Source organism: Dipodomys merriami, unplaced genomic scaffold (genome assembly GCF_024711535.1).
Source record: "Dipodomys merriami isolate MVZ:Mamm:240054 unplaced genomic scaffold, mDipMer1.0.p SCAF_97, whole genome shotgun sequence".
Taxonomy (NCBI): Eukaryota; Metazoa; Chordata; class Mammalia; order Rodentia; family Heteromyidae; genus Dipodomys; species Dipodomys merriami.
Genome location: NW_027206590.1, coordinates 1856509 through 2763076, shown reverse-complemented (window position 1 = coordinate 2763076; position 906568 = coordinate 1856509). Strand labels below are relative to the sequence as shown.

General features: G+C 46.4%; 9 protein-coding genes, 1 long non-coding RNA gene, 1 other non-coding gene and 2 pseudogenes across 20 annotated transcripts; 8 read left to right on the top strand and 5 right to left on the bottom strand.

The window, feature by feature from the left end:
• Positions 1-94099: 94099 nt before the first annotated feature.
• On the top strand, positions 94100-492693 carry Syn3 (synapsin III). Of its 2 annotated transcripts, none has more exons than XM_070014421.1 (14): positions 94100-94118; positions 123531-123972; positions 140931-140988; positions 173840-173931; positions 214873-215029; positions 219041-219130; positions 425342-425404; positions 462573-462715; positions 468266-468340; positions 472178-472280; positions 476739-476873; positions 477912-477999; positions 483023-483314; positions 486418-492693. In XM_070014421.1, the coding sequence occupies exons 2-14, from the start codon at positions 123671-123673 to the stop codon at positions 486548-486550; spliced, it is 1731 nt and encodes a 576-aa protein (XP_069870522.1). In that variant the 5' UTR covers positions 94100-94118; positions 123531-123670; the 3' UTR covers positions 486551-492693. The 2 variants fall into 2 exon arrangements, with proteins under 2 accessions (XP_069870522.1, XP_069870521.1); XM_070014420.1 differs by lacking the exon at positions 94100-94118 and adding an exon at positions 99654-99899.
• Positions 224548-275074, bottom strand: Timp3 (TIMP metallopeptidase inhibitor 3). Its single transcript, XM_070014399.1, has 5 exons — positions 274632-275074; positions 233227-233309; positions 226453-226564; positions 225806-225927; positions 224548-224954 (listed from the first exon to the last, which is right to left on the bottom strand). The coding sequence occupies exons 1-5, from the start codon at positions 274750-274752 to the stop codon at positions 224757-224759; spliced, it is 636 nt and encodes a 211-aa protein (XP_069870500.1). The 5' UTR covers positions 274753-275074; the 3' UTR covers positions 224548-224756.
• On the bottom strand, positions 492630-514946 carry Fbxo7 (F-box protein 7). Of its 6 annotated transcripts, none has more exons than XM_070014423.1 (9): positions 514310-514586; positions 510658-510952; positions 507033-507260; positions 505183-505231; positions 501869-501952; positions 499184-499279; positions 496786-496962; positions 494541-494578; positions 492630-493395 (listed from the first exon to the last, which is right to left on the bottom strand). In XM_070014423.1, the coding sequence occupies exons 1-9, from the start codon at positions 514429-514431 to the stop codon at positions 493009-493011; spliced, it is 1476 nt and encodes a 491-aa protein (XP_069870524.1). In that variant the 5' UTR covers positions 514432-514586; the 3' UTR covers positions 492630-493008. The 6 variants fall into 6 exon arrangements, with proteins under 6 accessions (XP_069870524.1, XP_069870523.1, XP_069870527.1 ...); XM_070014422.1 differs by having other exon boundaries at positions 492631-493395; positions 505090-505231; positions 514310-514585; XM_070014426.1 differs by lacking the exon at positions 514310-514586 and adding an exon at positions 514910-514946 and having other exon boundaries at positions 492636-493395; positions 505090-505231; positions 510658-510800.
• A 13921-nt stretch (positions 514947-528867) lies between these two features.
• On the top strand, positions 528868-559680 carry Bpifc (BPI fold containing family C). Its single transcript, XM_070014380.1, has 16 exons — positions 528868-528924; positions 529090-529213; positions 532164-532284; positions 534242-534370; positions 535713-535868; positions 535980-536043; positions 537947-538007; positions 539063-539154; positions 541446-541622; positions 544222-544275; positions 544627-544797; positions 546103-546170; positions 553339-553381; positions 556538-556601; positions 557961-558037; positions 559302-559680. Exons 2-16 carry the CDS (start codon positions 529090-529092, stop codon positions 559422-559424), a joined length of 1524 nt encoding a protein of 507 aa, XP_069870481.1. The 5' UTR covers positions 528868-528924; the 3' UTR covers positions 559425-559680.
• Positions 539734-539805, top strand: Trnav-uac (transfer RNA valine (anticodon UAC)). Its single transcript has one exon. It is a non-coding gene; the product is annotated as a tRNA-Val (tRNA).
• A 3131-nt stretch (positions 559681-562811) lies between the features above and the next one.
• Rtcb (RNA 2',3'-cyclic phosphate and 5'-OH ligase) lies at positions 562812-582348 on the top strand. The gene is made up of 12 exons (XM_070014436.1): positions 562812-562987; positions 565290-565368; positions 566437-566504; positions 568067-568166; positions 569911-570067; positions 572432-572588; positions 574988-575147; positions 576934-577109; positions 578196-578384; positions 579022-579132; positions 579575-579694; positions 581979-582348. The coding sequence occupies exons 1-12, from the start codon at positions 562895-562897 to the stop codon at positions 582084-582086; spliced, it is 1518 nt and encodes a 505-aa protein (XP_069870537.1). The 5' UTR covers positions 562812-562894; the 3' UTR covers positions 582087-582348.
• On the top strand, positions 575880-576199 carry LOC138821966 (small ribosomal subunit protein eS19 pseudogene; annotated as a pseudogene). The gene has a single exon (XR_011370274.1). The product of XR_011370274.1 is annotated as a small ribosomal subunit protein eS19 pseudogene (transcript).
• Positions 582349-595069: 12721 nt separating the features above from the next.
• Ascl4 (achaete-scute family bHLH transcription factor 4) lies at positions 595070-595522 on the bottom strand (the record flags this gene model as incomplete). The annotated part of the gene is made up of 1 exon (XM_070014388.1): positions 595070-595522. A coding segment is annotated over one exon (453 nt), but the record flags the coding sequence as incomplete, so codon positions are not given.
• Positions 595523-600924: 5402 nt separating this feature from the next.
• On the top strand, positions 600925-632512 carry Prdm4 (PR/SET domain 4). 3 transcript variants are annotated; one of them, XM_070014473.1, is made up of 12 exons: positions 600925-601020; positions 601184-601450; positions 606314-606447; positions 609451-609636; positions 610711-611505; positions 619679-619828; positions 621804-621922; positions 624152-624237; positions 626027-626154; positions 627182-627496; positions 629496-629664; positions 631000-632512. In XM_070014473.1, exons 2-12 carry the CDS (start codon positions 601440-601442, stop codon positions 631307-631309), a joined length of 2403 nt encoding a protein of 800 aa, XP_069870574.1. In that variant the 5' UTR covers positions 600925-601020; positions 601184-601439; the 3' UTR covers positions 631310-632512. The 3 variants fall into 3 exon arrangements, with proteins under 3 accessions (XP_069870574.1, XP_069870576.1, XP_069870575.1); XM_070014475.1 differs by lacking the exon at positions 629496-629664 and having other exon boundaries at positions 631000-631141; XM_070014474.1 differs by lacking the exons at positions 600925-601020; positions 601184-601450 and adding an exon at positions 601630-601766.
• Positions 632513-641680: 9168 nt separating this feature from the next.
• Pwp1 (PWP1 homolog, endonuclein) lies at positions 641681-662367 on the bottom strand. The gene is made up of 15 exons (XM_070014378.1): positions 662227-662367; positions 659869-659927; positions 659557-659741; positions 657717-657802; positions 657519-657615; positions 656207-656317; positions 654391-654521; positions 653414-653475; positions 650891-650987; positions 650323-650384; positions 649026-649137; positions 646631-646721; positions 646417-646538; positions 643518-643623; positions 641681-642002 (listed from the first exon to the last, which is right to left on the bottom strand). Exons 1-15 carry the CDS (start codon positions 662296-662298, stop codon positions 641893-641895), a joined length of 1503 nt encoding a protein of 500 aa, XP_069870479.1. The 5' UTR covers positions 662299-662367; the 3' UTR covers positions 641681-641892.
• A 12219-nt stretch (positions 662368-674586) lies between these two features.
• On the bottom strand, positions 674587-902868 carry Abtb3 (ankyrin repeat and BTB domain containing 3). The gene is made up of 17 exons (XM_070014491.1): positions 901392-902868; positions 761356-761505; positions 752612-752816; positions 730934-731086; positions 707294-707459; positions 704592-704681; positions 701299-701400; positions 699316-699409; positions 699063-699198; positions 698181-698401; positions 696526-696704; positions 689429-689534; positions 687819-687921; positions 685770-685851; positions 681456-681524; positions 680744-680857; positions 674587-676743 (listed from the first exon to the last, which is right to left on the bottom strand). Exons 1-17 carry the CDS (start codon positions 902545-902547, stop codon positions 676534-676536), a joined length of 3336 nt encoding a protein of 1111 aa, XP_069870592.1. The 5' UTR covers positions 902548-902868; the 3' UTR covers positions 674587-676533.
• LOC138821986 (uncharacterized) lies at positions 678561-689442 on the top strand. The gene is made up of 3 exons (XR_011370282.1): positions 678561-678605; positions 682475-682596; positions 689323-689442. It is a non-coding gene; the product is annotated as an uncharacterized lncRNA (long non-coding RNA).
• Positions 791590-791949, top strand: LOC138821943 (small ribosomal subunit protein eS24-like; annotated as a pseudogene).
• Positions 902869-906568: the final 3700 nt, after the last annotated feature.

The window sequence follows — 906568 nt, the reverse complement described above, 5'->3', positions numbered from 1 at the left end:
AAGTGAACATTCGCCCACTGGTCATATGGCGCCCCAGAGGACTCTGATTGTGAGATCATTGCGTGTAACTGCTCAAGTGGATGTTGGATCCTGAGAGCTGGCTGGGAAATGTTCAGCAGCACTCCTGCCGTTTACCCTTCTCTGTGTACACACACACACACACACACACACACACACACACACTCACACTTCTCTTCCACAGACATGCCAAATCTGGTACATGTATTTCGAATTAATCATTACCAGATACTTAAGCCAAGTTGAAAGATCAGCTGACAGTACTGATTTCTCAATGTTGAAAATCAAATCCCAATTCTCTAAAACAAAGTTTGGATTTTTTTTGTTGTTGTTTTTTAATAGTTCCTGTCCAGCACCTTGTTTTCACTTGTTGTAGGCATAGCTAGTGACCATCTCATTTTTCATCCAAACTGGGTCAACTCTGAACCAAGTATCTGTGACTGTGGTATAGCTTGATGTACATGGAACTTGTTATAGCTAGAAGCTGACACTGTACAGCAACAGGAGAAAAATCCCCTCAGGTGCCTGACACTCTACACAGATCCCGCGTAAGGCTAAAGCTCCAATGCTGCCTGATGTCCAAGCTCCACACAGAGCTGGCCCCCAATAAAGACGGAGGTCCACAGAATCAACAGCATGTATTCCCAGAACTTAACCATGAGAGCACCCCCTCCCTGCCAGCCCTGCCATGTGTAGAGTGCACAGCCATTTGCAAAGAGGTGACTGGAGGATGGGGATTTGTTTCAGTTCCCAGAGGTGAGGCACACGTTTAACTCAGGATCAGACCGATGCTTTGTACCAAAGCCATCTTGGCTTTTAGCAGAGAGGAAGAGCAGGGTTCTTTCCTATTCCCTACCCCATAATACTCACCATGCAAGAGAATTGCCACTGTGTACAGAGCCTTTTGCATTCGTTAGTGCATTGAACCCCTGGAGCAAAACTACAAAGTCAGTATTACCATCTTATCAATGAGGAAACTGAATGTGCCCTGTGAAATTAAATAGCTTACCCAAATCCACAATCGAGACGGGGCTGAGCCATAGTATAAACCTAATCCTACCATTCTCCAAAGTCATGTAGTCTGAAGTGTTACTCCCTTCTCCCATGACAAAGAAGCAGACGCTAAACACAGGCAGACAAGAGGACTCGTGCCTTTGCATCTATCTAATAACACAATATATAGACTCTCCTGTGTATTCTAAATCTTTCTGCACTCATGGGTTTCTGAAAATCCAGGTGAAGTAGAACATAATCCCACCCAGAGAGCTGGATACAACTCTAGAGGCCCCTTACATATGTCTGCCAAGTCATTTCCTAGATTACCTGGCACAGGTAGACAAGAATTTTCAGCTCCCTCTTGAACCCCAGCTCAGCATGCTGCTTCAAAGTGATCTCTGTGAACATGTTGAGCTGATAGACAGAGAATATAGCTCAGTTGACCAATGGCTTCTTTATGTCCTACCAGGAATGACAGACCTGGCTTTGCATCTGTTCCTCAAACCTCTCCTGTCTTTAAGGCTTTGCTGTGATCACCAGGTCTTTCCATGTTAGTGGAAGATCCTCTCTCAGCCATAGCCTCTGCGTATGCTTCATAAAGATATTAAGTGCTGTGCCATTTTATTGAGCCAAGACTTCGTTGGTAATTGGTACTGATGGGTACCTCACAGTCCTATTGTAAGAAAGGTCCTATTATTCCTCTTCAGTTTATAAGACTGACTAACTGGGAAACTAAAGAATTTGCCCAGAATCAGATTATTAGTGGAGATGTCAGGATTAGAACCAAAATCTGACTGGCCTCAAAAATGCATGACTTGGTTGGATGTGATGGTTCACGCCTGAAATCCCAGCTAAATGCAAGTTATAATTAGGAGGATGGAGGCCCAAAGCCAGCCTGAGAAAAACTTATAAGACTCACGAAAAAGTCACAAAAGCAAAAGGGGCTGAGAGTGTGAATCGGGTGGTATAGCATCTGCCTAGTAAGCGTGAAGCCCTGAGTTCAAATCCCACTGTCACCAAATAAAAATCTTTCCACTAATACATGATACAGCCTTCCCATGTGATACTGCAGTCAGATTAACAGCTGGGCTTACACACTATCTTGATGTAGTTCAGGATGATTGTGCTGTGCTCATGTTTTGTTTTTTAATCCTAGGAGTCTACTTTTTTTCGGTTTAATGCCATTAGAACTTATGAAATGTCCATGTGCAACTTACAATCTGCAGTCAGGGATGGTATGGTCTTTATCTTAATTAACAGGGAAAAAAAGTTCTTTGTAAGTGAATTCTTCTTCGATATGGTGATATCTGACTGGTGACATGTGAAAGCAGGTGTGGGGACACCGCAGAAAGGTGCTTCTGATTGTGAGTAGCTCATGGGTTTGGTCGTCAGAATCTTCCAACACACTTACATCTTCTTGAAAGCCACCTTGGCTTCTGCAATGAAAGAATGCTGGTCAGTTATAGGAAAGGGCTTCCCAAAGTGTGGTACCAAGGCCATCGGATCAGTGAGGCTGAGTTGAAGTCAAGAAATGATGGGCTAGGCTCACTCTAATCTGAGCTCTTCATCAGAGTCCTGGTAAGTTCTGCTATGATGCCAAAGGCAGAAATAAGGACAGCAGAGACCTCCATAATTCCATTGCACCCTGTGTCCTGAGTTCTAGAGTCTATGGAGCATCTATTCGGCGATGAGCATCATGAATTCAAGAGTGGAGGGGGCCAGTCCTCTGTCATGGAAATATAGCAAGGAAGCAAACGGTTCTAAGTCAGGTTTCACTTTGTCACTGTCATATAAACAATGCAAGCATTTCATTTTACTCTGCAAATTTTACCCTGCAAATCCGTGTTTTCAAACATCAACAAGAATCACAAGAGCAATACGAGCAACTTTTACACACCTTTTATTGAGGCTGACCGGAGGTTAAAATTTTACCCTCTGTACTTCTGAGGATACTTGAGAGGTAATTGTAGATGCTTTGCTTCTTGAAGTCTAAATATTTTAGTCCAAATGTACCCTACATTCAAACTTTGACACTTTTCCTAATAAATATCTTTATGACAGGAACCCCCCCCCCTTTAGTCTACCCCCCCTCTAATCCACAGTGCCCCAATCTAAAGTCACATATTGCACTAATTGTCTCTAGCCTGAAGTTAAGACCAGTTCAGCTTGGGTTTCATGATAATATTTTTTCAAGAGTAGAACTGGCTTTGTTAGTTTAATGCTTTCAGTGAAAAGAAAGACAATGCATAAAGTAGACAAGTATGCATATAAAATGTCTGAGCTCATTAATACTTAATAGTATAAACTAAGTTTTGTTGCAGATAAGGATTACAGATGCCTTTGCCTGGCTATGTATGTATGCATTGTAGAGAGAGGTCTGCTACACAGGTGGCACTCGAACGCAATGCAAGCTATGCAAGTTAGAGCCTGTATTCGCCTGCTTTAGTTAAAACCAGACAATGAAAGTGATCATACTCTACTTTCATAGCTACTTTGGAAACATTCATAATGAAGCCCTTGGTTTGTTGGAATGGATACTTATTATGGAGATAAATGTGGATTTTCGTAGGTTTTCAAAGCAACAATGTAAGAATCTTTGACTTCTAAACACGGGCCCATACTAGCTCATTGATGAACATTTCAGCTTTGCATCTCCACCTTTCTCAGTGATTCTTTAATAGTTGAACTTGAGTAGCTTGATTTCTCTCCTCAAGACTATTAACATCAACATTCAGACCTACACATGGTCAGAAATACCTTCTACCATGAGGAGGGAAACTGCCTAGTCCCACTAGACAGCAAAGGGGCCTCTTACGGGCGGGCCATGTGGCCTCAAATATTGGCTTCGTTAGATAACTGTCATCAAGCTCGGCCCTGGTGACTCACAGCTGTAATTCTAGCCAGTCAAGAGGCTGAGACCTGAAGACTGGTTCAAAGCCAACCCAAGGCAGGAAAGCCTGTGAGACACTTATCTCCCAGTTAGCCAGAAAAAGCTAGAAGTATAGTACCAACCTTAAGCAAAAAATAAGCAGGAACATGTAGCTCTGAGTTTTAGCCCCAATACTGACACACTAAGACTTTTTTAAAAAGAAAGAGGAAAAAGGTCTCATCCATAGATCTGTTTTCTCAGTGGCCCATGTGGGTTGTTCCATGCCAACCTAGTCCTTCTCAGACTCCCAGATCCCAGGAACATTTACCAAGGGAGGTATTCACAGTACAATGCCTCTTCTAGTGACTAAAAGACAATTCTGAGTCCAAGACTTTAATCAACTCTTGAATTATTTGAACATAATTCATGTCTCATCCACAAGAGATAAAAAAGAGGCTTCTCTAATCCTGTCTCCTGTTCTGCTTTGGACATTCTAGTACTGTTCAGGGGTGACTTTAGCCAATCTCAGCCACCCTTTGTGAGCACTTAATTGTGTGTTGGTATGCCAGAGTTGTTGCTTCCATCACTTAGAGTAATCCTCTAAATAGAGGGGATCTTATTTTAATAGAAATGGGCACAAAAGCTCAGTGGGAATAAGTAAATGGTAGATCCATCGATCTGTTTTTCCAATTCTGAGACTGTTCTTTGTAGCCTGGTGAATAAGGATGACAAGAAATGGGGCATGGGGACAATAAGCCTAGGACAAACCAGACAGGAGTCTTTGCTAGTCTCTTATGGTGTTCCCTCCCCCATTGCAGACTAAGCCAGACCACCAGGCTCTGCCCTTAGCTTCCAGGCTCTTCCACAGGATGGCATGAACCACACCGAATAGTACAGGCAATGGTAAGTCCAGGCCTGGGAAGCAGGGGAGGGAAATCAACATGCTGAACAGCTTGTTATCAGCAATAGAAACTATGAGAGTAGGTAATACCTTCATTTTAAAGATAAGGGAACCGAGGCTCAGAGAGGTTAAATAAGAGCCCTGAAAATCAGCCTTGGTCTCAAAGACTCCCAGGCTCTTGTTTTCAATTGCTAGAAGGATTCAGGGCTTTCCCAGATGAGCACAAGATTTTAAAAACTTACTTTGTGAAAGGCTTTTAACAGAGTAAGCCTAGTCACTGAAGAATGTTTCTTGTCATTGCCCTGTACCAAGGCTTCTATAGTTTCCATGTGTGTAGGAAGTATATGAGAGTCTGATTCAACTCCTAAAGCCCCTCAGTCAACATATATAGTAACCCTGTCTGTGGTGTCTACCCTGTGTGTGGACCCTACATGACTCATTCATTCTCTTAGCAGTCAGCCTATTCCCAAAGCTTCAGGGCCCTTAACAGCTAGCATTCATCACTAGATACCATGGAAAATCCCTACTTAACCAAGTCATGGTTCATTTTTTTAAACAAAATAGTTACCAGAGGCCAGACACTGCAGGCTGGTGTTTGTAATCCTAGGTACTCAGGAGGCTCAGATCTGAGGATCTAGGTTTGAAGCCAGCCCGGGGAAGAAAAGTTCATCTACAATGAACCAGCAAAAAGCCAAAAGTGGAGCTGTTGTTCAAGTGGTAGAATACTACTAGCTTTGCGTAAACAAGCTCAGAGACAGTGCCCAGGCCTTGAGTTCAAGCCCCACTACAGAAGTTTGGCACTGTGGTAGCTGGTAATAATTCCAAAATGAGTAAGCTATCGTCTTTCCCATCGGAGAGCGCAGTGCCGTGGGAGGATGGACACAGGCATGTGTGCGTAGCACACAACATGATCAAGACAGAAAGGAGAGGTACACATTCCAGACGAGGTTGTGAAAGGCTTCATCACACATGGCACCCATGGGAGAAAAAGATGCTCTGACCTGTGATAACTTGGTAAGGAAGACTGTGTTCATGTTGCTGCAGATGCCAGGACTGTTGCATGGGAGAACAGAGATGGAGCTCAGAAGCTCGTGAGCAGCATGAAGGTCAGGGGTTAAGAGGAGATAGCACAGGGGAGAGGGGCTTGCTACCCTGACTTCGGACCTTGTGGCCAGGTTTGCTTGTTTTTAATTGGCAGTTAAACTTGTACGTACTTATATCATGTAACAATGCTTTGAGAATTTTTTGATACATAATATAAATATGTAATACAAATATATACAATGTGTATGTCTTACATAACATATTTCAGGATATATATGGAATGGTTCAATCTAATCATCTTGTCCTCACCAAGCCATTGTATTTGTGGTATCGACTCTGTGCATTTTTCAAAAATGCAGGCTGTCAGCCAGGCAAGTGGAGCTGTGTAATCCTAACGACTCAGGAGGCTGAGATCTGAGAGTCAAAGCTCAAAGCTAGACTGGGCAGAAAAGTCTATGAGCTTCTCATCCCCATTTAACCCCACAAAAGGCCAGAAGTAGAGGTGTGGCTTAAGTGGTAAAGCCCCAGCTTTGAGTGAAAAAGCTAAGGGACAATGCCTAGGCACAGAGTTCAAATCCCAGTACTGACCAAAAAAATAACTACAGAATGTGATTACTAGCTCTCTTCAGCATGCTGGACACCAGATCTCTTAAACCTAGTAGGCTATTTGCTGAAGGCAGACCAAGGACTTAAATCCCAAATGCTAGAGGAAGAGCATAGTGAAACACTTGACCAGGTATTAAGAGGGGGGATTCTCCCCAAACTGGCCTGGCAAGCTTCCTGGAAAAACAGACTAAAGACAGGGTTCAAGGAGTCTGTGTGAAATGTGTTCATGCAGAGACTTGGTCCCACCTGAAGGACAGTAAGTGGTCTCAGGAACAAGAAGACAAACCTGACTTAAGTGGCCCACTCATTACAGAGAGGCCTGGAACAAACAGCCTGTTTTCTTTTGATCTTCCTATAGGCTCATTTTCCAGTGCATGAGAACTGAGCCTTGGTCTCATGGGCTCCAAGAGCCTTTGCCTTCAGGATGAGCTGAGTTGCAGACTTTGAAGTACCCCTCTGCTTTGAACAAACCTCTCTGAGTCCCGTTTCCATGTCTCTAGTATAGAGCAGTGGATACAAACAGTCTGCTTCAGTTTGTGTCCATAGGATAATTATGTGGGGAAGGGCTTGACACAGTGCATGTTCTATCTCCACCACGTTAGTGGTTTCAGCAGTGAGTTAAGTTCAGTAGCAATCTGAGATATACACACTATTATGAGACGCCATTTTCAGAGGGGAAATTGAGGCACAGAGAGTTTAAAAGTAATTTATCTAAGGTCACATAGTTAGCAGTAAAGCCAGGATTTCAGCCCAGGCATGTTGGCCCCAGAATCCACTATTTTTTTCTGCATTGGGGTTTGAACTCAAGGCCTTACACTTTCTAGGTAATCTGCAACTGCCTAGCCAAAAAAAAGGCTATAAAAATAAATAGAAAAATCTAGAATTTATACAGAAATTAGAAAACAGCCCTGAATAAGTGAAGAAATCCTGAGCTATATAAAAACAATTCTGGAAATATCATAATATCTGACTTCAAACCGTGCTGCAAAGCTACAGTGATAAAAAAAAAAAAAAGAAAGAAACATGGTCCTAACACAAAAACAGACTAATATAGATCAATGGAATGCAATAGAAGACCTCAAAACAAACACACAGCTACAGTCCTCTGATTCTGACAAGGGTGCCAAATATACAGATTGGAATAAAGATAATCTTTAAGATATGGTGCCCAGAGAGCTAGATACCCACATATAGAAAACTAAAGCTTGATCCTATCTCTCAAACTTTATAACTATCAACTCAAAATGAATCAAAGACCTTAATGTAAGGCTTAAAACTTTGAAACTACCGGAGGAAAACATAGGGTGAGTACATGCTTCAAGATATATATATATATATATATATATATACGTAGGCTACAACTTTCTGACAGGGAGAACATGCTTGTAGAAGAAACTCAGAAGTACTTTTAGAAAGTAACCTGATCACAAGAGTCCCATCCTTGAAGGCATATGTGTGCAAGCTCTGTTAGGTCTCCAACCACTTAAAGGGAGGATGCTTCCACATGGCCCAAGTCCATCTCCCTACTGAGAGTGAATGGGAGAGAAATGTTCATTCAAGAGCTAGCACCCAGAGAAGGTGGAATCTACTGTTCCCCCCCCAAATGACCATCTTAGGGAACTCAGGTGTACCATGATACTTACATAGTGAGGGACAGGAAGTAGGGGGGCAGGAGCCACTGTGCAAGGCAGGGTTTTTGTCATCCAGTGTGTGTGTCTGTTCTAGCCTGAATGTGGCAGCCATTGATCCGTTCTGTTCCTCCTGGGGCCAGTTCCTGTAATTCTCTGGACAAACATGTTACTTTGCTTGCAAGTTCAACATCAAATGCAATTTATACAATCTGAACGATTGGTGCATGGGACTACAGAGTAGAAAGAGATACTCTGCAGTGTGTTGTGATCTGAGGGTTGCTGTAAATCTAACGTGAGCAGGTTCACCAGTTAAATTCTTAATAATGTCGGCACAGCTTCTCTTTAGAATTCAGAATGCCAATGGAAAGGCGCAGGGCAACCCTGCAGGGAGCAACTCCACAAGGCCAGCCACCGTCACAAAGCCACCTAGGGTTTCTGCCTTAGGTTTGCACGATATTAAAAAAAAAAAAAGAAAGAAAAGAAAAGTTCTGTTTTCTCTCATGGTCTTTGCAAAGATGAAAGGAGTTGGCATGAATGTGCGTTCTAAACTTTAAGCACCCCATCAGGAGACAGCACTGGCTTGCTGAAGAACGCTTTCTTCACCCATTTTCCCTCCTTTTCAGTGGGAAGAGAGAGCCAAGAGTGCATCATTAGAAACATTTCTGAAATAGATCCCTCCGGGCCTTTGTTGAGCAGCTGAGGGATCCGTAGCGTCCCAGCCAGCCTGCGACTGGGGCTGTGCGGATGGCTTCTTTACTGTGGTGAGGCAGAGACATCAAAAAGGTGAATTTGCAAACTCCTGAGGGCAGCGTTGTCCTGAGATTCCAATACTCAGCTTGCCTTGTCACACCTCACCAACTGACAGAAACTCGCTTCTAGAATTCACCCCACCAGAGGCTAAAGTAAACTGCAGGATGTTTGTGTTGATGGGAGTCCCCAGCTTTCTTTCTTTGTTTTATTGATGTCTTAATTGTCATCCATTTTTTCCATACCTTTTCATTACAGAACCAAGATTTTTTTACACACCTACCTTTGAAGAGCCACTTTGAAAGTAGATTTAAAACTTGGGGCACAGAAAAACAGCCCAAGTGCTTTGACCAGAGTCAGGTGAATTTTTTTAAAAAGAGGAATAAAAACATTCAAAAAAGACAGAAGTGGCTCAAAGTGGTAGAGAGAGCCAGCCTTGAGTGAAAATGCTCAGGGACAGCACACAGGCCCTGAGTTCAAGCCCCATGACTGACAAAAATGTTTTCTAAGTAATGATACAGTTATGTAATAAGATCTGACAGTGATCCATTGGAAGCTATTTTCTTTTACTACTACTTTGCCTAGCACATAGTAAATGCTCAGCAAAATGATAAACTAGAATCTCAGGTTTAAAAAAAAATCCTCCTACTAAATCTAGGATAGACTACTTCCAACTTAGCTGTTTCACCTTTGATCCTCACCAGGAAAGCATGACATTAAAAATATACATATTTATCTTCCATAACTGCAGCTTACATCACACACACACACACACACACACACACACACACACACACACACACACACACACACACACACACACACACACACACACACACTCACATCGGGCCCATAATTCCCTTTTTACCCAACTTATGGTTTTCTTGGCTTCCACTCACAGATTATTCCTTAAATGTGCCTTGAGAAAGGGAGGAAGGGAAGGTCGTTGAGTCTGGGCTCTGAGGCCAACCATTGGAAGCAAAGAGTAGAAGAAGGATGGGGCGGAGAGGCCTGGGGCAGGAGTGGGCAGGAGGTGAGGATTTAGGGAGTGGAGAGGAAGATACATGGCACACAGAAAAGGAAAGATGGGGGTCAATCGCAGTCGTCTACCGTATGTGTGTTTTTAATCCTTCCTGTAGTTCTATCCCTTTATTCTTTATATCTCTCATGTGTGTTTTCTTATTCACTTCACACGGCTTGGATGTAAAGCTGCGTGCACATTTTTATCCAGAGCTTGCAAATGAGGACCTTAATACTTATAGTGAACCGACCAGACTATGCAGAATAGGCAGACCCACCCAGCGCCTGAACACAAAGGACACCTCCAGGCTTGCTCTTCAGGACACCGTGATGAGCCCTCTGTGACAGACAGGGAGGAGGCAACTCCAGTGAACGCTCAGTCTAAGTGGCTCATCAATGTGCTCTCTCAGAGCCTGGCAGAGCCTGCAGAGAGCTCCTGAAGGGGAAAATAAAAGGCTCTGGTTAGCTGGAGTTTGACAAATACAGGAAGCAAAGGTTGAGAAGCTTTCAGTAAATCATCCACAGATTTTCTTTGCGATTCCTGGGTGACTGAGCAGTAGCCCTGGCTGAGGAAACAGACAGCTAGCTACTAAGGACGCTGGTTTTGGAAGGGAAGGCTGGAACCAGTGTGGAAGCATCTTCGTGACTGAAGTCCGAGTTCAGTGTGTGAGCTGGGTGCTCTCACTTCATCGTCAGTCTCCCCTGTTGACCCTCACCACGAGGGATGGACCAGAACAGGTCAGAAAGGGAGGTAAAAGCAGTTGGTAAGGAACCCAGTAAGGCTGCCGACTCCGATCGGCCAACCTGTGCAGTCCCCAGCTTTCCACTCACCCATGCCAGGGAGAACAAAGGGACCGCAGGAAGGATTTCTCAGATGAGAATGCAAGAGGAGAGTCTGAGGAAGACACTTAGAAAGTCTCCCTATCTAGCCCAGGCTAGCCTCAAACTACTGTTTCTCCCATCTCCGCCTCCAGAGATTGGGATTCTACGCAGGTACCACCATTCCTGGCCTCCTTGGGCTTTTCAGCATCAGAGAAATCTCTAGCTGTGTTGTGTCAGAGCTTAATGAAGGATGTATGGAGAAGGGAGTAGGGGACTGGTTAATTGCATATGAAAGGCCAATTGTGGAGCACTCTAGGGGGACAGCCTGTCCAGGAGTGGCCAGGCTCTACATGTTAGAACATCAGAAACACCTAGAGAAAGTACAAGAGCCACACCCAGTGAGGCAAGCGAGCTGCATCACAGGAACTTCCGGTGGTAGTCCAGGGCCTTCTCTAGGTTCTGGAACCAGAGCACAGAACTTATTAACACTACCAGAGACTTCTCAGTTGCCTTGCCATTATTTAGAGATACCATCGTGGGCATTTATTTTCTGCATCCTGGTAACAAGTCATTGCATATCAAATGACCCAAGAGGATAATGAAGGGAAATTAAATTAGCTTAATCAGATGAAGCTCTGTTCTTCTGAATCAGGAATGTCAACACATTGCATGCTAATATGAAGACGCACGTGCAGAGTATGTGGACATGTGTGTACACACTCCAGATCACGTGAACACATCAGGCCAAGGGCGCTGTGGCAAGGGAGTGAAGGAACTTTTTCCCAAATTCTTGTTTGTTTTTTGCCCTTAGTTGTCCTGTAGATAAATGCAGCTACTCTGTCACTTCTCTTTAACATAATGTGTCTGTGTAATTGAAGGCAAAAAATAGACAGGAATAAATGTCTTGATCAGTGTGACTCTTTCTACCAAGATGCATTGTACTCATACAAATTGACATGTTGAACTTTGACAACCTTTTGTACAACTACTTAACGATTTCCTTTAGTGTCATTGGTAACTCACACCCACAATCCCAACTACTGAGGAAGCAGATGTGGAGATTATGGTTTGAAGCCTACCCAGGCAGGAAAGTCCATGAGACTTATCTCCACTTAACCAGCAAAAAGCCAGATGTGGAACTGTGGCTCAAGTAGTAGACCAAAGGGTCAGAGCTGAGGGACAGCCCTGAATACAAGGCTCAAAAATAAAACGTCTTACTAAGGTCTATGTGTGCTGCAAGATCAGGCCTCTCTTCCCACTCAACCTCCTCACATACCAGCCTCTACCCATCTGCAACGCCCTTTGCTCCTCCTCCACTCAACTACTTCGCAGTCATTCCTCAACATCTCCTCCTGAAGAAGGCCTGTGTTCATCCACCTGAGCACCTCAAAGCCCCTCCCTGTATGGTCACAGAACCTTGTAAGTGTCCCTCAGAATGGCCGTTCCTGAGGAATTTCCCCCTCACTTCTGTAATAACTTGTTCACTGGCAATGCTCTCCTCATGCTACAGGCTCTGGAAATAGATGAAAACTGGAACTACCTGGCACCTTAGGCAGAGACCCATCTCTGGCTTCTAACCATTTGGGTTGAGTCCTCATTCCAAAGAAAACAAACAGAAGTAGTGGTGAGAAGGCAGAAAAGGAGTCATTCATTCAGCATAGCCATGCTGTACTGGGAAGAGGGAAAGGAAATATCTCAGCCCATCTTCAGGGTACTGACATGAGTTTTAGGTTGAAATAGAGCTAGGATTGGTACAGGGAGAGAGGATCGGCATAATGAAGCAGTGTGAATCAAAAAGGCATGTTCTAGATGATGACTATCTCAGGATGACTCAAGATGGTTGGCCTGAAAATCTTACTTGCAAAATCCTTATCTTAGTTTTGGTCCAGGGTAAGTGCCGGGGTCCTCTCCTCTCCTTTCTTGTATATGGCAGGCTGAATCAGTAGGATAGAGATGGGAGGCAGGGATGTGGGATCTATGAAGATCATGGCGATACTACCAATGTACACAGAGCTTAATTCTGTGCACAAGCCTCTTACCAGACAGTTTAGGGAGATAGACAGAGGAGAGGGAATTACCTTGATTTTATGAGTGAGAAGAGTGGAGTTCAGCCACTATGGTTTGCCCAGGCTCAGAGAGTGGATTAGGTGGTTAAGTCTGGTTTCCGAGTTCCATACTCCCAGTGCTTGCTTTTCCTTGTGTTTTTGCCAGCTGCTTCTCTCCAGCATTTGGCTTCTGTTCACGTTAAGAATCAATCAGTTTAAAACAGTTGGATCTGTACATGGTTTAAATAACAAAGAGGCCCCATAGGTGTTACTCAAAACCAGCCTAAGAATCTTTTCTATCCTTCTCCAGATGTGTAAAAGCACATTTGAAAGACAGAAGGAGCACACAGCTCTAGGTGGACTCATTCTCCTGGAAAAATTATAGCCCAGCCGATAAATGCTTGGCTTGCTTTGTTGACAGCTCCCTGCTTGGCTGGTAGGGGAAGCAGCAAGCGCTACCATTCTGGACTTGATAGAGATCAATAAAGAACAACCGGCTGGCTGGCTGGGAAAAGGACGAGGGAGTGAAAGAAAGTGGTCATGGGGGAATCAACAGAAGGCAAAGGAAGGAAGCCCTGGGCTCCGCACTTTGAGAATGCAGACAGAACTCCACAGAAAAGCAAAACACTTCAAGTGGGATGTCAGGAGCCACAAAAGGAACTTTGACAATATGATTTAAAACTTTACTAGACAGAGATAAGAGTGACTTTAAGAAATTGATGTCTCTGCACAGGTAAAGTCTTGTGTATTAAGTACAATCTTGTTGGATGCAGATAACCAAATTCACTGTGAGTGAACTTCAGCAGATCACACAATGAGGAACATATTAAAAGGATTCTGGGATACATCACAAAACCCAAGGGCAGTTAAGAAGGTATAGTGATTGTAAATCTCAAGCAACAAATTGAAATGTATAAGAAATATTATGTTGTTTTTTTTTAAAAATAGCATATATTATGGTTTTTATTCTTTCATTTTGCTAGGCTGGAGGGGCACAAAAGTCTTGGCTATTTTGTTGATATCCTTGACCATTCAAGGGGAAAGAAAAGAATACAAGAAGCCTTTGTAGACCTGTGTCTGGAGTGCCCAAACTTTCCATCCAGTGTTCTGTTTTCCCACTGTCCTGGTCTCTGCTATTTTCTTGTTGAATCAGAAACATGGTTTGCATACAAAAGCTAAAAACAAAATAGCAGTGTCTTTACTGAAATAGAACCCTTATTTCCCACTTTGAAAAGGGAGAGAGAGACAGACAGAGAGAGCGAGAGAGACAGAGAGGAGAGAGACAGACAGACAGACAGAAAATCTGCAAAGGTAGATGTTGCAAAGCTACCACAGTGGCTGTGTGATCATCGCACACCATCTCCCTTTATATCCCTGCCCCTCCCACACATCAGTCCCAGAAGACTGCCCCCAGGTACAAGATGAACCAGGGTTCTAGAACTGTAGACAGAGAAAGAAAAAAGAAGAGTATCAGTAACCCTAACATGTACTATGTAGCAAGGACTAAATACTCTACTAATATTTCATTATTTCTTCTCACAACCCAGTGAAGCAAGGATATGATTATCCCTCATTCTTCCTTGTAACATGGAGAGTCAAGAGAATACCAAAGGTCTAGCTTCCACTCTGTAATGGCAGCAGGTAACACTTTCCAGGATCTGGAAGAGTACCCTGAACATCCTATCAGGACCTGGAAGCCAGCAGGTGCTCATCTCCATGGTTCGCTGTCTCTGTTTCACTGGACAACTCTGTCCCAAACTCATTTTGTACATTCCAATTATGCTACCAGGTAATGGTCTCTGAGCTCATAATCTATCAATTAAAAAATAACTCATCCACACTAAAATACGGATTCATTCTCAGTTCCAAGCCTGTGGGAAAGTCTGGTTCTCTGTGTCCAACTCTTGTTCAATTAATGCAATTAAAGAGCATGATAATGTAGCACAAACTCTAAATTGCTGAAAGACTCTCAGAGAAAGACCATGACTTCCAAAAGTGTCTCCTAGGCTCTGTTCTTTACATACAGACATATGACTAAAATACAGGAAAATCATTGCAAAAGAAATAAAGATGAAAGGAAGGAATGAAGGGAGGGAGGGAGGATAAACAAGTAAGCCCAAAGGAATATTAAAGATCCATGTAATCAAGCAAATATTACAGTGTTAAAACATGGAAAAACAAAGTACATGACTTGGTTCTTACTTTTCTTCATTGCCAAGGGGGATAACGTCTAACTATAATTGGCAGAAAAGCAATCTTTAAGAGGATATTTCTCCAAAGATAAAAGATAACAATATGAGAATATTTAATATGCTTAAACTGAAATTCTGTGCCTGGAACAAGAATAATTATATCTCAGAGAATAGAGTGCATTAATAAAATGGATGACTGTTGATGGGGTCACCACCACTACTCATTAAGCAATGATGGAGGAGGAGGGTTAGGCTAGAAGTTGGGTGGGGGTAATATTCATCTGTTTTACCAACAAGATAAAAAAGATTTTTCAGGAAATACATGCTAATGAGTGTGAAATTAGAGCAAGAAAATCAAATGGAAGAAAGTAACATTAAGAGGATGGGTTATAGTATTTATCACTTAAAAAGATAATTATAAGGAATTCGCCAAGGTTTATTGGATTTATTATTGTTTTCATTCATCCAAACACTTATTGAATATGTAATATACGGTTGACACATGGGTCATAAAAAAGGTATAAAGCATCTTTACCATCCGTCTAGTAGCATTTACAAAGGAACTTAGCCTCAGCCTCACTTTATTTTCTTACATTGTTGCTTGTTGGTTAGAACGTGAAGGCAACATATATACATATCTTCTTGATCCATATCATATCATATATAGATATATATATCTTTTCTTGAGATATAAATACATACACACATATATATCTTCTTGATCCATTTATCTACTGAGGGGCATTTGGGTCAGTTCCATAGCTTAGCTATGGTGAATAATGCTGTGATAAACATGGTTGTGCTGGTAGCTTTAGTATGACCTTGGTTGTGATTATTTGGATAAATGCCCAAAAGTGGGGTTTCTGAGTTAGGGAAGGGGAACAACAGAATGGTGAGACAAATGACGAGGCAGGGAACCAAGGCAACAGCAATACACACAAGACAATATGATCTGTACAGCTTGTGGGGGGGATTAGAGGAAGGGAAAGTTACTCCTTCCTTAAGGGAAGGAGTAACAAGTTTGACAAGAAATGTACTCATTACTTACATATGTAACAGTAATGCCTCTACATCACTTGACAATGAAAAAAAAACTGTAGGTTGTTAAATGTAATGTTAATTCAGAAAAGGCAGATTTATCTTTGGAGATTTCTTTCCCTGTTTCATTAGCTGTAAACACAACATAAGCAAAGTGTATACCTTTCAACTAATCTTTCAGCTTGAGGGATGAATGTGTCTTTGGTTGAAGGTGTGTCTGGAAAAATGTTTTCCCACTGTCTGTGACAGCATTTGGGTGGGATTTTTCAAACATCAGTTTCTCCCACTAACAGTAGAAGAAAACAGTCCATCATACTGATTGAAGAATGTCTTCACAGATTGTCTTTTAAAGAAATCTAAGTATTTTCCTCCTGAACATTAAAAATAACTGCTTTAGTGCTGAAATGATAGGTCCAATTTATTCAGGATACTAACTACAGTTTTTAAACAGAGCAATTCATTCTAAGTAATTGGAGTAATCAAGTTACAAAGAAATGTTTTCATTTTATCCTTAACTTCTAAAAAGAGAGCATTTTAGATTTTATGAATCAATGCTAGCATCAAATAAGTAGAGCTTTCTGTTCACCAGCCATCTTAAAATATGCCCAGTACCAAGGGGTGCATACATTGGCTCTGATTTAATCAGAGTAAAAATTTCCAGCTCTTTTTGTTTGTCTTCACACTTGGATTAAGATGGTTAGGCATATTGTTGGCTACTGATTATTCTTTGTGAGTGAAACAGTAAAAAAAGTTCTTCACATATTATTGCTACAAGCCCCAGTACATTCTGTGTGGTCTTCCTCACCAAACCATTTAATTTAAAGTCAAGAAAACATTTGTTATGACCTAGGCTTTGCTTCAGTGATTCTATGTTATTGAATACTTCTGTCAGTTATGCAATACACTTACTTTACTTTGGCTTTGCCTCAAACTACCTGTCTGTCCGTTATGAAGCATATATAAAGCAAAATGTGCACTAGAAATTCACACAGTAATTCCACTACATATTTGTATCACACATAGAACATAATTAATAATCAAATGTGTTGCTTCATTAAGGAACTTGTGCATTTTTGTTCACTTTTTGGCTGGTTTTATGATTTTTTAAGAGATGGTGCAGTTTGCATACATTTTGAATAATGCCTTTGTAGTTTTGGATTTTTCTCTACAGTTGGGTATAAAATTTACACAGGAAGCCTGACTTTGCTTAGCAAAAAGGGGGGAAACTTCCAAAGAGATTGCTATTTTGTTTGAAGTTGGTACATTTCCATGGCATTTCCAGTTTCCCAAAGCTTTAAGCCTGACAGTTCCCCGGGCACCAGAAGCAAATGGATTGTACTTTAAATAAAATATATTTTCAAATACTTGTCACTGTCTTGATATTTATATTTTTCATTTTCTTGGCTGAAGATTTGCTTTTCATTCTGTACTGTATGGGGACCTTTCCACAATTTATATTTATAATACCATTATTGTTTTCATTACTTTATGTTCCAGAGAACTACTTTGAAGCAGTGATACATTGCAAAAGATTGGATCATAATGGAATACAATATGGTAACATTCAAAATAAAAAATGTAATCACGGGAAACAATTTCATTAATTATGTAGATAGTGAAAACCATGATATAATGGCTTTGTGATATGCTGAAACTTCTAAGAATGTAATGGTTTCTAGAAATGATGAGATTAATATCTAAAGTGGTCCACAATTGTGGTTAGTTTTGAGCATGTGGACAAAAATGATTTCCTCTTCTCTATTTGTGGCACTGTCAAAGTACCTCTAAGCAATTGGATATTTGGGGTGTGAAGGATGCTCTTAGAACACCAAAATTATATAAGAAAGCTCTGGGAAGTTGAAAGCCAAACTCGCATTTAGAGGGTACAATCTCCCTACCAGTAGAATGAGACCATATCAGCCAGCCAGCACACTGCTGTCCTGGTCTAAGAAACCTACTTGGGAAAATGCATTAAGAATAGAAGATTGGCAGGTGCATATGACTTGAATGTGGATAAGGGGTATTTTTAACAAGTCCTAGGAGCAGAATGTGTCACCTGTCTCCACCACAGGTATATAACTGCCAGGAAGTTCTCAGTGAGTCAAGATTCCCACCAGTTAAATAGAGTGACAGACAGTCTACTTACTATTCATTTTTATTTAAAAATTATTTGTAGTTGACAAGTTGTCCACATTTCTATGGTCCAATGTGATGTTACAACTTTATAATGTAGAATGATTAGTCAGACTAATTAACAAATCCATTTCTTCACATATCATCATCTTCTTTGTGATAAAAGTATTTTAAATTTATTTTTCTAGCAATTTTGAAATATACACAGTGTTATTATTAAGTCACCTTTTGTGCCTCAGAGCACTACAGTGTATACTATCATCACCATTAAATTTGGTACCCCTGACCAGCCTCTTCCTGATTCCCTCCACCCACTCCACACATGGATAGAGCCTTCATTCTGTTCTCTAGTTCCATGAGTTTAACTTGTGAATCTCCCCAAACAAGAGAAGCCATGTGGCATTTGTTTCTGTACCTCTCTCACTTCACTTAGCCCACTGTCCTCTAGGTTCATCCATATCATCACCTGGAACAGACCAAGCTTCCACTCCATCTCCCACCTTGTTGGGACAGAAGTCAAGTTGACTTTGAAGTCACAACCCTCCTGCCTCCGATTTCCAGGTACTGGGGTTACAGGTGTGGAATTTACCCCCTTTTAGGGCAGAATGGTATTCCACTGTGCTTATATATATCTTTTATTTACCCTTCATTTAAAAATATTGACAGAAAACTGTGCTAAAAAAAAAAGTGCTAGAAATTCAACAGCCAGGAGACAAGCCATGAACTTGGAGAGGGGTTGAACACTGATAATCAGAGGAGACGATATACCATCAAAACAAGAGGTAGGATTGGGTACAGATTAACTGGAGGTTCTTTGGGTAACAAGATGGGTATTACATGGGGTTCAGGAACAGTTTGAGCAGGAGACAGTGGTCCCTGGACCTAGAGTGAGTGAATAATGGATGGGGAAGAATGCTCTATGTGGACAGCTACTCCATTGATGTATATGGATCTATAAGTTCAGTGCAATACCAACCAAAACTTCACCTACCAGCTTATTCTAAAACATACATGGAAATGGAAGACATTTTGGAGAGCAGAACCGATGTTAATAGCTAAAGGGAAATTTGAAGAACTTAAGCATATATTTTTGAGACTATCATTTCCATACATCATTTTTGGCCAAGGCCTAATGCAAAAAAAAATCTCTTGAACAGATAGTTCAGGAACAACTATTATTCTGAACAGAATATATAACTATAAAGACTTTCTTCAAGTCAATAATTTTAAAAAGGCAAACACCCAATACAAATAAGCAAAGATCGAAAAAGATGCTTCTAGAAAGATATGTGGGAGAATGTAAATCAAAACTGGAAGAAATAGTATTTATTTAATGTCCACTAAAACAACTGAGGTAGAACCCAAATTCTGTGGAGGATGTGAAACAGGAATTCTCATGTATTAATATTAATTCTCATGCCAACCTTCCTGCCTCTCCCTCCCTCCCTCCTTCCCTCCCTCCCTTCTTTCCTTCCTCCTATCCCTCTCCTTTCTTTTTGAGTCTCACTATATAGACTCTCTCTCTATATATAGATAGATAGATAGATAGATAGATAGATAGATAGATAGATAGATAGATAGATATAGATATAGATATAGATATATAAAACTCCTACTATAACCCTTTAGCTGCTGAAATTATAGGTATGTATCACCACACTCAGCATTTAGGCAGTTTCTATAATAGGACTGGGGCTTATCATTCTCTAGAATTGAAACATATGTTCACAAAAGACTTGCAAATATATCATCTCCCTGATTTGGAAGATATTACTATGAATTTAAGCAATGTAAGATTAATGTTTGTAGTTAACAGTACATTTCTATGAAGTTGTTCTATGAGTGTGAAAGAAGAATTCAAACAATACAATTCTGATATGTTCAAAAGGTATGAAATGGCAATTCACAGAAGAGAACATTAGAAATACTGTTAATTTATCAATGTTACTTACTGTTAATAAACAGGAAGCTCACTAGAAGTAGTATGATATGCAATTTCATATTCATTTGGCTTCAAGCGACAACAATCCAATGAGCCAAAATGTTGGCAGGCCTGTTGGAAGTGGGAAGCCAATGGTAACAAGTATTAAAGAAGAAAGTAGAGATTCTCTTTGATCTGGCAATTTTACTGGGGCTCTATCCTTCCCCGCTAAGTTCCATGGTGAACAAGACATGCAATACAGCACAATATTTTCTTATAGCTTAAAATTATGTCCATCTACCCACAGGTTTTCATTGTTTCTTGGAATGGAACCCAGATTCTCTCTTTTCTAGGTACTCTACCACTTGAGCCATTTTACATTATCAATATTTTGCCTTTTCTCTTTTTTGCATGACTGTTCTTGCAAGCATTCATTTATTCATCTTGGAAGAAAATTTTTATTTCATGTTATTATTTTTATCTTTATTAATTTTGAGTTTCTTCTTTATTATTTCCTTCTATTCCTTTGGGGTTAAGTCTTCTGTTCCATTCTCTCTCTCTCTCTCGCTACTTCCTTCTTGAGTGTAATTGTTCCATAGATTATTTCCATTTATCAATTCAAGGTTATACATTTCCCACAAATTACTATTTCAGAAGCATCATAAAGGTTTTTTTTAAGGTACTGCTTTCATTGTTATGAGAAGAGTCACATGCAATGTTTTTCTATTGCCATTGTGATTTCTTCAACTCATGAATTTTAAAGAGCATGTATTCAGTTACCAAGTGGATGTAGCTTCAGTAAACTGTATTTTTGTTAATGATTTCCAGTTTTATAGCATTATAAGATAGTTGGTCTGTGGCATTTGCTAAGATTTCACCTATGGGCTGTTCTATAGTGAACTTTTATACTGGCTTCACGTGAACTAGGCACCAAATTTATTCCCTATGGCACTGAACTTCCCTGATTATTGGCTCACATTTGGTAAGTGGATTGTTTAAATGTGTTAAGTCCTACTGCTATTTGGTTAGCTAAATATAGTGTTTCTAAGAAAGATATCTGCATATTGTCCTGCATGACTAATGTATTTGTCACTTTTTCTTTGACCTCAATATTATTCACATATCCTCAAGGGGTTCCAAACACCTTAGACCAATTTTATGTTTGAATTCAAAACTGGAGTTTCTCATTATTCTGATAGTATAGTATACTTAATACTTAAATTTATGCATGACAAAAGCATGAGATTTTAATATCTATAGATAACTTTAATCCATCTGCTCCCCCCACTACCAAATTATCTGGATAGATAGGAATTTCCTCCCCCTGATGGTTAGACCCTGGAGACATCAATGTGTCAGTGAATTCCCGGTTACTGCCAGGGGCGGGGGCCAGACCACAGCATCTCCATAGGGATGTGGTAGGAAGCCATGTTGTTAGGAGTTGCCCTAGAGAACTATTTACATCTAACGCTAACCATCCATAAGAACCTTCATTGCCTAAGGTTTGTTTCATTTTTCAAACCTTGCCCACATCTGTTGCCTCACCTGGCAACGAGATGGCAGTGATTCAATACTCCACCCGCTTGAAGCTTTAAATCTCAAGTCCCTGGTAAACAGCTAGAGCACAGCTCCCCGAGTCAGGGCAGAAGGCACAGGAGGCTCAGTACACTCCCTCGGGCTCATTTCTGTCCCAAGCCTGGGATACGTGGAATCTTTCCAGACCCCCGAGTAGCTGTCACACTTGCTCAGTTCCCCGTGCGGTCCTTCCAACCTGTGGGTTGGAGCAGTCCTGGCGCTTGGTAGGGAAGAGCGACAGCAAAGTCCACCACTGGGCACATTGCTGGTTCATTCTGCTTCCTTGATCTCAGCCTTAGGGGAAAAGCTCAGACATTGTCAAAACTTGAACTCAGTGTTTACATCCTGCTGAGAGAAATCTTGAGATTCTTCCTGGTAGAAAGAGCAGTGAGCCGGGTGCCGGGTGCCGGTGGCTCACGCCTGTCATCCTAGCTACTTAGGAGGCTGAGATCTGAGGATCGCGGTTCAAAGCCAGCCCCGGCAGGAAAATCCGTAAAACCCTTATCTCCAATAAGCCACCAGAAAACTGGAAGTGGTGCTGTGGCTCAACTGGTAGAGTGCTAGCCTTGAACTGAAGAGCTGAGGGACAGCACCCAGGCCCAGAGTTTAAGCCGCACAACTGACAAAAAAAGAAAGAAAGAAAGAGATTAAGAGAGAGAGAGAAAAAAAGGAAGGAAGGAAGAAAGAAAAAGAAAGAAAGAAAGAAAGAAAGAAAGAAAGAAAGAAAGAAAGAAAGAAAGAAAGAAAGAAAGGAAGGAAGGAAGAAAGGAAGAAAGAAAGGAAGGAAGGAAGAAAGAAAGAGCAGTGAGAGTTGCAGATTGAAGTGCAGGCTGCACCTCTAAGGAGTAATATTCTTGGTTTGTTCACACTCCAATACTTTCTGAGAAAAACAAAAAAGATACTTAGAAGCTTATAGCAAGGAGCATGCACACATGCATGCTCCAACACACACACACACACACACACACACACACACACACACACACACACACACACACACTTACACTAGATTGTAAATAGAAACAGCATATGGATAACTGGAGAAAGAGGAAACCATGTTAACAGCTAGTAGGGCTGTTACAGCTTTTGAACACAAACAATTGCAGCAATGCCCCAATCATAACCCCAATCACTGTTTTTCTCATTGTAATGCGACCTTAACACCTTAACACTCGCCTAGAAAGAAGGAGTGTCTGTTTCTCCACTTCCGTATTCCCGCTTTAGGGCTGCAATCATCAATTGCCACATGCTCAGAGGCTGAGAACAATAAGAACTGGTCCTAGAGGTCCAAAATGAATGATTCTGCAGGTTTACTTCCTTCTGAGCACTCAGAGCAAGAGTGCTCCGGGTGTCTTCTGTCCCTGAGCCTGGGCACGTCAGACAGACGTCATCATTCAGAGACTTAGGGTTGCATTGCTGATCCCTGCCTTCCTCACATGGCTTTCTTCCTGTTCCTCTCTGCTCTCTGGGCTTTTCCCTTTCTCGGAATACCAGTCATTGGATGGAGCCAACTTCAGTGCAGTGTGCTTTCCTCTTAACTAAGTATATGTGCAAAGACCCCTTAAAACAAGATAGGATCTTGAGATTCTGGGTGGGATGTGAATTTTGGAGGACACTGTTCCATTCTGTACAACACTTTAGAATCTGAGCAGTCTCCATGATTACTTCAGCTGGTAGAATATTGTAGAAAACATGGTAATAACTTCAAGCGATGTCCTCAGGAGTGTTCAGTCTGGGACATGCCCTTTCTCACCCCAAACATCATTCTGTGGCAAGAATGTGCTACCAAAAGGGCTTATATTTAGGGCAGGGGCCTTGAGTGGAGCCTCAATTAAAGTGTCAAGCTAAAACCAGCGTAAGTCACCAACTGTGTAATTGCACCATCGTGAGTGGTCACACTACTGGAGCTTGGACTATTACCTCCACCAACATTGATTGCAACTGTACTTCCTAATCTCTTACTTGTACTTACTTCTTAAATACCTACTTTTTCCCAAGCTAGGTAATAAGCTCTAATGTTTTAATTTTTTTAATTTAAGTAATTGTATAAAGGAGTCTCAATTCAATAACTCAGAGAGTGAATGTGGTGTATTTTGGTCAGTGTTACCCCTTCCATTGTTCCCCTTCTTTTTTTAATATTTATTTATTTTAATTGTGAGAATACTGTACAGAGGAGTTACAATTACATGGGCAAGATAGCGAGTACATTTCTTATCAAGCATTGTTGCCTCCTCTTTGTTTCCCCTTCCCATTCCTTCCCGTCCTCCCCTTCCTCCCCCCACCCAATCCTCCCCTCCCCCACCAAAGTTGTAGGGTTCATTTTTCAACATAACGACTTGTACATCTCATTGTGGCAATGGATCCACCTGTATCCCCTTCTTCTTTCCCCATCCCATCCCTGCCCTCAAGTCATGTGATTCCATTTTCACCCATCTACATTGAATAGAATGACTATGCTTTCCCGCCCTTCCTCTCAAGCTCTTCCTTTTGCCCAGACAACTTGTTCCGCAAACATTGATGCAGGTAGCTCCTTCTTGCTAAAAAAAAAAACACCTCCTCAACACAGACACTCCAGTCACTCTCATATAATCTCATTTTATTTACCTTGGAATAATTATTGATGCCTGATACTTTCTTGCTTACATATTTACATAGTCTTGCTCACACATTTTTATTCTGGATGTCTTAACATGTCCCCTAACATATAAGCTCTCTTCGGGATGGACTATGTCTCTCTTATTCACAATTCCATTCCAATCTCCCTAGTAGTCTTCAACCCATAGATCACTTTCAAAAGATAGATGTTAAATGAGAGCAGATCTTTTAAAGTTAGAAAGCAGTCATGTAGATGGGGGTTCAAACCTCAGCTTTGTCATGATTAGTGCCCTTGTGCAAGCTATTTAATGTCTCTGGAGCACTCACTGGGAAGCAGAAGCCAGGAAGGAAAAGAAGGACCGGGTGGAGTCCCTCAATCCTCTTCTGTCAACACACCCCCAATTACCTGAAGACCTTTCTCCTAGACCACGCCTCTTAAAGGCTCACCTGTCTTCCACTGATGCCACTCCAGGGACCAAGCTTTTACAAAATGTATTTTTGGATGGAGTCCACGGAGTCCACTTCAGATCTAAACTCCAGCAGGGGAGTAATAATACTACATCTTATGCCGGGCTGATCAAAGATATAACTAACTTAATTACTGTATCTGACATTCAATTAGTGTTGTATAAATGTCTGATGATATTGATTGCTACCATCTGCTACCAAGGTATCCTTGGAGATACCTTAATTCATGTCTGATTTGAGGTAACACATCACTGGCTCATCTCCCCGTATTCCTGTAGGTTCTGTGCCTGTCTCTGTCATCTCTGATCTGCTCTTGGTTGGGTACAGAAGGCTTGGAGGTTCTGGGTTTGTCCAGCTTTATCAGGTCAGGATGTGTTTACCTGCATAGTCCCAACATATAGCCATTTCCACCCTGGGTCAGAAGGATCTGGCAAAATTCCTGTATTCTTCCTTCTGCTACCAAAACCTATTCTAATCTTATTGTAGTCATTGTCCTGTAGGCCACTGTTAGGTTCTGCTTTCCTGTCACCATCTCCCAAAGTTTTTTTGCTTAAAAGTCCTTACTACCTCTATCTCAACAGGTGACTAGATTTTTTTTTGGTGGGGGGGGGGGAAGAGCCATTGAAGAGATAATTAAGAGATATTTGAATTACAATGAGATCATTTACGGTGGGTCTAACCACTCCAAAATTTATTCCTTGGTACTGGAGATCAAAGCATGGTTTGTGCATACTAAGCAAGCATTCTACCACTGAGCTATATCCCCAACTCCCTTCAATATTTTCCATAAGAAAACATACATGGACACACAGAAAGGGAAGATGGTGGAAAAACAAGAGGAGAAGATAGCCTTCTACAAGCCAAGAAGCGAGGCCTTGGAAGAACCAAGCACGTGGATCCTTTGATCTTGAACTTTGAGCTTTCAGAATCATGAGATAAATGCACTGTGAATGCACTTTATTTATTATCTACTTAACATTTATTTATTATTTGTTCTCCATTCTGTAGTAAATTATGATAGCCCTAATAAAACTGATATATCATCTCTCAAATTGTTAAGCTTTAAGAACCTTTTCTTGAGGAATCCAACACCAAGCTCATTGTCCCCTCTCCTCTCCCTGGTCTGAGAACTGTTTCCTCACTTTCACAGCCTGTTATCTTAGGGAACCTGACCCTGCACTCTCCATCTCCTGAGGTGCCTTAGCGTCTGGCCTTTCCAACCCTGAGCCCCAAAACAAGAGAAATGGAAAGCTATGTATATAAGGAATGTGAGCTGGCATGCACTTAAAATTGTAGATACTCAGGGGCTGAAATCTCAGCATCTCAGTTTGAAGTGAGCCCGGACAGGAAAGTCCGTAAGACTCTTGTCTCCAGTAAAGCACCAGAAAGCCCAAAGTAGAGCTGGGGCTCAAGTGGTAGAGTACTTGCCTAGAGCAAAACAGCTTAGGGATAACAAAACAGCTTAGGGATAACACCCAGGTACCATGATTCAAGCCCCACAATTGACAGAAAAGTAGAAAGAAAGAAAAGAAAGAAAGAAAGAAAGAAAGAAAGAAAGAAAGAAAGAAAGAAAGAAAGAAAGAAAGAAAGAAAGAAAGGAGAGAGAGGGAGGGAGGGAGGGAGGGAAGGAAGGAAGGAAAAAGAAAAGAAAAGGAAAGAGAAAGAAAAAAGAAAGATGGAAGGAAGGAAAGAAAGATGGAAAGAAGGAAGGAAAGAAAGGAATAAGAGAGAAAGGAAAGAAGGAAGGAAAAAAGAAAGGAAGGAAGGAAGGAGAGGAAAGAAGGAAGGAAAAAGAAAAGGAAAGAGAAAAAGAAAGAAAGAGAAAGAAGAAAGAAAGAAAGAAAGAAAGAAAGAAAGAAAGAAAGAAAGAAAGAAAGAAAGAAAGAAAGAAAGAAAGAAAGAAAGGAAAGAAAGAAAGAAAGGTGACAGAGTCAGGAAGAGTATACGTGGTAGGAGACAAATGATGCCTTCCTTGGAAAATGTTAGTTAGCTAAGAGTGTCTTTGTTTTTGTTCTTATCATCTTCATCACCATCATTATCTTCCTCCTCCTCCTCCTCCTCCTCCTCCTCCTCCTCCTCCTCCTCCTCCTCCTCCTCCTCCTCCTCCTCCTCCTCCTCCTCCTCCTCCTCCTCCTCCTCCTCTTCTTCTTCTTCTTCTTCTTCTTCTTCTTCTTCTTCTTCTTTCTGTCATCTCCGCCACCGTCACCACCACATAATCTGCTAACAACCAGAGCAGACAACTTCCTGTACCCAGAAGTCACTCTGTCTGCTTGCTTTCTTTCCCTAGAACATACTCCAAATGGCCCCTTATTCCCTTGCATGCTCACATGTCTGGATTTGCCTTAAAAACTTGCTTCCAACAAGGTTTAAGGTTTAGCAGCCCTTGGAAAAAAATGAGCATGTGAATGAGTTGTAATAATTCAGGATTCAGCACACACTGCCTTCAAAGCTCTGCGGAGGGCTCCCAGGCCCATGACCCCTCCTCCACCCCAGCCCTGTGGATGAAGTACCACACGAGGTGAGCTCCGGCTCAGGCTCCCGGAAAGGGGGTTATATCTGTGTGCATTCTTTTTCTCATTTTTCTCCATCCTTTGGAAGCACAGTCACCAGGTTGTAAAAGACTTATGAGTCCGTAAGTCATGTACTTTGCAAATGGCTACCATTACGCCTTCATTTTTCACTCGGCCTTGCGAATAGACCCATTTATCTGCAATTTCCATGCGGTGCAGCTTGCCTCTCTCCTTCGCTGCTTTGCATTTCTGTCAGCTAGGCTCCAGGGAGACCATCACTTCCTCAAAATAATGGTACCAAGAGCTGGAAGAGAGGTGACGAAGGGGGAAAGCTGGCGTGTTGAGGCTTCCCAGACACCAGATGGAAGGATGGGCTCGCCTGAATCCAGCTCCAGTTCATCTTCCGCCTCATTCCCAGCCCTGTCTTGAGTTTTTCTGTTGTTCCATCTCTCTCAGAACACAAGCATGCTAGAAACTCATCTTTGTCCCTGGTCCCCAGATGCCTGCTGTGGGCCTGTCATTTGCAGGACACCTTGCACGTCCTTGGGTGTGCCTGGCTTTGATTTGATTTCACTTCTTGGAACACAGTCATCTGCTGGCTCTAGAAAAAGGTGATAGGGCTGTGCTTTTCAATCATTGAAATGCTGCTGCTATTTTGACAAATGGGCACTGATCTTCAGGCTCAGAAACTGGGAGCAATCTGTATTTTGGGTGGAGAGGAGCATCTGTAAACCTCTTGCGGAAATCTGTGCTGTTGTGCCCAAATAGGTTTTCGGTAGAGAAACTGATTGGTGAACTGACAAATACATAGTCTTGGGACCCAATGGGGCTCTAACCAATAGGTTAGAATCCTGGTCCTTCCACTTATTGGTTTGATAACAATTTCCTCATCTGTACCGTGGCCATATTAAACCAGCTCTTGTAGGATTTATTTAATTTTGGGGTGGTAATGTATATTGAACTCAGAACCTGAGATTTGCTAGGCAAGGGCTTTTACTACTTTGAGACATGCCCCCCACACAGGTTGTTGTAATGATTAGAGACAATACGTCATGAGTATCTGGCACCAGGCTGGAGTTTTGTGAATTGTTTCCTGTTGTAGGGACAGTGGAGTGGCAGTGTGGGTGAAGGCTCTCAAAACAGTCAGAATAGCAATGGCTGGAATGTAGTGGAAATAGGAAAAAGTAAAATGATAAAAAAGTTGACTAAGGGCTAGGAGTCTTGCTTTGCATAAGTGATGGAGTTAATGAAGTGAATGGTAGATAGAGGCTCAAGAAACCCAGAATCTCTTGCTCATTTCTCAATGTTTGGTGTATCCATATTGAATTACAGAAAATTGGAAGATTTTTAGGGCTCTTTCCAAATCTTCTAATTTAGGTGCTTTGTTTTTCCCTCCGGTAACACAGATGTTGAATATCATATGTTTTTTTCCTTGTTCTCTGTGATTTAAATGCTAATAAAAATAATAGCATTCCATGCTAACTTATATGGAACATGTTCTGTATAAGAAATTTGCTTCCTTTTTACAATACTGCTTCATTAAATTCCCATAAGTACTCCCATAAACTCTGCCTTAATTTTATTCCTTATACTTAGTTATTGAGACAGAATCAATAACAACCTTGGGGACCTCACGCAAGGTTAAAGAATAGCTGTAGAATCATAATTTTCTGTGGAAACCAGACTCCAAAGCATATGTGTAACCTCTTGTACTAGACGATACCGCTATATGAGCTGTTCCCATCAAGCCAGAGACACTTGTGTTAAGCCCTACCAGACACATGCAACCAAGTTGGAAGTCATATAGGAGGAAATCTCATGCGTAGGCCTGATGACCAGAACTGTTCCTAAAGACTCTGCCAAAACCACAGCCTTTCACAAAGGCCACCTGCCACAACCTTCTGCAGAAAATGCTTGTTCACAGGCATCTGCCCACGGACTGCCTGTCAGAACGCGAGCTGACATCACTCTTGCTAATGATTCTTGAAGACACCAGTAACTGTTAGGACACAGTCAATGTGATTGTCATTTTGCCTTTAAAAACTCCCCTTGGCCTCAACGTCCAGGAGTGTACACACATTTTACGACAGTATGCACATTGCCCTTGCAGTGCCACTACTAAATCAACTTAACTGTTGAAGTACCTCTGTTATGTATGTCTATAATCCTCTAATGAAAATTGTCCCACCCTAGAGGTAGGGTGTGTGGCTTGTACAACACAGATTTACATGTCTACATAAATCTGGTGCTGTCACCTCTCCAGTTCTAGACTAGCTCTGATGCCAATACAGAAGAAGGTGATGGGGACTGTCTTTGGTTAGCCAGCTGGTCAACTCCTGAACCAACATGTGACCAGTGTGTCTTTGAGGCACAGTTCTTAAATTGTGGTTTGTTTTTCAAGGGTTAGAAGATGGCTGAGCCATTTTTCTGAGAGTATTAGTTTGGGGGGGGTAATGAAAGATGATATTGGAAACGTTATAGCAGGATAGGCTGGTTTAAAAATGAAAAGAAGCAATTTAGAACATCCATCTAAGTCTGAGCTGTAGGCAACATGGAGTTAGACCCTTCCTCTTTAGATGGTCACAGTTCCACTCCGCTCATTGTGGGGACATGGGCTCTTAGACTATGAACTTACTGTTTGTTTCAGTGCCTTCTTAGTTCTTTGGAGGTCGGTGACAATTGGGGAGTTCTGCACAGTGCACACAGCTGTGTGTGTGCCCTCAAGGCCCTTCCAGCTGAGCTCCTCACCTGCTTACAATGTGAGCCCAACCCACTCTGAGAGGGGACTTGCTTCCCCATGTTCAAATAAGTCAAACAGTTGCTTTTTAAACAAATACGTTGGTTCATACTTCTAAGCCCTTCTATTCAACAACTTAAATGCCACCACCTTTAGGGGTAGGTGTAGCTCCATGAAGATATTTTCACTAATTCAATCTATATCTATCTATCTATCTATCTATCTATCTATCTATCTATCTATCTATCTGTCTGTCTGTCTATCTATCCATCTATCATCTATCTATCTATCTGTCTGTCTGTCTGTCTGTCTGTCTGTCTGTCTATCATCTATCTATCTATCTGTCTATGGCTTCCTCTTGTGAGGCGTGGAGAATGAGAAGGGGGCTGGAATTGCAGCAGTAAGGCATCGTAAAGATGACTCTAATTTCTGGGTAGATAGATGAGCCTCCCTGTCTGGCCCTCATCTGGTGGTTTGAGGTGAAGGCAGGAGGTCCCTGGAAAGGACGAGGCTGAGAGGTACTGGAAGCAGTAATGCCTGGGATCCATCCAGGGGCAGCGTGGTGTTCTCATTTTAGTCTTATGATGCTAAAAACATATCCAGCATGAAGGCCTGGTGCTTGCTCGCCGTTGGAACTCCAAGGATGATTCCTGTCCATGCTGGTAGCTGGCTGGGTATGTGGTATCAACGTGGTCTCCAGAGCCCGGTGGAGAGGTGATTTTGAGGCAACTGAAGTTTCATGAAGAAACTCCCAGGGAGCAATGGGGCTGGGAAATACGAAGCAGTCTTGGGGAATTCTCAGAAATGTCTGGAAGCGTAGCCTTCCTACACACCTGAGGGTGAATGTTGTCTGTTTTAAAACACTCTGAAGTGTATAGAAGATGGGCATGGAGGCTAGAGTTGTGGCTCAGTTGGTAGAGCACTAGCCAATGAGCAAAAGCGCAGCTAGTACACTGCGGATGAGCCATCATGGATCATCTTCTCCTTTATCTGTTGACCTTTAGTGAGCAAAAGCACTCCAAAGCTTCTCCAGAATTAGGATTACCTGGTTAGGGTCTTCCTTTAGTCCCAGATCCAGAGCAGCCTCCGTGGTTTTGCTCAGTGGGCCATCTAGGCCGCCTCTTGGGGGCTGTGTCACCCAAGGCTAGCTGACTCCCTGAAACTAAGCCGATGTGAGAAACTAGTGTCTTGCATTAGGATACTGAGCCAAAGGTTTCCCACGGGCCATCTGACAAACCCAACAGCTCTGCCTAGGGGGCCAAGTTGGGGAAGTGTGGAAGGATGTCATTCCAGTTGGTGACCTGGTAGGGTCAGCCCAGCCAGAGGAAGCCATACCTAAGCAGTCCCCACAAGAGAAGAGAACTTCCTTCTAGCTTTTCCATGTAGTCCTATGCATCTCTATGTGTATGTACGTATACGTGAACATGTGCATGTCTGTATAGGCAGAGGTGGATACAGGTGACCCCATTGTTGTTATCTATGGTCACCAAAGGAGAATGATGAATGCCTGCATAGATAGATATGTTTTTTTCTTGATTTTAACATTACACAACACACACACATACTGAAATATCACATGGCACCCCATAAATAGGTGCAATCTTATGCCCATAAATAAAACAAATAAATAAGCAAACAAATAAATGAAGAATAGGTATTTTTTAATCTTCTCTTCTTTCTCCTCCAAACAAAAGACCCTGAATGATCATTGTGACTCACTTCCTGGCTCTGAATACTTCAGTGGCTCACACACTGGGTCTGCGTTCTACCTCTTCTGTTGTTCTCCCAGACACCAGCGCTCCCAGGCCAGTTGCTAACCACTGTCATGTTCTGTGCCACCTTGGACAGGCCTGTGGGCTGCCAGGGGATGAATTACTCAGCTGGCACCAGAGAGCATGCTGGGTTCTCCATGCACTTCAGCTCATGGTGGACCCAGGACCTAGGGAAATGCTCCTCATAGCAAGGGCGGTGTGCGACAGGTAACACATGGCCTGGATTTCAGTGGGATGTGGTCTGAACATTTTGCTGCAGTAAAAAGATACTGGCTTTTATTTACAAATCTTCTCTTCAAGTGGTACTATTTTAATTTTTCTCAAAATATCAAGGAAAAAGTGAATCTGTTTAAAGAAATTTTAAAAAAAATTATAGTGCTGGCTGAAGGTCTTACATCACGACTGCATTTTAAGCAAATTGGAGGAAATGGTGTGCTGTTTGTGCTTTAGAGGATTTATACGCTCATCCATTCACTCAACAACTTTCTGAGCACTTTGTAGAAACACTCTACCCACTAGTGTTTATCAAAACTCTGAAAGAGACGGTTTTAAATGCTATACTCCTGAATGCCAAAATCCTGAAAGAGAAAAATCCCTAAAGTCTAAAATTCCTAAGGTCTGAAATCATGAATGTCCAAAACCACAAAAATCAGTCTTGACATACCAAAATCTCAAATATCAGAATTCCCAAGGCTGAAGTCCTCCAAGTGACAATCCCCATGGAGCTAAAAAAAAAAAATCCAACTAAGCAAACCAACAGCAGCTATGTAAGCAGAGGTGAACAAATGCAGCAGTGGTACTCACTGGATATTATGTTGAGAATGAACTATACAACTTGCAGATGGGGATGTGGGGGGGACACTGGGAGAAAACAAGAAAGGGGTGACATTGTCCAAAAAGAAACATACTCAACCTCACTTATGTAATCATAATCCCTTTGTATATCACCTTTATAATAACATTAACAAATTTTTTAAAGAACAATAAAGCTGGGGACTGGTAACTCATGCCTATAATCCTAGCTACTCAGGAGGCTGAGATCTGAGGATTGCAGTTTGCAGCCAGCCTAATCAGGAAGGTCCACAAGACTCTTATCTCTAGTAAACTACTCAGAAAAAGCTGGAATTGGCACTGTGGCTCAAGTGGTAGAGCCCTAGCCTTGAGCACAAGAAGGCTCAGGGACAGTGCTTAGGCCCTGAGTTCAAGCTCCAGGGCTGGCAAAAAAAAAAAAAAAAAAAAAAAGAATAAAAATCCAAATTTTCAGAAGGGATTAAATATGAGCTGCAGCAACAAAGAAAACCTCAGTTGATAAATGCATTATTTCTGTGTGTTGGCATTCCTTCCAGCTGATGTAATTCCCGGGACTTTTACTGTATTAAAGCTGCAGTTCCTGAAGGAGCCAGTGAAGTTACCAGGCTGGTTTTAACCTAATTACATGCATGGTAGGATAAGGAGACATGGATACAATGATGTTGGCCTATGATGGCTGGCATGGCTTCTGCCAGAATTGTGGTGTGTATAGTAATGCATGCAGGATACATTTCTGTGAACTAAAACAATGAGAAAATGTAATGGCGAATGCTTCTGTCAGTAGATCTGGAATCATGGAAGGATGAGAGCTGGGTCTTGTAGGAAATGTATGTCGATATAGTCTTCAAGAACAGCTATGTCCTGAAAAGATGGCAGTGGTTCTGTAGGGTCCCACACTTCAAAAACGTTAATGATGGTGAAAGTCAGCCAGACCTTACACACTACCTCTGTTTACCTGCCCACACCAGACTCCTGTGGTACATTTTATAAATGTCTGATCTTCTTTTCAATTGGTTTCCCCACTATTTTAAATTGTCAGCATTATTGTTATGATTCGTATATGCCAGTACTGAGAGTATTCTCCCATATCACTTGCTCAAGGCACTCTGGCACCCTACCACTTGAATCGCAGCTTCGCTTCAAGCTTTTTGGTGGTTAATTAGAGATAAGAGTCTTATGTGCTTCTTCTGTCTCCTGGGGTAGCTTTGAATCTCCATCTTCAGATCTTGGCCTCCTGAGGAGCTAGGATTACAGGTGTGAGCCACTGGTGTTCAGTGCACGCGCGCACACACACACACACACACACACACACACACACACACATATGTTATAGGGGAAAAGATTATGGTTATTTTGTTGGTTTGCAATTCTAGGAATTGAACTCATGGTAAGCAAGCATGCTATGTGAGTCACACCCGCAGTTTTTGTTTGTCTTTTGTTTTTGAGATAGGTTCTCACTAACTCTGGCCAGGTTGACCTCAAATTCTCCATCCTCCTGCATCTGCCTCCCAAATAATTGAGATTCCAGGCAAGGGCCACTACATTCCCTGTTCTTATAATCAGGTAAGTATCCTTTTCCATTTGGAAATCTTTAGCTAAGTCTTCAGTATTCACAAATGTCTGGCAGGGGGCTGGTTTCTATTTGTGGAAGGGATTGGGGAAGTGTTGAGTTTCATACCTGGGCTAACTCACTGGCCTGGAAAGAGGCTGTCCTCAGTGAATTCCTATACAGGAAGTAGTGGAGGGGATGGAGAAGCAAGATACACAGGAAGTAGTGGAGGGTATGGAGAAGCAATATTCACAGGAAGTAGTGGAGGGGATGGAGAAACAAGATACACAGGAAGTAGTGGAGGGTATGCAGAAGCAGGATTAAGAATTTGCAGTTATAAAAATAAAAAAGAGTTTCCAGGCTGCCATCAGCCATGAACTGGGGAAAGGCACGATGCTTTTACCATAATCTTTCAGAGAGGGGTCACTCATCTGGTATCTGGGTTACATTTTTATGAACTCTTCTTTGGTAGAGCAGCATTTTCTTGATATTCTTTATTCCAGAATAGTGAAGTTAATGATTTGCATCTTCTTATTTATTGGAAATAAATATTTTAAAAATAATTTTCATCTTTTTAATATAAAGTAAAAATAGAAACTTGCAGTTCAGAACCATGTCAGGTGATTGCCATGGCTCATGCCTGTAATCCTAGCTACACGAGAGGCTGAGATCTAGAGGATCACAGTTTGAAGCAAAGCTAGGCAGAAAAAGTTAGTGAGACGCCATCTCCAATATAACCAGCACAAAAGCTGAACTAGAGATGTGGCTCTGGTGGTAGAGGAGCAGCCAAGCAAACACAAGGCTTGAGTTCAAACCCCAGTAGCACCAGAAAAGAAAAGAGGGAAAAAAAGAGCAGTAGCAGCAACAACAACAAAAATAAACAAATTAAATCATCCTCTTCACTTGGCAAGTGGAATGACCATCAAGACCCGGATGTGCAGGGGGAAAAGAACGAGGCAGCCCAGCATTTCCCCTGGATGTTTAGACATGGCCTTCTGAGTGCAGGAATACTCTGTCATTTAATTCCTTTGTGTTCTTGGCTCTCCATTTTAAACATGGCCAGGGTGTTGAGTTGAAGTTGATATATTGTACCTTATAATTTTAGTACATTTCTTTTTTAATTTATGTTATTGAAAAGGTGATGGGGTGTGTGTGTGTGTATGTGTGTTACAGTTACATAAGTAAGGCAAATAAGTACATTTGTTTGTAATCATTGTTACCCCCTCCCTCTTTGTCTCCCACTTACCCCTCCCTGTTTCCTCCCTCTCAAGTTGTAATGTTCATATCCAACATAGTGTTAAGTGAATATCAATGTTGTTGTGGTTCATCCGGTGTCCCACTGTTTCTGTGAGTCCCTTTCCCTTCTACATATTGCATTGTCTATTATGCAAAATACGTGGTACAAAAGACTAAGAGAAACGAAGAAAAATGGAGAAAAAAAGATCACACCACTGGCCAGTTGCCAGTGGCTCACACCTGTAATCCTAACTACTCAGGAGGCTAAGATCTGAGGATCACGGTTCAAAGCCAGCCTGGGCAGGAAGTCCGTGAGACTCTTATCTCCAATAAACCACTAGAAAACCGGAAGTGGCTCTGTGGCTCATGCAGTAGAGCAATTGCCTTGAGCTGAAGAGCTGAAAGACAGCACCCAAGCCCAGAGTTCAAGCCTCATAACTGACAAAAAAAGAAAAAAGAAAAAGAAAAAAAGAAAGAAAAAAGATCAAACCACATACAGGGTCTAATGAGAACCTCTTATTTCCATAAGTTGGAGTTCATGTTAATATGCTGCATTATGTATAGTCCTAGGCACTAAGCACTTAGGTAATTGAGAGCCCTGTTAAGAGTATCATAGTTCTTGCAAATGAGGGAGATGATGTGACTTCTTAATGGCATGAAAGCGTCTTTGTCTTTCTGCTCAGGGTGTGTGTGATGGAGGGTCGTGGAGAGGGAACCCAGGGGTTCCTTGAGAGCCCACCTGACCTTCAGACCCTCGTGACCTTCAGACCTTGGGGTCCTTCTTATTACAGTGAGTGAGCATAATGAGCACTGAAACCTTGCTGTTACCACGCATGGCTGACTCTGTCCCCTGACTGCCACTACACAGCTAAGGATTCAGCTGAGAACTTTCTAGAAGATAGTAAGGGGGTGGAGGGCTGCCAGCAAGGGCCAAGGAGCAGTTCAGTATCCAGAGATTGGTTCTTTTCCTGAGGCTATGTCTGCTGCAGAACACCTAATTCATAGTAATCTAAGGCCAGGCTCCTGGCTGGAAGATTATCCCATATTTGATTCAGACTCAAGGGAGAGAGAGAAAGAAATAGGGTCACGGACCATTTTTATAGGTCAGGGAAGTAAAAAGCTCATGACCAAATGACAGAAGAGGCAAGCAAGACGGAAATTGTCTTTTCCCGGTCACTCCCGTGCATCCTTCCATCCCTCTGTTTCCCTGGTGCTTTGTTTCCTAGATCAACTTGCTACTTCCCTCCTTTCCATAGTCTTCTTAATTACTGCTTTTCTTTTTTTTTCTTTCTTAACTTCTTTCATCATATAACTGGTTTAAAAAAAAAAAGAATGAAAAAAGACCCAAGATGATAAAACGGGGAGCCTATGTCATTTTGTGATCCAGCTCCGAGCTCCTGCAATGCCAGCATAATGTCTGTCTCTAGAGAGATGGTCGTTTTGAGGAAATGGTTTGTGCCGGCAGCAAACTCTGTGGATTCATGCTGCCTGAGTCGTGCATGACCTCACACACCAAAGGTGGCCTTTCTTTGTCCTGTTTCATCAAGACAGGCTCCCAGCAAACCCCATGGCCCACTGCTGTGGGATCCTGGGCTGAATGCAGATTCACCGTCCCGTGTCTGAGCTTAGCAGTTATCCAACCCCATACAATGCGAAGGGGGAAAAGAATCAAGGTTATAGTGGACTTTTATTAGAAAGTAATTTCGAAGCCTTTTCTCTTCTCAGGATTATGGCTATTTAGCAGCTGAGAATTCCAGATCCTTTATGAAAGATAATGTCGGTGTCAAGCTGACTCCTGTGACAGTAGGGGAGTCTGACCTCAACTGCCTTTCTAAGCTTCAGACTAATAACTCGCCCCGTGGGGCGGCTGGACAATAAGTCTGCCAGGCATGGGGTCTGAGTTTGGTAGCTTGAATAAAGAATGGTAGAGAGTCCATTCCGACCAGGATTGAATGCCTTCTGAACTGCAGAAGAAATTCGGAGGGGTGCTGTCAAATGAGGCCAAGGAAACGGCACTGGTTTTACAATCCAGATGATATATAAACTCTGAGGTCCCTGTCTGATAAACGCACACTGTTGCTCAGTGACAATGCAATACTGTTGGATCCCTGGCTCTGTGTGAAGTGTTGTTGTTGTTGTTGTTACTATTCTACATATTGGGGAAGAAGCAATATAGTATAATGAAGCTTCCCAACATTTACCATATACCATCTTCTCAGGGGAGATTGTCAAAATGCAGGTTTTGGGGGAATGGGAGTCTCAAATATTAAAGATTTCCATTCAGAAAGTCTATAGCAAAGTGTGTGTGTGTGTGTGTGTGTGTGTGTGTGTGTGTGAGAGAGAGAGAGAGAGAGAGAGAGAGAAGAGAATCACCCCCAGGAATTCTTTGAAATTGAGGCCTTTTTCAGATGTTGTAGGAGATCCTGGCTTTATGAGTCAAAATGCAGACTTTGGATCTCCTGGATATGGTTTCATATCATTCCTTTAAACAAAACCCATGACTCTAAACCACTCCCCTCTCTGAATCCCAGCTCTGCCTCTTACTACATGTTTGGATTAGTTAGTGCCTGCTGTGGGTAAACTCTGAAACTTCAGAGTCTTAGTAAACTTATTTCTCCCAAGGTGCTGATTCTAGGTGGATTCTTGGTTTGATGGCGATGTGAGAAAGACTCAGAAACCTGCTTTTCTTTAAGTCCTCTGTGTCCAGGCAACTGATAAACAGCAAAAGGCAGAAGGTAGGCTTGCTTCTTAAATACTCTTACTGGGAAGTGACATGTTATTTCCACGTGGATTCTATTGGTAAAAATTTCCCTGGCCCGACTAGATGTACAAACAATAGGACCAGACTTTCAAGGAATGGCTCCGTAACAATAGAACAATGGAAAAAAAGACAGCAGAACGCTAAATTGGGGCAGACAGTCATCTGACATGCCGTTTCATCTTTTTCTGAGTCTTTTAACCTTTCTAAATCTCAGTGCTCTTATCTACAAAGGAGCTCTAATAAGCCTACCCTCACTGGGTTGGTTAAATGATTAGGTGAACAAATAAATGTTGTATGTGTGGTGTCTGACATACTCAATACATTTCAGCTATTAATTCTGAGACTTGTTCCCAGGAAGCTCATGGCACATATAGACAATGACGTAGTAATGTATAATGACACCGAGGAGGAAGAGTCATGGATATTTGGAAGAGCAAAGCAAGCACTTGCAAACATGGGAATCAGAGGGGACTTTGAAGAACTGGCCTATGAAGCTAATGATTTCTTGGAGGATGGATAGGATATAAACATGTGAGGGAATATGGTCTGTGGATTATAGGCAGAAATAGTGAGTGTGAAGGCACGGTAGAGAGGAAGAGCAAAGCATAGGTGCAGAGTATTTAATGTGGCTGGAGTAGAGCTGAGTGATGTTGGCTTAAATGAAGTGAATCAAAAAGTTATGGTCCGAGGAGGGAGGTGTTAGGAGCATTTTGGTCCAGGGCTACTGATCTCTCATGAAATGACCTGGAGGTGTAGGGGCCTTCTGAGAATCTCTTAGGTACTGAGGTCTCAGACTATTACTCGTGGGTCGAGATTATCCCTCAGGAATGTCACACCATTAAAAAAACGTTTTAGAATATTTAGGGCTTCCTACTAGCTAGGCTAGTAGAAGGGGCAGACCAACATTGAAAAGAGTGTTGTATTTGAAGTCAAGAGACTCTTGTTTGAATCCTGGGTCTTCTATCAGATGTGTGATCCTTAAAGATGTTCTCCATAAGTTCTTGACTTTTCTGCCTCATAATTCCATTGTGAGAAACAAAGGGAATAAGAAAATGAACATGCCTACAATTATTTAATTATAAAATAATTAAAACTTATAGAGAAATAAGATATAGCAACACCAATGCTCAGAGGGATATTTGTAGCTGTAAATGAAGAAATACTTTTTTTAAACTCTTCAAATAAAAAACCTAACTTTGCATTCCAGCTAACAAGAAAAAAGAAGAACAAATCAAACCCAACCCAGCAGGAGGAAAGAAATGCTAAATATCAGATCAGAGATAAATGAAACAAATTTTAAAAAATAGAAAAATAGACAAAACTAAGAATTGGTCTTTTAAAAAGATTAATAAAATTGAAAAACCCTTAGCTAGATTATCAATGAAACTTTAAACACAAAAATAAATAAAAGAGATGATTTGACAACCAGTGCCTCAGAAATAAGATTACAAGAGAATACCAGTAATAAATCTTTGGCAAAAAATTGGATCACCTAAAGAAAATTGGTAAATTCCTAGAAATATGCAATTATCAAGATTGAGTCATGAAAAGAACTGAAAATTGGAGCAAACTAACAAATTTTAAAATTAAAAAAAATAATAAAACTTCTTAATAAAGAAAGGTCCTTGACCAGATGGCTTCAGTGGAGAATTCTCCCACGTAGTTAAAAAAGAACTAATGCTCACTCTCTTGTTTTGTTTTGTTTTTTAATTGAAGAGGAGGTGATACTTACAAACCAATTTAATACGACAGAATTATCCTGATAGTAATGATGAGCCAAAGGCACTAAAAGAAAACTATAGCTCAATATCCCTGATCAAAAGTCCTCAAGAATACTGTAGTAAACTGAATTCAACATCCCATTAAAGGACTATATCCTGTGACCAAGGGAGGTTTGTTCTTGAATTAATTGCAAGGATGGCTAGCATAAGATAACCAGTCAAGCCGGGCGCAGGTGGCTCACGCCTGTCATCCTAGCTACTCAGGAGGCTGAGATCTGAGGATCATGGTTCAAAGCCAGCCCAGGCAGGAAACTCTGTGAGACTCTTGTCTCCAATAAACCACTAGAAAACCAGAAGTGGCATTGTGGCTCAAATGGTAGAGCGCTGGCCCTGAGCTGAAGAGCTCAGGGACAGCACCAAGCCCAGAGTTCAAGCCCCATGATAGACCAAAATTAAAAAAAAAAAAAAAAAAGAAGAGAAAACTCAATTGATGCAGAACTGACATTTGTCAAGATCCAGTACCTTCTCTCTCTCAAAAAAAAAAAAAAACTCAACAAAATGGGAAAATAAGAAACGTATTTCAACATATTAATGGCCATACAGAAAAAAGCCCATAGCAAATATAGTTCATGGTCAAAGAGGTAAAATGCTCTCTCTAAGATCAGAAGTAAGACAAAGGCTCCCATTCTTGGTGTTCTATTCAACATAGTATTTGAAGTCTTGGTTAGAGCAATTAGGTAGAGAAGAAAAATAATCCAAGTGAGAAAGGTGAACGTTTAATGCTTTCCTGCCTGTTAGGGCTCCTGCTGAGAGCTCTGATGTAGTTCACACAAGTTTGCCTTTGTGAATAAGTTGCCATTTTTCTCCTACAGCTTCCAGTATTCTCTCCTTTTTCTTTGATCCTGTCCAGTTAAGGATAACATGAATGGAGAGGTTCTTTTCTGATTGTGTGTATCTGGGGTATGTCTTCTGTGCCTGGCTCTGTTTCCCTTTACCTGTTTAGTAGCCATAACTGGTTTTTTATTCCCCTTTTGTTATGGTAAAATAAAGCTTTTAGCTGAGCACCTGCTACCCTTCAAACTGTAGGCTCAGCTTCTGTGTCCCCTGCTTCTCACTGCTTAGTACTTGATCCTCTATCACTACAAAAAATTATTATAATTCCTCCAAACAATGCAAGCTCTACCCAACTCCAGCCTTTGCTTGTAAGACTCTTTTTCCCAGAGCGTTCTTGCTTTCCTCCACCTCCTCTCTTGCTTCTTACTGGATTTAACTCAAGCATCACTCCCCTTAATCTTTCTTGAGGTTCATGAATGCTAGGGCTGCATTGCTGCCTGGCATGTAAGCCTGTGTGTGTGTGTGTGTGTGTGTGTGTGTGTGTGTGTGAGAGAGAGAGAGAGAGAGAGAGAGAGACAGAGACAGAGACAGAGACAGAGACAGAGACAGAGACAGACAGAGACAGAGAAAGAGAGAAATCTTTCTCAGCAGCGATGGGGGTACCAATCTTACTGGCAGATGTGGACACCATGGGTGGGTTGCAGGACAGGTAAAGCACTGTGAATGCCCAGACTGAGACAATGAAGTCTCCAGGAGCACAGTTAAGCCCCACAGACTCCTGGATCATCGTCAGCTACAGTGGACAATCCTAGGAGATATACAGACTAGGTTCCTCTGGTGACTTCTCTAGTGATTGTTCGTGGAGGGGAAGGGAAAAAACAAATCATTTAAATAGGGATACAGGTGGACCCATTGCAACAATGAGATGTACAAGTCGTATGTCGAAAAAACGAACTTTACAACTTTTTTTGGGGGAGGGGGCGGATATGAGGGGGCGGGGGTAGGAGATGGGAAGGGATGGGAAGGGGAAACAAAGGAGGAGGCAACAATGCTTGAGAAGAAGTGTACTCATTATCTTGCCCATGTAATTGTAACCTCTCTGTACGGTATTTTCATAATTAAAAGAAAAAAGAAAAAAAAAAAAGAAATGGGAAAATTGAAAAACCAAAAAGAACACCTTCACTTTGAGCCACTAGATGTCACCATGGTGCCACACTAGCTTCCGCCTTCCTCAAAGCTGAGATTGGTAGAGCTAAGAGGATCAAGGTCAGTGGAGGGTAAAAGGAGGGACTCTCAAATACCCTGCATCATGGCCCAAGGCAGACAAGGGACTGAAAGGAGAGGAACAGATTCTTGAATCTGGAGTACATAGCTTTGGCGTGCACAGCACTCCTTGGCTTTGGCATCTTAGCAAAAAACTTCTGGAAAGCTTTCAAACTTCAAAGTCTTGGTCATATACTCAAGGACTTCTCTTCTGTATGAATTGGTTGGTATTATGGCACAGGTATCAGGAATTTGGAAAAATCCTCAATTAGTTTTCTTCATGTATATATGCCCATTGATTCATTTTTAATACTAATTTATTTCATAAATACACGGTGAGCATTTTCTGTATTCCATTTCTGTGCTATAAACAAGAGGGACTATAGAGATGGCAAAGCTGTGTGCCTACCTCAGATTGCTTTCAGCCAGTAAGGAGCAGAACCAGATGAATTTAATAGGAGTTTTTCATAACAGAGGTTCAAGACCATACTGGGATAAGAACATCAAAAATATGCAGTAGGATATACATAAGACAATATGTTGGAAATGATTTGTACAACTTGAGGGGGTGGAGGGAGGGAAAGTAGGAGAAAATTGAGGGAAGGGGGAACAAGGTTGACAAGAAATGTACTCATTACATTACTTATGTAACTGAAACCCATCTGTACATCACCTTGACAATAAAAGAGAAAAAAGAAGTAATATGATCTATGACCTGTCAAGAATCAAAAATCCACAATTTGAAAAACATTGATAAAGAAAACATAGGCTTTCTGATGTCTATTTTCTTCAAGTGTATCTTCACAGAATGACAGGTTCCTGGAGGGAAAAAAATCAATTTCTAGACTAACAAAAGAACTTACCCATGGGGTTTTTTTTCTGAGTAATACTTGTCTGGTAAGAATAAATAATTTATCTCTTTTTTTAAAAATGTGCAGCCGGGCCCCAGTGGCTCATGCCTGTAATCCTAGCTACTCAGGAGGCTGAGATCTGAGGATCGCGGTTCAAAGCCAGCCCGGGCAGGAAAGTCTGTGAGACTCTTGTCTCCAATAAACCACCAGAAAACCGGAAGTGGTTCTGTGGTTCGTGGCAGAGCGCTAGCCTCGAGCTGAAGAGCTGAGGGACAGCGCCCAGGCCCAGAGCTCAAGTCCCACGACCGACCAAAAAAAAGAAAAAAGTACAGCAGAACATAGTTGAAGAGAGGCCACGTCTTGTTTATGGAGATGGATCCATGTCTTCCCAAAGCTGGCCCTAAAAGCAACTTCTTACCTTAGCCTTTCTTCAAAATGGATATGAGGGAATCTCTGACAGAGGAAACCTGCATGTTCAAAGAACACGAGTGTCTGGGAGCTGGAAAGGATGTAGTATGCCTGGGGAAGATTGTCTGGAGCACTGTGTCCCACATCATCATGATCAGCAATAAGTTGAAGTGTGGACAAAAGGAAGATCATCAAAGTCCTTTGTGCCACATCATGCAGTCCTGGAGTTACACACAATGATTCCTGTTATAGGAACTCACTCTAATAGATATATGGATGAGGGATTGCAAAAACTAAAAGCCAAACTGAGTAGGAAATTTAAGAAAACAAGCCAGTGAGAAAGGTAGAGGAAACTGAACCAGGTACTGATTATGTACATGAGCAGGAGCTGCTGAGTTTGAGAGACATTACCAGGGCAACCACACATCATCTTGGGGGTTAGTTGAATGTTGGAGTTAGGGAAATAGGAAGATTGATGAAATCTGGAAGATCTCTAGTTTGGGAAACTGAAGAGTCCATTTAATGAGAAATTTCCAAGCATGATGTCTTTTTACACTTCACAGAAATACATAACTGGAATTCCCTCTAATGGTTGTAATGATCCACACTACAAATCTTTAATTTCGGTAGAAGTTGCTCTATGAGTCTCCTGTGCTGTTGAAGTAATACTGAGGGAGAGCCCTGTATTAATTTTAGTATTACACGAATTAATTTTAATATTACACAAATAGCTCTTTCTCTGGCAATTAAATGAGTCACTTGCTTACCACTCAGTATCATTCTCTGTGAGTTTCCAGTGTGGTATTTTGTGTTTTTTTCTTCCCTTCTAGTATATATTTCTGTGCCCTAATGACTTACAAATGGAATTCCTCCATGTGTTTTGTGTGTCATGTTCCTTTCCTTCATTCCTTTCTTCCTTCCCTCCTTCCTTCCCTTCTCTTATCCCCTTTCCTGTGTTTTCCTTTCTCTCTTCTTCCCATTCATTTCTTCCTCTTTCATGATCCCCCTGCTAAACCTTGGAGACACAGAATAAGACAAATATGCTTATATTCAAGAGCTTCTAATGCACAAAAGAGACAAATATAGAAGTGTTGAGAAACACATTTAGGTACTATAGGGAAGAAGATATTGTAGGGGCAGAATGAGATGCTTGAGTCTACCAAGACAAGGCTTTAGAGGGAAGGTAGGGTTTCAGCCAAATAGCTCAAGAGCTGTGGACATTCATAAGGAAGGGTATGTGAGGGAAGAGTTCAGGGAGGATGGACTAGGCTGGATCAAGTCACATAGACCCAAACACTTAAGATATTGGAAAAGTTTCTTGGACTTTGTAAATATGGTAGTTTTTTTTAAATCTCTGCCTCTCTTTCTAGCTTTATTTCATGCCACTGTATTCTTAGTAAAAAAAAAAAATCTCTCCATGCCTCAGTTGAAAAAATTGTCATCAGTGTGTGTAAAAGCCTTCAGAGCTTTAGCCAGCCAATATGGATACTCCTAAGACTCAAAAACTAAAGGACATTGAGGAATTAGAAGAGATGATTGTGCAGTAATTCCCTGTCACCAAACACTTGGGGGTGCTGTCCATCCATCCAAGGGAAAGGCTGACTTTGAAGCCAGATTCTTAACAACCATTCTCTTTATGGAAGGAACATGTAAGTCTGTAGTACAGTTGGCTCTGAATTTTTGTTTGTGTGTTTACTTATTATTGCTATCTTTAGCTAGCCAACAAAGCAGTTTATGAATATATCTTGCTCAATGCCACCCATCTTATTCTTTCCCATCCCTTCCAAAACCATCCCTCTGCTCAATGTTCTTAATTTTGTAGGATATGCATAGGCTTTTATGATGGCCTTCTCTCCCCTGCTGTCTTCTTTCTCCTTGATTCCTCCCCTCTCCTTCCCAGTACCTGTGTCCTGGTGTTTGTTTTGTTGAACTTTAGACTTTCTTAGGAATTATACCATTTGAGTTATCCCCTGAATCTACCATAGTTCAGTTAACATACCACCCCTAAGTGTTTACTTATATATTTATAAGTTAATTCTAGCTTCCACATATAAAATAAAACATGCATCTTTTGTCTCTTCAGACCTGACTTCCTTCACTTGACATGACTCTTTCCAGATCTTTGCATTTTTTTTGCTCATGGCACAATATCATTCTTTATGATGGATGAGTAAACTCCATTGTGTATGTATACCACATTTTCTTGATTCATTCATCCACTGAGAGGCATCTCTGCTGATTCTGTACCTTGGCTATGAAGAGTGCTTGAATGAATATGGTTTTGCAGGTGGCTTTACTGTATCCTAGTTTGGGAACTTCTGGATAAATTGCTAGATCATAGGTAGTGCTATGTTTCGTTTTTTTGAGAACCTCCATACTGCTTTTCAGAGTGGTTGAACAAATTTACACTCCCACCAACAGTGTACTAGGGTTCCTGTTTGCCCACATTGTGCCAGCATCTGTTATTATTGTTTGTATTCTTGATGATGGCCATTCTCACTGGGGTGAGGGGGTATCTCAGTGTTGTTTTGATTTGCATTTCCTTTCTGGCCAGAGATGTTGAGCATGCTTCATGTGTTGGTTAGCTGTGTTTTCTTCTTCTTCCTCCTCCTCTTCTTCCTCCTCCTCCTCCTCCTCCTCCTCCTCCTCCTCCTCCTCCTCCTCCTCCTCCTCCTCCTCCTCCTCCTCCTCCTCCTCCTCCTCCTCCTCCTCCTCCTCTTCTTCTTCTTCTTCTTCTTCTTCTTCTTCTTTTCTTCTTCTTCTTCTTCTTCTTCTTCTTCTTCTTCTTCTTCTTCTTCTTCTTCTTCTTCTTCTTCTTCTTCCTCCTCCTCCTCCTCCTTCTTCATCTCTATTTAGCTTGCTTGCCCATTTATTCATTGGGTTATTGATTCTTTTAGGGTTTAGTTTCTTAAGCTCTCTGGATATTCTGGAAATTAAGCTACCATCTGATATATAGCTAGCAAAAATCTCCCATTCCATAGGCTGTCTTTTTTGCTTGTTAACTATATCCTTTGCTGTACAGAAACTTCTTAGTTTCATGCAATACCATATATTGATCCTTTCTTTGATTTGTTGTGCTTCTAGATCTTCATTCAGAAAGTTCTTGCCTGTGCCGAGGATCCTAATGTTTCTCCGACTCCTTTTTATAGTAGTTTCAGGTCTCACACTGAAGTTTTTGATCCCTTTTCAATTGATATTGTTGCAATGCGATAGACGGGGATCCAGTTTGAGCTTTCTGCATATGGCTGTTGGAAGAGGCTCTCTTTCTTGCAGCCTCTGTTTTTGGCTCCATTATTGAATATTAGATGGCTGTAGATCTGTGGGTTTATTTCTGGCTTGTCTATTCTGTTCCATTGGTCCTCAGTCCTGTTTCATTGCCAGTACCAAGCTGTTTTCATTACTATAGCATGGTGGTCAAGTTCGAGGTTTAGAATTGTTAGGCTTCCAGCACGCCTTTTTCTGTCCAGGCTTGCTTTTGCACTTTGGAGCATTTTCCGGTTCTAGATGAAATTTAGGATTGTTTTCTCTATCTCAGTGAAGAATGATGTCAGGATGTTAGTGGGGTTTGCACTGAAATCCAGTCAGTATTCTTTATAGGGGTTTTGAGTCTTTTTTTGCCCCACTAAGCCCTCTATTCAATATCTCCAGCATGTCCTGTCTGAAGAGCTGCTCCACGGGCTGCTCCGGATGGAGACTTTCTGTCTTTGCTGTCCTCTGTGTTCTGCAGCCCTTCTCCTGCTAGCTCAGGGCTGAGGGGAGGGAATATCAGTCACTGCCGACTGAAGCACAGGTTCTCAACCTTTCTCTTGCTTGATTAGGGCTGGGGCAGGTCAGCCACCTGCAGGCCAGAGCCCAGATCCTCTGTCATTTTGCCTGCCAGTCAGGACTCAATTCCACAACAGCCTGTCCTGTTGATGCATGGGGGTCTAAGCAGGGCATTTACCCACTCACCAGGTAGTACCCTCTTGTGGCCTTTCTGGATTCCTTTGCCACCCCTTGAGGTTCCTTGGTTTACATCTGAGTGTAGCAGCTGACTCCCTGGCTACTCGTGTGTGCAGTGTGTCTTCCTGTGCCTGCCTTTTCCCACTTCTAAGCCTTCAGATTCAGAGATGCCTCTCTGTTTCTGTCTGCTGATGTGGAGGGCCCTTGGGTCACAGGGAAGAAGAGAAAAAAGAACAAAAATGAGGAGAAAGACCACAGACCGCAGTCCATGTTGAGCCACAAGGCTGGGCTCTTCAATCAATTCCTCAAGCTGCCCATCCAACCCTGAATGTCCAGCCAGCATGATGTTGGCCAACTTTCTCTCACTAGGACAAAATACCTGAGATAAACAACTTAAAAGAAGGAGGGGTTTTTTGAGCTCATAGCTTCAAAGACTTGGGTCCACAGTTGGTTAGCTTGTTGATGTGGGGCCTGAAGCGGAGTGTCATGGTTAGGAGCACATAGTGGAGTAATAGCTGATCTACCTCATGGTGGCCAGGAACCGAAGAAGGAGGAAGGGAGGAGCTGGGGCTCTGCTCAAGGGGAAGTGCCCCACGGGTTCTGGGTTTAGGATTAATTTCTCCTCGTTATTTTCCTATTTCTCACCTTTGCAATGGACACAGTGGAAGGAACTTAACTTGAATTTATAAGGGCTCACAGTTAAAAGTGTACACTGAAGAGGAAGCTCTTTAAAAAACAGACTCTTAGAGAACAAGAGTTGGGGGTTCATGTAGGATTCCGTCAAGATTTCAGAGGAAAGTCTGGAGGACAGTCAGTCAGTGTGTGGCAGGATTTACATCCTAGCAAGCAGTCCCTGACAGGGAATTGAGAACTGGAACTTGATACTTTAGGGATTATTGGAGATAACCTGAATGTACTTGATTCGTGAGAGGAACGTGTGACAGAATGTTATGGTTCGGAAATGTTCTCTGGCATCCAACATCCTACGGCGAGAGTCACAAGTCCCCAGATCTGCATGTTCAGTGTGAGGGAGGCCACTCATTGTCAGACATAGGAGTTCTGCTCTGCTGTCAGATGCCTTTCTGCCAAAGGGGAAGAATGCTTTCATGCAATAATTCCATTACACTACCGGCTAACTACCACCCAGATTCCTTTGGCCCCACACCTGCCTGGATCAATGGATGAAGAAGGGAATTTCTATACCATCTGGGACAGTCAATTCTGATTACATGAGAAATGTGGATGCCACCATACAATGGAGTAGAAGGAGAAAGTACTTGGAACACAGGACATCTCCGTGCCTCTTAGTCCTACCAGGCCCTGTGAGTAAATCAATGGAAAGTTACGATGACAAAATGGAGGCAAGGCTATAATGGACTAAGCTTTTAAAGAAGGAAATTTGGAGCCATTCCTTTTAAAGGACTTAACTCACCAGGTTAAAAATAACAACTAGTTGGGGTGCTGGCTGAGGAAAGAGAGAACTTGGAATAGGTAGTGGGGAAAAGTATTATAAATACCTACTATAACCATACAACCTGTGTGAGAAATGAGACGTGTAACACATGCTAACATTTTAAAATAAATGTATTAACATACTTATATATGCATAGTATTGGTGGGGACTGACAAAAAGATAGAAAATTAAGACTCCACTATGATATTGAATGGTATTGTATGTTGGCATAGACTCATGGTGACTCAGATGTCTTATGAATTTTACATAGAGTATAGGTCCAAAAGATACTGGAAAGATATTTAACCAGTGTGTATATAATAGATGTGAACTTTCAAAACGTATAGAATTATAGCTACAGTCTATTATTATAGAGGAGAGGCAAGAAAGAGGATGTATTTATAATCATGGTGGAGAAAGCCCTCCAATGCTTTGGCATAGAATAGAATAAAACATCTCATATCCAGTGTCTGCTCACCTTGTTTGCATTTTAATAACATCTGTGTTTTTCCAAGAGTTAGGCCAATTCTCCAAAGACGTTGCAACAAATGGCATTTCATCAAATGTTTCATTACTGAATTGGCTGTCACCAAATTGACTTTTAGTGTATTAGCCTAATTCCTTTCTCCCACCTGTTCGCCTTTCTCAAAAATTACACTCCCAGATGGTCTGATAACATAGTGAGTTGGATTGTGTAAAAGGGGAATTTAAATGAATAGATACTGCTATACCCTTGGATATCATTCCCACAGATGTTATGGGTACTGGTTGATTTCTCAGTAAACACCTGAGATCAAAATATGGCTTCTAAAGTGTTTTTTTTTTCTGAAAGTATAAAGATGTTCATGGTACGTAATAGCTTGAAAGTGGTTAGTTCTAAAGTTTAGAGTCTAAGTGTAGCATTAAATGTCGTTCATTGGATTATCTGTGGTAAACACAGCATTGTCACCTTGACTCCTTTCTAAGGTTAAAAATGAACACTTCTCAGAACCCCAGTCTCTATATCGTTGTTATTTTGTTTTGTTTTGTTGTTTTAGTTTAGTCAGTTGTGGGTCTTGAACTCTGGGTCTGGGCGCCGTCCCTCAGCTCTTCAGCTCAAGGTTGGCACTCTACCACTTGAGCCACAGCACCACTTCCGGTTTTCTGGTGATTATTTGGAGATAAGAATTTCACAGACTTTCTTGCCTGAGCTGGCTTTTAACCACGATCCTCAGATCTCAGCCTCCTGAGTAGATAGGATTACAGGCGTGAGCCACCGGTGACCAGCTTCTATACCGTTTTGAATGAGAATACAACAGTGAGATCCACTGCCGTCCTTTTCTGGCAGTGCAAATATTGTTCTTTGCAGAAGGCCCTAGGATGCATAGGGCACCTAGTACACAGATTTCCATGAGGCAAGTATGTAGTGAGTGGTGCTGATTCTGGGTCTTGTCCATTATCTGGGATGTTAATTCTCAGGAAGGAATTATTGGCCATGCTGCTTCTGATCTCCTACTTCTGAAGTTCTCCCACATTTGTGTAGGAAATATATATCATATTAATTATATCATGTGTATTATATTTTACATTTTTCTATATAAGCCCTTATTTTTAAAACAGTTCAATCTTTCAGACCGAATATAGACTGATGGGAAAACTTTTTTGAGTCAGCTTCAAGTGTGTGTGTGTGTGTGTGTGTGTGTGTGTGTGTGTGTGTGTGTGTGTGTGTACATATGTGGGTGTATCACAGATTTTCTAGCTAGCCTTAGCAAAATAGCCAGTTTGAAAGATTCAAGTCCACTACTCATACTCACATTTATGTTTTGATTAATATCATTCCTTGCCCTTTTTTTGAATATTTCTCTATCCACACAAATCACCAGCTCAGATTGTTCAAAGGAATTTCCCTCCTTCAAGAAAGAGTTATTTTATGTGGTTCTATAAAAGCATAGATGTCATCTGTGTCTTTTATATTCTGACACAAGTAATACATTATGAGGTCAGTATATTCTAATAATTATCATGAAGTGATATGAATCAGAAAGTTAAAAATTCAAATGCTAAGTGATCTCTTCACCAGTAGTAAACTTAGGGTCTTGATTTTTTTCCTTCCATAAATTGGTGATAATAAACAAACACTTCATAATTGTTTTGTAACTCCTATAGAACTGTGAAAGGCATATTTACCACAGTTCCCAGCTAATTTCTCAGCAAGTTAATGTAAATTATAGCTTTGTCTAAACTCAGGTAAGTAGTCCTGACTGCAAAAAAACATGGATCTGAATGTCACACATTCCAATTAAGAGTAAGTAAAGTATTCTGATTTTCCAGTTAGTGGATAAGTCACTTTTGCTAGTTGCCAAAGGCATCAGACATTGAAGTGGGTTTTATCACACCTACCTTCTTTGTTCTCTTTACTCTCATTTGTTTCTTTCTTTGGCAGGAAAGTTATTCATTAAATTTTCCCAGAGACAGGAGTGATATGAAACTTTAAAAAGTACCAGATTTGAAAAAGTTCTAGCATGAGAGATTTGGAGGAAAAAAATAAGAGTTTAAAAATCACTTCCTGTGACTCATTGTGCTTAAGTAAATTCTTCCCTCTCTTTTTCTGATGACTGAGCATGATATGTTGCCTGAATGGCCTTGAGGAAGGAAATCCAGGCATTTGCATTAAATCAATTGAACTGCTGGCCTTGTTTCTAATTCCCTGGAGATCCAACCACCTGTGCTCAGGAAATGAGAGGATCCTTTTTCTGAATCCTCATTGTCTTCCTGGCCATCTGGGGACTGGCTGGATAGAGAAGGCAGAGGGGAGTTCTAGTAAGGTGGGGTGGTTTAGGAGAAGGGGGAGGGGGATCCCTCCACTGGCTTTTTCCCTCTCTTTGTTCCCACCCTCTATCCTGAGACTTTCTGCCAGCAAGGCTCTTCTCTGAAGCGAGGCACTTCCCTCAGCTTCCTCTAGGGGGTGCTCAGGATCCTCTGATCCAAACACAAGCGACCTCAGAACGCTGAACATCAGAGCGAGCAACATCTCGGAAGGGAAGAACACTGAGGACTCAGGTAAGAAATGATATGAAAGAGCAGGGAGAGCAAGTTCAAGCACATCCTTCCCTTGGGGAAGGGGAATCCGTGTTCATCGACTCACTCGACTGCTTAGGCCACACTAGTGCAATGAGCGCTTGATTTTAGCCCAACGAGTATCCTTGGAAATGGAACTGATCTGCGACTTACACTACGTACTACTGGTCAGTGCCGAAAGGTAGCAGGACACGAGACAGAACAAATGTAACTAACTTAAAGGCACATCCATGTCCTGTGTTGTCTGTTCAAGATAATTTACTGCCTACATTATATTACCCCACAGCAATACAACAGGAGAAGTTTACATTCTATTACACTCACTCTATGAACATGAAGGTTGTAGAGGTGAGTAATCTGCAGATGGAGAACAGCTTTTTGATAGGTTGGAACAAATTTCAAGCCCATGAGTGTTCCAGTATACCCCTGAGAGGTTTGCTCAGCTTGGCCCTTGGGGAGTTGGTGTGTGTGTGTGTGTGTGTGTGTGTGTGTGTGTGTGTGTGTGTGTGTGTGTGTGTGTGTGTGTGTGTGTGTGTGTGTGTGTGTGTGTTGCTAACCTACACACATAACACAAAACAGCACTGAGAGAGAGAATTCAAAGAATACCACACAAGAAGGTCATACCACCAGAGAACTTCCGGGCTAAATATGACCTTCATGGTAGAAACCCAAATCATCGCTTCTGTAGCCTCTGCTGGGCTGGCACCCATGACAAGAAATCCCCTAGTTCACCAATATGTCCTTCCACCAATGAACCCCACGGACTGCAGGAGAGATTCCCATGTCTGCTTCCCCGTAACTTCTAGCTGGGTCCTAACACCGTCTGAAGCAGCTACACAGTGATGGCCATTCTGCCTTTTACATCCCAACTTTTCATCTATTATTTGGCCATTAAATAGGCTCTACTCTTAGGATAGCTCATCTGCCAATGAAAAAAGTAACTCTTCACTATTGTGACAAGCCAACAATTCTAGTGCCTCAACCCAGACAACTCATAAAGGTAGGTATCAATTAAATGTAAATAAATACATAATAAAGTTTAAAAAGGAGCAAATTCTTGTCCATCACAAAACAATTCGCCTGTATGCCATGGATGAACAAAGAAGGCCATTTTGGTTTTTACTGTGACTCGCATTTCTTTCCTCTACAATGAGTTAAATGTACTCCCTCTTGGAATCTCTCCTCTTTCTGGAACATGAACACCATTCCATATTCCTTGGTGACTATTGTTTGCTTGTGTCTGTTTCTTTAACAAGAATTTGAAGGCAGGAAGTCTGCATCTTCACTGGCTCAAAAGAGTTTCTGATATACATTGGATGCTCAAAAAACTTTTCTGTTTCCTTCAAGGCAGAGATTTTATATATTTGTTCACTTATGTATACCCCACACCCAACCAGAGCTAGACTCTACACATCAAAAATAATTTATTGAATGAATGTACGAGCAAGCACCCAACACTCCAGGAAAAACACATAAATTCATGCATACTATTAACTATGTCTGTTGAACATATACCATGTGTCTGGCAGTATTCCATTTAAAAAGTCTGTAAATGCAAGCAAAGTGTCATTTCATTATTTTAACACTTCAATGTGATCCAACAGTCTAAGGCTGTTCGCAATAAAGGTAAGACCTTGGTGTTTCTCAAGGCCTGGTTCTTAAGCTTCCTTTTCTCATCCCTCTCACCACACTACTTGAAGGTCTGAAGATAATGTTCTAGATTTTTCTAGTAAAAATCTTGCTCCCTCAGCCTTGTGTGACAGACTATTGATGGGTTTGGTATGCTCTGATTGTATTACAGAATCCATTTTCCCTTCCTCTCATCCCTGGTACATCCTCAGATTTAATTAGAGAGCCATCATTGCTCTCATGTGACACATGGATAAAAATGTTGAACTAGACAAGACTAGAGCTAGAACTCCTTAATGAAGATTGTTTTTTTCCAGGACCCATTCGTCAGCATTTTCAGGATAGTATTTCAGCTATGATTCACTTAGCAGTAACACCATCAGTGTTGCCCCATTCATTCACAAAGACATAAAGTAAGTTCCACATTAATATCCACAAGCCCCATGTCTCTACAAATCCCCTCAGACAGTCACTTATAAACAGACATGTAAGGTGCTTTGGGTATGTTTTGTTTTGGTAAATCTCTGGTGAGCTCTGATGGGTTTTTTCCCCCAGGTCCTTTTGAGTTCCATCTTCTTGATTCTCATCTAGAAACTCTCCCTGAATTTTCATGAAATTCATCAAATGAAGCAAGCTGTCACATCCATTTTTTCTCATCTATTTGAAAATGAAAATATTTTCCTGACTCCTGACCACTCCTGCCTCATCTCTTCCATCTCCCAGATCTGACCTCGGGTAAGAAATGGAAACAACATTTTTCATGCCATTGAAAGTGTTCTCTTAGACCAAGGTAAGGCACATGGGTTTAATTACAAAAGCAATGGGAAAGTTTTTGAGTTTAAGTAGGAAAACAGTGCAATCTAATTTATAAGGCTAACTCTGGCTTTAAACCATGAGTCTTCTCCAAACCTATGAGACAAGATTCTGTTACAAGATTCTGCCTTAAAATCCTCGCCAGCCTGCTATGAGATAAATGTTAATATCCCCACTTTGCAGATGAAGAAACTGAGGGTCAATGCAAAAAAAAAACTCTTTCAAAAGTCATAAAGCCAAGGGGCTGGGAAGGTGGCTCAGTGGTAGAGCGCTTGCCTTGCATGCTCGAGGCCCTGGGTTCGATTCCTCAGCACCACATAAGCAAAAAGAAAAAAGCCGGAAGTGGCACTGTGGCTCAAGTGGTAGAGCGCTAGCCTTGAGCTGAAGAGCTGAGGGACAGCGCCCAGGCCCAGAGTTCAGGCCCCACTACCGGACCCAAAAAAAAAAAAAGTCATAAAGCCAAAACTCATATGTCTGATGTTTAACTACACTGCTTAAAGTGAATATTGGGCCAGGTGCTGCTGGTTCATGCCAGCAGTCCCAGCTACTCAGGAGGTTGAGATCTGAGGATCATGTTCAAAGCCAGCCTGGGCAGGAAAGTCTGTGAGATTACTATCTCCAGTTAACCAACCATCGAAAAGCCAGAAGTGGAGCTCAAGTCAAAAAAGCTCAGGGACAGTGTCCAGGCCCTGAGTGTAAGTCTCAGGACAGGCATGAAAAAAAATGATTATGTGTAGAAAAAAAATTCCAAAGGTTTGACTGGAACGTTTTGTCTATGTATATGGAAATATCATAATGACCTTTCCTGGGACAATTAATAGAATGGTAGTAAAATGCCTTTCAAAAGAGGGGAAGATTCCACATGGAATTATTCATGAGTTCTACCCCAAAATGCTATGATTATCTAAGGCACAAAAATGCAGGGTAAGGAAGTACCAAACAGCAGCGCAGAGTTTGCACTGTGGAATTTATAACAACAGCAAAACGTGGACATCATTTATGACTGTTTTCCTGACTCCCAGGTATGAGCTTTTGTGACCCTCAGAAGAGCTCTGCTCTCTGGAAAACCCATTTTTCCCTCTAATGAACTTTGCTAGGAAGAGTTCTGCTGTGTAGCTCAAGAGAATAGAAACACTGCCAGTATTAAAAAATAGTAATGTCCTCTAGCAATGCACCAGGTACCAAGGTAAGCCCTTGACCTGTATTAGCTAAGTTAATCCTTATATCCATTGCAGTTGTCTGAAGGTCTGTATTTTTCTTGTTGTTGTTGGTCATGGGGCTTGAACTCTGAGCCTGAGTGCTGTCCCTCAGCTCTTCAGGTCAAGGCTAGCGTTCTACCATTTGAGCCACAGCACCACTTCTGGTTTTCTGGTGGTTTATTAGAGATAAGAGTTTCGAGGCTTTTCCTTCCCAGGCTGGCTTTGAACTGCGATTCTCAGATCTTAGCCTCCTTAGTGGCTAGGATTACAGGCGTGAGCCTGTACAGCGAAGGGCTGTATTTTACAGAAGAAGGAACTGAGGCACAGAAGTGTGACTTGTTGAGGAACCAGGCATCATATCAGAGTGTGGGTCCAGTGTCTGATACATTTCTGTCTGAGAAGCTTCTACACCTGGGTCAGCCAGACCTGTGGGTTACCATCCTCATAAATAATAGAATATTATACACCGTGGTTTAGTAGCACCACAGAATAAGTGATTTGCCCAAACTGACCAGTGACAGAGTGAGTGATAGAACTCTGGGCAAGTTTCATTCTCTCTGGGCCTCAATGGCGCCAGTTATAAAGTGAATGTGTTACCTACACAATAAGCCTGGACAGAGTGTAAATATACATAAACACATAAATACTGTGTTAGTCAGCTTTCTGTTGTATGACCAAATACGTGAGAAAAGCAACTTAAGGAAGGAAAGACCTAGCTTGGCTCACGGAAAGCATTCACTTGTCCATGGTTTCTATCCTGTTATTCTTGGGCCTGTGGCAGGCAGAGCATCATGGCAGGGAGCACATGGTAGAACAGAACCGTTCATCTCATGGTGGCCAGGAATCAAAGTGAACAGGAGAAGAAGGCAATAAAACACATATCCACTCGTTTCTTACTGCTGTGACCCAATCCCTGACAGCAACAAGGCATAAGGATGTCTGTTGGCTAATGCTTTCAGAGGGTCTGCTCCATGAAAGCTGAGAGAGAAGGAAGCAGGGGTCAGGGTCAAGATATCCCCAAGGAGCCTCCCCCAGCGATCTACTCCCTGAAGCTAGGTCCCACCTTCCAAAGTTGAAGTACATCCCAAAATAGCCCCACCAACTGGGGCTATTACATGAGCCTTTGGGGGGTGTATTTCATATCCAAGCACACCCCTTGTGACCTACTCTTCCCAAATAGACTCTACCTCCTCAGGTTCCCATTGCCTTACAAGGGCCTTTAAGCTATACATTAACCAAGTAGATCCATCCTTTGCTGAGATAGGAGCTATCATGACCCATTGCCTCTTGGAGGTCTCAGCTACACACACACACACACACACACACACACACACACACACACACACACACACACACACACACACACACACACACACACACACACACACACACACACACACACACACACACACACACACACACACACACACACCTGCATTGTGCACATCTGCATTGTGAATCAAGTCTTCACCCTGTGAGCCTCCATGGGACTGCTCAGGTCCACATCTCAGAGCATACGATGCCAAGTTGCTGTCACCTACCGTTCAGAACAGGCTCTACTGAGCCTTTTTTTAGAGCGGTTTTGTTTTGTTTTAAAATGAGGACGCATTCCTTTCAAGCCAGCATTGAAAAGTAAAATAAAAACATTTCCACTTAGAAATGAGTCCTCACATGTCACTTGTCTGAGTGACAAGACTTGAACAGATTTAGCAGAGCAAGACGTTCCCTCGCCATATCTTTATCTCCCTTGGATTTTTATTTCCTCCGACCAATTTTAACATCCTCCCTCCTGACACCATGATTAATTTCCCTGGCAGAGAAACAGAAGCAACAAGAATGGGGGTGAGGGGCGGTGCTGTTTCTCCTGCAGGCTTCTTGTAGCAAAGTAAAAATAACCCTGCACGAACCTGGGCAGCATGTAGGCATTTGTTTGTTTGTTTATTTTTTAAATTTCATTTATGGTGGCAATCCTGGGACTCGAACTCAGGATCTCCTGTTCTCACTTGGCATTTTGTTCAAAGCTGTCACTCTACCACTTGAGTCACACATCTCCACTTCTGGCTTTTTGCTGGCTAGTTGGCATTTCAAGTCTCTCTTGTCTGCCCAGAGCTGCCTTCCAACGGTGACTCTCAGAGCTCAGCTTCCTGAGTAGCCAGGATTACAAGCGTGAGCCGTGAGCCACAGTGTCCAGCAGGCTGTTGCTTCTTAACTTTCTTCAAAAGCCTTCCAACCTGCCTACTGTGCCTGTCCACTCTTTGGACACAGCTATGTGTGAGCATTCTCAGAAGAGCGTACCAATGCGGATGCATTCAGTGGTCTCTTTAGGCCCTTACCATTTCCACCTTTCTACCTTCTCCCTTGTATTTTTAACCCAGAGATACGTTTTGCACACACAGTCCATTTGCTTATTTCTTTACCCAAACAGGATTCCCTGAAAGACCCCTGTGATCACTCTAAGACTGCAGCTTCCACCGGGGACAATGGCTTCCTTCTTGCCACGGCTCAGTATGTGGAAGGTGCTACGTGTATCATACATCGTCTCACTAAATCCCCTAACACCTCCAGCATTCAGATACTGATGTGGTCCTATATAAACAGAGCAAAACAGCCAAACGTAACTGGGCCAAGGGGAAGCGACTTCATGGGAGTCAAGTAACTTTCTTGAAAGTGATGATGCAGGCAAGGTGTCATGGACTTTCCTCCATGTCCACCCTCCTCTGCCCAGTCCAGGGGGCTGCTCCCCTAGACTAGCTCACCGGCCTTCCAGTGGGGCTGTCTGTCTCCAGTCTTGAATCTTGCCATCTATTCTCTATGCAGGCAAAGTAAGGTGTAAAAATAGAAATGTCAAGCTATTCCTTTGCTGCAAACCCCTTTGGTGGCTATCCATATGCTACGCTTTAATAGGCTTTCCCTCGCTTCCTCCCCATATTCTAGGTGCCAGCTCACGGGACGTCACTTGTCCCTGGATCTTGCATTGTGTGTTCCTTCAGCTGCTTCTCCAGCCTCCGTGGGGGAGAAAATAAAAACATCTCTTCCTTCTTTGCCTCCTTCTTTCTCCTGCAGCAGCACAGGTAATGTTGCACCTTTGGAATATTTCTTTCCTATCCCAGAATACATCCTGGTCCCTCGAGATGAGGACACTGACCTGAACAAACTTTATTTGAAAATCTCAGTTCCAGCAAGTGGCAGAGTTGGGGGTGCAGATTCATAGATCTGAACACAGACCCTCATCTTTCTCAGAGCTTGGTTTCCATGGTAGTTCATGAGATGAAAAACAACAGCAGGTAAATGTGGCTGGAGAGAGGGATGGTCTAGGAAGCTGACCCCAATCCAGGCAGCGCTGCAAAATGAATCTTAGCCTCTGCCTTTTGTTGTTGGTGGTGGTGGTGGTCGTGGGACTTGAACTCTGGGCCTGGGTGCTACCCCTCAGCTCTTCAGCTCAAGGCTAGCACTCTACCATTTGAGCCACAGTGCCACTTTCAGGTTTTTTCTGTTTATGTGGGGCTGAGGAATCAAACCCAGGGCCTCATGCATGCAAGGCAAGCGCTCTACCACTGAGCCACCTTCCCAGCCCAAGCCTCTGCCTTTGTCGGCAGGAGAATCTGGATTCCACGACAGCTTTGGAGCGACCTCTGCTTTTCACATCAGGCTCTCTTCCTAGCCTCTCTTTGTGTGGTTATAGTCATGACTGTTGTTTATCGGTGTCCATGACAAAGCTCGGCCATACAATATCTCCTTAGCAATGAAAGCGTTCTGGGGTCAGCTCTAGGGAATCAGGACACTTGCACTGGAAGAAAGAAATCAAGGAAGCAGAGACCCTGTGAAGTCAAGCTTCCAGAAATGGGTCCAAAGGAGTCTCCTCTTCTCTCCCCATCTCCTCTGGAATCCATACCTCCCCCTTACTTAAGAAGTTAGGGGTGTTGATTGTAATTCCACCAGCTCTATAAAGTCTACCTGGGCCTAGTTGGGCTGAAAAGGCTGTCTATGGTTCCATTTAGGTGACCATTCTTTTTCCTTAAAATATTTTTAAGATTTCATTGTAAAGGTGATGCGCAGAGGAGTTACAGTCACGTGATTCAGGTAATCAGGACGGTCCCTTTTGAACAGTGTCACCCCCTCCTTCATTCTCCCGTTTTTCCCCTTCCAGCTCCCCACCCCAACCCCAAGTTGTATAGTTCATTTCCAACATAGTGTCTAGTGGGTTTCACTGCGGAATTCACTCACCGTTGTCACCATTTCTGTGCTTTCCCTTCCCCTCCCCAAATCAGATAAACTTATGTACAAACCAGGGGGTACAGAAGGCAAAAAGCTTTAAAACAGGTTAAACACACATCCTGCAACCTGACTGTTACATAAGCCTTCTTTAAAAAAAAAAATCAGGCTTCTTTTGTTGTTGTTTTCCTCTGTCTCAATGGAATTTTCCCATTGTTTTTATTATCTAACTAATACATTTTTATTATGGAAGAACTAGGCAAACAGAAAAACAGTGACTCAGACCACCATCAGCCTGGCACGATGACTAATGGCCACATCTACCACAACAGCAGAAGGCCAAAAAGCATCCTGCCACATGGTAAACTACTTGAGTAGAGGAACCACAGCAGCTGCTGGGCCTGGTCTGGGGTGCTCCCAGCTTGGTTGGTCAAGTTCCTGACCCTGTGAACTGTGCTGAAATCTTAGACCAGTTGGAGCATGGATGACATCTGTTGGCCCACATCGGTCCAAGATTGGCTTCATCAGGTAGCTCTGTGATTCTCCTGGTTAAACCCAGTGATGGCCCTGTGTCTCTTCAAGCTAAGGGTTACAGACAGCATCCCCAGATCTCAAGTCCACATACAATATGGCCAATAGGATGACATGACCCTCTGCTGATGCTTTCTCTAAAAGGTGAGGACATTATTTGCAGAAGCTCCAGAAAATGTTTCCTTTGTACCTATTCTGTTGAAAATGCATGCATTCTTCTGAACTAATTTCTGAGTGCAGAAGAGAGCATTGCATGGGTGTACTAGGGCCTAGGTTCTCCACTGGAAACGGAGACATAATTTCTGTGATGAGCTCAGGCCTACTAGGCCCAGCCCCACAGGAAGCCAACAGCTAGTGTGTGGTTTGGACAAGCGATTTAGCTCAAAAGAGTGTAGTCGCTTAGTGGTGAGGAGGATCGCTGGCGTGAAATGGCCAACTACCATGCTTAACACCCTGTAGGGTCTCCGTAAGTGCGCGTGTGCTCGGGGAATCCATGAATTAATCAAGCAGCTTTCTGAAAGGGGGTGAGAAGATGCTTTTTATAAATTTTTTGAGAAAGAGTTAAGCACGGTAGAAGTTTACCAGAAAAAAAAAAAAAAAGAAGCCATACTTGAGCAACCCAGTCTGGCTTAGTTGATAGGAAGAAGGCCAAGCTCTGGAGTTAGAGGCCCTGGATTGGAATCTAGAACATTCACTGTATTAACTGGGGCTTTTGAAACCCTGCTTCCTCCTCTCAAACCTCCACTTCCTCATCCCTGAAACGGGTTGGTGAAAAGCAGCACTCTCTAAACACCATCTGTCAGACAGGTATCATTTTAAACACCACAGAGGTTAAAAAAAAATCTCATTTAATCCTTGCCACGACCCATTATTGGAGCATTTATGTTACCCCAGTCTAAAGATAAGAACATAGCAGCATGTTAATTGGTTGTTAGTTGGGAACATTACACATTTAGAAAATGTAGAACTAGGACTTCAACACAATAGTCTAGCATTAGAGCATGCAATCATAATAATAAATTCTGTTGTCTCTCATTTATGATAATGATATCCCAGGGGATTTCTGTGATGACTAAGTATATGCACCATGTAAACAAGGATCTATAAATATTAGCTAACACCATTTATTACATTACTCTTCATTATCATTTTAAGCCCCCAAACTTCTATTCCACATGAGGACAGCTTCCTCCTAATGCATTTGCATTTCTTGAATGCATGTACATGGCTCTGTGAGTTCAGTTACCCTGTGCCTATTCCTTCCCTGATCCTCCGTCATCCGGGCCTCCCTGCTCTGTGTGGGCCCAAGACTGCTCATTCAGGCTTCCTGGACTCCACCCATGTCCTTCCCTATATGGGGACAACCAGCTCTCCTTCCACTATGCTGACTGGCCAGAAGAAGCCCTCTTTCCCTCACACCCAACTGGGCAGAATACCCCACTGACATAAACTATGATCAACTGCAGATGCATGTAGTTATCCATCCATCTCTCTTGTGGTTTCTGGAAGGGCAGCGTATCCTGTACATCTTTCTTTCTCTAGTACTTCATGCAGAACAGGAACACAATATGAGGTCTGGATAGTTGTTGAATGAATCAGAGGAACACTAGTAGAATAGGTACTTACTGAACATTGAGTGTGTGCAGGTGCTTCATGGGCTGCATTTTATTTCTGGTTGCACATGACACACATGAAATTTAGACATGCAAAGATGAAGAAGGAGGGAATCTACAGGGCTGCAGAACCTGGTTGGTTATATCGTGTTTTCTTTACACCTATAGATGGAAAAATTATGTTTTGGCTTCTGTGCACATGATCTCAAACTCTGCATACCTCATTTTATTTTTAAAGCTTCATACCAAAACCCCAGGCACATAACTATTAGAGCACATTTAAAAGAAAATGAATGACAGGAATCTAAAACAGGTCCTGTCTGGGATGGAGAGAGTAGAGGGAGAGGGGAGGATGAGTGGAGAGGCTAAGGATGGAGAATATGGCCAAAATACCTTCTGTCATATATGTGAACGTGGGACCATGGGGCTTCCTGGGACTGGTTTAGAAAGCAGGGAAGGGGGACGGGGGAGAGTGCTGGAGGTGGCGTTCATATATGAACGTGTTTAAATGAACCCGTGGGGAATCAATTGATACTAATGAAGACATGACTGAAAACTGAAAGATGGAAAGCGGACACTTTTCAATGAGAAAATAATCAAGTTAAGCAAAACCTTTCAAACGATACTTGAAAAAGTAAAATACATGGTTAAGCCTTACCATATTAAAAATATGGCTCATAATGCTGATGATATGACTCTTTTGTACTGGAAAGACATTTCGAAAGAGCTGCCTGGTATAAACCAGTCAGTTTATGGTGTGAGAGGAAGAGTTCAGGTGGAAGACAGGCTGAGCTCCTTGGGCAGTATTCTACCTCTCAGGGACGGAACTGGAAGTTTTTCTCAGAGCATGTCCTCATTCCTGTGCACGAGGGATTATTTTCCAAAAATAGGAACACTCTGGGGTGACAACCAACCCCAAATCGTTCTTGCTGTCTGGGGCAAAGAACATAGGTATTTGTTTAGATCATCTAAACAAAACGAATGTTGACCTCTCTTGCAACTTTGGACTGACCTTTTTCTGAGTGATGCTTTTGACCAAGGTGGAGAAAATCTGACGGTGGAGCTGAATTTCCCTCTGAAGCTCATTTCGGTGTGGAGTATCAGGGCCTGTCTTTCCTTCTGAGCTATGTGCCCAGACCTCCATTTAGGACCCAGCAAAGGAGTTTGTGGCACTACCCATCTTGTTGCCTACAACCTCTATCCACACCCTCCCCTGCTCAATAATGAATTATTAAAGGGACCTGGCAGAGAGAAGGTGCCTGATTAGTGAATACTGATTCAATTGAGCCGAGTGTCGCATCTTACCTCATCCAAGACCTCAGCCTGAGCTTTGCAGACCTGCTGCTTCATGGAGCTACTCAGATGCACCCACAGAACGCCAGGGCCAGATTGAAACTAGGAAGCTATTTGGGTTTGTCTTTTCATTTTGCACTGGAACAAAGGGAGCCCCCAGGAAATTGAGGGGTGGGGGGCTTGAGCTCCTTACCTTATCATTTGCTGGATAGACCTGAGGAGCCTCAAAGCTTGGAATTACAGCGCAGCCTCCTCCTCCATTGTCTCTCCACCCACCCGGCACTCAGAAGGGTGTGTGCTACTCTTTCTCCTCTGCCATATCTACTCCGCTGTGCCACATCCAGGGCAAGGACCTGCCCCAGCCCCAGTAGGAGAGCTCATTTTGTACCTTCAGGCTCTTGGCATGAATAACTCAGGCTGGACAAGGATGTTTCTTACGAGGAGCAGCAAGCAAGTGATTCCTCCACCCCAGGGGCGCTGACTCACCCCTTCCCCTGGCTTCTAGGCTTATTTTAGCCCATGATTCTAGAGAAGGAAACAAGAAGCAAGATCAAGGGCTCAGTGGGAAGAGCCTGAGGTCTCTTGGAAGAGGGGAAGGAGGGGGGTGGCCTTAGAAAGTTCCCTACAGTTCCAGATGCTTTAGAAATCCAAAGCCCAGGGCTCCTGCAGAATCAAGGCTGCCAGTGAAAGCCAGTTCCAGGGTGCCCCATGTTAACAAAACCGCCATTGGGGATAAAAAGTAGAGTCAAGGAGTGGATTAAGTTGATAATTGACATAGAAAAGAGCTCCTTTCATTCCTCAGTTGTACAGGTTGGGAAATGGGTGGGGTGTATGGGAAGGAACAAACCTTGGGTTGCTGGGTTTTTTTAATTTTTTTTACTTTATCTTTTTTCTGTACATTTTTTATTATAAAAATGCTGTACAGAGGGGTACAATTACATGAGCAAGGTAATGAGTACATTTCTTTTTTTTTTGGGGGGGGGGTCTGGTCGTGGGGCTTGAACTCTGGGCCTGGGTGCTGTCCAGCTCTTCAGCTCAAGGCTAGCACCTCTACCACTTGAGCCATAGCGCCACTTCCGGCTTTTTTCTTTTTGCTTATGTGGTGCTAAGAAATCGAACCCAGGGCCTCAGGCATGCAAGGCAAGCGCTCTACCACCATCCGAGTTCCAATGAATACATTTCTTATTGAGCATTGTTGCCTCCTCCTTTGTTTTCCCCCTACCATCCCTTCCCTCCCACCTCCACAACTACATCCCCCTCCCACCAAAGTTGTATTGTTTTCAACAGTGTTTGTACATCTCATTGTTACAGTGAATCCTTATTTAAGCATTTTGGTTTTTTTCCCTTCCCCTCCCGGAATTAGAGAAGTGTATATACAAGATGCAGGGCATTGACATCAAATACAGTGAAAACAGGGGTTATACCATGGGGGAGGAACATACAAAGCAACAAAAAAATCACATTGGGCAGTATAAATACATTATAAACAATAGCAAGAAAGAAAAAAAGATATTTGTGTCCCTATCTTGGGGTTCATATCGCTTAACATCATCTTATCTGGTCATATATACATAGCTTTTGGCCTTTTCTGCTTGTCCTACACATATACTAGTTATTGCAAATAAGGGAAACCATGGGACCTATGTTTCTTTGGGCCTGGCTGACTTCACTTCATATAATTGAATTGAGTCTTGATAGACAAGTGAGGAAGGAAGAGTGACAGCAAAAGAGGGAGCGTGCAGATTTCTGGAGGTCTGAAGTACATGACAAGTCCAGGGAGTTGTGTGGAATGGGTAGCTGCAAAGCAAGAAGGGAAAATAGTCAGGTCCCTTGGCTGCCCTCCTCAGTCTTCTTAGAAGTCATATGTAGATTTTGGCTTGCACAATTTTCTTTAAGTCACTCCTCTTACACTCTCGTGAGCTCTCCAGATACCACAACCTACCATGCGTCCCTGGTGTATACTCCATTTCTTCTAGGAATTCATCTCACTGTCCCAGATTAAAGGTACATCTGTTGGTCTTTAACGTGAGGGGCTTCCCCTTTAACCTTGGTCTTTTGCTCTGTGTAACTAGCTATACCTTTATCTGTAGCAGAAACAAATCATTCGCCTATCTGGTTATGCAGGCTGTCTTTCCCCTACTCGCATTGACTTTCTACTGTAAGGTAATAAGCAGTGGAAAACTTAGAGGCTGGAAACATCACCCATTGATTTAGACCAGGGCTCTAAATGTCCAGCACCAAAACTGCCTGCTGGGGCTGGGAAGGTGGCTCAGTTTGGTAGAGTGCTTGCCTTGCATGCATGAGGCCCTGGGTTCAATTCCTCAGCACCACATAAGCAGAAAAAGCCAGAAGTGGCGCTGTGGCTCAAGTGGTACAGCACTAGCCTGGAGCTGAAGAGCTGAAGGACAGAGCCCAGGCCCAGAGTTCAGGCCTCACGACCAGCAAAAACAACAACAACAACAACAACAACAAAACTGCCTGCCTAAGTTCTCACAAAGATGAAATAAAAATGTCAGCCAGGCCTTGCTCCTTGTTGGATAGTCTAGGAAACAAGCCACTTCCAGTTCATTGAAGTTACTGGCCAAGAGCAATTCCTTCTGGTTGTAGGACTGAGGAGCTTCACCTTCCTCCCAGATGACAACCACATTCTGGCCATGAGGCATCCCATAGGCAGCTTCCAGTTAGTTCCTCTTCCAGAGCAGAAAACCAAACAAAACAGCTGATTTCTTCCTCAGTGACCAACCAGAGAATCTGCTATTAGTAGATTTTAAATCAACTCCATGATCTCTTCTGTTTAGTATGAATGTGCATAAAACAAAAACTAATGGTAATTGTTCACCCTGTTTCTGATTTTTCCCCTTCTAAAACATGGTCTCCCCTCATTCTGTTATAAAGGTATAAGATTATTTATATCTCTTTTCTAACCACTCTAATTATCCCTCCTATCACCCCATAAATTCCAGGATAAATTTAAAATTCTCTAGCATGGTATTCATCCACGTATACCTTTGTTTCCATTTCTGGAACCCACTTCCCTCCTCCATTCTCCACATACTCTGATGATTTTGCTGTTCCCAAAATATTCCATGTAGGCTGAAACCTCCGTGACTTCACACAGGTAAAACTGCACCTTTTCACCAGCACCTTCTCTCTGTAGATGTTTCTGGCTGCACCCCAGTCAGAAACTTGTGTGCTTCTTATGAAATATCTTTTATAGAACCTTCTCCACTGCATTGCAATTGGGTTTTGTAGAATGTTTATCTCTTTCATGAGACTTCTAAGACTCAATTGGGTAAGGCAGCCAAGACTTACTCTCCTTTTGTTGGTACTTGTGGACTTTATGAATGTATAATACTTAACATAGATTAGATGCTCAAGAAAAGCTTACAGAGACTGAAATAGATGAGTCTTTGCATCCTTCTCTCAGCATGCATGTCTCTCGTTCTCAGCGCATAACAAGACCTCATTTATATGTCTGTCAGTTGACTAGGACATAAGCCTGTCCTGAAACTTTTAACCTGCTACACATATCATGCAGACTCATGGTTCGAATCCACTGAACAATGGCAAAAGATCAGCTGAGCATTATTTGGGTTCACTCTTATATCCTTGTCAAAGGAAGACAAGAACTAGACATGCAGATCAAACTTGTAATCCTAGCTATTTGGAAGGCAGAAATTAGAGGATCATGGTTCAAGGCCAGGCGAGGCATAAAAGCTCACAAAACTTCATGTCAGTGGCTCACTCTTGTTAGTGCCAGTGGTACAGGGAAGTAAAAGTAGGAGGCTCATAACCCGAGAAAACCCAAACATAAAAGTGAGACCCCTACCTCAATAAATAACCAATGCAAAAAGGGGCAGAGGCATGACCCAAGTGGTAGAGCATCTGCTTAGCAAGTAAAAGACCCTAGTTCAATCCACAGTACCTCAAAAAGTAAAATAAGAGAAGTTAGAATATCTTCTATCTCCTGACCCATATTTACTACCTACTAACTAAAGTAGATGAAGATTAGAAAACTAGACATGATTCTTCCTGTACTTGTATTCTTGCTCCTTTAGACAGTGATCTTGATGCTTTTCCCATCAAGATATAGACGCTGTTTCTTTATTCTTTGACTATAACCTTGACCATAAGCTTTGCACTGGTCAAAAAGGTCTTACGGCCAGAAATAAATATGGCATGAGCATAGAAGGCTATATAGCACTATTAATATAGCATTCTGGTGGCTCTTGGAAATGGTGACCACTGCCTGTGTGAACAAACTCAGGTTACTGTTCTGGAGACATAAGGTCCAATCATCTCTATCCCCCAGCTAACTGCCAATACCATTGGATAGATGGATGGATGGTTGGATGGATGGATGGATGGATGGATGGATGGATGGATGGATGGATGGATGGATGGATGGATAGATGTGTGGAGGGATGGGTGGGTGGGTGGATGTGTGGATGGGTGGGTAGTTGGATGTGTGGATGGATGGATGGATGCATGGATGGATGGATGGGTGCATGGATGGATGGGTGGATGGGTGGATGGGTGAGTAGATGAGGGAGATCTCCTGAAATAGCCAGTCTTATGCTAACCCATTTGTACTGCAGCTGCATGAATGAGCCAACTTCTACTCACTGAAAAACTGCCCAAGACATCTCACATCAGAATGCTACCCAGCAGAATCATGAGCTAGTAAGTGTCAAGACAGTTGTTACACTGGGCATATGACCTCAAAGAAGTCCTTCTATTACCTTTCTAGGTCTCATACCTTTGTAAATAAAGGGGCTAGAGTCTCCATGCTGGCCACCAGGAGTATTGTGAAGATCAAAGTATAATTTTTCAAAACCATAAAGCCTATAAGGTTATTCTGGGTCTAGATAGAGTAAAATTACAACAATGTTGAGTGAGAGCAGGATTTTCCTAGGAGAATGGGGGTCCCAGCTGGACTCCCACATGCTTAAACTCTCTGCCAGGAAGGTCCTGAATTAGTCATGAGCGTTCTGATATTAGACACACTGGAATGTCTATTTAAAGCCAAAGGACCCAGGGTGAGCTGAGGACTTCAGAGGGTGCGTGGCTGGGAAATGCAGGCATGTCAGGGAGAAATAAAGAAAATAATGTTGAACTTCTACAAGGAGCCAAGCAACTGTAAATGCATCAGACCACTGACCACACAGAGAGAAAGAGAGAGAGAGAGAGAGAGAGAGAGAGAGAGAGAGAGAGAGAGAGAGAGAGAGAGAGAGAGAGAGAGAGAGAGAGAGAGAGCAAACCACCCCCAGCTAACCTAACATAACATTAAAAGCAGAGCTGGGATTTGAGCCCTGTCTATGGGAGCCTAAAGCCTTTCTCATCATGGCATTGTAGCCTGGAACCTGACTAAAGGGAATTTGGATGGCTTTGGCCTGGTGCTTCCTAGCTAAGTTCCCTCTGGTCATCAAATAAAACAGACCTGGAGCAGAGTGTAGAGCAGATGCTCCGTATAATTGTCATAGGAGATAGGCTTGCTGAACTGAGTAGATTGGCTTGGGGAAGAGAAAGCTCCAGGGATGTGGCTGCTGTCTTCAAACATTTGAGGGTCTGTCTTCAGGAAGACAGATGATGCTTTTTTTCCCCTGAAAGACCTCCAGGGGGTAGAATTAAAAGTGATAGATGACAGTAACAGGAAGACCGATGTCAGCTCAGGAAAGGGAGACTTCCAGGCAGAGCCAGTAAGGTAGGCTACCTTGGGAAGAAGAACGAAAAAAGTGGCCAAGACCAGGCAGGTAGCAGTAGTAGCAGTGCTATGGACGGACCCTCAGGACGGATGGACAACTGCCTTACAGCATCTAGCACCAGAGAGAATCTAGTCTGGTGGTCTACTTCTAGTCTTGGTATCCAAATCACCCTTGAAATAACTATATAGTTCCTAAGTCTAGCGCTATGGTGACATTCTGTATCTCCAAATAATTTAACTAACAGCTAGAGCTTCAATGTCCTACAAGGCCATTTTCCAGGCACGTTTCTCTCCTTGCTGTGTTTTGAAGAGGCCCAACGCATGTCTTGTTTAGGACTTCTGCAGTTTCTGTTCATTCTGCAAGGTACCTCCTTCATCCCAATAGCCATCTCCCTGCCCTCCTTTGGTTGGCCAGATACAGCGTCCTCAAGGAGACTTTCCCTGAGATTCTGTTAAGATTATTACCCTCCAAGCCTTCATGTCTAGCCTTCATTCTCCCCCTTAGTCTACTCATTGGTTTTCATAGTGTTTATAACTTTTTAGCACACTGAAAATGCACTTACTTTGTGTGTGTGGGGAGGGAGTCATGGGGCTTGAACTCTGTGCCTGGGCACTGTCCCTTAGCTCTTCAGCTCAAGGCGAGCGCTCTACCACTTAAGCCACAACACTACTTCCGGTTTTCTGGTGGTTTGCTGGAGATAAGAGTCTCATGGACATCCCTACCCCAGGTTGGCTTTGAACCACGATCCTCAGATCTCAGCCTCCTGAGTAGCTAGTATGACAGGCATGAGACACCAGCACTCAGCTCAACATGGGCTTACTTAATATCCATCTTATTCATTAAGAACATAAACTCTAAGAGTTTAGGAAAAAGATATTTTATTCATTTTCTCCACAGTTGACTCCCAAACACATGAACGGTAGCTGACAGGTTGTCAGAACTCAAAAATATATTTGAGAATAAACGAATGCTTTCAGTCTCCCTTCCCTTTGGGGGACTGTTCTTCGGTAAGAGTAGGCAAAGAGGCAGAAACTACATAGCAACACATTTATCTGGGAGGTGAATTTAATCGTCAAAGCCTATGAAAGTGTTCATTTAGCAGGCCATCCATTCTGAAGAAGTGTGTCCTCCTTTGTGGAGGAGAGTGGGACTGAGGAAGTAAAAGGAGTCATTAAAAACAAGGAAGCTCCAGAAACTCATCCTGAGAGTCTCAGCCAGGATGATAATAATCAATAACCATTTATTGAGCGCTTAATACGTGCCAGGCACACACCTTATCAGTATCATTCCACTCTTTTACCAACTCTTATGAGTACCCACATTCCACAGGTGAACAGAAGAGGCAGGACGAGTTCATTAATGTACTCAAAGACATACCAATAAATACTAAGCTCTCCATTCTGAATCTTGAAGCCCCAAACAGCTGAGGATTTTAATATCAGCATACCTGATTCTGGAGCTTCTGCTTCTAAGTACTAACTTTCATTGTCAAGCCAGATACGGCAGTAAATGGCCTTAATCCCAGCATTCTGCAGACTAAAGTGGGAGAATCCCAAGGTTAAGGTCATCCTGTGCTACCCGGTGAGTAAGAGGCCAGCCTGGACCATGCGGCAAATCCTGGCACAAAAAAATGAATTGACTAACACACAAAAAATCTACTGCACAAACGCAAAAATAACACTTCCTTCCTCAATGTTCTGTGTACGTATGACAGGCCTAGGCTGACATCTCTAGTTCTGGTGGCGGTCCTGTTTGCTCCGTCTATGACTTCAGCAGCCTTCAGTGCAGAAGAACCATCCCACTTTCTGGAACAAGAATACTCTCTGGATGGTGTGGCATTCAGCCTGAGACAGCTTTTCTACTGGCACAGACAAGATGAAAAATTTTTTTAAAAAGCATTTGGTCTGTGTTTTAAAACGTACAAATAGAAATATTTTCACTTGATCCTCATAGCAAATATGTGAAGTAGTATAAGCAATCTCTTTTAAAGAAGGAAAAACCAACACATGGCTCATGTGTTATGACTGCAGACTCCAAACCCAATGATTTTGCCCAAAGTGCTAGGCTCTCTCACACCTTGAGGTGCTGACCACAGGTGACTCTACCACCAGCTTCCAGTCTCCCCTGTGTACTAGGAATTGCATATTGCCTCTGTGACACTGATCTTAGATTGGAGAGGGGTTGAGTAAGATGTGATTTGGTTGAGATCTTAATTTCTGGGGATCAAACGCAAAGTTGAAGGAAGGGACGACACATCTTGTTGACTATAGTCTATTAGGCTTGGATTCTTCAATATAGCCACTGCTATCCATGTGGCTGGTTTGCAGTTAGTAGATGGCTAATTTCACTAAGAAAATGATGATTTTGAGGAAGAAGCAGAAGATGCTGGATAGACAGCAGAGAACTCACAGAGCTCTTTCTGAAGAAGCAGAGTTTGAGGGTCCCTTCAAGTTATCTACATCTAGAGAGTCATACCACATAAGCTATAATTATACAGAGGTTTATACCAAAGAAGAAGATTATGAGCTACCTGCATAAGAAGACAGGAGTAAGCACCTGCTGGCGGTGGTGGCAGCAGAGGTCCGGGGAGCCATAGCAGAGGCAGGGGCAGCAGCAACAGATGGTAATGGTACCTGGGCTTTCCACTTACCTCAGGGCAAAAGACCAGGAATGGGAATCCACACCCCAGCTACCCACACGCAGGGAGATGCAGAAACACTCATCACCTAGATGGGCTGAAATACCAGGACGCAGAAGACATCCTCCCTCCCAGAGAAGGACACCCTCTCTCTACCTGAGAAGAACACCGTTTTTGAAAGTGGCATAGAGCCTGCCAGAGTACCTGGCCAGAGACACTTGGCCAGAGAAGCAGGTGCCATCTTTGATATCCTTTGATGAACCCTGCCCAGAGAGATGGCCCTGCCCAGAGGGAGATAGCTCCGCCCAGGGGGAGACAACCCCACAACCCCGCCCCTCAGCAGGAAACAGACAAGCTCAGCATTCTAGATATACTGCAGTTCAGACCCCAGTCAGCCCCTAGCCAGCCAGGCACCTTGGAATTACAAAATCAAGTCTTATACTCTGGTTTCTCTTCAAATTGTATAAATCTTTTGCCTTTTTACAAAGCCAAGTCTTTAAAAACTCACTAAAAAACAAAAGCTGGGGGTAATTTCAGGCTGGGCTATAAGTATGGTCTCAGGAGCTTTCCCCCCTGGGGAAAGCCACTGATTCCAGTACTGCCCACACCCAGGCTCGCTGCCGAGATTGCATGACAGCCATCTCCTTCCTGTTCAACCACACAAAGCAAATAAGTTAGGCTGGGAGGAGGCCTACAAAGACTCCAAGTGTGTAAGGCCTCTCAAACTGCTTTGAGAATTCATCTGTCTACTTGGAGTTACAAGTTGGGTTCAGACAGGCCGGAGTGTGGGAATCCAGGTAACAGCCACACCCCCATATCAAGAAGGCTTCTGAATCCAAATAAGCCACAGGGAAAGCTGAACCCCATTCCTGAACCACAATACCCCTCCCCCAAAGAAAGAAAAGGAGTGTTTGATAGGGAAATATCTATGATTTTGAACTTTTTTTTTTTTTTGTCTGTTGTGGGGCTTGAACTCTGGGCCTGGGTGCTGTCCCTCAGCTCTTCAGCTCAAGGCGAGCGCTCTACCACTTGAGCTACAGCGCAACTTCCGGTTTTCTGGTGGTTTGTTGGAGATAGGAGTCTCACGGTCTCTCCTGCCCAGGCTGGCTTTGAACCGCGATCCTCAGATCTCAGCCTCCTGAGTAGCTAGGATTACAGGCGTGAGCCACCAGCGCCCGGCTGATTTTGAACTTTTATAAAGTCTGTGCAATTACAGGGTTCTGGGATTGTGTTCTATTGTGGTATTTGTTTTCTTTTGTTTCCAAATGGGCATAACAAACCATAGAAACACAAGGAAAATAGCAAGTCAATGAACTCCAACTTCCACTCAAAATAACCAGGCAAAAGAGCAGTCAATGAAAGATCTTCAAAGGCCTTCAAAGGAGAATTCACTCCAATACTCCTCAAACTCTTCAATGAAATTGAAGTGAAAGATCACTACCAAACTCATTGTATGAAGCGAGAATAACCCTCATCGCCAAACCAGATAGAGACTCATCAAAGAAAGAGAACTATAGACCCATCTCTTTGGTGAATTTTGATGCAAAGCTTCTCAATAAAATTCTGGCCAAGCAACTTCAACAAGTAACCTAAAATCATACACTATGATCAAATGACATTCATTTTAGGGATCCAAAGCTGGCTCAATATATGTAAGTCAAAGTCAATTAATGTAATTCAACATGTCAAATGGAACTACTCGAGAGACCAAGAGATCTGAGGATCACAGCCTTGGCAAGAAAGGCCATAAGGTTCTTAACTCCAATTAAACAGCAAAAATCTGGAAGTAGAGCTGTTGCTCAAGTGGTAGAGCAACAGCCTGAATGCAGAAGCCATGCATGAATTCAAGACCCAGTACTGGCATGCACATACACACACACACACACTAGTAAGATAATACATAAGTAAATTTGTTAAATTCCTTTGAAATAGTCAAAAATAATTGACTAAATTAATCACCTGTCATCAGATTTAAAAATCAATCAAAAAGTCTAAAAGATTTTTCACAGAGTCTAAGCTTGTTATTTTTGTCCTGCTACTAAGCTTAGATTCTTATGCATATATACATAGTTACATAGATAGATAGAAAGATCTGTATCAACACTTTGAATGGGTAGAGAAATGACAGACACTGCCTAGCTAATACTTAGGGCATAGGTTGTCTCACAATGTTTTTAAACATAACAAAAAAGGTTGATAGTTTATAACCTAAAATATGGGACCTGTGATACAATTATTTAAAATTCTTTTACATCTATCAAAGAAGTATTTCACCTAGATGTTAAATTTAAAAGTTTTGATTGTAGTGGAAGATACTTCAACTAGTTCAGACTTTTTTAGATTCCAATTTAAGCTGGGTGCTGGTGGCTCATGCCTGTAATCCTAGCTACTCAGGAGGCTGAGATCTGGGAATCACGGGTCCAAGCCAGCCCAGGCAGGAAAGTCCATGAGACTCTTATCTCCAATTAACCACCAGAAAACTGGAAGTGGAACTATGGATTAAAGCCTTGAGTACAAAAGCTCAGGTACAGCACCCAAGAAAAGCATTGAGTTTAAGCCCCATGAATGACAAAAAATAAAACTAAAAATCCAGATTTATTGGAACGCTAAGCAGCATGTGGATAGCAACTTGATGACTTTATTCTACTTCATGACATCCAACAAAACTACTTATTCTCAGTTTTCTATATCAGTTATATATTTGTTAATATTATTTACTATATCCATGCATATATTGTGAATAATTACAAGTTCATTGAGTTGTAGAATTAAAGTCAACGAATGGAAGATCTTGTGGATTTTGACTGTGTTCATTAACTGAGTTCATCTATCAGTTAATAGTTTCACAAAAATTTACTGTGTGGTTAACTCTAATTCTAGGGCGATTTTTTTTGGAGGGGGGGGGTCGGTCATGGGCTTGAACTCTAGGCTTGGGTGTTGTCCCGTGCTCTTCAGCTCAAGGTGAGCGCTCTACCACTTGAGCCACAGTGGCACTTCTGGTTTTCTGGTGGTTTATTGGAGATAAGAGTCTCACAGACTTTCCTGCCTGGGCTGGCTTTAAACCATGATCCACAGACCTCAGCCTCCTGAGTAGCTAGGATTACAGACTCGAGCCACTGGCGCCCAGCTCTCTAGGGGGATTTTTAAAAACAAAAGCACCTAAATCAAAGACAAAATGGCACCATGACTTACATTTCCTAGCAATATCACACTCCATATAAACAAGCTAAATTTGAAGTCTCATGGAAAGGAAGTTTGTGACCCACTAAGACCATGATGAGAATAAGTTAAAACTTCCATTATACAAGTCAAGAGCAATGATGTTGCATTTTTTTGCTAATGTGAATCAATAGGCAAAAGATCATAAATAGACAGATTATATGTTGTTGTTCACAAAATGTGCAATATAAAATTAGCTAACATTACATTGATGATATATTTAGAGCTGCTTTTCAATTTATGCAGTATTCATGTGGGTGGACACATCATACCATGGAAAGACGTAGCTGCAAAGTGGACGCACTCTAGCTTCAAAGTCAGATTCATTTTTTTCAAGTTGATAAGCTAGTTTTGTCAATGAGAACTTGAATAGTGAATAAAAATATTATCTTGGTATTTATTTCTGTTTTTAGAAAGATATTGAATGTATTTGAAAGAATCTGGGCAAGTAATTCTATGTTTTTGAGAAAATGTTTTATGTAATCTAAATATCGATAAAATATTTATGATAATTGAGCTTCCAAATTAAGATGTTCTGTAAGTGTAGAAAACTCACCAGATTTTGAAGACCTTGTATGATTTTAAAATAATATAATATCTCACTGATAATTTTCATATAACTTATGAAAACTATTTTTTTGCTTGTCTTGGGGCTCAAATTCAGGACCTAGACTCTGTCCTTGAACTTACTTGCTCAAGGTTAGCACTCTACCACTTGAGCCACAGCTTCACTTCCAGTTTTTTGATAGTTAATTGGAGATAAGACTCTCATAGGCATTCTTTCCTGGGTTGGCTTTGAACTGTGATCCTCAGATCTCAGCTTCCTGTGTAGCTAGGATACACTGTCCTTGAACTTCTTTGCTCAAGGCTAGCATACTACCACTTGAGCCACAGAACCACTTTGGCTTTTTCTGGTTATGTGATACTGAGGAATCAAATCCAGGGCTTCATGCATGCTAGGCAAGTACTCTACCACTGAGCCACCTTCCCAGCCCCTGAAAACTAATTTTTAACTACTTCTTTTTATGTTCATTCATTTTTTTATTTATTTAGTTTGCAATACTAGAGTCTTGAACTCAGGGCCTTTCTTGTTAGGCTGAACCGCACCTCTAACCCTGTTTCCTCCCTCCAGCCCCTCCCCAGCCTCCAGTGATAATTTTGAAGATAGCATGTCATTTCCTGTTAGGGCATGCCCCTGAGCCACAATTTGCCTTCTTTTAGGCTTCCCAGAATCACCGGGATCACACATGCAGATTACTGCACCCACCTTTCCTCTGTATTTCCTACAGGCACAGTGAGTGAATAAGTAAATGCATGGAATGCTCAGGCTGCCAAGAAAACACTCTCAGGAGGTTTTCCAGGCACAAAGAAATCGATACCAGTTGTCAAGCGGCTTCAATGCTGATTACTTTGAGATGAATGTTGATGCCCTTTTCCCAGGTCTCTTGTCTTTTCTCTTGTTCAAAGGATCCATTGCAATACATTAGATCCCTAATTAAGAAAGATGATTATTAACCAAAGACTTCATTGAGCAGAATACAAAACCACGGGAAGAGTCTGGGAGCAGATCTGTTGGCATCCACTCTAAGGAAGCAAATGGAGGAAGAGCGGATGCTGCCTTAATTGGTAGTGGTTGCAAGGATTGTATTTCACCGCTCTGCTGGGAGAAATAAAGGCTGATGGATAACTAGTACATGACAGTGGAGAAATGGAAACTTCGAATGTGAGCTGATCTGCGGTGCAACTAGAGTCAGTGAAACGGAAATGGATACTGTCCAGGCAGGCTAGAAATACAGATCTTCACCTAATGATGAAAAATGTTCTTGATAGGATGAAACAACTCCATACCAAATAATAATTGCATTATGATCATCTATGAAGTGAAGCCCCGCTTGATCCAACTCTCTCTCATTTATTACTTATTTAGCCCAGCGTGTGTTTCTTACTCTCCCTGAATCATGGTTTTATCATTCATAACAATAGGACTATGAAATAGGTTAGAGAACATATCCTAACTGGAATTCGCCAGCACAGAAAATGCTTACAAACAACAGTTGCTTCTTTTCCCTTTCTCTATGCCATGTCCATGGTGTGTCGTATTCTTCATTGCTTATCTACCTTCTCCTTTACTTTACCTACTGTTTTCTTTCTCCTTCAGTATGTTCCAGATACTCCAATCCTCTCTGTTCATCAGACATGCTAATCCCACTCCTCCCTTAGTCTGAGTTTATAATTTGCTCAGATCCCTTAGCTCTTCGTGATAAACTCAGATCAAATGTCACTTGTTGAAATGGTTCTTTTCTGGACTCCTAGGGGTAGAAGAATGGTGACATCCTTCCTATAATAATTGCATCCATCTGTTTGGGCTACCAGATACCACTTCATCAATTGAATGGCTTAACCAACAGAGAATGTATTCCTGACATTCCTTGGAAGCTGGATAGTCTAAGATCAAGGATGTGGCTGGCTCATTTTCTAGGGAAGGCTCTCTCTGTCTCTCTCTGTCTCTCTCTCTCTCTCTCTTTGTTCTCTCTTTCTCTCTCTCTCTCTCTTTCTCTCTCTCTCTCTCTCTCTCTCTCTCTCTCTCTCTCTCTCTCTCTCTCTCTCTCTCTCTCTCTCTCTCTCTCTCTCTCTCTCTCTCTGTCTCCTTGGTTTGCCATCTCATGGTGTCCTGACATAACGAAGAAAGATGGACCTCTCTCTTCTCATAAGGCCTTCCAGTCTAATATATCCCTACTAATATACCCCTATAGAGCAAAAGCTCTACCTCTATCTACTTCACATTTATGGCTTCCACAAATAAATTCTAGGGAATGGAGACAGAATTCAGCCCATAGAACTCTCACTAAATGTTAGTGACCTCAGAGATTTTCCCTGCCGTCTTCATTGGTGCATTTGCTTGTTTTATTCTTTACCAAATGCTTCACAGGGCATATGGCCTCCATAAGGGCAGGGGCTTAGACTTATTCACTACTAGGTTCAAAACTATTCATTCAATGAGAGCCACACTGTGGGTGCCAAGTACTGCAAGGGTAAGTGAATGGATGCTGGCTGGATGGGTAGGTGGATGAAGTACCTCCCCATGAAGAAAAGGAGAAAAATTCATTTTCCCACTTCACACATGAGTAGATTGGTAAGTTGAGACTTGGAAAGCTTCAGTGCCTTGGAAAAAGTTTCTGTACATACAAACAGTGTGTCCAAAGCTCACCACCTAAATTCAGATTTCAGTGTTGACATCTAGAAGCCATATGATTTTAAGTAAACTAATCTCACTGCTTTTTGGTTTCCTTGTCTGTGAAATGCTGGTGATAATTGTAATGGATATAATGAATAATTGATAGTAATTAGCACTGTTCACCAGTATTATGATTTTGCTTCTTTACAAACACATAACAAATCTCTCTCTCTTCCATGTCATCACCGCCCAGTGTGGCTGTGAAAATAGGAGCAAAAGCAATGTGCCATTACTGTGCAGAAGCTCTCAAGAGTCCATGTGTGAATTATGCTGACCCTTTCCCTGACATGAAATCCGAACCATTCCAGATGGAGATTGTTCTATTATCCTAGTACCTGGAGTGAAGAGAATATGGAAGAGAGTTCCCATGGATCCATAAGGAACACAGTATCAGTAACAAAGGAATCACCAAGAATGGGTGATGGTGATCATAGTCTAACCTGGCTGAGCCTGTCTGTGTGTGTATGAGTGAGTATGTACTTCCACTCACCGAACTCTTGTGAGGATTCAATGAGTTGAAGAAAGTACCATATCTAGAAGGTGTATGGCTTGTAATAGGCACTGTGGAAGTGCCTTTGATTTTGATTATTTCCTCGAAGCTAAGAATAGAGCTCAGGTTTCCTGAACCATAGCTATGATGTGATTTCCATGCATTGTATTATTTAAAAATCCTCAAGGGAATACTAGAGGGAAGTGAAAAGTATCATCAGAAGTCATACCTTACATTCTGCCATGGGACCAGATGGATGAATCAGTCACACACACACACACACACACACACACACACACACACACACACACACACACACACACACACACATACCATATATGTATATATACTTATGTATATATGTTCCTCTGGCATTTGTAATGTAAGTCATCACCTACTTATCATGATCTCTCTTGAAGTTTGCCTCTCCTCTCTTCCAACCCTCCTCTCTGAGGCAGTCACTTGCTGCTGTCCTATGACTCTGCTTTTCTTACAAATTGTATACCAAGTCATAAGTGCCTTAGCATGGAGATTAAGCATTAATAACCTTAGTATTCCCAGTGTCTTTTGATATCTATGGTACAAAATAAAACCCAATCCAATTATTAAATTGATTTCTGGGGATTTGAGAAATAGGAACACAGAGAAGGCAGGAGAAGGTTGTGACAGGGGACACTGGCTTTGGAGCCTGGCTGCCTGGCTTCCAGTCCCAGCTGGTAATTTTCACCTGAATAGGGACATGCCAATTATTTTTCTAAACCCTGGTTTGTTCAGGGTACAGAACAGGGACAATGGCAGTACATCCCAATGTGTTATTGTATGGATTAAATGATACAATGTAGCAAAGAAACTCGCTGAGTCCTGACACATGGGGTAAGTGTTCCATAAATGTTAGCTCCTGCTGTCTGAGCATGCTGGTTCATTTCTCACTGAAGATGTATTACAGCCAGGCCACTCCCTGCCATGATATCACTGACGACTGAGCAAAGAGTCTCACATGAAGATGGATAAATAATGGCAACCTGGCAGAGCAGGAGCTGTAAGCCAATTTATCTGAACAGTTGTAGCCCGCGTAGGTAACTGAGTCTATGTCCCTCAGATAGCCTCACGTACAGTTTCCCCACACCCCATCCACGTGGATAACAATAGAGCAGTCATAATTAGGGGAGAAGAAATAACCCTAAAGAAATTGATTATACCATTATCTGCTATTTTCTGGGACAATAAAAATAATAATGGCCTTCATTATTTCTTTTTATATCCTAGCCTTTGACTGAAGATTGGAAATCATACATGCAATTCTAGTTCCTCTGAAAAGAATTTGAAAGAGAAGTGGAGACCGAATAGGATGGGTAACCTCTTCATCATGGTTGGATGCAAAGTACAGATTATTATACTCAGCGCATAAAAGAAATAGCCAGAATGTTCACTGTTCAAATTTAGATTAGGGACCCAGTGATTCCCAAATGGGAAATGACTTATACCTTGTGTCTGTGGGCTTCCTTGCTTTGTGCTGAAAACAGTACTCATACTTAGGTCATGACTGTTGTAAGGAATTGGTTAATGTATCTGTCTACATTTTATACATACATAATAAGAACTCAATAAATCTTATTCATTAGGGTATATTCTTAGAAGACACAATGGAAGGAAGAAATAGGATTACGAATATTGCACAACACTTTCATTATTTCGGTTTTAAACATATTTTTGTTAGATTAACTCTTTAGTTTCACTGAAACCCCTTCAGATAGTTCTGCTGAGTCAAAGTGAAATGACTCACTCATGGTCACACAGCTAACAAATACAGCCAAAAAAGGAACTCTGCTGGTACAACCCCAGAGATCTCTGTAGTATTAAATCCATACTCATGTCTTTGAGAGTCTGAGAATGGCAATTGAATTTACCATTTATGCAAGAAAAAACCCTATTTTGGGCTAAGTAATATTTTAGCTCTTGAGATACCCCACTTTTAAAGAAAGGAAATAGCTGGGCACCAGTGCTCACACCTGTAATCCTAGCTATTCAGGAGGCTGAGATCTGAGGATCATGGTACAAAGCCAGCTGGGGCAGGAAAGTCTGTGAGATTCTTATCTCCAATTAACCACCAGAAAACCAAAAGTGGCTCAAGAAGTGGCACTGTGTTGACCTTGAGCTCAGGGATAATGTTCAGATCCAGAGTTCAAGACCCACCACTGACAAAAAAAAAAAGAGATCTCTCTCATACAAAAGTTACTTCTATTGGAGAACTGTTTCTTTTAAGCTTATGTGTATGTATTTGTCCATGGAAGTATGTATTAATAACATTTATCAGGTCTATATATCTTTATGAAGGCTAAATATTTGGTTTCTTTGGCTCTTCTTTCTAGCTGAAGCATTTGGATATGCAATTCAGCACCATGGACAAGCCCCACAGATGCTGGGAATAAAATTGAAGTTTTCAAAAGCAATACTAATAAAAAACAGCTTGGTACTGGAACAGAAGATACAGAAATTAACCTAAAGACTTATGACCATCTAATATTTGATAAGGGAGCAGAAAATACAGGTTGGAAGAAAGTCTGCCTCTTCAACAAATGGTGCTGCCAGCATTGGTTGTCCACATGCAGAAAACTGAAGGTTAGATCCTTATATATCACCTTGTACTAGAATCAATTCAAAATGGATCAAATACCACAATGTAAGGCCAGATACTGGGAAAATATTACAGGAAGGGATGGGGAAACACTAGACCTTCTAGACACCAGTGAAAACTTCCTAAGTTAATATCCAGAATCACAACAGATCAAAGAAAGACTGGATAAATGGGAATGTATCACCCTTAAAAGTTTATACATGGCAAAGGACATAGCTAGCAAGATAAATAGATAGCCCTCGGAATTGGAGAAGATCTTTACTACCTAGGCATCATACAAAGTCTTAATATCCAAAATATACTTAGAGCTGAAAAAATAAGCCCCCCCCAAATAAACCCTCAAAGAAACAACAATCCAATTAATAAATGTGCCAAGGACTAATACAGAGACTTTTCAGAAGAAATGGTCAATAGACATATGAAGAAATGTTCAACATCTCTGGTAATAAAGGAAATGCAAATGAAAGCAACAGAGATTCCATTTCACCTCAGTTAGAATGGCCAATATTAAGAAAATGAACAATAACAGATACTGGCAGGAATGTGGCAGAAAGTAACTCTTATACTGTTGAAACATTTTCCCTTTAAGAATTCATGAAGATCTGTTTCAGATACACACACACACACACACACACACACACACACACACACACACACACACACACACACACACACACACACACACACACACACACACACACACACACACACACACACACACACACACACACACACACACACACACACACACACACACACACACACACACACACACCCCCTAGGTGTTAGGATAATACCAGAAATTGGCAAATACAAGTCCCTGGAACAGAGCAGAAAACTTGAATCCACAAAGACACACAGCTGAAGGCCAGAACTAAACTCCTAAAGAAACATGCCAAAAGAATCTCCCCTCAAGTGCACAATCAGCATCAAGCAGAATTACTTGTATCACATTCAGTGATCTCACAGGGAGGAGGTGAGGGAAGGAAGTTCTTATCTCCTCAGCCACGGAGGTTTATCATCTTGTCATTTCCTGTTTTCTATATGTTTCCTAAGGTACTTGACAACATAAGTTGAAAATATGATTCAAGGTTGGCTGGAGGAGAAACAGATCAAGTTGTTTTTTTCTTCCTCTGTTGTAGACATTGAATTTCTTTGACCTCATTGAATACATTACAATTCTTTCCGGCCAATCAGTGTTTATTAGATTTGATTCTGCCTAATTCTGCTATGCGGGCGAAGGTGATTCACTCGTGGGAAGCATGTTATCATTCTCTAAGGACATGCCTAATCTGGATGACATCAGGCTGTCTGGAAGATACATTTTCAGGAAAAAATCCCCAGAGCTCACAAAAGGAAAAGTTTACATTTGCTAGGCTTCTTAATCTTATTCAATTAAAATAGCCAAGAGAAGCATCTTTGCAAGGGACAGAATGGGCCATAAGTTTAATCCGTGGAGTCCCTCTTCATTATACAAGTCAATGCAATGGTTTTCAAGGATGGCTCTGTGGATGGAAACTAGGATCACTGTAACGTTTCTCCTCCAATCTGCCTACTAGCTGCACAATCATAGAATGTTCTCCATATCCTGTCTCCTTTGCCATCTCTGTAGGATGAGGACCCTCTCTGGGGAATTGGGGGGGACCAGTGTAGAAGAGAGGGACGGGACAAAAAGTGAGGCGGGGCAGGAATGAGGCACAAGTGGAGGACTCACAGTTCTGAAACACATCATCATCATCATCATCATCATCATCATCATCATCATCATCATCGTAGAACTAAGGAAATCCCCCCACAGATGTACATAGAGATTTTCCCTTCTAACAAAGGAATTTTTCATCTAGCCTAAATATTAAAAATGATATTATTTGGAATAAGTAGATCTGGCCTTAATTCCTTCTCCATTACGTATGAGCTTCCATCTCTCTCCCTCCCAAGGCTCCACATCTTTACCTTACACAGTGATAGTTATTACACCCAATAATTGTTTTCACTCTATCCTGGCAAAGATTCCCATTAAAAACTTGAATTAGAAGACAGAGAAGCAGGTGTTTCACTAGTGGTTCATAAAAGTGCAGGCTGTAGCTGAGATCTGGGCTTAAATCCTGGTCCTTCCACTCATCTGAGTGATAGGAAAGTTACTTAAGGGCTCTGGGTCTGGAATCCCACATATGTGAAATGGGAAGACTAAAAATAATCTCATGAGTATATTGTGATAATTAACAATATTAAGAAGGGAATAGCATTTAGAACAATATCTGACACATAACAAGGGTCCACTGAAGGTCCAAGGACATTTTGAGCCAGATGTAAGTAATTCAGATCCTGGGGTAAGCATGCCCTTTATTACTTCCAGTGGAAAACCAAAGAGATGTTTAGCCCTTTGATCAAATGGGAGATTTCTTCTCTGTAAAACTTGCATATCACATTACCATGTTCTCTTTCTCTTAAGCCTGTTCTTTGCTTTGATGATAGCTCATACTCTGGTCATACTTGCAGGAGAAAAATCAAATCCAGGGTTGGGAAGGTGGCTCAGTGGTAGAGCGCTTGCCTTGCATGCCTGAGACCCTGGGTTCGATTCCTCAGCACCACATAAGCAAAAAGAAAAAAGCCGGAATTGGCGCTGTGGCTCAAGTGGTAGAGCGCTAGCCTTGAACTGAAGAGCTGAGGGACAGCGCCCAGGCCCAGAGTTCAGGCCCCACGACTGGACCCCCCCCCAAAAAAAATCAAATCCAAAGTATTGCCAAGATGTATGATAGAATGGAAATATACAGAGGAGAAAAAAGCGAACAGGGGTGCCAGGGAAGGAGGAGGTTCTGGCTGCAAAGAACAAGAATAAGAACAGAAGGATGTAGACACAAATCCTGGCTTTGGGCTAGCCTACCCAACATTTGCATCTGCCAAGGTAGGCCAGAGCTGATTCACACAGTCACACTGCTTTCCCGTTGTCATGAGTCCAGAGAACAGAAACACTTGCAAATGAATCACCAGAATGAGTAGATAATGGGTCTGGAAGAGCCAAAAAAAAAAAAAAAATGAGAAGAGAGGAGCCAGGAAGAAAGCTTGTAATCAGGAGAAGCAGGTCTGGACACCGGGGTGCTACCATGGCAGGGTAATATGGAGATGATTATAATGACCATCTGCAGGGCTGTGATGTGTCCCAGAGCCGACTGTCCCCAGAGCCTCACAAAAACAAGGTAAGATTTATTAGCACAATTATGGTCTCCGCTTCTATATCCTCTACCCCACATTCATTAAAGGACTTTAGTTTTGTACTGGTCCTCTTGGGGCTTGAACTCAGGGCCTGGGTGCTGTCCTAGCTCAAGGCCAGCACACTACTACCTGAGCCACACTTCTGCTCTTAGTTTTGGGGTGATTTAACTGTAGATAAAAGTCTTACATTCAAAGTCCAGGCTGGCTTTGAACCTTGATGTTCAGATCTCAGCCTCCTGAGTAGCTAAGATTACAGCTGTGAGCTACTAGCATCCAGCTTTTCTTAAAGAACTTTAAAAAAATAACTTGTTCGGGATTTAGTAGAATTTGGGCTTGCGGTTCCAATTTCTTGGGGTTTTGTGGTGTGAAGCCGAGGTGAGAGAGAATGACTGGGTGTGTGTGGAAGGAAGCCTGAAGGGGATTATGGGAAGTTGAAGGTTGTAAGGTGGATCCTTTCTATTGGTTTTCATGAAAGCCAGGCATCACTTGAAATGCCTTTAGAATTACTTCTGTCTGCTACAACAGACTTTAAAAAAAATATGGTGATGAACGTACAGAGTGGCCAGAGGTCCAGTGCCCAGGGTGATAAAAAGTGTACACTGGATTTAATACTTCTGTCTCATTCATTACAGGTATGGATTGAGAACACAACCCTTTTACCCTACCAAAGAGTGGTTGATGAAGGCAAATGGAGGCGGGGAATGCCAGCAGAGCCTATTTAAACTTTGGGAATGCTGTTTAAAGAGAATAAAAAGATCTCTGGTCTTTTCTTTTCTGAGCAGAAATAGGAAGCACTTCATCACCACCCCCATCCCCTACAGGGGAAAAAGCGCCAGCCAATAGATGACCTGTGTAAATTGGATGAGAGCTGACATGATGCTTCCCTCATTGGAGAAATGATGAGCTGTAATGATAGGAAATGTGTATCTCTTGAGACAGCTGCAGGATAAAAACTGGTGTTCTCTCTTGCATAGAAATGTTTGTGCTACCCAAGGGACTTCACAGACTGGTGTTTGACAGTGAGGACCTTGAACAACCTTCAGTACTGTGAGCTTGGTCAAAGAATTGGAGAGAGTATCTTTAGGGTTATAAACTGTGGCCTGGATGAGTTATACTGAGCTTGGATTTAGAGTTGGGAGAGAAAAAGTCAAGGGTTACTTAATAAGAGAATGAGCTCATTCCAACCTGACAAGTGATCCTCCACTCACCCACATTACCCCAAGGCCCCTTAATATAGGCCATATTTAAGTGCCTACAGGGAATATCTTTTTCTTTTTCTTTTGTTGGTCATGGGGCTTGAACTCTGGGCCTGGACGCTGTCCCTGAACTCTCCAGCCCAAGGCTAGCGCTCTACCACTTTTGAGCCACAGTCTACTTCTGATGTTCTGGTGTTAATTGGAGATAAGAGTCACAGACTTTCCTGCCAGGGCTGGCTTTAAACTGTGATTCTCAAATCTCAGCCTCCTGAGTAGCTAGGATTACAGGTGTGAGCCACCAGTGCCCGGCCCTACAGGGAATATTTTTATAAATAAAAATATTTGCACCTTTGCATACCTCATTAAACGATCTCAGGTGAGCCCTGAGCCCTGAGCACAACTTTATCATAAGTAACTCATGGTTCTTACAAGTCATATCTACTAGCTAGAATTTGAGAACCACCAGCTACATCCATATTCTCACTCTGCCGGCCAACAGAGAAAATCAGTCAACTTCCCACACACTAGTCAGTCAGGGATGATTTTTTTTTAAATGTCTACAGAAAATTCTGTCTGGGCCAAAATAAAGAAGTTTAGCATACACCCGAAAACAGTCTCTTTTCATTTAAAAACATAAATGATTGCTAGGTGCTGGCGGTGGCTAACACATATAACACTAGCTACTCAAGAGACTGAGATCTGAAGACTACAGTTCAAAGCCAGCTCAGACAGAAGTTTGTGAAACTCTTATCTCCAATTAACCAGCAAAAAGGCAGAAGTGGAGGTGTGGTTCAAGTGGTAGAGCACCAACCTTTAGTGAAAAATCCAAGAAAGAGAGGCCCTGAGTTTAAGCCCCAGAACTACCACATATGTTATATATGTATATGTGTGTATACATACATATATGTACATACAAATGTATTTGTGAGCTGCATTCTGGTGGCTCACATCTGTAATCTTAGCTGCTCAGGAGGCTGAGATCTGAGGATCGCAGTTTGAAGCCAGTCTGGGCAGGAAAGTCCATGAAATACCAATCTCCAATTAACAACCCCAAATCCAGAAGTAGAGCTAAGGCTCAGGGTGGTAGAGTGCCACCTTGAGCACAAAAGCTGAGGGACAGCACCAAGGCCCTGAGTTCAAGCCCCAGGACTGACAGAAAAAAATATATATAGAGAGAGAGACAGACAGACAGACAGTCAGACAGAAAGACAGACACAGAATGGGCTGAATATAAATTATGTCTAAATGCTTTCTTCAGCTCTACATCAGAGAACCTGATACAGATATGGCACACCTATAACTTTGGAGGTGATGACAATGATCCTGTACTCCTGCCACGGAATTGCTTTTTGACTCCAAAGACCTTATCCAGGCCTCACCAAACCATCTCAAATGAAAGTTTCTAGTTCCTGAGTTTTCTCCAGCTCTGAGGCTGATATTGCCCACACAGTCATCTTTCCATGTTGGAAACCAACCAGGTAGTTTTTCCTCTGAGTATCTTGGCTGGTTTGTTTATCTCCTGATGCAGGTGCTGTTTGGGTTGCCTGGCAACATTGTGCTGGAGATTGCTGCTTCCTGGAGGAGCAATGAATGAATGGGTTGGGCAGTGTCCACAGGCAGAGTAGTGATTTCAGAAGACAGAGCTCCACCTGTCCTAAATGCGCTTTCCCCATCTGCAGAAAGTGCAGCCTAAGGGTATTTTGAAGGGAAAGAGAAACAATCTCTATTTTGAAAGTGACAGAAGTCTTTACACACAATCTGTCCATAACCAGGCAATCTATCGCAAAAATCACAAGCACAGGTGTATTTTAGTATTGCTTTAAACAAAATCTCCCTCCACATTAAAAAAATTCTACCTTCCATTAAATACATATCACATGTTCTATATCGCAAGACACTTGATCCTCATGAGCACCCTAGAAGGCCAGAACTGAAGTCAAGAAAACTTTCAAGTGGCTAAGAACAGCAGTTTTGAAATAACCTAGGTCTGCATATGTCTCTGTCATTTAGAGATAATGAGACTTTGAATGTGTTTCCTGGAGTCCCTGAAGCTCCATGTCTCCATATACAAAATGGGAATGTTGAAACCTATCTCAAACCATCCATTAGAGGGTTAAACAAGATAGCAGGATCTAAACAAAGACTGTGATACATAAGCACATTGTTTTTTACCATTGGTGTTGCCTAGAGAAATGCACACTACCCAAGTGGTGAGTCCAGGGTACAAATCCAGGACTCCAGTGATTCCAAGACAACATTTTGCCATGACTTCACAATTCCGTTGAGAAGAAAACTGTTAAGAATATGTTCTTTCAGCTGAGCGCCAGCTCATGACAGTAATCCTAGTTACTCAGGAGGCTGAGATCTGAGGATCACGGTTCAATGCCAGCCTGTGCAGAAAAGTCCCCCATGAGACTCCTATCTCCAATGAACCACTCAAAAGCTACAACTGGCACTGTGGCTCAACTGGGTAGAGTGCTAGCCTTGAGCACAAAGAGACTCAGAGACAGCGCCCAGGCTCTGAGTTCAAGCCCTACTGCTGACAAAAAAAAAAAAAAAAGAAAAGAAAAGAAAAGAAAAGAAAGTGTTCTTTCAATAACTACTTATGAGGCATGGAGTGATGATGGTGAGGGTTGTACCCGACTTTGATGTAACATTTCATGTACCAGGTGGCACCTCCTCCTGCTTTCTGATGCATAATAGGAGGCTCATTCCCCCAGCGTCTTGGTGATATGATGCTCATGTCTGGTCAGGGGTGGTTTCAGAGAAGCAGTTGTCTCCCTGTGGAAGTCAGGCTCTGCTCATCTTCCACAGGCTTGGAGTTCAAGAGAGAGAGCCAGCCCAAGGAGAAAGCATCCATGGCAGCTGCTGGAACTCAGCATCCAAGCTTAGAATGTTTAGCAGGGTCTGTCGGCTGTTCCTTCTTCCATGTTTGTTCTGGCCAGCAGAACATCTGTGTGTCTCTTGAGTCTAGCTCAGAAGTACCACTGTGCAGTCAAGGATGGGAGATCAGAGCTGAATCCCTTCACCCTGGTGGAAAGGTAGAAGTGTCCCTGCCAGGTACCTTTCCCCAACACACATCCTATGAGGTAAAGGCCAGAGTTCCCCATCAGTTGTTACTTGCCTCTGCCTAGAATAGCTGAGCTGAATGGAATCTCAGAAATCCTCTCTTTTATAATATCAGTTACTCTTGAGCAAATGGTTTAAAAAAAGAAATCCTCTCTCTCCTCCCTCTCTCTCCTTTTACTCCTCTCTACCTCTATTTCTTCTTGTCTTTCCAGTGTGTGTGTGTGTGTGTGTGTGTGTGCGCGCACACACACACACACACACACACATACACATTGCAATGGTCCCTGAGCAACAACTCTGGGGAAGTTCTAGAGCACTCAAGAATGCAGTTAGAAAACCACTGACAAAGTCCAGCCCTTCAGTCTATGAGTGGGAACAGAGAAGGAATAGATGCATTTCAACACCACCTTGCATGTGACAAGATCACCTTAAACCTTCATGCTCCCTTGATGACAAAGAAACACCCACTGCATCTGCCTCCTTGAAGAGGGCCTGTGAGGACTTAGAAACTTACTTTTCTGGTTGTCATGGTAATCCTATGCAGCATCAGCAAAAATACTCTTGTAACCAACAAGCAAATACATAACTCCCAAAGGCTTCCCCGGCCTTAGGCTAAGTCACATTACTTGAAAGCCTTTCCTTGGGAATTCTGGGTAAGAACCTGGAATATTACGAAATTCTCACCATTTCCCTCATTTTGCCAAGGCTCAGAGATTCAATGAATGGCCTCACAAATTAATATTTTCAAAATTGCTCTTAGGATACCTTCAACATCTTCCTAAACTATTTCTGAGTCTATACAGAAAAACAGGTGAAATTGGAAAGTTCTACTTTGATCTTTTTATTGGCCCTTAACTGCCAGTCTCCAGAGTTTAATAAAACTTATCATTTGTCCGTATTTGTATCTGACCTCATCAATTTTCAGACCTAGGAGTTCAGTTTTAACCATGAAGATTTAAGGCACCATGATAAAGACATAAGAGAGAAATACGTAAAAATCCTACCTGTCACCTTTAGTATCCTGAATCAGGACCAGCATTCTAGTAAGAGCTCTGTCGCTCACTAGCTCTGCAGGTTAAATGAGAAAATGTGTGCAAGAGCATTTAGCAAATTACGAAATTTGCATACAAGAAGGCTTTCTTTAGTGGTTTTTGCTCACATTTCTTTTTTAGATCTGTTAAGAATAGCAGATCTCAGTTCTTTTCAAAAGACAAATATAGTCTTGTCCTTTAGTAGTAGGGATTTGAACTTGCAGGCCTCACACGTACTAGGCTGGCACTCAACCATCTGAGCTGTAGCATCAGCCATGTTCATCCCTGGTTATTTTCGAAATAGGATCTCACTTCCTGCTCAGGCATGCATTTGAGCTGAGGCTTCCCATCTTTGCTGACACTACAGGCACACACCCCACCATCCAGCCTTTCTGACTTTCTGTCTTGTCTGGCCTGTATCTAGGATCCTCAGCCTTCTATTTAGCTTGGTATAACACACATCATTGCACCCAGCTATGGGTTTAGGAGGGGTCTTCAGATTTCTCTTCATGGACTGGTCTTGAAGCATGATTCTCTGCTTCTGTCTTTCATATAGCTAGGATTATAGGCATAAGTCACTAGCACCTGACTTTCAAAAATAAATATCCTTTTAAAATTCTAGTACCATTACCCTGTGGGGTTGGATTTGTTACTGGGTAGTGATGGAGCGTGCAGACTGCTCATTGTGTGTGTGCATCCATTTATGTGCAAATTCCTGTGCTACATTGTTCCCTTAGGAGCAGGGTTATATGATCCAATATGTTTCTTTCCTTCCTGAATTCCTCAGGATATTAGTTAAAAGCAAAAGGAGTAATCTGAGTGTTTAACATAAGCAGGGAGTTTAATAGAAATGGGAGCGGGAAACTGGCAGAAACTGAAGCTGTTGTAAAGGTTAGTTCATAAGATTCATGACCACACAGTCCATTCGCCACAAGATGGTACTCCCGCCCCTGTCCCTGGCATCAGCCTCCTGTCCAATCCCTTTCTTCTTTTTGTCACTTTGGGAAAGACTAAGTCCCAGGAGGGAGCATTTCATAGGCCAAACTCCGGTGATAGCCTGCCTCAAGGATTTGGGGGTGAATAGGGAGGTGGGAGTGGAAGCCGTGGAAGGAACTTCCAGGAATCAGCAAATCTCCATGCAATACAAAGTGCCCTCCCAGAGATAGGGAGGTGCATACCAAAATACATGTGTTTACAAGGAAGCTACCTTTCTGTCCAGCTCTCCCTTTGCGGATGAAGATCCAATAGAGTTACTGAATGATTTAATGTCAGATCTTCTGGCTCCCAGACCAACATTTCCCCCTTGTACACAACATCTCATGATTTATAAAAGTCATGTTCTATTTCTCTTAATTTAAACAATAACAGATAGAGGAGGCGCAGACAACTCTCTACATAGAGTATCTGCTCTCAGGCCGTTTTCCGTACATGCGCTCAGGACATAAAAATAAATAATGCTAGATGCAACTGACCTCCAACACGTGATTGAATTTCATTATTGTAAAAATCCTTGTGATATATACAAGGAACAGGCTACAATACATTGGATTTTCAATAGATACCATGAAGCTCTCCTACATCTCATTACCATTTTCCCCTTATTTATAGTGCAGTAAAAATAATTTACCATGCCAGGATTTGCCCGTTTTCCCATCTTAAACCTCTATCCCAGACCTTGTTTCCTTTTTTCCTCTTTTCATAGGCCTGAGAGTAATGAAGCATTTGGGATTTATATACCCAGACAAGAAGACCTCTTTCCTTTTTTCCCCAAGCAATTTCCCTATACCTGTATGAAAAACATTCAACAGCAACAAAAAAGCACCCTATTACTATAACTCCAAATGTTATTTAGGATTGAGAGGTAGCGTAGTGGGAGTTTGGGTTAAGGGAGCAGGTAAGTGGAGGCAGGGGTGAGACAAATGCTATCGAAGATGGCGCTGGTTTTCTGAAATTTCCTTGATCTTTGTACTCCGCATTCTCATCCTCGCCCAATCAGAACACACGTGGAGAAAAAAAAGTCCTTGTAAAATAGTGACGAAAGGGGTAACTCCAGCTCATACGTGTTTTTGATTTTTTTGCGGGGGAGAGGTCCGGTTGTGGAGCCCTGTCCCTGAGCTCTTCAGCTCAAGGCTAGCACTCTACCACTTGGGCCACAGCGCCACTTCCAGCTTTTTTCTTTTTGCTTATGTGGTGCTGAGGAATCGAACCCAGGGCCTCATGCATGCAAGGCAAGCACTCTACCACTGAGCCACCTTCCCAGCCCCGTGTTTTTGATTTTGTGTCATGGCCTTGGCCCACTTTGACTTAAAAATAATGAGTTGCTGACATTAAAAACACCTGATATAGCTAGGTGTTTGGGGGCTGATGTAATCCTGGCTGCTCAGAAAGCTGAGATCTGAGGATCTCAGTTCAAAGCCAGCCTGGGGAGGCAAGTCCGTGAGACTCTTATTTCCAATAAGCCACCAGAAAACCAGAGTGGTGCTGTGGCTCAAGTGGTAGAACGCTAGCCTTCAGCTGAAGAGCTAAGGGACAGAACCCAGACCCAAATTCAAGCCTTCAAGCCCCACAACCAACAACAACAACAAAAAACCACCAAAAAACCCCCCACAAAAAACCCACCTGATCTGAATTGAACAAAAATCAGAACATCTTTTTCTCTCATATGTGGCAGTTAGATCTAATTTATAAATGTATAGTGTAACATATAAAGGGTCATATGCTTATATACATAAATTTATTAACTGAACTGTGGTATATATAAGGAGAAATTCCATTGGTATAACTCCTTTGAATGACTAACCTACAGTCTAAGAAAATGAAGCTGGAACATGAGGTGAAAGGCTCAGGCAGAGGGGATAAAAGAATGAAGAGTGAGAAATGCAGTGTTAATACACACTGTATATCATGAAACTGGAACTAGGTAACAGGGTTGGGAGAGGGGGAAAGGAGAAGGATGGAAGTAAGGGACACTGCTCAAGACCCATTCCACTCATAAACTGACGTGTTGAATTGAGTTTTTCAGTTTTGAGGTTTTCAAGTTTGTTCAATTGCTTAAAGATATTAGAAATTCAGAACATCTGGCTGGCAAACTATAGGTCCATTTAACCCATCTGGCAAAAATCTAGGCTCAGTGTGCCTGTCCTGCCCCTTAGTCAGTGTGCACCTCTCAGTCCACCATACACCCTACACCTCTTGTCTATTTGTAACCTGCCAACTTCACTTCCAATACTGATGCCATCTAGGGGTACCAGTTCATTTTCTCCACCGATTAAAGAATTAAAAGGCAGGAAAGCACTTAAAGCAGACAGAGCAAGAGAAGAGAAGGAACGGGAAAGGAAAGTAGTGAAAAAGACTCTCCATGGACAGTGTCTCAAAGATTGGGTCCAATGGAGTCCTCACTGAAAGCATTTATTATAATATAATGTAATATAATTATAGTCCTCACTGGAGATTTGTGAGTGATTGATGGCTTGTGTACATACTATGCAGGCTCTTTTCATTGGTTGATTGGGTTCCAAGGCATTATGAGAAGAAGCAGAACCATGATGGCTACATGTTGTCAGCCCACATTTTATATCCATTTTTTTTTAATCCCAGTCTACCTAACTTCGGAGGCCTAACTCTCCTTCAACACCACCAGAGGCCCTTTAGTGTCACAGTAAGACAACAGTCTCCCCCTCCCTCCTCCCCCCCCCCCCCAGTCACTGAGGTTAGATTTCTCTCCCAGGGTGATTACCGTATGTGGGAAATGCAGGAGGGAACATTCTCCATCTTGATGACAGCAGTATGGGTCAAGCTGCACATGTAGTAAACATTCTTCACCCCTTCTTTCCTCATACTCTAAATCCAGTTCATCATCCAGTAGGTTGGAGAATCAACTCCCAAAATACAGTTCCCAATCTGGCTCTCACCATTGTGGTATAAATCATTACGTCCTGTCAGGCTTTCTCCAACATGGGCCCCTCTACTCTCACCCATGGGCTGAACTGGCCCCTCCCAAATCCGTACATGGAAACCCTACTACCTCACCTAGGGCCTGGAAGGCCTGGGCTCATTTTTGCCTCTCTTCTTCTCTGGCGGATGCTCACTTTCCACTTGATTCGTTACACCTGGCCACCAGGTGGTTCCAGTTCTAGCCTCAACCACAGGCATCTGATGTCAGCAATGCTTTCTCCTGCCCTTGAATTGCTTTTGCCCTTCTAGTCTTTATCTAAATATCACAAATACCCTGATAGGCCCTCCCTCCCGTGCGCGCAGTGCCAGCCCTCTTTGGTGTGCTCAGTTTTCTTACTCTTCCCCCAAGTGCTTACAACAACCTGCCATTATCTTTTGTTTACTTGGATGTAACCTCCCCCTTACTCCCCTCCCCTCCGCACATCCTGCTCGAGGAGGGCAGCAGTGTCCTGTTCCGTGTAGCATTTGGTGCTACCTGATACCTTGGCTGACAAGGGGGTGTCTGGCCTTTCTAGAAGCACTTCCCGAGGCCCAGAGAGATCAGGTGCCCGTCTCCTCACTGGCTTCCAAGGACACTGCACTCTTGGCACTCCCGGAGCGGTGCCTGGAAGCTCCAGGGATGGAGGCCTGTTGCCTCCCTTGGCCGCCTGAGACCTCTCAGAGCTCCCAGAGAGTCTAGAAGCAACTTTTCCTGCCAGGAGAGGCGAACACGGCTGGGTGGTGGAGATCCTCGGGAGGGGGCGTGGCCTGCGGGGCGTGGCCTCGGCCCCTGAGCCAATGGGAGGCCGCGGCGCGCGGGGGCCGCCGGGCGAGGCGTCTGGGCCCGGCGCGGACCGAGGCTGAGCGCTGCGGCGTCCCAGCGCGTCCGCGGCTCCCGGGCCGGTGCCGAGCCGCTGGTACCCGCACCCCCTGGGCGAGGTAAGCCGCGCGCCGCCCCCGGAAGTAGACTTCGTAGGGTTTCTGACAGAAGGGGGGCCCCGTGCCAAGCCCAAGCCGTGGCTGGCGAGTCCTGGCTCCGGGCTGCCTCTTCTGCATGCGGCTGGGGCTTGGCGCCGGGCGAGGGCCGGGAGGGAGCCAGACGCGGAGCCCCGGGCCGCCCCTCCACCGACTGCCACGGCCAGGCCCCGGTCCCCCGCCCTCCACGGGGCAAGATCGACGTGCGGGGGGCACCGTCCCGGGCCACGGGAGCAGGGGCGCGCCAGATCGTGGCTCCTCAGACTCTGCCTCCACCCAGAGCTGCGGGGAGCCCGGAGACACCCAGCAGCCGGGCCACGGCTGGGCACTGGCTGCAGGAGCTGCAGAGTCTTCCAGACCTGTTGCCCTGCAGGGGTGGAGGGTGGAGGAGTCAGATTTGTTGTGAGATTTTGCACTTGCAGCTTTCCTAGGGATCAGGGAGACATGCCTGTGGGTTTCTGGGTACCACAGGAGCAGAGATTCGCACAGGATGCAGAGCCTGGCGTTTATTTATTGAAGTACTTGGATCCTGCTGAGCGCCCTGCACTGTGCTAAGCCCTAGACAGACAGGTCTCCGGGGAGAGTTCCTGAAGATAAAAGGGACCTTCGGAGGGACAGTTATGGTGTTGGGAAAAGTGGAGGACAGGAGGTGGAGTGGAGGATGGTGAAGGAGGCTTCAGGGAGGAGGTGATCATTGCCTGGAGACTTGGAGGAGTAGGAAGGTTCGCTAGAATGACTCTGTGTGTGTGTGTCGTGTAGGCTGATGAGTTAGCAGGAATTCCAGGTTTCAGTTGTATGAAATTGAAGACTGGAAAAAGTCCAGCTTCCGGAGCTAGAACATCTGATAATCTAATAGGACCTGGTCTTGTGGGTCGTTGAGCTACAACATGACCAGAGCAGCCTTGGGACATTTAGAAGTTTGTTCTGGATTGAGGCTGGCATCAGCAAGCTTGTAAATAGGGAAAGCTGGTCTTTGGGAGACTTAGCTGCAAATCCTTGGGTACCGTAAGGTTACCTGTGTGGCCAGAGGTCCTGATCCTCAACTTCTAGGCATGCAGGTAGGCAGGCAGGCAGGCAGGCAGGCAGGGAGATGGCACCCGTGTCATGCTCAGCTCTGAGACTTGTGCCATCATTGGGACCTCTGTCCTGTGATCTGAGAGAGCCGTTGGAGGAGGATGAAGGGTACCTTTGCCATTCTCCTCATGTCCTGGCCTCCTGTGTAGCTGCCTCCGTCCTTCCTCTTTCTGCCTCTCAGTGCCCCTTGTCTGCTGTCTGCAGATTGATAGAGCACAGAGAACACAGGCTCACTGGAAGCCAGAGGAGAAAGCCACTTTCACTGGACAGCTTGAGATGGGACCAGTCTTCTGAACTTGCCTTCTCTGAATTAAAAGGGAACTGTTATGCCACTCTGTCATTGGTAGGATTCCCTGAAAGGTCAGGGGTTCTGAGATTTGTGTGCAGGTGGATTATGGAGATGTTGTCTTATTCCTCAAGTGGGCATGCAGCAAGGGAAGTAGAACTGGACATAGGTAGGAGTGGTTCCGTGGTTGTCTCCTCCACGTAAGAGTGGCCTCGATGCATCCTTGAAGCAGGGGCCCAGGCCTTTGCAATGTCATATTGACCAGTCAGAGAGTGTAGACTGTCCCCAGGACTGTATCTGAAAATGAACTTTGAAGCTTGAGTATACCAGGTTTTGTAAATCACCACCACCACCACCAAGAGCAATAATATAATAATAAAACAACCTCAGCCGGGTGTGGGTTGCTCATGCTTGTAATCCTAGCTACTTAGGAGGCTGAGATCTGAGGATCGAGGTTCAAAACCAGCCCGAGCAGGAAAGTCTGTGAGACACTTATCTCCAATAAACCACTAGAAAACCGGAAGTGGTGCTGTGGCTCAAGAGCACTCACCTTGAGCTGAAGAGGGCGGGGATAGCGCCCATGCCCAGAGTTCAAGCCCCACTACCGACCAAAAAACAAATAAATAAATAAATTAAATAAAACAACCTCCATGATAGGGATTCGCATTGCTCAGTGTGTGATATATGTGTATGTCCTCTCCTAGTTGTCTGGTAACACTGAGGTACTTTTATTCTCATTTTGCAATCAACTAAACCTTTTCCCAAACCCAATAAAGTCCATGCCCCTTTGCCATAAAATAATGATAATAACCACCAGCCACACTCTGTGATTTAATATACTTCAGAAAATGCTTTCATTGATGGATTAGTTCATTCATTTATTTGTCCACTTACTAATTCAATCAGTATGTGCTAAATATCTCACGAATGATAAGAACTGCCCTGGGTGTGGGTATATGGCTGCTGGAGAGAAAGGAGGAAGAGAGAGGAAGGGATGGGGGGGGGGAGGGAGAGAAAGAGAAAGTAAATATTTTGTTTCTTCAAAAGATAACGTTGAAGTGTGGAACACTGCATTGAATACCCAGGATGTGATAGAGGATAGTAAGCCCTTTGTCTGCATAACTCTTCATGTCCTTCAGGTTCAACGTAGCCTTCTAGGAAAGGTCTTTGGACCATCGTGTGTGAAGGAGATCTCTTGTTGTTGGTTGGTCCTCCCCACTAGACTGCAGGCTTTAGGGTGCTCAAATATTGCTTTATCCCAAAAGCAAAGCAATGTTTGACATCTGTTTCTTCTTTGTGTTGTTGCTATTGATTTTAAATTGCTGTGCTGGGGCTAGAACTCGAAATTGCTAGGCATGTGTCTACCCCTGAGCTATACCCCCAACCTGCCATGTAGCTCTTGAATGAGTGAAATTAGTCAAGTGTGGCTCTGTCTCACGGGGTAGCCAGAGCAATGATTTTATGTGGAGACATGAGGGATGAGAAATATCCAGCAATGCCCAGATCAAGAGCAGATCAAAGAACAACTTGTTGAAAAAGTGAGAGGTGGAGAAATGGAGCCTGTAATTACAGCATAATGGGGAAACCAGGTGGAGCAGCAGCCTGGGGTGAGCTTGACGTCAGTGGGCCTTAGAGGCGCAGTGACAGCATTGAAGGACTTTACCCCTAGCAAGGACTAGAGTCATACTCTTTGTGTGTTTTCTGTCATACCTCTAGGAGGCAATAGACATGAAGAAAGGGGCTTAGCAAATCTTGTTTAAATGAAAAATGATCTAGTTTCTGTTTGTAAAGGATCCCATGGGCTACAAGGTAAAAAAAAAAATGGGTTGGAGAGAAGAATGGATGGGATCTTGTCACCAACTAGAATGAAGGTGGGAGAGATGTATGTCTGGTCCAGCAGATGGACGTCATGTTGAGGAGAGTGGAAGAATTTAAACTGTATTTGGGATGCAGAATGGACAGGAGTTGGTGGTCACCTAGATTGGGGAAATATAGGAAGGAGAATGAGCAAAGATGATTGATGAGCCTAACGAATTAAGATGTTATGTAGATAAAGAGGTCCATCAGCAGGGGAGTGGATCAGCTAAATGTGCTATATACAGCCAACAGAATATTACTCAGCCGTAAACAAGAATGTACTACAAAAACATGCTACAGTATGAATGAACTCTGAAAACACTCTGTGAACATGTAAGTAAAAGAAGCTACTTATGCCTAAGAAAGAAGTGACTTACACAGGAGAAACATGCAAGTAACGTGATGCGATACTGCGTAGTTACTTTTACACAAAATATCCAGGGATGAAAATCCACAACCACAGGAAGTAGATGAGTTTTTGCCGCAGGCTGAGGGAGAAGGGGAAAGGAAGAGTGACTGCTTGATGGATGGGTGGTTTTCGTTGAGGGGTGGGGGACAAGATAGAGGTTGTGGTTGAATACTTATGAAGGTACTAAATGACACTGTACTATACACTTCATCATCTCCCTTGTGTTTTAGACGTTTTGCCACAATTTAAAAAAAAAAAAAAGATCGGGTGAATGCAAGCACCCTTTTCCTGATGGAGGAGAGTGGGCGAGGAGGAGGAGGAGGAGGTTTGGTGCAGGAGACAATCCAGCTGCTCTTGTGCTGCCCACAAAGTATCTGTGAGATACGCATCAGCTGTGAGTTTGTAGTCTAGGAGGCCAGTTGGAGCTCCAGTTATACACACGTCCCTAAGATGTCATTCCATAAAACAAATGTGGTCCTCATTTCCAGATGAGGAAACCAAGGGTCTTTCCCTGCAGATGACCATGTGTGAGGTCTGACACATTGTTAATGTGGGGCTCTGGCCTTCCAGTCTCGCATTTCCCATTGGAGCATGAAGCCATCTGGAATTGCAGCACATACCCCTGCCCCTCCCACGCCTCCTTCTTTCAGTCATGATGGAATGTTACTCACAGGTGGCAGGAGGTGCCCTGGGGCATATATTGGGGATGCAGGTTGACATGGCTCTAGGCTTATGGTGTTTACCCAGTGAACAGGCCAGGGCAGTTCCAGATACAGGATCCCTTAGAAATGCAGTGCAGGGACCCCTTCTCTAGTGTTGGAGGTGGGACACGCTTTGAGATAAAGCAATGGCCAAGATGAGATTTGAAGCAGAAAGGAAAGAATGAACCTGAGACTGGGAATGATTCCTAAGGGTTGTTGATCTCTTACATCTGTGCTGACATAACCAGGCTGTCCATTCCTTGTTCTTCGCAGGCAAGGGGCATTTTCTAGTTCACCAAGAACATTCTTGTATGTTTGGTAATCCTGAAAGCAAAATGTAAGCACATAACTAGGTTTAACTTCAAAAAGTAGCAAATTAGGGAGCCTACAGCTTGGGCTTCAAAGTAAGGCTTTTGGAACACTTTTTATACTTTATGAAATGGGATGCATAATGGTTGCTGGAAATAAAAGATGATATAGTAGAGTGTGGGGCATATTATAAATGCTCAGAAATAAAAATGTTATGTCCATTTAGAGAAGGAGTTTCAGAGTAAACCACCTCCTCGTGCTCTGCAGACTGAAATACATGCTCCCTCTGGAGGTTCTGATTTCCGTGGCCCGAGATGAGGTGTAGCCATCTGTACATTTAGAGAGCACCTGGGGTGGTTCTGATAGAAGCCACATTCAGGGACCATTCATTTAAAGCAGATATTCGAGACTATGTTGAGCAAGAAGGGGTTAAGCACCCAGAAGCAGGATTTTTTGCCTTCTAGGAATTATTAGCCAATGAGAGTGCTCACTGGTGATGTAATGTTTGGGGCTGGCACTCCATTGGTTAAGTGTATTGTTTCTCTCTCTTCACTATGTGGAGAGCCAGAGCTGGAGCAGAGGGGTTAAAATTTCTGTGGCAGCATATCTCTCTCTCTCTCTCTCTCTCTCTCTCTCTCTCTCTCTCTCTCTCTCTCTCTCTCTCTCTCTCTCTCTCTCTCTCTCCTCTTTTGCTAGGAGTAAGCAGGGGCCCAGCAAACTGTAGTCTGTCTCCTTCCAGTAAATAGTCACATTCCTTACCTCCTCCCAAGCAGAATACAGGTCCCTGTAGTACTACCAAAAGCAGGGAGGGCGGAGGGAGAGAGGGAGGAGGGAGGAGGAGGAGGGAGGAGGAGAAGGGAGGAGGAGGAGGAGGAGGAAGAAGAAGAAGAAGAAGAAGAAGAAGAAGAAGAAGAAGAAGAAGAAGAAGAAGAAGAAGAAGAAGAAGAAGAAGAAGATTCTTTAGAGAAAGGAAAGCCCATTCAAAGTGCATGCTGCAGTCTCTCCTTGCCACCCGGCATGGGCACAGCCCCCTGGCCCCCTGGTGAATTGCTAAACCGCCACCTGCTTCTGAGCATCGTTCAACCTGGTGGGATCCTCAGAATCAGGAGGTGAGCCCCAGGGGCTGGGAAAGGGAGGGAGGGGGCCTGGTGGGGAGAAGCCTTGGGGTAGTAGGAGGAAACAGCTCTAGGCTGAAGATGAGGCACAGGCTTAATCCAATGGCGACCACTGGTTTACAGTGTGTGTTTGGGCAGGCCAATCTCCTTCTCTGGGCCTGCTTGCGGAAGCACACAGGAAAGACCTGGATTCGAGACTTTGGACCGTCAGAGATCTGGCAGCCCCTGGCTAGGGAGTGTAACCATCAGGAGCTATGAACAAGCATGCTCTTGGTGTGGCTTTGTGTCAAATGCCCCCTGACAATAAATACTGTCCTCTGGGAATCAGAGCAGGATGGAGCTGGTCAACTTGTCCCTATTCTACTAGAGTACCAGCTATGTCTCTGCAGCCTGTAAGCCAAGCTCCTCCTCATATTGTCTGGGCTCTTTCTTTAGTGCTCTATCTCAGCTGGGTAGGATTGGCAGACTCTGGGATTCCTCCAAATTCCTAAATCATCTCAGGGATTTTGACCGGGTTGTGTGATGTAAGGGAACCTTTGAATCCCTGCCTCTTGGATTGTCAGTGTGCCTTAATGAATTTGGGTAGTCTCCTGGATATCCCAGGCTGGGGGTTCTTGCGGGAAAGGAGAAGAATTCTTTTTGTATTATTGGCAGCACCATTTGGATGGGTTTTTTTTTTGTCTGTGTGTGTGTAATGGGCTATGGATTACATTGCCCTGCCTGAAACTTCTCACTTTGTCTAGAAAAGCTCCCATTGCAAGTCTGTCTGCCTTAAGATATAAATTGCAAGGAAATGTGGATGTCTGTAGCGAGCAGAGTAGCTGGGAGAGGCAAGAAGCCTTGACCTTCATTTCATTGGTAAATCAAGACATCCTTGAATCCCATAGACATGCTAAGATGCTACCTCTGGGTGCAGCCTCCCCAAAATAAACAGATTAAAAATGTCCTACTGCTATTTTTGATATGCAGGGATTCTCAGTTTCTATATATAGAGAGAGTGGAGCTTGTGAGCTGTTCCCTTTGTGTCTTGTATGATCCTTGGTGTCTGGTGCCTTGTGTTCCAGCCCAGGCTTTTTGATGAAGACCATGTGGATTGTTGATCAAGTCCCTGAGCCTTTCTGACCTTCCATTCCCTCATCTGTAAATCACACGGGAAGGAAGGCATCAGAGTAGCTGACTTTGGGAATCCTCCACCTCTGGCTGTCAGTGTTTGGGATAGTCAAGAGCATTTGGAATCCAAGTCTATGAATTAAGTGAGTTTGATGGGTAAAGAATGTTTGAATAAAGGGATATGGAGCTTTGTGTCCTCTGAGTGATGAGTGATTTATATGAGTGTGTGTGTGTGTGTGTGTGTGTGTGTGTGTGTGTGTGTGTGTGTGTGTGTGTGTGTGTGTGTGTGTGTGTGTGTGTGTGTGTGTGTGTGTGTGTGTGTGTGTGTGTGTGTGTGTGTGTGTGTGTGTTGATTCTGGGGCTTGAACATAGGGGCTGGGCACTGTCCCTAAGCTTTATGGCTCAAGGCTAGTGCTCCACCACTTGAGCCACAACTCTACTTCTGGCTATTTGAGTGGTTCCTTGGAGATAAGAGTTTCATGAACTTTCCTCTCTGGGATGGCTTCAAACCATGATCCTCAGATCCCAGTCTTCTAAGTAACTAGGACTCCAGCCATGAGCCACGGGCATTCTGAGAGGAGGTGGAAGTAACTCCATTCTACGGATGTGAGGACCAAGGCTGTCAGAGGGTGAATGGCCTGGCCCACATCATCTGCTTTGTAAATGCGGTGGTTGGTGCAGGTGCTGCAGCGCACGTCAGGATGGTGGTCAGGCTGGAGTCCTTGTCTGCCTTTGCTTGCCTGCATGCTCTTTGTTGTAGAAACCCTACACTGATTTCAAGAGAGACAAGATCAGCCAGTCTGTTGTGGATTGCCCAATTTGCTGCTGAAAGGAGAGTAGGGAACCCTGAATCTGGAAGGATCTCCTCAGCCCTATCAGTTAATAACTGAGAAGATGCAGGTGCTTTGTCCCATGTTCCTTGGCAAGTCGATGGATGGAAAGGAACGGGGCTCAAGCCTCCCTGTGTTAGATGTCTGAGTTGTATTATTATTATTATTATTATTATTATTATTATTATTATTGTTGTTGTTAATATTATTGTTAATGAGATCCTATTTGTTTTAAGCCTTCAGTGGAGACCTGGGAGATAAGCTCAATTTCATTATTTTCTAGGTCCCTTTGTGGGGCCAAAAGACTAGAGTAGACTCATGGAACACATCTGCACTGGCATTATGGAGGACAGTGATGAGGATGAGGAGGAGACCTGCTCATTTCTCTGGAGGGAGGCTCAGGATGTGCTTCTAGCTCTCAGATTGGCCATGTTTCCCAAGGGTGGCCTGAGGCCCTGACCTCCTCTCCTCCGCACACCCCCTATGTTTTATGCTGGTACTAGGGCTCCAACTCAGTGCCTTGTGATCATGTTCACTTTTTTCACTCGCAGCTGGTGCTGTACCACTTAGGCCACATCTCCAGTTGTGGCTTTTTGCTGGTCAACTAGGGATAAGATTCTTGAAGACTCGTATGCCAAGGCTGGCTTTGAACTGTGATCCTCAGATCTCAGCCTCCTGGGCAGTTAGGATTTCAGTTGGGAGCCTTTGGTGCCTGGCCTGCCCCTTTCCCTCTGTGCTGGACTGGCACCTCGTCTGTGCTGCTGTTAGACCCTTAGCCAAGTGACATGTGGTTGCTTTCTCTTCTTTGTTTTGCTCTGTTTGTTGTTGTTGTCTTTCCAACTAAGCTGCCTGTTTCCAAGATGTGGCTCCCCAAATGTTGAAGTCAATTAGTTGCCCAAGTTGGCTAATGGGGTGGGGAGCTGAGCATTAGTACCTTGGATGAAGAGAGATAGATATACCCAGAAATTAAAACCATCAAATAGTTAGACACACAGTGCAGATCTTTGACTCTTTTTATAGTTACTATATACTGTAAGAAAAGTATCATCCTAATACTAGACTTCAAATATTCAGAAGATGATCACAGGAAAGAATGACTATTATTATTATTGTTATTATTATTATTATTATTATTATTATTATTATTACAGGACCAGAGGGGCTGGTAGCAGGGAGAGGATGCTGGCGATGTCTAGCAGGGAAGCGTCCACCTTCCATGCCCTTATTATTACAAGTGGGCAGATTCTCTGGTGATTTCTGCCCCCCTGAGAAGTAGAACTTTGTAGTGTTTAAATTCCCTTCAGGAGCTAAGCCTCTTTGAATATTTACCAAGCAGGAGTACATGAGAGAAAACAAAGGCACACCAGGACCCTGTCTTGCTCATTCTTTAGGTTCTAAAGCCCTACTATTGGATGAAAAGCAGGTTTCACCAAAAATATTTTGACCGCTTAAAATACATCATACAAAGCCTGGTGCCAGTGGATCATACTTGTAAGCCTACTTACCCAGGAGGCTGAGATTGGAGATCATAGCTTGTAGCCAGTCCAGGCAGGAAAGTCCATGAGAGTCTTATCTCAAGAGGTGGAGCAGTGGCTCAGGTGGTAGAACACCAGCCTTGAGTGAAAAAGCTAAGGGACAGCACCCAAGTCCTTTAGTTTAAGCCCCAGTGTGCACGCGCGCACACACACACACACACACACACACACACACACACACACACACACACACACACACACACACACACACACACACACACACACACACACACACACACACACACACACACACACACCAATTTCTATGCTAATCAGTGTAGAAAATACTGAAAATACAGGCCTAGACTAAAAAGAAGCAGGAAAAGGAAGCTTATATGCAGTGGCCTGAGTTCTCAAACTCTTTTACTCTTCCAGGTAATTGTCACATCACTAGATGCATGGGTGAGGGGTAGAGAAGGTGTCCATACTTGCAGGGTTTATGCTATTCCGTTGGGATAAACAGCATAATAGCTTCATAAATTTAACAGTGCTTTTAATGACAATGAAATATGGTCACTCAATGCTAGTGCTAATGCTGGTTAGTATATGTGGCATCCTCCAGCCCAGGAACTGTTAGTGAGAGTAGCTGGCCAGTAAGTGCACGCTGGAAGTGATTGGCATCTTACTCTATGAGACTTGTCTGCCAAAGTCTTTGTAAAGTGTGAGCAAACAGCCTGGCCACCTGTTCAAGTTAGCTCTTCCTCTTTGAGGTTAGCTCCTCTGGTCCAGTTCTTCTGGGCAATGTTCTTTTTGTGCCCCTAAATATTGTTTGAATAAGCCAATGTGGAACAAGAATGAAGTTGGAGACTACAAAGTTCAAAATACCAGACATGACATGTCTTTGTGTGACACTGTTTGTTACTGACACTGTGTTCAGATTTTTTTTAACTTGTGAAAATAGAACTCACAGGACCTGCCCTCAAAGCTACAGTACATGAGAGGGTTCATGGAGATCCTGTAGAGACAGTCCAGAACCTTCACCATAGGTGCTTACAGATGCCAATGTATTTGTTCTCCTTGGAAAAGTATTGCAGGGAATTTCCCTCCCCAAGTTAGTCTGTCTGTCTCTGCCTGCCTGCCTGCCTGCCTGTCTGTCTGTCTGACTGTCTGTCTCTGCCTACCTGCCTGTCTGTCTGTCTGTCTGTCTGTCATCTCTCTCTCTTTCTCTTTCTCTTTTGCTCTCTCCAACCTCACCTCATACTTCTGTGTTCGCAGTAGTAGCACTTTGAGGCAGGTTTGTATGAGTGTTCAGGAACGCTTGTGTGATCTCACTGTAAGAAGGCATCTGCTGCCAGCCTCCTCCTCTCTCCGCTCAGCCTTCTGCCACTTACCTAACTGTGCACTAGAAGAATGCGCTTGCAAGGAGGTGTTGGGCTGAAGACGGTTTTCGAATGTCACATCCCTGGCTGAGCTGGATCTTCTAGGATGAGACTGCTCTCCACAAGGGCTGAGTGGGCAGGTGATTGGAAGGGTGATTCAAAGTGCTGTTGGAGCCAGAGTCTAACTTTAAGTGGCAAAGCTTTGGGAATGATATCACCAAATGTTCATCTCCGGTTTATTCATTCTCCTATTCAACGCATATTTGTGGAGCGCTCCCCTCTGATAGGAGGCTTTCTGGGGAGTGAAGATCTATCTGTGAGCACTGCAGATAAAGCCCCTACCTTCATGGACCTTATTTGCTGAGGGGTAAAGCAGAACCTAGCCATGAGACGAGTACACCAAGTGATGTAGCTTAGTAATGTGTGCATGAAGAAACGGGAAATGGAGCAAAGGCGCAAGAAGGGGGCCTATGAAGGAAAAGCCAGTCATGGAATCTCTCGGGGGTAGGGGGAAGCAAAGCCACACATTATGGCAATAGATTTGGAAATGACCCTGGGAAGGAGCTCCAAGCTGAGGGAATAGAAATAAAGCATCAGGTCAGGAGCTGGTGGCTCACACCTATAATCCTAGCTACTCAGGAGGCTGAGATCTGAGGATTTCGAAGCCAGCCTGGGCAGGAAACTCCCCATGAGACTCTTATCTCCAATTAATGACTCAAAAACCTGAAGTGGCACGGTGGCTCGAAGTGGTAGAGCACTAGCCTTGAGCAAAAGAGCTCATGGACAATGAGGCCCCAAGTTCAAGTCCCCCCGCCCCCACACACACAATATGGAGCATCAGGTCAGGTAAAGAGGGCAGAACAAAGGAGGTAGAGAAGGTGTGGTCTGGTCTGAGGGGATCTAAAGCCAGAACTGCTCAAGACACAAATGCTGTAGAGGGGAGTTGGGATTCTATTTTAAGGTGAGATTTTTGAGCAAGGAACTGACAAGGACTGACATTCTTTTTTTTTAACAAGTTTTTTACTGTGAAAATTCTGTACAGAGGGGTTACAGTTACATGAGCAAGGTAATGAGTACATTTCCCTCCTCCTCTGTTTTTCCCCTCCCGTCCCTTCCCTCCCATCTCCATTACATTCCCCGTCCCCTTGTCTAAATTGTAGAGTTCATTTTTTGACATAGCATCTTGTACGTTTCATTGTTGCAATGAGTCCACCTGTATCCCTGTTTAAACAATTTGATTTTTCCCTCCCCTCCCCAAGTTATACCAACGTCAAACACAGTGAAAACAGGGGTTACACCGTGGGAGGACTGGTGTTCTTTTTCTGAATGAACCTTGATGTGTAGTCCAGGCTGGCCTTGAACATGAGCTCCTCCAGCTTCAGCCTCCAGAGTGCTGATATTGCAGGTCTGCGCTACCACACCCCGCTGGCTTACTTGTGGAATTGGTTTTATTTATTTATTTTCACATTGTCCGAAGGTCAACATGACTTTGTTCAGTTCTAAGACTTGGCCTGCATGTGGCAGGTCCATAGAAAGGCGAATTATGAAATAGATGTACTTGGTTTCCTAAGGAGGAACTGACAGAAAGGCTTTGTTTCATTTGGTAAAGTTTAGAGATCGATCCCTGGGCCATGTGTTACAGTCACAGCAGGCAGGGAGAAGCCCTGGCTGTGCACTATGGAGGCTCTGAGATCCCTGAGTGGGGGTGGGGGGTGGGGGCAGGTCTCCCTTGTCCACCATTGCTTGCTCTGCCGAATGGAGTTCGAGGCACTTGGGGTGGACGGGTCAGGAGAGGCTTGAGAACATGCCTCTCCCTCTGGAACCAAGTTCACAGAGCATTACCTTAGCCAGCCCTGGCCCAGCTGAGAAGGACAAGTGCTGAGTTCCCACCAGCATCCTAGTCCAGCCAGTGGGATGCCTCGCTGTGTTGGGCCAGGGTGTGGGGGCTGGGAGGGGCGTGTTATTACAGAATCGGTGGATTCTGCTCCTGGCTACTTCCTTCCTAGGGCAGACAATGTTAGGGATATGCACCCCTAGCTGGCTCCAGGGTCTGAAGAATCTAGTTTCCTGCATTCCAATTGGGATACTCTTCCACTGAGCCCTTTTGGCTCAGCAGCTGGCGGAGGCCGCGCGGCCGGCAGTTCTGTAGCAGGTGCGCTTGCTTAGTGGTGTTGTGTTGCAACTCGGCAGCAGATAAAGCCTGCCGGCGTTACAACTCTACTACCAGTGCTGCTGTGGCCTCCTCCTTGGGTGTTTACCTCTGGAGTTTGATGAATGAAGTCTAGGACAGTAGAGGCAGAGTGTAAGGATCTAGCTCGAAGGCTGCTGCTGCCTCTGCTCCTATAACCCAGCCATCATCCATCCTCTCCAGGTACTGTCTCTGAGTCTCTTTGTCTTTTCTCTGTGGCTTTCCCTGAATCTAGGGATTCCTTTGTTGTTGTTGTTGTTGTTGGTCGTGGGGCCTGAACTCTGGGCCCGACACTGTCCCTCAGCTCTTCAGCTCAAGGCGAGCACTCTACCACTTGAACCACAGCACCACTTCCGGTTTTCTGGTAGTTTATTGGAAATAAGAGTCTCACGGTCTTTCCTGCCTGGGCTGGCTTTGAACTGCCATCCTCAGATCTCAGCCTCCTGAATAGGTAGGATTACAGGCGTGAGCCACCGGCGCCTGGCCTGAGTCTAGGGAGTCTTAAAGCCTGGTTGTGCTCTGATTGGTTGCCTCTATTCTAATCAGGTGCACTGTAAAGTAACACTCTGTTGGTCGGATTAGGTCCCTGTGCAAACCTTTTCCACCAGGATCATGGAAAGGCTATGCAAACTAGAAGAAGGGGGTGGGCAGAAGCAAGATGCTCTGAAACCATGTCTGTCTGGCACTGTTTTCAGCCTGTTAGGCCAAGATGCTGTCCTGGGACCTTGAGTCCTAACTGATTCTCTCTTTTTCACTGTGATTAAAAAGTAGCAAGACTAACTGGAAGTACAAGAGGGTGGGTGGCAAAATCCCTGCCAGCTTTCCTTGCCCAGTTTGCCTAGTGAGCACTTGCCAGGGCCCAAGGAGGAAGGCGCCAGGCAGCTGGGCCCATCCCTGCTCAGTGGAGCCCCACCTGGCCTGCCAGGGACGGCACTGGGGACCACTGCTGGAAGTTTCGTGCTTGGATTGAAGCTCCGCTCCTCTCCGCCTGTCACACGTCATCAGCCGCCAGTATCATCTTGCCTGGCCTGGGGGGGGGTGGGGCATTACTGCCGCCTGGCTGAAGCTCAGCCACTTGCAGGGAGGCAGAGAACTTTCCGTGCTGGGCAACCTTGGTAGTCTTCATGTATGGCATTTTCCTTGTTTCGTTTTCTGAGTCTTTGGCTTTTTTCATTCTCCCCCCCCCCTTTATGTATTGTGTTGCTGCCATTCTAGTTTTCTTCTCTTTCCTTCCTTCCTTTCATCCTTCCTTATTTTCATTCCTTCCTTCCCTCCTTCTTTCCTTCCTTCTTTCCTTCCTTCCCTTCCTTCCTTCCCTTCCTTCCTTCCTTCCTTCCTTCCTTCCTTCCTTCCTTCCTTCCTTCCTTCCTTCCTTCCTTCCCTCCTTCCCTCCTCTTCCTTCCCCTCTCTCTCTCTCTCTCTCTCTTTCTTTCTTTCTCTGTCTGTGTCTGTCTGTTTGTATGTGTGTGTGTGTGTGCTGGTACTAGGGCTTGATTTCAAGCCTGAGTACTACTTAACTTTGTCCCTCAAGGCAAGTGCTCTACCACTTGAGCCACACCTCCACTTGCAGCTTTTTTTCTGGTTAATTGGAAATAAGAGTCTCACGAGCCTTTGAACTGTGATCCTCAGCCTCCCGAGGAGCTAGGCTTGCAGGTGCTAACCGCCAGTGCCTGGCTCTCTTTGTTATCTCCTTCTGTCCTGCCTTTCTTCTTTGCATTCATCTTCTGGATGGGTGAGTCAGCTATTATCTCAGTTTAGTCACTGAGCTGGAGGTGTAGATCACTCCTCCCCTTCCCTCTCTGTTTATGGTACTGGGGATTGAACTCAGTCAAGGCTTTGCACTCGCTAGGCGGGTGCCCTACCACTGGAGCCATGCCTCTGGCCCCGCTTTTGCCCTGGTTATTTTTGAGGGAGGGTCTGGCTGGCCTGGACTGCCATCCTTTACTGTGCTTCTCCAGGTTTCTGTGCTGAGCCATTATGCATCTCCCATAGCTGGGATGGCAGGCATTCCCCACTTGGTCCAATCACTACAAGAGACGAATGTTCTAAGAACGTTTATACCCAGGCTAGCCTTGAAGGCTAGCCTTGCAATCCTCTGCTTGCTGCCTACACAGTAGCTAAGCCTACAGGCTTGAGCCATTGAGCCTTGTCCTTCTCTGCCTCTTTTGAGAGAGCTTGGTTTCTGTGGAAAGAAGAGAGAGGAGAAACAAGCAAACTCTGGATAAAAGCCTAGAATCTAGAGCCTGGCCACACTGGTTGAGTTCTGAGATGGCTTCTTTGCTGTTACCAGGGGCTACTTACTGAATCTTGCTGAGCTTTCGATGCTTGGGATGAACTCAGGATAACAGAACCTCCTTTAAAGGATGGCTAGAGGAGCAGGAGACTGCAGGAGGTGTGCTCGGGGGAGGGCCTGGCATGTTGTAAGAATCTAATAAATGTCATTATTAATACAGTCAGATAAGCTTTACTTAGCTGAAGTTGGGATTGAGAAAGGCAGAGCCTTAAGCCACTTAGTTGTGACTGGTTATTGCTCTTGAGAATGATGATAAAGATTCACACCTGAGTATTTCAGTGTCAGCCCTCCATTTACAGATAGTGGAAGAAGCCCTGGATGGATGGGTGGGTGGCTGGGTGGGGTATTAATGAGGTGACTCGCAGGAATGGTAGGTGTAGTGGTGAGGGGGAGGTGTCCAGAGCGAGGAGCTGAATCTATGGGCTGTGTCTACGGAGCTGGTTGCTCTACTTTTCTGGGCTTCCACATGTAGAGCAGAAGTCATAAATCAGGTACTCAGGTACTGGTGGCTCATGCCTAGAACCCTAGCTACTCTGAAGGCTGAGATCTGAGGATCAAAGTTCAGATCCAATCTGGGCAGGAAAGTCTGTGAGAATCATCTCCAGTTAACCAGCAAAAAGCCCGAAGTAGAGCTACGGCTCAAGTGGTGGAGTGCCAGCATTGAATGAAAAAGCTAAGGGACAGCATCCAGGCCCTGAGGTGATGCCCCAGTACCAACACACTCTCTCTCTCTCTCTCTCTCTCTCTCTCTCTCTCTCTCTCTCTCTCTCTCACACACACACACACACACACACACACACACACACACACAAAGAGCTACTGTGTAGAGGGAAAACTTCTTTCCTCCCTCTTAGGTTGGCAAGGTCCTGTAATTTAGACTAACAAAAGGCAGACAAGCAGAGTTTATGAACATAGCTGGTATGCAGGCACTTGGTAGGGTTGATGGTTGGTGCTTGGCTTTCTGTAGTTCCATTTACAAGCATTTACCTTATAGTAGTGCAGAAGTGAGACACTGTAGAAATAAAAGCGATACACTGTAGAAGTTTGGGTTTTAACCTTGTCCCAGGTTAGATAAGCAGATACTGTCTGGTGAGCAGGGCTGTTGCTGCCGCCAGCCACACCTCCTTGATATCAAGGGGAAGCACGCGGTACCCAGAACCCCGCTTGTGCTCCTTGCTCAGCTGCGATCCTTGCCAGGCGAGGTGTCTGCATTGCATGTTCAACTTCCGATGTTTGCAGTGCAGAGAGGATTGATCAGGATGTGACCCCACTGTCAGTCAAGGGGCCTCTGCAGATGGAGGAGGAGTTCCAAAGGTGGCTGGAACCTGGGCCCTGTAGCAGCTCAACAAAAGGAACAGTCGATGTTTGGAGAAGCAGTAAGACAAGAGAGAAAGGACTGAATTTCTCAGGCTGCAAATTGTAGGAAGGCAAACATGGAAAACTAGAGAACAGAAGAAAGGGCAGGTCGGGTCCTATTCCCATGGTGCCTCAAGACCCAAAAAGGTTTCAAGTCTCCAGCGATTCACTTCTGTCCTTCTTGGTAAAAGCAGGAGGACATCTTTGCAAATGTGTGTGGGTGTGGGTGTGTGTGTGGGTGTGGGTGTGGGTGTGTGTGCTGTTACTGGGGCTTGAACTCAGGGCCTGGACTTTTTGCTCAAGGCTAGTGCTCCATCACTTGAGCCATACCACCACTTCTAGCTCTTTGTGTGTGTGTGTGTGTGTGTGTGTGTGTGTGTGTGTGTGTGTGTGTGTGTGTGTGTGTGTGTGTGTGTGTGTGTGTGTGTGTGTGTGTGTGTGTGTGTGTGTGTGTTATTCTCTCTCAGATGGCTGGTTTGATACTTCCATCCTCAAATCTCAGCCTCCTGAGTAGCTAGGATCACAAGTGTAAGCCACCAGTGCCTGACTCATCTCTACAAAAGGCAAGCAGAGGAAGGATGGAGCTCTTTCCTTTTCCTTTCTCTCTCCTTCCTTCCTTCCTTCCTTCCTTCCTTCCTTCCTTCCTTCCTTCCTTCCTTCGTTCTTTCCTTCCTTCCTGTCTCTCTCTTTCTCTCTCTCTCTCTTTCTTTCTTTCTTTTTGCCAATACCTTGACTTGAACTTAGGATCTTACATTTACTCTGCTTGCTGGTTCTACCATTTGAGCCATGTCTCCAGTCCTGCTTTTGGCTAGTTAATTGGAGTCTTGCAAAGTGTTCGGCCTGGACTGGCTTTGAACCGAGATCCTCCAGGCCTCAGCCTCCTGAGTAGCTAGGTTGACAGGATGAGCCACTGGTGCAGGTTGAGACCTTTTTATTTGCTTCCTCTCTGTTGCTTTCAACTCAGGAAAATCCCTGTGCCAGAGTGGCCTATGGCAAGCCAGGTCCCAGTGGCTCACACCCCTTACCGTAGCCACTCCAGAGGCTGAGATCTGAGAATCGCACTTTGAAGCCAGCCTGGGTAGGAAAGTCTGTGAGATTCTGATATCCAATTAACTACCAAAAAGCCAGAAGTGAAGCTGTGGCTAAAATGGTAGGATGCTAGCCTTTAGTGAGTGGCACATGCACACGCGCGCGCGCGCGCACACACACACACCCCTCAGCATTCAAGCCCCAGGACTGGCAAAACAAACAAACACCCCCAAACAAGTTGGCATATTCTGATCCCCTACACCTGTTAGGATAGATGAGTTCAATCTATACACAAGACTAGAAAACAGCACCTAGAGAACACAAATAAACACTGCTGTTGTTATTATTGCTATTTTTATTATTGCTGTGAGCCAGCGGTGGCGGCGGCCCAGCCTCCTTAGTGAAAATGCTCACAGGAGCCATACCCACGCTGTCCTCTGCAGCGCGAAGAAAGGCTGCCAGCTTCCCGGCCTGCAGGGGAGCTGTGTGTCCCCATGTGGCTGCAGAGCCTGCTGGGATTTTCTGAGCCAGTGCCCGGTCTGAGGCTTTCCGAGGTAAAGGGCACTGCAGGTCTGCCCTGCTATTATCTCCGAGGTGCCATGGCCAGGGAGCAACCTATCCAAGTACAGCGCCAGGACAGGAGACAGGAGAGAAGGGAGGCAGGTGACGGCGTGACGGTGTTTGGAGCGCTGCCTCCTGATGTAAATGAGAATGGTGCAGAGAGTGAATTTGACCCTGCCCTTTACCTGGCTACAGATATTCTACAGGTTAGGAAGCTCTCAGGCCTCAGTTTCTCTAGCTGTGAAGTGGGTTTCGTAGTACTATTGGCTTCCCAGGGCTGGGTGAGAAGGAATGAGATGGCACTTCTCAAACTTAAGTACACAAGTGTGCAGTAGGCCCAACATAGAGTATAATTCGTTTGTTATTTAAGGGGGGAAAGTGCTTCTTGTCAGGATAAGGTGAACTGAGTGACTAGCAAGTATGCGCTGAAGTCTTGAGAATCTTGTCATTTTAATTGAGGTAATTTTGGAGGCAAAGAAAAGGCACTCGTTGGCACTGTGTTCTGGCCCTGGCCCTGTCTTTACTTGTCTGACTGACTTTGGACGAGTCAGTTCTCTGGGCTCTATTGAGTATCCCTGTTTTGGTCTATTTCCTAACAGAATGCCTCACACTGGGTGATTTATAAAGGAAGACGTTTACTCAGCTCAAGGCAGAGAAATTCAAGATCAGGCTGCTGCATCTGGTGAAGGTCTCATGCTCCATCATAACAAGGCAAATGTTGCTGGGTGCCAGTGGCTTATGCCTGTAATCCTAGCTACTCAGGAGAGGCTGTGATCTGAGGATCACAGTTCAAAGCCAGCCTAGGCAGGAAAGTGCATGAGACTCTTATCTCCAATGAACCACCAGAAAACCAGAGGTGGTACCGTGGCCCAGAGTGGTAGATCACTAGCCTTGACCAAAAAAAGCTTAGAGACATCACCTTGGCCATGAGTTCAAGCCCTATGACTACCACAACCAAAAACAAAAAGTAAAATGTCATCGTATGGCAGGATTAGAGGCAGGAAGTGGTGAGCAATCCTGTGCAGAAGAGAGAGAGCACAAAGCATAACCTTGTTGTTTTGATAAAATGTTTATTATTAGTATAAAGGTGATGTATAGAGGGGTTACAGTTACACAAATAACCTTGCTTTATAGCAACCTGCTCAAGCTTGCAGTAAGGAATCCAGTCTTTGTTGTTGTTGTTGTTGTTGTTGGTTGGTTGTGGGGCTTGAACTCTGGGCCTGAGTGCTATCCCTCAGCTCTTCAGCTCAAGGCGAGCGTTCTACCACTTGAGCTACAGCGCCACTTCTGGTTTTCTAGTGGTTTATTGGAGATAAGAGTTTCACGGACTTTCCTGCCCAGGCTGGCTTTGAACTGCCATCCTTAGATCTCAGCCTCCTGAGTATTTAGGATTATAGGTGTGAGCCACCGGCGCCTAGCAGGGATCCAGTCTTCTGAGAGTGAGTGCTCAGTTACTCCTGAGAGATGACATTAATCTATGCATGTAGACTCCACCCCCAATGAACTAACTACCTCCCATTAGGCTCCGCCTCCCAGGCTGCTACCCTGAGGAATCTATCCTGGGCAGAAGTTTTGAGGGGAGCCAACTGTGCGTACACAAGCAATGGCCCCTCCCCATTAGGCAAGAAGAGTCACGGAGCAGAAGTGCCACCCGTGTTGCACAGGTGCCTCCTCCCAGGTCCCACCCTATTGGGAAACTGGTTCTATCAGGACAAGGCCCAAGGACTCCCTGGAGACTCTGATTTCTATTTGGTACCTGCTTTGTGCAGACTGACTGTGTCAGGTGGGATAGAGGTGTCGGAGGCTCCCGGAGGGGAACTGGACAGGAAATAAAGCATCACTGGTTAAGAAAGGAGATACCACAGGAGTGTGGAAGAAACGCTTAGCTGTAGGGAACGGGCGGTGCTGGGGGCAACACGTGGAGTAGAGAAGCCAGGGAAGAACAGCAATGCAAAGGCCCAGAGGTGGACAGGGGTTGGGGAGTGTAGAATGCTAGCAATGAGTTTGATTCGTTTGAGAAGGAAGGTAAGCTCAGTGTGGAAAATGAAAGGGGAGCTTACCAGCCCCCAAAGCCATGAATTGAACCCAAAGTACAGCAGGGACCATGGAAGGAGCAGGGCTTGGCTGCCCTTAGAAGAGTGAGCAGAGGGGAGCAGGTGAGGAGTCGAGGAGGCAGGGGGAGAGTTGTGTCTGCCCAGGCGGAGGTGGCGGTGGCTGGGATGCTGGCTGTAAATGTGGAGTGGAAAGAGCATGCGCAGAAGATTCAGAGCCATCTGCATCTAACAGTAGTGGCTGGAGGGGCGAGCGGGAACTCATGGAAGATGCCCGCCTCTCAGCTTGAGTGGTGGAGTGGGCTCATCATCGAGGGAATGAGGATGGAGCCGGAGCACGGTGTGGGAAACAGGGGTGACAGGCCACCAGGAGACAGGCTTGGGACATGCCAGGTTGACACCTATGAGTCATGCCTTCTCGCTAAATTCCTCATTAGAGCAGCACCTGGCCACCAGAAGCCCTGCCAGGTGACCATCTGCCCGGCTCCAGGCTGCTGGCGACTGAAGGTGGCTGGGCGGAGGGCTGAGCAGGCCCAGCAGGTGCGTTGTAATGAACCTGTCTCCCCTCTGCCTGTCTTTATGTCTGTCTTTCCAAGGGTGTATCCCTTTGTCTATCTTTGTGTTTCTATGTCTGTCTCTGTGTCTATTCTTCTCTCTCTCAGCCTCTTTCTGTATGTGTGTGTATGCATCTGTGTGTGTGTGTGTGTGTGTGTGTGTGTACGCATCTCTGTGTGTGTGTATGCATCTGTGTGTGTGTATGCATCTGTGTGTGTGTGTATGTATGCATCTGTATGTGTGTGTGTATGCATCTGTGTGTGTGTGTGTATGCATCTGTGTGTGTGTGTGTGTGTGTATGTTGCTTTTTCTGTGTCTCTCTCTTGTCGTTGTTTCTTCCTGCTCTCCCAGGTAACCAGTGTTTGCCTCTCATTCCTGTCCCTTCCATCGCATTCTCAGGCACCTTACAGACTTCTGTCAGCCCTTCGGAAGGTTGCCCTGCCTCCCGGAAGGAGGTCATTTGTTTTCTTATCTCGTGTCTGGCTCCCAGACCTGGGCAGTGCGGGCCTCCTCCCCTCATCAACTCTGGGCGTTTGGCTCTGGCCTGCTGCCTTCTCCAATTCGACAAGTTCAAGCAAGGTCAGACTCTGCAGCCGACCTAGCGTTGCGGTGCTCAAAGCCCAGCTCGGGAGCTCGCTCTCCTTCTGAACCAGTCGTGGCCGAGGCCCGTGCGCGTACGTGTGCATGCGCTCCTTGCAGCAAGCAGCTCATTTAGGCCTAATCGGTGGCTGGACCTGTAGAAATTCAGCTGGAGGAAGTGAGAGGATGCAGAGAAGTGTGTGCCCGAGGAGGGAGCAGAGATGCGAGACCATCTTAGCAGGAAGGCATAGGGCTGAGAGCTCGAAGAGTCTCTGTGCAAAAGCTGAGCTCAGCTTGAGCACCTAGGAAGGGAGAGCCCAAAGGGGACCCCGGCATTGTGATCTGATGGAAACTCCCCTGGCCCTGACCTCAAGACCAGCTGGGTTTGGATCTTAATATTATAGGCAGGGTTGCTTAGTGGTTAGGACCAGGGCTGCCTGAGCCAAGCTGGATTTGAATGACAGCTCTGCTGCTTGCTACTGGTGTAACTGTAGGCTTCCCCTTCCACACCAGTGAGGAATAGCACAGCTACGTTAGGCTGGAAGAAGGTGGCTTGAGGTAGTAACAGAGCTGAGCTTGACAGCTGGGAGGATCGTAGCCAGTTACTTATGATCTCTGGGACTCAGTTTCCACAGTCTGTAAAATGGAGACAATGGTGGTTCCCAGCCAGATTGTTGAGAAAGACATCAAGGACTGTCTGAGCCAGGCCTGGTTGGTAGAAAAGACTCAGGAAATAGGAGCCTGTGTTGTGGCCATCTTCTTGTTATACAGATAGTCCCCAACTCGATGATTCTTTGGACCTTACAGTGACACACAAACATGGTATATGCTATGACTTTTGATCTTTTGTTTCTTCCAGGGCTAGTAATATACACATACATAGTATTTATTCTTTTTTTGGTGGGGGGAGGAGCGAGGCTTGAACTCAGGGCCAAGGCATTCTCTCTTAGCTTTGTCAGTCAAGGCTGGCACTCTACCACTTGAGTTATGTCTCCATTGTGGCTTTTTGCTAGTTTAATTGTAAATAAGAGTCTCACACACTTCTCTGCCCAGGCTCCCTTCAAACTATGATCCCCAGATCTCAGCCTCCTGCGTAGCTAGGATTCTAGGCATGAGCTACCAGCGCCCAGCTATGGTTTGTTGATTTTTTTCCTTGATGCTAGCAGTCTGGTTAAGCCACAGGTCCCAGGCAGCTGGGCCATCGTGGGAAGCACAACTGATACTCTACAGCATGCCACGCTGCTGTATGCTCAATAGCTTAGGTGGATTGAATGCATTGTCCACCTGCAGTAATGTCAACTGTTGATGGCCCTAACCCTCTCAGGAGTTGAGAATCATTTGTGCTTCCAAGTGGGCTGTGCCAGACCTTAATTTCTGCTTCCTTCCCTTCCTTTGCTCAGCTAGCATTTTAAGACAAGCTGGAGATGCTGAAAATCCAATGCTGCCTTTCTCTGGGCAGCAGAGACCTGGATGCTTCCCTGGGCATGTGGGAAGCTATGCTCGCAGCCTTTTTCCCTGCCAGGAGAAAGGCCAGCAGTACTGTCTCCGCTGGGGCTAGCCACATTAGCATTCCACAAGTGGCCTCCAGGAGCAGTCCCTTAGCTTGTTTTACTCAATGCTGATACTCTTACCACTTGAGTCATAGATCCACATCCAGCTTTTTGGTAGTTAATTGGAGATGAGAGTCTTACAGACTTTCCTGCCCAGGCTGGCTTTCAACTTTGATCCTCAGGTCTCAGCCTCCTAGGTAATAAGGAGTACAGGTGTGCGCCACAGGTGCCCAGCTTCACACATCTATGTATAAAATTGGTGTCCACGATTGTTTACGCCATCTGTGGTTGTTATGAAGATTCAGTGAATCAGTGTTGAATGAAACTTCCCTTCGCTGGGCTCTTGTGTTTCTGGTTGTACAGTTAGGTAGTGGGTCCAGATCTTCTGAAGATGGTGGGTATTAAAGGATTTCAGGCGCTGCCATATGCGGATGTGAATTCTGCTTCTTCCACTACCCCATGTGACAGGCTGTGTGACCTTGAGTAAGTGATTTAATTCCTCTTGGGTTTTGCTTTTATTTGTTTAAGGGAAATGATGAGAGCTGCATGATTAATGCTAATTAATATCCAAGTTCAAAAACCCAGAGTGTTTAGCACTTTATTGGTCCTCAGTCATTGAGAGCAATTAATCAGACATTGGAAACACTGCAGAGTGGAGTCCTCTGTTGAGGGAGAAATAGTCTTGATTCCCAAGACCCAGTTCAGATTCAAAATCAGTTCTGAAAAAATAAAACGTTCTGACTTCACAGAATAAGGAAAAGAGGGAAAGAAAGACAAGAGGCAGAAGGAATAGAGGGACTGATTCCTGTTTTTCTGATGAGATATAAACCCACAACGAAGCCTGGAGTTGCATTTTCTTTTTTTCTTTTTTTTTTTTGCCTGTCATGGGCTTGAACTCTGGGCCTGGGTGCTGTCCCTTAGCTCTTCAGCTCAAGGCTAGCACTCTACTACTTGAGCCACAGCACCACTTCCGGCCTTTTCTGCTTATGTGGTGCTGAGGAACCCAGGGCCTCATGCATGCAAGGCCAGCACTCTACCACTGAGCCACCTTCCCAGCCCCTGGAATGGTGTTTTGTAAGTAGCGTCACATGAAGCAGGGCATCTCTGTTTAGGAAAGATGCCAGCCTCTTGTTGCCTACCACTAAATGTCCCTGCAACTCCCTGTCCCCAGCACACTCTGTTCCCACGAGGGAAACCCGAAATCTGGAACATTGTGACTTCCCATAGATTTTATGATGTGGCTTTGTTGAAGAGGGGAACAGTAGGAAAACAAGGATGTGAGACCCGCACAGGTATGTCCAGATTCACATCTCCCAGGGATACCGTGGCTGGGTTTACATAACAACATCAGCACACACACATTGTGGGGTTTCTTTGGTAAGAGTGATGGAGCAGAGCCTTCTCAACTCTGATTCTGGAAATGGTTGGGTCCAGATTTCCAGTCAAGTAGGTAGGCCTGGAGGCCCCAGCTTTGGGAGACTCAGCTGCTCTCCCTGGAGGTGGGAAGTTGATCCTCCCATAAGTCATACGGACCCAAGTCAAGGGTTGAGATTCAAGGCAGAGATTGGACACTGGTGTCTCATTGGATCACTGGGAGCTGGTAAAATACAGAGGCCAGCAGGCCAAAGGAAAGGCGGGGCTTTGGGCCACAACCAGCCAACCAGCCCTTGGCTGCTTGAAGATTTCATTTGCCAAAGTTGTACCTGAGAAGAGCTGTCAGAGAGAGAGACAAAGACAGAGACAGAGACAGAGACAGAGACAGAGATAGACAGATTGACTGATTGGCAGACCCTGCCATGATGAGGGAGTGTGGAGGTGTATTTACCTTCAGGAGAGGGATCTCATCGAGACAGACGGACATCTATCCAGATTTGAGCACCTCTGGCCTCTGTTGGAAATGATAAAACAATCTTCGTCAGCATAGACACAATGTATTGTAAGGTAAATCAACATGACTAAAAGTCACCATAGATTTGTGTTTTATTTTCCTGAAGGGCCTCTCATGAGCAGAATTCACAGAGGGGCCTAAGAGGGGCCGCTGAGCCCCAGACTTCAGGGCCCCTAGGGCTTCCATGTTGATGGTAGACATGGCCTTCGGGTGAGGTGTGGAGAAGTCAGAGGCCAGCTTGTGTGATTGCTGGACAACCCCAGCCTGGCTGCCCGGGGTGCTGCGTGTGAGTCCTATGAATACATCAGCCCTGTGGCTGCTTGGTAGATAACTCAGGAGGATCTATTGAGTGCTTTCATTCATTCAATGCAAGTGTTTATGAGCTCTCCTTTGGACTCTGTTTTGGCATTTCTCTATGTGAATATACTTTGCACGGGAGGTGATTGCAAATGTTGAGAAGACTCTCACCTGTCTTTTTGTTTTTTTAGGCGGTGTCCTGACACCACGGCTGGGCACACACAGGGGTCCACAGGGTTGGGAAGAAGGGTGGTAGCTCAGCACAGCCAGGCCTGCGTGCGTGGTTCTGACTTCCTCCAAGGCAGAGCATGCTTGTGTGTGTGTGTGTGCGTGTGTGTGTGTGTGTGTGCACGTGCGTGCGTGCGTGTGGTGGGAATGGAGCCCAGTGCATGGGAGGCCCAAGGGGTCTGTATCTGAACCGAGCTGACTGCGTGCCAGGAAGTTTGGCATCGCTTTACAACGCTGTGTCACTTAAAGTGACACAGGCGGGCGCCCCCAGCCTCTCCAGAGACTCTTCTGTCTTTGCTCATCAATATATGGATAACGTTCAGGCCAGGTTTCCCCATGCATTTTTAAACTTCCTACTACCCAAATGCTGGTTCCTCATGGAGGAGGGGGAAGTGTTGTTTTAGCACGCGTGGAGAAGAAGATGGAGTGAGGGAGAGTTGATGAGTGCGGTGAGGTGGGGGGAAGGCGTCACCGAGGCATGAAGTCGGGTATTTTCTCAGTGATGTCGTTTTGGTTGGGCTAAAGCTGTGACGTGTCAGAGCCTGACACCTGGCTGATTAAATGGGCATTTCGACTAAGGAAGAGCTACTGTCTTTAGAATAATTGTGCAGTTCATCTTCTCGAAACAGGCGAAGTTAGTTGAACTTGGGGCCTGTTACTTTAAACAAGTTCTTTCAACAATTGAAAGAACAAATCCTTCCTCGCACAGGGGATTTCAGTTCACACCGTTGGTTTGTAAGTATTGTGACTCTTGATCAATATCACCCCCCTTTTTTGTATCATTTCCCCCAGTCTCTCCCAACCCTATCCAGGCCCTCAGATAATCACAAGTCATTATGAATGTCCTGCTATGTGCTGAGTACTGTTCTATGTACTTAAGACACCTCAGTGGACAGATCACATGGTGGCTCTTATCGCCTTGTAGCTGGCGATACATGCAATGAACAAAAGAGCATGTGGAATATGGAACGAGGGATCTGAAGTGGCAGATGGTGGCCCTTTGGGGGACTGAGAGGGTGACATTGGAGCAAGGGCCCATGGGAGGTGAGAGGTGAAATCGGCGTGTGTCTGCAAGAGCACTGGGGGCTCAGTCCTTGGAATTCCTCTTCTTTCTTTGTTTGCTAAGAAATAGCAGAGAGCATTCCTTCTCTAGATGTACCATTGGAGGGAATGCAGGCACCAGCCTGTGCGGTACTGCGACCCTGAGCCTGAGACTTGTGTAAGAAAGACATTTTCACCCCTGGGAAGCACTTCCATGGGGTGGGCGGGAGAGGGCGGAACTGTTCTGTACCTTGTGACTGGTTGCAGGATGTGTTAACATTCGCAGAGCTGTATATCCCAAAAGTCCATTTCCCAGTACAGTCACTGGACAAATATTTGAAAAGCACTCTATCTAGCTTTTTGCTCTGCTCAAAAGACCTGTGATGCAGGCAGGCAAGGTCATCGCCGGTCTGGTAGATGAAGAACCTGCCGCTCAGCTGCCAGGGTCAGAGTTGGGTCTGCAATTCAGGCCCATTCCAAGGCTACCACAGTGCCTCCCAAACTAAGGTATCTGTGTGGCCAGACTTCCTGCTGCCTAGAAAACAGCCAGGATGACAGCCACAGCTTCCCGGGTCCCAGGCACTCCTCCAGATCCTTAGCAGTGTTAAAATACTAAGTCGCTTAGTGTTAAAGATCTATACCCTTCTCAGGACCTTAGCTTTTTCACTCAGTGCTTGCCTTATATCACTTGATTCACAGCTCCTCTTGCAGCTCATTTTTGTTGTTGTTGTTTGCTGGTTAATTAGACAGCCTTAATCTCCAATGAACTGGTGTCAAACTGTGATCCTCAGATCTAGCCTCCTGAATAGCTAGGATTATAGGCTTAAACCACCTATGCACGGTTGAATAGAACCTTTAGACCTTTTTAGAGAATAACAGTCTCTTCCCTTGTAACTCTCGTGATGCTCCAAATTCTACCAACAGAATCAGTTTGTTAGATTTCAAAGCCCAAGTAGGAAGATTGCTTCGAGACCTTATGCCTCATACCTACAGCTCTGGAGAGCTGTTTTAATAGGGGTGATGTCTTTGAATTCCCATCTCTTATGTCTGAGTCTCCATTGAATTTGCACTTCAAATGACAAGATCCTACCAAGAGGTCTGGTCTGTGGGATGAGGTCTTAGAAGAAGCCCAAAATGAGGAAGGTGGATTTGAGAAGAGGTCCAGCAATCAAAGACAAAACTCACCACCGTCTCAAACATCCTGCATACACAGGCACATTCCCCTGGTGAATTGCTCAGTGAAAACCATACCATGTGTGCCTTCACAGAGAAGAGAATTAAACTGAGGAGAATCAGGGAATCTCTGAGCCGGAATGACTCGGAGTAGCAAGTGAAGCCAGCACTAACTTGAAGGTGTAAAGGAAGGAAGCCTCTGTGTCTATAAGATACTTGAGTGGAGACAGCTACTTTCCAGACCGGGCTGGTCAGTGGCTCATCTTTCCTTCAGGCATCTGATGCTAGTCTGCGACGACTCTCATTCTTGCGGGGAGCCTACACATGGCTGCAAATCCTGTGGTCCTCTGCTCTGTATTTGATTGCTGTCTCCTGGCACTACATCCAAGTCTGAGCTGTGGTTTAGCCTTTTCCTTGGTTGTTTTTAGTCATCCAAGCTTGCCAGGTTGCGGTGGTGGGGTTTTTTGTTGTTGTTATTGTTGTGTTGATCTGACCACATCTGCCCTCTAGTGGCCAATGTGTGGGCAGCATGAGTTGCCTATCTAGCTGGCTGCCAGGGTCTGTTTCTGGGTGACTTTCTGTCCTTCCTGTCCTCTGGCCTTCCTCACCAGAGTCCCTCCCATTAGCATTATGTCTCAAGATCTGATTAAATTTGGCATGGAAGGGATGTCCAGTGTCCTGGTGCCCAAGAGGAAAAGAAGAGGAAAATACGTGGGAAATGACAGAATCCAACTCCTTTCACACCTACAACCCAAGGGACTGCAACAGCCTTCTAATTTATGTCTGGCTACTTCCAGATGCAATCCTCTCTCATGCAGGGGCATATGTTTGAACACACCCAAGGGTGCCAGGCACTGGTGGCTTAGGCTTATTATAATTGTAACTGTTCAGGTGACTGAGATCTGAGGATCACGGTTTGAAGCCAGGTCATGCAGGAAAGTCCATGAGAATCTTAGTTTCCAGTGAAAAGTGAGACATGGAGATATTACTTAAGTGGTAGATAGTACCAGCCTTTAGGGAAAAAGCCAACTGAGAGCACGAAGCCCTGAGTTCAAGCCCCACAACTAGCATAAAACAAACAAACAAAAAGATACTCCACACTATCTTGAGTGTTAAGATCTGAATTAGAGGACTCCCTTTGATCTTATTTATTCTTGTTTTCTGTCGATCATGGGGCTTGAACTCTGGGTCTGGGCACTGTCCCTCTGCTCTTCAGCTCAAGGCTAGCGCTCTACCACTGGAGCCACAGCACCACTTCTGGTTTTCTGGTGGTTTATTGGAGTTAAGAGTCTCACGGTCTTTCCTGCCTGGGCTTGCACTGGACCTCGATCCTCAGATCTCAGCCTCCTGAATAGCTAGGATTATAGGCATGAGCCACCGGCGCCCAGCTGATCTTACTTATTTTAAAGCCACAACAATATATGTGCTATAAGAACAGAAAATGTACCAATAAACTATAAAAATCATAGAAAATTCTGAACATATAAATAAATGAAAAAAAATGGATGGTAGTTAGAGGTTTAGGGATGTGATTACATACCCACAAGGTAATCACTGCTAATATGTTGATTTATTTCTAAGTTTGGTTGTTTCAACTTTTACATGAATGCCATTACCCCGCACCCACAATTTTGTGTCATGATGTTTTTTGTTGTCACAACACATTTTTTTCCTGTTGCTAAGTGCTCCTTTAGGTCATAGGTTCACTGATCGACTACACTATCCTATGGCTGAATGTTCACTACTTTTAAAATAGCATTTGGCTGCTATGCAAATGGACTGTGATCAACATATTTGTGCACCTGTGGCTTTTTCCCGTAATTCAGATTCTTTTCCCAAGGACGGAATTCCAGCAAATGGAAATTGTAGCTTACGAGATATGTTTCTAAGGCTGATTGCCAACTTTCTTTCCAAAGGGATGTCCTAATTTATATTGCCACCAGCAGCGGATGGGGTGGAGGGGAGGGAAATGCTTTAGCTATTTGCTCTTAAAGGGGAAGAGGTCATTTCCACTAATGGACTTCTTGGCTGGTTTCCAACAGGTAAGCAAATTCCACTACGGCTGACGAAATTCCTGATGCTGCTCTGGTCCAAGGCCTATCACTCCCTTTAACCAGCAACTGTCTTGGGAAGTTCAACCATACACATCGGAGGAAGGAGCCATCCCCACTGAACCGCAGCCATGAATTTCCTCAGGCGGCGTCTCTCCGACAGCAGCTTCGTGGCCAACCTGCCCAATGGCTACATGACCGACCTGCAGCGCCCAGAGAGCTCCACCAGCTCCCCCGCCTCCCCGGCCATGGAGAGGAGGCACCCCCAGCCCCTGGCAGCCTCCTTCTCCTCCCCCGGGTCCAGCCTCTTCAGCTCCTTCTCCAGTGCCATGAAGCAGGGTCCTGTGGGGCTGGCGGAGCCCCCCACGCCCTCCACACCCATGGTCCAAAGACCCAGGGTCCTGTTGGTGATTGATGACGCTCACACAGACTGGTAAGCCGGGATGGACGCACGCCACTCCCAGGGCAGAGTTGAGACAAGGCTTGTCTCTTCTCTTCGGGGAAACAGGGGAGAGCTTGTGTGCTTTCAGAAACTGGCCACAGAGAAGGAAGTTAACTTGTACCAAGCTGACAGTCACCCGTTGTACCCCGTTCTCCACGAGCTTAACCTTGCCAGCTTAAAAGCCAGTAGCTCTGCAAACCAGAAAATGTATTTGAAGTCCTGTGGGCAGCAAAGCCCAGCCAGAAAGTTGAAATTGGACACTGGTGGCTCACGCCTGTAATCCCAGTTACTCAGGAGGCTGAGATCTGAGGATCATGGTTTGAAGCCATCCTAGGCAGAAAGTCTATAAGACTTATTTCCAATTAATCTACCAATTAAGTGGTAGAGTGCTAGCCTTGAGGGAAAAATCTGAGGGACAGTGTCAGGCCATGAGTTCAAGCCCATGACCAACAAGAAAGAAGGAAAGAAGAGAGAGAGAGAAGGAACAAAAAGAAAGAAAAGGAAGGGAGGAAGGGGGAGAGAGAGGGAGGGAGGGAGAAAGAGAAAAAGGGAGAGATAGAGAAAGGGAAGGAGAAAAGGAAATGAAAGTTGAACCCGGGCTATGATAGTCCATCCTATATACCCACTCAAGTGACAGGTTGCGAGTGTGTCAGTGTGTTTGATGTGGATGCTAGCAGACTGATGCTGGTGGCTCATGCCTATAATTCTAGATACTCATGAGGCTAAGATCTGCGGATTGTGGTTCAAAGCCAGCCTGTAAGACCAATCTTTAAGATTCGTATCTCTAATCAAGTGGCAAAAAGCTGGAAGTGGAGGTGTGGCTCAAGTGGTAGAGCATTAGTCTTGGTAAAAAAAAAAAAAAAAAGCTAAGTAAGAGTGTTCAAGCCCCAGTACCAACACACACACACACACACACACACACACACACACACACATGCATGCATGTGCACGCACGCGCACACACACACACACAAATCCAAACATGGCAGGTACCTATAAGCCATGTTACCTTTCAAAAGGGGTGGGGGGAAATGTTGAACACTAGTGGCTCACACCTGTAACCCTAGCTACTCAGGAGGCTGAGATCTAAGGATCACAGTTTGAAGCCAGCCTGGGCAGGAAAGTCCCTGAGACTCTTATCTCCAGTTAACCCCTCAAAAACCAGAAGTGGTGCTGTGGCTCAAAGTGATAGAATGCTAGCCTTGAGCAGAAGAGCTCAGGGACAGTGCCTAGGTCCTGAGTTCAAGCCCCACAACTGTGACAAACTTCAGTCTGACATACAGCGGGTAATGTTGCCCCATAAAGCTCTTTTGGTCTCAGCCTTCCCCTAACTCCTCCCACAATGAGGTAGAGAGACATCAACACAGGCTTGCTGGGAAGTCCTCATCCCAAATCCTCCGGGTTGGCTCCCTGAGCGTGGACTGCTGTCCCGGAGGCTCCACAGCCTATCCAAGACACCCAAGGCGGGCGCAAGTGACATGCTCTCCAGCCTCTGGGACAGCATTTCCAGATGGCACGTTCTACAGGCAAAGGCCTGGCCACGTGCCGAGCTCTTTGCAACAGCCATTCGACTGGTGATCGGTACACAGTGCAGCCCGTGCGCTCAGGTGTGCCGCTCTCCTGCGGCAGCTGAAGATAGAATCCCCATGCAGGGGCCCGGCCGCACTGCACCCAGGGCAGAGGAGGGCGTGGATAGAAGCAGAGGATTCTGAGCGTAGGCCCGTGCCCAGCCCTTGGGGCTGCAGGCCACGCATGTGTGCATCTCTGGAAGGCTGATGCTATGTAGTGCCTGCACAGATGAGCACTTCTAGATCCTCTGGTGTTCACTCATGTCCATCTGTCAAAGTTAACTCTGTGAATACAACTGAGTTAGGTCCGGGATTGAACTTATGCTCAATGGAGTAGCTGATTGTTGATAATGCATTCTCCGTATAGAGTTCACGTTAAGTGTATGTTCAGGAGACTTGGACACCAGGCTCCCTTTTCTAAGCAATCGCTGTGACTTCACCTGTCACTGCTGTCCTGTGATTGCGGTGGGGTGCTCCAGGGTGCTTGTTGTGAAGCTTGGTTCTAGTATGTTAGGTGTTCCTATAAAGCTCAAGCCTCAGGATCGGTGCTTAGTGCTTAGTGTCTGCAGAGGTGTTGGTTTGGATATTAGATCCCCTCTCCTGGATAGTTCTGCTGTCCAGTACCTAAATGGCCACATGGCCCTTCTATTTATCTTCAGCCTGACATCTGGCTTTGCCTTGGGACAGCTCTGTGCTGCCTACGTTCTTTCTGGCTCAGCTATTTGTCTGGAAAGATGCTTCCTGTGTGTGGGGCGGGGGGAGAGAAAGGGTGAATACATAGTGGAGGGCAAGGGGGTTTGCAGTGGTTGAGAATAAGCCATTAGCTCAGATGTCACCCTCAAATCCCATCTCTACCCGCAGAGCAGGGCTATGACTTCTGTGAAGTTCAGTACCTACCTCAGAGTTCACTTGTGCAAGTAGTGTTACTATCTTTGTTAATACCGAAGTGCTTACTGTGTGCTACTAAGTGCTACTCTGCAGACATCAGGGGCTGTTTAAGTGTGTGGGGGTATCTTTGCAAACAGTTCAGACCCTTTCTATGTGACATTAGTCATTCATCTCGACAGAGATCCCCTGCTAAACATGTTTATGCGATATCTTCATGCCCAGTACTGGGCAGACTGGATGGTTTGTCCCATAGTGCTAGGGTTCTCGTTGGTCATCCTAGCCTGCTAGCTTCCAGGTGGATGATACTGGATCTTCTTTCTCTCTGCGTCTGCCCACGTGGCATGTGGCGCAGGGGCAGTGGATGAAGTTGGAACGCATCTGTGGCCCCAGCCGAAGTGACACTCACATGTTAACCTTGGTGTCCGGTTTCTTCAATCCACAAGGAGAGTCAGAGTGTACATTTTAAGCTGATAGGGACCTGATGTTGACCAGAAGACTCTCGATGCATCTGGGTCACGTAGCATGCACCCGATACGTTAACTAGCTCTTGAGAACAGAAACCTTTGGTTTAAGATATTCTTCTTGCTCCTTCCATGGGTAAAAAGGGAGGAAAGAGACTGAGACTTATAACCTCACCCGGAGTTGCATCTCCATTCATTGGGTGTTTGTGACAGAGACTTTCTTCCACACACCTATCAGCCTCCGATACAGAAATCCACGCTAGAGTCTTCGTGAACATGAGCTGGCTAACCTCTCTGGCTTTTAGTACATTTCCAATGTTCTCCAAAGTGAAGCTGGCTTCCTTGGAATCTCCATCTTGTCGAGTGTGGTAGTACACACCTGTAATCTTTAAGTGAGGGAGGCTTAAAGCAGGAGGATTAAGAGTTTGAGAGTCTGAACTGGATAGTTAGATCTTGCCTCTCAAGGAAAAAGGGAAAAAGAAAGGGGAAGGAGGAGGGGGAGGAGGAGAAAAAGAAAAACACGCTCCGTTTTGCCTGCAGAATTCCCCAAACAGGCCTAACCTGCGCGACCCAAAGTGGCCAGCAGGTGGCAGGCCAGCCTCATGGTCCCTGGGACCAGCCTTGGCAGAGCTGGACAACCTCATGTCAGCTGATCCACACTCTGCGAACTGCCTCCCTCCAGATAGGAGGAAGTTGGTAGAGAGGGAGGAAACCAGCTGGGCTGGCACTGTCCCTTCTTACCTGGCTTTCCCCTGTGGGATGATAATGAAGGGAGGCCATCCGTGGTCTGCTCTGAGAGTGATGGACACCCCTCCCCTGCCCCCCCCCGGGATAGCGTGACCCCCTCTTCTACCATCCTCAGCCCCAAACACTGCTCAGTCCCCCCGTCCCCCCCCCCCCCCCCCCCGCCGCTGCTGGTCCTGAAGTTGCCTCTGCACTCATTGGGGGCTGGGAATGGATACTGTCTACCGTAGACCCGCCAGCTTCCCATACAAGTCCATAGTAGTGTCATCATGAACTTGGGCCTGGCCCCCAGTCCTGCAGCTTTGGGGCTTCCTAGTGGGCAGGGAGAGAGTGTCGGGAGTTCACCCCCAGCAGGCAGATTCTCCAAACTGAATCTCGTGGGGGCCCCCAAAGGATCCTCTGACACCCAGCCAGTGTCCTCCTCGCTGGGAAACTGAGGCTTCCACTGCCACCTCCGCTGGAAGGAGGACCTGCGGCTGAGCATGTTGGGAGGGTGCCCAGCACCTGTCCCCAAGGCTTTCTCAGAGGTGACACTGGCCAGGGCAGGGGTGTTTGGGGGCTTGGGGGTGCTCCACCAAGGCCCTGGCTAGTGGTACACCAGCTCCGATGATGGGACCTGGAGGCCCCAGGCCTCTGAGCTCTGTGGCCTCCAGCCTCCAGTTTCCAGAGTTCACCTCCTGATCACCTTCCGTGGTAGCCGCCTCTCCTCCCCACCCCCAGGTGTTACCGCTACCCAGAATCCCTTTCCCTATCTTGTTCACCTGGCCAATTCCTAGGTACCCTGCAAAGCTGTTTGGATATCGCTTCCTCTGTGAAGCGTTCGGGGATGCACACAGCGCTCCTCTCCGCTTGAACACACTGCGGCATTCTGGTGTGTATCTCCCCACATTTATTATAATTCCCCCTGGCAGGGACAAGGGCTGCCTTTGACTGGTCTTTGTATCCCTGGTGCTCAACACACGGAACACACTTCACCAGCACAGGCCTCTGCCTGTACCCCAGACAAATCAGAAGAAGGTTTAGGGGTCCCACGGGCCTGTAACTGCCTTACCTGAAGGGTCAGCACAGAAGAAGAAGTTCTGTTTCTGTGAAATCTTGATTCTTTATCGAGATGCTTGAGATACTGTAATCTGAATATTTGAGTTTTTTTTTTAATTTTAAGAAGGGGAAGGATAATTTTGCTATTGGCTATAGCATATACCAGAATCCCAGATTTGATTTTCAAAGTCAAAGCTTTTCACTTGAGCTGGGTGCCAGTGGCTCACGCCTGTAATCTTAGCTACTCAGGAGGCAGAGATCTGAGGATCGCGGCTTGAAGACAGTCCAGGCCGGAAAGTCCATGAGACTCTTATCTCTCCAATTGACTATCAAAAAACACTGGAAATGGCTGTGGCTCAAAGTGATAGAGCACCAGCCTTGAGTGAAAGAGCTCAGAGACAGCGCCCAGGTCCTGAGTTCAAGCCCAGGACCCACAAAACCAAAAACAAACCTTTAACGGGATTTGTGTGTTTATTTCCACTTGTTTTTTAGAAAAAGGACCATACCAGGCGGGTTGGGCACTTCCCTGCTGGCTGCCTCTCCTAGCAGGTCTCTGGAGCCTGGCTGGGCTGGTGAACAGAGGCTCTGGGGACAGGTAGAGCAGCTCAGCCTTTGTCCCAAGCCCCATTCCAGTGGCTCTCTTCTTTCACGTGACTGTGCCCTGGTTCCCAGGGTGCCTGCTCCACCCAGATCATTTGTCACCTTCCCTTCAGTTCCTCCCTTCCCTATGGCTTCCGGTTTTCATGAAAGATGCCACCCATCGTTTGACCCTGGCCTCCGCCATCGTCTGTCGAGTCTGGAGGCTGTCAGAGGTCACCGGCTCAAGGAAGTGCAGCTAATGATGCCCACAGATAAACACCCGTGCCCGTGTGCTCCCGGGCACCCCAAACACAGTTATGGTGGAGGATGGCCATGGCTCCTCCATCCCTAGCAACCCACCCAGTCCTCCCCAGCACCTCTGCAGCCCCGTGCCTCGATCAGGGTGGATAATGGGTGGGCTGTGATTTGGGAAGTAGCGCATTGCTGGTGATGACAAGCCTGGCTGTGTGACCCCAAAACCCAGCAAGGAGCTGGTGTGCCAGTCCCATTTGTCACAGCAGGGGCATCTACACGGCAGGAGCCGGCAGACACTGTACCACTTGAGCCCCAGGCCACTTCTGGTTTTCTGAGTGGTTTATTAGAGATAAGAGTCTCACAGACTTTCCTGCCCCAGCTGGCTTTGAACGGTGATCCTCAGATCTCAGCCTCCTGAGTAGCTAGGATGACAGGCGTGAGCCGCCATGCCTGGCTACCATTTTATTGTTTTTAAATGATCTCTGGGTGGTTGTACAAAGGGATTTCAAGCCATCATATCAGCTTCTGAGTTTAAGCACTAAAGTGGCTCAGGCAAGGCTTTTTCTTTCAGTTCCTTCCCCTGCTCTGATATGAAGGAATGTGATCTCGGAGCAGGTCAGAATGTTCCCCGAGAGACCTAAACAGGCAAGGAAGATAAAATGTAAAGCTTGGAGAGTGGGCAGGCAGCAGAGCGAAGTTAAAGTCCCAGCTCTACCACGCCTCATCGCTGTGGTCTTGACTAAATTGCTTTATTGTTCTGTGCCTCAGTTTCCTTGTGTGTTATTTCTGGGGATCCCCTACTTTCTCCCATGCTGGAAACTCAAAGACTCTGTGATTTTATTTATTTAGTTAGTTCGTTGTAGGGCTTGAACTCACGTCCTGGGTGCTGTCCTGAGCCTCTTTGTGCTCAAGGCTAGCACTCCATCACTTCAACCATAGCGCCACTTCTGGTTTTTGAGTGGTTTGATGGAGATAAGAGTCTCACAGGGACTTTTCTGCCCTGGCTGGCTTTGAACCATGATCCTCAGATCTCAGCCTCCTGAGTAGCTAGGATGACAGGCAGGAGCCACTGGCGCCCAGCGTCTAGTCTCCTCTTTAAAGGCCAAAACTGCTTCAAGCTGTTTTGACCAGAGTCATGAAGATCCTATGCCACCTTAGAACCCGGCTGAGGCCTGGTAGGACCTTTGGCTTCCATCCTCTCCACCTGTGGGTGGGGTTAGGGTCAGAGAAAGTGACAGATATGAACTCAAAGCAGAGGCTTAAGGGTGTCCCATGGCCCATGCTGGGCACTGGTGGCTCATACCTGTAATTCTAGCTACTCAGGAGACAGATCTGTAGATTGTGGTTCAAAGCCAGCTTGAGCAGAATAGTCTAAGAGACTATTTTAACCAGCAAAAAAGCTAGACTGGAGATATGGCTCAAGTGGCAGAGTTTCAGTCATGGGCCAAAAGCTGAACAAGAGTATAAGACCCCCAGTAATAGCACACGGACATACACAGAAAGACAGACAGACAGACAGACAGACAGACACACACACACACACACACACACACACACACACACACACACACACACACACACACACACACACATACATACATACACACTCACTACAGGACACCAGTTAATACTTAATGAATGAGTATAAGTAAATCCCATGCGATACTGGAGATAGAGTTATATACAACATTACTTGCTGCCCAACTGAAATTTGAATTTAACAGGGTGTCCTGTATTTTAGCTTTTGGAGAATGGTAATGAGAGAGACTCTGCAAACAGCACCCAAATAGTCTGGCCCTTATGCTGCCTTGCTTGCTGGCTGGGGAGCCAAACTGAGTCCCAGGATTGACTCGCACCGCAGCAGCTTTCCCTCCCTGTGAGCAGGAGGAGCATCTCTCCCCAGCAGGGAGGGGCCAAGGCTCAGTGGCCAATCATGAGCTAGACTGCCAGGTACCCTGAGCTCTGGTCCCTGCTCTCTACCTCTCTGAGTTCTGTGACCTTGGGCAAGTCCAACCGCCTGGGAACCTGGCCGGCCTCAGCCGTACAGCAGGTCCAGCAAAGATGGTTCGTAAAGGGTCATTGTGCACATTAAAGACAATGGCACGGGTGGCATTGCTCTGTGGCTTAGCCTGACATAATAGGCCCTGAAATGGTAACTGTTATTAACGATTAATTGCAGTTCCTAATTGCTGGTGACTATAATAGTGCTGGAAGCCAGGGGGCTTCGAAGGGAAGCCGCCTCTTGGCAGACCTCTACGCTGACTTGCTGAGCTCTGCGGGGGGAGGGGGACCCAGATCCTGGCAGGCTGGCAGACGCTGGCTGAGATGCCACCGGGGTTCTAAGTCTATCCCTTGCCCCTGGAGTCAGGGGAGAGGCTTAGAGAGGAGACACACAGCTCTCTGTTGAGACACTTGGCTCTGGGGAACCAACTGCTCACCCCTCTCCCTGCTCCTAAGACTCTCCTCCTGCTTGGGTGGGGGAACTGTTGGGGGGCGTGGGGGAGGGCCTCATGAAAGACGATGGTCACCTTCCTACTTGATTCCTCCCTTGACCCAGACATGCCACCCAGCTCTACCTGAAGTGGCTTTTGGACCTCTGGACACTGTCCCGGCCGCTCCTGCCCCTCCCTCCAGAGTGCCCAGTGCCTGGGGGTGGGGGAGGGGCTGGGCATTCCCCAGCGTCCTGCCCGGTTGCCTGGAGACCGCGCCGTTTTCCCAGGCCCCGGGCCCCTTTTATGAGGGAGACAATGTGCGCACACAGTGAGGGCCTTGTGTGGCACCCAAGCCCCGAGCCCTTTGACTTGAGGAATTTTTCAAGTGCTGACCCCTCTTCGTGAGGTTTTCGCGCCGTCCAATCCAAGGGCCCGGTGCCCTGTTGCTTCCTACCCAGATCCCTGGGGGAAACAGAGAAGGGTTGTTACCCTCGCTCGGCTAGAATCTTGGGGGAGAGCTTCACCCTCCAAACTGGAAGGAGAGTATGGAGAAGATTCTGGTGGATGCTGCTTTGTCCTGAATTCCTCTCTCCTCAATCTCCTTCTAAAGACCTTGGCTGAGCTCTGGGATCTTGGGGATAGGGGGCATGTGTCCTTCTCTGGGCCTGTGTTTTTTTTTTTTCCACATTACGTACCAATGAGGATGGAGAGAGATTGTGGTCCCCAAAAAGGTTGTTTCCATCAGAAGGACATTCCGAGGGTCAGGTACCACTCTCCACCTGCTGTGTTGGATAGTTTTCTTTGTCAGGAAAAGAAACAAGACTTTGGTTAACTTAGGCAAAATTGGGATTTCTTGGTAATATGTGGGGAAGCTCCTAGAAGCTAAGAGAAATGTGATGACTGGAGTTCCAGAAAGATTAGGCCCCAGGGCCCCTCTAAAAGGTATCTGGAGCCTGGCGCCGGTGGCTCATGCCTGTAATCCTAGCTATTCAGGAGGCTGAGATCTGAAGTTCACTGTTCGAAGCCAGCCTGGCCAGAAAAGTCCCCATGAGACTCTTATCTCCAGTTAATCACTTTAAAACAGAAAGTGGCACTGTGGCTCCAGTGGTAGAGTGCTCGACTTGAGCAAAAGAGACAGCACCCAGGCTGTGAGTTCAAACACCACAACCAATTAAAAAAAAAAAAAGGTATCTGGGAGCAGGAATTCATGCACAGTGTCTACACAAATCAGCCTGTATACTTCTATCTTTGTTTCTCTGTGCTGGAAAACAAATTCTTGGAGGAGAGGGAGAAGCCTATTGGGGACCACTTCTTGTTCTTGGGTTACTGAGACACAGTCCCACCAAGACTGAAATGCACATACAACTGGAAGAGTTACTCTCCAAAGAAAGGAAGGATACAAGACAGGCTAAGCACAATGTTAAAATCAGAATATACAGAGTGGAGTCAGGAAACGGCTTTTTTTCTTTGTTGAGCCACAGCTCCACTTCCAGGTTTGTTTGTTTGTCTGTTTGTTTTGGAAGTTGATTGGAGATAAAGGTCTCATGGACTATCCAGCCCAGGCTGGCTTTGAACCATGCTCCTCAGATCTCAGCTTCCTGAGTCGCTGGGATTATAGAGGTGAGCCATTGGTACCTAGCCTGAACCGGCTTTAGCAAACAAACAAAGTGATGAAGAACCCAGTTTAGAAGCCACTCATCTAGAGGACTTGTTTCATGTGGAACTGAGACCAGACAGGAAAGAAAGATGGCAGCACAATTGAGCTCCATCAGCTGAGATCAACTGGCCAAGATCACATGGTGAGGGAATGGGGACTCCATCACTTGCTTGTTCAAGCCCAGCTTGAACAGCTACTCATCTGGGAGGAGTAAGACGGAAGGAGCTCAGTCCACAGGGGAGGAGAGAACGTAAAGGAGGCTCCCACCCGTAGCTTTTCACGTTCTCATCTCTACCTTGCAGTTAGTGACTTTGAATGGGCCAGCCTGGCTCTTCTCAGAAGAGTTCAGCTGCTTCGATTGTGAGTCCTGTCTCTTCCCCCGAGTTCTGGCTCAGGCACTCTGACTGACCTTCTTTCGAAGGAGTCCTCCGAGCCCTGGGTCTTCTTGAGCAATAGTAACTCTGGAGCCAGAGTTTCTCCAGGCTCCATGCCGCCTGAGTTAAAGCCTGGCCCGGGGGGAAGACGGAGGCAGGTCTCTGGGCAGATGCCAGCCTCATTACAGAATGTCTCTCCCCAGGGCCTGTGGAAGCCTGCCTCTGACATGTTCCTGGCAGGAGAGAGGCATTCGTGAGGGCAGGAGAAGGGATGGAGCTTCCTGTCTCCTCTCCTGACCTCCTACCCTGGCTTTGCAGAATGGAGAGGGCTGTGGGTTTCCTGGAGATTTGCCGTGAGCTCGGTGCCTCTGCAGAATGGGCTTAGCTAAATGAGTTTGCCTGAGCAGCTTGCTCAAAGGACACAAGCCATTCCGCTAGTGGAGGAGCAGATGGAAGCGAAAGAGCACAGGTGCAGAGAAATACTTCCCTACGATGAGGAAAATCAGCTCGGTGACAGATGGTGTCTGCCACTTGTTTTCAACTGAAGAGAGATGACTGGGAATGGCGGGGGGGGACTGCACTGGGTGTGAGGGCTCATGATCTCTGGGGGCTGTTTTGTTCAGTGCAATTTCAAGGGCCTAGTGGAAATCTGAGCACATACTAGAGGAAGGGCAGATGGAAGAGTGGATGGATGGATAGATGGATGATGGATGAGTAGATGGGTGGATACATGAGTGGATGGATGAGTAGATGGATGAGTGGATGGATGAGTGGATGGATGAGTGGATGATGGATAGGTGGATGGAAGAATATGTGTGCATCCATATGTTTGGGTGGTGGATAGGTGGATATGTGAATGGATGCTGTGTGGGAGGATGGATGGGAATATATATGATGTATTGATGGATAGATATGTTGATGTATGTATAGGAGAATAGATGGATGCATGCGTGGATGTTTGAGAGGAAGAATGAATAAACAGAAATGGATGGACACATAATGTCCTCAGCCTTCTTGCCCTTCTGACCTTGACCAGTCCCCTGCCTTTCTACATCCAATGCACATCATTCTCGGAGTCCTTTTATCATCCCTCTTAGACCATCACAAACTCTTTTTCCGAATGATCAGGCATTAGTTACTTGGATTATACCTTTCAGTGTCTCACCTCTCTGGCGGGCATTTCTCCAGGTTGGGCTGGGTAGATAGAAGTTCAGTGAACACTTGCTGAAGGGAATGGTTTTTCCTTTTGGAGCATGTGAAATCGATGACTTCTTGAAGTCTCTAGAAACAAGGGTGACAATGTTGTGTCTTCAGACGGGAAGGCACAAAGACAGGGACCTGATATTTTAGCCAGTTTTCTACAGTCAGTTGCTGTGGATGCTGATGACTCTATTTACCCTCAAAGTCTGAGGGAGCTGCTGGTATTCAAGAAAAACAACGATGACAAAGTCAGGGCGGGCTAGGCACAAGCAGATGCTGCCATCGTTCTTCTCTTGGAGAGAGATGATCTGTCATTTCTCCAGGCACAATACGGCTGACCCCTGGCCTTCTCCCCTTCTGGTGAAGGTTAGGGGGGAGACAGATGACCACATGTCAGCGGCATCAGACCCGTGCATCCTTGTGCAGTCCCTACAATAAGGAATCTGGGACTCAGGAGATGGATGTTGGCTTGAGGCACACTAGGAAATTCATAAAAGAGGTGGAGGTGAGCTGGGTCTCTCTCGAAGAGCAGCTAGCCCGCCTACTTCTTTCGCAGAGAAGGTGACCTCCACCCCACATAGAATCTTCCTGGCCCCTCCGTCCTGAAGAGAGCGTGGCCAAGGCTCTGCTGCCTTGATTGCATGTACAGGATGGATTTTATTTTTTGAGGCTGGCTGGGGCACAGGTGGTCCCGTTTGTGTTCATTCTCTTTCTTCTGCTCCTGCTGTAGCTGCTAAAGAACCCGGTACCCACGCCTCATAAATCTCTCTCACACATCACATCCCACCACCCCAAACCTAGGGATTTCCCACCCTAGGCCATCCCAGTTTATAATATTCTCCTTCCTGGTGCCTCTCTGATGTGGCAGTAAAATATGAGGCCACCCACAGAGATAGAAGCCTGGAAGGATCCACAGCTCCCCACCCCCTTTGCAAGACTACAGAGTTGACAGACTGGCCAAGGTGTTCAGGAGGTTGGGGGGCCTGCGGGGGGGGGTCTCCTTAAGAGAACGGACATATTAGGGCACAAAGAAGAGGCAGCTGATGTTAGACCAAGCCTGTGGTCACAGCAGAGACCATCTGTTTTGCCTGAGGTCAAACAGCCAGTCAATTACTGAGGCGGCAACCCCAGCCCCCAAGGCATCTAGAATTCCACACCACCCTTCCCTTACGCTCTGCCAGACAGAGCTGTTCAGAGGCAGCTCCAGCTCCAGCCTGAATGAACCCCCTCCCTCCCACCCCCACCACACCAGGCGAGGAGGCAGCAGTCTGTGTGGCCCATCAGGAGACAGACTTCTGACTCACAGCCAGGCAGAGGGGGATGCAGACCGCCTGACCCTCACCTCAGCCTGCCAGGCCTTGCAGCAAACATTCCAGAGATGGGCAAAAACCCGCGTTTCTGCTGGAAGGTGAGGCCTCATCAAGACCAGCAGTGCTTGAGCGGTATTAGTGTAATGCAGGGCGCCCTGGGCTACAGATTAGGTTCAAGTTCAAGATTGCTGGTCATTGTGCAGGCCGGACACAAAGCAATGATTTCCCCCCCAGCCCCATACGGTAATAGGTGTCAATTTGTAAGCGTATTACAACAGTCTACCAGTAGATGGCAGTACAGGGAGTCTATGGCTGAGGAAGACAGACATCCTTATGAATGTCAATGGAGCCAGTCAATGGACAGACTCATCAAGCATGGTCAGTGTGCCCTGACTGGGTACTGGGCATGAAGAGCTCACAGGTTAGATGTTTGTGGGCAAGGGGACAGAGGATGAATGTGTAATCACGCGGTAGAGAGGGGTTATAATGGCTGTAAGTGTAATGTGCTGGAAGCTGCGGAAGGACACTGCACCCAGCCAGCCACACCACACTGCCCAGGCAGACAAAGCGGGTGCCACCCATGAGTTTGTTGGAACGTTGGAAAGAGGGTTGGGTAAAGAAGAGATGTAAACATCCTACGCGGAGAGGATGGCGCGTGCAAAGGCTTGGCCGTATAACCTCAAAGGGATCACAGGAGGTTGGGTAGGTCTGTGAAATGGAAGAAAGCCAGTGATGGGTGGTGTGTATGTGTGTGTGGGGGTCATCTGTGGGCAGATGACCCAGGTGGGGAGGGCCAGTGTGGACTGTCAGGAACATCTGAAGGGAGGAGGAGACCACTACAGGTTGTGAGGCTTTGTGTGGGGACTTCTCGTGTAGAATGTAGGGTGGAATCCTTACCCCGTTGTCCCTTAGAGGTCATGTGAAGGTCGAGGAGCAACGTGGAGAGGCTGGCAGGCCTTCTGTGCAGTATGGCATGTTTACCATGTGATAAACATGCATGGCTCATCACACCTATGGGCACGTCAGAAGCCAGGGATCCCATAATTCTGCTGGTGAACATCCAAGAAGAGGAGGTTTCAGTCAGCACGCCCTCAGTAGTGAGCTCACCTCTCACCCGTGGATCCGGTGTCAGGACCTCGCCTGCAGACACTGGAGTGTATTGTGTGCTAAGAACTATTGTAAGAGCTGGGCGTCACCTGCTGCAGTCTCCACAGCAACCCCATGTGGTGGCGCCAGTTGTCACCCCCATTTTCCAGGTGTGGAAACAGAGGCAGGCGGAGGGTAAGAGACCTACGGGAGGTCACACCGCAAGCGAGCAGAAGAGCTGGGATGGTGCCAGCCACTCTGCTGCCTTGCAGAAGAGAGAGCCAAGTGAATTTCTCACCAGAGCCTTCCCCTGGCTGATGCTGTATCACCCCTGGACAAAGGGGGAAACTGAGACCTGGGGTGGGGGGGTGGAAGCTGAGTGCCTTGTCTTAGAACACAGTAGGTAAGTGAGCGGTAGAACTAAGATTTCCCTGCCCCCCAGCCATGTTTGTTTGTTTGTTTGTTTGTTTTCTAGCATGCCTGTGGTTATTGTGGAGTTGCCATTTGCAGGCTACAGGCCCAGGCTAGCGCCCGGAATGCCTGCTCTGCAGCTTGCTCTAGCTCTTGCTAACTATCCTCTCACCACAGGCAGAGCAGTTAGGGCCAAAGGATGCATCTCCTAGGACTCCTGAAATCATACTCTAGACTATGATTCAGGTCCCTGCCCCAAAGGACCTTGATCCAATTCCAGAGTCTCTGTGGGCCAGCTTGTTGGTCCATCCCCCTAAGAGATGTCTGTGGGTGGGAGGAATACACGAAGCTGGTTTGTCCGCAGACCTGCACAAGAATCTGCAATGCTACCGGACAGAGAGGAAGGTAGATGGAAAATTAGTGAGGATCATGGACTGGGGAGAGGACCCCATGCTTCCATATTCTCAGTGGAACTCTAAGAATTCTATGCTTAGATGGGTGTCGTGGTGGGTGCCTGTAATCTTGGCTATACGGGAGAAAGAGGAGGATTACAGTGTGAGGGTGGCCTCAGGTAGCAGCATGAGGCCCAATCCGAAAAGTAAACTAAGGGAAAAAGATCTGGGGCATAGCTTGAGTGGTAGAGCTCTTGTCTAGCAAGCACGGCGCTGTGTTCAAACACCCCAAAAAAGAATGTCTGAATTCTGAGTTTGTATGAAGTTGTTTTCATCAAGGGAGGAAGACAAACCTGTCTCCCCCCACACAAGGCCCCCCAAATCTAGAATTTGCCAACACTATTATTGAGAGCTTGTGATCAAATTCACAACATGTGTGAATTATTTCCCTCTGTGTGCATGTGTGTGTGTGTGAAGATGTGTGCACATATTTTCTTGAAGAACTTTGCAACCAAAATCTCGCTTTCTAGTCACATCAACAGTTTCTGTCCAATGAGAGCCCCGCCTCATTGACATCTTGGCCAGTTAGTATTGTGAGAAAAAAGTGGCGTTACTACTGGAGATGCCAGTCAGGGGTCCTGACAAGCTTGGGAAGAGGAGAGGTGCACGGCATTGGCTGAGAATCGACGAGGCCTCCGGAAACAGACCGAGAGGGTTTGTAGAGAGGAATCTTTCACAAATGGAGGCTGGGAAAAGAGCTGTCCACACCCATGTGCCAAAGGAAAGAATCAAAGAAGAAGCCCAGAAGGTTCTTTCAAAAAGGGAGATATGTATGTATGTATATATATACATATATATGGGTATATAAATGTTATTAAGATATAGTACAGAGGGGTTACCATTTCATAAGTCAGGTAATGAGTACAATTCTGTTTGGACAATGTCACTCCTTCCTTTGCTCTCCCCGATGAAGAAGGTTCTGAAGGGAACGCTTCCAGATGGTTCACTAGGACTCACACCAAACTCATGGGAAAGTCAGGTGTACATTCATTTTCATGTGCCAAATGTGGAAAATGGGGAGAATGAGCCTGGGAGAGAAAAGAGCCATCTCTTCCCTCAAGAAGGCTCAGGGAAACACTTAGCATAGTACCTGGTTTAAACAAGTGCCCCAAAACTATTGACTTCATTATGCCATTGATCAAAAAAGACCAAATAGAAATTTCTGTTACTTTTTTTTTTTTTTTGCTGGTCATGGGGCCTGAACTCTGGGCCTGGGTGCTGTCCCTCAAATCTTCAGCTCAAGGCTAGCACTCTACCACTTGAGCCACAGCGCCACTTCGGCTTTTTTTTCTGCTTATGTGCTGCTGAGGAATCGAACCCAGAGCCTCATGCATGCAAGGCAAGCACTCTACCACTGAGCCACCTTCCCAGCCCCAATTTCTGTTACTTTTGATTTTGGAAGGACATCTAAATCCATAAGCACTCTTTCACTGCTGTGTGTGTGTGTGTGTGTGTGTGTGTGTGTGTGTGTGTGTGTTTTAGGACTGGGGGGAAACATCCACAGACTCAGAACTAACAAGCCTAGAATCAGACCTGAAGCAAAGTACTTAGTGTTCCTGAGTTTAGGAGATTCCTCATGTATGTTCCTCATGTGGAAATAAAAACACCTGCTTCCAGATAAAAAGGGCTGAAGGTTAAACTCTGGGCTTCACCTATCATACCACTTATTCATTCCACAAATATTGGCCTCCTACTAGGTGTTGAGCACTCTGATGGGTGTTGAGAATAGAATGACGATGATACAAGGCTGTTCTGATCGTTTAGTGAGACACAGGCATTAAGCGCAATTACTAAGAATAATTGCTCACTATAATTGTGATAGTGTGGAAGAAAGTATATGAAAGATAAGCCACATCAAGGGAGAAACTGTGGGTCAGGGCTATGGTGCTCATAAGGAAAATGAACAGTCTGCCACAAGAATACTGGCTGTGTTTCTGCCTAGAGTCATGGATCATGAGGATGCCACTGGTTGGTAAAAGGGCAGATTGAGGCAGGGATATGGAAGAAAGGGATGGAAGGGTGGGTGGAAGGGTGAATGGATGGATGGATGCATGGATGGATGATGGGGAGCCCGGGGGAGATCTCAACTAAGAAATGTTGACAGTTGACAGCTGCTTCATTGGACAAATATTGAAATGGATAAGTGGATAGATCAATAATAATTCCATGATGTATTACATACTGCAATGAAATAATAGTGTGTTGTTACTTATTCATGATCTCATTTAATCTTTGAAATAGCCCTTCTTATGTGGAGCACACTTGGGCATAGCTTTCTTTCACTGTGTATACAACCGAGGCACGGGAAGTCAGTGGCTTGAGAGACTAGAACTTGTGTCCCCGATGTGCCCCTTACCCCCTCTCCCTTCCACCACATGATGTCTCTAAGAGACGGCACAGGTGCCATGTCCTCTTGGGCTGAGGCCTTTGGTAGAAAGGGGCAGAGAGTCGAACTGTCTGCAACCTTCCTCAGTAGATTTTCCTCTCCTTGCAGGTCGAAATATTTCCACGGGAAGAAGGTGAATGGAGAGATTGAGATTCGAGTGGAACAGGTAGGTGTGTGGAGCCATGCCCTGGGCACAACCATCCTGCCGTGTGTTAAGCTGGGTCTGTTCCCAAGACCAAACGTAGTCCTTATTCTTTGTGGCCCTCATGAGCTAATTCCCTGGGAAAATCCTGGCTTATTACCTGAGAGGTCTAGGATTATTTGGTCCAGTGCCTTTCAAACTTTTGTGCTAGCGGTGATCTTTTCTCCTTCCTCCCTGTCAGCAAAAAAGGAGCTCATTCTATGAAACAGAGGCATGTAGATGTGAAGGGCTCCCATGGAAATGGGTGTGGGGACCCCTAAAGTCCCAACAGTTTGCTTCATCCTGTTCCTCATTGTCCCCAAGGCCTCTCCTTGGGACCACTTTGGCCAGAAGGTTGTTTTGGAATCCTGGCTTTCTTGCTTTTTAGTTATTGAATGGGTGGCTTTGTCTCTTTGTGACCCAATATTCTTGTGACAGTGTCACTGGGATTAAATTATTTAGAACCTTAAAAGAGATCAGAATTAAGAACATTAGCTGGCATGATTAGCACTATTTTCAATGCCCAGATCCCTCATTTTTTGTGTGTGTTGATCACGGAGCTTGAACTCAGAGCCTGAGTGCTGTCTCTGGGCTTTTCTGCTCAGGGCTAGCACTCTACCACTTTGAGCCATAGCTCCTCTTCTGGTTTTCTGGTGGTTAATTGGAGATAAGAGTCTTACCTGGGCTGGCTTTGAACCACAATCCTCAGATCTCAGCCTTCTGAGTAGTTAGGATTACAGACATGAGCTACCAATTCCTGGCTTCAGATCCCTCCTCTTATGTGAAAAGAAACACATACGTGCTGTAAGGCTCCATAGGAAGTCAGCAGCAGAATCAGGACCATGGGATGTAGTCTCTGATCTCAACGAGAGTTCCTTCCATTTATCATTTGAGAGTCCCTTCTAGAAGCACTATGCTGGGCCTTAAAGAGCACATAATAGCCAGGGCTCTGGAGCCAGACTTCAAATTGGAATCCCAATGCCACCGCTGAACAATGCTCAAGCCCCCTCCAGCTCTTTCTCTGTGTGCTTGGAGATATAATCGCATCTAAGTGTATCCTTAAGGTTAGTGAGTTAAATGAGTTAGTACATGAAAATGTCTAGAAAAGGTAGGGTGCCAGTGGCTCACTCCTGTAATTCTAGCTACTCAGGAGGCTGAGATCTGAGGATTGCAGTTTGAAGCCAAACCTGGCAAGAAAAGTCTGGGAAACTTGTAATTCCAATTAATCACCAAAAAGCTGGAAGTCGAGCTGTGGTTTAAGTGGTAGAGCTCCAGCCTTGAGCAAAAAAAAAAAAAAAAAAAAAAAAAGCTAAAGGACAGTACACATACCCTGAGTTCAAATCCCAGAAGTAGCATGTGTGTGCGCACACATGTACACACACACACACACACACACACACACACACACACAGAGTCTAGAAAAGTGCCTGACAAATACCATTTACTCAATACATATTTCCTGTTCTTTTTCTCCTTCTTACTCTCTTCCTCCTCTTCTTTCTCCTTCCTCTCCACCATCTGCTTGTTGTTGCTCTTTTCCATTGTCACTCTCATCTTCTTCAGAGGCAAACAGTAATTAAGGTAGACAAGATCCCTACTGTAAAATTAATCGGGAGACACGCAATGAAAACAAACAGAAGGTGGAGGCACTCTGCCCTTTGAAGTCTGTGTGTCAGAGGAACACAGGACTTCTGAGCATCACATTGATTGCATTGGCTTCATATGAAAACACCTACAGTTGGAATTTCAATCTGATCCTGTGGCTTTCAAGTTAATCCAGTGTCTACTGGTTTTCCTTCCATGGCCAAAATAAAAAGCCAGGTTATTTTTGTTCATTTTATAAATATTTGTCAAGTGTCTACTATGCTAGCTAGCTCATGTAGAAGCTGAGGATGGGGAGTCGGGAGCCTAGTTCCCGAACAGCTTGTGGTCTAGGAAGGGAAGTGAGCTAAGTAAGTCTTAGCCGATCATGAAGGTCAGAAACGAAATGTGTTATGGACAGCAGAGCCCAGGACAAGCTGAGGGAGTCTGAAGTAGCTTTGAGGAGACTTAAAACATTTTTTCATTGTTATTATAAAGGTGATATACGGAGGGATTAGAGTTACATAAGTCAGGTCATGAGTGCATTTCTTTCTTTCTTTTTTTCTTTTGGTCGGCCATGAGGCTTGAACTCAGGGCCTGGACATTGTCCCTGAGCTCTTTTTGCTCAAGGCTAGTACTGTACCACTTTGAGCCACAACTGCACTTCTGTTTTTTCTGTGATTAATTGGAGATAAGAGTCTCATGGGGACTTTTCTGCCTGGGCTGGCTTTGAACCATGATCCTCAGATCTCAGCTTCCTGAGTAGCTAGGATTACAGGTGTAAGCCACAGACGCCCAGCATAAGTCCATTTCTTTTTGGACAATATCACCCTTTCCCTCCCTCTCTCCCAGTTTTTTTTTCCTCCCACTCCTCCCTCCCACATGTTGTATTGTTCATTTTCAACATAGTATTCCATGATACTGCATTTGTCCACCCTTTGCCCCTCCATTTTTCCCTTTGCCCTACCATTTTTGTGTCCCCCTAACCCTCCCAAAGACATATAAAGGAACAAAACAAAACAAAAAGGAAAGACAACAAAAAACAGCAGCAAAGGGAAAAAAAACTCTTTTTCATTTCTTGGCGTTCATTGAGATAAATATTGTTTTGTATGATCAGATACACATAGGCCTTTTGCCTTTCTGGGCAGAGCAAGAGACCTCTCTGAGCTGGTTTGGAGGATAGATGGGATTTCAGTACATACAGATGGTGCTAAAGAGTTCCTGAATGGACACCAGGTGAGCCAAGGAAGGAGACCATAGATACAGTGTGAAGGGCAGGGAGTCTGGTGACTGGGCCCCCAAACAGTTCACCTCATCCTCCTCCTGCATCTGACCTGTTCCTCCTCCCCATTCCCTCTTTCAGTAAAGAGCACTACCATGTACTTTCCACCTGATCAGACTCCCAGATGCCTCTCTCTCCATCCACCACCTGCTAGGTCCTGCTGACTCCACATCCCATAATGTCCCAGCCTGTCTACTTCTTTCCACTCCATTACCAAAGGTCAGCCATGGCTGTGGGCCACTACTGAATCAGTAGCCTCAGGATTCCATTCTTCCCATCTCCATCTTATTCTTCAAATCAAAGCTAAAGTGATCTTTCTTTTAAAAAATGCAAAGGAGAGCCTTGACAGTGTTAGTTTTAGAGTCCCCTTTTCAAAGACACTTTCTCCTAGGTTTATTTAAAAACGAGATAACTGGGTTGCACTTATTCATAGCACCCCAACTTTTCCTTCCCTAGTCCTTCTCTGAGATTTTTAGCTATATACGTGGGGCAGGATTGTTTTTGTAAGGGGAAGGGCCATGGCTATTTAGATTGTACTCTGTGAAGTAGCACGGAGCCTGGCATTCAGTAAGTGGAAGTGGAGGAAATAGTTGCAGTGAATAACCGATCGATTCCACAGATTCTGGGCTGCTTTGTCAGTTTCCAAGGGTGATAAATCATAGCTCCAGGACCTGTGTTTTTCATAAACGGTGTGGTGAATGCTCACTTGCCAACCCGGCTGCCCAGCCTCATCCCCTTGATGGAGAACCAACTCACACACATGCTTCCATTTCCTCTTTTTTATCCTAGTGCTGCCTTGGATTCAACTTGTAGAAGCAAAACATTTGAGCCAGAACACACAAGGGAATGACCACAGGATGCAAATCTGTTGGAGGCAGGGGCCCTCTGGGGACACCGAGCCAGCCTAAAAAGGCTACAATCATTCTAGAAAACACTGGCTAATTTATTTATTCTGATATCTGGCCATGTCTTGCCACAGCAGACAAAAGGTAAATTAACCTGGAAACCAATCAGTAGGTCATCTGGCCATGTCTCCCTGGGAGGCCTACCTCCTCAGAGCCATCTGGGAATCTGAGTAGCTTGTGTTTGCTGATGTGCATCCATGGGGTGGGTCACAGAAGCAGTACCCCTCCCCACCAGGAACCTCACAGGTGTCCTTCAGCACTTAGAGAAAGGCTTAGGACAGAAGCCACTGTTTAGTCTGAACTGACCTCAGATTTTGAGAGCCTGCCTCTCATCTAAGGGCCAAATTAACTAGATAATTGCACTGTCTGGGTTTTGCTGGACAGAGCAAAAGAGTTAGTTGTTGTTGGCCTAGAGGAAGCCTCCACCCTTTCTCTCTGCTCTCTTCCTCTTGGGCCCCCTCTCCCACCCAACTCCAAAACTGCTTGCTTGGCTCTCACGAAGCCAAAAATATGGAGCCCCGGGGAGACCAGAGAGGGGCTGCATTACTTTGTATTCCATTACCCAGAATACCTGCTGGCTCTGCGGGTCCTCGCCACAGTGTCCTAGCTGGTCCGGAGAGGGTCGGGTCAGGGTGGTTGGCACATCAAGCTTGCCTGTGTTTGTATTTGAGGCCAAGGGTCATCTTTTCCATAGGAACCGCCCCTCCTCCATGGGACTAAGAAATGAGGGTGGTGAATGGATTAATATTAAGTAGATTTGCTGTCTGAGGGGTTAGAGGACTAAAACTTGGTAGAATGGAGTCAGGGATTTTGTAAAAAGAGGAAAACTTCCCAGCCCTGGTGGCTCTTGAATATCATCTGAGCTACTCAGGATACTGAGATCTTGTGGTTTGAAGAGAACCCAGGCAGGAGAGTCCATGAGACTTTCTATCTCCAATGAACCACTCAAAAAAAAAAAAAAAGCCAGAAGTGGAGCTGTGGCTCAAATGGTAGAGTACCAACCTTGAATGAAAAGCTCAGGAACAGCATCCAAACCCTGAGTTCAAGCCCCAGGACTGGGTCTAAATAAATAAGTAAATAAAAAGGAACAAGACTGAAATTACTACATTCAGACTTTCTTCAGTGTTAGAGTTAGAGGGACCACACTGCCTTGCCCAGACAGATGGAGAGGAAGGTAAGAGGAGGAAGCTGCTGAAGCCACAGATTTACGGAGGAGTGCCCGGGCTCCCTCGGAGTCACTGGCTTCCTGTGATACTGGAGTAAGGCAGATGCTTAGGGGACCCGGTGAAAGCTATTAGGCATTTCTTCATCTACCCTTTGTATATGCACTCAACATACATGTCTTCTTGAAACAGAGGTGGGATTTTTTTTCCCACCTACAGTGTTTGAAGTATTTCAGAATCTGTATGGGTTAAATGATCTCTTATCCAAAAAGCTGGTGACTGGAAGCATTTTAGATTTTTATAATTTTTCAAATTGGGAATACTTCCGTGTATATGATGAGATCTCTTGGGAGCCAGGCACCTGTGGGTTCAAGCTTGTAATACTAGCTACTCAGGAGGCTGAGATCCAGAGGAATCCAGGTTCAAAAACAGTCTAGGCAGATAAGACCATGAGACTCTCGTCTCCATAATAACCAGCAAAAAAGCAGGGCTGGAGACATGGTATAAATGGTGAAGCACCAACCAAACAAGCAAGCTGAACAAGCATGAGGCTCTGAGTTCAAATCTTAGTAACTCAAAAAAAAAAACAAAAACCACCACATATATTAAAATTATAACAAGATACCTTAGAATGTGTCCCAATTCTAAATATGAAATTCACTTATTTCATATATACATAGACCTTATATACATAGACTAAAGGTAACTTTATATGATATTGATAGTGTGCATATCTTTTTTTGTCCCAGGGGTCCTGGGAATTGAATTCAAGGCCTGGGCACTGTCCCTGAGCTGCAAGGTTAGTGCTCTATCACTTGAGCCATACCTCCACTTAAAGCTTTTTTGGTGATTAATTGGAGATAAGAGTCTGATGGCCTTTCCTGCCTGGGCTGGCTTTGAACCACAATCCTCAGATCTCAGCCCCCTGAGTAGGATTACAGGTGTGAGCCACCGACTCCCAGCTTAGTATACTTCTCTTTTGACTGCAGTTATTCACATGAGTTCAGGTGTAGAATTTTCTACAATGGCAGCATGTTATACTCAAAAGTTTTTAGATTTTCAAGCATTTGTGGTTTCATATTTTCATCTTAGAGGTACTTAACCTGTTGTTGTGTTTTTCATACACAATAATTCTTTCTGGGACAATCTTTCTTAAAAGAGACTTTAGCTCTAGAAATTGACATAAAGACCTGTGGGTATTTCAAGAAACAGATGTGTACAAGATAAATAAATGGAGGTTGAAAGTTAAGTCCATTAGATACATTAGTAAGGACTTGAACATCACTCTGAAGTAGGAAATATGTACCTGATAGAAATATATAACACCTTGAAAGAGATACATCTAACAGCTTGGCTTTGTTCTATGGCTTGTTAAAAGAACTTACCAAATTTATTTCTTGGAGACTTGAAGCTGAATGGGGAAAGAGATATGGTTCCATTTGATAGGATGCAGTTGAATGGGAATAGAATATAAAGTCCATTCAAGAATTCAACTGCAAAGGAACAGGATTAGAGACATCTCAATTAGGAAAATCACCCAGAGAAAACAAGCAATAAACAAACCCCAAACCTGTAAGATTTGAACTGAGTACAGCTTATTGTTTGGGGGAGAAAATATTCCATGAAGGTTAAAGCTGTGACTCTAGAGTAAGAGAGACTGGAGATAGTGTCTCACCTCCCCTAGGTTTTAGCTGTGTGGCTCTTCCACTATATAACATCACCAGGGATCAATAATTTATATTTCCCAGAGCTATTGTATAGATTGCATGAGTTAATGTATTGTGCTGTAGCATAGCTTCTGGCCACACATGCAGGTACTCAGAAGCTGTAATTATGGTTTTACTCCTCCAAACCTGATGCCATTTAGCCTTCATTATCAAAAATGCAGCATTTTGAATGTGATATGGGATGCTCTGTGCCCTCTCCTGCCTCTACCATTCACACAGGATTCTAGTTGTAGTCATTGCAGTAGTGCCATGTTGTCACAATGCCTTGTGACCAGTGACTTGAATAAGAAGAGAGTAACTGCTGAGAAGGAGGGTCAGATCAAGGAATTGGAGAGGAAGAGAGATCCCAGTCCACTCTTTATATGCATCTACCACTTGAACACATGGCTGCTGATAGAAAAGCTTCCATATGTTATGTCCTTTCTGGATAAAGCTGAAGGCTTTCTGTTGTTGAGGAAGGCACTGCTCTCACCTTCATATTACAAAAGCACATTATAAAAAAGGATAAGTGGTTTGCTCCAAGTTGCCCAACTAAAAAGGGGACCGGAGTCTGTTTTGGAGAACCAGCTAGCTAGACTTTAGAGTCCTCCTCTTACCCACCTCATTTTTCAAGACCAACAACCAAACTTAATACTAGATAAAATGCTTTCCATACATAAACTTATTTTGGCCTCACAGTAGCAGTTTTAGATGGTACTTTGACTTTCTTTCCATTTGGAAGAGGGAGACATTGGGGTTCATCAATGTTAAACAACCAGCAGAACTGTGTAACAGAGGAGGAATTCAAACCTAGGCATTTGTACTGAACCAGCAGCCTGTGTGATTCCATGATTAGAGTTCAGTCTAATGGTACAATTCTGTAGGACAATGGCATTTAACTTTGTAAGAGCCCAAACTGTGGAATCATGTGGGCCATGCCTAGTGGAGACATCTCCTGTGATAGAAATGCTCTCTGGAGAAACTGACCTGCTAGCACGGGGAAGGTTGCACAGGAAATTTATGCATCTAAAATTTTTAAAGCCTCCATGAATGATCCTTATGTTTATTTGTAGGAATAAAAGCAACACACTACAGTAGGTAAAAATTTCAAAAATAGCTGGGTGCTGGTGGCTCACGCCTGTAATCCTAGCTACTCAGGAGGCTGAGATCTGAGGATCATGGTTAAAAGCCAGCCCAGGCAGGAAAGTCTGTGAGACTCTTATCTCCAATAAACCACTAGAAAACCAGAAGTGGCGCTGTGGCTCAAGCGGTAGAGTACTCATGTTGTGCTGAAGAGCTGAGGGATAGTGCCCAAGCCCAGAGTTCAAGGCCCACCACCAACAAAAAAAAAATTCAAAAATAAAATTCCATTGTGTATATATATCCTGTGTCCTTGATCCATTTGTCCATTGAGGGGCATCTGGGATGATTCCATACTTTGGCTATGGTGAATAGTGATGCAGTGGACATGTTTGTGCTGGTGGCTTTACTGTATATACACAATGGAATGTTACTCATCCATTAGAAAGAATATTATTGTGCCATTTGTAAAGGAATGGAAAGACCTGGGAAAATTACGTTATGTGAGAGGTAAGTCAGGCCCAGAAAGACAAAGGCTGCATGTTTTCCCTCATCTTGGGAAGCTAGAATTAGCTTATAAACTATCAAGTAAATACCTTAGGTGGTACATGGATGCCAGTGAATTCACTGACATATGGTAGACTCAAGGGAGAACTCAAATAGTGTAATTCCTTAGAATGGCAAAGTCAAAGTTCAACAAAATGAACACCAGGAAAAGGTGCTTCAAAAGGGTGGGGTCATGGGGAAAGGGGCAGATGATTGAAGAGGAGAAAAGGAAGAATACAATAAGAAATTCAATGCATGTCCTACAAGATTAAGAGAAGTATAGGGAAGGAGTGGGAACTTTTACAGGGGTAACATTGATCAAGATGCATTGTATTCATAAACTGCTTTGTTAAATGGCAACTCCTATGTACAACTACGGAAAGGGGATAAGAGAGTTTTATTTTTTAAAGAAATATTTGAAGTACAAAGTAGTATCTGGTGAGGAATCTATCTCCCACTTTGCTCTACCATTCCAGTTTTATTCTGTGTAATGAACCATTATTAGTAATTCCTTGTGAACTTTCTAGAACGTTTTCAAATGCAATGTACAAAGACACGTATACACTCTTTATAAATGATAGTTGGTCAGAAGCACTTGCCTTTCTAGGTATTTCAGAGGGGGGATTTAATACAAAGGCCTGATCGTAGGACCCAGGGCCGCAGAGGTGCCCCATTCACATGTCACTGTATAGCCCTGATCCTGGTGCCGTGGGAATCACTACCACCCACTAGAACTGTTAGAGCTGGTGGCAAAGGTTTTCTGGCTACCACTAGAAGCAGGACAGTTGCTGCTTTCTCCCTCACTTTGATTCCTGCATGAATACCTCCACTTGCAAGAACTGAATAGGAACTGTGGAGCAAAAGAATCTCGAACATCTGGGGCCCGAGTTTTCAGCTTCCACGGTACGAGAGAGAGCTGGAGGGTCGGATGTGGGATGGTGATAATAGACAATGTCCAGCACAGGCCACTCCTTTAGTCACTCTAGCGACATACATCCTTCTTCTTATCCATATTCAATGCATTGTTTTTCACTGAATATATCTCAGGAGTTTATTGCATGAGAGGAAACACATACTCCTGCCTCATTCTTGTTAACAATTGCCTCTGCTTCTGTCATATGGCTAGGCTATAATTTTCCCTCTATTCCATTTCAGCTATTTGCCAGTACATCTGTAGGATTCATTCCTACAAAATGAACAACTTCCAAATTGAACAACTCCTTCCCAAAGCAGGATATACCTTGAAGCATGAAGGACTTTTCCCCCTCCCCACGTACAACTTACTGGAATTACTTCTAGAAGTCTGTCTCCTAGACATAAGTGCCTAGGGTGAAGGTCACAGCTCTTTACTTGGGGCTGTTACATTCAATGATATTAAAATCGGACTCATATCCCCAAATTGGAGACAACCGCGAAGAGCCATCCCAGCCTCAGTGCTGACTTGTAGGGTTGGCGGAACGGGCCCTGCTTCTCAGTCCCGCTTCCTTTTCCTTCCCTCCCAGGGATGGTAATTCCCAGAGTACTTCTCCCCCCAGGCCAGCATCCATCAGAGTCTACATCCCAGAAAACCCAACCTGTGACAGTAGTACATTTATAATTTTGATAGATATTCTAAAGTTGCCCCTCATGGAGATCATAAAGATGATCTATAAGATGCTTCCATGCTGGATTTCTCTACATGATGCATGGGTTCTGGAGTCCATCCTGTGTGGAATGCTCTCTTGGTTCCAGGCCAGACATGGATGCTGAACTCTGAAGTACTCCATCATCTGATCTTCCTGTTTGACCTCCTTGTGTTTGAAATTCACCAGATTGTGGTATTTCTGTAAAGGGCTGAGTCTGACCACTCTGCTCCAGGAAGCCTTGTTTGGTTAACACAATCCTGCAAGATTTATTTGTTTGGCTTGGCTTACTCTGACCTCAGACATTCTGTTTTGTATTATTTTTAAAAGTGTGCAGGTCTCCATGGGAGCTTTATTTTTTTTCTCTTATTTTCAAATCTAAGAACCAGCTGGGGGAATGAAAAACAAAAAAAACCACACACACCAAAAAGCAGGTGTGATCATAGGATGTCTTGGTTGAACTGTCTTACCAGAGGAGCAAGTGTTCCTCTACTCAGCCACAGCACTGATGATTGGCCTTCTGGATCTACCTTTAGAACCACCATGTTATGGAGGACTATAGAAAATGAGGAAAGGACGGTAATAGGGATGGTAAGAAGCTTTTTTTGAGTGTTTACTGCATGGTAAATGCTTCATAAGTACTTTATGAGTTAGTGACGTCCTTAATTCACTGTATTCTGCCTGCTGCTGAAGAAACCTAGGGTCAGAGAATTTCAATGAATTCCCCTGGCCTGCCCTCACAGCTAGTAAGAATACAGTGAAGCTGGGATTTGAACCTGGGTCTGTATTCACCAAAGTAGATCTTAACACAATCAGATCTCTCAGAATATATATGGGTGTTGAATTTGTCTTTGTCTTCATCCTCCTCCTCCTCCTCCTCGTCATCTTTAGTCGTACAAAAGAGTTTCAACTTGATATATCAGTTTATGAGTACATAAATTGATCAATGACATCCCTTTCATTGTTTTCCCTTCAACCCCATCCATCTTCTCAAGTTACATGGTAACTTCACACATGTACACTGAATATTGTGACTGTTTTTGCCCATCCTGCCTCTCACCATTCATCCACTGTCACTCCCTTTGAGCTCCCCTACTCCTGAATTTGTCTTCCTACAGCTTTTTTTCCTTCTCTCCTCTTGGCTTGGGTTTCATTGAGGACAGATCCCAAAGTCTTTTCCAGTCAAGTCTGCTCTTTCGATCTGTTGGATAAATGACCAATTCATATGTAATATTCTCTTAGAAAAAAATACTCCTCTTTTTCAGACTAACACTAATGGCTTTTACTGGATAGTTGCCGGATAGTTCTGTGAACATTTTTGCCTATTCTGTTTCCCTCTGAAAGTTACACTTGCTATTCTCTTTCAGTTTTTTTTTTAACTTTTCCAATAGTATAATTGCCCAGACTCTAGAGTCAGATCACCTTGGTGGAATTCCAGCTTAGCCATTTCCTCAAAGCTTTTCAAGAAGTAATGTAACTTCTACATACATCAGTGTCCTCGTGTGTCAAGTAATAACTACATAGAGAGTTGAGAGATTGAAATGAGCTGTCATATGCAAAGCAACTAAAGCCATCATAGCATAAAGTGCTATTCTTACCATCATCTTCCTTTCCTTGGATATATGGTTTGAGTAGTTTCTAGACAATTCACTCAGAAATGGACATGATAAGATCATGCACTAAAGAAATTTGCAGTGCAGTAGGGAGGCAAAGGTTGGAGGATCAGGGTTTGAATCTAGCCTGGGCTGAAAGAAGTTTGCAAGATTCCATATTAAGCAGTGGCCGGGCACAGTGATACGTGCCTATTATCCCAGTTCCAGAGGGGAAGTACGGTTGCATGGTACGGTATCATACCTGTCATGGGAAACATAAATAGAAGGATTGCATACTCAGCTGGCCCAGGCAAGACTCTTATCTCAAAAATAACCAATGCAAAAATGGGCTAGAAGCATGGCTCAAGCGGTAGAGTGCCTACCTAGCAAGTGCAAAGCTAGAATGGGAAGTAATCCTAGGAAGCAGTCTGGTCAGGGTGAGCTTTTTGTGTAAGGAAGGCAGCTAGAAATTGTCTCCCAGACAGGCAGTGGTGGACCATATCTGTCGGGCATTTAACCCTCAGAGTGATATAACTGTGTGATCACGTAGAATGCACATGGGAACAGTGCATTTGGAAAGGGAACCACGCTGGAAGGGTGGCATAAGATGAGAGGCAGCGATACGCAGTTCTGGTTTTGGCAGAGAGATACGTGATCCTTGATTCATAGGTTTGGGCAGGAAGTTCAAGGAAAGGACTTCACCACTGCTTGGTGGAGGCACATGAACTCAAGGATCTGCCGTTTTAACTTGGGCCATCCCCATGCCTGTGATTTGGATTTGAGAAGAGAAGAAGTGGAAAGCAGACCCATCATACCATGGGCTTGAACTGGCAGCCATTCAAAGCAAGCCACTGCCAACAGCATCCCAGCCTCCACCTTGGCTGGTCAGGGCACTTGCCCCAACCTGTTCCTTATTCGCTGCATTCCAGTGTGCTCCCCTTTGACCTGATCCCTGGCCTCGTGATTCCTCCTCCTCCTCCTAGTCCCACTCCTCCCAACTTCTGCCTCTCCTTCCCCCAGTGCTGTAGCCCTGCTCTTTAGCAGTTTGCGTGGCCACTCTACGCTTTCTGCCAACCCTGCTGCTATCTCCACCATTTGGGTTCTGGCCCACTCCCTGAGGAGAGGAGCTCCCACTGGGCTCCCTAAATCCTGCCAGCAGCCCCAGCTGGGTTGTGCTCACCCACTGGGTTTGAGCCTTTGCATGTCAGTAGGAATCAGCGGTTATTAATTAACCCAGGGTGGAACCTATTATGAAACATCTCAGGATCCTGGACTGAACCAAAGGGACTTCTAAGTGCACAGCAGGGGAAAATGCCCTTTAATTGACTTGGATGACTTCACTGCAAAACTCTGTCTGGCTGCTATGCTAAACTGGAAACTAATCTATTAGATTGTCTAAGGAATCTTCTAGCCCACCCTGAGAACAGTCTCCTGAGGAGGGAGTGGGGCTGACACACAAACAGGACATATGCATGGAAATGGCTTCCTTTGGAGCATCCCCTGTCTGGCCACCTCGAGTCCCTCGGGAAAGAGAGGAACAGCCAGTATCTGAGAATGAGTTTGAATGTCCTACATCAACTATCTTTAACATCCCATAGTTCCTAACGGAGCTTGCCCCTTCCTTCATTCCTTCTTCCTCTGTCTCTCTCTCTCTGTGTCTTTCTGTCTGTCTGTCTCTCACACGCACTGCTGGGGCTTAAGCTCAGGAACTGAGGGTATGAACTAGGCTTTGTCCCTTAGCTTTTTGGTCCAAGGCTGATGCTCTACCACTCGAACCACATCTCTACTTCTGGCTTTGAACCAAAACCCTCAGATCTTATCTTCCTGAGTAGCTAGGACTACAGGCTTGAGCCATCAGTGCCCATGGAAGCTTTTCTAAAGCACTACTTACTTTGGAATAAAGCTTGACCTTCACTAGTTTACCCTGAGTTTCTTTGTTTCAGAGACTTTAGAGGATGGCATTAGTAGTTCCACAGATGTTGTATAGATGACAAATGTACAGCCCGGGGATAATAGCCAATGTCTGGTTCCATGTTCAATCAGCACCAGGGACCCACTGAGCACTTCTCATGGGTTGGTTCATTCAATCATTATCACCCCACCCCCCATGATGAGTAGGCACTGTAAATCCCCCCACCCTCCAGATGAGGAAGCTAGAGGAGCTTACCTAAGACCACACAGTTTATGAGAGGCCTAGCTGAAATTGTCAACCTAACTAGCCAGCCTGTTCTATCCTAACCCTAACCCTGGCCTACCTAGAAATGAGACCGAAATTCCAGGGAAAACTTGGTGTGACAATCTCGATCTTGATGGACAATTCGATTGCATTGAGTGGCTAGGAGATTAGTAAAGCATACCTCTTAGTAAGCATCAGGATATTTCCAGAAGTGATTAGGTCATGAGGAATCTGACCTAATGCTTTAATCCATTGATGGATTCAGAATTTGAATAGACTGCTAGGAGGTGGTAGAACTGTGAAAGGGAGGATCTAGTTCAAGGAAATAGGTCAGGGGTGGTGTGTGCGTGGGGGGGAGGGGATTGTTCTTGGGGCTGTCTCTTATCCATGCTCCTTCCTGTTACTGCTGTACTATCTGTCTGCCGTGAGGTAGACTGCCATGATCTTGCTGCTATGATGGAGTGAAACATCTGAAGCCGTGAGCAAAATAAACCTCTTTTTCCTTTTAAGTTGCTTGCGTCAGGGCTCCTGTTACAGAGTTGAAACCCAGAGCTTGATGGCTGCTCATGCCTAAATGGCCAACTTGTCATTGGGTCTAATCAGTGGGGCTCAAGCTTCTCAGACATGGCCCTGTGCAAGTTCTTTCTTCCTTTCTTCATCTTCTCCCAGAGCTTACCTTAGCCTCTACTCCTCCCCAAAGCTTGGCCTCTCCTCGCCATCTCATAGCTTGACATAGGTAAGACTCTCCAGCAAATCCTTTTCCCAGATTTGCCATGAATTTGGTAAGGTTTGGCTCAGGCATTCTTTCACGGTTGCTTCCTTCCCCTTCTGAGCAGGCAGGGCAAGGCAATATGCCTCCTGTCTGTGTTCTCCCAGAACCCTGAGCATATGTCTAACGCAATGTTTACCAGACTCGCTTGAACTTACTGGTTTTACTGCCTGCCACTCCCTGTATGTGTTGGGCTCATTGGGAACTGAGGAAAGATCTTAGTTCTATGAAAATTCATTGAATGCTACCACGTGCTAGATGCTACGACAGCAATGATGATTAAAGACATATCTAATCTCTGTGGGATGGTGCTTACATTCTGACGGGAAGGCCAATCCCCCCACCCCCTCACAACTCACACACATGCACACACACACACTGTAATTACAAACATTGTAAAGAGCTACCTACAATAGTAAAGTATCCAATGTGATAGTAGGGTAGAGTTGGAAGTTGACACTGATTCAGGCAAATAACTGGTGCTCTAAATACCCAGATGCATAATCTGTGCTCAAGAAGTAATTTCTCGAACTAACCTGAAGTAGAGGAAAGAAGAGAAAGTGCTTAGGAAAGATTTGATCTGCTAGAAGAAGGATGGAAACCCTCCCCAAAGTGTCCTTTTCCTTGGGGAAGAATACAGATATAAAAGCACTTGTTCACCAGGGCAACACAGGGAAATCAATGACAGACTGCACCGCAGTGAAGCCGTGCTTTCCAGACACCAGCTAAGCAGTTCATCTCTGTAAGTTGACTCTATATAACTTTCCTACAAGGTAAAAACCGATGGACTTAGAGATGTTAAGTTACTGAGACTTGGAGATGTTGTGTCCTGTCCCAGGCCACACAGCTAGTCGGTATCCAGGTGGAGATGTGGACATCACTCACTACTGCATTCCCCTCTGCAGCTCTTCTGTGTAACTGGGACTGCTTAAGGTACACCTTCTTGTGCCAGACCATGCTGCTGGTTACAGTAGAACCTACCCACTGGCCCCATTTCCTCCTGCCAAGGCTGACACTGGGAGTTCTAAAGGGAAGAACCTAGAAATAAGAAAATAGCACTGAACAGGAAGTGAGCTGGGTCCCGTGGCGAGGATTCAGTAGGATTGCCTTGTTGGATGGTTCTCCTGCATCACTATACTTTATCCTTCAGCCCTCCCAAGGCCTACATCTCATTGTTGTCCAGATGAGGAATTGAGGTGTGGAGAGGGAAAATAAGTCATGTCTGAGCTAGAATTGTGATCGTAACCTATGTGGCTCCACTGTCCGCAGTTCTCCCCTGGTTTACCTGCTGCCCTGTTTCTTCTGGCCTGACAGACTTTTTCTTGATTTTCTTTTCTGGTTTATTGGAACTTTCCTTTCTTCCCTGGGCAACAACCTGAGCTTCCTCTCCTGAGCTATGGTGGGGTTGTCAGCCTGTCTGAGGTGAAGTTGCACCAGGGAGCCCTCGCCCATCCACCTCAGGGCTTGTATTCTGTCCAGCCAGCCCTGCCCCTCCAGGGCTGCCAGGAAAAGCAAAGGGAGGAGAGGGGCTGAACTTCCCCTTGCCGGGCCAGCCACATGCCAGGACCCCCCAGCTTTGCACTCACTGGGTAGAACTGGATTGTGATTACCCATCATCCTTTGCTTATTCTTAGACAATTGCTTTGGCCTCTCTCCGGCTGCCTCTGCTCTTCATGGTCCAGGCTCCTCAATGTCTGTGGGCTGAAAGCCAGCATCTTCAGGAAGCACCAAGGGCTTTCTTAACCTGGCAAGACTAGCTTCCCCACCCCGTCTTGAAGGTCCCCATGGGTATCTTTAAAAAAGCGAAATAATTAACTTACATGGTCTCTTGCTTATGGTGTCTTTCCCACAAGGTCTGCTTCTCAGTATCCAAAGCTGTCATTTCTGTATGATGAATAGCAATACATTCGAATCTGATGATAGTTCATTCATCTACCAGCCATGAACTGACCTGTTTATTCACCTCTCTAGAACTAACTCAGCACCTTCAGTTGTGTGGTTCACAATCCAGAACTAAATTTGCTTTCCCTTAAAATCCTTCAGAAATTTTAGCACTTCGCAATAAAAAATGATAAAAATAACAATGAGACATATTCATTAAGAAAAGACACATAAAAATATATATGCTTAATAGTATACTTATATTATCATATGTCATATATATGTATATGTATGTAATTGTGTGTGAATATGTGTGTGAGAGAGAGAAAGCCAGAGAGAGAAGGAGAGAGAGAGAGAAAGAGAAAGAGAAAGGGGAAAGGAGGGAATGTATGGGACAGTCCACCAAGAGTTTACTATATATAACATAATTTTTTTTGTGCTGGTCCTGGGACTTGGATGGTGCTGGTCCTGGGCCTGGATGCTGTCTTTGAGCTTTTTTTTTATTTGCTCAAGGCTAGTGCTCTAGCATTCGGTTCATAGCTCTACTTCTGGGTTTTGGGGATTTTGTGGTTAATTGGAGATAAGAGACTTGTGGACATGCCTGCCCAGGCTGGCTTTGAACAATGATCCTCAGATCTCAGCCTCCTGAGTAGCTAGGGTTACAGATGTGATCCACTGGCACTCAGCTATGACATCATTTTATTCTCATCATGACCAGTGAAGTATCTGTTGCTGCTACAGGTTAAATAAACAAAACAAAGACTAAGGCTTATAGAGGCTCCGCAATGCAGCTCTTGGTGGCATAGGCAGGATTTGAACTCCTGACTAGCTCCCAAGCAGCCCAACACTCTCACCTCCCGACTCTCACCCCTAATTCACCCCTCATCGATGGGATGGCTCATCTGCTGTGCCATGTGCTGTCTTGTCTGAGTTTGGCTTCCTTTCATCCTCTCCTGAGCTTCCGTCTGAGTCTGGCTTCCTTTCATCCTCTCCTGAGCTTCATGAATTTAATGGGACTGCAGTTACGATTCTGACAATCACCAGGTTCCTTCTCCATCATTTTTCTTTATCACTACTGTTTAGTATTTGGTTTGTGTGAAGGGAATTTCTAGTTGCTTCAGCAGAGAGGAGATGAGTGTTGAGGCAGTTTGGTGTGGTACGTGGGGCTGTGCCTAGGATGAGATGGTAAGGACTCGGTCTTCTTTGCCTCTTTTTATCTATAGGACTTGGGGCCATGTTCTGGGCATCTGTTCCCTCGTTTGCCAAGGTGAGATGGATGGTTTGGAACCTGGTCAGAGCTGGGTCTGTTTTGTTGCAATCTGATGGAGTGCTATATCTAGGCTGACTTATTTGTAAAAGCCAGCAAATACACATTGTGTGCACCATCCTCCACAACCCTCGCCACGCCAGACACCACTGCTCAGGGAAGGCACACTCAACTTTTCCACCAAGCTGAAGGCAGCAAGCACTTCCTCCTTTCTTCATTCAGCAACTGGGACTGGCAGCAAGGTGGACCCAGTGGCTGGCCCGGAAGGAACTTGCATCTGTCATATACTGTGCCCTTGATCCAAGCCTGCTCACAAAGGATGAGGAGTTGTGGATAAAGTGGTCAGATCTCAGACACGGCTCCACCAACAATAAGTGCTGAAGTCTGGTGTCTCTAAGTTAGAATTGTCTATTAAAATACCTGCTTTCCAGAGAGAGAGAGAGAGAGACAGACAGAGAGAGACAGAGAGAGATTGGGGTGGGTGAGAGGGATTAATGGAGAGGGGCAGTGAAGGAGGGAGAGAAAAAGAGAGGCAGACAGAGACTGACAGAGGTGCTACAAGGAAGGAGCTGGCCTTAGCCTGACTCATCTCTTCCGCTATCTCAGTGGTTTCTAATCAGGGATAAGTTTTCCCCTAGGGGGCCATTCTACAGTGCCAGGATCTGGGTAAGATAGAAATGCTGCTAAAATCCCATCACCCAACCACAGAATGATCCGGCTCAACATGTCAGTGGTTCCAGGGCTGAGGAACCCTGTGCCAACCAAACAACTCAAAGGCCACCCCTGTTCAGGGAGCCCTATACTACACTAAGGACAATGTGGTCAAAACCTGGAAGGTTCTGAATCCTTGGAGCCTTCAACTAATAGTCAATCACTTCTGCAGACCCTGAACACTATGTTTAATCTCACCCTGCCTTGGTGCCCCTCACCTAGAGTTGGGAATAATAGTGTCTACCCTACCAGGTTACAGCAGCACATAGTAAATGCACACAAAAAAGATGTTAAGTGGTAGGATGCTGGTGGCTCACACCTGTCATCCTAGCTACTCAGGAGGCTGAGATCTGAGGATCCCGGTTGAAAGCCAGACTAGGCAGAAAAGTCTGTGAGACTCTTATCTCCAATTAACCACCAGGAAACCAGATGTGCTGTGGCTCAAAGTGGTGGAGTGCTAGCCTTGAGCAAAAGAGCTCAGGGACAGCACCTGGACCCTGAGTTCAAGCCCCACGACTGACAAATAAATAAAGTTAAAAAGATGACAAAATTGAATCCTAATAGAAAGCTAATATATACTGTTGAATTATAACTACGATACAACCTGATCATTCGATTAGGGATAGTATTTTGTACCATGACCATGTCTAGTGCTTTTACTGGTGATTTTGACATGATCACTATTTTTCATTCCTATCTTTCCTCCAAATGCAGCAAGGGAAAACAAGGGCACCTGCGTCCTTAGAGTCAACTCGAGCATGAAGGGGCAGGAAGTGATGTGATCTATGGAGGTTAGGGCCCCATTGACATGCTCACCCTAGCTCTCCCGTGTCCTGTTTGCACTTTTCCTCCCTCTGGGTTTAGAGCAAGTGATTTATGGCCGTCTCAGATGGGGTGCGGGGGAGGGGAGAGCTGTAAGTATTGATGGGGTTGTAGGAGTGATTGTACCCTTAGGTTGGAAGTGCTCTATTATGGCCATTTGTGGCCACTGGCCACACAATTGACATTGTGAGACGAGCGTGGCATGATTCCCTGGCGTGGAAGGGCAGTATGCTCCCCGGAACAGGAACAGAGAAATTCTCTTCACCTTGGCTTCAAGGTACAGGATTCGCGGACCACAGGGGTGTCCCATTCGCAGACACCGTTCCCTGCAGTCTCCATTTGGGGACTAGGTTCAAGTTGGCTGTAGGCCTTACCTGGAGTTGTGGTATCTTGGAATTCCTGTGGCCCCTTGGGAAGAAAACTGAGCATCTGGGAAGGAAAGGAACCAAGCTTCTTAGAAACATGCGTCTCTACCAAGGGAAAGGGGGAGTCAGAGGAACAACCCATTTGCAACGAGAAAAGTGGCCCCGGAGCTCTCCCTTTCCTGAGCCTGCTCTGAATTTGGAGCTGTTTCACAGTGGAGTTTTGGAGGGGTGACCAGTTCAAACTGAGCTGCCTTAAGTGCTTGGAGCAAAAGCCTATGGGACTTGCAAATCAACCTCGGAAAGAGAAATTAGTTATGTCTTGTCTCAGAACTCCCGAAGGTTGCTCCAAAATAAACACATAAGCTATGCCGGCAGGGGAAGTATGGGCCTTTTTTCTTCTTCATTGTAGAAACTCCATGTGTGCATTATTTTAAATAGGCGCCAGCACATGAGGCCCTTTTAACGAGATTGAAAACAGATGGGGCTGTAGGCTGTTCAGTAGCTCTCAGCAACTAACATGGAAGTGCTAAGCCATCCTGTGTCCAGGCCATGTTCGTTTTCTTGTTGCAGCTTGAGTCCAGCCAGGTCTCTTTCCCAGAGAGCCCGCGTCTGCTTCCTGTGTCAGGTGTGTGAGCCAGGGCAAGGAAGTATCTCCTTTCATTGCATTTCCCTGTGTTCCCGTTTACTTAACCCTTAGGCAGCTTGGGAGAAAGAGGCCTATGCTAGTCTGGGAGCTCGGACGCTTCTGGAGTTGGAGACATGGGGTTTAACTTCCCGGTTATAAAGTAGATTCTGACCCTGCATGGCCTGCATCTCTCCAAAGGCTGCCAATCACATACAAAGTAACAGCCAAAATCCTTCTTGTAGCCACCAGGCACTTCATGACTAGGCTTCTCTGAAGTCTCATTCCAGTCCAACCACTGGCCTTGCTGATCCTTAAGATGAAGGGCAAAAAAGTAACAAGTATTAGAACATCAAGGCAAGAATGGAAAATGGTGGGACCAATGTGGAAAACAGTATGGTGGTTTGTTGAACACACACACACACACACACACACACACACTCACTCTGGTGGTTTGTTGACACACACACACACACACACACACACACACTCACTCTTTAAAAGAATTACCATATAATACAGCAAGTTCATTTCTGGGAATCTATCCAAAAGAATTGGAAGCAAGAGTTGGCATGGATATACACACACCCATGTTTAAAGTGGCATTACTCACAAGAAGAGCCAAAAGCTAGATGAGCAAAATGTAGTATACCCATACCCTGGAATGTTACCCAGCCTTTAAAAAAGGTGGGAATTCAGATCCATGCAATGTAAGTGAACCTTGAGAACAGTAAGTGAAAAAAGCCAGGCACAAAAGGACAGATCCTTGTGTGTGTGATGCTTGTTATATAGGGTGCCTAGAATAGTGAAGGCTATAGACAGACAAAGAAGAATAGAAGTTACTAAGGGCCAGAAGGAAGTAGAGGGGCGAGTTCTTGTTGAATGGACAGACACATTGTTGAGAGTGACACAAAGGGTTTGGAAATGGATAGTGGTGATGATGTTTGCACGAATCTCCTTAATGCCACTCAGTTGTATACTTAAAATGATGACAATGGTAAATTTTATTTTGCTTATGTTTTCTACGGTGGAAAAGGAATCAAGCAAACACAGCCCACCTCCGGGCCTTTCCTCTTGTCCTTCCCTTTACCTGGAACCCTCCTCCCCAGAAACCACAAAGGTCATGGCTTCATGGTGCTCGTGGTGCTCAGTTCTTTACCCAAATATCACCTCTTCAGAAATGCTTGGCCTCCTCCACACACTTCTTGGCTACTTCTCTGCCACCGTACCTGCTCTGTTTTCTTCATAGTATTCAGCACCCTAGTCCTGCCAGCCTTGCCAAGTGTCCTCAGAGCTCCCACAGGAACCATGAGCATTCTTTGTCTGAGTTCAGACCTGGCCACGTTTCCATAGACTCCAGTGACAGGAAGTGACAGATCTTCTTTTGAGGGTTCAAGACTGTCCCTTGCTTGTCAAAGGGAAGACAGATAAGACTCAAAGAGACAGTTCTGAAACAAGAAGGCAAAGTCCACCCTGTGGAGAGCCATGAAGATCAAAAAAGAAGGCTACTGCAGGCCTTTTGCCTTCCTGGGCAACCTGGAAAATGATTTGGAACTGTTAAAATGGAAAAAAAAATAAAGTTAGAGTAGAGCATTTGAATTTCTTAGAGACTTAAAGGATGAAGTATTCCTGTCTCCTGGCTGTTCTTATTGGTTGAGTAGGAATGCAGGGCATTGTGGGAAGATACGTTTGAGTGGGCACTCAGGGCATGATAGGAAGGAGAAACTCCATGAGGGGCCGTATGTCATCTGCCATGGGTTATATCATCTGCTATTTAAAAACAATCCTAGCTGCCTGTTTCCCTTTCCTTCCCAACTCCCTTCACTCTGGACTCCATGGGTATAATCTGTATGGCCCAGCCCTTGCTGAGTCTCTTCTCTTGTCTCACCTCAGTAGGTCCTCCTTGCAGGGTTCCAGCATCTTCTTACGGTTTCCCTCCCATCAGAGATACTACTGACCATTACGACCAAACAATGCACTTGGCTTCCACATCCCAACCTCTGAGTGCCTTAGAACTAGCCATCCTTCAGGAGAGTTATGGGATTTCTCACCCTCTTTCCTGAACATTCTGCAGAGTGGTGTCTGGACACCTGGATCTTACCTGGGCAGTGAGAAGCAGATGTCACAGGGCTATTAACTGTCCTTCTTTGTGCTGAATGGCAGTCAGCATCGTGGAACCTTTGCTCTGCTCCTTGCAGGGAAATGGATTTGTTCTCGATCTCTCAACTTTATAAAAGTTTTGCAGATGGGAGAAGATATGGCCATAAATTAAACCACTCATTTTGTTTAACCACAAGTCACTGTGATTAATGGTTATGATGATTATTTTTTATATATCTAATGTGGCAGACTCCACCTAGTCTTGAATATTCCATTACTTGAACATTTAGGAATGTAGGTGTTCTCATTTTTCATTTTTCCTGTGTTTTTGTATTTCTTTTTTTCACATATTTCTCTCGCATATTCAACATTCATTTGTCTATGCCCTCCCCCACCCCACTCCCTCCCTCAACAATCACACATGCCGGGATAGGATGATTTCCTGGTAGACCTTTGCATCATCCCCACTAGCTGGGTGTGAGCATGGCAGGCAGGCTGTTTGTCTGGGCAGCACCTTGGACCCAGTGACCCAAACCTTCCTTCAGATGCCAGGTCCTGCTCCTGAGTGAAATCTGCTCATCTGGAAAGACTGCTGAGTGAGCCTGCAGGCTCTCAAAGCCTCTTTTGTCTGGAAGGTGAGTCTGAGCTGGTGGAAAAAGAGCTCAGCCGAGGAAGTCATAGAACCCCCAGGCTCTGGAAGCTAAAAATATAGCCAGCAGTGGGAAATAGACCTGACACAGTACTGCCAACCATAGGCCTTGGGCAGCCTGCCAGCAGGAAGGAAGGAAAAGAGGGGCAGGCCCCGGGGCTTTGCTGATGTGCAGGAATGTGTAAACCAAGGGCTGCGACAGGCCTACAAGCAATGCCAGAGGCCAGGGGAGACCTTTTAGCTGACCAGGTTGTATGCAGTAGAACAAAAGTTACCTCAGATGACTCCAGCTAGCGGCCCTGTCCAAAGGGTTTCAGGGTTTGGGTCTCAGCTGACATAATTACTGGGGTGGAATCTGGGGCCAAATCACTTTGCCTTCCTGAGTCTCGTTTCTGAGATCTGCCAACTTGGCAGATCCATGCCATGCGTCCCATGGTCTTTATGGAGCTGCAGCTGCAGCCCAACAGGCATCGTCTTGGGTGCCAGGTTCTCAGTCTCTGCACTACAGAGCTTCTGTTCTAGCGGGAGAGGGAGACCATTAATTGAGATGGATACAAGTGTTTATGGGGAAACTATTGTGGGGAAAGTTGAAGGGAGGAAAGGGGTTACGGAATATGGCCAGGGTGCTTTGCAGCGAAGGCATCTGGGGGGGGGGGGGGTGCCACTGAACAGAAGTGTGAGTGGCTGGGGTGGGGGATGATAGGACACTGGAGCTACTCACCCTGGTGATGGCTGACAGTCATCAGAAGTGTGGCCACCAGGGGTGGTGGGAGGTGATGCAAAGGAAGTCGCTCGAGACTGAACCACAAGGGACCTTATGGTCCACCTAGGGCTCACATTTTCTACATTTAGTATTTACCATTAAATATTGCTTACTGCTTATCCATTCAATGAATCTCTTTGGCTGTGAGAGAACTTATGAAGACGAGAAGGCCACAGTACACGCAGAATGCTGCTTTACTTACGTGGAATGTCATACACAGAGTCATCGCAAAGCGTAAATCTATCCATCTGCTAAGGGTTAGGATGGACCCTTGATGATGACTTGCTAGAGCGTTCAGGAAGGCTCTCATCCTACCTTGATGATCACCCTGCCCTCCCATCCCCCAGTCCAGGTCCATAAAGGAGCTGGAAACACACGTGTTAAGAGTCAAAACCCCATGTTGTGCTAGCTGGCCTAGACTCACTGCCTGCCTTCCAGGCTTCTTAGTGGACAGCTGGGCCGAGTCCCTCAGGCCTCAGACCCAAGCCATGAGGCCCTCTAACCTCCCTTTAAGCTATACCCCATTGTGGATACTACTGTCCAGCTAGACAAGTTCTATGATCAACCACAAAGCAACAGCAAGCTCAAGCATGAAAGGAGAGAGCAGGACATCAGGGAACAACTCTGGGAACCAGAGACTCATGGGAATGGGAGTTTACTGTTGCTAAAGCAATGGAATAGAAGAGAGAGAGCTTCAGAAAGAAAAGGTAGTGCTGTGTTTAGTGCCTTTAAGGAGCCATAAAGCAGCAGGCAAGTTAACACGATGATCACCCCATTCGAAACACTCAGCTGTAGAATGTTCAAGCCAGCGCACACAGCAATGGCTCCATCCACTTGCAAATATGGCCTCATGGCCTGAGTTAGGAGATAGCAATTCCTGTTTACAGGGTGTGGTCAGAAAAGCCACAGGAGTGGAGGCATTCTAGCATGAAGAAATGTCCTCTAAGCTGTGGACTGCTCACTCCCAAGAGTGTAGTGTGTGTCTGCCTCTATCTCTCCTCCGAAATAGGAGTGTCTAAAGCCACATGCAAGGACACACTCGAAGGCTATCTGTGGGTACATTCTGCACCAGATATGTCTTCACCAACGGGAAGGAATTTCTAGTATCTTATCAGTTACCCTTGGATTCCAGACCGATCTGTCTGCCAGCATCTTGCCTTTCTCAGGAACTCTGGACAACATCTCTTTGTGTCGAAAGCCTCCTTCAGGCTTCACGGTCAAGGCTGATAACTGTTACCTTCACGTTCCCACACATTCTTGGTTTCTTGTGTACATTCCAGTCAGTCATCCAATTCCAAGCCTCAATTTCAGTTTCTTTCCCATTGATCTGTCAGCCTAATAACATCCTTGAGCTTAGTATCACAAGGAGGATTGTAATCACCCATTTTCCACGCTATCATCAACATTATTATCATCGCAAACACAGCCAACTAGCCATGAATTCCCTATGCTTTCAGTAATATTATCTGCTTGGCATGACACACTTGCTAGAACCAGTGCTTGTGAGGATGTGGCCAAAGGCCCTGCAGGAAATAGAATATTTTCCATCTCTGTTCGTGTGTGTGTGTGTGTGTGTGTGTGTGTGTGTGTGTGTGTGTGTGTGTGTGTGTGTGTGTGTGTGTGTGTGTGTGTGTGTGTGTGTGTGTGTGTGTGTGTGTGTGTGTGTGTGTGTGTGTGTGTGTGTACCCGTGCATGAACATGCATGTGTGTGCTCTTGGTATTGGCTATGAGCTTACTTGAAAACAGGTTTTTATAGCTCCTTCTGATGCAGGGATCTACAGAGGAGATTTTCTTAGCAAATAGAATCCAATCATATCTATCTTTATAACAGAGCCTAAAAGTCCTGCATAAATGTTTGTTCTTGGAAATCAAATTCTCCTCTTCTTCCTCTTCTTCCTCCTCCTCCTCCTCCTTCTCCCTCCTCCTCCTCCTCCTCCTCCTTCTCCCTCCTTCTCCTCTTCCTTCTCCCTCCTCCTCCTCTTCCTTCTCCCTCCTCCTCCTCCTCCTCCTTCTCTTCCTCCTCCTCCTCTGCCTCCTCCTCCAGCTCCTCTTCCTTCTCCTCCTCCTCCTCCTTGGCAGCCTTCACTGTTTAGCTCTCCCAAAGCTATCTATTCCTTAATACCTAGGACCTGTAAAAAAATTACTCGAGGGACTTTGCAGATCTGAGGCAGGGAGTGCCTGGAGAATAGCTTTTGGCTCAGTGGAACTACACCAACCCTTAAAAAGAGTATCCACATGACAATGTAGCAGAAATAAAAAAAAAATTCTCGGCAGTGCCAGTAGGAGTGTGAAGATGGAGCGTGTGACGGCGTGGCAAGGAAAACAGTCTCAGAAGCTCATTGCCATGGAAGGGGGGACCTCAGGCTGCAGCAGCAAAGAACAGAGCTCTGCCAACAGCCTGAATTAACCTGGGACGCAGGTTGTCTCCAGAGCCTCCCAATAAAAGCCTAGTTGTCCAACACCTTGACTTTGGCCTTGTGTAACATAAACAGTGGAATCAGCTGAGCTTACCTAGACTTCTGACCTACAGAACAGTCAGATACTAGATGTGTGTTGCTTGAAGCCATTAGGCCTGTGGTGATTTGTTAAAATGAACAAGAAGAGATCTGTCAAAGGATCACATCATACTGCATAAATATATATATATATATATATATACACACACACACACACACATAATATGTATATGTTTTCATTAAAATTTTGAAAAGAAAAAGGTAAGCCACAGAATAGGAGATTATTGCAAATACTTCCAATGAAAACGTATATATAGTATGTGTTTCAGCATACTTCTTACAAAGTAATAAGATGAATACACCAAGCAAATACACCATCAATAAAGTTTCTCTAGGTAGTTTTTTTTGGTTGGTCGTGGGGCTTGAACTATGGACCTGGGCACTGTCCCTCAGCTCTTCAACTCAAGGCTAGCGCTCTACCACTTGAGCCACAGTGCCACTTCCAGTTTTCTGGTGGTTTATTGGAGATAAGAGTCTCATGGATTTTGCTGCCTGGGCTGGCTTTGAACTGTGATCCTCAGATCTTTGCCTCCTGAGTTTCTAGGATTACAGGAGTGAGCCAACAGCACCTAGCATCTCTAGATTTTTTTGTTGGTGCCTGAAAACATGCTCAGCATATTGCTTTCTCTTCAAGTTCACTACCACTTTCTTCAGTGTTGAATCTGTTACCAGTGAATTTTCTATTTTGGATGTTCTCATTTTTACCTCTAGAAGTACCATGTTCCATATGTCCTATATATTTTTCTCTTTTCATCACGTTAGTGTCTCTATGTTCATTTTTTTCTTTTTAAAATTATATTTCAGTAGTTGTAGAAGAGTTGCCATTTAACAAAGTAGTTTGTGAATACATTGCATCTTGATTAATATCATCCCTTTTATCATACTCCCTCTCCCTCCCCGCCCTACCCCTTCTCTTGAATTTCTTTCTTTTGTAGGCTATGCATTGAATCTCGTGACTGCGTTCTCCCCCATCCTCTCTTCTAAGTTCTTGAGAAGATGAAATATGTTTGCAACAATAGTGTTAACTTCCATCTCTCTCAATTATGCATCTGTTCCTATTGATAGACAGATCCCCTCACTTGGGGACATATTTTTCGGCTTCCTTCCATGCTTAGTAATTTATGATGGAATGTCATAACCCTTTCATAATGAATGTATATTTATGGAATGCTAGCTCTTGTTGTACTCCTTTAAAGAGCAGTATACTTGATTCTGTTGGGCAATTATTTAGAGTGAGGTTGGTCCATTCAAGACTGGCTTTTAAGTTTTCCTTGGGCTAGACAAAATGAGACCTCATTCAAGTTTGCCTGGGACTAAGGAAGTTCTTAAGACATGAGACTTCCCGCCTAAAATCTGGGACTGAGGGGCTTCTGAGAATTTAGTTTTGAAGATGGGAAAACACCCCACAGGTTTGTCACCCTAGATCGAGAGCCTTCCTGAGTCCAGGAATACTTGATTTCTACTACTAAGTAGTAGTAGTAGAAATCACCCCCCTCCTGTGCCCCATTCAGACTCTAAGGGGTGAGAACATACGCTTTCCCCTTTCTTGTATGGGTTCAATAGATTGCAAAGAGTATCTTATTTTTTTTTAATGGTTTTCCCCTTGCCTTGAGAAATTCCTTTCCATGCATGGTTGGATCTGTCTTTGCAGAGTTCTTTTTCCCTTCAGACCCATCTTTCCCTATACGCTGTAAATTCCAGCCACCATGGCTCCCTGAACGTCAATCCCGTATCTTCACTTCAGCAAGACTAATGCATTCTGCGTGCATGTGCATTCTCCCACGCTGCTGTGCTGCCTGGAAGCTGCCTCCAGGCAGTAAGCTGGGATAATCACAGGGGTGATTTCACTTGTTTCCTTTCTGCAGGGATCTCAGCCCTCAAGTGCCTGTGGTGTAATGGCTGAAAGCTGATACCTAATGGATTTTGGTCTGGTTTCCTCCTTGTTTAAGATGAGAGTATAAATAAATACAGTTCTTAGTTCTTCATTCTAGCATAACCAGAAGTTCTTGCTCTAGAGTCTATTCGATCTTTTTTTAAAGAAATAACGACATAAATACTCAAAGGGGTTGCTGTTTCGCTGGTGATGACATTTTTATGCTTTCAGATTGAGAGATAATCACAACAACTCTTTACAGAGACCTCCTATATGAATTGTTGTCATAAAATTTGTAAAGATAGATATTTGCGGTATCATCATCTCTATTTCAGAAACATTAAAACTGAGATTCTGAGCAGTTAGTAACTTGACCAAACTTGATTGAACAGCTGAAGGTGGTCTCTCTGAGAGTGCATGTATGTCTACCACAGTGCCTGATGTGTAGTTTAAAGAAAAATCACAACTCATGGACATAATTGATCGTATCAGAAGCAATTGGAAGTAGGGCACTGGTGGTTTAGCCTGTAATCCTAGCTACTCAGGATTTTAAGATGTGAGGACCACAGTCCAAAGCCAAACTGGGAAGAAAAGTCTGTGAGACTCTTCTCTCCAGTTAGTCAGAAAAAAAGCCAGAAGTAGAGGTGTTGCTCCAGTGATAGAGCAACTAGATTTGAATAAAGTTAAAGGACAGCCACAGTTCAAAGCCCTGAGTTCAAATCCCAGTACTAGTATACACACACAAAAAGGCAATTGCAGCCTAATGATTTTGAGTTGAAGGTTACTCATGCAGCAAATTCAGGTGTTTCTGATAATATTTTACAATACAGCAGAATTAGTATTGTTTGTGTATAGAATCAGAGAAAATGATAGGGAGAAGGAAGAAGAGAGACAGACAAAGAGTGAAAGAGAACAAAAGAAAGAAAGAAAGGAAGAAAGAAAGAAAGAAAACCAAAGGAAGGAAGGAGAGAGAAAGGAAGGAAGGAAAATGGGAGAGAGAGTGAGAGAAAGAGCAAGAGAGAGAGAGAGAGAGAGAGAGAGAGAGAGCAAGGCCCAGCCAGCATATTTATTTGCACATGCGCATGAGTTTGGTGAGGTGGATAAAAGAGCCAGCCCTGACCACATTGACCTTTGGTGAGCTCTGAGGACTTTACATATAATACTGAAATTATATTCATTTCCTAATGAATTATTATCATTGTTATTATAGTCATTTCCAGGGACTGCCATAACAAAGTCCCATAAACTGGCTGACATCTTCCTGCCATGGTTCTGGAGGTCGGAAATCCTACGTCAGGACAGTAGCGGGGTCGCATGCCCCCTTGAGAGCTCTAGTGGCCCTTCTTGCTTGGTCTTCTCAGGGTCGACCGACTCCTGGTGGAGACTCCACTCCGTTCTCTGCCTCCATCTTCTGCCCTACCCCTTCTATTTGTTCTCCCTTCCCTTCTTTTCTAAGGGCTTGTCACTGGAGTTAGGGCTCTTGATTTCATCTGCTAACATCTTTCTTTAGAGAGGTCCCCTGAAGTATATCAGGTTTGGGACTTGGATGAATCTTTTTAAGGAGCTACTACTGCTAGATCCACTGGCTTCCCAGTAGAACTGAGCCTCTTCCAAGATCATTGCTCCTCAAGATTCTACCAAGAGGACCAGCAAGCCATCATGAGAAGTGACTTGGGGCCGTCTGTGATCATGCCTATGGCTGCTGAGATTTTTAGAAAAGTAAACTCTATGCAGGGAACGGCACGCTATGCTTGCTACCCTGCAACTCAAGCATTCACCTCCTGGGATTATTCAGAAACCGTAGCTTGGAAAGAACTCTGGACAAGGTGAAGCCTCACTTGTGTACCCGAGTCTGAGTGTGTCCCCCTCCCCGATCTCCCTTTCCCTTTGGGTAGCACCACAGACTCTGGATTGGCTCCAATTGTAAGTAGGGCAGTCTATCTTCCAAGCTTCTAGTTCATGCCCTTCCTTCATAGATTGCTGGTTAGGCAAGGTTCTTCCAACGTCTTTTCTCTGCCACACACAGCAACATTTTCCCCCCTTAATTCTCCTTTGTAATCTTGCCAATTAAGTATGTTGGACATGATGGGACTGAATTTAGAAGGTATTAGACCTAATAACCAAGTCATTACCACTACTTGCCAGGCTGGACTCATTAACAGTGGTCTTTTTCTTTTCACCTTGCCACAGCATCATGAGGTTATTAATTAAGAACAGGAGACAGGAATGTTCTGGCTTTCCTTTAGTGCCATCTGGGGAGAAGGTGAAGTCTTTGGTCCTAACTCCTGTGACATGACTCCAGGGGGGGATGCTTAAATTACCATGAAGTGATATTTTCCTTGCATGTGAACTTGTTTTTTTTTTTCTCTTTCAGTTTGGTGACTTTTAGGTCTTGAAAATTCCCAGTGTCGTTTCATCTAATGCATCCTTCAGCTGCATGGCGGGGGTGGGGGTACAGTAGTTAAATGCCCAGCTGAAGACTGGCTCTGCTGACTTCTGTGCAGCATTGGGCTGGTTAGCCCCTCACTCCATCTCCCTTGTCTGGACAAAGGTGGATTAAATGCATTCACCCATGTAAAATGTCTAGACCAGTATCTGGCTTATAATGAGTACTCTGTATTTGAACGGTTCTGTTCATTTATTAAATTCAAAGAAATGCTTCTGATATCTACTAGACGCAAGTTATCCCTTTTAGATGATGGTGTGACGGGTTGACCCACCATCTCCCAAAATTCATGTGTAAAAATTCTAACCCAGGGAACTTTGCAATGTGATCTTACTTGGAAATGGGACCCTTGAAGAGATTGTCAAATTAAAGCAAGGTCATACACGTGGGAGTGTTCCTAGAGGGAACTTGACTGAGCACTTATGTTCACACCTATCATCCTTGCTACCCAGGAGACTGAGATCTGAGGATCATGGTTCAGAGTCGGTCTGGGAAGAAAACTCCATAGGACCCTTATTTCCAATGAATGGCCAAAAAGCTGAAAATGGAACTGTGGCTCAAGTGGTAGAACACTAGCCTTGAGGGAAAAAAACAAAACTTTTTTTAAAAAAGAAAGCTCAGGGACAGCACCCATGCCCTGAGTTCAAGCCCGGGACTGTCTCACACACACACACACACAAAAGAGGTGGAAGACTTGGCCTGTGGAGTCAGACATAAGGGAAGACAATGTGAAGAGGCACAGGACACAGGGAAAAGATGATTATTTTACAAACCGGAAATAGACCTTTCCCTCACAGGCCCCCAGAAAAATTCAACTGAACCTGAACCATGACTTTGAACTTGAAACTCTCTGGGCTGTACAGAATAGATACCTGTGGTGTAAGCCACCCAGTGGTGTACTTTATTACAGCAGCCCTTGAAAACTAATAAGATAATAATAGCCACAGATCTCTGCCCCTGAGCACTGTCGAACCATAGGACTGGTTAAAAACCACAGAAACTCACTCATGCTTACTGAAGCAAACAAATAAGCAAAAATGTGAATGCACAAAAATCCAAAGACAGGACATAAGCATCAGCCAAATGCTTCATCTCTTCCTCTGTCCCTGTCTTCCTCTGTGGAAACTGGCATCTCTATCTCCTCATCTTCCTCTGTTTTCTACTCTTCTTTTCTCTTCCTCTTCTTCCTCTCCCTCTTCCCCCTCTTTTTCTTCCTCATTTTCTTGTTCATATTTTGCCGCTCCTCCTCCTCCTCCTCCTCCTCCTCCTCCTCTTCCTCCCTCCTCCTCCTCCTTCCTCCTCCTCCTTCTTTCTCCTTCTTTCTCCTTCCTTCTCCTCCTCCTTCTTCCTCCTCTTCCTTCTCCTCCTCCTTCTTCCTCCTCTTCCTTCTCCTCCTCCTTCTCCTCCTCCTCTTCCTCCTCAGAAGCAGGGCACTGGTGGTTCAGCCTGTAATCCTAGTTTCTCAAGAAGCAAGATGTAAGGATCACAGTTTGAAACCAGCCCAGGCAGAAAAGCCTGCGAGACTCTTTATCTCCAGTTATCCAGCAAAAGGCCAGAAGTGATACTCAAATGGTAGAGTAACAGCTTTGAATGAAAAAGCTAAAGATCAGCACCTAGGCCTCAAGTTCAACTCCCAGTACTGGCATGCGCACACACACACGCACGCACGCACGCACGCACGCACGCACGCACGCACGCACGCATGCACGCACGCACGCAAGGCAATTGATCTTCTATACTGCCCGGATGAAGGTAGTAAAAAATATGGTCCCAAGCATAACCTAAGTTTGTGCATTGAAGACACAACAGCCTAGAAAGAAATCTCCTGGATCACATAGCAGTTTCCAGTTCTCAGGGCGGGGAATCTTATTCTACCACCTTGGGTCAACTGCCTAGCCATCAACATGACCATAAAGGTATTGTATCAGTACACGGACAGGGTGCTTGCACTGTGTGGAGCACGGAGAGAGGCCACTACCAAAAAAGGGACAGAGCTCCCAGATAACTGCGAGCCATGATGCCATACCACTGCATCGCTGAAGAAACCTAATGAAAATTGGTCTATTGAAGAACACTTGTCATCTTCTAGTCATGGAGCTAGAGTGTCCTCTTCCACCTTCCAGGAGGCAAAAACACTTAGTAGTTATAAGCATGGGTCCTTGAATCAGAGATTCATGGGTCTCAAATCCAGTTTTGCCTTTAATTAATTGCATGATTATGAATATGTCACCATGCTTCTGTGCGCCTAGATCCATCACCTCTCAAGAAGAGAGAGGAAAATGGCATTTGAGGTAGGGTTTAGGTGTGAATTTTGTTCATAGAAGAATCCAATCAGTGTCAGAAATTGTAACACTATTCACACTTGATAAATTCCTTTTTGCTTTGCTTTTTCCCTTTAGGCAGAATTCTCAGAGTTGAACCTGGCATCTTATGTAACTGGGGGCTGCATGGTGGACATGCAGGTCGTGAGGAATGGGACAAAAGTTGTAAGGTAAGAGGGGGTGAGCTATGGAAAGTCTTCTGAGACGTGTACAGGACACGACATATAACCTGCCCCTACCTGCTGCCTGCCACCCGACTCTTCCACCACATGTTCCCTCATGTATAGGAGATTTGCTTCTAATGTCTCAGGTATCACTAGACCGATGGTACAAATAGCATAGGAAACAGCTGTGATACCCAGGAATCAATCCTAGCAAAAAGAGTGCATGAGAAGAGGTAATAACTGTAGGGCTAGAGGTGTAGCTTTGTAGTAGAGCACCTGCCTAGCAAACACAAGGCCCTGAGTTCAAATCCCAGTACCACCAATAGTAATGTTAAATAATAATAATATTATGAAACTTATAAACACCAAAGATCACAAACTTCAAAAATTGAAATAACTACTGGGAGAAATTTTGAGGCCAAGGCCAGATATACAAGCTCTGTTCTTTTGAGAGCAACACATTTCATACAAGAGAGCTGTAAAAGCTTAAGATGTTGCAATGTAGGTATTTGTAGGTGCTCATGTTTGACATGATTTGTGCTTGGGGCCCAATGTCTTTTTGGAAAGGGACCGAACCTTCTTCTTGGTAACTTGTGGAATGATGATCCCATCTCTCAACTTGGGCTGCAGATTCAAATCACCTTTTAAATATCTTTTAAACACACACACCCATCTGAGGAGGCGATGTCCGTAGCTTCGTGTTTAAAGCTTCTTGGATGATTCCATTCACCAAGCGGGGAAATAGCCTCAGCCTGTTCCCCTGTTGGCTTTACCCACCCCTGGGTGGGGGTGGGGAGAGGATCAGCTGAAAGGCCAAAGAAACCAAAGGGTATAAGCCTTCAACCTTCCTGACTTTATATAGCAATTGTTTATAAAAATGAAGTTCTAGCCAGGCCTAGTAGTTCTCACCTGTAATTCCAGCTCCTTGGGAGACAGAGACAGGAGGATCTCAAGTTTAAGGCCAGCCAGTTGAGAGCAAAGTTAAGGATAATAATGAAAGTATAAATTAAAAGCCTTATCCACAGCCAGTCTAGTTCCTGCCTAGCAAGTATGAGATCCTGAATTGAATCCCATATACCATACCAAAATAATTAGAATTAAAGATGTTATAGGAATGTTCCAGATAGGAGCAGCTAGATTTCTAGCATTTAAAAGTAGGCATCACATACCATTGTTATGTATTAAATTGTGCGCCCCCCCCCCATCACGTGCTAAAGTTTTAACCTATAGTTCCTGAGAATATGCCTTTTCTAGAAGTAGGACCATTGAAAACATAACTAGCTAAAATGAAGTCATAGTGAATAAGGTGGGCTCCTAATCCACTATGACTGATCCCTTTATAAGAAGAGGAAGATTTGGACCTAGAGACACAAGTCAAATCCCACGTAATACTGGAGGCCAGGATGACATCCACAAGGCAAGGGATGTCCAGTCTTGTCTGTAAGGGCCCTGACTCCCGGAGACAGACATGGCCCACATTCTCCTCTCAGAGCCCTCGGAAGGCACCACACCAGCTTTGACACTTTGATGGTGGGTTTTCAGCCCCCAGAGCTGTGAACGCGTGCATTTCCCTTGCTTTAAGCCATCGACGGACGTTGTGACAAAAAGTTTGTCAGAGCATTCCTAGAAAAACACCAAGCCAGCGCTGCTTCTCAAAATATTAAGATGCACACCAATCCAGAGGACTTGTTAAGATGTAGATTTCCTATCCATTGGGTCTTCAGGGCGGGTCTGAGATTCTGATTTCCTGTGAGCTCCGAGGTGAAACCAATGCTTCCAGTTCTGCATATGGAATTTGAGCAGCAAGGACGTGGACAAGCTTCGAGCGGCTACTGCTGTGTAAAATAGCCAGGGCCATAAAGGCGATGTAGCTCAAGCCTGGAGTTAGGGACACAGTGGGACTGTGGAGACTTATTCTGTCCCATGCCCAGGAAAGGTGCTTATCTTCTCAGCCAGGTAGCTCATTCTGACAAGCTTGCTACAGGTGACATGCGCGCGCGCACACACACACACACACACACGCATGCATGCACACACGCACGCACACACACACACACCAGGAAGCCCCAGCCTGACTCACTGTGTCCTAGAGGTAGAAGTCCATGGTTTTGAGGGACCCTTCCTCCCACATAAGAGCATTGAACAGAACTCTCAACTTGCTGACCTTCTCGCGAAGGGGCTGCACTATGTTCATCAGCACTCCCAGGGTGGCCGCACCTTCTGACTCCTCGCTCCCTAAGCACCTTCAAGGAAAGAAGTATAGGTTGATGACTTTTGTCAACTCTACTAGGTTCTGCCCAGCCCAGGTAACTGCTAAAGCCTTCTCTAGCTATGTCTATCAGAATGTTTCTGGAAAAGATTAGCATTTCACCGTGGACTTGGTTAAGCAGATGGGTTGGTTAGTGAAGATATAGGTTGATACCATCATGTCATCCAAGACCCAACCAAACAGCAGAGAAAGGCAAAGCAGAGGAAGGGCTCACTCTCTCTTCTTGCTAGTGGACATGAGAGCTCTGTTTCCTGTAAGAAGTTCTCCCTGAGCTTTTCTGCTCCAGGACTCACAGCAATATCCCCTCAGTTCTCAGGCCTTGGGCTGGAAATGAATGCCAGTGGCTCCCCATTCTCAGGTCTTTGAATTTGAACCTCCAATGACTTTGTTACTATAATGTGGCTGTCTGTCTCTATAAGGAGCTTCCTTCTATGTGTGTCAGGGTGGGTGATCATTGTCTGGGAGTGAGCGGTAGAATGTTCTTGCCTTCTAACACAGCACCCAAATTTTGCATTGGAGGGACCCCCTAACTTGTAGACTGTATGATGTGTGAACAGCCCTAATATACTGGAATATCACACACTGGGACCAAAACCAGGACAAAGGGAATTCCTCTTGAAATTTTTTTGATTAGCACTGGGATTTGAACTTGGGGGCTTGAACTGAGTAGCCAGGTTGGACCAGCTTTGGCTTATAGTCCTCTGATACGGGACCACAGGCATGAACGACCATGGTGGTTTATTTGCTGAAATGGAGCTGTCCTAGCTTTTTTTTGCCCTGGCTAGCCTCAAAACCACAACCATTCTGATTTCTGCTTTTCCCAGTTAGCTGGGATTATAGCTAGGCACATCTCCTTCTAAAACTTTTTGCTGGGATTATCAGATTAGAGCTGCCTGGAGTCATTGGGAATCCTCTTTCTCCTGCAGAGAATGATCTACCAAGAATGAAGCCAAGGCAGAGAGGCCCATAGTGAAGACAAAGACCAAGAGATAAAGACTTGATGTTACTGTGGCTCTGAATCCGTTTGAGCCTTTCTCCCCACCCCCAAATAGAAAAGATCCCTTTAGTCTAAGCCAGCTTGAATTACACATATGAAATGTTTATTTGTTTAATACACATTTTTGTAGCCTTTTCTATATGCTTGGTGCTATTCTTAGCACTCGACATATATTATTAGTTCATCAGCCTTTCAGCAATCCTATAAGGTGTGCACTTTGAGATGAGAGGCAGAAATAGCAAGAGTTTAGGTAACAGAAGTCAGATATCCAGCCGGCCTGGCAGAACTGGGTCCTAGACCACAGCCAGTCTGGCTCCGGCCCCTGTATGTGGTACCACTGCCCTACACTGTCTCTTGAAGGAGGGCAGCCTGTGTCCTCCAGCTGTTAAGAGAGACGGACCCTAACTACCCTGCTGTGATTGGTAACAACCCTTTGTAAGACAAAGCTGATGAAAAGCCAAGGGTCTGACTGAGACAGGGGTGCTTTGTGCTTCGAGCCGTGCTGTGGGCTGCCCCTTCCTTAGTGACAATAGCCCTTCCTCCCAGGGTCATAACAAGGAATAACAAGTTAAGAGTATGTAAATTGCCTGCAGTAGTGCCTCTAGATCAGGGTAATCACTAAACAAAGTGCTGATCATTCTTATCACAGCCCTATATACAGAGGACGAAACTGAGTCACATCAACTGAGTCGCAGCTGAGGCTGTTGTTAAACTGCAGGCAGCAAACCAGACTTGTAGAAAACCAAAGCAGGTTGGCCACACCCAGGGGATGTGAGGTGCCAGGGAATATCCAGGTGTCTCTAACTCCTCAGTCTCCTCTCTCTTTCTGCCTTGTGGCATTTGGTCCTTTGGCCTCTACCAGACTGGCATGAGCAGACCCTGAGTCTTTGTACAGAATCCAACAGGAGGTAGAGAGCTGTATGACTCATCTTTCTGGCACCGTGACAAAACACCTGAGTGTAATCATCTTACAGAGAGGAAAGGTTTATGGGAATACAGTTATAGACATGTCAGTCCATGGTTGCCTGGCCTTGTTGTCTTGAGCCTGAGGTGTTACCTCAGGAAGACATGGCAGAGGAGCCTGCTTGTCTTACGTTGGCTGGGAAGCAATCGGGAGAAAGGAAGGGTTAAGGTCCCAATATTTCTGTCAGTGGCACATGCCCAGTGACCTAATTTTTCTTCCACTGGGCCCCCATGTACTGAAAATCCCACTACCTCCCAACACTGTAAGAGGCTAAGGACCAAGCCTTTAATACATGGCTTCCGTTCACATTTAAGATTCTGCAGTGGGGCCGATTGTATCTAGACTCATCTGGGCCCAGGAGGGCTGGGCTGCCCCTCTCACTTGGAAATCTGTAATTCAGACCTAGACTCTCCACCTGAGCCTCCGCTTCTTTTTCTTCATAAAGGGTGGCAAGATGACTTGCCTAGTTTTGTTGTTGTTGTTGTTGAAATGATTTTCCATTGTTATCATGAAGGTGGTGTGCAGAGGGGTTACAGTTGCGTAAGTCAGGTAATGAGTACATCTCTTTGGATAATGTCTCCCCTTCCCTCAGTTTCTCTCTCGGTTTTTCCCTCCCATCCCCACCCACAAGTTGTATAATTCATGTTCAACATAGTGTCTAGTGAGTGCTTCTGCTGCATTTGTTCACCTTTTATTCCTCCATTTCTTTTTTTTTGGGGGGGGGTACAGTCATGGGGCCTGAACTCTGGGCCTGGGCCACAACACCACTTCCAGCTTTTTTCTTTTTGCTTATGTGGTGCTGAGGAATCGAACCCAGTACCTTAGGCATGCAAGGCAAGCGCTCTACCACTGAGCTACCTTCCTCCATTTCTATGCTCCCCCTACCCTCCAAAGACGGTTAAATGAACAAACGAGACAAAAAGAGAAGAAAACACAACCGAGAATAAACTTGTTTCCATTTTGCATCTTTTTTTAAGGGATCATCTGAGCTATTGTATGTGAAAAGTTTTTCCATTTATCCCACAGTTACTTGTTAAGGGTCTATGTAATGTTCCAAACACTATTTTTCGAATTAGAAATTGTATCAGACAGAGGCCAGACAAGAGACAAGAATGCACCCCTAAATGGTTTAAAGAAGGAGATGTTCATGAAGGAGCCACTTGTAAAGGAATGTGTGGGACAGAGAGCAAGGTTCTCACAAGCTAATAAGAGCAGGGAGAAACTGTCACCTCTGAGACTTACAGGGCAATACGGAAAACTAGAATGACAAGCTGAGCACCCCTGATCCAGAAAGCCAGAGTCTGAAATGCTCCAAAAACTTAGAACTTGTAGAGCACTAAGATAACTTTATAAATGGAAAAGTTCAGACCATGGAACGCATGAAATTATGAAAAAAATATTGTATGTAGTTACCTTCAGGCTATTTGTATAATGAGGATATGCAACACCAATGAAGTTTGTGTTTAGACTTGCATCCACCTCCAAGATAGCTCGTGTGTGTGTGTGTGTGTGTGTGTGTGTGTGCGTGCGTGCGTGCGTGCGTGCGTGTGCGCGTGCACGCGCGTGCAAATATTCCTCCAAATTTAAATGTACATTATTCTTGGTCCTAAACACTAGGCCTAAAGGTTCCTAGCATTAATCTATTAGGTGTAATGTAGACTTGGGCAGTGTTGAGGTTATAGCTAGGGAAGGACTCGTTTCTCCCTTAAAGCTATGGAACCAAAGGAGAATGAGCACCAGGAAGAGACAGCATTCCCTCTCTGCCCTCCAGTCTCCTGCTGGGACCTCACTGTGGCCCTCAGAGATCATTCAGCCAGAGAGCTGGGGTGGAGCTGCCCTCAGGTATCAGCCTTCTGCCTCCAGGGAGAAGGGCTCCAAAGAAGAGTAGCCCAGGAAATCATCAGTGAGCAAGCACACGCCATGTCCCTGCTGCGAGGTCAGAGGCTGGGCACGCTCTGTCAGGGCTAAAGCATGGCAGGCAGTCGATAACATCAGCATCTGAGCAATTAAGTTGATAGCCCTCCGCCCTCTGCTTTCTGTCCAACACCCACACCACAGCGGGGCTGCCCAGCGAGGATGGGGTGTTGAGAGCGATCCAGATACCCAGCTTCTCAGAAAAGCGGCTGAGAACCAGAGCCAGGGAATGGTGAAATCCATGCTTTGTTGGATGGCTGGGGCCATTCTGGGCTCAGATTCAAGCCTGGCTCCACCACCACGGAGAGTGATTTTTTTTTTTTTAAAGCCCAGGGAAGGGGGATGTACAGCCATGACCCTACCGACAGACGAGAAGCAAACAAGAGCGGGAGACCAAGAATGAAAACACCCAAGAAGGCACAGGCTAATGAGGCCCCGATCTCATTACGCAAGCCAGCTCTCCGGTTCCAGCGTTAGGCAACACTAAATTACAGGCAGCCGCTCAAACCACAAAGGCTGATAACGTGCCTCTGCTCATTAGAAGGTCAGACCTCAGAGAGGGTTGGAGAGAGGGGAGCCAAAAAGCATCGGAGCGGCAAAGCACGGGGGAAGAGCATCCAGTCCTTCAAATCCTCCCACCCCCTCCCCCGGGGGACCCACCCGCAGGGGACAGTCCAGGCAGGAGGGAGAAGGAGGGGACCGTTTATAGAATCGCACATTCAGTGAGAAGAGCCACTTGGCGTTTTCTGTGTGGTCCCATTACGTGGATGGACAAATGGAAGCCCCAGAACCAAGGGGAGGATGATTGTGTCCAAAGACCCCTGGCTGAGCCAGTTTCAGCCCTCAGACTTCTGAAGTCTCTGTTCTGGCACCTCCCAAATAATTCAAATATTGTTTCTTTTGGGGTGCCTCTATTGGAGTTTGAACTCAGGGACCCTGGACCCTGTCCCTTAGTGTTGTGTCACTCAAGGCTAGTGCTCTACCCCTTGAGCCACACCTCCACTTCCTGCTTTTTCTTTTTCTTTCTTTCTTGGTGATCCGTTGAAGTGGAGGCTCACAGACTTTTCTCTGGCTTATCGTGGCTTTGAACCCACGATCCTCATATTCTCAGCCTCCTGAGTAGCTGGGATTACAGGTGTGAGCCACCAGCATCTGGCGAAAGTGGCTGGGTTGTGGAGGCAGAGTAAGCAAGGAAGGCTTCCCGCGAAGTAGTGACTTAAGTAGACAGAGAAATGAGGAAGGGCAGCTCCCGTGGTTATGGGGACAGTGGCTTCCTTCTTGGTCTTGACCTTGAGTAGATCCACACCAGCTAAGGGGCAGCGTAGGGGCTGGGAGAGGGAAAAGGGGAAAGACAGAGTCTTATGGTGTGGTAGTCTCCTCCCATCCATCAGGGCTGCAGCCCCCAGTCCCGCCTCTGCGTCCCGGCCTGACGTCAAATCCAGTCCTTGGATCTATACCTGCCCTGGTTCCAAACATGAAACATGGCTCACCTTCAGAGGTGAAGCAGACCACCTGGGTCTGGTCCAGTTCCGCCTCCTGCGGGGCGGTGATACCTTAGATTAATCACTCTGCATTCTCCACTCTTGACCCCTGCATCTGTAAAACAGTCATCATCCTGACTCCCTAGACGTGGAGGGGGTACACAGAGTGGGCTTGGCCGCCTCCTTTTTGCACATGCTCTTTCCGAAATGCTTCTCCAGAAAGCCCACCCTCCTCCTCCCCCTTCCTTTCCTCTCACACGTCCTGTCCTCAGGGAGATATGGCCAGTTCCTGCCATGTACAGCTTCTCCCTGACACAATAACGTTTCTTCCCTTCAATCTTTTATCGCTTCCTCAAATGTCTGAGCGATATGAATGACACTAGACATTTAATCTTACGTAGCGATGATGTAGCTGTCAATATAATAATAGACATGTCTAAGACCCACCGTTGTGTCATTGATTTTATTCAGGGCACCAGAGACCCAGGGGGCAGAACACTTTGCAGTGCTCTATTTGTCTCTGTCCGATGGTCACGTCTGTGTGTCCAGGAAATTGTGGGCGTGCCTGGCTGGGCCTTTACTCAGCAGTGATGGATTGTGATTTCATACCGGTTATCTCCATCTCCCCTTCCCTGAACCCTCCCTGCTGGCCAAGCTGAAAACGATTTCTCTGGATTATAGCCAGTGCCTTTGCTGAAGGCATTCAGGACAGGCGACTGTCCACATAAATAAGAATCCCACAACTGCTGCGCACCAGTTGGCTCACACCTGTAACCCAGCTACTCAGGACTCTTGAGGATCATGGTTTGCAGCCAGCCCAGCCAGGAAGGAAGGAAGGAAGGAAGGAAGGAAGGCACAACCACGATTTTGCAAGGGGAACAACTCTCTGGCAAGACCCAGGCGGCGAGGCAGGGACTTCGTAAGAGCATACCATTGGTAGACTGGGAGTGTAGAAGCCAGCAAGCCCACCGGGCAGGTCACCCAGAGCCGAGCTGGACAGGGACGGCCCCATCCATCTGCGTCCCGACACTGAAGGATCCCTGCGACTGGCAGAGGTGGGGCGTGGGAACGGGAAGAAAGCCGCACAAGAAAGAGACAGTGTGAGCCTGGAAGAAGTGCCAGGCTCTGCTTCCCTGCATCTCCAGCCAACGGCCCCGGGAGAGGGGGTGCAGGGGTCCCCTGAAGAGCAGTGCAGCTCCTGATCGCCCACATCACAGAATCTGGTTGAGAAAGACCCAGGGAGCCATTATGGTCCACTGTAGGAGAAATTGCGCGACAGCCCTTACCATCCTTGGAGTCCTGGCCTCTTCTCGTTCAAAAATGATCATCTTTTACTGTAAGGTGACTGATTACCTCTCCGTGTCGGGTGACTCCATCCCCCTTTGAAAGGGACACTCTTCTCACCCGGCACCACTAGTAGCAGGGGAGAAGAGGGGCTCAGAACCTGAGGGGTTTCTACAACACCATCCCTTCCACCTGCGTGGCATAACCAGGCTCTAGAAGAAGCACTGGCCTTGGAGGACAGCAGGCCTACCCTTCTGATTTCCACCTGCCCGTCATGTGACTTTGCCGAAATAACCTCGCTTACCTGACTCCTAGGTCTATCACCTGGAAAGCAGAGACCAGGCCTCTGCTGAGGGTCAAGACTAAGGCCTTGCGTGGGTGAGGCAAGGACTCTACCACTGAGCTACCTGCCCCGCTCTGTCCTAAAGCTCTGGGTCCTAAGCCCACAACTGGTTCATTTGCCTTCAATCTGTAGGTCTAGAATTGGGGCAGGACTTGTCTGGGCAGATCTTGTGCTCCAGTGGCTCCCTGGGCCAGCAGCATGTGGCTTTCCTAGGCTGGGTTAGGAGGTCGAACCCAGCTCCATTCCAAGTCTGGGCCTGAGGCTCCCCTAGACTTTCTCTTTCTTAGGAGAGCAGAAGCGGTAGGTATCTTCAGGGTCAATGTCAAGGCTGCACAACATCACACCTAGCACATTCTAGCAGCCAATGACAAGCACGGCAAATCTAGTTTTAAGAAGACCCCATCTCTGGTTGGCAGGAATAGCAAAGAATCTTTACTCTGCCAAGGACCCCTGATCGGCAGTGGATCTCTGTTGAGTTGCAAAGGGACCGTTGTCTATTGCAGACACACGGTGTCCTGGGCACCTGTGTTGAGGAGCTGTGGATTCATTAGTTCACATCCTCCCTTTCTCCCTGCATGATCACTGTAATAACTTCACTTTGTAGAGGTGTGTGTGAGGCTTGGAGAGGTTCTGTGTCCTGCTGCACAATTTTAGTTTGATAAGCTGGGACCAGTAGAATCCCACTTGGTTGAAAGTTAATGCCTATACCATTGGGTACAGTGGTACACACCTGTGATCCCAGCTACTCAGGAGGCTGAGATCAGGAGGACCACAGTTCAAGGCTAGCCTGGGATAAAAGGTCCATCAGTTCTCATCTCAACCAATATAAAGTTGGACATGCTGGTTCTCACCTGTCATACCAACTATGCAGAAAGCAGAAATCGGAGGGTCACAGACCAGGTTGGCCCAGGCATCAGAAAACTAAAAAAGGCAAGAAGTCATGGCTTAGGTAGTAAATCACCTGCCCAGCAAGTGTGAGGTCCTAAATTCAGTATAGTACTGTGAAGGAAGGCAGGGAAGGGGGAAGGGAAGGGAAGGGAAGGGGGAAGGGATGGGAAGGGGGAAGGGAACGGAAGGAGGAAGGGAAGGGAAGGGAAAGAAAAGGGAAGGGAAGGAGGAAGGGAAGGGAAGGGAAGGGAAGGGAAGGGAAGGGAAGGGAAGGGAAGGGAAGGGAAGGGGGCGGAGAAGATATATTCTAACAGCTACACTATACCTCCCGCTTTTCCATACTGCCAGAACAGATGTTGGGGCGTTGGTAGGTAACAGGGCCCTGAGGCTCTCTGGCTGGGTGGTGACCGTCCATGTCCATCAGTCATGAGCTAGGGGTCAAGGATCAGGGGTCAGGGGTCAGGGCTCCTGGAGGGGTTGTCACCATCTTAATGCTGCGGCCGTAGCTCTGCAGTTGGGTGATCTCAGCATTTGTTCACCACATGATGGCCTGGCACCTGTCCAGCTCCCCGGAGAGAGCCACACAGCCATCTTTTATTACCACCCTCGGTGCTACGGAGATAAAATGGTAGTGTGGTTTGCTTGGCTTCCTGACTGCATGGCCTCCTCCCTCTCCCCCTCCCCACCCCCCAACCTCAAGCATCACAACAAGGCTGTGATCAAATCAGATCAAATTCATTCTCCCTGTGTTCACTCTTCCCTGCCACACCCCGAGTCAGAAGCGTCAGGGTGATGGTGTCAGGTTGTGTGGCCCGGGCGCTGCGTGACCACATGCGTGGCCCTCCAAGCAGGGGTTGGAACCAGCTCACGAGGTTCCAGCTTGGAGCAGCCTCTGCACGTGTCCTGATGTGTGCAGAGCAATCACCAGGGACAACTGGGAAGGCTTGGAGGACACAACTGGGAGGAAAGAGCTTTGGATGGTCTCTGACAACTCAGATCTGCATTCGCTGCTGTGGCCAGACCCGGCCAGCACCAGACTCCCCTGAGCCCTGGCTGCTGCCCCCCCCCTTCGTTCCTCTCTTCTCCAGGCTCCAGCTCCTCAGCCCCACGAGAATGAGGAACCTGGGTAGACCAGGTGTTTTTTCCTTGATCATGTATTCCCTTTGAGGTCTAGGGACATTCACCGGACTTCTCTGAGCCTCACTCTGTCATCTGTGAAACAGAATGGTGCTTAGGTAGATTCTTTGCTGAGAGTCTGCGGTTGGGAGGATTTCAGTCTGAGGCCGGCTGGTGTAGAAAAGTCAGCAAGGTATTATCTCAGCAGAAGGCAGAGATAATATGTGTATGGTTAGGGGACACCTAAAATAGGCGGATCAAGGTCTAATTGTGACCCTGTCTTACGCATAATCATATTGTACTTATAAACGGACATGTTACATTGAAATCCCTTTGTGCAACTACTTAAGGATAATTAATTTAAAAAAAGAATAGAAGAACTCAGAAATAATTGGCAGGAGTCAGGGCAGGAGGCATGACTCAGTGAAAGAGTACTTGTCTATCAAGTGTGAGGCCCTGAGTTCAAACCAGTTCAAACCCCAGTACCAATCCCCAAAACCTTATAGGTACAGCTGAGGCAGTCATAAAAACCGGCATAGATATGTGTCAAGTGTGTGGCCAGTTGAGGATTTTATATACTGCTCTTTTGAGCCCTCCCTAAGGGATTAATTCCTCTAATTCTCTGAACAATCTTATCAGATGCAGAAGTTGAGGCACAGAGAGGTTAACTGACTTGCCCAAGATCACACAGCTACTGGGATGGTGACGCTGGGATTTGAATCAGGGCTCTTGGCTCATACTTGAAGCTCAGGACATGGAAGTAAAGTGAATAAATACCAACAGCAGTGACCGCTGCGGCCACCAGGAGCCAGTGTTGCCAAGGAAGGAGGGAACTCCACCAGTCAACCATGTGGTTCTCAAACTGGGTTCTTCAGAGGAAAGGCCTGGTCTCAGTGAAACTAGTGCTGAGTAAGCGGAGTCCAGGCTCTTTCGAAACCGTCCCTTCCACTTCCATCTTGTTTCACATATCAGAATTCCATGTGCAGATGGGTCTTGAGAAGAGCTCTGTGGCCAGGCAAGGCTTTTAAAAGCAAGCGGCCTAGCCTGTTTGTCATGAAAAGAGACAGGCCACAGAGAGCGCAAGCCGGTTAAGCAAAGACACACAGCAAATGAGTTCAAGACTCAGTGCCAGCCCAGAGCTTCATTCCTGATTCCCAGAGGTGTGGCTGTTGGCGAAACTTTGTACAAGTCCTGGTGGTGGTTTGGTTTTCTTGTTTTCCCCCCAAGTGGCAACCCAGGGGATGTACTTTGCTCCCATTTCCCAGAGATCTGCGTTTCAATATGCCGTCTCCCCGACTCGACACCCACTGCCCAGGTCTGTGACTGACCTCGCCTCTGTGACCCTGGCAGACAGAGCTGGACGCCAGCGACACGATCCGGGAGCCTCCTGCAGCTCCTGCGTGTGACTCGGAGCCGAGCGCTAACGCAGTGGCAAGGCTGACAGGTTCGTGATGTTCAGGGAATACACTGGAGAAATGCTAAACCAACAGTGTTTGGAAACTCAGGCCAGCGGCCAGGGAGAGCCTGCCAAATTCCCGCTTAGGGGAGCAAGCGTGCTCCGAGGTGGAATTAGAGTGTCTTCCAAAAAAAACCAACAAAGAACTGGATGAAGACATTGTTTATTCCACCGTGAAGCACGAAGATAAAACATGCATAATGGATCTGGGGGTCTTTCCGCAGACACCCCGCCATCATAAAGAATGATAGCCAGGCACTAACCGAGCTTGCTCTGGGCTAGGATGCTTTGCAGAGATCCTCTCCTGAGCAAAAGCATACTTACTGCACAGATGGCCAAGCCAGGAATCAGAGAGGGGAAGACACTCACTCAAGGCCACACAGCTAATGGGTATGAAGAAGAAACAGGATTTAACCAAGTTTCTCTGACTCCCAACTCCTCACTCTTGTGACTAGGGTGAGGTTCAGTGGTGACAATCCTGTAGTTTAGGATCACGAGTTTAAGTGACTCCAGTGTTAACATTGGGTATATGTATATACATATATATATGTATATACACATACAGATACATACACATATATACATATGTATGTATACATATATACATATGTATATATATACATGTATATGTATACATATACATACATATGTATATATGTATATGTATGTATCTGTATATATTATATGTGTGTGTGTGTGTGTGTGTATATATATACATATATATATATATATATATATATATATGGAGGCCTCGGGGACTCTTAAGTTGGGGATGGGCAGAATTCTAGGCACAGAGATAAAAGTTTCTAAATCTACTGATTAATGTGGGTTGTTAGGGCTGTTTCCATGGTAACGGATACCTAGGAGGCTTAAATTGTGGAGGATTCGGCAGAAAGGCTGGACCCGCCAAATTGTTTGCCTTGGCGTGAGCGGCCCCAGCACAATGTGCTACATAGCGTCCTGTTCATTCCTCATTCCTTCAGCGGGTATTCAGGAAGCCCTTTTCTGGCCTAGGCAGCATGAGAAACTCAGGAGGTGCTGGTTATTCGTGGGAGAGGCGTAGTGAGGGCCCATAGCAAAGCCCCTGACTACAGAAGCACACTGGGTACCGGTTCGTTTCTGTCTTACGCTGCTCCTCTTGAAGCTTGAGAACTCAGCCACAAAAGGTCAAGGGTAGAGACTCGACAGCCTTCCCTGCAAAGGGCCACCGGCAGCTGTTCTCAGTTTTACCCGCATTGTGTGCAGCTCACATGGATCAGGCCATGGTTCTTGACTGCGCTGTGGACAGGAAGCACACATGTACCGCACAGTACATTTGTGAGGCGGTGGCGCTTTGTCCCCAAAAACTACCGATGAAACAGATAGTGGGCCCTGTATGGCCTGGCTACAGGCACGGCGTCTTGCCTGAGTTCTCGTCCCAGCCCCTCCCCTTGCTGGCTAGGTTGACTCTGGGCAAATGGGAAAACCTCTTACAGTCATATTTTCAAAATAACAACAGTATAACAGTCATGATGTCAATGCAGCCATCTATGGTAAATAATCGATGAGGTCATTTACCTATCGACAGCGAAGAAAACAAACACACACACTGCCCTGGAAATATATCTCAACTAAGCATGTCCGTCACTTTTCCAGCACTCTGACATGTACCTGAGAAAATCCGTGAAAGGGAGGGAAGATTGATTTCAGCTCACAGACTCAAAAGGTTCAATCCAAAGCCCCTGACTCTAGCACTTTGGCCAGAGGTAAGGTAGAACATCCTGAGAGAGTATAGTAAGAGTAACGCTGCTCACCTACTGGCATCTAGGAAGCAGAGAGAGAGACCGGAAGGGTAAGGACAGATCCTTCAGACATTCCCCTTCTTTCTCTAGTTGGGCCCACCATCCTTAATTCCACCACCTTTTCAAGGTGGACCATTTGAGAAGAGTGAATCCATTTGATCTTGTGTGGTTTTGGGGGGAGACAATTACGGCTTTAATTTCATTGTTCATTATAGATCTGTTTAGATGGTTTGTATCCTCCTGGATCGATGTTGATAGGCAATATGCATCTAGAAATTTCTCTATTCTAAATTTTCCAGTTCGTTGGAATATATTTTTGAATATTCTCTAATAATCTATTGGATTTCATTTGTATTTGGTATGGTGTTCCCTTACTCATTTCTAATTTTAATGATTTAGATCTGTTCCCTCTTTCCTTTGGTTAGCATGAAAAAAAAAAAAAAGATGGTAAATCTTTTCAAAGAACCAGTCTTTGGGTTCGCTGATTTTATATTGTTTTCTTTGTTTTATATTGTTTCTCTGAGTCTCTGTTTTCTTGATTTCTGTCATGGTTTTTGCTATTCCTGTCTACTGTTTTTGGCTTGGCTTATGATTATCTTTGTAAGAACTTGGGGTGCATTGCTTGATATTTTTATTTGCCTCTCATTTTTTTAATGAAGCCACTCATAGCTATATAAACTCTGTTCCCAGCATTCCTTTAGCTGTATTCTTAGCATTCCTTTTGTTTGTTTTATTTCATATTGTTTCTGTTTCTTATTTTTTTAATTTCTGCCTTCTATTTCTTCAGTGACCCACTAATCATTCCAGAGTGAATTTTTCAGCCTTCATGTGTTTGGAAATTTTCTCTAGTTTTTCTAGTTGTTAATTTGTAGTTTTACTCCATTGGATCTGATAAAAGAGAGGAGATGATTTTAATTTTCTTGTATTTAAATTTTACCTTATACCTTAAGATATGACCTATTTTGGAGGAAGTTCTACGAGCTGATGAGAAAAATGGGTGGAAACTGTAGATGTCTGTTGTATCCATTTGGTCTGTAGTGATGTTTAATTCTGGAGCTTTTGTTGTTGATTTCTTTGGAGGGGAGCAACTGGCTCATGTATGTATAGTTGAGAGCAGAGTATTAAAATTACCCATGTGATGGGATCCATTTTTAATTTTAATTTTTTTCAATTTAATTTTTTTGGGGGGGTCCGGTTGTGGGGCCTGAACTCTGGGCCTGGGCACTGTCCCTCAGCTCTTCAGCTCAAGGCTAGTGCTCTACCACTTGAGCCACAGTGCCACTTCCGGCTTTTTTCTTTTTGCTTATGTGGTGCTGAGGAATCGAACCCAGGGCTTCATGCATGCAAGGCAAGCGCTCTACCACTGAGCCACCTTCCCAGCCCCGGGATCCATTTTTGTCTTTATATCTACTATTGTTTTACTTTGTGAAATTGTTGCATTGATGCTCAGTGCATGTAAATTACAGTTGTTATCTCCCTCTGCTAGATTGTTACCTTTATCCGTATGAATGGACCTTATTTTTCTCTCCTGACTGATTTTTGGGTTGCAGTTTGCTTTGACATCTATGAGTAAAGGTATTCCTATCTACTTTTGGGCTTCATTCACTTGGAAAAGTCTTTTCATCCTTTCATTTTAAGTCTATGTTTATCTTTGCCCATGAGGTGTATTCCTTGTAGGAAATAAATGGTGGGATCCTGTTGTTTAATCTGCTCTGACAGTCTCTTCTTTTAACTGGAGAACTGAGACCGTTAACATTCAGAATTATTATTGGAAGGTATGGTATGTACCAACTCCTGCCATTTCAGTAGCTTTCCAGTGCCCAGTTCTTCCTTACTTCTCATTTGCTTATCTACTTATCTGTGAAATTTATTCTGTCCCATCTTTTTCTGGTTGTGTTTATATTTCACTTCTAGGTGTAGAATGACTTAAGTTTCTTCCACAGAGGTGATTCCATGGTCATAAATTGCTTTTTCGGTCATTATATCAGAACTTTTCATTCTTCATTCAATTTTTTAAAAGTAGCTTTGCTGGGTATTTTAATCTAGGTTGGCAGTTGTTTTTTTCAAGGCTTAAAATACATCATTGTATGTCCTCCTCAATTTTGAAGTTTCTGTTGAGATACCTGCCACTATTCTGATGTGTGTGCTTTTATAGGTAAATTGTAACCTCCTCTCTTACAAATTCCAACATTCTTTCCTTGTTCTAGATGCTCCATGTTTTAATTATAATATGACCTTTGAAGATTATTTTCTGTTTTGTTTTTTTTTTAACTGTCAGTCTTAAAAGCCTCCTATAAACAAGATGACAATCTCTTCCTCAGGATCTTGGAAATTTTCCGACAGTGTTTTATTGACTATAATTTCTTTGCCTTTAGCTTGTCAGTCTTCTCCTTCTGTGCTCATTATTACTAGCTTTGGCTTTTTAATAGTGTCCCAGAGGTGTTAAATGTTATGTTCATACTTCTTTAGTTCTCTCCCCTCTATTTTTACCTGCATGTTCTACCTTGTCTTTAAGACCTGGTATATGGTCTTCCTTACGATCCAGCCTATTGTAGAAACCTTAAACTGAGTTGTTGTTTTTTTTTTACTTTGGTGTACTGAATTTGGGGTTGTAGGTTTCAGTTTGACTTCTTTCAGAATCCTCTATCTTTACTGAATTATTCTTTCATATCCTTCATCATCTTCTTTACTTCACTTAGCTTTATATTTGAGATGTATTGGGATTCATTCAGGCATTTATTTATGCCCACTGTAATTTCATCGATCATTCTGAGAACTTTTGAGCTAGTGGTGCCAGAACTGCAGCTCCCCAGATCCTTTACCACATTGGAGCGTGTTCCACAGGTGTGTGAGGCACAGCCCAGTGGTTAGTGTAGAGGGGAAAAAAAAGACTGTTGTTGGGCATCGGTGGTTCACGCCTGTAATCCTAGCTACTCAGGAGGCTGAGATCTGAGGATCACAGTTCATCAAAACCAGCCCAGGCAGGAAAGTCCGTGAGACTCTTATCTCCAATAAACCACCAGAAATCCAGAAGTGGTGCTGTGGCTCAAGTGGTAGAGCGCTGGTCTTGAGCTGAAGAGCACAGGGACAGGGCCCAGGCCCAGAGTTCAAGACCCATGACCGACCGATAAAAAAAAAAAAAAAAAAGACTGTCCCATTATTGGGACAAGGTAGATAAAAAGCTGTGCAAACACCATGCCCCCAGTGCTGGAGTTCAGCTGGTAGTGTGTATACTAAGGTAGAATAACAATTATGAAACAAACAAACTCGGTGGCCTAAATGAAGCCTATGACTCACTCAAGAGTTCAGTGGGGCATTCAGCAGATGGCCTGTTTGCTAAATTTGTCACTCCGGAGCCCGGCCAGGCGCCTTCTATCTCAGGGTTCCATCAAGCCCTCTGCTGATTGCCCAAGTCTCTTAGCCAAGGAAAGAAGGGAGAAAGAGGACTGCTTGGAAAGATTTGGAAGGCTTGTGGTTTATGACCTGAAGATCTCAGCCCTTCTGGCGAATCCACCCCTACCCGCAAGCTCCAGTATTGCTTCAAGAAAGAGGAAATGGACCCAGTGATGTTGCCAGAACTTGATGGTTCATGATATATCTAGCTTCCCGTACCACACAGAAGTAGAAGTTTTGAATATTTAAGACAAAGATGACCTTTCATGTAGTCAAAGCTTACCTATACACCATGCTTATACCAAACTTATCCACTCATTTATTCTTCAAGACAGTTTCTGTGAACTAGATATAATTATTATACCAATTACATGTGGGCTGGGCCTGAAAGACCCATACAGCAGAGCACCAGCGTTGTACACATCCAGTGGACCAAAATTCAGTCATGTGACTATACTCAGCCACAAGGGCTGTTGGGAAATGTAGTCTATCTGGCTACCCAGGCCAAAAAGGAATTAAGTTTAAACAAGTCCCTAGTCATTGCCATGTTTGAATGCTTTTTTTTTTTTTTAGTTACCCGTATTTAAGTGGAGGAAATAAGGTCTGTTTATGTCAGGGATGTGCCAAAGATCAAGAGAAATAATGGCTGTTCCAGAGCTCCTAAGTAGTAAACACAGGTGAACAGAGACTTATTAGCTTCTCCACCTCGTGAATGCCTGGCCCAGGGCCAAGGACATAGTAGGTGCAAAACAAACCATTGTGAGTTGCTGGCCTTCCCACCGTCCTCCTGAATGCATGCTCTGCTCCCGCTAGCCAGCTTTCAGTTCACACACACATCTTTTTGACAACTCACCCATTGCAATCAGTCATTGGCGCTGGCCCCTGCCAGCCGTGAGTTGGAACACAGGAAGGGTTTTATCTGCAGCTGAGACATCCTGAAAGGATGAGGCTCCCTTCATGGGTTCTTGGAAAGCTGCCCATGGCACCGCACATTCTTTTCAGCCTAGAAGCCGATAGTAACCATGAGCTCATTGGGGGTTTCCGAAGCCAGGCATGGAGGCCTCGGTTGATGTGTGGGGCTTGTGGCTTATGACCTGAAGACCTCAGTCCCTCTGTCTAACCCACCCCTTCTCCAAGCCCCAGTATTGTGCCAAGGAAAAGGAAAAGGTCCCAGAGAGGTTGCCAGGACTTGATGGTTAAGGATACATCTAGCTTCCCATACAACACAGAAGTGGAAGTTGGGCATATTTAAAACAAAATTGCATAACAGTTTATTCTTTTCACATAGTAGCAGCTTACCTGTATGTGATGTTTATTGTGTACCCAAACGTACTGACTAATTTATTCTTCAGGACAATTCTGCAAGCTAGATATAGTTATATCATACCAGTTTTGTAGAGCAGAAAATCGGGACATAAAGCATACCCTGATTTACAGGACAGACACCATGGGGTACTCTGAGTTTACCACCATCCTCACCGTTTCCAAGTATCTCCCAGACACCGGGTCTGAGTGTCAACCATCATACGTGAACTTAAAAAGCAGTAGGAAGGGTATTAGTTAAGATAATAGACACCAAATCCAGAATACTGCAGTCTTAAGTCTTGGGACTTCTGTGTTCTAAGTGTGTAAAAGAGAAAAGTTACTAATGGCTCTGAATCCCAGTTTCTTCTTCTACAAAGTACTCAAGCCAGTGACTTTCCTTGTCACCGCATGCTGTGTTTAATCCAGGGGATGGCTTCTCAGTATCTGGTTTTTGGAGCATATTTAGATGAGCACTGCTTCTCAAGGGAAGTGATAATCACCCTGAGACAGACGCCAATGTAGGTGCGAAAACTGGGCCTGAGAAAGTTCCAGTAACTTTCCCACAGTCAGCACCATCACCAGATTTCCAGCCAGAACCTAGGCCCAGAAACCCACCCACTATTCCCAGCCTTTTATTTGCATGGTTTACAAAGGCCTCTTTCCCCGGATATGAAATGCCTAGGTACACCACACATTTGGAGAGTGACCTGAGCCTTCATTTTCTCATCTGAAAAATAGGCGAATTAAAAAAATAAATAGACATCTCTTTTTCTCAAGGTTGTGCCGATTGGATTGAGGAAGGTATTTTAAACTTTCTTTCTCAGGCGCCTCCGGGACATCCTGGGATCTTAGCTGGAATACCCACAGAGCAGATCTTACACATGTACCCTTGGCACAGTCAGCTCACAACAGCTCTCCTGGTCCCTGTCATGCTCAGGAGCCCTGGTTGCTCGTGTCCTCCTTGGTGCAGGAAGCCTGGGTTAGGAGACTGCCAGGATTGGCTCACCACCCTCTTGGAAGTGGCCTGTGTCCTTGCGGCTTTCTCCAGCATGCTGGAGTCGATGGGCAGCATGCGTCTTGCTTAACAGTTTATTCCCAGAACCAAGCCCTAGGTTCACAGACAGTGAAGGTGCCATGGGAGTACCGCCCTGTAGGATACAGCATGGAAGGTTTCTCAGAGCAGAGGTGGAGGCTCTGGCTCCCTCCTGAATCCCATCTCTCTCTGATTGAGCTGTGCAGTTCCCCAGGCCTCACAGAGGTTTCCTAGCCCCGCACAGGCCATCCGCTGCCTACTGCGCAGCCTTGGTGTCCTCAGCGCAGGCGCTTTGGGGCAGGAGCCTGTCTCTCCCTCCCTCCTTCCCTCCTTCCCTCCTTCCCTCAGATGGCTTCAGTTCTAGCTAGCATGGCTGACTCAGCTCAGAATATGATCCATTGGAGTAAAAAGGCGGTTTGGCCTCTGGGTTTCCAAGAGCAGCATCTGGAGCCAGTCTTGGGGAGTTGGGGGCCTGGCAGTGCCTCTTTCCAGCTGTGAGCCCTTTGGCCAGTTACCGAAATATCATTGGCCTTGGTTTTCCCCATCTGTAAAATGGAAACTGACTTCAGAGAGTCACTCTGAGGATTACGGGATGAAGTTTGGTAAAGCAGTTAGGATAAGATATGGTGGAGGTTAAAGTGTAATTTCAAAAGTATTTGCTCAATAAAACAACAGTTTGGGTAAGGCAGGATTTGGCTGGTCGTTAGGAAAGGAGCAGAAAGAAGGGAAGGGTTGTGGTGAACTGGGTTGTGAGAACTTGGGTCACCAAAGCTAAGGAAGGTGTCTGGGTCTGGAAGGAGGAAGAGGATTTACTTTAAGGCAAGAAATAATCATCACAGTTTCACCTAGCACCTACTAAAAGCCAGGCACTGTGCTCCGTGCCTGACATGCATCTGTTCAGAATGTTCGAATTCCCAGCAAGGCCAAGAATCACTCATTGAGGAAGAGCAGTGTTATCGAGGAAGTAGTACAACTGAGACTTGAACCCAGATCTCACTGGCTATACAGCTCTCTTTCCAACACTTAATCATGCCAGGAATGTAGCACTTCTGTCACATGCGGAAATGCATTTGTCAGCATCCACGTATTCTTTGTTCTTTCCATGCTGGAGGCCAGTCATGCTTCCCCAGTAAGCATTCGATGTCCAACCTGCTGGCATTCCTCAGCTTCACTGTTGAGCATCAAAGATGACTTGCAACCAGGCACTGGTGGCTCACACTTGTAATCCCAGCCATGCAGAAGGATGAGATCTAAGGATCATGGTTTGAAGCCAGCCCTGGTAGGAAAGTTTGTGAGACTAATTAACTAGCAAAAAGCTGGAAGTGGAGCTATGACTCAAGTGGTAGAGTACCAGACTTGAGTGAATAAAAAACTAAAGGACAGCACCCAGATCCTGAGTTCAAGTCCTAGTACTGGTACACACACACACACACACACACACACACACACACACACACACACACACACACACACACACACACACACACACACACACACACACACACACACACACACACACACACACACACACACACACACACACACACACACACACACACACACACACACACACACACACACACACTCTCCTTGCATCATTATACACCAACTATATTGTCCTTTCCACCCATCTCCACACCTCCGTGCATTCAATGCCTTTTTCTTCTTTAGCAATTCTGTGATGAAACTCAGAGTCTCGTATGTGTCACTGTCTCATGGAGCTACAGCCCCAGTTCTCAACAAACATTTTCTAGGGCTGCCTTTGTGCTAAATACATTTAGTGGATGTTTCTGCTACCTCAGTCAACCAAACCAGCATTCTCTCTGTCATCAGAGCCTTGCTTATAGCCTGATAGATGAGGAACATATATTAAATAATCAAATGTGCCACCTTAAAATCTAAATAAATGTGAGTTAATTGTCTGGGATGGGCAGACTGTGTACGCCCAGTTTTTTATGTCCTCGGAGTTTAAAAAAATTTTTTTTAAATTCTAGTTGGGCACTGCTGGCTCATACCTGGAATCTTAGCTATTCTGGAAGGCTGAGATCCAGGAAGATCATGATTTGAAATCAGCCTGGGTGAGACTCCAAGTAACCAGCAAAAAGCCAGGCTGGAAGCCTTACTTAGTAGTAGAGTACCAGCAGTAAATAAGCAAGCCAAGCCTTGTGTGAGGCCCTGAGTTTAAACCCCTGTGTCATCAAAACAAAAATGTATCCAGGTTGTGTGCCAGGCATTGAATTTGAAAACCAGAGACAAAGAAAGAATATAACGAATTTTTGCCCTCATGTAAGATCTGCTCTGTAGAAAAACAACAACAACAAAAAATAACACAAAACTGTTTCCATCAAAGTAAACTCTCCTCTAAAAACTTTTAGCAAGAAAAACATTAGAAAAGCTCTCAAAGATACGGTTATACAAGTATTCCCTCTAGGATAACTTGTGATTTTTTAAAAAATTAATGCCTACCACATCGGAATTAGTAGTTAATTAAAAGGTTCAAATGCTTATATTTGGCTCATAAAGATCCCTGGAAGTACTTAATGCCATGCTTGTATAGTTTTAGTTTATTAAAAAAAATATGCATTTGCTGGGTGTCAGTGTCTCACAGTTGTAATCCTAGCTAGATAGAAGACTGAAATCTGAGGATCCCCACTTGAAGTTAGCCTGGAAAAAAAAGTCTATGAGAGACTCCAATCTCCAATTAACCATCAAAAAGCTAGAAGTGGAGCTGTGGCTCAGGCAGTAGAGTACTAGCCTGGAGCAAAAGGCTCAAGAGCAGTACCTAAGCCTGGAGTTCAAGCCCCAGGACTGAACACAAACACACAAAAATACACTTCTATGTATATTTACACATGGACAATATGACAAGAATTACACTGAAATAGAAGCATTGTCTTTAAACCTTAGGCCTTGTATCCTTTACTCTCTCTTTTTATATTTTGCTATTCTGATTGATTTTTTTAAGTAAGTACATGGTACATTTATTAAAAGAAAAGAAATCCTTATAAAGTGTTTCTTTTGGGGGAGTCTGAGCAGCTAGTTGGACACTGCCACTGCCTCCCCTCCCCTTCCAGAGGTTCAAGGCCCTGATGGAGCAAGGGTGCTTAGGACAGAGCCACAGAGCGGCCGGCAAAGGTGTGTAGGCAGAGTTGGGGCAAGAGGAGCTGTGAGGAGAGGCGTGTGCTAATTTTAGCATCTCTGGTGGAGAGTTGTTCCAGGATCCCTCTGACACCCCTCGCACGTGCTCACCCACCCACCCAGGGGACTGCAGGGCAGACTCCGACACTCAGGCTTCAGATTGTAGTGAAAGTGCTGGAGATCTCAGCTGCTTTAAATAGAGGTGTGGGGCACCCTCTTGAATGCCAGGTCTCAGAGTTGAGGCCCTGAAGTACCCATGCTAGCTGGAAAGCCAGCTTTCCTCCAGCTTCAGTGTCTGTGAGGCAGAGCTCAACAGCCCCTAATGTGCAGTGCCACCTGCCCAGTGTGTCTCCCATTGCCCATCCTGGACGAGGCCCTTGCATTCCTGCTCCATCCCTCTGTCATTTTACCTCTTTTGCTTCCTCTTCCTTCTCTCAAAGATTTAGATATGCTTCTTTAAAAAGGTGTTTTGTATATGGCTTCCCAAACATCATAAAACTTGTATCAGCAAGTGTCCTCAAAGACAATAATAACAGCTGGGCACTGGTGGCTCATATCTATAGTCCTAGATATTCAGGAGGCTGAGATCTGAGGATCCTCGTTCAAAGCCAATCTGGGCAGGAAAGTCCATGAGTCTCTTATCTTTAATCAACCACCCAAATGCCAGAATTTGAGCTGTGGCTCAAGTGGTAGAGGGCCAGCCTTGAGTGAAAATGCTAGGCAATAGCACCAGGCCCTGAGTTCAAGCCCCAGTATTCACACACACACACACACACACACACACACACACACACACACACACACACGCACGCACACACGCACGCACGCACGCACACACGCACGCGCCAAGATAGCAAAAAAGTTATCTTTTAATTTGCGTATACTAAATACCAATCATACTATGTCCATATTACTTTCTTTTTTTTTTTTTTTGCCGGTCGTCCGGCCTTAACTCTGGGCCTGCGCGCTGTCCCTCAGCTCTTCAGCTCAAGGCTAGCGCTCTCCCACTTGAGCCACAGTGCCACTTCCAGCTTTTTTTTCTGCTTATGTGGTGCTTAGGAATCGAACCCAGGGCCTCATGCATGCAAGGCAAGCACTCTCCCACTGAGCCACTTTCTCAGCCCCTCCATATTACTTTCTTAAAATAACCCGATGGGTGGCAATATCTTGAGAGTTAAAAGATACTTTACCAACAAAGATAGCAAAAATCCACAGCCAAACTATGAATCCATAATTCATAGTCAAAGAAGCCGTGGAATGATACCAAATGCCACTCACCATCAGGAAAAGGAAATGGAAAACTCCAAAGAAACAGCAAACTATTAAAGTTTGACAGCCACACTTTGGTAGAGGAGGTAGAGTTCTGTAACGTTCACAGAGCAGTGGGAATTTGAAATGGGACACATTTTCTTTGAGAAATGATCTGGCAGGTTTTTTTAAGTTAAATATGTATGAACTGTAGTATCTCAATTCTCCTACTGCAATGTTGCTCGAAAGAAATGAAGCAAGTCTACAAAGTGACTTGAAATGACTTTGCATGTCACCTCTTCCAGCTATCCCAATCAAAGTATATGGGATTCGGATGGGGATGGGAAAGGGAATGGACTACACACACTGGGAGCAAATGCAATGAATGCTCTCCAGAGATCACAGGAAGCAACTACTGAGTCACAGATTGCTACAAACACGCGTTGGCCTCTAGTACGGCATGTTTATTTTCTTTCGTAGAGGATCAGTGGACTGGGAAGGTGTCGCCTGGTCTTCCATAAGATTGTAGTCAAGCTGCCATGTGGGGCTCTGCTCTCAGATGGAAATGTGGCTGGCAAGGGGACCACACGGCCAAGTTCTTTCAAGTTGTTGTTGACAGAATTCATTTCCATGTGGCTGCAAAACTAAGGGCCTTGGCTTCTTGCAGCCTGTCAGCTAGAGGGTTCCCTTATCTACTCATGGAAGTCTCCCTCAGCCCCTAGAGGCCACCCTCAGATTCTAGTAACCATGCCTGGCTCTTAAAGTTCCCTGTACACAGTGTTTTGCTATCTGGCCTTTCCATGAGTCTTCCCACCAAGGGCTGGGATGTAGCTCAGTGGCAAAGCGCTTGCCTAGCAAGTGCAACGTCCTGGGTTCGATCCCCAGTACCAAAAAAGAAAAGACAAAAAAAAATACAGTTAAAAAAAACCCATGAGTCTTCCCACCAAGTGGCAGGTCTGCTTCTTTAGAGAGCCAAGGAGAAAGACAGAGTTTCAGAAGGTAACGTGGGAGAATGACTGCTGGGAGGCTGGGGTCATCGATCTGACTGCCTTTCAGACCATCTCCACTGCACACAGCTGTATAATGAAAGACAGTCCACAGAGAAAAAGAAGCTAGACCCCAGAGAACAGGCAAAACCAACCTATAGTCACCGGAGCATCACCGACTGCCCAGGGCTGAGGGACTGAAGGGGAAGGAAAGGCGTTTTGGGGTGTTGAAATTGTATCTTGATTGGCCTGATGGTTCAGTCCATATGTGCGTTTGGCCAAAGCTCATCAAACTTTGTGTTTTAAATGGGTACATTTCATTTTATGCTAATTATACTTCTGGAATATATTCTGTGTGTGTGTGTGTGTGTGTGTGTGTGTGTGTGTGTGTGTGTGTGTGTGTGTGTGTGTGTGTGTGTGTGTGTGTGTGTGTGTGTGTGTGTGTGTGTGTGTGTGTGTGTGTGTGTGTGTGTGTGTGTGTGTGTGTGTGTGTGTTGGTACTGGGGCTTGAATTCAGGGAGTGCACACTGACCTTTAGCTTTTTCACTCAAGGCTGGTGCTATACTACTTGCACCGCACTTCTATTTGGGGCTTTGAAAAATTATTGGGGCTGGGAAGGTGGCTCAGTGGTAGAGCGCTTGCCTTGCATGTATGAGGCCCTGCGTTCGATTCCTCAGCACCACATAAGCAAAAAGAAAAAAACTGGAAGTGGAGCTGTGGCTCAAGTGGTAGAGCGCTTGCCTTGAGCTGAAGAGCTAAGGGACAGGACCTAGGCCCAAAGTTCAGGCTCATGACCAGACCCCCCAAAAATTATTGTTATTATAAAGGTGATGTACAGAGAGGCTACAGTTATGTAAGTCAGGTAAAGTGTACATTTCTTTTTGGACAATGTCACCCCTTCCCTCACACTCTCTCATTGTTTTTCTCTCATCCACACCCACAAGTTGTTTAGTTCATTTTCCACATAGAGTCTACTGAGTGCCAGTGCTGAATTTGTTCACCTTTCACTCGGGGCCTTTTGCTGGGTAATTGGAGATACATATCCCATGGATTTCCCTACCAGAGCTGGCTTTGAACTGCGGCCCTCAGATCTCAGCTTTTTGAGTAGCTAGGATTACAGGCGTGAGCCACCAGCACCCAGCCAGAGTACATGTTTTAAGTGGCCCTATGAATTATAAATTCTTACCCTCATTCTACCAGTGAGTGAACTGAAGTTCAGCGCATGCCCATAACCACCCAGCTCTAAATGCGTTCTGGCCCATGTAGCCTATGTCTTTTACTTTATGTGTGTGATGTCTAATCTTCCACCACCCTGCTGTTCCCACAGGGAGGAAGATGAAGGCCTTGAAAGCCAAGAAAGTTGTTGAGGCCTCACAGAAATGACTGAGAGTCTCAAGCATCTGTTTTCCGATTTTATCGTAAAGGGCTGCCAGACCCCATGAAAGAAAGCCTTTTCACAGATTTTAGAGGTATCGATGCATTTTAAATGTGTTCATATGTGCCATTGTTAATATGCTTACAATATTGCTCTCTTAAGATGCATACTCCTGTGAACCAGTTCTTTAAAAGGACAGCATCTTCATTGTCCATGAAAAGAGAAGGAAAGGCTTCAGAAGGTGCAGTATACTGTTGGCTGCCTGCCTTCTTTGTGACTTGCCAAGCCCTGAGTTTACTTAGCTGGTCGGCGGCCATATGCTTCTAGGAAATGCAAATGTCTTCTCTTCGTTTGGGCTGGTTGTGGTCATTTTGATCCCACCGAGAAAGGGAGCATGATGCACTTCCGGCCAGGGAAGCCCAGAGGGCTTGCTGGGGAGATCCAGGAAAGCTCTCCAGCCTCCTAAAGGTGACCTAAGGAAGGGGCTTTCATGGGGAAGTGTGAAGGTTCCACCCAGAAAGCCAGGAGGGGACATGGAGACCAAGTCCCATCACCCTAGAACAGGTCAGGCCAGCAGTACTTAAGTCCATGAGGGGACACCGGGTCTCGAACTGATGACAGCTGATGCATTTCCTTTACTGATTTAGTCAGCCAGAAATCATGTTCTTTCTAGAAGATAGAAGCAGATACTGACAAAAGTAGCTTTTTGGTTTTTAGGCGATTTTTGGCAGCCAGCTGATGGTATATAACCTTCTTCAGATCATTCGCATACATGCCATTCTGTTAAAACTGTGGTGCTGAGCAATTGAATTGCATATTGTGTGAATGTTAAGGTGAGTTTTAGTCTTAAAAAGTGTTTGTTAGCAGCTAAGTATTTGTCCATTTGGATATGACTATATGTATATAGTCACATATGCACAGTTATGACTGTATGTGACTATATACATACATACATGTGTGTGTGTATAAACTCTGCTGAGACACCCTTTAAGAATTTTTTTTTTAAAAAGAAACATCTCCACTTGTACTGATGTAAAATCACTTCCAGGATGTGCTGCTCCATAGAAAACCAAGGACTTTTGAATTCACAACCTTGAAAAAGCATGTGGAGTTCCCTGCCAGGACAGTTGTGGTACCCAGGGAGGGACGGCGAGGATGGATGTAAAACCCTGAATAGATTTTCAGTGTGGATTGGCTCACTGAGGACCCTGAGCAGTGGCGCGACAAAGGGCATCTGTGTGTCAGCCTCGCGCGTCAGCTTTGCAGTACTCTACACCAGAGCTTAAGGTAGCTAACCTCATCAAGAGAAGAGGTTTATTTGCCTCTTGGTGTAGGAGGCTGACCTAGCACAGGCTTGGTCAAGAGCCTCATGGCGAATGGCAGAGCATGTTCCAATGGAAGCATCTTGCCACAAACAAAGAAGCCAGAGAGAGCTGAGTGGGTTCAGGTTCTGGCTCTAGTTTATTTTATAATAACTTCTGGCAAGAAGTACCCAAGGGGAGGGGGGGACGACATGATATCACCTCCATCTTTTGCAAGGGCACACTTCCATTGACTCAAGTGCCGCCTACTGGACCCCACCTCTTAAAGTCTCTACCACCTCCCCGCGTTACGACACCCAGGGGCCGAGTCTTGAACACAGACCTCTGGGGATACTCAGTGCATTCAAATACATTGTAGGGACGCTGTGACCCCTGCTGGCAGGCCCACAGTATGGAAACAGCTGTCCACTTTTAGAGGCCAGGCATGGAGGATCAAGTGATCACACAGTCCTTTACACATGAACTGCCTCTTTGAAGATGCCAAAGTAATTATCTACAAAAAGGGGTGTGTGTGTGGATCATATACTTAGACCCTCTGGCAAGTTTCACAAATAAATGCTACTTACCTGTAGACTCAACATCTGGTTAACATAACGAGCCCTCAGCTCGGGTTGGTGGTGTGCCAGACTTCTGCCTTCAACACTTTATCTGGATTGACTCATTCCATCCTTGTCAAAACACCACAGGCCTATGTTATTGTCGCCATCCAATTAGCTTTTTCCAGATGGGTGGACTGAGGCACTGAAACGTTAACCAGTGTTCCAGGGATTGTACGCTGTGGTAGAAGCAGGGCCTGAGCCCCAAGTGGATGCTTAGAACTGTCCACGAACCAGCTCGTAGGATTGTTAGGGTTCAAGTCAGCTCCTACATGTTTAGCCAGTCCTCGCCTTATTAGTGGTCCTCAGAGGGTAGGGCTTGTAGTAGAAGGGGCTACTTTTAAACACTTAGAAGTGTTTTTGCAGGTTTAGGCAGACCTGGTTTTATGTGGTCCCTTGTCTACTGACGTATTCTTGGCTGGCCTGAGTCTGGGAAGTCCCACCCAACCAGGGAAGGAACAGATTCATATCCACCTGACGCTGAGGGCAGCTTATCTAAAGATTGAAGCTACATATGTACGTAATAGTCACTGGATTTCTTTGTGGCCCAGCGTCAGCTTCTGACTACCACTCTGAACGCTGCAGGAAATGTCCCTGTGGTCAAACAATGATAATGGATAAGGGGTTAGGTGGGCTCAAGATTTCAGTGGCTGTGTGTTTATATATACCAGGACAGCTGAATGATTCCTTTTCCCCACTTACCTACTCCCTATGACAGGGACCTCAACCTCATTCCTTCCTCAAAGCCTTCCAGAGAAATCCACATCAAATGGAGAAGGTCATCACCATTCACCTGGTAGCACCTCGGTTTGTTTAGTTTTGTTTTTACAAAAAGCACCTAACAGCGTCAGCTCTGTATTTTATGATTACCTGAGAAGCTTCTAAAACTCCTAACCCAGGCAGCCACTTCCTGCTCATTAGGGTCCTATGTCATTGAATGAAGGTGACATGTCCTGAAATGGTCATTAGGTGATTTGTCATAGAGTGTCCTTATACAAACCTGCACGGTCCAGGCCAGTCACTCAGCGTGACCTGGTGATATAATCACGAGATGAGACGGCTTCAAACATGAGATGTAGAAGGCTGCTGTCAGCCCAACGTAGGCAATATAGCATTTTAATATGTGGAAGGTCATGGTGGCTCATGCCTGTAATCCTAGCTACTCAGGAGGCTGAGATCTGAGGAACACAGTTCAAAGGCAACCTGGGCAGGAAAGTACCTGAGACTCAAAAGCTGAAAGTAGAGGTGTGGCTCAAGTGGTAGAGCACCAGCCTTGAACAAAAGAGCTACAGCAGAGTACACTGACCCTGAGTTCAAGCCCTAGTACTGGCACTAAAATAGATAGATAGATAGATAGATAGATAGATAGATAGATAGATAGATATGATAGCTGTGATGTCACTAGGTCCATTATTAACCAGAGCATCAGAATATCTAGGGCAGGAAAGAGGAGAAAAATAATCTAGCTATGAAGCTTTGAGAGTTCCCCAAGGAACTCTAATGTATACCCAAGGTTAGGAGTCCCTGAGCTTCCTCGAAGGGTAGATCTGGCATCTACACGGTAAAGAGCCACAGCCCACTCTCCCAAAAGCTGTTCCTGCCTGCCCTTGTCTGACCATATGAGCTGAGCTGGAAGCAGCCACGGTCCTGCCAGGAAGTTCCTGTCCACCGTGGAGGGTCAGCTGGAAGCATTTATGCCGGACCCCCAGCTGGGTGGTAGTCCTGAAAATCATTGCCATGTGTCTCCAGCCCAGAAGGCATGGCCCGCCTTCCCTACACAGCCCCTTTCCAGGCAGCTCCGTCTTCCCCTGCGGGGCCCCTGAGAAGTTCCTTCTACTTTAATGGTGGTATTGAGCACGCAGATTCCTTGCAAGCCAGCCAGGTTCTGGAAATACAGATACACATCTGTATTTATAAATCAGATACAAACGCGGTCCTCCCTGGTAGGGTTGACAGCCTAGAGGATGTGGGGAGGCAGGGGAAAGAAAGGAAGGCAGTGGAAGATAATGGTACGGGGAAATGAGTTTGGGGGCCAGGAGGGGGAGCTTCAGGCGGGATCCAAGAAAAACGGCCACAACAACACTAAGGTGTTTTTTTTTTTTTTTTCCTGTTTCTTTTAACATACTCATTATTTCATCAGGTGCTAGTGACTCATACCTGTAATCCTAGCTCCTCAGGAAACTGAGACCTGAAGACTCTTGTTCAAAGTCAGCCCAGGCAGGAAAAAAATCCATGAGACTCATCTCCAATGAGTTACCCCAAGAAGCTAGAAGTGGATCTGTGGCTCAAGCGGTAGAGTAGCAGCCTTGAGCAAAAATACTAAGGGATTGTGACCAGACACAGGCTCAAGCCCCAACACTGACAAAAAAAGAAAGACACAAAACACCAAAAGAAAAAAAAAACAGAAATTATGTTCTAAAATTGTTAATAACTTTAAACATAAATGGTTGAAGGTCCTTGGAAGTAGGAAGAATAGAATAATAAAACACCATAGACTGCAGTGGCTAAGAACTCCCAAGCTACCTGGCCTGGCTGCTTAACCTCCTGTACCTGTCTGACTTCAGCACAAACACAGACGCCCAGGCGTACGATGCCTGCCTCAAAGAGCCTACGACTTACACATGAACCGCTGGCTCCCCTTAGAGCCATGACTAACACTGCCGTGTGTTAAGCAAATCTTCACATGCTGCCACATTTGTCTTAGATTCTTTTAGACAGAGATTATTTACTTTTTATTTATTTTTGATGCTTTTTTTTTTTTTTTGCTCAAGGCTAGTGCTCTGCCATTTGAGCCACAACTCCGCTGGTAGTTTTTTGTCATTAATTGGAGGTTAACTGGAGGTAAGAGTCTCATAGAGTCAGGTGCCGGTGGCTTACGCCTATAATCCTAGCTCAGATCTGAGGATCCAGGTTCAAAGCCAGCCCTGGCAGGAAAGTCCATGAGACTCTTATCCAGAAAATTGGAAGTGGTGCTGTGGCTCAAGTGGTAGAGCACTAGCCTTGAGCTGAAGAGCTCAGGGATAGTGCCCAGGCCCAGAGTTCAAGCCCCACGACTGACCAAAGCATCTCATAGAATCCCCCCACTCTACTCCAGGTTGGCTTTGAACTGTGATCCTCATATCACAGTCTCCCAAGTAGCTAAGAGTACAGGTGTGAGCCACCAGGACCTGACTTTGGAGAGAAATAGTGGATCAGACACACTTTCAACACCCTTCCCTGTGCTGGCCACTGAGGAAGAAGAAATGTGAGCCAAGTAGTGAGTGGGGCCAGCATGGCCAGCCCTGGGTTTTGAAAGGAGGTGCTTCACCTGGACATGGGGTGCCCCCTCTCCCTGGAAACCATCAAGGTCTTAAGAAACTAAAGATACCCACACACCTTGCTCCCCAACTGGGTCATTTCCTCTGTGAGTGAGTAATTTTGAAGGGAGAGGGGAGCAGGCAGCCCCACCTGCTCTGGGGTCCCCCCCAGCACTGTGGGGCTTGCTGAGTGATAGAAGGGGAGGGAGGCCCCGAACACCTCCCAGCCACAGCATCTTTCCCTTGACCTGAGGAGCTAACCTGGGGGAGGGCCTCTTTCTGGAAGGCAGAACCCTCCCCCCCCATGGGTATTTCCTGCTGAATGAAAGTGCTCCGCAAGGCCTTGGCTAGTTCCTTCCTTAATCTGACAGGAGCAAACATGAGGGCTTGTCAGAGTGGATGTTTGTGGGGAAAGTCTGTCTTAGCTCCCAGCCTCGGTTTGAAATGTGCTCTCCTGTCACCCATGGGCAATACCATCATTTTTTAATCTCAAAATGGGCTTCCCCCCTCCCTCCAGCCCCCCTCCTTCCCCCTCTGCTTCTCCTGCATCCGCTCCAGCGTGCTGAGCACCAGCTGCCCGGAGGCCCATCTCTCATCAGCTGCCTTATCTCCCCGATGAATAATGTCCCCTTCCCCAGAGCCTGGCAGGAGGCCCATGGTGGAGCTGGCTGCTGACAGCCTAGAGCTCAGGCAGCTGTGGGAAGAGAAAAAGGCTGCCCCAGGGCTACAGGGGTGAGACTCTGAGTTGCAGACAACAGAGGACAGTGTTCACAGACAACAGGGTCCCCAGCACTCTGTCCCCATACTGCTGTATGCTAGGGAAACACTTTCCTCCTGGGGTGGTGCCCTTTCGAAGTGGAGATGACTCGTAAGAAATGTGACTGGTGGTGAGTGACCACAGAGACCTCTGGACTTGAGGTCCCTGGAAACATACGTAACTACCCTGGGTCTCAGTTTTCCTCTTCTTCAAGATGGCGGACAGTAGCATTGCATACATGCTGTCAGGTTCTTCCCTGTGCCAGCCAGTGCCTCTGTCAGGGAAAAGTGCCATGGTTGTGCTATGCCCGGGACCTTCTCCTTTGCCTTGGACTGACTGATGGTAACTGTGTGACCCCTGAGATGATTAAGATGCTGTCCGCGTCTGTTCCACCACCCACCAGAGTCGGTGAGGGGGCGTAGCCCAGCCCTCTTGTCCTCAATGTGGGAAGCCCCATGTTTACCTGGCTGTCTCCAAAGCATGCTAAGTACCAGCTTCACAAGGGTTTTGTACGAAGCCCCCAGATGATGCTCAGGCAATTGCCCAACGGTGAGTAACAATGACAAGTCTGGGGACCAGGCCTTCTAGACCGAAAGCAAGAAGAGCACAGATCCAAGTTCTGCAAGTGGAGGGCCTGGGAACGGTCCTCAGGCCCCTTAGCCCAACTCTCCTTGTTCAAGTGTTCTTGATCTTAGATGTACCAAGACACTGAGGGATGAGGCTGCTGGCATTGTAGTTTCCTTTCCCCCGTGGACCTCACGAACACCGACTATGGACTTAATACCAGCTCAGCACTCAGTGAAGGTCATATGCACTGGCTTTGGAACCCAAATACCCATAGTCAAGTCTTAGTGGACCTTGTTCTACTTGTTTAAGCTCTCTGTGCCTTTGTGTCTCAAAAAAATCAGGTGGTTCATAGTATTCACTATCTTAGGTCATCATGAGGATTATAGATAGCACAGTGAAAAGCCTAAAAACCTGATTCCCAGCACTAAGGAAGCAGTTCATAAATTGGAGACAATTTTTATTACCTGTGTGGGGCAAGATGTGAACAGTCCCTGAGCAGAGCAGGCCCTTGCTGTGACGTCTGGAGATGTGTTGGGTGGTCACAACTACATCCAGGAGCATCTAGACTAGACATGTTCCTCACATCTGACAATACACACGGCAGCCCCTCACCACACAGAATTCCCCAGCCCCCACATGGCCACAGTGCTGAGGTTGGAGAGCCAACAGCTGTAGGATCTGACTTCTGCTTGCACCACCAATAGTTGTGTGACTGTTGGCAAGTTCATTATAACAGCTCTGTGCCTCAATTGCCTTACAAGTTTTCCTTTTCTGGCTTTAATGAGAACATGAACTAGAGCTTCTTAGGATGTTAGCCATAATGAGAACTCAAAGAAACTGCAGACACAAGAAGCCATTTGACCTGAGGATGTGGTATGTAGAAAAGACCTCAGCTCAATCTCATTGGAGTAGAAAGGAATCTGACAGCTAGGTAGCTAGAGTTATAGAGAGGGACATGTGGGAAGTCACAGGCTGCCTTATCCAACAGGTCTAGCAATGGAAGGAAGAAGAGACATGGCTGGCTGTGGTTACCAGGGAGGAGAAGCCTAATTTCTCACCCGCCATCTGTCTGTCCATCTTTTGGTCTTTCCTTTCTACATACCTACATATCCATCTTTTTCTTTCTTTCCCTTTCTATCTTTCATCTATTTACCTATCCTTCCATGTATCACTTCATCTATTCATCTATTTACACATCTACCTACCTGCCCATCCATCCATCCATCTGCCTTTCTATCTATCTGTCTGTCTGTCTGACTGTCTGTCTACCTATTTACATACCTACCTGCCTAGCCATCCATCCATCCATCTACCCGTTCATCTATCTATGCCTGCCACCTGATTTCTCTAGTTAATGCTTCAACTAAATCATAACAAAAGTGAAAATTTTCAGAAGACAAGTCTCTTGTTTCTGCCACTTTAGCAGATGAATAGGGATGCCCCACCTCTGCTGCCAGCTCCATCATTTTTCAGCATGACAATCATCAGCCAGATTCTCTTGTCTGTTGCTTTATGTCACATAAAATTGGACCCTAAGCATTTTCCATGATATGACATCATTGGCGCATTTCTCTTTTTTTTTCCCAGATTGGTGATGACCTCATTATTTCTTCCTGTCTGTAAAAACACTCGGTGCTATTTTGCTTTAATGTAGACAGTAGCAAAAGAAGAACCAAATCCCTACTTCCCATTCCTCTCCCTTCAAATAGCAAAGTTAGCATTTTAGTGAGTAACCACCCAAACAAAGCTCTATACATGTATGACTTTCTTATATTGCTTTATATAGAAATATATTGCTTTGTATAAATATGAACATTATTTAACTTCCAGCTCACTTTCAACCTTGGGGTAAAGGTTTTCTTATCATCAGTGTTAGTGTTTGCCTATGGTCTAGATGCGTGTGTTCCTTTAAACTAATCCTCAGTGTGATGGTATTGGAAGGTGGGATTTCTGGGAGAAAAAGATTCTGATGGAGCCCTCCTAATTGTGATTATGTCCTTAGTAAGAGACTGTAGGAGCTGTCCACCCCTTCTGCCTTGTGAGAACACAGCTTGAGGACATCAGCTATGAACCAAGCAGTCGACTTCAGCACACACCAATCCTTCCTTCCTCCCTCCCTTCTTTCCCTTCATTCTTTCCTTCCTTCCTTCCTTCCTTCATTTCTTCCTTCTTCCCTTCCTCCCTCTTTCCTTTCCTCCTTCCCTTTCTTCCTTCATTTCTTCCTTCCCCTTCCTTCCCCTCCCTCCCTTCCTTCCTTTCCCTTCTTCCCCCTCCCTCCCTTCTTTTCCTCCCTCCCTTCTTTCCCTTCATTATTTCCTTCCTTCCTTCTTCCCTTTCTCCCTTTCTCCCTTCCTCCCTTCCTCCCTTCCTCCCTTCCTCCCTTCCTTATGATCCTGGAGTCTGAACACAGGGCCTCAAGTTTTCTGGGCAGGCACGTTACCACTGAGCCACACCTCTAGTTCTAACCCTTTTTGCGCTGATTATTTTTAAATAGGGTGTCACATTTTGTCTGGATCTGCTCCTGAATGATCTGCTTGTTTTAGGTTTCCTGTCACAGGTTGGGTGACAGGCGCATGCCACTGTATCCAAGTTCTTCCAGTATGATGGCCTCTTGCAGATTTTTCTGCCCAGGCTGGCCTGGGATGGCCATCTTCAATTTCAGCCTCTCCTGTAGCTGCAGTGATAGGCTTTCTGGGATGATATGTCCAACTTCTGGCCTGAAGTCAAGGTGTCACCGGGGCTCTGGTTTTCTGAGAGCTTTCAGGGACATCCTTCCCTATCTCCTGCTGTTTCCTGACCATTTCCTAACATCATTAGTGTTCCCGGATCACAAACATCACCGCCATCCTTCTCTGTGGGCCTGTGACCAAATTCACCTCTTCCAAAACAGCAGTCCCTGGAGCACAGTCTGCCACTCCAACCTCACCTCATTTTAACTTGATTACATCTGCAAATAGAATTCTGAATAGAGTTATATTTCTATATGAGGTTATTGTCACAGGGTTCAAGACCTCAACTTATTATTTTTTTTTTTGTTTTGGAAAAGTCACTATTCAACGCTTAACAGGTTGGGAAGTCCGGGGATGATGGGAGGAAAATGATGGAACACCAAGAACTCCTTCTCTGACCTGGAAGGGCAGGAAGAGCTCAGGATAAAGAGATCAAGGTTTTGGGGGGGGGTTGAGATGGGAGAAGAGTGATCCTATTTCCTCCAGCAGCTTGTATCTGTGTTTTATTAACCTCCTAGAACTTTACAGAGAGGCCCTAGGATTCGTCAGAGAGCCGGACTGTCTGTCTTCGCTGGGTCCCCCACCCCACCAGCCTTGTATCTGGCAGAACTTCCCTGCAGGCCACCCCGCCCCCCCCCCCCCATGCAGCATCCTGTTGTCTGCTGCTCTCCAGATTCTTGGTTGCCTGCCACCTAATTTCTTTTCGTCCTGGACTAATTTCTTGCAGTCCTCAGGCTAGAGGGGAAACCGTGAATTCCCCCAAGTCTTTCCATATGGACGGTTCAAGCCCTCCCTCCGCAGAGCATCTACACTTCCTCTGCTTTATAACTTGAATCAGGACAGTGTTATCATAAGCCTTCGGGAGTAGCAAGACTGTCCAGATGTTTTGATGTCCTCCCTTTGGCTAGTTCGCTATTTTCCTGAGCCCCCTTTCCCCCCCCCCAGATTTAGTGCCAGAGGATCTATTTCCACAGTGGAGATGGAGAAGGGTTTCAGAGAGCATGGAGACAGTTTAGAGCCCCCCAGAAACAGCTCCAGTGGTGCACAAGGATGTCAGAATGCCTAGAGCCTTCCCAGGCTTGGCTGAGAACCAGATCTGGAGGTGACAGGTCCACGCGTGACCAGTGTGACCAGAATTCAGCATGCTTATCGTCATGTTATCTTGGATCTTGGGGAGGGGGGAGGTAGGAGGGGAAAGGCATTAGTATAAAAGATTAGTGGCGCAGCTGAGAATAATAAGGTTTCTGCTCATTAACAGAGGTCCCAGCCAAAACCCCTCCAAGCTCTGTTCTTGCTCCTGCAGGCCTTTGCATAGTTGAGGGAATTATGACACTGCTGCGATGGTGAAGAGTCACTCAGCTTTTGGCCCCCTGCCTCTTGATGGTGCCTGAAGCCCTCCATGATCCCCAGCAATGCATCACCTGTCTTGTCCCTGCCATTTAATTATCCACTGTCCTTGATTTCCTCCGAAGTGCCCACAGCCACCTCTGGGAAACACCTGGGCTGCCAGGAATTCGACTAATAGAGCTCATATTCATTTTAAGACTGACACAACAAGAAACCCCAACCACAGCCTCCAGCCAGGATGTGTCAACTTGTGTGGGATTGAAGAAGATCTTGCCCAGGCATGAAAGGCAGAGGACATGATCCCTGTGGGATGAGGGAGACAGAAAGAAGCAGCAAGGGGCTTAGAAAGCTGGCTCAGCCTCAGCTCAGGCCTCCACCTCACCCTACTTTAGACTCCAACCATAGCATTGATTGCAGATTTTGCTGGTTCTTCTCCATGTCAGTCAGAACAACTTGGATGGTAAGTGACAGACCCAACTCAGAACAGTGAATCATGGCAAAAAGAAGAATGTCCTAGCTCAGGAGATCAAGATAGCTCTTTATAGGCTCAGGAGGATTCAGGGACTTAACACACATGGATAGAGCTTTGGTCTTTCTTTGTCTCTGGTCCTGACTGGCACTCATATAGCAAGAACATGGTCTCCATCCATCTTACTTCACCTCCTGTCTCCTAGAGCTCACAGAAGTCTGATGGGCCCATTCCACACCTGCCTCAATCCTTAGACGACTTCCTGCCCAGAAAAAATGTGGGTCTTGGAATCTTGGAGAGGATCTTATTGTCAATTCTGCTGCCAAAAATATAAAAGAATATTGAGCAAATAAACCAATGTGGGCTGCTATACCATTTCTTCTCCCAAGGATAAACTTCAGATCTCTGCTCTTGATAAACCGCTACTTTTCTTTCAAACCTTCCACGTACACACTCCCAGAACTGCATCAGACAGACTTGAATATACTCTTTGATTCATTTTAGTGTTTTACTCATTTAGTTGTGCATTTAGTACATGGCACCCAACAAACTCTTCCGAGGCTATAATTGGGGACAGTATAGATCATGTCCCAGTAATCTCAGGATCATCAGCCTCTCCTTGGACCATTTTTAGGGTTAGACAAAAGTTGGGGGCCACTGTAAGGAAATAATCTGGGTCCCGGATGTTAGCACCAAATATAAGGAACTATTTCAAGTCCCAGATTTTGGCGCCAAGTGTAAAGAAGTATTTTCAAGTCCCAGAGTATGAGTAAAGATCAGAAAGACAAACTCACAGGCCAACAGGTTTATTGGACTCAAAACCCAAGAAGGGTAACAAAGCTTTCTTCAGCCTGGCTGAAGAAGAAATGTCATGATTCCCTTATAACCTGAGACTCAAAATATTCCCTTAGAGCCACATGCTTGGATGTGAGGTCGACATGAAGGACTCAGCCATCCCCTGATTAGTGAAGAGTGCCCAGAGTGATGGATTTTCAGGGAGACACTGCACACCACCTATTACCTGACTTGAGTCACTCATTTCTTTATATTCTTTGCAAATATCTCCAACTGCAGCTTTTCAGAAAGGACTCTGTGCATTATAGGTAGCAATGAATGGAAACAATCCAAACAAATCTCAACAAGCACAGGTTAGGTCAGCTGGGGTATGTCACATATGGCAAGTATGTTCCCTTTACTTGAATACGAGAAGCACAAGAAGTCACAGGAGCCAACTAGAATTCCCTGGAGTTAAAAAACTCTTGGTGGTAAAAACATTCCTCCATAAAAGCTAAATGTGTGTCCCTGCAAAGCAGCCCAGTAGTGACCGGTGTGTGGTGGTATTTGCTGTTTATGCTGACCGTCAGACCAACTTTCTTCTCTAGGAGCACGGGGGAGAATTCCTCCCCTCCCTGATGACCCCTGCCCTTAGTGTTTACTCCTTTATTTGTTCCTGTGCCCACACATCCATTCATGCAATCATTCTCATTTGTATAAGACAGGCACAGTTCCTCTTCTGATTGTACTGCTATCTGTTGTTGTTATTTTCTCTTTTGCCCATACTGGGACTTAAACTGAGGATCTGGGTGTTGTCCCTGAGTTTGTGCACTTAAGGTTGGCGTTGTTACTTTAGCCATAACTCTACTTCTGGTTTTTTGGTGGTTAATCAGAGATGAGAATTTCAAAGACGTTCCTACCCGGGGTTTGCCTCAAACCATGATCCTCAGGTCTCAGATCTCCCACCTCTGCTGTTTTCTGCTAGTCTACCCAGAGCTGTGTGACCGTGATTAGCGTATTGTGAATCAGACATGGGAAGAAGACGCCGCCGTCCAAGTGGCCCCCTTGAGATGAATCAAGATAGCCAAGGAGCCCTGTATCATCTCCTGTGGCAGTGACGGGAGGAAAGGTTCATGCACATCACCCATGCCTTCAGTACAGAATCAGCACACACCTGAGCTATGGTGCCAGGTGCTGGCAGGTATAGTGAGAACCAAGATCAGAAGGATTCGAGAAATATCTGCAGGGCAGCACATTCATTCCTTCTCTACAGGGGACAAGTCCTTTCCCTTTGAGAGTTATTTTAACTTGCGTCAGAATGATTTTAAAGAGACATGCTGCGTTTGAAGTGGAAGATCTGACTCACCATGAGTCAAATGGGCCGATGGTGCCGCGTTGAGTGTAAGCCTCTTTCCTCCAGTGAGGCAGATTGTGTCGTGCAACTTACAAGCAAGGAACCCAGAAATAGCTTGCCCCTTGACTGTGGGCAAAACTGTGTGTACATCCATCAGGAGCCAGAGATGGAGTAAAAAGCCTATGGTGGACTTGGAGCCAGATAGCTGAGGTCAAAAGGGGACTCTCTTGCTCTCCAGCTTTGGGCTTTTGGCAAGTTTGTAGGCAAGGCATTAGGAAAGACAAATGCAGTCTTCCCAACTATAGAATGGGGAAATAACCCAGGCCATCCCCAGGTCTGTTTGTATAGCCTTTTGTCATGATCCTTCAGAGGGATCTAGTAGAAAGCCTGGCCTGAACTCTGGCCATCCCATAAACACTCATGCTGCCTTCCTGAGGCTATTCCTTGGACAGAATGAGACAGGTTTTCTTTGACATCTCTGGGGAGCAATCCTGGTTACATGCAGATGGCTGAGAGCCATGAGGCTGTGCAGACTTGGCCTGCCGCATTACCTTTGTGAGCAAAGGATGCAGTCTTTTCTGAGCCTCGGGGTACACATCTGTGAAATGGGGGTCTGCTGGCAACAATACCTTCTCCTTGGCCTCTGCTGAGACACCCCCCCGCCGCCAAGGCAGTGACCGCACCCTATTTGTGTTACACCCAGCCAGCCATGGGCTCCCGGCCAAACACCACACAGTGACATTGCTCTGACCCCTCTCTCCGCAGATCCTTCAAGCCCGACTTCGTCCTGGTCCGTCAGCACGCCTACAGCATGGCACTGGGCGAGGATTACCGAAGCCTGGTGATCGGCCTGCAGTATGGAGGGCTGCCTGCGGTCAACTCCCTCTACTCCGTCTACAACTTCTGCAGCAAGCCTTGGGTGGTAGGTGACAAGCCAGGCCCAGATGGAGGAGGGGACCAAGAGATACTGGGTGTCCTAGCCATGAATTGGGATCCTTCCCTGGCACAGGGGCCTCCTCCTCTGTAGGAGTTATATAGTGATACAGTATCATGCTATAATATTAGTCATGAAGAGGCATCCACTGTTCTAAACGTGCCATCGTGGGATTGTCACCATGGTTCAACAGCATCATTTATTAAGCATTTACTACATACCAGAAGTACGTGCTCCCTGTGCCCAAACCATCATGGATGCGTGAGTGGGGTGGGCATCATTCCTCCTCTTAAAAGAGAAGGAAGCTCAGTTTGGGGGGGTGACTAAGGAACTCAGCAGGGTCACATGCCAGTGAGTGGTGAAACCAAATCTTGAAGCCACCACACCTCAAAGCAATCTGTCTCCAAACCCCAAGGCTTCATTCTTGCTTGTATCCATTTGTTTCATTCATTCCTTGGATTTGAGTTTTCTCCACGTGTTACCTACAGGAGAGGCGTGACCTAACATACCAGCCCTCCACTTCCTCGTCTGCCCTCAAATCCTCTACTCTGCTTTGTATGTTTTCCCAAAATGTTCGCCCTAGAATAAGCATTATCTGCCTCCCTTGCTAGAAGTAATTCAGTGGTGCAACAAGTCAACAAATGTGTGTGTGTGTGTGTGTGTGTGTGTGTGTGAGAAAGAGAGAGAGGTGTATATATGCATATGTGTGTGTGCATGCCCACATGCATGTGCATACATGTGCATGCACGTGCACACATACAAACACACACGCACTATTTTGCTGCCTCTCTGTATAGGGCACTGGTTGGGAGCCTGGGCTCCAACGGCAGACTCCTAGGTTCTAGTTGTGTACCATGGAGCAAGTGACTTGATCTCAGGGAACTTAGCTTTTTTGTTTAGAAAAGGATGGTAATAATGAGGTCTACCTGGTAGTCTTTTGAACGAATGCATATTAAATGCTTCTAATTGTGGCTGGCACAGAGCATATCCTGAATAAATAGTGGCATCATCATCATCATCATCATCATCATCATCATCATCATCATCATCATCATCATCATCTCCTATACCTGGAATCTTCTACACTGAATTAGCACTTGATGCCTATTGGGTGAGCCCATGCATTCATTTAACAGAAACACTGTTGTCATGGCCTGGACCTCCTTCTTGTGCTCTGACTGAGCTCTGACTCACCACATCTAGGATCAAAGTGGCCACTAACAGGCAAGAGAGTCCCCAGTCACATGAGGGAAGCAACTTCAGCTCACTGAGCTCACTGTGCACTGCACTTCGTCTCCACACAACTCATAGATTGTGCTTAATTGTCAGAACCAAACTGATGAGCAGATACTGCTAATCACCACAGCACAGATGAAAACACAGAAGCCTGCAGAGCTGGTCGTGAGTGACAGAACTAGGCCTTTCCCAAGCCCAAGTGCTTCATTATGCAATTGTTTTCCCTTTGTGGCTTTCTCCTTTTCTGGAAGATGAGGGGAACCCTTTAATAACATTTCCAAGGAACACCAAACCCACCAGGTTGACTCTTTGTGCTGATCTGCAGGCTAGACCCCAAGAGTCTAGCTAGTTCCTGAGTTGCCTACTTCCCTCTGCAAGTTCTTAGTACTGAGTTACTCCCAAGTCAGTCTTCCAGGAGACATAGCTCTCCTTTCTAACACTGGTATCTACCTTCGGCCACAAATTGTAGCTTATTCCTTCCGTTGTTCAGAGTCTGAGTTGCCTATTCCTGCTTGTATCTACCTACACCTCTCCTTTGCCTTCTGGGTGAATTCTCAGCTCCTTGGCTCCACCTTGTAAGTCTCCTGGTGGATGATTCCCTCTCCACCTCTCTTGACCAGCTCCTGCACCTGAGGCCTCAGTCATGAGAGTCACTCAGGGCCTCCAGAAACACGGCTCTCATAGCACGCCCAGAATATCCTTCCCTCTCTTGTAATCAGCTCCAGAGGCCTCCCTGATTCCTCGCCCTGTCCCCTTCCAGATGCTAAAACCCCCACACTCTCCTTCAGCAAATGGTTATAAGCTCAACATCATACTGTACAACCTGTCTTCTATCTGTCAGGCAAAACTTGTTGCCTCAATAATCAGGCACAGAATGAGGCACACTGGAGGTGCAACCCACCCTCCACAATGCTGGTAGGTCCGGAGCTCACTCTCATTTTGGCCACAGAAGCAAAGCTGTGGCCCCCAAAGGTAGTGCAGAAACAATGGGCACCTTGTAGGAAGAGGCCTGGCCTGGGCTGCTAGAAACACATGGGTTTGTAAAGGCAAAGAACATCTATCAATAATAACAACATCCCAGTGCTACCTGTGCAGCAGGTAATGACGTTCGAACTTCGTACTTCATCCTTGCTGGGTAGATGTTCTACCACTTGAGATTGATTCTTACTTTTTTCCCAGGGCTGGCTGGAACTGTAATCCTCTTATTTCTGCTTTCCACTATAGCTGAGATTACAGTACTCACCTTATTTCTACTTTCCACTATAGCTGAGATTACAGTACTCACCACACCCAGCTATTGGTGGAATTGGAGTCATACAGTGTTCAGGCTGGCCCCAGTGATCCTCCCAATCTCTGCCTCCCAAGTAGCTAGGATTACAGGTGTGGGGCACCATACCCAGACGTCAGGAATTTGCTTTAACAGATGTTGAATCAGCTATATTCTTAAAACAACACAATAAGGGAGGATCTTTTGATATCTCCGGTTTATGAATGAGGAAACTGAAGCCCAGAAAGTTTTAGTAACTCTCAAGTTACATAGTAAGTGGCAGAGCGAGACACAGTGTACCTATCAACTGCCTTATAATGTTATCCCTTCGGAAAGGCAGGTGTTGTGGGGGGAGGGGCAGGGACTGGGGGGCAGGATGGTATAAACATCAGTGGCTGTTCCCTGGGCCAGGAGCTTGTGTGAAATGCTGAAGATATATAGCAAGTGTTGATGAAATAAAGTTGAGCTGACTCAAGAGTTTTGCCTAAGCCGGGCGCTGGTGGCTCATGCCTGTAATCCTAGCTACTCAGGAGGCTGAGATCTGAGGATCGCGGTTCAAAGCCAGCCCGGGCAGGAGAGACCGTGAGACTCTTATCTCCAATAAACCACCAGAAAACCGGAAGTGGCGCTGTAGCTCAAGTGGTAGAGTGCTCGCCTTGAGCTGAAGAGCTGAGGGACAGCGCCCAGGCCCAGAGTTCAAGCCCCACGACCGACCAAAAAAAAAAAAAAAAAAAGAGTTTTGCCTACATCTTAGACCTTGGGCAGGCATAGAGGGTTTGCTGCTGCTAGATGATGGATAGGGTGGAGACCTAGTGAAGGAGGTTGGCATCTATCTGAGCAACAGGAAACAGGTGCTGGAGCATAGAACATTTGGATGCTCAAATGTTGCTACCTGCAACCTGGGACAGAAAGACAGGATACCAGAGCCGAAGAAATGAGAAAAGACAAAGAGACGGACGGACAGACAGACAGACAGACAGACAGAGACAGAGGCAGAGAGAGATAGAGGCAGAGAGAGAGAGACAGAGAGAGAGAGAGAGAGAGAGTGAGAGAGAGAGTAAAGAAAGTGGGAATTCAATGAAGATTCAAAGAGGATTCAGTGCTCACTGGCTTCTGAACCCCGAGTTCCTGTAAGCAAGCTTATTAACATGAGATCTAGTTTATGCACGTAGTGATAATTGACTCCCGTATTGGTAGAGAGCAGAGGGAAGTGGTAAACATTTAACAATAATACATTCATCTTATTTGTAGGATCCAAACCACTCTAACTTAAACCATCACAGTAACTTCCACATTTGTTTTGCCTTGTCCATTTGTCCTTTTGGGTTCAGTTCTCAGCCTTCTGAGTGGTGACCAGGCAGCATTCCAACCTCTTACCCCTTTCCCAGTCTCTCAGCTCAGCCTCAGGGTTCCCTACACTCAAAGTCTAGGATCGAGTGGGTAATTTCACCATCGATGCGATCATGGCTGACTAATATTTCTTGGCTTCTCTCCAGTTTTCTCAACTCATCAAGATCTTCCATTCCCTGGGTCCTGAGAAGTTCCCACTCGTAGAACAGACATTTTTCCCCAACCACAAGCCAATGGTGAGTGGCCTTTTCTTCATGCTTATTTTCATGCTGTGGAATGAACACAGGTATCTGTGTCCTGAGTCTCTTTGGCCAGAGCAGGTGGGTTCCAGGGTCACTCTCAGAACACAGGACTCTAAGGTAGAGTCTTCAAGTCTGGTGGTAATAACTGGCTTTCTGAGGGGAAGAGTTCATCTCCAGGGGGAATTCAGGCAGCAGGTCAAATGGCAAAGGTAGATGGCATTCTGTGAGACTTTGGGAACTGACAACAAATCAGGGGACACTTTGAGCTGCCATGTTGAAACTCTAGGTTGATGATCAAGGAAAAAGATGTTTCCATATTGTTTTACTTGGGTCTCATCTGGGTCTTGGTTTTAATTAGTATTTAATAATAATTTTTAAAAAACCCAGTAACATTGTATTTGCACTGATTGTTGGATGGCTATTTCCTTATGTGTTCTTTTTACTTGCCAACTTGTGACTATGCCCGAGATTGCCCCTGAAAAGCGTCTGGAAAGCTGAGCTCAGAGTATGTGATCTATGCCTTCTGTTTGGAAAGTGCTTGGGCCGAGCAGGTCAATACAGTGTTGAGGGATAGAGAATTCTCTGGAGATAGCCAGAAGTTGGGTAGAAGAGTTAGGAGCAGTTGGCAGCCGCTTACAGTCATGATTGATAGACCTCTTGAACTCATTAGAGGAATCAAAGGGCTATGGTCCTAGACTTGGCATTGCAGGAGATATACATCTTGGGGGAACAACATAATGAATATAGTATCTGAGACTCCTGCTGGGGTCTGTGGCCTGAATTTCAAATCGCAGGCTCAGGCTGCTGAGCTGGACAGCCCTGTTTGGAAACTCAGCCGAGTATAACTGCAGGCTCCAGATGGGAGCTACCTTGCCAGGTGGAAGTTCACACTGATCACCTTTCTCCTGTATCTGATCAAGGGAGAGCCACAAAACCTGAGTTATTGCTGGTTTGGCACCAGACAGGCACACATGAAACCCAGCACCTTCCACTAAAATGTGAATACAATGGAGAAAACTTGAGATGATTATCTCCATCCAGCCTGAGTTAGAGACCCAGCTCTGTCTCTACTTTCTAGGTCTCAAACAATGTCTTCACTCCAGGAGTCACGCTCTCCTCAAGGTTGTTGAGATTTCATGTGGTCAGGTGTCTGGCATAGGATGGGTACTCAGATACTCAACGCAAATGACCTTCCAAACAGGAGCACAACACATAATCTAGAACACTGTCACTAAAGGAATGGGGTGGGAGGGCTGACATTTGCTATGAGCGATCTGCAGTGGAGGCAGCCCACTGGGTGAACACCTGGCTGTATGTGCTGGCGGGGGGGGGGGGGGGGGGGAGGCTCATCAGTTGTCATGACAACACAAGGAGTTCTTGGTATTCCCAACCAGGCTGAGCTAGCCTGGGAATTTAAGGCTGGCCATTGCCATCAAATACCACTGCATACAGGCCTCCCTTCCCCCTCTACCAGGGTGCCAGTCTCAGGAAGAACACAAGAAAGTCTGATTCCGACCCTAGGAAATCAGATAAGAGATCCAGATGTGTCAGGACCAGGGAAAACTCTGGTAATAAAATCAGGGAATAAAGTTGGGGCTGCATCAGCATCCATGGAGAAATCATAGACACTGCTCCTGAAATTCTTCCCCCCAAAGTAGCGGGCGTATGCTGTAGCTATGAGTGGAGGAGAGAGTATGCATGGGCCTAGAACACAGAATGCAGGGCCTAGAACGCAAGCAGGACAGTCTTCCAAGGCCCCCTGGTGTCCACCGAACCCACACAGGCAGTCAACAAGGCACGAGGCAAGAGGTGTTGTGTGATAGAAATAAAACCACTTTACTGCTTAGAATAAAGGACACACTATAAAAAGTGAACATTATGCAACATTACAAGACAATATACATTCACGGAATATAAAATTCATAAATAACATGGAGGAAAACTGTAAACAGTGCTACAAAATTTAGCAACAAATACATTCCTTCCAGACAGGGTTTTCTCTGGTTGGTTTCTCTCCATCACTTCCGGGTTTCCACACAGCAGACTGGGTAAAGGGAAAGGTGGAGCATGGGAGAATCTAAGAAGCCCCCTGCCTCAGAGCAAAGGCATCGCTAAGTTCCTTCCCTCTTCTAACCCCCAAAGATCCAACAGGGGGGCTGTTGAGAGCCATTTCCCCTACCATGTCCCATTTTGTTGTGCTTTTGCCATTAGATTATTTTTTTGAATAGTGTTTCTCTCAAATACCAATAACCTAGTGATTTTTAAAAAAAAACTTTAGGTATCCAGGAGCCAAACACTTGGGTGCCATCTTGGGTGGGGGGGGGAGATAATCTATATTGTTGATTATCATGCCCAACATGAAAAGGCTGGCGCAGGAAAAGGGATAAGCATTCTCTCCTGGGGAGGCCACAGTATCTCCTAGACAGAGCTATTTCAAAAAAGTCACTTGTTTCCTTTGTGGTTAAAGAATGATTGACAGGGGAAATGGAGATATCCTGGGCTGTCGTTCGTTCAGTCATCATAAGGCAAGGCAGAGATTGCTTGAGGGGGGTAAAGATCAGGGGAGTTCCCATAGCAGAGCGCCGGGCTGGGAGAGAAGAGCCTGGACATAGAGTTCCCTTGATGGGAAAGTAGAACTGATGCCCAGAGAAAGCAGAAAAGAACTTGAAATCAAAGAGTTTCCAAGGGCCTGGACTCTGGGGCAAAAATATGGCTTCTCAAATGAGTGGGTTAAAAGACTTGGAGAGGGAGAGGGATAAGGGTTGATGGTGGAGGGTGGCCCAGGACTATACTTGATACAAAGCAAGGACATGAGTATATGTTCTTTCTTTTCCCCCTCTCTCCTTTCTACTCAGGGAACCCATGGGATTCAGATAGGAAGGAGGCTTCTTTGTGAGTTCTAATTCCCCAATTTGCCAGCCTAGCTGCCCGCCCGCATAGAAGTACTTTACTGTCTATTCCACTGTAGAATTTGATTCAGGAAAATGGTGGCATGTGGGTTTCTTTTTCTTTCTTACTTTTTCAGACACACTGTACACATATTACAGCCTACACATGACATAAGATTTAGCAAAATAAAACATTCACGATAGGGTTGAAATACAGCGGTGTCTCGGCTACAGAAATGACTTTACATTATACAGTAAATGAACAGAGGAAATAAACAACGCTATAGCTTATAGAAAGCTCCAAACCACCCTCTGACCATAGCAATTTGCAAAAGACCTTTTGTAGCCCGGGACATCCTCTCAGGGCCTTGCTGGTGGGGCTATGGTTCTGCCAGCTGATTTACACTGCAGAGATACTTCAGGGGTCTCGTGTTCAGGACTTGCCCTGAGTCCCCCTTCGTGGGAGTGGGGGTGACCACACCAGGGACCAAGAAGGGCCAGTTGCCTGGCTGAAGACACTCTGGGGGCACTGGCAGAAGGCATTCATGTAGGTTGGACTAGGAGCTTGAGCTCCACCTTGCAAAACTTTTGAGATTGAAATCGTGATCGTCCTAAACACCAAGTCTGAGAAACACCAAATATCTTAGAAGCCATTGGCTTGCTGGCCTCAACTCCTCCGCTTCTACAGCTTCATGGAGAAGGCCACACCTCCCATCCCCCTTTGCCAAACGGCGGGAGCACAGGAGACAGTTGCACAGTAGTGAAGTCGATCGCAAGGAAACCCAACCCCTACACTGTCTTCCTGCTGTGGGGTCCTGCCAAACCTCTTGCCTGGACATTGTGTGTGAGAGACATACTACATCTTGTTGTCTGCCTTTTCTTCTCCCCTACTCTTGTTTCAGTTGGTAGCTCTGTTTCCTAAAGTGGAATGAATTGAAGATACAAATACTAATAGAGGATAAATACCCATAATCTGAAGGAAAACAAAAACAAAAAAACAAAAACAAAAAAGAGACAGTCAATGTCGCCATCCTATCACCCCCCACAACTCTGTAAAATACACGTGATCCCCTACTCTCCACAGCTCACATTTGACACTAAAACTTAAAATAATTTTATTTAATAGGAGAATTTATATTATAGTTTTATTTCCAAAAAAATACAACAAAAACCCTACAGCTGATGGCCCAGCCAGGCTTCCCCAGGGACCTCCCATATTAATTCCATGAAATGAGGACCCCAGGAGGTGGCAGCCATCCACCAATGAACTGCAGGAGGACAGCAGGCTGTCCCCAAGCCCAGGAGAGGTGGCCATCGAGCCAAGGCAGGACACTTGGCTGTCCTTCTTTGTGTGAAGACCTCTGACCACCTGCCACCTGCCAGACAGTAAGGCAGTGAAGTGAAGACCCTCCCCCAAACAGGAAGCAAGAGGAAAAGAAAAGGCTAGAGGTCAGATGACCCCAGTTATAGGGAAAAAGAGGGTGTTCAGAATTTCAAATTTTAATTAAAATGAAAAAAAAAGTCAACTTGGAATGTCATGATTTTCTTCAAACAAGCAACAACAGCAAAAGAGAAGCAATTAAACTATTGGCATATTTAACAGTATTGAATAGAATTCTGTGTCCTGTAAAAAAAAAATTAGCTTATATCCTCGTGTGGGTATATGCAAATGTGTATACAAACACATTCCCCCTAGATGAGCTAAATGCTACCTTGGGAAAAAAAAAAGTATTTGCTACCCAGATCTACTTGGCTATATCTGTGGATAGTGTACAGTATGTGCATTTCTTCAATTTACATACAGGCAAACTCCCAGCCAAACCTCCCCCAGCAGCTTTCCCAAGGACCACGATGTCTTATGGGAGGCAGGGAGAGGAGAGAGATTTGTCTTAGCCCTTCACCTGAGTTTTTGAACAGACAGGCAAGTTGCCTGCTGATCTCAGGCAGATGTTTAAGTCTTTATCAACACAGAAAGCTCTGGCCAGGCTACTTTGCTCTAGACTCAGAAACATCTGGCCAACTCAAGCCTCACGGGGCTGGAGGAACTGTGCATGTCTTTTGAGACCTACTCCCACTGTCTGTTCCGTTACTCTCCTCGCTCTGTTGCACATAGACAGACAGTCTGGTCAGGATATGCAATCGCATCTCCTCTGCAAATAAGACCACCTGCGTACCTCAAGCCTATCTGCTGGGTGCCTGCTCCTGACTGATCCAGAAACAGTTTGGCCTTCTGGCAACTTCCTCGTCTATGACCTTTGTGTACTCGGGTGCAGGAGAAAGGTGAGGGACGGAGGGAGGGTCTGGGGAGATGGCCAAATGGGGAAGAAGAAGGAAGAGTAGTGATTACAATGCCCAAATGGGTTAGATTTTTCGATTTTTGTTTTCCTAAAAAAATATAGATTATATATCATGAAGAAAGGGAGTATACATTCCTCATTCCTTCTGGTATGGCACCAGAAATTCCCAGGTGAAAATGGATAATGTCAAAACCAAAAAGAAAGGGTTAGGGCGTATGGAGTAGAAGGAGGTGTGTGTATGTGGGGGTGGGGGTGGGGACCGGGAAGATAGCTCCAAATCAATTCCATAATCAACATAGGCTTTTCTTTAAGTGTTCCAAGTGCTAAATTTGCAAGAAAACAGGCACTAATTTCACTGTCATCATCTGGGAAGAGTTAGTGTCCAAGGGATGCTCAGCGGGAAGGGAGAGAGGTGAGACAGGGCAGGGTCTGGGCTCAGGGGTCTGTGGCATTGATGATGCTCTTGTCCGGGGGGGCCCATCCTCGGTACCAGCTGCAGTAACCACCCTTCTGCCGGATGCAGGCATAATGTTTGGACTGGTAGCCAGGGTAACCGAAATTGGAGAGCATGTCGGTCCAGAGACACTCGTTCTTGGAGGTTACAAAGCAAGGCAGGTAATAGCAGGACTTGATCTGCAAAAGATCATAAGCAACAGTTGGTGGCTGCTGCCATATTGGTCCCATTCTAGGTTCAGATCCTGGGGTGACTTCAGGGGAGTACCCAACCACAATAAGCCTTCAACCATAATCATAGAAATAACCCTAGCTCACACTGTTGAACATAGGCTCTGCTCCTATCCACTGTGTTATCTGCATCATTCCCCTTATCTCTCATTACATGTTTATTTCCCTATGAAAGGCTCTGTCTGGAAGCTTTAGTAATTCGCTCCAGATCACATGTCCAGAAAGTAACAGATTGGATGACAGGAAAGGAGTCTTCAGCTGTGATGGGTTATTTGAGAGTCTAACGTCTCCGAGTTGGAAATCAGACTCGGCAAGCTGTTGAACCTACGGGCTAGTTCCTTAAAATCTCTGAGCTGCTAGTTCCACATGGGAATAGTAGTAATTAAACCATACGTGATTGTTTAAGGACTGAGGAAGAGTGCCCATAGCAGGGAAGCATACCTGGGCCCTAAACTTGGGTAAAAAACTGGGCCTGGTAGGTGAGACCTCTGTCAGTAGCCTAGGCTAGCCTGTCCACCTGGGGAGAATCAACTGTCCTTGGCAGGACCTGTCAGCATAAGGATCCTACCCTTGCCGTAACCTTGAACTTCTGCTAAGGGAAGGGACACTGAAGAGTCCTTGTGTCCAGCAGCTGCCATCATCAAGATGGAAGATTATGGTACCAAGGCATCCCCTCTTCCCCAGCCTGGAGTAACATTCTTTACTGTGCCTGTACCCCACAGCCAGCACAACAGGATCTGATGGCTCTGGGACAGCCCCTTGCCCTCCACTCCCCCGGGGGCGGGGGGGGGAGGGCTCACCTTGCAGTTGCAGCCCAAGTGGTAGCGATAGTTCAGCCCCTTGCGCTGGGAGAGAGTGAGCTGGTCCCACCGCTCCACGAAGTTGCACAGCCCAGTGTACACCTTGCCATCGTAGACACGGCCTGGAGGGGGACAGGAGGCGAGGGGTCACGCATTCTGTCAGAAGTCTAAAAGGGCTTTTTGCTGACCCCACTGTTGGATGCCCCTCCCCAACACCTTTAGGATGAGGATGACCTCATTTCCTGGATGATAATGAAACTTGAAATATTCAGCGATTTGTAGCTGCTAAACTTCTCATTAAGTTCCAAAGCCAGGACTGAGGACCAATTCTTGGCTCTTCTCCTAATGTTTTAGTTTTAGTTTGTTTTGTTTTTTTTTTCTATACTGATTGCCTAAAGGTGGAGAATTCTTAAATACAGACCAAACAAGTTGACCACAGGGTGGAGCAGAACCACTGGTCCCTTTTCATTCAGAGCTCCACTGTATGTCTGTCCTGGTTAAAGCCAATAGCCAGCCTTAGGGTTCCCCTCCCCCCAAATCTCAGTGGACAGCGGCTATCCTCGGGATCACTGCTGAGCTACCTAGGCTGGCCTATCAGGTGTGGGAGCCCTGTTACCTGGAACTTCAGTGCTAGAGTCAGCTATTACCTGTCAGCAGGTACTGGTACTTGTTGACCTCCAGCTTAAGGCCACAGAGACTTTCGGAGGCTTCCGTGTGGATGTACTGCACATGGGGCATCTTGGTGAAGCCCCGGTACATCTGTGGACAGAAAGAATATCATGAGAGGACGCACCAAAAGCATCTTGTCATGTAGTTGCTTGGGATCCGGTTCCCCTAATCAGGCAACTGAGCACCCTGGGGCTCTTCGTCTGCCCTCCTCCGCCCCCGAGGAGACTACCTAACCACCCTTCCCACACACAGGCTGGTGACTTGCAGAGAGATGTTCTTTCTGTCCAGCTGGACACACCTCCTCCTCCTCATCCAGCGGCTCCACAGCCCTCGTCCATGCATGCATTTCCCAAACCCCAACACCTTGGCAGGAGTCCAAAGAAACTATCAGGAAAGACTTCTCCACTTGAGGTCTAAGAGGACAGCCAGAGAGCTGACCTTCCTTTGCATGGCGTCTCTGACACCTGCCATTGACACAGATCCTTACTCATAGCTTCCTCAGGAGAGCCAGAAAAACCCCATTTTGCATATGATGGCTCTGATAGAAATTGTATTTGGCGAGCAAAGGGTGAATTCGGACAAGCATCCTCTGTGTGTTTTCCTTCCTGAGCATCTGGTGAAGGAATGAGGTTTCTTCGGCCCAGAGGAAGCACGCAAACATGGATACAACATTCAAAGACGTCAAAACTTAATAGTTACACAGTTGAACCATGGGAAATTGCTGATCCTTGGTCCTTTTTATCTCCCACATAATCAGTACAGTGGCTCTCAAGGGAGAGGTAAAGCTAACTCCTGAGGAACATTTGGGGATGATTGAAGTTTGTTTGCGTGTGTGTTTTTTGGTTCTCTGTTGTGGGATGGATGAGAGTAGGAATGTTACTAAACATCCTATAATATACAGAACAGCTCTAAAGGCTAGTAGTTCCAAGGCTAGGAGACTGCTGTGATATGAGCCCCTAAATTCCCTATAAGGTAGGAACTACAGAGCCCCTTTTACAGGTGTGGAATCAGAGCCATAAGGCAGGTTGAGAGACGGCAGGTTGCATGGCCATGCCATTGGTAAACATCAGTGCAAAGTTTCCAAGTGGAGGAATCCACAGTCCAGGCTTTTAGCTGCCATCCCACATCTTACCCATCTTTCCTGGGGCACCCGAAGCTTAGGACCAAGGGCTCAGTTGTAGCCAATTTCTGTTTATGGCTCTACGGCTATTTTATCTGCATGTGACAAGAGTCCCTGGTATGAATGTCCCAGAGGCTGAACCATTTGGTGGTTCCAGGTCAAGTCTGCCAGTGTCCCACAACCCCTGGCCTGCTGAGGCCACGGTGTTAACTATGTGAGTGGGGGAGGGTGGAGTGGGACGCCCGCCAGGCATGGTCCAATCCCATTACCCCTCCAATTCTCAGAGCAAGCACACAGGCCCTGGATGGCTGCTGGTCACTGGGCCTGTCCCAAGGGTTTACAGCAGGACAATACCCCTACTTTAGTTCCTGGCATGCGTTATTAATTTGCTTATGGTAATTAATACAAAGCCAGACATCACCTCATTGGTGCCTCATGAATGCCTCCTGTTCAGTCTGATGGGCTGTTTTTATTCCTCTTTAGCAGTGACTGGCTGGCGGGGGTTGGTGGTCCTCAAGGATCTTTACTATGAAGTTGTTTGTTGGCCTTACAACTGGGAACCTCTGCCTTGGTTAAGGGGTGCGCTGTATAATGGATTCCGATGGTTTTCTGAGCCCTCTTCTCTGGTGCTCACCAAGAGAACAAGGAAACAATGGAGCCAAGGGCTTTGCCAACTGCTGCCCACATTTGGGGTTCAGTGATGCCACAGGGAAGCAGGGCTGTATCAACATTTGCACTGGAGAAATATTTTCCTTATTTTGTGGTACTGTGATTTGAACTCAGGTCCTTGTTCTTACTTTGCAAACATTCTACCACTGGAGCCACACCTCCAGTCCTTTTGCACAAGATAATACCTTGTGCTAGCTTTCTCTGACCCCCTACCGTAGGGAGGTACCACCATAACGAGCTATCAGCAGAACTTTGGATGTATTACCAGTGGTGGAATCTGACCCCCAGTGCTGCATGGTGGGGGTCATTGTGGAAGGCAACACTATGATAATAAAGGTAGATCTGATTCATGGATGTATCTTCTCCTTGTAATAATCAACTCTTGATCTAATTTATGGATCCTGAAACTATCCTATGTCTGCAATCCTAGAGAGCTAGAGAATTAATTGACTTTGAGAAAGTGAGGAGGCCAGGAATAGGCTCATCATGTCCTAAAATCGGGGAATCACAGCTCAGATAAGAATCAATGCTAAAGTCACTTAAGCTAAGCGATGCCACAGAGGACATTGGTAAATGCAGGTTCTAGAGAATAACAAGAGTTTGAATCTTGTCTCAGTCACTTACTAGCTGCTTGGAGAGTTATTGAACCTTGTCTGTTTAGTTTCCTCATCTGCAAAACATGGCCAAGTATGTACTTCACAGAGTGGCTTTTGAAAATCAAATGACTTAGAATGTCACTTAGCATGAGACATCCAGTAACAATTAGCTTACTACTAGATGTTAATAGCTCACACCTATAATCCTAGCCACTCAGGAAGCTGAGCTATTATGATCACAATTCTAAACCAGCCCAGACAGACAAATCCAAGAGACTCTTAGCTGGAATTAACCAGCAAAAAGCAGGAGGTCAAGATATGTCTCAAGTGATAGAATGCTGTCCTAGAGCCAAAATGTCAAATGAGACCATTAGGCCCTCATGTCAAGCCTCAAAACTAGCACTTAGAAAAAAAATTAACTTAAAACCAACTATACCAAAGTTCAGAAGAAGACGAGCAGAGTCTGTCTTTGTCTATCTCATCTTTCGGCAGAAATAGTGTTAAACCAATTCAGAACCGCAGACAGAAGCAGCTGCACTCTTGGTAGTATCCAAATCAAGTGCCAAGAAGTTCGAGTCCCTTGCGGGGGGAAGGGACAGATCATGTATGAGGTCTCTCAGTCTAATGAAATTGCCTGGCCTTCACTCAACATGGATAGCATGAAGGGCCACCTGGATATCAGATGTTCCTTGCTTGCCTGCCAGAGGTGAGCACTGTGCTGGATGCTGGTTTACATCACAAACACGTTTAAAACCATGACTCACTCTGATTTACAGACTGAGTGACTGAGGTCTGGAGACACGTGGTACCTCATTGGGATGCCACATGCACAGTGCTGCCCTAAGAGTGACTGTCTAGCAGAGAGGGCCTGTGAAAACGCAGTCAGTCCTTGCAGAGGGTCAGATAGGAGTCTTGAACTGTGACTCTCAAGCACTAGGCAAAGGAGGCTGGTCCCTGAGGGCTGAGGTCAGAGAGGCTTCAGCTGGAGCCTCTCTGACACACACCCCGCTGTTGTTGCTTTTGCTCTTTGATTAGACAAACTCGGGAGCCAAGGGGACAGGCGTTCCGACTGCCCAGCACATGCACGTCCTGCTCACACTCAGGACATGCAAAGCACATGACCAGCACATGTCCCCTGTGACCCTCCTGGGACCAGTTAGGACATAATGTCCCTCATACACGCTGTCCCCTGCGGTCTGCCTGAGAGCATGTCTCTTCACAAACAACAGCTCTTGGCAAAGCAGACTGCTTTCCCATAGTCCTGATAGGAGATAAGGCCTCCGCAGAATGACTTATGGCCAGTTCTGGAAACTTCCACCTTTCCATCTCAGCTCAATCCCAGCTAATCTCCAAGTGAGGGGTCACAGTCAGCTCCTGCAGCATTCTAGCAGCCCCAGTCTCCTCAGCCACACCTCCACGGGTCTCTTGAGTACCGAGGGCATGCCTAAACAAAGGATGCGAGGTTGTGTGGTTGACAGACCAGTCTGCTGGCCTGTTATCAGAGGTTGGCCAGGCTAGGATCCCACGTTCAGTCCTGCTGAAGGGGGGCCCTGCCTTTCCCGTATCTGATGACCCTGACCTGGTATAGACCAATCCACAAAAACAAGTCTCCCTGGGGACCTGTGCCAACCTCACCCCAGTGGCACATTAAGAGCTACCAGCTAGATCACACATCAACAAACCAAAGTTGACCTCTGGTTGTTGCCTGAGGGAGTTAGCTACAAAGGGGTGAGGGTGGGAATGACTCGTGGGCTCTACTGCCCGCTGCTCTGTTAGCTCCTTGTCCTCCACTCTGAGGTGAAGGCCCTGTAGTTTTGCTCCTGTTTGCCACTTTCTAGCCCTGCATTCTCGATGGTTACATAACCTTCCATGTGCCTTATAGTGGTGTTCCCCATTAAGGAGACTTGCACTCGTTGCTGTGAGGCTGATCTGTGCAAAGGCTTACCGGTCTGTCTGGCACAGAGCAAATGCTCAATGCACGTTATTTGCTCCTAGTTCTATATTGAGATAAGTGTTACCTTTCTATTCCCAGTTCATAGCCCAGTGCTACGCATAGAGAAAGTGGGAGGGGGATGGAGGTAGACAGAGGGGGGCCTCTGACTTGTGTCTCTGGATAGGAAGATACCAACCAGCCAGGCGCCAGTGGCTCACACCTGTAATCCTAGCTACTCAGGAGGCTGAGATCTGAGGATCGCAGTTCAAAGCCAGGCTGGGCAGGAAAGTCCATGAGACTCTTATCTCCAAGAAACCACTAGAAAACCAGAAGTGGCTCTGTGGCTCAAGCGGTAGAGCGCTCACCTTGAGCTGAAGAGCGCAGGGACAGCGCCCAAGCCCAGAGTTCAAGCCTTCAAGCCCCATGACCGACCAAAAAAAAAAAAAAGAAAGGTACCAACCAGTTTTGAAGGTCAGAACATCAGGGCAGTAGAAGAGTCAGGGTTCATAAAAGAGATTAGATATGGTGAATGAGTAAAACAAGATGGCAGGCAGCTCTGGGGGAGTCATGTAAAGAATAAACAGTATTGGGAAGGGACCCCCCTACCTCAACTTGGGAACAAATCTGCCTTTAATTAAGTGCATGATTCTGAGCAGGTCATTTTTCCCTTTGAGCCTCTAAGCAAGTAAAACAAAGAGTTTTACATCTGATGTCCAGCATGCTGATACCACGAACCTAGACCACAGAGGACGAATACAGAACCTGAGCCTGTCAGACTGCAGCTGGTGTTGTCCTAGGCTAAGGGAGGAACATATGGTACCTGTCCTCTAAACAAGGCCAACCACTGCAATGACAGTGGCCGGGGGTAACAGGACACTGCCCACAGGAAGGGCCACTACCCCTCCCTTCCCCCGCCTCTAGGCCCTAAGGTGGAGGGAAGCTAAGCTGGCTTAGTAGGAATTCCTGCCTCCCAGCTGTTCCTCCCAGCTCCCTACTGGCCACCAAGCCTCCAAGAGTGAGGACTGTGGGACAGCAGGCAGGCGGGCTGGCGGGGCTGGCTGTGTTTTCACAGCCTCTGCTTTGGTCTAATGCTCTAGCATTCCTTCCCCTCCGCCAGAGGTTGCAAAGTGGGTTGGGGGGGGGGGTTGTTATTGCTCTTGTTGGTCCTCCGCCTCCGCCCACTCTCCTCTCCCCAGGGCTGTCTGAAGACCTAAGCTGGTCTCATGATCATACTCAGGCAGCCAAGGGCAACTAGCCAGGGCCGACTCTGGATATTACATAACCAGAAGGCTGTGGATATTTCCAAAATTGAATCCAAAGCAACAGGTTCCACAAAAAAATTAGTCCATCTAACCACAGGCCTCAGGACAGGAAGCAGGCCTGTGGGCTATACACACACACACACACACGCACGCACGCACGCACGCACGCACGCACGCACACACACACACATCCTGGGTGTTAAAGCTTGTCTCTTCTGGGGACAAGCGTGTGGGACTCATTCTTGTCCTGCATTAGATGGGCAATCAAGTCCCTGTGGCTTGCCAGTCCTGCCTTGAGGAATGGGGTGCAAACGTAAGCAGTAAGCAGCAGGGCTGGCTGTTCCCAGGAATCCAGCACTTGCCATCTTCTGATTTGTCTGTACATGTGACTCTTCTTGCTCCATCAGACTTAGTGCTAAGGTGGAAACTGGCTTCCCCAGGGGGTCCCCTGCTCCAGAACCAGAGCCTGCATCTAGGGAAACACTTACAAGGTAGGGGTGGATGGGTTGCTAAGCAAACGGAGGTGAAGCCCCAGGCTTCCAGGCCGAGGCGAACATAAGTAGATCATCCCAACTGCCACCACCATTTCTGCCAGCCATTTCTGGAGCCTAGGAAAAGGCCTAGGTTAACAAGCTGCTACGTCGCAGTAGAACTGGGACCTGGACACAGGTCCTCTGGATTTCAAACCTGATGCTTTTTCTTAAGACCTTTTTCTTCCACTGGATTTAATGAATATGGTTTGTAGCTAGGGTGCAGGAAGACAGAGCTGGGAAGCACGGTGAAAGGTAAGGAAATGAGGTTCCTGTGCTCAGCACAGGTTTGGTATGATGACCTGAGTGCTGATCACCTACCATGTAGCCTTAGCAACTACACTGGGATTCTGTCAATCGCAGAAATCAGAGCCACAGCCAAAGAAGAGCAATGACTTGGCCAAGGGTTACCGACTGGGTAACAAAGCTCTCTGATGTCTGGTTCCAGAGTTCAGAACCAGTGCTGGCTCTGGGTCAAGTAGCCACGACCTCTTGACTGCTGCCTCAGTAGCTCTCAGGGGCTGGCTATGATTCCACACCGAGCAAACACACATCCCAGTTCCAACCAATGGGCCTCTCTTGGCCACAACTGTTGGCAAAAATCCCAGGATTCTTCCTGGAGCCAATGATGATGACACTCACCTTCATCTGCTTGATGGTGTAGACCAGTGTGCCAAAGGGCCCTTCCTTCACCAGCTTCTTCCCCACCACCTTGGCCCGGATCACTGCAGAGAAAACAGGAGACAGGGTTCTTAGAAGGCTTCAAAGGGCCTGAACCATATCAAGAGTGGTACCTCTCAGGGTGGGCTGCCTGGCCTGGATGGGGCCCTTCTGCACCCACCAGCCTATCTTGAGCCCTTTACACATGTAAATTCCCCCCATCCTGACTCATCCACAGGGCTGTCATGTACTCCAGCTCTCTCAGTGCCCCCACCAGTATTCTGATAGACCCGAGATTACAGGAGATACAACAGGACCAAGCTCAATGGAACATGAGAGAGCTTGGGGGCCACGATGGGCAGTTCCAATCTAGAATTCAAAGCAAAGAAGTAACTTTGTTTCTTGCCTCCCTTTCTTCTTCTATAAAACTTAGGTGATGATGCATGTCAAACCTGATCTTGTCTTTAGATATAGTTTTCATTAGATAAATGTTACTCAAGTCATCATCACTAAAAAAAAAAATGAAAGGTCCCATTGGGAAGGATTAGGCTGATAATTTCAAGTACTAAGTGTGCACACCTACTATGTGCAATCATCATTTCAGTCATCTCTCAGCTGCCTTACAGGGACAGCATGAGCAGCCACTTCCTATAAGGAAACAGACCAGCTGAAGGCACTTCCCTGCTCTATGAAGATGGGTTGACTGAGATGGTGAAGCTATGTCTTCTTTTTCTATGCTATGTAAGAGAAGAAACACCTCACAGCAGTCTTTGAGGACCTTTAAACCCAGCACACGGAGGGGTCTTGGAGATGGAAACCAGAAATTGCACAGTAATATTTGCTGGCTTAGTTAAAGAAAAATTCCCCCAGAACAAGAATTAGCCATGAAAGGCAATTGGCTGGGGGCCGGGGCTGAGGGGGGAGGGGGAGTGACTATAGGAACACGAGGAACACAGGGACAGTGTCTCCATCAAAGCCTTTGGAGGCTCCTACACCAGTGCCTTGACAGGAATGAAGAGGGTTTTGCGTTAAAAATGGAACACTGCTGGCTCTCTTAACTCATGCAGGATAGCAAACACACCTTCATTCCAATCCACTATTTTTAAACTGATACTCAAAACATGCTTGCTCAACACACACACACACACACACACACACACACACACACACACACACACACACACACACACACACACACACACACACACACACACACACACACACACACACACACACACACACACACACACACACACACACACACACACACACACACACACACACACACACGCGCCCATTCTGGTAGCGCCATTATCCTTCCCCATTGCTGTTGTCCTATACTGTTTCCAAAACCTTTGACTCTTAGCGCCTTAAAGTTTTACTACTAAGAGCCAGTCCCCCAGACCCTGATCCCTCTGGACCTGGATTGCTCCCTGCACAAGCCTGGATCCCACTCTTCCAGTCAGACAGGCAGTCAGGATTCAGATGACATCAAGGGACCCTCTGGCCCTGGCTTGCCAGGGATGGCAAACCACAGAGTCCACTGGCAAAGACAGACACTTAGGCTGAGGCAGCTCAAATTAGGAGGGGGCAAGTGGTTGTTTCCAAGTCTGCTGTAAAAGAAAGAAAACGAGAGGTTTGCCAGGTCCCAGGCCCGCTCCCGAGGTTGTACCTCCACCTATGCGTCTTACTTTCCCAGTAGCATCCTCAGCAGCAAGCCACCCTTGCAGAGGCTCATGGGAACCACTACACCTACCCTGCCAGCAGGCTGTAACCGCTGAACGTTTGGGCAGGAAGCAGATCTGCCGGGACTTCACGATTGATTCCTTCTGAATGGATCTGACCTCAACTTCTGATTCTTTACGAATTCAGGAAGGAAACTGGGAAGTCAAGCTCTGACCAAAGGGAAAGAGGTAAAAGGGATTCCTTTAAATAGCAGCCATCTACCCCTTTCTTTCCTGCCTGGAAAATGGCTTAACTTGATTTAGACATCACATGTCTTCAAGCCTCATAAAGCTGGGTGCTTCTGGAAGCTTCTACACATAGTGCCAGCCAATTCTTTTCTTGCTCTGAAATGGCCTGAGCTTGTAACCTCTTTATCTGAGGGTTTAGTGAAAATGGAGCAGCTTCTATAATCAGGAAGCTACAATACAGGGCTCTTAGTACCTCAATCGCTCTGGTTTTCTTGGCCCAATGCCTCCATGTGGCTCACATGTAGTAGACTTACTATGAGTGGAATAGCAACACAAAAAGCCTCAGCCCAGGAACCTGACTGCCTGGATTCAAATCCTAGCACTGATGCTATGTGACTCTAGGGAAGTTACCAAACCTCTCCGAGTTTAGTATTTGTCTATCCTGGACTACAATGTACTAAGGCCTAGGAGTTCTTTCAGACTGAGACAAAAGGCAAGCTCATCAAAAATATTCTCATCTCACAAAATTACAGGGAGAGGCAGGGAAACAGGAAATAACATGGTCAGAACACATATACGAGGTGTTTTCTTCTCCATCATGCTCATCACCCACACCACCCACAGCCCAAGAGATTCCTCACAGGACCTGCCAAACACTAGTGTTGATTCCCCAGGAAGACCAGGGCAGAGACAGCCCAGGATGAAGGCCGCACCCGCAATTTCCTTACAGAAACAGAACTTCACAAAACCTGAACTAAAATTAAATAGCATTCAGCTCTCCCAAATAAGAGCCTCAGAGTCCCTCCAAGTGCAATCACTCGCCAACCCCAGATCTGCCTATTTGGCTTGGGAATTAATAAGTCTATATTTTGCTTTGGTTTGTCCTCTGTAACTCAGATACTGGGAGTTTTGTGCTTTCCTGCTTGGCAGCTAAGAGTCCCCTCAGGGCATTCACTGATTGAAGGGGCTACTGGGGAAGGGGGGAGGCCGGAAGGAGAGAGGTCATGGTCTCTAATACCAACAGAAGACAGTTTCTAAACCTGGGACTGGCAGCAAAATCCAGCCTCTCCCGCCACCTTGAAGTGGCAACTAGAAGCCAGCTTTTCAGAAGGGCTACTGGACACCAGATCTCGTTTTTTTTTTTTTTTTTTTTTTTCCTGTTCATGCTGCTAAGTGGCCCTTGCTGTCCCCCCAGTGGTCTCTACCAGCTAACATGGGTGTGAGCTGGGTTGGAGTTTGGAACATTGGATTCCATGTTTCTGGGGATGACTGCAACAAATAGAAGTCCCATTTCCTGCTTCCATAGCTTTTAGTCTAGCAGGAAGACAAGGATTAAGTAGTTCATGGCCAGAAGACAGCCTGCCAAGGGACACAAGCACTGGCAGAGATTAGAAGGAGGCTCGGCCTGAATCTCTCGTGTCATCTCTTCTTTCTTAGGATGAGAAGCTGGGCTTCTGAGGGGGGTTATAGAGATCAAAAGAAACAAGGGAGACATTAATTCAAGAATAAATAGCATTTGAACTTAAAAGTGTCTGAGAAGAAAGTGATGAAGAAAACTATGGCTATAGCTTGGTGATAGAACACTTGCCCAGAATGCCCCCAGGCCCCTAGATTTGCTACCCAACACCACAGAAAAGAATAGGATATGTGAGAGAGAGTGTGTATGTATGTATGTATGTGTGTGTGTGTGTGTGTGTGTGTGTGTGTGTGTGTGTGTGTGTGTGTGTGTGTGTGTGTGTGATTGGCCTATGGATCTATAAACATATGTGTGGTTCTCTTAAGACTTGGGGATCCAAGTATAAAAGTATTTCTATGAAAATCTTTCCTTCCTTTAAGTATTTTTCAAGGGGAAGATTTGTAGAAACTTGCAAAACAAAATGAAATAAGCAATACAACTCTTCCCAATGTATAACTTTATGTGGTTTTTTCCCATCTCTTATCCCCACCGCCATTCTCTACCAGACATATAAGCTTAAAATAAACCAATTCTGCCAGGTGCCAGTGGCTCACACCTGTAATCCTAGCTACTCAGGAGGCTGAGACCTGAGAATCGTGTTTCAAACCAGCCCTAGCAGGAAAGTCTGTGATGTTCTTATCTCCAATAAACCACCAGAAAACCAGAAGTGGCGCTGTGGCTCAAGTGGTAGAGCATTAGCTAGCCTTGAGCTGAAGAGCTCAGGGATGGCGCCCAGGCCAAGTTCAAGCTCCACAACTGACAAAATAAATGTATAAATAAAAATAAACCAATTCTGGTGGCAAACAGCTTTCTGGTGTGTCATGAGGAATGGTATATCTGCTGTTCATCAGCATATTCCCTGGAGCTGGCCCCTGCCTCTCTACCCCTCCTTCCATCCCCCATCCACAGTCAAACCCAGACCTAATGGTCCAACTCGACTACTGGCAGGCTAGAGGGCTGAGAAACCAGGTTGCCAGGCTTCCTGGTGTGGGACACCAGGATCCCTTAGCTGAGTTAATGTATATCAACCACAGACTCCGGTTTTGCCCATCTTAGCATACTGTCAAGAGCAGTTCACACCCACCCATCACATGGGAACCAAGCTTGTAGCCTTAAAACAAAGAAACTCCAAGGTGGGCAAGACTCTGCACTGTTTTGCTTGTCCAATGTAGGCAGGCTGACCTGCTCCTCCAGCTGTCCACCCACCGATAACTCTTAGTTCCTTGCATTTCTCTGCATTGTGCCTGCAAGTTCGGAGAGGTAAGGAAACCAGAACACACTAGTAACCAACACCTGCTATTTGCTGGGCGCGCCCTGTGTGCTGTTATCCTAGTCTCCTCTTGCAGTGATGCTGTAAGTCAGTGATCCTGCCGTCTGCTGTTACCCAGTAACTGCTGGGACCAGTTACTCTGGGGGAAGAGGAGGGTTTGTCTAAGTGGGGAAAATCTTAGTGGGTACCTCAGTCAAGGAGAGCAGCTTAACATCTTTGCACAAGACTGCCTTTAAATCTTTACCTAAGACTTACAATCTTTACGTAAGTTTTTCAGATGGCAACACAGATGATATTCAATGGGCCCCATCCTTCCATCAGCCCTGCAGAAACCAGAGAGGGGGTACAGAAAGGACCCCATCATTTCTCTACACCCCTTAATGACCACTTTCACTGTGAGCACCTCTCTCTTTTTCATTAATAAGAATAATCACCATTGGTATGTAACAGTGAGTCATTTGTTTAGAATGATGTCGCTCGACAACCTAGCACAGCTTTCATGGAAGGAAAAACAAAAATCCCTTAGAACCCACAAAAACATCCCTAGTGGTTTCTCCCCACCAGAGGAGCCGAGGCTAAAGACATTGATTGATTTCATGAGATAATGCATGTGTACCTAAGCACTTGGGAACCCGGAGGCTTCCACTGTGATTGGCTCCTGCAGACTCACAGAAAGAAAGAAGAGGACCTCAAACACACCAGAGGCCTGCCCTTACCCTCTCTCTGTTCATCACTCCCATGCGTGCACCCATCCCCACCCCAGCCCTATAAAAAAGACACGGAAGCTGCAGAAGTGTGGCCTAGAGAATGGACCATGACACAGAGGCCCCCCCACCCCGCCCCCACCCGGGTGTGACCTCGCACACGTCACTTCCCAGGCAGCGTATAAATTGTGAGCCATACTTACCAACCTCCACAGATTGCTGGGACAATCTGAGCCCCTCCCCCCCCACCTCCCCACCCACACCACTCTGGTCAGAGTCACCCATGACCTTTATGAGGCTGCATCCGATCAGTGGTGACTTCTCAGTTTGCTCCTTATCTACGTCCAGGTTGTGGCTTGGGGTTCAACCTGTACAAATCCCACAGTTTTGTAGCCCCCAACCTAGAATGCCTACCAACTTTTACTCATCTATCCATGGGTCTATGTTGGGTCTACGTTTATACCTGCAAGTCTAGCGAGACATCTCAGAGACAACCTATCTGACACCTTGTAGCTCATAACAACCTTGCCTACATCTTGGTTTCCTAGGCTCATCTCCATCTCAGGACATGGCATGTTGCCCTATCCCTCTACTCTGCCACTCAGAATCTACCCCAGGGCCTTTCCATTGCAGTTTTCATTTAGTCTGGACACTCTGCATCTGCATAAAGTCTCCCTCCCCTCTCTCTCTTTCCCTCTCCCCCCACTCCCTATTGGTTCCCTTATCAGGGGACCTCCTCTAACCTCTGAGCCAGGCACATCTCTCCCCTACCCTATAAACCCTCCATCGCTTGTTCTTATGTACAGGCTCCAGCTGACTTATGGTAATGTTCACCTGCCTGTCGATTGACTCTCTCTCTCTCCACTAGGGCTGTAAGCCTCAGGAGGGAGGTTCTTTGATATTGCAGCTGCTCTACTCAGAGCAACCAGAAGAAGCAATCTGGCCCATAACAGGCATCTAATATATTTTTGCTAAATGCATCCAGTGAAATGTGATTTCATGGAGAAAGTGCCGTGCACAGCACGGATGATTTAAAAATAGATAAATAACGCTCTTGTGAAGGCTTCATCAAACAGCCACGTCTTTCTGAGCCTCATCTGATCAAAAGGGGATGAGGGCGATTCTCAGTAGGCAGGCTCAGATAAACATCTATCTACCCATCATTTACTGGAGAACTGTGCCTGACTCACTGACACTGTGACCAATGGGTTACAATGACATGAAGCGAGGCAAGCGCAGAGCCAGCCTGGCACAAGAGGGCAGAGTCTGCGTCTGGAGAGGGGCTTCAGGAACATCCCATCTGCATCTGGACTCTGCAGAAAAGACCCCGTTTTCTGCCTCTGAACCGGGTGGAAGCCGGGGAGGAGGTGGGGAAGAGGATGAGGAACTAGCCGAGAAGGAGGCCGAAGCCCACAGCCTGGCTCCCAGCAAAGCCAGGGCCAGCTTGCTGCCTTTCCGGAAAGACGTTCCTCCCCCTCCGTCCCCCACAAACAAGCTCTTCCTGCATCTGACCCTGGTCCCCAAGGCCCTTCTCTCTTGTCAGTTTCAAAGGCTCTTTTTGTTGATCTCAAAGCCAAGGCCAGATGTAAAAATGTGCTCCCAATCAAGATAAGAAGTCTCTAGTTCAAAGCCAATCCTGACTAACTCTTTCCGTTAAGTAAAAAATATTAATCTTGGTTTTATTTAAGCAGGTTCTGTTGGCAAGAAATGAATGCCTGCTGCTAAAAATAAATGCACACACACACACACAACACACACACACACACACACACACACACACACACACACACACACACAAAATCTGGAAAGCTGCAAATCATCTCAACCCAAGTTTCCATCTCAGGGAATGCTATTAAAACCTCCTGGCCCTGAGCTACCAGTGTGCTCAGTGCCTACCATGTGTTCTGGGGTCCCCTGGACAAGGCCCTCCCAGGGGATGCTTTGTCTTGGACCTCCGGAAAGGGGGAAGAGGAGCAGGCACAGCCTCCCGGCCCTTGTCATCTTATATACACTGTGCATTTCTGCAGGAAACAACCCCAGCTGATGTCTGTTGTAGATGAAACACAAGGGGCCGGAGAGGGGAGGGAAAGGAACACAGGCCTAGCAGGTCTTAGAGCTTAGAGATGACCCTAAAGGAGCAAAGAAACAAAAATCTATGTCACACGCCTTTTATGTTTCTGGTGATAAGCTAGGAAAGGAAAAACCATGCTTTAGCTTTAGGATTCATGCATTTAATTTCTAATCTAACTGCTTGTCAAGTCAAACACTGTTAGGTGCCTCCTGGGCATTGGCAATTTGAGAGGAAGCTGCCGATCATTTGGCCTAGGATAAGCTCAAAGTCCCAGGGCCGACTGATCCCTAGATGTTGGGCTGACTTGTTGGGGAACAATGATGCCCTTGCTTCTGAGAAGGGACACCATGTTTCTGTGACCTGGGTCTAAGAGGGGCCAATAAGATGACACCCAACACGTTCACCCCGCCTGATTTGAAGCACTGGAATGCTAATGTCCTTCCCATGCATCTATCCTAGGCTTGCCCTCAACTAAGCCTCTCTTCTACATGGCTTCCCTCCCTTTCTTTCTGCACATGTTCTTCAGTGATTGCTGGCATCCCTAGTTACCAGATGGTGGGGACTTCCATGATGCCAGCACCCACCATAGTTCCTAGAATGTGACAGGGTTCCCAGAGCATGTCTGCTACACCAATGGATACGGCTGTGAGAGGGAATCTAAAGTAACAAGAAGCTCTCCTCAACCCGCTCCTTGCGACAGCCCTGGGGAGGAAGGAAAAGGCTCGTCTGCCTGTTCTGCATCGTCTGCCATGTTGTTTTGTTGATGGTACGTTTGTTTCATTTTGCTTTTGTTGCTTTTCTCCCTCTGTCCCTCTCCTCCTCCTCAATTCTGTCATGTGCACTGGGAAATAATTTATCCACTCATTTGATACTGAAGGGATGATCTGTCTATAGTTTTGTGCCATGCCTTGGGGACTGTACAATAAATAGGCAGACAAGGGCCTAACCTTCCAGAACCTTCTTTGTATCAGATGAGAAAAGAAGGCAGATAGTCATAGTACAGATGTACAACAGGCAAACCTACCTGGTCAGCCAGGAGAAAATGTGGACACAAGATGGAGGTGGAGCCCTTCTGCCTAAACTGGGATCTGAGAAATCACTAGAGCCAGCAGAAGAAGGGAGAAAGAAAAGGGTCTTCTGGTAGAGTCAAGAGCCTGGAGGCTGGCAAACCCAGCCTCCCCATGCCCCAGAGTGACAGAGAGAAAACAAACAAACAAACAGGCAGGCTACAACAAAGGATGGAAGATGAAGCCTGGACACCAGTGGGAATTCGAGGCTCTACAGGTGGGTCTTCCTCCAGCACAGAACAGTGGCATTGTATTCCCTGAGGCCAAGGATGAAGATGTTTCACTTCATCCCTGCACACAACCCTTAGGAGAGGGAACATGAGTCCAAATGAAAGCTGCTAGCCAGCTAAGTCCCTAAGCCTTGAGAACCTCTAGAAAAAACAAGTCTGGGTCTTGCATGGCCTACATGATAGTCTCCCCTTCCAGTTCACATGCTGCTTCTCAAGTTCAATGTTAGGATCTCCTTCCATACCCTTCCTCCCCTCAGACCTCACCTCTTAGAGGGGGTTCGCCTTGAGTATTTTGGCAGCCCATCTGGGCTGCACTCCAGTGAGACACCTGGTCTAGGGTTCATGGTGACAACCCTAAAGCTCAGGCCTACTAGGGGTCAGGGTACCCACTTTTCAGTGGCCACAGAGCCACACTCGAGCCAAAGTTTCTCCTCCATCGAGGGCTCCAGCCCCTCCCCAAGGATCCATGGGAAACTTTGTCCCATACAAGTGGCCACCAGAATAGCAGCCTGGTCTTCAACCACAGCCCCTTTGAAGCAATGCCCAGAAAAATATCGTGCCCTCCAATGGTTCTCAGAACTTGGAGCTTTCAGGTCGGGTCATTTGTGAGAGCGGAACGGCTGGCAACGTCTCAGGAGCTGTCTATAGCATTTGAGTTTTCTCCTAATTGGGATTTTGTTTGCTAGGAGAGCCAAGGGACTCTGGGATATGTCTAGGAGCAGGACTACTGTGGAGCCAAGGGACTTCTCCCTCAGCACAGCAGATCTGCAGACAGCAAATCAGTTCCCATAATGCACCCAAGAGGGACTGGGGACTTGCTCTAATCTGAATAAGCAGAAATAGCTGCACAGTTTCTGCAGTCTGTTGATAAACTCTGAAGTCCCCAGTTGGGGACTTTCATACTAACCAAGGCTTACCCCAGTTTTGCCTTCTACAAGTTGCAGCCAGGAAGGTTATAAAGCAAGGTGTATAGCTAGGAGTCCTGGGTCTCCTAGCAGATAGAATCTCCCTGCCTGCTCAAGACTGTGATGGGTACTTGGGTCAAACAAGTAACAAGCCCAAACAAAAGGAGTTCAGGCCTCAGAAGGATTAAAGATTAGAGCCAGTGATTAAAGATAAGAGCCAAGGGTTTCAGGTGGAAGCTAACCTCTGATTTAAGAGAGAATGCTAGCTACTGCCCTCTTTGGTCAAGTATGGTAATGACAGGATTGCAACCCGTAGTATTTTAGAAACTGGCCTGGCCTGGCAACGTACACATAGGGTAAATGGTATCAGTGGTGAAGTAGGAGAAAGACCGCTTACCCCCTGAACACCTTCTCTATACAATCCAAAGTGCCCAAACCTTTAATGCATTCAGAAAATATTTCCTGAGGGCCTACTATGTGCCAGACACTGTGTCAGGTAGTGGAACACAATCGTGAACAAGATGTACACACATACCTTACATGTAAGCCTACATAATCCTTAATACTAACTTGTAAAATATGTAGCACTATTCCCACTGGATGGAGGAAGATAACAAGACTCAGGCTAGTAAAGGAATTTGGCAGAGGTCACACATCTAGGAATTTAATCAAACATGCCTAGCCACAAAGCTCATCCCCCTAGATCCTGCTCAACCAATCAGAGAGCATGAAACACTCAGCCAACAAGTTAGACCCATGAGAAATGCACAAAAAGAGGGAATTCTCAAGGGTGAATTCTCAGAGAGGAACTTATATAAGCGCTAGCTAGTGAGAACTTGAAGGAGGAACTAACTCCCCAAGACTCTTACAATGTCTTAGGGACTCTCCTACAAATTTGGGTCTCGTTTCCAGATTTCATATGGATCTTGCTTCAGAGGCCAGGATGATACGTGTACCAGACTGGAGTCATCTGTTCTGGTTTTGAGGATCACCCAGAGTGCACCTCTCCCCACAGAGCACTGGTCTTGCTGAACTCTTTAAAGGGGGACTATCATAATAAGCTGACCAGTTTATCATGACCCTGTTGCTGGATAATAGGACTCCTCCAAGCCAACAACTGCCGCAGCACAGGGTGGCCACAACCCAAGAGACTTCCTCTTTCTACTGCACATTTGAAGGCTGGCAGGGTTTTACCTAAGGGGCCTCTGCTGTGAGTCATAGCTCATTCTGCCTGCCCATGGGAAGCTATTCGTAGAAGATAGGCTACTTACAAGCTATTATCAAGCTATTGGTTTCTCAAATATACCTCTGGCCAATGTTCCTAGATAGTCCCAAACACAAAAACACAGAGCAAAGATGCCAAAGCTCTTGGAGAACTGGGCCTATCAGGATGGAGAGTACCAGGAGGTACACATGGAGACAATTGCTGGCACACAAAGCAGAGGAGAGTCATTGGAGGCTGTTTGCAACTTTCCCTCCTGATAAGGATCCTCTTGTCATTGATCACACTAAATATAATCTGAGCATCACAGTTTGAAGCTAGCCAAGAGACACTTATCTTCAATTAACCAAAAAAAAAGCTGAAAGTGGAGGTGTGGTTCAAGTGGTAGTCAAGTGCCATCCTTGAGTGGAAACGCCAGGCAAGAGGGCAAAGCCCTGAGTTCAAGCCCTAGTACCAATACATGCACACATATACATGCACATGCATGCGTGCGTGTGTGTGTGTGCACACACACACACACAGACACAGAAGATCCTGTAGAGTAAGAGCCCATAGCTTTACTAGTAGCACTGAAACTTACTCCCAAGACCATGTAGTAGGGAAGAGGGAGGCCCAATGTGCCAACTAGGTAGCCACTGCAGCCCCTGCTTGCCATCACAGGCCACACCTATCTTCCAGAGCACAAGTATAACCATGCATGCAGCTAGTGAGATGGACAGACACACTTCATAGGCACAGACTCTGGGTTGGGTGGGACTTATCAGTCCCTCAGTGTAACTTCCTTTGAATTCCTTCTTCACTCCCATCCCAGTACCTAAATAGGCATCTGTGCCCCAGGTCAGCCTGCCCCACATCAAGACATGCTTTTACTGTATCAGAATTCCCCTATGCATGGTCTCTCTGTGGCCTTCCGACTATCATCTGATATCTAGGGTTTGTACAAAACAAGATTATGTGGAGAACGTGTTTGTGTTCACCAAGTCATCTCCAAGATAAATATTTTCATAGAGTTCAACAGTCCTTCTCTACCTCTGACATGGTTTCCAGCCCCCTCCACCACCTATCTGTCTTGTGTTCAGCCTTTCAAATGTCTCATTGATGAGAACAAAGGCAGATTTCCTAGGGGCCAGTGACCAGTATACAAAGTTGAGGGAGATTTCATCTTTCCAACTTGAGCTCCTCTTATTTGTGGCTATTCAACTTGAAGACTTAGATATCACTCATTAACAAGTCCTGAGTTCAGGAGTAGTTCTCATGTTAAGTGTAATCACAAATGTAATAAAAGATTTTTTTAATAAAGAAAAAAGGAGCTGGGAAGGTGGCTCAGTGGTAGAGTGCTTGCCTTACATGCATGAGGCGCTGGGTTCAATTCCTTAGCACCACATAAACAGAAAAAGCCAGAAATAGCTCTGTGGCTCAAGTGGTAGAGCACTAACCTTGAGCTGAAGAGGTGAGGGACAGCGCCCAAGCCAGAGTTCAGGCCCCACAACCGACCAAAAAATAAAATAATAAAGAAAAAGAAAAGGTAGTATTTTCAAAATAGATTCCATTTCCTGACTTTAGATATTTGTTAAGAAATAACTAATAATGCGACTAAATAACTTGAGTATGGAAGTAAGAGGACTTCGTTGGGGGGAGAGGGATTATAACATACAAAGTATTGAGTCACAAGAACAGTCCTGGGCCCAGAGTTTAGAGCTTCTCTTTCTGGTTCTTCCATTCATTTTATATGTGAGTTTCACATCTAAGATCCCTCTCAGAGCCCTTACTCTACAAAAAGAAGTGAGACCAGATGTATTCCTATGTCCCTTGCAACCTAACGCTATCTCAGTATCACCTTCTATTCTTAACCCATGCATTTCCCTTTGGTTTCTAAGGAATTGTCTAAGGTGCCAGGTTCTCCCTGCTCTCTACAAGTTGATCAAGCTGAAGCAAGTCATTTGAGATGCTCAGCTTCCTCCTTTGGCCTTGTTTTGAAGTTCTCGCTCCATCTGTTACCTGTATGGATGACTTGAAGTAGTGAATACTCAGAACAGAAGCAGATATAGGGTGGGCTTGTCATTAGTCTGGTCTGTCAACAGCTCCATTCACAGTGACTGCGCCCATTTGCTAAGTAGGAACATATTGCAAATGCCACCATACTACAGGCAGAGCAGGCTGCTGAAGGGGACTCTGACTATTGAGCTGTTTTCCTCAATTGTAGTGGTCATCACCAATGTGCTTTGTTAGCCACTAAGCATGTCTTTTATTAAAATAATGATATTTCATTTCTCATACGTATGATTAGAGATTCATACTGTTACAAGTGTGAGGGGGGTATCATTGACAGTTGATTAAGATCCAAAAATCCACTATCATTTCTTGCATTGGCAGATATTACCTTTTTTTCCTACTCTACCACTAGTTTTGCCTGCATTTTCCTCTCCCCCTCTCTACCAAACCCTCATGCCCTTAGTTGGAAATTTGTATTTACTTAATTATTTCAATACTGGAATTTGAACTCAGGACCTTGTATTTGCTAGGCTGTTGCTCTACTGTGGAGCCACATCTCCAACCCAAGGGGGGGGAAAACACTTTTTTTTTAAAGTCCAAGCCAAAACAAAACCCTGTCGAGGGTGAGGCCAGTGGCTCACGATGTTCTGGGCAGAGTGTGCTACATGCCAGCAAAAAGTGTCAGCAAGATCTGCAGGAAACAGAATCCAATGGGACTATGAAGTAGATAAATTGGAGGTCCCGGTGCCTGGCCAGCTCCAGAGGCCAAGCACAGGAAATGAGGGTGGGATTCCTCTGAGAACTAATGCAGGCTCGGGGCTGTGCTGCTGTTTTCTGGTGGGAATGCCTTAAATCTACACATCTGTTCCCAACAGGAGTCAACAAGAAAGGTCAAAGGTAGTTTCTAAGGGATTCCCATCCAGGGCTTGGCAGAGCTCTTCTTTCTGTCAGATATGTGGGGACATGGGTTACTAGGGAACCCCCCCCCCCGGGTCTGAATCTCCACTCCCACTTCTACTCTCCTTGAGCAAACCATCTAACGAGCTGCATCTTGAAAACAGAGATGTGATATACACACCTAGTAAGGCTGAAGACTGAGATGCTGCCTGTAAGACTTAACACAGTGCCTGGTACATGGAGACCACTCTAGAAATAGCAGCAGGAAGACCCTCTTTCTCAAGGCCATGAAGAGGCTCAGGGGCAGAAGCACAAAAAAGAACCAAAGGATTCCAAGGAGAATGCAGAGGGCTAGCTGGGGCCCATATGGGGCATCGCTGGCTCACGGCCTGGCTGTCAATCTTCCCCCTCCTGGAACATAAGGCTGCCCCACTTCCTCTTGTCCAGCACATTTTGATTTCAGGTCAGGTTGAGGAGAGGGACAGTCCAAGTGGAATGAATGCCCCAGAGCAGTGCAGAAAGGCCCAGCAAGAGGCAAGGAGAGAGAGCATGGCCAGACATGCTGATTTCTACCTTAAATCCTAGAGACCACATCTCAGACCGGTCCTCCTCAGAGTCGGAAGCATTTGGTTGGATCCAAGTCGTATGTCAGAGTATGTGGTTAAGCACCCCCCTGCCCCAAAATTGATTTCCAGACAGGCTGTGGTGCAAAATGAGAACTGAAAGCCATGGGTTTGGCAAACCTACTCAGGCTAGGGTCGGCAGCCAGAGCATGGCATTGTTCAGGCTGCAAGAGGGAACAGCCAGTGGCTAGCATTCTGTGGGAGGCCTGTGGTGGAGTGCAGGCCAGACCCAGACCAATTAGGGTCTAATGGAAACCAGGACCACTCTTCATCAGGCAGGAGGCGGGTGACCCTCCTCTGTGGAGGCCCCTGGCTAAAGGGAGCATCTGGGACCAATCAATTCCTAGGCCAGCAGCAAGCCTATATGTGGGTGTAAATGAAATGCTGGAGGCCTGAGGGCCAAGTTGCCCCCCTCCCTCCCATCAGCATCTCAATTGTAATGAAGTGCCAATTGGGAGCCAGCTTGACAAAGAAGACATGTTTCCTTGCTCCGTGCACTGTTTGGTAACAATTACAGGCCTTCTTTAGGCATCAGCAAGAACAGAAGGTTGGGCAAGCAGGTCTCAGAAACATCAGGCTCAGAGCACTGATCCTGAGAGGGCAGTTCAGATCAAATCAGGCAGGAACTTAATGTTCAACCCAGCTTATGCCTCTCTAGGCCCAGGACTATAGTTAGCCATGGGGGTAGGAGGCTGCTAAGAAGAGCCACACTGAATCTAGAAGGTCTTTTGGGGGTTAGTTTTTGGTGGTTGTTGTTCTTAAGCCCTTTTCTTCAGCAGTATACTCAGCGGAGTAGAATTGGCATTAGTGTCCAGTCAGTGCCTTGTGCCAGGTTCAAGTCTACTGTGAGGGTAAGCTGCTGGCTGGTCTCTTCCAACCCTCAAAGGCAACCCTGGGGCAGTGGGGTGGTAAGGACTGATTTGCCCTGGAGATTGCTGTTTCCCTGGCTTTGCCTTCCCCTTCCCACAGAGGGAAGTCATAATGAGCTAGGAAGAGCAAATGCTTCCTTATGGTTCTGTCTATGACCCCTCCCACCATAACCAACACCCCTCCCTCCTCTGCCAGCCCCAGGTTAAACCCAGGAGGGCTCAGTCTAGTGTACCTCCTCCATGAGGCAGACACAGGCAGGGAAGACATGCCTTCGGGGAGGTGTGGCTGTCTCTCCTAGGTCTAGCAGGAGAGATCTACTAGGTAGACCAGTAGTCCCTGGCAAGTATGCATGGGTAAGTGGGAACTTTGGTTCTATTGCTTAGGCCTTGAAACCCAGGGCCTACCTTGGACAAGTTAACTTCCTATCTCTAGGCCTGCTTCCCTGACTAGAAAGTGAAGATATTAAACAAAGACTCTTAAAGTCTGTGAGTCCATCTGATCCTACTGATGGTCTGAGAAGAAGAAAGGGCTTCTGTAAATCCTGGCCTTTCTTCACTGGCACACAATTAAGCAAGTGGCTGGCTGAATCACTGGTCTTCTTCTGAGGTTCCTTCTGATACTGCCACCAACAGATGGCAGAATCTTCCAGAAGCTTGTATCCTTGAAAGATCTGCTTCCCACAAACAGAGAAGAATGCTGGCTTGAGAGGCCGTCTGCCCCTAAGTGGCCCTGTAAGAATTTCCCTGCTTGCTTTTGCCCACTTGAAGACTGGAACACAGGAGCTAAGTCTGCACCTACTGGGTATCTATAGCAAGACACTTCACCTGTCTGAGTGCCAGCTTCCCACCAGCCAGAAGGGCATTCTTTCATACATTTGGCAAACATTAGAGTTTCAAGCATCTCCTAGGAAGTGAGCGAGACACACTAGGTCTTGGCTCTGCTGGGACTCGTGTGTAACAGTGGAAGACACAGAACAAACAGTAAACAAGTAACCCAGGTACTAGGAAAGAGAGAGGCAAGAGAATGGTGGAGGGTGGCACAGGAGAGGGGGTGTTAAAGGATAGGCAAGAAGGCGTCTCTGAGAAGGTGACATTGAGTTGAATATTCCAGGATGAGAAGGGACCAGGGAGACAGAAGTCAGATCCCAGAGAACTTTCTAGAACATAAGAGTTGAGAAGCTACTGCAGAGCTTCAAGCAGGGTATTTGCTGAGATGTGACTGACATTTTCAAAAGCTCTCTTGGGTTCCTCTTTTTGGAGAAGGGACTATAGGGGGATGGGGGGTTCTGAAAACAAAGGAAGAAACCATAGTTATAGCCTACCTCCAAGCTCACATGAGATTCCTGCTGACATCCAGAAAAGCCCAGAGGCACAGGCGGAGGTACACAGATCTGTCACATGTTTGAAAATCCATTTGTACAAGCAGAAGCTTGCAGGGCCTGGCATCAGGCTAGCTAGCTGGAACCGTATTCCTGTATAGATTTCAAGGAAACGGGGTAGGGTGGCAGATTCTGCCTATTTAAGCTATGCAGCTGTCCAGGGCCAGAAGAATTCACGTATTTAAACGGGGAACTTTGGTCTAGACCACACCCAGCTCTGGTGTGGTTTGCTGCTGGTGTCACCCAGGAGGTAAGCTAACACCCAGCAATGTGGAGAAGCTGACTCTTCATACAAAGCCCCTAACTAAGTGCCTGGTAAAACACTCATCTCTTTGGCCTCATGGTAGGGAGTGGGAAGGAAAGAGTAAGCAAGCTGGAGATTTGGTTAATTAGGGATCTTTCATTGCAGAGTAGTTCCTTCCCAAGGTAATGATGGCAAAAATAAAAATTAAAATCCTAGCACCTCAAGAGGGCACACCTAGTCAGTGCTCAAGGGTTTGAAGCATTGTTGATTCTAGACTTCTTCCTTCTGTTGGGGTATGGAACACTGGCTGGAAGGCTGGAGGTCTGAGTTTAAATCTCTGCCTCTAAGTTTTACCACAAGTGGATGAGGGGTTGTGATAGCTGCATCTTAGAGCTGTTTTAGGGATCAAGCGAGAAAGTAGAATGATAAAAGCTGCCCGGCCCGCTTGCAGACAGCTTCTGAGAGAGAAATCTTATCCTTGCTAAAATAAAGTGGCACTTAAATTGCCAGAACGTTCAGGGAAGAGGATCATTAACAAAATGACATGCAGGAAGTATCCAATTAAAAAAACAAAAATTAAGCCAGGTGCCGCCAATGGCTGAGGCCTGTAATTGGAGCTACTCGGGAGACCAAGATCTGAGGATCTCAGTTCAAAGCCAGCCCAAGCAGACAAATCCAAGAGGCTTTTGTCTCCTATTAATGAGCAAAAAAAAAAAAATCAAAAGTGGGGTGTTGTTCAAATGGTAGAGCATCAGCCTTTGGGGGCAGGGAAGCCAAGTAAGAGTACAAGACCCTGAGTTCAAGCAGCATCAGTGAAAAAAAAAAAAACCCTCAAAACAAACAAACAAAAAGCATGTTAACTGCTCAGGATTTCAACTGCCTGCCATCTAGATAAAAGGGTACTGAAATTTCCCAAAATTTTACACAAGATAGAAATGCATGGGCTGGGAAGGTGGCTTAGTGGTAGAGCGCTTGTCTTGCATGCCTAAGGCCCTGGGTTCGATTCCTCAGCACCACATAAGCAAAACGAAAAAAAGCCAGAAGTGGTGCTGTGGCTCAAGTGGTAGAGCACTAGCCTTGTGCTGAAGAGCTGAGGGACAGCGCCCAGGCCCAGAGTTCAGGCCCCACGACCAAAAACCCCCCACACAAAAAAAAAGATAGAAATACATGTCTTCTGCCATAGCTTATAGTTCACATACTTCCTGTTAGTTTTTCAGGATCATCTCTTTGCTTTATGTTTTCCTATAATTATCTCTATCTGTCTGTCTATCTATCTATCTATCTATCTACTGGTAATGTCACTTTGCAGAAGAAAAGTTGGAGAAAAGAAGAGGTGAACAAGAAACTATAATTTTCTAGCCAACCTATACTCTGTATACAGTTATAGCTACATTCTACATTTATATTACCTTCAAGACTTTTTCCTCTGTTGGCATATACCTGTTGACATGCTTTCTCCCTAATCAAATCACAAAGTACACATTTGTTGCTGATCTGGGTTCCGCGTACAACTCTGTCCATTCATATACTCTGTCTCATCGCTTTGAAATAGCTGTGGGTTTGGTTTTTGTTTGGTTTTGTTTTGTTTTTATATATAGGTACAGAACAGTTTATATAAACAGCTGTGTGACAAACATCCTTGTATGTTTATATTTGTGTATACATATGCATACATGCAGCTAAATATTTAGATACACACAATATGCAAGCACATATATATATATACACACACACACATAGGCAAGCTTGATTATTTCAACTGAACTCACTGGGTATTGCCTGTCTTTAAACCTGTTCTTCAATGGCCAGGCTTTCCCAAGTCAGCAGACTCTTTGCCCCCATCAGCAGGCCCCTCTGCAGCAGTCTCAGTGTAACTGAGAAAGCATCAGACGCGGTTTCTCAGGCCCCACAGCTCACCCCAACCTCCCTCCCCACCCCCTGTACTCACACATCCTCCCTCCCGCACCCCTTGTCCAGCTGGTAACCAAGCCTAAAAGAAACCCTATCTGTCCCCACTCCGATTCTTTTTCGGCTTCATCGGACCCAGCCTGCTATTTCAAAGTTATGAATACTAAGGCAACATCTTAGGACAGGTGGGCCTGCTAGGGGCCTAATTATTTATGTCACAAAGTCACTGGCAGAGGCCACCTCCCTAAACAAGGTTCCTTTCTGCCTTCTGCATGTGCTCCTTTGCTTTTGTAATGGGCAGTTTTAGTATGCGGCCCAAGTCTGGAGCATCCCTTTCAGTGAGAGTGAATACAAACCGCCTTCCCCCCTCAAAAGCATTTGCCTCCAACCCTGGTCCTGAAGCAAAAGAAAAGCACCAAAGGCGGAGGAAATAGGACCCAGTGTTTCTTTTGAAGGGACCCCCTGCTAACAACCCATCCAAAAAAATAAAGGCAACTGTCTTGTACATGTGTACAGGGAAATTGCCCCCTGAACAGTTTGAACTCAGCAACAACAAAAAAACTGTAGTTTCTACTAGGCAACACACAACACATGCACACTCATGTACATATGCACAAACACAAATTTAAAAAGTAATTCTCTCCACTCCTGATGCCTGGGTGTGCTCTAGGCAGGGATCTGTTGATAGCAGCAGAACAGCTGTAGGGTGAGAAGCAGTATGAGATGATCTTCCATGCATCCTCCCCCTCAGGCCTCAGAACAGCTCTGATGCTTGGGCTGAGACCACTCAACAAAAAATGAGATGGATCTCAACATGGAAGGAAAGCCGGCTCTGGTGTGACTCGGGGTAGGACTCTAGAAGGGCTTGTTTGTTTTTGGAAGGAGTTGAATTTTTTTTTTTTTTGGGGGGGGGTCGGTCGTGGGGCTTGAACTCTGAGCCGGGGCACTGTCCTTGCACTCTTCAGCTCAAGGGAAGCGCTCTACCACTTGAGCCACAGGGCCATTTCTGATTTTCTAGTGGTTTATTGGAGATAAGAGTCTCTGACTTTCCTGCCTGGGCTGGCTTTGAACCGCGATCCTCAGATCTCAGCCTCCTGAGTAGCTAGGATTACAGGCAAGAGCCACTGGCGCCCGGCTAGGGGTTGAATTTTTAAGCATAACTTTTTGCCTTGCCTCGTGCTGACTTCGTAAGACATCACTCCATAACTTGTATATCTCCAGGTTTCAAAGGACCTTCACCTGTAATCACCTTGGGTCCCCTTTACAGGACAGACCTTTACCAGCTTTACAAACTGCTTCTGAGCTGGGACAGGGAAGGCTTACTACATCCTGGCCTCCCTTGATTCTCTTTGGCAACTTCCCAGACACAAAACCTGGCCCTTCCATTTCAGGAGAGAAACACAGGAAACGCACTCTGCCCCGTTCTCCAACAGACAGAAGCACCCCAGCTCCAGATCCACAGAGCAATGGGGACTCACAGGGAAGTGAGTACAGGATGAATGAGCCTCCACCAAGCCAAAGGGAGCAGCCCAGCAAAGGCAGGCTGAGCTGGCTCCTCACCACGGGGCTCCTGACCCAAATCCCTGAGATCTGCTGAGCCACCCCCCCCACCATTGTTTTTTCATCTGATTATGAAAGTGATGTGTCACTGTTATGAAATTTTATTTTCCATTAAGTACTGGCCCAAACTGAAATCATCGAAAATGCCACACCCCAGAGATAACCAGTGTTGATGTTTTGGTAGATAGACAGTCACGCTTTTCTCTATGCATGTGTAAGTATTCATTATATGTACATGCTTATATGCATATTCATATTCACATATATATGCTTAATTTCTAAAAAAATGAGCATGTATATATGTATCCATACGAAGTGTACAAAGGAAGGCAAAAATCTGTATATGTATACATATATAGGCACACATAAATATTCTTTTTTTTTTTAGAAATTAGTTGCAGCTAGTCAAAAATAAATGCATCGGGACTAGTCCCCCACAGATACATATTTTTAAAAAGACCTCATCACGGGCTGGGAAGATGGCTCAGTGGTAGAACGCTTGCCTTGCATGCCTGAGGCCCTGGGTTTGATTCCTCAGCACCACATAAGCAAAAAGAAAAAGCCAGAGTGGTGCTGTGACTCAAGTGGTAGAGCACTAGCCTTGAGCTAAAGAGGTCCACGACCGGACCCAAAAAAAAAAAAAAAAAGACCTCATCATTCAAACAATAGACATTTAAGCACTGCCTGGATATTTCTTTGGACTGAACATGTAGAAGGATTATTGCTAGCTAAAGAACATGTGCGTTTGGAGGGGAGGGGGGCTCTGTGTGCACAGGGCCAGACGGCCTTCCTGAGTATGGTGGGGACCACTTGTTTCCCACCAGTAACCTGTGGAGAAGTGGGACGCCCAACCCCGTAAGGATGAGAAGCCCAAGTCCCAGGATTTCCCCTCACCACCCTGCCAAGTCCACAGCATCATCTGGAACTCCCCAAAGGCATCAGCCCATGGACAAGCCAACTGCTGGGAGGTGAGGGAAAGGATGGGCAGATGGGAAGGGCTCCAGCTTCTCCCAGGTACAGCAGTAGGCAGTCTGAGTACCAGCAGTCATCCATGGCTCTCTTTGACTGCAGAAGTATCTGTCTCCCCACTGACTGGGGAGACAGATGATGACCAGAAGAGTTACATAGGACAATGGCTTAGGAATTCAACCACTGGAGCTATTAGGGATGAGCTCTCTCCCTCCCCAACCAGCCAGGTGACCCAGCTAAAGGGTTTCACCCCTCTGATTTGTCGTGTCCTTCCCTCGAGAACTTCTGTGATTTCTGACCTAGCCTAAAACCCAGAGCCTTGGTGTCCATTCACTTTTCTTTTATCTGCTCATGATGAATCTATTCCTAGTGTCTACCTCCTTCCGTGGCTTCCGTCAGTGCAAGCAGAGCACTGGGAATACCTCAGGGATCAGAGGAAAGACCATGCAGATCCGGATTGGAAAGTAAAGAGCATACACGTCCATCACATTTACCGAGAATTTCAGTCCCTGGGGCCATCTCCCATCCACATCCCCACTGGCCATGCGTGCATTACGAATGGGGTCCTTCCCATTTGGGAGCTGGGAAAACCCAGGCTCAGAACTTGGCATTTCTCCCCACGCCGCTGGGATTCGATCTCAAGTCGGCTCCCCTCAAAGCTCTCATCTCTGTTTCATCCTCTTGTCTTTCCAAGCCAGCCCTGGGAAGACTTTTTTCTCATGAAAATTATCAGTGCACATTAATTATACGTTGTAACGGATCTCACGGTGATGTTTCCCTATGTCTGCACTGAGAGGATTCTTCAGCTCAGAAGTACGGAATTTTCTAGCACAATGATGAGGGCTGAGAGAGTGAGGAGACACCGGGATTCTCAAATTGTTCATAGTTGGCTCAGGGACTTTGAGGCCAATTAACGTGTCTTTCTCTAGCCTTTATCTCTATAAAATCGGTACTGTGAGCACTAAATTCTGGCAAAATGTGCTGGGCCTCTTTATCATTCAAACAGTACTTCTGGTCCTAGAGGTAAGCAGCTTATCCCCTCCTCCCTCCAAGAACCTGCATCTATGGACTCTGATTTCACCTGGGGTGACTGTGCTTCTGTGATGCTCTACCCCAGAACAAATCCCACACCCCAGACCTTCTCTGTCTTAGGGGCTCCCTACATCCTGGAGGTAACCAGTTCTCGGATCTAGTCTGTAGGCCCTGACCATCTCTTAAGCAAATGTTGCAGAAGCCAGACTTTCTATCTAACCATAAGTTGGGATAAAATCTCAGGCCGACTCTAAGACCTTCTATCTGAAAGTAAATAGAGTTCAAAAGAAATAAAAAAGACACCATAATGCTAGGTGCCATAGGTCCTGAATTGGAGGCTCAGGTGTGCCATACTACTAGGGAGGTAATAGAATGGGTGATGATGGGCGATGGTAAGACAAGCTAGTACTCCTGAACACGAACACACACACACACACACACACACACCACCACCACCACCACCACCACCACCACCACCACCACCACCACTACCACCAAAGGAGGAAATACTGGAGAAATGGCTTATGGTTATGCCCAAAGATTGTGATGATGGCCTTTGTCATAGAGATGGCCTGAGCCTTAGCTCTCGCTCCTTATACCACACCTCTATGTGAAGCAGAAAAAAAAAGTGGCCCCTCTAGGTCTCAGCAGTTTGCATCACCCATCAAAAACTTACCTTCCAGGCCCCTAATCCTTTTGAGAACCAGAATAGATAGACAGACAGATAGCCTGTGGGTTTCTTAGAAAGCCAAAATGATATGATGGACGGGAGGACAGAACCAGAGGACAGGCAAGCAGTGAGTATGAAGGAGGTCACGACATTGGCTGCTACAAAAGCCCCCTCTTTTGTACGCTGAACTTTTGAAAACAAAAAGTGTGGCAGAAAATGTGAACCCCTGATTATGCCTCTTGAGGTATCTGAGCTAGAACTGCAGAGTTGGGGGTACAGACCCCAACAAGGGGGGAGTGGCTGCCTCAGCCCCTTGAGGATAGAGGCATGACCCACTCTTAGTGATCTCGGTGCTTTTCCCAATGTCTAGAACCTCGAAAGTGCTCAGTCAATCTTCATTTAAGGAACAGATGTGCCCACAGCACACGGGGCCTGGGCACATCTGGGTGGGAGGCTGCAGAGAGGAGGGGCCCCTCAAGACCTCACCTGGTGGTGTCAAGGAAGGGTGCGGCTGGGGGTGGGGAGTGGGCAGGAAAATCCAGTCTTCTTCATGGGGCCAGGCTGGGGTTTGGGAAGCAGGCTCAGCGCCTGCCAGCCATGGTACCCTCTCCTCTCTGTGTCCTGAGATGCCTTCTCTCCAAGCCTCTTTCCAGCCCTGTGGCCCCAGGACCTCCAGGGAGCAGAGAGGCTGTTCCTTTGCAGGTGTAATTCAGCCGGAGCTGAGGAGACAGGCCTCCTCATGCCTTTCACTTCCTCACTCTCCAGTGGTGGGGGGGGGGGGGGAGCAAGAACACAAAATTCCCCTGAGCAATCTGAAACCCTGCGACCTTCCCCTCCTCCACCCCCCAACAAGTGGCAAGATCCAGCGCTACCTCCATCCCCTCCGCTTTCCTCTGGGTCACCTATACTGGGCCCAGAGGCAGCCTTGGAGTTATTTATAGCCATGTCAGAGGAGGAGGAGGCAGGAAATAGGAAATTAGGAAGGAGGGAGTTGGGGAGAGAGAGGCCAAATGACCTGCTGGCTTAGAACCCACTGCCTGCCTGGACTGTGGAGTCAGAGCCCCATGACAGAGAACTCTTCCAGCCTAGCCCAGCCCAGCCCAGCCCAGCCCAGGTTCCGCCGGGCTTCCAGTCCACCTGCTGCTAGCTTGCTAGACACTGCCCCTGTTCCAGGCACAGGTAGAAGCCATTTCACCCTGGGACTATTTTCCTCCTGGTTCTGGCTCAGTGATGTCACCTTTCACTATGAAGCTTGGTGTGGGGCCCTTGGGGGGGAGGGGAGAGGAGAGCAGGTGGGAGGCCCCAATCTGGGGTGAGCAGGAACAAACACCCCCATCTTTCACTACCACCAGCCCTTCCCTGTTCTGCTCCTTCCCTCATCCGATTAAATATCCTGAAGGCTAGTCTGAAAGATCAGCACTTAGGGAGCCCACATTTTCTCAGGAAATCATCAAGAGGCCTTTGAGAGCCGGGCACCAATGGCTCATGCCTGTAATTCTAACTACTCAGGAGGCTGAGATTTGAGGATTGTGGTCCAAAGCCAACCCAAGCAGGAAAGTCTGTGAGACTCTAAGAAAAAACCAGAGTGGTTGAGTGCTAGCCTTGAACACAAAAGAGGCTCAGGGACAGTGCCAAGGCCCTGAGTTCAAGCCCCTGGGCTGGCCAAATTTTTTTTTAAAAAAATAAAGAGGCCTCTGAGGAGATGACACACCCAGAATAACAGAGCCAGGCTGCTGCCCTGTACTTTGGGGTGCTGTTCCTTTCCCCATGCCACCATGCTGCCCCCCGTACCTGGCTCACTGAGAGTACCCTGGGTACCCCCCGCAGGGTGGAGCATCTGGCCATGCTAGATCTCACACCATGCACAGAAGAGCAATCCCCACTGGCCAGCCCAAACCCTGTATGGACAAGGCAGCACACCCACCTAGATAAGTTTGGTTCTAGCTAGGTCAGATTGGTTGTTTTATTTGTTCTTTAGTTTTAACACAACCACCAACTCAGTGATTCTCTAAGGCAGTTTGTTCTAATGATTATCAATGGCCTTTGGGACAGTGTCTGAGCGCCCTGAAATCTAGAATACCTGTTTCTTTTGTTTCTTTGGTGTTCTTTCTTTGCGTATATGTTTATACTGGTACTGGGGTGGGGGTGGGGCCGGAGCTCTGGATGTCATACTCTCACTTGGCATTTTTGCCCAAGGCTGGTGCTCTGCCACTTGAGTCACTCATTAACTTTTGACTTTCTGCTGGTTAACTGGATATACGAATCACATAGACTTTTCTGCCCAGGTTGGCTTTGAACTGTGATCCCCAAATCTCAGCCTCTTTGAGTAGCTAAGATTACAAGCATGAGCCCAGTGCCCGAGTGCTTCTTGGAAGCTTGCATGTGTAGCTTCAATCAGAGGTCCACATACATTCCTAGGCATGGAGTGATGTTGATTGTGGCATGAGATCAGAGAGGTGAGGGCTGAGGGTCTACCTCCATATGTCTGTCCCTCTGAACATCTGGCTGCTGGACTTACAACACCAATTATTCCCCTCACACCAAAGGCTTGGTCCTTCAGTTTGGCTGTCTTGAAGGTAGTGGAACCTTTAAGAGGTGAAACCTGGAGGAAAGGCTTCTTAGGTACTTGCGGTCATGCCCTCAAAGGGAGCTGTGGGACACTGGCGTCTGATGCCCTGTCTTTATGGTTTCCCAGACACCATGAGGTGACAGGCCTCTGCCACCACACACTCTCCCATGGCACACTGGGCTGCCCCAGGCCCAAAGCAACAGGCCTAAGAGACCTTTTCCCTTAAACTTTTCCCCTTATTATGTAGACCAGTTCAAGTATTTTATCACAGTGACAGAAAGCAAACACATGAGGATTAAAAACAAGATACTCCACACTATCTTGAGTGTTAAGATCTGAGTTAGAGGACTCCCTCTGATCTTACTTATTCTTTTTTTTCTTTTTTTTTTTGGGGGGGGGGGAGGGTAGGTCATAGGGCTTGAACTCTGGGCCTGGGCACTGTCCCTCAGCTCTTCAGCTCAAAGCAAGTGCTCTACCACTTGAGCCACAGAGCCACTTCTGGTTTTCTAGTGGTTTATTGGAGATAAGAGTCTCACAGACTTGGGCTGGGAAGGTGGCTCAGTGGTAGAGCGCTTGCCTTGCATGCATGAGGCCCTGGGTTTGATTCCTCAGCACCATATAAGCAAAAAGAAAAAAGCCAGAAGTGGCGCTATGGCTCAAAGTGGTAGAGCGCTAGCCTTGAGCTGAAGAGCTGAGGGACAGCACCCAGGCCCTACAACCAGACCCCACCAAAAAAAAAAAAAAAAGAATCTCACAGACTTTGCTGCATGGGCTGGCTTTGAACCATGATCCTCAGATCTCAGCCTCCTGAGTAGCTAGGATTACAGGCGTGAGCCACTGGTACCCAGCAGATTTTAAAAAGTTTTAGAAATCTGACGTAGACCCCAAATTGGTCCAAGACAGACTAGTGATAAAGCAAGTCCTGGGCACAGGAAGGATCCCTTAAATCTGGTGGATGTTTAGCTATAAAGCTAGGAAGGATCTTTGGGATCCTCCTGTGGGGCAGTATTCTCAGAAAACATCAGTCCCTTGGCTAGATATGTTTAGGGAACAGTGGGCTAAACAGAGGTAATAAACAAGTTACTGCTCAACAGGACTTTTCAGAGTCTTTACTAAGCAAACAGACAGGTGTGTCTCCTCCAAGGGACATAGTAAAGTTTTCCCAAAGGACACTGCTTACGGCTGGTGTTGGGAAACACTGAACTTTAGAACTGCTCATCGTGTAAGGCACCCTTGCCAGCTCCTGTCCTTGCAGCTCACCTGATGGTCTCTCCTGGGGCCAGCTGGATTTCTGCCAGGGAAAGATACCTCCACTCTTCTCAATAAAGGCTCAGAAGGCCACTGGTGGGGGGGTGGGGGGGCGTGCATGGGAGAGATGTTCCCAGAACTCGGGGTTAGAGGACTCCCAGGGCCTGATGGAATGTGAGGAGGCTCTGGAGAGCTCGAAGGAATAGTCAAATCTTCATGACTGGGCAACAAAGAATCCTCCTGACCTGAACCTGACCGTCAGGGTACCTGGAACATGTCAGAGATAAGGGAAGACTATCCCAGGGAACTCATCTTTTCCCCTAGCATCCTGACTGCAAATTCGACTCCTGAAAACAAAATACAAGAAAATGGTTGGTGTCATGACAAGGTCTCCAGCCTCCAAAAACACTTGAATCACCCCGTCTAAAGTGCTCTGAACATGGAGAACAGTGTAAGTGGGCAAGGGCTCCTCCACTGACCCATTCTCTGTATTTGTTTCTGAGGTTCATCACATTTATTAAGCACCTACTAAGTGTGACGAGCTGTGGTCAGGCATACCCATCAATTTCCAGGCAGCAAAGCTATTCTTAGGTTGCTGGCATCTATTTAGAGAGTGTTAATCCATGCCACCACCACCTCCTGCAGTTAAATGCATACCACTTTCCAGCCTCGCCCAGCTAGGAAGGCAGAGTGGACAAGTGTCCTTCCCGCCCCACTTCGTTAGCTTGGCCAAGAATTTGGCCTTCCTGGGCTAGTGCAGCCTGGGAATCGGCCAAGCCTGAAGAGATTGTCTCTTCTTTGCTGGGACTCTTTAAGCAGTCCTGGAGGAGCCCAGACCTTCCCTGTTCTGTTACTCTCTTCTTCTCAGGAAGGGGTGCAGAGAGGCAGAAAGGGAAAGGGCTGAATTGAGAACAGTGTGACCCGGAAGCATAGTGGGGCAAGGAGAAGACCTCCCAGCTCAAATGCCAGCCCCACCAGCATGCAAGCAAGAGCATCATGGGACAGAGCCTGGGTTCCAGTCCTGATTCCACCACATACTGGCTACAGATTATACAGGTAGCCTACTTTCTCTCAGCCTCTGTGTTGTCATTGTGAAGTGAGAGGATCATGACTACAATAGTAATTCCTAGCACATAGGTATACAGGAAATCACAGAACCTGTGTATATGGATGTATGCTAAATAGAAAGTTCTTAGAACAGTTGGTTGATAAATATTAGTACTAGCAGGGCATCGGGGACTCATCCCTGTAATCCTAGCTGCTCAAGAAGCTGAGGTATGAAGATCACAGTTTGAAGTCAGCCCAGGCAGGAAAGTTTGTGAGACTCCTATTTCCAACTCATGAGCAAAAAGCTAGAAGTAGAGGTGTGGCTCAAATGGTAGAACACCAGTCTTGAGCAAGAAAAGGTAAGAGACAGTGCCCAGGCCCTGAGTTCAAGTTCCTGGACTGGCACCAAACAGACATAGATAGATAGATAGATAGATAGATAGATAGATAGATAGATAGATAGATAGATAGATAGATAGATAGATAGATAGATAGATTTTGATAGAGATAGAAAGAGAGATAGATTTATAATTAGTATTTTAATGTTAAATTCCTCTAGATATCATTCTCTTCATCTTCAGATTAGGAATAATAGTGCCATACTGGAGGGCATGGTTCAAGTGGTAAAGTACCAGCCATAAGAATCAAAGCTGACCAAGATATAAAAGCCCTGAGTTCAAGCTCTGATAGCAACACACGTGCGTACACACACACACACACACACACACACACACACACACACACACACACACACACACACACACACACACACACACACACACACACACACACACACACACACACACACACACACACCACGAAGGGTAATAATTAGATACAGCATAAATAGCAATTCATGTAAGCATGCATACATACAGTGAAATGGCTCCATATGTTAAATATTATCAAATGCTATGACTTGGATTCCAGCTCTTAAGTTTATGTTGGCTTCTCCCAGGCCATAGTGCCCAGCCTCCCTGTCCTGGAAACAGCAAAGCTAAGTCAACCAACAGCCTCCAAATCTGATTGGCCCAAATATATCTCCAGCTTCTCCCTTGTTTGTGTGCAGATCACAGAACAGGAAGAGGGAAGACAGAGGCCATGTCTTCCCAAACACCATCTTAGCTTGTGCTTCTGGTCAATATGGCGGCCCTGACCCAGATGCCAGTTAGCAAATATCACAACCCAGATAGGTTGAGCATAAAATACATACTGCATTTCCAAAACTTTATTTAAAAAAAAAAAGGTCAAATCTCACAAATGATTTTTAAATTGATTACATAAGAAATTCCTGTATTTCAGATATATTAGGTTACATATAAAAATTCATTTCATGCTTTTTTTTTTTTACCTGTTATAAAGTAGCTATGAGAAAATGTAAAACTGCATGTTAAGGCTTGTGGTATTTCCCCTGGCCAGAGCTGGTCTAGGTTTTCTTTCCCTTTCCCTTTCTCTCTGCTTGTGAGCTACGGTAGGAACCTCTTCTCAAAAGGTGGCAGATGGAATCTGAACTATTTGGGGTTAGTGTTCTAAACAAAATAAAATCCAGATGTTAACAAGATATTAATAGGTAGGGCATTAGATTTTAGGACACTCCAGGAATGTCCTCAGGCTTAAAGGGGCCCAAAGAAATAAAATTCATCAAGCAGTAGGGGTACCTTGTTGGCACTGGCACCCAGATCAACACCTGAATTATAAATCTCTGCTCCCCCAGCCATCTCTTACCTTCCCTGTTCTCTGTTAGTATAGGATGGCTGATGGCTCTCGTATTTCCCAAGGTAATCACTACTGTTTAATATGCTAGCCTAGCATTCACTCTCTGTCTCTTTCTTGAGTGTACGCACACACATATGCACCCCCCCCCCCAAGAGCTGAGTCCACTGTTGCCTGGAAAGCTGTCTTCCTTTCTCAGACATCCTTACCCATTGCATGCAACGAGTAAGACTCAGCTCCATGTGGGGAGAGACAAGAATGAGTCATAATACTATGATGGCTGGCATTTATCAAGCCCTTACTACATGTCAGGCAATGCGCCAAGCCTTTTATTTCCAGTATCACAAGGAATTCTCCTACAGCCCAGTGAGGTTGAGAGGCTCTGCTGCACACATGCAGGAAGAATGAGGCAGAGAAGAAGGGGCTGCTTGCCCCAAACCATGCAGCTAGCAATTAAGGAGGCCAAGGTTGGAGCCAGACAGTCCAACATCTGTGTATTCAACCACCTCGGAAACTGCAGAAGGTGCAAAGTCCCTGGGGTCATTGTTATGCTTTAACTACAACAACAACAAAGGCCTTGCTCATGGTCAGAGATCCAAGAACCCAAAGGGAAAATTAAGATATCTGGACTCAATGTCAGAAAATTAGCAACCTAACTGGCTGAGTCTAGCCTAGGGATATATTTGATTTGAGATGTGTGTGTGTATGTGTGTTCCTTTTTCATTACACTGACAACTACATCACTCCAAGATTCACACTAAAATTTTGGATTTCTAGCTTATCCAAAGAACCCAGTGTAGCAACACGGACCCATATCATGACAGACTACAGCTACATAGCAACTGTTCCCATTCACAAGGGATATAGATTCTCTACCTCACCACAAGCACCAGTACTCCCCCCTTGTATATATATCATCTTGTATGTATATAATATCATATATCATGTATGTATATGTAGGTAGGTATGTATACATATGTGTATATATGAATATTACTCCAATATATTTGCTATGGCAATACTCAGTTTCTGTGGCTGGTCCTCATAGGCAAATAGATTTCTGGCCTGGCTCAGATGCCAGTTGAGGAAACAAAGGCCCAAAGAGAATCAATAGAGTACCACAGAGCCCACACCCTGCTCACTGCAGAGGTGGCTTCCTTTGCTCTACTCCTTTGGTTAGAACTGCACCCCAGAGAATACCAGATCTCTGTCCTTAGGTGGGTTGTTTATCCTCAGAAATCTCTGGGGATTTCTGTCCTGTGCTGGGGAAGGAGAGGAGATTGTAATTGGACAGAGAGCCATGTGTTTGACTCAGGTCTTCCAAACCCTCTCCCCAGGCAGGTGAGCAAGGGTTCCATCAGACCATGGGTGGTATCTTAACTGAAGGCCCTCAGTCCAACATCTTCTTCCACGAGAGGAGTCAGCTCAGCTACAGGATGTGTTTGAACCTAGCTATTAACCAAATCTGTGGAATAAGGAAGTGCTCGGTTAAGGCTATGGCACAGGCAGGTTCATTATGATGAATCAGAATCCCATCAGCTTCTATAATAGTTTACCAGGACTCCTACAATTAATGACAGTCGTTAAAGTGACCTTGACTGTGAACTCCAACCATTGATTAGGTCTGCAAGGCTGCTATTTGCTTGATAAGCCAGCTCTACTCCAACTGAAAGTATAGTGGCCACATCGGGTCATCTGATGAAGCATCTCAGCTCACTAGAGTTTTCCTTTCATCAGAGTCCTCATCTACCTTCACGGCCACAGCAGTCCTGACTCTGGTCTTAATCGACAGCATTTCTAATGAAGTTACCTCCTTCAAGGGAATCATTAGCAGATGTGAGTGCAAGTTATTCTGCTAGACTAGAGATGCATTTCCAAGGGAGATTAAAAGCCAGGAACACTTGACATCCAGCAGGCCACCAGTACAACATATAGACCAAAACCCTGGGAGGAGGCCCTCACTAGGTGAACTCGAGAATCATCACTAGAACTTGAAATAGAGTTCCAGTCTCCTCCAGGGAGCCACGCTCCCCTACTCAGTGCATGGCATTGCATCTCTTGGGCCTGAGATGGGACAAGAGCAGGAAGTACCAGCTGGCCATCCAAGTTTGGTATTGCCAAATCCATTTCTGGAGCTCCCTCCATTTGACCCCCTGCCTCTTGTGCCTATCACAGGTAAATGTGTCACCTAAGACAAAAGGACGGCACCAGATCCTTGAAGAGTGGAAGATTTGTTCTCAGAAGTCCTGGGTTCTAATCCATGCATCAGCTGTAGCCACTATTCCACACCAAAACTGAATGTGGACATCATTATATGATAACCCCCTACACACACACACACACACACACACACACACACACACACACACACACACACACACACACACACACACACACACACACACACACACACACACACACACACACACACACACACACACACACACACACACACGCCACTCTGCTTCTTATTTGGATGAGATAATTGTCAAGTCAGATGATCACATTGGGACTTAAGACTACAGTGTGAAGGGCTGTAAAGCTCAGAACAGGAAAGGAACTATGTTAGTTTGTTCCTATGTCCTGGAGGAAGTAGTATGACAAAGTGGGAATCCCTGGATTGGGGGAGAACGGGGGAGGCATCAACTCTACAATTATCCCTTCGGGTCCTAACAGTCCTATTTCCTCACCAAAAACAAAGTGAGAATACCATTCCTGCCATCTAACAACACTAATGATGATTAATGCTAGTGTGGCAGATTCTGTACTAACTTTTTCTATGAATTCTTTCATGTAGTTACCAACCCAGCGAAAATACACAATCTATTCTCCTTTCACAAATGAGATAGCCAAGGCCAAAGAACCTGCTGGACCAGAGCTTGGTGGACAGCTGCCACCAAGTTTCCAAATCTAAGAGGCTGTGAGGCTATCCACAAAGATAAAGTCCAAGTCAAAAGGCAGCCATAGCTGAATGCCAGTGGCTCATACCTGTAATCCTAGCTACTCAGGAGGCTGAGATCTGAGGATCAGGTTCAAAGCCAGCCTGGGCAGGAAAGTCTGAAAAAGCCAGCAGTGGCTCTGTGGCTCAAGTGGTAGAGTGCTGGCCTTGAACACAAACAGGCTCAGGAATAGCACCCAGGCCCTGAGCTCAAGCTCCAAGACCAAAAAAAAAAGGCAGCCCTTCCTAACAGATGAAACACATACACCCATAAGCCATGCATCTCTGGTCATGAACCATGTGTTCAAGGAGTCAGATCCACCTCCACTAGCAGGCCTTGTATTTCTCACACTGTAATCCAGGGATTAAAGAACCCCTACAAGTTCTGAAAGAAAGGCCTTTTTAGGTAGCTAAGCAATCTTGGGCAGAGTAGGCTTGGAAGAGGTTAAAAAAAACAACTGCTTGGTAATAGTGAACATCTCTGGTCCCAGAAGTTTATTATGCCCCCATACCTCCATCTCCCTAGCCCCAGCTCCCTCCATCTTTCAGGGATGTGCTTCAACAGCTGAACTTTACCTTGGGCTCTCTGAGGCCAAAGCACATAGTTTTCCTTCCCTTGACTCTACACAGGCCAGGGGTGCAAGCCTGGCTGGCAACACTCAAAAGTCTCTTGTGTCTGAGCCATGAATGCACGCAACCAAGGTAATAAGGTTTATGTGAGCATAAATCAGCATGTGGACTGTCCCTTTCTGTGACCAACAGCCATCTCTGCCCCACAGATGGCTTCTGGCCCCTCTCTGCAGCTACAGACACTAATCTTTTTTTAACCCAGCAAAAAAGACCTCTTAGGACTTCTACAGCTGGATATAGATGCCTTGGGCCTCCTGTCAGATGCTATTTAGTGAATCCTTTTGGCGAGAACCAAGTCTTTCTCTGCTGAGGCCCACAGAGATGAACACAGGAAAACAAGGCCCCGAACCCAGGTCACAGCTAGGAAAGGGGATCCATCCCAACAGGATATACATGGGTTTCCCACAACCTCTTCCAGCTCTGATGGCATCACCATGGTAACCAGCAGTGGCAAGGGAGCTAGCTGCCCAGAGGAGAGACATAGTAGTCTGAAGACCTGCCTGAAATGAAGACCTGCTCTCCAGATGCTTACTAAGGGGCCTATGAGCTCTTCCCAGCATGTCAGTACACCAACCCAAATCGCATCACCAGTCACCCAGGCACAAGCTTGGTGCTGCAGTCAATTATCTTATTAGCTAATTATGTCCAAGTAATAGCCCCCTAGTATTGTAGTGACTTTCTGTTATACGCTTGTGGAGGTTTTTGTTTTTGTTTTTGCCAGTCCTGGGGCTTGAACTCAGGGGCCTGGGCGCTGTCCCTGAACCTCTCTGTACCCAAGGCTAGAGCTCTACCACTTGAGCCACAGTACTACTTCTGATTTTATCTGAGTGGTTTACTGGAGATAAGTGTCTCAAGATTTTCCTGCCCGGGTTGGCTTTGAACCCTGATCCTCAGATCTCAGCCTCCTGAGTAGGATTACAGGCATGAGCCACTGGCACCTAGATTCTGTTTTTCATTTACTAGGGACCGAAGCTAGGGTCTCACATTTGCCAGTGTTCTACCACTTGAGACATATCCAGTACTTTCTGCTTTAGTTGTTTGTTTGTTTTTTCAGGTAGAGTCTCATGCCCTTGTCTGGCCTGGCTAAGACCACAATCCTTCTAGTTATGCTTCCCACATAGCTAAGATACCAGGTATGTGCCATCACATCTTTTAATGGTTGATGGAGTCTTGCTAAGATTTGGTAAAGGCTGGCCTTCAAACCCACCCTTCACAATCTCTGGCTTCCAAGTTGCTAGGGTTACAGGCATAAACCACTATGCCAGCTTATTTGTTAGTAAACTAATCATCGACACTCAACACGTGAAATTGTGGTAGATTCCACTGGATGGACAAGTTCATTTTTCTAGAAATGCTGCTTGGTGTTGAAGAGGTTGGAAGTGGCTCAACCAGGAGCAAGAACACTGGACAAGTAGTCAGATATAAGATATGTAGGACTTGGCTTCCTTGGGCTCCCAGAACTGATGATCAATCAAGGCAACATGGGAGGCAGGTGCTGGAGAGGTTGGCTCTCTCCCAGAGAAGAATACTGGGCAAGCTAAACAGTGGGGAATCAAAGACCATTGGGCAGAAGTTGCCAAAAAGGTAAAATCCTCCCAGATTTATATGTGGGATTGGTTTAGAATACAAGTTTGGTGACAGACTGAGCACATTCAGATTCCAGCTAGCCTGTTTCTTAATGGTGTCATCTCAGGCAGATAGGTGGGCCTCTTCCGCCCTAGAGCAGGTCTTGGATGACTAATAGGCAAGGGAAGACTTTAGTTCAGGGCCTGGCGCATCATAAGAGAACCTTGGCAATTGTATTTGTGGTGGCTGACTAGAGTGGTAATGAAGAAAACCTTTCTTCTTTCCCTGGGAGGCAACTACATGATTGCATCCACTGAAAAGATAGAACCAGACTTACCAAAGCCATGGAGACAGTGAAACAGGTGTCTCCCCCATCAGAGGCTTGAATTCTATCCCTCTGGTTCACACATATGGCTCCCAGTCCAGGAAAGATGCCTTCTGGGAATTCCCCATGCAGCTTGAGAGACTCTGGCTTTGACTAGAGATGATGTCTTGGTGCAGCAGGTTTAAAATTGGGATGAGGTGTGATTGTTCTTCTGTACCAAGGCCAACCAGTGGGCAGGAAAATGGGACCAAGTGAGATGTGAAGAATGAGAAACTAAGGAGAGTGTACAAAGCAAGGGCAGGACACAGGCCAAGAGCCAGCGGGAAACTATGGCCAGTGATGAAATCAGGAAGGAAAAGGTAGGTGGGGTCCATTCTGGCTCTTATAAATGCCACTTTACCCCTGAGGGTCTGCTGAAGAATTTTAATCAGGACAGTGGAATTCTCTCTTAAGCCAGTTCTCATAAACGACAAGGCCCCAGAGTCTTTCTGGGTTGGATCCCAACCCTGCCTCAGCCTTAGACATCCACCTCCATCCTCACACCATTCCATCATTTCCATCTAAGCAGTGAATGGCAAGGGATAAAGGGCTGAATCATCGAGCTGGGCTAGGGGACATCTTTTGAGTCAGAAAGCAAAACCCTGTGCATGGGTGTTTATGTAGATATTTTTAAACCTGAGGTTCATGTTAAACCCCAAGGTCAAACAACTTGGTCCAACACAACACTTTCTGTTCATTATGAAAGTATAGCCTAAAAACCATCTCCAACCTTTGAATCAGCCCAAAACTTCAACAAGTCAAAAGACCTAGGCTTTTTCAATTTTGAAACTGGCAATTAAGCCCCTCTGTCTGAATCCCATTAGCTTGGGCTAAATGGCCTCTTATTTTGCTCCCTTTCAAAGAGACAAAGGCATAAGCAAGAAGAAGAAAAATCTTCAGAAAAGTCAATAAAAATTCTACATTGTTTGCCTATTTGAAAGAACGAAGTCAAGCACTAGGCTGTAATAGTCCTCCATCCCTCCGTGAGAGGTGTGTGTGTGTGTGTGTGTGTGTGTGTGTGTGTGTGTGTGTGTGTGTGTGTGTGTGTGTGTGTGTGTGTGTGTGTGTGTGTGTGTGTGTGTGTGTGTGTGTGTGTGTGTGCGCACATATCTGAAAGGAACTGTCAACACAGCCCATCTGGAGGGCAAACTGACAGGAACGACTAAAATCTGAAGTGCACATACCTTATGTCCAATAATTCCAATGGCAAACTGACAGGAACGACTAAAATCTGAAGTGCACATACCTTATGTCCAATAATTCCAATGGCATCTTTCCCATAGGGGAAATAGCTATATACAGTAACAACAGGATGGCACAATGGCTGTTTGTTTCTGAGCATGTGTAAAGACTATAATGTGTTAGAAACTTAGATGTCCCTCTGTAGAGGGAGGCTAAACATGTTATAGTATACTTACAAAAATATATCCTTATATAATAGGACATTGAACCTCTATGACAGGATAAGCAACATATAAAGTATAACAGGTGGATATATCGTAGAGCCACGCTATATCAGTTAAAAACGCAGACTCTGTTTCTTACTCCCTGGATAACTTTGAACAAGTGACTTAATTTTTCTGAGCCTCAGTCTCCCTAGCTGTAAAGCAGAGATGACAATATCACACCTGCCTCCTAGATGGAGAGAATTAAATGAGCTAATACGTAGTGATTATTTAGAATGGTGCAACCGCGCTATACTCTTTTATGAGTTTTGAATAACTCTATGAAATTCTGTACATTAAAAAATAGACGTGCACATATGTTAACTGAGGAACACCTCTGCTGCAAGTTGTTGAATGAAAAATGGCATCCTGCTATGTGTAGTATTTGTACCTTGTAACAAGGGGAAAAGGCACTATGCATTTTCTCTATGGTTATCTATGTATGGAAATCAGATTTAGAGGAAAAGATGGAGAGATGGGACTAGAATTACTTCTCTGATTTTCAGTAGAGGTAGGGTGAGTGTGGGTGTGGAACGCAAAGAAGGCAAAGGAGGGAGGGAAGGAGAGAGGAAGAAACAGAGGAGAGAGAAAGGTTGGTACTGAGAGAGATGCATATGGATAGCTGATTGGATGGATGGATGGATGGATGGATAGGTGGGTGGATGGGTGAGTGGATGGGTAGATGGATAGATACACATACATCATGTACATACAATATACTCATATCATACTTGCATTTTAAGAGTGTGGAGAAGAGATCCACAGCAGTACAAATTATTCGTGCCATTTTATCGAGGGGGTACACTAAAGCTTAATGACATCCACTAATGTGCCTAAGCACATGAGCCAACAAGCAGCAGAGAAAGGATCTGAACCCACTCTGCCCTCCCCAGGGCCTTTCCACCCCCTCACACTGCCTCCCCAGGCCACCCAGGAGTTGACTATAACAAAGGCTGGAAGAAGGGGCCTCGTTGTCCATACTGGCTGGAATGGTAAAAGCTAAAGGCAGTGGAGAATTGTGTTGTTGTTTTTTGTTTTTCATTAATGAACCTGTTGGAATGTGCCGTTCAGCAGTGGTGCTGAATGGCTCCTGCTGTTCCAGCAAAACGAACAAAAATCTCTCCACCAGAGCCCCTTCCCTGCCACTTTCTAGCCTTATCTGTCCAGGACACAGAACTGTCAGAGGGGCAACTTCTCCAGGGAGGACCCCATCTACCCCTGGCTTTCCTCCCCAACCCTGTACTACCCAGACTGGGTAGCTACTCTAGAAGGAGACAGTCTTAAAGCCCCAGGATGTATTGGTCTTGGACAAGCATCATCTCTTTCAACCTCAGTATTTCCATCTGAAAAATGGGGCTATACCTACTCTTAAAGATTGCTAGGTAGATAGAAGGTGAAATACTTGTACCCAGAAGAGGCCTAAGAGATATCCTTTTTTTTCTCCTCCAGTCCAAAAGTAGCCCTTCTCTTTCCACGAGTCCCAAGATGTTGGGAGCTTGGGTCCCCCTCCCCCACCAGGGAGGCTGGCTCTCCTTTCACATGTAATCCTGCATTTCCCTTCAGTGGCAAAGCCCCGTGTTGAGACAGGACTGTGTGAGTAGGAATGGATTTGGTCTCTTTGAAAATAGCTTCTTGGCAACAACTACAATCTCAGATCTGATACTAGAAGGAATCTGCTGGCAGTGGCCCCTGTCAAAACAATTCAGAGCCAGGCACTGGTGGCTCAGCCCTGTAATCCCAGTCACTCAGGAGCCTGAGATCTGAGGATTGAGGCTCAAAGGCAGTTGAGGCAGGAAAGTCCATGAGACTCTTACCTCCAATTAGCCTGCAAAAAAGCCAGAAGTGGAGATGTGGTTCAAGTTACGAAGTGCCAGCTTTAAGCAAAAATACTAAGAGATAGCACCCAGGCCCTGAATTTAAGCCCCAGAATGAGCACGACAGACAGACAGACAGACAGACACACACACACACACACACACACACACACACACCAACTTTCAGAAAGCCCTTGGCACTGCCCATTACTTCCTGGGCTAGATAGAGCTGCCAGAGCAGGATCTGCCTGGCGAAGGCTACCTCCTTCATTCCAGTGGCCTCCTTCTGCCCCTCCGGAGTCAAAGTTTTGTGAAGCCCTGCGTGGTGGGGAGGGGGCCACAGATGTCCCAGCTGCTGCTGAGCTCCTTTCTTTTACCCCACAGCGCTTTTTCTAAGCCAGCGTGTAGTTTATTCTTCTCCTAAACACTTCGATAGGGTGCAAGGCCCAGAGTTGCCATAGAAACACCTATTAACTCCTCCTCACCCCGAAGGCTGCACTGGTCCCCTGGGCTTTGGGGAAGAAAGGGGAAAAAAAGACACCTGTGGATAAAGGAGACAGGAGAGGTTAGGCTGGGGAAGGGGGAAGAGGAGGGAGTAGAGAGAGCCAAGCCAGGCATTCTGTGCCCTTCCAGGCCACACAGCACCCAGCCAGGAAGAGAAAACAACCAGGAAGGTTCTGGAATAGGAAAGTGGAAGGGGTGGGCTGTGTTGTGCATCTAGAAGTGGGTTCCAGTGTTGAATGGTAAGATCGTAGTAGGCATTTTGTTTCTTTTTTCTTTTCTTTTCTTTCTTTCTTATTTATTTATTTTAAGGAAATGACAGGCAGAACTTTAAGCCAGACTGGAAACTAGAAAGACTCTAAGCAGGGACAGTTTTGGAGCCACCTGCTGGCAGCAGTCGGCTGCTGTGAGGCAGGCCTGGCTGCAGTGGGTGGAGGCTGCGGGAGGTCAACAAGCCGGAGGCCCACACCCACACCTCCCATTTTTAAAAGCATTATCTCATCCCTGCCACTAGTGCATGCACCAAACCCAGGCCCAGCAAATTCGGATCGATGCCAGAGCATGGAAGATTTCTTTTTTTTTTTTCTGGGTTATTGTCTCCCCTTCCCTTGTCCTCCCCCCCCCCCCCCAATACAATGTTCTGGGGTTTGAGTACTTCTTGATAACTTAGCTTTCCTCTGGGAAGTTTAAGAGGGAGGAAAGAGTTATTTGGGGGGGGGGGGTGAATCATAGAAATGCCAGAAAATTGTCTGGAGCATTCCAGATCCCCAGCAGGACCCTTTGCAGAAAAGGGTAAGCATTCGGCTGAGTCCAGAAGTCCTCACTGGAAGCCCAGTCCACTGGCTCCAAGTTCCAGGCTTTATTGGTGGACTTCCAAGGTGGAACCTCTAAGCAAAGGGCACAGGGCAGGGAGGAGGCCCCCTCTCTGCCCTACAAGAACCACAAAAGCTCCCAGAGCACCCAGCCTCCTCCCCCCTCCCCCCCAGGCAGAGAAGGACTTGGGCTGTGATGCCCACACTCCATTTTCCACCTGCTAGCTTCTGACCCACTGGTGTGAGCCTGGCTGAACAAAATCAGAACTCTGCAGCCCAGACCCAGCTAGAATGTCACCAACAGGACTGAGGAGGAAAAGGCCAAATGGATTTTGGGTGGAAGCCTCCACAGAAGAGGGAAGAGGGCCTTCCCAGGCCTGGGGCAACCAAAGGATCCTTCTAGGCAATCCACAAAGCCAGGAACCAAGCTCCTCGGAGGACAGGGAAGGGTGTGCCTGGGGGAGGGGGGAGTGTAGAGGGGGGAGTGTCTCAGGAAACCTCTAAAAAGGGTGACCCCAGGTCACACAAACACCCTCAGCTGCCAACTTGGCCTGACCTGGTCCCTACAGCCACCCCTTAGATCTCTCCTAGCCCATCAGCAATGCTCCTCCCCAACCTCAGCTACTCCCCCTGCCAGCCTGCCACCACCTCCCCTCTCCTCACCACAAGGCACTTGCTGAATCCCTCACCCAAGACCCAGTGGAAAATTTCCTTCCCTTTATGACCATAGTTAAAACACACACATGCTCCATTCTTCACCTCTGAATTGACACAGGCAGAGGGTGGCTAGACTCTGTCCCACATACTGTGTGTGAGTGCATGTGTGCGTGCATGTGTGTGTGTGCATGCACGCACAAGCGTGTACACACACATACACACACACCAGGAATCCTGAGCCAAACACAAGCTAATACACCCTAATACTCCCAAACAAGTTCTCTCCCCCCAGGCCACGACACACCATATTAAAGAGAGAGAGTGCGCTCTCCTTTAAAACTAGCTTTAGTTTTGCTGCTTTCTTGGTCTCCACTCAAGCAATAAAAGTCCACTTTGCAGCCGTCACCATGATGCCACCCTTCACATTTTTGTACTTTGGGTAACAAATTATTTTTTACCTCTGTACATCCTCCCCCCCCCCCCCCCACCTCACACCTTCTTCTTCCTGTGAATTTTCACAGCTATGCAATAAATGATCTCACACACACACACACACACATACACACACACACGCAGCCCACAGATACAGCTCCTCCCCGGGGAAAGTCAGATCCACAGCTTTCTTCTCCTCCTCCGCTGCTTCCATCCACCCAAACTTTTAGCCGTCCCACGAAGCTGGGTTCGGGGTGCTGCCGAGGGGGCTGGGTCCCAAGCACCAGAGGAAAGAACTCCCCGGGAATACGCGATGCCCACTCAGAAAACTGAACACGTTTCTCCACCAACTGCGTCTCTCTGCCTGGCACGGGGCTGGCAACTTTTTAAGTATTTAAAAGATCCCAACCCGTCAGTGAACATCCCAACTTGGGGGACCCCCCCCTCACCCCTTCCAGAGCGAACGGGGGGACACCTTCCAGATGTCCATGGAAGCTGTGGGACCTCACGCCCCCCCCCCCGTACGTCCCCAGAAAACGGTCTGCAGCCGGGGCTCGGTGCCCGGGGGGTGGGGGGGAGTCGCTGCCCGGGGGGGGGGACTCGCTGCCCCGGGGGGAGGACTCGCTGTGCCCCCGGGGGGGGGAGGCGGGGGTCCCCCAGGAGCGCTCACCGATGTCGGAGTTGCAGAAGGCGTCCTGGGGGTGGCTGGGCGAGCACGTGCACGCCTCGGCACCCCAGTGCCCCAGGCTCCAGCCAGCCAGGAGCACGACGAGCCCGAGCCAGGGAGTCATTGCCGCCGCCGCCGTGGCCAGCGCTGCCCGCTCCGCGCTGCAGGGACCCGGCGCCGATCGCCTCCTCCGAAGTTGTCCGCCCGGGAGCCGCGCGCCGGCGGGGCCGCTGCAGCCGGCGATCGCCGGGGCGGGGAGGGAGGGAGGGAGGGGGGAGGACCGTGCGGGAGTGGGGTGGGGGACTTTGGCCTGGGGTGTGCTGCCCTCCCGGTTCCCAGCGGGACGGGCTGGGGCGCGGCGGCGAGGCTGCTGGGGCGCAGGCACACGACTGTAGCGGGCGGGCGAGGGGAGAGCAGCGGGAACGGGAGCGGCAGCCCGGGCGCTCGCAGCCGGCCAGCTGCCCGCCCCTCGCCCCAGCGAGCTTTATATAGCTCGGGGCTCCCGGGCACCGCCCCCCGCGGGCGCTCCGGGGCCCGCCCCTCCGGCCAATGGCAGAGCCGCATTACCTCATCGGACTCCAAAAGGGGGCGTGGTCCGGGGGCGGGGCCGGGGCGGGGCCGGCCCCCGGACCGTTCAACTCCTTATAGGGAATAAAGCAGCCTTGGGCACGCGAGTGGGTGGGCTGGGCGCGCCCCGGGAGGCCCCCAGCCGCCCCAAACCACGAAGGAGACACCCCCCTCTCCCCCCACCCCAGCCAAGGGGCACCCCGCGCCCCCTCTCTGGCCTAAACCCTCTCCCCAAGCCCCATCCTGCCCCATCAGAATCAGCTAGCGCCCACCTTGCACCCCACCACGATCCCCCCCTTCTGCTGTGCAGAGGTGGCCCCTGGCCTGGAGGCGTCCTTTGCCCCAGCCCGGTGAGGGGCTAAGAGAAAAGGCTACCTCTACTTTTCCTGGCAAGAGCAGGGACAGAGGGGAAAAGACCAGATAGAGGACATCTTTTTCTTGCTCCTTGTTTCTCTCCTTCTCACCCCCCCACCCCCACCCAGAGGAAGCCATCTGTGTTTTGGAGTTGGCTAAGGAGAGGTTGGTGTTTGCCTGAGCTCACCCTGGAGCCAAAGGCGTTGTGAATTCATTCAACAAACACTGTGAGCAAGACAGAACTTCTGTCACCCTTGAAAGTCACATGGGCCAGGGGCAGTTTTCCACAAGGCTAGATGTGATGGACAAACCAGAACAGAGACAGATTAGAAATGGCTGGGAGAGAGCTGTTTTCCCTGGAGGTAGTACAAGAAGGAAATCTTGACTGAGAGGAGGGCAGGTAGGATCAGCCCTGTCAGCAGTCTGCAGGGCTCCCAGCAGGGGGAAAAGCTAGGACAAAGGCCCTGGGCTTACTTGAAGAACAAAAAGTAGTGGAGAGGGGGTGTGGGAGGAGGGCAGTGTCTCAGGTCTGTGATCCTGGCTACTCTTGAGACTGAGATCTATGGATCAAAGTTTGAAGCCAATTCTGGCAAGAAGTCCATGAGACTCATCTCCAGTTAACCACCAAAAAGCCAGAAGTAGAGCTGTGGTTCAAGTAACCTTGAGTGAAAAAACTTAAGGAAGAGCACCCAGGCCCTGAGTTCAAGCCCCAGTACAAGAAAGGAAGAAAAGAAGGAAGGAAGGAAGGAAGGGAGGGAGGGAGGGAGGGAAGAAAGGTCAGGAAAGAAGATATGGTAGCCCTACCCAGTGGCTGGCAGGTCTCCATCCTTCAGGAAGGAGTTTGAGGTGAACTAATCCAAGAATGGAGTTCAGCTAGATCCTGGGAACTATCCAAGAGCCTAAATGAATTAGCTGTAACAGATAATTGTGAATAATAATATCATTACCATATGGATTATTATATTACATCCTGCTTCTGCCATAGATTTGTTCAAGTGAGGTTCCATACTTCACATGAATCTCTCACAATCATGCTACATAAGAAAAGCAAGCACCAGCATCATGTGTGCTTTCCAGAAGAAGAAAGTGGGGAGCTCTGTTCACCCCCTCTGCTGACTGTTCTCAAGACAGACCTTGATCTCCCTGGATTTTACTCAGTGAAATCTAACTGTACAAATGTCCTTTTACAATTGAAATCTTCTCTTTCCTACACTTTCATCTTTCCCTTTCTCTGCCCCCCATCTGTTTGAAAGGAGACATGAATGTGTTGACTATAGAAGCATTGGACATTTGGAACAAACAAGGATTAGGGAAAAAAAGGCCTATGTCTCTTCTCAGAAACCCTTCCATTTCCCAGTCAGAGACATTCATATGACAGGAATGGAAAATGCCGTGGGAGTTGGTATTTCCAACAATGCTTTGTTATTACTGTTGTTTTTGGTGTGTTTTCCTGTTGTTGTTGATGATGGTCATGATGATGATGATGATGATGATGATGATGATGATGATGTCTCCTTATATAGCCCATGCTGGCCTTGAACTTGCTGTATAGCTCATACTGGCCTTGAACTTTTGATTGTCCTGAAGGCTTCCAAGCAAGTTCTTCCAAGCAACTTCCTTTTCTCCCTTAAACATATTAGCCTTAAGGAAGGGATCTGTTTCCACATCTTTATATCTTTCCCCTCATCCAACTCATGAGACCTTCTCTTAACTATAGCTACCCCATAGAGCATTTTTTTCCCCTCTCCCAATATTTTTCCAGCTCTACCTCCACCATCTGATGGGATCTGGTTATGCTTTTTTCTCCAGCCATACTAGAAATGTTTTGGGGCCTGAGATATATGGGCATACTGCTTAAATGAGAGTAAAATAGGAGGCTGTGTGTGGGATGGCGGTCAGCCATTTGAGCCCTGAGCGGTGGGTACATTGGAGAACCAGGTCGCATGAGGACATACTTAGTGGGATTTGAGAGAGTCTCTAAAACTTGCACAGTACTGGTCATGTGGAAGGTTTTATAAGCCTTTCCAGACCAAATCCACATTGGATAAGCATCTTACACGGATGGAGGCCCTCTCTTCTCTTTCTTTTGCGTTACAGTTTTGTCCAAAATGCCAATGTTTTTCCTCCCAGGGAAAGCCTAGCCTGGAATATGAGTACCAAGCAGATGACTTCTGCTGAAACTATCTGAGAGGTTGGATTCCAGTCCATAAAAATGTTTTCTCTAGATAATGAAATTAACATTTGGTTTATTCCTCTCCTACGCTGCATTTGTGGAGCTCAGAGAATTCCATCATTTCTCTTGGGGAGGTCTCCTTTACACCTGAGCTAAGGTGGCCCCCTGATCTCTATGAGGTCAATTCAGCCCTACCATGAGGACAAGAAGTGAGGGTCTCCATAAAGCCTCATGTGGGCTTCTACAGCATGAAGGCCTTGCAGTTATCAGTCGAGATGGTCGGGAGTCTGTGGGTCTAATAATGTGCAAGAATTGCTCAATGAGCTAAATGGAAAGACTTGGAACTCAGGTAAGAGTGTAGTTATCATTTCTCCTGAGTGCTTTGGGTAGGTAAGAACAAGGAGAAATTTATATATCTGGGACAAGCTGAAGAAGATCCATTCTTCACCTGCTGTGTCCACAAATACCTTCCAGACTGACCTCTGGTCTTCCCTTGGCTGGAAAGTTTCTAGGAAAGGTGAGACCATGTCCACCCCTTGTGTATCAAATAATTGATGTTAGAATCTGTAGGAATCTGGGATGGGGGACAGAACTGGGATTTGAACTCAAGACTTCATGCTTGTCAGGCAGGTGTTGTATCACTTGAGCCATGCCTTCAGCCCTTTGGTGCGTTAGCTATTTTAGGATCTTATGTCGTCTTGGACCACAATCATCCTATCTATGCTTCCTGGGTATCTGGGATTACAGGCATGAGCCACCACCCCTGGCCCTTAAAGGTAAGAAGAACGAAGTTGAGATGAATGTCACTGAAGTGTCACCATGAGCCCGTGGCAGAGCCAAGATAGTGTTGCAGCCATTGGTTTCTTATCTGGCTCCATCGGTCACATTCATGGGGTCTGCCCTCGAAGCCCTCACCTGTGACCCACTGTGTACACTCTGGCCTTGAAAATCCCAACCCTCCCCAGATTGTAGGTTCACTCTTCAGACCTGTAGACAAACATGTCTCAGAGTCCCTTAATACTCCTACGCTGATTGAACAGTTCTCTATCAGGATCATAGACTCGAATGACCACAGAGCCATCTCACTAATCAGTACAGTGCAGATACATGGCTGTGTTCTGAGGAGGCGTGCCTCCTCCTGTGTGCTTATTTATTTTCCTCTTTCTAAATTACTATCTAATACCTTTTGAAAACATTCCTTGCATACTCTGGGAAGAGATGCATGGCAATTCTTTCTGGGAACAAAAAGGAGGCCATAGTAAAAATAAAATAAGTAACGTTCAAATATGAGCCCTTGTTGCAAATATTGCTGCAGAATTGTTCCAGCCCCACGGACAAGTCACTGCTCCAGAGCGGGCCTCAATATCTATGTTTACCAAATAGAACACGATGTTTTCGAAAAGGCTGTTTGCCTCAAAAAGCCGAAGAATCTGTGGGAAATTCTCAAGGACCAGGTAAGTGGTTCTGAAGGAGAGAGAGATCCTGCTATTTATGCAGATTTGACTGAAAGCCAAGGTACCTGAGACTGAAAAACAGCGATCAGTATGTCAATCAACACTGAGTGCCCATTCTTACAAAAGTGGAGAAGTTCCATGGAGATTATGCTGACAAAGGCAGAGGAGACTGGGTCTAGGAATTAGACACAGGGTGTTGTTTCTGGTGGAGCCCATTGTCAGTACTTACTCATCTGTCTGTTGGATTCTTGGATGTGAAGTCTGTTTGCCTCTCACCCTCATTGGACTCTCACATGCCCTGCAAGATCTTCGTTTAAAGGCCACCTGCTCCAGGAAGCTTTTCTGGTTCCTTTCCAATCGTGCATACTCATAATAACATCCTACATTTCCTTCTTTGGCAACACTTAACTGTCTGTCATAGGATTGTTTACCGGTTTCCAATCCTCAACTTGAGAAGTAGGAAGGAGCGTTGGTAAGAGAGTTCAGAGTATGGGTAGAATAAATCCTGTGAGGAGCACAAGTTCTCTGCCCCTGTTCAGCCAGGCAGGTTAAGTTGCTCCTTGGAGAGCTCATAGAGCCTTTTTTTCCCTCTGGCCAGTGCTAGGGGGCGCTGTAAGCCAGCGAACACACCCATGCTCAGAGCCTGCCTGCAGTCTGCTAGTTAGTGGCACCAAGAGAAGTCAGCAGCACAGTCTTCCCGCCAGCCCATGGGGTGTGAGGGCCTTGAGTGGGTGAAGCAAATCCCTCCCGTCTGTGATGGCCACAAAACTCTCTCCGTCAACATCCCGTCTGCCGGGAGCTCCTCCACCCCTGGGCTGGCCCCATGTCAGCCCGAGGGGGAGAGGCTCCCCTGGGAAAGAACATGCTAGTGATTCATTGGTTGAGGGGAGGGGGGACAGGGAAGTCTGGGAACACCACAGAGGATGCCACGGGGGTCCCAACTGAGCTGTGGAAATTCAACCTGGAGAGGTGGCCCTTGACAAGCATGGCTGACTCCAGTTGTCTCCTAAGGAAGCACCTCTTTGCTCTCCTTCCTTTCCCTCCCCAGCCCCTAACCACAGTTCCTCCCCCAGCCCACAGTCCATGTGAAAGTCATTATATTTAACATAATCTTCTCCAAGCAACAGACAGCCCGGTTCACCCTGCACCAGGAGCCCCAGCCAGACCCCTTCGTGGGGTTGCTGCCCATCCCTCGACATCGTGTACCTCAGATGGCAGGTGGTCTGGGTTTGCTCCGTGCCTGGCACCCGTGGGGGAGTAAACACCTTTCCTTGCTCTCATCTGGAGCCAATTTCATGGCAGTAAAATCACAGGGCATCTCTTGCCCCACGCTCTCCCCTCAGCCCTGCCCAGGGAAGCAGAGACCTCCCCCCCTCTTCGTAAGAGTCTCTGGCCCCATTCACATGAATCTTGGGGTTTTCATATTTCTTTCCACAGGGATCTCTACTCCCAGGAATTTTAAGCCAGAAAACACATGTGTGCGATGGAGAGACATTTGTAGGCTTGTGTTTGCTGGGGTGGTGGGAAATGGGAAGCAGAGTTAAATATTCCAGCTCTTGGGTTTTTGGGGGGGTTGTCGTGTTTTGTTTTTAATGACCTTATGCTTAGACAGTGGATTATTTCAGTGAAGGAGAATATGAAGTGGAGGGACAAGAACTTCTCCTCCTCAACCCCATTGTAATGTGTTCCTTATGCCCCTGGAGTCCACGGGCTGCGCCTTTAACACTGAGTAGCTCCCTTGTGGCTGTTTTGAAAGGCTCAGGTTCAGCTGGCTTGGGCCGGAGTGGGGTAGACTTGTGGCCCCAGCTCTTACCATGCTGGGCTGGAGATCTTGTTTCTATAAGGCCTTTAGCTTTCTTCTGTGGAACCTGCTGGAACTGGAGCCATCTTGCTCTATGCTGTGTAATAGTCCAAGAAGAGTACTGGGTGTGATCCCACTGACCACATTCTGTTTTTTGTTTGTTTTGGGTGCTGATACTAGGGCTTGAACTCAGGACTTAAGTATTATTCCCTTAGGTTTTGTTTGTTTGTTTTGTTTTGTTTTGTTTTTGTTTTTTGTTCAAGGTTGATATTCTACTACTTGAGCCACAGCTCCACTTCTGGCTTTTTGGTGGTTAGAAATAGAATCACATAGGACTTTTCTACCCAGGTTTGGCTTTGAGCCTGCAGTCACAGGTTTCAGCTTCCTGAGTAGCTGGATTACAGGCATGAGCTACTGGTCCCTTTTCATCCCCTCCCCCCCAGCCCTCATCCCAATCCTTTTCTGTCTCCATCGCTCTCTTTGTGTCTGTCTGTTTCTCTCTTTTTTTTGTCAGTCATGGAGCTTGAACTAAGGGCCTGAACTAAGGTGCTGTCCCTGAGATTTTTTCACTCAAGGCTAGTGCTCTACCACTTTAAACCACAGTGCCACTTCCAGTTTTCTGGTGGTTAATTAGAGATAGAAAAAAAATCAAGACTTTGCTGCTTGGACTGGTTTTGAACCTCGATCCTCATATCTTAGCCTCCTAAATAGATCGATTACAGGAGTGAGCCACCAGTGCCCAGATCTCTTTTATTCTCTCTTCCTCTCTCCCTCCCTCTCTCCCCTGCCTCTCTGTGTCTGCCTACCCCTGTCGCTATGTCTGTCTGTCTTCTCTCTCCCCGACCCCTCCTGACATTAAAATGTTGATTTTCTATTGCTGGCTGCCTTCCCTTTCCTTTTAGCTTGCACACTCACCCTGGTCCCAGCTATGTTGCTGGCTTCTACCTCCCACTGTGTAGTGGAATAGCATTGTAGACAGCAGTGTTGCTCTGATCTCCTGTCCTGTGAATCTACCCACCATCCTCCTCCTCATGGATAATCTGACTTGCAGGTCTCCATGGCCTCTTGGGCTCTTAGTTTTTTCCCAACTTACTGTTTTCTTCCTTCAATCTCCTTGCATTCTCTCAAATGCAGTGATCATCTACCAAGTCCTAGAGACTCTTATTCCTTGAATCTTATCTAACCACTGCTCCCAATGCTTACTCTGTCCGCCTTGCTCTGAGCCCCAGAGATTCTTTTTTAATAGTGACCATTTTAATAGTCACATCACTCACTGGTCACCCTGCCCAGAGTCTTTTTCTATGAAATTTAACATTGGCATGATGGCTCCTATAAATCTTTGCAAATATAAGTGTGAAATTGTGCTATCCTTTGCTTAAAATGATTCACTTGTTCTCTGAAGCTTTCTGAACAAAGCCTTAAACTCCAAAGACAAGCAAGGTTCTCTGTGATCCTGCCCTCCTGAGTGCCGCTGTCTGCAGCTGGAGATGGCACCATTCATATCAGCGAGGATGTGATTCCCACCCCTGCTGGGACATGGCAACAGGCCTTGTCCTTTCTCCTTGTTCTAAATGTCTGCTGCCCTCATTACTCCTCTCTCCCTCATCTTCTGGGAATCACATATTCATCCTTCAGGATTTAGCTAGAGTCAACAACTGGCAAATGTCTTCCTGACCTTCTTCCTAAAACTCCTCCCTCAATACCCCCCACTGTTATCAATGGATCCTCCACCAGACATCCATTAACCCATCATCCATCCATCCCTTTCTGTCCATCCATCCATCCATCCACCCATTCATCCCTCCATCCATCTGCCCATCCATCTTCCATCCATCATCCATCCATCCATCCATCAACTCTCCACCATCTATCCAGCCATCACTCATCCATCCCTCATCTATTCATCCATATGCCATCTATCCACCCAACAACCTATTCATCCATCATCCATCCATCATCTATTCATCCATCTACCCATCCATCCATTCATCCACTCAACATCGATCCATCATCCATCCATCCATCCACCTATCCACCCACCCATCCATCCATCCACCTATCCACCCATTCATTCATCCATAATCTATTCATCCATCCATCCATCCATCCATCCATCCATCCATCCAACCATCATCCATCCATTCATGTAGCTCTTGCTCTCTGTTGTTCGTAGTAGCAGATATGCCTGATTGTCCTTAAAGAGCAAGCTACCTTCAGTGCTTTAATGCTTTCACACAGCATCTAGGCACCTTAGGCATTCACCAAATTTCAGAAGAATAAACTGACTAGTGAACGTCATGGAAAGGGGGCTGGGCAGTATTTCCCTCACAAATCCAGAGCATGAGTAGTTCTAGAATTCAACTGTTTGAGATAATCTAGAAAGGGTCTCTCAGCTAGAGGGGTACCCAGAGTTTCTCAGTCTCCAGAGCACAGCTAATTCATGAGAGAGCAGCAAACCCCACCTAATGCCATTGTCTTGTCCCGGTGAGATTGAGGAGTATTGACACATGGGCAGGAGAAGCCATGTCAGCTTCACCCCTTATTGTTATCCTGATCATTAAAGAGGGTTTGTACAAAGCTAGCTCCTCATCAGAAAAATGTTCTAGCAAGTGTGGAGTCAGAGTGCAGGGAGAGAAGTCATTGAAGAAGGGGTTCCCAACTGAAACACTTTGGAATTTTCCTGTTGATGGAAGCAAAGGCTCTGCCAAGGAAGCGACAGTGCCCACTGGACAGGGACAGTGCAGGACTGTGATGCCAAGCTCTGGGCTCTTTGGTCTGCTTCATTCTCTGCCCAAGACCGGCCACATCCCCATCTTTCCCTCAGTCCTTGATAATGTTGCAATCCCCTGGCCTTTATACTTTTTATTCCCAGGGATATTTGTGACTGTAACAAGCTAACAACCAGAAGCTTCTAGAGGAACCCCTTGTTCTTGTGCATCTTGTACATCTCTTGGAACTTGACCTTGGCTTCCTATTGGACCTTTTGCTTAAGAGGAGGGTCTCTGCTTGACATCTTTGATGGCAATTCTATCCTCTTGTGGGTATGAGGTGACAGTGGTTATAATACGAACTTTGAGATCTTGGTCATTTTCTTCTTCCCCTTGGTAGCTGCTGTTGAGTAGAGGTAGTGGTCAATTCTAGCCACTGAGAGCATGGTTTAAGGAGCAAGTCAGTTACTTGTGTTCTTCCTTTGATGGATTTGTATCTGGCACAGTGTCCAGCCAGGACTGGAAGATCCACTTTCATGAAGATTGGCCACTTTGACATCAGCAAGAGAGCTCTTCAACAGATAGGAAAGGAGGGTCTATGCATATGGAAGCAATTTTAATTCTAGTCACCAGTTGAGGGTTATCCTTAAGCAGACTAGTTCAGGTTCTAGCTCTACCTAGGTTTTTCACCTGTACCTTTCCTGTGTGTTGAGTTGATACCCCAGATGGCTCAACGCACACATGGCTCATGAACTGATGAATCTCTTCATAGAGTCTGATGGAAGTCGTACACGCCATCTTATTTTCAAGCTGTAGGTTCACCTTTCACTGTAGCCACTGCACTGCTTTTCTCTATTTGCCTCCTAGCTCCTGTGTGATTGTCAACTCTTTGGAGGAAAATGACAGGGTTCTTTCCTTCCTTCCAGTCTTCAAATTTTCACCAAATATTGGCCGAATGTCTATGGCTATGTGTTAGGCATTGGAATAGAATGGGGGGAAAGGCACAGACCTGTACTCAAGGAGTTCCAAGTTTAGTAGGAGGGAAAAACATAAGAAGCAACGTTTGGTAGTAAGAACTATACCAGGATGGTCAAAGTACTGTGAGATCACAATACTGGCTCATTCAAACGTGGAGGTGAATGGAAACCATATTATGGTGAAACAGAAGGTCCGAGTGAAGAGAAAGTCATGAGCCATGTAGTTGAGTTTCTGTATTTTATAGAACTAGGCTCAAGAGGTAGATTTTTCTGTGGTCCCACAGGCTTATTGGCAGAAGCAATACCTTGCCATTTGCCCATCATTCCAGGCTTTTCTAATTCTGGGCTGAGCTCAAGAGAAATAGTCATAATCACAAAGTAGTCACTGCTCTGCCCCATAACTTCCATCAAGTTGGTAAGCTGAATGGAATGACAAGCTGAAAACAATTTCCAAGACAAGGAAAAGAAAGACCTCACATTTGTTGGACAGCTACTACAGACCAGGCGCTTTTAAACAGTATTTCCTCTGATTCTTAACAACCCATTTTACAATCAAGAAATTGAGGCTCCATGAAGTTCAATCCGATGTCCAATTTCTTATGAGCAAGAAAGTAGCTGTGCTGTTTAGTCCAGAGGTCTCTCTCCTCAAACCAGTACTCTTGCCTGGAGAGAGCAGAGTCTCTTGTGTCTCCAGATCCTTTAGGGGGTATTTGAAATGTAATTTCATTTTAGTCCTTCGAGTTCACACCTAGAGCTCCGAGCTCTTGAACATTCCATGTTGCACGAGCAGACAGACACACGCTACCTACCCTCCAGGGCTGAGAAGAGAGCTTGATCAGCTGGCAAGGGAGATATCACTCCTGTTTTGTCTGGTTTGAAGTGGAGAGAAGGAGAAATAACTTGGCAGGCAAACTTCTGGGGGTGTAGGGTGTGCCCTCCTTTACTTGGAATTTGGAGAGTTGCCACCGGAACATTACATTTGTATTACAAAGAAAGAGAGCCCAGAACCCAGAGGCAAGTTTGATGGCATACTGAGCAGCTATTGAATATGGCTTCATTTCCGCCTGAAATTTCAAACCTAGGATTGTGGGGCTGCACCAGGTGCTTGTCCTCATTCTGCTACACGCACGCCAGAGCTGTATGACCTTGAGTGAACCCGAGTGTCCCTTGTTTCAAGTGTAAAGGCAGAAGACTGGCTTTCATCATCTCTCCAAACTTCTTTATGGAATCATCTGCAAAGCAACCTGACAAGAGGTGCTGGTACCGAGACCTGTAATGTCCGTATACCTGGGTGTTCCACCTTCTTCCCTGTGACCTTAAGCAAGCTCCTTCGCCTTTCTGAGCCAGCGTAAGATGGGGATTCACACCTCTTAGGCTTTTCCTGAGGATCAAACACAGGGGGGTAGAGAAAACACATGATGCAGCGGGCTCTCATTGAGGACCCGTGTTCAGGGTGTGGCCCTGGGTAATCAAAATGATGAATGAAGCCAGCCCCTGCCCTCAATAGTCTACAGACTTAATGATGTGGTCCATAAGAAGCCACAGAAATGTCTGGGGCATTTTTGTTAATGAGAGGAGATGAGGCTGAGGGAGAGGAAGGGGGAAAAAAACCCATGAGAATAATGGCAAGCTCTTACAAAGTATCTTCTGGATATCAGATGGTCTTCAAGGAGGTTGGCTATATGTAAATGAATTCATGCTAATCCTTGCAGAAGCAATTAGATATTGTCTTTATCATCCCTTACAGAGAAAGGGTATGAAGGGCTCAAAGTCTCATGGCTCCTTCCACCCTATTTCCTACCTCTTTATGGAGGTTAACCTGTGGACAGGGGATTAGGACCAAATGTCCAGCTCCTATGCTGAAATGGTCTTCTTTCCCAGAATGCCTTGCACCCACTAGTCAAGGTGTGGAAAAGCATGAGTTTAGATAAGGCCCCAAGCAGGAGATAAGCTCAGGAGGCATCAAGTTTGCCAGCAAAACCACCTGGAAAGCAGCACTTAAGGCAGGTCAGTGTTACTTCCCAGCCCACGGATAAGCTCAGAGGTTAGAATCCGCACCTGTTTTCAAGTGCCAGCATCTTCCATCTACTCTGCAAGCATATGTTCATCTCCTAAAAATGAGGATAATTGCAAAGGTCAAATAATAAACATCTTCCATTTACTGAGCACATACTACGCACCAGATTCCATCCTACATACTTCATAGATATACACATCTTGATGATGTAGTCTATTATGACCAGGGCAGGGCCATGTTACAGAAAAGAAAGATGAGTCTTAGAGAGGTTGGGTAACTTGAGCAGGGGGTCACACAAGGACTGAGTGATGGAAACACTCAGAGTCTAATCTGTGTACTCAGCTTGGGCAGCCAGTTCATAAGGTTTTATAAACACTAAATAGGTTTTTCCTTGCCTTGCCTTTCCTATTCCTGTCCTAGGTCTGTATTTATATTCTTTCCTTGACCTTGACTGGCTTTCCTCCTTTCACCTGGCCACTCATGATTACCTACGTGCTGAGGAGCAAGGTTCTAGAAGCCCTAGGGGAGGCTGAGGTAGAGCTGGCATGCACTGTTTATGACAGTTGATTACATTCTTCAATCCTATGTGTCAGTTGTTAAAGCCAATATTTTTAAAAATCTATTTATATAAATTCACCATTAGATAAATGATATTAAAACAAGGGTAAATAACACTTGAAAGTCATTATTTCCCTCTTTATTTTCAGTTATGGGGGGGGGGGGTTGGCAGGACTTAGGATTGTGTAGTAGAGTGCTTACCTAGCATGCTATATCCTGGTCCTTTTGCTTAGTATTTTGTTCCTGAGACAGGGCCTTTTGACCTTTTTCCCAGGCAGGCCTCAAACTTGGGGTCCTCCTACTAGACTTTTGGGAATGTGCCACTGTACCAGGCCTCACCAGATGCCCTTCAACTTATAATCAATGATATTACATCCAGATAAACCCATCAGAGGTTAAGAATATCCATAGCTTCACCAAACACCAGTGGCTCATGCTTGTAATCCTAGCCACTCGGGAGGCCAGCCTAGGCAGGAAAATCTGGGAGGTTCTTATTTCCAATTAAACGTCAAAATTTCAGAAGTGGCACTGTGGTTGAAGTGGTAGAGTGCTAGCCTTGAGAAAAGAAAGCTTAGGGTTAACACCCATGCCCTGAGTTTAAGCCCCAGGACCAGCGCGCGCGCGCGCACACACACACACACACACACACACACACACACACACACACATCAACTATCATAAGGTGAAATTGGGTTTAATATATCTGACCTACTGCAGCACAATACATAAAGCATTGGTTGTCTCCTGGGTGATGGTGGGGTTGACAGAGCTGTGATCTATTATCACTGCCTAGAACATCATGGAAAGGTTCAAACCATGGATCTATAGTAGCTCAAGAAAAGATTAAAATTCAAATATTGGAAGTAGGGAGCCTACTGAGTGACTGTCATTTTCCCTCCATCATAAAGTTGAAAACTCATAAACCGGAAGTCAAATCCTTGTAAGTCAAGAACCATCTATATGTTGTCACTGTGCACTCTTATACACCAAGGTCATTCCTATCGATTGTTCTCTGTCTGGTAGAAACACATTCCCTCTTAACTTGGCCTCCAGTGACATCACAATGGTAGCTTAAAATAGCAGGGAGTATTTACCCCACAGAAATGGTCAAACACGACTAATCAGGTTGTGTTTATTTGGGTATTGTTCCTAGAAATTAGCTAGTTGTTAAATATTTACAAGCACCGCCCCCCCCCCAGCTGTTTCATAACTGTGCGCCTAAGTAATTTGATCTCTGCCTCAGCTTCCTGATCTGTAATACAGGGACAGCTCTAGAATCTACCTCAGAGCTGTGATAAATAAAGGAAGAGACACATGGAAAGAAGTTTGCAGAATTCTGAGTAGAGTCACAGTTCATGAATGGCCATGGTCAGTGTTATTGCTAAGTCAATATTGTTATCAGACACTGTCTCCTACTGGGAGCCTTTGCTCCCAGCTGAGCTAAGTGCCACCCATGAGGGACCATCTGTTTATCACACTGTACTTGGATTGTCAATCTCTTAGAAAGTGAAGCTAAGTGAGGCTAATTGTCTTTTCACCTCTAAACACTTAAAACAACCACAGGTACATAGTAGGGCTCTCACGCAATTGTTAGATTAGATATAGGAAGAGTTCAGAGGCTGGTGATATGCCTGAGTTCCAAAACCTGGGGAGATTTCTTAATCATATTTTAAGTAATTCTTCTCCACACAGAAGTACTGGAGGTTACTGTGTTTGGACTTTAGGCCTTACGAGAACCTTACAGTGAAATCAGTTTTTAAATTTCAGGACCTAAAAGCCCCCTGACTTGGCATTCACAGCAAGCCTCTGTTATCTGGATTGTGTTTTAAAAAAAAAAAATAACAATACTTCATTGTATATAATACAGAGCCCTATGATATAGGCTCAGCCTATCAGAGAGGAGTCTGACCAGGATTCTTTCAAACATCTTGAAGGTTCCTGGAACTGCTTCTGCCTCAAGTATTTAGAGAAAAGGAGACCTTGATGTCATTATCAATAAGCCCTAGATGAGGACACGCATACCTGGAGTGCTTTTCCAAGGCCTAAGAGCCGATGAGGAGGCTGATGACAGGGAGGGGGGGGGTGGAGGAAGAGGGAGGCAGAGAGAAAATCATTTTTTGTCTGTTGTTCCTTTGTATGAACTGGTTGCTGGCTTATGTAATGCCCAGTAATTAAAATGGCTTGAATGCTTTGCATTTTTACAGCAACGTGAAGGCGGCTAGGAACACTGGAGCCAGCTGGAGGGGGCCCTGCCTTCCTACCCTGGCTGCCCCTTGTTCTGCCAGAGGAGCTGGTCTCTGGCTTGGTGGTGGAGTGTGGGGAGCAGGAAGCCAAAGGAGTTAGAATTCCCCCACCCTTTCCTCGGATAGGTGCACACAAGTGCACTGCTCCTAGAATGAGGCACCCATGGGCCACCTCCCTCCTGGAAGCTTCATATTAAGATAAAATTATCTGTGATTAAACTTGAACCATGTTCCAAGTCCTGCATTAAGAACATACTTTCTGATTTCTGCCCAATACTCTCTGGGATTCCTTGTGCCCTTTTGATAAATTCTAAACACTTTGCCCTCTGAGATCTAATTGGTCTTTGCTAGGGCTGCCCTTAACTTTGCTGTTTCTCAAGTTCCCACCCCAAGTACAGTCTCAGTGCCAAAGATGGCCCTGAGTCCTCCCTGTGTGTCCCCAGGCCTGGCCCGTGGCCTACCAGCTCCTTCTCATGCTTTAACTCCCAGCTCAGATGTCACTTTTTCAGGGAGATCTGTCTCCAATCAGTTGGTACTTCCCAGTGTTCAGATTTGTTTTTCCATATTTATTTATTGTGTTTTCCAGCTGAGTGGAGGTACCCAGGCAGGGCCTGGTCTCCCTCGTTTGCTACTTTTTCTGTACACCTGAATCAGAGTCCAAAAAAAAAAAAAAAAGTTTCTGAAACAGTAAATCGCCAACCACCCCAAATGGTAAGGCCCCATGGTCTACCATGAGAAATCCAAAAATGCATGAAGGTTAAATCCCTAGCCCAAGGTCAGCTAACAGGTAGTGATGCCACTGAGGCCCATCTGACCAAAGTCCATTTGTTGGGGTGGGATGGGGGGGGGTGGATATACATAATCTTCCTATGGATCTCCCACTTCAGAAAACTGTATAAAGATGTCCCCATTTCAAGAGACTGGAACACAAATGTAACAAGGAGCCCTTGAGAAGAATAGGCTTGATGAAATTTGTCAAGGCTTGCCTTCAACAGATCCTCCCCATCTCTGCCTCTTGACTAGCTGGGATTATCAGTGTGAGTCAGTATACTCAGTTCTATTAGGTTAAACTGATCTGGTATATTGTTAGCTTTCTGTTGCTGTAACAAAATCCCCAGGCAATCAAGTTAAAGGAGGAAGGATTTCTTTGGGCTCTTGGGTTCAGAGCTTTCTAGTCACAGTCCATAAGCCCTGTTCCTTTTGGGTCTGAGGCAGCAGCTCACTTTATGGTGGCTAGGAAGTAGAGAGAGAGAGAGAGACAGAGACAGAGACAGAGACAGAGACAGAGACAGAGAGACAGGAGCCAGGATTCTAATATCACCAGTAAGGCCCGCCCCCAATGACCTAACTTCTTCCCATGAGAGCCCACCTCTTCTAAGTTCCAATAACACCACAGCCAGAGGACCAAGCCTTTAATACCTGGGCCTTGAGGAGACTGTAATCTAGACAATAGCATCTCGTAGGCCAGACAATAGTATCTAGGAAAATACTCACAATAGCATCTACAAAAAACGTCAAAAACACTCAACTGCTCAATGAGGGTTTTCCCAATGGTTGAGGCATAGTAAGATGCCTGGGTGTTGTAAATCTTTTCCTCAGACCACAGAAGTAAGAATGAGCCAAGCTCCTCACCATTTTCTTCAAGCCATGTTCTTTGCACGCATGTTCAATCAGCCTTCCAGGAGTTCCCAGAGAGTAGGCACTGTGAGGCTACTTTACAGTAGTCTGAGGAGACTGAGGCTCAGAGGAAGTACTTCATTTGCCTGAGAACCAAAAGGAAAGAAAGGAGATACTTCTGACATACACATAGCCCAGGACTTGGCCCAGAACTATAGTGTCCACCCAGCAGGTGGGGGGGGGGGGAGTTGAGAGGTCTCTGTTGACCTGTGTCTCAGCAATGTGTGGATGTGACATGATAAAAAAAATTTGTGGTCAAGACATTCTAGGCACTGTCTTTAGGGTGGCAAACTAGCCATCCTTAAAGCCTGACTGGACCCAAAGATTTGGTTTGGGCAGCATCTTTTGTAAAATGTAATTGACAGTCATGAAAAAACAATCAAATGTCCAGTGTTTCCTGAAGCACCAAAATCTCTAGGCTCAAGCGTCAAGGATTTCATTAGCAGAAGCCTAGCCTCCTGCCAAGACAGTGAGTTATCGCTGCAACGCTTCCTGTTCACCCCAGCCCACACCACGCCCTACTGACTCTCCAACTGGAGGCATGCGTCTGTTACTTCCTATTATCACCTGTCTCATGGCCTTGGATGCCAAGGACAAACAGAGAAGCCCCAGAAACCTGCCACCAATGGAGGGAGCAGAGGTGGGCCATCCTTCAGTGTCCTTCTGAGGAGCTCAGTAAATACAGGACAAGAGTTAACCTGTGCTTTGACCTGAGACCCAGTACCTCACTCCCAAAGTATCTTCATTCTGACCCTGCTCAGAGGAAAGGACAGTGTCTGGTCCTAGTTGTTGGAGGGTGGAAAGGGGCATCTCATGGGAACCTGATGGTCCCTCAGGGCCCCAATCCAGGCTAGAGATGCCAGCATCCTCCATGTAGAATGCCAAGGTCTGAGATACCACCCTAACCCCCTCAACCTGCTTGCTTCCTAGAAGCTTCTTTCAGAATATTTTAAAGGGTAAAAGACCTCTCCCTTGCCCTCTGGGAAGACAGGAAGGGAAGAACTCATAGAAAAAAAGTATCATTGTAAGATAGAGTTCTTATAATAAGGAAAGCTCTCTGGATGCTGGTGGCTCATGCCTATAATGCTAGCTATTCAGGAGGCTGAGATCTGAAGATTGTGCTTTGAAGCCAGCCTGGGCAGGAAAATCTGTGAGACTCCAACCTCCACTAAACTACAAAAAAAAAAAAAAAAAGCTGGAGGCAGAGCTGTGACTTAGGTGGTTGAGTGTTGGTCTTGAGCACAAAAGCAAGCTCAAGGTCGGTGCCCAGTCCCTGAGTTCAAGCCCCAGGACTGGAGCCAAAAATAAAAAGAAGGGAACTTGTTTTCTAAGAGAACAAAATGAAAACAGAGAAACCAGTTCTTTTATATGTTTGTGCAACTTTTTAATTCTCTGTGCCCAAGACTCCCTCGGCAGCCGTCAGAGAAGGGAAGGAAAAGCATCAGATAACGAGCTGGGAGACAAACAGCATTTGTGCCTGAGGCCTGTCAGCCAATCACCTAAAAATAATAACAGCAGACACCTAACTAGTACTTATTGTGTGCCTGGCCAGGATAAAAGTATTTCATTATAGATTCCTTTAAGCCTCCTTGTAGCCCTTGGAGGGTAAACCCATGACCACAATCCCAATTTGTAAATGGAGAAACAGAAATACAGAGAAATTAGGGAACTTGCCCAAGGCCACACAGCCCATCAGCCCATTCAAAGCCAGGCTTTAAAATCCGGAGCCTTAACCACTGTTCAGTCAGACAGGTAGCTAGGTAAGTCATTAGTACCAGGTACCATGGGTATGGTGAAAGAGTCAGCAAAGAGTCCAAGTCTGGAAGTTGGGTCTTCCCAGATACTTTGCTTTCTGGCTTGGGGAGAAAGGGAGAGAAGAAAAGAGGGAGGAAGGAAGGAGGAAAGAGAATAACAATTAGCTCTTATCACGTGCTTACTATGCCAAGTTGTGCCACACTGTCGCTTCATGCTCACAATGCCAACCCTACGACCTGGTTAATGTTATTACCTCCAGGTTAAGAAAGCACAGCAAGTTCAGTAGCTTGCCCAAGGTCATTGGCTTGTCCAAGGTCATGCAGCTGGCGATCTGAGGAGACAAGATTTCAAGCGGGCAGTATCCATTGAATGCCCAGGCGCTGAGCCAGTTATTAAAATGCTGGATATTTGGAGTCTAGGTGTAATCTGTCTCATTTGGTTACTTGGAAAATCACAAAGCTCCCTGTGGCAAGGCTTCCAAGGGTGGAGATAGAGACAGTAATTTCTGGAGTCCTGTGCCAGCAATTGTCTGCTAGCACTTAGGTGGAAAATACCAAAGGCTACAAGAGACGGGAGAAAAGGGAGCAGTGCAGCCAACTGTGCTGTGCTCTGCTCCTAGGCCTTTGGCTCCCTTGCCCCGTTCAGGAACCTCTTCGTCTTGTGCAACCAATGTCTGATGGCCTGTAATGCAACTCCCTGGACCGGACTCCTGATATGCCCTTCCCACTTACCTCCCCGGCCATACATGAAATTATAGCACAGCTCACCAAAGCAGAAACCAGATGTGGCACCCCCACACCAGGGAGCTGACAGCTGCTTGATTTGTAACCAGGAAGGTGGGCAAAGGAAAGATAGAGAATCAAGGCAGAAGACCTCCAGGGACTCAATTCAGGACTTGAAGTTCCTGGGTCTCACTTGGCAAGACTTGGAACGGAGTGCAGCTGGCACAGCCTTGTAGGAGAGGGAGTTCTCGATTTCATCTTCTGGCTTTGTTTGCTTTTCTGCCATGGTCATCCCATTGCAGAATAGAGGTATACAGAGTTTCTCAGCCTGCAGAGTCAAGGGTACTGAGGACTGAAGGAGCAGGTATAGAAGGCATCACAGTGGTCACCTACAAAGCAGATGCAGCTAGTTGTCATAGTTCCCCATTGTAATGGTCAGCTTTCCATCACTATAACAAAATGCTTGAGGCCATTCTTTTATTTTGTGTTGGTACTGGGACTTGAACTCAGGGCAGTGTCCCTTAGCTTTTTTGCTCAAAGCTAGTGCTCTTCCACTTGAGCCACAGCTCTACTTTTGGCATTTTTGGTGCTTCACTGGAGATAAGAATCTCAAAGACTCGTCTACCCAAGCTGGCTTTGAACCTTGATCGTTAGATCTCAGCCTCCTGAGTAACTAGGATTACAAACATTGAGCTATTGGCGCTCAGCTCCCAAGGTAATAGTTTACAAAGAGAATTGGCTCATACTTCTGGAGCCTTCAGTCCAAGACTGAGTTACTCTGTTGCATTGGGCCTCTAGTGAGGGCACTGTAGTCAATAATGGAGACTGCACAGACGAATAAACAGGAGCCAAGAAGCACAGAGAAAAAACACACTAGGTTTTTACACAGCCTTCAAGACACACCCCCAGTGACCTAAAGACCTGTCATTAGGCCCCACTTTATAAAGGGCCAGCTTCACCCAATAGTTCCACCTTGTAGACCAAGCCATTAACACATGGGCCTTTCAGGGAAAGTCACCATCCAAGCTATAGCACCTATTAGTACATCCACTGGGGAGACAGTGTGTCTTATCAGAAAGTTGCACCAACCTGAGTTTGATTCTCAGCACTGGTACTAGCCAGCTGTGTGTGCCTTTGGGCCAGTCCTTATACTTGTCTCAGCCAGTGTTTCCTCTCCTGGGGAGTAAGAATAAAAAGGTTCATATCAGAAAGTTGCAAGAAAGAGCAAATAAGAGTGCCTGGCTTATGAAAGAAGGCGTGGTGAGGGATGGGTGGGATCTGGTTATCCCAAGTCGTGTGTCCACAGTCGTTAACCATCACCTTATTCCAGGACAGCTCTCTCATACCTTCTCCTCTTCCTCCTCCTTTTTTTCTTTCTTTTCCTTCTCCTTCTTCATCTTCTGATTGAAGTTAATCCCTCCCCACTCTCCATTCCAACACTCCACCCAATTCCACTGCAGATCCAATACCCCCACAAAAGGCAGATGTCTGTCTATATCCCTTGACCCTGAACCCTTTGAGCACAGGCCCGATGCCCCCAATACCCAGCCTGGGATGAGGCACACAATAGAACAGAGGGTGAAAATTGGAGCTTCATGGGCTGGATGTGGCCAAACAGATGTGTTTCATTCTGTTTGCATGGTATTGGCCAGAATTTAAAATAGCTGCCAACAATTAAATATAGAAAATTTTCTTCTAACCATCTGGAATGTCAGCACCCTTTTGAAAAGCCTCATCTTTCTGATGAGGTAGGGACTTTGCACAAAGGCAAAGAAAAAAGTCATGTGGATAACTGGGAGGAGAGAATTTCAGACATAGGAAATCGCTATGCTTCTGGGCATCCTTGATTCTGGACATCACAGGTGTTTATTTCTATTAAGTAATGATACCACCTTTCCAGACAGCACATGTGTTCTCTGGCAAACTGACACACAATGGCACCTGTTTGTTCATTTGTGTGTTGGCTCTGACAGCCAACTGGAGTCATTCTGACCAACTATACACATTTAAAGATCCAGCATCTGGCTTGTATTAGTTTCCAGTTGCTGCTGTAACAGCTACCACCAAATTGTGACTTAACCCAGCACAAGTTAATCCAGGCACCAATGGCTCACACCTGTAATCCTAGCTATTCAGGAGGCTGAGATCTGAGGATCACAGTTCCAAGTCAGTCCAGACAGGAAAGTCCAACACCCAGGCCCAGAGTTCAAGCCCCACAAATGATATAAAAAAAAAAAAACCAGTACAAGTTATGGTGGCCAGAAGTCCAAGATCAGACCATAGGGTGGAAAGCCAAGTGTTAGTAGAGCCGTCCTCTTTGGGTGATCCTAAAAAAGACCTTGCCATTTCTGGTATGTGATGACTGTTAGCTTCCCTGGGCTAGTGGCCACATCACTCCACCCTGTGGTCTCTTCTACCTGAACTCATCCTCCCTCTCTGTTTTTTTCTGTTTTGGGGGCTTTTTGGGGGGGAGGTGTAGTGGTGGTAGTGAAGTGGTACAGTGACATGAACTCGGGTCTTAGATGCTGTCTCTTATTTCCCTCCCCCCACCCCCCTTTCAGGGCTAGTGCTTTACCACTTTCAGCTTTTTGGTGGTTTATTGGAGAGAAGAGTCTTACAGAATTTTCTGTGTGGTTGGCTCTGAACTGCGATGCTTAGGTCTCAGTTTACTGAGGAGCCATTAGAGCTGGCTTCCTTCCCTCTTGTAGGTATAGGTACACTTGCATGTTGGGATTATCCAGATGATCAAAAATAATCTCATCTCAAAATCCTCAACTTAATCCCATTTGCAATGGTCCTTTTTTTTCCAAATAAAGAAACATATACACGTTTCAGGCATCAGAATGTGGTAATCATTTTTTCTCTTTCTATTTTTAATGCATTTTTATTGTTATTGTAAAGGTGATGTACAGAAGGGTTACAGTTATATAAATCAGGTAAAGAGTACCATTGTTTTTGGACAATGTCACCCTTTGCGCTCTCCCAGTTTTTCCCTCCTGTCCTCACCCACAAGTTGTATAGTTTATTTTCAACATAGTGTCTAGTGGATATCACTGCTGTATTTGTTCACCCTTTGTTCCACCCTTTCTGTGCCCCCAATTACCCTCCCAAAGACAGATGAGTGAACAAATAAGGTAAAAGGAAAAGAAAACAAAACCAACAAAGGGAAAAACCTCTGGTTTCCATTTATTAGAGTTCATTTTGATAAATATTATTTTATATAATCAGATGCACATAGTTATTGTACCTTTGTGTTCCTCTCCTAAGAATATCTTCCTTTGGTCTTATTGTGTGGATGTCTACAGATGAAAGGTACCAGCACAACCATGTTCACTGCAGTATTCTTTACCATGGCCAAGATATGGAATCAACCCAGATGCCCCTCAGTTGACAAATAGATCAAGAAAATGTAGTATACACACACACACACACACAATGTAATTTTACTCATCCACCAGAACGAATGATATTGTACCATTTGTAAATAGAAGAAAGAAAGACTTGGGGAAAATATATACTAAGTGAAGTAAGCCAGACCCCAAGAAACATAGGTTGTATGATTTCTCTCTGTGGTAACTAGAATGTGCCTATAAATCTACAAGTAAACACACTGGATGGTAAAAGACAAAAAAAATATAGATTGGTTAATGCATCATATGGACTGTTAGAGAAAAGGTTATCTGACCCTTGTTCTAGAAGGGCAGAGGAGCTACCTCAGGCTGGACAGCCTCTGTCTTTCTGTAAGTGCTGGTGTTAGTTCTACACATGCGCCTGGCCCACTCCAGCATTCTCTATTCTGTTAAACACTTCCTCTCTCCCCCTCATCCTTGCCTCCTTCTCCCACAAAGGAATGAAATGATGACAATATCTGTGACATTTCTTTCCCTCCTGGTCCTGCTTTTATCTTCCCCATTCTCATCCCTTCACATAGAAAGAATGAGAGAGAATATTTTTAAGCACAGAAGGTCTGTTTTCTATGTGGATCCCTTCTTCACCTTATTTTACTGACTTGATAATTTTTCCAGATGTCCTGGAAGGGTTTTCCTCCATCCTGCCTGGGCTAAAACTGTTTTGCAGCCTCATGCAAACAACTGCCCTGCCCGAGAGAACAGCTCTGCTCCTTCAGGCTCATCTAAACCTGTCCCTAACCAGCAGTTCCCTAAGAAATATCCTCCCTCTTCTAAGTGTGATTGTGGAAATGAGGGGATAAGTTTGTTTCCAAGATGCCTCCTCATCCCTCCTCAGCTGGTAGAGCTCTAGCACAAATGCATGATGAATTACCATTTGCTTTGGGAAGGAATGGGTACCACAAAGGCTCATCCATCATGTTGTGTACAGGGAACATCCTTTTATACAATCCTCAGATGGGAACATAATTAAAGGGCATTAGTGAGCTTTCTATGCAGTATTCAGAAGGACTGAGCACGTGAACTAAATATGACTGTCATAGTTCTTCAGCACCAGTGACATCCCCCTATCATGGAATCAGGCAGACTTGATTGCCACTTTTAAAGAAGGGAGACTAAGGAACATCAGCTAACAGGCCTAATGTCAGACATCTAATAGGTGACAGACTTCGTCAGTGAGTACATTCCCCTTCAATGCTGTTTCTCCCAGCTCATGTGAAGCTTGCTTTATGAAAGAGTTCATGGGGAGGATCTCATGGGCCTCGCCTGTGAGAAGACTGCTTCTAGTGTCTCCTCTGTCACTAGCTTTGTGGATGAATTTTATCTCTCAAGAAGTGGTCCACCAAATAAGATTTGGGTGGCTCACGCCTGTAATCCAAGTTACTCTGGAGGCTGAGATCTGAGGATCATGGTTCAAAGCCAGCCTGGCAGGAAAGTCTGTGAGACTCTTTTTTTTTTTTTTCTGTGAGACTCTTATCTCCAATAAACCACCAGAAAATCAGAAGTGGTGCTGTGGCTCAAATGGTAGAGCACTTGCCTTGAGCTGAAGAGTGCAGGGACAATGCCCAAGCCCAGAGTTCAAGCCCCACAACTGACAAAAAATAAAAAATGGCAATAACCAGTGTTTAATTGAGCGCTTATCATCATGTGACTCCTGTTATCCCATGCAATATGTGAAAATTAGGAAATCAGCTTACCCAACCCTGCCAGCAACCTTGTAGGCAGATGTTCTTCCTATAGCAACTTTACAGAGTGATTGATTACTTTACAGAGTGGGTGATTACTATGTTATGTGGATGGGTGAATGAAGGTCTCACTGATAGGGAAGAGAAATGAATATAACCAACAATAAGAGTTGTGTACATAATTGGGAGAAGAGGTGTTTAGACCAAGGACTATCAAGTGCAAAGGCTCTGAAGCAGTAGCATCTCTGGTCTCTTCAAGGAGCAGCAAGTAAAGCAGAAGACAGAGGAGGGAGGGACAGGAGATGAGAACAAAGCTGCTACTAGGAAGGTATTAGGTAGGGCCTTATAGCCCACAGTAAGGACCTACTTTTATTCAGAATTAGATGGGAATTTGGGAGAAGACCAAGCAGAAGAGTGGTAGTTGGCTTATGTCTGAAAGCTCATTGTGTCTTCTGTGAGTAGAGGAGGCTAGTAGGACACAGAAAGAGAACAGATGGAGTCAGGTGCAGTGATTCAGGGAAGAAACGATGATGTCTTGGACCAAGGGTTAGGGATATATTTGGTAAAGGCAGATGGTTCTGTTTCATTTTGAAGGTATGGATGACAGAATTTGTCCATGAATTGAATCTACAATGTAAGAAATGCCAGAAGTCCAGTGTAACTACAAGGCTTTGGGACTGAAAAATAAAAGAAGTTGTCACAAAGATGGTTGTCACTAGTGCTGCTCAACCCTTTGGGCACCCAGGGTTAGCTGCTGGCATATTAAACTAGCAACACCTATTAGGCATCTGAGAGGAGATGTTGAACAGTAGTTGAATCTATATCAGTTTGGGAGTAATTAGCACACTGATGGTATTTAAAATTGAGAGACTAAATGAGATCATGAGAAAATCTTGGATAGGGAGGAATTGAGCCTGGAGTGCTCCAGTGTTTAAAGGTCAGAATGAAAAGGAAGAGTCTGCAACAAGTCTGGAATCAGACAAGGGAGAGGACAAGAGAAGAGAGGGAAGGGGAGATGAGAAGAGGAGGGGAGGGGAGAGGAGTGGGGAGAGGAGGGAATGAAGGGAGATAACCTAGTGTTTGTAGAAGGTAAAATGATCAACGCTGTCATTTGCAGCTGCTTAGTTGAACAAACAAGGGCTGAAAGTTAGCCATTAGAATTTACAACAGGGTGGTTTGGGTGATGGTCACAAATGAAGGGAAAGGAGTAAGTTCAAGAGGGAGTGGAGAAGAAGAAGACGAAAGTAGAATGCAGGGGAGATAACGAATGATACTTGATGGAGATGATTGGGTGAAACCCAAGTTATTTGTAAGGGAGATATTACAACAGTATGGTTGAATGATGATAGAATGGTCTAAGAGTGAGAGAAAGTAGACACAATGTCCTAGAACCAGTGAAGGAAACTGATATCTAGAGCACAAGTAAAAGGTTTCTCTGGTTAGGAGCTCAGGAATCACCAAAGGAAGAAGGGAAGAATGAAGAATGGGATAGGAAAGCATTGTAGGGTGGCAGGCAATCCTGAGTCCTGCAGTTAACAGTCATATTTTTGTCTAGCCATGTCCACGTGAGGGGTATTTTTTTAATCACTTTTTGTAGCTGGGAGAAAAATAAGGTGGAACAGAGGTTGATGTTTGTAGTAGAAAGGCAAGATCAGATTTGACCACGTGTTTGGAGGACTTATGGGATAGTCACCTGACATGGCCAGAGGGCAGTTGCTATATATACAGAGACTGGAGCTTTCCATCTCTGCAAAGAGATGGTGATTGAGTCCATGAAAGCAGTTGAGATCTCCAGAGGAGACTTAAGATGAGAAGACAGTTGGGCATAAACCTGGAAAATGTCCTCAAAGGCCGAGAGAGGAGCTCAACATGTTGATGAAGTCTAGAAATGAGATGAGTGAAGAGAAAGAAGGCCAACAAGAAGAAGAAAGATGATGGTATTTTCCCAGAAGGAAGCTGGGTTGTCTCACAGCAGTTAGCAGTAATGTAAAGTGAAGGAAGCTATGAACAAGGAGATGAAGGGTATGAAGAAACAGGAACAAGAAGGCCATGAACAAACAATAGAGCTTGGGGAGGAGGAAAGGGAGTCACAAGAAGAGAAGAGAAAGTTTAAAGACAAATAGGAGAAAGTATCCTTGAGTTAAAGAAAGGCCTGCAGCATCTGATTAAAGGGGTTTCTTTAAGTCCTAGAAAGATTAATGCTAAGATAAATACAAAAAGTCTGGTGATAATTCTGAGTTCTGGTTGAAGGAGAAAATCTGCTCGTTTTCAAAGAGATTTGAGCCTGCTTACAAAGAAAAGAGGAGCCTGGAATCAACATACTCACCTGTAAAACCAGAAGCTCAAAAGACAGTGGAGCCATGTTCTTACACGGAGAGGAATGTATATTGTATGGGATTCCACCACACACCCATGTTGCCCTTCATGTTACAGGGATTCTAATAGGATAGGATTCACCGTATACCATTTCCACCATTCCTGAGAAAATTACTTCAGGACATACTCCAATCAAGTGAAAATTCAATCAAAAGAAAGACCTCAAAATCAAGTTGTCTGTGTGAGGAAATAAAAGAAGATTGCCCAGAAGATCAAAAGAACATTTAACTTTATTTTGAATATAAAACCTAAGCATACTTACAGAGGAAAAGGAGTCACAAGTAAGCAAGGATTCAAGGTACACAAAAAAGCATGTGACATTCTTGACACACAGTAAGGATTAAATCAATGCCAATGATTTCAGAGTAGGATCCTCTATTTTTGAAAACATGGGCCTTTGGCTTGTTTTGACTGAGAGGGAAAAGGAGATATAGGAATCATCACAAGACAAGAAAGACGGAGCAGAGCAGAGAGCCAAATAAAATGATTTGATCTGGGTATACAAATAACTACTAGAAATCTACACTTCAGTACTCATGTCTTTAATCCCGTGATCTGAGAGCGTAGTGCAGTCAGTGCCCAGTCTGCTGGGATCTGTCTGTTGCTATCCATTGCTACAAAAATGGAGTCAACCTCTGAAAAAATGGTATCTTTATTTATTTTTTTGGAAAGGAATGGAGCAAAGCCTGTGTAAAGGTCTCCAACCTGGCATGGAGAGGGAGAAGTCTCAGACTGTTTTGTGCTGGCTTATCATGGTGAGAGGAGGAAATCTCCACATGAAGGCAGAGACAGGAACCCAGCACAAAAGCAGCAAACTTGATAAGACAGACTTGCTTGTGAGTGGAACTGGGCATGTCCTTTGGAGACAGTTTTAGAGATTCAGATACCCAGAGATTCAAATCTTGACTCTCATTGGCTGTGGGAGTTGAGAAAATGATACCATTTCTCAGACCTCCGGGTTCCCAATCTATACATGTGTGCGATCACACCAGCCTTGCAAAGCCTTTGCCGCCAGCAACACTTTTGTTCAACAGGTTGCTGTGAGAGCCTAGAACAGGCCAGATGTGGTCTCCAGGACTAGGGATTTTTTGGTAAAGAATACTGATAGTTAATCATTATTGTCAGCTTAATGGGATTGAGGGGCACAGAGGAGATCAGTAAAGCATGTTTCCAGATGTATTGGTAAGGGAGTTTCCAGAAAGGACTAATGACAGAGGTGGAAAGTAGACACTCACCATGAAAGTGAGCAGCAGCAGCCCATAAGGAATGAGACTACTAGGACAAGTACTTTCTCCTCTTTCTCCTTCCTTGATTCTTGTCCATCACGGTGTGTGCTGCTCTGCCCTTACCAAGCCTTTGCCTCTAGGATGGACTAATACCTCTAAACTCAGCAACATTAAATACTTCCTCAAGTTGTTTATTTTTTTGTTTTTTGTTAGAGTGACCAAAAAAGATATCCAACACAAAACATTCCCATGTTTCTCCTTCCTGGCCCTTCCACAGTAGGTGAGTGTGAGAAGTGGAGTGGGAAAAGCTGTGTGCACTCTGCTGGGCTATGGAAAGTACAATAGCTACTTAATGGATACCTTCTTCTACTGGATCCAAGTCCACCCCCACCCCTTGCCTTCTTCCTATGGCTATAGAACTGTGGCTCTCTCTTCTGGTCTCCACAACATCAGCTGCAGCCAACCTCACTTTCTATTAGAAATCCCTAAAGCTGGACACCGTTGGCTCATGCCTGTGATCCTAGCAATTCAGGAAGTTGAGATAGAAGAGCTCCTATTCCAAGCCAGCTCAGGCAGAAAAGTCCTTGAGACTCTTATCTCCAGTTAATTACCCAGAAGCTATGTCTCAAGTGGTATAGCACCATCCTTGAGTAAAAAAAGCTAAAGGACAGCATCCAGGCCCCAAGTTCAACCCCTCCCTCCCCCTCAAAAAAATATACCAGGAAACTGAGCTCTCCATTTCAATGAGGAGCTGGCAGGAGAAAGCCAACTACTCGCCCAAAGACCAGCTCATGAAGGGTTACTCCTTAGCAGTTGCCTGCCTCATTTTAGCTCCTGCGTTCTCCCCAAGATTCTCCCACCAGCTTGTCACTTACGAACACAAGATCAAGCACTCAACATCCCATGACTTTTCTTTTTTAGACATCTACTCTGCATCTGTGTAAGGGGTACACAATCCCCCAGCCCTCCTTCCTTCCTCTTCCTCCTCCTCCTCCTCCTCCTCCTCCAGGCTTTCCTGGCCTAAGCTTTCTCTCACATGTCTGGCTCTCCTAGAAGACCTTCAAATGTGTGTGCATCATCCTGACCATGTGATCTTCCTCCTCTGTCTGTCTGTCTGTCTGTCTGTCTGTGTGTCTCTCACACACTTGGACAGGCCTGTCATTTTCTCATTATCATCACCACCCCAGACCCAAACTTGTCCTCTGCTTTCCTGTTTCCAATTAAACTTTGTCCTATCAGGAATCCTAGGCCACATTGTTCCGCGGTTAGCAGAGGGGAAAATGACAGAATGAGAAGGAAATTCTCACTGACCAGCCTTGAGACTTGGCAAGAGATGATATTCCGGGGAGAAGGGACAGCGTATGTGTGGGGGAGGTGGGGAGGTGGATGTTCTTTCCTTGTCTTGTGCTTTCTTTTTCACAGCTGTTGCTCCTTGAAGACCCCAACATTCCAGTTCCCAGAGTTAATTTTAACTTCTTGGGACTGTCTTGTTCTGTGTGACCCTTGCCTGCCTTTCACCTTCGGCTCTGTGCGCTTATTCCTGCCCTTTGGCTCACACAGTCCACACTGTCACCCATTCTTGCTCTCAGAGTGGAGAAGAATTATAACCCAGGCAGCAAATAACTCGTGACACCATCCCCCACCAGCTCAAGGACCCTCAGGAAGTAAGAAACTGAATAGAAGGGTGGGTAAGAGGGTGAGCTGGGATCATAGAAGGACAAAGGAGGATGATTGGGGTAGTGACTTCCTGCCCCCCAAATAAGAATAGGAAGCCTATGGCATCAGTCAGAGCTCACAACCTTCCCCAGGCTTCAAAGAGAGAAGAAACTATGGGGGAGGATTATCAGAAAGAACTAGGAATGAGAACAGGTAGATAGATGCCTGGTATTTTGTCTTGTATAGCACACACACCTAGACCCATTGGCCAGGATCCATTGTCTCTCATCCTGAATCCTAGCTACTCAGGAGGCTGAGCTCTGAGGATCAGAGTTCAAAGCCAGCCCAGGTTGAAGCAGGGAAATCCAAGAGGCTCTTATCTCCAATTAACCACCAGAAAGCTAGCGGTAGAGCTATGACTCCAGTGGTAGAGTGCCAGCCTTGAGTGAAAAAGCTCAGAGACAACAACACCTAGGCCCTGAGTTCAAGTACCAGCACGTGTGAGCTCTCTCTCTCTCTCTCACTCTCTCTCACTCTCTCTCTCTCTCTCTCTCCCTCTCTCTCTCTCTCTCTCTCTCTCTCTTTCTCTCTCTCTCTCTCTCTCTCCACCTACCCTAGCCATCAGCAGCAGCTGTCCTTTCCCCTCAAATTCTTTCCCTACTTTTTACAGCCCACTTTTTTCCATGTCTTTTCATGCCCTGTGCCTTTTTCCTTTTTGCTGTCAACTATGTTCACTTCCACTTGTATGTTTCAGATCCTAGGGAAGGTTCCAGAACCTTCCATAAGTTTCCAGAGGACCTCTTAAATTCTAGGTCAATCCAGCTATGCTCTTCAACTTTTAGATCCTGTGGCAAGTATCACATGGCTAAAACCATGCAGACAGACTGTCCGGATTTGAATCCCAGTTCTGCCTCAGTTTCCATATCTATAAGATAGGAATAAGACATATGAAGACTAAACAAGTTTTCATGTGTAAACACAAAACATGTTTGTGTTTATATACAGATGGTCCTGAATATGTTTACATCTGTATGTATACATTAGATCTAACTGCCACATATGAGAGAAAGCGTATCCTTTGTCTCATGAGCTTGACTTAGCTTCTCCTTACGTCCTGGTAGCGGACAGGCTTCTGGGATCCCTTAGAGACGTGACCTATCCTCAAGTCCCACAGATTAATATGAAAAAGATGAAGTATAACCAGGTCTCCTGAATTGATTTCTGGTTTGATTTCCACTACAACCTTTTACGGTGTGGATTCATGTCTAGCCTAGAACAGTTAAGTGAAAGGTATTTTCTCTTTATCTGTTGTTCCCATGGAATTCAAGGCGTCAAAGTCACTGGGTTGGGAATTGGGTTGTTTTCTGGATCCGGAGAACACATGGGCAGGCCAAGAAGGTTCCAGTTCCCAGTCGTTGCTCTAACTATGGTCTGTTCATTCAAGTCACGTCTCTTACACTGTTACACTTCAAGGGACAAACTCCTTCCTTATTCAGGAAGATGGCACCCATTGGAGTCTGAGATGGAGGATCCAATGTTCCTTCACCCAAGCCAGAAAGGGCCCTGAGGCCAGGCTCCTGCAAATCCCCTCTCCAGCCTTCCCAGTCCATCATAAACTCCACAGGAAAGTCTGAGCTCTCCACCGCCAACCCCTCCCCCACCCCAACCATCCCCTGATGTGGTTATTTTAAGGAAAATTCCACAAGGCAAAACCTCACAGGGACACTGATGTTTGAGGGTTTATTTCTTCCTGCCTTCCACTGGAGACTGGTTTTGAGGTTGTTTCGCTGAATCACTTGGCAAGAAGTAAATAAATAAATGGAGGAAGGAAATCTTACTTAAAAGGGCTTCTGTTGCCTCCCCCTTCAAAGCAAAGCAGATGTCATCATCAGAAGAAACTTCTAGTCCTAGTCTGGCTGGACTATACTTCATCCTAGGGGTTTAGAGTCTCTTGCCACCCAAAAAACCCTGCCCCATTCTTCTGAGATGAGCCCAGAACAGGGCCATCAATCCTCAGGGACAAACTGGCCATGTCCCAGAGCCTTTTCGTATCTTGACCTTAACGTTGCCTTCCATCTCCCTTGCAGGACAGAGGAACCAGAAATGACCTGCTGTCCTATGAATTTGCTTGGGTTGTTTTGAGAGTCGCCCAACCCTTCTTGTGACTCATGCACATGGCTTCCAGGGGCCACTTTGCTCCTCCCATATGGCCCCTTCAGGAAGAGAAAGAACAGAGAGCTCCTGGAAAGCCACTAGTCCAAGGCCCTCGTTTTGATGACCTGGAAAATCAAAGCTGGGAATGCTTTAGTGACCAAGTCCGTGTCTTGGTGACAGACACCTTTGGAGCCCAGTCAAGACCAGAATTAAGCAAAGTGTCAGTTGTTCATGCCTGTAATCCTACCTACTCAAGAGAATGAAATTTGGGGAGCCTGGTTCAAAGCTAGCCTGTGCAGGAAATTCCAGGAGACTCTTTTCTCCAATTAGCTACCCAAAAGTTGGGATCAGAGCTGTGGCAGAGTGCCAACTCTGAGCAAAAAGCTAAGGACAATCCCAAGGCTCTGAGTTCAAATCCTAGAACCAACACACATACACACACCAACAAAGACTAAAGTGTGGAGTGATTCAAGTGGTAGAGCACTAGTAAGTATAAGGCCCTGAGTTTAAGCTCCAGTACCACAAAAAAAAGAAAGAAAAAAGGAAAAATGACTTGAATGAAAGACAAATTACTCCTTAGCAGATCAATCAGTGAACCCTATCCTCTTGAGCTTGATAGGCTGACATTCAGGAATATAATCCCCTAGATGGGAAAGCTGGCTTGGACCAGCACCCTGAGAGCACCTCCTGCTAGTGTGAAGATCTGAGAGACAGAAGATTATGAGAGACATCATGGGAGAACCCCTTCAACATCTATCTGCCACATTTCCATTGCTGTCACTGCAGTCCTCTTCAAACATGCTTGTGAACCTCTCTCATGTCCTTCCCCAAATCTGCCCCACATCTCATCCATCCATTCACAGTATCCCTGGCATTTGAAGCATACTGATGCATACACCATCTTTTCTCCCTGTCTACCTTAGCACTGCCCCTCTCCACCAGAGCTGAGAGGCAGAGGAACCTGATGCTCAGAGCTTGTGAACCTTAGAACCTGACTAGTGGATGGATAATCTGGGGTAGACCTGGCAGGAGCTTCTACCCATGGGGTGCCTTGAATGTACCTTTTATCAAGCTTCCTTCCATGGTAGAAGGAAAGACCACCCTGGAAACCTCCATCCACCTCAAGTTAACTCTGAGACCCTGGGCAAGTCAAGTTGTTCTTTATGTCTGAGTGCAGTTTCCATGACTATGGAATAACCCCAGACTTCTCAGCCCACTGGAGTGTCATGTTTCAGCTCCCTTCACGTAGTCAGTGGACAGTCCCTGCTTGCTTCTTTTCTCTATCCCTTGCATGGCAGGCCAGTGGTGGCAAAAGGGAGAAAGCTTCACTTAGGTTCAATTTAAGAGAGTGTGGGGTTGGCTGGTGGTAAGTGGAGTGAAGCAGGGACATGGGGAGACATCTCTTCTAACCATCAGCTCTGCCTTGTCAAGAGCCTCAGAACTCCCAGACCTCAAGCTTGGACAGAACTATCTTTCCAAAAGGTCACAGAGTCTAGTCAGACATGGACTTGAAAACACTCCCCTATAAACTCAGATAATAGCAGGACTATGATTTTTAGGTTGGACTTACTACATGTGTTCTGAAGTTTCTCCTGTTTGCTCCCATCTAATCCTTTCAAGGGCCTTGTGGGAGGGCCACCCATTCACTATGAGGGAATGGAAGGTTCAGGAAGCCTGGGTGATTTTCCTGTGGCCACATAGCTGACAGTTTCATGTCTCAGACATTTGTTGAGCACATAGTATGTACAGGGAGTCTTGGAAATCCACCAAGAAGCAATAGAACTCTGCTCCACTCTACTTCCTCCCTACTCCTGATTGATGGCTGTCCCTCCCTTCTATTAAGGGGCTAGGACTTGAATAACTCAGGAAGGTACAAGAGGCTGTGGTAAAATCTTAGGAGTAAAGCTTCGACAAGTCAGCAGCGCTCCTCCACAGGAGCACTATCATCGCTCAGGATATAGTTTGGAAACTTTTCTCCCCCAGGCAGTAGGTACTACAGACATGCTAGCAGCTCTCATATAGTTTGGTTGAATGTGTCCCTCCTCTCCCCCCAAATGTCCATGTGCTGGAAGTCTGGCAGTGTTGGGGTGGTGAAACTAAGAGGTGGGGCCTAGTGGAAGATGGTTAGATCACAAGAGGCTGTTATCTTCAGAAAGGATTAATGTGGTTTTCAAGAGACAACCCCCACCCCACCCCATTAGTTTTCGTGAGAGCAAGTTGTTAGGACAAGAACATGTGTGGCCCTGGCTGCTTCTTGCCTCCATGCTTGCTGTGTGGTCTCTGTCTTCCACACACTTCGGCCATGATGCGATTCTCCAAGTTTTGATATAGCCAGAAGGCCCTCACCAGAGCTGAGCAGATGCTCTTGAATCTCTAGAACTTAGAGTCAAATAAACCTCGCGTGTGTGTGTGTGTGTGTGTGTGTGTGTGTGTGTGTGTGTGTGTGTGTGTGTACCCAGCTTCAAGTATGTTGTTATAGTCACATAAAATGCACTAATAGAGATCACCTAGTGGGAGGGACCAGGAATGCATATACGTGAGTCTACCATGAACTAAAAGATAATAATATTCAAATAATTTGCCAAGTGGAAGGGAAGTTGGACAGGGAGAGAGGGAGAAAGAAGGGAAGAACCAAGACTCAGACTCAAGTCCTTGGAGCTCCAGCCTTAGTACTGTAAAGACAAACAGCCTTCCTGTTGTTATATGCTATTCAGGAGATTGCACTCGGCCTTAGGATTTCTAGACAGGTGCTCTACCAATTGAGTCAATTCTCTAGCCTGTTCTGATGTTATTTTCAAGGTAGGATCTTGCTTTACTCCCGGGTCCAGACTGGTTTGGGTTGCTTCTCCCACATTGCTGGAAATAACAGGCTTGCATCATCCTGTCCAGCCATTGTCCTTCCTCCATAGCTCAGATAACAGCTAAAACAACCAGCCACAGAGTGAGATAGCGTCTCATGAACTTTTATGCCTAAGTTGGACTTGAAACATGATCTCCAGATCTCCACCTTCCACTAATGTATCAGGCTTGAGCCACTGCCCCTTGGCTGGATAAACAGTTTTCTTGTCCAGAAACCATGTTCCTAGTCTGCAGCAAATGCTGTGACTATATCTTCCATTCTTTCGTCCTTGGCACTGTGACAAAGATGTGCTTATTGACCTTCTGTTTTGCGTGAGTCTTTACCGTGGTAGCCCTACCCCCACCTTCCCAACCCAGGGCCCCCTTTTGATGTTCCTTGTATTGTATAAAATAAAATCCAGTAAACCTAAAAAGTAGATCCTTGATATCCACAAGATTCCAAGAAACAAAGGTTGAGGGAAAATTGCCAATTCTTGGGATGCACAGAGCATAGCACCATAACTGTGAATGCTTGAAAACTGTGGGAGGATGGAAGGTGAGCATCTCTCCCAACCCAGGGAGGAGAGGAACTGCAAAGGCTTCTGGGAAGAGGTGGCCAGGAGAAGGGCCTTGAAGAAAGAAAAGAGCACTGTGATAATGATACTATATTGATATAAGACACTATACTATGTGGTATATGATAATACTGTATTGGTAATGATACTCTATTGTATAGTTGGCATTGACCAAGAGAGATCTTAAACATTTGCGCCACAGAGCATATGTGAGATGAGGGATCTTTTAATTAGCGTGATGGTGGTTAGCGTCTCCGAGTATACATCTATACATCAGAACATCACATTGTATGACTTAAAGATAGCAACTTCTGTTTGTCACTTATACCTCAGTAAAGCAAGGGAAGAGGAAATTAGCAAAGCAAACCAAAACGACAAAGAAAGGGAATCAGCTAGATGGGGAAGAGGCAAGGGGGACCTTGCAGGCTGAGGACAGAAGTGCTCGGCCCCATCGTGGTAGGCCATTCCCAGTGGTTGTGAGAAAGGACAGGAATGAGTGAGAGGAGTGGGAGGCTCTGCTTGGAGTCACTGCTTTGCTGCCTGCAGCCCTCCCTGGGCCTCCAGTTTCTCTTCTGGACAATGAGACAATAGTCCTGGAACATAAACTTCACAAGGCAGATCCCTTGCTTCTTCTCAATCCTATAAGGTCAGGGCCTGGTCCAGGAAGATTTCCCCACTGATTTTTTGAATAAATAGCTGGACAGACACAATATATGTCATGTGTCTGCCACAATCAATGCTCAAGCATGAAGATGCTTTGTGTGTGTGTGTGTGTGTGTGTGTGTGTGTGTGTGTGTGTGTGTGTGTGTGTGTGTGTGGCCAGTTCTGGGGCCTGAACTCAGGGCCTGGGCACTGTCCCTAAGCTTCTTTTGCACAAGGCTACCACTTGAGCCACAGCACCACTTCCAGCTTTTTCTCTGTATGTGGAACTGAGGAATCGAACTCAGGGCTTCATGCATGTTAGGCAAGCACTCTACCACGGAGCTACCTTCCCAGCCCATGAAGATGCTTTAGATGTCTGAGGTTTCTACAGGACTCTGGAGATGAGAATGAAAAGTGAAAGAACCCTTGGATGCTAGAAATCAGGACTATTCCTGTAAACTGTCTGGATCCAGAAAAGGTCTCTGGTAGGCGTGGGAAGCCACTAGTCCCTGAGTGGAAGCCGCTGTGTGGGTGCTGATTGGCCTAAGGCCCTTCCTGTGTTGGAGGAACTTCTCTTCTCACCCTCCCTGGGGAACTGCCTGTGTGTCATTGTCACAGGATAGGCAGGGTCTCTCCAAGGCAGCTGTGGACCCTCTAGAAACAGCCTGAGTCAGGAAATAAGAATTTCTGGAGGTGGCCAAATGGGAATTCTTTAGGGTTATTCCCTAGGACTAAGGAATACAGCCTTGCCTGGCGTAGAATCACATGGTCAGTATCTTGGAGACCCAGCAAGACACTGACATCTTGGCCCTGTTGCTAGAAGGAAAGGAGAGACACTTTCCTACCTCAACCAGGCTAAAGTGGGAGGGCACTACCACGTGGCATCTCTCTCAAGAACAAGCCTTCTCTAGGTCCCACTGGAGGCTCCCTAGCTGGGGGCACTCCCCGAAGAAAGTCAGTGAAGTTCAGGGCTAACCTGTACTTTGAGTGGCTGAAGTGACCAGAGCTCTCTCCACAGTGCTCAGCTTCCCTTGGGTGGGTCCTGGGCCCTGGACTCACCGTTCCTCCGTTTCCCTGCCTCCCACTTCAGAGATGAGCTCCCCACTGGTGTGGCCATGGTGTGACCTGATCATTGTCTTACCTGGGTATTTGAGCCAAGATGGCCCTAGGGATTCTTCTAAAGAGATTGACAAAGAAACCAGGGTTTTAGGGGAAGGATGAATTATTGGGCAGGTGCCTGAGTTGTTAGCTCATTGAAACAGTGATGGGGCGTGGTTGAAGCGGCTGTGAGGGTTAAATGATGAGAGGTGCAAGGGACAGCAGGGTGCTGGCGGGGAATGAGCACTCTGTAAAAAGGCAGCTTGTAAGGGTAGTGGCCACAGTGAAAATCAGGCCCAAACGCTAGATCAGGTCTAGCCACTCACTCTTACATATCAAGTAAAAAGAGACATGGTGAAGGGGAGAAGGAGGAGATTTATTATATGGCAGCTACAAAAGACAACATTTCAGCACATCTTCAGCCATCCTTGGAGAAAAGACATGAATTATAGGTTTAAGTAGACAGAGAGCCAGAGACAGGAGCAGAAATGACGCATAGTTAGAGCAGTCACAGTCACAGGCCTGTTCAGTGGTAGTCAGAGGTAGTCACAGGGGGTCTGACAGTCCATTGTCCTGTCCAGAGCTGTTCTGTGCCTAGTCTAGCAAGGCTACGTTGCAAACAACTCCATCTAAGCACCTTCCAGACAGAATCATGATTATTTACCCACAAGACAACAGTCTGTTCCCACTCCAAAGACATAGAGCCCCAGGACCTAATCTTGGTATTCCAGAAATAAGCTCAGAACTATATAGTATACACACCCTTCCTAAAGGTGGGGTGAATGAGTGAACAAATACACTCATTCCCCACTTCAAGGAAGGGGAAGAGAAATCGGCTGCAATTGTCAATGCTAGGTATTCCCCACTAGACTCTTCACTTCCCCCCTTTTTTTTTGTCTTAACAATTCCCTCTGAGGTAGTTATTGTCACTCTCGTTTTATTGGTGTGAACACTGCAGCTCAGAGATGACACCAACTTCACAGAACTATTCAATCTGTGTGACCCCCCCCCCCCAAATCCCATGAGCCTCCCCCTTGGCTACCCTCTCTTGAATGAAAGATTGAGTATCTGTCAAGCACTCACTATTGCTTTACAATATCTCAAGGAAGTTGAGATGTTCTATTTAATCCTCTTGTACACTCATATTATCTCCTTGGTACAAATGGGGAAACTGAGGTTACTTACTTAATAGAAAGTCATCCAACTAATTTTCAGTACTAGCTTGGAATCTGGCTTTTCCACAACACACCACTGTGGAATCAGTGTCCCTGCTGGTGATTGCTAGTGGTAGAGACAGGCCATGGAGAATTATTCCTTAGTTTTCTTCTCCTTGGATGTTAGCTTGTCTTTTCCCATCTGCAAACTCTAGCCAGTGTACTCTTCCTGTGGCCAAGCCCAGAGGGGAATCCCAGGAGCTCCAGACAGGGAATGCCCAGGACAGGACATCTCCAAATCTGGAGACACAGAGCCAACAGAATGCCTGTCCTTTGGCAATGAGCCCTGGCTGGCACATGGAGACTGTTCCCTGGGGGACTCCTGAGAGAATTAACCCAGCAGAATGATGGGTGATTAACAGCTCAGACAGTAGCATCTGAATTCTAGGGGTGAAATCCAGGCTATCCCCTGTCTCTGTGATCTTCAGACTCATTCCTGTGGAGCTTCACCTTCTTCATCTTTCAAATGGGTTCTAGATGAAATGAAAAGAGAAAATGGCTTGGCATAATCAATGGCATCTCTGGCATCTCTGATTATACTAATTGTTTAACAGATAGGTTAAGAAAGACCGAAGTACACGCACATACACCAGTCCTGGGAGCTGAACTCAAGGGCCTAGGCACTGTATTATCAGCTTTTTCACTCTAGGCTAGTGCTCTACCACTTGAGCCATAACTCTACTTCCAGAATTTTGCTGGTTAATTGGAGATGAGAGTCTCCTGGACTTTCTCCTGCCTGGTTTTGGACAATAATCCTCAGATCACAGCCTCATAAGTAGTTAGGATTATAGGGATGAGCCACCAGCACCTGGTGACTGAAAATTTTTTTTAAAATCCCCTAATGAATGAGGAAAATAACCCAGGCCTCAGGGGTGCTACCTCCCACCTTTCCTTGGTCTTAGGAGAACACTGTGCTTGAAGGCAAAAGATCCAAGCTCCAATCTGGCTGTGTATCTTCTGTCTCAGCCTTGTCCTGCTCATCTGAAAAGTAAAAAAAGAAATTGTTCTACTCCGCCCTTAGAAATCATAGGAAATATTATGTAAAGCATCAACGCCTGCGCAATTGTATTAGGATTATTCCCTGTTCTTGTCCCCTACCCCACCCAGGCTTTCCACAGCCAGCAAGTCTCCTTCACACCCTGTTTGGCCCTGAGCTACTCTGGAATCTCACTTGGCGCATGGAAAGGAATCAGAGCCCGGCACACATTGTCCAAAGGTTGCTTCCAAAGCCTCCGGCAGCTGAGCCCGGGCCCAGCCCTTCCTCCTTGAAACGCTGTGCCTAATGGGAAAGAATGTAGGCTGCACTTTCACCCCATTCAAGCCCACGAGCATCCTCAGAGTGGCTGGCCATGTGCTGAAGCCCTGAACACCACGGAGGACCAGGAAGGAGCAAGATGGGGCCTTGCCCCCAGGAGCTGGAAGCCTAGTCAGCCAACAGTCACATCATAGACGGCCACAGTCCCATGTGGGACTGTGACCATAAGAATCAGAGAAGGCTTCCTAGAGGAGCCTGACCTCTCCATCAGGCTCAAATACAAAGCCTTCACCACATAGGAAGCCTTTTTGACCACACTTCAGGCTAAAGGAATCTTCACCATAACAGGTCCAAATGCCATTCCATTGCAAAGGGGATTAGAGAGTTGTAGCAGCTCTCTCATGGATACCTAGCTGAATCCATTGGGATTCCGGGACAGCTTTTATGTGAAGATCAAATCTGTTCCTGGGCATCCATCACTAATCAGATTGGTTCCCTGGGACAGGACACCAAGAGGTCTTAAAAAAAAAGTCTAAGCCATGCACTGGTGACTCTCGCCTATAATCCTCCTTACTCAGGAAGCTGAGATCTGGGGATTATAATATGGAGCCAGCCTGGGCAGACAAATCCAAGAGACTCTTTATTTCCAATTAAGTGGCAAGAAGTCAGAAGTGGAGGTGTGGTTCAAATGGTAGAGGCACCAGCCATGATTGAAAAGGCCAAGCAAGAGCACAAGTTCCCAAGTTTAAGCCACGGTACCAGAAAAAAATAATAATTCCACAGGGGAAATCCTTAGATGCCATAGGAACTTGAATTTTGCATGAGTTTGCTCACACCATAGCATTCCATAGAGTGCTTCTAGCAACTCTGGAAGTCACCACCATTCAGCCTGTTTACAGGTAAAGTAGCAAAGTCTGGACAACAGTCGTCAAGGTATGATTGGGACACAATTGATTTCAGAACTTAGAGAGCCCTGGGTCAGCGTCTCAGTCTGGCTTCAACCTTTAAAGTCTATTTTGAAACCCAGCGTGTGTGACTATTTCCTTGTCCTCTCTGCTTTTCTCCTTCCTTCTTACTTGTCTATACAATTGCCTTGGGAAGAATCTGGAATGCTGGTGGTCGTATGACTGAAGTAGGGTCTCTGTACTGCATTTTGGTCCCGCCTCTGTCTTCTTTGGCTCTTCCTGGCTTTCTGTCTCTTTTCCTGTCTGCTTTCTTTGTCTGTCTGTCTGTCTTTCACTTGCTCATCTCTGTCTCTAACCAGCTAGATCTTGTTTATTTCTCTCTAAAAATCTCTTTCCCATTCTTTCTCTGTATGTTTCCTCTCTCCCTGTCTCTTTCTCCTTCCTTCTCTTTCTATCTTTCCTTCCTTTCTGCCCTTTTTCCCTTCCCCCAGGCATCCGGAGGCACCAAACACCTTTGCAATAACAAACCCATGGCTGTGCATAGCTGTGTCTTGCAGACCTCTCTGGGTACCAACCAGCCTCTAATTCCTACGGAAGGGAAAGGAAAGCCATGGAAGAAATCTGACCAGGCCTGCCTGACGCTGCACATTACCTTGGCAAGAGGGTTTCCAGAGAAGAGGCAGGCAAACACTTTTAAGAGAAGAGTGTGTGTGTATGGGGGGGGGGGGGTCATAAGCTGGTCCTGTAGCAGGAGAAAAGGACAGTAAGCTCACCACCTCATAGGGCCATAGGCATCATTATTAGTAAAAAGCCAAACTCCAGTCTCTCCCTCTGCTCTGGATGACAGCAGAGGGCTAGAAGCTTGGGATTCATCCCACTAGTAGAGATGGGAGAAACAAACGACTTTCATAGAGTGGTTGTTTGTAGTTCCATTTGGACAGGGCCTTCTGGGAGTAGCCAGCCTCAGATTCACAATGGTATCCGGAAGCATCCAAGTCAGCACCCAATGCCACATTTAGAAGAGGGAAATAAGGTCCCACAGAGGGAGATTTGCTTCCATTTATAGAGTTGGCTTGTTTCCTTTGAAAATGCAGAGGATTGAGCATCTGGGCCTTATTGGTCCCTAACTCCTGAGACTGGTGATACATAAGCCACTCTCTAGCCACGGGTGTGCAGAAGAAAGGGGGTAAGACAGGGAGTGGCCTGTTAGGAGATAAAATGGCCCATCTCGTTCACCATCCCTCCACCACGCACAACGTGTTCTCTCTGAGAAGTGCAATTGCCTGAGTGGTGCTCAGAGATAGAATTTGAACCTAGCTGTGTCTAAATCTCCCATGACACCCGCTCTCTATGTAAAGAAGAAAAAACAAGGGTCCCCAGAGAGGTAGATTGAACCCCCAGAAAGATCCAACTCACTGCTTACTGGGAATGGCTCGTTACTTGTCTCTGAGAAGTGCAGATGAGGGGGAGGGGATAGAGATACCAAACAGGTGAACAGGTGATGGGCCTTCAAGTTTACCTATCCTAATAGAGCTCATCAAAGAGATAGCTAAAGACAATTGTCACCTGAGCCCCAGGGATACAGATAGCCAACTTTGTGTACCTAGAGTTATCTCTGCTGCTCTTATTTTCAAACAGGTAAAAACTACTTGGAAGAAATCCATAGACTTTGTGGGGTTTAAATATTCCCAAGCAGGTGGCACCTGCTCCATCAGCCTTTAATCTCTTCCACCCATCTCTCTTCTCTCCTAAGGCTCTCTCCCTCTCCTTGATCTCCACTCTTGCTTCTTCCTCCCCCCCTTGGTTAGAAAGGGAATCAGATGGTTCGTGATACCAGGATAGCGGAGGCTTGTCTGCAGAGCCAGCCAGCCAGCCCAGGATTGATTGTTTCTTTAGTCTTGTTCTGCAGATGACACCTGGAATATTCAGCAATAGAGCAGAGTGGGCAGGAGGCTGCTGTGACTTGTGTGGGCCACTCGTAGTCCACCACCCTTAAGAATCAATTCGCTATTTCCTTTATCTCCCTCAGCCTACATATGGATCACACACTTGTACCCAGGAGTGACAGATGACTGATTATTTCACATCAATCCTGGTTATTGTAAAGGTCTTTCAATTCACCTGAAGAGATTGATTTATTATTATTCACTATAATTTGACCAATAGTTAGCTGTATTCATTAAATCCTTTGATTTTTTTTTTTAAATTCCTCCTCTACAAATAGAAGTATGCATATGTCACGGGGACCTGCAAGGATTCAGTGAGCTAAAACGAATAAAATGCATAGAACAGGAACAATTGATTGGTAGCTATTTTTATTAGCGCTGCTGTTGATGTCAAGGATTCCATGGAATACAGAACCTTTTAAGCATCATATACAGCATGAAAAGAGTTGGTAATGAGATAGACTTCTCACGTTGTAGATGAGAGAAGAACCACCAGGAGAGAATAGAACAAGGCAGGACCCAGGCAGAATTCTTTCTTCTCTGGGTGACCTTGGGTGTCCTCCCCTCCTCTGTGCCCTCCTTTCATGCCTGTAGGCAAGTGGCTCCCTGCTGACCCAGGACTAGACCCACACCCCCGAAAGGTCACGAGATATACCAGACCAAGATCCACCTCCCTTACAGTGTGGTCCCATCCTAATTCTCAGCCTCACCTCTGTCACACTTCAGTTGTTCTTCAGCCACACTGAGCTTTGAGACCAGTTTTAAATATACCAAGTCCTCTGATCACCCCAGGCCTTTGACTGGTGCTTTTTTGCCCTGGAATACTGAATGGTCTGTCTTCCCTCCTGACAAATGCCAGCTCGTGTATTAACACTTGGCTCACCATGCCCCTTCCTCCAAAGGCTCACCCTGTCTGTGAACTTAAATCGAGGGCCCCTGCATGCCATGCTGAATCCTGGGGCTACAGGAGGCTACCAGGCAGGAGTGACGACAGGAAGAACTTCCATCGCATTCAAAGCTATCCAGCAAGAGCTTCAATTTGAATCCTTTGTATCTGCCAGTTGGGGAGGGAGCCAGGAGCTCCACCTGTGTGGTGCATTTCTGGCTTCACCTTTCCATGTTTATTCCCTGTTTGAGCCTTGTGTTGTTCCTTGCTCTTTGAAATAATGGCAAATCCTGTCCAGTGGCATCCCCACTCATAGGAACAGGCATTGCTATCTCTGCATCTTTTCTTCCTATACTGTTAGTAAATCCAGAGTCCACTAGAGATGACATGTCACTTAAATTTGTAAGAAAGCTAGTGACGTTCGCAGATGTCAAGTCCTTAGCACAGGTGCCATTCTACATGGTAAGAGTCAACATTAAATACATAGTAGGAGTTAGGCTATTATTTCTGTATTAGTCAGGATAACTGATGCTTAGCTGGTATAACAGGTGAACTGGAATCACAGTGGCTAACCAAACTGCAGCTTCATTTCTGCCCATGTGATGTCTGTTGTGGTCTAGGAAGTCTTCTTCTTCCTCCTCCTAGCCAGAGCATGTCACCTCCATAGTCATCTGAACAAGAAAGAAGAGACAGATGGTGGAGGCACATCAGCTTCTAACTGCCTCTGTCTGGCAGCAAACATTGTCCAATTGGCCAGTAGCAAGTGAAAGGATGCCAATCTGACTTTTCAGGAGGCTGGGAACTGGGGATGAGATGTGGAAGAGTTGGTACTTAGTACCTTCTCTGCAACCATTTCAGTGGAGAGAAATGAATTTGGCCCTCACCTCATTCGGAAAGCAATTTGAGAATGCTGTATGAGACCATGCATAGAAAAGATTGATAAAAATGGCTCAGTGGCATTATGCAGGCCCACCGATCATTTCCTCTTTAGCAATATAGGGTAATGAAGTGCCAGCCTCATTGGGGATGTGTGTGAGGACTGGGTGATACCTGGAGCAGTACAAGAGGACCCAACCAACCTATTAAGATGGATCCAGAACTCAGCTCTCACTGGCTCTTTTTATCTATAACACCATAGAACATTTTGAACTTAACACACACAAAATCCCAAGCTCTTCTTTGCAGCTCTCCACTTTTGTTCTTTCTGTGCTTTGGATCCACGATTTATAGAAATCTGTGTCTGCTGGCTCGGGGTTGGTGCTCAATATGGGTTTGATGAGCAAACAATGCACATTTGGGGAATGCACAGGCTTGAAGCAAGTAAAGAACAAGACACTGGGGATCCTCAGGGTTTTCCTTCAATGGAGTCCGCAGGGTATGTTGGGAGCCCAAGTCCTGGGGCTCTCAAAATACTCTACTGTAACATAGTATAATGCTGGTCAGGTTGCTTTTATCCTTGCCTCAATTTCTCCATCTGTAAAATGGGATGGTCAAGAGCATGATTCTTAGGGTAATAGATTCTGGAGTCAGACAGCCTTGGTTTAAATGTAGGTTTTAACTTTTGCCTACTCTGTGCTTGAAGGACAATTACATTATCCCTCTTAAACCTAAATTTTTGTATCCATGAAGAAGAACAGTTGGTACCTATTGCAAAAGATTGACACACAAGGGTCCGGTCCTGTGTTTGTCTGACAGAAATCCAATAATGTTGGATAACATTATTAAAATGTGAGGGGTATATTATATTCTGGAATACTATTCAGCAATGAAGGAAAGTGAACGACTGATTCAAACAGCAATATAGAGGGATCTTTAAAAGTCCATGAAGAAGTCACGCGCACATAACTCCATTTATTTCAAACTCTAGCAAAGGCAAACTTCCTCTGACATATGCAACAGCTGATTAATCACCCTGGGGCCTGGAATAACTGCAAATGGGAATGAAGTGATTTAAGAGAGTGGATGGAAACAGCCTATGACGTCCTACCATCAGCCATATATCTATTAAAAGTCATGCTTTTAGCCAGGAGCTGGTAACCCGTGCCTATAATCCTGGGTACTTAGGAGGTTGAGATCTAAGGATTGTGCCTTAAAGCCAGACTGGGCAGGAAAATCCATGTGAGACTCTTATCTCCAATTAATCACCAAAAAGGAAAAGAAAAGAAAAGAAAACAGAAGTAGAACTGTGTCTCAAGTGGTAGAGCACCAGCCTTGAATAAAAAAGCTCAGGGACAGACTCAGACCCTGAGTTCTAGCCCTATTGTCATTTCTCTCTCTCTCTCTCTCTCTCTCTCTCTCTCTCTCTCTCTCTCTCTCTCTCTCTCTCTCTCTCTCTCTCTCTCTCTCTCTCTCTCTCCCCTCTCTCTCTCTCTCTCTCTCTCTCTCTCTCTCTCTCTCTCTCTCTCTCTCTCACACACACACACACACACACACATATAACCAATGGTTTTATAATATGTAAATTATACCTGAGAATGGTGCACTTAACCATTAAAACTGAAAAAAAAAAAAAGCCAAGAAAATGAAGGGTTGCCAGGTGAGTTGTAAGTCTGATTCTGAGAAATCCTGCCGGGAAGCCCTCTGTTCTACCCACCAGTGGCATTTCCTGTCCTGGATCCTTTTTCCCCCTTAGCTCCCTCATCGCTTCTAAAATCTCCCCTTATTCATACCATGGTCCTGTTCCCTACCCACAGGCCAACCAGCCCAGCCTCTCTGCTGAGGATAAACCAAGGTAAACGTGTGGGGTGGAGTGCTGCGGGATCCCAGACGGCAAGTCAAGGCCCAGATATTACTTCACAGTGGAGTGTAAATGTCAGCGGCCCTGCTCTGGGCTGCATGAACTTATGGCCCCTCTGTGTGTCAGGGGCTGGTGACCATGATTCACAAGCAGCGTGGGAGGGAGGCAGTGGGGCCATCAGCTGGTGGTGATGCATTCGGTTCTAACGTGTTGAGAATAAACCAACTCCCCTCCCACATGCTCACATCCACATCTTTTAGGAAATCGCACTGGTGTTGCTGATGATAGAGTTAAGGCATAGGGAGGTTAAGTCATCTGCACAGAGTATTGGAATTAGAGATGACAGCACTGGGGTCTGAACCCAGAACCTAGAGAAAGGAGATGTCTCTCAACACCCACAGAGCAAGTGACCAGAAACAGGAGCATCTGGAAATAGTTCCTCAGGAGATCTTAGTGGTGACCTGTTGCCTTTCCCTCATACCTGCTCTCTCTAAATCTAGAGCCCGAAATCCCACAAGAGTCTAGGCATGTAGCTTTCACTTTTCCCCATCCTTCCAGAATGGTAGCCCCTGTTAGAAAGGGAGCAGGGTGGATGAGGAAGACCTTCTCTACCCTGAGGAGCCTCATTAGATTGGCAGGGGCCGTGGAAGGAAAAGCCCTGTTGTAAAACCCAGGACCTATGGGGAGGGACACAAGGGGAGTCCAGAGGCACCAGTCCATGCAAGAGTGGTCTAGAAGTTGCATCTACTCTCTGCTTCTCCTTCCCTGCTGGTGTCGGGGTGGGGGGGGGGCAGGGGAGGCTCTTTCTCACATTCAGGCATTAGGAAGCAGGACCACCATTTGGGGCCCAGCTCCACAGAGAGTCTGTCTGCCTGTTTGTCTGTCTGCCTGCCACCCAACCTCTTCCTTTGCCCTTCCACCAATCCCCAGTGCCCAAGGAAGAGCCTTGGCTGGGGCCTGGGTGAGAGACGTAAAGGAAAATCAGGAACTGCCACCCTCCCTCACCCTCTCTTCCATCCTCTGAAATAGAGATGAGACTAGTGATTAAGAAGATTTGAGGGGTTGGTGCCAGAAACTTCCCCCAGATATGTCCTATACACACAAATCCATTCATACTATTACCTGGTCCAATCTAGACACAGAGGTTTTTCAGATTGTCCCTGCATGCAAAGACAGCTCCAGGCTGTTGACACTGCAGATACCACAGAAGGGATCGCATCTGCTCTCCCAGCCCCAGCCCTTTAGGGAAGAAAGCCCAACCACTCTCTCTCTAGCTCTCTTGCTCTCTCACTGTCTCTGTGTGTCTCTCTTTCCCCCCTCTCTGTCTTTCTCTGTCTCCCCCTCTCTCTGTCTTTCTCTCCACCCGCTAGCCATGGCAGCAATGGCTCTAGACAGCTTTCATTTATTTCTGGGCCTTTTCTCACTCAGATCACATCTCCTTTAGAGTCTTGGCTCCTTTTTCAACTCAATCCTGGCTCCATGCCCTGTCATACTAATTGTCAGTCCCTGGTTTCCACAGCATAAAACCAGTTCTCTCAATCAGGCTTTGACTAAGCTAGACCTTATGACCGTATAAGGCTTCCCATTGGCCAGAGTTTCCACAGGAAGGCCCCTGTCCCCTACCTCAAAGTCCAACCCCCAACTCCCACTGCTCATCACCTTTGGGGAGACCGATTTGAGATGTCCTGTTGAGGTCTTCAAGAGCATCTCTTGGCTTGAGTCATGTGTGCTTGGCCAAACTTTTAGACTTTGGTTCAACATTCTGTGAGTTTAGGCTGTACACCAAGCCCTATGCCGGGCGCCAGGACACAGAGATGAACGATAGAAGACTGTTGCCTTAAGGCAGCCGCAGACATGGCAAAGATTTAGTTGGAGTGGACCCTTGCTATGTTCGACACACAGCCACTAAGAGCCAGCTACAGGGAACCAGACTCCTGTGCCCTGCCAGCCAAAGGAGAAATCATAACAGCCCAGAATGTCAGCGATAATTCTGATCCTGACAGAGCAAGCTGGAAGATAAGAAGTTTTTGTTAGTTCCTCTTCCGTGGGCACAATGAGGTATTCATGCTATTCCCCTCGGGATTTGGGAAGCATTTTAGGCCCAAGAAAAGCCTGTGCGTCATCACGATTGTATAATATGGCTGCCCTCTTTCCGCCCCACCCCTGGATATATCTTGGTCAGGCAAGTTCTGTGGACGCCGGTACTGCTGCAGCCACCATTAATCACACTGCCTTCAGTGGTCTTTGACTTAGATATCAAGTGCTGAAGATCTGGGAGTGGGGGAGCCAGTTCCTTCCATGGCCCCCACCCTCAGTGACGAGATCCTGAGATCTTCCATTCCTCCCAAGTGCTTTGGGTGCAGACTGTACTGAAACACATCACAATGATGAGTGAAGGACTTGATCTTTGATGTTCACTTGCCATGCATGGGGTTTGAACCATTCATTCAGCTGTGAATGAAAGCTGGATGCTTTCCCTAACCTCTCTGGACCTTAGGAGTTTGTTTTATCCTCATTTTGTTCGGTGGATGATTTAAGACTCCTGGAAATGGCTTTATAAACTTGGTGTCAGGGCTCAATGACCCCACAGAGGGAAAGCTCCCAGCACTGGCCTGGCACTTAGGGGATGCTCAGTCAGTGTGGTCTTTGTCCCTACATCCCTAGAGAGTAAATTGAGTAGACATGGTCAATGCCTTCAGGAAACTTAGGTCTGTAGTGATTAGACTCACCTACTAAAACAGCCTCATCTGTCAATGGACTAGTACGATCTCCCCCAAAGGAGTGCCTGTAGGTACTGTTGATCGCTGCTTGATTGAGAAGATGAGGAGACAAGAGATCATTGATTCAACTCTGCTCACAGGGTTGGGAAGTAATAGAGCTAGGATTCAAACCTGCCCTTTGGTTCCAGTGTCTGTAGTCTTACCACAGTCTTGATGGCCAAGGTTAGTGCAGGAAGTTACCAAGAAAGAGGGAGGTGGTAGGAAGAGGGTTAAGTGTAGAGTCACACAATTGGACATCACAGTGATGGTGGCTGAGAGATCATTCTGTGTCTTTTTTGGCAAAATGGTATCAGTGATAACCCCTGACTCTGGAGATCTGGTTAAATCCATTGGCTTGGCAACTGTTTGTCAAAAGGCTGCTGTATACCTAGTGCTGGGGATGAAAGCTTCAGTAAGACTGTTGTATGCCCTGTCCCTGCTGAGACCCTAATTCACTGTCTAATGGGAGAATAAAATCTCACTGGAAGCTCATCTCACATGGAGATTTGTTGTTGGTGAGGGTTTGTTTTTTTGTGCCACTTTTTTTTTTTTTACACATGAGAAAATTGAGACCCAGAGAGGCTGTTCATTAACAGTGAGTTAAGCAGTAGAGCTGGTTTACAAAGCTAGATCTAATCCTAAATGTCACCCCCACACACATATGTACACCCACACTTCCTACTACATCTTACTATTGCTGCTTCTGATTCCTTCTGTCCTTCTGCAGGCTCATGCCTGGAATCCTAGCTAATCAGGAGGTTGAGATTTGAGCATTTCCATTCAAAACCGGCCTGGGTAAGAAAGTCCATGAGACTCTTATCTCCAATTGAACACACACACACACACACACACACACACACACACACACACACACAAAGTCCATGAGACTCTTATCTCCAATTGAACACACACACACACACACACACACACACACACACACACACACACACACACACACACACACACACACACACACACACACACACACACACACACACACACACACACACACACCAGAAGTGGTACTCTGGCTCAAGTGATAGAGTGCTAGTCTTGAGCATAAAGCTCAGGGACAGCACTCAGGCCCTGAGTTCAAGCCCCAGGACTGGCAAAGGAAAGAAAGATAGAAAAAAGAAAGGAAGGAAAGAAGGAAGGAAGGAAGAAGGAAGAGAAGAGAAAAAAGGAAAGAAATATGTGTGTGGGGGGTGGGTGGGCATTATCATCTAATATGGAGGGAATAGCCCACAAGTCTCCATCCCTGGTCATGATCCTGCATCTACTTTATCATAATGGGAGACACTTAGTCGCAGGTTGGGAAAGAGAATGTCCTTGCATTTACTACCCAGGCTCCTCCCACCCCTCCCCCCTTTCTTGGCAGCCACTTTCCTATCAGCCTTTACATCACTGCTGGCTAAGCCAAGAACCTGGGTTGTGTCCTGAATCTGAAAGTCTGACCACAGGCTTTTTATGAGGCTCTGTCTTTCTGAGAACACCCTGGGCATTACCTCATTTGTCATCTATCAACATCGCCTGAAACTGTGGCTGACAGCCTCATCCCACATCTGTAGATGGTGGTGCTGGAGGCACCAGAAACAGGAAATGATTCTTTTTCAAGGTCATCCTGTAAGATTAGATTAAATATTCTCAGATTTCCTGAACCCAGCCCCAACAGGTCACTTGAAGGCCAGAGAACTGGGAGTTAATATACCCCACACGTAGCAAGGGGTAACAGAGGTCGGACAAGAAGCCTTTGCTCCTGACTCCTTATCTAAGACTTTTCCCCTGCATGGTACTGAATACAAATATATGAATTGATCACCTACTATCTCCAGGAGCTTGACTATGCACTAGGGGGACCAAAATACATGAGTCTGATGTGATCTTTTGCATTATGGAGCTCACAGTCCAAGAGAGAAGGTGGAGAGGTGACAAGTGATTACAGATGTGATGTGATAAAGAGAAAACCATGATTGCTCTGGGACCAGGTATCAGGTGATATTTCTGGTTTAGGGAATCAATAAAGGCCTTCAAGATGGTGATACTGATGTCAACACATTAAGGGTTAAGGGAGTCTCTCAGGTAAAGGCAGAGAGCTGGACTCCAGGAAGAGGAATCTGAAATGTCCCCCAAAGACCTTGTGCTTAAGACTTGATCACCAGCCTGTGGCACTTTTGGAAGATGGTGGAATTATTAATGATAAGACATAGCAGAAGGAAGAAAGCTCATTGAGGGTGCACCCTTGAAGGGGATTGTAGGAGGACCATGAGTTATCATACTTTCTCTCTCTCTCTCTCTCTCTCTCTCTCTCTCTCTCTCTCTCTCTCTCTCTCTCTCTCTCTCTCTCTCTCTCTCTCTCTCTCTCTCTCTCTCTCTCTCTCTCTCTCTCTCTCTCTCTCTCTCTCTCTCTCTCTCTCTCTCTCTCTCTCTGTCTCTTTCTCACTCACTTCCTGGCCACCATGAGGTGGGTAGCTTTTTCTTCTGTCATGTATTCCTCATCATGATCCACTGCCTCTCCACAGGCCCAAGTGCAACAAGCCGGCTGGCCCTAGACCAAAACCTTCCTTCCATTTCAGTTGTTTAAAACTTGGGTTTTTTGTCTCAGCAGTGCTTTTGTGCCCAAAGAGGCATTCAGTGAAAAGGAGGGGGGCTAACAAGGTGACTGGTGAGGGAGGAAGGTGAGGAAAGCATTGGGGTCTATTCATTTTCCTTAATGCTTCCAGATCATCATGAATTTAGCCATGTCGGAAGTCCCCCCTGCATATCATACCATACTTTCTATGGGTCATCAGCTCAAAAGCCTGGATTCATCAGCAAATCCTGAGCAAACAGACCATCTGGAAATGAACTCACATGATCATCAACGAGTGACATGAGAACCGCATTGTACTTAGACCAAAATATTCTTGAAGACATTCTCAGTTTATCCTCTCCCATCAAGACAGACCAGGCATTGAATCAAGATCAAATGCCAGTCCGTTGATTCATGATGAGGAGATCAGCCAAAATAGGCAGATCCCAGATTCTGCATTCCTGCACAGAAACACACAGAGGCCACAGTACACCTAGGTCGCTGCTCCAGAAGTATCAAGATGATGGAATCAGTCCAGGTGAATGTTTATACCAAAGCTGGATAGCCTGGTACAGCTGGTTGGCTCAGCTGGGCCCATGGGATGGGTATGTGCTCAGGGTGTATGCTCAATAACAGCAGCCACAACAGCAGTGAATGTCCTGTCTTACACAATGTCATTGTCTGAGGACGTTAGACTAGGTGTCATCCATGTTTGCACATGTGCTGCGATGATGACCGTTACTACTTGTCCGTGGGTACAGTATGGAGCCTGTGCAGTCTTGGTGTCCCCTCCAGAAGCAGTCTAAACCTTTAGCAGCATCACCTGCATTATAATCATTAGCTCTATTATCATGGAAAGCAATCATTATCTATGTCTGGGGCTGCCTATTAAGCTCTTTACAATAATCTTATAGATTCTTTGTTGTGGTTGTTGTGGGGCTTGAACTCAGGGCCTGGGTGCTATCCCTAATCTCTTTAGCTCAAGGCTAGTACACTACCACTTTGAGCCATCGCTCCACTGCCCGTTTATTGAGTGGTTAATTAAAGATAAGACCCTCATGGGGACTTTTCTGCCCAGGCTGGTGATTCTCAGATCTCAGCCTCCTAAGTAGACAGGCGTGAGCCACTGGCACCTGGCCAGGGTTATTTTTATCACTCTTATTTTGGAGATGAAGAAAGAAGAAACTGAGCCTCAAACACCTTTTACAACTTGCCCAGGGTCATGAGCAGGTAAATGGAAAAGGAATTCAGATATCCAACACCCACCTCTCTGCAGCACACTTAAAATGGATTGGACTTCATTTGCCCGCTGAGCAAGTGCATGCTAGAAATTCAACCTCTTTCCTCCTGTTCAAGGAAGTAGATTGGATCGAGAGTTGGCAAGAGTGATGTCATTGTAGAGACAACCTTGAACCATGCTAATTTATTAAAAGAGGAAAAATTTGTACACGCATCAGAATTCTTAATAATACAATGACTGCTGGCTTAGGACTTCAGTCCCCTTCAGGATAGTCCCCTGTGCTTTCAGAGGATCCGCAAAAGACACCACAAAACTGGCTGCTAGGTCTAACTATGCATAGCTCTCAGCTCCCCGCCCTTTATCTCTGTCTCTGCTTTTCACTTGTCATGTCGAGCCACCACCTTGGCTGCCAAGGATTGATTCCTCACCAGATTTCTGCCCCCAAGCCAAGGAGCATCACATTCATTCACTGACTCACATGCCTACTCACTAGCTTCCTTCTTTTCTTTCTTCTAATCTTTTTTCTTTTCTCTTTCTCCTCCTCTTCCTCCTCCTCCTCCTCCTCCTCCTGTTCCTCCTCCTCTCTTCTTCTTCTTCTTCTTCTTCTTCTTCTTCTTCTTCTTCTTCTTCTTCTTCTTCTTCTTCTTCTTCTTCTTCTTCTTCTTCTTCCCTCTCTTTCTCCTTCTTCTTCCTTCTCCTCTTCCTTCTTCCAGTATTGGGTTTTGAACACTGCCCCTGAGTTTTTTTGCTTAAGGATAACACTCTACCACTTGAGCCACAGCTCCACTTCTGGCTCTTTTTTTTTTTTTGGTGGTTAATTAGAGATAAGTGTCTCATGGACTTCCCTACCTAGGCTGGCTTTGAACTGACATCTTCAAATCTTAGCTTCATGAGTATCTAGGATTACAGCCATGCACCACTGGTGCCCGGCTCATTCATTCACTTTTGAAAATCTACTTTGCATCAGAGCCTAGGGAGAGACAATTGAACACAGCCAGGAGAGCCCTGTGGTTATGTAGCTGATGTTCTAGTTGGGGACCTGGGCAATAGTTCACAAACGAGTAGCTGCATAAATGAAGACCACCACCGAGGACGTGAGAAATACAAAGAAATTAGGGTTACCAAAGGGACTACAGAGATAGGGAAGCACTGGAGAGGAAGGGAGCCCTAGCCCTGCCTCCTCAGATCTTCTGAGTTCACCAGCAACTTCAATCATCAGTCCCGAGACACAGACATCTTTATCATGGGCCTTACCTGGACGTCATCACAGAGCATCAGGCATCGTCATAGACATCACTTGAGTGTCTACTCACCTCCTGAAAGCTTTCTCTCTGCCAAATGGGTGTGACAGACACACACAGGGCTTGGCTAACCCTGGGGTAACCTTCAACCATGGAGGATGGACTATTAATGAGAAATCCAGATGTTGTCAAACATTTGATAAGAAATATGGAGACAAGAGCTCACAGGACACATTTGGACGCAATCCTGTGTTTTTCTAAGACCTTCTCCTAGAATAAAAGAGGTTTTTGTTTGGAATGTGGAAAGAGGTCAGGAGAGAGAGGGGGGAGGGATGGAGGGACACACAGAGAGAGAGAGAGAGAGAGAGAGAGAGAGAGAGAGAGAGAGAGAGAGAGAGAGAGAGAGAGAGGAGAGAATGTGTTGGTTCTGGGCTTGAACTCAGAGCTTGGGTGCTGTCTCTGAGCCTCTGTGATCAAGGCTAATGCTCTACCACTTGAGCCATAGCGCCTGTTTTTTTTTGGTGGTTAATTGGAGGTAAGAGTCTCACAGACTTTCCTGCCTGGCCTGGCTTCAAACTGTGATCCTCAGATCTCACCTTTCTGAACAGCTAGGATCACAGGAAGAAGCCCACTGGCACCCAACATCCAGAAAAATTTTTCTTTTCTTTTCTTTTTTTTTTGTCAGTTGTGGGACCTAAACTTTGGGCCTGGGCGCTGTCTCTCAGCTCTTCAGCTCAAGGCTAGCGCTCTACCTCTTGAGCCACAGCGCCACTTCTGGCTTTTACTGCTTATGTGGTGCTGAGGAATAGAACCCAGGGCCTCATGCATTCAAGGCAAGCACTCTACCACTGAGCCACCTCCCAGCCCCAGGAGAATTTTTAATTAAAACTTTTAATGTCATGTACAGGAGAAGTTTTTCGAATTGGGGTGATGGTGCTAAAAATCTGATTCAAACAACACCAAGCAAAAGACAGGGCTGAGGTGACCAAAGTGAATGCAAAAACAGACTGCTGTATGAGTTTCCTCTTGTTGCTGTAACAAAGTTCTTCCACATACTTAGGAGCTTGAAACAACACCAGCTTCTTACCCTACCACGGGCAGGGCTGGATTCTTTTGGAGTCTTGTTTTCTCCAGCTTCCCAGAGGGTACCCACATTCCTTGGCTCTCAGCCTCCTCCATCACCCTTACTTCTGCTTTCACTGTCACATCTCACACCACCTTTTCTGACTCTGATCTTCCTGCCTCTTTCTTATGAGGACAATGGGGATGACATTGAGATCTCTCATTGAGATCTTTGATCTCTTAACCACAGCCGCAAGGCCCTTTGGACATAGAATGAAGCATCTCTGTAGGTTCTAGAAATCAGGATGTGAGCACAGGGCAGGGGGAGATAGTCAGGATTGTATAGAGATTAGAAGCTATGCTTCATAAGAACTAGTTAGCTTCTGTTACAGACCCAATTGGCTCCTCAGCAAGAACCAAAGAGCTCAGGTTGCAAACCAGAAGATGGAGCTGGCTCTGTGTGATGTGTTTCCACTCTTGAGAAAGCAAAGCATGCTCTTCTGGCATTCGTCTCCAAAGCAGCAAAGCTCCAGGTGTTGTGAGAAGATGCTCCTGGGCCTGGATTCTGATCCCTACACATGCATAGGTATCTGACTGATTTTCTGCCCACTTTCTCCTCATAGGATCTGTCACCTCCAGGGCCAGAATCTTCCCTGGACCAGGGATTCTGGCTCCTTTTCATTTCCTTCTCTCATAGCATTTTAGGCAATGTATCGAAGTGGATGTTTTTCTCCACCTTGACTAAGTAGCACCTTGGGTACTCACTTGCTGGATATTGAATACATGTTAAAAATAGTAACTCTATTAGCTGAGTGCTGGTGGCTGACGCCTGTAATCCTAGCTACTCAGGAGGCTGAGATCTGAGGATCTCAGTACAAAGACAGCCCAGTCCATGAGACTCTTATGTCCAATTAAAAACCAGAGTCTTATCTCTACCTAAAAGCCAGAAATAGACCTGTGAGTCAAGTGGTAGAATGCTAACCTGGAGCAAAAAGCTCAGGAACAGCTCCCAAGCCCTCAGTTCAAGCTCTACAAAGCCTCAATTAATTAACTGATTAATTAATACCTTGAACTCATGCTATTTGTTAGATTCTACACTAAGAGCCTCCCTTTGATTATCACATTTAATCCCTCCAGTAACCCTACTACATAGACATCTTACTATCTTCCACTTTATTAAAAGAGAGACAGAGACAGAGAGACCGAGACACCAAGAGATCACCTCCACACACACATACACAAATAGCAGTGAACACTAAGCAGTGAATTTGCCTAAGACAACACAGAGTCTATATTGAATGCTGGTCTTTTGTCCTGGGCTTTATGCCTTCAACCAATGGCAAATTCTGGAAGGGTTGAGTGACTGAGTGGGCAGGAAATGAGCTGACAGGCAGGAAATTTTGGATAGCCAGTAGAGCACTGTGTTAGGTGGGAGAAGATGTACCTTCTTTTCTCTTGTACTTCACTGCTTGCTGGATGATTTGGACCAGCCACTTCCCCTCTCTGGACCTGGGTTCCAGTAAATACAACAGTTGGAGCTCTGCATACAAAGAACAGGTTTGCCACCTGTGTTTGTAACATGTGTAGGCCTTCTAGCCACCCCCACTTTGCTTTGACCTTAAAAGATGCCTGCAGGATGCAGCAGTCGCTTCACATGGCCATAGATAGGCAGCCACACCAGGACCGGGTTTCCAAGGCCCCTTCACATGGCACAGCCTACAGCTGCCCCTTCCCTAGGTCCTGGGCATGGGTCCAGGCAGCAGCCAGCAGCCACAAGCCTGTCCTGTTACTGTGGTTTCCACTGAGGACAGTTTCCTGTTGCAGCATGCCAGTTCCTTAAAAGCATTAGGTTGAGGTTTCGCTGAATGACTCCATGCTATTTTCCTAAAGGCGTGGAGGGTCTCCTCCTGGGAGCCGAGCCCAGAGCAGAAATTGCACATGAATTAAGGATTTAGAGAACATGGAAGCCCGGCTCCTACAAGAAAAGCAGTCTGGTTGGGGTGACTTTCAGGCCGCAGTTACCTCCACCAACCAGATGCTCAGACTTACTACCCTTCTCTGGGCCTCGGTTTCCCCATTTGTTGCCAGAGGCAGAGCATCCTTCTTTTGTCTGTTGAAGTAATTAGAGCAACAGTAGCCAACACATGCACAGAGCTTCCTTCATTCCTCTGAGCACTTTATAAATAGGTTTCCCCTTAAAATTTTGCTTTGCTTTACTAACTCAGAAGCCTGGTGCATGCTAAGCACTTGCTCTACCCCTGAGCTTTACCCTCAGTCTTTAAATATCCCCCCTCTTGCTGTGGCTCATAACACTCTGAAGTAGACCTCCACTCTTCCCAATTCACAGACAGGAACAAATGGCCATTCATGTGTCCATGGTCATAGTTCTGTGAGTGGTCCGATCAACAGTTGAACTCTAGCAGCTTGGTTCCTGAGCCCGTGCTGCTGGCTGACTTAGATAAGACCTATGTCGGCCAGGCAGCTTCCTACTGAGCAGAGTACAGTAGGTTGGGTACAAGCCCTAGAATCATCATCTAGGTGGCCTTGGAGAAGTCCAGGGAGTCTTAGTTTCCTCATCAGTCAAATGGGGCAAGTTGCACTAAGCTGCAAGTCTCCCAGAATCAATGGATGGTTTGGCATAATGATCATTTATCAAAAATCTTGAGACCGAGCAGTTTTGTGTAAATGTGTATGTGTGTGTGTGTGTGTGTGTGTGTGTGTGTGTGTGTACAATATTCCATCATTAGAGGCTGGCAAGAACACTCCATAAGTGTATCTTGAATGAATTTATGAACTTGCTGTGTGACCTGAAACACGTTGAACTTCTAGATTCCTGTTTTCCCATTGGTAAAATCAAAGAGAATGAGCCAGGGGTATCTGAGCATTTACTTAGCTCATTTTCTACATTTCTGGACTCACAAGTTCCCACTGGGATAGAGAGATAGAGGAATGGATAAATGAATGAATAATTGCATACGTAGAAAGATTGATTGGTGGGTAGTGAGGTGAATAGATGACAGATGGATGGATAGGTGGATGGATGAGTAGAGTGAGTGAGGGGTAGCAGAGTGAATGGATGACAGAGAGATGGATGGATAGGTGGGTGGGTGGATGGATGGATGGATGGATGGATGGATGGATGGATGGATGGGTGGGTGGAGTGTTGGATAGATTGAATGATAGGCAGTAAAGTGAATAGATGACAGATGGATGAATGAGCAGGGTGAGTGAGAGGTAGTAAGATGGATGGATGATGGATGGGTGAATGGAAGATGGATGGGTGGGTGGGTTGGTAAACTGAGGTGCAGTGGGGTGGGTGGATAGAAGGAAGGATGGAGTGGTAGAGGAGTGGATGGATGATTTCTGGGGCCTTTATTGAAACCACACAAGTTGGGAGAATTCAGTAAAAGAAGGGGGCAGAGAAAGGTGGCAGATATCTGCAACTGGAATGTGTATCTTTCACCCCAGTGAGAGAGAGACAAGATCCCCTCCCTCTTCCCCTACCCACTGCAGGACCACTTTTGCCCATAGCTGCATCAGAGGAGGTGGTGGTAGCAGCAGCTGCCAACAGAGAGCTCCACTCAGGAGATAAAAGGCACCAGAGGAATGTGCTGGCAAGGCTGATGTCCTTGTCTTCTCGAGTGTAAATGGCTTTCCTGCTCCTGCAGGTTCAAAGAGCACTTCATTTCGCAGCAGAAGTACAAGTAATGAGAAACAGACTCTCTGGCTCCTGCCACAGGTCTGAGAGCCCAGGAGGCAGATGAAGTCCCCTGAGAACCTGGGTGTGAGAATCTGCACAAGGGCCCTTCCTCCTTTCTCTTCTCTCTGGTTACATGTTGTCTCAACAGGGAAGGGGGTTTCACTGGGAGGTGGGACGATAGTAAGGATAGAGGTGGGATGATAGTAAGGATGCAGTCTACAGGTGGTTTGGGGGCCCTAGAGAGAAGGCCTTTCTGTCATGATGAGCTCCCTTTATGCCTGGAAGTCCTATAGGCAGCACTGATATGGATAGCTGCTTCCTTATACTGGGTCTGCCAAGTTGCTAGCTGTAGTGGCAGAGCAAACAGGCCATGGACTGTATGGCCACCATACACAATTTGTGGATGCTGGTTCTCAGTTTTCTCAGCCGGCCAGTGAGCACGCTGGTGGCGAACTAAATGCAGCCTAGCACTGCTCTCCATCCCAGAGTGAAAATAACACTAGCTCAAGGTCTAGAAATCCTGGGCTCTAGTCTTGCCCTTGGACACATTGACCCAGCACAGGGCAGACTGAGGCGGTAAGCCTTGGATAACAACAACAACAGCAACAAAAAGCCCAAGTTGAAATGATCAATCTTCTCCCCTTCCTGAGGAGCTTAGGCAAATCATTTGTCCTCTCTGCATATGTTTCCTTGTTTGTAACCAGCACCAAAAGGATCAAGTTCATGGGGGTAGGACATGTACGATACAGGTAAGCAAGAGTAGGGTGCATGCAACTTCTTATATGCTGTGTAAAGGTGTTAAGTCTGTCCTTATAGAAAAATATCCCAGGACAGGTATTGTAATAGCTTGCTTAACTTAAATAGCTATGTTTTAAAACAAGAAGGGTAGACTCCAAATGTGCTAAGTTACTAAAGAGTTCTTCAAAGCTTTTCTCATGTTCTCTTCTTCTTCCTCCTCTTTTTCCTCCTCTTCCTCTTCCTCCTCTTCCTCTTCTTCCTTTCCCTCCTCTTCATCCTCTTCTTCTTCTTTCCTCTACTTTTCTCTTCTTTCCTCTTCTTCCTCCTCCTCCTTCCCCGTCTTCTTGTATCTGCTTTCTCTCTGGAGTCTAATTTTTAGTGGATTCAAAGTGTCTAAGACAACTGTCTCTCTTTGCTCCCTTTCTCTCCAGAGCATTAGGACTTTCCTTATCTGTCTTGAACACTTACTATATACTTGGCATTTGAAATACAACAGTGAGCAGAACAGCACTAATAAGTCCCTTTCCTGATAGAGCTTATAAATACTAAACACCAAGTCTCAGGTGAACTTAAACTGGCTCACTGAAAGGTTAGTAAGATGCCTATCTGATCCATGATCCTTAAAGGACTTTGATTCTTGTATTCGTCCTCATAGATTTATCACCTAACTCCTTGCTGGGCATTATGCCGGGGATTGAGATTTAAAAGATAAACACGTCCTTACTGCAGGTCAAGTCTTACCCCTTAGTAAGAAGTAGGCACATTAACTAATTTGAGTGCATGGTTTTAAGGACCATGTTGAGGATTTCCTCTGCCTCATGGTTCCAATGGGATGAGTGAATAAACAAGGGACATCTGTGGAAGGGTCATAGAGAAGAAGTGATACCTGGCCTGTCCTTGAGAACAGAAATGATTTCAGCATGGGAAGCAGAGTAGACACGGAAGCTAGGATGGAGCATTTTGGAGAGAGCTCGCTAGTCCTATGTAAGTGAGAACAGAGTGGGTAAAGGTGACAGAAGGGGTTGGGGAGTCTGACAGGATAGGAATGCTGCCTGCCATGGGGAAATCGTGGTCTCCAGGATGTGACCAGTCATATGTGTTTCTTATCCACCTACCTTTCCTTTCATTGATCCTATCTTCAGCAGTGTCTAAACTCAAAGTACGCCACTTTGTGTTGCTTAACATCCATGATTGCATCTTTCAGTTCTAGAATTTCCAGTTGATTTTGAGCCGATTTCACTTACTTGTAAACATGTACCCATCTTTGGTTTAATTATTTTGGGGAACAAACCAAAGGCTTATCTTATAGACTATAGCTGATAACACCAAAATATGATTGATCGTGGATCTGTGTGTAGTATCTACTTTTCCTTTGTTGGTTTCACTCCTTTGGTTTTGTCCCATCGAATGCTTAGCTACTTGGGACAGATTCCTACCTCAGATCCCATCAGTGGGATCCTAGCTCAAAGAGGCAGTCTGGCATCTTTTCTTTGGCAGTGTGATACTTTGGAAGAGTACAGTAGATGTAGCAGATTCTGCCTGTCTTGGTGTAGCAGAATCTGGAGCTATTCTGATAGAGGGGGAAGGGCAACAAAGAGGGGCACAGAAGGGACTGTGGAAGAAGGTGGAGGACCCCAGTCCAGGCCTCTCTACAGTAATCACCTACCAGCCAGACAGGGAGTCATGCAGCCCAATCGCTTTTTCTCCACCCCATCACAGCTGGGAAAGACATTCTGGCTGTGTAAACGAATCTTATGAGTCTAATTCCAAGAAAGCCGAGGAATTTGACAGGAAACAACACAAGCTAGTCGCCTCAGATCTCTGTCTGGGCTTGACGTGATTGGATCTGAAATAGCTACAGAGAGCCTCCTTATTAAACATTTTGAGTGCACATGGAGACACACATGCCTGCGTGCGCGAACAGGAAAGTTAAAGACCAGGCCACCCCAGGGGTGAGGCCATGATGGGGCTCAGTACAGAAACGGAACAGAGACCAGAGCTTCGATTTCAAGTCAGATCCCCAGCGGAGGGCATTTGACAAGCCTTGTCAGTCAGATTCCAAATGTTTGTCAGCACAGCCAAGAATCCTTCAGCCCTGTCCCCGCTCTCTGACTTGACTATGCTTGGGAGCTGGAGGTAGCTCCAAGGTGGCTGTTTGCAAGTACAGAGGGGGCCATGTTGGCCAAGGCCTTGTCTTGCCAGTGACTTCCTTTGCTCCATTCCTCAGCTTGCCCAGGTGTGACATCACCCTTAGTGCACACACACACACACACACACACACACACACACACACACACACACACACACACACACGCCCTGCAACAGGCTACCTCCTGAATAAAGAACCACTGACTACAGAGATTGTGCCTGCCAGGCCTGACCCCACTCCTTCCTTAGTATGTCTGGCTGACCATCTGAATGAGGCAAACTCCTTCCTGGCACGTGCAAAGGCCTCACCACCTTGGGTGGTCTGGCTACCCCAGATCTCAGAGAGATGGCTGGTAGCAGGCACTAGACCCCCGAAAGCTAGGAGATGGAACTTTGTACACCCAGAAACCTCAAGGTGCCTGCTGGGGATGGGGGAGGGTGGTCTTCTCTTCTTGTTGAGGCTGGTGAATTCTGTGTTGTCCCCCATATAGACTGAAGTAGTACATTTGTGAGCAAAGGGACGGATGTAGCCGAGTTCTCCTTCCAGTCTGCTGCTTGCTAGCTCAACCATCTTAACGATAGTTTCTTCCCAGGCAAAGTACAGATGGTTGTCTCCTAGATTTATATCAGGCTTAAATGAGTTGATGTATGTAAAGTTATGAGGTGTCATGACCCATAACGGTCAATAAGCAACAGATAGGGAAGTACATGGGGGAGTTGTTACTTCCCTGGCACCCAGGTTTGTGTTTAGAGAGATGGATACTCTAGAGAGAGATGGTGGTGATACCTGCCTAGCCATGTGAATACACGTGGTACCACTGAATTATACACTTAGGGTGGCTCAAATGGTAAGTGTTAGGCTGTATATAACATAACAGCAGCTCTACTTACTACTCCATGAGGCTATCTAAGCTTCTGGTGGGACATCTCTGCCAGCTGGGTAAAGGAATGGCTTTTTCCCTGAGTATAAAGTTCAGGTTCCAGGTGGGGTTCCAGCAATACCTTCTACCCTAGAGAATTCAACTCTGAAGTCCTCAGAAGTTTCTACCTGTAAATGTAGTTGTCTGAAGAGTCCTTCAAATATGGCAGTCAGCTACATAGAGAGGTACCCCATTTCAGAGATCTGGATGTACCCAGAAGCAGTCCCACTAAGGCAGAAGTGAGCCAATGCATACCCTTAGGGAGATGGTGTTTCCACTTCTCATGATCCGAAGGAGATGAGATATGGGGAAGGGGGCACAGGTAGCCAAGCACATGCTCATTGTTTTGTCCAAGTGATTTATTTAGGCTCTAGCCCTGCACCATAGCTTCCTTCCTCTCCTCCGATTCACTCCCAACTTTCCCCTGTCCCTCCCTTCCCTTCCCCCGCCACCCCAGCTCTAGAGCTCAGCTGGCAGTCACCTCTCCAACCGGCTCTACAATGGATCTGGCCCATTCTCCACACAGAAAATCAAAGCCTCAATGTTTTGCTTAGTTCTAGCTCAGCTGAAGTCCAGCAACCATCTGTGCATTGGTGGTCTCCTTTAAAGATGAGAGTGGGGACTTTTTCCTCTCCTTGCCATGTGCCTCCAATTCTGCAAGTCACACTTTTTTACATGAATAAAAAAAAATCATACTGATGAGGTTTAGGAAGAAAAGAAACATTGAAGAGATTTCACATCAGGAATTCTCATAGCATGTCCCAGAAAGCACATGTTCTTCAGGAAGGGAAGGGGGTATTGGGAGAGGAGAGGCTTCCATAGTCTAATATCTATGGAGAATGCTCAGCTAAGTACAGCTAGACAGGGTTGCTACAGGACAGCACAGAGACAATGGCAGGCTAACCATTATTTTCATGGTGTGCTCTTACTATTCAATGATGCAACAAGGGTAACTTGAACTTGGCCATGGCAGGAATATTTATACCATGGGAATCAGCAAGCACTATGAATGTGGGCTTTGTTTTTGGATTTCCAGAGAGCTGGTTTACTGACCAGCATGTCCACAAGAAAGTATTGCATGAGGATCTTACCTAATGTTTTTGACCAGGAAATTCCTTTAAATTTTATCATGTGAGGAGCTTCTTAATATGGAAATAGTGTTCCACAGGACGAATACTTTTAAGAAAGGGACTTTAATAAGTCTTAAGGGAGAAAAATGAGTGGAACTAATATTAACTAAGCATCTGTTTTGGGCATGCTATTGGGTAACTTACGTTCATTACCTCATGTACCTTTATGAATGTTACCTCACAGTATCAGAGAAGGGATGTCGCATTATTCACACTCTACAAATGAGGAAATGAAGGATCAGAGATGCTTTCCAAACTCTCTCTAGCCAGGAAGTCACAGCACAAATGCCTGTCTCCATCAGATTTCAATGTCCAGTTGGGTGATGTCAGCAGCAAGATTTAGGCAATTGTTTTAGAGTGTGTTGAACAATTAGCGTGTAAGTCACAAGCTATATTTAGAATCCAGTCATCAAGAGTTGCCAATGACACTTGTAGAAAATAACAGAAAAAATCTCTATATCTTTAAATCCAGATCATACATTTAGTCATTATTAATTGAATTAAAAATGAAAAATAATAGATGAGCTATATAAAAATCAAAGCCATCCATTGCAATAGACCACCTCCAACATCTAGCTGATTTATGATCAACTGGTCTATGGTCCTAGCCTCCTCCTATTTATCATTGCTGTTGGATGACATTCCCGGATTTGTCATATGCCTTAACCTTTTAAACTTCTTTCAAAACAAAAATCCCTGGACTGGGATGTAGCTCAGTGAGCAAAGTGCTTGCTTTGCAAGTGCAATGTCCTGGGTTCAATTCCAGTACCAAAACGAAAGATAGAAGTTTTTTGTTGGTTTGTTTTTTCAGCCCTGTGTCTGGGCTCTCCTCATTGCCCAAGGCAATTGTAACCTTCGTCAGGATTGGGAACCACTGAAGTGGACATAGAAAGACCCTGAAATACCATCTAGTCAAATTTCCACCGACCCAGAGACAGAGGCCCACGGGGGAAGTGATCTATACCTAGAATCACACGTGGTCATTTTCAGAGCATGCATGAAGCCTGGAGCTCTTCACTCCTATGTGGCTTATTTTTTATGTAACATGATGAGCCTCGGACCCCCATTTCCTCAAAGAGATTATTTCAGCTGAAATTTAAACCTTTCTGGATGAATTGGGTCTTAACTGCTTCCCCCCTTCCTCCCCCACCCCCAAGGATGGGCTAATCTTCTCAGCTCAGTGCATTCAAGGGAAGTTGTTCCAGGGAGAGCCTTGTCTGGAGCCACCTGTGGCATCAGGCCACATAGTTCTTCCTCTGTTCCCTGGGCCCATCATGGTGAGGTGTCCTTCTGAGTGTCTGGCAGCATTAAATTTTCTGTGGTGTGGAGCCCTTTGATGTTGGATTTTTGTGCTCCCTGAAACAGCTAGCTGTTCACTAGAACATGCTGGAAAATCTGAATAAAAAAAGCCTTAGCCCACCTAGGAAAAAAAAGGCCAAAGTAAACTAATGGCTGGCCCTAGGTGTTCAACAACAAGCTGGGACACACACACACACACACACACACACACACACACAAACACACACACAACACACACACACACACACACACACACACACACTCTTCAGGCTTACATGAAAAGTATGAGAAATAAGGCAAGGCCTAAAGGTGTTTCCTAACATAGCATGGAATGAGTCACTGTGAGCAGAAAACAAATATATATATATATATATATATATATATATATATATATATATATATATATATATATAATTTTGGTGACCCTTAAAGACCAAAACACATGATCTGCAAAGCACACAGTGCTTATTCTTGAGTGTATGAAATCCCCGCCCGCTCCCTCCCCACCAATGTAGCCTTGAAGGTGATCTGCATGCAGAGCTATCTGGTGAGTGAATGAGTTCATTGGATGTACAGAATTATAGACCCAGTTCCTGCTGGAGGTGGTCTATCGCAGTGGCTGGCTTTGATTGTAAAATAACTCATTCACTCATTCACTCTGCATTCAATGGGTAATTGTCAAGTTATATATTCTAGATTTGGGGATATTAAAAAAGATGAGATCATGATTTCAGTTTAGAGTGGGTGTGGAGGGGGTTGGAGAGAGTCACAATATAGAGGTGAGTAGGGAACAAGGGTTGTGTGGGCACACGGTAAAGGCAGTGAGCGGAAGAAGTGATGGAGCCAGGCCCAGGGAACACAAATCGATAGCGGGTCACCCAGGGTTCCTCTGGGCTGCAGATAAAACAAGAAGAGGCACATTCCAGACACAGGGAACAGTATGTGCCAAGGGTGGGACTGAGACTGACGGAGAAAGGGGGGAAGGGAGGACAAGGACATTGGATAGATCACAGAAACCAACCCTGCAGGCCCTGTAATTCCAAGTGCAAGAGGAAAGCCCCTGGCGGCGCTGTGCACCCAGAAGTGATACTAGACTAACTGGGAGACCCCAGCAGAACCCCAAATCACACACCTGGTCTTGCCAGCGAAGGGGGTCTCACCTGTCACCCCCATCACGCTGACCGTGATAAAGAGGTAGAGCTACTATAACAGCAGCAAATCACCCTTCCCTGTCATTAGTTTGTTAACTCAGTCAGCCAATCAGCATCTGCTCACTTGCAAGACATTGCTCTAGACTCCAGAGATATAGAATACAAGACATACCCAAGCCCCAAGGAGTTCAGAACTGGTAAGATCAATCACCTATTTCCAAATTGTGATATTGTCTACATAGAAAATAAATCGGAGTAAGCCTGCGAGGTGGGGAAAAGAGGTATACTTCTCTAAGCTGGTATTTAATCTAAAATCTGGATGTCAAGAGGCCTCCAGCCCAGGAAAGACCAAGTGCAGAAGTGGCCTTGATTGAATTTGCCTGCAGAGATGGGTTTAGTCTGGGTGAGTTTATTAAGCAAGACTTAAAAATCCCAACAGGGTGAGAGCCCCAGTAACAACCATCAATAGGCCAGAGCCAGTGCTGGAAAGAGAAGAAGGTCGCCAGTCTGTGATCAGGAAGAGAGGGTACCAGATACCCCACAGACAATCCAGCAGGCCTTGTGTGTCTTCCTTTTGGCCCTTGGCCCACAGACTAGTTCCTGAAAGCCAGAGATTCCAAGAAGACATACAAACTTGGCATCATTCAAGACAGGCTCGTTCTAGCAACATTAGATGAGAAGTTTGTTTTGGCTGGTCAGGCTGGTCAGCAGAAATGAACGTGATGACGGGGATCACCCAGGAGTGTGGGATGGGACAGGCATCTGGCTTACAAGGACCTGAGATCCCATCAAATGATAGCAAATGAATGAAAGAGAAGGAACATGGGCTGGGGATTTTGAAGATACAGCAATCCAGAAAAGGACAACAAGGAAGGAGTAGGGGAAGGACAGGAATGCTGGAAGAATCTTGTCTCTGTCAACACACAACCTTATTACTTGGTGTGTGCCTTCGTTCTGTCTCACGATCCAGTCTTCTTTCTCTTCCTTTCTCTAAGTTTCTTCTCCCCATCTCTTGGGCTGGCCTCTGGCCAACTGAACCTTCCTAACCACCTTTTAGTTAATGAACTTCCAGACCTGTTTCCCACTAGTAACTCATAAGTTCTTTTCCTTGTTCCCCAAACAAATTCTCAGAGGCAGAAATCTGATTGGCTCTCCTCATCATCATCTTGTGCCAAGTCATTAGGTACGCTGGGACCAGGTGGCCTTCCTGGTGCAATCAGCTATAGCAAACCTCTGCTGTGGAATGTAGGGAGCTCTCATAAAAATCCTGGCCATGCAAGGCCATGTAAGGCGCCAATTTATCCCAGCTTGCCTGGGAATTTCCTGGTTTCAAAACTGAAGCCCTCACCTCCAAAGACTCTCCTTCCATAATGAGCAAAGTAGAGTATCTAACCCCCGTGTACCCCATGTGGGAGACTGTCCCCCTTGGAGCCATCGAAGGACACATGACACATGACAGTTCTCCCCATGATATCGTTTGTGTCTCCCTTTCTCCAAGATCCATGCAGTTGGAAGCTTGGGCCCCAAGGCTGGCAATATTGAGAGGTGGTGGGATCTTTAAGAGGTAAGGCCTACTAGGAGCGCTTCGTTGCTAGGGGCGTGTTCCTGGAAGGTCGTAACCATGCAGCTCCTTAGTATTTCTTCTGAGGGGGTTTTTGTTGTTGTTTTTTTTTTTAATATAAAAGGAGCAAGCCTGGCCCCTCCTTTCCTTTCTGCATCCTGGCTTCTGATGTGACTATCTGCTTGAACACTCATTCCCACCATCACTACCCACATCCACTAGAGCACAGTCAAATGCAGCCACCATGACATAGAATCCCTGCGTGCTAAGGAACCTCTTTTTCTTCTTAAGTAGCCTACTGGAGGTACTTTGGTTACAACCATGAAAAGCTGAATAACACTCCAAGGGATAGAGGGATTGTTCATCCACCAATGGCAAGAGGGAAAATTACTATGACCTTTCTGAAATGAAGGGAAACCTGGAAAGAGTTCTAAAAGGTAAAAAGAAAAACACAAACAAAGCCGTGTGTGTCCTTTAATGTAGGAGCATTTTAAAAGTTCAGCAAAACAAGCCAACATGTAAGTATCCATCTACAAAGCTATTCCTTGAAGTATTTACTTATAAAAGTAAAATAATGCAAGTAACTATCAATAATGGATTAGTGAAATAAGCCAGGATACATTTAAAATATTAAAATTACATGCTAGGTGTTGAGCTGAACACCTTTTTCATGAGATCATCTTAATAAACAAACAAACAAAAAAACAAAAAAGTGTGGGGAGTAATTAGCCAGCATTGAATGATCACACACATGCACACGCGCGCGTGCGCGTGCACACACACACACACACACACACACACACACCATTATAGAGTAGCACCTGGCTACTGTGGAGAATGAGAACTGGTAGATCACAGTTTGAAGCCAGCCTTGGCATATTCATCTCTAAACTATTTTGGTTTTATTAAAGTGTTTTGTACTGAGTGATTGTTATTTTCATATTTGGATATTTTCCAATTGTTTAAAGAGCCATTAAACAAATCCTCCTCCAAGAAGCCTGACGAAATAGTGTTTTCACATTCAAAATATGTTTATATTTTCCAGTTTTGTTCTGGTCCATTAATTTTAGAACACAGAGTGGTTTTGATTCAGGTTCCAACTGATCCAGTTGGGGTTTTGTCTTATTTTAAAAAACAAAAATGACTGATTCCATTGGAATTGCATTTTTAGAAAATTAATACTGAGGTTATAGTCCACATTCAGCCAGTTGAGCAGTGAGTTCCTATTCTCGGTTCCTGGTTAATACAGTGCTTCAGATTCTTCAGAATTCCCACAATAACCCTGAATAATTGGAATGGAGGCAAAGAGAGCTGGAGCCCTGAATTATCCTGAATATTGCTGTCTCTCAGCCTAGTAAGGCCTGCGAAAGGTTATTTTTCCCCCAGGGTGCAGAATGAAGCCACAGCTGGGATGTTTCCAGAAGGGCCTGACCACAATGTGGCCAGAGCCACACTGCCCGGGGACCTCAGCTCCTCTGCACTTTTACCCTGGGCTGGTTGCCACCAGGCTGGAGCTGGCTCCACTTCCTGTCACAGCCCAGCAGGGCCTAGGCGCTTCCCTCGGCCATGCTGGGCCCATGTGCACTGTGTGGTAAAATTCCTTCAGCATAGGGTAATCCTTGGCTAAGTGGTCCACGCCAGAATATGGCTTGTTTAGGACTATGCGAATGATGATTGACCACCCTTTACCAACAGCCATGCTTGGAGGACATGGTACCTCTCCTTGCAAAGAAGAGGCAAAGAAGAGAGCCAGGCCAGAGGGGAGCAGAGAGTTCTGGTCAGAGAAGCTGCTTCTGTGGAGCACATGGCTCCAGTCCTCCTTCACTGAGCCACGGACAGACAGGGTTGGACCCCCGTAGGCTCAGGAAGGCCTGTGTTCCTTATTACTTCCCCAGAGAACATCTGTAGGGAAAGAGGATGATCTTACTCTGTACATCACCTTTACAATTTAAAATTTTTAAATATAAATACACTTTAAAACTTTTCAAAAGAGGATGGTTTTAAAATTGTGTCTTAGGAAATGCCTCCAAGTGAACCTCAGTTTCCTTGTTTGTAAACAAGCAGGAGAGACATGCTTGTCCTTCATTGGGGGGTGGGGGACATAAGCATTCGATCAAATGACTTTCTTTCTTTTTGGTGCCAGGCCTGGGACTTGAACCAGGGCCTTGGTACTGCTCTTTAGCTTTTTCACTGAAGGCTAGCTAGCACTCTACCACTTGAACCACAGCTCCACTTCCAACTGCTGAGTGGTTAATGGAAGGTAAGAATCCCATGGAATTTCCCACCTGGACTGGCTTCGAACCAGGATCCTCAGTTCTCAGACTCTGAGTAGCTGGGATTACAAGTGTGAGCCATGGACACTCGGCTCAAGTGTCTTTTTTGCAATTATTTACTACGTGTTCTGGACTGTACTGGAGCGGAGGGTACAGGCCACCGGGCAGAGCAGGCCAGGAGGAGTTGCATGGTCTGTAGATAATTTTAAAACTATTATAAAGCTAACTACAATCTGGGCTGGTTCTCATTATCCTTACACACGAACCTTTCCAAACAATGGCCATGATAAATATGCATTGTCATCCGTGTCAACCACCCCAACCACCCCCATCCTGGGCCTACCACTGTCTGCTACAGATTACACGCTCCATAAATGATAGCTAATGCTCTCTTATTAGTAAGTGGTATGAACAATCATATAATTATCTCTTGTTTATATGCAGTAATAATTCAGTTGGCAGATGTGAATGCCATAGGAAGGGAGACTTCAGAGAGCATGATTCGAACCTTTAGCTTCTCCTCCTGCCAGAACACAGACAAGTTACTGCTCTGCACATTCCTTGATTCTCACCTTGGTCCTATGAAGCAGGGGTAGTTCTGCCCATTTTACAGATGAGAAACTGAGACATCATAGGTAAGATGACCAGCCCAGGGACATGGATGGAACTGAAACACAGAGCCTGCTCTTAGTGCCTGAGGGTACTTAACACATTGTCCCCTAGATCATCAGGAAACAACAGGGCAGTCATTGCTTCTTGAATGTAATTGGTACAGAGAGGAGAAACTCAACTACGTCATACCAGGTGCACCCCATTCTTACCTCACAGGGAACTCACAGAAGCCTCTAGAAGCAGGCACTGCTCACCTCAGGTCACTTTTTTGTTTAAATCCCACATCTCTAGGAAATGAAGTGTGCTTACATTGATAAGTGAGAGACAGAGCTACAAAATAAACCCTGGTTGATTCAGAATGAACACCCTGGACTTCTCATGGTGTCACAGTGGCTCTGGGCATGAGGGAGGATTGACAGCATGATTGAGTGGGCAGCTAGGGATCTTCTGAGCAAGAAATATTTCGGGAAAAGGAGAGTTGGGACCCACGCTTCTCAGAATCGCTAGTGGTTCCAAGTTGAGGTCTAGGAGTAAAAGAGATGAGTAAGCTTCCTCCATATGGCTGGGTTTGTCCTCACTTACACTAACATGGGTCCCTGGTCAGTCGCATGCCAAGTGCCCACATCTTCTTGAAAGACTAGAAACATGCCAGCATCCACCCGTAATCCTCTGTACTTGCATCATTTTAAGTAGTCTGGGACTGAGAATCTTTATGCATGTGTCATTTATTACATATCATGGTTTTTACCATATCTATCTATTCTTGTCATCATCCTCCACCACTATTGTCATGATCATGGGAATGGTGTAGGCTCATATTAAAAATTCAAGACAGCTGGGTCCTCATGCCTCATGTCTATAACCCTACCTACACAGAAGGATGAGATCTGAGGATGCTGGCTCAAAGCTAGCCTGAGCAGGAAAATCCATGAGACTCTTATCTCCAATTAACCCCTAGAAAACCGGAGGTGGTACCATGGTTCAAAGTGGTAGAGTGCTAGCTTTGAGTGTTAAAGCTCAGGGACAACACCCAGGCCCTGCGTTCAAGCCCCACGAACAACAACAAATTCAATACATGTTGAAAGGAAGACAGCACCCAGGCAGGTACAGCAGGAGGTCATCTTAAAGTTGAGGGAACATTTTGGAAGGGTGGAGGAAGAAGGGAGGCACAAGGGAAGAGATGTCCACCTTCTCAGGAAGGACAGGGGCCAGGGGAGAAAATGAAGGTCTAGCACAGTTGAGGTAAGCCAGTTGGGAGCACAATGGGGAGGGAGTAATGTGGGGCACGATGCAGGATTCTTCTGGAAATGAAGGAGCACAGTGGGGTACAGAGAGAGTGACTAGTCAAGGATAGAAAGAACCTGGATGTCAAGAGCTCTAGGTCACCTGATGAACGTTGATTCATGAAGCCAGTTAATTCTTTGGAGGTGTCCCTTCACAAGTCCTGCCTCCTCCTACCCCCATCAATTGGCCCCTCTCTGCCTTTCAGTTTTTCCTCTTTCTTGGCATCCCCTTGCTGAGTAAAGAACTCCTCTTAATATTTCTTTCAATACAGGTCTGCTGGCAATGAATTGTCTCTTTTTGAAGGGATATGGAAGTCTTCATTTTTCCTTAATTTTTAAAAATAGTTTTGTTGCTCAGTGTATGAGTAGAGGCATTGTATCACAGCAGCTTTCACTGTGTTGAGTACAAAATTCTAATTGGATCATCCTCTGCCCCTGCCCATAAGCATAATGCTCCACCACCTGCTGACCTGCATAGTATCTGATCAGAAGTCTGCTGTCAGTCTTGTCTTTTCCTTCCTCTGTACTGACGGCACCTTTGTTTTCTACAGCTGCTTTTCAATTATCTTCTTTTTCTCAGTGTTTATCTTCAATTTGGTTTTATCTTCCATAGTATGGTTTTATTGGTGGGTATTTTTCTTGCTCAAGGCTCATTGAGATTCCTGGATTTAAAATTTCCATCAAATTGGGGAAATTTTTCCCCATTAATTCTTTTTTTTTAATAAGTTTTTTATTGTGAAAATACCTTACAGAGGGGTTACAATTACATGAGCAAGGAAATGAGTATATTTCTTACCAAGCATTGTTGCCTCCTCCTTACCATCCCTGCCCTCTAATCCCCCTGCCCCCCCACCCACCCCCCTGCCAAAGTTGTAAAGTTCGTTTTTCAACATAATGACTTGTACATCTCATTGTTGCAATGGGTCCACCTGCATCCCTATTTAAACAATTTGTTTTTTCCCTTCCCCTCCACAAATTATTCCAACATCAAATACAGTGAAAACAGGGGTTATACCATGGGGGAGGGACATACAAAACAACAAAGAAATCATCTTATAAATATGTTAGAAACAATAGCAAGAAAGATAAACAATTTGAGTCCTTATCATTTCACCTAACATCAATTTGTCTGACTGCTTCTGCTTGTCTCAGACATATACTAGTTATTGCAAATAAGGGAAATCTTGGGACCTATGTTTCTTTGGTCCTGGCTAACTTCACTTAATATAATCTTTTTCCAAGTCTTTCCATTTCCTAACAAATGGGGTAATGTCATTCTTTCTGATGGAGACATAGAATTCCATTGTGTATATATACCACTCCCCATTAATTCTTTTCAATGATTTTCTCTATTCCCTTCTTTTTTTCTGGTTTTCCATACACATATATTAGACTTGGTATTGCTTCACAGCTCACTGAAACACTTTTATTTTTATTTGCTTTTTTCTTTTTTCTTTATACTAGATAGGTTCTGTAGCTATAGCTTCTGATTCAGTAATCCTTTCTTTTGTAGCATTGAATCTTCTATTAATCCCATAATGCATTTCTCCCATATCATTTTATGGAGTTGAAGGACACATTCAACTTCATTCTTCTTCAAATTAGTTCTTCTAGTATATCCATGGAATACTTGAAAAGGATATAGTGGATTTTTTAATTTATCCATTTTTGAATTTTTAAAATTACCTTTAAGTAATTGTATAAAAGAGTTGCCATGTAACAAAGCAGTGTGTGAGTATAATATATCTTGATCAGTGTCACCCCTTTCAACATTCTCACCCATCCCTCTCCTACCCAGCCCCTCACACACTCTTCTTAACTTGGTAGGATATACATTGGATTCTTGTTTTCCTACTACCCTCTTCCCTTCATTCATCTACCTCTTTCTCCTTAACCCTATCCCACCCCTTTCAACTACACATTTCCTGGTATTTTTGCTGAAATTTGACTTTGCCTTTCTGAGGAATTAAACTATTTGAGTTCTGCCTTGAATCTACCATATTTCAGTGAATACATTTGTATACACTTACATGCCACCAAACATATTCATGTATAAGTTTATGAGCTAAATCTAGCTTTCACATATGAGAGAAAATGTAAGTCAGGCTCTCTGGGCCTGACTTACTTCTTCACACACATTTTTGTAGGCTTTCCATTTCTTTACAAATGATACAATATCATTCTTTCTAATAAATGAGTAAAATTCCATTGTGTGTGTGTGTGTGTGTGTGTGTGTGTGTGTGTGTGTGTGTGTGTGTGTGTATCACATTTTCTTGATCCTTTCATCCATTAAGGGGCATCAGGGATGATTCTGTACTTTAGCTATGGTGAATAATACTGCAATAAACATGATTGTTCTGGTGGCTTTACTACCCTCGTTTGTAATCTTTTGAGTAAATGACCAGGAGTGGAACCAAATGGATTTTTAATTGATAATCTTTAGTAATTTGACAGTATTTATCAATTTTAGGCATAATTCTTTTTATTTATTTTCCCCACGCCATGGATCATATTTTCTTAATTCTTTATATACCTGAAAATTTTTAATTGGATATTGGGTATTAAGCATTTCATGTTAATGAGGGCTGGATTTTGTTTTATGAATTTTAAGACGCATTGGATTGTATTCAGGTGAGTAAGGACTTGACTTTGGATTACTTTTATCCTAAAGGATTTCTTTTAAGCTTTATCATGATATATTCAAAGCAGCTTTTATTAGAGTGCTAATTTAGTCTAATTGCTAAAATGAAATCCTCTGAGGTCTTTGCCCAGTACTTCTAAAGAGCAAGTTTTCTCTCTCTGATGTTGGGATTACAAATTATTCCCATCTGCATCTGCTCCCTAGGCATTGTTTGATCTATTGTTTTCCAATCTTTTCTCTATATATATCTGTCTGTCTATCTCTCTCTCTCTGTTTCTCTGTCTGTCTCTCCCCCCCCCCCATCCCCCCAGAGTCTTGGAGTTTCCTATCATGAATGTACAGATCAATTCTCAGCTCAAAGGGACAAATCTGAAGATCTTAGGAGTATCTTTTCTCTTTCTTCTCTCCTTTCACTTCTCCTTTACTGTCTTCTTTCCTTCTTCCTCCTCCTCTTCCTTCCCCTTTCATCCTCTTCCTCTTCTCTCTCCCTCTTTGCTCTGAATTCTCTCTTCTCTAGCTCTCTACTCCCAAATTTTAACATATCATTATCCCCAAATATCACTCCCTATATCCTTAGCCCAGGAGGATGCTTTTTTTTGTTTCCCTCTGCTACATATGCTGCATTCCAGAAGCAGACTCCAGTGAGATTCTGGGATGTCACCAGACTCACTATGTTTCTTCTATCCTGGGGATCACAGCCTTATTCTGCCTGTTGCTCAAAAGACTTTTCCCCAGTCTTTTCCTTGTTGACAGTCAGGGAGCATTCCCTATGACAATTTCTCACTCACAGGGTGAAACACAAGTCCCCAGGGAGACATCATAAACAAGAATATAACATGTTGTGAAACATGTTTCAAAAAAACCAGTGTACTACTCCATAAGGAATGGTATGTAAGTAATACTGGATTCTAAGGCCAGTTCTGAAACTATTGAAGCAAGAGATGATGCTGACTCGCATTTAGGGAACCCACAGTTAAGATGGAAAAGAAGGAGGAGGCATGTTTGGAATATAGTTAGAGTTTACAGAACTTTGTGATTGCTCACAGATGGTTATCAAGGATGAGCACCACTACTGGAATGAGCAAGTGAGTAAGCAATGGTGTTACCTGCAATACAGAACAATGGAAATTTGGGGTGAAAGACCATGAGTTCTGTTTTGAAGATGTGATGTTGCCTGCAAGATACACAGCGGTTGATGCAGCATAGGCTGCTGCATTGAGGCTTAAGAGAGCATTCTGGACTAGGAATGCTTAATCATACTATGTTGCACTTAAAGCTTAAGGGCATAGATGATCCATTCTTCACTTACCACCTCAGAGCATTAACCATGTAAGTGTTTGTCTTCCCTTAACTGGGGTCTTGGAGGGCTGGGTTAGTATATGTTGCTCTTTGTAGCCCTCAAGTGCCTGGCACATGATATGTGTGCAGTGAATGTCAGTGAATAGGAAATGGGACATAGGCAACCGGAACTCCACCTTTCATGTTCTAAGCCCCTCATTACCCTCAGTTGTCTACGAGTTGTCTTTAAGTTGCATTTTTACTCTGATTTTGGGCAGAAGTTTCACATTAATGTATTAGTCATCAGTAGAGGGTCCTGACCCTTCCTTTGCAAAATAGAGTTCAGTTGTGTCAACTCAGAGGTTCTGTTCTGGAGCTGGAAATGGGACCAACTATATAAGAGGCCATCTCCCTTTGTTGGGGGCATGGGGAGACACTGCTGTCCAGTGTGGGATGCTGGGGAGAAATGTGCAGAATTCCCTAGGGATAGTTCTATCTTTGGAATGTCACGGGCATTACACGTGCCAAAGACTTTCTTTTAATCTCTATGGTTAATCCCGGAATTAGCCCTGAAAGTTACTCAAAGAAGAGAAAATCCAAACTTAAAAAAAAAAAAAAGAAGATGAAACATCTGAAAGTCTTAGAATTCAGAGATCTTAGATGAAATTTTAGGAAGGCAAATTCAATGATTGGAAAGAGCTTTGTTCTGGAGATCAGAGAACTGGAGCTCTGGACCTGAGACTCATTGTACAATTACAATACTAAGAAATAACTTTCTTCTCTGACCCTTTTTCTCCATTTATTGTATTCACAAGAATTCTGGACAGGGTGGGTTATGGGCCTTGTCTCAAGGTACTTACAATCCCAGAGTTGCATTGAAGGGTGATCTGTCCCTCCGATATCCTCCCCCCACCCCGAGACAAACACCCTGTTTCCTGAAACTGGGCTTGAATAGCATCTATGCAATGGTACCGAAAAGGCTGTGTAGACTGAAACCAAAATTACCACTTTGGACTTCACAACTGAAACAGTTCTTGCAACTTTAGAGCTTTATCTTCCAATGAATCATATGTATTTTTAGTCTCATTTTTTAAGATGAAGTAATGAAGTCCCAAGAGGGACTTATCAAACGTCGCCCCTTGGGTCAATGTGGAGCCTAACCCAGCCCTCCCCAACCCTGACACCACCACCCTAAACCTCATCAAAGCTGTGTCTCCACCATTCCTCCCATCTGGCAACACCTTGTGTCTCTGCAGGCTCTGCTGTCTCTACAGTGGAACATTCCTACACAGAGGGGATTAGAAGAACAGGATTGGAATGCTAAATCTCCCTGCCCATTGGCAACCTATTGCCTTTCTTCTAAACTGAGCTCAGAAGGCATTGGCTCAAGAGAGTCCAGCAGCCCATGCAGAGGTCTAGGTTGTCAGTACCAACTTCAGTCCACATGCCAGGAGTTTGTCACACCCTGCTTCTCTAGCAGGTAAGGTCCCCAAGAGAAATGGTCTGAAGTGGGGCCACTGCTGGATTTGAGTGTTGCCCTGGAGCTCCATGGGCCAATTCTGTTGGTGTGCCCTGCCAAGCTCAATGGAGCCATTGGAGAACCTGGGCCAAGCTTTGTGTTAAACCAGGCCAAGTTTCAGAACATACAGTGCCAAGGATGAATGTCTGGTGTGGTGAACACAAAGAGATCCAGATGCTTGACTCCAGTTGACCTCTTCTGAGCTTTCTGATCTTGGGCCTCTATGATCCCTTGAAGTCTCATGACCTTGTACAAATAAAACAGAAGCAATATGTCACTTTGCCATCCCGGAGCACATTATCTACTTTCCCCATCTCATGTCACTGAGTATTCACAGAAGTGTCATGTCCCAAGATCTTCTCTCAACTACAGAGAAAGTAAATATTTACTCTCTAGTTGGCTCTCAGTTACTCACCAAGAAATGAAGTGTGGAGATGTTCTAAAACTCTACTTGTACTGATGAATAATTCTAAACGTATTTAGTGGCTACCAAAAAAATGATCTGGGAGATCCACTAGATATGAAGGATAGCAAAACTAATAAGGACCCATCATTGCCTTTTCTAATGATAAAACAAAATAAACGGGATTATTATTATTTGTAAATTGCTGACTAATGAGAAGAGTAAGTGGGGGAGGGAAAGTGGGAGAAAACAAGGGAAGGTAACAATGATCAACAAGAAATGTACTCGTTACCTTACTTATGTGACTGCAACCCCTCTGACACCCTTACATTAAATTAAATTAAATTTTTTTTTAAAAAGAATAGGTCCCACAAATGGAAGGACAGAAGAACGTGGGCTTGGAAGTGTTCTATATTAAAAACATTGAAAATCTTAGGGAGAAGATACATAGTCAGTATAAGCTGGTAGAATTATATGCTGTGAAAAGAGCAGAGAAGAAGTCTTGGTTGGCACATCAGCTAAGGAGACAAGGGAGAGAAGCCATGAAAAATGAATTCATATAGGTGTGCATTATCAAATTCATCTGTACTTCCTCTTGAAGTGCTCTGTAAAACCCACCATATGGATTTTTTTCCTGAGAAATATGAAGAGGTGCAGACTCCTATATACTGAAGATCTCCAAACTAAAATGCAGTGTATTAGTTAACTATAATCACAGTGATGGTGTATAACAACCAGCCCCCAAATCCCTGCATCTAATAGTAGGAGTTTATTGCTCAAGAATCTAGAGCTAGTAAGGATTGGTGGAGTGGTTCTTGTGAGCTTGATTGTTCTTAGATACCAGTCTAGGATCTCCTGGATGTCAGCTGTTATAGGATAGACTTGCCTGGGTACCTGAGGACTCTTGTGTCCATTCCCTGAGTCACTCTTGTTTCTGCAGGCTAGTTCAGACATGCTCAGGAACTCTAGCAGAAATGTATAGTGGTTGTTCATGTCTCTACTTGTTTCCCATCAGCCAGAATAAGTCACATAACCAAACAGAATTGAAGAATGGAACAATATGCATCACTTTTTTTTAATGGACAGTGATTGATACGTTCTAAATGATGGCTATCCCATCAACCCAAGAATGACTAGGAACAGAGATTCCCTCTGTCCCTCGGTGAGCAAATAGCATGAGTGAGAAACAAACCTTCTTTGTTTCAAGACATGAGATTTAGGGAGTTTTATTACTTCAGTCAACGTAGCACATTAGTCCTTCATGACTGATATAATCAGTTATAGTTTGGTTGCTTAGACTGTACCAAGTTCCGTGTTAAAAACTTCATGTACAGTTGGCATTTATTCACTCAACAAATATTAAATGTTTTCATTTACCTAGATTAGATTAGATTAGATTCAGCCTCCTAACAAACCAGAAGGGTAGATGATATGATTGTTTCAATGTTATTATTTATGAAGAAACTGAAAGCCAAATAGTGATAAATCATTTACCTAGGATCCTCAACAGACCTTCTGGAAGAGCAAAATATGAGCACAGGCCTAATGGATTTCAGTTCATTATATATGTCCTCTAGACTACTCTTTGCCTGTGGATGCTCTTGCCTGGGGAATGTCCACTTTACAAAAGTGGATAATTGGAGGCTTTTCGTATAGTGACCCATGTAGGCCACAGAATTTAAAGCAGTAATCTTGGTCAGGCCCATGCCTGATGCACATCCCCTAGCTGTATTTAATGTTCATGACTTTTAACACCAGCTGGAAAGGTTGGGCACCTGGCACCCTACCCTGTGAGTTATGCTTCCCCAGACACAGATTTTCTTTTCCCCTATATCAACTCTTTCAGGCAAACTTCAGGGAGGTACATTCTTCAGCTTGGTTTGGCTGTAGGAACCCTGCTGAACCCTGGGCCAGGCTTAACCAGATTCAGCCAAGGGAGGGGTAAAACAGTGCAAGGATTCAGAGGATGAAAGGCCTGAGCCAGACCATGATGGGAAGAGCAAGTTGGGCAAAGAGAACAGAACAAGGCAGTATAGTTATCCCTCCTCTTACTGTCTTCTAAGAAGAGGAGAGAGAGACAGAGACAGAGAAGGAGAGAGAATAAAAAGCATAACAGAATACAAGGAAGGGGAAGGAAGGGGAAAGAGCAGTTTTCAGTTACTTAGGACAATAATCCATTCATTTCTCCAAGAAACAGTAAGCACCTACTCATATTTGTTATTGTGGTTGTTTTGGTTTGGGTTCTGGTGGCGAGCACTGATGTTTGAAGTCAGAGCTTCACACTTGCTGGGAGGGTGCTCTACCATCTGAGCCATACCTCCAGCCCTTTGGAACTCTGGTTGGGTTTTTTTTTCCAATTTTTAAAATTTGTTTTTTGAATTAGCATACATTAAGACGACAAAGGGATTTCATTGTGGCAATTCCATAGCTTCATATAGTATATTCTGAATAATTCCAGTACCTCCATATATTTCCATCCCCCTTGCCTTCTCCTCCATACCTTTTCAGTGTGTGGTGGGCTTCATTGTTCTGTCTTCATATACATAAATGAAATATACTTCAACCCTCTCCAACCTTCATTATCCTTTCCCCTCCCCCCTTCCCATTAATCTGCCCCAGACAATCCTTCTTTTATATTCATTATTTATTTATTTATTTATTTATTTATTTATTATCTACTTTGGAGGCAGATGCTACTTTTTCTCCAGCGTGGCCTGGACTCCGATCCTCCCATTTTACATTTCCCATCACACCTGGGATGACACCATATACCACCATGCCAAGCTTATTACTGTTAAGATGAAGTCCAACAGACATTGCTGCCCTGCTACCCTGGAACCACAGTCTTCCCCATTTGTACCTCTTAAAAAGCTAGTATTACAGGCATGCGTTACCTCACTGGTTGCTGGAAAATGTAGAACTGTTAAGTCATGGATACCATCTACAGAAAATCACACATGCTCTTGTGGAAAGACACACTTGCCAGTGCATTAAAGGATGTTTACTATCCTACTAATTCCTCTGAAACTCACTGGAAACTACTAAAAGGATGAAGAGTAAGAAAATTCTGCCTTCAATGAAACTAGGAAATACACATGTAGTTCAGCTGATAAAGTGCTCACTAGAGTTCATTCTTCCTTTAACGATAGTGGTAGAGAACAGATGCCCAGTTATGAATTCTATTTCCAGAACTCCCTTTTGCACTTAGTTCAGCCTTGTGACTGGTTCTCGTGTCTATTCATGGCAATAGACATGATCTGGGTCGCTTTAAGGGCAGATGATTAAGAGGTGAGCTTTCTCCTCTCTTCCTCTCCCGCTCCCTCTTTCTCCCTTCTTCCTTCGCCACCCTCAGTGGATTCAGAAGAGTCCAAAAACCCTACAAAGGACAAGAAACTCACCGTGTGGCAAGCTACCTGAGAACCTTAACTATCTTCACCAGACTCTTAACCTAAGTGAGAAATGAACAATTGTCATTTGAAACTTAGAAGTAGGGTTGTTTGTCACAGAAGGTGGCAATCATAAATAAGGTTATTGAGTAAAACAGCCTCCCCGGCACATTTGGTGAAGTTTGGGCTTCAGAGAGGGCTAACAAGAGAAAGCATGTATGCTGCTAGATTCCCTAGATAGTAAAACAAATGATCCTTTGTGGCTGATTGGTATAATGGAGGGAGAAGAAGTGGGTCCTTGGAACAGTGGGGTACCCGTCTTGACACATTTCTGTTAAGTCAAAAGGCAAGGAGACAGAAATGAGAGAAGAACTACATAGATACCTAGTATGATTACTTCCAACTTCAAAAACTTTGGCAGGGAAGGTGGCTCGGTGGTAGAGTGCTTGCCTTCCATGCATGAGGCCCTGGGTTCGATTCCTCAGCACCACATTAGCAGAAAAAGCCGGAAATGGTGCTGTGGCTCAAGTGGTAGAGCACTAGCCTTGAGCTGAAGAGCTGAGGGACAGTGCCCAGGTGCAGAGTTCAGGCCCCACGACCAACAAAAAAAAGAAAAATCTTCCTTACACTAACATTTTTCAGGAGATAGGGTTTAGTACTGGAATTTGAACTCAGGACCTTGCACTTGTTAGGCAGGTGCTCAACCACTTGAGCCATGACTCCAGCCCAATGTCTTCCTTACTCTAATTATACAGTTGTAAGGTACCACTGCTACTCTTAAAGGAAAGAAAGGTAATCCCAACCATAGTGGCTCTAAGAGTACTCTTTTGGACAGGCAACAGTGGCTCATACCAATAATCTTAGCTACTCAAAGGTTGAGATCTAGAGCATGGAGGTTAGAGGCCATCCTGCCAGAAAAATTCATGAGACTCCATCTCTAAACTAACCAGCAAAAAAGCGGAGCTGGAGTGTAGCTCGAGTGGTAGAGCACTAGCCAAGCAAGTGCCCCAAATACACAAATTAGACATGAGGTGGAAGAGTCAGCCTTGCCAGCGTATCACTAGAAGCGATGCATAGGCATTAATGGCCAGTTAGAGGATCTAACTACTATTAAGCAACTAGTCTGTGGACATTCCTGTGACTCACATTGCTTTCATACCTGGGAGATGCCTGGAACCCCAGGAGGATGTGCCGTTAGATAGACCACATTTGGTAACAAATTCTGTGATAGCAAACTCAAATCTGTGGTCAGATCCAGCTGACTTGCAGCATATCCCCCAAAAAATAACAGACCAGAGTAAAGCATTTGCAGAGTAGAATTACAAACCAGCAACGGGATTGTAAAAGATGGCAAATAAAAACAAAAAATATCACAGAATGGGAAAATAGCATCATTAAGGTATGGAATTCATTCCCTTGAGACCAGAGTTGATCATGATATACAGAACTGAGAATTAAAAGAAGGGTGATAATAATAGAAATAAAATAAGAAATAAAGAGATAAAATAGTGAGAAGGCCATACATATGAAATATAAACATAGAGGAGTCCACATATGTATATTTGGGTTTTCTGAAGAAAAGAACCAAGCAATAGGATACAAACATAGTCAAAGACATGACAGAAGAAAGAAGAAAGCTTTTCTGAACTGAAAGAAATTCCTAAACTTACAGAATTCTAAAAAATGGCCTTATATTCATAGAACTTTAGATGGGGAAAATTTACACCATGAATTCAGGGAACATTCTAAAGGAAAAATCAACCCAGCCTTCGATTTCTCTTTATATCTTAGTGCCAAGAGACACAGTACCACAAAGGTCTGCATAAGTGCATCATCAAACCTGATTGTCTTTCCTGTATGGAAGTAGCTGAAAGACTTTTACTGTACTAGTCATCTCCACATTAGTATACAAAAATACCTGAGATAATTAATTAGGAAGACAGAAGGCTTGGTTTGGTTCACCGTTTGGCATGTTCCAGCCCAAGATCCACTGCTTTGGTTCTCTGGTGAAGGTGCTGGATGCAATGGTGGACAACATGTGGCATCGAAACTGCTCATTTCACCCGGAGGAAGCAAGAAAGAGAAGACTTCCTCTTTTGGAAGAGACCAATGCTCTCCCAATAGCCTAAAGACTTCTCCATAGGCCCCATCATCTAGCCTTTCATGTGAGAGGCTCCGAGGGACCAGAACACGGTGCAGTCACCAACACAGACTCAGAACATGGCGTAGAGCATTCCTCAGTTCAACAGGGAATGGAAGTGGAAGACTACAGACTTGATCATGAAGTCTAGTGCCCCTCAAAGACATATCAAAATTATCAATTTAGGAATGGAAAAGTTCTGAAATGCAGGAGTTGATGATAAACATTATAGTCAGCTGAATACAAAGCCAAGGCTTATGAGCATCTGTGGGGATTATGGTTACAGAACAGAATGTAAATATCCTAAACCACAACTGTATAAAAAGAACTCACTTTACTGACAACAGTGGTGAGGTATATGCACCCCCATTCCTACAGCTCTCCTCTGTGGAGAGTCTGTGGATAGGGAATAAAATTAGTAAATCCAGAAATACATGTATAAGTACACTGTTTAAAGTTGGAGGGGAACCCATGAAGACATTCTATAAACGTTCCAAACCTCTAGAAGGGAAAAGGGAGGTGGAGAAAAGTCTCACACACCAAAACAAAAGAATTTTAAAAGATTGTAGCAAAAATGTAGGAATAAATTTAAGAAAAAAAAACAAAGTAAATGTTTATTTTTTAATTAAAAAGGGATAAAATGACAGCTTCCAGACAAACAGATTCAATAAAGTTTAATGCTAGGAGTGTGCTCCTTTTTTTTTTTTTTTAATGAAAATAGAGATGTTTAGTGAGTGAAAACTACAGACTAAAAATAGCTTTATATAACCCCATTTGGGTCAAATAACTAACTTTCCATCCACACATTCTTATGGATATTTACTTATACCTAGAAATTTCTGGAAGTCCTCTAAGGAAGTTGTTTATCATTTCTTTGGAGAAATCTTATTCTTCAGGTAACAGAATGACAGAGAAAATAGTCATTACATTTTTGAACATAACTTTAATTATTAAGTAAATCTCACACAATATGAAAAAGGCCACAGTTGGCAGAAGGCACAAGGGGCTCTGAGAAATGTCAGGAAGGAGGAACTAATTATGCCTGCGAGATGGAGAGCAAGCTTCTGAGAGTGGGTGACACATGAAAATGAAGAGTGCTGTTATTTTCAGAAGTACAGATGGAAGTGGACAGAGGCAGAAAAACGTGTTTTTCACTAATTGTGAAAATTAGTTTTCACAAATGCTAGATGCCTATGATGGCTAGAGCATGTGGTCTACTTCTTGGAGTGTGAGTGAGAGAGCGAAAGAGAGAGAAAGAGAGAGAGAGAGAGAGAGGTTCCATCTGCAGGGCCTAAATGCATGCTAATTGATAAGCCCTGTTGAAATATAAAATAAATGCAGAATAAAAAAAGGACTTTTGCATGGACAGCCAAATGGCCACCTGTCCTCCAGCTCCAGGCAGGTGGTAGGGACTCCAGGGTGGATTTTCAGGGCTTTATGCACCTCGGTACAGCTTGGTTTCCTGGCCCCAGTGATACTATGCCTCCAAAAATCTAAGAAATAGAGGAAGGCTGGGTACTGGTGGCTCACACCTGTAATCCTAGTAACTCAGGAGGCTGAGATCTGAAGTTCACGTTTCAAAGCCAGCCCAAGCAGGAAAGTCCGTGAGACTCTAATCTCCAATTAACTACCAGAACACTGGAAGTGGTAGTGTGGCTTAAGTGGTAGAGCACTAGCCTTGAGCAAAAAGAGTTCAGGGACCAGCGCCCAGGCTGAGTTCAAGCCCCATGACCGACAAAAAGTTCAAAATAAAAATAAATAAACAAGAAATGGAGGACATTAGCAACACTTTCTGAACTCAAAGATCACAAGCTCTGTAGTCTATATCTGCTTTACTGTCTCCCTCTGCAAAGCAGCTTTATTGTGTTTTATCCCAATGGCAAAACAAATGGCCATAATAGCTCTAAAGTAACATTACTTCCCTGTTGATTCTCTGTGTCCCACTACTTTTTCTGATGATGTTAGAAATTCTCAAAAGAGAAAACCCAACTGGCCACCTAAGTCCAACACTGGTCCAATCGGCTATAAGCAGGGGTCTGAAGTCCATGGAAGAGCAACTTGCCCCAGCAGTCCTCTCTGGATAGAGGTGAAAGACAGTTTGTAGAGAATGCCAGGGGTACCTAAAGGTGTTTTGTACACTGTGCCCTTACTGTGGACATCTTACCAAGTGACCATTTCTCTTCCTATTTGTCCCTCTCTTTCTGCCCCAGGACCTATTTCCATGGCCTCCCTCTCTCAGACCTCAGCTCAGCTCCCAGAAGTTTGGAGACAATTTAAGCCAAGAGTCCTTCCCTGTAATTCATGTTCCTCTGGTTCCCTACAACTTCCCCACATGTGGGTCTTCACCATCATTAGCTTTGTTAAGATGATGTGAGGATGGCTAGGGAAGAGGTATCAGCACTTACACAGAGTGCAAAGCCCTTTCTGTCCCTACCTCCTACATCTAGAGATCCAACCAAACTCAGATGGAAGCTATTCAAAGCAAGAAAAGCATGCCTGTGTACTGAGCATATGCGGATTCTTGGTTTCCTTGTTGTTATCCCCTAAACAATACAACACAACTGTTTTCTTTCCTGCTTGTCTGGCCTATAGGTCAAAGTGACCTAGGTCAGACCTAGGTCTTGCCACTAGGTCAAAGAAAGGAATCAGACCACAGGGAGCTGCCTCTAGAGTGCTGAACTTTGTTGCACCTCTCCCCATTTACAGGGGGCAGACCCATGAGCCCTCACCTGCCTTCCCACTGTGCAGGGAAAGGGCTGAATATCTGTTGCTGAGATCAGAACTTGTTACAACCCATGGTGACTGAGAACAAGACAATAAGGGACATCAAGCCATGGAATTAGGGTTTGGGGCACCAGGGGCCGGAAGTCTTCCACCAGCTTCATGTCCCCTGGGTTCATTTTACAAGGTGTTTATTGAGTAGGGTACAGGGATGCATGTGCAGAAAGTGACATCACAATTTCCTTGAAGTCACAAGCACCCATCATGTGCTACAATCTTACTCGGGTGATAAATAACGTCTTAAGAAGCAGGTCTAAGCAGTAAATGACTTATAGTTTGCATCAGTTTTTTGTGTGTGTTATTGGTTGTTTTTTGGTTTTGTTTTGTTTTGTCAGCAGCGGGACTTGAACTCAGGGCCTGGGCGCTGTCCCTCAGCTTTTCAGCTCAAGATAAGCGCTCTACCACTTGAGCCACAGCGCCACTTCCAGTTTTCTGGTGGTTCATTAGAGATAAGAGTCTCACAGACTTTCCTGCCTGGGCTGGTTTTGAACCTTTATCCTCAGATCTCAGCCTCCAGAGTAGTAAAGACTATAGGTGTGACACACCAGTGCCTGGTAGAGCATAGATTTTCATCCATTCCCAAGTTCCCAGAGAGTTTCATGTGAAATTAGCCTACCCTCAGGATAGAAATCTGAATTCCCATCAAGCCAGGACTGATTGACCATTTCAGGAAACTCTCAGCATTCTGAGAGTTCATGTTGGGAGGAGGCCTTCCATCCTCCCAATCCTTTTGGGGCTCACAGCTCAGTTTTTAGGGGCTCTCACAAGAACTCTTCCTTATGCCCCACCCTTGTCCTCTATCATACCTTCCTCCCTTCTGGGGACATCATTGTCTGCAGGAGCTCACATGTGCAGGGATGCAGGGCAAAGAGAAAACACACACACACACACACACACACACACACACGTGCTGCCTGGGGACAGTGTGTCTAGGGTGTTGAAAGGATCTGGTAAATGCAAGGAACTGGCTGAAACTTCTGTTCCATTACACGAGGGACATAAGCTTCTACCAGCTCAGGTTAGCACAACCACCAGTACTGAAAGCAGCTCAGCATGGGAGGCAAGAGGAAGCTGCATGGCCAGCAAGGAAATCAGGCACCACGCCTGGCTAGGAAACCCCCAGGTGGGCAATGGGGAGGAATAGAGTGCTTAGAGGGGTAGGCCAGAAAAGTCTTTCTGAAATATTGAGAGTCTTGGAAATAAAACATGAGCTACCAGCCAAGCCTTGGGATTTAAGAGTTGTTTTCCAAATTCCTATCAGAAATCCCGTAATTGAAAAGGATTGAAAGCGGGTCATTATGTCCCAGTGGCAGGGAATGAGGATCAAGAGTTTTTCAGATTGCCCAACTAACAAAGGGGGAAGAAAAACATTTCTCTTTCTCCAGATGTTAACCAAGTAACTTTCCCCCAGGGCATGACTCCACTCCCTGAAAAATATATGTTTACCAGTTCCGAAGCAGGAAACATCAGGAGTAAATTTCCACCCAGCCAGTAGAGCCAGCAGCCCAGGCCCAGGCACCCTGTGGTGGAGTTGCAGTGGGACATTTATGTTCTCACACACCACAGAGCTGTGGAATCAGTGACCCCTCTGTTTCCTCCTCTGTTAGATGGCCAACAAGGCAGTGAGGTGGAAGATAATGCAAGATTTTATAGCTGATAAGAGTTTAAAAACATTAGCTGGGCATCGGTGGCTCTCACCTCTAATCCTAGCTACTCAGAAGGATCAAAAATAGAAGCCAGCCCAGGCAATAAAGTCCATGGCATGTTTATCTCCAATTAACAAACGGGAAGTGGATTTAAGTGGTAGAGTGTCAGCCTTGAGCAAAATAATAATAATAATAATTCAAGAAATACACCCAGACTTTCAATTCAAGCCCAGGACTGGCACACACACACAATATATATGACAATAAGGATTTTTTCAGCACCATTCAACAAAACATGAAGATGCTGGAATGTACTCTGATGCTCACTGGGGCCCTCTAAAATTCCACTGAAGCAGTGGAGAGGAGACCAGGTCCATTCATTAGTGAGTTCTGACTGAACCACTTGCAATGAGGAAGATCTCAGGACCTCCTGACCAGAGAAGGATTTTTCACTAAGGTGGCATCTGGGCTGAGATTGGTGGTAGAAGTCCCAATGTGCCACTCAGGATGAGCTGGTACCATTTTGAGATCTTGAAGATGCACTAGAATTGACAGTAGAAATTGATGTCGATTATTTTGATGGGTTTTGTGTGTGTGTGTGTGTGTGTGTGTGTGTGAGAGAGAGAGAGAGAGAGAGAGAGAGAGAGAGAGAGAGATCAGAATATGAACTCTTAATCTGATGCTTTCCCTCATTGGCTAAGAATGTTGAAAGAAATGACACCGGTCAAGATGAATTGCATTCATAAACTGCTTCACTAAATGGCAACTCCTTTGTACAACTACTTAAAGGTAAATGAAAATATGTTTTCGAAAAGGGAGAAACTGCTGTGGAGAGAGAATTCCAGACAGGCAGGATCACATGGCAACTTCCTTGAAGGTCCAGACAAACAGCAGGTTAGAGGAATTGAAAGGCTGGGGGGAAGGGAAGGAAAATGGACCACTAGGTCAAAGGAAGTGAGGAGACCACCAGGGGTCTTGTAAGTTTGGGAAACCAGGAAAAGTTTTAAGCAAGGAGCAACGGGGTCTGTATCGCTGACAGGACAATGACAGGAGTAACTCGGGGGGCACTGCAAAGGCCAATGCACCTGAAGGGATGTTCCACTAATTCCCTGATATGGAGAAAGGGGAGGAGGGGGAGGAAGATGGAGAAAGCCTCCCAGTGAGTAATGGCACAGCAAAAAACAGTTCTGGTCTGAGTGCCTTGGGCGCTAGTTCTGGCTCTCCTGGAATTTAGTTGTGTGACCTTTCACAACACCAAGATGGGGGGGGGGGGGGAAGGTGGACAGACAAAATAGAAGCTGTAAATTCTTGTGGTTATAGAGCAGGCATTGGGTGGCCCAGGGGCTGAGAGGGTGGGAACCAGAATCAGATTACAGTATCGTGTGTGTGTGTGTGTGTGTGTGTGTGTGTGTGTGTGTGTGTGTGTGTGTCTGTGTGTGTGTGTCTGTGTGTGTGTGTGTCTGTGTCTGTGTCTGTGTGTCTGTGTGTGTCTGTGTGTGTGTGTGTGTGTGTGTGTCTGTGTCTGTATCTGTGTCTGTGTCTGTGTCTCTGTGTGTCTGTGTGTGTGTGTGTGTGTGTGTGTGTGTGTGTGTGTGTCTGTGTCTGTGTCTGTGTGTCTGTGTGTGTCTGTGTGTGTGTGTGTGTGTGTGTCTGTGTCTGTATCTGTGTCTGTGTCTGTGTCTCTGTGTGTCTGTGTGTGTGTGTGTGTGTGTGTGTGTGTGTGTGCCAGTACTGGGGGGTTTTAAACTCAGGGCCAGAGCACTCTCTCTTAGCTTTTTTGTTTATTTTTTGGTTTGGGGGTTTTTTAGGGGGTGGGTCATGGGGCTTGAACTCTGGGCCTGGGTACTCTCCCTTAGCTCTTCAGCTCAATGAGAGCCCTCTACTACTTGAGCCACAGTGCCACTTCTGGTTTTCTAGTGGTTTATTGGAGATAAGAGTCTCTCAGACTTTCTTGCCTGGGCTGGCTTTGAACCGTGATCCTCAGATCTCAGCCTCCTGAGTAGCTAGGATGACAGGCGTGAGCCATAGCACCCAGCTTTAGCTTTTTTTCACTCAAGGCTAGTACTCTACTACTTGAGCTACAGCTCTACTTCTGGCTTTTTTGAGGGTTAATTAGAGATCAAGAGTCTCATGGACTTTGCTGCCCACCCTGGCTTCCAACTGTGAGTCTCAGACCTCAGCCTCCTAAATAGCTCGGATTATAGATGTGTGCCATCAGTGCCCAGCTGGGAGTGTCATTCATCTGTGATCTACAGAGAGTTAACCTAGAAGACGTGTGGCTTTGGGTCTACATCAGATTCCACGCAGTGGGGAGCTGTGGAGTTGTCTTAGCAGCTGCCACATTGTGGGACCCAGGCATCTTCCTGCCCTAGTCACTGCTCAATGCAGTCTGTCCTTACTCATGCCTGCTTGGTGTCCCCTGAGGGGAGCACGTTCTTTCTAGATAATGAGGGAAGGGTAACCTCAAATCATCAAGTTTCTCTGATCAATCATAATTATTTGTTTAATGATTCCTCTTGCAATTGAAAGATGACATTCACATTGTAAATGCCTCCTGAAAATTAATTCTACCACCCACCCAGAAATAAAGATCCTCAGGAAATGTGATGATGCTTCTCCATCAGCCTTGCTTGGTCACATTGGAATATATTAAATGATAATATTCTTTTATGATGCTTTTTGGCTAATATTATAACAGGGAATCTTTTCCCATGCTATTAAAATGTTTTCAAAAACAAGATCTGGAACAACTCTTACCATTTGCTGAATGATTGATGTAATTATTCCACCATCCTTTCTTAAATTTGACTATTTCTTAGGATAACTTTCTGAAGAGGGATAATAAAGTCTGAGGAAGGGCGTTTTTTTTGAAGGTTTTTGAAAAACTTTCTCGCATCTGAATCATATGTCAACACTTAACCATTTCTGGGTGTATTTTCTGCATGGTAGAAAAGTCTCTGTAAGAACTTTCTGGGTAAAACATGGCTGATTTTTGTAGCATGCTTTCAAGCAGAGGTTGCATTCAAAATTCTTCTGGGAAGACCAGCTAGAAAACAGACTAGGAAATGCCCTCAACATGGTATTAGCATTTGCTTGCAGGCCATAATATCTCTGTATTAGTGCAAAAACAGCTGTAGATGGTTGCAACCTGCCACATGCTCCTTAATCTGCTGTCACTGGGAGCAACATGAGGGAGACCTGACTGGGACCTGAAGTTTAGGGTCCCAGAGGACCTGTAGCTTTCTGCTGGCAGCTGATCCCGAGGTTCCTTTAACCAAGGTTTCTATTGATCTTGTGCAAGGAAGTCAGGTACAAACTTCAACCTGTGACAATAGTGTGTATACAAGTGGTAGGTGACCTTCTGGGAAGGAGAGCTAAACAGTAAACAGCCTACAATTTGCATAGACCTAAGTCTACCCTCTGGCTCCCACACAGTTTAGGGTGGAATCTGAGTTCCCATTAAGCCAGGACTGATTGACTGACTGACCTTTCCAGGAAAACTCTCAGCTTTCCAAGAGTGTATTAGGAGAAGGCATTCCAAACTCCCAATCCTTTCGGGGTCTCATAGCTTGGATTTTGGGGCTTTCACAGTAGATAGTAGATGAACAAGAGAGTGTGGCTGTTCTGGTGAAATTGTATTCATTTGGGGGGGTGGGGGGAGGGGGAAAGCCCAGCACAGTGGCTCATCCTAGCCAATCCGAAGTCTGACATCTGAGGATCACTGTTCGAAGCCAGCTCAGGCAGGATAATCTCTGAGACTCTTCAGTAAACTACTTAGAAAAAGCTGGAACACGCTCAGGGACAGTGCCCAGGCCCTTAGTTCAAGACCCAGGATTATCACACACACACACACACACACACACACACACACACACACACACACACACACACACACACACACACACACACACACACACACACACACACACACACACACACACACACACACACACACACACACACACACACACACACACACACGAGGCCCATGGTCCATATGAGGACCTGAGTCCTGCTCACAGTATTTCTACTCATCCTCCCTGAAATCTTGAGGTAGAAGAAGAGCAGAAGAGCAGGATATAGTGGACCTGATTCACAGGCCATGAAACTGAGGGTCAAAGAGTCCCAAGTAACTTGTATGCAGTCCCACCACTAGTGATTGAAGAGCTAGATCCCTAACCTTCATTTTCTGAATTCTGGTTCAGACTGGTTTGGATACATAGGAATCCTTGTCCATACTAGTATAGCAACAAGGCAAACAAACAGCAGTAAATGCAAGAAAGGCCCAAGGCCATTGTCCAAGTGGATAGTGTGCTTGCTGGGTCAGAGTTCATCAAGAAGGAACATACCTCAGTCCCTCAAGCAGCTGCAAAGTTTGCAGAGTACTTTGCATTGGGAAAAGTTAGTCTTAGAGGTGATGTTTAATGACGGCATGATGGCTCATTTAGGAAAGACCTCGGTAATGGTGGAAGACAACTGGAGTAGTAAGCTCTTTAGAAAGTGACAGAAAACCCAAGTCTAAGAAGATAAGGGGGGAAAAAAAGAAATTCTCTGGGTCCTCTATTTTAGATGTCCAGGAACTTCAGGTATAGCTGGATCTAACTCTCTGTCTCTCTGTCTCTGTCTCTGTCTCTGTCTCTCTCTCCCTCTCTCCCTCCTTCCCTCCTTCCCTTTCTCCCCTCTCCCTTCTCTATTCCTTCTTTCTCCTCTCTCTCTCTCTCCTTTCTCTCTCCTCTCCTCTCCCTTTTCTCCTTTCCTCTCTTATGTTTGTCCCTGCTTTATTCTTTAAATGAGCTCACTCTGGATGTTAAGCAAGAAGGCCTCTGCCAGGCCCAGTGAGTTCAAAAGGGACACACCGCCTCCCTGGTACTCTGTTGTAATATTTCACAGAACTCTGATTGTCCTTCTTGGGTCCTGGGCCTACACCCAGGGGCCTGCGGCCATCTGATGGACCACTTATCATGAAGGAATGTGCACATCAGATCCAGTGCTCCACGAGGGCCACATGGATGGGGCAGGATAATGACGAAAAGCTTCCAAACAGCAATGTGGAGAGATGTGTACCCATTCATTCTCTGAAAGCCTACGAACTCTCCAGAAACTGCAGTACTCTCTTGCTTTGTGCATGTATGTAGACTGAAGAAGTAGAGACCGGCATTGTTTGGGGTTGAATTGTGTTTCCCAACCCAAGAAGCTTCATGGATGCCCTAGTGCTTGATTGTAGGTATTTGAGACCCTGTTTGAACTAGGGTCATTGTAGATGTGTCTAGTTAAGCTATATTCTGATAGCCATGTGATAAGAGACCCATGGAAATCCCTGTGGTGAATGAATGGATGAGTATAGCTGTGATTCCAGGAACCTCAGGGCTTAGGAAGAGAGTGCATTCAACCATGAGACGGTAAACGCCTGCTGTGCTGTTTTAAGCCACCAATCTGCAGTATGTCGCTTACAGCAGCCATAGGGAGCTAATACAGGCAGAAGAAACGTTCTGAGTAAAGGCTGAGTGGGAAAGATGCCGAGGTCTATGTCACTGGTTCCCTCCCCAGCAGAGCAGACCAGGGTCAAGGTGCACACAGAGCCATGAATGGCCCCATGGGAACAACAGAGGCTAGCTCACTCCCTCAGTGCTTCCTCTGAGATTCCATTCTGCCTTGAGCTCATTGGCTGAGCTTCTTGGACCCCCGCAGTACTCTTTCTCATCCACGTGTCCCTCTCTGGTCTGGATGACCTTGTGGCATTCAGGGGAAAGACCCTGTAGAGATGGCAGCAAAGACTCAGCTGGGCCTTTCCTGGGACATGACAGCCACTAACTGGCTTCAGGTACCTGGTGTAAGTGTTTATCTTAATGAATGTGTCACAGAAGGTCTTGCCACAGCACCTGCCAAGGGCATGTCACTGGTGACAGCACACGGGGACACAGGAGAACTCTGCCCGGGGCCTCTCCAGGATGTCTGTCCCTTCTAGAAGGCTCTGTGCATACCTGCAGTCCAGACACCCACTCTATTAGAGGGAAGTCGCATTATTCACCCCCACAGATTGTCAGAAGTGTAAAACAGGGATATTCTCTTCTTGCTACTCAAAGCCAATGTGCATTCATCAGTGTCTGGCAAAACAACCTAACTCCAGTCCCAGCACTGGGGCCAATAAAGATCACACCTCTCCTGATTCTTGTAGAGGCTCAATTATGCTATTCCTCTTCCTCTGTGGCTTCCAGAACCTTCTGCCCTGAGGGAGGATGAGTCACCCATCTATAACCTATCTAATGTTACATTCCTGCCATGTGCTCCCTCAGAGCTGCTCCCTTTGCTTCCTTTCTTGATGATTTCCACCATGTTTACATTCTCACCCCAGAGCCAGCAAGCGGCTTCTTTAAAATGTGAAGTTGGATCGTGTTATGTTCAGCATCCTCCAAAGGTGACCCATCTCATAGCAAAAGCCGCAGTCCTGTGTAACCCTGTACCTGCATCTCTCAGCCTCCACACTACGAAAGTTGTTTGTTTTTGTTGGTTGTGGGTCTTGAACTTTGGACCTGGGTGCGGTCCCTCAGCTCTTCAGCTCAAGGCTAGCGCTCTACCACTTGAGCCACAGCACCACTTCTGGTTTTCTGGTGGTTAATTGGACATAAGAGTCTCATGGACTTTCTTGCCCAGGCTAGCTTTGAACCTTATCCTCAGATCTCAGCCTCCTAAATAGCTAGGATTACAGACATGAGCCACCAGTGCCTGGTCAGAGTTACGTTTATATCTGAAAATGTAAGAATATCTTCTGAATTTACCCTTCTGTATGACTGCCATTTCATAATCACTGAACAACATCTCCCTTCCCCGCCCCTCATCCCCTTCAACAAGAGCTATGGGATGTTTGAGTGGGGTTTTGTTGTTTTGTTTTGTTTTGTTCTGTATGTACATACTACCTCAGTAAAACTGAGAACTAAGTCCAGGCCATGTTGCATGGGAGAAAGTATATGTTATAGTACCTTTTCAGAAAGTGTGGCTCCGGGTGTGGTTCTGAGCCTGTACACGCCCCTGTCATCCCATTGTTTGCTTTGATTCCTTTGGCATTACTTTCAAAAACGGTTTCTTGGAGAGGGCATCAAAAACAGAGCCAAGAAAAGCAGGTGCTGATAAGCAGGGCCACATCAAACTAAACCATCTGCATTGCAAAAGAAGCAGAGTAAAGAGGCCTCCTATGGAAAATATTTTATAATGAGTGGCTTTCTAAAATAGGTAAATAATTCCTAAAATCAATAGCAAAAAATATATAATTTTGAGTGTGTATGCTGGTCGTGGGGCTTGAACTCAGAGCCTAGGCACTGTCCTTTAGCTTTTTTGCTCAAGGGTAGCACTCTACCACTTGAGCCATAGCTCCACTTCCAGCTTTTTGGTGATTAACTAAAGATAAAGAGTCTTATGGGCTTTTCCTACCAGACTGACTTTAAACTGTGATCCTCAGATCTCAGCCTCCTGAGTAGCTAGGATTACAGGCATCTGCCACAGGCAACCAGCTAAAAATAAATGTTTTAAGCTTCTAGCCCTCGACTCATTGAAAGACACCCTTCCTCATCCATGGTTGTGAGTTCCATGTGCTTGTGTCTCTGCTACAGGATTTTTCAGAGTATGTAGAGGCTTTCAGAAAGCTCCTTGAGGGCCATACCAACGTTATTATCTCTGGAATTCTCTGATGAGACAGACATTAGCATGTAGTGTCTACTACACAAAATATGTCCAAGATGTACTTGTTCCATTAGCCTGTTAGGAGATCAGGCTTTGGAGGGAGTCAGTCTGACTAGCACGTGAGTCACTGTGGCTTTGACATTTACTAGCCTCTGAACAAGCCTCTTCACCTATAAAAGGGACAGCTGATCCCCACCTGTGTGTGGCTGCGGGACTGTGAAATGAGATCACACAGCACTGGACACACAGGGCCTGGCACCTGGGTGGTGTTTAGAAATGGAAGCTGTTGTGATTGCTGTGAGTCTGAGAATGGAGGCTATGCAGAGACTTTGGGTTGGCACGAAGCCCTTCATAGACTCCTCCAGGCATTTTTTTCTGCAGGTAGGAAAAAAAAAGAAAAGAAAAGAAAAGAAAACTCCCAAGGACAAGATGACATTTCCCTGACAAATATCCAGGTAAATCTGGCCGGTGCCAAGCTGTCTGAGACCTGTTGCCTCTAGCCAGCTCCTTTCAAGTAGCCAATCTCTTTGCTGATGGAAAAAACATTGGCTTCCATTGCCCATGACACACCCAGATGGGCACACCAGGAGTGTGTACATCGCCCAAAACTCCTCTCCAAGCCAAGACATGGTGCTGCTTTAACCAGGACCAGGACCAGCATCGCTTCTAATGTTGATGCCACGGGGCAGAGGTTGTAAGGGCTCTTCGGGGAGGCATTCATTTGGTTGGCGCTAGGCTGTGTGGAGCCAATTGCCTTTCCCTTTCAAACTCCATCCTGGGGGCTCCTATGTGTCCTGGATCACTAAATAGATTTGTGATCTCACAGAGACAGCTGGCATGATAAGATCAAAGATTACTGTTTCCTCCGGAGACAGAAGCAAGCAGGCCACCTGGGTAATTGATCTCACAGCTAGGCCTCTCCTGGGGCTCTGGGAGCAGAGGTATTGATCACCCACCCCTCATTCAGACTATATAGTCTCACCTCCCACTACACCACTTGCTCAGGCAGGATTTTTTCAGGCTTGCAGTCAGAAGGGAAAAAAAAGAGCATAAAGCAGACAGATGATTCTGTCAGGCTTCTTAGCCAATGTTTAGATTAACATTCAGAAATGTGTCACCTTGGACTTCCAATTCCATAATCATTTTTCCCCAAAGGAATGACTCATCTCTGGAGAGAATGTCGTGGGTGCGAGAGAAGTCAGGGTCTGGGAGCCGGGCAGGGCTGCTGAGCTGCACAAAGGCCACTGTGAATGACATACATCTGCAGTGTGGGTACAATACAGCAGACACCAGCCATCTTCTCAGTGGCCCCAGAATCACCCCAGCCTAACCTGTCAGCAGAAGCAGCTAGACAACAACCCCACAAAGCCACACAGATCCCAGAACTCAGCAGGCACTTGCTCCCTGCTCTCCCATGCAGCATAGAGGGTTGGGTTGAGTTGGAAAGAGACTAAGCAGGAGACTGTGTTGTGTTATTGAGTCCCTTGGCATTTTATGAAGTCTGAAAGCCATATGGAAAAGCTGATAGCAAGACTGGATGATCAAATGAACAAACCAGGCTGGCCATGATGGCACATATGTCTAGTACCGACTACTTGAGAGGTAGAGGTAGGAGAATCAAGGTTTGAGGATGAGTTAGGCAAAAGCACAAGACCCTACCTGAAGAACAAACTAAAAGCAAAAAGACTAAGAGTGTAGCTCAAGTGGTAGAGTACTGTCTTCAGAAGGGTGAGGCCTGAGTTCAACTTCCAGAAACACACATATATGAAAGACAGACAGTCAGACAGAGGTAGAGAGAGAGATCATCAACAAGTCAGTAAGACAATACTGCCCATTAACTGTCTCTCCAGCCACGAGATACTGGAACAAAGTTCTCTAGCTCAGTCTGACCTTAATAAACCTAAAGAACTCCTGGTAAAGGATTTCTACCTGCCTGTAATCAATTTTTTTCCATAAAATAGGAGTTCAGGATGAGAAGGAGGCCTAAAGTCAAGCAGACCCATTCCCAGCTCAGCATACTCACACAGTGGGGTCTGGGAGGCCCTCTGTTGTGTCTCTGAATCTCATTGTCTGTGAGTCAAAACATAATCCTACCAGGCTCTAGCCCACAGGTCACTGCAGTAGGGAGGTGAAATGAAATACTTTTGACATCTCTGCCAAAGCTAGTGATGGTAATGATGCTAACGATAACAATGCAACCGTCATCGTTGTTATTGTTTGAGTTTCTTATTTATCCCCTAGGGTACGTCTTTCAGATATTTACATGTGTGCACATTTGTCACCATCCTTCTTATCTCTGTCATCCTAGTCACTTTTTGTGATAAAGGGAATCTTTGTGATTCAGCTATGAGCTATCCCGCAAAGGCCCATGTGTTGAAGCCTTGGTCCTCAATGCGGCAGTGTTCAGAAGTGGAGTCTTGACAGGTGAATTAGATCATGACCCATAGCTCCGTAAATAGGTGAATTCCTTATGAGTTCGGAGCTTAGGGAGCACTTCAGATGTGAGGCCTGGTTGGGGAAGGTCTGTGGTGGGGGCCAGGTCTTCGAAGCGTATGTTTTGTCCCCTGTCCCTGGCTCGCTGTCTCTGCTTCCTGCCTGCCATCTAGGGAGCCGCTGCCGTTCTGCCACAGTCTGTGGAGCCTAACCTCAGGCCCAAAGCCCTGGAGCCAGCTTACCTTGAATGGAAAGCTCAGAAATCATGAGCTAAAAATGAACCTTTACTCCTTTAGGTTGTTTGTCTCAGGTATTTGTCACTGTGATGGAAACTTGACTGACACCGGAATGACGAAACCAAATCCAGTTTATGACAGTTTTGTGACAGGTCCAAGAAGCCCAGTCATTCCCTCCCACTCACTTCACGTCAAAGCCCCCTAATCCTACCATCTGTCCAGGTGACAAATATTTACTGTAGTCTACTGTGTACCAGGTATTATTTGCGTCACTGAATACAGAAGAGAAGGACTCAATGTTATCTTCCTAACATCGTGGACATTTCAATGAGTAACATGGATCATACCGAGGCAAGCCATAGGTTAGCCTATCTACTAGGGCCTTTGCCTCTTCTAGAATCTTCTTTCCTTATCCCCACCCTGCCTGCAACTCTAGTGTCCATCCCAGGGGGGGACAGACATATGGACTGCAGAACAGACATCATCAGAGCAATCAGGTAAGTGGTAAGAGCTCATAGCTAGCCTTACCACTCACAAACAAAGCATCCATCAGAGATACACTTGGCCTTCAGGACTGACCTCAGCCTTGTCCTGTGAAGTACAGGCTCCTCTTTGGCACCATCTCCTCTCCCCTCCACTTGCATGTGTAAAATCTTCACCCACATTCAGCTTCTGAAACTTGGCCTCTTTTTCTCAGCCTTAGCTTCTTACAATTTCTTCAACGTGGAATACTTCCTATTCTCATCCCATCTGATGGTCCCAACCAGTCTTGGAACTCTCCACTTAAATGTTCCTTCTTCCAGAAAGCCATCCTGGCTTCCCTAAATGCCAGGAGCCCCCCTCTCCCCCCTCCCTGACTTCCTGTATTGTATCTGGTGTGCTGCGTGTTTATGTGGTGGCTTGACTACCCACCCTACCGAATGGGAGCTTGTTGTTGTTTTAAAAATATTTCTATTGTTATTATAAAAGTGGTGGACAGAGGGGCTGCAGTTACGTAAGTGAGGTAAAAAGTACAGTTCTTTTTTTTTTCAACAATATCACCCTTCCCTTTCACTCTCCCAGTTTTTCCCTTCCCATCCCCACCTACAAGTTGTATAGTTCATTTTCAACATAGTGTCCATTGCATACCACTGCTCCATTTGTTGCCCTTGGTTCCTCCATTTCTGTGCCCCCTCCTGACCTTTCCAAGAGCACATCAGTGACCAAAGAAGACAAAAAAGAAATGAAACAACAACAACCAGGGGGAAAAAAACCCTTGTTTCCATTTCCTGGCATTCATTTCAATATGTATTATTATATATAATAAGAGGCATATAACTATTGTGCCTATATGTTCTTCCCTTTAAAAATATCCTCCTTTGAGCTCACTGTGTGAATGCCTAGAGTCCTGTACATCATATCACGTCCATGTATTTTAGATCTATCTAGCTTCTATCTAGCTGGAACTCTCTCGCTATGAGAGAAAGCATGTGTCATTTGTCTCTCTGAGCTTGGCTTACCTCACTTAATGTGATTTGTTCTGGGTCCAGCCTTTTCCCTGCAAAGGACATTATTTTATTCTCTCTCATGGCTGTGTAAAAGTCCATTGTGTACAGGTACCACATTTTTTCAATCCACTCATCTATGGTGGGGCATCTGAGCTGTTTCCATAACTTGTTATTGTGAATTGTGCAGCAATGAGCACAGATGTGCAGGTGTGTTGATGGCATCCTGGGATGGTGAGCTTCTTGAGATGAGGGAAAGTCTTGGGTCCGTTGTGCCTAGAACATGGAAGACAGACCCAGGTCATGCCTTCCAAATGCCATGACAAAGCGGCCTATGCCTTCCATGGAAACCCACAGCCAAGTATCCTGCCCAGCTGTGTTGGGTGGGTAACTCTACTACAGGGTGCCCATCTAGAGGAGGAGACCGAGAAGGGAGAAGCCTTCTCTATTTCCAGCTGAACACCCTATATGCAAGAACCCCTCTGTCTCCCCATCAGCTCTGCACGGCGCACCTGCTTTTCTAACCACTGCTCTCTCTTCCCAGAGAACATCCTCACCCACAACACTTCTCCAAAACCTTGTTGTTTGTGTTTCTGAGTACACACTGCCCCCCACCCAAAGAAGTACCTGCGGTGGGCATGGTTTGAGTGTCACCCAGAAGGAGAGCCTGGTGTGGTTTCCCTTCCTGGGGCCCTCCCAGGGGGCTGGGGTCCCACCTTACCAGGTGCATGTCCTGCTGAGACCTGGCAGCGGCTTTACCACAGCAGTGGCAGTGACCAGCCAGCCCGGTCCTGATGGGAGGGGATCTTCTACAAAGCTTTCTTTCTCTCACCATTTCTACATTCTATGGAATTCCTAGGGAGGGGCTGGGTCTGGCTCCTAGACTAAGGCCAAAGGGTTCCTCAGGCCCCACCCAGTGTCTCAATGTGGGAACCACCCAGCTGGCTGCCTCCCTAGCTCACAGGCTGTGGAGAAAGAAAAGGCTGTTAAGAGCGGCTCTGCGTTCCCACGCAGGAAGGAGCCAGCTCAAGACAGCACGGCTTTGTGCTGCAGAGAATCTGGGCTTTCACCAGGCAAAGGGCTGCAGTGTCCTCTGGAGGATGAGGGGACCAGCGAAAGAGGCCTGGGCTGCCTTGGCTCCAAGTAGCAGGAGAGCTGGAAGCACACACCTGCTGAAGGAGGGGGAGGGGCAGAGAAGGTGCCCACCCCAGCTCTCATCTGATAAAAGCCCCTTCCACACCTCCAGCAAGCTGACAACTGTTAATTGAGAAAATAGCTCCAAACCAACAAACATTAGCATAATTTTACTTGTGATCTGTGTATATTTTAAATGATTTATAGATGATAGACTCATAAAGAGAGAAAGACATACATACCTACATGGATGGATGGGCGGGTGGGTGGGTAGATGGATAGATACATGGATGGACGGATGGACAGATGGATGGACGGATGGACAGATATATTTAGATAGACATTTAGAATGTGTAAGGACACTTGAGGGATCACCAGCAAACTGGAAGACAAATGTATCTACCAAATGCATGTGTATACACATGTGTGTATGTGTGAATGTGTGTGACAGTGTGAGAGTATGACTGCATTTGGTAGCGTGTATTTGACATGTGTCGTATGGGAGTGGGTAGGTGTGGGTGAGAGTGTGGGTGGAGGTGGACACCTGCATGAGAATACACTTGAGAGTCTCTGGGTGTGTCCGTGTGGGGATGTGGAGCAGTCGTCTGTATAGGCAGGTGAGTGTGTCAATACGTGTATGTCAGGAGCAGGGCTTTTAGGGAATGAGAAAAAGGCCCAGTAGGGTTGTCAATATGGCAGCCAGGATCCCCAAGAACCTCTGCAAAGTAAAAGTGGCTGAAAACACCCTGGGCTCATTCAGGATAACTGACATGCATCCCTTGACAGTGCTTGACAGGTGTGGGAACTGTAGCCCACTGAAGGACAACATGTCCAGCATCTACTTACATGCCATACCTTGTTCCACTGGTAACAGAATTGTCTCCACATTTCTGGAAGCCTGAGGAGGTTTGCTGTCAGCACCATCCTTCCTGAAAGTGTACCCACACCCCGTCTCCCTCACTTCTCCTCTTCACTCATTCATTACTCACTTAACAAGTAGCAGGTGCTCATTTGATAGACATTGCATAAAAGCCACATTCTGCAAGAACAGTGCTTTGGTGTAGCATGTTGCTTGGCACTGGCTGATTGGTCTCCAGGGAGACCAGATCAGCTAAACCAAGCCAGCCAATCAGAGATCTTCCCTGAGAATATTGACAGCAGAATAGCGAAAGAGAGTCATCCATACCCCGTGGCTGGAGCTGTAAGATGTGCCGTTTGCTGTATAGAATAAGCTAGCCTATAGCCACAAAATCTGAATCAAAAATGCAGAAGAGTTTTATAGCTCCTGTTAGGATCCCTGTCCCTGGATTTTAAAAAAAACAAACCAGCATCATCTATGGATTTGCATGAGTATCTACTTTTCCCTTAAGTTTTGTGAACCAGTCCATTCTCCTTGTGATTTAATGAGTCAAGATTCCTTGTAACCCAGAGTCATAGTACAGCAGTAACCGTATCTCCTCAACCTTTCTGGTAATCACGTCCCAATTTTTCTGTCATGATCATCATCATTTGAAAATGCTAAAAAAAAAAAAAAAAAAAAAAGAAGGGTTACAGTTACATAAGTCAGGCAAAGAGTACATTTCCTTTTGAACAATGTCACCTTTTCCCTTACAGTTTTTTACTCCTATCCAACCTACAAGTTGTATAGTCCATTTTGAACATAGTGTCCAGTGAGTACCATTGCTACATTAGTTCACCCTGTGACCCTCCATTTTTGTGCCCTTTCTTACCCTCCCAAAGATATATAAATGAACAAACAAGGTGAATCCAAACTTTCTATTCTCCTTTTTATGAGATACATTTTACTATTTTAAAAAATTAATGTATGTGAGGGAGCTGTATTTAATTCTAACGTCTATCATGGGAGCAAGAAAACTTAGTATTATGTAAGAAAGAGCCAGTGGTAGAAATAAAGTAAATGTTATTACAAATCCATAACTTTCCCCCAAGAAATCATGATGGTGTACATGGCAAAGTAATATTCCCTATTCATGATAAACATTCCCTTATACATCAAAGCCCAGGGCGAGCAGTCAGGGAGAATGAGATAGTTGTCCTCCAGGAAGACTCGGGACTCAAGCTCCTTCTAACTTGCTGCCTTCCCCTACATTCCTTCTGTTTCCTTATCGGCAGTGCGCAGAGCTTGCTCCCCCTGAACTCCTAGCTCCAGAGAGCTGCTCCTGCCTCAGCCATCCCCTCTGCATTGCCGCCAGCAGGAAGGAGGCAAGGATGAAGAAGTGGAAAAGGTGTGCGGCAGCTCCCCCTTCAGGGAATTTCCCAGAAGTTGTCGCATAACATTCCCACTTAAATCTCACTTGTCAGAAGATAGCCTTGTGTGGCCCTATCTAATTTTAACAGATTCTGGGAGCCAGACATGGTGTTGCACACTTAGATTCTCAGCACTCAGGAGGCAGAAGACGAGGAATCATGAGTTCAAGGCTTGCCTAGGCTACATATGGAGACCTTGCTTGTTTATTTGCTTGGTTTTGGGGGGGGGGGGGGAGAGGAAGGACCAAATAAACCAAACAGAGACTGAGAAGTACAGTTTTACTCTTAGGTAGCCATGTGCACCATTACAAATTAGAAGTTCCTTTGCCTAGGAAAAAGGGGAGAGTGGATATTGGAAACAATGGCAGCCATTGTTATTACATTGTTCCTGTGAAGAGTAAGTGTGGTTCTCCCTCATCTCTTCCCATCCCCACCCCTTTCCTGTTTTGCACCACACCCACTCTCTGTAACTTCAGCTTAGGTGGTTTGTACAGGTGGAGAGAATACAAAGAGCCTTGCCTTGTAGGTTGGGGCCAGATGGGTCTGTGGGGAGAATTCAGGAAGGACCAGGAGGTTGTCCCTTCCTTAGTGACAGTGGCCTTGCCTTCCTGCTGGCTTATTGGGAATGCCAAGCTGCAAAGTATGAATGATTCAGCTCCTTCCACACACTACGCTCTTAAAGAAATGTCTCCCAACAGGACCCTTATAAGGGCAGATCTGACCCACTCATCTTTCATTCATTCATTCATTCAGCACATAGTTTTAGGAGGCAGTAAACTGAGGTTGTTAAAACATCCAACCCTGCAGTCCAACAATCTGGTTTCAAATCTCAGATCTACAAGTCTAAGGAAACCACTTTAACCACTGTATGACTCAGTTTTCTCATCTGCAGATACAGAGTTGCATCCCACTGGTAGGGTTTTTGAGATTATGAAAGATACCCTACATGGGACATGTAACCACAGGCGCTTCTAAACACCCACTCTTTACACTGTCTGCTATGTTCCAGGGCCATCTTGAGTGTGGCAAAATCAAGGACCAGCCTGTGCCATTTTTCGGCTCCCACAGACACTGGATCCATACAGAATACAGCATGGGGGCAGGGGGTTCAGATGCAGCCTGTAAACGTCAAGGCCTTTCAGTAGACACATGTTCCTGACAAGGCCCAAGAAGGGGGCACAGGCCTGCGAGGCCCAAGTAGCAGAGCCCGAGTGGTGTCATGACACACAGGGTGCTTCTCATGCAACATAGCCCCCAAACTATAGCCGCACTGTTACTTTCTCCACTGTTCAAGGCAAAAGCCACAAGTCTCTTCCCAGAGAAGATGAGCACCTGGTGAAATAGGAGGGTCTCAATTGTCTTGTACAGCAGATATAGAGTCTTCTAGGATAATTTTCACCACATGCATCTTTGTTGTATTATTTTCATACTTCAGAACAAAATTTTAGACTAACATACAACTCTCCCTTTCCTTCTTTCCTCTCTCCCTTCTTTCCTCCCTTTTTCCTCCCTTTCTTTTCTCCCTCCCTCCCTCCCTCCTTCCTTTCTTCTTTCCTTCCTTCCTTTCCTCTTTCCTTCCTGAAGACCAATGGGCTAATGCTATGTGCACTATTTGACGCTTATTTTTTTTTCCACTGAACAAATATCTTGGTCTATGTTGCCCTCAGTAAGACCGTCTTAAGACCAGAATGTTCTGGAGTTGCCTCTGCTGATGATATAGTAATGACACAAAGTCTTGGTGTGTAAATACTTGTCTGTTTGGTCACGCTTTCTTTCGGCCAGATCCCCTGCTGTTGGATCACTAGGTTGAAAGCATGTACGTTGTCCCTCCAAAGCACCTGCAATACCACACCGGTGCAGACTTGTATGTGTGTCCTTTCTCATTGTGATGAGGGGTCCTCTAAGGGGGCTCCTCGGTTGGCATTGTTTCATTTTCTGGTAGTGAAGGTCTATCAAGGTCAGGAAAGATGGGAGAAAACTTCTAAGAGGAGGTCATGTTGAAACCATGCCTTTAAGGACAGCATGATTTGTGACTTAGTGATGCAAATCTAAAGAGAGGCTCAAATATGACCATGTACAATGATGCTTATTGAAACGAACTCCAAGAAATGGAAACAAGAAGTTTGTTTATGTTTGTGGTACTGTTTGCCATTTCTGCCCCCCCCTTTGTTTTATTGCTTTCTGTCACTGTATTTGATTTCTGTGCCCTTTGTCTTATAAAGGAGTCTATCTGATTGGGGGAGGGGACGGGGAAGCACAGAAACAGTGGGACAAAGGGTGAAGCAATTCAGCCGTGATCTTCACTAGGCACCATGTTGGAAATGAACTATACAACGTCCAGGGGAGGGGCATCCAGAGGGAAAAAACTGGGAGAAAATGAGCAAGTGGACGACTGTTCAAAAGGAAAGGTACTCAATACTGACTTACGTAACTAAAACCCCTCTGTACATCACCTTTACAATAACAATATATTTTTAAGTCTGTGTTTATTGGGGAAAGAGAAGGAGGTTATGTGGCTGGGGCATAGTAGTAAGAGAGGGAACACAGAGGATAAATGAGAGTCAGGATCCAAGAGACCCTGGAGCCTAGGAGCTCAAAGTGCCGAAGCTTGCTTGGCTGGCTGTTTTGAGAGCCGTGACACTATCTGATCTATGCTTTAAAAGGTCAGAAGTTAGGACCACGCAGGTGCTGGTGGAAACAGGATGGGAGAACATTTAGAAGGACTGGGTTGCAGGAAACATGTATGTGATTTCATCTCAGACCTCCACGAGGTAATGTTCAAGCAGCCAGACATGTCCAGAACAATCCAGGGAGCGGTGAGGCTGAGAACATAGATGGATGAGTCACCCATGTATAGATGTTTTTCAGTCACTGGATTAGATGAGGTCATTAATGAATGAGCGTGGACAGAAAAGGAAAAAGAATCATCCTGAGGCCATTACCAAGCTAGTGGGAGACACCTGTCACAGGAGGTGACAAGGAGGAGCAGAAGGTTCTAGAAGCGGAGGGTAGACAGTGTTAAAGAGCAAGTGCTTATATGCCACCCTTAGATTGGGAAGATGGGGACCAGACGCTGTGTCCTGATCATGGTACGGGCCTCGTGTCTCTGGCTGGGATAGAGGATTGCTTGCCTATAGATCTCCTGCTAAGTTTGGCCTGGGTAGTTTAACTTGCAAAGGAGATCTATTTCCAACCTCTGAAGCGAGGTTTCCTGGAAGAAGGAAGAGCACACGGCCAGCAGGGAAGGCCAGACTAGGGAGGCATGCCAGCGGGCGACCTTCCAGCCCTGGCTTATCTGCTTGAGCCTCATGAGGCCTTCATGGCAGCTTCTGCCTGTGTAATGTGGAAGGCAAGGGCCAGAGGACCTCGGAGGCCTTCACACTCACGATTCCAGCCTCCCATTCAAAAATTTCACCCTGTCTTGGTCAGGAGTGGCTGTATAATGTTCACGGCCCACTTTCAAAGTGCAAAGGGAAAATAGCCTTAAAGTTATTAAAGTATGCTACTTTTTACTGTCTAAAATGGCCCTGTATGACATGCACATTTGTGTGTGCACGTGCACGAACACACATGCACACACATATTTGGTGGACAGTAAGTCACATTGGTCCTCCTACATTTACTGGTGGGATCATTGAGAGTATCCTTACAAACTCTAGATGTCCATCTAGATGCATCTGTCTGTCTGACTGTATCTGTTTATCCATCTGTCTATTTTTCGGGTCAGCAGGAGGATTTGAAGTCAGGGCCTTGTGCTTGCTAGGCAGGGATTCTATCATTTGATCTGTTCCCCCAGTCCTTTTAATTTTAGTTATGTTTCCAAAGGGTCTCCTATCTTTGTCTAGTAGCAGACTGGACCTCAATCCTCCTATCTATCCCCTCCTACTTTGTAGCTGGATTACAGGGGTGGAACACCATGCTGTCTTGTTTGTTGAGATGGAGTCTCCTTAACTCTTTGTCAAAGCTGACCTCAAGCCATGATCCTTCTGATTTAATTTAATGTCCTTGTCAACTTACATAAATATATAAAATATCGCATTATTCGCACACATGTTGCCATTTACTTTGCTAGTGTTCAATGCCAACTTTTGAGGCCAATATAGGAATCTTAAGCAGAACCAACAAAATTACACAATTCAGATTTCATGGCTCATGCGTGCCACATGTATTTCCTTCTTACTAAAAGAGTGGAAATGCTGCACACAATGAAGTCAGCTGTTTGTATTTCACTTCTTGATGTTTATGCATTCGACCAGCCTTCCTGCTTTATGCCGGCTGTCGGGTAAAGAAGGGCTGAAATGTAAAGGAATGATCACTGCCCAGTCTTTCCTTTCTATCATTTTTAGCTTAAGTGGTTGGTGACACTGGGTGCTGGTGATTCCTGCCTATAATCCTAGCTACTCAGGAGGCTAAGATCTGAGGAGCAGGGTTCAAAATCAGCCCAAGGGAAAAGTTTGTAAGACTCTATCTCCAGTTTACTACCAAAAGTCCAGAAGTGGAGGTGCTGTTCAAGTAGTAGATAGCCTTGAGCAAAACAGATAAGGGACAGCACCTAGACCCTAAGTTCAACCTTCAGTACTGGCACGCATGCACACACCACACACCACACACCACACACACACACACACACACACACACACACACACACACACACACACACACACGAATGGCTTATAAGAAAGAGAGGGTTTCTTGATTCTTCAAGCCAAGTTCTCCACTTCTTTCCCTGCAGGTGTAGCGGTAGGTATAACACACTTACTCTACATCAGCTGAGATCTGCAGCTCAGATCTGCTGACTTCCGACTTCCTGTGCAGCAGGTCCACTGGGATTCAGGGGCATCCAAGAAACTACAGGCAAATGAGGCAGCAAGGAACAGTCATAGGCACACGTCCCCTCTTACACATGTCCCCTCAGCTCACATACAAATGCCATTGTCCTACCCATCATCACTGGTGTTTGAACACAAGTTCAACAATGAATGTGTTCAGAATTTCAAGACGGTAGCCACAGAGCATGAACTCAAGTTGAAGCCTACTGAGAACCTGAACAATTCCACAGGCCATACTCCCAGGATGATGACAAGCCTGCTGTCAGTCTCCTTCTGCAAACCCAATTGTAACAGATATCCCACTGCCCCATAGGCTTGGTTTTCTTTGTCTTCCACTTTAAAACAGAAGGCTTTTTGTTCAGTTGGGGCACCAATACCTAGCACGACACACAGTATATAATAAGTGCTCATGCAACATCTGTAGCATGAGTATTACTCTAAGAACAAGTCATTTCCCTATACCCAGACTATGGGCAGTAGTGGATCTTTTTCCATGAGAGTTTCTGTCTTATTTCATTTGGTTCAGCCATTGAGCACCTCCACTGGGTCCCCAAGAAGCTCAGAGCCTACAGGGAGGATACATGCTGAAGAGGAAATTCATCCACTCATATGACTCCATACCAAGCACAGTGCCTGATACACAACATGTGCTCGAGGAGTGTTCCCTAGGAAAAAGACACTAGAAAGACGACTGGAGATGTCAGATGGCTGAGCATTGGAAACACAGCACCAGGACTTGTCCTGTGAGACATAGGAAGTGAACACTAGCCAAACGTTAGACTTCTGGGAAGGGGACTCGGGGAAATATGCCCTGAAAAGAAAGGCCTTTGAAGAAGGAGCAATGTATGAAAAGACATCACAGATGGCACCAACGTGGCCATCCTAACCATTTAGTGGATGAGGGCAGTGCTGTGAGAAGAGGCTGGAGAGGAGGGAGGCAGTGTAACAAACTCCACAGCCACCTTAGGAACAAGGAGAGCACCGCTTCTGCCTTAGGGAAGGAGGAGTTTACCTCTTGCTGGTTAGATAAAGGTCATTCTAAATCAGGAAGAGGGTGGCCTGAAGCCCTGTGAGGATTGTGTTTGGAAATGCAGGTCAAACTCTGGGAAGAGGCTGAGCTGCAGAACAGAAAGTAATAGCACATACAATACAAGCCAGGCATGCTACTCATGCCATTGTATTGACTCACTTCCTCTGAACTTCCAAGCCTTTAGGAAGTAGGTATTTCCATTATCTCCAGATGAACTCGTGGGAGGAACACTGAGTAACTTGATCAAGACTCCAGGGTATCACTAGGGGTCAGGCCCTTCCAAACCCATAATATTCCAATATTCCGAGGACTCCCCTGTGGTTTTGGAACGTTCACTCTGCTGCTGGTCCCTTGGTTGCTTGACAGTGAAATGCAAGTGGTCAAAATACTGTTGGAGCAAACTGGTGAGTTCCATTCAGGGCATCCTCGGAGATGATGAGAACCAACTGGACGTTCACTTCCGTAGCATAGGAGAGGTGAATGGACTGGAGGAAAGAGTGGGGTTCCGGACATAAGTGGTCATCCATGAAACTATGAATATGCCTCTGAGTAAGAAGAGAGCCTACGACGGACCCCTGTGGAACTCGAACTTTCCAGGGCCAGGAGGCTGTGTGGAGAAGCTGGTGAAGGAGAAATCAGTGTTGATACCTTGAAGCAAAGGGCACCCATGTCACCTTCTCTAGAAAAAAACAATCAGATGAGACCTGCAGAGTGCTTTCTAGATCTTGCAGCTATCCCTCCTGATGACTTTATACAGAACCCCCTCCCTGCATGGCCACTACAAAGAGAGTGACAGTTGGTAGGTGTATAACTAAACGGACAGGACTTCCTCTTCCATGGTTCATGACAAAAGATGGCTCATCCTTGGTCACACTGCATGTCCTGCCTTCAGATCTAAAAAGGACACAATCGCTGTTGCAAGGTGCAACTTGGCTATGAAGCATCAGGTGAGCTATATACATCTCCTCTTGGGGGTCTCAGTTTCCCTGCCCATAGATAAAGGTATTGGGAGAGATACGCTTGAGATTTTTCTCCCAGATCCAAAAATGGTCTTCTGGATTCGATGTTCTGAGGATGCTGGTGTTGATGAGAAAGAGGTGATAAAGGGGGACCTCCTCCCTCCCCCGCCCCGCAGACTCCCTGTGTGTCCCAGGTCCCCTCCTGTCCTGGTCCCTCTCTATCTTGTTTTCTCCCTTTCCTCCAAGGTGACTTCTGAGCCAGTGATGAGAAACATGTGTTTCTAGGCAGCCCTGGTGTTGTTCATTGCAGCCAAAGGAAGGCAAAAAAGAAAGGAAGGAAAGGGGGGGGGAGCTTTGGTATTCTCAGCTCCACAGACAATTCCCCTATTGATGTGCTGTGAGTCACAGCGGCCCGCCAGGCAATCGTGGTTTCTGAATCATTTCCTTCAAGAGAGGACTCTTCACTTATTCCCTGGGCTTAGCTGCAGCCAGGTCTGCAATACAGGGAGCTTAGGGGGCTCTTCCATGAAACTTCACCTGCTTTTCTCTATGCCAGACCTCCAGCAGCAAAGTAGAGGCCCTAGGAATCACAACAGAGGCCTGCGTGGAAGGTGATTGACAGCACCGAATCAGGAGAATCTAAAATGAATGCCCAGCTTAGGGAATAAGGAATTGAAATAAACCCCAGTTTGTCAGTGTCAGCTTTGTCCACCAGGTACCATATCTGGCCAGACCTGGATTCCCATCTTCTTTACTGTGTTACTCAGACTGGTGTCGACAAGACACACATCTTTTGGACAAAGTTAGGTATGAAGCTGATTCTAGTTTCTCCTCTAATGGCTCCTATTAGGCAACCCTGAGCAGCAATCTCCCAGACTCCCATCTAGCAACGTTTTATCTTTGAGGACACAATGTATGAATGATCCAAGATGCCCCTCACCAAGGTGTGGTTACTAAGTAATAGTCTACTGCAAGTCCTGCTCCAGAATTAGCTTTCTTATTCAACCAAGAGCTTTACTCCTTACTCTGGCCCAAAGTCTGTGGTAGGCAACAGGGATTCCAAAAGGAAATGCATGTGGTCCCAGCTGTAAGAAAGACATTAACAGGCAGGCCAATGATGCCAATTCAACATGGCAAGGGCTCTGATGGAGGGCCCAGAGGAGATTCTAAATGCAAGAGAGAGTTTCAGGAAAACATCTGGAAAGATTTGCTCCATTGAATAAGGCAACATAGAATGCCTTTTTCTTTTCTTTAGCCCAGTCATGATTCCTCCCCAACCCAACTCCTTCATCTCCCAAGGACTTTCTGGAAGTTCTTAGAGGGACCTCTCTGGGTCCCTCTAAGAGGTGAGGTGCCCTCCCTCCTCCATGCCAACAGGGGTGCACTTTCCCAATGACCCTAGTGGTTTGGGAATGTGCTGGAATGCCGCCACCTGCTGGGCACACTGAGCTAAGAACATCTCACAACTTCTGGTCCTTGTGGCATCTACCAGAAGCAATGTCCAAAAGAAACTGGATTGGGCCCGGTTGCTTATTTATTAATAGTTACTGGCAACAGGTAAAAGTAGCACCGTATACAAATTATTCCCCCTGTTCATATTCAGGTAGCCAAAGTTAAAAGTGGATCGGGGGGCAAAAGCTTGCGTAGAGAATGTACCACATCTTAATCTTGCCCAAGTCTCTCAGGCATGAAGCAGAAGACCAGGCAGGTGATGGGTACTTAATACACAGATGTGTGGTAGAATTCATTGCTGCTTACAATCAGCCAGAATGGCAGCCAGGCTTCTCTCTGTCTTGCAACTTTTAGCCCTTAGCACTGTCTACCTCTGCAAATAAACATTGAACAGATGCATGAGATAGAAAGTTAGAAGTAAGGTTCTAGAAAGAGCAAGTGTTGTTCCCTAAAGGAGAATCTAGACATTGTCTAATCGAACCTCCTTTATCTCAGAGGCAGATAGGTCACAAAGCTGGCATCAGAGCTGGAACCAGTGGGCATGCTAGGGCATGCCTGGCAGGGTCAGCCCATGCTTGAGTACAGAGGAAGGCAGCAAGGAAGTAGGCCTAGCAGAAGAGATTGCTGCTGAGAATTCTGAAATGCGTTCTCCAGGTCTCTAGGGCCTTTGCTCCAAGTCTGAAGTGTCTGTCTCTACCTTTTCCCTCTCCAAGAAGCATCTCAATGGCTCCTTCTTGACATCAGGGGAAGTTGGCTGCACCCTCATCTTTGTGCACACCAGCACTCCGTGTTCATCCTTCTCCGTTGCACGTCTCTAACAGATGCAACAATTGGTATCTGGGGCTTGAGGCCTAACTCAGGGACCACTTAGGCAACCCCACGGTCACTCTGTTGGCCGTGTAAATGGCGAGCGCTGTCAAGCACGGAAAGTGGATGAGATGTGAAAGAGATGTCAGCTGTCCAGTTCTGGCTTGCTGGCAGCCTGCGTCTTGCTGCCATGGCCATTACTAGGGGACCAGACTCCAGTACAACTGCTCCCTCTCAACATCGTACACGTCTCTGCAGCTCTACTGGGTCTCCCTTGCTTCCCAGGAGCTGGCGGCTCCCCTTGGGGAAGTCACGGGACTTCTGGGTTGCTCCCCCCCGCCTCCGCTGGAGTCCTGGTTCTCCTGCCTCATTCGGACTGGGTGAAGAGTGAAAATGCAAAGCTCCTCTCTCAGCTCTTCCTCCCCACGTTGTCTTCCCTCCTCCCGCAGAGCTTGTTCCGTGTCCTCAAGTCTGTCTCGGGGACTTCACAAGCCTTCCTTCATCCTCTCCCGGAGCATTGTCTGCAGCATTTACTCTCTGCAACGCATTGTGGAAAATGTGGGATGAATAAGATGCAAACACTTCATAAGGAGAAGGGAAAAGCTGGGAAGTGGGAGAGGGGAGAGCTTGAAAACATGTATTGAAGGTCAAACTCTTTGCCAGGGTAATGCCAGAGACTTGAGTTATCCCCCCCAAAGAACTTCTCTACCATCCAGCCCTGGGGTGAGTACTATTACATAACCTCTACCTCCACAGAGTATACCCTGCCATCCCGAACCGACCCACAGTCACACCCCTGCCTAGACTCCGAGGCCATCATTTCCCTAAGTCAGGTCCTGAATGTGTTAAAATAGTAAGGCAGGAGAGTGGCACCTAATTATGAAAGTAAACATGATCCTGAATCCCGGGATAAGCGGGGGGTAGAATAATATTTTATGTTTCTTCCAAACACAAGTGTTGACATCCTGCCCCCCAAAGTGGATGCCTTGGAAATGGGTCCTGTGGGAGGTGAACAGGCCAAAAGAGGGTTAGTATCCTTATAAAGGGCCAGGTTCCTCACCTTTCCAGTCACGTGATCAGGGGAAAGAGCAAGTGTTGAGGTGCTAGCAAGCAGGTCCAGGTCACTCCTGATTCACTCCCCTGGTGGCTATCACCTGGCTTTTCTCTCTCCTGTGGATGTTACAGAAGACACCCTGGACTCTAGTGTGGGTATAGGAACCGTCTGTCTTCTCAGCCAGGGTAGAAAACTCTCCTGCTTCTGATCCAGGTCATCTATCTTTGGAAAAAGTTGAAGTCAAGGCTAGATACCAGTGGTGCAATGGTCAACGTGTTCACAGAACACTTTTTTACATCCCCTCCCCTCAAAAAAACAATCACAAAGGGTTGGAAAGAAAGCAGGGAGGGAGACTCTTTCATTTAGCATCTAATCTCCATAAACTCAGGGGAAAGGTACTCTGTGGATGTTCAGAGGGGTTAAGCAATTTTCCAGAAAGTCACAAAGCTAGTACATTGGAGCCAGAATCCAATTCAAGTCTTTCTGATCTCATGCACTTGATAGTGTGTCTTCCCAGAGCCTGCTTCCCACCTCCTCGCCTCCCACTTTCATCTCCTGTATTTGCTGCCGTGAGTAAATATACTAAAATTCTCCTCCAAATACAGCATCAGCTAGGTACTCTCAGATGCCCCCGACCCCTGTTTTCTTCTTACCTCATTTTCTTCTTTTATTTCCCCCACTTACCTTTGTTGGTTTTGATCAGCTCAAAAGGTCTCCATTTTTAACGTGAAAGCAACAGATCAACTTCCTAAAAGCACTTGGCCAGGATTTTTTTTTCAGCTGACATGTTGCCGTTGATAGGAAATCTGAAGGGTGAGGAGGGGTCCTCTTAGCCCCATCTTACTTTTTTGTTTGTTTGTTTGTTGAAACAGGAGAAGCTGTGTTTGGGCTAAAGGAAAACAAAGGGGGAATGGAAAGGCAACTTGATAACAGATGATCTTCTGTAGGAAGGAAGCCAACAGCTGCAGCATATTGGTTACATGGAAATCATTAAGTCACTGTGGGAACGGATGACAAATGTGAGCCTGTGTGTACACGGCAGACATGTGTTTACTTATGGAGCAAGGCACTCATGGAGTGAATTGCTTCAATATTGCCTGTAGACCAGAAGCAATGCAATTACACCACCATTGCTGGAGACAGTTCTGAAATTCAAGTTCATGTTCCACAGGCAGCTTGAGCTGCAAACTTGAGGGGAAAACAATCCACATCTTTGACCTTTAACCTGACAGGAGCCTCTGCCTACCCCCCCCCCCGCCCTTTGTGAAAGTAGTACAGTAGGTGTGTGATCCTCGGTAGGTTCTTCTCTCCTGTGGGCTTCACTTTCTCAAATGTAAAATGAGGAGGTTGACAAGATGGTCTCTGACGTCACTTCCTGCTCTGAGGTTGTTTTAGTGGGCAATAGATTTTTTTTTTTTTTTTGCATGGATTCTGGGAAGTGAGCTGCCGCTTGCTTCTCAGAATGGAGCTGCTCAAAAAGTGTTTCCTTTCATAAAACCAGACTTGGAGGAGGGAACAGAATCAGAGGGAAACGGGTGAAAACATTCAGCGGACGGGCTCATCAGCTGCACTGGACATTGATGAAAGTGAACTAAGCAATTCAAGGGCAGCAATGGGAGGGAGGGAATGAGAGAGAAAGAGGGAACAGCTAACACTAAGCAAAAGGAAAGACATGTACCTATCACCCAATTTGAAAGAAATAGTTGTATGGTCAAAGTTCGTAGAGTTCATAAGCTTTATAGACCGTGATAATGACAATTCACCTTGTGAAGGTTAAAATGTGTTTGTGACTTTAGCGAAGTATTCACAATACTGTGACATTTATGTAATCACTTAATCTCAATAAAGAAATCAGAAAAAAAGCAGACTTTTGTACAGATCCCATTTGCCTTGCTTCATACAGCCATTCTCGTCTCAATTGTGTCATTCCTCAAAACAAATTTCCCAGGATGTACAACAAGCTAAAACAATTAGTCACTTAGGGCAAAGGCTCTCACATCCCAGATTCCGACACAGGCATGGCTGCAAAGACTTGGGCTTGTAACTTGCACAACAAGGACTGTCAGGTACCTGAACTCTGTCTGATAACAAAGTCTGTTCTCAGCCACAGCTCAGGACAAGCTGGCAGTGTGTTCTGCACAAAGTATGTTTGTTGAGGTGGAACTGTCCAGGAAGAAACGGAAGGAACTAGATGCTGAAATGAATCCTCTTGATGAGCGTTGTCTCGAAACTTCTCATCTCTGTCTTTCAGTGACAAGAGTCCAGACTCAAACCACCCCCTTAAATTCCTTTATGCATGCTCTCAATTTGGACATTAGACTCGACCTTCACAATCTAATATAGAATCTCTCAACGACAATGTAGGGAACATTTTGGACAGGCTAATTCTTTGCTGTGGGGGAGGGGGGTGGGATGGCATACTGTAGGATGCTTAGAGGTATATCTGGACTGTTCACCTAGATGCTACCAACCTTTCCCCCAGGAACTACAACCAAGACATTGACAAATGTCCCTGGGTGACATAACTATCCCCAGGTGAGAACAACTGCTCAAATGTCTCAGCCCAAGTGTATGGAGGGGTAACTGGTAGCCACAAGGGCCAAGCCTAATTCCAGCTGAGGAATCCCTGGGGCCAGTCACAGACAGGGCAGGATGAGATGTCCATGGGAGGCATCGTCAGTGGCAGGGTTGGCAGCACAGAAGCAGGCACTGATTGATGATCCTCACTCAGAGCTGCTTCAGTTCCCAGGACTGAGCTGGGCCTGGAGAAACAAAGATGAATGAGTTAGTCCTCTGGGCCTTCTAGAGGCATGCCGTGTGCCCGGAATGTGGATGAAGGACCATGGTAATAACAGTCTTACCCCAATGTCAGCTGCAGACCTCCTGTCTTTAGAGTTCAAGGGAAATCCCGTGGTCCTTCTTGGTCCTCTCTGATGGGCTCATCTCTGAACCTACAGCCTTGGAGGCACTGATTTCTCCTCTGCCTTCCAAAACATCACCGCTCTTCATCTTCCTTCTGATCCTACCACAAACAAAACCCTCTCTCACCAACACAGGAGGTTTGGTTGAGTCACTGAGCCCTGGGGATGATGCAAGAAAGGGTCTCATCTCAAGGTCCAGAGATCTAATGGCCTTTCTTGCATTCTTCTCATCTCTATCTTCCATCCTTCTGAAATTGGCCAAGATCACCAATTTCTTCTCCCCGACCTGAAGGGGGCAGAGCTTGCCACTTATCAGGCTGTGGATCTAATTTGACCCTAAGTCAAGGAAGTCACCTTCAGTCGCAATCAGCCACCTAAGTATTTCCTCCAGAAAGACTTTCTTCCCCTAAGTAGAGTTCCAGAGGGAGCTGCTCTAAGGTAATCAAGATTTATGTCAGTACAATAATATGTGGTGCTCTGGGTTGGATATAGATGGAATCGTCCCCAGGGCTTCCTGTGTTGAAATTTCATCTGAGAGTGAAAACTTGATCCAACTGCAGTGGTTAGAAATGAGGCCTTTTGGAATTAGGGTTAGATAAAGTTATCAGGGTGGGGCCTTGATGATTGGATGTTGGTGGCTTTCTTAACCAGAGAGAAAGATACACACATTCCTTGATCTTGCCTTGAGATATTCTGTAGTCACCTCCAGACTCTGCCAGCAAGAAGGTCCTCACCTGATACAGTGCCTCGACCTTGAGCCAGAACTGGGAGGCAAAATAAACCTTTTTCCTTTATAAAGCCAACCTACTTGTTGTACGTCATTTGTAGTCACGCAGATAGAACTAATACACTTGATCGGCTAATGATATCTTTGGCCTGTCTCCCAGGGTGCTTGGTAGTGAGCTCAGTGTTTGATGTGCATTATCTCATCTAGTAATAGGCTCCAATCATCACAGTGCTGTGCAAAAGAAAGCCAAACACATACAGCATAGCGATTCAGAACATTCCGTCTTATTGGCTGTGCAAACACCGGCTTCTTGCTTTGCATCTCTGGGCCTGTGTTCTCCACTTCATTAGTGTCATAGAGATCATAAGACTGTCTTCCACGAGGCTGTCATAAGATTTTGGTCAAGGAAGGTATGAAGGGCTCAAAACAGTGGATGACTGTTCAGTAAACGCTATTGGCACACCATTGGAAACCCATGGCTGGGCTTAGGCTGTACCTAAGACAAAGACGACAGGGCAGCAGAATGGAGGAGACATCACGCAGGAGCATCTTATACCCTGCATTTTACAAAATCACACCCTGATGAGCAAGAGTCCCCCCTCTCCACCTTGCCCTTCTTCCCTCCAATTCTTTCCCTACCAATTCCCCATTCCCACAGGGCCCTGTGAGACACTTGAGAAAATATTTTCCAAAATACATTTCAACCACCCAATTCTATGGCTCAGCCCTGTCTACTAATGCGGCAGAGCTGTCCCTATTTAGACTGAGGTTTTGTAACTAGCCAAGCTCTCCCCCCCCCCCCCGCTCCATTCCACCCCCTCACACACATAGCCCCCCCCCCGTCCTCAGCAGGGTTTCCCTGTGCTGCAACCTCCTGTCTGAGTCACCCTGTGACGTCACAGTCCTGGATTCATGATGTTGGCTGCTGTGGTCTGAGGGCTGAGTATGGATGAGACGGACTTTGGGCCTGGCTGTGAAATTAGTCACATTGTGTTTCCATTTACACACACACACACACACACACACACACACACACACACCTACCTTTCCTTCATGCTGTAGAGGGGTTAGAAAGAACAGGGTGGCCTCTACATTCTACTGTTTACTTTCTGTGTTGCCCAAGCCCCTGAAACTTTCGCAAAGTCTTTGGTCTTGTTAGTCAAGAAGCTATTCGAAGGTTACATCAGTCTCCATGAGAGAGCCTGGGCTGGGGAAAGAGTATGGGTCATTCACAACAGTGACACTTCACAAACTCAATAGCTCCAGAAATAATGATTCTTTTTGCTCTCATGGGCTGGATGGGAATTGGCTGATTGCAGCCTGGCTCCCAGTGGTGTAGCAAGCTAACCAGGACAAGGGACTCAGCACGACAACTGCCAAAGGACAGCAGGGTGAGGCCCAAATGCACAGGTACACTTAAGCCACTGTTTACAGCATGTCTGCCAGCATCCATTGGCCCAAACAAGTGACAGGGCCAAGCCCCAAATGAAGGAGGGTATACTGCTCTGGTTGAAGTTTTGTCCATTATGTGTTGCTGTAATGAAATACTTGAGAGTGCATGCTTCATAAAGAGAAGAGGTTTATTGAGCTCATAGCTTAAAAAAAAAGCATATCATGCAGATTGGTTTCTAGTGAGGGTCTTCTGGTAGGAGAATGAGGAAGAAAGGGGTCATACTTGAAAGACAGCAACATAGTCAGCCAATGTCACTTTATAACAAACCATCTAGTCCTGAGAGACAAACATTATCCATCCTAAGCATAGCAACCCCAGGACCTAACCCACCTCTCATTAGGCTCCACCCCTTATAGTTCCACTACCTCTTGATTCCATTACATTTAGGATCAGGCTTCCAGAATCTGAAGCTTTGAAGATAAACCAATATGCAGCCATAAGTTTCTGACCCCCAAGAGTGGTGAAGAATAGAATCGGGGACAATAATGTGATCTGCTGTGGTAGATTGTCAGGAAATCCTGTTTTCTTGTTTGTAATTCTCCTCCAAGGATAGGGGCCTCTTTATCTCTCCAAACCCACCCTGGGAAGAGTATGAAATAGACTCATTTGCAAAAGTGACCACCAACTTGGACAGGACCTCCGGGTTCAAAGGGTGGTTCTATTACAAAAGTTACAGCTGCCCACCTCCATGTTTACTCTGTCCTAGGTCCCAAGGTTAGCTCATATTCTATGTTAGCTACATTCTCATTTGACAACTAAGAAAACTGAGGCTTAGTTGAAATGTTAATCCACTTGCTTTAGGTAATGTAGCTAATATACACCAGAGAGGGCTTTGCAAAACCAGATCTCAAATGCAGATAGGTTGTACCAATACCATTTTCTTTCCAGAAAACTATTAAGATCAGGATTTTCCCAAACTTTGATGACCATCTTTATCATTTTCACCATAGTTTTGTTTTATCTTCCTAGCTATTGGTTGTTCTTCAAGTTGTCTTGGTCTAAACTTTAAAAAAGAAATGTATTTCAAAAGAATCTCTCCATGACTCCCATTAATGGGATCCAGTAGCTCCTACTATAAGCAAAAAAAAATCATCACAAAGAAGATTTACAGAAACAAAAAAATATGATTCAATTCAGGCTGGATTCTCTTGTCTTCCATAAGCTCCAAGCTCTCAGACCAAGCTGGACATTTGCAAGCACCGAAAAGGAGTTAAAGATGAAGTCACCCCAAACTCTGACTGATGGTATGTCAAGGAAATTAATTAAAAGGAAATAACTTACTCGCCATGTGGTTTGAAGTATTGAAAGAGGCAAAGAGCACCCAAAGTCATCCCAGGGTCCACTGGAACTCCGGTCCTGTCTCATATGCCTATAGCCTCAGGGGAGAGGAAACCTAAAGTAAGTTCTGAGAAGTGACACCTTCTGGAACTGGATACTCAGCACCTTCCCAGGTGACCCCTTGAGGGTGCTCCTTTTAGACCTAATTAGAGGTCATCTGGGTGACTTGTTCTGCAGACAAAGGCAAGTTTTCTCCTGACATACAGAATAGGTAGAAGCGATAAAAACCCAGACACATTGTGTAGCAGTGTGGATCTGGAATGACCCCACACACACACCAAAAAAAAAAGCCCTTGTGTTAAAGTGTGAGTCAACAAACAGCCTGTGCCTTTATCGGAGGTAATGGACCCTTTAAGAGGTGGAGCTTGGAGGAAGGAAGTAGAGTCATTGGGCGCAGTCCCTTGAAGCGGGAGGGGACTCTGGCCACTTCCTATCTCTCTTCACTTCCTGGCTGCTATGAGATGAGCAGATTCCTGCGTCACATGCTCCCGTCATAATGTGATGCCCCACCACAGGCCTAAACGGATGGAGGCCTCGAAGCTTTAACCAAAAAACAAAAACAAAAGCAAAAAAAAGAACTCACAAAGACCCTGCCCTCCTTACAAACTGATTCTCTTGGGTATTTTGTCACAGTAATGGAAAACTAACACATTAGCAGATGACCCGCCATTCCCAAGCCTTGGGCAGCTTCAGCAATGTACAAACCCTGGATGATTCAAGTCCGGGAACATTCTACACACTCAATGTGTGCCTCTGCTCACTGCAAAAATGTTTCCTCCAAAACAGTACCACAGAGGTAAAGAGGACATTGTTGTTCACTCTTTTGGTATTCCTCCATTCTTCCTTGTCACTGATTCTTAGTCTCTGCTCACAAGGCTGTCCTGTCAGTAATATTTTGTTCTTCCATTCAGACCTGAGAAAGCCAAAAAGACCTTCTGGGTGTCTGCTTTTGGTAGTGATGTATTTTGATCCTTCATGGAGGGTTTACCATGATGCATCTTCATTCACCCATTATCCCCAAAGATCTGGGGTAAGAATGGCTCAGCAATGTTTAGAATTCTGAAGCAAATCTTTATTTAAGATTTAGCAATGCTAAACAACCATGGGAGGAAAAAAATGTATCGTACCATCCCAGGAAAATTCAGATGCAATAAGGGTAGCAATTTTCTAGAGTTCAGTGTTTCTTTTTGGTTTTTTAGAGTTCAGTGTGCTTTCTGTTCCAGGCACCCCTATGGATAAAACTGAGTTTTATGAGGATTATCCCTGGAATGCTGTCAAACCTTTGAACTTTGAGTTGGTCCCATTGTATTGGGAAGGTCATTGGTCCTCATGGCACCCACTGAGTGTGTCCATCCATTGCCCTGTGGCTGTCAGCTGATGGGCCACACAGGTGACTACATCCCACTGTGGTCCCTTTCCTGTCTTCCTGCTGCTCAGTGTCTCTCTCAAGGACATCGGAACCTTTGCTATTCTCTTAACTTCCTTAGGTACCAGAAATTCTCCCAGAGGCTCCGCCTTCTAGACATGCCATTCATCCATTTCCTTTCTAGTGTCCACTGCAGCTCCAGTGATGACATTTTACCCAGGAAATAGTTGTCAAGGTCCCTTGAGAAACTATATCTCTCCAAACCTCTGTGAGATTTCCTGCCTGCCCTAGGACTTCTGTTCCTAACCAGAGTTTGGCTCCCAAATAATGCAGGCCCCAAGCCTCTCCTGTTATAGATTTCCTTCATGGCATCCTGACCCCTCAGTTAGGGTGTTCTTTAACCATCCGAGGTGAGCAGCCTTGGGCTCTCTCCCCGTGTATCCCCTATATCTGTGATCCGTCTGCTATCCCAAGGTTTCCCTAAGGGTTTGCACTTTTGAAATAAAAGAACAGAAAGCCCAGCCCTTTCCAGAAGTAGCCATGGGACAGCCACGTGGCTCACAAGAAGTACGGTCTTCAGAGAAGACACTGGAGGGAAAAGGAAAAATTTTTTAAAAAAACAAAACATACCAGTGAATATTTTGGAACTGTTATCCAACCGCACAAGCATCCACGTGTTACTTTCAGAAGAAATGGTTCAAATGACCAAGTTTAAGAGACAGGGAGACAATCTTCTGCCATCCCTAGTCCCTTTGCTCTGCGGAAACTGTTCGTTGGCTTCTGGAAAAGATAATGGCTTCTTAATTTTTCTAAGGAAAAAAACAAAAAGAGTGTCCTGAAGGCAGAGGTATCCTAGTCAAAATGCTTAGCTTGGGGTCTGAACCCTCTGGAGACCTAGCCCCTTATGTGTGCAAAGTGCAGAGCACCTGCCCTTCCCTCCCCTTTCCTGGGAACAGCAAGGGCACAGAAAAAAAGTACTCCGAGGCACAACCCAGGAGACCCCCCCTTGCTGCTTGCCCTGTAAGGGAGGGAGGAAAGGCCCCTAAGTGGGCCATCCTAAGGGACTGTCTTCCTGGAAGGCCGCAGCATATGAACATGTTTGTTAAAAGGGAAAGAATGTTACTGATGGCTCTAGTGCTGGTGTGGAGTGGAAACAAAATAATCTATGACCGTTTGCTATTTCCTGTGCATGTGACTGTGCGCCTGCCCTGTCGCCCGGCTGCCCACTTCGCTCCCTGTGTGTCTGAGCTGGGAAAGGTTCATGGGAAGGGCTCCATGGAGCTGGGGCCTGCTCTAAAGTCACCCCCAAGGCCCCTGACACCCACCTAGAAGAGCAGCTGGAACTCAAAAGAGGGGCCTGTTCTCCCTCCCTTGTGGCTTCAGGGATGATGAGAACACCTTCCTCATTCTGTCTCCCTCTCTTCCTCCTCCTGCACATCAGGCCCTAGGCCTCCATCCATCACCTGGGCTGAGACCCTTGTGTGTACGCTCCCTAAAGCATAGAAACTCAAGTTGAATTTCTTCTCGTAGCGCCTGCCTAGGAATTTCTGGCACACCCAGCAGGGACTCCAAATATGCTTGCAGAACTGAACTCTGCCCCCCCCCCCCCGTCTCTCTCCTTTAAATATTTCTTCCCTCCATCATTGTCTTGTTGCTTAATCTTTGATCACCTGTCACTCTCTCAGTTAACTCTGTAGACAACCCCAAGAGGGGAGGAGTGTTACCCTCATTTTACAAAGGGAGAGGCCAAATTCAAGGTCAAGTTCACAGGGAAATGAGAATGCGGGGAGTCTTAACAGGGTTTCTTCTGATTTATTTCCACTGTGGCTTTTTTCCTCCTAGGGCCCTTCTCTGTCCTTTGCCCTTCCATCCTGGGCCTGCCCTGTTTGCTCACATACCCTTCCCTAATCCCTCTTCTCCTTATCCTGCCATACCTCAAGCCACAATCTTAGTGACTCCAGGTTTTCAGCAGAGTACTGTGGTAGACCCACCTCTTTCAGATATGATGTGGTGGTCACAGGGAAGGGTGAGGATTAAGGGCTGGAGATGTGGCTCCAGTGGTAGAGTGCTTGCTGGCTCTGACTTCCAACCCTAGTAGCCCCAAACACAAAAGCATACAGTTTTGAGCCAGGCCTGGGAATTCATGCCTATGCTCTATGGGAGATAGTAATGGGAAGATCTCAGTCCAAGTCCAGTCTCAGGCAAAAACTTAAAACCCTATCTCGAAAAAAGAAGTGGCTAAAGTGAAAAGAGCTGGAGGTTGTGATCGTGTAGTGGAGCACCTGTGTAGCAACTTGAAAGTGCTGAATCCAAACCTAAAACCAACAACAGCAACCCAAACATGAGGATCCACTGAACAGATCTCTGTTCAGAGATCTGAATGAGAAGGAAAGAGAGATCTGAATGAAGGAGAGATTGCTCTCCTTCAGAGAGAATTTCCAGGGTTCTTGCCCAAGTTCTCCTTTTCCCGTGTAAACTATATGCCTATTTTAGCACACACATTATGTGGATCAGCATTGAAGTGTAAGTATAATTTTTAGGTAGATTAAAAACATAGGACCTGGAAGCATGGCTCAAGTGGTAGAGCACCTGCCTAGGAAGCATAAGGTGCTAAGTTCAAACCCTGATACTCCAAAAATAAAGTAATCAGTATATAAGATAGGCAAGATGTGTACCAGATAAATCTTATATTGAGAAGCATTTTCCTATTGTCTCTGTCCATGCTGGTGATGAACCCAGAGTCTCAATTTGTATGTTAGACAAGTGCACTGAGCCGCCTCCTCACCAACCCCATCTCACATGTCTTTTTTTAATGCCAGTCCTGGAGCTTGAACTCAAGGCCTGGGTGCTGTCGTTGAGCGTTTATACTCATGGCTAGCATACTACCATTTGAGCCATCGTTCCATGTCTGGCTTTTTGATGGTTAATTGAAGATAAGAGTCTCATGGACTTTCCTGCCTGGGCTGGCTTCAAACTGGGACTCTTGGATCTCAGTGTCTTGAGTAGCTAGGATGATAGACATGAGTCACTGGCGCCTGACTTCCATCTTGATCAGTTTCTTGATCAAGTTCAAGACCTTCCACAGTATAGGGCCTTGGGAAATGAGGGGAAACTGAGACTTTCCCAAGTGTACGCTCTGAAAATAGACTACCTATCTTTGATGCTGTATATACCCCAGAAAGGGGATTTTCAAATCATGAGATTTCCCCCTGCATCATCAGAAGGTACTCATTTGGGTCTTAAGTGAATAATAGATCATTTGTTACAGTGTAACTCCTGCAGTCCAATCATAGAGAGTGTACAATTCAGTAGAGTTTGGCACATTCGCAGATGGGTACAACACTTACTATCAATTTTAGAACATTTTTTTGTATCCCCAAAAAGAAGCCCTTTTCCCATCAGGCAGTTACTCCCTAGTCCCTCCGTCATTCTATCTTAATCCCAAATAGTCCCACACAGCCCCTAATCACATCTTCCAGATGGGGACACTTCACACACATATGGCCTTTGGGGAGTGGCAGCTTGCATTTAGTGCCGTGTTTCCAAGGCACCAGCCATGAACAAAGCATCAGGTACCGAGTTTGAGCCTTGGTCTCAGCGGGGAGGGGGAGGGGGAGACCCAGAGGACACACTAGACTCCTCAGGGATTGTGATGCAGCCCCGACTGGAGACAGGGGACTTGGCCGGCTCATGCCCTGGTCTCCACTGCTCAGCTAGCCTGTAAGAAGTCAGCCAGCGGGGCCTGCCTGCCTGCCTGTACCTCTCCCACCCCTGCCCACTTCCTTGCGCTATGCAGTTTGTGTTTTCTCATATCTGGTGACACCGTGAAACTATATCTAATCCTCATAATTGATCTGTAAGGCTGTGAACCACAGATCAACCCAGAGCCTCCCGGCTTGATTCCAGAACTTATTCATGGTTCTCCTCCTGGCTGTTTTCTGAATTGACATGTGGGAATATATTTATGAAGACTGAGGGGCTTGGGAATGGGGTGGGGGGGGCGGGGGGGATTAGAACCTACCTGCTCAGCTCTTCTCCTAGCCTAACAGCGCCCCCTTTGGTTACATGGTGGAACTGTTAGTTCTCTGGGAACCCTGATTGAAAACTACTGGTGTAGGAGCTCTCACCGAGGTTTGGATCTAAGTCCTGGGAATAATGCTGGATGAATTCGTCAAGTATTTCTGAACAGGGCAGTGCTGTGGTGGGTTGTGGTGACTAGTAAAAAAAAAAAAAGCACAATCCTTGCTCTCCAAGATGCTCAGAGTCTAGCAGGGAGGCCCAGGGTATATGCTGCTATAGAGGCTCCTTCTCTGGTGTATGGGCAGGGGAGCTAACATTACATCAAGGAAGGCTTCCTGGAGTAGGTAAGGCCCCGACAGAGTGGAAGACAGTATGACTTGGTCCGTGAACAACGGAAAGGCGAAAGAAACCTCAGAAAGGTGATTAGTGATCCTACCTATCCACAGCACAGATTTAGGCACATGGCACAGCACACTTTAAACATACTTCTCAACATCCCTGCCAAAGCACTAAGCCAGATGCCAGGAAACTCGCCACCCACTGAAACCCGGGGTGGCACCAGGACTTTTAAAGCATCTGTCAAATATTTACTTCCATGTGCCAGAATGTCCCTATTTCAAATATTTGGCACCATGGTCTGTGGCTTTGTCCTAATTGGGGTTGAGAAAATGAAGTTAGTTCACTGACCCATGTTCAGCTATAAATAAATCCCTCCCTCTATCAGCCCCAGGGAAGTCTCCTCTATTTCTCTCAACTAATATCTCCCAAGCTCCCTCGCCAGTATAGGCCAACCATAATACGAGATCGTAAAGATAGAAGGTGAGGAACATGGATGAGTGGATAAATAAATGGGTAGGAGAGACAGATGGATGAAAGGAGATGGACAGACAGACAGACAACAGAATAATTGGAGAGCTCCTCACAGACACCACCTCTACCCAGGAAAGTCAGGTAGAGGTGAGCAGAGGGTTAACCAGGAGCACGGAAAGGACCTAGAATCAGTGAGCATATTCTGAGAGGAGGTCTGAAGAATGCTTGGAAGTTAGGTGGTGGTGGAAGGAGGAAGAAATGGCCTGGCCTTGGCTTTTAAAACTCCAACATCAGCAAGCAACTAGGAGCCCAGCCCGGTCACTCATCAGGACCTGGGACAGGTCACCATTTCCTGGTCCTCAGCCAAAAACCAACATCAGGAAAATCACTGATATGATGAAGCCAGCACAGCTGAGCTCGAGGCGCTGGTGGTTCATGCCTGTAATCCCAGCTACTCAGGAGGCTGAGATCTTTAGATTGTGGTTCAAAACCAACCTAGGCAAACAAATCCAAAAAACTCTTATCTCCAATTAACCAGCAAAAAAAAAAAAAAAAAAAGCCAGACGTGATGTGGGTCAAGTGATAGAACACAAACCTGGAGTAAAAAGTGTCCAGGCCCTGAGTTCAAGTCCCACTACCGGCACCTAGGGGGAGAAAATAAAGCAGAAGCAGCAGCCATTTTCTGGGATTTTGTGTTTCTTTACCAGTAATATAATTGACCCTTGAGCCAGGCTGAGAGAAAAATAGGAAGGAAAGGGAGGACTTGCAAAATAGCTGCTGAGCACAGACAGACCTGCTGCCGGCCGGGTTTCTACTCCAGATTGGAGCACAGGGCCATGAACGCAGACTCACAAAGCCCTGGGACAGGAAGGATCTTTGCAGAGCTTCTGGCTCATTCTGGTAGTTCACAGATGAAAAGCGAAGGCCCTAGAGTAAAGGGTGTTGGCCAGTATCACAGTGTGGCTTCTCATTTATTTAGATTTATCTGGTCACCTGATCCCTGCTGGCCACCCCGGGCTCTGTCTCGGGGCCTCATAGTCTCCCAGACCCCTGTGTTGTGCAATGAAGCCACGGGTCTAACGATTGGCCCAACACCTTCTATCTACCCAAGATGGTCCCAACCTATTTGCAGTTCTCAGCATCTCCCTGGTACCTGGTAAACTAACACAGAGCAACAGGACCCTGGCCTTTCATTATCTGACTCTTGTTTTTCTTGGAAGGAAATCTAAGTGCCCAAAACAAATTCCTCCCCTCATAGATTATTCATTCCCTGCGTTTTCAACATTAAGAGAGTTAGACAGGGTGGGGGGAGGCTCAAGTTGGTTACCTGGGGTCAAATACTACATCAGGCTGGGTACCACTGGCTCATGCCTATAATTCTAGATATCCTGGAGGCTGAGATCTAACAATCCCAGTTCAAAGCCAGCCAGGACAAGAAAGTCCATGAGACTTTTATCTCCAATTAACCATCAAAAATCCAGAAGTAGAGTTGTGGCTCAACTGATAAAGCACCAGCCTGGAGTGTAAAAGCTAAGAGAGAGTCCCTGAGGCTTGAATTTAAGCCCCAGTACCAACTATAGATAGATAGACAGATAGATAGATAGATAGATAGATAGATAGATAGATAGATAGATAGATAGATAGATAGAGATATATACTGATAATGTCGATAGTGTGTGTGTGTGTGTGTGTGTGTGTGTGTACACACGTATTTATCAGTACTTGTTGTTGTGTGACTTTTGGAAAATACTCACCCTTTCTGGGCCTCAGAGCCTTCATCTATAAACAGAACTCTAAAGTGTGCCCACTGCTTCATTAAATGAGACAGTGAATATAAAGCAGTTTGAAGCCTGACATACAGCAACCATTGAACCTAAGGGATGATTGCTACTGTGTGCAACCTTAGCAGAATCCCAATGCCACTCAGTTTGCACGACTTGAAAGTTCAGGCTTGATTCTGGTGGCTTCCTTGTGTCCATCCTGCTTGATAATTTGTTTTCATTCTTTTGCCCTTGCCCTTGAAGAACATTAAGATCAATGGGCTTCGGTCTTCAGCAGTACTCTTCTAAAGTCGTGCTCTGATGGCCTAGAGCCCAGAGATGGAGAGGGTAGTACAAAACAGATGCACAAAATGACACCTGGGCCAGCTTCTGGCTTCTGGACAGAGCCCTTGCCTTGGCCAAGGTCAACCTGCAGCAGCCGGGCAGTGTATGTGCAGAGAGATACAGTGTTCAACCACACCTGTAGCTAACTTCCCATAGAAGAACAGAGAGCTTAGCTTGAGCCTGGAAAGACACCAGAACAAAGGAGTTTGAGCTTTACCTGGACAGCAGTGGAACCCACCACTGAAGGTTATAAGCCAGAATGGAAAGTCTAAGAGTGACTTTTGCTGTTAAGGAAATGTCCTGTCTTGACTAAGACAGGGTGATGTTACCCTGCTGTGCGTGAAGGTAAACATGCTCTCTTCATATCCTGTAGCCATGCTCCTCTTACTGCATGCCATCTACACATCAGGTTTGCTGTTCTGTGTGTGACTGTAGGAGGGATTAAATTCGGGGCCTGGGCGCTGTCCCTTCACTTTCTCATTCAGGGCTAGTGCTCTATCACTTGAGCCACGGTTCTACTTCCAGCTTTTTGCTGGTTCATTGGAGATGGAAATCTCATGAACATTCCTGCCCAGGCTGGGTTTGAACTTGGATAGCCTCAGATGTCAGCCTCTGAAGGTGAACATGCAAAGGGGTACTTGAACTGAACATGAAGACAGATTGCAAAGAACTTTCCAGGAAGTGACTCTGGAAAAATGTAAAGACACTTACGAAGCATTGAATGCAACCTGGAAGTGACCGAAAGGATAGTGAAAGACAGGGCTGTTGGGGAGCCTAGAAAACCTCCTCTGGTCCACCAGCATCTCCCCACACCACGACTTCCACTCCGACAGAAAGCATGAGCTGGTGGCCCCAGGGCTGGCCCAGCTCCGTCCTCGGGAATGCCTTGTATCCATGGTCAACCACGGGACACGCGCATTGGGATGGTTTTGTGTTTATTACAGCAAGGAGCCGCGGTGTGCACAGACATTCAGATCATCAGCAGGGCTTCTCTCCTTGCAGCAATGAGATCTACGTGTGATTTCACAAGACCTTCACCCATGTCCCAGTGTCCTGGCAGCTTTGTGCAAATGCCAGTGGGTCACTTCTACCTGCAGGGATTCTGCTCTCATTCACCCCAACGCCCAATCTAAACCCTCCTTGATTCCTCAATGATTTCACTAGACTGAGGGGACACACACCAGACACACCATTCACCTTCCCCTGCTCAAGCTCCAAGCTCCTGGCTTACCTGGGGAGCCCCAGGTTCTCCAACAAGGGAAACATATGTCTCCAGCTGTCAGCACAGGTTACGGGAGGAAGAAGCAGGTGTCTCCTAGCTCAGAAGTAAAGACTAAGGTGCTTTTTGTTTTGTGTGGTTGCTGTTATAGTGCTGGGGATGGAACTCAGAGCCCCATGCAAGGCCCTAACCAGTGATATATGCAAATGCTCTGCCACTGACTTACACCCCAACTCCTGGATCAACTTTGAATCTTCCCTTGTCATTGTTGTCAGATATCATGAGGACCCTCTGAGATCTTTTCTTCCAACCTCTTCCATCCATCCATCCCTTTGGGGTTTCCATTCTCTTCTTCCCTCCTCGCTCCTCCTCCCTCCTCCTCTTCCTCCTCCTGCTCCCCCTCTTCCTCTTTTCCTCTTCTCCTCCTCCTCTTCCTCCTTTGTCCCCTTGTCCTTCTCCTCTTTCTTCTTCTTCCTCCTCCTCCTCTTCCTTCCTTCTTCTCTTCCTCCTTCTCCTCCTTACTCTTCTTCATTTTTCTGTTTAGTCCAAGCTGGCCTTGAACCCTGGAGTCTTCTGCTTCAGCTTCTGAACACTAAGATTACAGGCGTTCCCTTACCCACACACACCCCTCCTTCACTTCTTAGCCATAACCTATTGACTTGGTGAAGGAAGACTGTAAATTGAAAAAGGACATTAGGTAGAAACTTCTAGCAACACAAACACTACAGATGAAAGGAGAACTGAAATTTTAAAGCACATTACTCTCTCCAGCATGGAGTTCTGGTTGAGTCGTAAACTCTCTCCAGAGGGCTCAGGCCAGAGGGTAGGGGGCTGAGAGGGCGTGCGCATGCTCCTAGCGCCTGGGGGAAGATCACCCCTGAGCTGGTGTGGTGGGGCTTTGTTGTCCAGAAGGGCTGGGCATACGCATGCACATGTGCATGTTTAGTCTGTAACTCTTTCCACAAGAAAAGGGGTCAGAGTGTCCTAGCATGTCTCTGTCTGGATGTCTTTGTGGGGCGCATGAGTTGCTCCACGTGTCTCCGTGTTTCCGTTTACCCATCTGAGTGTGTGGCTGTCCCTCCTGTCCCCTGTCATGAGGTTTAAGTGGCGGCTCTGTGGAAAAGTCTCAGGCTGTGGGTGGGTGTGTCCCTGTCCCGGCCGGAGCGTCACTGCCTCTGGACCCTGAAGAAGGTATAAGGAGGTGCAGCTATGTGCGGTGTGTGGGCACGCATGTGTGTGCTTGGGCACGGGGGGTCCTGGGCTCCACAGACTCCACAGCATCTGTGCACACACTGTCTTTGAAAGCAAGTCATCTGCTTTCCTGCTTTTGTTCCTCTCCTCCCCATTGGCTTCGAACCCTCCCTGAAAACAAAGGGAGCTTAAAAAAAAAAAAAAAGAATCGCAGCCCTTCCTGTGTTCCCAAATGTTCAGAATACTGCGGGGAACTTGAGCCGTGCCAGTTCGGATGCCCAGCCCTGCCGCTGTAGCAGGAAGCCACCATCCCGCCAGCCCCCCCCCCCACCGCCCTGCCCACTTACATAACAGGCTCAGGAGGGCACAGGAGGAGCAGCTGGGAACTCACTGAACAGGCCCTGGTGGGTTGTGATCTCATAGACCTGAGGTGGCACGTGGGAGTATAAATGTATCTTTGGGACCGGACACTCCGTTGTATAGCAGAATGGCTGGGGCCAGTGATTTATATAGGAAAGAGGTTCATTTGGCTCACAGTTCCCGAGGTCTGGGAAACCCGAAAGCCTGTGCCAGCATCTACTCAGCCTCTCGCAAGTGCCCGGTGATGCTTCAGCTCACAGTGGAATGCAGCAGGGCAAGAGGCTTGTGAGACAGGGGTCAAACTGCAGTAGACTCGTGAAAGCAATTCAATGAGCCAATCTCACCAAGACAGATCTTTTGATAGTAGAAACATAAGGCTTCCTCTTAATGACACAATCTCCTCTTCGAGGTCCCTCTTCCCAGTGCCACCACAGTGGCAGATTTCTTCCCTTCACAAATTTTGGAGGGGACAAACTGTATTCAAATGCCAGCAACACCTTCACCCAAAAGTGATTAGCAAGCCCATCCAGGCATCTGGAGGCCTCCTCGCTGTATCTGGTCAAGTATAGGTAGAAATCATCATTCTGTCGTGTCAACATGCATTGACCAAGTGCCTACTCTGTATTAGACATTGTGACGGGCACACGGCTCCATTTCTGCCCAACCTGGCCTCTCCAAGGGCCCCTCCAAAACCCCAGGAAGTTCCACCCCATCGCCCCCAGCTTCCTGCCAGGAACGCTAGGGCTCTCCTAAGGCAACTTCAGGACTCTGCCTGCTCTCCACTCTAACTGGGACACAGGAATGAATTCCCAATGGCCTCTTCTGTCTTGTCTATACCTGAATGCATCTCCTAGCCCTCCTTAGCCCAGCTCCTACCAGGACAATCAAAGCCATCTCTATCATGGAGCTAGCCCCATCGAGGCAGTCTGCCTGCCTGTGCTGCTGGCCACTGGGTTACATGATGCACCTTCAGCCATGGTCTCCACGTGTTTTTTTTTCCCAGAGTACTCTTTCCTCCTCTATCCCAGCCTGAATACTTGAAGCTGTAGTCATCCTCAAGGCATCTCTATTCACTGATGTCCTGAATCAGGACATCCAAGCCCCAGTAGATGGGATCCATGTCTTCTCCTTGTTGTCTTGTGGTGCTGGTGACAGAACCCAGGGCCTTGCACTTACTAGCCAAGGGCTCTAGCACTTGACTGAGCCAAACTCCCTGCCCTGGGTCTGGTCTTTTTGGAGACCTGTCTTAGGATGCAGCATATTTGGCCTTGACTTTCAATCCTCTGTGTCTTTGTTGCTGAGATGTGCAGAACTTGCTTCGGTCTCTGGGATGTGAAGAGTCAGGGTGCAGCAAGGTGTTGGGGGTACAGAGGGGAAGAGAAGAAGGGAGAAGCATTGCCAGTGACTGTCCCTATGCCAGGCCTGAGTCTCTGAACACCTCCCTTACCCAAGTACCTGAACTCATGGAGAGATAACAGATGCAAACGTGGGCTCTGTACTGCCTCCAAAGCACTTTCCCCCAAAATGAAAGGCAACGCACTGGCCTGTGTGAGGAGGAACTCTGGGGTGCCAGGCAAAGCAAACTTAAGGGCCTATGGGCCTGCCAATGAACAAAGTCAGCCAGGGAGAAAGGGTCAAAGAACAATGGGAAGAAGAAGCTGTCCCTGCTTGCAGATGGAGGGCATATGGATTGCTGGCTCTCACCATTGTTCCATAAAATGTGCTCGTGGAAGAACAAGGTTTTATATGTGTTCTCTCACTTCATAAATGTTGACAAGCTTGTCAGTCAGAAAGCAATCCACAATGCTGTGTGGTCAGGGTTGTTGTTCAGCCTGTGGGCCGTCCAGGAGTTTGGCAGGTTATAGAATAACAGATGTGTGGTTGCTCTGTGCTGAGGCTGACTCTAAAATCACCCAAGCTGATGAAGACTTCGGGGATTCTCACCATGGATGCAGACATGCAGCAGGAATCACAGAAAGTCTCAGATGACATCATGGCCTTAGAAACCAAAAGCTTTGTTCACCTTGAGCATCATGGGAGACAGGAGGCTCCGGGAGTCATAGCCCTGTCACCTTGTGAGACCAAGTGTTTCCCAGGCTGCAGTTTCTTCCCTGTACAGTAAGTAGGCAGGACTAGAACACTCCCCAGGGCCTTCTGGCCTCTGCACAGGAAGTGACCCTTAGGATCCCAGGCAGGCTAGGTTCCAGGGTGTCAGGAGGGAAATCCTATTGGCAAGGCAAGGACCTGGGAGTCTGACAATTATACCCTGTCATGATTGTAAATGGCAGTGCCTTCTGGCAGGTATCCAGCCATCAAAGGCCCAGCTCAAGTCTTCATCTTGTCCTAGAGCAATGACAAAACTGTGGAGGTGGGGGAAGGGAGGGCCTGTGGGACATCCATCCCTGGAGGTATTGGATGATAGAGGAGGAATTGTCTGCAATTAGTTCAAGGAATAGGCCAGGGAAGCTGGGGAAGCAGGGAAGACACACCAGCAAATGATTGCCCAGAGTAATCATTTTTCAATGTTCTAACTATTCGGTAGAGCCAGGCAGATACATCTCCACAGAGTTTGAGCTTGGCTGTCACCAACACACTGCCCTTAATGCCAGGCAGCCTCAAAGGCTGGCAAGGGACTGGAAACTGAGTTTTCCTCCCCTGCCCCCACCCCAGCCTCTGGAGACTTCCCTCTTGCAGCCTGCTTTACTCCAGGGCCCCCCACTCCAGGCCTTTGTGGGCATTGGCAAAGAACAGGCACATTTCCAAGCCCTGACTTCATGCTGACCACCCCATCACCAAGCCAGAGAGGAAGCAATGATGTCACTGTCCCCGTGTTTCAGAAAAGCAATCATCAGACTCGGAAAGAAGATCAACTTTCAACGCAGAAGGCCAAGCAGTTGATCTTGGCAAGGGCGCTCGGGGATTGCCTCATAGAGAGCAGCACACACACTCACGTGCATCGTTTGTTATGAGCTGGGAGGCGGCAGCGTCCTTGGAGTCAGGGAAACCTCAGGGCCCTGCTAAGGTGGAGAACGCACAGCCTGAAACAGATAAGCGTCCTTCTCATCATCTCTTCCCACCAGAACCACCAGGGAAAAAGGGGTACCCCCGTGCTTACGAAGAAGCCTCCTTTTGAGATCTGTGCCACTCCAGCCTGGATCTACATCCCTGCTGGGATTCTAAAAATGTCACCAGGCCTACTAGTTTGAGTACCAGGCTTCCCAGTTTGAGTAGCAGGGGCCTTGTCCATTGCTGGGTCTCCAGAGCCGGCTACAGAACTAGGAAATGGATCTGTATTGGCTGAACAGATGGCAAGACAAAAGGAGCCATGAGTTAGGAAGTAGGAGGGGGTGTGGGGAGGGGGGGGTGGGCAGTGGAGGTGGGAAGGTTCCCAGAGACCCAGCAGGTATTCTGGTTTGCCAGCTGGGCCTTCCTAGTGGCCAAGCTGGGTGGGCAAGATGGGGTCATAGAAGGACAGTCATTGTTTGGTGGAAGTATACGTTCTGTATTTACGAAAATCTTTTCGTCTGTGTGTGTGTGCACACATGCATGTGTGTGTACATTTGCTTGCACGCCCATATTGGAGCTAGAACTCAGGGCTTCTTTTTCACTCAAGGCTGCTGCTCTGCCACTTGAGACATACCCCCACATTGGGCTTTTTGCTGATTAATTGGAGATGAGAGGCATGGATTTGGCTGTCTTGATCCTCAGATCTCAGCCTCCTGAGTATCTGGGATTACAGGCGTGAGCCACTGGCACCCCACCAAAGATCAGTCCTTTGACAGCTCCTGACTGCCTTCCTTATCACCACATACTCTTCCCACTGTCTTTAACTTGCCCTTCACAGCTCTGCTCCTCCACTAGGAGCAACGTGGGGGGAAGATTCTACTCTCACCAACACCCCCCACTCACAACTGGCATTTCTGCTCTACTCTAAGCAAGCAGAAACCGAGGCACAGAGTACATAAAATAGAATCCCTTAAGCCGGGCACCGGTGGCTCATACCTATAATTCTAGCTACTCAGGAGGCTGAGATCTGAGGATCACGGTTCAAAGCCAGCCTAGGCAGGAAAGTCAGAGAGACTCTTCTCTCCAATAAACCACTCAGAAAACCAGAAGTGGCACTGTGGCTCAAGTGGTAGAACACTGGCCTTGAGCTGAAAAGCTCAGGGACAGCGCCCAGGCTCAGAGTTCAAGCCTCACAACTGACAAAAAAAAATTCCTTATACAAAACAGACAAGATGAACCAGAAGTATCAAGTGCTCTAAACTTCTATCAAACCTCAGCCAGATTAGGAAAAATAAAACTTACACACCTTCTGCTTACAAAAACTATCACACGGCGCACAGAAAGAATTCTATAGCCAATTTCTGGAAGTCTACCGTCTCTGGGGTAGCCTAGAAAGGGGAGCCTGGCATCAGAGCCTTCTCAAGCTGGCTCATCTATAAAGTCCTTCCCAGCTCTGACTTTCTGGAATGTGAATCAAAGTGTGGCCATGAAGAGACATTCCAGCTGGCCTCCTGTTCCCTGGAGGCCACCCTCTGGCCACCCTGTCTACTCCCCTGCCCGTCTCCCACCCTGAAGTGGCCTGAGCTCCAATAATAAACCCCAACAGCTCCAGGTTTCTTCAAGAGCCACACCTCAAATCAACCAAGTCCTCCTCACCGACATGAGGCCGGAAGCAAAAGGAAATCCAGGCAGCCCAACCTGAAAGGAATTTCCTCTCCCTGTCTCTGTTTGCAGTTTGGTTTTTCAAGAGTGTGACAGAAGTAGGAATGGGACTTGGGGGTGGGGTGGGGGTAGGGGGGCGACATGCTAAGAGATATTTTATTTCAATAGAGGCCCAGGAGAAGGAAGAGGAAACTGAGCCACACACACACACACACACACACACACACAAATAAGGGACTTGGCTGGGTGAGTGGGGCCCGTGTGTAGACTTCAGGACCAAGTGGACTTTTCCAGCCTGCCTGTTTCCAAAGTGATTTATGAAGCTGGACTAGTTCTGCCCGAGTTATACTGACTGTAAGCAAACAGGTCCTTTGGTGGGGTTCCCAACTCCCCCTCAGCCCTACGCTTAGCGAATCCATATGGGAAGGCCTGCATCCACGAGGGGCCAGCCAAGTAGCAGACATCAAATGGAGCCCAGGACTTTCCACTCTATCTGTGGGGGCACATCCGGTCTCACTGGGCATCACACAGGTGTGTGAGCCAGGGTTCCGGCTCCACCGCTTCTTAGCTGGATGAACTTGAGTGAGTTTCATGATTTCTCCTCCACTCCTCTGACTTGCCATCTGAGAATGGCTATGGCGCCTTGGTCCGTGAAGGCCACCCTGAGATGCTGACTGCAAGCTGGAAGCGAAGATGGACGAGGGACTCTCTAGCACTGACCTTGGCGTGGGCCTGGGCTCAGTTAACAAGGCTTGGAGCTGTTTCCCACCTGGCAAGGAAGCGGGTGGGGGGGGGGTAAATCTGAACACAGCCAGGCCTGGGGAGGAACTCACAGATCCATCCATGCAAAAGAGCTCCTTGATTGCCCAAAGGGGGAAACTGAGACCTTTGCCTTTTACGAAGGAGTCAACACCCAAACATAAAGGGGCTGGATCACACATGCGCTTAGGGACACCAGGACTGTCAAACCTTCACACATCTGCCCTGCATCGAGATACAATGCAGTCTGAGCATCAGTGTAGGGTCGTCGGGAGCTGCTGCAACTGACATGTGCCTGACTCATGCTGTTGCTACTTCTCTGAACGTCCGAGTCCTTCACCTCACAGATCCCAGAGAGAGGAGACCCAACAGAGAGAGGATGTAGGTAGGAATGCCTGTGTCACTAGAGCCCACTGTTCTTCTGTAATCCCTTCAATTTAGACCCACTCTTTTTTGTGTGTGTGTGTCAGTCCTGGGGCTTGAACTCAGGGCCTGGGCACTGTCCCTGAGCTTTGTTGTTGTTGTTGTTGTTGTTTTAACTCGAGGTTAGTGTTCTACCATTTGAGCCACAACTTCACTCCCAGCTGGGGAGTGAAGCTTAATTGGAGAGATGAAAGTCTCTTAGACCTTCCTGCTTAGGCTGGCTTCAAACCACAATCTTTAAATATCAGGACCCTAGTTAGGTTTACAGGCATGAGTCACCAGTGCCCAGCTTGGACCTATTTGAATGATTGGTAAACTGAGGTTAAGACAGCAGCCTTGGCATTGAATTCACCCCCTGAGATTTTTTTTCCCAGTATCTTCCACCACTCTTAGAGTGATGAATTCAGTTTGTGGAGGTCAAGTCTACTAGGTCCTTGATGCAATGACTTGCTTTCCTATTGAGACTTCAAGCTTTGGGCTATCTTTCCAGCCAATGGGAGGGACTCTTCTCATGGTGCTGGCCCAGGGGTCCCCAAATCCCAGAGGCTGAGATCGTTCTGTCTGCGAGGTGATTTGGGAGCTTGGCAGACTCCTTGTCCTATTATTCGGCTTCTGAACATTCCGTCCAAAGGCCTTTTGGCATACCACACATAGTCAAAGTGGAAGGGAGAAAATGAACATTGCCCTAACTCCTTTGCCTAATTTAAAAGCATCCCAAAGCTTTTTATAGATGGAGGGGAAAAAACACTCCATCCATCTGAAATGGAGGAAATACCACAGGGAGGAGCCAGGAGAAAAATGGAAATGTCGCTCCACAGGCTGACGGGTGAATGGGCAAACAGGGCACCCCGTTTGTTTCTCCCAACCCCTTTGAGATTGGACAACAGCGGTCTTTGGGAAGCTGACAGGAAATGGCTTTTTCCTCGGGGAGACTCGAGCCTGCTTCGCCCCACCCCAACCCCCGCTTGGACAGTCTCGGGGGGGTCTACACTCAAGGTGGGTACCACCCAGACCCTGTTTACTCATTCAGCAAAGCTTTAGTGCATTCGTGAGGTCAGACATGGGTAAGGAGGGACCGAGAGCAGGCTGGGCCTACAGCTGGTCTAGCCAGAGATGAGGGTAGGCAATTCCTGCAGGGAGTCACTCACTGTGCTGCATAGCCACAGCTGCCCAGACCCAGGGAGACCTGTGTTCCTTGCCTCCATTCTTCTCTTATTCTCACCCCGGGTCTCCCCACAGCACAACCTGGGCACGACATGGAGGGGAGGGCAGAGCAGTTACCAACATCCATGCCCCGCCCCGGCCCGCCCCAGCGGGATTCCCCACAGCTTCACAGCTCCGTTCCATGCTGTTCTCCCAGGCACTAGCCAGGCCAGGCACTGCTTCCTAAATGAAGCGGGCAGGCTGTTATTCTCCTGCTAAAAAGTCCTTCCCGGGCTTCCCACCATTGGCAGATGAAGTCGTAACTTCTCAGCCTATTGTATGAGCCTTTTTCCAAACTGCCAACCTGCTTCTCCGCCCCGTGCACCCCCCACCCACAACTTCATCATGTGTCCTTTTTTCTCGCTATGAAGACTATTCTGAGGGTCCCCAGGACCCTAAAGAGTGGGGGAGGCCAAAGGAAAAGAGTTGTGATGGAAACATACAAGCACATGAAAAAGAAGAGGGAGATGTGAAGGGGGGAAGGGAGAAGGGGGTGTGAGGGAGAGGGACAGAGGGAGCTGTGAGGGGCGGTTGTGTCCTGCGTGGGACCCAGCTTCGGTTCACTCCCAGCGCCAGGCCTCCAAGCCCAGTTCATGTCCACACCGCCTCCCCTGACACCAGATGATTTTAAAGTAAACCCAAGACATTCTGTTCTTTCATCCGAAAACGTGTTCGTGTGTGTTTCTGAAAGGGGAGGAGAGACTCAGGTTTGCGGAAGGGGAAAAAAAACATGTCTAAAACAGGATAACCAATTTTGTGGTTCAGTTTTAATATGCACATTTAATAAACCAACATTTTTCACATCGTGCTCTCCCCCATGACACATACACAGACAGAAAACAATGCCCGTGTTCTCTACCCTCATTTGGAGAGAGCAGCAAGGACTCTTAAATCTGAGTTCCTCCTGAGTACAAAGGCAGGTCAACCCTGCCCTCCCCTCTCAGGACCCCCCTTCTCCCTCCCCACCCCTGTAGTTGGCCCCCAATGATTGCTGAATCTTCCAGGGATCCTCACACCTTTGTGTCCTGTCTCCTGTGTGGACTTCTGCCTGTAGAAGTCCTTTCATCTACTTGGCAAACTCCTACTTAACCTGCAAAACCCACAATAAATACCACCTGCCATGATGCCCACTGTCCCACTTGCTGCTCTTTGCTCCCACACCATTTCCTCTGGAATTCTTGGGTGGTGACATCACCAAGGGGAAATTACTCATTTAGAGATCTGCAGTGGCAGGGTGGGGCCTGGGCCCTGTCTGTGGATGTGGCTGCAGGCTTATTTGGACAAGGTACTGAGTTGGGACTTGGGTCAGGCCTCTGCCTATTCCACTGCCAGGGCAGTGCAGAGTTGGCCATTTGAAGGCCTCAGGAGCCAGAGGTCATGGTGACTTTCCCCTTAAAGGGATTCCTTTTCTCTTTGTTGGTGGGGTGGGGTGGGGTGGGAGGGTCATGGGTCTGAACTCTGGGCCTGGGCGCTGACCCTCAGCTCTTCAGCTCAAGGCTAGGGCTCTACCACTTGATCCACAGCGCCACTTCCAGCTTTTTTCTGCTTATGTTGTGCTGAGGAATCGAACCCCAGGCCTCATGCATGCAAGGCAAGCGCTCTACCACTGAGCCATTTCCCAGCCCCATCGTTTTCTCTTTTTGAACTCTTTTCTCACTTTGAACGCAGGGCTTTCTCCTAGCTCAACACATCCCCAGCCCATTTTACATTCGTCATTTTTTCAGAGTGGGTCTTGCATGTTTGCTCTGGGCAAGTTTGGATGGCAGTGTTCCTACCCCTGGCTGCTAAGTAGCTGGGATTACAGGTGTCAGCCACCGGGCCTGGTCTCATAGGAGAACCGAGTTTTCCATGAAGGAGACAGGATGGAATAGAAAGCCTCTGGGTTTGGAGAGGGCGCTGGCCTGCCCCGGAGTTCAGGATTCCTTCCCAGCTTAGTTCTGCAACCTGGCCTGATGGCTGTTGTTGGAGCAGAGGCCACGCCCACACAGAGGATGAGACCGGTGCAGGACCCCGGCCCGCAGGCTCTGTGTCTGGAGCCTAGGTTTGTCTGCTCCGCTTTGATGAAGCTCTGTTGTGCTGAAGACCTGTGAGTCCCCCCCCCCATGGCTGGCCACCTCAAGTAAGAGGACTTCCTCCCAATGTCCAGTGAGGCAGCAGGCCCTGGGAGGGTTGGATGGAGAGGAGCTGGGGGTCCTGGGGTCTCATGACCCTCAGAGGATCTCCAGTTGCTTCGTGGTATCCACGCCAAGCTATCTGACCCGTAAGCACCTGCCATTCTCTTTGGGCTCAGAGACCCAGCTCTGATGTCTTTCCCAGTTGCCACTATACCCCCATCAGTTACGGTCCTGTGACCCCGCCAGTGACCCACCAGTGCCCCACAGAGCCTGCCCACCCCCCACCCCCCCGGCCTGGGAGGCCCGGCACCCTGGTGCCACCTGGGAAAGCTCAGCGTCATGGTAGACGAGGACAGCTGCATTCCGGGGATCATGGTGAGTTCACCACCATGACAGACATAGCCAGCAGGTCCACAGTGCTCCCGCAACACCTGGCCAAGTGCTCCCTGGAGACGGATCCCTTTCAACATGGACACAACTGAAACCTAGCAGCTGCCGTCCGCAGAGCTCAGGGCACAGACAGCTGTCCGGGGCTGGCCCCAAGACACACGGCGCAGCAAGTAGCCTCTCTGCCCTCCCCGGGGTGGAAGGAAGAAGTCAGTAAAGAAAGAGAGGGGTGCCCTGGGAGGGAATGGAAGGGTGATGGGACACCCAGGAGATTACCGCTCAGCCTGCAAAGGCAGGGGGCTCAGTCTAGAGGGCGCCTCTAAGCAGGGTGACAGCATTTGGCCATCATTCTGAGCACTCTCTGTGTCCATGTTCATTCAGAAACTTTTGAGGGGGTGGGGGAAACAAAGTCTCACTATGTATCTCAGACTGGCCTCAAATTTGTCATCCTCCAGCCTCAGCCTCCCAACGGCTGGGATTACAGGTGTGCACCACCACTCCTACCTCTGTCGATAAGTTGAATCAGTGAATTCCCATTGCTGTACTATGTGCTGGATGAGCACTGAGCAATGTCCTTGCCTTGGTGCACTCAAAAAAAAAATCAACATGGAAATGAACCTACAGGAGGGAAAGGCAGGTCTCAGCCTTGGGGGGACAGAAGCTGCACCACGCAGCTTCCTCTCTGAATGGTTTCAGAGTTCACCCTGGCACAAGAGCACTTGAAAGTGAAGGTCATTTCTCCAGGCAGGAGTAGTGTCCCCATGGGCAGGGTTGGGGGAAAGGCCAGAAATAATTTTCTGTCTCTCACCTGCCAGCATATGCCCAGTACTAATACTTCTTGTTAGAAGTAATTCTTCTTTAGCCTCTAAAGGAAAGCATTTCTCTATTCTCCATACGTCTGATGCTAAGTGTGCAGGGTTTCCATACCAAGCCATTCTCCACTTATCTGTAGATACTAACATGCCCCAGGTCCTGAGTTCAAGCCCTAGTATCCTTCCCCACACACACATACCCACAAAGAAACAGTGTGTGCATGTGCACCAGACACCATGTGTACAGTGGAATATTATGTGGCAATAAAAAGGAATGAACTACTGACACAGGCTACCATGTGGTTGAATCATGAAATGATTGAATAGCACCGAAGTCCATGTAGTGTATGAGTCCATGTGGAATGTCCAAAATCAGTAAATCAATAGAGGCAGGACGTGGCTCAGGTGTGGCCAGAGGTTGGAAGGGAGAAGGTGTGAAGAGTGATTGGTTTCTTTTTAAATGATAGAGATGTCCTGAAGTTTGGTATCAGCGATGCTGACACGATTCTGTGAATATATGACAAATCCTGAGTTGTATGGTTTTTTTTTAAAAAAAGGTAGATATTTATGGTATGTAAATTATAACTTTTTTTAACCATTCAGGTAGTATTATTACAATCTGGTCAGATTTCAGCATATTAAATAGAGTTTTGGGGGAATTAAAAACCAAGCAGTATGCTGTTCATTCACTGTTTGAATATCTTGATGCACAGAATAAGAAAGACCTGTTATCTTGCATATGGGGAATATCAAATAAAGCTATGCTATCAATCTAATGAAAACATAAAATAATTTCAAAGCAGATTTTGTCTTTACAATAAATAGTAGTCACGCCTTGAGCCCTATCCCTAGCTTTTTTATTCAAAGCTGGCCCTCTACCACTTGAGCTAGGACTCTACTGCCAAGCTTTTTGCTGGTTAAGTGGCAATAAGAGTCTCTTAGATTTTTCTGCTCAGGCTGGCTTCAAACCATGATCCTCAGATAATGAGCCTCCTGAGTAGCTAGGGTTACAGGTGTGAGCCACCAATACCTGGACGACTGGGTTGTTGTTTTACAGGCATTTCAAAAGGATTCCTTCACTAGTGAGAAGAGTCCTCTCCACCTTGGCCCTGTGTGTGGATAATATCTGTGTCCTCACCCAGAATGTGCTCAGCTGAGAGACAAGTGCAGACATTGGTGTGAAGGCAGAGGTGGGTGCGGGTAGGCTCCCTGGTGGCTGCAGGTGAGCAGGTGAGCAGTTGTTGGGGTCAGGACAACTCTTGCTTTTGGAGCCCTCCCCAGGCTCTGATGCTGGAGGGACTTGGATGTCAGTATTATTTGGTGTCACTTACACACACACACATACACACGCACACACACACACACACACACACACACACACACACACAAGAAAGTTTCCTGGACTCTCACATCTTAGTGGCTTTAACTGTTAACACCAAGCATTTCTGGGAAGATCTGAATTTACAAAGGAAGTTTGTGCAACTTAGGTCTGCAGGTCTTCGGGGATCATTTCAAATGGCATTTGCCTCAAATCAACCAGAGAAGCCCCAAAGCATCAGCACCCAAGCCCCAAGTTCGAGCCCCAGTGCCAGAACAAACCAAAAAAACGATGAATAATGGAGTGGTGTCTTATTATTGTTTAAGGATACTCTGCTGCTATCCACAGGGAAGAGGACTCCAACTTGGAGACCCTCTGGGCTGGAATGGGGAAACCTCCCCACCTAGAGGGAGCTGACACCCAACTGTCCAGGAAAAGGAATCCGCAGCAGCTTATATCCAGAGAGGGCTTGGGCTGCATCATTCAAGGCCATGTGGCCCCCTCCTGAGAATCACAGGATTTCTGGAGATGGCATCTGTAAGCACCACCTGGAGGAGGGTGCCCAGGGGCACCAGGGATGCCAGGCTGGCAGCCTGAGCCTGCTGCCCGCTGTAAACATCCCCTGGGCAAGAACAGGGAAAGCCTTATCATGGACACATCCCACCCATCCCACAGGCTGTTTATTTGTGACCATTCCGTTTCTCAGGGAAACAGGAAATGGAAGAGAAAAGAATGTTTGCTTTATTTGGTAGGGCAGGTTTAGTTCAATTCTTCTTTTAAAAAAAAAATGCTTCCAGTATTTTTCCAAGACACTCTGAACTGAAAGAGGTGAGGCCGAGGGCTTAGAGGAAGAATTATAAGGAAAAGGAATCTCCCACTGGGTAGAGAGAACCATAGACCCCACTCGGCTCACATTTCCTGGGTCCTGTGGGCCAGGCCTGGGTCTGGGGAGGAAGAAGGATGGAGAGGGCGGGCGCCATGTTTCTGTTGGGTGCCCTGGGGGCTGGAAGGACCGCTGAAGGGTTGGAGGTGGGTGAAGTTGTCTAAAAAGGTGGAGTTGGAGGCGCCAACAGGACCCACCAGGGCCAGGGCCAGAGGTAGGTCTGAGGGATATCCATGGCTTCTGACGGAGCCTGCAGTCTAGTGACGCACACAGATCAGTAAAAGATGGCGGACATGTGAGGAGAAAGGAAGTCAGGCTGAGATCTGGGCAGGGAGGCAAAGGCCCTTTTGGAGAAGTCAGGTTAGAACTGTATTCTGGAACAAGGGTAAGAGTTGAGAAAAGGAATAGAGGCCATATCTACCTTCCAGGCCATGAGAAACAGCAGTGTTGCCAGGTGCTGCCAGCTCAGGCCTGTAATCCTAGCTGCTCAAGAGGCTGAGATTTGAGGATGGAGATTTGAAGCCAGCCTTGGGCAGGAAAGTCTGAGACTCTTATCTCCAATTATCCACCAAATAGCCAGACACAGATCTGTGGCTCAAGTGATAGAGCACCAGCTTTGAGTAAAAAGCCAAGCGAGAGCATGAAGCCTTCAGTTCAAGCCCCAGGAACAACACACCAATGAAACAAAAGAACAGCACTGCAAATGACCTCAATGTCCCATGACCAGAGACAGCAGAGCTAGACTCATGGTAGGAAGGGAAGCCAGGGAGGCTGAGACACAAAGGATGATGGGAAACTGAGCAAGCCATAGAGTCGTGGAAGCTGGGGTCAGGAGCTTTGTCCTGATGGATTGTGTTGATCCACAAGTCACCCAAGCAGGTGGTCATTTGGAGGTCTGTCAAAAGAGGGCTGGAAAGGACTTTCAAAGGTTCTCTGGCACATTCTCTCCATACCTGGTGGGAGGGTCTTCACAGGGAGTGTTTAACATTCCAAGGAACGTCTGTCAGATCCTACATACCAGACCACATCCCCAGACCAGAGAGGAAGAGGGGATGGGAACAGGGATATGGGGCACTCTGCTTCCCTACTAAGTGGCCTCCTTCATTCAATTTCTAGTGAGTCCTCTCAGTGCAGAGTATCATGACGGCAGAATTGCACACAAGAGCAAAGCAGGAAGGCCAGGTAGCAGGGGCCAGGTTCTCTCCTCCATGACAATCATTGCAGCCAAGCAGGATCCTACAAGAACTTCCACTAATCCTTTCCAAGGACAGGCCCTCCAATGACCTAACCAACTCCCTCTAGGCCCCACCTCTTAAAGGCCCACCGCCTCAATAGCTCATTGAGGAGCATGCTTGCTACAGAAACCTTTGTGGGGACAGAATCAGACCATAGCAATCATTTTAACCGGGTCCCGACACTGTGTATTTAAAGCAGGAAGTACCTGCTTGGGTGGGAAGATGCAGGGGGGCCCCACGTTAAAGTCCTCATTGTCAGAACCAGGCTGATGAAGTCTGGGCTGGGCCTGTCTGAGGGAGCACTGGACACCCCACTGATTTTTGTTTCTTTGGATACTTCTGAATAAGGGCCTTATCGGGGTGGCTATCTCTGTTTTCAGTCTAACAGGATGTCAGACTTGTGGCCGCGGGGGCTGTGCTGAACTCTGAGTGCCGGGGGCATGGGATCGGGGCCTGGGCCTGCTCACTTCCCCAGGGGAACTAAATACAACTATTGTTGGGAAGGGAAGAGAGAAAATAGCCAACAAGATGTTTTTTGTCCTCCGTGACCTGTCCATGTTTAGGGAAAGACTGGCACGTGACAAAAGGGTGAAGTGGAACTGGCCCTCGGGAATCCATTTGAGCAGCCAGGAAGGAGGGGAACAAGGGCAGAAGCCATGGGCGGCGACTTACCTGTGCAGACGCAGGCAAATGGCTGCTCTCCGCTTCCTCACCTAGAATGCAAGGAGGGGAAGAATGTGAACACTGAAGTTTCTGGCTCCATTCCTGGGCCTGACAGGACACTAGGAAAGCACAATTGATATCAGCCTGGGGGATGGCAATCATCATGGTGGGGGGGGGGTGGACCCCAGTGGGCAGCGTTGTGGAACTTTCGTTTCTTTTTTTTTTTTTTTTTTTTTTTTTTTTTTTTTTTAATTGTATTTTATTTTATTTGAGAACATACTGTACAGAGGGGCAACAATTACATGGGCAGGATAATGCATACATTTCTTACCAAGCATTGCAGCCTCCTCCTTTGTTTACCCTTCACTTCCCTTCCCCGCCTCCCCCCTCCCCCCACCCAATTTTACCCCCCTCCCCCCACCCAATTATACCCCCCTCCCCCCCCCCCACCGAAATTGTAAAGCTGGTTTTGACATGACATTTTGTACTTCTCATTGTTGCAACAGGTCCACCTGAATCCTTAAACGACTTGTTTGTCCCCATCTCCTCCACATGTTATACTAACATCAAATATAGTGAAAGCGGGGGTTACACTGTGGGGGAGGGACATACAAAGCAACAAAGAAATAATCTTATAAATGCGTTAGAAACACATGCATGAAAGAAACGAAAACATTAAAATACACATTTAAGGGTTCATTTTCCTAACATCACATTATCTGGCCTTTTCCGCTTGACTCATACCTATACTAGATATTGCAAATAAGGGAAACCATGGGACCTATGCTTCTTTGGGCCTGGCTTACTTCACTTAATATAATTTTTTCCAAACCTTTCCATTTCCTAACAAATGGGGAAATGTCATTCTTTCTGATGGAGGCATAGAATTCCATTGTGTATATATACCACATTTTCTTGATCCATTCATCTACTGAGGGGCATCTGGGTTGGTTCCATATCTTAGCTATGGTAAATAATGCTGCAATAAACATAGTTGTGCTGGTAGCTTTAGTGTGGTCTTGTTTGTAAACATTTGGGTAAATGCCCAAAAGTGGGATTGCTGGATCATAGGGGAGATCTATGTGAAGTCTTTTGAGGAACCTCCATACTGCTTTCCAAAGTGGTTGAACAAGTTTACATTCCCACCAACAATGAAGTAAGGTTCCTTTCAGTCCACATCCCCTCCAGCATCTGTTGTTATTAGAGTTCTTGATTTTTGCTATTCTAACTGGAGTGAGGTGATATCTCAATGTTGTTTTGATTTGCATTTCTTTTATGGCTAGGGATGTTGAACATTTCTTCATGTGTCTATTGGCCATCCTTCTTTCTTCTTCAGAGAAGCTTCTCTTTAAGTCTTTCGCCCACTTATTTATTGGGCAGTTGTTTCTTTGAGGATTTGTTGTTGGGTGGTTTAATTTTTTGAGTTCCAAGTATATTTTAGATATGAGACCCTTGTCCGTTGTATGGCTAGTAAAGATCTTCTCCCAATCGGTGGGCTTTCTATTGATCTTGCCAGCTATGTCATTTGCCCTGCAGAAGCTCTGCAACCTTATGCAATCCCATTTGTCCAACCTTTCTTTGATTTGTTGTGCTTCCGGGTCTCTATTCAGAAAATTTCGACCTGAGCCAAGGAGACCTAGGGTTTCTCCTATTCCATCCTGTAATGTTTTCAGAGTGTCTGCTTTGAGTTCAAGGTCTTTGATCCATTTGGAGTTGATTCTGGTGCAGGGTGATATATAAGGATCTAGCTTTAGTTTTCTACATGTGGAACTTTCGTTTCTTGAGCTCTAACAACGGACTTTAGAAACCTATCAACCTCACATCTATAATCTTGGCTACTCAGGAGGCTGAAATCTGAGAATCACAGTCAAAGTCAGCCCAGGCAGGAAAGTCTGTGAGACTCTTATCTCCAATTAACCACCCAAAAGCCAGAAATGGAGCTGTGGTAGTGGTAAAGTACCATCTATGAGCAAAAAAGCTAAAGGACAGCATCCAGGGCCTGAGTTCAAGCCCCAGGTCTGGAACATATACACACACACACACACACACACACACACACACCACAACCAAGGTCTGGAACATACACACACACACACACACACACACACACACACACACACACACACACACACACACACACACACACACACACACACACACACACACACACACAACCAATAAACCTACCACAGTATCTCCAAATTCTGTTGGTTTCCCTTTGAGAAGCTCTTGACCTGGGACCTAGGAATTAGAACACTAATTCCTAAGGATATATACAAAAAAAGGGGCTAATGAAGTCTTCTTTATAGAGGTGGAGAAGAACAAAGAGAAGAAATAAGACAAATACCCATTGCCCATTGCTAGGAAGTGACTGTACATGAAATACTATGCTATCCAAACTATTGGGAGTGTATCTGTTCATAAAGAAGGACTGCTGTGTGTGGTGTGATATTTAGCGATGAGAACTATTTTGGGGGGAAAAATGAACATCAACCTCATCTCCAAACAAGGATGCTATGCCAAGTCTTTCTCATGCTTTGAATCTCTCAACTTCCTCCTCTACAGTCCCTGAGAAAGTACTTTTTTTTGTCAGTCATGGGGCTTGAACTCATGAACTTTTCTGCTCAAGGCTAGAGCTCTACCACTCTGAGCCACAGCTCCACTTCAGTTTTCTGTTGGTTAACTGGAGATAAGAGTCTCGCAGACTTTCCTGCACCGGCTGGGCTTCAAACCATGATTCTCAGATCTCATCCCCTTGAGTGGCTAGGATTACGGGTGTGAGCCACCAGTGCCCAGCCAGAAAGAAAGTACTTTGGCTTTTAAGGTTTTGGCTTTTAAGGTAGTTGGAAAAGAGGACATGTACCTGATACAGAAAAGGAAATTATCTACTCAATTTTCCGGGCCCACCGAGACCCCAAGAATTTGGAATGAAGATGAAATGAATTTAAAATGAATTTTCAGCTCATGCAAGAGGTCCATAGCAACTCCCAGCAGAGATTCATCTAGTGTAGGAAGATAAAACCGGGTATAAGAAAAGAGCTTATTCTGACAAGCTGGGGGCTCAATGGGTGGTCTTCATCCTAAGAGATTTATGTTCCCTAATTAGGCTCAGAGGTTCAAGATCAGAATTGGTCACCTGGATTTCTGGTCACCTAGCAACTTCCCAATATTCCTGTTTTGATATTATCACCGAGACAGAGAAGATGAGTTGACCTTATGATCAAGGGTCTTGTGACATGCATGTCTGTTCTTTATGGTCTTCTTTTCTTCCCATTCACAGATTTATTAAATAAAAAAATTTAAAAACAGGCACTTTCTATTCTTGGACTTGATGACTCATCGAGGGTCATTGTATGTGATTTCACATCTAAAGCAAGAAGAGAGGGTAATGGAGGGAATGCAAGTCCATTCTGGTGATTTTTGTTTCTGCCTTAGTTCCCCATTCTATTTCAGTACCTGAACCTGGCTTAATTTCTGACCTATTTTCTCATTTCTCCATCACCTCAGCCTATCTGGCCTGCCTCAGTCTCCTGGGATGAGATTAGACTCATCCTTCTATTTTAAGGCCACCAGTACCGTTTAACATAAAATGATCATTATATGACATCAGATGAAAATGCCACCTAGAAATTACACCCCCTACAACTCAGTAGCAAAGGGGCTCCATAGGATTATTGCTCTGGATCTTGTCAATTCCAATTGTCAGCCTGTAATCCCTCATAAACCACTCCCCTGGTTTTCCTGGGTTGAGACTTCACCCCTTTTCCCATCATCAGATCTGGGTTATCATCGCCTCATCTTCCCGTCTCTCTCCCATTGCCTCCGCAAGGCCAGTTATGCCCCTCCTCCCCTCACTTGTACTTTATGCATTAGATTCCAGTACTACCTGGTGCCAAGCAATTTTACATTCCTGCTTTCTTCTTCTCCCAACAATCCTGGCAGTTGAGCGTTATCCACCTCATTCTACAGATTCTAAAAGTGAGGTTCCAAGAGCTTAACTATCTATCCCAAGAGGAAGCAGAGGGCCAGAGGCAAAGATGCTAGCTCTCCACCATCCATGTCCTTTCCAATTCCTACCAGTGCATCATGGGATTCAACTGGGGGAGACCAAGGGGGAAGCAGACCCATCTCCCCTGCCTTCAAGCTGTACTGCTAATGAGATGGCAATTAATCCCTAGCTACTTGGACCACTGAATGTGTCCTCGCTGCATGGCTGGCTGGCTGGCTGTGATGATTGTAGTTATCACAGAAGCCCCACCCTGCAGACCCACCCCCTGATTCTACCTTACACTGATCAAATTGGTAAAATCTAAGTCTGAGCCACAAACACTGGCACTTCTTTCTCTACCCCTCCAGATCATGTTGTTTCAACCACTTTGAAGAGTATTTGGTAACATCTAGCAAAGCTGAGATGGTAATTCTTCAAATCCAGCCATTCCGCTTCTATGTATGTGCCCTAGGGAAAATCCCCCCACATAGCCAGGGGAGAGCATGTCCAAGAGCGTGTCCAACAGGAAGTGGATAAATCGTAGTGCATACAAGAAATGGAATACTATGCAGCAGTTATGTAGGCCAATGTACATGAATCTCACAGATGCGAAAATAAAGTTACAGAGAATAAATTCTTTGATAGGATTGCTTGAGAATTATATATAATAGTACAATTGTGAATAAATGCAGGGGGGAAAAATACAGAATCCAAATACTGGTTGCTTGTGGAGTGGTGGGAAAGGCAGTTACTCCAAAGAAAGAACAATATCCACTTGCCAGTTACTTGAGAAATGTTGTAGCTCTGGGCCTGGGCGCTATCCCTCAGCTCTTCAGCTCAAGGCTAGTGTTCTACCTCTTGAGCCACAGCGCCACTTCTGGCTTTTTCTGCTTATGTGGTGCTGAGGAATCGAACCCAGGGCCTCATGCGTGCAAGGTAAGCACTCTGTCGCTGAGCCACCTTCCCAGCCCAAATGTTGTAGTTCTTAAGGCAATGTCCACAACATTGTTCTTGAAAACTTTTCTTTAGATGTGAAATGTTTTATAATAACTCTTCAACCAACAGTACATGAAGAACATTCTCATCACATAACATCAGGTGGAAAGAACAGGGGGGAAAAAGAAGGGATATGTATAATTTTCTCAATTTTGTCAAGAAAGAAGAAACCAAAAGAAAATGGGGATTTGTTCCAGTTTTTTTTAATAGTGAATGCTTATTGCTTGGGGAATCCAAATCAAATATTGCTTCTTTTATTTTTAAGATAAATGTGTTCACATTAGGCAACAGAGTATGGTAAAAAAAAAAAAATTAGTCTGAAATTTAGAGAGGGAAATAAAGAAAACTATTCACATGGAGCTTGGAATTTAACAGAGTCAAGTTCAAGGTGAGAACTCCATAAAAAGGAGTGAGTTTGGTTTGCCCTCAAGCAAACCAAAATAGACTCAGGAACCAAGCAAACACACCTCCTCCAGCAAAGGGGTGGTAGGAAGGACAGGAAGCACCGCTCGGGGGTGAATCCTAGGCTCCTGGCTCTTCAATAGAGCATCTGTGAACCCAGCAAACAGTGAATCTTTCAAGCCCAATGCTGATCTTTTATATCATGGGGCCAAGTGCACGTGTCTTATAGGTCTTTCTGAGAGGACAGAACAAAGCACCAATCTGGCATTCAGCCTCATCCTGGGATCAGAAAGCTGGTGGTACAACAGGGAAACAAGCAGTCAAGGCAGATATGGGGTGAGCACTCAGCACCCTGCCCATGTGGTATAGCCAACAAATGCCTGTGCTGATGGGCGCATCTCTACAGTCATTAAGAAAACCCCCAATGTGGCTCGCAGAAGGCCTAGGAAGAGTTGGGGAGCATTTCCAGGTAGTTGAACTGTTCTTCCTGGTGGGAATAGCAAAGGCAGATCACGAAGGGATAATGAAGCATGCTCACATGTATGATAACTCACGTGATGCTCACAGCAATCTGGGAGGGGTAGAAATGACTATTGTTTTCCCATATTAGAGGTGAGGAAACAGATGCACAAGTTCATGTAATGCCTTGTCTGGGACTGTTCAGGAGTAGCCCCTGCCAGGGTTTGAAACCTACTGTTGGGTACTGCTCCACCATCTCTGCAGGCCTGGTGGTCTCTCAGATTCTCAGAGCTTCCTCTGGGAGCCACAGCTCTGGCCTGTAGGGTGGGAGTTTGAGCCACAGCAGATGCAGGATTTGTCTACAGCACAGGTAATTGCCCCCCCTAGATCCCCCACCTTGGCAAAGCTCTGAAAAGCTCACAAGTCATTTTCTCTTGTCTCTTCTAGCTTGCAGCCCCGCACTTCCCCGTGGTGATCAAGCTGGGACACGCCCATGCCGGCATGGGAAAGGTATGGAAAGGACTTGGTCTTCTGTTACAATGGATACTCACTACCTGCTGTCCTTCCTCAGGCCCCCATCAGCCCACCTTAGCACAGTACCCCAGGACAGAGCTCCCAAAAGAATGTACAATCCATCTCCCTCGGGTCCCCGACTCTCCTTCCTCTGAGCTCTTGTCATGTGGTCAAAGCAAGGTGTCTGTTTGGTCCCAAGTGTCATTTAGCAACATCTGTCCTTTATGTGGGACCTGCTGGGTTGGGCTAATGCAGCGGGGCACTTCTGCATTCTGAATTGAGGTCTCAGTATCATTTAGCACTGCTGGACATCCTTCTGTCCCCAGACTCTTCCTCCACTGGCCCCTGGTTCAAGCTCCTCTCCTGGCTTTCCTCTCCTCACTTTCTCTGGGCATTCCTTCAAAGCGTCCTGCAAGGATGTCTCCTCCTGCTTTAGCCATGGCTGCTCCCCAGCACATGCCACCCGTGAAGTCCCTTCAGCTTCTGCTACCATCCACCCACCAAAGGCCTCCTAAGTCCTACCCAGTTACCTCCTCCACTTCTTTACCTGTCTCCATGGAAACACTCCTCTAAATATCCCAGACTGTGCCCATTGTGGTCTTGCCTCTTCCTCCTCCTCATCTAACTCTTCCACCTCCTCCTGTGATCTCTATTCTGGCCACCAGAACCCCATACACAGCTGTCTGCAAACAGAAGCCAAAGGGGGGCTCAGGCATGGCTCTGTGATAGAGTGCTTGCCCAGCATGTGAAGGCCTGGGTTCCATCCCCAGAACCACAAAAACAAACAAACCAAACAACTCAGAAACCTATATGTGTCATCTCCCCAATCATATGTCTAAATGGTCATCAAGTGTTGCCCGCTGCTGGCCAGATTCTCTCTGGCCACTGCTCCTTCTGATAAAGTTTAGAGGGTTCCCAGGCATTGATTTCTGTCGCTAGGTCTGAAAATAATCCCCAACAGGAAATAAAAACAATGGCCAGCTTACCAAAACTGATGCAATGCTTGGGAGCGGGAGTATCTCTGAGAAACCCAGGCCCAAAGGGATTCCCAAAATGTAGAAAGGGGAGCATGTCTCCGAGTATAAAAACATGACATAAACTAGAATAAACTGAGGTTTTCAGAAAATGCTGACATCAAGGGAAAGGGACTTTTCTAAGGCTCAGAGCAAGATTTGCAGGAACAAGTCTGGACGAGTTGACTGAGCCAATGACGTCATGTTCATGCCCACACAGTGACTGGCACCTGTTAGGTCCTTGTACCATCTCCAGAGAGCAGCAAGGGGATCGTGGCCCACCCAGGAGCCTTGGATAAAGATACCAAACTCCTCTGTTGGTGTCTGTTGATTTGCATCCGCTCTATGCCAAGATGCAGGAACTGGGAAGATGGTCCTATAATTGCTTAAGTAGAGGTGCTGTTGGGGGCCTTATGGGAAGCTGTATGGAGAGAATGAGCTTTGTGGAAAGAGCTTTTAATAGCAGTAGAAAGGCCTCTGGAAGCTCAATGAGACCAGACAAGTCAGTGGCCTGCTGAAACTGTGCTGACTGACAGTGTACCAGGGAGACAAAGAAGAAACAGGAAGCAGGGAGCAGCACAGCACTGGACAAAGACAAGAGCTGTATCAATACGACAAAGGACAGTGGGTTTCTCAAGGCACAGAAATCAAAATATGGTGGAATGCCGAACAGCTTGGGGAGTACTTAGACCTTGGATTATAATCCAAGGAGAAGTGGGAGCACTTCAGAAATCAAGTGGGAGCCAGGTGCCTATGCCTCATGCCCGTCATCCTGGTTCAAAGACAACCCAGGCAGACAAATCTGGAAGACTCTTACCTCTAATTAACCAACCAAAAAACCCAAGACATGGAGGCTTGGCTCAAGGGGTAAAGCACCAGCCTTATAAGGAAAAGCTCCCATTAAAAAAAAAAGTCAAGGTAGACAAGCAGCTGAGATCTACACCGCCAAGAGGCAGTAAGCTATGTCGGAAAATCATTGTACTTATGACAGTTTGGTTGGGACTGGGATGGAAGTCTACCTGGCTTTCCACCTAGCTGAAAGACAAACATCCCATAATGTATCAGACAGCACCCCACACCAAGATGAGATAGCCCAAAATAGCAGTTATGTCAAAGCTGAGAAACTATGGACAGAATTCATTTCCTTTCCTTAATTGGAAGTTTTACATAGAGGTGACAGGGGACCCCATGCTTTTCTAAGTGCACTTGGCCCTCCATATACAGGGGACCCCATCTGTGAATCCACCCAACTACAGAGCTAAATTACTCAGAGAGGTAATCGCTCCTGTACTGAATGTGTGCAGACGTTTCCTTATTATTATTCCCTAAACTATACAGTAGAACAGTCTACTTATATGGCCTTTAAAGCTTCAGTACTTTAAAAAATACAGAGATGATTGAAAGTACACTGAAGGATGTGTGTTATATGCAAAATCTATGCCATTTTTTAAGGGACATGAGCATCCTCAGGTATCAAAAGATGACTGTGTGTTGTCTGGGTGTGGTGGTTCATGACAGTAATCTCAGCTACACAGGTAGATTGAAGTTCAAGGCCAGCCCAGGCAAAAGTTAGTTCTAAGAACAAGCCAAGCATGGTGGTTCACATCTGTAATCTCAGATAGAAGGAAGGAAAAAATAGGAGGATTGTGGTCCAAAGTCAGCCCTCGGCAAAAACACAACACCCTATCTGAAAAAAATAACTAAAGTAAAAAGGGGAAGGCATACGACTTAAGTGGTAGAGTATTTACCTAGCAAGTACAACACCCTGAGTTCACTCCTCAGTACCACCATATGTTGTTCTATGCAACTATATGTTTGTATTATATATTGTTTTATATATATATATATATATATATATATATATATATATATATGCAAGATGTTAAAGTCTATTTTGTTAAAGCTAGGCATTGGTGGCTCACTCCTGTAGTCCTAGCTATTCAGGTGTCTGAGATCTAAGGATCATGGTTCAAAGCAAGCCCCAGGCAGAAAAGTCTGTGAGACTCTTATCATCAATTAACCACCAGAAAACAAGAGGTGGAGCTGTGGCTCAAAGTGGTAGAGTGCTAGCCTTGAGTGAAAAAGCTCAGGGAGAGTGCCTAGGCCCTGAGTTCAAGCCCCATAACCGACAAAAAACAAAGGGAAAAACCTACGTTAAAGTAAGTTTTTGGTGCAGTTGTAAGTTCACATAAATCTTTATATGGCTACAAGAACATGAAAAATTCTCAGACTTATCTAACCTTCAGACTCCTATGGCTACAATTCAGATGGTTGTACTTTATTAATTTATAAAAAAAACTCTACATATTAGGGATATTCACCGTTTGTCATACAACCACTTTTCTTCTTTTGACAATTACACATCTAATTATACTATTCAGGTTTTAACCGTATTTAAAGTTTCCTTTTCAAGTTTCCAACATTGGCAAAGGCAGTACGTTATGGGAGCTGGGGGTGTTCGTTTGCATTTAGATTACACCACTTTTGAGTTATACGATTGTAGCTAAGTCATTTAGCGTCTCCCACCCTAGTATTTGTCTCTTAAGAGACAGTATGCATGCCAAGCACATAGCACAGTGCCTGGAACTCAATGAACATTAACTGTCATTGTAATTAAGAACGCCCGGACCTGCTCTGGGAATTCAAATCCAACTAAAAATCAATAGGAATCAATGACTAAATAACATCATCTCTCAGGGACTTGGCCACAGGTCAGGGTGAGTCAGACGAGCAGTGGATGCCAAAGCTCTCATCCACCAAAAAAAAAAAGAAAGAAAGAAAATTGGGTTCCAGTGACTCAGTCATGGAGAAATGTGAATTACAACAGTGCAATGCCACTGAAAAGCTACCAGAACAGCTAAAAGCAAAAAGCTTAATAATGCTAAGTGCTGGTGGAGACACAGAATCTCACACACCAGGTGAAAGTGTACATTGGCACAACCACTTTCACATATAGCTTGGCATTACTGATGAAACAGAAGCCACACAGGAGAAGAAGCCCTTGAGGTTTTCTCCTCCTGAACAGTGGCACATACAAACCAAAGCATTCTGTGTATCGCAGCCTCATTCGTAATTCCCAGATCCCATGTAACTGTGGACAGGAGAGAAATCACAGCGTACTCAACACAGAGGGGATGCGTTCTGCAATGAAAATGAACTAAATGACAGATAACATGAGTGAATTTCATAGAGGATTAAGTGAAATAAGTCAGATCCACAACCATTGCCTATTTCAAGCATTCTAGTTATATAAAATCCAAAGCCAGGGAAGGTAGAATGCTAACTTGGATGCATATGTAAGTTATAACGAAACACAAGGTTTATGGTTAGTGCAGCTCAGTGGTACAGCATTTGCCTAGCACGCTCAAAGCCCTTGGCTTGATCCTCTTCACGTACATACCAAACTGCCCTCCTCCCCCCCAAAAAAACCTTCAAATCGTACATTGAAATGTCAAAGATGTGCCCAAAGAGAGGGCACAGAAGAGGGCCACTGCTTCCTCTAGACTTGGCGCTGGTGACATAGGTGTTGTTGCTTTGTGATCATCCATAGGATTGTTCTTACTGTTTTATGCCCTTCTCTATCACTGTGTCCTATTTCAAAACAAAACTGTGATCCACTGTCAGGATCTATCCGTGGAGATAGGATATCCAGGACAGAGGGAGAATCGTGCAGCTTTGCAGGCCAGTCTATGGCCAGAGATTGAGTTTAACTGTGGATGGTACACAGAGTGACATTAATGGGCTAGTGGGTAAAGAGGTATGTGATCTAGAAGGACCAGAGCTAACATGAGCAGCATCTTCAGAAACATGACTGATTCCACAGCACATTTCATGGGCAAAGCTAGGACTAAGGGAAGGAAGTGCCAGTCACCACGAACAAAGAATTTGTGGCGTCCAAGGTAAACATGAATGCAGTGACAGCCCCTTCCAGCAGTGGAGAGCTGGACTATGATGAATACTTACTGGAGAGATTCAAGACATTAGGCATTGTGTGGGGTCCATAGCCAGAGATGTTTGAGTCCCTTAAAGTTAAAACAGATCTGTATAAATGTGACATGATCATTTTGCTAACAAGGACAAGGCCCAGGGCTTCTTTTAGTGTCTCACAGGGGCCTAGGACCTTACTAAGACCCTATGGAGATGACCCTACACTGTCCTCCAGTGGTGGGAATATGTGGTTGAAACCAGTTGAAAGGAATGTGTTATTAGCCAGGCGCTGGTGGTTCGTGCCTGTAATTCTAGCTATTCAGGAGGCTGAGAGCTGAGGATAGTGGTTCAAAGCCAGCCCAAGCAAGAAAGTCTGTGGGACTCTTACTTCCAATTAACCACCAGAAAACTGGAAGTGACACTATGGCTCAAGTGGTAGAGCACTAGCCTTGAGCTGAAGAGCTGAGGGATAGCACCCAGGCCCAGAGTTCAAGCCCCACAACCAACCAAAAAACAGAAAGGAATGTGTTATTATTGTAACATTAGAAGTTAAGATCAAGCTAGGAATGTAGTTGTATATGGGTAGTTCCAGCTACTCAAGAGGTTGAGACAGGAAGAGCCTTTAAGCCCAAGAGTTGGATACCAGTCTAACCTGGGCAACATAGCAAGAAAGAAAGGAAGAAAAGAGGAAGGAAGGAAGGAAGGAAGAAAGGGAGGGAGGAAAGAAGGAGGGAGGGAGGAAGGAAGAAAGGAAGGAAGGAAGGAAGGAAGGAAGGAAGGAAGGAAGGAAGGAAGGAAGGAAGGAAGGAAAAGAAGAGGAGGGAAGGGAAAGAATAGAAAAAAGGAGAGGAAAAAAAGAAGACAGGAGGGGAGGAGAGAAGAGGGGAGGGGAAGGGAAGGTGAAAGGAAAGAAAATAAAACAGAAAGAATCCAAGTTCAAAGTCAACTGTGGAAGAAAGGCTGTTAAATGTGGAGTTAGGATTTGCTTCGTATCAGGATTGCTTATTCCTTGGTTGAGTGTTCTTGAACAAGTTGTTTAGTTTCCCAGGACCTCAAGTTCCTCATCTCTCCTATGGGAACAACAATGTCCCTCCTAGACAGTAATGGCAGCAGAATGCCTGAGCCCAGGTTAGGACTCTACCCGGTAAACTCGCAGGGGAAGAGGAATTGACTTAACCTGCTACCAAGATAAACTATTACTTTAATTTCTTAACCATTTATCTCAGCTGGAATAAGCAGTGCATTCATAATAAACAAAAGGAGGGAGGGGAATTTAATTAAATTCTGGGGCAAGTCATAAAATAAACTGTTTCCAGCCTCCCACAGAGCAGACTCCACCCTGGGGAACAGCCTTCTGTTTACTTCATAGAGATCAACTGTCAGGGCTTGAATTCCAGCACCTGATAAAAGCCTGAGGCCCAGAGAGGAGCAGGGCCTTGCTGAAGGCCACACAGCAAGCAAGCATCTCCAGGTCCAGAAGGGAAAGACAGACTTTTGAAATTATCTGGCCCTGTTCCATACTTCAGAGATGAGAAGGTTAATGATGACACTCTAATAACACAGAAGCTACCTGCCCATCGGTGGAGAGGGCATGCCTAAAATTACAGATGGCACTGAATGCTATTTATATAGCTTCTCCCTGGCAGATCAAATTGCCAGCACCACTACTCTTGTGCTTTGGAGCACCATGCTTGAACATAGTCATTCTATCAAGAAAGTCACATGATTGACATCTGGCACTTGGGAGAAGGCTAGGACAAGTTTTCATCATACCACCCAGGATGGCCTGCAATGGTAAAAACAGGAATAGTTTATTCTGGAATTTTCCATTTAATATTTTCAAATTGCAGTTGATCATGGAAAGCAAAACCATGAAAAAAGACCACTGCAATCACAATGATTTAAAAAAAAAAAAAAATTCTCGACCAGGTGCTGGTAGCTCACACCTGTAATCATAGCTACTCTCAGTAGGCTGAGAGCCGAGTATCATAGTTCAAAGCTAGCCCAGGCAGGAAAATCTGTGAGACTCTTATCTCCTATTAACCACCACCAGAAAACCAGAAGTGGAGCTGTGGCTCTGAGTGGTAGAGCGCTAGCCTTGAGCAGAAAAGTTCAGGAACATTACCCCAAGCCTCATGGCCAATAACAACAACAAATGGTCTTGTCAGGCGTTGAAAGCTCACACCTGTAATCCCAACTGCTTGGGAAGCTGATATCCAGAGATTGCAGTGCAAATCCAATCTGGGCAGAAAAGTCCATGAGACTCTGATTTTCAATTAACTAAGAAAAAGTCAGAAGTGGAGGTATGTAACTCAAGTGATAGAACATCATCAGCCATGGGCAAAAATTAAAAAACTACAACAACAACAAAACCACAACAGGCACAAAGCCCTGAGTTCAAGGCCCAGTACCAGCACACACACAAACACACACACACACACACACACGTACGTCCTATTAAGTTTATTCTGTGCACACATGGTTCTTAATGTTGTACAGACAGATGTAAATATATATGTAGATTCAAACATTTAAAGCAATCTTCATCATGGTCTCATAAGGAGGTACTAGTCAAAACTCCGTTTTACAGATGTGAAAAACGGCACAGGTAGTAAATGGTGAAGTTGGAATCCATCGGTGAGGTTACAATCCACTCTCTGGCTGAGCTCTAAAGAGCCCAAACCCAGGTGTTCCCTGCCTGCACCACATCTTTCTTCTGATCTTTCTTCACCGGATGCGTAGAGCACCAAGTGACAGGGCTGAGTCCCGACTGTTCTAGGACAACCAGGCGGGTGGGCTTCTAGCAGCCCCAGTGTCTCACACCCACTGGGCAAGATTTGCTGCCGTCATCAGCTCCAACGGACCTGGGCTCAGATCTCTTGTCTGGGGCTGATTCACATAATAAGCTTTTCCTGGCTTTGTCTACTTTGTGACCCCGGAATGGGGAGCTGGAGAGGGAGGATAAGAACTTGTACAAATGGAAGACTGGAGCCCAGGGGACCAGTTAAGTCACACAAAAAAAGTCCCCAGGCAAGTGAGTGCTGGCCTGAGAAGGGCATCTGCAGAAACTAAGCAAGAGAGAGCGGGGCAGGGGCCCTGCCAAGCTGTGAAGTAGGAAGGGGGGAAGGGGATTCACGCCCACGCCATGCCCCTCCCTCTGTCCCCACCTTCCTGTACCTCCCACCAGAGGCCAACTACAGCCTCTACCTCTCTTGAGCAAAGTGGATGCCAGGCAGGGATCTGTCAGTCTTTTACAACTTAGTATAAACTTTAGCATCACACGCCCCGTTGCAGAGCTTCTGGGAGGAGGTTATCTCTTCGATGGAGGAAGCATATGCAATCAAGACTCGTGATTCACAAATTCCACTCTGTGGCCAAAATGTATTTGTGACCAACTCCCGCTCCCTCCCCTCAGGGTCACTATGTGAAAAATGTGAGTCCAACAAGGCAGCATCCTGTCTTCTTATTCAGGCGCTGGGACTGAGACAAGTGGCATTTCTGAGTCCTACTTGAAGCCATGTTTACACATTGTCAATTATTTCCCACTGTTTAAATGGCCTCCACTGTGCAGGGTTTCCTGCAGAAGCTAAACCCCCTCTTCCGAACACACAGACACACTCGGCCCTCCACGGAAGGCATCGAGTACCGCCGTTACTTTTTAACTGGCAAGCTTTGAGCAGCAAAGATTTCCTTTTTGTCTTTTTTTCTTCCTTTTTGTCAGTCGTGAGGCCTGAAACCTGGGCCCAGGCGCTGTCCCTCCGCTCTTTAGCTCAAGGCTAGCGCTCTACCACTTGAGCCACAGTGCCACTTCCAGTTTTTCTGCTTATGTGGTGCTGAGGAATTGAGCGCAGGGCCTCATGCATGCAAGGCAAGCACTCTACCACTGAGCCACCTTCCCAGCCCTCCTTTTGGTCTTTTTTCCGCCTTCCTGGCTCTATCTCTTCGCTCATCTTGGCATCAGTTGTCACTGAGATCAGCAACGTTTTCCCCTCAAGCCCCTCAGAAAGAGTTGGGGCACAGACACAGCTGGTCTGGAGGTCTACAACTTGTCCCTGGCGCCTTCCTTTCTCCCTGGCTTTAGACAATCACGTGGGATTTACAGTTCACAAAAATGCAAAATGCAGCAGCTCCGTGTGAGGTTCCTTTTGCTATCATGATACCCGTTGTACAGATGAGCTGAGCTGAGATCGAAGAGGAGAAACGACTGGCTTTGTATCGCAGGCCACGTCCTCTGGGTAGACCCTGGCATGTGTGCTGGAAGAATTAAACCTGTAGATGGTTCTGGTAGCCCATTAGAAACAGCCTGCGTGTGAGCTGAGGCCCTTCCCAGGGCTGGGGAAGCCGCCTGCCTCCTTGAAATTTCTGGAATAGAAGGCTGCTCAGAGAATTTTCTGGAAGTGAAACCAGTCCCTTCTCCAGCTTCTTGGACATGAGGAACAGCTAGCAGGGCTGCTGGCAGGTGACAGCAGTGGGCTTACACACACACACACACACACACACACACACACACACACACACACACACGCGTGCCAGGAGATGTAAACAGTGGGTTAATCACATGTATGGGGGGATAGGAGAGTCATTGCTCTCGGACTCTAGTAAGCCTCGAGACAAAGGGGCCATCACTGGCAGAGCCTGTCTTGCTCTGACTCCTGGCCTCAGCCCCAAGAAATCTTTACACCAACAGACTCCCCACCCCACCCCCAGACACACCAGGGTGAGGCCTCAAACCTCGGGGGAGGCAGAGGGCTGGAATGGGGAATGGTGTCCAGCCTTTTCCACATCCAGGCTCTGGAACCCGGTATGCATATGATTCAGTGGGTGGGTGGATGGAGGCGGCCGCTGGCAGCTGATAAGCCAAGTCCAGGACTCTTAGCACCTCAAAGATCCCTGACGGGGTGCACTGGCTCATGGACCAAGTGCATCTTACTACCCTGGAGTCAGAGGGGCCTGAGCAATGTGGAGACATGGTTGCTACTCCCAGTGGGATTTGAGGAAGGACCAGAAACAGTTGGGAAATAGCCTCTTTCCACACAGAATCTCAGCCTGCCCCCAATCTGCCCGGATCAGCCAGTCAGCACCTGCATTTTAACAAGATGCCTGGGTGATCTGCAGGCTGCACTGTATGAGTTTAAACCAGACGGTGTAAACTCAGATGCCCTAGGGAATAAGAATTCAGGAACCTAGGTAAGGCTATGAGACACCCTGCAGCCCAGACACTCGATCATCTGATCCTCTTAGAAAAAGGCAATTTTGGACAAGTAATTTAAAAGTTCTTTGAATCACAAAGTAGGCCAAAGAAAACAGATGGCCTCTGAATCTTGGGAAAGTGGTTTAGTGCCTTCAGTTTCAGATTAGAGGCTGGAGTTGGCCTCGTCCTCACTTCACAAGGAAGTGATGGAGTCTGTGGCCTAAAAGATAATGGACCCAGGGGCTGGGAAGGTGCCTCAGTGGTAGAGCGCTTGCCTTGCAAGCCTGAGGCCCTGGGTTCGATTCCTCAGCACCACATAAGCAAAAAGAAAAAAGCCGGAAGTGGTGCTGTGGCTCAAGTGGTAGAGCGCTAGCCTTGAGCTGAAGAGCTGAGGGACAGCGCCCAGGCCCAGAGTACAGGCCTCACGACCGGACCCAAAAAAAAAAAAAAAAGATAATGGACCCAGAAGTTCAAGTCCAGTCGCTTAGCCACTTCCCTAAGTACAGAACCTAGGGTAAGTCCTTGACTTGGAGTCTGCTTGCTCACACGTAAATGGTCCTAGAAGATCCCCACACAGGGTCCAGGACTGTAAATGCAGTACTTTTTAAAGTTTGTAGACACTTAAAAGTTGTGAGAAGCCAGGCGCCAGTGGCTCACGCCTGTCATCCTCGCTACTCAGGAGGCTGAGATCTGAGGATCATGGTTCAAACTAGCCCAGGCAGGAAAGTCCATGAGACTCTTATCTCCAATTAACCACTAGAAAACCAGAAGTGGCATTGAGGCTCACGTGGCAGAGCACTCGCCTTGAGCTGAAGAGCTGAGGGACAGCACCCAGGCCCAGAGTTCAAGACCAATGACTGACAGAAAAAAAACAAGTGTGAATTCACCTCCTCTAGAACCCAAGTACTTCCTCAAGTTTTCTGTGCACACAGATGTCAGTCTAGCTGAGATTCACTCGCTTGCTAGGCCTGGGGGGCAGCCTGCGTGGGGGCTTCCCAGGGTGGAAAGCTCCCAGTGATGGCAATGCTATTTTGCCAGCACTGAGCCACAAGGTGGATCATTCCTGAGCTGTGATTCTCTGTTGCAGCTGCTCTCTCTTGCTTGCTGTAGGGGCAGCCATGGCTACCCTGAGGGAATGAATCTGGCTGAGTTCCAATGTAACTGTAGCTATGGTCACTGAAATCTTGACCTCGTATCAATTTCATACCTCATAGAATATTGTTTTTTTCCATTTTTTTCAACTATTTAAAAATGTAAATAAGCCAGGCCCCAGTGGCTCACATTTGTAATCCTAGCCACTCAAATGGCTGAGCGTCTGAGAATCAAAGTTCGAAGCCAGCCAGAACAGACAAATCTGAGAAACTCTTTACTAGCCAGCACAAAGCTGGAAGTAAAGGTACAGCTCAAGTGGTAGAGCACTAGCCTTTAGTGGAGAAAAAAAAAAAAGCTAAATAAGAACATGAGGCCAAGCCGGGTGCTGGTGGCTCACGCCTGTTATCCTAGCTACTCAGGAGGCTGAGATCTGAGGATCACAGTTCAAAGCCAGCCTGGGCAGGAAAGTCTGTGAGACTCTTCTCTCCAATAAACCACTAGAAAACTGGAAGTGGCTCTGTGGCTCAAGTGGTAGAGCATTCGCCTTGAGCTGAAGAGCACAGGGACAGCGCCCAAGCCTGGAGTTCAAGCCCCAGGACCAACCAAAAAAAAAAAAAATGAAGCCTTGGGTTGATGCCCCCGTACCAGCACTCGCACAGGGGGAAAAAAAGAGAAAAGAAAAAATTGTAAAAGCCCTTTTTAGCTCATGAGCTGTACAAAAACACGCAGCAGATTAAACCACAGACCTCTTCAAAATCACCTTGAACTCAGAGCCTGGTTCTCTCCCTCTTCCACCAGACTGGAAACTCAGTAGGCGTACAGGCTGTACCTACTGACTCTGGCCCCTCTGTGTCTAGGCCAGGGCTGGGCAGCAGAGCCCCACAGTGGGCTGTGTTGTCTCTTTCGGCTGACATTTGTCTGGTGCCTCCCTTCCTTCCCATTCACTTTTGTCTGACATGGACAAAAAAAGCCAGTATAATTAGGCAGTTGCCCAAACAGTCCGTCTTTCTCCCCACCCCTTTCCCACTACCTCTCCCGGCCCTTGGCAGCCTTCTATCAGGCAGCTATGGGGGATGATGTCCTTGGGCTCTGGGTCTGAAGAACAAGGGCTTTGGCTTGTGATGGCCTAAATGTGCTGTCTCCTCCAGATTCCTAAGTTGGACCATCACACCCAATGGGATGGAGTTGGGAGATGGGGTCTTCGACAAGGGATTAATGCTGGAAGCCTACACCCTCATAACATAAATGGGATCCTAACTCTTGTGAAAGAGGTGGGAGGGAGCTCCCTGCCCTGCCCTGCCCTGCCCTGCCACAGCAGGAAGGACACAAGAAAAGGCATCTACGGATCCCTTACCAGATACTGAGTCTGGTCATCTTGAGTGCTAATTTCCCAACCCTCAGTACCATGAGCAACCAATCTCTGTTGTTCGGAATTTGCACAGGCCAAATGACAAAGACTTAACTCATGTACTTCTCCAGTGTATATTGATGGATTTCACATCCAACTGTTTTCAGTTGGAGAGTCCAATAAGTAGTTACTGAATATATGGGCAACTATTTCACGAATATTTGTTAGATGTAAGCAGTGGGTCCGATGCTGGTGTAGAGACACAGCTCCTGGTAGGAAATTTACACACACATAAGATACAAATACACACTTAAGAAGATCCACTACAGGGCTCAGAAAGCTACAATGTCCAAGCCAAAGCCAGCCCCACCCTCCATACACCTGCTTTTGTTAATAAAATTTTATTGTAACGTGGTTTGTATACAAACCATCAATGGCTGTTTTCAGGCAATGACCTGAATATATTTTATGGCTTACTATTGGACGCCATAGGGGGAATAAAGGTTGCTGGTTCTGAGACTAATGCAATGTTTGGGGTTTTTTTTTTCCAAAAACTTATAAAGTAAACATCAATAAGGAATAGATTTTCCCCGACACTGTACATACGTTGTCTCAAGGCATTCTGACTTTTTACTGTTACTGTGCATTTCCATTTTTCAAATGGTGGTTCTGTCTCATTGAACTAATTGACCCATTTCAAACCCATAGTTTTCTTCTTCTATGTTTTTTTTTTTTGCCTTTGTGGTTGGTTTTTTCTACCATCAGCATTTGAACTCAGGGCCTCAAGTTTGCTTGTGTGTTTTCCTTGCTAAATTGGCACTCTACCACTTGAAGTAGGCCTCCTACCCAACTTTTTTGCTAGTTATTTTGGAGATGGAGTCTCACAGACTTTCCTGACTGGCTGGCTTTCAAACCACAATCCTCCAGAGAGTAGCTAGGATTATAGGCATGAGTCCACAACACCCAGCTTTAAACTTAATTTGAAGAATCCTGTTTTACTGGAGAGCAATCATATGTACTCATTCATTTATTCATAAACTATTCAGGAATTGTTTTCTACTTGCCAGGCTACTCTTTCCAGCACTGGAGAGGCAACGCTGAATACAACAACAAAGTTTCTGTTCCCCTAACTGTGCTTACATTCTGTGGGAGAAGAGACCGATGATAGAGAATACATTCACTTTTCCTGTCAGGTGGTAAGGAGAAAGATGGGAGCGTGTGTGGGTGTGATCAGAGAAGCCTTCTTCCAAGGAAGGAAAGAGTGAGCTGCAGAGGCATATGAAGGAAGAGCATGACAGAGAAAAAACAGCACAGACAAAGGCCCTGAAGCTGTGGGTAGCATGGAGCATTAGAGATGGGGAGGGAAAGGTGGGGGGGAGCTGGGGGAAGATCAGACACAGTGCCAGGCCAGGGCCTGGGCAGCAGGGGCCAGGGGGCTGTGTTGTCTCTCGTCTGGTGCCTTCCTTCTTCTCCATTCATTTTTGTCCTCAAGTGGACAAAAAAAAAAAATCAGTCACCTGGGATCTCAGAAACAGCAAAAGGAGATTTGATTTATAAGGGGAAAGGCACCCAGCCACTGACAAATAGCATAATTAGGCAGATGCCCAAACAGACCTCCTATCATGCAGCTATATTTACAAGAGGCTAGAACAGCAATAAGAATATTCCAGAAGTCAGTGCTGTGGAAATAGAATCCCATTTAATGACTCTACAGAGGGCAAGGTTGCTGCTTTCCAGGTTAGTCCAGGAACAAATATTGAATATAACGCCATGATCAGAAAACACCTGTGCCAATAGCATCAGCCAGAGCATCCCTAGCCCATAACCCAGGAGCAGGTGGCCAAGGCAGCTGCTGAGACTGAGAACTCAGCCACAGCTCTCTGAAGTCCCATCCTTGGGCCTGGGGGCGGGTGGGCGGGCGGGCGGGGGTCTGTCTGCCATTGTCCTATTCTACCTGCTCTCTCCCCTCAATACCAAGGCTTGCTCTGCCACTGTCCCATTCCTGGAATTGCCAGTTTTAGAGGCATCCCGCCCACCTTCTACCCAGTGCTCCTCAACAGTGAGCTGGCCTTGTGCCTGATCCCTTGAACAATAAAAACATTCACTATACACACAAACAGTCCCCAATGGAGCTGTGGAGAGGACAGAAAATCAACAGCCACTCTTGCATGAACCCAGACCCTCCCTGAAGATAAGTTTGACAACTACTGCCTTAGGTCCAGCATGCTGGGGCACCATGGTCATCATTCCGCTCAGCCAATTAGGTCCTCAACACCTACTATGTACAAGGAGCAAGGGCTACTGCATTTCACAGCACAAGTCCCTGCTACCAGCAGACTGATAATTTTGCTTATGTGGTGGGGGGAGGGATATGGAAAACTACAGGACAATTTGAGATAAAGGGAAAGGAGGGAAAGACAGAAGACAGGGTGATGCAGGAAAAGTGACCAGCAGAAGAACTACACCAGGTCTCTGGAGGAGGTGACAATGACACAGAAATAACAAGGAAGAACTGAGCTAGCTATGAGGCTGCTAAAACAGATTTATGGACAGTCGGGCTTAGAAGGAAGTGACTTACATGGAACATGGTGAGTTCTAGGAACTGGAAGAGGGCTGAGAACAGAGGTAGAAGAGGAGAGAAATAGCAAGGCCGGGTCCTCTTTGGAAGTACAGTGGAGGGTTATAAAACACTGAAGTTGTGGGGCGCTAGTGGCTCCTAGCTACTCAGGAGGCTGAGATCTGAGGATCTCAGTTCAAAGCCAGGCTGGGTAAGAAAGTCTGTGAGACTCTTATCTCCAAATAACCACCAGAAAACTGGAAGGGGAGCTGTGGCTCAAAGTAGTAGAGCACCTGCCTTAAATAAAAGAACTCAGAACAGCACTCAGGCCTTGAGTTCAAGTACCATGATTGACAAAAAAACAAATCATAACAGTGGGCCTGGATCTTATTCAGGTGCTTGCATGGTATTGGTATTTTTCCCCATTGAATAACAAAATTTGGATGTACTCCGCCCTGTGTGAGGACCCAGAGGTCTGAAATTTGATACAAATCCTCTTGTTCCTTTCCTTTCCCCTCCCAGTGGCGCCAACTCAGGCTCCATTTCCCTTTTCTGCAACATGGTGCGCTGAGCCACATAAAGAACTCTGATTTCACATGAAATCCTGCCTCCAACTCACCACTGCAACAGGAATACAAAGAGCATAGGATTAGCTGCAATTTTCTTCCATAATGGTTAAGTTACAAAAGTATACTATTCAAAGGTCCTGTGTGGGAGCTGATACTAATAATCCCAGCTAGTGAGGAGAAGGAGGTAGGAAAATCTTCAACTCAAGGCCAGCCTAACAAGACCCCTAATTTTAAAAAAAACATAGAAGCCAAATGTCTAGGGGTTTCACTCAAGTAGTAGAAGACTTGCCTAGCATACATGAGTCCATGGGTCTAACCCCTACCATGAGAGAAAGATAAAAAAAGAGAGAGTGAGAGAATAATGGAGTCCTTTGATAGACTTCTATTAGCCTTTGTCCCCTCTTTCCCTTTGTACCAGCATCCTTGGATAGCAGGGGTAGAGAGAACCCCAGAGCCTCATAGTTTGCCCTGTGATACAAAGCTAACTGTCCAAACAAGCCAAGAGGAAAGGAGAAGCTCACTGAGGGCTGAGCCAACAGTCCAGCCTTCAGGGATGCTTTAACACCGAGCATTGCAATGTTTTCTCTTAACACGGTGATAATCAGGCATTTGTGCCACATTTCGAATCCTTCCATGTTACACTGAAAGACCATTGCCTTCTAGCCAGTGGCCTGCTGGTACACAGGCTTGGGGCGGGGGTGGGGGAGGGTCTGGAGGAAAGCCCTAATTTGGTCTTATCCAAATCTAGGCATAAACGCATGAGCTAGGCCCTGGCAAGATACCAGTTGGAAGCCAAACCAGACATGAAAAAAGCTCATGAGACCCCCAACTTAACTCCTAGCTGGGCACAGTGGCACGTACCTGTTATCCTAAGCTACTGGAGGGCTGTGATTGGGAAGATGGTAGTCCCAGGCCAGACCGGCAGGAAAGTCCACGAGACTCCCATCTCCACTGATAGAAGCTGACACATGTCTGTTACCCCACAGGAAGCCTAACGTAAGCAGATTGAAGCTCAGGCATATACCTGGGCAGGAAGCAAGACTCTATTCTACAAAGATAATCCGTGAAAAACAAGACTGGATGTGTGATTCAAGCTATGGAGTGACTGTTTAGCAAGTGTGAGGCCCTGAGTTTAAATCCCAGAACCACCACCATCATTGATGGTTCAAGCTAGCAATCATGTACCAGCCAGCTCTCATAAATTTTCTAAGTCATTCAGGATCACCTGTGGTCTAAGCACCAGAACACTGTGTTTCCATGGTTGGTGTTTCTGAGAACACCTCTGTGAATCTATCACACCACACCCTCAAGAGGCCCTGGGCCCATTGGCTGGAGGCAGCAGGGGCAGCAAGGGTGGGGAGGGACAGAACAGTGGAAGAGCAGGGGCTGGTTTTTTCAGAAGAGCCCAGATCATGACTCCAGGGGTAGGAATGGTGATCCTGCCACAATGCCTTTACAACACACACTCAGAGCACATCTTAGAAAACCTCTCCTTGGGACTTATCCTCCCAAGACTCAGCCAAAGGCTGTACATTTTCCTGAAAAGGCTTCTCTGATCTGCCCTCATATGATGATACTTTAAGTTACGGTCATCTAAGTGAAGATCGATCTGTGGCAGAGTGCTTACCTAGCATGCGAGAGGCCCTGGGTTCCATCCCCAGCACCACCAAAAAAGAAATAATAATGGACCTTATATGGTACTGTAGGTATGAGTCTGGGGTTTTATTGGGTTTTGTTTTGTTTTATCTGAGAGGGGATCCACTATAGTATCCAGGTTAGCCTTGTGGCTCTATTGATCCTCTTGCCTCAGCCTCCTAAACAGCTGGGACTCCAGGCATGTACCACTGCACCCAGCTAGGTGATGAATTTTATGGGCCATAGGAGACACCTATCTGTGAACTTACCACGTGTTAGTCTGTAAGCTCTGAATCATCCTGTGGCTATCAGTGTGTGTACTGTGGCTCACTGGGAGAGACACATTGGTCCCTACCCCTACCCCCTGGCTGGAGCTGAACAGACTCCAAGCCCCTGGGTAGGTCTGGGCAGGCATCTGGCCTTCCCTGTCTGTCCCATGCTTCATCTTCTAGAAGACTCAGTTGATTGATGGCCATTCCCACACCAAGGTGCTTCTGAGTTGTTCTTCATGTCACCACAGACCTTGCAGACAACACAGTCCTAGAGTGTTCTATTTCAGCACTACCCTGTCCCTTCCTCTCCCCTGACCTCCCCACCCCCAGGCCCCTTCTGTCCAGCAAGGCAGTTGGACCAGGGACACTCTAAAATCAACATTTTCTATTTAAACCAGAGAAAAAAATGAACTCCGACCTTTCTGAACCTCGGCACAATGTCACACACACACACACACTCACACACACAATCTCAGCCTAATTTTTTTTTAAGTGTTTCTAGTAGCCTTTAACCTCCCAGTAGTCACAGGGAAGCAAACAGGAGTGAGCACAGCTTTCTCCTTAACTGACTGTCTTTGTCTATAGACACATACCCTCCCAAGAGATTTTTGGAGGTAGTCAGTAACATTTCCCACCCCCAGCACCCTCAAAGGCAGTGTGGAAGGCAGGAGGTCTAATGGACCTCAGGCTCATGATGTGAGCAAGACTGGGTCTGGCCACTGCTGTTGCTGACATTCCTTCATCAGGGCCCCTATTCAGAATGCTTCCAGAGAAGGCCCAGGAGAGAGGCCTCCAGGCCTGGAAACTCTAAGCCACCTGGGCCAGGAAAGTAGAAGAGCTCCTTACATGCCTAAGTGTGGATGCTAGGTGCTACCTCCAGTACCTCCCAAGCAGCCAGCCTCTCCCCAGCCACACGGTAGCTGCCCCGCACAATGCTAAAACCTTCCATAGAGCTCCATCCTTACTGAAATGTTCTGAAGCCCAGCACCTCGCATCGCTTCTCTTCCTCGTCTAAGTTAGGGAGAGTTTGCAGATGCTCCGAGGTGACAGAACATGTCACCAAGACACCTGTGTGTCTTGGGCTCGTGTCATAGTTCGTGGCATAGAGCAGTCAATTCCGATAGTGTGAACATCTTGCCATCATGCTTCTAGAACACCCGACCAGGCCTCTTCTCCCCTGAGCCAAAGTTGTTGAGCACAGTACGAGAGGCCTCAGGTTGATGCGGGACCCCAGCTGGGCCTCAGTGCCACTTCCAGAACATCAGGGCTCTCTCCCCATCCCCCACCCCCCTTCCTCTCAAGATGCCCGGCTTCTGCGTCTGTGCCCACCCTCACCGCTGCTCTCCTGCTCCCATGGTGTGACTCCTCATCTTCAGGCTTGATTTTTACCTCCAATCTCTTATCCCTGGTTTCACTGCATCCTCTGGGGTATGGCTACCCATCGGGTCCTTCTCAGCCTGGTACTCAAAGCTACTCCCCACTGGTACCTTGTCAACACTACCGCATGTTCAAGACTCACTCAGCCCTGAAGAGAATAAATAAGTCTTCACCAAGTCTGCCCACCCCACTGTCCAACCTTGTCAGCTAAGATTCATGGCAGGAGGTACTGGAGCCTAATTTGGGATGGGCGTTTTTGTTTGGGGGTTTTTGTGTGTGTGTGTTTTTGCTTATGGCTGACACTTTTTGGGGGGGACTAATTTGGGGTGGGTTTTTTGTTTAGGGGGTTTTGTGTGTGTGTATTTTTTTTTGCTTATGACGGACACTTTTTTTTGGGGGGGGGTCGGTTGTGGGGCTTGAACTCTGGGCCTGGGCGCTGTCCTTGAGCTCTTCAGCTCAAGGCTAGCACTCTACCACTTGAGCCACTTCCGGTTTTCTGGTGGTTAATTGGAGATAAGTTTCACGGCCTTTCCTGCCCAGGCTGGCTTTGAACCATGATCCTCAGATCTCAGCCTCCTGAGTAGCTAGGATTAAAAGTGTGAGCCACCAGCACCCAGCTTTGGCTGACATTTTAACACTTGAACCACTCTTCTACATCTAGCTTTTGGCAAGGTATGTGTAGTGATGCATCTTTCAGTCTACTCAGGCTGACTTTGAACTTGATTCTCAGATCTCAGCCTCCTGAGTAGCTAAGATCATAGGTCTGAGCCACTGACACCTAGTTACTTATATGTATTTTTCATTTTTAATTGACAGCAAAAAAAATCATACAGGGTTTATGTAACTGTAACCCATCTGTATATCAGCTTTATAATAACAGTAAAATTTATGCAAAATAAAACTTTTTTTTTTGGTCAGTCATGGGGCCTGAACTCTGGGCCTGGGCACTGTCCCTCAGCTCTTCAGCTCAAAGCTAGCGCTCTACCACTTGACCACAGCGCTATTTTAGCGCTACTTTCAGCTTTTTCTGCTGGTGGTGCTGAGGAATTGAAGCCAGGGCCTGATGCCTGCAAGGCAAGCACTCTACCACTGAGCCACCTTCCCAGCCCCCAAATTAAAACTTTTTTTTAAAGAAAAGAGTGATATACAGTTAGGGGAACTGTAGACTATCAATGAAATAAATATAGTAAAATAATATGTTTTTTTTAAATAAAACTTGTTTATGTGATAATTTAATCTGTGAATCTCATGTATACACTCAGGATAATTAGTATTTCTATCTCCATAAGCATCGATCATTTCTCTGTTTGGGGAGCCTTGAAGTTCTTCTACATAAAGAATGGTAGGAAATTCTAGTTCCCTCTTATACCATAGAACACTCAGAGAATACTTGTCCCTCCTATCAAAGTAACATTTTGGGAGTCTATAAAATATGCTACTTGAAATATATTATTTATTTAGTTCTTTTACTGTAGCTTACTAGAAACCTTGTATTCTCAAAACTTATAATGTAGGATTATGAAATTTATTAGCAACAACTTTGAGTTACAATAATAATACAATGCTAGTTCTCACTATGGTTTTAATGACTACCATGCTTGAACTGTTCTCATCTGCTCCCTATCTGTAATCAAGATGATGTCCAGTGCAATTCTACACAATACTCTGGCATGTTCTTCCTTCCTTCTTTCCTTCCTTCCTTTCTTCCTTGCTTTCATGCTAGAACTGGAACTTGACCTCGTGCTCTCATTTAGCTTTTTCAAGACTGCACTCTACCACTTGAGCCACCCCTCTACTCCTGGCTTTTTGCTAGCTAATTAGAGGTAAGAGTCTCATTATATGAATTTTATCCTTCCTGGCTTTTTGCCGGCTAATTGGAGATCAGAGTCTCACTGTATGAATTCTATCCATCCTACCAGGATGGACCCCTGTATCACTCTTCTTGAGAGAAAAGTGTTTCCGTGGGCTGATATTAATGTGTATACTTACCTCTTTAGCAATGGTCATTGTAGTAATGACTGCAGGTGATTGCTGTATTCCTTGCACACAAGATCTTGTTCAGATACTGAACAAAATGCCCTTCAACAACCTGTTTCTTATTTAAGGGATCTTTGGTGACTAAGCATTAAGCTTCTTGCTTGTTTTCAAATGAGGACTAGTTTTACAGCAAAGACTATAAACTAAATGTGGGGAAAATTTAGGCATTCGAGTCTTCTTTTCCAAGCAGTTGTTTGACGTAAGCACCACCAGGTAAAGAGCTACAAACCATCCTACAAGAAGCTTTATGGTTAAGCCACATTTTGTGGCAAGAATGGTTTTTCTAGAAGCTGAACCAGTGTCAAGTGTCTCCTGTAAAAGAGTGCCAGCTGAGTAAGAATTGTTTCTCTAAGGACGTTCCTCCTTTGCTAAGGTTGCTGGCTTCTCCTTCATTTTACCTTCTATGGAATTTTACCTTAATGAAGAAATGCTGTTACAAGTGGAACTTTCTGGTAGAGTTAAGCAAACACCTATAGCTAAGGAGGCTGTGATTGTGAATCCACCAATTGGAGCAAGGAGCCGTTAGGGTGTTAGGAATAAAACCTGGGAGTCTGGCCCATCGAAAGCTGTACCTTTCTTGACTTTCTGCCTGTTGCAAGTCTTTCTGCAGTCGATTTTGCCTGGCAAAAATGCTCAGCTCCTCAGAAAATGCCAGAGGAAGATGAAAGCCTGTTAGGAAAAAACGGGTTAGGCTCTCGGGTTAGGGACTTCTGATTCTATCTCTCTTAAGATACCTAAAAGAAGAAAGAATTTCTGGGAAAACGGGGGGGTGGGGGAGAGGGAGGATTTGGGATCTTCACAGAAATCTCTCTTTAGCCTAGCAGCCTACAGAACTTTGTGTTTGCAAAACCATAGGAGCCCAAGAAGAAGAAAAAAATTCAAAAGGGGGGAGAAAAAGAAAAACAGGGAAGCAGAGTGGTAGTAAAGACAGGGATGAGGTTAGAAGAGAAAGGCTGGGGATGGACATGAGACATAGAAATGGTGGGGTCAGCAAATTCAGCCCCTTGCCTGGCCGATATTTTCTACACAGGGCAAAGAGAATTAAAGCAATGTAAGAAATTGGCCTTCTGTTTACCCAGGACCTAGGGTTTGGGTGGGTTTTTTTTTAAGTCTCATGGACTTTTCTGCCTGAGCTAACTTTAAATCACAATCCTCAGATCTGAGCCTCCTGAGTAGAACCTCAGCTCTGCCATTGACGAGCTGCATGGCCTTAGAACAATGCCTGGGATATGGAAAATACTCACTAAAGCCTGCATGGTTACAGAAAAACATCATTGGTTTATGTCGGGGACTCTGAAGTCAGCGTTTTCCCTTGTATACGAGCTGTGTGGCCTGGAAGACATTGCTCAGCCCCTTTGGGTCTTCGTTTCCTCATCCATACCAGGGCAGGACTGGCTCCAAAGGCACAGGAGGCTCACTGGAGGCTGGCTTCTTTGTCTCCTGCTTTGGGACTCGCATTCTCTCCTTACCTCTGTCCTGTCAAAGGACCAAATTGAAAGGTCTTCGTTGGCCCTTCACAATTCTAGAATCATGTAATACTTCATTTCATAAAACAGAAGAAATGTTTCCAAGAACCAAGCATGGTTAGTTGGTTCCATAGACAGAAAGGAACCAAAATAATAAGACCCAGAAAAAAAAAAGTATGTCGGTCATTTCAAACCTTCTTTCCTTGTGAGGCTGGAGGGGTACGATAGAAAAATCATGGGTTGATTAACATCAGGTTGCTTCCAATTAACTTTCTTGTGTAGCGAGGAAAAGGGAACTTCATTATGTGAATTGAAACTGGCCCATTCTGGAAACTTCTCAAAAGTGAGATAAACAGCTTCAGTTTGGCCATTGACACCTTAGCTTAAGTGACTCCATTTTGATGTGTATGTAGGTGCGTGCACATGTGCACACAGGCTTGAACTCTGGGAGCTGGCACTGTCGCTTGAGATATTTTTTTCTGTGTCAAGCATAGAGTACTACCACTTTAGCTATAGCTCTGCTACTAGCTTTTTTGGTGTTTGATTGGAGATAAGAGTCTTACAGACTTTCCTGCCCAGGCTGGCTTCGAACTGTCATCCTCAGATCTCAGCCTCTTGAGTAGTTAGGATTATAGGCATGAGCCACCAGTGCCCAGCTCATTTTTTTAGCATAGGCTCTTGGGCCTAGGACAGACGTTCAATCCAAACTGCAGGAAAACCAATGTAAGAATGTGAAGCGCTCTTTGCTGAGGGAAATAGAATCATACACACACCCTGCCTCAGAGCTGGTCCCCACCTAAACCCTCCCCCCACACACACACACATACACTGAATGAGTCCAAAACTCAGCCCTCTGCCTTGAAACCCACAGTGATTCCCCGTCATTCCCAAGTGAAACCCCACAGGAGCGTCATGCTCACCCACCAACCCAGCAGGGTCCCCTCAGGACGCCCCGCCTCACAGCCAGTCCTGCTGACACACACTTGGCCGCTCTGCTCTTCCGTACTTCCGTACTTCTCGGCTTTTCCCTCCCAATTCGGCCTCCGGTACATAACCCCATACCTGAGCCCCATCGCCTCATGAACACCAGACTCCACTCAAGTGGACTTCACAACCAGGCACACACTTTCTGCCCTCTCAGTGGCCCCAGCTGCAAGCCACTAGCGCTGGTCAGCCGGCCCTCCTCCCTCCCACCGGACCCTGATGCACTCATTCGGTGCCCATACCTGGTCGAGCACTGTCCGGAGGAGACTGTTTGCAGGTTGTCTGTGAAACCCTCGTACCTGGGTACTAACACTACTCCGCCGTGGAAGGATCTGGAATACACATGTTTGCATGGCCCCAGTCATCCCCTCACTCTGGTATACGGGGAGTCGGGATTCAAAGCAGCAGGTCTGGCTTCCAAGGCCCCGCACTTCACCTCAGTTTACTACTTTTTCAGTTTGCAGAGCTGGGAATCGAACTCTGGGTCGTACACGTGAAAGTCACATGCTCCTCTCCTGAGCTCTACTCCCAGCCTTAATTTGCTTTTATCACCTAAACTCCTGTGGTTGATGGTGACTCCAAGACAGTTCAGAGAGGGAGGATGGCTGGCCCAAGGTCACTCAAGGACCTCCCAGCTGAAAGCGATCTTTCCTCCAGTAGAGATGGACTTTGTGACCTTCCCGTGAAGGTCACCGCCCAGGTGATCCTCTTCCTTCCCCCATAAAAAGAAATGACTTTTGGCAGCCACCTTACAGACGTGGCCCGAAGCAATGAGATGTCCACACAGAGATTGAAATCCTAACTAAGACTGAATGGAGCATATGTTTTCATTACAAAGAACCCAATCCCGCCAGGGAGGCTGGCAGGGAACCTTACCTTCCCAGGGAGCAGAAAAGAGAGGAGGGTGGAGCAGCTCCAGGGATGCCGGACAAGGTCAAGTTCTGTATGAAACTCACCTTGGAAGACCAGACAGAGGGAGAGCTACACAGAGACCTGGCCCATCCCAGAATGAGGAAGTCCCCTCCAGGATACCAAGGTAGCTCATTGCGGAAGGTCGTGTTCTCAGACACCAGAAGGGAGACTTAGCAAGGGTTACTTTGAGCAAGAGACAGGGTCATTTTGAGGCCTCTGCTGCCCTCTTGGTTGGACAAAGCCAGGGGCCAGTCAGGGTGTAGAATTTGGATGGTTTTAGAGGAAGTTGGACGATTTGAGAGATGCAGGCCAACAGGGTACATGTGGGGATTGAATTCACACTTCTCTTGCTTGAGAACTTGAACACAGCTGGTCACTTACACTGCAGCTAGAACAAGTCTCAAGATCCTCAGTAGGAAGGAAAAAAACAAACCAAACCAGGGCTGCCTTTTCAGTGTGTGTGTCTGTGTTTGTACCAGTACTGGGGCTTGAACTCAGGGCCTGGTGTTGTCCCTTAGCTGGTATTCTACTACTTGAGCCACAGCTCCACTTCTGGCTTTTTTGCTGATTAACTGGAGCTAAGAAACTCATGGATGTGTCCTGCCCCAGCTAGCTTTGAATGATCTTCAGATCTCAGCCTCCTGAGTAGCTAGGATTACAGGTATGAGCCACCAGCACCCTGCATAGTTATCTTTTGTCTGCTGTCCAAGGTGTCTAGCTTAGCATGCAGGAAAACCAATGTAAGAGTGTGAAGCGCTCTTTGCTGTGGGAAATATAATCATCTCTACTTCTTTCCCAAAAGTTTGCAAGTTAAGGCATTGTGATTATCAGGCATCAAACCAGCTGGAGCACCAACTGACAGTTTCTCTTCTAATTCCTTCTTTGAATTTCTGCCTCCTACCTTAGGGGAAGGATTCTTTCTCCCCAAGATGGCAACCTTCTCGTTCAGCTGATGGGTTTGTGCTTTCATGAACCTGAATGCAGCTAGGGGGTGGGGGCTGCCTCTGTGTCAGGGTTCAGTCTCTCTAGCCATCTCCAGTTCATCCTGCACATTTCACAGAATGTGAGGGAGTTCAGGAGTTCACCCTCCTTATGTGTCTCTGAGGAAGTTCCAGTGAAATCCTTCTGAAGTCTTCTGGGCCAGCCACCGATGTGGCTCATACCTGTGATCACAGGACTGAGATCTGAGGATCACAGTTCAAAGCCAGCCCAGGCAGAAGAGTCTGTGAGTCTCTTATCTCCAATAAACCAGCAAAAAAGCCAAAAGTGGAGGTGTGGCTCAAGTGGTAGAATGCCAGCCTTGAATGAGTGAAGGAAAAAATAAAAGCTCTGAGTTCAAACCCCAGTACCTGGACGCGAGCACACACATATACTCCTGATACACACATACTACTGATAAGAAATGAAGTCTCTTATTTGGGGGAATTTCCCTAAGAGGACCTTGGGCTTCCCTGGGAATTGCCTCCTGAGACCTTTTACACAGCAGTCACCTGACTATATGTACCCTTTTGTATGCTTTGGGGCTGGAGGAAATGAACACCTCTTATCTTCAATATCTTTATGATTGAGTGCTCAAAAGTGTTACTTTTGCTCATTTTTTAAAATGTGGCAATGAACAGTAGAAGGAATCAAAAAGGTAACAAAAAAGGGTGGAGGGCAAATTTAGATTCTAGAAGAAAGGTGAGAATAGAAAGCCGACTAGTAAACCAACGTGCTGGCAAGTGTTCAGAAACTAAAGTAACATCTAACTCAGAGTAAACCAAAAAATCATCAACCAAGTCAGAGGGAGGTCCAGGCTGTTCTGCTGGACTGGACCAATCCTCAAGGACCTGTGAGAGACACAAGTGAACACTGATCCCCCCCACACACACACACACAAAAATACCCTGCTCCTTCCCCAGCCTTTCCCAGCAGTCCTGGCACCTGCCTTCCTGTGCCAGCCGTGGCCATCTCTATGTGTGCTAAGCCCCTTCTGGACCATCTCCCTGTTCTCCTGGCCCTTGCTTTAGCCTCCACATTGGGAAGTGATTTATTTATTTTATGCATTTATTTATGGGGTTTTTTTGGTCATGGGGCTCAAACTCTGGGCCTGGGCACAGTCCCTCAGCTCTTCAGCTCAAGGTGAGTGCTCTACCACTTGAGCCACAGCACCACTTCCAATTTTCTGGTGGTTAGTTGGAGATAAGAGACTCTGCCCAGGCTGGCTTTGAACCATGATCCTCAGAGTTCAGCCTCCTGAGTAGCTAGGATGACAGGCATGAGCCACCAGCACCCAGCTTGTGAAGTGATTTTTACCTTTACTATTGACAGTATGAGAGTTTGAACTCGCAGGCATGTGCTTTGCTAAGTCAACGCTCTACCACTTCAACTATGCTCCCTAGTCCTTTTTGCTTTACTGTATTTCACACAGGGTCTCTCGCCTTCTCTCCACTCCTGCCAAGGCTAGCCTGGAACCTCAATCCTCCTAGTTTTACTTCCTGGATAGCTGAGATTACAGGCCAGGGCCTTTGCACCCAGCTGCAAAGCGATCCTTTTATACCATAAAGCAGATCACATCCTGACCCAAAACCCTATGACCACCTGTCATTCAAAACAAAACACTAGGAATGAATGGATAAAAAGAGGAAAGAGAGGAACTGTATCTAGTAGAGGCACTGAGAAATGCACCCTCCTTTAATGGCCTGCCCTCCCCTTTCTGGTAGGTATCCTGCTCTGCCCCAGAGTCCACCCACTGTGTGGTCACTACAAGTCCACCCCCATCACCAGCCTCAGGCCTTGGCACTGGGTATCTCAGCCTGGCCTGGCGCCATCAGTGAGGCCTTCTACTTCCTGTAGGTCCCTGCTCAATGCCTCCATTCTAGGCCACTAGGCTCATCTGAGGAGCCCCCTCCAAGACCCACAAAAACCCCTGCTCCCTTCACCTCATTCCTTTCCCGCTCAGTGCCCATCTCCACCTAAGTGGCCTGTGTACTTACGTGTTTATTATCTTGCTACCCAACCCCACTTGCCAGTATCCCCCATGCCTACAACAGTGCCTGGCTTAGAGTTGGTACTCAATAAATATTTGTAGCTAGGCACTGGTGGCTCAAGCCTATAACCCTAGCTACTCATGAGTCCGAGATCTGAGGATCCAAGTTCAAAGCCAACGTGGGCAAGAAAGTCCATGAGACTCTTCTCTCCAATTAATCATAGAAAAAGCTGGAAGTGGAGCTGTGGCCCCAGTGGTATAGAGTACTAGCTCTGAGAAAAACAAATTCAGGGATGGCACACAGGCCCAGAGTTCAATCCCCAGGACCAGCTAAATTTATTAATTAAATAGAATGAATGGCTGCTGACTGGGTTTTAGTGTCAGGTTTTATTGTCAGGCTAATAGCATCATCTAAGTATAAGCTGTGAGTCCCGTAGCCAATTCCATAACCTTTTTGGCCCCCTCCCTAGTATTTCATGCACAATATAGGAAAATAATAGCACTTACCTCACAGGATTGTGGTGAAGGAAGGCTACATGGGTGACCATGTACTGGTAGACAAGCACCTGGCACTGAAAGGCACCCATTAAAGGCAGATGTCACCATCCATTACTGTTGTTATTGTAATTATCATCATCATTATTATTAGTTATTCACAGGCTGAGTCACATGGTCCCAGCCCAGTGTCCCACCCCAGCCTCCTCAGCCTTCTACTCCAGCCAGCGGTGGAGTGGGTGATTCAAGGGGTGGCAGCCTGCCTTGTGAGTCATCCAGAGTCCCAGTCATACCAGGGTCTCCTGGCACAGGCTGCCTTGGCTGAGGACCCTTGGGTTGAGTCATCAGAGCTGTGACTAGAGCTGGGGATGCCTTGGCTGTGGAGTTTGGCTGGTAGACTTTGCCCACCCTTCCCCTTCCAGGAAGCGACTTGGACCCTGCCCTGTGGTACTCCAATCAGCCCCATTTGAAAGGGGTGGGGAGGCAGATGAAGGTAAATTGGGGGAAAGAGGAAAGGGAGAGGACAGGAGAAGGAGAAACATTGCCTTTGTCACCTGCTTTCAAGGCAAGGCAACATGGAGGACAGATCATGAGTCTCTGAACCCATCCTCCTACCAATCACTCCTGATGCTCTCTGGATGGCTTTTGAACTGCATCTGCAAGTGCTTTCCCAACTATGGGAAAGATTGACTAAGACAAATGCTGTCTTCAAGTCTTAAACCCTTCATGAAACCTCCTCAGATCTTCTCCCACAGGACCTCTGTGCTTTGTAATGTATTTGTAAAGATGGAGGAGAAAATTTCCCTCTATCAACCTTCTTCCTACAGCAGGGGCCCTCAGCCCTTCCTTCCCTCCCTCCGTTAACTACTCAGTGCAGCTCCAACTGCATAACCCTGGGAGTAAATGGATAAGAGAAAAAGAAGAAAGAGAAGAAGGATATCTAATGGAGAAAAAGAAACACACCATTAGAAACTCTCAGGTAAGCAGGGCACCGGTGGCTCACACCTGTAATCCTCGCTACTCAGGAGGCTGAGATCTGAGGATCACAGTTCAAAGCCAGCCTGGGCAGGAAAGTCCGTGAGACTCTTATCTCCAATAAACCACTAGAAAACTGGAAGAGGCACGATGGCTCAAGTGGTAGAGCACTCACCTTGAGCTGAAGAGTGCAGGGACAGCGCCCAGGCCCACAGTTCAAGCCCCACGCCTGACCAATAAATAAATAAAGAAAAAGAAAAGAAAGAAAAAAACTATCAGGTAGAAGAACAGGCTGTTAAACGAGAGAATGTTTGTCACAGTGCCACAACCAAGAATGAAGGGTGAGAAAGAACCAGCCATGCACTAGACAAGAAGCAAGAACTTTGAGGCCGAGGGCCAATGCTATATGCGAAAGCCCATGAACAGGAAAGAGAGTTCAGGAAACCAGTGCATGTGCTCAAGAGGGCAGAGGGCGAAGGCAGAGGGCAGAGAGCAATGATGTCAGAGTTTGGACAGGCAGCTGGGACACTGTGCAGTTCTCACCTCTGAATTCCCCTCCTTGCAGGCATGACCGCTTTGCCTATTTCTACTGCCTGCAAACAATTGCTTCAGATTTTTGTTTCCAGTTTTATAGTTGTTTATGAAGACAGGACTTGACTGGGTACATAGTGGCCTCCAAGATTGTTTTTGAAGAATAAATGAGATAATACATGTAAACTGCATCAGAAGGTTCCTGACAGGTAGTTAGCAGTCAACTCACACACACGCACACACAATTACTTGCCAGCTGCCAGTGGCTCACACTGGTAATCCTAGCTACTCAGGAGGCTGAGATCCAGAGAGAGGACCACTGTCCAAAGCCAGTCCAGGCAGAAAAGTCCACAGACTTTGATTTCCAAAATAACTAGTAAAAAGCAAGGTTGGAAGCATGCTTCAAATGATAGAGCACCGGCCTAGCACATGTGAAGTCCTAAGATCAAACCCTACTGCCAGCAAAGAAGAAAAGGTAAGATATTTTGAAAGAATGGGCATGAAAATCCTGAGATGCGCAAAGGCCCACAGCCAGACCTATTGGGAATTACTATTTTGCAACTTTTTCTCTGATGGTGGGACTGAATCCAGTGCCTCACACATACTAAGCATGCACCTTTGAACTGCACCCTAGACAAGTTATTATCAACTCAGCAAAAGCTAATTTGTCTTAAACACCAAGGCCTAACCCATATCCAGACCCAGTGACCCAGAGGACTGTGTCTTGCATGGCACACCCACAACGTCCTTGTCCAGGGCTCTGAGAAGGCAGAGTCAGGCTTGGGGTTGGAGGCCTGGCTCCATTGGTAGAATGCTAGCCAATGAGCAAAAGCCTCAGGTACCGAGTTCAAGTTCCAATCTTGGACCAAAAAAAGACAAAAAAAAAAAAAAACCCTCTCCAGTATTGTAATAAGTGACTGTGCAGACTAGGCCCATTTGCTCACTCTTGTAATCCCATCTACTCAGGAAGTAAAGACAGGAAGATGGAAGATCTCAATCTAAAGCCAGCTGGGGCACAAGCACGAGACCCTAACTGAAAAGCCAAGTGAAAGCAAAAGGGCTGAGGGCCTGGCTCAAGTGTTAGAATACTTGCCTAGTGCACAAAGACCCTGAAGGTCAATCTTCAATGCCCCCATCAAAAACCAAGTTAGAGTACAGCCTACCACCATACCCAGAAGCCTTCCCTGCCCACCCCACCCCACCCCACAGCGCTCGGAATCCTCTGCCCCACATCCTCCACAGCCATACCAGCTCTGGTCACTGCTACTGAATCCTCTGCTCCAGAGTCATTCTGTCTCTGGACCCTGAACTCCTCAGAAATGAGGACCAGGCCTTAACCAGCTTTTTTTGTTGTGGTGGTGGTCACGGGGCCTGAACTCTGGGCCTGGGCACTGTCCCTCAGCAATTCAACTCAAGGCTAGCGCTCTACAACCTGAGCCACAGCGCCACTTCCAGTTTTCTGAGTGGTTTATTGGAGATAAAAGTTTCACAGACTTTTCCTTCCCAGGCTGGCTTTGAACCGTGATCCTCAGATCTCAGCCTCCTGAGTTAGCTTGGATTATAGGCGTGAACCACTGGCACCCGGCTTAACCAGCTTTTTAACATAGCACTTGGTGATGATTTCTTTTCAGATCTGTTTTAAGGGTTGATGTAAATGGGGAGCTTAACCCTACTGATGAACTCCCTTTTGTCCAAACTGAAGACCATGGTCCTGAGACCATGCTCTCAACAGAGTTTACTCTATCTTAATAATAATAATAATAATAATATAATGGCCTTTCACTTTCCTGAAGTGTGGACTGCTTTGGAGGAGCAGCTCGGCTTACTGGATGGTCCCCATCATGGAGTTCTCAGACTTACATTTTCCAGGAAGAGCAGGCAGTCTCCTCCCACAGGATCCTCTGTAAATCACTGCTGGAGAAGAGCTCCAAGAAACGTAATAGGAGACCCACAGTACGCGAGCTGCTTTGAGGCAGTCTGGAGCGATCCCCTCCCACAAGCATCCATCGACTTGATATTTCCAAGACAAGCAATTCTCCACATCTCATGCTGACTACTAGTCATACTTCAGGATGTCTACCTCTCAATTAAATCACAGTTCCTTTATTCTTGTATGGCAACATTGAGATTTGAACTCAAGGCGTCACACTTGCCAGGCTGGCACTCTACCATTGAGCCACTTTTCCATCCCTCCACCCTACACACACTGGTTCTTTTTGACATAACATCTTCTCACATTTTTTTGGTGTGAGCCCACACTTGGACTGAGATCCTCCTGTACTTGGACTGAGATCCTCCTACTTTACAATTCCCACAGTCGCCGAGATGCCAAGTATGCAACCACTGGGCCCAAGTTATGGGTTGAGGAAAGGTCTGTCTGGTCTGGCTTCCAACCGTGATCCTCCTGATCTCAGCCTCCCAAGTAGCTAGGATTAGCAGATGTGAGCCAGGCTGGTGCCTGGATTTAAAACACAGTTCCAATCAACAACATCAAGTCCTTTGTCACCAGGGTTTTTGATGATGGTTTCACTAAAATGCAAGAACCATGTGAACATGGATGTGGAGCAGGCAATGAGGACTGTGGGGTCCAGCGAGTTGGAGATTTGTGCAGGTCCCAGGAAGCATACACATCCCTTTAGTAACTATAGTATATATATAGTATATATATATATTATTGTAGTATATATATATAGTATATATATGCTATACATGTATATATACTATATATAAGTATATGTATATACTACATATACTATATATATACTGTAGTATAGTATATGTGTATATATAGTGTGTGTATATATATATATATATACTGTTAATCATTAAGACATAAATATTTAGGAAAGTAATAAGCTCATGCTTATAATCCTAGCTACTCAGGAGGCTGAGATCTGAGGATCACTGTTCAAAGCCAGCCCAGGCAGGAAAATTCGTGAGACTCTTATCTCCAATAAACCACTAGAAAACCAGAAGTGGCACTGTGACTCAAGCAGTAGAGCGCTCATCTTGAGCTGAAAGGCAGTGCCCAAGCCCAGAGTTCAAGCCCCATGAACAACAACAAAAAAAAGTAATAAGCTCTCAATCACCAATAAATAAGACTACTTTATTTAGCCTATAGCTACTAGATACTATGAGAAAATGTCTGAGTTAAGGTACTACATGCTGAAAACTGTTTGAGAACCCTGATGTTATAAGATAGGTTTTTTTTCCTTTTTTTTTTTTTCCTTTTTTCTAACTCCTTCCTTCTAAAGTGATTGGTGATAAGCTCAGGAATTGGGTCTGGCTGGGCTGACATTATCATTGTACATGCAGAATTTTTAACCCTGCCTTGTGACTCTGACAGCTGAAGGATGGGTTAAAATTTTCTTCACCCAGATCATCCATTCCTTAATGAGATGATAGCCAATTGGAGTGAGCAGGATGCCTGCCTTCCTGTTACAAAAACAGAAAAATAAGTCTCCATTTGTGCACTAGGGTTAGGGTTTTACTGTCCTGAACTAGGAGTGGCTTCAACACCCAACCAATCTGCCAACTTTTAACATCAGAAAGACCACAGTGTACGTGTAGTAAACGCTGTTGTGGTTATCGCTGGTGGACATCCCGTGCACTTTTTATCTGCCTTTCAGTAACCTGGCTCAGTAAGCTACCTTGTGGAGTTATCATCGTTTTTTAAGAAAACAAGTGTATCTTGGCCATCCTACAGGAAGGACCTTGCAGCAAACTGGCCTTCCATATGATTGATGGACTTGGATGTGGTCAGGGTGAGCTGCCGGTCACACTGTCCTTCAGTATTGTCTAGGCAGCTGAAACAGGGTGGTGGCTTCCAGTTATGCTCACATGTCTGTATGCTGGTTCGTTCTAAATCTTTCTGAGGAGGAGTCTGGGCCCCACTCCCTGTCTGTATCTCAAAGGGGAGATGGGTTACTCCTCGCCTCCCACCCCCACACATACACCCATTTTTCTGTCTATGCTGGCTTGGAACTATGATCCTACAGACCCCAAGCCCCCTAAATAGCCAATTTTCTAGAGAAAGAAAGAGAGGAACTTTTTTTTCCTTTTCATTTCTGTATTGGGGAGAAAACAGGTCATTTTTCTGTAGAATCCCTACAGCCCTGGTTTGGCTGATGGCGGCTGTGTGGTGTCCCTAGGCCACGAGGGCTTGCTGTGGACAGGTGTGTCCATTCTGAGACGTGATCTAGTTCAGAATCTGAGATATGGAAAGGAGGTCTCCTAGGTGGAGATGTGGTTCTCCTGTACACACCCTCCTGATGTCTGATTCAGGTGTGTCTACCTGCTCCAAAGACTCCCTTCCCTTCCTCAGTGTCCTGGACACGGATGGTGCCCTTGCCTCCCGTTCATTTCCACATGGGGTGGAGAGACAATGGATGACATCGTTGCGCCCTCCTGCACACCGAGGGCTGAAATTCATCAGCAGCAAAGAACATCTGCCATCTTCTCTTGGCCTTTTATTAAAAAAATAAGATCATGTCTTAGCCCCCTCCAAAGCAGCAGTGACTGTGAACCATCGGAAATGTTCCGATCCGTTGAAGTCACTATTTTCTGAAATGCAAATAATCTCATCATTGTCCACTTCAACTTTGCTCGTGATCTTCATGCGCCACCTTTCCTCTTTCTGCCAAAACAAAAATCGCACACATTTCCTGCCCCATCCGGCGATCAGCCATCCCCCCAAGGAATCTGCTTCCCTTCAGAGCCATTGTAATTTTTTGGTGGACAGAAATCTGGGTACTTAATGTTCATTGCTGTTTTAGCTTTTATTTTTTAGAGGGGGTCAGTCCTGGGACTTGTACTCAGGGCCTGGGTACTGTTCCTGAGCTTTTTATTGCTCAAGGCTATCACTCTACCACATGAGCCACAGCTTCACAGCTAGCTTTTTTTTAATATAGTAAATAGGAGATAAGAGTCTCACACACAAGTTCTATCTTCGAGCTGTGATCCTCAGATCTGTCTCCTGAGTAGCTAGGATTACGGGCATGTGCAGCCAGCACCCAGCAGGTTTTTGTTTTGTTTTGTGAATCCAATGTTTCTAGATCTTTTTGGTGAATGTACCTAAAATATGTAAATATTATAGAAGATGAATCATAAGTTCTTATTAACATTTTTACTTCAAACTTCAGATACTAGAAATGTAACTTAATTTCTTTAGTTTTCAAATTGTATCTCTTTTCTCTTACACTTACTCTTGAGTCGGGCAGTGGTTGCTTATCCCTGTAATCTTGGCTACTCAAGAGGCTGCAATCTGAGGATTGTTGTTCAGGGCCAGCCTGGGTAGGAAAGTCTGAGACTCATCTCCAATTAACAACCAGAAAACTCGAAGTGGCACTGTGGCTCAAAAGTGGTAGAGTGCTAGCCTTGAGCAAAAGAGCTCAAGGACAGTGCCCAGACTGCGAGTTCATGCCCCATGATTGAAAAAAAAATTTTTTTTTTGTTCCTAGAGATGGAAGTATAGTTTAATGGTAGGGCACTTGGCTAATGCGGGCAAGGCCCTAGATTCAATACCTAGTGACACAAAAAATACAGGAAAAGGGGAAGGAAAAGAAAAAGGAAAAAACAAATGGTTTAAACAGGGATACGGGTAGACCCATTGCAACAATGAGATGTACAAGTCGTTATGTCGAAAACGAACTTTACAACTTTGGTGGGGGGGAGGGGGGAGAAGGGGGAAGAGGGACGATTGGGTGGGGGGACAGGGGAAGGATGGGAAAGGATGGAAAGGGGAAACAAAGGAGGAGGCTACAATGCTTGATAAGAAATGTACTCATTGGGGCTGGGGAGGTGGCTCAGTGGTAGAGCACTTGCCTTGCATGCCTGAGGCCCTGGGTTCGATTCCTCAGCACCACATAAGCAAAAAGAAAAAAGCCGGAAGTGGCGCTGTGGCTCAAGTGGTAGAGCGCTAGCCTTGAGCTGAAGAGCTGAGGGACAGTGCCCAGGCCCAGAGTTCAGGCCCCATGACCGGACCCAAAAAAAAAAAAAGAAAAGAAATGTACTCATTATCTTGCCCATGTAATTGTAACCCCTCTGTACAGTCTTTTCACAATAAAAAAAAAAAAATAAAAAGAAAGAGGAAATAAGGAATATATATACATATATATGTATATGTGTATATATATGTATATTATATATATATATATATATATATATATATATATCAGTCTTTAAAAATCCATTGGAAGAAGAGGAAAGATAGGCAGGGCGAGGAAATGGTGAGAAGGAAGCCAGAGAACAGAGGAAGGAGGCAGAGAGGGGCCTGAGGTTGTAGCTTCATAGCGACTTCCTGGTAGTTACCCATAGCAGCTCCCAGCAGCATGTGGGTCATCTTCAATCACAGCTCGTTTAGGATTTCCTGTGTTCAGTTTTGCCTTCGTGAACTCTTGGAGACTTCCAGCTAGTAAATAAAGCCAGTGCCAAAGCACCCTGCTTGGAATCCACTGACCTCTTCTCCCACCTTCCATCCCTGGCTAGAGTTCCATCCTGTCCTTCCCACCGGGCTGCAGCCCGCCTGCCCTGCCTCCAGCGTCCCAGGCTCCCTCAGGTTCACATGGACTCCTCACACGAGTCTTAACCCTTTGGCAGAGTAGTATCCAGCCCGGGCCTTGGCTGGAGACTTTACTTTGTCAAAGAAAAGCTTTCCTGAAGGGAAGAAAGACTGCCTTTTCCTGGAAGGTCATGTGCCTCATGTTCCTATTGGTTGTAATGTGGTCACATGACTAGCATACCTGCCAGTGGGGGAGAGCAGCCCACCCAGCTGCCCACACCCCCTGGAACATCTACCTTGTCTCTGACTTGAGATCACTTGACAGAGCCTTGGCCTTCTCCCCTGCCCTTCTCCTTAGGAGAAATCCCCTTCTCTTATGTCCTCTCCTAACCCCAGGCCATGACCCTGTGTTGCTGGTCTCATCCCAGGGATGAATTTCTCTCCTAGGCCTCTAAACCAGTAAAGCTAGTTTGTCTATTGAATGCACACACATGAACACATACACACACACTGTATGTACACACTAGTGTCCACCTACAACAAACAGCATATACAGCAAATATACCATACCATATTGCTAACATCAAGAGAACATATCACAACCATGCAGCATATATCACACATGCACAGACGCAGCACACGCACGCTACACTCCACTCATATACACAAACATCTTCCACAAGCCCTATGCACACACAATTCCCATGCATACTGCACACACACACACACACACACCAGGCACACACCACCACTTTCTTCGTTCTAACTGGATTTTCTGTAAACCCCCCCCCACCATGCTCTCCAATTCTCTGCACAACTAATGAATGATCTTTCAAAACCATATATCACACCAAGAACTGGTGGCTCACGCCTATAATCCTAGCTACTCAGGGAGGCTGAGATCAGAGAATCACAGTTGGAAGCAGGCCAAACAGAAAAGTCCATGAGACTCTTCTCTTCAATTAACCACCAAAGTGGAGTTGTGGCTCAAGTGGCAGAATGCTAGCCTTGAATAGAGAAAGTCAAGTGAGAATGCAAGGTCCTGAGTTCAAGCCCTAGTATCAGCACCCAAAAAAGAAAAATCAAGCCACTTTCTCCCTTAAATTCCTTTCCCCCTTCCTAGCATTGTCCCAAAGGCTTCAGTATAAAACTTGAGCTTCTGATTCAAGCTATCTGAGCCTCTTCCATCTAGCACTGTCCACCCCCGCCCCCGCCACCCACTGCACATCTGCCCCACTGCTAGACAGGCAATCTCTACACGGGGCCCTCAGAAGCTAAATGGGCGATTGACACTCACACGCTCTTCCTCCCACACAGATCAAGGTTGAAAACCAGCATGACTACCAGGACATCACCAGTGTGGTGGCCATGACCAAAACCTATGCCACCACCGAGGCCTTCATCGACTCTAAGTATGACATCCGCATCCAGAAAATCGGATCCAATTACAAGGCGTACATGTGAGTCCAAGGGGCAGGGCCTGGGGTGCTGAGGAAGATGGGGGGGGGCTCATCCTGCTCTGCCTTCCCCACATAGGGTGGCCGCCAACCCCTCCAACATCATGACTCTCCTTTGTGTCCTCTCCTGCCCTTCTTCTCTGGTCAGTGCAGCTGCAGGCTCATGTGTTGGCACAGCTGCTCTCAGGGTGGGTCTCTCTTCCCAAGCAAGGACCATACCCCAGAGAAAGAAAGAGGTTTGGCCTGTTTAGAGGAGCTGTGTTTGAAGTCAAGATTGAAAGAAGTTTGGGGGTAAATCAAGGAGGTGTTTGAATGCCTTGCTGAGCATTTGGGATTTTTTCCCATTCTCTTCTATGCAGAGAAGCAATGTGGCCCAATCTGTGTGGCTGATTGCAAAGGAGCTGCCTTAGAACCAGTCAAAACCAGTCAGGAGGCCAGATCAGGTTTCTCTAGCCTCAAGCAACAGAAACCACATCTGACTAACAGGATTTGGGTTTTAGTTTTTTTGTGCCACCAGAGCTAGTATGTTTGTTTGTTTTGTAAGAGAACTCATTAGAAAATTACAGGTGCTCTGAAACTGTTAAAACACCAAATTACCTATTTCAGACACATTAGGATCCAGAATAGCTTCAGGAATCTGGAGTAGCCAGAAACAACCATCATCATGGCAACCCCCACTGGACAAGTAACCACCCTCAGTGTTTATCTCCCTGTTTTGATTCTATGGAGAGAATGACCACTGACCAACAAGTAAAGAGACTGAAAACCAGTATGGAGAGTCCATTGGGAAGGCAGGCACTGTGGGCATGATCATTCCACAGGGGAAAGGAATGAATGCCAGCAGATAAAAACAGCTTACCTGCACCCCAAGGTACTTTAGCAAAGGACGATCCCCAACAAGACTCAAAGGATACACTTCAGCAGGATTCTGGACTAGGCGAGAGGACTCGGGCTTAACGGAAGTCTGGTCAGTTCTCCAGCCTCTCTGTCTCTCACTTTGGAACATGGTTGTTTGTTCCCTTTGTGTCAGTGAGATCCAGGGATGAAAACGTTGTCTGGTTGCCAAGCACAGAGGGAGCACTGGCTGTGGGGCTCCATAGTTGAGGATGTCCGTGGGTCTAACCATAGGTTGGAAAGTCTGTCTGTCCATATGCTTCTGTGTAGTGTAACTTGTACTCTAAGGTTGGGTCAGCAAGCCATAGTTCACAGACTCAACCCAGCTGCTACCTGACACCATACAGGAAACCATGTTGACCACAGCCATGTGTATCTGTTGGTGTATTGTTATCTGTGGTTGCTTTTGCACCACTTGCTTAAGGTTGCTTAAGCCAGGGCTCAGCAAACCTTTTGTATAAAGGGCTTAAGGCTCACTTGGTCTCTGTGGCAACCACTACACTCTTCCATTGTCAGGAGGCCCTGAAGGAAACACAGGTGATTGATCAAGAAGGAAATGGTGTCATGAAAGGGATGGAACTGGTTCTCAAGAGATAGTTCTGCCCCACCTTACGAAGGAGGCCAGGACTGTCATTGCTCCCAGATGTCCTCAGAGGGATAAGATTGTCTCCTCTGTCCCTTCAGAGTTAGAGCCCATTTCAGTGAAGCAACTCAGTGTAATCCCAAGGCCTCCATGGTCCATCCGCCATGATATGATTTCCCTCCTCCTTTACTGTTAGGGATCCACTTGACATTGATGGCACCTTGTCCCAGTTTCTTTTCTTAAGGCTGACCTCATTGCTGCATTCATCAGGCTGAGCCTCTCTGGCCTGACAGCTCCAATTTGTCACTTGTTACACAGTTTCCTGGACCCTGGGATGGCCCTCATCCAAGGGCAGGAGTGCAGGTCAGACTTCAGAAGAGTCCTTTCTGCCCTGAACCGCTCCACCTCCTCATCCTGCCCTATTATTTCCCTGAGAAGACACATATCCTTACCCACATACATATATATACATCCATAGTTACTAATAGGTATATTAAGTTCAAGAGAATCACACTAGTGTCTCCAATTTGTACCCAGTACCATACCTTCATTTTAGCTCTCCCTTATAACTTATATATACCTTCTCACTCCAGCCAGGGGAAGCCTGGTTGTTGCCATCCTCCATCCATCCATTGATTTATCTCTTTAAGCCCTGTCCATGTGTGCAATTTCAGCCTGCCACCTATAGCCCCATGGGAAACAACTTTCATCAACTATAGCACAGTGCTATTCAGTCTTGCAGCTGCCACTCAGGTCAAGAGTTCCTTAGACTCGAACCTTTCCTTCCAGGTTATGCCATACACAGGTTCCCTCGAGTTCATGTTGAAATCACACACCCCAAGTTGATGGTATCAAGACTGAGGTTTGGGGAGGGGATTCAATTATGGAGGATAGGATTCGTGCTCTGAAAAAGACACAGGAGGTGGAGGGGGAACCTTGCCTCTTCTATACAAGGAAGCAGCAAGAAGGCATCATCTGTGATCCAAACGTGGGCTCTCAGTGGACATTAAATCTTTCAAAGACCTTGATCAGGGGCATCCCAGCCTCCAGAACTGTGAGAAATAAACTCCTATTATGTATAAGGCACCACCCAGGTGATGGTATTTTCCTATAGCATCCCAAACAGGCTTTGACAACTTATAACCTGGGTAGATACACTGGTCACCATCTCCACTTCCTCCCTGCATGCCGGTGGCTGCATTACATTCAGGCTTCAGACAGGTCCCCATCTCTACCTCTGTGACGGGGTCTGCCTCAGAGAGTCAAGGTTGAGAATGCAAAGTTTGTAAGATGTGGGTCCGTGGCTTTGGCCATGAGGCAAGAATAACAATAACCCTGCCATCACCTTGGTCTTGGTGAAGCAGAAGTGAGCCAGTTCTTATAAAGCCTTTAGACCCATGTCCTAGATGGAGAGAACATTCTTCGAATATCAGCTTCCACTCTCCTTCTCCTCTTGGGAGAAATGCAGTCTGGCTTGTGTTCCTGCCACTTTGGCTTTGGAATGCCTTCTTGCCTTATCTAGCCTCTTCCTGAAAATAACAGGAGCTTCCATTGTGCTGCTAAGAGATTTATGGGAATCTTTCCTTTCGTTCTCACAGTCCCCCGTGAGGTCGCCCAGTCAAGTTACTCCCATTTTACCAGCAAGGAAATACAGGCATGGAGGTGTTACCCATACCTCTATTGCTATAAAAAAAAAATGTTGGGACCCAGATTTCTAGGCAGAAGTGACTGAGCTTGGTTCCTACCTTCTCTCACCACCATCCAGATCTCGCTGGTTCTCCAAGGCACATCACAATGGCTGCCTTCTGGGGTTCCCTTTACTGATTCTGCTTTCTGGAGCTGGTATCCCTCACTGCTAGCCCTACCGTGCCTGCCCTCTGGTTGGAAGCAAGTACACATATCTCTGTACGCTCAGACTAGTCCATAGGCTGGACACAGGGTGGCCTGTTGCCCATCTGAATTCACTCCCATTATGCTGAGCAACCAACTGAACTGGCAAAAGCTCATCCATGGTGCTGTGCCTTTTAGTAATTATGGCTCCTGGTGGCCACCGTTGTTCTCAGCTTTTATATACTTGGTTTTCTCTCTTAGAAAGACATGTACATGTGTCTGCCCCTCCTTCAAACTCACCCTCAGGTCTCAACTGCATGTCTTCCCTTGGCCCTAAGACAAACAACTTTCTGTCGCCTGTTTTTGCCTGAACGTGTTGGGTCTCTGCACCCGCATGCGCCCTGGGTGCTAGGCCCTGGGTTGTCCAGTGGTCGGGCTTTCAGGACTTCCTGTCCATGTGAGAGGACAAGACACAGCGCAGGTCTGACTGGTGCAGTGAGCACTCCCGAGAACCGGGTGGGGTGTCAGGAAGGGGAGGTTTGAGGATGACATTGCAATTGAAGCCTGGAGGATGATAGATAGGGTCTTAGGGGACCAAGAGGCATTGATCACATAGGACACAGGGGCGCTTGTGGGCAGGTATGACCCAGGGGAGGAGCTCTGCTCAGTGGAACATCAGAGGAAACCAGTCTTGGCCTGGGTGCTGTCCCTGAGCTTCTTTTCTGTTCAAGGCTAGCCCTACCACTCGAGCCACAGCTCCACTTCCGGTTTCTGGTGGCTAACTGGAGATGAGTCTCACAGACTTTTCTGTCTGGACTAAGAGCCTCACAGACTCGGGCCTACTCAAGCTCAGGATGCTGATGGCGGGGGGGGGGGGGGGGGGGGGGGGAGGGATAGTAGGAGTTGGTCTGCTTTATTTCTTTACCTAGGTGAGCTCCACAGGTGGATTTACTTGGTACAAAGTCTCAGAGCATTAGATTTTGGTTTTCACACTTTTTTGCATGTGTGTTGGGCTTTAATTAATATAGTTGTTATACTAATGATCTGCCCTAGGGCCTTTGCACTGTCAGTTCCCTCTGTCTATGAGATCCAGAATGACCACACTTGCCCGGAAAGAATTTGTTTCTTGGCTGCCCTATCAACATAGCTCTCCCTCCAAGAATTTCAGAATCACCAAGGCCTATACCATCCTAGTGCTCCTCAAAAGAGAGAGGTCAAGTGCAAGTGTAACTAAATACTTGAGATAATCACCCTAAAGAAGTCACTATTTAAGAAGTTTCTTGGGGCTGGGAAGGTGTCTCAGTGGTAGAGTGCTTGCCTTGCGTGCATGAGGCCCTGGGTTCGATTCCTCAGCACCACATAAGCAGAAAAAGCTGGAAGTGGTACTGTGGCTCAAGTGGTAGAGCACTCATCTTGCTGAAGAGCTGAGGGACAGTGCCGGGCCCAGAGTTCAAGCCCCACGACTGACAAAGAGCAAAAGAAAAAGTTTCTTAGCCCTGTTGCTTTGGGTCCTTAGCAGTATGGAGATGGCGTGGCAGAGAAGTCCCATTCACCCCACAGCAGGCTGGAAGCCAAGATGCAGACCAGGAAGAGGCCAGCGTCCCAATATCCTGCCCAAGAACATGACTTCCATGACCTAACTCCCTCCTTCTAGGCCTCCTAAAGGATCCACCACCTTCCACCCCACCAAGCCCAGAACCAAGTCTGTAACGCATGAGCCTTTAAGGGAGGTTTCTGAGCCAAATGATAGCACCACACTGGGAGGAATTTTATCTGATGATATCAAACATGTATCTGATGGTATCACCATATGTTTTAATACTAAAATAAACCAGCTGAGAAAAAGCAATGCATGAGATCCAACAAACAGCCAGGTACCTATTGCATGAAATCCTATCTACTCAGGAGGCTAAGATCTGAGAATTGCAGTTCAAAGACAACCCTGGGCAGAAAAGTCTGTGACTCTTCTTACCTCCAATAAGCCAGCCAAAAGCCAGAAATGGAGGTATAGCTCAAATATATATATATATATATATATATATATATATATATATATATATATATATATATATATCAGCATGAAGGAAAAACAAAGCCAGAAAATAAGACTGAAGTCTGGACCTAAAATGTGCATGCCATAATGGGAATCGGATATTTAAATCAAAGCCCCTAAGAGCCCAAGCAAAGAGGGAAAGCAGATGATTCAGGAATGCCTAATGCCCGCTGTGCTGTCTGTTCTGATGCAGGAGGACCTCCATCTCTGGAAACTGGAAAGCCAACACAGGCTCAGCCATGCTGGAGCAGGTGGCCATGACAGAGAGGTAAAAAACAAAGAACATGCAGGGAGAGGCGCCTGCAGGAGTGAGAGCTATGGGAGAGGACAAAAAGGGCACTATGAAGAACTCTACCCCCACCTACCCTCTGTCCAGCACCCTATACAGGGCACTTCGTGGGGTTTGCTTGGCCCACAAGGACCTACACGGCCCATATTGAAGTGGATACTCTTTACAGATGGGAGAGGCTCAGAGAGGAAGTAACCTGCCCGGTATCTCAGAACTGATTAATAGGGACAACTGAGCGCCAAACGCTGATGTCCAAATCCAGGGGTCTTTGCAGCCCTTCCCCGCTGCCCCCTAGCTGGGCACGAAGCCCATCCAGGCCCTCCTAGGCACTGAGGAAACACCAAGGCTGGAGAGTCGGGAGCATAGGGAGACAACCCCTTCCTTCTCTTCCATCACCACGCAAACAGGGGCAGGCTGATTTCCCATGATGCAAGGGTTCCAGGGGCTTGCCTTGGCTGAAGGTCCTGCAGGTCTTCCTCACTTAAATACTGCCAAGAGCATCCTCGCTGATTAAGAGCCAACCCATACACGGTTTTTTTCTCTGCATGCCCAGTGAGGAACCTCAGCTGGCAAGCAAGCACTGGTAGAGAACAGACTATGGGATCAAAAGGCTCTGTTCTAGCCTAGGGTTGGTGACTCATGCCTGTAATCCTAGCTACTCAGAAAGCTGAGATCGGAGGATCTAGGTTGGAAGCCAACCCAAGCAGGAAAGGGTGAGATTCTTATCTGCAATTAAATAGAAAAAAAAATGGCAGTGTATCAGCCTTGAGGGAAAAAAAAAACAAACAAACAAACTAAGGGACAGTGCCCAAGCTAAGAAACAATGCCCAAGCCCTAAGTTCAAGCCTTAGCAAACACACACACACACAGAAACATTGATTTGTGCCTATTGCATGCCACATTGTGCTGAACAAGTAGGAGGCCATAGCCAAGGACCAGTGGCTCATGCCTGTAATCCCAGCTACTGGGGAATTTGAGATCTAAGGATTTTACTTCCAAGGCAGCTTAAGCAGTAAAGTCTACAACTAACTACCAAAAAGCCAGAGGTGGATGTAGAACTCAAGTAGTAGTATGCTAGCCTCTAGCAAAAAAAAAAAAAAAAAGTTCAGGAATAACATCCAAGCCCTGAGTTCAAGCGCCAGGACACACACACACATACACACACACACACACACATACACACACACTTTTTTTTTTTAATTGTATTTTATTTTATTTGAGAACATACTGTACAGAGGGGCTACAATTACATGGGCAGGATAATGCATACATTTCTTACCAAGCATTGCAGCCTCCTCCTTTGTTTACCCTTCACTTCCCTGCCCCGCCTCCCCCCTCCCCCCACCCAATTTTACCCCCCTCCCCCCACCCAATTATACCCCCCTTCCCCCCCCCCACACCGACATTGTAAAGCTGGTTTTGACATGACATTTTGTACTTCTCATTGTTGCAACAGGTCCACCTGAATCCTTAAACGACTTGTTTGTCCCCATCTCCTCCACATGTTATACTGACATCAAATATAGTGAAAGCGGGGGTTACACTGTGGGGGAGGGACATACAAAGCAACAAAGAAATAATCTTATAAATGCGTTAGAAACACATGCATGAAAGAAACGAAAACATTAAAATACATATTTAAGGGTTCATTTTCCTAACATCACATTATCTGACCTTTTCCGCTTGACTCATACCTATACTAGATATTGCAAATAAGGGAAACCATGGGACCTATGCTTCTTTGGGCCTGGCTTACTTCACTTAATATAATTTTTTCCAAACCTTTCCATTTCCTAACAAATGGGGAAATGTCATTCTTTCTGATGGAGGCATAGAATTCCATTGTGTATATATACCACATTTTCTTGATCCATTCATCTACTGAGGGGCTTCTGGGTTGGTTCCATGTCTTAGCTATGGTAAATAATGCTGCAATAAACATAGTTGTGCTGGTAGCTTTAGTGTGGTCTTGTTTGTAAACATTTGGGTAAATGCCCAAAAGTGGGATTGCTGGATCATATGGGAGATCTATGTGAAGTCTTTTGAGGAACCTCCATACTGCTTTCCAAAGCACACACACACTTTTTAAAAACTCCCAACTTTTCCTCGAGGAACTCTAGACCAGAACACAGGTCAAATTGCTTGTTCTTTGGGAGATGTATTGCTAAAACCTTGAGTTCCAGCATTTGTGAGGCCTGAGAAATCTTGCCCCACCCATCCTCCTCCTGAACTCTTTCTACACGGATTGTTGGGAATGTGCTTTCTTCCAGCGGGCGCCCAGAGCCTCAGTGTCAGCCAGTCAGACAGAAGGAAAACATCTCTTTTCCAACCATTTCATTCAGAGCCTAGACCTGAGCCTTATTCATTGATTGGCCAGTCTCATGACCATCACTAAACCAATCAATATGGCCAAGACAGGTGTAATTCTACAGGCTTATATGTGTTAGACAGGGACCATCTCTATGGCAACGAGTGAGTGAAATTCAGGGGGCAGCCATTTCTTCGTATGTTTAATTATCCTGGTGATTATAATACCTAACCTGATCTGGCCAAGCTACTTTGTAGATAAGGAAACTGAGCTATAAGAGGGAGATTCTTGTGCAAAATTACTGAAGAATTGGTAACAAAACTGTGCGTATCTAGTGCCCCATGTTGAGTAAGAACAATCCATCCATAACCTGCTCCAAATGAGAGGAAAGGTAGTTAGCTCAGGACCTCAAACCAAATGGGATCTATTGAAAGCCACAGTCACATTTACATGTCTCTGAATCTCAATTTTTCCCCCTGTAAAATGGGTTCAGGCCACCCAGTCCATTCAATTGGAGTTAAGAGAGAATGAGGAATCAGCCCTGTGGGCACATGGTGCATGGTAGAGCATGTAGGCATGAGTCTTCATCCTGCTTTTCACTCCCAGAATGCTCCTGCTACTGAAGAGAGAACTGATCTAGGTCCCAGCAGAGCTATTTTTGCTTTGGTCTCTGACCCAGGAGAGCCTGCCTCTGTCTCTGGGCCTCAGTAGATGCTGACGAATGAGATGAGAAAGCACTAAAAACCCTTCAGTCCGTGACCCCTCCTTACTCCAGGCCCTGTGGTTCCGAGACACAAACAGTTCTAAGAGCAGGCGTACCCCCCGTGTGACCCTGGAGAGCAGGGAGAGAGGCAAGAACAGGCACACAGAGTCCCCTGTGACTCCCAAATCCAGCCCACAAGGGAAGCTAAGAATAAGCCCAGACGATGTCTCCAGAGACAGCAGTCCCCTCTGTTACAGGGGTCAAAGGGCAGCATAGAGCCCTGTCCCCAGCAAAACAAACTGGCCCTGCAGCCATCAAGTGGCTGGAAGGGAAACAAAAGCAATGGGTCCAGAGGGCCAGAGCCCCGAGCTAGGCAGGAGCACCCTGCCTGCCCCCACCCCCAGCTCAGGGAGAATCCACGCTTTGTCCCTGCAGGCTCTTGTGGGGCTGGTTCCCAGCCTGCTCCCAGCATTCCCAAGGGAAAAGGGCACAGGGACTGCTGGGCGTCAGGGATGGCTCTAGATGTGGAGGACAGGGCTGGCTCTCTGCTGCAGACTTGGCAAAGGTCCTGGGGTGGGGAGGGGGGAGGAGGGGGGTCTCCTATCACTAGACTCTAGTTCTTCTCTCCTTCACCCTTCCTTTCTTCCCGCTTCACCTCTCCCCTTCCCTCCCCTCTGTCTCTCTGTCTCTCTCTCTCACTACCTTGTCTTTCTATCTCTAGGTATCCCTCCAAAGCTCTGTCTCAACCCCTTTCTGCTGTTTCCTCTTTAATGCTCACTGCCTGTTTGTCTGTCCATCCCTTCAGGTACAGGCTCTGGGTGGACAGCTGCTCAGAAATGTTCGGTGGCCTGGACATCTGTGCCGTCAAAGCCGTCCACAGCAAGGACGGTAGAGATTACATCATTGAGGTGAGGGCTGAGGATGCTTCCTCCCCCTCTCCCCCCCTCCTCCCCCCTCCTCCCCCCCTGCCCAGACCTGACGGGAGGGCATAAAGAAGGAATCCAGCCCAGGCCCTGGTGTGGTCAGCTATGTCTTGGAACTGGCCTGACACACACAGCCCAGGCCTCAGGGAGCGTCTGCCAATGCTGTCACCTGACCCCACCCTGGCCACAGTGGCAGGCCCCGTGCTTAGCAGTTCTGAACTCAGTCCCTAAGCTCTGGATGTGAAGTTAACCACTCTCCCCAACTGTCCAGCCAAGAGACAGCAAGATTCCATCCCACTGGGCTTTGCTATTGTCCTCAGTATCCCGGCAGGTGATGTGAACTCACTTCCAGTCACCACGCAGAGATTTCATCATTGTGTTCATGGGCCTCAGAGGTCCTCTGAGCTGGGCCCAGGATGGATCTGAGACACAACATAGATTCAATGGACAAGGAGCTGGGCGCCAATAGTTCACACCTGTCATCCTCGCTACTCAGGAGGCTGGGATCTGAGGATCGAGGTTCAAAGCCAGCCCAGGCAGGAAAGTCCACCATATTCTTATCTCTAATTAACCCCCCAGAAAACCAGAAGTGGTGCTGTGGCTCAAGTGGTAGAGCACTACCTTTGAGCTGAAGAGCTGAGGGACAGCGCCCAGGCCCAGAGTTCAAGCCCCATCACCAACCAAAACAAAAAAGAATGGCAGGGGGCTGTGTGACCGGAAGGAAAGATGAGGGAAATCGCACTGAAAGAGGCTGGCAGGGAGGCTGTAGCCCCGCGTCCCTCCGGAGACCATCCTATAACCCATGTCTCTCCCAATCCTCCTCTCCCCTCTCCTCCCAAGGTGCCCCATCTCTCCTGGCCCCATAATCCCCCTCTCTTGCCACAGCCACACCCCAGAGCTCCCTCCTGCTCCCCCTAAAATGCCCCTCTGGGTCTCAGAATCGCGGCTGTCCCTCCCCACCCAGCCCTCCCAGCGCTTTCTTCTCAGAGCACGGGACGGAACAGGCTGACACCAGGCCAAGACACGTGAGGGACAGCCCTGTGGCCGGCGCGCCCCAGGCGTGGGCGGCTAATGGGAAGCACATGGCCGGGGTGACCACAGGAGCCAGCCAGGCCTCCCGTCCCTCGTGCCTTCCCACTCCCCAGGGACCCCGGGCACAGCCACGCCAGGTAGCTTCATGGGGGGGGGGCAGATGGAGGGGTGATGGAGGAGGCCTCAAAGGAGGGCAAAGCCACCATGCCAGGGGTGGATGGAGGGGGGCTCCCACAGGATGGGTAGCATCTATGTTTGAGATCCAGGCCTCACCTGCCACTGTATACCCGAAGTCCCCCACCCCCACCCACTCATGAAGTCCCTGCTCAGCAGACAACGTGAAAGTGCCAAGAACAGAACTGCCAACCTGGAAAGCCATTCCTAGAAGAGCCAGGCACGTGGGTTCCCTGTGAGCTTCAGACCAGGGCTGGGAATGAGGCCCCTTTGCCCTATCGCCCCAGCTCCTCCCGCCCCACTGGGCCCCTCTGTGGCCTCTTCTCACCAAGATGGAAGCCAGGAGCCTGGCTTTGCCTCTCAATCATTCACCATTGAACCACTCCACTGGGTGTCCAGCCCCGAGCTGGAAACCCAGGGCCCAGCAGTGGGCAGGAGGTCAGGGGCTGCTCCTCAGAGCCAGACACTACAGAGGGCCGGCAGCCCCCTTAGGCAGCCCAGGCCCTTCCTTGTCTCTGGGACCAGTGCCTCTTGAGCTCCCTCTACTTTCTGTCTTTGGCAGGACAAAAAGAAACCTGTGCCATGACTCCAGTTTATAAAGTCATGCTGCTTTTTTAGTATCATTATTACTATATTTTAAGTAGTTGTACAGAGGGGTTACCATTCAGCATGTCAGTTTGAGGACAACGCGTCTCCCGTCAGTATCACCCCTTCTGTCCCTTGCCCCATTCCTCCCAACCCCTCCCCTCCGCTCCCCTCATCCCATAGGATAGGCATTGAATATTATAACTGTGTTTCCCAATTTTAAGGCCAAAAAAAATTAAAATAACAGTAGACTTGGAATTTTTAAAAACCATAAGAAAACAACTCCTTAAAGCTATTTCCAGAAGAGCGTAAAAGGATGTTTGTTTGGTTTTTTTTTTTCATTTTTTTCCTTCCCCTCTCAGAAGCATTATGGAGTTATTTCCCTTCTGTTTTGATTTTAGGGTGGAGCTGGAGGAGAGGGGTAGTATGTTCCTAGGATATAAATGGTATTTTTTCCCAATAAGGAAAAACAAAAGGGGAGGGGCAAGAGAGATCCAAAAATACCGGGTTTGTTTTTTTTTAAGCCACCTCTGTGGTGAAAACAAGCGAGTGTGTGTGGACGTTTGCTGAAGATCTGGACAGCGAGTGACATCCTCCAGGGAAAAGATCCTTGAACTTGTCCTCTTTGACCTGTCCAGAGATGGCATTGCTCATTGGAGGGGGAAAAAAAATGTTTCCCTGGGGAGACTTGAATGTCCACTTCCTCTGGGATTCCAGAATTCTCCATCTCAGGTTCCTTGATGTGGCTGTTTCCCTCTGCAGGGTACGTGAGGAAAAAACCAGAACCCAATTGGGTGGGTGGAGGAGGGGGTAGGGCAGGCAGAAGGTAGGAAGGCCGGGAAGGCAGGAGCGACTGTCAAGTGCCGTTTCCAGAACCTGCTAGAATCTGTATTCCCATCCTTCAGTAGCTTCAGCTTCGCAGGAACTATGGATGCCCCAGGAGAAGTCCCAGCGGGCACCCTTAGTTTAAAGTTGATTAAACCTCTTAGTTTATAGTTGATTAAAAAAATATATGCTCGTAAAGGAGAAGTGACTTGCCCAAGTCCACAGGAGGGGATGGCCCGGAAAGCCCTGCTCCTCCTCCAGCTTCTTACCACGGATAGCTGCCCAGTGCTTAGTAAGGATTTCCCCAGTGACGTGGCTCTTGTCATTTCTTTGGCCCTCATGATGACAAGGATAATAACAGCTGCCTCAAAACGCTCTGAGGCTAGATTTTCCACACCCAGAGCTTCGAACGGTACCCAGCACGCAGTATGCGAGCAACAAAACAGAACACTTACCAGTCTCCCTGCAAGCACTTCTCAGTGCTCCACTCAGCAGCTAGCTACCTGTTAACCAGACCCCAGGCCAGCCTGAACCTTGCGGGCTTACATACTGGTTCTGGACATCCAGTAAGCCAGAGCTGGTAGATTGGGCTGAGGGAAGGAGCTCCCCCATGGGACAGCTGCAATATAAACACGAGGTGGCTCATCGGGGCAGGTGCAGTCCTGGGGGGCTTTCTAGAGGAGCAGGAACAGCTCAGCCTGACAGATGAGCAGTTTGCCAGGTAAGGTGTGGACAGAGGGAATAACAAGCAAACAGGTCTGGAGGAGAAAGAGAGAAAGGGAGGCAAGCCGCCGGGTTTGATGGCGCAGGTGACGTCAGGTGGTTAGATTTCCATGGTAGAGCAGAAGGGGGCAAACACAGCCATGTCTTGGGTCAGCGAAGGCTGATGCTCCTCCACTGGCTAGTGGATTCAGGAAGCCTCAGGAGAGCCCCATCTCCATCTATAAAAAGGGCAGAATGGAGCCAGGCGCTGGTGGCTCAGACCTGTCATCCTAGCTACTCAGGAGGCTGAGATCTGAGGATCACAGTTCAAAGTCAGCCCAGGCAAGAAGGTCCAGGAGACTCTTATCTCCAATGAACCACCAGAAAACCGGAAGTGGCCCTGTAGCTGAAGGGGTAGAGCGCTCGCCTTGAGCTGAAGAGCGCAGGGACAGCACCCAGGCCCAGAGTTCAAGCCCCATGACCGACAAAAAGAAGCAAGGGGGGGGGGGGAGCAGGCAGAATGGGAAAACCTGTCCCTCAGGTCCCCTCCCATGTAAGCACTTTGTGCTTCCTGTAAGAATAGCCCAGCTTCCTGAGGAATGAGTTTCCTTCCAGGCCTGTGTTCTGCCAGGACCCCCCACCCCAGAACAAGGTCCTTCCCCTTCCGTCTTCTCTCTCAACCCCCCGGCCACTGCCAGCGCCTGTCATTTATTTTATGTGTTTATTTTATTTTTGTCCTGACCAAGCCCTCCACCTTTACTGCTTCCGGCTTCATGGAAAACCTTGACCTTGGGCCAAAGGAAGGAGAGAGAGGGAGCTGGGAAAGGAGTGGGTGGGGACCGGCTCCCCAAAGAGAAAAGTACAGAAAAGGTCAGCAAATGCTCCCCACGGGCCCGGGTCACGCTGCTATCAGCCCACGTCTGTGGGCCGAACTGAACCCAATCCAGGCAGTTGGTGTAGATAGAACTGGAGGGAACTGGACGTCTCCGGGGTCCAGTGCCAGCCGGAGGTACTGGGCTGGTTTGTGTGGAGGACATCGCCATCTAGTGGTCATGACTGTCCTGAGCCCACACTCCCGAGGGCCTGATCCTTCCTGAGTGGAAAGCCCTGCTTTCTCTCCCACAGGTGATGGACAGCTCCATGCCTCTGATTGGAGAGCACGTGGAAGAGGACAAACAGCTGATGGCCGACCTTGTTGTCTCCAAAATGAGCCAACTTCTGATGCCAGGGTGCACGGTGCCCTCCCCCCTGAGACCCTGGGTGAGATTCTCTGGAACAAAGGGCGTTGGCACAGCCCTGAGAAACACCAGCTGGGCTGTCCTACCTGGGAGCCCCAGGGTCCAGCAGAATCCCATGGAAAGAAAGCAAGCTGGGGGACATACGCTGGGCACGGCCTCATGGGTCGGTTTAGGCCTTCCCTGGCTTGTCCTCCGGACCTGGGGGAAACCCCTACAGCACTGGCCTTTATCATGCGCGTGCCTTCCAACCTAGGCCTAACCAGGGACTTGTGCATGGGTTACACGTACGTGTGAGAGCACACATACATGCAGGCTCATTGTGTGTACCCAGACACCAGTCAACACAGACAGTTGTGTCTCCCACTTCTTCATCTCCAACCTGACACGCTTCCACAGGTGCAAGCATGTGTGTGCATGCATGCATGCACTCATGCATGCACTCATGCACACACACACACACACATACACACACACACACACACTGCCCCAATCACCAGGTCACTTAAAGTTCCCAGCTTCCTGGGAAAGCAAGTCTCAAAACTTGTCCCTATCCTCACCCATCTTCCTCACAGAAGTTTGTCTCTGTTAATAGACATCAGAATAATGGTTCCATTTGAGGGGATTGCTGCAAGGGAGGGCGGCAGGGCAGCCACAGCGATGATTATCTTGGCCTCTGTGTCGCTAAGCTACAACCCCACTAAACTGGTGTGAAAAGCCACCATGCACACTTAAGAACCATGAACCATCTGTGGGTTTCATGTCTGCGGTGTAAAGGTCTTTACAAAACCTGTTTTCCAAGCTGGGCCCTGGTGGCTCATGCCCGTAATCCTAGCAACTCAGGAGGCTGAGATCTGAGGCTCCCGGTTCAAAGCCAGCCCGGGCAAGACACTCTTATCTCCAGTTAACCACCAGAAAGCCAGAAGTGGAGCTGTGACTCAACGTAGTAGAGTGCTAGCCTTGAGCGCTAAAGTTCAGGGATAACACCCTGAGTTCAAGCCCTATGACCAACCAAAAAGAAAAATCTCCGGCTTTCACCCTTTCTCTCTCTCTCCTGTTCCAGGCTCCACAGATGAAACCTGCAAAATCCCCTGGGCAAAGCCAGTTGGGGCCTCAGCTGGGGCAGCCCCAGCCACGCCCCCCTCCACAAGGTAAGAGCCAGGCCAGCCCTGGAGGAAGCCTTTAGGATTGAGGTGCGTGGAAGGGCCTACATGTGACTTCTAGGACTGAAAGGCACTGACAAGCCCACATCTGATCTCTGGAAGGACTGAGGTACACTGAAGGAGCCACATGTGCTAGGCGCTTTGCTGGTGGCACCCTCACCTACAAATGCATCTTCTCATCTGTACTGCTCCACCCTGGCATGCCCCTCTTCCTGGAAGTTGGAGTATTGCCCAGGGAGACACAAGAAGATGGCAGATTTACAAGTCTGGCTTTTCAGACCTTCTAGAACAGGTTTATTTCTGGCCTCTACTGGTGCCTGGTTATAGATTTGTGAGTATGTGTGTGTGTGTGTGCACGCACGTGCATGTGTGTGCGTGTGTGTGTGCACACACATGCATGGTAGGGGGGAGAAGAAGTAGTAGTGGTGTGGTGGTGATGTTTCAGTCATACTCTGGCCTTTCTAGCTATGCTTACTAAAGCAACAGGTGCATTGCTTCTTGGAGAAAATGGGTCTTGGAGACCAGATGACTTCCTGTCCTACAGGTCTAGGTAAAATTCCCCTCTCTCTTTCCCTTCTCCTTCCTTCTTCCTGCCTTCCTGCCTTCTTTCTTTCCATTCCTCCTTCCTTCTTTCCTTTCCCCATTATAGATTTTGTTACCTGGTAACATATAGGTATCTATATGTGTGTGTTAACTATTAAATATATTATTTTATATTGGTATACTTTTTCACATGAACTTGAGGTTATTGTTTTCTTCCAATATGCTCCAAAATAATATTCAGGAGTATCAAAATTACATTCAGTCCTGGACTAAAAAAAAAAATGATTGCATTTGTCAAAATCCTGGCCTAGATGACCTCTCACCTCTGTAGACAAATAGTCTTCTCAGAATGTAATAACTTGTTCACAATTGCATTCATTCCAGAGGCCAGAGGCCGCTGCCCCCGCCCTTTGTTGCAAAGTCTTGCTCACGTCCGTTTCTTCATCCTGCAGTTCTTCTCTTACTCTCCATACTGACAAATCCCCCTCGCTTAACTCTTCCGATCCGTTTGCAGTGAAACATAATGCTTCACGAACACGACCTGCCATTACCATTCACCAAGCTTTCCCCTCCGCCTCTCTTGTGTAGGTTCTTCTTCCTGGAAAAGCAGGAAGTATTTCGGGAAAAGGAAGCTTGTGTAATTGTATCGAGTATGTGCTGGGCTTTCCATGGCCGTCAAGACATTCCTAACATATTCAGCTTAAAAGAGGAAAGTTTCATTGTGGCTCATGGCTTCCTTAGTGGACAGCCACTCGACCCCATTGCTTTGGGCCTGTGGTAGCAACACGTTCATGGTGGGAACTGTTTACCCTGTGCAGAGACTGACAGAGCAGAAGGGAGGGAGAGAGGACGCAGGGGAGAGAACAGAAGAGAGAGATTGGAGACAGAAGATGAGTATGTAAGCAAATGTGAACGAGAATGTGTGTGAAGAGAGCGAGAAAGCAATTAGCTATGACACAGGGACAGTGCTGAGAAGGTATAAGTGCTTACACATTGTTCATTATTTGGTAAATTACTAGTATATCTTACTAACAATTCTAATAGACGTTCTAGTAGTCCTATTATGGGGCTTGTTCATGCCTGTTATTAATGATCTTTGTAACCAGCAGCTTCTTCCCCTCCTGCCTGGCAGTTATCCTACAGTTATAAATGGCCCCAAACGACTTTATTCATCCCCCTACCAGGCTCCTGGCTTGTCTGGGCCGCCCTGCCCCCTCTCCCCTCTCTCTCTGCCCAGGACTGACTTTAAAAACACTTCAGAGCAGAGGCCCTTTAAAACAGAGAGCCACTGTATTCGGGTTTCCTCTCTGGCACACAGTAAAACCATGCTTGATAAAGAGATATTATTTTAAGGAACATGTGGCTACACACATGCTGAGTGAGCTGAAAAATAATCAACTTAAAACCAGTTAAGGTAATTAATGAGGTGGATTAACATTCAGATTAAAAATAACAAGACTCATTGAACAAAATGATAACATTATCAGCCATTTCTCCAAACAAACAAGGGTATAGTGTTGCTTTGTTTTAAACTCACTGTTGGTTTTCTTTTTCCTTTTTTTTCTTTTTTATTTCTTTGTGCCCATCCTGAGGTGAGAATTCATGGCCTTGGCGCTGTCCCTGAGCTTTTTTGCTCCAGGCTAGTGCTCTACCACTAGAGCCATAGCCCCATTTCTGGCTTTTTTGGGGGGGTGGGGGTAGTTTATTGGTGATAAAAGTCTGACAGACTTTCCTGCCCAGGATGGCTTTGAACCACAATCCTCAGATCTCAGCCTCCTAAGTAGCTAAGATGATAGATGTAAGAACTCGGCTCACTGTTCATTTTCAAACTCCGTGAAAATCAAGTTCTCTTTCAATAAACTTCAGCCTTCTTTTTTTAGCATACATCTTGTGCTTAGGCAAATATATTCTAAATATGTTACGGTGGTTTTTTTTAAAAAAATTGTGCTCAAATAAAGAAATACCGAATTGTTTTCTTTTCCAAAAGGTTGTAAGAAATGACTACAGTGACTCTGAATGGATCACAAGGGGAAAATATGGACTCAAGAAATAGTTAATGAATTATTGAATGAATACTTGGGTTTTCTTAAATATTGTGAACCCACGGGCAAGGGGGGGGGGAGCTTAAGATAAAACTAGATGTTTCCTTTGACCTGTAGTGGGTTTAAAAAATAAAAATGTAGCCAGGTGCCAGTGGCTCACTCCTGTAATCCTAGCTACTCAGGAGGCTGAGATCTGAGGATCATGGTTCCAGCCCAGGCAGGAAAATCCGTATCTCCAGTAAAGCACCAGAAAACCAGAAGTGGTGCTGTGGCTTAAGTGGCAGAGCACTAGCCTTGAGCTGAAGAGCTGAGGGACAGCACTCAGGCTCAGAGTTCAAGCCCCACAACCAACAAGAAAGAAAAAGGAAACAAAAATGTAACCAGAATTTTAAAAGTCAGGACCATTTTTAAATCGGGAACTTGGCCTGATGCTCAAGCCTGTAATCCAAGCTGTGTGGGAGCTGAGATCAGGAAGGCTGTAGTTTGAGGCCAGCCCAGGCCTCTTCTAAAGTGATGGAAGGGCCCTGCGGTGCACACCTGTCATTCTAGTGATGTGGGCAGCTAAGAGAGAGAGAGAGAGAATCATGGCTCCAGGCCTGCTCAGGCAAAAAACAAACAGCAAACAAACAAAAACTTTGAAACTCCCTCTCAACAGAAGAAGCTGGGAGTGTGTGATGGTATGGGCCCATCAGCCCAGCTATGATGGAAAGAACAAAATAGGCAGATCACAGTCCAGGCACAGGCCGAAGCACAAAGTGAGACCTGACTCACAAGGAACTCTTTGGTTGGAGGTATGACTCAGTGATAGAGTGCCTACACAGCAGTTTGGCTTGGGGGGATGGGCGAGGAGGGTGGGGAGACAAAACAAACTCTTGCTCAAACATCTAAATTTTATTTTAAGCCTGCTACCTCTTCCTCTTGGTCAGTTTCCCCAGAGGTAAGGGACAATTGTCTTTACTAGCTTCCAAAGGTTGTGTGCAAAAAAGAATCCACCAATTTAACAATTATGAGCCTCATCGCTCAAAGCCTTAGTATCTCCCGGGAACTGACAGGAAATGCAGAATCATAGATCCTGACTACCTTGATAATGAAGTACCACAGACCTAGGGCCTTAAAGCCACACAGGTTTCTCTTCACATGGTTCTAGAGGCTGGGACTATGAGATCAGGGTACATCGGGGTGGGGTTCTGGATGGCTTCTTCCCTTTAGCTTGCAGCCTCCTTTCCCTCCATGTACACACACACACACACACACACACACACACACACACACATACACACACACACACACACACACACACACACACACACACTCTCTCTCTCTCTCTCTCTCTCTCTCTCTCTGCCTCTTTGGATCAGGACTGCAGTCTTTTGGATCAGAGCCTCACCTTTATCCTCTCCAACCTCAGTCATTTCACTTAAAGACTGGGTGCCAGTGGCTTACACCTGTAATCCTAGCTACCCAGGAGGCTGAGATCTGAGGATCGCAGTTCAAAGCCAGCCCAGGCAGGAAAGTCCATGAGACACTTATCTCCGATTAACCACTAGAAAACTGGAATTGGCGCTGTGGCTCAAGTTGTAGAGCACTAGCCTTCAGCAAAAAGCTCAGCAGAGGCATTTCCCAGGCCCTGAGTTCAAACTCCATGACCAACCAAAAAAAAAGACCCTCTCAAATACAGTTGCTTTGAGGGTTAGGGCTTCCATGTATGAATCTGGGTCAAGGTGGAAGCAATTCAGTCCTTCACATCACCCCAGACCTCTTGTACTACACCTCCCACAATGATCCCTGTTCATGCCAGTGTGTGAAGCCCTTCTCTCTAGGCTCCGGCCTTCTGGTCTTTTTTTTTTTTTTTTTTGTCGGTCGTGGGGCTTGAACTCTGGGCCTGGGCGCTGTCCTTCAGCTCTTCAGCTCAAGGCGAGCGCTCTACCACTTGAGCTACAGCGCCACTTCCGGTTTTCTGGTGGTTTATTGGATATAGGAGTCTCACGGTCTCTCCTGCCCGGGCTGGCTTTGAACCGCAATCCTCAGATCTCAGCCTCCTGAGTAGCTAGGATTACAGGCGTGAGCCACCAGCCCGGCTCCTTCTGGTCTTTTTTGTAGCCATCGATACATCTGTGCCCAAATGGAATAAACCCGTGTCCAGTCTCCTCCTCCTAAACTGCTTTTCTGGAGATATAGAGTGAACACAGATCATCAACATCAACAGCATCTGGTGCCCTTAATGTCATTCTTCCATCTCTAGGCAGTGACCAGAGCATGACCATCATCCTCGTATGTTTTAATATTTCCAATCACTTCCCTGCAATGGGCACTTACGCTATTTCACACTACAGTGAGCATCTGTGAAGCCACGGTTATTTGTCCCCAGCCGTCTTTATCCTAAGAACAAAGTTGAATGTATCTTTTTCTTCTCTTTTGGCTTCTAGGGGGCCCTCGTCAAGCTCAGTCTCCTCAGCCACCCAGATCTAGAAGCCCCTCCCAGCAGCGGCTCTCCCCGCAGGGCCAGCAGCCTGTGAGCCCCCAGGCTGGATCTCCTCAGCAGCAAAGGTCCCCTGGCTCTCCACAGTTATCTCGGGCCTCGGGTGGTAGCTCTCCAAACCAGGCCTCCAAGCCAGGCACCAACCTCGGCTCACAACCCCGGCCCCATGTGCAAAGCCGCAGCACCTCCCAGCAGGGTGAGGAGCCCCAGAAACCAGCACCACCACATCCCCATCTCAAGTAAGTGTTTAGGAATTAGCGGATTGGGAATGAGCAGGGCTGGGCTGATCTGAGACAAAGGAAGACCCAGTAGGCCAGGGCCAGAAACGGGTCTTGAAGATAGCTTATATGTGGCAGGGCCCAGGAAGGTGAGAGAGTCCAGATTACTCCCCACCATGGCTTTCTATTGATGCATGCATCCGTTAGTACTTGCTGTATAACAAAGCACCCCCAAAACTTAGTGGCTTACAGAAAAATGCAGCTACTTTCTTGGTTCACAATGTTTTGATTTGGCAATTGAGTTCAGTTCATCTAGAAGGTTCTATAGAGCCAGGTTCTATTCAGTGTGTTTGCAAAGATGCTAGAGTAAACATGATGCACCCAGCTAGATTTGAATTTCAGACAATTTTGAGTATCATATTACACACTTTAAAAGGTGGTTCTATTTTTTTCTTTCTGAAACTTAAATTCAATTGGGTCCACTTCAACTAATCCACTGTAAGTAGAAATTTGATCCATAGTTGATAATCATGAACATCTCCCTTCGTAGTTTCAGTACTCACTACAGAGAAAATACCTGATGGATCAAGGGATACATGCATTTTTAACTTGATAGGCTGGTCTTGTGGCATATGGATTCACAGCACACTCTAGAGTTGGCATGCCTGAGTTTGAGTCTCCACTCTACCATCTCACAGCTGTGTGGCCTGAGACCGGTTGCTTAGCCCTTTTTTACCTCAGTGTTCTCATGTGGAATGGGGACAGCAAACCTATTGGGGCTATTCTGAGAGTAACATGAGTTTGCACATAGCCAGTGCTCTGAAGACTGACACCATGCAAGTATACATGTACCCTCTGTCCCTGTGTGCAAAGACTAGCCTAGACAATCTCACCAGGGACTTCAGCCAGGTTTGGACACTGACCTTAGTAATCTAGCTAACATGCAAATCTCAGAGTTTCAAAATACCTTCGGTTTTGTTTCACTGCATGGGGATAGAACCCAGGGTCTTGTGCATGTAACAAAACACCACAGAGCTACACTCAGCCATAGAGCATAACTTTACATAGTTCGAGTCAGCAGATAATTTACCAAATACCCATGTGATAGTCTGTCCTGGGGAAGACTCCATTAAGAGAAATAAGCAAGACATAAGAGAGAGTCTTTGCATTTGAAAAGGATTTGTGCATAGGGCTCTTCATTTTTTGCTAGTATCATTCAAGAGTACAAGGAGCTTCATTCTGACATATGCATCAATGCGTCCAACGTACCCTGATCAGACTCTACCCCTGCATCACCCATCCCCACTCACTTCCCCCTTCTCTTTCCAAATCAGTCTTAACAGTCTCCACTGTTCACACCTGAACACGAACTATTTGACCGTATTTACCACCACCATCCTACATTTACCCTCTCCCTTTGCCCTTCCCCTCCTCCACCACAGATTTTTTTTTTGGTGGGGGGGGGTGGTCCTGGGGCTTGAACTCAGGGCCTAGGCAATGTCTCTGAGATTCTTTTTTTTTTTTTGTACTCTTAAGGTCTCAGACTTACTGCCTGAGCAAATTAAGAGAATAAATTACTCTTTCTCTGTCTCTGTCTCTTTCTCTCTCCCCAGTTATCTATCCATCTTTCTATGTCTTTTTCATTTATCTATCTCTGTGTATATAATAGAGGTTTATGTACATGCATATGAATATATGTTCATATAATGGCATTCTTGTAAAATGCATATAATCTATATAAAGATGAATGCATGCACACCTAGTGATAAATATGTTAGTATGATTGCATGATTTTTACAGTTTCTACTAGGTCATTTTCTTTGGATTACACTGAAACAGCTAATTCAACATACAAGGGAAATGAGAGGAACTTGCAAATCAGTTTAGTGTCCAATTTTTTTGCATGCTTGACGTATTTTTTTTAATTTATGCACAGCATATTGTGACAGGTAATTTTCCAATGTGTCACAATAATGCAATGACGACAACAACGAAGGCAATGATATTTCTTCTCGCAAGATGCCTATTGAAATTTTCGTATTTGTTCTAAGTATTCTTTATTTTAATCTTCACTACTGCTGTGATTTAAGTAGTTCATTACCCCCACTTTATGAGTGAGCAAACTGAGGCTTTTAGAATTTATTTTCCAAACTTATACAACTAAGTTTAGGTTTCTGGACACAAAGTCCCCACTGATCTTCTTAACGTGTGGCTCAGCCTCTGTCTGTCCTCTCCCCTGGATGGTGAGGGCCTGACTTTCAGCCCTTTCCACACCTGGCACCTGGCACTAGGCCTGGCACAGAGGAAACAGCAAGGAGGGGCTGCTTCCTGGCTTTGGCAAAGCAGAGAAAATAGCACACTGCTGTTCACACAGCTGGCATCATGGCAGTTCCAAAATTAAGAAAAAGCATCAGTTAAAAGGGGGGGGGGCTTCAAGAAAGGCCAGGATTGAAAGCCTGCATGTCCAAGCAAGAAGAGGCCCTGGAATTACAGATGAGGCGAAAGACAGAAGTCCCTGGCTTAAGACCCTAGAGGTCCAGGGACAAAGATCTCCTGATTCCCTCATGAGTGCTGTGCTGAAAGCTACAGTGGGAGAAACTGTAACTTGTGTGTATCTAGCACACGGTAGTTGTCGCCACAGGTTTGTACACACAAGCAGGAGGAAGATCAGGCTGCCTCAGCTGCTGGGATGGCAGGAAGAAAAGGAGCTGGACTTGTTCACCCACTTTAAGGCTCCATGTCTGCCCTTGGAAAATGAAAATACCAAGTCTGGGCAGTGTGTCGCATGCTGTAATCCCAGCCACTGAGGAGGAGAAAATAGGAGAATCACAATCCAAGGCCCACCCAGGCAAAAGAGCAAGACCCTATCTGAAAGGTAACTAAGGCAAAAAAGGTTAGAGGTATGGTTCAAATGATAGAGCCCCTTCCTAGAAAGCACAAGACCCCCCAACCCCAAAAAGACCAGGGTAACAAACACCTGTGCTGATGATGCACTCGGAGTTCCTGACACCCATTGCATAAGCACTACAGCCTGCATTCTGTTGTTCTGATCGATGGCCGGGCTCAGCTGCCTGGCCCTGGACTCATTTCCTGGAAGCCTCAGCCTCCTGTCTTTCTATTGCAGCAAATCCCAGTCACTGACCAACAGCCTGGGCACATCAGATGCCACCCAGCGTGGGGCTCCGAGTGAAGACGAGGCCAAGGCCGAGACCATTCGCAACCTGAGGAAGTCCTTCGCCAGCCTGTTCTCTGACTAGCCCTGCTCAGGCCGGTGAAGGCAGGAGAGCAGGGGACTCTCCTCCCACTCCTGCCTCCTCTTCGGCCTCGGCTCCTGGCAGGAACAGATGGAGGGCCAGGGAACATACAGCCTAAACACCCTGGACCCACGATGCAATCATCCATGTGTGCCCATTCTCCATTGCTGTGGCATTGAGATGCTATCTGCCTTCACCAGTGAGCCCCGGAGAACATCTAGGCCCCTCAAAACAGGCCTTCCAGAGAGAACTGGCAACACCCCGCCTACCCACCATGCCTGCTCCCCACCCCGATGCCAAGTGACATGTCCTCGCGTCTGCTTTCACATTCTTGTTTTTGCTTGCCTTTGAGCCTTCTCTTCGGGGCCTTCCTTTTGGGGCCTCCATTCCTTCAACCCCCCCCCCCTCCACCAAATGCAGACGCTGTCATTGGACCTCAGCCACCTAGGAGGCGAATATTTTTTGAAGTGTTTTTCCACAACCAAGAGAAAAGTGCATCCTGGGAATCTACCCTCCCACCCACCCCCACCCCCCTCACCGAGACTCACCCTTGGACAGAGCAAGCAGGAGCCTCATCCCACTGGCCCCATGGGATCTTGGAGTCAAGAAGAAGCAGCCAGTTCTGGTGACAAGTAGGCTCTTTCCTGTGGTCGGCATACTACAGGACTTATGTCAAAGGCTTTCCAAATTTCTCCTGGCAAGACATTGCTCTAACTTTGTTTTACCCTCACTTCTTTGACTAAGCACGGTAACTGCAGAGCTGAGAAGAAAAAAAAAAAAAGTCATCCTGATTCCCTGCCTGGTGTTCTTACCCCTACACCAGCTGCCTCTTAGGGGTCAGTGAAGTCCAGGGGTGCCCCCACATCATGAAGCACCTGGTGCTAGAAACATTGTCGGTGCCAGAAGCAGCCTCATGGTCCTGAGAAGAGCCCAGAATGTTAGAAGCTGGCCATATTCTCCCCCCGCCCAAAGCCATTTGGCAACCTGATGTGTCTGAGGCACGGGAGGGAGAGGAAAACTGGAAGCGGCTTCCAGTTACGCCTCGGTGCTGTTACCGGCCGGTGGATTCAGGTTCGCAAGCATATGGAAGCCATCAGTGTCCTTTTGGCTCTCCCAATCCAGATTAGAGACCTTAGCAAAATCCACTTTCCGCATGGCTTTCCAACTGGCTATTGGCTAGGTCCTGGCTCAATAACAGAAGTGCTAGCTTTGCATTTGGCTGTCGAAGACCCACTTGGGTGTGAGAGTCATTCTCTTCTTCCTTGCCTTCCTCCTGCCTTCATGATCCAGTCCATGAGAGCAAGAGACCCAGAGTTTAGAAGTCCTCTTTCTCCTCTTGTGTAGGACCCCTGGTTTGGGCTCAGTAATAAACAGCAGCTCTGGCATAAGAAAGATCAGATAGGTCCACCGACTAGGGAACACTAGAAGCCATAACTAGACAACTGGGTACTGGCCAACTCGGGCCTGTTGACACCAGCTAGAATAGCAACAATGCAATGGCCATGGTGTGGGAGGAAGGGCAGCTGGTGAGGACCTGCCTGGTACTCACCTGCTTTGTTCTGTGTCCATGTAATGTTGAGGCCAGTGTCTTTAGACACTGGAATATCTAGCCCCACTCTGCCCACATTTTCCATTGTAGGGTTCCATAAACGACTGTAAGGCCTAAGTTCCCTCACTTCCTATATTCTGTCCCTTGTCCCTGGAAACAACTAAGTATTCAAATCTCTCCATAACTACTAGTAGCACAGACTCTTGACAAACTCCAGCAAGGCCTGACATTCTGGTTTTATAGCCACGTACAGGTACATCCACATCCATCACAGAATGCTAGCTTTCAGCAAGCACCTTTAAATGATTTCCCATGGGTCCATACATGAGGCCAAGAATGTATCGGTGCAGGGAGACTGGGTGTCCCCCACATGGACTGTTTGCTCCCATAAACTAGCACATTCCTTCCAAAAATATAACTGTTAATGCCTGTGACATTTGGAGATGGGAAAAGGGGAGCGGAGACATTGTGTATAGATTGTAAAGGTTATATTTGTTGTTTTGGCTTTGTTTTACAACACTGGCCCCCAAGAAAGGCTCAGATTTTCCCTCCAAGCTGACCTAGTGAAGCTGAGACACAAACAAAGCCTCATTCAATCTGCAACACAATGAGTAGGGCCTTGAAAACTGCAGCCTGCAAGGAAGGCTCTGCCAGCCAGAGAAAGCTGCCTCCAGAGATAAATGATGCTGTCCTCCTCTTAAAAGTGAAATTCAGGGCCCTGGCAGATACACATCCTTTCTCACCCCTTGGTTCCCTGCCCCTGCCTCAGACCCTACTGAGAGGGCAGTTCATTCCCCCCCCCCCCAAGGGTCAGCAAGGCCACTGGGATAACAGCCAATATCAGAATGCTTAGGCAGGAGGACCGTGAGTTCAAAGCCAGCCAACTAGCCAAGTAGAACCCTGTCTCGAAGAAAAACAAAAGTAGTTTGAAGAGTGGTTTTCACCCACACAGCAACGCTGCAGCAGCAAACTCGTGTTCTGAGCCTCCACTGCCTTCCAGAAGTTCTGGTCCGAGTTTCCCCCAGGAGGTAGGGAAAGGAAGCGAGCTGGGGTGGTGTCTAAGCATAAGCCCCGAGACTAAAGTGCAGAATGCACACTGCTTGGCGCAAGCAAGGTGTTCGTGGCACGTGTTAAGCTGGCCTTCCTACACCTGGGAAATTAATAAAAACATCAGGTATTAAGGTGGAAGCAAAAGGCCTATCATTCTAAGGAAGTCACTGGCCTAGAGACAGAACCAAACCAAGATGAGACAATAGAGAAAAGACTCATAGGAAGTGGCGCTATGGCTCAAGTGGTAGAGCACTCGCCTTGAGCTGAAGAGCTCAGGGACGGCGCCCAGGCCCAGAGTTCAAGCCCCATAACAGACAAAACAAAAAACAAAAAAACTATTGGGTAGAGAAAAGACATGGCATGTTTTTTCCACCTCAAAAAGACCTGATTGAACTGGAAGAGGGGAAGGGGCAAGCACAGTGTGCCCAGGAGACTGGCCCCGTGGTAGCAGGGGACCACAGGGCTGCCACAGCCAGGGGCCAGGGAGAATTGTCATGGTCAGGGTGGCCAGAGAAAGCGCAGGGAACGGTCTGGGACCAGGGGAACGGAGCTTGTCCAGGACAGGAAGCAGCCTTCTACTTGCGCTCCGTACCAAACAGCAGAGCCTTGAAAACAACCTTGGCTCGGCCGCTGTGGCGGCGCACGCAGTGTGTGCCGGGCCAGTGGCGGCGCACGCAGTGTGTGCCGGGCCAGTGGCGGCAGCAGGCCGGGCTCTTACGCGCCTTTCAGCTTCCTCAGCAGCATGGTGGCATGTCGTTTTGTGTTTGGAATGGGTGAAAGGATGCGGTTCGTCACGGGCTGCTAGCTGGTGGAGGCAGCCTGGCAGAACCCGTGGTCACTTTTGTCATGGAGGATTCGCCCTATTCAAGGCCCGAGTCTTCACATCTATCCCTGTTTATCTTATAGCCAAGATGGCTGGTTGTAGCCCCACTCGCAAGTGTCAATAGCTGTCCCAGGACCCTGAGTGGCACCCAGATTAAATTAAGGGACCAAGAGTAGTATTTATAGACTCCAATAGGAGGTGGCGCTCTTTTGGCTTGCAGTCAAATTAGAAGGTTAGATCACAAACAAGCCAAATCGGTCCATTTATCCAGCACGGGGCAGGAAGGACACAGAAGCTCCCTTGTTTCCACAGACAGCACACACAGTCCAAAGAGATGAGATGTGGACATTTGGGCCTTGTATTCTCCCTTCAATGGAGACACCAAGAGGAAAGACTAGAATAGCTGGGGAAGGTTTCAAATCTGTGAGCCATTCTTTGAAGGAAACTAAATCTAAAACTAAGCATAATCCTTACAGTTCTAAGTAGTTTTCATTATTTTTATTCCCTATCGGTCCTCCTAATTTTAATATCCCCTTCTAAACACTATGTCAAGTGTCTGTCCTTCATAGTCTTATAGTGAGTCTACAGCAGAAGCAAGGTGGCTCTTCCTTGCCCACTCAACTAACACTGACCCTGTTTTGCTATAGAACCCTGCAAACAAGTGCTACAGTCTCTTGGGAAGTCCTGGGAGATACTGCAGTTAAAATCCATCCTGATGTGACCGATCTAGTACATTGCCTAGTATATAACCTTGCCAAGACCAAGTCTCAGCAGTTGGAAAGCAATAAGGGTCAGGTCACAACTCAACAGTTTGAACACAGGGAATTACAGTGACCTAAGCTGGAAAGAGAGGGCACTTAGCATGACTTCAGTATCATCAGGCCAAACAGAGACTTGCCATTTATAAATAAGGGGTGGGAGAGGGAAACAAGTCCATGAATGAAAGTAATTAAGAGGAAATGAAGGGCCACAGGAAGAACTCAAGGATCCAAGTTAGCAACACCAAGCTGGCACCCTGGGCTCTCAGCTCCATTCCAGTACCCAGAAGGGCCATCACACATTGTACAGCGAGAGTTTTCATTCACTATCCAGCAACAGTACATAGAACACCAAACTGGTCTGATGGCAAAAATGGAGGATTTTACAAGCTTACAACTATAAATTTTGCTAGTAAAGAGGAAATGCTTGGAGGGTGGTTTTAAGAATTTGTAATAGTTGGGCTGGGAAGGTAGCTCAGTGGTAGAGCGCTTGCCTTTCATGCATGAGGCCCTGGGTTCGATTCCTCAGCACCACATAAGCAGGAAAAAAAAGCCGGAAGTGGAGCTATGGCTCAAGTGGTAGAGCGCTAGCCTTGAGCTGAAGAGCTGAGGGACAGCACCCAGGCCCAGAGTTGAGACCCACGACCAGACCCACCAAAAACAAAAAACAAAAAAACTTGTAATACTATTTTGAGAGGTGCCCAAATTTAGGTTTAGGGCACATTGCCAATATCCTAAATGAAGAGGGATTTGTAACATCCACCAGTAAGTCTTCGGTGAGGCTGGAAAGCAACCCTGTATCATTGACACCAGCATTATCAGGGATATATGGAGGACCCTCTTGAGAAATGAGTATGTTCTGAAAATCAACTGTTTTGTGGGACCTGGTGCTTCTGGTCATCTCTACAACCACACACACACAAATGATTATACAGTGCAACTTACAAGACCACAAAGAGATGTGTTGGAAAAGCTAAATATATTTGGATCCATCAAATCTTCAGGGTGACCCTTTTAGCCAAACTCAAAGCCATCTAGAATCTGGTGGATGTTTGAAAAAGCTATCCTGTAGCTCAGATATTATACAATACCACACAAAATATCCACAGCACCAATCATCTACCTAACTATAAAGGTGACATGGAGCCTGTAATCCTAGCTACTCAGGAGGCTGAGATCAGAGCATCGCGGTTCAAAGCCAGCCCAGGCAGGAAAGTCCGTGAGACTCTTATCTCCAATAAACCACCAGAAAAACCGGAAGTGGCACTGTAGCTCAAGTGGTAGAGCACTCGCCTTGAGCTGAAGAGCTGAGGGACAGCGCTCAGGCCCAGAGTTCAAGCCCCATGACTGACCAAAACAAAAAAAGGTGACATGGCTTCGAGGATATCCTACCAACTCAATCTCTTCACTGTGATGGAAACAATTCACATGTGTAGCAAAAACATTAAATTCACATGTAAATAGGACTCAAAATATTCTTGCAGGACATAACATTCCAAGCCATTTCCTTATATGCAAAACCGATTTTTTTTTAAAAAGTGGGAAGACATTGGCAATATTCCTAAGTATTTTCTGCAGATGCAAATACTGTTTTATTCCTGTGTTGTGATTTGGATTTTAAGTTTCTGTCACAATAGCATGTTTCAATAGTTATTTGTGTAGGTCATTTGTGTTTGGCCTTTTAGTTGTAGAAAATAAAAAATGTTGAATTTGGAGTATTTTAAGTCTTGATAAACTGCTATTCCAATAAAAAGAAGGCTCTTTGCACCCACAAGAGCTGCTGAGGAAGGGGGAGGGCACATCCAACCCAGGCTCAACCCAACTAGCTCTGCTTTTATTGATTTTACTTTAAAAAAAAAAACTGAGACACTCCCAATGATAAACAGGTAATCTGATCATTTTTACATGTCCAGGTAACACTGTGAGAGGTTTCTGAATATTATGTATCTTTCTGGAATAAAAGTCAAGATTGTCATGTAGTTTACATTTTTTTTTAATCTGACAGCAGACATTATCTATCAGCACAGCAAGCTCCACCCTATAGAGGGGAATTCAGAAGAGGGCAATCAGTAGCAAACAATTCCCAAAGCCAAGCCTGCTGGAGTAACCTCCAACCCCGGAGAGCCTGCAGGTGCAAATGCAGCTAGGGGGCGGTTCTGGGAGTGCAGTCTCACCACCGTAGTCAGAAAGTAACCCTAGAGAGCAGCACCCCCAGGTGATGGCAGCTTTATGGTACTTTCAAAACCAAAAGATCTAGCTCCAGAGTGAGATTACTCCTCAATCACATGAATGGGAGCCGGCTGTCCGTGGAGCGACCCCTGCTGGCCCTGGAAGGAAATCTGTCAGTGGGACCCCCGCGCCCTGGCAGTATGGGATTAGGTCCAGGAAGTGGGCCCACTGGATCAAAGCGTGGTCTGAGTGGAGGGAACTGGCCGGGCGTCTGCCCAGGCCCTGGAATGAGGGAGTTTATTGGATTCCCACCAAAGGGAAGTGTGGGTCTTTCATCGTATTCACCACCAATAATTCCTGGAGGAAGGAGTGAGCTGGGATGAAAGGGCATGGGATGCAAGGGGCTGGGATAGAAGGGGATGGGGTGGGACGGGGTGGTCAGGAACATATGCCGCCCGCGCTGCGCTTCTTTTCTCTGTTTGTGCCTCTTTCTGTAGAGCTGTGGAAGGAAGTGAGAAACAGTGATTTATTTGGAGGCTTCCTCAGAGCTCATTGGCTTTTGCTGCTTAGATCTAGCTACACTTTTCTTTTCCCACACTACCTAGGCAGAGAATGCAGTACACAGAAGTGCTAGCTTCCATCTGAGTGAACAGGGCGGCCGCTCCTCGTGTACTACCAAGTGAGCATGAGCCCTATTCTTGAAGCACACCATGAATGAACAACTGTGAATCTTGAGAACAGGAAATCCAAGGCAGGGATATCTGCCTGACATGTATTTTTAAGGTATGTTGCCTAAAGCCACAGGTTTAAAGGCAACTTTTTTTTTTTTTTTTTGGTCATAGGGCTTGAACTCTCGACTTGGGCACTGTCCCTGAGCTCTTCAGCTCGAAGCGAGTGCTCTACCACTTGCACCACAGAGCCACTTGCTGACATGTATATTTTAAAACTCATCTAGAGCTCCGAAGCTCACATGTAAGTTTAGGTGAGCCTTTAAGTAGAAAATTTATATATATAATTGCTTAAAAATGTCTCACTACAAATGAAGTTCAGGTATCAGAAGGGTGAAAGACAGCACCTTAAATTCATTTTCTCAGTAAGCTCCCTAACTTAAAATGAGTCTCAATTCAAAAAAGTAGGTGCCTATTTTAGAGTACAGAACATTGCCTAGTGAATGGTACTGTGTGTTTGTGCTACGTGAATTTCCATAGGACTTTATTCTTCTCCAGTCCATCATCCCAGGTGTTTGTCTCAGTCTATCAGTATCTTTTGCAGTAGCCATCTGTAGATAGATACATTTATTCTTTTCACAATATACTATTCTAACTAGCTGACAGCTTAAGACTGTCCCAGTACAAACATAACAAATGTGGTTTTGGGCAAAAAAGGAGAAAGAACATTCAATGTTAAGGTGAAAAACAATCCCCATAAAGACTTTTCTGTGTAATTACAGGCAGCACAAAGTCTAAAGGAAAACTTGAAAATATTACCACCTATTGAAATTGAGCAATCGACTTAATGAAAATAAAGTTCATAGTAAAAGTGAATGTATCAATTATAATAAAAATGAAAATATAAGTCTTTAACTATAATCCACTAGTTATTTCTAGATCATGAACCTTAGCATTCACATCTAAAAATACCTACTTCCTTCCAGTCTGTGTCTCCAGCTCTGTTGGTGCTCTCTGCAAAGACCAAACAAAAAAGCAAGGCAGTAAGAACACTCCTCACCTACCATTCCACGGGGCTTAGTCGGATCCTAAAGAAAAAGCACTGTACCCATTAAACACAAAAAGAAATGTGAGGCATTTGCCTTGTTGAGCACCACTATTTTCTTGAGTTGAGCTCCACCCCTGACCGATACTCCAGTGTGGTCATTGCGCCTGCCTGTGACTGAGCAGCGGACCTGGGAGAAGAGAAACACGTTCTCCCCCACAGCTCCCATGTCCAGCACTGCCTCTTCCTCCCCAGGCTCAGCTAGGTGGGCAGCTGCTTGAACCCCACATCTCACGTTCCCCCACCTCTGACTATCTACACCATACTCCACATTTGTGTTTGGGTGAATTTCCTCCCAACCATGTCCTAAGTGGTTCAATTATCAGAAGTATGACCATGACTAAATATTCTTAAACCATGTAATTGAAATATATGAAATGAGGAAGAAGAAAACTGACTTTACATCTGATGAAGTGTTCAGACAAAAGCTGGTGATGGGGGCTGGGAAGTTGGCTCAGTGGTAGAGCACTTGCCTTGCATGCTCGAGGTCCTGGGTTCGATTCCTCAGCATCACATAAGAAAAAAAGCCGGAAGTGGTGCTGTGGCTCAAGTGGTAGAGCGCTAGCCTTGAGCTGAAGAGCTGAGGGACAGCGCCCAGGCCCAGAGTTTAGGCCCCACGACCAGACCCAAAAACAAAACAAGAAAAGCTGGTGATGGCCGGGCGCCAGTGGCTCGCGCCTGAATTCCTAGCTACTCAGGAGGCTGAGATCTGAGGTTCACAGTTCAAAGCCAGCCCGGGCAGAAAATTCCGTGAGACTCTTATCTCCAATAAACCACTAGAAAACCGGAAGTGGCACTGTGGCTCAAGCGGTAGAGAGCTCTCCTTGAGCTGAAGAGCACAGGGATAGTACCCAAGCCCAGAGTTCAAGCCCAATGACCAACCAAAAAAAAAAAAAAAGCTGGTGATGTAGTCTCTACAAGTGAGTATAGTAGATGAATGTCTACAAAACTTTAGTCCTATAACACTGTATCACAGGAGCCCTTGGCTTTCTATTCCTTTTTTTTATTCTTTTTTCTTTTGGTGGGTCATGGGGCTTGAACTCTGGACCTGGGCACTATCCCTGACCTCTTCAGTTCAAAGCAAGTGCTCTACCACTTAAACCACAGTGCTACTTCCAGTTTTCTGGTAGTTAATTGGAGATAAGAGTCTCACAGACTTTCCTGCCCAGGCTGGCTTTGAACTGCGACCCTCAGATCTCAGCCTAAGTAGATAGGATTACAGGCGTGAGCCACCAGTGCCAGAACCCTCAGTTTCTATACAGCTTACAGGTTCCACTTGAACACACAAGAGAAATGGCACCTGTTCTTCAAGTATGTGCATTATATGCAAACATATGTACTATAAAACATTATATGAACTATAATATACGCAAAAGGTTTTGTTTTCCTGACACACATAGTATAGCCTGCTTTTTCTTTTTTCTACCTATGTTGGTCTTTTTTTAAAAAGTGACATTTGCTGCCAATTGTGATAAAATATTTTAAACTTTAGCTTCAGGGGCATAAGTATAATAAAATTAGGAACTGAGGAGGAAGAAAAGGGAAAAAACCAGATCACAAATATTTCATACATTTTCAAACATTAAAGGAAAAAAACAAAAATGTCAACAGTTTGTTTCTAAGTCAGACATGAGGATGATTTTTAAAGTAAGAATAAGCCTGTGTTCTGTTTTACCATCCTGAGACAACAACGTGTTTAGTGTAATTGGGTAATCTGTGTTGTAGATAGGTCACATGAAAATGGAATGGGGAACGTTTTCAGGACACAGCTCAAAACAAGCAGGCATGGTGGCTTACTAATTGTAAGATTAGCTACACAGAGGCAAAGGTAGGAAGATCGTGGGCCTAAACCATCCCTGTGCCACAACAGCAACAACAAAAAAAAATCCTATATGAAAAATATCCAAAGCAAAACAAGGCTGAGGATGCGGCTCAGGTGGTAGAGGACAAGGACTTTAGTCCAAACACTACTAGTACTGTCAAAAAAAGAGGAAAAAACAAAACAAAAACTCATCAACCTACAGCTAAAAATTTCCAGCAAGCTGAATAACTAAGACTTCAACAACCACACAGTATGAAAATGCCCTTTTCAGTTTAAAGTTACTACAGAAATCACCTGGAAAATCCCGCAGGTACAAACATCTCCACAGCAGAGGGTCATTGGATGCAATCAGCAGGTCACGGCAAACTGCAGACAAAGATAAGACAGACCGAACATCCAAAAGTCGGAAGATCCGTAGTTTCAGCTCCAATGGGAGGACTAACAACCCAAACACATCTGGAAGGTTCAGTGCTAAGAGAAAAGAGAAGCAACAGGTCCTGGTGAATAAAGACCTCTTTTCCTCAAAGTGCTGCCACCTGTCCCCCTCTCAAGCAGTGACTGACAGTGGTCTCAGCTAACCATGTACCATCTGTGATCGATTGTCTTTATTAACAAACAATTGCACAGAGGGCGCGCGTGTGCGCATGCGTGTGTGCACGCGCATACGTGTGTGCGCGCATGTATGTGCGCGTGTGTGTTCCACACACATATAATGTGTCCAGATCAGCATCACCCCTTTTCTCTCTCCTCTCCACCCCATTGGGTTCCCTCCCCCGCCCACTTATCACATGCTTGCCTCTGACAAGTTACCTACTCTCTGTCTAACCCAATCTCTTAGTGTGTAAAATGGGTTATAATTTCATGTGCAAAAATGGATTATAACTTCACAACCTACTTTGCTGTGTTGCTGTGAGAAATGTGCTACTACATAGCAGACGGTATTTAGAACCATTTTCTGGCATATTGTAAGCAATTATCTGACATCTAACAGGCTGAGGAAAAGACAGAAAAATTCAGAAACAAAGCAAAGAAAGAATATGGTCCAAAGTCAAAAGGAAATTGTTTAAATTGCCAGATGCTGGTGGCTCATGCCTGTAATCCTAACTACTCAGGAAGCTGAGATCTGAGGATCCCAGTTCAAAGCCAGCCCAGGCAAGAGAGTCCATGAGACTCTTATGTCCAATTAACCACCAGAAAACCAGAAGTGGTGCTGTGGCTCAAGTAGTAGAGCACTAGCCTTGAGCTGAAGAGCTGAGGGACAGAACCCAGGCCCAGAGTTCAAAACCTACAACTGACCAAAAAAAAAGGAAAGAAAGCAAGCAAGCAATTATTTAAATTATCTTTCATCTGAAATGCTTGGGACTAGTATTTCAGATTTTGGAGTTTTTCAGATTTGGAGTATTTTTAGACTTGACCTATTGAGCAGCTCTGTTCCCTGTTCCCCAAACCCAAACTCCAGCAAAACCTTTACAAAGTCTTGATGGGGCTCTGTTGCAAGTTTATTTTTCATTTTGTGCGTTAGGCATCCTCAGCCTGAATTAGCTCTTTTAAAATATTTATGAGACTATTCTCCATTACCAAAGAAAACCCAAACCCAACAAACATCTAAGAGTTTGCAAATTCACATTATCCTTTCTCTCATCACCAACTAAAGAGGGAAACTGTGGTAATAATAATCAAGTCATCATGCAACTTGAAGCTATAAATATCAATAACCTTATACTCATACCTGACAAGGAACTGAAGGCCATAAGTCTGCTAACCAGCTAAAGGACTGTGGCCAAATATATATTGGTCTCTGTCTCCTCCTACCCCATAATTATATTTGTGCCCTCTTCCAATCAGGCTTGGTCACTTTTGACTTGCTCTGCCCATGAAATATGAGTGGAAGATATCTGAGCCATAGTTTTGAGAAACAACACACAGTTAGACCACTAGCTTCTCCATTTAGCCCAGGAAGAGTGGGTACTGGATAAAGATCACTCCTTTATAGTCAATGCAAACCCACACATCACATGTGCCTGACTGAGAAAATAAATGTCTGCTCTAGGTCATTACAATTTTTAAATATTTCTTTACTGTTACAAAAATAAAAGAAAGCTGACTAGTACAAAGTCCTGAATAAATTATAAACTTTACTGAATTAATTTCTTCATCCATAAAATGAGTATAATAAAAATCTACTTCAAAGTTACAGCACTGGTCATCCACTAACATGTAAAACATCTAAGAAAATGGCTGACACATAACACCCAATAAATGTTGGCTTAAAAAAGAAAACAATAAAAAGAAGGAAAAAACCCTCAGACTCAATTTACAGGCTAACCTTATATATTTATGAGAACCCCAAAATGAGTAAGCTCTTATCCCCTACCTTCAAGTCACAACCTTAGCAACTATAATACACTGACTGAAAGCAAGGCTCTAAAAACCAACCAAGGTGGTGAAGGTTATAATCCCAGCATTTGGGGGCAAAGGCAAGAAGACAAAAAGTTCAAGCCAGCCTGGGCTACATAGAAAGACCCCCATCTCAAAGAAATAAACAAAACAAAATAAAAAGAATGAAATTCATTCCAAATGAACATTGAAGCTTGAAGAGCAGAATTTCAGGGGAAGGAAAGAGAAATCAGGTATCAGTCAACAAGCACACCAAGTGTCCCCATTCTAACAGTGATGATTAATCACCCCTCACCTTGTCTGGTGAAGGCTAGGAGAGGGTACACCAGCTGGTCTTTGAAGAGGCGGGACAGCTTCTGAAGATCTTTGTACACTTCGGCTGCATTTTCACCTATTTTTTTAAAAAGTAAAAAGTAAAATCTTTCAATGTCTGTACTCTACTTCTGCCAGTCCAACTAAAAGTAACAACAACAACAACAACAAAAAAAAACCCACTACAAATGATATACAGATAAGCCAAAGCAGAGGAAGAAGTACAGTAAATATTCCATGTAAAATTAATAATGGTATCAAGGTCACAGAGCCAGGCCCAATCTATGCAGCTTATAGGCTGCAAGTGTAGAAAAGGCTTAGGGCAAGGTTTGTTGAACAGCAAGACTGCTGAGCATCTATCCACACATCTGCAATGGGCACTGGCAGAGAGGGACACAGATCCCAGGAAGGTAACAGTACTTATGGAATGAGGAGTGGATCAGCAGTGTCAAGTGTTTTCCAGCCTTTGCATACATCAGCAGTTCTCCCACAAGTAAGAGGCAGGACAAAGCACAGAGAGCCTGTCCACAACCAGTGCCAAGAGACAGGACAAAGTTACACATGTCTGAAGGATTCAATTTTAGTTACTTGCTACAGTGTGGCTCCACCAGAAGCGACATCCTGGGGGCACTGGTCAGACTATTCTTCTCCAGCCTTACTAACGCCCACTCCATCAGATGATCCATAGGTACACTGATGTGCACAAGCTTCACCCAAGTATATCTAAAGTCCCCACTTCAGTTTTGGTGTCTACCAAGTGTTCAAGTTTGGGCAAATTCCCTACCCATGGAGACCGTCACCTACCTGGCTCACCTACTTGAAGGAGACCCCGCACTAGAGTTGACAGGGACTATAAAACGTTAACGCTTGAGGCACAGTGTGAGGCATATCAGCTGTGGATGCCTGCGTCTCCCCCTTTCTATCTTTATGTATTTCACTGAGACAATGTGATCATTACAGCTTGATATACAACAAAGAGAGATGTAGCTAAACCCAAACTTCTGTTGTGTGAACCTGCCATCTTAGGTCTCATATCTCAAGTTATTATTTTTTTAACGAACTTGGCTCAAAGCTTTTTTTCAAATGTAAAAACTCATTTTGTTAGTTTTTTTTCCCCCTTCAGCAACCTATAAGTATGTGATTAGGAGCTTAGGAGGCCAAAAAACATACTTGGTGTTAGTAAGTGGTTTATAACTGCAAGCGAAACTTTAGGAAAATGACTTGCCAAATGAACGGCATATTCCTACCCAGCATAAAAGGGCTTTATTAAAAATACTTAATTGGAACAGTCCATGGACTTATGTAAGGTATTAACTTTCCATCCCCTCTGCTATTTCCTTTTTCCTTATTTAACAGATATGAGTTGAAAACAGGAATTTGAGCTGGATCCCTACAAATCTTCCTGTGTGCCACCATTTATTATGTCTTTGACTCTGAGGTAACTTAACCTCCTCTACTCCATTTCCTGATCTATAAGCTGAACATGAAAGACTTTTACAGGGTATAAAGTATTTGGCCAACAGCAAGGTCTTTTGGAGTATGCAGATAAATGCTGTAACCAGAAATTTTACATTTTCTGAGCCTAACAGAAAGATCACATTCACAGACTCGTGTCTAATATGAGTTCTTGGTAGGAGCAAGGTCTCCCTCAATGGGAAAAACACATAAGCTTTTGGAGAATGAAACATCCTACAAATTACATTTCAACCCTCCAAAATACTACAGTATGTAAACAAACGTATGCTGTATTTGTGGCATTAAAATTACACAGGAGAGAATAATGGGAAGGATGCTACAGAGGTGCCTTAGAAGAGTGACAGTAAAAATAAGGTTGACTAAGCCAGGCACAATGGCTCATGTCCATAGTCCTAACTACTCAGGAAGTGGAGATCAGGAGCATAATGGCTCATGGCCAGCCCAAGCAAAAAGTTAGTGAGATATCATCTCAACAAATTAGTCAAGCATGATAGTCCATCCCTAAAATTCAAGATATTCAGGAGATATAGATACGAGGATCATAGTGTGAGGTCAACCCTAAGCAAGGAGAAAAAAAATCAAGACCCTATGAGAAAAATAAGCTAAAAGTAAAAGGGCTAGAGGTGAGCTTAAGTGGTATACTACTTGTCCAGTAAATTATAGGGCTGAGTTTAAACCTCAGAATCCCTCTGCTCAACTAAAAAGCCCAGAAGGTTGATTAATACTGATCTCATCTGACATCATCTGACAGATGATGTCCAAATTCTGAGTGCATTCTGCTACTTTTTCTCCAATTATCTAGTTTAAGTCATTTTCTCCCTAGAATTAAGTACAGGCCTCGAGGCCTTTCAGGTAACTCCCTAGGTTGTGGGGAAGACTTTTTAGGGAAGGTCTAGCCAGCCTTTCCCTAAGAGGTGCTGCTGTGATTGCATAGTACCTCCCATCTGCCCCCTACCTCCTCAGCTTACTGTGAGGACCAAGGACCAAAGGGAAGGGCACACGCAGAGGCTCATGGTCAGCACAAAACAGAAACTAGGACGAGTCATTCCCTTCCCCCCATGCTTCACCTCTGACCACCTGACTGCCTCAGTTTGAGTTTCACTGAAAAACAATTTTAAAAGAACATTTGTCTCTTCCATCTGAAAAGTGAACCTCTCACAACTTCACTCCAAAGCTGAACGTCGTTACATACCTGGCTCCTCTGTGCAGACGAAGGATTCGGGCAGAAGCTGCAACCTTTTCACACTTTTAATCTCACTGCTGATTTTTAACGTAGCTGTAAATAAGCAGAACAAAGATGGCAGGCTTGTGTTTCCAACACACGAAGGATACTCTGTCCCCCTGGAAAAAAATTCTGGGCCTATTTCTTTTCCTCACAGCAAGATCAAAAGTGTAAACCCACCATGAAGGAAAATCATTCTCAAACACCACCGTTACAACTACAATGAACATCTTTCTATGCAACCCACCAAACATCACCAGGAGCTTATTAGTAGTTGAGAGATGCAGCAAGGTTAATTGCAGGCAACGAAGCACAACGAACCCATTATTGCTAATGAAGTCACTAAAAACACATTTTTTTTTTAATTTAACCCTTGGCAATGGGTCTGCCCTTGTTCATTAAAACAATCCCGCCAGTTTTCACACCATCATCACTCTCTGGACCCAAAGGACCAATATTCTTGACATCCCGTAGCTGAATTTAGTCATGTGTACAAAGGCATGCTTCATCTCGGCCCATGAAAGAGGCAGTGATGTGCTTCTGCACACCCTGCTGAAGAGAAAGTTCAAGGACACACTGTTCCTTCTCAGACTCGAGCCTGGGGGTGATTGGCTATGGTACAAATTTGCAAGTGACAGATTTGCCAAGAAGAGAAAGGGAACAAAATGCCAGACATTAAGAAATCATCAGGACATTTTGCAGAGACTATATTCATGTCATTAAGTGTTCCTATAAGAACTGAGACAAAACCTATTAATTAAAAAAAAAAGAACTGAGGCAAAAATTATAACCTACTTCTAACTATCTGGTAACTTCAACCTTGCAAATGATGATTAGTTTAGGAAGAGAAATTGCTGATGCTCAGGACACAGGATCACCAGATTAAAAACTCCATCTGCTACTTGTGAAGAATTGCTAGACACTTAGAGGTCCCAAAGCCATCCCACAGTCACAGACCGACAAGGGCAGAACACTGCCAAAGCGGTCAGCTCAACTCTGCAGACTTTCCAATATTTAAAGAATCTGGTAAGCTGGGCGCCGGTGGCTCACGCCTGTAATCCTAGCCACTCAGGAGGCTGAGATCTGAGGATTGTGGTTCAAAGCCAGCCCAGGCAGGAAAGTCCATGAGACTCTTATCTCCAATAAACCACTAGAAAACTGGAAGTGGTGCTGTGGCTCAACAGGTAGAGCGCTCGCCTTGATCTGAAGAGCTAAGGGACAGCGCCCAAGCCCAGAGTTCAAGCCCCACGACCGACCAAAAAAAAAAAAAAAAAAAGAATCTGGTGACTGAAACAGCAAAAATTATATAAAGGGGGGCTGAGAAATATCTTCCACTTCAAAAATTAAGATACCATAAGTCACAAAATGTTTCACAGAAAACAACATTTCTTTCAGCACAGGACCTCAATAAATGAGGGGCAAACACGTAGTTTCCAGGTTCAGTGTGACAGGGCTGCCTCTGGTCCATCTCAGCAGAAATAAACAGCTGCAGAACATGCTGGAAGTCCCTGGCCTAAGGTAACAAAGCAGCAGCCTTTGCTATGCACAAAAGATGAGCTGCATGAACAACAAACAACAATGCAGTCATTCCAATTTTACTTCACTCTCTTAACTGGCTAGAAAGGATAAACCTTAAGACACAAACACAATAAACACAAAGCCCCTGGTGCTCACACTGCTTACATCCCCAGCATGTGTGACACCGGCCGTCCCAGAGACCACTGGCAGCTGGGACAGGCACCATCCAAAGACAAGAAGCACTGCTATCCCAGCAAAATTTCTCAAGAGGGGAAAACCAACAAAGAGAGGAAATTAACAAAGGAATTCTTTATTCAGTGACTTCTATGGGGGAAGGGCAAATGAAACCACACCAACTGAAGTCTCAGAACCTCACCAGTGTTTCTGTGCATTGCTTGTTAGATGCCGAAATGGTAAGAGGACCCCAGTTCAATCTCATAATATTCGTTCAAAACTTTCATTAAGAAAAAAAGATAATAATAATAAAGCCCAGGTATAATGGTGCATCTGGTATCCCAGCTACTCAGGAGGCAGAGAATGGGAGGACTGTGGTTCAAAAGCAGACTTCACACAAAAAAATTAGTAAGACAAATAAAGTTGGGCAATCCTAGTAATGTGGGAGGCAAAGGTAGGAGGATCGTAGTCTGAGACTAGCCCAGGCAAAAAGCAGAAGACTCTCTCAGAAAAATAACTAAAGCAGACTGGGAAGGTGGCTCAGTGGTAGAGGCCCTGGGTTTGATTCCTCAGCACCACATAAGCAAAATGAAAAAAGCCGGGGCTGGGAAGTTGGCTCAGTGGTAGAGCGCTTGCCTTGCATGCCTGAGGCCCTGGGTTCAATTCCTCAGCACCATATAAGCAAAAAGAAAAAAGCTGGAAGTGGTGCTGTGGCTCAAGTGGTGGAGCGCTACCTTGAGCTGAAGAGCTGAGGGACAGCGCCCAGGCCCAGAATTCAGGCCCCACGACTGGACCCAAAAAAAAAAAATTTAAAAAGGGGCTGGGAAGGTGGCTCAGTGGTAGAGCGCTTGCCTTGCATGCCTGAGGCCCTGGGTTCGATTCCCCAGCACCACATAAGCAAAGAGAAAAAAGCCGGAAGTGGCGCTATGGCTCAAGTGTTAGAGCGCTAGCCTTAAGCTGAAGAGCTGAGGGACAGCGCCCAGGCCCAGAGTTCAGGCCCCACAACCGGACCCAAAAAAAAAAAAAAAGAAAAAGAAAAAAGCCGGAAGTGGCGCTGTGGCTCAAGTGGTAGAGCACTAGCCTTGAGCTGAAGAGCTGAGGGATAGCACCCAGGCCCAGAGTTCAGGCCCCCAAAAAAAAAAAACAAAAGCAAAAAGGGCTTAGGAGTGTTACTCAAATGGTAAAGCACTTACACAACCAGCAAAAGTATAGCCAAAAACAGAATTTTTTTTTAAATAAATGTACCACAGACAGGCATGAAAAGAGAAAACATTCTTTTCGAAGAGTTCATATGCAGTAAGACTCACAACCCCTCAGAGCAAAATATTACATCAAAAGAATTATGGTTGCCCCAAAAGTGAAGGCCCCTGCCCACGCATCAACCTCAGTCTAGCCTTTGGTCATCCGTAGAACCCCTCCATGACAGCCAATCCTGAAGTGGCTACACAGTGCCATGCACGTTAGCTGTTACCAGCCACCGTCCTCTGCAGTCCAGTTACCATTTACGACAATGAGGTTTCCCAAAGGCACACAGGTGAGCGCAGCAGAGCCCCCCTCGCAGAGAGGATGTGTGTACTGCAGCTTGTACACACCACTGGACTTCCATTTCTCTGGCATGGACACTGCTTTGGCCTCCGTCCCCTGAGGAATAAAATGCAAACAAATAATGAAGAAATATTATACTCAAAAAAAAAAAAAAAAAGATGGCTATATGTCTAGGCCAGGAGGGATGATCATACCTATAATCCTAGGAGGCTGAGATCAGAAGGATCACAGTTCAAAGATGACTCAACTCTGGCCAAAATGTTTGCAAGACCCCATCTCAATCAATAATTGGGCATGGTGGCACAAACCTGTTATCCCAGATATGCAGAAAACTTAAAACAGGAGTATCAAAGTCCAGCCCAGGTATGGGTAAGTAAAGCTAAAAGGACTAAAGGCTTGACTCAAGTGAGCAGTTGAATTCTGGCCTAGCAAGTGTGAGACCCTGAATTCAAACTCCAGGACTCCTCCTCTGCACCAAAACCCCCAAATCCAAAAAGACCCTAACTTGTTTAGGAAGAGAGCCCAACTGATAAGAGTGTGTTAAGTCATTAATACTGCTGTTAATAGAGGATAAAATATTGTGACATTTTTCTATCAAAAATTGCACTGAGCACCAGTGGTTCATGCCTGTAATCCTAGCTACTCAGGAGGCTGAGATCTGAGGAATGCAGCTCAAAGCCAGTCTGGGCTGGAAAGTCCATGAGACTCCTATCTCCAATTAAACACCAAAAATCCAGAAATGGAGCTTTAGCTCAAGTGTTAGAGCACTAGCTTTGAGCACAAAAAAAGCTGAAGGGGCAAGTCCCAGGACAGACTAAAAAAAAAAAATTTATTTGAGCCTTATTTATATTTTTACCTATTCAATTTCTCTCCAAAGATCACCTAGCAAAGTCATATCACAATTCAAAACTCCAGCTCAAACATGGTCCCTTCTGCAAAGCCCTTTCCTCTTACTGGTCATAGTTCTGTTGTATAATCTTATTATTTGTCAATTTGTTTGTTATATAACTATCTTTGGTTTGTCTCTCCCTTGCCCGCTTATAAATTTCTTGAGGAGTATCAAAGGTTATTCAGTGCATGGCGTATGCAACATGCAAGGCTCGGTGAATTCATCTACACCTTGTCACCCTTTATGTGGCCACAGGCCATCAGCACTGGTGTTATGCAGTAATGTGCAGAAGCTCAGAGTCATGAAGTCAGAATGTGCATTCCAACAAGATTCATGGTATTCCTTAGCACATTCAAGTTTGGGAGAATATTTACATTCTCTGTGAATCCTTGGCACCCTGAAAATATAGATTTCTCTGCTAGAATATAACAATATAGTAGGATTGTGGTTCAGATTCTTCTTTATCCCTGTCACAGTCTCAGGCCACTTGTTCGCACATACATATAAGCAATCTGACCACAGGTATGTCCAAAACTTCGCACCAGACATTCGTAGACAGATGTCTGTCAGTGAATGAGTGAAGATACGCAACTATAGCACAGGAGTAACATCTCTCTTCCTAACTGAATCTTACCAAATTCCTGATGTCTCAGTCATTAATGTGAAACATATCCTAGTGCACTAGCTGTCCACCACACCCAGTCCACACTCACCAGCACACTCTCATCCAGGCATTACTGTGTAACTCTCATGTAGCTTTTCTTTGTTTCTACCGTATCACCATTACCTATGTAATACTAAATACAGACAAAAGAGAAGGAGATAAAGAAGGGAATAGGGGAGGGCACACTGAGTACCTACTGCATTCAACATTTTACATTCACTACCCAACACTTGTAATCAAGGAGCCTGGAATGCTCCATTGCCCTCATGGTATTTCCTGACATACCCTTTCCCAGTGGGAAACTTCCACCCTCACAAGGTACCTGGGTTTGCCAGTGGACTTACCTGAGGTTTGTAACCTGACTCCAGCATGAGGAGATGGACCAGCACTATCAAGGCATCACTGGCACTGTGGCAGTCAGCTGACTGATACAGGGTCTCTAAGGAATGTGGCACCTGCCCTTCCCCTGCTTCACTGCACAGCATTGGCTCTGAGGAAGAGAAGCCTGAGCCCTCGTCCATATCCATGGCATCTTGAATTGACTCAGCTTCCAAATGTTGACTAGGCCCTGACTGAAAAAAAGAAACAAAAAACATATGAATTCATTAAAAATTCTTACTTTTACGTGGTACAATTTGTATCTTAAGTGAAATGAGATTAACGCTAAAAGCCCAATCACATCACTGGGTTCAGAAAGCAGAGATATTTCAAGGGAGGGCTGATAAATAATGAGATTGCAACTACCACTCAGTCTTTTTCCACTACCTTCAGGGATTGTAGCTAACATTCCCCAAACCTGGAAGTCATCCTCAAGTCCTCCTTCCCTAACCAAAGCCACCCCAGACCTATCCATCTTCAAATTCCACCAAGACCTACTTCTGATACTGCTAAAGCTGCCCTTCTTACCCTGCTGGGCCTTGAGCCTCCTGGCTTCCCACACAGCACCCCTACAAGTGCCCTGCCCATCCTCCTCAGCTTCCAATACATTCTACTCTCAGCTGCCAGTTTCGTGGCAATTAAGAACCCAATCATGTCTTATATCCCAGTTTAAACTCACCAGAATTTTCCCAAGACGGGCAGTAGAATTTCTCACAACTGTGCCTTTGATGGCACCCCTAGATGTTCTTAGGAAAAAAGTGGTGCACAATCAAGTAGATGGGAAAATGACCTACACTTTTGCCACCTAACCACAGCCTCAATAATCACAAAAGACAGCATTAGCATTACAAAAGTTCTGAAAAGTCTGGAAATAATCATGGTAATTTGTGCCTAACATTTAACCAGGACGTGTTATCCTTCATCATCAAAGCTTAGGTTTCATGAATTTGTCATTAAGTATTATGAGAATCAAGTTTTTCAGAGAACACTCTAAGAAACAAAGCTACTAAATTAAGTCTGGGCTCCTAAGCTGATCCCCAACTCCATCTGCTCTTTTTCTGCCAGTCCTATCCACACAGTGTTCCCACATCAGCAAGACTTGCCAAAGCCTTCATAGTTACATTGTACTGCAATTTTCAGATCACTGCATCCCTCCATGACTGCAGGCTTATAAAGTGCCAGATTACATACAAGTCACTCACACAGAACCCCAGCACAGAATCCAGCACAAATATTCAAGATGTTCAATCAATGCCTGTCAAACAAATGTTGAGAGATGACATCTTACAATTTCATAATGTTTTTGTTTTCAACATGTTTTCTCACCATGATCTTCTTAAAGATGCTGTAACTCTGAAAGATCAAATCACTAGTCATAGTTGCCAGCTTATTGCCAGCTTATAAAAATTTGGCTAAGTCATTATACTGATTTTGTTCAGAAAGCCATTTCCTGGGCTTATGCTCAACTCTTAATGCAAAGCAGATGTTTCTTTAAGTCTGCATTTCCATTAAACAAGGGGCAGAGGAAATTAAAATTACACAGTATAAGCTAAATGTGAAGGAGACAGAACTGTCAACTAACTGCTCCTTTGAAATCGCTGAGGAGCTAAGCCCTCATGGCCATAGAAAAAACAAAATTCACTTGTGAAAACTAAAAGGCCAGTAATGATTCACCTACACCTTAAAAGGAGGGAAGGCACAAAACCATGTCCATGATTTTTTTTTGAACAAACAGAAATGACTATGTTAAGAACTAATTAACACTCTACTGAATTATGAAATATAGTATCTTTGCTTCTTTTCCCATTTTGCCTGAATTTTGAGCATTTACTACTTACTGACAATTCTGTGGGGTGGGATATATGTGGGAACATTTGAAGAAGGTTACCCGGGGCTAATCACCTGCAGAGAGAGATATCCCAGTGCCCTGGTAGGCAGGTCAAACTTTCCTCTGCCACGCTGGGAACCACAGCCTTTGCTGAGCCACTCTGATAGGACTGTTTATCAGTCTCCGTGCATGGAAATGGAAGATGCTGAGCACCAGTTTCCAAACTGATCATTTTGCCACTGGCCATTTACAACAGACTGCAACAAGTGACTAGAATGCAATAGGGCTAATATTCAGGTCTGGCACATGTCATCCCTGTTTCTCATTAAAGCCAACAAGTCCTGGAGGAATTCCCAAATATAGTAAAGAGAAAATTAACTTATATTTAATTACAAGAATAAAATTCACCTCCACTGGTTTCTAGTTTTATCCATCTATTTATTCATTTTCCTTTCCAATGTTCCTTCTGTTACATTTAATTAGCAGCAGATCACACTCTTCAAGGACTTGAGCATTATTTATGTACTTGCACATGAGAGCTTGTGAACAGAGGAGGAAGAATGATGGGGAGTCAGGTCTGGCTAGAGATGAGTTTGTGGGAAGGAACAGAAACTGGCCCTAAAACATTGGGTGGAAACTTTACAGAAAGCCCTGAAAAACAGGTATAGGACACTAAATTGTCTTCTGTGAAATGGCAGGGATGGACTAGAGATAACTGGTCTATTTTTAACACCAAAATTATGAGCATCTCTATGATACAGTTACTCAGAGCAAGGGAACAAAATAAAGCAAAGTGTGGGAAGTCGATTAGACTAACAGTGATGATAGATGACCACGATATCTCACAGGGCTTGCTAGAGGCCTAGAGAGTGAGACACAAGACTCAGCAAAGGGCTAGGAAGATGGATCAGTGGTAGAGTGTTTGCTTTGCATGCACGAGGCCCTGGGTTCGATTCCTCAGCACCACGTAAGCAGAAAAAGCTGGAAGTGGCACTGTGGCTCAAGTGGTAGAGTGCTAGCCCTGAGCTGAAGAGCTGAGGGACAGCGGCCAGGCCCAGAGAGCAGGTGCCACAAGTGACAAAAAAACAAAAACAAGACTCAGCAAAGCAGTAGTGTAGTGACACTGAAAGACTTTAGAGGAGAGGTGCTGGTTTTGAAAAAAAAAAAACATCAAGCCAGGCGTTGGTGGCTCACGCCTGTAATCCTAGCTACTCAGGAGGCTGAGATCTGAGGATCGCGGTTCAAAGCCAGCCCAGGCAGGAAAGACCGTGAGACTCCTATCTCCAATAAACCACCAGAAAACCGGAAGTGGCGCTGTAGCTCAAGTGGTAGAGCGCTCGCCTTGAGCTGAAGAGCTGAGGGACAGAGCCCAGGCCCAGAGTTCAAGCCCCACGACCGACAAAAAAAAAAAAAAACGAAAACATCAGCACAAATTACTACTAAATTTATGCTGGACATACAGTCTTTGATGACAATCGAAAATCCTAGCCATAAATGTCCCACAAATCACTTGGAAATAATTGGAAGAAAAGCTAAGAATCATACACTTGAAGACAACAGGTATAAGCTCTGAAGGATTATCTAAATAAAACAGGTAAAAACCAGGCACAGTACTTCAGAATGCCACCCTGATGCTGGTCCAGGAAGTGTTTCACAAGAACATAATCTGCAACCTACTAGAGCAGATAATCCTAACTAGTGCAGAATTCAGCTGAGATGCCAATCTGACTCATCACCTACTGTATTTCACCTATGGTACCCACCATACTGTCATCCTTCCAGACGTCAGACTGGGCTGCGGGTCCTTGGAATAAATCACTCCGTTGTTCAGCTGGAATGCTGGCCTGATTGGTGGCAGTGGCCAAAGAGGGTTGGTCATTATTCTGGAGTGAGGAATGCTCTGAATCTGTGGATGAAGGTAAGTTAGGGGCTGGCATGGCATCTTCAAGAATCAAACATATCAAGTCCCCAGAAACAATCCCATACGAGGCCAAGGTCTCTTCATCTCCAGTGAGGGCATCCTTGTTGTTCAATGTAATTGCAAATCGGGTATCAGAACTGCCAAGAAAGACGGATAAGGATAGTAAGAGCTACCTATTACCATTCCTCTAAATAATACATTTGGAACATATATAAGGCACACAGTATGGCCCTATAAGAGCTAAGTAATGAAATTACTTGTCCATATCATCAGATGCCTAAAGTAGTTTTCTGATGACTAAAAACACTAGTGTGGGAGAGAGATACAGGACTTCTTTATTATCATATATGCCTTTATCAACATCCATTCTAAAATACATACTTTTTAACACTGACATCTTTGTTGTGAGGATGCTTCTTAAACTCATATCAGTTTAATTTACAGCATTTCCCTGTTATGTGAAAGTATCTTATAATTGATAACACAAAATTCAGTGAAACACTCTTTCTAAAATATAAATTGGACTACACTATTCCTTTCTGAAAACCTACCACTGGCTGCTTAATGAACTTGGGGCAGAGCTCTTCACAAGGCATCTGAAACCCAATATCTGACTCCTTCCCACCTCTCTCATGGCGCCTGCCATCATTCCTTTCATTCACTGTGCTCCATCACCTGAGCTCTCCCCCATCTGTGCAGAAAAGCCCATCGACTACATTGCAGTCCTTGGGCCACAGCAACTGTTCCTTCAGATCTTCAAATAACTGACTCCTCTTCATCATTTAGGTCTCAGCTCAAATGTTACCCTTTAGGAGAAGCTTTCTCCCAGGCCCACAGTGTTCTCTAGCCCACATCCAAGCTTTCCTCTAACACCACTACTTAAAACATAGCACTTATCTAGTAACTGCCTTCCCCAAGCCTACAAAAAGTTTGAAAAGATCAAGAGTATTGTGTGTCCATTTTAAACTATGTCTCCAGTGCTTGGTAAATATTTTGTGAGACAACAGCAACCTCCAAACATTAGACGGGAAGACTGAGCTGGAGTGAAACACAGGCTGCTACGCAATGTCCTCACAGGACAGTTTGCTTACACTGCTGATTTAGCAGATCACAGTTGAAATGAATACTCAACCCAACACCAACCAAGATGAGTGCATGTAGATGATGATAATACAAATGCACCCCTCCTCCTGATGATGACAAGCACAAAACACACCAGACAGAACAAACCCCACAACCCAGGGCTAACTAAGCTAATAGATCAACAAGCCCTCAGCAATGAACTGTCATCCATTCGGCATAACAGGTGATTTGACTTGGGGAGAAATCAATCATCTTTGATCACACAGCTGTAAGGAATTACTAACAAACCACTGTAAGACACTGCATGACATGCATGCTCAGCAATGCTCATTACACCAATTTATAAAAGCTTAAGAAAAATTCCTCTGCAAATTGGTTTACTTTTCTCACAATGCTACTTGTTGAAAAACTCTCCAAAAATACCACAATGCTACATGTTGAAAAACTCCCCCCAAAATACCACATTTTGTTTCACATACACACATTTTTCACTAAGAGAGAATTTGGTACAAAAAATAAATTTGATAGAGTAGAAGCTGCTCCCGCTCATTAGGAAAGAAGTAGTCTGCTTGTTTTCATAATGCTTCGATAAGCCTAAAGTTGAAAACCTGCCAACTGCCCATGAAAACAACATCCCGACTTCAACAAAAAAAAGGGGAGGGGGGAACAACAGCTCAAACAATGTTATTTATACACCATTTGTCATAGCAAAAGGTTGGTTCTTTAAAAAATAATAATAAAGTTTCTAGGACAATGCACATCCAAATCTTTTCATGTACATTGTTTAATAAAAAGTATCAGCCTTCCTTCTCACTTTATAGGAAAAAGGAATGGCTATTTCTAAAGCAAAATGTAGTTTTCCACTGTTTTATTTTCTAAAATTAAGGGGAGGGGGAGGGTGTTGCACTTCACCAGAAAATTAAAGTCTAGGAACTCCAGGATTTTTACAGCAACTTTTTATCTACTTGCTCAGCAGAAACACTTTAAAAGTAACATCATGCAAACACAATGAAAAACTCCCCGTTTACTATCAAGTAAGTATACCTTAAGAATTAATTTACTGCACTCATTACCTGACTTATGAAACTGTAACCCCTCTGTACATCACCTTTATAATAACAAAAGAAAATATATTTTTTTAAAAAGAATTCACTTTCACAAGCTTTCAAGCTAATCAGTCTCCACTATAAAAACCTGAAAGAAAAATCAACACGGTCATATTCAGTGTCACATCCTGTCCCACCTAGAAAAATTAATATATACATGCATATCTAAAAAGAGAAACTTAAAACTGTGTGGTGGAGTAATGATATCATCATGGAAAGTGCAGGTTTTCACAGCATGAATTAACAGGCATGTCATTATGTTTAAAAGGAGTTCACAATAGTTCACTTTTTATTTTGTGTCTTAATCTGCGGGAAGGCAGACTCACTTTTAATCTAACAATGTCTTAACCCCCAAAACCATAGCATAGGAGGTCGCCAGCACGGCCTCCTTCCACTAAGTTCCCTTTGAAAAGTGAAAGCTTGTGAAAGTCTTATAAAACACAGCTTATGGAAAAGCTGACCCTTCGGGGCTAACTCACTCTTCCTAAGCACACGGGAAAGTCAACATCAGTAGCTCAGTGGGTAGCTATTTGAAGAAGGTCACCTTTACAAGTATCTCTCTGCTCCCACGTTATTATTGTCCCAGAAAAACAGCTTCTCGGGAAAACAGCCCCATGAATTCATAGCGGACTAGGGTCCCTTCTGCGTTTCGCTGCCCCAAACCCTGGCACACGCTGAGATCGGCGTTTACTTCTGTGGGTGGTGGTTGAGGGGATGGGGGGCCCGGGCCCAGCCCAGGATCTGAACCTGCCGGTCCCGCCGCACTTGCTAAGACTTCACGGTGGGAAAGCGGCGCGCGCACCCTTCCGATCCAGCCTTAAAACTTGCTGGCGGCTGGGACGGGTGACTTGGACGGAAGGCAGCCCGGGGCGGGGGCGCGGGGGGTGGGCACACTACCCTCCCTACTCGGGCTTCGGGGAGGGTCTTAGCGGAGTTGAAGGCCAGCCCAGCTTCGCTGGGTTCCCCCCTCCCTCCCCCCGCATCCCACCCTACCCCGTCACTCACCCCCGAGGGGAGCGGCGCCCCCGGGAGGCCCGGCCATGGTCCGTGCCACGCAGGACCCCGCAGCTCGTCCGCAGGTGCGAAGAAGCGGCTGTCACGTGACCCCGACTCTGCCCTGCCCGCCCCGCGGCTCCTGGCCCCGCCCCGCGGCTCCTGGCCCCGCCCCGCGGCTCCTGGCCCCGCCCCGCGGCTCCTGGCCCCGCCCGCGCCACGGACCGCACGACCCCAGGGCCGCGCGTGACTCCTCTCTCCCTCCCCCCCCCCCCCGCCGCCCTTCGCCCCTTCCGGAAACGCCCCACCTACCTGTACCCCCAGGTGGGCAGCAGGGCCCGACTCAGGTGCGCGCGCAGCTGGCCCAGCGTCGGCTCGGCCTCGGGCACCTCCAGCGGCCCGGTCCGCTTCTGAAGCCTCACCCGCAGCCTCATGGCAGCGGCGGCGGGAACCCACGGGAGTGGGGTTGGGGGAAGAGGGGGAGTGTCGGGCAGCAGCGCTCGCCGGGGCTGACGGGGTAAAGCGGGAGCTGGGAAATCGCGGGAGAACAAGCCGCGCCCCGGAGGTCGTCTCAGGAGCCCTTCGGCGCTGAGGGCGCCCCCTAGAGCCGACCCCCTCGAGAGGCGGCGAGCCGGGCGCTGAGGGAGCCCGCCTCCGATCGACGGCTCGGCGTGCGACGGCGCTGCCTGAGCGCGAGAAGCGCAGTGCGCAGGCGCTGGGCCGGCGCGCTGCCGGCGGGTGGCGGCCTCCGCGGTGGAGCGCGTTCCTTCCGCGCGCGTCGGGGCTGGACGAGGGATGCCCGGGGACCAGGCCCCTGCCCTCCTCTTTCTCCCGCGGTGCCGCTCCGAGAAGCCTTAGATTGAGTCCAAGCTCCTGGGGTCGCTTCCTCGGATTGCAATGACACCTACTGACCTGTGTTCGTGCTCCCGGCCATCTGTTGCTCTTCTGGGAGTTTTAAGTTCCAGGCCCAAACTCCTGGAGTCCCGAGGCCAGAGAAAGAGGATTAAGTTAACCGGACAGCGAAACATGGCCGGGTTAGGGGCGGGAGACGGGGGAGGAAGGGGAATAATGGGCCAGATCAAAGTTCAACTCATCTTCACTACCCAGACATTTGCTTTAGGTTTAAACAGAGGAAGAAGAGCTGGGTGCAAAGGGAAAGGCATGCACAATCACGAGCCTCAGCCTGTGCTTCCGTGGTCGTAGGTGGTGGCCACAGCTATTCTGGGCGTCCATTGTCCCAAGATGGGTCAGGTAGGACTCTGCTACCTCCTCAGTGCCACCTGGCAAATGGTTTGTCCTGCAGAGGCCCTGCTGGTCTTTGTGAGGAAAAACCAAGGGCTCAGAGACCTCAACAGATCAGACCAGATTTGAATCATCTTTTGCAGGGGTCACGGAGCAGATGGGGAGACACAAGGAGCACAGGGGGAAGAGGGGTCAGGGGTCCAAAGTATAGCAGCCTGAGGAAGTTTTAGGTGCAGATGGTCTTACCAGAGTTAATGTGCACTTTTAGAAGGGGCAGGGGGGAGGTTTTGCCGAGAACTGGCCCCAGATGGGTGGGTGTCAGTGGACCAGGAAGGCAACATTGGGTTATGAGAGCAATGCAGTTTCCCACCAGTCATTCTTTCCCAGGGGAGGGGGACGTAATTTATGTTATAAAGATGCTATTGAACCAATCCTGTCTGTCCTGGATTCCCAGGTGGCTGAGGTAAAGGTCTCAGAGCAAAGACAGACACAGAATGGACAGAGAGAGGAGCAGCTTTTCTCCTGTGTTTAGTTAATTTGTGGGCCCAAGCAAGGAGTCTGCTTTTTAGGCAAACGCTGTTTTCAAGGGTTTGTTATATTGCTACTTAATGGCACCCAAAGTTGCTTGGCTCTTTGTTAAAGCAGAAAGCATTTGTTGTCTCACAGGGTCATTCTGTAGATAAGGATTTTGGGTCTTCTGCAGTTTCATATGTAGCCAGGACTTCATTCCTGACTGTCAGAAGATTTGCTTCCAAGATAGCTTATTCATATAATTAATGGCAAGAGGCCATTGGTTTGTTTTGGGGGTTTTTTTTGGGGGGGGTGTACAGTCGTGGGGCCTGAACTCTGGGCCTGGGCGCTGTCCCTCAGCTCTTCAGCTCAAGGCTAGCGCTCTACCACTTGAGCCACAGTGCCACTTCCAGCTTTTTTTCTTTTTGCTTATGTGGTGCTGAGGAATTGAATCCAGGGCCTCATGCATGCAAGGCAAGTGCTCTACCACTGAGCCACCTTCTCAGCCCCGAGGCCATTGGTTTTTATGACTGTTTTTGTGTCTCTATAATATGGCAAGCAGCTGGCTTCCCTCAAAGCAATGGCCAGAGAGAAATCATGGATAAATCCACAATGTCTTTTATGATGTGGCCTTAGAAGCCACATACATTGCTTCTGCCATATTTGATTGGTTCCAAATCAGCCTTTTAATATGGAAAATAAGCTGTAAAACATAAATATCAATAGAGTCGATTTCTATGAGACTGATTTTATTAAGTTTCATCCCGGTGGGATGTGGTTAAAAGAGATGAGTAAAGTTCCTCCAGTAGGTGGCAGCACTTGTCCACGTCTTGTCCTTTATTCCTCAAACTTGTATTGCCTACTTTGCAACTGAATGCTGGAGACTCAAAAGACCAGAAAGAGATGTTCTTGCCTGTGTATAATTTATTGTTGAATAAATCGACCCTGGTAGTTGTAGAGCATCAAAAGTGTCATTGATGGTTGAGGTAAGGGGGGAAGAGGGGCCCTGTGCCAGGGAGATCCTTATGTAGTGAGAAATACAGGATGGAAGAAGGGTGGAGGACCAGAGTGAGTCCAGGCAACCATAGGGAAAGGCAGTGTGGGTAAGTCCAAGATAAAGAGCCCTGGACTAAGCAAAGGGTTTGGAACATACATATGGTAGAGTGTAAGAGAAGCCACTACTAAGTTGAAAACAGTTTTCTACTACCAGAGTTCTTATTTCTGTTCCACAAAAGCTGACTCTCCAAGAATAAAGCTCTGAACCATGCTAAAAACCTAGCCTGTTTAGGAAACTACCCTGAACAGAATTTCTGCTGAAGGAAATTGCTATAACCATTGCCAGAGACCACTGAGGAATGACTGCCACTACCTTGACTGCCCTCAAATGCCACGTTGTTTTTTTGGCTTCTTGCAAAATATCAGAATTTAAGAGTCTGTTTTTGTACCCACACTAAATCAAAGGCTTATAGGAGAGTATCTGACTGAGGGAGACTGGTTCTTATACCTGAGTCCTGGCTACAAAAGAGACTAGAAATCTGAGCTGAATTCCTTCCTTTGAGAGAGACTTATAAAACAGGAATTTTTCCCAAATATAGGGGAAGACTATTTAAAAAACAATAGAAAGTTACAAATCTAACAGACATATACTATTGAAGCCACGCTTAGATCGGAAATAAGAATATATCTCTGGTGAGAGTATGGTGGTGGTGTGGGGTCCAAGAATGAGTCCACTAAAGTGGATTTAGGATTTGAAGAAGTTTGTTGAGGTGTGGCAGAAGCTGACCCATCAGGGACTCAGTGTAGACTCAGGAGCTAACACTGACTCCAAGCATGGACACAAGCTAGATTTATAAAGGCAAAAATCACAAGCAGGTTCAAGCTGCAAAATTCCAGTAATATGATAACATCAACTTTTTTGAAACAGGAGACTTTTACAATGGCAGTTACCTGTTACTGAATTCCTTAGTTCCCAATAAGAGGTTATTGCATTCCTCAGTTCCCAGTAAGATTCCTGAGTTCCAGTAAGAGGTTAAATTTCTGACTCAGGTTCCTTACTTGGTCTAGGGGCTTTTTTTTTATCCTAAGAGACCCTTACATTCCCCCCTTCTTTTTGTAATGGAGTCAAATCCTTGACTCTTCTTCCTGACTCAGGGAGCTGTACTGGGCCCAAAGGACCATCAGCTTGACAGTCCCAATCCTATTTTCCGATTTTTTTTTTTTTTGGTCGGTCATGGGGCTTGAACTCTGGGCCTGGGTGCTGTCCCTCAGCTCTTCAGCTCAAGGCTAGCGTTCTACCATTTGAGCCACAGCGCTTTTTCTGCTTATGTGGTGCTAAGGAATCGAACCCAGAGCCTCATGCATATAAGGCAAGCACTCTACCACTGAGCCACCTTCCCAGCCCCTCAATCCTTTTTTGTATAAATATCAAAGGGTTAACCACAGAGGGACTAATAGTAACAAGTAGAAGCAATAGTTTTATAGGGCCAGCTAGGGGTACCAGCCACCAGGCCAAAAGGCTTTGAAACCATCCTAGATCTAGGTTAGCAGATGGGTGCTGGTAGAGTCCCTTGCGCAGTTTTTCTAGAGCTTTTATGTTTTCTTCTACCAGTTCTGATTCATTTACATAGTAACAGCATTCTTCTTTTAGGAATACTCAGGTCCCCCCTTGGGCAGCTGTCAGAGAATTCCCTCTGCCAATGAGTCTACCTGGCTGCTCTAACTAAACCAGCATCTAGATTGAAGTAGGTCCATCCTTTCTGCCATACAGATAAATAGTTCTACATCAGTGCACCAATCCTGACTCTATGTGTATCATAGCTAGTTTAATTTCATACCAACTTTACTCATAAGCTCCATTTTTAAGACATATTCATACCATTTGCTACATACTTAAACTTTCTGGGGTTTGTCTTCCCTTTTCCACTCTGGGACAAACATTTTAAGACAACCCTTACTTTTCAAACCCTGTCTTATCAGAGGAAGCCATTTTTCCCCCAATTCCTTCCCAAAGCTTTCTTTACTACCCTCTTTCTTTCCTTGAGCTTCGTTGCAGCTCAAGTTTGAAACTGCCCATTTTTTTTTCCTTTGGCTTGGGGAACCAGGTTTTCTCAGAACTGCCTCAAGTCTCTGCTTGGGTGAAGAAGTTTGTTAGATTTTTAAGGCTAAGAGCAGAGCTGGATCTCATTCCTCTTACTACCTCCATTGATAAAGATATCTTCTTTGCAGTGGATAGATTCAATCACACCTTCAATAGTCCCAACCTCAAGAGTCAAAACCTTTGAATCACCTGATTCTTCATTGTAGGACTGTTTTGCACATTGTAAGATATTTAGTGGGATCTCTGGTCTTTTATCACAAAATATGAATAAAATTCATTCTCTTCCCAGTTGTAGGGACCAAAGCATGGCAGCACTGCCAAATATCCCTGGGGAGGCAAAAAAATCACTTTGAGAACCTCTAGATTAGAGACTAGCTCCTTTGGTAACAGAAGGGAAAAAGGAGGAAATGGAACAACAGAGGAAATGGGGCACTGCATTGGGCAGGAAAGGGGTACAGATGAGACCATAGGAAATGACTGCTTGGAAGCTGACTAAGGGTACAGATTCTGTGACTCTAACGAAGATCTAATATGTCTTTATCTGACCTTATCAACTTACAGATGTTGATTCTATTTTGCAATATAGTAGAATGCTGGTTTTTGTTGCTCAACTCTGGCCATTGGGTGATTTTTTTCATTAGCTCCTATATCCATTTGATATTATGGAGGATTTTTGCTCATTTATTTGCTTTGTTCTGTTGTAATTTTTTTTAGTTTTCTCTTACTTTCTGGAACTATTTTCTGGCACTAGATAAATGCTGGGATGTTTTCTGTTTAAGACTTCCCAGGTGACAGCAAAGATGTATACTATTTCTGTATTGGGATAATATTTATATAAATAATAATCCATACATCATGCTAAGCATAAGGCATGCTGATCTATCCAACACTAATCCATTACTGTGTGAGTCATGGCCTCCTCCATTGCTTATCTGTAACCTCCCAATGTAGCAATGAGAAACCTGGTTCCAATCACCCACCAACATTTATTTAATTCATTCTAGTACATGTGTAGTAGCTTTAGAATTACTAGCCCATAACGCTCTGAGAAACAACGTGATCAACGAGGACACACTGCTTGTTCGCAATTCCTATGACCTTTAGTCTTACAACCTCCACTCATTCTCAGATTTACTCAGTTCAGGACCATATTCCCCCATGTCCTACAGTTAAGTTGTTTCAAACATTTGTGACCTGGGATGGAGCAAAGAAGAGAGGAGGAGCTACTGCCAGGTGACAAAGTGTTTCTTCCAGAAGGTGAGATCACTCATCTCAAGAAAAAAAAAAAAAAAAGAATTCTAGGCAGCATTCTCTGCTTAGGAATAAACTAATGACTTGAAAACATAAATCTGTGTTCCTCACACAAATTCAGTTTGTTTCAGGCATAGGGGTTACTCTGTAACAGCATCCTTTTCTTTCCATGAGCTTCTGTATACACTGAACTATGGGTTGCCCTTTAGTAACCTTCCTGAAAAGTAAGCATAGCAGAGTGGTTAGGAGGGAGGACTCCTAAAAGCATAACACGCATGTCCTGAATGCTCGCTGTCATGCCTCGGCCGAGCCAAGTGTCTTCACCTCGTGGATTAGAGATTGTATTCATCCCCCACAGGGTCTCAGCAGGGATTTTGTAAGTTAACACTGAGATAGTGCCCAAAGCATAACATACTATATGAGTGTTAGCTCTCCTGTATCCCTGCCACTTTGCAAGGTTCTCTTTTAATACACTTCATCCATGCAAATGTTGGGAGGCAGTCAGTCAGAGTTTGGTGTGCCTTACACGGTCCCCATGTGCATCTCGTCCTACCCCCATGTCCACGTAATTCTGTCTCCTCTTGCCTCCCATAGAAAAAGGACAGTTTGACTCCCAAATTTCAAAGAGAAAGTCTGACATGCAAATAGCTATATATTTGAACTGTCAGAACTGTGGACAGTTGTCAAGTGAATGTGATGTTCTTACCAGGAGGACTGAATTTCCTTCCTGATTGGCCCAAAATTAACCTAGTTTTTAGTACTGAAAACTCCTGCACCTTGAGAAAACCAGAATAGTCATACTATCTTACCAAGAAATTGTAGATTAAGAAAAAATAATGAGATCCTTTATGTGATCAGATCCTGGGCATCTAAAATATGCTGACTAGTTGTATGTGCTCATTGAAGGCACATTCTTGTAATCCAAGCACTCAGTAGGTGGAAGGGGGAGGATCATGAATTCAAGGCCATCTTGGCTACATAGAGACACTTTCAAAAGACAGAGGGAGGGAGAGAGGGGTAAAGGAAGGGAAGAAAAAAGAAAGAAGGAAGGAAAGAAGGAAAGGGGGAAGGCGGAACGGGGGGGGGGGGGAGAAAAGGAGGGAGAGAGGGAAAAAAGAACCTTGGCCAGAACCAAGTTGGTGTGCATATAGTCTTTAAAAATCTAAAGCTATCAAGTGACCTAATAATAGATGAGTCCATACAACTTCTGTGAAGAAATATAGGGACAGAAAGTCATTAGAAACCTTCTGAAAAGGTGAAAACACTTCAAGATGCTACCTGTGGTCCTCCCCTGAATGATTAAAAAAATGCTAACTAGGTTAGCCTAATTCTTTCCTATCATATGCTTTCAGAGGGAATCTGATCTTCATCAGAAAATCCAAACAATATTCAATCCATGCAGTAGTGGAACCCTGACCTGGAGAAGGAACTGGCTTGTGATCCCAGAAAGGATCATTCTCTGCCTCCTCCAAGGTTATACTTTTTATCTGTATAGCCTTTTGGGCTAATCATCCAGCCCATGCATGCTAGACAAGTGTGTTTTGCCTTGATGACATCCTCCCCCCAGCCAATTCAACCCATCGGAAGTGGTGTGTGTGTGTGTGTGTGTGTGTGTGTGTGTGTGTGTGTGTGTGTGTGTTGCAAAGGGGTAATTATTGCACAGGTGATATTGTCTGTTCATCTGGGTAGAGATGAAGTGTTCATTCATGCCATTGGGTAATTGTAGTGAAGCAATTATGCATCACATCTTGAAACAGTCATCATATATATGTATATTTATATATATATACATCCACCAAGATGACTCAGACTTAATTACCTTGGTGCTTTAGCAGCTGAATTCAAGGTGCAGGGTGGAGAACACATCAGCTTCAAAGGCAGAGGGCAGAGAAGGAGCTCCAGAGCTGTAGACAGTTCCTATGCTTGAGGTAAGAATTACGAACAAACTTCAGGTTTCTACCACACATGGGCGTCAGACTAAGATCTCTGACTAGAGGTGGCCCAGGTCTGGTAGGACACCAGCTGTCAGGTACTCTTGAGTTACTACTGTATCTGCCTAGATCATTTCATATTTTATTTATTTATGTGTCATTTATGAATATCTGGAAACTTCCAAAGCAAGAGGTTTAGTAAAGACTGAACAGTTACAAGAAAGAGAAAAGCCAGTTGGGTCTACAGATTCAGTTTTGCTTCATGGAGCAATAATAAGAGGATGGTTTAAGGTTCTGGACGTATTTTTGCCTTTCCAGCACTATAACAAAAACACTTGGAATAATTAACTTACAAACAGAAAAGGGTTAGGGAGGAATTGAGCATGTGGCAGAAAATTTTATCTTGTGTCTCAGTGGGCACTGTTAGGACTGAGGAACTATTCTGATCTCTGTGCTTTAGAGTCAGATCTTAACCAGTATCAATGACCTAGAAACATGCCAGACCAAAACTCCCTCCCACTTGACTGAATGTTGAACGTGTCAGTGTTAACCTTGGCAGGAATGTTCAGTCTACTTTGGAGATCTTGCTATAAAATAAGATAAAGCCGGAGCGCCAGTGGCTCACACCTGTAATCCTAGCTACTCAGGAGGCTGAGATCTGAGGATCACGGTTTGAAGTCAGGCCGGGGGTAGGAGGAAGGAGGGAAGGTTGTAAAATTATTCTCTCCAATTAATCACCAAAACAGCGGGGTCATGTGATAGAGCATTTGCTTTTAACAATAACAACAACAAACTCATGGACAGCAAGCAGGCTCTAAGTTCAAGCCCCAGTATCAGCACAAAAGAAGAAAAATAAGCTATAAGGGCTCAAGCCCTTGAAATAGTCTGTAATTCTGGGGCTGGGAAGGTGGCTCAGTGGTAGAGTGCTTGCCTTGCATGCATGAGGCCCTGGGTTTGATTCCTAAGCACCACATAAGCAGAAAAAGCTGGAAGTGGTGCTGTGGCTCAAGTGGTAGAGCACTAGCCTTGAACTGAAGAGCTGATAGACAGTGCCCAGGCTCAGAGTTCAGGCACCATGACTGGCAAAAAAAAAAAAAAAAAGCAATAGTCTCTAATTCTGTCAATCTTCTATACCCCTTGATTTACATTTTATATTAGTTGGTTTGTCTTAACCAGTATGTTGGGATGTGCCTACTATTGTAGAATTCTTTAAACCTACTGAACTCAAAAGTTTCGATGTGTGTGTGTTTTGAAGACTAAGTTTGGCTCCCCCACCCCTCCCCACTGTGAGGTTCTAGACGTTCTGGAATTAAACTGCTGTCTTCTTATTACTGACAGGTGGATGATGATGGCTCAGTCAATGGCCCTTAATCTAGGAATATATTCTGTCTGTGTTGGCAATGAACTGGGGGCATCCCCTCTTAAAAGCAATTCCTGAGAAGCAAGAAAAGAGGGAACTTGCTAGGAGGCTTTTAAGTCACCTTGGATCCCTTCTTTTAATAGGCAACTCTCCCTGCCCTTACTTGTCAGCCAAATTACTTAACCTTGTAAGAGTCACTACCTTGCTTGACAAGGTTCTTCTCTTCCCCTGCCCATAAATGTTTCATCCTAACCAAACAACTCAACCGAAAGTTACGCACAATCCATCCCTTTCTATCCTAGCACTTTCATCCACTCATAAAATGTCTAGAGGTAAACCATGTTTTTCTCTCTGTGATTTCAGGGCCCTGGATCACCATCAAAGTATACCAATTCAGAAACTTCAGGCTGGGAAGGTGGCTCAGTGGTAGAGCGCTTGCCTTGCAAGCCTGAGGCCTTGGGTTCGATTCCTCAGCACCACATAAGAAAAAAGAAAAAAGCCAGCTGGGAAGGTGGCTCAGTGGTAGAGTGCTTGCCTTGCATGCCTGAGGACCTGGGTTCGATTCCTCAGCATCACATAAGCAAAAGAAAAAAGCCAGAAGTGGCACTGTGGCTCAAGTAGTAGAGCGCTAGCCTTGAGCTGAAGATCTAAGGGACAGCGCCCAGGCCCAGAGTTCAGGCCCCACGACCGGACCCAAAAAGAAAAAAGCCGGAAGTGGCACTGTGGCTCAAGTGGTAGAGCACTAGCCTTGAGCTGAAGAGCTAAGGGATAGCGCCCAGGCCCAGAGTTCAGGCCCCACAACTGGACCCCAAAAAAAAAAAACAACAAAAAAAACACCAATTCAGAAACTTCCTGTAACCAAACAGGAGAACAGGGGCTCTTCAGCTCAAGGCTAGCGCTCTACCACTTGAGCCACAGCGCCACTTCCGGCTTTTTTCTTTTTGCTTATATGGTGCTGAGGAATCAAACCCAGGGCCTCATGCATGCAAGGCAAGTGCTCTACCACTGAGCCACCTTCCCAGCCCCAGGAGAACAGGTTTTACTACTAGAAAGGAATTTAAAGTCTAGTGGTGCCCAAGAAAATACACTTGGATTCTTGAAAACTTCCAGATACCTGTTGATTTTTTTTCTTTGCCCATGTTGAAGATTTTGTTTCCAATTTCCAGATGAAAATGAAGAAAAGTAGTCTTTACTAAGTTATTCGATGAAAAAAAATACATTAACTCTAGAATTAGGGAAGCAGAAAACAAGATTGGATTCCCAGCTGCCTGTGGGATCTTGGATGAGTCATACAGACTTTATAAGTCTGTGTGTCTATGTGTCTAAAATGGGGATGAGGTAATAGTAACATCTACCTTAAAAATTGTGTAAATGTTAAAGAAAGTTATTGTGCTTTTCCACTGTGGACTTGGATATGTAATGATATACTGATGGTTTGATTTTTTTATTTTTTAATTAATTTTTGTTATTATTTCAAGTAGATGTACAAAAGGTTTTCAATTCCACAAGTCAGATAATGAGGACCATGCATCTGGTCAATGTTACCCCTGTCATCTTTCTCCCCCATGATTTTCCATTTTTGTCCCAACCTTTTTGTGTGTATATAGGTACCAATAATGGGGCTTGAACTCAGGGCCTCACACTCTTGCTTGGCTTTTTCACTTAAGGCTGGCTTTCTACCACTTGAGTCACACCTCCATTACCAGCTTTTTGCTAGTCAGTTGAAAATAAGAGTCTCATGGACTTTTCTGCTCCAGCTGTGTTTGACCCATGATCCTCAGATCTCAGTCTACTGAGCAACTTAGATTGCAGCCATGAGCTACTAGTGCCCAGTTAGCCCAACTTTTTCTAGAACCTTATTTAACTAGAATTATGTAAGTAATACAATAAATATTTACTGAAGTTCTCTTCCTTAATTTGCTTTTTCTTTTTTTTTCTTTTTTTCTTTTTTTTTTTTTTGTCAGTTGTGGGGCCTGAACTCTGGGCCTGGGCGCAGTCCTTGAGCTCTTCAGTTCAAGGCTAGCACTCTACCACTTGAGCCACAGCGCCACTTCTGGCTTTTTTTTTGCTTATAAGGTGCTGAGGAATCGAATCCAGGGCCTCATGCATGCAAGGCAAGCACTCTACCACTGAGCCACCTTCCCATCCTCCTCTTCCTTAATTTTTAAAGAGTCCAGTGGCTGTAGCCCTTTTCCTTAAATCAAATATTCTTACCCTTTGTTTTCCACTGTCGTGGAAATGGTTTGCTCTTTGACAAAACTCCCTCTTTCACTTATAGTTCTTTGCCTCCATGATGTTAATGTGACCGTGCACCAGTATAGACTCACCATGTATTATAATTTGGACACACTGCCTATCAGTTGGTTAAATAGCTACTAAATCTAAGTCCCCAGTGTGGTACCCCTGCTCCCATAGCCTCATCCATTTGGGCCCAACCTCCTTTCCAGAATCCCTTGCCTATTCCAACCTCAAGACAACTAAAGAATCAAGGAAGCTGGGCGCTGGTGGCTCATGCCTGTAATCCTAACTACTAAGGAGGCTGAGATCTGAGGATCACAGTTCAAAGCCAGCCCGGGCAGGAAAGTCCGTGAGACTCTTATCACCAATAAAACCACTAGAAAACTGGAAGTGGCACTGTGGCTCAAGCAGTAGAGTGCTAGCCTTGAGCTGAAGAGCTGAGGGACCGTGTCCAGGCCCAGAGTTCAAGCCCCAAGACCAAAAAAAAAAAAGAAAGAAAGAAAAGCCTAGCACAGCAGGAGGCCACGGGACCTGCCTCCATCCAGAGAACAGGATGCTGTTAGTATCTCCCTGACCCCCAGAATGAGAATGTTAAGGCTTTCACACTTCCTTACTCCACTCCTCACATCTCCAATTCAAATCACTCCTCATTGCTTGGCCAGGGACCTTCCTATCCTACCAAATCCTTCCTCGCAGGCTCTCACAACCTCTCTTGTGTATTTCCTGTAGTGTTATCTGTACTCTGACCATCTTCAGGCCTCCTTCCCCATCATTGCTGGCCAGGCCTCTTCTTGGATTGCCCTGTAGGACCCAAACCAGTTCAGCAGGGGCAAAATATCACGCTGCATGCACATGGCCAAGCCAATGTAAAGCATTGAAATACCTCAATAACTAATAGTAAAGAGCCACTGCTTGACATTCCTCTTCATCCAGTGTCCCATTCCTCTGACTATTCCTGGGAAACTTGCCCTCTTCTCCTGTGGTTCCACACCAAACCTCCTGGACCCTGCTCCAGGACTATAGCCAACATCTGTTCTGATGGGGGCCCATGTTCTACTAGTGTATGAATGATATGTCAGTTACCATTGCAAAGAACTCTACCGTGTAGAGTAAGGTAACTTCAATTCCTTGTTTTATTAATTCATCAGTTATTCTACCAACATTGATAAGTTGCCCACTGTCTCCCAGATCTAGAGTCTTCAAACCAGATGAGGTCTCTGCCCTCAAGTACTTGCATTCTGGTAAGGTAGGCAGATGATCTAAAAGGAAATAAACATATACTGATGAATAAACCAAGATCTTGATCAAAGAGCAGTATTAGCTCAGGGAAGTCAGAAATGGCTTCAGAAAGAACACTGTGTTTACAATAGACCTTCAGGGTGCACCAGGTTTCTGTACCCTGGGGAGAGGGGAGCAGCATAAGCAATGGCTTTGGATGGAACATTGGCATGTATTTAGGGACCAGGAATTCAACTTGGTTGGACAGAAAATGTACACAGAGGAGGCTCCTGGGTGACCAGGTGAAAGATGCAAGTGGATTGACCAAGTGAGAAGGGTCACTTAGACTTAAAGATAGACTTAGTGCAGACTAGTCAAGACCCGAATTCTAGTGCTCATGGTCCTCCAGTAAAATACCCACGAGCACACTCATTAATCTGAGCAAAGGCCTTCTATACAAATTGGTAGTTTGTACACTAAACAAAATGCAGGCTCAAGGGGTAGGTAAGTGCCTTTGATGTGCAAGCCTCCTACACTAGTGTGTTGGTTTCCTACAATTCTTTGCATAGGCCCTACTTTATATAAATCGGCTAGCATCTCTCCAGAAGGAAACCCTTTCCGTTTCATCCTAAGGCCTGCAAAAGGCTAGAAACAGCTTTGCCAGATACTTTATTCCCTAGTCAGACTATTCTGCCCTTTCCTTCCAAATTCTATAGACACCCCTTTGCTTGTATCCCATCTCCATCTCTCTAGCCTTGCCTTTAAACCCCAAATCATCCCGATCTAACCTGTGCCTAGTAGAGCCAGGTTTCCTCCGGTCACTTACTCTTCCTTCATCCAGGCTGCTCCTATTTCCTACTCTGTCCTCTAGTCCTTACCTGATGACCCAACCACAGCCCTCCCTCTATCCAAACACTTGGATCTTACAATTCCTCTTCCTGGACAACCTCCACAAGGTCACCTTGATGACCTGACTTCATGTTTGTGTGCTGAATCAGTGATATCTCTCAACAGTGGGTCTTTCACATGAGATTGCTCACCCAGGTTGTCACCTTCCCAAAGTAGGAAGAAGCCATGAGAAGGTATTACTCATGGCTGATGTTAAAAGAAATCTTCATCCCTGTTGCTATGGGCACCTTTGATTCACCCAATAAGAAAATGGGGTGGTGTTCTTTCATGGGGTGGCATGAATTTACAAGCATACCTTGATTATTTATATATGCCAAGCGTGGGTGATATATCAGTAAATCCAGTGTGATCCCTTTCTGTAGAATGGATGTTTATTTAACCAAAACTCTGTGTGGTGGGGTGTGTGTGTGTGTGTGTGTGTGTGTGTGTGTGTGTGTGTGTGTGTGCTTGTGCTGGTCCTGGGGCTTGAACTCAGGGGCCTTAGCCTGGTGCATGAGCTGTTTTGTTCAAGGCAAACACTCTGCCACTTGAGCAACAGCTCCACTTCTGACTCTTTGCTGGTTCATTGGAGATAAGCATTTCATGGACTTTCCTACCCTGGCTGGCTTTGAACCATGATCCTCAGAGCTCAGCTTCCTGAGTAGCTAGGATTACAGGGGTGAGCCACCAGCTCCCAGCTAAACAAAGTTCTTGTATGTGTTCACCAGGAGCCAGAGACAGACAAGTGAAAAGATGATCACACCCGCAATATATACACAGGGCAAGGACTTCCCTGAGTTGAGTAGAAACCCATGAGGCACATGTGACCCGATTTACAGCCTCATGAAAGAGACATTCATTCATCCAGTCCTTGATTCAGTATTAATACCTTGCCTACTATATGTAGTCACTGCTCAAGGTCCTGAAGTCTTTCCTCATGAAAGCAGAAAATCAGAATACAGAAAACAAATTTGTAACTATATATTATACTAAATGATGGGTGCTTTGGAAAAAATGAGAAAAACATGGAGATCTTCTGGGACATGGAGAAAGGGTCCTTGCATTGTACTGTGCTTTGTTGTGTTGTAGTGTGTTACAGCTGTGTGTGTGTGTGTTCACACACTCATCTCCTAACCTGTGGGAAACAGTGGTGAGGGGTCAACATGGACATCATATCCTCAGCACCCTCATAGTAAGTGTGTTCAATAAAGAGTCAGTAGGTGAATGGATGTGTGGATGGATGAATGAAGCCCTGGAAGTGAGCAGTGAAAATTAGAAAGACTAGAAATCAAGGATGGAGTTGTCCAATGAAGAAGAGAAGATTAACAGATGAACCATCCATATTGGTCAATTGCAGATGAGAATAAAGAAGATTCCAGTGTTGTGGGGCTGTTTCCTCTTGTGGAATCTCTATATCTCATCTTCTCATGCTGTTTACCCTGGAATCAAGGCAAGAATTACCCAGCAGGCACTGGACTATGGTAAGTTGGAGGCTTTCAGAGCCTGGCTGGTCTATGATGCAAACCAGAAACTTGTGACTTGGGCTGTCTCATGAATGAAACAAATTTCACTGTTAGTCCCTTATGCAGAAGTGGCTACAATGGCTGAGAATGAGAGTTGCCTTAAAAAAAAAGAAAAGAAAAGAAAAAGAAAAAAGAAAACTCCTGCCAGAGTTACTCTGGTAGGAAGCAAATCTAAACACAGCAACAGAGTCTCTGTCTATAGTTGTCTCTCACACACTGTCTCTCTCTTTTCTACACACATACATAATAAACATTGTAGAGCTCTCAATGAAAATGCATTGGAGGAAAGGAATTTAGCGTAAAAGCAACATGTTAGAGACTCATAATGCAAAAACTTGAAATCATCTAAACTCATTTGCAAATTTTTATGTGGATGGTGATTAAATTTTAATGTGGATGGTAAATTTTTCTTGAGAGAAGCTTCATCCTATTTACTAGAGGTACAAAGGAATCTGTGACTCTGACAGACTAAGAGCCACTACAAACTAAGAGTGGCGCTATATTCTTGTAATTCCCTGCTACTGAAGTGGTAGAGATAAGAGGACCATAGTTGAAGGACAGCCTAAACGGGGAAAAAGTCAGTGAAGCCAGGCACCTGTGACTTATGCCTATAATCCTAGCCTCTCAGGAGGCTGAGATCTGAGGATCCCAGTTCAAAACCAGCCAGGACAGGAAAGTCTGTGAGACTCTTATCTCCAATTAACCACCAGAAAACCGGAAGTGGTGCTGTGGCTCAACCGGTAGGGCAGTCTCCTTGAGCTGAAGAGTGCAGGGACAGCACCCAAGGCGAGTTCAAGTCCCACAACCAACAAAAAAAAAAAGTCAGTGAGACCCTAAATCAAAACTGATATGACCTAGCTACTCAGAAGGCTGAGATCTGTGGATCGCATTCAAAAATGCTAGCCTTACCTCAGCAGGAAATTCCATAAGACTCTTATCTCTAATAAACTACTCAGAAAAAAAAAAAAAACAGAAGCACTGTGGCTCATGGGCTAGAGCACTACCCTTGAGAAAAATAATCTCAAGGACAGAGCCTTGAATTCAAGCACCAGGACCAGTGCAAGGGGAAAAAAAAAATCTAAGCGTGTTTTTTCATGCTTGTACTCCAAGCTATTTGGAAGATACACAGGCAGGAAGATTTTGAGTTCAATGCTAGCTGTAACAAGGTTAGCAGCAAGATTCTAGCTCAAAAACAAAATACAAATAAAAGGGCTAGGGGCTAGGCTCAAGGGGTGGAGCACTTGCCTAGAATGTGCAAAGCCCTGGGTTTATGAGACAGCTTCTTGCTTTTCCCCAATAGTTCATGGGGCATAGGAAATCGCCAGTGGAGCCATCTTGTACCATCATGTGTTATGTAATGATATCACACTAGGAGTGTGTGTATTTACATGTGTGACTTGTTACTATACTGACATGCTTATGTGAGTTGAAATACATGTCAGAAATAGATACATTCTAACAGTATTAACTGTACTCTTAGTCTGGGAGCATAGTTTAAGTAGTAGAGCACTTGCCTAGCAAGTACTCAGCCCTAGTTCAATCCATAGTATCTGGAGGGTAGGGGCGAGGGAACATCTTATAGAGCAAAGCATTTACAAGGACAATCTGAAGTCCATAATATGGATGTCAGTTCTGTCCTTATTCTTAGTACAGGGTCTTGGGAAAGTAGGGTTTCATATCTGGAAAAGTAATGACAAAAATGGTACTTCAGACCTATAATCCCAACTGCTCAAGAGGTTGAGATCTGAGAATCACAGCTTGAAACCTAGGAAAAGACTAGGAAAAAACAGGCAGGAAAAGACTGTGAAAATTTTATCTCCAGTTAACCCCAAAAAGTCAGAAGTATATCTGTGGCTCAAAGCCCAGGACCAGCACACAAGGAGTAGGAGGTGGGGGAGGAGGGGGAAGGAGGGAGAGGGGAAGAAGAGAAAGAGGAGGAGAAAGGAAAGAAAAAAAAGAAAGAGGAAAAAGGGGGGAAAGAAAGAAACAAGAGAAAGAAGAAAGAAGCTGATGGGCTGATGGGTTATTCCAGCAATGAATACCAACCGTTTTGGGGGGGGGGGTCCTGGGGCTTGAACTCTGGGGGCCTGGGTGCTGTCCTTGAGCTTCTTTTTGCTCAGAGCAAGCACTTTACCACTTGAGCCACAGCACCACTTCTGGCTTTTTTGAGTAGTTTACTGGAGATAAGTCTCACAGAGTTTTCTGCCCCAGCTGGTTTTGAACTATGATCCTCAGATCTCAGCTTCCTTAATAGGTAGGATTACAGGTGTCAGCCACTGGCACCTGGCTGAATACCAACTTTTTTATGTCTATCTTGGAGAATCTGGTGGAAATGTGGATCATTCCTCACCTCCACCCCTGAAAAAATGAGACACGAATCCCCACATGATCCACTCAGTCTTCCATTGCAATTTCAGTCAATTCAACGTTCTTTATAGCCCATAGACATCAGGTCAAAAAGACAAGTTGAAGAAATCTGAAAAGAGGAAGACAAAAGGACTTCCCGGAATTGGCATTAACACAGATTCTGGAGCCAAATTGTTTCAGTTCCACTCCATTCTTAGCTGTATGGTTTGGGTTAGCATTAGCCCCCCACGGGCAGAGTGCCCTCATCTGGACAGCGTCCACCGTGACCACAGTGGCATCCTTGGAAGAACGCAATGCATTTTTCCCATCACAACAGTGATTGCAGACGGTGGTCCTGGGTACAGAATGAACATCTCTCATGATTTTAACCTCCCTGAGGACCAGTGTATCTACAGGCAAAGCAGGAACAGTCCTTCATTGTAAGGGATGCTGTGTTCTTACCTAACAGTCAGTCTTCCTCCACAGTCTGTATTTGTGGGTTAATGATATCGTGTCATTGTCTTTGTTATTAGCCATAGACACAGCCTTGTCTCCTTTACAGGTGTTGAAGTTGGAATGAAGGTGCTTGAGCAAATGATGAAGGAAAAGACCATTTCAGATATCACAGGTTCTGAGTCGCTTGAGTTTCTAAAGATTGATTATGTGAACTACAATTTTTCAAAGTAAGTAAAAGAGAAGAACTTTTCTGCCTCACATAGAAGCTCAAGCTGGGGTGCCAGTGGTTTATGCCTATAATCCTAGCTACTTGGAAGGCTGAGCATGGGAGGATCATGGTTAGAGGCCAGCCTATGTAGAAAAGTTCATCACACACACACACACACACACACACACACACACACACACACACACACACTTCTCAACCCATAGATGGGTGTGGTGGTGTGCACCTGTCACCCCAGCAACAATGGGAAACCTAGGTAGATCACAGTCCACTTGGGAAAGGGAGAAAAATCCTAACTCAAAAATAACAAGTGAAAAATAGGGCTGGAGGCATGGCTCCAGCACCTGCCTAAGAAATGTGAGGCCTTAAGTTCAAATGGAGGAAGGGGGGATAAAAGGTCAGCTAACACAGTGGAGCGCCATGATTTTACTAGAACCCATCTCCTTTATCTCCTTGCTCGACCTTCCTCTGACTTCTATTCTCCAGTTTAGAGAATATTATGGCTCGTGGCCAATTATGGCTACCATAATCCCATCATCAAATCCATGTTCCATACATCTGCACCAGGCAGAAGCACAGGGTTCTTACCAGCTGAGTCAGTCTTCTTGTTCATGTTTTTGTCTGAAGCCCTGCCCTAATATGATTCTGTCTGCACAACCATGAACACAACTTAGTCATATGCCCATACTTAGTAGCAAGGGAGATAGGGAAATTACTTTTCCAATCAGACAACTCTGTCATCCAGAACAAAGCCAGAGATGTTTAGAGAAGTAAAGGAAATAGATGTTCTGACAGCCACTGGCAATCTCCTCCATGGTTGCCAACAAAAGTTTCTAAGGCAGTAGAGGAAGAATAAGTCTTTGCTGATCCTGATCTCAATCTGAAAGGTGAAGGGAGAGTTGAGCTCTGTGTGTGTGTGTGTGTGTGTGTGTGTGTGTGTGTGTGTGTGTGTGTGTGTGTGTGTGTCTGTCTGTCTGTCTGTCTGTCTGTCTGTCTGTCTGTCTGTCTGTCTGTCTGTATTGGATGTGTGTCTGTGTCTGTGTGTCCCCAAGTGCATGCTGATCCTGGGGCTTGAACTCAGAGCCTGGGTGCTGCTCCCAGAGCTTCTTTTGCTCAAGGCTGGGGCTCTGTCATTTGAGCTACAGCTCCACTTCTGGCTTTTTAGTGGTGAATTAGAGATGAGAGTATCACACACTTTCCTGCACAAGCTGCCTTCAAACCTGGATCCTCAGACCTCAGCCTCATGAGTAACTAGGATTACAGCATGAGCCATCAGCACCCAGTTGAGCTTCTATAAGGAGTTTTGTGCTACTGAGATTCTCTTTTGCCCCAATACTCTTTTAAATCAATGAAATTTCCATGCTACACTTACCCTTTAGAGTAATCATTCCCCTGATGTAGCCTATGAAATCAGCAGGTTTCTTTGTGAGGAGGGAGAGATGATGTGGTACAGAGAAAGATCTGGCCTATTCTGTAGAAAGTCAGGCATTCAATGAGCATTTACTGAGCACTAAGACACACCAGGTTTTGTTCTTTGAATAACAAAGCTATCGCTTTTGTTCTTCATATCCAGTGGGAGAAATGGACATTAAAGGGGAAAGGAGGGGAATGAGAAGGGGAGAGAACGGGTAGGGAGGGGAACAAAAAGGAAGAGGAAGAGGAAGAAGAGCAAAGGAGAAGAAAGGAGAGGAGGAAAGGAGAAGAAAGGAAGGGAAAGGAAGGGAAGGGAAGGGAAGGGAAGGGAAGGGAAGGGAAGGGCAAAGCAAGGCAGGGCAAGGCAAGGCTTCTTGCTCTCTCCCCTAAGTAGACAGCAGGGCTTCCTGGGAGGCAGTGTGGAGACCACAGCACAGACTGGAGACCCTTTTCTCTGCAGGAATTCCACCACAGTGTTTTCAATGTTGCCGTACCTAGAAATGTGCAGAAGAGTTGCCCTCATGCTCCTGTTTCTTGTCTTGCAGCATAAAAGTCAATGCTTTGTCATTCCCTAATACATCATTAGCCTTTGTGCCTGGAGTAGGACTCAAAGTGCTCACCAACCATGGCACAGCCAACATCAGCAACCACTGGGAAGTCAAGTCTCCTCTTTTGTGAGTATTTCACTGCATGTCTGCTGCGGTTCTGAGACAAAATGGAACAAATAATGGGCCATGCACAAATTCACCATTGTTATTGTCAGTGTTAGAAACTCCCCCTCTCTCAGTATTAATAATCTTTCTCAAGAGTGTTATTTCTAAGTGATAATAAGTACATTCTTGTTTGGGGGTGGGTGGGGTGAAATTCATCTTTCTCTTAAAAGCAGAGCAACTGCCAGTGATGGGGGCTCACGCCTGTAATCCTAGCTTCTCAGGAAGTTGAGATCTAAGGATCTCAGTGTGAAGTCAGACAGGAAAGGAGAGTCCATGAGACTCTTAGCTCCAACTAGCCACCAAAAAGCCAGACGCAGAGCTAAGGTTCAAGTGACAGAGAACTAGCCTTGAGTGGGAAAGCTCAGGGATAGCACCTAGACCCTGAGTTCAAGTCCCAGGACTGGCACAAAATAAGTAAATACCAAAGCAGAGCAGCTGATACAATGTTATTTCCCATGGCTGAGAGGTCCCTGACTGTGGGAGAGACAGAAGAGCTCTCAACATTTAAAGTCCACTGACACATTGTTGCATGACCTCAAACCAGGCGCTTCCCTGTCTGTACTGGCAACTACTGGGAAATAGAGCCTCCTGCTTCGCTCAGAAGCTGAAGCTTGGTGGTCAGCTCAAACCCAGCTCTTCCCCCAAACCAAAGCCTCACACACACTTATATAGAAGGAAGGGGTCAGGTTCAAAGTATACTTATATTCCACCTGCTATGTGCAAGTTACCACTCTGGGTGTAATAGGTAGGTGGCCTGGTTGGTGCCCCAGAATGACACTTGGTCATTCTACAACCATTTATTGAATGCCTGCTGGGTACCCTTTTTCCCCATCAGAACTCCAGTCCTGTAGATTGCAGAGACATAACATATTTCCCCCATCCCCATAACAGCCAACATTCCTCTGCTTCTCCATGGCTTTCGTGACTTGCCAACCTTGTTTGGAGCCCTGACTCTGCACTGGGGATACACGGTCCTCTGCCTCAAGGGGTTTGCCAGCTCTGTCTGTCACTTCCCAATCTGTGGCCCACTGGAATGAGGAGTTGGTATAGCAGAGTATATCCACATGCTAAATAGATACTCAACCACTACTAGGAGCACTTGCCATGAAATAAGTACAGTATCCTAGAGCATTCCATTCATTATTTCATTCATCCAGTAAATATTCCTTCCGCACCTGTCACAGGCATCAGGAATGCCGACCCTACTCTCCAGGAGCTTAGAGTCTCTGTCTAGGATGAGAAAGACAATCCATCTCCATGTCTGGTGCAGAGCCAGATAACCTGGTGCTTTCTTTCTGCGCAGCTATGATACAGGGGAGTCTGATCTGTATCTCTCTGGAATCTACTTTACTGGCATCATTCTCCTAACTCGAAATGAAGTTGGTCACCCAGCCCTGAAGCTCCAAGACTGCTACGCCCAAGTGAGCCACGCCCATGTCTCGTTTGCAGGAGGGCTCAGGTGAGTGCAAGCACTGGTGAGCCTTAGAATGGACTCTTGGGCTCCTTGGCCTGGGGAAGGCTTATCTGTAGCAGATTGTGGTCCTTAACTCTTCTTTTCTGCTTTTTCCAGTGTCCTATATAATTCCTTTGCTGAGCCCATGGAGAAACCCATTTTAAGGAACTTAAATGAAATGGTGAGACCTTAGGCACTGATAACACCATAAAATGGTATCAGTTGTAGGTCTATCATTCTTTCATTATACGTCATGGTGATACTGGGGCTTGAACACAGGATGTCATGCTTGCAAAGTGGGCACTCTACCATTTGAGCCATATTCCCAGTTCATTTTGCTTTCGTTATTTTTGGGATAGTGTCCCATATTTATGTGCAGGTCAGCCTGAATCCTGAGCTTCCTCTACTTACATTTCCCACACGGTTAAGATAACACGTGTGTACCACACACATAGCTATTGATTGAGATGGGATCTTGCTAACATTTTGCCCAAGCTGGACTTGAACTATAATCTTTTCAAACTTTACCACCCAAATAGCTAGGATTATAGGCATAAAGCACTGTGCTTAGTTCATCCTATAATCATTCTTAACAAACCTTTATTGAGCACCTCCTATGTGCTAGGTGCCATCCAAGGGACTTTCATATAGATTATTCTTCACAACTTTGTAACATTTCTCAAGTCATACTGTATGCTCACATTGTGGCAGGGTGCTGGGGATACAGAAATGAATAAAACTACATCTCCTTCCTCGGGTTTCTCACTGTAGACTTGGCAAAAACATCAACAAAAGTTTATTATCTGCCTATTGCATGCCAAGCATTGGACTGGGGTTTGTTGGGAACACAAGAGAGGGAAAATCTTGTCTATGTAGAAAAACTAAACACAACCCATGGTTGTGTCATGATTAGGTTAAACTGAAGGGATTCAGGGAATTAGAAGAAGAAGCAGCAGCAGCAGCAGCAGCATACCTTTAAATGCCCTGGGAGATTTTTTAGGGGATGCAGGCATTGAATGGGACTCAAAGTACAGGTAACTTTTGGATAGATAAACAATGGAGGACAAGCCAGGCACTAGTGGCTCATGCCTATAATCCTAGCTACTCAGGATATGAAGATCATGGTTTGAAGCCAGCCCAGGTGGGAGAGTCAGTGAGACTCTTATCCCCACTTAAAACTGGAAGTGGAGCAGTAGCTCAACATGGTAGAGCAATGGCCTTAAGCAAAAAGCTCAAGGTCAGTGCCCAGGCCCTGAGTTCAAGCCCCACGAACAAAACACACACACACACACACACACACACACACACACACACACACACACACACAAAGATGAATGAGGAACAGGCAAGATCTCTCCATGTAATACAATAAGAATAAATTAAGTAACCAGGTGTGGCTGGCTCATGCTGTAATCCTAGCTACTCAAGAGGCTGAAATCTTAGAATCTCTGTTCAAAGTTAGTCCAGGCAGGAAAGTGCAAGAGACTTGATGCAGGAAACTCTGAGAGACTTATCTCCAATGAACCAGCAGAATGCTGGAAATAGACCTGTGGCTCAATCGATAAAGTGCTGGGCTTGAGCAGAGAGTTAAGGATAGTGCCCAAGCTGAGTTCAAGCTCCAGTACCAACACACACACACACACACACACACACACACACACACACACACACACACGAGTTCTTAGTCCAATTCTAAAGCAAGGGAAATCATTCAATTCCTAAATAAATGTCTGATGTCCTGTGCTTGCCGAATAGCCCACAGGAAAGTAAAGGCTGTAGATGCTTCCACTCTGGGCAGGGCATGGGGTGGCTAAGAAGCAGTCAGGAAAGATAGAGTTGCTCAGGCAGCACCTGTGCTAACATGCCAAGTGCTTGCTCTTTTCTGGGGTGGTGTAGACATGGTCCCAGTGCCTATGGAGCTTAACCAATCTTCAACGACACACTGCCCACATATATGGGGCTTGAGGACTGTGGTCATCAAGTCACATAAGGAGAAATCCTAATGACCAAAGGGATAATATCTTCTAGCCAGAAGACCTGCTTGCAATGTGATAACATCCTTGTTTCCTTTCTTTTGTGGCCAGCTCTGCCCCATGATTACCAATGAGGTGGAGGCTTTCAATGTCAACCTCAGTGCCCTGGAGGGTGAGTCTTACCATGGGGTGGTTCTTTTCCCACCTTCAAATGCCACTACTTCCTAGGTTTGGTCTTTCAGACAGTAAAGCACCTGCTTCTTCACTCTGTCTTCCTTCTGCCTGGCCAAGTCCCAGGGCTTGTGTAGAAGATTATGTCCCTGTGTGTAGAGCAGGTGCTCCTAGGCACCCAATCAAGTTCATGGCTGCAAGGAGGGTACCCCACCCACACCAAGTCAATAATGTTGGACTGGTGACAGGATAAAGGGAAACAGTAAATGCAAATGGACAAAAGACAGGGAATGATTGGAGAGATAGGAAAAGAGAAAGACATAGGGAGGAAAGACCTTGTCTAGGTTCCTCACATGCTACTGTGCCTTGGGCAGGGGCCTTACCTTTGAAGAGAATTCCTTCCCTGCTTCCTTCACCTCAAGAGTAGTGATGGGTACCTACTGAATGCATTTGATAAGCTATAGTGATGTAGAATAATATTGTGCCCCTACCTTAGCGGGCCTTCATCTTTTCTTGCTTCTCATCTCTATCCATTGAATAAGCCATGTATGATCTGCAAGAAGAGATATGTAAGCTGGGCACCTGTAGCTGAGTAGCTGTAATTCTAGCTACTTAGGAGGCTGGGCTGTTCAAAGAGAGCCTCTAGGCAGAAAAGTCTGATTCTTATCTCCAATTAACCAACAAAAATCTCAAAGTAGAGTTGTGACTCAAGTGGGAGAGTACCATGCCAACCTTGAGTGAAAAAGCTAAGAGACAGTACTCTGGGTCCTGAGTTTCAACTCCAGTACCACCATGGAGGGGGGAAGAGAGGAAGGGAAAGAGAGAAAAACATGATACTCAGGTGTCTTCCTCTGTGAACCCTCCTAGACAGATGCCTAAAAAAGACAGAAGGATTTTCTTTTGACTGGTCTAGTTTTCCTTAGTTTCCAAAAGTAAACATATCTCACTAATGCAAAGGGGAAAGTTATATCTCAAGCAGAAGATTATTATATTGGTATGATTATATACATATGCTTTTAATGTATATGAACATTCTTTTCTCTGTTGGTCATTCAGTTTTAATCAAGATTGACAACTATACCCTGCTGGATTGCTCCCTAGTCAGTTCCCCAGAAATTTCTGAGCATTACTTGGACCTCAATTTGAAGGTAACTTTATCATTCTCATCTGACTGTCAACAACTAATATCTGGAGAATGAAGAATAGACATGCATGCTTTTCCATCCATATAATTTTCTTTCAAACAACTCTTGCACACTTATGCCCTTTGAAAAGACTCGGGGAGCTGGGTACCAATGGCTCACTCTTGTAATCCTAGCAACTCAGGAGGCTGAGATCTGAGGAAAACAATTCCAAGTTAGCCTGGGAAGAAAAAGTCTGTGAGATTCTTGTCTCCAGTTAAGCAGCAAAAAAGCTGAACATGAAGCTGGGCACTGATGGCTCCTGCCTGTAATTCTAGCTACTCAGGAGGCTGAGATTAGAGGATCGTGGTTCAAAGCCAGCCTGGGCAGGAAAAGTCATGAGACTCTTATCTCCAGTTAACCACCAGAAAACCAGAAGTGGCACTGTGGCTCAAGTGGTAGAGCACTAGCCTCGAGCTGAAGAGTTCAGGGACAAAACCCAGGCCCAGAGTTCAAGCCCCACAACTGACAAAAAAATAAAGCTGAACATGAACCTATGGTTCAAGTGTAGTCTTGAGTGAAAAACCCAAGTGAGAAGGCTGGGAAGGTGGCTCAGTGGTAGAGCGCTTGCCTTACATGCATGAGGCCCTGAGTTCGATTCTCAGAACCACATAAACAGAAAAAGCAGGAAGTGGTGCTGTGGCTCAAATTGTAGAGTGCTAGCCTTGAGCTGAAGAGCTGAGGGACAGCACCTAGACCCAGAGTTCAGGCCCGATGACCCACAAAAAAAAGAAAAGAAAAAAAATCCAAGTGAGAGCCATGAGGCCCTTCATTCGAGTCCCAGTGCCAACATAAAAACTCTGGAACCTTTTCTTCATGAGCAAATGTTAATGGATTTAGCCAAAGGCTGCTGACCTTGTCTCTGTCATGAGCATACAGACATGGAGGTCATTGACCTGGGAAAAACAATCGTTGTGCCTATGTTTAGTTCTATCCCAAAGTTAATATTGTCCTCTTTTAAATATATGTTGCTATCACTCATTCCGTTTCTTTCAAATCCATTCCAAATGTTGTTCAAGACCGCATTTGGTAATCACACCTAACAGCTAAGGAAAGCAGCGTTAAGGTCTCATGAAAAGGCTGTGTGAGCCGTTAGGAGTCTCGGATCTTGTGAGGGTTTCTTTCAGCAGTCATGGACTTGGAATGTCAAGGGTTTGACATCTCCACTGGTACCTCAGGAACTATTCACAGTCCACTCCATCCACACTGATTGTGTCTCTTCCTTTTATCTGAGAAAAGCACTAACTAGAAATTTCTCAGTAAAGGCTATCCCTGGTAGATATTCAAAACTCATTAGAGTTGATGCTAAAAGTATTTTAAAATTTAGCCAGGAGCTGGTGGCATATGTCTGTAATCCTAGCTACTCAGGAGATTGAGATCTGAGGGTCATAATTCAAAGCCAACCCAGGCAGGAAAGTGCATGAGACTTTTATTTCCAATTAACCTCCAGAAAACTAGAAGTGAAACTGTGGCTCATAGTGGTAGAGCACTAGCCTTGAGGATCAGAGCTTAGGGACAGTGCCCAGGCCCCGAGCTCAAGCCCCACGAAAAAACAAAAATAAAACATAAATTAAAACAATAGCCAGGCACCAGTGGCATATGCCCAGATCCTGAGTTCAAACCTCATAACCAACCAAAATAAACATTAAAAAAATATATTTTTTTTAAATTTAATTTTATTTTATTTGTGAACATACATAAGCAGAAAAAAAAAGCCGGAAGTGGTGCTGTGGCTCAAGTGGTAGAGTGCTAGCCTTGAGTTGAAGAGCTGAGGGACAGCACCCAGGCCCAGAGTTCAGGTCCCACAACCGACCCAAAAAAAAAAATCTTCAGAGCTTTGAAAGGCCACTAGCCAAAGAGTTCAATAGGCTTTGTCATCCTCTTTTTTTTTTTTTTTGGTCATCCTCTTATCCCTACTGAGTTTCTGGGATTTTTCTTATTCTTTTTTTTTTTTGGGGGGGGGGGGTTGGTCTGGTCATGGGGTCTGAACTCTGGGCCTGGGCGCTGTCCCTCAGCTCTTCAGCTCAAGGCTAGCGCTCTACCACTTGAGCCACAGCGCCACTTCCGGCTTTTGTCTTTTTGCTTATGTGGTGCTGAAGAATCGAACCCAGGGCCTCATGCATGCAAGGCAAGCGCTTTACCACTGAGCCACCTTCCCAGCCTCAGGATTTTTCTCATTCTGACTTGAGAAGGTCTACCTTGTTAGTTTCCCACATTCATGTTTTCTTCTGGTAACTGGCCTTTCTCTCTTGCCCCAGGGTGTGTTCTACCCACTGGAAAACCTGGCCGATCCCACCTTCTCGCCTGTACCTTTTGTGCTCCCAGACCGAAGGGACTCCATGCTCTACATTGGAATCTCCGAGTATTTCTTTCGATCCGCATCTTTTGCTCATTTCATAGCTGGAGCTTTTGGTGCCACACTCTCCACCAAGGAGGTGAGCAGAGTTTCCACATGGTGACAAGTGACAACATCCTGTAACCTTTTAATAAGTCATTCATTCATTGGGAGATGCTTATCATAGCTTTGATTCCTGGGCTGTGTTAGGCTAGCACTGCTAATGCAGAACAATGAATGAGGGGGCTTTGGAATGAATGATTCATTACTTGGGGGAGCTGTTGGGTTTCTAGCTCTGATACCTTCAGGGTTGGGTTTTTTGTTTTTCATGGCATGTGGCCACTCTTTCATTAATAACAAGACCTCCCTCTACCATGTATCACCTGACCTTTAGCCACTTCAACTTATTCAACTTCAGTGTGCCATAATTTCCTCCTTTGGAAAATTGGAATACTCATAGGTCCACATTCACAAAGTTCTTAGTAGCATTGAAAGTTTTGCCAGGTATCTTTGGCTCATGCCTGTAATCCTAGCTACTCAGGAGGCTGAGACATGAGGATTGCAGTTCAATACCAACCTGGGCAAAAAAGTTCATGAGACTCATATCTCCAATTAATCACCAGAAAACCAGAAGTGTCACTGTGGCTCCAAGAGGTAGAACACTAGCCTTGAGCAAAATGCTCAGGGACAGCTCCCAGGCCATGAGTTCAAGCCCCAAGACCCACCAAAAAGAATAAAAGTTTTTGCAAGGCACTGATGGCTCACACCTGTAATCCTAGCTACTCCGGATGCTAAGATCTGAAGATCAAAGTCTAAAGCCTGTATTCCTAGCTACTCAGGAGGCTGAGATCTGAGGGTGAAGGTCCAAAGCCAGCCTGGACAGGAAAATCCACTGTTTGAGACTCTTATCTCCAGTTAACCACAAAGATCCAGAAGTGGAATTGTGGTTCAAGTGAGCATAAAAACTCAAGGGCAGTGCCCAGGCCAAGAGTTCAAACCCCAAGAGCAGAAAACAAAAGTTTTAAGTAGGACAGTGGCTCACCTGTAATGCTATCTATTCAAGAGGCTGTGGTCTGAAGGATAGCAATTCAAAACTAGCCTAGAAAGTTAAGTCCACAAAACTCCATCTCCAAAAAAAAAAAAAAAAGTCAGCAAAAACTCCAGGCTGGAGACATGATTCAAGTGATAGATCACCAGCCAAACAAGCCCAAAATACACATTAAAGCATCAGGCCAGCACAAAATCACATTGAACTGTAATTTATCATCATTTTTTGTGTTATTCAGATACCTCAGGATTTCTTCTAATGGTAATTACAACTGGTAATTACAACAGCAATCAGTAAGAGTAAAGATATTCAGTGATGATTCTCTCTGCCCTTTTGATAAAAACACAACTCCCTCCAACCAGCCAACCAAAAACTATTATTCATCAGTATCCCTTTGAAATCTGTTGAAATCTGCTTGAATATGTACTTTAATGATACAAGCTGTTACAAATCTTACATGCAAGATAGGAAGTATGGCAGCACCATCCAGCTAACAGGGCCAAGTATTAAATACTTCTAGCTTTACTGGATCTAAAATATACCAGAGCATGATAAAAAAAAAAAAGGACTCTAGTCATTCACACACAGTGAGACTAAAGGAAGATACTCTTAAGGGAGAAGCCCAAAGACCTAATGCCTCTTAACATACTGAAAATACTATTTATCAGAATATTTCCAGGAAATGGGAACATAGGTTTGGGGGATTTTTTGGTGATGATGGTGGGTTTATTGGTTTGGGGGTTGGTTTTTTGTTGTTGTTGTTTTTGTTGTGTTTTGCTTTTGGTTGTTTTACTTCTCTTTTTCTCTTTGAGGGGACATGGAAACAGATAAGTATAAGGTGAAACAATACAGGCATGGTACTATGTGGAAAATGAGTTATGCAACTTGTGGGCAGGGAAAGGAGGGGGAAACTGGGGGGAAGTGAAGGAATGGATGACATTGTCTGAAAAGAAATGTACTCAGCTGGATGCCGGTAGATCATGCAATTCAGGGGGCTGAGATCTGAGGATCATGATTCAAAGCCAACTAGAGCAGGAAAATCTGTGAGATGCTTATCTCCAGTTAACCACCAGAAAACTGGAAGTGGCGCTGTGGCTCAAAGTGGTAGAGCACTAGCCTTGAGCAAAAGAGCTCAGGGACAGGGCCCGGGCTCTGAGTTCAAGCCTACAACCCACCAAAAAAAAAAAAAAAATGTACTCATTACCTGACATATGAAATGGTAAACCCTCTGTATAAATATCATAATAAAATTATAAGTTAAAAATACTTCTAGCTTTAGAGGTGAAGACTGTTCCCTGTAAAGTAAGTTAGGTGTCAGTGATCTGGAGTAATGAGAACAAAAATACCACAAGACTTGATAGTACCTGTAGATTATGTGCAAATATATATACTACAGACGTTGTTCCCACGGCCAGAAGATAGTGTTTAGAATAGAAGGTAACTTCCTGTGTGACCTCAGGTAAGTTACTTTACTTCCCTAAGCCTCAGATTCCCTATGGTTGGGAACCTATCATTTAAACAATAAATCTCCTGAACATTTTATGGTGCAACAGCGTCATGATTTCATCAAGTTGTAAGGAAACCCTAGCTTTCCCTGAAAAGACAGTTCAGGTGCAAACTTCACAGTGATATGGTGATGTTTACATTTCAGATTTCCCACTATTTTGTTCAAAACTCCCAAGGATTTGGCAACTTCCTCTCCCGGGTGAGTGCTCTGGGTCTGACTCTTGGATCTATGTTTGTTTGCAATGGTGTTACTTCCAGGAGACTGGGTCGGGGAGGGGATTCCTTTACATTCCTGTTTGATCCAAGCTTAAGTCTGTCTTTCCAGCCTTAACAGGTTGGATTTAGCTGTCTTTTTGTCTTAGTCATATATCCACAAATACATTCGACACAGTACATGTTTGTTTTGATTTGTGAGTTGTTATTGTTGCTGTTCTACTATGAAAGACTTTTTTCCTACTCTTGACTGCATAATCACAAAACACCCCAAATTTGTGATCCCCTCATCAACTCGCTACTCTTGATATCCACCTCTTTTCTCTAAATGGGGCAGATTGCAGAGATCTACATCTTGTCCCAGCCCTTCATGCTGGAGTTCATGGCCACCGAACCTCCCACCATCCACTTAGAGCCCAACAACTTCACGTTGGACATCCCCGCCTCCATCATCATGCTCACCCAAACTGAGAACTCCACTGTTGAACCCATTGTCTCCATGGACTTTGTGAGTCTGGGAATCCAGGAGGGTAGCCTATGGACGCTAAATCTGTTTCTTCTGTGAACGATTGAGCAGCAGAGTCTAAGTGTTTGGAGTGGAGGGAGAGACACCTCAGTTAAGACAGAGGAGAGGTTAGAGACCCAGCGTGTAAGGTAACTACGTCCATTTTTGCCCCCTAAGAAGCATGCCAATCCCTGAAATTATAAGCTTTGCAAAAAACACCACTTAGTCTTAAGGCAGCTACAGGGTGGTAGGGGAACAGGAGAGCAAATCTCTGGTCCTCCTGGAGGATGGGGTTTGGGCTGGGGTATAGAAAAGGTGATTGAATCGTCCAGGAATGTGGCTTAGTGGTAGAGTGCTTGCCTAGCATGCATGAAGCCCTGGTTTCGATTCCTCAGTACCACATACACAGAAAAGGCTGGAAATGGCATTGTGGTTTAAGTGGTAGAGTGCTAATCTTAAGCAAAAAGAAGCTCAGGGACAGTGCCCATGCCCTGAGTTCAATTATCAGGACTGACAAAAAAAAATATCTACTTTCTACAAGTCAGTCCCTCAACTTCAGTTATAAGCATAACTGAGTTTCTTTCTGCTCCCCCTGAAAATAAAACTAATAGAGGTAGAACTCAAGTTTACTTGACCAGATGATATCCAAATGCAATCTGAGGGGCTGGGAAGGTGGCTCAGTGGTAGAGCACTTGCCTTGCATGCCTGAGGCCCTGGGTTCAATTCCTCAGCACCACATAAGCAAAAAGAAAAAAGCTGGAAGTGGCACTGTGGCTCAAGTGGTAGAGCGCTAGCCTTGAGCTGAAGAGCTGAGGGACAGCGCCCAGGCCCAGAGTTCAGGCCCCACGACCAGACCCAAAAAACAAAACAAAACAAAACCAAATGCAATCTGATATTAGAGATCTAGGACAATGGGCTGGGATGTAGCACAGTGGGAAAGCACTTGCCCAGCAAGTGCAACATCCTGGGTACGATCCCCAGTACCAAAAAGAAAAAGACTTGATCTGGGACAATGAACCTAAGCAAAATTGCAAGCATGCACCATGCACGCATGCTCACATACACCCTGCATGAGTACACAGGCAAGAGAGATGAGAAAAGGGAAAAGTAGTCTTCAAACAGTGAGGCCTTACAGTTAATTTGCCTGTTTTCCAAGAACAGAATTCTTGCTAGTATCTTTGGGATACAGGAGGACGTTGGGTTTATGATGTTTCCTCGATAGGAAATTGTATCTGTGGCCCAGATGGACTGTCATTCTTTGTCACTCATCTTAGTAATAGAATATTTTGTTGATTTTATTGTCTGCAGGTTGCTAGTACCAGTGTGGGTCTGGCTATCTTGGGACAAAAACTGATCTGCTCCTTGTCTCTGAACAGGTAAGGTCAATTGCTTTAACCTTGATGACAATGAGTTAACAGATCCCAGAAATATTAGGAGAACAAGCTAAGTTAACCATTATGTTGCTATGAGGTAGTTAAACCTGCTTTTTTCTGGATCTATGTTCCTGGGAGAACCAACAGAGCAAACAGTGGATGTCAGGATTATTTATAGGCATGTGATTGAAAGAGCTGATTCTGATCTGCTAAATTCATATCGTCTTCAGAAATGGTTAGGTTGATCCTCTGGCTTCCTTTAGTCCTCATAAATGTGAATTCTGAAATGTGAGTTCCTGCTCTGCAGATCTCCTTGAGATCCAGGACACTGGAGTCTGACAGTACCCCGATGCCTTAGTGGGGTCTGAGTAGGACTGGTTATACCTTTTCGGGGGAAACCATTATAGAATAAGAATACCAGGCCCCCACTTCTAACCCGTATACAAAATTTCAAGATGGAGACTGCAAGCCAGTTGACCAAGGGTTCAACCCTTCTGGATAAGGCATTGAGTAGCTGCACTTGAGTGTGAGGCTGGCTTCTTTGGGAGTGGTTGTCGCTGGCTCCAGTAGTGAGTAGATTATGGGTAAGGTAGGTGGGCCAAGCCTCATCAGGCCATGACAGCCAACCAAACAGCAAGACTGCAAAGTGGCTGAGGCTATGCTGAAAGGTAGCCTGGGCCTGGGGCAGTAGGAGTGGCAGCCCTCCTTCCCACACCCTGCCCCAGCCGGCTCCTCCACTCCAGGCTCCCAGTGCTGCCTATCAGGATGAGCTGGTTTGGGCTTGGCTAATGTCAGAGATGCTGTAGAAAGGAGGATGTGGGTGGGGATCTGTAGGACATCCCTTAGCAGAACCAGGCAATACAGAGTCTCTGAGCTCCCAGCACACCGTGGTCTTTCTAACTACCTTCTACTGGCTTCATGCACCAGGAGGTGTAGAACTCAAAGACAAATACAGGAGGAGGGGAGGACAGGCGTTTAGACTGGCAGTGAGACCACAGGCGTGGGAGTTAATGTAGCACTGTGCGGATCTCAGTCCTCCCCTTTGATAGCTGTGTGCTCTCAGGTAACTTACTTGACCTCTCTGGATCTCATTTCCTCCTCTATAAAATACTACTGTAGCCTGGAACCTGTGGCCTGTGCTTGTGTCTGGCCTAGCTACTCAGGAGGCTGAGATCTAAGGATCATGTTTTGAAGCTAGCCCAGGTAGGAAGCTTTTGAGTCGCTTATCTCCAATAAACTTCCCACCCAAAATTCCAGAAGTAGAGCTCTGGCTCAAGTGGTAGAGTACTACAGGGACAGTACTGAGACCCTGGGTTCAAGCCCCAGGACCAAAACACACACACACACACACACACACACACACGCACACACACACACACAGCATGTTCCCTCTCAATACTGAATATTGAAAGAGCAAAGAGAAGACAAAAAAACTGGTTGTTCTGAAATAGAGAAAGCACTTAGCTCTTCTCTCATTGCTCCAGTCAAGTGGAAAAAAAGAATAAGGAAAGCAAGAGCTAGAAACCCTAATATTAAACTTGACCTCTGTGTGCTTCTGTCATTGGAAGCAGTTTCTGGACTCAGGTATGTCTGCATTTGGATTCTGCCTCTCCTACTTGCTCGCCCTGTAGCCTTTAGCAAATTACTTCATCTTGTTAAGTATCGGTTTCCTCACCAGCTAAGCAGCACACCTCTCCATCGCATTGTCCTCTGTGACCTAGGAAAGCCTAGCATGTGGTCATGGCTTGTCCTCATAGTGTTTCATTCTCTTTTCCCATTCAAGGATCCAGATCTGATCACATAAGAGGTTGTGACCAGTTCCCAGACCCATGATGTTCTCCATCCTCGTGTGATGGGCTAGATGGTCTCAAATAGCTTCGGGATTGGCCTTCCAAGTCACAAAGTAGATTTTTCTTGAACTCAGGCCTGGACACTATCCCTGAGCTTCTTTTGCTCAAGGCTAGCATTCTGGCACTTGAATCATGGCTGGCTTTTTCTGTGTATGTGATACTGAAGAATTGAACCCAGGGCTTCATGCATGCTAGGCAAGCACTCTACCACTAAGCCACATTCTCAGCCCACAAAGTAGATTTTTTATGTGCCAATCCAGTGGCTCAAACTCAAGACCTGGGTGCGATCCCTGAGCATTTTTTTCTCAAGGCTAACACTTGAGCCACAGTTCCACTTCGGGGGTGGGGGTAGTTAATTGGAGACAAGAGTCTCACAGGCTTTTCTGCCCCTGCTGGCTTCAAACCACGATCCTCGGATCTCAGACTCCTGAGTAGCTAGAATTATAGGCATGAACCACCAGCACCTGGCTAGATCTTATTGTTCAACATGAAATGAGCCTTTTATTCCAGACGCAGTCTGTGTGGATGCAATTCCAGCTGAAGCTGGTCCGTGGAGTAGCCACTTTGCAGTTTTGTTCAGAAGCAAATTAAATGCCAGATGACTTCCTGCCAACCCTCTTAGTCACATATTAAACAGGGCCGTCAAACTATGTTATTATTGGATCATTTAGAACAAGAGAACATTTTCTTTAACATTGCTGTGATTGAGACTCTGGACATTCCTAAACTGTACCCTATCCCACTACCATCAACACACACACACACACACACACACACACACACACACACACACACACACACACACACACACACACACACACACACACACACACACACACACACACACACACACACACACACACACACACACACACACACACACACACACACACACACACACACACACACACACACACACACACACCCCTGCAGCCCCCTGCAACCCCTCCCAAACAACATAGCCAATGCCAAAATAGCTGACTAGGAGTAGATCATTTCCTACACGCATGCATGCCTTACAGCTTGGGCAAATAAATATTTTCCAACATAAGCCAAACCCCAGGAAACAACCCAGGTCCAGGCAGTGTGGATTCACAGTGACTACTGGAATGATGCTAAGGACAGGTCATTAAAGTCAGGACTGGATACCTTGCTATTTCTATCTGTTTCCCTGCTCTGAGCTACCATCGAAGCCAGGACAGAGGAACACTACACACGGATAGGCCCCCCATCAGAGGAAGAAATCCCAAATAGGTCCTTCTGGGAAGAATATTGGAAAATTTCCAGGAGATTGAGGGAACTCTTACCCATGAAGAGACTACCATAGTAGTGGGATTAATTTAGCACATTCCCCCCCCCCAAAAAAAACCCTTTTATTGTGTCAGGTGCTGGTAGCTCACATCTGTAATCCTAGCTACTCAGGAAGCAGACACATCAGGATCACAGTTAGAAGTCAGCCTGGGCAGGAAAATTCATGAGACTCTTATCCCCAATTAATCAGTAAAATGTTGGAAGTGGGGCTGTGGCTCAAGTAGTAGAACACCAAGACTTGAGCAAAAAACATAAGGGACCCAGGCTCTGAGTTTGAACCCCAGTATCAGCACACACACAAAAAGGAATGGAAGAAAGGAAGGAAGAAAGGGAAGGAAGGAAGGAAGGGGAAGGGGAAGGGAGGAAAGGAGGGAGAGAGGAAAAAATAAAACAACTATCATTGCACATGAAATCCACAGCCTGTTGTTTTCAAGCTCTTCAGCTACTCTTCTGACCTCTCAAGCTGATGTTTGTGTTCTCACTTCCCTAGAGTGAGCAATTGTACTTTAGACTGATTCAACCTTAAAGTGACCCCAATTCTAACTAAGACACACCATCCATTTCCTTTTCCTGCTCTTCTCTTTTTGCATTGAGTACCTGTTTTTCTCCCTGTACCATTCACACATGGAAAAGACAAAAATTCCTGCCTGCAAGCCCACAGCCTGATGGAGAAACACTCAGATCCCCAGGCAATTTGCAAGAGTGGATCCTAAGAGACTGAGAAGTCTATCCAAAGTGTTTCTCTCAAAAGACAAGTCTTTAGCCAGGCAGGGTGGCACATGCATGCAATCCCAGCTACTCAGGAAGAGACAGGAAGATGTTGAGCTCCAAGCCATAGTGAGACTGTAACTCAAAAAGAGAGTGACTGAAGTCATGGCTCAAGAGGTACAGCACTGACCTAAAAAGGGTGAGACCCTTGGTTCCAGCCCCAGTATGAAGTTAAAAAGGTAGATTCTTCCCCTGACCCAAGTCTTCCCCCAACATATGGCTTCTGTTCATCCCTCGTAATTATTGAATATGAATTAAATTCTTCACATCACCTCGTACATTACTGAACATAGCACCTGGGAAAGTCTTGACCTGCCAAATTTCTCTTCAAGCTGCAACCAGAGTGGAATTTACAACACATCACACAGCTATCCCCCCCCCTTCTGTGTCTGTTTCTAAATTTTTCTCTATGCCAGTCCAGGGGCTTGAACTCAGGGCCTAAGTGCTGTCCTTGAGCTTTTTTTCAGTAGGCTAGTATTCTGCCATTTAAACCACAGCTCTACTTCTGGATTTCTAGGTGCTTATTACACAAAATCTTTTTTTGCCAGTCCTGGGGCTTGAAATCAGGGCCTAGGCACTGTCCTTGAGCTTCTCTGTGCTGAAGGCTGGCGCTCTACTACTTGAGCTACAACGCCACTTCTGGCTTTTTCTGTGTATGTGGTACTGGAGAATGGAACCCAGGGCTTCCTCGTGCTAGGCAAGCACTCTACCATTAAGCCACATTCCCAGCCCTCTGTGCTTAATTAGAATTAAGAGTCTCACTAACTTTCCTGCCTAGGCTAGCTTCAAACTGCAATCCTCAGATCTCTGCCTCCTGAGTTGCTAGGATTACAAATGTGAGCTACCAGCACCCAGCTGCATGTCTATAATTTAAGCACTCAAAAGGCTGATAATAGCAGTAAGTTCAAGGCCAGCCTAGACTACATAGCAAGACTTTCTTTTAAAGAGAGAGAGAGAAACACACACAGAGAGAGAGAGAGAGAGAGAGAGAGAGAGAGAGAGAGAGAGAGAGAGAGAGAGAGAGAGAGAGAGAGAGAGAAATGAAGTGAAATAAAATAAAAGGAGATAGAGAAAGAAAGGAGAATCCTTAATGGCCAAATGACCCCACACTTGCTCCAGAACGTACAATACCTAACTGAGTCCTGGGAATTTCTATTATTATGACTGGATCTCCACCCTCACAGGGAAAGACATAGACAAAAGTTTGTGGGGTACTAAATGTGTCTGTCCTGGACACTAGGTCAGAGTAGTGGCACTGCTGCTACCTGGGACACTTGAGCAGCTTGACTCTTGTCCTATGTTGTGTCATTTACTGTGTTTCAGGGTTTGCAGTTTTGTTCTGATTTTCCATCCAGGCAATAAATCTTCTCTCAAATGTGTTAAATAGGCTGTGTATACATACATGTGGTGGCAGTGGTGGTCAGAGGTGGAACCTAGGGTCTCATACAAGCCAACACTCACTCTATCACTGAGCTTACACCTCCAACTCCAAGAGTGACTATTAAATGTTTGTTAAGCACGGCTACTTAAGTTTTCTTCTTCCCCAGCCATTCTATGGTTCCACAGAAAGAATGGATTCTTCGTAGCAGGGCTTTAAGCAGCAGTGGAGTTAACCTGGTTGAAGAGGAAGGCAGAGGACCAGTCAGGCGCCACCTGGTGGTCAGAGTTGAGCTTGGCAGATTTTTCAGAACCAGGAGCAAAGAGACCTCTGGCTCTTTTCATGTTTCTCGTAACTCTGTGAGGAGAGTCCCATAGGACACCAACCTGAAAGTGTGCCACCCTGTAAGAACTGGGTAATAAAAGACAATGGACCAGGAGGAAAAAGTATGCTGGAGGAAAGCCCAGGCAAGCTCACTCATAGCAGCCAGTCATGAGGTGTCCAGGCATGGCCTGGGCTTGAAGTGAAGGAAGAGAGGGGAAACTCACAAGTATTCCGCCATTCTGTAGGCTGGATGTCTGAGCGAGGTTTGCCCACTCTTGAGAGACAGTGTGGCCAGAAGAAGGGACTCCACATTTCCTCAGAACTTTCTGCGATGACCTACAGATCCCACAGGGATCAGTTTGAGTGATATCATCATGGATCTTCACCAGACTTGACTGGTTTTATTATTGATTGGTTTTGTGATTATCAGTGTGAAGCTATATTGACAGATACTAAGAAAATGTACCTCTTCTGTTAAAACCTGCTCTTCAAATATACTCATCCAGGGCTGGAGGCATGACCCGAATGAGTGTAAATCTCCGTACCCCCAGAAAAAGTGACATGGCTAACACAGCCCTTGGAGGAGTGTCCCCTGAACTGAGCATAGAGTTTATAGACAAGTAGGCCAGGATTGTAATAAGGGATTGGGGAAGCTGTAAAGTTGGATTCAGAGGCAGAACCCTGGAAACCAGTTCCTATCCTTGTTTTAGACATTCCAGTTTGCTATTAAGAAGTCTTATAGATAGACAGAAGCATGTGGAGAAGCCACTTAGAGACAAAGCCAAGCTTTCTGCTAGTCCTGTTCTGGTTCCTGTGTGTGTGTGTGTGTGTGTGTGTGTGTGTGTGTGTGTGTGTGTGTGTGTGTGTGTGTGTGTGTGTGTGCGTGTGCGTGTGCATGTGCGTGTGTGTGTGTGTGTGCACTGTAGTCATAGGGTTTGAACTCTGGGCCTGGGTGCAGTCCTTGAGCTTTTTTGCTCAAGTCTAGCCCTCTACTACTTTTAGCCACAGTGCCATGTCCAGCTTTTGGGTAGTTAATTGGAAATAAGAGTTTCACGGGGCTGGGAAGGTGGCTTAGTGGTAGAACACTTGCCTTGCATGCATGAGGCCCTGGGTTCGATTCCTCAGCACCACATAAGCAAAAAGAAAAAAAGCCAGAAGTGGCACTGTGGCTCAAGTGGTAGAGCACTAGCCTTGAGCTGAAGAGCTGAGGGACTGCACCCAGGCCCAGAGTTCAGGCCCCATGACTGGACCCAAAAAAAACAAACAAAAAAAGAGTTTCACAGACTTTCCTGCCCTAATCTTCAAAAGATCCTCAGAATTCAGCCTCCTGAGTAGCTAAGATTAGAAGTGTGAACCACCAGCACCTGGCCAGTTCTGAATCTTAAGTAGCAAAGTCCAGGAATGAAGATGTAATAGACTTGATGACTTCCAAGTTTGTATGTTTTTATAATAGCGAGTTTTTGAATGAAGAAATCCCTCTTTCTCATTTTGAACTGATTTTAAATCTACCCCCTCTTAAACTTTTCCTATTTCCTTTTAGATTCCGCCTCTCTTTGCCAGAGTCCAATCGCAGTGATATTAAGGTAGGAATCAGGAGTTCTTGGGTTCCCTGGCTTGGCCAGAATGAGAACTGGCTTTCATGGCAGCGTGGGCACATCAGTTCTATCTCTGGTTCCTTGATTTCTCCCTGGCTCTAGGTTTTCACATTGAAATTCTTCCTGTAGCTACTCATCTACGGAGTCCATAAACTCTCAAGTGTCTTATATTTATACAATAAGGCTTTTTAAAAAGAACTCAAAAGAAATTAAAACATTATGTGGCACTGGAAAAACAGGCATTCTTAACCAAATAATCATTTGATTATTCTAGATCCAATAATCATCTAGAGTTCAACTTAAGAGACACACTCTCAAAGGAAGAGGCTCTATGAAAATTAGCAATCCATGGCTAGAGTTGTCCTTCAAATGCTTCCTGGCCATCTTCCGAAATTAGATCTATATGGATACTTTTATGGAGTGTGTGGAGGGGGACTAGCCTGTCGAGCTGTTACTTGGGAGTGAGAACCCCCAAGACTTTTCCAGAAGCAACAGTCAAATCACTGTTTGTTGTTTTTTTAATTTAATTTTATTGTCAAGGCATTTTTTTTCACATGTGATCCTATCAGAGAGAAGCTTAATGTGTAGATTTTAGCGCCAGGGTCGTAAATGGAACTGGGTCTAGTTCATGCTCAGCTATGTAAATGTCTGAGGGGGTGGTTGGTTTTGTTTGTTTGTGATCCTAGGCTTGAACTCAGGGTCTGGGTGTTGTCCCTGAGCTTTTGTACTCAAGGCTAGTGCTCTACCACTAGAGCCACAGCTCTACTTCTACAGCTTCTATTTTCCTCAGACTTTCCAGCTAATCCTCAGATCTCAGCTTCCTGAGTAGCGAGGATTACAGGTGTGAGCCACTGGCACCCAGCTGTAAATATTAGTTTTGAGTGTTATTCATTCAGTGATGGGCACTTATTGATCCTGGTCCTGTTCTAGAAAGAAAATACCTATGCTTATGGCACATATATTCTGGGACACTGGTTCTCAACTAGGGTTCTCTCAGGGACCTCTGGCAACATCTGAAGATATCACTACCTGGGGTGGGAAGAGGGATGGTACGAGATCAGGGGTGCTGTCAAACATCCTACAGTATACAAGTGGCCCCCCTCCCCCACAAAAAATTATCTAAGCCAAAATGTCAATAGTGCCACAATTTGGAAACCTGTCCTAGAATGTGTGAGTATGCACAGATGAGAGTCAGAATACAAAAGTATAATGAATATACTGAAAAACACCATAGAGAAAAACCAGTGTGAGCAGGCATGGAGCTGGAGATTAGAACTTCTGGGTTGTTGGAAGGATTCTTAAAATGATGCAGAGACAGAATTGACTTAGCATCTTAATTGCTTTCATAACTGTAATATTATTTCAGTGAATCGTATAATAACACACTAGTCTCATATGTAAACTCTGGGTCCAAACATTAGGAGTGAGTCCTACTTACTGGCTGCTAGGTTTGAGGCAAGTCATTTAATACTCACAGAGACGTTCGTGGGAGATAGTAGGTACTGAATGAATCATGCTATGCTCAGGCGAGACCTGGGAATAACAGGATTACATGCAGGGAAGAAATTAGCCAAGAACTCAGAGTTTAGCAAGAAGGAACTAGATAGTTGTTTGCTTGCTTGTTTGTTTACTTTTAGAGGAGAGCCCTGATTTTTAGTTTGGGAAGATTAAGAGTCAGGAGCAATACTGTCCATAAGCTGGAAACTAAGTTGTATCTTTCATACCATACATGGAGATCTCAAGTATCAATACTGATGCCAGGCATGGTGGTGCATGCCTGTAACCCCAGTAAACTGCTTAGTATCAGCCACACAATATGCTAATATGGCATGGGGGGAGATGGAAATGGTTTATAACAGGAATTTTACATAATATTACTTTGTCTAATTTTAAGAACCATCTTATGAGAAGATGATGATGATGACTCTATTCATTTATATCTTGCTACTGTTATTTTCATTTTACAGTTGAGGAAACTGAAGCACAGAGAGGTGAAATAACTTTTCCAACACCACATACTAAATGGTAAAAACAAGATGGACCTAGACAGTCTGACTTCAAAGCCATACTTCCTAAACTGCAAAGAAGTTCATATTGCTAAGCATAAAGGATGACCAGAAAGTATTCATAGAGGCATAGTTTAAGGGGTAGAGCATCTGCTTAGCAAGCACAAAACCTTGAGTTCAAATCCCAGTGTCACCAAAAACATTTTTTTAAGTTAGTAGGGGCTAGGAATGTGGCTCAGTGGTAGAGTACTTGCCTAGCATGCATGAAGCCCCAGGTACGATTCCTCAGTACCACATACACAGAAAATGCTAGAAGTGGTGCTGTGGCTCAAGTGGTAGAGTGCTAGCCTTAAGCTGAAGAGTTCAGTTCAGGGACAGCGCCCAGGCCCAAAGTTCAAGCCCTAGGACTGATAAAAAAAAAAAAAAAAAGTTAATAGTCACTGAATACTGAGCATTGGCTTGCTTAGGCTATCCAACTACCATTGTTTATTGAAGATAAATTGGGGCCAAGAACTGGCGACTCATACCTGTAATCCTAGCTACTCAGAGGCTGAGATCTCAGGATCATGGTTCGAAGCTGGCTGGGGCAGGGAAATCTGTGAGAATCTTTATCTCCAATTAACCAGCAAAATGTGGGAGGTGGAGCTGTGGCTCAACTGGCAGGGTGCCAGCCTTAAGCAAAAAAGCTCAGGGAGAACATGAAGCCCTGAGTTCAAGCCCCAGAACTGAACCAAAACTTTGAAAATAAATAAAGTGATCTGCCAACACAGTTCACTTAAGAATGTAATGTAATGCAAAGGAATTCCTATGGTTGAGGGGCCCAGTAAATAAAGGGACGGCTATGAATGGGCAAATCCATTAATGCTCGCTCTATTGCCTTGCCTGGTGGATAGATAAGCTACTCCATTTATAGCCACCATGTCACCATTTGGTCCCTGTGCTCTTCCTGCCAGTCACCTAAATAGCTTTGCTTTCAAAGCTAAAGTGCCCGTGGGCAAGGAGGGATATGGCAAATTTGGTTTCCTGAACCCTTCTGGGGAAACTGTCTCCATCCAGGTAAGTTCATGCCACATCAGGTAGGCATGGTGCTTTCAGATTGCCTTGATTCAACAACTGAACCCTTCCTCTTTCTTTTCAGGTCTTGAGGTTCGAGAATATTCTGTCCTCCATCCTTCACTTTGGAGTCCTCCCGCTGGCCAACAGTAAGGGATCCTTAGGGAACCATAGGACTCCCCACGTTAGCTAGACATGGGAATTGTTTGAGATGCCCCCACTCCACGTATCCACACAAGTCTCCTCCTAGAGTGCAATCAGGCCAGAGCCAGAAATGTACAGTGTGTCCTGTCAATGATAGGTTTGCAAACTTAGTGATTCTGGATAGAAGTGTTGTGAGCAATGCTGTTTGTGAAGTTGGTTAAAACAACTCATGATGACTGCTTTAGGAGATGCAGCTATTTTCCTTCAACAGAAGAGTCTCAAGGTCACCCAGACATGAGATGCCTCCTCCCAGCAAGGACCCTGCGAGCTTGTATGCAAGGACAATGGTCCACACCTTACAGTTTACTGAACTATAACCCTCAGTCTCTCCCTGTATCATAGTTATTCTCAAACTACAGCATCTGGCTGAGTGCCTGTATTCTGTCTACTCAAGAGGCAGAGATCTGAGGACTACAGTTTAAAGCCAGTCCAGGCAAGAAAGACTTTGAGACTCTTATCTCCAATAAACTACCCAAAAAGGCCAGAAGTGGAGCTGTAGCTCCAGTGGTAGAGTGCTAGCCTTGAGCAAAAGAAGCTCAGAAACAGTACCCAAGCTCTGAGTTCAAGTGCCAGGACTGTAAAAGACAAAAACAAAACAAAACACACACACACACTTTTTAAAGTTATTATTTCATGCTTTATTTTATGTATAAAATAAGTAAGATAATCAGATTCCTAAAGAGAACATATTAGTATCAATTTTTAACAAAATCTTCAGGTTTTTAACATCAGGTATCCAAAACAGACAACACAAATTCATTTAGTTCTGTTCTCACAACTTTAAAATTACCCAGATGAAATCTACACAAAGTTATATAGGCTAGGAGCTGGTGGCTCACACCTATAATCCTCTCTACTCAGGAGGTTTAGATATGAGGATTGCCAGCTGGGGCAGTCAAGTCTGAGACACTCTTATTTCCACTTCACCAGCAAAAAGGCAAGGATTGGAGGCATGGCTCAAGTAGACCATCAGCCCTGAGTGGAAAAAGTCAAGCAAGCCTGAGCTCAAGCCCCAGTACCAGCACACACATATTCTCCAGAACAGACACCAAAATGTTAGCAAACAGCAAAATGGACAGGAGTTTTCTGATATCCAAATGCATATAATTGCAAATACTCTTTTACTAAATGCAGACGAATTAATAACTTGTCTAGAAAAAATTCTCTGACATTTTCATGTCAGAGAATGCAAATAGAACCAAGAGGAATAAAAAGATAAATGACTGAAAAGATGTTTTCTTTTCTAGAGTCTCTAAATATTTGTGCACATGCCCAATTTTCTTACACCTTTTTCTATATTTTAGCAAGACTACAGCAAGGTTTTCCTCTTCCCAACCCTTACAATATCTCGTTCATCAATTCAGATATTGAAGTTCTCGAGGTAAGATTTTTAAGTTTCCTTATAATTGGCTCATTTCTTTTTGTAAGACTTTTTCTTTCTCTTGTGCTTTGTCTTTTTTTTTTTTTTTTTTTTTTGTCAGTCGTGGGCCTGAACTCTGGGCCTGGGTGCTGTCCCTCAGTTCTTCAGCTCAAGGCTAGTGTTCAACCACTTGAGCCACAAGGCCACTTCTGGCTTTTTCTGTTTGTGTGGTGTTGAGGAACCGAACCCAGGGCCTCATGCATGCAAGGCAAGCATGCTACCACTGAGCCACCTTCCCAGCCCTTTCTTTTCCCAGCCCAGGGAATTTTATAAACAAATTATGTATAGCTCTCAAAGATTACATTTAACAATGAAAGGAAAAGTCAGGCCAAGTCTAATTTCATTTAGCAGCCAAATTGCTCTGGTGGCGAGAAACTTTTTCAAGAAAATAATCTTTAATGTGCTTTATTTGTTCCATAAGACAAGCCCATAAGGGTGGAATTTTGAATCCCATTTTATAGATGAGGGAAATAAGACACTGAGGGGTAAAGTGGCTTAAGTAACTGACAAAGCAACCAGCTGGGATCAGGCTGGCTCTGTTTGTTGAGTTCTCTGTCAGGGGACTTTCCCCCACAAAAAATTGACTCTCCTCTAGAATCAGGGATCCACTGAAAACTGTATCCTAGCTAATCATTGTTAACACACTTAATAATGCCTTTCCCCTCTTCTCTTTCGGTATTGTTTTGTCTGGGGAGATATAAATAAGTTTCAAAAAGCATTTCCATCAAGCCCTGGTGGCTCTCATCTGTAATCCTAGATACTCAAGAGGCTGAGATTTGAAATGCCAGTTTGAAGCTAGCCTGGGCAGGAAATTCTGTAAGACTTGTATCCCAATTAACCAGCAAAAAACTGGATGTGAAGGTTTGTCTCAAGTAGTTGAGAGCCCACCTTGATTGACAAAGTTAAGGGACAGTAGCCAGGCCCTAAATTCAAGCTCTAGTACTAGCACAAAGAAAAAAACCACCTTCCATCTATATGATACGCCATACTTCTCTCATACCCCTGCCTCTTTGTACTTGGGCCCCCAATGACTAAATCACCCCTGGTGATATCATTCAAAATGGTCTCTTCCTACAGCTAGGCCCTCACAAGCAGGGGAGGGGGTGTTGGGGAAAGCTTGCTGCTTTAGGGTTTGATGAAGAACACCCCCCCCCCCAGTCCTCAGGCAAACCCAGACATGCTCCTCATTGAATGTTATCTCTCCTCATCATTGAATCTTTTGCAGGATTTCCTTTTGATTTCCACCGACCTGAGACATGAAACATTCTCAAAGCAACAGCCAAGTTTCCATAACTGGGGAGGTCTGAACCTCATAAATGGACCCTGGAGGGAGACGCCAACCCCTTGATTGCCTGCTCACAAATAAACAGATTGTGGAGAGAGAGGGAGAGGCTCAGGCCCTGGATCGCCAGTTTTTAATCCATCTCAGGGAGTAAATAAATGGTCCTTCATCCCACAGCAGTGACTATGGGAAGAAGACTGTGCACACTGGAATCTTTAAGCCCTAGTGAATTGCTTAGGCAGGAAGCTTTCTTTCAATGGTTGTAAGAGGCCTAGAGTGAGGCAGACCACGGGGTTAAAGGGCTGAATAGGGGAATAGTAGAAAATGGAGTGAATGTGAAGGGGTGGGGGGAGGGCAGGGAGTATGCATATCTTGAATGCCTGTGTTTTTCAGATTCTGGGATACAAGGAAGGTGTGTATTTCTGACCAGGGGAGTAAGAAACTTTTTAAGTCTCTCTTTGTGTGGGTCATTTTCTGTCGTGAGAGCCCTTCAACTCTCTAAGGGGATTTCCCCTGCCTGTGTATTGGATTGTATGTTTTATATTCACTGTTACTGTCCCATGTTTCATTAAAATTGTTTTCTATCAATGGCAGTTGTTTTTTTCCAGAGATTTCCTGCCCTGAATTGATCTTAACAAAACAGGATAAAAAAAAGAAAATTTTACCTCTTTAACCTTTATGAATAGGAAGGTGGCACTGATATCAAGGATTGATCTAAAAGGGAAATTCCAGGCCTCAGAGGCGTGGCTCAAGTGGTAAAGTGCCAGCCAAGAAAGCTTGAGGCCCTGAGTTTAAACCCTGCTACTGGCAAATATAAACAAACAAACAAACACAATTAATTAAAAGGGAATCCCAGGGCTCTTAAATCTTTCCTGAGGTGCTGGGGGTTATGATTCAGGGGATACAGCATCTGAGCACCAAACTCTGGATTCAATCCCCCTAATACCATGAGAGAGAGAGAGAGAAAGAGACAGAGACAGAGCAGAGAGAGTGTGCTTTCCTGCAGCCACACTGTACCATTTGTTTAAGTTTTAGGATATGTTTCCCGGTGGATTCAATGAATTAGCAATGCAGAGTTCTAAACCTAGGCCATTTGTAGTTGAGAATCATATTAATATCAATTAATATTAAACAATGGTGTGAAAGTGGGGCAGAGTAGGAAAATTTGTGTTGATGTATAGGGAATGAAGAGAAATCATCCCCTGAGCTCCTCTATTTCCAGGCTAGTGGAATTTACAGAGTGCTTACCCTGGGCCAAACCCTAGGCTAGTTACTCCTCCACAGTCACTGTATTTCACCTCCACAACTCTGTGAAGAATGAGCCCATTTCACAGATGACACAGAGGTTATGAGGGAATCATTATAAAGAACTAGTAAATGGTGCTGGCATGGATTGAATCCAAGCATTTCTGATTGGTAGGTAGGTAACTGAAACAAGCATAAAGTAGGCACTAGAAACAGATTGCCTAAAATTTATCACAACAAACAAGAGATCATAGTGAAATAAGGAGCCTGGGTCTAAGTAACATGGACTTGTTCTCACAGCCATCCTGGTGCCTTGCTGAGTGGAAAGGGCTTTCCACCCACCTCTGAAAAGCCTAGAGGTGAGAGGGGCCATTCATTGAATTGCAGCTGTTATGCTGCAATTAGCCTTAGGAGAGCTTTTGCTACAGAGAATGCTCATCCTTGGTTATCTCCCTAAATAGTTTGATTCACTTGCCTCTAAGTATCTCCCTGTATGGAAAATTTGAGGCTTACACCCCCCCCCCGCCACACACACACACACACACACACACACACACACACACACACACACACACACACACACACACACACACACACACACACACACACACACACACACACACACACACACACACACACACACACACACACACACACACACTATGGAAAGTTTAAGCTGGCCCCAGAGCTACTTCCCTAGATGGAAAGTTCTGCCAGTACTTGGGCATTCTATGTAGTCTGTTTCTGTTGGATTTAGATTTCCATGTGATTTTTGTGTTTAAAGGCTTTGTGCAAGCTCAGTACTAGGCTGTAGGTCTTTGAGACAGGAGTTCACCAGCAGCCGCCAGCTCTCCAATAAAGACTCCCAATTCAGCCTCTCAAAATGTGGCTGATTGAATTCCTGTACAACAATAGGCAGAGCACAGTGGCTAAGGCCTACAATCTTAGCTACTTGGGAAGCAGAGATGAGAGAATAGAAGCTTAAATCCAGCCTAGGACTGTATCTATACAATGGCGGTGGGCAACAACTTGCATAAAGCAAGACCCCCACCTTGAAAATAGTTGATATATAATCCCTCTGTACAGTTTTTTCACAATAAAAAAAGAAAATAGTTGATATAAAAAGGAGCTGAACATGTGGCTCAAATGGTAGAGCATCTGCCTACCAAACTCTATGTCTTGAATTCAAAGATCATCCTCCTAGTAGTTAAAAAAATAAAAAAGGCATTATCATTGAGCCCTCAAGGCTGGACCAGAAGTCCCCGGTGATCTAAAAAACTGTGGTTTACTCATCTTTGCAGTTCACTTCTGGCCATAATAGGTGCCCCCTCCAAGTATTTCTAGGAATAAATAATATTATTGTGTTTTATTATTCTTTGGGACATTTTTCTAACAGAAGAGTCACTTGATATATATTTACCAAATCATTCTGAAACATTTCATGTGTGGTAATGATTTAAAAAATATTTTTCAGCTGCAAGTATATAGTTTTCCCTTCACTGCTGGGAATGTAAATTCCAAACTGTGTATTCTCTAGAGTGGTTGGACTTGACCCAGATTCCAGGTGTTTTCTTGAGCTGATCATAAACATTTCCAAAAAGAAAGCTAAAAGATGGTACTAAACCCTACTGAAGCACTGGGGGCACACCTGTAATCCAACACTGAAGAGATGGAGGCAGGAGGGTGGAAAGTTTGAGATTAGACTGAGCTTCACAGTGAGACTCTGTCTTGGAAAAAATAAAATTCCTGCGTGGCACCTGGCAATCTGTAATCCTAGCTACCCTAGTGTTTGAGATCTGAGGATCAAGGTTCAAGTCCAGCCCAGACAGGAAAGTCTATAAGACTCTTAGCTCTAATTGACTACTAAAAAGTTGGAGGTGGAGCTGTGGCTCAAATGGTAAAGCACTTATCTTGAGGGGAGAAGGAGAAAAAAAAACGCTTAGGGACAGAGCCCAGATTCTGAATTGATGCCCCAGGGCCATCACTAAATGGTAAAAAATATCAAACAAGCTCCTCCATACCGTCGTACAAAACAACACGACGTGACTGACTACAGGATTTAGCCTCGCAGAAATAAACGAATGAAGAGCCAGGGAAAGCGAACGCTAGAGGACAGTCTAACCAGAGAAAAGCGATCTTCTGACGCGGGGCCTCTTGAGCCTCGGCGGTCGCCGTAGCGCGTCCGGCCAGGGTGCGCACTGCGCCTGCGTCTGAGGGCTCCACGCGTCCGAGCCGGCTGCAGCTTTCTCCTCGTAGCGTCCCAGCGGTTCCCGCCACGCTTATCGCCAACCATGAGTCGCAGCTACAACGATGAGCTGCAGTTCCTGGACAAGATCAATAAAAACTGCTGGAGGATCAAGAAGGGCTTCGTGCCCAACATGCAGGTGAGGATGGGGGAAGCGGACGACAGGCCGAGGGGCCTCGCGGCGCGGGGCGGGGCGGGGCGGGGCGGCGCGGGGCGGGGCGGCGCGGGGCGGGGCGGGGCTTCCGGGCCTGCTCGCCCTCGGGTCCCGTGCGGCCCCACCCCACCCCCCGCCCTGTCCCGTCGGCCCCGCAGCCCGCACCTGCTGCCACCCGAACTCCGCTCCTCTTTGAGCCTCCGTGGGTTTTGATCATGTGCCAGACGTTGTGATGCTGGCAGACCGGTGTTCACCCCCAGACTGTCACTTTCTTTTTTTTTTTTTAAGTGCCGTTTTTTTAGAGGCTGAACTCTGGGCCTGGGCGTTGTCCCCGAGCTTGGCGTTTTATTCCTTAATTGGACCTAAGACTCTCACGGACTGAACCTGCCCGATCTGGCTTTGAACCGGAATCTCAGATCTCAGCCTCCTCAGTGTCATGGATTTACCGGCGTCAGCCGCTGGCGCCCGGCTCCAACGGGTTTAGTTTCATTCCTTGTTTTTTTGTCGGTCCTGGGGCTTGAAAACAGTGCCGAAGGGGCTATTCCTAGCTCTTTGGCTCAAGGCTAGTTAGTGCTCTACCACTTTGAGCCACAGCTCCGTTCCGAAACTTTTTTAATAACAGGCGACAGTGTGTATGTGTATGTGTACACACCTGGGTGTGCCAGCTAGTACTGTGGATTGAACTCAAAGTCTGTGGTGGGTGCTGCTTGGCTCAAGGCTTGCTCAAAGCTCCTTTGCTCAAGGCTTGAGCCACAACTCCAATTCTGGCTTTTTGCTGATTAACATGGACTCTTCTGCCTAGGCCGGCTATAAATCTCAGATATCCGCCTGGAGTAGCTAGGATTTCAGGTGTGAGCCTCTGGTGCCCACCTTGGTTTCTTGGAGGAAGGACTCTTAGGATCATTGGGCCACACAGATTTCCATACAATCTAGGAAGATGCTGGGCCAGGCCTTTGTGTCCACGTCACTTCTTCTCTGCTGTGATGATACAAATGCATCATCTTTGAAGGCCAAGACCACTGACTGAAAGCCTGAGCTTACTATCTCAGGCTTGTCCTTTGTGTTCAAGCCTTCCCTGTGTGTTAAGTAGCTCTTGAGATGACTTAAGATGCCCTGCAAGTTCACTGAAGGTTTGCAGTCCTGTGTCTCTGTATGAAGAAAAAAAAAAGTTCCCAATAACATCAAGGACCAGCAAGGCTTAAGTCTCCTTTTTTTTTTTTTTAAGGGAAGTGGGCTCGAGTGGCCCATGCCTATAATCCTAGCTACTCAGGAGGCTGAGATTGGAGGATGATGGGTTGAAGTCTGCCTGAGAAGACAAAGCCAAGAGACTTTTTTTTCTAACCAACAAAAAGCTAAAAGTAGAGGTATGGTTTAAATGGTAGAGCACCAGCCTAAGCAAAAAAGCAAGAGGCCTGAGTTCAAGCCCCAGTACCAGCAAATAAGAAATGAGGGAAGGAGAAGGGAAAGAAAGAAGGAAGGAAAAAGAGAAGTACCTGATGAGCTATTCTTTTCTTTGCTCAATATTCAGTGTCCCCTATCAGCATATCACTTTGCTCATCACAGAGGAAAGCAAAAGCTCACAGTGATGAAGCAGTGCTTTCTCATTTCCCTTTGGTTTTGTAGCAGTGTGGTTTATTCATTTGCTCATTATTTCTTATTGATAAATAAACAGTGCATCTTAACATGCATGTTCAAGCAGGGCAAGCATCTTCAAACAACAGTTTGTGAACATTGCAAAATACAAGTCTCCTTTTTCAGAAATGCTTGGGACTAGAAGTGCTTGAGATTTCTGAGTTTTTCTGATTCTGAAATATTTGCATAGATATTACTGGTCAAGCATTTCTCATCCAACCCCTGCTCCAAAACCATCTTTCAGTCTTTATCAGGAAGTTTTCTTCTTGCTTAAGGTAATCTAAAAGTTTGATACCAAGCCGGGCACTGGTGGCTCACACCTGTAATCCTAGCTACTCAGGATGCTGAGATCTGAGGATCGAGGTTCAAAGCCAGCCCGGGCAGGAGAGACTGTGAGACTCCTATCTCCAATAAACCACCAGAAAACCGGAAGTGGCGCTGTAGCTCAAGTGGTAGAGCGCTCGCCTTGAGCTGAAGAGCTGAGGGACAGTGCCCAGGCCCAGAGTTCAAGCCCCACGGCCGACCAAAAAAAAAAAAAAAAAGTTTGATACCAAGTAAAGCAACAACACAAAGTATTGTATACAGTGTATTGTGTCCCTGGCACCTGTATTTTATGATCACATGCCCAGATGTCCATCCTTTTCTTTGGTACCAGGTTGAAGGAGTTTTCTATGTGAATGATGCACTGGAGAAATTAATGTTCGAGGAGCTACGGAATGCCTGTCGGGGTGGTGGTGAGTACATTAGAGTTGCACTTGGACTGCTGCAAGTCCTCACCCCTCCCCCTTGTGGCCTGACTAAATAGTATCTTGAGTAATTACAGTTTTTAAATGTTGTCATAGACTGATCAAGACTTGAAGTGAAGCCAGGTACCGGTAGCTCACACCTGTAATCCTAGCTACTCAGGAGGCTGAGATCAGAGGATCACAGTTCAAAGCCAGCCCAGGCAGGAAAATTCCGACAGACTCTTATCTCCAGTAAATCACCAGAAAACTGGAAGTGGCTTTGTGGCTCAAGGGGTAGAGCACTCGCCTTAAGCCGAAGTGGTCAGGAAAAGCGCCTAGGCTCAGAGTTCAAGTCCCACAACCAACAACAAAAAAGACTTGAAGTGAACCAAAGCACTTAACAACTTGGTCTTATAGAAGGCAGCAGGGTTGGACTGGGCCCCCACTTCCCCCAACTCTGAATTTTTCAGTTTCTCTCTTTCCATTGCCCTTCTTGGTTGATGATTTTTTTTTTTTTTTTTTTTTGGTCGGTCATTGGGCTTTAACTCTAGTCTTGGGTGCTGACCCTACGCTCTTCAGCTCAGGGCGAGAACCCTACCACTTGACCCACAGCGCTACTTCTGGTTTTTGAGTGGTTTGTTGGAGACAAGAGTCTCACAGACTTTCCTGCCAGGGCTGGCTTTAAACCGGGATCCTCAGATCTTAGCCTCCTGAGTAGCTACGATTATAGGCGTGAGCCACCGGCACCCGGGTTGTTGATTTCTTTTTCTATTAAAACAATACATTTTCATGCTGACAACTTAAAGGTTAATAGTTTGGCTTTATATTTATGGAATAATATTTGCAAGCAAACTTCTCATGGTATGTACAGAACACTGGCAGCATGTTTTGGTATTTAGTCTAGTTTCCTGTCATGTAACTTACCTTCTCATTACTTTCTAACCATGTTTCTACACTTTGTTGGTTTAATAGCCCTAACTTACTCTCCCTTTGTGTACAGCAGTCTAGAAACATGAATATAATTAATGCTACAAATCAAATGTGCCCTTCTTTCTAAGACTGAGTTTTTGTCTTCAGGTATTGGTGGCTTCCTACCAGCCATGAAACAGATAGGCAATGTGGCAGCTCTTCCTGGGATTATTCACGTGAGTCACAGAACTTTAGTTGTGTATATTTGTTGCCTAAACTTCGGTGAAGAAATGGATGACTATACCTAACAGACAGTGGCCTTTGAACCCCTAGCAATAATCCTGAGACCTTAGCAATGATTAAATCTGGATGGCTTCTCCACTTCTGGTTGCTTTTGTGAGAATCTATAAGTACCAAAGAACTTTGAGGTGGTTTTTCTGGTTTCTACTAATCTGTCATAGTAACATCATGATTGCTTGACCCATGCACCACTTCTGTAAGCTTCAAGGCTGCTCTGTTCACAAATATAGTTGAAGAAGAAATGGAAAGAAAATAAGTTTAGGGATTGGGATTGTGTAGAGGGAGGAAGGACAACACAGGGCATGGTTGGACAAAGGAAGTTTGTTACTAAGATGGAATTGACAGTAAATGTGGGTCCTCACCAAGGAAATAGTCAGATTTAGAAGTAGATGTTGAAAATGGGCCTACTTGCAAGACATTTTTATAGCTACTTTTATGCCCTGTTCATGTTCTGCTGAGTGCTTAACTGGAGGAATGAGGAGTGAAAAGATTTGGCATTTAAGAATTCTTATATGTCTGACACCACCATAAATGCTTATTGTATTGGCCCACCTCCTTCTTGGGACAGAGTCCTTTTCTGGGAATAGTACTCATGTTACAAATCAGTTACTTTTGTCTGTGATTGTTTAGCTCTAATGACCTATATAAGCCATGTATTTACCTCTTTTTTTTTTTTTTTTTTTGTCGGTTGTGGGGCTTGAACTCTGGGCTTGGGCGCTATCCCTGTGCTCTTCAGCTCGAGGCAAGTGCTCTACCTACCTCTTGAGCCACAGCACCACTTCCGGTTTTCTAGTGGTTAATTGGAGGTAAGAGTGTCACAGATTTTTCTGCCCAGGCTGGCTTTGAACCGTGATCCTCAGATATCAATCTCCTCAGTAGCTAGGATTACAGGCGTGAGCCACCGGCACCCAGCTATTTATCTCTTCTTTAACCTGGCATAACCATAATTTGTCAATATAATAAAACAATCTTAAAAGTTAGTAGTCCCTTAAAGTTAGTATGTGGTCTCCTCAAAAATCTTTTTTTGGTTGTTTTCTTTTTTGAGTTTCTGTTTTAAATTTCTTTGGTTAAAAGTTACCCTTCATGCTGGGCGCTGGTGGCTCACGCCTATAATCCTAGCTACTCAGGAGGCTGAGATCTGAGGATCGAGGTTCAAAGCCAGCCCGGGCAGGAGAGACCGTGAGACTCCTATCTCCAATAAAACCACCAGAAAACCGGAAGTGGCGCTGTAGCTCAAGTGGTAGAGCTCTCGCTTTGAGCTGAAGAGCTGAGGGACAGCGTCCAGGCCCAGAGTTCAAGCCCCACGACCGACAAAAAAAAAAAAAAGTTACCCTTCATGAAAATTTTTTTTTTCTCAATTTCTACCAATTGGGAAGATGGGGGATAGTAATAACATGCTTAATCTTGGGAAAGCTTAGCTCACAGCCTATTTGAGAGTCAGGCAGCCTGAGTACTAGAGAGTGAGAAAGGAATTCTTCACTCTGAGTTTCTCTTCCAGCGATCTATTGGTCTTCCTGATGTCCATTCGGGCTATGGGTTTGCCATTGGGAATATGGCAGCCTTCGACATGGATGACCCAGAAGCTGTGGTTTCCCCAGGTAAGGCCCTATGTGTATCTGCTGTTAGGCATGTTGCTTCTTTCTTTGTCTCTCCTTTTTACCATGTTCCATCAGTGCCAAACATCATTCAGACACTGACTTTATAGAAACATCTTGTGCCTTTATGACAGTTACCTCATAGTTCTAATAATGTTATTTATCACCTAGCATTATTATGAGGATTAAATGAGTTCAAAAGTGGAAGTGGAGTTCATAAGTAGAAGAGAACAAACACAAAGAACTCCTGTGTGCCCACATTGGCTTATATGGAAATGTGGCTCAAGTGGTAGAATGCTAGTCTTGAGCATATGGACAGTGCCCAGGCTGAGTTCAAGCCACAAGGCTCACACACACAGACAGCTTAGGTCTGATTGTTGATGGCTGTGTTGCTGAAGAGCCTGTAGTGGGGAGTCCCAGGTCAGATCCTAGCCTCTCCTTTCCCTACCCTGGTTCTCTCCACAGTCCCCACCCCATCCTTGAGGAGAGGGGGGAACAGCAGGCTAGATCCCAGAGCATCCTTTCCTGGTCTGGTTCATCTACAGCCCAGCCCCACCTCCAAGTGGGGGAAGAAAGTAGCAGAGAACTCTCCTGCCACCCATGCCAGATACTTCCCAGCTCATCCTAGAGAAGCTGACTATGCAGATAAGCTGCGTGGCTGGCTGGCTGGGGGAGGAAGAACCTAAGGGATCTTGAAGGAATCTTTCCAAAATCACACCTAGAGTAAATCATGTCTGAATCTATATCCTGGTTCCCAAACTTCATGCTTAGAACCTACTTTTTAGAGAAAAAAAAAGAAAAAAGGAAAGAAAATGCGGTCTTCAAACTAGATGCAGTGATACATTCCTACAACTCAGGAGGCTGGAATGAGACCTCTGATCACTTAAGAGTTTGAGACTGGGGGGCTGGGAAGGTGGCTCAGTGGTAGAGCACTTGCCTTGCATGCATGAGGCCCTGGGTTCGATTCCTCAGCACCACATAAGCAAAAAGAAAAAAGCCGGAAGTGGCGCTGTGGCTCAAGTGGTAGAGCGCTAGCCTTGAGCTGAAGAGCTGAGGAACAGTGCCCAGGCCCAGAGTTCAGGCCCCATGACCGGACCAAAAAAAAAAAAAATAGTTTGAGACTGGCCTGGGTGACATAATGAAATCCTGTCTCAAAACAAAATACTTAAATCTGAACATTTTTAATTACGGTTACTGCCATTCTTGAGTGCAATTATATACTGTACAAATTAGGAAAGAGGAAAAGCTGAAATATCTTGTTAGAAGACAAAATTAGATCCCCCAAAAGTAGAAAGAAAATTAAGAGCAAATAGTAATGAAATGAAAAGATGCAAAACAGAAAGAACTAGCAAAGCCAAAAGTTAGTTACATCTGACAACTGAGCAAGAGGAACATTACTCATATTAACTGACATGTTATTCTTTGTTCATTACTGCCCTGCTGGCCATTACATACCTTTATTGTATGAGTTACTGTGGATTATTTCAGTGTCATCAGATTACGTGAGCAGAGACTCTCCTTTATGTCTTATGACATAGTTGTTTTTTGAGACTGGCTCCTTGGATTGGAGATGGCTCAGGGTAGAGACCCTGCCTAGCAAGAACACGATGCTGAATTTAGAATCCCAGGACTGCCAAAAATAGAATGTGGCTGTATTTTTAACCCTGGTATTGCTGGTGAGAAACTTCAGGTAACAACTGACCACCTGGTTGTGCTAACACTGAACTGACTCCTCTGCATTTTGTAGGTGGTGTGGGGTTTGACATCAACTGTGGTGTCCGCTTGCTAAGAACCAATTTAGATGAAAGTGATGTCCAACCTGTGAAGGAACAACTTGCCCAGGCTATGTTTGACCACATTCCTGTTGGGGTGGGATCAAAAGGAGTCATCCCGATGAATGCCAAGTAAGAGCAAATGGGAGCGGAAAACCCCATGGCCCTCACCTTCATTTCTCATGTAGGGACCTTAGAGATTGGGATTGCTCAGTCACTTTTCAGGAAGTACAAATGAGGTAGTTTTATAAATATGAGATCTAGGTGACAGTCAGAGTCTTCATTAGATCAGACCTTGAGCAGAGTGCAGTAATGCCAGTTAGTTGGGAGGCTGAGGCAGGAGGATCATTTTAGCCCAACGTTTCAAAGTCAGCCTAGGCAATATACTAAAATTCAAAGATGAAGCAATAGTGTATGTGCAATCCCTAGAGCTACAAAACAAAGCTGACTAAGCCAGAAAACAAAAGAAGAAAGAAAGGTCCTTGCCATAGAGTAAGTAGCATTAATGATAGAATAATGTGGGCTAATATTTAGCACTTCCTAAATGTAAGGCACCATGTACTGATGTCATTTAATTTAGACAATAGCCCCATTACCTCTGATTTACAAGAAAGAAAATTGGAGTTAAGAAAGGTTTTCTAAATAACTTGGTAAGTAATGTCAGAATTCAAAAGTTCTTTGAACTTAGTTTTCCACAACCTCCCTTTTGAATGATGACAGAGAAGTTGCACTTTAAATAGTAATTTAAACGCCACATTACAGTATGATTGCCTCTCAGAGGTGTTGACTGTACTGTTGTATGAAACAGTGCTCCTTAAATTCTGCAGAATACTTATGAAGAAATATTGTGGGCTAGGATGTAGCTCAGTGGCAAAGCACTTACCTAGCAAATGCAGTCTCCTGGGTTCAGTCCCCAATACCAAAAAGGAAAAGACAAAAAGCAGTTAACAAAACACAAATATTATAGCTATTATGTGTTACAAAACTCCCACCAAATTAGAAATAACATTTTCATAAAGATGTACTTAGAAGACGATTATTCTGATGATTTTTCTGATTTCACATGATCCTTGTCATACAGCTCCATTTTAAAGCATTTAAAGTATAAACGTAATTGTAAATATCAAGCATCTTGACAAATGCTTTAGATAGTCGTTTTATCCTAGGCTGTTAGTTGGGGTCAAGAGGAGGGAAATGATGAAAGCTATAGTCTCTCTGATCATGCTTTGGAAGAGGGTGAACCATGGATAAAAATAAAGCCTTTCCACTCTAAGCATTTAATGTATTCCTCTCAGCCTCAAGTTATGGCTGCAGTGAAGCCACATTATACTTTGGTGAAGGTGTGAATAGACATTAAAATTGAACCTGTATTGCAAGCTTGTTGGTTCATGTATAATCCTAGCTACTCAGGAAGCTGCAACCTGAGGATCTCATTTGTCTGCTCAAAGCCAGTCTAAGCGGACAAATGAGACTCTTATCTCCAGTTAACCAGCCAAAAACTGAAGTGGAACTGTGGCTCAAGTGATATCAAGAGCTATCCTTGGGGGAAAAAAAGCTAAGGGACAGTGCCCAGGCTCTGACTTGAAGCCCCAGTACTGACACCACCAAAAAAAAATCTGTATTGCCTAAAGAAGCTTAGATACCTTTATTATTTGTCTTTTTTTTTTGAAGGTTTTCTAGTAATAAGTAAATAGTGATATCTGATCATTGATTTCTGTGGCTGTTTAATCATAGTCACATGGAATTCAGGATCAAAAGGAGATATAATGTATTAAAAGATTCCAAAGTACAAGCTCACACCTATAATCCTAGCTATGAAGGAGTCTGAGATCTAAGGATCATAGTTCAAAGCCAGCCTGGGCAGAAAAGTCCGTGAGACTCTGATCTCCAATAAACCACTAGAAAACCGGAAGTGGCACTGTGGCTCAAGAGGTAGAGCACTCGCCTTGAGCTGAAGAGCACAGGGACAGTGCCCAGGCCCAGAGTTCAAGCCCCATGACCAACAAAGATTCCAAAGTACACTGAACTATATAAATGTCAAATAAAATCATCATTTCAAATGTGACTTTCACCATTTAGAGTGTTATTTATTTACTTATTTATGATGGGGAAATCTGATTACTGGGCACTGTCCCTGAGCTTTTGTGCTCAAAGATAACACTACTTCTTGAACCACAGCTCCACTTCCTGATTTTTCAGTGGTTAAGTGGAGAAAAGAGTCTTGAGAATTTTACTGTCCAGGCTGGCTTTGAACTGGGATCCTCAGATCTCAGCCTCCTTAGTAGCTAGGATTATAGGTGTGACAGTACCCGGCAAATTACATGACTGCTTTCCTCAAAAAAACCTATGGAGTTTCTGTAGCATATGCTAACTAGCACAAAGTGGTTCACAAGAGGTAGTAATTGTAGTGTGTTCATCTGCTCTTTGAGATGTGGTCTTTCTTAGGCTTTGTCACCATTGCTGTGAAATGACTAGCCCTTTCTATTGCTCACCCAGAGACCTGGAGGAGGCCTTAGAGATGGGTGTTGATTGGTCTCTAAGGGAAGGATATGCCTGGGCTGAAGACAAGGAGCACTGTGAAGAGTATGGAAGGATGTTGCAAGCTGACCCCAACAAGGTCTCCGCCAGGGCCAAGAAAAGAGGCCTTCCTCAGGTAACTCTCACCTTGCAGGGAATACATGCTAGCTCTCTATATTTAGGTCTTTTAATTAAGGAAAAGAAATCTATCTTTTGTATATATATGTATTCATATGTATTTATATATACATATATATATATATATATATCCATCCATTCTCTTTTTAGCAAAAGACTGCAAATCTGTTTATGTACCAGTCTTCTAAAAAAAAAAAATTATGGAACTTACAAAGTTAATTAAAAAAAAAAACCAAGATTTCACAAATTCAAAGTAGATGAGAAGAAATGGAATATGATTATATATAAAGTTTATGTCATATGCCAAAATTACATATGAGCATACTTGAACAATTTGTAGATTTGGCTAAAAGTTTTCTGTCAGTTAAAATGAAGACATTTACCTTGTCAGTTCATGGTGTCCAAGAGATTAAGAGTATCCCAGATATGGGGCTGGGATGTAGCTCAGTGGCAGAGTGCCTGCCTAGCAAGTATAACGTCCTGGGTTTGATCCCCAGTACCAAAAAAGAAGAAAACAAAAAAATACAGTTAAAAAAAAAAAGAGGGCTGGGAAGATGGCTCAGTGGTAGAGCGCTTGCCTTGCATGCCTGAGGCCCTGGGTTCGATTCCTCAGCACCACGTAAGCAAAATGAAAAAAGCCGGAAGTGGAGCTGTGACTCCAGTGGTAGAGCTCTAGCCTTGAGCTGAAAAGCTGAAGGACAGCACCCAGGCCCAGAGTTCAGGCCCCACAACCGGAAAATAAATAAATAAATAAATAAATAATTTTAAAAATTAAAAAAAAGAGGGGGCTGGGGAGGTGGCTCAGTGGTAGAGCGCTTGCCTTGCATGCTTGAGGCCCTAGGTTCGATTCCTCAGCACCACATAAGAAAAAAGCCAAAGTAGAGCTGTGGCTCAAGTGGCAGAGTGCTATAGCCTTGAGGTGAAGAGCTGAGGGACAGCGCCCAGGCCCAGAGTTCAGGCCCCATGACTGGACCAAAAATAAATAAATAAATAAAATAAAAAATAAAAAGAGTACCCCAGATATGAAATTTGCAGCTCATGGTGATAGCTTTGCTACCACTTCACTCTGGCCTTCGGCAAAACTTTTGGCCTCTCTGGGGCTTGTCTTTATTGAAAAAAGTTTGAGCTCAGCACCTATAAGCCTAACTACTCAGGAGACTGAGATCTGAGGGTCACAATTTAAAGCCTGCCCAAGCCCTGAGTTCAAGCCCCAGTAAGCAGGGTAGGGGTTGACTAGTTAAAACTTGGCAATCTATGGGGCTGGGAAGGTGGCTCAGTGGTAGAGTGCTTGCCTTGCATGCATGAGGCCCTGGGTTCGATTCCTCAGCACCACATAAGCAAAAAGAAAAAAGCCGGAAGTGGCGCTGTGGCTCAAATGGTAGAGTGCTAGCCTTGAGCTGAAGAGCTGAGGGACAGCGCCCAGGCCCAGAGTTCAGGCCCACGACTGGAAAAAAACAAAACAAAACAAAACAAAAGAAAACTTGGCAATCTCTGAAGACTAGCAGTGTTATTCTCTGGTTCTCTGGATCATTGTTAGCTTAGCCTAAGGGTATGTTATGTTCTTTCAGCAGAAAATGAATTTGAACCTGGTCCTTAGCTAAGGATCTGCATGAACTAGCATTTTACCTAGAACTTGACCCTTCTCTTAAAGATGCTTGAAATGTCCCAGGTGTCATTTAATGACAAGGGTTTTTGGTTTATGAAGCTTTTTTTTTGGGGGGGGGGTCCAGTCATGGGGCCTGAACTCTGGGCCTGGGCGCTGTCCCTCAGCTCTTCAGCTCAAGGCTAGCGCTCTGCCACTTGAGCCACAGAGCCACTTCCAGCTTTGTTCTTTTTGCTTATGTGGTGCTGAGGAATCAAACCCAGGGCCTCATGCATGCAAGGCAAGCGCTCTACCACTGAGCCACCTTCCCAGCCCATATGAAGCTCTTTACATATGTGCAATTCAAACACTTAATAGACCTCAGAAGCCAGTCTCTATTATTTTTGTGTGGAATATTCCAATAATGGAATCATTTCTCAGATCAGAATTTTGCTGTGACATAAAACATTATTTGTATGGTTATTTTGGTGATGGTTATGGCTTGTTTTTGCTTCTTTATTTTTTAAGTGGGTCTTCTTCAAACCAGATTGAAGTTACTTTTTTTTTTTTTTGGGGGGGGGGGTCTGGTCGTGGGGCCTGAACTCTGGGCCTGGGCACTGTCCCTCAGCTCTTCAGCTCAAGGCTAGCGCTCTACCACTTGAGCCACAGCGCCACTTCCGGCTTTTTTCTCTTTGCTTATGTGGTGCTGGGAATCGAACCCAGGGCCTCAGGCATGCAAGGCAAGCGCTCTACCACTGAGCCACCTTCCCAGCCCTAGATTGAAGTTACTTAATCAGACATTTTTACATTTGCAGTTGGGGACCCTGGGAGCAGGCAACCACTATGCAGAAATTCAGGTTGTGGATGAGATTTTCAATGAGTATGCTGCTAAGAAAATGGGCATCGACCATAAGGGGCAGGTGTGTGTGATGATACACAGCGGAAGCAGAGGCTTGGGCCACCAAGTAGCCACAGGTACATTCTACAACTGATTTTTTCACTTGGTGCTAAAATGTATTTTTTATGGGAAGCCAGCTAGAAGCTTAAGACAGCTCAAACTTTATCCCATGGGTTTTTTTATACTTTATCCCATGGGTTTTTTTTTCTCCTAACTTGTGATCTAAATAATTTCATTTGGCCTTTGTCAACTGAAATGAGTGTAACCATTATTTTATATGGTGTAGTCAAGGAAGGTTAGTGAAATAATGTGTGTTAAGCACCTGAGTACCTTAGAAAGCATTCAATGAATGTCAGCTCTGTTTACCATTACATTTACTTAGGGGTTACCATTAACTGTCTTGCCAAGAAAACATTCAGACTGTAACTGATGAAGTAGTCATTCATTCAGGAAGTTTCAGATTCCTGCTCTGCAAGATTAGTGCTGTGGTGGAATCATTGTCTCATGAAGGAGAAGTCATGTTTAGCTACTCAGAAGACTGGGATCTGAGGATCATGGTTTGAAGCCAACTCTGGCAGAAAACTCTGTGAGACTCCGTATCTCCAATTAACCACAGCAAACCAAAAGTGAAGCAGTGGCTCAAGTAGTAAACTACTAGCCTTGAGCAAAAAAGTTTACGAACAGAACCCAGGCCCCGAGTTCAAGCCCCACAACTGACAAAAAGGAGGGAAAAAAGATCATAAAAAGAAAATAAATATGTTTAGGAGAAGGATCTTAGATATGGCTTCATGGATACAACATGGAGATGAGCTTTAGAAAAGGTATGCATGCGGGGCGGCGCTGGGGTCGGCTCTATGACCAAGATCTACGGGGGTCGGCAGAGGAACGGCGTCATGCCCAGCCACTTCAGCCGAGGCTCCAAGAGCGTGGCTCGCCGGGTCCTCCAAGCCCTGGAGGGGCTGAAAATGGTGGAAAAGGACCAAGATGGGGGCCGCAAGCTGACACCTCAGGGACAAAGAGATCTGGACAGAATCGCCGGACAGGTGGCAGCTGCCAACAAGAAGCATTAGAACAAAGATGCTGGGTTAATAAATTGCCTCATTCGTTAAAAAAAAAAAAAAAAAGAAAAGGTATGCATGGCAGAAAAAAAATGCAAACAAAAACAAGAATAAGGGCAAAGGGTACTTTGGGTGTGTGAAAGATTAGTGGATGTATGAAAAAGAACATAAGCACGTGGGAACTATAAGCATCAGATGTAATGTTACAGTTCGGCCTTGTGTTTATATCTCATCCTGTAAGAGTTAATCATTTGTGTCATTAGGTTGTTTAATCCAGTAGATACATGAAGCATTAACTGGCCTTTCAGAATTTTCTGGAGACCAGGATGGTAATAAGAGTGGTTTTTATTTCCCTTCTCTTTTGTTCTGAGGTTGGGGAGGAAGGCACTCAGATCAAATTGTTGCCATTTGTGTACACATCTGATTCTTTTTTCTTTTCTTTCTATTGTAATTTTGTTATTACCTTTAAGTAGTTAGACAAAGGGGTTTCAAGTCAGCAAGTCAGTTTATGAGGAATGACTCTTGATCGCTGTTACCCCTCCCATCATTCTCCCTCATTTGGGCTTCTTGAGGCACATGTTGGGTTTGTGCCTTACATAGTGTTCTCTTTTTAAGAGAACATTCTGGCAGGTAAGTATATCTTGACTGAGCAAATAGATGAACTCAGAGGCACATCAAAGGAAAGTTGTATTTCTCCTTTGTATTCTCTTTGTAGGATGGATTTGAATGTAGCCTTTCTTCGGTAAATCTGAGAGTGATTGAAGGGAAACCTAACTGGTTCAGACTTGTTGCTCTTTCATTCCAGATGCACTGGTAGCTATGGAAAAGGCTATGAAGAGAGACAAGATCATAGTCAATGACCGCCAACTGGCTTGTGCTCGCATCTCCTCCCCTGAGGGGCAGGACTACCTGAAGGGAATGGCAGCGGCTGGGAACTATGCCTGGGTTAACCGCTCTTCCATGACCTTCTTAACCCGTCAGGTACAGTCATATTGCTCTCCTCTTCCTAGTTAATCCTGAAGCCGGGCATTCAAATAGAGCAGTCAAAATGAAAGCATGTGGGGTTTGGTTTTACAAATTGATATGATGTTCAGAATGCTAAGGCTGGAGGTGTAGCTCAAGTGACAGTGCGTTTGCCTACCATTTAACTCAAGGGCAAGGTTTGAGTTCAAACCTCTACCACTCAAAAAAAAACAAAAAAAGGAGTGTAGAAGTGTGAGGTTTGCGTGTCACCTGAGTCTGCAGAGTATCAGGTAGGCCGGGGAAATGAGCAAAAAGAAACCAAAGTGATTTCTCAGATTTGCTGAGGTTAGGAAGGCTGGAGAAGTGTTTTTGGGGGAAGGGAGTTGAGGGCAGCCTTGCAACCAGAGCTGGAGTGGAGGGACAGGAGTGTGGACTGAACAGCTACCGTCTCTCTCCTGTATGTGGAGATTAGTGATACCACCATTTTCAATTCTAAATTTCCTTATTCCCTTCAGGATCAGACTAGATGAAGCCAGTAAGATAAGTTCTGAAGAGCCAGTAAGATAAGTTCTGAAGAGCTGGTTCTGGTAGATTTTTTTTTTTTTTTGGTCAGTCATGGGGCTTAAACTCAAGGACTGAGTCCTGTCCCTGAGCTTTTTTTGTTCAAGGCTAATGCTCTTCCACTTTGAGCCCCAGCACCACTTCTGGTTTTCTGGTGGTTAGAGATAAGAATCTAAGGGACTGGGGCTGGGAAGGTGGCTCAGTGGTAGGGCGCTTGCCTTGCATGCCTGAGGTCCTGGGTTCGATTCCTCAGCACCACATAAGCAAAAAGAAAAAAGCCAGAAGTGGTGCTGTGGCTCAGGTGGTAGAGCGCTAGCCTTGAGCTGAAGAGCTGAGGGACAGCGCCCAGGCCCAGAGTTCAGGCCCCATGACCGGACCCTCACCCTCCCCCCCAAAAAAAAGAAAAGAAAAGAATCTCAGGGACTTGTCTGCTTGCCAAGCTGGCTTTGAACCTTGATCCTCACATCTCAGCCTCCTGAGTAGCTAGAACTACAGGCGTAAACCACCAGCACTGGCATATTTTAACTTAAGCTTTTCTCCCAGGCTTTTGCCAAGGTCTTCAACACGACGCCCGATGACTTGGACCTGCATGTGATCTATGACGTTTCTCACAATATTGCCAAAGTGGAGCAGCATGTGGTGGATGGAAAGGAGCGGACATTGTTGGTGCACAGGAAGGGCTCCACCCGTGCTTTCCCTCCTCACCACCCGCTCATTGCTGTTGATTACCAAGTACGTCTCCCTGTGTCTGTATTTTAAGTGATGGGGTCATGATTTAAGTCATGCTAAACATGGATGCATTGAAGCGCACTTGTGTACAGAAAAGATTCCATCACCCAGGAGGGCAGTGCTTCCTCTCCATCATGGTGCTGTCAAAATGTGCTGCCCTGGGTGTAGCTTATTCCACTGACGAAATTAAGGCCTTGGAAATAGTGGAAGGTGGGATAAAGATTAAGTTCGGTCTGTTTCATTACTCAGAGCCTTTTGGTGTCTGGCTGAGGTAGAGTGGGAAAATCTCTTAGCTACTCTATTTACAAATAAGGAAAACTACAGCCAACAAAGTTATGGCCTTAGTCAAGATAATTGTTCTAGGAACACTGCCCAATTGTTCTAGGAACACTGCCCTCCACTTTCTTGGATTTTTCTTTGCTCATATTGCTGCAGTCTGCTCTCCCTGGTCCCCGCGTCTCCATTTCATTCCTTTTCCCTACTCTCCCAGTTACCAAAGAATTAAAGTAGTGTCAATGTATTTTGAAGGATGATGGGTCTTGAGTCCCACAGTTCTGCAGTGCAGGAGGAAAACTCCTTTCAAGCATGCAAAGCAGTGGTGTTCTTGGTGACATTGTGTGTTGGTTTTGTGTGTCCTCAGCTCACTGGACAGCCGGTGCTTATTGGCGGCACCATGGGAACCTGCAGTTATGTTCTTACGGGCACTGAACAGGGCATGACTGAGACCTTTGGGACAACCTGTCATGGAGCGGTAAGGAACACAAGAGCCTCTAAGAAGCCTCTCTCCAGTTTACCTTTGTTCTGTAGGTACATGGACCTGGTTGAGCATGAACAAAGTTAAGTTTTGCATCTGTCTGTCGAGACCACTTCTTGGAAATTATTCCTTATGTGTTGTTTAGTCACTTGGTACCCCCCCCCCCCCCCCGTTTCAGCAAGGTCCTGGGAGGGCTAGGGACTGTTGCACACCTGCAAATCCAGAAAATTCAGACTGGGAAATTATCACAGAATTTGCTGTAACTTATTTATAAATGATAGAGCTTTAACTGACGCAAATCTACATTCCAGCTATCACAGTGCTTCATTAAAACCTGTTCACTTGCTTAATTTGTAAGTAAGTTTAGGTACCTGATGATACATTAACTTTAGCTCAGAATGTATAGCATGAAATTCATTCCTGTATGTTCCCTTTCTAGGGCCGTGCGTTGTCCCGAGCAAAGTCGCGACGTAATTTAGATTTCCAGGATGTCTTAGACAAATTGGCAGATATGGGGATTGCAATCCGTGTCGCTTCACCCAAACTGGTTATGGAAGAGGTGAGTGAAGTTCTGATAAACATTTAGCATAAGCCAAGTCCATATAAACTTCAGTTCTAATACCGTCTGTCTATATAGTTGTTATGTAGTCTTTGTTTATGTGTAAGCTTTGTGATCATTTAATCCGAAGATCTTCTCACCTTGCTTTGTACACTTGAATACCTAAGTTTCAGTTGGAAAGCAAATTTGAAAAAGGAGCCAATGTTTAGAGAAAAAGTTCTGTTTAATTCACTAGAGGAAAGGTTTCGTTTAAGTGATCTATACTTATCCATGCATGCTTAAATTAGAAGTACATAAATTCCTTTTTAAAAATATACGAGAGGGCTGGGAAGGTGGCTTAGTGGCAGAGTGCTTGCCTTGCATGCATGAGTCCCTGGGTTCGATTCCTTACCATATAAACAGAAAAAGCCAGAAGTGGTGCTGTGGCTCAAGTGGTAAGGCGCTAGCCTTGAGCTGAAGAGCTGAGGGACAGTGCCCAGACCCAGAGTTCAGGCCCCACAACCAATCCAAAAAAAAAAAGAGAGAGAGAAAAGAAAACTAGTCATCTAGAAACGAAGTACCCTAGAAGTTGTTTTGTTGTCCCTTTTTATATTTAACATGTTATAAAATTGTGTTACTTTTAAGTCATTGCTGAATATTCTACCATCTGAGTGCCTTAGTCTGTGTCCATAATGGACATTATGTATTTTCCAGGTTTTGCTGCTAAAAATTAATTTGTAATCAGTATCTTCATCCCCTGAGGTCTTTTTCAGGTCTTTTAATAATTAAGAGTATAGTCTTAAAAATAAAATTTCTAAATTGGATTATAACAGAGCCTTCCCTCCCCCCCTCCCCCCCCCCCCGCCCCCTGACTTTGGGGCCTGAACTCTGGGCCCAGGCGCTGTCCCTCAGCTCTTCAGCTCAAGGCTAGTGCTCGACCACTTGAGCCACAGGGCCACTTCCAGCTTTTTCTGCCTATGTGGTGCTGAGAAATTGAACCCAGGGCCTCATGCATGCTAGGCAAGCACTCTGCCACTGAGCTACCTTCCCAACCTGAGCCTTCTTTTCTTAATACTTATATATTTTTCCTGTCCTTAGGATAATACATTTTTAATTAAAAAGATATGGAAAATACAAAAAAAAAAAAAAAAGGAGCATCTCAGATGCTGCTATCTGGAATTAGCCACTGTTGATGTTTGGTGGTCCACTTATATCACATGTTTTTTTTGTTTTATGTTTTTAACATACTCAGCTTATACTTATAGACATGCTATGGGTGCTAGAGATAGTATAATAAATAAAACTAACATAATTACCTTTCTGATGGAACTTAAATGTGTAGGAGACTCATGACCAAATAGTTGCTGTCAGGTACAGTGGACAGTATGTATGGAGTCTTGCAGATCAGCTACATGGGCATGGATAAGGGCATGTGGGGTGGGAGCAGGGAGATAAGTTTATTAGCAGCAAGAAGGCAGATCTGGAAAGGAGGGAAGGGTGGGTCTGACTAGAAACTCATAGAAACAAGTTTTGAGCGAATGTGCACATATATCCACATATAGTTTTAGTTTTATATTTATGAATTTAATATTCAACCAGAGTAAGAGAAAGTCATTAATGCATCCTCGTTCCAGAGAATTTTTTTTTTTTTACCATTGCAGAAATACATTGAAAAATTAGAGTTGCCAATAATTTTCCTATTCAGAGATAATATCACTAACATAGGTTTGGTGCATTTCCTTCTAGGAAGGTTTTGGTGTGTTTGTTTTATTTAATTTCATTCATCGCTTTTCATAACTGTAAAAGTAATGTTTATAGTTGCAGTTTTTAGAAATACTGGATGAAGCTGGGTGCCGGTTGGCTCATGCCTGTAATCCTAGCTATGAAGGAGGCTGAGACCTGAAGATCGAGGTTCAAAGCCATCCTGGGCAGAAAAGGCCGTGAGACCCTTATCTCCAATAAACCACTCAGAAAACCAGAAGTGCCACTGTAACTCAAGTGGTAGAGTGCTAGCCTTTTGCTGAAGAGCTGAGGGACAGTGCCCAGGCCCAGAGTTCAAACCCCACGCCCGGGAAAACAAAAGAAAAGAAAAAAAGAAATATAGGAAGAAAATGTGTAACGGTGTGAGAGTACTTATCTACTTACTAACACTGAGCTTACTTGGGTTTTTAATTTTTGCTAAGATGATAAACAAGAGAAATCCTCAATATTTCTCCAATATATATTTCTCACAGTTATAGGTGAAGTTTGAAAGATTCTCTTAAGATAGATTTTTTACAGCATTTCCTCCCTCCCTCCCCCATAGGCTCCTGAGTCCTATAAGAATGTGACAGATGTGGTGAATACCTGCCATGACGCCGGAATCAGCAAGAAGGCCATTAAACTGAGACCCATTGCTGTGATCAAAGGATAGACCATTGCCCCAGGGCTTCTGGCATCACTAACCTTAGTAAGGTGCAAGTAGACTGAAACACTCTTCAGACTGAAAGCTGACAGGTTCGAGTGTGTAGCTCTGCTGCCATGCCACGGTGGCTACCACGAGACTGCTGTACCCAGGAGCCACACAGTTCCCCCGGGACAAGAATGGACTGCTTCCTCCACACCACACCTTGTCTTACCTGCCATAGGTGTCAAAAAAATCATACTATTAAAGGCTGTGACCTTTCTTCCTTCCATTTGTCACATTGCCAATTTCATCCACTCATCACTGAGCAGAAGACAGGGAGGACACAGGATGAGTGGGTGTGAGGTGTGTTAAGGACAGCATATTGGGGAGAGGGATAGGACAGAGAGGAGAGTAATGTCCCTTCACCTTGCGGCCTTTCTCATTCTAATACATGTCACTGAAGCATGGCCTCTGTCAATGTCTGTCATTAATACAACCTGCCTTGGCAATTTTATCTCTTTCTTTTTTTGAGTAATACTTTCCACAGGAGCAGCAAAGCACCCTTACTTGAAACCAGGTATCTTTCCATTTCACTTGCATAGTTAGAAGAATATTAATGATCACTGCTGCAAAAGAAATAGTTCCTCTGTGCCCGCCCTACTTTCCTACTCGTGTACCTTTCTTAGAGGAGACTTTTTAGTCTTGGGCTGCATAGTCAGATATCACATTTGTATAACCTCAAGTTAAAAGGGCCATTGTTATTCAGGCCTTGATTCAGTCCAGACCATCAGTAACAAACAAAAATTAAAGCTGCATAATATGTTGTGTATATTTGTACTTAGTATTTCATAGCTTAGGAAAATTGGCATTTGTAATAATTGACTTTGGATAGCACTGCCATTTCCTGATTTCCTCCCAGGTGGCCTCTGGAGACCCACCCTAAAACTTGCCCGGGGCTCACAGTGAATCCTCCATATATCCTATTGTTCCAGAGGGCTGGAGAAAAGTAGACTTCCTCTGAAAATTGTATGAGATGTAATGGTCCTTCCTCAATCTGAAAAGTCCATAACTTAAATCTTTCTGATATCCTATTGTTCCAGAGGGCTGGAGAAAAGTAGACTTCCTCTGAAAATTGTATGAGATGTAATGGTCCTTCCTCAATCTGAAAAGTCCATAACTTAAATCTTTCTGATGGTAGACTGTTTCAAAGACTGATTAGTAAGTTAGAGCCTTTAGTGTAATCAGTATGGATTACTCATGCCACAGGACTGGAATGGTTACTGTCAAACACATGACTCAAGGGTGTGCATTTACCAGGGAACACCCGAGGGCACTTAGAGATGGGAGCCAGGCTTCTGAGCAGGGTGTAGTTTCTCCGAAGATGAGGCAATTTGGGGGTGTCTGTGCAGGCAGACTAACTGGGCTTGCCCAATGACACGGCATTTGAAACTAATTCAAAGCTAGATCTCCACCCAAAACAAACTGATGTCAAGGCAGTAAGTGCTGTACATCACTTTAAATATGTCAGTTGAGTTTTATTAGATGCTTTGAAAACTTTTCTTGTTAAGTACAGGAAGGAAAAGAGGGTAGAAAAAGGTTTCTGCAAGGAATTTCTGTTAATAAACCTGGCCTCTGCGTGGCACTCCAGCAAACAGCCTGCTATGGCCATTTAGAGTAATGGCAAATAATTTGAGTTGAAAAAGATGTTTTTCTTATTCTAAAGATCTTTTCCTGTTTGAAAAAAATAAAAGCCACTTTAGAAAAATAAATCTTCAAATGACTGAAAAAATCAGAAGTTCTTATTGCCCTGAAGGATGAAAAACCTCATACCTGCTCAGATAAGCACAGCATGTATATCCTTTGAGGGAGCAGTGTCTGATCCTACCTAGAAGGCTGAGTCTTGCTACATTACACATCTTGGTCTTTCCTTCAGTCTCTTTTTATCAGCTGAGGCTGCAACTCATCTTTACAAAGACTGGGCAAGCATTCTAACACTGGCCATGCCTCCAGCTCTGGTCCTTTTTAAAAGGACGCTAGAGTCAGACAACTTACACAGATAATATTCCCCAAATCATTGATATTCACACACTGGTAACTTTTTAGTCTTGTTATCAGAATATGGTTGGGAAAACATTGGGATGTAAACAGAATCAGCACACTCACTACTTTCCTAATTATGTAACTTTCTTAGAAGGGACTTCTTAATATTTAAATTGATTTTTTAAAAGTTCTCATTTTGATTTTCAGATTCTACTCCTTGGATCCTTTGAAAACGTAAAACATAATGAATTTTTGTTTGGTTAGTTTTTCTAGTCTGCTTATTGCCTTTTTCCCTCGTGTTCACTACAAGGCTTTTTTTCTATCACCTGTTACTGAAACATCTGCTTTTTTTTTTTTTGTACCAATCCTGGGCCTTGAACTCAATCAAGGCCTGGGTGTTGTCCCTGAGCTTTGTGCTCAAGGCTCTACCACTGAGCCACAGCTCCACTTTGGTCTTTTTTGTAATTAGAGGTAAGAGTCTCACAGACTTTCCTGCCCAGACTCACTTTGAACCACAATCCTCACATCGCAGCCTCCTGAGTAGCTAAGATGATAGGTGTGAGCCACAGGGGCCTGGTAAAATTCATGTTTATATTCATCCTACTGCACAAGTTCCATGGCTTATTCTCTTATATCTTACTTGGCTCCTATTTTTGTGTCCATTCCATTGCTTGACTGAAGGGAATTTCATGTCTAGAGATCAAGAAAGACCAGTCCGTGTAGACTGGTTCAGGTTGAAGACTCCTCATTTTCAACTAGGATGTCAAGTCTTCTTAAATTTGGTTGAAGAATTGCTCTTATATTAGAACACTACTAATGGAACACTACTAATCCAAGAAGCTGATGTGATGGGGGAGGGGCCCTTGCAGAGGAATGAGTCGTAGTTTCAGTTGTAAATGAAAGTAAGCCAACCATACTACAGATGAGTAATGGTAAAACTCACAGTTTTTATATATGTTTTTGGTTGCTCATAGGAGCCCTTCACTGGAATTTAATGAGTTTAGGTGTGAGCCCCTTATGGATTAAAAGAAGGCCCAGAAGGGTCTAGCAGCTTGCCCTAGGCACCCCACTGATGGCAGAGTGTGGCATTCTGACTCCCACACTGTTTTCCTTATGTCCCATTTAACCATTTGTACTGTTTTCCTTCAGTATAAGAACCAGCCAGTTTCAGTCTGAAGCTAAGTTTTAATTATTGTGGAGTACTCATAAAAATAATCATTTACATGGGATTAATCCTCTTGGTTGGCCTTAATTGAGGCAGGTCAGACATTCTGTCCGCCAGGAAGCATTCTGTGATGAAGAGTGGGGATTTTATTCTGCTTGATGAGTGTCTCTTTTATAGACCACACGCCTTCTTTTATAGTTCACAAACTAAACTCCAGGTGGCTTCAAAACAGGACTTCGCAGAGACTCCCAGCACTGCGGCCATCCACCCCACTCCGTGCTAGACTAAGATCTTTCTGGAATGTGCCTACATCTACTGCTTCAAGTTTCTTACCAGAGTAGAGGGAAAGGTATAGTGAGTCACCAAAACACTTGCCCAACTTACAGCAGCAAGCAGACTTCTGCTACACTGTCTTAGTAATTGACAAATATTCTTTCTGTGGATCCTTTGTCTACTGACAGTGCATACTCTGCTGGGGATTGAGGTTCATGGTTGTCACACCGACTTTGAGAATTTATAACAGTTTAGGTGGGAATATGAACAAATGGAATCTGTGAAACAAGCCAGCAGTTGAAGTGGTGATTGGCAAGCAGGAAAAATAAATTTTACAGCGGATAGGACTGGATATGGTTCATCTGAACACAGCCACCCTACTTGAGAAAGATTTCTGCAGAGTTGACTTCAGTTCCTACTTATCCCATCCTTAAATGCCTGGAATCAGGATGCTTCTGGACTTCACAGATGGGAAAAAGAGGCAGTTTTTTGTGCTTCAGCCAGTTTTGAGTTTTCTTACAACCAGAGTTTCCTAGCTGACATGACATGATTTAAAGAAAAAATTAAGCATGGAAAGAAGTTAATAGTGAACCAACAGTTTTGCATCTGGGCTGCTGAAAGGATAATTCCCCCTCAAATATGGGGAGGTGCTGAGGGAATTCATTCTCCATGGATGTGGATGGTATAGTAGTTCAACATGTTCAGCTTAAGGTGCTTCAGGACATCTTGGCTGCACAGATGCAGCCAAGGGTTCTGAATGGAGCACTTGGTGTGCTGGAGGACTGGTATGAATAGCAGAGGCTGAAAGTGAGCTTTACGGGACTGCTGATTATGGAATGAGGACACCATAGCAAACAGCCATTTGTCCATCAGTGGCTCTCAGTCATGGAGAAACCCTGAGCAAGGCTCTGTACTGAATGCTGGTGCTAGTGATAGTGCCAGCCCTCCCAAGTTCAGTATGGCAGGACCCAGAAGCAACAGATAATTAAACTGTTATGTGACTGTGAACCCAGAAATGAGAGCAAGTTATCTCAGAAGCCTCACTTAGTGTTGCAGAGAAACCAAGACGAAAGAAAGAGCTGCTGGATTTATGATAAGCAAATCAACATTTTCAGCAGTGAATTGGGGTAATGATTTTAATTAATGTTTTAAAAATCACTAGAATTGCCGGGCACTGGTGGCTCAGGCCTGTAATCCTAGCTACTCAGGAGGCTGAGATCTGAGGATCGCGGTTCAAAGCCAGCCCGGGCAGGAGAGACCGTGAGACTCCTATCTCCAATAAACCACCAGAAAACCGGAAGTGGCGCTGTAGCTCAAGTGGTAGAGCGCTCGCCTTGAGCTGAAGAGCTGAGGGACAGCGTCCAGACCCAGAGTTCAAGCCCCACGACCAACAAAAAAAAAAAAAAAAATCACTAGAATTACATAGAGTTTATGTCTCAGCTTTTGCACAGTCACTTTATCCCCAGAATGAGTTTGTGATGTAGGTTCCACCCATATGTGCACTATTTTCAGTATCCTACCAAACTCTGGAGAAAGATCTTCAAGCAGACATGTGGCACAAGTATATATACCCTTACTGAAGATTTTATGTCAGACCAATGGGGGAAAACAATCTCATTTTACAGCACAGGATCAACTAACGAATATTGTTAAAATATTTGTAGTTCTTTGCTAAATTATTTTTTTTCATTTTTGGTCGGTCATGGGGCTTGAACTCTGGACCTGGGAGCTGTCCCTGCGCTCTTCAGTTCAAGGTTTGCACTCTACCTCTTGAGCCACAGTGCCACTTCCAGTTTTCTAGTGGTTTATATGATAAGATTTAGCAAAATAAAAAACCCTGACAGTTGAACATGGAAAGAGATTCTATGGGTTGGTTGGTAGCCTTCTTGGCGTTGGACACAGAAACAGGCCATTGGTTGTAGGGAGTGCTCTCAGAAATCTGTGTCCTGAGAGGTTTTGCTTAGCCTCTCTGTGTCTATAGCCCTACTTAGTAAGACAACCTCTCCTAGGGGCTCAAAACCCATCACCTGGCTTCAGTGATCCTGATGCACAAGAAGGAGAGAAGGATTGCTGTGAATCCTGTTCATTAGGTACCTCAAGAAGCAGATCTTGGTATTTTTCTGTTGGACTGTCCTCAGCCCTCCAGCAACTGAATCACAAGGTTTCATGTAATGGCTACTGACTCAGGATAGGGTCCTGTTTTCCATACTTGTAAACAGGCTTTCTTTAAATAACAGCAAGAGCAACACCTAACTGTTCTTTAGCACCTGCTATGTAAAAAGAGGCACTTTGCAAACATTATCTCTAGCATGAACGAGTACTCCTATATATGAGGAAACTGGCTCAGATAGACTAAGTAAATGGCCTATGGCCATGCAAATGGATGGCAGAGTCAGGATTTGAGTGGAAGAATATCCAGAAGTTCATGCTGGGTTCTGTACACTCTACTACCTCTTCCACATGCCGACAATATCCTTCAATATGGTTTTCCCTGTCTACTCAGTCCTATTCTTCTTAACAAACAGCACAGCCTACCTTAACAGAAAAAGAGGAAACACAAAAAACAGGAAGAGTGCATCATTTTTCAAAAATAATTCAGACCAGACACAAAGATTTTGAAAGGAAGGAAAGTTAGATGTTCATAACATTTGTTATAAAATATTTCAAAGTCTTTACTGCCACTAAGCACAGTAACCCTTTTACACTTTCTCTGGAAGGAACAATATTGGAAAAACAACCACATAGAGGAAGAGAGCTGGGTGCCAGTGGCTCACACCAGTAATCCTAGGAACTCAAAAAAAAAAAGAGAGAGGAAGAGGCCCAACCATCAGATACACAAGTGGAGCCATCTTGAACCAACTGCCGTCTGTCCTAGCCACCAACATGAGCCTGGGGAAACCAGCAGATGAACCACTGGGTAACATACACATCTGCGAAAAATAATGAATTGGAAATTTGGGGGTGGCTTGTTATACATTGGATAACCTCTTACGTTACTACCTACATCACTATCATGAAGAACTTCATCAAGGCTGACTGGCCTTATATTGAATCAAATTTTTCTTGAGACAAGATGCTATCTCTTATCTTCCATTAGAGAATTTATTAGCATAGTAAGGACAGCACATTTTGGCTTACAGTGATCTTCTGCTTCTATAACCTCATCTCACCTTTACCACAACCCTATGACATGGAATAGGTGTCCTCATTCTTAATTTGACAAGTGAGGGAAATGTTTTGGAGAAATCAAGCCATTTCCTAAAGTAAAACATCCTTTAAATGTTAAAGTCAAGATAGTATCTAGGTGACTTTCAGACTCTTGTGCACTTGGTCCAAGTATCCCTAGAGTCGTGTGTTTTCTGGAAAGAATAGCTGTTTTCCTTTCAGGTGTCAAAACCCAGATCTATCAGGAAATATTCTGACTCAATCTTGGTTGCTGTGAAGAGAAATGGAGGTTAATAATGATTCCCCTAATCAGCTAGGACCCAAATGTGCTTTATTCTGTCACTCCCTTTCTTTTTAACATGGATATTGATTCATGAATACAACGACCCTGAGTCTCCTTGCTAGAGGACTTGGTGAATTCAGATATGCTATCCTTCAAAGCTACACAGTCATCTGAATCTTCACAGGAATGAGCCTCATAACAGGAAAAGGTGGTTGAAAATCAGGGTGACAAGTATTGAATTGCAAAATTCCCTGCTTTAAGCTGGCAGCTCATGACTGTAATCCTGGCTGCTTATCTGAGGATCATAGTCTGAAGCCACCTGGGCAGGAAAGTCTGTGAGACTCTTATCTCTGATAAACTATCAAAAAGCCAGAAGTGGAGCTGTGGCTCAAGTGGTAGACTACCCTTAAGCAAAAAGAAGCTCAAGGTCAGTACTCAGGCCCTGAGTTCAAGCCTTAGGACCAACACACACACACCCTTATTTTTCTTCACACACACACACACACACAAATATCCTTATTTTTCTTCTACGCCATTAACACTGCCTGAAAATTATGTGTTGATAGGAGTTGGCTGACTCTTTTACTAACTGGAAGCCTCATTGTGTAAAAATGATTCAGGACCTGAGATACATAACCAGACATTGCTCTTTGCCACTTCTTCCTACGTGAGTCTCTTAACCTCTCTTAGCCTGTTTCCTCATCTTTAGAATAGAAATGATATACAATGTACATGCACCTGTAGGAGGATGCTTGTGAAGATGAGAATAATACACATAAGCAATAGTAGCCTGTAGTACAGTCTAATCTTGGGAATTGTTAGCTAATGGGAGAAGCTATCTTTAGAAGTCTTTGAAGAGAGACCAGGTATACTGCACACTTTAATTCTCATGTCTTGAAAACAATTGCAGTCTAAGCAGATTGTTTTCCAAGGCCCTGTATGATGGTATGATTTAGAACCCTTCTTTATTTTTTCCCCACTATCAGAGAAACACGAAACACCTTCGGGAGTGTCCCCCTCCAGGCCTGCTTTGTAGGCAAAAACCAGTTTGGAAAGTTCTGCCTCTGGAAAAATGTCTTTCTGCTGCACAGTGGTCCCATGTTGGTGGTGGCTAATGGCAGTGAATAATTCAACATGAAAAGGTGGCTGACAAGCCTTCACCAGAGGACACATGTAAGCAGCTCTGAGAGGATTAAAAGCCAACCTCACCACCCAGACAGCCTGCAAGAACACACACATCAACCTCTGCGATAAGAATCAGAGAGCTGGAAGCAGATTTTCAGTTTCATAGGCCAGTAAAGAAAACAGAAAGCGACTTCAGGCTCTCCCAGCAGCCTGTCTGTCTGGCCTGGAGATGAAAGGCAGGAGGCAGGGAAAGTGGGGGGTGGGCAATCCATAGAGAAATAACCTACTTCCCCTTCCCAGAGTGACAAATGGCATTGCTCTCTACTTTCTTTGGAGATGACAGCCATAACTTTGGGAGCTTTGGATAGATGAACAGTCGAAAGCTTTTGACCCTGACACAGTCCTCTGGTGCCTTGGTACACTTGCTATGGTTGGTACTGTGGCTTTGCCACAGTCTGGACTGCTATACTGAAGTAACTTAGATTGGGTGCCTTAAAAGAGCAAGTATTTCTCAGCTCTGGAGGCCAGAAATCCAAGATCAGGGTGTGAGCAAGGGTAGATTCTGGTGAAGGCCCTCTCCCACGTCAAAGATTATAGAACTGGGCACCAATGGCTCCTGCCTATAATCTTATTTACCCAGGAGGCTTAGATCTGAGGATTGTGATTCAAAACTAGCCTGGGCAGAAAAGTCCATGAGACTTTTATCTCCAACTAACTACCAAAAAGCCAAAAATGGAGCTGTGGCTCAAGTGGTAGAATGCTAGCCTTGAAGGAAAAAAAATATCTCAGGGAACAGTGTGCCCAGGCTCTAAGTTAAAACCCCAGGATTGGCACACACACACACAAACCAGAAACCAAAGACAAGGGGAATTAATAAATAATTGAGCACCTACTATTTGCTGCCAAATTCTTGGGCAATATATGTTGCATATATTATCATTATCTCTTAACACAAGTACTGAGGGACTTTCCCGAGTTGCTTAGTCGTGAAATTTTAAATTATAAAATAAATATGAACATCATTAAAAGTTTTGTGTCCTTACAGAGAAGATCTGTGCAAAAGTTTTCTTAAAAATTAAAAACTGCTAACATGCTTCTGAAAGCTTTCCTAATTCACTTATCATGTTTGCTATCAGTTTGCTTTTTGTCTTCCAGTCATCTAGAATCTGGTTTTTATTAAACAGAAAAGAAGGGGGGGAAAGAGAGAGAAAGACAGATAGGAAAAGAGGGAGGAAGGGAGGGAGGAAGGAAGGAAAGAAGGAAGGAAGGAAGGAAGGAGAGAGGAGACGAGAGTGGAAGTACACTTTCCATACAACCCTTTCCCTGGTTTTCATCTCTATCATCCACTCATGGCAGACCAGACTCCATCTTCAAGGCTAGTGAACACCAACCCTAGTCTTAGCTCATCCTCTCCTGTAATCTCTCCAGATTCCTAGTCATGTCACTTGATTTCAAACTCCTTGGGCTTCGACCCGTGAACTTTTTTTTTTGGCGGTCGTGGGGCTTGAACTCTGGGCTTTGGCGCTGACCCCATGAACTTCTAAATCAACAGGACTGCTTTACCTGTAAGATTCCAAGCTCCCAAACTGGCTCTGGTATATCCTCTTTTCCTCTACCTGGTCCTTAGTACCATCATCCCAGCTCTCTATTCATCATAGCATCCCAAAAGACCAGCCTTCAAGCCCATCCCTACTTCTCAATTCTCATGAACTCCTCAGCCCACCCAGCTTTTTTGTTGTTGTTGGTGGTGGAGCTTGAACTCTAGGCCCGGGCGCTGTCCCTCAGCTCTTCAGCTCAAGGCTAGCACTCTATCACTTGAGCCACAATGCCACTTTTGGTTTTCTGGTGTCTTATTGGAGATAGAGTCTCAAGGACTTTCCTGCCCTGGCTGGCTTTGAACCAAGATCCTCAGATCCCAGCCCCAAGTAGCTAGGATTACAGGCGTGAGCCACCAGCGCCTGGCCCATCCAGCATTTTGTGTGCTTACAAAGGTCTCTAGAGATCTTTTACTGGCTCCAACTCAGTGGGTTCCCCTCACATGTAAACCACCTGACGTCTGATTCATATGATGTCAGCCACACCTTCCCTCATATAAAACTATATCCTGTTTTTTTTAACAGCTGTGATCTCATGCTAGCTTGAGTCTCCTTCCAGGTTCTCTGGTTCTTGCCACAGAAATGAGTAAAAGCAAAAGGAGTAAGTGATGTGGTTCAAATGGTAGAGTGCCTACCAGGTGTAAACTTCTTAAGATTAAAGCCCAGTACTGCCAAAAGATAAGGAAGAAGGAAGGACCAAATCATCATTATCATCAGCATCTTGTCCTTTGGGGACAGACAGAGTTGGGACTGAGTCTTGACATCAAGCAATCCTAGCAACATTAACCTTGTCAAGATATATATTCTCTTCAAACTTCCTTTTTTAAACAAAATATGTGTATAATATCCTCCCTAGAAATTCATGTTTCTTAAAGTTTTAGCAAGGTTTTGTTTTGCTATGATGGGCTAAGGTAGGCAGAAATGGATAAAGAAACATTTCCTGTTCCCCATGCAAGGAAGACTCTTTCCCTTCAAATTTATGAGAATTAAATAAAACAAAATCTTGCCAAGTGAGCCGGGCGCTGGTGGCTCACGCCTGTAATCCTAGCTACTCAGGAGGCTGAGATCTGAGGATCGCAGCTCAAAGCCAGCCCGGGCAGGAGAGACTGTGAGACTCCTATCTCCAATAAACCACCAGAAAACCGGAAGTGGCGCTGTAGCTCAAGTGGTAGAGCACTCGCCTTGAGCTGAAGAGCTGAGGGACAGAGCCCAGGCCCAGAGTTCAAGCCCAACGACCGACAAAAAAAAAAAAAAAAAAAATCTTGCCAAGTGAAAAGCAATCACTGAGTAATCACTCAGATGTCAGCTGGGAAAAGGAGTGAGAATATTTATCTCTGAGGCCACTGTGGGGACAGGCCCAAAGCCAGGTACTGGTGGCTTACGACTGTAACACTAGCTACTCAGGAGGCTGAGACCTGAGGATTAGGATTTGAAGCCAGCCCAAGCAGGAAAAGTCTGTGCTGTGAGACTCTTACCTCCAATAATCACCAAAACCCAGGAATAAAGCTGTAGCTCAAGTGGTAGAGCACTAGCCTTGAACAAAAAAGATCAGGGTTAGCATCCACGCCCTGAGTTCAAGCCCCAGGACCTGCCAAAAAAAAAAAAAAAAAAAAGAGGCCCCCAAACATTTGTGATCCTCCTATTCCCTGCCCATCCTCCACCTTCACCCTCTTAACAAAGTTGTCCTTATGGTAAGAGAAACTTGTCCTATTAGAAAACAACATAGGCAGTTTATTTTCATGTGTCAACATGCATCTAACTTATCAAGTGGCTTTATCATTGCTTCTCAGTGGGGAAAGATGACCGAGATCAAATACTTTGAAAGGGCAGGTGGACAATTTCAATATACCTGAAAGCTCTCAAGGGTTAAAACCCTTGGGAACCTACCAACCTCCATCCATCCTGCTGCCTCCCACCATGCAGTTCCACCACCAAAAGGCACTATGTATATTTTCATTTTATTTTTAAAGTCGCATTATCACTTTAGCCAAAGGTTAGATGGAGTGAGAACTGAAAAGGGGAAGGCCAAGAAATGGGAGAGGAAAACTGCATAAAGTCAGCAGAGAGGGAAAATAGGTTGTCTTACAGATCTGGGGTGTCTTCCAAAGAGATCGTAAAAACAAGACATATAGAACCTATCTTATTTAGTATGCTATAAATTTTCCAACTGGCTATTTGTTGACCAGTCTGTGTGACACATAACAGTTCTTCTACACCGTGACTCAGGCTGGAACCATGGTGCTGAGGTCCAGCAGGATGTGGGTACATGTTCTGAAGAGCCGGGGGTCCAGTGGCTCAGACCTGTAATCCGAACTACTCAGGAGGCAAAGATCCGAAGATAACACCGATCAAAGAAAGTCCATGAGACTCTTATCTCCAATTAGCCACCAAAAAGCTGGAAGTGGAGTCGTGGTTCATTCAAGTTGTAGAGTGCTAGTCTTGAGCCCTGAGTTCAAGCTCTAGTACCCACACTGGTAAGAGAAAAAAAATGTCAACCATTCACCTTCACCCACAACACGGTGACAATTAGACTTCTAACACAATTCCCCCAGGTGATGTGAAAAGCCTCCCATCTCTAAACAACCAGCAAGATACTGGACAGGAGGCGTAGCTCGAGTGGTAGAGCACCAGCTGTGAGCAAAAAAGAAGCCTGAGCCCCTGGATTTAAGCACCAGTATTGGCAAGGAAAGAGGGAGGGAGGGAGGGAAGAAGGGAAGGAGGAAGGGAGGAAGGGAAGGGTGGAAGGGAGGAAGGGAAGGGTGGAAGGGAGGAAGTAAAGAAGGGAGGGAAGGAGGGAAGGAGGGAAGGAAGGAAGGAAGGAAGGAAGGAAGGAAGGAAGGAAGGGAGGGAGGGAGGGAGGGAGGGAAGGAAGGAAGGAAGGAAGGGAGGGAGGGAGGGAGGGAGGGAGGGAGGAAGGGAGGAAGGAAAGAAGGGAGGGAAGGAGGGAAGGAAGGAAGGGAGGAAGGAAAGAAGGGAGGGAAGGAGGGAAGGAAGGAAGGAAGGAAGGAAGGAAGGAAGGAAGGAAGGAAGGGAGGGAGGGAGGGAGAGAGGGAGGAAGGGAGGGAGGAAGGGAGGGTTTAGGGTTCAGCATAAGCACCCCTCAATTGCTGGCACATAACTAATGAGAGCAGAGTGGAACCACGCCGACATCAAATGTGTTTTCCTCCTCCTTGGAGCTCCCATCCCCCCCCCTAAAATTTAGGACGGCAAAGAAAGCAGATCAAAAATGCAGAAGGCGCGAGGTGCAGCGGGCTGGGGGCCAGGCCGGGGCCAGGCCGGGGCGGGGCCAGGCCGGGGCCGGGGCCGGGGCCGGGGCCGGGCGGGGCGGGGCCAGGCCCGGGCCGGGCCGGGCGCTGGCCCCCCGCTAGCTGGCCCCGTCCTCGGGCTCGCTGCAGGGCGAGGGCGCCGAGGAGGCCTTGGACTCGCCGTCGCTGTTGCAATCGGCCCTGCGCTGCGGGGCGGCCCCCGCCGGGCTGTCCCGGGCGCGCGCGTGGCGCTCCAGCAGCTCCTGGAGGTCCCGGATGTAGCCGATGGCGGCGCGCAGCGTCTCCACCTTGCTGAGCCTCCGGGCGGCCAGCTCGCGGGGCAGGCGGTCCCGCAGGCGCGCGTAGCCCTCGTTCACGCAGCGCACGCGCCGCCGCTCGCGCTCGTTGCGCAGGCGCAGGAAGGAGGGCTCCGCGGCGCCCTCCAGCGGCAGGGGCGGGCACGGCCGTCTGCGCTGCCAACTGCGCGCTTGGTCCTGGCGCTCGGGGACCCCGAACGCCTCCCCGGGAGGGACTCGGGCCAGGGGCACCGGGCGCAGCGGGTACGGCACGGTCGGCTTACGTTTCTCCATCGGTCCTTGAGAAGACGAACCCAAGAGGGTTCGCGGAGGTGCTGGTGCATCCAGACTGCCTTCTTTGGAGAAGGTGCTGGGTGCTCGGTTCCCGGACAGGCTTCAAGTAGACTTGGCGTGGCTTCTGAAGTTCATGGCACTGCGCGATCACTTGGTAAAGACTCAGATCAGAGATGGCAAAATTCAATAAAATAATAATAATAATAATAATAATAATAATAATAATAATAATAATAATAATAATAATGCTCCTAGCCCGGATCCAGGGCTTGGAACCGGGATTCCCCGCCGATCTTATTTCCAAAGATAGCAAAGAGTACCGGTGGCCTCCGCCTGTAATCCCAGCTTCCCGGGAGGATCGCAGTTCGGATGCCAGCTCGGGCAGGAAAATCCGTGAGATGAACCACCAAAAAAAAAAAAGCCAGACGCAGAGTTGTGGCTTAAGTGGTGGAGCGCCAACCTTGGGCAGCTCCGGGTGCAGCGCCTGAGCCCCTGAGTTCAAGTCCCAGGACGGGTCCAAAAGAAGACGAAGACCAAGGAGCTTCCTCACCCGGCCCACGCCGCAGCGTGGTCCCCCGCCCTCCCCGACGCTGTCAGGGGCTTCGATCCTCCGATCCGAGGAGGAATCTTCCAGATGCTCCCAAAGCTTCTTCCCTCCCGGGAGCCTGCAGAAGATCTGTCGGCGGAGCCCAAGTTGAACGGGAGGCCTTTTCCTCCTGGAAAATCAGACCCCGACGGTGCTCTCCGTGGTTCCCGGCGCCCGCGCGCCCGCCCGGGTTCCCTGCGGAGCGCGCTGGGCGCGTTTGCAGACTGGCACTTGCTGCTTCTTTTGGGGAGGTGGAGGGCAGCGCGCAGCCCGGGGAAGGAGACTGCTGCTCCCTTGTGGTTAGAGCTGTGTCAAGTCCATGAGCCCCCCCCCCCCCCATCACCCCAGTTCTCCACCCTCTCCACCTCTGGGAAGCTTCAGAGTTTCTTCTCCCTGACTTTTTGTTTTGTTTTGTTTAAACCAGTTAGACACTTTCTGGGAGAAACCAGAAAAAAACAACTAACAACAGATATAAGGATCCATAGATTATGTGCCAAGGTAGGTTTGACATGAGGCATTTCATGTCCTCGTGCTAGTTCTTAAAATCACATCAAAGACTGGGAGGAAAAAATATTAACATTTGTAGTTCTGTCTCACAGTGTTTACTGTAAACACAGGTTCCAATCCGGCTTCTCATCCTACACAGCCTAGGACAGTATCTTCCTCTGGTCCCCAGCATTTTTCCCCCTCATTATATTCGTCTTTCTAAGAAGAATAGACTCCCTTTTCTTTCCAGAGGTTAGAAAAGCAGAGGGCCCCAGTTCCAAGAGAGAACCCTGCTTTGAAGACTTGCCTTTTTAACACGCAGACTTGCCTTTTTAACAAGCAACCAAAAATATGAATAATTAATCCATCTGTGTTGGCAAAGGGCTTTGAAGATGAAAGTGTCATTAAAAAAAACACTCTCAACTGTACAGTTCATGTCAGAGAATGTGTTATCACATCAAAAATCAGATTTCTTTTTCTGCAAACCTGCACATAAAAGGCACCTTCTTTCAAAGCACAACTTAAAAACAAGAAGACGAAAAAACCCCTACATTTACGACCATCTCTTCCTTTTTTCCTGTCTATTCCTTGAGAGCCAAGGTGTAGTCCCAACATGTTTTTTTTTTTTTTTTTGACAAGTTCTGGGCTTCCCTGTTTACATTAAATGATTTGCCTTAAGCAACTGGAAAAACACTCCCATCAAGGCAAATAGAAAAGAAATAATCACTCCTTTCAGGCATAAATTCATCACATTTTGAAAGGTTATAGCTTCTTGTGAGGCTTTGTTGGCAAAACAACCTACTATGTCCCATGATTTCTTATGTTATCATTTGTTCATGGATTGAGAAGGTCCTTCATATGGGAGAAAAGCCCACCAGAAAAGCAAGTTGGTAGATTATGAGACCACATGGGGCTTTGTGAGTGTTTGTATGAGTGCTTGTACACACACACACACACACACACACACACACACACACACACACACACACACACACACACACACACACACAATACTGGGGCTTGACCTGAAGCCTTATATGGCCTATGAGGCCTCAAAACTGGCACTCTACCACTTGAGTTATACCTTTACTTCTAGCTTTTTGCTGGCTCTCATAGACTTTTCTGCCCAGGCTGACTTCCAGCCTTGATCATCAGATGTCAGCCTTCTGAGTAACTAGGATTATAGACATGATCCACTAGTGATGGGCCACTTGTTTATTCTGTCTTCCTCTATGATAGTGTAAGCTCCATCAGGAGCAGTATCTTTTGCCCATTTTGTTCACTGCTATACCCAGCACACAGTAGATGTCCAACACCCAAACTTTAATCAGGGTCAATTGATATTTTGGGCTCATATTTTGATCTCATGTTAGGTCCAAGTTGACCCACCACCATCCTTGTTTTTACTGCTGGGTGGTGCTATGTAAAAGACATTTTGCTCTCTGTCTCAGTCTTTGCCATCTAGAGAAAACTTTAACAGTTGTTAGCTTGATGTCTTCCTTACAGTTATCTCTATGGCCTACCCTTGGTTGTATCTTTTTTTTTTTGGGGGGGGGGGTCCAGTTGTGGGGCCTGAACTCTGGGCCTGGGCCCTGTCCCTCAGCTCTTCAGCTCAAGGCTAGCCCTCTACCACTTGAGCCACAGCACCACTTCCGGCTTTTTTCTTTTTGCTTATGTGGTGCTGAGGAATCGAACCCAGGGCCTCATGCATGCAAGGCAAGCGCTCTACCACTGAGCCACCTTCCCAGTCCAGGTTGTATCTTTTTTTTTGAACAGTGACAGGGCTTGGACTCAGGGCCCCAAACTCTTAACAGATAATGCTCTACTACTTGAGCAATACCTCCACTTCTGACTTTTTGCTGGTTAACTGAAGAGTCTTACATGCTTTCCTGCCATCGGCTGGCTTCCTACCACAATCCTCAGATTTTAGCCTCCTGAGTAGTTAGGATTACAGGTGTAAGCCATCAGCACCCCGCCATATATCTTTTTTTTTTTTTTTTTGGTCGGTCATGGGGCTTGAACTGGGATTGGGTGCTGTCCTTGCGCTCTTCAGCTCAAGGCAAGCCCTCTACCACTTTGAGCCACAGCGCCACTTCAGCTTTTCTAGTGGTTTACTGGAGATAAGAGTCTCACAGACTTTCCTGCCTGGGCTAGCTTTGAACCATGATCCTCAGATCTCAGCCTCCTGAGTAGCTAGGATTACAGGTGTGAGCCACTGGTGCCCAGCCCCATATATCTTCTTTAGTGAAGTGATTGCCCATATATTTAGCACAATTTAAAATATTGTTTTTTTTTCTTAATGTTGATTTAAAAAGGTTCTTTATTCAAGTACAAATCCTTCATCAGGTCTTTGTTCTAGAAATATTTTCTCTCAGCCTTTGTCTTGACTCCTCATTTTGTCCAAGTGTCTTTTCGAGTCTAAGAGTTCTTTTTTGAACAAGTCATTTTGAAGTTTGTCATCACTATATTACAGTAGTTTTAGTTCTTACATTTGACCTGATTTTACACACACCTCTGTACTTCATTCTATTAAAAAACCTGCATAAGAGTGAAAGCAAGAGGGTAGCCAATTATAAAGTCACACCACCATTGAGTAGGCCCCTAGGTAGAAGCTGCAAGTTCAGGGGATTCTGTCTCTCACATGTGATATGATGGCTTGGCTTTCAGATTTTTGTCAAAACTCAAAAGAAAAACAACGTGACCTATAGATGTCCCATAAGTGAACATTCCTCATTGCAAATGAGCATTCTTTTTTTTTGGGGGGGGGGTCCGGTTGTGGGGCCTGAACTCTGGGCCTGGGCGCTGTCCCTCAGCTCTTCAGCTCAAGGCTAGCGCTCTACCACTTAAGCCACAGCGCCACTTCCGGCTTTTTTCTCTTTGCTTATGTGGTGCTGAGGAATCGAACCCAGGGCCTCAGGCATGCAAGGCAAGCCTGAGCCACCTTCCCAGCCCATGAGCATTCTTTTTATGAGAAGTCAGGGAGCTGGTACCACTCCTGGTTCTGGTCCAGAACCAGGGGTTGTGCACCCCTCTGTGCCCATTCACAAAGACTGAATTTCACAAGTCACCGGCCCCACTCATCTGCATGCTGTTGAAATCAGGACCTGTGTCTTGCCTCGTCGTATTTTTGTGTTGGGAGTTACACTTCAATAAACATCTCTGGGATAGGAGGAACTCCGGGGTTGCTGTTGTGCAGGTGCCAGGAAGCTACCAGGCAGGGTAGTGTACTGTATTTTCAGTGTTGCTCCCTGTGCGGCTTGGCACCATTTCCCTGAAAACCTTCTTAGTAGCTCTTCCGTTTTCAGCACAGTGCCTGGCATACAGTAGGGCGTAAAGCAAGAGGGGGAAGGCACTTGATACAAATTCCCTTCGTACACATCACGTCGGATGCAAAACAGGAAAATTGGGCACCCTTTTCCTGTGCAACACAGGTGAAAAATATCAGCATATAGGCCTGGGGCTGGTGGCTCAAGCCTTTCATTTTAGATAATCAGGAGGCTGAGATCTGAAGACCATGGTTCGAAGCCAGCTGGAACAGTATAGTCGGTAAGACTCACAATTAACTAGCAAAATACCGGAAGTGGAAGTGTGACTCAAGTGGTAGAGCGCCAGCCTGGAGTGGAAGTTAAGGGTCAGCACTCAGGCCTTTATTTCAAGCCCCAGAACTAGCGCACACACCCCTTTCCCCCCCCCCAAAAAAAAAGAAAACCCAGAAATCATATAATCCCCATTCCTTTTGGGCCACATCGCCAATTCTGCTTCAAGTCTCTTTAAATGTTTCTTCTTGTAAAAATACTATACAGAGGGGTTACAAGAGTAAGGTAATGAGTACATCACATTTCCTATGAAGCACTGTTACCCCCTCCTTTGTTTTCCCCCTCCCACCCCTTCCCTCCCACCTCCCCCACGCCTCCCTCCCCCTCGGTTTCATAGATTCATTTCTAATATTTGGGACCACGTGGCTCTCCTATCGGGGGCGTGCCGGGAAGACGGAAACCCGGAGTCTGCAGGACTCAAGAACGCCCGGAAAGAGATCCCAGCAGCAACCGGTCGCCTAGCAACTGTGGATCGAGCGCTCCGCACTCGATTGGACGGGGCCGGCTTGAACCGAGAAGCGCCCTCGCGGTTCTGCCCCTCAGGCTGGGGTTTCTGTAAGACGCACGCGCAGACCGAGGTGGGCGGGGCTCGAGCGCCCCCGAGCGGCCGGGGAGCCGGAAACGCAAGCGGAGGGCGCGGTCCTGAGGAGGAGGTCGGGCGGGGCGGGACGCGGCGGGGCGGGGCGGGGCCGCGCGGGAAACGTTAGGGGAGCGGCCCCCGGGGGCGCGGGGTCGTGGGCACCCGGGGCGAGCTCTGGCCGGATGAGGAACAAAGCGAGCGGGCGGGCGCGCGTCCTCCGCGCGGACGGCAGGTGGGCTGCGCGCGCGGGCCGGGCGGGCGGACGAGGGCGGCCTGCTGGGCCCCTCGGGAGGCGCCGGTGTCGCCGCGCCCGTGTGGCCCGGGGACGCTAGCGGGGCGGGAAGGGCGTCCCCCCCCCCCCCGTGTCGGTGACCGCTCTCGCCCCCCTCCCGCAGCTCGGGCAGCCCCCCTCCCGGCGCTTGTGGAAGGAAAGGCCTCGGGTGTCTCCCGGCATGCCTCGTCCCGCGGCGGGGTGCGCGGCCGCCGGCCCTCGGCGGGAGCGGGGCGGCCCCCGGCGGTCCCCGGAACCAGAGGCCGCGGCGGGGCGGCGGTTGTGAGCCCGCGGCGGTAGCACGTGACGCCGGACGCGCCGCCTGATGCCGCGGCCCCGCCGCCCGAGCGCTGCTTTCTCCGACGCCCGGCCGCGAGCAGATGCATCACAGGTGCGTGGGGGCGCGCGGGACGCGGCCCGGGACCACGGAGAGGGTTGCGGGGTGTGGGGGGGTGATGTGCAACGAGGCTTGGGGTCCCCAAGGCCGCGACAGAAACGTCCCGGAGCTAGGGTTGGGTTGGAGGGTAACGCTCTTCGTTCATCCTGGTTGACCTCTCTCGGGTCACACACGAAAAGCCACCCATCTCGGGTGACAGCCTTTTCAACTAGGTCGACGTGTTATTTCGTCGTCGATTGTCTCAATCAGGAAAAACGTCGTCTCTTTTTTAACGTCATCCTCGTGCTTCACCTGGAGTTTGGCAGGAACGGTAGGCTCGAAGGATTAGGTTAAGAGTTCTTAATTCTTGCAAGCTTTCCTATTAAACTAAAAAAAGAAAAAAGTGTGCGAGTCTGTGTGTGTGTGTGTGCGTGCAAGCGCGCGCGTGCGTGCAGCAGTGCCAGTACTGGGGGCTTGAATTCGGGGCCAGGTCACTCTCCCGTAGCATCACTCAAGGCTTTTCGCCCTACCACTTGAGTTACACCTCCCTTCTAGCTATTAGGTGGTTAAGCGTTGGGAAAAATGGAGGAGAAAGGAAGGAAACAGGCCGGATTCCATCATCCACAGGCGAGGACAGTTTATTGAGATAGAGCAGCAAGGGACGCAGCCTTCCTGCGGGCTTGGAGACTGTGAGCTGGGCTTTATGAGAATCTGAGCAAGAAGGCAGAGGTTCATGAAAAAGCCAGGTAGTTGGGAGCTTTTCGGTTGGGCCAACAATGGAATGAATACAGCTGGGCTTAGCTGCATTGCCCTGCATACCTGGGGTTTTGCCTAGTGTCTGTATGTGCCCAGGACAATAGGGTGGGGTTAATTCCTTCATATTCCAGCTTTGGAAAAGTAGAGAGAATGGTTAAAGAGGGAGGAGGCAAGTCCTTCTGTAAGAGATAGGATTTCTTCCTGAGTTGGCTTCAAACCATGATCTCAGCCTCTCCCCAAGCAGCTTAGGACTTACAGGTATGAGCCACCAGTGCAGGACTGACGTTTCTTTTGGAGATGGAGTTTTACTATGTAGCCCAGATTGCCCTCAAATTCACTATCCCCTCGTCTCCACCTCCTGGGATTATGGTTGTGCACCACCACGCTAGCTTCCCCCAAGCTTCCATTGTTTAAAGTACTTTAAAGTGCCATGCCAGTACAGTATAGAATTCTGCATGCAATGGCAATGGCTGTTACTGCAGAATCCTTTCAAAAGCTGTATGTTTAGAAGAATTAGGAGGATAAAACACAAATTGGTTGAAATTACTGATATTTACATTTTTCAGAGTGACTGCATTTTGCTTAGCTGCCTCTTTTATTCCAAGAAAGAGATGTGAGATAAACAACTAGCAATGGTTCCATAGGTTGGCTAGAAGCTAAACCGTAGGAGAATAGAGGAAATGATTTTTATCAGAGATGAGTAAAAGGAGAGGACTTAGTATCTTGACTTTAGCTTTTCTTTTAAGCTGGCTTCTGAGATTCCCTTATGAGGAGGGAGTTAGGATTGTACTTTGGAATGGGAAGTCTCAAGAGGATCCTAATTTACATTCCCTTCCTCTGCCTGTAGGATGCTAGTTACCTTTGGTTTCTATCTGCTGAAGTCATCACATTTTAGGGACTCACAGCAAAGCAGCAATCTGCTGAGCTGCTGGCTTTAAACTCTTGTTTGAACTGGTTTGAATAAAAACAACAGAATGCTTGCCTCGCATGCATGAGGTCCTGGGTTCGATTCCTCAGCACCACATAAGCAGGAAAAAAAAAAACGGAAGTGGTGCTGTGGCTCAGTGGTAGAGCACTAGCCTTGACCTGAAGAGCTGAGGGACAGCGTTCAGGCCCAGAGTTCAGGTCCCACAACTGTCAAAAAAAAAAAAAAAAAAACCCAAAACAATAAACTTCACGAGAAGTTGTATATATAAAAGGCAAAGTAGATATTTTTTATTAAAACTATTTTTTTTTGTCAGCCCTGGGGCTTGAACTCTGGGCTTGCACCCTGTCCCTCAGCTCTTCAGCTCAAGGCAAGTGCTCTTAACACTTGAGCCACAGCACCACTTCCAGTTTTCTGATGGTTTATTGGAGAAAAGTCTCATAGACTTTCCTGCCTGGGGCTGGCTTTGAACCACAGTCCTCAGATCTCAGCCTCCTGAGTAGGATTACAGGCATGAGCCACCGTTGCCTGGCTAAAACTATTTTCTTTTTTTTTTTTTTTTTTTTGGTCGGTCGTGGGGCTTGAACTCTGAGCTTGGGCACTGTCCCTGCACTCTTCAGCTCAAGGCAAGCGCTCTACCCCCTTGAGCCACAGCTCCACTTCTGGTTTTCTAGTGGTTTATTGGAGATAACCAGAGTCTCACGGACTTTCCTGCCTGGGCTAGCTTTGAGCCTCGATCCTCAGATCTCAGCCTCCTGAGTAAGCTAGGATTACAGGCGAGAGCCACCGGCGCCCGGCTTAAAAAGTGGTTTATTGGAGATAACCAGAGTCTCACGGACTTTCCTGCCCGGGCTGGCTTTGAGCCGCGATCCTCAGATCTCAGCCTCCTGAGTAAGCTAGGATTACAGGCGAGAGCCACCGGCGCCCGGCTTAAAACTATTTTCTTTTGTCTTCTTTTTTGTCTTTTTCATTTTTTGATACTGGGGATTTAATTCAGGACATTGTACTTACTAGACAAGTGTTTTGCCACTGAGCTATATCCCAGTTGCAAAGTAGATCTTTGACTGTAATTTTCTTAGTACATTAAGAAATAGTATTTTCTTAAATTAGATTCGAGTCAGAATCCTAACTCTGCTTCTGACTAGTTATGGGATCTTGAGTTAAGTTTCTTAACCCATCTAAGTTTCCTCAGGATTAAGAATGTCTGTCTTATAATATGAGGATTAGGAGTGAGATGTAAATCATGTAAACCAATGCATTATATATGGCAAGGTGCAGTATGTGTACCTATTACTAGTTTCATGTTGACTGATGTCATTGCTGTTTTTCAGAATTAAAAACCTGTTATTTATTTTTGTCAGTCATGGGGCTTGAACTCTGGGCCTGGGCACTGACCCTCAGCTCTTCAGCTCAAGGCTAGTGCTCTACTTCTTGAGCCACAGCGCCACTTACGGTTTTCTAGTGGTTAATTGGAGATAAGAGTCTTATGGACTTTCTTGCCTGGGCTGGCTTTGAGCCGTGATCCTCAGATCTCAGCCTCCTGAGTAGCTAGGATTACAGGTGTGAGCCACCGGTGCCTGACTTAAAAACCTATTTAAGTATGCTTCTATTGCGTAGCTCCATTTGATTCGTCTTCCTTGCTGCTCCCCATCCCTGCCCAGCCCCCTGTACCTGGTCAATGTACTGTCTACCATATAGCCTTAACCCAGCTGCTCCATGTACCCTAGCACATAGAGAAGATGTGTCACCATGATGTCAAGTAAGCATTAGAGGTCATTAGAGACCTACCTTGAATACCTTGCTGGCCAGCCTCTTTAAATGATAATTATGATGACAGTGCCTAAGCTCTCACTATAATCCAGTTCTTTTTTTTTTTTTTTGGTCTTTCGTGGGGCTTGAACTCTGGCTTGGGTGCTGTCCCTGCGCTCTTCAGCTCAAGGTGAGCGCTCTACCCCTTGAGCCACAGCGCCACTTCGGTTTTCTAGTAGTTTATTGGAGATAAGAGTCTCATAGACTTTCCTGCCCGGGCTGGCTTTGAACCGTGATCCTCAGATCTCAGCCTCCTGAGTAGCTAGGATTACAGTCGTGAGCCACCAGTGCCCGGCTTCAATCCAGTTCTTTTTGATAATAGACTCCAATAATGGCTTGCTCAGGTCAGTATTACTTTTATGCTCTAGATGTTTTTAGTGTACTTTAAGATAGATTGCATAGGGAAGGTGATTGATTCTTCAGTCCTCATGGACTGTGTGTCTTATAACTTTGGTGTGTTAAAACCATTTTGGCAGTGCTTTGTGGGAAGTCTTGGGCTGTCACTGAATTGTGCTGCTTTGGCGCATGTGCCCAGCCTCATGAACCTTAGTTTCCTTATGTGCCTTATTTTGTAGACATTGACTGAGGATTTGAAGGACTTTTTTTTTTTTGTCAGTCATGGGGCTTGAACTCTGGGCTTGGGCGCTGTCCCTGAGCTCTTCAGCTCAGGGCGAGCGCTCTACCGCGTGAGCCACAGCGCCACTTCTGGTTTTTTTTCTAGGAGTTTATTGGAGATAAGAGTCTCATGGACTTTCCTGCCAGGGGCTGGCTTTGAACCGTGATCCTCAAATCTCAGCCTCCTGAGTAGCAAGGATTACAAGCATGAGCTGCTGGCGCCTGGCTTGAAGGACATTTTAATAAAGTTACAACAAAACTTACATAATGAACCTTGATATCGATGAGATTATATTAAAGTACTAAACCTTAAGGGAAATACAGTGTTTCTTCACACCATTGATGATATTGATGAGACCCAGTATCACCTTAACTGCTGATAAAAGAGATGAGTTCGTTTTTTGCATAGTTTTAAACAAAGTGCCTAAAAAAATACCAATATGAAGTAATAAGCTGTTAGAGACAATAACTATTGAGAGCAAAATGCTGGATAATTTAAAAACAAACCGTGTTTGCCAGTGTGCTGTACAGATTGTGGACTTTGCTTTGGGTAGTGTCTGTCACTGCTGTATGACACTGACATGAGTTACAAACCTCTGTTTCTGTTTCCTCTAGAGAGAATAGGATATCAGCCATCTCAGAGTTGTGACCTCCAAAATGAGTAGTTGGTCAGATTCAGTTCCTCCATCCCTACAAATTCAGACTCTTGAATAACTTAATGGAATCACTGAGGTAATTTTTTTGTTTAACTGATTGTGTGTGCTCTTTCCTAGGATGAATGAAATGAACCTGAGCCCAGTGGGGATGGAGCAACTGACTTCATCCTCTGTGAGCAATGCCTTGCCAGTCTCAGGAAGTCACCTGGGCTTGGCTGCCTCTCCCACTCACAGTGCCATCCCTGCCCCAGGTAGGTGGTAAGGGAGAGTTACCACATTTTCTGATCAGTTCTGCATACTTCTAAGGATAGAAGAGACAGGCAGGCCTGAAGGCAGTACCACATTGCTTGCATGGAAGAAAAGTTTTAAAGCCTTCCAGAGTTCTAATAGTAGTAGCAGGTTTTTTCTTTTTTTGTCATCGTAGGGCTTGAACTCTGGGCTTGGGCCCTGTTGCTCAGCTCAGTTCAAGGAAAGAGCTCTACCACTTGAGCCACAGCGCCACTTCTGGTTTTCTGGTGGTTATTTGAACTCAGGGACTTTCCTGCCCAGGCTGGCTTTGAACCACAATACTCAGATCTCAGTCTCCTGAGATCTGAGTATATAGGCATGAGCTACCAGCGCCCGGCTTTTTTTTTCTTTTTCTGATAGTGTTTTGTTTTGTTTTGTTTTTTTAAACTTTGCATGTTATTTGGGCTTAACCACTCATCTGGTTCACACCTTGGCACAGTGTCCCTGGATTAATAGAAGAAAACCAGTTAAATTTACTCATTAGTTCCCAAAGCATGGGGAATTGGGCCTCATTTTTCTACTAGGTTTGAAACTGAGTAATTACAAGTGTGCCAGGTCAGAAATTGTGGAAGCAAGGTAGCTTTATCAACCAGAGAAAGATGCAAATTTGTTCTAACCCTTCATTGTACTTTATAAACCTCTTCCTGTCTAGTTTTACTTTCTTTCTCTATTGAAATGTAAAAGGTATGAGTAAGCAATTGACTCTGAATGGTGTATTGCATTATAATGTATTAGACTTTACCAAACTAGTTGTTAATGTTTGAAATTATTTTAAATTAATCCATAAGATGTTTGAATAGCTCTCCATGGAGAATTACCTATTAAATTAGTAAAGTACAGTGTAGCAATTAATAATCTTTATTGAAACTAAAATCTCTTTATTTTCAAGTTTCCACAAAAGAGTTTTTTTCTTTTTGTGATAGTCTCAGGGTCCATATGTTGTACCTAAGATTTTTTTATTCACAGTGAGCATTTGACCACTTGAGCCACAGCTCCGCTTCCAGCTTTTTATTTATTTATTTATTTATTTATTTATTTATTTATTTATTTATTTATTGGGTCTGGTTGTGGGCCCTGAGCCTGGGCGCTGTCCCTCAGCTCTTCAGCTCAAGGCTAGCCCTCTACCACTTGAGCCACAGCGCCACTTCCGGCTTTTTTCTTTTTGCTTGTGTGGTGCTGAGGAATCGAACCCAGGGCCTTGAGCATGCAAGGCAAGCGCTCTACCACTGAGCCACCTTCCCAGCTCTGCTTCCAGCTTTTTAGTGGTTAATTGGAGATAAGAGTCTCACAGACGCCGGGCGCTGGTGGCTCATGCCTGTAATCCTAGCTACTCAGGAGGCTGAGATCTGAGGATCGTGGTTCAGAGCCAGCCCGGGCAGGAGAGACTGTGAGACTCCTATCTCCAATAAACCACCAGAAAATTGGAAGTGGCGCTGTAGCTCAAGTGGTAGAGCGCTTGCCTTGAGCTGAAGAGCTGAGGGACAGCGCCCAGGCCCAGAGTTCAAGCCCCCACAGCCGACAAAAAAAAAAAAAAGAGTCTCACAGACTTTCCTGTTGGGGCTGGCTTTGAACCCCAATCCTCATATCTCAGCTTCCTGAGTATCTAGGATTACGGATGTGAGCCACCAGTGCCCAGCCTCAAAAGAAATTTTAAGTTAGTTGTTAACCTGTCTGAATGCCTAAATACCTCTTAGGCATTCCTTTCAGTAGAAACTCTTGTTAAGGAGAAAAAGCCACCGGGTGCCGGTGGCTCATGCCTGTAATCCTAGCTACTCAAGAGTCTGAGGTCTGAGGATTGCCGTTCAAAGCCAGCCCGGGCAGGAAAGTCTGTGAAACTCTTATCTCCAATAAACCACCAGAAAACCAGAAGTGGAGCTGTAGCTTAAGTGGTAGAGCGCTTGCCTTGAGCTGTAGAGCTGAAGGGCAGTGCTCAGGCCCAGAATTCAGGCCCCATGACTGACCAAAAAAAAAAAAGAGAAAAAGCCTATTAAAAATATTGCTCCTGCTGGGCACCGGAATCCTAGCTATTCAGGAGGCTGAGATCTGAGGATTGCAGTTCAAAGCCAGCCCAGGCAGGAAAGTCCATGAGACTCTTATCTCCACTAAACCACTCAGAAAACCAGAAGTGGCACTGTGGCTCAAGTGGTAGAGGGCTTGCCTTGAGCTGAAGAGCTGAGTGACAGCGCCTAGACCCAGAGTTCAAGCCCCGGACTGACCAAAAAAAAAGAAAAAATTAAAATATTGCTCCTTGAGGAAATGTATAAATCAGTACTGCCCAAACTTAGGAGTATTCATTATGATATTTAGACACAGTAGAAGTCACTTAACACTTAGAGTCATGTCCCAGCCCATTTTTACTTCAGTTATATTTCAGATAGCCTTGCATGGCAATTCTCAACTGTTTTTTGTGTAGCGGAATTATAGGTAATATTTACTATATCAGCGTACTTGTTGAGATGGGATCTGGTCAACTTTTCTGCCAGGGTGGCCTCAAACTGATTCTCCTAATCCTGACCTCCTGTGTACCTGGAATTTCAGGTGTGTGCCACCACACCAATCCTATATTCATTAGAATTTTAATTGTGAATGACATAGGGGCAATGACTTAGGAGCAATACAGACAATGGGAGGATTCATTTGACATATTAAAACTAGAGAATTTTTTGGGGGGAGGGGGTCCAATTGTGGGGCCTGAACTCTGGGCCTGGACGCTGTCCCTCAGCTCTTCAGCTCAAGGCTAGCGCTCTACCACTTGAGCCACAGCACCACTTCTGGCTTTTTACTTTTTGCTTATGTGGTGCTGAGGAATTGAACCCAAGGCCTCATGCATGCAAGGCATTACCATTGAGCCACCTTCCCAGCCCCTAGAGAATTAGTTCGGAAGTTACACTGTTTTGTCCAGTTTGTGGAAATCTGTATAGTATTAAGATTACTAGGGTGAAATTTAATAATTTTTTATTTTGTAGGTCTTCCTGTGGCAATTCCAAACCTGGGTCCCTCATTAAGCTCTCTGCCTTCTGCTTTGTCTCTGATGCTCCCAATGGGTATTGGGGATCGAGGGGTGATGTGTGGGTTACCTGAAAGAAACTATACCCTACCTCCACCACCTTACCCTCACCTCGAGAGCAGTTACTTCAGAACCATTCTACCTGGTAAGTTTTATCTTCTTGTTAGGAAAAATAATGGGGCCATCTTTTAACCTCAGTTCTTAGTGATTTGAATCATTCTTTTTTGTCTTTGTCATTATATATTCATGTCCAGATGGAAAAGTCTGGCTCTCCCAATGACTTACTATATCAGTCTTTTTCTTTTGGTCGGTCATTGGGCTTGAACTCTGGGATTGGATGCTGTCTCTCAGCTCTTCAGCTCAAGGCTAGCACTGTACCACTTGAGCCACAGCACCACTTTTGGGTTTTGGTGGTGAATTGGCGATAAGAGTCTCATGGACTTTCCTGTTAAGGCTGGCTTTGAACCATAATCTTCAGATCTCAGCCAGGCACGAGCCACCGGAGCCCAGCATTCTTGTAGACTTCTGTCCCAGCTGGCTTGGCCTTCCAATCCATTTCCTGTGTAGCTTGGGTGACAGATGTGTATCACTATGTCCAGCTATGAATTGAGGAGAGTTCATGAGACTCCTGATCTTTTCTTCCCAGCCTGGCCTTGAGCTACAATCCTTCAATCTCCCAAGTAGCTAGGATTGCAGATTTTAGCCATCATTGCCCTACTTAATTATGTCTGTACAGCAAATTTTTGCATGTTAGGAATTAGAGATTGCAACCATGTAAATACTAAAGGTAGCACTTAAGTCATTTATAGTTTGCATCAAGCTATTGGGATTTGAGTTTGACAGGAAAAATTACGGTATGTTTATGTCACTTTATTAAAAAGTATACCTAATTAGGAGCCTAGCTACTCAGGGGGCTGAGATCTGAGGATTGCGGTTTGGAGCTAGTCCAGGCAGAAAAGTCCCCATGAGACTCTTACCTCCAATTAACGCCTCAAAAAACCAGAAGTGGAGCTATTGCTGAATTGTTAGAGTGCCAGCCTTGAGCACAAAGAGGCTCAGGGACAGTTCAAGCCCCACAACTGACACACACCCCCAGAAAAAAAAGTTAAGTAGATTATTTTAACTTGGTTGTATTTGAGGGAAGTAATTTATAGCAATTGAAATTTTTTATATTTAACAATGTAAGAAATTTCTATTTCTGATCTTTTTTTGTTCTCAGGTATTCTTTCTTATTTAGCTGACAGGCCACCTCCTCAGTACATCCACCCCAACTCTATAAATGTGGATGGTAACACAGCACTATCGATTGCCAATAACCCTTCAGCGCTAGATCCCTATCAGTCCAATGGAAATGTTGGATTAGAACCAGGCATTGTTTCAATAGACTCGCGTTCTGTGAACACACATGGTGCCCAAAGTCTTCATCCTAGTGATGGCCATGAGGTGGCGTTGGACACAACAATCACTATGGAGAATGTTTCCCGGGTTACCAGCCCAATCTCTACAGATGGAATGGCAGAGGAGCTTACAATGGATGGTGTTGCAGGCGAGCATTCTCAAATTCCAAATGGCTCCAGAAGTCATGAACCTCTCTCCGTGGATTCTGTGAGCAACAACCTGGCAGCAGACCCTGTAGGACATGGCGGTGTGCTACCTATTCATGGGAATGGACTGGAGCTCCCTGTGGTCATGGAGACAGACCACATTGCAAGTCGGGTCAACGGGATGTCGGACAGTGCCCTCAGTGACTCCATCCACACCGTGGCTATGAGCACCAACTCTGTAAGCGTGGCACTCTCTACCTCACACAACCTTGCTTCCCTAGAATCTGTTTCCCTTCATGAAGTTGGCCTCAGCCTAGAACCTGTGGCTGTCTCCTCCATCACCCAGGAGGTTGCTATGGGAACAGGTCATGTAGATGTATCTTCAGACAGTCTTTCTTTTGTACCATCTTCACTGCAAATGGAAGACTCCAATTCAAACAAGGAAAACATGGCAACCTTGTTTACAATTTGTGAGTGTGCTTAGCCTTTCTCTTTTAGAAATTTTGGTTTAAAAAGACCATCGTCCCTACTAGGTTCAGTCAGTGTTCTGCATTAATTTAAGGGAATATATAGGAAGTTATTGGTTTTTGAAGGTTTTTGCCTATGATCCTTTTATTGAAGTGGTCCCTTTACCTCAAGTAAGCCAAGAAATGTGCCAAATATTATGCATTAAGTCTTGTAGTATAATATAAAGCGAAATATTTGTTGTTGTTTTTTTTACAGTATCCTCCCAGAGGAAAGAAACATAAAAGTAGTCACTTCTGTATTTACAGATAAACTTGCTTGATAATGCTTAAGGTATTTTCTAAGGCTTTACAAATAAGGGTTATAGCATGAAACTTTATAGAATTAGTCTATATGACATTCACTGTGCTCTTTAAGCATAAGACTAAAAAAATTAAATTACTTTTTTTTTTTGGGGGTCCGGTCGTGGGCCTGAACTCTGGGCCTGGGCGCTGTCCCTCAGCTCTTCAGCTCAAGGCTACCACTTGAGCCACAGCGCCACTTCCGGCTTTTTTCCTTTTTGCTTATGTGGTGCTGGGGAATCGAACCCAGGGCCTCATGCTTGCAAGACAAGTGTTCTACCACTGAGACACCTTCCCAGCCCAAAATTAAATTACTTTTATAACTGGAGAAATATAGATGGATATAAATGTAATACTTTTTGTTCAGAATACATATAAATTATTATAGGCTTTTTTTTTTTCTTCTAGTTTTTTTGTTGTTGTTGATTTTGGGGCTGGAACTCAGGGCCTGGGTGCTGTCCCTGAGCTTTTGTGCTCAAGACTAGTCCTCTGCCACTTTGAGCCACAGCTCTACTTCAGGTTTTCTGATGGTTAGTTGGAGATAAGAGTCTCATGGTCTTTTCTGCCTGGGCTGGCTTTGAATTGTGATCCTCGGATCTCAGCCTCCTGAGTAGCTACGATTACAGGCATGAGCCACCAGTGCCTGGCAATTATTGTAGTTTGACATGTAAAATTTATTTTTATTGGGCGATAATGCAAAGCCACATCCACATGGTGGGTTTTTGGTATTTCTTCGTGGTTCATTCATGCATGAAATGTGTACTTAACCTGCATGCTTAACTTGTGGTCTGAGGATAGAGCAGTGTACAGAGTTAGGGTATACCTTTAAGGAACCTGTAGTGTAATAGAAGGCATGGACAAGCAAACTATTGGATCACAGAACGGTCAGTGTGAAGATGGAGTTAGCTCTAGTTGCTAAAACAGCCTGAGGGAAAACAGCCAGTGTAGAAAGTTGGGAGCTAACATACGTGTTAGCACAGACCTTAAGGACAAGAAAAATGAAAACAGTTGACAGGAAGCTGGGAGTTTGCACCTGTCAGTGCCTAGAATTAAAAGAATCAAGAATGTTTCAGATTTGTTGAAATGTAAAATGGAGATGGGAGGGGTCACCTGATAAAAGAAGTAGGAACTAGGACAAGATCTTCTAAGAGCAAACGAATAAGGTTGAGATGAGGTTCTGTGAAAAATGTCAGGGTAGTTAGAGAAGTACATTGAGATGATGTGCCAAATTCACATGAAAGGTGATGGTTTTCCAGTCATCCTTTAACTCCAGTGAAGGAAGTAGTAGACATTCTAGAGAAGTGAGTAGAGCTTGTGGACTAGCCAAGGTTAAGAAAATCCTGGCTTTTGGAAGCGGATTAATGAGGTGAATAAATAATAAAAGGTGGACGGGATTTTGTTTTTTTGATGTTTAGTTTTTATGTTTGGGGCGGTGGTGAAGTTAGTTTCAGGATCTAAGAAAGTTGTGTATGAGGGCTGGGAAGGTGGCTCAGTGGTAGAGCGCTTGCCTTGCATGCCTGAGGCCCTTGGGTTTGATTCCTCAGCACCACATAAGCAAAAAAGAAAAAAGCCGGAAGTGGCGCTGTGGCTCAAGTGGTAGAGCGCTAGCCTTGAGCTGAAGAGATGAGGGACAGCGCCCAGGCCCAGAGTTCAGTCCCCATGACCGGACCCCCCAAATAAAAGTTGTAAATGGAGCTGAATAGGATCAATTCTAACTGGAAATATTTAGGAATCATCAACATTAAGATAGTATACTTGTGGCCGTGGCAATGGGATGAAACCAGCTAGTGATAAGATGGAACAGGAAGAGAAGAAGGGAGTGATGCACATTCTTGGTATTAACACATCTCAGATTCATGTTTTCATCCAGTATTGTTTTTAACATGAAGACCATTAGTTGAGATATTGTTTATGTGTATGCATTTTAAAGTACACTTAAGTGAATTTTTGGCCTATTCAAAAGTTGTACAGTCATCACTGGTATTTACTTGCAAAAGTTATAATCATCTATACAGACTTTTCTTACCAAATAGCATTCGTAGTCATTCTTCACTCCTTCTACACCATTCGCAGGCACCAAATGATCTTTTGCTATGTGGATTTTCCTACTCTAGACATTTTGTATAAATACAATCATATGCCTTCCCTGTCTGCTCCTTTTAAAGTTTAGCAAGGACTTATTTTAGCATAGCAAAGTTAAAGGGAGAAATGGCGAAGATAGGTATTTCCTGCTTCTCATGAAGGAAATGGGAGTTAAAAGACTCAAAATGGCAGTTCCTAGGTATAGCCTTTATACTTTTTTAGCTGGTCAAAATATACACATCATCCAGCACCTCTTAATCCAGTGAGACTAGGTAATGGTTGCTTGTGAGTAAAATGGGTGAGCCCCACCCAAAACAGCCTTCAGAATTTCCTTTTGCCAGACATATTTTTTATTCTGTGTCTACTTATTCATGAAGAGTTCTCAGATATTTTTAAAAAACCATCTCAAAGGAACAGGCAAATTTAGGCAACCCCTTCTACATTTCAGAGAAGGCAGAGTTAGGTAGCTTATATCTGTTACTGCAATTTAACATTTAAAAGAGGCATGATGAATTGACCTGCTTTTTCAGTGCCTGGCTTTAATGTCTAAGTGGCAATTTTGATATATTAAAAGTTATATTTTCCCCTAGCTCCTCATCTAGTCCTTTATTTCCCTCCTAAATGACTTTGGTCCCTTTTCATCTTAAAAAGAGTTCAGAGGGCCCATTGTCTGACTTCTGTAACTGTGTTTGCTGAGCATGGACTGTTGGCTCTGTCTAGAAAAGGGAGCCCCCCCCAAACAACAACAACAAAAAAATTCCCAGTCTTTAGGAGGTGAAATGGGAAAATTCAGTTAACCAGAAATTTGGCTGACAGGCTGCCAAGATCAGGACCAGAAGATGACCAGAATCAGAAGACATCAAAAATTTTTTTTTTTTTTTGGTCAGTTGTGGAGCTTGAACGATGGCTTTGGGCACTGTCCCTACGCTCTTCAGCTGAAGGCGAGTACTCTATCACTTGAGCCACAGCTCCACTTCCGGTTTTCTAGTGATTTATTGGAGATGAGACTCACAGACTTTCCTGCCTGTGCTGGCTTTGAACTGTGATCCTCAGATCTCAGCCTCTTGAGGAACTTGGGTTACAGGCATGAGCCACCGGTGCCCGACTTTATTCTTTTAAGTCAAGAAAGCAGTGACCCTTTTGATGTTTGTGATTTTCTCAACATCAGTTACCACACCTTCATTTACTGACTTCTGTGGAAGTCAGCTAAGGAAGCTATCTATTAGAATTGATCTTTTAGCCACATTGGGAAACATTCAAAGTTTCTCATAGTGTATTAGGAGTTGACTGAGGCTGAAATAGTGGCAACTTTGGGGCATCTTTAGTCTTCAAGGCTTTGTCATTTGGATGTGCTTCCCTCCTGGAGAGGGAGTTTCCTCTCACGGACATGCTTGGCCGCATGTTCCTAGATACCATTGCCCCTTCATAGGGCATTCACTGTCCATTGCCCTGGTTCTTCACATTTATAACTTGCTCCTTTTAGTTTTTTTTTGTTGTCGTTGTTGTTGGTCATGGGGCTTGAACTTTGGGCTTGGGCACTGTCCCTGCGCTCTTCAGCTCAAGGAGAGCACTCTACCGCTTGAGCCACACAGTGCCATTTCTGATTTTTTTTCTAGTAGTTTATTGGAGATAAGAGTCTCATGGACTTACCTGTCCGGGCTGGCTTTGAACCGTGATCCTCAGATCTCAGCCTCCTGAGTAGCTTGGATTACAGGTGTGACCCACCGGCCCCCGGCTATTCCTTTTAGTTATAAGAACCAGCCTGTTGCTTAGAGTTTCCCCAAAGGGGCTTTCCTTTAGAGAGAAATTTCCGTCTTTAATCATTGCTGACTTTGCTTTTTAAAAGCGAAATAATTGGGCTTGCCTCTTTGCCTATAATTGACCTCTCAATCATTTTTTTATTTTATTAAATCTGTGCTGTTAAAAGCCTCACATATCAAATTTACTAAATCTTTTTTTTTTTTTTTTGGTTGGTCGTGGGGCTTGAACTCTGGGCCTGGGCGCTGTCCCTCAGCTCTTCAGCTCAAGGTGAGTGCTCTACCACTTGAGCTACAGCGCCACTTCCGGTTTTCTGGTGGTTTATTGGAGATAGGAGTCTCACGGTCTCTCCTGCCAGGGCTGGCTTTGAACCACGATCCTCAGATCTCAGCCTCCTGAGTAGTTAGGATTACAGGCGTGAGCCACCAGCGCCCGGCAAATTTACTAAATCTTTAAGTGGGGTCTGGGTACCCACTTTCTTTTCTGTAGCTTAGGACAGATATCTGGGGCTTATTGACTAATAAGATACCCCACGCCAGGCGCCAGTGGTTCATGCCTATAGTCCTAGCTATTCAAGGAGGCTGAGATCTGAGGATTGTGGTTCAAAGCCAGCCCAGGCAAGAAAGTCTGCGAGACTCATATCTCCAATTAAACCACCAGAAAATTAGAAATGACACTGGCTCAAAGTGGTAGAAGGTAGCCTTGAATGGAAAAACTCAAGGACAGCGCCCAGCCCCTAAGTTCAAGCCCCATTAATGACCCCCCCTCAAAAAAAACATCCTCAGAAATGTTTGTCCTTCCTTGAATCTGGGCTGATATTTGTATATTTTCTGAGTCTAGGTTAACTGTCCTAGAAACAGATTAGGTTTTTCATTCTCTTCTTGAGTAATATCCTTTAATCAATCATAATTACCAGTCATGTATTATTTTAATTGAATAATTAGTCCCATAATTTTGAAATTTTACAAAAGATATAATTCTAAGTTGGTGCTAAAATTTAGATCCCCATCTTGGAATCATTGATTTCTTGGTATGATAGCTGCTACTGGGGCCAGGCTGAAGTATAGTCTTCTTCAGATTATTGGGATTAAAGTGGTCCTGGTGCCTGAAGATGCAGTTTAGCTGAACACTTGTTCCCCAGCCTCCTCCCATGTGTTATCTAAGGGAGGGAGACCAGGGCATCATGCTTCTAGTACATCTCTGGAGGAGGACCAGATCCAAGAAATGGCAGCGGTAGATGAGGGTGGGGCAGGGGGGGACCTGAGAGCTCCATCTTTCAGAGGCTATGTCCCACTAAAGTGGTGGTCTCTGGTTGATACCTCCACTACTAGCATTGTCATGCCACTCTCAGTACAGGAAAGTTTCCAGTGTACATGTGCCTCCACTTTTTTTTTTTGGGTCCAGTCGTGGGCCTGAACGCTGGGCCTGGGCGCTGTTCCTCAGCTCTTCAGTTCAAGGCTAGCGCTCTACCACTTGAGCCACAGCACCACTTCCGGCTTTTTTCTTTTTGCTTATGTGGTGCTGAGGAATCGAGCCCAGGGCCTCATGCATGCAAGGCAAGCACTCTACCACTGAGCCACCTTCCCAGCCCTATGCCTCCACTTCGCTAGAACTATTGTTTTACCCATAGAAGAGGTGTGTGTGTGTGTGTGTGTGTGTGTGTGTGTGTGTGTGTGTGTGTGTGTGTGTGTGTGTGTGTGTGTGTGTGTGTGTGTGTGTGTGTGTGTGTGTGTGTGTGTGTGTGTGTGTGTGTGTGTGTGTGTGTGTGTGTGTGTGTGTGTGTGTGTGTGTCCCACTTCGCTAGAACTATTGTTTTACCCATAGAAGAGGGTGTGTGTGTGTGTGTGTGTGTGTGTGTGTGTGTGTGTGTGTGTGTGTGTGTGTGTGTGTGTGTGTGTGTGTGTGTGTGTGTGTGTGTGTGTGTGTGTGTGTGTCCTGGGCTTGAACTCGGAGCCTGGGCTTTTGCTCTGTCCCCTGGGCTTTTGCTCTGTCCCTCAGCTGCTTTTGCTCTACTCTTTGAGCCACTATTCCGCGTTTGGTTTTGGTAGTTTATTGGCGCTAAGAGTCTCATGGACTTTGTTGTCCACCAGCTATAAACTTCTATCCTCAGATTTCAGCCTCCTGAGTAACTAGGATTACAGATCTGAGCCACCCGTGCCATGCTTTGCCCTAGAAGTTTTAACCACAGACTGATCACAAAGTAACCTGCCTCAGGCCTTGATTGTTGAAAGGCAACCAATTGGCTTAGGCAGGTACCTACAGCCACCTAGATGTGGCCTGTTTCTTTTCCTGGGTCTGACATATCCATGATGGGAAAAATGACCCATCTCCAAAGCAAGACCTAATGAGGAGAATTGTTAGTAAAGAGAGTTTAAGCAAACTTAAGAAGTTAACTTTAAATGGGAACAAATCCAGGGGAATTGAGACAGAAGTAACTCTAGCCTCATGCCATTTAAAGTACTAATTGACTTTTCAGTCTTTCAACCATATCTGAGTTACTTGTTTTCTTTTTTTTTTTTTTTCTTGGGTCTGGTCGTGGGGCCTGAACTCTGGGCCTGGGTGCTGTCCCTCAGCTTTTCTACTCAAGGCTAGCGCTCTACCACTTGAGCCACAGCGCCACTTCCAGCTTTTTTTTCTTTTTGCTTATGTGGTGCTGAGGAATCGAACCCAGGGCCTCATGCATGCAAGGCAAGTGCTCTACCACTGAGCCACCTTCCCAGCCCTATCTGAGTTACTTGAAAGGCTGAAAAAACCACCGGGTACCTATAGGACTAACAAGAGAACAACTCTTCTATCCCCTTTCTCATTGTCCATTTCTGCCTCTGTTTTCCTCCCTCCAGTGGCCAGTCTGGGAGAAGAGACAGAAAGTTCTCATTCTCTATGGCTAATGGATTTAGACAGAAAAGTACCAAAGCTAAACACTTTCCATACCTCATGAGATTCAACTTCTAGTTCAGGCTATCCAATTTCTGACACTGGAGAATGAATGAGGGGTTCCCTCAGCTTCTCAGCTTTTACATAAAATCACACAGATCCTTGAGATACACTCATGAAAAGCATATCAGAATATCTCACAAAAAGGTGTGTGTGGGGGGGGTTGTCTCAGCCAGGCTCCAGTGGGTCATGCTTGTATCCTAGCTACTCAGGAATCAGATCTAAAGTTCACAGTTCAAAGCCAGCTCCAATTACCCACCAAAAAGCTGAAAGTGGAGCTGTGATTCAAGTGGTAGACCACTAGCCTTGAGCACAAAAGCTTAGGGACTGCCTAAGCTCTGAGGTCAAGCCCCAGGCCCAGTATCCCTCCAAAAATAAAAGTCTTACAAGTGGGGTTTTAGCAAGGATTTACTCTAACCAGGTTGAAGTAGGGAGAAAGGGAAAAGAGACATTTTCTCCTCCCTTTGCAGGAAATGGGAGATAAAGACTATCTGTCTATTTTGCTTTAGCATAATATTATAATAGTTTATCAATGTAGCATGAAGCATCTCAGTACTTTGTTTTTTTTTCAGAGCTGAATAATAGTCCATAAATGAATTTTATTTTTTATTATTTTTATTTTTTTTATGAATTTTATTTTATTTAGGAGTTTATATACATTTTAATTGCTTCCACTTTTTGGTTACTGTGAATGCTTTTTGAGCATTCATGTACAAGTTTTTGTATGAACCTGTTTTTAGTTCTCTTGGGTTTATATTTAGGAGTAGTAAAAAAAAATCTTCAGTACTTTTTGTTTTAATTATTTTTTATTAATCTTTTATGTGCTGAATAGAAAACTTGTTCTGTTGAACCAAAACCAAAAGAAAATCAAATCTTAATGAAATCTGGAGAGACATGAGAGTAGACATACATTTTAGTATAAAAAGATGGTTCTTTGATCAGAGTATCTCTTGCTTCTTACTGATTACATTTTGTAATTAGCACTTAAATTTTTAAAACAATCCTGGTAGTAATTTAGCCTGGTGAATTGTACCCATGTGTGTCTCACACTTGCTGTTCACAGGGTGTACTCTCTGTGACCGAGCCTACCCCTCAGACTGCCCCGAACACGGACCAGTGACTTTTGTTCCTGATACTCCAATAGAGAGCAGAGCACGACTTTCGCTCCCAAAGCAGCTGGTTCTACGCCAGTCAATTGTGGGAGCAGAAGTTGGTAAGCATCTTGGAACCATATAATTTTACCAAGTCTTCTCTTGTACTTTGATGTATTTTAACTTAGGAGTTAATCTAAAGGTCAGTTATGTCTTAAAATTCATGCTTTTAGGGAATATTTGTCTTGTCTGTTGGTGATAACAATAAATCAAGTTGAAAACTTCTTGGGAGACTCTCCCCTCTTTTTTTTGGAAAGACTTGAATAGAGGAAAGTATCCTATCATGTTTGTTGTTTTTTTTAATATTTTTTTATTGTGAATACTGTACAGAGGGGTTACAGTTACATGAGCAAGGTAATGAGTGCATTTCTTATCAAGCATCATTGCCTCCTTTGTTTTTCCCCTCCATCCCTTCCCTCCTACCTTCACAACTACACTCCTGAGCCTGGGTTTTTGAAGACTTGAATTTTCCTAGCAGCACATTGCTTGAAATGTAATTTCTTGTGTTGAAACATGGAAAATTCTCCACTGGTAATTTTATGACACAAAAGAAATGTAGATCAAAAGTTTGTAAATTCGCTTTGGACTGTGATCCTCAGATCTCAGACTCCTGAATAGCTAGGATTACAAGCTACCAGTGCCCAGCCATTTTTTTTTTTTTTGTAGTTTCTTTTCTTTCTTTTTTTTTACTTTTTTTTTTTTTGTTGGCCAAGAGATTTGAACTCTGGGCCTGGGCTCTGTCCCTGAACTCTTCAGCTCAAGGTGAGCACTCTAAAACTTGAGTCATAGCACCACCTTGGTTTTCTGGTGGTTAATTGGAGAAAAGAATTTCACGAACTTTCCTGCTTGAGCTGGTTTTGAATCGCAGTCTTCAGATCTCAGCCTCCTGAGTAGCTAGGATTACAGGCATGAGCCACAAGCACCTGGCTAAAGTTTCATTTTTTAAAATTACTTTTTCTAAGCTGGGTGCTAGTGGCTCACGCCTGTAATTCTAGCTATTCTAGATCTGAGGATCTCGATTCAAAGCCAGCACAGGCAGGAAAAGTCTATGAGACCCTTATCTTCAATAAACCACTCAGAAAACCGGAAGTGGCACTGTGGCTCAAGTGGTGAGTGCTTCCTTGAACTGAAGTGCTGAGGGACAGTGCCCAGGCCCAGAGTTCAAATCCCATTACTGACAAAAAAATAACCAAAAACTTTTTCTGGCTGTGCTTGATGAAAACCACAAGTTAATAAATTTGGTATTGAGGTGAGCTTACTGAGTATAGCACAATTTTCTTGATCCATTCATTGACCAGTGGGCTCCTAGGTGGATTATATAGCTTGGCTATTGTGAAAATGTGGTCAAAACCACAGGCATCTCTTTTTTTATTTTTTTTTTGGGTCCATTCGTGGGGCCTGAACTCTGGGCCTGGGCACTGTTCCTCAGCTCTTCAGCTCAAGGCTAGCGCTCTACCACTTGAGCCACAGCGCCACTTCCGGCTTTTTTCTTTTTGCTTATGTGGTGCTAAAGAATCGAACCCAGGGCCTCATGCATGCAAGGCAAGCGCTCTACCACTGAGCCACCTTCCCAGCCCCCCACAGGCATCTCTTGTATATTGACTTACATTCCTTTGGATAAAGGACGTGGGTTTTTAAAGTGCTAACTAGCTTAGATAGTATAGAGCACAAAATGTTTTACAAGTTTATTTTGTAGTAATTCTGTTATATTTTTGTAACAAAATGTTTCCTGTTCTTTTTTTGTGTATTAACTCCAGAATAATTAATTAGGAGAGACATGTCAGATTTCTTTTGTATAAAACTGGATTTTTGAATTTCTGATACTCCTTTTGAGCCTATTTAATGTGCTTATTACATTTTATACATTTACAGGCCAGCCACCACTATTTTAGCTTTTTCTGAGCAGTACTGACATACCAGTAGTCCTCGGGTTCACTGAAAATGAGATTCTTTGCAAGGTGTTGAGGACCTGTCTCAGGATCCAGTTGGTTGTTTAATCACTGATTGTGTAACTGTGGTGTCTCTGGCCATTGACAGGTGTTTGGACAGCAGAAACCATTCCTGTGCGGACTTGCTTTGGGCCTCTAATTGGTCAGCAAAGTCACTCTATGGAAGTTGCAGAGTGGACAGACAAGGCAGTTAACCATATCTGGAAGGTAAGTATTGATAACCTTCATGATAAGGTAGTTTGACAACCGATACAAAGTCAGAATTATTCTGGACTGACTGAACAATGCATCTACCTGTCATTTACTGTTACATTTTCTGTGTTATTCTTCATAACCAAGACATAAAGCAGTCGGTATTGGACAAATAGGGAATAAAGTGATTTAGGCTGTTCCACTCATTCTTCGCTCCTCTGAATGTGCCTCAGGCTGCACCACACTCTCTGAGGTCTGAGTTCCTGCTAAACTAGTGCTGCCCTCTTCTCCCTCCAGTCTTTATCACAATCATTTATTAGGACCTCCTCAGCCACGGTGAGCTGTTGCCTGCTCACCAGGTCTGGGCAATCTTTGATGAGCTGTCCCAGGAGGTAGAGGGTGACACTGATGACTTGCTCTGTGATAGAATGCCTCAGGGTGGAGGTGATGAAAGCACAGTAATTGCTGATGTGGAGTGGACATTACCACAACCAGCACTTACAGGAAACCAGCTTCACAAAGACAAGCCTACAGGAAGTAAGGAAGAACATCAGAGATGACATGCAATCACTCAAAGGCAAACATAAAGAACAGAGACAGTAAAACTTACGACATGGCTGCAGAGAAAGTCAAGCACATCCTTGATAATTGCAGTGACTTCCATGTTTTCACTGCATGGCATGGCTACCCTCCTGGATGCCCGTGAGGGGGCTGTGCCTCCCTCCACATGGCATTTTCCTTAAGGATGGGTTAGGAATGGGAAATCTTAGCTAACTGGACAAGTACTTTGGATCCCCCTATGTGTCATCCTGACCGGAGCTGACTTGTCATCCCCACTCCAGCAGCTCAAGACACATGGGGCTAATGTCATTGCGCACACTCCACTTCCTTTTAGCAGCGATTTCTTTGGAGAGGAGACATCATTTTTAAGGAAAAATACATAGGTTATCTGAAATCTGACTTGAGAAAATTCCTCTTGGTTTAATAGATATTTAAATCCATCAAGTAGAGTTCTGGAAGAATTGAAGGCTATTGTAGACTATCACTAGAAAGCACAAGACTGTCTTCAGATGACTGCAGTGAAGTCGACTTATGAGACTGGAATATCAAAAAAGGAAATGAATGTAATTCTCAGAGTTACAGTAGGGAAATAGCATGCTTCTACCAGTAACCACATTTGAAATTGAAATAGACACGGAAGAGAGTGTCAAAAGAATAAAAAGAGAAGCCGGGTGCCAATGGCTCATGCTTGTAATCCTAGCTATTCAGGAGGCTGAGATCTGAGGATCTCTGTTCAAAGCCAGCCTGGGCAGGAAAGTCTGTGAAACTGTTACCTCCAGTAAACCACCAGAAAACCAGAAGTGGCACTGTAGCTCAAGTGGTAGAGTGCTAGCCTTGAGCTGAAGAGCTGAGGGACAGTGCCTGGGCCCAGAGTTCAAGGCCCCCCCCCCCAAAAAAAAAAAAGAATAAAGAGAGACTGACTCCCCGTACCCTGCCCCCAGCAATCCCCCCAAACCCCAAACACCAAAAGCTGATTTAGTCTCGAATTTGTGGGATAATCCAATAATAATTTTATACATTTTAATACTTTTGTAGCTGAAACGATGGATTTTTGTTTATATGATAAAATCTTAGTTTTTAAATTAAAATATTTCTCAAATACTTAGCTTGAATCACAATTCTAGGATTGGAAGCTATAATTATTTCTCTAGCTTTTTCATAGGAATGCAAGATCTTGACAAAAGCAGCTACTGCTGTCAACTAATTGAGAATGATGCTTTCAAAATTGAAGTGGGGAGAGAGTGGGTCTTAGGATAATTGGAAAGGTAAATGGCCATTGTTGGTGGGTGCTTTAGTTTTGGTGCGGAGTAGAGTACAGAGGATTGCTAGATATAACTGGAAAAATCATGAGGAGGGTAGGCTTCTACCCTCAGTGGACAGTCAGTCCTTCTGTGCCACTTCATAATGGTGAAGAAGACAGACAAGTACCTTGTTTTCTTGTGTCTTTTCTGGCTATGTATCTTAGTAACATTCTGTACACTGATCACCAGCTTTACCCTATTTCTGGAAATAGGACTGATGAAGCAGTAAGCATGTGGAGAGGCAGCCATCTATTTTCACAGGGACTAGAAAAGTTGATACCTACTGCCAGTGAGTCAACCAAAGGCTTGCTGGCCAATCTATAATATGGTCCTGTATCACTTGTCAGTTCACTTGATGTGCAGGCTTGCTTTCTGTTGACAGATATACCACAATGGTGTCCTGGAATTCTGCATCATTACAACTGACGAGAATGAATGTAATTGGATGATGTTTGTGCGCAAAGCTAGGTAAGAGTAAAGAAATGGCAACCATCAGATGTTTTTCAGTAGGAAGTTCTATATAAAATAGGGAAGACCTGGAGAACCTGCATTGCCACCAATAGCTGGATGTGCTTAAAGCCTGATAATTTTTTTCCCTCCATTCCTGGGGCTTGAATTCTGGGCCTGGGCACTGTCCCTGAGCTCTTTTGCTGAAGGCTAGCACTCTACAACTTGAGCCACAGCACCACTTGCAGCTTTTTCTGTGATTAATTGGATATAAGCGTCTCACAGACTTTCCTGCCCAGGCTGGCTTTGAACAATGATCCTCAGGTCTCAGCCTCCTGAATAGCTAGGATTACAAGTGTGAGCCACTGGCTCAAGGCACCTGATGCTTTTTAACATCATCTTTCCAGTAGTGTTTGGCTAATGGTGATTATAATTCAGAACATGTTAAACTGTCCTTTATATTAAAATTTTTTAATTTATCTTGCCAGCACAGTAAAGAAAATAGTTCCCATTGAATTTGCAAGTGAGAGCCTTCTCTTGTATTGGCTATTAGCCCTTCCTACTGTTACTGGAGTTAATTCTTGTTAGTTCAGTATCTGTCTTTTTTTTTTTTTTTTGTCGGTTGTGGAGCCTGAACTCTGGGCCTGGGTGCTGTCCCTCAGCTCTTCAGCTCAAGGCTAGCACTCTACCACCTGAGCCATAGCACCACTTCCGGCTTTTTTCTTTTTGCTTATGTGGTACTGAGGAATTGAACCCAGGGTCTCACGCATGCAAGGCAAGCACTCTACCACTGAGCCACCTTCTCAGCCCCTCTGTCATATATATATATATTTTAATTTTTAATTAATTAATTATTTATTTATTTTTTTGTCCAGTTGTGGGGCCTGAACTCTGGGCCTGGATGCTGTCCCTCAGCTCTTCAGCTCAAGGCTAGCGCTCTACCACTTGAGCCACAGCACCACTTCCGGCTTTTTTCTTTTTGCTTATGTGGTACTGAGGAATCGAACCCAGGGCCTCACGCATGCAAGGCAAGCACTCTACCACTGAGCCACCTTCCCAGCCCCTCTGTGTCATATTTTTAAGGTTTTATTTTATTTATACTTTTTACTTCAAGTAACAGACTCTGCTTTTTCTTTTTTTTGTCAGTTGTGGGGCTTGAACTCTGGGGCTTGGGCGCTGTCCTTGCACTCTTCAGCTCAAGGTGAGCGCTCTACCGCTTGAGCCACAGCGCCACTTCAGGTTTTCTAGTGGTTTATTGGAGATAAGAGTCTCACGGTCTTTCCTGCCCGGGCTGGCTTTGAACTGTGATTCTCAGATCTCAGCCTCCTGAGTAGCTAGGATTGCAGGTGTGAGCCATCAGTGCCCGGCTCTGATTTTCCTTAGTACAAAGAGCAACTAGCTACTGTACAGAAATAAGAATTGTGTTTCTCTACAAGTCCCTCCCAGCAGGAGCATAGGGATTCCAGAAATGGTTTGGAGAAAACAGTTCTGTCTTAAGCTTCCATACAGATTTCATTATAAGGTGTATGACATGCTTCTAATATATTCCAAAATACTAGGCTGAAGTGGCCGAGGCATAGCTTAGTGTAGGAGCAGTAGTAGAAGCATGGCTAGCATGAGCAAGGAAGCTATGAGCACCAACACTGCCAACAAAAAAGAAAAAATCATACTTGGGCAGATGTGGTGGTACATGGTCTAGGTACCTGGGAAAGCTTGAGCCAGGAGTTTTGAGGCCAGCCTTGGCAACATAGTAAGATTCTGTCTTTTAAACAGAATTAACATGCTTGGTCTATTATGTCTGATAACTTAGGAACCGTGAAGAACAGAATTTGGTTGCTTATCCCCATGATGGAAAAATCTATTTCTGCACCTCACAAGACATCCCACCTGAAAACGAACTGCTCTTCTATTATAGTCGGGACTATGCTCAGCAGATGGGTGAGTTTGTTAAGATTTACTTGTCATGAATCTAACATAGTAAAAACAGCAAGGACCAGGGAGAAGTTTTGGTGATTTACAAGGAAGTTGAAATTACTTACAAACTTACTTTGTATATAAAATCAAGTTACTAATTCTGTTGGGGGGGGGGGGCGTTAAAGTCTCTTCCCAAGATGAATGTAATGAACTAAGTATATTATATTCATCCAAGTGAAATGAGATTTTGGGTTTTTTTAGGACTTTGATTTGGGGGCTTTGAAGCTTCTAAGGCTCCATTTTGTACCTGCAGTGTTGAAATTTAAGTTCATGAAGTCAGCAAAGACCCTTGATTTATTTAATGTGCCTTAGCTTTCTCTTTCTAGTCATATTGACAAGTGCTTTGTAACAGTGAGTTTGCACTACCCAATGTAAATACTTTTCCTGGGAAAGGACTGATAATCCAGTGTTCACCAGGTGCTTCTGTGTGTCTGGTACACTCTTGGATGCTGGGAACAGAGCTTTGAACATGACATTTCAATTTTACAGATAATGGGCAAGTTGGAAAATTTCATAGCAGGGAGAATTGCAAACAGCAGTTATTAATGTCAAACACGTGTTTGAAACCAGGCTTCAGCTTGTATTAAGCTTGTATTCCCGCCTTCTAGGAAAGCATGGGTCTGGGGATTTTAGTTCAAGGCCAGCCTGTTCGTAAAAGTTCTTAGGTCTCCCATCTCAACCAGTGGTTAGGTATTATGATGCCTATCCCTTGGTCCCAGCTATCAAGAAGCTGTGCCCAAGTTGGGCACAATGCCACACACCTACCATCTGAGTGACATGCTGAAGTACATACAGCCCAAGCTGGCTTGAGCAAAAAGTAAGACCCTACCCCAAAAGTAGCATAAAAAAGGAACTGGCAGCATGGCTCAAGTGACAGTGCACCTGTCTAGCCAAGTGCAAGACCCTGAGTTCAGTTCCCAGTACCAGTGCTGATAAAGGAAGTTTTGACATTTCAGTATCAGGATTTCTTTTTTTTTTTTTAATTTTAAAGGTGTTCCTGAACACCCTGATGTGCACCTCTGTAACTGTGGCAAGGAGTGCAGTTCCTATTCAGAGTTCAAAGCTCACCTGACCAGCCACATCCATAATCATCTCCCTGGTCAGGGCCACAGCAACAGCCATGGGCCAGGCCACAGCAAAGAACGGAAGTGGAAGTGCTCCATGTGCCCGCAGGCTTTTATCTCTCCTTCCAAGCTCCATGTGCACATCATGGGCCACATGGGAATGAAGCCCCACAAGTGTGATTTCTGCAGCAAGGCCTTCAGTGACCCAAGCAACCTGCGGACCCACCTCAAGATACACACAGGTGAGCTCCCTGCACATACTCTGGCCCCCAGAGAGCGAGGGTCACACAGTTAGAGATGGCACTCCACAACTCCTTTATACACCACTTAAAGATAATTGTAATAATGAAAATAAATGGCACTCCTAAAGGTTTTGCCTTATATCAGAGAACCCAGATGGCTCTTGGGGGTGTCTCACTGGGTGGCAGACCTTGGTGGGTAGTTAACTGAGCGAGGTGTCTACAAGTGCTAGGACCTTATTAGAGGGCTCTCCTTTCTAGGCATTCCCATCATAGTTTGAAGTAACTGGGAATATGTAATTCAGAATGGGAAAGTTGGTCACTGTGTTGGAACATAAAGGGAAATCTACGGTAGCATTCTGGTCTTCTTAAGCTCAGCTCTGAGCCCAGCCAGCAAGTTTCCTTTTGAACATTACTCAGCAAACACTGCCTTCTTTGATTCTTGGTTGCCATTTTCTTTTTTTTTTTTTTTGGGGTCTGGTCGTGGGGCCAGAACTCTGGGCGGCCTGGGCGCTGTCCCTCAGCTCTTCAGCTCAAGGCTAGCACTCTACCACTTGAGCCACAGCACCACTTCTGGCTTTTTTTTCTTTTTGCTTATGTGGTGCTGAGGAATCGAACCCAGGGCCTCGAGCATGCAAGGCAAGCGCTCTACCACTGAGCCACCTTCCCAGCCCATTGGCTGCCATTTTCTAAATCCCTTGTAAACCAGCCCCTCTTCTTGGGCTTGTAGTTATAGTAGAAACTTTTTTTCCCGGTGCCAGTCCTGGGGCTTGACCTTAGGCCCCAGACACTATCCCTGAGCTCTGGTGCTTAAGGCTAGTGCTCTGCCACTTTGAGGTACAGCTCCACTTCTGGCTTTTCGGTGGTTATTTGGAGATAAGTCTCACAGTCTTTCATGTACGGGTTGGCCTCAAACAGTGATCTTCAGATGTCAGCCTCCTGAGTAACTAGGATTACAGCTGTGGGCCATCAGTGCCCAGCTACAACAGAGCCTTTTGTGTGACTCCCAAACCTAAAACCTCACTCTAGCCTGTAGGAAAAACGTGCCTCAAAAAAGTTAGCTTTAGGGCTGGGAAGGTGGCTCAGTGGTAGAGCGCTTGCCTTGCATGCTTAAGGCTCTGGGTTGGATTCCTCAGCACCACATAAGCAAAAAGAAAAAAGCCAGAAGTGGCACTGTGGCTCAAGTGGTAGAGCGCTAGCCTTGAGCTGAAGAGCTGAGGGACAGCGTCCAGGCCCAGAGTTCAGGTCCACGACTGGAACCCCCCCCCCCCAAAAAAAAAAAAAAAAAAGCTTTACTAACTTTTGACTTAGAGGAGGTCATACTTGTGTATTCTTAGGACTTTATCTAAGGTTTATGAGGTTACATATTTAAAGAGGAAAAGCCAGGAGCTGGTAGCTCACGCCTGTAATCCTAACTACTCAGAAGGCTGACATCTGAGGATCACGGTTCAAAACCAGCTTGGGCAAGGAAAGTCTGTGAGACTCTTATCTTCAATTAACCACTAGAAAACTGGAAGTGGTGCTGTGGTTTAAGTGGTAGAGTGCTCGCCTTGAGCTGAAGAGCCAAGGGACAGCACCCAGGTCCCCCAGGGTTCAAGCCCCATGACCAACAAAAAAAAAAAAGAAAAGTTCAGAATGTATATCATGTATCATGTGGAGCTTAGAATGTACAAAGTGCTAGGACTCATGAGTTTCTTTGTGTTAGGGGGGGTGCTGGGGATTATAAATGATGTTTTTCCCCACATTTTATATCATGTCAAGTATAAAACGTGTGTGCATGCACAGAAATACATGTATATATTTAGATAAGACCTCCCAATAGAGGTCAGGATTACTTCACTTTGATGGCAGAATGAATGAAATGGCTTCGAGTGTCTGTAGGGTTCCAGACAGCCATCAGCCCTGCTTTCTTCCCGCCTCTGCTGCACACCCTGCATAGGCCTGTTTATCTTGAGCGCGCCAGCAGCTGTCTCACTTGCGGTGCTAATGTGGTAATTTGCAGGCCAGAAGAACTACAGGTGTAGTTTATGTGACAAGTCTTTCACTCAGAAGGCGCATCTGGAGTCACACATGGTCATTCATACCGGGGAGAAGAATCTCAAGTGTGATTACTGTGACAAGCTCTTCATGCGGAGGCAGGACCTCAAGCAGCACGTGCTCATCCACACGCAGTAGGTTGCTCTGGGTAGTGAGCTGCCTGTGGGTGGCCTGGCATCTGGGTGCCAGCTGAGACTTCAGCTCATGGTACAGCTCATGTCTCCTGTTTGTAGCCAAGCAGAGGAAGATTTCCCTTGTCTGTTTTTTTTGTTTGTTTGTTTTTGGTCGGTTGTGGGTCTTGAACTCTGGGCTTGGGCCCTCCCTGCGCTCTTCAGCTCAAGGCAAGCGCTCTACCACTTGAGCCACAGTGCCACTTCGATTCTCTAGTGGTTTATTGGAGATAAGAGTCTCACAGACTTTCCTGCCCGTGCTGGCTTTGAACCGCGATCCTGATTTCAGCCTCCTATGTAGCTAGGATTACAGGTGTGAGCCACCAACGCCCAGCTCCCTGGTCTGTTTTCTATATTTTCTTTTCACATATGCTTTCTGTATTTTTGTCCTTTTTATTTTTTATTTTTTGGTGCTGGTCCTGGGGCTTCACCTCAGGTATTGGGTGCTGTCCCTAAACTTTTGTGCTCAAGGCTAGTGCTCTACCACTTTAAGCCACCACTTTAAGCCACAATTCCATTTCCATTTTTTTTTTTCTGTAATTTATTAGAGATGAGCATTATAGACTTTCCTGCCCAGACTGGCTTTTGGAACCATGATCCTCAGATCTCAGCCTCCTTCCTGAGTAGCTAGGCTTACAGGCATGATCCACCAGCACCTGGTATTGTCTTCTTAATTTTTTGGTGGGGGGATCTGTTGTGGGGCCTGAACTCTGGGCCTGGGTGCTGTCCCTCAGCTCTTCAGCTCAAGGCAAGCACTCTACCACTTGAGCCACAGTGCCATTTCTGGTTTTTCTGGTGGTTTATTGGAGATGTGTCTCACAGACTTTCTTGCCTGGGCTGGCTTTGAACTGGGATCCTCAGGATTACAGGTGTGAGCCACAGTGCCTGGCTTGTCTTTTTAATTTGACATTTAAAAATTTAACCTCCTGATGTCTGGCATTGTGCTGGCTGATAGAGACTCAGAGATGGAAGAAAAATGGCTAGGTAACCATTTACCATACAACAGGGATACCTAAGCCGATCTGGGGGAACAGCCAAACTCCTTGGTAATTTGAAGGGCAGGAAAAGCTTCATATTCATGAAGAAATAGATATATTGGGTGGTTCCATTAGCATAGAATTCTAAGTGTGAAAAGTCTTTACTATTGAAACTGCTTGTGTTTTATGAATTCCGTGTATCTACTTTAAAAACTCTCACAGATGGCATGTCTCTGACTAGTGCCCAAGGTTATGGAGAGTGAGTGTGTGCCTCTGCCGCCATTTGCAATCCCAAATCAAGTTTTTCTTGTTTTTCTTCTAGAGAGCGCCAGATCAAGTGTCCCAAGTGTGATAAACTGTTCTTGAGAACGAATCACTTGAAGAAGCACCTCAATTCTCATGAAGGAAAGCGGGATTATGTCTGTGAAAAATGTACGAAAGCTTATCTAACCAAATACCATCTTACCCGCCACTTGAAAACCTGCAAAGGACCCACCTCCAGCTCCTCAGCACAGGACGAGGACGACGACGACTCTGAGGAAGAAGACCTTGCAGACGCTGTGGGGCCAGAAGACTGTAGGATTAGCAGTGCTTTATATTCAGCAGAAGAGTCTCTTGCTGGACATAAATGAAAGAGAACGCGGTTGCTTTGGACGGAAACACAAAGGGAAAGACACACATTAGGCAGTTACCCACTACAGTGGTTTTGATCCAAAATGGTTTCTGATTTCCTTCCAGCCAGCAGTTAAAACAAGACTGGGAATGGATAAAGCACTTACAAAGGTGTCTGAGTGGAAACACAGTGAAGGATGGGCGGGCAAGGGCCAACTTTGGAGATCTGTTCTTTTATGTACTTAGTTTTGGAAATGCTTCACAGTAGCCTTCTGCTCAAGAAAATCCGATTTATTTCCGACTCTCCCACTCTGTTTTTCTCTCAGTCCTATGACATATTAACCTCTAAATTCTATTGCTGCCCCACTGCCATCCACTTGCTGACGGTCATTTATGCAGATGTGCGCCTTACACATTGCACAGTGGGCTGAAGCAGAGCAGTGGAACCATGCAGCATGAACTGTAATCACAGATTCAAAGCAGCCCCTGTGCTAGCCTCTCCTGGCCCATTTGGAAGTTACATCTTGCTTCCCAAATGTCCAGCAGGTTCCTAGAGGGCAGTAGAAAAGGAGCTGTCAGCCAATGAGTAATGATAGAGGGAAGGAAGGGAGGAGGGGCCATGCAGGAGTTAGTGTTAATGGAAGCCAGGTAGAGTCACCTGGTTAATGTTATGTGGCGCTCTTTGTAGGTTTATCCATGTCTCTCCCATAGAACCTTGAGTCATTTAAAGAGGGTCTAAATTGTCTCTTGGTGGCACGTGGACTCACCTGACAAAGTGATATCTCAGCCCATGGAAAGGAAGGAAGGGAGTAATTTGGTTTGCTCCTTGAGAAGTAGAAAGAGAACATTAAATGTTGCCCACTGAAAGCAACAGAATACTCCAAGTGCATTGGGACATTTGCAGGATTAGGTCTTTGCAGCTCTGCCAAAGGACCTGACCAGCTGAGCATGGAGGATGCCAGTGGACTCAGAAGGTGACGGCTCAGTGGTCACCACACAGGCCTGTGCCTAGGTCCCTGTGAGCAGGCAGATGCAGCTTTTGTGAAGAAGCACGCATGCTCCAGTGACAGCAGATAGGACATCCCTCCTAACTGAAGGCACAGCTTCTGGACCAGAGGACTCTGGGGAGAAGGTTTTGCTGCTAATGTATTTATGGAACGAATGTATTTCATTCAAATCTGTATTCCTCTAGAAAGGATTAAAATAATTTTTTTTAAATACAAGATTTCTTGTATAATCTTCATGGAGGAGGATGATTGAGTCAGAGGGAAGCTGACTACATCTTGAGACTTTGCTAGGGTTAAATGGGAAGGTTTTCTTTTTTTGGGGGGGGGGGGGTCCAGTCGTAGGGCCTGAACTCTGGGCCTGGCGCTGTCCCTAAGCTCTTCAGCTCTCTACCACTTGAGCCACAGCGCCACTTCCGGCTTTTTTCTTTTTTCTTATGTGGTGCTGAGGAATCGAACCCAGGGCCTCGAGCATGCAAGGCAAGTGCTCTACCACTGAGCCACCTTCCCAGCCCCATAAATGGGAAGGTTTTCTTAGCTTTGAGAACATCTGATGATTTCTCTGGTGCCTAGACAGGTTGTGCTGGATTCCCTACCTCCCTTTCTCTCCCTCCCTATCTCTCTACCTTGAGAACTAACTAGCAGGTGCTGCATGGTGGCTGGTGGGGTGGCTGCTGCAGTGGGTTATGAAGCTTCTGCCAAGTGTGTCCCATGGTGAGCTCCCTTGTTCCCGGGAGCCCCTGGTGCTAGCAGCTCTGTCTGCCTCAGCCACATGAAGCTCAAGTCCTTTACTTCCCAGTATGGAAATGCTGCCCGATTGTTAAGCCTGATGTCAAAAAACCCCAAAGCAAAGGAGAATGTACCTGCTGCTACTTAACAGTGACTCACCATGCTTTCCTTTTCTCTACCCCATTGGTTTTAAATGGCACATTCTAAGTCATCTCACAAGATAGATGAGTGGCTGCCAACTGCTGCTGCTGGGGAAGGGCATCTTACTCAGGCAGGGTGTGATGAGTGGACTCTTCTCTGGGCTTTGTGAAGCCTCAGCTGAGCAAAATGTCTTAACCTGAAATGCTCATGCTTTAGGGGTGATCGAGATCATGGCCAAACCATGACTGAGACCCTATCTCAACCAATGGCTGCTCATAGTAGTGTATATCTGTCATTCCTAGTAACACATGGAAACATAAATAGGATCGCAGTCTAGACTAGCCCTTGCAAAGATAAAGGGAGACCCTACCTCAAAAATAACCAGTAGGAAAGAGCTAGAGTGGCTCACATGGTAGAGCATCTACCTGGTACCTACAAAACAGCAGCTTCCCAGAACAGTAGTTACAGATCATCTTAAGTAACGTGGAAGGCAGCAAACAACATGGTGGTCTGTATTGCCACCAGAAGATTGAGGTATAGGGATCCTCTTATTCTGCCAAGGGCTCTTTGGGTAGTTAGAACATTTGCCAGGCAAAATGATCTGTACAGGCATTTTGGCTGAGGGCAGCAGATGTGAATGCATTGTTCCAAACACCAAACGATCTGAGTGTCTCCTGGAACTTGGGCCACCTATTCCCCACTCCTGGCCCAACAGGATGAAATAGCCCTTCAACAATTTTTTTCCCCCCTGATTGTGGGTGGGGCTTGAACTCGGCTTGAGCAGTATCCCTGAGCTCTTCAGCTCAAGGCCAGTGCTCTACCACTTTTCTGGTGGTTAATTGAAGATGATAGTCTCACAGACTTTTCTGTCCAGGCTGGCTTTGTACTGTGATCCTTATATCTCAGCCTCTTGAGTAGCTAGGATTACAGGCATGAGTCAACAATGTTTTTTTGCTCCTTAGTTTTTTTTACATATGTATATTTCAGGGTTATTGGACCTCCATACTGAGAACTCTAGGAAGGACAGCTTGTTTTTCAGAAACCATTTGAAGTGCTAACACTTGCCAGGTGCTGGTGGCTCATACCTGTAATCCTGTAGTTCTACCTACTCAGACCTGATGATTGCAGTTCAAAGCCAGCCCAAGCAAGAAAGTTCTGAGATTCATCTCCAATAAACTACTCAGAAAAAGCTGCAAGTGGTACAATGGCTCAAGTGATAGAGCACTAGCTTTGAGAAAAATCTCAGGGACTCTGCCAGGCCGAGTTAAAGGCTCAGGACAGGCACAAAAATAAACGTGCTGGCACACTTTAAAGGACTGTTACAAGAACAAAAAGTTGACAAGATACTGCCACTGGCCAGGTGCCGGTGGCTCATGCCTGTAATCCTAGCTACTGAGGAGGCTAAGATCTGAAGATCATGGTTCAAAGCCAGCCTGAGCAGGAAAGTCCGTGAGAGTCTCATTAACCACCAGAAAACAAAGTGGCGCTGTGGCTCAAGTGGTAGAGTGTTGGCCTTGGGCTGGAGAGCTCAAATATAGCGCCCAAGCTCAGAGTTCAAGCCCCATGACCAAAAATAAATAGGGGTTACTCAAATCCTGCAGATCAACTACAGAAGCCCCATCACACCTTGCTTATGAGACATGTTCCCTGAGCAATGGTCATTACATGACCGCTGTACAGACATAGGATGTACTTACACAAGCTCATAGGAACCATCCATTCCATTGTCACATTAGGACAGCACTTTTGTTGACTGGGATGTTTAAGGAGACAGGGCAGTGTTCTGCATGGGGGTGCCAGTGTCCTGCCACTGAAGCTGGCTTATGGTCCCCCAGGATGTGATCCTCCTATCTGGTACTACAAGACCACCCTCCTCACAGTCGCCAAGGAGCCACGGCTCTACAAAGATTACCAGCTTCTAGATGACGGGGAAATCTAGGCGAGTGTGGCTTTACCAGCCACAGTGCAGCCACAGGCCCCAGCCATAGCAGGCTGGCCTTCTGGGCAGATGAAGCCTGTGAAGCTGTACATCAAGCCCTTCTCCAGCCCCACCAGAGCTTCCAGATGTGATGAAGCCTCAGAGCTCTGGAGGCAGCACCAATGAGCAAGCTGTGCAGTGAGGGCCCAGGCCTGTCCCTAGAGAGGCCCATTTGCTCACCCCCAGTAAAAGTTTTGGGCTGGGCGCCGGTGGCTCATGGCTGTAATCCTAGCTACTCAGGAGGCTGAGATCTGAGGATTGTGGTTCAAACCCAGCCCAGGCAGGAAAGTCTGTGAAACTCTTATCTCCAATAAACCACCAGAAAAACAGAAGTGGCACTGTGGTTCAAGTGGTAAAGTGCTAGCCTTGACCTGAAGAGCTGAGGGACAGCGCTCAGGCCCAGAGTTCAAGCCCCACAACCAATAAAAAAAGTTTTGGGTGTCAAAAAAAGGAGGGGCTTGGAGTGTGGCTTAGTGGTAGAGTGCTTGCCTAGCATGCATGAAGCCCTGGGTTTGATTCTTCAGTATCACATACACAGAAAAAGCAGGAAGTGGTGCTGGGCTCAAGTGGTAGAGCACTAGCCTTGAGCAAAAGCAGCCCAGGGACAGTGCCCAGGTCCTGAATTCAGGCCCCAGGACTGGTTTAACGAAAAGAGAAATATAGACAAGGTATGCCTAGTTCTGTGCAGTGTGCAGAAAGGCTTTTATTTTTCGTTGTAGGACTTGAACTCAGGGCCTAGACACTGTCCCTGAGCTTTTTCACTCAAGGCTAGCCACAGCGCCACTTCTGGTTCTGGTGGTTCATTGGAGATCACAGTCTTACAGACTTTCCTGTCCAGGGTGGCTTTCATCTGATCCTCAGATCTCGATCTCCTGAATAGTTAGGATTACAGATGTGAGCTACCAGCGCCTATCAGGAATGCTGAATTCTGAGAGAAGAGTTGGGTCTAGAAAACATGACTGAAGATTTAGAATGTCAGGCTTATCAAATCAATAACAGATTTTTAATGTTTTAAGTTATAATGATAGTGTTTATTTGTGGCAGCCATTGTTCTGTGCCAGTACTGAAGCTGGAATTCAGGGCTTGTTTTACTCATGGCTAGCACTCTATCACTTAAGCCATGCTTCTAATCCATCATTTTGCTGGTTAATTGCAGATGGAATATCCCAGAATTTTCTGCCTGTGCTGAACTCATAGCTCAATTTTCTAGGCCTCAAGCCTCCTGAGTTAGCTAGGATTATAGGCATGAGCCACCAGTGCTCAGCTTGTTCTAACATTCTAAATATGTCTTCACAGAAGACTTATCACTGATCCATTGTTACAGAAGCAGCAGCAGAACAGAGCAGAGGTTAATTAGCCCACAGGTACACAGCTAGTAAGTGGCAGAGCCAAGATTTGAAGTGTTCTACACATGATCTCTGAATTAACTCTCTAATAAGGTCCTCTTTGCAAGTAGGATCTCAGCATGGCAGAGATTTGGTTATTATTGGTGCCACTTAAGTGTGGGATTTTATTTCTGTTGGTCGTGGGGTTTGAACGCTGGGCCTGGGCCCTGTCCCTCAGCTTTTCAGCTCAAGGTTAACTACCACTTGAGCCATAGCACCACTTCCAGTTTTCTGGTGGTATGTTGGAGATAAATCTCACTGACTTTTTTGCTTGGGCTGGCTTTGAACCAAGATCCTCAGATCTCAGCCTCCTAAGTAGCTAGGATTACAGGCATAAAGCCTCTGATGCCCAGCTAAGTGTGGGATTTTAAATGTTTTCCCCAAGGCCGGTATGGTGAAGGCTTGGTTCCCAGCCAATGCTGCCATCTAGAGGGAGTGGAGACTAGGAGATAGATGGCTGAGTGTGCCTGCTCTCCACCTCCCAGCTGTGAGCAGCTCTGCTTTGCCATGAATACCCTCTGTGGTCATCCACTGTGTTTCAGGCCCCAAAGCAACAGCCAGCTGGCAGCCTCTGGAACCACAACCCCAAAATAAATCCCCCTTATAGGCTGATGCCTCGGGGATTGTGTCATAGTAATAGGAAACTTGCCACAAAGCTGTTTTCACAGGAAATCACAAAATCTAGGCTATTCATCCCATATAGACCCATCATATATCTATATGTATATATGTATGTATATATATGTATATATACACATATATAGATATATATGTGTATGTATATGTATATATTTTTTGGGGGAGTCCGGTTGTGGGGCCTGAACTCTGGGCCTGGGTGCTGTCCCTCAGCTCTTCAGCTCAAGGCTAGCGCTCTACCACTTGAGCTACAGTGTCACTTCCGGCTTTTTTTTCTGCTTATGTGGTGCTGAAGAATTGAACCCAGGGCCTCATGCATGCAAGGCAAGCGCTCTACCACTGAGCCAGGTTCCCAGCCCCCAGTCATATTTGTATGTGGGTAGCTAGGGTGCTCATGGAAAGCATGCATTGTTCTGCAGCTCCCCTTGCAAGGCCCCAACCTATGTCTGAACCCAGCTGCTTACTTGCTGAGGCTTTGAGACAGGACAAACATCAAGATCAGTTTGTAGCAAGAATGGGGACAAAATCACTATGAAAGATAGCTAGCTATTTTGGGAAATTTTACATTTTTAATTTCATTATGGATGAACAGCCGACAACTTTTTTTTTTTTTTTTTTTGCCAGTCCTGGGGCTTGAACTCAGGGCCTGGGCACTGTCCCTGAGCCTTGCTGTGCTCAAGGCTAGCACTCTACCTGTTGAGCTACAGCACTTCTGGCTTTTTCTGCTTATGTGGTACTGAGGAATCGAACCCAGGGCTTCACACATGCTAGGCAAGCACTCCACTACTAAGACATACTTCCAGCCCTGGCAACTCTGTTCTTTTATTCTGCCTAGGTTGTTTCTTCACTGTGGAGTAATATCTAGTGTGTGTGTGTGTGTGTGTGTGTGTGTGTGTGTGTGTGTGTGTGTGTGTGTGTGTGTGTGTGTGTGTGTGTGTGTGTGTGTGTGTGTGTGTGTGTGTGTGTGTGTGTGTGTGTGTGTGTGTGTGTGTGTGTGTGTGTGTGTGTGTGTGTGTGTGTGTGTGTGTGATGGGGCTTGAACTCTGGGCCTGGGTTGCTGTCCCTCAGCTCTTCAGCTCAAAGCAAGCACTCTACCACTTGAGCCACAACGCCACTTCTAGTTTTCTGGTGGTTTATTGGCGTTGAGTCTCCCGGCCTTTCCTGCTCAGGCTGGCTTTGAATCATGATCCTCAGATTTCAAACTCTTGAGTAGCTGGGATTACAGGCGTGAGCCACCAGTGCCTAGCTATCCTAGTATATTTTTAATTTTTAGAATTACTGACATTAAAGGCTTTTATTGTGACAGTTTCATCTTTGTATATGGTCTATACCAGTATCTCGAAGTGTTTCATGATTTTCTCTATTAAGCTCAATTTTAGGTTTTATATTTAGGGTCTTTGACCCATTTTTTTTGTACACAATGAGTGATGAGAGTTGTTTCAATCTTCTACATGTCGTATTCTTTCCCCAGCATCATTTAAGAGATTGTCCTGTTCTTTGTTCAGCCTGTTTTTGGAACTCAAGTGCCAGTTGGCTGTCAATGTGTGTTTATTTCTGTACTCTGTTCTTCTGTTCCACTGGTCTGTGTATATCTTTATGAGATTACTGTTATGATATGCTGTTTTGGGGCTTCTTGTTTTTTGGTCCGGTTGTAGGGCCTGAACTCTGGGCCTGGGCGCTGTCCCTCAGCTCTTCAGCTCAAGGCTAGCACTCTACCACTTGAGCCACAGCGCCACTTCCGGCTTTTTTTCTTTTTGCTTATGTGGTGCTGAGGAATTGAACCCAGGGCCTCATGCATGCAAGGCAAGCGCTCTACCACTGAGCCACCTTCCCAGCCCTGTTTTGGGGCTTCTTTTGCTTTGCAATATATGCTAAAATCAGGTATTGTAATGCTTCCCCCCTTTTTTTTTTTTTTGGCTTAAGACTGTGTTGGCTATTTGGGGTCTTTTGTGCACATATGCAAAGTTTTGGTTTTTCCTTTTTCTGTAAAGAATGTAATTGGTATTTGGATAAGGACTCTATTTTATCTTAGATTGATTTGAACAATATGGACACTTTAATATTAATTTTTCCAGTCCATAAACACAGGCATCTGTACTTGTTTTTTCCCTGCCAGTCTTGGGGCTTGAACTCAGGGCCGGTCTGTCCCTGAGCTTCTTTTGCTCAAGGCTAGCACTCTACCACTTGAACCACAGGGCCACTTGCAACTTTTTCTGTTATATGGTCTGAGGAACTGAGCCGGGGCTTCCCACATGCTAGGCAAGCAAGCACCTCTATCAAGCCACATTCCCAGCCCATCTGTATTTCTTAATGTTTTCAATTCTTTTGCATCAGTGTTTGATAATTTGCATTATGGAAGTCTAGGTATTGTACTTGTGTATGCCTGTTGTGTGGGGGATGGCTTTCATTTCTTTCTGAACCAAGTCTGGTGTAGAAAAGCTTTGAACTTTTGTATGCTGTAGTCTTTTGTGTTTTTAGATTTCTATGTAGTGAAAACGTGCAAACAAGCATAATGGCTTCATTTTCCACGTGTATGCCTTTTTTTCTTGCCTAACTGCTTTGGCTACTATTTCTAGTAACATATTGAATAAGACTGGTAAGAATGGACAATTGTCTTGCTTCTGATTTTAAGAGGCAATGTTTTCTTCTCCTGTTCAGTATGATAGTGGGTGTAGTTATGTAGAGCTTTTATTTATACCGAGGAATGATCCTTCTATATGTTTGTTCACAGCATTTATCATAAAGGAATACTGAATTTTATCAAGTGGATTCTCTGCATCTGAGATTTTTATCCTCTGCCATGCCTACTCCAGTGGAGTCTGCTTAGCATGGGAAACCATCTATCAGACCAAGATAGGGGCTTCAGAGACCTATCTCTGAGTTTTGGGACTTCACCGAAGTCTACCTCAGAGAATGGGGCTTTACAGAAACCTATCTCCAAGTTTTGGGACTTCACCGAAGTCTACCTCGGAGAATAGGGCTTCTAAGAGGCCTACTCCTGGAAAAAGGCTGGCAAGCCCCTGGGAAAGATGTGTTTCTGCCTTTCTTTTCTTCACTGTATAAGAGTGCCTATTAATTTTTTACTGTTTCTACTGCTCTTTGTACTTACTCATTGTCAATGTTCCCTTATTCAAAGCTCTTTCTTAAGAGTGTTGACGACTCCAATATCTGATGAGTGTCTCAAAAATATGACTAACTCACCAGAGTTAAGTGCTACCCTGCAACCCCTCTTATGAAGGCTAGTAGACAAGTTATAAGTAAATATAAAAGTATTGGGGGTTTCACAAAGTCACTCCAGCAGAAGGAATTGTAAGAGATTTACAAGAAGCTGTAGGCGCGGCTAGAACAGAAGGAATGTATGGCAATTGCGGAGATAACTACTTAGGAGAAAGAACTTCCTGGTACTCTCATTTACTAAGAGACTTGCTAGATCTAGGCCTCCGTGACCTTACTATTACAGAAGGAACAGGAAAAATCTTATGGGACAATTAAGGCCTCTATAGAAATAAGGTAATGGTGAGATGGTGACAAACGTCGAAACCCAAGAATGAAGCCCTGCAGCAAGATTGTGTAACCTTTTGCCCTTTTCTTATGAAGACTTCTGTTATAAAAGTTTGTTATCCTCTGCATTAAATCGCACTCAGCATCCACTCCTAATGTGTGTGAGTTGTCTGTTTGCCATCTCCCCATCCTATTCCAGGTTCCTCCCTTAGGTGTCCTCCGTCGTCCCGACAGAACCCGGTCCGCGGCAATCCTCCATTCTATTTATGTGCCGTATCATTTATTGATTAGCCTGGAATGAAAACATTGAGGGTAGGCATCAGGTGCCAGTGGCTCATGTATATGATCCTAGCTACTCAGGTGGCTAAGATCTGTAGACCAGTTTGAAGCCTGACAAGGCAGAAAGTCCATGAGACTATCTCCAATTTACTACCATAAAACCAGGAATGTAGCTGAAGCTCAAGTGGTAGATTGCTCCTCTCCTGACCTGAAGAGCTGAGGGACAGCGCCCAGGCCCAGAGTTCAAGCCCCACAACTGAAAAAAAAAAAAAAATCACATGCTTTTCCTCTCAAAAATTCTATAGGCGCCAGGCACTGGTGGCTCACGCCTGTAATCCTAGCTACTCAGGAGGCTAAGATCTGAGGATCATGGTTCAAAGCCAGCCCAGGCAGAAAAGTCTGTGAGACTCTGATGATCTCCAATAAACCACTAGAAAACCAGAAGTGGCTCAAGTGGTAGAGCGCTCGCCTTGAGCTGGAGAGTGTAGGGACAGCGCCCAAGCCCAGAGTTCAAGCCCCACGACTAACAGAAAAAAAAAAAAATTCTACAGACACGTGTGGTAGTGTGCACCTATAATCCCAGCTTCTCAGTACTGCAGTGCTCAGTGCCTTACAGGTGGCTGACACAGGCACATTGGAGCCCAATCCAAAAGCATTTTAGGCAACATGAAAAGCCCCTCCCTTGTTCAAATTTATTTCCTCTAACTTACTATGTATTTTACAAACCTGGAGTTCCTGTGACAGAGGAATTCGTTTTATTGGTGTTTTCAAGAAATCCAACAAGCCCACTATACACCACCCAGGTGAAGGCAGGCACAAAGACCAGCTCCATACTGCCACGCTCCCCCACAGAGGAACATGAGGCAGTACCTCTGCTTGGCTGGAGGTACAAACGGCACATGTCCAGGCCAGCTCCAAGGTAAGCCAATGAGAACATCCTACGATCTTCATTAAGACTCCATTGGTGTTTCTGAGCTCCTGTTCCCAAAAGGACCACTAATCGACGAGCTTCGCGAACTACCCAGAACAAGCCTCTCACGCCGTCCAAATGCTTCATTTACTAAAAACAAGCAAGCAGTTAAGAAACGACAGCTCAAGAAATCAAGTCTGTACATCATAAGAGACAAGTTTCTTTACTCTGGAGTAGAAACTTTGTTATGAAAATGTATTTAAGTAACACTGCAAATGAGATAGTAACCAGCTTAGAACTCCAAATTAATGTGCTAAAGTCAACCAATTTTTAAATGGTCTCCCCCCATCCCCCCTAGTCCAGGGCTTAAACTCTGAGCCTGGGCGCTGTCCCTCAGCATTTCAGCTCAAGGCTAACGCTCTACTGCTTGAGCCACAGCGCTACTTCTGGCTTTTTCTGCTCATGTGGTGCTGAGGAACCCAGGGCCTCATGCATGCAAGGCAAGTGCTGCTCTACCACTGAGCCACCTTCCCAGCCCTCGACTTTTTTTTTTCTTCCTGGTACACTCCTCTAACTTCCCTGGAAGTAGCTAATCTACCTTGGTTAACAGGTGTTCCGTCCCTTAGAGACACTGCCTACTGCCTTCCCATTCTATTTCAGGTTTTCTCTCTCTCTCTCTCTCACTCTCTCTCTCTCTCTCTCCTCTGTATTGTGACTACATAGAACTTTGTGGATTTAGGATCTCTGATATAAATTCAAGCCAGAGTAACCCAGAGAAACCTCTTTGTTCCTTATAGGAGGGAAGATTCAGGAACCATACAGTGGGGGCATATTAGACTGTTTATAAGACATAGCAGACTACCTCAAGATAATAAAGCAGCAGCCACATCTTCTAAGGGGAAGACACTGGCCACCTGGGAAAGCAATCTTGAAGAAAGCAGTTGGGAAAGGGGCACACTTATGTATTCTGGTAACTAGCAAGGCAAAGGCTCTTTTTTGAGTACAGAACATTTCCTTCCGTCTTCCCAGGAAACCTTTCAATTTAAAAGACTTTAGGGAGGGAATGTGGTTCAGTAGTAGAGTGCTTGTCTAGCATGCATGAACCCTGGGGTTCGATTCCTCAGTACCACATACACAGAAAAAGCCAGAAGTGGTGCTGTGGTTCAAGTGGTAGAGTGCTGGCTTTGAGCAAAAGGAGCCTAGGCCCTGAGTTCAAGCACCAGGACTGGCAAAAAAATAAAAAAAATAAAAATAAATAAAACACTTTAAAAAATTACATAAACTTGGGGCTGGGAAGGTGGCTCAGTGGTAGAGTGCTTGCCTTGCATGCCTGAGGCCCTGAGTTCGATTCCTCAGCACCACATAAGCAAAAAGAAAAAAGCCGGAAGTGGCGCTGTGGCTCAAGTGGTAGAGCGCTAGCCTTGAGCTGAAGAGCTGAGAGGGACAGTGCCCAGGCCCAGAGTTCAGGCCCCACGACCGGAACCCCCCCCCCCAAAAAAAAACGTAAACTTAAACATAAGGTGTGAACACAACCTTATTCATGAACCCCAATATTTCTGAAGTAAAGGGACAGTACTACAGCCATCTGAACACATGCAAGCCAGGCACTCTGGGTTGGTACTTTCAGGGCCCTTTGAGAGAGAGCGGGACACTCAAGATTCTTACCTGAGGATACAGTGCTGATGTCCCAGACCCGAAGCCCCTCTTTTTGACCTCCGAAAGCATAAATAAATGGCAGGTCGGGGCAACAAGACGAACAGAAGAGAACTCCCTGAGGAGAAAAGGACAGAAAGTGAGTTACTGAATCCTTTTCTGAGCACCTGTCCTGTGTCTAAGATGCTGGGATCCGAGTTCTCAAAGCCGGCTCACCACCGCAGAGGCAGCTGGCAGTCAAGGCAAGGAGTGGCATGTGTGGCACGAAAGCTGTGCCGTGAGGATGTGCACCCTCTGACCATCTGCCTTCGCTGTCCTCCTACGGCGTCCCTCGCCCGCCTCATCTCTATGCATACCAGGAACCTGCAGCTCACCTTCTCAACAATGGCAGTGATACTATGAAATCTCCACCCACCCCTTTTTCTGGGTTGTTGCGGGTTAAAGCCAGGGGTTGCTGGGCAGATGCTCTACTGCTGAGCTACATCCTCAGCCCGTATTATTTTTGTTTTTTTTGCAGAGCTGAGGACTGAACTCAGGGCTTTGCACTTGCCAGGTAAGTGGTCTAAATCCTCAACCCCCTTAAACCATTTTTTTTTTGGTCAGCCCTGGGGCTTGCACTTAGGGCCTGGGCACTGTCCCTGAGCTGCTAGTGCTCTACCACTTGAGTACCATTACTGGCTTTTTCTGTTTATGTGGTACTGAGGAATTGAACCTAGGGCTTTGTGCATGCTAGGCAAGCACTCGACCACTAAGCCACATTCCCAGCACCCTACCCCTGCCCCCATTACCTCTTTTTTTTTTTTTTTTTAATTTTTTTATTGTAAAGATACTATACAGAGGGTTACAGTTACATGAGTGAGGTAATGAGTACACTTCCTCTTGAACATTGTTACCCCTTCCATTGTTTTCCCCCTACCATCCCCTCCCTCCCTCCTTTCCCCAAGGTTCTTTTTTTTTTTTTGATTGTGATTAAGTGATTACTTAATTTCCGGAAATTCACAGTATTGTGGAATAATGATGCTCATTTAAAGTCACAAGTTCATTCTAACTTTCCTGGAGCAAATTGTCTATCACAGTCTGTAATATATAATGGTGCTCACATGTTATATACCATATATGTGATCAGCAGCATGGGGATATTTGGTAGTGGTTCAACCAGATGAGTGGGAGTTCTTTGTTTCTTAAGTCCTGTTAGTTTTGTCATATCACCTAACATTTTGGATTTATCATCCACTTATCAGGGAGACCATGTACTGTTTGTCTCTTCGTTCTTGGCTTACCTCGCTCAACATGATTCCTTCTAGCTCCATCCATTTCCCTGCAAATGCCATTATTTTGTCATTTCTAATGGCTGCATAATATTCCATTGTGTATAGATACCACAATTTTTGGATCCATTCATCTGTGGTGGGGCATCTAGGTTGTTTCCATATCCTAGCTATTGCGAACAGTGCTGCAATAAACATGGAGGTGCACGTGTCCTTGTATATTGGTTCCTGTTGTTCAGGGTAGATGCCTAGAAGTGGTATGACTGGGTCGTAAGGGAGGTCAATCTTTAGCTTTCTAAGGACCCTCCAGACTGCTTTCCAAAGTGGTTGGATGAGTGTACATTCCCACCAGCAGTGTAATAGCGTTCCTCGTTCTCCACATCCCCTCCAGCATTTGTCGTTGGCTGATTTGTGGATGTGGGACATTCTGACTGGGGTAAGGTGGTATCTCAGGGTTGTCTTTATTTGCATTTCCTTCACCACCAGGGATGATGAACATTTCCTCATGTGTTTCTTTGCCATTTTTATTTCTTCATTTGAGAAGTCCTTCTTTAGTTCCCTTGCCCATTTAGTAATTGGTTTGTTAGGTTTGGGAGGGATTAGTTTCTTGAGTTCCCTGTATATACAGGATGTTAACCCCTTGTCTGATATATTGCTGGTAAATATTTTTTCCCAATTAGTTGGCTTAAACCATTTTTTAAACTTTTAACATTTCCATATTTCACTACTATATAAAACTTGTTAGATAAAACATGTACTATGGAAAATATCAACAGGAAATACTGCAATAAGTCTGCAGCTGGATAACCACTGTTCATTCTTTAGAAACAGTTTGCTAGACAGAAAGAAGACTTAAGCATGGGATGATACTGTGAAAACTGCTTCCTTAACCTGTCTTCCCTGTAAGTTGAGTAAAGCTACACTTAATTTTTTTTGTGTGTCAAGTTGTGCAGCTTGAACTCAGGGCCTGAGCGTTGTCCCTGAGCTCTTTTGCTCAAGGCTAGCACTCTACCACTTTGAGCCACAGTGCCACTTCCGGTTTTCTGGAGATTAATTGGAGATGAGTCTTACAGGGACTTTCCTGCCTGGGAAGGCTTTGAACTGTGGTTCTCAGATCTCAGCTTCCTGAGTAACTAGGATTACAGGTGTAAGCCACTGGTACCCAGCTAATACTTAATTTTTAATAGCTCAACATGGCATCCTGCTGTGACAGCGTATAGCAAGTATGCATTTTTTGCTAAAAGTCACTGGGATTTTTAATGTTTTGCTACTGTGTGTGTGTGTGTGTGTGTATAAAATCAACTTCAGCATAGTCAGAGATAGTTAGAAAAAGTTAGTGGTAAAGTGACCCAATAGCTCCAGGGTCCTAATGTCCACGTTTGACTTTAAGGTGAATTATGTGGTTACTTGTTCTCACTCCATTCTTGGTCTTACCAAAGGACTGTTAGGTATGGAGGCAGAAGAGGATCCATACAATGAATTCCTTAAAGCTGTCCTAAGTCATAAATCTCCCACCAAACTTGACTTGGCACAAAATGAACTTCCCCAGCACATCTGTAATATACATTCTTTAATGCACTGAATCCCAGAGAGTGCCAAGAAACTGAATATATAGAAAACAAAGAAAACAGGCAACTCCTCACCATTTTCATGTCCCTGGAATGCACGAGGCTTGGCCTGTCTCCTAAGATGTCCCAAATTTTCACATATTTGTCTGCTGAAGCAGTCACAAGACAGCCCTTGATCTGACTGCTCAGATCGAGACCTACAGGAGATATGAGTTCAGTGACTCTTATTGCTTTGAAATACAGATTTCATCATAAATTGACAGAAATGAAAGAAACACTTTTTACTCACCAGAGATTTCATCATTGTGTGCGTTAAGTGTAAAAACTGGCTTATCTGAACGGGCATCCAAATTATAAACAAAGCCGTCATCCGTGCTAGCCTGAAAGAACAAGCATGGCACAATCCTCTATGTGACAACAAAGTTTACCAGTGGCCGAGGAACCACTTCACAGTCAAATCAGCTGTATGTCTGACTTGCCTTGGAGTTTATTAGTGACGTGGACACAGAGAATTTACTTTTGGAGGAGCTATGTGCACTCCTGTGGACTAGTCCAGACATGCCCACTAAGTAGTGGCACTACGATGAAGCTGGGGTGGGGGAGGGAGTACAGTTAAGATGTAGAAGCACTGAGGTGCCAGTCACACTTGAGATGACACAGGGGACACTGAGAAGTAAGCGCTGAAGAGCAGGGTGGCCTGGCGGGCGGAGCTCCTGGGGTACGAGCTGATGTGCCCACATGGTGAATCTGGAGTGTGTGTGGGGGAACAGGGATGGCAGGGGATGAGGAGATGGCTTGTTTAGTGAGGATCAGTGATGCTGATGTCGGGGCAGGCGTTCAATCAGGCAGAACAGCTCAGGGTTATTAGGCTTGCAAGAAAAGGAAGTACTGGGCATCAGTGGCTCATGCGTGTAACCCTACACAGGAGACTGAGATCAGGGGATAGAGGTTCAAAGCCAGCCCAGGCAAAAAATTCTAAAACTTCATCTCCAAAATTACCAGCAGGGGCTGGGAAGGTGGCTCAGTGGTAGAGCGCTTGCCTTGCATGCATGAGGCCCTGGGTTCGATTCCTCAGCACCACATAAGCAAAAAGAAAAAAGCTGGAAGTGACGCTGTGGCTCAAGTGGTAGAGCGCTAGCCTTGAGCTGAAGAGCTGAGGGACAGCGGCCCAGGCCCAGAGTTCAGGCCCCACGACTGGACTCAAAAACCAACCAAACAAACAAAATTACCAGCAAAAAAGCACCAGTGATGAGCAGGCCAGCTGCATGAGAGCTTGATGCTCCCGAGTTCAAGTCCCAGCACTGGCACAATCAGCAACAGCAAGACCACAGGGGTAGAGTGAAGGGACAGGGAGAGATCCAGAGTCAAGGGTGGGTTCATAAATTAAAAGTATCTTCTGGGCTGGGAATGTGGCTCAGTGGTAGAGTGCTTGCTTAGGATGCATGAAGCCCTGGGTTCCATTCTTTAGTACCACATACACAGAAAAAGCCAGAAGTGGTGCTGTGACTCAAGTGGTAGAGCATTAGCCTTCAGCTGAAGAGCTCAGGGACAGTGCCTAGGCCCTGAGTTCAAGCCCCAGGACTACCCCCCCCTTCAAAAAAAAAAAGCATCTTCTTGGACTGATGGAAATATTAATTTTTTTTTTGTTGGTAGTGGGGCTTAAACTCTGGGCCTGGATGCTGTCCCTGAGCTCTTCAGCTCAAGGCAAGTGCTTTACCACTTGTGCCACAGCACCACTTCAGTCTTCTGGTGGTTAACCGGAGATAAAAGTCTCACAGACGTCCCTTGCCTGGCCTGACTTTGAACTGCGAACCTCAGATCTTAGCCTCCTGAGTAGCTAGGATTACAGGTGTGAGCCACTGGTGCTTGGCAAAAAAATATTTTGTTTTTGGCCAGTTCTGGGGTTTGAACTCGGGGCCTGGGCACTGTCCCTAAACTTCTTTTGCTCAAGGTTAGCAATCTACCACATGAGCCACAGCGCCACTTCTGGCTTCGGTTTATGTGGTACTGAGTAATCAAACCCAGGGCTTCATGCATGCTAGGCAAGCAGTCGCCACAAGCCACATTCTCAGCCCCCCCTCCCCTAAAATATTTTTCTAAGGGAAAGAGGCAAGAAGAGTCTGAGCTCACAACCAGTCTTGGGCTACATATTGCAAAATAAACAAAATGTCTCAAAATAAAACAATATGAATTATGATTACTATTTCATAAAACAGATAAAATGATGAAAAGCAAGTGAAAATAAAATGTAGCTAATCTAGAGTAGTTGACAATGAGCAAAATCACTCACATAGCCACTAACTTTTTATGGCTAAGTCATTCTCTTGTTAAAAAGACAAACCTGGGGCTGGGAAGGTGGCTCAGTGGTAGAGCGCTTGCCTTGCATGCTCGAGGCCCTGGGTTCGATTCCTCAGCACCACATAAGCAAAAAGAAAAAAGCCGGAAGTGGCGCTGTGGCTCAAGTGGTAGAGCGCTAGCCTTGAGCTGAAGAGCTGAGGGACAGCGCCCAGACCCAGAGTTCAGGCCCCACGACCGGACCCCAAAAAAAAAAAAAAAAAAAAAAAAGACAAACCTTTCTTCAACCTTAAGACCCAAAAGTTCCACATTATTAACAGAGAAGAAAGTTTTTTGTTGATACGCTCTCTAAAGTATAATTAAAAGAACCCATGATGTAATGTTCTTACCAAAAAGTGGCAAGGTGAGAAGTGATTCCATGTGACTCTCTCGATCTGCCCGCTGAAGCGCCACATTCGGTGGCTTTCATCCGGACTCCGGCAGTCATACAGTGCCACTGACCTGGACACAGTCAGGCCAAGTTAGCCTTTGAAGAGTTCAAGTCTTCCTATGTTTTTATTTTTAATGAAATGGTAACAGAAGCACTGTGAAGTCAAGGTTCAGTTATTCAGAGCTGGTTTTAAGGTTCTATAATGTTTTTAAGATAGGAAAAAATGAGCTCCCTTTTACTAGTAGGTAGATTCTGGGTCTGTCGCTCAATTGAAGGCACTGGGAACACTCACAGTGGCTTGACTTTGCACATCCAAGATGAACCCTCTATTTCCACATGATTCATGTCTTTGCCACAACTCTCCACAATGAGGCTATTGTGCTTGGGGGAGGGGAGGAGGGTCCTAAGGGAAATGCCTGTAATTCTGCTTCCATCATCCTGACAGATGATACACTTCCATTTTTTTCAAAGGGTGAGGAACCGGTCTTTACTGCTCTCTGATCCTACCAGCCATCTTTCCCACAGAGGCGTGCACATGACAGGGGTCAGCCCCTGGGAGGCCTCAATTCTTCACCCCTCCCTAGGTATAGGCCTTCTGTCATCATGTGATGTGGGAATTCTTCCCATAAGGGTAGAGAGTCTATTTTCCAATCCATGTGACCTGTTTTGGCCAAAAAATCCCCAAACCATAAATAAAAACAGAAAAAGTAAAATCACACCAACCCCCAAAACAGTAGCAGCAGCAGCAACAACAAAAAAGCCCAAACCACGCCAAGATAAAACTAGTTCGGAGCCTAGATCTCCAGAGGTCGTGGTATCTCTGCTTTGCTCCTGAACATGCTGTTCGTTTAGCCTGTGTTTGCAGACAAACAAGTCTCCTTGCCCAGGCTAACCAAGCCAATGTGATCAGAGCTGCCAGCTGAATTCAGCCTACATCAGAGAGATGTCACATCAGAGAGATGTCACAAGGCTCTAAGGAATCATTGTCTACTAAGTTAAGTAATGATTTCTAGGATGGCTGTTTCACAAAAATGGTGAACTCACATATCTTCTAAACTCAGTGCAGTTGCTAGTTCCCATAGCTAGACATTGTGGTGACAGATCCAGATCTTTGCAGACCAAAAGGATCAGAGCTGCAAAGGAAAACTAAGTTGTGCTAACAATTCACACATGTCTTCGGTTGGGACAGCAAGTGATAGTTTTCCAATTCAAGAGGATCAGGACAGAGCAGCAGTGACTCTTGTGTGCTTCCTTACTTATCATAGGATCCAGAAATCAATGTCTGTGCTTCGAATGGATGAAACTGCAGAGTCTGGACCTAAGGGGGAGAGATCTCCATTTGCTTTTAGTAACATTACCTATTATTAGGCGAAAACAGATTTCACAGTGTTAATAAAAATTGTTCCCTTCCTATAAAGTATTGTCTGTGTTAAGAAATGTAAAACGTTGCATATTCAAAAGGCAAAACATGTTCCAAAATAAAAGCTGACATCGACAATAATGCACCAAACACCCTCAAATGTTAAAAGAAGTCCAGAAGAAATGCGGTGTGGTTAAAGGGCCTTGGTAAACTGCAAGCGCATGCGTGTACCAGGGAGCCCACAGCCATGGTCACAGATCGGCTTCAGTGCTTACTGCTGGGTCTGACAGCCTGTCTTCTTGGGGTCCTCAGTGAACATGTTGTAGGAAATGAATTTTCCACTCATTGTCCCTCCCAGCACCGAATGGGGTTTTATGGAGACTGGGCTTTAGGGAATCATGGTATAAGCCATGAGAAGCTCTGCATGTGTGTTGGAGATTAGTAGCCCCTTTCTGTCCCCTCACCTTGTCTGTGTGCACAGCCAGGGTGGCTGCTGGCTTCCCCACGGACATATCCCACAGAACCACAGTGCTGTCAGCAGACGCACTTGCCAGCACATTTCTGAAAAGAGAGAAGAAACAAACTAGGTTGTCTTTTAAAAACAAAGTATGATTCACTAAGCAAAGTATGCCATTTACCACAGCATCAAGAAGATAGTCCATGTTCCTGTACTGGAAGTGGTAACATGGCATCTACAGACTGAACTGTGAGTTGAGGCGCACATTCACCTACTGCCATTCAAAATCCCACAGTCTGCCACATTCTGCAGAATTAAAATTGAGAATTAAATTAGCTCTAAAAATTTATAGAAATGTAAGGACTCTTAATAACAAAAAAAAAATCCTGAAAACAAAGAGCAAAGTTGGGAAGCCTATTATTATCTGATTTCAAAACTTGTTGAAAAGTTACAGTAATCCCAACAATGTACTGCTGGCCTATGGATAGATCTAGAGATGAACAGAAGAACAAGTGAGTCCAGAAATAATCCTTGGCCTCTGACAATTCAGTGCCTGATCGGGGAAGAACAGTCTATTCAACCAATGTGGTGGAGACAACAGGACATCCTCTCAGAAACTTTAGGCTACTACATCGCCTACCACACACAAAAATACCTCAAAGTGGGTCACAGACTTAGATGGAAGGGCTAATACTATAAAATTTTCTAAAGGACACAGGTGTAAATCTTTAGCACCTTGAGCTATACAATTTTTTTAAAATGATGTAAGAGCAAAAACATAAATGACAAAAATAAGTAGGAACACTGTCAATATGAAAAACTTGAAACTTAGGAGAGAACGTATTTTCTTTCTTTTTTTTCTCCTTTTTTTGTGTGTGTGAAAATACTGTACAGAGGGGTTACAATTACATGGGCAAGATAATGAGTACATTTCTTATTAAGCATTGTAGCCTCCTCTGAGAAAGTATTTTCAAATCCTAGTTCTGACTAGCATTTTTAATATCCAGAAGGAGCTCCTACAATTCCATTTTGAAAATAGGAAAGGGAGTTGAACAGACATTTTTCCAAAAAAGATATGCAATGGCCAATAAGCATAAAATTACTCAATATTATTGATCAATGAGAAATGCACATCAAACTCACACAGACCTGCAATCCTAGCTACTTGGGAGGCCAAGGAAGGAGGTTACCTTGGGCCTAAGAGCTGAGGATAGCTTGGGGGGGAAAAAAAAAAAAGGAAAATAAGAAAGAAAACAGGTACTCCAAATAATATGAAACAAAAATCCTACAAGAGATATCACTTCATAAACTCTAGGATGACTATTATCCAACAACAGCAGCAAAAGAAATGTTGGAAGAATGGAAAAATGAGAACACAGTATATACATTGCTTGCAGGAATATGGAATGTACAGCAGCTATGGAAAACAAACTTTAAAAACACACTTATGGCGCTATGGCTCAAGTGGTAGAGCGCTAGCCTTGAGCTGAAGAGCTGAGGGACAGCGCTCAGGCCAAAGAGTTCAGGCACCACGACCGGACCCTCCCCCACCCAAAAAATAAATAAATAAAAATAAAAACACATTTTTGTGTGCCAGTGGCTCATGCTTGTAATCCTAAATACTCAGGAGGCAGACATGTGAGGATCGAAATTCAAAGCCAGCTGAGGCAGGAAAGTCTGGGAGATTCTTTTCTCCAATTAACCACCAGAAAACTGGGAGTAGTGCTGTGGCTCAAAGTAGTAGAGGGCTAGCCTTGAGTGAAAAAAGCCCAGGGATAGTACTTAGGCCCTGAGCTCAAGCCCCACAACTGACCAAAAACAAACAAACAAAACAAAAACAAGCCCCAAAACCTTTTCTAAGCTTTGCAGTAACCACCAGAAGACACGAAAGCAGTGTGAGCTGTCTGTGCATCCACACTCACAGCAGTGTTATTCTCAACATCCTAAAAGCAGACGCAACTCCAGTGGCTACTGATGGACAAACTGTGGTATATGCATTCAAAGAGAATTAGGTCTGACATACAGACTGCAGATGAACCCTGAAAAATGGTGGCTGCCAGGGCTGGGAGGAAGGGAAGGTGAAGTGTCAGTGTCTTCAGTGATTCAGGGGCTGCTTCAGTCTGGGAACATCTGGGGATGGGTGGTGGGGACAGCTGCACTATGATATGAGTATACTGAAAGTTACTAAACTGAAAAGTTGGTGCTAGGGGAATGCCATGTGTATTTCTACAAAATGTATAGGGGCGGGGGAGAGGACATGGATGAAATTTGGAAACAAAGTAAAGTGAGAAAGATCTGGAAGAACCAGTGCTGTTGTACCACTGGCGCTGGGTGCTTGCTGTCTCTCTAAGTGGAGAAGTGGAGGCCATGTGTGCACACTGGTATCGAACTCCTGGGTGATGTGGAGATGGAGATGTTGCTTCAAGCAGCGAGGAAGTGGGTGAAAGAAGAAAGGTACACAGCATGGAAGCAGACAGGCAGGAACACGATACAATGGTTTTCCAATCATCCAAATGTCGTTCCTCTTTACCTGATTAGCTTGTTCCATGAAAGGTCGAGGACAGCATCCGTATGCCCTTCCGCAGAGGAGCTCTGCAATGATTGCTTTAATTACTTTTTTAATTGTGATTGTTAAATTTGTGAGACTCATTAAACTCTAGGCTTAACGCTTTGCTCTAATATACTCTGCTGCAGAAGTAAAGAAATAAACACTCTTTTGTATTAGGTAACTACAATAAATATTCTTTTTAGGGAAGAAATTAAACCATCTCTTGAACTTGCTGCTAATCCTACAAATATTAATATTGCTCCCCACCTCCTGCAAAACCTAATAATTTAAGAATTACAGGAATGGATACAAGGAGCTAGAATTGTGGCTCTAGTGGGAAAGTATTTGCCTAGCAAGTACAAAGCCTTCAGTTCAAACCCCAGTGCTGGCAAGAAGAAAAAAAAGAGGGAATACATGGAATATTTAGAATTCAACACAGAAAAGGCTAAATAGAAACTTTTGTTTTTCAAAATTTCAAAGCTAGTATATCAGTTTTGAGGAAAGATTAGAACTGGACATGCCAACAGAGGTTTATGTAGTCGTAAGTAAATTTTCTTCAAATTGGTTCTTTTGAAAGTAGAAATTACAGGGTGCTGGGAAGGTGGCTCAGTGGTAGAGTGCTTGCCTTGCATGCATGAGGCCCTGGGTTTGATTTCTCAGCACCACATAAGCAAAAAGAAAAAAGCCGGAAGTGGCGCTGTGGCTCAAGTGGTAGAGTGCTAGCCTTGAGCTGAAGAGAGAGCTAAGGGACAGCGCCCAGGCCCAGAGTTCAGGCCCCACCACCGGGCCCCTCCCCCCCAAAAAAAAGAAAAAAAAAGAAAGTAGAAATTACAATGACATCATAACCACCTGTCCTGTTACACCAAGATCATCTGACTGGGAAATCTATGATCTCTCAACCTCCCTGCTCCAATACACTATCCACTTGTGTTTAGGGTTTAAATATTGAACTTGTTTACCTTCTTTCCTTTCTTCTTCTTCTTTTTCGAAAGCTTCTTGCCAAGTGTGAAGACTGGCTCTAAAGAGTCCACAATATCCAGGTCCCACACCTCGATGACAGGGGTCATGTTTCCCACAGCAATGTAGTTTCCTGCAGGAAGAGCAGTGTGCTGTGATTACAGAGAGTAAAACCAAACTAACTTATTGTAGGCTGAGTGATGGCTTAGAGAGGTGCTTCTCAGGCTTGTAAATCTATCATTTTAAGATTGTCTTTCAGGTAATTTTAAGGGGACTCAAGTCTGCATTTTTCATCAGTAACTAGTGATGCAATGTTATTCTGCTGATTTCAGAGTCACAATTCAACTTGACTAACAACAGCCCAATCTCTTGGCTTCAATTATGAGAACTACTACTACCTATATACCCACCTTCTTCTTCCTTCTCCAGCTTTTGTGAGGATGAGGATCCAAGGGTGAACATGAATAGTGTTCAAGACGTAAGAAGTCAGTGAACAAGACATAAGATGTCAGGATTATCAGTGTTTGCCTTTATTCAAAACTATAGACTGGGCAGATAAAGCTAAAGTGACTAACACGAGAATCTAGTTATTTTGGACAAGCCTCTCCATTTCTATTCTATCTTAAATTTTCTAAGACAAGTTATTACATTATACTCAGTTGGATTCCAGATGTCAGTGGTTCACGCCTATAATCCAAGCTACTCAAGAGGCTGAGATTGGACGTTCAAAGCCAGCCCAAGCAGAAAAGTCTGTGAGAGTCTATCTCCAATGAATCAGCAAAATGCTAGGCTGTAGGTGTGGCACTCTACCATTTGAGCCACAAGTTCAGGTCTTGAGTTCAAATCTGAAACCTGTAAAAACAAAACAGAACCTGGGCGCCTCGTGCCTGTAATCCTAGCTACTCAGGAGGCTGAGATCTGAGGATCTCGATTCAAAGCCAGCCTGGACAAGGAAAGCCTGTGAGACTCTTATCTCCAATAAACCACCCAGAAAACTGGAAGTGGCGCTGTGGCTCAAGTGGTACAGCACTCACTCGCCTTGAGCTGAAGAGCTGAGGGACAGTGCCCAGACCCAGAGTTCAAGCCTCACGACTGACAAAAAAAAAAAAAAAAAAGTCATAATGTTATGTTACTTTAAACTGTTTGTATGGGACCCTTAGAGTACTACAGTCCAAAAACTTCCAGGTCTTGTTCTCAGCCTTCAATGGAGCAGCTACTCTTAGCCAGTCTGAAGTCTGGGGATACCCAAACACAGACCCTGAATAATTAAGTGATGGTGTATTGGTAACAACCTAACCATTGAAAGCATGACTCAAAGGTAGAGGGCCAGCCTACCAAATGCAGAGCCCTGAGTTCAAGCCTCAGTATCATCATTAGGGGTGGAAAAAAAGTAGACAAAACTATGTAACTAAAACTTCAGAAAAGTGACAGTTCCTTTATAAATACTGGCAACAATTCTGAATATGCTTATATAAAACACAAAATTTATGTAAATTAAGAAAACTCTATAGCTCATGCCTGTAATTTTAGCTAGTCAGGAGGCTGAGATTTGCTGATCAACGTTCTAAGCCAGCCTTGACAGGAAAGTCCATGAGACTCTCATCTACTATTAGCTAACATAAGAAATGGAGGCAGAGGTGTGGTTCAAGAATAATAAAAGGAACAGAGCACAGGCTCTGAATTCAAATCCCATGTGTGCGCGTGCGCGCGCGCGCGCACACACACACACACACACACACACACACACACACGCTCACACACTCACTCATTCACTCCATAGACTAGAAACAATTTTGCAACTTCAAGTTTTCCAATTACCTGTAGAATCATCTGGGCTAGGATCAAAATTCAGCCATTCCACACTAAGAGGATATGCAGAAAGGAGAATATCATGGTGTACATAAAAAGAGTCTTCTTCTTGGTTATAAACTGTAATGATTGGTGAAAAAGAATTCATACTTAGAAATGGAAGAGCTAATCAAAACTTATTGTTAACAGTCTTCAAAGTTAATTAAAAACCAACCATGTAAAAGAAACTCCGGAGGCACTGGGTTTGGAGCCAATGCTTCCTGAAGTGGGGACTGGGGCCCAAAAGAGAATTGGGGCCTTCTGTGTTCAAGTATTATGAAGAAAAGGGGCTACTCTGCAAAGGGGAAGCATTTGAAATGACTGGAAAAGCAGGAGAAATCTTGTGTGTCCAGTACAATCTTAACCTTGGCAAACATGTTTACATAATAAAAAGCCCTGTTTAATTGTATATATCTAAGGGGTCTATTGCCATGGTAAAAAACAGACTAGTTGGGCATGGTGGCTCGAGCTTGTAATTCTCGCTAGCTGGGAGGTAAGAGATGGGGATAAGGTTCCAAGGCCAGCCATTGGAAAAAAAAGTTTGAAACATTCCATCTCAACTCATGTCTGGGCATGGTGGCGCACGTCTATTACCCAGAGGTAACAAGTAAGCACAATGGCTGGACGTAGTTTGTCTTCCTCAGCCCATGTGAAGCATGAGTAGGAGGACTGAAGCCCAGGCTGGCCTGGGAATAAAGGGAGACCCAACTTCGAAAATAACCAGTGGAGGGCTGGGAAGGTGGCTCAGTGGTAGAGAGCTTGCCTTGCATGCATGAGGCCCTGGGTTCAATTCCTCAGCACCATATAAGCAAAAGAAAAAAGCCGGAAGTGGAGCTGTGGCTCAAGAGGTAGAGCGCTAGCCTTGAGCTGAAGAGCTGAGGGATAGCGCCTGGGCCCAGAGTTCAGGCCCCACGACTGGCCCCCCCCCAAAAAAAAAAAAAAAAAAAGAAAAAACAGAAAGAAAAGAAAATAACCAATGGAAAAGGGTATGGATCAAGCAGTAGAGCACCTGCCTAGCAAGTACAAAGCTCTGAGTTCAAACTTGAGTACTGCCAAAAAAAGATCTCAGACTTTACATGACAGCCAAAACAAGAGAACACAATCTCAGATTTGATGTGCCCAGAGCAATAACCAGAAAAGGACAGCTATGTAAAATTAACTGTATAACCAACTGACCCGGGCAAAGGCAGGATCTAGCACCTAAAATGTCTGAACAGCAACCACTGCAATTACATTACCATCACTTAGAAAGCCTTCTGGTAGGGGACTTAATTTTACTTACCATGAACCTCTAAATTGCACTGTTCCTGTTCAGCTCGGCCACAAACTATGAGGTTATCACTGGGCTTAATCAAGAAATCATCACGTTCATATTGTTCCTAAGGAGGTAGGAAAAAAAAGTCATTAGCTAGAGACAGAGGTCAAATATGGTTCATCCAACACGTAAGGAAGTAATTAGAAAAGCAACATGAACATTTACCGTGTCTTTCAGGGTGACATAAGGATCTTGATCATTACTTCCATAGACTGTAAGACCCATGAGAGATTCACCAAGAGTCTCAGCATCTATGATAAGATTTCATCAATCAAAATGAGTAAAATGGTCATCTTGACAAAAATATTTCCAAGCCCGTCTTTGGACTTAGAGCAACTATCTAATTCATAACTAACTGCACCATCGATAGCTGGGAAAGAAAGTAGTAAGCATATTTAAGAGCCATTCTATTTGACCTTTGGAATGCATTTCTGTCAGTCTCAGAAGTTACAATGCTCCAATGAAAGAATAAAGGCTTTTTTAGAAAATATGAGTAACTGCTCAGATTCTCTAGCTTTTTCCAGGCAATCATGACTCAAGGTTCTCTAGAGAAAAGTCCAGAAACCCTAAAATCAGTAAAATAAATAAGGGGCGCATGGTCAAAATTGAGAAATGATGGGTTTCACAAGGTTGACCAGAATGCTTTATTCCAAGTGTTGACAGAACTGCTGATATATGGATCTAAGAGAGAATGCTGTACACTCTCCTCTTTACTTCCCCTAGTGAACAGCATACTTGGATTTACACTCACTCGCTCTCCAGAAACCCCTGGACAGCTTCCCTTCCAGTCAGTGAAGTGAGCCTGATTCTTTTGCTGTGGACTATCTTTATAATGAGCTAATGTTCTCCAAGTCGTTTCTGGTTTTCTAAGCTGAGAACTGCTGATTCTATCAAAGGAGTTGCATCAGGTCCCAAAGATGTATAGAGTAACTGGGATTTGGAAGTTATATGAATACCTTCTTTAACATGTTCTCAAGTGCCAAGACTGAATACCTATTTCTCAACCTGAATAATGATTTCTTTTGGGTGGCATTGATAGAAGACCACAAAGCAAGTTCACCCAGTGTTTGCCATCCCCTTTCCCAAAGGACAATACAGTTGTATATATCTTCTTGGCTTATTTTATTTCTTCTAAGACTTTCTACTAGACTTCTTCCTTTCCTTTTTACCTCCCTTTCCTCTTCCCACCTGGAGCTGTCTTTTTCTTTTTTCTTTTTGCCAATCCTGGGGCTTGAACTCAGGGCCTGGACACTGTCCCTGAGCTTCTTTTGCTCAAGGCTAGCACTCTACCATTTGAGCTACAGTGCCACTTCTGGCCTTTTCTGTTTATGTGGTACTGAGGAATCAAACCCAGGGCTTCCTGCTTGCTAGGAAAGCACTCGACCACTAAGCCACATTCCAAGCCTTTGGAATTCTCTTTTTCTAATTGTTTCAACAATAGTGGTGCAAGGACTACCTTTCAGAATGTAATGCTGAAAAACATGACTGTACTTAAAAGAAAGTCATAAAGATAAGTTTCAATTACAACTGCATACAAGGACTCCTCATATGATTATACCTGCTATATGAAAAAGAACATACAACACTTGGATCTTAGATTTGTATTTTAGACCAACTGGTCAGAACTTATCTTCTAGGGGCTGGGAAGGTAGCTCAGTGGTAGAACGCATGCCTTGCATGCCAGAGGCCCTAGGTTCGATTCCTCAGCACCATATAAGCAAAAAGAAAAAAGCCGGAAGTGGCGCTGTGGCTCAAGTGGTAGAGTGCTAGCCTTGAGCTGAAGAGCTGAGGGACAGCGCCCAGGCCCAGAGTTCAGGTCCCATGACCGGACACCCCCCCCTCCAAAAAAAAAGAACTTATCTTCTAGTTTAGTTAACATGTTTTCCATCCAAATCTTAAGCTGAATTAGTTGACTGATGGCGAGGACAATAAAACCCGGAGTCAGGCTCTGGTACTCCACAAGCACTGAGCCTGGGAGGACAAAGCAGCGCAACTGGATTCTCACCTGGGTCCTCGTCCTCATCGTATTTGTCTAAGTCGTACTCAGCCAGCTCATCGTCATCTAGTGTGCGGTCCTCCTCTGGGCCGCCATCCTCCGGGGGCTCCCTTGCTCGTGCCTGTGTGCGGGCACTTTGCATGCCATCTTCAGAAGGACTGCCCACCTCCTCCTCCTCACTGCCACCTTCTTCTCTGTGAGAGTGAAGGCAAAAATGTCACCCAAACGGTGCCGGCCAACCATAAGCCTGCTTAGTCACAATTATTTAAGATATGCAGTTTATCTGGACTCCATCCCAGACACCAATGTTCTTCAACTTACTGTAATTTTTCCTTTGCTTCAGCAATGAGACGCTTTACTTCATCTTTGCTTAGCTCTACCTACAAGAAAGCAAACATTTTATTATGCTGAACTGAAAGAAATCATTGGAAATCCCTGAATTAAAAACTCTTTGAACAAATATAAATTGTAACTTTATGAGACATCAGGATGAGAACCAAAGATTGACATAAGTTCTCTGAATTTAACAAAAATAGAGTTGTGTTTTTGTATTTTTTTTTCTTTAGTTTGTTTTGTTTGTGCTGGTCCTGGGGCTTGAACACAGGGTCTGGGCACTGTTCCTAAGCTTTCATGCTCAAGGCTAGTGTTTTACAACTTGAATCAAAGCTCCACTTCCAGGTTCTTACACTTAAGACCTCTTCCTGCTTAGATATGAGGCTCATTCTACTCTTTCATCTTTAAAAACAAACAAACAACAAAACCCACACTGATTTGTAAAGGAGCTCTGTGCAGTCCATTTCGTCTTCTTTTTAAAAAAATGTTATCTAATGTACCTCCCCTATTCACCCTGGTGCGCATCCCTGAACAAACCACCGCTGCTGTTCCTCTGCTCCCTATAATCACTGCAGCATCCACTTAGTCTCCCCAGTTTTCCTTCTCTAGTCTTATATTTTTTTTTTATCTGCTTCTCACTTGGGTACCTTTTATCTTAATAAGAGTGCAAGGGGCTTGGGAGGTGGCTCAGTGGTAGAGTGCTTGTTTGCATGCATGAGGCCCTGGGTTTGATTCCTTAGTATCACATAAGCAGAAAAAGCTGGAAGTGGCGCTGTGGCTCAAGTGGTAGAGCACTAGCCTTGAGCTGAAGAGCTGAGGGACAGTGCCCAGGCCCAGAGTTCAGGCCCCACGACTGTACCCAAAAACAAAGCAAAACAAAACAACCCCCCCCCAAAAAAAACTCCTGTTTTCATCTGGAAATCACTGTCTTTTTATCTTCAAATCACAGTAATTGAAAGATTATATGTCCTTTATTAATGAGAACCACTTTCTCCTTCGACCAATTTTGAGATATTTTGTCCCTATTCTATAAACAGGCAATGAGTTCCTGCTGCAGGCCAAACACCAGAGAAACAGTCTGAGCTGGGTACTGGTGGCTCAGGCCTGTAAATCCTAACTATTCAAAAGGCTGAAATATAGAGGATCTAGGTTCAAAGCCAGCCCAGAAAAAGTCTGCAAGAATCCATCTTCAATTAACCAGCAAAAACGATGGACTGGAGGTGTGGCTCAAATTGGAGAGCATCATCAGTGAACAATTAAGCCAAGCAAGAGCCAAGCCCCAGAGTTCAAGTCCTGGTATGGTCCACACAAAACAACGAAGGAACAGTAATAATAATAAACCCACATCTACTGGGATTACAATCAACCGCTGCATTCCTGCAGCCTGCTCTGCCATTATTGTCCCAGTGAAACACATGCAAAGCCCCTCCCCTCTTTTATGACCCTTAATTTCAGACACAATATATACGCACATGTCAACTCTATGAAGGGCAAGGCTGTTTGGTTCATGCCTGTCCTCTGACCCTGACAATGCTTGACATGAATAGAAGCCGTAAGTCTGATGAAAAAGTAACCCTTCACCTCTGCTTGGACTCAGTCTCCAACTCCTGGAGGTTTTTCTTTCATACTTCCTGCCCCATCAATATGGACTACCGCAAGGTTTCCGTGTTGTGTGTGTGCGCGCGCGAGTCCTAGGGCTTGAACCCAGGGTCTCAGGGTCTGGGCGCTGTCCCTGAGCTTCCCTCGGCCCCCCCCTCCCCCAAGGCTAGCGCTCTACCATTTGAGCCACAGCGCCACTTCTGGTTTTCTAGTGGTTTTATTGGAGATCAGAGTCTCACGGACTTAACTACGCGGGCTGACTTTGAACCATGATCCTCAGATCTCAGCCTCCTGGGTGGCTGAGCTAGGCATTGTTAATCTGGCTCGGGGCCGCATACGGCAGGCAGCCTCCCAAACCCGGTTTTCTGCGCCTCAGGGCACAGGCCGAGGGTAGGATTCGCCCCACTTTTCCCAGCTACGCCCCCACAAGGAGCCCCGGGCCGCATTTCCCGCCCGGCCGCGCCCCGCCCCTCCGGCTCGCGAGTTTGGGGGTGCGGCCTGGCTGGGGGTACAGGTCGGAGGCGGGGTCCTGACTCCTCAGGTCCAGGAGACCCAGATCCTCGAAGCCGCGGCTCCGTCAAGACATACGGGCCAGGGCCGGGGCAGGGCCGGCGAGCAGGGGCCGGGGCAGGGCCGGGGCAGAGCTGGACCAGAGCCGGCGAGCAGGGGCCGGGACAGGGCCGGGGCAGGGGCCGGAGCAGAGCCGGGGCCCGAGGCTGGGACCCAGCCCACGCGGCCACGCCTCACCTTGTCCGGCGTCTCTTTGGCCACGCCGCAGCGGACCCAGGCCACGCACGTCACCTGCCGGCTGCGGTTCATGGTGCTCGGCTTCGGACGGTCTCAGGCGTGGTCGAAGGAGAGCAGCCACCACCAGACAGCGGCCGTGGACTTCCGGCAAGGCGCAGGCGCGGGCTCTGACGTCACTCGCCGGCGCCGGCGGAGAAGGGGGCGGGGCTCTGGGCGGGATCTGCGCGGGGTGGGCGGGGACATCGCGGAGTGGGCGGGGCAACCTTCGAGGCATTTCCTGGAATCCCAGCCGGGTCTGGTCTTGAACTCTTGAACAGACTTTACAGTGGCACCATCGAGTGTCCAAAGGTGACACTTTATTTTCCTAGACCTGAACTGGATTTCCATTCTCATGTGGCTATGAGCTGTTCATTATTCACAATGAACAGAGCCTGGCACAACAGGTGTCAAGAGTTACTGAACAAATCAACGGAATAAACCTGCTAAACTGAAGTCCAAGGAAGGTAAGACCCTTGTCTAGAGTCATGCCTCCCACGATAGGGTCTTTTCCTTTGTGCCACACACAAGTGTTTTGGTAGTCAGTCATTATTCAATCATAAATTCTCTTATAACCACAGGTTGTAACCATTGTAGACAGTAAATGCAGTTTATATGCTAGAATAATTCAAGAGTCTAAAGATATAAATAACTGGAGCAGGGGCTTAAACCCTTCTCATCAAGATTTTTTTTTTTTTTTTTGGGTCCGGTTGTGGGGCCTGAACTCTGGGCCTGGGCGCTGTCCCTCAGCTCTTCACCTCAAGGCTAGCGCTCTACCACTTGAGCCACAGTGCCGCTTCCGGCTTTTTGCTTATGTGGTGCTGAGGAATCGAACCCAGGGCCTCATGCATGCAAGGCAAGCACTCTACCACTGGGCCACCTTCCCAGCCCCTCTCATCAAGATTTGACTCTCAGCCGGGTGCCAGTAGCTCACACCTGTAATCCTAGCTACTCAGTAGGCTGAGATCTGAGTAGCTAGGATTACCTGAGTAGCTAGGATTACAGGTATGTAATAATGGTTAAGCCAGTCCAGGCTTAGTAAGGTATGTGTGACTCTTACCTCCAATTAATCAGCCAAAAGTCAGAAATGGAGCTGTGGCTCAAGTGTTAGAATGCCAGCCTTAAGTGAAAAAGCTAAAGGATAGTGCCCAGGCCCTGAGTTCAAGCGCCAGTTATCAGCACAAAAAATTAAAACACAATTTCTATGACCATATTTAATGTAGCACAGATGAGAAGAGAGAGGCCCAGGAAAAGGTAGTGGCTGACCTAAATCCACACATCATGAAGGGTAAGTTGGGTGGTGGAGCCTGGGTCTTTTGACTGTATTCCTACCTAGTTTCTTCTGTACCTGAACTGCTCTTTTGGAAGGAAAGACAGAAATGTGCCCGAGAAAAGTAAAGGCTTTCCCTAACCAGTCATGAAGAACTCAGTCCCATCTTTACCACTAGGTGGCATTCACAGAGATATCTGGGGGAAGAAGGACGTGTACAGTGTTTAAAGAAGCAGAGGAAGGATGGACTTGGGAACGCTCTGCTCTTCCCCATCATGAGAACCCAAGAATCAAAGGATTATGAGCATGGATTCGGGCTCTTCTAGCTGTCACCGCACAGATCAGGCCGAATAGACACAAGTCACATGTTTGTCTTCTCTATACTGTCTCTCCATTCCAGCATTCCCAAAGTTCTCACAGAGTTCAGGCCAAATAAATATGTGAGGAAGAACAGGAAAGATGACATCTTGGTTCCTGGGTAGGGATAGGTGAATGAAATGAAGTCAGTGCATTGAGATTTGTTTCTGAAGCAGACAAGCTGGTGGCAGACTTTATCATTACAGTGCTCACAAGTATGATCTTTAGTGATGCATCCGCATACCTGGCACATTTATTCTCATGCACTGTGAAAACTTGCTGAAGATTTACAATGCATGAGATGGCGAATGAAGTTTCTCAATCTTTCAGGATGAAACAGATTCAAGCTCTTCACTGGAAGAAAACTTGGGAGCCCCTGAATGCAGGGGTCTGGCTCCACCTAGTGGACACTTCAAGATTATACCTGACCTTGATATTTTTTTTGTTGTTTCCCCTTTAGTTTTGTGGTTTCTTCATTTGTTTCTTTCTGCTTTATCCCAATTTGGCTTTTTTTTTTAAGTGCTGGGAATACAACCCAGAGCTTACACATGTTATGTAAGTACTCTGCTATTGAATTACACCCCCTGCCTTTTGCTTTACCCACTTTGGCATGGATCAAACAGGCCTTGTTCCACTCCTCATCTAATAATCCTGTGTCAAAGCTCCCTCCTCCCAACTCCCACCATATTAGGTTCAGGATTTTTGCATTTGGATTTTTTGGGGACATAGGTATCCCTCTGGTCTATAGCCAGCCCTCCCCACACAGTGAGCCCATGAGAGTGTGCTCTGGAAAAGAATAGAATTTTCCAAACCGCAAAGATCACCCATTAAGAAGCAAAGAGCATATGCCATTTACAGGGAAATGGATGAACCTAGAACAAATCATGTTAAGTGAGATAATCCAAGCAAACGGTGCATGTTTTCTCTCATATGCGGAAGCTAGATCTAAAATACACCGGGACAGAATAAAGTATACAGGACTCTAGACATCACGCACACAGTGAAACCAAAGGAGGACACTCTTAGAAGAACACAAAGACACAATGCCATGTGCCGCTGATCACACAAAATAATATTTATCGAAATGAACTCCTTGCAATGGAAACCATGGATTTTTTTCTTCGTTATTTTTGTTATCTTTTCTTTTTTGTCTTATTTGTTTATCTGTGTTTGGGAGATAAGGTGAGGCACAGGAGTAGAGGGACAAAAGGTGAACAAATGCAGCAGTGGTCCCTCACTGGACACTATGTTGAAAATGAACTCTACAACTTGTGGGCGGGAAACACTGGGAGAGAGCAAGGGAAGGAGTGATATTATCAAAAAAGAAATGTCCTCACTACCTGACTTATGTAATTGTAACATCTCTGTACATCACCTTTATAATAGCAATACTTTAAAAAAATAAGCAGAAAGCAGAATCCTGTGGAAGAGATGGTAAGCAGGGGAAAGGTAAGAAGTGAGGCTGGAGGTAGCTCCAGCCAGAGAGCAGGATGAGGGCGATGAGTGAGGCCTGAGAGAGCAAGACTCCTGCACAGTACTGCAAAGGGGGAAAGACAGAGGAAGGGTCTGGAGAGTGGGCTGGTGGGCTCACCAATCCTGCACTCTCCAATGAGGAGGAGGAGGAGGAATGGAGGGGAAGAGGAGGAAGAAAAGGAGGAGAGGAGAAAAAAGAGGAGGAAGAGGAGGAAGAGGAGGAGAAGAAAAAGAGGAAGAGGACGCAACAGCAGCTTCACACTGGTGACTCACACCTGTAATCCTAGCTACTTGGGAGAATGGGAACCGAGGATCAAGACTTAAAGCCAGCTGGGCACGGGTGGCTCCTGCCTGGAATCCTAATTACTTAAGAGGCTGAGATCTGAGGACCGTTCAAAGCCAGCCTGGGCAGGAAAGTTCATGAGACTCTTACCTCCAATGAACCACCAGAAAACTGGAAGTGGTGCTGTGGCTCAAGTGGTAAAGTGCTGGCCTTGCGTAAAAAAGCTGGGAGACAGCACCCAGGCCCTGAGTAGTTTAATCCCCAGTACTGGCATTAAAAAAAAACACAAAAATATATTTGACAGATGTGATTGTCATGCGAGTTCCCTCACTGGAATTCATTACTCCTAATATGGGCCTTTCTCTAACTTGACTGAGTGACAAAAATCCCCTTTTTGACTTTAGAAAAGCAAGCCACATTTTTCAGTGCCCGAATTGCTTCCTCTTCTCTTCTTTCTCTCTCTTCCCAGCTGGGGCCGTTCTGAGGCCCATTCCTCCCCCTTTCTGTGTTTGCTGAGTGAGAATAATGACCCAACCTGCTGCCGGGCTAACGTGATGAGGATAAATAGGGTCCAGGTGTTAATAAAATGCAGGCTTGGCGAAATAAATAAATAAAATAAAATAAATGAAGGCTGGGAGGCCATTACACATTCTCTACCAGATCTATCAGGATTGATATCCGTTTCCTCAGGCCAAGTAGACGATTCGGATCAGAGGGGGAGAAGGCGTGATAACAGTGTCCCCGAGTTGCCAGGACCTTTCAGTTCTACCTTCCCTCCCTTCATTGCTCCAACCTCTGTCAAAGGGTTCACCGGCTTTTTTGGATGTGTCTAATGATGGGGTATTCACTACCTCTCTGACTCTTCAATATTCCTAGATGGAGGTAAACTCTGATTTCTTGTAGAGACCACCGTTGGAACAGGTCCTGTTGGACTCTGAGTGAAAGACAACCCCCCCCTTTTTTTTTTGTCAATTGTGGGGCTTAAACTCAGGCCCTGGGTGCTGTCCCTGAGTTCTTTTGCTCAAGGCTAATGCTCTACCACTTTGAGCCACAGCACCACTTCTGGTTTTTGGGTGGTTAATTGGAGATAAAAGTCTCATAGGGACTTTTCTGCCCAGGGGGGTTTGAACTGTGATTCTCAAATCTTATCCTTTTGAGTAGCCAGGATTACAGACCTGAGACACCAGCACCTGGCAAATAGACCTCTCTTACATATAAATCTCTTCTGCCATTTGAAGACAACACAGATGGCCCCATATATCTTGCCTTGTTTTTTTTCTCACTCCCCCCTCCCCTCCCTCTCCTTCTCTCATGCCATTACTAGTGCTTAAATTCTGGGCCTCCTTGCTCTTGCTTAGCTTTTTTGCTCAAGGCTGGCACTCTACCACCACAATTCCACTTCAGCTCTGTGTGTGTGTGTGTGTGTGTGTGTGTGTGTGTGTATTAATTGGAGATAAGAGTCTCACAGATTTGTCTTCCCTGGGCTGACTTTGATCTCAGCCTCCTCAGTAGCCAGGATTATAGACTTGAGCCACCTTTGCTCCGTTCCCAGCCTTTTCAAGGACTATATGAGTCCTGCAATATCTTTGGATACATCCTTCCTGAATCATCCAGAGTGGTTTGCTCTGGTTCTGAGCACACAGAGCATACCAGAGCACAGATCCTTCCACCACCTTCCTCTTCCTGGAAGTCATGCCTCTACCAATATTGCCATCACCCATCTGTGATACACGAAGCCTACAGGTCCACAGAAACCCTCACGTTTTAGGAGCAGAGACCCATTGCCCTGTGCAAAGAATTCCTGGGGAAAGAGACTGCATGCCCTTAGAGTGTGCACTTATTACCTGCTCAGTGGAAAGCAGCCTCTGATTTCTCCTCCCTCCTCAGGCACCATCTTTAATGCATGAGAACGAGCCCCTTTCAAGTGCTGGAAATGCGCTCGTTCCCTTGACAGGAGAGACTGTGATGAAAGATGTTGGATGAAATCCTGCCACTTCTCCTTCTCCACCTACCCATTTCCTCAAGCTCACCCGGCCGCCAGGTTGAGACACATCCTCCACTCAGCCCTGGCCACCATGGAGGCATCTGCATGTGAACTTGGACAGGACAGTCTTCCATCATTTCCTTTTTCATCCTCTCGAGGATCTGTCTTCTTCCAGCTGGCACTGATGGCTCATGCCTGTAATCCTAGCTACTCAAGAGGCTGCTTAGTAAAAAAGAGACCCTTGTTGTAAGGGGAGGTGTGCACCATTTCCCCGTCAGCCAGGCTGAAGAGGACATGGTTGCCCTTCCCAGGTGTTCAGCCTGAGTAAAACCTGCTGGGTTGTTGACTTCACCTTTTTGCTCTTTCTCTTTTCTCACACCTGGCCCGTCAGCATTGGTATCACCTGGATGAGTTAGAAATGCTGGATCTTAAATGTAACATTGGAGATGATCAGATAACCATTTTTCTTTTCCTTCCTTTCTTCCTTTCTTCTTTCCTTCTTCCTTTCTTTCCTTCTTTCTTTCTTTCTTTCTTTCTTTCTTTCTTTCTTTCTTTCTTTCTTTCTTTCTTTCTTTCTTTCTTTCTTTCTTTCTTTCTTTTTGTCAGTCGTGGGGCTTGAACTCTGGGCCTTGGTGCTGTCCCTCAGCTCTTCAGCTCAAGACTAGTGATCTACCACTTGAGCCACAGTGCCACTTCCAGTTGTCTGGTGGTTTATTGGAGATAAGAATCTCATGGACTTTCATGCCCATGCTGGCTTTGAACCGAGAGCCTCAGATTTCATCCTCCTGAGTAGCTAGGATTACAGGCGTGAGCCACCAGTGTCTGGCTACAGATATCCATTTCTAACTCAGCCTAATTAGATGAATCAGGGCTGGCCTCCACCCCCCCACCCCCAGAGCTCTGTGTACAAGGATGAGCTGGAAGGCCCCCCTTAGGCTGCCAGCAGGCTGTTCCCGAAGGCTCTGGAGGCTGAGGGTAGGCTTCAGGCTCCATCATCAATCCAGGACTGTTGGGCTAACACCACAGGTAGCCTGACTTACAGGGGCTTCCTTGGGACCTAGGCTGCAGGATGGGGCACCCATGTTTGGTGCTCAAGGGACACGCAGTTGTTTTCTGGATCTGAGGAGTGGTGTTGGCTGTTAGAGCTAGTTACCTCATTGCCATATTCCCTGACTTGCTCACTATCTGCTAAAGGGATGTGTCTCTGTGGTGGAGAGCTTGCCTGGAATGTGCAAGGCCCCATTCAATCCCAGCCTCCTCCCATCCCCCCAAAAAGATGGGAGGGGTGTCAGGAAGTACAAGAAGAAGGAATGAAAACTTGATATCCGTGGCACCCTTGAGTGACTCTTAAAAAACAGGGGCAGACTGAGAAAAAGGCAGTCTGGAAGAGCCACTCATTGCTTGGCTCTGTTTGTATAACTCGTGTTTTATTGTGCCTGTAGCGAGCCTTGAACTCACGGCTTCATGTTCTTGCTTGAATGTTTCACTCAAGACCTGAAGATTTACCACTTGAGCCATGTCTCCATTTCTGGCTTTTTGGTGATTCATTGGAGATAAGAGTCTTACAGGCTTTCCTGATGGGGTTGGTTTCAAACTGTGAGCCTCAGATCTCAGCCTCCTGAGAAGCTGGGATTACAGGCATGAGCTACAGGTATCTAGCTTTGTGTAAGTCTTGAAAGGATACAATGATAGAAATGGCAACTGGATGAGTTGCATGCCAGGATCATGGATTGGGTCCCAGGGGTGCAGGAGTGACTAGAAGGGGAAAGTCTTTGTGGTGACCATAGAGTGGCTGTGCTGGTGTTGACACAGAGCTGAACACAGTTGTACCAATGTGGACTTCCTGGGCTAGACTTACGTAAGGCGTCACCGGTTGGGATGAGGCCCGGTGGAGGGAACACAGAACCTCGTTGGACTGCCTGCTGCTTCCTGCCAATCTGCAATTGTTTCACAACACAACGTGAAGGAAAAAAAAACAAACCCCTGAATAATGAACAGGAGCTGGCAGGGGTCTAGTGAGAAGCAATCTTTGGACCATAATAGCCGTCAAGCCTTGTTGCAAGGTTTGGTTTCTTGCCAGGAGCCAGCTTTTCTGAGTTGTCCTTAGAGGTTCCCCTCTGCTCCCCTGCCCAATTATTTTTTGCTTTTCTTGGTGGTACGAGGAATTGAACTCAGGATCTCACACTTGCTGGGCAGGTATGCGACCACTTGAGCTCGGCTCCTCACCCCTTTTGTATCAGTACTTTTCTTTTCTTTTTCTTTTCTTTTTTTTGTCGGTTGTGGGGCTTGAACTCTGGGCTCGGGCACTATCCCTCAGCTCTTCAGCTCAAGGAGAGCGCTCTACTATTTGAGCCACAGCGCCACTTCTAGCTTTCTGATGGTTTATTGGAGATAAGAGTCTCACAGACTTTCCTGCCTGGGCTGGCTTTGAACCACAATCCTCAGATCTCAGCCTCCTGAGTAGCTAGGATTAGAGGTGTGAGCCATCTGCGCCCAGCTTGTCTCAGTGCTTTTCAAGGTAGGGTCTTGCATTCTGCCAGGGCCGGCCTGGCTATGACACTCATGGATTTGCCTGGGGATGTCAGGCATGAACCATGATGCCCAGCCAGTATGCTTTCTCCATTATTGAGAGGGCAAGTGTGTGATATCAAGCGCAGCCACTGAGTCAGATGGAGTGTTAATGAATTTTTATCCCTGGGTTGGCCTTGACCCTTGGCCCCTCTGCTCTACCTCTCAAGTAGCCAGGGATTACAAGTTTGTGCCACTGCACCTGGCTAGGTGCTTTGTTCCCTAAGGGCCTTGCATTCCTGGATGCAAACCAGAATGTTTTTTTTTTTTTTTTTTTATCACACTACATGGCATGACTATAACACCCCAATATCCACAGGTAGTGGTAACACGAGCGTGGTATGTCACCGGTGGAGAAGGCCCCTCATTTCAGAGCTGAGGAAACAGATGCAGGATGCACAAGAGGCTGACCAAAGTCACCAAGCAGCGGCTGGCAGAAGCAGGCCCAGGGATGAGAGGTGGTACCTTACCCTGGGCCCCCTCCATCACACATCACACCAACCAACCTCGTCCCCGTAGCTCTTCATCCTGAGGTCTGGGGCCAGCATGGTAATTCAGAACTCCCTCAGAAGCTCAGCTCTGCAAAGCAACAGCCAGAGAACACAGAGATCAAGATCAGGGCGTCTCTTTTAATTGCCTATTCATGCAGACAGATAGTCTTTTCATATTGGGAGCTAAACTTGGAGATGTGTCCTTTCTCAGGGCCCTGGTTCCCTGCCCGCCTCATCAGCCATGTGAGCTCAAGTGCACAGTGATTGTGACTTCTATTTTTTCCTCCCAAGCAGGAAGTTCAAAATCTGCTGGGTTATATTTAAATGAGAGTGAATGAAATAAATAGGATCCTACCAGCCACCACTGGGGGCTGCCTGCTCTGAAGGCCCATGCTGCTGTAGTCAAGGCCTTGGCCGGGAGGGAGGGAGGTGACATTAAATTTCATCACAGGAAGGGTTCTCCATGCAGGTTTGGGGGGTTGAGTCGCTGTCCACATGGCGGCAAAAGACGTCTGAGCACCAAGCTGGGGCCTGAGAATAAGGACATTCCTTGGAATTCTTATCTCAACAGAGCCAAACATTCCTGAGTTTATCTGACTCACAGGAAAACAGCAGAACTTGATTTTCAGAGATTTTTTTTTTTTTTTGGTGGTCCTTGGGGCTTGAACTCAGGTCCTAGGTGCTGTTCCTGAGCTTTTTTTTTTCTTCCCTTAAGGCTGGTGCTGTACCACTTGAGTCATAGATTCAATTCAGGTTTTTGGTTTTTTTTTGGTGGTTTATTGGAGATGAGTCTCGTGGACTTTCCAGCCTTGGTTGGCTTCAAACTGAGATCTTCAGATCTCAACCTCCTGAATAGCTAAGATTACAGGCATGAGCCACCAGTGCCCAGAAAACTTTCTTTCTTTCTTTTCTTTCTTTTTTTTTTTTTTTGTTGGTTGTGGGTCTTGAACTCTGGGCCTTGGTACTGTCCCTGTGCTCTTCAGCTCAAGGCAAGCACTCTATCGCTTGAGCCACAGTGCCACTTCCGGTTTTCTACTGATTTATTGGCGATAAGAGTCTCATGGACTTTCCTGCCTAGCGTGACTCTGAACTGAGATCCTCAGATCTCAGCCTCCTGAGTAGCTAGGATTACAGGCGTGAGCCACTAGCACCTGGCTCCAGCAAACTTTCATAGATTTTTTAAAAAACATTTTGCTTCACTGAACTGGGAACAAAAATTGCAAATGAGCTCAGTTTCAAGGCGAGACTTCCCCACATCCTCTTGGGCTAAGTTTGTAAAGACCTAGAGAATCACAAACCATCATGGATATTGCTATTGTAGAAAGTTCTAGAAACAAAGGGCAAACTCATTAACCTTCCTTTTCTTGTATGAATTGTCAATTTCTCCTTCTATTGTTTAGTCTTAGAAGCTCGGAAATGCCTTCTTTTTGCTATTAACAGTTGCAGGGACCATACCAAATGCCTCCTTTAATTCTTCTGACAACCCTATTAGCCCACTAATAAGCTCAAGTTTTCAAATGAGGGAACCAGATGGGTTGTCGAATGTCTCAAAATTAGTCAGGGGCAGAACTGGGTGGAGAAAGGGGGTGGGGAGGTCTCAGAGGCTTGAGGATGGAGACCAGGGGACAGGGCTGCCAGACACGCGTGCTGACACACACACACACACACACACACACACACACGCGTGCGCACACGCATGTGTGCCGGGGGGGGGGCGCTGATCAGAAGAGGAGTTAGGCAAATACTTGTGTGTCCTTCATTGGTGACTCAAAGTGAATAGTACCCATGTGGGTGGAGAAGATGGGCACCAAACTCAGAAGAGGGAGGCCCCAGGGGTGGTGGAATTTCCTCCAGAACCCATTAGCCACACAGCCTGGGGTGAGGGGGTCTGCTCCGATACAAGGGTTTATTTATTTATTTATTTTTGGTCCAGTCGTGGGGCCTGAACTCTGGGCCTGGGCGCTGTCCCTCAGCTCTTCAGCTCAAGGCTAGCGCTCTACCACTTGAGCCACAGCGCCACTTCTGGCTTTTTTTCTTTTTGCTTATGTGGTGCTGAGGAATCGAACCCAGGGCCTCATGCATGCAAGGCAAGGGCTCTACCACTGAGCCACCTTCCCAGCCCCGGTACAAGGGTTTTGACAACACCCGGCTCTACCCCAGCTGGAGGAACACTTTTTGCCTGGGGCTTTACATTAAAAAAAAAAAAAAAGCAGTGTGAGATTCAAAAAGCAGAATCACAAATAGAGAAAACCCAGAATCCCAGAATCTCAGGGTTCCCCCATTTCCACTTAGCACGTATGGCTATGTGTCCTTCTTGCTGCTGCTCAGGCCTCTGACATGCGGTGTACCACCTGCTCTCCATGGTGAAGGATTCTCTCCCGAGAATGGATGCTATTCAGGTAGGTTATTTGAATATGGATGACCTTGGAGGAGGGCCCCAAAGCCAAGTGGGAGCCTTTGGGTTAAATCCCCAAACTCAATCCTTCCAGGGGGAGGGAGAGGGAAGCGGTACCTCCCCACCCCCCAGATGCCAAGGGCTCTGTGGGGGCTCTGTGGAGGCCTGGCTGACAAAGCTGCCCGGTGAGCCAAATACATGGTAGATCAACTTCCTAAGAAGCATGACTCAAATGGCTCACTTTCCCCAAGGCTATGCTGCGGGGGTTCATGGTCAGAAATAAATGGCGCCTCTATTCTCCAGGACCCACTCAGGGTGCTGGCCTCCGGCTCTAGGTTGTTTCTGTTGCTTCTTGAAGAAGAAGTTGGCCAGGACTGCTAGGTGGGGTGTGAGGTCATTCTGGGAGGTGGGCAAGGTCAGTTCTTTGCCCATCACCACTGGTCCAGATGCCCTCCTTCCCCAAATTCTCCTCTCTGAAGTAAACAGGCTTTTGTCTTGCTTCTAGTAGGCTTTGAGGATTAGGGGTATTCATCTGTACATTGGCCTGGGTTGGTTCTGGGCCAGGGAAGGAATCAGAACAGACCAACTAGGGCCTCGAAAGGGGAGTTAGACCCAATGACCTCCGTGATGATGGCAGCTAAGCATAGGCTACTGCCCCTCCCTGGACCCTCAAAACCCCATTGCAGAATGCTGCCACCATCCAGTAGCCTCCATGTTGCTCTTTGTGGGGACACACCAATTGCAATGACTTGTCTGTCTTCATCTCCCACCTACTCCCCCAAAGCATCATCAATGCATTCAAGGCACCTTTTTGCCTTGCAGATGAGGTTCCCCACAGCAGGTAACAGGTACTGCTGCAGCAGCCCAGGTGGCTGCACCGATGGTGACGTACCCCCAGTGCGCCACCCAGCAGTGTGTACAGGACCCCGGGCCTCATCATTCCCATCCACTGCCAGCCACATGAGCCTCTGCCTTCTGTCTAGTGTGTTCATTCTACAGGGCCACGCTTTTCCTTTCCTTCCTTCCTTCCTTTCTTTTCTTCCTTCTCTTCCTGCCTCCTTTCCCTCTTCCTTCCCCTTTTCCTTCCTTCCTTCCTTCCTTCCTTCCTTCCTTCCTTCCTTCCTTCCTTCCTTCCTTCCTTCCTTCCTTCCTTCCTTTCTTCCTTCCTTCCTTCCTTCTCTCTCTCTCTCTCCTCTTTCTCTTTCTTTTTTCATGCCAGTACTGAAGCTTAAACTTAGGGTCTCATACTTTCACTTGGCTTTTTCCACTCAAGGCTGGTGCCCTACCAGTTGAGCCACACCTCCAATTCTTGCTTTTTGCTGGTTAATTGGAGATAAGTCTCCTAGACTTTCTTGCCCAGGCTGGTTTTGAACCAATATTTTCACATTTCAGCCTCTTGAGTAGCTAGGATTGCAGGCGTGAGCCACTAGCAGCCAGTTTCTTCACAGAAGGGCATGTTCAGGTCTGAGATCTTCACCGCAAATCACATCAACACCATAACACTTGGGAAAATTATTTCTTTTAATGACAGAGAAAGCACACCAAACTGTAACAGGCCCCAGTGGGAGTTGCCAACGCACAGATCAAATGACTAGACGCCCCAAGCTAGCATTAGACATTCACAGAGAAGTCAGCTGAGGTTGGGTGTGTGTGGGGGGAGAGGGGGACATCTGATCACAGAGTCTCTGAAGACACAGGCAGGCAACGGGCACACCGTACGCTGTGTGTCTGTAACTTGGCCTCCTCTGGCAATTGCAGCCTTCCTCCTTGGGTGGTGGGCTGGGGAGAGGTGTGCAGATGCCCACGTAGAAGAGGCCGCGTGGATCCCCATCTCAGAGGAGCCTCCAGACTCTGCAGACAGATGCGGCCACATCTGTGAACTAGGGCTTGACACCAGTCCTTCCGGCAGGAGCTCAAGGAGTCGACAGGATAGTCTCCACTCCTTTAGAATCTAGGGTCTGGTACAACTTCCCAAAGGCATGCTAGGAAATAGGTTTACCAACCAAGCCTTGTCTTCCCACAGAGTGAAAGTCTTTCTCCGGCTTTTCACAGACTGTATCTAGGTTTCAAATGAAAAGGCAGGAAGGAAAAAAAGAAAAAAAAAGGCTGCCAACTGAAAAGTTATTTGGAATATTGTGGCACTTCACCAATCTCTTTTGCTTATATATATAATATATAATATATAATATATGGCAGAGCCAAGAGAACCCTGTCAATAAAAGCTTTCATTATAGATAACCCTGTGCTGTACACCGCGGAATACACAAAGTCTCCTTCCTATCATACATCTTTTGCTTTAAAAATATTCTAACGCGGTCATCTTCTCTGGCTAGTAACAAATTATTCACATCTTCTGAGAATACTGAGAAAACTCTGGGATTAATAGGAAATTCTCTGACGTGCTTTCCCCTCCCCCTCCCTCCCCCCGCCCCCCCAAATCCTCTTTGAACACATTCTGTAAAAGCATCCCAAAGTCATTCCTAATTAGGAAAAGAACAGGAATAGATTTGTTTTTCCCAAATGCACCTTTACCAAGAAGTGATAGAACATTTGGATCTTGGCAAAAGAAATAAAAAACAAAAAATGAAGCACAAACTTAACAATCGTCCAAGTTCGGCCCCATGCAAATGTGTGTTTGATTATTATTCGGGGTGCTTTCTTCACACCCTAAAGAGCATGCAAATCATTTTCAACTATTGGATTAGAGATAATTATTGGCAGTGCACCTCTTTTGTATAACCGTGATCGCTAAGGCAGGATTATTTCATCTTGAATATCAGCAGGAATTCATCGGATGTATGGTCTACAGAGATGGACTCGTGACTTTACGGTTTAAAAATAACAAACAGAAAATAACCTCAAAAACACAGATCTCTAAACACAATTCAGTTGAAAATGAACCATTAAGCTTTTAGAAATACATTGTAGACTACAAGACTGCCCTGTGTCTTTGTTGTTGTTCTATTACGAATATTTTAAAAAGTTCCCACCCCTAAAAATTGGCCAAATGATCTCCATGGGTAAGCGCCTTGCCAATTAACTATCAGGGCTGACACCTACACAGAGGTAGCCACCAAACCAGTCACGGGTACTGGGACTCTCTTCAGGGTCCTAAGTCTGCAACAGTCACCAGGAACCTGAGGACTTTTGGGCCTTGGTCCACCCACTTGATGGTGGGTCGGGCAGAGTGTGTCTCTGGCGCCTAGATGCTTTCAACTGGAGTTGTTTTGGCTATCCAGTGTTGACTTCAAGCTCTGGAGTCAAGTTTCTGCAGACACAATGTCCCTGACCTTCCACAGGAGCCCCTGGGAGCCGAGTTTGCTGATCCGAGAGCTGCTGAGGCAGTAGATGCAGCTCCTTGGCCCAGCTCCCGAAACAGATGCCAAGGAGGGATTTGCATTGGTGTGGAGAATGGGACGTTCCCAGGAAGCATCCGCCATGCTGGAGGCCTCATACCACGGAGCCTTTGGAGGAGGACAGGTGGATGGACTGAATCCTGATGGCCAACGTCCTCTGCAAGTCCTGGAGCACGTCCTGGCCCGTCCCTTCTCCGTTTTTGTCATAGAGGAGCTGCTTGAACGCTTCGTTTTCGATGAGGACCATCATGTTTTTGAGGAAGTAACCTTCACAGTATGCAGAGAGCTCGGTGACTCCGAGGAACTGTGGAGAGGGGGGGATGGTTATGCTTCTGAGGTAATGATGGGGGGGAGGATGGACACACAGGAGACACTGATTCTCCACCCATCGCAGTCCCCTCCCTCAGTCTCCCAGGTATGGCTTTGAAGCTTCTCCACCTAAGGGCTGACAGCCATGCTTCCACATCTTTGGCCTCGGGTAAGTCAGCTTGCGTCTCTGCACCTCAGTTTCCCAAGCTGCAGAATGAGTGGGGTGGGCCTACCTTTTGGGACTGAATGCACAGGAACTGTGTGGCCAATGAGAGGCCTAGGATGGGGAGGCTGTTAGCAGCATGTCCTATGGAAGCCCTAGTTTACACACAGGCATGGGGCCCTGGAGCTGGGCGTGATCTGAGCGATGCTTTCATTCCTTCCACAGGAACCCCGCTCTGCGAGTCACAGAGTTCAAGACTCTCTTCTCTAGGTGGGGAAACTGAGGCTCATAGCTGCCTGTCTCTGATTCTATGGACAGAGATGCCCCTCTATGACACATGACTCATGTGTTGTAGGTTAAGCGTCGCTCAGTACAAGTTGGCCTAAGTGAAGAGTAATGGGCATAATCATACTTACATTTATGATATTTGGTAATATTAAATGGTGACTACATGCCAGCTACTCATCTATCTCTACATGAATCATTCCTGAGCCAAATGGGTCTGGAGCTCTACAGACCTCTGGGTCAAATCTGGCCTACCACTTGTTTTTGTAAATAAAGTTTTATTAGAACACAGCTGTGGTGTTTGCACATTATGCATGGCAGTTTCTTCATGACGGAGGGAGAATTAAGTAAGGCTAAAAGCAGCTCTAAGACCTGCAGAATGGAAAATTATATATATATATATTGCCACTTATAGTTTTGCTGATTCTTGTCTTAAAAGGTAATTTTTCTTTCAAAGATGGGAGCCAGGCCTTGCTAATTCCCCTCCCCTCCTTCTTTTTTCTTTTGGCTTTGATGGCACTACTGGGATTTGAACTCAGAGCCTTCCACTTGCTAGACAAGCACTCCACTATTTGAGCCAGGGACTGACCCGCTCAACTCCCAGCCTGGTAGTTTCCTATTAGATTCTGATGAATACATCTTAGTAAATAACAGGAGGTTCATAAATACTAGGGATCCCTGGTTCCCCAAATATATGTTCTCTTCATCCTGGGATACAGTTAAGCTTACTGAATTGGCTGGGATTCAATTAGATAAACCAGCTCATCCATCTTTGTCAAGCAAAGAGACTCTGAAGAACCTTACAAGCTCCAGGTGCTCTTTATTTCAAGACCGAACAGTCCTATAATTTTGCTAGGAAGAAAAGATGGCTAAATTGTGCAGGAATGGGGTGAGTTTCATCTGTGTAAGACCCCTCAGCTGAGCTGTCTCATCACTTAGATGAAGTACAGATCCTTGTTGACATTTGAAGCCAGGCCTATTAGCATGAAACTGCTTGCCTTTCCCAGTGTTCCAAACCAAAAGTTGGTTTCTTGTTTTATCACGTCTTTTACAAAACGAGTGTCAATCTGCCAGCAACAGAGTCCTTGTAGCCTGCCATCTTCCATCCACCAGGAGGAGCAGCTCGCTGGAAGGCCAGATCTCACAGAGAGCAGAGGTGAGCTGGGAGGCTGAGGCCGGTGTGTTAGTCCCAGGCCTGCAAGAAAGAGCCTGTATGGCTCTATCTCACATCTGCCTGCCTTCCCAGTGGGGCTTACGTTGCACTGGGCTGTGTGAGCCCCACTGGGCTGCATTATTGAATCATGAGACATGCTGCACTGCTAGGGAGCCTCAGGGGATTGAAGTGGGGCTCACTGCCAAGGTGCCAGGCCTGGGAAAGCTACTTGTGGATGCTGGTTTCCTGGGAAAATGTGAGTGACTGTGGGCAAGGGAGGACGGCAGGCGGAGGAACACAGGTGAAGCAGGCTCTTTCTGGGCAGACTGAGGCTCTTCTGAAAAATAATTTGCTGAAGATTAAAAACAAAATCTTAGTCTAGTGAGGTGCTGCATGAAATCTCAGCGCTTGGGAGGCTGAGGCAGGAGGATCAAGAGTTGGAGGCCAGCCTGGGCCTGTTTGAAAACAGAAAGGCATGTGTCCTGAGAAACCAGATTCTGATATAATATTCACTAACCTGAGTGTGTGTGTGTGCACACGCGCCTGTGATGTAGATTATACTTTTCATTCATGGCTAGCCAGTCAGAAAATCTTTTTTGAATACTGGGAGATTATTGGAAGTATTTCAAACATTTATTAGGCCCAAGAGTCAATACAGAGTTAAGAAGTTGTGTTTTCCAGGGTGAGAAATCAGGACTGTATATCTGGTATACACCCCAATGATGGGAAGGCAGGGACCCGAAGAACAGACATTTCGATCCTTGTTCATAGCGGTATTACTCACAGTGGCCAAAATGTGGAAGCAACTCAAGTCTCTACTAACAGATGACTGGATAAATAAAATGTCATTTACATATATCCATATGCATGGAAAGAGGCGTGTTGTGGAATATTACTCAGCCTTAAAAAAAAACAGACAAACATAACGCACACTACAGCATGGATGAACCTGGAATATATGAGGCCGAGGGAACTATGCCAGTCACAAGAAGAACAAATTATGCATGACATGCTTCCACTTCCAGGAGGCCTCTAGCGTAGTGATGGTCACACACCATGTGCACTGTGCATACTGCCACTAAACTGTACACTTAAAAAGGGTTAAAGTGGTGAATTCTTTGCTGTGCATATTTTTCAATACTGAAAAATTCTCAGGATTAGCTGTGTGACCTTAAGTAGGATACTTCGCCTCTCTGGGCCTCTGCCATCTTACTATGACATGAGACTACTGGTGGCATTTACCCAAAAGGTTGTAAGGATTTCAGATGGTGATACGCAGGCTCTTAGTGCAAGAGCCACACATTAAAAGGGTTCACTGAATGTTAAATCTTTTGGTTTTGTTTTTGGAGAAAGGGTCTTGGTATGTAGCTCAGGTAAGCCTCAAACTCTCTATGAGGCCCAGACTGGTCTTGAACTCACTACCTTACTCTCCTATCTTAGCCTCATGTGTGCTGAGATTACAGACATGCATCAATACAATGGCTTCTGAAGTTTTTCATCTTTGATGCTGGTACTAGGTCTTAAACCCAGGGCCTGGATACTGTCTTTTAGTCAAGGCTGGTGCTCCATCACTTGAGCCACAGCTTCACTTCCAGCTTTTTTAGCTGGTTAACTGTAGATAAGAGTCTCACGGATTTCCCTGCCCAGGCTGATTTTGGAACTGGGATCCTGAGCCTCTTAAGTAGCTAAGATTACAGGTGTGAGCCACCAGCACCTGGCTGCGGATGCTGATTGTCTTCAGGCCAGAAATAAGAACAGATTTTTCCACAATGAGCGTGTTCCTCATGTCGGGTATCCCCGTGGGGCTGTGGGAACAGGTGACAGAGACACTGTGCACCAGTTTATGCAAAGAGAGGAAAATTTGTTTAAAACAAATTCCTGTTCCATCATTTCTTCCTAGCAACCTCTAATCCCTCTGGAGCTCAGCTCATGAAACAAAATGCAATGGAACCCGGGAACGCTATCTGGCCTCTCTGCTTCCTTGTCCCACCTGTGAACAAACCCAGTGCTGGAATCCATATGTACAGATGGGGCTGGGAGGTGGAGGGGTAGGGCGATGTCACCGGAGCATGTGCAACAAACACAGGTGTCTGGGCCCTCAGGGAATGCTGGGGACCCTGTCCAGGTCTGTAAAATGTCCCTTCCAGGCCATGCTGAGCCAGAGGAAGACTCCACTGGGCATGGCAGATCTGAGAGGTGCTGCTCTAATGTTGAGTTTCTGGGTCCCTACTTTGCCTGTATTCTGGAGGGAGAGATGGTTAGGGATTAGTGGATCTGAGCAGACAGCAGACCTGGTAAAGAAAGCTTAAGCATGCGTCCAGGCTGGGGACATGGAGTCTGTCCACCACTGCAGCACCTGCTAAGGGGGGGGGCATGGTAAGGGGGGGGGCTCACCTTGGCGTGGTTGTAAATGTCCACACAGTTGTCAGTGTTGATGCTCTTTGCGCAGATAATCTCGCAGTGTCGCTGCAGGGCCTCTAGCTGGAAAAACTTGGCAGCAGACAGGAGCTAAAATCGTACAAAGCGCCCGTGAGAAGCAGGGAGGCTGAAGACAGGGGAGTAACAGGCACAGAGGAGCAGTGGTGAGAAAAATCGCTCTCCACTGAGCTGTGTGTGCAGTGAGGGTCAGAAAATGAAGTGCTCGAATAGAAATCACTGGGGTTTGAATTCAGGGCCTCAATACTCACTAGGCAGGTGCTCTACCACTTGAGCCATGCCCGCAGCTCCTTTTACTTTCTGAGTAGGGTCATGCTTTTGTGTCTAGGCTGGCCTGGACTGTGATCCTCCTATTTATGCTGTCTAGCAGAGATGACAAGTATGAATTACTGCTTTGCTCGTTAAGATGGAGGTCTCACAAACTTTTGCCAATGCTGGCTTTGAACCTCCTATTGCATAGCCAGCCTGACATGCTTGAGCCCTCTAGCCCTCTGGAGAAACCTGTTCTATTTGGGAGAATCAGGGAGTGAGGGAGGACCACCAGCTCAGAACCTCCACCCAAAGGCAACCAGGAGCAGGTCTCCCCCAAAGCTGCTGACAAAGCAGTTTATGGAGCTATCACTCATCCAGTGGAAAGCCAGGACAGCCAATGATGCGGTGAGCTCCTTACCTCCATGATCTCGTTGTTTTTAATGAGGAGCGACTCTGGGCCACCGTAGTAGAGATACTGCATGACCAGCTAGCAGGAAGAGAGATCACAGTGAGCAATGCTTGTCCCACAACCGTCTCAACTGTAGAACTTCACCCACTTCTGTATGGGGCCATTTCCTGTCAGTACCTCGACTCTGCTCCCTGGGGTTTCCAGCTCCCTCCCCCCCATCTCCAGGATGGGTTTCTCCATGCATGGACGCTGGCTCTGGGATATCTGTGTGCCTCCAGCTCCACCTGACCTTGCAGGTGACATGGCCTCAGCCCTCTGCACCCATGGGACGCTGCCCTGGGAACACAGCCTGCTCTGATCTCTTCCAAACCAGCTCCTTATTACAACGTGACTGGATCCCAGACAGAGCCATCGAGGGGCTTTTATGTGCACTGATGGTGGTGATGATGGCCCAAGCCAGGCTATCTTTTGAGCCATGTGATCCTGGATGTCCAAACCCTGGGCCAACTGCCAGAGTTTTCCAAGTGGGTGTCCCTTGAAGGGAGTGTGGCTAGTGGATGTGTCTGAATTCCACGTCACCACATCCCCATGACAACCAAGTGTTAGTTTTTGTGCACAGACTGTCTGGTTTGCTCCAGTCTCTTCTACTCCCCTTTGTCTTCCTCTTGTATGCTTGATAAAACTGGCTTGGCCCTGCGTGGCTCCAGGGCAGCTGTGTTGGATAAATCTGTGTACTGGTTATACCCTGGGTTTGGGTGCTCATAAACCAGGGGGTAGCCCGTGCTGCTGTGGCCACCATAGACAACCTTGACCCTTTAGGTTCCTTGCTATGAACTCGGGCGACCTGCCTGCCTGACTGTTGTAGCTGTGCCACTGAGAAGCTGGATGACCTGAATAAAGTCAGACACAGTGTGCCTCAGTTTCCCTGTGTCTAAAGTGGGGATGGGACTCCCTTCCTCATGGGGTTATGGTGAGGACCAATGGGCCTAGCACAGGCCAGTGCCTAATCCATGCCTGCTTTTCTCCAGGCCGCAGGAGGCGCTTTCCAATGGCTTTGAACCTACTTCTTGTCTGCGTGCAGTTAAAGCAATTGCTTTCAAAATATCATTCATGGCTGTACTGAGATAAAGTCACAGAACACAAAATACAGGTATTTAACATGGTGGATGCAGTAGTTTTCAAGATACTCAAAATGTTGTACAATCACTCTAGTAGAATTGTGTGTGTGTGTGTGTGTGTGTGTGTGTGTGTGTGTGTGTGTGTGTGTGTGTGTGTGCTAGTCCTGGGTTTTGAACTCAGTGCTTCACACTCTTCAGCTTTTTCATTTAAGGCTGGTGCTTTACCACACCTCTATTTTTTTTGCTGGTTAATAGGAGATCAGAGTCCCATGGACTTTCCTGTCTGGGCTGGCTTTGAACCTTGATCTTCAGATCTCAGCCTCCTGAGTAGCTAGGATTATAGGTATGCTGAGTCCAGCTAAAATTCCAGAACATATAATACCATCCAAAGGAAAGACCAAATTAGCGGTCACTCCAGCTCCTGTCCCTGCTGTCCGGACAAGCACCATGGATGGAACTACTGTGGACCTATGTCTATGGCTGACCTACATCAGAGTCTTCCTGTACTCCTCTTCCAGCCCCAGACTCGTCCTATGTGTTCTTTAAACATGAATACGACTTTCCCTCATATGGATTGCTTTTTTCTTTTTGTGACTGCAGAGCTGGTGATGGCCTTGTAGACTTTTCATCCTCACACCTAGGCAGAGTCATAAGCATCCAGAATACCCCATCTACAAATGCCAGGCTACTGGCCTCATTAAAATCAATTTACTCCAGCCAGGCACTGGTTGCTCACACCTGTAATCTTAGCTATTCAGGAGGCTGAGATCTGAATATTCTGGTTCAAAGCCAGACCAGGCAGGAAAATCCATGAGACTCTTATCTCCAATTAACCACCAAAGAGAAAGAAGTGGAGCTGTGAATCAAGTGGTAGAGGGCTAATCTTGAGCAAAAAAACTCAAGAATAGCACCCAGGCCCTGAGTTCAAGCCCCAGGATTGGCGTACATGCACACATGCACGCACTCACACAAATCAATGTTACAACCCACCTGCCTGTTAGAAAGGCCAAACCAATAATAATAATAATAATAACCAGAGCTACAACCATACCTGCCCCAACCTGGGCTCACCTTTCACTCTACCACACTATCTTATTTATTCAAGGTGGAGCCACGGCCTTCAGAGACTGCTTATTGTCAGGGGGAAATCTTGAGGCTCACGGCCACTTGCAGTTCCTACCACACAAGAGGGTGAACTGAGCTCTTATTAGGCCCAAGGGCCTGGTGATGGAGGTGTTTTTCTTGGCAGCTGCCAACAGCCTAGAGCAGGGGTCTGAATGGCGGGTGCTCACAACCTGGCAGACGCCAGGTGTAGTCCCAACAGACTTTGGATGCTGAACAGCCTGGGGGCGGGAGGGTGGGGGTGGTCGCGTGGGGAGGAACTCCAACACAGCTTCATTTATTGACACTTGTCTGGTAGCATGGAAGTGGTATAAACAGCCCCCCCAGCCAGCCAGCCAGCCTCCCTGTGGGTTCTTCCCTGCTTTAATTCAAGCCACAAGCGGGGCTTTTCTCCTTTTACAGGAAGGGGCAGGCACACGGGTCAGTCCCCAAGGACTTGTAAATCTTCCCTTCCTGTTCCAGGGACTTGTGGCTAATGTGGTCAGGAACCCTTCCGCAGTCAAAAGCAATCACTGATCTGGGGATTCCTTTCCTGTGCGGGTCTCATTCACGAGTCTGCTTGACAAACATTCACCCTGGGCTTTCTCTGAGCCAAGTCCTTATTAAAACAACCTCCACCTCCACAATTATCCAGGCTTTAATGGTCAAAGGGCCCTCTGGAGAGCACTGGGGCAAGACGTGTGGTTTCCTGCTCAGGCTCCACATACTAATGGGCCTTAGGATTCTCTCTCTAGGGCTGAGTGACTTTGGGGAGGGCTCAGGTGGCCGTGGGAGGGAGGAAGGGAAGAGAACTGGACTGGTCTCACACTCAGCTTTGTAAGGAGCAGCTGTGGGAATCTGGGCCAATTCTCCCAACCACACCACACATGGTGTGTGTGTGTGTGTGTGTGTGTATGTGTGTGTGTGTGTGTGTGTGTGTGTGTGTGGTGGGGCTTGAACTCTGGGCTTGTGGGCGTGTGTGTGTGTGTGTGTGTGTGTGTGTGTGGTGGGGCTTGAACTCTGGGCTTGTGGGCTTGGGTGCTGTCCCTGAGCTCTTTAGCTCAAGGCTAGTGCTCTACCACTTGAGTGTGTGTGTGTGTGTGTGTGTGTGTGTGTGTGTGTGTGTGTGTGTGTGTGTGTGTGTGTGTGTGTGGTGGGGCTTGAACTCTGGGCTTGTGGGCTTGGGTGCTGTCCCTGAGCTCTTTAGCTCAAGGCTAGTGCTCTACCACTTGGGCCACAGTGCCATTTCCGGTTTTCTGGTGGTTAATTGGCGATAAAGTCTCACAGACTTTTCTGCTCAGGCTGGCTTTGAAACGAGATCCTCAGGTCTTGGCCTGCTGAGTAGCTAGGGTTACAGGTGTGAGCCACCAGCACCCAGCTACACACACTTTTTTTTTTGTCAGTTGTGGGGTCTAAACTCTGGGCCTGGGCGCTGTCCCTCAGCTCTTCAGATCAAGGCTAGCGCCTTACCACTTGAGCCACAGCACCACTTCTGGCTTTTTCTGCTTATGTGGTGCTGAGGAATAGAATCCAGTGCTGAGGAATCGAACCCAGGGCCTCAGGCATGCAAGGCAAGCACTCTACCACTGAGCTGCCTTCCCAGCACTCACTTGTTTTTTGTGCACCAGTACTGGGGCTTCACTCAGGGACTGGGTGCTATCCCTTAGCTCTTTCAAGGCTGGTGCTCTACCATGTCAGCCAGAGCTTCGGTTCTGTCCTTTCATTAGAGATGAGAGTCTCACCAACTTGCTTGGGCTGGTTTCAAATCGTGATCCTCAGATCTCAGTCTCCTGAGTCGCTAGGATTACAGGTGTGAGCTGCTGATGCCTGGCCCACTTCTGCTGGGTTTCCCACCCTCCGTTTACCTGGTGTGAGCTGTGTCAGCACAGGGCAGCCTCACCCCACCTAGAGAATGCTATAATCTGCTATGGGGCTGGGAGCTGCAATGGGAATGATACACTGAGCAGGACTCCGTTGTGCCAGAGGCTGGCAGGTCTTTGTGGGGGTCTCCTCAGGTGGCCCACACCCCAGGCTGAGGATTGGAGGTGTCACATGTTCCCCGCACCCCCCCCACCCTGGTGTTGCCAGTCACCCCAGGGCTCACCTGAAAGATGGGGTACTTCACATAACCGATCTCTATACAGGTGCTGTCGTTGGTGGGCTTGCTGGAGAGGAGAGCTTTGAACCTGAGTGAGACACAAAGGGAACAGAATCAACCTCTCACTGTTCTCTTTGTCACCTCCTTTCTCAACCTGGCGACTGGATGGCAATGTCTGCCATCTAAAACCTGTCCACCACTTGGCACTGTCCCAGCGCCGCCCATCTTCCTGCCTGAGCATGGCCCCTGAGCTTGGGGATGCCTGGCTTTGCTGGGTGAGGCCAGGCCCTGCTATTTCCTGCCTCTGTGGCAGCCCTGGCCTGTCTGCAGAGGTCTGATGGAGTTGGATAGTGGACATGTAATACAACATGCCCACTCCCCAGGGTGTCCCATTGTGTGGGGAGGGGGGGGGTGACCTGGTCTCTGTCTTTCCTTCCTTCCTTCCTTCCTTCCTTCCTTCCTTCCTTCCTTCCTTCCTTCCTTCCTTCCCTCCTTTCTCTTTCTCTCTCTCTTTCTTTTTCTTTCTTTCTTTTTTCTTGCTTGCTTGCTTCTTTCTGTCTGTCTGTCTTTCTGTCTTTCCATATATATATATATATATATATATATATATATATATATATATTTTGTGTTTATGTGGTACTGAGGAGTCAAACCCAAAGTACCAGGAATCCACATCCCCAGGCTGAGACTTGCCTTTCCAATGCAATTTTCTGCTCATCCACGAAACTATCAGGTTCCTGAGGGTAGATGCCTTGTCAGAACCTTGGTGGAGGAAGCCAAGCTTGGTCTTTTGTTTTATTTTTATTTTATTTTTTAATGTATCAGAGCTTGAATTCAGGGCCTGGAGTGCTGTCCCTTAGCTTTTTTGATCAAGGCTGGTCATCTACCATTGAGCTACAGCTCCACTTGCAGCTTTTTGCTGGTGAGAGATAAGTATGAGCTTTTCTGTTCTGGCTGGCTTTGTTTGAACTGTGATCCTCAGATCTCAGCCTCCTGAGTAACAAGGACTACAAGCGTGAGCCACCACGCACCCTGCTTGGGTCTTTTGTTTTAAACCTTTCATTTTGAAGCAGTTAGATCCACAGAAGGGAGGCTGGAAGATCCTGTTTCCCCCTTTCCCAGCAGCCTCCAGTGCTGATGTCTTACCTGGCCATGGTACCTTTGCCCAAACTAAGAAACAGATACCGCTACACTATTATTCATGTACAGTACAAGGGTCTGAACTCAAGGCTTTCTTCTTGCAAGGCAGCAGACTCTCTCTCTCTCCTCTCTCTCTCTCTCTCTCTCTCTCTCTCTCTCTCTCTCTCTCCTTTTATTTTTTGTCAGTCATGAGGCCTGAACTTTGGGCTTGGACGCTGTCCCTCAGCTCTTCAGCTCAAGGCTAGCACTCTACCACTTGAGCCATAGCACCACTTCCAGCTTTTCTGTTTATGTGGTGCTGAGGAATCAAACCCAGGGCCTCATGCATACGAGGCAAGCACTCTACCACTGAGCCACCCTCCCAGCCTCCCTCCACTCCCTTCTAAGGCCACAAACTTCCTCCTTAGACCAGCATCCTCTGCCCTCTGGTTCACCACTGTGGACCCAAACTTATACAAACTGAGTGGAGGAGAATTGACAGGTCTCCTGTCAGTTGACAGGTCTTCACAGGGGCTCAGCAGAGCTAGCAGGGAGGGTGAAGAGTTTCTGACTACTTCCACATGAAGCCACAGTTAGGGGGAAGAAGCTCAGGGTTTATATATTTGAGCAGCATATGGCAAAATCTACTCCGTAGCACTCAGAGAGTGCTAGCTTTGAGAGCAAAGCTTCCAGGTAAGGTGTCTCAGGTTGTTCACTGCACAAGGGCACTGGCGGAAGGAGTCCACAGACAATCCTTATTCTGTACACAAGCCCTTGGCATGGGGTTTTATTGTTCCAGGTTGCAGGAAGGGGTAGCTTGGTACTCCGCAGCCCGTGATTTTGATAAGCAGCTCTACCAGTTGAGCACAGACAGCACCAATATTGAACTTCAAAGAGCAAGGGATAGCAACAGGCACAACAAAGCGCGGTACCTACCGTGGAGAGGCTGTAAACAGCAGCACTTTGTGGGCGTAAAATGGTCTTCCTTCCACCAAGAACGTGACGTCGGACATTTCTTTATTGTTAAGAAAATGCGGATCTAGAAGAGGAAAGGGAGAAGGGCTGGCTGTAGCAGAAAACAGGGTGATACTCGGATCCCTTCTTGTGGAAGGGACAAGGGAGGGCAGACAGGGAAACCGAGGCCAAGGATGATTCTTGGGATAGTGGAGAAGCAAACAGGACAGGGTCCACTGGAGGCCACGCCCACTGGAGGCCACGCCCACCGGGGAAACAGGAGTTTCTCCAGCAGCAGAGTTGTTAACAGAGTTAAAAGGGCTTTTACATGCATGAAAGGCGAACACTGCCCACCCCATCCTCCCTCCTGCTTGTTAGTGTCCAGCTTCCTATCCATAGACCTGGTTTAGAAGAGCTGCCCCTCCCCCCTGTGATTGGAAAACTCAATCTTTCTTTCTTAGGGCCAGGGACAAAGCAACCTGTCCCCTCCCCACCTCATCTCTTATGGCAACAACAACAAAAAATGGAACCACCATGCACTTAGAGTCTCAGCTCAGGGCCAGGACCAGCAGGGATCACAATATCCTCGCTGTGCAGTGGAGGAAACTGAGGTACACAGAGGTTGCAGTAACCTCTCCAGGCCAGCATTGGAATCTGGGCACTCAGATGCCATGGCTGTCAGCCCTTCCCCGTTGCAGTTCCTCGTCAGCCTCTACCCAGCAAGAATCTCTTCTAGGCACTACCTGCCAGAGCTGGCCTTTCTGATTATTCCCAGGTATCAGCACCCAGCCTTCTAGTCTAACTAACGCTCCACCTAACACAACTCACCTAGGGTGACATTGTCTCAGATGCACGGTCTGTGCCCACAGCTTCCTCTCCCGAGGTCACCCATACCCAGTCCTCCATCCCCTCCAGCACCATCTTTGCTCAGTCCCAGTTTCACCCTGTGCCATGCTGCTGCTGGAATCTGAGATGGGCCATAGGACTTGCCTCTTGGGGCTGCCAGGAGCTACTGGAGGTCAAGTTCCTGGTCACAGCCAGCTGGCTCAGTGCAGTGTCCAAGAAGGATCAGATATGTCCCCACTTGCTTTTATGAGTGTATATGTGTGTGTGTGTGGCGGGAGGGAGTGTTTTTCTCTTCTAGGTCCCTGTAGAAGGACTTCCATTAGCAAGACACACTTGTCCTCTCATTCTCCTCCGTTCCTCCCTCCCCAGGGAGGAGGAGGGATGCCTCAGAGATGACTTGGTGGATGGGGAGGGGGGCTGCCATGCCCTGCCGGGTCTTTGAGCAGAATCTCCTCTGTCTGGGACAGTCAGGGACCTGGGGCCTGGGTGGGGTTCGCAGTCTGTGACTTGAGGAGAAAGCTTGATCCAGAGGTGGTCTGGCCAGTCTCCCTGTCCACATTCCCCCAGATTTATTTATCACCCAGTAAAGGGGAATCTTCTAATCTCCATCTCCTGTATTGATTTCCTGTTTGCCCTCCAGAGCCCTCATCTCCTTCTCCCCCTCTCCCCACGGATTGCTGCCTCCTGGTCCTTACATCGCCAACAGCGGCCAGCACAGACCTGGGAAGTCACTGGGAGCCACTCACCCAGGCGCGAGGTCTGCTTCCGCTTGATCTCGGTGAGTTTGGGGATGGGGTAGGGCCCATAGCAGTGCGTGAAGATGACGCACAGCTGCTGGCTGATCACCTCGTTCTGCAGAGGAGGAGAGAGAGGAGCTGAGTTCCTGGGGGCCGTGGATGGTCACAGCCAAGCTGTCACCACAGGAGCACATCTGCCAGATGAGAGTCCCTACCCCCAACATTTACCGCAGGCCCCACCCCTGGAGGACATGCATGTACTCTGGTCAGTCCTGGATTTACCAGGTTCAGGTCTCATTGTCCTATTTGTGGTGGGTTAGCTTTGCTGAATACGTACATTCACAATGAAATGTGCAGTGAATTTCACCTGGGCTAGCCCTGGCTGCTTATTAACCACTGGGAAAAGCAGATTTTTGTGGCTTACCAATTAGGAAGTTTTTTTGTTTTTTGTTTAATCTCAAATCGACTTTTATCAGTAATCTCAAATTCTGGAGCAGCTATTTGTCCCAAAATTACATGGTAGGAAGTCCCTTTGGCCCCATGCTTCCCTAACAAGCCAAACGGTGGATTCAGCTTTCTTCTGTCTTAAGATTCTGGGGCTGATGTATTTCTGAATGTGGAAGTAATGAGTCGAATCACTTCTCAAGAAAGATGAATAAAGACAGGGTGAGGAACAACTTCTAGTTGCCCGTCACTGCACAGAGCCCATGGACCTTGATAGCCTTCTCACTCGGAGCTGACTCTATTCATCCCCTTCCAACGTCAGTGTGTGGAAGGAGGCTGGCTCACAGCTCTACTGCTTTTTATTGGGCAGAGGGGGTTGAAGCAAAGGGCTAAAGTGGTGGGGAGGGGGGCTAGAAAAATATAGAAAAATAGGAGGCTTGCCTATGGCTGTGTGTCTATGAGCCCAACTAGTGTTTGATAAATGTAGGCAAGCAAAAGGGTAAAGACTGCTATAAACACACACTTGTCCTGCATCGGTGTTTACCCTGAGGCTGACAAATGAGGGCCTTGGAGCAAACTGCCTTTGCAAGTGAATCTCATCTGCAAACGTTCTGAATTCACACGGTGGATTCCCAGATGGTATTAGAGTAGTTCTGTACAGAATGGTGCTATAGTTTGAATCTGAATGCTCCCCCACAGGCTCATGTGTGGGTCATTTGGTCCCCAACTTGTGGCACGATTCTTTGGAAGTAGAGCCTGTGGAGGAAGTAGGTCATGAATTGCTTGCCTTCAAAGATTATATAGCTGGCCGCTTCCTGTCTGCCATGAGGTGAGTTGGTTTGCTCTACCACACACTGTAGCCATGAGGGGCTGACTCAGAAACAATGAAGCAGCTAACCATGGACAGACCTGTCTGTAACCATGAGCCACAATCAGCTCTCCCTCCTTTAAGCTGTAGAGGTGTTTGATCACAACAACAAAAAGTTGGGGACATCATCTAGGTTTACTTAGTAGTTGTCATTTTGTCCCCATATAATTACATAAAGAGACTGGAGCATTTGTGTGAGGCTTCACAGTTTATAATATACATTATAATATTATATATTATATAATATTTGTTCTTCTGTTTCAAAGGAGATTTTTGCTTTTGGTGACATTGAAAGCCAGTGTTCCACTGGGGGCTTTGCCACATCTTGGATGGTGTTTTGGATCTCAGATTTTTTTTTTTTTTTGGGTCCAGTCGTGGGGCCTGAACTCTGGGCCTGGGCGCTGTCCCTCAGCTCTTCAGCTCAAGGCTAGCACTCTACCACTTGAGCCACAGCGCCACTTCCGGCTTTTTTCTTATGTGGTGCTGAGGAATCGAACCCAGGACCTTGAGCATGCAAGGCAAGTGCTCTACCACTGAGCCACCTTCCCAGCCCCTCAGATATTTTAAGAGGATAAAAATAGCATGCCCAGAATGATTTTTTAAAAAGCATACTATTATTTCTACTTCTGGGAAGGCAGAGCAGAGATGCTTTTCTTTCCTCTTTATGTTAACTTACTGTGTTTTAAAAATGGTTTTCCCCACTAAAATTCAGTTCCCAGTGTAACAATGCCCAGGGATGGTTGGGCCCTGAACAGGTGAGCAGTTTGTTAAGAGGGCTGGATATAGTCTTGTGGAGCTAGGTTGATTATTGTGAGAGTTGGTATAAGTGAGACTGTCTAGTGTGGTGTTTCTATTCTGCATGTGCCCATTTTGGCCATGAAGAATCAACCTGAGGCCTTTGGTGGTCTCATGGCCTTGGACTTCTTTGCTGCTAGCTTGTGATCTAAATAAAGTAAGCCTCTTTCCTTTATAAACTAGCTCTACCTTAGATCTTCAATTACAACCCTGGATAACAGACTAAGACACAAATAGAATTGAAAACGCTCAATGTTACTTATAAAAGGAGACTCTAGGAGGTGGAGAGGTAAAAACCAGCTGGGGTTCCAAGCACTAGAGAGGCAATGCAGAGATGTTGTTCACTGGGCTTTATTTTGCTGCGTGCATCCCATTCCTGATGCTGAAAAGCAGTGACTCAGAAATGCCAAAGGGCATAGGAATAGAATACCACATATCAAATCTATTCTCTACCTAGTGGGCCAGGGAAGGGCAGCCTAGCAGGGCAGAAATCTCTAGGTAATTAATAGCTGTTGCACTCAGCCAACATGACAGGCAAGACATGCCTTCTACAGTTCACTTACAGAAGGAGGTCTGTATGGTCCACATGTGGAAAGGTGGTTGGTGTGGTTTTCAGTGATTTTCTGTATGGTCCACGTGTAGAAGGCAGCTTGAATGGTCCACATGTGGCAGGCAGTCTGTATGGTCCATGTGTGGAAGATGATCTGATGGTCTACGTGTGGCAGGTGATCTATGTGGTCTACCTGTGGCAGGTGATCTATGTGGTCTATGTGTGGAAGGTGATCTGTTGGCCCATGTGTGTAAGGCAATCTATATGGTCCATACATAGAAGGTGGCCTGTGTGGTCTATTTGTGGTGGTCTGTAGTACAGAAAGAAGTCTGTGTGACTCATGAGTGGTAATCTGTATACTTCACATGTGATAGTCTGTATGATCCACATGTGGAAGTTGGTCTGTCTGGTCTATATGTAGCAGACAGTTATATATGGTCCACATCCGGTGATCTGTATGGTCCACATGTGGAAGACAGGCTGTATGCTCCCTGTGTGGAAGGAAGTTTGTATGGTTCATGTGTGGTAATCTGTGTACTCTACATCTGGTTCTATGCCCGATTCATATGTAGAAGGTGGTCTGTATGATCCTTAGTTGGAATGTTGCATCTGTGGAAGGCAGTTTGGATGGTCTGAGCCTGTCAATCTTACATATGTGGGAGGTTCAGAGAAGTATTTCCTATGTAAATGAGCTGTTTGAGTCAAACCAGGGCTAGAAGCAAAATGAAGCCTGTTATCAGAACCTAGGAGAGGGGTAGCCCTTGGGTGGTTGACTGGGGGGCTCGGGGACTTAGGTATGCTGTGTTTCTAGGCCCAGTGCTGGATCATGGTCTATTCACCTGGAAATTTACTAGGCTTTGTAGTTATGATCTGGGAACTTATCTGTCATACTTTAGATTTACTTAAACCATAGGTTCAGTTTTCTAAGTACCCATGATGCCTCAGTAAGTTCTGAAACTCCAACTACAGCCTAAAGAGAACAGACAAGCCCAGATAACTGAAGGAACATAGACCCAGTGAGGCCTTTCCTCAGATGGTTTCTTAGGTGATTTCGGGTGAAAACCTTTTATTCATTTATTTTTAAATCAGAGGGGAAGGAGGTGTTCGGCTTTGAAATGCTCCCAGCAGGCTTCGCTTTTAATGGAGTCACTGAAGCTCATTATCTTAGGGCTAGTGCACCTGCTCCCATGTCCAGTGTTTGTCAGCAGCCTGGATGCCAGCACAAACCCAGCCTGCCAGGGTCTGGGGATACCAGGCTGCAGCTGGGTGCTAATGAGAGCACCTAATGAGATTAGCTTTGGACTGGAAGCCAAGTGTTCTGAGAGGCTCTGAAAGCAGGTGGGCCATGTTTTGGTGTCCTCACTCTGAGGGGTCTCTCCTGCTGTCTGGCATGGGCAGATCTGAACTCCTTCTGTACCCACAGTGGGCAGCCACCAGCCAGTTCAGGAGGGGAGCTTATATTCTGCCTCATAGGACAGTTTTTCTTAGGACTTTATAAGTTTCCCAAAGCCCATTCTTGGGGTGGGGGAGGGCTGTGCTGGCATAGAAGTAAAGAGAGCTGGCACTGGAGTTGGACTGTCTGAGTTCAAACCTGGCTATGTGTGTCACATCAGCTATGTGTGTCTTTGGGGGCAAATGATTCACCCTCTCTGTGCCTCAGTTTCCCTATCTGTTAAATGGGAGCAAAGAAGGGGATCTCCTTCAGAAGTGGTGTGTGAAGCTGGGCACTGGTGGCTCACGCCTGTAATCCTAGCTACTCAGGAAGCTGAGATCTGAGGATCAAGGTTCAAAGCCAGCCCGGGCAGGAAAGTCTGTGAGACTCTTTTTTTTTTTTTTTTTTTTTTTGTCCATTGGTAGGCCTAAACTCTGGGCCTGGGCGCTGTCCCTCAGCTCTTCAGCACAAGCTAGCACTCTACCACTTGAGCCACAGCACCACTTCCGGCTTTTTTCTTTTTGCTTATGTGGTGCTGAGGAATTGAACCCAGGGCCTCATGCATGCAAGGCAAGCGTTCTACCACTGAGCCACCTTCCCAGCCCTGTGAGACTCTTATCTCCAATTAACCACCAGAAAATTGGAAGTGGTGCTGTGGCTCAAGTGGTAGGGTGCTTGCCCTGAGCTGAAGAGCTGAGGGACAGAGCCCAGGCCCAGAAGTTTAAGCCTACAACCACCACCACCAACAACAAAAAGAAGTGGTTTGTGAGGAGCAAATGAGTTTATGTAACATGCTTGAATTAATGCCTGGCATGTAGTTAAACAGGCAAAATGTATTTCGAGACAGTGCATTCTCAAAGGGCTATGATGCTTGGAGTGAGTTTGGAAAACATTGAATTCCAGGTGTGAATTAGGGAATTGAATGCTCTGCAGAGAGAATTACTGAGAACAAGGTTCTCAGGAGAGGCGGCCTGTTCTCTACATAGGATTCACAGTAGCTGCTGGTGTTAAATGCTTCACTTCCATCTGTCCAGGCCTTCCACAGCATAGCCAGACACTTGGCAAGCGCTTGGTTGGTGTTGGAGACCATTCAAATGGCATTAGGGTACTCTCCATTGAAGCTTAAATATGTATAGCCATATCCCCAAATATACAGATTGCACATGTCATCATTTCCAGTTTCATAGGAAGCTGGAAGCAGAGAGACAAAAGGTAAGTAAATGATAGCACCAAGATTTGAACCCCTGTACATTAGCTCCAGAGTCTAGGCACTTAACCACTGTGCTGCATTGACCTCAGCCTGGGTAGGAGGTCCTTAGGTGTGTGATATGGTCCATGGCACAAAGTCCAGAGCCTGGTTCTCCCTGGCATTCTCATGGTCAGAGTGTTGGGGACACTGGCCATGTCCTCATCTTGTCTTTGGCTATTGACACTGATGTTGGCAGGAGACCACAGCACCAAGGCTGCCTAGCCCTGATGTCCTCCTTATCACATACAATCGGGTTTCAGGGCCCCTCAGCAGGGAGTACAGCATCTTTAGCTCAAGGCGAGCACTCTACTGCTTGAGCTACAGTACCACCTCCTGTTTTTTAGTGGTTTATTGGAGATAAGAGTCTCACAAACTTTCCTGCCTGGGCTGGCTTTGAACCGTGAGCCTCAGATCTCAGCCTCCTGAGTAGCTAGGATTACAGGCATGATCCACCGGCATCCAGCTTCCAAAGAGATTATTTTTTTGTCAGTTGTGAGGCCTGAACTCTGGGCCTGAGCACTGTCCCTCAGCTCTTCAGCTCAAGGCTAATACTCTACCACTTGAGTCATAGCGCCACTTCCAGCTTTTTTGGCTTATGTAGTGCTGAGGAATTGAACCCAGGGCTCAGGCATGCAAGGCAAGCACTCTACCACTGAGCCACCTGCCCAGCTCGAGATTTTGTGTTGGTTAGTAATGGGTCTTGAACTCAGGGCTCGGATGTTGTCCCTGAGGTTTTTTTGCTCAAGGCTTAGCATTCTACCACTTTGAGCCACAGTGCCACTTCTGATTTTCTGGTGGTAAATTACAGATAAGAGTCTCACAGAGTTTCTTACCTGGGCTGACTTTGAATCATGATCCTCAGATATCAGCCTCCTGACTGGTTAGGATTACAGGTGTGAGTCACCAGCACCCAGCCCCAGAGAGATTTTTTTTTGGGGGGTCTGGTCGTGGGGCCTGAACTCTGGGCCTGGGCACTGTCCCTTAGCTCTTTAGCTCAAGTCTAGCGCTCTACCACTTGAGCCACAGCACCACTTCCGGCTTTTTTCTTTTTGCTTATGTGGTACTGAGGAATCGAACCCAGGGTGTCATGCATGCAAGGCAAGTACTCTACCACTGAGCCACCTTCCCAGTCCATCCCCAGAGAGATTTTTAAGGATGAATCTCAGGGTAGTCCAAGAGCTGGGCTGATACTTGGGAAGGGATGCGGGGGTGGTGCATGTCCTTGTTTCTGGTAATGGTGGTGAGCACTCAGGGGTCAGAGCTAGGCTCCCCCAACCCTCTCTACCCAAAAAGGCTTCTGTCCAGTGCTTGGTTTTTCAGAATCCATCGCAGGGATTTGAGTCTCATTTATTCAGTGGGCCACATCCATTCCCTCTTCCTGCTTGATTTCTATGGTCCCTCCAGGCCTACGGGCCTCCTAGAGCCTACCTCCCTCTTCTTCCTTCTGAACATACACCTCATCGACTGTTCCCAGGAGGCACTGTTGCCTACAGTTCCTCACAGGCTATTGGGGTGCACCTGTTGGTATCACCCCCAGCATTAGAGCTTTTGAGTTAGAAGCTATCTAATCCACCTGCATACACTTTGGCTGAACACCTGTACCACAAATGATTTTGCATAAGAAGCTGCAGGTAGCTGGGGTGCATTTCCCACCCCTGGCTGATAGGACAATGGTCTTTCTACCTGAAGGGCTGTGTCAGGCCCAGAGACCATTTGGATAGGTGAACCTCCAGTTCTAACGATCGCAATAGCTTCAGCCCTCTCGTACCTTGCTTGCTTTCAGGATCTCAAACATGAGGGGCAGGCCTTGGGTGATGAGTTCCTCTGTGTACTCCTCCTCCTGGATGGTCTTGAACTCTTTGAGCAGGCACTGGATGAGAGGCCTGCGGTGCTGCTGGAAGGCGATGCGCAGTGACTCGAGCCACGTGTGAAGAGTCCACGGGACACCTGCAAGGGAAGAGGCCCAGGGAGAGGGGGAAGGGGAGGAAGAAGAGGGGAGGACAGGAAACAACCAAAAGGGGAAGCATGTTTTTATCTGGAAGTTGGTTATTTTTTCCCTCCCCCTCAGATGTTAGCAAACTATGAGCTCAAAGGACTGACCTCTGATAAACAGAGCCAAGACTTGCAGAAGTTGGAATTGAAGGTCATAGCTCAATTCTCTGAACTATGAGTGTCTGCTTTTCTGTAGGCTATATCATCATCATCATCATCATTCATCATCATTATTGTTATTATGGTAAGATATTACAGAACTTTCTGATATAGAATCACTGCAGGGACTATTGGAACGGTTAAGCATTCTATTAGGTATATTCTATTCCTGTGAGTTTACAATCTCCATCCTCTCTACTTTCTGGGGAGAAGCTCAGGGAAGGGATTAGCTGACATGTCCATGCCCAGGTGAATGTTGACAGCTGATGAAACGCACCAGTGGACTTTATCATCTCCAGCACTGGTTGGGTGGACAGCGGTACCTGATAGTCCCTCATATGAAACATTCCTACTGGATACTTCATCAGGTCCTCCTTTTTAATGCAGCTCCAGCAGCTAATTGCTGGAATCCGCTGATCTCCCTTGTGGTGAGGCAGAGACAAAGGAGAGCACTACATCTCATCCTGTTCCTAGCAGGTAGACTAATCCTACAAAACAGGCTCTCACCATTAATGGCATATACATACCACACACTGAACAATCACCACGGAGAACCTAGCTCCAGAAGAATGGCATGGAGCTTTCTCCTCAGCCATTGTCTTCCCTGATAGGTCACAGACCCAGTTCCTGCCTACAGATGCTAAAATGACAGCTTGGACTAGCCTCAATCCCTAGACATTGCACAGATGGCTCTGGGCTGGTTCACTCACGGAACAGTTACCCTCCCTTGCCTTTCTGAGTGGCTTTGGCCGCTGAAGCTCGGTGTGGAAAAGGAGCTGGTGAGGAAAGGGTGGACTCATCCCGAGGGCTGTCCAGTCGCTATGCTGTGGGGGCTCTCAGCTGCCATTCCTCCAGCACTGGGGACATCTGGGATGATTGTTAAATATAAAGATTTCCAGCCTTTGTCCAGCCAGACCCTCAACGGCAGAGCCTCTGGGTGTAGGGCCTGGCAATCTATGTTCAGACGAACTTGTCAGGTGACTGGGGCTGAGTTTGGGAATCAGGGTGAGATGTCTGAGGATGGGTTCTTGGGGCATGCTGGGTATTGCTGTCCATGTTGGCTTTGCTTAGAATGTTCTAATCAGTGAAGAAGCTCCCTGGGCCCAGGAGTATGTGTGAGTGTGTGTGTGAGTGTGTGAATGTAAGAGAGAGAGAGAGAGAGAGAGAGAGAGAGAGAGAGAGAGAGAGAGAGAGAGAGAGAGAGAGAGAGAGAGAGAGCCAGACAGCCAGAGAGCAGTGCCATGCCCGCTGGTGAAGGTGCCCAGAACTGACCTATGCTCCTGATATCAATTGTGACATCCACGTAGCCATGCTCAGCGCTGTGATACATGGCCTCCCTCAGGGCCCTCAGTTTGGCTTTGCTGTTTCGGCTGGCACACAGAGGGGGCGGGGCTGTCTCTGCCAGGTCAGTCCCCTCGGCCAGAATCTCCTCCAGGGACAGGATATCGCTCTTCTCCTTCTCAGGCTGAGCGAGCAGTTTGCGGAACACATTCCTGTCAATCATAAACCCAGAGAGGAATACACTCAGAGATGGAAGCGGTGGGTTGAGGGTGTGGTGTGATGGGGGGAGTGGGGATGTTGCTCCATCTGGACGAGGGAAACTTCAGGGTGATGGCTTCAGGGGCCGGGGGCTTTGGGGATAAAGGAGATGGTGGGGTGTTTCTGATCATGTTTCCTGGAGGGCAAATGTTGAACTATATCTAGAAGGTTCTAGAACTCTGCCCTGACATTGAAATCTGAGTTACCTAGGGTGATGGAAAACACATTTGGATGGGGACTCTGAAGGAAATGTAGAAGGGGAATAGTCAAACTGGAAAGGTTGTGTTATTTTACATGGATTCCTGTTACTTTGTGGTAGCTGACATCTGGTGTAGCCTGGCCCAGACTGACCAAGAGTGACCCACCTGTGTGGTTAAAGCTGGCTGGGAATGAATACACAGAGCCAGCCTGCGTGGCTATGTACTATGTAGCCTCGGCTCTTAGTAGAAAGCTCACAGGTAAGGTCACTCTAGCCAGTTCTGGGGCCTAGATCCACCATTGCGATTCTACTGGGCCCTACATCCAGAGATATAATGGGTCTGGGGTAGGCCTGGGAATCTGCATTTTTAACAAGCACCACTTGGGACCTTGAGGCCTTGGCCCATCCTAGCCTACCTGTGTCCATGGGCTGCAGCCTGGCTGAAAGAGTTCATGTCACCCTGGGGGGTGGTAGAAATTCCATTCCTGTACATGGTTCCTATTAGGGGATCCGCACCACGCTCCAACAGCAAACTAACCAGCTCAAAATTTCCTGCAAGCCCAGAGAAGGGGGTTTTTATAAGTGAATAAAGCAAAAAAAAAAAATCACTGGCAAATCAGAGATCAGGATATAGAAGACCCCTGGCTGGAGTAAGAATGGACAACATACCTACAGCAGCGGCAAGCTGGAGGGGCGTCTCTGAGTAGTTCTCCTCACCATGCTCCACCGAGCCTTCCACCTTGGCCCCAGCATCCAGGAGGAGCTGCAAAGGAAGAGCGGCCACTGAGATGTGTCAAGGGCACCCATCGTGAGGAGGTTTCCATAAACTGGTGGCCATTGGTGCCAGGCCCAAAATCTTTCCCTCCCTCTGTGTCAGTGACCCTGTATACAGGGCTGGACCTGGGAGGATGAGCTGAGGGCCTCTCGAATCGTCTAGAACCTCAGCCTATCTACCCAGTGTGGTCCCAGCATAAGAGCAGCAACCTCACCTGAGAGCGTGTTAGAAAGGCTGCCTGTCCGGCCCCACCCCACAGCTGTGGAAGGTTTTACAAGATCTCCAGGATGTCTATGTGTACACTAATGTTTCTAGAAGCCCAGAGCTAGAAGTCCTGGACACCAGAGTGCTGGAAGATTCTCTTGGGTTGATTACACAGGCCTCAGTGGGCACTGGGAGTGGTTTCTTACAATCATATCCTCAGGATTTCTGATGATCTTTGGGGTGTGTGTGTGGGGGGGGGGGATATGTGTGGTCAACCAGAGTGAAAAATCCATCCCAGAGTCCAATGGAGGGAGGTCTGTGAGGACAGGTTAGTGAAGGCTAAGTTTTCTGGCCAACAAGATCAGTTCATAAAAGTGGTAGAAGTTCCAGAAGTTTGGCTTCATGACTCCATTCTGTTGTATTCCCCAACATCCCAGAGATACTTAAAGGAGACAGAGATTCTGTCCACGTGGATCTAACTCACAGTGAACATGCTGTCAGCACTGCTGATGTAAAACAAGGTGAATCTGCCATCTTTACCACTTCCCTGGGGCTGCTGGGTAGGCTCAGCTTCCTTGGCAGCCACTCACGGCCAGCTGCACCTTGGCAGGGAGTCAGCCTGATTTCTGCGTGCCACTGTTCCTGACTGGAAGTCTAGAGATGTCACTGCCTGTTAAGGGTGGCATCTGTGTCCCCCTATATATCTACCCACCCCTACTTTCCTAAGTCTTTTACTGGGAGGGAGGCCTAGATTAATATGCTACAGGCCGAAACCAGCTCCCTGGGGGACACGCCACATACTCAGCCTCCTGAAATATGACTTTGGGTCTGAGTTAAGGAGTCTCCATGACCCAGTAAATGACAAAGGTTCCTGCGAGTTTCCAACATTGCTGGGCTATTGTTCCCAGCCTCTGCAGCGTTCAGAGGCATGGGCTATGTTAAGGGGCTGAGTTCCTGGGATCCCCAGGCTCAGTGCTCACTGTGGGGTCAGTTGTGGTGCAGATCGGAGAGCGCTGGTCTCCCTTTTCAGGTGCAGTGAAGACAGAGTTTAAGACCTACAGTATAGTGATGCCCATTCCTTGACCATTAAATCTCCAACAGCCCGAAGTGTCAGCGGCATACATTACTGTGTCCATAGGACCTGAAGTAAGTGCCTGCTACCATATGTGGAGCTATTTTGCATGCCATGGCCTTGTTCAAGACTCTTGCACCAACCCATGCCAGCACCAATTGGAAACACTCCCTTGGCCATCTGCATGCTTCTTTCTACTCGTTGGAAACCATTAGATTCTACAGAATAGCAGGCCCACACCCAAGGGGAAGATGCTAAAGGCAAGTCTCACGTTCACATTACCAGAAACCAAGTGAGCAAATCCACCAAGTCACAGCCGTGGCCCCGCCCCCCACCCAGAGCCATTGGAAGCACTTAGTGGGTTTGCTACTTTGTGTACAAGGCTGCGTGTTGGTACCTGATGATTTCATATTGGTTAAAGCTTTGCCAAGAGAGAGTTAGAAGAATGTTTCTATTCAGATGAGATAAATATGCCACACAGAATGGCAATGAACCAATATGAACCTCGTGGGGGAGGTGCATGCGGGGAGAGGTTTAGACTTGCATCGCAGAGGAGGTTAGAGTTCAAGGGTCAGATGTGGAGAGGGAAGCACATTAATACCTGAACTACAGGAATATGTCCATGCAACACGGCAAAAGTCAGAGCCGTCCAATGGCGGGTCTCGGGGTGGACGGATGGATATTTATGAGGAGTACTGACAACCTATAAACAAATCGAAGTTATTTTCAAAATGTGACCTTCACATCACTCAGGCTATCAAATCTGACCTATCTGTGGCGGAGAGCATGGGCAAACATAATCTGGAAAGTTCCTGGCATAATGTTGGTGGAAGTGTTGGGTGGGATTTTCCCCTATTGGAATGCCCCCCAAATTTCTTGTCAGAGCTGAGGATAGGGGCGGGTAGGCTGGCCCTTAGGACCTTGCTGTAACAGTGATCTTCTGAAGGCAGGCCATCAGAAGACTGTGGTCTGGAGAGTTTAATCTAGAAGGCGGTGACACTATTTCTCAGTGAAATAAAAGGCTGCTTTGCTTCTCTGAGTGGCATTAATGCATATGCCAGGGTTGCCCTGGAATAGCATAATAACGGTGGTTAATGGTTATAGTATAGTAATAGTACTGGGGGTTACCTAGGTCAGCTTCTCTGCCTCTCTGTCCTTCTTTCTGGTCCTGAGAGTGACTGTCACACACTTCTCATAGGTTCTCAGCAGGCAGTGTGAGTCCCAGACAATGGACTGTGCACTTTTAAGTTTTCAGGCCAGGAAAACCACTGCCTCTCTGAGGGTGGGACTTCCTGTCTGCTCACAGCAGACTTATTGGCTTAGTTCACCCTTCTGCTGGCTTATTGGTTGATAAGGACCCTCAAGTTTCATATGAAACTTCCACTGGACACACCATAAGTGAGCAATGTGAGATTGGTTCTTTTTCAGCATGGAGGCCTTGTAACACCCCAGGCTAAGAGACAGAGGGCAGGGAAACCAAAAATTGGGGTCTTGCAAGATGAGCCCCCACATAAGGCTTCTCTTTCTGGCATTCTTCAGGGCCATGCAACCTCGGCGGCTGCAGTTCAGCCCTGATGCTGGGGGAGATGCTGAGTGGACGTGTATGGGGTGGGCTAGAGAGGAGGGTCTGGGGCCCTCTCCATTGAGGACCAACACCGAAGTGTCATGGAAGGGGTCTGGGAGATGCTTAGGGGCTCACAGCAGGGCTGGCTGACAAATCCCCAGATATCTGAAACTTGCAAGACCCCAAATGGGTCTGGATCCAAGACATGTCTATTACATGATTTCCTCAGATGAATATAAAACTCACTATTCTTTTTTTTTTTTTTTTTTTTTTTTGGGTCCGGTCGTGGGGCCTGAACTCTGGGCCTGGGCGCTGTCCCTCAGCTCTTCAGCTCAAGGCTAGCGCTCTACCACTATGAGCCACAGCGCCACTTCCGGCTTTTTTCTTTTTGCTTATGTGGTGCTGAGGAATCGAACCCAGGGCCTCGAGCATGCAAGGCAAGCGCTCTACCACTGAGCCACCTTCCCAGCCCACTCACTATTCTTTTTTAAAAAATCGTATTTTAAGCCTGAGGGGGCATCTGATTTTGGACTGAAAAGGTTTTCTGAGGTTACTGATTGATGGTGGTGGAATGCCAATCTCTCTGATGGCTGCACTTGCTAATACTTGGCAGAACTGGTATTTAGGCAGTAAAGAGTAAGATTTCTTCCTTGTTTCCTTCCTTCCTTCCTTCCCTCCTTCCTTCCTTTCTTTCTTTCTTTTTCTTTCTTTCTTTCTTTCTTTCTATCTTTCCCTTTCTTTACTTCCTTCCTTCCTTCCTTCCTCTTTCTTTCTTTCTCTTTCTTTCTTTCCCTTTCCTTCCTTCTTTCCTCTCTCTCTTTCTTTCTTTCTTTCCCTTTCCTTCCTTCCTTCCTTCCTCTCTCTTTCTCTTTTTCTTTCTTTCTTTCTTTCCCTTTCTTTACTTCCTTCCTTCCTCTCTCTCTCTTTCTCTCTCTCTTTCTTTCTTTCTCTCTCTCTTTCTTTCCCTTTCTTTACTTCCTTCCTTCCTTCCTCTCTCTCTCTCTTTCTTTCTTTCATTCTTTCTTTCGTTCTTTCTTTCTTTGATACCAGCACTGGGCTTGAACTGAGGGCCAAGGCACTTTCCCTTAGCTTTTTCATCTTTCTCTCTCTCTTTCGTTCTTTCTTTCATTCATTCATTCTTTCTTTCTTTCTTTTTCTCTTTCGTTCTTTCTTTCATTCTTTCTTTCGTTCTTTCTTTCTTTGATACCAGCACTGGGCTTGAACTCAGGGCCAAGGCACTCTCCCTTAGCTTTTTCACTCAAGGCTGGCACGCTACCACTTGAGTCACAACTTCATTTTCAACTTTTTGATGGTTCACTGGAGGCAAGAGTTTCATGGTCTTTCCTGCCCAGTCTGGCTTTAAACACAATCCTCAGATCTCAGCCTCCTGAATAGCTAGGATTACAGGCGTGAGTCACGGGTAACTGGCCAGATTTGACATCTTTGGAGTCTCAGCACGGGGTGGAGCAACTGATAGGAGCTGAGTTGTAAATCTATGGTGAGTATACTCACGATCTGTTCTTTCCAACCACCATAAAGTGATGCTGCCATTATTGTCATTTCACATCTGGGGACAGATAGGCCACACCTATCTGTCAAGGCTTGACAGCAGACACGATGAAGGTGGTGATTTCAGAACTTGAACCACATCTGTCAAGTTCCCATATTTATTTATTTATTCTGGGGTTTGAACTCAGGGCCTTGTTTTCTCACTTGGCCTTTTCACGGAAGGCTGGCCCTCTACCATTTGAGCCATACCCTCACTTTTGGATTCTTTCCTTGTTAGTTAACTGGAGATAAGAATCTCATGGATTTTCCCACCTAGACTGGTATTGACCTGTCATCCTCAGATCTCAGCTTCCAGAGTAGCTAGGATGACAACAATCTGTCAGATTCTAAACCTGCCAAGGAGGGGGTTGGGGGACTCTGTGCTCCACTTTCCCGAATTGCCTCCTGGGAGCCTGGATGCTCACTGGAAGACCTATCAATCAACTTAGCCCACAAGAGGAGTCAGCCAGGATTTAGTGGGGGAGAGCAGGGGATCTGAGGAAGGAACCTTCTAGGGGAATGGGCTGCCGGCTCAGGAGAGCTCTTTCTGCCCAGATCCCAGAGTGAACAGACTGGCGCTGAGTCACAAACTGGCAATCACTCAGCCCACCAAAGCCAGCATCACCTGCAGCTCCAAGTGATCTCACCCAAGGCCACAGCCACTGAGGGGGCTGAGCAATGATGTTTTGCTGACCCGAGCTCCCTTCAGGGTGGGGGGGCGCCTCTAGAAGGAAAGGCCCCTCTCTGGGCTCGTGGGGGCCTGCAGCCCTCAGCACCCTCACCTCCACATTCAGGTCAGCTCCGGCATCCAGCAGCATCTGCACCATCGCCTCGTCCCCGCGGACGCAGGCGTACATCAGGGGGGTCATGCCCTGCGGTGGCCAAAACCAGAGATGGAGAACATTTACAAGGTGGCTGTTGCTCGGTCAACAGAAACAAATGGAATGAGTGTGTGAGCGTGCATGTGCATGCATGTATGCACATGTGTGTGTGTGTGTGTGTGTGTGTGTGTGTGTGTGTGTGAGAGAGAGAGAGAGAGAGAGAGAGAGAGAGAGAGAGAGAGAGAGAGAGAGAGAGAGAGAGAGAGAGAGAGAGAGAGAGAGAGAGGTGAAGCTTGTGCTCCAAATCTAGCATGACAGAAAGAATATTCTGGAAACCACAGTGGAAGGGGGGAAGAGAGCTGACATTACCTTTTCAGTATCTGTCTTTGCTTAAGTGGAGGATTCTCCTCTTTTGATCTCAAAGGCAATGGGCCAAACAGCTTTCTAAGTCAAGTGGCTGATTTCAACTTTGGGTTCTTTGGAACTTTCTAGAATCTGCAACATCGATCCTAAGCTGCCTAACTGGTGAACGAACACTCTATCCTTGATGGCGTTTCTCGCATCATGTAGCACATATCTGCTTTGCTTTCAGGGTCAAGGGTGACCTGAACATGTAGTGTCCCAGCACTGATGGGTTTGTCATTATTACTGCAAAAGGTGAGCACAGGAGGGATCCACAGCTGCTGCTCCTGCTCCTGCTCAACAGAACACTGCAACCAACAGAAGGTAGGATGGGTGCTGACAGTCACTGGGAAAACATTCAACATAGAGCCCTTTCTAACATCATGAACCAGGATGACTTCTAGTGTCATTCAGGATATCTAGAAAACATGGAGACCTTCCAAGAGAGCTAACTGGGTTTTAGATCTATTACTAGGCATCAAAACCATGAGAGCAATCATTCAGCATGGAGAATATATAATTGAGAACAAGTTTTAAACACTCTATGAGGTATATTTGTTATACTAGAGCAAAGGGTTATGTGCCTACTATATAAAGAGTTCTAGATAAACAAGAAAAATGGTAAAACTTGGATGAGAAAAAAAGAATCAAACTTCTGGGAACGTAATGGAAGATTTAGGGCTTAAGAAAGGCTGATAAGTTTGAGCTATCAAACAAACAACAAAATGTATTCCTAATGAAATAATCAAAGATTTGAAGAAAGACTGTGTAAAGTATGTTCAGCCCAGCATTATTCTTAAAAGTAATTAGACATCCCTGAGATAAGCAGTAATTGCGGTATGGTTAATGAACAAGCCATATAATCATTTTATGTAGCCATGTAAAGTGATTTCTAACAAAACACTACCAACAACGTTTTCAAAGTAGCTTTAAACACAAAATACTGAAAAGAGCAATACAATGAATCCCTTTGAAAACAGTGTGTGAGTGGGGGTGTGTGAGCATATGTGAGTAAGCATGTGTGTGTATTAGAGTCCCTTAGTGTTGCTCAAGGAAAAGATCAGCAGTGATTAAATAAAAGTCACTGCTCACTCCTTTGTACAGGGTAATCCTCCATCTGGAAAGTCAGGCTGGACATTTCTGTGTGGTGACTGGGCATGGGCAGCTCTGGCCTGTAATCCTAGCTACTCAGGAGGCTAAGATCTGAGGACTGTGTTTTAAAACCAGCCCAGGCAGGAAAATCCAAGAGACTCTTATCTCCAGAAAGCCAGAAGCGGAGCTTGGCTTAAGCACTAGCCTTGAGCACAGAAGCTCAAGAACAGTGCCCAGGCCCTGAGTTCCAGCCCCAGGATTGGCACATTCATGCATGCACACGTACATGTGCACGCATGCGCGCACAATCACGCACACATATTCTGTGTGTTTTCTCTCTTTTTTTTTGGTCTGAGTTTGGGACTCAAACTTGGTAACTGATGTTTTTGCTCACTGGCTAGCATTCTACCAACTGAGCCACACCTCCAACCCCATGTGTGTTTTCTCTGATATTTTCCTCAGGAAAGTTATCTCCTTGACTGCTAAACATCAATACCTCTGTTTCAAGATCAGGAGGACTGTGGCTGATCTCTGTGTGCCTGCTGATTTTCATGTCCTCCTCCACCCCTGGCAGTACTGGGCTTACTCTCAGAGTCTTACGCTCTTGCTTGGCGTTTTGTGCTCAAGGCTGATGCTCTACCACTGGAGCCGTAGCTCATACACGTCTGGATTTTTGATGCTTAATTGGAGATAAGTGTCTCATGCCGGAATTGCCTTCAAACTGCAATCCTCTCATCTCAGCTTCGTGAATTGCTAAGATTACAGACACGAGCCACCAGTGCCTGAGTAGTTTCGTGTCTCTTAAACATATCCTAAAATTTGGTGAAGCTGGCAAGGGCCCGTCCTGTGCCGTGACAGACAGATGGGTTACTTTTAACAATGCTGGCAAAAGACCTTGAAGGACACATACTAAATATAAATGGTCATCTGGCTGATGACATTCATTTCCTTTCTTAAAATAGAAGTTATTTCCCGCTTTTTATTTATTCCATTTCAGCTGCGATAAACATGAATGAGCCTATTTTTATATTTTAAAAACTAAAAAAAAAAAAGCAACCTGAGTGGCAGCAAGGGGAACTTCTCTGGTACCAGCTGCACCCCATTTTGCCCTGATGCCTGAGGAGGAGGTTGGGCGGGGGGTGGAGTTTGGGTCCCTGGGGGCCCTGTACCTGTTCGCTCATGGTGTTGATTCCGTCGGGTCCCAGCAGAGACACGGCCTGCTTCACCAGGTCAGTCCGCCCACAGTTCAGCATCCGGAAGCCCAGGTCCTGCTTAAACTTGGCTTCGATGGCCACAGCATCCAGCTTCCGCGAGGCGCAAAAGCAGTCATCGGCCCTGAGGAAGGGAAAGATCAGTCACGTGGGTGCAGTGACCGGGTGTTCCCAGTGCTTGAGTCCCTGCGGAGCAGAGATAAACTCCTCAGCACAGTGGCCTCCACGAAAACAATTGCCCTTGGACATCTCTCCATCCTTCGTCCATTAGGATTGCCATCTGTCCGTCTTGTCCCTCCCCGTCATCCCACAGCATGTTGAACTTAGCTTCTCAACGCCAACATGAACGGAGTTATCTGTATGGATTAGAACCTCTGCTGAACTCTTTATGTGCATTAACTCATTTACTCCCCACACAAGCACAGAGTCATGATTCCTCCTTCAACCCTGGGGAAACAGACACAGCCCTTCTCCAAGTCTGTCTGGTCTACAAGCAGTAGACCTGGGATTTGAGCCAAGGTCTGTAAGGTGAACCAGCCTGCATGCCTATTGTGTCATCTTATTCTGCAATCACAGCATCTACTACTATTTGCTGCTCACTTGTCTGCTCCCCCAGGTGAGGCTGGGGACTTCTGAGAGCAGACATCTTGTCTGTGTGGCTGGCCATCTTGCTGCCAGAGAGTACCAAGGGGTGTGGAAGTGTGAAGAAATGTGACTGGGCGTGGTTCCTGTCTTTCATTCTAGCTACTCAGGAGGATAAGAGGCTCAAAGTTCAAAGCTGGCTCAGGCAGGAAGGTCCGTGAGACTCTTATCTCTAATTATCCAGCCAAAGCCAAAAATAGAGATGTGGTTCAAGTGGTAGAGTGCATCCTTGAGTGAAAAAGCTAAAGGACAGCATTCAGGCTTGGAGGAGCAGCCCTGGAGGAACATCCAGGAATGCTCTCCACCATAAATAAAATAGAACAAAATAAAGAAGGTGCTAGGCGCCGGTGGCTCATGCCTGTAATCCTAGCTACTCAAGAGGCTGAGATCTGAGGATCACAGTTCAAAGCCAGCCCAGGCAGGAAAAGTCTGTGAGACTCTTATCTCCAATAAACCACTCAGAAAACCGGAAGTGGTGCTGTGGCTCAAGTGGCAGAGCACTAGCCTTGAGCTGAAGAGCTGAGGGATAGCAGCAGCCAAGCCCAGAATTCAAGCCCCACAACCAACAAAGAGAGAGAGAGGGGAGGGGAGAGATAGAAAGGGAAAAAGAAAGGAAATGTGATTGCAAGGAACATAGAATAGGTAGAGTTCCCTTTCAACAGAACAAGAGAACATGAGAGCTGAAGAAAGATCTCAGATTGTCAGGTGGGTCAGAGGCAGCTAGGACAGGGATGGGGAAGGAGAGGAGAGCCAACCAGGATCAAGCGGATGACACTGGCTCTGTTTATAAAGGAAGGGTACTTCTTTCTCATGGTGAATGGATCGCAGTTAATTACTAAATCAAATCCATTCAATATCCACCTGCTATGCCAAGCTGTTCTCATGGCACCGTGGAGGCTCACCAGCTTCCGACAGGTAAATCGGAGAGATAGGCATCTGTACTGGCGAAGATAAAAATCCCACCCTAAGTCAATTTCTTGTCACTTTCTGCTTGGGTTGACTTCTGTCTCTAGAGCTAGTTCAGTCAGTGCTAACAGTGGAGATGCAGATGCTAGCTGTTGCTTCTGGCCACCAGGGGGTGCTGATGTGGTGCAGCCAGGCTCCAGGGAGGCTAAGATGGGGTCTGATCTGCACACATGATCCAGGAATGAGGTGTCAGGACAGGCCTATTTGTATGAAGGCCCTGGGAGGGACAGTGAAGGGTATTTAGGGACCTACAGTTGGCCAGGATCTGGACTCCAGGAATCAGGCATCTACCCATGGCAGATGGGGTAGTCAAGCCACCCCAACATTATTGGGAGACCCCTCCAGGGAAGACTGAGTGGGGTGATGGGTGGTGGAAGGGTGGGATACAGGCCTGGCTTCATTCAGCATCAGAATCCTAGACATGAACTTCTGGTGCTCTACCACTTGAGCCACAGCTCCACTTCCAGCTTTTTGGTGGTTAATTGGAGACAAGAATCTCATAATTTTTCTGCCCAGGCTGGCTTTAATCTGCAATAATCAGATCTCTGCCTCCTTTGTAGCTAGGATTACAGGTATAAGCTACAACGGGGCCCAGCAAGGTTGCATTTTGGAGTTGAGCCCCATGTAGGGACAACAATGCTATAAATAGTCACTGTCATGGAAAATCACTTCCCCTGTCTGTCTCTAAGTCCCTTCTGATGGCCTAAGTGTTTCACTGATATATTCAATTAAGCTTCCCTATACCCCCATGGCCACACTATATTCCTCGTGTTTGGTAGACATGGTGTTCTGGACCTTATCGTAGGGACTTCTGAGGAGGGAGATGGACCATGTGTTCAAAGAGTTCCCAGGCTCACAGTCAGACAATTCCATGAACATCAGAAGTGTTTAGCAGTTCCTGAGGTCCCTGATTTTAATTAGAAAGAGACAAGAAGCAGGAAAATGACTACAGCTAAGATGATGTTGATAAATGATACAGGAAGCTGGTGTTTGTATATATGTATGTATGTATGTATGTGTATTTCTTTATTGTATAGGTACTGGGGTTTGAACTTAGGGGCCTGGGCGCTGTCCCTTAGGTTTTTTGCTTGAGCCACAGTTCCAACTCTGGCTTTTTGGTACTTAATGAGAGATAAGAATCTCCTAATTTTCTGCCCAGGCTGGCTCTGAACAGCAATCCTCAGATCTCAGTCTCCTGAGTAGCTAGGATTACAGGTATGAGCCACCAGCGCCAGGGAGCATCATTCACTCTTGAAGCTCTGAGAAGTACCTGTTTGCCAAGAATCCCACAGACACACAAAGTAAACAGAAGCTCTGCTTACTGAACTCCAGCCAGCTAAGTCAGGCAAGCAAACAAAGCAGGTAAGCAAGATTCCCCGCCTCCTCCCACCAAAAAACCCAAAAAAACCAAAAACCAACAAACCTGTGAAAACATGGCTTTCTGTTTAGCTTGGTTGGTTGGAAAATTGAACTGTGCAAAAAAACCTTCCTTGCAGTAGTAAGTGAGCAGGGCTTGGGCTCCATGATTCCCTCTGGAAAGGCCCCAAAGGGACTCAAAGTCTCTGGGATGTGGTCTCTCAGTGTCCTGAGCAAATAAATATACCCTCCTCTGTGTCTGACTTCTTTATGCAGAAATCTATTAAACTGGTCACCTGGGGCTTCCCCAACTTCGTGGTTTCCTTTTGAGTGGCTTTCAACGGTGCAATAAAAATCCCGATCGATTTAAGAAGTCAACTATCAAGGCGGTCAATTTCTCTGATTTCTCAAGTGCCCCAGTGCAGAGAGACTGGCTTTGTGTCTTTGCCACTTCAGGGGCAGGACTATTCAGAGAGATTTTCCAGAGGCCCGTGAACCTTTTCTCTCCTCGGCAGGAGGAGGTGTGCAGGCTGGTGGGTGTTTAGTACATTCTGTTGACCTCTTGGTCCTCTCCAAGTGGCACATATGGCTAGCTGGGGATGGCCATACACCCTTCATGCATTTGTTATCTGGTGTTCTTTTTTTTCTTTTGGCAATACTAAGAATTCTACTCAGGGACATATACATGCTAGGTAAACTGCTCTATCACTTGAGCTACTCCACTAGCTCAAGTGGAGTTGTGTTGGTTATTTTTGAGATGGGGTCTTGTGTTTATGCTTGAGTTGGCCTGGACTGTGATTCTCCCATTTGTTTCCCTGTGCTGCTGAGATGACAGGCATGTATCAATATACCCAGCCATGGGCTGAGATGGAATCTCATGAACTTCAATGCCTGGGCCTGCCTTATACCTGGATCCTGAGTAGTTAGGATCCCTTAGGTTTTTTGCTTGAGCCACAGTTCCAACTCTGGCTTTTTGGTATTTAATTAGAGATAAGAATCTCCTCATTTTCTGCCCAGGCTGGCTCTGAACAGCAATCCTCAGATCTCAGTCTCCTGAGTAGCTAGGATTACAGTTGTGAACCACCAGCGCCAGGCAGCATCATTCACTCTTGAAGCTCTGAGTAGTACCTGTGTGCCAAGAATCCCACAGATTCTAGCCTTGTTTACTATCTTTTAAAGCTATGTTATAAGCAGGAATGCTGATATCTTGCTACCTGAGTTCAAATCCCAGCTCTGCTACTCCCAGGCTGCAACCTTGGAGCCAGTTACTTCTCTGCTTTGCTGTTTGGTTTTCCCATCTGTAAAATGAGCTTAGTTATAAGAATACCTCCCTCCAGGATATTGGGTTCGGATCAAGTGAGGTAAGATATCTATAAACAATGCTCAGAGCCCAGATCTCATTAAAGGTCAGCCATCACCATGGTCATTCTCAATCACAGGGCAAACTGTGGACCGGAAAGAATACACTATATGTGGAAGAAGTAAACACAGAGGCAGTGACTACAGAATGTGGCAACCACAGCGCGTCTTAAGGTTTCAAATTAGACACCGTGTCTAACAAATTCCACCAGAGTCAAGGCAAGCTAGGCTCCCAGAAGGCTACTGCCCTGTGTAGCACCGGCTTGCCAACAAGTTACAAGTTATGACAGAGGTTGGGGAGAGTTCTTGTCGCATGCCAACAGTTTCTGGAACCCATTCTAGGACCCATCCTGACACCACACTAGGGCGGGAAGGCCTGTGGCAGCGCTCAGGCTCCACGAGGGCTGGATCCAGGGTCACTTTGGTAAGCCCACCTCAGAAGGTACATGCTGGGGTGTCTTCCCCTGCTCGTGGGGAAGGTTCTGGAAGCCTATGGCTGCAGGATTGCAGCCATTTGCGGTATTGGGATGAATGTGAACGTGCAGCCTTGCCATGCTGTTTAAGGCCCCAAACCTGCCTTTGGGTTTCACTATGGCTCCCCACAGCCATGGGTCAGATTGGTTGTCTTGAGAGAGAGACAGCGAGTGAGCGAGGATCTAGAGCGTGAGCGAGGGTCAGAATCAGAGAAACAGTTAACACTGAACTCCCCACTACAGTGAAAGACCGATAAGCACTCCATTTGCTACAAAGCATTTCACATATGATAGCTCACTTCTTCCTCAAAATAACCCCTGAAGCTGGGTGCTGGTGGCTCACGCCTATAATCCTAGCTATTCAGGAGGCTGAGATCTGAAGATCGAGGTTCAAAGCCAGCCTGGGCAGGAGAGTCCGTGAAACTCTTATTTCCAATTAATCACCAGAAAACTGGAAGTGGTGCTGTGGCTCAAGTGGTAGAGCGCTTGCCTTTAGCTGAAGAGCTCAGAGTCAGCCCCCAGGCCCAGAGTTCAAGCCCCATGACTGATAAACAAACAAACAAAAACCCCGAACCAGGGATGTGTATTCCCAGTTACAGAGGAAAGACAGAGGAACAAAGGTCCCATGCCACCTTCGCAAGGTGTCACAGCTGGTAGACGGTGGAGCTGTGCTTAAACCATACCAGGAGCCCCAAAGGCAGGTCTTAGTACCCAAGGTACAGACGGGGAGACAGAGAAGGGAGCAAAACAGATAAGGGGAAGAGTTAGCTATTGGACTGCTTGTACCTCCATTTCAAATCAGACTTGTCTCTTTCAAAAAAATACAAACAAAAAAGTTGGAGCTGGGCATTGGTGGCTCTTGCTTGTAATCCTAGCTACTCAGGAGGCTGAGATCTGAGGGTTGCAGTTGGAAGCCAGCCTGGGCAGGAAAGTCTATGAGGCTTTTTTATCTCCAATGAACAACCAAAAAGCCAGAAGTGGAGCTGTGGCTGGAGTGGTGTAACACTGCTAGCTTTGAGCAAAATAGTTCAAGGACAGCACCCAGGTCTGAGTTCAAGGCTGTGGCTTATGTGGTGGTCAGACCCTCATTATCCACTAAGGAGGTCCTTCAAACAGTCCCAATGGGAAAACTTACTGTGGGGAAGAACACACTTGCCCTCTCCATCCGCCCCCCACCCTGGGGCCAGGGCCACTCAGGGTATGTCCAGCCCAGCCTGGGTGGCATTTATGTTTGGACCCTGGCTGTGGGAAGAATGAACTATGATAGGTATTCATTCTAAGAAATGTTTGTTAAACCATTCCAACTGCCTATCTCTGCCACCCTGAGAGTGCTTTATTGCTTCTCAGATACTAAGAATACTAGTAAATACTTAGGAAGCATTTATCATGTGTCTGTCAGGAACTATTCTAAATGTGCATAGACAAACACATGCATGTACTTTGATATATGAGTTTTGCCTTTGCATACATGCATGAGTGTATATGTATAATACATATATAACCATTCATAGATAGGACTACATCTGATCCTTTCTAACTTTACAAATTTTCTTTCTTCCTTTTCCTTCCTTTCTACCTCCACTCTCTCCTTTCCTCCCTCTTTTTCTTTTTGTGCCAGTATGAGGGCTTGAACTCAGGATTGCATGCTCTTGCTTAGCTTTTCTGCTCAAGGCAGCTGGTGCTCTATCAACTCTAGATCCACACCTCTACATCCTAGTTTTGTTGATTAATTGGCTTTGAACCAGGATCTTCAGATCTTAGCCTCCTGGGTAGCTAGGGTTACAGCCATGAGCTGCTAGCATCTGACTGTATCCTTATTTCTTAGAAGACACTTTAGCCTTAGAGAGGCTAAGAAACTTCCTCAAGGAGTACAGCCAGTCAGTGGTAGAACTGAGATTTGAACCCACCCCACTCCACTGTCTCCAGAGCTAAAGTCCAGCCAGGACCTCTCTCAATGCAGCCTGGGTAACTACATGATGTTATATTCTGGGCCAAGAGCCAAAGAGACACAAATCCCACGCATAGCCTTTGAGTGTAAGGTTCTCCTTAGGGGAGTCCCAATCTCCCAGCCACCCCTTTTCCCATGCGGCCTCCCAGCAAGACCCGCCCCCCCCCACTCCATTCCACATTTCCGCCCTGTGTAGGGGTGTGGGTGTGGGTGTAGGAAGGGGGCCTCTCTCAGTTCTTCTACCCCTTCCTTATCTTGCCTTCCTTCAAATCACCTTCTGGAGACAAGTTCCATTTAACAGCTTTGGCTTGCAGACAGAACTCCAGCCCGCCAAGGCTGAAGGAGAGCGCGCAGTTCACCTCTGTGTGTTCTCCAGGTCAGGAAACTGGGAGCTGAGAGCTTGATTAATTTGGATGAGTCAGAGTTTTATTTTTTGTTTCTTAGGGAAAGAATCCACATCTTGGGTCTAAGTCATTTCAGCTGGCCAGTGGCAGGCCAGTAATTGTGAACCACAGGGGTGATTTTGACCCCCAGGGGATAAAGTTAGGGGAGGTTTTTGGTTGTCATGCTGGTGAGGTGCTTCTGGCATTGACAAGGTTGAGAGGAAGATGGTGCTGGACTCACGAGAAAGTACCGGAGGCCGCACCCCCTCCACCTCCCCATCTCTGCTCAACAAAGAATAACCCAGCTCCAAATGTCAATGGCACTGAAGTTGGAAAGCTTGCGTGTAGGGTGAGAAACCATTGGGACATAGTTACTTCTATGTGAAGCACTTCCCATTACAAGACTCGAGTGAGTGTGACAATCAAATGGCGCCTTTGGAAATGAATCGTGAAATGACAAAGCAGGAGGCTACGGGGACCCCAATTCCGTCCTCAGCTCACGTCCCTAGCCAGCCCTGGCTAAGTCCCTTTCCATAACTAATGACTCCCGCCCTTTCCTTTTGGGTAGCAAAGAAAAGATGAACAGATCGAGAGCGTGTTTGTGCTGAGGGAAGTTGTTCTGAGATCCCTGTGCACCTTTCCAAGAAAAAAAATGGTGACATTTTTGCAGCAAATGGAATGTGTAATGTTTGTACAGTTCCTAAGAGAAATCTTGGTCCAAAGACTGTGCCTACTTGCTTGCTTCATGCTGCTACTGATGGTCAAGAAAGAACCAGATTATTAAGCATGTAAGAGACGAGGAAGAGGAATTGTGAACCCTTAACTCTCAGTCCTGCTGATCCCTCTTGCTTTGGGAAGAACATCAAGAATTCCAGAACCTTCCTTCAGAAGTTGATACCCCTTCCTGCAAAATCTGCTGTCTTTGCTTTCCACAAAAGATGGAAAATCTGGGTCTGTTCAAACATGTTTAAAACATACCCTAAAAGATTTATCTCAAAAGCAAAACACACACACACACACACACACACACACACACACACACAGAGGAGAATGGATTTGCTGTGCTAATATCCAAATGCATGTCACATTATTTTGAGTAGAAAATGATGAAGTAGCATTCTAGATCTCTTGCTTTGGCAGCATGGCTTATTTTGAATCCAAAAATAAGATCTACCTATCTCAAGGGAAAGAAGTCACCTCTGCTTAGGGATGCAAAGCTCTTAGTAGTATTTCTTCTAGCAGAGGACTTATTGTCCTTCAGAGTATTCTATCTTCCTTTTTTTTCTTTTTTTGAGAGGTCGTAGAGCTTGAACTCAGAGCCTGAGGGCTGACCCTCAGCTCTTCTGCTCAGGCTAGTGCTCTACCACTTCCTCCATTTTTTTGGGGGGGGGTCTGGTCATGGGGCCTGAACTCTGGGCCTGGGCGCTGTCCCTCAGCAATTCAGCTCAAGGCTAGTGCTCTACTACTGGAGCCACAGTGCCACTTCCGGCTTTTTCTGCTTATGTGGTACTGAGGAATTGAACCCAGGGCCTCATGCATGCAAGGCAAGCACTCTACCGCTGAGCCACCTTCCCAGACCCTACTTCCATTTTTGGGGTGACTAATTGGAGATAAGAGTCTCACAGACTTTCCTGCCCAGGATGGCTCTGAACCATGATCTTTAGCTCTCGACCTCCTGAGTAGCTAGGATTACAGGCGTGAGCCACCAGCCTGGCCTCTATCTTCTTATATTGTTGTATGATTTGAATTCCTAGTTGGATACTTGGCTGTTTAGAGAAAGACTACACTTCCCAGATTCTCTTGCAGCTATGGGTGGTCATATGACTAAGTGTTGACGACAAGAGTCAATATGTGCCATATCTGGGCTGTGTCTTGCTCTTCCATGTCCTTTCCCCCCACTAAATAGACAGAGTCCTTTGAGGTGGGGCCATGAAGAGATAGGCACCACTTAAGGTACAGCAGAGCAACAAGATGGATGGAGCCTGGGTCCTGAACTCACAGAGCTCCTGTCTCCAGCCAAGGCCTCACACTTGAGCTGTTACATGAGGGAGAATTTTAAACTCCTGTCATCCATACGTAGATATTCTGTTTGTGGCAGTTAATGAATCTATAGCCTAATTAACCATACCTGCTTTTTAAATTTAAATCAGTTCACTGAAACACATAGGAAGTTCCAAGTGTAGCATCTCTGGATGATGAAAAGATAAAAGTACACACCATCCTCAACAGATTCTAGGACTGGTGGTCTACTTTGTAATACTTTCATCAATGAACAAACCAAACCAATTCTTGAGACATGAGAGCAAAGATCTAATGTTAAGGTCCTCAAATGCACTCCCTCCCAACCCCAGGCTCCCAAGATGCTCTCTCACAGGGTACACATACTTTTTGTGTAAAGAGCCAGCTAGTGAAGGCTCTGGAGGTCACATGGTCTCTGCCATGACTCATGACCTTTGCCACTATAGTGGAAAAGCAGGCATTGGTAAACCATCCAAACATCTAACACCACACAACTTCACTTACAAACAGAGAGAGCAGGTAGTGGGAATTTGCTGGTCTCCTACCTCTAAGTAACATGTTCATCAATACAATAAGTCTTTGAGATATACATGAAACACAGGATTTGAAAAAAATTTACAGCCTATTTTATTTAAGCTAGTGTTTCCCAAATTGATTGAGGCATATAACACTTTAAAAAAAATAATGCTTATTAAGAACCTAGAACTGGCTTTCTAAACTCACTGTTACAAATACTAAGTAGATAATTTTCATTGTTAGGGAATTATCTTTAGGCCCTTATAACATTTAGACTAATCCAAAAACCACTTACATGCTGGCCAGCAAACTAGGATGAACAATGGGAGCTTTGCCAGGATAAGCAAAGACTCAGTGCATTTAAGATCCTATTCTGTCTTCTTCATTCCTGGGAGGACCCAAGATTTGCTTTATACTTTGCATTGGGCAAAAGAATTTCTAATATTATGCAACCTCTTGCGTGTTTAAAAACGTTATTTTTTGGCTTGTCCTGGGGTTTGAACTCAGGGCCTGGACACTGTCCCTGTGCTTTTGTGCTCAAGCTAGTGCTGTACTTACTTGAATCACAACTCTACTTCCAACTTTTTGGTGGTTAACTGGAGGTAAGAGTCTCAAGGACTTTCCTGCCCAGGCTGGCTTTGAACTATGATCCTCAGATCTCAGCCTCCTGAGATGCTAGGATTATAGGTGTGAGCCATCAGTGCCCAGCACATGTTTGAAGACTTTAAAAAAAGTTAGCATACAGCATAAATCCTTCAAGTTGCTCTTTTGGTACATTATCAGAGAACTAAGCCACATAACACAGGGGTTTAGTTCACTTATTTTCATTGCTATTTGGCGTCCTATTAAAAGAATATACCATCATTTATTTATCTATGCGCCTGGAGACAGACAGTTTGGTTTTCCCTCTCTGTCTTTTGCTATTATAAACATCATGTGTCTGAACATCTTTTTAGAGGTCTCTCTATTTCCACATGGAAGTGTTTCTCTAGGGTACAGACAAAAGAGTAGAATGATATGTTTTCAAGTGTACTTAAAAGCAGGCTCAGAGTCTCCTCTGGGGGTGTTTGCATTCTCCCTACTCTACATTTTTACTCTTATTGAGTAATCACCAGGCCTTTTTTTTTTTTTTTATTGTAGCCATCTGCCAGGTATGAAATGCATACCTGAGTGTGGTTCCGAGCTGCATTCCAAGATGGCTAGGGGGCTCGAACCCTTCTTGCTTATTTCCTTGTCACTTTGTAGACTATTCCTATGTTTGGCCTTCATGGGGAGGTCTGACATTGGCCAAAGATGACGTCTATCAGAATTCCCCAGAAGAACTGAGCCTGTGGGCTGTGGTTAAAGAGACCTCCACATTTCCCAGGGAGCCTTTGATCAGCGCTGCCTCCTTGTATGGAGAAACAAGCTTTGGAGTCAGGCGGGCCTGGTTTGAATTCCAATTGGGTCATGTTTCCCATGTAGTGTTGGTTGGGCCGGTTGCCTAATCTCTCAGAGCACTAGTTGGTGTCTCAGATTGGAAGGACAGGAGAAGGCTGCTCAAGGGATGGGAGCAGGGACGGCTTGGAGGTGGGTTGAGCAATGCCTGGGGACATGTCAACTGTTCTGCCATCTCACAGAGATCTCAGAGAGAATGCGTGCCTCAGTTTCCCCTGTAGGTCTGAACATCGCTGCCACTTGGCACTTGTGATGTCTGGCCATGAAACTGTGTAACTGTCAGAGCTGGGAGGCACTGGAGATCATGCGTTCTGGTGGTTCTCACCTGTTGGATGAAAGATGGTCTATTTTGGAGCTGTGGGGCACACGCAAGCTCTGTGAAGGGGGGGACCTGCTCCTCCATTGGCTGAAGGCATCTTCGGCCTTGGTTTTATGGCTGAGCAATTTGGGCAGAGGCTCTGCCTTTGTACTAAGGGCTGGCTGCTGAATGAATTGCTCAGCCAAGACATTGACCCTGAGTAAACTCATACTTTCAAACTAGACTTTGGGAGTTTTTTTTTTTCCCCCTGGCCGGTGAGTACATCGACATGTTGGGCAGAAATCTAACAGAATCAAAAATGGGCCAACAAATACAAAATTAAAAAAAAAATATATATATCATTGTTTCCCAGGAAGCCACATTCCAGATGGCCAACTATGCCAGCCTGGATCTGAAGCTCTGGAGATCTGGGAGCGAACCCCGAAAGCCTCTTACCACGGGGGCCCTCTCAGTGTTGCTGCTGTAAGTACCCGATGTGTTTCTGTTTTGCTTTTAACACTTTGGAAGTGTAGGACAAACTCCAAGTGTTGGCAAACGGTCTGTCGCCTGCAGGCTGGCTGCCACCCACACAGGCTGCTAAAAGGACTCGTGATTTCCCCACTTGCAGGCATGTGGCTGCTTTCAGCCAGCCAGGCCTCTGCCAGGAGCCACCCTGTCTTCTGGGACCCCCTGTCCATCTGAGGCCCCTGGTGCTGCTTACTTTCTTCTTCTCTGACCTTGTCTCATCGTGATGCCTCTACCTTCCTCCACACTTAGGACTGCAATAGCATCTGTTTGCCAGAATCCCGCCCTCTGGAAACTTTCCTGAGTTAGATCTCTCTTCTCTGAGTCTTGCATCTGAGTTCTCATCTCCCTACATGTATCTCATTCTTTTCTTTTCTTTTTTTTCATCTTAATGAGTTCAGGAAAAGTCTAGTCTGGGGACCAAGGATGGAGGCACATGTGTGCAATCCCGGCTAATCAGGAGGCAGAGGAAGAAGAATCTCAGCCTGAGATTTTGCTCGGGCAAAAGCGCAAGACCCTATCTGAAAAGCAAACTATAGTAAGAAGTGCTGTGTGTGTGTGTGTGTGTGTGTGTGTGTGTGTGTGTGTGTGTGTGTGTGTGTGTGTGTGTGTGTGTGTGTGTGTGTGTGTGTGTGTGTGTGTGTGTGTGTGTGTGTGTGTGTGTGTGTGTGTGTGTGTGTATGTGGCTCCAGGGGTAGAGTATTTGCTAGCAGGAATGAGACCCACAGTCTAATCCCTAGTGCCACCACCCTAAAATTCAAGTCTAGTTACTTCATTTATAGCACTGCCAGCTGCTTCATTATGGCCTTTTGTATCCCTCCCTTCCTTCTTTCCTTTTCTTCCACAAATCTTTATTAGGCCTCAAGTATGTGCCAGGCCCCAGGAACAAGGCATCTGATTTTGCTCCAGTCCTAAGAGAGAAGGAAGTCAATTCTCTGAGATACAAGTCTATGCTGTGACCTTTTCTTCCAGAATATTCCATTCCATGCCCTGTAGCAGCTCCCCCTTGCTTCTACTGAGACACAGCCCAGCCAATCAGGGGCCAAAGTAGCCGTCGGTACACATGTCTTCCTCCCCACTTCTGGATCATTTCCCACTTGGGACCCTATCTGTGCTGGCCCCACTGCCCTGGAGGTAGTTCCGACTCAGCCAGTGATGGCTTCTCAATCTCATGCTTCATGGAAAATAAAGAACTTGATGGGGGCAGTAGTCTCCAAGCCAGTCAGCCCCAGCTGATTTTCCTCCTGCAGCCTGGGGTCTGGCCCAGCCGCAGAGACAGGCACCCCAAGGCATACTAGACCTCAGCCCGGGCTGCAAGCCAGCGCCCTAACACCATAACACGCATCCATTCAGGTATCCACTTCTCTTGCTCTCAGAGGATGCTGAGGCTAACATGTTTGGCAACTAGCAAGATCTGGCTTTCTTGGTCTAGAGGGTAGTAAGTAAGGATACTAACTCATCTTTAATAGGTATTGTTGGGACAAATACAGTGTACATACCATATAAATTCATGGTTTATATGGAGTATCTCATTAAATCTCACCCCCCCCCCCCATAGTCTTATAAGGTGGGTTTATGGATGCCATCATTTGATAGACACAGAAACTAAGACCAGAGGGGTAAGTAACTTACCTACGGTCACATAGAGAGTAAGTTGGTCTAGCCAGGATTTGAGCTCTGGCAGTCTGGCTGCAAGGCCTGTATTCCTAACTCCTGTGCTCTTCTTCCAAGGAGAATCTGGGTGAGGAATGAATCCCTGGGTACTCTGCTCTGCTGGAAAAGTCTGGAAGGACCTCCGGGGAAGAGCAGCAACCAGCAATTACACGCCAATGCTTTTCTCGCATTGTGCTCAAGTCAACTTTGCACAAAGCACCCCAGGTCGCGCAGGCTCTCAAGTTAGGAACCCCAGAGTCAAGTTAAAAAAATACAAGGCAAAACCAACCACCAAGGACGTCTCCTTCCCACTTTTCCTCCTTCCCATTATGAGTGGACGTAGTGTCTTCTCAAAAGGCATGAGGCCACCAGGCTGGGCCTAATCTAATCTGACTACTTGTTCTCCAAGAAGACAAAAATTAGGGGCTGGGAAGGTGGCTCAGGGGTAGAGTACTTGTCTTGCATGCATGAGGCCCTGAGTTTGATTCCTCAGCACCACATAAGCAGAAAAAACTGGAAGTGGCGCTGTGGCTCAAGGGGTAGAGTGCTAGACTTGAGCTGAAGAGCTGAGGGACAGTACCCAGGCCCAGAGTTCAGGCCCCACGACCGACAAAACAAACAAAAGTGAACACACTGGCATGGAGAGTAGATGGTTGGTTGAAGACAGAGGTAGAATCTGCATGATGCTGCCACAAGCCACGGGATGCTTGAGGCCACCAGAAGCTGGGAACTAAGGACTTCTGGAGGGAGCCTACCCTGCCCACAATTTTTTTAGCTTCCAGAACTGTGAAACAATAAACGTCTGTTGTTTGAAATCACTCACATATTAGTAATTTGTTTCCCAGCCTTAGCAAATGGGCGCACCTAGACATCCAATTCCCCTCCCGGAAAGCCAGCTCTGGTGATCAGCCTCTTGTCTCCTCTCCTAGTCTGGGGAAGTGCAGCAAATATACACAGGGGCATTTCACTCAGAGGTGACATCTTCCACACTGCTCCATATGGGTCTCTCTCTCTCTCTCTCTCTCTCTCTTTCTTTCTCTCTCTTCCTTCCTTCCTTCCTTCCTTCCTTCCTTCCTTCCTTCCTTTCTTTCTTTCTTTCTTTCTTTCTTTCTTTCTTTCTTTCTTTCTTTCTTTCTTTCTTTCTTTCTTTCTTTCTTTCATTTGCAAATACCTCCAGGACCAAAGCTACAGCCCTGGAGTAAAGTCATACTTCTGTGCAGCCATCACCGCCACCCAGCTCTGCCTGAAAGTGGCTTCATTACATACCTACCCTTCATGTCCTCCTGGGAACCCCATCTGCCCATCTGGGCCTTTCTGACCACTTCTTATTCCTTGGTCATCTCATTCACCAAGTCTCACTCTTTATTTTTTTGTCAGTCATGGGGCTTGAACTCAGGGCCTGGACACTGTCCCTGAACTTTTTTGCATAAGGCTAGTGCTCTACCACTTTGAGCCACAGCGCCCCTCCTGTTTTTTTGTAGGGTTAATTGGAGCGAAGAGTCTTATGGACTTTACTGGCCAGGGCTGGCTTTGAACTGAGATCCTCAGCTCTCAGCCTCCTGGGTACCTAGGATTACAGGCGTGAGTCACCAGAGCCTGGCAAGTCTTGTCCTTTCTATCTCCCGTTTCTATCTGGTCCTCCCCCTCACTCCAAATCCTGCTTCAGACTGGATCATGTGACCTCAGGCTTTCTACACTGCCTACCTCTGCCCATCTTCCACACTGCCAGCCATCCCTCTTTCTAAATTATACATCTGATGTTGCTTCTCTGATTAAAAATCAGCCAGCGCTCCCACCTCCTACAGGATAAGTCCGAGTTGTTTGGCATCACATAAAACACCGCCCCCCACGCTGCATTTATCCAGACTCTCAGCTCTCAATCCAGCCCCTGCTACGGAGGAGAACTATTTGTTGGAAACTTATGCTCTGTCTGGATTTCTTTTTTTTTGGGTCCGGTCGTGGGGCCTGAACTCTGGGCCTGGGCACTGTCCCTCAGCTCTTCAGCTCAAGGCTAGCGCTCTACCACTTGAGCCACAGCGCCACTTTCGGCTTTTTTCTTTTTGCTTATGTGGTACTGAGGAATCGAACCCAGGGCCTCATGCATGCAAGGCAAGCACTCTACCACTGAGCCACCTTCCCAGCCCCTGTCTGGATTTCTTGTGTTTCCTCTCACACGGGTTCCCATATTGATGCCTGTGTGCATGTGGTTCTGTGTGGGCAGATTTCTCTCCCCCTCACCCTCCTTCTCCCGCTGGAACATTCCTGTCTCTTCTTCAGGAGGAAAGTCAAGAATTAGCCCTGAAGGGAGGCACTGGGGCAACCTGGACTACTGGCCTATCAGAACAGAGCCAGTGGTCTGATGTAATTATTCAGAGACCTCTCTGTGTCCCACAGAAGGTGCCCTGCAGGGCTTGCTGAGGGCAGGGGTGTGTGCTTAGCCCAGCTCTTGGGGCAGGCTCCAGGCCCTGTCCTTGATCCTATTAGGTGAGGACAACTGAGCCCCAGGAGGACTCTGCTGGCATGGGGAGAGGGCATCTCCTTTGCGAAAGCAGGGACAGGAGCCTGGGGGGGGGCCTGCAGCCTCATATTCCTGGGCAGCTGAAGAAGGGGGCGGCCTCCCCAAGATGCATTCCATGGCTGTGGATGAGTCCACGGGGCCTTGTGAGACCCGTCCAGGGTGAGGGGAAGGACAAGGGCACTCGAGGCCTTGAGAGGAGAGAGCAGACTAGACTGCAGGGCTGGGGAGCTTTCCAGAACCCCGCCGAGCCAGGTGCAGGCCCAGGTGTTCAGCTTCCTCAGATGACCTTCTGAGGAGAGAACGGGAGGTCCAAGGTCAGATTCAGGGATGGAAGTGGTGTGGATGCGTGTCCAGATCCAATCTCCCCTCCACCCCAGCCATCCCCTGAAGCCTCTTGTCCCCCGAGGTGCCAAGTTCTCATTTATAGCAGGAACTCCACACTGTGAGTCCTGAGGACCCCTTTGAACATGCAGTCCATGTGTTTCCTTGGCCTCAGTTTGTCCATGTGTTTCCTTGGCCTCAGTTTGCCTCTGGTGCACACCCTGTTTTACTTTCTTGGCAGTTCTCACACTATGTGTGTGTATACACACACACACACATATATATATTATACACACACACACACACACACACACACACACACACACACACACACACACACACACACACACACACACACACACACACATTGCAAATACAAATATATTGTTTAAGTCCTGAGGACTCTGTCTCCTGTCCGTATAGAACAGGTCTGGTACAGACAGGTCTGGATCAAATGGATAATACTTAGGCCCTCCAAATCTGTGACTCTGAGGAGTTGGTCAAATGTGATAAAAAAAAAATTCAGAAAAAAGCCAGGCACTGGTGATTCATACCTATAATTTTAGCTACTCAGGAGGCTAAGATCCAAAGGATCATAGTTTGAAGCTAGCCCAAGCAGAAAAGTCCTTGAGATTCCCATCTTCAAAACAACCAGCAAAAAGCTGGGCTAGAGGTGTGGCTTAAGTGATAGAGCACCAGCTCTAAGCAAGCCCAGCAAGTTCCAGGCCCTCAAGTTCAAGCCACAGTACTGACAAAACATAAAAACAAAAAAAGTTCAGAAAAAAGTTACAATTGTACTGCAAGCACACAAGCCAGCCTTCTTGTCATTATCCTCTTACACAACACGCAGCAATGCCACTTGTTCTGGAGATGGTTTAAAGTATACCAGAGAAAGCTGGACACCAGTGGCTCACCCCTGTCGTGGTAGCTACTCAGGAGGCTGAGATCTGAGGATCATGGCTCAAAGCCAGGCAGGGTAGGAAAGTCTGTGAGACTCTGATCTCCAATTAACCACCAAAAAGCCAGAAGTGGAGCTGTGGCTCAAAGTAGTAGAGAGCCAGCTTTGAGCACAAAAGCTCAGGGACAGTCCTAGGCCCTGAGTTCAAGCCTTAGTGTCAGCACAAAAAATTATACACATATATATATATATGTATTTTAAAGAATATATGTAATTATAAGCAAATGTGATACCATTTGCTTTAAAGACCTTGAGCATGAGGATTCTGTGTCTGTGGGGGCCCTAGACCAGGGGATGACCAGCCTCCTGACTCATGCCTTTCCATCCTTCCTCTCTCAGTATGTCCAGTAGGCCATTAGCACTGCCCATGCCTGTGAGTGACCCAGAACTTCCTGCCGAACCACTTGGCTGCCATTTCCTGACCAGTGCTCTTGTGGCAAACTCTTCACCTTAAAAGCCTGTTCAAACCACACCAAACAAATGACAAAACCCATCAGGCTCAGGAGGTGCTCAAGAGACTTGGGAAGGATTGAGGGTAGGGGGTCAACAGCAATGCGATTCATTAAGTTCATCCCTGGCCCTACCATCATCTACCATCACATCCACCCATCCAGGCACAGGATGGTGGCGGGGGCGGGCAGGAGGAAGTGAATTACTCCAGGTCACCTGCTAGAAAGCAGCAGGACCTAGATAAAAGCATCTGTGTGGAGCATGGTATGTAGTAGGTGCTCAATAAATGCCCAAACCAAAGGCAAGCAAGTAATGACACAAGCCTTCTGGGTCCCATTCTAAAAGGGTATATCTTACCACCTCTGAGCCTTTTCATTCTGGATCAGCTCTAATCTATCTGCTTTGAAACACTTGCACATAAATGAACCCTCTGTCTGGAAGAACAACCAGCTAGAACCTGTTGGTATCATTTATCACCGGAGAGAGAATCTGAATCCACACCTAGCTACCTTGATGTGAATGTGAGCCTTTACTCCAGAACACCCACACAAGGAAAGAAACAGCCTTTACCTTCGTATTTATTTTTGAAGTATTTCTAACCTAACCATGAAGAAAACATATGAACCCCGTCAAAGCATATTAATTATTCTTTGCCTCCCCTCCATTGCTCCTCCTGATTTCTCTCCCACTCCAAGAATATGAAGAAAAGGAGAAAAAAAGGCTTAGATGATCTGCTCCTTTCATTAAGGAAGAATAAATAGGTCACCCCCATTGGCTGGGGAGCTGCTGTTGTGTGCTGTGGTACCTTTATCGTATCTCATCACCATGGTAAGGCCTTCCCATAGCGGAATAAAGACAAAAGCGGAGCTCCGGCGGGCAGCTGACTGAGGTCACTCTGAGAATCAATGGCACACTAGCACCCGGGCTGGGGATCCTGAACCAGGGTGGCTTTCCTGGATACTCCCTGCCTGCCCAGAGACTGTGGCCAGCTGCTAGGCAATTACAGGTACTAATGTCCCCACACTGCAGAGACAGCATGTCATGCTTCTGCATTTGTTACAACACCAGAGCGACCTCACCTTTCCCCTGATGTTTAGATTTAGACAGGGGGCCTCAGCTCTGATGCACAATTAGAGGCCCCGCCTGGAAAGTTCTAGAGTAAAAGGCTGGCATGGCAGAAAGGCATGCATGCTGTGTTTTCTATTCCTGCCCAGTCCTCCATTCTAGAACCGCTCCGCCTCATGCCTTAACGCAGCTGTGTGGTGCTGGAGAGGTTCCGTAGCCCAGTGAGCCTTTGTTTTGTTTTTGCTTTTTTTTTTTTTCTTTCATTTTTTCTGCTAGTCCTAGGACTTGAACTCAGGGCCTGGGGGCTGTCCCTGAGCTTCTTTTGCTCAAAGCTTGTCCTCTACCCCTTAAGCCACAGCTCTACTTTCAGTTGTAAGTAGTTAATCGGAAATAAGAGTTTCATGGACTCTTAAACCATAGTCCTCACATCTCAGGCCTCCTGACTAGCTGACTAGATAGGATTACAGGCCTTGGTCTTCTAGTTTGCAAAGTGGGATAATGAGACTGCTTTGTCCAGGTATTGGGGACACACACACACACACACACACACACACACAACAAGGACAGCTTATGTAAGGCACAGAGTAGGTCTCTGATATCTTTGCTGGATGTCGAAATGGAATAAAACATCTTTGCTCCTGTCACCTTCACAGTGGTGACAATCTGTATTTCATTTTTCATCTTGTGTGAGTCACATGCGATTAGGCTCACTCTTTTTTCCATCTAGTTAATGGGCACTATAAGTTTTACTATTTACTTACATATCTTACTTATCTTGCAGTGCTAAAGACAGAGCCCAGGGTCTGTCTTGTGCTGGGCAAGTGAGCTACCACTGAGCTGCAGCCCAGCCCATTCTATCTATACGGTACAGAAAAGCTGGTGGACTTGTAGACAGTCTAGTACATGGAGGGTCAGTTCTAGGGTGTTCCATGGCTGGCCAGATCTATGGATGTTCAAGTTGTGTATGCAACGGCATGGAATTTGCACACCGCCTGCACACATCTTCCCCTCTATTTTAAACGATCCCCAGGTAACTTGTAATGCCTAAGACAACGTCAATGCTCTGTAGCTAGCTGTCATGCCTTGTCTGTGCGTGGTCTGTGTGTGTGTGTGGATAACCTGGTGTCTTAAATACAGTGCATCACTGGTGGAATCCAAGGATGTGGATACGAGGGCTGACTGTATTTCCATTTCTCTTTGAAAATCGCGTCCACGTTGGATGAAAATATATCTGGAACAATCCATCAGTACATTTTTCTACATCCAGGTGGACATGGAATCAAGGATGGAAAGACAGATGACGAAGAGGAGCTGGGAAGTCACGGGGGACCCGCCGCCTTCACTCCCTTGTGCATTCTAGACCAAGTGCTCATCACCCTGGAATCTCACGTGCGGGGATGGAGGCCTCCAGCCAGGCAGATGTGGAGATGGGAACTGCTGGCTGTGACCATAGACACTTGGTCGCTGAAGGGCCTGACGGCTCCCTGCAGAGGGGCCTCTTGTCTATGGAATTCTGAAAAGGAACAGAAGCTTCCAGAAGAGGGATGCCAGCATCCTCTGAGAGGCTTGTCTAGGGTAAGGGCTCCAAAATGATACAGCTGTCTTCAGTATCCACGGACTGTGGTCCAGGACTTCCTAGAGATGGCAAAAGCCTAGGATGCTTAATTCTTGCATAAGAGAGCATAGCATTTGCAAACTGGTATACACACACACCATCCTTACACATGAAGTCATTTCTAGATCACTTATGGTTCCTAATACAGTGTCAGCACTATGAAGTCCTTGTACTATTTTATACTATATTTTTAAAAAATTGCACTGGTACAGGGGCTTGAACTCAGGTCCTTGTGCTCTTGCTAGGTCTTTTCACTGGAGGCTGGTATTCTAGAGCCATACCTCTATTTCTGGCCTTTTGCTGGTTAATTGGGATAAGAATCCCATGATCTTTCCTATCCAGGCTGGCTTTGAACCCTGATCCTCAGATCTCAGCCTCTTGAGTAGCTAGAATTACAGGTGTGAGCCACAAGTGGCCCGTCTAATACTATATCATTTAGGGACTCATGACAAGAAAAATTATCTGTTCATGCTCAGCACAGATGCGATTCCCCCTTCCCCGAATCCATGGGTGCAGACTCCATGCTGAGGGTTCTGAATGCACATGGGTATATGGATATACTTAGAGCTGTCTGGGTTCTCTTTGTGATTCTGTTACTTCACATCTGGGTTGTGTTGGGAATTACTTCCTTCCACCAGGCCTTGGTTCTTTCCTGTTGCTGATTTTAAGGCTTATATGAGAAGGTATCAAGGGCCTTTCAAACTTTAAAGCAATACCTAGGTCATGAGTGGTCATGATTATTTCTGGGTAGTGGAGACTTGGGGACTGTAGCTAAGACAATAGAAGGTCACTCTGTGAGCATTGTCTGTGAGATGCTTCATATCCATGACCTCTCCTTGTGCTTATACTAGCCTCTGCTATTAATATCTTTCATATTAATCTGGGGGAAAACCAAGGTCCAGAGAGGTTAATTCTCTCTCCCAAAGTTGCACAGCTAATTGAACCATTGCGATGTTATTTGTACATAGATAATGGATCCCACGCTCTTCACCTTTAAGCCATTGGGTCTCCTGAAGCATGACCACCAGAATCACTTTGTGAGCAAGCATTATGGAGAGTTCTCGCTTTCCCCAGCAATCCAGGGCTGACTGCAGGCACAGGAGCTTGCAAGCAAGTGAGCTTGCAAGGAGTGAGCTGAGGGCAGTCCTCTTCTCCCCCCCCCCCCCCCATAGGAAGCATGGTGGGCAGAGACTAGACTTGGTCTAGGTACCACTAGATCTCTTCCGGGGCACTTCCACCTGCCAACGGTGCCGCCAGTGATTTCTGATTGTGTGCTGACTGTGCTGACTTCTGAGGTTGCTGCAGGGGTTAGAGACAGATCGTGACTGGCATGGAGTAGGTGCTCAATAAAAGGTTCTTCCTCAGCATCTCTCTTAGTGAGTTGTGTGTGGGGTGGTTACACAGCCAGAGACTGTCTAGACAGAAACCCAGAGGCAGTAAAGCCGGGTGGTTGGAACTCTGGGCCTAGAGATCTGGGCTGTCTGAATTCACACAGTGATCAATTACTAGCGATCAAAAACCTAGCTGGGCCTCAGTTTCCTTATCTTTAAAGTGGGTACCCATGTCACAGTGTTTGGGGGAGGGAATATCAGATATTCATTAGTCCACATAGAGCACTCAAAGCAGGGCTCAGCTTACGGTTCAACATGTAATCAATGCTAGCGGTCATGGCTTTGATTAAACCCCTGTGTATTCTGGGGCTGAGGCAGCTCAGGGACTTCGTGGGTGGTATTTTAGTTTTTCTTCTTCATTTTCATTTCCTTGTTAGATAGCAATCAGGTCCTAGAAGGGCCGAAATGCCCACAGACTGGCTGTCCCTGGGCTGTGTGAGCTCCAGAAGGAGGCAGCTTTCTCCCCAGGTGGGTGCAAGGGGATTTGAAAATGATGACAGCAATACCCAGGGGTGTCAGGAAACTGCATGCGCGCCCGTGTGCACACACACACATACACACACACATATACACACATGCACGCACACACATACACACACATGCACGCACACACACACCCCTTTGAGTTTCTGTGTTTTGACCATTTAGAGCAGCTTAGGAATCACTTGATTGAGTTGGACGGAGACGCCTCCACGCATGGGGAGCCCCTTCCTCTCTGGAGGGTCACGGGCAGGACACAGGCCTGAGCACACAGAGAGGCAGGGGACGCCTCACCCAGCCAGAAACATGACTCTGCAGGGCTTAGTTAGAAAGTAGAGAAAGGCAATATTTTACAGTGAGGGGAGAGAGGGGGAGTGCAGAGGAAGGCTGGGGGGACAGAGAGCAGGAGGGAGGGTGGAGGGGGGACAGAGAGCAGGAGGGAGGGTGGAGGGGGGACACAGAGCAGGAGGGAGGGTGGAGGGGGGACACAGAACAGGAGGGAGGGTGGAGGGGGGACACAGAGCAGGAGGGAGGGCTGAGGGGGGACACAGCAGGAGGGAGGGCTGAGAGGGGACACAGAGCAGGAGGGAGGGCTGAGAGGGGACACAGAGCAGGAGGGAGGGCGGAGGGGGGACACAGAGCAGAAGGGAGGGCTGAGAGGGGACACAGAGCAGGAGGGAGGACGGAGGGGGGACAGAACAGGAGGGAGGGCTGAGAGGGGACACAGAGCAGGAGGGAGGGCTGAGGAGGGACACAGAGTAGGAGGGAGGGCTGAGAGGGGACACAGAGCAGGAGGGAGGGTGGAGGGGGGACACAGAGTAGGAGGGAGGGCTGAGGGGGGACACAGAGCAGGAGGGAGGGCTGAGGGGGGACACAGAGCAGGAGGGAGGGCTGAGGGGGGACACAGAGCAGGAGGGAGGGCTGAGAGGGGACACAGTAGGAGGGGGGTGGAGGGGGCTGGGAACCGCAGGGAGGGAGGGATGGAGCAGCACAAGCAGGAGAGCCACCAGGACAAGAGCGACAGGCCCACCCGCATCCCGCCAGCGGCTCAGGCCCTCTCCTCCCCCTCCCCCGGCCCGCCCGGAGCCCGAGCCCCGGCGCCCCATCCTCGAGAGGGGGGAGGGGCGGTGCCCGCATCCCCGCCCCCCGGCCCGCACCCCCGGCCCGCACCGCCCCCCCCCCCCCGGCCGCACCCCCGGCCCGCCCGCACCCCGGCCCGCCCTACCTGAGCTGGCGCGGCTCGCAGTCCACGCCGGGCAGCAGCAGCCGCGCGGCCTGGCGGACGTCGTCGCTGTCCATGGAGAAGCTGCGGCGGTGGCCGGCGTGCGCCACGGCCACCCGGATCCACTCCATCAGCGGGGGCAGCACGAGGAAGGGCCTGCGGGAGAGCAGGGCTCAGGGGCCGGGCCGCGGGTCCCCCCTCCCCACCCCCTCCAGCCGCGGGTCCCACCCCACCCCACCCCATCAGGCCGCGGGTCCCCCCTCCCCACCCCATCAGGCCGCGGGTTCCCCCTCCCCACCCCTCCAGGCCGCGGGTCCCCCCTCCCCACCCCATCAGGCCACGGGTCCCCCCTCCCCACCCCTCCAGCCGCGGGTCCCACCCCACCCCACCCCATCAGGCCGCGGGTCCCCCCACCCCACCCCATCAGGCCGCGGGTTCCCCCTCCCCACCCCTCCAGGCCGCGGGTCCCCCCTCCCCACCCCATCAGGCCGCGGGTCCCCCCACCCCACCCCATCAGGCCGCGGGTTCCCCCTCCCCACCCCTCCAGCCGCGGGTTCCCCCTCCCCACCCCTCCAGCCGCGGGTCCCCCCTCCCCACCTCCGGGCCGCGGGTCCCCCCTCCCCACCCCTCCAGCCGCGGGTCCCCCCTCCCCACCCCATCAGGCCGCGGGTCCCCCCTCCCCACCCCTCCAGCCGCGGGTCCCCCCTCCCCACCTCCGGGCCGCGGGTCCCCCCTCCCCACCCCTCCAGCTGCGGGTCCCCCCTCCCCACCCCTCCAGCCGCGGGTCCCCCCTCCCCACCCCTCCAGCCGCGGGTCCCCCCTCCCCACCCCTCCAGCCGCGGGTCCCCCCTCCCCTCCCCTCCGGGCCGTCCCCCGCAGCCGGCCCCTCTTGGCGGCAGACCCCGCCTCTGAAGCCCCCTCCCCGGGGCGGGACCTTTGGAGACATCCCTGCCCCTCGGGGGGCGACCCCGGGGCCGGCTGCCTGGAGTCCTTGGGCCTCGGTTTCCTCATCTGTGAAACGGGAGGACGCCGAGGCCACGCGGGTGCCGGTGCCGGTCACGGTCCCGCTGCGCGTCATGTGAACGGGGAGATGAGTCACTCGGAGGGCCGGGGAGTGCGGGAAGCGCGGGTCCGCAGCTCCCCCGCCGGGAAGCCGGCTGCTGCCTGCGGGGGGCGGGGGGGCTCCCTGGCCCTGAGGGGACCCGAGCCCCCTTCCCAGAGGGCACCCCCCGCCCCCAGCCCCAGCGCTGAACCAGCCAAGCCCAGGCTCCCTCTTCCCGAAAAGCCAGCCAGCCAGCTGCCAGCAAAAGCCCAGCTTGGGGGCCTTGGTGTGACCCCCCCCCCCCCCAACTCGCTGCGGGTTTAGTCTGCCCCAGCTCTAACTTTCTTGGTGTATGTGTACATTTTTTCTGTTTCTTCTAGATCACACACTCAGGCCTCCCATTGGCCTGGCTGGGGCAGGGGCAGCACAAATGACACCCAGGCCCTGTCCTAGGATTCTCACTTACTTGGTATAGGGTGGGCAGTTAAAAAACAAACAAATATTAAAAAAACAAAAACAAAACCTTGTCCTGCTCAGTGCTGGTGGCTCACCCCTGCAATCCTAGCTACTGGGAAGGCTGAGGCTGAGATCTGAGGATCGAGGTTCAAAAGCCAGCCCAGGCAGGAAAGTCCCTGAAACGCTTTATCCTCCATTTAATCACCAAAATGCCAGAAGTGGAGCTGCTGAGGCTTAAGTGGTAGAGCAAGCAAACAAGCAAACAGACACTTCCTTAACATAGGTTGCTGGTCCCAATTCCCTGAGCATTTCTGATTTTGGGGTGGACCCAGGAACTGGCTCTTTTTTTTTTTTTTTTTGGTTGGTTGTGGGGCTTGAACTCTGGCCTGGATGTTGTTCCTGAGCTCTTCAGCTCAAGGCTAGCATTGTATCACTTGAGCCATAGCACCACATCCAGTTTTCTGGTGGTTAATTGGAGATGAGTCTCACTGACTTTCTTTCCCTGGGCTGGCTTTGAACCATGATCGTCAGATCTCAGCATCCTGAGTAACTAGGATGACAGGCGTGAGCCACTGGTGCCCAGCAGGAACTGGCTTTTTACAGCTGTTCTGGACACCTGCGCTGCTGACCGAGGGATACAGAACTGCTCTGAAGTCACCGTGGGAGGGCCTGAGAAGGGGGGTGGTGTGCAGACTCCCTGGCTTATCTCCAGAGATGCAGACTGCGTAGAAACCAAGAATACAATTGCAACCAGCATCCCATATGAGTCAGTAGAAGTAGACCACTCTTTGAGAAATGGATTCTATAGAATATCTCAAAGATTTCCGGCCATTCAGTGTGGCCTGGTCTGCTAACAGACAATGCAGATAGGTTCTCGGCACCTCTCTGCTCCTTGTGGCCATTGGGTTGACATTTAGCCCAGGCTGGAGGGAACAGGAAGGCAGCCAGTCCCCTTGAGGTAGGCGGATGCCATGAACTTTCCCTAAGTTCTGGTGGCAGATTCTAGTTTTCCTTGAGTCAGACCTACTTTATAGACTGCTGCCAATCTGCAACCCCTGAGCTTTTCAAAAAGTTCATCTCAGGAAAGCCCAAACAAGCGCTGAGAACCCACAAGGAGTTAACTGAGTCTGCCCATTTTACAGCCAGGATCCTGAGATGGATCACCCTAGTTATGCTGACAGTCAAAACGGATCTGCTTTGATCTATTTTTTAACTAGTATTTTTTTTTTTTTTGGTCTTTTATTTGGTACTGGGGATCGAACCCAGGACATTGAACCTGCTAGGCAAGTGCTGTGCCACTGAGCTACATCCCAGTCCAAATACCTGACCTGTTCGATGGATAGTCTATACAATGGATAGTCTATACGATGGATAATCTATATGCTGAGAACTTCATGAGAGACCAAGGTTATTTTTCACTTTCCCAGCATGTACCCTGTTACCCAGCATGCACCTAGTCATAGACCCTTGGTGACCTGGCACATTCACTCCTGGTTACACAGTTTTGTCTCCTGAGTGTATACCCCTCCGCCCCAGCTCTTAAGAAAAATCAACCCTTTTAACCTTCAAACCATAGTTCAAAATGCACATCTGTCTCTAGATGTTTCTCTCGAGCTGTGGCCTCTCTGAGATCCCTTCCATATAGACCCTAGCACCCTCCCCCACTTCCCACTCTGTCAACTGCACAAGGACAGGGACCTGGGACCGCTGGGCTCAGCGAGCTGCTACAGACTCAGCCGGTCTCAGCTCCAGGACAGCAGCAGCTGGCAGGCTGCACACACTTCATAAATATTTGTTCATGAAATAAGACGAAGATTTACCAATTTCTTACAGGGTAAAACTAATAAGCTCGAGTTTCTGGACCAGTGGACCTGTGGGACAGGCTCCCAGGGAAATTTCTGTCTGTACCAGCCTGTGGCTCAGGCTGTCTCCCTCATTTTCTCCCACTCTCCATCACCGGGATGGAATCAGGCACTCAATAAACCCACGTGGACTTGAAATTGAATTGGATTCCACTGTGTCAGGTGAAGCAGGACTGATTTCTGTCACTGTCACTATCACAGTTGGAAACCAGTCCCAGAGACTCTCAAGAGACTTTTTCTCCCTCCTTCCCCCTGCCCCCTGGGTTATCTGGCAGAGTTGGACCCCTTCCCCCTCCTGTTTTCCTGTCTTTCCTTCACTTGCTGGCCCCAAACACAGCTCACAGCTCTGGTCCCTGGAGGGCTGTGTCTGTCAGAGTTGTCCTTGGATTGCTGCTTTTTTATGCCATAGGCCCAGGTCACACAGCATACCTGAGGAATAACTACCAAAGAGCAGCAAAGAGAGGCCCTGCTGCCAGGCAAATAACGCCTTTACCAACACCACTGGCTAGTCTCAGCATAAGAAACCTTGGGCCCCCTCCAGGAGTCTGGCTTCCTCTGGAATTTTCTATGCACTTATCCTCTCGTTTCAACATTGCCTTATTTTCGTCACTCTGAGCTCAAAGAGTTTATAAGCTCATAAATTCTTTGCCAGCCACTCATTTAAAAATCTTCTTATCTTGTCTGCTCAGAGGGGGAGAAAATGGCAATGTGATGGTTTCCTTTTTTCTGTTTTTGGAAGAGCTGGAGATGGGAAGAATTTTAGGGCCTTGGGTCAAAGAGAGGGTGGAGAATGCTTAGGAAAAATAATACTACCCTTTGTTTCTTTTATATTTATAAGAACAATGTTCCAACAGCCCCACTCCAACTGCTACAATGAGCTGCAGGGCAGACCTTCCCTAGAGCAGAGGGTGACCTGGGAGTACTCTTGGCCTTGGCACAACATTGACTCCTCCCTGGGTCTCCAGAGTGAAACCTCTCTCTTTTCTTTCTCTTCTTTCTTCCCTCCCCACCCCATTCACACAGTCAGGCTTTCACAGAGCCAGAGAGAGAGAGAGAGAGAGAGAGAGAGAGAGAGAGAGAGAGAGAGAGAGAGAGAGAGAGAGAGAGAGAGAGCGTGAGAGAGAGCGTGAGAGAGAGCGTGAGAGAGAGCGTGAGAGAGAGCGTGAGAGAGAGCGAGAGAGAGATGTGTATCGACAAATCAGTCTACCATCTGTCTCTACTACTTATCTCTACATACTGATGACAATCAATACACTGATCAGGGGACCCATCCATCCATTCACCTACTGACGTATCTATCTGTCCGCCCGTCCATCTTTACGTATCTACCTCTCTACATATTGGCTTGTCATGTCAGTAGATCAATGAATCCAACCATCTGTCCATTCATCCACGGATCCATCCTTCCATCTATCTGTCCACATGTCCTTCCATCCACATGTCCATCTGTATCTATCTCCTTAATCTTCCTACCCACATTCTATTGCCACTTTGTGCCCAAAGGTCAAGAGGACAGTCAGCTCTATTTATGGCAATTATATAAATTGCCCAGAGCAGGGCAGATGCCAGGGGATACGGGCTGAGGAGGGCATGGAAATCATGGAGGTGGTCTCTGCCTGCCAGTGCCCGCAGGTGTGCATGACTACCGCAGAACCTCCTGCAACAGGCTGTGTGCACAGGCACAAGCAGGCAGGAACAGAGCAAAGATGGCACTCAAAGAACAATATCCATCCACCTTGTCCACAAAGGGCTGCACATCCCTGGCCCTCACCTCCCTATCCCACCCCAGAGAAGAGGCTTCCTTTTTCCCTCCCTCCAGCTGCTCTGGGTTCCCTGCAGTTCTGTAATTACAACTTCCTCTTCTGTGTCTTTTCCACTAACAGTTAAGTTTCCAAGAGGCACTCATTGTTCACTTAGGACTTGCTAAGGACCAGGCTACAGAGACTCAAGTTCTCTTCTGTTAAGGAAGTGCCATTATTTCCATGCTCTGAAGTGGGGCATCTTTGTACAACCAACGCTGGCATTTGCACATGTGACTGTGTGACTGAGAAAGATCCTGGCTGTTCTGAGTTCAGTTCACTTATTTCTCTTAGACTTAAGCCTAGACTTGAGTATAGATTTTGTTGTTGTTGTGGTTGGTTGTGGGGCTTGAACTCAGGATCTGGGTGCTGTCTCTGAGCTCTTGTGCTCCAGGCTAGTGTTCTACCAGTTTGAGCCACAGCACCACTTCTTGTCTTCTGGTGGTTAATTGGGAGATAGGAGTCTCATGGATTTTCCTGTGCAGGCTGGCTTTGAACCATGATCTTTAGCTCTCAGCTTCCTGAGTAGCTAGGATTACAGGTGTGAGCTCCCAGCTCCCAGTTCCACATTATTTTCATGAAGCTCTCCAACTGGATGTCACTAGACAGGGCTAAGGCTATCAGCTCTAGGCTAAAATAGTTACAGTCACACAAGAATTTAAAAAATGTTTTATAAACATTGTGTGTGTGTGTGTGTGTGTGTGTGTGTGTGTGTGTGTGTGTGTGTGCTTGCTCACATATATTTAGACTGACAATGAGAGCTACATAATGTCTGTTTCCCTTTATGCCTTGGTAATCAGGAAATTCAAAGGTAAATTTTGTGCTCAGTTATAATGAAAAAACAAAACACCTTTAGGAGAAATACTCTGAGACCTTAGACTTCCGTACTCTACATGAATGACATTAAACAAAATTGTAATCTATGCTTTGAGGCTTTGCTACACACTGTGTGAGTCTAGCCCAGGTCCCTTTCAGAATTAGATGGATAATAAATGCTACAGAAGTAAACATCATCAGACAGATGGCACCAAAGCCCGGAGACAGAGATGACAAGGATAAAAGAGCATCACCATGTAGACAAAGACGGCTCCTTTGAAGGAGCACAGGATGAGCATGAGCTAGAATTACTAGGATAAAGAGAGAGTAATAAAGGCGCATAGAGAAAGGAAGGAAAGAAAAGGAGAAGCCTCAGTTTACTTGGTAGACAGTTTGGCCCTGTGCTGACCAATGAGGTGAGGGATGACGGAAATGGGGGACACTTGTGATTTTACTAAGGGATGGTCCGGCAGGTCACTTTCTTGGTTGTTGTTGCTGATATTGCTGGTCGTGGGGTTTGAACTCAGGGCCTGGGTGCTGTCTCTGAGTTTTTCTGCTCAGGGCTAGTGCTCTACCACTTTGAGCCACAGCTCCACTTCCAGTTTTTTTTTGGTGGTCAGTTGGAGATAAGAGTCTCACTCTGGACTTTCCCGCCTGAGCTTGGCTTTGAACCACAATCCTCAGATCCCAGCCTCCTGAGTAGCTAGGATTACAGATGTGAGTCACCAGTGCCCGGCTATACAGGCTGCTTCTTAAACTGGACCTTGGTTCTGTCTAGGAAAGGGCTACACGAGTGCCCTGTTCTGGCTGAGTACCTGGTGAGACGGAAGGGAGTGAGCATGCGTCCAATCCCTTCCCAGGAGATCCCTCAACCCCCTCCCCCTAGGGAAGGGGTGGAGTCCTGAGCCAGTCCTACAGCCAGCAGAGGCCAGTAGGAAGCCGGGGATCAAGGAAGCGCCTGAGTAATATGTCAGATGGAGGTTCTGGCCACGGGGAGTATTCTGTGTGTCCCGATGGAGGGGTGAAGGCAGGGAGCAGGTACTCAGCTGGATTGCAGGAGCTGATTCTGGCTTAGGACCTGGGTTCAAGGGGGAGTGGAGGAGGCACAGATGTGACCCTAGGCAGAGAGGGTCCGGGAAGTGCCCGGCTAACAGATGCCTTTCCCTGGAAGCCTTGTGTCAACCATCTTTGACATCAGACACTGAACACGAATTGAGACATCAGATTTAAAAAGTACATCCGATGCCAGGTGCCAGTGGCTCCCGTCTGTATAATCCTAACTACTCAGGAGGCTGAGATCTGAAGATCTAGGACTGAAGCCAGCCCAGGCAGGAAGAGTGTGAGACTCATCTCCAATGAAGTACCAAAACAAAAAGCTGGCAATGCAGCTGTGGCTCATGTGGGAGAGCCCTAGCCTTAAGTGGTAAAAGCTAATTAAGGGACAGTGCCCAGATCCCAAGTTCAAGCTCCAGGACCACCACAAAACAAACAACAAAAAGACCTTACCCAACTCCCTGCCATTTCTGTGCGCCAGGCCAGTCCATTTCCAGACTGGAACCAAGAGCCCAAGTGTCATCTGACTTGCCATGTGGTCCAGCTACCTTGTGGCAACAAGATGAAAACTCAAAGTCATCTGGGCCAGAGCATGTGCTGACGGGAACAGCTATCTCCATAACCGGACAAACATTTACTTAGTGCTCAGTCCTGTGGAACCCCCTGTCCTTACGGAAAGAGGTGGAGTGCAAGGATGAACAAGCAGACAATTACCTCCCAGGTAATTGTCTGGGCATTTGGACTGGAGGTTCAACTCCTATAAAGCTTTAGGTTTGGCTGGTCCAGCCCCCGTGCAGGCCTGGAATTCTTGTGCAGCACTGGGCACACCATAGCAGGAATGAACTCATTGAACCCAGGCCTGGGAGACCCAAAAGGCTGTATGTTTAGAAGAATAGTGGTGGTGAGTGGGGTGTATCTAGGAAGGTGAAGACGAGTTGAGTCTTGTGTAGAATCAGATTTGAGAAAGTGAAGCTTCTACTTGAACACATCCCTGCAACACGCAGAGGGGAAGGTAGACAGGCTGGAAGACTGGAGCAGAGTAAGAATAGGGGTTAGGGCCTGCTGGGAAAACTGGCAAGACCATGGGGCACATGAAGCATGGGTGCAGGAGCTCCCCCTGTAGGCCATGGGTGGTATAGCTGGACTTTGTTCATTGTTTTCCCCCCCCCTGAATCTAATGTGGGGTGGGTTTTGTGTTGTTGCTTTTTGTGTGTGAGTTTGGTGTGTGTGTGTGTGTGTGTGTGTGTGTGTGTGTGTGTGTGTGTGTGTGTGTGTGTGTGTGCACCAGTCCTGAGGCTTGAACTCAAGACCTGGGTGCTGTCCCTGAGTTTTATTGCTCAAAGCTGGAGCTCTACCACTTAAGCCATACTTTTACTTCCAGCTTTTTGCTGGCTAACTGGAGTCTCACAGACACCGGACACCTGTGACTCATACCCTGATCCTTGCTACTCAGGAGGCTGAGATCTGAGGATTGTGGTTCGAAGGCAGCCCTGGCAGGAAAGTCTGTGAGACTCTCATCTCTAATTAACCACCAGAAAACTGGAAGTGGTGCTGTAGCTCAAAGTGGTAGAGCGCTAGCCTTGAGCAAAAGAGCTCAGAGACTACGCCCAGGTCCCCAGTTCAAGCCCCATGACTGACAAAAGAAAAAAATAAAGAGCCTCACAGACTTTGCTGATCAAGCTGGTTTCAAACTGTGATCCTGAGGTCTCAGCCTCTTGAGGAGCCAGGATCGGCTCAGACTGGATCTTTTCAGTCCTACTCAGTTTTAGTGGGTCCACTGCGTTATCACTAGAATATCATCCTGACTCGCATTCCTGTCTGCAGTCACTCCCACAGCCATCCTGGTGAATGTGTAAACATGGATGTACGGCTGTCTTGTGAATGCTACCTACACCTCAGCCCACGTTGCTCTCCTCCCTGTTTAATCACAGCATATGTCCTTTCTAGAATGCTGCATTCATCCGCTCTCTGTCCCTTCCCCTGCTGTGCTTCCCTTTCTCTCCATAGTCCCCATGACCCTCGGTTCCCCTGGGCTAGGCTCCCCGCCCCCCCCCATCCCAGAGCCCTGCACCCATAATGCAATGGGCCATCACATGTCTTTAGCACCACTCAGCCAAGGGGGTGGTGGTGAATTATTCATAGTGTGTCCTCCAGTCTTGCAGGCAGTAAAGTTTGTCCCATTTCCTACTAATTTCCTGGCTTGTTTCTCTAGATTGTCCCCTGGGTGAGGAGGATAGGGACTCTGGTCCTGGGTCCTGTGCCATCATCCTCTAGCTCCTGAATCAACTGTCATGGAGTAAATGAATGATTGTGTTAAGTGAATGAATGAATGAATGTGTGACAGAGTCCTGGAAAATCTGTTGTTTTATGAGCTGGTGGTCTCTCTGATGGACTCTGGGGTGGGGAGGGGGAGGTGAGGGGGACTCACTGGAATGCAATATAAAGAACAAGGTAAAAGAATAATAATAGTAAAAAAGTACAATGTGGCTCACTTCCGGGTGTGCTGAGGGGAGGCATCCTGAGTCATTAGGACTGAATGAAAACCACATTTGAGTAAAAACTAGGTTAAAAGTCCAGCCCAGCACCCTGCCAGGCCCAGAATAAATCTCAGTGACTGTTAAAGATGACAGAGCTGCTGGCCTATTGGGGGCAGGTTCCTTGGCCCAGACTACACTGGCTCCCCAATGAAGATCAGCGGGGTGCAGGGGAGAGGCCCCAGCTCAGGTCCTAGGCACAGCCCTGGACGGAGCTCCTCCACAACTGCTCGACTTGCATGCAGGGAGGATTCAGAGCTGTGAAATGGGACTGATCAAAATGCTTTCAGGTCTACAGGTAATAAGGGCAGGCTTAAGATATTGCCTGGTTAAAAAATGGTTTGTAGTCTAGCCTAATGAGACCTAATTTGTTTTGGTTTAATTCAACTCAAAGAGTTCACTTTAAGCTTTGTGGTGATTCTCACCAGTTAGGGGACAGAACCCAAACACTATCCCGCAGCAACTGGCCCTGCTCACCTTGGACTTCAACTCCTACGATTCTCCCCACTCCGTTTGCTCCAGCCTCCCTGACCTTCTAGTAGGTCTTTATGAACGTGCCAAGAATGCTCCGACCCCAGGGCCTTTGCACTTGCTGTTCTCTCCAGCCCTCAGGGGTTCATAAAACTTGCTGCCTTACTGATTTTAAGTCTCTGCCCAAAACACTACCTTCTTCAAGGAGTCTGTCCACCCTTGTTCCTGGTTTGGGTATGTAGTTTTATTTCTCCTTATGCTACATGTCCAGGCCTGATATGATATTATGCATGCATTGGGTCCTGCTCTATCTCTAGGGTAAAAGGGAGACTCCACAAGAACAGGTATTTTACCCCGTCTATGAGATGCTCTAGAACTATCTACTCTGGGTGCTGCTATGGCCCGGCCTCTATGCTTGTGCATACTGCAGCGGTTTCGGTACCCAGTGAACTCTGAGACAAACACAGACGCCACTCTCTGCGAAGCCCTGAGATAAGGATGACGCAAAGCCTTATGGGACAATGAAGTAGGTGATTCCAAGGTGGTCAGAACTGGGGAAGGGAGGGAGGATGGGCTGGGAGCCTCTGCCCTGAGCTCGGAAGGTGGTGGTGGTGGTGGGGATAAAAAGGTGTGTGGGAGCTGACAGAAAGCACCCAGGCAGGGCAAATCAGATAAGGAAATGCAGGGCAACTTGGGGTGGGATTCTGTGGAGGAGCTGAGGGAGAAAAGGATGGGAGTTAGGGTAGAAAATAAAGAGATAGTAAACACAGCATGAAGCTGGTTCTGTTTATTTATTAATATTTTTCGTGTGTAGATCCCAGGGCTCGAACTCAAGGCCTAGGCATTGTTTATTAGCTCAAGGCTGGCATTTTACCACTTGAGCCATAGTGCCACGTCCAGCTTTGTGCTGTTTAATTGGAGATAAGAGTCTCACAGACTTTCCTGCCTGGGCTGGCTTGGAACTGTGATCCTCAGATCTCAGACTCCTGAGTAGCTAGGATTACAGGTGTGAGCCACTGGGGTATGTGGCTGGTTTTATTTATTGAGGAGCTCCAGGGAGCAATGTCCAGAGAACCCATAGAATTAGATGATTGGCTCTGGGGTTCCAGATGCTGAGGCAAGGAGGGGGTCTCAGGGCGGCCCAAACCCCAAGGCATCTTGTGTGGGGCTGGGCCTACATATTTGTTTTTGTTTTGGTCTGGTCATGGGGCCTGAACTCTGGGCCTGGGTGCTGTCCCTCAGCTCTTCAGCTCAAGGCTAGCACTCTACCACTTGAACCACTGCGCCACATCCAGTTTTTTCTTTTTTGCTTATGTGGTGCTGAGGAATGGAATCCAGGGCCTCATGCATGCAAGGCAAGCGCTCTACCACTGAGCCACCTTCCCAGCCGGGGCCTACATACTTGATATGTCATGACCTGTGCCTAGTAGGCTGGCAGAAAGGAGCCATCAAGGAAGAGGCAGGGTAGACCTAGACCTAGTAAGTTCCCTGGGAAGTGTTTCTGGAAGGTTCTCTGTGGTCTTGGTTGGTACCTTCTAGGTGTGTGTGTGTGTGTGTGTGTGTGTGTGTGTGTGTGTGTGTGTGTGTGTGTGTGTGTGTGTGTGTGTGTGTGTGTGTGTGTGTGTATGTATATATATTTTTTGACAGTCCTAAGCTTGAACTCAGGGCTTGGACACTGTCCCTGAGCTTCTTTTGCTCAAGGCTAGCACCCTACCACTTAAGCCACAATGCCACTTTTGGCTTTTTCTATTTAGGTGGTACTGAGGGCTTCATGCATGTCAGGCAAACATTCTACCAGTAAGCCACATTCCCAGCTCTGCCTGGGTTTTGCCATGGACTGGTTTCCTTTCTCATTTACAAAAGAAGTTCCTTCTATTCCTCATCGCCCTGCCCGGGGTCTGGGGAGGGGGCTGGCGTGGGGGGGCAGGGATGGGGCTCCGGTCAGGGGCTTGGAGAACACTGTGAGCGAGGGCTGTAGGAGGGGCTGGCTCCAGCCCCATGGCTTGACCTTGGCAGTGGGGAGAGAAAGGGAAGCCTGGGAAAATATCTGCCTTCCTCTGCCAGCACCTGGGCCTAAATTCCCAGGCAGGCCTGAGCCTGACAGGGCAAATGTACACTGAATTCCTCGCCTGTTTGCAGGACTGAGCAACTAATTTCTCAGACAAGTGTTTCGTGTGTGTGTGTGTGTGTGTGTGTGTGTGTGTGTGTGTGCGCGCGCGCGCACATGCGTGTGCACAAATGTCTGTGCTGTGACATGAACTCAGCCACAGCTCCACTTTGGGCTTTTTGAGGATCAAGTGGGCATAACAGTCTCACGGTCTTCTGCCTGGGCTAGCTTCCAGGCGTGATTCTCAGATCTCAGCCTCCCGAGCAGAGCCACAAGATGGGCTTCCCAGCTCTGGCTGCAACATTTCTTTCTTTTTTATTTTGTGTGCCAGTCCTGGGATTTGAACTCTGAGCCTGGGATGCTGTTCCTCAGCTATTTTGCTCAAGGATGCCACTCTACCACTTGAGTCACTGCTCCACGACTGGTTCAATGGAGATAAAGAGTCTTATGGATATTCCTGCCTGGGTTGGCTTTGACCCGTGATCCTCATATCTCAGCCTCCTGAGTAGCTAGGATTACAGGAGTATGATTCTGGCACCTGGCTGCAATGTTTCTGATATACAAAGAAAATAGAATATAGAGAAAACTGAACTCCAGAGTTAAAACAAACAAACACAGCCACACAGACAACACAGAGAGCAGATGAATTGCTGGACACGTGGTGTGCTTGTTTCTACAGACTTGGCTAGTGGCATATGCGATGGACTGGGTAGGTGGAACAAGGTCACAGCTTGCTTTCCGATGCTGCCTCGTTGCCTCTCTCTCTTCTAGAAGCCATGCAGGTGGGCGGCAGTGGGATGGCTGCACATCCTAAGGCCCCCACCCTGTTCCCAGGTCCCACTGTGGCTGCTCACTACATGGTTGAAGAAATCCCATCGCTTTTTTGCAGTCCATGTCTCGAGATGCAGAGAGCAGCCCTGCCTGACCTTGCTCTTCCTGGCTCTGCTGAGCCGGGCCGGGAGAGGTCCTGGAGTGGTAAGGTGCTAAGATGTGTCATGACTATGGAATGTGAGCTTGTGGGGTGTCTCCCTGGACCTTCTGGCTCCTGATTCATGTTCTCTTGCAATTTCTCACAGAGGCCCTGCAAATGAACCCCTCAGTTGCTCTATTCCAAATAGATGACTCTTTTCTTCTCCCCAGATATTTTAGTGATCCTACGGTGGGTAGTTTTAAAGGAATAGCAATTTACAAACTGGAAACCATCCAAAAGGACTGATCAGCAATATGGGAACTCGGAGACACATTATGATGCATTCAGAAGATGGAATATTATGCAGTGATTAAAAATGATGGGTAAGAATATTCCAGAGCAGCAGAAAATGCTTATGGCATGCTATAAAGAGAAATTAAAAAGGACATAAAGTTACACAAGTCCAACTCAACTCTCTTTAAAAAAATAGCCCTCACGATTTATATTAAAAAAGAAAAAAATGTGCAATGTACTAATTGTAGCTAACCTCTGGGTAGGAAAATTATAGAGAATTTTAACTTTCCTTTTAATAGGTTTTTTTTTTGTAGTTTCCAGCGTTAGAAATAAATGAGCACATATATGTACCTTTTCCAGAAAAAAAAATATGATGGTGTGAAAATTTGCATGTAAAGCTCCTCAAATTGTAGCTGGAAAAAACCCCCAAACAAACCAAAAACAAACAACAAAACCACAATGCGACATGGACTGGGTAAGTCACTCAGTCTGTGATTAAATCCATAAAAGCCCTGGAAAATCACAGACACGAGGGAGGCATTGTTTGCAAACACAGATTTTACAAAGCAAAATCAACCCAGCTCCAAGTCCTTGGTGGGAGCAGAGGAGCAGATGCACCATCCCAGACTATGAAGCCCAGCAGCTCCCTGGCTGCTATCCGCACTGCTAAAATCTCTGAAAGGCTGGAGACAACTGGATGTGAGGCTCACCAGATGGACGACAGTTCAGAGCCCCGCAAACACAGCTACACACACAGTAGATTCCAGGCCGGTCAGCGGGGTGTTGTTTCAGATGTAGCTCTGTTCCATTCTACAAGCATTTATTGGGCACTTACTATATGCCATTCACCTATTATGATCGCTCGGTGTCGTTTCAGGTGGGAGGGAAGGAAGGAGGATGTAGAAGGAAGGTGAGGCTGAAAATGAATCTTGGAAGGATGGAGGAAGGAGTGTTCTAACAAGAAGGCAAAAGCACGTGCAAAGGTGCTTGTAGGTTCTCTGCAAGTGTGTTCGGGACTACAGATGAATCCTTAAATCCCTCTTGGTCTTTATTTATCTTTCTCAGGAAGCTAGTGAACTTTCTCTTGTTCCAAGATATCTTTTGACTTTAAATTCCATGTGGAACGAAAGAACAGTCCAGTGAAACACCACACATGTCCAGGCTACGAAAGCAACAAAACCCCCACGCACTCTCTCCCTGGAGCACAACAGAGCCCAGCCATTTTTGCACATGGGCAGGGGACTCAGACCGGACGGAAATGCTTTCACAGATAGCCACAGAGCTGATTTCTGGGTCCAGAGATGCTGATTCCCTCTTTATAGCTCTTTTTGTACTCAATCACATTTCCTTTAGTGACATGTATTCATTTTATATCCCGTAAACATTCAGGAAGACAAAGCTTTCAAATATTATTCATTCTGGTCTAAGGCAGTGAAGCAGCCAGGGAATATGGGTTGGGATCAGAGCTTGAAGCAAGCATTCTAGTTCCAACCAGTGCAGAATTCCAGGCAAGTGTACCAGCTCCGGTTAACATGAACGGTTCCATCAACCTGCTATCTTATCTCATACAGAATACGCTGATACTGTTAAAATTCGATTCCAGGTCAAGTTTTAAAAATGAACATTAAAGTCAGCAGTTTTCTTCTGGAAAAGGCCCGAGTAATGTTTGTCAGCTCTTTGGATCTTCAAGTCTCTGTCAAAATGAATCAACTGAGCCACAGTGCGAAAACTGCCAGAAGTAACAGGCAAGCACCTGGGGGTGGGGGTGTGCCAATAAAACTTTATTAGCAAAAACATGATGATGGGTATGATTTATTTGCTAATCTCTGCGCTACCCTTGATTTAAGGGCTCACCCAAGGGCTGTAGCCTGCAGTTTCAAACATAGGGTTAGAATAATTTTAGCATGGCCAGATTATAAATGGATCATATTTAAAAGTTTCTTTTCTCTCCCTCCCTCTTTCATTTCTTCCACCTCCTCCTCCTCCTCCTCCTCCTCCTCCTTTTTGGTAGCACTGAACTGTAATCCTTCTAATCTCCTCCTGAACAGCTCCAATTACAGGCATGTGCCACTAAACACCATTAAAAAAACGTTTCTTAGTCAGTTATTTCCAATTCAGCATGCACTTTTTTCTTTCCTTAGTATTTAGAGCCAGGTGTGGTGACACATGTCTATAATCCCAGCCACACAGGGAGGCATAAGTAGAACTGTGGTCTGTCTCCTGGGTAAAAAATATAAGACTCGATCTCAAAGATAACAGAACCAATAAAGGGCAGGCAGTGTGGCTCAAGCAGTTGGTATTTGCCTAGCAAATGCAAACCCCTGAGTTCACACCCCAGTATCACAATTAGTGAATGAACAAATGAATGAGTGAATGGATAGATGCAAATGTTTATATGGCAGCTGGGATCTGGGTCACTTCCAAATGTCCGTTACACCCTTGTAGGCCACTAGTTTAATAACTGGTCTCTCTCTCCCATGTCCTTAGTCACCCGGTAACCCTACATTCCCCCAGACCCACTAACCCTGAGCTGGATCTTCTAGGGCCTTCTAAATAAGGTGGACATGCTCCTTTCTCTAGAAGATGAGGAACTAGCATCCTTCCTCTGAGAAAAGGCACTCAGGACAGCTCTGAAGTGCCTGGAAAGTTCTCCTCTTCCTTCCTTTGGGTCCTGAGGCTTCCTGGACATTCCAGGTTGAAGCTGTAGTTAGTTTTCATTTCTAGTTTGTCAACCAATCAGTTGTGATGCCAATCAGTCGTTGGCCAATCAGAGTCCAAAGTACTGAATTATGTAAATGATGCATTCCTGATTGGAGATGTATTAAGCTCTCACATCTGGTTTGTCAGCCAATCAGTTTTCAGCCAATCAGGGCCCCAAATACTGAGTTATGCAAATAATGCATCCGGGTACTGTTTAGTGGAGAAAAGCAAACTAAAAGAGTATATAGTGAGCCACGCAGATGCAAGGACTCCAATCCTGAGTTTGGGAACTTCTCATACTACGCAAGCATAGTCCTCCAAGATAGAGTCCATCTTCAAGCTCCCCAGGCTGGGCCACCAAAGCAGGCAATGTGACACAGGTGACTGTGCAGCTGGGACAGACGGTGACAGAGACATTAGCTTGCAGCTCCCTGGGACAGTGGTGTCAGATGACTCTCGGGAGTGCCACGGTGGTGGTGTGAGGTCTGTGTCCATGCTCAGTATGACGGCCACGAGATTAGTGCTGGAGAAAACTGACACGGGGCACACCTCCGGGCTGTGTGATCCAGAAGCCTGGTTCTTAGGCCCCTGTGACCGTGGCAATGGTCAGTAAGGGACCCTACATTCAGATTCAGAAGCCTTATCTGGCTCGGCAGGCCAGCACCACACATTCTCTTCTGTGGCCACCCCCCACCCACACCCATCTGCCCAGGGGACACTGAGGTGTGTGGATGTAAGCTCCGCTTGGGCAGTCATGGTCTCCAAGCCCCAGTAGCTCCTGAATGGAGCTGCATGGAGTCAGTTTCCAAGGTGCATGACCAGTTCTAAGAGTTGAGGCATTCAGGAAGCCCAGAGCTCTGACACTTTAGTAAGCGTTATCCAGTACCCCAGGCCAGATGTGATTTACCAGCGTGGGGTCACTCTGACTGCGAGCAGTGTTGCCTAGTAACACAGCTGAGGATGCAAGTTTTAGCCAGTTTCCAGGGAGACAGAAGCAAAGAATTAACCCAAAGTCAAACTTGTCTGCAGAGGGGGAAGGAGTGAGCCCTTGCTGCCCTGGCTGGCTCTCCCCAAGGTTTCCTTCTGCTCCAGGCAGCCACCGTGGGTCTGGTGGGTGTTTGCAGTAAACCTCTTGGCTGGTGGAGCTACTTGTGTGGAACACGGCTCTCCCTGCCATTCCAACACACACACAGTCCTTCGTGGAAAAGACTGAGTGCAGCCCTCGCTGGCCTTCTCTACCTTGTGCTTCACCTGGGTGTGTCCAGGGGAGTGTGTCGAAATGGGCCGCACCTGTCAGCTGGGTCAGAGAAGGAGACACTTGGGTTGTGAGAGGAGAGAGCACTGTTGGTAAAGAGAGAGCCTTCTGGATGACGGGTTTGGGGGCCATCGATGTCCTGGGTTGCTCTGTTTGCTTTGTGAGCTCTGTTTCTTTGGGTGTAACTTCTTCCATGTGTTAATTCTGTTTTGATTCACATCATTCATTTTCCTCAAACCATTGGCCACCGGTGACTGGTTGTGTGGCTGAGCTTGTAGGTGAGGCTGCCCAGCAGGCATTCTGCCACAATCTGTGGGTAATATCATGCTCAGAGCAGGGCGAGAGCTGTCACTCCCTCGCTAGACACTCTGGCTTGTTTTTGGTGAGACTGCATGAAGCAGAGCTAATGATCTGCCTAGTCTTCAGAGTTCCTCCCAGGCATTACCAGTTTCCTAAAGGCATGAACCCCTCCTTTTTAACCTATTAGGTTTTTTTTTTACACTGTGTGGCAACCACTTATTGAGATGATCTATGGCCCAGACCATCTGGGAATCACTGCTGTTCCCAGCAGCAGTTATGATAGAGGGGAAGAAAATCTTGTCTGTGTTTCAGGATGATTCGATTTGAAAACCACTGGCCAGGCATGAGACTTCAAGCCTGCAATCCCAATTACTTGGGAGGTGGATTGGAAGGGTTGCCGTTGGAGGCTTGCTCACTCAAGAAAAAAAAAAAAAAAAAACAGACCTCAGCTCAACCGATAAGTAGAGTGGGGTGGTACACACCTGGGTTTCTAGCTGCTCAGGAAGCCAGACATATGACTATCTAATTTGGTTCCAGGCAAAGAAAGACAGGAGGCCCAAGGATAATAGAAGTAACTAAATAAATAGAAACAGGAGGCCCTATCAAATAAATAAATAAGTAAATACCCAGAACCAAAAAAAGGCTGTGGTATGGCTTAAGTGGTTGAACATTGCTAAACAAATACAAGGAATTAAAAAAAAAAAGCATCACTGAAAATAAATAAGTAAATATATAACCAATCCACAAACCCATCAGTAGCCTACCATCCAGATTAATGGGGTAGGCTACAGATGGTGTTCTGTGCTGGTTTTGATTCACATGCTAACTGCTAACACCCAGTTAACTGCATTAGGGATCGCGAAGAAGCAGCTACTATTCTAGAGATGACCACACCCTGGCCTCTGCAGGGACAAGGACAGTAGCACTTTAGACTAAAACAGAAAAAGAAAACGTTGCCTTCTATCACCTGCCATTTTTCCTGGGGGGAAAGGGGCTCCCTCTACACCAGGCCAGGCATAGCCCAGGAGAGCTAAGCTATGATTTTGGATTCATTGCTATGCAAGTCTTGTGAGTGTGGGCTTTTCCCCTTCTACAGGTGACAAGGAGAAGTACAGGGGTGACAGGAAGTTGTTTCAGTTCTCAGAGTTGTGAGAAGCCAAGTTGGGATTCACTTTTGAGGTTTACTTGACTCCCTAACCCATTCTCTTTCCAGAAGACAAAAAGTGAACAGAAATGAAAAAAATATAAACATTAACTTCTACTTTGTATTTTGAAAACCGAGCCAGGTGGGGAATAGAAGGATGGAGATGAATGGCTTGATCAATCCCAAGCCCTGCTCATGCCTCTTTCAAATGTGTTCTAGTCAGGCACTAGTGGCTCATGCCTGTAATCCTAGTTACTCAAGAGGCTGAGATCTGAGGATGGCAGATGTATCCGTGAGACTCTTAGTCACCAATTAACCAGCAAGACCCCAAAAGTGGAGGTGTGGCTCAAGTGGTAGAACTCCAAGCAAAAAATGTCAAGTGAGAGAGAGCACAAGGTCCTGAGTTCAAGCTCCAGCACTGGCACAAAGCAAAATAAATAAACAAATGAAATGCCAGAAACCGTGGCATCCTTAGAGCATCCTTTCACACTTGTGTCTGCTCCAACTACACTGTGAATCCAAGCCTAGCTCCTGGAAGGGAAAATGGCCAAGAGGAACTCAAGTGTATGGAAACCATGCAGCCATGTGGATAAGGTTCAGTGTGGGGCAGTGAGGAGGGAGCAGAGGAAGAGGAGGAGGTGCTAGCTGTGGCCACAGCCTGGAAGGAACAGAAAAAGGAGGGAGGTTCCAGATGTGGTGGGCACCGGTGGCTCATGCTTGTAATTCTAACTACTTAGGAGGCTGAGATCTGAGGATCATAGTTCAAAGCCAGCCCCAGCAGGGAAAGTTCCTAAGACTCTTATCTCTCCAATTAACCAGCAAAAAGCTAGAAGTGGGGGAGCAGAAAAGTCAAGCAAAAGCATGAAGCCTTGAGTTCAAGCCCCAGTGGCTACAACACACACACACACACACACACACACACACACACACACACACACACACACACACACACACACACACAGAGGGAATATTCAGGTGTGTCATTGAGAAGATCTGTTAGACATAGGAGGGAGTAAGGATGTCCTAGATTTTTTAATGGCTTAGTTGCCATTAGAATTATGTGCTGAATGCCCACTGGTTTGGTTGGGAGGGTGGCACTGCCCCGATACGTTAACTCGAGACTGGACTGAGTACCAATGCTATCCTGGGGCTCTTGAAGACAAGAAACCATTCCTCTCGACTCCTTTCCTCCCTCTTCCCTTAATGGAAAGCTGAGAGGTGACTCTGGAAGGAAGCCTAGCTGTAGGCATGATTGGCAGTCGAACACCTGCCTTAGCAAGCTGCAAGGCCCAGAGTTCAAATCCCAAGAGTGTCAAAAACAAATGACTTGTAAGGGAGGCCCAATCTACCATAGCAAAATCAGGTCAACCAGTGAACTTTCCAGAACCTCTTAGAACCAAGTTATAAAAAGGAAACACACACACACACACACATATGTTGGTCGTGGGACTTGAACTCTGTGCCTGGGTGCTGTCCCTGTGCCTGGGTGCTGTCCCTGAGCTCTTCAGCTCAAGGCTACAGCTCTACCACTTGAGCCACAGGGCCACTTCCAATTTTCTGGTGGTTGACTGAAGATAAGAGTCTCACTCAGACTTTCCTGCCCTGGCTGGCTTTGAACTGTGATTCTCAGATCTCAGCCTTGTGAGTAGCTAGGATTACAAGTGTGAGTCACTGGTGCCCAGCTAGGAAAGCCATATTGAGCCATATTGAGTGAGCAGTTATACATCTGTGTCCTTGTGAATAATATGATGATAATAATAATAATATGGCATTCACTGAGAGCTTCTTTGTGCCCGGCACTGTTCCATTCATTTACATTTCCTGCTGCCCTGTTCACAGGATTTAAGTCTTTGTAGCCCTCTTCTGCAGGTGAAGAATGGAGGCACAGAGAGGTGAAGGCACTTTTCCAAGGCCCCTCAGCCTCCAGTCAGAAGAAGCTGGATTTGAGCCCAGACATCCAGATCACAGATCCTGCTCTCCTAACCTCGCATTCTGCGAAGCAGAGGACTCTGCACAGAACTTAGGAGTGAGTAAGGCCTGGGGAAAGGATTTAAGAAGCAACGGCTCAAGGAAGTGGGGGAAGGGAAACACCAGCAGTGAAGTCTGTTTCTGGACCCCCTCCCCCCACTTCTATGGGGGTGAAGCAGCCCGCATGGGATCCTGGCACGTCCAGGTATACAGAAGGGGAAGTTGAGGCACGCAGACATGGAAACACTGGGATGGGGACTTCAGAAATCATGCTCCCCACCAGCCTCTCCCACGAGGATTCTGGGTCACTGGACAGCAAAGCAGCCTCCACCAGAGCTGCATCCTGCCCTGGGAGGCCACCTCCTGACCCACATCTGCTTCTGTTCTGCTGGGATGCTTTGCCCAAGACGGTGGCGTGCTCCATGCCCCCGTGTGACACCCCAGATACTGTCACACCTCTGGCACTTACAGGCCCGCTCCCTTACAGGCCCAGGCCCCCTTCATCCTGAACTGGGGCAGCCATCTGTGTGTGTGCCTCTGTATGTGTGTCTGTGTGCTGGTCATGGGGCTTGAACCCAGGGACTGGGTATTGTCCCTGAGCATTTATTTTGCTCCAGGCTAGTACTCTACCACCTGAGCCACAGCTCTACTTCTAGCTTTCAGTGGTTAACTGGAGAGAAGAGTCTTGCAGACTTTCCTACCGGGGCTGGCTTCAAACTGTGATCTTCAGATCTCAGCTTCCTGAATAGCTAGGATTTCAGGTGTGAGCCACCGGCGCCAGGCTGGAGCAGCTATTCTGAAACCTACCTCCAAAAACAGTACCTGCCTCTAAGATGCCCAGCGTTGCCAGCGGCATCCCTTCAGCAAGTTTTGGGAAGTGGCATTTCTTCCTTCTCAGCCCTCACCCAGCACAGAGCAGTGCCACCCACCACCGCCAGGCTGTGCCAGCCAAGGCCCCTGCGTGTCCTACCTTTCCACCTGGAGGTTGACTTTGGATGGCTCCACGTTGGGGTTCTCCCACTCCATCTGGGGGCAGTGCATAAAGTAGCAGAGGGTGTACAGGGCCTCGGGCTCCCAGTACAGCGCCCCCTGCTTGTGGTGCAGGGGAGTGCCGTTGCCGTGGTGTTTGGCATTGAGGGGCTGCAGGTGATGCATGGCCCGGGACACCAGGTCACCTGTGGAAAGAAGCAAGACTTTAGATCTTCTGGGAAGGCCACTGTGCTTTCTCTACAATCCACACCTGCATGTTGTGGCCACTGCCACCTCCTCCTCCTCCTCACTGGTTCAGGGAGGAACTTCCTGTGGGGCCCGGGCTGCTAAATGCGCTGGCTCTTCCTGGTTAAGAAGGTGTCTCCCACTCTGTAATCATTCATAGCTACATAGCATGGCTAGGTCCAAGTGCCACTGTTGTGGGGTTTTATCTATTTTTATTTTTATTTATTTATTTTTTGTGTTCATGTTGGGCTTGAACTCAAAGCCTCACACTCTTACTTAGCTTTTTTTTTTTTTTGCTGCACAAGGCTGGTGCTCTACCACTTGAGCCATACCTCTACTTTTGGCTTCTTGCTGGTTAGTGAAGAATAAGAGTCTCATAAGACTTTTCTGCCCAGGCTGGTTTCAAACCATGATCCTCAGAGCTCAGGATCCTCAGTAGTTAGGATTACAGGCATTAAGCCACCAGCATCTGCCTTGTTTTATTCAATTTTAAATGGGCTCATCTTTCTAATACAAATACATCTATCTAATCATAAACATCTATCTAATAAATTCATCTACCTAATAAAAAAGAAGGGAAAGTTATGTCAGTGTCATAAAGGGAAAATCAATATCACTTGCCATAAGTAGCAAAAAAAAATCCCTACAAAAGTAAACCTCATGAGGACAGAACAGCATAATTCATTTCTAGCTGAACTCTGTCCTTCTTTCCCTTTGTCATTAATAGAAGTGGCAGGGAAGAACTGTCCGTTCCTATCATGTGCAGTCCTTCTTAAGCCATTAAGACTGAGATGAATTTAAAAGAATCACTGTGGCACCAGACGTGTAGCTCAAGAGATAGAGTACTTCTCTAACATGCCCAAGGCCCTGGGTTCAATCCCATTACTAACCACAATAAGAGAACCATTCTATCAATGTGATTGCATGCACTGTTCCACTTAAAATCATCCTGTGCACAGTGGACCATGTCACACACTTGGGTGGCCCTTGTCTAAGACATCCACAATGGTTAGTTTTATGGGTCAGTGTGGCGGGGCTGTGGTCCCCTGGTGTGGTCAGACGTTGGTCTAGTCAAGTGAGGTAAAGTCCCTTGCCCTCCATAATGTGGGTGGGCCTCATCCAATCAGCTGCAAGTCTGAGAAGCAAAGACTGAAATTCCCCGAAGAAGGGAGGAATTCTCTCCCAACCTGCAACATCAGCTTATCCTGGCCTGACCCGCCTCCCCACTACCTCTCCCCCGCCCCACTTAAAATTATTGGACTTGTAACTCTATACACGTTGTTCAAGTAACTTTCTCTCTCTCACCCTCTCCCTACAATCAATTGGCTCTGTTTTCCTAGGGAGCCCCAACATAATATCTGACAAAATGCTAGTTCCTCCCTAATCTCTGTCCCTCATCATCCCCCTGACACCAGGCTCTTCAGAGCACACGGATTCTCCATTCTCCTCCTGAGTCTTTTGAAGGGACAATTCTACCTGCAATCCAAACCCAAGTAAGGGAGGCAAAATGAGAGGCAGGGGTTTCCTCCTCTGCAGTCTCCCCTTCTTGGTTCCTGCTGTCTGTCTGAGGAGCCATGATAGGCAGGACAGCTGTTTGTGGAAATGAGCTCTTTAGCTCTTCCCACTTGGTCTTCCCAAGGTCAAGACTCCAGCAGCCACTGCTTCTGATGGGAGTTGTCAGAAGGAAGGAAACTTCCACGCTGTGTGAGTCCTAAGGCCACATAAACACAAGCTCACTGGAGTTTAACACACTGTCTTGACACACCTGGACAGCTGGCGGGGGTGGGGGTGGGGGGGGAGGGGGGAGGGGCCCGCAAGCAAATCCCAGCCAGGAATACAGTGGTTAATTTCAGAGATCAATCTGACTGGACTAGAGATGCCCAGATAGCAGCTAAGGCTTTATCTCTGGGTGTGTCTGTGAGGGCAGTTCTTGAAGGGCTTGGTGTTTTAGTCTGTGGACTGAGTAAAGCGGACACCCTCACTCCAATGTGCACCCTGAGGGCCCAGGGACAACACAAAGGCAGTGGAGCTGGAATAAGTCTTTTCTCTTTCCCTCACACCTTATGCCGTGTTAGGACACAACAACAGGGCACCATCTTGGCAGCAGACAGCAGCCCTGGTAACCGTGAACCCGTGGGGACCTTGATCTTAAGACTTCCCAGCTTCCACAACGAGGAGACAAATACCTGTTCTCCAACAAGTTACCCAGTCTCAAGTGTTTTGTTACAACAGCATACATGGACCAAGAGGCTGCTTCCTCAAACCTCAGTGCGTCTTACCACACCTAGTTGGAGCATGCCCCTTCTCATCCCAGCTCTCACAGCTGGAAAACACAGCCAAGAACAAAAGAAGTGCTAGGGAAGGGAATTCTTGAGGCAGCTGGGTGGGAAGACCCCCAGGAAGACCTATAAAAAGAAAACTGCAAACAGGACCTCTCTTCCAGGCAGGGGATGTCTGACAATATTCAGAGGCATCTCTGCTTGTCCTGTCCAGGGAACTTTCTTCCATCAATGGGTTGAGGCCAAGGATGATAGTCCCTGCAGTAAGCAATGAGATCCACAGTACTGAACTTGGGAATGGAAGCCCCAGGGTTACTAAGGAAAGATTTCAGACCTAGGCCTGTCTGATGCTTGTATCTTTCATTCCACAGTGACCCAAGTCCCTCCCTTCAAAGGGAGCTCAGTGCAGCCGGCCAGCTCTTCACCCATCTTTGGAGCAATTCTGCATTCTGAAGCAAAAGGCATTATGAATGCTCCCAAGTCCTGAGTCAGTCAGCGTTTTCGGGAATCTGTCCCAATGTTAGGATTCAAAATACACCCCAGATCTTCTTGCCTAAGGATTTGTACACCCAAGTCTTAATTTGTTGGTCAAATTTTGGATCTCTTCCCAAAGTAAAAATAGTCCAGTTAAAAGAAAATTCAGGACAGCCAGCCACTAAGCTAATGTAACAAGAATAAGCAGCCATTTAAAGTGTTTGAACGCAACTGGGATTTCATGAGGAAGAAGATTGGTGTTAGCACGGTAAGTTGGAAGACAGTGAAATTCAAAATCGCTCCCAGTGTGATCAGGATTAAGTCATTAAAAGTGATGTACCAAGTAAATACCAGGGGAGGGGACATAAAGGCCTCCCCCCAGAGACTTGTCTGCTTTGTGGGATTCTGGGTAATATTTCCTGTCCAACTTCGTGATAAAACCCAAGCATTGAATTCTGGTATATACTGTTTTTATAATCAGCATAACAAATTTATAGGCCTGGGGGGGTGGGGAGAGGGGGAGGAAGGCGGGGTAGGTGGTTACTTCTTTGCTTGTCCACCTAGGCTCACCTTTCCATCTGCGCCTCTCTCTCTCTCTCTCTCTTTCTCTCTGTCTCTGTCTCTGTCTCTCTGTCTATCTCTGTCTGTTTCTGTCTCTGTCTCTGTCTCTGTCTCTAAGGGTCCCGATAAATGGCTCAAAAGAAGAAAAAGCAAAAGGGAGCCAGGCAGAAAGTTTTTTTTTTTTTGGGTCCGGTCGTGGGGCCTGAACTCTGGGCCTGGGCGCTGTCCCTCAGCTCTTCAGCTCAAGGCTAGCACTCTACCACTTGAGCCACAGCGCCACTTCCAGCTTTTTTCTTTTTGCTTATGTGGTGCTGAGGAATCGAACCCAGGGCCTCATGCATGCAAGGCAAGCACTCTACCACTGAGCCACCTTCCCAGCCCCCAGGCAGAAAGTTTGAGGCTCTTATCGCAACAACAACAACAAAGAAAAATTTATCATCTTGGTACATGCTTGTAATCCTGGCTGGGAGGGAAGTGTAAAGAGGGTGATTATACGTCCAGGTCTGGGGGAGCAGAAATGTGAGGCTCTATTTGAAAAAAGTAACTGAAAAGAAAAGTGGATGGGAGGGCTGGGAAGGTGGCTCAGTGGTATAGCGCTTGCCTTGCATGCCTGAGGCCCTGGGTTCGATTCCTCAGCACCACATAAGCAAAAAGCCAGAAGTGGTGCTGTGGCTCAAGTGGTAGAGCACTAACTTGAGCTGAAGAGCTGAGGGACAGTGCCCAGGCCCAGAGTTCAGGCCCCACGACTGGACTCCCCCCCCCAAAAAAAAAAAGAAAAGAAAAGTGGATGGGAGAGTGGCTGGAGTGGTAGAGCACGTGCTGACCAAGCCCAGGCCCTTGGTTCACACTGCAGTACCAATAAAGACAGTGGAGGTGGGAGAGCGGAGGGCAGAAACGGTGTGGGTGCCCTTGCCCTGTGTCCACTTAGCCATCTGCTCATGTCATAGGCAGCCATTCAGCTCCCCCTGCTCGTCCAGCCTCCCAGCCTTTTGCTGGCTTCTCACCTTGGCTTGTCCTTCCCCACCTCCCCCTGACTACTGAGGACTTCTGTCACCTCTTCCGTGAAGCCTTCCAGATGCCTCCGGTCAGACTCAAGCTCCCCACCCCCACCCCCTTCCCTTGTATACCTGGGACTCCTGCTTCTATTTGTAGCTTTCCACAGTTAGGTGTCCACCCGTCTCCTCTGGGATTCAAAGTCAGTGAGTGCACAATGTGCGCTGCCCTCCTCTGTGTGTGTGTGTGTGTGCGTGCGTGTGTGTGTGTGTGTGTGTGTGTGTGTGTGTGTGTGTGTGTGTGCAGTGTCTGGTGGGGAATGTTCTCCTCTGACTCTGACCTACCACCACTAGCTGTGTGAGGAGGGCAGTCCCCCTCTCTGTAAGTGGGGGGTGATAACAGATTTGCTGGGTGGATTACTTGAAAAGCACACAAGGAGTACCTAGATCTGCTTTCCAGCACTCAGAATTACTTACATCATAACCATCACCAAGTTCAGCACACTGCTACATTATTTCCAGCAGCTGTATCATCACTCTCATCATCATCATCATCATCACCACCACCATCAATATCATCTTAGACATTACCCTTATTCTCATCATCATAACCATCATCGTCATCACCACTACCATCCACCGCCATCATTATGACCACATGTCCAGCTCTGTTTCAAACGTTGAGTTCTCAAGTGCTGCCTGCTGCCTCCTCCACCCGGGTTACAAGTTCCATGAATCCACTCCAAGCTTTGGTGGCTGGAATATGGCTGCAGGAGACTTCCTGGGGTCCAGTCCTCTGAAAGCTGCGTTTCCCAGATGTCGACCCCTTGGGAATCACCGTCACCTTGCCCCTCTGGTCTATGCACAGCTGGTGCAATTTATTTGCTTAATATTTCTCTTTAAATTGGCTCATTCAGTCACACACATATACCCATTAAAAGGGAAGCTTCCTATCAGCGCCATAAATGGAAAAGGAATGTTTTTCTCCTACTCATAAAATATGCATAGCAATTAAAATTACAAAGTGTTGTGGCACATCGTCTAGGATTGTACTCTGGACTACTCTGGGGGGGGTGCTCCCAGCTGCCCAGCTCAGGCTCTTCTGCACAGCCCCGAGGAGCAGGCCCTCCCTCCTGCATGCCATGCTGAGCACTGTGGACAAAGGCTCCCTGCACCCAAACCCATGCTGAAAAGTCAGCGTCTGAGTCCTTGGAAACAGGAGAGGAGAGGGGCCGGGTTTGCGTAGATGGCTGGCAGCTTTGGCCCTGGATCCTGGATTCTACTCCAGCTCTTCAGCTCGCCAGTGCGCTTGACCTTGGGCACACTCCTTAGCCAACTTTTACCTCCATCCCTGCCTCAGACAGTGGGCGGATTCCCATTAAAGGTGATCACAAACTGGGTGGTGGTGGCTCACACCTGTAATCCTTGTCACCCAGGAGGCTGAGATCTGAGGATCAAGGCTGAAAGTCAGCACAGGCAAGAAAATCCACGAGACTCTTATCTCCAATTAACTGCCAAAAAGCCAGACGTGGAGGTATAGCTCAAGCGGCAGAGTGCCAGGTCTGAGTGAAAGGGCTAAGGGGCAGCTGCTCAGACTCGAGTTCAAGCTCTGGTAATGACAAAAAAAAAGGTTTTTCACAGTGACTGGCTGTCAGAGGGGCTGCGTTGTAACCCTGGTAAGCCATGACCTGTTTGAAGAACAGCTTGAGACAAACCCTCTCCACTTCTCTGTTGGGAGAAGTGGCATCCACTACCAGCCTGGGCAGAGTAACTTGGGAACATGAAGGAGAGTTTTCTAGACACAGAGAGCACCAGTCTGTGCGGATCCAGGCTTCACAACAAGCCAGCCTCAATTACAATCAGACCTGGAGCGGGGGAGGGCGAGGGAAAGGGGCGGTTAAGGTCTTATTCCTTGTAGTTGACACCCTCAGAACTTACAGTCTGCAGGACTGACTTTGCAAATGAATGTGCAAAACGCAGTGGCAATTAGCGACCCTCATTTGTATGCCTACAATTCACCTGTGAAAGTCAACCCCCAGGGGTGACGGTGTTTAATTGCTAGAGCAAATTCTCTTGAAAAAGAGTCTATGGAGCCAGTGTCCCCTGCAGGCTGCCTGCTTAGATAGGCAGCATGTTTGTGGAGGAAATCCTTCCTACTAAGAAAGTACCAGAATTAGGCAGGGCCAATTCCATGAGTAACGGGGGCCAGGAGGGGCCTGGGAATTACCCCAGGATAGAGCTTTGAACCTGGCCCCTTCCTGGCCAGGCCATGGAGCCGTGTTCAACTGTGTGTGCTCAGAGTATACGTTTCCAGGAGGGTGACAGGTGTCCCCGGCTCTGTGGCATTTCTCCCTGCAGTGTTTCCCTGGGGAGTATAATCAATGCCAATGTACCTCGCGGGATCATGCTAAGCCTTGTGATGTCATGCAGTAGTAAGAGCACAGAACGACTATTCCATACTTCAGAGGAAAAGCCTCTAGGTAACTGCTTTGTTAAATTGATTTTTATTTTTTCAGTTTTTATTGATATTATAAAAGTGATATACAGAGGGCTTACTGTTTCTTAAGTCAGGTAAGGAGTACATTTCTTTTTGGACAATGTCATCCTTTCCTTCCTTCTCTCCCCAGTTCTTCCTTTCTGTCATAACTGCTTTTTTTTTTTTTTTTTTGCGGAGGGGTCAGTCGTGAGGTTTGAACTCAGGGCCTGGGTGCTGCTGAGCTCTTTTGCTCAAGGTGAGTGCTTTACCATTTTGCCCTCACAGCACTGTAAGGTCTGCTCCCGGATGTCAAGCAGACTCCACCCTCCTCACAGCAAAGTCTCCGCCCAGTACCTGTGTTACCTAGACAACTGGCACACCTGGAAGAGGTCACATCTGCATCTGCTGAGGTCACATCTGAATTTGATGTGGCCACACCTTTCTCTGCCCATACCCTAGATAAGGGCTAGCCCAGGCCCAGATGTCCTTTTTTCCCAGCTCTTTTCTAGCTGTCTTTCCTTCTCTCTCTTTCCCGGCTCTCTCTCTTTCCCAGCTCTTTGCCAGCTCTTTCCCTGCTCTCTCTCTTTCCCAGCGCTCTCTCTTTCCCAGCTCTCTCTCTTTCCCAGCTCTTTGCCAGCTCTTTCCCGACTCTCTCTCTTTCCCAGCTCTCTCTCTTTCCCAGGTCTTTACCAGGCTCTCTTTGCCAGCTGCGTGGAGTGCCAAGCTGGCCTGGTCCCAGCAGGTCTACTGAATAAACCTACCCCTTACCTGAATACCACGTGCATGGTGTGGTTGTTACTCTGCTACCTCTTTTTAAAAACCTAACAAGCACCACTTCTGTTTTTCTGGTGGTTAATTGGAGATAAGAGCCTCACAGACTTTCCTATCCAGACTGGCTTGATCCTCAGATCTCAGCCTCCTGAGTAGTGAGGATTACAGGTGTGAGCCACCAGAGCCCAGCTACTGTTTACTGTTTATCACACCCTGAGTGGACAAATACAACAGTGCTCAGGGAATTATCCTTTTACACAAGTTTGAGAAAAAGCAACACTGGAATGAACGTTGAAGGTCATGACTGAGCAAGCTATATCTGAGGGAAGGGAGTGATTCAGGCAGAGAGGACAGTGAGTGCAAAGGTCCTGAGGTTATGACTGCTGTGTTCGAAGAGCAAGGCACCACAGGGAAAGGAGAAAACCATGGAGGGGTAGGGAGAACCTAGAAGCAATTCAGAGGGGTTTGTTTTTTCCTGTGGGCCAGAGGGGAAGGCAGCAGAGATTCTAAACAGAGGGGTGAGGTGATGGGACACACGCTTGAAATGGATCCCACGTGGACATCAACAGGGAGCAGCACTCTGATGCTGCCTGTGTGCCCAGAACTGTGTCAGGTCCTTCATGGACCCTCCTCCATTGAATCCTGACAACTCCACTTCCTCTGTGTTGGGTACAGTTTCCTTTTCTATCTTACAAAGAAGAACAGATGAAGAACTTGACCTCACTGTGTGGCCTGGGGAAGTCTGCTGATGTGCCTTGCTCCTGATCATTGGCCTCCCATCCTGCGGACCCTAGCACGGGGCGGTGTCCACAGCACACGCTCCATCCAAGGCTCACCTGCCTGGGTACAACACACTGCCCTGTGAGAGGTCAGTGCTGGCATCGCGTGGTATGAGAGACAGAGCGCCACTGTGGGCACAGATCAGACCCGGCTGGGAAGGACTTACTCAGCTCCGCGATGCTGCCCACCCGGGTGGCCAGCAGGGACTGCTCGATGGTCCTCAGCTCGGACTGGCTGAACATGGGCAGCTCTCCGGGCTTGCTGGGTCGCTGTGGGTCCCGGTGGAGGTTCAAGCTGTCTGGCAGGCACAGCACTCCTGCAGCGAGAAGAAAGAGGGCAGAGAGAGAAAGGCAGGTGAGACATCAGCTCTCCAATGGTGGGGGCTGCTAAGCTGGGCGGGACCCCCCGCCCCCCGCGGGACCTCCCCTCCACCGCCTGTATTCTTTGAGGCATGGCTGCCTGGAATTCCTTCAAAGATCTTCCCAGACACGGGATTTGCACAAACATGTGGGCACACATCTTTTTCTCAGGGGGATGCACAATGCTCAAAGACACAGAACTCTCTCCCTCCCCCACCTCCAGCCTGGAGCAGGCCCTGCCCCTCTCCCTCCCCCAAGTGCCCAGCACTGGCTTCAGAGGGCTCCTTCTATTGGTTCAACTGATGTCAAACCAATGTGTAGCTAGGTTGGGATCTGTGAGGTTTGTGCTGTAGAGGTTTTTAATGCTTTTTCATTTTAAAAATTCACCTGGCGCCGGGGGCTCACACCTGGAATTGTAGCTGCTCAGGAGGGTGAGATCTGAGGATTGCCATTCAAAGCTAGCCCAGGCAGGAAAGTCCATGAGATTGTTATCTCCAATAAAGAACCACCAGAAAACTGGAAGAGGAGCTATGGCTCAAAGTGGAAAGCCCTAGGCTTTAGTGGAAAAAGCTTAGGTACAGTGCCCAGGCCCCAAGTTCAAGCTCCATGACCGACAAAAAAATTATGGTTATTATTACTACTATTTTTGAACTCAAGGCTTGGGCATTACCCATTAGCTTTCTCATTCCAGACTAGCACTCTTACTGTTTGAGCCACATATCCACTCTGTAGAGCTTTAATTTTTTTTTAAAAAAATTAGGATATATTAGCTATACAAGGCGGGGGGATTATGGTGACATTTCCACAGATGCACAGATGCATGCATTGTACCCATCAACCTTACTCCCTCCCATCACTGCCCTCAGTTTCAGTTTCTGTCTCCCCTTTTTCTTTTCTTTTTCTTTTTGGTCATGGGGCTTGAACTCTGGGCCTGGGTGCTGTCCCTCAACTCTTCAGCTCAATGAGAGTGCCCTACCACTTGAGCCACAGCACCACTTCTGGTTTTCTGGTGGTTAATTGGAGATAAGAGTCTCACAGACTTTCCTGCCCGGGCTGGCTTTGAAACGTAATCCTCAGATATCAGTCTCCTGAGTAGCTAGGATTATGGAGGTGAGCCACTGGCTCTCCCATGACTCTGTATCTTTTTTTTTTAAGCACTTATTCTTTAATTTAATTTTTTTTATGGTTAAGTAGTTGTACAAAGGAATTGCTTGATAGGAAATGGACTCATTATCTTGCTCATGTAACTGTAACCACTCTGTAAAGTAGCTTTACAATAAAAATATATATTAAAAAATAAAGGAGTTTCCATTCAAAAGGAGTATATGGATATAATGAGTCTTGACCACTGTGAGCCCTTTCATGATTCGAGTACAATGTCTCTTGATCCCCTTCCTGAAACAACTTGGGTAGATTTCATTACTTTACTTTCATATATGCAGATACTCCATATCCCCTTCTCTTGGTCTTCCTATCCCACAGTTAGCACTCAGCAACACAGCCCCAACACAGCCTGCCTTACTTTCCTGACACATTTTCTCCCCAGGATTTCATGTATAGTAACTGTACAAAGGGGCTTCAGCAGGGCCTTGATTTAGTCATCTATTACAAGTTAGTGTCAGATCTTCACACTCTTTCTGCATACCCACCCCCACCCCACCAGCTTTCAGTGAGTTTCTCTGGGCCATCTTCATACACAGACACCTTGTATTTCCACATGATTCACCCTCATTCTCTATCCCCCTCCCCACACCCCAGCCTCACAAGTGACAATCATACGCTCTCCATACGTATATGTAAGTTTGAATATGCCAGGGATAGGTGTATATTTTAGGTCTAGTTTCTACACATGAGCAAAAAACCATGCAATGTTTGTTTTTTGTGTGCTTTTGTATATCTCACTTGACATAATGATTTCAGCTCCACCCACTTTCCTGCAAATGACTGAGTAATATTCCACGGTAAATACATATCATATTTTCTGGCGTAATAGTCCATGGTATGTGTGTATCGCATCTTCTTTATCTAGTCACCTGTTGTCGGGCAATGATCTAGGCACTGAGGGTCTGCCATGCCTGTACCTCTTCCCTAGGGAAAGCCAGACCCTCACAGGAATGCTCAGCACGCAAGGCCACTCTTCCCCTGCAGGCCAATCGATGTGCAGAATCACTTCTGCCCTGGGAGTCAGAGGCTAAGGCAAGTTTGAATCTGAGGTCACCTGAGATTCTGGATGCCTCTGTCTCTGATTCAGAAATGCCTTGCTCCTTGAAGAATTTAGCACCCAAAGTGCCATGCAACCCCAATTTCACAGGCATGGGGTTCTCATTTGTGAGAGAGGGGGAGATGGAGAGCCGCACAAAGGAAGCCCAAGAACCAAGGCCCAGATGTCGGGGAGGTGGACATAATGAACAGTCCATGTGAATCCAGTGTTCCCCATGATTGTTTGCTTGGAATCTGCATTATTTGCTGCGAGTTAGCGCCGATCTGCACCTCCAAATTTTGCTTCACACAGCAGCTGAAGGACAGACAAAGGAGACCCAGAGACTGAAACCCAGCACTGCATGCCCAGAGCTGCCAGTGCCTGCATCTGACCTTAAAGAGGTCACAGAACCTCTCTGGGCCTCATGTTTTTATTCTGAGAAATGGGGGTAGCGCAGGGGCTGCTGGTTGGGCTGAGGAAGATAATTGAGAGGAGCTGACCAGTACTGACACATTTGGTGTGTGCCTAGCAACAAGACTCAAGACTCTCCCACATTTATGCAGATGAGAATCAACCCACATACCAACCCCAGTTTGGGTTACTTTATGCATTAGTGGCATGAATAAACAATTTCCCCCTTGGAATTATCCCTCTTCCTTTAAGAGAGTTTTGAAATTTAAATGTGAAAGTATCATATTCAAAGAAGCTTTGAGAGCCAGATCACTGAGATTTCAGAAATCTATAATTGATCTATTATGCAAAGATTATATACTAAGGCTTTTCTTTTTGATGACTCCATAGGAGGCTTATACCAGAAGTCGAATCATTTATTTCTGTGTGAAAAAAAAATAAAATCTCTAGGCGAGGTTCGAGAAGTCCCAGCATCAAATGTAGTGTCAGAGACAGGACAGTTGTTGGAGCCAGGGACAGCCCCAGCCTGATGATGAAGACCCAAGTGTAAGGACTTAGAATTGAAGTGCAAGTTTGACTTTATAGGTAACAGAATTAACTTTTTTGGAGAACAGGTGGTCATGGGGCAGTGTCTGTAGTGAGACTGCGAGGTGGAATCCTGTGATTTGCGGTATGTTGTGAACTTGAATAAGGACTTCATTTGTGTGTGTATCAGTACTGGGACTTGAACTCAGGGCCGAGGCAATTTCCTTTAGCTTTATTGCTCAAGGCCGGTGTTCCAGTTGAGCCACAGCTCCATTTCCAGCTTTTTGGTGTTTAATTGAAGATAAGAGTCTCACAGACTTTCCTACTCAGGCTGGCTTTGAACTGTCATCCTCAGTTCTCAGCTTCCTGAGTAGCTAGGATTACAGGCATGAACCACCAGTACCAGGCTTTCATTTAACTTCTTAAAAGGGTCTATGGACAGGCCCCTAAAAGTGACAAATAATGTCTGGGATGTCATATCCCATCCATAGATAAGCTTTCAGTCCTGGGCGCTGAGGTAGAATGAAGGGCCTTCGCGACTTGGGCTCCCTCTCAGCTGAGCACCCATGCTGACTCCACCCCGACAAGGATTTTCCTGCTCTCCAGTCTGCTGCCTCTGGCTGACAGTGAGAGTCCACTATGTACCTGGACCCCAAGGTGTAGCTTGGTTGATGTAAAGTCTGCGTTCAGTCTTGCAGATCATCTTTCTAAACTCTGTGAGATTGGAGACAGAAAACCTTATAGTAGTAGGCTCACTCAGGACCCCAAACACGTGCCACTCTTGGGGGGAGGGAGGAGCAGGGAGACCTTGAACAATCCATGTGGGGCCTTTTATCTCTGATGGGGGCCGCAAGGGGTACATTTCTCCTGTGTGCCGTTTAGCAAATGCCTGCCTTCCCTCTCTCTCTATTAGGGGACCTGGGGCAGGGATGCTATTCACCCATATGGAGAGAACCAGGCTAGACCGCCACCAGCCATCCTCCTTCAAGCCCTCATTCAGTGATGCTGGTGATGAGAATGGTGCCATGCTGGGCTGACTATGGGAGTCCAGTGGGCTGTGTCCTGTCTCTGATCATAAGACAGACAAGTGCTCAACTTGCCTCTGTGTAAACCCCTGGAACTTAACACAGAGGTCCTGGCACCGGATTTGGCTTTTCCAAACAGGAAAATGTCGATGTAGCCATACAGTAGGGCAGCAGGGCCCTAGCTCGCTTCTCTGAGCCTGTTCTACCCGCCCCCCTGCCTTCCCCTGCAGAGTTTGATGCTTTCCACACTCTCACAGCTTGGCTGGGAGGCAGTAATGGGATAATATATATGGACAGCCTGGCACAGAGACAGGGTCGATAGATGTTTGCTAATTATCTAAGTAAATGAAGTTCTTTGAAGCTAAAGATTTAGGAATTCAATAACCCAGACAGTGCTAGAAGCCTTTCTTTCACTGGCAAATTTATGAAGAAATAAGATTAAAAAAAAATTCCATACAACCAGCAAGGAAACCTCTTTTTACTTTAAGATGCTTGGTAGCAGGGAAAGAATTTAGAGCTGGCATGATCTATACATTTGTCTATCAGAAGCAGATGCTCCCTCCTCCAACTAGTTGGAGGCTGGACCATGGTTTTATGTCCCTCCCGAAAAAGGTCCCTTGATAAGAGAATGTTCCTAGGAAGTCTGACAGCAGATCATGACAGAAGGAAGATGGGAGAAACACAAAGATGGAGCATGCTCAGAAGGGGCTTAAGGACACACTCAGACACAGAGTCTGAGTACACAGGAGCGTAATGTGTTCACATTACAAGAGTATAAGGCCATTCAGGGCTCATCATCCATTCAGCTACAAACACTGAGCACCACAAAGCCTCTTCAGATTCATGGCTGGCTCAGGAGACAGCTCCATTACCTGGATAAAATACAATGAAGAAAATGCAGAGCACAGCTGTGCATGGGCCCTTTATCTCCTGCAGTTGGAGCCCAGCAGGGCAAACCCTGAGGTAGCTCTGGAGTTTCAGGGATGCTTCTCATTCCAATGCCACAGAACAAAGTTGAAAGAGTATGGATTCTAGCTGGGCACAGTGATTCACACCTGTAATTCCAGATACTTATAGGAGGATCATAGTTCTGGGCCAGCCTGCTGAGAAAGGGCACAAGCTCCCATTTCAATAACACAGGTCAGGCCTAGTGGTATGCACTAGTAACCCCAGCAATGTAAGAGGAAGAAGAAGGAGGATCACAGTCCAAGAGTGACCGGGCAAAACTCATGAGATGCCTAGGAAAAATAATGAAAAAGTAATAAAAGCAAATGGGGCCAGTGACATGACAGAGTGGTACGACACGTGTCCTGAGTTCAATTCCCAGTATCACCAAATATTAATAATAATAATAATAATAATAATAAGCAGCATGAATCCTGAAGCTTGAAGGCCCAGGTTGAATCACAGTTCTCAGGAGGCTTGCTGTAGGTATTTATTTGGCCTCCCCTGTATATATCTCTGTCTCCTCGTGATTATTTAAGGAAAAGTCACAATGTCATCCTCACAGGCCTCCTGGGAGATAATATAAGATAAATATACATAAATCTTCATTTCTATACACAGTCCAATCAGTGTCTGCCATCATTATTATTAGGATAATGATAATTTATTGTTGGCGGGCACTCCAGGGAGGAGAAAGTTTCAGAGAAATGTAAAGATGGAATGAGCTGAGCCGAGCTGAGGTGGGAGGAAAGTCTTGACCAGGAGGAAGGTAGACCATAGAGGACCTTGGTCATGAGCCTAAAACCAAACCTGGGACTTACAAACCAAACCTTCACCTGCCAGCTCATTCCTCTCGCTTTCCTTTCACATCCCAAGTTCTAGAGACGCTGCTCTGGACCCACCATATGCTCTTCCTCTTCCTCTCATCCCCTCTAGACCTCATCATCTCTGAACAGCATCCTTTCAGCTCCAACCCGAGAATTACTTCAGAGATGCCAAAGGTTCAAAGGAGCTGAAAGTTCTACTTTTCAGAAGTTCCCAACCCAGAAAGGATGGGCCTAAGACAAGGAAACAGTGCAGCTGCTGAGTACTGAGATATCAGTAGGCAAGACAGAAAGGGCAGGTAAAGGAAGCCAAGGTGACTTCATGGTTGTCATGTTTTTCTTGTGGTTAGGTCAGAAGTAAGGGGACCCAGGTAAAGTCTAGACTAAGGTCAGGTGTCAGGAAAGCACTGTGGACAGTAGGAGGTGCACCGATACAGTATGTATGGATGGGTAATGGGTACATATATTTGTATTGCAAATGTGAGGAGCATTTTTCTTTTGGCTTCTCCGTGGCCCACTAACAGTTGCTATTTGTATTCATACCATCCGCCAATCCGTCCATCCATCCATCTACCTACCAGTCAACCCTCCAGTCCATCCATCTATCCATCCACCTACCAGTCAACCCTCCAATCCATCCATCCATCCACCTACCAGTCAACCCTCCAATCCATCCATCCATCCATCCCAGATTGGCCCTCTCCTTCCTTGTCATCGCATGCCTGTATTGGATATCTACCTAAAATTATCATAGCTCTCAAAACATTATCAAGGTGGACATTCCAATTTCAAACACCTTAATCATGGGTAGTGAAGAAAATGGTAAAGCAAAAAGCCAACTCTTTTTCTCTGCCCCTCATCTCTCAGGTTACTACTACTATTGGTTTCTTGTGTAGGATTCCAGAACTTTCTATCCATTCTCATTCATGAATTCATTCACTCATTCAACTAGTATTTATGAAGTCTACACAATGTGCAGTTCTCTATAGGGTATAATGGTATAAGGGGATCTTAGGGTATAAGGGGAACTTAGAATCTAGTCAAAGGGCCAAATATCAATGCAAAGACCACAGTAAGCACAACTGTGTAAAGGAATTGTGTGATGCCCTAACCAGAACAAGTGCTAGAGAAAGTGTCTCATTTAATTTTATTTCATAGAACTATTAGCATGACAGATTTATTTATTTATTTATTTATTTATTTATTTATTTATTTATTTATTTATTTATTTATTTATTTATTTTTGGGTCCGGTTGTGGGCCTGAACTCTGGGCCTGGGCGCTGTCCCTCAGCTCTTCAGCTCAAGGCTAGTGCTCTACCACTTGAGCCACAGCACCACTTCTGGCTTTTATTTTCTGCTTATGTGGTGCTGAGGAATCAAACCCAGGGCCTCATGCATGCAAGGAAAGTGCTCTACCACTGAGCCACCTTCCCAGCCCCAACATGACAGATTTATATAGCTAATACAGTAGCTGTATATTTTCTACTCAATTTTCTATAGAAATCTTGAATTCTTACTGCTCTATAAGTGTTCTTTCTACATTAAGGAAACCAGCCCTTTGTCTGATTTGTGCTGTACACACATATTTTCCAGGTTTAACAACTACCTTCTGAATATCTTTCAGTATTTTTCCAAATACAAGTGTCTTCATTCCATGTAGACAAAAGTAATCAGCCTTTCTCTCTTTAGACTCTAAGTCTGGGTTATATTTAGAGATCCTTTCCTCCATTCAAGATTATTTGAAAAAATTAGCTGTGTTTCTTGCTGATAATTTTAGTTTTATGATGAAGAGTGAAAATGGTGCCTTATTTGGAGTAAGGTGAGGGGCTAGTTTTATTCTTCCCCCTTCCCCTGGAGTAGCTAATCAATAATACCAATAGTTGCTGAATAATCTATACCTTTTCCCCAGGATTTACATTGATTCCATTTAATCAACTGCTTTATCTCAAATACAGTTGGGTCCATATTAGTTTTTCCTGTTACTCATTGATTTTATTTTTCCTCTGTCTGAATAAAATTGTTCAGTTATCATAGTTTCACAAATGTTTTAAAATCAGGTACAGCCATCCTGACTCACTTCCCCCTTTATCTCTGTCTTTTCTTAGTTAATCTTAATTCTGCATCATTAAACAACTGAATATAGTTCAGTTGGTGAAGGTGATCACATTGGAAAGGCCAGACAGCAGTGGGTTGAGAGTCAGGATGTTAAAATCCATTATAGAAAACATCCAGACTTATATTTGACTATATACTACATTCTCAGAAGCAGTGTGTGTGTGTGTGTGTGTGTGTGTGTGTGTGTGTATGTGTGTGTATGTACTGTATGTGTATGTGTGTGCCAGTCCTGGGGCCTGAACTCAGGGCCTCAGTGCTGTCTCTGTGCTTTTTGTTCAAGGCTAGCACTCTACCACTTGAGCTACAGCTCCACCTCCTGTTTTTTGGTAGTTAATTGGAGATGATAGTCTTGCAAACTGTCTTGCCCAGGTTGGCTTTGAACTGCAATCCTCAGATCTCAGCTTCCTGAGAAGCTAGGTTTACAGGTGTGAGCCACTACTGCCTGGCTCAGAAGTAAATTTACCTGGGCATTTCCTGGTTGCCAATTCTCCAGTTCTACTCTCACTGAGATTTGTTTCCTAAAGACAAGTTGAATGAATAGATGAATGAATCCAAGATAAAACTGTTGGTAAACAAGGAAGATTAGTGTTAAAGAAAGATGTTAATGACAATATTAACACCCCATAAGGATTCCTACATGGTATAGAAATGAAGGAGAACAGAACACAAAGGAGATATTCTCATCTTCTGTCAGAAGCATTTTATGCCAATGACTCCAAGACATCTGTGGAAACCATTTTCAGGTAAAATTAAGGATGCTCTCCAGAGTATAAGTTGGTATACCTGGCAGGTTTCCAACCAGAAATTACTTTCCCTTAGAACTTCTGCAGAGTAAGAGGATTATTTATATTCATAACAGAGCCCCCCCCAGGCCTTTGAGATCCTGAGTCACCCACAAAAGATTAAATCACATTCAACCAAGCTTTAGCACTAAGTATATCTAATTGTACTCTTAAGTCTTCAAAGACTGATTATCTTTAATTAAACAGCCTGGTGATATAGACTTATTACTTATTTGATCTGATATAGGAAGAAAGTATTCTCCAGAATGTATAATAAGTTGAAATAGCCTATGGCTAGTACATGGAACAACAGAGGTGCGTGTGCGTGCATGTGTGTGTGTGTGTGTGTGTGTGTGTGTGTGTGTGTGTGTATGCGCGTGCGCACAGCAGTTTGAGGGCCAGCTAAATTCTGCTGTTAACACAGTGTAGATGTTAATGGCACATAAAAGCATAAATCTGCCATTTCAGCCATGCATGTGTACGCAGATATAAATAACTAATAGGTCTTTCACAACCCATCGAAAATATAAAGATTGCTAAATTGCCTTTTAAAAACATTAGAATCCCATTAGGCCAAATTCAGCAGCTGATTATAGAGCAAAACAAACCACAAGAGGACTCTAAATTGTCCTCTGTTGCTGCTGTTAAAAAGGTGCTGTGCTTTCATCATGGTTACAGCCGTGGGGGAGCGTGCAGTGTCAGCAGGGCTAGGGACCCCAAGGGAGCCAAGCGCAGAGCTCCCAGGGTCCCGTCCTGGGCACCTGGGAAGCATGCTACAGGAGATACTTCACGTTCTCACCTGTGCAGGAAGGAAGGAAAAGGATGTCCAATAAGACTTCTGGGGAGGGAGGGGGCACTAAGAAGAAAACGTGGAGAACCACTGAGTGGTATCTGGGCTAATTCCTATTTTTCCTTGGTAGTCTCTCCCTTCCCCAGAGATGGTAGACAACTTGCCATCTCTGTTCGCCAGGTCTGCCAACCAGAGCAGGCCTTTCTGACTGTTGGTCAGGACAGACTCCCCCAGATGGGAGGCCCCTCCCTCCCTTTTCTCACAGCAGGGCATCTGATGGAATGTTCACATCCATCCAGCACTGTGGCCAGATACTAAAACTGATGAAAGGTGAGGCACCAGTGGCTCACGCCTGTAATCCTAGCTACTCAAGAAGCTGAGATCTGAGGATGGCAGTGCAAAGCCAGCCCGGGCAGTAAAGTTTGAGTCTCCTATTTCCAATTAGCCAGCAAAAAATGCCCAAAGTCACAGATTGAAGGCCTGAGGAGAGGATTAAAGTCCCTCAGACTCTCTGGAAGTGGCCCGAGTTTCCTCCACCCAGCATGGCACAGTTAATGAGGATGGAGGGTGTTTGGCAGAAGGGGTGGGAGCACTATCTCAGTGACCTAGAGGTATGGGGAGGGGGCAGGGAGGAGCAGGGGTGCACTCATTCCCTTCCCCTTCTCCTCTCAGTAAGAGGTTCCACAGCAAACAAACATGTCCCACCAGGACAAGTTCTAAAGATGGCTTTTTAGAGATTGTTTGAGTAGGGAGCTCAGGGGCTAGTTAGACGAATGTTTTTACTATCTGAAGTTTGCACACGTGCACATAACACACACACAGCTCCTCTAGGTCTATGTATATCCACATGCATTGTTATCTATTCATCATTTACCATAGGGGTGTGTGTGTGTGTGTGTGTGTGTGTGTGTGTGTGTGTGTGTGTGTGTTAGTGATCAAGAATCTGCAAGTACAAAGTACTGAGCTACAGAGAAAAAGGGGACACTTTTTGCCCGGGGGTGGGGGGGGGAGGAAGGAACTTGTTCCACTTGATTTTTCTCAATGTGATTCTGCTTTCTGACAGTTTGTGTCTGTTATTTAGGACGAGGGATGGCGAGATGGCAGGTTCTGAAATCTAAGAAGGCACAGACATCACTAAATGTAGATTCCCCTCTCCCAACCTGGCCATCCGTCAGTGTGAAGGACGCAAGCCACTGGTGACAGGGCTTCATCAGAACACGCAGTCACATGCTTTAGGCTGGAGGAAGAGCCTTGAGTCTGAGAAGCTTCTAGTAGTCCAGAGCAGGCTTTGCTGATGGACACAAGTATCAAATGGGAAAAATTCCCTGGCCAGCCTCGTGAGAGGACAGAGGCCTGACTTTCCCAAGGTAGATGGCCCCGCCCCGCATTCCTCTCCCTGTTCCACTCTGAAGTGTCTCCGCCTGTCATGGCTGTGAAAGGAAGAACCAGGGTCAACCCACTTCTGGCCTTTCCAGCAATGCTGTTCTGCCAGGTCCCTCAGTGAGGAGGCCCCCAGGGCTTCCTTAACCTCAGGGGACTCCTGGGGCTGTAGCGTGGCCTTTGCTCCCCTATTTTCAACTAGAGCAGAGCCTCCTAGACCCACCCTAGTGCCAGCTGTCCTGCCCTGGGGGCTGATGTGCTCCTGGTTTGTCTATTGTCACTCTCATCTCTACAGTAACCTCAGCCAACAATAGATGCTGGCACCTGGGCTGGCTGGCACTTCACAGCGCAAAGCTCCTTGGGAGTCCTTGATGCCCAAAGGGCATTGGTTTAACTCTAGGGAATGTGAGAGGTTAGGCTACCCCAGGCTTAAAGCTGACAACTAGGCAAGGGGAGTCAGCAGGAGGCTTCTCTCTGAGGCTGTTCCTCTCCCCCCCAAATGTACCAGTCTTCAGTGCCACCCTGTTTCCTTTGCTTGTTAAGATGGTTTGGTTTCCTCCCATGGGTCCTTCCCCCTGGCTGGGCAGAGTTGGAGGAAGGGCAGGGAGGGAGGATGGAGAGGAAGAGGGCACAGGAAGGAAGCAGAGGTGCGAGGGGTGGGGCTTGGCCAGAGTTTTCCAGGATGGTGGAAGAAGATTCCGAGCTACTGGTGTGAGGAGGGGAAATGGGGGCTTCAGAGCCTGCAAGAGCCACCGACCAGCACATCCTGTTGGTCCTGTGCTTTTCTGAGGGACAAAGGTAACCTGCCCCTCCGATCTTTCCCCATCCATGAGAGGAAGAGGAAGAAGAGCACATGCACAGTAGCAAGTGTCTGGTAGGTAGCAGCTCCTTTTTTAATTTTCCCCAGATGGGAAAATATGCATGGTTAATAAATTCTCGCCATGAGAATGAGAAGTTTCCCCTGGGTGAGGTGAGCAGCAGGTGTAACTAAAGGGTTGAGTAGGGAGAGATCTTTCCAGGCCCAACATCTCCATTCTTACCCAAGATCTTGGGTTTCTGGTGAAGCTACACAGTTTCCTCAGACCTTGGTTTATTCTTTAACCTTCTCTCCAAAGCCCTAGAATCCCACCAGGCCAGCACCAGGGATCAGTCCAGGTCCTGGTGAAATGTTCTATCCATCGCACTGCATGCTGGGAAGGCAAGATGGCCTCATAGGTCCAGTCCCTAGAGCAAGGCCTGATGCAAATGGAATGAATGAGCAAATGGTGGGACAAGAGAAGGAATGGAATGATGATGTAGAGGCAACTACACACTTCTGGGGTCACAGTTGCTCTTGATTATCAATGGCACACACAGCTAAGGCGCTGGGGCGCTTGGCTAAGATGCCATTTGCTTGGCTCATGAAATGAATGAATAAGCTGATGAATACATGAATCTCTTCTTTAATTCTGACCTAGGGGCAGGCAGATTCCTCAGCCACAGAGCCTCCCTCAACAAATGTATGGTCATTATTATACATTCATTGGGCCCTGAGAAGGTATGGCCCCTGCTCAGCCTTGGAGTAAGGAAGATCTGAGTTCTAATCCCACTGCCAACCCATAAACCAGGTGGCATTGAGGAGACTCATAAAGTCCTGGTAGGGTGAGCACCTGGCAGCCCCACCCCTTCCTGTGAAGTAGATACAGTCACTATTTAAATGAGGAAAGGTCCAAATCATTTCTTCCTTTTAAAGCTAACTGTATTGGGCCTGGGAAGGTGGCTCAGTGGTAGAGTGCTTACCTTGCATGCATGAGGCCCTGGGTTCAATTGCTCAGCACCACATAAGCAGAAAAAGCCGGAAGTGGCATTGTGGCTCAAGTGATAGAGCGCTGGCCTTGAGCTGAAGAGCTGAGGAACAGTGCCCAGGCCCAGAGTTCAGGCCCCATGACTGACAAAAAAAAAAAAAAACAGCTAACCGTGTTAAGGTATCGTTTACAATATCTTTTCCAAATGAACCACTTCATTGCTCTCAGCGCATGGACAACTGGCTTAAATAATCAAGTTAACCAAGACCCAAAAATAAAGTCATAGAGCATTTCCCATTGTCCCTGGAGCATCAAGCGGTTTAGGCTGCCCTCTAAGGAGACTCTGCTAAGCATAGGGGATGAGTGAGGACTGAATCCGGCAGTGACTCCACAATCTAATTTATTTTTCTTTTTGTGGCTCTGGAGATGGACTCCAGAGCCTTAGGCTTGAAAAGCAAGCTTCCTACCATGTGAGACCCATTCCCAGTCCTTTCATTTTTAGTTTTTGTGTTTTTATTTTCTCGAATAGGATCTTGCTCTTTATTGCCCAGGCTGGTCTGGAATTGTGATCCTTCCTCCTCCCTCTGGCTCCCAAGTAGGTGAGATTACAGGCATGAGCCACCATGTGCCAGGAGAACCCAAACTCTTTTTTTTGTGTGTGTGTCAGTCATGAGGCTTGAACTCTAGTCCTGGGCACTATCCCTGAGCTCTTCTGCTCAAGGCTAGCATGATACCACTTGAGCCACAGCGCTACTTCCGGTTTTATGGTAGTTCATTGGAGATAAGAGTCTCATGGACTTTCCTGCCCATCTGGCTTTGAACACAATCCTCAGATCTCAACCTCTTGAGTAGCTAGGATTACAGGTGTGAGCTACTGGCGCCCAGCAGAACCTAAACACTTGATGACACTGTCTTTGAATCTCCTGTACCTTCAGTTGTATCTCCTTGGAAGACACAACTTAGCTGATGAAGGGTTGTTCTAGCAATGGCTTTTTGTGGACCTGAGTGGCTGATCAACCCCATTGGAGTAAGAAGGGGTAAAATGACATTTGTGGAACTATTTCCTGGGGCCTGCAGAATTTCTGGAGACTCAATGCTTCCATGGAGTGGAGGAAGCCTTAGCAGAGCAGCCATAACACATTCAAGCCCAGAGAAGGCGCAGGTAATATCCTGCTTCATATTGTGCCCTTCAGATCTGCTCTCACCAGTAGAAGGAGGATGGAACATGGTACCAGAAGGGCATAGTTTCTTTTTGGTCATGGAGCTTGAACTTAGGGCCTACGTGTTATTCCTGAGCATTTCACTCAAGGCTAATGCTCTGCCACTTTGAGCTACAGCACCACTTCCGGTTTTCTGGTGGTTAACTAGAGATGAAAGTCTCATTAATGGATTTTTCTGCCTGAGCTGGCTTTGGATCTCGGGTCTCAGATCTCAGCCTCCTAAGTAGCTAGGGTTACAGGGGTGAGCCATAGTTCCTTTTAAAAAATACATTCATGCTACCCTTTCACTTTCCTGCTCAACTCCAGCCCCCAACATGACTTGGTAGAATTTTCAGATACAACATGGGCTCCTGAGTCAGAAAGTGCTGGTTCAAAGATAGCTCTTGCTGTTCACTAGCTGAGTGACAGGAGCTCCCCTCAGAGTTTCAAGTTTCTCACCTATAAATGGGTTGTTATAAGGATTTCACAAGGTGGTGGGTACAGGTAACAAGGTCAAGAATATGATGGTCCAAGCACTCTGTAATTAATCTGTAGGTTACTCTTACAACTCTCCCAACCAGGTTGTTTTCAGACTCAGTGATGTCTGCCCTCCTTAGTTCATGAATTCTGTTATCAGGATCCTGGAGTTTCCCCTGCATTCCCCTGTGTTCCAGAGAACATTTTAAGGGTAAAGTACGGTCTATGAAGTCATTTCTTCAGATTCCCATACAGACGTTATTTTGTTTCTCTGCAATAATTTCCACCACGGTTTTGTATAGTCTCAGACCCACTTCTCTCTAAAGGAATAAAGTTATATGTCAAGAGAATATGAAAAAAATAAATAAAATAACAATGATCTCATTTATTGTCCTGCAAGTCTAATCTGTCTTGGGCTGGAAGTGGGGATGATGTATGGGCAAGGTCAGTTGATTCATTTCTGAGGGTCAAGCCTTCTACTATTTTCATTTTTTGGGACTTTGATGTATAAAAATATTGCAGGGGACACACACACACACACACACACACACACACACACACACACACACACACACACACACAGAGCATTCTTAAGCTACTAAAAGAGCCTTTTTCATAGCCAGAAGACATCATTAAAGAAAGAGAACTCAAGAGAGACCGATAAATAAAGAGGAAGAGGAGAGGATACCATCAAGTATTCAATGTATAGCCTACACGGTTAAACCTTAAAAATATGACACAGAAGGTTGGGAAGGTGGCTTAGCGGTAGAGTGCTTGCCTTGCACAAATGAGGCCCTGGGTTCGATCCCTCAGTACCACATACACAGAAAAAGCCAGAAGTGGCACTGTGGCTCAAGTGGTAAAGCGTTTGCCTTGAGCTGAAGAGCTGAGGGACAGCGCCCAGGCCCCCAAAAAAGAATTAAGCAAGGTTGGGAGGAATGGATGAGAATGTTGAAAGGAGTGAAATTGACCAAGATGCACAGGATTTACAAACTGTTTTGTTAAATGGCAACTCCTGTACAACTCCTAAAAGATAATAATAATAATAATAAATAATAATAATAAATATAAAGACCATCCAGGTCTACCTGGATACTAGGATGCCATAACTATGGTATCCACACAGAAGCATACACAAAGAAAACCCCACAACAGGGTAGGGGGTTGGGGGGAGGGGTAACAATGCTTGATAGGAAATACACTCATTACCTTACTCACGTAACTGTAACTCCTCTGTACAGTATCTTTAGAAAAAAAACACATTTAAAAAAAAGAGAGAAAAGCCCACAACAACATTCACACGTCTTCTCTCCAGAGACCGCCAGCATGATAGATGATCATTCCCATCTCCTCTGACACGTGTGGCAGAGGCCGCTTGGGGAGACAGCATGCCTGCCAACACACGTGACCCTCCACCTCAAGAAAAAGTCACCCTCTTTGTCACTGTCACACAAGGAAGCATGAGGAGGCAGTTGGCTTTTTGTTCCCTTGGGTTTTGTTTCTTTGTTTTAATAGTGATACTGTTGGACCTTCCCACCGACCTCCTCAATAGCATGAGAGAGACCCTGGTCCCACTGACTTCACTGTGGTCAGAAGGGGTGGTAGCAACGCCCTTTTGCCTTCTTTCTGCTTAACCCCTGACTGCTAAGCAGAAGGCCCGGCATCTTCAGATACACACTCCTACATTGTATAGTCTTCCCTACATAGTGCCCTCTGCTGGAAGGGAGCTGTGGTCCAGCTCGGGATGGAGGTGGGGACAGCCAGCCAGCCAGCCAGACAGACAGACACACACATACACACACCTGCCATCACTCACTGCAATCCAGGCTGACTACAGTCTACTAGGTTCTAGAAAATGCAGCTCAGGCACAGCTTGCTCTAGGCCAGTCATCTCTGCTTCATCCCTGACAGAGTCTGTGTCACAGCTCTAGTGACAACTGAGTAGTCTGGAACTCCTGACACTCCACCAGAAGAGTGAGTGAGCGAATGTGTGGGTGATGTTGTCATTCTCCCCAGTAAAAATAACTGTCTCCTTGAGTAACTACTGCAAGCCAGGTATGGTCTTCGTGGCGCCCTCACACCCCTTTTTAATTCGAGTAAAGCCTCAGGGAGTAGGAGCCATTCATAGCTCCATTTTGCAGATGTCAAAATTTGATCCCCCAGAAAATAGTGACACATAAGCCAGGTGCTGGTGGCTCGTATCTATAATCCTAGCTACTCAGGAAGCTGAGATCTGAGGATCGTGGTTCAAAGCCAGCCTGAGCAGGAAAGTTTGTGAGACTCTTTTCTCCAATTAAGCACCAAAAAGCTGGAAGTGGAGATGTGGCTCAAGTGGTAGAGTGCTACCCTTGAGCAAAAGAGCTCAGCAACAGCATCCAGGCCCCAATTTCAAGCCCCATAATGAACACAAAAATCAACAACAAAAACCCAGTGACACATCCAGGTTTCCTTCTGGTTAAGAAGGGGCTGGGGCTGGATCAGATCTCCTGATATCCACGAAAGAAGATGAGGGAGCCAAGAGCCAATGAATGGATGGCCTTTAAAGATTTCACCTTCTCTGTTGGCAACTTCAGGTTCTTTGTTTTTTCTTCCAGAAAAACCAAAGTCTCCAGATGACATGTCACAGGAAGATAGGCTATGTAGGCCAGCTGTGTAGTCCCGGTTCCCAGCAGACATCTCCCTGTGCCCCCAAGAAGCCCCCCAGAGGGGCGGCAAGGGCTGAGTCTTCTGAGTCAGTTGAAGGTACATACTACCCTGTGCAACCCAGGGACTGGACAGCTGGCCCCTTTTCCGTGCCTCTGTCCCAAGGTCCCCTTCATTGGCTTTCCTCACCCCAGCCTGCTGAAGGATGTGTCCACGTGACACTGAAGAGAAGCAAATCATGCTCTAGCTGCTGGCAGAATGTTTGCACCTGCTCCATCTTGGAGACAGAAAATGCCTAGTAGCCAGGCTGGGAGGTCCTACATGGGGATATTGTAATCTGCAGCTGAACTGCCCTGAATGATTCCCCCCGCAGTAGCCAGGTGTACCTGGGGGCAGGGTGGCAGAATATAAATCGGGACAAAGGAGGGAACATAGACTTTGGATCAGAAGACTCGATGCAAAGCCCAGCTTCATCATGGATGTCCTCGTGCCTCAGTTTCCTCAGGTTAAAAACGAAGGCAACAATCTCATCGGCATGGCTTTGCTCTGAAGAGGAAAAGGTAAAACTCATGTGAAGTCCCTCTGCAGGGTCCAATCCAGAGACCTGAGAATGGACCCAGGTTCATGTTGTAAGGGGAGGCTGCACACTCAGAGCTGGGTTCTACGAAGACCGTTCTGTGTGCTGTGAAAGGCTGCAGGGAGACAAAGTCAGGACCTAGAGCCAACAGGCAGGAAGCTGGTACGACAGCCCTGGGCAGCTGGGGCCCTGCTTCTGGCTGCTCTGAGCACCCAGAGACCAGCTAAGCAGTGTTCCACATCAGCCCATCGCAGATGCTGGTCATGAAGACAACTTGACAGTCTAGCTCTTATTCTTCTCATTCTGCAGGAGAGGAAGCTCAGGAAGGTCAAGGTCAAGTCTCACTGGCATCCTAAGGCCAGTTCCTCAAAGACACTGCTTCCTGATCTTGGACCCAGGGAGTTGCCATCACATGAATGACCCCAGAGGGGTAAAGGGTGTGTGAGAGGGGGGAAGGTAAGGATGGATGGAACAGGAGGAACGAGCTGAATTAATGCTGAGCTAGCCAGGATGCTTGGTAAATAATCATACTCTGTGGGAAGTGGAGTTGTGGCTTACGTGGTAGAGAGCTAGCCTTGAGCAAAAGCTCAGGCTTAGTACCTAGGCCCTGAGTTCAAGCCCCAGGACCAGCACACACACACACACACACGAAAACCCCAAACAAAAGAATCTTGCCAGGCATTGGTGGCTCATGTCTGTAATCCTAGCTACTTAGGAGACTTAGATCTGAGGATCATGGTGATTTGAAGCCAGCCTGAACAGAAAAGTCTGTGAGACTCTCCAATAAACTACTCAGAAAAAGCCAGAAGTGGCACTGTGGTTCAAGTGGTAGAGCTCAAGCCTTGAGTAAAAGAAGCCCAAGGACAGTGCCCAGGCTCTGAGTTCAAGCCCCAGGACCAAAAAGAAAAGAAAAGAAAAGAAAAATAACAGTTCAGGGCAAGGAGCAGAGTGGGGGGTCTGAGCCTCTATATGATGGGGCCGAGACCGGGCCAAAGCAAGCGGGGTTCCTTACAGCACTAGTTTCTAGATCTAGCTGGGCCACAGAGTCGCTACTGGGGCTTGTGTGATTCTGCCCTTGTGGCCACAGCCACAACCTTCCAGTTGGGGGCTGGGAGGAAGAGACATGCTGTCTGTTAACCATTCTATTTGGGAGGGCAATTGTCAACTTAGAAGCCTGGGGGACGGTGCTGTGCAAAAGATGGCACAATGAAGTATCCTCATGCTCTGATTCAACACGTGTTTTCTAGCCTCTCAGGGTCCAGGGCATCCAAAGCACTAGCTCTTGGGATTTCTCCCCATGCTCCATCTCTGAGGCTGACTATTCTTCCCAGTGTCTGCTGGTCCTGGGAGGAGCCATTTCAGAAGAGAACAGCCCCGATGATCTTCCTTGGCATCCAGGCCTCCCACAGCCTTTAATCCCTCAGCTCATAGGAGCAGCACTGTCTTAAGTGTAGTGATATCTTGTAATAAATCTTCTGGGATGCTCCATCTCAGGGTCCTGATGCAGCAGTCACATCCCTCTGAAGAGACAGTTGAGCCGGACTGGCTCTTATGGAGATGCTGGGAACCCTGCTCAGAATCTGGCTCAGGATCTGCCCTCCAATACTCCAGGCAGAGTGGTTCTCCTCTGAAGCCTCGTGCTAAATACCAAGTCCTCTCAGCTTGACCCAGTAACACAAGCACTGTCCTCAGCCCTGCCATGTAGGAGTCCATTTTCTCATCAGAGCATCCCTGTGGCCTAAGTCCTAGTCAGCCTGTAGATGTCAATGCAAATTGCTTAAGGTCACACAGCTAGCATGGCATGGAAGGGTTTCAAACTCAGGGAATCTGGCTCCAGGATCCATGGTGTGTGTGTGTGTGTGTGTGTGTGTGTGTGTGTGTGTGTGTGTGTGTGTGTGTGTGTGTGTGTGTGTGTGTGTGTGTGTGTGTGTGTGTGTGTGTGTGTGTGTGTGTGTGTGTGTGTTGTGTGTGTTGTGTGTGTGTGTGTGTGTGTGTGTGTTTCTCATTGTGGCAGGCTGAGTTTAGACTTTAGGGTGAGAGCAGATCATCTCTTGTTCCATGTTTGTTCCAGGCCTGCTTTCCCTTCCACATGTTATATCTAGGTTTCCATTCTAAATTCTTGGGGCCTTTCAGGCTCAGAGATCTTCATCACCGCTCCTATCACCATCACTAGCTCACATGGGAACTTCTCCTGACTCTGTGGGGTCCCATCGGGAGGCTGTGTTCTAGCCCTTTCCATCAGACAGGTTCAAGCATCCCTGGCTGTTTCCTCTCTAGTCCCCAATGTTCTTCCATGGGTTACGAAATAACAAGGAGCCCTAGACTCAACACCAACTGGAGCCCTGGGTTCATTTCTTTTCTTCTTTCTTTCTTTTCTTTTCTTTATTTTTCTTTTCTTTCTTTCTTTCTTTCTTTCTTTCTTTCTTTCTTTCTTTCTTTCTTTCTTTCTTTCTTTCCTTCTTTCTTTCTTTCTTTCTTTCTTTCTTTCCTTCTTTCTTTCTTTCCTTCCTTCTTTCTTTCTTTCCTTCCTTCTTTCTTGTCGGTCGTGGGGCCTGAACTCTGGGCCTGGGCGCTGTCCCTCAGCTCTTCAGCTCAAGGCTAGCATTCTACCACTTAAGCCACAGCACCCTCACTGGCTTTTTCTGCTTACATGGTGTTGAGGAATCGAACCCACGACCTCATGCATGCAAGGCAAGCACTCTACCACTGAGCCACCTTCCCAGCCCCAGAGCCCTGGGTTCTAAACACAATCTTGACCCTGGGGACGACAAGAGGTTGGAGCGAGGCCCCAGAGGAGGTTTGGTAGCATTGTGGACTACACTAGTTGATGTGCAGTGAATAGGAAACCCAGGGCAAGGGACAAGCACTTTAAGTCCAGGTAGGAGAAACTAGAGCCCCACATTGCTAAGCCACAGTGCTGCCCAGGAGAGAGGGCATAAAGTCCTTGTTCCCAGAGGAGGGGCTGAGAGTGACTGAAGAGTGATCCTGCTGGGCATCAGCATGATGAGCCCTGCGAACCCAAGCCATTCACCCTTAACCTGACCTGACGACCACTGCAAACCCAAGCCATTCACCCTTAAGGTGACCTGACCACCACTGCGGGGTGGGAGTGTGGGGAGAAAACAGCCTCTGTGGACCACAAACCACTTACAAAAACCCCACCCTGGGCAGAGCCATCCACCCACCTTCCCAGGAGGAAATACAGTAAGACAGAGGGCTCAGGCGCATAGACAGTGAGGCTCAGTATCTACCAGCCATTGGTTTCCCCTCCAAATGTTGCTCACCTTACAATGCATTTATATCCTAACAAATCCATGGTAAACTGAAAATGCACCTAATCAAGTGAGTATGGGTTCAGGCTGGCCTGCCTTCAATGTGCTCAGCATGCACGTGCTAGCATTCACTGCAGGACACCGGTGAGGTCTCGCCTTAGGATGGCAGAGCTGATGGACATTCCGACTGCGGCCACTGTCCAGCATCCCATCACACACCGCTAGCTAGGAAAAGATCCAAGCAAAATCCAAACAAAATCTGAAGTATCGTTTCTAGCAGATACATGTTGTCAGCACACCGGCCAAGTTGGAGCACTGGAAGTTGAATTCCTATAATTTAGGGACCATCAGTAGAAATACTGCTCCAATCCTTCTTTCTTCCCTTGACCTGGGGAGTCCCTGTGTCTGTGCCTGATGCTATGATTCCAGGGGAATGAAACCCAGACTCCTTTCCTGGGCGATCTGGTTTATCTAGAGGATCCCTTAAAGGACTCCCAAGTCTCACGATCTTTCCCTGATCCCTAACACTTTAGTTGTGAGACTCTGAGGTGGTTCTCACGATCTTTCCCCTATCCCTAACACTGCAATAGTTATGAAACTCTGCAATAGTTACCTAACTTCTCTAGCCCTTAATTTCCCCCTCTGTAAAATGGGGGTAACAACGCCCTTCATAGAGAATCCTTTGATAATATATATAACATACAATATTTAACTGTTTAACACCTGACTCAAAGCTTCATGAAGTAGTTATTATTATAATGTGCACTGAAAACACGAAGTGCCAACTGTGTGCTGAGGGCCTGTCTATCATGCCATTCAGCTGTGTATTATTTATGAAATGCCCCTTCACGCCCGGCATGCTCAATACTTCGCAGCTGTTCTCTCTGACAAGGACAACTGTTCTAAGGTGCCAGAGATACCAGTGGGAATAGGACGTCCACATTTCACCCTCTTTCTCCTGTCATTCCCCCAATTAGACCGAGAGCTCCTGTCACCCAGCTGACTGCTGAGGCGTCAGGCTGGCTCCAGCTTCCCAGATGGCTTAGTGCTTTCTCTGTACGCAGTGGGTTTCTTCTGTCTGCTGGCCACCGTCCCAAGTAGTACAGATAGCCCCTCCCAGATGAAGCTGGGCCAGTTTGAGCCAGCCAGGCACTGGACAGGTGCCACCAGACCAGGGGCAGTTACTCTTATCTTTAATTAGCAGTCATAATAAGCGACAAGGCCCAGGGGTGACCCCGCAGATGGCAAGCCACTCTGCTCTGAGTGATAAATTGGGAGTATTTGAGTCTGCGAAGGGCAGTATCCACACTGGGCTCCTGTGGCTGCCCGCCCTACACCTGCTGTTGGGCCTTACTGCATGGGGAGGTGGGGAGTGGCTAGGCTAGCCCAGGATAAAAGATGCTAGGCAAGCGTGTGGTGAAGAGGACAGGCCTCTGGCTTCCTCACCCCATGATTTGGAAAGGAGGCACTCAACTACAATCGAGCCCCAGTAGTGGGAAAAGTCTTGTGAAGAAGTAGCAGTTATAACCACCATAAAGCTGTTGGGTTTATAGACTTGAACAGTGTGAGGAAGGGTGGCTCAAGCCTGGACTCCTAGTGACTTGGGAGTCAGGGATCCAGGGATACCAAGTTGAGGTTTGTCCGAGTATAGAAGTTCTTGAGACTCCACCTCAATCGATGTCTGGACATGGTGGTATGTGCCTGCCTTCCCAGCTCCAGGGTAAGCACAATGGTTGGGTGCATGCCAGATACCCCTAGCAACGTAGAGAGGATTGCAGCCTAGGTTGGCCTAGCATTAAAGTGCTAGAGACGTGGTTCAAGTGGTAGGGCATGTGCCCAGAAAGCACAAGGTCCTGAGTTCAATCCTCAGTACTACCAAAAAGTATAATAAATGAATGAATGAATAAGAATTGAAGAAGGACAACAACTTCTTCATATTTTTATCTCTGTTGTTAAGGTCTTGAGGGTTTTTGGCATTGCTGACTGTGCTTGAAGTGACCCAGGCCGTTCTACTTAATCCTCACACAATCTGTGGGTGTTGCTACAATCCTGGGAACGAGTAAACCAAGTCCCAGAATGGTTAGATGACATGTTTGAGGTCAACTACCTACCTCTGGGCAAAGCCAGGATTTGAACCAAGACTGCCTGGTATCTCATTAGCACTAAGCCTCCTCGGTACATCGTCAATATAGCCCCTTTTACCTTCCTTCCTGTTCTACTTTTGGGAGCCAGCTACCCACAGGAAGTCCACACTCTGCTCCCATGATCCTTTGGACTCCGGCTGTAGGTGAGGCCTGCGGCTGTCAGGAGCTGCCTGTGGCTGGGACTGGCTGAGTGGTGGTAAGAATGTGCTGTCCTTTGGGCTTCTGGGATCCATCTATGAACCGCAAACATGCTACTTATCAGATCTGTGCAATCCCCCACCACACCCGTCTTTCATGGAGGAGGAAGCTGAGACAGGGATGGTAGATATCAGCCTTCAATGTCAGGAAGCCCTGCTACTATCTGCTGGACCCCACTTTTTTTTGCAGGGAGGTGGGGGAGGAGTTGGTCATGGGGCTTGATCTCAGGGCCTGAGTACTATCCAGGCTACCACAACTCCACTTCTGGTTTTCTGGTGGTTCACTGGAGATAAGAATCTCATGGACTTCCTGCCAGGCTGGCTTTGAACCAGGATCCACAGATAGTATTACAGCCCTCTGCTGGACCCCATTTTAGCAGTGGCACAGGGCAGGACAACAGAAAGTACCTGGCGGATGAGTGGCTATTATCATTAACTGCTAGAAATCACAGGTATGAGGCCTAGAAAATTGTTGGTACAGTAAACACAGTATTCATGTTACTTCTTAAGAACAACAGAATCGACCCCCACCCCCACCCCAACCCCTGCCTTCTACCAAGGCCCTTTACATCAAAACAGATGATGGTATTTATTGACTTACTATTCTTCCCCACATTGGAACCTAGGGTCCACAGATCAGGATGCTAGATGCTTGGCTTAAATAAAACAGTGCCCAATACAGACCACGTGCTCCATGAAGACCCTTCTAGATAAAGATGAGACCCCTACTTCATTTCCAGCAGGTAGGAAATGCCCTCAGCTTAAGATCTGCAATTTTGGGGGCTGGGGGCATCCACACCTAGCCTTGTCCAGGGGGAACTTGGAAGTGGCCTTGTTTTCTTCAAAGTCTCCCAACTGTAGCCAACCTCTTCCCACAGTGTCTTACACACTCAGTCCCTGGCTGCCTCCTGTCCTCTTACCCACCACGGTCCCTTTCCCACAAGTCAGAGTCCCTTTAAACTTTCAGTCATGAGATTCCTGACTCCCCCCATTTTTTCCTGATTAATACAATGCCAAGCCTGGCACCAGTGGCTCACCCTAGCTCCACAGGAGGCTGAGATCTGAGGATTGCAGTTCCAAAACCAGCCTGGGCAGAAAGATCCAAGAATCTCCTATCTCCAATCAGCCAGCACAAAACTAGGCGTGGAAGAGGGGCTCCAACGGTAGAGTACTAGCCTTGAGCAGAACAAGCTGCAAGGCCCTGAGTTCAAGCCCCAATAATGGCACATGCAAACAACTAAAAACAACCATGCAGATCCCTGTTGCTGAGACTTATGTCTGGGACCTTCTGCTCTCAGTACAGCAGGCTTCAGCTCCTATGGGCAGGGCTGCTGGACTCTGATCAAGGGCCCAGGAGTGGATTTTGTGTCTTGCTGATGAAAAGCATGAAGGAGTTTCAGAAAACCCAAGAATCTAGCAGGTCAGGGCGAGGAGGAGGGGTCCTGCAGGTACCCCACCTGCATTTCGTCTACTCCGCGGTCTCTGCCGTGGATCCCGTCTGGAGCGATGTGTCAGTAGCTACGTGGAGCCCTTAGAAGACAGCCATACCTCTGCTTTGTGTTTCCCAGTGAGCGTTGAAGTGGCTCCAGAGGGAACAGCCAAAGGAAACAGCCTCCATCAACAAAAAGAGGGGCAGCCTTTGATGAGGGGCGGGCCTTCCCCTCAGTCTCTTTGTGAGCGGGAAAAGCAGGAGAATATGGTTCACCATGTCCCGGCCCTGGTTTCTCTGGAGTTCTGAGAGGGTCAAGATTAAGTTGGGTCTTCTGTCTGGGTGCAGGATGTGTACATGCATATATGAATGCATGTGTACATGCATATGCAAGTGTGAGCATGAGCATGCACGCACACATCTCAATGCACACATGTGTCTGAGTACTTATGTGCCCACAGATGTGCATGGGTATATCCTTATGTGTGTGTGTGTGTGTGTGTGTGTGTGTGTGTGTGTGTGTGTGTGTGTGTGCACACGTGTCTGTGTATTTTGGAGCTAGGATTTAAATAGCATCCAGGACTTTGCTAAGCAGGTCGGACGGTAGCTTCTGCTTAGAGACAGTTACTGGAATTCATTTCATTCAACTATTACCAAGTGTTGTGGTTGGCCTTGAGGAAAAGGGGGAGGGGGTGGTGGGAGAGATAGGCCCATGTGGCCGGAGGAACTTACTGTAGGTTGTCTGTGCTCTGCCAGGCCGGGCCTGCTTTGGGCACAGCCTACCCACTGGTAGCTCTGGTGTGAGCTGGGTGTGGTGTGACCATCGGCCCATTGCCAGCACACACAGCGGTAGCAAAATACAAAAGCTGGCTCTGTTGTGGTCCTTGCTGAGACCAGGTTGCCATCTGTGGAGATGGGTTCCAAGCCCCTCCCGGCTGCTTTCTGCACCCCCCTTCTGCCAGCGGCAAGCCAGGCTCTGCTATGGAAAGATTGCAGTTGGCTATGTCATGAAACTAAGCCCAGAAACAGCATCCTGTTACTGAGTGTATAGCAGCCAGGCTGGGGCAGGTCTCAAGGCGCCACATGGACAAACCGGTTTGCATCCTCTACAGCAATGTCAGGTAGACACTGAGAGGCACTGTCCCTTTTCAGAACCCTCTGGGCCAGAGGCATTCTTGGAACTTCACAGAGACAGTAGATTCGCTGTGTATTATGTAATGACTGCAAGGGATCCAAGATGGAGCTATAACAAAGTGCCTAAAGGCTTTTTGTTGTTCTTGTTGTTGTTGTTCAGTACTAGGGTTTGAACTCAGGGCTTTTCTGCTTGCTGAGTAAGCACTCTACAAAGAGAGCTATGTCTCTAGTCCTTTTGGGCTGGGTGTTTAGATATGGTCTTGCATGTTTTCCTTGGGCTGATCTAAATCTTGATCCATCCTATGGCTGGGATTACAAAGAGGAACTTCCACTCCCATTTTTAAAAAACTTCAACTAGGGTCTCACTATTCCCCTCATCCCCTCAGCCCCCGCCCCTTAGCTTGCTCTGAATCACAATACTTCTGATTCTAGGCATGGGCCATCATGCCCAATGATGGTCCTTACATTCTTTCAACTTAGTTTAGCTGCCAAGTGCATTTGTGCTGAGCTTATGGTAGAGGGGTGGCGGGGAAGCCTTCTGTTTTCCAGAGGCTTCTGGGTTTTTTTTTTTTGGTCCGGTTGTGGGGCCTGAACTCTGGGGCTGAGCACTGTCCCTCAGCTCTTCAGCTCAAAGCTAGTGCCCTACCACCTGAGCCACAGCGCCACTTCCGGCTTTTTTCTTTTTGCTTATGTGGTGCTGAGGAATCGAACCCAGGGCCTCAGGCATGCAAGGCAAGCGCTCTACCACTGAGCCAACTTCCCAGCCCGGCTTCTGGGTTTTGAATTTGCAGAGTGGGTAGTGGGATAGGGGATGTGAACCGAGTCAGGGGTAGCCCCTGGGTTCACAGTCAGGCAGAGTGATCTCCAGCCCCACTTCACCTCTCAGACTTACGACTTTACACACACACCCAGGCTTTGCCATAGGAACCAGTCACAAGGTCTGGGAGCAAGCCAGGCTAGTTGTTCCTATTTGCATTCCCAAATTCTGTGTCTACTGCCTTGAATGCCACCATTTCTCTCTGCCAGACAACTTCTATTCATCCTTTGAAGGCCCTTTCCTCTGTGATTCATATGTGATCCTGATTACCCTGGGTTCTCTCACAGTTGTGGGGCTTGAACTCTGGGCCTGGGCGCTGTCCCTCAGCTCAAGGCAAGCGCTCTACCACTTGAGCCACAGCACCACTTCCGTTTTTCTGGTGGTTCATTGGAGATTAAGAGTCTCACGGCCTTTCCTGCTTTGAACCACAATCCTCAGATCTCAGCCTCTTGAGTAGCTAGGATTACAGGCGTGAACCACCAGTGCCCAGCTTGCTGCACAACTTCTTGTTCAACAATCCCAGGGCACTTTCCAATGTGTGCTTAATCTAGGCTCTGTATGCTCTTTGCTTTCCAAAAAAAATTGCCACTGACTCCAAATGCCACTCTCTGCAAAAGTCCAAGGATGCCCTCCCTGCCTCCCTCCCCCAGTCACACATACACCTGCGGTCATGGTGGCTTGCACGTTCCTCGTGCTCTGGGTTCTCTTTCACACATCAACCCTTCCCAATGCCACCAAAAAACCCTCTGCCAGCAGGTGCCTACAAGGTGACAGCCATCTGTGGTCAGGGTGGGTGGCCCTGAGGGGACGTTCACACTATGGGAACACCACCTACCTCTAGCTGAAGCGGGGGCTCTTCTATGCCAGCGCTTGAGTCTCCCACCTTCTCCCCAGCTGGTCCTCCCTGTCTGCCTCGTCCACCTCTCAAGTGCAAGCCCACTTCTTCCTCCCTCCGTGCTGTCTCCTCAGAGCCCCTTCCCACCCTGTCCTGGCCCACCCCCTGGCGTCAAGCTCCCCTCTTCCACCATGAGCAGTGCCTCCTGTCTCCCCCCACCCCGCAGCAGGCAGCGTCCTGGAGGGAGAGGGGGAGAGGGTGTTGCAGGCAGCCATGCACATGCGCACTGCGCTGCTGCTGCTGGCTCTTCGTGGTGCCCGGCTTCCCCAAGCCTCCCTGTTTGGCTCAGCTGTGGCTTCAGTGTTTAGAACAAAGCTAGACACACAGTAGGGCTTCTGGAAGCAATCATGAGAAGAGTGACTTCAAGGGAAATGAAGCATTTTGAGGAGCAACAGCAAGCACAGAGCTAGATCTCATAGGAGAGAGCATGCAAGACAGTGGTGTGTGTGATCCCGTGATTGGGTGGGGAGGGGAGATTGAGGGCTGGATCGGAGACTATGTGAAGGTAGGAAGAGACCTGACAGTGGGTGCATGAGGTCAGGTGTACACACAGCCAGAGGCCTGAGGGCTGAGCAAAGCAGCAGCCTCGTGATCGAGCGCTGCCAGCGGAGGGCTTGACGCCAGGACAAAGGCCTCGGCTATGGATCTCCCTCCCTGGTATCACCAGAAAGGAGGAGGGAGGTCTTGCCCTCCATCCTCACCCCTCCATCCTCATGCCCAAACTCCTTGGAATGACACCATGGCATTTAGTCGTGGGGCTTGAACTCTGGACCTGGGCGCTGTCCCTCAGCTGTTCAGCTCAAAGCTAGTGCTTGAGCCACTTGAGCCACAGCACCACTTCTGGCTTTTTCTGTTTATATGGTGCTGAGGAATCAAACCCAGGGTCTCATGCATGTAAGGCAAGCACTCTACCACTGAGCCACCTGCCCAGCCCCCTCAGCAGCCCACTTAAAGGCAATAAACTATCAGTGAGGTTCTCCTACGTGCCATACTTGGCTGGCTAGGGCTCCACGGTTTGAGGGGACAGGGATGTAAGCAGCTGATCCTAATGTCATGAGCTTCCACACTGGGCCTGTCTGCCTAGTAGGGTGGCGGGTGGTACTCGCACTCTTGTAACCTGGAGAAAGTCTCTTTATCTCTGTGCCTCAGGCAATCAGGGCGCTAACCTCCCCAGCTGCTGTGTGGTGGAAACCAGTTAATCTGCATGGAGCCTAGCATCACCTCAGCCCCTTCTTCTTTCAAGGCAGAAGCATCCGCCCTTCTCCAGCTTTGCCAGCTGCACATGGTTCCTGACACTTCCCAGCACCCCCTGGGTGAGCCTGGGACATAAAGGAGCCCTGGGAGAGAAGCCCTGCTCTGTCAACTGCTCATCTGTTAGCTGTTCCCCCAAATAACAAGCCTACCCTGACCACCATCTTAGCACCTGCTGATCCTTCTGCCTGCCTAATTCCCCCAGATCACCAGATGGCTTCTTCCCTCACCATTTTCAGGTCTCTGCAAACTTACTCACAGAGGCTTTTGCCAGCCACTGTATGAACACACACACACACACACACACACACACACACACACACACACACACACACACACACACACACACACACACACACACACACACACACACACACACACACACACACACACAAGGCAGGATGCCCACCAGACTGCTTCTACACCTGACTCCATTAGCCCCTCTCAGAGTCATGCTTCCTCTCTCTCTCCTAGGGCTGTGCAGGCAGAGCCAGGGAGAGCATTTGCTTCTGCTCCTGGTTCTCAGATGAAATGACAGCGGTTCAGAGCTGGGCAGAGCCGGCCACAGTCCCACAGGTCATTGACGGCACACAGGGACCAATACCTCTGAGGTTCCAGGCAAGAATGATTCTCTAGACACCAAGGTGGAAGGGAGGGGGGCTTGGGACCCATAGCAAAGCACCAGAGGAAGTTCTTGGTCTGCGGAGGACTCTGGTTATAGTTCTTAACCCCACTGTGCTTCGGTTATCTGTGTATAAAATGGAAATAATCCTAGAGTCTACTTTCATAGGGAGCTGGTGAGAATGGAATGATACAGTGGTAAGGACACTGTCAGTGATAGATAGATGATTCTGTCATCATCACTGGCACCGCCACCACCGTATCATCAAAATCACTATTATCAACATCTTGACCACTATCATCACCACTATCATCAACATCATTGAAATTGGATAGATTAGGGAAAATGGTCAGCTGACAATACCTACAGGAGATATTCCTTCATGTACTTCCCCTTTAGATGAAGGGAACAAAGTCATTTGAGGGGATGAAGCAGGATAACTTCAGGACACCGAGGCCTGGTGAAGGTAACTCAGAAATGTGGTATTTAGAAACATAGACGTGCCATCTTTGCTTCAAAGACAGACAACAGACTCTTTTCCTCCCTGGCTGTCTGAAGGTCTGTCGCCATCGTGAATGACACAGGAACTGTGACACAGGAAGTTCATGACCAACTGACTACTTCAGAGGAAGCAGATAGCCATTGATGTCCTGGAAAGGCAATAGTACCTAAGACAGAAATTCGGGAAAAACTTGCCAAAATGTACAAGACCACACCTGATGTCATCTAGGTATGTGGATTCAGAACCCATTTGGTGGTGGCAAAACAACTGGCTTTGGCATGATTTATGATTCCTTGGATTATACAAAGGAAAAAGAGCCCAAACACAGACTTGCAAGACACGGCCTGTATGAAAAGAAAAAAACCTCAAGGAAACAGTAAAAGAAATGCAAAAATAGAATGAAGAACGTCAGAGCACTGCAAGGGCCAATGTTGGAGCTGGCAAAAAGCCAAGGGATTAAAGATCTTGCAATGACTTGACCTGCAGTTTTGACAAATTTCTCAAGAAGGGATTCATAAACTGTAAAAACCTTAAGGCCAAGAATGAACCGTTGTCTGACAGGATGTATGCCTTCCTGAGAAAGATGCTTCCCCAAACTGAAGCCACCTCCTGCTCCACAATGCAGATAGCAGGGCACCTCCTTGTTTCAAAGATAAGGATCTGCTTTATGGCCGGATGCATTGTTACCTAGAAACTCAGAAAGTAATACCAGGTGTGATTAGAGCAAAGACAAAGCACCTAGCTTTATATAACTTGGAAGCCAGACCTCCTGCCTTTACCATATAAATACCCCAACAGCCCAAGGACCTGTGTGTGTTGCTCTGCGTTGGTGTCTACATGTATCTCTCTCCAAGTCTGTCTCTCTGTGTGTTTGTCTTTCTGTGTCTTTGTCTCTCTCCCTATGAGAGCATCCACACTCTGCTAGAGTATGCCCCTGCCCTTCTGCTTGTCTGCTTTTTGTCTGTCTGTCTGCTTGCCTGCTTGTTTACTTACTCAATAAAGCTCTGCCAAGTTTTCTTACCATGATGACTTATCCAGAAATTCTTATTCTGTGATTGTAGTCAAGAACCCTACGTGAAGAGTTCCTACTTTTTTTTGTTGTTGTTGGTTGTAGGGCTTGAACGCTGGGTTTGGCGCTGTTCCTCAGCTCTTCAGCTCTAGGTTAGCGCTTTACCACTTGAGCCACAGCACCACTTCCAATTTTCTGGTGGTTTATTGGAGATAAGAATCTCATGGACTTTTCTGGCCCAGGCTGGCTTTGAACTGCAATCCTCACATCTCAACCTCCTGAGTAGCTAGGATGACAGGCATGAGCTGCCGGTGCTCTACAGGAGTTCTTACCTTTAAAGGAAAACTTCACTACAACTCACCTCCATCTGGTAACATAAAGACCATCATTATCACGACCATCATCATCACTGTCATCATAATCACCACAAGCATCACCACCACCATCGATATTACCATCATCACTCTCATGATCATCATCACCATCACCATCATTATCATAACCATCTTCTCTCATCATCTCCAGAACCTTCATTACCATCACTATCATGATCACTGCCACCACCACTACCATCACCAGCATCAACGTAACCACCATCACTATCAGCACCATCATTTTCACCATTACCACCACCATCATTACCACCACCATCATCACCACCACCATTGCCACCATTTTCATCACTACCACCATCACCACCACTATTCCATGAAGTCCAGTACGTTACTGCTTGCAGAAAGGCAGCACACAGCCACTTGCTGATGGACTTTTGGTCCCCTCCCTTGACTTCCAGGGAAGCATTTATTTACCCCCAAACCTGTGCTTAGAAATCCCTCTGACCGAGCCGGGCGGTGGTGGCTCACGCCTGTAATCCTAGCTACTCAGGAGGCTGAGATCTGAGGATCGCAGTTCAAAGCCAGCCAGGGCAGGAGAGACCGTGAGACTCCTATCTCCAATAAACCACCAGAAAACCGGAAGTGGCGCTGTAGCTCAAGTGGTAGAGTGCTCGCCTTGAGCTGAAGAGCTGAGGGACAGCGCTCAGGCCCAGAGTTCAAGCCCCATGACCAACTAAAAAAAAAAAAAAAAAAAAGAAATCCCTCTGACCTCAGAACCTGTTCTAGATCTATAAGCGAAATGACAGGAGGACCCAGGATAATTTCACACATTGAATACTAAATTAATGTTAGAACAATAGAATGTCACCCCTTTTCTAAGGCACCAGTACAAACAAGGCTAAACTTGTTGCAAAAAAAAAAAATGAGGATATTCTCCAGGGTCTGGAAAGCCCCACCCAGCCTTGTATCAAAGCAATTTCTATGTCTCAAGGTTGGCGTCTCCCCCCTATTCCCCATCTCCGGGGAACACCCCACCTCTCCACAGACACACCTGCTTTGCTCTAGGCCACAATGCAGGTATTCAGGCTTCCAGAGCTCCCTGCTGACCTGGCTTTCCTTTTTGATTCATCATCTCATTTGAATGCCCCTCCTTGATTTGGTCACCAGCTCATTTGAATGCCCCCCATTTGTTCATCTGCTCATTTGCATGTCCCTCCCTATTTATTCATTCTCTTCTTTGCTTTCTGAGTTTTGTTGCCCAGAGCGCATCCAGCCTCCACCTCCCGATGTCCCTACCCCCACAGCTGCCTTTCTTCTTCAGGCTACCGCAGTGAAGCCTCGGGCAGTATCAGAAGCGCAGGCAGGAGTCAGGGTTAAAATGACAAAATGGGGACTGTGGACTGCTCATTCCTGGGGCTGCTGTGACCAACTCCCAAAGCTTAAGTGGCTTAAACAACAGAAATGTACTCTCTGGAGCCTGAAGGCAGAAGTTCCCAGTCAGGGGTCAGCACAGCTGGTTTCTTCAGGAGGCAGGCAGGGAGGACTCTGCAGGAACCTTAGTGTTCCTAGGACTGTAGCGCCCCACTCCAGTCTCTGCCTCTGCCCTCACAGGGCCTGCTTCCTTTGCTGTGTCTCAGAGTCCCCAAGCTCCAGTGGAAGACGGAAGAGAGATGCTGACTCAGCCACAGAAGCAACACCACCACCCTGCTGACAGACCAACAAGCTAGCGGACTCACAAGGGACTCAGAGCAAGAACAGGCATCTTCTTCTGGCAATGACAAAATGGCTCAGAGAGGTCAGGCCTCTCACCTGAGATCACGCAGCTGTGAAGTAGATGGCTGGGCCTAGAACCCAAGCCTTCTCCCTCAAATCCAAGATCCTTTTTCTCTCTCTGCATTTTCCCCCTCATCGTTTGTGTGGTCAGTGCCCTCACAGGTCTGTGTAGTCAAGGGTTGGCTATTTATCCTAATGCTATTGGGATACTGAGAAAACTTGAAGACTTGAGTGCTGGGTTTGGTGGTAGGCCTCTTTCCTAACCTGAGCCATGCCTGAGCTCCCAACTCCAGCAGTGCCTAAGGAAAAATAAAATGACCTGACTCACATAATTGTAAATCCTTCTGTACATCACCTTTATTAATAACAATAAAGTAATAATAAAAATATATATTACACATATTAGTAAAAAAATACCTGCAGCCTCTTGGGAGGTCTTGGGGGTGTTCCTTTGATGCAGGTTGTAGAACCCTGGTCTCTTCCTAGTTCTAGCTCTTTCCAGCCATACGAGGAGTGGCTTTTCTCGCTCACACCCTCCCCCACCATGGGTGCTGTCTGGTCACAGGTTCCGAAGCAACAAACCAACTGATAATAGACTGATCCTCCAAAACTGTGAGTCCAAACAAACCTTTTCTAGTTATATGTTAATCATCTCAGGCATTTTGTTACAGCTACAGAAAACTGACTAGCACACTTTTCTTCCCCCAGCAGCGGGATGGGGGCGGAGGGGGGGATTGGGGGGGGAGGGAGGAGAAGTGGGGGGAAGAACATTCCTAAGTTTGCAATGGAAGACAGGTGTTTTAGAAACCCCTGAGGAGAAACTGTCCCCTTGAGAAAGCAGAGTACTGAGGACAGGGGCACTGGCAGGACACAAGAAGCTAGCTTTTTTTTTTTTTTTTCTGAAAAAGAAAAATCCAGAAGGGACCAGAAGATGCGAGGCTGCCTCCTCTGGGCTATCTCTGAACAGCCTGCCGTACACTGGGCTTCTGGGGACTTCCCAGACCCCTCGTCCCTCAGTTCTCTGTGGAAGAAGCTTTGTACTTTCCCTTTCCCTTGTGTTTATGGTCAGAAGCAGGCGGCAGGCGGCGTGGTGTCTGTCTGTATCTGAATCTCCTGTGTGGCCCCCAGGGCGGGTACTTAGAAAGCATCAGGGTTGAACCAATCCATTGTGAACTGATGGTTCCATTGGCAAGCTGCACCATGAGGAGACTCTGTGCTCTGATTCTTTGCCCCTCCCTGCCCAGCCTCTGACCCTGGACTCAATGTCTCTGGGCCTTGCTTTTCTCCCCTGTAAAATGGGAACCACAGTCTGGCTGTGGAAGGACATAGAAGATGCGTCTGAAGTTCCAGCTCAGCCACTACTAGCTGTTTATTTAGAGCTGGGCGCTGGCGGGGTCTCCGGGGAGGAAGGAGGTGAAGGATGCAGGCTCTTGGTCACTGACAGCGGCTGCTAAGCCATCAGCACTGGCCAGCATGGAGCCAGCACCTGTGCCTGCACGCAGTGGCTCTGCAGCTCACAGCAGGTAAATGAAGGAAAGGGCCTCGCCCTCGGGTGAGTTGGCATCTCGCGGCTTCCTCCCCAGGAGGGGTGGGGAGTGAGCGGGACCGTCCAGCTGGGACATCTGCTATGCCCCTCGGAGCTCCTCCCTCCACATCCTGTCCTGGCCCCTGAACTGTCCCTCTGGGCTGCCGCTTGCCATCGGTCCCACTGCCAGCTGCCCAGAGGCAGCCCTTGGCATGAGTGTCACCTGGCGTCTGGCCAGCGCTGCCTTTGCTGGGTGAGTGACCCCATGCAAGTCACTCCGACCCCATTATCTCTGCCTGTCAGATGAGAATAGAAAGCCCTTGTCCCACAGGGAGCAGGGACAGTTTTGCAGCCCAGTCCGGTGAGATGCCCATGATGCTGCCTGGCACTTAGTATACCCCAACCGGGGAGACGGGGCCGTAGAGCACGGCAACTGCAGCCATGAGGAGGGGGGGGGAGAGGAAGAGGAGGAAGAGCAGGAGGAAGAGGAGGAAGAGCATGAGGAAGAGGAAGAAGAGGAGGAGGAGGAAAAGGAAGAGGAGGAGGAAGGAAAGGAAGAGGAGAAAGAGGACAAGAAGGAGGAGGAGAAAGAGGAGGAAGAGGAAGAGGAGGAGTGAAGGAGGAGGAGGAAGAGGAGGAGCAGTGAAGGAGGAGGAGGAGGAAGAGGAGGAGGAGAGGGAAGAGAAAGGAGGAGGAGGACAAGAAGGAGGAGGAGGAGGAAGAGAAGAGAGGGAGGAGAACAAGGAGGAGGAGGAGGAAGAGGAGGAAGAGCAGGAGGAAGAGGAGGAAGAGGAAGAAGAGGAGGAGGAGGAAAAGGAAGAAGAAAAGGAGGAAAAGAAAGAGGAGAAAGAGGACAAGAAGGAGGAGAAAGAGGAGGAGTGAAGGAGGAGGAGGAAGAGGAGGAGCAGTGAAGGAGGAGGAGTAGGAAGAGGAGGAGGAGGACAAGAAGGAAGAGAAGAGGAGAGGGAAGAGAAAGGAGGAGGAGGACAAGAAGGAGGAGGAGGAAGAGAAGAGAGGGAGGAGAACAAGGAGGAGGAGGAGGAAGAGGAGGAAGAGGAGGAGGAAGAGGAAGAGGAGGAGAAGGAAAAGGAAGAGGAGGAGGAGGAGGAAAAGGAAGAGGAGAAAGAGGACAAGAAGGAGGAGGAGAAAGAGGAGGAAGAGGAGGAGTGAAGGAAGAGGAGGAAGAGGAAGAGGAGGAGGACAAGTGAAGGAAGAGGAGGAAGAGAGAAGGAAGAGAAAGAAGAGGAGGAGGAGAAGGAGGAGGAGGAGGAGGAAGAAGAAGTGGGGGAAGAGGAGGAAGGGAAGAAAAAAGAAGAGGAGGAAGTGAAGGAGGAGGAGAAAAAGAGGGGGTGGAGGAGAAAAAAAGAAGAGGGGGAGAACAAAGAAGAAGAGGAGGAGGAAGAAGAGGAGGAGGAGGAAAGTACAGAGGCCCTACCTGACCCTGTGTAAGGTTATCCCGTTAAATTCTCTACTATTTTCCTTTTATGCAGGAAGAGACTGGGGCTGAGCAAGGTCAAAGAGGCTACCCAAGGTCACAGATCTACTCAGGGACAGAGAAGAGACTTGAACTCACTGCTTTCTGATGTGAAAGCCTTGTGCTTGTTCTCAAAGCACTGACTGCCTCTCATGTCAGCCCATGAATGGTCCTGCCACAGGGGTGCAGACACTAGACAAGCCATGAGGCTAGCCAAGCAGCAGGCAGCTGGGTTCAGGCCTTCGGGACTCTGGAGCCCAGGCTGGGTTTGAACTGTGATCTCAGACCACCCCACTCCCACCCCCACCCTGCCTGGGGGAGCTAAGATTATAGACGAGCCACCAGCTCCTGGTTTCAAGACGCCACTTTGCAGAAGGTGGCATCTCCAGTTAGGAGCTGGGGCTGCTGGGATCCTTCCTGCTCTGACAACACTGAGCATGATGCCCAGCGATGCCATCCATTAGCTGATTAAAAGCCATAGATCAGCCTGCCCGGGACTCACCAGCGCCTTTATGAATAAGGGATGTCAGGAAATCTTTCCCTGTAACCAATGTCTTCAAAATTGCCATGGTGACAGATAATAAAACTTGGGAGTCTATCTTTCTAGAGGCCAGCTCTGCTGCCAGGCAATAAAATGGGGGCTAGCCTTGGAAGCAGTTTGTATTTAAATGAGCCATGACTGCCCTATCTCGGAGTTCCACACCTTCAGATTAAAAATAACCACTGCTGTCAAGGAGCAGTGTGTCCAAACATGATTCAGGCTCCCGGGAGGCCTGGGAGCTGAGGGTGGTTATCAAGGGACAGAAAGGGCCCAGTGCTGGTGGCTCACGCCTGTAATCCTAGCTACTCAGAAGGCTGAGATCTGAGGATCATGGTTCAAAGCCAGCCCGGACAGGAACGTCTGTGAGTTTCTTATCTCCAATGGGCCACCAGAAAACTGGAAGTGGAGTTGTGGCCCAAAGTGGTAGAGTGCTAGCCTTGAACAGTGTCCAGGCTCTGAGTTCAAGCCTTAGGATCAACACACACACACACACACACACACACACACACACACACGCACGCACACAAACACACAGACTGCTGTAGGGCCAGCCCACTAGGGTTCAACTTCAAGTCTACTTCTATCGCCTGTTAGCTGTGGGACCTTGAGCAAGTTGCACAATCATTCTGTGCTTTAGTTTCCTTTAGTTAGTAAACTGACTAACTACTTCAGATTCTACTATCAGGATCAAATGTGATCACCCAGAGCAAGTTGAAGACAGCCTTGGCATATATTAAGTGCACAGTTGATGAATCAGTAAGCATTAATTATGCACTGTTTTTAATTTCTCACACCTCAACATCCACAGTCTCGGACAGTGCCCTTCGATGCTGACTGTGAGCTTGCTTGTGGCTTTTCTTGGGGGGAGAGGGGTGGTCAGGAGGCCCTGGCTGGGATTGAAGGCTAGATGTAAAGAAAACTCATTCAAGTCTACTGTCTCTCAAGGTCCTAGCGAAGCCAGGTGCCCGGACCTGGTCTGGTCTACTGTAGGATCCACATGGTGGGAAAAAAAATGAACTGTCTGCTCTGAGGTTATCTTAGATCTGTCTGCAGCCAGCTGACCCCAAACTGAAGGGTGACCAATCCAGAAAACCAAGCTGACTGATCTACAGCTGACCTATAAGACACAAGAGCCATCCAGCTGTCCCCAGACTCACGAGCATTCAGACATATTATTTACGTCGCTGTGAATCTGGGGGTGGCTTGTTATGCAGTATTGCCTCACTGTTACTGACATGCCAAAACAGTCACAGGAAGAGATGGGGCCTGGACATAAGACATTGCTCCAAACCTCTTGGAACACACTGCCCCCAGAGACACACACCAATTATCCTATCATAACTGGGCCTTGCAGAATGGCCCAGTTTGTTTGTTTGTTTGTTTGTTTTTGTGGGTAGTGGGACTTGAACACAGGGCCTGGGCGCTGTCCCTCAGCTCTTCCACTCAAGGCTACCACTCCACCACTTCGACCCACAGCACCACTTCCAGTTAAGAGTCTCCCGGTCTTTCCTGCCCAGGCTGGCTTAAACCTTGATCCTCAGGCTAGGACAACGGCCTAAGATAGTAGAGTCAAGAACTAGCGCCACTTTGGCCACACGTCACACCACCCCCTTGCTTTAGACTCAAGAGACACGGGTTCAAACCCCAGCTTTGCCCTTCATTTGGCTGTGTGGTGTTAGGCCACTGAGCTCTGGGATCCCCGGGGCCCCTCACGGGACCTGACACAGGAAGAGTGAAAGCCCTAACAGCTGCTTGTCTCTTTCTTCTCCCAGGGACACAACCCCAGCCGTGGGCCATCACCAGACATATCAAATGGCCTGGGGCAAGCGACGCCACCGTTCTAAGCCTCCATTTTCATCTCTGAAGAATGGAATGGAAGATTCTCTCTGACCTCTAGCAGTGGCAAAGGTTAAATATGACTGTGGCAATCAGGAGCTCAGTCGGAAACACAACCCACACCAGGGGCTGGATACTGAATGGCCATTAATAATAACAATTATTATGATTATTATTATCATAATTCAAACTACTGAATAGAGATACAGATGTTAGAAGTGAAGGGAGAAAAGGAGAGAGGAACTCTTTATTTCTAAGTGAGTCTATGGGGCAGGGTCTCCTGTGGTTTGCACGGAGGATACCAGCCATACCAGGGCCTGTCCCTAGAGGGCGCAAGACAAGGGGGTGCAAGGCCAAAGCATTGTATGTGATAACAACTGCACCCAGTCTGAGCCCCCGGGGGCTCCACGAATATCTGGGACCCTATGCTGCCACTGAGGAAACTTTCACAACAGCCTTTAATCTCCAAAGCCCTGGGTCTCCCCGAATGGTCAACATCCTAGGTGGGTGCAAAGCCAGCTGTGCGTATGTGCCCTGTTGCCAGTTTACCTGTGCTTGCCTGACTGATCCTTTATGCCCATGGAGGGGCTATCCCTGTTCCCCCTGGCCTTGGCCCTGTGGGTCAAGTAGTAGAGCCTCTGAGCTGGGGACCCACCGGGTACCTCCCTGTCTTCAGATCATTATCCCCCACTGGTGTATATTCATGCAACAAGCACCCATTGAGGGCCTACTGAGTGCTAAGGGGGCATATAATGAGTCAGGTGGGGTCTCTGTCTTCAAGAAATTAGCATACTAATGGCATCCGGCCTTCTCCCTAAAGCGGTTCCCCCCTGGGATTCCTCCCAGTCAGCTCCTTGGGTCTCATCCTGACTCCTCTCCCCGCCACTTCCCTCCTCTCCTTGGGCAGCCAAGTCCCCTTGGACTTAAACTCTGTTCTGTGTACTTCCTCATCTCCTCCCTGGCACCTTCCCCTCCTGTCTGTGGACCCCCAGCAGCCTCTCCCCACGTCCATTCTTTCCCCAAGCCACCCATCTGCTGCTTTCCCAGAGGAATTACAATGCAAAGTCTGGCACATCACTGCCATGTTTAAAGTCTTCTGTCTTAGTCTGTTCCTGCTGCTGTAACAAAAAATCCCCTGAACAAGGAAGCTGGTGAACAGCAGATGCTTACGTCTCTTGGTTTTAGAAGCTGGGCAGTCAGATCAAGGTGGGACAGGGGAGGAGTCTGGAGAGGGCTGTGTCCTGGTTCACGGATGGAGTCTTGCTCTATGGTAGTGGGGCATGGATAGCTCTTTGGGATCTTTCCTGAGGCCCCAATGCTAATCCTGAGGGCCCCATCCGGACGACTTAATCACCCCCTAAAGCCTCCCCTCCTAACACCACTCATCATCTTGTGGGCTAGGATTTCACAGTGTCAGTTTGGGCCGACACAAACATTCAATCTATGGAACCCTCCAACAACTTCCGGTTGTTCCCAGTAGGAGCAGAGGAGAGTGAAGAAAAAGGGTAAAAAACTGCTCATTGTATAGGCACACACTTAAAGATGTGCATATTTAAATATTAATTGGTACAGTTAATATGTTAATACACACAGAAAAATAAAATCTCATCTCCCAGCCTCAGGAGTTGATCCTCTGTCCTTACCTCCTACTTCTTGGCTCTTGCTCCTAATGATGCAGCCATCTGGCTTCTCCCTGGTTCCCCAAATACAGAAGCTTATTCCCTCCCTAAGTTTGAAGATCACATTCCTCACATCCCTCGACTGGTGGCTTTTTCTCTTCAGTTCTCACCAAGAATTCCCCAACATGGGAGAAGCCGCTTCCCTGACCACTCTGGTCTGAAGGTTTCTTGCCCTTGAAGACAGCCTGGAGCGAGATGGGATCTATTTCCGCAGTGTGTTCCTGCAGGATGACTTAGAGCAGGCCGAGCGGAAATGGTTATTTATGAACTCCACAAGTGCATCCAGCCAGCCAGCCATCGCCTGAGCCCTCTGGAGACACAGGCCTCAGCTGGGTGGCAGAGTGGCGGGGTGTCCCACACAGATGACCCTCCATAGTCCCTAAGCAGGCTCACTGCTGGAATCCCGGCATGCAGCCGATAAAGAAGGTAGGTTGCCACTTCTGGTTTTGCAAGGAAAGAGGGTGGAGAGAGCCATCAAAGTGAACCAATTGTCAAATCCATTATTCTCCATGCTGCCATCTTGGTTTGTCTTTAATGTCACCTCTCTAAAAGCCATCAAAGCAGTGTGTGTGTGTGTGTGTGTGTGTGTGTGTGTGTGTGTGTGTGTGTGCATGTTGGTGGTGTAACAATGCGGGGAACACTCTATGGATTCTGTCTTCCCCACTGAAAGACACCCGTTCTAATGTCGTGTTCCTACAGAATCACTTCAGGGGATCTTAAAAAAATATACATATATATATATATAATATGTATAATATGTATATATCTATCTTAATCCGAGAAGAATTAGACTTCCTTTTATCTTATTAGCAGAACAGAAAGGAAAGAGATCACCAGAATAAGGAAGACCAGAGACAAGTAATACCCAAAGAAAGTCTCCAATCATTTCCCCCCTGGCCCCTGACTTAGAATCCCAGTAACCATGTACTGACCATTTAGACAGCAAGGACTTATTATTAAGAGAAGAAGAGCAATGGTATTTACTGAGCACCTACTGTGTGCCAGGCGCTGGTATATCATCTCTATGAAGTCCTATGTGCTTTCCTTCAGCAGTGGGGACCCCCATGGCAGCCCCTTTGTAGTAGAAAAGCAGAAGTCTAGAAGATTTAGCCATGTGGCTATGAGTATGCAGACAGTACCCAACTGCTGCCATTACTATGTTCCATCTCTGTGTGGTGCTTGGAGGGGCTCCAAACCCCTCCTCCAGCCACACAGAGCCCCTTCCTGGGGTAGGATGAGGATTCAGTGAAGTGGTAAGTGAAGGGACCTTGCAGCTTTACATTGCTACATTTGGGGGGTGTCCATCTGTTCCCTGTCCCCGGTGCCATCTGTGGACGTGACATGGATGTGAGCAGAGTAGATTTAGGGTGTTCTGCTTCATCAGAGCGTATCCGGGCTGCTTACCACTTGTGAGACAGACCTGGCCAGTACAGAGAAATCCCATCTGCAGAGGAGAGATCCCAGCTGCCCTTCCGCTGCCACCTGGACTTCCGGAACCCAGAACACCAGGGACAGGACTCTGAGGCTTAGCCTGTCCAGCCCTGCAGGTCTCCTGCTGGGTAATTAAACACCAGAGGGCCAGCCTAGAGCACACAACAGCCAAGTGGAAGGACAAGAGTGGTCCTGGTCACCTGGCTCCAGCCCAGCCCTCTCTTGGTGCTTTTATGTGTCCCTTCTGTCTCAGTGCTGGGCTGCACTTCATAAGAGCCTTTTTCACACATTTCCAGATATCGCTTTAGCCTGTCTATACACCCACTCACCCACCCACCCACCCACCCATCCATCCATCCATCCATCAGTCCATCCATCCATCCATCCGTCCATCTATCTGTCCATCATCTATTCATCCATCATCACCAATCCATCATCCATCCATCTATCCAGCCAGCATCCATCCATCCATTCATCTATCATCCATCCATCCATCCATCCAATATCCATCATCTGTCCATCCATTCATCCATCCAACATCCATCCATCATCCATTCATCCATTATCGGTTCATCCATTCATCCACCCAACATCAATCCATCCATCCATCCATCCAGCCATTCATCCATTCATCTATCATCTGTCCATTGTGAAGCCATCATAAAAGATCTTCTCTGAGTGGTCCTGAAGCCCTACAACAAACCAGTCCAGGCTCCGGCCCAGTTCAGAGGCTCCTGGTAATGTAGTTTATGGTGATTCTCTGCAGGCCACTCTTGGGCTTGGTTTGGAGTTTTGCATTAAGTTTTCAGGTATTTTTGTTTCTGGTTTCTATTAACTTATTTTTTAAAAGCTACTTTCCATTCTTCCTGGGTACCATTTTATCTCAAAGAAAAGAATCATCAAAATATAGACAGAGTGACAAGAGGCTGCGCTCAAGTCCTAGCTGTCATGCTGACAAGCTGTGCTGCCCTGGGAAAATTGCTCTGCCTCTCCAAGTCCCAGTTTCTTGATCTGGAAAGCTTCAGGGAGCTATTGGGAAGTACCTTTCAAATAAGGGCCTTGTAATTATTAAAGGGCCATCTCTTTTAGAGATGGCCATCCACTCAAGAGCTCAGAGTTCATCTCAGCCATCCAGATCACTCTCTTCTGGAGAAGAGTATTCTAAACACTGAGGAGAACACAGTGGTTTCAGGGCATCTAACTCTCTAACAAAAACAACAGAACAAGGGAGGCCATCAGGTTTATTTTGAAGTCTTCCTTTCATCCCTAAACTCTATGTGGCCCTTTGTGTTGGTGGTTACCTGGGACCCATGTCCCCCTCCACCCTGTACCCCAAGCAGAAAGTGTGTGTGGGGTCAGGTACAAGGAGAATGAAAAGCCCTTGCGCCTGCAACCCGAATGCTTTCTGAGCAGCACTGCCATATTTGAAATTGAAATAGCTACAGCACGTCCCCACAGTGTTTGATCAATTATCAGGTAGATGGCTCATGCGAGAACTCCAGGTCAACCCATGTAATGGTTTTGTCCACATGAATTATGGAGCCACCTCCAGGCCTCCATTGCTAAGAGGAAGATCAGAGGCTCCGGGTGAGCCTCTTCATTAAAGTCTCCTGCAAGCTAACAAGACAAGTTGGAAATTACATTTTGTGCCAAGAGAACGTGAGCTTCGACTCTGACTCATCTCCAGGTGGGCCCTGTGGTGTGTTTCAGTCTCCCAAATATTTGCAAAGGAGCTGGGTGGGCCAGATGCTAAGCTAGGATAAGCCTGGCCAAGACTTTTACTATATCATCATCATCATCATCATCATCATCATCATCATCATCATCAATATTATTTGTGGCAGTCTTGCAGCTCAAACTCAGGGTCTGGGTGTTGTCCCTGAGCTTTTTTGCTCAAGGCTATCCTTCAATCACTTGAGGTACAGCCCAACTTCCAGGTGGGTTTTTTTTTGTTTTTGTTTTTGTTTTTTGTAGTTTATTGGGGATAAGAGTCTTACAGGTTTTCTTTCCCAGGCTGGCTTTGAACTGTGATCCTCAGATCTCAGTCTCCTGAGTTGCTAGAACTCTGTGGGAGCCACTGGCACCAGGCACATTTATTTTAAATGACCTTCAGAGCAACCCTGGGACAGCCACTTTTGTAATTCCTGTTTTGAGCATTAAAAGACTGAGACCCAGATGGAAGCAGAAATGAGACTAATCTCAGCTAGAGGTCCATCTCCCAAACCAGACTCCATCACTTACGATGAGCGGTGTAACTTACACTCTGATCATTATAGCTTTGGTTTATTCAGCTGCAAAAAGGCGAGGATCACTTTCTGGCTTTATGGGTTGCTGTGAGGAGTGAATGAATTAAGGTGTAGAATTCCAGCCTGAACTTGCACCAGGACAGCTGATGACTGATTTGGCTTAGTCCTGTAGGAACTTTTTTTTTTTTTTTTTTTGTAGATTAGTGGGGCTTGAACTCTGAACCTGGGCGCTGTCCCTCAGCTCTTCAGCTCAAGGCAAGAGCTCTACCATTTACGCCACAGCGCCACTTCCGATTTTCTGGTGGTTAATTAGAGATGAGTCTCATGGACTTTCCTGCCCAGGCTGGCCCTGAACCACAATCTTCAGATCTCAGCCTCCTGAGTAGCTAGGATTACAGGTGTGAGCCACTGATATCCAGCTTGTAGGAACCTTTGACCACTAATTCCATGCTCTACCTCCAGGGGGCATAGTTCAGAGCTTGACTATTAAGGATGAGCTCATTAAAAATGTCACTAGGAAGCAAAGAGGGGTAGTTCCAAAGAAATTAGAAGGGATAAGAACCAAAGTAACAAAACTCCAAACTCCAACTGATGACTCGCAAAGCAAGTCATCTGGACTGTAAATTGCTTGGAGAGAGGAAATAATCTTCTTATATCCATTCCTGAGTTTTTAGACACTACCCTGGTTTGCCAAGTGAGTCAATGCTCATGGCTAATGGCTAGGGCAATGAGTTTAGACTCACACCTGAGGATGCTGTCCAAGAGTTGGGACAACCTGGATTGAGTCCTAATCTTCAGTGGTGAAGTAGCAGAACTAGTGGAGGGAAGAGAAAGGTCCAGGCTGGGCAGAGAGCAATGCCCACAGGAAATGTGGCCAACAGGGCCAGCATCCAGCACTACAGCCCTGCCTTGATGATACTCCTCTGCATACCACCCTGTCCCCCTTTCTCTCTGCTCCCTCTTATCCTTTTCCACTCCCTCCCATTCCCACTCTTACGACATTTTACTAGACCTCCCAGAGAGCCCCTTCTTCAGTTTCACCTGGGTGAGAACATTTCTCTTTTCCCCCCAGAAGGTTGAGTTTCTAACTTAGAGGCTTATTGAATAATTCCCCAAACATTTTGGGGGTACATAAATAAGCGGACATGGATTTTGTTAATTTCATCTCAAATAGATAGATTTGGACCCCAGGCCCGCCTCTTTTCACATTGTGTGGTTTCTAGGGCAAAAAACATGCTTCCCTTGTCCTTGATTTCAGTTTTCTAGGTTTTAAGTCAGGAAAAATAATGGCTATCTCAGAAGGTATTTTGTTAAATTTCTTAGATTTTATTTGTGCATGAGTTCACTGCGCATTTATTCAGCATCAACAATGTGCCAGTCACTGGGCTGGCCAGGAAGTTCTGCTGGGGAATGGCGGTAGGGTTAAATGAGTCAAGGGATCCAGGCTCCAGTGGTTCATGCTTTTAATCCTAGCTATTTGGGAGGCTGAAATCTGAGGATCGTGATTTGAAGCCAGGCAGAGCAGAAAAGTCCATGAAATGCTTATCTCCAATTAATGAGCAAAAGGCTGAAAGTGAAGCCTTGAGTGAAAAAGCTAAGGAATAGCAGCACCCAGTTCCTGAGTTCAAGCCCCAGTACGCACCCCCCCACACACCCCCACACACACATCAGGAAAGTTGATGGGCCTTATCAGTGTCTGGAATGCAGTTAGGGGTGAATAGATCTTGGCCTTTTTGTTGCTTGCCTCTTCTTTGTGTATCATGTATTCTGACTGCAGTAATAAATAAAATTTATCAAGGGTTGAAGAAAGAGCCAAATGGAAAATGGACGGATGGATTAAGTGGAGTGAACTGGATTGTCTATCCAGCTGCATGCTCTGCCCAAATGCCCATCCCTTTCTCTTGTGGTTAGCCCAATGGCTTAATCCTGCCTTTGCTGGGGAAATTGGTCCCTTCATCTATTTATCATCATTTGCCCAGTTTCATCCTTACTACTGAAAAAAATCTAAGAAAACAATATGGCACTGCTATGGTCTAAGTGTTTATAAGGAAATGGGCTCAGTGCCCTTATAGAGGAGGAGATACCCCCCAACACACACACGCGCGCGCACACACACACACACACACACACACACTACACCGTATCCCTTCCCCTACTTGAGCACAGGATGAATAGAAGGACTATAAAGAAGGTCTCCTATCAGATATAAAATTTGTAAGTGCCTTCATCTTGGACTTCTCTGCCACAGGGGAGAGTGTGTGTGAGTCACAGGCCCCAGCCTTTTTGTTTATGTGTTGTTTTTGAGTTTGGGTCTCCCTACCTTTTAGGCTGGCCTCAAAATGGAAATCCTCTTGCTTGTGCCTCCTACCTAGCTAGGATTACAGCTGAGCCCATCACAGCTGACTTTCAGTATTTCACTAGAGTAGCCCAATCAGACTAAGTCAGGTTTCCTGAGAATGGAGCACAGCAGGTCTAGAAGAGAAGGCTGGCGAACAGTTCCCTGCTCCCCACCTCTCTTCAATGTGCTTTACTTATGAGTTCTCCAAGGCCATGACAAAGCACAATTATCTCACAAGATTTACATGCTTCTTGCTTTTCATGAGTCCCTTACCACCTATCCAGGAGCCATTACAATGGGAGGGAAAGAAGGAAAGGAAGCCAGAAGAAAGGAAGAAAAACCTCACACATCTCTTTATGTGTAATTCCGTTTGCCTGAAGAAAGCTGTCAGACAGTCAGCCACATAAATAATATCCCCCTAAATCAACTGTCCACATTGAAATGTGCAGTTAAACAAACCAAAGAACTGTTTAGCTTTCATGAAAAAAGGAAGAAAGTGAAATCTATAGTCTTCTTTACTTTTCAGACACAAATTAGGTCATAGCCAGAGAGGGGAACTGAGCAGAGGTGACACTATTAAATTCTATCTATCTATCTATCTATCTATCTATCTATCTATCTATCTATCTATCTATCTATCTATCTATCTATCTATCTTACAATCTACCTATCTATCCACTACCTATCTACCCACCCACCTACCCACCATCTATCTACCATCCATCCATTTACCCATCCACCCATCCATCCACCATTACCATTCATCCATTCATACATCCATTTACCCATCCATCTACCATCACCATCCATACATCCATTTATATAGTCATCCATCCACCATTCCTCCATTTATCCATTCCTCTATCCATCCGTACAAACACCATTCATCTACCTACCCATCCATCCACCATCCATCCATTCATCCATCTATGGCCCTGTCAATGCTAACACTATTAAGTTCTAAAAAGATCTGGAATACTTTGAAAATTCTTGTTTCACCAAAAAAAAAATCCAAAAATAAAACATTCACTCACTCACTCAGATACTCGTTTAGCTACTGTTTTCTGGGTATCAGCTCTGTCCTCTATACTGGGCCCCCGAAATGTTTGATTTCCTTGAGAATAAGCAACAAAAGAATATATTTAATTCTAATCAAAAAGTACACTTCATTTAAGAGCCAGGGCTCAACCCTAGGCTTAAGAGAATCCAAATTCTGAGAGGGAAATCACAAATCTGAGTTTTAAGCAAGCACTCCAGTAGGTACTTCAAAGTCTCAGCAACCTGAGCTGCTGTTCCCACTGGAGCAGAGGCCAGGACACTGTCTGCTCCATCCTCGGGTTCACAATCTCACAGCGGATGAAAATAGCAGCCATTTAGCCGTTGGCTGACTTTGGACTGAAGCCAAAGCAGTGTGATCTAAGCCTCCTTTTCCTCTATTATAAAGCAGAAGAGACCCCAGAAACATGCTAGGGCAATGGTGAGACTTCCAAGGTTATTCTAGACATCAGGTCTAAAGCTCAGCCTTCATCTCCTTATGACTCCTTCACTCTGTCTCTCTTTTCCCTGTCTCTCACCGTCTTTCTCCTGAGAATTTACGTGGGTGATACATGGGGGCCTGGTGCTGTGTAAGGCAGTTGGGTTTCACAGGAGACCAATGTTTTAGTTTTAGGGGAGCTGCGTATTCACAGGCAAGGTGGGGAAGAATTCTCTGAGGAGGTGGCAGCCCAACACAGGGAGGAAGAATAAGGTCTGGGAGACAGATCTTCCAGGCAGGGAGACATGGGTATCTGGAGAACAGAAGGAGATAGTCAACATGGCCATAGGGTACCTGGAGGGCAGGTGGTAGCCAGATGATGAACTGCAGAACCTCCGTGTTGGGTTGGTCTCCCTAGTCTCAGCACGGGGTGCTGAAGTGGGGGGCTCACTTTGGACCCTCCATAGGTGTCAGGTATGAATTCTTCACTGCTGGATTAAGAGGAGTTCTGGAGGAAGGGAGGCAGTGGGGCTCCCAGATAATGATCCAGAGAAGACTTCTAATAACTGCATAGCCTTTCCAGTGACGATCAGCTGACTATCAGCCCATCAAATATGTCCTGGGAAAGCATTCAGATTTTATTCTAGGCACCACAGGAAGCCACTAATGGGTAAACAGCAGGGCATTAATGCTAACAGATTCACAATTTAAAAAGCTTACCCTGTTAGCAAGTTTTAAACACACACACACACACACACACACACACACACACACACACACACACACACACACACACACACACACACACACGAGAAACCCAACAATAATGATAAAGTGGACAGAGCAAAGAATAGGAAGTGATCATCAGAGATAGATATCTGCATGGTTGTGAACGTGAGGATTTCATGGGTGCGTATTTACCTTCAAACTCATTGAGACTCACCCGGGTACCAGGGGCTCACGCCTGTAATCCTAGCCACACAAGAGACAGATGTGAGGATTGCAATTCAATACCAGCCCCAGCAGGAAAGTCCATGAAACTCTCATCTCCCATTAACTAGCAAAAGGTAAAACTTGGAAGTGTGGTTCAAGTGGTAGAGTGCTAGTTGAGCAAAAAAGCTCAGGGACAGTGCCTAGTACCTGAATTCAAGCCCCAGGACTGGCACCAATACACACACACATATACACACATGTATGTATATACACACACATATATATATACGTACATATATATATATATATGTATAACTTGCTATATATCAGTCACACCTCAAATCAGTGGTTTAGACATGAAATGAAAGTCCTACTCATGTTACTATATAGGGATGTACAGTACCTATGTGATTCCCCCATATGCACCCAACAGCAACCTAACAGCCAGGTAGCAGTGGGATTTCTCACCTACAAGTGCCTTCCTAGGCCTCAGTCAAGAGACGAGGGACTAATTGGGCACAGAACTTCCTTACACATTCTGAACATTCCCACTGTTCAGTTCAGCCCAGTCTTGTCAAAGCAATCCCGTCAACCTTATCATTAAGCCAAGCATGTCTGGGTAAGGTTCCATTCTAGAAGAAGCAAAACCCCAGACATCTGAGTGCAGATCTACGAATTAGAGCACCATTTATAGACATGCAGTTATTAGCCTTTGGAGTGTGTATGTGTGCACGTGTGTGTGTAACTGTCTTTAAGTTCAAGCAACAAACAAACCGTTCAAGAGACAAATGTGAGCCTCATTTCCAGGGCTATTAACAACCATGATAATAAAACCAGCAAAGCCTTATGTTTACTAATTGCCTAATATTGGCGATAAGCCAGAGTGTTTTCTACAGCTAAAACAGATATGCATTGAGAAATCTTCAAATGATTGTGTGCTTGCATGATGCACATAGTTACCGCATCTGGAGCATCTGTCTCCTGGAGACAACCACCTGTGGTTGTCATTTCACTAAAAAGGATCTGGGGCTACTAATATTAATGTGTCTTGGGTGTCTCATCCTCAGGGAGAACTTTGAATGGTCTTCAAAACTCAGTGTGGGGGTAACAGAAAAGGCAGTTGACACCTTAGTTAAAAAGAGAAAGACAAGCCTGGCACCAGTGGCTCATGCCTGAACTCCTCGCCACTCAGGAGGCTGAGATCTCAGTTTGAAGCCAACCTGAGCAGGAAAGTCTGTGAAACTCTTATCTCCAACTAACAACCAAAAAGCCGGACATGGAGTTGTGTCTCAAGAGGCAGAGCACCGACCTTGAGCAAAAAAAGCTTAGAGATAGTGCTCTGGCCCTGAGTTCAAATCCCAGCATCAGCACAAAAAGAGAAAGAGGAAGAGAGAGACACACAGAGAAGGAGAAGGACAGGGAGATGTTTTCACAGATGTTTCTAGAAAGCACAGGTTTTTTCCTGAGGCCAAGGCATAGAGCATGTGAGGAATATTCTGGTGCTTCCTGAAGTATAGCATACAAGTTTTGAAAGGCTAAAAGGACAGAAAAGCTGAGAAAAGCCATATACTACTCAATTTGAATTAAACATTGCATTCTACATGTAAGAGTCTATGACAGTGTCTGTATAGTGAATATGACAGTGCTTGGAGGTGAACTTGCCCCTGTGGCTTGAAGAATATCAATCCAATAAATGGCTTCCCTGCTGACTCTACCTGCTATCCCCAATGCATGAAAAAGAGGTGCCTTGCTGGGTACTGGTGGCTCATGCCTGTAATCCTAGCTATTCAGGAGGCTGAGATCTGAGGATTATGGTTCAAAGCCAGCTGGGCAGAAAAGTCTGTGAGATGCTTATCTCCAATGAACCACTGGAAAATTGGAAGTGGCACTGTGCCTCAAAGTGGCAGAGAACTAGCCTTGAGCAAAAGAGCTCAGGGATAGTGCCCAGGTCCCAAGTTCAAGCAGCATGACCACCACCCCAAAAAAGGAGGTGCCTTGTGATACCCCCTGCCCACACAAGTTCCCCCCGCCCCATGCTTCTTGTGTCCAGGAAACAACATCACACAGTGGAGTTCACAGAGACAGTAACTCAAGGTGTCTAAGAAAAGCTGGCCCCAGCTGGGGATTTCAGGGTCCCCTATGAATGGACTCCAAATTAGAGAATGCTCTCAGGAGAGACCCTGGGGCCAGAGGAAGCAAATAAAGTACACCTAAGTCCCTGCTGTCTGGACTTAGCGACTCTCATCAAGGTCAAGGGCATTTGGGTTCAATCAAGGTTGAATGGCACCCCGTCTTAGCAATGGCTACATCCTGACACATGTTCATGCTCAGAACCCGTGATGTCATTTCACTATGGGAATGGGGTCTTCGCAGGTGTCATGTATGAAATGAGGAATCCAGGAATGAAGGGATATCCTGGATTATGTAAACACATGGCTCCAAGTCTGATGGCAAGGGTCTTTGCAAGAGGGAAAGCAGAGGGAGATTTGGGACAGACAGACAGGGGCAATCTGAACCCAGAGGCAGAAATAGAGCAAAGAATTTGAATGGCCTCAGAAGCTGGGAGAAGCAAAGAACAGGTTCTCCCATGTAATCTCCAGAATGAGTGTGAACCTGTTGACACCTTCATCTCTGAACTTGTGGCCTCAGGCTGAGAGAGAAGAAACATTCTGTTTCCAAGCATTCTGTTGGTGGCAATGTTACAGCAGTCACAGGGAATGAATGCCCAGCACCTCCACAGCTCCAGCTTGCTTCCAAAATGTTCTCACATCCTCAGAAGTTCAAGGGCTCCTTCTACCCCTGAAATCACATGCAGAATGGACTTGACACTTGGGAGATTGAGGGGGGAGAAAATGTCTACTGCTTTCTTCAGATGTTCAAATAGGATTAGGATACCTCAAAGCAGCAACAAGCAACTGACCTTCTGTGTGCTGGCCAGAGCTGGCTTTGGCCAGACAGATCCATCCCCTCTCCCTCTTGTACCGGTACGAGTCTGAACTCAGAGCCTGGGTGCTGTCCCTTAGCTTTTTTGCCCATGGTTGGAGCTCTGCTCTACCACTTGAACCATAGCTCCACTTCTAGCTTTTTGCAGGTTAACTGAAGGTAAGAGAGACTCACGGACTCTCCCGCTTGGGTTGGCTTTGAACCACAATCCTCAGATCTCACCCTCTGAGTAGCTAGGATTACAGGCATGAGTCACCAGTGCCTGCTTGTCCCCTTTCTCATTGCAGCAGAATTAGAAAACACCTATTATGTGTATGAGTATATGCTAATAAGCAGAGCTAATAGGCTGTCCCACCACATTTTGGGGAAATATAGTTAGAGAAATAAGTTCTCTGGAGGACTGGGAAGGTGGCTCAGTGGTAGATTGCTTGCCTTGCATGCATGAGGCCCTGGGTTCGATTCCTCAGCACCACATAAGCAAAAAGAAAAGAGCCAGAAGTGGTGCTGTGGCTCAAGGGGTAGAGCACTAGCCTTGAGCTGAAGAGCTGAGGGACAGCGCCCAGGCCCAGAGTTCAGGCCCCACGACTGGACATCCAAAAAAAAAAAAAAAAAAAGAAATAAGTTCTCTGGTTGTTAAATGACAGTCAGCATCTGTCTCCCAGATTTGCATTTGTTTGGAACATCTGAATATAGGGCAGGCACTTTGGACACAGAGATGAACAAGACAAAGAGCCTCCCTCATGGACTTATGGAAAGGCTGGTACAGACACTGAATATCTTACGCATGTGCTCTTGACCTAGTCCCTTTGACACACTAGCTGATTTCTACTGCCACCATCTCTGTCTGTCTGTCTGTCTGTCTGTCTGTCTGTCTGTCTGTCTGTCTGTCTCCCTTCTTTCCTTCCTCCCCCACCTCCCTTCCTTTCTCTTATGTGTTGGTACTAGGGCTTGAACTTAGGGCCTGGGTACTGTCCCTTAGCTTTATTGCACAAGGTTATCACTCTAACGCTTGAGTCATAACTCCATTTCCAGATTTCTGGTGGTTAGGAGGTTAACAGTCTCTCAGATTTGTCTGCCTGGGCTGGCTTTGAAACCCGATTCTCAGATCTCATCCTCCTGAGTAGCAAGGGCTACGGACATGAGCCACCAGCACCCCGCCATCACCAGTATCGCTTTTTGTGTTTTGGGAACTCACTTAGTGCAGCAAATTTGAAGTAGCCTTCCATGAACAACATGTAAATAGCCCAGGCTGCCTTGCCCCACAGAGGGTCATGTGTCCACTCCCCCCTCCATGAAATGGTTGGAAGTATGGATTGAATGTCTGTGTCTCCCATCCTCACTCCCACTGTTATAATATTCAGAGATGGGGACTAGTAACTGGTTTTAAACACTTGAGAAGGCATGTATTTGTGAAGATGGATGCTCATGAATGGGTCTTTAGCCTTCTTTCCACCCTGTGGAGCTAAACTAGAAAGTGAGCAGTCTGCAACTTGGAGGAGGGCCCTCAAGAGAACTGCGCCCAGCCTACACCACATGCTCTCACTCTAGCCTGGGGAACCGGGGAAGTACATTCCTGCTGTTTGTAAGCTACCCAGCCTCTGGTTACTTGCTACAGCAGTACAAATCGAATGGGCATGCTAGGGTGTTGTGGTTGTTGTTGGTCATGGGGCTTGGACTCAGGATCTAGGTGCTGTCCCTGAACTTTTTCACTCAAGGATAATGCTCTATCACTTTGAGCCACAGCGCTGCTTCCAGGTTTCTGGTGGTTAATTAGAGATAAGAATCTCCTGAGCTTTTCTGCTTGGGCTGTGTTTGAACTACAATCCTCGGATATCAGCCTTCTGAGTAGCTAGAAATACAGGCATGAGCCACCGACACCTGGTGCTACAGTGTTCTTTATTGATGGCTGTCTCTTTTTTGATTCTTATTCCCTCCTCTGCAGTCACCATCCATACGCACTGCATCTTTGCTTTTGGGGGACACCCCAATCTACAGCAGAGTTTACCCTCACTCATCCTGTTAGAGGGGCTCAGGCATGCAGAATATACTCAGCGCAGCACAGAGTAGACTTGAAACAAAGCTACTTCCCTTCCATGGTGGCCTCTTCCCTCCTTTCCTTGTTCTGTCTGTTGCAGGCCATCTTGTCTGTCAAGCTTATAGAAGCAAAGTCTTGCTGAGCTACCTACGTCATGCTTCATGATTTCTCCAACAGCTGGGTGGGTAATTACAATGTCTAATTATAACTCATCGTTATGATTTGGAGAAATCCATTAGAGACATCCCCCCACCCCATCACTTCCTCTCTCTGCTCTTCTTGTCTTAAATATGTTAGCCCAGAAGAGGCAGGCAAAGAGGTGGGCTGGTTAATGAATGGGTGGTGAACAAGGCAGTTTTTCTCAACATCATTTCATTAAGAATGGCTGCCCAGGGTATGCGGGTCTCAAATCAAAGCATGCATCAGCACTTCTGGGAGGAGCTTGTAATTCATGCATGTAATTGGGCCTCTCCTGGACAGATTCTGATAGAAAAATTTGGATGGAGCCCAGAAATTGGCATTTGGCCAACTTTCTGATAAGGGATCTGAAGTGAACCATCCATTGTTCTAAATCGCTATTGGATACCTGCTCTGTCCTAGCCACACAGCTAAGTGCTATGATTCCCATAAGTATTTTCCAGATGAGTTGGGGCCCATGTTTGCTACTTATAGCACATCAGGAACCAGTGTTAAACACCCAGTAGGTCCTCAATGAAGACTGAAAGAATACCGAGCTCTTTCCATGGAAAAGGAGGGGCACTAGTTCCTCCCATAGAGCTGGGGGGGCTCTGGCATCGAGGCCCAATATGTTTTTCTTTTGGTGGTACTGATGATTGAGCTCAGGGTCTAGAGTTTTCTAGGAAGGTGCTCTAGTACTTGAACCACACCTCCTAACTCACTGACCCCTGGTTGAGTTTAAACTCAATGCTGCTTGCTCTTGCTTGGCTTTTTCTGCTCATGACTGGCATTCTACTACTTGAGTCCCACCTCCAGTTTGGCATTTTGTTGGTTAACTGGAGATAGAGTCTTTTGACCTTTTCTGCCTGGGATGGCCTCACACCACAACCGTCAGATCTCAGGCTTCTGAGTAGCTAGGCCTAAATGTATTAGACACTGGTGCCCAGCTTCCAGCCCCTTTACACATAGTTTATTTGCAGAGTAGGGTCTTGCTTTGTGCCTGGGCTTTCAATCTTTCAATTAGTGCTTCCCTATATCGCTGGGGATGATAGGCTTAAGCTACCGTGCTCCCCTCATAGCTGGGATAACAGGCATCAAGAACTTTTTACAAATCCTTTAAGTAGGGATACAGGTGGACTCATTGCAACACTGAGATGTACAAGTCGTTATGTCAAAAAAGGAACTTTACAACTTTGGTCGGGGAGTGGTGGGGGGAGGATCGGGTAAGGGGGGTGAGGGGGTATGAGAAGGGATGGGAAGGGGAAACAAAGGAGGAGGCAACAATGCTTGATAAGAAATGTACTCATTATCTTGCCCATGTAATTGTAACCCCTCTGTACAGTATTTTCACAATAAAAAAAAAAAAGAACTTTTTGCCAGGTGTGGCCTTGAGCAATCATCTCCCTAACTCTGCCTCCCAAGTATCTAGGATTACAAGCTGAGCCACTGCATTTGGCTGGCCTAATAAAACATAGTGTTTTAGAGCATGTATTATTGCTCTTGTAGCTTTAACATCTCAGAGATGAACTTTGCCTTCTATAGCTCAGTGCTCTCATCATCACTAGGCTATATGAGGATTGGAGGAGCAGGGAGAGATGTAATTCTAGCTATACAGAATGACTTACGTACTTTGGGTTTGTTTAAGTACCTGACATATGTCAGAACTCTTCAGAGAGCAGAGGTGACTAAACAAGCCAGCCTGTGCAATGGGAGGAGCATTTTCCTTGGTGCTCTGCTGCGAATGGTCAGCATTGAGTAAGAAGAGAAACGGCATGGAATGAGTCATTTTCTTCACACAGATTCAGAGCCCCCACCTGGCTCTGACAACTTCACCTCCACCCATCCAGGATATATAGAGTCTGACTCATCTTCTAGAGATGGGGGGGAGGGGACGGGGCAGTGAGGCACAAGTACTTCCTGTCCACATATTGCTGAGAATGAAGAGCCTGGAAATTTTCCAATTACTTCATGAAGTTAACCCGGCTCTAAAGCTTTCTGCAGTGGTGGTATGCTTTAAAATTATAGTAAGCCTTGGCTAAGAGGAGTTCACTATAATAATAAAATGTGATTCAGCACATTTTGTTTGTTTATTGCTTGAAATGGAGTCTTACTTTGTAGCCCAGATTGATCTTGAACTGACAATCCTGCTGTTCAGCATGCCAAGTGCTAGGATTATAGGCATGTATTGCCATGCCTGGCATAGAAAATTAATAGTACACCTCAATTATGTTGATTGATTGAAGGAGATACTATGATTAGCTAACTATTTGAGAAAAGGTATTTTACAACCTGCTTTAAGATTTGGAAAACTGTGATGGGGAATATCTCTTAATTGTCAATATTATCACATTTAATAGTGGAATGTTGACAACTCTCCCACTAAAGTCACACAAGAAAAAAATCAGGTGTAGGGGCGTGGCTCAAGTGATAGTCCACAGCCTGTGAACAAGAATGTGAGGCCCTAAGTTCAAGCCCAGGTCCTAGTAAAAAATAAGATGCCTTCCTAGACACTTGTGCTTCACACCTGTAATTTTAGTTACCCAGGTGGCTGAGATCTGAAGGTTGAGATTCAAAAGCCAGCAGGAGACAGAAAAGTCCATGAGACTTTAATTTCAGCAAAATGCTGAAATTAGAGGTGTGGCTCACGTGGTAGAGCACCAGCCTTGAGCAAAAGAGTCACACACACAAATCTGTGATACATGATCAATATTATATTGAAGGATGCTCAAATTTATGCTATTTATAAAAATACAAAAACAGAAACAACCTAAATGATGAAGTAAGGGGACAGAGTAAATACATATGAAATATAAAATATAAAGAAATATAAAACAGTACTTTGAAACTACATTTTAGGTGAATAATACTTATTCCAAGAAAGTGGTCATGATATACTACACCAAATGAAAAAGGAACAGTAGAAACCATATCATACTCTAACATAGCTTTGCACACTATAACAATAAGCAGAGAAAACAGATTAGAAATTGCCGGATGGTTTTGGTTACCTTTTATTAATGCCTTATTAGTAAGTCCTTGAAAAATTATACCATTTAACCAATAAGTTGATACAGGTTTATAAGAATAAGGTCATGGAGTCTATCTGGAGAATTATCTGCTCTGCTTGATAAAGCCAGGTCTGTACCTCACTTGCCATCATTAGCAAAAGCCAACCATAGCAAAGCCTGTCCCTGGACCACTGCACTATGGCTGCCTTGTACCATGTATATCTATGAACTAAAACTAGTTCTACACATTAATAAAAAAAATTGTCTGTATGCCAAGACCTGACCAACACCTATTCCTTTAGCCAAATCTTTCAAAAACCCCTTTCCACCCCATGGCAGATAATGAAGCATAAGACAGCAGTAGTTTCCATGAAGCTGAACTTCCAATCCAAACCTGGCAGGTGAGCTGAGAGACCAGGCCATAGTGAGGGACTGTTTGGCTCAGGTGAGAAAAGGGGGCATGTGTGCTCTGCTTTTATATATCCCAGTGAAGAATACAGAATAGCCAGAAAAATGAACTCTAAAAACTGGTATGGGCTGAGACTTGGGTTGACCAGTTTCCAGGTTGACAGTAGAGTCTGGAAGAAGAATAGGCTATTGCTATGCTAATCCAGGAAAAGTATAATCAAAGTTCATCTGAGCAGCTGGTCCAAACCAGTCCCTTTCATGAACTCTTCCCAGGCCAAGGCAGAACTGACTCAACCCAGAAGCAAAGGAGACAAGCAAAAGAGTGGACACACCTGCCAGCTGGTACGAAAAAAGGCCTCATACTTCCTGGGCTTTGATCCCGAGGAATAACCACACCCTATTCCATTCTACCTCATATAACAAATGCTCCTAATTTAAAGATGATCTTTCCTCCCTCCCTTTGCTTCCAAGTCTGTACTAGATGCTAAGGCCTGCAGGGTTGGTGAAGCAACATGGCAGCTCTGTGCTGTGGAACAAACCTCACCCCCTTGTAGACTCTATTTTCTCATGGATAACAGGAATGGTAACAGGGCCACCTATCAGAGATGCTTTAAGGATTAAAGAGTGTTGCCTGACACCTAGCAAGTGCTCATGAAATGTTAAGACTCAACTATTTGAATTGGATTTTACCTCTTCACAGTATGTGATATTTTCTTTTGGATTTCTCCCAAAGCAGACCCCAAGGCAGAGATCTGGGTAGGAATTGTTGATTTGGAAGGGAGGAAAGGAAGGAAGCCAGTCTAAATGGGCTACAATGAGACAGTCACTTCTGTTGTTACTGGGATTCACTGAGAAAGTGGGGAACACACTCCAGAACTGGCCCACCAAGGAGCTGAGGATACCAGGTATAAATCTGCTAGCTCTTATCCTTCATTGATGCCGTGTCTCTCCTGGGAAAAGCTCCCAACGTGGCCAACCTGTCTGTCTGAGTCAGGCTTCATGTGCTCCAGCAGCTAGAAAATACCCAGGGCAGAGAGATACAAGTGCATGCCAATTGTCTACAGCAGGACTCAGAGAAGGCCAAGGGTATTCTGGGAAGGAGGCTGACAGTCTTAGTTTGGAACAACGGAATACCACATGCTGACCACATGAACATCTAGGAGTCAATTCAGGATTTCACTAGGTGAGCAAGTCTTTGTGACTCCTTTCTTTTGCTTGTTCATTTCTTCCATTTTCTATCAATAAGCATCCATTAAGTGCCTACTGATTGCTTTGTGTGAGCTGCTACAAGAATCAGAGAGTGAGGGCTGGGAAGGTGGCTCAGAGGTAAAGTGCTTGCCTTGCATGCCAGAGGCCCTGGGTTCGATTCCTCAGCACCACATAAGCAAAAAAAAAAAAAAAAAAGAATCAGAGAGTGAGCACTTGATTTTGGGTGGCAGAGGAGGGAGGAGGCAGCATCCCAGGTAAAAGAGGGTCCAGGACAAGTAAGGGCTGGAGAGGGGAAGTGCCAAGGACTGAGGAGGTGTTGAGTGTCTTCAACTGTCTGGATTTAGGACATGTGGAGAGACAAGATGGAGACAGAGAGGACAAGTGGTTAAGGCTGCTCTGGAGGATTTCAATTTGTGTGTGAAGGTCTGACCTCAACACTGCCAGGTGAAGTCCTAAGATGACTATCAGTTTATTCTACAGTTGGCATCCAGGGCCTTTGCACTGATGATACCACCTTGGCCACTCTTAACAGATGAGGGTTAGACAGCACTCACTGGATTTGGCTGTCAGAATTAGTTAGACCCATGTGCAAACCACTGAGATCCAGCACAGACAGGGATGAATAGTTTGGGAGAATGGGCCATGGTAGGTTAAATAAGCGCAACTCAAAGATGCCCACTTTCAAAATCTCTGGAACCTTACATGGTAAAAGAGAGTGTAGGTAGATTAAATCCAGGAGCTCAAAATAGGGGGATTAAGCTGGAATATGTGGGAAGGCCCAGTGCAATCACAAGTGTCCTTATAAGACAGTTCTTATGCAAGTGGGTTCAGAGGTCCATGTAAGCAGAAATGGATTGATGCAGCCACAAGTCAAGGAAAGCTGACAGTCTCGGGAAGAGACTTCCTCCAGAAGGAATCAGCCCCACTGCCTCTTGATTTAGCCCTAGAAATAGGCAGTTTGATTTCTTGTCTGTAAGAACATTTGTGTAAGGCTCCATTTGTGGTCATTTGTCATAGTAGCAACAAGAAAACAAATACAGGAGACCAGAAGGCAGTGAGGGAAATTGGTGAAGACGGCATGAAAAACAGGAACGTTACAGGGCCATTGCTAGGTCTCCAGTGATGGAGCAGCAGTAGGTATTGGGTAGGGGATGGAATGAGCGAAAACAGAGACCCCAGGATTTGGCAGGGAGGGGAGAGGAAGGAGAGAGGCATGGCCACGTTTCTGCTTTGAGTGAAGGGAGAAGGCAGAAGGCAAGGCTGAGTTTCTAGATTTCTGCTTTCCCCCCTTTACCATGGCTGCCTTTCTGTACAGTCTGAAACCAGCAATGCTAACGTGTCTCAGCAAGTCAATGGGCAAGCCCAACCTTGTCAATGTGTGTTAGAGACCCAGGTGTGGGGTGGTGGCCCAGAAGGGGACAGCACCTGGCTGTGGCAGGAAGGAGGGAAAAGTAGTGGGGGACTGGGTAAACTGGAGGATGCCAGCTGTGCCCCACAGCCCTAACCTGGGAGTAGAGCCTGCCATGGTGGTCAGGGAGCTGGCCCTTGGCCCGAGCCAGTCCACTGCTAGACTCCCAGGCTGTGTGCTCCTAAGGAAGCTGGAGAGCGCTCCTTATGGGCCCTGCCCTGCACTGCAGCAGGCTCATAGCTCCTGCTGCAGGCTTGGGATTCCCCCACCCCACCCCCGTCCCCACCCCCGCCCCTCCCTGTCCTAGACACAATCAGGCCAGCAGGCCACTATTCGTCCTTAATCATTCTAAACTGCTTCAAGAAGGGGGACCTGGCGCAGTGAAATGCTGATGGCACAGAAGGGGAGAGGAGAGTAAATAAAACAGAAACACCCCAGAGATAGGAGCCAAAAAGGAGATGCTAGCATTTATGCAAGTAGGCCAGAGCTCTGTGAATCCAGCTCAAGCAGAGGAGGGAGGGAGGAGGCCGGCCCAGCTAGAATGCAAATGCGATCTGGAGCTGCAGCAAGGAAGCCCAGAAGGTAGAACTCCAGGTGCTTTCAGAAAGCCGTGATGGTGGATCTCCATATTCCAGAGCTCTAGGACTTGAAAGCTTACAGCTACCCAGGGAGACTGGGGGTAGACCACCCCCATCTGAGCCCCCTGGTGCCTGGCAGGCGGCCAGGTGTAGAGGATGGCGCTCCGGGAAGGCACAGGCCGTTTGGAACACAGACATGGACACGAGGAGTGGATTGAGGTCCTGGGATCATTGGATAAAAATCTAGATGGCCAGCGGTGAGCCACCATGGCAAGAGAGGTCTGTCCACCTGTGCGGTGTAGGTCGGATGACTTTCTGTGTCTGTGTTTAATAGATATGAAATTCACAGAAGAATTAACCTTTTGGTTTTCTTCTTCATTTTTGTGCCTGTCCTGAGACTTGAACTCAGGACCTGGGTGCTGTCCCTTAGCTTTTCTGTTCAAAGCTGCTTCTCCACTACTTGAGCCATGCCTCCATTTCTAGCTTTTTGCTGGTTCATTGGCACTAAAAGTCTCACAAAAAAAAAAAAAACTGGGCGGGGAGGAGCCTGGGCTGGTTTAGAACAGCGATGCTCAGAGCTCAGTCACTTGAGTGGCTAGGATTACAGGTGTTAGCCACCAGGGCCCTGCTAAAATGAACCCTTGAACAAGCCTAGCACATTTCATATGTGCACAATTTTATACACCTATACACCACATCTTTTCTAGTACCAAAACATTTCCAACAGCCTCATGCAGTAGTTGCTCCCATCTTTCCATCTCTCCCCATCCCAAGGCTCAATCAAGCCCTAATCTTCTCCCTGGAAATTTCATATAAATGGAACCACACAACAGATGACCTCTTGCATCTGGCTTCTTTCACTTAGCACCTGTGTGTGTGTGTGTGTGTGTGTGTGTGTGTGTGTGTGTGTGTGTGTGTGTGTGTGTGTGTGTGTCTGTGTGTCTGTGTGGTCTGTCTGTGTGTGTCTGTGCAGTCCTAGGGTTTGAACTTGGGGCCTGGGTGCTGTCCCTGAGCTTCTTTTGCTCTGCCACACAGCTCCACTTCTGACCTTTTCATAGTTAACTAGAGATGTCTCACAGAATTTCCTGCCGGGGCTGGCTTCAAATTGTGATCCTCAGGTCTCAGCCTCCTGAGTAGCTAGAATTTCAGGTGAGCCATGGGACATCTAGCTAGCATCTAGTTTTTGAGGTGTGTGTGAGGTAGTGGGAATCACTGCTTCACTCATTTGAAAGGCTGGCTGCATAACAGAGGAGGTGTTTTTTAGCTTATCTTTAACAAAAACGAAGAGTTATGTGTAAGCCAGGAAAGTAAGGGTGGGCATTCCTGAAGGAGGAGGCGATTCTGGGAAAGGCATGGAACATGAAGGGGGTTGGGGGAGATTGGGGCACAGTGTCTATGGATAAAGCTTGGATGGAAGCAGGCCTGCCCGGGGCCTCGGGCTCTACCCAGGTAATGGGAGCTATAGGAGTTAATAGAGATTCTCTGAAGTGGGAGGCCAGTTAGGTGGCTGGGGGAGGGCCTGAGCAGGTCCCATGAAAAAGCTGAGGGATAGGGGATTGGCCAGGCTACAGTACGTAGGCCCACCCACGTTGGACAGGAAGGCGAGCATACAAGTCTCCACTGAGCCCCCACCTGGACTCCTCTGAGAGAGTAGTTAAGTTTCAGCATTCTGAGATAATTCAGATGATCTCTCTCTTCAGCAGCAGAGAGGTGACTTGTAGGTTTGGGTCAGAAGAAGATTCTGTGATAGAGGCTTATGAGTCTCATTTTAATAATTAATTAAGCAACTAATTCATTTTGGTAGTATTGGTTTGAACTTAGGGCTTGGAGCTTGCTAAGCAGATGATCTGCCATTTGACCCATGCCTCCAGCCCTTTTCTTAGCTTTCTTTTTCTTTTTCTTTTCTTTTCTTTTCTTTTCTTTTTCTTTTCCTTCCTTCCTTCCTTCTCTTTCTTCCTTCCTTCTCTTTCTTCCTTCCTTCTCTTTCTTCCTTCCTTCTCTTTCTTTCTTTCTTTCTTTCTTTCTTTCTTTCTTTCTTTCTTTCTTTCTTTCTTTCTTTCTTTCTTTCTTTCTTTCTTTCTTTCTTTCTTTCTTTCTTTCTTTCGTCAGTTGTGGGGCCTGAACTCTGGGCCTGGTGCTGTCCTTCAGCTCAAGGCTAGCGCTCTACCACTGAGCCCTTAGCTTTATTTTTAGACAGAACCTTGTACTTGGGCCCAGACTAGCCTTGGACTATGATTCTTCCTACTTCTGCCTCCTGAGTAGGCAGGATTAAAGGCATGCAGTGCCATGCCCGGCTCCTTGCTTTATTTACTTACACCTGCTTCATGTGATTCCTATTCATGTAATGACCTCAACCTTGGCAGACCCAAAGCATAGGAGATCTCCACTAACTCTTCCATTCTTTCACTGCTACTCCTGTCTCTCAATCCACTCAGCACCTCCACAAGAGAAGAAATACAGGCCCGGTTGAACCACAGAGTAGCAATGCTGCCATTTTCATGGTCAAGTGCAGAGGGAGGGGGAGCGCAGGAAGAGAGAGGCAGGCAGGATGCCTCTGTTCTCCATGTAAACACTTAAAATTCTCAGAGATGCACAGGGGAGACATAGCTGAACTTGAATTAGACCCCAGGGTCGGTGGATGAGGCTGCTGCAGATAGGTAACCAGGGAGACGTCCCTGGGGTACGGAGTCTGACTATGTATATATTTTATTTTATTTTTTAACACTGCTTCAGAGCCCGCTCTGGCATCTCAAGGTAATGGCATTTGCTGATCCCTCCCGCATCACGTGACCTCCTGTGTGGTACCATCTGGGGAAGAAGAGGCACGTTAACAATTGCTTGGGCAAATTGGGGGCAGGGGGGTGGGTGGGGGCCTTCTTAACTAGCAAGAATAAATCAGCCCTAGAGGCAAACACAATCCAGGCAAGAGAAAAACAACCCAAAGCAAACAACTCTGGGGGAAGGTGATAGGTGTCATTTACAGCTGGAGAGGGAAAGGAGAAGGACCTGTTATTTTAATGAAAGTAAACCAGTATCTTCTCGGGATGTGTGTATAAATGAGTCTAGCAGGCACCCTCAGAACAGCCCACGATGCCCGAAGTGCCCTTAGAGAGGTATCAGATTGTCACCAAACGTTTGCTTGAATAATTCAATGGGAAGCAGATATCCTTTTTTTTTTTTTTTTAAATCAGAAAACCTAGAGTCTAGGGCCATTAGGCATGGGAGGGCCATGTCCCCACAGTTCCTGCCGGTCCCCACTCCCACCCCACCTCTCCTCTCCACCTGGCTTTTTATGAGTCTCCATTCTTTCCACGCAACAGCTGCAGGCCAAAGCCAGCCTCCTCTGAATGGGGGGTGAGGAGAGAGAGAGAGAGAGACAGAGAGAGGAAGAGAGAGGATACTTCCTGATTTTCCCGGGTTCATCAGGTGGCTGGAGACCACGTGACCATCACAACTCTAGCTCTTTTCTTCTCAGTGTGGAAATGTCATGTTCTGTAGCTGGATAACATGGAGGCCAACACTGAGAAGTGGTGTTGAGCCCATTATAGCGCTCACCACCACAATCACTCCTTCACTTATTTAAACAAATTTCTTATTATGCCTGGGTAGAAGAAATAAAATTGTAATTATTATTATTATTATTATTTTGGCTACAAGCACAACCATTTTCCTCCATTTCTAAGGATATACAACTTTTGCCCACCTCTAGATTGGGCATGTGACAAGGCTTGGTCCATCCACGTATTCTACTTTTTTGGTCTGACTGATTGAGCCAGGGATGAGCAGGTGAGGGAAGGATGAGTGGGCCGAGGTAGATGGATCATCAGTTTTGTTGAAATGATTGTGGTGGAAACATCCTCTTCATACGCTAACCATTATGCATAATGCTCATGTAAGCATGGAGCAGCTTAGGAAGACATACAAGAAGTAAAGCCAAGCTCAGGGAGGAAAACAGAGCATGAGCAAGTCCTGAATCTATTATGTACACTTCTGGAACCAGCTAGGCCTGAAACCCATGAATGGCTGACCAGTTATGAGAGTCAATGTGAGTGCTATTTCTGCTTTTTTTGTGTGAAAGAATCTTAATCCAACCTGACAGGGCACTTTTCACAGAAGAGGTGTGAAAAGTTAGCTCCTTAAACAATTCATTACCAAATCTGATCCATTTACCTTCAAAATATATTCACAATCTATAACTTCATTTTCTATTGCTAGCATCAAGGTCCCAAGCCACCAATATCACTCACGGAAACCAGCAGGAAAAGTCTCCGCTGCTGTTCCCTTTCTTACATCCCTGCAGCCTGTTCTCAACTTAGAGGCAGGCTGAGAGAGCCTTCTAATTAAGTGATGTCATTCTTCTGTGCTGAACATCCTATGGTTCCCATCTTACTCTGGATACAGTATCTAATGTTTTCTCATGGCCTGGGTGTCCCTGGAGTCCCCTCACTTTCCGGCTTGCGATTTGACCTATCTCCTATCGCTCTTCCTCACTCCCTGGGAACTGGCGAGGCTGCCTGTCTTGCTAGCTCTCTGTCATATCTATCATATCGTATGTTACAGCTTTGTGTGTGTGTGTGTGTGTGTGTGTGTGTGTGTGTGTGTGTGTGTGTGTGTGTGTGTGTGTGTGTGCTGGTCCAGGGGCTTGAAATCAGGGCCTAGACATTCTCTCTGCATTTTTTTCCCCCTCAAGGTTAGTGCTCTACCACTTGAGCCAAAGCTCCACTTCTGGCTTTGCGGTGATTCATTGGCGATAACAAGTCTCATGGACGCTCCTGCTCAGGCTGGCTTAAAACCATGATCTTTAGCACTCAGCCTCCTTCGTAGTAGTAATACCGGTGTGAGCCACCAGGGCCTGGCTTATGCTGCAGCTTTTGCACCTGCTCTTTCCTTGGTTCACAGTCCTCTTTCTTCAGTATTTTCCTGTCACCTCTTCCAGGCCCTTCCTTGACCATTCTTATAAAATAATCACTCTCATTTTCTGCTGGGGCCCAGTGCCTAGAACAGTGCCTGGCATCTTGCTGGTGCACCATACACATCTGCCAAGAGCCAGGGTGAGTGCTGGACCATGGGCAGGCAGCTTCCCACCTCCATCACTTCCCATTGGTACAGTGGAAAGACTGGAAAAGGCCCACAGTCTTCAAAGTGCACTTGACCTTCAGGCTGGGGGTGGGGGTGGGGGTGGGGGGGTAGGTTTAGGTCCCTTGGGACCACTTCCTTGCTTCAATCAAGTAATTGGACTTTATCTTTTACATATTGACTTTGAGGCTAGGCCTATAAATCTACCCATGGTCTCCCCTCCCTCCCCGCTTCCCCACAGGGCAGTTCAGTACTTGTTACATTTTTCTCTTTGTAGAAGAGCTCTGTGGATTTGTCCTCTTTGCCTTAAATTCTAAGGAAGCCTAAGCAGATTCTTTTTCTCTTCATTAAAGAGGCTCTGAGGGGTCACTCCCTTCCGGCACTAATGCATTATGTGGTCAGCACTTGGCCGTCCTACCCACTATGGAAGGTCCCAGAAGAGGCCCTGGGCTTCAGATGTTGAAAGGCTAGCTCTTCTCCTCACTTGGCCACAGATCTCTCTTTTCCTTTTACTCCATGCAGTTTAAAGGCTCTGGCAAATTCCTCTAGAACTACCAAGACATTAGGTTTAAACAGGAAGAGAAAAAAAAAAAAGATCAATCCGTAGATGAAGCTAATTAAAAAGCCTCCCCATAGGGTTGTACTTCTTGTCTATTCTCACACCTTCTCTTGTAGGCAAATTTTTCTCAGTAGACTCAGCATCTTAAGAGATGTACATAAAAAAAAAAAAAGCTTGGAATGGGCCTTGGACAATAATCCTGCAGCTGAATTCCCTTTAGACAAAGGCTCTGAGACTCTGTATATATATATTTGCAATAGCTTAGAAACTTGGCAGAAGGGACGAGAAACATTTGCAACCAAAGCCATGTAACCTAAGTGGCACAGGGCTGGGCTGCTCCCTGGGGAATACCTACCTGGCGTTAGGGGCAGAAAAGGGGGCAGGCAGAAGTAGAAGGAAACAGGAGTGAGGTAGGAGAATGGCCTCTATTATTCTTAAAGCCAATACATACACAGTATGTATGCATGTGTGTCTGTGTGCGTGTGCGTGCGTGCTTGCCTGTGCGGGTCCTACAGCTTCGACTCTGGGCCTGCGTTCTATCCCTGAGCTTTTGTGCTCAAGGCTAATGCCTCAACCACTTGAGCCAGAGCTCCACTTCCAGTTTTTTTGGTGGTTAATTGGAGATAAGAGTCTCGCAGACTTTCCTGCCTGGGGTTGGCTTCAAACCACGATCCTCACATCTCAGCTTCCTGAGTGGCTAGGATTATAGGCATAGGCACGAGCCACCAGCGCCCGGCTACACAGTGTGTACGCAGAGGCACGCAACAGAAGGAGTCTGTAAACTCAGTGATGGAGCTGTGGATCCATGCTAGGACTGAAGTCAGAGCTCTTGAGGACACACTCCCCGGCGACCCCACACACAGGTCAGAGAGGTGAGAGGGCAGAGGGCCTAGGAAGGAAAGAGGTGTGATTGGCTCCAGAAAGGAATCCTCTGAAATGCTCCCACTGTGTTTGCAAACTGGAGCCCCACAGCGCATTTTTGGTGACACCACAGGGACCCTCGCCTTGGGTTTGCTCCTTTTGTGGGGAAATCAGGCTAAGTCTTCCTACTGCACAGGTCTGACCACAACTCTGCTACTAGAAGCCTGACACTGCTGCCCTCTGCCTGGCCTGCCGTCCGAGTCTTTGTGACTCCACCCTCACCACACCACACCTCCCTCACTCCTCAAACATCAGGCCCTACTCATCACCCATCTGGCCTTTCCCGGCTTGCAGTGTGGGGTCTTGCCTTTGCTATGCTGTTCCCCTGTTAGGGACACTGTTCCCTGAACTCTTCCAACTCCTGTTTTTCCAGCACAAGTGAAAATTAGCAAGTCTCAGCTGAACAATGGGAGTTGATTTTTTTTTTAAAAGAATATTTGTTGAGTAGGCCTGATGTGATCTAATGCCTAGACCAGACATTCTGCATGCATTAGCTCACTGAACCCTAATAACCACCCTAAGAACCATTATTTTATAGATAAGGAGCCAAACCCTAGAGGCTGTCTGTAGTTGGGGTGACCACAGGACAGAGGTTGGCCTTAGCAAGAATGTTCTAGGAAGAAATACTTCAGCTGGGACTGAATGAAGAGAATGGGTTGATCAGGGAATATCCATCCCAGAAAGAATAATCCAGAATTAAACAGCAAGTGCAAAGGCTCTGAGACAGGAATGAATTCCACATAACAGAGAAACAGTAGGACTTCAAGAAAACCTAGACTAATTCTAGAATCATCTGGAAAGACAGGAGAGACCAGATCATGGAGAGCCTCTCTGTACATTAAAAAATAGTCTAGATTTTATTGTATGTGTTCCATCGGTTCAAATCAATTTGATGGCATGCAGGGAGAGAAGGTTCCAGAACACACATCCCTTCCCTCCCTTGTGGACCGCTGCATAGAGCCAGGCCGGCCACATTCCCTGCACTGTTTGTTTGTGTTCTGCTGTGGTTAAGGTTCCCTACCACGGTGCAGCCGTGGCCTTGCTCATGGCCCTTGGCTTTGTCCCTGAGAGCCAGCCTTCTCCATGTGCCTTTGTTTCTTAATTAAATTCCAGCAACCTGCTACTTTTAATTGCACTAAATTATCACACCATCTGTTACCTGGAAGCTTGAAACAACTCCTAGGCGGGGCACGGGCCTCTCAGAAGGGCAAGAATAAGGACAGGGGCCTCTCCGTGGACATTGGCTCTGCCAAGTGGGATTCTGGGAAAGATCTGAAAGCTGCTGCACACCTTTACTTAACAAGTTGCAAAGGCACTGTCCTAAATCAACCTCAGCCAGCTCCTGGCTGAGTATCTGAGCCTTAGATAAGGGGACAGGAGGGAGCTGATGAGCAAGGGCAGACACCCCTGTTGGATCTCTATCAAGCCAACTCTGATATGGCTTTCTAGTCTGTGGACACAACCAGCCACCACTCTTAGCCCTGTCAACAGAGGCACCTGCTATAGGACACTAGGTGACTAAAGTCCTTGTGAGTTCCAGCACTGAGAACCACCCCTAGGCTGGGAGGGCCAGGTGAGGGATGGTTGGAAGACTGAAATGACTTCTCACAGCCACACACCGGCTCCCTCTGTCCCCAGAAAGGTACCATGGAATGTGCTGAGGAATTTTCCAGAACAGTTTTTAACATTTCCTACTTACGAGGCTGTGGATCATTCCACACATCTGTTGGGAACCTGGTTGGTCAGAGCAGCCAGGTGTTAGCCCCACAGGTAGGCCCAGGTGTGCCCAGGAGTCATGCAGAAGCATACCAACTAGGGCTGAGACACAGCCATCAGCACAGCTGGTGTGAGCCCAGCATGGGGTCTCTGCACATGAAGAACACTCATGAAGAAGTAGCACAATAGCCTGGCACTGGTGGCTCACGCCTGTCATCCTAGCTACTCAGGAGGCTGAGATCTGAAGATCATGGTTTGAAGCCAGCCCAGGCAGGAAAGTTTGTGAGACTCATCTCCATTGAAACCAAAAAGCTAGGAGTGGAGCTTGGCTGAGGTGATAGAGTGCTAGCCTTGAGCACAAAAGCTCAGGGACAACACCCAGGCCCTGAGTTCAAGCCCCAGGACCTGGGGCTGAGGGCTGGGGGCTGGGGGCGGGGGAGTGGGAGGGAATAGCATTGATTGAGGACCAACTACTCATGAGCACCACAAAGCTTGTTAGAGTGACCCCTGGGCTGATAGGAGGACAGAGAGGTACCTCTCCCTTACCACACAAGCCACAGAGCTCAGAAGTTAAAAGTCGCCCCCCCCCCCCGCCCCCCACCCAAACGGTATGTCTGGGTCCTTGAACTGTGAATCCAACTTTATTTGAAAAAAGGAGCTTGGAGATCTAATCAAGAACCTTGAGATAGATCATTGTGCATTACCCAGGTTGCACTACATCAAGCACAAGTATTACACAGAGATGGTAGAGGGAAAGAGGGGCAGAAGTCAGAGTAATGTAGTCACAAGTCAAGTGAAGCCTGGAACTATCCAAAACAAAGCTTCTCCCTCAGAGCCTTCAGAGAGAGCACAACCTGTTAGAAGTATCCCTTTCAGAGGGGACTGACACCCCTAATATGGGAGAGATTAAATACAAACTGCCCACTTTGTAATGTTTTGTGACTGTAGCTCTGGGAAACTCGGAAAGATCTCAATGCCAGTTACTGGCAGAGGTGGTTCTATTTCACCCCAAAGGCTAAATGAATGGATCCATGCTTGAATGGATGGATGGATAGATGAATGGGTGATTGGATATATAGGTGAGCAGACAGATGGATGGAGTGGATGGGTGAGTGGGTAAATGGATGAAAGGAAGGAAAGATGGATAGATGTATGAGTGGATGTATGAGATAAGTGGATAGAGGGACAGAATGGATGAGTTGGGGGGTGGATAGATGGAATGGATGAATTGGTAGACAGATGGATTGTTGTTTGGCCAGAGGGGTAGATGTATGGAGTGGATGGATAGATGGATGGATGGATGGATGGATGGATGGATGGATGGATGGATGGGATGAATTGGTGGGTAGATGGACTAATGGCCAGAGGGGTGGATGGATGGATGGAGTGGAATGATGGACAGATGGATGGACGGATGGATGGCCAGGGAGATGTGGATAGAAGGCAGAAACATCCTTATAGCAGAATATCAGCAATGTTGCTTTGATGACCAATGGGGAAGAGAGAATCTGACAGGGGAAAATGAATCAACGAGTAATTTATTTTCCTTCAAGGGTTTGACACTCCTAATTCTGCCCATCCCTTGATCATTAGGAATCCTGTGTTGAGAGAAAGACTCTTGGGGACAGCAGGACTTGCACAGAGTGGCGGTGAGCAAGTACAAGATGGAAACAATTGCCTGGTTCAGGCAAGCCGGTGCTTTTCAGTTCACCTGTGAGTGGTTTATTCCTGGAAAGAGAAAAGAGGAAACCCGGGGAGGTGACAGGTTTCTCAACACACATACCTAACTAGGCATCCATTGTATTTATGTAGTTTACTCTTCAACAGAACCCAGAACCTTGGGTGGTCCTCTTCTTTTCTGCGGTCTCCTTTCCCTCATGAAGTCCTCCTTTTCCCAGTCTAAGGGAATGGGTGTGGGGGCCTTTGGGGCAGAGGGAGGGCCACCTAGCTGGATTTCCTGAACCTGCTAACAGAAACGACCTGAATCCAGTGAGTGCTGGCAGATGCTCAATAGCAAGGAGGAAGGTGTGAGATCTTCATGTTATGCTCTGAAACTGTAACACACACACACACACACACACACACACACACACACACACAGTGTACAAGTAGCTGGACACCCTCCTCTTGTCTCACAAACACCTTGACCCCAGTACCTGTCCTGTTTTGGTGACACCCATCCAAGCATTTATACTTCAGGCTCCTGATGATAGACTTTTCTAATGGGAAGCCAGGCCTGCCTGAATTATTTCACAGTTGGGAATTTTCCCAACCTCCTATAACTGGCTGGCTGTGAAACAGAGCATAAAATGCCAGTCATTTCTTTTTCTTTTTTTTTCCCCCCCTTTCAGATTCCACAGTCATCTGGTATCGTAACAGATCTCAGACCCAAACTGTCAAACCGCTCTCATCAGCCATTTGAGGACAGAGGGCAGCCCGGCATCATGCAAAGAACCTTGAACCCGGGGGGGGGGGAGCCCACAGAGGTTTGGGGAGTCAAATCTTAGCTCTGCCATGTACTGACTGACAGCTTGGCCCGGACACTGTGTTCCAATCTCTTTAGGTGTCGGTTTGTGTAGTCATCTGACAGTCACAGGGCGCTTCCAAAAAGACTGCAGAGCCCCTCTTCATGGGAGGAAGCAGGCCATAAACCAGCTTGCAAGGAAGAGCTCCCACGGGGGCAAGTGTGACACTGAGAATAGAAATAGGCAAATGAGAGGGGGTGGTGGTGGAATGCGGCTTTAAACAGCATGGCCCTGGGCCATTCTGTCTCAGAGGAGGCAGCCTTGTAAAAAATAAAATAAAAAAGAAATCTGAGTGACACAAAATGGCCACACAAAGAACCTAGAACATCTCCAGTAGTGGCCTGAAGGCCCAGCCACCTGTGGCCATTCCCATGGGAACCACATGGCTGATGCTAGAACCAGATCAGGCAGTGGCTCCAAACTGCACCCCCCCCCCCCGAGGATTGGCTGGGGGTCCTGGAAAACAAGAGAACTTCCAGTTATTCGCTATTGAATCTCCAAAGGAAATTCAACTCCAATTAGTGCTGGTAGTATGTCTTTAATTTCCATATAAATTCGCATGTAATGAAGGCATTTGGATGTGGTGGTACTTCATAAAAAGCTTTTGACGGCACCCCCTCCTTCGGGCTTGGTAGAGAAAGCAAGGCATGGAAAGGTGGGCCTGCTGAGAGTTTTTAAGCAGAGGATGACAGAAGCTACATCTTCAATACATACAACCCACAGAGTAATCATGTTTGTACTAAGGCAATACATGTGACACTGTTTTGACCACATCTGGAAATGCTGTGTAGCCTGAGAATGATTGCTAATGTATGTATCTCCAGTACCCAAATCAGACTAACAAAAAATATGCATGCTCATTTCAGTCCAAAATTCTAATGACTTCTAAATTTCACATTGTCTACCCCCATCTCTTCCTACCAAGACTCACGCTCTCCTTCCTTCCTTCCCTAGCCAACCATCTCCTTTCTCTTATACCCCTAATACCCAGGCAAAGAAAAGAATCTGCTTCATCTCTCCTTTCAGAGATTCATTATATATATATATATATATATATATATATATATATATATATATATATATATATATATATTCCCAGCACTGAGGGGGTTGGGAAGGTGGCTCAGTGGTAGACTGCTTGCCTTGCATGCATGAGGCCCTGGGTTTGGTTCCTCAGCACCACATAAGCAGAAAAATCCAGAAGTGGTACTGTGGCTCAAGTGGTAGAGCACTAGCCTTGAGCTGTAGAGCTGAGGGACATTGCCCAGGCCCAGAGTTCAAGCCCTGTGACTGACAAAAAAAAAAAAAAAAGGAAGAAAGAAAAAGAAAGAAAGAAAGAAAGAAAGAAAAAGAAAAGTAGGCTGATGGAGAGATGGCTCACAGAGTAGAACACATACCTAGCAAACGCAAGGCTGAGAGTTCAATCTTCACTCTCATTTAAACAAACAAAGCAGCAGCTTCACTAGGGCTAAGCCAGCAGCTTGTAATGGCAGCCACCCACTGAAGTCTTCTGGGCACTTTACAAACTCTTTATGCCAGAGTCTTCCCCAGAGAGAGACTCAGGAACACTGTTTGGCAGCAGAAGCTATAGAAGTTTTCCAGGGAGAGCTGGGCACCAGTGGCTCATGTCTGTAATCCTAACTACTTAGGAGGCTAAAATCGTAAGATCACAGTTCAAAGCTAGCACAGACAGAAAAGTCTCTGAGACTCCATCAAGGCCTGCCTTGAGCGATAGAGGGCCTGCCAGCTATGAGTGAAAAATCCAAGTGAGAATGTGAAGTCCTTAGTTCAAACCCCAGTACAGGCACAAGCACAGGTACACCACCCCCCCCACCCCCCCACAGGTTGCCAGGGTACTCTGGTATGCAGTCGCAATGGAAATCATTCCTGAAGCTACAATGTGCAGCTACCTCCAGCTCAGTTGCCTGCAAGACGGTACGCGATCCTTATGGAACCAAGCTGGTGTCCCATGGAATAGGCTTTGGGCAACACTGGACTGAGACAGCAGTTTGCAAACTGAACTACTACACACTGTGATCACCAGGGACTTTAAAGAAGTACCATTTCCAGCTGACCTCAGGCAGGCTGCGTCTGGAGCGCCGAGGCTGGGAGTGGGGAGGGGTGTGGAAATCTGGAGTTTTAATAGTTCTTTGTTAACTTTGATGATCCTGAGTTCCAGGGCCAGTCACAGAAGTGATGGAGCCACCAGATGCGCAGGGCAGCGGGTGGGGAGCAACTGAGAAGGAAGTCCTTCATTCATTCATGGCTTCCTACCATGTCACTCCATGCTGCTGTCCCCACCATAATTAGGTAGAACCAGGCTTTCAAGCCCGGCAGGGAACAAACTCTGAGTCTGCTTAGCTGGTCATTGCAGGGACATCCTCATGTATCTATGCATCACCAGCATGCCTCCCTGAACCCCAGATCTCTCATTGGTAAAAGAGTAGAATGGCTCATACCTGTAATCCTAGCTACTCAGGAGGCTGAGATCTGAGGATCATGGTTCTAAGCCAGCCTGGGCAGGAAAGTCTATGAGACTCTTATCTCCAATAAACCACCAAAAGCCAGAAGTGGGGCTGTGGCTCAAGTGGTAGAGTGCTAGCCTTGAGTGAAAAGGCTCAGGGAGAGCAACCAGGCCCTGAGTTTAAGCTCCAGGACTGGCGCATGTGTGTACATGTGCATGCATTTATGTATGCACATCCCTGCGCACATGTGCAGGTGCAAACACACACACACACACACACACACACACACACACACACACACACACACACACACACACACACACACCACACACACACACGTTAAATGTTCCCAAGAACCTGCTCAGCCTCTGGCATCTCTGTGGTCCCTCTGTTGGTGAGTCTGTGAATGTCGCTGAAATCTGGAGGACACGAAGGACACATGGTTCCCCTCCCCATTCCTCTTCCACTTCACAGGGTGAGATGAATCACCTCCAACAGAAAATGCAAGGGCTCAGGCAGCCGAGCCAGGCTCAGATCAGGCCTGTGGGGCTTCGAACTTGCCAAACCTCAGCTTCCTCATCTGCACACTAAGAAGTAGATTACAGAGCCCACAGGGTACTGTTGCAGGCATATAGTAAAGGTTAGACAGAGAGTAGCAGTACCCTGCCTTGCACCCACGAGGCGCTCAGTAAATGCCTGTTGATGCCAGTGGCAGTGGATCACGGAGGGCTACCCTAGTACTGAAGGCTGCAACCAAGACCCACACATCCCAAATGATATTGCAGTTGTTCATCTTTCATGATGAGTCAGGAGTGCTGCGGCCTGGCATCTTTGAAGCAGGAACAAACACAGCCCACTGAAGGCGAGTCCCAGCTCCGGGGCTCCCAGAGCCACAGGCCATAAGATGACACGCTATTGGTTGGCAGGGCCACCAGCCTGAGCCTTGCTAGAGGAAACTCAGATCATAAACAAGACTGCCCATTAACCAGCCCAGCTAAAACTCGTGCCAGGAGGGGCACAGTGGGTCAGTCATGGTGAGAAGAAAGCCATTGGTTCCATTGGGGCCTCAGGCTGAAAACCACTGACATGGAAGCTCAGAGGGCCCATGGTTTCCTTATGAATGGGGAAACTGAGGACCAGAGGGTACCAAGCCTCACCAAGATGCTACAACTTGCCAAGGGAATAGCTCCATGGGAAGAAGGATGGAGAAATCACATTTATGAAGCACCCCCTATCACTGTAGGGGTGATCAGGTCTGTCAGACACTGCAGAGAGTGCACCATGTACATTGTGCTATCTTAGTACACAGAACACCCCCACGAGGCAGCCATTAACACCTCCACAGGGGCGGCCACGAGGGCTCCAGGCTACAAAGAACTGACTTCAATCTTATGCCATCTAGAAATGGCACCTTCCGTCACACGGTGGGCTCCCTGACCCTCAAGGGTTCTCTCTCCTTTCTCCTTCAAATCTGTCACATCCCCAAAGTCTGCACAGGCCCTCTTTCCTCCTTCTAGGGCCTCCTGCAGCCCTCATTAAGGTTTTCCCCTCTCCTGGCCTCTTTGATGGTTCATTCACCCTCATCCCTGTCCATCATACAGCAGCCATGGTGACTGTCACACAATGCATGTCCACTCAAGCCTTTCCCTTCCAAACCCCTCTCAGGTGCCAGTCCAGGACCCCTGGGCTCTCCCTCTTCTGCCCTTTCTCCCCTCTTGCCCCAGCCACCTGGTCCAGACACTTGGACCATTTCCTCTGCTTACAGCCCACCCCGTGTCCTCCTCTGGCCTAGCTGACTTGTTTTGATTGACAGGCAACTCCCATCATTTGTTTATTAACACGTATCCTGTGCTCCTCCTGAGGTGCCCTGGGTGGCTCTCATTCAGGATCTCTCACACAGCTGTCATCAGGTGGCTGGGTTCCGGTCAGTGGCTGAAGGCCCAGGCTTGCTCTGCCAGCAGAATCTGGGATCTCAGGATCCCAGGGCCAGGGCTCCACAGCTGTATTGCTTGTGGAGCTGCCCAAGGCCCCGCCTATTCTTGTAAGGGGCCTATGCTTGGTGATGGCTCCAAGATGACCATCATGAAATCCTAACAATTTCAACACACCTGGAGAGAGAGAGAGAGAGAGAGAGAGAGAGAGAGAGAGAGAGAGAGAGAGAGAGAGAGAGAGAGAGAGAGAGAGAGAAGAGGACAGGGGAGAGGGGAGAAGGCACAGGGGAGGGAGACAGGGGAGAGGAGAGCTACAGCTGAACTGATTTGTACTCTCAAAGACATCCATTCTAACCCCCTTCTGGAAGATGCCTTCCAAATCCTCATCTTTCCTGGCTATGAGTCTTTAGATCATGAGTCCCTTCTTGCATTATACTTTGGCTGGCGGGGTTGGGGGAAGCTCTCAAATCTAACCAGGGTAGGAACTGGGGTGCGCTTAAACCTAATTCAGGACTAGGACCTGGCACATGATGCAGTCTTCATTACTGCCCACTGAACCATGCATGAAGTCAGGGTCTATAATGATCAGCTGAACTTGAACTCCAAACCTCCTGACTCCAAGGCTCACCCTCTTTTCCCACAGCACAGAAACATGGGTAGGCTCAAGGGACAGAGGTTGGTGCCAGTTCTATTGCCAGCTTTGCCACTTAGTTGCTGGATGACCTTGGATATACTTGCAGTTTCCAGCCCTCACTCTCTTCATCTGTAAATTGGCGGTGACTTGTGCCTGTAATCCTAGCAGGAGGCTGAGATCTAGAAGATCACAGTTCAAAGATAGCCAAGGTAGACAAGTCTGATACTCTATGTTCAAAATGACCAGCAAAAAGCTGGGCTGGAGGCATGACTCAAGTGGTAGAGCACCTATCGAGCAAGCTCAAGGTTCTGAGTTCAAACCACAACTACTGGCAAAATAAATTTTAAAAAATGAAATTGATGCCAGGCACCCATGGCTCACACCTGTAATCCCAGCCACTGAGGAGGCTAAGGTCTGAGGATTATGGTTCAAAGCCAGTCTAGGCAGGAAAATACCTGAGACTTTTAATTCCAATCAATCACAGATAAAGCCAGAAATGGCCCGGTGGCTAAAGTGGTAGAGCGCTAGCCTTGATTAAAAGGAGCCCAGGGACAACGCCCAGGCATAGAGTTCAAGCCCCAGGACCAGCTAAGAAAGAAATTGTCCAACAGAATAAAATGCATGCCTGAAGCACTCAGGATACTAAAATGCTCAGTTAAGTATGTGCTCTTCCCCATTTTCCCAAACCCGGTCCTTGTCACCAACAAAAACAGAGCTCTCTACCACCCTGCTGAGTAGTTAAACCATTTCTTGACAATCTTTAAATTTACAAATTAGATCTGTCAACACCCGCTCTGTACGCACTTGATAAGGACACCAAGCCGCAGCCCGTGCGGCTCTGGGCTTTAATAATAAAAAGAAAACGAACCCACAATATCAGTTTATGCCAAGGCACCTGATGCACAACTTTGCAAATTACCACGCTGTGCATTTCCCTCCTTTATGTTCAGTGCAGCTAAATTACCTTGCCTGGAGAATCTTAGCCAAAGCAAGTGCAACACAAAGCCGTATACATTTTTAGCATCTGCATGGTGCTTTTTTTTTCTTTTGTGGAAAGTACAATGCTAGGCGAGAGACAGTTTATCATATTTGGTCGGTGTGCCCCTCATTTTTTCCAGCTGACAGTTTTATTTATTTTGTGGCAAAGGCAGGTTTGACACAGGGGTGGGGGCAGTAGAGCACTCTGGGGGTTCACAGCCCAGCCTTCCGGCACCCATCCTCCATCTCCACACAGCGACCCTTGAGAGGTGAATCCCCCACCATACCTGGGGTCACCGTGGTACAAAAGGCAGAATCTGAAGCAGCCGGGGCATGAACTCATGTCTGTCATTCCCTACTTACAGACCAGAAAATGGAGGTTCAGAAGGAGTAAGGAACTCAGACAGGCCACAAGATGGGGAAATGGGAGAACCAGCCATTCCAAGCATTCAGACTGCCTTCTTTAAAGCCTAGAGTTGGGTGGATGGTATCAGAAAGTTTAAGATCCATACGATGGTCACAATCTGAACTGACACACTTTTCAGAACCTTGGCTCAAACAGCCAAGACCCCAGGGCCACCATTTTGCTTGGGCCACCACACCCTGCTGCGCTCAAGTAGGTACTGCACGGACACTCTATACCATCACCGGTATCCTCTGTAGTTGGGTAGTGTACAACCTGGGCGACTGTATGTCACAACCCACAGAGGTACCTTCAAAAGCTGGTGAGTCAAGCCAGTGGTTTGTCTCTGCTGTTCCTGTATCCACTCATCTAAGTATGGCAGCAGAGCCCTGGGTCAGCCCGGCCTAGATCTGTACTAGGGACCTGCCAATCCTACAAATGCTAGATCTGGGTGGAGTTCCCCAACCTCACCTGGCCTCACCATTCCTGACTTGTGACAATACTGTGACACCCTGTGACCATGCATCTCCCGGAGGAGGGCTATACCATTCCACCCACAGGGCCAGGGGAACAGAGTTCTTGCACAGCCAGGTCCTGAGACTAGAAGCAAATGTGAGGTGTTAGCAGAAGAGGGGATGGGGAGCCCTGCGGGCTGCCCCAACCGGGGAAAGCCTGCATCTTGCCATCCATCAGGGTGACTGTGGCAGAGACAAAGCACCTGCTGCGAACAAGACTCTTCGTGCCATTAATCAGTGCTCCCCAAACCGGTGCAAAAACTAGGTAGGCATTATTCCTGAAAGCCAGAGGCAATCCCAGGAGAGCCCAAATCCAGCAAGCTGTTCACAAAATACTCCATCTTTTAGGGTGCTGCAGGAGACAGGGGGGAGGGGAGGGAGGGGGTGAGGTTCTGCTACCGAAGGCATCCTGGGTAGGCCTGTCTCTAGTATACATCTTAGCAAGACAAGACACAATGACAGGGGAGCTCAGGAGAGCAGCTGCCATTTGTCTTAGGCAGAAAACCATGTCCTCTCAGGGCTAGCTTCCCCCATGGCCTGGTCCCCCTCCCCCTTTCCCTCCCCCGCCCTGCCCCCTCTACTCCTGCCCCTCCGCAGGAGAATATGGAAAGCATTCGCTGTGGAAACAACTTCTTTCCAGCATTCAGACACAGATCATTAGAATACAATCTGCTTGTCATCGGATCTATTTTCCACATGGATTCCGAACACTGTGCAGGCATTTGTTTTGTCAGGTCCCCTTTGCCTGTATCCTCGAGTGGATTGGAGGAGAGATGGACCCCTTGGCATTCATTCCCCGGTGACCCTGTGCCCTCACGGAGCGGTGCACTCAGGGCCTCAAGTATCCTCTACCCTCTGGGAGCAGCAATTTGCTGAAGAGCTGTCCACAAAGTGCCCTTCGCCCATCCAGGCCTGTGCCCCAGGGAGCTGCAGTCTTTGTAGGAAAACAAGAGTACTGCATCGGTGGAGAGCCTGGCCAAGGAGAGGTGAAGAATGTTTGCTAAGTGCCCTCAGAGGCTGACTATTTTGGAGACATGATCTCATTTTATTCTTTCTGCAGTTCGACAGGGCATTAGGGAGGTCCACTTGAGCCCCCAGAAGTGGTGGCTAGGTCCCCAAGTTACCTCCTGGCTAGAGGGAGCTGGGAAAGAGGTAATGTCTCCCCTTACCCTACAAAACAAAACAGCCGTGTGGATTTGGAAATAGAGCCAGGTAAAACACTTGCTCATTTCTAGCTGAGCCATGCCAGGCTCAGGACTATGGAGAAGGCCAGGAACATGTCCAGATCTGCCATGTAGGGCACAGGCCCACTTCTTCTGCCTTGCTAGGCCTTTGCTGCGTTCATCTATGGAATGGAAGTAAAGGGGCTCATCACACAGACAGGTGTCCCTTGCACAGGTGATCTACTGACCAAGCCTGGACCATGACAGGTGCTGTTCTAAAAGACAACTACAGACTTGATTTGGGTCCGAGGCTCGTTGCAGTGCCTTCAACAATCTGTGCATGGCATTGGGCAAAGGAGGGGGAGCACAGGTCTGTGAGTGGCCAGCTAGGGACTGTCCCCTCCCTGACACACATCCCCAGAGCCCAGCTTTAGAGGACACAAGGCATAGGGTACGAGAGACCGGAGAGCCACAGTACTTGTCAGAAAATCCTTGGCTCTGTGGGTTTCCAATAGCAGCCAGGCAGAGATGCCAAGCCCAAAAGAAGAGGAATCAGGAGGAGTTAGCAGAATGGAATTAGCTAGGATTGTTGTCTGCAAGGCCATTGTGGGGTGAAATGGGGTTGGGGGAGAACTGGCACCATCCACAAGTCCATCCACCACCTCCCCAAAGTCCAGAATGACGGAGGAAAGGCAGTGGCTCCAGGGAAGTGATGAAGTCCTGATTAGGAAGCAGCAAATCTGTGCTGTGGAGGACAAGGCAGGATTGAACAGCAGCCAATAGTGGAAGGAAGCCACTGCAGGCCAGCAGGTGAGTCTGGAATACAGACTTCTGCCCCCGGCTGGCAAAGCAGGCAGGGCTAGATCCTTTATTATTGAAATGGCGAGAAGACAGCTGCTATGAAGATTACTCTATAGACCAGAAAGCAATAGCTCTGAGAACTTACAACTCAGCCTCCTAGGCAGTGGGGCTGGGATCTGAACCTGGGCTGGTCATTTTTCCACATGGAAGTCAGAGTTGTTCCTGGCTGCTAAGAGTATACTGACTTCAGAGTCAGATCACTTGGGTTTTCATCCTCACTCGCCACTCAGGACTGCATAGCTTCTAGTAAGTGTTCTGTACTCTCTGAGCTTTGGTTTTCCCATTTTAAAATAGAGATGGTCCTGCTAAGAACAGTGCCCACACCTCATTTGTTGTGGAAAGTCAATAGCAGGTGCCAAATGATTTGCATCCAGTTCAGACACAGCAGCAAAGGATGGCTGTTGACTAGAATTGCTTTCCACAGCTGACTCCATCAGGACCAGCTTAGGAGTCAGGTAGGACTAAGCCAAGGGGCAGAGGGTGGAGAAAAGAGACTGAGGCTGGATGAGCCAGCAGGAGCCCTAAGTGGTTGTTACCTGATGTGTCAAAAGAGGCTGAGGTGAAAAAATGCAACATGCTGTGACTTAAAGACAAAAGATTGCTTCCGTTCCCTGGGATTCCATGTTGCTCATCATGTGCTTTCCTTCTGCATAAAGCAGGAAGACTTACACACTGGCAATTTCTCCCACATCAGGGTCAACCCTGTGCTGTGTCAGCCATAGCATCATTTCAGTGTTTTGCTGAAAGTGATTTAAATGCCAGGACCTCAGCTCAGCAGCCTCTGAGCAGGAGAATATGGCAGTCTGAAGTCATTTCTGGCTCCTCTGGCCACAGCCTGGTCAGGCGTTGGGCAGGGCCCATCCTCAGTAGCCCCTGCTGGTATTTCAATGTCCCCAGTCCTGCCACTTTGGGAATACTGGTGACTTGGAGAAGTATCCATTTCCCATAATTACCGAGTGTTAATGTAATCACCAAAGCAGAGAGCCAGCTGGAAAGGACCGAGCCTGACATTCCCCAAAGACAGACAGCTAAGTAAGTCATACAGCTCAGACAGCCCAACTGCCAGGCTTGTGGAACCCCCACTTCCCCCAGCCATCCTTTGGGTTGGTCTGTCTCTCTGTTGTGCTTTCTTTCTTCTCTTGTAGTTTTTGCTCTGCTCTCTTGAGTCTGAGCATCTGCCATCAGCAAAGACAAGACTGGATCATGAAAGGCAGCCCATTTGGGAACCCGAATGCGCAAGGCCACCTCCTCTGTCTCCAGGCTCAGAACCGAACCCCCTGGTTTCCATGGGAGCTGGGATGCGGCCCTGAGAGAAGTCTTGGCACCGCATGGCCCTGTGTGTGAATGGGGGCATGAGTCACCAGCCTGGCACACACAGCATGAGGCAGGGCATGGCCCTTCCCAGATGGCAAATGCAAGTTAACACATTTTAATTTATCCAGGGCCATCGACAGGAAGTTATCAATTCTGTACCAGTCCTGTAGTCATCAGGGCCACAAAGAAAACCAGGAAGTGCGGCCTGGCTAGGGCATAGCTGAGCTGTGCCCTGCTGCAGGCCACCCTGCTTGGCAGGTCTCCCAAGAGTCCGGACATCACTCTTTCTGTGGTCTGTGTTCCTAAATAACAGGAAGAGCAGGGACCACAGGAATGCTGATCACATTCTGGGTGCCAACACCTCGCTTTGATGCATCGTCTAGCTGAATGTTTAGAGAGGAGGAAGTTCATTCTGGGCCAGTTACATCCTGGGTTACAGACAAGGATGGTCAGACGTGGAGGGGTGACACTTGAAGATGGACACACATAGGCAATCGGCCACCAATCTTACTGTTCCAGCTTAGCCGATGTGCACAAGCACACAGAGAAATAATGACACAGCATTTTTCAAACGCTGGAAACACACACACACATACACACACACACACACATTTTGTTAGGGAGATAATCGAGAGCCTGGACCACCTGGGTGGTTTACTGACTGCTTCTAAATCATCTTCATGGGGTCTATTTGAGTATTTATGACGCGAATATTATCATGCTAATCTATAGAAAGCATTTAGCAAGCGCTGGACACAGCTTACAATAGGTTTATCTGGTCAGAACCTTACTCTAAGTCAGAGCTCTGACCAGATAAACCCATTGTAAGCTGAAGATATCCTAAGTGGAAAAAAATGCATGTACTGTCCTTGACCTGCTAGCCATCGTAGCTGACCTAGCCTGCCTTACACGTGCTCCGAATACCGATCCTGGGCTACGGTTAGGGGAAAATCATCTATCTCCAAGTCTATTACACACACGGTGTTGAATATTTCATGGAATTTATTGAATACGACAGCGAAAGCGAAGGGATGCATGGGCGTGCTTTTGGTGTGCTGTTAAAGTCAAAAAATTGTCAAGTCAAAAGCCAACCTAAGCCAAGCACCGCCTAGGGTGGAAACAGTCATTATTCTCATTTGGCTTCCAGGCAGGTGGTTCTATGCTCTTTTTCCAATCAATAAGTTCTAGCCTGGAATGGAGGGGAGAGGGGAGCCTGGCATCTTCCCTTTCCTGGCATCTCCCTATCACCCTGGAGGGTCCCAACCCCAGCCCTGAGTGGAGGCCTGTCAATCAAAGAAAGAGGCAGAGCAAGATCAAGCAACATGAAGGGAGCATTGCTGTATTTCTCTTCTCCAGCCAGCTGTGCTTCTGTTTCAGGATAACTCATCTTCAAACAAATCCTCTGAACACACAGCTGATGAATTCACCTGGCGCTCAGCCAAAGCAACTGAGACCTGCTCCAGTTCTCGATGGAGGAACGCTAACACGGTAGACTTGTTTTGAGACTGTATTTGTGCATCACACCATTCTCCATGAGGCAAGGGACTGGCTGGGCCGAGTTCTACTCTCTGTATATTGGTGTGTGTCTAAATCTCCTCCACCCCCAACTCCATGCAAGAGTGGTCCCACTGGTATCTGCCTAGCTTACACTGATCACAACCTTCCCCCCACCCCACCGCCGCCCCCAGGCCTGGGAGCTCCAAGACAGATAGGCAAGCCACAATGCACTTTGTAAATTGTACCAAACAGTCTTCTGCTTGGGCTCTCTGTTGAATGAGTGTAGAACAGTTGTGTGTGTGTGTGTGTGTGTGTGTGTGTGTGTGTGTGTGTGTGTGTGTGTGTGTGTGTGTGTGTGTGTGTGTGTGTGAATCCTGGCACTTAAAACTCAGCCTAGGTGTCTAACTTTTGTGCTCAAGGCTAGCAGTCAATCACTTGAACCACAGGTTCCATTTCCAGCTTTTTTTTTCCTGGTTAATTGGAAATAAGAGTCTCATGAACTTTCCTACCTGGGCTGACTTGGAACTATGATCCTCGGATCTCAGCCTCCTGAGTAGCTAAGATTCCAGGCATCAGAGCAGGCTTCTTAGTAGCAGATGTAAACAACCCCTGGATCTCTTTCCTTGTCCCCACCCCAATTTAGGGGTCTTCTGAACTGCAGTGATTTTAAAGTAAGGCTGCAAGGTTCAAGAATCCCATGGTAGAACAGGAGAGCCACCACCAGTGGGAAATGAAGAGAGGTTCTAGAATGTTCTTGAATGTTCTAGAACATGAATGCTCTTAAATACTCTAAAGCCCACCTGAGTGCTGCCCCAGAGATGTAATGTTATAAGCCAAGCATCTTCCAGGCTCCCATTTTGCACACACATTTCAAATTACTTCATCATTGGTTGCATTGGGCCTGCCCAAGACAGCCCAGCCCAAGAAACCCTCACCCCCCCCCCCCCCCCCCGCCTCTTGCTATTGGAAACCTGGCCTGACAATGAGCTTGCAGACTTTAAGTTGTTCTCTGGGAACCAACTTACAACACTGTATGTCTGTATGCTCTAATCTCTGTGGGGATAGGCTTGTGGCCATGGTTAAATTGCTTTGAAAAATGACTCTGTCACTTTGAGAACTGCCATCCACACAACAGGCCTTAGCAAACCAACGTGGGTCTTGTGTACACACTGCTATCCCCAGTGGCATGATATCTATCACTGCTTTTCTTCTCCAAGTGGGTACCCACCCCAGCTCTACTCCAATGCCACTGCCAACAAGATCTATAATTCACACAAAAGCTAAGAAAGCAGGGAAACAGCAGGGCATGGTGGCTGTAATCCCAGCTGTTTGGGATATGAAGGTAGAAGGCTGGCTGAGCAAAAGTACTAGACCCTACCTAAAACATAACAAAATTGAAAACTTCCACTTGATGTGGAGGGCTAAGCCTGCATTCTCAATATTTGGGAGGCAGAGATAGGGGGGATCATGGTTTGAGGCCAGCCTGGGAAAAGTTCAAGCCTTCACCTCAACCATGGCTGGGCTTAGTTGTACACACCTGTTATCTCAGCTACAAAGGAAGCTCAAGGGCAGGTGCAGTGGCTCACACCTGTCCTCCACAGTGACACAGGGAAGCACAGGTAGGAGGAATGCAGTCTAGGACAACCCAGACATACAGGATCACCAATATAAAAAAGGTCTGGAGGCATGGCTCAGATGGTAGGGCACCTGCTTAGCCTTGAGTTCAATCTTTAGTAATGTCAAAAGAAATTAGAAAACTTCCTTATCACAGAAAACCACATGAACAAAATGTAGGGATAAGGAACACATTTGAAAAAGGTATTTGGACATATCTAACAGTCCCAAGATAAACCAAGAGTGCCCACAACATGTTTTTAAAGGCATGCCAACCAATTAAAAACATGGGTAAAGCCGGGCGCTGGTGGCTCACGCCTGTAATCCTAGCTACTCAGGAGGCTGAGATCTGAGGATCGTGGTTCAAAGCCAGCCCGGGCAGGAGAGACCGTGAGACTCCTATCTCCAATAAACCACCAGAAAACCGGAAGTGGCGCTGTAGCTCAAGTGGTAGAGCGCTCGCCTTGAGCTGAAGAGCTGAGGGACAGCGCCCAGGCCCAGAGTTCAAGCCCCACGACCGACAAAAAAAAAAAATAAATAAATAAAAATAAAAACATGGGTAAAGAATTGACCAAGTTTTCTACTGATAAAGGAGGCTGAAACATTGAGAAAACCCAGAGAAATCTTCAACTTCCTGATGCCTGGAGACAGGCAAAAGAAAATCAGTGAAGGAAACCATCCCACACCCAATCTGAAAAGTCTAATGAATACCAAGCATTGGTGAGGACTGTGGGAAAATGAGATTCTCCAAGATGGGTGCTGTGGCTCACACCTGTAATCCTAGCTATTCAGGAAGTTGAGACCTGAGGATCGTGACTCAAAAGCAGCTAGGGCAGGAAAATTCGTGAGACTCTTTATTTCTAATTAACCACCCAAAAGGCCAGAAGTGCAGCTGTGACTCACATAGTAGCGCTCTAGCAATAAACAACAAAAGCTTAGGAACAGTGTCCAGACCCTGTGTTCAAGCCCCAGGACTTGTATAGGCATACACAGAGGTATAGGCAGGCACACACACACACACACACACACACATACACACACACACACACACACACACACACACACACACACACACACACACACACAGAGGAAAAAAGCTCTCACCAAAATTCACAGGGGAATTTGATATTTCAATACAGGTACACTTGGGGGAACAAAAAATATTGGATTAAAACCATGAGTTGCTGAGCAGCACGCATAGTTATACATGCAAATGAAACACATAAATAAAAAGCCATCTATAATTTATGACCAGAAGCCTGTGCCCCATATTTAAAAAGAAGGCTTCCCCAACCTCCTAGGAAGGAAGAAAGAGGAAAGGCGTGTCTAACAAGCTTTTGTGAAAACATTTTACTTCTTTTTATTTGAGAAAAATCAGGCAAATATGAGAAATTATTAGCATTTGTTCATTCTGATGGGTGGGTTTTACAGTCTCTGCATTTTTAATGAGTGAAAAGAACATTAATTTCAAAGCAAACAAGATTAAAATTCATCATGTGAAATAAGGTCTCTGCTTATGTCAGGCCCACCTCCCAGCATCCCCTCCCCACCTCCACTCCTGGGCAGGCTCCAGTCTACCAGGTTTTTGCTGCCAATCTAGAGCTGGATAGCAGCTGCTGAACAAACACACTTTCTCCATGGATTGCCTCATCTTTCCTTACAGTTGTCCTCGTTGATCCAGATACAAGATTGCAGTTTAGGAAGCAGATGGGGACTTCACAAACTATGTGATTAGGGGTTTTAGATTTCTTTTTTTTTGGTGCTGGTTCACTCAAAGCTGACACTCTACCACTTGAGCCATGGCTCCACTTCTACCTTTGTGCTGGTTAATTACAGATAAGAGTCTCGTGGACTTTCTGGCCCCGGGCAGGTTTCGAACCATGATCCTCAGATCTGCATCGTATGGCTCTCTGGGTGACAGCAGGCAGCAAAGGGAGGCTGGGCTGGTTCTCAAGGCACCTCCTGTTTCCTGTGGGCCCCTATGGCAGAAGGACTTCCCGGAGAAAGACCTGCCCGGTTAGGAGTTAACAGGAAACACCTGCTGGCTGTGGCCTGGTCTATAGCTCACTGCTCATTTTCTTGCTGGCTTCCGGATCTAGCCTCCTGGTGCACCACACTCTGAGCATCTCTGCCCACCGTCTCTGAGCCCCTCCCATGATTCTTTTCACCAGTTGCTTACCCCCTCTGGGCCTTGGCTTCCTTTTATGCAAAAATGGGAACTTAGGGGATAGTGAGTGGTGGAGGGGCAGCAACTGGGAATGGACAGATCCAGGGCAGGGCAGATCCCTGCTGGGGGGGGCAGGACGCCCCAGCCCTGGGGTGCTATGGCAGCTGACATGCACAGAGGTGGCCTGTGGGTAGTTGGCAGCACGCACCTGCCTGCTTGAGATCAGGGAAACCTTGGATGCAACTGGCTCGGATAACTGCACTGCCACCAGTGTATACAGTAGCTGCTCAGCAAAAACATCTAACAGAACTGTGTCAGGGCAACTGGCCAAGGGTACAAGTAGAACGGAGGAATGCCCAGAGGGCTAGTGCATGACTCAAAGGGGGTTGTCAAGGCCACAGGCAAATAGTATAGCACCCCACAAGGTACCTCGGCCTGCACCATCTGCCAACCCACCCCTGCCCCAAGGTCTGCCACCGGGGCTTCCAAAAGATGGCAGATCTCCCCTGAAGCACAGAAAGTCTGGTTCCCTCCCAAAGGGTTGCCTTTTCTCTACGAACACACCTTTCACTCCATATCAGCGAGTGTGTATTAAATGCCCGGATGTGCCTCCATATACGGGAACCAGACTCAGGGAGGAGGGAGATATCTGTTCCCATCATAGGGCCTACAGGTGGTCATTACAAATGAAGGAGGTTGCTATGGAAACAGGGAGGCTACAAAAGGGAAGAAGAGGGCATGTGCATACCAAGGTGAAGGATGGCCCCTGGGAGACACTGACAGGTCAGGGGCCAGTGTGGGCACAGCCCAAGATGGCCCTTCCCAGGGCACAAAGACCAGCGAGGGGGAGAGGAGGGAGGAAGGTCTAGGTGAGGAGGCTCAGAGGAAAGGAGGAAGACAGGGCGGAGGGCTTCTGTGCTCTATAGCGAGGTTTGCATGGGAACCCTTCCTTCAGGGGCTCAGACCCTCCTTCAGGGAAAGAGGGGACAGGGAGGGAAGGAGAGAGGGATGGAAGAAGGAAGGGAGGGAGAAGGCGCAGGAGGCTTTGGGAAGAGGAAGAAGTCCTGCACTAGAGGAGGGCTCCCAGACTCCCACCCAACCTCACGCTATGAACCATCTTCCCTCCTCCAAGGCATCTGGGGTCCCAGGGAAATAGCAGCTTACTGTAGCCCCAGCCAATATCACTAGGGCAGAACTGCCCATCTGGGCTCAGCCAACCCAGCATTTCAAGAGACCAGGCAGCGGGTAGGTTTAAGTCAGTGCACCTACGTGTGGGGTGGTTTATTGCACAGCACTTGACAGCCACAATGTTCACTCTGGCCAGGAGAGTGGATGTGAGCACTGATCAACCCCGCCTCCCCGCCCCACCCGGAGTTTGGGGCTACCCTGCTCATTTCAGAAGGCACAACCCCAACAGGTTAACATGGGGGTGGGGGCAGAAGAATGTGGGCTCCGGGGCCGCATCACCTGAGTGCAAATCCAAATGCTTGCCATATCTCAAATGCCTTTCTTTTTGGTAGTACTGGGATTTGAACTCAGGGCCTTGCACTTGCTAGGCAATACCCACCAGTGCACACCCCAGCCCATTTTGTTTTCCTTACTTTCCAGATAAGATCTCGTGCTTTGTCCTAGGAACTGGCCTCAGATCATAATTTTCCAATCTCCAGAATTGGCTGGGACCGCAGATGTTTAGGACCAGGCCCAGCGTGTTTATTGAATTGGGTCTGCCCAACTTTTGTCTGAGCTGGTCTCAACTCATAACCTGGCCTGTGTGTCTGTCTCCTGAGCACCTGGGATTACATGTATGCAATACTCATATCTCAGTTTTTGAGCTTGGAAAAAGACATCATAAGGATATTGTGGATTTAAATGAGATGAAGGATGTAAATGGCCAGGTACACAAGCATTAAAAAAGAGCTATTGCTGAGAAGAGGCTGGAAGAGGAAGGTGGAAGCCCCGAGGGAGCATGGCTTCTTTAAAGAGTTTTGTGTAATTAAAGAAAATCCTCACATCTTATTGCAGATTTGTTGAGGTTAATCCCATGGCCTCTGGATCCACTTTCCAAGCTTGAACATTCCCTCAGTTTGTGATCTTTGAAGTATATAGGTGCCAGCCCAATTACCACAGGTAAATGCCCACCTGCAGCTGACATCCATTTCCCTGAGAAAGGAAATTATAGAGCTGAAAGTCTGATCTTTTCCTGTTGATTTGCTCCAACCTAGGAAACACAAACTCCTTTAAGGAACACAGATCAGGGCCCACACATCTGACCTTTGTTAAAGGAATACTTTTATGGATAAACTGCGAAGTCTTTCTCTATGAATCACAGACAATCATCACTGACTGCTGAGAAATACTTCATACCTACTATCAGATCCCTGGCTGGGTGTGGTGGCACATACCTGTAATCCCAGTACTCAAAAGACAGGAGACAGGAGGATCTCAAGTTCTTGGCCATCCTAGGCTACGTGACAAGATGTGAGCCTCAAACAAAATGAAACAAAGACCATTTGAAAATGAGAGGGAGGAGAGAGAAAGGCTATAAAAAAAGCTTAATAAAAAAAATAGAAAAGGGGCTGGGAAGGTGGCTCAGTGGTAGAGTGCTTGCCTTGCATGCCTGAGGCCCTGGGTTCGATTCCTCAGCACCACATAAGCAAAAAGAAAAAAAGCCGGAAGTGGCGCTGTGGCTCAAGTGGTAGAGCGCTAGCCTTGAGCTGAAGAGCTGAGGGACAGCGCCCAGGCCCAGAGTTCAGGCCCCATGACTGGACCCCCCCAAAAAAAAATAGAAAAGAAAAATACAGGGGGGGGGCAGGGAAAGACCTGGAACCAGAAAGCCCTGGACTGATTCAGGGTATAGAAGGTCCAGGAAACAAAGCACACGCATCAAGACTCCACCCACCTGGCTCACTGCTGGCTGGGCCAGGCCTTGTGGAAGAGTCTCCAGGAGGAATTTTCCTGAACTATGCGGGAGGAGAGGGAACAGAGGGAACAGAGCCCCTGTGGAGGTAAGTTTGTACTGGGACTCAAGTGAAATGAATTGCCTATGTCCCACATCAGGCTGGGATGGGCCGGAAGGTGTTGTGTTCCCTGGAGAGGAGTCATGGCTGTGCCCAGTGGCCAGGGAGGTCCCAAAGAGGAGTACACTCCACCCAGCTCCTGGCCTGGCACTAAGCAGGCACCACAAAAGAGACACATACATGACCCCCTCTCTACCGTCTCTAAACGTGCATTCCTCCCTGAACATACCCACTGAACAGTCACTGAGGTGCTGGCACAAACACTCTGCCTAGATTGTCACTACCAAGTCCTCAGCACCTAGCAGATGGCACCTGCTCAATGAGTCACGGACTTGTGGACAGACTGACTGAGGGATAGATTACCTACTATCAAGACGGAAGATGGGTACAGTGGCTCCTGCCTGTCATCCTGGCCGCTCACAGGATCACAGTACAAAGCCAGCCCAGGCAAAAAGTTAGGGTGAACCCATCTCAACCAATAATCTGGGTGTGGTGGTAGATGCCTGTCATCTCAGCTACACAGGAAGTATAAATAGGAGGATTGTGGTCCTGTGTCCCCCCCATTTCCTTAGACTCCTCAGCTTCCCACCTTAGAGGCCCTCACAGACATCAAGCTACCACCATGACATACACAGGAGCAATTGTGGTGAGTGGACGTAGCCAAGAAAGGCGGAACAAGGCCTCATGCCAGAGACTCAGGAACGCCTACTTCTTCCATGAGGCCAAATTGGGTGGACCAGCAGTGAGTTCATCAGACATAGGCTGAGCAGGATGGAAAAGTCACCCAAATCCCTGAAGGTGCAGAGATGCCTCCCCCAGGCCAACGCTCTGATCTCACACACTATTAAGAAGACTCTGCCCTCTTGTTCCCTGCTTTACCTTCACCCATACAGTCTCATTTGTTCACTGAGAAGCTACCAGATGCCACACACCCTGTTCCATGCTGGGGATGCTGCCACCAAGATAACAAGGGCCCGGCCCTTCAGGAGTCATACAAGGATTGTTATTGGTCCAGACATCTCAACATCAGCTGGAAACAGATCAATGATGAAGGAAGGGAATTAATACTGCATGGTCCAAACTTGTTCATGTGCATGCTTAAACAGATGGGATAATTTTTTATTGTAATTTTTTTAAATGATCTTTAGGTTTCAATTCAACCTATCAGTTTACAGGTATGACATTTGACTGAGACCGGAAGGAGGCTCAACGAAGTCCATTGAGTAAAAGGCAAGAGAGTAAAGGAAAGTATCTGGGCACTGGTGGCTCACGCCTGTAATCCTAGCTAACTCAGGAGGCTGAGATCTGAAGATTGCGGTTTTTGAAGCCAGCCTGGGTAAAAAAGTACATGAGATTCTGTATCTCTCGCTAACCACCATAAAAGCCGGAAGTGGAGAACTTAAGTGGTAGAGCACTAGCCTTGAGCAAAAGAGCTCTGGGGAAGCATCCAATTCAAGCTCCAGGACTGGCACAAAAACAGAAATACAATAAACAACAACAACAAAATACATCAGTCCGAGGGTCCAGGGTAGGGTGAAGGCTGTGGAGCCACCTTCCAAGGCCAATTTCAAGTTCAAAGCACTCAGCCTCAGCTGCCAAATCTCTTGCCAGGAACTGATCAGCCTCTAGGAGATCTCAGCCAAGGTGTGGGGGCCTCAGTGTCTAAGGACTTGGAAGGAAGAGGCCAAAGGATTGAGCCCTTGAAACTGGGGTACTGATTGCCTGTGGGCATTGCTGTGATTACACCCAAGCTGGACACCTCCTGGCCTGTCCAATATGGTAGACCTGTGCTGGTCACAGGAGCACTGCCCCTCGGAGCATCGATAAGCATCTGTCAGTACTTCTTCTGATGGAAACCCAACATGACCTAACACGTAACCAACAGCCTGGCCATGCAAGTTCTCAGTCAGTGCAGTTCAGCACGCCACACGCCTAGGGCCTGAGGTTCAGTACTAGGTGGCTGGATGTTTGGCGGGGAGCAGAGGAATCCCACTTATTGCATCCCTTTGGAAACCTTCACCATGGAAGACCCTGGGCAGACAGAAAGCACTGTTATTATCTGAACTGTCTGGAATTTGCTTATCACTAATTCAGATCACCTAGGGACACACCATTTCCATAAACCAGCCAGCCACAATAGGCCTGCCTGGGCAAACATGATGACAATAATAGGCATATTTATGCAGCGCCTTTGTTCTGCCAGACTAAACAATGGGCCATCATTACCTCATTAATCCTACAACCATCTCTGGAAAGGTAGGCTTTGAATAGGGGGCCTCTTCTCCCTTTGAATGGGCCTGAAATTAATACAGCAGGGACCCACTTCCTCCATGCTGGGCCCTGGGTGAAGAGAGGTGCCAACACAAGCTCACTGGCAGCTGGCGGCTAGTTAGTGTTGGCTGTGCTCAGAAAATGATGTGCTCCCTCACGTACCCATTGGGAGCTCATGGCCAATGGGGTTCTGTGGGGAGGTAAGGCTGGTGGGAGGAGGCGTTGGGGGTCTCGGAACAGAGCTTTCATTGTGTACATTCTCCCTCTTGTGGGTTGGGATGGGTTACTGTGAGAGGGAGGAAAAGCAGATTGCCAGAAAGGCAGGGGGCCTCCCCCATTGCCTCTCGCACATACGCACATTTGCCCTTCCGCATGGGTGCCCTTGACCACCCACTTCCGCTTCCTTCTGCCAAATACTCCCTGGCCCTTCTATGTCAGCTTCCTTCCACCAGGTTGGGCATGGATGTACAGGTGCTTGGCTCTTGTACTTTCCTGTTCCACACTCATGAGCCAAAGAAACCTCTATTCTTAATAAATCACCCAGTCTCAGGTATTTTATACCAGGAACAGGAAACACAGTAAGACACTACTGTCCTAGTTTTAGGAGGAAACCAGAATCTAGAAAGGTTAGACATTTACCCATGTTGTCCTGCTAGCATGACTCACGCCGGGCAGTCTGACCCTGGGATTGGCTGCTTTAACTTCTACTCCATGCTGCAGTTTCAATATACAATGCCTGGAAGACTCAACAGGGGGCTAGAGACCAATGCTGAAGCCAGAGCTGTGGGTAGAGGACCAAGGTAATGGCCTCAGGTCAGTGAGGGTGGAGGCCAAGTGAGAAAGGCCTGGAAGGCTTCAGGACGCTGGGCCTGTGCTTCCAGTGCAGCAACTGGGGTTCATTTTGCCAAAGCCAAAGGGCCACCAAGTCAGCAACTGACTTGCTTTTATTTGGAACTTGGCTGGAGAAGACCAGAAGGGCACTGTAGCATTGGAGGGAGAAGGGGCCATCCCGGAGGTGAAGGGCAAGAGCAGAGATGCAGACAAGCCCACTGTTTTCTCTCCATCTCAAGGGCCTCCCACCCTGCATCGAAGCCAGGCAGCAACTACAAGGGATTTTTTTTTTTCTTGGTAAAGCATGGGGCTTGAACTCAGGGCCTGGGTTCTGTCCGTGAGCTTTTCTGTTCAAGCTAGCACCCTACCACTTTGAGGCACAGTACCACTTCCGGTTTCCTAGTAGTTAATTGGAGGTAAGAGTCTCAGACTTTCCTGTCCAGGAAGGCTTTGATGCTCAGATCACAGCCTCCTGAGTAGCTAGGATGACAGGCGTGAGCCACCGGCGCCTGCCCAGCAAGGATCTTCTTGAAGTTAAATCTCACTCTAGCCCTGCTCAAAGACACCAGAGACTTTTTCAACCCAACCCTTCTTGGCAGACACCTGTATTGCCTCTCCCCGCCTGTCCTTTTAGAAACTTGACACGCCCAGCCATCTTCCAAGGAAGTCACCTCTTTCTAGATGCCAACCCGCAGAAAGCCTGGCTGCCTCTGTGCCTGTTTTCTTTGTGCTTGTTTTCCTTTTTTTTTTTTTTAATCTTCTCCATGGCTGATTTGGTCTTGTTCATTTCTTTATCCATTTATATTTTTCTTTGCCCTAATTAAAATGTAAGCTTGATGCCCGCGTGGTTTATGTAGGTTTGCTAACAGCTCTATTCCAGCCTGGAGATCAGCAGGGTGCTTCACATGCAGACGGAATTGTAATGAATAACGCTTGCAAGCCAGGAAGCCCTCACCTCTCTCCAGGGGCTGCACAAAGTAGCTCCTTTGATCTTCCCAATGCCTCTGAGGCCTTTGTTATCAGCCTATTGTACAGTTGAGCAAGCAGAGGCAAGGCCAGTAACTCACCAGAGTCACACAGATGGCATGCAACAGAGCTGGGAGGCAAACAGACTGTCTAGGCCTCGGCCACACTCCATACCATACACCTGTGGGACTCAACTCTCATCTCCTTCAATCAACGGGGACGCCTGTGATGATCGGATCTAGTCTTGTTTCCAGCTTCCTCCATTGCCATTTCCTGAGGAACTCATGAGGTACCAGCCTGTGGAACCTTCTGGAAGGCCCTGCTCTCTCTTGCTTCTGCCAACTGTCCTTGCTGTTCCTCACCTGGTGCATGCCTCTTTCTTTTCTTATCCTTCATGTGCAGCTCAGGGGTTCGCTCCTTAGGAAGTTTCTGCAGACCCTCGGGCCGGGCCAGTGCTCTCTGGGCCTGGCCCACTCTGAGGGGTTCTCCTGTCAATCTGTCCGCAGCAGCTCTCCATCCCTGCCTGTGACTACTCAAGTACTGGCTTTGCAGGTGCTGAGGACACAGCAGAGAGCAAAGCAGCCTTCAGCTCTTCAGAGCCAGGTGGTTTATATACATAAAGAGGTAATGGCTCAAACAGGGAGGCCTGAGAGTAAGCAAACACAAATGCAATACAAAGTCCAGGAAAAGGCGAAGGACAGAGTACAGGAAGGAGAAGCGAGCAGAATAGTCAGGAAAAACTGTGCATCCCGCAAAACAGGTATCTCTGAATGTTTTTGGTGGTAAAACCCTTTCATTCTTATGTCTCCCTCCTCACTATGGGTATATGCATTTTGCTAAAGATTTACTATACGTGGGTTATATATAATCTATAATATATATGGTATACTGTTACATATCTATTACATCGTATACATGTCTATAATATAATGTACACAGCAGCACATATAGGTGTGCATGATGTATGGGTACATTATATATGAATAATCTATCATGGATATGGCATATCTAATCTATGATTTAAAATTTGTGCTAGATCTATACATATGTGTATACAATATAAAATGTATACACAATATATATGGATGACATATTGCTGTATTGTTAAATAGTTCATTATAAAATGTGGCAAGTAAAGAAACACTGGAAGGAAGAAACAAGACATGTTCTAGAATGTTCTTGCCCGCAGTGCACACCCTACTCATGGGTACATTGATCCTATTTTGGAGGCCAGAATACCTCAGCTCAGTGTTAAAAAGGGGAAAAAAATGTAAACAAAGAAATAAAGCCACTCCCTGATTGTAGGTAATTACACACAGTAGGTACCTTAAAATCATGTGTTCAATGACTCATGTTTAGTAGACAGCAGGTAAGCCTGGGTTAAAGAGGGCATTTCCCAGTTCTGGCTCCCAGTTGCTTCAGCTATAAGCACAGGGTATGGTCTAAACCCCAGGGGTCCTCCCTGAGTCTATACAGGCAGGGAAATCTGGGTTCAGGTCCCCTCTGCCTGTCCCCTCCTCCTACCTGCTCAGTAGCAGCGGGAGGAACATCCAAGTTCACATGTGGACATGGCTTCTACTTGCTGGCCTTTGGTTGCTTTTTTTTTTTTTTTTTTTTACTAGTTTATATGGAAAAAGCAAATACAAAGAAACAAAGGCATTTCATCCCAATCCCAGAAAATTATGAAGAGATTCATGAGAGTATTGAGAACCATAAAGCATTCTAGAAAATAAGAGCTCCCAGTCTTCCATAATCTTTGGTGATAAACCACACACCAGGAGGCTGATGACATCCATTCATAAATCTAGGTCTGTTCAGCAGCCCTCGGCTCGGAACCCCTCTGCTGGTGCTGAGAACCCGTTCTACCATTCTGCACGGCAGCCGCCGAGGGCAGGGCTTCCCAGGGCCACAGGTGAATCGCAGCATCATGCCATGCCATGCCATGCCGGGACCGGCAGGGCCTGGAGTGGAGTAGAGGGGCTGTGGGTTGGGGTAAGCCTTCCTTCTGGACTGTGGGCAGACGCCATGCCGTGAGCACTGGAGACAGGTGCAAGCCTGGCTGAAGTGGAGAAGGAACTGTTTTGTATTGACAGGTGATCATCCAGATCCAGGGCAAGGAAAGTGGAGACTCCAGCCAGAGCTTTCTTCTGGGAGTCTTTTCTACCAATCCTCCATCTAGAACATCTCAAGGCCCGGTCTAATTGTCATCTTTGTTTGCAACTGCCTCCGTTGATGATGACCCAATTTGGGAAAGGAGAAAGGGAGTCAGCAAGGGAAGCAAAGATGGAGCTGAGGGGGAAGATTCAATTTAGCTTGTCTGATAATTGGGACCTTGTGCTGCACCAACCGGCGCCATCATGCTCTCAGTGAAATGTGTCATTCCAACAACCCCAATGGGAGGACCCCCTTGTCATCCCTATTGCCTGCTGGGGAAACAGGCTCCAGGAAGTTCAGTGACTTGCCCAAAGCCACTCACAGGCAGCTGATAAATCCAAGCTGTCAGGAAAACCCCAGAGGGTATCCCTCCCCCGCTGCTGCTAGGACCAGAAATCTTCCTTCTTGGATTCTTTCCAGCACCTTCTTCTACTGTGTGTGTGTGTGTGTGTGTGTGCTTTAAGGATGGGATCAGTTCTCATATCAGGCGGAGGCGGCATTCCACAGCCTCCTGTTTTACAACTTCCAGCGGAACCTGATTCCTGTCCACAGGGCAGGGCTCCCAGCCAAGACCCATCGGGGGACATTTTCACAAGTGACAGAAAATCCATTCTCACTCCTAAAGACAGAAGCAGCCAGGGCTGGTAGAGGAAGGGAACTTTGAGGTCCCACAGAGGTGTCACAGTGGGATCTCCAAAAATGGAAAGGTGAGCCGGGCGCCAGTGGCTCACGCCTGTAATCCTAGCTGCTGTGACGCAGAGATCTGAGGACTGTGGTTCAAAACCAGCCCAAGCAGGAAAGGCCGTGAGACTCTTATCTCCAATTAACCACCAGAAAACCAGAAGTGGTGCTGTGGGGGCAAAGTGGCAGAGCACTAGCATCGAGCAAAAGAGCTCAGGGCCCGAGTTCAAGCTCCTTGTCTATATATATAACAGTACCAAACTTGGTAAGGATGAACTGCAACCACAGGGTTGAGTGTTTTTAAGCACAGGGTGTGGCTGGCATGTGGGCAGCACTCTGGACTTGACAGCAATCTGCTGAGGCCTTGGTAAATGATGTATGGTGCAAGGGGAGGTGGAAGGATGCCCAGGTCAGATCTAAGGTGGGACTCAGGTACAGTAGAGCATGTCTGAATATAGCGAAAGCAAAGAAAGAGGTGAGGGGACACGCCCACAGCTGAGTCATGGCATTTTCTGGACGGGGACCACAGCTGAATCATGGCAATGGCCTTGCACTAAGGGAACGCTCTGCAAAGCTGGGAGACATGTGCAATCAACTGGGTCGCTGATGTGCAGAACAAGACGGGATTCCCTGCCTTCCCCCTTCCCTTGGTTCTCCCTTTTACCTCACTCGCTGCCCATTTGCTTTTCTTCTTCCCTTCCCTTTGCCAGTGCCTATGAGGTGTCCTGCTCTGGCTGGAAACTAGAAGTAGTCCAGGACAGTGATTGGAGCAATCAGTCCTACACAGTGCATGATGGACAGAGTATTGATTACTCTTGCCTGAATCCCACTGAGGCAAGTGGCCCCCATGCAGTTGGACCCCACTAAGAGGAGGTTTTTCCTCCTCTGTGTGAGCTGTGCCTTCCTTGCCCCTAGACCAACCAGTTCCCAACAGACATTTACCAAGGAAGAAGAGCCTGCTGTGGGTAGAGCACAGGTTAAGAGTAATTCATCTAACCAGGCACATCCCACCTCAGAACTATAAACAGAGGAATTATAAATGGAATGTGACACTTCAAGTGGTTATCACTAGCAGTGGGCAGTCAATCCTGAGCACGTGCCAGCCCCTCCTACCCAAGGCTCTTCCCCAAGGATCTAGAGAGAGGCCATAAGGTAGGTTGGGTTCGCAGAGAGAAGAGAGTCACACAAGTGACATGTGTATACACATGTATAATGGGCTACATAAACTCAACAATGTGTTCCTGGGCTCTACCTTTGTCAGAGGAGGAGGAGAGGCAGAATGGGACAGAAGGAGAAGTTGGGCTGTGATACATTCTAGAGGGAAGCCACAGCCCCCACCTATTATATGCCAGAAGGCTGGGCTGTCCCTTCAGAGATGTCCTGTGTTGGTGCCTATGGACAGGGTTGTTAACCTCTTATATCAGTGGATCATGGATGTGTCTGTCAAGGGAGGGGGATGTGACCAGTCCAGGAGCTCTCTCTAACAAGGGCAGTTTCCAATGAGGGCTGAGCACAGAGCTGAGTCTTATAGCAGGTATGGGGGCAGGGCCTTCGGTCCTGAAGGGGCTCTAGGCAGCCCATCTCTGGCTCCAGGACAACCCACTGGCTTTTTCCTCCACTGAAGAGTAGAAAAACAGAGGAGTATTGGGGAGATTGGGCTCTGGGTTCAGATAGGCTGAGGCTCAAATGGAGACCCTTCCCCTTACACCCACAACATGCAGCCATTAGAAGTGCTGGGCATAACCTGGTAGGCTTTGATAAAATATAATCCATGTGCTTAGCATGAAGTAACTACCCAATAAAACGGAACTGTGGTCAGTACTACATGCCCAAATTAAAGAGGGAACTGTTAGCTTTAGTCCGTAGCAGCATACTTCTGTGTCTCAAGGTCACAGAGTCTGCAGCATGTATGCAATTCATTCATTCATTCATCCATCCATCATTTGTTTGTTTGCTTGTTCAGTACATATCCAGGACCTGGGACGAAGAGCTCAGGGTCTGAGAAATGCAGTGGTGATCAAAGCAGGAAGCTGAATCCTGACACCACTGGTTCACACCTGCAATCCTAGCTACTCAGGAGGCTGAGATCTGGAGGATCGCAATTCAAAGCCAGCCCGGGCAGGAAAGTCTCTAAGATTCCATCTCCAATTAACTAGCAAAAAGTTGGGTTGGAGGCATAGCTCAAGAGTACCTGCTATTGAGTAAGAAGGCCGAATGAAATTCAAAACCCTGAGTTCAAGCTCTGGCACCACCCAAAAGAGACACACCCAACAACCAGAAGCTGCAAACCAGGATGCTTACAACCCAAGCCCTGACAGGATGCTTACAACCCAGGCCAGCTGAGAGGACACCAGGGCAGCTGGGCCAGGACTGCAGAGTCAGCGCTGGAAACAAGGGGCAGGGAGAGACATTTGTGGAGAAATCAAAGGCACAGAAACTCCAGGCAGCGCCCAGCCTCGTTCATTGGCCTCAGGACTGAGAGAGGAGCTGCCCTGTTGTGGATGAGGAATGAGAACTTTTCCCAGAAGGTCTCTCAGCCAGTGACAGGCAAGAGGACCTGGCCCTGCTCTCTTCCCCAAGGGGACTCTGCCACCACCCAGAGAAATGGACGCTGGCTTGGTTGTTGTTCTTTTTCATTTGGGGGAAGGTGCAGGAGTTGCAGCAGAGTTTCATATACAGCCCAGGCTGGCCTTGAACTCACAATTCTCCCACCTTTGTCTGAGTGCTGGGATTACAGGTGTGTAGCACCACACCTGACTGGATGCTGTTTTAGTGTGTGTGTGTACATGTGCACATGCGTGCACACACATACGCACACACACACCCACATACACACGCATCCCATTTCTGAGGCTTAAATTCAGGACCTGGGCACTCTCCCTTAGCTCTTCTTTTACTCAAGGCTGTTGTTCTACCACATGAATCACAGCTCTACTTCTGGCTTATTTGTTCATTGGAGATAAAAAAGAAAATCTCAGAGCTGGGAAGGTAGCTCAGTGGTAGAGCGCTTGCCTTGCATGCTTGAGGCCCTGGGTTCGATTCCTCAGCACCACATAAGCAGAAAAAAAAAGCCAGAAGTGGTGTTGTGGCTCAAGTGGTAGAGTGCTAGCCTTGAGCTGAAGAGCTGAGGGACAGCACCCAGGCCCAGAGCTCAGGTCCCACGACCGGACCCAAAAAAAAAAAAGGAAAATCTCATAGACTTTCCTTAACAGGATCCTTGGCTCTCAGCCTCCTGAGTAGCTAGGATTATAACAATGAAGCAGTGGCACTTGGTATTCCTCTTCTTTCAAAGAACCCTTAACAGTTACCCTCAGTTGTAGAAAGAAACATCTCCCCCCATCAGGGTAGACTGGGAGTCTGTGGTTAAACCGTTTCTCTGTGTCACATGACCACTGGGGGCCTTCCATCCAGAAGCCTTCCTTCAGGGCCTGGAGGGGGGAAAAAGTGGTCTAACTCTCAGGGGTTTGGAGAGCAAAGGGTGAGGAATCATCAGACGAACTCCCTAGAAAGGAAGCTGTTGCTAAAACTAATACCTGGAGTGTGGGAGGGGACTGCCAAGAGTCTCAGATGTGACAGGCACTCTGAGCAGCCAGAACAGAGTAGAGAGGCCAGGCGGTTACTGTGACAACTTGCTTAACACAAAAAGAAGCCACCAGCTGGTGCTCATCTTCCTCTGCCAGGGCCCTGAAGCCCTTGGATCTCCTCAGGGGAGGGGTCACTTGCAATTGCCACACCCCAGCAGGCTGTTGAAGTGAAGGTGGGCAGGTGGTTCCATTAGAAAAGGCTAAGAAGAACAAGAGGGTGGAGAAGGACATTGACCTTGGCCTTGGTGTGAGAAAGGTCCCAGGCTGGGAGGGGGAGGAGAGGACCAGAGAAGTCCAGCCAGGCCTCAAAGCCAGCACGGCAGGGGCTCAGAATGGCCATGAACAGCAGGACATGCAAATGTAGGTTAGACAACTAGGGCAGTTCAGAAGTTGGATGGTGTCTACCGTCAAGTCAACAGGGTTGTGAGAGGTGGGAAGAGAAGGGAGCCAGCAGGCCTTTGGAGCCTCTGATCTGGAAAAGGGGCAGAGAGGGAGACTGCAGGGAAAAGACAGGAACGAGTGGCAGTCTGTTAGGACTTGCTCCTGTCAGCAGATACAGAGTTCACTGTGCAAGAGCAGAAAGTTCAGGCCTGGAGCTTGGAAAGGATGCTGAGCTGCAGAGTTATCCCTTTTCTCTAGAGCTGGGTGTGGTGGTACACACCTTTGAGCCCAGCTGCTCCAGAGGAAGAGACTGGGAGGATCACAGTTAGAGATCAGTGCAGGCAAAAAGTTAGCAAGCTCCTATGTCAATCAACAAACTAAGCACAGTAAGAAGTTATTTGAACCTTGGCTAGATAGGAAGCTTAAATAGAAGAACCATGATCCAAGTGCACCTGTGTTCATAATAAAAATGAGGCCCAGAGTTCAAACCCCAGAAGAGACAGGACTGAACTCACAGTCCTTGGGATCATCGTCCCCTGGGTGTGTGACATAGGTTAGGCAAGTCACACAAGCATCTCATTTTTCTTTCTGTGAACACAGTTGAGGTTGGAGATGGGAACTTGGGTTGATGAAGCTGGAGAAGCACACCAGAGCTTCTGCATCTCCCCTTGCTCTCTGGAAGCTATGTGGAGATTCTCTTAAATCACACAGTCACCCCAGGAGGCCAGAGGCACTGTCTGCATGGAGATGAGACAGGAAGTGGTAGGGAGCCATGTGCACACAGTAGGACCACCATCGGCATAGTGTTAACTCATTTGCCAAGTATTTGTGTTTTCCAGGTCGTCAGTGTTATCCTAGGTAGTCCCCTAGTTCCCTCCTGAGACAGCCCCACAAGAAGTAGGATCTAGGGGGCTAGGAAGGTGGCTCAGTGGTAGAGCACTTGCCTTGCATGCCTGAGGCCCTGGGTTCGATTCCTCAGCACCACATAAGCAAAAAGAAAAAAGCTGGAAGTGGCGCTGGGGCTCAAGTGGTAGAGCGCTAGCCTTGAGCTGAAGAGCTGAGGGACAGCGCCCAGGCCCAGAGTTCAGGCCCCACAACCGGAGCCCCCCCTCCAAAAAAAGAAGTAGGATCTAGTCCAAGATGTCCAGTGCTGAGATGGAAGAGCTCTGTTCCAGGTGTGTGCGAGACAGCCAGGTAGCTCCAGACAATGTCCAAGAGCTCCCAGCCCTGGACCAGCATGAGACAGACAATGAACACATTAAAAAAATGTCAAAGAGGGCACTAAGAAAACTAAAGTAAGAAAAGGAAGAGAGCTAGGTGATTATAGCACATTGCAGTAATCCTAACTATTCAGGAGGCTGAGGTCTGAGGATCGATGTTCAAAGACAGCAGATAGATGCATCTGATTAGACTCTCATCTCTAATTAACCAGCAAAAAGCCAAAAGTGCAGATGGGGCTCAAATGGTAGAGTACCCGCCTTGAGCCAAAAAGCCAAGTGAGAGCAAAAAGCACCTAACCAAAAAAAAAAAAGAAAAAAAAATAGAAGAGAGAAACAGTCATCACAGGCCTGAGGGGAGAGAATGGAAGGCAAGGAGAGATCAAACACAGCCTATGTGATGGACAGAGGCTGTGGGCGGGGCTTACAAAGCATCTTCAGATGGAGCAGGTCTTCGATCAGAGGATTACTGCAACAGCTTGATTAGTTGTGTGCACAGCTTATGGCCCCTAGTCCTTGGGGACAGAGGTCATCCCTGTAAGCAACTTCCCAATGCCACATTCTTGCCAGGACTTAGCTGAAGAAAACACCAACTTGAATAGCACTTTGGCTCAGGGGAGGCAGTTTCCCATATTGTGAAATTTACATAAGACAAATTGTCCCTGCTTTGTTCTGGTTTGGGGGCAGGAAATGGGTTTCGATGCACTGCCAGCTTTTATTCTAACTGTTGGTTGGCTTTCATTCATATGAGAAGAGACAGCATATAATGATGCTTAGATTGAAAGAAGCAAGGTAAAACCTAAAGCTGATCCTGAATATAATTTCAACATTGCCCTCCCAGTCTTAATGAGAAAACAAACACTCCCATTGATCCCACAAGTGGAAATTGATGAGGACCATAAAAATGCATCAAAAGCAGATATGTCAAGCCAGTGGCTCACACACAGACTACTCAGGAGGCTGAGATCTGAGGATTGAGGTTCAAAAGCAGCCCAAGCAGACAAATCTGACAGACTCTTATTTCCTATTAACCAGAAAAATGCGAAAAGTGGAGGTGTGGTTCAAATGTCAGAGCTCCAGTTTTGAGGGAAAAAAAAATCAAGCGATGACATTAGGTCCTAAATTCAAACCCTAGTACTGGCTGGGAATAGAAAACGAATAGAATTGTCTCTCCAAAAATTTATGGAGTAGTGAAATAAAATAAAAATGCGAAGACTGGCCTCTTGTTAATAACCTAATGTACAAAGTACCAGTTATCTCCAGTAACAAACCACTGTGAGTCAGACAAGAGTACTACTTAACAGGCAGGATAGCTAATACCTTGCATCCCACATACCCGATATGTTCAGGTGTGGTTGCCTAGAGCAGGGTTGAAGATTCTTAAGCCCCAGCTATGCTTAATGAGGAAAAAGTGCTGGGCTCAGTTCCTATGTCTGCTGCAGACCCCCACTGTCAGATGCACGCACATCTTTGCCATCCAAGCTTGCATGGATGTGGCTTTAAGAAGAAGTAAATTACACTCTTGCTTCTGATTTTTAATTTTTTTTTATTATTTTTAAGTAGTTATATGAAGGGGTTTCATGTCAACTTATGAGGACAATGCATCTTGATCATTGTCACCTCTTCCATCATTCCCCCCATCATCTGTCCCAATTCTACCAATCCTTTTAATGGGCAACTAGAAATACTATAATTTTTAATATATTGTCAATGTAAAAATAGACAAGTCATTGAAAACCCATTTCATAATATTAGGTGTATACTTATTGAGAAAGAAGAAAGAAAAGCAAGGAATTTTCTGCTACAAAATGAATATCCAGAGACAACCCAGCCAGATATGGTTATTTAAAATCAGAGAGCTCTAAAACCAAGGCTAGCTCTGGCTTTCCCTTCCCCACCTTCCTGTCCTGACAGCCTTTTGGACCCCTAAAAGAGTAAGAAGCTCCTTCCGAGACCTGCTAGTCAAATCCTTCCTTCCCAGGACTGGACAGGCAGCAGAGAGGTCCTTCTGTCCCTGCTGGTCCTAGTGTCATGACTGGGTAGACTTCTTACATCTCCCTTCCAGTCCACACCCTCCTTTAGGGCATTTGCAGAATTCTGTGAGGGTGGAAGTGTAACCTAGAGATGGGATTGAGTCTCATTCTGACAGCTAAACTCCAGAATGATCCTCCTGCTTTGCAGCCATGCTGAGATTAGGCCAAAGACAGCACACAGGTCTCAGGGTGCAAAGATAGGATTGTTTTGTTAGTACTACAAAATGAGGAGGAAGAGTGTTCTAGATTCACTGTGCCAGCAGTGGTTTAAAACACCCATGACAGGGAGGAGGAAGGAGGGAGTACCCCCTGAGGGCTGCCATATACAAGAAAATGGCCACCATATTGGAGGAAATGGTCGCCATATTGGAGGAAGCAGCTATCATACTGGAGGAAGTGCCACCATGTTGGAAGAAGTGGTCATCCTCCTTGGAAGATGACCTTCCTGTTTTGCCAAGAAGAGCTGACCTGCCTAGATTCACAGCCTTCTGAGGCTCAGGAAAGGTGACAAGACAGAGCCACAGCCAAGAGACCAAAACCTTAAACCACACAATCCAAAAAGAGAAAAAAAAATGTCTTTTTCTGAAAGTCTGACAAAGGGGCTCCTTCACAGAACCTTTAAACTAAACTGCTTCCTGCAGCCCAGCCCAGCTCAGCTGCAGGCTTTGATGCTGTGACCCGGAGACCTTGCTTGTTCTGATCTTAGTTTTATTCTCATGGCTATTTTTTTCAGAGGTAAGTGCTCGGAGGGGGAAATGAGCCCAGGTTCATCTGACCCTCAGGCTGTGCCTCATCCTGTCTGCCCACAGCCCAGTATTATGGGGAGCAGAGAGGTGCCTTTATTCAGAGTGTACCATATAACTCTGCAAAACAAAACTCACCCTGTTTTATTTTTCCAACACTAAGGTTGAGAGGCCAGAACAGAATGAAAAGCTCAGAAATGAATCCAAGAATGGAAGACTTAGTGCACAGTAAAGCTTGGGCATTTCATCTTATGTGTTAATGAATGACCCTATAACAATTCTGCTTTTGGATCCTTCCAAGTAAACAGTACCAACTGTGGAGTCTGCCTTGATCCATATACTATGTATAAAAGTGACTATGTAAATGAAAATCCTGAGTATGAGAACTCTAAATAGAAGGAAGTGTGATTCTTAATTAAGGTTCCCAAAGAACCCCCCTCCCCAAAAAAAGGTGATAGATTTGATTACATCAAAATTAAGGGCTTCCATTTCACAAGCTACAATATGGAGATGGCACTGAGAGATGGCAGAGTAGAAAAAGACATTTGTAATATCTAAACCCAAGGAAGAATTAGCTTCTGGCTAGGGTAAGAACCTCCAGTTAGTCAATAGGAAAAGAAGAGGGAATGGAATTGAAATTTGGGCTGTGAGTAAAAACAGGCAGCTCCTAGAAGTAGAAACCATTGTGGTAAAAAATTATATGAAAAAGCTGGGGTGCTGGTGGCTCATGCCTATAATCCTAGATATTTAGGGGCTGAGATCAGAGAATCTCAGTTTGAAGCCAGTCCAGGCAGGAAAGTCTGTGAAACTCCACCTACCACCCAAAAACTGGATGTGGAGCTGTGGCTCAAAGTACTAGAGCACTAGCCTTGAGTAAAAAGGCTCAGGAACTGTATCCAGACCCAGAGTTCAAGCCCCACAACTAATGAAAAAATCTATAGGAAAAGATGATAAAATTTACCAGCAAAGACAGAAGTTAAATCAACATGAGATTCAGTGGACTGGCCTAATTAGAATGCTAAATAACTGAGTTTTGGAGGATATGAACAAATGAGAACCCTTACCATGATTGGGCTAGACTAGTATAGTTGTCTTAAAGATTCATGTAGTAGTAATTATCCAAATCAGAAATGTACAAACAAACATATAAACCAACAAACCCACTTCTGGATATAGAACCTAGATACTTGCATGAGTCCATGGGGGACAAATAAGAAGATATTAATGACAGTCTCAGAGCTTGTGGTAAGAGGAATCAGAAGCAATCAGGGGCTGATGAGAGAATGGATAAAGACAAAACACTGTGGATACATATAATTACAAATTTGTATAAAGTATACAAATTACATAATGACTCTTACTAATGTAATAGTGGCACTATTTACCAATAATTTCAATTTTTTCCTCTCCTAAATTCCTTGTAGGAATGTACTTCCCACTCCATATAAAGTTGGAGATGGTCATGTTTATTTTGGTTACTTCTGGACAGAAGGCTTTAAAAAAAAAAAATCTATGTGTCATGTGCCTACCAGAAGCAGGTAGGTTTTGGCACTTCCTCCTGCTATGGTGAATGCTGGAAGCTCCACTAGTCTAAGTCCCGGAAGCCAAGGCACCATTGACCCAATGGACATGGAGTATAGACAGGCAGTGAATGGCCAGCATTTCCAGCAGCTGTGATTTGACAGTGTGACTAAAGCATAGTTTTGCCTACTGATTCAACTATGTCTGTTGGAAGCCATGAACTAGAAGCATAGCCAGCAGAACAGACAGGTCTTAAAACCATAGCAGACATGGGGGAAGTGGTGGGTGAGCACACAAGGAGCTTCTTGGTATAGAATCATTTTTACAGATCAGTAACACACACACACACATGCACACATGTGTGTATGTATGGATACATACATACACACAGCAACACTATATTTTACAAAGACACACACCTATTTAGAAATACCTAATAAATACTTCAATGAGTACCAGAAGTGGAGACAAAAGAAAATTAAGAAGTAAAAGGAGAGACTTGCAGTAATCAGATTTCCATGAAGATAACAACTGTGATTGTATCTGAGACCCAAAGAGAAAAGGATAGAGGGGAAATTCCTGTGGATGACTTCCATATGCATTTTGTTTTTAACTTGGGGCCTAGTATTCTTGCTAGACTTTTTTGCTGCTGGCTGGTTATCTCTGAGCTATACCTCTACTTCTAGATTTCTGTTGGTTAACTGGAAATAAGAGTTTTGCAGACCTGTCTGCTCAGGCTGGCTCCAAACTTTAATGCTCAGATCTCAGCCTCCTGAATAGCTAGAATTAGAAGTGTGAGCTACTGGTATCTGGCTCCATCTGCCTTAAACCCTTCGGGTCCCTGAAATGAATCCTGTTTGATAATGGCGTATGATTTTTTTGGATGAATTGTTGAAGTCAATTGGCCAAGATTTTGTTGAGAAGTTTTGCATCAATGTTCATTTAAAAAAAAAATGGGGGGCTGGGAAGGTGGCTCAGTGGTAGAGCACTTGCCTTGCATGCTCGAGGCCCTGGGTTCAATTCTTCAGCACCACATAAGAAAAAAGCCGGAAGTGGCGCTGTGGCTCAGGTGGTGGAGTGCTAGCCTTGAGCTGAAGAGCTGAGGGACAACGCCCAGGCCCAGAGTTCAGGCCCCATGACTGGACCCCAAAAAAAAAAAAATGGGTCTATAGTTCTCTTTCTTTGATGAGTCCCTGACTGGTTTTGGGATGAGGGTTATGATGGCTTCATAGAATGAGTTTGGTAGTGAACTTTCAATTTCATTGAAGAGTTAGAGGAGTATTAGTGTGAGCTCTGCTTTGAAGGCCTTGTAGAATTCCACTGTAATCTACCCGGTCCCGGGCTTTTCTTAGATGGGAAGTCTCTTATTGCTATTTCTATTTCAATGCTTGATATGGGCCTGATAAGTTGGTTTAACTCATCTTGGTTTAGTTTTAGCATGTCTATATTTGCTAGGAAAAAGTCCATTTCTTCCAGGTTCTCAAACTCATTAGCATAAATGTTTGAGAAGTTTTCCCTTATAATGTTCTGAATCTTGGTTGTGGTGATGTTTCCATTCTCATCTCTGAGTTTGCTTATTTGGGTGTGTTTGGAAAGTAGTATGGAGGTTCCTCAAAAGATTCCACATAGAGCTCCCCTATGACCCAGCAATCCCACTTTTGGGCATTTACCCAAATGATCACAAACAAGACCACACTAAAGCTACCAGCACAACTATGTTTATTGCAGCATTATTTACCATAACTAAGATATAGAACAAACCCAGATGCCCCTCAAGTAGATGAATGGAATATGAAAATGTGGTATATATACACAATGGAGTTCTATGCCTCTATCAGAAAGAATGACATTGCCCCATTTGTTAGGAAATGGAAAGACTTGGAGAAAATTATATTAAGTGAAGTCAGGCCCAAATAAACAGATCCCATGGTTTCCCTTATTTGTAATAACTAGTATATGTCAAGCAGAAAAGGTCAGATAAGTTGATGTTAGGTGAAATGAACCCAAAGATAAGGACTCAAATGGGTTTTCTTTCTTCCTATTGTTTCTAACATATTTATAAGATGATTTCTTTGTTGCTTTGTATGTCCCTCCCCCACGGTATAACCCCTGTTTTCACTGTATTTGATGTTGGTATAATTTGTGGAGGGGAAGGGAAAAAATAAATTGTTTAAATAGGGATACAGGTAGACCCATTGCAACAATGAGATGTACAAGACACTATGTCAAAAAATGAACTTTATAACTTTGGCGGGGGGTCGGGGGGGAGAAGGGTGAAGGGGAGGGGGAAGAAGAGCAGGGATGTTAAGGGGAAACAAAGGAGGCAACGATGCTTGATAAGAAATGTACTCATTACATTGCTCATGTAATTGTAACCCCTCTGTATGGTACTTTCACAATAAAGAAAAACATTAATAATAATAACAAAGAATACCCTTCGATCTATTGGTTTTCAATAGCATGGAGTTTCCTCTTCCTCACCTCATGGTGAGTGACCCAGTTAGTATTCCCATCAGGATCTCTATGTGGTTGTGCCTTCTTGGTATGAAAAACAAATACCACTAGCCATGAGTGGAGGGTACAAAGCAGCATGCAGCCTGTAAGAGACAAGAACTGATTGAACCACTGTGGCCAACTCCAGGCAAATGGCCCTGGTGGCCTGTGTCTACCCTGTATGGTAAGCAGCTAGCCATCATACTCTAGCTTCCTGACAGCAGCTAGAAGGGTCTTAGCTGATTGCCAAGGGCCAGCTAGGATGGCCCAGTGTGTGTGCCCATAATTGAGCCCATAATTCAGGAAGTGGTACAAGGCTCCGTGTTGTTCCTGGAAGCTCTGATATTTGCTGGTTTCCATGAGGACGTGGCCTAAGGGGGGGGCGGGGACTGGCTTGGAAATGGAGTACCTGGATATATCATAGCAAAGCTGTGTGAGATAAAGACATGAGGGGCAGGAATGGCTCTCCTCTCTACTGCCATTTTTGGGCTTAGAGTTGGGCAGATCTGGGTGTGGGCTTTGGGTCCCCAGCTCCCCACCCCTGAAGAAAAGCTGTGGACTGGGAGCTCTTTGGGAACAGGAAACAGGAATTACTTGATTTCATATTTCTAGCACCTAATCAAATGTTTATTGAGTGAAATAATGAGTGAATTAATTAGAAAAATTAATTTTTGTTCTTATTGCTAGTATCTCTCCACTCCCTCCATGCATCAAATTAATTCTAGGCATTTGGCTATTAATCCCCTTGCCAAGCACTGTGTGGGAACTCAATAGAAGCTTGTCAATATTTGTTTACGTGTCTCTTAGCTATCCCGAATTATTTACGTGCATTTCTTACAGAAATAACCCTATAAATACATCCATTGCATTTGCAGCAGCCCCTTGGGTGTACATGACAGGAATTCAATGATCGACCTCTGGGCATTTATACAAGTTCTTCCACGCTTGTCATCAAGATGAATCCTTGCATCCACCTTCCTTATTATGCTCTTTATATAGGTAAGCGAGATGAAGCTTAGAAGGGGAGGCTGCTGCCTCACAGGCTTCTGCAGTGGGAGCGAGTAAATGTGGAAGGAGCCATGGAAGAGAGAGGCACCATTTTCTATACTCACTGTGATCTCTGACTTGTGGGAGGATCATCAGTGGGCTCGGAAAGTTCTGGGGGAAGGCTTTTGGAGCCAAGAGACTCATATGACTTCCAAGCATCACTCACACATTGCTTCGTGATTACAACAAATTACAACAGAAAGATCTTGAAGCTGTTTCTTCTAATGGAAGGCTCAACCTTAGCATTTCCAATTAAGGGACAACCAGACATGCTGTGCCCTCAATGTGATTCTGTGGATAGTGGCAATGCACACTGATAATCTCAGCTACTGGGGAGGCAGAGATCAGGAGGATCACAGTTCAAGGTCAGCCTAGGAAAAACAGCAAGATCCTAATCTTAACAACTAAGCCAGGCATGGTGGGATGTGTCCCAGCTGTGTGTGTGTGAGATGGAAATCAGGAGATGGCCACCCAGGTCAGCCCTGGGAAAACATGCAATATCCTATCCGAAAAGTAACTAAAGCAAAAGAGGCTAGAGGCATGGCTCAAGTGGTAGTGTGCCTGTCTACCAATCTCAGGCCATGGGTTCAAATCTAGTACTGGAGGAGGAGGAGGAGGAGGAGGAAAAAGAGAAAGAGGAAAAGGAGGAGGAAGAAGAGAAAGAAGACGGTGGTAATAATATATAATAATGATAATAATAGGATATTCCTGACAAGTATACTTCATTTCAATATAACCATAAAGAAACCATAAGACATTCCGTAAGACAACCAGACCGTTTTTCTTCAAAACAGCTAGTCACAAAAGCATCAAAAGGCAAGAGTAGGAGGCTGCTTAGATTAAACGACTAAAGAATAACTGAATGTAGTGAATTGGCTCCTAGATTTTTTTTTAAGTAATAAAAAGTAAAAGTCACTCTTGGGACATTAGAGGAGAATTAAATAGGAACTGAGTAGCAGATGGCATTACTGAATTAATCGTTCATTTCTGTGGTGTGACAGTGGTGTTGAAATGACATAGGTGACGAGTCACATTCTCAGAGAATACAGCTGAAACATTTGGGGGTGAAAAGGTTGTGTCTGAAACTGACTTTTTTTTATTGTGAAAATACTGTACAGAGGAGTTACAATTACATGGGCAAGATAACGAGTACATTTCTTATCAAGAATTGTTGCCTCCTCCTTTGTTTCCCCTTCCCATCCCTTCCCATACTCCTCCCCTCCCCCCACCCGATCCTCCCCCCAGCCCCCACCAAAGTTGTTAAGTTTGTTTTTCGACATAACGACTTCTACATCTCATTGTTGCAGTGGGTCCACCTGTATCCCTAGTTAAACAATTTGTTTTTTTCCCTTCGCCTCCACAAATTATACCAATATCAAATACAGTGAAAGTATGGGTTATACTGTGGGGGAGGGACATACAAAGCAACATAGAAATCATCTTATAACTATGATAGAAACAATTGCATGAAAGGAAAAAAAAACAAAAAAACATTTGAACTTATCTTGGGGTTCATTCCCCTAACATCAACTTATCTCACCTTTTCTGCTTGACTCAGACATATACTAGATATTGCAAATAAGGGAAACCATGGGACTTATGTTTCTTTGGGCCTGGCTTACTTCACTTAATATAATTGTTTCCAAGCCTTTCCATTTCCTAACAAATGGGGTAATGTCATTCTTTCTGATGGAGGCATAGAATTCCATTGTGTATATATACCACATTTTCTTGATCCATTCATCTACTGAGGGGCATCTGGGTTGGTTCCATATCTTAGCTATGGTAAATAATGCTGCAATAAACATAGTTGTGCTGGTAGCTTTAGTGTGGTCTTGTTTGTAAACATTTGGGTAAATGCCCAAAAGTGGAATTGCTGGGTCATAGGGGAGCTCTATGTGGAGTCTTTTGAGGAACCTCCATACTGCTTTCCAAAGTGGTTGAACAAGTTTACACTCCCACCAACAATGCAGTAAGGTTCCCTTCTGTCCACATCCCCTCCAGCGGTTCCGCAGCACAGAAATGTGTACACAGGGAGAAATATGGGGAGGGGAGAGAGGAAGACAGAGTATGCAAATGTCCTGGCACACAGCTAATCATCAGCAAGTGGAGGTCAAGGCTACACAGGTATTTATTGTAATGCTCCTTCAGCTTTCCTCTAAATTTGATGATCTTCCATGGAAAATGAACAAAGGTGGAGGGAAATAAGCATTGTGAGTCAGAGGCCCAGGGCCCTCAATTGCAGGCAAGGCCCCTCCCTGTTCTAGGCCTTGCCATCAGGTTTCTCTCTCCTCTGAAAAAAATAAATCTGGCAATTCACATGAAGAGAGTTGATTTCCTTCTCACTCATTAAAAATGTATTTTCTGTCCACAGAATACCCAATTTGGATTATAAAACGAAGTCTATTTTCCACCCCATTTTCATTTTAATAGTAAAACACATTTGCTAAATATCCCAATTAGAAGTTGAAGGAAAAGCCATCCTTCACTCACAGTGTTGCATTTTCACTAATTTGGTTGCTAGTGGATGGAGGAAGAGAAAGGGCAGCTCTCAGAGAAAGTACTTTCCCCCTCCTCTCATTCCCCCTCCTCAGCAGGCATGACTAATCAATCACCAGCAGACGTGACAAGTGAGTTATTGTGTGCCTTTTCCCTTCAGCCTGGATCTTTTCTACAGTCTCAACTGCAGCCTTAGAGTTTCCTGGTGTTACCTCCCCCCCCCCCCACATACACACACAAAGAGGTGGAGAATATTTAGACCTCTATTCCCAGAAGATTTGTTATAAACAAGGATCCTACCTAATATGCTTTCTGCATCTGTCAACCTCAAGAATTGAGACCCCCTTCCCCCACCCTCCCCAATTTCAGAGGTGGAGATAGGAGGATCAGTGTGTGAGGCCAGCCAGGGTAAGACAATCAGTGAGATCCTAAATCAAACAACAAGCTGGCCATGGTACTGCATACTCCAGCTACTCAGGAGGAAGGCAGAGGTAGGAGGCAAGGGCTAGAGGTGTGGCTTGAGTGAGAGAGCACCTGCCTAGCTCATGCAAAGCCTTGAACTCAGAACTCAGTATTCAAAAAGTAAAGCGAAAGACACGGAACTGAGATCCCAGAATCCACACACGTAATTCAGTACTTACGGATCCCACTAATATTGTTATCAATCGGATATGCTAATACATTAAACACCAAGGTCTACAGACTCTTTAGTATACTTTAACCAATGTCTAAAGAATAAGAGAAATATAATAACATATAATTAAAAGAGACAGCACAATTACTTGCTTTAAGAAGAAGAAGAAGAAAAACACAGCCTAGTTTCAGCTTATATGGCAATTAAACTTGAAAATGGGTTGTAGACGGGGAGTCTAGTCTCTGGGGAATTGCTCAGAACTATGGGAAACAATGTAAAGAAAAACTCATGATTCTCTTTCTTTACCCAGCATCTTGAGCTTACCACTACAGAGCAATAAACACAATGAAAACCACGTTTAATGTTCTTATCCATAACCCCCCACAGTGCATATTTTATATTTTCTTTCTGATCAAAAGCTGTGTCTTTAAAGGACTCACTGTTTTCCCCTCAATCAAAGAAAACTCTTATTAAGCTGCTACAATCCTTCCATCAAAATAGAATCATTTGAGGGCTGGGGGCATGGCTCAGGCAGTAGAGGGCCTGCCATGGGTTCTAACTCCAGCACCTTCTCCCCAAAATGGAATCACTGGAAATGTGTGTCTTGTTTAGTCCCCTTTGAAGCCAGAACTCCGTCAAAGTCCTCTGTTGTTTGTGACTCACTATAATTGCTGGTCGTGATAATTGAGGACATACTTGTCCCGGTGCCCTTGCCAAAGCAGTTAATGCATTTTACGGGACAAAGGCTGGTCAGAAGGTCTGCCCCAGCACTGTGTGAGTGGTGAGCCATTGAGACAAGCTGGGGGGCCTTGGCCTTTTGCTCTCTCTCTGCGTTTAAAGATTTGCAACCTTTCAAAAGTCAGGCAACGTGGAGATGGGAGGTTGTTTAGGAATGGCAGAGAGAGAAGAGTCTGAAGTCAGGATTCTCCTCTGGGTGCTGGCAGGAAACTTAAATCATAGCCCTCACTTTCCTCTTCTCCCAGAAGCAAGTGGACCTATCTCATTGTTTGGAGAAGCCAAAGAGCAGATCATACAAATGCCTACATGGACGCTCAGTACAAAGTAACTATCAGTTTTGTAATTATCTCTCTATCCTGGTGTGTCCTGCTCTGAGACACCCATTTGTCTACCAGTCACCTGTTCCTTTCTCTGGGGAGGTAGGATCACTCAACTGGTCCCTGAGTTTGGCAGGAGGAGCTGGGCAAGCACAGGTCAGTCCCTCCCTGAGTTCTCCTTAGGAGCCACCTGCCCACAGGAAGTGAGTGTTCCCCTGAGTTCTGCACCTGGCCATAGTTGCCTGAGTTACCTGTTTCCCAGTTAGCTCATTGCAGGAGTAGGTACTTACCCTGATTCATGACAGGAATAGATACTGACACCAATTCATTGCAAGAATAGATACTGACACTGATTTATTGCAGGGATAGAACCACTGATTCAATAGAGCCAATTGCTGCTGCACAACTTTGTTACTATGAGTCTGTCTCATGGACTGTGAGGCTCAAACAACACATGTCTCCCCGTTCTGGAGGGTGGTAAGTCCCAGCTCCCACAAGGTAGAACAGGAAGGGCCTGTCTGGGATCTTCTGTAAGAGTGTTAATCACAGTCATTAATTGGGACCACAATCACCTGCCAATAGGCCCCGCCTCTCACTTGGTGGAGAGCTCAACACTGCATTGCCGAAGTGAAAGAAGGGAGAAACATAAATGCTCAGTCTGTGGCAGCCACCGACTTCCATCCACCTCAGCTACGTCAGACTGCGCAGAGGGGAAGGAGCCATCTGTTGTTTTTCTGGATTCTGAGTTCAGTGGTCACCACTGAATCTTTTCTGGAAGACATCCAAGGGTTTGTATGAGCTGGTTGGTTAGATCCAGCCATGCCATACTTAGGAATTTATCCTTGGGATGTAATGAAGTATCTGTGAAAAGCTGCCCTGCAGGGTAATTCACTCCAGAGCTGTTTGCAGAATGAAAACAACAACAACAACAAAGGAACAGTGTAAATATCCCATATCAGAAATCTGATCGTAGGATTGTACGGTATGTGGCCATTTCTCATGGCATCCTCCATCAGAGAGCCTGTAATTAACATGTAAAGATCCCCTGATCTAAGGGCACAGAGAGGAAATGGAATCACAGCATGCTTCTATTTTGCAAGGAACAAACAAGCAAAAAACATCTGGAAAGACCACGTTCTGCGCTGTTAGCCTCATTCATCCCTAGATGGTAAGAGGCACGCATTTACATTTTATTCTTATTGTTTCAGGAAATGCTCTGATGTACATGCATGGAGAAATATGCAAAGACGGTATTCAGGAAATGGTGCCTCAATCCCGAGGCAGCCCAAGTGAGTCCCAACTCCTCTACAAGGCTCCCAAGGCCTTGTGGTCTGGCCTAAGCATGATATTATAACCCTCTGTCCTCACACCTACCCTCTGGCTGGGCTTCAGACCAGCAACACTTGTATAGTTCTCCAAATAGCCACACCCCATTCCCCAATAGCTCCTCGTTGTTTTCCTGGCCCTCTTCCAGCCATTCACCCATCTCTTTCAGATGGACTTCTTCTCATCCTGTAAAACACAACTCAGCAATCACTGCCTTCTGTCTTCTTCATCCCCACTGTATTTTGCACAGATCCTGGTTACAGCAGGTAACTGTATACTGTGATGGATATGTAACTGTGGAAAAAAGGAAGGAAGGAAGGAAGGAAGGAAGGAAGGAAGGAAGGAAGGAAAGAAGGAAGGAAGGAAGGGTGGAAGGAAGGAAGGAAGGAAAGAAGGAAGGAAGAGAGGGAGGGAGGGAGGGAGGGAGGGAGGAAGGAAGGAAGAAAAAAGTGAAGAAGGAAGAGAAGAAAGGAGAGAAGAGGAAAACTAGGAAGGGAAACAAAAATGGCAGTAACCCAAGCACCATACTAGAATCCAACCTATAGAATGACAGCCAATTACATAGGAGCCAAGGGAAGTGGAAAGACTCAGCTTTGCTTTAAACTTCAAGTCATGAGTCCTGTCTACAAAGTGAGAATCAAATCGCCTGGCCATCAAGATTAGAACTGAGATTCATGAAGCTCCCCACACACAGGAGGGATCAGGACCTGGGCGCTAACCTTTGGTGACTCACAGGCTCTGCTGAGTGACTCAGTAGAAAAGCAACGAAGGCCAATCACCGTCACAAGTGACACGGTGGCCAGTGGCAGTGGTGCCCATCTCCCCTAACCTTTTACTTTAGTAGGACATCAGTAAAAGGCAGCTAGAATACCTGGCTAGCAGCAGCACTCTGGGTGCCTAGAGACCTGAGCCTGGAGACATGGGGTGTCTATAAACAGGAGCCGGTGCCTGGAAGTCCTGGGACCCCAATCGGCACATAGGGTCTAATTAGCATCTTTTACCATCCACAGACCTCAGTCTTCTGTCACCAATGAGAGGCCTGGACTGGACTTCCCTAGGACCTGCTAGCCTGCAGGCCACAGATCCCACCCCATCCCCAGGGCATCTGCCCATGCGGCTGCCTCCTGCCTCCCGCCCACTCGGCCACCTGTCTGACCTCCATATGAGTGAAGGCAGGGCAGGGCGTCTGACTTCTTTATTAGTCTGTGTCAACTTCCAGACACTGAAATGACAGCGTTTCTGGGGATCAGGAGGTCAGGCTGATGAACCACACCTGAGGCTGCAGAATCTGCAAGAACTGGGGAATGGCCCCACAGGGGCCCAGGAGTACCTCATATATTTCACGGGGCAGTGGAATCCACCCAGGATCTCACTTTGGGTTTCTTAATCAGTGGGTGTTGGGTGCTTCAGAGACTGCGTTTTGAGAATCAATATGGGATACAATTCCAAAACCTTTCCTATCTCTGCCACCCCCACCCCACCCTCCCTGCCAGGCACCTTACCCTGTTACTCACTTGGACTCATTTCCTACACTAGTCTCCAAACATGAACAGGTGTGTTCCTGCCATTCCTCCTACCTAAAAAGCCCTCTTCCCGGCCATCTATACAGCACCTTCCCTAACTGTTGAAAGCCTACTAAAATATCAACCTCTGAACGATGCCTTTCCCCTGCCACACCGGCTCAAATCAAAACCTCCTGGCAGTCACCACCCTTACTCCTGGCCTTTGTTTTTCTCAGAAGCACAGAGCCCCACTTAATGGACTATATATTTTATATTTCAAATGATACCTATTCCCTGCACCCCACCCCCACCCCAGGAGAATAGAAGCTCTACGGAGGACCAGATATTCTCTGCACTGTTTCCTGCTGGATCTCAGAGATGGCATCTAGTACACAGTAAGTGGTTTAATGTTTATGGGAAGGAGAGAGGGAGGAGAGGGAAGAAAGAAAATGGAAGGAATTTCCCAGACAAGTCAACTTTTTCATAGTTGTAAGAGATAATAGCGACTTTTGTTATTCCCCAAGGAAGAGCTTTTCAGCCCAGACACATCAAGCACTATCTCTTACCCATCAGGACCAAAGCTAGCCAATACGTGAGTAGCTGGATGGACCTGGATAAGATGACAGTGCCCACCGCCATCTTGAGCCAGCAGGGAGGGCTTCTCATGGAGAAAGTACATTAGCCTCCACTTGCCCTATAAACCTCAGCTGTGTCACAGTGCTCAGCTCTCCTCTCCACAGGCAGGGACAGAAATCCCTCCTGCTCCTGGGTGCTGGTGGCTCATGACTGTAATCCTAGCTACTCAGGAGGCCGAGATTGGAGGATCATAGTTCAAAGCCAGCCAGGAGCAGGAAAGCCCATGAGACTCTTATTTTAATGAAGCACAAACAAAAACAGAACAAAAACCTGGAAGTGGAGCTATGGTTCAAGTGGTAGAGTACTAGCCTTAAGCATCCAGGCAGCATCCAGGCCCTGAGGTAAAACCCCAGAATTGATGTTGGGGTGTGTGTGTGTGTGTGTGTGTATGTGTGTGTGTATGTATGTGTGTGTGTGTGTGTATGTGTGTGTGTGTGTGTACGCATGCACATATGTTCCACAATAGCTCTGTTGTGCTACCTAGTGCTGAAGATTCTAGGATGGAGAAAACCCAGCCCCGCCTACCTGTGGCTTCCCATGGGGCAGGGGTGAGGGGAGACAGACCTGTAAAATCATCATTGTCGCCCGAACCATGCTCTCCCTTAGCCCTGGCCCACCTGTCAACTGTGGACCCCGTTGGCCCAAGGTGGGCATGATCATCTTTATCTTGAGTTACATATATTATATCATTTTATTCCGAGTTATATAATATTGTACAAAGATATGAGAACAGCAAACTTTCTGTGTCACCGCTTTTTTTGTCTTGCACCAGACATGTTTTTTGCTAAACAAACAAACAAAAATGTTAGTTAAGTCACAGCACAAGAGATGGAAGGATTTCATGAAGTCACCTCACAAACCATGAAGTGTAGGCCTCCTGGGTGGTGGATTCTAATACTCCCTATGGCTTACCAGCAGTGTAGCTTTGAAGAAATGAGTTATTCACTCGGGACCTTGTTTTCTCCCTGGCATCAAGTTATGAGACCTGCCTCGTGGGTTCTGACATAGAAAGCTACCCGGGTAGGTACACGTTCATTGCCATTTTGTTATCACTGCATCTCCCTGTGCCTGTAACAGAAAGTTGGCGAAATGCTTTCCTCAAAGCCCCGCCTTACAAGTCTACCACAAAAAGATGAAAACAGATAAAGGAGAAAAAGGTTTTATGTATCAGCCAAAGAAAGGCTGGGGGTCCCCCATGAGAAGGGAGACAGCTGGAAAGTGGGAGCCTAGGACTCCCAGGTACCAGCTGTTCTGGGCCGTCCAGAGGCCACCTGCCTTGGTGGGCTGAGGGTCACATACAGTGCCCTCCATGTCAGAGCCAGCAGGCAGAGAAACTCTAATCCCCAGCAGATCTGCACGCTACAGGGCCCGCAGCTCACGGATTGTGTGCCTATCTCTGCAGCTCAGAGGAAAATGGCAGAACAAACCAGGCCTTCCAGCACCGCTGGCAGCATGGGGAGGGTCTCCCAATCTTTGAAAGTCCCTACACCAAGGAGAGAAGGCTCGATTGATGTCTGATTCCTCCGTCAAGGGGCAGGGAGGGCTCCAAATTTGCTGTGTACAAGAACAGGAATCCTCGCTTGGTGTATCATCATATAATGAAATACTACTCAGCCACAAATTAAAAAAAAAAAAGGACTAGTCCATGGATGATTCTCCAATGCACTGTGCTAGGCAACAGGAGGCAGAGTCCAAAGGGCCACACAAGGTACAGTTAGTCATCACAGCCTGGAAAAGGAAGAATCGCCAAGCCAGAAAACAGGTCAGGGAATTGTCAGGGCTTCAAGTGTGCCTTTGGTGAAACTCCCCTATTGGAAAACCACTTCACACCCACTGGGATGGCTACAGTCAGATGCAGAGATAATAACAAGTGTTGTCAATGATGTGGACAAGTTGGAACTCTCACGTGCTGCTCCTAGGGTGTAACCGGTACAATCTCTTTGGAAATCAGCCTGGTAGTTCTTCAAAAGGATACTCATCAAGTTGCAATTCCAGGAGAATACCAGTCCATACCCCGCCCCCCCAAAAAAAGAAGCCTAGGCACAAATGATCCCAGATGACTATTAATAATATCCTGAGAATTTTTGATCCTGGAAGAATTGTCTCACCTCACTGACTCTTAGGAGGTAATGAGAAATAGTAGTCCATGTAGGTCACTGGACATCCTGCTATTCTAATCCATCCCTTCATTCTCTGCCTCCCCAGAACCCCCATCTCATCTCTCCCTTCTCAACCCTGCCTAGTCCTGATCTCTTCCCCCCTACATTTTTTTGTCCGTCGTGGGAGGCTGAACTCTGGGCCTGGGTGCTGTCCCTCAGCTCTTCAGCTCAAGGCTAGCGCTCTACCACTTGAGCCACAGCACCACTTCTGGCTTTTTTCTGCTTATGTGGTGCCGAAGAATCAAACCCAGGGCTTCATGCATGCGAGGCAAGCACTCTACCGCTAAGCCACCTTCCCAGCCCCTCCCCTTTCTTTCATCCAACAGCCTTGAGCCACAGAAAAGGCTCAAAAACCACAAATCTGATCACTCCTCCCTCCACTGATAGCAGGAACACTGGGAACAACACCGAGGGGCAGGGGGGAAGACCCAAGGCCCCCCTTCCCTCCCCCCTTTCGTTATTCCCACATCCTTCCTGCTGAGACTCCAAGTTGCACAAAGGCAACGACTGTCCACTTGTTCACCATTTTCTTTGGAACACATCGGGTGAATCGTTAGTGAAGGAATGGATTTACCTATTAATAAAGAAGCCAGCAAGTGGATGGAACAGAGCACCACCTTTAGAAGGAACACGCGAGGTCACATGGGAAAGACCTCCTGGCTCAGCCTGACTCGTGACTGGCTTGAAGGGGATACTGGTCCCTCATGGGGGTGCCCCACAGATGCCAATGTGGAGGGGGCACTAAAGGTCAGACCCAGCCCTCTTCCCACCACCACAGGCAGAGACAGCAGGCATGTCCATGGCAAACAGGAGCCAGCTCGAATGTCACAAGGACCATGGGAAAGGGAAGTACCTTGTGGTCACAAATGCTCCAGGGTATGGGGGGGGCAAGTGGCCAAAACACCTATAAAATGGACACCCCCTCCCCTCATAAGCACAGAGAATGGAATGAGGGTCAAGAGGAGCATTACATGAAAACCACTTAGAGCGCTGTGCCTGGTCTGGCCTGGCCTGGCCTGGCACATACTAATCAACTAATCTTGCAAGGCTACAAAGCCCGCCATCTACCAGCATCTTCAACACCCTTGTGGTGCATCCTGCCACCTGCCTCACTGGCTGGTCCAGTCAGCCCAGACTCCTTCCTCATTGGAGCCTGCCACAGTCTCCCTCTCTCAGGAGTTTCAAACAACCCTCTCAATGTATGAAAATAGCCCTGCTGCCTCATGAAAGGCAAGGGAGGCAGACAGTACTGGGCAGGCATTCGCCAGGGCTCTGGGATTGTGTCTGGCCCTTTAAGAGTCCTAACTGGTTCTCTCAGTATTTTTAGGGCTTTACCTAAAACAAGGGCACTGGGTAAACTTTAGTTTGGAGCCTGAGCTGACAATTGTGTCTCCTATTAGAGCCCTGGGTGGCACATGGCAAATTTGCTTCTTGCCTCAGGAAAGCAGGATAGTATATGATTGCCAGGTTATCTGGCAAGTGCAGATTCCATAACATAGGCAGACATGGGATTTTTTTTTCCTCCTGAGTAACTGTCTGTTTTATACTTAAATGGCCTGGAGAAAATACAATAGAAGTCATGGCTTGTCTGTTTGCTGATCAGCAAAGGTCACCCTTTGCTTAGAGAGAGGAACATGAAGTTCATCTTCCCGGATGGCTCGCTAGATGGATAAGCAAACCCTGCATTTCACTGAGGCACTGGCATTTGGGGCATCCTGTAGCATCCATCCCCCACTCACTGGGGGCTTCTTGGGCGAGCCTGGAGTTTGTAAGTGTCCCAATGGAGAGAGATGTCAGTTTCACTCTATCTAAACCTATATATCAGGAGTCAAAACCACTGTGCCAAGCAATGTTAAGTTCTTCATGTCTCTTCTGCTGCTAGTGGGAGCTCCATAAAGCAAGGCTTTGGGGTTTTCCTTTTGCTTGTCTGTTTTTCAGTTTTTTTTTTGTTTTTTGTTTTTTTTTTGGTCCGGTTGTGGGGCCTGAACTCTGGGCCTGAGCACTGTCCCTCAGCTCTTCAGCTCAAGGCCAGTACTCTACTACTTGAGCCACAGCGCCACTTCCGGCTTTTTTCTTTTTGCTTATGTGGTGCTGAGGAATCGAACCCAGGGCCTCAGGCATGCAAGGCAAGCGCTCTACCACTGAGCCAACTTCCCAGCCCTGTTTTTCAGTTTTGAGGGTTAAGCCAATAAATACTCTGCCACTGAGTTACACGCCTCCACCTGTAGGCATGATTAAAGCGTTATCCCTGGATAATGCTGCCAGTTAAAAATTCAGGATGTGGGGCTGGGAAGGTGGCTCAGTGGTAGATACTTGCCTCACATGCATGAGGCCTTGGGTTCGATTCCTCAGCACCACATAAGCAGAAAAAAGCCACAAGTGGAGCTGTGGCTCAAGTGGTAGGGTACTACCCTTGAGCAGAAGAGCTGAGGGACAGCACCCAGGCCCAGAGTCCAGCCCCCCACTACCGTCAAAAAGAAGGGGGGGATACAGAGTTAGAATATCAGCTAAACATACAATATTCAAGATATACTTATGCTTTAAAAAAAAACCACTGCTTCTTAATCTGCCTTTCAAACTGAATTGTCAGCCTGTCTTTTTCCTTGCTCCACCTTGCAATCCCAAACTCCAGGACCCCCGTTTCACAACAGAAGGAACAAAGGCTTCACAAGCTCAAACATCTGCCTAGATTTCACATAGCTCTGCACCTCTGCCTTGCTATGTGCAGGCCCAGTGTGTGTTTGGGAAATGAATGGGCGAAGGTGAGCAACCAGGAAACCTGTTCTGCACCCCAGCTCTGAGTCACCCTCTTTGGAAGCCCAGCAACCAACCTTCCGGGTGAAATTGCTCACTGCTGTGCTGCTGGGCTAAGCTGCCCCACATTCTTCCTGGGACCAGGGCCAGCTACTAGAGAACAACTCTTCCAAAGTGCAAACAGATCTCCTACTGCCAGAACAGCAGAGGAAATGTCTGGAGAGCCTGGAGACACGAGTGTCTGCAGAGCCTAGGCTGACGACCCATCACCCTGGGCTTAGAACAGAGGCTGACCACCATCTGCAAATGTGGCTCAAAGTGCATACAGGGTGCTAGATGGGGAGCCCAACCCTGCTGTAGCCACAGGACCTCAGGTACTCAAAGGGCAGCAAGGCAGGTTCACAAGTCCTGAGAGAAACCATAAAAGAACCAGTGTGGTTCCAACATGTTCTTGTCCTTGGCCTGGAGCTCAAGCTCCTCCTCCCCTGGGCGGAAGTCACCACCCCACAGAGGCCCTCCTAGCTGGCCGCCCATCTAAACCACCATCCTGGAATTAATGCCAATTTATCTCTGAAATCACATCCCATATTTGAATGTGAATTTGCTCGTGGTGGGCCTCCACTGTAGAACACAGGATCCATGAATAGCTCTCCTCTGACTGCCTTTGATATTTCATCATAGATCCTCAGCACCTAAAATACTGTTGGGATAATTTGTGCTCAAGGCAGTCAAAGGAAGACCAAATGGAAGAGTCCCTTAAAAATGTAAATATGTTACCAGGCACCAGTGGCTCACACCTGTAATCTTGGCTATTCAAGAAGCTGAGATCTAAGGAGCAGGGATCAAAGACAATCTGTGCAGAAAAAGCTAAGCAAAAATAGAAGGCCTTGAGTTCAAGCACCAGTACCAGAATACATTAAATAAGTAAATGTATAGACATACACATACATTATATATGGACATGCTTACACATGTGCATATTAATATACAATGTGAGTATCTATACCTATATGTAGAGGTGGGCCTACTGTTGTATGCACTTATAAAACACAAGCCCAACTAAATTTAAATACAGGTAGTGTCATACAGGCTTGGGAACTTTCTAGATAAACCCTTCCTGAGGATCCTCTGCCACCCTCTTTCTGGAATGTACAAACTCTCCATCCTTCAACACCTGCTCCCCTGCCTTTCTTCCAGAAGGCTTTGAGATCTTCTCCCCACCTACCCTCACCCCACCTTAGTCAGAGGGAACTTCCTGAGGTCCCTTTATGTCATAAGCACAGGACCACTTGGTTTCGCAGGACAACTCTGTTCTTAGGGATTCTTGGATCCAAAGAAAAGAACATTATCAGCTCCCCAACATCAAAGGAAGTTGCAAAGCCATAATCAATAACAGGAATGAGGTGGCTAAAACACTTAACGTGAAGCGACTATTGTGAATGTTCAATATTTATCACCACCATGTCGTTACCTGTGGGGTAGGAAAGGGTCACTAGACTTTGCACATGACAATGTCAGAGAAAATACGAGCCTTCCCCATGAAAGAGCGATGATACGCACACAGCAAAATAATCTGAACAAAATCATGACGAGGTTTTCAGCCACAAACACAATGGTGGTGAGGTGGCCTCCTGGGAGACATGGTTGGAACCTGCATGGAATAGAGGCCCAAGCCCAGTGCTGGTGGCTTACGCCTGTAATCCTAGCTACTTAGGAGGAGATGTGAGGATCATGGTTCAAAGCCAGCCCAGACAGGAAAGTCCATGTGACTCTTAACCTCAATTAACCACCAGAAAACCAGAAATGGCACTGTGGCTCAAGTGGTAGAGTGCTAGCCTTGAGTTGAAGAGCTGAGAGACAGCGCCCAAGCCCAGAGTTCAGGCCCCATGACCGACAAAAAAAAAAAAAAAAAGAAGGGACAGAGGCCCACATGACAGTCCACAAATCTTTTCAAACTTAACCCAAACTCCAGAGCTATAGCAAATATGCAATGTCTGCCAGAATCTGGCAGAAATTTCTGGTAATTCTGCTGAACTGATTGATTTGGGCACGCATACACACAACACTTACAATACACATGTACACATATACACATAGGCACAAGTGCATGCACGCGTGCACATAGGCTGTTTCCTGAAAAGCACAAGATATGATAAAGATCCAGAACACAGACTAGTAGCTAGATTAGATAAGGATTTTGAGGTGAATGGATCTTGAGCTTTTTGCCTGTGGTTGGGCCTCTACCTGTGATCCTTGTGAATCTTCCTCTCTCCCAAGTGGCTAGGATTATAGGCACCGGCCACCACATCCGGTTAATATGATTTTATAAACTATGTAATTCTAAAGAATTAGTATTAACAGGGTTCTGTGGGATTCAAAAATTATAGTCACAAGCTGGGCACTGTTTGTTGGCTCATGCCTGTAATCCTAGCTACTCAGAGAATGAGATCTAAGGATCTCAGTTGGAAATCAGCCCAGGTAAGAAAGTCTATGAGATTCTGAAATCCATTAACTACCAAAAGACTAGAAGTGAAGCTGTGGATTAAGTGGTAGAATGCTAGCTTGAGGAGAAAAAAAAAAAGCTCAGGGACAGCACCAAGCCCTTGAGTTCAAACCCCAGGACCCGTCCCCTCGCCCCCCTCCCCTCCACAGTATAGGCCAATAAACATCTCCTGGCTCCCAGCAGCATCCCGTTGCTGTGTCACTTTGCTGGCAGGTGTTTTTGGTCCCTGGGGAAGGAGGACGAGGCAGATGTGAGTGAGTCAATAGCAACATTAAGTTAACCCACTCTTACGGAGCCAATAAGTGTCACACTGTTCTAGTCTTCCCTACCAAGTGATGAGATTGGATATTAGCAGTGGCAAGTGCTTTCCAATTAGACCAGAGCCCAGTACGTAGTAGGCCCTGATCATTTCCCAAATGAAGGATGAAGAGACGGGGAGAGAGATGACCATGAGCAGCAGACCCCAAGGCAAATGAGCAAACAGTGGCTGCTTTCTTCCCAGTACCACATCAACAAGCAGATGCATCAATCGACTGTTCATTGGCTGGCTGATTTCTGCCTGCCCTAGAATTGACTGATGGCTAGAGTCCTGTGTCTAGCATCATTGGAGCATGTCAGGGGGTGTTTTAACACGCCATGTTGCATCTGGCCAGAAGCAGCTGATGTGGTTAACAGAAGAACAGAGTGACAACTATCCAGGTGACCAGAGCTTGGACTCCCAGCTCCTACACTCCTGCTGTATAAGGTCTTCGGTGAGTCTCTGAGTCTGTTTTCTCTGTTGTACAGTGGAACCAATGAACGTCCCCCATTGGAGGTATTGGAGATATTGGATGACATAATATTGGGTTGTTTTTTTTTTTTTTTTTTTTTTTTTTTTTTTTTTTTTTTAAATTGTATTTTATTTTATTTGAGAACATACTGTACAGCGGGGCTTTGGGTTGTTGTTGAGCAGAGCCCGGCATCTGTTGACTTACTAGATGAGACATGTGATTATCAGAACTAAGGGAAGAGAAAAGGCATAATGCTAGTAATCCTAGCTACCTAGGAGGCTGAGATCTGAGGATCATGGTTCAAAGCCAAACATGAAGACAAATCCAAGAAACTCTTTTCTCCAATTAATCAGCATTAAAAAAAAAGCCAAAGTAGGCCTGGAGCTGGTGGTTCATGCCTGTAATCCAGTCCTCGCTACTCAAGAGGCTGAGATGTGAGGACTGCAGTTCAAAGCCAGTCTGGCAGGAAATTCTGTGAGGCTCTTATCTCCAATTAACCATGCAAAAAGCTGGAAGCAGAGCTGTAGCTCAAGTGGTACCCTTAGTACAAACCCCAGTATCTAAATAAAAACAAAATCTGGAAGTAGAGATGTGGCTTAAGTGGTAGCATGCCAGCCTTGAGAGAAAAAGCCAAATTCTAAATTCAAGCTCTACGCCTTGCACCAAAAAACAAACAAAACACAGAGCCCTGTGCTAGGATTACATGCCTGTAATCCTACTCAGGAGAGGCTGAGATTTGAGGATCACTGTTCAAAGCCAGCCTGGGCAGGAAAGTCCATGAGACTCTCGTCTTTAGTTAACCACCAGAAAATCAGAACAGAAGCTGTGGCTCAAAGTAGTAAAGTGCTAGCATTGAGCAGAAAAGCTCAAGGACACCTTCCAAGTCCTGAGTTCAAGCCCCTCCCCAACCAACAAAACAAACAAACGAAAATAACTAAGGGAAGAGGACAAAATCTCGCTTCATTTTGCAGGAGGGCAGGGCAGCATGGAACTGCAAATGGCGGAGATATCAGCCCTCTGTGAGACTTTCTACCTCTAACCCTCAGGACTTCGATCACAGCCATGCTATGGGACCTCACAGAAGTCTGAATCTCCTTAGAGTTAGGTCTGCAAACTCCATTTGGTGCCCAGACCAAAGGCAAGGGAGATGCTGAGGGCTCTTTCATCCCAGAGTCCACGCAAACATGATTTTCCACTTTGAATTAGGGTGAGGTATGGTCTCACCAGCCAAAAAAAAAAGAGCAATAATGAGCTTTCATTTCTTTCTTGTTCTTCAAAGGGAGACAAGCTGTAAAAAGAAAAAAAACTCTTTCAGGGCTGAGAATTGAGAAATATAGAGGCATCTCACAGGCAGGCAGTTTGCAAAGGGCTCTTCATTTCCACTAAATCTCTTGTTCACTTCACTGGCCACAAAGGTTTATTTAGCACCCACCAGAGTGCTGGAGAGACAACCGTGAAACCAGACAAACAGACTCAGCCCTTCTGAGTGGAGCATGCATACCGTAGCCTTGCTCCTTCACCGAACAAATATGGTGAAGTGCCTACTGTGTGCCAGAGGCTGTATTAGTGACAGAAAAAAATGTCTGAGGAAGGGTGCCAGGTTAGTGGACCGCTCAATGTAATCTGACGAGGGTTGTGATGGAGATAGTAGATGCCCGAAGGACAATATCATAATCCAAAATTTTCCAGCAGTCTGGAGTGTATTGAACCTAAGACACTGCACACTAAGCTTGCATTGACATCCTACAATTCCATTTTATCCTCCAAATTGCTCCTGGGAGGCAGGCCCTGTTCTAGGGGGGGAAACAGAGGTCCCACGAGAAAGCTGACAAGGTGGCAAAGTTGTTGAAGGAAGCACTCTAGCCACAAACTCTTCATTATAACCACCACACCCTGGCCCCTCCCCAGAAAAAATCAGATGATTTCAATACATGACTCAAGGTCATGTGGGTCAGTTTCCCAAAGTCACCCCTGGCCCACGTGAGGCCATGGAGATTCAGCCACCAAACACTTCTTAAGACAAAACAGAAAGCTCCTTCCAGTACAGAAGCCAGCCAGAGTTCCAGGTCAGGCCTGCAAGGGCTCAGGGTGCCAGTCTAGACAGATGACAGCTAGCCATTTGGCTTGGAAAGCTGGGAAGTGTCTGGCTGGACACGGGGTTCTTTGGGGTTCAGAGAGAGATGACTTTGATGAGCTTTGCCTCTGCTCCCTGGAGTCACAGAGGTCACCTGGGAAGTCTGCATGTTGGGGAGTGAGGGGGGAAACAAAAGGGCTTTGACTCAGGAAAAAGGCCAGGGGAGGAAAGGGCAGTCACCTTGGGATGGAGGATAATGGGCATACCAGCACTATTTAGTTACCACATTGGCTAGCTGCCATTATTTGTATTTCTTTCATCCCTTTCGGGTCCTAGAGCTAGGTCCAAGTGTCAGGCACAGAGCCCACCTTGCTCTCCCCCTGCCCACGTCACCTGGCCCAGCTGCTTCTCTGAGCTCCAGTCTCGTGCTTTTCCAGGTGGACTCCATAGCCCTAGCCAAAGCACAGCCACGTGGAAGATGCCGGTTTGATGTTAAAGCAGGAAGGACAGGCCGACACACCTGCAGGCCTGCACTGTCCGAACTGTGTATACCTGGGGCACGAGCCCAGCTTCCACCACACGGAAGCAAGGCTACCAATGTGCTACCAATGTGCGTGGGTAGGGCAGTGTGGAAAACCTCACCACTGCACCCCCATAGGCTCCCAAAGACCCTAGGGGGGGACCCAGAGAGCAAATATGGATTTGGCCAAGTCCCCATCGTCTAGAAGACACATGCAAGGGATGGGCTTGGGAACTAGCACGTTTCCTCTGCATCTCCGCTGGGTCTGAAGCCCTGGCCAGACATGCTCACGCAGCTTGAGAAGAGGACAGCCATCTTGCCCACCACAGCCCCAGCAACCCCGGTAGGATGTGCTTCCTTCCACTGACACTCAGACATCCCGGCTTCTCCCCAGCGGCTCCTGTGCAGCTCTCCCGCTTGACTCCAGAAAGGCCTGGGTCTTCAGTCTCCTGCCTTCCCTACTCCCTCTTCTTCCTAAACATGACTGCTTCCGGGTCAAATGTCAGCCTGGACAGCCAGAAGCGCCTTGGCCTGAGCCGTCCGATGATGGCGGCACTTCCTGCCACCTCCAGACTGCCGTGGTGGCAACTTTACCTTCCAGTTGTTTCCAGCAGAGGCTTTTGGGCCATCCTTACCCCTTCCTATTAACCCACTCTCACATGCATCCAAACCAGCGGGATGGCTACCTTGGAGACGTGGCATGAGCCCCCTCCTCTAACTCAACCTCCACAGCTTCCCCCATGGTCCAGGGCACCTACTCTGCGGCTCAGATCGCCACACACTGCCTGCCCTGCCCTTGCTTTCGCTCCTCTGGACTCTGTTATTTTAACCAGCAGCCACCCCTGGCAATCCTGGCTCAAAACCCTGCCATGACATCCCTAAGAATGAACACCAAAGTCTTCGGTGGTCTGTGAGGACTTACCCGCCTTGACTTTCCATGGCCCAGCTTTCCATGGCTCTCCTAGTTCACTCCTACTTCTCTAGCGCTTGGATTTCTGCCTCAGGGCCTTTGCACTGGCTTTCCCCTCCGTGTGGAACTCTATCACCTTAGGTATCAACATGACTAATTCCTGCTACTCTTTCACAGCTGAGTGTCTGTGTCACCTTCTCAATAAGACCACCCTTACCACACCGTAATTACAACTCACCATCACCCATCTCTTGATCTCCTCCTTGTCTTTTTCCCCCCTAATGGTGGGACCCATGTTCTAATACCCTCTATTGTTTCTTCACAGGATGTGTTGATTATTTAGGACCTCCTCCAACTCAATGTAAGTCTTTTTTTTGGGGGGGGGGTCCGGTCGTGGGGTCTGAACTCTGGGCCTGGGCGCTGTCCCTCAGCTCTTCAGCTCAAGGCTAACGCTCTACCACTTGAGCCACAGCGCCACTTCTGGCTTTTTTCTTTTTGCTTATGTGGTGCTGAGGAATCGAACCCAGGGCCTCATGCATGCAAGGTGAGCGCTCTGCCCCTCAATGTAAGTCTTGTGGAGGCAATTGTTTTGATCTGCTAGGGATACTAGGGATCTAGGGTCATGCTAGTCTACAGTAGATGCTCAATAAAAAAAAAAAACGTGGACAAATGATCAAAGGAAGGACTAAGTAACCATGCACGAAGCACTTTTCTTTCTGATGATTCCTTTGAAGTTCAACGCCATCTTGGAAAACGCAGGTACTTGCTTCCCTTTTCAGAGAACTCTGAACAGCTTGCTCCTCTTCTGCCTTGTTCTGGCCGTAAGCCCTCCGTGTTTAAGGACAGGGGAGGGCTTCCCACATTCCCACCGCACAGTACTGCAGGGAGGAGCCAGGCAGGGGCTCAGGGGCTGAAACTCAGCCCCAATCTTACTAACCACCACTCCCGCCGCCCCATCAGCAAAGCGGAGCCCATGATTCCTCTCCTCCAATGGCTGTGGCTCCTCACAGCTGAAGCCAGGGCCAGGCGCATGGGGAACACCCCAGGCAGCAGCTGCCACCCGCAGCGCTAGAACCCCAGAACCTGAGGTCCACACCTCCAAGCCTCTCCGGGGAGCCGAGTCTCAGAGAGGCCAGGGGTGTGGGTCCTACAGCCCAGGTCCCCTTCTCATCCCTGAACCCCTGGTGACTTCCTGCTCAATGGAGGAATCAGGGACCCTCCGTCTCCTGGACCCCTGTGTCGTGCCAGCCACGTGCTGGGCTCGCCGAAGAGTGCCAGCCTGCTCACAGCTGTGTGGAAGACACAGCTCTCAAGCGAGGAGAGCCAGATGACTGCAAGCAGAGTGGACAAGGGGTTAGACGGAGGACAGAGAGGCCGCGCGCACACCTGCGCCCTCTCATACACACACGCCTGGCATCCTAGACGCCAGACTTGTCTCTCCTGCCAGGTGCCCACTTCCACAGGCTGAGTGCCGGGCATCTGGCCCCCAAGGGCCTTGCACTGCTTTCCTTCTTGTCGTCCTGATGGCTCCCGTGTCATCCTCCTAAGCTCCACACCCCTGCCCGGCCCTCTCTGGAAGGCTTCTCCCTGGCTGGTCACCTCCATGGCCAGGACCCTCCTGACCTTGATGTGTGGTGTCCGCCGCGGTGGCCCCCGCCATCCCCACCCCCAGCAGCACCAGGGAGGAGCAGCGCTTTCCTCCCAGACCTCAGAGTTCCCAGATGCTGCCTGGTAGCCATCCATCACTCAGTGCCCATAATTCCATAAGCTTCCTGGTACCCCATCATTCAGGGCCTATGTTTCTGGAAGCTTCCTGTTTTCCATCAATCATTCAGTGCCCATGTTTCCAGAAGCTTCACGGTCCCCATCAAACACTCACGCGCCCCCTCCCCTCTCCGCTGCGTGCAGTTCACACAGAGTGGTGATTAGCCAATCACCCAGGGCCTAAAGGCCTGCCAGGGGGCAAGAAGCCAGTCTGGCTGGGCTGAGGGGGAGGGGCAGAGATGGAGAAGGGCTGAGCACAGGGGTGGGGGGAGGGAATGGCCAAGCTGGCTCCCCAGGCTTAAACTCAGAGAGATCAATGGAGGAAAAGCAGGGGATTCTATATTGGCAGAATTCTTGTGCTGTGGACCTCAAGGCTGCCCTAGGGACCCAAGGAACAATAGGTAAATCCACACAACCGGGGGCCTCAGGGCTGGCAGATTTCAATCCCCACTCCCCACTGATCTCTGGTGCTCCCCGCTGCTAATGTGAGCCTGCATTTGGCACACCTGTTCTTCTGAACAATGACCCAGGAAAGCACAAGGAGGAGAATCACAGCCCAGGATGGCCCAGGCATAAAATGCTGATGAAACCAGAGGTTGAAGGCTCCAATGGTAGAGCACCTGCCTAGCAAGCAGGAGGCCCTGAGTTCAAAGCTGAGTCACAGAGTTTTCTGCCCAACATCAGCCGGTAAGTGGTCCACTCCCAGAAGTCCGTTGCTTATGGACTGAAATCTTTGCGTCAATGAGGCAAGATTCAGAGACTGCGCCTTTAAGAAGCATCCCATAATATCTACAAATAGTGAGTGTGTATGATGGTGTCTAAGGCTGTCCTGAATTAACTAATTTCATTCCCCCCCCCCCCCGGAACCTATAGAGGTGTGCTGCCGCTCTGCTCATGAAACAGACAGGGAAATTGAGGCTGGGAGAGATGAGCAGACTCATCCACAGCACCTGGCTCGAATGTGGTAGAGGTAGAACTTGAACCCTGGTCCACTTCATCCAGAGTTCTGTGATCCCAGGGGGCCTGGGCTGCGATACACAGAGAGCTCGAGTGAAAATCATAGAGCCAGAATGAATTCTCCACGGAGCCCGGAGCTTTCTGCTTTCCTATCCATGAGTGAGAAAGGCCATGCTTTGTACTTCCTAGCGCCGTACCCAGCTGGGCAGAGTGTGGGAAGGGTAGAGCTAGGCCCTGAGGACAATAAAGCCAGCCCCTGGCACAGGGCCTTGGTGAAGGAGGCTGCCCTGTGGTCTGATGAACGGCTGGGCAGTGAGACATGGAGTAGCCAGGGAGGAACGGGTGGGTGGGGACTAAGTCCTGCACTCCCCATATACATATACATATACATATACATATAATCATGAACACGGCAAATCCCCCCTGGCCCCGCCTCAGCCCTGCCCTCGGCCACGCCCACTTCTGCCAGTCACGCAGGACCCAGAACTGAGCACTGGTTCAGTGCTCAAGCTACTGAGCCCAAACCCCAAGCCTACCACTTAGTCAGGGTGACATCCTTTTTAAAACCAGTGGTTGAACTGTTCTGACCTTCAGATTTCCCACAGGAAAATGGGGTTCAGGAACACCCATTTCACAAGACCAGGGCCGCCCTGAAATGAGGTCATCCATGTGGAAGGATGAACATGGTACCTGGCCTGGCCCTGGGCAGAGGAGAAGAGTGAGGCGCACAGTACAGTTCTCCTGGAGCCCCTGGTCTTTCCAGTTCCTTCACTGCTGAGCTCAGCCTTCCTCCCTCTTCCAGCACAGGATGGTAGGATCCTTGAGAAGGTAGATAGTAGATAGCCATTATTTAAGTGTGTGCTGAGAATGAGATACTGGGATAACAGTATCTCATGTTTATTAGGTCTTTGGTCCTCACAAATGTTCTGTGAGCAAGTCTGAGTGCCTGGCTGACAAATTCCGGTCTGGCCAGCCACTTGCAAGCTGGGTCACTCACGGCAGATTCCTTAAACTTTCTGTCCTCCAACTTCTTAGCCTGCCAAGTAGGTTACTCATTGCACCTGCTTCCAGGTATTGAGGGGTCTGGCTCTCTAATAAAGACTAAGGAGCAGGCGCCGGTGGCTCACACCTGGAATCCTAGCTACCCAGGAGGCTGAGATCTGAGGATCACAGTTAGGTTCAAAGCCAGCCCAGGCAGGAAAATCTGTGAGACTCTTATCTCCAATTAACCATCAGAAAACCAGAAGTGATGCTGTGGCTCAAGTGGTAGAGTGCTAGCCTTGAGCTAAAGAGCTCAAGGACAGCACTCAGGCATCTAGAGTTCAAGTCCCACAATGGACAAAAAGAAAAAAAAAGGCTTAAAGTAGAATTGTGGGGAAATCCACCTGCCCAGCGAAAAGACGCCCCAAATTCCAGCCCCTCTGCATCTAACTAAGGCCATGGGGCCACTGGCATGGGGAAGGAAGCAATGGACCTGTTGGGAATTGTTCATAAAAACCTCTTACAAGTTGGATACCAGTGGTAATGCCTATAATCCTAGCAACCCCAGAGGCCAAGATTAGGAGGACTGCAGTTTGAGGCCAACCTGTAAACCAAGTTCACAAGAGCTTATCTCCACTAGAAAAAGCTGAACACGATGGTACATGCCTATCATCCCAGCTACACAGGAAGCATAAATAGGAGGATCGTGATCCAGGCTGGCCCAGGCATAAACTCCAAAACAACTAAAGCAAAAAGGACTAGGCTGGGACTCCATAACAGAGCACCTGTCTGGCAAGTATAAGGCCATGAGTTCAAATCCCAGTATAAAAACAACAACAACAAATGTCCACAGGATTGTCCAGACTTTGTCCACCACACCCAATCAGAGGAGTTCCTCTCAGTCACCTGCTCCAGCTGGCGGACCGCTGACCATTTCCACAGGCACCACACCACTTCAGCCAGACTGAACGTGGTAGAAAATCAAAAAGGTAATATAGTTTTCTGATTGCTCCTAGTGGAGTTTAACAGGTTATTAGAGCTCACATACAAATCAGCCAGCAAGGAAAAAATTAGAAAGAAGTAATTGAGGAAAACACAACTAATTCTAGACCTTAAACAGTAAAAGCCAAGACAATGAGAGAGAAAGGGAGAGGTACAAAGATCCAGAAATAAAATGGGGCCCAGGATTGAGCATTGGGAGTGGGAAAGAATTAAGAATATGGCTCCTGAAACACCTGGCACCGGCTATGGTTTGGCCTTACCCAGCTCCCTCTGCTTCCTGATTCCTCCAGGACCACTCACTCCACCAGGTACCCTCAACCATTATCATCTGCTACTCAATACCCTTGAACACCCCCCCCCCAAGCCCGAACTGAGCTAAATAAACCTTTCTTCTTTATTGTGGTAGCTGCCTCAAGTATTTCATCACAGTGTTGCAAAGCTGATTAATACAACAGAGAGGCAGAGCTGGAAATCCTACTAAACAGTAGAGGGAAGCGCATTGGTAAAATCTCTAAACTTGGATTTTAAGTCATTTTGCTATTGCAGCATTAAAATAATCTTTGAGTGTCCAAAAAATTCTTTGATCCTCACAAATATTCTGTAAGCAAGTTCAAGAGCTTTACTGACAAATTCCAGTCGAACCGTTCCTTGCAAGCTGGTTCACCCAAGGCAAACGCATTAAACTTTAGATTTAGAGCCCTCCAAACCTACTTTCAGGCAATGGCCACGAAGAGTAATGAACATAGAAAATCCTCCCTCTGCGCGGAACTGGGTCCATGGCAGGAACAACGAAATCCTAAGTTCTTTGCAGAGAGCAGAATCAAGCCTAACACAGGAGTGGACTTGGCTCTTTGGGGCAGTATGGGTGCATATAACCCAGCTCCATCCAAAGATCCATCGCTTTCAGTGGAGACCAGAGAGAAAGTGGCTTCTCCCTCAAGGAAAAGTCAAGAAGGACAAGGATGTTCACAGATACTTGGTGGGCAAACAGTCCCAGGGACAAGTGTAGCCAATGAATGACATGCAGGCCCCAGCAACATAGGTCCCTTCTACAATACCTTTCTTCAGATTGTCCCCTGCTTACAGTCCCTATTGGCTGGTTGTCCAAGGGCACACTAGAAGCCACAAGCTGACCATACACAAAGCAAACTCTCCACCAATCAAAGCTTAGTACCTACCTCACCCTGCCCCGCCTACTCATCTCCCAATCAGAGTTTAAGTGAGAAATAATCTTCTATTGTGACAAGCTATGCAGACCTGAGATTGTCTTTTATAAATACCTGATATGGCAAGTACAATATTACAATACTGTGTGTACTACAGTACACTTAAGCAGCACCTGGCAGGTAATAAGATGTGCGAGAGTAGCTATTATTGTTACGATGCCCATTTTACAGATTGGAAAACTACAGTTTACAAGTATGTCTGATTCCAGAGTCAATGGCTGTTTTATATTTACCTTTCAGCAGATGATAATAATAATGATGATGATGAATATAATAATAATAGTAATAATAATTAGAGTACTTTTAGAGGATGAATGTGTCATCTGGCTCAAGGTCATAAAGAGTAACAGATTTAGATAATTTTGTTGTTGTTGTTGTTGGTCGTGAGGCCTGAACTCTGGGCCTGGGCACTGTCCCTTGGCTCTTCAGCTCAAGGCTAGCACTCTACCACTAGAGTCATAGCTCCACTTCTGGCTTTTTCTGCTTATGCGGTGCTGAGGAATTGAACCCAGGGCCTCATGCATGCAAGGCAAGCACTCTACCACTGAGCCACCTTCCCAGCCCCAAGTAACAGATTTAGAATTAGGTTTGCCTCCAATTCAAGCCACAACACCCAGACTTTGACCTGCCTTTTTCCAGGTTGGTCCCTCAAGGCTTTCTTGGGTTTTTATTTTTATTTTATTTTCCTGAAACACTCAACTTAAATGGCACAGCAGGGAAATGACAAATGTGCACATGCATGCGTATACACACACACACACACACACACACACACACACACACACACACACACACACACACACACAACCCTCTACTGACCTAAATTCCAGGTTTTAATTTACATTGAGCCAGTTAATTAAAAATCTGTGCAGTAAGGAAAGACACTCTAAGGTTGGCTCATCAGATGGCTGCATTCTTCAAGTAACATTTCTGTCCAGCACAAGACACAACACTAAAGAACAGAATGACCAGCTCTGAGACAGGAAAACTGCCTAGCAAGTATTTACTATGAACTTGAGCCCACTGGTTACAGAAAAACAGATGACCTGCAAACCACTGGCCACCAAGGCAGTATTAGCGAGGGCTTCTGTTAATTAATGTTTAGGAAAAAAATCACTGGAGATCCCTGAAATTAAAGAGATAACTCAAAATCCCCAAAGTACCCTTATCACCAGACTGGTGAATCTGTTTCTTAAGGAAGTCATTATTATCGAGTGCCTACTATGTGGCTGGGGTTTTCAGAGACAGAATCGGATCTAAGCCTCTAATCTCCCCCTATGAGCTAAGTTTGGGTTCTCTGATGGAGTTCTCATTATGGAAATGAGGAAAATCAAATTCAGCAAAAGTCACCTGCGAGAAAGTAGCACAGCTGAGATTCCAGGCGAGCTCTTTCCGTCAGGTTTTGCCCCTTTCCCCCCAACCCTTGGCCTCTTCCAGTCTTCCCTTCTCATTCTTTCTGTGTTTTAAAATAGTATTTAGCTGAACACTGGTGACTCATGCCTATAATCCTCACTACTCAGGAGGCTGAGATCTGAGGATCATGGTTCAAAGCCAGCCTTGGCAGCATAGTCTGTGAGATTCTCATCTTCAATTAACCACCAAAAAGCCAGAAGAAGAGCTATAGCTATAATGGTAGAGGGCTAGTCTTGAGTGAAAAAGCTGAGGGACAGTGCCCAGAGTCTGGGTTCAAGGCTCAGGACCAGGGCTCGTGCAGGTGTGCACACACATACACACCAAAGAAGATTTGAGACACTCCAAAAGTAATTGTCATTGCATAATATAGAACATCAGCTTGTTCAACTCAAGAGGAACTTAATAAGCACCGTGTATTGGGCTCTGTCTTAAACTTAGCAAAGAATATGACATGTGAAAATGTAAAGTTCAGTACTGCCTGGTTCAGTTTGGTAGGAACAAAAGGTGAATCAATCAGGACAAAAATAATGTCAAGTTGTACAGAGTCTCTGTTCAATTATGAAGATAGTGAAGGGCGACCGGAAGGCAGGAGACTCATCTGTCACTAGCACCAGATAAGATAGTAATTAAGGCCTAGCCGCTGCCAAGTGTGGTGGCTCACACCTTTAATCACAGCTATTTGGGAGGTGGAGGTAGAAAGGTCATGATCCCTGGCCAGCCTATGCAAAAGCAAGGAACTTTATCTGAAAAGTAAAAGGACTGGAGGTGTGGCTCTAGTGGTAGAGTGCTTAGCAAGCACAGGTCCCAGTGTTCAAATCCTGGTACTGCCAAAGGTGGTAGGGAAGGAGGGGAAGGAAAGAACAGAGTAGTGTGGTATGAAGCTCAGCTGTCCACCTTCAATTATACAAGGTGCTCAAGTTTCCTGCCTCAGTTCCCTCTTCTAGCGCTTTTTCGAAAGAACACTGAACACTGGGAGATGAGACGGGTTAATGTAGAGAGTAGCGCTGGCTGTCCTTCTCTCTTTTCCAGTACTGAGTTCCTAGCATTTAGAAACTGTTCAATAAATATTGACTAACAAATGAATTCCCAAATGAATGAATAAGTGGTGTTACTGAGTTAAATCTAGTAGGAAAGTTATGCTCTCCTTAATAAGGCTGTTGGCTCAGAAAAACCTGCCACGAAAAAAACAGCTCAAAGAACTAGGCCTGATGTTTAATGTATGTTTCACATGGTTAAGGCATTACTCACTCATTCCACAGCTCTTCACACATGCCCTGCCATTTTGAACAAGCCCAAGGAGCCCAGATGAAGAGATCACAGAGAATTACAGCACTGTCTCCTTCCAGAGGAGGTCCAAGGCCTCTCTCCCCTGCTTCCTCCCCCCATACCCCCCCCAAAAAAAATCCCAGGAGTTAAGCTCAGTGGTGTGGGAACCAAACAGCCAGCCACACTCACCCTGCCCCAAACCAACAGTGTGGTCTTTTCTTTCCTGAAATGATCCCTACTCCAAAAAAGCATAAGCACCAACACTGTCATTACAAGACATGATGAAGGATCATAAAAGTACAATCTATTTGAAAAAACGCAGACAGGCTGCTAACAGAGCTACAGAAGGACTGGGGCTTCGTGGCAGGCACATGGGGCTCCTTGCTTTGCGGATGAGGGGCTGAGGTTCAACAAAGGGCTGAGTCACAGTTTAAGAGACTGGTGGACAAGGGGGACAGAGTCCCCCCCCCCCCCCCCCGTTTGCAAAACGGGATTATTTTGAGGAGGATGAGAATTCCTCACGAAGGACAATGGAGGGAGAGGGAAAGAAAAAGGGGGTCCCAGCCCCAAGAGGTGGGTTCAGAGTAGGGGGAAGGAGTCACCCCCTCTGGGCTCTTTTTTGGGGGGGCGGGGGAAGAGGAAGAAGAGGAGTGGGCTTCCAACCAGAGACCAATCTGCCTGGAGGTGGTGGATGGTGACAGGTGAATCCCCTCATTCTGAAGAAGCACATTGTCTTTCCCTCCCCCCTTCCCCCAGATGTTTCCATTCTCAGCCCTGATGTGGAGTGTGTGTGTGTGTGTGTGTGTGTGTGTGTGTGTGCCCTTGTGTGTAGATATCATCAATGGGGGTTGTGCTGTGCCCTTCTTTGGCTGGCAAAGAAGGGGGAAGGGCTCTGGCAAATAGAGCCTGGAGAATGTGTGGGGATTGATGCGTACCATCCCCCCCCCCACACACTCACTTTGCCTTTTCCTCCCCATCCCCCACAGATGATCAAATCCAGGTGAAGGTGTGGAGCTGAGCAGCAGGGCCCGTTTCCAAAGGGTTTGGGGCTGGAGCGGTGTGCCAGGGCCCTGATCTCGCTTGCTCCCACACACACCGACTCACACACGTACACATCTGCACATGTACACGCTCGCGCGCGCACACATGAACGCACCTGTGTTCACACACACACACACACACACACACGCACACACACACGCACACACTTGGGCCGGCCGCGTCGCGCCTGCTCCATCCCTTCCCGGGGGTCCCCGGGAAACAGACAGGCAGCGACGCGACTGAAATCTCCAGAAGGGCTGCATTTCAGCCTCGAGCCCGCCAACCTGCGGCCAAACCACTGAATATGTAACGAAAGTTTGACTCTAGCTCCTCCAGTCCCCAGTGACGCTTCTACCATTTCCTGTGGAAAATTGAAGCTTTTGAAGTGTCTCCTCGGGCTTTCGGCGACAGACGGCGGGGCGGCCGGTGCCAGCTCGAACACACGCGTCCCCACCCTCGCCCTCCCCTCTGCGCCCTGCGCGGCTGCGGGTTCGAACCCGCCAGGGGAAGTCTCCAAATCAGGGGAGGGGGCGTGCGCACCGAGAGGGGAGGGCAGAATCCGTGGGAGCACGACGCCCTCACCCAACGAGCCTCCCTCCCTCCCTCCCTCCCTCCCGTCCCCGGGGCTGACAGGCGCGGCTCCCCCGCCAGCCCGGAACCCTGAGTGGCCGGAGCTGGACGTGGCCACTGAGGGCCTGGTGCTTTGGGGGGCGGAGAAGGGCGTCGGGAGAGGGGGAGAAAACAAACTTGGCGCTGCGGACTCCACCTCTCACCACGCCACACCTCTGCCGGCTGGTCGGCAGGGGCCCCAGCCGCCGGCCCCGCCCCTTCCCGGGTTACCCCCCGGCCAGCGTCCCCCGAGGGAGGGCGGGGAGGGGACAAGTGCAAGAACCCCCGGTGGTGGCCCGGTCCTAGCTCGCGGGCACAGGAAAGGCGCATCTGAACCGTCCTAACGAACAGGGTGTTCTGGCACAAGATAAATAAATAAATGAGAAGTAGGTACTAGGCGCAAACGCCCTCACACCGGCCCTGGAAACTCGCCTTGGGGTTTTGCGCACCGACCGGGGCTGCTTTGCGCTCCAGGACCTGAGTGAGGGCTTGGTAAGGGATGCAACCTGCGGGGCTTCTGACGATCTGCAGCTGGGCGGGCCCCCTCCCAAAACCCCGGTTCAACGAGACGCCAGGGGGTGTGGGGAGGGGGGGGAGGGACACAAGACGAACTTGCGCCCGAGAGTTGGGCGAGTTAGGTGGGGCACCCGCGCCGCCACTTACCGCTGGCGTTCTTCCCGCAGATGAGGTGTTGGTAGGGCTGCAGGAGCCCCCAGATCTCGGAGTCGTTGTTGACCGTGTGCTCCAGGGTCTCCACGGTGAACTTGGGCGCCTCGTGGAGCGCGTGGTGATGGTGGTGGTGGTTGGCGGCGGTGGCCACAGGGACGGCGGCGGCGGCGACCCCCGGGCCGGGCGGGGCGCAACAGCCGCTGCCCCCGCTGGCGCTGCTGGCTGCGCTGCAGGCGCCGCCGCTCGCCGCGCCCCCGCCCGGCGGCGCCTCCCGCTCTTTCTCCGGCGCGGGGGCCGCACCGGGGCCTGAGCTGGGGCCTGGGCCGGAGCCGGAACCGGAACCGGAGCCCGAGCCCGGGCCACCGCAGCTCCGGGGTAGCCCGGAGGCCACCACCCGGGAGTAGATGTCCCGGAAGAGGCTCTCCATGCAGGCGGTCAGGTAGATGGCTGCGTGCTCGTGGATGCGCAGCGCCACGCGGCTGTCCACCATCCAGCGGTACACGCGGCCCACGGAGAAGGTGAGGCCGCAGCGCGCCGACTTCCCGCGGCCCAGGCGGTCGCCGCCGGCGCTGCTCATGTTATAGAGGGACAGGGCGGCCAGGGCGGCCGCGGTGCAGTGCGCAGCCAGGCCCCAGGACAGCACGATCTCCATGGCGCTCTGGATCTCATACTTGGTGCACTTGGCGAAGCGCAGGCTCAGGCGCTGCGCCTCTTTGGCGATGCGCACCAGCGCCCGGCTCACCAGCATCGAGAGCTTGGCCAGCGCGTCCTTGGGCAGGCTGCCGGGGGGCGCCGGGCCTGCCCGGGGGTCCCGAGAGCGCAGCAGCAGCGCCTCCAGCTCCTGGAGGGTCCAGGGGACCTCGTCGAGGTCCGGCAGCAGCCGCGAACAGTGCTGGCCGGCGCAGTCCAGCCCCTCGGAGTCTTCCACCAGGGCAGTGTTGACCGTGTCAAAGCTGTTGTGCCGGCTGTGCATGGAGTCAGCTAGAGGCGGCCAGCAGCTCCCGCCATACGGGGACGACGCCGGGTGCGAGTCGGAGCAACACAGGGACAAGTTGGAGGAGCGCACCGAGTCCGCCGCGCCACCATAACCCGAGTCCAGCGTCAGATCCTCCAGCGTCCGCACCACCGGCTTCTTACCTCTCCTGGCCATCGCTGCGCCACTTCATGCTGCGGCCGCCGGGGGGTCGCGGGGGCTCCGCGGGCTCCGCGCTGGCTCGGCTCACTTTCCCACCGGGCGTCACTACTTTGGGCTGCCTCCCGCCGCCGCCGCCGCCGCTGGAATTACACAGCCCGGCACCGGCGCTGTGGCCGTCGGCTCCCGTCCCCGCCGGAGCTGGGACGCGCTAGGAACGAGCCAGGCCAGCGGGGAAGCTCCCGCCGGGACTCGCCCCTGGCATTCCAAAAGAAAAAGTGTCCATCAAGCCCGCCCCTCCCTGGGGCTCGGGTGGGTCCAGATGCCGCCCGCCGCAGTGTGGGTACGACCCCCCCACCCACCCACCCACCCCTCCCGCCCCAAGCCCGCCCCGGATGCCACCGCCGCAGCTCCGCGGGCGGCCGGCCCCGCGCTCGCCGCTCCCGCCCGCCCCGCACTGGAGCACTGGAGCTGCCCCGGAGCCTGCCAAGCCTGCCCAACGCCAGCAGAGCCCAGGACGGCCCGGGGAGGGGGGGGCGGGAGTATGCAAAGAAGGGCCCGTGGAGAGCCAATGGCATCGGAGGATGCTAATTGCCCTTCTTTTTAAATTCTTCCTGTCCACGCGGCCCCGCCCTCCGAACACGCCCCCCTCCCTCCCCCTCCTCCTCCCCCCTCCCCCCCTCCCCCGGCCTTGACCAAAGGCTGCAGCTAGTGGGGAGCGGCGAGCGGCCCAGGAATTGGGGGGGACGGGGTGGGGAAACCGTGGGATCATGGAGGCAGGGAGGCTGCCATCCTGGTTGCCTGGTGCCTTGTTCCTCGCGGGTGAATTCCCACACCGAGGTGGGATGTCCCCAGCGGTCCGCACCGAGTCTGTCCGCGGCTCACTTTCTGCTCCGGTGATTGATTTCGCTTCCCCGCCCCCCCCCATACCTGCAGCGGGTTTGGGGGGGGGGGTGTTTTCTTTCTCCCTGTCTCCGCACTCCCCACCACCTTTTGGTACCCGAACCAGTTCTTGTGACTGTTCCAGGCAAGCAATCGGAGGGGCCTGGGCGAGGAACGCCACCCCGAGGCCGAATCTCAGGACAGGAGCCACCTGCCGCCAGGACTCCCTAGGGAGTTATTATTATTGTTGTTGTTGCTGCTGCTGCGAGGACCTTGTGCCCATCTTCCAAAGTCCTGGGAGATGTGCTGCAGAAAGGGCTCACGTGCCACTTTGCCTGATGGGCAACCTGCCAACCAACTCAGCCTTACAATTTTCTCCACACACACTCCCTCTCCCTGCTCCCCCGCCCTGGGGCTTGAACTCAGGGCTTAGTTGCTGTCCTTTAGCTTTTTCCCTCAAGGCTGAGGCTATACCACTTGAGCCACAGCTCCATTTCCAGCTTTTTTTGGGGGGGGGGGCGGAGAGAAGGGTCTGCTTAACTGGATCCAGTTTGGTGTTGGCTTGGAACTCAAATCCTCAGATCTCAGCTTCCTGAGTACTTAGAATTGCAGATATGAATCTGTGATCGCCTCTGCTCTTTTGCTTTTGACTAAAGAAAAAAATATGCACGACTTAGCTGCAGCTCTGTGTCAAGTGGCATTGCCTGGATTACTTGTGTGACAGCACCCATCCTAGCAGAAACTACATTTTATTCATCTGGGAATCCCAGCACCCCTATACAGTTCCTCTTTTATGAGAAGTCTGCTCCTACAAGGGAAGCCTGCCCAGACTTCCCAATACTTGTTTGGTCCTTCTGCTGCTCCTTTCTCCTGTGACTGTGAATTTCTTGTCACATTGGTAGCTATAGACTGCATATTTGCCTGGACTCTTCACTGTGAGGAGGTTTGCCATGCACAGGCCTGGCACAGAGGAAGAATCCACCCGCCTTTGAGCTGTTCGTTTGGATGCTCACGATGGCCAACAGGTCTATGAAAAGATGTTTAACACCACCATCATCAGGGAGCTGCAAATCAAAACCATAATGAGCTGTCGCCTCACACCTGTTAGGATGGTGATTATCAAAAAGTCAAAGATAACAAGCATTGGCAAGGAGAAGGGGCGCCTCTGCGCATGGTGAGTGGAATGTAAATTAGGATGGTCATTAGGGAAAATAATGCAGACTTTTCCTTGAAAAAAATTTAGTTAGAACTATGATTTGGCATCCTACTTGGGGATATCTATTCAAAGGAAACTAAAGAACTGTTTAGAGGAGCTGAATGCATCCCGTGTTCACTGGAGTCCTTTGCAGTAGTCAAATGATGGAAACAAATGAAGAGTCTGTCACAGGAGAATGGAGATAGATAATAGATAATAGATAGATAGATAGATAGATAGATAGATAGATAGATAGATAGATAGATAGATAGATAGATACATAGAATCTCTCTATACAAGTGTATACATATGCTGCCAAAATATCACGGTGTAGCTCTTTACCACGCACACTTTGTAATTTGTTGCTCAGACCTCAGTAAAGCTGGGAGTGAGTAGATGATCTGGTGTTTCCCTCGTATCTATGAGCCACAACTCTGCCATCACATTGTAGCTACCATCCTAACATATGCGTGTTACCTCTCACTTTGACTATTAGTGATTTTCTACCCATCTTCTGCCTTTTTGTTCTCCAATCCACCCAGTCTGAAAATCTTCCAGCAGACCCATTCTCATTTTATCACATGAAAAAAATCGTGTTATCCAAACCAAATGTAAACTGGGCTATTATGACTCACATCTGTAATCCTACACATTCAGGAAGCTGAGATCTGAGGATCACAGTCCAAAGTCAGCCTGGCTGGAGAGAAAATAATCTGTGAGACTCCTATCTCCAATTTACCAGCAAATAAACAAGCAAACCAAATAAAACAAAACGGAAGTAGAGATATGGCTGATAGAGTGCCAGTTTTGAATGCAAAAGCCAATTGAGCATGTGAGGCCCTGAGTTCAAGCCCCAAAGTAACAGCAACAACAACAAAAAAGCAAAGACTCTCCATTGTTTTATAGGTTCACAAAATGCATACTGATTAGCTAGCTGGCCAGATCTGTTAACAAATATTCTTTCCATAACATTGAAGCTTTTCCTAAGGGGTAATCTAATAGTCTGAACTCTGCCTCCTTCTCTGGCCTTATGAGCACACATATACTCCTACAGACACACACTCCTATGGACAGAAACACAGATACACACACACACACACACACACACACACACACACACACACAGAGCAGTGATTATTCTGTAAACTATTTTGCATTCTTCTCAAAATGTTTCCTCCAAGTTTTATAGTAGAATCATTTCCCCATGCTATTAGATAGTCATCCAAAATACTCTTTTATTGTGGCTACAAAATATTCTCTGGGTATGCTTCAACCTTAATTAGAATACTGATTCCAAGTTGGTTGTTTCTGCTTATTATGGATAAGTAATGCTTGGATGAACATAAATAATGCTTCGATGCTATAAGTCTTATGTTTGTTATTGTCTAAGCAATGCAGATAAGCACATGCTGAAGATTAAAAATGTTTAAATCCAAAAGCTAGGCATTGGTGGCTCATGCCTGTCATCCTAGCTACTCAGAACACAAAGATCAGGAAGATCAAGATTCAAAGTGAGCCTGAGCATACACTAGAGACCCCATCTCAATCAACAGCTGCAGGCAATGGTGCATGCCTGGCATCCTAACTATGTGAGAAGCATAAAGTGAGGGATCTAGGTGCAAGCAGGCCAGGGCATAAACACAAGACTCTATTTTAAAAATAAAAAGTTCTGGAAGCCTGGCTTACATGGCAAATCAACTGTTTTGTAGAAGCAAGGCCCTGAGTTCAAGCCCCAGCACTACCAAAAAATTGAAAATCCAGAAATGAAACTACTGGAATTATTTTGCCTAGCAGATGAGCAAAGGTTTATAAGGCCAATCTTGATTGAAGTGTGTCAAGACAGAGCATAATGCTGGGTAGTATTTTGAAGGATCCCTTGACAGTGTGCGTCAAATGTACAACACGTGGCTTTTCAGAAGTCACATTTTGTGGTTATTCAAAGTGATACTTGAACAGTTTCTG

Bases quoted from the DNA above. Each gene is read 5' to 3' on its own strand.
- Syn3 (XM_070014421.1), top strand. From the start codon at position 123,671: ATGAATTTCCTCAGGCGGCGTCTCTCCGACAGCAGCTTCGTGGCCAAC. The intron at 472,281-476,738 runs GTGAGGGCTGAG...TCTCTCCCACAG, and splicing joins GTAGAGATTACATCATTGAG to GTGATGGACAGCTCCATGCC. The intron at 483,315-486,417 runs GTAAGTGTTTAG...TTTCTATTGCAG, and splicing joins CCACCACATCCCCATCTCAA to CAAATCCCAGTCACTGACCA.
- Timp3 (XM_070014399.1), bottom strand. From the start codon at position 274,752: ATGACTCCCTGGCTCGGGCTCGTCGTGCTCCTGGCTGGCTGGAGCCTG. The intron at 233,310-274,631 runs GTGAGCGCTCCT...TTTTCTCTGCAG, and splicing joins CTTCTGCAACTCCGACATCG to TGATCCGGGCCAAGGTGGTG. The intron at 224,955-225,805 runs GTGAGCCCTCCC...GATCTTTTGCAG, and splicing joins ACTTGGGCTGCAACTGCAAG to ATCAAGTCCTGCTATTACCT.
- Fbxo7 (XM_070014422.1), bottom strand. From the start codon at position 514,431: ATGAGGCTGCGGGTGAGGCTTCAGAAGCGGACCGGGCCGCTGGAGGTG. The intron at 501,953-505,089 runs GTAACTGGACTG...GCTTATTTACAG, and splicing joins AAACCTCATTGTCGTAAATG to CTACGTTAAAAATCAGCAGT. The intron at 499,280-501,868 runs GTATGTAACGAC...TTAAAAAAATAG, and splicing joins CGTCTGCACAGAGGAGCCAG to GTGAAAATGCAGCCGAAGTG.
- Bpifc (XM_070014380.1), top strand. From the start codon at position 529,090: ATGAGAATAAAGAAGATTCCAGTGTTGTGGGGCTGTTTCCTCTTGTGG. The intron at 546,171-553,338 runs GTAAGGTCAATT...ATTTCCTTTTAG, and splicing joins TGCTCCTTGTCTCTGAACAG to ATTCCGCCTCTCTTTGCCAG. The intron at 556,602-557,960 runs GTAAGGGATCCT...TCTATATTTTAG, and splicing joins AGTCCTCCCGCTGGCCAACA to CAAGACTACAGCAAGGTTTT.
- Rtcb (XM_070014436.1), top strand. From the start codon at position 562,895: ATGAGTCGCAGCTACAACGATGAGCTGCAGTTCCTGGACAAGATCAAT. The intron at 570,068-572,431 runs GTAAGAGCAAAT...TTGCTCACCCAG, and splicing joins GTCATCCCGATGAATGCCAA to AGACCTGGAGGAGGCCTTAG. The intron at 578,385-579,021 runs GTACGTCTCCCT...GTGTGTCCTCAG, and splicing joins TCATTGCTGTTGATTACCAA to CTCACTGGACAGCCGGTGCT.
- Prdm4 (XM_070014473.1), top strand. The intron at 619,829-621,803 runs GTAAGCATCTTG...GGCCATTGACAG, and splicing joins AATTGTGGGAGCAGAAGTTG to GTGTTTGGACAGCAGAAACC. The intron at 624,238-626,026 runs GTAAGAGTAAAG...CTGATAACTTAG, and splicing joins ATGTTTGTGCGCAAAGCTAG to GAACCGTGAAGAACAGAATT.
- Pwp1 (XM_070014378.1), bottom strand. From the start codon at position 662,298: ATGAACCGCAGCCGGCAGGTGACGTGCGTGGCCTGGGTCCGCTGCGGC. The intron at 659,742-659,868 runs GTAAGTTGAAGA...TCACTCTCACAG, and splicing joins GAAGCAAAGGAAAAATTACA to AGAAGAAGGTGGCAGTGAGG. The intron at 646,722-649,025 runs GTAAGAACATTA...TTGTTCTTTCAG, and splicing joins TCTCACCTTGCCACTTTTTG to GCTAGCACGGATGACGGCTT.
- Abtb3 (XM_070014491.1), bottom strand. From the start codon at position 902,547: ATGGCCAGGAGAGGTAAGAAGCCGGTGGTGCGGACGCTGGAGGATCTG. The intron at 752,817-761,355 runs GTAAGTCCTTCC...TTCTTTCCACAG, and splicing joins GGGCAGCATCGCGGAGCTGA to GTGACCTGGTGTCCCGGGCC. The intron at 676,744-680,743 runs GTGAGCCCCCCC...CCCTCTCCACAG, and splicing joins ACATTTACAACCACGCCAAG to TTCCTCGGAGTCACCGAGCT.